A 1,153,433-nucleotide genomic window follows, 5' to 3' on the forward strand; every position below is an offset into this window, starting at 1 on the left:
TCTGTATTTCTCTTCCTTCCCTCGCTTTTCTCTTCCCTCCCTCGCTTTTCTCTTCCTTTTCCTTTTATCTTTTTCTTTCCTTGCTTTTCTTTACTTTTTCTTTTCCTTTCCTTTTTTTCTTTACTTTACACTGCACCTTCCTTGCTTTTCTTTTCCTTACGTTTTCTTTCCTTCCTTTTATTTTCCTTGCTTTTCTTCTCCTTTGCTTTCTTTTCCTCGCCTTTTACTTTCCTTGCTTTCCTTTTTCTTTTCTTTCTTTCCTTTTTCCCTCCCCTTTCATTTCTCTTCCTTACTTTTTCTTTTCTTCCCTTTGCTTTCTTTCTCTTTCTTCTCCTTACTTTTCTCTTCCTCGCTTTTCTTTCTCTTTCCTTTAATTTAATTTCAGTTCCTTTCTTTTCCTCTAATTTCTTTCCCTTTCCTTTCTTTCCTTTTATTTAATTATCTTTCCATTTTCCTTTTCTTTATTTTGCTTTCCTTTTTTCTTTCTTTTCCATTCCATGGCCCTCCTTTCCTGTTGTTTCATTTATTTTCCTTAACTTCCCCTGCTTTTATTTTGTTTTTCTTTCCTTACTTTTTTTGTACCTTTAATTTTATTTTCTTTTTCTTTTTCTTTTCCTTATTTTCTTTTTGCTTTCCTGTTATTTCCTTTTTCATTCCATATTTTTCCTCTCATTTTCTTGCTTTCCCTTTCCTTTTTTCCTATCCTCTTCTTTCTTTTCAATTCTCTACTTCTTCTCTTCTTTTGTTGCCTTTTATTTTAATTCCCTTCGTTTCGTTTAGTTTCCTTTGCTCTCTTTACTTTACTTTTCTTTCCCCCTTTCTTAATAAAACAACATACAGTAGCTATTGATGATGAGTAACATATATTCCGGATTTCCTTTTCTAATTTTCTTCCCATTTATCTCGCACTTCTCATCATTCCGTTATTTATTTGTGTCTCAATGTTCTTTCCCGTCAATTATCTCGTTTTCGATAATAAATATTCGAATTAGTAAACGTCTATCTGTTGCAGCAATCTTGAAAACCGACACTGCAGCTTTGTTCGGCTTCTGTGCAACGAGGATCGTTCACATTCGATATTGTTCGTTCAGGAGAAGAAAAAAGTAATAGGATACGGCGGCAGTTATCAAGAGCGCACTCTCTATCTGAAACTTGACATAGCCATAAATTCTACTTTCATATCGGGATATGAGCTTCGAAAATGGCTTCCAGGAGTTGAAATGCCGTCTGTAAAAATCTGACTCCGCGCAGCAGATGGCTCTTCATCTTACATAACGCTCTCCGTGTATTACTGGTCGCTGCGTAGTAAAATTCCTTATGTGCTTCTTCTTCTTTAGCTCGTTGCTTTATAATGCAGAGAACTCATAGCTTTGACACCTTTATACTGCTATTTCATTTTTATGTCTTGATGACTTTCTTACTCATTTACATTTTGTTCTCATTAGTCCTTCAACTTTGTTTCTGAAAGGGCTTTTTTACCTAGTCATAGATCAGAAACGTCAACTATTTCGACGCTATTACAATCATGTGGGAAAAGCCAACTTAACTTATCTTTTTAATGCAAGAGTGAGAACTGTTCTATACCTAAATATCTCGCACCAGGAGACTTAAGGTTTTGTAAATTTCGTTTGTAAACTTTTGCTTCACAATCTGAGCGTGTAAAGTTCGACTTTACAAATTCATTTTTTTTCATTTCATTCATTTATTTTATTCCATAAATCTTACATGAGCAATGAAGCTTTAAAGTGTGGAACAAGTCAAAATTTTACAATATTACAATTACAATTTTTACAAATGTTTATAGTTTTACAATTTAGTAATTTTCTACAATTTTTACAATTTTGTGCAATTTTTTTACAATATTTTGGCGAGATGTAGTGAGATGAGGTGAGGTCCGAGGATTCGCCAAAATATTACCCGGCATTTGCCTTTTGGTTGGGGAAAACCTCGGAAAACCCAAACCAGGTAATCAAATCAAAGGAGTTGATGCCAAGGTCTCGCCATAGAACCGCCATAGACCATCCGGCTTCAGTCCCACGGCTGTGGAAAACCTCGGAAGAAACCAAAGACCAAAGGGGGATTCAACCCAAGCCCAAACGCAGCTCCGGATCAGCAGCCCAGCGAGTCTGCCGACTGAACTACATCGATGGCTCTACTGAAAGTATACAATACATAGCCAATCAGATTATTAAATTTACAAACGCAAACGATCATTCATCAGTTGAGCTATATGTATAATACAAAACAAGTAAGTTAATTAAATTTAAGGCATAAACATTCAACCAGTTGTGATATACAGAAATTGATGATACATATCATGCAAACTACTCAAATTACAAACACAAACAATTTATCAATAGAGCTATATAGATTACTATTCAATTTAAAGCATATACAATTCATCGGCCAAAACTATAGAAATATATATACATTACAAAGTAGCATACTTTCATTAAGCTATACAAATTTGTGCAATTAATATCAAGTAGATTAATTCAATTTATAATCATAAACAGTTCATCAGTTGAGCTATACAGACTACTATACAATTTACAGCATATACAATCAATAATTGAGCTATACAGACTACCATTCAATTTACAGTAGGCCTATATACAATTCATCAGTAGAGCTACACAGACTAGTAATCATTTTAAAAGCATATACAATTCATCAGCCAAACTATACCCAAACTATACAAAACATATACAATCAAATTAGTTCAATTTACAAACTTATTTTCGTTAAGCTATACAAAATTGTACTATTCATATGAAGTAGATTAATTCAATTTATAAGCTTAAACAATTCATCAGCTGACCTATACAGTATACTATTCAATTTACAGTACATACAATTCATCAGTTATGCTAAACAAAAATATGCAATGCATAGTAAACAGATTAAGTCAATATAAAAACATATTTTAGTTGAGCTATATAAAATTGTACATGTCATTTAAGTAGAATAATTCAATTCACAAGCATAAACAATTCATCAATTGTGTAGAAGGTATGAGTATGTAGAAATTTGGTTAATTCTTTTCTGAAGCTTTTCTCGTGGTTCTTCAAATCTTTAAGATAATTAGGCAGTGCATTGAAGACTGTTATACATGAATAGCGAATTCCTTTTTTAAAACAGCTTAGACTAACAGAGGGTAGATGAACTACATAAAGTTTAACTTTTGGTCCTACAGAATATATCTGTTATGGTAACAATGATTATATTAAAGGAGAAAAATTCGCTCCGACGACGGGGATCGAACCCGGGTAACAATAATTATTAGAGAAGAAAAATTCGCTCCGGCGCCGGGGACCGAACTGGGATCAATGATTATTAGAGGAGAAAAATTCGCTCCGGCGCCGGGGATCGAAATCGGGTGATGATTATTAGAAGAGAAAAATTCGCTCCGGCGCCGGGAATCGAACCCAAGTTCATTATAAGAGGAGAAAAATTCGCTCCGGTGCCGGGGATCGAACCCAGGTTAGAGCACTTGGTACGTAGAATCAAGAACTCGGGTTCGATCCCCGGCGCCGGAGCGAATTTTTCTCCTCTAATAATCATTTTTACAAAGAAAGTTAAATCTTTACAAAAGAAATGTAGCATTATCTACAAGTGTTTCTGTTTCATAATTTGGGAATAAATGTGCAAATTTTACTTGTAATGCTAGCACTTTTTGTACAATATTGTCATTAGATGTGTAAAGTTTGAAAGTGTAACGAATTAGACATTAGTTAAAGGGAATAAATACAAGGTCTGTTTATTAAATTGATTTCATCAGCAACTGGACACAATTAAGAGTTAAACTAAAGCAATTGTAATATTATTTTCTTAATATAGTTCAGACAATACAGTAACGGAAGTTCACAAGTGCCAGCAAAGTTGTGTCGCGGATTTAGGTCGAACAAATAAAACGGATAATTTATTTACGCAATGCAGCTTCAATGCTGGCTTTCACTATCATCCTCATCCTCATCTCTTCCAGTTCATCTCTGTTCTAAAACAATGTCAACTCTAAGCGTACATAAAAGTGAGAAGCGCAAGAATATCATCAACCATGACCAGAAAAAAATCCCAAAGCTGACAGGAGAATAAAATGTATGTGTACGAAATGGCACCAGTACAAAACTAACACGTTACCTTCTTTAATTAGTAAAGATGTTTTCATATAAAAATATTCCAAAAAATGAAGAATTGACGAAACACCACGACACTATTTATGAAGAAGACACACGAGGGGCCGGACAGAAAGTAATGCCTCCTTTTTTTTCTCTTTTTCTTTTAATTTACAAGAAAATTAAATGAATTTTACATAACATAACAGCTACAAATTCACGATTAATTTGTCACTTTTCAATAAAATCTCCGTCTTTTTTCACAGTTTTTGTCCACCTTGAAACAAGAGCATGTATTCCAGTGCGGTAAAAATCACGTCCCTCTCCTTCAGCCATTGCTGTACGGAATTTTTCAGGATCTACTCATCTTCAAAGTGATGCCAACGATGAGCTTCCTTTAATGGACCGGACAGATGGAAGTCTGATGGTGCTAGGTCAGGGCTGTATGGTGGATGAGGCAAGACTTCCCAACCAATTTTCGCAATCTCGCTAGTGGTGTATTGACTGGTGTGTGTTCTTGCATTGTCGTGCAAAAGAAAAATACCCGCCGTAGTTTTTGATGGGCAAACCCGTCGAAGACGTGCTTTAAGCTTCTTGAGGGTTTCGACGTATTGGACAAAACTTATTGTGCGCCCATGCTCCGAAAAATCAACCAGAATCACACACTCCGCATCCCAAAAGACCGTCGCCATAGCTTTCCCTGCATATCGTACAGTTTCTGATTTTTTCTTCTTCGGTGACGTTGTGTGATGCCATTCCATCGACTGCCTCTTGGACTCATCTTCAGTCACAATTTCTGCCAAAACTCCCTCCCCCCCCCCCTCCACACTGAAGCGCTGCCTCCGATAAGTGGATTAAATTTTTAAAACTTGTAAGAATTCTGAGTAACGGTAATATTAAAAAATTCAGAACTTTTGCAAGAAATTAGAAATTTAGACGGACAACTTTCTGCAAGCTAAAATTCAGGACAATCTCTCTTCTTAAGGAAGTATGGCAACCCTACGTATTTGTAACATACTGTAAGGAAAAAACACAGGTTCCATGTAGGACGACAAGTTATGTTTTATTTAACGACGGTCGCAACTGCCGAGGTTATATCAGCGTCGCCGGTGTGCCGGAATTTTGTCCCATAGAAGTTCTTTTACATACCAGTAAATCTACTGACATGAGCCTGTCGCATTTAAGCACACTTAAATGCCATTGACCTGGCCCGCAACATCGGGAATAGGCCAGAGCTATACCAACTGCGCCAATCAGGCGGACTAAGATGACAAAGATTTCTCAATAAGAAAGGACAAACGTTCATGCCCAAAAACGGTACTCGAACCCATGATCGTAGCCTTCATGTAATTTAAGTTTCTGTCTTAGACGTTGTGTGCACAGTATTTCATAGTCTATCATATCGAGAGAATTGCTTACTTACAAATGCCTTTTAAGGAATTCGGAGTTTCATTGCCGCCCTCTCATAAGCTCGCCATCAGTCCCTATCCTGTGCAAGATTAATCCAGTCTCTATCATCATATCCAACTCCCTCAAGTCCATTTTAATATTATCCTCCCATCTCTTATTGTATGGTTTCGTAACAAGAGAGAATTATCAACAGTAATCAAAACTCGAGAGGGATTTAATTGACTATTACACGATTAGAAGAAAGTATATAAAGATTAGAAGTAACGATGTACTCCAATACAATAAAATATTAATTGACTTACAAAAATACAACTGTCTTCAAATGCATTATTGTACCATCTCAACATTACAAATATTAAGCTAGATGGCAGTAGTGTGTTATGATTAGCTGTTTTCTTGTTATCAGTTGTGCCAACTGTGGAATCTTCATTGAACTCTGTGGACGGTTACTAGTCAAGAAGGCTTTGTTGATTCAGTTTCATTTTTATTAAAATATCTGCATTCCACTTCAATTATCCGGATCCCAGTAATCAACGTCACTTGACAGATGATTTTCAATAAATCTTAGTCTATTAAACAATCTGATACGTGACTATCCATAATATCATGTAGCAGAAGCTATAACATAACCTAAATAATATAAATAAGTGTTAGAAAAGTTTTAATTGGAGATGATGAAATAAACAAGAAAAGTTTTAATTAACGATGATGAAATAAAAAATAAACATGAATAATTTTAAAAGGAACAATTATTGAATGTACAATTTTCAAATTTGAATGTTTTAGTGGTTGGTGGGCCAGTTGACGTTATATTGGACGTGTGCGTAAAAGAAGTGATCTCGTTGATGTACATGGTGTATCCCTCAAATTATTCAGGATTTCCGAATGATGCTCTTCATTTATTTGTAAATAGGATTTCAGGGAAGATGCATAGCTATGACCAGTGATCTTTATTAATTCTTGTTCTTGAATGCCAATGCGAGTCACATTTCAAAGTGCTGTGCATCGACTGGAGTGGTTTGTAATTTTCTGTTTTTTGACGTCCAGACCAGTGCAGTTTGAAATGTTGGCAATCAAAGAAACAAATGCTAGGGTAGTGATAAAAATAAACAAATGCTAGGAACGCGATAAAATTAAACAAATGCTAGGGACGCGATAAAATTGTGAGATAAGCAGCCATGAATGGTTGAAAGACGTCCTTTCGTATCGTTTTATTGGTCAAAAGTAGTGTGACGTAGTAAAAGTGTAATAGTCAACAGTAATCTCACTAGAGGTTTTGATTTATCTAGAGAAAATCAAAACTCGAGTGGGATTTAATTGACTATTACACGATTAGAAGAATGTATATAAAGATTAGAAGTAACAAAGTACTCCAATACAATAAAATATTAATTGGCTTATGAAAATACAACTGTCTTCAAATGCTTCAACTATCGAACCTGACGATGTTATATCCAGGCCTTGTACACTGGTTTCTGACAAATAAGTATTATTATTATTATTATTATTATTATTATTATTATTATTATTATTATTATTATTATTATTATTATTATTATTATTGTACCATCTCAACATTACGCTAGATGGCAGTAGTGTTTTATGATTATGTTTTCTTGTTACCGGTATCAGTTGTGCCAACTATGGAATCATCATTGAACTCTGTGGACTGTTACTAGTCAAGAAGGCATTGTTGATTCAGTTTCATTTTTATTAAAATGCAACATACCACTTCAATTATCCGAATCCCAGTAATCAACGTCACTTGACAGATGATTTTCAATAAATCTTAATATTAAACAATCTCTGATACGTGACTATCCATAATATCATATAGCAGAAGCTATAACATAACCTAACTAATATACTGTACACAAGTGTTAGAAAAGTTTTAATTAACGACGATGACATAAAAAATAAACATGAATAATTTTAAAAGGAATAATTATTGAATGTACAATTTTCAAATTTGAATGTGGTTGGTGGTTCAACTGATGTTATATTGGACGTGTGCGTAATAGAAGTGAACTCGTTGATTTAGGCCTACATGGTGTATTCAACTTATTCAGGATTTCCGAATGGTGCTCTTCATTTATTTGTAAATCGGATTTCAGAAGATGCATAGGTATGATCAGTGATTTTTATTAATTCTTGTTCTTGAATGCCAATGCGAGTCATATTTGAAACTGCTGTGCATCGACTGGAGTGGTTTGTAATGTTTTTTTTTTTTGACGTCCAGACCAGCGCAGTTTCAAATGTTGGCAAACAAAGAAACAAATGCTAGGGACGCGATAAAATTAAACAAATGCTAGGGACGCGATAAAATTGTGCGATAAGCAGCCATGATTGGTTGAAATACGTCCTTTCGTACCATTTTATTGGTCAAAAGTAGTATGACGTAGTAAGAGTGTAATAGTCAAATTAAAACACAGCCAATTAGAGCTAGCTTGTATCAGAGGAATGGTAGGGACTGAATCTCTGGCTTACGTCGCGACACGACAGGCAGGAATTTCGCTAGGGGAAAGTAAAGTGAAACAGTTAAATCATCTGCTAGAAATCGCACCGAACATGAGATACGGATCACCAGTGCCATCTACTTACCGTTTCATAAGCTTCTCCACTTACATTTACATATTCAGATTTTATGGACGACTAAACTTGTTTAAACTTTCATGATGAGCACTCAGATTTCGCTATTCTCTTGTACCGTATTGCCGCAAGCAGTCCTGCACTCTCGATATCGAAACAAGAGCAACGGAAGACTGTGATAGAAACGCACAAAAAACAGTCTTTTATCATTTGGAAATTGTTAAAGTGATGTTAGAGGCTAGATTCTTCTTTAATATTAAACTCTGCCGCTGATGTAGGATTCTCAGAATCGTTATCAAGCTCATTATCTGCAAATAGCCTCGATTTAGAAGTGGAACGTTGATGGCCAAATCAATAAATCAACGAATTTCATCTCTCAACACGTCCCTAAATATTATTCCTCCTGAAAGTTCATTGACTTTAGTTTAAAGTCCGTCAGTTCTATATCAGAGATGATAATGAGTCGAAACAAATTACTGCAGTCATCCATTATAAATGGACCACAGATGTCTCACTTAGTACTGAAAAAATTGTTCTCTCTAAGGAATGACTGTATCTTATACAAAATGAGCTTTGAAACACTATGTAGCGTACACTAATCTTGAATTTTACGCAGATACTGTGAAGGTTCATATAATGAAGCCAAAAACTTATTTTAGGTAACTTTCTAATTAGACACACAAGCTGAAAATACTCAGATAAAAAATAAGGAATCTAATTTCAACATTTTATTTTTTTATTATTTTTTTTTATTGCTAGTAAGTTTGAAATGAATACAAGTTAATAAATATAATGAAAGATAAACTAGCCCACTCCTGAATGAGTAAGACTCGTGCTTAGGAGCGGATTCCAATACAGACAAAAATAAAATTAAAATTAGAGTGAATATAGATTAAATAGTGTTTAATATGTTTAAATCCAAACTATAAATCCAATACATTTTTTTATTAATTTGGAGAGGATTCGTGGTTAAAATAATATTGGAATAAAATTTGTTTAATAGTCTGGGACCTTGACTCATGCTATGATAAAAAGCTGCATTGGTTTTACATTTTGGTTCAGACAAACGCAGAGAATTCATATTTTTAGTTCTATATTTATGTATATACATTTCAAAGGTATTAAAATTTCTATGAAAATATTTTAATAAAATGAAATAATACATTTGTTTAATGTGGAAAATTTTGAAATGTTTAAACAACAATTCAGTTGGGTAATCTTTCTGCTTTTTTAAAGAAATTGTTAATACTTTTTTCTGTAGTAAAATTAACGAATAAAGGTTGGATTTATAAGTTCCACCCCAACCTATAATACCATACATAAATATAGATTGAAATAATGCTAAATGAATTATACGTAAAGAGTAAATTGACAAAATATTTTTAGAACAACAAAGTAACATAATGTTTTACGTAATTTATTACAAATATAATGAATATGATTATTTCATTTTAAATGATTATCAATAATTATATCTAAGTATTTAACCTCATTAACTTCGTTAATAACTGAACAATTGCAATTTATATCGCAACAATCAGAATTATGCATTCTAATTTGTAGTATAAATGAAATTGGTTTATTACCTTTATTGTTTAAAGAAAATGGGATCGCTATTGTTTTATCGTTATTAATTACAAGTGAATTTAAATCGAACCATTTTATTAATTAATTTCCAGTCCGGCAATTAATTGTGTGCAAATTCCTAGTAATATATTTTATGCTGGCATTATACAGAAAAGGGGAATAGAAGCCGCTGAAATGAAATTTCTAAGATCGTGGTAGGATACAGTCTGCTATATCACGAATTAAACGTAGGCTAGACATTAAGGAAGATGTTGATATGAAAGAGGGAGCAAGCAATTATGCATTGTGATGAAGGGGCATAGATGGACTTTCTCCATTGCTGTTAAGGAATGAAGAATTCACAACCTTTCGGGCTCCACCTTCGTTTTCAGATAAAAAAGAGGATATTTGTAATGAGAGTGTGTTAACTTCGTGCCACTAATTCTTTCTGTGCTTCTTCTCTGTATACTTCTTGTTTAGTCAACTGCCGAAGACAGGTCTGAACCTCACAAGTGATACCAAGAAGACACCATTTATGAGGCAACTAGGTCAGGAGATAATGGAGTAGGATGGTCAATTCTTTTCCCCTCCATTGCATACATCGCCGACTAGATATAATGTACATTGCACTAATCAGACTTCAGATGCATATAAATTGTTCTTCCTCTGACATGTGAGTCGTTCAGAGCAAAAGTGGTTTAAGTGAAAATGGATAATGAGGGTTAAAGTAAACATTCTGTAAAATACAGCGCAAAATAGCAATTAATATTCAATTTATTTAACTATTAGTAGTCAGTGGATATTAAGAAGGACATACTAATTGCTACTTTGCGCTATATTTTACTTTAAACCTCATTCTGACTTACACCACTTGTGCTCTGAACGGCTCATATATTGTCAAGTGAAATGTACTGCAGTAGTGGCAGAAAAAAAAAACCGGACCGACCCTTGTAGCTAATTTCAGATACTTGTTCACTCCAGAGCACAATAGACTGGTAACTAAGACTTTCGTGGTTCGAATCATGCCTGGGAAGGAAACTTTTTTTGTTCCTTATTCAAATTTATTCCCAATACTTTTCGATTGATGGTAAAATTCATGTTCTGGGAATAATAAGTTAATTAAGTAGTAAAATATCGCTGCAATCGAAAAGTATTAGGAATAAATTTGAATAAGGAACAAAAAAAGTTTCCTTCCCAGGCAGGATTCGAACAACGAAAGTTATAGTTACCAGTATCTCGTGCTCTGGAGTGAACAAGGCTCTGAAATCAGCTAGAAGGATCGGTCCGGTTTTTTGCCACTACTGTACATATCAGTCTGTGTTCTTATGAAGTTAAAATTTAAAATTCTTCACGCTAAGACAAAATATGTTTTATTTTAATAACATTTTCTATTGTATTTCTTCAGGACATAGACTTCTACACATTAAGTTGAAACGGTTTTCATGTTTTATTTTATTTATAAATTATCTGTGTTACGAAATATACAATATTAATTTACATAGCATATCGATTATTCAACTATTATAACAGAATTTCTCTTTTCTTTCAGTTCTTGAGCTTGTTTTGAACATGAATCATAGTCTCCTCGAAAAGTGAAATAATGTACGCATATGAGAGGATAGATAGAGCCAAACTGTACCTATGTCAGCAAAGAAAAAATATTCCTTGTCGTTCAGTTCATTTAAAAAAAAAAATGTTTTCACACAAAAAATTCACTTTATATGTGAATCGCTCGTCAAACATCACTCAAGATTATTTCGGTATCAAGGCAATAGTGACTTCACGAATTCTGTGTGGTCGACCTTGGATATCATATCTTGTATGCATAAGTTTCCAGAAATACGGAGGAATTTGTAAAGTTACATATTTGCTTTCTCTTCGTTCAAACCAATCGAAATGCTAATGCATTTTCTTGTGTATATTTTTGTGGGCGGCGACTACGTCTTGCTGGTTACATCTCACTAGTAACTTAGATCATAATCTTCACATGTGCGTGGGGTCTCAACGAAACCAATAGCCAAATTCTCTATTATAGCAGTGGCGTATGATTAGAGAATAATAATGGCAGACGATACCAATTACCAGGAAGGGGAAACTATCGCTCTCCGTAGCGGGAAATCCGCGAAGCGCACTTTCGTTTAAAACGGAACCTTCAGTTGCATTAAAGCAGGACCTTGAAGCGCACAAACATACAAGACATGTGGGACCTGATGCGCACATGCATATACAGGGACATCATTTTATTTTTATTAACATTTTTAATATTAATCAGGCTATACCTTTCTATAAACGATTGAAACCGGAAACACCGTTTGCTACCCCTTCCACGACTGGAGTTCGATGATACTGGCGTAATATACAAACAAATCACTTTACTAGGTATAGGAGGGAAGAAAAGTATTTCATCCATTAACGTAAACTAGGAAATATTGCGCTTTTGAGTTTGATCATTTGCATTAGGTTTTTGTTTAATCAAAATACAGTACAGTATTAACAATGAGTGTTTTTACTCACGAACTGAGCTGTCCATGTGTACGTATTCATTATGCAGTGTATATTATACTGTCTACAGCACATTAGCATACAATATAGAGAATGAAGTTAAATTAAAAAAACACATTTTTGAAAATGGTGGCCGTTCATTTCGATACAGGCTTCTGTTCTAATGTGCATATTATCGCACTATAGACTATTGTACCTAATCCCAATTACCATGTTCGTACTTCGTATCAGTAACTCATGTTGAAATAATTCTGTACCTACTCTATAAAAGAGTACATTACGTACTGTAAATTCAATCTTCACTTCTGCCTGATCCGAAAAGATAAAATTACTCAGACATACTATCTACTGTCCGTCCAAGTGGTTATGTCGTAGGGTCGTAGAAATGGAGGTAATTACGTGACAGTTAATTACTTAACGAGGCCCTTTTATTTAAGTTATTTTAAACAGTTGTATGATATTACGTAGACGTCCAATTCCTAACAGAAATTAATCTTTTCAGAAGAGAGCTAAGACAGCCCAGCCAATAGCCGGCGAATAGAAGCTGGTGGGGGAAACCGGGATACGACGTAGGCAAATGGACGACAGTACCTGTGCGAAAATGATTCAATATTGAAAGCTCTTCTTTCGTCACTGGAAAATGCGAACATATTTTTGGAACGTACTGTTAATATGACAGTAAGGCTACTATATGCGGTCTTGGATCTGTGTGGAGAACTTCATTAGTAGAAGGAGTGGGAGTGAAGTACATTCAAAAACTCAGGTACAATAAAAATTTAAGTAAAAATAAAATGATGTCCCTGTAGAAGTACTCGATATAGGCGTGTATTTATTTTATACAAGTCTTACACATGCTACACATATTGGTTCACATTATACACCTACTTCTCAAGCGTCACATTTGAAGGTAATGAATCCAGTCCATTTTACCACTCAACGTTTTAAAATCTTGCATTACCAGATATACTAGTGACAAACATTTTGTGAATGTAGCTCTAAAAATATGGAAGTTAATAATTTCAATATAATAATAGGGTTTCTAGGGTATTTTCCAATCGAGCCAAAGAATATAATCTTGTCTCAAGAATGAATTCAGAACTTTCACAAATATATTACGGCATTCTGGCAAATAGCAATTACGATTAAATTCAGAAATCCTTGGTTTGAAAGGGAGAAGATGGTAAAAATTTGACATTGATCCTAATTGGTACGTAATTTTCATTTGTTTTATGTAGAAATATCATTGCTGCAACAACTTAAATTCAAGATTAGTTTTAGAAAATCATTTTAGGGTCCAAATTTTAAGAAATAAATATCAAAATACTGTACAGCCTTTCATTAATCTCACAATGTATGCTCGCTTAGGTTGTGGATCGTTCCTTTTTATATTTATAGTCACTTCTTTCTTTTTTCCTTATTTCTTTCACCTTGTGACAGGGAAAACAAATGTGCGCCTTTTTCAGTTCTCTGTGAACGGTTCTGAACACAGCACCATTGCATTTTTTTCGCACTTACATTACATTATTTCCCTATACAACTGTATACTGCATAGCGCGCGCTGGAATAACAATGGCGGATTTGTCGGCATTTGCCGGCGCAAAGGATTGCGGTACTCTGGATATCCACGGACTCTGTTTAGAATGTACCGCTACTGCCATCTAACAATTTCTGAACAAACCATGAGGAACACCAACCATGACGGACGATCGATTCGGCACCGTATAAACACAAGTAATGTCCTATTTTTCGAGACGGAGACGATAATGAAAAGGAAATTGTGGTGTGTTGATGGAATTATTAGGGAAAACAGGAGAATCCTGGGAAATACTCTCACAACCTTGACTTTATCCACCAAAAATACATTTATTTGAACTCCAATCCTAGGTCGTTTTAAGTCAGCGCTCTATCAACTGAGCTACGAAGACAGTGAAAAGATGTATAGAATAAAGATGAAGAGTAGAGAACATTAGAGGAAGAAAGACGGCAAAACAGAAAAAAAACAGGAGATAAGAGGCCTAGAGAGCAGGTGAGATAGGAGCTGGAAGAGGAGAATGAGGGGGTGGACAGGATAAGAGAGGAGATTGATGGCTCTTATTGACATATGCTGTGTGCTCAGGTATCTCTAATGAAAAGCCTTTTATGGTATTCTAAGGGGTGTCGCTAATTTTTATTGCCACTGCATACAAATCATTTTCACCTCTTTACGTGACAACACACTTGCGATTAATGAAGCTGGAGTACGCCCAGTACATAATTTACAAGCATTGCCACGGGCATAACTGAAGGATGGCTTTGGAGGTCATAACTCTGCCTCCCCCATTGTTGAACATCGTAAAAATGCACTTTGTCATACTCGCAACCCATGTGCGAAAGAATTAATAACTATAACATTTTCTGAAACGTGCTGGTAATTAATGTCTCGTCTAAATCATCTGCAATTAGGGTCTGTGGATGGCTTCAAATGCAGCATCCAGCAGCCGGCCCCTGCGTCTATTTCTAGTTACGACTTTGGAGTTAATAATTTTGCAGTAGTATGAAGTTCGAATTTATCTCTAAGTAATTTATTTTTACCTAAAGCGTTAAAAGACTTTAAAACTAGCAATTTTATAGAGTATAAAAATATCACTAAAATATACAGGAGAGTAAGTTACAATCCGAAGAAACGACCTACATTTTCGAATGAGGCGTCTAAAGCCGTCAGTACTACATGACAATATTATCCAGGTTCAAGAAGATCGATGTGCGCACAAGGGAAACAAAGAATCAGCAATTGCAAAATGGCTGCCCCTGAGCCAAAGCCAGGCAGCGATGGAATTTGTAATGGACAAAGCGGACATTGCGCAGGGTTTTTCTCGGAATATTCCTGTTTCCCTTTATTATTCAACCAACACTCTGCACCTTCCCCTTATTTCACCTATAATTTTGCAGTAGTTAAAAATAGGCTGGGATTGTCTTGGAAGTAGTACGGGTTTGACATCTCTGGAGAGTTGTCCCTTACATTTTCATTACCGGTACCCTATCTTCTGACATTCTACCAACATGTTCCTTCCATTCTGCTCTTCTCCCATTCATACATTCTCTTATAGTTTGAATCCTGCACTGCTTTCTGATGTCATTCCTAACACGATCCAATCTAATCTTTTTCACTATTTTTCTTAGTATGTTCATTTCAGTGATTTCAGTAATTTGTTTTGCTCGTATAGTGTCCGCTCTTGCTTCAGCTGCATAACTGAATATCGATCTTATAACATGTTTATAAGTTTTTACTTTTGTTTCCATTCTTAAATATTTATTTTGCCATATTGTGTCTTTTAGACATCCTGAAATTCTTGCAGCTTTATCAACTTGTTGTTTTACCTCATATTGAAGAACACCATCACTAATTATTTCTGTCCGTAGATAATTGAATCTCATTACTTTTTCCTTGCAATTCCAGTTCACAGCGAATAGGTTCTTTGCTGACATTCATAGTCTCTGTTTTACCAACTGATATTTTCATGTTATGTTTATGACAACTCAAAATGAATTGATACAGTAATTTTTGCAGGTTATCTTCGCTGTCAGCAATAAGTACTGCATCATCTGCATAACAAATAATATTTATTTCTTTCCTGCCTATTTATATTCTTTTTTGTCTTTATTGCTTTTTATTATTTCATTCATGACTACATTAAAAAAAAAACAGCGGGCTCAGCGAATCACCATGTCTTACTCCTCTTTTACTGGAATTTCTTGACTTAAATGACCTTCTAATATTAATTTGGTAAAATTAAATAAATAAATAAATCAAACGATTAATTAAAGTGAAATAACAGTTTTAAGGGGTCCGTGTCGCTTAGAAGTATGGGAAATCGCAGTTTACTCATTATTCTTGCTATTAATTTCAAACAATTTTTTTAAAACATATAAATCATCGGATTCAATAATGCCACCCTTGCTACCTATTAGACATACACAATCATCGCATATTTGGGGCGCACAATAATTCTTAATTTGGTTTAAGAGACCATTACTTGCTTTCAGTCATCTGATGATTCATTTATTTTTAGGGTTCAGTTAATAAAGCTATTTGTTGAAATACTTTCAATTACGATAGGTATAAAAATGTGATTTTCTCCACAAATTTCAGAGCATTGGTCATATAGAACACCAGGACGATTCAGCAAGCCTATATGTAAGGATCCGTCTCGGGTCCTCTCCTCGAAATACCAAGTCCAGCCGTTGACCGGTAATATCTGCGCATTTGTCTTGATTTATAAATTATGACCAACTGTATCCAAGAGCATAATTTGATTGATGTTAATATATATTTTCTGTAGTATAAAATTAATATTTTGTTTGCTTTTGGTCTGTACGGTGTTCTTGTGTACATTTCCTACAGGTGTATGCAAGAAAAGTTTCGTATTCTTTTCGTCAATACATTGGTCTTAATATAGATTTCCTAGAATTTTATATTGTACACCATTCTTGGGCTTTAATGGTCCTTGAAACTATTCTTGCTGTTTCTGGATGTTTTCTCATAATATTTATCTGATTTTGAAAGTATGCAGAATGAGTGATGGTCTGGAATGAGAGAGAGAGAAAACGTACGAGTAACTTTTCGTGAAATTGATTGAGCACCGCACAATTGAACCCGGTATCACGGCGCGCCATGAGCTGTGATAGCATCTTTGGAACTCGGTGTTTCCCTGGTTCCTGTCAACTCATTAGTCGCAGCGTGAGATCTCAAATATTGATACCCTGAAAAGTACTTTGTTCAGGTATGTTTACATGCCAATAACGTGCTGAAACCAGTTTACTCTCGTCTTGTATGTTTAGGCTATTAAAAGCTGTAGACTACTCCAGAGTATGACTTGTGTTCTGCACTGTGTAGGCGACGTGTCTTTTTTTTGAAAAGCTACCATCACAACAGAGCTTGCTTTGATTCCAGGAACTATCAAAAAAGACAAAGAAAACAATTATCTATGGTTGTATTGGCAATAATATTTATAGGATATGTATATGTCTGATTTCAGTTACTGTTCCCATAATTCACTTCCATTTGACGTGTATTTCAATAGCCTTTGTTATTAATGTATTATATATTTATTTAATCTGATGGAATTAAGATCATCAGGCCTTCTCTACCACACAACCAGAATAAAAATGGGCCTTACTTACTTACTTACTTACTTACTGGCTTTTAAGGAACCCGGAGGTTCATTGCCGCCCTCACATAAGCCCGCCATTGGTCCCTATCCTGAGCAAGATTAATCCAGTCTCTATCATCATATCCCACCTCCCTCAAATCCATTTTAATATTATCCTCCCATCTACGTCTCGGCCTTCCCAAAGGTCTTTTTCCCTCCGGCCTCCCAACTAACACTCTATATGCATTTCTGGATTCGCCCATACGTGCTACATTCCCTGTCCATCTCAAACGTCTGGATTTAATGTTCCTAATTATGTCAGGTGACGAATACAATGCGTGCAGTTCTGTGTTGTGTAACTTTCTCCATTCTCCTGTAACTTCATCCCTCTTAGCCCCAAATATTTTCCTAAGCACCTTATTCTCAAACACCGTTAACCTATGTTCCTCTCTCAAAGTGAGAGTCCAAGTGTCACAACCATACAGAACAACCGGTAATATAACTGTTTTATAAACCTATACGAACTCTGCTTTACGTTTCACTGAGACACATTTTAATTAATCGAACTAGTTTCTTGGGAATACCAAATTCAATAAGAATATCATATAAAACTTCTCTCTTAACCGAGTCATATGCCTTTTTGAAATCTATGAATAACTGATGCACTGTACCCTTATACTCCCATTTTTTCTCCATTATCTGTCGAATACAAAATATCTGGTCAATAGTTGATCTATTACGCCTAAAACCACACTGATGATCCCCTTCTCAAAAGAATATTGGACAAAATTGTGTACGACGTCAACAAAAGTGATATTCCTCGAAAGTTACTACAGTTAGTCATAAAAATGGGCCTATACACAAAAATTCAGAGAGAAGAAGTAACTCACAAATAGAAATAAAATTTAAAATACAAATACAAAAAACACTAATAAATGTACAAAGACGGGAAGAAAAATGCGAGTACAAATATAAAGTCACAAAAAAGTTCAAAATGATACCTGACAGTAGCCCGAGACTGGCCAACTCTACTTACATCACGAATTCCATATTACTTTTTTTTTACAAGCTCATATTCCACGAAAAAAAGAAATTAGATTTTATTTTTTATATTTTTTCATTAATTTATTTTGACATTACTTAATAAAACTTGTCACATATATTACATCACTTAATAACACATCACTTACATCACAAATCACTTGCATCACTTTTATCACATATCACTTACGTAACATACCATCTACACCATACATCATTTTTCAGACTTATCACTTCATCTCTCAGCACTTACATCACTCACCACTTAGATCAATTATACAACATAATACTTATCACTTATATCACTGACACAACATACTAATTATCACTTATATCACTTATATAATGTATTACTTACCACTCATATCACTTATACAACATATTACTTATCACTTATAATATCAACATATTACTTAGGCTGTCACTTATATCACTTACACAACATATGACTTATTACTTATATTATTTATCACACAACATATTACTTATCACTTATACAATACATTACTTATCATTTATATAATTTTAAAAACTTATTATTAGTTAGGGATCACTTATATCACTTACACAACATATTAATATTATCACTTATATCACATATTACTTATCACTTACATCACTTAGAGTCTTACACCATTTATCACACCACGGATTAATCACTTATATCACTTACAATTTGCATCGATTGCATCATTTACATCACCCACATCTCATATCACTTTCATTCAAATTGTAAAAAGTTGGTTAACTAAAGTATTTTCATTTTTTTGTAAGAAACTCAAATTACTTTGTATTATGTAGGATGATAATTAGATCACTTACTTTCCGTTGTCAACAATAACCAATACTGTTTAGGTAATATCAATAATTTACTTCCCCAAAGGCAACATAATAATAGCGTACTTTTTTTTTCTCTTTTGTACGGAGGCGAGACCCGAAGACTTGTACTGCAGCCTGAGGCTTATTGTGCTTACCATCCCTATTCTGTGAATGATTGGGTAGCCGAACGGCAGCGCTCATATACAAGTACAGCACTCCACACTGTGAACTTAATCCGGGCTATGGTATGGATGATGATATGTGAATTAATGATGACGAAATGAGTCCGAGGTTCAACGCCGAAAGTTATCCAACAATTCTGCTTCATTTGTTTGAGGGAAAACCCTGAAAGAAAAAACCCAACCAGGTAACTTGTCTCAACCAGGATTTGAACTCGGACCCGCTCGTTTCACGGTCAGACACGCTAACCGTTATTCCACAGCAGAGGACAATAGCGTACTAACTACAGTACGAGTGGAAAAAAAAAAATAAATAGGGTATGTTTTACCACAGCAAAAAAAGATTATGTACATTCTCGTTCGAGTACCTCTTCATTAAGAATCTTTTGTATTCATTGCATTCTATGGTTTAATGTAATTGCGGCATCATAATTAATACATTTTCTTCCTCGGCTATTGTGAACATACTTCTGCTGTTTTATTGCTGTAGTTAACTTCATTATTTGTAAAAGAAGAATAGCTGTTTAAGAGGTATTTAATTTATGCACTACCTAATAGACTTCATAAAAACGTTCGACAGATGAAAAATCTTTTTTGCCGTAATAGATGGTTATTATTTATTTACTTTAGTGCTGAAAGTTGTTAACAATTTCTTTATAAATATAACAACGTTTTCTCAAATAGAATAACGGTAGGTTCCCTCGAGAAGAAAAAAAAGTAGCATAGTCTTATAGTTCACAGGCATTATCATCGTCATATTAATTATCACTGTCACAATCGTGGTCATGATCGCGATTCCAATCCCCATCGTCACTGTCAATTCATTAGTGTTCTCTCATTACCGTCGCCATTAGCATTATCATCATCAATCATCATATTTGTCTTTAGAGTCATTGTCATTGTATGGTTTTCATATCCATCATTTTCGTCATTTTTACTTCACCATTACTATTTTTGTCACCATCATCTCATGGCCTCCATTATGATTATACTAATTACTATCGTCACTTTCGAAGTCATAGTCATTGTAAAAAGTGCATTCATCTTTATCTTTATCATATAGTCATCATCACTATCATCATTGCAACTATTTCTCTTCATCGTTGTCATCCTCAACTTCCCATATATATCTCATTATGATCATCTTCTAACTTCGCTGTCATACCTCATTATGATCATGCTTTAATTTGACTATCATACTTCATTATTGTCACTTTCAACTCCACTATCATATCTCATCATTATTGTAATCATTCTCAGCTTCATTAACATAATGAACTTCTATATGTAGGCCTACTTTATATCAAGTTCCTATAATTATCAATCTTAATTATTTAACAATCTAAAAATATACAAAAAAAAGTCACATAGTATATATGTTAATCGACTTATCTAAAAAATCAATATGAATTGTAAATAATCAATTTCAACATCATACAGTATTACCAGAGACTTAGTACTACACTACCGTCATAATTCTCAACTTGACTATTATACTTCATTACTTTGCAAGGTTGAAAAAACACATTATTATTATTATTATTATTATTATTATTATTATTATTATTATTATTATTATTATTATTATTATTATTATTATTATTATTATTATTATTATTATTATTATTATTATTAACTTCACTATCAAAACTCAATATCATCATCCTCAAATTCACTATCATACCCATTTTCAGCATCATTCTCAACTTCTCAACTTGACTATCATAGATCATTATCGTTATCATCCTCTACGTTAATAGAACATTATCTCATTATCGTTATCCTGAGCTTCAGTAACGTATTATCTCATTATCGTTATCATCCTCAGCTTTAATAACGTATTATCTCATCATTATCATTCTCAGCTTCAATACCATAGGGCTCTCTTTTATCGTGATCATTCTCAACATCGCTATCATATCTCATTATCATCCCCAGCTTCATTGAGATATCTCTCATACTCAAATTTATTTGACATGTCTCACTGTCATTATTCTCAACGTCACAATCGGACCTCATTAGCATCATCACTATCATATCTCATTACTAACTCAACAGTTCTCAACATACTATCATACCTCATTGTAATTGCCTTCAACATGACTACTATAGGTACCACATTATCGTTATGATTCTCAGCTTCATCATACCGTATTATTATTATTATTATCATCCTAAACACAAATATCATATCTCATTATCATCATCTTCAACATGACAATTTATATCTCATCTCATCATTCCCAAATGTATCATATCTCATTATCATAATCATTCTTAACTTCACTATCATACCTCATTATCATTATCTTCAACATGACTACTATACATCATTATCGTCATGATTCGCAACTTACGTCATTAGTATCATAATCATCATCAACTTCACTATCATTGTTCTCCTCACCATCATATCATCGTAATCTCTTCATAATCGTCCTTGTTGTAGTCATCATTCTTAACGTCACTATCATCATCCTTATTGTCACTATTATCGCCTTTTCATTATTACAATTCCACTAACATAATCTTCACCATTCACATCATCGTTATGGTCGGATTGTTCATAATCGTCACCATTATCTACAGTAGTAGTCGTCATCATCGTTGTCATAGTCACCATGATTGGTGTTATCATATTCATATGCACAAATATCTTGGCATTTTCATTATCCTCATCAACAACGTTATTGTTATCGTAGCCATCGTAATCATTAAAGCTCATCATCATCATCATCATCATCCTCGTCATCAACAGCTTCATAAATTTTCTTCTTCCAGCACTTCGTACCAAAATGTTCCGTTGCTATGTTGGTACTTAAGGCATACAGTTATCGTTTATAATATTCATGTTACTGTTGCTAGGTGTAAAGGAATGAGTATTTATAGTTTTGTTGTCTTAGTTACTCGATGTAGTAGCGACGAGTGGCTTTTGCAAACTTTCTTTCACTCGTTCTATGAACGATGACATGAATATATTGTAAGGGATAACTTTACATATTAAATATTTAATATTAAATTATTATTATAATATTTATTTATTATAATGATTTATTAAGCATCGTATTGGATAAAATATTGTATGCCACACAAGAGTAAAACGATTTAATGAATTCGTGGAACTATAGCTGTTCCACTTGTATAAAATTCTACTTTACTCTCTTGTAACATAAATTGCTATTGTTAAGCAGTGTTTCTATTTCGATATGTCGGCATAGGTGGCGCAGTCGGTAGAGTGCTGGCCTTCTGTGCCCGAGGTTGTGGGTTCGATCTCGGCTCAGATCGATGGCATTTAAGTGTGCTTAATTCGTACACACCGGCGACGCTGATATAACCTCGGCAGTTGCGAAAGTCTTCGTGGGTGGTTTTTCAGATAAGTTAAAAGAATTATTTATACCGGTACTTAATATTTCGATAATGACTGTTTCTATGTGAACAAGGGTAATGACACGAATGTGAAGATGGTAGCTGTAATTTCGAAGCGCCAGAGGAAATGCTGTGAATCCGAAATCTTGTCCAAAATCCAATTATCACGATAGCCTGAAGTGTCATATTACTCTTCATTATAATTCACTGTATATCATTTGATTTTATTTCTGTATTTGCGGTTTCTGTAGGTCCTCCAGGTTAGGAATAATGCGTTTGACCTTGTATCTCATACAAATAAAACAAATTATTCGCAAGCATCGCAATTGCAAGCCGGATATGCTACATCATAAACAAAATTTAATAGCTGTATAGCCAGAAGAACATTGATATAACATACTCGTACATTAGTAATTTTATGTGGTGATTGTATGTCAGTCGTTAATACTGTATAATAAAAATTTCTGCACTGTACTGTAGAAACCGCAAGCGTTTTAAACTGTGAAGTAATTACAAATGAAGTGGACCATCTCTAAATGCCAGACAAACAGTGTAGCCACTTTTCTTCTTGACTGTACTGTTTCTCCTACGGTGAGTACCGGAGGGTTGCCGTGTTCCAAGATGCAAGGTATACACAGAACCACTACGGGATGCTGCGAGGTGGTGGGGAGGAGGAGAAGTTGTGGCGTCCCTGTCCGCCAAGATGATAGAACAAGTAGGAGGTAGTATAAGGAGGGGAGGAGAACAGGGAGTGAGGGCAAGTCGGCACTACGAGTTGGCTGGCGACTCAGTCTACGCTCAAGGACGTACGGAATCGAAGGCTGTTCAGAGTTACCTCTCAGTGTTTTCCTCTGCTAGCTTTTAAAATCAGATTTTGTTCTTGGATTCGTCGCAGAGGAGGTGGTTTGTCTGTTGTTGTTTAAATGTATCACATGTGTGTATGTTTACTTCTGAAGTGAAAAGTTTTTGTAAACATTTCAAAGTTTTTATCCACGTGTGAAATTTTAATAGTGACATAATAAGTGACAGTTTTGTAATGGTTTGTGGGGAGTGCACATGTTACCAGACAGCTACACAATCAGGATAACTCTTTGGTGGTAAGTGAGAAACGGAATTACTAGTAATTATTGAAAGTAACATCATTTCTAATCTCAACGCATACTGAAATAACTGATCCTAACCGTTTTCTTCAGTATAAAATAACATTGAATAACTTACGTATCAATAACCTATGTAAAATACATTCAGATCATTTTTCTGATGATGATTATGAAGTTTATAAAGACTGTGAATTGTGGCATTTATAGGGGAACGAGTTTGTTTACTTTTCTATGCAGTTGTCAAAGAAAAATTTCCCATCTTTACGTTAATAAGGTAGATTTTATTCATTGCAGTTTGTTTACTTCTTGTTACACGCATGCCTTTGCGTTAGTTACAAGATTGGTAAACTACACTAAAGCAGTAAATAATTATGACACCTGGACTTGTTTTTCCTGGACCAATAATATAGCGCCAAAACGGTCATAATTCGAGGGCTTAGTGTAAAACTAACGTAACTACAAAAATTGACAGGCTTTACATCAATCGATAATAATTCGTTCTTCTACTTGATCACAAAAAATCGTAACTCGGTTTCGAACAGTTTGTATATAGGATAATACAAATCGTGACTACAAAACATGATTTTTTTTAGTTTATTTAGCGACACTGTATCAACTACTCGGTTATTTAACGTTGATGGGATTGGTAATAGCGACATGGTATTTGGTGAAATGAGGCCGAGGAATCTCCATAGATTACCTGACATTCGCCTTATGGTTGGGAAAAACCTCGGGAAAACCCAACCAGATAATCAACCCGCACCCCAGCGCAACTCCAGATCACAAAACATGACTGTGTAATTTATAGTAAATAAGCGTATCCTCTTAAGAATTTGTTGTGAATAAAACATCGATTGTAGTTACGTTAGTTTCACATTAAGCCCTCGAATTATTTACCGCTTTGGCGAAGGTTACAGCGCATTAATAAAAACAAATGAGCAGTGGATAGCTGTGACAAGCTGTTACGATGAATTTTTACACATAAATACGAAGTACCTTAGCATTTATAATTAAATGTATCCAGGTTATACTTCTTTGTATTCTTCTGGAATCGCAAGAGAAAAATACATGCATTCTGCACATGCTGTTGATTATGTGAATACCGGTTTTTTAACCATATTATCACGATACACCTTAATCCAGTTATACATGCGTTACTATTTGAATAAACCACGTGTATATTAGCACATTTCTCTCGTAGTGACAGAACTTATTAAATCAGTGAACCATAACAGTTACTGTATAGCAAACATTGTAATGTTGTTCGCGTAGCAAACTCTGGTTTGCGAAGTGTGCGCATGTAGGCCTACAGCATTTTTGTTCCCGCGCTTTAGCACAAACATAAACAAGTACGCATCATTCATTCGGTCCACTTGTAATTTATGAATAACTTCGCTCTAATTGGCAGTTCAGTTGGAGAATATTCAAATATGGAATAAGCAATTAGCAATGATGTGAATGTTGTCGGGTTCTTGCGATTTCACTCTCTTGTCGATAACTTTAGAACACTTTCTAATATTTTATGTTATTTGCTGTCAACAGCTTGATTTACATGATATTCGAAACGTCGCCTCTCAGCTTTTTCTGATCGAAGATCGGATGACCGGCCATGTGCTAAATAGATTTGTCCATGAAACCGATATCGCCCTTTGCTCTTGGACGATATTAAACCGTACGTGATTGCACTCACGTTCAGCACATTAATTATATACATAATTAGAGTATATTATCCACTTTATATATATATAACTACTATTAATAATATGCAGAAGTTAACAAATCAAAGGGAGATAGTGACAAATTACTTCTTAATTTCGGACTCATAGTAATTAAAATATTTTAGAGTAGAGTGAACCAATTCCTACATCAAATTTAGTACTTAGTGTCTCGATATAAAAAGAGAAGATGATTTTAAAGCGATACATATAATTAAATTAATGATATGAGTATTTCTAGACAATGGCCGGCATTTAATGAACTGCTTGTGCTTACCTGCTTTCCGAAATTATTCGAGTATTGGAGATCGCTGATAAATTAATCTCGAAACTAAAAATTTTAGCCTCCGGCTTAGCTCAGGCGGTAGCGCGTTTTGCATGCTGATTGCGGGCTCCTCTCGGGCGCAGGTTCGATTACCGCTTGGCCTGATTGTCGGATTGGATTTTTCCGAGGTTTTCCCCAACTGTAAGGCGAATGTCATGTAATGCCTGGCGAATCTTCGGCCTCATCTCGTCAAATATCATCTCGGTATCACCAATTCCATCGACGCTAAATAATCTAGTAGTTGATACAGCTACCGATCACCGATCTAGATCACGATGGCGATGATACAGTGTCGTTAAATAGCCGAGCAAAAATAACACTGAAAATAGCATTTCTTGGCTATAGCATCTCGTTTATTCAATCTATAATTAGAACTTGATAAAGTTTAAGAAAGAGATAACTCATGAATTGAAGGATATAGATTGGGTTTTAAATCAGAATTGAGGCAATAATTTAAGTCAATATAATGGAGTTTGTACACCATTAATTTATGAACTTCTGCGCAAAATACATCAATAACTATTGGAACATTAGATAGGCCTACAGTATGTTTTTCTTTTTATCGTCTTCTTGCTCTACATTGTGTTTATAGGACACATTTTCGAGTGCGTTGAACAACACAAACAATAGCGGACTTGAAGGCTACCGTAAAGACTTTTGACACATGACGGCATGGAAGAAGTCGTTTCCGTATAAATTTGCAAACGTTTAAACTGTAGGCACATGAAACGTTGCTGCTATAATTTGATGTAATTGTTCAGCGTCTTAATGGATCACTTTGAAATATTTTAAGGGATGAGACATGACTTGTTCTAATTTGCATTTACTTCACATAGCCTATCTTAAAAGAAATTATGTTAAGAAGCTGAAATTTGTGTAAGGGTTCAGAACCCAAGTTTGTTAAAAGTATAGGCCTACTATTATCGTGGTATTGATACTCGTATAAGAACTTACAAGCATTTTTACAGAAATTATTAATTTTAATTACAGTAATTCGTTATAATTAAAATTAAAAACTAATAACTAATCACCAGAAAATCTATTTTAATAGTCTATTTTTTAGATTATCTTAAAATAACAATCAGTTGAAAAAAATAAGTTCTTATATATAATTTGTTTCTGAGCTACATAAGCTCATAAGCAAATTTAAAAACATTTTTTTCATATAATACACAGTAGTAGGCCTATTTAAAAAAGAGCTATGCACCTAAAAGCTTTTAAAATGTTCCTAACTGATTGATTACAATGCTGTAAAAATTACATTAAATTTTGGCTGCAATATTTATGCTTCTGCAGTTTGAATATTAGGCCTAGTAGATTTATAATGATTTTTCGACGCATTCACGTCCCCTGAAATCAGGGAGCGAATTAAGATTTCTGATGAGGGGGGGATAGAATCCTAGACAGAGAATACCATACATAAAATTATTATTTTCAGTCGATATTAACGCTTGGTCGCACTGAGTTGCTTGTCTTGCATCTTGATGATAATAATAATAATAATAATAATAATAATAATAATAATAATAATAATATCCATGAGCAGGCTTAAGATAAGATGTGTAATTCCTAAGTTATTGATTGTTGTCAGCTTGCCAGTGATGATATTACATCAATATTATTTTCTTTGCTTACTTTATACTGTACTTTATAAAGTATACTTGTATTATAACAATTATAGTATTTTGTGAGGGGTGTAAAGTTATCCCTGGGAGGGATGTTAATATGAGTTTATGAGAGGGGGATAACGTTTCAACAGGCGGGAAATCCTCCCTCTCCCCGTTAATTCGCACCCTGTCTGAAATCAACATAGAACAAATGGAATTCAACTTGGTTACGTAGGATTTTTTTATTTCATTTCATTTCCATTGATTTTTAATAATAAATTGGGAGCGATATTTGACTAGTACTCAGGAATTTGCTCAATCGAAGAGTGTTGCACTTTCTTCTCCGTGTTTCATCTCATTTTTGTTCTATATGGAGAAGGAACTAAGGAAGACACTAGTGAAATGCTGTGTGTGGAGTGTAGCATTGTATGGGGCAGAAACATGGTCACTACGACGAAGTGAAGAGAAGCGACTAGAAGCATTTGAAATGTGGATATGGAGAAGAATAGCGCGTTTGAAATGGACAGACAGGATAAGAATCGAAGCTGTGTTGGAAATAGTGGGTGAAGAAAGAAAGATACTGAAACTGATCAGGAAGAGGAAAAGGAATTGGCTGGGTCACTGGTTGAGAAGAAAGTGTCTTCTGAAGGATGCACTGGAAGGAATGGTGAACGGGAGAAGAGTTCGGGGCAGAAGAAGATATCAGATGATAAGGCGACATTAAGATATACGGATCATATGCGGAGACTAAGAGAAAGGGAGAAAATAGGAAAGACTGAGAATGCTGGGTTTGCAGTGAAAGACCTGCCCTTGGGCAGAACACTATGAATGAATGAATCATTTCTTTCAGAGAAATAACTATCGATTGTTTCAGTATCCCGGAAGTGATTTGTCGCAGCTTCTCAATTTTGTAAAGCAGACTTCAAGATGACTGCCCTTCTTAAAGTGCTCTATAATTTTAAGAATTTCACAAGTACGTTCTGAAAATAAATCCTAGAATTTGCTTGTCCGTCTTGAAAGTACCGTAGACTACTCTTGTTTGAAGTCTTCAGCATCAGAAATTAATAATACTAATTTTATTTATTGTGCTGTACAACAGTCAGGGGCCAGTAACAGTTCAGCACAAGATAAGAGTTAGCACAAGATTTACAGTGTACAAGGAATAACAAAACAGTGCATACAAATAATTATTAAAATTACAGACAAATACAAGTAAACAATAATGACAAAATGAATAGATAGCAAAAACAGTACATACAAATAATTATTAAAATTAGAGACAAATACAAGTAAACAATAATGACAAAATGAATAGATAGCAAAAACAGTGCATACAAATAATTATTAAAATTAGAGACAAATACAAATAAACAATAATGACAAAATGAATAGATAGCAAAAACAGTGCATACAAATAATTATTAAAATTAGAGACAAATACAAGTAAACAATAATGACAAAATGAATAGATAGCAAAAACAGTGCATACAAATAATTATTAAAATTAGAGACAAATACAAGTAAACAATAATGACAAAATGAATAGATAGCAAAAACAGTGCATACAAATAATTATTAAAATTAGAGACAAATACAAGTAAACAATAATGACAAAATGAATAGATAGCAAAAACAGTACATACAAATAATTATTAAAATTACAGACAAATACAAGTAAACAATAATGACAAAATGAATAGATAGCAAAAACAGTGCATACAAATAATTATTAAAATTAGAGACAAATACAAATAAACAATAATGACAAAATGAATAGATAATTACAAAAATACATGGTACAGAAAAGCTAAAAACAACACAAACAAATGAAGTTGAAATGAATATGCTTAATATAAGAATAGCCAAACAACAAACTATAATAATAATAATAATAATAATAATAATAATAATAATAATAATAATAATGTGTTTTAATGTTGATACAATAAAAGTATTTTCTGAGGAAGAAGCCTTCAGCATTAGAAGCTAACATCAATGAATTTGTGTAACATAATAATGAGTTTTAATAAAATGTTAATAAAACAAGTATGTTTTCGGAGGGAAAAGCCTTCAGTATCAGAAGCTAACATTGTGTGAAATAATAATAATAATAATAATAATAATAATAATAATAATAAATGTGTGTTAATTTTAATACAGTAGAAATGTTTACTGAAGAATAAATTTTGCCCTCCTAATGACCCGTATAAAGCTCAGACAGTTTGGTCATCCTAATTAAATCCATACCAAATTGCGGGGCTTTAAACTTGTAGCCTAGTTTGTGATAGTAAGGGATGTTGGTCAGTCAGGCGCAGTCCCTATTTTTACACGATCGGACGCAATGTATCTCAGGGATACCTCTCATATTAATGTCTGTGTTGTGCCTGAAAATTATTACCATGAATAAAATCTGTATTTATTTTGAAACATTACATTTAATTTTGTATTTTAGAATAATAAAATTATTCTGTTTTCAATACACATTGTAATGCTGAAATAATAATAGGCATTCTAGAGACGCTTGAAAACTATACATTTCAATACTACAGGTAGGCCTATTACTAGGCCTACCTATATGAAAAATGTTTTCACGCAGATATAAAGAAACAAAGTGACTGTCATCAATGTCTTCATCAGTACCATTTTGAGAGATATCAGAATCATCATCTCGAGTCTTCACTACAGCTTCACAATCTGTACCACTTTCATCTTCGGGTACTTCGTTGTCATCGTTGTCATTTTTGTCCCGTATATTCATTACTAAGGAGCGGATTCCTATGTAATTAAATATTCTTTTTGCGTGTGATAAAACACAATTAACAAAGTTAAAAATTCCGAATATGAAGTTTCAAGTTTAAAACCCGAATTTTATTTCACATAAAAACACATATTTTCACAAAAAATTATGTAAATACACATTTTCAGGAAATCTATCATAAACACATAAATCTTGGCGTTTTTTTACTTAAATAATTTTTACGGGAACTTTTAAATATTTTAAAACTATATCAATTATATCACTTTGAAGTACGTTATCTTTTTAAGAATTCTTGGTTGCTTCGTATTTCTAAGCGCTGTGTGGTATATCTGTGATCCATTTTTGTAATAGTATCGCCTCAAGTTCTGAGAACTGCTAAGTAGCATATCAATGTTGTTATTAGAGAATAAATTAACATGGACAAGGAGGAGAGACTTTGCAACACATAATTAGGGATGTTTATTGTTGCTTGATTTCATTCCACACTTTGTTTGTCAAACACAACAGATAAGAGCACGGGTATGAACATTATTTAATTTAAACAAATCTCTCGCCTTTCGCTCATGTCTTCAAGTAAGGCAATGTATCTTGTTGTGATTCCCTGTTATTGGGCTTCGTCAATCGATATCCTTCAAGATATACTGAAAGATGGTTATTTAAAAAACGATTTGGCTTTTGCTATTAGCAAATTTAAGCTTTTTGTGTGACACCATAAAAACCTCGAAACGCCCAAAAACCTGTTGTTTGGAACAGGGAGGTGCATGCCGTGAAAATTAAACTAGACTCGCTACCAGGTTCAGAAGCACAAACTACTAAGGGACACATTTCAGAATTTGTTTGGGAAAAACAGTGGATATAAAAACATGTGTAAAGTTGCTGTAATATTGGAGGATGTGCCTGTAGGTGAAATTTACGGTGTATGTGGTTGTGACATTCCTCTCTTTAAATATGCACGTCTGACGTCCTGTGATGTGGAAAGATCGTTTTCACAGTATAAGTCGTTGTTCAGAGATAATCGGCATTCATTTGTGATGGAGAATTTGGAGATGACCTTTGTCGTTCACTGCAATTCTCGGCCAACTGCTATTACTCAAGTGTGGTTGATGAGTACCTAGTAACATTTTTTTTTCAAGCTAAGTAAGATATTTTGTCATATTTAAAAAAAAATATTTGTTTATTTTTAGCAAATATTTTCGTACTTTTTAGCACATAAAATAAATATATTTAAATTTTTAGCACATAAAAATCCGCTCCCTATTCATTACATCTTGTATATCCCTGCGATCGTTAAGATCATACACTTAATCTTCTACTTCTTTTATCTGCGACATCTTGTTCACAAGGACAGTCAGCACTGCAAGCTGCTAACACAGTGAGTTATTTTACACCAGCTCGCGCAATGTGTCTCTCAGATACTTCTGATTAAAATTATTTAACATGGCCGCATATCTGTCTCTCTCGAACAGTACAGAAGCCCGTGTGGAAGATATAAAATTGCAACTTCCTTAACCGAGAACTGAACCCATGTCCGTTAGATTTGTAACAGGATATGCTACCATTTAGGCCACAACAGACAATCAATACAAGAAAAAGAGTTGAATAAAATCAGCTTCTCCCCCCTCCACCCGCCTCTTTTAATGAGAATAAAGCTTCAAGGTCATTGTAAGTTACCTGTTTCCCTTCTAAGAAAATCCCGAATAATTGCTTACTTGCCGCGCTCGCGTCGTACAAACAAGCATCAACATTCTTGCAGTACAGACATCATAAACAATATTCTGCAAGCTGCCTCTTCCTCGCGCGGCGGACATGAACCCAGAAACACAATTCGCCTGGCAATTTAATTTCCATGCAACTGCATTTGACAGATTCGTGAAGACTCCACTCAGATGCGTTCAACAACCGTGGACGATGTCCTACGCTAGCGTACGTCATTTAAATACAGCGAAGATTAAATTCGATAGTATCAGCAGGTTATTTAAACTCGTTTGAAGTTCTCGCTAACGTTGTGTAATGACGCTTATCGATTGCAGAAGTCATTTAGTACGAGCGAAGCGGTGTAATCATGATATTTAACTGGAATAGATATTTTGTAAGAGGAGGTCGATGGCTGATTGAAAGTGCTAGGTCATTAATTCTGTGGAGAGATTAATAAAATAATATTGGTCCTGTTGTAACTCTGCTACTCGCCGACTTCTTATCAAAAGGTTTGAAGTTCGATTTCTGCAAGATTGTGCGAGAAGGTTTCCTCCAAGCATTCGTCTTGATTTTTTGTTCCATTAATTTAACCATGGTGAAGTTAACGCCGAAAGAAAAACATCCATACCTCTGCAAAGGTAATAGTCTAGTCTAAAAAGTACATGTTCCGTATCGAAACGAACGTATCCCAGTGATTCTCAAACTTTTTAAGTCCGGGACCCGCTTTGAAGGATATTAAACTTCATGCGACCTATACTGTTCTCCAACCAGGAGATCAACCGTGAAAGGAATGTGCTTACTACTGGGTGTTCAGTTCAAAATGTGTCATGGCTCGCTGTATGCCGTCATGTGGCTAGCTGATGAGCCTAGAGAATTCAATCTTCCTACACTTCCGCAGAGGTGTATAACCTAAGAGACAGAGAAGTTGACTAGCAAGTACGGCGTTCATTCTGAAGAGTACGTACCGATACGTACGGTAACGCCGGTAGTGGCAGGAATGTGAACTGTTTGGAAATACGTACTGTCGGGATATGGGGAGAGGGTTAAGACGATTACTTACGTATTTGTTGACATTAACTTCGACGGTCAACATGGACACGGAGCATTTGATTTGTGTTGTGGAATGTTACCGTACGCAACCGATAACAAATACCCTGCGTACGACTTGCCGGCGCAAAACACAGTTCGAAAGAGGTTATGGTAGCACACAGACCGTACAGACCGCCATCTGTTGCTACGACGTTCAAGTTATATCGCACACGTTCTCAAGTTCAGATTGAAGAACGCCTTAAATAATAGGCAACTTGTCTAACATATAAGCTGAAACTCGCTTCAAATCGGTGACCCAACAACAGTGACGTCATGACACACTTTGAAATGAACACCCAGTATTGCGTCATCTATTGGAGCGAAGTAGATAGATGATATTGACGATATTCTATTTATGTCAGGTTTAAAGATTTATTAATGTAAGTATATTAGCATACATAATATAGTGACGTGAGACGGAAAAATTTGCCATTAGGCCTATATATTTTTCAAGAAAATTTTTCCGCCTTGCAAATAGTTGCTTACACCCTCAAGAGCCTTAATGTATTCCTCACAATATCCTCATCACTTACCAGCTTATGAAATGAAAGTCGTAAGTCGTCTAATCTTTGATGACTGTGTTAGTACAGATTCTAAAACAACGCCAATGTCAAGTTCGTCTTGCTGTGAGAGTATTGATTAACTTTACTAATCTGATCTAAATTGTCACAACACTATTACCTCGACATGGGCTGATCAAAACCTTTCATTTTAAAATAATTATTGTTGGCTGAGGAAAACATTATAACAGTTATGTTATATAATTCATAATTTCCCTTCTTCGTTATCTGTGAACTCCTCACTTTATTTATCATAACTCATTCACAGACAGCCAAATCAGTACCCGTACTGAAACTGAGTTACTGAAAGAAAAGCTGATATGCTGTTGCAGGTCTGTATAGCCCTGTCGCGTTCCTCTCCAAGGCGATTCACTCCCTCCAGGTAGGGGAATAGAAAGTGCACATCGCACAGAGACTGCTGCACAATGTGCGCGACTGCAAAATGTGCAGGTTTTTGACATGCCTGCTCTAATCACTGATAAAAAGGTAAATACTGTATGTTTGTATGTGAATAAAAGAATACTACAGTATATTACTCTAATTGAGCACATGTTGAAATTTAGTTAAAATATTTGGTAGCTACTCACCAAACTAATGTGATGGATGGGCCTGTCGTGTCTGTATAAGCTGGTGTATGTTGGGTTCAAGTGCAGTTAACTTGAGTCGTAAATCAGAGCGTGCATAAAGTCTATTTCTGTATGAAACAACAATAGACGTTAAGAAGTAGCAGGACTCGCTAGCTATGTGTTGAGCACGGTGCAAGGTCACAGCTTAGAGTAGATATACCCACTTCGTGTGAAATGAAAATAAATGTTCCATTTTCATATTAGGAATTTAACTTAAGTCCTCTTCACCGCTGTGGAATAACGGTTAGCATGCTTGACCATGAAACGAGAGAGTCCAGGCTCAAATCATGGTTGCGAAAGTTACCTGGTTGAAGTATTTTCCGGAGTTTTCCCTTTTTCCCTCGGCCCATTAAGAGCAAGTACTGGACCCTGGACTTTTCTCCTCATCACCTTTATCTCACTCAGACGCTAGATAACCAGAGCAGTTGATAAAGTGTCATAAAATAACCAACTAAAAAGACTTAGGTCCTCTGGATTTGTAGCTACATATATCGATTGAACGTTGGACATGCTTGTTACAGACATGTTAAAACCTAGTCAAACTTTAAACATTCTAGAATCCATAGAGATTTATAAAGACAAAATTACGAATAAAAAATAATTTAAATGATAAAGCTCCAATTGACGTTAACATTCTCATTGATCTGTGCATTGCTTTTCAATTTGACCAGCGTAGTCATAACACTCGCCGCATTCAGTCACCTACCCACACCGGCGTCGCATTTCAGCGAACACCAGCTGACTAGTCGTACTGTACTCCAACCACGAAAAAGTTTCCAGGGAATGAGAGGGAGCGGGGTGATGCTGTGAATGAATGTTGATGTCATAAGGTCACACACGTGGGTACTCGTATCTCTATTGGCTAAGTCTCACAGCACAAACAATAACACTGATATACACATTTTTATACTACCCTAGTTACAAAATTAGATCACGGTTAATCTCCTGGTCTTTTAATCCCTCCATACTGGAAATAACATATGCAGGAGAGCGCATGATTTTTAAACAACGTTATAACTCAATATTATCTATCTACTTCGCTGCAATAGATAACGCAATAGTAAGCACATTCCTTTCGCAGTTTATCTCCTGGTTGGAGAACAGTAAGTATTAATTCTGTACTATGACCGTTTTCAATTTTAAACACATTATTAAACTTCAATTTCAACATTGTAATTTTTGAGTAACATTATATCAAGAGATTCATCTCCTTACAGATGACCACTGAAGATAGGACCACAAGTTCTGAAACATGTATGGTTTAAACATGATTTTCAATGTGTGTTTTAATACTGTAATAATTGTCTTTGTATGTTAAATTTTTTAACCAAAATCGATTGAATCCTGGAGTACAACAGAGTGTATCTGTTTTTGTTTTTCATGCGCATGAATCCACAGCAAAGGTATGAAACTTTATGATGAGACAATGTTTTGTAAGTATCCACTCATTATGATTGAAAGAAATGTTTTCCAACAAATTTACCTTCGAGCCTCACATTAATTAGTAATTACATATACATTTTTTTTTCATGGACTTCATGATTTTCTTAATTTAGTCTGCCTCACACCAGTCACACCCTACTCTTATAAAGTAATTAGCCTGTGTTCTCATTTATCATGTGCCACCCACTATATTACTGCTTAATCCTACATCAGAAAGATATTAACGTATTGTATAAGAAGACCCTTGCAGGGAACACACATCACATAATAGCTTAAATTAAAGTGCTCATTTTTCTTATACCTTTACATTAATTATTTCGTCGTTGTATTTAATATGATATTGTCTGGGACTATAAATCCAATGGGCCCGGGTTCAAGTTCATGGCAATTAATTACACATCTATCAAATCAACAGAGTTTCGAATTAAAATCTCCCTTGACCTCTCAGATTTTGACGAAACTTGCCATATCAAGTGACCTTACATAGTTATGGTTGGAAATCATAAGACACTCTTTTTTTCTTCCGTTCAGAAGTTATTCAAGTATTGTCAAAGACTAGATCGGATATGCTGGCTATTTCTGCTTACATGTGAAACCTACACACACCTGATCTCATCATCATCGTCATCACCATCATCATCATCAGCCATTCATGTAGTAGGCCTAGTGACTTGTACTGTAATTGGTTCCCATATCTATGAATTGGTTCCCAGGTCGTCCCAGATCTATACTCGAGTTGGTTCCAGGTTTATTTCATCTGCAATTGGTTCCCGCACCAGACCAAGCCAGAAAACATTTCCCTCTTTTTATTTTACAGAATTAGGGTTGTCAGCTACTGTCTACGGTAGCAGGTACGGTAAAAATATTTTGTGCTTGGCGGACACGCTGAGTCGAACAACTTCATAAATTTATTTAAAGTTGCAATATCACAAGTGTCGTGGTTATGTTCGACGTTGCATTTCATTATAATATCTGAATGAGAAAGATTCACGAAACACTTACATCCTCTTTTAACATAAGTGTATCTTTCCATAGCACCAGATAATGTTTTCTGAAAACCGAACTTGTGATCGTTGACCACTAAGGCCCGATTGTATAAACCATTTAATCTTAGATCAGAGGTTAAATTGATCCTTGTTTCAGCTGAACTTGGAATTTTGTGTTGTATAAAGTCTAATCTGAGATTAATTTGTCTCAAACTAAAGTCAACTTTGACTGAAGAAATTTCTCCGATTAAGTTAGATGATCCAAGTTCAGTTATTTCTTTTCTGTTTGAACTATACGAGTGACAGATTGTGCAAATAAAATATCCATTATTATTAATATTAATAGATATGTCACGTACATTTATATGTATTTCTTTCAATTTCTTGCCTTAATACACAAACATTCTTATATTTTATAAGGCTCTATCGTGTTCAGCAGTATCAAATAACATAACCTATAATTATATTATGTTTATAACAACCATTAATTATTAATGGATATGATAGGTACATTCATAAATGTTCAATTAACTGTATTAATAAACGAAAATTGTCGTTTTATAAAGCTTTATTATGTTTAACAGTATCAAACACCATAACATGATAACAACTTGGAGAACAGTCAACCTCCTTCTTATTGTCCGCCATTATTTACATTGAAAAAAAAAAAACAGTGTCTCCAACAGAGTGTAATACGGAAAGTCGCCAAAAAGTAGTTGTAAAGTCGCTAGATTTCTCGTTATCAACAAAGAAAGATTAAATTTGGTCACTATGGAGTGCTAAAAAGGTCACTAAAGCCCTATTTAAGCAATATAAAAGTTAAAAGAAATTGTTGTTGAAAAAGAGTTAAAATCGCTAGATTGGCAACACTGAACAAACCTGTATAACATGGTCCGCGCATCACGTATTTCACCTGTTTATGCGATGTTGCCAAATCCTTTTCACGTGAACTTAAATTGCATTTGAACCAAGGTAATTTGATCGCAGAAAAGTTTTATACAATAGAAGAAGTGTCTGAACTCGGTTTACTTTTCGATCTTCGATCAAAATTGATCTTTAGTCAGGGAGTTTTATATAATTGGTTCTAAGAGTTTCTTCCTCTTTTCATTGAACATAGTAGTGAAATCCTGTACGTCCACTACTCTACTAATTACTGAAACTTACGATCGTATTTATATTTTAACGTATATGGAGCTTAAGGTGATATTAAGTTTATTAATTATAGCTGTTATAGTAGGTAGATTTCTTAGTTCAATTATTTTTCCACACTGGTCTGATCGATTATTACAGGTGGCGTTATAGACAATAACAACTACTTCATTCCCGTTGTTGATATTTGAACACTGTGACTACTCTGCTACATGATCAATAAACATTCCCTTTCCACACAGCCTTGGAACCTATTCGCGTTGTTGATACTTGAAAATTGGGAACCTACTCACGTTGTTGATCTTTTGTTTGGGAACCAACTGAAGAACAGCGTGACTTGTTACGGTCTTCTTCCATCTTTTTAAGAGCCGACCCAAAGATCTTTTCCCTCGACGTATTCACAGCTTAATTCAGGGATTTTGGCCCCTGCAAAACGTAAGTAGATAGGCTAAGAGCGAGTTACTCATCACTAGTGGTGGGCTGGGTCACACAGGTCAGGCCGCGCAGTCATAACACCTAACACTTCCTTCTTACCATGTCGCGGTACACTCCGTCTTAAAACACAATATTCTTCCACACGTCCCGTTACTAACCTCTACGTCTGTTGGCTAAACAATGTCATGATGACTTATAGCCTAGATCATATATGATCTAGGCTTATAGGCCCTACTTTCTTTATATGGGTGTCCCTCAGGTACGAGCATAGATATTTTCATTCTTTCTCTTTCCTCTTATGCACATTTGTGATTAAATTTCTTTCTTATGACGCAACACACAGCTCGCTCACTAGCCAAACAACAAAGGACAGGGGCCATTAACGCTGACTCGAGCTTGTATCTGAGGATCTGTCTAAGCAATCTGGAAAAGTCCATCCTGTTGACATGCTGGAGCCAATTCTGTCTGTAATAATTGTTGAGGTGTTCGTGAATGGGGGTTATGTTTAATTCCTTCCCGATCTCATTATAATCGCAAAATGAAACTTTGCGAGGTATAAGATGATATTCTGAAAGTAGTTTTGCGATTTTATTTAATTACAAAAATACCATGTTCTGAGAAACTTGAATTTTAAAATGTTGTTTCAATTCTAAGAAAAAAAATTATATTGTAACCCCTGTCATGTTAGGCCTACACATCAAATTAATTAAGATAAATACGCACAAGTTGTGCATGAGGTTACATAAAATATGATAGCATACGCTTCACATTTCGATCATTTCACATTTTTCACACAAAGTTTCTCCAGTGAACTGTCTCTTTTTTACTCATCAAATTAAAGTCCATGAAAAGAGCTTTAAAATGAGACATTGGCCAAGTCTGTAACTCATCTAGTTCCGGAGGATATTTTACGTTCAGTCGCAGCGGCCATTTTTTGCGGTTTTCTCAAGTGCTTAACTATCTTCGGAACACAAGTTACTCTTTTCTACGAAACAAAAGTTATCGTGTTCGGTCCCAGCTTAATGCTTCAAAATTCTCGTAGAGTTCCTTCAGTGGAACGGCGAAACTCGGAGTGAGAAAAGTGGCCAACAGGCTTAGGGCTCACATATTCAGTTTTTCTCAGTCCCAAACTCCCATGCAAGGATGCATTTTCACCTACATTTTAATGGTTCTCCTCCCATTTCTCCATGTACAGTAAGACTGTGAAGTATTCAATCATATAGTTGATTCTCAGATTCATCTATTACCGGTACCACCAATGCTAGATTACGGTAACAGTCCAATATTTTTATAATGTATTTGCTCAGGCAAGAGAGCAGCTCTTCTCTCGAGTAAGGTAAATGTTTGAAGACCGCCACAGGTGCTCGGTGAACGTCTTGTAAGTGAAATGTCAACCCCGGCAATGCCCGTGGTAATCCATTTCGATTCGGCCCACGCTTTCTAAACGAGATCGCATCCTCGGTCCACCTCGAACAAACCCTCGCTTTGTCATTGTCGATGGGCATCGAGCTCAAGCCAACCAGATAAGGGAGCACTCGCTATGTCATTCAGAACACTGCGGCCCTCGCCACCACGTGGGCGGTCGTACAAGACAATGGCCTCATCAACCTGCAGCCCTTCCTACTACTGTGTACAATTAACCACATGCAGCGTGTATTCGCATGTGCTCCGTGCGTAACGCGTGCCTACCCCCCTCCCACTTCTTGAATTTGTTGTTCACTTTGTCATAAATCATTAAACGTTCCACGTATTTGTAGACGCTGTCTTAATAGAGAAGTTGAGGATACTCATGGTCATTGTTAAGTTGTCTTGCTGTCGTCATGGGAGACTGCCCGAAGTCATTGTAACTATACTGTTATACCATAGCATTGAGTTACATGTGAAAAATGAATGAGATGTAATAAATATATTATGTTTATGATACAGTTACAAATCTAGCGGACTAGAATTCTTTCCTCTCCAGGAAGTGTAGATTTAGTATACCTTATCATGGATGTTAATTCCATCGGTTTGCTCGCAGTCCCGTAAGGGAATATTTGCAGCTTTTTGAAGGGTGAGTCAGTCCTCTCCTAACAGTCCTAACACATATCTAATGTACATCTTTGTACATTTTATCTTGTGATGAAGTAAATACCAATGTTAAAATTAGAACTGTTTTGTTTTATTTATTTCACACAGTTAATCAATTAAAAATTCTGGTAAAAATTAATCGGGTATTTAATTTGACACTTCCGTACACCAATTCACCATTATACTACGGTAGGTCGTACTGAAAGTCATGAGCAACCATTGTTATAAATCTTAATTTTTATTTTTTAGACAAACCAGGTACAGTCAGATTATTTAGTCCTGATAGTCGCCGACAATGTGCGCCTGGGTCAGGCGAGTCCATTAAGTCACGCCAAGGGGTGTTCGTGTTAGTCAGTCGCTTGCATTCAGAGCGATCGGGGTCACACGTGCGGTAGAGCGTTGTGTTTCCAATACAGTTAAGCTGTATTGCATTTCTTCACTGACCGCTCGCTCTTATCTCTACTCCGGAGCTCTCCCCACTACTCCCATTACTTACCCCCTTTCGCTTCGCAGAGCTGTCAGGACTAAATAATCGGTGTGTACATCATCTTAATCTACAGACTTTTCTGTCACTTTTCAATATAGTCTCCATTTCTTTGCACATTTTTCCCGCCGTTCTGTAAGTTTGAAAATTCCCTTGCTTTAGAAGTTCGTTTCATCTTCCCGAAGACACTGACGCACTGCTTTCCGGATGTCCTCCAGCGTCTCGTAGCGTTGGCCTCGCAGCTGCTCCTTTACAGAACTGAAAAGATGGTATTCGGAGGGTGCCAAGTCGGAACTGTAGGGAGATTGCGGAAGAGTTTCCCATCCAAATGTTCTGATTTTCTCCACGGTGACACGATCAGTGTGAGGCCACGCGTTATCGTGTTGGAGGATCTTCTTTCGAGGGTGTTTCTCACGCAATGCACGACGGAGTTTCAAAACTGTCCGAATATAGCGGATAGCAGCTAGGCCCTATGGTCTGTCCAGGTTCAAGAAATTCAACCAAAATGCATCCCAGAACTCATCAACTCTTTCCTTGTTGCGTTCCGTGGAAACAATTCGAGGGCGAACGCTATGAGGCTCATCTTGGATGTGCGTGTTCCCATTGTCGAAATATTTCACCCATCTCCTAACACTGCTGGCGCCCATGCACACATCTCCGTATGTACGCTGGAGTCTGAGGTGAATTTCAGCAGCACATTTCTCTTCTTTAACAAGGAATTTAATGACAGCACGCTGTCGAAACGAACCATCATTGTCGACCATTTTGCAAACATTGCCTGTGGTCACATGATAGAAGTTAATGACGTCACAATATGTCAATTCATAGTGTAAAGTCTATAGATTATGATCATATACTCGTTTTTGTTACATTGTTGAAATTGAAATTATAACAATGTGTTGCTCATGACTTTCAGTGCGACCCTCTGTATTATCATGTATATTAAATAATTGTCTGTAAACAGCGTTAAATAAAGAAAGTGGTGACTGAGATAAAAATTATAGAGGCGTCATGCATATTCTAAGTATGTGTGTATATATATATATATATTTGTTTACGTGCGTGTGTGTGCGTGCGCGCGCGCGGTGAAAGTAATACAGCTGTGCAGATTTTAACAGCTTATTCATTAGATAGGGTATCTACAACAAAAAATTATAATAACATATTAGTTCCAAATGAATACTTTTCTCAGAAAAAAAATTCCCTTAAATGTAAACACTGTTTTACTCCATAAGTACTATCCATAGGATTCTGATTTTTATTCTTATCATTAGGGAAACTGATAAGGGATGATGTATCCCTTATAATAATAATAATAATAATAATAATAATAATAATAATAATAATAATAATAATAATAATAAAATGTACAGATTTCTTGCAAATTAAATATGAGATTAACACTATCATTATTTCCTGCCATTAGGAGGTCTGACAACTCTACTGGAGTGACTAAGGGACGGAATTTTGCATTCAGACCGAGTGCATGTGTCCTTAAGATTTCTGAAGCGTGGATATTTATAAAATTATACTTGTGATGGTAAAATTCTACTTCGTCCTGAGCAGTAGTCACCTTCTAAGCTCCTCACGTTTGTATTAATACAATAGAATTGAAGATTCGAAGATTTGTGACAGGGAAACCAATCACATTGACAGTGTAGTTAATGCAAAGAACCTTTCCTAGATGATAACATCGAGAAAAAACCTGAATTGTTTTGTGTAAGATAGTGAGATAAATACGTTTCTGCCTAGTAGGTATTAATCTCTGCTTTAAGAATTGATCTGTTCTGTCATCTGTGGCAACTTCAACATTTTAGTCGATTCGTCTTATGCTTTGTAGCTCTTTCCACTAAAAATCGGTGTGGTGAAGATTACACAGGCCTACTCATTGTATGTAGGTTTCACGATTTTTGTAACAATACAGTCACTGTGAAACAAATGCTGTTTTTTTTTTTGTAATGAACACAGGGCTTGGAGTACTTGGAGTAAAAATCTGACTTCATTTTAAATTATAGTCTATATTTCAAGTATATGTAATTTATTCTAAACAGTTTTACTCGAAATAGCTGTACATATTGCAATGTAGAATTATTGTGATGCACAGGTGACTCAGTAACTTACAAATTTAAATAGCGACCTAATTTCTTTATTGAGACGCCTGAAGCCGACAGTATTTAGCACAAGCTAAACAAAGAAACAGTAGTTGCAAGATGGCGCTATCTCTGGATGAGTACCATTGTCGAGCAGCGCTTGCCTTGTGCGATTTTTCTGAGTTGGAGGTCTGGCAGAAAAGGGCAAAGGGTCTTCATGAAGAAATGCTGCCCGTGTGTCGTGAGCATTACCTGTCACGTCAAGCTGTTTACTTATTGAATGGTGGACAAGTATCGGACACTGAGTCGGCCGGGCAGTGGAGATTGTTGTCACGGAGGCAAATGTGCAACAGATAGGCGACTTGATCCGAGTAGACAGGATGAAGGGAACGATATGCTAGCCCGGATAGTCACAGGTGCATGATTACCAGCCTGAGGCAAAGAGCGTATCAATTGTCGGATCAAGTCGTCAGTGATACACTCGTGCAGAGTGCTGCCATCTTTCAACTGCTGCTTATTTCTTTCGCTTGTATGCACATCGATAGTGCTACCATCTAGCGGTGAAAACTTTAGGCGCCTCATTACTTCAATTTGTAACTTAATGAATCTTCCTCATTTGTGTGAAAATTTTAAAATTTGCAGAAATATTAGAAGGTTATTATATCAAAATCTATTGCATTTGCAATGAAATTCGGAAGCCGAAGTAGGCCTACAAATACGACCTTCGAATTAGAAGCCACTTGCTTATCACTACAGAACACAAATACAAATAGCTCGAGATGTGTAAGAACGCAGTCTATTCCAGCAGAGATGCATGTATTTCCTTATCGGCGGAACTTATTCCTGTACACATGGTTAGTGCTGAGTCATACGGTTATCCAGCGTCTGTTGGATGTTTATTATGTGATTCGTCTTGCGAGACAAGTCGCTCGCGGGGTACACGAGAATTCTCGACTTGGCTCCAGCATCAGTACAGTAGAAGAAAAAAACATTCTAAAACATTTTCGGAAATTTGTTCATGACACAATTTTCAAATTTTCACATAATATGAACACTTTCAAGGTCAATCCTTCCCTTCCCCATGTAGATCAAGTGTGGTGTTTTCTACAAGTTCAGTGGATCAGGGTTCGATTCCAGTCATGGAGAAGATTACGCCAACAAGGAATGCGTTATGCCCTTTGCCTTGTGTGTTCATAAACGGTGTCTTGCGCCACAAACTGCATAACTCAAATTGGTCTTTTTCAGGATTGCCCTAATTTTTCTGTCTCTCGGGTTGTATGTTACTCTATTGTAATGTTCTTTTCTACCTGTTATTATGTTGATGTCAAACTTTGTATTGGGTCAGAAAAAGAATTTTGGGTTTTTGTTTTTTAATTGCGTTGAGACCGATTATCTACGACGTTTCGAAACCACGAAAGTACGTACTTTCAGGCTCTTTCATCAGGATCATATATTCACATTAGAGATGAACAACGATCGAGAAAGCAAGACTAACAGCGCCCGCAAAGCCGAAAACCCGCACGACAATGTTGTATACGTCGCGTCGTTGACGTAAAGACTGCTTGTGAGTGTTTCGAGACGTCGAGATTGATCACTCCCGAAATCCCGAACGTCAAGCAGCCTTGATATGCTGACCTGACTGAACTTTTATCTACTTTGGCAACTGTTTTATATGTATAAACAATCAAATAGCCTATTTGAAACATCATCTCTATCTTTCAGTGTATAATAATCCGTTCCCCAGTCTTTATTTAATTACTAGGCCCTTATTAAAAGGTTAGGAATTTTCTTTTCATATGTTTGAGGTCAAGTGTGCAATCCCAAGTAAAAAGATATTAACGTTTTCTTTTATGTTTCTTATAAAAATGCAAATTTATTTGAGGATTTTTTTTTTCTATTTATATAACCGTAGGTAATATCATATAATAGCACCAGAACATTTTGATAACTAGGATACTGTTCTGTTTTGTCTTTTTGTCTCATTTAAACATTTACAATGTTATTTATTTCAATGATTTGTTATTCAAAGTTACGAAATCTTTCCACGCCGACCAAACGCTATTTCGAGAATGATGAGCGAGACTCGAAGCGCACGAGAATGACGAGACGAGACTCAAAAGACAAATGCAACGAACACAGCGAGCGAGAGCGGCAGTTAGTTTTGTTCATCTCTAATTCACATTCATTCGTGAACGTAGTACACAGAATATTTTAAAATATTAACACTTCAGGGAATATTATTAACTACCATATACTGCCAATGCTTAATGTTAAATCTGTTTATTCAGTGACCCATTATTTCAGGAACTATTGAAGACATCACACTCAGATTTTTACAGGATATAGATACAAGTTCACTAGACATTCTGACGTTGACTTATCAAGAAGTACAAGTTGTAAAAATATTTGAATTTTTTAAATAATGTTGATTTTATTTTGTCTTTTTTATGCAAATGACCCAATTTCTCACGAAGTATAAGCGATAGAAGAATCGAATTTTTTAAACACATTTTATGCTCGACCATGGCGAAATGTAGTAATTATACACCTGGCAGTAGCCCTTTAATGCACCTCATTAAAGTACACCTATTCATTATAATTCAGTTGTTCAGCTAATGAGAAATCACCATTGTACCATTATAAAAACGCAAGTATCGATTATTCTCGGATATGCAATCGAAAGACAATTAGCGAAAAGTCACGGAGCCTGGAAATCCAATACTGTCGCAGAAGGTTATGTTGTTACTATAATAATTAGCGTTAATTGTAAATAATATTCAAATAAATTCAATTTGTCATCTCGTTTTTCAATTCTAAATCAATTTTCAGGTTATATCAAGACTAATTTTCATGTTATTCTCCAGATTATATCAAGGTCAATGACATTCGTGCCTCAGAAAAAATCAATACTTTCTTGTCTGCGCACATCTCACAATTCAGGTCAGTTCCGCTCCTCACTTACATAACCATAACATGAATACTTATGAATAATTTCAAGTTAGAAATATGGTCGAGCATAAAAAGTCGTATGAAACTTGCCTATAACGTTAATTAAGACGCTCTTATGAAAATTATGAAACGAGCGCAAGCGAGTTTCATAAACAAACAAACTCGCGTCTTAATTACTACCATTATAGGCTCGTTGTATAATGTACTATTAACAACATACAATAATGAATTTGACGCACATTAAGTGATGTAGGCTATGTCTATTAGTTTGATCGGTAGAAAAATTACATAAAATGTAACAAAATATAATCAACATTATTTAAAAAAGTGAAATATTTTTTTACATGTTATATTTCTTGATAAATCTGTGTCAATTTGTTTAGAAACCTGTAAAAGTTTCAGTACAACAGCTTCAGTAGTTCCTGAGATGTTAAATAATCAAATTTAACAGTGTTGATATAGACCAGTTAATTCTCCCTTAATACTGCATATAAAGTGTTTGTACATATATGATGTACCTTACGCATATAAAAGCGTCAACATTATTTTCGTACTCCGCAATAAACCTGGAATAGGCTAATAGCATTTTAGGTCAACAACCTGTACAGAGTAACATTGCAATTAAAAATAAAATTCCCGAACAAATTAATACGTTGAGTTATCTGGGCTTTAATTTACATACAATGAGTTTGTGGGCTTTAATTTACATATGAGTTTGTGTTGTCGATTTTTTTTACAAATATTAAATTTATTGGCATTTAACCAGCCCTATTGTGAACGATGTTACGCGCCAGCATGACAAATATTTTGTGTCTAGCAGCGCATGCTCGTAGGTAAATATTATCAAATGTTGAAAGTGCTCGAATTTTTCCTGTTGTACTTACTACATGTACAGTTTCACTCAGTAGAGATTCATCATAGGCCTTCCACTTCGACGCCATAGCATTAACAGAGCTTGTAAACGTATATTGGACGAAATGCATTGTATATATCACATACCAGATAAGTTGAATATTGCTAGCTTTAAGAGGTTAGGTACAACTTACAGCAGTAAAATTTTGGAAATATTCAACATTTTTTCCTCCATTACTGTATCTTGTACAATAATGAAAATTAGTATGTGTAAAACACTGTCGTTCTGCTACATGAAAAAAATATATTTACATTTTTTTTTCTCCAAAATTCAGTTCACTGTGCAGTGATGAAGCGTTTCCCACATAACTCAAAACCTATCCAACATTCTGTGATGAAATTTTTTGTGTGTATTTATGCATGTCATATCTACAATATGATGCAAGATCACTTCTCTACCTTTGATAGATTGTCGGATAAAAAATAAATTCATTAAAAGAAATGGTCAAATATCATTATTTTCTTCTAACACAAAATAAAAAAATATATATATTATTTATTAAGGAATTCAGTTGAAAGAGCATGATATTGTAAACATGAGTTTCAGAAATAAAATAAAAGAGAGAGAACATGAAAAAGTTAAGAAGTTTATGTGTTATGAGGGAAACGCTTCATCACTGCACAGTGAACTGCCACCATTTTGAATTGAAAAAAAAATATATAAATAATTTTTTAAAGTCGTAAAAATATTTTTTTCATATAGCAGAAGGACAGTGTTTTACACATACCAATTTTCATTATTGTACAAGATACAGTAGTGGAGGAAAAAAATGTTGAATATTTTCAAAAATTTTACTGCTGTAAGCTGTACCTAACCCCTTAAATTATGGAAATTGGTCTTGAATACTAGGAATGGAAAAGAAACTAGATAAAATATACCTGGACTGTAGTGTAAAGAGATGTGATCAAAATACACAATTTTACAATTGAATTTTAAAGTTGAGAATCCACTGCGTAACCCGAATTCGAATCGAGGCCGGAAAGAGGCGCTTTCTAATAACAGCCTTGTTAGTTCAATCAGAAATATCGGCTCCCCTTCCACGAATGTAGAGGCGATTAAGATAGCAGACCTATGCTGAGGTTGCCAGCCGCTTTTCGAAGCAGCAAGAACTGCTAACGGTAGCCTACAGATCTCCGGCACGTAGTAATAACAGGTACACAAGAAGAGTAAAGGCCAAGTCCATTGCTGAATCCGACTAATTAACGTGAATGGGAGTAATTAAACTTCAATTAGGGAGTGGTGTTTACCTTAACCAACGTACACGAAATACAAGACAATCGTATTAAAGGAGCTCTTGACAGCGTGTTCCTCATCTGCAGGGCAACAAAATGTTTCGAACTGTACAGAATTCGCAGTCAAAAGCAGACAGCTCAGTTACTTTCTGCAGATACTCTTGAAGTTTCGCGTATTCTAGCGAAACAAAGCGCGCATAATTAGTAAATCCATCTAGAATGTACGTTGCGTTGTATGGAATTGTATACCTATACATAAAGGTGACTAGCGTAGAATTTCAGATTTCAACATGTTAGAGAAGCGTTCTATTATTTGTCCAGCCGGGTGAATGTACAGTAGTGGCAAAAATAACCGGACCAACCCTTGAAGCTGATTTCAGAGCCTTGTTCATTCCAGAGTACGATAGACTGGTAACTAGACCTTCGTGGTTCGAATCCTGCCTGGGAAGAAAACTTTTTCTTGTTCCTTATTCAAATTTATTCCCAATACTTTTCGATTGCAGCGATATTTTACTACTTAATTAATTTATTATTCCCAGAACATGAATTTTACCAGCAATCGAAAAGTTTTAGGGATAAATTTGAATAAGGAACAAAAAAAGTTTTCTTCCCAGGCGGGATTCGAACCACGAAAGTCTTAGTTACCAGTCTATCGTGGTCTGGAGTGAACAAGGCTCTGAAATCAGCTACAAGAGTCGGTCCGGTTTTTTTTGCCACTACTGTACACTTCACACTACGACTACACTAAAGAGAACAGCCCCTGCTACTCTGGTCACTGGAATAGCATCCAATACATAGGGAAAGTATGGTGGCGAGTATTAATTCATTCTTTAATACAGGATGGTTCAAAAGCGATGGTAAAAAATTTAGGGATGAGAAGTATAAACGAAAAGAAGCAAAAAAAAGTTCAAGTAAACATGGGTCCGCAAATCAACCGTTTACGAGATAGTACCTTTTGTTTTATTCATTATTATTGTTATTATTATTATTATTATTATTATTATTATATTATATTAGGGCCTGTATTTTATTATATATATATATATATATATATATATATTTTTTTTTTTTGCTGGTTGGGGTCGTCGGTGAGACGAGCGCCTAGATACACTAAGTGTGAGACGATATGATGAACGGTGAATACTAGAGGACGACCTGCACCTAGATCACCGGATTTAAATCATTTGGGGTTTTGTGTATGGGATTGTGCAAAAAGCCTAGTTTGCTCAACAGACATCACCACACCTGAAGAATTGCAGCATCGGATTGTAGATGCATTCCAGCAAATGAAGAATGACCCAGGATTGTTCGAGTGGGTTTTTGCGGGGAAGATTACACAGATGCATGGTCAGCATTTTGAACACCTGCTGTAAAATTCTTCAGGTAACATGTTCATTCTGTGCTGTGCCTTGTTTATCCACAAACTTTATTGTTGTTCAAACAAAAAAGTTTCTTTCGCGTATGTTGAAACACATTATTGTGGTGTTGAAGCCAAAATTATGAATTTTACTGTCTCGTGATTAATAAATTAAACAAAACTGTCACTGCTTTTATTGGAATTAGTACTTAGAATTTAGCGGGCCCCAACGAACTTAAAATGGCATTATCTCGTAAACTGTTAATTTGCGGACCCATGTTTACTGGAACCTTTTTTTTCCTCTTCGTTCTTTTTTTTAATTTATTGAATATGCCCCAACGAGTATAACTCATATGTAGGGACTATACAAGAACACATACCTATGTTATACAATATAATTGAAAAGTCATGAAACTACAGTCTATGAAAAACAAACAATAACACAATAATTTATGAAAGAAAGAAAGCAAAATAAGAACAAATAGTAAGATAACATAAAGTTTTGGGCACAAAGAAGAAAAAGTTTGAAACCATGAAATAAATAAATCAACTGAGAAGTAAAATAAATAATCTTCCCAAAAACGTGTTTTTAAACAATTCTTAAAACACCGGCAATTTGGTAAAAGTATATATTCTAAAGGAAGTTGATAAAAAGTTGTTGTTAAAAAATGATTAAGTCCTTTCGTTCCGTAAGTTACTGAGCTATGCTGAGAAAAATATATATTGTCTTTTTGTATCATTAAATAAGTATGTATATCTTTATTAAATTGAAATGTAATATTAACTATGTATTAAATTGTTAATAACTTTGTACATGAAAATAGCAGCACCTAATTTGATAATTGATTCAACTGGTAGAACGAAAGAAAATGTATATAGATATTTAACCGGAGTCAAATAATGAAAACTCAATAAATTTCTTTTCATCCCTAAATTTTTTTATCACTTCTGAAATATCCTGTATATTCTTAATGATTTAGATCACATTAATTTTACAAAATATTTCTTGTAGATGGAAACTTTAACCTCTTAACATTTTTGTAAAAAAAATGTTGCGATTCAGCATATAATTAAGTTCTTCTGTTTCGTCTTTTTAACTTGCTCGCTCGATGGTCGGAGTTATCAGCTAAACGCTAAATCAGTTTATGTAGCTTGCATACTTGGGCTACAATGACCTCGTAAAATTGGTACCTATTAATTGCGTAATATTTTAAATTAATGGGTGCAGATATTATTTATTTGTCTCTGAGGAGGGTGCTGACAGCAGCCTTTTCTTATTGATAGCTGTTATTGTTCACCCATCATTTGGTAAATTTTGTGCATGTGATGTCGAGTAACGTTATGTTAATTGTTGTCAGGAATTTAAGGATTGTAGATTGCCCACAGAAAATTTGTTGAGTCCATTTTTGCAGTCTTATCTGCCTCAGCATTTCCTTGTTACCGTCACTAACGTTCAACCCATATGAAAGGACGATGACGATGGTGATAATATTTGTGATAAAGGGATGGAAAGTTCTGTTCGTGTATGGAAACTGTCAATGCATAAATGAAGCGTTTGACTTGGCATTGGACTCATTGTCACCAGGCAGGAAGTAGTACACCTGGTCTCTTGTACCTTTCCTTCGGCGGCATTGAACTCCTGTACCTACAACATTGTTATCTTCAGAGAACTGACAGTTGCGAGAGGAGGGAATTGTAATTATTTGTTACACAATTCACTTTTGTTTCGTTGAAAGTTCGTCTGTTCTGTAGGATAGGACCTATCGTGTCATTCACTCCTTTCCCACTCAGTTCAGTAATATTTACCAACATGGATCAACATTGGAATGTGTGATCAGTTCGGTGCCAAACGTCAGGACGAAGAAGTTTGACAGAACACAGACTCACAAGGGCCACATTCAGTATCAGTCAATAGTATGAAAGGATACATTAAATTACGTTTGACTCATTGGTTTCCTGGATTTGTAGTCCGTTGGAAAGATGTTACATGTTTTTCTTTTTAGTTTCTGAGCGCTGACATACGAACGTGAGCTCTGTCCTTTATACCACGTTATGACTCATCTTGTCAAATGTGAATAATATATTTGGACCTAAAACTATCTCCAAGTCAATATAACGGTTCATTCATGCATAGTTTTGACTGCAAATCCAGTATTCTCCTATCTTCCCTATTCACTGCCTTCCTCTTAGTCTCCTCATACGAACCATAGGCCTTTATCTTAATGTTGTCCATCATCTGATATCTTCTGCTGCACTGAACTTTTCTCCCTTAACCATAATTAAATGTCTTAAGTTTTAAGTTTTTACAAATATCTTACCCGAGTGTCTTTTCAGCGTGTTCCCGAGTAGTGCAATAGATGGCAGGCGCGGAGCACTTTTGCTTGTTCGCCGTATTTATTGATTTTTTGCAGGGTTTGTTTGACGATTTTAACCTCAAAGCAACACACATTAAAACACAGGATATAAACTCAGTTTATATATAAGGATTTATTTTATTTTAAATACATGTTGTTGATTGTGCAGTTTGTGCCTGCCATTTTGGATAGCTCCTTTCAAGGCTTGCGGGTTGTTGCGCGTACGGTATTAATATCTCATATGCTTAGTTGGAAATCGATAGTTGGAATAGCATAATGAATAGCAGTACTTTAATGTAGGTTATTAAGATACAGTTATGTCACATGTAATTAGCGTATTATAGTATGATCGAGCAAAAATTTCATTGCAGTAGTCAGTAGATAGACAGAAGGAAGATCTTGATTATTTCCGAGTATAGTACTTGGAGATTGTTTCAGTTATTTTCCTTTTTACTACCAAACGAAAAATGCATCTCGTATTAAGGAAAATTCAAGAGGGATGGCAAAACTATCGCGAACACACCCTGCTTTCTTGGAGTGAAGTTAAAAGTGAATAGTCATTAAAGGACTCGCATAATTTTTAACGAATTGTGTTCTATAGAGTTACAAGATTTGTTCGAGTGACAATGACCATATTCGTAAATTTAATTTAAATTCATTGGCTGGATCACCGACTAACAAGAAACTGCCTACTGAAGGATATACTGGAAGGAATGGTGAACGGAAGATATTAAGATACATGGATTATATGCGGAGACTAACATTAAGAGGAAGGCAGAAAGTAGGAAAGATTTGAGATTGCTGGCTTTGTAGTCAAAGACCTGCCCTTGGGCAGAAAACTAATATATATATAAACTTTTTCCAGAATGTGAAAAGTACCATTTAACTGTTAATTCACACAATTTTCAAGGTGGGCAGTCTAAGTGTATACTGTATTTGTATTTTACATTGCTTAAAGTTGAAGGACGTCGTAAGGAATGTGTGCAGTACACAACACTTTCGGGAATGAGCTTATATCATAAATAAAGGCTTGCCATTTCATCCATAGAGCGTAGTCTTGTTCTCTTTATCGTAATTCCAATATGCCTATGCTGCGTATATTGAGCAAATAATGTTTTGTGTATGTTAGTTCTAACTATTGTAGAATGCTGTCAATACATCTCGCTTATCGCGATTATCAGGACTTCGGAGTCCAGCTCGCTACTAAACGCGGCCCTGCACTCTCATGTTGCGTGAATTTACCTTTATTGTTACCCTCATCACATACTGGGTGTTCAGTTCAAAATGTGTCTTGGCTCGCTGTATGCCTTCATGTGGCTAGCTGATGAGTCTAGAGAATTCAATCTTCCTACACTTCCGCAGCTCAGGTGTATAATCTAAGAGGCAGAGAAGTTGGCTAGCAAGTACGGCGTTCATTCTGAAGAGTACGTGCCGATACGTACGGTAACGCCAGTAGTGGCACGAATGTGAACTGTTTGGAAATACGTACTGTCGGGATATGGGGAGAGGGTTAAGACGATTACTTACGTATTTGTTGACATTAACTTCGACGGTCAACATGGACACGGAGCATTTGATTTGTGTTGTGGAATGTTACCGTACGCAACCGATGATAACAAATACCCTGCGTACGACTTGCCGGCGCAAAACACAGTTCGAAAGAGGTTATGGTAGCACACAGACCGTACAGACCGCCATCTGTTGCTACGACGTTCAAGTTATACCGTACACGTTCTCAAGTTCAGATTGAAGAACGCCTTAAATAATAGGCAACTTCTCTAACATTTAAGCAGAAACTCGCTTCAAATCGGTGACCCAACAACAGTGACGTCATGACACACTTTGAAATGAACACCCAGTATACTTACGGCTTTTAAGGAACCCGAAGGTTCATTGCCACTCTCACATAAGCCCGCCATCGGTCACTAGTTCGCTAGATAATACGCTTCCACCCTCTTGTATTAATTCTGCTGGAATTTGATCGATATATGGACACTTGTAATTTTTCAGCTTTTCTATCGTATTTATCACATACTACTACTACTACTACTACTACTACTACTACTACTACTACTACTACTACTACTACTACTAATAATAATAATAATAATAATAATAATAGTAATAATAATGACAGTACCTGTTGTTAAATATTTTGAATTGCACTACTGCCTTTGTTAATTTTTCACTGGTCAGCAATACGCAGTCCACACTACTTGCACGTTACATGGAGGGTACTGCAAGCTTTGGTCTTCTAAGAACTGACCTACCTCTGTGTTATTTCTAATAAGTTGGAAACAAATGGCCGTGCCTAATTGTAAAGGCAAGATACAATAATTGCATAATATACTGAAACGATTCATAGAAGCAATGAAACGGGTTGTTTGTAGAAGATGAAGAGAGGTCAGGAGGTGAGGGCAGTGCAGGAGTGTATAATAGCCCCGTATCTGATGCTTTTGTGTTCCTGTAGAAGGTATGCTTCTACTTGTTTCATTTGGATAGTGTAAAATTCTTTACCAGTTTTCCAATATTTCTTTGAGTAATTAGACAGTAACGTACCTTGAAACGTTAAAAGATACTTAGAAGTAGAAATATTGAAATATCCTAACGTGAAAAGTGTATAGTCCACTTTATTTCATGGAGTGCAGTTTCATAGAAAGAACTTTACCGACAGACCTTCTACAGCCTCCTACTAATTGGTTGTCTTAAATGAATGTCTTCCTTACTGTGACTGAAATCTTGTCTTCGCCTATTAGTAACCAATCAGAACCCTCTTTCAGAAGAATTGACAGGTTTCCGTCAAATCCACTTGGAGGCATAGTTGCCACATCTTTTCCGAATTCCAAGAATCCCGTCAGTTAGCACAAGAGTATCACTGAGAGTGTATTATGTAGCATTCGTTAAACATGTGGATAATGACGTTAAATTATCTACGAATAAACCGCAGTAAAATACAGCTGTTATTGAGCGGTAAGCTCTTGATATTACGTTCTCTTCTTCAAAACACGTGGCATCCAGATGGGGATGGCGGCCACGAATCATCTCATTTCAAGGGTCGCCAGGATTGTGGCAACTGTGCAATGTTGGGACGAGGGGACAGAATGGAATGGCCAGGAGTGTTTGTATAGGAAGCCGTAAATCTATAAGTGGGCGTTCAAAGGAGCCACCGAACTGCACCCCATGATATAAAATGAACTATACAAAGATGTTGGTATTTTAGGTATAGTGTGTCGCTCTCAGTGGTCTAAAGGATGTTGGATCTGAGGCTCATGAGTTCAAACCTGGGGAATGCTATGGATTTTAAAGGGCCAAAAATATCTTAGCGTGGCTTCCTCCGATAGAGAGGCAGGTCTGTATCGACATTTAACTCCTGCCCTAACAGACGGCTCCATACAAAGTATGTCCGTAATTTCTTGCCCACTTGAACATCGACGCTGAGTAACCTCGTATATTTTCTTGAAAACATCGGACATATATGCGGTACGTTAATAATAATAGACTATAATATTGTATAGTCTATACCGGGTCAACCGTTAGTCATGTGACTCATTAATGTTGGTAGATGATTCCTTCAGTAAAGGGTAACAAAAAAATCACGTATCATTATACAGTCTTTTGCATAGTTTTCCGGGAAAACGTGTAATTTTAAACACATGAATTGTACCATCGTGCAACGTTGTATTCATTGACCGAATGCAGAGGTCTGTTTTGTCTCAGTGAATAAGCCCTTCGCAGTACTTGTTTTGAATAGGAGAGTGGGGGGGGGGTTATTGTCATATAGATTGTTTTTAATGTCGTAAGAAAAAAATACATATGATATACTATTTATTTTTTGTTTTTTTTTTATTTTATTTTATTGGGTTATTTTACGACGCTGTATCAACATCTAGGTTATTTAGCGTCTGAATGAAATGAAGGTGATAATGCCGGTGAAATGAGCCCGGGGTCCAGCACCGAAAGTTACCCAGCATTTGCTCGTATTGGGTTGAGGGAAAACCCCGGAAAAAACCTCAACCAGGTAACTTGCCCCGACCGGGATTCGAACCCGGGCCACCTGGTTACGCGGCCAGACGCGCTGACCGTTACTCCACAGGTGTGGACTATTTTTTTGTTTTAAACGTGTAGACTGTAGAGAGAAGGTGTATAGTATTTTAATTCAACTAATTAGAAATAGTTGCCTCATGCATTTTGTCAAGACACTCGCGATGTGCAGTACGGGAACGTTTTTTGGTAGGGGGTAGGAGTAGAAGGGAAGGTCGGGCGTGTATCTACCGAGTTCAAGGTAAAGACTAACCCATTCCCCTATAATTCGTAAGTAAACTCATTCGATCTCGTGCGCAGCTCTGTAGGAAGAGTGGGGGAGTGTCTGGACATAATGCATGAGTTGTAGTTAATCGGTGAACTTACATTAGAGAAAGTAAATTTCTAGAGCTGTCTTTAAACGCAATTGTTTATGCTTACAATTAGTGTTTACATTCCTTTTCTCTCCTCCAATGTATACGCCAGCTGTGGTATGCATCTGTTGACTCCAGACAACCTTTCACAGCGTTGTCACGGTTCCGTGCAATTTAAAACTAATATTTACACTTGTTCAGACCCGTGTCTGCAAATTACGAGACAAAACTAAAATTCGTTGTCATTTAATATCAGAGTTCAGCCCTAATTCATCCCTCTCTTACATTGGCTGAGAATATTTGTAATTTAGTCAGTAGTTTGCATAAAATACGCTAGTAAACCTCTCATTATTTTTTGTCTCGAAACACAAGCAAAAGAAAGAAAAATTGTATTTAAATTTTTTGTTTGAAATATCTCAAAGATTAACCCCCCTAAAATTAATGACCTGACTTACGGTTCATCTTGTGTGTGCGCGTGCACAATATCGCAATGCTTTCTCCTTAATCGTACTATAATTTGAAATAAAATCAGCTATTCAGTCATTTGTTGTACGGCAGAAATATAGGCTATGTCGCTTCTGCTTGTGAAGTTTCTAAAAGGCTAATGTTTCTGTTTTTTTTTTTTTTTTGTGTGTAAACTACTCGGTCATTTAGCATCGATGGGATTGGTGATATGGAGATGGTATTTGGCGATATGAGATCGAGGATCCGTCATAGATTACTGTCATTCGCCTTACTTACTTACTTATTTACTTACTTACTTATTTACTTACTTACTTACTGGCTTTTAAGGAACCCGGAGGTTCATTGCCGCCCTCACATAAGCCCGCCATTGGTCCCTATCCTGAGCAAGATTAATCCAGTCTCTACCATCATATCCCACCTCCCTCAAATCCATTTTAATATTATCCTCCCATCTGCGTCTCGGCCTCCCCAAAGGTCTTTTTCCCTCCGGCCTCCCAACTAACACTCTATATACATTTTTGGATTCGCCCATACGTGCTACATGCCCTGCCCATCTCAAACGTCTGGATTTAATGTTCCTAATTATGTCAGGTGAAGAATACAATGCGTGCAGTTCTATGTTGTGTAACTTTCTCCATTCTCCTGTAACTTCGTCCCTCTTAGCCCCAAATATTTTCCTAAGAACCTTATTCTCAAGCACCCTTAATCTCTGTTCCTCTCTCAAAGTGGGAGTCCAAGTTTCACAACCATACAGAACAACCGGTAATATAACTGTTTCATAAATTCTAATTTTCAGATTTTTTGACAGCAGACTAGATGACAAAAGCTTCTCAACCGAATAATAACAGGCATTTCCCATATTTATTCTGCGTTTAATTTCCTCGCGAGTGTAAATATTTGTTACTGTTGCTCCAAGATATTTGAATTTTTCAACCTCTTCGAAGGATAAATCTCCAATTTTTATAGTTCCATTTCGTACAATATTCTGGTCACGAGACATAATCATATGCTTAGTCTTTTCGGGATTTACTTCCAACCCTTCTTTATTGTTAGGTTTCGTAACAAGCTGTTTTTTACGGTGATGGGTTGTTAGCCCTTCGCCCAACCCCCAAGCTGGAGGACCACACCTTATCGGCTGTCCACGACTGCCTACGGTGGGGAAAACCTCGAAAAGAACCCAATCAGGTAATTAGCCCAAGCGGGAATCGAACCCGCCCTCGAGCGCAACTTTGGATCAGCAGACAAGTGTCTTAGCCAACTGAGCTACGCCGGTGGCTTTTTCTGATTTGTTGGCTACTGTCAAAGATTAGTTCCTCTTATTTCTGTTCCTAGAAGCCATAATTTTATTGTATGCGGTTGTACTGTACACATGTCCTGCAAGTCTTAAAGTAGCGCACCGGTACGATAATGAATTTCCCCACTTCCAAAGCTGTTACTAATCCTTCGAGAGAAAACTCGTCGAGGTGGCTCAAATCTATAATTATATTAATAAACGGACAGTACTTCTGCTATATAGTGTCTAGAATCTTCAGAAATGTCTTTTTAACACCATTTCTTGTAATTAGTCAAGCAGCAGACAGACATGTTGTTAGTTGTATTCTTTTCGTTTTGTTACTCATCTTAATTAGGTAATAAATAATTTTAAGTGTACTTAACGTCAAAACGACAAAGGAATTTGTAAAAAGCAGGCAGGTACAAGTTAATTTAAGAAAGAAAATAACGTTTAGAGGTTGTGAATGTGTAAAGCCTCAGATATAGTTGGTATAAGCGCTTGGCCATTAGATGAGGCATACTGTCGTTATTTATAATGATGGAACTTCTAAAAATATTTAACTGTCATTACACCACTGTTTTCTGCGCGTGAAAATAGCAATGAAGCAACATGGTAGTAATATCTATGCACAAAAGCTGAAATTTATTATTCAGAATTGTAAATTTAAGGGAAGTAAACATGGTAATGATTGTGGAATAAATAATAGGTAGCAGACAAGTTAACTTTCTCTGGTTTTTCTGTCTGTGAGTTTCGATTGTATAGCACTATTAGTATAATTGATAAGGCTATTAATTTTCGTGTATTTTTTTAACATTGTCGTCTACTGTGTCAAGATACTATGTTATAATTTGCACTTACTATTGTCTTAAAATTAACAGACGACCCTTATACAGTATTCTCATTACTGTGAACACCAACTTATCGAACGTAAGCCGTAATTAGTCAGCATCAGCTCGCTAGGAGTACGTAGCACGCCGTGTAAACACTCATGCTCGCGTGTACCTGTACTCTTCCCCTCTTTCGCCGCAAGAGAGATAGCAGGAGTGAATAAGTACACCGGTAATCTTAGAGTTGGGAAACCCCCTAAAAAAGAAGAAGAAAAAGAAATTCAACCCACGCCTAGGTTTGCTGAGATTCATTTGTGAAAAAAAATAAATAAATAAATAAACTATACGCCTTTATAAGTACTCCCAAATACTGACATTACTTCTGTTGCAAACTTACGGGAGGAATGGAATTTAAACAAATAAATAATAACCATAGTAAAGATTTTAAATTTCTTAAAAATACAGCGATATAACTTCCTGTTAGATTTAGTAAAATTTTGGACTAATAGTTTCAAATGCTTATATAGCCTATAATCAATCATTTTCATTCTATCATCTTCCGCGACGAAGTTATATTTGAATTCGCAATACATAGCCTATGTAACATCTGGTCGATGTGTATAGGCTTTTCTGACATCAGATCTTCAGTGAAGGATCCTCAATTCTTCTGACGACAGAAAAGTTATTTCTGATAAACACTTAAAGTAGTATCTCTGAATCACTATTTTTATATTTCTGTAATAAACCTAATGCGTGAATGGTACTCTACCATGTCTGTCCAAGATGAAACATACAACAAATGTCTCTTATTACCAAATGGTTTGTTAAATAAGGCATATCCTTTTCAACGTTCCTTTCAATATTTAAATTATTTAAAGAACCGTCAATTAACTGAAGTTCCTTGCCCTTTTGAGTATACATCACCTCAAATTCAGTGTTAAAACAAATTACACAACACTCAACACACCGCAACAAAGACAACTAGAAGTGAGCTTAGAATTGAATCTTTTAAACAAGTAAGAAATATAGTACTAACAGAAAATGTTCGATATATCGAAAGAAGAAAAATCATGCTATCTATTTAACACACAGGGCCATATTCATAGACATTCTTAGCGCGGGCTTCCGGTGGATGATCAGCGAACTAACGTTTTTCGTATTCATAAACCAGTGTTAGCGATATGATATATGATATGATATGATATGATATATGATATGATATGATATGATATGATGTGATATGATATGATATGATATGATATGATATGATATGATATGATATGATATGATATGATATGAATCCTGTACAAGTAACCAGTCGATAGCCGGGGCTAGTTTAGCACGCTCGTAGCGCGGACTAGCGAAATGTCTATGTATAGCACCTTTAGAGACCGTTTCGGACATTTCAGAGGTGTTTACCGTACACTACCCGTAGTTGGGAAAAAAAACTTTGCACTATTATAATGGAACTGGGAACCACTTCGGGCATTATTCTGATTGTTTTGTATGAATTAATGCTAAATTAATTACATACCATTACTTAAACCGTTGAACTTACAAATTGTGATTGTCTTAATCTTGGGATTAAAAGTGTGTTCTCTTTGTGTGGGTTTAACCTCGTATTTGAGTGTACATTAAATTATATACAGTAGGTTTATCTTTTGATTGATAGTTCAAGGAAATAAAATACAGACAGAAGTAGACCCTAAGTTATCACTTATATGTACTAAATGATAAACTCTACTTTTGTGAAACGTGATGTTCGGTGAATACCTACAGCGCACATTATCAAGAAAGTAATTTTAATTTTTGTGTTTTGCAAATTTTTTACATCTTTTTGTTTGTCAGTGAAACAAACTTATGTAAGTACAAAAGTATTTGTACGATGAAAATAACATGTGATAGAAAATGTTGGACTTTAAAAATGAATTCAATCCACCTTATTTAGTTGAAATCATATCGTTTCATCCGAGGGACAGAAAGAAAGTTTAAAATTGTTGCACAGTGAATAGGCCTACTCCTGAAATAGGAACAGGAACGTAAACATTTGACGTCATTAGCAAAATGTATCCCTTTTCCACCATATATTTTACGAATATCGTTATCAGTTTGTGATATGTTTTCTTAGTGCAATAAATACGGAATCTGTCTTACTATGCACAGCTGCTGTAATGTTGAAATTCTTGGTCATATTTGGAGCATCAGATTCTTGTTCGGATCATCTCCTGTAGTATAAACATTCTCATGTTTATATGTTGTTACGTAAATTATCTGTTTACTGTTGCCTTTGTATCTTGTTTTATTCAATGATATTTGAACTACATGGCTGTTCGATTCCGGTGAAATAATGAGTTCTATATTCTGACTTGTCGAATACTAAGTCAGCACGCTACTCCGCGGACAGTCAGTTTGATTTGAGGAGAGAATAAATTTTATCTCAGAGTCTTGTATTAGAAAGTAACAGTAAGGTAAATCAAAGTTTCACATTTTTAAACATAATGAAGACAAATTATCTAGTGCGTCAATTGGAACTGAATTTTATTGGAAGAAATTAGATGATGTCAGTGCATAAGTGATAATGACCATTTTTAGAGTTAATGGGTAGCCAGCAAAGTAGCATATCGTTGTTCCTGCAATAACTCCTATGTGCAAAATATAAAATTTTTCAGTAGGAAGAAAAAACACAGTTATTCATTTTATGGCAGCCGTACATTGGAGACTGTGAATTCTTACATTTTCGAAACAAAGAAATATAATCACATATAGGAGATTTTATTATTTGCTGTATCACTATTTAAGTTATTTAATAGAGCAAAAATCTGAAAATTGATAAATATGTCACATAGGAGTTATTGCAGGAACAACGACCATCTAGTCAAGTGCTAGTGCGCTGGACTTTTATCCGCGCGATCCTGTTTGGATCCCCGGGCAGGTCGCGATGGAATTTGTTGTTAATAGAGAAGACGTTGAAGATAATTTTCTCGGGATACTCCAGTTTCCCTCTCAATATACCAACACTCCACCTTCCTTTCATTTTATCTGTCATCTGCGATAGTTAAAAACACATAGGCTGGGATGAAGATTTGGGGGAGGGTGGGTTACGGCTTTCCAATGTGGACATAGATAGGGCTTGGGGTTTCGGGTTCTGAGGCTTATCAGGTACTCATTTGGGAATGACCTGACTCTATCAGGGCTGAAGCAGTTGGCACACCTGTCAAAATCGTATTCACGAATGTCACCCTCGCCACCTTTCAGAGTAGGACAGTCATCGCATATGTAAGGCGCACAATAAGCCAACTTAAGCCCAAGTGCAAGGATTCGTCCCTCATATAGCCAAGTCAAGCTAAATCAGGTATAGTAGACAGAAAATTTCAGGATGTCAAGTTAGGAAATGTAGACTGTTCCAATAATTTTTGCTCGTTATATCTCTATTTGTATTTTTTTTTGTATTTAATCACTCCTCGTAAGTATTATCTCTTTTACTCGGTTAACAGGTAATGCAATGCAAAAATAGGGCTATTATTCTATTGTTAAAAGTCACTTTTTTGTCCCTGTAATTCATCTTTTCTCTCGAATTTATTAGATGTCCAAATACTGTTCGCACTGCATGTAGGGAATTTAGCTCTGCACATTATGAAGTTAAATGGCGTACGAAATATTATTTTTTGCACGATGTGTTTTTGTTGTATTTACAGCTATTGTTGTTAGGCCTTGAAAGTTAAAATTTTCGCACAGAAACTTGTTGCTATGAAAACTATTCTTCATAACATTTAAGTATACTGAAATAGACCCATTACAGTGCACTTATTGTTAATTAGCAGGGAAAGGGATTTGGAGTATTATAAAGAATGGTGAAGCGTAGTATAGATATTCGTAGCTCAGTGACTGTCAAGCGAGCTGCGTCACACAGCATGGACGAGTACAGTCCACTTCATACAAACGTATTTCAGAATAAAAAAGTGTTATAGTGTAATGACATATAGTGGCCTACATACATAATCTGCATTTCTTTTTTAACTACATGTGCTTTTCTTGGCAACGCATAAGACACCAATAAACAACATTACAAATATACATAATTAAATAACAATCTCTGCAGCTTCGCGTGTTAGTGGATATATTGATGGCTGATATTGATGTCTTCTGTATGGAACTCGCCTCTGAATATATGTGTTTTTCTGTCAGGAGCGTGTTAAATTAAAACCTTTATTTACAATATCATGAAATATGATAATATGTATACAACGTATACCACAGTATTTACAATATATGCAATTTACTACAATATTTACAATATAGCCTAATACAGTAGCATTAAATGTTGAACAAAATGTAGAACCAAACGAAATGGCATTTCCAATTAATGTTATGTTTTGTGGATGAAACAATTATTCCTGCTGTGCCTTGTTATAATAAATTGTAAATATTATTTTCAAATATTCAAAATACAACTTTGCTCTGTTGCAAAGAAGGAAATTTTTTAACATGGAAAAACTCCGTTTTACAGCTGCAGAGACAATTGGAGAGTACTTGAAACACGATACGTTAATTAAATTCACACGTTGAATGACGTCATTGGGACACGTCTTTGTTAGTACATCTGAAATCCGACTAAGAATACCGTACCCATCATTTTTAATCAAAACTCTGTTCATTTTTTCACCAACACGTTTTCCTACTTCACCTTCTACTGCACTCAGTTTATTTACAGTAGTCCTCGTAATATTTATTTGCTCAACTAGTTCTACTCCTGACTTTTCTAATTGAATAATGGCATCCGGTAAATATCCAAAATTTGGCTTAATATCCATGACTTCTTTCTCGATTGTTGTATCATTTAGCAGTTCCTGGCGTATTTGAATCGCAGCGGCATCATCAGGATCGAAAGACTGGACCACTTTCTTCACAGATTGGAGGTGATGTGCGTAATAATTGCAAGCTTCTAACCATGAACCCCAGTTCTTAAGAACTGGACATGGGGGAAGTGACAATTTTATTTAGAGAATTGTTTCCTGAATTTTGATACTCGATCTGGAGGTTTTACAAATATAGTCTTTCAATTTTGTATTGTTAGTTGGTTTCACTTTCGGCATTGTACCCGCACTTCACTACTCTGAACTGCAAACCTGCATGTTGAAGTTCTGATGCGACAACTGTCCCGTTCACCTGTTGTTGACGTGCAGAGACCTGCGAGTATGTCATGGAGGGGAGGACTTGGTATAAAGGGTTGTAAACAAATGGCTATGTAGATGCCAATACTAGCTTTTACTGCTCCAAATTCCGTTCCCTATTAATTAGTTACCATTACAGTCTAGTTTTGCGAAGGCTTTGTAATAATATTGCTTTAAATTTTCAATGCAAAATATATTATATTTGCAACTTTAAAAATATGATCGTGCAAAAAATGTTGTATATTTTGTGAAGTGCATTACAATATCTCGAAAACTGAAAAACTCGCCCTGCTCGTTTTTCAAACTTTTCCTCGATGTTGTAAAAAGCACTTCCCAACCTTGTATCGTAATATACTATTCTTAAAATTGTTATCCCGGAATTAAAAGCACTTTCCACAAGCATTGAGGCTAGAATTCATGCGGTGAGAGATGGGTCAACCAGCATCACGATGAACATGATGAAGTTCTTGCTTACCACTCCGTTCTTAGTTATTTGGCAATACATCATTAGTCCTCACATAGAATACACGTTTAGCGCTCTTTCGATATATTACAGCACACATCCTGTTCTGGATTCGTGATATTTATTTTGCAAGCGAAAATGGACACTTTCTCTAGCATGATATGAGAATGAAGAATGTTCTAACTTCCCGAATCTTAAAAGGTCACATTATTGTGTGTTGTTTCTTTAAAATTAAATTGAGCGTGAAAACAATTTTATCAGGTGTTTTATTTCCTGCGAGTTTGAAGTGGACACGCCAGTGGTAATGAAGTTTTAGTAAATTGTTCCATATCACGAAATTGTTTCAGTGAATATTTACATTATTCTCTGCGACGATACCTGCTTGATTTCTAATAAGCGTGTACCCTTTGCTTATTTTGCTAGGCCTAATATATTTTCTGCATGATTTGAATATGTTCGTACCAGTCTTTGAGTAAATTGAAATTTATTTTAGTGAAGACTATTTACAAACGGCAAAGAATGTGATATATAACGCCATGAGTATAATTTAAATACTAGTACAGATGAAAAAGTAGGACATGACATTCGAAGGAAAAATATGTAATTGTAAAAAATATATATAACAAGAAAAGCTTCACTTACATAGGCTGTATACGATACCTCCTGTGTTCTGGAAGACGATGTATACATGTATATATATTTTAATTATTATCAAATGTGCTACATATTTTAAGAAAATTAAGGCAAAGGAAGGAAAGGACAATAAATAAAATGTAGGCCTATACAAAGTTTTTTAAAACTTCCGTTCTTCTGCAATGAAGCGAAAACTGGCTGATCAACAGAAGAAATAAAAGAGAATTGAGTCTTCTGAGATGAGATTGTAAAGGTGATTGGTAGACTGAAACTGTACAAACAAGATTAAAATTATTAAGATATGGCAAGACATTAAGCATATTTGGAAAAAAATTTTTACAGGATGTCCTATTTAAGTCACCGCAAATAACTTTGTACGCAAGCACCAAATGAAAAATTGTTTCATACAAAAGGTGTACAACTCAAAGGGGGAAATAATACTAATGAGAAGGCAACCTTGTAGCATTATTTATTAATGAGATATAGGGATACAGGGAGTTTCAGAAATACTTTGACAAACCTTGGGAGCTTGTTCCTCACACCAAAACAAGAAAAAATGTTCATATAAACGTATGTCCGAAAATCTCTAGTGTTTTAGTTATTAAAACATAAACATCTGTTAGGCCTAGATATTGTCAGCTAGGCAACATGTGTTGCAACTTAATCAATTCAGAAACTCATAACAAATGTTCAAAATGTCCTCCTCTTACTTCCACTTTCATTGTTATGAGTTTCTCAATTGATTAAAGTTGCAACAATTGTTACCAAGCTCACAATACCTAATAGATGTTTCATTTTGTTCTTTCATCAATAACTAAAAAAACTAAGGGTTTTCGGACATATGTTTATATGAACTTTTTTTCTTGTTTTGGTGTGAGGAACATGCCTCCAAGGTTTGTCAAAGTATTTCTGAAACACCCTGTGTGTGTATGTATATGTGTGTATATATATATATTCTTACAAACATAATTAATGATAAACTCTTTTTTGGGCGTTTCCACGTATTTCGCAACTATTTCTCTCCTCTTTTTTGGGCGTTTCCACGTATTTCGCAACTATTTCTCTCCTCTTTTTTGGGCGTTTCCACGTATTTCGCAACTATTTCTCTCCTCTTTTTTGGGCGTTTCCACGTATTTCGCAACTATTTCTCTCGTCTTTCGTCAGATGACACAATCTTTGGCCATTTAGTCCGCTACTTATCGGATAGATGGCAGGTCTGTTTCGAAAGATGGCTAATATGAATTAATGACGTATGAAATGTATTGCAGGAATCGAGGTGTGGCCCTTCGTAATTGGTATGGCTTACTATCCCGGCAGTTGCCTGAAGAACTTGGGAAAAACGAAAACACACTGAGGATAGCTGCCCTGTAGGATCGAACCCTGGACCTCCTGAATTCGGGAGGGAGGGAAACTTTTACAATACAAGTCAATAGGACGAGTAGAGGCGTAACCTAACACTCAGAAGATGAGTATATTATAACGTGAACAAGTACGTTGCATTTACTTTCTGAAGGAAAAAAAAATATCTGAAAGGTCTGAATTTTGTAAGAGGTGGAGGTGACAATGTTCGATTAAATTTTCTTCGACGTTACGGCAGACTTCTAATTGTCCTTTTATTATTGCTCTGTTTGTTTTCCATATGTTCTTTCAGAGTATATTCTTCTATGGAAGCAATGATATTCAGTAACACACGCATGTATGTTTAACGGTACAATAAATACAAGTGCAGTTCGGAAGGAAAACAAAAATACTATTATTTTATGCTGTACCGTATTTATAACTCCTTATTTTGGCTACTCTCAATGTTGCATAAATATGTAACAGTGTTAGCATATGAATAAGGCAAAAGGAAACCTTGAATGCAGATGAGAGAATATTTCACGCTTCACAGGGACTAGTCTTATATAGATGTGGTAAGTATTCGCTGGAAGACAATTACCACATGGCAAGTGTCCAGAGGTATGCTTAACTCTTTAAACAATGCATACATTCACTGGCTGGGTAACTGAATAAGAAGAAACATGCCTGAAGGATGCACTGGAAGAAATAGTGAACGAATGGGCAGAAGGAGATATCAGATGATAGAAAACATTAAGATACTGTACTTCAGGGATGTCAATCAGAGCGTATATGCGCTACAGAGAACGCTTGCGCCATTAGAGCACATAGAGCGCGCAGCTACGAATACGTACTTCGGTGAGGGTTGTACAACGTACAGTTGACATTAATCATGCACCTAGTGAACTAAACTAGAACTTTTCTATCGACCTCTTGCTGTAAACATAGAAACTGTACTACTAGAATTGCAGCTAGAAATAATTCATATTGGTAATACAACGTTATTAAAACATGCATAATGATCAGGACCTCCTGAGCCCTGAACTGTAGCCTATGGTCCGTACGTTTGCAGCTCAAATTATGGAAATTTTCGGTAGCACATATGTATATGAACAATTTCTTTCATTGATGAACCTGACAAAGCCAAGACTAAGGGCCAAATTATCTGATAACAGTATGCGTGCTACACTTCGACTTGCTACTTCAAATAACATAGTACCAAACATTACAAGACTGGTATCGAACAGAAATCGTAGGAACGATTCTGGTAAAACTTCATTTTGAAGTGTTAATTTTCTCTATTTTCGGCATTACAAAAGATTGTAATTCTAATAACCAAAAATATTCAGAAATCATTATATATGTTAAGTTATTAGTAAAGCAGTATTCGGCTATAATAGTCTACAAAACTAGCTTGGCTGACTATTCTGGTTAAACTTCATTTTCCAATGTTCATTTTCCCTATGTTTGCTATTACTGAAGATAGGAATTGTAATAACCAACAATATTGAGAAATCATTCTATCTGTTATGTTATTTTTAAGTTACTAAAACAGTACTAGGCCATAATAGTCTACAAAACTAACCTTGGCTGACTATTGTAAAGCATATATAAATTATTGAGCTATCAGATAATTGCATTTAATAATATAATAATCCGTGGCGCTACAGCCCGTAAAGGGCCTAGACCGACCAGCCGGCTGCTGGCCTCACGCCCACATGCCGAAGCAGAGGTGGACGATCATCCAACCAGAATGGAGGTATCGTGTGGTTAGCACGATGATCGCCCCAGCCGTTATAGCTGGTATTCGCAACCGGATTTCGCTACATATCGTAGCTCCCCAAGTGCATCACGATGCTGGGTGGGCACCGGTCCCATACACTGGCCGAAATGTCATGAGAAAATTTCTTCCCTCATGAGGACTCGAACCAGCGCGCATTCCGTAACGCGAGTCCTAGGCAGGATGACTTAGACCGCGACGCCACGGCATTGCATTTAATAAAAATGTATAAACAAATGTGTAACGAATTATTACATGTGTACACGAGATCATTTTCACTTTGTCCGCCCCTGTGTCTTGCTCGTTTCTGTGTTTACGGAATTCCACTCCAGCACGTAAGCACGCGAAGGAATCAAACGTCGTTCATGCGCTCTTTCTTTGACATCACTGCTGTATTTGAATCGTATGCGAAGTCTAAGAAGAAGACGGAAAATAGGAAATATTGGAGAATGCTGGTTTTGCAGTATTCGCTATACAGTTCGGAAAGTCCTTACAAAAATCCAACCAAGAAATCAGTTATTCTCACTAATTAAGAACAGACGTTTCAGGTAGTTGGGTATGTCTTGAATACAAAATGATAGACATCCAAAGAAAGTATTTAAGGTAAACAGGAGAAAGAAGGACCAGAGATAGACCAAGTGAAAGATTGTTGGATGGGATTGAGTGTTACTTCAGAGAAATCGATGTCGGAAGATGGAGGAAAGAAGCTGAGGATAGGAAGATCTGGAGTGACATCTGTACGACAGCCAATGTTCTGCAAGAACTGTAGTGCCATAGAGTGAAATTAAGGAAATCAACCCAAGCGGGATTCGAACCCAGAATTGAGCATAGCTTCGACTAATCAAAGGCGCCTGTCATCTGTGTGCGTCGGTAGCTAAAATGATGCTACTTTCGTCATGTTTCACGTGTATTTTTCATATCTGCGGGCATTGACCTAATCGTATGGTTAGCATAGCACAGGGCCACCGCTTAAACAGCACGAGAGACCACATGGTAAAGGACAAACAACCATTCTCGTGCACGGAAGACAATCTCATCTATTGCCCACGAAGGGATTCGAATCACGGACCGCTTGGTTGGCAAGTGCATACACTATTTAAAGAAAATCCACTTTATTTATTTACTTATTTATTTATTTATTTATTCATTTATTTATTTATTTATTTATATTAATGTGCTAGCCAAATAGATACATTAGCAACACAACAATAATTGTCGCCCACTTTTCAGACAATCACAGATTTTAACAATCATAAATTTGTATATATATGGTCTAGTACTTTACACTCGACAAAATATAGACAATTACTCATTAGTGGCCAATATACATGATCATGAAATTAGAAATAGTGAACAAATTAATATTCCATATTGTAGATTACACAAGAGCAACACAAACTTTTTAATTATGGGGATGAAATTATATAATAAGCTCCCAAGTCAATATTATAAATTACCAATCAATAGCCTCAAAACTAGATTTTACAATTGGTTATTAAATAATCCCTTTTATTCTGTTGCTGAGTTTTTCAACACAATTTTGTATGAAACTGTATTTTAATAAATAAGTTTAATTGCAATTTAGTTAGTTTTCTTTAATTTAAAAGTTTCAAATTATTTCATGTTTTCATTGTATTATTTAAATTTTACTCTTTCTTTTATTAGTGTTTTTTTATAATGTATTTATATGTTTTTCAATTTATTCTGACGAAGCCTAAAACTGTATGTCTAATGGTCAAATAAATTGAATTGAATTGAATAACAAGTAACAATAATAACTGTATATTTTTTTTTACAGAATTGCACGTATCGTATTCTTTACCTAACATAATTAGGAATATTAAATCCAGGCGTTTGAGATGGGTAGGGCATGTAGCACGTATGGATGAATTCAGAAACGCGTATAGAGAGTTGGGAGGCCGGAGGGAAAAATATCTTTGGGAAGAGCGAGACGTAGATGGAAGGATAATAAGATCATGGATTTGAGGGAGGTGGGATTTGATGCTAGGGATTGGATTAATCTTGTTCTGGATAGGGACCGATGGCGGACCTATATGAGGGCGGCAATAAACCTCCGAGTTCTCTAAAAGCCATTTGTAAGTAAGTAAGTATAAATTTTACTATTAGTCTTTGCAGAAACTCAAAGTATATCGATTAAATGGATCAATTTCACTGCTGTACAAGTTAGCAGTTTTAGTGCATCTTAAAACGAGGGAAAGAAATTCACGAATAGAATTTCTGGTAAAAAAAAGTGTGTGAATTTTCATGCCTTTCATAAAGCTGACGTTGCTTATGAAAAAGTCACAAATTATTTCGCCGTTGAATGAAAATAGGGAATCAAAATCGTCTGAAATATAAACAGTAACATTTATTCGTAAAATAATCACAATTTTTGTTTGCGTGGTCACTGTGCAGAAATCTATATGAACATAGCGATAAGAAATAATAATAATAATAATAATAATAATAATAATAATAATAATAATAATAAAGTAAAGCGACATATTTGGAAGTAAATCCCGAAAGGACAAAGTATATGATTATGTCTCGTGACCAGAATATTGTGCGAAATGGAAACATAAAAATTGGAGATTTATCCTTCGAAGAGGTTGAAAAATTCAAATATCTTGGAGCAACAGTAACAAATATAAATTACACTCGGGAGGAAATAAAACGCAGAATATATATATGGGAAATGCGTGTTATTATTCGGTTGAGAAGCTTTTGTCATCTAGTCTGCTGTCAAAAAATCTGAAAGTTAGAATTTATAAAACAGTTATATTACCGGTTGTTCTATATGGTTGTGAAACTTGGACTCTTACTTTGAGAGAGGAACAGAGATTAGTCTAAGGGTGTTTGAGAATAAGGTTCTTAGAAAAATATTTGGGGCTATGAGGGATGAAGTTACAGGAGAATGAAGAAAGCTACACAACACAGAACTGCACGCATTGTATTCTTCACCTGACATAATTAGAACATTAAATCCAGATGTTTGAGGGGGGCAGGGCATGTAACACGTACGGGCGAATGCAGAAATGCATATAGAATGTTAGTTGGGAGACCGGAGGGAAAAAGACCTTTGGAGAGGCTGAGACGTAGATGGGAGGAAAATATTAAAATGGATTTGAAGGAGGTGGGTTATGATGATAGAGAATGGATTAATCTTGTACGGCAGGGGTCGTCAGCACAGAGCACGCTGAGGCTTGAGTCCCTTACCCGCGGAAAACGCAGTGCACTAGGGTGCACTCCGTAGCTGCTAGCGTGTATGCTCTCTATCTCTCCCTATTGCACGACGGTGCACACCGGGCAGCACCGCGTACCCTTTGCACATTTCAGCGAGTGCTGACGACCACAGTTGTACAGGATAGGGACCGATGGCGGGCTTATGTGAGGGCGTCAATGAACCTGCAGGTTTCTTACAAGCCATTTGTAAGTTAAGTAAGTACTGGGACATCATTTTATTTTTACTAACATTTCTAATATTAACCTGGCTATACCTTTGGATCAACGATTGAAAACAGGAAACGCCGTTTGCTATTCCCTTCCACGACTGGAGTTCGATGATACTGGCGTAATATACAAACAAATAACTTTACTAGGTATAGGAGGGAAGAAAAGTAGTTCATCCATTTACGTAAATTAAGAAATATCACGCTTTTGAGTTTGATCACTTTCATTGGGTTTTTGTTTAATCAAAATACAGTACAGTATTAACAATGAGTGTTTTTACTCACGAACTGAGCTGTCCATGTGGACGTATTCATTATGCAGTGTATATTATACTGTCTACAGCACATTAGCGTACACTATAGAGAAAGAAGTTAAATTGAAAAATAATCATAATATGGATATTTAAACACATTTTTTTTTAATGGTGGCCGTTCATTTAGATACAGGCTTCAGTTCTAAAGTGCATATTATCGCACTATTGACTATTGTACGTAATTCCAATTACCAGGTTCGTACTTCGTATCAGTAACTCATGTTGAAATAATTCTGTACCTACTCTATAAAAGAGTACCTTACGTACTGTAAATTCAAGCTTCACTTCTGCCCGATTCGAAAAGATAAAATTACTCAGACATGCTATCTACTGTCCGTCGAAGTGGTTATGTCGCAGGATCGTAGAAAGAGAGGAAATCACGTTACAGTTAATTACTTAACGAGGCCCTTTTATTTAAGTTATGTTAAACAGTTGTATGGGTATAATATTACATAGACGTCCAATTCCTAACAGAAATTAATGTTCTCAGAAAAGAGCTAAGACAGCCCAGCCACTAGCGAATAGAATAGAGGCGAATAGAAGCAGGTGGGGGAAACGGGATGCTACGTAGGCAAATGGACGACAGTACCTGTGCGAACATATTTTTGGAACGTACTGTTTACTGTGACCGTAAGGCTACTGTGACTCTATATGCGGCCTTGGATCTGTGTGGAGGACGGTTGAACTTCATTAGTAGAAGGGGTGGGAGTGAATTACATCCGAAAACTCAGGTACAATAAAAATTGAAGTAAAAATAAAATGATGTCCCTGTATAATACGATACATGATTTTATGTTGAAGGATCATAAACATGCATCGCAAGGTCTTTCTCTGTCCACGGTAACATCAGAGCCCTGACTCCTTATCGCCCTTGCGGATGATGTGCAAGTCGAGAGATGATGGATGCAGTGGGATGTGGTCGTGACCTCGAGATCCCATTCCATGAACGCCTGGGGCGGCTGAGTAAAACCGCGCAAAAAGTTGTGTGCGAGGGTAGCCGACCTCGTACCTGCACGCTGCTGACTCGAGCGTGCGGGCGCGCATCTCGCTGGACAGAGGTCAGCGTTCTGCCGGACACTTTGCATTCAGCCACCCTGGGAGGAAGTCCGGTCCATAGCGCTGTGCGCTTTCTAATCAGACGACTTCATTCAGTCGACACCCCAATTACAAATACGGTTTACGTCTTACAACAGAGGTCTCCACATGCAAAACACGCGATATGTTAATGAAGCTCGTATCATTTTCTTTTTACTTGTATCAACTACTAGGTTATTTAGCGTCGACGGAATTGATGACAACGAGATGAGGCCGAGAATTCGCCATAGATTACCTGACATTCGTCTTATGGAAAAACCCAACCAGATTATCAGCTCAAGCGGGAATCGAACCCACGCCCGAGCGCAGCTCAGGAACAGCAGATGGCTAGCTAGTATCATATTGTAGGGTTTGAATAATATCCTCTTAGCAGCTAAAGACCATCAGCCATTTTTTTTAAAATCAGCATTGCAAAGATGACGCAAACATCTTATAAATTTTATGCATTTGGCATGAATTTTACTCACTTTTTTTACCATGCTGTAGTTAGAATAAGTTCCTGCTTATAGTTTATTACCTTAAACTGGTATTCAGAAGTTATATAGGCCTATAAATGAAATTTAATGTACAGTCAAATAAGAAGGTAAATTTTCATCAGTTGGATAGCACACAAAAATATTATTCATAAATCCAAAAAGCAAGATATCTGACTTAATTTATGCATTGTATGTTTTGTCTGGCTATATATAATTAATTTCGTATAAATTCACAGTAATAGCTATTCGTGTATTTGTAATATTTTTTATCTCTAAGAAAATATGCTGTGAAAACGTTACAAATATTGAAATATGTTGGTGAGTTGCTTCCCTCCTCACTGTCGCTGATGCCAGAGGAACATTCTGAACTCTCCTGGTCACTAATTTATTATTAATATTTCTCATTTGTCAGTTTGTTCTGTGTAATGTAAAGAACAAGTAAGGAAATACATTTTGCAGTAAATAATTTGTTGCTAATTTCAATTAAAATCTTATTTTGCTTTATTTAATCTATTTATATAATGTTGTTAATAATCCTATATTCTATTGATAGGCCTATATCTTCATTAAATTTCAGAGATACTTAAGTATATTTTATTTCTCGTGTATATTAACAACAGTAGAACATAGTTCGCACATGAGGAAATGTTTATTGTTATTGTGATACGGGAAATGTTTATTGTTGTTAGTGTGATACGGGAAATATCTATTGTTATTAATGCGATAAGGAAAATATTTATTTTTCTTAATGTGATACGGGAAAAGTTTATTGTTATTATTGTGATAAGGGAAATGCTTATTGTTATTACTGTGATGCGGGAAATATCTACAGTTATTAATGCGATAAGGGAAATATTTATTGTTCTTAATGTGATACGGAAAAAGTTTATTGTTATTATTGTGATAAGGGAAATGTTTATTGTTATTACTGTGATGCGGGAAATATCTACAGTTATTAATGCGGTAAGGGAAATATTTATTTTTCTTAATGTGATACGGGAAAAGTTTATTGTTATTAATGTGATACGTGAAATGTTTTTGTTATTACTGTGATGCGGGAAATATCTATTGTTATTAATGCGATAAGGAAAATATTTATTTTTCTTAATGTGATACGGGAAAAGTTTATTGTTACTGTATTAATGTGATAAGGAAAATGTTTATTGTTATTACTGTGATACAGTAAATATCTATTGTTATTAATGCGATAAGGGAAATATTTATTGTTCTTAATGTGATAGGGAAAAGTTTATTGTTATTAATGTGATACGTGAAATGTTTATTGTTATTACTGTGATGCGGGAAATATCTATTGTTATTAATGCGATAAGGGAAATATTTATTTTTCTTAATGTGATACGGGAAAAGTTTATTGTTATTAATGTGATAAGGGAAATGTTTATTCTTATTACTGTGATGCGCGAAATATCTATTGTTATTAATACGATAAGGAAAATATTTATTGTTCTTAATGTGATACGGGAAAAGTTTATTGTTATTAATGTGATACGTGAAATGTTTATTGTTATTACTGTGATGCGGGAAATATCTATTGTTATTAATGCGGTAAGGGAAATATTTATTTTTCTTAATGTGATACGGGAAAAGTTTATTGTTACTGTATTAATGTGATAAGGAAAATGTTTATTGTTATTACTGTGATACAGTAAATATCTATTGTTATTAATGCGATAAGGGAAATATTTATTGTTCTTAATGTGATAGGGAAAAGTTTATTGTTATTAATGTGATACGTGAAATGTTTATTGTTATTACTGTGATGCGGGAAATATCTATTGTTATTAATGCGATAAGGGAAATATTTATTTTTCTTAATGTGATACGGGAAAAGTTTATTGTTATTAATGTGATAAGGGAAATGTTTATTGTTATTACTGTGATGCGCGAAATATCTATTGTTATTAATACGATAAGGAAAATATTTATTGTTCTTAATGTGATACGGGAAAAGTTTATTGTTATTAATGTGATACGTGAAATGTTTATTGTTATTACTGTGATGCGGGAAATATCTATTGTTATTAATGCGATAAGGGAAATATTTATTTTTCTTAATGTGATACGGGAAAAATTTATTGTTATTAATGTGATAAGGGAAATGTTTATTGTTATTACTGTGATGCGGGACATATCTATTGTTATTAATGCGATAAGGGAAATATTTATTGTTCTTAATGTGATAGGGAAAAGTTTACTGTTATTAATGTGATACGAGTAATGTTTATTGTTAGTAATGTGTTAATAAATATTCAAGCTCACTTATTCTATTTATCGAGAATAATTATACCGTCTGCTTCGCGGGCGGAGCAATGGTTGTTACCGTCCTGTGCTCGGCATGTCTGCAAGCTGTTGCGTTGTTTAAACAGTTGTTTACTAAAAACAAATGTGTACAACTTCTCCAGTTTTCTAGTAATTTTTATTTATTCTGTGGAGGTCTAGCCCGGAATGTTGGTGGAGAGGGACAAAGTCCCTCAATGCCCCCTTTGTCCACCAATATTACACCTTTACACTTTTAATCATGTTATATATATTCGAGCTTCTTTGAATAATTCTGCTAATTCCATTTTGTATTTTTCCGTATGAGTTTTCAGTACTTCTGATTACAAATAAGGAAAAGTATAAACTTTTACAAGATATCTTGCATCTAACTTTATATTCCACTTCTTTTCTCCAATAGTCTATTTTTTTCATTGTAACTGTTCCCCCCTCCTTATTGATTTTTAAACCTCGGTTTGTTTTATTTCTCCTGCCTAGTAGGGATGCAGATCTGAGTCGAAAATAAGTACAGGTACTCGTAATCCTGAAGAGAAATAATTATTCTGCCAGGAGACAAAGCGATGGGGGTAAGCGTCTTGCCAGTCACTAGTCTGGGAAGGTCAACCACTCTTTAACCTCTGATTCAAGTTTTATTTATGTAAAAAAAAAATAATTCTAAATCGGATGTTCGTGAAGTGTATAGCGTGCCTACCCAGGTACTTTTTGGCGCGTTGTACAAGAAAATTCTTGCTATAGATTAATGTAATCGGATTGTCGATTGTGGGGATATTGAAGAGTATATTACTAACCATGAGGTAACCGTAAAAAGAACTTAAACCTGTGCTTTAAATGAAATTATCAAGGCTTGTTAAAAGAAGCATGGCTAGTAATAGAATTCCTGCTAAGCAGAAATATTAAATACGTTCTACCAGTAACGACTGGTCAGATACGAGAATCACGCGGATAAACCTCTGCACTTTGAACATTTTAACTAGGTGTTTATTATTGTGAAATAAGTTTGTAATTTAGACGTATTCGCGAATACTTAGTGGATTTGAACAATTTTATTACACACCTAAGCTTTTTGGAAAATTACATTAATCTCTTTAACTCGAATTTAATATGGTTGCTAAGGTTAAGTATGTAGTAATTTTATAACGTAAACTAGTTTTTTGTGACCGATTCTGCAGCCGACCAAGCAGGAAATTCGTGTGCAGGAACACGCGATGTTACCGGCCTCGCCTCACTCACACCTGTACTCCGGTGCACAGTATGGGCATCGGACAGAACTCAGCTGTTGAGAGTGCGTCCACTCCGTTTAGATTCAAGTGCTCACTCATGCGTGGCGAAGTTGCTATCTTGCCGGTCGCAGATCGATTTCCATGTTCCAGTTGCTGGAATCCTTTCGGTCAGTCAGTAGCTGTACAATAGCACATGTTGAAGGAGGTGCTCATACTTACACTGTTAGCAAAATTAAAAAGCTTCCGCCTATCTCGTCTTAGGATTTTCTTCTCATTAATCTTTTCTCGGTCTTTTTCTTCGTTTCTTACTCATTTCTTTCGCTTAGTGTTTCTCAGTTAACCCTTATTCTATTTTCTTACAGTTTTCCTTTTCCGTACTCTTTCTTCCTCGGTGGTCTTGAGGTTATCCTGCCTAAGTTCGCAGGTTCAAACTCCGCTGAAGACATTGGATATTGAAGAGCAATAAAATCTTCGTATGGCTTTCTCTGGCATAGAAGTCCCTCGTACGTCTACTGCTCGTAAACTGATTTTGTCCCTGACAGGGATTGAGGCAAAATTCGCCATTCATTTCTCTCCCACTTTGAATTTGTACGCCGAATAACCTCTGCAGTTGTGTCCTTTCTTAATCTCTCTCATTTTCTCCGTTTTCTACATTCTTTTTTTCCTTTTCCCTACTCTCTTTCTCCCTTTTTCATTTATTCATAGTGTTCTGCCCAAGGGCAGGTCTTTCACTGCAAACCCGCCATTCTCCAGTCTTTCCTATTTTCTACCTTCCTATTTGTCTCCGTATATAATCCATATATCTTAATGCCATCTACCATCTGATGTCTTATTCTAATCCGAACTCTTCTCCCGTTCACCATTCCTTCCAGTGCATCCTTCAGAAGGCAGTTTCTTCTCAACCAGTGACCAAACCAATTCCTTTTCCTCTTTCTGATCAGTTTCAGCTCATTCTTTCTTCATCCACTCTTTCCAACATAGCTTCGTTTCTTACTCTGTCCATTTCACACGCTCCATCCTTCTCCATATCCACATTTCAAATGCTTGTAGTCTCTTCTCTTCACTTCGAAGTAATGTCCATGTTTTTGCCCCATGCAATGCCACACTCCACTCAAAGCACTTCACTGGTCTCTTCTTTAGTTCTGTCTTCAGAGGTCCGCAGAAGATGCTCCTTTTTCTATTAAAAGCTTCCTTTGCCATTGCTATTCTCCTTTTGACTTCCTGGCAGCAGCTCATTTTACTACTTATAGTACACCCCAAGTATTTCAAGTTGTCCATTTTTCTTATTCTATTTTTTTCCCTCTTTTTACTCCTTTTTCTACTTTCTTCTCTTTTTCCTACTTTTTTCCTTTTTCTCACACTCTTTTTCCTTTTCTTCTTGCTCCCCCTTTCCCTTATCATTCTCTTGTTACCTTTTTTTTCCTTAGGCTCTTTTTTCTAACCTTTCTTTCTCTCTTTTCCTACTCTTTTCATTTTTCTTACTCTCTTTTGTTGGTTTTTCTTGCTCTCTTTCGCTTTTTCTTACTCTTTTTTCCTTTTCTTCTTGCTCTCCTTTTCCATTCTCTTTCTCTTATTCCCCTTTTTCTTACTCTTTTACCCAATTTCTTACTATTTTCGTCTTTTTATTACACTCTTTCTTCCTTTTCTTACTCTGTTCTCCCTTCTTACTCTTTTTTTCCTTTTCCCTACGCTGCTTTACCTCTTTCTTACTCATTTTTTCCTTTTTCTTACTCCCTTTCTCTCTTCTTCTTACTCCCTTTCTCCCTTTTTTGTTCTTTCTTTTTCCCTTTTCCTTAGTCTCTTTCTCTCTTTTCCTTACTCTCTCTTTCTCCCTTTTTCATACTCTTTTCCGTTTTTCCTACCCTATCTGTCCCTTTTCCTTATGCTTTTCTTTTCCTTTTCCTACTCTCTTTTTTCCTTCCCTTAGTCTCTTTCTCCCTCTTTCCTAATTTCTTTTTTCTCTTTTTCTTATTCTCTCGTTTTTCGACTCTCTTTTCCCTTTTCCTTATTCTTTTTCCCTTTTTTACTACTCCTCTCTTTCCCTTTTCCTTACTCTCCTTTTTCCCCCGCTCTCTTTTTCTCCCTTCTCTTACTCTCTAATTCCGCTTTTCTTACTCTTTCCCCCCTTTTCTCTCCCGTTTTCTTTCTTTTTCGATATATTCATTTTTCAAGGGGAAAGTGATGTCTTTTACAATATCTCGACTTCCTGTTGTATACCTTTTCCAGTAGTCATGAGCATGACGCATTAGTTGAATGGTCAGCCACTCTCAATATATATATATTTTTTTCACACAGCATGAACAACAGTCACACGTTGACATACATTAATTCCCGAGCAAGATTTGAAGTCGTGACTACAACTCCGCACGTCTACTCTTACGCTGTGCGGTCACTGGCATTAACAAGTCACAGAAATAAAAGTGTAATTAAATAATTAATTTGGTACATGTCTGCTTGTTGAGAAACAACTTTCCCAACTCATGGATACGATCGAAGTGTCGATAGGTCGTGAGTAAAAATGGCAAGAGTTTTGTTCTCTTGAAATGTTACAGATTTTTTCCTCAATATCAGTCGAATACAAAAAAAAAAGGTCGATAGTCGATCTATTGGGGTACGCCTAAAACCACATTGATGATCCCCAATAATTTCACCTACTTATGGAGTTAATCTTCTTAAAATAATATTGGACAAAATGTTGTACGACGTCAACAAAAGTGATATTCCTCGGAAGTTACTACAGTTATTCTTGTCCCCCTTCTTAAAGATAAGTACAATTATGGACGCCTTCCATTATTCTGGCACAGTTTGTTTTTCCCAATTATCAAGTACTATAACATTCCTAATAATTACAACGCCCTTAACGATTACATTAACGATAACTATAACTACAACGTCTTAATTACGATGATGACTGTAACTATAACGTCCTTAACGATTACGTTAACGATGACTATAACTACCACGTCCTTAATAATTGCGATGGCGACTGTAACTATAAGTTAACGTCCTTAACGATTACGTTGGCGATGACTATAACTACCACGTCCTTAATAATTACGATGATGACTAACTATAACGTCCTTAATAATTGCGATGGCGACTGTAACTATAAGTTAACGTCCTTAACGATTACGTTAACGATGACTATACCTACCACGTCCTTAGGCCTAGTAATTACGATGACGACTATAACTATTACGTCATTAACGATTGCGTTAACGATGACTACAACTACCACGTCCTTAATAATTGTGATGACTACTGTAACTATAAACGTCCTTAACGATGAGTGTAACTACCACGTCCTTAATAATTGCGATGGCGACTGTAACTATAACGTCCTTAACGATTACGTTAATGATGACTATAACTACCACGTCCTTAATAATTGCGATGGCGATTGTAACTATAACGTCCTTAACGATAACGTTAACGATGAGTATAACTACCATGTCCTCAGTAATTGCAGTGGCGACTGTAACGACAATGTCCTTAACAATTGCGATGATGTCATTACAACGCTCTAATGATTACGTTAACGACGACTATAATAACTACAGTGTCCTTAATAAGTTAATTGCATGACGAATGTCACTATAACGTCTTTAGCGATTATATTAGAAAGACTATCACTACAATGTCTTTAATCACTGTAATAAATGTAACTACAACATCCTCTTCTTAACCGTTACAGTAACGATGATTATAACTGTACGTCCTTAACGATTACGATAATGATAACGCTGTTAATAATTAGGATAACACCGTTAAGGATTACTAAAGAAAAGGTTGGTACCTTAATTCCTGTAACGAGAACTTCCTTAATGAGTGTGAAAATGGCTACAAGCACAACGCTCTTGAAGTTTGCGATAACGACGACTATCAGATAACGTCTAACGATTACGTCAATGGCCTTAGTGATTACGACAAGGACAAATATAACAGTAACATCCTTATCGATCATGACAAAGTTGACCACATTGAAAAAGACGACGATAATGAAAATCATGATATAACGACGTGAACGAAGGCATAATGGAAGTAATTCTTTGAGTCATCCATACTGTACAGTCCACAATCGGGCGCAGATTGCATGTTGTGTTGATGTTCGTGACAACCAGAGCCATGTCAGCCTGTTACGTATAGTATGTCCTGCCGTTCTTCTATCGACACATCAGAGAACTGAGAAAATGGACTTGTGGTAAAATCCGGAGAGATGTGTAGAATCAGTGGGTAAAATTTTTAAGGCACGACTTCATTTGAATGTCTTTTGTCTTCTCACATGCCTGTGCATACTTCTAGTAAAATGAATATTGGAGGATTTGGAAGGCGCTTACTACACTTGGGGCACATAAAGATGGTAGTGTCAGTGTGCCGTCCCACATGGCGATACTCACTGAGATACCAGAAGGCTCTAATACTGTATAATTAACCGGTTGCAATTAACACGTACTTATGAAATCCGTGAAGAAATGTGAGTCGTTTCTGTGGGCAGAACTATTTTATTAACCGAACTTTAAAAGTTAAGTAAGATTGGGTATGAAAAAAAAAGATGTTTTCATTTTTAATCGCCAATTTGTAGCTGCACAGGTAACAAGACAATCTGCAAACAAACTGATCACGTTTCGATTCCCATAAAAGTGAATATTTATCACTAATCCGCGTAAGTGCTATGGAGAAATTAATTTTGCTTCTCGTAAGAATTGCTATACCCTTTCATTATTACTTTGGTGATTCAGTTGGCAGAACATTGGTTACAACGACCGCGGACTCACTTGCAAATCTCGAGGACGGCAGAGTTGTATTTATGTCCCCCGGACAAAGCCAAGGTTCTGAGAGTTTTCTTGGATATATCTATTTTTCCCCTCGTCATCTACTAACACTCTTCAAATCCCCTTTCATTATCATTTCCATCCCGAAAAACAGGGTAACACTTCTGTTTGTACGGCGTAAAATCTATCGTCCGGCAAATTAGATTTTTCTCGCGGTTGCACAGATGTTGGTTGGTGGTAGTGGTGGTGGATTATAGATAAGTTAACTCATCGATCTGCTCAGAGAAATCGAAGTCCCCAAGGTTCTTGTCTTCATGACAGAGATGTGACGACTCATATACAGAGTGAACCGTAAGTAATGCCATTAATTTCAGGGTGTTATTCTTTGAGATATTTCAAACAAAAAATTGTAATACAGTTTAACTCGTTGTTGCTTCCTTTTCGAGATACAAATTATTTTATATGAAAGTTTTCATAGCCTATTTTTGGAAAGCAATTGATAGAATTCCCAATATGTTCAGCCAATTTAAGAGAGCAGTGTATTATTATAATAATTGATTTAAAAATTTTTAGTTTTGTCCTTTAAATGTGTAGAAATTGATCCGAACAAAAGTAACTCTGAAAAATTCCTTTGCAGAACGAAAAGTTGTTCGGATAAAATTTTTGCACAATTAGTCTAAGGGACAAAACTAAAATTCTTTCAATCAATGACTTTTCCAAAATACGCTATGAAATTTTTCATATAAAACAATTTTTATCTAAAAAAAAAAAGAGCAAAATTGTGTTAAACACTTTTGTTTGAAATATCTCATAGAGTAACCCTCTGAACGTCAATGGCATTACTTACGGTTCACTCTGTAGATCTTTGAAGTAAGGCAGACCATCACTAGAGGTATAGTATATGGATTTGTTGGCTGAAAAAGAGTGCGTGATGTGGGAGATGGTGGAATTGGCTTATTCTTGCAATACAATCGGCAACCAACTCATTCCATCACGGGTGCAAATAAAGCCTATTTGGACTGGAATGCATAAGGATGCTTCTTGTTTCACGCGGTGATCAACATGCGTCATTCCCGTTCTATACGTTCACTCGGAGGTAGGTACTAAAAATGAACAAAATCCATCCAGTACTTGAGGAGAGATCACTGTGGAGGACTCCATATAGGTAAAGATTTATCAGAGATTCCTGTAGGTTGTAGACTTTCTTCTGGTAGTATCTAATTTCTGAATGGATGACTGTCCTTAAACGCTCAAACTAAACTCCAAGGGTGCTATTCATAGATATTTCGCTAGCCCGCGCTACGAGCGTGCTAAACTAGCCCCGGCTATCGAGTGATTACTTGTACAGGATTCATATCATATCATATCGCTAACATTGGTTTATGAATACGGAAAACGTTAGTTCGCTGATCATCCACCGGAAGCCCGCGCTAAAAATGTCTATGAATATGGCCCCCGGGACTTTATAATTCACCACCAATTTTTTCCTGTGAAGAAATGCGATCACTCGAGAAATACTATCCCTTCATGGTTCTGCGTTCAATTGTTCGCCATTACTTAGTTCCATTCTTAAATATCATCTCTGTAGTTTTGCTGTTATAACTTATAAACGCTGCAGGACTGCTTAAAATGATATAATGAAATCTCGACCACACGCAGTATTGTTTGTTTCTATTTTTACTTTTTCTCCCACTTAATTAAGAGCGCTACAGTCGGAAAAATTCAAGCTGCCACTGAAGTATGGAAACTTGTCTCCAGACCAAAAGTCTTCATACTTTTAGCCCATGTATGAGGGGGGTTTGCCTGTCGATTTATGTTTGTACTTGCGTGTATGGATTCTTAACACATCCCGCATTGACGCGATAATCTTCTAGATTTAGAGGTGATCGCGTAACTTTCTTATTTAATGTTTTGTTTTCGTCGCATTGCTATTATTATTATTATTATTATTATTATTATTATTATTATTATTATTATTATTATTATTATTATTAGTCGCCCTCACTACCGTAGTTGGTATAGCGCTGGCCTTCTATGCTCGAAGTTGTGGGTTCGATCACTGCAGAGGTCGATGGCATTTAAGTTGTCTTAAATTCGTCAGGCTCATGTCAGTAGATTTACTGGCATGTAAAAGAACACCTGCGGGACAACATTCCGGCACATCGGCGACGCTGATATAACCTCTGCACTTGCGAGCGTCGTTAAATAAACCATAATGTAATTTATTAATATTATTATTATTATTATTATTATTATTATTATAAAAATTGGAAATTTATCTTTTGAAGAGGTGGAAAAATTCAAATACCTCGGAGCAACAGTAACAACTATAAATGATACTCGGGAGGAAGTTAAACACAGAATAAATATGGGAAATGCCTGTTATTATTCGGTTGAGAAGCTTTTATCGTCCAGTCTGCTGTCAAAAAATTCTGAAAGTTAGAATTTATAAAACAGTTATATTACCGGTTGTTCTTTATGGTTGTGAAACTTGGACTCTCACTTTGAGTGAGAAACATAGGTTGAGGGTGTTTTAGAATAAGGTGCTTAGGAAAATATTTGGGGCTAAGAGGGATGGAGTTACAGGAAAATGGAGAAAGTTACACATCACAAAACTGCATGCATTGTATTCTTCATCTGACATAATGAGGAACATTAAATCCAGACGTTTGAGATGGGCAGGGCATGTAGCACGTATGGCGAATCCAGAACTGCATATAGAGCGGTAGTTGGGAGGCCGGAGGGAAAAAGACCTTTGGGGAGACCAAGACGAAGATGGGAAGATAATATTAAAATGGATTTGAGGGAGATGGGATATGATGATAGAGACTGGATTAATCTTGCTCAGGATAGGGACCAAATGGCGGGCTTATGTGAGGGCGGCAATGAACCTCCGGGTTTCTTAAAAGCCAGTAAGTCAGTCAGTATTATTATTATTATTATTATTATTATTATTATTATTATTATTATAAAAAGGATAACCTGTACCAAATTCACATCTCTCGTCAGGTCCGATATTACATACGCTGTGCGGTTGCCAAGTATGACGTAAGGCGTTTAGTTCTATATATTTCGCCGTTGTGGCTGAACGGTTGATTGCATAGTGCGTCGAAAATGACTTCGTTTGGTATCAGATTTACTGAAAATGCGTATATCCGTGAAAATCTTGAAAGATATATTTTTGTCGTCATAATACTTAGCTAATCTTCAGCTTCATAGAATGACAAAGTAAATTCTCAAAGCTAAGCTTACAAGTTTACGCAACTCTGATGTAATAAAATGAATACTCACATTTTTGTTTAACGGAAACCAGTCCTTCATTCTTATACCTAGTTTTTGTGATGACTGAACAAACACCATCTGATTGAAGCCTGACTTCAGTTGCGCAATTACATGTGATCCGTCTCTCTTTGCGTGGCTCTGAATCGCACCGCTATGCTATAATTCCTTCCACATTCCAGTTTGTATAAAATTTCCGAAGTAACGGTTGGTTTTCCCAACTGTCGTGGCGGATGGATGGTTTCTTTCATCCCGTGCAGATACAGATAGCTTCAGTCAGTCTCGGCGCCGCGGACGTCTCGAGGACCTGTCAGAAAACAAAGCAGTGGCCAGTCAGGTTGACTTCATCATGCTTGTGTTTGTGTTTCAACTTACTGAAAGGATCTTGCTTTAAAATATTTCCAGCTTCCATTCTGTACTTATAAAGGTACGCCTGTCTACGCACTCTGCCACGAAGACAAATACTACGCGAAGAGACAGGGGTGAAAAAATTTTGCTCGTTATCGGGATCGTTCCGGGCTTAGTTGGCTGTCAATCTGTCAGGCAATGGAAACTGAGATCAAAAGTCTTCTACTTCTATATACGAAGAGAGAAGTTTTGCTCTTTTGGGAACCGTATTTAGATTCAGTCTGTGTCCGCTTGAGTGTGAAGTCTTTTTCGCCCTGAAGTAATATTGTTCGTTGGTAATACAGTCGATTGGAATTGAAACGACACTTACTGTTAGAGACAGATCTCGTGGAATGTGTACTGACGTCTTGTCAGACTCTACTACCGTAGAGAATTTGCAGTTGAGAGAGAACTGTGACCTCTTATAAGTCGTTAGTTTATTTATTCTTCGCGTAAGTTCTAGTCTAGATGATATATACCCAGATTGCTCGGAGTAATAGGCTTTGACGGTAACAACTTTTGTCAGGTTTACTATGCTGCCATCTAGTTGTTACATAAGGAGGCACGTCATAACTCCCATTTGAATTGCATTAGGGACTGTAATGCCATCTCGTGTTCGTTTACGGCGGACGGGTGGCGATCCTGGCGGTTCTCTTCAGAGTGTTGCCGATTTTAACATAGGGATGATCAATCTGTTGCATATATGATCTAGGGTTCTAGGCACTATGGAAACAAATTTCATAGCATTAGGGTCATTTGCAAAATTTGTATAACAAATTGACGATTGAGAACGTCAAAATTAAAGAACTATTTAGCGCATATTCTGCATGTATTAATATAGTGCAATGTCTCTGCCATAGTAATCAGCCACTGTAAATTCATTTTGCTTTACATCATTCTCTACAAGTATCAATGAATCTTTGATGACACGACTAAATGTCAGGTGTGTTACAGGACAAGACAATGGATCTTTTATAGAAATAGAATTCCTTTACTTTTTATATCATACATTCTTTAAACCGTGCATAGGTCACAGCTTTGTAGGTTACAGTGGCATATAGGAACTAATGGCGTTGTTTCTAGCTTTCATGTAAACAATAGGTTAGCTCATAAGTTTGTTTGATTATGAATGTTACCTTACATATGTCTCAAAAGATTTTCCGGACTGATGGTGGAAATCACAGATGTTTTTGTATACAACCTCAAAGATAAAGTTAGATATATAGACAGAATAGGAAAATTGTCCGTAATCGTATTCAATCTAAAGGAAAAAAAAAAAACAAATGAAAACACATTGGTGTCAACATACGGATACAAAAAGAATAACCAATTGAATAATATGTGAAGTCAATACGCTTTCAAGAGTGTGGACGTCAATGAAGAGGAAGGTCAGCAGGTTTTCCATATGCATGGTGGTGGTGGTGGTGGTATTGGTGAAAAGGATAAGGCTGTGCATCTATTTTCCTATCGTTCTTGAAATTAGCTGTTTCAACCCACATTCATGATTAGAATGCGTGTATTAAGTACTCATAAGATATAGTGTAAAGTAAAATGTTTTAGGCAGCTCTCCATTTTGCATGCGTATTATGCATGGTAGAAGTATCTTCTGCCCACGTTACGCGGAAATAACTTACTGTCATTTCGAACTTAAACATTACTTGGTTCCTGTAACAATTTTCTTACGATCTTCGGTAGCCTTCACTGCCGTATAAGTCTCTGTATGTGCATTTTACAACTTAGGAAATAGATATGTAGAATATTAACTGCCGAAGTGCAAACATATCTTCAACGTATGGATCATATTTTTCGTTTTAGTTATGTCGGTTTAATATCTCGATTAGATATTACATTTTATGAGTCTGATTTTGTAATCCTATAACTGAGAAGGGGTGTTGATATTTTTTTTTTTGTATTTAACGACGTTTTACTTCGGTAACTACTAGGCTATTTAGCATCCATGGAGTTGGTGATAGCGAGATGTGTCTGAGGATCTGCCATGTAATTGTCAGATATTCGCCTTACAGTTAGGGAAAAACCTCGGAGAAAACCAAAGTAGGTAGTCAGGTCAAGTAGGAATCGAACTGACGCAGAAGTTCAGCTCCGGATCGGTAGGCAAACGCATCTGTCGCCTGAGCTACGCCGTTGGCGTTCAGAAGTTATCCCCGGAATCTGTGGAGTAGAAACACGAAACAAGACCTCTGTGCAAGTAGTATGTGGGGGGAGGGCTAGGGCCAATGACTGCTCTGGGGGAAGGTATTGCTAGAACGAAGCGAGCAATCGTTTGCAGGAAGGGATAATTTCTATCTGAACTCTACTATACCTTCTACTAAGAACATCTTACCCCTTAGCGGACTCGAGCTGATACTACCCGCAATACACTCCGGCACAGATAGACTCCGCCCCCATATGCGCGAAGTTACTCCACAGAATCATGAAACGGACCATAGAAAGATTTTGTTTCGACACGTGTGTTATTTGTATTTGTGTAAGGAACTTATAACTAGATCTGGGATTTTAGGACAAATGTGTATTTAGTTTCTTAAACGTTAATAAAAATTTTTAAGTGTGTTCACATTTCATGAAAAATAATTGAAGTTTGATAGAGATTTTTAGTACCCTAAAATGCCTCTTTGGGTCGTTAACGCCTTTTTACAGTTTTAATGTCTGCGACACCTATTTGTGTATATTTAAAAGTTGTCAACTTTTGTAATTACTACTACAAGAAAAAGACCAATCTTAAAGCACATTCTTTTACGTCTGTGCTATTTATATAGGTAGATAGGTAGGTGTTGTTACTGACAATCAACATTTCCAATACTGTAAACACTGTTCACAACTTATCAAATTGTGACGTACCGCTACTGTTGTTACGCTCATTACACAAGCAATCGGCTAGCGTGGTGAAGAAAAATTACGGTTTTTCAGTGCTGGAGCGTGTGAATCAAGTTGTGGATGTGGAGATCTCGCCGATGAAAATTAAATGAAAAATGTAAGCGTAAAGAAGATATTGACGGACAAAAAAGACGAAGCAAGAAACAATTTCGGGGTGATTACTATTATGTATCGTAAAGCAAATTTATTATAAATGAAAGTGTTATCATTTTTTGATACTGTAAGTTGTGTTCATTAGCTTTCCACTTAATATCTTAATGCTGATCAATTCATGACAGGCCCATTTGTGTCCTTATCAATTGGTAACTTAATAATTTAATCCAGTGGTTAATTTGTTATTACTTAAATTCGAGTAGGCTACCATGTTGCTGAATTGAAGGAAAAAAGAAATGTTATATTAATGTATCTTCTTACTAATCCAGTCCATTTAAGGCCTAAACATGCATCTTTTAGCACCTTAAAATTCCAGGATAACTTATAAGTAATACCTAGGCTAAGAGTTTTATAAATTTTAACAAGGTTATGTATGTATTATGTTTGAGTTTATATCTTAATTGCCATCAACATAATATTTGCTATTATAACTCTGATTTTTCTCTTTTACAGAGTATATGAAATGGATTTACATCAATGAAGTAGGAGAAAATTTAACCGATTCTTGGTATGTAAAAAGAGTTATTATTAACACTGAATTGTAATGATTATTATTATCATTGCTATCGCTCACATTGTCGGTATCTCTGCTGTTATGATTATTTCATTATTAATAATATTTAGAGACTTTCAGGGTTAAATATCTTAAATTAAGTTCCTCAAAGCAGGGTTTAGACTTCATAGGTTCTAATTAAGAGGTTTGCTTTCTCTGATGTTAACCAGGGCCGTAGTGAGGACCTGGCAAACTGGGCGGCTGCCAGAGGCGCAGAGTTTAGAGGGGCACAAAACGTTGATGTTTATTAACAGGAAGAAAATTAATCGCACATAATATTATGTAACAAAAGTACATAAATTCCCCATCTTATAGGCTATTTAGACTTTGATAATCTAATAAAGTACCAGCACTCGGAATCTAGTTGTTAATTATCTCTCTTCAGAATGCTCACATATTATTTGCACAATTTAATAAGTTATGTAATACGATTTAATATTTCGGTATGTTCAAAGTCGTGCGAAATTTTCAGTTTTACTCCGTCCTATGAATTTTGAAACATCCAGCGTTTGGAAGCTATGTTTCGTTGACATTTTGGTTGTGTATAGGCAGTTTCTGGAATCTGTACAGTATAGGAGACGAAACAAGTCATTGGCGCAAGTAGTGAGTGGAGGGGGCCAGTCCAATGACCGCTCTACTGGAAAGCATTGGTTGAAGACGAGCGCATGGATGAATATATAATAGGATGCGAAACTTACTGAGTTTCCCGTAACACATTACTAGAGGCGCTGTTGTAGAAATTGATCTTGCTGCCACCTGTTGGGAGGAGGGGCGTTATTACATCTAGCAGCGCACCAAGTAGCGAAAAAAGTAACTAATTATTCCATGCATTTAGCAGCGCACCTGGTGACGAAAATGTTAGACTGTGCAGAAAGTATTCCCTCCCACCCTCATCGATATTCAAAACTAACACAATTTAAAATAAAACATTTACATTTTTATTCCTCACAGCATCTTCTACTGAAAATTCTTACCGGAGCCAACAGGAAGATAAAAGAGACGATCTATTTTACACTACCCAATTAAAATACAGCATAACCAGGCAGAGACAAAAATTAAAGCAAAAGATTAGATAATTGGGATTGTATTCTTTGGGTATTTATTGTACAGCGCAATGGAAAAGTCTGCAAGAACTAATTAGATAGTTCAATTCATTATATTACTATTACTTTACAATACATTCAACAACACTATTTTTACAACGTCCATAAACATCACTGTTTATACACACACTTAGTATCACTTTATGTTCACTTACTAACAAGTTTCTTTCTGCCATCTTGTCTCCTCGAGCAAGATCTCGAATGGATAAATAGAGAACTCTGGGTAATGTACTCAACACTTAGTTCTAATGTTCACCACCTACGACGTTGGTCGCTGATCATCTTATTTCAGCCCCCTCCCGCCAGATGGTGCTGACCGCAGTTTCGCATTCTATTATACATTTATCCATGACGTGCGTCTAAAATGCTCCCTCTTTTGCCACGCACATCTTACCCCATAGCGGCTGTCAGCCAATCCAGCTCGGAAAACACTCCCGCACTGATAGACTTCGTTCATTTGCTTGTCATCGGCTCCATCCAAATGCGTCGACTTATTTTACAGATTTCAGAAACGGAGTGTAGACGTTTGTATTAGCGTATTTTTATACGAGTGCACTGCAATTTTAAACGACTCCTATTACTATCATAAGAATAAAAAAAGAAACAAATGATTGTGCGGAACATTTTTACGGTTGAATTAATAATGCTTTGATCCTACGTAACTATTTTTCTTTAATAATCAGGACAGGTTTCACTGTCTTCTTTAATTTCTTGGCGGATAACATTTCAGAAATCGGTTCACACCCTTACTATCCATTGTTATTTGTCTGCTGCCAGCAACAAGAGACAGTGACTATTAGCACCATAATGTGCGGCCACACAATCCTGGTAATAGCCGTGGGGAAAGCGGCCCCATTCCCACTGAATAGGAGTTCATAATCATCCTGGACATGAGCGGAGGATGGAAGCCACGACCTCCTAACCCGTGGCTAATTTATCGCTGAACTTGGTTACGTCGACTTCCAAATTCGAAAGCACAGAAATCAATTATCTTTTTTCCACGTATCAGGCGTTACGGCTTGTAGTGATCTCTTGATAGCATAATTTGTTCTTTACTTTGTAATTTCTCGTCGTCATCATCATCATCATTATTATTTAGGGACCGGATTTTTATGTAATTACATATTATATTCCTTTCAACCTAACCGTATATAAATAACAAATCTTTGCGAATCTTGTAATTACCATTAATATATTAAAATTTGACACTACACATTTTTACATATTTACCCCACATTACATATTATGGCTTGGTATTACATAAATCTACATATTTAGGGGTTTTATTCATTTTTACTTCTTTAAAAGGAAAAAGAAAACTGCTGCTGGGGAAGATTACAATTTGAAATAAGCCTTTTTACCTATCCGAAAAAGGATATATTTCGGAACGAAACATAACATCCAAGTTCCAGGAAGTAAAAGAGGCACTCACCCCTTACCGCCCACTGTAAATATGAGTGAGCAAAAGTCAACCTTTCTCATACAACTACTCTGTATTGTAAAAATCAAGAAGGGAATAATCTCATACGCATACGCGGACGACATGGTAGTAGTCTAAAGACTTTACAAAGTTACAAGAAACAATAAACATCATTGTAAAATGGTGCAATAAAAACAAATTTGGTATAAATGTGAACAAGACAGAAATGATGATACTCAGAAACGGCGGAAGAGCACCAGAAACAGTAGAAATCGTCATGAAGAACAGAAAATTAAAAATTGTACCAGGCTACAAATATCTAGGCTTAACAATACAGACCAGCGCAGATATTGACATTAAATATTTTCATGATTTTGCATATTTTGGTGCATATTCAGCTTATTTTTCTTACGTAAATATGTACATATTTCACACCTTGATATTACATAAAAATCCGGTCCCTATTTATTATCTTGTTTGTTTCCTTATGTCTCTGTCTACATATAAATAATACGAACTGGTACCAGAAATTGTGAAGAAAGAAAAACGTAAAATTATCCGCTATGTGCAGGGGCAGATATTTATGAACATTAATTTTATCATTACTGTTCTTTAATATTGGTGTCGGCGGAGATTGTTGGAGATTGATTTGTACTCTTGGCAGAGGTTAATGAAATTTTTGGAAAATATAATTACTGTATTTTAACGTTAAAGGTTCGTTGGATTCTGGTAAAGGTACGGTATGACCAATAGACAATATTTATTGGATTGAGATTGTATTTAACACACATTCATTAAAAACGAAAAAAATTTGCAGCCCTCAAATTAACACTTTCAATTTATTAGTGAAATACTGAATTCTCCGTCTTTTGAGTTCAGTAATGTAATCAGAACACCTGGAACACCATGTAATGTAGCCTATTTGGCTATATAACATATTCAAGTGAAAAAAAAAGGGGGAAAAAAATCAGAATATGAAATTCGCTATAAAACGACGCAGTAGCAATAATTTGCGAATGTGTTCATATTTCGCTGTTAGAACTCTATTTCGCGATTTGTCGAAATTGTTTTATCCACGTATTATTAATCAGAATCTCTTAATTCGTAAAGATTAGTAAAACTCTATTGCATATCTATTATGTCGTGATTTTCGCGATCTCCATAAATACCAATGACAAGGCCTTATTCTAAGGATTCCGGGAAAAGTACTAAAATGTTAAACATTTTTATTTGGACTTTATAATTACGGCTCCTTAGTCGGAACATTGAAGAAGAATTATTATAATCGCAATGGGAATGTATGTCTGTTAGCCTGGAATCCTATTGAAATTCTCAGTGTAGGTTTATTAAATACAATATGTGTACACGGTAGTGCAGCGGTCGTCAACTCGTTGCACTCTCGGGCTAGCGTCTCTTACCCGCAGGTCTCTTACAGCACCAGCGTGCATTCGTTGCTGCTGGCAGTATGCTCTCTACCTCTTCCTGCTGCACGACGGGGCAAATCATGTTGCTCCGCTTACCTTTTACTCATTTCAGCGTGTGCTGATGACCACTGCTGTAGAGCAAGACTATTTGCAAATGAAATGGTGAATGTACATTTTAACTCCTGCTGGCACAGCAATTTAATTTATTTTCCACAACCACATACCAATGACAATCTTAAAGATGTGATACATGGTAATGATTTTATGAATCAATATGACCACAGTTTAGTAATTAATTAATTAATTTTTATTCTTCCTCAAATTGTTGAGGATGCCAAAGATAAAGAATATTAAATAGTAACATTTAAGATGTGACATTAAAAATGTCTTACAAGAAGTTTGTTTACAATAAACTAAAATTTATAGTAGACAATGTTTTACAATAATGAAAACTTGCAGTAAAATAAAAAACAGATAAAGTAGAATGAGAAATTTCAACTGTAATTTTAATTGAAGTACAAGTGTCGCCGTAAAATCTGCAGAGAACCCTTCAAAGCTATCATAGAAATTTCCTTAATTGTTGTTGTTGGGACTCCAAATTTATTACAGAATGACACCCACCATTAATCCGATGACTTCTATATGCCTGATTTTATATGATGTTTTGTAATAAGAGATAGTTGGTTCATAAATTGCCTTTTTCTCTAAATTAACTTCCTCGGGTTGATTATGATGCGTCCCGAATCTGATTATCGGATCCAGAATATAACCTTTTGTCTCTCCAGGTTTAAATGTTAAATATCAATACGCCGAAGACTTCCGGTATCCGCTAGTCCATGGACTTCTTCATAGGTAGTGTAGTCAGTTGGGAATATGCAACCATAGATAGTTGCTAACCACTAGAATCGCTACTTTCACCTCATCACAGACAATGCGAAATAGTACCGGCACAGTCTACTGTTCCTAGTACTCTCAGTTGGAACATTGTATCGCGATAAATACAAACAAATTACCTCAAGCTTCATGAATGTATATACTAGACTGTCACATGACGGTATGATAGCGCTATGCCATTTACATCTAATCGTAATCATATTCCGGGATTGGGTCCTTACTGTTTCAAGATTCAGGCGCTGATTCATAGGTAAATTACTGTTAGATTTACTACCGTTTCGTTCCACCATACGGTCAGCTTTATGTGATAGATTCAAGTCTTGGGAATGGAATTCGGTGTGAAAATGATATGAATTCTTCTTGTATCCTATCAGTGCAAAGACTTTCTAATAATTTGATGTCTAACCCATACGCTAAATCATATCATAATGCTGGTGATGAAATGAGACAATAAACATTAATCAACCACATACTGTCGATTTAATATTTGTGGATAATATATCTACAGTATGATCAGTAGACTACGGCACAGGATACCGAAACGCATTAAGTTACGAACACTGACCACTGTGTTGTGTAGATCGAGGGGAATGGGAGATTGAAGTGCAGTTACTCCTTGTCTCAACATGTAAACATTCAGTCTCAGTAGGACACAAAATAAATGTTCACGTTTACAAATATAATATACAGTGCACTTTCAGTACAAAAATAAAAAAAAATTACATGTTTCAATTTAAGTTACATTATACTGTAGGCCTGCAAGTTTTAGCAATATAAAATAATCATTTGTGTGTGAGCTGAAAAAGAAAAAAATATACAGTGTTTACATAAAATACATTTCTCCACAACTCAATGCACCGAATTACAAAGTGCATTCGCAGAGTATCAAGAAACGCTATGAAATATTGTTGAAAGGGATGTTGGCATGTTCCAAGACAAATCTCGATGAAATTATGTTTAATGTTTTATGTCTGATTTTGATCTTGATTTGTCCATTCTCCACAACGGAGTCTATTTGTGATTATCATAGTGACATAGGAACAACACTAAAAACATTTTCTGGTCACTATCATGATGCGTTTCCGGTCGTATATGTAAGCAAAATGTTATCACTTTGAACCAATGAATCCGCTCCCGATCTGTGTAACGTCAATTCTGATACACAATGTATTTATTATGTGAAATGATTTTTTGCGTATGTGTTGACATCTCCCTTGAGTAGTATATCCCGTTGCATTACCGCTGATCTTCCGTTGAAATTTAAATTTGACCTCTGGTGCGAAAATCTAGCGCTTTAGGTGTACGTCGTCCGGTGCGACCTGGTCTTCAACTAAAATTATCAGCTACAAGATTTCATGGTATAATTCTAGTTGCCCAGAGACTGAAAGAGAGCTGTTTGTGGATGGGTATAGACCTACCTGGTTGGGACTAAACTTTCTTCGTCGGATGTAGAATATTTCCTAAATTACTCTTAGGATGTACTAGTAATTATCAAAACTGACAGGATTTAATAATAGGCATAATTTTGAAAATATTTTCGTTACATGCTATCATTTGAGAGAGTAAATCAGTGAGAAAGGTTTTAGTAGGTATTAATTATAAAGCAGATTTACATTTTCTGTTCCTGTGATTTGATTCGTACGAATTCAGAGTTAGTCTGTGTGTCTAGTTTAGGTAATATATTTCGTAGAATTGTTTTAATATCGCTGGTAGTAATTCTCTCGGTATACCTGGCCTTCTTTCTTGGTAATAAAATTTTTACTGTCTTACATATATACTTGTTTCCTCTGTGCTGGAGGCTTGTCTCAAACGTGTTTCCTACGAGGAATTCATGAGCTCTGATCATCGATACAGCCTTGTCATTTAGGTTAGTAGGTGTGCTATTGTGTCTGGATCCGAGATATGTGTGAAGGGGTGTGTTATACCCCGCTGTGCGCGTGTCTTGTACGTGTTTGTAACGCTGTAGTAAGTTTGCTTGCAGCATGTGTTAACCTGGATTTCTCTTACGGAAGAACGTTTATTAAACATTAATTTTAATTTACTGTGAAAAAAGATTCTTGGTAGTCAGTTTGATAGCTCTGTAATTTCATTATCTGGGGATACAGTATAGATAGTAGATGACTTTAGAAGACAACAGATTTTATGACAGATCCACAACGTCAGAGATAAAAACAGTGGAGTTTTATAGCTCCAGAATTTGGTGAAAAATATTTTAATAAATTCATTCCTTTTGTGAATAGTGGAGGCGATGGGAGAAAATGAAAACATGAATGCAAAATAAAGAAAGGAGGCGAAAAATAAAAATAGAAAAACAAGAAAAAAGGTAATATAATTATGTTAAGACAGTGGTGGGCAAAATGAACGCAATCCACAAGACAGGATTTAAATGACAACTACATACTGTGGGAGGGGTTGCGCCACTACACTCCTACCTACCATAAGTAATTAGAATAGTCCATTCACGTGATATTTAATTAATCATTTTTCAAAGCAAATTCTTGGAAACTAGGATTTATATCTGTGCATGTTATTTTCAGTTGCGCAAGATGAGCATCGCGTAAGCGGGAACTGTGGCTGGACTTTATAAATATTTTAGAAAAGAACTGTTCGCACTGGTAGGTTGATGAATACATACCGTCATTTCCCATAACTATGGTCCTGGAACACAACTATGGTCCACGATATAACCATTCAAAGATCATTGTGGAAGTAACATAGACCGTTCGTTGATAGCTGCAGTGACTTGATTTCAAACTACAGTACAGCAAAAATATAGATAACGACGTACTACGTTATGGAGTACAAAATTTGAATAGTTGTATCGTGGACAATAGTTATGTTCTAGGACCATAATTATGGGAAATGACTGTATTCATTATTTTTGAAGCAAACTGTCTAAGCAGTGGATATGTAGTACTGAACATCTTTTAAAAAATGTTAACCTCCAGCAGACCTTCACATTCTGCTTTCAAGAAGCCATCATTCTGCAAGTCCAGTACCTGTAACTGCAATTCTGGGATAACATTTTCAATTTAAACATGAAAAGGAGTGGCAAAAACTTTGAAATCTTTCTCCATCCTTTGAAAATCACTGAATCTGTGTTCTTTGAACTCGTATAACAGGTGGTCTATTTTAAGAATGTACATATTTAAGTTCGCGTCCTGAATATTTGTAACTGATCCTAAACGTGAGAAATGAAAGAACCGCCTTTCTTGTAAGCGTGATATCCTCTCGAGTCATATGATTCTGCGAAAGACATTGTATCACTAATGAAGCTCCGAAGTACAGCAATCCAGTATAATCCGCCACGTACACGCGCAGTATTTTCATGGAGTGGGGGAAAGGGAAGGTAGGGGGTAAGATTGATGCTTCGCTGAGGTCTGACATCACTGCGGCAATGCCGCAGGAATGCCCGCCATAGTGTTAAGAGATATAAAAAGCTAAGAAAGGTAGTTGGAAAGAGAAAGAAAAGAAAGAAAGAAAGAAAGAAAATGAAGTCGGTAAGGATAAAATAGGAAATTATTGATGGGAAGTGAAAAGAGAGCCAAAGAAATGAAGTGAGGAAGAAAAAGTGACAAAATGAAAGAAAGCAACAGAAAGATAGGCAAACAGAGGGATAGGAAAGAAGGAACGGAAGCAAAGTGAAAATGAAAGAAAACTAAAGCGAAGGAAAGAAACTGAAAGGAGAAAGGAAAGTAAATAGAGAAAATGTAAAGAGAAACGAAGTAAAATAAATAGTTATTTACAATAATTTTATGACAATAAAATCATTTTTAACATGTATGTCGTGCACTATTGTTTAGACAGACGCTCGTACGTGCTGGTGTAATGACAATTACTTCGAATGTCCATTGTTATATTTCCCTTCATTGTAATTAGTGAAACTTTTATCACATAAAATCAAGCGGTGGTATAACTCGGTGGAAAACATTGGAATGCAGATCGAGAGGTCACCGGTTTAAACCTGGATGTCCTCTAATTTTGTATAATTACATTTAATTCCTAATTGTTCCATATAATTATCAAAAATAATTCAAGCAGTTTATTTAATTTGTGTACACCTTAAAGTCGTCATTTTTTTAAATTAGATATGGCATGTTTGAACCGATTTATTGATCGGTTGCAATTGCCGTCGTATGACTGACTCCTGGTCTGGTAGGAAAGAATTGATATTCGGAGCAAATAGTTGAAAGCCACTGTTAAAATACTTTTCGTACTTTTGTTAAAGTACTTTCGCATGCTACCGTATAATAGTCAATTTTTAACATGGTTGCATAGCGTTAAAAGATATGACTTTAGCAATGGCGGTCTAAAAATGAATAAGACAAAAGTAGAGATAAAAATGAAAGAAAGTGAGAGAAAGGAAAACAGATGAGTAGAAAAAAGGAAGAATCTGAAAGAAGCAAAATGACAGAAAGTAAGATCGAAAGAAAGAAGGAAAGAAAGAAAGAAAGGGAAAGAAAAATCTAAAGGAAAATAGAAAATAAGAAAGGAAAAGAAAGTAAGGTAAAAAATAAGCAGTACAAGTAGTTAAATAAAAAAATAAAGCCTTAAGTGGAATTAAAGAAAGGAACATTTATAAGAAAATAGGAAGGTGTAAAATGTATCGTCGTTGTTCCTGCAATAACTCCTATGTGACATATTTATCGATTTTCAGATTTTTACTCTATTAAATAACTTAAATAGTGATACAGCAAATAATAAACTCTCCTATATATAATATTATATTTCTTTCTTTCGAAAATGTAAGAATTCACAATATCCTATATACCACTACCATATAATGAATAAATTTGTTTTTTCTTCCTACTGGAAAATTTTATATTTTGCACTTAGGAGTTATTGCAGGGACAACGACATGTTAAAATATAGTCACCAATAGTATTAGTGGGTGGCATTCAGATCACTAGTTTTAAAATATAACTTAGAATTTTTGTATTTGTAGTAGGCCTACTATAAAACCCTGTTAATCCGGATAGACGTAGGCTTTGTTTCACACAAAATATAGACCTACTAATCACTGTTTCTTCCTTCATTATGTGGTAGCCTGCGCGTCGTGGGAGTGCGGTAGTAATTTGTTTTAGAATTTGCTCTACCAAATTTTGTTTCTTCAGAACGTCTGTCCGTTTTGAAGGAGTCTGGCTTAATGAAGTGATACTATCAATTAGCGACAGTACACTCAAGTCGCCAATTTAATAAAATAGATAAAAGAGTATGACGACTAGTAACCGGAGTTACTGGCGGTGTACAGCAAAGAAAGAAAGAAAAAAAAGATAGTAAGACGACAGACAAAAGTAGAGGAGGATAAAAAAGACAGAATGATTAATGAAAAGTGGAAGTAAAAAGTGACAGGGAATTTATGAAATCTCTTGGATACGTGAAACATCTTCATTTTTGGAATGTAATTAAGTTCACAGGTCCTAAGTCTTGTTCATACAACAGTCTGTCAGACATAATACAAATGTAACCAAACTTATTGTTAATAAAATATTTATGAAAATAACTGACAGGTTCTTTTGTAACATTGTCTTTTTTTTAACAGCTATCACATTTAGAGTTTGCACAATTATAGTTAGTGTAGATACATTTTTTATAGCTATTGCATCTTGTAAAATTGTTTGTCGTTTCTTTCTGCTTTTACATTCCATCAGACTTCCTTTCCACTCATTTTGAACTCGACGTTTTCGCTTCCAAAACAAAGCATTACAGAATTGTTCTAAAACTTTGCCAATTTTAGCCTTCACACATAGGTAATTTATATACTGTAATAATTTTTTCTTTTTATTTTATTTTTTTTGAGTACCGTACCTTACCTCCCATGTATAATGTGCACTCGTCTAGCTTATACTTGCACGGCCGACAGCTGTCTTGCCAGCATATGATATTTATACATATTTCATTTGAAAACTGCCCTCTATCGTCAGTTGCAATAGGGAAAGCGATTATGCTGTCCCTACAATCAAGTTTGAGAACTTCATCTTACACAAAAATGTTACACATTTTTCAAGTTTGTAGATGGAATATAGTCGTTTCACATTGAAATAATTGAAGTGGATAAAACAGAGAAAATGACGTAAGAAGAGAAACGAAATTAATAAAAACAAATTAAGGAGAAATGGAACAAAGAAGCAGAAGACATATGGAAGAAGGAATATTTAAATAACGAAAACTCGAATAGTCTATAAGCGATAGAGAGAAACAGTGGGTAAACTGTTTGTTTTGCTTATTTGTGCAACTGACAGTGAGAGAAGACTGAGGAGAAAGGGCTTGGCAGTCTTACGTTCCCTCCAGCGATGCATACCAACGACGGCCTTGTCTGTTCCACAAATTATACGATTGGTTATCGATGAGTGTGAAAATCTTAAGTGTAGAAATTGCTTCATTTCCATCCCTCAAGTCTCCACAAATAATAATTAACTCACACAGACCCTCAGTTAAGACTAGGAACAATAAACATTCAAACCTCATTTCTGATCCCTAGTGTTTTTTTAACGATTATGTAAACTTTCTTACTGGATAGATCCATAAAAGTGCATGCTAATTCTAAGAATGAGAATGTTACGGAAGATTCCAAAGCCTTGTTGAGCAACTAATTAGTTTCGTGCAATAACGATCTAATTGTGAACGTATAAAAAATCCACTGCTTTGAAAGCCTGTGGTTATAAATATGATTGACGCTGGAGTCGGCCTGATATTCTGTAAGCAGTTTTCTTGGTTTTTGTGTTCGAAGTAGGCCGTCGGTTGAGTCACTTTTGGACGCCAACTTTTTCCCCCAGTTAAGTGAAGTTCATTTAATTTTCTGCGTATAGTTAGCATAATGAAACCTGCCATCTGCCTTCAGCCATTCTCTAGGCTTTTAAAATTTACATCTAGGTAAATATATCAGGTCGTGGGATGCAAAATTACCTTGACGGCTGGAGCTTTTCACACCGGAGAATAGGATTCGAGTACTGACGAGTTAAAGTGGATTTTGCTGTGGACAGACACAATACTGTGTTGGTGCATATTTTCTCTGAGCGTTCCGTTTCTCCTTCTATAAATTACACAATAATACATATCATTGAAATAGAAAACAGCGAATTAACTAGATTACTAAAACATCGTAGGCCTATCATCCCACCAGGAGAACGAGCCGTGGAATTCCAACGACAAACGTTTCATAGGGCAAGTACGAGTACTTAGGAATCTCTGCGCCGACACTTGAGTCGTCGACACTTATGATAAGTCACAGTCATCTTCGTCATCGACTTAATTCGTTATATTCATCGCCGTCATCGACTTAGATCGCTATCGCTGTAGCCATCGCCGTCATCGACGTTTAACGCTTATGTCAACGTCGTCATTGATTTTGAACGCTATAATCATAATCGTCATAGACTTTTAACTCTGTAGCCATCGTCTTCAGTGATTTTGAACATTTTAGTCATCGTCATTGACTTGAACGCTATAGTCATCAACGAATTTGTACGCTATAGCCATTTCATCGCCTTAAAACTCTGTAGGCAACGTCATCAACTATGACCGTTGTTGTCATTGACTTGAAACGCTATAGTCATTGTCGTTATTAACTTTTGAAGGCTTTAGTTATCTTTGTAACTGACTTTGAAGGCTATAGTCGTTGTTATCATTGATTTTGAACGCTGTAGTCATCGCGTCATAACTTTAAAGGCTGTAGTCATCGTCATTGACTCTGAACGCTATAGTCATCGTCATCATTGATTTTGAATGCTTTAGTTATCGTCATTGCCGTTGAATGCTGAAGTCATCGTTGTCATTGACAACAGTTTAATCATCGCCGTCATTGACTTTCAGTGCTATAGACATCATCATTAACTTTGAACGTTATAGTCATCGTCGTAATTGACTTTTGTTGCTATAGTTAATGTCGTTGACTTTGAAATCTGTAGTCATCGTCATCATTGACTTTGAATGCTTTAGTAATCGTCATTGACGTTAAACGCTAAAGTCATCGTTGTCATTGACAACAGTTTAATCATCGCCGTCATTGACTTTCAATGCTATAGTCATCATCGTCATTGACTTTGAACGTTATAGTCATCGTCGTCATTGACTTTTGTCGCTGTAGTCAATGTCGTCGTTCAATTTGAAATCTGTAGTCATCGTCATCATTGACTTTGAATGCGCCATTGACATTAAAGGCTAAAGTCATCGTTGCCATTGACAACAGTTTAATTATCCCCGTCATTGACTTTCAATGCTATAGTCATCATCGTCATTGACTTTGAATGTTATAGTCATCGTTGTCATTGACTTTTGACGCTATAGTCAACGTCGTCGTTGACTTTGACATCTGTAGTCATCGTCATCATTGGCTTTGAACACTATAGTCATCGAATAATTTCGAGGGAAATATTATTCTGGGGCCTGGTATCGAACGTATCAACGCTCTACCGACTGAGCTACCAGGAACTTCACCCGACACCATCTCAATTTTTCCATTTTTGTCCACATGACTCGAGTGAGCTGACCCGGTTCCGGAACAATTTTTCCCTTGAATTTATTCAATTCTGCTTCACAGGGAGCTTTACCTGAAAGCTAGATTTGCATATTATAGTCATAATCGTAATTGACTTTGAACACTATAGACATAGTCGTACTTGGCTTTGAATGCTATAGTCATCGTAGTCATTGGCTTGAAAGATATAGTCATTGCCATCATTGATTTTGAATGCTGTAGTCATCGTCATTGACTTTGAACGCTATAGTCATCGTCATAGACTTTGAACGCTATACCCACGAACCCTGTAGTCAACATCGTCGTCGACTTAATATCATCATAGTCATTGGCTTTCATTGCTTTAATTTTCGGTATCGTTGGCAAGAGATTTTGACAGGCCAACATCAAAACTTGCAAGGAGGATGATTATGATTATGTTGTCTGTTATAATCCTAAAATTTTGCCGATACTCAATTTTTTTTCCATAATCATCATGGTGAATTTAAAAATATTTGAATGTACAGTAGTGGCAAAAAAAACCGGACCGACGGAATAATCAAAGTCCCCGAAATGAGCCACTGCGCATGCCACGCCCGCATTCACAAGATAGCGAGAAATCTATTGAAATTGTTCTAGTTTTGACTGCTGACGTAGCCCATTTCGAAAGCCATTAGAAAATAAGCTGGTAAAATATCGCTGCAATCGAAAAGTATTGGGAATAAATTTGAATAAGGAGCAAAAAAAAGTTTCTTTCCCTTGCAGGATTCGAACCATGAAAATCTTAGTTACCAGTCTATCACGCTTTACAGTGAACAAGGCTCTGAAATCAGCTACAAGGGTCGGTCCAGTTTTTTTGCCACTACTGTACATACATGTTTATTGATTTTGTCGTATGCATATTTTATTACGAACGTGTTCCTTTCTTTCAAATATAAACAATTGTCATTTGATTGTTTAAATGCGCATATATTTCCCCAATCCGTCCCTTTTGTTTTAAAACATGGCTGTTTGGTTGCTTGCACTCTTAAGGTATCTGTGCGTATGATACAGATGTAAGAAAACCCCTGGAGCTCTGACGTTTGGAATTGAGTTTCACGGTGTTACAAAAGCTATTATTACTAAGAGATGAAGCCTAAACTAGTAGTAGATCGGTATACTTACATACATACGAAACCACAATCACATTTAGTTGTACGTTCAAGTTCTACTTTGTTACAGGTGCTCGAATTTTTTCGCCCTTGTGAAGGTCGTTGCATGGCCCACCTCTCCATAATTGGTACCTGTCTTCATCTCTCTAGAGGAGCGCGGTGCTGACCGCAGCTTACCCTCCTTCTCGGAATTGTTTGGGTGAAGTACGCGATTGATCATTCGTAGCATGTCATCCACTCAAACCAACTACATTCATTATAATCCGAGATGTGCTTGCACTCTGAATGAGGTTGCATTATAAATTACAAGCAAAAGTGCGATGAGGGCTAGTTAACACGCATCTTGTGGCCTAGATCAGTCTGCATCTTGAGGTGTAGAAACTCTGATTGAACATTTCAGTGGCAAACAGGAACAGATCCACTTATTTCCTGAACGGTTAAATATTTAGCGTCGACTTTCCTTTAAATCTCTAATTCATAGTGCTATGAAACTGATGGTCAGTGTTAAGTAAATGTATTCAGGGCACGGGGACTTGAATTATGCATTCCCAACATGGCTGAAGGAGATCTGTAGTTATATTCAGGTTATTTTCCGTAACTCTGTGCGTTATAAATATGGCATTAAGTATTTCTGATTTTTCTTATATTGAGGTTAGTTTCTCGTAATTTCCATATACTTTGAAGATGGTACAAGGGAGAAATTACGATTTCCCTTACGTAAAAGGTCAGTATCTCAGAACATGGCACAAGAAAAATAAAGTAGCTCTCCTTATGTTCGGTTCAGTTTCATATAACCTCCATACATTTAAAATTTTGAAGAGGGATAGTAGTGTGGTTTCCCTTATGTTCAGGCCAGTTTCTTATAATCAGAACATGGTACAAAGAGGATATTGTGGTTTCCCTTATTTTCAGGTCAGTTTTTTTTATAAACCTTGCTGCATTGAAAACATGACACAAAGAGGATGTGGTTTCCCTTATGTTCAGGTCAGTTTGTTATAATCAGAACGTGGCACAAAGAGAATATTGTGATTTCCATTATTTTCAGGTCAGTTTTTTTTTATAAACCTGATGCATTGAGAACATGGCACAAAGAGAGATTGTGGTTTCCCATATTTTCAGGTCAGTTTTTTTTATATAAATTGAGAACATGGCACAAAGAGGATATTGTGGTTTTCCATATTTTCAGATCAGTTTTTTTATAAACCTTGATGCATTGAGAACATGGTACAAAGAGGATATTGTGGTTTCTCTTATTTTCAGGTCAGTTTCTTTTTTTATATTGTGGTTTCTCTTATTTTCATATCAGTTTCTATTTTTTTTTATAAACCTTGATGCATTGAGAACATGGCACAAAGAGGATATTGTGGTTTCCCTCATGTTCAGGTCAGTTTCTTTTTTTTTTATATATATATAAAACTTGATGCATTGAAAACATGGCACAAAGAGGATATTGTGGTTTCCCTCGTGTTCAGGTCAGTTTCTTTTTTTTTTTTTTAATAAACCTTGATGCATTGAAAACATGGCACAAAGAGGATATTGTGGTTTCCCTCATGTTCAGGTCAGTTTCTTTTTTTTTTATAAACCTTGATGCATTGAAAACATGGCACAAAGAGGATATTGTGGTTTCCCTCATGTTCAGGTCAGTTTCTTTTTTTTTTTTATAAACCTTGATGCATTGAAAACATGGCACAAAGAGGATATTGTGATTTCTTTTATATTCAGGTCAGTTTCTTTATATATATATATATATATATATATATATATATATATATATATATATATATATAAACCTTTATGCATTGAGGACATGACACAAAGAGAATATTGTAGTTTCCCTTATTTTCAGATCAGTTTCTTTCTTTTTTAAAAACTTTGATGCATTGAGAACATGGCACAAAGAGGATATTGTGATTTCCCTTATTTTCAGGTCAGTTTCTTTTCTTTTTCTTTTTTTTTTTTTATAAACCTTGATGCATTGAGAACATAGCACAAAGAGGATGTTGTGGTTTCCCTTATGTTCAGGTCAGGTCAGTTCTTTTTTTATAAATCTTGATGCATTCAGAACATGTCACGAAGGAATATTGTGATTTCCCTCATGTTCAGGTCAGTTTCTTATAATCTCCATATACATTCAGAACGGGGTTTTACCTCAACCCATTAAGAGCAAATGATGGACAGCTTTCGGCACTGGACCCTGGACTCATTTCGCTGGCATTATCACTTTCATCGCATTCAAACGCTATATAACCATAACAGTTGAAAAAAGCGTGTAAAATAACCAATTAAAAAACATAGCACAAAGAAGATATTGTGGTTTCCTTCATAAACCTCCATGCATTCAGAGCATGACACAAAGGGGGTAGTTTCCCTTATATTCAGGTTAATTTCTATGACACAAGGAGGATATTGTGATTTCCCTAAAGTTCAGACCAGTTTGTTATATTCTACATGCATTCTGAAGATGTTAATTTTGTGTGCATTGTGTCCTTTGCCGGACTTAGAGGAAACAACTACCGGGAAAACATAACGCGCTACCCGTCAAAAAGCAACCTTGTGGCTCGGTAAGAGTGCTGGTGACTTGGGTTTGATTCGCTCTGTGATAAAATATAATTGGCGATGTTTTTCATATCCATGGCTGTATTTGTCAACATTTCAAATAATATTTGCTTGCATATTTCTGTACGTTTAGGCCATATAAATCCGAGCCCACGTCAACTTTTTCGTGGAAATCATTCATCATGCTACGAACTTCACAATTCACAAAGGTAACTGAAAAATATATGTTAAATGTTTGTTGCTGAGACTTCCAGAATGGCCATAAGGTTCACTCATCCTCCTATAAAATTGAGTACTAGATCTTTCCCCGGGGAAAAGGCGGTAGGAACGTGGTGCCTACCATACCACCTTATTCTTGTTCCGAGAACAAGAAAATATGGGGGTCTTTGTCAGTGACTCCCAAACGCCTTTGTGGCGTATGTAAGGGATACATTTATCTTTTTATTTACTGTAGGTTGGAATGAATTATTTAATCCCTATAACATTGTAACATTTAGGGTGCTATTCATAGACATTTCGCTAGCCCGCGTTAAGAGCGTACTAAACTAGCCCCGGCTATCGACTGGTTACTTGTACAGGATTCATATCATATATCATATTATATTATATCATATCATATATCATATCATATCATATATCATATCATGTCATGTCATATCATGTCATATCATATCATATCATATCATATATCATATCGCTAACACTTTTTTATGAAAACGAAAAACGTTAGTTCGCTGATCAACCACCGGAAACCCGCGCTAAGAATGTCTATGAATATGGCCCTATGATTTTAGAGCTTTGTTGTTTTAATTTTGTAGCTCAATGAACTTGATACGATGAGTTTTATTTGCCTAATTACTTCATTACTGCCATTTGTTTAATTTCATGTTATTCTGGTCCATTTATTTCCTTCCGTGGCATTCATTCAATTGTATTCCATTTCATTAATTTCGTAGATCTGCATTTGTAAATTGGCGTGTAATATACATACCTTAACTATTAATCATTGTCTGAACTTCCAACGAAAATTCTAAATTCACACGACAACGGCAGAAACAAGGATTGTCGGTTACTAAAAGAGATAGGCCTGTCCGGATAAAAGTAAAACCGTTTGATTACGGAGTTGCAGTCAAGTTGTTGCAATTGTTTCGAGGCGTGAAAGGACCGCATGCAGTGCCGTGAAATTGGCCAGTCTTATAAATGCGTGTGTGAAATTTAGCGGACAGCGTGTCTCGAGTTAAACAATGCTAATTGTTCTCTAACCTGCGATCTGTTGGAAAAAGAGAGCGCAGATGGTCGGCGTCGTCTTATCTCTCTCGCTCACACCATCGGTACCATCACAAACCAATTGAAGATGTCATGACTAATTACATAAATTATAGCCTGAGTTAATTATTGTGAGCTGTGTTTGCTAAACCTCTGTTAACTATAGCACTTAAAACTATTTAGACGGACGAATGAGATTATTGAGCAGAGTAAATAAACAAAAAATGAACACTCACTAATGCATATATGAAAGAATGCGGCTGTGGAGTGGAATGACCGAATTGTACTACTAATTATAGTTCTGCATTAAATCCAAGACTGGGATACAATAGAAATGTTAAATAGGTAGTAGTAATAACTATACATCATAAGTAACTACTCGTACAAGGCGAGTTGAGGTACATTGTATCTTCTCTTTTATAACATTTATTATTTGCACAATAAATTCAGCCTACACTTTACCTTTAAGGTGAACAACCGCAGATCTGTTAGCAGATGGTTTGTCATCAGTAGAGACCGGACTTTCATACAGATATTACACAGCAGACTTTAAGTTTTTAAAAAGCTGTAGTTCAGGAGTGTATCAAACTATACTGTGAGATGCAAATCTGGCTTTCAGGTATAGCTCCCTGTGAAGGAGACTTAAATAATTTCAAGAGGAAAATTGATCCGGGGCCGGGTATCGATCCCGTGACCTTTGGCTGAACGCACCAACACTCTACCGACTGAGCTACCCAGGAACTACACCCGACACCGTCACGATTTTTCCTTTTATATACACACACCTCATGTGGGCTGACAAGACGCCAGAAACCCAACTTTGAGTGCACATTAACTTCTGTGTGACTTGAATTGTTGTTTTCTGTTAACATACCTACAGTGACGCATACAGCGTGTTAAAAAAGTATCCAATAGTTTAGGAAGTAATAGTATGCTTCAAAACAACAAAATAATGTCTAATAAACATGGGTCCTACAAGACATACTTTCTGAGATCTGAACACTTGTTCATAGGAGGTGCTCAATGTGACGTCCATTCATGGCAATGCATCCCTCTGCCCCTCAACGTAAGAAATCACGCACTCTTTGAAATTTGTTTTAATACCGGTACTTAATAAGAATGTACTGATAACGATCCCCAGTTAATCTCTGTGGTAGCACGTATGGTCCTATTAATCTATCACCAAGAACGCCTGGCGTTAAGTTGATTGAGAATCGGTGCTGATGCCTTGTTTCTTCAACTGCATGGGGATTTTCATCAGCTACACATGCTGATTACGCAAATTCACAACACCATCTCTGCTGAAGCCCGCTCATATCCGCAACCAGACTTTATTTTCAGTATTCCTTGTGATGTATCATTATTCCATACCAAGGGTGTCAACTACGGTATGATTATCTGGTAGTCTGCTGTATAGTAGGGCAGAGAAATGCATTGCCTGAAATGGACGTCACATTGAGCACCTCCTATGAACAAGTGTTCAGATCTCAGAAAGTATGTGTTGTAGGACCCATGTTTATTAGGTATTATTTTCTTGTTTTGATGCATAATATCACCTCTTGAAATATTGGATACTTTTCTCTTAACACCCTGTATATTATGCAAATGTGCCTTTCAGGTATAGCTCTCTGTGAAGCAGACTTGAATAATTTCAGTAGAAAAATTGGTCCGGGGGCCGGGTAGTTCTTCTACTGTGAGAGATATAAGTTGTGATTGACACTGCACGGTCGGACTCACATGCGTGGAGGCTCAGCGTTATCTGACACAGTAACACTTCATGGCCCCCTTACTTCACCACAGGTCTTGAATGTTTGTGGTTAATCAATGGTTCGTGGTACAATTTGTTGCAGAGTTAATTCTGGCATTTGTCTGCCTCGGATCGAATGAATGACACTACAAATGTGAGCTGAGCTACTGTGGTTCATGATTTCATACTTGCGAAGAATATGATACGCTGCAGCGGAGTAAATGTAGGCTTATGGCATACAGATCATCTAGTTTTAATTTTCAAACGTGTCTCTAAATATTATTGGAAGAAAGTCAAGTATAGTGATGGTGTGTCTCTAAAAAACAGTTTTTTGTTGATTTACAATGCCAAGGCATCAGAAAAAGACCCACATTAAACGAGTCACAGGCTTGTAATTCTCTTAATTAGTGTGAAAGTAATTGCCCCAAGGGATCACGTCCGTTACATTTATCGTCAAATTTCAGACAGGAAAATGGTTATATATATACACTTGAACAATAAAACATTGTTTCCAGTGTCATTCTCTGATTTACTTTTCACATTAAAGTGTGTCGACAATTGAAAGCAGCTCAATTTCCGTTCTTAAGACAGATTTTATGATTCACACGATTAAATCATCAAAAGAACACCGGCGTACGAAACAAAAAGTGTGGACACATAGTAGAACGTAACACAAAAATGACAGTGCAGTTATTATTGACTCCGACATAATTATCGACTACCCAAAATTGTTCTTTTTTTATGGACTTCATAGACCGCGTGACTGTGGAAGACTTAAGAGATGGTGAAAAGATGAACATTCGATTGATATGTAACGGAACTAAATAATCTCAAAATCTTTTCTATCAATGATGGCGATTTTTGACGTGATGCATTTTCCAACCGAAAGAAATATTCGAGTGATAGACATTTGGGATGCGCAAGTGAATTTTATTCCGTTCTGCTTTTCTATATGCTTTTCAATTAAATGGACAGAGTAAGAAATGAAGCTGTGCTATAAATAGTGGGTGAAGAAAGAATAATGCTGAAACTGATAGGAAAAGGAAAAGAAATTGGCTAAGAAGAAACTGAAGGATGCACTGAAAGGAATAAAGCATTGAAGGAGGTTTGGAATACTTTGGTAAACTTGTTAAGAACACTGAAGGAGCTTTACTATAAATTATTAGCAAGGGGCTAAGGTATTGAAGGAGGCTAAATAAAAGTTGACGAACAGAATATTGAAAGAGTTTTGCAATAAATTGACAAACATGTTAAAGCATTGTTGAAGTTTTAACTTACTATAAATTGGCGAACTGGGAAAAGTACTGAAGGAAATTAATCATAAGTTGCCGAACAGAGTTTTGAAAGAGGTTTACAATACATTGATGTGTACTGAAGGAGCATTACTATAAGTTTCGCAAATATGATGAAATATTGAAAGAGTTTTGCAATAAATTGACAAACATGTTAAAGCATTGTTGAAGTTTTAACTTACTATAAATTGGCGAACTGGGAAAAGTACTGAAGGAAATTAATCATAAGTTGCCGAACAGAGTTTTGAAAGAGGTTTACAATACATTGATGTGTACTGAAGGAGTATTACTATAAGTTTCGCAAATATGATGAAATATTGAAAGAGTTTTGCTATAAATTAGCGAACAAGATAGATTTTTGAAGGTTTGCTATAAAGTGTCAAAGAGGATGGAACATCGATGAAGGTAAAACAGCGATGAGTATTGAAAGGCACTAGTCATATATTGTATTAACTAATAATGCAGTTTTGAATGAGAAATGAATTGGATAAGAGGAAGAAATACAGGTGGATTCGTAGCATGGTTCGTTTCAAGGTACGATCCAAACATAATTTTGGATAGGCCGGAAAAATTTGTTTCCAGACAGCCTGCATTGAAATTCGGAATACAGAACTTCAGAATTAAGAAGTCAACACTGTGCTGCAAACCTGTTCGATGACGTGACATAATTTCAGTTATAGCTGTCTAAACTTTATGTATTAACAGATAAAATCATTATCTGTTATAAGGCGATGTCTTGCGTCATGTTTCATCATCACTATCTTCGTTATCCGATAACCGTGAGATAATTTAGATTAAAGACAGTGGCGGTTCGTGACTTTTACAATAGACATATGAAATTCACAGTTAATGTATCTGAAAGTGTAATGTTTTCGACCAAATCAGATTATTTGTGTAATAAATTAAAGTGGGCCCCACTTTCACGCTAATAACTGGCAACATCAGCCACAGGAAGATGAACACAAGACGTGCTTAATTTCCGTAAAGCAAACATCCAGTGCCAGATCCAGAGAATAAATCAGACTAGCTTATGCTCAGCATGGGTCGTCAAGCAGGAATTCCAGACACGCAGTCACAAAGGAAGCTCTGGTATTCATAATCAGTCCGTAAGTTCACACGTTGAAACTTGGTGAACGAAGATGTTTCATAACTTGCGACAAAGTGCAGAGAAGCGTGAACTTTCTTTCCTAAATAATCAACAGCAAGATTATGTAGGCCTACATGATTTGTACCTTGCTGTGACTTATCCGTAATAGTCCTTCATGGATGGCTGGTTGTTGCGTGTGCCGTTGATCATTAGCTGCGATGATGCATGGTAGTGGTTTACTATATATATATATATATATATATATATATATAAATTGCGAAACGTTTTGTTTTTTAAATATATAATTTGTCTGACCAAAAATATGGATTAACCAACAAATTTAATTTATACAGATTTTAAAGTATTAACTATTGAATAAATTTATAAATATAGTTTACTAACTTACTACCACAGAAATCAAATAAACAGGGACGAATGCTGGTCACGAAAGTTAGGCTTGCTCTTTCATTCATAGGGGAAGATGGGGGATATAATAATTCATAATTAATTAAAAATAATCAGACCCACATAAATAATTTATTTTATAATTATGAAATCATTATGAGTCATGGATCATATTCGTTTATCAGATGTAGATATATAACAAACATGGCCAACAAAACAGTTTATTTAGTTTTTTCGACCCTGCCAATCAATGCATATTTTTGTATTGAGCTGCACTGAACGAGCGCATATATTCTCTATGTCTTCTCTTGAATAGTCCTTCGGGAAAATGGATTTAATAATAAGATTTCAATAACACACAATTCCGAACTCATAGCAGTATTTCAAATTAATGTTTAAGAATTATTAATACATATGCAGCAGCTAACATAATGCATTCCCCTCATACAATTATATTGCACTCGCAAATCACAGCACATTCCCGCTGTCAATACTGGTCTGTGTAACGTTAAGTAGTCGTTGGTGTAGCTCTCGGACCAGACTTCACACAACACATAACAGAAGCATGTGCGCCTAGGACGGACCAAGGAGGAAGGCACTTGTGCGCGCATCATATTCTCGCTATTTCTACTTCTTTCCTGTAGCTCCGAGAAACGAGCAAGCGTTGCGATACTTGCGGTGTGCAACCTGCGGATGGTAGTACGCCTACACAGTATTCCAAAAATCAAAAGAAATTTTAATGTACATAATCCCATTTTGAGAAATACACATTCTACGAAAATATTGGGCTTGCGCAGCAAGCATAGCATGCCCGGAGAAATCACCACTGCAAATAAAACATTTATCTAATCGACATGAATATCGTATTCGAAGACAAAAGTCTGCTTTCCCATTAACTGAGCCTAAATGTCACAAGTGCAGCTCTTAAACATTGTTTAGTTTCGGCCCAAGACTTTATAATAAAACTACAAACCATTTTCCAAATTTGAAATATTATAAAATTCATTATATATAATATTAACAAACGTGTGTATTTTTTACCTTTTATTTCTGTCGACTATATTCATGTTTTTTATTGAATATCACTGGCTTTTGTCTGATTGTCAATTTTTATTAGATGTGATTTTTTCTCTCTTTTTCTTCTTTTTTTGCTCTTGTGTGTTATTTATTGGTTTGAATTAAGTTAATTACTGTATTTAGTAAACTGTCTCTGTAAATTTTCTTTTAGGCTGTATTATTGGCTAAGACCACACCTTACACGAGCCTGGCTCTTACGGTAATGACTAGAAACATTTTTGTTTTATAAATTTAATTTGTACTCGCTAGCTAGTTAAATATTAAATAAATAAATAAATGATTTACTCGTAAGTTGTTGCAGCAATGATATTTCTACATGTACAAATATTAAATTTATGCATCATTTAGAAAAAAAAAAATCAAATTTCACTTGGACTTCTCTCCATACCCTCAGGTACTCAGTGAACTTGCAGTGAATTCATGTTAGTGGTTGCTTTCATTATGCCAAATTTTCCTGATAGCTGGTCAGTACAACTTAAAGGAAATATAATTGTTATTGTGAGCGAAGTATCTTCAGAATAATAAAATACCGCATAGGCCTATTGACTTGATGATTCATAATAGTGGCTTGACTCAAGTTATAATCATAAGTAATAGCGCAATATACTCGTAGTATAGTATATAGATTATTTGGTTTTATTGACCATTACATCACTGTATAACTTTGTTACAATCTCTGTAAAGTTTACATGTATCTAATTTGTGCAGTTGCAAGAACAGTTTCATTATTCTATTAAGGGTGAAAGCTTTTTAATGTCCCTACAATTAACTCCCCGTCACGTCTCTTTCCTATGAAGGTAATGGACATGAACCACTTTCGCTAGAAACGTTTTGAACCCCGTCCAGAAAAGTGTGAACTTTGGGCTTACCTCCATTAAATTAAATTTACATCAACTTCAGTCCAGTAATGTTAAATTGAAGAAGGATTCTCGATGCGAAACGCTATTAGATATAGTAATGCAAATTGTTGGGTAATTTCACTTTATCTTCTCTCACGACACGATATTAGTAAACCGTGAGGGACGTTACAGAGATCTTCTGCTTTCATTTGTACTATAAGCAGGATGCGAATTAACGGGGGGATGGGGGATTTTCCCCCTGTTGGAAAGTTATCCCCCTCTCATAAATTCTTACAAACATCCCTGCCAGGGATAACTTTTATCCCCCCTCACAAAATATAATTGTTTTAATTCGAGTATACTTCACAAAGTAAGCAAAGAAAATAATATTGATGTATTATCATCACCGGAAAGCTGTCAACAACCAGTAACTTAGGAATTACACATCTTGTCGTAAGCCTGCTCATGGATATAGTAATTATTATGATCAAGATGCAAGACAAGCAACTCAGTGCGACCAAGCGTTGAGCCGTATAGAATGAGGATAATAATAATTTTATGTATGGTATTCTCTATCTTGGATTCTATTCCCCCCTCATCAGAAATCTTAATTCGCACCCTGATTATAAGAGGCAGTTGCTGTTTTTCTTTAGGCCTATATATTTAATTTTCCTTTCAATTAATCGAAACGTTTCTTTAGCCGGACGACTTGAACATAGTTTTGTACGAGGACGATATGGTTCAAATCTCAATGAATCCGAATCGAATATGTAGTGAATAAATACGGTATTATGCTATATCTTCTCAGTGATTCTCCCTTTTTCTGTGTCATTTCTCCAATTTTCTGTCATTACTTGACTACGAGAAAGTATTTGAACTTGTCAGTCAACATACTATTAATAATAACACTACTAAATTAAACAAACAATAGCACTTTACAATCTTTCTCAGTACATGCTGAAATTATAGGGAAGAAATCACTTTTCATTCTGGACTCTCCAGTTATTACTACTCGCAGAAAGTCATGCTTGACCTGATAAACGAAGTATTTTTTTTAATTCATAAGGCCAGAGTGTTGACAACCTGTCTGTAGATGTAGGTCTTATTTATGCATTTTGGAGAGACTGCTTTTTGGGAAACGGAATGGGAGGAGTTCAGAAAACTTCTAAGCTAATCGCCTCCGTTGAAGGTTTCGCGCAGTTTATCCATAGAAACACTACTTTTTGAACCCCACAAAAGAGAACTGTATTTTTTTTCAGAGTTATATACAGAGTCCTTTTGAAATTCATCAGGGAAGCGAGTTAATCAAAATTGTCTCATCTTATTGCGATCTTTTGTAAACGAATTCTGAGAAAAGTAGTACTCTTAGGCGAATTTTGGAATGCGTATTCCAGGAAAACGGGAGATGTTGGTGTATTGTTTTTGAAGCAAATTCTAACAAATGTGTCCTTTAGTGGTTTTTTGCGTAACATTTACGGTTTGGCCATAATTTCATTCAAGATCGGTAGCGAAAAATGTGTGATAGGAAACTTGGCAACCGTGTATTCAGTGACGAGACGTAAAAACCGTGTATTCAGGCCCGTAACACACTACACCGAGAACTATAAACTATGTAATATGTTTGGAGACAGCAATACTTTGATCTTCACGCTATTGCGGGAAATATGTTGCTACACAGTGGTGCTGTCTCTGGATAGATCATTAAAGCAGGGATTTTATTATGCCATACGGAAGACAGTTTGGTATGAGCTGATAGAAATGAAGTTACATCAGTTTGAATAGCTGACTTTCTATTAATTGTTCAATTTTATTAATCTAATACAAATATTGTAGGCTAAAATTCATTTATCCCATAAATTTGGGATTCACAATAAGCCTCAGTATGGCCGACATGCAAAGGGTTGTTCTAACCCGTAGCCACCGTGACCTAACCTAACCTTACCTTAAGTCCTTATATCGCGTCTATAAAATTCTTCTTGAGCATGCCTTACGCATATCGAAGTCACATTATGTAGTTTTTCATTATTATTATTATTATTATTATTATTATTATTATTATTATTATTATTATTATTATTATATTATTTATTATTTTTTTTAAGACATTGGGTCGTCTTATGGAGATTTTCATTTATATTAATAAGTGCTGGCTCTAAAGTAGTTTGTGTGGTCTTCATGTTTCAAGACCACTTAGCAAAAAAATGTGGTATGTATGTACGTACTTATTCTCGTGTGAAATAAAATTAAAACGTTTAATAGAAGGTCACACGTGTTTATATCTCCGTTCTTCATAATACACGAAATTGTAGCATAACAACAAAATTCGCAATTTAAACGTCTGGTTTTCCTGTTATCCACCGAACATGTGAAAACAGCTTTTATGGAAACTTGAATTTCAATATAAACCATTTTGTATTTATACAGAACTATAAATTTTATAGTTCTGCATTTGAATTAATGGTCGTAATGTAAATATAATTCTAAACTTGTCCGACAGCCACCATATTCAGAGTGGCCCATGCCAGTAAGTAGTTCAAAGACTGGGCGTGACCAACAATGTCTTTGATTCATGGAGTTGGGGTTTCGACTTTGATGAGGCATTACCAGCAGGCCATGAACTTAACGATAGTGACCCTTGAATGGTGGCAAATTGTCTTCTAGAGATCCAGACTGATAGTAGAACCGATGGTAAAATATAGCTAGCCGGAAGTGAGGACTATCACCGTGCAATCACTATAATTTTGTCGTGATTTATAGTTCGTAAGAGCATATTTGAGTATGCTGGAGCATCATTTGTCTCGTTGCTTGCTTCATTGCTCCGGGGTTATCGGAAAGCCTTTCTATCTGTTGACACTGTACTCGGCTACCATTAATGCCTGTTGTAACCCTTCAATCTGAACTGATCTAAAGACTGTATGAACTGTGTATGTATGTGTGTGTGTGTTTACTACGCTTTAAATATCCGGATATTTCTCAAATCATGAAATAAACGTGTATAACATATACACAATGTATCACAGATGTGTCTGTTCTTATTTGGAGAAATTTCTAATTGGAGGCATAGCCTGTAGATTTCTCTCCCCTTCCCCAGAAATTATAGTCTGGTTTTTTGCTCTGTTTTCTCAACGGTTAAGTGTTAAGGATACGTTGATTTTTAGAAATTATTCGTGTTTGTATAACCTATAAATCTCTGAGCGAGAATAAGAGAGAAGTAGCGAAAGGGTACACTAGTCCACGTCCTTGCGAACGTTCTTGGGACTTACCATTTATGTGTACTCCTAGTCTAAAAGCAACTTGTCTCACTTCGATCTACCGTTCCACTTAAGTAAGATTTGCGAAGGGGGGCCTACATTTCACACAAATTGAAGATTTTATCCTTTTAAATAGTCACATAGCGCACATGTTCATTTTTAACATTACGGTCATATAGCGCACAAGGTTATTTTAGACATTACGGTTGCATAGGCACAATGTTATTTTAGACATTACGATCGCATTGACACATAGCGTAGAAAGCATTTTGAACATTTCTGTCTTATAGTCACTGCGCAACACTAGCTGGTACCCTAGATCATATATGTAACAGATATGTCGGGCTTATAGGTTTTGAGGTTAACAACTTTTGTCAGGTTTACTACGCTGCCATCTAGTTGTTACATAAGGAGTCACGTCATAATTCCCATTTGAATTGCATTAGCGACTGTGCTGCCATCTCGTGTTCGTGTACGGCGGACGGGTGGCGATCCTGGCGGTTGTTCTCTTCGAAGTGCTGCCGATTTTAACGTAGCGAGGAGTTATCTGTTACATATATGATCTAGGCTGGTACAATGATCGCATTATTCGTACTCTTAGGTCCGCCGATTCAGTCGCGGTTGTCACCAAAGCAGTTGTCTAATGGTCTCATCTAGCTTGCCCTTGCACGACCAACTGTTATTTGATGGGCGTATGACTTCATAATTTCCTTTTATATACATTTATTTGGAAACTGCCATCTATCGGCTAGTGCAGTAACAAAATCGATGGAGCTGCTCCTATAACCAAGTTAGGAACTTCATCGAGCTCTTCATACACAGAAAAGCCGGAGATAGTAGTTGTAGATCCCGGAAGAAGATTAGATCGGGCATTCCCTATGTAAATTACGGAGCAAACTGATGACGGATGCACGTAAATTGCGGAGTAGTGGAAAGAAGCTGTCAAACTTATGGGGGACACAGAACTTAAGTTAAGAAGTTCTTTGCCACTTTCCCTAGACTTAGGACTGGCAGATTTAATCGAAAACGTCATGTGTGTACACTTGCTTTAATAATATTTTAGTAGTAGTAATAATTTATTTTCTATTACACAGGTAAGATTACAATGTGTGGACATTAAAATTGAAATATTTAAGTAACATACAGTAATCATTAATTCAATAAAGCTGCCTCACTAGACGGATGTGTACGGAATGAACCAAAGTAAGTCCAACTGGGGATGTACTGTTTAAGTATTATAAACAGCTGATGAGTGAACGTCACTACGCTCTTCATTTGTTTACCCCCACTCCTCTACCCTCGTAACTTCGCTGGGTATATTCATTCCGGAATATACGTGTACCTTTCGAGACCAAAAATAAGCAATGTGTTTTTGTCCTGAATTTGCATACTCTCAAAAATGATGCATATTTTCCTTGTTTGTAGATCGAATAGAAATGTTTTAAACCGAAATCGTTTTTGCCGAAAAGAAACATCTTAAATGCCGGATAAAGAAAAAAATAATGAACATGTGAACTAAATCTGCTCAACTACTTCAGAAGAAACCGCTGTGCAGTTATAGGCGACATGTCTAAAACCACTCCTTTATTGATATGAATGCTAAAAACGTATTTTCAGGGTGGTCGCATTTTTCTTATACTTCGTAATACAGTGAAACCTGTTCAAGACGGAAGTGACATGGTCCTATTTTTTTTTTTCCGTTGTGGACAGATTTCCGTATTATTCGGATGTGTCATTAAAATGGAATATTTTGTCATTCTATACATGAAAAACAAAATGGCATGCCGCAAACTGCAAGAAGTACAAAATATTCCATTTAACACTACTCACATTAAATCAGCTTTCTGTCGCTTATTCCGTTGGTGAATCATCTTGATTAAACTCTCATCTTCTCTATAAATGTTATCGTAACTCAGTCATTAGTCATTAAACATTACTAAAGGTTACAAATCTCATTGAATTGAATATCTAACGGTATGCTAAGTTACTGTATTGTATATCACTGCACATTATTAATTAATTGGATTAGGAGCCATTTAGAAGAAGCCTTGAATGCTGGTTTATTTAATTTCTTTCCCAGTTCAATAGCTTGCTTTGCAGAATAGATCCAGAAGTTGGCTTGTTCTTTGAAAGGTCATGAAGAACCCACTTCCACAACAGTTCATTTTTTTCGACACAAAAACAGTTGCTTTCGGGTTCCTTTTATGTCACCAATATTGGCCGCAAGCCACTCACTCATTATGATCTTTATCTTTAAAGTGTCACACCTGATATTTCCACAACTGAACTTCAACATTATGTCACATGCACTTCGTTTCTAATTTTCCTTTAACTCCATAACTTTTACTTCATCACTTAATGCTAATGCCACATTTTACGCAGTTTTTTTTACCTGAAATCACTACACTTGCTAGCTACGACAGTATGCCGGTGTGAAGCTTTGAAAATCTTTGAAGGGACTCGTCTGCCTAGTCAACAGGGTAATAAAATTTATGATCGACAGGCCGACACACTCTCGTACCCTCTAAAATTTTGCAAAGAAAACTTGTTTTTATCTTAGTGACCTACATATTTCGTATATTCCTTGAAATTACAAGCTGTTTCAAAATATAGTTACAAAATATAGTGTGTCCAAAATATTATTTCCGTTTTGAACAGTAGGAGACAGTTTCCGTTTCCGCGTTGGACAGTTTCCGTTTTATTCAGGAAAAGTCACACATAATACATACAAATTTCGCCGGGACCAATAAATTGTTCCGAAATAGACAGGATTCCGGATTATTCAGGTTCCGATTTGAACAGGTTTCACTGTAATGAGGAAGCGTAAATTGCAAGAATACGCGTAATAATTTAACGTTAATCACAGTTTCCTTGTTTATTATGGTGCTGAATGGAATATGGCGTCATAATTGCAGAAACTATGCTTAGTCCCGCACCGTTACACGGTTTTAATATATTCTTGCTCCTTTTGTTGGCAGACTATTAGTCATTTTCAGTCGAAACATCTTTATATATTTTCTGTGCTATACTTAGATTCGTGGAATAGATAATAGAAGTCAAGAACCGGTTACGCTATTCTGAGCCCCACTTGCAATAGCTAATTAGAAAATAGTAAATCACGATCACCTATCACGCACATTCTTCTTTCTCACGAACATAAATATGATTCAGTTTCTTCAAAGTTACGGACGAGATCCTTACGGTATAGCCTTTCATCGTTATTATCTGTTAATTGATGCCGAGTCGCGGATGTATAAATCAATTCGGCATCGCTATTAGAGGAGCCTCGAACCTGCGCATTTAGGATCGGTCACTTAATGAATCACGTATTATTGCATTATAACATTTGATCTACAGTGAAATTACACTTTCATGTTTAGTTACTCAAATACTCGCAGGCTATGTGAGCCTTATTTGGTAAGTCGTTTCTACACACTTGTAACATAAAACGCGCTGCCAGGGGAATTACCTGAAGGACGGGATTCGTGAAATTGTATACAATTAGAGTTGTCAAAATTACGAGTAACGCAATTACTCATTTTCGTACCTATAATAATTAGTCTTCACTTGAGCAATGTTTACAGTTATCTGCGATGGTTTCCAGTTGTAGCGTTTCAGGCTACAAGATCAATGAACCAAGATTGTATTAACAACATACATCTACATTTGTCTCCATACGTAGGCAGTAATATGTCTGTTATTTTCTGTGTTTTGGTCAAAATGGTCTTACCACACATCCGCAAGTCGTATTTAGCCTACTCATAACTAGAGATCGGCACAATATGAAGAAAATGTTACCAAATTATGAAATCTATTTCGGCACAGATTATGAAAATATGAAATAAATATATCATTTCTAAAATATCTTTGTTCCTAAAGCATTTGGAGCAGGACTGCATCACTAATTACAAAATAAGCCTTCAGAGATTAATAGTATTGTCAATATTTAATATGCTACCAAATGAAGTACAGTAAATCTGTGTAATTAAACAGTTTTTCAGCACATCAAACTTACCTGAACGAAAGAACTAGGTAACATTTTGTTTACATCAAACTTACCTGATCGCAAGAACTAGGTAACATTTTTTACACTAAAAAAAAACAAAAAAGATAAGAAAATAGTTCTGACATTGACTGGATTCAGCATTGGTTACAATTAGTGCTGTTGAGCGATCAAAGTATTTAATCGATTAACTATTTGAATTTAATAGATTAATCGAGTTTTGATCGAGTTGAAAAAAATGTTTTAATATACTATAATACACAATTATTGTTAAATTTAACTTGTGTTTGGTGGTAAGCATAAGTATTAAATGTTGTATATCTGTATATATTATATCATTATATTACAAAAGAACTATTTTATTACTTACAAACATATTTATTATGAGACTTATTATTTATTGTGTCAATTTCTCCGGGAATTTTTAAGACAAACATAAATAACAAAAAGTTTGAAGACTCATCTAGTTAATACTGCTTCATCCATGATTTTAAACATGTGAGTACATTCACATGCTCCAAATTAAGTGCCGCTCTACATTTAGTAACAATGTTTCCTGCATCACTAAACACGAAAATACTTTTTTCTGTCAAGCACTTCTCCACGATCGTTCAATTTAAATCCAAACGTTTCACCGAGTTTACGTCTCAAATTCTCATATGACATAATGGAGTTTACACTTTTCAGAAACCACAGAAAACTATTTTTTTCTTTATCAAACTAAACACATAACCTTCATATACAAACTCAGTACAGAAACTGCAACTGCAGTCGAAACAGAAGACTGACCCCTATTGTAATCGAATTACCAGATTTAAGAAAGAGAAGAAGGTAGTTACGCCCTCACTTGCACACAGTGTAGACATGGCTATTTTATAAGGGATGAGGGGGACGAATCCCAGAAAAGTATGTATTTCATATGTTAGGAAGATGAGCTGACAACAAGGTGGAAGTTTTCTTGAAAATCCATGAAACTTAAGAAGGGTTTCGTATTGTATTTCAACGTTAAATAGAGGTAGCTAGGTTACTGTCCTCATATCTCCATCTCTTTCCGAAGTGTTTGTGCAAAGATTTTTCCTGCGCTGTTTGGTTTACAGTTAGAAAATAGCAGTATATTATGCTTTTAAGTAAGCAATTTCCGAGAGAGAAATATTGTTCGAATTTTTAATATGAGTTTGTATTAACAAAATAGTCTAATAATTAATATCAACTACAACCGATTAATTTTAATCGACTCGATTAAATATTTTCGATCGATTAATCTTACAATACAACACAAGTATATTTTCTGACAAAGGATTACACCTGTCAGTTAAGATTGTTTTGTACGATGAAAAATTAATGAATTTGTAAAAAGAGTAAAAATTCAGTAGACAGCAAGATATATGATTGAAACCCAGTTAAAACTTAAATTTACACGTAGAAAAATAGATGTGACAACACTGATAAGGTTTTCATTGGATTCGAAAAATGAGCAAAGTTGGAATGGGAACCATTCGTTTTGTTTTGGCTTCTCGAATTCGTTGATGCAACGAGTCAAATGATTCTAAATGGGAATTTGAAGATTACAGTTGCCCTTGGGAATCCCGAAACGTTTGTAGAAAAGATGATTTGGGTTTTTAAAACATCTGTCTCCTTATAATGTCTCGAGAGCTCGTGCAATAGTAGTTCTATAAATAGCAACGGAGGGGAAGAATCATGCAAAATGCGAAAAAATTTGAAAATGTTTATGAAATATGAACATTTTAAGAAAACATGAAATAATAATAATAATAATAATAATAATAATAATAATAATAATAATAATGATAATAAATTTGAATACTTTCATAAATACGTCTTCGTCCTCATATTGCAGACTATTACGTACATTACGATTATTTAGTCCTGAAAGTCGCCGGCAATGTGCGCCTTGGTCAGGCGAGTCCATTTAGTTACGCCAAGGGGTATTTGGGTTAGTCACTCACTTGCCTTCGGAGCGATCGGTTGTCATGCGTGCTGTAGAGCGGTATGTTTCTAGTACATTTAAGCTGTACTGCATTCCTTTACCGACCGCTCGCCCTTTACTCCGGAGCTCTCCCCACTACTCCTATTACTTCCCCCCTTTCGCGTCGCCGAGCTGTCAGGACTAAATAATCGGTCTGTATAATAGTTAAAACATTTGTAAGTAATTTCCTCCGTCATGATACAATATAATACTGTGGGTCTTCACCAATGTGGTTTAGCTTAGTAGATTAATACAGGCCTACATGTCTGTTTTAGTTTATTGTTTATTATTATTATTATTTATTATTATTATTATTATTATTAATATTATTATTATTATTATTATTATTATTATTATTATTATTATTATTATTATTATTATTATTATTATTATTATTAGTAGTAGTATTATTATTATTTCTCCATTTATGCTATCCTATGAATTGTGTTACAGTATATTTTATGAGATGTAAATAGAGGTTCAGTTTTGTCTGCCGTACGAATAGATCAGGATTACATTTCGACACTACAACGAGGAAGTAGAAAATTTTCACGATCCTGGACACATATATCTACAGTAGGTTAATCTACTCTGAGCTTTTAAAATGGATTCTGTCATATTTGTTCCCAATTTACTTATATACTTCACTGTATTTGAGATGAATTTCGTACCCTGGTAAGAGTTGCCAAAGGACGAAATGGAATCAATGCTTCCATTTTGTCGCAAGTATAGGCAGGAGACGAAATCTGCAGTCGAGATAGCAAATTTAGCCACACCCACACGAGATTAATTGAATTACATCAAGTGATCGGCAAATTTAAATACTGGAATGCTGGAGCTGAATAGTTCCCACCCGGGCAGTTCACAGGCCTTAATTTGTAGTTGAATAATGAAGAAAGATAATTAGTGAAACTTGTATGTTTAAATTCCTCGTTGGACTTTGTAATGTAGATCAGTTGATCCAGTCGCCGTGTCAGCCATTCCAGTCACTCATTATACTTCGATAAACCCTAATAATACGTAATCTGTCGCAATTACTACTTTAATTGCCTGTCACAAATCGCTACAGACATGGTAAAAACGCAGTTTAAGATCATGGCAGTTATGCAGATTTATCGTAACATTAAATGCAAAACATCAGAAGAATTTGTTCAGGAGGTAAAATAAATAGGCTATACTGCATTGCATTATTTAACATCATTTCATCTTACCTCATGCACCGTTGTTATCCTCCTCTCTTGTCTTCCTTTTCCTGAGCGTTTCCCTCGTCTACTCGTGATTGTCCACTTACTTTATTTCTTCTCTTTCTGACCTTCTTATAATTCTATTTATCTTCCTCTTGCGTTTATTAATAAACTATTGTGTTCATCTGCTTTTGTTGCTCTTCTGTATTTCTTGCTCTCCTGCATTTCTAGTCCTTTTTCTTTTCTATTCCCATTACTACTGCTTTTCTTATTCATACTCTTCTCTTCCTCTTCTGCCCTTCATACAATTTTTCTACCCTTAATACTTCACTTCCTTTTCTACCTCTCATACAGATTTCTCTATTCCTAACATTTCACTACCTTTTCTACCTCTCATACACATTTATTTATATATTCTTAACAGTTAACTTCCTTTTCTACCTGTCATACACATTAATGTGTATATTCCTAACACTTCACTTCCTTTTCTACCTCTCATACACGTTAATTTGTCTATTCTTAACAGTTCACTTCCTTTTCTACCTCTCATACAGATTTGTCTATTCCTAACACTTCACTTCCTTTTCTACCTCTCATACACGTTAATTTGTCTATTATTAACAGTTCACTTCCTTTTCTATATCTCATACAGATTTGTCTATTCCTAACTCTTCACTTCCTTTTCTATCTCTCATACATATTTGCTTATTCCTACTATATATCTTCCTCTTCTGTCATATTGTTTTTTCTATTCCTGATATTTCTCTTACTCTTCTAACTTTCATACTGTTTTTTTCTGTTCCTCCTATTTCTCTTCCTCTTCTAACTCTCATATTGCCTTTTCTATTCCTACTATTTCTCTTTCTCTTCTCTCATAATGGTTTTCCTATACCTACTATCCTTTTACCCTTCTAAATCTCACACTGCTTTTTTCTGTCCCTACTACTTCTCTTCCTCTTCTACCTTTCAACTGATTTTTCTATTTCTACTATTCTTTCTTTTCTGCTTCTCATATTTATATACTTTTGTATTTCCGTTAATCCTCTTCTTATTTTAACTCTCATACTGATTTTTCCATTCCTGTTACTTTTATTTTTCTGCTACTTATAATGATTTTCTATTCCTATTACTTTTCTTCTTCGTTAGCTCTCATACTCCTTTTTACATTCTACTCCTCTTGCTCTTGCCCCTCTGATACTGTTTTCCCTATTCTTACTACTACACTTCGCTTCTATCTGACATTCTTCTTGTCTCTTGCTACTACTTCTCTTCCTCTTCTACTTCTAATACTTCCTCTACTACTTATCACACTTCCTTATCCCTTCCTGTTGCTTCTCCTTTTCTGTCTTTCATATTACTTTTTTATTCCTACCACTAACCTCTTTCTACCTTTCACACTTTTCCCATTCCTACTACTTCTTCTCACCTACCCCTCATACTGCTTTTTTATCTCTGCTACTTCTTTTCCTCTTCTATCTCTTATAGGCCTACTTCTTCTACTCCTGCTACTTCTCTTCTACCTTTGATATTGCCTGTTCTATTTTAAATACTTCTCTTCCCTTAATACTTATTGCTATATTTCTACTACTTCTTCATTTCTACCTCTCATACTGCTTTTTATCTCTACTACATCTCTTCCTCTTTTACCTCTTATACTTCTTTTCCTATTACTTCTCATCTACCTCATATTGTTTATTCTATTTTACTACTTCTCTTTCACTCTACTCCCAAGACATCTTTCTATATTCCTACTCTTTTTCTCTTCTAACTCTCATATTGCTTTTTTGTTCCTACTACTTCTCTTCCTCTTTGCCTCTCATAATTTTTTCCATTCCTATTACTTCTCTTCTTTCATCACTCATACTTTTTCTATACCTACTACTTCTCTTCATTTTCTACCTTCCATATTTCTTCTGTTCCTACTAATTCTCTTCTACCTTTCATACTGCTTTTTGTATTCCTACTACTTTCCCTATTTTAACTCTCATAGCCTACTGCTTTTTGTATTCCTACTACATCTCTTCCTCTTCTAACTCTCATACTGCTCTTTTCAATTCCTACTAGTTCTCTTCCTCTTCTATCTCTCATACTTCATTTTCTATTTCTACTATTTCTCCCTTTTCACCTCTCATACTTTATTTCTTTTCACCTGTTTCTGCCCTCTTCCTTCTTCTATTTCATGTTACTTCACTTTCTGTTTTTATCTTCCGTCACAATTTCTATCTCTAATTCCTCTTCCCCCCCCCCCTTGGTCTTCTTTTTTCTGCGTTTTCCAACTCCTCCTTCGACATCGTTTCCATTGTCTTTTTCTCGTTTCATCTTTTTTCATCTTATCTGGCCCTCGTTTTGTGTCTTCTCTTGTCATAGTCTTCTGCTTCATTTTCTTATGGATACCGTCACTCTTTTCCTGGTCTTTCTCTTCACCATGGGCATTACTATTGTCGTAATCGTAATTATTTTCTTATTTTTTTATTGTTTCACCTCGTTCTCCTTCATCTTAACTTCTACTTTCCTTTTTCCTTACTACTATCACCACAGTCTAGTATATACAGTCATGAAGCTTGAGTTGTGAGGGTACTAGGAACAATAGACTGTGCAGGTACTATTTCGCATTGTCTGTGATGAGGCGATAGTAGCGATCCTAGTGGTTAGCAACTATCTATGGATGCATATTTACTTCGTATTGAGCTTCGTGACTGTATATATTAGACTATGCTACTTTCACTTATTTTGAACTAGGGCTGTCAAGTTTGAAGCCCTTCTGTTCAGTTTACGAGAAATGTTTACGCAAATGCTGGACGTCACCGAATTACACTCGGTATAGATCTACGTTTAACTTCAGAAAATGTAACAAAATTTAAATCCGTATTTAGTGAGGAAAGTTGAGGTATGTACCGTATTACGCAATAATATTCATTCATTTATTCGTTCATGGCCGTGAAAATGAAGTTCTCCGATTAAGACGACGTGCTACGCGTAAACAAAAGGCAGTGTTTACGACAACGAGAATAATGTGTCTAATTAGTGACTCGAGATGAGTCAACGCTCTGGCTTTTTGTCGGAGTGGGAGTGTGAGTAACCTTCAGTTACGTCGCGTGTTAAAATTTATTCTAGACGCTCTTCTATAGAATATAAATGAAGGTTGTCAACAGCTTCCATCATATTGTCATTATTAGTGTCTACTGAACGTGCTGAGGGATGTCCAAATGGAAAAGCCTTGTCGCCGCTTATGTTTCACCAATCTCAATAATAATAATTGTATAAAGATGTATTTGGCACGTGCTTGCCTCTTCGTAAGCACATCTCGGCCAACACAAGGGTAAAAAAATTTAACCTAGTAGTTGATACAGAGTCGTTAAATAACCAAGTAAAAAATGCTAATCTTATCCTAGACCGAAACTCCACATTTTGTAAACCGAAACAAAAATGAAACATTCAACTCAACACAACTGTAAGTTTCATTCCCTTTCTTTCTTTCTTTCTTTCTTTCTTTCTTTCTTTCTTTCTTTCTTTCTTTCTTTCTTTCTTTCTTTCTTTCTTTCTTTCTTTCTTTCTTTCTTTCTTTCTTTCTTTCTTTCTTTCTTTCTTTCTTTCTTTCTTTCTTTCTTTCTTTCTTTCTTTCTTTCTTTGGCACCATAGACACCAAAAATATACGCTTAAGTTTATACCAACGTGTAAGTGTGGCACTACAGATGTTTCAGAAATCTCACACCATCTCCAAGTATCCCAATTTCTTTTCAGTTATTTTATATAGACCTATTGTTGAAAGTACTTCTAGTATAGTTTGAAGATAATCATGTACAGAACTGTGCATAGGGGTGCAGTAGAGTTATAAATAAATAGATATTTAAAGTAATACATTTATCTCCCTCATGCCAATAATTCTGCTACAGAAAAGAATAATAAAAATATGCCTTAATAAACCTCTTGATTATCCTTCAGAGCTGCTGTATTCAGAATTTAAAGTATTTGACTTCCATCTAGTTTATAACAATGTATTACTGAATTTCGTACATAAGAACCGAAATATATTTAATTTATATTCACATAAATATAAAACCAAAAGATCAGGCAACATATGCTTGACAGTTCCTAAATGTACTACAACTGTAGCATATAATCACAGTAGCAACTTCGGTCCAAGGCTTTATAACATGATAATAGATAAATTCCCAAACATACAATTTGCTAATGCTCCTTATTTCAAAAAATCTGTTAAAAATTGCTGTTAACAGAGAAAATTTAAAGTTCAATTATTGTGATATGTGTTTCTTCTTTTTTTTTTGTCGTTTATTACTTTTTACTCTGTTATTCAATAAAATGTCTTAACATTAACTTATGTGGAATGCTCCCTGAGCACGAGTATGTAACTTTTTCTGGAGGTGCTAGAGAGTTCTTATATTAAAAAAATCAATATGTATTTTTTCTGGCAATAAAGTATTATTATTATTATTATTATTATTATTATTATTATTATTATTATTATTATCTAAATCTGACACATTTATAGTTAGACAAATGGTGATTCTTATATTAAGTTGGGTTAGCACGATGTATATTCCCAGTTTAAGAAAACATCCCATTCACAGCGGATTGACATCTATGCCCTAGATGGTATTTGAACACATGACTGAGGCTCCAAAGCAGCGTGACAGCTACATATCTTACAACTCGTGAAAGATAAAGTTGGCCAATGGCGGAAATAGTAGTTGAGAACTTTTAGTACGATTTGATTAGGCCTGAAGTAGCTCTCAGAATCACATTCTCCTTCCCTTATTAGGTATCACTTTATTTCTAGGGTGTCGTCGACCGCTTCGAGAGCTGGTTTATAGGTAGTAATCGCAATAGAGTTGAGCAAACTAACTGCGGTTGTGAAACAGGCATGTAAACTTAACGGATGTTCCAATAAATTATGAAGAGTTTGACGAGATTTAATTCCACGACCATAAGGTGACCCCTTTCAACGACTTGTTGTTTTTGCTAATCTGTCATGTGCTTAATTTAGTTTGAATAGGTATTATAAAATATGACTACAATCTGCCTACCAAAGGTAGGTTGATATCAAGGCCGCTTCAGTGGAATTTTGTCGACAGTTTTTTTTTTCCAACGCTCTTCTTTGAGTATCGAATTAGGTACGTTATTGTTTCATGAGCTAGTTTTGACCAAATGTTACTTGTTTGCAGTGCGACATAAGAGATACAAGAAGACCACCATTGCTAGTTCGAATCTCTTCCATGACATGGATATTTGTTCGTGTAATAAACTAATCATTCTTCCCTCACGTAATGGTTGTGGTTTCTTAGACTAAATTCCATTAAGAATATGAAAAAAGTAGCAGTGGACCCAACGATTCCGGTATAGGCCTATATTGGCGTAAATACGATTTTGTTCTTAAGTTAATTTAAGGAAATAATTTGTTACCAAGGATGATGTAACACTCAAGCTGCTACTATTAACAATCTGCAGTCGCATTTATTGGTACAACTATCAATCAATCATTCCTGTGTCATAGCAGCTGTCGCCGTCTTCCGGAAACCAAACGCCACTCCTCTCTGTTCATCCATTGTTCATCCTCCAGCATCCATAGCTAGGGTTACCACGAGAAGAAATTCTATAGGAGGACATGGAATGTAAAATAAGAGGACATTGCTGAAAAAGGAGGAGTTTTTAAAAATTGATACGAACAAAATTAACGATAAAAACAATGGCTCACCTTAGTCAGTTCCTTCGCTAGTTGCTGGATCAGTATTACATCTGTACCCTACTTATCGGTGAAGCCCACTTTGTGCACAAGAGCCTGAAGAGACAAACTTTCTGTATATCTTGTAACAAATAACTATGGAACTGTTCACAGGACATGTCCTTGAAATTATATTTCACTATTTCTCTGACTGTCTTCGTTAGCATGCGATTTCGTTCTTTTGTCCATTGAGCAAATATTAGGGAAAATACTCTCTTATCACTTCATTGTGACTTGGGATAAATAAATAGAATTGATATATTTATAAGAGTTCTGAGAAAGTTTTAGTGCTCGCAGAACTATTGGAATTGAAGAATTTGCACCATTGTATATCTAAACTTAAATCTTTGTCCAAATTAACTTGATTAGCATATATTTGTACATTACAGAATAAACTTGATAAAATAGTTTTGAATCATGAATAGTGACGTTTTTGGAGTGTAAGAATTCAATGCATGTCAATCGGTCATCATATTTTAAGTTTATGTGCTCTAGCTTCAACTATTGAAAGCAGTTAAATTCTTTCATAGGTTTTCACCACTTGTTTAGATATTCTATTCATAATAGCGCACATTATTCAATATTCATATTAATTCTAGTTGAAATGCGAAATGTCGGACATTTCAATTTTTTTTAAATGCCTGCCGGACAGGATAAAATGATTAAAAAAGAGGACATGTCCTCCTTTTGCCGGGCGGATGGTAACCCTATCCACAGCTGCTAGTACATCCCCCATCCTAGTCTTCTTTGACCGTGTTTTTTCCTTCTTTCTGGTGGGATCCATTCCATAAATGTATTTAAAAATAGGCTTAAGGACTTTACTAATAGATGATAATTATACACAGTATTTAAAGGGTGTAATTGATATTTTGTTATTGAAGTGTTCTAGCAGTGAATAATTATGTTGTGTCAGTGAAGTGTGTTGAGTAAGTGAAACGTGTTCCTGTCAGTGAAGCTTTATAGTTTATAGTGGCAGTGCAAGTATTTGAACAGTGAAATGTTTTTGAAGTGTTAGTGAAATCAGGATAGAATCAGTGAAATGTGTCGTAGTTCCAGTGCAGTGAGTGAGTTGACAGCGAAATGAGTGTAGTGTTGAAAGGTACTTGTGCAGATATGAACATATTATACTCGTAGGTTTTAGTTCGAACATAGGTTTAAGGTACAAATTAGATTTACTTTAAATGTTATTTTAACCGATCGTGCTTAATTTAATTTAGGATGTTCCCTGTTGTTGTTATTATTATTATTATTATTATTATTATTATTATTATTATTATTATCATTATTATTAGTAATAGTAGTAGTAGTAGTAGTAGTATTAATTATATTTTTAGTAATTGTGTTTATTATTGTCTTTATTGAGTGTAATTAGTTACCACTGCCACCAGGTATATACCCATTGCATTGTGAATAAATACATACACATACATAATTAATTTGGTAATCGTTGTTCTGGTATTCTTTTGATATAGCCATACCTCTGTAACCTTTTCCTTTCTATTATAACTATATTGTCTGGCTTATCTTGCACTTCCATAACTTCTTTTATTCGTCTATTTCTTTCTTTTTTTTCCATTTTAGATTTCCCGGCTGATCTTCGTAGGACATCCACATCTGTACTTAAAATCTTTTTTTTTTCCCCCTAGTTGGAATTTTCGAAACTCCAGCTCCATATGTTAGGATACTTTGGACTATGGTTTTATATATAATGTAATTTTCTATTTTTTGTAATATTTTTGCTCCACCAAAAAGAATTTAGAGCATTTATTGCTTGTTTTGGTTTTGTAATTCTGTTTTTAATTTCCACTGTATTATCTCCTTGTGCCTAAATAAGTACATTCAGTTGGTACAATTATATGCATGTAATTTTCAAACTATTTATTTAACGTAGAATCTAATTATGTATTTTAAAAATACAGTAATTTCTCAGGTATTTTATACACCTCATATCTGGAATTTTTCTGTGTTTATGTTGCCTCTTGCGATAGGAATTAAAAATCTTCCATTGTTACCCAGTCTTAATTACAGTACACTGAAGTGAGCAACTTTTAAGTTTTATCTCATGGATGGTTATCATTTCCAAAACTTTTGTGGTAGATATACTACGTGAATTTATAGAATACTAGTAGGCCTATATATTACGTGCACTTTCCTGTGTTGAAGAATAGACCTACCAAGTGTGTTCAAATTATGTGAAAGACATATGAATTATTTAAAATAATAAAAATAGAATAACATATTTTACTGCTGTAAACGTCACTCGTTTCAAACCGTCACTGTAAACTTATAAAGGTGGCACGTTCTTTTGATATGAAGTACTGTTACCGGTTGTTTGCGAATTTGAAATAAATTATCGTGTTAGGAAAATATTATCAGAGTTACCGTTATCGCAGAAGTGGGTCAAGTCTGATAAGCTACCATGACGCTATTTCTCTGTTCATAGAAGAAAAGATGCTAACTGTATATTCAGTGTTTGAAATAAGTATGTAAGGTCTCTATCGGATCGAAATTCACATTAAAGTTTTGTTTTGTGGGGCTATTATGCTTTTATATCCGGTATTTTACTCGTGAAACCTATGCGAAGAGTTTCTATTACAAAATAGTACTATTACAGCGAGATCAGTTTTCTTTTCACTTGATTATTTAACGACGTTGTATCAACTACGAGGTTATTTAGCGTTGATGGAATTGGCGATAGCGAGATAATATTTGGCGAGATGAGGCCGAGGATTCGCCATAGATTACCTGACATTTGCCTTACGGTTGGGGAAAACCTCGGAAAAAACCCAATCAGGTAATCAGCCCAAGCAGGAATAGAATCCGCGCCCGAGCGCGAGATCAGTTTTAATTAACTTAACTCCGTGAAGTTGTAACAGACCAATAGACCTCAACCGCGCATTCGATGATGATGATGATGATGATGATGATGATGATGATGATGATGATGATGATGATGATGATGATCGACGACGACGACGACGATGATGATGTAACTCGAGCGCAATGCTATTACAGATTCTCGTAATGGTCCTTCTAGGAAAGTTTTTCTTGAAAATTGCCCTGTTGTTTTCGTACTAAAGGTATTCTACAGATGTTACAACCGATAAAACATGGGATAACAATAAACATCGTTGTTATACTTCGGAGCATATGAAATTGAGAAGACTTCTGATTGTAGTACTAAGAAAATACAGTTTATTACATTAAATATTCAAATTGTAGCACCATCTATAGAAATTCATAGCTAAGGCGTTCTCTGGAATAACAACTTAATGTACGTTACGTCGTTTTTCGTTTCCAGCATATATTGATTCCTTATTATAGTCCCGTCGCTCTTATTTCCGGCAGCCAATCACGTTGCAGGTCGGCTACATTTAAACGTGTGCGTCTTGTGATTCGCTTATCATGACGTTATGCACTTCCTAAGGTTCGATAAATATTTAATATAATCGCCCGCCATTTTGGCTCTTCCGTTGGCATTCGCAGAAAGCACACTAGGACGTTATTTGCCGTTCAATTATTTGCTGAATTACAGTGCGTTTGATTTATTATCATAGGAGCTACGACATGATAAATTTAACGGTGTGACGAATAGATTCCTCGTCTGGTAGCTCGGCAACGAAAGAACGAAAATGACGAACGATACTACCTACCTAGACTTTATAGAACTTTCACTTCCTAAGGCGTAAGCAAAGAAGAGGAGTCACGCCGGGAATAACAGCGTCGCGACTATAACACCTCCGATCTGACAAAATATTATTTCCCTTCAACGAACACAGAAACATTTCATTGTCGTTGTGCGCAATGCGTTATACGAGATCTAAAATGTTTAATGCTGTGTATCTGAAAGTCATGATTATGCGTTGTTCAGGTCTTGTTCCAGAAAGCGCCTCATTATTCAGTCACAGACAATTTATGGATATTCGACAAGACAAACAACTGGAAGCGTTTGAAATGTGGATATGGAGAAGAATGGAGCGTGTGAAATGGACAGACAAAATAAGAATTGAAGCTGTGCTAGAAAGAGTTGATGAAGAAAGAAAAACACTGAAAGGGACCAGGAAGAGAAAATAAATTAGCTGGGTCACTGGCTAAGAAGAAACTGTCTACTGAAAGATGCACTGAAAGGAATGGTGAACGGGAAAAATATTTGAGGCAGAAGAAAATATTAGATGACCAACAACATTAAGGCTGGTATTCATAGTCGACACTTTCGATTAAAGTGTCCTTTGGAAGACGCAAAGTATCACTTTTCCGTTGCACAGTCGACACTTTGGTGCAAAGGAACACTTTGGATGAAAGTGTAGTTCCGACCACACTTTGAGCCGAAAGTGGCACTTTGTATAAAAATGGCGGACGTCTTGGAAGTTGTCGAATTATTAGAACGTGCGGAAGAGATGGCACAATTAGTGGACAATGTACACATTAGAGATAGGCCTAAAGACAATCCCGTGGAATTTTATAATGATATAGAATTAAAAAAAAACGGTTCCGATTTGATAAAGAAACTTATTGAGATTGCTTATATTTTCGATGACTGGTTGACAAAAACGAATAATAGACGTTTGCCAGTGCCTCCAATAATACAGTTATTGACTGCATTAAAATTCTATGCTACAGATATGTACCATACATTTATATATATATATATATATATATATATATATATATATATATATATATATATAATATTATAGTTCAGGTATTTCTGTAGTAACATTCGTATATTTATAACCTCAATTCGATGAAGTGATATGTAGGTAGATATGCCTATATAACCTACTTTTTATTACTGAAACGAATTTTTTAACTTAAATAATATTAAACTAACTTCAATCTAATGTAGGCATAATTATTTTAAATTAGCATTGAGAGACCTCACGTGCCTGCCTTCTAAGCAGATTCCATAATTATATTGGGTTTAAAATGATTTTGATTTTTGTTGACTACCTGTATTTTGAGATAAGATTTATCTTGATGTTGATATAATCATTACTGTTTTGATACCGGTAATATATATTTTCACGCCGGTAAGCAATACATCTACTGTCTCTAGTTCATGTGCAGTCATAACCTCACCATGAAAAGAGATCTCATACTATTAGGCCTATTTTGTTTTGCATTATAGAAACATTTGGTATTCAAAATATTCCTGAAGAGTAGGCAATAATGGAAACGAGAGAGAGAAAATAGTAGTAGTAGTAGTAATAATAATAATAATAATAATAATAATAATAATAGCAGTAGTAATGTGTTTATCTCATTCTTTTTTTACTTCTATTCACTATTCACGAAAAAGACAAAAATGAAAATAACGGAAATAACACGATATATCAATGAAGCAGATACGTATAAAACCTAACCTAACGATATAAATTTAATGATTATATATATATATATATATATATATATATATATATATAAACTTAACCTACTCAGTCCAACTTAACCTAACTATATAAACTAATAGAAGATATGTAGGCTACAAAATCTAACCGAACTGTATAAATCAGTGGAACGGATACATACATAATCTAACTTAGCGACATAAATCAATGAAAAAGATATGTACAGAACCTAATCTAACTATATAAATTAATGGATCAGTTATGTACTGTACAAAACCTAACCTAATTTCACTAGCAGTATCACTGACTATTTAATAAAATGTTATATATCTGAACTGACTGAAATAATCTAAACTATCGGCAACAAAAACTAGAAACTGAAATAAAACAACTTTAAATATATATTTTCTTCCTCGCGCAATCAATAGGCTCCCAATTCAAATCACAAGCATTGTAATTTGTAGGTTATACGTCATTAATTTGTTATTGTTTGTTCACTTGTTTTGAAAGGAATTGTGGGACTTCTATTACCAACCAAATTTTAACTCTACACTTTGCTGGCGTAAAGTGACACTTTGTGAAGTGCACTTCTTCAATCGTCTATGAATACCACTAATATGAAAGAGCCACTTTCGTCAAAAGTGTCACTTTGCAAAGTGGTGATATAAAGTGTCGACTATGAATACCAGCCTAAGAGGTTAAGTACAGCTTAAAGGAGTAAAATTTTGGAAATATTCAACTTTTTTATTTCCTCCATTATTGTATCTTGTACAATAATGAAAATTAGTATGTGTGAAACACTGTCCTTCTACTATATGATAAACATGTTTTTACGATCTAAAAAAAATATTATTTTATTTTTTATTATTATTATTTTTTAATTCAACGTTTACTGTGCAGTGATGAAGCGTTTCCCTTATAACTCAAAAAGTATCCAACATTCTGTGATGCAATTTTTTGTGTGTATTTATGCATGTCATATCTACAATATGATGCAAAATCACTTCTCTACCTTTTGATAGATTGTCTGATAAAAAAATAAATTCATTTAAAAAAGTGGTCAAATATCTAACACAAAATAAAAAAAATATATTGTTTATTAAGGAATGTAGTTGAAAGAGCACGATATTATAAACATGAGCTTCAGCAATAAAATAAAAGAGAGAACATGAAAAGGTTAACAAGTTAACGAGTTATGAGGGAAACGCTTCATCACTGCACAGTGAACTTTGAATTTTGAAAAAAATATATAAACTTTTTTATGCTCGACCATGCCAAAATGTAGTAATTATACACCTGGTAGCAGTCCTTTAATGCATGTCATTAAAGTACACCTATTCATTAAAGTTCAGGTTTTCGATTATTCTCGGATATGCAATCGAAAGACAACGAGGGAAACGTTACGGAGGCTGGAAATCCAATACTGTCGCAGAAGGTTATGTTCTGTTACTATAATAAATAGCGTTAATTGTAAATAATTTCAAATAAATTCAATTTGTCATCTCGTTTTTCAATTCTAAATCAATTTCCAAGTTATGTCAAAAGTAGTTCATGTTATTCTTTACATTACATCAAGGTCAATGACATTATTGTTCCTCGGAAAAAATCAATACTTTCGCGTCTGCGCACATCTCACAATTCACGAGCTGTGCACAAAGTCACTTCCGATCTTCAGTCAGATACAAATAAAATGAATACTTCTGAATAATTTCAAGTTAGAAATATGGTCGAGCATAAAAAGTCGTATGAAACTTGCCTATAATGGTAATTAAGACGCTTGCGCTCGTTTCATAAACAAACATACTCGCGTCTTAATTACTATCATTATAGGCTCGTTGCATAATGTACTATTTTTAAATCGTAAAAACATTTTTTGCATATAGCAGAAGGATATTGTTTTACACATACCAATTTTCATTATTGTACAAAAGACATGTAATGGAGGAAAACAATGTTGAATATTTCCAAAAATTTTACTGCTGTAATCTATACATAATCCCTTAAGATATATGGATAGTATGCGAAGACTCAAAGGAAAGTGGAAAATAGGGAAGATTGTAGAATGCTGGTTTGCCCTTGGGCAGGGAACTGTGAATGAATGAAATTCAGTGATAGAATAATTTATGAGAAACCACTGTACTCTGACAGACGAGGACATGGCGTAAAAAACGTGAATTTCTATGGAAATATGAAAACCGATTTTTGCATCATATCTTTATATTTCGTGTAATGAAAAAGTAAAACAATTAATATATTTTTAAATTTAAATTTTATTTTCGTTTAATGGCACGCTTTTGATTGTTTTCGAAATCTCGAAATATATTACACGTCTGGACCGTTGTAACACGACGCATGCCTCTTCCAGCAGCCAATATTGTCACGTATGTGCGTAACTTGGATGAGAGAGCGCGCTGTGCATTTTATTGGGTCAGTAGGTGAAGTGAACACACTGTAACTAAAGGCAAGAGAGAGACGACTGGTCGCCCTGGAAACCGGGTCGCCTCGCCTCGTTCTCACAGGGTCATCCAGGAACCCTTCTCTCATCCTTTCAATCACTTTTGGGTCACAGTTTAGCCCCTTATATAGAAACGAGAATTTCTGAGTAGCGGTTTCAGAACGATACCACATGGCGGAAGCGAGCCCACACTTACGGTTGTCACTTTTTGGCATTAGTCATTGTCGAAATCGTACCACTAACCTAGCAGCTAGAAATCGGCTTTTCACCCTGGAAACCCGGGTTCATATCTTGGCGAGACCATGAGGAATTTGTAATTGATATAGAGTTGTTGTTTAGCCAACTGTCCGAAGACAGGTTTTAACCTCATAAGTGACATCAATAAAGCATCGCTCGTGAGGCAACTAAACAAGGAGATAGTTGGTTCCTTTCTCCCTCCATTGCATACATTGCTGACTAGTAACATTTACACTAATCACACTTCAGATGTATACAAACAATAATTGTTCTTCCCCTGACACATACCATCAAGTGAGATGTACTAAAAGTATGTACTGCCTCACAATAGATGTACAGTAGTGGCCAAAAAACCGGACCGACCCTTGTAGCTGATTTCAGAGCCTTGTTCACTCCAGAGCACTATAGACTGGTAACTAAGACTTTCGTGGTTCGAATCCTGCCTTGGAAGGAAATTTTTTTTTGTTTCGTATTCAAATTTATTCCCAATACTTCTCGATTGCTGCGATATTTTACTGCTTAATTAACTTATTATTCTCAGAACATGAATTTTACCAGCAATCGAAAAGTATTGGGAATAAATCTGAATAAGGGACAAAAAAAAGTTTCCTTCCCAGGCAGGATTCGAACCACGAAAGTCTTAGTTACAGTCTATCGTGCTCTGGAGTGAACAAGGCTCTGAAATCAGCTACAAGGGTCTGTCCGGTTTTTTTGCCACTACTGTACATTTCAGCCAGAATCTCCATCAGAGGTAATGACATAGTGTGTGTTTAGAAAACGTATTTCTAATTTTCCTTGTCAGTATGCTACAATTTCTCCATTTTAATTTATCATTCTGGTGCAGCTACATATATTTCTCAGAGTACACCACGGTCAGTATCTACAGCAACCAACTCGTCTGCTTCTATATAGGTATTCTTGGATCAGTGATGAAAATCAGTGTACCTTCCATTAGAGGAAAGGAATATTAGAAGATATACAGTTTAACATCAGAAATTGCTTATTAGGTCTATACTAGGGTACTACTTAGCTTCAGAAAATTAAGTGTTACTGAAAAACTTCACTTCATCACTCGGAACGTTATAATTTCCTTTCAGACTTTAGAACGATTACAGTACAATTTTGCCTCACAAATAGAGAAAATTATTCTGTATCTTCACTTCAGAAATTATTAGGAACGTTAATACACATCTCCACTTCTGAAAAACATTAATATTCCTATATACATCTTCACCTCAGCAGTTGGGTATAACACACTTCAAGTTCAGAAATTGGGAACATTATTCTCTACAATATTACTTCAGAAATTCTGAAGATTACTAGCAACTTCACTTCAGCAATGAAGAACATTACTCCAAACTTCACTTCAGAGATTGGGAACATTAATTGCTCTGCAGCTTCACTTCAAAATTCAGAACATTACTCTGTAACTTCACTTAAGAAATTGGAAACATCTGCATTTCACTTCAAAAATTGGCAATCTTACTCTGTAACTTAATTAAAAAAATTGTGAACATTGCTCTGCAACTTCACTTCATAGTTTGGGTATATAACTCTTTAATCCTTAAATTGGCAATGTATCCTATAGAATACAACAGGTTAATAGGCTATATGCTATAATTTTAATGGAACAATAGAAAAAAATTGGTAGGAAAATTAAAATTTCACATTTATAATATTGCACAACATATAAAATATGGACATTGCGATAGTTATTTACTTTACAGTCCGACACGGTTTAATAAACTAGTGTGAGAAATGAAGTTATGCCAGTTTAAGGGTTAACTTTAGAAGTTGGGAATATCTCTCTAACCACATTTAAGAAATTGGAAACATTACTCTGCAACTTGACTAAAGAAATTGGGAATATTACTGCAGTTTAACTTCAGCAATTGGGAACATTACTCTGCAACTTCACTTCAGAAATTGGGAACGTTACTCTGCAACTTCGCTTCAGAAATTGGGAATATACTTTGCAACTTCATTCAGAAATTTGGAACATTGCTCAGCAACATTACTTAAGACATTGGAAACTTTACTCCGCAACTTAAGTTTAATAAGATAACATTGCTTTGCAACTTCATTTAGAAATTGAGAGCATTATTCTGCAACTTCACGTGCGAAATTTGCAACATTATTCTGAAATTTAGGAACATTTCCCTTTATCTTCACTAAATTTGGAATATTATCCTCCAACGCCAGAAATTAGGAACATTACACTCCAACTTCATTTCAGAAATTGGGATAATTAAGATATAATTTGGATAAAAACTTTGTTGCAAGAAATTGATTAGTTTGTAGTTTCCAATCAGGAAGAGCATTAGACCTATACAAAATGTAGAATTTAAGACACTTTCCTCAAGGGGAAGCAGAATTTTACGTAAGAAATTATTTGTAATTTTCATAAGAACACCACTGTGAACTAGATCTTTTATTTCGTCTGCTCTACGCAGCTTTATGAAAACATATCTTGATCAGGCGTGTAATGCAAAGTGAGGGTGTCACCTGGTTTGTGAGCGTGTCTTTGAAGACCATCTAGGCACATGATTCATGCGACGATTTTTAAATATGCTGTTAACGTAATTTTGTGCAGAGAAAACACATTTTATCCCTATCTCTTATTTCTGTGCTTGCGTGCGTGCGTGCGGAAAATCAAGCCCCGCCATTTCTGTCCTCTGCTTGTCGTCTTCAACTACGGATTCGCTCTGTATCTCATAAGTATTTCTTTGACCTTGGATTTTCATTTATACACCATTCTAATTAAGGGTGTTTCTTCACTTCCCAAAACACGTGCAAGCTGGACCTTCTAATTCAATTTTTTCCTACAGTAATTATGTAGTTCTCGATTTGGTGTATTAAGTTCTTTGCTATTTCTGGCTTCTAATCACCCGTTTTCAACATTTGCTCCACACGTTCTTTGCAGTATTCCCCTTTCTCGTGCACCACTCTCATTTCGTCGTTACTAGATACCTACAAATATATAATTTATGAGCACATTATGTATGACCTGTGGAAAGAATTATTTTTTTTAAATTCAAATTGTTATGATACTGTAATTATTTATATTAGATTCAACTTAATACGAATATTTTGCTCCAGATGACTCAGAAACTTCCACAGTAACGTTATAAATTGGTGAATCACTTTCTATGTAAATATCTTCAAGATATCATAAAAGTAAAGACTTGCGAGAATTTTGAGCGGTAATATTTAAGTTTGTAAACATTTGTTTAAATCCTCTACTAACATTAACACTGTGTACATGTTCACACGATCTTTCTTGATGTGGTCCCAACTCATGTGTTGTCTGTTCGCCTATGTGACTAAGCTTGCTCTAAAAACAAGAGACTGCTTTCATAATAGTGTTTATCTCAACCTTTTTTCTAGTTTCTCGTGTTGTAGTTTCTGCTCCTAATTGTTTTCTAATGTTCTGGTTTCTTATTGCGTGAAGTCTTTTAATGTTCTGCAGATTAAAAAAAAAACACACACATGGTTGTACAAAAGTTAGAACGCTTTTGAAATCGCTGAGTATTTTTTAAAAATACTGTTCATGTAAGCATGAAAAAAATAAATTTATTCACAAAATAATGGGGTTTATTGATGTAAAAATTTTAATTTGATTGGAATTTTATTAAATCATATATAATACTAATGGGCCCATGGTGTTCCGAAGCGAAGTTGTTAACTTCTGATATCGGCAAGTATTTATCAGCACTTAACGGTGACTCTCGCTCTACGGCTTTCCTCCGCCAAAGAATTAGTATTGCCATTCAACGAGGGAACGCTATAAGTGTTATGGGGACTTTTCCACAATCTAAATCGTTGGAAGAAATATTTTATTTTGTGTAGAGCTGTAGAGAGTATTTCGCATCCTTTAGTTTTGTTGCTAATTTCTCGTAATATAGTATATTAAAAACATATTCAGGTATCACACCCTTGAGAAATCTATGAGCAATGCATAAACGACCATACTAACAGTAGATGGAGATTTGATTTATACCTTGTATTAAAATTATGTTCCGATCACTTAATACTAAATGTGTCTTGGTTTGTGACAAAATATTACTGTATTAGGAAAAGAATGTACTCGCAAGTAAGGTCAGTATTTCTAAATTTTGTAAAATTCTTTTGCATGGTATCCTTCCACGCACAACTGTTCATTAAATTAGACCAACTTGCTTCTGTTAAGACAATATCTTTATTTCGAGAAATCAATTTTCGAAAAAAGAAAACTCAACATTCCACACCTGACTTTTTAACTATTGTTATATAGGAGTATCTTTCTAGTTTCAACCTGTATTTGTCTTTGTTGAACTTCTGTATTTGAATGCGTGTTACACGGAGCAAAACATGAAAATAATGCTTCAAGACTAATGTCTGCGTTTCTGCTTTTGTTCACATCCTTGAAAAACATTTCTGATTATATTTCACTTCCTTTCATTTTTTTATTCTGAATGCCAGATGCAGTCTTGTTTTCTTGTCTTTGTGAAGTCGTACACGAATACTTAGGTGTCAGATCCAATTCTGGGAATGTTCCTAGATGCTTGCTTCGTAGCTCTTGATAATAAATACAATTAGTATGTCCCCCATTTCCCTGCCTTTCTTGAGGATAGGTTTTCTTCGGATTTATTAAGTCCTAATTTTATATGTAATGTTTAGTACCAAAGCCCAGTCCCCTTTAACAATATGTATAATCCCTTATAAAGTGATTTTACTATTGTATTGCAACATACTTTTATTTTTATTGATACTGTTATTCAGTTTTTACTTCACATATTAAGAAACACCCTTATGTACTTGTATATATTTCCTTATTTCATGTAATTGTTATTGTAAACCCATTGTTACTTAAGGATTCTATTAATCATTATATTACTTAAATATTTCTATTTGAAGTCTACACACACTGTACCCCCGTTTGGTCTGATTACCTGGTTGGGCTTTTTTCGAGATTTTCTCCAACCATAAGGCAAATGTCAGGTAATCTTTTGACGAATCCTCGGTCTCACCTCATCTCACTACATCTCGCCAAAAAATTGTAGAAAATTGTAAAAATAAATTGTAGATAATTGTAAAAAAAAATATGTAGAAATTGTAGAAAATTTGTAAAATTGTAATCTTGTAAAATTTTGACTTGTTCCACATCTTAAAGCTTCATTGCTAATGTAAGAACTATGGAATATAATAAATGAAGTGAAGTGAGGCCGAGGACTCGCCATAGACCATCCGGCATCAGTCCCACGGTTGGGGAAAACCTCGGAAGAAACCAATCAATCAGACCAAGCCCGAGCCCAGCTCCCTACAGGATTTATATAATAGATTTGCTCGGAACTTTATTCCGATATTTATACATCTAAAAACAAGTCAGTGTTGTGATCACACAGTGCATGTACTGTACATGTTAATGCTGATCATTATAAACAGATATTCTATTCCGTTAAGATCTTTTAGCGTAAAGTCTTCCATTGTACTAATCTTGCAAGACGAAGAATACGACTGTGTACATTTGACACCCCAGTAACGATAGTTACGAGTAGTACTGAGTAATTTCTCTTACTTTCTTTGTTGTTAACACAAGAATTTCATTTTTTTTTAATTATAAAAAAAAAGAACAAACAAAAAGAGGAAATTTTGTTAGCTTCGGAGGGAAATTTGCAGTGCCGAGTCTGGCAACACTGCTGTGGAAATCTAAAAAACATATTACTGTACATAAGTACTTCCTTTCAACAAGAAGCCGTGGCAACGATTTTTTATCGATCTTGGCGGGGTTTGAATTCGCGAACTTAGTATCTAATGATAAACGTGCTAGAGCAGTGCTAGACAACTGAATACGATCAGTCTCGAAGCAGACTAGGAAAATGGAATTCTGGTCAGATAGGTAGCTGGAAACCATGCCACTTGACTTACAGCTAGTCCAGCCTAATCAAACCACCCACGTTCCGATACTTCGAGTTTGCCAGCATAAAATTAAATATAATTAATCCTTTATAAATGGCTAATTTCGTAGATGACTGCTTGTTGCTTATTTGTAACTTGGATGCTGGTTAATGGAGACTTTGCTTTGATTCCATTCCACCAGCCTAATTATTAATAACCTCCTAAACTCACGCCTTCGAGCTTCCATTATGGGCTTTAGCTTTTTGTTATTATGCTGGTCCTGACTCCCACGTTACCTACCTGACGCAGAGATTATGCAAATTCTCCAATTATCTCGTGATACCCACCTACGGGATTGATACAGCTGTGTCTATTCTTCGCAGTAATTGATACTTGGCGAAACGAGAACCAAGGGTGGCGCTAGTTTTTTCAAACTTGGGCACGTCCTCCACAATGGCTTTTGTAACATTGTTAAACTAATTGGTGCCGAAGAGCGGTCGATCGTGGGTTCGAGAACCGTGTTACTTTCTTACGGCGTGCTTTTCAGCGAAAGGAGGGGAAAGATTTAATTCCCACCTGTGCTTGACAGAGACAGAGAGAAGTACCGAGTGCTCGTGACACTGTGTAGTCAGTAGTGTCAAGTTCAAAGAAATTCTCTGTGTTCTGATATGGGAAGAAGTTATTAACGAGGTGAACCAGTTTTAAACCTCTTAGAGAATTTTACTGTTTATAACACTTAAATATGGTTCGAGAAAATTAATAAGGTAATATATAGGACAGTGATCTTTGTTTTTTATACAAGTATGTTGAGAAATGGTGCAATTTTATCTCGAACCGTCTTATTACTCAATCACAATCACACGTTACCACATACAACCATGGTTGCCAGATTGGTATAACTAAAAGTAGCGAAAGCTCCCTGGAAAAGTAGCCAAAATTCAGAAAAAGTAGCCCAATATAAATGGCAAATTTATATTTCGCGGATTATATATGTTTAACTGAATCGGAATGTTTTTTTTTTCAAGCCTCCTTTATGAGCACTAATTTGAACTTTATAAACTTTACAATCTGCTTTATTGCTGTCGTCTTTCACATCCTGAAGCCAGTTTGAGAATGAAGTAGCGTTTAACCACTGCTTATTAAACGTTTTGGTATACTTCTCCCACTTTCCCATTTTCAGCAATTACAGAACGAAATAATAAATATTTCCATTTTCAGTATAATCACAAAACAAAATAAATGTATAAAAAAGTTATTCACTATCACAATTTAAAAATGTTACTGTATATCACTTCTATAACAAACACAGTTCTCTTAAAATTATTTCACTATAGGACTCAGAACTCAATAATTAGCCTACATTACAATTAGGATACAAAAAAAAATTAATTCTCTAATATAACTTAAAAACTGTATTTCACTTTTATAAAAGATCCTAATTCCTAATTTAAGATTATTGTAATAAACTGTAACGGCATTCACAAAAATACTAACGCTTGAATTGGAGGAAAAACAGCAACTGATTATTATGTGCCTGCAGGCTGCACTTCGCCACTGCATTTCTGCTGGCACTGGTCATGGTAAAACGAGAAAATCCCCTTACACTGGCTTGGTCATGTGACATGTACAATAAATATATATTTCGCATAGGTACGTCGTTTCTCGTGGTTAAGGTGGTGGTGGAATAAAGCGAGACGTACACTGTAACAGGTTTTTTCACGGAGAGGAAGACTGTTACTACACCTATTATTATTAATTTTCCACAAATTCAAATCTGAAAAAAATAGCCCAAAAATAGCCCCGAAAATTTTTGAGTAGCCCAAAAAGTCGAAAGTAGCCCAATGGTAAAAATCAATAGCCAATTAAAATTTTAAGTAGCCCAATCTGGCAACCCTGCATGATACAACTTGTTTGAGTGAACACTGGATCTAAAGAGATCGCATAGGCGGCCAGTATTCTGCCACCGGCTCCAGACAGATTAGCTGATAACTGGAGATATCGACACTATTGTACAGATAACAACAAAGAGGGTGTCTGGCAGTCACATTCTTATGCTATTCATAGTGTAGTGCAGTCATGTCAATTGATGCCCATAGGAGCAAGCGCGCGCTTTAGAGCTCAGGACAGCCTAAGCGCTTTACAGCGGAAAGGAAAGAGACAGACGAAAGAGGTAGTATATATGCCGCTTGGTCGAGCTATATTCAGGGATGGCCACCACTGATTCAATGGATAAAGGGAAGAGAACTTATTAAAACTGTATCCATGTTAATTTTTAGATTTGTCTGAGAAGTATAAGTTCATTATAAGAATGTAAGTTTTAATTATAATGCTCATTTTTCGCAAGTTTGATTTTTATAATCAAAAGAAATATTTTCTCAACTTTTCTTTTATAGAAAAATGAAATTTTCAGATATAGGTCTATTTATTTAGTAGCCTTACAGAGTGTTTTCGTAAATCTGATATACCGTAAATACGTATACTGAAGATAGTGTTTTGAAAATTTTGAAAATATTCGCATGGAAATTGTCTGTAAGGAAATGAATTAACAAAGCGACTACTGTTACATCATAAGCAAAAGATACGTGCCCATGTGTTGTAAAAATGTCAGCTCTATAGCTTCAGCAGATTTCGAGAAACTAATTTAATATTCTGATGATAGGAAGTTGCTCACAAATATCACCTTAAAAGCATAATGCGATAAGAGTTTTGTTATCTAATATTAGTTACACTTAAAACAGATACAGTACCTAGGTAACTTTGCTTTGTACTGTAATATTGTTTTGATTAGTTTATTGATTACTTTTGTAAGGTTAAAGGTACCATCAATATCAATTCCAACTTATCATGTCATACTCAAACTCTTTTTTTGGGATATCACTTTCTTTATGAATGATATGTTTAATCCACTTAGTACAGTATAGTTGTACTACTATGGAATTTAAGTGAATATTCCTTCTTAACTCTTTATTATGTTATTAACATTTAAAACACAGCTGCAATATTAAGAAATTGGTGTTAGTACTTTTGTTTTACAGACAATATAGATAATATCAAACAGAAAGAAGCCATATAAAAATAACGACACAACATTTCAATTTCCGTTTGTTTGCACCACTGTTTTCTTAATCCAGCAGGTTGCTTATTCATATACACAACCCTTCCTCTTTCCTTACTTAGCGCTTGATGCCCGTTCACGACGTCAAGGTCAGAAAAATGCGCTTGCTTTGACATCACTGCTGTAGTGTAAAGGCCAACATGGAGATGTGAATAACTATTTAATAAAAAAGTTAGAATCATTATGTGACGGGGCCTTTAACATAATGTATACAAAAACACAAACATGTCTCATAAAATATAATTTCTTTCATATTTCGCAGAAATAATACATTTCGCATATTGTACACCGTGTCCGCTTAGAGGGATCGAGAAATAAATGCTCACCACTTAAAATCAGATAAAGATATCGTTGTGATTTACATCTGAGAGGAGAGAGAAACTGTCCAAGTTTATGCAACAAAGTTTGAAAATAGCTGCATACGTAACTTTCGTTTGTTTATGCATAACTTTAATTTGTTTTTGCTAGGGCACTAAAACAAGCCTGGCGTCATTTTGTCGGAGAACACGCTATGGTAAACATGTGGACACCACAACAGAAAGTTCAGTGCGTGTCATGACTAGTAGAAGAAGCCGTCATTTTACCATTTTTCTTCTTCGTAGAGGCTACAGTCACAGGAAATGTGTATCTGGACATGTTGCAGAACTTCGTTGTTGACAAATTTCTCCCAGGATCGGTTTTTCAGCAGTATGGAGCTCCACCCCTTGAACATCAACAGGTGCGTGAGTTCTTGGATGAAAAATTCCCCGATAGGTGGATTGGAAGACAAGGACCCCTTGCCTGGCCACCCAGGTCACCAGATCTGATCTCCTTGGCCTTTTGGGGGGGGGGGGTTGTGAATGATGGTATGTACCAAAGAGACAGAGCTAACACTTTCGAGGAACTAAGGCAACGCATCACAAATGCAGCTGCGCTAGTGACTCTACAAATGCTACAGAACACTTGGTGGGAGGTTGAATACTGTTAGATGTCTGCAGAGCACCTCATTGCGCACACAGCGAGTTGCATTGAATATTCTCCGAAACTCGGGGAATTTTTACATCGAGTTATGTAAAAGGGTATTTTAATAAACCATTATTTACACTTGAAATTATCACTTATTTCTCGATCCATCTAAGCAGGACAAGGTGTATTAAATTTCGTATTTTATCGTGGATTAGTACACTACGCTAATATACTTAATATGCTTTTAAAATAATATAAAATTATTCATTTTAACAGCATTTGGGTACATTTAGCATTCATCGTGATTGCGAAAGACTACCATCTCTTATTATTATTATTATTATTATTATTATTATTATTATTATTATTATTATTATTATTATTACATTGTGATCTCAACGTGAATGACGGAACATGTATTCCGTTATATCCTTTTTTTTTTTTTGCGGATGGATCACACTGTCTTTCAGAACTCCACTTCATAATGACGCACATAAATTTATGATCTAGTGTTCTTTCAATACTGTCTTGAATATGGCTATTTCAAAGCAATTGCAAATTGCAAGCATTTTATATGCCTATAAAGTTGAATTTCACTGTTTAAATTAGTCCCGCCAATATTAAACAGTAGTTTGAAACCACTTACCGTTATAAATCAGAACTATCCAGTAGAATATAACGGGATAATAGTTTGTATGTAGTGACTCTGAGTTGTCATGCAAGTCAGTACTTCATGTTTCAGAGGTAGATTCTCTGAAAGCTTGCACATAAAACATAAAAGTTTTAAAGCTTACATAACTTACTGGGTTATATTATGAGCTTGTGAATCTTCACCTGTGATACTGATGTTCGATTCTTGGCAGAACCAGTTAGATTTGCAGCTAACAGTTTAATGATAAGGAAGGGTTTCTGAAAGCACTTGGCTTTCTATAACGTTCGTATTGAACCGTTATATCATGTCCGTCATGTCACCGTATTTGAGGAACATCTGCAGTCAATGTGTAAAGTTCCATTAAAGTTTCCAGATGTCTGTTCTGCAAGAGTAGAGGTACGGAGTAATATATAATAATTTATATTGCAAATAAACGGTCTTGTATAGCATGAGCTACAATTTTCCGTTCCACAAAATAATTGACAAGTATTGCATATTATGAACAAATACTTTATTTTGTATTAGTTAATAGTTGTAAATGGTGTCATTCATATAGCTATTTTACGTTTCAAACAATTGAATGTAACCGTTTTGTACATATTGTGGTCTGACGATGGTTAGCGTAGATAACAATAATTGATGTCTACCTGACAGTGCTTTGCTTCTGTATGTTTCAGCCTAATTGCCACGTTATGCAAAGATTTTATGTCGTGTCCTCCTTTTCAAACCGAAGAGTTGTTTGTTGTTTGTATTTGCGGCGGTATACCTCGTTAAGTTGACGTAGATTACCAAGACCAATGCATATTTTAACGTAGTTTAATATGTAGATAAGCTATCAGTTATACTTAAAAGTATCAGACCCTTTTCACTTGTAGAAAATCCGTACAAGTCTGTGGAACAAAACAACAAAAGTCTGAACGGCAACTAGCCAATATCTCTGGATAAAATAAAATAGTTGTATTTAAAGTCTTTCTGGAACAATTTTTTTCCTGATTTACTGTATAGTAATAATAATAATAATAATAATAATAATAATAATAATAATAATAATTACTTACTTACTGGCTTTTAAGGAACCCGAAGGTTCATTGCCGCCCTCACATAAGCCCGCCATTGGTCCCTATCCTGAGCAAGATTAATCCAGTCTCTATCATCATATCCCACCTCCCTCAAATCCATTTTAATATTATCTTTCCACCTACGTCTTGGTCTCCCCAAAAGTATTTTTCCCTCCGGTCTCCCAACTAACACTCTATATGCATTTTTGGATTCGCCCATACGTGCTACGTGCCCTCCATCTCAAACGTCTGGATTTAATGTTCCTAATTATGTCAGGTGAGGAATACAATGCGTGCAGTTCTTTTTGTGTAACTTTCTCCATTCTTCTGTAACTTCATCCCTCTTAGCCCCAAATATTTTCCTAAGAACCTTATTCTCAAACACCCTTAACCTATGTTCCTCTTTCAAGTGAGAGTCCAAGTTTCACAGCCATAAAGAACAACCGGTAATATAACTCTTTTATAAATTCTAATTTTCAGATTTTTTGACAGCAGACTGTATGATATAAGCTTCTCAACCGAATAATAAAAGGCATTTCCCATATTTATTCTGTGTTTAATTTCCTCCCGAGTATCATTTTAGGCCTATATTTGTTACTGTTGCTCCCAGGTATTTGAATTTTTCCACCTCTTCAAAGGATAAATCTTCAATTTTTATATTTCCATTTCGTACAATATTCTTGTCACGAGATATAATCATATACTTTGTCTTTTCGGGATTTACTTCCAAACCTATCTCTTCACTTGCTTCAAGTAAAATTCCCGTATTTTCCCTAATCGTTTGTGGATTTTCTCCTAACATATTCACGTCATCCGCATAGACAAGAAGCTGATGTAACCCGTTCAATTAATAATAATAATAATAATAATAATAATAATAATAATAATAATAATAATAATAATCCTTAGCCACCGGCGTAGCTCAGGAGACAGCGCGTTTGTCTGCTGATCCGGAGTTACGCTCGGGAGTGGGTTCGATTCCCACTTAGGTTGATTACCTGGTTGGACTTTTTCCGAGGTTTTTAGCCAACCGTAATGAGAATGTCAGGTAAACTATGCCGAATTATCAGCCTCAGCTCGCAGAATACAATCTCGCTATCACCAATTCGATCGACGCTAAATAGCCCAGTAGTTGATACAGCGTCGTTAAATTTAAATTAAACAATGTTTTATTTAACGACGCTCGCAACTGCCGAGGTTATGTCGGCGTCGCCGGTGTGCCGCAGGATTCATTTCCTTGCCAGTCAATCTACTGACATGAGAGCCATCGACCTGGGCCAGGATCGAACATGCAACCTCGGGCACAGAAGGTCAGTACTCTACCGACAGCGTCTTTAAATAACTAAGTAAATAAAATAATGATAATCAATTTAGAGACCGGATTTTAAAGGGAATCCTCCCTTTTTTTATTTGAACACGAAACATGAAGTAATTAATTACGATGTTGAAAACTATCTTCCACCGACCAAATTACGTGGTTTTGACTTCCCTTTTTTAGTCCATATTCCCTTTTTTAAAAAATCTCTTATTTTGGTCCTTTTTGACTGAATATCGCAAACATTTAGATAATTTTCCTATAGTTTTTTCCGATAGGTTTATAACTTACTGAACAAGCGAAAATAAATATCGTTCTTCTTCTGATTTCAGACATTGAAAAGCTAATAAAGTGTGCTGATTTAGAGTTCAGGATAAAAAGAAAATTTTCACTTCTTGTTTCAGTCGATGTTTAGCGGTCATTTTCTGTTTATAAAGACATTCTGCATTCAAAGAGGCGGAATCATAATATTGAAACATATTGAAATGTTTAATGTGATAAAATACAACACTTCTCTTATGTTGTGAAGTGATAAATGTAAACTTGCGTGTGCTATGTGTATCCATGAATGTGCTGAAGTGTATTTTCAATTAAAATAGCACTCTTTTGAGGGAGTAATATAGTCCTTTTTGAAGTCCTTTTTTTTTTTTTACTATATCAAATACAACACGTTCCTTAATGTCGCGAAGAGATAAATATAAGATAGTGTGTGCCTTGTATATCCATGAATGTGCTTAAGTGTGTTTTGGGAATTAATATGCTGTAGTCCTTTTTCAAGTCCTTTTTTTTTTGGCTGTAACTTTCCCCCCCCCCTTTTTTGTCCCTTTTTGGTGAAAAATTTTCCCTTTAAAAACCGGTCTCTAAAATCATTAATGTAAGTGCAAAGCATTATTACCACAAAGGAAAATCTTAGAATCTAATTCCAGTCAGTCCTAGTTTCAAAACATCACTGATTCGTCTTTTGTTTACTGTATTATTTATTTATTTATTTATTTATTTATTTATTTATTTATTTATTTATTTATTTATGTGTTGTGGAATTTAATCGATTAATCGATCAATTTCTGTTGTAAGATTAATGGATCAAAAATATTTAATCGAATAATCGAGTGGATTAAAATTAATCAGTTGTAGTTGATATTAATTATTATTTTGTTAACACAAACTCATACTAAAAATTCCGACAATATTTCTCTCTCGGAAATTGCTTACTTAAAATCACAATAGTACTGTTATTTTCTAACTGTAAACTAGGTAGCGTAGGGAAAATCTTTGCACAAACACTTCAGAAAGAGATGGACATATGAGGACAGTGACCTAGTCTACCTCTATTGAAAGTTGAAACACAATGCGAAACCCTTGTTAAGTTTTATGGTTGTCCAAGAAAACTTCCAACTTGTCAGCTCATCTTCCTAGCATATGAAATACATACTTTTCTGGGATTCGTTCCCCCCCCCCCTTATCCCTTATGAAATAGCCATGTCTACACTGTGTGCAAGTGAGAGCGTAACTACCTTCTTCTCTTTATAAAATCTGGTAATTCGATTACAATAGGGGCCAGTCTTCTGTTTCGATCGCTGTACTTTTGCAGTTGCAGTTTCTGTACTGAGTTTGTATATGAAGGTTGTGTGTTTAGTTCGATAAAGAAAAAAAAAGTCAGGTTTCTGTTGTTTGTGAAAAGTATAAACTCCATTATGTCATATGAGAATTTGAGACGTAAACTCAGTGAAACGTTTGGATTTAAATTAAACGATCGTGGAGAAGTGCTTGACAGACAAAACGTTTTTTCGTGTTTAGTGATGCAGGAAACATTGTTACTAAACGTAGAGCGGCACTTAATTTGGAGCATGTGAATGCACTCACATGTTTAAAATCATGATGAAGCAGTATTAACTAGATGAGTCTTCATATGTTATGTTTGTCTCAAAAATTCCCGGAGAAATTGACACAATAAATTATAAGCCTCATAATAAATATGTTAGTAATTAAGTAATTAAAATAGTTGTTTTTGTAATATTACGATACAATATATATATATATACACACACACACACACACACACACACACACAACATTTAATACCCTCCTGCGGGATAAAATTCCGGCACATCCGGCGACGCTGATATAACCTCTGCAGTTGCGAGCGTCGTTAAATAAAAAAAAAAACATTTAATGCTTATGCTTATCACCGAACAAAAGTTAAATTTAACAATAATTGTGTATTACAGTATATTAAAACATTTTTCAACTCGATTAATATATCGATTAATAGATTAAATTCAAATAGTTAATCGATTAAATATTTTGATCGATCAACAGCAGTAATTTATTTATTTATTTATTTACAGTATTTATTTATTTATTTATTTATTTATTTATTTATTTATTTATTTATTTATTTATTTATTTATTTATTTATTATGTTAAAGAGTTTTCCTTCAATTCCAAATTCATTGTGCTCAGTCACGAGTATACAGTTTAATGTTTAATAGTAAAAAAAAATAGTGCCAAGTATAGTATCCGCTCGACCACCGTCGACGACAATTCTAATTTATTGCTTCTTTTTTTAAACAGGTTTTTGTTATCGTAGTAGTTCACATGCAAGAAATATCGGGCTGCGTGACATTCTAGTTACTCTGCATTTAAAAATGCTGTTACGCTGAATTAATTGAACTTTTCCTCCCCTGAAAGTGACTGCACAGCCTGGTAGTTGGTAATCATGGCCGTAATTGAGCAATTACCACGACACTACAAAGCACTTCACATTACAATTTTTTGCAGAAATCTGCGGCTGCAGAAACTCCGGGAGTGCGATATTGCACCCGACAATGTATTAAATAAAGCCGTTAAACGGTGTGTCAGTTGCTCTTAATACACAACGTAACAACTTACGTAAGGTTGTGTTTGACAAGCCAGCTCGCTGCCAACCATGCGCGTAATAATTGTTGGATTTGAGCCTGGTGGGCGGGAGCGTTAGTAGATTGGGGTGTGGGTGGCATGAGCCGGGGAGTGTGGATTACATAAGAACGTGTGTATGTGGCGGATGCATTGCGCTCTTCCTAGACTGCCTAATTAGGCTAGATGCGATGTGATTGACCCGCGAGGCACGAGAAAAAAAATGACGACCGTAAAAGCTGTTTAGCTGAGGCGACGGGGCGTGGCGATATTCCTGGTAATGATTTCCGTGTAGAAAAAGAAAAAACAGAGCACAAATATTCAACTAGTTGGGAGAGCGCTCTCTAGCACCGATGCCTTCAGACGAGGGAATCTGCAACGGGAGTGCAGGGTGTTATTTTAAGTGACATAAATGTCTTATATATCGCGCCACCGAGTTTAAAATTCATACGGGCTATTCCATATGAAATCGATCAGTAAAAAACCTCGCATTTTTTAATACTCTAATTTTTTCCCTATTTATACAAGGTGCTGAGGACTGTGCATTTTCAAAAATATACTATCGAAAGTAAAACGGTTTTCATACTATTGAGCGACATATTTAGCGTATTTTATAAAAACAAGTTTCTTTCAGCGCTCAGAACTCTGGAACCATTTACTGCAGAACATTGAACGGGAGCTCATTTTGAAGCTGACATTTGGTAGGTTATGTTAAGAAGTAATCCTTGTTTTTATTTTGTACAGAGAGACAGATAATCTGATTTTACTTACTTTTAGGCTTTTTGCCCATTTGTAAAAATGTAAAAAATATTGAGAAAAAACCTTGCATTATCAAGAGGGACTTCGGCATTGTTTGCTTAGTGGCTCGGCAATAAGTTTCGAGGGTATTAAATAAATTATTTTCACTCGCCTGGAATTGAATGGCACAGTACCGCACGCACTGGCCGAGAGCTGAAGATAAGCTAGCGTTGAGCGTCATTTTACTCCTGTGTTTATGAAAACTTGTGATAAAGCTAGCCCTGCTATGCGCTACTAGCACCGAGACTTTCAGACGAGGGAATCTGCAACTGGAGTGTAGGAGGTGTTATTTTAAGTGACAATAGATGGACATAAATGTCTTATATATCGCGCCACCGAGTTTGAAATGCATACTTAATTAGAGTGAAATGAGATTTTTAAGAAATTCCACAAGATACAAAGGGCGTACGATATTAGTCGTTTGATAAGAACATTTAAGAAACATGGGACAAATATTACTAGGGACGGTATTCTGGCCCAGGGCCTATGGAGATAAAGTTAGTTGTTCATAAATTGACGTGACGTCATGTTTGGCGCGTACCGATCAGGGAACACGCTTCTTTTTTTGCTGCAGTTGACGTTCTATTCATGATTCAAACTTGATTTCATAGACTGTTTACAATGCATTCATTCTACGACGATATTTCGTACAATTTAAATTATTTGTTCATTAATTTAATTGATTTATTTTTGCTGCCAAAGTTAAGACCACAAAGCCTTCTTTTCTACTCAACCAATATATCTAGGAATACGTAGCAAATATAAATAACGACAATACAGAAAACAATGTAATAATAATAATAATAATAATAATAATAATAATAATAATAATAATAATAATAAAATATAAACAGTAAAATGTAGATGTGTCTAGTTACATATAATTCTAAGAGTTAAATAATTACTTGCGGCTTTCAAGGAACCCGGAGGTTCATTGCAGCCCTCACATAAGCCCGCTATCTGTCCCTATCCTGAGCAAGATTAATCCAGTCCCTACCATCAAATCCCATCTCCCTCAAATCCATATCAATATTATCCTCCCATCTACATCTCGGCCTCCGTAAAGGTCTTATTCCCTCCGGCCTCCCAACCAACACTCTATATGCATTTCTGGATTAGTTCATACGTGCTACATGCCCTGTCCATCTCAAACGTCTGGATTTAATGTTCCTAATTATGTCAGGTGAAGAATACAATGCGTGCAGTTCTGCGTTGCGTAACTTTCTCCATCCACCTGTAACTTCATCCCTCTTAGCTCCAAATATTTTCCTAAGAACCTTATTCTCAAACACTCTTAATCTCGTCCCTCTCAACAATTAAATAAGACAGTTTGGATCAAAGGAAATGATTAACTAATGAAGGAAAATTGGTATATTAAAAATAAAAATCATATTCTTCAGAAGTTATATATCTGAATAAAGATCATATTCTAGAAACGAAAAGCAATCTTTTTGGCGGATTTTGGAAGCAGTCAATGTCTGACAGCCTCTTTATACTATGTACACTGGAATATTTTATTTTTACTATTTGTACTATCATAAGGAAAGTAGGCTTACATGAGCAAATATTACTTACACTATTTACAAAATAAGTTGGCTATAGTATTATGAAATACGTATTGCTATTCACAGCATTGTACGTACATAATAATGCAAATAATGTTTGATCTGTGTAGGGCTACATTCTTTATAATAGTTTAAATAGTAAAAATAGGATATTGTAGTGTACAGAGTATAAATAATCTAATTTGTAAATATTAATGTAATTGTTAAAATGATTCATGTTTTATTCCACTTAATTTACCAGAGTCGCGTGAGCAGTCAGTAAACTGCTTCACTTGCTAGATGAATGCGCGTCGTCCGCTACAGTAAAAACTTTGGTAATACTAATCATTTAGCCTCCTGGGACAAAGTGCGGTCCCTAATGATTACACCAAGCACACGGAAGATTGAGTAATTTATAACAAAATAATATTTAAAACATATTGTGGTGCTGTTATACAGAGATCTTGAAGGGCTAAAAGTAAGATTTGAATTGAAAACAATATGTATAGCATGCATATCCGAAGCTCGATGAAAAAGATGAGAAAGGAGAGAGGATACGAAAGAGAAAAGATGATAATGGTATGAAGACTGAAGAGAAGAAATAGAGAGTAAGATGAAGAGAGAGAGAGAGAATAATAATAATAATAATAATAATAATAATAATAATCCGTACATGCAGGGCCAAGGCCAACCAGCCGGCTGCTGGCCTCACGTTCACATGCCTCAGCAGAGAAGAACGATTAATCCAACCAGGTCGGAGGAATATTGTTTTCGCACGATGATTTCCCCAGTTGTTATTGCTGATTTTCGAAACCGGATTTCGCTACGTGTCCTAGCTTCCCAAATTCATCACGTTGCTGAGTGCCCATCGGCCCCATACACTGGCCGAAATTTCATGAGAAAATTCTTTTCCTATGAGGACTCGAACCTGCGCTCATTCCGTAACGAGAGTCCTAGGTATCATGCCTTAGATCACGACGGTACTGCGCGGAACGGAGATAAGGTTGCTAGATGAAAAAATTGAAATGCAGGACACGACACTGGGACACGTGACGTGACGCGACGCGGCGCTTATTTTCAATATTTTTATAGGCCGGTATAATAAGATAAATTGTTAGTCTTAGTATAGCCCACAATAAAATTGATACAGAACTGTTAATAACTTTTAATTAAATTAACCATTTAACTTGTTTAATTTACTGATTGTTGGTACTTTTCGGATGATTGAACTTTTTGAGCAAGGAATAGTTTTACTCAATGAATACTTATGGAAATATACCACGAGTTGTCGTAATTTACATTTTTGCAATTTCTGATTTTCTACAATATCTGACCAGAGGCAGGTTATAGGACATATAACCAAAAAGCAGGACATATCTTTCGAAATCCGGACGTCTGGTAATCCTAGATGAAAAAGAGGAAAGGGATGGAACAAAACAAAGAGAAAGGCGACTGAGAAAGAAGTTGAAGGGAATGAAAGATCATGCAGAAAGTAGAGATTGAAATGATGGATTAAAGGAAGAAGAGGAAGCGAACGGGTAGATAGGGGAAGGTAATGAGTAGTTGGAGGGAAAAGGAGAAGTGAATGAGGAGTTAAGGAAGGAGGAGGAGGACGTTGAAGAGTACAGACCGATTATTTAGTCCTGACAGCTCAGCAACGCGAAAGAGGGGAAGTAATAGGAGTAGTGGGGAGAGTCCCGGAGTAAAGATAAGGGCGAGCGGTCGGTAAAGGAATGCAGTACAGCTTAATTTTACTGGAAACATACCGCTCTACCGCACGCATGACATCCGATCGCTCCGAAGACAAGCGAGTGAATAACCAAAACATCCCTTGGCGTAACTAAATGGACTCGTCTGACCCAGGAGCACATCTCCGGCGACTGTCAGGACTAAATAATGGTACTGTAGATTAGGGAAGAAAGTGAGTAGGAAGAGTAGAGGAGACCAGAACAGTCTCTTTTCGTCACATTCCGAACTGAGAAAATAAATAGAGCTTCTTACCGATTATTTGACATAAAAGTGCAGTCTTTATTGAAATCACGGCTAGACATGTGTTTTGATGTAGATATTATAAACTGGTAACTGTAGCCTCTTGCGTAATATTTCGCAGAGATTGCCCAGTGCAATCATTTACGAACCAAAATAAAAGTATTCCGTGCATGCAGTAATGGATTAACAACCCTATCATCATTTGGCTATCAACTCGCTTGTAAGCTGTCATTAAGAAAACTCACAAGTCAGAAAAGAAATCTGTAGTTGAATATAGTTGGCTAACCATTTCGATAATCTCTTCAGTTTAGTAATATGTCGAATTTCATATTATGATGATGTATGAGATTTAATCTCGATTTTCCTACTCGTCTTCTTCCCCAATCTACTCCTCATCATCCTTTGCCGCTGCAGAAGATAACCAATCAGTGTCAGTTATTCTTACCGTGACGCAACATTAACTAAGAGATTGATACATCGCCTTTGAGTTCTGGAGTTCAAGGCCTATCGAAGAACATATGGTAGACAAAAATATTCAGTAATGAGAGTGTTATCGGGCTTTCAAAATTCATTTTGATAGTCCTTCAATAGGCTGTGTTAAATTCAGGTTAGTATATGTAACAACGTGTAAAAAATCAAGTGCCTACTACTAGCTGTTTCTGAGAAAAGCTTAATGAAATGTAATGATTTTAACATAGCCGAGATAGGACGTACCGGATCCCCTTAAGGGGTTAGGTTAGGTACAGTTTACAGCAGTAAAATTTTGAAAATATTCAATATTTTTTTCCTCCATTACTGTATCTTATACAATAATGAAAAATGTGTAAAACATTGTCTTTCTGTTATATGAAAAAAAGATACTATTAAAAAGTTATTTACATATACATTTTTTTAATTAAAAATTGTGGCAGTTCACTGTGCAGTGATGAAGCGTTTCCTTCATAACTAAAATACTATCCAACATTCTGTGATGACATTTTTTGTGTGTATTTATGCATGTCGTATCTACAATATGCTGCAAAATCACTTCTCTACCTTTGATAGATTGTCTGATAAAAAATAAATTCATTTAAAAATGGTCAAATATCAGTATTTTCTTCTAACACAAAATAAAAAAATATATATTATTTATTAAGGAATGTAGCTGAAAGAGCATAATATTGTAAACATGAGTTTCAGACATAAAATAAAAGAGAGAGAAGATGAAAAAGTTGAAAAGTTTGAGTCATGGGGAAAAACGCTTCATTACTGCACAGTGAACTGCCACCATTTTGAATTTTGAAAAAAATATATTATAATTTTTTTTAAATCGTAAAAATATTTTTTTCATATAGCAGAAGGGCAGTGTTTTACACTTACCAATTGTCATTATTGTACAAGATACAATAATGAAGGAAAAAAATGTTGAATATTTCCAAAAATTGTATTGCTGTAAGCTGTACCTAACCCCTTAAGAGAACAGTGTATTATGATAGTAAATTATTGAAAGAATTTTAGTATTGTCCTTTAAATGTTCAGAAATTTGATCCAAGCAAATGTGATATTGAAAAATTCCTTTGCAGAGTGAGATACATTTTTTTCGGATCAGATTTCTGCACATTTAAAGGACAAACCTAAAATTCTTTCAATTATATATTATCATAATACACTGCTGTCTTAAATAGACTGAGCATTTTGGGAATCCAATCAATGGGTTTCCCAAACACGCTATGAAATTTTTGAAAACATGTTTGATCCGATAAGTTGTGTATATTTTGTTTTGAAGTTCGATCAAGAGTTATATGTGGTAAAATATTATCTGTCGAATAAATTACAACTTTTACCACAGATAACGTGATTGAACTTCAAAACAAAAGTACGCTATGAAATGTTTAATATAAAACAATTATCTCCAAAAAGGAAGCAAGAACGAGAAAAATTGTATTAAACTTTTTTTTTTTCAAATATCCAAGACCGAAAGGTGGCCTGAATTCTGAATTCGATTCTGATAGGTGGGCCTACGTGCCTCAGCCTTGACAGACCCAGATTCCACTCCAGATTAGCACCTGATAAGCCCCAGGACTCGGAGTCATAAACCTATATCAGGACCCATACTACCCCCAAGACCTCAACTGAAACTATTTTTAACTGCTGTAGATAGTAGGTGAGCTGGAGAGTGTTGTTGAAATGAAAGAGGAATTTCATTTTACTTTTAAATCTACCACCAACAGAAGCAAATATCCAAGTATAGGTGGCTTACATTGATTCATATACAAAATACATAATAAGAAAAATCAAAACAAACAACACAAACGAAAGAAAGAAAGAAAGAAAGAAAGAAAGAAAGAAAGAAAGAAAGAAAGAAAGAGAGAAAGAGAGAGAGAAAGAAAGATACATACATAATAGATGCTCAAATATAATATAGCAGTTAATGTAGTGCCAAATGTCAATATAAAATGCAGAATTATTTCAAAACTAGAGTAAAAAACATTATAATACACTTATTCTTAATTTAAATATCTAAGGAAATACAATTCTTTTTAATATTGTATGACATTTTTTAACTGTTAAACTGAAATCTAATTGAGAATCACAGTTTAAAGGCGGAGATATGTAAGTATTACACATAACAAACAATGGAGAGTTCTTGAAGAAAACGGTTCTAGGAATTGGAATAACAAAAGGTTGCCAATGACGTAATTCTGTTCTTTTTACATTGAACTGAAGAAATTTAAGAAAATCACAGTTATTCAATATACCGTTAACAGTCTTATACAGTAAAATTTGGCTATTTATTAATCGTCTAGATTTTAAGGTTCTATAATTAAATTAAAAAAGTAACTGATTATATGAAATTTGCTTTTACACCGAGAAAAATCTTTTACAACATCTTTGTTCAACATAAATTCAATCACGATCTGGTCGGGGATCAAATTCGGATTGCCTGGATGGAAAATTAATACTCTGATATGGCGCCGAGTGACACTGATCTAGCAGATACTCTAGGTTCCCTTTTCTTTGTCATTCCTGGAAGATGGAGCCGATACATACGTTGTTCCGAAATATTGAATCTCTCTGCAGACATGGTGCAAGAACCCAGAAATCCTCTACCATGACGGATACCGCGAAAGTCCTAAATCATACCTAAGAAATAAATAATCTTACTCTATAATTCTAGTAACTACATAACGGTACATATTTTAAATATGTGGAGATTAGGCAGTGCGGTAGCGTAGTCCCATCTGGCAAGATTGTGAAGGTAAAGTCTGGCGGAGGAGACACTGTAATACAGCACGAGGAAAGCCGCAGGTCCAGCTATACAGAGAAAGAGAGGCTGTCCGAGATGAGGTCAGTAAACTCTCGGAAACTGTGACGTCACAACTACTGTGTATTATGTCTTGCCAACTTCTCTCGCAAGAGTTTTTACCTTGTGATCTGTTAGAAGACTACTTCGTGTGCCAAAAAATTAAGGCTTTTTTATGTCCAACTCTCACTGCTATTGGAGAGTGAGAAAGGTGGTAACCGTGGCCTCATGTTACGTTACCGCGATGTTAAAATATTGCAGGAAGTGCAGGGAGTGGATTACGCAAGCCTGACGGTACAATATAACCTACGAAGCAGGAATCGTTGTTCCTACTCGAGATGCAAAGATGCAAGTTTCGCATGTAATTTTTATTAACAACTTAAAATAACAAATAAAACATATACTAATCACTAGGGGATGGATTTATAGGTGGTAAAAAAGAGAGATTTAGGACTTTACAAAATCTAATAAGGACTTTCAGGACTTCATATAAAGTTGACAATAATTTTATTAATTTTCATTCAGTGTTCTGCCCAAGGGCAGATGTTTCCTATTTTCTGCCTTCCTCTTTGTCTCCTCATATTATCCATATGTCGTCTATCATCTGATATCTTCTTCTCTGCCGAACTTAAATAATTTTATTAATAACTAATTTTAGTAATTATTCCATTTTAGGTGGAATTTAAATACAAAGAACTGGTGCTGACAATGAGTGTTACTAACTGAAGGCTCAAATTCTGTCAGTGAAAGAGACTGATGGCTGATTTATCAATTTCATTTCGCATAACTGGGGTGCATTGACACGAAAACTTAATTTGTAATCTCTCGCCTAACGGGGCTTAAATGAAGTTGAAAGTAATTTGTAAGCTCTCGCCTACCTGAACAACCTACCACCCCTTTTATGTAGGATGGACTTTTCCAAACGAACTTCGGTTCCAGAACTGTAATCCAATCAAGTCTTGACTAATGCCCGGTTTCTGGCACATCTCAGTTAACTCTCAGTTACTTAACTGCTCTTATAAACTTAACTGCACTGATAACTTTCATTAGTTTCCGGAAAGTTAAATGTAGATTTATCAGCGCTTGTAACTAACAGTTGAGGTAACTTCAAGTTCAGTATCTATTGTCGTCCGTAGATGTCTCCACTAGTATTTTGTTAGTGATTTTTTAGTTATTTATAGTTACTTTTGTTTGCAGAAGTTTTCAGTAGTAATACGGCTCATAGATACACAGTGAGCTCTGTACTAGTAGGTGCAAGGCTTTTTAATTAAAGAACCGTGTGATAAACGATAGTGTACATGTACACTTCCAGCTCAATCGTAATATGATTAAAAAAACAATAATTGTTGGTATTTGGCGTGATTATCGAGGTAAATAATACTAATGGAGAGAGAACTAGATGTAACTTCTCCTTCAAAACTGCAACCGTATTCAGCTGTGGTGGCTATGATAGCCATATTGATAAACATGTTAAAATATATTACATTCGCCCATATGAATGTTTTCATGTATTCAAATGAACTTTTCAGAGCCCGAAATACCATTGGCATTGGTAGAACACCCAAAATAAAATATTGCTTGACTGACGACATACAATCTGAAGTTGATGACGAAAATTAAGCTTGAGATGTTCGAAATTGTCTTTATAAACGCACATTATTATCCTAATATATCATAGAAAGTAAAACATTTACCGTAAGTTGTGTAAATAAAATGCCAAATTTTAAAAACTATACAGATAATATAGTAAGTTAATTTATTGTCGTCTATATTATTATTTAATATTAGTTGTCATAGTTTACGAAACAATAATACAGTAGCGCCGCATATCAGTATTGGTTCGAATCAGTACTAACAGCCAGGTAACTACAGGCCGAGGTATAGTTACCAGTTTACGCCCAGATAACTGTAAAGATATCGATAACTGTTGCTTCGGAAACTCATTTTAAACATATAAGCATGTTAAATCATAGATAACTCTATGTATAGGTAACTGGCTTTCCAGAAACCGAGCATAAGGTAATTTATCGTATCGGTAAACACGTACAACGTATTAAGCCCGTGAGATTCGTTCATTTGTCATGAAGGCTAACTCTGTTGAATCCAGTACTCTCTATATCTTACGTAGGCCTACGCAACCACGATAATGTATATATGGGCTATTCCATCTCAAATCGACCGAAATATAGAGAAAACTGACCTTGCAATTTTTAAATACAATGAAACTTTTTCTGTCTGTAGACAACTGTGATACAATGCTTTGTACAAAGTTTGAGGCATAAGAACTTCATAGTGTTTGAATTAAACATATTTTAATTTATCGTATTTTCATAAAATTAGCATTTTTAAACTGTTGTGGCTCCGAAAACCTTTCACCCAATGATCAAAATCATAGTTTATTTTGATGCTGAAAAGTTAAAGTTTATATTGACATGTAAGCAGTGTTTCTTATATTTTATGGAAATAGAGAAATTTAGATTTTTCTTAATTAAGACGCCTTTGCCCACGAAAAAATATATTTTAAAATCTATGGTTAGATTCCGAATTTAAAGTACAAATAAACACATATTTTTTACTGGTGCAACGTTAATAAGAAAGTATTGAAAAGTCAAATAAAGAAAATAAATAGTACGCGTGTGAACTAACCAGCTGACTGTGAGGCGGGAGCTAGCCGAGACAAGCAAGGCCAGGAGACATAAACACATGACGTGTCGTCTAGTAGCGCATAGCTGGGCTAGCTTTATCACAGGTTTTCATAAACACAGGAGTAAAATGACGCCCAACGCTCGCTTATCTTCATCTCTCGGCCAGTGGGTGCGGTACTGCGCCATTCAAGTCCAGGCGTGTGAAAATAATTTATTTAATACCCTCGAAACTTATTGCCGTGACACTAAGCAAACAATGCCGAATCCCTCTTAATAATGCAAGGTTTTTTCTCAATATTTTTTTGCATTTTTACAAATGGGCAAAAAGCCTAAAAGTAAGTAAAATCAGATTATCTGTCTCTCTGTATACAATAAAAATAAGGATTACTTCTTATCATAACCTACCAAATGTCAGCTTCAAAATGAGCTTTCGTTCAATGTTCTCCAGTAAGTGGTTCCAGAGTTGTGAGCGCTGAAAGAGGCTTGTTTTTCTAAAATTCGCTAAATACGCTATTGTCGCTCGACAATACGAAAACCGTTTGACTTTCGATAGTATGTTTTTGCAAATGCAGCACCTTGTATAAATAGGGAAAAAATTAGAGTATAAAAAATGCGAGGTTTTTTACTGATCAATTTCATATGGAATTGCCCATCTGCTGAGTATTGAATGAGACGGTGCAAGATGCAAGACTGCATTGCACACTTATCGAAAATTTTCGCCGCAGTTAAATGGTCGTGAATTAAAGTGACAGTCAGCTTGCGTCCTTTTAAACTTTTAAAGGATGATTTATATGGATATGCAGACAATGGGATGATGATGCGCACCGTGTAGACAGTTGTGCGTGCTATATCCACACAGACCAACTCTGTGTTACTAATATTAGGAGCTTGTGCCAAACATTAGTATGAGGTGTATGTACCTGGGAGGTCGAAGGGCTCCGGAGTTCGGTTATTCCTGGAACATAATCATCAAGCCATCAGATGTGTTCATTAGGTTTTCCAAGACTTGGTTCCTGGAATGAAGACGTTATCTCTCAAGTTTCCGGTAGCCAAATAATGACAGTACTGTTAATTCAGCTTTGCGTATTACAGCCACACTTATCTGTGCAACAAATTACGAGTGTGTAAATACATGTTGCATCGCAGTAGTTTCATAACTGTTTATGATGCCTGACTGTCGGTTGTGGTGTACATGACGGTTTGGCGCAATTTAACTCTGTGTGCAAGCCACGGCCGTGGTTTAGAATCCTGTATAGAGTATGCTTCTGTCTTACTTACGAGTATTACGAAGCATAAAAGAAGTATGTTGTGATGCTGCAGAGATAGGTTTCGATTAGAGATGAACAACGATCGAGAAAGCAAGACTAACAACTCCCGCAAAGCCGAAAACCCGCACGACAATGTTGTATACGTCGCGTCCTTGACGTAAAGATTACTTGTGAGTGTTTCGAGACGCCGAGATTGATCACTCCTGAAGTCCCGAACGTCAAGCAGCCTTGAATCGCCACAGTTGTTTATACCTGACTGAACTTTTATCCACTTTGGCAACTGTTATATGTATAAACAATCAAGTAGCCTATTTGAAACATCATCTCTATTTTTCATTGTATAATAATCCATTCCCCAATCTTTATTTAATTATTAGGCCCTTATTAAAAGACTAAGAATCTTCTTTTCATATGTTTGAGATCAAGTATATAATCTCAAGTAAAAAGATATTAGCGTTATGTTTTATGTTTCTTAGAAATGCAAATCTATTTGAGAATTGTTTTTTTTTCTATTTATCAGAACATTTTGATAACTAAGATACTGTTCTGTTTTGTCTTTTTGTCTCATTTAAACATTTATAATGTTATTTATTTCAATGATGTATGATATTCAAAGTTACGAAATCTTTCCACTCCTACCAAATGCTATTTCGAGAATGATGAGCGAGACTCGAAGCGCACGAGAATGACGAGACGAGGTTCGAAAGACAAATGCAACGAACACAGCGAGCGAGAGCGGCAGTTAGTTTTGTTCTTCTCTAGTTTCGATGTTTTCGTATGGTTGTGAAAGTTGGACTCTCACTTTGAGAGAGGAACAGAGGTTAAAAGTGATCGAGAATAAGGTGCTTAGGAAAATATTTGGGGCTAAGAGAGATGAAGTTACAGGAGAATGGAAGAAGTTACATAGCGCAGAACTGCAGGCATTGTATTCTTCACCTAACATAATTAGGAACATTTGAGATGGCCAAGCATGTAGCATGTATGGGTGAATCTAGGAATACATATAGTGTGTTAGTTGGAAGACCTGAGGAGAAAAGACCTTCGGGGAGGCCAAGGCGTAGATGGGAGGATAATATTAAAATAGATTTGAGGGAGGTGGGATGTGATGGTAGGAACTAGATTAATCAGACAAGCAACCGATATAACCCGTTCTCTGAATAAAAAAAATCAAGTAGATTACAGCAGCAGAAGTTATTTTTTTACGTTCTGTTAAAGAGATGTATAAGGGACGACAGAATTAAAACTATAGGAATTAGACAATACCTTGAAATATTTTCAGTAACAGACAAAATAAAAACATACAGACAAAACTGGGAATATCACATAGACAGAATGAATGAAGAAATATATCCTAAGAAAATAATGTAGCCTAATAGAAACCAAGAAGAAGACGAGATATAGGCAGACCTGGGAGGCAATAGGCTGAAGTCGGAACAGAACTAATGACCTAACACGTGAGTGTAGATGCTATGCTCCTATCCACGGTCTTCCATAACTTTTCCTTCAGCACATTTTCGAATGTTTGACATAGTTTATAAACACCTTGATGTTCATAGCTTGTACTTTTGTCAACCTGATTTGACGAACACTCACAAGGGAAGGGTTTCGGCTCGAACAGGAATTTCGTATCCAAAATTTGTATACAGGCCCATCTTTAAATCTCTGTAAATCTCCCAAAAGCCTTCGTTTGTGTAATATGTGGTTTGTCTGTTAGAGCACTGTACAATTGAGGGGTGGTGAGAGCACTGCACAAGTTAAGGGGACGGGACACCTTACCCTACCTTAGCCTAGAAACTAGTGCGAGTGGTAAAATGTCTAAAGCCCATTTAAGAAAATTTTTCTCCAACGTTCTGTCTGAAAATATTGCAGCTAATCAAAAGTATATATTGTTGTGCGAGTCAATGAATGCGCACAAAGACGCAACCTTAATAAATGAATCATTCCAAGGCTAGGACTTGGAATGTATGATAATTCCACCTTAAATAACTAAATATATCCAGCCTCTGAATATCTATTTCCTTAGACATTACAAAATATATGCTCGGAGGATAACAGATTACATAAGGACTCTTGCTGAGAATCCAAAACCAGAAAATGCACTCTGTTATTCATAACTAGTTGTCTGCTTCATTATACCGCCCTTTGCTTCAGTATTCCTGGCAGTCAACTGGTTACGTGAATAGTGAACAAGTCTCGGACTTCAAAAATGTAATTCAGATGACATTTTTTATTTTTCAGCACTGGAGTGTGGTTCAGAAGATTGTTCAGGTGTTGCTTCTGTGTGTTGTGCTTATTGCTCTGCTCCATGCTGTTTCATGCATTTTATAGAGAATCCTCATGTACATTTTTAAAGAAGTGTATTGACCAATACCAACCAAACGGAGAGTTACACAAATGAATGCTTTTACGGTCTTCATCACCAGTGTGAAGTAAGCGTCTGTACAAATTTTTAACCAAAAATTCCTGTTCGAGCCGAGACTCTTCCCTTGTCAGAGGCACATCGACAACGGTGGAATATCTGTGTTGTAGGATTCGCTCTCACGACCTTCGCTTACACACAGTTTTAAAATCTTCTTCTTAACCGTTACTAACACACTATGGCATTGTCCAACATTTATTTCAAAATGCGAGTGTTTATTAGTTCAGATAACTTTGTTTTCTTATCTTCAGAGTGATTATTTTGGTACAGTTTTCTGCTATGTATTGTAAGAAGAATGCCGGAAACAAAACTTACATAATCTTTCCATTCATCAGTCTTCATAATTTAGCATCGTATTCAGTGACGTCATCGAAGCTATGTCTGTGCTAAAAATTCGCTACAAAGTACGTTTTAAGATAACACTCTTAGTGTGCTTGGATTTCTCTCCATAAATGGAAATGGGTTTATGGTATGACTGCGTTTGTTTTTACTGAGGCTATGTGCGCTCACTTATAAATTAATTGACCTTTTTTTTTTCATGACGTTGGGAACTAAAACATTGATTTATGAATTTGAAATGCAGAATTTCCAATTACGATTCTGTGCTCTATATAGGATTCGAACCAAGCTTCCGCGCAACATAGAAATAAGCCCTTGCTTATTACATATTGCGTGGATGGCAGCAATATATGTGAAAATATTTCGCTTTCAATTGCAATCATAAATTCGTGGTAAAATGTAAACATGATAAACCAGTTGAACAAGTTTGCTCTTTCAAATATTATTAGGCTATAACTCATCAGTCATCATACACAGATGAAGAGCCCTCAAGTGGTAGAATTTTATCCACAAATTCAGTGGGCCCGTGTTCGGTTACTGGCAGTTATATGTAAGTCTAATCTCTTAGGGCCATATTCATAGACATTCTTAGCGCGGGCTTCCGGTGGATGATCAGCGAACTAACGTTTTTCGTATTCATAAACCAATGTTAGCGATATGATGTTTTATGAATCCTGTACAAGTAACCAGTCGATAGCCGGGGCTAGTTTAGCACACTCGTAGCGCGGGCTAGAGAAATGCCTATGCATAACACCCACAGTCTCTATCTTAAGAACTGAGTGCGTAGTATTTTTTGACTTGTATTTGTTCTCGGTTAAGCGGTTACAGAGGCTTCGCATCATTCTGATCAAGTACAGTAGGCCTAACTAAAGATTTGCGTTATTTTTAACCGTTTGGTATTCATAATTATATAATTCTTACACGAGAGACAACAAACAAAGCCAAAAATATATGGTTTTTGAATGTGCATGACGGTGGAAACGACCGACAAGGATAACGAGGATGATGACGATGACTGACGAAGAGAACGACGATGACTATGACGATGATGGTGGCTATAAGAAAATGGAGATGACTATTACTATGACGAAGGAAATTACGATGATGAACAAACTGGCTATAACGGTAATTATGATGATGACTACTACGACGAAGAGATCGACGTTGATGATAACTGACGAAGAGAGCGACGATGACGATGATGCAGAGAGCGGCGATGACGATAACCTTGACGAAAATGGCAATAACAATGATTATGACGAGAATGACAATGACTACTATGATGAAGAGATCGACTATGACTATGACTGTGACGAAGATAACTTGACGATGGCTATGTTGAAGATAACGACTATGAGACTATGATGAAGAGAACGACGATGACGTCACTGTTACGAAGAGAATGACGATGGCTATGACGAAGAGAATGACGACGATTATACGATTATAACGAAGATAACAACGACCACTGTAACAAAGAGAATGACGACGACTGTAACGAAGAGAATGACGATGATTGTGACGAAGAGAATGACGATGACTATAAGGAAGAGATCGAGATGATAATGAGATGACGAAGAGAACGACGATGATTATGAGAAAGAGATCGATAACGATGATTGACGAATAAGATGACGATGATTGACCAAGAGGATAACGAGAATGATTCACGAATAGATTGACGATGACTGTGACGAAAATGACGATCAGAATTACGAAGAATGAAGATGATGACTGTGACGAAGAGAGTGGCTATGATAACAAAGAGAATGATGACTATGAGAAATAGAGAGAGATGATGATGACTGATGAAGATAATGACGTTGACTGTAACGAAGAGGATGACTGTAGCTATTACGAAGAGAACGACAATGACGATATGTTGAAGAGAATGATGACTATGACAAATAGAACGATGATGACAATGAGAGCGACGTATTCTGTTTGGGAGTTAGACATCCACTAAAATATAAAATATGTATACAGTACCATAAAAAGTCCATACGTTAGCACGTCTAGCCGCGAAACCAGGTGGCCCGGGTTCGAATCCTGGTCGGGACAAGTTACCTAGTTTAGATTTTTTCCGAAGTTTTCCCTCAACCCAATCTGAGCAAATGCTGGGTAACTTTCGATGCTGGACCCCGGACTCATTTCACCTTCATTTCATTTAGACGGTAAATAACCTGAAATGTTGATAAAGCGTCATAAAATAACTTACTTAAAAAACCATGAAAAATCGTAATGACGAAATTACAGTGATTTGAAATATCGAGAAACAATGAAATTAATATATTTCAACATTTCAAAGATATTTTCCTTTTATGAAGAATCTTCCGTATTAAGTTCAGGACGTCTTAGATACAAGGCTGGGCAGCAAGAGCGGATTCTACTCTCTCACGGGGAGCCGTATGATTTCTCTTCATCCCCTTCCTTCCCCGCCGAACACCGCGCAGCATTGATGCAGAGACGGATGAATAATAAGCGTCCCCGTTTAGAGTCTGGTTCCGCTCCCGATGCCTAGCCGACTTAGAATATATTTCGTATTCAGGAAAACAGCGTAATGTAAAGTTCCTAGAATCGTTGTTTGTTTTGCTCTTTTATCAGCACTTTAATAACAGCTCAAGCGATGTCATTTTTGCTGCAGACATGACTCACACGGTTCACGGCCCGAACCCGTTCTTGACTACCTGTTTGAAGATGCAGGTATTTCCCGGTCCACGCCTTGTCGGTTAACGACATCTCGTGTTGAGTGAAATTTACCATCCGACCTTACTGTTGATTTTCGACCTAGATGTGACAGCGGATAGCATTCTTCTCGAAAGGTGGTAACATGCACGCGTATTTGCGGAACTAGTAGATGTTGTTGATAAACAAGACTAGTAAAGGAACAAAAATATTGCAAATCAACGACAATCCCCGCATTAACACATAGTACATATACATTTGTATAATAACGGAAACCAATAAGGGAAGGGAGATATTACTTACTAAAATGGCATATGTTTTCTCACACTTTTCACGCATTTTGCAACAGTTCACTTGCTTTATCGCGTTGCGAATGATAATGCCGTGATTAGTTTGTATACTTGAACTATTATTCAAAATACACACATAAACAAATTTATTAAATATGCGCCCAAATAAGATGAACATTCGTGTTCTGCATTATATACAAGACACATTAGGTATATTCACAAAATTAAGACATTTGACTTCATACATAATCAATTTAAGTAGATATATGTAATTATTGCCATGTTTGCAGTTTTTCTTGGGAAAGGTAAATGCGATAGCTTCCCTTTGCTTTGATATGGCGTTATTAGCATAAGAGGGGGTAATACTAAGGGATACGCTACTGGAGCTGTGAGCAGTATGGGATGAAGATAAATATAAATAAGACGAAGACTATGGTTATAGGAAGAAAAGTAAAGAATGAAGAATGATGGAGCGAAGAAAAATTCTCTCCGGTACCGGTATTCGAACCCGGGTTTTCAACTCTACGTGCTGACACTCTATCCACTAAGCCATACCGGATTCCAATTCCGATGCCGGATTGAATCCTCACAGTTTAAGCTCCACCTCTTAGTTTCCCTTTAGTGGCCAACCCTCATGCACTGTGTCACAGATGTGTGACAGTGGCACAATGTCAAACACACTAATGTGCAGAGGTGCACTCATTACGAGTGACTAAGTGGTCTTCATCATAATGATAATGCAGAATTTCTGCATGGAAATATCATATGTACTTCGGTATATTGCTATAATATGATATGCATATATAATCACTTAATGACGGCGCTCATTTCGTCGGATCCCGGCCACTTATGATAATGCAGAATTTCTGCATGAAAATATCATATTTACTTCGGTACATTGCTATAAAAGTAAATAAGATAAACTTGCGAATTCTAAATGAGACAGTAGAGCAAGTGGACAGCTTCAAATACTTGGTAAACAGTAAAATAAGCCTGCTGCCAGGAAGTCAAAAGGAGGATAGCAATGGCCAAGGAAGCTTTTAATAGAAACAGAAGTATCATCTGCGGGTCTCTGGAAAAAAGAACTAAGGAAGAGACTAGTGAAGTGCTTTGTGTGGAGTGTGGCATTATATGGGACAGAAACATGGACACTACGACGAAGTGAAGAGAAGCGACTAGAAGCATTTGAAATGTGGATATGGAGAAGAATGGAACGTGTGAAATGGATAGACAGAATAAGAAAGGAAGCTTTGTTGAAAAGATTTGGTGAAGAAAGAATGATGCTGAAACTGATCAGGAAGAAAAAAAGGAACCTACTGAGTCACTGGTTGAGAAGAAACTGCCTTCTGAAGGATGCGTTGGAAGAAATGGTGAACGGGAGAAGAGTTCGGGGCAGAAGAAGATGATAGATGAAATTAAGGTATGTGGATGATATAGGAGACTAAAAGGAATGCAGAAAATAGGAAAGACTGGAGAATACTAGGTTTTTAGTGAAAGACCTACCCTTGGGCAGAACACTATGAATGAATGAATGTAATTAATATTTCACAACTTTAATTAAAATAGCTATATATATCCAGCTATAACGGCTGGGGGATCATCGTGCTAACCACACGATACCTCCATTCTGGTTGGATGATCGTCCACCTCTGCTTCGACATGTGGGCGTGAGGCCAGCAGCCGGCTGGTCGGTCTAGGCCCTTCACGGGCTGTAGCGCCATGGATTATATATATATATATATATATATATATATATATATACACACACACACACACACACACACACACACACACACACACACACACACTGTAGGATTTCATGTACACGGTCCTCCTTACGAGTATATGATGATGCCACGGGACATACAGGAACGTTGTCTCTCACTGTACGCCAGTCGTAAGCACCGAACTTCAAGTGCATTTTTCGGGTGTTCCATGGGTACCATTCACCTCACAGTCTATTTCGAATTACTGAAGAGACTACTCATTCGTGCATAATGCAGTAGACGTTAATTTGTTTCTTTACTTATTGTTTGAAAGCAGCGAAAAAATTACTCATTTGTGCATAATGTAGTGCAAGCATTTTTTTAAGAATAATGTATTAGGCTATGTATTGCAGTGAATTTTTGCAAAAAGTGGGAAATATCGTACAAGTCATTTCAAACATTTCGTAAGAAGAGATTGGGTTAGTCGAGTATTTCAGAACAATCTTCGATAGTGCCAAAAATGTATTGAAACAGGAGGAGGACACTTTGAACATCTCGTGACACAGATAAGATGCATTTGTATTCATTTGTAAGTTGTTTGTAAATATTTTCCCCACTAAACAGGTTTCAGAAAGTAAAGTAGAAAAGGCGGCCGTTTTCGCGGTGACTGTGGGAAGCATATACAGTAACAGAAAATGCCACTGAGTTTGTGTCATGACATGACGGAAGCGCCATGTAAGTTACGGAGAATACTGCATTTTTCTGTTTACCAAATCTGGATTTAAATTGACGTAAATAATAACATGCGTTCATCACTGATGCTAGTGACTACCTGGCTTGGCCTAGAATCTGTCGAGAGTTTGTCAAAATTCATAACGAAAAGTATAAATAATTCTTCATTTAGTAGGCCTAATTAACTTCTCTGAAACATAATTATCAGTGATCAGAGTACATACTGTGCTGCTTATTCAGTTTATATCCATATTACGCAAGAAAAAAATATGAAAATCGTTAGATTCTGTTCCGAACTTACAGCTATTTTTCCATCTATTTTATCTGACATTTTGTTACAAGAATTATATAGCCTATACGTATTTAATGTAGGAAGGTCAGCAGTGAATTAGATTGAGTAGGAGGATCACACTTCGAAAAAGGAAATTACACCAATTTGTCTTCGTTTGTAACTTGTGAATGTGTTTATTTTTATTTATTTACTTATTTAGTGGCTTACCTTCGTATCCACAGAGAACACTTTTGCCGAGTGGGATACGACGGATAGATGGCAAGCCTGTCACGGGAAAGATGATAGATGAGAAGTGATGTTGAAGGATTAATTAGGATTGAGAAGTCAGGTTGTGGTCTTTCAAATTGGTACTATCTCAGCATTCACCTCAGAAAATCAGAAAAAAATACAAATTTTTATACTAATGGAGCCGGTACTTGACTCTTCGCCATTCATCCTTGTGAAGTCAGTTATGTAGACCTTGTTGCGCCATAGGAGGCTGGTCTACGCTACATCCACTATGAGATGAGATGATGATAGAGATTTTTTGGGATACCACAGGGGATTCGGAGCTTCTGGAGAACACTCTTGTGTTATCAGGACCACGGGCGTGCCCAACACAAGTTATAAATCGGGGTGTACGCCGGCACTCTTGCCACTAGACCACCATGACGGCACGGAAAAACGATAATTTATTTATTTATTTTTGTATGCAACTTTCTTCGTATTATTTTGAATTGTTGCAAATAATTATGCTTCGTTAAAGTAAAGAGATAAAGCGCAAATAGCTTTGAAATAGGAATATTAAAACCCTGTAATCTTGCAAAAACACAATTCGTGTCTGATTATTAGTGTACTACCTCTGATTGCTTACTTAATACCGTAAGGGTGAAACCTAACCATTTTCCCCCTATTACTGCGTGCTAGTGAATTATAGTGATTTTTTTTTTTAGCTCTCAGGTTGAATTTTCTTTTACCAACTTCGTTTCGAATTTCGGGTATTGACAAATACTACAAGTGGTAGTTATTTTCTAACTGTTATATTGGCAGCAATAATTTCGGTTTGCAGTATAGGAAACTGGTGAAAACACAAGTAAGGAAATACATTTTTAGGTTAGGTCTCATGAATCGTAAACTCTTTCGTCAAAACAATACATTTCATGTCAGACAAAATACATTTTAATATTAGATCGTATTAGTCCTAATGACTAACATAATATGCGAAAAGTCCAGGAAGGAAATGTATTATTTCAAAATTATTGAATCATATAGGAAACGTCTCGCAACATAAAGATAAGATGTGGTAAATATAAGCAAGACATTGTTATTGTTAATAATAATATACCTACAGAGTACCACAAGAAGTTTATAGATAGACTTTCATTTCATTCCGTATACAACATTATAGCACTTTTTAGTTGGATAAGCCTAATTCTAGGAAGAAAACTGGATAGGGGAAGGAGAAACAAACCTGTAGCATCTGCCTCATCGTCAGCTCTAAAAACTGATTTTGTGCCCCGCTTTTTGAAAGCCATCCGACGCATCAAGACGAAAGCTCAAGGGCCAGACAACATTAGCATATTACTCATACAGAAAATACAAGACATAGTAATACCTACAATTGCACACATATTCAATAGTTCCTTAATCACTTCAACTTTCCCTAAAATATGGAAGCAAGCTTTCGTTCTTCCTCTTCCAAAAGTCAAAGTTTCCACCGACCCGAACGACTATAGACCAATCAGTATCCTGCCAGCCATATCAAAAGCACTGGAAAGAATCGTACACAGACAAATTACTAACTACATGAACGAACACAAACTATTCGACAAGTATCAGTCAGGTTTCAGAGCTGGACACAACACAAGCACTGCTCTACTTAAAGTGACAGAAGACATTCGTGAAGCAATCGACTCTAATAAAGTAACAATACTAACACTTCTTGACCTTAGCAAAGCTTTCAACTCTGTAAATTTCGACCTGCTCACCCATAAATTGAGAAATCTGCATTTGTCAGAGACTGCTGTGAGTTGGTTCGAATCCTACTTACAGGAAAGACAACAATGTGTTGTATCCGGGAATCGAAGCTCTTCCTGGTTTAACATAACATCAGGTATACCACAGGGTTCGGTACTCGGACCATTGTTGTTCACGATATATGTCAGTGATATTACATCTCATGTAAGGCATTGTAACTATCACTTGTATGCTGACGACCTTCAATGCTACATCTCTTCCCGCTTAGATCGAATAAATGACGCTATAGATAAATTGAACAAAGACATTGACTCGATTGTGACATGGACAAAGAAATTCCATCTTAATATCAATCCTGGAAAGACACAAGCAATCATATTAGGACACAAACGGCAAACCGACGCTGTAAAGCACCTCGACATTTCCCCCGTTAAAGTAAGTACAGTGCATATCCCTTTCAGTTCTTCGGTAAAAAATCTTGGCATTCACATGGATAATAATCTCAACTGGGACATGCAAATCACAGAAACCTGCAGAAAAGTATATTCTATTATTCATGTGCTAAAAAGGATAAATGTTCATCTTCCCTCTTGCTTAAAAAAGTCCCTTGTGCAGACCCTTGTATTTCCCCATTTTGACTATGCTGACATTTTACTGACTGACCTTTCCAGCGACAACAAAATGAAACTTCAACGTGCTCATAATTTGTGTGTACGTTTTGTAAGCAATGTTCGTAAATATGATCATATTACCCCATCCCTGGAAGCAATAGGTTGGCTTAAACTAGATAAGAAAAGAAATTTACATTCACTTCTCTTTCTCTTCGAAATCTTGAACTCTTCTATTCCTTCGTACCTGTCGTCTCGCTTCACTTACCTTTCTTCCCACCACAATCTGAACACACGCTCTCGCCATGAAACAATACTAACAATACCATCCCATCGCACCTCCTCATATTCATCCTCTTTCACAATAGCCCTGCCAAGACTCTGGAATTCGTTACCTGCTAGCATCAGGGACTGTCGAAATAAAATTCAATTCAAACGCAAACTTACTAGGCACTTGGTCAGTAATTGAGACTCGTTCAGACATGGTTTCTTGTAAATAGTTCTTTTAATCTACCACAAAATATCTCAATATCCGGTAATTTCATCACTATAGAATTTTGTTATTGTAGGTTTAATTTGTAATTTAGTAAATACAAAAATATTCTTTGTTCTTAACTTCTATGATAAAATGTCTAGCTTTCATTAATCAGGTATTCTTGTCGTACTTTAATTTGTATTGTAATTGTAATTGTAAATTTAATATTAATTGTAATCTTATTGTTCATGTTATAGTTGTAATCCCCTGGTAGAGGGGCAGAGAAGGCCTGACGGCCTTATCTCTACCAGGTTAAATAAATAAATCTAATCTAAATCTAATCTAATCTAATCTAATCTTTTTGCTCAAAACGTTACTGCAATCTACTCTTCTGCGAATTTAAAATGAAGATTGGGATTACTAGTAACATGGTCAATTTGACACAAGAATATAAAATAAACAAAACACAATACAATTACAAGTGATAATTTCTCTATCGCTCCTCCTCTTCAGTATGTGATTACATTCTAAGGACATGTTCGTAGATTGTAGAGAAATTCTAATATCCACTTTTTCTTGGGGTGTTTCACAAAACGAAAAGTATCCGGATAACTAGTGTTTACGAACTTGTAATTTTACTAACCATTGTTGTTTAATCTAGTGTGAAACATCGGCGTACCGTTTTAATGCCATTACTAATGTCCCATTGTCACTCCTTTTGTAACCTGAAGAATAAAATAATATTGTGCATAAGAACATGTAATTTTACTAGCTATTGTTATGAAATCTAATGTGAACTCTATTGAGAGTTGATTTTCAGTGTTATTTGTACTCGTAAACGACCTATTGTCACTTGTTTACAGTGCGAAGTATATCAAATTACTTCTGCATTCAAATAACATTATGGAAATATAATATAATTCAGACTTGATTATGAAACACCCGAGCGTGAGTAATAACTTACTTTTCGTCGTAAAATATAAAGTAAACAAGTTCCCATCTTTTCTTAATTATCCGTCTGCTTACTTGAATCGGATGTGTGTATTTATTAATGAACACCTCTCAAACTGCATGGATGCGTGTATATGAGTGTATGTATTTATGTCATTAATTCAATGTATTGTAACTCAATTACATTTAAGAGAACACATAATTCCTCTTTACTGTAATGCAAACTACAAGTTACCACCATAGTAATACTAAATTATTGACTGTTTCATGTTGTGTGAAATTTTAATGTAAAATTAATACACCAGATGTCCCAAAATCGACGCACACAGACGACAAATGGAAATGGTAGCAGAATTGAGTGTGTCTTGATTTTGCAAAAGAAAGCCATTAGAATTCTATGTCAATCAAACTATCTTGAACATTGTCGACCTCTTTTCAAACAATCACCTGTCCTTTACACTCGACAAAATATAGACAATTACTCATTAATAGCCAATATACATGATCATGAAATTAGAAATAGTGAACAAATTAATATTCCATACTGTAGATTACATAAAACTAGTACAAATTTTTCTGTCATGGGGATGAAATTATATAATAAGCTTCCCAGTCAATATTATGAGTTACCAACCAATAGTTTCAAAGCTAGATTTTATAATTGTCTTTTAATTAATCCTTTCTACTCTGTAGATGAGTTTAACATAAAAATTCATACGAAATTGTATTTTAATAAATAAAATTAGTTACATTTAGTTACAAATATTACATTAAGAGTGAAGTGTTTTCATTAATTTTAGAGTTTCAAAATGTCTTGTGTAGTCTTTAGCTGATGATGCCTGAGAAAATAGATTTACGTCGGTCACAAACGCTTCCAATCAATGCAACACGTTCATAAACCTTTATTAACTTAAGCGATGTTGGATAATGACTGTGGTTAAAGGCGGTGTAAAATAAAACATACTGTCATTCGAAGCAAATCGCTGAGACGAACCGACCGTGATAGGGTCCATATCCTGCGATAGTAGCTATGGAAGGCGGGCTTCATTGGAAGCGAACTCACTGTAAATGATTATTTTTAATTTAAGGTTCACAGAAACCTGTTTTACGTTGTATATTCGAATCAACCGAAACACGTCTTCACTGAAGATAGATTTCGAAGACTATATACCCCTTGCATAAATTAGATACTTAATTTAAACTTCTTTAAGCTTGTGATAGCTGGATTGAAAATATTTTCGATGTAGCAATGAAAGCAATTTAAGTTGGTTTGATAAATTTAAAAACCGGACGAGATTCTGGTTGAGCGTGTACATTGTTTAGTGAATTACGAACCGCCGTATTATGTTATGAATCATGTAAGGCTGCAGATTGCTACCTTAACAGACATTCGGTATTTCAGGTTGTACATGTTAAAACGTCACTTAAGATATATGGGTTTACCCTGTGAGACTGGAGTGTGTTATCCTTCTGCAAGTGTTAATAGTTCCAATACAGCAGGTGTTATGAATTAATGTTCGTGCTCCTTTTTCACAGAGCGGAGTTGCGAAATGAAAATAAATCGTACGTATATCGTGCAGAGCGGGCCTATTTCTTATTACAACCACTTTGATTTTATCAGTCCGATCTGAGAGCCGTTGATAATTTTCTCTAACATGGCCCATCATTTCTCCGTCCCCCATCATCACCATTAGATACTGCAGTGACAGCTTTTCTATACGGAAGTGTGTTAGTCCGCTATAACCTGACCCACAAGAGGTCTTTACCCCTGCTGAGTATTTTAAAAGTGGTTTTAATCAGTCATCGTCTGTGGTCCAGTTGGAAAGTTGAGGAATAATTACTTTTTTGGGGGGGAAATCTTGTTTTCTTCACCGTGGAAAAAGGAGTAATACTCAACGATTTGCTTAAAATATATTACACCCTCGTTCAAATCTCTATCCTGGCTGCAACTTAATAACCGTAGAACACTTCATTCGCTGTCTATTCTGTTTCGAGTTCTCCACACTTCTACTCTAAATTATCTTCGTTCCCGGTTTAACTACTTATCCTCCAATCACAATCTAAACACCAGGTCACAGGAGAGCCAAATCCTAGCAATTCCTGCCCATAGAACATCTCACTATTCATCCTCTTTTACTGTCTCAGTCCCCCGTGAATGGAATTCTCTACGTCAGAAGATCAGGGGCTGCCAGACAATAACCACTTTCAAGAAAAGGCTAAACGATTTCTTACGGGCGAGTCTAATTGAAGTTATAATTGTGTTCGAGTTTAATAATTTAATTTAATTTAGGTATGACTATTTTTATTTTTATTATTATTATTATTATTATTATTATTATTATTATTATTATTATTATTATTACATAATTATTTTATTGTGGTTATGAAGATAAAAAAATTGTCATTGTATTATATTAATTATGTATGATATTGTATTGTATTGTATTGTATTGTATTGTATTGTATTAATTTTGTTATATTCATAGCAATGTAGTAATTTTCTATCATACTGATTGAGTGGAAGACAAGGCCGAATGGCCTTAACTCTGCCAGTTAAAATCATTATTATTATTATTAAAATTACTAAACAATTCATAGCGTGGGCCAATGTAACACAATTTATAACACTGTCAAAATATAGTATTTCAGAAAATAGCAATGAAATTATATTTCATAATGTCTCACCATCATTAGTGTATAGATACAATTCATAAAATGATCTTTACACAAATATAGAATGTTTCAGTGAAAGCTTGCAGAAATTAAATAGGAAATAGGGGATACTGTAATAAACAGTCTGAGATGGGGACCTTATGGTCTATGAAGCTAGCTGAAGGGGTTAGGTACAGCTTACAGCAGTAAAAGTTTTGAAAATATTCAACATTTTTTTCCTCCATTACTGTATATTGTACAATAATGAAAATTGGTATGTGTAAAACACTGTCCTTCTGCTATATGAAAAAAATATTTTACGAGTTAAAAAAATATATATTTTTTTTAAATTCATAATGGTGGTAGTTCACTGTGCAGTGATGAAGAGTTTCCCTCATAATTCACAAACTTGTTAACTTCCTCATGTTCTCTCTCGTTTATTTTATTGCTGAAACATATGTTTACAATTTCAACTACATTCCTTAATAAATATTTTTTGTATTTTGTATTAAAAGAAAATACTGATATTTGACCATTTTTGTTAACGAATTTATTTTTTATCAGACAATCTATCAAAGATGGAGAAGTGATTTTCCATCATATTGTAGATATGACATGCATAAATACACACAACTTTTCATCACAGAATGTTGAATAGTTTTTGAGTTATGTGTGAAACGCTTCATCCCTGCACAGTGAATTGAATTTTGAAAAAAAAAAAAAAAGAGTAATTTTTTTTAATCGTAAAAATATTTTTTCATATAGCAGAAGGACACATACTAATTTTCATTATTGTACAATATACAATAATGGAGGAAAAAAAAAAAGTTGAATATTTCCAAAATTGCACTGCTGTAAGCTATGCCTAACCTCGTAAGGAGATATGGACTTAAACACGTGGGAGAGAGCCTGAAGACAAGAGAAAAATGACAAAAAACTGATAAAATAAATTTGACGCCGTTCGTGTCCGCATGTTTTTTTTTTTTCAAACGGATCTAAGTCAAGACTTAGGAGAGCCTGTTAAATGAACTTTCACAGTTATATATGGGCTTGAAAAGAATAAATTAAAACGTGAATAAAGTAAGTTAAAATCTAAAAAAAAAAAAAAAAAAAAAAAAATGGTCATTGTGCTCTAGTAGTATAATACATTCGCGTTCATTAGAAATCTCAGTAAAACAGACAGGAGGACAGACAGGCCATGGGACTGAAGCCGGATGGTCTATGGCGAGTCCTTGGCATCAACACCTTTGATTTGATGACCTGGTTGGGTTTTTCCGAGGTTTCCCCCACCGAAAAGGCAAATGCCGGGTAATATTTTGGCGAATCCTCGGACCTCGTTTCATCTCATTACATCTCGCCAAAATGTAAAAAAAATTGTACAACATTGTAAAAATTGTAGAAAATTACTAAATTGTAAAACTATAAAAATTTGTAAAAATTGTAATTGTAATATTGTAAAATGTTGACATGTTCCACATCTTAAAGCTTCATTGCTCATGTAAGATCTATGGAATAAAATAAATGAATGAATGAATGACAAGTAATATTATGGATGGATGAATGGATGGATGATAGGTGGAGAGAGGATGGAAAGCCATTCTCCCTCTGTGTTCTGAGAAACTAAATCTCACACTAAATAGTGTGTTGTAAGGGGATCATGTACTTAGGACTATAGCTGTCTTTGTACAACGAAGCATAAAACATGAACTCCGCAGTATTAGTCTTCACTCACTGTCTTTGATTTCAGCTTATAATGCAGGTTCTCAGAGCTGTTAACATACGTAGGCAGGTATATACGTATCTTTCTACTTGCGAATTGCATAATCAGTCTTCGACTACGTTTTCGCAGGTAACAGTTGATTAAAAGGTTGCGGATTTCTGTAACTTTCAACCAAAAATCATATGCTCTTATGTTTCATTTTCAAAATATTGCATTTTGTCTCGTATATTTGAATATTGTAGTAGCTGAGAAATAGATGTTTAGACCACAAACATAAACATCTGTTATTAACTACAGGTGGGAAAAGTTCCAGCGAGGAGAGAGAGTGTATCAGGGAAGGGGGACGCGGTCATTGCCGTTCCGAAGCCACTATGAGTTCGGTTTCATAATTAACCTGTAAGAGCTCAGTTATTCTGTAATATTTACCGGTTATAGTTGCCAATATAATATGCACGTCGCGTAATAGTTATTAAACGTTATCAAAGAGAGGATAATTACAAATTAATAAAAGTCAAAACCTGTTTGCATAGTTGCGCGATGGATTTTAAAACCTAACCATGTTCTTTGGCTTCTGGTTTCTATGTTGGCTACCTTAGCTTCCTCTTATTTTTTAAAGATCTGCCACAATGATGGAAAGAGTCGTTCTTGGTAGTTGAGAGGTTAAGGTGCTTGCTCTTAGTTCACAAGATTCAGGGTTCAAAGTCGGTCATGAATATCTTAATACCTAGCCGTACCAAGATGTTTAGTATGACTTCCTTAGGAAGAGAATTCGAGATGTGATACCCGTGTCGTAATATCTATAATACGTAGAAACTCTGTCCATGAGTAAGAGAGTTCCTAGAAAACTTTATCACTAGGGCTCGGAAGTTGATGAACTACAACCTTTTTTCTTAGACATCACAGACAATGCAGGATGCAATACAAACTCGTTTCACTTGAACACAAACTAATATAGCCTACTTTTATATTGCATTGTCTTGCATTTTTCGATCTTTTATTTTATATTGGTCATTTTTTATGGTGTAGTCACAGTATATATTCTAGAACTTGTTTCAGATTGCTTCCGCAATTTGATTGCGTCTTAGAACAATTTTCCGTATGGTTGCATCAGCCGTCACTCCTGATCACGTGTTAGTGCTTCCCCCCATTAAACGCAAGAGAACAAATACTGCAGCCGCAGTGCTCGCAGTCAACATATTGTATCATACAAGTGAAGACATAAAAATGTCAAACAAAGCAGACAACCTTTTTTTTGCGGCAGTCGAGTTTGGTAACGATGTATTTTCCACAGATGGAAGTGTACTATTTTGTTTGTATTTTACTATTAAAATCATGGTCATTTTTTAAAATGTTAATGTCATATTTTCAGAAATTTAAGGTCATTTTATAGGTCATTTTCTGTGATTTTTAAGTCATTAACTTCCGAGCGCTAGTCGAGTTAGGTGACAATGTATTTTTCACAGATGGAAGTGTACTGTTTTGTTTGTACTTTACTATTAAAATCATGGTCATTTTTTAAAATGTTAATGTCATATTTTCAGAAATTTAAGGTCATTTTATAGGTCCTTTTCTGTGATTTTTAGGTCATTAACTTCCGAGCCCTAGTCGAGTTGGTGACAATGTATTTTTCACAGATGGAAGTGTACTGTTTTGTTTGTATTTTACTATCAAAATCATGGTAATTTTTTCAAATGTTAATGTCATATTTTCAGAAATTTAACGTTATTTTATAGGTCATTTTCTGTGATTTTTAAGTCATTAACTTCCGAGCGCTAGTCGAGTTTGGTGACAGTGTATTTTTCACAGATGGAAGTGTACTGTTTGTTTGCATTTTACTATTAAAATCATGGTCATTTTTTGAAATGTTAATGTCATATTTTCAGAAATTTAAGGTCATTTTATAGGTCATTTTCTGTGATTTTTAGGTCATTAACTTCGGAGCACTAGTCGAGTTTGGTGACAATGTATTTTTCACAAATGGAAGTTATATTGATGAAACCATTTAATAATACCTGTTATTGTAACTATTGCTCCAATAGCTCAATCTATCTTAAATAAGAAGCAATTAATTGCAATCAGTTTCGACTTGATATTTAGATAGATATTATCCTTATTTTTAACTATCTTACTATTAAAATCATGGTCATTTTTTAAAATGTTAATATATTTTCAGAAATTTAAGGTCATTTTATAGGCCATTTTCTGTAATTTTTAGGTCGTTAACTTTCGAGCCCTATTTATCACCTGTTTCTGGCTCACTTTAAAATTTAACTTTGCTATAGAGCAGCGTTCTCAATTTTTCGAAGATTGTGAGCACCGCCCACACGTAGTACTAGGTGAGCGAGCACCATAAAATAGAATAGGTTTAGATTAGGTCTAATCTAAATGAATACATAAACTAAATAAATAAACAAATACAATTTTTAAAATACCCATACAAGGTAATGATATCCTCGAACTTGAATGTTACTCAGAATTTTAGTGATATCCAAGGAGAGGTCGCTTGTAGCTACAGTAACAGCCCTGCAGATGTGAATTAGTTAATCGTGAACGTGATTGAAGTATTCCATAAGCTAGAAAGATTTATTTCATAAGCCAGACATCTGAGAGAAACATTCCGCAGTATTTGGAGCGTGTTTTTGTATCTTCTGCTCCACAAAGGCTATGCATTTTTCCTTTTAAAACACATATTTCAGCGGGATATCTATCAAATAAAGATCCGCAAGAGCAACCATATTATTCTCTTGAATAATCTTGATTTTTATGATTAAGTCCACACTAAATTGAGAGGGGTTACACAGCATGAAATACGAGAAGGCCTGTTACGTTTCTAAGATATTATAATGAATTGATAGGAATGCTATTTGTTCCACCTTGTACAACAAAGTTTGAGTTGAAAAAAATGACCCCAGGAACGTTCGTGCTCGCGAGCCCTTCTTTAGTGTATGACGAGAGCACCAAAAGTCATTTAAAAAGCACCAGGTTGAGTACACCCGCTATAAAGAATTCACAATAATTGAGCAAAGAGATAGGTCTGAAATCTCTTCAGCTTCACTGCTGGAAAGCAGTACAACTTCTGGAATGGATTATGCATTAACGTGCATAGCGACACTTTTTTTACTCTGATAATGTTGACAATAGGCAAACAAAGTATTGGAAACACAACCTTCTTTGTTTTATTTCGGTTATGGTTGAGAGGAAAGCATCTTGAGAGGCAAAAAGTAACTTGGTTATAGAATCACCGAAGGGACTAAAGAAAAATGATGTCCCAATAAAGAAGTGACGTTGTAAGAAGAAATAAATTCAGTAAATAAAATTCAAAGAATTTCATTTGCAGTTTTATATAGGCCTACAATACTACAACTTATTAAATGCTTCACATAAGGTACTGAAGTGTAGAAAATAATGAACTACGGAGTAAAATCCTATAATGTGTAATTAATATACAGTTATGAACTCGGGATTGTTGCCAATGCAAAAGGAAGAGTTTGGTTTAACCCACACTGCAACTTCTTTTCTTAGAATTTCAGTTCTTTACCCTTAAAATGCGTTTGTCAGAGTAACTGAAAACAGCATTGGTCACTAACAACATTACTATACTTCATTCCATAATGTCTGACAGGAGATTTAGACATTGCCGGCAGAGGAGAAGATTAGTACTGCTACTCAACCAATGACAAGAGATCTCATTCCACGCTTGACTCGAAATTGGGCGGGTATAGAAAGCTTCAGGCCGTCCAACTTCAAGTGAAGCGTGGAATCAGACCTCTGCCATTGATTGTTATAGCAATTATACTTCTCTCCTCTTCTGCTGGCAGTGTTTACATCTCCTGTCAGACATTATGGAACGAAGTATAGTTGCCTGCGAATTGCTCTTTACGACAGCTTCTGTTTTAACGTAAATGGGACATTAATTGTTAAAAAATTTACACTGTTATTAAATGTTGTTGTAAACGAGTTGATTATTAAAAATTGTCGTTATAAAAATGAAGTTAATCCCGAAAAGACAAAGTATATGATTATGTCTCGTGACGAGAATATTGTACGAAATGGAAATATAAAAATTGGAAATTTATCTTTTGAAGAGGTGGAGAAGTTCAAATATCTTGGAGCAACAGTAACAAATATAAATGATACTCGGGAGGAAATTAAACACAGAATAAATATGGTAAATGCCTGTTATTATTCGGTTGAAAAGCTTTTATCATCCAGTCTGCTGTCAAAAACTCTGAAAGTTAGAATTTATAAAACAGTTATATTACCGGTTGTTCTTTGTGGTTGTGAAACTTGGTCTCTCACTTTGAGAGAGGAACATAGGTTAAGGGTGTTTGATAATAAGGTGCTTAGGAAAATATTTGGGGCTAAAAGGGATGAAGTTACAGGAGAATGGAGAAAGTTACACAACACAGAACTGCACACATTGTATTCTTCACCTAACATAATTAGGAACATTAAATCCAGACGTATGAGATGGGCAGGACATGTAGCACGTATGGGCGAATCCAGAAATACATATAGAGTGTTAGTTGGGAGGCCGGAGGGAAAAAGACCTTCAGGGAGACCGAGACGTAGATGGGAAGGTAATATTAAAATGGATTTAAGGGAGGTGGGATATGATGATAGAGAATGGATTAATCTTGCTCAGGATAGGGACCAATGGCGGGCTTATGTGAGGGCGGAAATGAACCTCCAAGTTCCTTAAAAGCCAGTAAGTAAGTAAGTAAGTAAGTTGTTTAGTCAACTGTCCGAAGACAGATCTCATCCTCACAAGTGATACAACAATGCACCATTTATGAAGCACCTAGGCAAGAAGATAATGGGGTAGTTTGGCCAGTTCTTCCTTTCCCCCTCCAATTATATACATCGTCGATTAGCTACATGTTACATTAATCAGACTTGAAACAAATATTGTTCTTCCTCTGACACATATCGCCAAATGAGATATACTGCCAGATAATAGATGTAGGCCTTACATATCAGGCAGAACTTCAATCAGAGGCACACATTATTTTATTGTATTTAAAGCAAATAAAAACCGCATTTCTCAATTACTGTTCCTGTAGCTGAGGTGTCGCACTAGCCGTAATCGCTGTAACCAAGGTAACCAAGTTCAAGTATATATCTGCTATGTAGAATATCTATACTAATTATAAATCTGTAGCCGAAATTTTTCTGGTAATTTTCGATTTTCCAAAAATAATTGGTCCTAACATATATAATTAACCACCCTGAAACCGAAAATCGCTTTTTTGAAATTTTTGTTCGTATGTCTGTCTGTCTGTCTGTCTGTATGTTACCTTTTCACGCGATAATGGCTGAACGGATTTCGATGAAAATTGGAATATAAATTAAGTTCGTTGTAACTTAGATTATAGGCTATATGGCATTCAAAATACGTTATTTTAAAGGGGGGTTATAAGGGGGCCTGAATTAAATAAATCGAAATATCTCGCTTATTATTGATTTTTGTGGAAAATGTTACATAACAAAAGTTTCTTTAAAAATCATTTCCGATAAGTTTTATTCTTTGAAAAATTTTGATAGGACTGATATTTAATGAGATAAATGAGTTTTAAAATTAAAATCACTGCCATCTAAGGCCGTGTAATGAATTAAAAAACAAATGACTTCGTCTATAAGGGGCCTTGGACACAACAATCGAAAGCTATGAAGCATAGCCTACAGACAATGTTTCTGTCTTTGTATGAAGTATAGGAAGCTAAATTAACCGATTTGTATAATTAATTATTATTTCACCATTGGAAAGTGTAGTTTCTCTAGATGGACATAATGCTATAATGTTATTACAGTAACTTCTGATATAATATAATGTAATATAATAAAATATAATATAATATATGTAATGTAATATTATATAATATAATTTAAGTTATTTGAAGGGTTCAGAACCATACTGGGCCAAACGGGATTTACTGAATACGTAGAAAACAAGGATTAAAATTAAGTTATTACCATAATTCAATGGAAACCTATAACAAGTAAAATAAAGTATACACATTAAATATAAATGATGTCAATGTTCATTAAACTATGGTTGCACGTAATAACAATTAAGAAACATGTTAAAGGAATTGTCATTGCACTAAATGATTGCTCTCTGGACCAAAATGACCGCATTTTAATTATTTAAATACAATTTAAATTAAGTGACATATTAAACGATTTATCCTTCTATCAAACACGAATGTTCCCTGGATCAAACGTCCTATTTTAATTATGTAACTACTTTATATTTATTTCTAACAGGTGCAGCGGAGCGCACGGGTACGGCTAGTATTTAATAAAGTACGCAGTTTCAGAAGGAGTTTTAATATCATCTCATTACACTGAACAACACTTTTTTTTATACTTAAAACAATGTGTCCCTTATGGTTTGGTGTGCGCTGAATTCGAAAATGCACATCTTTTCTTCGTATCACGTAAGGTTTTTCAGAGATACTTTTATTTCACTTTTCAATAAGCGCTCTCTCAGGGAACATCTGGCATGGGTTGGGGGTTGTAAACCAAAACAAAAGCTAATGCATTTTATGAGTTTATGACTGATTTCCGGTTTCTTATTGTTGTTGGCATATTATTTTGTACTTCTAATAAATAAAGAGGTATTGGTCCCTTCTATTCAGTAAATTTCGTAACAGTTCAAAATGAGTCTATGCAATGAACAAACAAGGGTGTGGTTTCCAGTATTTAAAAGAAAAGTTTACCAGTTTGAGTGAAGAAAAATTAAAAGAAGGCATTTCCATCGGTCCACAAATTCGCAAAATATGGCTGAAACTTTGAGGAAAAACTTTCCATTACAGAAAAAATGGCATGGAGCACTTTCAAAGATGTTTGCTCAAATTTCCTTGGAACTTCTAGGGCAGACAACTACATAGAAGTTGTGACAACTATGTTAAGTGCATATGAGAAAATGGGGTGTAATATGTCTCTGAAAATACACTTTTTACATTCTCATTTGGATTTCTTACCTCCTAACCTTGGAGCAGTAAGCGATGAGCATGGGGAAAGATTTCATCAAGAAATGGAAAGGGATATGAAGGAAGATCATCATCCTGCATGCTTGAAGACTATTGTCGGTTCCTTCTAAAAGACAGTCCTGGGTCTAGTTATAAACGGAAGTCATCCAGAAAAACCTTTTAAATAGTAACTTCAAATTCTAAGATTTTTCTCATTATACGCATGAAATATTTGTACTGTTATTATGTTTTTTTGTGTTTTAAACTATGTAACATAATTTTTGTATTCAGTATACATTTCAATCCCTAGTCTGTTGTAATTTTATCAGTAGCAGCGAAAAAAAAAAAGTTTTTTCATTAAAAAATTCAATTCACTTTCCCCGGAAAATAGTATGTGATGGAGAAATTTGGATTTTAAATTCAGATTTAGGGCACACATATTAGTAATATTCACCTATTTTTATTTCGGAGCAAGACAAAAAGTAAAAATTTGTTGTTCAGTGTTATCAGTTCCCTTGTGAGCTACTTCTGGTCCCATATCCTCCATTGTGTTCTGGCGTATTGCACCGTGATATTGAGAGAATTCTCGTAATGTTTCCAGCCGTTCGATAGTCCTATATACAGCGCAAAAACATTGCGGAAAGAGGTTGGTCAGAGCTGACCCGCAGTGTTAAGGAACGCCCTTAACCACATAGTAGTAGCTCCGAGTAACGGATACAGAGTCTGTGGTTCAGGGTCGACCGTCAGTCAACTGGTGCAGCTATTAACCAAGCATCTAGAGAGGTCAGAAGATTTCTGTTCTAAATACTGGTACCAACAAGGCACCACTTATGAGTCAACTAAAGCCCTGTTCAGACGTTGCTTTTTTTTCTTGCGTGTTTCCTTGCTGGCTAGCAAGCTGGGTGCCGTGGTGGATATGGTCCTGGCTACAGTGATGGTTGTTCTCACGAAGCTCGCTCTTTTCACAGTTCAAATTGGAAAAATCATCTACCGTTTCATCTGTTGTCAACACTCATGGTCAAAAAGAAACTAAACCAGAGCGCATTACTTCCAGCAAGTGAACACGCAGGCTAGCCAACAGCAAGGCCACCTTGGAATCCATCACGGAAACAAGCACCGTCTGAACCAGGCTTAAGTCAGGCGATAATAGGGTAAAGCCGTGGTTTTTCTGAACCGACGAATGCGACGTGCGAGGTGCGAGATCCGCCTCGCACAAATCAGGACTACACGAGAGATAGTCAGTGAGATGTAAGATGCGAGGTCTGCGCACCTCACTATCTCTCGTGTAGTCCGAATTTGTGCGAGGCCCGCCTCGCACGTCTCATGCGTCGGTTCAGAAAAACCAAGGCTTTAGGTGACCAGTTCCTTTCTCCCTCCATTGCTTACAACGCCGAATAGCTACAAATTACACTGATCATACTTTAAATGTATATAAACAATTGTTCTTCTGAAATATATCGTTAAGTGAGATGTACTGCCTGAATGATAAATAATAGATGTACATATCAGCCAGAATCTCAATTAGAGAATATGTTATTGATGTTAAATTCACATACCGTCACTCGCAAGCGTAAAAAAAATCTGGGTATATTGGGGAAAGTGCCCACCGCTGTGGTGTGCCTGATTGCGAAACTAGCAGGCCCAGGATGGAATCCTTGATTGGGACAAGCTGCCTGATTGAATTTTTTGTAGGTCGCAATTGGAGGTTTTCTAGGGGTTCTTCCGTTTCCCCAGATAGGCTTCAACATCATTCCATCAGATCTCCATTCATATCATTCCTTAGCACTCCTCGATCGTCAGCTGGCGACGCACGAAGGAGGAATGGTCTTAGTAAGAGTGGGGTTGCCTGCTCGAAACCTGGATACTTAACGACTACTTTATTCAGTGTGGGATGGGAATGCGCCTAGCTTGAGGGTAAACGCTATAGATCTAGATCTACAAGGTCTCAAAGTTGGATCGTAGTGACCCTCTCTCAGTAGTAAAGTGATAGAATTTACAGTTTTGGTGCTGAGTGATTTAAAATGCATGTTAGTAAATAAGTGCATAGTGTTCAATCTGCAGTTTAAGACGGAAGTTAATATAATTAAACAATTTTAACTTTAGATCTTTTTAATGGACGTTATTGAAGTAATTGAAACTTTTAACCTGAGGAAGAAAGTTATTGTTTTTCTTTCCTTACGCTACTTACTCTCCCCCTTTAGCCGACTTACATACCATTGCGAGTAGAGGATGGAGATTTATTTGATCGTACACTTCATTAGACATCTCACAAATGAGGGCTTCTCTGGTCATGGGATCGGCATGGCGCAGGGCCACGACTGAGACATCACAGGAAGTTCACAAGACAACGGATAAATATTCAGTTATGTGAACTTGGGCGTTGTGTTTCTTACCGGGCTTAAAGCAAACAAGATTCCGGGTAAACACAGCGCACTGCCTGTCACAGGGCGACGCTCACGGCTCGGTAACAATGTAGGTAACTTAGGTTTGACTCTGTCTGTGCAAGCTACCGGCATTGGACCAATGTAGGCAACTTAGGTGCAAGCTACCGACATGGTCTGAGGTTAGTGAGAGGGACTATAGTCCCGTCGCTCTTATTTCCGGCAGCCAATCACGTTGCAGGTCGGCTACATTTAAACGTGTGCGTCTTGTCATTTGCTGCTGATGACGTTATGCACTTTCTAAGGCTCGATAAATACTTCGCCCGCCATTTTGGCTCTTTCGTTGCCGTTCGCAGAAAGCACACGAGGGCATTATTTGCTAAATTACATTGCGTTTGATTTATTATCATAGGAGCTATGGCATGATAATGTTTAACGGTGCGGCAAATAGATTCCTCGTCTGGTAGCTAGGCAACCAAAGAACAAAAATTGCGAACGATATTACCTCCCTAGACTTTATAGAGCCTTCATTTCCTAAGGCATAAGCAAAGAGGAGGAGTCACGCCGGAAATAATAGCGACGCGACTATAGTACCTACTCCGGGGCTGTGATTAGTCGCGGGTTCGAATCTGAATATCTGGTTGATTTTTTCTACGTTTTACTTAACTGTATGAGAAATGTTAAGTAATCCCATGGCGAATACTCGGATTTATCTTGGTTTTTACCTAAGCTAGATAACTATGGAGTGCATCAGCACGTAGAGCTGAAAACCCGGGTTCAAATCCCGGCGCCGGAGAGAATTTTTCTCCGTTCCATTTCTCTTTCATCGTGTGATGACGCAGAATATCTGCATGGAAATATCATATGTACTTCGATACATTAAAATAATATATATAAACTATGGAGTTGCTACAGCGTGCTTTTAAGTGCCATAATTAGAAAACTTCAAATTTAAATTATTATCTTTATTTTAAGAACAAAGTAATCGAAGGCACATCTATTTTTCATAAGAAATCTGTGGTCAAAACACACTCTTTTCCTCTTTACCTACAGTTTTAAATGTTAAGTACACACTAGCTAGACTAAATCAATATAAGGTTACGAGGTAAATGTCAAGATATTAAACCTCTAGACACATTTGTAACGTTCTTAAAGAAACTCCGTATCTCGTCCATCTGAAAGCAGGTTCAATATAGAGCGCTGGAGCATGTATTCACGATTACACGCGTTACACCCAGGATGGGCAGAGATTAGAAAGCCGTGCTTCACATTTCACAGTATCTTCACGGTTCAAATCAGCCCCATCTTATGATTGATCTGTTAAGCTTAATATTTTGAAATCACGCAAGGACTCGCTCTTAAACAGCAGCCGGAACGCTTCACAAGGAAGTCCAAATTACAATTCCCCGTAGCGATATCGTTTATTAGCTCATAAAAGTTATCAGAGCGGGAGGTTATAGTCGTCAAGACGTGCAACAGCTATATTTTTGTTTTGTTCATCAAGTTAGACTTTGTAGACACTCTGTTCTGCTTCTGAATTAGTACAAGGAATAACTGGCCATTAAGTTCGCCTTGTTAAACTCATAAGTTTCAAACTATCCGTTACAAAATGGAGTTACTATTTTTTCTAGCCACGAATTGTGTAATGTCACGTACTTCTGCTTTCTTCAACTGCACACAGCTTCGTAAAGAATAAATAGTTGTAGCACTTCTCTGTTGACATGTTTTGAAATATCTTAAATGCAGCAGGGTTTTCCTTGACTATTAGGTGTTTTTTTAACCTTATACGGAGAAGGGACTCGAAGGCTTGCACTGCAGCCTGAGGCCTATTGTGCTTACCGCTCCTATTCTGTGAATGATTGAGTAGCCGAACGACCGCGCTCTTGTACAGTTGTGGCAAAAAGAAAAACCGGACCGACCCTTGTAGCTGATTGCAGAGCCTTGTTCATAGTGACAGCACGATAGACTGGTAACGAAGACTTTCGTGGTTCGAATCCTGCCTGGAAAGGAAACTTTTTTTTGTTCCTTATTCAAATTTATTCCAATACTTTTCGATTACAGTGATGTTTTACTACTTAATTAACTTATTATTCCCAGAACATGAAGTTTACCAGCTTTTTTTCTAATGGCTTTCGAAATGAGCTGCGTCAGCAGTCGAAACTACAAAAATTTCAATAGATTACTCGCTATCTTGTGAATGCGGGCGTGGCATGCGCAGTGGCTCATTTCGGAGACTTTGATTATTCCGTCGGTCCGGTTTTTTTGCCATACTGTACAAGTACAGCACGCCGCACCGTGAACTTGACCCGAGCTATGCTATGTCCGAGGTCCAACACCGAAAGTTACCCATCAATTCTACTTCAATTGGTTGAGGAAAACCCCGAAAAAAATCCCAACCAGGATTTGAACCCGGGCCCACTCGTTTCACGGCCAGACGACTAGGTGTCTTTGTAATGCAACTGTTCTGGGCTGCGTTTCATAAAAAATTAACAACTGCACCATAAAACAAAAAAGTACAATAAAATTTAAGAAATAACATGGAATACTTTTAATGCACGTAATGATTAGGGATCTTATTTTACGGTGAACAAAAACCTTAAATATCAGTATAAAATATGGTTAATTTCGATGTTATTTCGAATTAAAAATATAACTCGCTGACTCTCGTCTTGCAAAGTACATTACCAAATGTTCCTACATCTGTCTGTATCCTCAAGAAATCTTAAGGATCTTTGTACATTTTAACGATACTTACAGTTTTCCGTCGACATTTACCTATTTTGTAGAGAAATTTTTGTTAACAGTCTTCCATACCGTGTGTGAAAATCTAATAGACGCAACAAAGCATTTAGGCTACTTCTACTTTAAGAATAAAGTCGCTCGAAATAGGAATTGAATATTAGATACAAAATTCTGTAGGGGAGACTCGGCTAATTCCGCGATATTAAGAAGTAAATCTATCATACTTTTATCAAAATGTTTGTTGAAAAATATTATCAAAGTATGTAGACATGGACGAAAATCCGCAATAGGACTTGGCTAATTCCGCAGTCGTAAATAATTATGAAATACATTATGAAAGTAACATAAAAGGAACAATTTATATGTAACAATGCTCACTTTGTTCACAGCTGTGTAGCAAAACACAAGAAACAGCCAACTTTCGATGTTTCACTGTATTGCCGACAGAGGTGTCGACCAATATCCTTTATTTTTTTAATAGCACTGCAGAGGACATGCCCCCTGTTGACAGCCTCTCAAAACTTACATTCACGCTATTGTAGAGCCGCAGTAAAATCATATATACACTACTGCGGAATTACCCATAGTGCGGAATTAGCCGAGTTTCTCCTACTGAAATACAATCCCGTCATCATTAGTAAGCTATTAAGCATATTATTACTGTGTGAACCGAGATATGTATCTGTCGTAATGTATTACGTACTTCTGTCTTGTCTTGCAGAAAGCATTGGCGGTTTACAGCAGTAGATGTAAAAGGAAACTCATCTTGAACCTTGTTGGTGGTAACCTTTTTCGCTGTTCACTGACTGGCTGTTGGATTTAGAATCACTTGAAATCTGTAGGTGTTGAGCTTGCTGGAAATCTACGGTTGTAAACACGATTTCTAGGAGAGCTGTTCATATGATATAAATCGTAATCAACGCACACGCATATGTGCTCATGTACAGAGTAGTACGGATTATAAATCAACCGGAGTGCAAGGACATGACCTACGAGAAAAAGCAATCTGACATTAGGTTTAATCTCTTCTTGGAAATACGTCTTATTATGTGTGACATTAAGTCATGAATCTGTTATCGTGTTCGGAGTAATTATCGCCAATAAAACATTTATGATAGTTTTATATGTTAACAATCAACCATCGCACCGTAATAAGCAAATACTAGTTGGTTTCTTTACAAATGTGGAATAACGTACTAACGTTTATATATTTGATCCAGAATCTGTTTACAGATGATGGGAATTTTTTGTATTCCGAGGAAATTTTGTGTAAGTGGGGAAGAAAGTGAAATTTAAAGTGAGAAAGTGAAAATGACATGGGTATGTAATGGATAGAATTCTCCCCATGATTTTAATTGATATTGAAATTAGATTTTTTAGAATTAGAACTAACTAAATGCGACAGTCTCATGTCCAGTAGATTTTCTGGCATGTAAAAGAACTCCTGCGGGACAAAATTCCGGCACACCGGCGACGCTGATATAACCTCTGCAGTTGCGAGCGTCGTTAAATAAACCATAATTTACCAATTTTACATACATACATACATACATACATACATACATACATACATACATGCTTCATTCAGCGTTAATGGCCCCTGTCCTTGGTTTGACTAGTGAGCGAGCGTTGTGTTGCGTCATAAGAATGAAATTTAATCACAAACGTGCATAGGAAGGAAGAGCAAACAGGAAGAATGAAAATGATATCTATGCTCGAAGCTGAGGGACACTCATATCAAGAAAATATAAGCCATTGTTTAGTCAACAGACGTAGTGGTCAGTAACGGGACGTGTGGAAGAATATTGTGTTTAAGACGGAGTGTACCGCGACATGGTAAGAAGGAAGTGTTAGGTGTTACGACTAGGGACTAGGCGGTCTGACCTATGTGACCCAGCCCGCCAGTAGTGATGAGTAAAGGCTCATTCACAATGAAAATTAAACATAACGTAAGCGTTAACTTAACGTTACAGTAAAATCAAGAAGTCATACCATCATTCACGATGGGAACATAAACATAACAGCAAACATACTTGGTAACCATGGAAACATAACAACGACGCCATTTCCTCATATTCTGTCATATACTTCAACGCTCCACGATAGTGTTCTGTTTGCAAATCACGTAAGCATAAGCATGAAAGTTTGGAGTTTGCAAACTTTCATGTTAACGTCTTACGGCAATGTTTATGTCAATGCTTATGTGAATCATTGTGAATGATCCCATTGGTAGCCTGGGCGCAAACCTCTGTGTTTATGTTACGATTATGTTTAATTTTTATTGTGAATGGGCCTTAACTCGCTCTTAGAGTATCTACTTACATTTTGCAGGGGCCAAAATCCCTGAATCAAGCACATATATACACATATTATAGCTCGATTCAGCGTTAATGGCCCCTGTCCTTGGTTGTTTGGCTAGTGAGCGAGCTGTGTGTTGCGTCATAAGAAAGAAATTTAATCACAAACGTGCGTAGGAGGGGAAGAGGAAACAAGAAGAATGAAAATAATATCTGTGCTCGTAGCTGAGGGACACTCATATCAAGAAAATATAAGTCATCATGATATTGTTTAGTCAATAGACGTAATGGTCAGTAACGGAACGTGTGGAAGAATATTGTGTTTTAAGACGGAGTGTACCGCGACATGATAAGTAGGAAGTGTTAGGTTTTATGACTATGCGGCCTGACCTGTACACCCAGCCCGCCACTAGTGATGAGAACTCGCTCTTAGTCTACTTACTTTTTTGCAGGGGCCAAAATCCCTGAATCAAGCTGTGCGTATACACATTACAATGTATTACATTGCAACTGGTATAGGTCTCGCAAGCAGGGAATACCGACGGAAAGAATGCAAATGAGCCAATGCGATAAGGAAGAGCGGGCGACAGGAAAGGTCAAGAGATAACTTGAATGATATTCAAGAGTACAGTCGGAAAAGAAATGACAACGATGGACTCAGTCTTGCCTTGTGATAGTTACATTACGACTTCAGTTTGTTCCATTGCATGTGAATACGTGTCACGTATCGCACGGTATTATTATTTCATTCGTAAACATATGTTGCGCGTTTAATTAGCTTCGAATTTTTCTCTTGCTACGTTCTTTATTTCCACAGCGATGTCCTCATTTGTTCATCTTCTTGGAAGAGACAGTACTTCCATCGGCTTGTAATCTCGCCCCCTCGGCGTGCCTACATACACACGTCAAAACAGACAGCAACGCCACCATTGGTTTTCGGTAATGGTTTTTTTGCGCGAGCTATACATACATATACACATACATACATACATACATACATACATACATACATACATACATACATGTCTCGCAATCACGGATTACCGACGGAAGGAATGCGAATCAAACACTGCGATAAGGAAGAGCGGGCGACAGGAAAGGTCAAGAGATAACTTGAATGATATTCAAGAGTACAGTCGGAAAAGAAATGACATCGATGGAATCAGTCTTGCCTTGCGATAGTTACATTACGACTTCAGTTTGTTCCATTGCATGTGAATACGTGTCTTGTATCGCACGGTATTATTATTTCATTCGTAAACTTATGTTGCGCGTTTAATTAGATTCGAATTTTTCTCTTGCTACGTTCTTTATTTACACAGCGATGTCCTCAATTGTTCATCTTCTTGGAAGAGACAGTACTTCCATCGGCTCGCACTTCTCCCCCCTCGGCGTGCCTACATACACACGTCAAAACAGACAGCAACGCCACCATTGGTTTTCGGTAATCGTTTCTTGCGCGAGCTATACCATAAACGCCAGAGATGAGTATGTAAACATTGTACTACAAATGTTAGTATTATTTCATGATGTGTCATAGAGCACTATAAATGAGAATTTGTAAACAAACGTCGTAGATGAAAGCGCCTTCTAGCATAGCAGACGGGGGAAGCAGTGCACGCAGTAGGTCCATTAGGCGGAGTTGCTGTCGGAGTAATTTCCTCGCAACATGTGAAATCCCGACGGTTGATGTCCGTTTTATCTGATGAGTAGAGGAGATCCGCTTCATTTCTGTGACGAGAAGCACAGAGCTGCAAGATGCATGGACGGAGAGAGGCTTGAGGCTTGAAGGTAAGCAAGACTCTGGCTGTGCAACAAGTCGTGCTAATTCTGGGCTGTATGAAACTCCAGGGCTGGACCCCAAGGTCGAGGTATCTTTCTCCCGCAGAGGGGGCCCACACACGCCGCGGTAGCCACGGTCACATCGGTAATGTTGCACTTGGCGCCGCCCGAACGCCCCCGCATTCAAATTCCAACGTCTGTAGCTGCTAGTGTTCCCCGTAATTATTAATTGACCGGAAGGTTCGTTTCCAAGTTATAAATATATGTGGCAGACCTGTTCACTGGCGCCTCGCGTTTCTGATATACGTGTTTACTTCCACTTCTCAAGGGAAATATATTTATATTACATACTACTTTAATACGAACATCAGGCGATTGCATAAGCGAACAAAGAAAAATGTTTACAAGTGTTCGAGTTCCAGCACCGGTAGCTCCGATCTTGCTCCTTGCTACATCTTATTCATGTTTACAATTTGTGAAGCATACAACGCTGTAATAAGTGCAACGATAAACACGAACGCGTGGGTAATTATTTATTAAATGATCGAGAACCTATTTCACAAAATTATGATGTAATGATTTACAAGTGAATTTGCTTGTGATTACGGATCGGAAGTTTAGGAATTTACACTTTTTTTACTTCAGTACCGGTTATGTCTTCATAATTTATGAAAACTGTCAATGCTTCAAGTTCATGTAACACTGCCTACGTTGGAAATAATTGCTTATTTTCGAATTTTTCTTATTATAAATGTGATATAGGCTGTTTCAATACGATATCGTCTATAGGTTAAAGTTGCCTATTTCCGTGATACCCCTAATTCCGTGATATATATTTTTTTAAATTTGAATATCAGTCAGACCATAGCGCCAGACATCTTTATCGAAAGAGTGCATCTTTCGCTTGCTTTTGAAACATCGGTGAACTTCCTAGCAAGATACCCAATCCCGTGACATTCAGTGGAAAAAAACGTATTACGGAATTAGGAGTATCACGTAATTAGGCAACTTTGCCCTACTGTTTATTAAGAGGAGGGAAGAAAATATTTCTTTTCTTTTGCATTATAGATTTAAATCCAGTTTACCATCACGTGAACATAAGGAAGAAGGTGAAGCGGAAACAGAATACGTATATATCGGTGTTGATTACGAAACCAACACTCGAACATTATTACGTTCAGTTGAAGACTCGTGATTGTTTTTCCCTAGTCATGGGCACGCCATTGTTTTTAACTAATCGGTAACACGTCATTGTTTTTCACGAATCGGTAGCACACCATTGTTTACTTACGACTCGAACACGAATCGGGGACATGTCATTCTTTTTATCGAGTCGTGAGACACGTCATTGTTTTTCACTAATAGGGAACACATAATTGTTTTCCACTAATCGGGAACACACCATTGTTTTTCACGAAAGGTAACTTGCCATTGTTTATCACGAATCGGGGACATGTCATTGTTTTTCACGAGTCAGGGACACGCTATTGTTTTTCACATTGTCGATGCATGCCATTGTTTTTCACCGAGTCGGAGACTCGTCCTTGTTCTTCACCGAATTGGAAAGTCGTCTCTGTTTTTCACCGAGTCGGGAAGTCTTCATTGTCATCCACCGAGTCGGGGCTCGTCATTGCTTTTCACGGGTAATTATTCGACGTTGTTTTGCAATGAGTCGGGAACTCGTCATTTTCTTATTTTGTTCACAGAAACTTTAAATGTACAATAAAGTTGAATTTTCGAACTTCACATAAAATAAGCTCGAATCAAAGTATCCTGAGACTGTTTTGTTTAAAAATATTGAATAACTCGTAATTTTTCTCAAGGTGTCTTTTTTGTGTCTCTGTATAATAAAATCTCTCACGTGGAAACTAGCGCCCATGTCAAGAAACGGAATAACTTACGCATACTGCACATTAAGAATCTCAATTTCTTTTTCCTTCTTTTTTTTTTTTCTTCAGATCTACCACCTGAACACAGATTTTAAATTATGAATTAGAAAATTCATAATGTGAAGGTGCAGCATTACCCTGCTTTTATTAAAAACTAAATTTAAGTGCAGTAAAAATGCTATATTTTTTATTTCTTCTACTGTTTCATCGTTGAACCGGAATAAGAATCATCGTATATTTACGGCAACTTCTGATTTGGAGAAATGAGTACTTGTCTCATATTTTCCTTGAGAGAATGAGGGGAAAGGGATACATTTTTCGCTGTATTGTTGAATAAAGTTTTCGAACGCTTTTCAAAGAATAAATGGAAATTTTTCGTAACCTCGTAATTCTTACATTGATACTGATTCCTTGCTATACGGTATTCTAAATAAGAGAATTGGTAAATGTGCGGCCACCTTATTGTGGCCTCCACTAGTTCCAGGTAGCCACGAGCAGCATTGAATTTTATTAAGCACAGTTGTAGAATCGAAATAGAGTTCCACGAGAATCGAAGGGAAAAGTGTCATCTGCATAGAGATGCGGTTAACCCATTGTGTGTGTTGCAATGGTCGGGTTACTCATCGTCAGTTCTGGAGAAGAGAGATACGTCACATGTTGCTTCTGCAAGGTCTTCTCAAGAAGTACTTCCTCTCACAAATGTTGTTGTAGGCCCTTTAGCATAGGTGCGCGCGGTATATTGCGGTCTCTCATATTATTCTAATTAGCGATCAGAGCTGTTTTTTTGTATTACATTCTTAATTTGTGCAGTTTTCCGAGATGTTGCATTGCTGTAGATTTGGATAGAAATAACCATTTGGCGTCGCCTAACAGAGAAATGATCAGTTACGTAGGCCTACATCTTTTCGTCGGAGTACATCTTTTTCCAGACATAGCACAAGCCACTGGAGACAGAATTCACACTGTGTGCGTGCGTGCGTGCGTGCGTGTGTGTGTAAATTGATCAATAAGGCGAATTTAGATCAGGAACATTAACATACTGGTGGTTACCATAATAAACGAAGCTAGCGGATTGAAATCCGGTTGACAACGATGGAGTTTTAAGTAGCAATAAAATGTTTACAAAAATATCCATAAAAATCATAGGTTTAAAACTCTCATCGAAATGTCAGACGCGGATAGGTCTTACAGAAGAAAGATTATATAGTATACAGGTATTAGCTGTCATTTCGAAAGGCGAACGGTAAACAAGTTCCAAAAATAACCTACAATTTTAATTTGAAAAGCCTTTTTTTTAAATGTTACATCAAGTTAGTGGAATACACGTTATTGATACTACTCTGTGATCTTCACTTTTCTTCATCTAGTATGCCTGTAGAGCAAGTTTAAATGTTATATTTGGCCTTGTAAATCACACTGAATATTTGTTGGCAGATATTAAGGTCTAAGTAAGGCTCGGATTCTTTGGTGCTAAAAATCTGGAAAATATTTATTTTTATGTGCTAAAAATCGGGAAAATATGTGACAAAAAGTAAAAATATTTAATTGTGTTTCCATTATTTTATGTGAATATAAACAATATGCAGTACTCATCAGTATAAATTATGCTGTCTCGCCAGCAGCTGAAAAATTACAATGCACAACGAGATTCATTCTCAAGTACACCTGACGAAAATAATACATCCTGGAAGAACTGAAAAATGTCTCCTCTAAATGAGAACTGTAGATACTTCTTAGTCACATCTTAAAACAGGTACGACAAATGTTTGAACAAGAGGGTATGCAGTGTCAGCATGTCATTTCTTAATTTGGCCGAGTAAATTAATTTTTTTAAACTCCGTACATTTAGTTAGTAATATTTTACTTTATTAACTGATGATGTATCAGAACAAACTATTAATGTAAAATATTACTTTCTGCAGAACAGAAGGCTGCGAATGGTTCGGCAGAGAGCCGGGTTGCCGCGTTGCGGTTTATCTACAATTTATTCATCTTGTGTACTAATGCATCAGAACATTTTACGTCATTTTAAACCAATATTTTGATTCTCATATGCTATATTGGCACCTAGATTTTTTTATGTTATTCTTTATTTATAGAATTTACTTACCTTATGAATCTGCAGAATTCCAAAGGGCATTTAGATCTGATATTAGGGAGGTTTCGCTCATTAGTTGAGTCTATCGTTACTGCATGTTTGAGGATTATTTAACTGTATTCAAAATAGGGAAAATTGTAGGAACTAATGTAATCGTTTGCCTACGCGTTCGACAAAGATAGGAAAGGAAGGAACGCGAAGGAAGTAAAGTATGAAGTACACAATTGCCCCCCGTATCTGTGAACGAGACCTGCGTATGTTTTTAATAGATTACGTGAGAACTAAACCCTTAGGTCGCTTGTCTCAATTATTTCTTTTTGAGGTAAAGTCGACGTAAAATGGACAGAACTACGGAAACTGCGTTACTTTGACAAGTTGGAATTGTTCTAAGTCCATCGCTGTCGAGTAATGGCTAGCATATCTGACTGTAAAACGAGCAGGCCCGGGTTCGAATCCTGGTTAGAACAAGTTATCTTATTGAGGTTTTTTCCGGTGTTTTCTCTCAACCCATTAACAGGAAATGCTGGGTTACTTTCGACGCTTGACTCTGGACTCATTTCGCTGGCATTATCACCTTCACATTCAAACGCTAGATAATCATAGTAGTTGATAAAACGTCGTAAAATAAACTAAATAAAAATTGTTCTAAACTGTATAAACCGCTAAAACTTATTGCGCTTTTGTTAAAATTCGAGACACACCAATGCTATGAGTGTCTAAAATTGAAATGTATTTTGTGTGATATCATTTGTGGCTACGGCAACATTTAAAAATGTGGTTTTACTTGATCTGAAAAAATAATACACATGTCATTTCCCGTTGACATGTATTAATAATGGGTAAAAACAAAAGAGACAGTTGCGGTGAACACGATAATTATCCGACACGTCTGCGTCTGATCTTGTCTGCTGATGCTGGTGTATTTATGTCCAGCAGGCTGTAAGCCATTGCGAAGGTTGCGTCTAGCAAGGCCGAGCAAACTTGCTCTCACTTCTCTATTCCAGTGTGCGAATTTTTACTCTCTGCTTCTGTAAAGCGGAGGAGAAAGGGAAGGATGAACATTGTTTTTCTTCTTGGTTTTGTTCCATTACGAGGCACTGACGACCTCAGCAGGGTATCCAGGCGTGAAGAAAACAGAAAGACTCTATCCGTGTCTCTCCTTTTACAGAGCTTGCGTTAATGTTATATAACGTGGGGTTAGCAGCATAAAATAATATTTTATCTACAGGTTACTCAATGTCAAAACTCAATGTAGGCTGAAATGAGCGAAAAATTCTACCTAGAGCCATCTGTCAGGATTTCCTTACGTGCCGTAAATGTACGACAAGGATGTATCGGCTTTACTTACCTCCCGGAGGAAGTCATGCTAGGAATTTGATCATCCTTTAACCCGGCACTGGTCGTTATGAGTATTTTGCTAAGCATTACATTCAAATGACATATTGTCTCCCCAACTGACCTCGCTGTAGTACGTGAAAAAATTGCAGTTTGAAATACAGTAGGGCGTCCCCTTTAGGCACAGTGAAAACGTAAACAAAGTGCAGGTAACGTGTAGGGGAGGACGAGCCGTACGATAAACACGAGGGATGCACAAGGTTTTAGTTACAACATTTATGGCGGAGCATTAATTAAAATTATATTTTCCAAAAACACACAAAACAAAGAACACAAATTGCATAACGTTATTATATACACATTTTAACAAACAAGTAATTGTGACGTTGAAATAATTCAATATAACAAATAAAATTTGCTACTTATATGACGTTGCTTTCAAGCAGCATTTTTCACGGTCATGAATTTTATTCTCTGTATGACTAACATAATATCACCGTCTTTTGTGTCCGAATTAACAAAACTACAGTATATTGGTCTGAAGTGACAATACTATTTCCTAAACATAATAATTACCCCTTCTCAAAGTTCAATTTATTCAGGCACTGTACCTGACCACTTCAGACAAATATACTGTAGTTTTGTTAATTCGGCCACAGAAGACAGTGATATTAAGTTAATCACACAGAGAATGATATTCATGATCGTAAAAAATGCTGCTTGAAGGCAACATCATATAAGTAGCAAAATTTGATTTGTTATAATGAATTATTTAAACGTTACAATTGCTTGTTTGTTAAAATGTGTATATGAGAAAATTATGCAATTTGTGTTCTTCTGTTTTGTGTGTTTTTGGAAAATATAATTTCAATTAATGCTCCGCCATAAATGTTGTAACTAAAACCTTGTGCAACCCTCGTGTTTATCGTAGGCTCGTCGTCCTCCCACACGTTACCTGTACTTTGTTTACGTTTTCACAGTGCCTAAACGAGACGCTCTACTGTATTGACAAACAAAGAAACAAATGCTAGGGTAGTGATAAAAAAACAAAAAAAATGCTAGGGAAGCGATAAAATTAAACAAATGCTAGGGAAGTGATAAAATTGTGCGATAAGCAGTCATGATTGGTTGAAAAACGTCCTTTCGTACCGTTTTATTGGTCAAAAGTAAATTGACGTAGTAAAAGTGTAATAGTCTACATAACTATTTCGCCAATTGTGGCTACATAATTATGCACATATTTCTTACTTTCACATTAATAATAATTTTGTATCAACAAAAGCCGCCCAATAGATCGACCAACTATTCAATTCACAAAGAACAATGATTAAGAACAATTATGTATGTGACAATTTGAAAGAAAAAAAAAAACATTAAGATAAATGATAACAAAACATAGGAAATCATTTACAGTAAAAGTTTCTTGGGTATAAAATGATTACTAATTAAAGCTAAGGATGATTTTAACACATGAGATCCTATGGCATCAATCATTGCATCAGAAATTTTAAATTGTTTAAGTTGATTTAAAGTTTCTCGTGGGATCGTGCCACTGGCACCGAACATGAGTCCAAAAATTGTCCAATGTGTGATGTGGTATTGTGCTCCGAGATGCTGACAACAAGGCTCATATATGACTTGTTTTTAACGACACACCTCTTGTGGCTGTTGCTCATGCATCTCAAAACGGATTGTGGGATCAAGAATGGCACCCTTATCCTTCTGCCGATCAGTTATGATGATATCAGCACGTCTAGCTAGAGCTATCAGAAGAGACGCAACCAACCTCCTCATAGACCTCATAGGAAGCATTCTGACGGATTGAAGCTGCGGCGAGAGAACGAACCGTATTATGTCTGTTGATTCGGAGCAATTCTCCATGATGGCAGAAACCGAAGACGTGAGGAAGCGTTTCCTGCTCGTCGCATCTTCTGCAACGGGTTACATAAAATTCGGGTTGTACTCATGAAGATAGATCAACAAAGATGGCCTAAAAATTTTTCAATGGCCGTCAGCTAGAAGAATAGTAAGCAACAGATCGAGGAGATTGTTATACGGATGATTGTTAAAATGTCGGTTTCCGTAAAAATCCGACAAGAAATATTTTACGATGAAAGAGTAATGGAACGGAGAAAAATTCTCTCCGGCGCCGGGATTTGAACCCGGGTTTTCAGCTCTACGTGCTGATGCTTTATTCACTAAGCCACACCGGATACAACCCCGGCGTCGGACAGAATTGTCTCTGATTGAGTTCCAACTCTTGGGTTCCCTCTAGTGGCCGCCCTCTGCACTACGTCGTAGATGTCTATGAACATAGAACCGAAGTCCACACATGTGCTGAGGTGCACGCGTTATGAGTGACTAGTTGGCCGGGATCCGACGGAATAGGCGCCGTCTTAAATCACTTCGTGATTTACGCATATCATATATTATTTCAATGTACCGAAGTACATATGATATTTCCATGCAGATATTCTGCGTCATCTTACGATGAAAGAGTAATGGAACGGGGAACGAGTCACTCATAACGAGTGCACCTCAGCACAGGTGTGGACTTCGGTCCTACGTTCATAGGCATCTATGACGTAGTGCAGAGGGCGGCCGAGTTGGAACTCAATCAGAGACAATTCTGTCCGACGCCGGGGTTGTATCCGGTGTGGCTTAGTGGATAAAGGATCAGCACGTAGAGCTGAAAACCCGGGTTCAAATCCCGGCGCCGGAGAGAATTTTTCTACGTTCCATTACTCTTTCATCGTATGATGACGCAGATTATCTGCATGGAAATATCATATGTACTTCGGTACATTAAAATAATATACAAGAAATATCTTGCTAAAGTCGTAATAATTTTCTTTATGTTTCTTGTAACTGAAAGGAAGAATTGCCATGTGGATGTATAGCAAAAGGTTCTTGACCCTGTATTTCTCATTTTTCGAACTTGGTGTAAACATGGGTTATTTCCTTATCTAAAACTGTCATTTAAACCAGTGTGGAGTGTGTTTCCATTTTACGCAAATAACTTGGACCGTTCGAAATCCTTGATGTAGTTTGCTTGTACTGGGAATGCTGAGTAACGTGTCGCATCACCGTTGTAGGAAGTGAAACGAGAGGATGATCCTGTAGTTTGTGTTTACGTTCTTAAACAAATTATAACGACCTTTCAAACGTGCTGCGCTCTTTTTCCTTGTTACTGTGGGGGTCTGGACTTGATTTCTCGTTCGCAATGAAATTAGACGTGGACTTAGCCACACAAGGACGACGATGGAAAGAAGGACTGCTTTGTATTTAAAATACTCTTATTGAAGACTCTGTCAAGGCAACATCTTCCTTTCATCGCTTTGCCTCAAGTACTAGTGTTTCCGATTACATCAGGGGATACAGTTTCGAATCCCGACAAGGAAGTAGATACTTATTTCTAGGCTATGGTGACTTGGTCTTACTCTTTTCCACTTTTTTCATTGTCTTTGATGTGGCCTTGCGAAGTGATGCCACATTTCTTACAGGAAATCTCGCAAGAATATGAAAGTCGAAATGGCATAATAATAATAATAATAATAATAATAATAATAATAATAATAATAATAATAATAATAATAATAATGTGACCAGGGGGTAATAAGGCCCACCTAAGGAATAAAACGTTCTTTCTTTGAAATGGAGACGTTTAGCAATTTTTAAATAATGGAATAGCATACTTTCATAGTTATCCTATAACATTTTACTTCAAATAAATATTCAAACAGACACACAAATGCTGTGAGCAATGAAAATTAACAACATGTTACTGGGTCTTATATCCTGCTGTGTCAGATAATAAGGCCCACAATAAAGAATGTAAGTATTGAACACAATTTGGGCATACAAAGTCTTCAGTTTTTTCCTCAATGAGACTTACATCATCATCGTGCACCCAACATTCACAAGACACACATGTATATCTACAACAATTCTCTTCGCAGACAGAACACATCCGCGTCCCCTGAATGTTTACAAATCCTGAAGTTGATGGTTCATCCAATGCTCTTTCTGCATTAGAAATTGTCAGTCTTTCGTTTGTTTCACTTCTTGCAAAAAAGATTGTGCTTTACAATTCAGTGACTTCCATCAACTTGTGGGCATTTCCACGTATTTATTTCATGGGCCTTATTTCCTGCTCTGTTACTTCGCGCCAATTTTAATTTATGGAGTGCTCATGTGCTCATTAGCGAAGGTTTCACTGTAGCCCCAAACTTCTTAAAGTTTAAACAATAACGTGCATTTAATATTATATTAATAACACACAGTAAACGGTTAAATATCAACTTAAATTTTGCAAAATTTTATAATGAAAGCAGAAATAATCACACATAACTTGTTGCCACCAGTCAGCTACAAACAAGAACGAGAATCTAATTTCTTTATACCTCACTGGAATGCAAGAAGAAATAGGACTTAAGAGCTGTTGCTCTCTTTTGCAAAAGTGTACAACTAATGGAAAAACTAGGTAGTGGGACTTATAACATGCTGAGCCTTAATAATAATAATAATAATAATAATAATAATAATAATAATAATGATGATGATGATGACAAATGTATGCCTTAGTATTTGTTCATAATTCGAGGCGTGAGTTTATATGTATAGTAAATGAACAAGGTGGAAACGTTTGCATTAACGTCGCTTGTTGAATGAAGATTTCGCTCAGGTGACTTACTTTCTGCCGCCAGATCCGAACACTGTCATCAAGTACAATGAGGTGACATATTTGCTCTGTCATTCTACTTTATAATTAGGGGGTAACGCCTACCTCGCGCTCAGCAAGGACACCTGACCTTCGTGTGCTACAACCAGTATCATGACTTCAAATAACGTGCACATATTTCTCAAAATATGTGGGCTGCGGTTAACATTCCTCTAGATATGAATTATTGAAATACACAGAGCCTTGTCACTAAGGATCAAGAGAAAAGACTTGTTCGCCGTTCGCATTGATTTACGTAAATGTTTTCCGCAAGGTCAAATGGTATATAAATCACAACGAACTTTTAAGAGGAATACAAGTATAAATATGCTCTGTAAATCATAGTAATGGAATAAAAATAGACTTGGTGCTTATTTTTATGTAAAATGTTAATGAGACCGTGCACGTAGGTTTCAGGATAGGCAAATACAGCGTTTCAATTCTCCAATTATAATTTTCTCTCAACAACTTGTTCTAGGAAGCTAAATCATTATTTGTGTTACATATGTTTCCATACTTCCTTTCTGGTATGAAATACCATGGCAATCGAAAATTGTGAAGACAACAGTTTTCACAAGATTAATTTATTTTGGAAAATTTGAACTTTAAATTAGGGCCTATAATGCTTTCCACGCGACTTAGTTCATACGTCTCATCGTCTTCGTGGTTACAATATTTTGACTGCAGTGATGTCAAAGGAAGCGCATTTTTCTGACCTTGACGCCGTTCGCGGGCATCAAGCGCTAGGTATGGAAGGAGGAAGGATTATGTATATGAATAAACAACCCTGTTGGTTTAAAAAAACAGTGGTGCACAAACTTCAATCGGAACGTGAAATTTTATGTCTTTATTTTTATATGGCTTCTTTCTGTTTGATATTAGTTATATTGTCTATAAAACAAAAGTACTACACCAATTTCTTAATATTGCAGTTGTGTTTTAAACGTTAACATAATAAAGAGTTAAGAAGGAATATTCACATTAATTCCATAGTAATACAACTATACTATACCGACTAATTGAATGAAACACATCATTCATAAAGAAAGTGATATCCCAAACAAAGAGACTGAATATGACATGATAAGCTTGAATTGATATTGATGGTATATTTAGCCTTATGAAAGTAATCAATAAACTAATCAAAACAATATTATAGTACAAATCAAAGTTACTTAGGTATACAGTATGTTTTAACTGTAACTAATATTACATAACAAAACTCTTATCGCATTATGCTTTTAAGGTGATATTGGTGCGCAACTTCCTATCATCAGAGTAGGCCTATTAAATTATTTTCTCGAAATCTCCTGAAGCTATAGAGCTGACGTTTTTACAACACATGGACACATATATTTTGTTTATGATGTAACAGCAATTGATTTGTTAATTATTCATTTCCTTACAAACATTTTCCATGCGAATATTTTCAAAATGTTCAATACCCTATCTTCAGTAATACGTATTTAAGATATATTAGATTTACGAAAACATTGTTTCAGTACCTAAAGTTTACCAAATAAACATATCTGGAAATTTCATTTTTATGTAGAAAAGTTGAAAACATTTAGTATTACAAATTGTCCCTTGAAGGCGTTACTTCCAAATCTATCGCTTTACTTGTTTCAAGTAAAATTTCCGTGTTTTCCCTAATCGTTTGTGGATTTTATCCTAACATATTCGTGTCATCTTCATAGACAAGAGGCTTAGTTATTTTTGCTAATTCTCAGAAAATGCTTCTTATATTAAAACTTTCCTTCGTCATTACTATTCTCATTGTGACTTCCTCGTAGCAACTCATGTTACTGCTTATAGTAGGCCTACACCCCAATTCGTATTGAAACAGTCCACTCATTTCAGATTTTCACTTTTACCTTCTTTGTTTTTTTTTTGGTAACAATGGTCTTTGTCTTGTTTGTATTTATCTTCATTCCGGTCACAACTGTCATTCAACTCCAGTAGCATATCTCTTATTATCTCCTCTTCTGCTAATAACACCATATCATCAACAAATGTTATCCACTGTGTTCTTCTGCCTCCTACTATCACCCCTCCCATGTTCTGAAAACAGTCCTTCACTAAATCCTCTAATCTAAGTAGATGTTGAACAGGGTAGGTGATAAAGGGTATCTTTGTCGTACTGCTCTCCTTATTCAACGTCCCTATTGCATTTCTTCTCCTATACTGACTTTTGCTCGTTGTTTTATCTAAGTTTACTTAAGGGTATATGTACGTGAACGACCACAAATATTATAAGAAATTCCAGGCTCTAAAGTTCTAAAATTTTATAAGAAACTGAACTCACAATTGGACAAAAATTACAAGGTACCACAACATGACTTATTAGGACTTAAATATCTGATAAAAGTATAAAAAAGGTTACTAATAATATTTTTCAAACGAGTTTTATCAAGGTATTAAAAAAAATTCTGCAGTTACATCATTTGGTAACCATAACATTGTTATGGTCTTTAATATTTTTCTTGCATGTAATAAACACTTATTTCTGAAAAGTAGACTACTCTCAGACATGTAGAGTTGTTTATTTTAATACAGTTATTTTTTATTTGTCCTATATAAAATATATTAAAATTTACATAATATATTGTGACCTAATTTTTCTATTTTCAAAGAAATGGGCATTATTGTAGTCTACCTTTTGCATAAATGCATCAGTGTACTCAAGAGTAGAAGGTAAAAGGAGGAGGGGTAGACCAAGAATAGAATGGGAACAATACGTTAATGATGTGGTGAGGAGAAGAGGGAAGGAAATCCGGGAAATAAGAAGATTGGCATTGGACCGGGAGAGATATAAGAAATGGGTGGAGGACCCGACGCTGCAAGGCATAAGGGATAGAAGAAGAAGAAGAAGAAGAAGAAGAAGAAGAAGAAGAAGCATCAGTGTACAAAATTTCAGAATTCTATCTCTAATGGTTGTGGAGTTATGAAATAATGTGTGAAAATTTTCAACTTTTGGAAAATTTAATTTAAAGTAAAAAGTGAATTCTAAAAAATATTATTAGTAACCTTTTTTATATACTTTTATCAGATATTTAAGTCCTAATAAGTCTTGTTGTGGTACCTTGTAATTTTTGTCCAATTGTGAGTTCATTTCCCTATAAAATTTTAGAAATTTAGAGCCTGCACTTTCAGATAATATTTGTGGTCGTTCACATACATATACCCTTAATAGCTTCCTTTCCTGTCAATCCACATAAATTTTCGTAAGGATCTCCATAAGTTCATGCCAATCCACTCTGCTAATGCCTTTTTCAGGTTCACAAATGCTACATGAACTTCTTTATTTTTATCTTAGGAATCTTTCTCCGATTGTTCGCAGCGTCCAGTTGCATATCTCGTTCCCTTTCCCTTCCTGAAGCCTTCTTGAACTTTCCTTTCATCGTAGAATAAAATGTCGATTCAGCTAAATAAACGATAAATAAAACTGTTGCGTACACTGCGGCTGGCTAGAGTATTGAAATATCATCTTCAGTACGAGGAACTACGAGTACTTCTCGGCGATTCAGTGAATGTATGGAGTTTGAAGAATAAAACTGGAGGTGTTCATGCTTTCATTCTGCTATATATAAAATACCTGCAACATCATGAAGAAATAAATGTTAGTGACCAACACTCCAACCCGTATAGAAATAATACACGGTGTAGTTAGGTTGTAGAATGTAGTGCTTCCATATAACAAGTGTTAAAAGAGATTCCCGCACTGATATCACAAGAGCTACATATATACAGAGCTGCACTTTAAATCAGTTGGGTTTACCTTTCTGAACTGTACATGCAAGTACCCCGAGTTTGTGGGGATAAAATTCCAGAGAGTTTAATAATTAAAGCGAGTCTGAGAAGAAAACGAAGTCATTGTCAGACGTGATTAATGGTAGACTGCAAGACGCTCTCTAGTTACTGGTAACCTCATCAGTCGTTGTAGAAAACGGCTCTGTTAACTTAGTGTCTGAAATCAATATAGTATGAAACTATCTGCGAACTCGTCTTGAAATTATAACGTTAAGTAAGTTAGAGAAGGTTTTTGTGTTGTGCAGAAAGGCGCTGAGAAGATAAACGACAAAGATAAAGTGCCAAGATATGTAATGCATAAATCTTCACCGAACTTAGTATTTGTTAAAGTGATAAGAGCTTTTATATGGCGTTACACACTACACACCTGTTACTGGATCTGACTCCACAACTTAATTAAAATGCCTTCACTGCTCCGTAGAAAAATAATCTTACGTGTTTATTCCCTCGTGTGAAGAAACACAATTAGGACTTATAAATTCAGATTCGGAAAGGAGCAGATGTTTAGCCTGAATAAACATTTCTAATATGAGGCTACTATTACCTGAAATCTTAAGAAAGATTTGAATTGTAGGCCTATTTCCAGATAATTTCAGAGTTAATATCGTCTCATCTTATGCCGGCAGCATACTGCATCGGATATTCTGTCTCGGACAGTCTGATGTGAAGATGATCAGTGAGTACATGCATTCGTCCGATGCAGTATGCTGCAGTCTCATAATAATGCGTGTAAATTACCTTCACTTAGCACGTCTGAGACAAATCCGTCATGTTCGAGACAGAATGTCCGATGCACTTGCTTCCGGCCTTAAGAATGGAATCTCGTGCAGTTTTAAACATATGCATGCTGTATAGGTAAGGTTTCGTGAGGAGCAGGGTTGCTCCCCAAAGAAACATTCATTCATTCGTAGTGTTCTTCCCAAGGGCAGGTCTTTCACTACAAACCCAGCATTCTCCAGTCTTTCCTGTTTTCTGCCTTCCTCTTAGTCTCTGCATATGATCCGTCCTATATCTTAATGTCGTATATTATTTGATATCTTCTTCTGCCCCGAACTCTTCTTCCGTTCACTATTCCTTCCAACGCATCCTTCAGTAGGCACTTTCTTCTCAGCCATTGACCAAACCAATTCCTTTTTCTCTTCCTGATAAGTTTCAGCATTATTTTTTCTTCAGCCACTCTTTCCAACACAGCTTCATTTCTTCTGTCTGTCCATTTCACACGCTCCATTCTTCTCCATATGAACATTGTTTCTAGTCGCTTCTCTTCACTTCATCATAACGTCCATGTTTCTGCCCCATACAGTGCTACACTCCACACAAAGCATTTCACTAGTCTCTTCCTTAGCTCTTCTTCCAGAGGTCCACAGAAGATGCTCCTTTTTCTATTAAAAACTTCCTTTGCCATTGCTATCGTCCTCTTGACTTCCTGGCAGCAGCTCATGTTACTGTTTATAGTACATCCAAAGTATTTGAAGCTCTGAAGCTGTCCACTTGCTCTATTGCCTTATTTAGAATACGCAATTCGCCTTTAGTTTTCTTCATACGACCAGTGTCTTCGTCTTATTTGCATTTATCTTCATCCCAAAGTGCTCACAATTGCCATTCATCTCCAGTACCACATCCCTTAGTATCACCTCCTCTTCTGCTAACAACGCCATTCATCAGCAAATCTTATGCACTTCATTTTTCTCCCTCCTACTATCACCCCTCCCATGTTCTGAAAGCAGTTCTTTACTAAATGCTCCAAGTAGATGTTGAACAGTGAAAGTGATAAAGGACGTACTCCTCTCGATTTCGTTTCCTTCTGACATTTCTTCTCCTATCCTGACTTTGACTCGTTAACAACAGTCATAGAAACATTCTTGTTATAAAATTTTTTTAAACTGAAATCTCTAGTAGACGTATTTATTTACGGACAGTTTAAAATACGTCGGCAGATTTAGTTTGAGCTCGTTAAAAGTTCCTGTGTCAGTAAGAGACATGCTGAAACATGCAGTCCTGTTTCAATTCACAATATTTACTACACCTACCGCTGTTAATCTGCAAAATTGAAGAGCTGTGATGGCAAATTACAATACTTGAGAAGTTAAACGCTCAAAGAAATATGAGACCGAGTAATCAGTGCCAAAAACAAACAACAATTTCTTATTTTTTAATCATTATTTTGGAGATATTCAACATAAATCTACTTATGGAACCTGTGCCGGTGAAATCCATTCTTAGTATTTTATTGCCCTTAAACCCATTGTTCACGGCCGGATTTGAGCACGAGAACCTCATATCAAAGAGTCAGCACTGTAACTACTAGACTACCGATGACCTCCTCCTCCAACTCCATTTTCTTCTCCCACAAGGATTAGGCCCAATAGCCTGTTACGTCTCCTTATGAAAGTGTCTTGTTATCTTGCGTCTTCGGTCTGCCTACACTTTTGTATCCTATGGGTCTATAGGTAATCATTTTTAGGTAAACGTTCTTCGTTCATTCTTAGTATATGTTAATACCAGTTGACTTTTTGTTCTACAATTTAATGTTTTTTTCCCCCCTCGGAGGAGAGCCCGCAGGCAAGCACCTCAGCCTTAGGCTTATTGTTCAGCCTCCTCCTTATGTTAGAATGATTGATGAAGTTCATGAAGGATCGCTCTTCAAGCACATGATTCACTGCATGGTGTCATTATATCAATTCAGCCACAGCATCCAGTCCTGACTTGAGACCTAATACTCCGCCTTCCTGTGATGATCTGCGGCCTCCTCAATCGATGGAATCTGTTCTGGCTTGAATCTGCTGCATCCACAACCAGAAGAACATGTCGCAGTCGATTCCACGACTCACCAAGGCGCCATCTATCCGAGGGAGCTACACTATTTCGATCGACCGCAGTCCTATTACAATCCCCTGTAGCTCCACTGGATGTGCGCAGCTCCCACAGATAGATGCCGCTATAGGCAGATTCTGGAACCACGTCCGCCATCTCCTCCTGGTCGACCTGTAAATTATTGAGATGATTAATGAAATGTTACTAATAACGCCGAAATGAGTCCGAGCTTCAACGCTGAAAGTTACCAAACAACTCTGCTTTGAGTGGTTAAGGTAAAACCCCAGAAAAACTCCAACCAGATAACTTGTCTCAACCAGGATTTGAACCCGGGCCCGCTCGTTTTACGGCGAATAAGGCTAACCGTTACTTCACAGCGGTGGACAATTTTAGTGCTTAAATTGTATGTTGTATATTTATTCCTTGCGGATGTCTATGCTTCTCGTGTTCCGAGGGGGTAAATGCAGCGAAACTTATTTCAGCGGATTCCATTTTCCGTTTATTAATGCTATTCGAAGCCCAATTGTCGCATCCAGAAGTTGCCATTGGTACTGCCATGACTTTGTAAAATTTAATTTGCGTTGTTTTTAGTGTCTTCTTTTTTAATGTTGTTATTAGGCCTACCTCATTCATTTGTTTAAATTTATTCAATTTTTCTGTATTTTTCTGCACAGTATGACATATTAAAACCTAGATAATTAAAAGATAATTATTAAAACTAGTTACTTGTTCAGTTATTTCATTGTTTATAATTATTTACATCTTTGTAATTTTTCTTTTATATGCCAGAGAGTTTCTTTAGCAGTTGAAATCTTCATATTAAACGTCTCGATTACTTCTTTGATGTTACTGGCTGCTCTTTGAAGTCCATCTTCTGTTTCGTCAAAATTCACCTGGTCATCTGCAAATAAGATAGTTTCCATTCGATGTTTATTTAATCAAAATTCCTCCTTTAAAACATTTCTTACACTTTTTAGTATATCAATCAATGTATATGACTTTCTTTATTCGAATATTTAACGACGCTGTATCAACTGCTGCGTTATTCCGTTATTCCACTGTATTTATTTTTATTATTATTATTATTATTTTGTTATTTTTATTATCTAAATCGTGTTTAATTATTGCTTAACGCCAATATGTATCCCACTGTGTTGTTTTTTTATTATTAATCTATTTTTTGTGTACATTTTATTCAATTGTCGGTTTCTGGTTTAATTGTGTAAATCCTACTTAATTGTAATCTAATACTAATATATATATATATACTAATGTGTTTATTTTTATTTTTACTGTGTACATCTTTTTTTTATTAAATTATCGGCTTCTGTTTTTATGTGATTCGTATTTGATTCTAACAACATTAATATGTATTCCACTATGTTTATTTTTATTTTATGAGGTAAATTTTATGTAACTACTTCTTTTGATCTCATTATGTACCTAAATTGTATCAGTATGTAATTACTTAATTCCGATCCAGTTTTATGTTCAACTGTGTAAGCAAGTTTTAATCCTGGTTGAGTGTAAGAGAAGGCCTTACGGCCTTAACTCTGCCAGGTTAAATAAAGCCATTATTATTATTATTATTATTATTACTATTATTATTATTATTACTATTATTATTATTATTATTATTATTATTATTATTATTATTATTATTATTATTTAGCGTCGATGAAATTGGCGTTAGCGAGATGAGTTAGTATTTGACGAGATGAGGTCGAGGATTCTCCATGTGATTACCTGAAATTCGCCTTGCAGTTGTAGAAAACCTCGGAAAACACCAACAATGTAATCAGCTCAAACGGGAATCGAACCCATACCCGAGCACAACTTCGGACCAGCAGGCAAACGCGTTACGGCCGGTCGCTCAGCTTTTTCTTGAACTACAGTTTTGTTTTCAAAAATAGCAGGTATTGGGGGCATATTTGAGCCTTTTTAACCCAATTGCACATTGTACTCCATGTTTCAGTATGGTTCTATAGAAGAAAATTTATATGTTTTTCACACGCTGCATTCCTCAATTTGATTCACATATTATAGGCACTAAATAATTCATTACAAAGATTGCTTAAAGAAACTTTTTACTGCTTATTTTCTTGTTCCGGGTTCATTATTTTGAATACTGACGATATAAAATTGTAACTTCCGCCCACAAAACCGGCAGCGCAGCGGGAGAACGTGTAGATAATCTTTATTTTCCAAATGGCCTTCGGATACACGGAAGTAAATTGTTCTGTTTTCACCCGGCGTCAGAACTACAAAGTCTTAACTATTTTATAACAAGGTTTATTCCAGACGAAGTGTAGAAACTTTGTGGGCGTCCTGTACTTATCAAGATGATGCTAGACGCAGACCACGTGTGAGGCGGGGCCCCACTCTGAGAAAGAAAGAGGGGCGTTGGAGGGGCACGTGTCTCCCGATCAGCTGACATTGACAGAGACAAAGCTAGTAATCCTAAAGAAACAAACAAAAGAAGAACTACATAGCTTAAAAAAAAGAGACAAAAAACCATAACGCCTTCTTTTCACTGTATGATTCTTTAAATCGAGAGATGAATTATGTTGAGTATAGAGGTTGGTTAAAACTAAAGTTTGAACTCTCCTTTTTCTCTCTACCTTAGGAAATACGTTGTTCTTCTCATAAGGTATAAGGAAAAACAATGAAACGCCACTAACAGGGGTTATTCTTTTGAACAAAGCAGTCCCATGACAAAATAAAATAGTTGGTGGTCACCGTGGAAAACACTCTGCGTTGGAAAGAACATTTCAGAATAATAGCTGACAGAATTCTTCTCCGCAGCATCCAATTATATCCTTCAGCTTCACTAGGTCTAAAAACCTGTCACCACCGATAAAAAACATACGTAACTGTGACCTACACCTGGGAATTGTAGATGTGTCTGAAAGCTCGGCTCCCTACGGGAACACGCGCATCAGATATGCTTGCATGGTCAGCCTTCCGGTTATTTTTGCTCCTATAACTTTGGTTAATAATAGTATGCATATAATTTGTATTTTTATTTTATAATGAATCCTATCCTGTGCTGCAGGATTTATTCATAGTGCTGTCCGTCTGTATTAACATATCCCTGACATTTTGATGAAATTGTTATTAAAACGTAAAGTTCATGTCTTGCAATTTGCAATTTTGCTTGCAATTTATCTTATATTGTTTCTGAATTCATACATGAAAAGTCTGTGTTGTAGTGTGAACTTGTGGGGTAGCATATCAGTGAACTACCGTACCTGATTATGTAATAAACTCATACTTGCACTTGTGCTTTAGAAGAGAGTTATTAACTTATCTGACTGCAACAGGGAAATCAATTGATCTATAAGTTATTAAACACGTGTCTTGTCTGCACTTAGCTGTCTTAAATCCATTGTTATTTAAAAGAGTATTTTTGTTGCTGTAAACGGGATTCCATCCCGCGCCATAGCGGCGTGGTCTAAGAATCCTTAAGGCATTATGCCCGGACTCGCGTTACGGAATGAGCGTTGGTTCGAATCCTCATGGGGAAGGAATTTTCGGGATCGGTGCCCACACAGCATCATGATGAATTTTACCGTGCCGGCCAAGCAACTGGACCTGCTCTACCTATTCAACGATTCGGAAAATATACATTTAAATAATTTCGACAACATAAGCAGAAATGTACGGGTGCACCGTCGTGTTGAAAGATCATGTTTCTCCGAATATTAATGGGGGCATCTTCAAGTAGCTCCGGACACATTTCCGTAAGAAAAATACCATAAAAACATGTTTATTGAATCGCGCAGTATAAGATATGGTATGTTTTCTAGTTCTGTATTTGTACGCCGATGCATTTTAATACCATGAAATTAAATATATCTCACAGAAGATATTTTGTGACATGCAATAATAAACTAACTACAATTATTATTCTCGTGGTAATATGAACAGCTGAAACATAAATGCAGCCATAATGTGAGTGATGAGCTCTGTCTTTTATACGAAGCATTTCCGGACACTATTTTATTGAGAAAAAATGTATAATTTCATGTCCTCTATACATAACAAAATTAGGAATAGTTATTCTGTTACACTCCGTATATATTGTGTAATGAGAAATATTAGACAACTGTGAAATGTTCGATATAACTCACAAATCTAAATAATTCCCTCACAGATACTCGGAAGTATACTGTCATTGCTGTCCTTCTAGAACAGCTTTTCTCAAACTTTTTTGAAGTGGGAACCACTTTTTTAAGTCAGAACAGTTCCGCGGACCACCTACTCTTGTTCCTTTCCAAAGCAAATTTATCATTTTTGTAGCATATTTTAATACCAGTATACTTACATTTTAAAATAGAATTAATTAATTATAATACTTTCGTAATTATATTTTTGTAGCCAATCACAAGTAACTTATAACAAATTCTGTGCATTGTTGATTCATCGCTTGCCTGTTAACAGTTATTTGTTTGAAATCCTTCTTATGTGGTACACGCTTGTAGTTGTCCATGTCTTTGTTAAATAGTGCCCATTATAAATAATGGAAAACTGGCTTTGATCCGGATCTTTGGGGGGGGGGGAAGGAACATGATGATACGCTTCATTTAGGCAGTGCTAATAGTTCAGAAGCTGTGTGTAAATAAATATATTAATTATAGTGCCATTAAAGAAATATCTAGTCCTACTAGACGCTATTCAAAGAAAAAAATACTTCCGTAAATATGGCAAGAGTTATTTGGAACTTGGATTTACTTGGTATGGCAATGAGAATGAATCAAAACCTCTGTGCGTTGTTTGTTACGAAGTGCTTTCAAACGAGTGTATGAAACCCGCGAAATGGAAACGGCATTTACTGTACTCCAACCACGAGAAAGTCTTTGGGGACTGAGACGAAGCGGGGTAATGCTGTGAATGAATGTTGATGTCATAAGATGTCATAAGGTCACACACGTGGGTACTCGTATCTGTATTGGCCAGCGCTCACAGCACAAACAATAACATTGATACACACATATTGATACTACCCTAGTTACAAAATTAGATCACTGTTAATCTCCTGGTCTTTTAATCTCTCCATACAGGAAATAACATGCAGGAGAACGCATGGTTTTTAAACTGACGTTATAACGGTAATATTATCTATCTACTTCGCTCCAATAGATGACGCAATAGTAAGCACATTCCTTTCACGGTTGATCTCCTAGTTGGAGAACAGTAGAGACGAAACACGTAAATGTAAAAAGTAAACCTGTCGGATTTTAAAATAGGCGGAGTCTAAATTTTTTTATATCGTCATCTGGAAAAACAAATAAAAAATTAATGCAGAAACATGCCCGATTTTCAACAAGTAAAGATGCAATTTGGCACGTTCTATTATTGGTGTACGACGTAAAACTATTAAGAAAGTCATCAATACATGAAAAGGTTCCTCTGTTACTTTGGTCCTGTGTTATGAATTCGGGTGATCCCTGACTGGGTTACAGGCTCGGCGCCAGATATACAGGAGAAGATGGTGAGAAACGCCACGTTCATAGTGCTTTAAATCCCTCTTTTGTTGCTGAGAGTAGAGTGGGAAGTGGGTAGACGGGTAAGGAGAAAAAGTGAAAGGCGATTGCCATGTGTAATTTTCAAACTCTGAGATTTTCAGCTATCGTGTGATACGCAAATCGTTTGAATTTTATTTTTTCTTCTGTCTTTTTTGAAGGACCACAAGGGCAGAACTCGAGGACCACAGGTGGTCCGCGGACCATAGTTTGAGAAACATTGCCCTAGAACATACAAACTAAAGCGGGAAATAGTAGGGCCTAATCAATATTACAGATGTAAGGCTGTAGACAAAGTGAACCATCTTCATCTGCCTGTCTAGCTCTGCCTGTCTGCTTTAGAAAAGGTTATAACTGTTGTTTTTGGACGCGTGAAGTTATTTTATTGCGTCTGTTACGGAAGAAGAAAATACTATGATGTCTTTGAACGCAACAAATGTAAGATGCTGGAAAGATTACAACTAAAGGTGTTACTCATTCTACTTCATAAATCTCGAGTCTTTATTTCTCAGAGCTCGGCTGTGTGTATTAAAGCTCCGAGTCCCATAAAAACTACGGACTGGAACAGTTGTGTTCTTTTTATCTTCGCAGGACAATGTTTCGAATTGTGTATCGAGCGGTAAAACACAAGAAAAATTTAATATAGACGGGAAATCGCTCGTTTACACAATAGATACGTTGACGGTTAGATCAAGGCCATATTTTATGTTTAACAAGCGGCATACAATGGTCTAACGGTTCCAAACATTCATTATCTTTCTATAGCGTACATCAGTTGTGAAACTGTGGTTCGTGAAACTCGGTGATAGAATAACTTCTTTTTCTTTTAACTGTTTATTTTACGATGCTTTTTCAACTGCTATGGTTATATAGCACCTGAATGAGATAAAGTGATAATGCCAGCGAAATGAGTCCAGGGTTCAGCGCCGAAAGATAGCAAGCATTTGCTTTTAATTGGTCTAGGAAAAACCCCGGAAAAATCTCAAGCAGATAACTTGTTCCAACTAGGAGAAAAGATTTGAAGCACCTATTAAACAGTTCTTGATTGTCACTGTATTAATTGGGACAAGCTTTATTTTAATCTGGACGTGTATAGCAATTTAAGCACACAATGTTTAATTACCTTAAAGAGGTAGCATTTCACCATGCTGATCAAATGATTAGTAGTAAATACTGTCAACCACTTCTGAGTGTTCAAGTGTTGGTTAACAATTTGTCGAACTCTTTAGATGTAACAGTTCAAACAGTTTTATACTTTTAAAGATATTATTATTATTATTATTATTATTATTATTTGTATTGTTATTATTATTATTATTATTATTATTATTATTATTATTATTATTATTATTATTAGGTATAAATAATATACATCAAGTATAAATGAGCAAACTATAAATAATGTGATCATTGTTAAAGAAAGAGGATGTTATAAAGGACCTCTTAGTTATTTTAATGAAGATTTGGTTATGATCGTAATTACTCTAGGAAATATTAAGTTATAGAAAATATTAACTGAAAATCTTACGAATAAGAGCAGTGCTTAATTTGGTTGGTTTGTAATACATTGAAATGTGGTATTACGGAAATGGTATAAGGATTTTCAGTTAATATTTTCCATAACTTAATACTACCTAGAGTACCAATAATAATAATAATAATAATAATAATAATAATAATAATAATAATAATAATAATAATAATAATAATTAGAGCCCGGATGTTTAGGCATTTATTTTGGTTAAAATAGGCAGGCATATAGGCACTAAAATAGAAAAAAAATAGGCTGTGAAATAGGCATTTATTATTCATGGAAACAGACAAAAAATATACAAATACTCAATAAACTATCCCATACGGTACTCAATTTCCTTGGTTACATGTCACAACAAGATGCTTTTTTAAGTTGTCAACTGTCATAGCGAGCCGCCTGTCAGAGAGAACGTTTTTCATGATACAAAAAGATTTTTTCTACTTCTACTGAAGTGATTGGAGCAAACTTAAAACAACTTATCTCAGAAGGACTGTCTCTACTTTCTTTCAGAGATCGGGAAAAACCGACTATACATTGTCTCAAAATGAGGGGTGTGAGAAGAGATTAGAGATTTCAAAGTATGTGTGACTTGTGCATGCAAACGACAACAGTAACGGGACCTGGAGACTTGCTTTTAATACTTCCCTCATTCCCTTTTCTTAGCTGGTAAACCCCGAAATGACCTGAGCACTGAAGGTTATACTGTTCAAACATCTTTGTTAAAATAGAATTGGTAGAGGAGAAAAGTTTACGACTTTTTGGAAACATATGTATTGCTGGAGAATAAGATTCTCAGCAAATATTTTTATGAGGTGAATATGTATTTTTAATTTGTACAACCGTTCTTTTTCGTTTTTTGATATAATTTATTTGCAGTTTATTTTAAATGCATTAAAAATATAGAAAGTATACAAAAAATGACGTAAAAAGCTAAAAAAAAAGGCATTTAACCTTAAAATAGGCAACGGGAGCTAAAATAAGCAAAATAAAAATTGGGCCTATCGTTCTCAAATGTGTGGAAACGTGTTTATCTCTAATAGGTCTTACATACATACAACCAGTTTAAAAAAGGCATTTTGCCTAACATCCGGGCTCTAATAATAATAATAATAATAATAATAATAATAATAATAATTAGTGTGATAGTATACATCTCGCGGAAAAGGCTATCTTGAGAATGGGCGCTTTGTACGTTAAACTGAAAACACTGATCACTTACGTAATTTGATATAACTGATGTGTTGTAGCTGGAGTGTAGAAATCTGTGTAACGAATGCGCAGTAGGTACCAATCACTTCCAATCTAGCGGTCGCTGTCGCTCAAGATATAACGTGAGATGTGCACTTTCTTTTTCATCGGCTGTTTAACGACGCTGTATCAATAACTACGATGTTATCTATTGTCGATGGAATTGGTGATGGCGAGATGAGATCGAAGATTTTCCATACTATCTGCCAGTCGCTATACAAAGGAAGTAAACCTCAGAAAAATCCAACCATATAATCAGTGGGATTCAAACCCACACTGGAGCTACGCCAATGACCTCTACATAGTTATGTTTTTAGTTTGGAATCTACGTATTTTTTTAGTAGTTTTTCAGTTTATTTCTCGAATTTCTGTCAGATGGGTTAGTTATGTAAGCAGTTTTACAAATTTTGGCGTTATTTGCACGTAGTGTGTCAGTCTATTTGTTTCCATTTTTCTTTCAGTTTAAATTGGAGCGGTCCGTACAATATTACATTACTTTTATAATGATAGCTATTGCATTATGCAGGGGAAGGGTTTTGCTATTATTCCTTATTATTGTTAGGCGTGTGGAGAAATACGTACATTGACGAATGTGAGAAAAACGATATGTATTTTTGTACCGTATGTATCAACCTGTTTTATAGGATCGTGTTGGAAATGAAGCAGGCTATGAAATACATTGTTTTCGAAACTTCTGATTTACTGTGGTTAAGTATCTGAATCCGAGCTTGTTATAACAAAGCAAATGGATGTGGGAGTTGACTTTTAGTGTTGCGAGAGTGGCAGTAAAATCGAGATTCGATCTGTACAAGTGCTAACTTGGAGTTCACTTGTTACATTAAAGAGGATGAGATTTGGTTTATGTCCGTGTATTTCTTTCAACATTAAATGAAACTGCATCCATCTTTGGTTCTGTTTATGTAAGGAGAAATTGTCTAGGAAGTCATTACTGAACATATTGCGACAGCGATGGTGATGGTTTTCTTCGTAACTGTGATAATATATAATAATTATAAATATATCTTTATGTAAAACATGCCATGTATTTCGTATTTCAACTTCATGTCAAAATATCGTCAGAATTCTATCATTTTATAATCTATAACCATATTATTGCATCCTAATCATATATCACCAGGCCTATTTTACGCTTAATCATAACTTCTTAGTGTCGTCGAATCGTAGTAAAAGATGATTTCTATCTTTCTTTCCTTCTTTATTTCTTCCTTTCTAAAAAAAAAAGCAGTTAAAACACGACATAGCACTGTAAGTTTTAAGAAAAGGGATAATATAGTTTATCATTTAAATTATGACATTCATGCAACACACCCTGCTGTTTATTGCAGATTACAGCTCATGCATTTTGTCAAGATACTCGCGATGTGTAGTACGGAAACAACGTTTCTGTGGAGGGGGTAGGAATAGAAGGGAAGGTCGGGCGTGTGTCTTCCGAGTTCAAGGCAAAGACTAACCCATTCCCCTATAATTCGTAAGCAGACTCATCCGGTCTCGTGCGAAGCTCTGTAGGAAGAGTGGGGGAGTGTCTGGACATAATGCATGCGCTATACTACAAGGATATCTATGGTATTCGGGGAAAGATGGTTAAGTCATTTTTTGTGCAAATGTAGTTTTGTTCCCCAGGTGAATACTCAAGTCAAATTCTACAAGTGGGTATGAAAAAACCAAATTAATACCAGCATTTGATGTGTTTTATTTATGTAGAAAATTATTTGCAATAAGGTTCTGAAGTTAAATTTCACATAGGCCTATCTCAAAACTCATTGTTATGACTTACTTCCCTTACCCAAACGCCATCGATATTTAGATTGTGTGGTGTTAAATTCTGCCTGCTATCAGATAGAACAGTTTTCATCTCAGAAAAAAATCGTTCTACTTAAAGTGACGTACTGCAGCATATCTAAAGGAAGTTAGTGTGCAGATCTTTATATATTTCTGCCTCTGTGCAACGTTATAGTTTGCGGTGAGAGTAGAGAGAGATAACAGAAAGTTGCAATGTTTTTAATACTCTGACGCCCACCACAAAGATAAGTCACTTGAAATTTACCGGTCACTCACCGGCAGAGATATATTGAAAGATAATATATATAGATGGACTTCTGTCTACAAGAACTGTAGCATTACCTTATATTATTTGGCAGATTTGTTTCATTTCCTGTAGGCCTAAGTTAGTATTTCGAGGCAATAGAGTTTGCACTTTTCTCCAGTAGCAATTGTCTGAGTGAGAGGAGATTTTAAATATGTTGGTAATTCCGTTTAGTGTAATGAAATAAGGTTATAAAATATTACATTTGTAGAATAGTAAACATTAAGTAGAAGACAAAAAACACAGAAATAGGCACTTATTCTTAAAATAGACGGGACAAGTTTAAATAGGAAAAATACAAATTACCCTTTCACTACTTAATGGCTCGAAATGCATTTACATCTATACAATTTTGACATATTATGTCAACACAGTAGTAAAAGGCATTTTGTCAAACATCCGGGCTCTAGTTACAGGATATGTGCGTAGAAGTAAGTAGCACATTCACATCAACATCCATTTCTTGCTGGCCATTCAACACACTTGACATTTTACACGTTACGTTTCTTGGCATATTTAACAGAAAAATTTCTTCGAAATCGTTTGAACATTTTTAAATCCCCCAATAATGACAATCCTAACATCCCATCGAGTAGAGTCCGAAGTTTCGTCTAAGCTAACCCATATATATTTTTTTTTTTTTTTAATTTCCACAAATTGAAGGAATCTGTGTCAGTTTCTTCGTAACAATTTTTTTTTCTAAGTTATTCTTCAGGAGTATTTATACTTTATAAAGTGGTATAACCTATCGGCTGCTACAAACGCTCTACATAATTCTTCTTCTTCTTCATGTGTAAACTGCAGCGATGTGTTCCCAGCAAGGTATTGTGTAACCTGAGGTCGCCGTTAATGCTTTCCCATATGGCTGGCAGTACAGGACTCGTCCATCTGAACTAAAAATATCCTTAAATTCTGCAAAATATTGCTGCAAATGATAACTTGATGATTACCTGGAAGGGGGCTTTTGTCGAAAATTATCTAATGAAAATTGAACTTTTATGTGTTGTATGTGAAATAAAATTAAAAATATGTTAAACTACGTAGTCCGAAAGTTGAAACTCGGTGCAAATAAAATATTTATTTACCTAAGAGTCGTAGCCCTAATCATCATAATCATTATCATCGAAGAGATTCCAGTACCTATTTATTTTAATACCACGTGTACTTCATGTAGCTGTTCCGGTAGAAATTTCCCTCCTTGTCGGTTCTAGTGCTTGAGTCTTTTTATAGCACAAGCGGATGATACACTGACTTAACTAGCAATCTCTTGCAAAACAAACATATAATTTCTTAGGCGAGGACAGATATTTTTGTTTTCCGAGTGTAACACTGTTATTTAGTACAGGTTGCCGCCCTGTACCAGTGTGAACTGGGCTCTGGAGGACGTGACGCCCGCGGCTTGTCGTTTGTTTATATCATCTCGTAAATGGCTTGGCTAGATGGACATACTACAGGTCTGACCTGCCGTGTTCCGTACTCGTTATTTTATATTAAAGCTATTGTGGTGTGGCTTGATGCTGGACGGTAAAGGTCAATCATGGGAAGGCGAGAAGAAGTTTCTGACGTGACCTCCCGGGGCTCCCGTGGCCGCGGTAGGGTGCAAACCTTGGAACTGTCACGAACAACTTGACCCTCCCCGGACTCCATAGCTGCCTATCTCGTTGGGTGGGTATCCCATTTTGATTTGCTAGGTCAAGGTAAAGACTCGATGCTGTGGGTGGAATGTAATTATGCCTTTTATCTTCGTCCATTGCATTTCGTCTTATGTACACAAGAAACTAGTTTTGACAACCGTGTTTGGTACCTGCGAATTTGAGTTGTCAGATCACAAACGATTATAATAAATTTAATTTCGATCCATTATAAATTTATGCAGTGTCATGTTAAGGCTTCTCCATGTTAGTTAATAAATTGTCGTCGTCATCATCATCATCATCATCATCATCATCGAACGATCAAGGTTTCAGGCCTAGTGGCCGGTTCCGGTCGCATTGTTCATCCAGAATTTCTTCTAAGAGGTCAAGTTTGGCACCATTTCGTTACTGGCCGGTACTTTAAATTAAATTTTATAATCAGTTCCTCGCCATTTTTCCATCATGTCTGTATTTCTGTGCTAGTGGATTATTTTCAACGAAAGGTTTGACTTCAAACTCTAATAATTAGATTTCTGATTTTTATGTCATATATCGACCCTAAAAATATGTACATAAATCTGTAACTGAAAACCTCAAAATAGGTACTAATATGTAATATAAAAATTGCATAGAGAGTTAAAAATAAATTGGTGTTATTTACTTAAAAAAGTTTTATTTCAACTAAATAAGGTTAATTTTATACAAATTATACATTTATATATGTCACAATATAATTTTTGATGCGATTTTGAAGTTAATCAAGGCATGAAACAAAATGTGCTACAAGATAATTTTCAGGAGTTGAAGTTCCATCCGTGATTTGATAGTATGTTGTTATACACCAAACATGATCTGTCGACATTGCGTGAGGTTATTGGTGCATATTTATGGCTGACAGCAATGTCTTCTGAATGGCTCCGAGTTTTTCAGATGAATATCTGGATAACCGTAAATCAACTAACGTAACCCCAATTTTTTCCACGACTACTTAAGTGGTTGTCCTATACTGAATGCTGAAAGAGTGATTTTAAAATTGTACAAATATTTTTATAACTTCGTTTTAGTTTATGCTGCAATATTTATTAATTTTCTTTACAAGGGATTTAATTAAACGACATTTGGCATGGATGTTAATTTTATGTAAAAATATGTAATTATATTGAAATATGTAATATGCGAAATATGTAAAAATATGTAGGGCTAGTGTTAAAATTAAATACCAGCCTAATTCGCCAACATTTTAAATTTTCAAACAGATACATACTAAGGAAAAATATAGGCCTATAATTACATAAAAATCCGAACTGTACTTATAATACTTCTTCATCCTTTTACGTTCTTGTTATGTGTATTTTTCTGTTCCCATGAATTTCGTCTCAGCTGCAGTGATACGGTATTATTTTTCTTTTTCTGAGGGCCCAGATCTCACATCCATATAGTGATGTTTGTATTGCCGAAGTGTTATGTACTTACTTTTAATCTTGCGTGTTTCTGAACTTCGGAAGGTTTCAGGATTTTGTTTTGATATGACATTGAGCATAGGCCTAACGATGAATTTGAGCTCCGTTAGATAGCAAAATCTGGGTTCCAAATCCAGCTATAACGGCTGGTGGTGATCATTGTGCTGACCATACTTTATTCCGTACTGGTTAGATGATCGTTCACCTTTCCTAAAACATGTGTACCTAGGGCCAGCAGTCGGCTATTGATTTTTGCCCTTCATGCGCTGTCGCCCGCGACACGGAAAAAACTAGAAGTAAATTTAATTGTTTCAATTTTAAACTATATTCGCCCGAAATAATTAGAAAAATTCTACTATAACTTGCTATTATTCGTACGAGAATGCATAATATGACATTTGACGCATGAGATATCAAACGTGAAATATGAGATTTGACACATGACATAATACGTTATGAGATTTTACATATGACATGATCGGGACTCATGATATATATATATAATAATAATAATAATAATAATAATAATAATAATAATGTTTTATTTTCGCTGGCAGAGTTAAGGCCATAAGGCCTTCTCTTCCACTCAACCAGCCTTAATCAATACAATACATAAATTTAAATTTCAAATATTTTCACTACACTTAAAAGGTTCTCCAGCAATAATCTTCACTACACATTTATTTAAATTTAGATAAATCTCTAAGGTAAAGTAGTAACTTAATTTATGAGCTAATTTAATTCAATGAATTATAATTAATTTAATATTTGAGATAGCTAGTAAAATGATGAAAATTAATTTAATATAAGCTTACTAGGACTATGTTACAGGGAGAATATATATATTTCTATTTCTATAATGACAATATTAATGTAATTGCCATTAGAGGTTTTGTAAATCTATTTAGAAAAATTAATGATAATAATAATAAGAATGGACAGATGTTAGTTTCATTATAAGTAACAAATATTAATCAGCAATTCATCTGTTAAGTAAGAATTTATGTAATTTTGACCTAAATGAAGCTATTGTCCAACAACCCCTTATATCACTCGGAAGCGAGTTCCATATATATATATATATATAATGTATGACATGTTTTTATGAGATTTGACACGACATAACATTTGACGCATATGATATCAGATGTGACATATAACAATATATGAGATTTGACGAATATGACCTTTGAAACTTTGACGCATGTTATGATGTAAGATATAACACATGACGATGAGATTTGATGCATGACATGATATGGCATTTGACGCATATTATATACTAGCCGTACCCGTGCGCTCCGCTGCACCCGTTAGAAATAAATATAAAGTAATTACATAATTAAAATAGGACATTTATTTTGATCCAGGGAACATTCGTGTTTGATAGAAGGATAAATCGTTTAATATGTTACTTAATTTAAATTGTATTTAAAATATTAAAATGCGATCATTTTGATCCAGAGACCACTCATTTGGTGCAATGACAATTCCTTTAACATGTTTCTTAATTGTTATTACCAATTATTTTTGGAAAAGCGAAAATTAACAGAAAGATTTTGGCTACAGATTTTATTATGTTTTATATATATTATATTATATTATATTATATTATATTATATTATGTTATATTATATTATATTATATTATATTATATTATATTATATTATATTATATTATGTAAAAAGTGTGTTGATAACGGATGTACTCGAATTAGAAAGTTTTTAATTGTTGTGGGAGCTCTTGAATCTCAGGAGGAACAGCTTTTACAACAGCGCAACATAATCTGCTTGGCTCATTACCCAATTTTTTTTGCATTGCATTTATTGCATATATATTTTATATATTTTAACACGATTCAATTGAGCATAGTTAAAATTTGAATTATAAAATAATGGATTGCTAAGCTAACGTACTATTACTGCATACTAAATCAATACACTCTCGTTGTTCGTTAATTCTCTGAGATAAAAATGAATATGTTCATAAACATTATTTTAAGAAATACAGGAAATGAATATACAGAATAACCTATCAAGTTTTCTATGCATAAGAAGCTATTTTAATCTTACCTGTCTTGAATTCACTCACAAGTTACTGTAATAACATTATAGCATTATGTCCATCCAGAGAAACTACACTTTCCAATGATGAAATAATAATTAATTATACAAATCGGTTAATTTAGCTTCCGATATTACTTCATACAAACACAGAAACATTGTCTGTAGGCTATGTTTCATAGCTTTCGATTGTTGTGTCCAAGGCCCCTTGTAGACGAAGTCATTTGTTTTTTTATTTCAATACACCGCCTTAGATGGCAGTTGTTTTAATTTTAAAACTCATTTATCTCATTAAAATCAGTCCTATCAAAATTTTTCAAAGAATAAAACTTATTAGAAATCATTTTTAAAGAAACTTTTGTTATGTACCATGTTTCACAAAAATCAACAATAAGCAAGATATTTCGATTTATTTAATTCAGGCTCCCTTATAACCCCCCTTTTAAATAACGTATTTTGAATGCCATATAGCCTAAAATCTAAGTTACAACGAACTTAATTTATATTCCAATTTTCATCGAAATCCGTTCATCCATTATCGCGTGAAAAGGTAACAAACTTCCAGACAGACAGACAGACAGACAGACATACAAACAAAAATTTCAAAAAAGCGATTTTCGGTTTCAGGATGGTTAATTATACACGTTAACACCAATTATTTTTGAAAAATCGAAAATTACCAGAAAAATTTTGGCTACAGATTTATTATTAGTATAGATGATGCGTGACACAAGACATGATAAGATATATTTGACTCATGATATATGAGATACGATATATGACACGATGTAATGTCTACCGGTAAGAGAAATGAGATATGCCATATTACATAAGATAATATGATCTATGGCATGAGATATAACACATGTTATGAGATATTAAATATGACATTTTACGAGATATGACACAGGATATAATATTATGACATAAAATGATGTTATGTAAATTATAGTTTTCTTTATCAGATAAAAGCCAATAAACGTTTTAGTCAACTTTATTGTTTTATGTACATCTTTTCTTATTGAATTAGCTTGTAGATACTGAATGTTAACATATTCGCTCAATTTTATTCTTCGTCAGATTGCCGAAAATCGCTCTTCGGATATCCGGATGTTGGAAAGACACACACACACACACACACACACACACACACACTTATGGAAATTTCGAAATTTCAAAATTACTCATTTTCTTCATTGCAGTATTTGTTATTCTTATAAAGAAATTAAAAGAGTCAACATTAAGAAACGGTTCAAAATTAAGGCTTTGTAACACTACAGTAATACTTCACCAACTTCGTGTTCTCTTTGTAACATTTTGAGGTGCAAGTGATGTATTACAAATATTTTTTTTTCGTCATTGCGAAATTATTATCCTATTGTTGGCGAGCGAGATCGTTGACACATGGTCGGAACAGGTATGTGGTGTTTTATGATTTTGGCGGAGAGCCTAAAACGGCTTTCCAGCCAGATGTCCGGTAATAGGGTTACTCAATATGTGTGCTATTTCTTTTACTGGAGAAATAATTACTTAGCATTGTTGCCAACACGTACCACACACACACGAAACGTGTAATGCTTATGTCTTCTTTATACTTTAAGAATCATGGGTGAACATGAGCACAGCAAGATAGCATAACAATTCAAGCTGAGACGATTGTGATACTTGGATCGAGTGCCAGACATATATTTCATTGTAACTACTGTTCTGAAAGCACTGAATAACTGTGGGATTGAACTCGTAGTAAATCTGTTTGTTTCTCTTTAAATGCTTGTGTGTTTACCATTACAGACTGTTTTCCTTCCTTCTTTCTTGTTTCCCTTCCATTTCTCTGTCCTTCCTTTATGTCTATATGCATATTTTATTGAATTCCGTCTTCGTTTACTTCCTTTCGTGTAGACTTCACCTGTTTCATCCATTTCTTGTTTACTCTCATCCCACAATTTCTTCTCATCCTAGTTTTGTTTTTTTTTTTTTTCGTCCTTCGATATTTATTACAATTTTTTTCTTCTTCATTGTTATTCTCTTTGTATTATTACTGACATTTATTTGATTATTTCTTCCATAGTTCCTTCTTACATCCTTCCTCTCAATCCTTTCATGTGCTTTCAGTCTCCTCTCTGATATTTTCTTCCTTTCAATTTCTACTTTTTACATTATTTTTCATTTAATCTTTTCGCTTTCTTTCCTAATTAATTTTCATCCCTATTTCCATCTTAAATACTTCACTTAATTTCGTTTGAAATCATGATTTTAGTTTTAACTTCTTAAATAATTGTGTTTAGTTTTTAAAATCCCTTTTCTACATTGTTTCAGTTTTACATTCTTCTCCCTTCTGTCTCTTTCACTTCCTCCTCCTTCTTGCATTTCCTTCTAGTCATGTTTCTTTACGTGTTCTTTCTTTCCATCGATGTGTTCTGTATTTCCTCATTTGTTGTTCCTTCCACCTATTCTATCTTTCCTTCTATATATTCTATCTTTCATTTCATTTCTGTCTTTCCTAGCACGTGTTCTGTCTTTTCTGCCACAGGTTCTCATTTCCGCAACGTGTTCTATTTTTTCTTCCACGTTTTCTAGCTTTCCTTTCACGTGTTCTATATTTCCTTTCACGTGTCACTTGTTGTGTCTTTCGTTTCACGTGATATATCTTTGGTTCCAAGTGTTATATCTTTGGTTCCAAGTATTATATACAGTATTTGGTTCTACGTGTTTCATATTTCGTTCCACGTGTTTTATATTTGGTTCCACTTGTTTATCTTTGTTCCACGTGTTATATCTTTCGTTGTACGTGTTTTATATATGGTTCCACTTGTTTTATCTTTGTTACACGTGTTTCATATTTGGTTCCACGTGTTTTATATTTGGTTCCACTTGTTTATCTTGTTCCACGTGTTATATCTTTCGTTGTACGTGTTTTATATATGGTTCCACTTGTTTTATCTTTGTTACACGTGTTTCATATTTGGTTCCACGTGTTTTATATTTGGTTCCACATGGTTTTATCTTTGTTACATGTGTTCCATATTTGGTTCCACGTGTTTTATATTTGGTTCCACATATTTTATCTTTGTTACACGTGTTTCATATTTGGTTCCACGTGTTTTATATTTGGTTCCACTTGTTTATCTTTGTTCCACGTGTTATATCTTTCGTTGTACGTGTTTTATATGTGGTTCCACTTGTTTTATCTTTGTTACACGTGTTTCATATTTGGTTCCACGTGTTTTATATTTGGTTCCACATGTTTTATCTTTGTTACACGTGTTCCATATTTAGTTCCACTTGTTTTATCTTTGTTCCACGTGTTATATCTTTCGTTCCACGTGTTTTATCTCTCCTTAATTTTTCTTCAGTGTGTTCAATTGTTCCTTCCGTCCAATTTTTCCTTTCTGTCCGTCCATTCTTTCTTTCTTCTTCCCATTTTTTCTTTGTACCTTTCTATTCATCTTTTGTGTTTTTCTATCTGTTTTTTATTTTTTCTACCCATTTCCCTGTTTTCCGCTCATGTTTTACTTCCTTTTCTCCATGTTTTTTTTTTCGTTTCTTTGTTTATTTATATGTTTCCTCATTAGTGTTTTCGTTTTTGCTTTCTATCTTCCGCCTATCTTCTTTCTTTATGTCAATAATAATTGAAGGATTTACTGAATGGCGACAATGGAACAATGGTTGCGTAGAAAATACTTACCTATTTATGAAAAACCTCCTACAATGGCTTTATCTACAACTTCACGCGATCTGCTAAAAAGTAGAACAAAAGTTTCTCATTATGAGAAATATTCAGGTGACGAACTATCGTTGAGCATCTCCACAATGACCTACATATGATGATGTTGCTGTCTTCAAATATGACTAAAGAAACTATAGACCTATAATTAGGAAACATCCTATATAGCGAAATTATCAAGAGGAAACCGAAATCCAAGAAGATTCAACAAAAAGATGAAAATGGACTTCTCCTCTTTTAGAAAACAGGCGCGGTGCGTATATGCAAGAACAAGCTAAAAAGTTTTCTATTTCAACGAGTGTCCAGTAAATTCGATAATTGATAGCAATCCACAAGCTCAGGAATAATTGTTCTCTAATATTTGTCTGAATTTATCCCTCTAATAATATGTAACATTTTAAATAGAGCCTATGTGATTGATATCTGAATAAATGGAAAGTAAATCCACTTGGTGGTGGGGGTGGGGGAAGCGGAGGTCTGCAATATTGCTGACTTGAGGTTGTATAATGCTCACAAGCGGCAGGGCTCGCATAATGAAGTCCATTATGCGTGGCTGAAGGAGAGCCATATGCTCCAGTCGTGATGTTTTTGTAGTTCAAACAGCTTGCAGTTCGCTTGGAACTCTTCCAAGAGCAATATGAATTCGCCTTTACCACTACCAAGTTTAAATCACATCTGAAGCCTTGTAAAGGTTAAGGAACCAGACACAGTCACAGGTTTGCTACCTCGTGGCCATCATGTCGTGCCAATTACATTGCAGTTTTGCAAATCCTACAATTCATTTGACAAAAGCGACCGGATACGCGCTGGAGAGGCACAGTTGTAGTTTTGACCGAAAGTTTATGTTATTTACTACTGGGTATAAAGCTATAAAATAGTAGTTTCATCTTCATTTCTTCTTTGGTTTGTTGGATTCTTGAGTTTTTCCTTTCCTAGTTGATTGGGTTAATATAAATGATACTCGGGAGGAAATTAAACGCAGAATAAATGTGGGATATACGTGTTATTATTCGGTTGAGAAGCTCTTATCATCCAGTCTGCTGTCCAAAAATCTGAAAGTTAGAATTTATAAAACAGTTATATTACCGGTTCTTCTTTATGGTTGTGAAACTTGGACTCTCACTCTGAGAGAGGAACATAGGTTAAGGGTGTTTGAGAATAAGGTGCTTAGGAAAATATTTGGGGCTAAGCGGGATGAAGTTACAGGAGAATGGAGAAAGTTACACAACGCAGAACTGCACGCATTGTACTCTTCACCTGACATAATTAGGAACATTAAATCCAGACGTTTGAGATGGGCAGGGCATGTAGCACGTATGGGCGAATCCAGAAATGCATATAGAGTGTTAGTTGGGAGACCGGAGGGAAAAAGGCCTTTAGGGAGACCGAGACGTAGATGGGAAGATAATATTAAAATGGATTTGAGAGAGGTGGAATATGATGATAGAGACTGGATTAATCTTGCTCAGGATAGGGACCGATGGCGGGCTTATGTGAGGGCGGCAATGAACCTTCGGGTTCCTTAAAAGCCATTTGTAAGCAAGTAAGTTGATTGGGTTTGTTTGGATGACTAATTTGTTAGGTGCTTTTTTACTCCTGCGGTGTCTGAGTGGTCAGCCTCCAGCCTGTCACGCAGGCTGCCCGAGTTCGAGTCCCGTTCAGGGCTGGGATTTTTCATTGAAAAATCTATAGTGACACTTGTGGCGGACAAGATCGCAGTTGGGATTTTTCTCGGAGTTCTCTCGTTTTTCTCATTGTTAGGCATCTATATCATTCCGTCGCCATTTCTTCATTTCGTCACCATTCCATAGTATTCACAGAGCTATTATAGGCCGAGTAAATTATTATTATTGTGTGTGGTTCGTGATTCACCTGGTCCGTCATATACGTACAGCATATATGTGGACTCCCTCTTTTACGAGTATTTTACAACGCATTCATAGCTCACAGTCACCTGCACTAACCGATGACTTGCGATGTTGTGTGTGAACTGTGGTTGGAAAAAATTGTTTGTTACTTTATAGGTCCAAATTATTTTTAAATCCTGATCCATTGCGAATTGCGCGCGTACAGTTTTCATGTAATAAAACATACGTATTGTATAAATGGGTAGTTATTGTGGGAAAGAGAAATGACCTTTATCTGCTTGCGTTATTTTCGGAAGTAGTTCCTGAAACTATGCGTACCTATATCGTTGACATATAGCACACATATGTAATGCTGAAATATGTACAAATGTTCATGTAGGCTATATTTTATAAGGAAGAAAATTTTCGGTTTTTAAGTCATTTTTCGTGCGAATTCTCCATGAAATTTGTGTTTTTTGATATCATCATTATGAAGTAATTTCGTGAATTTATATCGATTTCGCGGTTATATTCCCCTTAATTTTGGATTTTCATTAAGGATATATGTACGTGAACGATCAGAAATATTATCAGAAAATGCAGGCTCTAAATTTCTAAAATTTTATAAGGAAATGAACTCACAATTGAGAGGTTTGGGGGGAAAACCAGGCAGTTCCAATTCAGTACTTTTCAAGATAATGAAGAAAAACTTACCGCCAAACAATAAGCATGTACAGAATAGGCAGGTCCAAAATACATTATAACTGTGAATGTAATTCTTGGAACTATTTGGTTCTTCTACCAAACGATAGAGCGTTTTTTTTTTGTCCTCTGTGCATAAATAAGTCAAAAATTAAAAAAAAAAAATAAATAAATAAATAAAAAAATTGGAGCTGCCTGGTTTTTCCCCCAAACCCCTCAATTGGACCCTCAAAACTTACGAGGTACCACAGCAAGACTTATTAGAACTTAAATATCTGATAAAAGTATAACTCCACAACCATTATAGACAGAATTATGAAATTTTGTACGCTGATTTAACATGCATTTATGCAAAAGGTAGACTACAATAATGCTAATTTCTTTGAAAATAGAAAAATTAGGTCACAAAGCATTATGTAAATTTTAATTAAATTAATTCTATTAAAATAAACAACTCTACATGTCTGAGAGTAGTCTACTTTTCAGAAATAAGTGTTCATTACATGCAGGAAAAATATAAAAATGTCAGAGGGACCATAATGTTATGGTCACCAAATGATGTAACTGCAGAATTTTGTTTTTCATACTTTGATAAAACTGGTTTGAAAAATAATATTAGTAACCTTTTTTATACTTTTATCTGATATTTAAGTTCTAATAAGTCTTGTTGTAGTACCTTGTAATTTTTGTCTAATTGTGAGTTCGTTTTCTTATAAAATTTTAGAAATTTAGAGCCTGCATTTTCTAATAATATTTGTGGTCGTTCACGTACATATACCCTTAAGGGATTTGCATTTTCCATGCACAAAATTAAGTTTTTATCACATTTCGTGTATCGTTAATACCAAAAACTCACACAACCCACTAACTGTTGAAGATATGACATGATATATATTTTTTCACAGCACTTCTTTACATGTAATGGTGTACCTCACATTTCTGTATCCGGTGCCACCATTAACATATTATTACAATAACACATTATTTGCAATACACGTCTACACAAATACTTCCAATTACACTATGTACCTTTTTTGTTCCTTGGTCAATCTCCCCTACATTTCAATTGATATTCTCTATTTGTTCATTAATCCTAATATATCTAATATTGTATACTCCTTTCACACCCCCCCTTTTCCTCTAACTACTATTCACTAAAATCTCAATTTCAATTTTTCTCTATAAATTATCATATTGAATTATTTGTCCTATTTGTTCTTTGACCTTTTATTCATTTACTGTTCCAATGTTGAAATGTTAGTACTAATTTTATGCTGTCACTTGTTCACTTCTCTTAACCCTTTCTCACTATTTTCACTCATTCCTATTTGCGCTCACTTCCACTTTCTCACTATTCTGCTTACACCTAATCCATTGTCACTATTCTCACTTCCTTTAAATAGGATACTTATATTTTATTCTGCACATCTCCTTATACACTTTCTCTCTCCCCTATACTTCTCGATCTTTTCCACTTTCACTTTACTTGCACTTTTTGATCACATCCCCAATTTTTTTTTACACATATCAAACATCTCTGCTAAATCAACTGTCGCAAATTCTGACCTTTCATTAATGTTCTTCTCTGCCTTATTTCTGTCTTTGTCTTTCTTTCTATTTATTTCTTCTTCTGTTCCTCTTTTAATCCCCCCCCCCCACGCTTTCACTTTCACGTACTAGATTTCCACTTACACTTGCACCCTTATTCTTTACACTATTTCCTTCCCTATCACTTCTGTTGAAGATAAGTAATATATACAGTAAGTTTTTCGAGTATATGTGAGCCAGCTTTGCAAACATCCGTAAGTTCAGTACGAAGAAACGCTAAAGTGGGTATTTCCCTCGCAAATCCAATGCGAAGCCGTAAAACTCTTGGTGAGTCTATTAAAGCACTTGTATGTCATTTGTTTCGTGTTTATGGCTGCTCTGAGAGGCGGGCGGTGTGTCAGTGCGTCGACCCTAGCTGTAATAAGTGCATGCTCGTAAATTGTAATATTAAGTGATAAGAGCAGAACCTGTTTTATTTGCGCAGGGCATACACACACACATACACACTTTGAAATGAAATGGAGATGGGGAGATTTGAGCCCAGGGAGCCCTCCCACATTCTACGAGTTCAAGTGCCGTCAGTAACCTAGGTTCTGACTGTCAGCTTGCAAGGACGTCAAAACTAAATCTTGCTGAGTGACTTTACGTGATGCATAATCTTAAATCAATTGCGACACGCGCAATAAACTGACGTTCTTGAGAGAACGTTGGTCTGAGCAGATGTTACGGTTCATGTTGCATAAGTTCACTGAAGTTTTCACCGTCGCATGTCATGACTAAATTGTTCAAGCGTCATAATGTTTAAATCGTTAATTTAACAACCCTGCATTAACTTCGCAATTGGCAAGATGAGTTCGAGGATTCACATTCGTATTAATTGATATTTCTCATACAGTTAGAGAAAACCTCGTGGGAGGGAACTCAATTAGGTAATCAGCCCCAGAGAAATTCTTGACAGGCATTTGAACGAAATCCATGCCATCAAAATAACATTCATTGAGTGATATTTTGAGTTGTGGAAACAAAAAGAAGTCACATGGTGCCAAGTCCGATGAGTACGGTGGACGCAACAGAACACTAACATGTATTTTTTTAGCCAAACACAGTCTAACAGTGAGAGAGAGCCCTTTGCATTAGAACAACGGTCTTCAGCACAGTGCACCCTCGGGCTAGCGTCTCTTACCCGCGGATAAGACATTGCACTAGCGTGCAACCACAGTCTGATATATATACAGTCACGAAGCTTGAGTTTATGAGGGAACAATAGACTGTGCAGGTACTATTTCGCGTTATCTGTAATGAGGCGATAGTAGCGATCCTAGTGTTTAGCAACTATCTATGGATGCATATTTACTATGTATTGAGCTTCGTGACTGTATAATATACTAGACTGTGGTGCAACCGTGGCTGCTGGCGGGTATGCTTTCTCGCTCTCTCCCTTCTGCACGACGGTACATATTGCGATACACTCCTTACCCTTTTCCCATTTTAGCGAGAGTGCTGACGACCACTGCTTTAGAGCTTTGTCGTACAACACGAATAATCTACTCTGTGCACGATACTGAACCCATACTCCACAAAATCCAGTTAGTAGGTTACTGTGCAAAGTATTAAGTACAAATTCTTTGTGCACAATATCACAGCGATAGTGTAAAATGATTCCCACTGTATTGATATTCTTATCTTTCTTTGGGAATTTTGTTGCCTTGGAAGTGTTTGTTGACTTCTAGTCCAAACCTTGTCGCTTTCTTTGGTTTAAAATCATACCGAAGACACAATGTTCGTCACTGGTTTGTTCCAGTATTTTTGATCGTCTGTTAATGAATGTGAAACAAACAGCGCATAGGCGTAACTTTTCTTCATATCCGGAATAATAGCGTATTTTAATAGTTTTGAATCCTTTCTGACGACGTTCGAATCGTTTTTACTTGGAAGGATATTCATCTGGGGGAAACTCCTTACAGTTCCTTCATAATTTCGGAAGTTTCCGTGGCATTTTTGCCAAGCCCAGCATATCATTTTGTGTTTCATTCTTACTTCATGACGTACACTAAAGAGAAGTAGAATTCAGATCAAAGTGCGTCAGAAATGTCGGCTATGTATGATGAATTTATGACTTTCATTGTAGAAGTGTAGGAATAATTATTTTTCGGATCCATTTTCACTTCTGGTAGATGACAGCTTTCGTTCAAAGTCTCGTAAGTCATAACATAGTCTCATTTTCCAGTTGCCACACTGTATAATTATGTTAATTTCGAACTTGTATAGCATATTTTACCGTATTTTTTTGCACATCTACATCTACAATATTTTGTTATTGTATAGCCCTATACAGGGGCGTGCGCAAGGGGGGTTACAGGGTTAAAACCCCCTCCTTGAACTTAAAAAAAAATGGAATATTTTAATTCGATTTTTTTAAAACCCATAATCGTTTTCCCTTCTCTAATTTCTCGCTGTCAGAGTAACAAAATCTACATCGACATAAGGCATAGTTCTCCTACCCCTCAAAATATTCATCATGCCAGTTTCATTCTTCATCCCTGGTGAGTTCCATGTTCGAATATTCTGTTTAATAATTACATTTATTTCAGTATGTTTGAAATTTGATTGTTTCCATGTATTTTCCTGTTATGTAAAGTGTCTTACCTATCATATAGGCCTACAAATAACTGTTGAATATATATATATATATATATATATATATATATATATATATATATATATATATATATATATATAAATGATTATTGTGTAAGTATAATGACACAAGCATTTTTTTATTATACAAAATTAAGCAGAAGTTAAAATTTATTAAAAATTGGATGGCTATGAAAATATTACCTTTCAAAGATTTTATAAGGATATTCATGAATATAATATTAATAAACATACCGTAATATAATAATAATAATAATAATAATAATAATAATACCAGTACATAAGATTTAAAATAGAGATAATGCTAATTGTAAACAATTTTAATAATAACCCTCCTTCCATTGACAAAATCTTGCGTACGCTACTGGACGTACGTATCTCGATTATGATGGCAATGTCGATGACGATTAACGGTTAGAGATTTTTATCACTTTCTAAACACGAAGTTCTCTCTCAGACTCCGTATTATAAATAACATTACATTCGACCTTAGAAGTATAAGTTTACTCTTGGAATCCGCTCGATTACGTGGTTGAAATACGTGACGCAGGCATTGCATGCATTCACCTTTATAATGTCGCCTCTGCATTCTCCTTTGTCAGCCGGATCACATTGAGAAATGGAAACTATGAATGATTCTTGCAGTGTCTTCAGTGACTGCAGAGTTAAATAACTTAAATGCACATGAGTGTCATTGAATCATTCAGTTGCTACATATGTTCAAGTATTTCATTCACTTTTGACCGTGCAAGTACTGAATTGAATAATTGAAAACTCTGTATATTTCTTCTCTAAAGGACATGAGAAATTTATGTATTGAGTTCAACAATCATTTCAATGTTGCATTAACTTTGCATTTCTTCTTTTCCCATAAACAATGCCGATGTGTCATTTTTTTTTTTCGTAAAAGATGTATGGCCACTTACTAAAAATAAAATGTGGCCACAATAAATTATTGGTCTTAGTCGCAGAAAATGTGTAGAAGGCTGTTTTCTTGCTGTTGTACATTCAGTAGATGCGTAGGCTTGAATATAATGTGACCTCAACTGACAGCCTGGACTTATGTTTATTTGCTACCAGTACTTCCACTACTTACAATTCCCATTTCTCCTCACTTTTCCCCATGTTTTCTTCTCCTCTATCTCTATCCATTCTACTTTCAATGTCATACTTTGTATTTTATTTCTAATACTGCTATTATATTAAAATAAAACACAGGCATTCGTAACTTCACATCCCATAAGAGTAGAAACAATAATAAATAACCAAACAGTTAAACAAGTGAAATCTTTTAAATATCTGGGCTATTCCATATCATATGAGAAGTGTAATGAAATTGAAATATTAAATAAAATTTTAATTGCTTCTGTGGAACAATATGCCGAACATAGAGGGGGGGGGGGGACCCGAAAAGAAATTCGAATGTAATTATATAAAGTACTGGCATTGTTATATGACAGTGAAAGTTGGGTTCAAGTAAATACAATTGAAACAGGAGAAATGAAGTTATTTATATATGTAGCTGAATATACTTTGTTAGATTAAAAAAAAAAGTAATGAATTTGTAAGAGCTGAATTGAACATTGGAAATACGCACAGATCCAGAAACAAAATTCGGGCCACCTAAAGTTTCCAATTTCCAGTGCGCAGTATGTTATAACTGGAATTTGGAAACTTCTGTTGGCCCAAATTTTGTTTCTGGATCTGTACAAATCGTAAAATAAAATCAAATTAATTGGAAGATCATATTGATATCGTGTTGCAAGAGCAGCTATGAATTTAATCCAAAAGGGATAAGGTCAGCAAGAAGGAAAATGAAAAGAAGACGAGATCAATTTTAGAGGAGGCGGAATAGGTCAAAAGATCTGAGCCGTGGTGGTGGTGGTGATGGTGGTGGTGGTGGTGGTGGTTACTGCCGTTACTACGTTTACAACTAAGCTATTGCTTTTACTTAACTTCTGCTGTCGCTGTTATTACTATTACAAACATCAACATCACTGTTTATTGTTATTACTACTGCAACCCACTACTACTAGTATTATTGACATTTCTACTGCTATTATGACTGCACTATAATACTACTACTATTGGTACTTTCACTACAACTGTCGCTACTATTATTGATACTATCTGCATTACAATATTACTACCTTTGCAACAGAACTAACAACTATAATTACTATTATTACTGTCATTACTACTTCCACTGCCACTTCCAGCAACACCACTTCCACTATCACAACCAATACTACTAGCACTGTAACTACCCTATCACAATCACTACTGTTACTATTACCGTCAACACTACTACCACTACCGCCACCAACACTATTACCATCACCGCTAATACTGCCACTGCTACCACTACAACCACTTCCATCATTATTACAATCGGTGCTGTCATGGGGGCCATACGGGACTATACGGTGTATGGGAACCTACAATATTTCAATGAATCGTTTGGAGAGAGAAAATTCTGTCTATATGGAGCCATACGCCGTATGGGCGCCTGAGTTTTGTACTTGGAGATCTATATTTTTACACGGAGATCTGTAGCCTACTGATCTTAGATTCTCACATGTTGTTCCTATGATTATCTTACTTGATGTTTATGATCATAAATGTCCATCGCTACAGCGCTGGAATCCAGAACCATAATTATATTATTGAAAAACACCGAAGTGCTGCAGATACACGCTCCAAGATTCATCAAGGCAAGTGTGTATCTACTGTGACGGCTTCATGGGATATTCCTTAAATCAAGCTTGTTTTGTAATTATGAAAAGGTAAATCAAAACAATAATTCTTTACTTCATTTTATATTGAAAGATTCTAAGTAACTGTTAGCAAGTCTGACTGTGAAACAAGCGGTACCGGGTTCAACTCCTAGATGGGTTAAGTTGCCTGGTTGAGGTTTCTTCCGGGGTTATTCCACAAACCCATTAACAGCAAATGCAACCATCGCAGTTGATGGAGCGTCATAAAATATATATTAAAAGAGCCATTACATGACGGTCGGAGAGGTAGAGAGAGAAGAGTAAAATATATTTCAAGGGAGACAAATAAAGAGTATGGCGTATGGTCAAGAAAAAAAAATTACCATGACAGCACTGAATGCAACTGCTAATAGTTCGTCCTCATTCACTATCTGCAACACCACCATTGCAGTCACTGCCATCACAAACAGTACTTCTGAAATCGAAGATACAGAACTCAAGACATAAAGAGACGGTATTTGATAAGCTGTGTTCAACGAATTGAAGTAATTCCTATTTCGGCGACTAATTTAATTGGCAAACTATAACTTAGAAAACATTTTAAATTAAGTGTTATTTAATGCGAAATATATAGAGACTTTGCCATGTGCAGTTATTCTGATTCCATTTAAAGTTCTTTTGAAGATGGTTGGAAAGTTTTAATAAGAATTCGTGGTCTTGTTGGACTTCGTCTTGGTATAGTAAGAATAGCTTTGTCACAGCTGCTGTCCACTGGTTTTAAATCCTTGCTCGGGACACACAAAAGAAAATTTCACAGTTCAAAACACGATTTAGTTGGGATATTTGTTGCCGAGATTCTATAGAGGCAACTACTTAAGATCGTGAGAAGTTTCACTGGTAGGCCTACCACACACCTACTTGACACCTCCGTGCTGCATATTGTATTTCGTGTATATACTATATATATTTTTTTCCTGACCCTCTGCGTGTAACAAATGTCAGCCAACAGGTGCGAGTTAAGTCGACTTAAGAAAGCTATTTTTCATACCAGCCAAGGTGGCCATTGTGTTTGACTGGTCCAGATATCGCTCACCGAATAGGCCGAATGCTTTAAAATATGTTTATTGCATTTGTCTCATTGTTATTTATTTCTTTTATGGACAATTCTGGAGTTACAGTAGGGATCTCAGACTTTAAAAATAGGGAAGAACCATCGTGATTTATGCACTTATTTATTTTGTTGGAAACGTTATGTCCATATTTTTATCCGTATTGATCTGAACATTGGATGAGGAATCTCTAAGAAACTATATAAATTATTTAAAAAAAATGTCAGTTCATCTTCAGACTTCATTTAAAATCTGCAAGCAACGTGGGTATTATCATTATCATCGAATCATTGATATCACCATAATCATGAGCTTCGACGTCACCGCTGGGCTATCGTAATTGACATTATCTTCATTATTATCTCCTCTATCACCTTCATCACCTCGATCTTCCAACATCTACATCAGTGGTCGTCAGCACTCGCTGAAATGTGCAAAGGGTAAGCGGAGCCGTTCCATGTGCCCCGTCGTGCAGCAGGAAGAGGTAGAAAGCATACCCGCTAGCAACTACGAGTGCGCCATGGTGCACTGTGTTCTCCGCGGGTAAGCGACGCTACCCTCAGGGTACTCTGTGCTGACGACCGCTTATATACATCATTAACTTGCTTTTCGTCTATAACCTCTACTTCATCTAGATCAGCGTTTTTAAACCTTTACCAGTATGTGTCACACTAAAGGCGTAATTTAAAATCCCGCGGTACACTATATAATCTAAATCACTGATAGGTTTTTTCCCTGTCCGCGGGAATTCACTCTCCCGTCTAGCGGACGAGAACGCTGTGGCTCACGCCACACAGAATCAGCAACAGGGGTACAAATGCAGGGGAGAATTTGAGGGTTTTAGGAGGGAATGTGTTTACTGAATGTTGATTTATGGCGCTTAGGCTGAAAGTTGAGTCTTGTGCACTCACTTTTTTCTACTCTTTTCACTTTTACTTTCCCAATTTTTGCTACAGCCACCTTTACTACGGTATTTTCATTTTATCGCGGCACACCAGTGTATCATTCCCGGCGTATGGGTTGAAAATGGCTGATCTTGATTCTAGAACATGTACAGTAGACTTACTTCATCGAGTTACAGTAGTACTTCATCGGGAACATCAATTACTCAATTTCATCTTCAATATCAACTTCATCTTCAACTTCTACTTCATTTTCAGCATTTACTTCATCTTCAGAATCTATTTCGTCTTCAGTATCTACTTCGTCTTGATGTACTGTACTTTTAAACTTTTACTTCATCTTTCAACATTACTTCATGTTTCAGTATCTGCTTCATCTTTCATTATCTGCTTCACCTTTTTGTATCTACTTCACCTTTCAGTATCTACTTCATTTCCAAAATCTATTTCATCTTCCAACATCTGTTTCATCTTGCAACATCTGTTTCATCTTCCAACATCTGTTTCATCTTCCAACATCTATTTCATCTTCCATCATCTGCTTCATCTTCCAACATCTGTTTCATCTCCCAACATCTGTTTCATCTTCCAACATCTGTTTCATCTTCCAACATCTGTTTCATCTTCCAACATCTGTTTCATTTTCCAACATCTATTTCATCTTCCAATATCTGTTTCATCTTCCAACATTTATTTCATCTTCCAACAGCTACTTCATATAATCGTCACATTTCTTTCAAAACTTGGGCCAAAGATTCTTTCAGAAGCTAAACATTCCTTCAGACTATCTCATTTTCGACCTTCCAGGTTCTTTTGTCTGTCTGCTCTATGTTGTTTGTAATGCAGTGACATGCATGTTGAAACAAAAATAAATTGTACCCTTTGAAACACTTTTCTTTTTGTTGATTTTCATTCTATAAACTGATTCGTGTATCTTCTCACTCGTTCAGTATAGTTGATGTGTCATAATCAGATTTGTATAATCTGGTACTTCTCATGTAACAAAACGCACTATATTAAAGTTCACTTCCATAATATGTTTAACAAGGAATTGTAATTCTTTCATAATATCACGAGTTGTTTTATGCCTTGACCATAAAGGGAAATGACAATACTGTATACAGAATTCACCGAAGATCATTCCACTATGTTATAGACTAGAAGGGAAACTCTGTACTTCAGTGGTTATGTATGTAACTTAACTCGTATTCCATGCACATATATTTTTTATTTTGTTTGTGTTACGCATATTGTTCTTTGTCATCTAAGTTATCTTAAGTGCCTCCGTAATCACCCGGACTTGGAGTAAAACGCCATATTTTATTCTAAATGGTCAATAACATTGGAATAGTAGTTACCTCGAGATGTAATGCCATCTTATACGCATTGCTAAAACAACTCACTCGAGTTATTTTTGTTTACATGAATATCTCTACCATTTACTGCCTCAGAGTCTTTTAAGCTCTATGCCTGACCTGAATGTCACCTATAATTTATAACAACGGTAATATTATGCTAATCAGATTTTCTGTCTCGAAGGTGAATCGGCAGTATTTCACGTACGTAGCGTATAATTAAAAAATAAATCATGTGAACATGGGTTAGAATTTTTTATGTTATTTTCATTTTAAGCTTCTTATTATTATAGGGGCTGAATAATATAACAATTCCGATAGAACGTAAGGTTACCATATTTCAGGAACGATAATCTAGGACATATTTTCAGTGTCAAGAAAGCCTACAATGTATAAGTTATATAACGCTGTATGAAAGACAAACAAAACTGGAGGGGGTCATCGCGCTAACCACACGATACCTCAATTCTGGTTGGATGTTCGTCCACCTCTGCTTCGGCATGCGAACGTTAGGCCAGCGTCCGGTTGGGCGGCTGGGCCCATCGAGGGCTGTGGCGTCACGGATTATTATTATTATGACAAATGAGTAAGAAGAAAGAAAAGAAAATCGTAGAGCAAGGAAACTGTCAATCAAACATTGCAGTTACTGAAACCTTCTGCAACAGGTCTGCTGTAAAGATGATGTGAATGGCTGGGGTTCTTGTTTCTGTTCCATTATTCCAGTATACATATTTTATATTATACAGTGCTTTCCTCAGAAATTGTTTGCTGGATTTTATATGGTCATAAAATCACTACATGGATATTTGAAATAGACTTTCACGTTTAAAAATTGCTTTACCATTGACACCTGTAATCGAATCTCCATTATACAATGTGCATCTTACACGACCACTGTTATAAGAATGTTTTAAAAATTTATACTCAGCTTGTATCTTTTTTCGCTGAAAATGCATTTTCTCTTTCTCATAGTAAGAAAAGTGAAAAATACACAAAAAAAAAACTGTAGGTTGTCTTCATAAGTGACCGGTAATCTCATAAACACAAAATCCGTACAAGCAACTTGTACAATTGAAAAGTAGCCCTGAATGCATGGTTACCATTCATTCATAGTATTTTGTCCAAGGGCAGGTCTTTCACTGCAAACCAAGCATTCTTCAGTCTTTATATATATATATATATATATATATATATATATATATATATATATATCTTAATGTCGTCTATCATCTGATATCTTCTTCTGCCACGATCTCTTCTCCCGTGCATCCTTCAGGAGGCAGTTTCTTCTCAACCAGTGACCCAGCCAGTTCCTTTTTCTCTTTCTGATCAGTTTCAGCATCATTCTTTCTTCATTCACTCTTTCCAACGCAGCTTCGTTTCTTATTCTGTCTATCCATTTCACACGCACCATCCTTCATCATATCCACATTTCAAATGCTTCTATTCGCTTCTCGTATTGTCCAGCATGGATACTGTAGTGTATGAATGAACTTATCTTCTAATATTCCAAAAATTGCCCGATTTTAATTTAAATACGAGTTATAACATTACAAATGTTCAGTTAGTTTATGTATTCAAATAAATCGGTAATGTATTCTTAAGCATTAATAAAATGGGGATTTTTTTCAATCTGGACACAGCCCCGGACGTAACTACAAACCTAGGACTGTCCGGGCAAATCCCGGACGCCTGGTAACCCTAACAAAACAGATTCATTAATTCTGTATAAATAGATTTCAGGATGCATACTTCACATGAAGTGTTGATGGTGTTGATTTTCAGAGGTCTCACGTTCCTACCTACCTCGATTAGAAGATAGCAGTAGCAGTAACAGAAATCCTGATGAATTGAGGATTCCTTTTCCCCATTGCTATCTTTTTAAAACCAAAATTCCCTTTTGACTTGAACTTAAATAGCCTATCCAAGGTTTATTCATGATTGAATGAGACTTACAGGTCATAGGCACTAACGAAAATTAATCGCAGGAGAGGCCATTCCTTTACCGGCCATCCACTGCTGTTTTCTGAAGCCAAGGACTCTGTTCACAGTGTGTTTCTGAGCACGTGATTGGTCTCGATCTTATCGTGCGTTCTTTGTCTTCCAGGTGGTGCCCCAGGCGGTGAGGTGAAGATGTCGTTCCAGCATCACCGGCACCTCCTGTTGGTCCTGGCTGTGACGTCACTATGGCCTTGCATCCACGCTGATTTCCGTTTCATTTCGTTTGAAGGTGAGTCATACACTCGTGCATCATTAATTTTATTTATATGCCTATATACATGCTAAGTGGGATTTCCGCATGTTTTTTACAGAATCCCCTCCACCTGGACATAATTTTTGTTTACAAAGGTTACATCACGTTTCTCGCCGTAGGAGGCACAAAATTATAAGGGAATTGCACATTGTGTGCGCAGATCATGTTCTTGAATAGACCCAGGCAGTTAGTTATTTCCGTTCAAGAGCTTCGGCTATCCTCCAAACAGGTCATAACTCATAAGGATTGTGGTACACTTGTATGGCATATATTCGCTGTTCTGCCTTCTTTCTGCTTGGAGTTTAGAAGTTGGGAAATTAAGTTTGCCGTAGGTAATGCGTGTACATGAAGGGTTTCTGTCTTTCAGTGTAGTAAAGACGTGGCTTACGACAGCATACATAATACTGTATATGTGAAGCCTTACGTAGAACAACACTTACTGTAGAAAATGGCAGGAGCAAATTCTCGCACGTGATTGCTTCACGTTAAATGAAGCGAGGGGAAAAAAGGAAGAAATCTGTGCTACAAGGATTTTGGGCACTTGCACCGTGTCTTAAGCCTGGTTCAGACGGTGCTAGTTTCTGTGATGGATTTCAAGGTGGCTGCGCTGATGGCTGCCCTGCGTGCTCAATTGCTGGCTCCCGTGTTGCCTACGGTGATGGTAGTTGTCCACACGGAGTTGGCTCTTTTCACAGTTCAAATTGGAAAATCATCTGTGTTTCATCTGTTGCCAACACTCATGGTCAAAAAGAAACTAAACCGTGAGTGGAAAACAACTAAAGCCCAACATTAACAGTAGTAAATGTCGTAATAAAGTAATTAAGCCATAAGTGCAAAACAGCTAAATTCCGATATTTAATTGTTGTTTCTTAGAAACTAGAGAATATAGAAAAACAGGTTTAGTTGCAAAACAACGAACATGGCGACATGGTTTCAGTGGTGATATTATATGATCATCTTTGGTTCCAGCCTGCAAACCATCACGAAAAATAGCAAGGAACTTACCCTCGAAATCCAGCAAGCTAGCCATCCAAGGAGCCACCAGTGGCGTAGCGTCAATGTAAGCTAAAAAGCTTAGCTTCCCCAGTTAATAATAATTTCATAATAAACCTGCAGTTTATGGAGAAAATTATTTATTAATTTTAATAGAATTTATATTTACGCGTTAAATATTGTGATGCGGCAGCTCAGGATGATTTGTGATGCAGCAGACAACAAGAAGCCTGCACACACCAGCTTCCAAGCAGACCGGTTTCTTCTGTGTAATCCACCCCGCAGATTTTCCATCCCTTTCTAACTAAGCCACCCTAGTCGAAAGGCTCGCAAAGAAGCTAGCTTTAACATTTGAAATAAGTAGTTTCCGCTTTATCCCTTTTCGTCAGTTGTGTTCAGTTGAAGTGTTAGTGTGCACTGTGGCTGATATAATAAATAATGAGCGAAATAACAGTTCCTGACACTAATTTACTTGAATTTTTTTAGGACAATTGTATTATCAAAACTGACTTACGAACAAAAGTGTGATTTAAAAAACAAATGACCGACTCCCTTGCTGTCAATGTAGGACACAACCAAAAGACAGACGCATACTTACGTAATGATACTAATATTGTGATTCTCTAAGTATGACAGGGAGTGAGCTAATGTTATACGTATACATGTCTATTTGTTAAGAGATATGTGTAAACCGTGAAATCATATTTTATTACGTATCATTTGAGGTCATGCCTTTTTGGTGTTACTTACGATGTTCCAACCAATCTTCGACTGCTGACTTGAAATTGACTACTATTTATTTTAAGACTGTATTTTTGTAATACGTTTTCTCATATTGCATGAAAGACAACTTGAGTTAGCTTCCCCTGCTCAAAATTTCATGCTACGCCACTGGGAGCCACCAGAGCGCATTACTTCCGGCAAGTGAGCACGCAGGCTATCCATCAGCGCAGTCACCTTGGAATCCATCACAGAAACACGCACCGTCTGAACCAGGCTTTAGATGTACAGATACCCAACATTTTGGAGCTACATGTCGGCTTCGTCTTTAGGGAAAGTAGGGAATGGGACTGGATCGGTGACATTCTTGCGATGGGACTTAGTGCACAATAACCCCACTAGAATTTGTGGTGCTAGCCTTCGGGCTCTTCCTCCGTTATAAAGGGAAAAAAAATGTGTAAATGTCCTTGCCGTAGTAAGCAAATAGATGTATAAATAAAGCAACATGTAAGTAAGGCTACAAATAAATAAGTACATAAAAAGTAAATATACGCAATTATACTGAGAGTTTTTTTCCCTATCCGCGGGAATTCACTCTCCCGTCTAGCGGACGAGAACGCTGTGGCTCACGTTACACAGTAGCAGCAACAGGGGGATAAATGCACGGGCGAAAGAACAGCACTTGCTACTGTACTCCAACCACGAGAAAGTCTCAGGGGAATGAGAAGCAGCGGGGTGATGCTATGAATGAATGTTGATGTCATGAGATGTCATAATGTTACACACGTTGGTACACGCATCTCCATTGGCTATCTCTCAAAGCACAAACGATAACACTGATACACACATAGTTATACTACCCTAGTTACAAAATTAGATCACGGTTACTCTCCTGGTCTTTTAATCCTTCCATACAAGAAATAACATATGCAGGAGAGCGCATGTTTTTTAAACTGACGTTATAACAGTAATGTTATCTATCTACTTCGCTCCAATAGATGACGCAATAGTAAGCACATTCCTTTCACGGATAATCTCCTGGTTGGAGAACAGTATTTATACAGAATGAAAGGAGTATAACTGCGAGCTATCGGCTCAGTCGGTTAAGGCGCTTGCCTGCCGGTCTGAAGTTGCGTTCGGGCGCGGGTTCGATCCCCGCTTGGGCTGATAATCTAGTTGGGTTTTTTCCGAGGTTTTCCCCAACCATAAGGTGAATGCCAGGTAATCTATGGCGAATCCTCGGCCTCACTCGCCAAATACCATCTCGCTATCACTAATCTCATCGACGCTAAATAACCTAGTAGTTGATACAGCGTCGTTAAATAACCAACTGAAAAAAGTATAACTGCGTTAATTAAAAAAAACGGAGTCTCTAGTTTATAAGTAACTTAAAAATCAAATGTCGTTTTGGTATTTGAATCACTGTTTAGCCGAAAATAATAACTTGTGTCTGAAGTTTGAATCCCATTTATGATAAAACTATTGGGCATTGAGGCTTATGAGTGGTAAGGTATTAACGCGAAGAACAAGCCGAAAAAAATATTCCTTAGTAATTTCTTCGAAAAACGCTTCATTTGTGTAAAACGCAAAAAAATTAAACTGATTACAGTGTAACGTAAATTTGAAAATTAGGAAGTATCATGTCCATTGTTGATACCTACGTGGGCTAGGAAGACATTCAGAACAGGTAATTGGGCCCTTACTCGTAAATGGAATACTTGTCGATTACGGTGCATGATTCTTGGGCAGTGGATTGTGGTGCATTCCGTTAACAGAAGAGCTCGACGAACCATGATGAAGTGGCGTGACTTGGGACACTGAAATGTTTCGGATCTCAGTTATGCCTCGTTGACCGAAATAAGAGGCACCCGTAATGTAAACACGTCGTTTACTTGAAAACACCAAGTTCACGAATGTAGATGTTGGTGAAATAGAGCGATAATATCAACATCTAAACCATAGTGTACATGCGGCACTTCAAGTCCCGTACTTGAAATTGATTTCCAACATGTGAATAGCAAGCCACAGTATTAGACTTTATCATCAATAATCCCCATTTCAACCAGAAATTTATGTATAAAAGAATGTTGAGTGGACTACTTTAGTGTTTTCAGGAAAAATAATTTATGTAGGCTACTATTATTATTTGCATTTTATTTTTCTGTGGCAATGAAATTTGGGTTATGACTAAAGAATCAGAAAATAAAATCAACTGTTTTGAAAGGACAATTTTAAGAAGAATACTTGGGCCCACTAATAGGGACCGTACGTTTTGGTAATAGCGATACGCACGAAATTTTCCACAATTACTTGCTTTATTACATTTACTCTTCTAGATAGCCTACATAAAATACCATATTTAAGCGAAACAAAGTAACAAAATAATGCCAAATTTGTATCATTGTGCGAAATATGTTGGTAACCACGAAATATACCCTCTCTGTTGCAAAAAATTCGGAATATGCATCAAAATTTTATTCATTATTGTTGAAAACGTGTTTGTGACTTATTTCAGCCAATTTGTCAATAGCTTGATAACGTTAGTATTTCTATATATTCTCTATGGATATTGTGTACACTCATTTTTACTGCCTAGCCATGGCCACCGAAAAAAAAGATAAATTTCTGTAGTCGACTGCAGCGAAGATTGAAGAATGCTGTAGGCCTTGCAGTATAAGTTATGCACCAGAGACTATATTTTGATGTGAAGAGGATTTTAGGGGAATAAGTATAGGATCACAATAAATTTTGTGTAAATTATTTTTATGGAGTAGCCTATGATTCCTTACATCTAATGCGGACAGTGAGAGTGACTTCTATGCTTACACGAAAATACTCGCTGGCTGTCGCGCAAATCGGAAACCACGCTTTGTTATATTTTGGCAATGCTAAAATGTGTTGTCGCTATTATTATTATTATTATTATTATTATTATTATTATTATTATTATTATTATTATTAACCAAAGCATAATACATTTAATTACTTATTTCAAGAAATATCTGACGAAATAGTGGCAAGTGTAACACCGAAATCATTCATTTTAATTCACCACTAAAAATGATGAATGGAACTTGAGAACTTGAGATACAACAAAGAAAAATTTAGCATAAACAACCTGAGCTATCCATTGTAGTTACATTAAGGAGATTACAATTGGCTGTAAATGTGCACAAATGGATCATGAAATACCAAGAAAATAATGACAGATCAGATATTTGACAAAAGACCGGGAAAGAGATGTCTGAATGCTGTGAAGGAATATGACTATCGCGTATTTCGGTGCAGGAAGTGAAAAACAAGGACAGAAGAATGAGAAGACTGGAAATCAAGAATCAAAGATGCCCTGGACCGTTTTGGACTGTTGTGCCATTCGTGATTATTATTTTGTATTTTAATTTGCTTTTATGTCTTTCATAATGGCTGATCCTGTATGTAGTACAGTATGATTATTTAGTCCTGAGAGTCGTCGACAATGTGCGCCTGGGCCAGGCGAGTCTATTAAGTTACGCCAAGGGGTGTTCGGGTTAGTCAGTCGCTTGCATTCAGAGCGATCGGATGTCACGCGTGCAGTAGAGCGGCGTATTTCCAGTACAGTTAAGCCGTACGGCATTTCTTCACTGACCGCTCGCCCATATCTATACACCGGAGCTCTTCCCATTACTCCTATTCCCCTCTTTCGCGTCGCCGAACTATCAGGATTAAATATTCGGTCTGTAATGTTTTATTAATAATTCCATTTTAAAAAGGAAACCCCTTCCTCATATTTCGCGACGGTACTAACGTATTTCTTTCTGCCACGATTAAATCTATGTTGAATTATTTGAGTGCCGTTTTTTAAATTAAAAATATATAGATATAAGTTCACAGCAATCACTTGTGAATTATACTACGCTTTGCTTTTGACATACTCTGAGAAACAATGTAGACGCATTGCTGATAGGTTTTTTTTTCTCATAACAGGCTTTTAGAACCTCTTAGGTACAATGTAGGTACACCTTGAATAGGTTTAAAGTTCATGTTTTAAACACCCATTTGAATTGTTGAGGCACACCTTCAGTAGGTTTAAATTTTTATTAAACACCCTTTCCCCCTGCTGGAGAACTGTTTATAGTTGTTTCCTATAGTCGTGGAGAGTAACAAGGTAATCAATTATGTCGTGATTCTACAGTTTTTATCCCTTTCACTCAAAAGTTTGGATGATCACCTTGCTATTACAGCATCGACAGCTTTATTAACAATGGCGAGGTGGTAGCATCCTTGACTAAGTACAGTATTACAAGAAAGTAGTGACTATAGATATTCCCGTTATGTGTCGGAAATGTTTCGGCTTCATAAGATTCTCATGCTCTCAGTAGGTCTGTTCTTGTGTTTCTTTAGGTTAATTTGGTCTTGTTTTTACTTTGAAATTATATGTAGATAAAGAGCGAAAAATTGGCAGTGGAACTTTGGCTCAGAAGAATTTGACGTATATACGTCTTCCGTAAAAATTATTATAGTCAGTTCATTTAAATAATAGCCTAGGTCATATACACCCAGATTGCTCGGCGTTATAGGCTTTGACGGTAACAACTTTTTGTCAGGTTTACTATGCTGTCATCTAGTTGTTACATAAGGAGTCACGTCATAACTCCCATTTGAATTGCATTAACAACTGTGCTGCCATCTCGTGTTCGTTTACGGTGGACGGGTGGCGATCCTAGCGGTTGTTCTCTTCAAAGTGCAACCGATTTTAACGTAGGAATGATCAATCTGTATGTGATCTGGGATGGTAGTCATCTTGCAGTTGAAAGTGAGACAACCGGAGAATTTCATAATAAGATCCATACAGTACTTCCCGCTCCGAAAGAGATCAGATGCATAATCGATCAGAGTTGAAAATGAGTCGTTGCATGACTTGACTGACATCTGGGTGGCAATGTAAATACACCATTGTAATAATCAGAATGATTATCTCCACACATGCGAGTATACACGACAATTTTTCTCTGTGATAGCCTTGTATTTGGAATGTTCAGAATCATTCGCATTTTCTATTGTAATTTTACCATAATCATATCAGGTGTACGTGGTACGTACATTACTTTTTTTGTAACTTTAGATTTCAACACTACATATCCTATAAGCCCGCAAGTGTTTGCCTGTTTTTTCCTGTGTTTCAGCAAATAATGAAAAATATCCGCATATCCCTCTAATTATTCTCGAATATCGCGTGTTGACTTCGGAGTCGTGGCACACTCGTCACCTTCACACTGATGTAATATGTTATTAGTTTCACACTTTCCCCAATTTACCTTCGAGCATAAAGTCTTAACAGTCTTGTTTGGACAGTAACAAAGTTTAATTTAATGCAAGACGTGGTGAGCAATATAAAACTTACTTCGGACTTCGTTCAGTAAGAAAAAAATTTCAACACTATCAAAAAAGAATTAGGTCTTCGAAGAACTCGTTTTAAGCCATTTTGTAAGTAGTGATACCTTAAACTTTGGTTCAGTAGGCCTTACTAGCTGTTTGATTTCCAATATATCATGTTTAATTGGAAACGTATTTTTGCATGGAGATGTTTCCATGAAGGCTGTACGACATTGTAATAGCTTTATTCAAGAACTCCATTATAAATTCTGTCCTGAAAAATTTGTGTCCGGTTTATTCTTGTAATTCACACACAATTTTTGCTTAGGATTTAAAGTTGGTCTAGAATTTAAGATTTTCACTACTTTTCACTATATTTAAAGTATCAATGTTTTGAAACGTAGCCTGCAATTTTACAATAATTGCGGTAAAAATTTAACAACACACTAACTGATTGCTGACTCGAAAAGAACATTCGACTGACCTGTTTTGAGATAAAAAGTTTTGCCACACTGTCCGAGAACATGTTGCCAATTTATTGCTAGCAGATGGCATTTTGCACATAAAATTTCAGTGAAATTTTGTCATTAACTCGATATGCAACAATCTAGGTTGCCTGGCGACGATAGAAAACGAAAGATGCGAAAACGAATGAGGTGTATAAACAGTTGAATACTCTTTCATATTTAAATATAAAAATATAGGGGTGTGATTTGAAATTTCAAAGTGGGGAGACTGGGGGTGAGGGATGAAATCTAAATTTCAATTAAGCCTGGTTTCATATTTACCCTCAATATCTAAATTGGTGTGTTTTTTGTTTAAATTGAATTAAATTTAAATAATTTGTTATTTAGACTGGCAAGTTTTGAAATGAAAGCTCTCTATATTCATTAGATCAGTTCGCCGCACTTTCCTCTTCCTTTTTCATCGGTTCAAAAATTGAGAACCCCAGATGGCATGTGGAGGCTGGATGCAATAATTTCTCTCTCGGCCAGATTAATATTTTGATCATTTTGTTGGCCATTCCACAAGAGAATACAGTTAAGGAGGAAAGAATTGCAAGCGTGGCTGTCATTGTGAAGCATAGTAAATAGTTTAGTTACTGGAGTATATTTGTTCAGAAAATATTCGTTGCACCATTCACCAATATACTAGGTACTCTGGTTTAAATAAGATTTATTATTATTTATAAACAAATGTGTGGAAAACATTTATGTATTATGTGATATGATATATTTTACTCAACGTTTTTAGTCCTGCTGGCCCTTAATATTCCTGTATTCGAGCTAGCAATCCTTTTCTTACATTATTTAAAACATTAAACATTATACAGGTGCATTTGCCCAAAGAAATTCTTCCTCGGTGTCAATTCTAGCCAGCATGTCGACAGCAAATGCTGTGCGGCGTGATGAACATCTGGTTGAACTTTGTACTCACACAGCCTCAGATTCTTGTGAAGGACTTTGTGGACAGTCGAGTTCACTGGCGGCACTGGAATGGACTTACTAGTGCTTCGGACAAATACACTTTGCACACGTTCAGTATCCTCCACACTTATGTTTCACTGCCCTTTTGCCACAGCACACTCCCAGTCTCCATAAATTTTCGGTGCCATTCCCGGATTGTTGGCCGTGATGGCGGTTCTCTTCCATATTGGGTCCGAACGTGACGTTGCACCTGTGTATCTGATCGTGTCTCGAAAAACGAAGATACACATTGTGCCATCTTCTGAGGGAGGTGTCTGCATTTCCTCCAGTGTCAGATTTCACCAAAATTCACACCTGCAACCAAAAACGCATTTCAACAATCCAACAAAATTCTCATAAAACTTTGACAGTTTCTGATTAACATGCAGAAAATCCCATCCTGTTGTCATCTCTCAATTATTTGTTATTTACATCTGAAGCTGAAAAGGTTTCATGTGGACACTCTGTACATTGACCTATAATGACCGAACACATGCTCTTGATTATGTCTTTACTTGTCCATTCATTTTACTTGTTACTTTCTGAAATTAATATCACTTAAGCTAATATCGTATTACTCCTATCTTATTCTAATTCTCACTTACTGCTAACAAATAAGATTGCTGCTTGATTCAGTTCTTACTTCACTCCATTTCTCATCAGTTAACGTTCTAATTCTTGTATTACTCATTGATATCAATTAATTGATTTATGTCATTTTGATCTTTTTTAATTGGTTATTAATTTACGATACGTTTTCAACTGCTACATTTATATAGCGTCTGAATGAGATAAAGGTGATAATGTCAACGAAATGAGTTCAGGGAGAAACCGTCAACCAACCAGGATTTGAACCCGGGCCTACTCGTTTCACGGTCAGGCGTTCTAACCGTTAGTCCACAGCGGTGGGCCATTTTGATCTTGTTTATATGTAAACAACGCATACATACGGAGACTTCTTGCAGGAAATACTAAATATCATTGTCATTTATATGTTAAATAGGGAGCGGGTGTTGATGAAAAGTCGTCTTATTTTTCATTTTAGAACGCTCCCTGTTAATATAGAAATCCTTTCTATGTTAATATCAACGTAAAAAAGTAATTTCTTATATTACTTTTTGCATTTTTTTACTTTTTTGAACTAATAGATCATTTTTATATTTTTTCGGCATTTTTCTGGTCATTTTTAATATTTTGAAGAACTTTTAGATTATTTAGAATGCATTTTATTTTCTTCTTTACCGATAGGTCTGTTAAATCATTTTCTAACCAAATAGGTCAGTAGTAATTACCTATTAAATAAGTGAATAACAGTGAAGTTTGAGTTTTATAGTTTGGAATAGACTATAAAGTCCATCCCTCATTCCACAATGAATGCACGCTGCGTCCACAATTTGTTTTGTCATTCACCTCCCTCATCTGGAAGATCTGGTAACAAAAGTGAAGCGCGGAAGGAGGAGGAGACGGAGAATAAAGGCACTGACATGGATCACCCCTGATTGAAACACATTGTAAACCCTCATTAAAATCTATAGTTTTCCCTTAAAACCTTCAGTTTGTTGCATACTCTTTTCCTTTATCTTAGCTAAAGTCCAGGACGTTGCCTCCTCTCTCCGAGATTTGCAGGGCAGTCATTGAAACAAGGTGATTGATTTTTAAGAAGTTGTGGTGCGAGTACGGTGAATAATATTTAAATGTCATTTTTTTTCAATTTCATGTCATTTTTCCATTAGTTTAAGGGCATTTTAATGATCATTTTAAGTAGATTTTTAGGCCATCAACTTCCGCCCCCTAGTTATTAATATTAACTGAAGGTAACACTTTAAGAACACACAAGTATAATAACACTTAAAATTTACTCCATAGGAACATTGACTTCACTTTATTTAAGATTGCGCCCACTGCATTTGTAAAAACAATTCAATATACTTGAGAAAATGTATCTCTAGTAATGTATGTATTATATGTAGGGTACATCACTATATACACGTTAACGTTTCTGATTAAGTGATTATGAATAAAGCTCCTGTTCAATGAAACAGTTGCTTCTTCTCAGTAAGTCCTTTTCACACGTATTCACGCAAGGGGTTCCGGGCAGAATTCTGCGATTAAAAAGTGATCAACCAATTCACATCTGATTTATTTCTTCTTCTGTTTTTACATGATATTGGTAATATGACATTTTAATCCATATTTAATTTGGCAGCATAATACTTTTACAATCAAGACGGGATATCAGTCACAATTCTATACTCGTTCAGAGTTATTTAAAACCGCACTTAGTCCATAAATTTATATGGTTGTGCATCTTAGCTCTGCAATATGTAATGTTTCAGAGATTTGAAAGGTTAGATACAAGGCGCCCTTAACGACCTTTTAAAAACATGTCCCGCTGCTTTATTAATACACCGAAATGTAATTACAAGCGACAGGGTTATCTCTCTAATTTATAGTTGCGTCCTTCCTTCTTTGTGCGCGTTGGTACGACCTTCTTTGGTAATTCGAAGCTATTAAAGAGTCTGTACATGCCTCCCATGTGTAATGTTGCGGAAAATTATTTCAGAAATGTATAGATAATAAAGATCGCGAACCTTGGGACTGGCAAGCCAGTTGTCATTCCTGCGATGAGATAGAGATTCCGGTTCAGATCCCAACCGGTCAAGTGGAATTTGTTTTGTAACTTATAAGACAATGTTAAGTGGACAGGTTCTATTGAATACTCCCGGTTCCTTTTTCGTAATCATAATTCATAGGGTAATTCATAAAGGGTGTTGAAATGTTTGTAATATTAGCTATTAGCATGAGTTTAAGCTGTTTTTGCATTTGTAATTAAGTGGTTATTTGTTTTCCGGGATGGAATCTATTTGTTTATTATTGAAGGGAGCATATTTATTATGTGAGACGGAATAAATAGGCTTATACGATGTTGGCCATCTTAAGAGGACATCTTACATTAACGAAATTGTTATCGTTTTGTTCTGATGTGAGACGTTCTTGCTCGAGTCTGTGTTCTTTTCACTAAACTCGAAGCTCGCCACCTGTCGCCGATGATAGCGATGCGATAATATGACGAATGTGTAAATGTTGGCTATTCGGCAAGAGTAGTCTGCGTTTTGCACCAGAAAGAAGTTACATTTGAGAAGTTAGCCTATTCTTTCTTGCTACAGTTACTACTGTAGTTGCCATTCTAACAAAATACAAGTTGGGCCAAAATTCGGAGCAGGATTTTGCACGTAAATAACTTTCTGATTCACGAAGCAATTTCAATTATATTACTTATAGTGAATGCTTAACGTGTGGAGATTTGACTGGATTAGGTAGACTATAGAAGATGACATCTTTTGAGCTCCATTTACTTCCTCACAAAGTCGGGATCTTTTGATTGTACTCTTTAAAATATTAGTTAATGTTTGAGGTTCTGTGGAATTTGTGCACTGATTCTCCTTCTGCTGCTCAAGTTTATAAGCAGTTTGTTTACGTACACCCGCTCGTTCAGATAGCTTCACAGGAATAATCTGTAGCTGAATGGTCGGGCGAACGTGGAGGACAATCTGGGAATTTTCTTGGAATGATTCGTTCGCCGAACAGTTGTATTGGTAGGTCCATTGTGGCCTTGGCTGTTTGGGCAGTAGCCCAATCTTATTGAAATCATATTTCAGGATGATTTTCCGATACAGAACGTAAAAAAAAATCAGTCATTAAACATTTATTTTGTTCCTTAATTGTCTTAAAGTAGAACATTGAAACATCACAGAGCCAAAGTCATAAAGTACTCGTATGTTATGAATTATATCGCTAGCTTAGAAGAGTTCAGCTCAAGTGAATATTAAGATATTAAGCTACTGATCAGTATCAGAGCCATAGATATGTAGGCACATATAATAAATAAAACTCCAATAAAAACAATTTTCTTAGCGTAAGCGTTTGTCTTGCGACGTAATACCACAAGCTCAGGGTCTCCCGCTACTTGTGAATGTCTAGTGATGGTTCAAATAATATCATAGGGAAGGGGATAGAACTGCGTAAGTGCTAGGATCTTAAAAGTTGTGGCGGTGATAATGATATTTGATGATAATGATGATAATAAAGAGAACTGGTTGTTACAGTTGTCGTTGTAGTCGTCGTCGTCGTCGTCATCACCATCATATATTTAATTTTTGTCAGGTTTCGTCTGTAACGGCAAGGAATTATTTTAACTGGGATCATCTATCCACATATAGTGGGGTATCCTAGCATTGTTGTCATCATGACTCAAAGCCACCATTTAAAGACATGAGAATTATGAGAAAAGACACACTTATGCGGTCCCTATGGGGAAGAGATATCTAAGGCGTTATGCTTGAACTCTCGTTATAGAATGATCTCTGGTTCAAGTTTTCGTGGGGGAAGAAATTTTTGTCGTGATTCCGCCAGTATAAGAAACCGGTGTCCACCCATCATCGTGATGAATTAGGGGAGCTACAGTATGCAGCGAAATCCAGCTCTACGAACGGGCTATAATGGCTGGAGGGATCATTGTGCTAGTGACACTAGTTGGTTGGACATCTCTGCTCAGACATGTGGACGTGAGACCAACAGTCGACTGGTCAGCCGTGGCCCTCTATGGGCTATCGCGCTCAGCATTATGGGGGAGGGGGAAGATAAATGTAAACTTTCTGTTGGTGATCGAGCCCGAGCCCGAGCCCGATGGATTTGTATCGGAGAACATTACACAGAGTCACAGAGAAAGACACTTATAATTATGTTCGTGAAATAATCCTGCAGATTGAAAGGGACGATAGGTTAGGCTACACTTAAATGAATAGAAAATCTATATTACGTTTTGTGATTAAATGCACGGTTAATTTGAAAATTGTGTTGGAAGTTTCAACAATCTGGCAACATCGCCGCCTCTTGCTTCTTGTAATACAGATGTAAGAGTCAACGGACACAGGTCTGTCTGCCTTAGTGAACTACCTTCTATCTCCCTTTCTGGCTACAATGTTGCAAGCTGGTCGCATCGATTAGTGGCTTCATATTAGCGGTTTTTAAATTAAATTTACACGAAAACCGTCCGTGCTACTGAAATACGCTAGAGGGATAAATGATTCTTTATTAGATTTTTACCCATATGACAAAAATCACGATCCTACTCGCAATAGTTACGTAATAAGAGGCTGTTAAACATTTGGGGAAAAACATTTTTTCTCAGAAAACTATGAACTTTCCACCAATATGGTATTACACTTTTTTGTTTCATACAACACGAGCTATTCGCTCTGAAAATCTGCAGGGTTATTTACTTCCATTCTGTATATAATTAAATGTAAGGTAGGCTATACCATTTTTTTTCGAGCGCAGAATCGACGTGTCGGAATGCATTGTAACGTGACAATGAAGCCGTATGTTAACTCCTTTACATGCATAAGCGTTTGTTTCCCGAACTATTCGCTTTATCGCGGTGTCTCCTCCCATCAAGGATAAATGTAATCGTGTAAGAATAATACTTTTCTGCCCATAGTGTCGGCGGTGCGTGCAGACAAAGCGGGAATGCTGGCATCTCCTTCTCAATGTTCGTATTATTAATTCGTCAAGGTCCGAGGCGAATGTATACTGTAGGCTGGCTGGAGTGTGTTGGAATAGCTCAACCGTCGAACTGTTGACGTGCCGTCGCCATGGTAACATAATTTGCACAGTTCCTCGTTAGTGTAGTCTGAGAATCGTTAAACTGAGTTAATAAATTTTTAAGTACCCATTTCGAAGTAGGTTTAAGATGTTTGCCCCTCCCTCCAAACCGCGGTTTATATTAAGTCGGTACTTTTTATATGCAGCTCTTTCAGCAAAACAGACCTCAATAAGGAAGCAATGCTTTGAAGTTGGTCTTGGTGTTCGAGCTCTACCTAGACCAGCCTCAAGACCGATATCGATTCACTGATTTCCCGCCGACACACAAGGTTGCCACCCTTACCTTTTTTTCCTTGAGATACAAAACATGATCGTTAATTCTTTATGACTTTCTGATTTTTCTGTTCCGTTTGTTATTTAATTTCCTGTTATATTCTCTTCATTTTTATTTCTATTTTTTTTTCACGTTTCTTTCCTGTATTTCTGTTCTTCTTTCCTCTGCTTTGCTTGCCTTTGAATCTCTGTGATATTTTTATTATTTTCTTCCTTTGTCTTTGCCTCCCACTGCTTTTCTTGGTGGCTTTTGTCAGCCTTATATGCCACTCTGTCCATGTCTTTCCTTTCATCTTCCATTTCTGAGATAAAATTAAAGGAAATATTTACTCTTTCCCTGATGACATTGTTTTAATCTTTAGCGGTACAAACTGGAAAATAGCATATATCTAAACGCAAATACGGAATAAGTACTGTATTAGGACTATTTGTTATTTCAATAAGATTTTAATTAAGGAAGGACAGCATGTAAAAATATTATCCAAAATGTTAAACTTATTATACCTGTTGATGGATCAAATACTGAAATAAATAATAAATTACTTATCATTTTCAATTAAAAATAGAAGATAAAACAACCCTTCTGAACCCTTCAATTATAGTATAAAAATGAATTAATAGGATTAATATTTATTCTACGTGTGTTTCCAAGTTCAAGTGATTACCGAATTCCAAATCAAGAAATTTTGTGCTTTACGAATAGGTTCTTAGAGATCAATTCTATTTAATCTAATATTGTAGGAAAACTGAGTAATGTTATGTGTACTAAATTTAACTACACTAGTTTTATCACCACTAAGTGCTAGTTTATTGGATTTGACATAATATGTGTGGTTATTAAGTGCCATATTTTTTGTTAATTGAGATAATCACACTCGTATCATCTGCAAATAAGATTAAATGGGATAAATTGTTTGTGATTGAGGCTAAATTATTAATATTAGCTAGAAACAATAATGGATCTAAAATTGATCCGTGAAGAACTCTATGTTTAATATTCCTACATTGTGAATGAGTAACTTTATAACTATTTGGTACCGGTATATTTATTTCCACTTTTTGTTTTATATTTGAGAAGTAAGATGTAAACCAACCTAAGGTCTCACCCTAATACCATAAAACTTTAATTTGTTTATGCATATCGTTGTTCCTGCAATAACTTCTTTGTGACATATTTATCGATTTTCAGATTTTTGCTCTATAGTTTAAATAGTGATACAGCAAATAGTAAAATCTCTTACATAATTATATTTCTTTGTAAGAATTCACAGTCTCCTATGTACGGCTGCCATAGGATGAGTAAATGTGTTTTTTCTTCCTACTGAAAGATTTTATATTTTGCACATAGGAGTTATTGCAGGAACAACGACGATATATTGTGGTTTGTACAGTCAAATGCTTTAGCTAAATCACAAAATATCCTTCCAACATGTAACTTCGAATTTAAGGAAGTCAATATATCAACTATCAGCTTAAAAACAATATTGTGTGTCGATTTTTATTTTTTAAATCCAAACTGCTTTTAAACGAATAATTTTGGGGGGGGGGGATTCTAAATCAGTTGACAGACCCTCATCAAATTGCCCAATTTGATTGACGGGATATCTTGTGTGCTTTGTGACTAACAGTGTTGTCATGTTAATAGAGTACTTCAGATTCCCTGGTCACTTCGAAATTCCTATTCTAGTTGCTTATCCACAGTTTGTGTAGTTCGCAATTGTCGTTAAAGGAAACTATTCAGCCTCTGCGTGTGGTAGGAACAGGAATCATTTCGAGACTCGAAGTATCGGTGTGGTCCCGCGCGGGCCAGAGGTCGCCTTGCTTAAGAGTATTACGAGGTTGCGGTTGTGTAACAGGTAAGACAGCTATCTGGGAGATGTCCGCGGCGGAGCTTGCAGAGTGAGACGAGACTGTCTACGACCAAGCATTGTCAGTTGGGGATGAAGACAGTTTCTGAATATTCGTGACGTTTCAATTCTCGTGTTGCAATTCGCAGTCTGCTGGCTACAGTGTGTTTTAATTTTACTGTCTTCCAGCGTATATTAATTCGCTGTGGAATAATTAGAGACCGGATTTTAAAGAGAAATTTTTCATCAAAAAAGGGAAAGTTATAGCCAAAAAAAAAAAAGGACTTCAAAAACGACAATATTACTTCGCAAAACACACTTCAGCACATTCATGAATATACAGTACATGACATACACAATCTTACATTTATCTCTTCACAACATAAGGAAAGTGTTGTATTTGATATTGTCAGAAAGGGACTTCAAAACGGACTATATCACTCCCTCAAAAGGGTGCTAATTTATTTGAAAACACACTTGAGCACATTCATGGATACACATAGCACACACAAGCTTCTATTTATGGCTTCACAACATAAGGAAAGCGTTCTATTTGATCACATTCAACATTTCAATATGTTTCAATATGATTCTGCCTCTTTGAATGCAGAATGTCTTTATAAAACATCAACTGAACCAGAGGTGAAAATTTTCTTTTTATCCCGAACTCTAAATCAGCGCACTTTATTAGTTTTTCAATGTCTGGAATCAGAAGGAGAACGATATTTTTATTTTCGCTTGCTCAGAAAGTTATAGGCCTCTCGGAAAAAATATAGGAAAATTATCTAAATATTTGCGATATTCTGTCAAAAAAGGACTAAAATAAGAGATTAAAAAGGGGGAATGAAAGGAATAGGAACTAAAAATAGGGAAGTCAAAATCACATAATTTGGTCGGTGGAAGATAGTTTTGAACATCATAATTAATTAGACTATTTTATGTTTCGTGTTGAAATAAAAAAGGGTAATAATTAAGTCTACAACAAACTCAACAAACTCATCATGAGACTACGTACATAGTTTCGAATTTCTGCTGGAGTTTGAATGTTTGTCATTTGTCAATATGTCTTTGGTGAAGATATGACAGTATGCTGCTGATTTCATGAGAAAAAAAAGTTACGTTTATAGGCTATTACATTGTAAAAGGTGAAAAAGGAACTTGTGCATTTTATACAGTGAAATTAATAGACATATCGATGGTGTTGAACAGGAACCTCTTATGTAAAAAAATTCAGTTATACAGAAGAATGAAAAAACATTTTAATATCTTGAAAACGATTCACGTCGGGAAGGTTAATCGTCATAATTGTCGCATACGGGGTTCTCAGAATCCCTACAGAGTGATTGAACTTGAAAAAGACTCGCCAAAAGTCAATGTCTGGTTGGGAACGCACAAAAATGGAGTAATTAGCCCATTATTTTTTATGGAGCCTACTGTGACGGGAGTCACGTACCTTGATATTCCGGAGAACTTTGCTATTCTGCAATTTCCGCCAGGTTTAACATTTTAGCAGGATTGTGTTCCACCTCACTTTCATTGAAATGATAAAACGTTTTTGGATATAACCTTCCCAAGAAATTTGATTGGTAGGGGTGGGCCAACTTTCCGACCGCCTAGATCCCCGGATTTAACTCCTTTGGATTTTTTTGGGTGGGGATTCATTAAAAATTTAGCGTACAGCAGAAAAGTTCGTAATTTCATTAATTTGAGACAGCGTATCATTGAAGCAGTTGAGCTTATGACATCTGATATGTTGGTGAACACCTGGCGAGAAGTTGAGTATCGTTTTGGTACCTGTCGAGCTATAAATGGTGCTCATGTTGAAGTTACTAGTGTAAATAAAAACTTTTTCAGTTGCTTTATACAATGTACAAGAAATTTATTTAATGAACCTTATCCAAGTTACGATATAAGCTGTTATTCCTGTATATTTTTAGTGTGGACACAGTGTATTATTGGAACTGACCAAAGGCTCCAGCTCTAGAATTATATGACAATGGTTATGATAATTAACTACTGGTATTTAAATAGTGAGTATTTTAATTTGCCGAGAAACATAGTTTCCAAAATTCTTAAAAATACGTTTTACGAAACAGTAATGCAGTTTATATTCCTAAAGATAAATTTCTGCTTTTATTTTTACAAAACAAGGCAGAAATAAAATGCCATGTCTGCTAAATTTAATTATTTTGAGATATTGTACATCTGAGGACTGATGGAAGGGAAAAGAGTCAGTTAGCTAAAATGTTTATTATAAAAAGTGAGGATAAGGAGTGCGCTTTTTATACGTCTAGATAATTATGCCGGGCGGCGACGCCCAGTCCCAACATCTTGCTGCAGGTTTCATCTGCCTACATGTGGCGCGCGAGACACATCCCGTGGCGAACTCGCATATCATGAATCCGCTCAGAAATTATTACCACCGCGAAAGTTAATTGGAGTCTTACAAACACACGTGGACAACTCTGCATACTGTCAAGTCTTATGAACGCCGAAAACTGCTGGTTGAACGAGGAAGTCAGAATCAATTTGGTTGCCTGTTCTTGTTTTTAACTTACCACTGGCGAATAACCTAGCTCTTTACAAACTGAAGAAATTCGTTTATTCATTAAATGAGAAGTAAGAAAGAGGACAAACTTGTCTGATTTTGAAACCTTCATAATAGTTGTATTTTAGTGCTTCAACCGTATGGTGCAATGAGAAATCCCCGAAAATTCTGGATTTTAAATCAGATGTCACAAGCTTCTGCCAAGAAATCAAAAGAAGAACGGCAATAGCAAAAGAAGCTTTTAATAGGAAAAGAAACATTTTCTTCTGGCCTTTCGAAAATAAGTGAGGAAGAGACTAGTGAAGTGCTTTGTATGGGATGTCGCATTTTATAGGGCAGAAACATGAGCATTGCAACGAAGTGAAGAGATACGACTGAAAGCATTTGGTATGTGGATGTAGAGAATAATGAAAATTAAAATGAAAATGTTACTAAAGACTTAATAAAGATTATGTTGACATATTTTGAAATCTTACTGCAGACTAAAATAAGATTGTGTTTAAAAGTTTGGAACTTAACATCTTGTTTACCAGTTTGAAACTTTTACTAGAGACAGTAAAAATTGCGTTACACTGTTCAGAAGTTTTACTATAGCATTAATACCAGTCACCTAGAGAAATTTCGAGCTTTTACTAATGCCTTAATGTATGAATTAGCATACTCTAATAACTGTTGTATAAAAAGGTACTAATTAACATTTTATGTGATTACATTTTGTGATTATGAAAGGCTAATTTTTAATGACCGTGAAATGCTTTCACAATTATATCGTTTAAGTGCATAATCTACATTCTTTGCAAAATGAAACATTGCAAAACGTGGGATGAGACCTCCCATGCGTTTAATTACAACGTTAACCATACAGTCGAGACCTGAATTGTGATGTTATCTGCACCTCACGCCCGTTCCGGAGGTAAAGAGCGGCATATGTTCATAGGAAGTAAGAAGAGATGCTTTTCTAACCATGAAAACAATTTGTAATCTACGTAGAAAGAGAAGACTTACAGTACCATACATATCATCGACTGAATACTTAGCTGTTAGCATTAATGACAGAATAATAATTATATCCATATATGCATACATTTTTGGTAACGACCCTGTGCAGTATCTCAAATGGAGGTTTGATATAGCCAGCAACAGTCCTGTACGCAGTATATACCCTTGTGCAGTATCTCAAATGAGGGTTTGATATAGTCAGCTGCAGTCCTGTACGCAGTATAAACCCTTGTTCAGTATCTTATATGAGGATTTGATATATCCAGCAACAATCCTGTACGTCTGTAGTATTTACCTCTGTGCAGTCTCTCAAATGGAGGTTTGATATAGCTAGCTGCAGTCCTGTACGCAGTATATGCCCTTGTGCAGTCTCTCAAATGGGGGTTTTATATAGCCAGCAACAGTCCTATACGCAGTATATACCCTTGTGCAGTATCTCAAATGAGGGTTTGATACAGTCAGCTGCAGTCCTATACGCAGTATAAACCCTTGTGCAAAATCTCATATGAGGATTTGATATATCCAGCAACAGTCCTGTACGCCTGTAGTATTTATCTCTGTGCAGTCTCTCAAATGGAGGTTTGATATAGCTAGCTGCAGTCCTGTACGCAGTATATGCCCTTGTGCAGTCTCTCAAATGGGGGTTTTATATAGCCAGCAACAGTCCTGTACGCAGTATATACCCTTGTGCATTATCTCAAATGAGTGTTTGATACAGTCAGCTGCAGTCCTGTACGCAGTATATACCCTTGTTCAGTATCTCATATGAGGATTTGATATCTCCAGCAACAGTCCTGTACGCCTGTAATATTTACCTCTGTGCAGTATCTCAAATGGGGGTTTGATATAGCCAGCTGCAGTCCTGTACGCCTGTAGTATTTATCTCTGTGCAGTCTCAAGTGGGGATTTGATACAGCCAGCTGCAGTCCTGTACGCAGTATATACCCTTGTGCAGAATCTCATATGAGGATTTGATATATCCAGCAACAGTCCTGTACGCCTGTAGTATTTATCTCTGTGCAGTCTCTCAAATGGGGGTTTGATACAGCCAGCTGCAGTCCTGTACGCCTATAGTATTTACTCCTCTATAATGGGGTTTGTTATAGCCAGCAAAGTCGTGTACGCCTGTAGTATTTACCCTGTGCAGTCTCTTAAATGGGGGTTTGATACAGCCAGCTGTACGCAGTATATACTCTTGTGCAGTCTCAGTCTCTCAAATGGGGTTTGACATAGCCACTTACAGTCCTGTACGCCTATAGTATTTACTCCTGTGTAGTCTCTATAATGGGGTTGTTATAGCCAGCAACAGTCGTGTACGCCTGTAGTATTTGCCCTGTGCAGTCTCTTAAATGGGGGTTTGATATTGCCACCTACAATCCTGTACGCCTGTGCAGTCTCTCAAATGGGGATTTGATTTGAAGCTACTCTCGTTACTTCCAGGCTTTGTCCCTACAAAATTACAAATTGAAACTATACGATGTATAAAGTAGCACCTGTTTGTGTACAAATAGTAGCAATAAGCGTGCAACAGTGTTACATAACCCGCTGTGACTGAGGAGGGAGGTGAAGATGTATTCTGCAGTAGTGGGATGTATTCAAGGAGACAAGGCTGCAGCAATCATAACGTTAGTCATTGTTATAGCGTCTCCTCCCTTTCAACGTGTTTACAACTTTAGAATAGGACATACATTTTATGTAGGCCGTTATGGAAAGTTCAGGCTGCAGAGCACACATTGTCTTGAGTTTGAATCTGGGCGCGGACTTGAATATTTCATGTGGGTGTTATTTTAGCGTTATAATGTCACATGCATCATGCAGGCGATGTTGCACGTTTCTTCATACGTACATAATATGTAACTAGTATGAATGAGGTACATGAAACAAGAGTGTTATAGATACTTTTGATTCATAATCTTAACATGTTCTCGTACAGATATCCCTTGCCTCTAAATCATTTTATTTGTATCAGGCCTTTATTTAAAGACACTTTCTAAACGACTTTGGAAAAGGTTTTCAAAATATTCGATTTATTATCTTCTTCCAATTAAAGAATTATGCATTATTGTCTGTCTTCGTCTCATTAAGTATCGGTCTTCTATTCCAGAACTGATTCTTACTTCGTAATTCAGTCGGAGCTTGTTAAGAATGCCAATTTAATAATAATAATAATAATAATAATAATAATAATAATAATATATTTTTTTTATTTATTTTATTTACTTATATTTAATGTGCTGTACAACAGCCAGAGGCCAATTACAGTTCAGCACAAACAATATAACAAAAACATTAGCAATAATTTACAATAAAAGTACAAAGAAATAATTAAATTAATGGCAATTAATTAAAATGATAATTACAAATGAAATAATGGAATCATATAAAATAATATTACAAAGATATACAAGATTATAATACGATAATAATAATAATAATAATAATAATAATAATAATAATAATAATAATAATAATGGTTTATTTTAACTGGCAGAGTTAAGACCATTCGGCCTTCTCTTCCACTCAACCAGTATGATTGAAAATTACTACAATGCTGTGAATATAACATAATTAATACAATACAATACAAAGCAATACAATACTACAATGCAAGACAATATAATACATAATTAATATAATACAATGACAGTTCTTTTCATCTTCACAACACCAATAAAATAATAATAATAATAATAATAATAATAATAATAATAATAATAATAATAATAGTTATACCTAAATTAAATTAAATTATTAAACTCGATCACAATTATAACTTCAATTTGACCGCGCCCGTAAGAAATCGTTAGCCTTTTCTTGAAAGTGGTTATTGTCTGGCAGCCCCTAATCTCCTGAGGTAGAGAATTCCATTCACGGGGGACTGAGACAGTAAAAGAAGATGAATAGTGGGATGTTCTATGGGCAGGAATTGCTAGGATTTGGCTCTCCTGTGACCTGGTGTTTAGATTGTGATTGGAGGATAAGTAGTTAAACCGGGAACGAAGATAATTTGGAGTAGAAGTGTGGAGAACTCGAAACAGAAGAGACAGCGAATGAAGTGTTCTACGGTTACTAAGTTGCAGCCAGGATAAAGATTTGAACGAGGGTGTAATGTGGTCAAATTTGTGAGCATTGCTGATGAATTTGACACTCTGAATTTAATGTGTCCTTTGGATATATCTTTTTCAGATCTCTTGATTGACTTTTATCTTTCTACTCAAGCTGGTGATGCTTAAAGCATAAGTTAACTTTTTGTTCTATCTTCATCAGTGTAGTATTTCTCTGTTCTTGGGAAATCTATTTAAAATTGTCTCAGTATAGTAGTTGCTCTGACAAGAGAAGGGTTTCGGCTCGAACAGGAATTTTTGGTTAAAAATTTGTACAGAGACTTACCTCACAATGGTGACGAAGACCCTAAAAGCATTCATTTGTGTAACTCTCCGTTTGGTTGGTATTGGTCAATACATTTCTTTAAAAATGTACATGAGGATTCTCTATAAAATGCCTGAAACAGCATGGAGCAGAGCAATAAGCACAACACGCAGAAGCAACACCTGAACAATCTTCTGAACCACACTCCAGTGCTGAAAAATCAAATGCTATCTGAATTACATTTTTGAAATCCGAGACTTGTTCAGGATTCACGTAACCAGTTGACTGCCAGGAATATTGAAGCATAGGCCGGTACACTGGAGCAGACAACTGATTATGAATAACAGAGTGCATTTTCATTATAAACACTCGATTTCCAAAGTTAAGTTCTGGATTCTCAGCAAGAGTCCTTATGCAATCTGTTATCCTCCGAGCATATATTTTGTATTGTCTAAGGAAATAGATACCCAAAGGCTGGATATATTTATTTTTTTTAGGTGGAATGATCATACATTCCATGTCCTAGGCTTGGAATGATTCATTTATTAAGGTTGTGTCCTTGTGCGTATTCAATGACTCACACAACAATCTACATTTTTGATTAGCTGCAATATTTTGAGACAGAACGTTGGAGAAAAATGTTCTTAAATGGGCTTTAGACATTTTACCACTCGCACTAGTTTCTAGGCTAAGGTAGGGTAAAGGTGTCCCGTCCCCTTAACTTGTGCAGTGCTCTCCCCACCCCTCAACTTGTACAGTGCTCTAACAGACAAACCACACATTACACAAACGAATGCTTTTGGGAGCTTTACAGAAATGTAAAGATGGGCCTATATACAAATTTTGGATATGAAATTCCTGTTCGAACCGAAACTCTTCCCTTGTGAGGAATTGTCATATTATAGTAGTGGTCTAAGAATGTCTCATATTATCTTTATGGTGTAAGGAATTATCAAATTATTTTTGTTGGTCTAAGAAATTTAATCATTATCATAGAATAGAATAGAATGTTTTATTTTCGCTGACAGAGTTAAGGCCATAAGGGCTTCTCTTCCGCTCAACCAGCCTTAATCAATACAGCAGTTACATGCATATTTAAATTATGAATATTTACAATACACTTAAAAGATTCTCCAGCAATATTCTTCAATTAAGTTTCAATGACTAGTACATGTTTATTTAAATTGAGATAAACCTATATGATAAAGTAATAACTTAATTTATGAACTAATTTAATACAATCCAGTCTATATGCAATATGTAAATAATATTATAATTAAGTTGAGATAGCTGGTTGATTAAAATGATGAGAATTCATTTAATATAAGTTTACTAGAACTATGTTATAGGGAGACAGAAAATCTAAATCTAAAATATATTTATATAATGAGAATATTAATGTAATGAAATTTTGCCATTAGAGGTTTTGTATTCTATTTAGAGAAATTAATGGTAATAATAAGAATGGACAGATGTTAGTTTCATTATAAGTAACAAAATATTAATCAGTAATTAATCTGTTATATAAGAATTTGTGTAATTTTGACCTAAATGAAGTTATTATCCAACAACCCCCTTACATCACTCGGAAGCGAGTTCCAATTCCTAGCAACTGAAACTGTATAGGATGAAGAATATAAAGATGTCTTGTGGTAGGGTATAATGAGTAAATTGTTATGATGAGACCGGTACTTAGCTGATGATAGCTGATCATGATGGTGTATGGAATTAAAAATTACCGTCGTTGGTCCGAGGAACAAAATTTTCAACTAACTGTAATTCGGCTTAAAGAATTTTCAAATTACCGTGGTTGGACTTAGGAATTTTCAAATTTTCGTGGTTGGTCTACGAAATTGCCATTTTTTTAGTAGGTCTTAGGAATTATTAAATTATCGTTATGGTCTAAGAAACTTGTTCATTAATAATAATAATAATAATAATAATAGTAATAATACTATTATTATTAATGGTAATAATAATAATAATAATAATAATAATAATAATAATAATAATAATAATAATTTTATTTAACTTGGCAGAGTTAAAACCGTAAGGTCTTCTCCTACACTCGGCCAGAAATGAAATTTGCTTACATACTTAAATGTGTATCCGATTTAAGTAATTACATATTAGTCTTAACCTAGAAACGGATACAATTTACATAATAAAATCAGGAAGAGGGAATTAAATAAAAATGTACACAATAAAAATAAAAATAAATATAGTGAAATGCACACTCATGTTGTTGGAAGCAAGTACGATTCGCATAATAAAATCAGAAACCGACAAGTCAATAAAGTTTTCACAATAACAATAAAAGCAAATACATTGAAACACATATTGGTGTTTAGTTACAAGCAAATACGATTCCCATAATAAAACCAGATAACGACAATTTAATAAAATCTACATAATAAAACATAAACAACAAATACAGTGGAATATATATTGGTGTTAATTGATAAATAAACATGATTTAGATAATAAAATCTTAGACGCATATTTAAATAAAGTGTACACAATGAAAATGAACAGTGGAATACATATTAACGTTAAATTAGAAGCAAATACAATTTACATGATAAACTTATAAAGACAATTGAAGGAAGTGAAATGTTATGGTAGTGTAAGGAATTACAAAATTACCGAGGTTGTCTAAGGAATAAAATTGCTTACTCATCGTAGTTGGTCTAAGGAATTTTCAGATTATCGTAGTTGGCCTGGGGATTTGTCAACTTGTTGATTAAGCTTAATTGGTTCAAGGAATTGTCAGATAAGCATAGGTGGTCTAAGGAATTTCTACATTATCTCAGTGGTCTAAGGAATTGTACTATCATAGTGGTCTAAGAAACTGTATTATTGCAATGGTATAAACGACTTTATCACTGTAGTGGTCTAAGGAATTCTATCATTGCAGTGTTCAAAGGAAATGTCAAATTATTGCAGTGATCTAAGGAATTGCCAAATTATCGTAGTGGGCCAACGAATTCTTTAATTCTTGTAACGAGCTAACGAAAAACCTATTTATCGTAGTAGGATCAAGAATTATCGAATTGGTTTAGTCACACATATTTTCAAATTATCGTGATAGGCTAACAGATTATTAAATAATTGTATTTGCTAACGAATTTGTTAGGTTATCGTGTGTATTTATTCGTGTGTTCTGAGGGTGGTGGACGAATGTTCATTGTGTATAGACCACGTAATTGTGTTCGTTCGGGGACACCACGGAACAGGCACAGGCAAGTCCCAAATGGTCACGGCAAACGTATAACATTTATAGATCGTTTCCCGAGGACCAGTAAATTGTCTCACAATAATAATATTTGGAATTCCACTGATGTAAACGGGGGATACAATAAACGTCGCTCAGCTTCCCTCGCCAGTATTAGGAACACCCTTAATCCCGTCAGCAGGAACCATCATTGTTCGTTCACGTCTAGTTAGAAACTCAGTTTTGAACATTTTCAGAAGAGTAACTGGCTGGTCGCCTATATTCGGCATCAACGAAGCTAGTACACTTACTCTGAAAACATATTTCTGCTTAAATGATGTGATATGAAGGAAGGTGCACTATAGAGTGTTGAGTGAAATTTGTGTTGAGGGAAATGGGAGAACACAAAGAAAGATTTCATTCTCCAACCTTGTCTACTGCAAGTATCAATTCAGCCAATGCGGATGTTAATATGTGATCCACAGAATGTTGTTTGCAGATCCCTACTGGGGCTTACTTTGGTATGTGTTGGATGTAAATCCTATTCCTTTGTGTAGGAGAGAGTTTTCATGAGTTTGTCAGTATCTTAATGAGCATTTCCTAAGAATCCTTGACTGCAGTACGTTTGACATATTCATACTGTCATAACTGTAGACTATTATGCGAATGGTGTTTACGATGGGTTTATTGCAAATTACCCACATCTCTGCATGTGAGAAGTAAAATCATATCTGTTGATTTATATCGCGTCGTATGTGGACCTCACCAGGATGTCATAAGACCTAGTGATCGGTACTGCAAGAAAGAATACTGCTCACAAATCATGAAGTGTGGAGATTGAATCTCTTAACTCCTAGCAGGAGTATTAGAACTTGTTTGCAGATAGAAATAGAGGTCATTCAGAACTGAGGAGAGGTGTCTGAGAAGAGAAACGAGAATTCTGTAGGTAATCTTATAAAATAACTGTTACCACGCATTTCTGAAATGTTGTTTGCTACTTTGTTGAGAAATTGAATTGGAGTGCAGTGAAGATGAATATTTTATTTCTCATGAAAATATTACAGATTGATCCACATAGAGTCCCTCTGGAAGCTAGCATAAACTTGAAATTGAGTTTAATGAGCTCAGTGGTTCTGGGAAAATCTAAATTGGTACACTACCATCCATTGTTGACTATTATGACTATTGCTGGGTATTAGTAATTATAGTCGCGACGCTGTTTTTCCCGGCGTGACTCCTCCTCTTTGCTTACGTCTTAGGAAGTCAAGGCTCTATAAAGTCTAGGTAGGTAGAATCGTTCGCCATTTTTGTTCTTTCGTTACCGAGCTACCAGACGAGGGATCTATTTGCCACACCGTTAAACATTATCATGTCGTAGCTCCTATGATAATAAATGAAACGCACTGTAATTCAGCAAATAATTGAGCGGCAAATAACGTCCTCGTGTGCTTTCTGCGAACGCCAACGAAAGAGCCAAAATAGCAGGCGATTATATATTAAGCATTTATCCAGCCTTAGGAAATGCTTAACATCTTCATAAGCGAATCACAAGACGCACACGTTTAAAAGTAGCCGACCTGCAACGTGATTGGCTGCCGGAAAGTGACGGGACTATAGTTCGCAGTCTCTAGTTTTTGCAGTCATAACACGAACATGCAGTTTTCAATTTGGCGGTGTGTTTTTATTGTGAAAACTTATTGAAAGAAAAATTCCTTGATTCATTCACAACAAACATTTCGAAAAGAATTCGGTGTGCGCAGTGTTCCAACCAGGCCAACAATTTTATCGTGGCACGAAAACTGGAGACAACTGGCTCGGTCCCCAGCGAGAGTGGAAAACACAGATCTGCAATGAATCGAGACTGTGTTGATGATGTTCGAGGACGTTTAGTGAACTCACCAAAGAAATAATTGCGTCGATTGAGCCAAGAGACAGGCTACTCATGTCATATGTCTTAACGATTCCATGAAACTTACAGCCATCTTCTTCGGTGATCGCCTAATCTAAAAAAAAATCTGTGGCCCCTCTGATCACCTGACCTAACCTCTCCGGACTTCTTATGGCGCTACCTTAAAGTCAGAGTATACAAGAATAGTCCGCGGTCACTTTCTGAAATGCGTAAAGCCATCAGGAAATCAACAACATTGACGAGGATACATTTGGGAGAACATCACGGAATATGGTGCGACGAGTGCCTATGTATGCATGCAGGTGGAAGATATATTCAGCATTTACTCTCCTACTCTGTAATTCAAAACAGATAGCACACGTTTGCTATTATTGGTTCAGTATTTATAAGTCATTAAAATTGTAAAGGTTTATATGGTATAAGAGATTTTAAGGTTATTGATGTATTTACGAGCGACCTCGAGTGGTATTTATTACTACTGTTTTACGAATGAAATGAAAAAAAAATTAAAACCATACAATACTGTCATATAATATAAATATTAATTGATTAGGTTGTATTGTGCACTTGAGAGATTTGTCATTATAACTACACACTGCCATTTTTTGTGTAACGTGACTACCGTATGCGTTTTATTTATTGAAATAAAATATATTAACAACAGAATAAACAGGCCCTATAACCAAAACATAAACTATAAATTGAACTTCATTTAATTATACTTACTTACAAATGGTTTTTAGACAACGCGGAGGTTCATTGCCGCCCTCACATAAGCCCGCCATCGGTCCTTAAGATTAATCCAGTCCCTACAATCATATCCCACCTCCTTTTGAATCCATTTTAATATTATCCTCCCTCCCCAAAGGTCTTTTCCCCTCAGGTCTTCCAACTAACATTCTATATGCATTTCTGGATTCACCATACGTGCTACATGCCTTACCCATCTCAAAAGTCTGAATTTAATGCTCCTAATTATGTTAGGCGAAGATTACAATACGTGTAATTCTGCGTTGTGCAACTTTCTCCATTTTCCTGTAACTTCATCCCTTTTAGCCCCAAATATTTTCCTAAGCACTTTATTCTCGAACACCTCAACTTCTGCTCCTCTCTCAAAGTGAGTGTCCAAGATTCACAGCCATACAGAACAACCTGTAATATAACTGTTTTATAAATTTTAACTTTATACTTTTTCGAGAACAGACTGGATGATAAAAGCTTTTCAGCCGAATAATAGGAGACATTTTCCTTATTTATTCTGCGTTTAATTTCCTCCTAAGTGTCATGTTATGTTTATTGCTGTCGCTCCAAAGTATTTAAATTTTTCGAAGGATATTTCCATTATGTTCTGGTCACGAGACATAATCACATACTTTGTGTTTTCGGGATTTACTTCCAAACCTATCTCTTTACTTGCTTCAAGTAAAATTCTCGTGTTTTTCGTTTGTAGATTATCTCCTAACACATTCACGTCATCCGCATAAACAAGCAACTTAAGTAACCCGTTATCCTGGACTTCTAATGGCATATTCAGAGCAGAATTAAAAATAAAGGTAGGTTATAGTACATCTCCTTACTTTAGCCCGCAGTGAACTGGAAAAGCGTCAGACAGAAACTGGCCTATGCGGAATCTGCTGTACGTTTCACTGAGAACTAGTTTCTTGGGAATATCAAATTCAATAAGAATATTATATGGAAATTCTCCCTTAACCGAGTCATAATCATTTAATGATACAGTTTTCAAAATTAAGTTATGTTAGAAACGAGCGCGAACATTTCCATTACACACGTACCCTAATGCGCCTCTTTAGTATCGAGAAGGCAGTAATAACGGTGATAATTACATAGCAATAATTACTTTTCTTTACGACTGTGATTAGCTTTTACTAAATACACTTATATAAAATTTATTAATCGGCATTGAAAAAGTGAAATAATCTAATTACATTGTATCGTGAGCAGAATTATGAAGTCAGATTCTCAATACAGTAAAAACTCCATTTAGCACTGACCTGTAAACCGGGAATTCGAATATAACGCGGTGGAAAGTATGCCCTAAAATCACCATTATCACTGAATATATTAATTCCGTGAAGTTATTGCGCTTCCGCGACGAGAATATTTCTTACGTATCTTTTTGGTTTCAGTTAAAAATAAGGATAATATCTATCTAAATATCAGGTCGAAACTGATTGCAATTAATTGCTTCTTATTTAAGATAGATTGAATAATCAATACTTTTTGAATGCAACCCAAATGTTATACTTAACTACTAGCCTATGATGCTCATTCTAGTGATCCTTGATTTAATTCGTGATATAAACCGATTATTATTATTTTTACGTAGAATACGTTTTTTTTTCCAGAATGAAATAAAAGAATAACAATTTCAAATGCTTACTGTAACAAGACTCTATGAGCTACAGCCGAATACTAATGTTATAGTAATTAGACCATGCACTTGTATGGCCACGCCTAATGACGCCATCTCCCCTCGCTAAGGTATGATGGCCCCGACATTACGTGAAATTTCTTTACAATATTTCAGTCTATATTTATCACATTAGGTGAATACATTAATGTTATACCTTATTATACATATCTAAAATTGGACTAACATTTTTGCTTTTACATAAAATATCTTGAGGTCCTATAGTTGTTATTTATATTGAACACTGTATGTGCTACTTAATCTGGTTATGGATTCTGTAGTGTTGAGTTAAAAGACATGTTGTCTTATTACATTATGCTAATATTTAAGAACATGTTAGGTTAAAATTAAAACTCCGTAGTTAAAATTGCGCTGCTGTAACTCGGAGTCAACATTGTGCGAAGCAACTGTCAAACCCGAGTTTCAATGACTTGTAGAGTGGCGAACAATGGAACAGACAAGATGACTGTGAAAAAGGGACAGCAGAATGCACAATTGGTATACTACAATATACACAATTTTATGACATCAGCTCATCAAACACAGAAAGCAAAACAAAATCTCCACTGTATCAGGGACACATCGGCATGCATAGTATTTTCTCTTCATATCAAGAGACATTCCGAAATTAGTCCCAGCTCACAGCAAATTTTTTACTATGGTTCACTCAAATTGTATGTGGAGATTTTACTCTGTACTAATTTACAGTGGTAAACCTATTGCAATGGTAGAAGGTACTTATTATTAGGCATTTCATTATCACGGCATAGAAATGAAAGCTATTTTGTATTTGTGAACTATATTTACGCAACAAAATATCAATATCGTGGTATCAAATTGAAACGGCACCCATCTTTATTTCTTCTGAGGTAAGTAGGGAAGATCTTAGTGGTCCTGTCTGCTTCGGAGATTGGAATATCTTCTTTCTCTCCCCTCCCTTCCAAAATAATTGAACGCTGAAGACAAAAATCCTTTCAAAGCTAAATCTCTGTTCTTGTCGGATGCCACGACACCGCCCATTTTACCTTGAAAGCCTGAAGACGTTGGGATTAGGCGACAAAGGAAAGAAGATTTTGGAGGCAGTATATTCACACTCATCTGCTAGCGTCGTCTAGTATCAGGTGGGACCATCTTAGCCTGGATCCTACAGAACTAGGAAAACCCCTCATTCAGCATTGATTTTAAAAAGTCCTTAAAATAGAAGTTGGTGGACCAAGACACGAGGCTGTTTTGTCTTGACATGGGATCAGTCATAGATTCCTTTAATAAGGGGAATTATGGGTCAGCGCGATGCAAACCCTTAAAACAACACTCACTCACTCATTCATGCATTCATAGTTTTCAGCCCGAGGGCAGGCATTTCACTGCAAACCCAGCATTTTCCAATCTTATGTGCCTTCCTGTTAAGTCTCCGCATACAATCCATATACCGATAGCTTAGAGCGCAACTTTCTCTAACTTTCGGGAAACCTTTGAAAGAAGTGCTTCTGTTGCATACATCTTATAGAAATAATACAGAAAAATATAATTATTATTTCCTAATGCCCGATACAATACAATACTTGTGCAGAATAAAGATTTACCTTCATACTATCAGTATACCACTATTCAATTTTGGCCAGAAATGGACATACAATGTCTGTGCTCTAAGCCATTGATATCTTAATGTTGTCATATCATTTAATATCTTTTTCTACCTCGAACCTTTCTTCCGTTCACCATCCCTTCCAGTGCATCTTTCAAAAGGAAGTTTCTACTTAGCCAGTGACCCAGCCAGTTTCTTTCTATCTTCCTGTTCAATTTCAGCATTATTCTTTCTTCACCCACTCTTTCTAGCGCTCCATTTATTTTGTCTGCTTCACACGCTCCATTCTTCTCCATATTCACATTTCTAATGCTTCTAGTCGTTTCCCTTCACTTCGTCGTAATGTCCAAGGTTCTGTCCCAAACATGCCATATTCCATATAAAGCACTTCACGTCTCTTTTTTAGCTCTTTTTCAGGGGTCTGCAGGAATTGCTCCTTTTCATATTAAAAGTTTCCTTTGTCATTGCTGTTCGTTTGACTTCCTGACAACAGCTCATAGTACTACTTGTCGTGTAGGCCTACCTCAAGTACTTGAAAAGCCCACTTATTCTTCTGCCTCATTTCGAATTCACATGTTTGTTGTATGGTTGTTTCTTTTTTAATGTTCACGAATCTGTTTTCTTGTGGACAAGTATAGCTCGCGTAAGGAACGATTACCGAAAAACAGTGGTGGCGTTACTGTCTGTTTTGACGTGTGTAGTATGTAGACACGCCGAGGGAGCGAGAGGTACGGGACTATAGAAGTACTGCCTCTTCCAAGAAGATGAACGGACGGGGACATCGCCTGTGGAAATGAAGAGCGTAGCAAGAGAACAATTCGAAGCGAATTAAACGCGCAACATTATGTTTACGAATGAAATAATGGTACTCTGCGAGGGGAACGCTCCATCACTACAGTACATAATAAAATAAACTCACTTGGAATAAGACACCTATTCACATGCAGTGGAGCTGACACTAAAACCGTAATGTTAACTATCACAATGCACGACTGATTCTATCGATGTCGTTTCTTTTCCGATTGTACTCTTGAATATCATTCAAGTTATCTCGTAACCTTTCCTGTCGCTCGCTCTTCCTTATCGAATTGTTTCTTTCGCATTCCTATCGTCGGTAATTTCTGCTTGCGAGACCTAGCAGATTATTATTATTATTATTATTATTATTATTATTATTATTATTATTATTATTATTATTATTATTATTATTATTTGCATTTCCTCTTAACACGTGGGAGTTAAAAGCTGCAACCAAATTTCCAAACCGCCTTTGGAGAAATTAGATATTCAACTCGCTCTTTGAAAGTACCATTGCGTCATCTTCCTGTAGAATTTAGCAACACTGACTTCTTCATCTGGTATCAAGTTTGCCTGGCCCTACTGTAATAAAAAAGAGAAGTTAGTAGGTTCTTAATTCTTGGGCCATCTTTTCGATGACCCTTGTATTATGTCTTAGGTACATTATAGTAATGTTATTCACAGTTCGAAAGTGTTTGCTGTACGGTCAACAAACCAAACATTGCATAGAATTTATGCGCCGTAAATAAACAGAAGAGCTATAAAATATATATCTATAGTTTCTTGTGTCCTGTAGTGACCTCTGTGGTTGGACTGTGAAGCATCACTTGGAGATGACACTTCGTATTCTGGGTGCGGTAGAACCTCATTATGTGTTGTTGTGCTGTATACATTTATATTGGACAATGTGAGAATAACGGTGTCGGGTGTACATGAGGATGACGTCCCCAGCGACATCTCTCGTCAGGTGGTTTACAATATTCACTTGCGTACAGCTTAACTGAAAAGCTTCACACTTTCATCTTGATGCGTGTGGTCGATTCTCATTAGTGGCTCGCCAGAGGTTTAGTTTGGCCCGCAGAATAAACATTAGTGAGCAGAAAAGTCTTACGGGTAGTTTTAAGTTACTCTTCATACTTGGTCACAATTTCAGCGACGAGTGCTTGATTTCGAATATAATTTTTGGAAGTGGGAGGAAGAAATCGGATGTGACCCCCTTTTATTTCGCAGAAAAACATTACATTTCGCAGTTTGTATTCAAATTCGTATTTTATCGAGGATTAAAAAACTACACTAATATACTTAACAAGCTTTTAAACGTAAAATTACTTATTTTGGCAGCATTTAGGCACATTTCGCATTTATCATGCGGTTGCGAAAATCTACAATCTTTAGGAATTACCAGTTTTTGCACTAAGGTCTTCAGTACTGTGAACTGTGGAACTGATTGCCAAAGTGATTCCAGATCAACTGCTTGCTTATAATTGAAGGGTTCAGAACCATAGTGGCGAAGCGCCATTTACTAAAACCGTAGAAAACAAGGGTTAAAATGAAGTTATCACTAGACTAACACCTAAAAATGCCTATTTCGACGACAAAGCCTATTTTGGCGTATTAACAATGTTTTATCTCTAATAGGTCAAAACACCCACCCTTATTTCGAAAATTTGTATTTTAAATTCCAAATGTGTTCCTGATTCTGTTGGAAATAAATTAGGCTTAGGCTATGGGATAAACTGGAGCAAGTTCTGCAGAGAAATATAGGACTGAAGGACCTGGGTACTGCTTCAGATATCCTAGCAGGGAAGAACACGGAATTACAATGCAACATTCCTGTCCAACTAGTGTCAAAATTGAAATACGCTCCTGTTACTTCAGTGTATGTGGAGCGTACATTTTCAGCATTCACATTTGTGTTGAGTGACAGACGGCATTGCTTTTCAGTTGAAAATTTAGAAAAGGTGTTAGTAATTTATTGTGAAGCTAATTATGGACATTAACTGACAAGGCTTGGTAAAAATTGATTATATTTGACTTGTTTGTGTACTGAATTTGTCTAAACTTTATTTTCACACTTAATTGTTTAGTTTATGTATAACTAGTTAGATATTTGTTGTTCTTGTAATTTTAGTAGTAGTGGTGGTAACGGTATAGAAGCATTTAAAATTACTCAATTTTAGAAGTGAATTCCTGATGATATGGAACATGCTTTTAAATAAAATAATATTTTTGTTAGAGCCTATTTTCGATTCTTTAGAGACTATTTGCTACACTTTTAAGCCTGTTTTAGGCATCTAAAATTATATTTTAACGACCTAAAAATCCGTATCCTAGTTATCACCATAATTCAATGGAAACATATAGCAAGTAATATAAAATATACACATTAAAACTAAATTATATACCTATCAATCTTCATTAAACTATGGTATTCACTTAACTTTAGCCTTTGCTTTCTCCGTTTTTAATAAATGGCGCTTGGCCCACTATGGCTCTGAACCCTTCAATTCTTCCCCTGACGTGATACTTTAGATACAAGAGATCTCACTTTGTGTGCATCATAAAGGTAATTTAGATCATAATTGAATAGCTAAAAGGTGGTATATTTTATTTCGCGAGATCATTTTATTCACACGTGGAATATATTACTGAAAATTAGTGTCTGGGGGCTACCACTCTTCTTGTGTTTAGCATATATGCGTTTACCCGACTTGATCGATAAGGAAAACGCCCTGTTCTGCTACCATACGAAGTAATCTGGCCCTAAGAATAGTATAAAAATTAAAATAAGCTTAAATCATTTGACCTCTTCCAGAAAATTATAGACGGTGTTTGCGGACTCGGTCACAGAGCTATCTGTGTGCAATTACGCCTACACGAGCGTCGCTACCGGCGGGGGAAGCTGGGAATTAATTTCACTCGATGCCAAATTAAAACCCAATCAGCTTCATCGTATAGCCTACTAACATCGAAAATTCTCTTTCTGATTCGCCATGCTTGAGCTATATTGCGTTCAGTATAAAACTGTTTCGTATTCTATTATTAATTGCGATTGTGACTGGATATGAGATTGACTCATTATTGATTTAGTCACGGTGCACAGATAATAAGGGACTGCAGTGCCGTAAACTGAAGAGGTGGATGTTAAATTTTAATTGGTGTAATTAATTCATTTGTATATCGGCGCCTCTATCGGGCGCCATAGTTCTTAGAAAAAAAAAGTTACAGGGGATTTATTAAATCCTTGGATTGCGTGAAATGTATTTATTCTTAGTAGTTGATTAAGTTCACAGGTTTTTAGGTCTTGTTCGTACCACAGTCTGTCACACACATTACAAATGTAACCAAACTTATCGTTAATGAAATATTTTTAAGATAACTGAAAGATTATTTAAGGAACATCGTTTCAAAATGTGTTTTCTCTATTTTTAAAAAGTTGAACGTAATATTATAGCATTGTTTCTACATTTTGTGAACGCAAAATTCAAATCTGCAAAGATAACGTAATTCCTAATAGAACGAGTTTTCTCTCATTTTAATATGATGTTAAAAAGAAGTGTTAGACGGAATTTTTTCACTTCACGAAAAAAATACTAAGATGGGAAAAAATATTTTTGAAACGATGAACCCCTCATTTATAACATCGTCTTTATTTACAGTGATCACATTTCGACGGCTGTTCAAAAGGAAAACAACTCAAAATTTAAAATTTTGAGATAACTGCAGTTTAAATCTTCATGTAGCTGTGAAAAATCCAATGAACGTTACTGTAATTGAAACTTATAGTTTATAAGAAACATTGTTAACAGAATGTCGAGTAATTTCAAGCACCATTGGATTTTTCATAGCGACAAGAAGTTTTAAAATGCAATTTTATCGAAACTTTAAATTTTGAGTTGTTTCCCTTTTGAACTGGCCCGTGGATTTATAGTGTGCATATTTACATTTTACAGTTGATGTAGATGTAATACTATTTAAAGCTACCACATCTAAAATTGTCGTTCTTTTGCGTCGTCTGCACTCCCACACACGTTCTTTTCCACTCTTGTTCACAGGTTTTCGTTTTACCGGTTCACCATTTTTAATTTCATCATTATATTGTCTTGTCGCTTGTGATACCCACGGATGTACAGTACACTGAGATTTTTTCGCTTCCATAACAGAAGTTATTAACTCTTGTAAAGTTTTCAATCTTAACTTATCCATATACAGTCTTACTAATAAATCGTTTATAGTTCTTATACGAGACTTATGCAGAGTTGAGACAGAAAACGTTACTAATAAACCATGCAGAAGCGATGGACGTATAAACAGCCTGTAACTATACAATGGGAATTGCTTTGCAGTAGTTATATACACGTAACCTCTTGTTTAAGCGTTGTATATAGAGAAAAAATGGCCGCCTCTCTAACAGCTGTTCGTATCCACTGTCATTTTATGATGATGGTTGCCTAGTAACCAAAGAAGAACAAACCAAAGAGCACAGAATAATTGGAATAATATTACTGTAGCTTGTACTCTTTGATCAAAATATAGTATAGTAATCGATTAGAGCCAGTTGTACTATCGATACTTTACACGCCACACTAGAGCGCTCTACCGGATGCAACAGAGAACCTCACATATTCTATTATCTTTCGTAACGAAGTAATGACGAAACTATGACGTAGCTGTGTAACAGTTATACTGTTATACATGACGTATGTAGTGATTATTAGTAAGGAATTTACACACGCCGTATAAACGAGCTACTCATTATATAAGTATAAGACAGTTAAACGTATGTATATAGAGTTTTTATTAGTAAGACCGATAGTGTATGATAGATTTTTTTAAGCACAGAACCTCCTTTGCCATCTATCTGATGCATTAACGAAAGTGACTGGGAGACCCCCATAATCGACTTTAGGAATTTCTTAGAAAATGATGTCAGAGTTTACATAATAATAGTAATAACAATAATCATCATCATTATCTAATTGACAAACATTGCAATAAGTACTCATTTAAGGAGTTATGGGAACAGGAAACAAGTACTAAAGGTATACAGAGTTCAGACAAATTTTACACATAATATATAAACACAAACTAAAAATAAAGGTGACTATAATGTTTTGATATAAATGGTGAGTAATTTTGGACAATGTCATGGATTCCAAAGTTTTTTGAAAATAATTGTAACAATTAATTGTGGGATGGTACCCCTCGCCGTGATCATTAATATATGCACTTCTCAGACACTTTGCAACTGCTATTTTCCTTGAAAATATGAAATAACAGAGCTAAATGACAGCTGTGAGCAATATGGGATGAAGATTAATGCAAATAAGACGAATAGCATAGTAATAGGAAGAAAAAGACACAAGATAAACTTGCGAATTCTTAATGAGGCAGTAGAGCAGGTGGACAACTTCAAATACTCGTACTTGAGGTGTACTATAAGCAGTAACATGACCTGCTGCCAGGAAGTCAAAAGGAGGATAGCAATGGCCAAGGAAACTTTTAATAGAAAAAAATGGATTTTCTGCGGACCTCTAGAAAAAGAACTAAGTACGGAACTAGTGAAGTGCATTGTATGGGACAGAAACATGGACATTACGACGAAGTGAAGAGAAGCGAATAGAAGCATTTGAAATGTGGATATGGAGAAGAATGGAACGTGGACAGGGAGAGTAAGAAATGAAGCTGTGTTGGAAAGAGTGGGTGAAGAAAGAATGATGCTGAAACTGATCAAGAAGAGAAAAAGGAATTGGTTGGGTCACTGGCTGAGAAGAAACTACATACTGAAGGATGCACTGGAAAGAATGGTGAACGGGGAAGAGTTCGGGGCAAAAGAAGATATCAGATCATAGACGACGTAAGCTACATAGATCATATGAGAAAACGAAAAGGAAGGCAGACAATAGGAAAGATTGGAGAAAGCTGGGTTTGCAGTGAAAGACCTGCTCTTGGGCAGAACATTAAATGAATGAAATGAATGAATGAATATATATATATATATATATATATATATATATATATATATATATATATATATATATATATATATTGGTTTTCTTTGTTCACCTTTAATGGTAGGGTTTATACTTCAAACCTAACAATTGGATCCAGTACAAAACTTTACTTATTTTTGTCTTGTCTAGAGCCACGATATCCCTTCTTCTAATTCCCTCTGCTTCAGACGAAACGCAGTGCACCTTTTCAATCTTTTCAAAATATTTCTGTTTGTAAGGGTTTGTACTGATGTTTTCCTGATGTTATGATGGCGTGAAGTTCTCAGAAGTTCCCCATGTTGGCAGAATCTAGCACATGTCCTAAGGTTTCAGCCTTATTCCTTATTATCTGTAACGGAAACAGTCCAAGGATCTTCCATGAAGACTTCTCATTGGTGCTACGTTCGCATTTATCTGAATTGCATCTTAATTCTCAACATAGGCCCTGGACCATCCTAAAAATCCATATATTACCGGGAGTATACTCTTGAAATAAAATAACACCACCCTTGAAGAAAGCCCGACTCCTGAGACAGTGAAGCCAAACAATGATATACAGTAATGTTGTATATCTCTCACACTCCGTTCTACCACAGCAAACATAATAATTAAAGAGACAACAAAACTGAAGCGTAGGTGTTCATCGAGGCGCGTTCTGTTTACATTCTTGGTTTGTGCATTAATTAATACTAAATAGCTAGGGAGTGTTTTGATGTGATATGATAACAGTTGTCTGCGGTAAAACCAGTCTTCGAGATGTCCGATAAGAGGGAAAGGCTTTGGCATACGGGATTTCTAACAAATGGCAGTGAAAAATTACTTCATTTGGATGTTAAATATGTATCGCCACTTTAATTAAATACGCAGAACTGAATTATTTAATAGGGGTGTACTGAATTGTGAATGTTTTGTAATACTGTAATAAGATTTATTGAAAATAATTAATTACTATGACTGATTTTGTAATGAAATGAGGATGGACTAACAGACAAACGCTTTAACTTTGTTTTAACAGAACAATGACATTTTTATAGGAGATTACAAAAAGATGTTAAACATAGATTCTACACTGAAAGCGAGATGACGTTCTCACATGTACAATGCGATTATTTAGTCCTGACAGTCGCCGACAATATGCGCCTGGGTCAGGCTAGTCCATTACGTTATGCCAAGGGGTGTTCGGGTTAGTCAATCGCTTGCATTCAGAGCGATCGGATGGCACGCGTGCGGTAGACCGGTATGTTTTCAGTACAGTTAAGCTGTTCTGCATTTCTTTACTGACCGCTCGCTCTTATCTACTCCGGAGCTCTCCCCACTACTTCTATTACTTCCCTTCTTTCGCGTCACTGAGCTGTCAGGACTAAATAATTCGTCTCTACAAATGACAGGATTGTTCCATAATATAGTTATGAGTATGCGTACTAACGAAGGACCCGAGCGTTCAATAATTTAATCTTAACTGCCGGAGGTATGATTGTGAGGTTGTAAAATACAGACCGATTATTTAGTCCTGACAGCTCAGCGACACAAAAGAGGGGAGTAATGGGGGAGTTCCGAAGTAGAGATAGGAGCGAGCCGTCTGTAAAGAAATGCAGTACAGCTTAACTCTTCTGGAAACTCACCGTTCTACCGCATGCGAGACATCCGATCGCTCTGAATGCAAGCGACTGACTAACCTGAACACCCCTTGACGTAACTTAATGGACTCGCCTGACCCAGGCGCACATTGTCGGCGACTGTCAGGACTAAATAATCGTACACAATAACGAAGGGTCGGAGTGGTAAGGATGTAAGGAAATATCACTAATGAATAGCATGAGTACTTTATAAATGAGTTTGTGCCGAACAGTCGAAGAGTACGATAAAGTGGTTGGATGAAAACTTTTTGTTAGGATTATAAGAGAACTAGCGAACTGTAGGAACTTTTGATAATGGGGTTCTAAGAAAACTAACGAGCAGTAGGGACGTGAGACAGTAAGGTTGTAAGGGAACTAGCGAACGGTGGGAACGTGAGATAAGGATGTAGGAGAACTAAGGAACGTTTGGAGCGTTCGATAATAAGGCTGTAAGAGAACTATCTAATCGTAGGAAGTGAGATAACATGGTATAAGAAAATTAAGGAAGAAAATTAACGAAAATTAGAAATGTTCGATAATAAGGTTGTAAGGAACTAACGAAGAGTAGGGACGTAGAGATGTAATATGGTTGTAAGGAAACTAACATACATTAGGAACGTTCGGTAATAAACTTGTAAAGAAATTGGCGAAAAACAGAAACGTGACATAATACATTGTGTAATCAATATATTTCCGAACTGCACTTGTATTTATTGCACCGATAAACATACGTATTCGCATGTCACAGAAGATTTTTTGCTTCTATGCCTGTTGAATCAGTCTATCATACAGCGTCTGATTGTCTTTAAGAACTGTGCTTCTGCACGTGATTTTGTGCAAACATGTCAAAGACATAATTATTGCGATTTTTGCTGGAATCTTACGTCTCATGGCTAGTCTTCTCTGCCTTTCAAGTGATGCATTTAGTATATATTCTAGACATTTCCCTGGTTCTAGGTAAGCCTACGGTAACTTTTCAGTGTCCTATGTCCTATATGTTACCTACATTCAGAGCAGTCCAGAAACTTGTTGATTGCCCCTTGTAATGTTATAAAGAATCTAACGAAAAGTGGGAACGTCAGGTAATAATTTTGTAAAGAAACTAAAAAAAAAGGTTAACGTGAAATGATGTAAAGAAACTAAGGAAAAGTGAAAACGTGAGATAATGTAAAGTAACCACTTTTCATTAGTTTCATGAGAGATAATAAGATTTTGAATAAAGTAACGAAAAATATGAACGTGAGATATCGGTAGGAAAATTATAAAGAAACAACAAAATATGGGAACGTAAGATATTGAGGTCGTAAATAAATTAACGAAAGTTGGGAGCGTGAAATAATAATGTTGCAAGGAAAGAGTAACGAAAAGTACTAAGTGAGATAATAATGTTGGAATGTAAAGAAAAGTAGTAATGTGATATAATGTTATAATGTAAATAAACTAACGAAAACTAGTTTTAAAAAACTAACGAAAATTAGATAGATTCTGTAACAAGGTTGTAAGAAAACTAACGAAAATTGTGAACACTCGATGATAATGTTGTAAGAAAACTAGTGAGAACTGTGAAAATTCGATTACAAGGTTGTAAGAAACTAACGTAAAGTGAGAACATTCGATAATAAGGTTGTAAGAAAAGTAATGAAAAGTAGGAACGTTCGATAATAAGATGGTAAGAAAATTAATAAAAAGTAGGAACGTTCGATAATAAGGTTGCAAGAATACTAACAAACGGTTGGAGCATGCAGTGAAGCTGTAGAAAAAGATTTCATTCTGCTTTGTTAGAAACACCAAGCCCCCTTTTCATGCTGTAAGAACGCGTATTTCTGAGAACCATTACTTACCCCTCGCGGGCAAGTCGACAAAACATATGTGAGAAGGCTGCTGAATTCGGCGTCCTTAATTCAATTTCGTATCCCTTGTATCCTGTAGTAAGGCAATTACCGCGCTCTATTACAAGAAAATTCCCCCGTACGTTTAATAAAATAACTAGCACACAAGAAATAAGCTCTCGCAGTAAAAAGTAAAAAGTAAGATACATAATAAACCAAAAAACGACCGCATAGCTAGTCGGCTAAGGCGCTTGCCTACCGATCCGGAGTTGTACTCCAACGCGGGTTCGATTCCCACTTGGGCTGATTACCTAGTTGGGGTTTTTCCGAGGTTTTCCCCAACCGTAAGCCAAATGTCGGGTAATTTATTGCGAATCCTCCGCCTCATCTCGCTATCGCCAATTCCATCGACGTTAAATAACCTCGTAGTTGGTACAGCGTCGTTAAATAACCAAGTAAAAATAGAAAATCTATTTACAATTAGAATAATTGAATATTTATTATTAATTTCCCTTGTTAACGTGATCCTCATACGGAAATTTTGTGTAATATTTTTCCTGTCATGTGGATAATAAAACACATCTGATTATCATTTGAAGACACTGCCAAAATTGGACAATAAGACACTTCTGATTATCATTTGAAGACACTGCCAAAATTTTAAGGGATAATTGACCGTTTTTGCAAAACTTGCTAACTGAAAAAACTAAATTTTACAGGAAAGACAAAACACTATAGTAAGTAAGTTTTGCTGTATGTCTCACTTATAGCAGAAAGCAAGTTTTGAAAAAACGATCACACTTTGACACACTACAATGAAATAAATAACCCAATTTTACAAAGACGCTTTGAACATCATGTAGGGGCCTGCCTTATGTTAACGAATCCATCAAAATCTCAATTTTGCAAATTTTGCAGTTAGCAAGTTTTGCAAAAACGGTCCTCAATTGTACCATGGCGGTCACTGACTCCTCATTCAGTGACTCATATACATCTCATTCTGTCCTTATTTAGTTATTGAGTCATTATTCACTTAATCAATATAACTGATTCCTCATTCGTGTATTGACTCACTTAATGATACTTCATTCACTAATTTAGCTACTCCACTCACTGACTACTTAGTTACTCACTCATCACTCATAGACTTCTCATTCATTCACTTATTCACTCATTCGTTCACTCATTTACACACGGACTCATTCGTTCACTCATTCTCTCACATATTCGTTCTTTCACTCACACATTCATTCTTTCACTCATTCACTTTCAGATCCATTTTTTTACTCATTCACTTACAGATTCATTCCTTCACACTTTCACTCAAAGAATCCTCATTTATTCACTCACAAACTAACATTCGTTCACTTATTCACTTACAGGCTCCTCATTCGTTTCTCTAATTCACTCACAGATTCTCATCCATTCACTCACAGACTCATTCGTTCACTCATTCACTCCCAGACACCTCATTCGTTCATGCATTCATTCACAGATTCTTCATTCGTTCACTCTTTCACTCACAAACTCCTCATTCGTTCATTCACTCATTCACAGACTCATTCGTTCACTCATTCACTCACAGACTCCTCATTCGCTCATTCACTCATTCACAGACTAGTCTACTATTCGTTCACTCATTCACTTAAGATTTCTCATTTTCGTTCACTAATTCATTCACAGGCTTATCATTTGTTCACTCATTTTTCTGCAGGTATCTCATTCGTTCACTCATTCACACATACATTTCTCATTCATTCACTAACAGACTCCTCATTCGTTCATTCATTCACTCACTCACATACTCATCATTCGTTCATTCACTCATTCACAGACTCATTCGTTCACTCATTCACTCACAGATTCCTCATTCGTTTATTCACTCATTCACAGACTCCTATTCGTTCACTCATTCACTCAAGATTTCTCATTCTCGTTCACCCATTCATTCACAGGCTTGTCATTTATTCAATCATTCTTCCGCAGATATCTCGTTCGTTCACTCATTCACTCACAGACTCCTCATTCGTTCATTCACTCACTGACAGACTCCTATTCGTTCACTCATTCACTCAAGATTTCTCATTCTCGTTCATTCATTCATTCAAATGCTTGTCATTTGTTCACTCATTCTTCCGCAGATATCTCATTCGTTCACTCATTCATACATACATTCCTCATTCTTTCACTCACAGACTTCTCATTCGTTCATTCACTCACTCACAGACTCCTCATTCGTTCACTCATTCACACACAGACTTTTTACTCATTGATTATTCACTTCACCAACGGATATGACTTTATTGCAACAGTTTTACTTAGAAAACCAGATCTGAAATGCAGAAGCCTATCTAAAGTGTTGCATGTAAAGCATGTAGAACAGTAAACGAACAAGACATGATGCTGTCAGATTTCATACGACGAGTGCTGTAAGACGATACCTCCATGGTGCAGGAACTCCCCGTGCCAACAACCCATTTCCTTTACTCATATGTCCAGATTAAGTTTCAAGTTTCGTGCAGCACGAAACAACCTTTACAACGAATGTCCGTTTCCACTTGGTAGTCACCTAGCGTCACACATAATCAACTACGAACAAATCTCTAATGAGCTTAATTCGTAACCAACACCCACGCCTGGGTGGACAAATTGTGCAGGATGTTAACCCTCTTGTGTCAGACCGTAATCTCACGCTTGTTCTCACACGTGGAGAACTGCGAAGTCTGTCACACAATCCACTGAAAGAAGCTGAAGAAGTGTAGCCGCTGATTAAATTTCTGTGAAAAGGTTGCGGTATGCCGATGGTATAGTGAGGATCTTGTAAGTGTAGTTCCTAAATGTCTAATTTGGTGCTCTCTTCAGTGTTGCCAACTAATACCAGATGTCGCCAAAGAGGGTAAAATCACAATGCTACGTACTATAATAATAATAATAATAATAATAATAATAATAATAATAATAATAATAATAATAATAATAATAATTATTATTATAATAATAATAATATGGTATTAATATTAACAATGCATTGCTTATTTACCAGATCTCATCTTTATGTTGCGAGGAGTTTTCTGAATGGTTCAATAATATTTATTTATGAAATAGTATCTTTTTCTCCTGGATTTCTCGCATATTATGTTGGTAACTAGGATTAGTACGATTTAATATTACAATTTATTTTCTCTGGCGACGTGAAATTCATTGTTTCGACTGAACAGTTTACGATTCGTGAGATCTAACCTAAAAATGTATTTAGTTTGATCACGTGAAATTATTAGTACGAATTCCGAAGTCGTTCTCAATACCTTTATCATCATTCTCATCATTGTCGTCCTCACTGTCGTCGTCATCGTCTTCACCTTCATACCGAGTCGTCTTCTTCCTTTGTCATCCTCATCGTCTTCTGTTTTCGTCATCGTTATCATTGTTCTGACTTCTTCATTCTCATCACCGTCCTTACTCTCTTCGTCATCATTCCAATCATCGTTATCATCATCCTTTTCTTATCGTCGTCTTCTCCTTTCGTCATCGTTATCATCGTTGTCCTGACTTCATCATTCTCATCATCGGCCTTGTCACTCTTATCATTTCAATCATCGTTGTCCTCACACTTTTCGTCATAATCATCGTCGTCCTCACTCTCTTTGTGATCATTCTAATCATTGTCCTCACTCTCTTCGTCATCATTTTCGTCCTCACTATCTTCATCGTCATGCTCATTGTAGTCCTCATCTTCTTCATATGATTGTACTCTTCTCCTTTCGTCTTTCTCGTCGTCACTTCTTTCTTCGTCATAGTTCGTCGTGCTGATTCTTCATCATTCTCATCATCGTCCTTCTTACTCTCTTCGTCATCATTCCAATCATCGTTGTACTCACTCTCTTCATCAGAATCATCGTCGTCATCAACAACATCATTCTCATCATCTTCCTCACTTTCTTCGTCAACATTCTTATCATCGTCGTGACTTCTAGTCATCGTTTTCGCATTCATCGTTATATTCACTTTGTCAACATTATCATCGTCATCTTTGTTCTCATTCTCATCGTCGTCCTCACTTTCTTCGTCAACATTCTTATCATTGTTTTCACACTTAGTCATCATTATCGTCCTCAGTTTCTTCATCCTGGTCGTTCTCTCTCTCTCTCTCTCTCTCTCTCTCTCTCTTCGTCATCATCATCATCATCGTTCTCACTCTCCCCATCATCATCGTCCTCACTCTCTTCGCCAAGTTATCATCGTTGTCTTCAATCTCTTTGTCGTCATAGTTTTCACGCCCTTTGTTATCATTTTCATCATCATCTTGTCTCTTTTCGTTATCATCGTCCTCACTCTTCATCATAAATGTTATCCTCACTCTATTAATCACTGTCATAATTCTGTTCAATATTCTCATTTTCGTCCTCATTCTCATCATCGTTGTCTTTATTATTCCTATTGTTCATCGTTCTCCTTGCCATTGTTATTATTCATTCATTCATAATTTTCTGCCCAAGGGCAGGTCCTTCGCTGCAAACCCAAAATTCTAGAATCTTTCCTGTTTTCTGTCTTCCTCTTAATATCCTCATATGATCCATATATCTTAATGTCGTGTATTATCTGATATCTTCTTGTACCTCAAACTTTGCTCCCTGCACCATTCCTTCCAGTGCATCCTTCAGTAGGCAGTTTCTTCTCAGTTTCTCTTTCTGATCAGTTTCAGCATCATTCTTTCTTCACCCAATCTTTCCAACACAGATTCATTTCTTATTCTGTCTATCCATTTCACACGCTCCATTCTTCTCCATATCCACGTTTCAAATGCGTCTAGTCGCTTCTCTTCAGTCTGTTGTAATGACCATGTTTCTGTCCGTATAATGCCACGCTCCGTACAAAGTACTTCACTAGTCTCTTAATTAGTTCTTTTTCCAGAGGTTCGCAGAAGATGCTTCTTTTTGTATTAACAGCTTCCTTTGCCACCGGAAGCTAATGTTATCATCGTCTGTTATTCTTTTCGCCATCGTTCTCATTGTCGACAACTTTTTTAATTGTTATTATCGTCTATATTTTCATCATTATTCTCTTCGTCGTTTTCATATTATCGCCACTCTAATATTGTCGGTAATATTACGTAGGTGCTCGCCGTATTCAACTTTCTTTTGTAAATGATGGAGAAGTTTCCGAGCGAAAGAATATCTCAAGAATAATTTAGAAATTACATTAAATATCGCTTGGTTTGTTGCAGTGATATCTGCTGCGAAAGGTTGCTCTCTCATTGTTTCAAAGCTAGTTGCCAAAGTTGGAAAACCCTGACATACAAGAAAGAACTGGAAGCAGCTGTTGAAAAGTTTGCGCCTTTTTATTGTCGCGTCTACATACCTGTTAAAGAAAATGGAGGGAACCGCAGTCATTGAAAGAATCCGCAATCAACTGCTGCATAACGGGAAATTTAGTTTTTCTTCGAGTGTTTTAAACTATATAACTCTCCATTGTTTCGAGAACTACAGCTTCTCTTTTGTTTTACTTATGTAAGAGACCTGGCCACTGGAATCAGTCAACAAAGTATTGTACATACCGAGTAACGGTTCATGAAAATAAGCACGAGAGATTAAAAATTGTAACAACAAAGACATTACGAAGTTATTAGCTCAATAGAGAATACTTCGCATGTAACAAGAGCAAAAACTACACATTAAAATCAGTCACGGGTCTGAGACCGACCGTGACGCAGTTTACGAGAGTCCCGAGGCCGACGACAGCACAAATTAGGTGCTTATTTCGTGCGATTTAAAGCTATGAAAATTAATATTGGCACCGCTTTAAACTGCATAATCCAAACGAAATAAATTATCATGTAGAGCAGGCACGTATCCGTCCGGCTGGCGGGCAGATTAAATGAAATGCTTGCTCGAGGAACATTGCACTGCGCATGCGCTGTCCCTGCTAATAAAATTTACAGGACACCTCCGCCCTCTTTATGCCGGGACCTCGCCAGAGGGGCTTCAGTAGCCAGGGTGAGTGATGTAACGCTCAGAAGTCACACAAACCACGTGATGCATTGTGAGAAAAATTTGGCTATATATCGTAATACAGATTGCAGAATCGAACCAGAGTAATTGAGAAGAGATGTGCAGTTAGTGTTTGCTATATGTATAGTGTTCTAAGAGAAATGCAAAATCTTGGTGTAGGCCTATACAGTCATTTAGGTACATAACGAACAAGACATCTTAATTCAGGTTAAACTGTGTGAATCGAACCTAATATGGAGTAAAGGCTGGTTCACAATAAACCGGGAACGAAAACGAGAACGGAAATATTGTTAAAATAAATGTATTTAAATGTGAGCATTCACAATAGTTAATAGTTAATTGTGAATGCTCACATTTAAATACATTTATTTTAACAATATTTCCGTTCTCGTTTTCGTTCCCGGTTTATTGTGAACCAGCCTTAAGACACACCGTAAAGCACTTACTATTTTCTTTTGTTGGAGGAATCTGTCGAAATAGAGACAAATGCGCCATCTTTTAAGTGATTACTATCTTACAATTCATTTTGATTTTTCAGATAAATCAGTTCAAGATTATAAATTTATTTTAAAGTTTCTAAATCATATGATTTGCCATTTGTTGCTAATACATCTTACTAAAGAAAATATGTGAATCTATACGGCATCATCAGATATTCAAATGTTATAACGATATCTAAAACGTAAGTCCAATATAGTATTCACTGTGATACATAACAACAAATTAAAATCATGAATTACATGCAGTAAGAGTCTAACAACGATATTAGACTCTTACTACATATAACTCATGACACATTTACCACACTTAAAATTAAGACAACTCAACTGAGAATTAATATTAACGCTCGCAGTCTTATGAGGAATAAAATTCATTTTTATGAAGTCTGACTTAACAGGCAACAGTAATCTAAAGTTATAAGTCAATTGTTAAAGAAATAAAATGAAATATTTAAAGTTTTTTTTCCATTAGCATGTTAAGGAGTGTATATAGCAATAGAAATAAATTAATTTTTCTAAAGATCAGAAAAAAAAATTGTGGGTGGTAGAATCATTCTGACTTCATTTTTGGAATCAGCAGATGAGATAACCTAAGAAACAGCAGAAATTGTACATTTAACAAAATCATTGTTGACTAGAGATGGGAAAAGTTACTTTCTCGTAAAAGTTCCAACTGTTCCAGTTTCTTGAAAATACTAGGTTCCAAATAACAGTTCCGAAATAACAGTACCATATAACTCCACAGGTGCACAGTGGTATCTTGGAACATGTAGTACGACTAGTATCTGATGGAACAGTAGTATTTTGGAACAGATACGTACTACTAGTATGTAACGAAACAGTTGTGTTTTGGAACATGCACGTACGACTAGTATGTAATGTAACAGTGGTACTTTGGACTCTAAATGACCACATATTTCACTATATGCCATGTGATATGTCATAATGAACTGAGACACCCTGAGAAGTGAATTCGTGGAAAAGAAATGTATTCTAATACTAGACTGAATTTGTAGATCAGGTTTGTTCGAAACAGGAATTTTAATGTAATTTAAATTATTTGCAAATTAATCACGAAATGGAAGTGGATCCCAATGATTAATAAAACCTAACCTATTCTTCCTCTTCTCTCCAGTTAAAGTTCACAATGGTGTTCAGTTTCTCCAAAATGTAAATTAAAAGCTGTAATCATTTCTGCCGTGCTAAAAGTCATAATAGAGTCATGAAGAGTAATAATCTCGTTGTAATGAAACAGAAAAATTTTCAACCTTCGTATTTTTTTAATAGAAAATCTTCAACATTTTCTGCTTTTTCACTGAGGTTACAATGAAAATATGTTTGAACAGAATTTAGTTTAATTTCAAGAATTGGCAATGAAACTATAAATAGAAAACGTCTGTGAATAAAACTTAACTTATAAATTTTCATCTCCATAAAATTCACAATGCAGTTACTAGACTGTATTGGAGGCATGTTAATAATTGTTTGATAGAATACTATACTCATTAACATCAGTTTCAAGGTAATTTGTACATTGCTTTAAAGAAGAACATGATATCATTACTATTTTTTTTTTACTTTAGTTCCTAACATTTCTTCCTGTGTGACGAAAGGATTCCCATTCAGTTTCCAATAGTGCCAAAGATGTTCCGTTCTGTGGAACAGGCGTTGTCATAATGCAGTTCCAAAGTGAAACGAGTATTTTGTAACAGCAAATATTTTGTACTAGCCCAGAACAACACTGTTATTTTGGAACGTAGTATTCCAAACTTCTGTTACTTTTTGGAACAGTTCCAAGCAAGGAACTGTTCCAAAATAACTGTTATGTAATTTTTTCCCCACGCCTATTGTTGACCAGTGTATTTATTGTCCCTACGATGTAATGTAGCTCCCATTCCGCAGACGATTCATATCCCGGATGTGAATAAGTTGGTAGTTTTTTATTTACACCTCGAACACATTCGTCTGGTTAGACCTGAAGACAATAGATACGAGGCAAAGCTACTCTATCATGGCGCGGGAATATTTACACGCCGCATTCCTGCTAACAACTCGCGGGATAGCCCGTACACGTCTGGAATTCCTAGTATGTGTGGGGACGAATATGGAGCCTGTGTACTAACTTAAAATTCAAACATGTTATCCCAATCGTAAGGGTGTTAAATTCTTGCCCATGTCTAGCTGGACCCTTAACAATGCTCCGCGTAAAAAGAGAAGCACGAATATCTTTATCCTCATAGTTGTCTCTCATTTTCCACTGCGTGTGAAGTAGGAGAATTGAATGTAAGCTTTTAAATGCTTTGTAAAAATTCGTGCACTTAAATTAAAAACAATCTATTCCCGATTCAGAGTTGTTCTAGTAATGCCGCCACACACACACACACACACACACACACATTCTCTCTCTCTCTCATACACACACACACACACACAAAGAGGACTACAGGACTGGCAGAATAGATGGAATAACACCACAAAAGGAGTAATAACAAAATCTTTTTTCCCTTCCATTAAAGAACGACTCAAGATGAAACTAAAAATCACACCGTGCTTCACAGCATTAGTCACAGGTCATGGCAAAACGAAATCACACCAACATAGATTCCACATTGCAAATGACCCTACATGTTCATGCAACACAGGACAACAAACGGTTCATCATATAATATATGAACGTCCGGAAGTGCGAGAACAAAGAACCCAGTTAAGGGGATGCGCTACTGAAAAATGACAGTTTTTTTAAGAAATTTCATGTTTTTTTTTATTTTACTCTTCATATGCTAAATTCCAATCCTCCATTACCACAACCTGTGTTTCAGCTATAATATGCACTATAAAAAACATAGAAAACTCTTGTTTTAGATTCCAAAAAACGGTTTTCAAAAATAAAGCTGTTATTTTCAAATTTCATTTTTAAAAGAGTTATTTCTTGACTTAGATCATTGAAATTTTCCTGATTAATTCATAATCATGATCATAATATGCTGTTAAAATTTCAATACATTATCTCTTAAAATGTAGAAATTAGAAAATTCAGTAGCGCATCCCCTTAAGAGAAGAAATCAGGAAGAAAGGAGGAAACTGGCCGCCACCACGTATCAACTAGTCTCCACACATCTGAGGGCTTTCCAAAAATTCAGTAATTCAGTAGGGTTGTGAAGTGTAGTGATAAAGTGAAAGTGATAAATAAACTGAAAAAATGAAGTCTTGATAATTTTTAATTATAATTTAGTGTGATTCTGTTCTTATGTAGGGTTTGGTAATTTGTAATTATATTTTAAGATGATTATATTCTAATTGTATGTGTAATTTGTAAAATTGATACTGTGGAACTATGTCCATGTCCTTAACGTCTTTTGATCTATCTGTGTAACTTACTGGTATATTATCTTTATCCTTTTGTGTGTTTATTGCTTATTGAATTGAAATCTGTAACTAGGAAAATGTAGGAGTGATATATACTTTAATTATTGCTGCTAATGTAATTTAAAATTGTAACTAGGAAAACATAGGGTCTTATAATCTTGAATTAATAATGCTAATGTAATTTGTGAGTTTGTAAGTAGGAAGGTGTAAGGATTCATAATTTGGAATGGTATTTAACTATAATTTTATTCTCATCGTATATCTTATCACACAGATATTTATTGATTACGCAACTGGTAAATTTGCAATCTTAAAAATGTAATTATCTAGAAATGTCAAAACATGTAATATTACAACGTATGTAATTGGGCATGTTGAAATATATACTGTAAAAAAATCACACACACACACGGACACAGTGACCGAAGACCAGTCTACAACCTCTTTTCCAGCGTCTGATGGATGGCCTTGAGAATACCAAATTTCGAACGCCTGGTGCCGCGATTGATGTGATATTGCCGGAGGAATAAATTTGCATGTCAAGATGCTAATATTTTTGTTTTGTAATATTGACAGCCTTAACTAAGTCGCATATTTACCGAAGATCTATTACCATTAATAAGCACATCCTGCTGGACAACAGTCGAACCTGTGCCGTGATCAAACATATCGATTTAAGTTAGAACTCGTACTCCAGAGTTCATCCATCACTTGCTGAGATGTGTAAATTTGAGAAATCTGTTATTTTAAAATGTTAGTGATCCTATAATAACGATGAATATGCCGGAGTATCACGTAGACCAGATCTTAAAGGACAGAGGAGCCCACATGCAAGTTCAGTGGTAAATGCGCCACGCCCATTTCCCTCTCCCCTTTACATTTTATAAAATTAATTAATACGACATGGCGATGTTATAGTATTGGCGCCGCCTTTATATACAGGCAGTATTTATCTCAGATTCGATATCAAATTTGAATAATTATCTTGACGATACCTCCCTGAGATTCTTCGCAGTTCAATTTATTATTGACGAAGTTGCTCAATAAGTCAGTTACCTATTCAATAACTCACACAAGTCATTCAGTGGATCATTTTGTTAGTCAATCATTCAGTCATTCAATCTATCACTCACTTGTTCACTTGATGATTGAGCCGATCACTCAGTTATCCACTTCAAATCACTCAGTATACACACATTACTCAAATACTTGTTTCTTTAGTTAATCAGTCAGAAACTCAGTTACTTACTGATTCAGAGAGTTGGTCATCTAGTCAATCATTCACTTAGCCATTGCACTTAGTGAATCAACTCAAATAGTCACATTTACTAATTTTAGTCATGCAGCTATTAGGTCAAATGTCATTGAGTCACTGATTCACTGAGCAAGTCACTCATTTGCGTAGTTAATCACACACTCATTCACCAATCATTGAATCAGTCATCATCCATTGTTCGAACAGGTCACTTGTCCACTATTTGAATTAGTAAATTAGTCAATGACTCAGTTACATATTGACTCGGTTGGTCTATCAGTCACTCTTTCACTTAGTTTATCACACAGCCACTTCAGTCAGTAAGTCAATAAAAATCATTCAATCGGTGATTCAGTTACTTAGTCAAATACTACTTTATTCAATCAGCAAATTCGCGCAGCAAATCATTCACTCAGTTGTTTAATCATTTATTCATCCAGGAACTTACATTGTCATTAATTCAAACATTCGTACACTGATTGAGAACTCATTCATTCATTTAGCCATTCATTCACTCTGTTATTCGTCCACTGTTTGATTCGCCCTATGATCCACTGATTTGAGTCGATTACTCGTCCACTATTTTAAGACGGTCGCTCGTGCATCGTTTTGAGTCGGTCACTTGTCCACTGTTTTGAGTTAGTAACTCGTCGACTATTTTGAGACGGTCACTTATCCACTGTTTTGAGTCGGTCACTCGTTGACTATTTTGAGGCGGTCACTTATCCACTGTTTTGAGTCGGTCACTCGTTGACTATTTTGAGACGGTCACTTGTCCACTGTTTTGAGTCGGTCACTCGTTGACTATTTTGAGATGGTCACTTATCCACTGTTTTGAGTCGGTCACTCGTTGACTATTTCGAGACGGTCACTTATCCACTGTTTTGAGTCAGTAACTTGTCGACTATTTTGAGACGGTCACTTATCCACTGTTTTGAGTCGGTCACTCGTTGACTATTTTGAGACGGTCTCTTATCCACTGTTTTGAGTCAGTCGTCGACTATTTTGAGACGATCACTCGTCCACTGTTTTGAGTCGGTCACTTGTCCACTGTTTTGAGTCGGCCACTCATCGACTAATTATTTTGAGACGGTCACTTGTCCACTGTTTTGAGACGGTCATTCATCCACTGTTTTGAGACTGTCACTCGTCCACTGTTTTGAGTCGGTCACTGGTCCACTGTTTTGAGTCGGTCACTCAGCGAATAATTATTTTGAGGCGGACACTCGTCCACTGTTTTGAGTCGGTCACTTGTCCACTGTTTTGAGTCGGTCACTCATCGACTAATTATTTTGAGATGGTCACTCGTCCACTGGAGTCGGCCACTCATCGACTAATTATTTTGAGTCGGTCACTCGTCCACTGTTTTGAGTCGGTCACTTGTCCACCGTTTTGAGTCGGTCACTCGACTGTTTTGAGACGGTCACTTGTCCACTGTTTTGAGTCGGTCACTTGTCCACCGTTTTGAGTCGGTCACTCGACTATTTTGAGACGGTCACTTGTCCACTGTTTTGAGTCGGTCACTCGACTATTTTGAGACGGTCACTTGCCCACTGTTTTGAGTCGGTCACTCGACTATTTTGAGACGGTCACTCGACTATTTTGAAACGGTCACGCGTCCACTGTTTTGAGTCGGTCACTTGTCCACTGTATTGAAACGGTCACTTGTCCACTGTTTTTGAGTCGGTCACTCGACTATTTTGAGACGGTCACTTGTCCACTGTTATGAGTTGGTCACTCGACTATTTTGAGACGGTCACGCATCCACTGTTCTTAAGTCGTCATTGTGCATTGTTTTGAGTAAGTCACTCGTCCACTATTTTGAGACGGTCACTTGTCCACGTTTTGAATCCATCATTCGTCTACTGCTTTGAGTCATCCTCTCCGTGAGTTAGCAATTTGGCGAAGGAATGGGCAATAAGAAACGAAGACTTTAGTGTATCCTTTCTTGTAGAAGCTCTGGTAAGAGAACACTGATCTGTACGAAAATTTTAACTGAAGGACATGCCTCCTAATAATAGTAGCTCAGTCTGTTACGTTCAATCGTGACGTACTTCCCGCATAGTTGTGGCCATCTTCTACTGTACACTTGTCACTACTGCTTTGCTTATGACGCAGTTTACAACCATTGAGCATTGCTTTAACAGATGACGTCATAGCCAGGGCTGATTTTTTTTGTAAACAAATTTTCGTATTTGTTAACAAGTAGGCCTACCAGTAATTTCGCTTTAGGCCTATATATTGCAAAACAACACAACGTAATGTCATGCAAAATCTACACTTGGAAATATATTATACTAAATTTGCGATATACATTGCACAATAGATTTATTTATTTATTTATTTATTTATTTATTTATTTATTTATCTTTTTATATAAAAACAAATAACAAAATTCCAGGCAACCTTCCTAAATGATATTTCTAACATACTTAAATATAATTAATTCAATCCTAACAGTGTAAAAAGGTTGCTGTGACGATCAGAATCGTGTATAATGTGCTCTTTATGGCACACATGCTATGAAGGTTATTTAGCAATGCAGAAACTATAGAAGTTATATAGAATAACTTTATCGCCGCTTATAGGATTAAACAAATGAACGTTATCACATGAGACAATTGTACTCGAAAATTTCAAGTCATTTTGTACTTTATTCTCAATTTAATTTATTGCATAAAACGTTCTAAGTTATCTAACTCGTGTATAATCTTGATTATGGCACTTCTGAAAATTGGCACACTAGCTAGACATTCACTCGTCCCATAATTCTCAAGGTCACACATGTTGCATCACTATTTTTCGCGCCTAGGCCTATCCCAGACATGAATATTTTTCGCAGAAAGAACCAAATTTCGCAAAAATTCATAAAAAAGTTTACATTTCACTTACATTTCGGATTAAAGTTACACATACTTGGTGCATCTTAAGTCACTTTTCGCATTAATCGCTAATGCCAAATGAAACACCGGCCGTATTCGTAGTTTATAATAGGTCGCCAGCGGCAGTTGCAAAATGGACGACCAATAAAATCTTACAACAAATAATAACACGGTACAAAACGAGTGTATAAATAAAGGCACGATATCCACTATTATCTACTCATTTTCGGACACGATATACTTTAATTTCGGATGGGTGAATACGTTTGTCTCGCAGCAACCGGTTTCCAGAGCAGTGCTCAAGTTCCAGGGCCCCCGAAGTGTCACGTTTAAAATAACAAATAATTCCGAGCGAAGCAGTTTTTAATAACCGCCCCTTCTTAATTCACTCACATGCTTCGGTGATAAAACAGGGATATGAGATGCTGAACACAGATTGTGAGGGAACGTAACCCCAGACAGGAATGTAGGCATTGGGCGTAAGGTAGCAACTTGTAATTAACACTCGAGAAGGGATTCGCTCCCTACAAGTATGTCATAAATTACTGCATCGTAACCTTGGAAATATTAAACTCCTGTTATAACTTTCTCGGAAGTAGGTTTTTATAACGCAATGCGGCCGGTTTGTCTTGGAGAAAAAAGCATTCCTGAATTGTTTAATGGCGATGTAATATAAGACAAGAATTTGTCGTGAAATGTGTAATAATCCACGACAGGACTGTTAACTCGAACTAGACTACGGACATAAATGAAACTTGACCTGCTAAATAAATTTTAGCTGTGCTGTGACAGTATTGCCAACACCTACTGCAAAAAAGTGGCTAGAAGTGGCTAAAGTTTAAATCGCTAAAAACGATAGACCTAAGTATGTCAGGTACAAACACATTAAAAAAGTGTACAGTATTATATCGTAAGGTGAATGTTACCTATGTCCCGGCCACTACAGGGACTTGATAAAATACCTTCAAAATGCCTTGGATTTAAAGTATTGAGTAGTAGATAATTGATGTGATCACTGGGAGAGTTGTAAGCCCACCCAGCCCGCTCTAAATACATACCTTATATACGAAAATCGTCATGAGTGAACGAAGAATACCGCCACATTTCTTTAATGTAACAGTGGATTTCAGTGTTGCCAACATAGTAATAATATACACACCTAAGCTAACCTAACATTTCTCATAATACTACACACCTAATCAAACCTGTCGCATAAAACTACACATCTGTAGTAACATTCCTCACACTTAGTATCATTTCGTTTTCATGCATTGCCGGCTCTGCCAATCGTGTCGGTTTCCATCTACTGGAGGTGGATCGTACTAATACTACTAATTTGAAGAAGAAGCAATGGCGACTTAATAATTACATTTTACATGTTTCGTGATATACTAAATGTGTTAATGTAGTAATAATTCTTTATGTATGGTACAGTAAGATTTTAAATGTGTTGTGGTTGTGATAAAAGTATTGAAAATTGGTTTATAGGGCCACAGTGGCAGTGACAAAAGTGTTCAATATTCGTTCATGGCCGGTGGATGCTCTACATTGACCTGTCGTAATAAAAAGCTCAGAGAAAAGGAATTAGAGAAATAGGCAATTATTTATAACGCACCTAATAGAAATGCACATCATCGTCAATGCTGCCTTCTTCTTCGTCCCTCGTTTCCAATAACCTAACAGAAGTACTAGGATCATTCTCTGATGACGCTTAGGTTGCAGTTGGTCCCACAAGCCGGCGAAGAACTTCTGAAGGAAGTTCATACGAATAACACTTTTGCATACGGCGTAATCCAAACTTGACGTTCAAAATAGCCGACAATGTTTTTATTTTCATCTTCTACCTCAGTTTGTTTTTAACAATTTTGGCTTAGCTGAAACTCTCTCTACTTCAGCATTCGAATTTGGCAAAGTTAACGCAGAAGTATGATTTACAGAATTTACAAAAAGCTTTTGCATTGCCTGTAGGAACAGGTTGTATCCAGTCTTTTAATTCCCCCAAATTTTCCCGTTCTTTTCGATACTATTATATTTAGGTTTCGGCATGATATATGATATACCGGTATTTATTACTTACGTGATATTTAATTAAAACACAATCACTAATTTCAAACACATCACATCACAGCACTACACGTGAGCTAAACTACCACATAGCAACTATTATTTTAAGATTGAATGTAATGCAATCTGCAGACAAAAATCACAACACAAATGCAGCCTTGAATGATGTGAAATATATCAAGAGTTCATGACATCATCACGTGCTCAGTTGAAAGAGAGAGGAGAAAATGCATTTAATCGGAGGAAGTACCGAATAACGATGATGGAATGTGTGATTGCATGCTATTATGCAATTTTGTGTTACGGTAGTGACCATTGAAAAGTCCGGAGTCGAGAAGCAATTCCACGTATGCACGTATAAGAAATAAAAATTGGAATGTATCTAAAAAAAATCAAAATGGCCAGAAACGGCTAAATGGAGCACAGGAGCTAAAATGCCACAGGTAGCTTTTTGAAACATTTGTTGCTATATCAGTATTCGAAATGGTTAGATTTAGCCACAAAATGGATATATTGGCAACACTGGCTGGGAACTGTAACGGTTAGAATGAATGCGAGCAATCGTTCACTATTTATGCCTAATGAATGGTCTTTCTTTACGTAGTAAAATGTCAATGTCATGGAGATGAAACATACTATCCGATTACACGTTTCGCTCTTTATCATGTTACTAGTAACATTCCTGTTTTTATTTATCTTCTTGAACTAACCTTCGAGGGACGTACATAAATTTAATTTGCTGTGTACCCAAATGCGAAACAAGCTATTGTTTTCTTCACTGCAGTGTCAGATATCTGATTTCAGCTATGAATTGTGTGACTGAAGTGGATATATTATGTAAGTCATGAACATGTCACAATTCACATGCCTAGGTCAGTGACAACCAGTAGGCGACTTGCGGGCCCATATATTTCCTTCTGGTTCATAAAGCAAACATTAGTGAATAAAAAAGTGTCTAATCATATGATGCAGTCATGCGAAAGTAGTTCCCGAAAATCTAAATTATGTAGAAATCTTCCAACCTTTTTCCAAATACGTTTTCGGCATAAGTGACTTGGCGGACACCATGTTCTGAAAAGGGACACAGAAACCAGGCTTAAATCCAGTCCTGCCAGACTAACAACATTAAAATCCACATAAGGAACAATTGAATTTCTCAGAGTTGCATACGTGACTTCCAAAATGTATCTTACATGTCTTTACCTTTTATTAACACTTCCATCGCAAAATATGTTTAAATGTAGGGCTATTACATAAAGCAGTAACACTTACCGGGAATCTTTATGCTAATAATTCGGTCACTTCATATTACTTACTAACTTAGGGTTTTTAAGGAACCTGGAGGTTCACTGCTGCCTTCACGTAAGCCTTCCATCGGTCCCATTCCTGTGCAAGATTAATCCAGTCTCTTATCGTCATATCCCACTTCCCTCAAACCCTCTTCCCATCTACGTCTCGGCCTCTCCCCAAAGATTTTTTTCCCTCCGGCCACCCAACTAACACTCTATATGTATTTCTGAATTCGTCCATACGTGCTACATGCCCTGTTTGGATTTTATGTTCCTAATTATGTCAGGTGAAGAATACAATGCGTGCAGTTCTGCGTTGTATAACTTTCTCTATTCTCCTGTAACTTCATCCCTCCTAGCTCCAAATATTTTTCTAAGAACCTTATTCTCAAACACTCTTAATCTCTATTCCTCTCTCAAAGTGAGAGTCCAAGTTTCACAACCATACAGAACAACCGGTAATATAGGCCTAACTGTTTTATAAATTCTACTTTCAGATTTTTTTGACAGCAGACTAGATGACAAAAGCTTCTCAGCCGAATAATAACACGCATTTCCCATATTTATTCTGAGTTTAATTTCCTCCCGAGTGCAATTTATATTTGTTACTGTTGCTCCAAGATATTTGAATTTTTCCACCTCTTCGAAGGATACATTTCCAATTTTTGTATTTTCATTTTGTAGAATATTCTGGTCACGAAACATAATCATATACCGGTACTTCGTCTTTTCGGGGTTTACTTCCAAACCTATCGTTTTAATTGCTTCAAGTAAAATGTCCGTGTTTTCCCTAATCGTTTGTGGATTTTCTCCAAACATATTCACGTCATCCTCATAGACAAGCAGCTGATGTAACCCGTTCAATTCCAAACTCTCTCTGTTATCCTGAACTTCCTGATGGCATGTTCTAGAGCAAAGTTAAAAAGTACTGGTGATAGTGCATCTCCTTGCTTTAGCCCGCAGTGAATTGGAAAAACATCAGAGAGAAGCTGGCCTATATAGACTCTGCTATAAGTTTCACTGAGACACATTTGAATTAATCGAACTAGTTTCTTGGGAATACCTAAACTAGGCCTACATAATTATTCCGGGTTGCAAGAAAACAGACCATTAATTTATTTTATCTTTAGGTAACGAATCTTTAAAGTTAATAATTCACTAAATTATAAATCTTTGCATATTTAACGGAGTGCTAATTATCGTTATATTAGCTATTTAAATCTGCATTTCAAGAGAGTCAATTGCGCCAACTATAGCCAATTACACAACTTCCACGAGAGAGAGAGAGAGAGAGAGAGAGAGAGAGAGAGAGAGAGAGAGTTGTCGCCTCGTCTTGTGTATTTATGCTCCAATCATAAGCTAAGTACTCGATCTTAGATCACTGGCACATTGAATATACTTCATCATAACACTTCCCGATGCTCTTCATCATTCACCGTTTAAATTTCTCGTCATTGGAACTCCCTACCTCATTCCTTAAGGGGCTGTCAGACATTTACTAATTTCAAAACCCGGTTGTCAAATAGACTGCTTAGACTGTGAGCTTTCCTAAAATATAGTTTTTCTAATATACTATATTCTTTTTATTTTGAATATATAAATTTTCTCTATTATTTTAACAATAAATTACTTCGATTCACATTACTGTAATTGTTTGATTCTTAGAATTATATGTAACGAAAATTGTCTTGATTTTGCTCATTATTATTATTATTATTATTATTATTATTATTATTACTATTACTATTGTTATTAATTGTATATTCTGCCTGTATTTCTGTCATTTTTATATTTGCTATTGTTCATATACTGGTTGAGTGGAAACGAAGGCTTTATCGCCTTAACTCTGCCAGTAGAAATAAATCTATTAAATAAATAAATAATATAAATAAGTGTCCAATTGAATACGCACTTTGCATCAACGTATCTATCGATAGCCGAAACCTACGTAGGAAGTCACTATTGTCATACACTTGTATTGGGTCACATCTGGGTAATTCCGCAGTTTAGTTCTGTAAAAAAAAAAAGAAGGCTACTGTCTTGAAACGTGTAGTTAACAATTTCGTCACTAGATGTTTGTATCGTTTTCCCATAGTTAATCGTTTATAGTCTATACTAATGAGACAGTAAATAACAATTTTTTTTTTTATAATTTCCGTATACGTGTGTAACGACGATATACTATAACTTGTTTTATCACTTATCCTCAGATGCCAATTTACCTGGGTATTTTCTTGTTAACCTTGAAATACGAGCATTCTGAAGTTCACTTTTTATTTTATAAAGTGGTAGCTTATTTACAGCTTACTAATGGAGCATTAACTTCTTCGAGGACAGTAATCTGACCTGTAAGTTGGGACTCTAGTGAACCATTAACTTTAGTAGATGTTCGTACAACTCTACATTAGTACTTATATGACCGTTAGAGAACCAATAATGTAGTGTACGTTCTTGCAACCTAGCATTAAATTGCATGTTCAGTAAGGACTGCCATACCACCTGTGTACGCTTGACAACTTTGTAGGCCTTATCATCTATTTATTTTATGACATTGAATGTGTTAATAGTGTGTGTTGTTAAAATGAATGTGGTTGCCAAAGTGGGGGTCGAAAACCCCTGGGGGATCATGTAAATAGCTGAGGTGGGTAGCGAAATAATTTACAAAATGAAACAAAAAACTCCTTAAGACATACATTTACTTTGTATTTAGAAACATAAGCAACGCTTAATATAAAAAAAAATGTTTCAGTAGTTGTTGTTTAGTCAACTGTCCAAAGACAGGTCTGGACTCCACAAGTGACACCAACAAGGCATCACTCAATAGTAAAAATAATTAATGTGATAAGTTTGCCTGTTTTTCAGAAAGTAGCTTCTCAAATGTAGACTAAGTATTCGATACACACAGTCATATCACTTTCAAGTCCAAGGAGATTTCTCACTTTTCTTTTGATAGCAGTCGTAGACGATAAATCTTGAGGACGTTTGTACTGAAAGAAAAACAGTAATTACAATACTCATTAAAGTGACAGTACTTCATCTTATCTGTTCCTGTCTGGAAATCAAAATGACCTCCAGATTTCGAAAATTTCAGTTATGCTGTAGAAGTTCGACTACACTTCTTAACCGTTGAATTATAAGGTACACTCATTAAAGTAACAGTACTTCATCTCATCTATTTTATTATTATTCAACATTTGCATCCCAACTTCGAGTTAAAAGTGAATGCTTATTAAAGCATGAACTATCCTTCCAGATATCGAAAAATTCTAGTAACAACTTCGAGTTATAAACTTTAGTATACAAATTACATACGTTTCCATCTGGAAATGAAGATGACCTCAGATTTCGAAAATTTGAGATATACTATAGAAGTTCGACTGTGCTTTCTAAACCTTTGAATTACATGGTACACTCATTAAAGTAGCAGTACTTCCTTTTATCTGTTTTATTGTGCATTATTCAACATTTGCATCCGAACTTCGAGTTAAAAATAAAATAAATGCTTTACTTCTGGGCATGAAATATCCTCCGAGAAGTCGAAAAATTGTTTTAACAACTTCCAGTTACAAACTTTACATGCAAATTACATACGTTTCCGTCTGGAAATCAAAATGACCTCCAGATTTCTAAAATTTGAGTTATACTGTAGAAGTTCGACTGTATTTCGTAACCGTTGAATTATAAGGCACATTCATTAAAGTAACAGTGCTTCATCTCATCTGTTTTATTGTGCATTACTCAACATTTGCATCCGGACTTTGAGTTAAAAATAAATGCTTTTTTTCTGGGGCATGAAATATCCTTCCAGAAATCGAAAAGTTCTAGTAACAACTTCGAGTTACAAACTTTACATATAAATTATACACAGTACGTTCCCGTCTGGAAATCAAAATGACCTCGAGATTTCGAAAATTTGAAATATACTGTAGAAGTTCGACTGTGCTTTCTTAACCGTTGAATTACATGGTACACTCATTAAAGTAACAGTGCTTCATCTCATCTGTTTTATTGTGCATTACTCAACATTTGCATCCGAACTTTGAGTTAAAAATAAATTCTTTACTTCTAGGACATGAAATATTCTTCGAGAAATCCAAAAATTCTAGTAACAACTTCAAGTTACAAATTTTACATATAAATTATATACGTTCCCGTCTGGAAATCAAAATGACCTCCAGATTTGGAACATTTGAGTTATACTGTAGAAGTTCGACTGTGCCTTCTTAACCGTTGAATTACATGGTACACTCATTAAAGTAACAGTGCTTCATCTTATCTGTTTTATTGTGCATTATTCAACATTTGCATATGAACTTCGAGTTAAAAATAAATGCTTTACTTCTGGGGCATGAAATATCCTTCCAGATATCGAAAAATTCTAGTAACAACTTCGAGTTACAAACTTTACATATAAATTATATACGTTCCCTTCCGGAAATCAAAATGATCTCCAGATTTCGAAAAATTGAGTTATACTGTAGAAGTTAGACTGTACTTCGTAACCGTTGAATTCTGAGGAGCCAGCAGTTGTCTCAAAAGTTACAACAGGAAAAGTATACTAATTGACGTTCATTTCCTGTTGAGACTTTTGTTGGGCTTGAAGACGTCTAATAATACTGTCACGTAACAGACTTCCTCTTCTGATTTGGGTCACAGTTTTAGCTACTTGACCGCCGTAACATGTGGTGGCGTTACCTTGAATTAGCTAAGTTCAATAAGCAAATGGCCATAACTGTATTCTGTACGTGTGCTTTGAAGAGACCATGTGTTTATCGTATTGAGAGGAAGCACATTTTGCACAACATTCTGGGAACAAGCTGAAAACATCATTCCTGATGATTGTGCAAGAAATATGGATATTACATCTCTGCCTAAGAATACGGATAGCACATCTTTAAGCAAATCTGAAAAGTAACGTGAAGCCTTTGTAAAGCATAATGAAGACACGTAGAATAAAACGAGATGAAACATTTCCGGCAATGCGAATTGTGGTACAAGACAAGTTTGTTACGGGGGAACAGGTTTTGTGTAACAAACGAAATCTTGTATAGTCATTTAAAATAATATATTCAGTGCTTTATATATGTTGGGTTATTTTGGTAAGATTTCAGTTATTTAAAATAATGTTGTGAGCCATTGAGTTTCAGACATTTCCGGGTAATTTGCATGAAATGGCTCTGTTGTGAAAATCTGTATTCATCTAACAAATCTCGATAAAAAAAAGAAGAAACATACTGCATGCTGCACACCTGGTATGAGCATGGGACAGTACAACTGCAACGAAAAAATCTCTGTTTTAAGGTGATACGTGCCGCCTTAGTACGTCAAGTGGCAGAGTGTTGGCTAACGATGTCTGCGGGCCGGGTTGGAATCCCGGTGATGAATTCGTATTTGTAGTTGACGAATCCAAGTTTCCTGCTCTCGGGTTGTCCCGGTTCCCTCCACTTCACCGTCACTCTCCATTTCAATATTAATTGCCGTTATTCTCAAAGCATTACCCAAAGCGATGCCGGCGTGATGTAGTATTGTGACAGGTGGACAGATGGCACAGCCTGAGCAGGTCGTAGTATGCTTTCGAGGGGATGGATAGCACTGCAATGACAATTCATATGAAAATTACAGAAAAGTTAGAACTGTATGGAGTCAAGAATTATACAGGCTATAACGATATGTGATAGAAATGCTAGAATTGGTTTTGCATGGATTAGGTTGGGGATAATATATAAAATGACATGTGGCGAAAAAGAAACTATAAAGCATATATTGTAACATGTGTTAAGACCGATTGGAGTGAATGCAGTTTTATGAAAAGGGAATGGCTACAATTTAGTAATGAATAGCCTTCGTATTCCAGCTACCTAAAGACTGAAGTTAAAGACACATTGGGTATATAGTACGCCAAACATAGGTAATGCAACGGATAAGGATATAAACAAACAGGTCGTCGCTGCGTGTTCGTGGAGTACAGTCAACTCCCGACATTCTGAAGCTGTATTAGTAAACACATGCTTGAGCCATGATGTTCATTTTCGTCATGACCTTTGCAGTGAATAATAACGTGCATTCGTAAGTTACGGAACTTGAAATTATTTCATATTACAAGAAATTCTTTCAATAGCATATGAATGTAGATTATTTAATTTATTAATTGGGGTATTGGCACTGAACGTCATGGTAGGCTACACAACTCCATGCTAAACGTTGCTCGAGTTAATATTTTCATAATTGTCAGAATTTGGTGGTACCGTACTGTTTCTTTTGGATTATGTTCAACACACTTTGTGTGCCTTTTGTTATTGCAGTGTCTTTCAGTGCACTGTTTTTGTCACTTTTACGTTTATTTTACACAATTTATATGTAATATTGTCTATATTGATAGTGAAAATATTAGTTAAAATATCCTCAACTATGCCCTGGAATATTACACGCTTGAGACATTTTACCTCTGCAATGAACCTTCAGTCAACCACAAAGATGTAGTTATTTAAATAATACGACTAGTAAGAGTAGTGATCGATAAGACTACTCACTATGACTGCGTCCCGGTTTTGATTTTCTAGAGGAAGAGCGTAGAGGATGCGTAACTATTTTGTATATGAACGCACCTATACTTGCACTGTGACGCCACATATACTTCGAATCAGGCAGCTTCATTCCAGTTTATTAGTAGCTGGAATACGGAACCTAGTAATGAAATTCTGTTAGTCAAAATATCAAGAATTACAAATGAATAGATGATAAAATCCTTAGGAACATACTTGTGGAAAGTAAGAGAAAAGCGAATGAGGGAAATAAATAAGTTAAAAGATATCTAAAATAAATTTCAAAATGTCTACCTATGTAGAATAGAACCCGGTTTAACCAAACTAAATGGGGCGGAGCCATTTCGGATAATCGACGAGAAATACTTTTGGTAAAACTGGGAAGGAAAAGAGAGGGTTAAGCATGTAAATTAAAAACAAAAATTCAATTAATTTAATATTGTAATTGCACATCGATTTTACATCCAATAATCAGTTATCATCTTCTGTCTCTTTTTCTCGCATTGTTTGCGAGCTGCGATATTACGCCAGCGCTTGATGAGTGAAATATAAGAGTTTTCTTTTACTCGATATCGCACTCGCGTAACTACAAAAATAAGACGTACCGATAACGCGATAACTGCAACACATCTAAAGTGAATAAGAAATTGTTACCTCGAATGCATATACCATACTCCTGTAATTCCATGGTAGGCGGGAGGAGAGGGGGACGAAAAGAACGTAACGGGATTGGCCGCGCCCGGTTACTATATAAAACAAGTGTTTGGGGAATGGAGGCGGAAAACAAATGTAGCATTGCTGTGAGGACAATGAAAATTAAAATTGTAGCCATGCTATAGGGGATGAACAAAATATTGCAGGGATAAACAAAACATTGGCCTTTTTTTTTTCTTCTTTTTTTTCTTTTTGCGGATAAACCGGATTTCGGTTAACCGAAGTTCAGTTAAGAGAGTGTTTTATATAAAAATTGTATGTGAGTGGTAGTTGATGACCGGAGGTCAATGCTGTCATTCAACATTGTAACGCACTGCAGCCAAATAAATAAATAGAAAATAAAATAAAATAAATAAAATTCATCTGAACGTTAAGACGTACAAGCTGAATCAACAGATGACACCGCACAGGTGAGTCCGATATTTAAAGGATCGTGACTGTTTGGACTTCAAACATCGTTCATAGAATGAACAGTAAGTCCACTTATATTAAAGTCTGTAGCTATATGATTCTGCTCTAGCATTCAATGCTGATTAGAAGACGGACTTGGTAATATCTTGACATTGCACAGTATTTTCAGGGATCCGGATCATTCGTCATGAATGATTCGTCTCACGGACGATTCGTCACACATTACTTTTCGTCACCAGAAGGTTTGTCACAGATTACACTTTTGTTACCGGACGATTTGTCACATGCTGATTTTTTGTTAGTTTCTACTTCAATTGGCTTTGTTATTTAAGTAGGATAAAAATAACTAAGGTTTCCGTGGTTACTTGCTAAAATGTTTTGTAATATTTGGAAATGAAGAGTCAAATTATATACACTGCACAAAATTTTAGTATTGCGAGTATTTAGCAATGGAGAGTAAAATTAAATCCACTTCAACCAAACGTGTGGGTATGAAGTTCGTATACAGAGGTTTCATGTACACGAAATATAGGATGCAAAAAAAAGGGTATCGTATGGCCACAGTCTAGTATATACATTCACGAAGCTTAATACGTAGTAAATATGCATCCATAAATAGTTGCTAACCACTGGGATCGCTACTATCGCCTCATTACAGACAATGCGAAATAGTACCTGCAAAGTCTATTGTTCCTAGCACCCTCACAACTCAAAGCTTCGTGACTATATATACTAGACTGTGGTATGGCGTTGTGACCAACGTGAGGAATGTAAATCAACACCGGTATATCCTCTCGAAAGAAAGTCCATTGTTAAACAGCCTATTGAAAATTCCCATGCCTCTGACTGGGGAAGAGTTGAAGTAGCAGTGAGTATGAATTTGATGAAAGCAGTTGCAAGTACTGTACATCGGCAGAGACTCCAGCTCAAATCATACAGCGACATCTTGGGAAGGTATCCAGTGAGGTGGCTATGAAACTTCCCAAAAAAGGATCAATCGAAAAAAAATACGACAAAGTAGGAGAAAAATCTACACACAAGAAAAAGAAGAAATATCTTGATATGGATAAAAGAATACTAAGAATCACGGAAAAAATATATAACAATTACAAAAATGAAGAGAACATATTGGGATATTTGAGGGCCATTGAGCACAATGTTGCAGGCAATTTCTAAATTCGTGTATATTCAAATTACAAGAGCCATCCACTGATACTGTCTCATTTTTTGATGAAATATTCCAAAACTTTACTGTGACGAACAGTTAATGTGATCAAAAACGGTGACGTAATTTATGCTGGAACGAACAGTCCACATGACGAATTATCGGGAACGAAACTTCACTGTTACGAAACATTTGTGACGAAATCTCCTAGATCCTATTTTCAGGGTTGTGAATCAAGGATTTGGGTGTAGTGTGAATACGGATAATTATATTACTATAATTTGTGATCGCAGAAATCAGTTGTAGGTTCAGTCTTTTGCGATGAAGGAGAAATTAATATGATTAGTTCTAGGGACATGATGTGGCTATCAATGATGAAGAGAAACTCATAATTTCAAGTCTGTGAGCTTCAACTGTTGTGTTGTTATCCACCAAATTCAAAGCTCAAACAGCATGGAAATTTGAGATAAATAACAATTTGAAGAAGAGTGACTATTAGTAAAAAATCTCTGAATTTTAGTTGTGGGGGATAAAGAAGCTGCTGCATCGACCAAGTACCTTTGAGTTAGAACTAAATAGATATCAAACAAGTTTTTTTTTCTCTCTGTTGGACTATAAATTTGTCAATCCCCCCTCATATTCAGTCGACTGTTGTAATCTCCGTGATATTTAAATTATTTGATCTCTCTAGACTCTGGAGCATCAGGAAGTAATGGAAACGTTAGTAAATGGAAAATATTTTCTCCGACACACGATGTTACAAGCTTTAAACTGGACTCAGTTTATTGTACCATTTACATAATTCATTTCCGGAACGTGAGGTGGAATAAAAAAAAAAGATGGCTTCTTCACGTATAAAACAAACTGGTATTAGTCTCAGGCTTACAGGATTTGATTTCTATCGGGAATACTGGACCCAGCGCTTTTTAAGAACCAGTTTTGTGTTCATTTTTTTCGTTACGAAATTCTATTCTTCGTTTGCGTGCAGCCACTTCATTATGCATCATAGGTTATACGTATAGCCGTAACTGTAAATTATTTTACAACAATCTACTGTAGCAGAATTACCTATATTACTCCTTGAAGCTAGATTAGAATACAATTAAAATATCGTATTTTCCCCTCGGTAATCTACGTCGTGATTGTTCAATCTTCTCGCAGAAGTCGTTAGCATGCTCTTTCTTCCATCTCTCTTTCACCTTAAAAATGCCTATACCGTAATTTTTAATTCAGGGGCACCCACACTGACTTCACGGTGTCTGATGTTAGAGTGGCTGTTCAGAAAGGATGAGGTGATACGGGAATATTGGTGCAAGGGAGGGAATGAACATGGCATTTGTAATGGACATACTTCAAGTAAGCAAGTTCGACAGTCATTTTTTCATTATAAATTGCATTCCATGTCCGGTCAATTTTATGGTGTAAAATTCTTATTTGACTGACTGACTGACTGAACTACAGTCGGCACTTATGTAATAAACTGTTATAACGCGTTTAAATGTTGATTTCGTTGATAAGAAAATGTTATTACAATATATGAATCATTTCCAGATACAATACAATATATGAATCATTCCCAGAGACAAGGTCTAAATACTATATATAAGTCCAGATACGTATTCGTCCATGATATTTAATCCATAAATAAGAAGTCCAAAAGTAGAAATGCCCAAATTTAAAATGTTCAATAGACAAAAAGTCCAAAGTGCAAAAAAAGTCCAAAAAGCAAAATGGGCCATTATGCAAAAATGTTTATTTAAAAAGAAACAAACGTATGAAAGCAATACCTCAAGAAAAAAAACTCTAGACGGGAACGTGTCCAAGGTGACACACAAGTGATTAACTCAGGAAAACAATGTTTTTGTTGTTATGGAAATGGAAGACTTCGAAAATTGTTAGTACTTTGTAGTAAATCTCAATTACACATTTTTAAGAAGAAATATGGAGTTCGTCCAATATGTGGATACTAAATACATCAGAAGTAGGCCAGTAAGAGGAAGGAGAAGGGTTGTTCTCCCTTAGTTCCCACCTGAAATGTGGAATGTTTATGAATTAGTGTTAAATGATCGCCAACGAACGAAAACGCTATGGAGGGATTCACTCTCAGTTTCAAAGATTAGTTATATCTCACCATGTAAATATATGGCGATTTATAGAACATTTAAAACAATAGCACAATGAAACGGAAGTATTGGTGACACAATTGTTAGGTGGATATGAAAATATTGAACACCCACTGAGCATAAAATACCTTCACAATCAACAAGTGGAAAATCTTGTAACCAGATACCAGTAATTCAAAGACGAGAATGATATACCTCGCTACTTAAGAGCAATTTCTTTCCGCCTAAAATTGCTTTCTGATCTACAACCTGAAGATGACACTCATCAAGGTGAACTTTAATTTATAACAATTCTGAATAAATTAACTGAACTAATTTAAATGCAGTTACCGTAACACTTTTTAATCGCTATTCGTTAGTAATATATTTTTAGTAAGCGTGAACATTTTACATATCTTCGTTCCAAGTGGACATTTTAGGCATTGGACCGTATTCAATTAAGAATAATTGGACTTTTTCAGGTCTGGCCCATGACCAGTTTTGACATTTTAATTTTGGATTTTATGTAATTGGACATTTTCTGAGCTTGGACATTTTACATAAATGGACGTTACCACGTTATGAACATTTTCGTAATATGGACATTTCAGTATTGGACCATGTATCTGCTGACCATAAGAATATCTATTTTATGCGACAATGAAAGAATGGGTAAGTTGGAGGAAGAAAAAGCGAAGGGTACTCGAACTTGCGTCCTCGCAAAGGAATGTGGGGATGAGACGAAGTGTCTATGCGAGGTCCAAGCCTGTTGGTCACTTGTCTCCCTCAGATTTTCGGCGTTCGGTAGAATTTTAGCAGAATTCTGAAGGGGTAAAGACGAAAATGTACGTAACCTAATAGCTACCATAGCCTATTAGGGTAAATTTTGACAAAAATTATAACTATTATGTCAGTTCTGTGCTGCTTTTTATGTCATACGAGTATAAGAATGTGATCACCTGATCACGAACATTTTGTTTAACACAAGTTTTAATAATTAATGTTTCATCAGAAAAAGTGACTAGGCCTATTTATATAGCTCAGTTATTGTCCTATGATGAAGTTGCCATTATATAATTCTGCCTGGAAGAAGATTATACAATTTAAAGGTTATTTTATATCTTCTAAAATTTTGCCAGCCTTAATGTGCACAATAGCTGTTTCACCACTGATTGAGACTCATTTCATGTGTGTTCCTCCCGGACAGAAGCCATTTTGCAGAGGTATGTTAAAGAGAATGAGTGATATAATTAAGACTTCAGTCAATTACGATTCCATTACTGTTTTGATTAGTTAGTAGGCCGTTAGTCAATGGGATTGATGGCAGGGAGTTGTCAGAAGGGTTGTGTAGGTTTATAGTCATTTAACAGTTAATACCTACCCATCCTTATTAGAAATTGTTACTCAACGTCACTGCTTTAATTTCACGTAAGAAATACGATTCTCTCCTTCCCCATTGACAAAACATCCTGGACTGCTGAAGCTACAGCCATTTATTCATTCATTCATAGTTTTCTGCTCAAGGGCAGGTCCTCACTGCAAACGTAGCATTCTCCAATCTTTCTTATTTTCTGCCTTCCTCTTAGTCTCTGCATATAACTTAATGTCGCCTATCACCTGACATCTTCTGCCCCGAACTTTTCTCCCGTTCACCATTCCTTCCAGTACATCCTTCAGTAGGCAGTTCTTTCTCAGCCAGTGACCCATTGAAGGTGTTAAATACACTACTTTGTGTGCATAACTTTGTGACCTATTATCTATTTCCTGACCAATATGTAGATAAAAATAGAGAGTTTAGAAGCATTATTGTCCTGTGTTTTTTTCCTTCAAACTAATTTTACCATATTTTATTATACTTGAACTTGTGTGAGATGATGGTTATTTTGTGCTGCAGTGACAATTTTATTAAAATCTTGTCGAATTCTATCTTCATTCACGACAAGGTTTATTTGCTCCAACATGCTCAGTCCTTGAAAGTTATTGTGAAAAATCATGGCTTTAATTTCGAGAATATGTCCACTCACACAAGCAAGTATGATATTTACCGTCGTCTGTTTATCGTTTTTTTCTTTATTGCCTTTTTTTGTCGACGGTTTTTTTTGTCCTCTTTGTCTTCGTTTTGCTCTTCGTCTTATTTTCCTCTTCGTCTTCATGTTCCTCTTCGTCTCCATATTCCTCTTCGGCTTCATTTTCCTCTTCGTTTTAATTTTTCTCTTCATCTTTATGTTCCTCTTCGTTTTCATACTTCTCTTTATCTTCATGCTTCTCTTCGTCTTCATGTTCTCTTTGTCTTCGTTTTCTTCTTCGTCTTCATTTTATTTTTCATCGTCCAGCTGATTACACTAAGTTCGCTGATTATTCAGCTTTTGAGCAGATAACCTAGCTCATTCCTATATCAGCCCCCCCCCTCACCCCAGACGGAATGATGTTGATGTCTAGAGTAGGGAAATGGGTTAACCCCAACCTGACCCGTCACATGTGTCACTAGATTTTTCAATGACTATTACATTTTTACTACGTCATACTACTTTTGACCAATAAAACGGTACGAAAGCACGTCTTTCAACCAATCATGGCTGCTTATCAGACAATTTTATCGCTTCCCTAGCAGTTGTTTAATTTTATCGCTTCTCTAGCATTGTTTTTATCACTACTCTAGCATTTTTTTCTTTGTTTGCCAACATTTCAAACTGCAAATTCTTTACGGTACTATAAAACATGCTTTGCGATCGTAATTTGTTTCCCTCATAGATAGTTCACTAAAAATAGTGGCTCCGTTCAAACAATTTGGTGAAGGTAACATTAGTGAAATAGAATTTTAGTAAGTCAATTAATATCTATTTTATTGTATTAGAGTACTTTATTTCTTCTAATCTTTATATACTTTCTTCTGTTTTATCACCTCCCTACCATTTGTTTCTTTGTTTGTCAACACTTCAAACTGCAAATTCATTACGGTACTATCTGAGAAGATAAAAAAGAAGCTACTGTATAAAACATGCTTTGCGATCGTCATTTGTTTACAGCATAGACAGTCAACTGAAAATGGCAGCTCCGTTCAAACGTTTTGGTGAAGCTAACATTAGTGAAATAGAATTTCAGTAAGTCAATTAATATTTTATTGTATTAGAGTACTTTAAATTAATATTTTATTGCATTAGAGTACTTTATTTCCTCTAATCTTTATATACTTTCTTCTAATCGTGTAATAGTCATTTAAATCCCACTCGAGTTTTGATTTTCTCTAGATAAATCAAACCTCTAGTGAGATTACTGTTGATGATAAATTTCAGGCTTAGCCGGAACACGAACGTGGAACGCCTGCGTGACAGGACGAAAGTCTAGACACTCAGCCATCGCAGGGACATTTTAATCTGTGTACGATATCAGACAGAATGTCGAAGATAAAATTTTTAATATACAGTATATTTGATCTAGTAGAAGGATCTCGGAGTCCTTTGTCTAGCGTTTACTTTTCTAGAGCTGATAAAAGAACTACAACTACACAAATGCAGGTTTTACACTTACTTGGGAAAACATTTATTATACCTCATAGATCATTAAGACAGCTAATTGCTTATACTTAAGCATTTGTTTTACAGTATGACTTTTCGGGAAAATTTTCGGCAGTTTTTTGCAGTACGAATTTTTTTAGTGAGGTTTCGAGCCGATAATTGTGGAAGATTCTCTTAGTTAGTTAGTTAGTTAGTTAGTTAGTTAGTTAGTTAGTTAGTTAGTTAGTTAGTTAGTTGGTTGGTTGGTTGGTTGGTTGTTTGGTTGGTTGGTTGGTTGGTTGGTTGGTTGGTTGGTTGGTTGGTTGGTTGGTTGGTTGGTTAGTTAGTTAGTTGGATTTCCAACGCCATGCTTTTGTATAACATGAGAGTTACTTCTAATATAAAGTCAATAAGTCTCAAAAGTTAGCTAACATAACGACAGGGATACGAAATTCCTCGACGAAAGAGTGTGAGAAAAAAGAGTAACGCTAAGTTGCTCCCAGACAGTTGCTATTCTCCGTCCCTGATCCGTGTCTCGTGGACGCGTTACGCACCCCTGAATTGATTACTCACTAGTCTTTCTGATTCTGCTCGTGACTGCTAACAAATAGAGAAAGAAATAGAATTTAGGAATGGACGAAAATCAACGGCTGGCGGGATGCTAGAGACCCGGCGCGGCAGTTCGTGAGTCGTGACTTGTGACCGCGGTCAATCTCCGGCATCAGATTGCTGCTTCGTGCTGCCCAGTGTGTAAAAACACTTTCCATTATTGCATGAAAATGAAAGAGAAACTCGTAGTTGAGGGCGTGATGCCTGAAAATGTCAAAACCAGAGTACTGTCCCCTTCGATTGAGTGCAGTAAATACTGTTCAGTCAGCTTCGATCGGCCACTTGTATTCATGAAACAGTGCAAAGCAAGCCTAAACTCTTACTTAACACGTTAATTTTGTAAAGAAAATGAATTCTGGTTAAAGTAAGATAACAATGATGTTAGAATTAGACATTGATTTTGAAAAATTCATTCGAATGCATAACAATTACAGTATGTTTCTTTTACACAGAAGGAATCTTCCCGCCAAGAGTTTTAAACTGGTCGGATTAGCAGGTCAATGACATTTAAGGGTAGAGTTCTGCGTTTGGTTAGTTAATGCCTAGATCATATATACGTGTATTAAAAAGTGCAGTATTTAAATATTCAAAACTCTGTAAATAGGCGAAAAATAATGAGCATTGGCTTTTACTTTTTGGGTGAAAAATATATTGTGAAACAAAAAAAAAAGTAGGCCTATCTAGAATCTAGATGCGTTTTACTTATTGTGAGAATAATCTTCTATTGTCCATAAGATGACTAGATGGATGAAGTTACAGGAGATTGGAGAAAGCTACACAACATAGAACTGCACGCACTGTATTCTTCACCTGACATAATTAGGAACATTAAATCCAGACGTTTGAGATGGGCAGGGCATGTAGCACGTATGGGCGAATCCAGAAATGCATATAGAGTGCTAGTTGGGAGGCCGGAGGGAAAAAGACCTTTGGGGAGGCCGAGACGTAGATGGAAAGATAATATAAAAATGGATTTGAGGGAGGTGGGATATGATGATAGAAATTGGATTAATCTTGCTCAGGATAGCGACCGATGGCGGGCTTATTTGAGGGCGGCAATGAACCGCCGGGTTCCTTAAAAGCCAGTAAGTATATTTTTTACGTGAGTAGCATTCTTATTGTTCAGTGTCAATACTGCTCTATACGAATAAGCAGATATAAACGCACGAAACGGAACGAGGAGTTAGAGCCCTCCTTTGCAAACGAAGCTAGTATGATCCGTGTATATTCAAAGTAACCAGGCGCAGGATTCTAGTCATTGGCCTGCTAATCCGACCGGTTTAAAACTTTTGGTGGGACGATTCCTTATTAATAAAAACATACTATAAATAATAGAGGAGTTTGCCGGAAGAAAGGCGGATAGACCTCTACGCCCTTTTTCGGGAAAACGGTTTAAAATGAAGTGAATAATTCGCTAATTATAGTAGCGAAATTTTGTTTTGATTGTACTGTACATACCTGCAGGACAGGGCTGCGTGCGTGCGTGCGCGCGCGATTTAGTCAGTCAGTCTACAAGCAGAGCTAGTGCTGCGCGTTACCGCATACTGTACTGTGTGTGTTTTCTCTTCGTAGAGACTAAGCAAATATATATAGTTCAATATAGTCAGTCCAGTTGTTTCCTTTGACTGCTTTTTATGTTCATTATTGTCCTTGCTTTAAGAGTAAACAAACTTATGAAACTCGTAGATTCAGACGGAAATATTTTATGTTTTATAAAGAGATTTGTTACAATATTGAGATTTTTGGGCTTATTGTTATCAGGATTATACAAAGAATAAATTTTATTTATTTATGTTCACACGAAATGGAGATTTTCTTTTTCTGTTATATTCAGAGATTTTGCTTTGCGTACTTAATGTCTACTCAGTATATCTGAAATAATGTAAATTACTTTAGAAGTAGATAATAAATGTCATAAAATGTATCTTTGTTTCAATTCCGTGTGAAATTTAAACCTGAAATCTACATTAAATCCCCTAAGCAAATCATTATATGAATAAAGGGCGTATAGACCGAAGTTTTATATGGTAAAAATATAAGGAAATTTAATAATATAAATTGCCTAAATGCTACAAAACATTTATACTCGCTAAGATTTTTAATTTAATGTATAATTTTGTTCACTATCTGTATAACATTTTATTCAGGTGCGTTTTAAAATCTTAGATTGCCTGTATCTCAATTCACCATATTGACGTATACGCCCTTTTTCCGGCAAACCCTTCAATTATATGGCTTTGAAAATTAGGATAAGGATGGACGTCTAAATGTAATAAAAATTGCACAAAACGTGGCTTTTTAATAGGACTTTTTGACACGAATCATAGTTCCTTACGTCAAGATATCAGTAGTATGAATTCAGGCTTTCGAAATGCACCTCCTGAGATTGGCTTCAGGAACTATTAGAAAGAGAAAACAAGGCAATGAAGGGCTTACATCGCACCTACCGGTGAAATTCTTCGATGTATTTATTTAATTTATTATTTTATTTTTTATTTTTTATTTTATTTAATTAATTAATTAATTTATTTATTTATTTTATTTAATTAACTTATTTATTTTATTTAATTAATTAATTAATTTTATATATATTAAAAAAGAACATTCTGAAGCTCCAAATTGGCAAGTGCTGTTTAAAGAATAACTATATTAATAAGAAAGTAGAAAAGACGCTAGAAAACCAAGTAGAAGGGCAGTCAAAAAGGTTCATAACAGGCAGAAATTTTACAATACAGAGCGCTTGTTTTTATAAAATTGCTATTGTACGATACCTAAAAAATAAACGGCACAAAGTCAGGAATGAGTTCGTCATATGTAGGTAATAAAAATAATTTATATGAAAAGAGGGTCGGAAATACTTGGTTTCCGAGTACTTCCAAACAAACTCATAGGGCGGATGTACGATCTGAAAGCGCTTTCATATGATATTACAAGAACTGGTGATTAGTTGACACTGTGTAACTTTGAAACCAAGGTTCATATTGTTAACAACACGTCTGGCCAGTAAGTGGCCAGGGATTTATTGTAGTGCTGTCTGAAAGTAAGTACTCTTGCGCACGGAATATATTTCTCCACAAGAGTTAATTTGTGCCAATTGCATGTGCAAACCAGTTTGTGCAAATTGTTCGTGTCTGTAAACCATATTTTATGGATGTAAGCGTCATGTGATTACTGCAGTTTTTGAAAGAAAATGTCCGATTTTTACCTTTATCTTTGCCAAATTACACAATGTCCTGAAGCAAAATTCTGGGCATTCAATCCTGTGTTAAATTTTCTACGTTCTTCGTGGAAAAATAGCAGAATTAGGAAATAGGGCTACAATCAAGCAATTACTCTTCTCTAGAATTAAATCGAGTAATTGTGATTGGGAATAAAACACTTGAGCTAATAATAATCGATTTTCTTTATTTCATGGGCGAAAACTAATGGATCTATTACTTAACTGCGTATAAGTTTCAGTGGTACTTGGGATTGAAAGAAAATGAAGGAAGCTACCGTTACTTGAAAGGAGGGAAAGATGAAAAGATGAGAGGGAACTTTCAGTTCACATTAGATCATTCTATTTGTTAGGTGAACAATATAAGCTGTCTAATTTCGAACCTGATGTAAACAAACAGTATTGCATTCATCCGCGAACAGAGGTGATTGTTGCTAACCTACTGATGAAGCCATATGATGGACAGGCATTCTCACATCTAAAATGAAGAAGACTTGTCAGTGATGTGCTTAGAACTTCTAAGAATGAGTAACCTATCCTTTCAATAATACCTCAAACCTGTTATACCTACCAATCTGTCTAGGTTCTCAATAAATAAATATATACGTATATTATAATATAATATAATGCAATATAATATAATATAATATAATATAATATAATATAATATAATATAATATAATATAATATAATATAAATATTTCCTGTTAGAAATTACAGTATTTATACATAGGCAAATATTAAAGATTCGTTTAGGGAATCCTTTATATGCGAAACCATACTTCAAGGCGCTACCCTGGAGAGTTGTACCAAGAAATACCTGCCAGTCACAAGCAAGTGCACGTCCTTTTGTTAACAATAGGCAGTGGCGGTGCGTCAATAAGAGCGCAAGAGCACGTGAACACCTTGTTTCGGTTAATGCACGACTAGTTTTATTATTTAATACCGTATTGACGTAGTGAGGATGTATAATATCAGAATTGAGTATTTTAAACTTACCACATCTTGCATAAACGTCTTATGTAAACTTTGCGCGGTTGAAAATTGTCTTTCGCTGGCCGCTTATGAGTCGTCAAGAGCACAGAGCCTTACGTGAACAGTGAATCTAACCTACAGATGTCAGATGCATCGATGCCTATTGTTGACGTGCTATTTCTCGAGGAGAAAATTTAATAGTCTGTATTTTAGCCTGTAGGTGTCAGCATTTCTCACTGTCGGAACGTTTACCTACTTTATGTGGATGTGTGTATAGTGCTGCTACGAGAGTGTAGTTTGTGAATTACTATACTTTAGTGTTAGCATAATAGCATAGTTTGGCTTTCAAACACGTGCTGGCTGACTGTGATAGTGATATGAATTTAAGTATCTGTATGGTGGTGTATAATATTTAAGAATAATATTTACTGGCATGTATTTATAGTAATCAATCTTTGCGAATGGGATTACAGTACTGGTATAAGCTATAGTATCAGTGTGTTGTGAACCAAAATATATTACTGAACACACGCTTTTGTAAATACCGGCACTGTAGTATGTATTAATTTTTAACAAATGTAAACAATGTGAACTCTGTTCAAACAATTTTGAACAGTACAGAGCCGGGTAAACTGACTTACCAAGAAAAATTGGAAATAAGAAGACTGGGTTTCATTATTATTATTATTATTATTATTATTATTATTATTATTATTATTTATTATTATTTTTTAAATTTATATACGGTTTTTTCGATAGTGAAACATTGGAATCACGGCATTTCATATTGGGCTAAACGTACGATTTCAAATTTTCTTCGGTTTTGGAACACAAAATTGTGAACACACGTAACATTTTATCACGAGCCGCCACTGACAATAGGTTCAAATTTAGATGGTCGTCACTTCAGCAATAACTAAGAATAGCTGCATTATAATAGTGGCAGTGATAATAAAACTGACTTTTTTTCAGTTCTGAATTTCGTAAGAAATTGTATTACAAAGGAATGAAGCAGCTAGTAACTGTTACTGTATAAAATGTAATTTTTATCAGGCTAATTTGGTCGAAAATCCGTGCATACATTATAAGCATATAATTTGTAAGGCACTGACATTCTACACATACTGATTTCAGAGACATTTTTCTTAACCCTCTCCAGACAGGCCATATGGATTCCACCTCGCAGTGTAACATCATTAGTAGCATCATTACTGACAACTTGGTGCTTAAGAGATTGTAAACATCAGACCCACTGTATAATTACTGTTGTATGCATTGTGGTTAATTACCCTCCGGCTTGAGTTACAATGTGTTCCCATCTCTTTTCTCCTATTTCCCTTCCATTATCGTCACTTCGGAACATGTGCGTCATTAAAAATCAAAGAGAAGATACATAAAACATAGTCACGCTCATTTTAACACTTCTGCTTTAACTAACATCTAGATGTTTTAATAAGATTTTCTTGTTTGCTTTTCGCTATAGACCAATTTTATAGCAATTTACACATTAAATTGTTCGATCATGGAAGGCAGTAGTAATAAACATGGATCATTCTCCAGCAGCTCAAGTAATGAAGTATAGACTCATTGAACATAGATGTAGGGTTGCCTAGTAAGGAAATCGGGAATTATTTTCAATTCTTTTATCACCAAACAAGACTTGGTTTCTTGTTGTTGTTGTTGTTGATGATGATGATGATGATGATGATGATGATGATGGGTATGAGGACAACACTTACTATTCTCTCAACAATTTGAAATTAATTGCATCAACACAATTATTACTAGCGTTCCTGTGTTGAGATACTTCACTACTTTGTTTGTCTGAAGAATTCCATTAAGAATACTTAACGACAGAGCAAAAAAAACTTCTATCCACACACTACTGCTTATATAATGCTGTATACGACCGGAAATGAGCTATCATTAAGGAAGTTCGTATTTTAAAATCTGCTGGTCGGGACAGTTGTAGATATTTGGCCGTCCCAAACCTAGAAGTTCTCAGTCAAGATTTTCTTCGGTGTCCTAATTTCTTGTGCCGTCAATTTTTCCCCTTAGGAATCAATTGTAGTATGAAGGGTCTATCTGTGTTCAAAATTCTGTAGCTTCCTTTTTCACGGAAAAAAAAAATTCTATAAGTTACGTTTGGGGATATGGAGGAGAATGGAACATGTGAAGTGGACAGACAGAATAAGAAATGAAGCTGTGTTGGAGAGAGTGGGAGAAGAAAGAATGATGCTGAAGCTGATCAGGGAGAGGAAAAGGAATTGGTTGGGACACTGGCTGAGAATAAACTGCCTACTGAAGGATGCACTGGAAGGAATGGTGGACGGGAGGAGAGTTCGGGGTAGAAGAAATCAATTTACAATTCATTTTTATGTATCAATATGCCTGGTAAATTATTAATAAGTATTTAATGAATTTCAATCTTAAGGCATATAAACTTGCAAATGTTTATTTGCTATTTAATAACAATATATGAACGTTTTCGCCGTTTAGGGCATCTTCAGATATAACAAAACATATTATCTGGACCTATAATAACATATTATGCAAATAACAAGGAACATAGAGAACAGTATATATGATACATGGAATTCATGAGCTTTATGTAGATATAACATGATACAGGATGAATATTGAGATCATCTTTGAATTTGAACTTAGACTGGACGAATATTTTATTTTATACATATAGCTCATGTTACAATTAATATACAATGTTTAAAATTTGTCAATGATGTTAATTTTAAAATTTACAATGATGATAATAAAATATTTAAGGTAATCATGGCTGAAAGTTGTCGTAAGTTACAAGATAGTATGCGTAGTTAATGTTCTTGTGTTTTGTAATTATTTCGCTTAGAGAGGCCGTTGGCATTTGAATGAATGTTGTTTGACGTTGATGACTATTTTACAATTGATATACAGTGATTAAATTAGTCAATGTTAAAATTTAAATTTTATAATGAAGATAATAACTTACGACTGTAACTTCGTGATTAACAACGCAATTGAAATAAATGTGATTCCGTTCGATCGGATATACGACTAAGATGCGAGCATAACCTTGAGTTGGCGCCGCGAGGCGCAGGTGGTGTCCGTGGCGGTTGTTGGTAATTTTCGGCATGGATGAAAAATTTCGAGCAGTATATCTTGCGCTTCCAATGTGCTAGCGCGCTAATTTAGGTGTCAAACGAAAGATGTCGTCCGGATCTGTCGATTCAAATGTTCTGAAGTAAATTGTACAGATACTTTTTCGTACTCATAGGGTTATCAAAAAGTGAACACACAAAGACACAGTGATAAATAAGATAATTTTTGTAAGGAAATCAGTTGCTTTCAGGCAATTGTTATTATATGTTCTTCTTCAGTTTTCGTGGATTATCCTACCAATTAATAACCAATCTCCTAATGACATAAACATAGCAAGAGAGAAAGTTGAATTCCATAGAACTAGCGTGAAATTGATTTTTTGCAACATCAGTTCTGTTTCTCATAAGTCAGTAAAGGGGATTTGTTCGACGGCAGATTACATTCATAGCATTCAGTTTAATATTATGATGAACTACAAGAATCGTGGGATTGTATTGGTGTCACATCTAGTAAGGATGGAATGTTAACGAGGACAGAAATTTCCCTCTTTTGCATATATTCAAATTAGCAAGAACTACGATGTGCTTTCTTCTCATATAATCTTATGATTTACGTTTTTAGAATTAATTGTGATTCTGTTTAGGAAATTAATTTCGAATTTTTAAGAGTACCTATGTTGAGTTTTATCACAACACATGGTTGTAAACTTAAAATTATTGTTCTGTAGGGTACCTTCCCTCTTCCCATCTCCATTATCTCCAATTAATTTAAATTCTAGTATAATCATAGCGGTGACATATGGTATAAATCTAAGGGTCATAAACATTGTGACGAGCTCGCCTCTATAGACACAGTGATGGTAAATTATTTTGACTATTACACTCTTACTACGTCATACTACTTTTGACCAATAAAACGGTACGAAAGGACGCATTTCAACCAATCATGGCTGCTTATCGCACAATTTTATCGCGTCCCTAGCATTTGTTTAATTTTATCGCGTCCCTAGCATTTGTTTAATTTTATCGCGTCCCTAGCATTTGTTTCTTTGTTTGCCAACATTTGAAACTGCGCTGGTCTGGACGTCAAAAAAATATATATATAATTACGAACCACTCCAGTTGATGCACAGCAGTTTCAAATATGACTCGCATTGGCATTCAAGAACAAGAATTAATAAAAATCACTGATCATACCTATGCATCTTCTGAAATCCGATTTACAAATAAATGAAGAGCACCATTCGAAAATCCTGAATAAGTTGAATACACCATGTAGGCCTAAATCAACGAGTTCCATTTGTATTACGCACACGTCCAATATAACATCAATTGAACCACCAACCACATTCAAATTTGAAAATTGTACATTCAATAATTATTCCTTTTAAAATTATTCATTCGGAAATTCTGAATAAGTTGAATACACCATGTAGGCCTAAATCAACGAGTTCCACTTGTATTACGCACACGTCCAATATAACATCAATTGAACCACCAACCACATTCAAATTTGAAAATTGTACATTCAATAATTATTCCTTTCTGTCGTTAATTAAAACTTTTCTAACACTTGTGTATATTAGTTAGGTTATGTTATAGCTTCTGCTATATGATATGGATAGTCACGTATCAGAGATTGTTTAATATTAAGATTTATTGAAAATCATCTGTCAAGTGACGTTGATTACTGGGATTCGGATAATTGAAGTGGAATGTTGCATTTTAATTAAAAATGAAACTGAATCAACAAAGCCTTCTTGACTAGTAACTTTGCCATCGTGTATAATAGATCGAGAATTTCTCGACGAGTCATGAGAAGGCATTGCTCACTACTGCCATCTAGCATGCATCTAGCGTAATATTTGTAATGTTGAGATGGTGCAATAATACATTTGAAGACAGTTGTATTTTCGTAAGTCAATTAATATTTTATTGTATTGGAGTACTTCGTTACTTCTAATCTTTATATACTTTCTTCTAATCGTGTAATAGTCAATTAAATCCCACTCGAGTTTTGATTTTCTCTAGATAAATCAAAACGTCTAGTGAGATTACTGTTGATAAAATATCCCCTCATATTTTATTGATAGAACAATAACCAAGAGAGCCAAAGTTGGTAACAACGAATCCAACAGATAGACATTCCTTTCCCTGCCGATTTAGTGATGAAGCATATAGTCCCTAAACGTAGGATGTCTGTTTATGTGTAACAGGATGCAATAATCAAAATGTCACATTTCACATTTTGACAGAAATTTCGTGGGTAATATCTTTCTCACTATTATTCAATTTGGTTAACAGAGATTGACACAGAAAATTCCAAGAAATTCTAGTTTAAAACAATTTTTGTGGCATTCAGAAGTCACAATTTCTTACACAGTTGGTTAAATAACACCTTTACACAATTAAGATAGGTGTTGAACTTAGTTACTCGTTTTATTTTATCATAATGCGTAGTTAATGTTGTATATATTTTCTGTTTTCTTATAAACTTTTAAATTTCCCCGAAATACATATTAATTTCAGATCAAGGTGTAGTATATAATTTTGTGGATATGGATTACATTTGTATTTATTATTGGATTAGGGGAGAGTTGGGTAGTATCGGACATCGGATAATATCGGACAGTGAGTTTCTTTCCTCTACCACACGATGATAGTACCTGATTGACATGGTTACGTTTCTGTGATGTCGCATAGAGAAACGTAATCATGTCATTCAGGTACTACCATATGGTGGTAGATGAAAAAAACGCACTGTCCGATACTACCCGATGTCCGATACTACCCGACTCTCCCCTACTTATTGAAATTGTATTACGAAATTCAGTTTAATTGTAATTTTTTTTAAGACTGTAAAGATTATTTTAGCTCTAGAATATGTGCACATCGTCTGTCGCTTATTATTATTATTATTATTATTATTATTATTATTATTATTATTATTATTATTATTTGGTTCAGATAAGTTATAACTAGACATCGGATTTTTAGGCACTAAAAATTGCAGTTTTAGGCGCCTAAAATAAGCTCAAAATTTGTAAAATTAGGCTCTATTTTAATGAAAATAGGCATTTTAGGCACATCAAGGTATCATACTTATTTCTTTCACTGAAATTTTTAGTTATACACTAAAATACGCACAAAAAAGTATGTTTAAACATTAAAAAAGAACACTATATTATATTTATAAACAGAGCTGCACAAATTTAATATATTGAAACTAATGAAATAATGATTATTGATATCAATATTACTCATTTTAAGTTATTGAAATTCAGTTCCATGCTCAGACTTTATTATAATTATCTGCACAGTACACCACCAGAATTTTTTCTAAATTCTCCACAGTTAACCTTTGCCTTTTGTCACTGAGAATCATTTTGAAAGCAGAAAAACTTCTTTCAACCGAAACTGATGTGAGAGGCGCAAATTTTAAATTAGGTACAATAGAAACATCAATACTTACTGGAACATTTACACTTTCCCCCGATATCACTCTTGATACATTTTCCAACAATGAAAATCCTACATTCTTATTTAATACGTTGTCCCACTTATTTTTAACTTTTTTCCACAGTTTCGCCCAAAGCAGAATGTATGTTCACTTGAACTTCCTTTACTATTGCTATTTGGCTACAAAGAGATTGTTTTTCACGTTCTAATTGTTCAATGCTTGCAGGTATGAAAGAAAAGTTTGATGTTATGTAGGCAATATCGTTTTTCACTCGTGAGTCATTCAGACAATCTTTCACTGCTTTCACACACGCTGCACTATCGGTTTCAGGTAATTTATCAATAACTGTGACCACTTCTTTAAAATACTTAGAATAATACACCACTGACTGAATCCAGGTTCCCCATCGTGTAACAACCGGCTGAGGTGGGAGTGAGATATCTGGAAAGTTCTCTCTGAATATTGAAATCCTGGATGGGGCTTTACAAAAACATTTTTTTGTGTTAGAAATAAACGAATTGACAAGAGGAAATCCATTCCGGATTGTTTCAGAAACCCTGTGAAGGCCATGTGCTAGACAGGTTACATGCGTGAGGTTAGGATAAAATGTTTTAAGAAGTGGAGCTGCAGCAACCATGTATGAGGCAGCATCAGTACAAAACAACAGAACTTTAGAATCGTCTATATTACCTGAGTATAAAGACTGTAGGCCTTTATTTACAAAATAAGCAATGGCTTGGCTATTCACTTTCGAAAGTTCCTTAACACATACGAGGTGTGGAATCAGGACTAAGTTTTCCTACTACCATATTTGCTATATACCTATTCATAGGATCTGAAGTTTCATCCACAGAGACCCATATGTAAGAATCACCTATATCCTCCCGAATGGAAGCTAAAGTTTCATTGTATATTCTGTCTAAGTAATTTTTTCTTAGGGTCGACTCAGATGGGATATTTTGTTTGCAGTATTTTTGTAAAAACTGTCTTAAAACCGGATTTTCAATTGCATTCCAAGGAATGTTAGCAGCAACAAACGCTCTGGTTAAATCAGTATAGAAATTGCTGCTGAGATTGGATGAAGTAGGCTGTGTTAGTAAAGTTTGTTGCAGTTGATTTTTCTGCTGAGCTTTAGCCTTATGAGCCGCTCCTTGCACATGCTGCTTTAGGTGGTACTTCTTTTCTTGCGAAATCTAAAAATGTAAAGTAAACTGAATTAAAATAAAATCCTAATTGTTGTATTGCCGTATTTCTATCACAAAGTTAGTGGGTTCGAACAATCAAAATTTTAATGACCTGCAAATACTTTAACTATCGGAATTTAAAAAGGTTAAAGTGTAGTGGTCTTAAAAAGAATTATACCTCAGGATAGCTCAGTCAATGTATAAATATTATAGGCCTACTCATTAAAATTAATAGAATTTATATATTTCAACTATTGTTACATACCTGTTCGCTACAAATCTTGCAGAATATTATTTTTCCAATAAGTGAATTCTGAATATTCTGTTAGCCATTGCCGGATCAATGTAGATTTTGCACTTATATTTTTCGGCATTATCGCGTTAAACTTCACAGGAAAACGTCCTACCGCTCAAAACTTCTCAACACAAACAAGGTGAGGGAAAGATCAACTGTTAACGAGCATTCAAATGAACCGTTGTTATTGAGATTCAATTGGAAAAAAATACAAAGTTCCACTTATTGTTGCATTTCCTGGTAGTGTTAACACTAGGAGGGCCATTCTTTTAAATATTTTGTAACGGTTTACCCTACTAATTCGCAGTTTTACGACTTTTCATAAATATTTCAAAAACACTCTTTCTCCAAAAATTGTGATTTTATGACACTCTGAAGGGCAATACAGCTAATCGGTTTCAGACCGAAAACAGTTATTTTTATAGTATAGTATATCTCTGAATCGGTAGCAGCACATGTGATTGTTGCCTGCTTCAAAACTAAGGTTGGTTCTTTGTCGGCATTTATGCCTCCAAACATGTTAAATTCGGTGAAATCTATTGCGAGTGTCGTGATATTCAAAACATTTTGTTTCCTTTGTCAATGGTTTCATGGCCGGTGTGAAGCAAACTTTCCACTTTTTAAATGCCTTAAATTTCGCAGTGAATGCATGTATAAATTATAAAAAGTAAGAGTAAAATGCGAAACTTTACAGTGAGTTAGGCATTTTTAGGCGGATATTAACAAATTAGGCTCTAATAACCGTTTTAGGGCACTATAAAACTCTTTGAATACCTTTCAATTTCCATGAAACACAAATATTAATAATTATTTTTACTTTTCTCCTAAAGAAACAAAATAGGCATTTGCCCTAGAATCCGATGTCTGGTTATAACCTATAACATAGTGGTTGTACCGAAAGATGTAGCTGGAATGCATATATGTATATTAATACAGATTAAGTCTTCATAATTAAGAGTTTCGTTTGCATTGAAAAGTTTTCCCTTTCCCCCCTCCCCTTTTTTTTAAGGGGACACAGAATTGACAATGTTAATTCATGTCTTACACAAGGAAATTTTTGTGGAAAACTGTGGAAGCTAGACAGATGATTCTTTTACAGCTCATGAACACATATAAAGTAACTTGACTTCTTGCTAAAAATAGTTTTTCTTTCATTTATTTTCTTACTGAGAAATAATTTTTCCGCAGTTGTATATATTATCAACAATTTTCAGTACATTTTTCCTTTAACATCTCCAAAACTTTAACAAATTTCAAAAACATTGTTTCAGTGCTTGTAAAACTTCCAAATGAACAATTCTTGAAAATTTCATCTTTCTGGATTAAATATAAGCTGAGAAAAGGTTGCTATTGTTTTGAAAACTAAGCTTACGAAAAGTACAGTAAGACTTGTATATGCATATTCTGTACTGTGTCACCCTCAGAAAAATTAACATGGGTTTTAGTATAATTATATGTGACATGCTATTTTAAAGATGAAAAATCAAGAACAAATTGTAAAAATAAAAAAATGTACAATTTCCCGCCCATAATCCATAAATGTATTAGGAATGGGCGTTAAAATTAAAAATTGTGTACCTACACTTTCTCAGAAAATCGAAACATTAAGATGGATATAATTTCAGTACCGGTATAATCATAAGTAAGTGATATACCATTTTAAAGAGGAAAACCAAATAATTTATTGGAAACATAACAAATTAATAACAATTTTCATCCAAAATCCAATTTCGTTCCCTCAGAAAATCGATAACACTATTTCCTCGAAAAAGGGAAATTTCCTTCTACTCAACATCACTGCCCAGACTGTATGTAGATCAGATTTTTCACATACTACGTCAATACATTCCGTAATCTTCATTTAAATTACTCTACCGCCAAATTACTATATTATTTATTACTATACAAGTGAAGAAGCAGAACTACGATAATAGAAAAATGCGTAACTTAATCGAGGATCCCTTAGTTTATTTATAAATCAAGATTAGGTTTTAATCAGTTTGTCGCTAGCCCCACATTGTCTGCGCGTGCACGATGGGGAAATGTTTGCAATCTTGCGTTAGCAATAAAGTACCGTATTGGCGGGAGCCGGAAGGAGGAAGATTCTGTTACTCTTTGTCAGCAGGAACCACGAGTTCGCTCAGCGCTCAGATTAAATTCTCAGAAATCCGAGCTGTGACGCGATTGATATAGGAGGCACCCACAAGGAAGTCCCAGGATTTAGATTTAGGGCAATCGTAAACAAGGAGGGACAAGCTTTTGGTATCATCAGCTGATAATTCTGTTTCGTGTGCAATAGGGATATCTTATGCGAAGTTTTACAGTTAGATGGCAGGAGCGTTCCATGCGGCACAGGTCTATATTACAGTGTCTATCATTTTTATTCGTACATATCTAATTTAAACTAATAAGACAACATTATGTACAAAATAATTATACTCATATACTAATAGTAGTGTACCATGCTTTAAAACCATTTCTTAGAACGTTAATGTACAACCAGTTTTTATTTTAAGCTCTAATTAACAAAAATATTAATAAATAAATTACTTTGAAAGTAAAACTGTATGTCATTTATATTCGTACACTTGAGTAATTTTGACTTATTCGGGGGTGCCGTGCCTTAATGGTAACAGCGAGTGTGCATTACCGCGTGCTCTAGGGTTTGTTTTGCTTCAGCAGCCAGTTCTGTTCAAAATGGGCAAGTCGAAGGAACTCCGTGCCGAGCTAAAGAAGACGACAGTTAGACTGGCTCTTAAAGGTTATTATTTACGGAAAATAGGCAATATAGTAAACAAAAGTCATTCCACGATACACTACGTGGTTAATAAATTCAAATACCGTAGATTTACTGCAAATCAGAAGAGAAAACCAAAAGAAAAAATACTAAATGAGAGGGAAAAAAGGTTTAAAATAAGACAGATAAAATCAAATCCACGGTTAAGTGTGCCGAAACCACGTTCTCTCATGACAAAAACCACAAGGAAGACTGTTAGTGTAATAACGGTACGACGTGTCCTATATAAATATGGATTTCATGGTAGAAGGATAAGAAAAAGGCCCTTTGTAAATAGAAAAAATTGAGCTTTAAGAATTAAATTTCCTAAAGTTCATGTAGATTAGGAGCAAGAATTTTGGGACAGTGATGAGACCAAGATTAATCTTTTCGGATCCGATGGTGCCCATAGACTGTGGAAAAAGAAGAATGAGGCCGATAAAGTGGATAACAATCTTCCCACTGTGAAACATGGAGGTGGCGTCATAATGATTTGGTGCTATAAGTCCTCGAAAGGCGTGAGTAACATCGACTTAATTGATGCAATTATGGACAATGTAGTCTATAACAACATCTTGAAAAATAATGTCAAGGAAAGTGCAATAAAATGGATTTGCCGTCTGTCTACATTTTCCAACAAGACAACGACAGCAAACATACGGCCGAAATGAACAAACAGGCTGATATGGAACGTCCCGAAACAACTCCATACTCCTCCTCAATCACCCGATCTGAATCCTATCGAGCATTTGTGGTCCAAACTTAAGGAAAATATACATAAAAATACAATTTCGTCCAAAGAACACCTCAAAACTGTTGTGCTGGAAGAATGGCGAAATTTCACTCCTCAGCAATGTAAAACATTGGTAAAATCCATGCAGAGAAGGTGTCAGGCAGTGATCAAAGCCAGAGGATATGCAACTAGGTATTAGAACGTAATTGTTTATCTTATTTATGTATAGTTATTTAATTTTGTTACTAACTGTACGAATACAAATGACAAGAAGAGAAATTACATGTTTTGTTAAATTTCGTTTATTTACGTGTTTATGGTATATATGGAATTTACGTTTCGTTTTATTTGTTTTCATAATGCTACTGAACAGAATTTTCAAAGAGAAATGTAATACTTTCATTTTATGTGTCTTTTATCACCAAAGTTGTTACATATTTTCACCTGTACGAATAAGACTGATAGACACTGTATGTCATATGCTACAGTTCATTACGTTTTCCTTTTGTTGGTTTTCTGTGGGTGTTAAAACTATATTTATATTATTTTGTATAATCTAGTATAATTTAATTTCTTTCAGTATTTTCTTACCTATTAATTTAATTTAATTTACAATAAATAATAGCGTAAATTTGTGCAATACTAAGCGATTCTCCTTAAGAGATGGATGGGGAAATCTGCAGTATGCAAAATATACTGCAGATATGAGTAAATTGAATGTTTATGAATCTAAACGAGAACTTTGAGAACGAGGTGCACGAATAAAAAAAAAATAGGAACTTTGTCGAAGGTGAATATTGCCTCTTTAATCATTACATTAGTATTGTAAGTACCGTACGCGAAAAATAGGATATGCAGCCACCAGTGTGTTTATATATGGAATGGGCTATCGGGCTTCAATTCCTCGTATTTTTTCTCTAGTTGCAGAGAGCTCAAATGCAATTTTTAATAGGATGATAAAATATGATCGAAGTATATTACGATTATTCGTGGGTTTTGTAGGTTAAGGATATGCAGTTTTGAATATGTAGGATAATTTTGAAAATTTGAAATTAAAACATTTTTAATAGTTAGTCTACATTAAAGACGTTATTCACGAAATGAATTTTTATTTATTTATTTATTTATTTATTTATTTATTTATTTATTTATTTATTTATTATTGTTAGTAAGTTTGAAATGAATACAAGTTAATACAATGTACGATAAACTAGCCCACTCCTGAATGAGTAAGACTCGTGCTCAGGAGGGATTCCAATACAGACAGTTTTATTCTGCAATGTACAAAGATATGTCAATCAAGTTAATTTTGACAAAGATTTAAGTTTAGATAAACAGTGGTGCAAATTCTTCAATTCCAATAGTTCTGCGAGCACTGAAACTTTCTCAGAACTATGTCAATTCTATTCATTTATTCCAAGTCACAATGGAAGTGCTGGGAGTCGAGAATATTTTCCCTAATATCTGCTCAATGGACAAAAGAACGAAATCGCATGCTAATGGAGACAGTCAGAGGTATCATCATAGTGAAATATAATTTCAAGGACATGTCCTGTGAACAATTCCATAGTTATTTGTTACAAGATATAAGTTGGTCCCTTCAGGCTCTTGTGCACAAAGTGGGCTCCATCGATAAGTAGGGTACAGATGTACCTAGGTAATACTGGTCCAGCAATTAGTGAGAAAACTGACTACTGTACTCCAACCACGAGAAAGTCTTTGGGGAGACGAAGCGGGGTAATGCTGTGAATGAATGTTCATGTCATAAGATGTCATAAGGTCACACACGTGGGTACTCGTATCTCTGTTGCCTAGCTCTCACAGCACAAACGACAACACTGATACAAACATATTTATACTACCCTAGTTACAAAATTAGATCACGGTTAATCTCCTGGTCTTTTAATCCCTCCATTCAGGAAATAACATATTCAAGAGAGCGCATGGTTTTTAAACTGACATTATAGCGGTAATATTATCTATCTAATTCGTTCCAATAGATGACTCAATAGTAAGCACATTCCTTTCACGGTTAATCTCCTGGTTGGAGAACAGTAAGGTGAGCCATTGTTTTTATCTTTAATTTTATTCATACCAATTTTTGAAAAGTCCTCCTTTTTTCAGCAATGGCCTCTTATTTTATATTCCTTGTCCTCCTATAGAATTTCTTCTCATGGTAACCCTATCTTTGTTCATAATGGAACCACTTTCATGACACAGAAGACACTCTCAAGATGAGAGGTTGGAGATTCGGTGTAGGTGGGCAGTCGTGCCCAGTAGTCTTCTGGAAGATTGCAACAGCCTCTCTTCTTGGTCCATCTGGTACTGATGAGTTGTCTTTTAGATTTTTTCAAAGTTTTCCCTCACAAGAAACTTCATTGAGGTGTTTCAGTTCGTCTTTGAATTCGCAAAAATAATAAGATTAATTCCAAAATAAGAAATTGTTTGTTTACTTGTTTAATTTTGGTTCCTTTTTTGGCGAGTATATCTGCCCTTTCATTACCACCAAAGCCACAGTGACATGGTATCCATTGTATAATGATTGCCTTGCCATTTTGCTGCAAGAGTTTAATTTCATTTTTAATGTTCTTCACCTGGTTTGCTTTCGGACCATGGCTATGTATCTCTGGAATAACAAAATATGACGGCCTTTTGGAAAGCGTTGATAAAGTGATTCAATTTATTTGAAATAAATACGTATTCTGTTTTTAAGTAAGCTAATGTTTTGCTTGTTCATGATTCCCGGATAAAATGATTTTTACTTACTGATTATGCAGAATCGCCAAAAGCGGCAATAATAATAATAATAATAATAATAATAATAATAATAATAATAATAATAATAATAATAATAATAAGTGAAACTTTGATTAATTTTTATTTTATATTCACCATTTATTTTATTTTCAATATATCATATTCTTCTTCTTCTTCTTCTTCTTCTTCTTCTTCTACATGGTAGGCTCGAAGGCCTCTTCCGGCTCAGAGAGGTTTTTACTTATTCTATTAGGATGCTTTCGCACCATATGATCATTTATTTTTTTTTTCATTTAGATTAAATATATTTAGCCTATTTCTAATTTCATTATTGTTCACTTGATCAAGCAACAAGGAACATTAAATCCAGACGTTTGAGATGGGCAGGGCTTGTAGCACGTATGGGCGAATTCATAAATGCATATAGAGTGTTAGTTGGGAGACTGGAGGGAAAAAGACCTCTGGGGAGGCTGAGACTTGGATGGGAGGATAATATTAAAATTGATTTGAGGAAGGCGGGATATGATGATAGAGACTGGATTAATCTTGCACAGGATAGGGACCGATGGCGGGCTTATGTGAGGGCGGCAATGACCCTGCGGGTTCCTTAAAAAGCCATTTATAAGTAAGTTCACTTGATCAAGCAAAGTAAGACCAGCAACTCTTAAAAACTACATTTCACTTGTTTCAATTTTTCTTCTGTCAGATCTATTTACCGCCCAATTCTCTGAACCATGTATTACCATTGGGAGAGCGATCACTTTATAAAACCTGAGCTGTGTGTTGATTCGGGTTTTGTTTCTCAGAGTTCTGTGTATTGTACCACACATACGGTGAAGTTTATAGGCCTATTGTTTATTTGTAAGATCATTCTTCCTGTCATATATATATATATATTTTAATTTAATTTATTTATTTAATACTTTACACTTGAGCTACATTAAGCATTGCAGCCCGAAAGAGCAGAAGCTCGTGCTCGGGCGCAGTTCAGATCAGTTATACAAAATATATAACAAAATTAAGAGAGTTCATTGAGCACAATAACATTAATAAATGGTAAAATACATACAGCATGTAATAATAGGGTCTATATACAAATAGAAAATACAAAAGTATATAAATATTAGAGTATCAATTTTTAACTCAATTAGCTTAAACAATTAAATAATTAATCTGATTTGTTTCTTAAATCTATATGTGTTTAGTGTACTTAGCTCAGGGTAAGCTCTAATTAATGCATTATATATTTTGAATCCAAAATTTCTGCTGTGTTGATACATCACATCCAAGATAATTAAAATGAGAAACTTGTTCTATTAGCTCACTTTAAATATGTTACATTGAACATATTTTATACATGTTTCAGTAAGACGTATCCTTTAATTTAAATGATTTTATAAAACGTGTTGAAATTCTGTGTTGTTTCATATATTGTTGAATAGGTTGAATAGCCGTGAAACAGTATATTTATTAGATAGCAAGTAATCGGCTAAGAGAAACTATTCAATCATAATTCATCATTGAACATGCATGTGAAACGACACAGAAGTAAACCCAGGTGATTGAATGCTACTCATTATGGCACTAAATATCTGCAACTGTGAAAAGCTCTCCTTGTGTTCACGAAGGCAGGAAATGGAAGACTACATCGTATCCGAATAATTTAAGCGCACATCCATCATAATAACGAAACGTGGGAATATTTTAAATTCTATATTCACGTTACACCGCGACAGAGAGTTTTATGCTTGGAGGAAATGCTTGAACATGCCAAATAACACTGTATGCACCAAAATAAACAGCACTGAAATTATTATCGCTCTACTACCGCGCTTATTTGCCCAGTAAACAAATGTGTATTTGCCAGAATATTGAGATACTAGATTCTGTGCTTGACTTATTTCTATAATATGGTTCTCACAACAGAGGAAGAAGTCTTTACTTTTCATCCATAGTTTTCTGCGCAAGGGCAGGTCTTTCACTGCAAATCTAGTATTCTCTAATCCTACCTATTTTCTGCCTTCCTCTTATTCTCAGCATATGAACAATGTATCTTAATGTTTTCTACAGTGCTGTCATGGTAAATTTTTTTCTTGGCCATACGCTCTATCCCTTGTTTTCTCCCTTGAAATATATTTTACTCCTCTTTCTCTACCTCTCCGACTGTCATTTAATGATTTGTTTAATAGTAAAGAAGAAATAAAGAAATTATTTTCCATTTTGAATCTTGCGTACACTACTTTTGACACTTGAATATAAGTAATTGATTAACTAGTGGACTTACTCGTGTTAATTATGTAAGTCTGTGCGGCTTATAGCTGTTTCGGTGCATCATCACACCATCTTCAGAGCCTACTAGATCTCGGCGTCATCTCGAACGTCTCTGCCTGTTATGTGGGTGCGTTTGATTGTTGAAAGGTGTTGGATAGTGGAGTCAAATAGTGTGTGTGTACTGAAATTGATCTGTGTGTTGAGAATTTGATCAGGGCGTGTTTTAGTGTGTTTGTATATTTCGTATTGTGTGTTGAGTGTTGAACACATTAAAGCAATAACCAAAGGACACAATACATCTACATACGCCGATCACATAACCAATATTAACCATATATACAATAACATAAATGCGGACATGGAAATCCTACACATACAACCCAAGAACCAAAAACTCAACACACTAGAACAATATGAAATATACAAACACACTAAAACACACCCTGATCAAATTCTCAACACACAGATCAATTTCTGTACACACACACTGTTTGACTCCACTATTCAACACCTTTCAACAATCAAACGCACCCACATAACAGGCAGAGAAGTTAGAGATGACGCTGAGATCTAGTAGGCTCTGAAGATGGTGTGATGATGCACCGAAACAGCTGTAAGCCGCACAGACTTACATAATTAACACGAGTAACTCCACTAGTTAATCAATTATTGAAATTATTTTGCTTTATATTTTAATTGTACAACAAGTTTGATTTAAAGAATAAACCATGTAGCACCACCGTAGATGCACATTTGTCTGGATGAATCTTGGGAGTGTGTATTTGCAGCACTTCTTGCTTTTCAACCATTATTTTATATAATTCTGGATTCCAGTGCTGCAGAGGTGGACAATTTTTGTTTGTGAACATCAAACAAAATACATTAGGAACAGCATGTGATTATCTAAGATCTGTACAGATCTCCACGTACAAACCTTAGGCACCCATATGCCGTATGGCTCCATACAGACAAAATTTTCTTTTACCCATATGATTAATTAAAAAATTGTAGGTACCCATACGATGTATGACCCCGTATGGTCTCTAAGGCAGCACTGGTTGCCTATCATTTGATGTCTTCTCTGCCCCGAACGTTTCTCTCGTTCAACATTCCTACCAGTGCATCCTTCAGTAGGTAGTTTCTTCTCAGCCAGTGACCCAGCCAATTTCTTTTTTTATTCCTGATCAGTTTCAGCATTATGGTACAGTTTCATTTCTTATACTGTCTGTCCATTTCACACGCTCTATTCTTCTCCACATCCACATTTCAAAAGCTTCTGGTCGTTTTTCTTCATTTCGTCGTGAAAAAATATGCAACCCTCTGTAAAATCAGCTCAGTAATTCCCAAAATATTGAAGTTACAGCAGCGTAACAAATTAAATTATAAATGATAAACCTGATAAATGAACCTGTATTACGTCATTAATAGCCTAGGACAGATCATGGATCTCAAAGTTTCTACTACTATGACTCAAGCAACGACACGAGTAGGTTACTACTCCTCCCTGTTTGTCGGTTTACCTCTCTGTTGAATCTCCCTCCTCGGACAAACTCCCTCCAACAAGTATTCAACAGAAATTACTCAGTATTCAATATTCATATGAATTCCAGAATCTTGTCAGGAGTCCACACCTGTGGAGTAACGGTTAGCGCGTCTGGCCGCAAAACCAGGTGGCCCGGGTTCGATTTCCGGTCGGGGCAAGTTACCTGGTTGAGGTTTTTCCAGGGTTTTCCCTCAACCCAATATGAGCAAATACTGGGTAACTTTCGGTGCTGGATCCCGGACTAATTTCACCGGCATTATCACCTTCATCTCATTCAGATGCTATATAACCTAAGATGTTGATAAAGCGTCATAAAATAACCTACTAAAAAATCTTCTGAGGAAATGCTAAAAAATAAGAGAAATAAAATATTGGTAAATACAACAGAAAAAGTTTCCAAAAACGCTCAGAATTCCCTCTTTGACATAATTTTTCCCTGTTACCCTCGAGGTATCAATTTTTCCCTGGAATGTGGGACGTTTTCCTCCATCTGACTTCACTGCGCTGCCCCACTCGATGGTTGTGTTCCCCACAGCCACTCCTCCCCATCTTTCCGCTAGTATTCACACTGCAGGTATTGTAGAACAACCATCCCCACTAAATGAACGATTTCAGTTCCGACATGTTCAGACTTGTTTCTTTGTTACTCGTCTTCATGTTGGAATTTCGAGCTTCAGATAGTTCAGTGCGTACTCTTCATTCTTCGCGAGCAGTGGTGTTTTTGTGCTTATGTTTTTCCAGAACAGAGTGCAACAAATTCATTGAAGTCAATCAGAGGAGGTAATGTTTATTACATTTTTATTTTCATGATCATTGAATATTTTCATTACATGAAGCGTTCAGTAATTAAGTTATAATAATAATAATAATAATAATAATAATAATAATAATAATAATAATAATAATTATTATTATTATTATTATTATTATTATTTTATTATTACTATTTTATTATTATTATATTATTATTATTATTATTATTATTATTATTATTATTATTATTATTATTATTATTATTATTATTAGGGCTTGGATTTTGACGACCTATAAATCATGAAAAATGTCCTAAAAACAATGCATTTATGATCTAAAAATCTTTCAAAAATGCCCTTAAAAATGCTCTAAAAATTGATCTTACCTAATTGGCTTAGTAGGAAAAGAGGTTTTTTGTACTATTTAATATTTAGACTAGTAATTAAATTAAATTCTAGTATCAACATTTAAGTTTATTTAATTTTACATAATTTTTTCTAAGTAGTACACTTTAATTAATTATTTTACCTGATGTAGTTTCCATGTAGTCCACCACAAGGCCACTCTTATCCGGAAGTAGATGGTATAGAGGAGTCTATATTGAAGGGGTGGTTGGACTGATCCATTACATGGGGTGTACTACGTTAAAATGGCAATATTTGTGTAGAAAAACGATGAAATATTTTACAAAATAAATGAGTATTAATGGACAAAATATGAAGAGGAAATATCAAAGGAAATAAACATTATTTTACATTAATAAAGGGGATTTATGACCAAAATTAAATGAAAATGTCTAAAAAATTACCGAATAAAACAAAAAATGCTCTTATGAGTTGAAACAGGCAAAGAAATGCCCTAACAAATATGTCGTAAAATACTCAGTTTATCACATAACATATAAATGCTAAAGCAGCAATGTTTCTGGCTTACTAGAAAAAAGATGCAATTTCATCAAAATACTAGCCCTAATTATTACGACGTCTTTATTATGTGAACAGTGAAATTTTTCTGCAAACAAAAATAACGTACTAGAACTTACTTTTCTGTGCAGTCACCATTTCTGATCAGATTATGAAATTAGTATTGTAAGAGGACTGTAAATATCGTCCCGAAAAAATGTTTCTCCGTCACCGTCCGAACTCTTTTCATTATGCTTGAGGCCTCTTCATTTTTCTTGTAGGAGCTGAAGTTGACAACTGCAGAATTTAAGAGGCATTTACTGTATGTATTCTTAACACAGTAAAAGTTTATTTATACGTTTTTATGGCGGTGTGAAGGAAAACAAACTTACAAGTAAGCGAGAACACCGTATAACTGAAATGTCATTTAATAATATCTTAAATAGCATTTAATGACTATGTGGGAAGAACGAGATAAGTCAGTTTAGTAAATTTTCATAGAAAAAAATTTATAACTTCTCAGTTAAGCAATCCAGAATACAGTACTCAAATTGATAACACATTCTTGACGAATGTAAGATTATCGTTAGAAAATCTTAGCTGCTTAGAGTCAAAGTTGGCTGATATATTACGGTACATTTCAAACTCTAATCCAGAAAATTTTACGACATTGACTTACTTCATACCTCAAAATAATTTAAAAGTAAATAAATAAGCAAGAATAAAACCCATTAAATAAATGACAAAATAAAAATTGGATCTAAATAAAATACCGAAGATGATATACAATAACGAAAAAAATAATAATAATAATAAATGTCGAATTTCTCATACATTTTAAGCAACTCAATTCCGTTCTTCCCATGTCATCTTTATTTAATAACACATTATTGTTTTATTAAAAAGTCAGCTGTTTTGGACTACTTGTTCCTAAGGAATAAACCATACCCTCAAACTGTGATAAATCTTCCGTAATTTGGTCAGTTACATCTTGGTGTGTTACAAAATATTTCACTGTTTCTAAAGCAGTAACAGGGTCATTAAAGGGCGAAAGATCGTTGGAGTCAAGTATGACAGCTTCGAATTTCTACGAATTTCAAATTAGGTCGCATCTTGACAATGAACACATGCTGTATTTTCGTGTTCTTACATTTTTACGACAAGCCTAATTTCGATAAAAATTGAGTTAGAACGTATAAATGAGGGTTCGTATCTCTTTGGATATAAATATGATCGTGTAAGTGTAAATTCAATGAAAAACTTATAACTGAAATAAATTAACATGGAAAGTATTGGAAACGTATAAGTGAGATGTGTAAAATTAGTTTTATTATATTTACAAATTTGTTACGGTACACTGGAACAGTTCTTCTTCGTCATATAGTCTACATCCAGGTGTATCTGTAATGGTTTAATTTGCCACTTATTTCGTAGACTATATTTTAAAATATTATTTGATTTTAGTATTTTCTCTTTTATAAATAACTAGGGTGCGGATGTTAATGAAAAGTCATCTTTTTATTTTTCACATTAGGACGATATCTATTAATATAGAAATCATTTCTATGTTAATATCAACGTAAAAAATAATTTCTTATATTGCATTTTTTTTTTGCATTTTTTGACGTTTTTGAACTAATAGGTCATTTTTATATTTTTTCGGCATTTTTTTGTCATTTTTAATACTTTGAAGAACTTTTATATCATTTGGAATGGATTTTACTTTCTTCTTTACCGATAGATCTGTTAAATTATTTTCTAAACAAATAGGTGAGTAGTAATTCCCTACTGAATAAGTGAATAACAGTGAAGTTTGAGTTTTATAGTTTGGAACAGACTCTAAAGTCCATCCCTCATTCCACTGAAGGCTTGACTTCACACAACGGAAGTAATAGGCTATAAAATGCTTGACCACAGCTTAGTTTAAGTGAGGTCTTTGACCGACCACCCCTGATTGAAACACATTGTAAACCCTCATTAAAATATATAGTTTACCCTTAAAATCTTCATTTTGTTGCATGTTCTTCTCCTTTATCTTAGCCAAATTCCAGGAAGTTGCCTCCTCTCTCCGAGATTTGCAGGGCAGTCATTGAAACAAGGTGACTAATTTTTAAGGAGTTGTGGTGCGAGTACGGGGAATAATATTTAAATGTCAATTTCTTTTAATTTTATGTCATTTTTCCATTAGTTTAAGGGCATTTTAACGATCATTTTAAGTAGATTTTTAGGTCATCAACATCCGCCCTCTATAAATAACTATCTAAGTCAGGATTTATTATCAAAATGGAGTTGTATAATCTTGATACATTACTCTGACTATGATTTATTCCAGTGGTTGTGTAACATTTAGGTTCAGCTAATGGACATGTCAAATTTCTTCTGCCAGGATAAACATGTTGTTCTTCATATTTCAGACGACTTTTATCGTATTTTAATGGTGTATATTTATATATTTGTTCAATTTGGAAATAATTAAAATCGAAATAAATCAGATTTGTTGGACAATCGATTGACTTGTTTAAGCAAATTTAAATTATCCGCTTTTGAAGCAATATCAATGGAGAAAGTGCTCCTCCCCATCCGATTATACCATACTGGATGACAAATTGAACCATACCTAAATAAACTAATCGCAGAATATCTGTAGGGATGTAAGACCGAAGAATTACAAATTTATACATTGCTTTACGAAGGCTGTTACATAAAGAAGAAAGATGTTTATCGCACCTTTATATATATATATATATATATATATATATATATATATATATATAATTTGAACTGGTAATGGAAATTACGGGAAAACGGCTGAACGAATTTTAATAAATGAACCCTCATTTTGAAGCTTGGAACCCAAAGTTTTTCAGAAAAATAGTAGTTTTCAGTGAAATGTCAATTTTTCAACATAATTTTCCTATTTTCTAAAATCCATATGTCGTCACTAATTGCATTTCAGAATAAAACAAAACACACACTACAGTAAACAATATTACACGAAGGCCATGATCTGCAAGAATGCTGACATATTTAGAGCTCAAATTAAATTGGTTATTAAAAACTTCGAGACTTCCTAAAAATAATTTATAGATCTGATTCTGTAGTGTGTAATTTTCTGAGTACAGCTGTGTATTGAATATTAAAACTACGAAACTTGAGGTGGTTTGATGGCATTATTACCATTATAAATTAAATATTATTATAGTTAATCCTATGATGTGACTATTTTTCATTAATTATACATATTAATGCTATATTAATGATATGAAAGTCAAACGTTTTGGGGTTATTATATAAGTAGATGTAGAGAATATCTTAAATTAGATCTTGAATACTATAATTTACTAAGTGGCGGCTATATAGTAGTCTATATGTTACTGAAAACTATAAAACTTACGTAAGATAATATTGTTATTAAAAATCAAATCTTTTTATAGTTATTAATCAAGTGGAGTTGGGTCTTTTTCATATATTTAATGGCGGTGTGGTGTAGATATTTATATGCGTGATATTTATATGCGTGATTCTCTTCAGCATTGGCTCGAGAGAGCGCAAAAATTAGAGCTCCTAAGGAAAGACCTAAAGGTATTATTTAGGCCTACAGATAAAATAAGAGGCCTACAAGATTTTGTAGTCTCCCGATCATTTCAGCAAGATCACTTAGCAGGATAAAATGATTTTACCCTCTACATTTGAAGATAGTTTACGAAACATGCAGCAGCTATACCAAGATGCTATGTCTATTGTTCGAAAGCATAGCAAACCTGACATTTTTTTAACTTTCACCTGTCCTGACATTGTTACTTGCGTTTTCGCGTTCAAACTAAAATATTGAAGGTGTATAGGTTCAAAAGAAACTATTTAGCATAAAAAAAACATTCAGAGGGAGTATGTTTCATTATTATGGAAACAAATAACTTTCAGAATGTCTGGTATTCTTCATTGAAAATAAATCTGAAAAATGTTTATTTGAACGTCTAATGAACTTAGTTTGCAGCATTTGTTGCACAAGCCATATATAATTATAATTTTATATTCAGCAACAATTGTAATCGTTTTATCGATACTGAGTCCAGTTTTCAGAAGTTGATAGTTCTTGGTCATTTCCAGTCATCCGAAATTAAATTCTCCTACGTCATGACGGCATCTTCACTTGGCAAAACGGTTAAAATTGAAACCCGTATAATCCAGTTGGCACTGAGCATTGTTGCAGAGGCAGGATATTGCAATCAGCATGGATCTGATTACGACACCGTGTTGGCGTTGGCATAAATTGGAATCGTTGTTCTGGTACACGCATGGAGAGACGTTGGTCTGGTCGCAGTCTTACAACACATGAACACGAGAAAGCCATCATCCAATTCTAGGAATTATCATAGTCAACCGATCAAAATGTCATTGACCGTGGAAAGATACTTTACTTAACTCTTTTCAACTGCACAAAAGTTTATAGATTATTCCTCAGCCTCCGAAGAAAAGAAACAAGCGATAAATAAAAATGAGTCAATAGAGAAAAGAATCTAAATCAGAAAATCTTTCACAAAATGCTTTACGGAATTATTTTTAGATGAAGAAATTAGTAGATTCGCTCTCGAATTTGGCTTTAGTATGAACATTAATTACAGTGAATAATATTCATATCAGTGACGTAGAAATTCGAAAGAATTTTTCGGAAAATTTTACCATATTTTTCACACACAAAAAAAGGGGAAAATAATAACATATATTGAACATATACCTAAAAGTCGTGGAACTTTTTTGCTTTAGGAATACGGAACAACATTAATTTATGATGCAAATCAAGCTTTCAGGTATAACTCCCTGTAAAGTTAATTTGAATAATTTCGAGGGAAAAATTGTTCCGGGGCCGGGTATCGAACCCGGGACCTTTGGTTAAACGTACCAACACTCTCCAACTGAGCTACCCGGGAACTGTACCCGCCACCGATCCAATTTTTCCCTCTATAGAGCATTGATTTACAGTATTGTTGCCATCAGTTGTCGAATGCCCTAGTAATTGATGCTAAAACAATGAATAAAACATAATTTTTTCAGCATTTGATGTCTCAACTACCGTAATAAATTTATCAGAGTAAATGTTGAGTTTGGATCATCTATTATTCCAGTAAGATTGTTATCAGTTCTATCACATTATGTCCTACTAAACAAATTATTAATAAACATGCAAACCGGGGGAAAAATTGAGTTTCAGAACATTTTTAACTACAGAAACTTATATTATATTATATTATATTATATTATATTATATTATATTATATTATATTATATTATATTATATTATAAGAGGTGCTCAGCAAAAAATGACACACCCCACAAAACTATATTTCCACTTTACGTCTTTGTAACAGGCGCGAAATGCGATACATAAACGAAAATTGTGAGTTATTTTATTAGGTCGATTTACACTTTGAAGAGAATAATATAAGGAGCTCTTTAAAGCAATAAACTCAGTATTCAAATTCTATGGTTTGGTTCATTTGTGCGCTGAACATCTATATTTATTATTCCCTAGAATTTCCATTCATTCTGAGAGGAAAAATTACTTTATCACATTCAACGACTCAACACTACAGTTCAAAGATTATGAGATTCTGTACTGCAACAATAAACTAATCTTGTTTATTTCGTTATCTAGTACTACAATGTGCGAAATTTTCAGAAAATTATTGTTGTGATCCTACTCATGATCGTCATATTTATGATCATCGTTATCCTTATCATACTGCTCATGGCCATCGTCATCCTTATCATGATCGTCGTTGCCGTAATCGTCACTGTCGTGATCCTCGTCACTTTACTCATATTCGTCATTCTAAACATGATTATCGTTGTGATCTTCGTCATCGTAGTCATGATCGTTGTCATACTACACATGGCCGTCGTGATCCTCTTCATCGTAGTCATGATTGTTGCCATTCTACACATGATCATCGTCGTGATCCTCGTTATACTAATTATGATCGCCATAATCCTACTTTAAAGAATGAAGAATGCACTGGAAGGAATGGTGAACGGGAGAGAGTTCGAGGCAGAAGAAGATATCAGATGATAGACGACATTAAAATATATGGATCGTATGCGGAGACTAAGAGGAAGGCAGAAAATAGGAAAGACGGGAGAATGTTGGGTTTGCAAAACACTATGAATGAATGAATCTTACTTAAGGCCATCGATATGATATTTTTATCGTACATAAATAATCCCTGTCGGAATACTAAATGATCGTGATCGATGTAATCCCCGTCATCGATCTCGTAACTGTCATTCTAGTCATGATAATCGCCGTGACCCTCGTTTTTGTACTTATTCTAATCATACTCCTCATCATCGTACTCATAGCGTCGTCGCCCTGCTGATAATCATCGCACTCACGATCTTCGTCATTCTAATTATGATCGGCTTCGCGATCCTAATGATCGTCATACTGGTGATCTTTATTGTGATCTTCATCGTGCTCATGCCGCTGTCATCCTCTCACGATCACTGTCATAGCCCTCGTCACAGTACTCATAATCGTCGTCGTGATCGTCCTTGTCATCGTTATAGTGGTCACAATCGTGGTGTTTGAGTCACGTTTGTAGTTCAAATCGTGAAATGGATTAGGCTTTTGTTCCATACATACGGCAGGTATAGAAGTTGCGAAGAACCGCTCAAGTGTTCTTTCGCTGACGTACAGTGCTCAAAGATATTATTTCATATTATCTTATTGCAGATTTTATGAAGAAATACTGCAATATTTCTTTTTGCTAAAAAAATTGTGACATCTTTGTTTATTGCAAACTTGTGGTGAAGAAATATCAAATATTTTTGAGCACAAAAATGTTGCATAGGCAACACTTTCTTTGAGCACTGTACGTAGTCACTAGCCTGCAATTCATTGTTGAATTAAATAGCCATATGTCATATATACGGAAGTTCTTACATCAAGCCTTGTTACGTACTTGACATGTTATCATGTATTAAACTTGTTGAGCGTAACCTTCGGAGATACAACTTTTTATCAAAAGATGTAATTGATACCATTACGAACAATTAATAAAGTGATTTTTAAAAATCGCAGATGGTGTACTGGCGCCGATTGGCGGGATCGATTGTCCCTCTCCAGTCATGATGTCGAGACAGAAGATGGATTTCATCCCAGACTTTGAACGGTTCCTACATTCATTTCACAAAAAAAATTATTTACCCAGTATTCTATCTTTGTGTTGTGGTCTTGCTGTGTAGTGGCAGCGTCCTGTACTCTTCTTCTCCGGTGTTTACCCACTCGAAATGCTCACTCGGCTGTTGATAGCTTCTGTTTGCAGTAGCCCCGTCCGTTGTTGACACAATAGGTCCAGTAGATTAAAATTCGGGAGGTTGTTATGTAATTCTCTTATGTATGCGTATCTGTCAAGTGATGGATGGGTAGTCTCGAGATAAGTGATATGGCTTTGCTAAGGTTTGCTTTCGCTATGTGAAAGATATGGCGTATTCTAAGAGAAACATACTTTATAAAAATATTTATTCTCATTTACCTTTCGTCTAATATTTAAATAACCCGTGCTTCATACTAATAGTCTATAGGCAGAAGTCTCTCTCTGGCTAGTAAATCTTTCTCTGTAACTTTAGAGCTGTATAGTGCATCCTTGTTTGAAAATGTGTGGCTATGTAAAAAGTCGAAAAATGTTTCAATTGAGCAAGGAAGCTATTTGACAAAGACACCATTTGAAAGCTCAATCATGCCTTTATTCGTGAAGAGAAATTGGTATTTTGTCACCTTGGTAACTCAATCGACAGTACATTGTTTTACAATGACTGCGGGCCCGGGTTATTGGACTTATATTTGTGGCAAACAAAGTCAAGATTTGGTCTGTGTGCGCGCGTGCGTGCGTGTCTTACGGAATTCTCCCGTTTTCCTTCATTATTCCACTGTCACTCGTTCCTTTCAGTATTCATTATCGTCATTGCAATAGCATTAACCAAAACGGTGTCGGGATGATGTAGTGTTGTGATTGGCGTAAAGATGGTATCAATGTGAGGAGACGTACGCTTCAGAGTTCCCAACTTGTCAAATCAAATGTCGCCAAATAACAGTAAAAAATCACCAGAAAATCACCAAAATATGAATTTTATTAATTTTACTAATGTGGGGCATTTCTGTTGAAATACAAATAAACGATATTATAGATTTACTAATTTGTCATACAGAATAATATCTGTAATATTGACAATTAATATTTGAGGAGAAAAATTCTCTCCGGCGCCGGGGATCGGACCCGGGTCCTTGGTTCTACGTACCAAGCGCTCTGACCACTGAGCTACGCCGAATTCAATCCACAGCACAGGATGGAATTCTCCTCCTTCGATGTTTCCCTTTGTGGCCTGACTCCAAGTTAGGCATATATGTTGACGTATATGTCCAATGTCAACTGCCATTATACTACGAGCACACTCAGCTGAGTGACTTGTTTGGCCGGGATTCCGCAGTTAAGTGCACAGTAATTTGTACAGACATATGCACTGTAGCTATGAGAATATTATAGATTCACTAATTTGTCATACAGAATAATATCTGCAATATTGACAATTAATATTTGAGGAGAAAAATTCGCTCCGGCGCCGGGGATCGATCCCGGGTCCTTGGTTCTACGTACCAAGCGCTCGGACCACTGAGCTACGCCGAATTCAATCCACAGCACCGGAGCGAATTTTTCTCCTGATGCGTGCGAAAAGATATATCCAACACAAAGTCTTCCGCCTGGGTATTAATTGGACGCTGGAACTATAAAATGATCGCATTCGTGGCTGCGGTGCTAGACTTCGGAAAAATTCCGGACGTGACTGTGTCGGGGAACGAACGTGGGTTTTACGTAATACGTCTGCCTTACAGCGGCATATCCTTTGTTTGGCACCAAAATCACCTTAATACGAGTACTTACTGAATTTGCTACATTTATTATGGTTGATAGATTAAAATATTGATAAAAGTAAACTTATTTTCGATTTATTGCTTAGCACTATTTCTTTTTTATTTTACATTGGAATAGCCCTCTTTGTGACATGGTAGTGAAAGTTGGACTGTTAAAGCCAAAGAAGTTATAAATGCAGACTAAAATTTGCCGAGATGAAATTTATACCGGACCAAAGGACAAATTTTTCAAGAACTGAAGGTAACCCATAATTTTGAAGAAAAAAATAGCCATGTACAAAATTAACTAGATTGAACGTGTAAACCAAATGCTCAGATCAAGATTGGGCCTGTCAAATTTGATAATTCAATATACTCCAAATAGCTGAAGAGAGCAAAGCCGACCGATCAATAGTGGCCTATATCCTTGAAAGCTTAATTATGATGATTTGGAATACATAACATTTTTGTGATTTTAACTCTAATCACAGGTAACCTAATAAAGAGTATGCTGTGTAGAAGCATATTCAACGTTGAAAGTTAAATAAATTAGTTTTATTTTGTTAAAGGAAAGTTAAGATCTTGTTAATGTTATAAATTTTGCTACGTATTCCCAAACCATAAATATTCCCGTATTTTAGGCTAAAGTATTTCACTTTTATATAGAAACGATGACAAAATTCTCCCCACAGAAAAGGGAGCATTCTGTGGACTTAATCATCGCTGCTTAATAAGATATGCTAAAACGCAAAAGTGTCACAAGGATAAAGTAGGCCTAACTCCCAACAGGGCTACCGATGCTAATACTCGATCTGTAAATGAAGCACGTGTAGACATCCGGTGAAATGTCCGAACTGCTAGTGTTACTTCGTTGTGGAACCTAATCACGTACTGCAAGAACGCAAGTATATTGCCGCAAAATAGGTTTTTACCTTTTGTTGAGTTCAGACAAATGGCGTTCCGCATAAGCCAATTGCGGTAATCAGCACATTTGCAGTTTCATATACACTTATCAACACAGGATAATCAATTCTACAATATATACCTTTATGTTGTTGGAAGCAAATAGATTTGTATAATATTTTTATTGCCTTTCTTTTCATTCTGTTTCCAATCCTTTCGGAACGTTTTATACGCTTGGTATGTGCCAGACCGGAGGCGGTAAACCGACTTGTCAAATACACCTGAACGACCTTAAAGAGGACGAGGCTCCTTGAGGGGTTGAATAACTCACTATTTAAGAAATAATATCAGTCACCCGACAAAAGTGCATGCACGCTGTATGTTTGTTTATGGATATGTGTCTATGTGTCTATTATGCGTTTACGCGTGAATAGGCCTATACCTAAGCGTGTGTGTATATAGGCCTATATGTACGAGTGCTGGGATATGTCATGGTATACTCCATTTTATTTCATGAAGTGCAGTTCGGTGGCTCCTTTGAACACCCACTTACTGTTCTCCAACCAGGAGATAAACCGTGAAAGGAATGTGCTTACTATTGCGTCATCTATTGGAGCGAAGTAGATAGATAATATTAGAGTTATAACGTCAGTTTAAAAATCATGCGCTGTCCTGCATATGTTATTTCCTATATGGAGGGATACTACTAGGGTAGTATAAAAATGTGTCTATCAGTGTTATTGTTTGTGCTTTGAGAGATAGCCAATAGAGATACGAGTACCCACGTGTGTGACCTTATGACATCTTATGACATCAACATTCATTCACAGCATCACCCCGCTCTGTTTCATTCTCTGGAGACTTTCTCGTGGTTGGAGTACAGTACAGTTTACGACTTCCTAACAAACACCTCTAACAATTCCATCCTGTCCTCTCGTCGTAACATTGCACAGTTGCCACAATCCTGGTGACCCTCGAAATGAGACAGTGAGACTGACGGGATTCTTGGAATTCGGAAAAGATGTGGCAACTCTGCCTCCACGTGAATTTGACGGGAACCTGTCAATTCTTTTGAATGAGGGTTGTGATTGTTTACTAACAGGAGAAGACAAGATTTTCGTTACAGTAAGGAAGACATTTATTTATGACAACCAATTAGTAGGGGGCAGTAGAAGGTCTGTCGGCAAAGTTCTTTCTGTGAAACTGCACTCCATGAAATAAAATGTAGCATAGCTATATTTTTTATTAATGTGGACGCGGCTTGAAATTTTGAAATATGCAAATCAAAGGTAAGGGTATGTGTACCAGTGGGGTAGGGTCGGATACGGTAGGATAGGGATCAAACATCCATAAACGACACAGCATCTGAAAAGACAAGGAATGTGTATGTGGTATTTGAAAGGGAAATATGATCAAACATCCATAAAAGACACAGCATATTCGTGTTTATTACGGTAGTTGGAATAGCATTACAGTACACATACAAAACCTAAAACTCCATCGGGTCACATCCATTTTGCACGACGGTCGACTCACAACTGCGTTACGAATTACACGTAAAATTTCTCTCTGTGCGATAACCATATCACACTGTCATCTCCTTAGTGATACAACTACTTAATTATTCGTACTACGGATGCACGGTGCGGCGGTCGACTCACAGCTGAATTCACATTGCTCTCTGTACTATAACCATAGGCCTACATCACACTGCCATCTAGTGATGCGACCACATACTCGTACTAAGGATGCACGGCCCCCACCTCTTAACTTTGAAAAAAAAATAGTTGTCATTATTTATGCCCCCAATCTCTTTATGTATGTAAAAAAGTAAATTATGGTACATTTAACGACGCTCGCAACTGCCGAGGTTATATCAGCGTCGTCGGTGTGCCGGAATTTTGTCCCGCAGGAGTTCTTTTACATGCTAGTAAATCTACTGACATGAGCCTGTCGCATTTAAGCACACTTAAATGCCATCAGCCTGGGCCGAGATCGAACCCGCAACTTCGAGCACAGAAGGCCAGCCCTATACCGACTGCGCTACCCAGGCCTACTGCGTGTATGTATGTAATGTATGTATGTACGTACGTACGGCGCTAAAATTCTACATAGATTCTCTGGAAAGCGAGGTGAGAACTTGAACCTATCTTCATCGGTATCATCCTAGAGTACGCTACACGCTTGCATTCCAGCAGTTTTATCAGAGTATAACTGCCTGCCAGAATCGAAGATCGACCTTGAAATTGATAGAATTGCTCTACATTTAAAAATCGGTACGTCATGCCCATTAGAATTCTGTGGTTGCTGAACCCATAAAATTGCATCACCACTAATAACACTAGAACTCAGTAATGCAACATGCAACCGTGTGTTTGAACCGTTTGGAATCCTGCTGTCTTGTATTCTTCAGAGCATAAGATCAGAAATTTTGAAGTCCATAATTCAAACAGACAGCTGCTGGATTTTATTGCTCTTTTAATAAGATACGGTATTATCGTTTATGATTATTACTGACAAGCTGTTTAAGTGCTGAACGACTTGATAGAAACGTGCGTTGACCTTGCAGTCAATGTTTCCCTTAGAAGAGTAATATTCATTGCTAGGGATCATATGTTTTTGGTAATGGCGACACGCGCGAAATTTTTCAAAATTACTTTCTTTGTTATATTTACACCTATAGATACCTAAAATACCATATTTAAGAAAACCAAACTCGAGAAATAACGCGGAATTTGGATCATTTTGCGAAATAAGTCAATAATCACGAAATACACCCCATCTGTATAAATAAAAAACGAAATATGCGTCATGTTTTTTACTTTTGTTTTAGTTAATTTGTCAATCACTTGATAACGCTAATATTTCTGTATTTATTGATATTGTGTACACTCACTTTTACTACCTCTGTGGCTATCGAAAGAAGATATGTAATTAAGCCTACTGATAACTAGAGCCCGGATGTTTAGGCATTTATTTTGGTTAAAATAGGCAGGCATATAGGCACTAAAATAGTAAAAAATAGGCATTTATTATTCATGGAAACAGACAAAAAATAGACAAATACTTAATAAACTATCCCATACGGCACTCACTTTCCTTGGTTACATGTCACAACATGATGCTTTTTTAAGTTTTCAACTGTCATAGTGAGCCGCCTGTCAGAGAGAACGTTTTTCATGGTGGAAAAAGATCTTTCTACTTCTACTGAAGTGATTGGAACAAACTTAAAACAACTTATTTCAGAAGAACTGTCTCTACTTTCTTTCAGATATCGGGAAAACCGACTGTGTATTGTCTCAAAAGGAGAGGTGTGAGAAGGGATTAGAGATTTCAAAGTACGCGTGACTTGTGCGTGCAAGCGACAACAGTAACGGGACCTGGAGACTTGCTTTTAATACTTCCCTCATACCCTTTCTTTCGCTGGTAAACCCCGAAGTGACCTGAGCACTGAGGGTTATACTGTTCAAACATCTTTGTTAAGTGACAGAAAAGATGGAATCGGTAGGGGAGAAAAGTTATTAAGCGACTTATTGGAAACATATGTATTGCTGGAGAATAAGATTCTCAGCAAATATTTAAGTGAGGTGAATATATATTTTTAATTTTTACAACCCTTCTTTTGTTTTTTGATATAATTTATGTGCAGTTTATTTTAAATGCATTAAAAATATAGAAAATGTACAACAATAACGTAAAAAGGCTTAAAAAAAGCATTTAGCCTTAAAATAGGCAACGGGAGCTAAAATAGCCAAAAAAGGCAAAATAAAAATTGGGCCTATCGTCTCCAAATATGTGGAAACGTGTTTATCTCTAATAGGTCTTTCATACATACACTCAGTTTAAAAAAGGCATTTTGCCTAACATCCGGGCTCTTAACCTACTTGAAAGTTTGGCACCCGTGTATTAATAATCACCATAAGCATACCGGTGTGATTGTTGATGAGCTGTTCCTGAATGGGAGAGTTGAAGGCAAAATTCAGTTCTGGATGTAGCACATTGGCCTTTTATGGTGATCTAAGAAGTCTGTGGTTTGCAGCACGCTCAATAGACTGTGGACTTGTAACATGGCCCCCTGTAATCATTCCATCCATCCAAAATTAAATTATTCGTTACACTTCAGTTACACGTGTTATCTTCCTTGACTGTGAACACTTGCCGCAGTATTAAAATAGCAACATTTCAGCTAATCTATTGAGCTTTAGAATGATCATTATGAATGGAATTCTTCCTTGCGAGAACACATAAGTGAACATCTTCCTGCCTCGAATTCTGAATCGGAGAAGAAATGATTGCCCGTTGTCTATATTTATGTCAGGAGTCAACATCTCATGATGAACCCTGCGTATGTCTTCAGTAGAGTGCATGCCAGACAGAACAAGGAATCCTTCAATCCAGATGCATTAACTCTAATGGTGTCGAATGGAATCTTGTTTCGTGTCACGCATGGCACCGATGGCATCCCTGATGTAATCTACTCGAGAAATGTCGCTGTGATGTATGGGAAGCTGTAAGGTCTCTGAAATCTTAATACACGGCGGGGAATCACTGTTGCCCAATGACTAAACAAAAGTTGTGATTATCTAAACTGGTACTTCCCTTGTTGACGTCCCACACGCTTCACAAGTGAGTATCCCTCGACTTATCGAGCATCTGCCTACCAGAAACGCAATGTGTCGAGGCGTTCTATTCCGCTTTATCGGGACTCCGTCCCTGGAATTACAATCATCTCTGCTGACACGCTAACCGTTAACACGGAGCTGGGACTGGAATGCGAACAAAGTAGCTGGGCTGCTGGACCCCTAGTTTGGGATGCCCGTCACGTGTGCATCCCAACTCAGGCCCATACTACACGAGTCAATAACATCGAAATCTGTGCAAGAAGGCGTTCGATGTGGTTAATTGGCCAGCATCGATATACAGTATCGGAAATGCAGCATCATCTATTCCTAATTTTCCATTTTGTGTGTACGCATGTGCACAAAGGCAGTACAAAACGTCCTGGAGATATTGGTGATATGAGTAGGAAAGATACCGGTACGGGTGGCCTTTAATCCCTGTGGATACCACGGAAATGGCTCAGGCAGCTCTTAACGGTCACCATATATTACAGATCTCATCGCATGACATGACATTCTTCGTCTAGCAACGAGAGCCACTTGGATACCAGATGAATTTAACAGACAATAACTACCTCTAATCTAATCCTGAGCCCAGCTGCAAATGACAGAAAGGTGCTTATTAACATGAAAGAAATGTCACATACCTATAAAAAGTTGTCACATGCCTATAAAAAGTTATTACATGCACAACATTTTACAATAGATATAGGTTTGACTTTTTCATTGCTGGTAATGAGTACAGAAGTTCACAACGTTTCGAAGGCTGGTTTCACCTTCGTCTTCCGGTGAACATAAGGGGGCGGAAGGGTATTATACTCGTTAGAGTCGTGATAAATTATAAAATTCACTTTGGTGACTGAAACTTCGTGAATTACTACGGTATAATCGCCAGCAATGAGAAAAGTGCAGTCTATATGCCTACCGTTTCCGAACTATTTGCTATTTATTTCTCCCTCGTTGAGAATGATAAAACATTTCACACTTTAGACGGCCTCTATAGCGTAGTCGGTATAGCGCTGGCCTTCTGTGCTCGAGGTTGCGGATTCGATCCCGGCCCATATGGCATTTAAGTGTGTTTAAATGCGACAGGCTCATGTCAGTAGATTTACTGTCATGTAAAAGAACTCTAGCGGGACAAAATTCCGGCACACCGGCGACGCTGATATAACCTATCGTCGTTGTTCCTGCAATAACTCCTATGTGACATATTTATCGCTTTTCAGATTTTTGCTCCATTAAATAACTGAAATAGGGATACAGCAAATAATAAAATCTCCTATGTGTAATTATATATCTTTGTTTCGAAAATGTAAGAATTCACAGTCTCCTATATACTGTATGGCTGCCATAGGATGAATAAATGTGTTTTTCCTTTCTCCTGAAATATTTTATATTTTTGCATATAGGAGTTATTGCAGGAACAACGACGCTATGCAGTTGCGAACGTCGTTAAATAAACCATACTTTAATTAATTTTAATTTCACACTTTATCCCATAACTAAATACAGTGCTCAAGAAATTGTTGCATATCGTTTTATTGCAAACTTTTGAAGAAATATGTATATCTACGTTTGTGCTGAAGAAAAAGTATTACATATTTCTTCATAAGTCTGCAATAAACTAATATACAACAATTTTTAGCGCAAAAATTATATATCGTATATTTAATAAGTTTGCATTAAAATAATATGGAACAATTTCTTTCAGCACTGTGTTTTTTAATTGCTCCGAAATAATTATTTTTTTAAACTTGCCGTCTATATTGTCTCATTTGTCAATTTATTTATGTAAGAAAGACTAAATGAAAGTCGTTAGAATCGATTTTAAATAATTCTCAATTTTGTTTGTGTGTGCTTTTTAAATTCGAAGTCCATGTCCTGCTATGAAGCCGCTAAATTCTGATCCAGTGACAACTACAGAATGTGGGAGATTTGAATTTAGTAATAATGATGTTGAAATATTTAAACTTGTTCCGTATAATTATCACATGTTCGGCTAATTTGCGCAGAATACGTACTTCGTGCGTATATCGAGTCATGATGGTCCATTACGCAACATCGTAAATTCATGCATTAGCTCCTACCAGGTATTTTACGAGGCGGACGTGACCGATGTGTCTGTCGTCCAAATACCTCTCCAGTGTGGAGACAGAATCGAGCATGAACATCGATTCGATACGTGAAACTATCCTAAAAGATGCTTTAACGTAACCAGTATGTAAAACAGCACAAATAAAATAAAAGCATTTAATTTTAACAAGACGGAGAAATACTAGAGATAGCCTCTCGCCCGTTTAACGAGGGGCTAATTTAACCTTCTACCTTTGGATTTTACCCATAAATTTCGTTACATTTTCCTTTACAGTCTTATACATTTGCTTGATAATGGTTTTAGACTCTAGAATTTACGTTTTCGAAATCTTGACAGAAGATTACTTTTTTTATTACAAGACAAAACTTAAGAAATAGAGAGACAAAATGTCCCCAGAACCTGTCAGGAGTACCAGCTATACTTTATGCATTTTAAGACACGTAAATGTAAACTGGCTTCGGTATCTGTTGTGTTTTCCATCCACGTAGATATTATTATTATTCTCTCGGAGGAGAGGCCTTAATATCGACATCGTAGTCTGACTTGATGGTGTTATTGTCCTTGTTCCAGACCTCCTGCCAACTGCAGACCGCTTTACCGACTCGAGTGTTACGTCATTCTCACAACTCCTATTCGACGTATCCAGAGATCAGGTCATCGTCGGAGCGAGGTAAGTTTTTGAGTTGCTCTTCAAATGCAAAACAAAAGTAAACTGATATGCTAAGTCAGGCATCGCAAAACGTCACAAATTCATGACGCAATATAAATACTACCCGCTACACACAAATTGAAGACGGGGAATGGGGAGCATCGCTCGCAGTAAGCTGAACAGTTTCTGATCGTCACTACCTTCCGTGTTCATAACAAAGAAATAACAAGAGAAAGAAAGAATGCATATCTTTTTAGGATTATATTATTTTCGTCTACAACCTTTTATTTTTTGATTACGATATTTCCATTCGGTAAGATCTCAAAATTAGGGGTTGTCTCATAAGTAGTTACTGTCGATTGTGTACGAAGGCTGACACCTGTTAAGCGTTCCTTCTTTTTGAGTTTAATATGTTTAATTAACAAAAATTGTTCACAAAAAGTTGTTCACAAACATACGAATATTTGGCTTCTCGTTTTCAAAATTTATCCTCATATCATCAGCTAAGTATCAGTCCTCATCATAACAATTTACTCATTATACCTTACCACAACACATCTTTATATTCTTCATCCTATACAGTTTCAGTTGCTATAAATTGGAACTCGCTTCCAAGTGATGTAAGGGGTTGTTGGACAATAACTTCATTTAGATCAAAATTACATAAATTCTTAACAGAATAATTACTTATTAATATTTGTTACTTATAATGAAACTGACAACTGTCCATTCTTATTATTACCATTAATTTCTCTAAATAGAATACAAAACCTCTAATGACAAAATTTAATTACATTAATATTCTCATTATATAAATATATTTTAGTTTTATATTTTTTCTCCCTATAATACAGTTTCAGTAAACTTATATTAAATTAATTCTCATCATTTTACTAGCTATCTCAACTTAATTATAATTGATTGAATTAAATTAGCTCATAAATTAAGTTATTACTTTATCTTATAAGTTTATCTAAATTTAAATAAAGATGTATTAGTCGTTAAAACCTAAACTGAAAAATATTGCTGGAGAATCTTTTAAGTGTAGTGTAAATATTCGTAATTTAAATATCTATTGTATTGATTAAGGCTGGTTGAGTGGAAGAGAAGGCCTTTTACCTTAACTCTGCCAGCGAAAATAAAACATTCTATTCTGTTCTACGTAGAACCAAACATAGCTGCGATTGTGGCAGCAAATGATGTAACACGTGTATATTTAGAGTCAATATTTTTAAATACATCTAAACCAACACAATCCTTAGGCTGTGCTTGCTTTTCACAAAGTTGTCATTTTGGAGATCAGCAACCTCAAATTGTAAGTCTGGTCGTACCTTCAGAAAGGGCGTGTTAAAAGGATTTGCAAATAGAGAGAAATCATTTTACACTTGTTTAAAATCACAAAACCTTCTATCTCTAAATTCTGAAAGTAGTTTTTCCAAGATGTCGCAGTATTTATCTATTCTTGAATCAGAAACATTTGAAAGTGACTTCAGGCGAGAAAAATGATGAAACTCATATTCTTTCATTTGCACTTTCCAAACATTTATCACCATGGAAAAAGATTTCACCGCCTTATACAAGTCAACTATGTTCTGATCACGTCCTTGAAGTCGGTAGTTTAATTTGTTCAGCTGTTCAGAAATATCTTATGAATGCTAAATCATTATTCAGATAGTACTGATAACAGAACGAGCAACTGCTGACGTTAGAGGAAAGGGTTCAGCGCGGAGAGAAGTGTTGTCACGTGGAACTTACGTCAGAGTTCAGGCGCTGTTTCACAAAACACAATTTTTCGATGCCTGTGCTAAGTACTGTATGAATGACTATTTTGCGCGCCACCTGAATTTTAAAACAGCCTAGAAATATAGCAGTGTGGTCTACCTTGGTGATGATGATAATGATGATCATAAATATCGGACAGAAGTTTGAAGGAAATGATGAGGTTACATTCACGACACTCTTGACTTTTTGAGAATTGAAATATTGGGCAGTTAATTTATGTATGCATAAATAGGTGCAGCACGAACTGAGCATTATGTTGATTAACGAACTTGTTTACATTGAGGATTCTGTTCACGATGTGGAAATTTTGCAATGTGTAGATATTTCAGAGACGTAAAACCACATGTGATTGTGCAAATATACTAATCAAAAATACATTACTTTGCGAAAAATCTTCAACTACCATATTTCATCAGTAGAGACAGGATTTTCATACACTATCAAATCGTAAAATTTGCATGCATCCATGCACTATCAAATGACCAGATGTGCACAATGAGGAAAAAAAAACATACTAAAAATATGCACTATCAAAATTGAAACTTACATTTTATTTTCGAATGGCACAATGTACTACTAACAGTCCTTCCAAATTTCTAAGATATTCTTTTCCCTTGATCCACTGTGCCACAAGATCTCTTCTCGAACATTTAATCGTGAGCATTACAGCACTTCACAGATCACCACAGAACACAAACACAGTAGCGTAATTCACAAAATATCTGTACATGTAGCCTATTACAGACCTTCTACCTATCTACTTTTCCAAATTAAAGGCATGTTAGGGGATGTTAGTGCTATTGTCGCCAAACTACAAAGTACGGGAGGGAGCAGAAGAGGCATCCTTCTAATAATAATTTTAGCCTCTGGGTAAGACTTGTATAGAACAGGAGTGTGGAATTCCAGTGTGACAATATAATGAGAGGATTAGCTGGTAAGGTTCAAAGTCCTCAGGTAGAAACCTGCAAACCGTTAGCATTTCACTTATATTTTTCAGTACATATACTCATATATTGTAAGCTCAGAAATACCAAACTCTACGAGGCAACATTTATAAAATGCAGTATCATGTAATATAAAATTTGCAATGAAACTATAAAAATGGACGTAATATGTAACATAAACTTCAAAATATACGTTATTAAACTTAAAATCTAAAAAAAACATGCATTATGCATGAATTTACCACTAAAAAGACCAAAACATGCAAATATGTACCGAAAAAGTATACATATTTCGAATCACTAAGCCATGAAACCATGAAACGGATATTTACAAAGTTTGAGAACTGTAGCAAGCTTATATAAAAACATGCATTTGCTTGGAAATCCTGTCTCTATTCATCAGGTAAGCTCCTCTCTCGTGTTACTTCCCACTTAGGATTTTAGATTTAAAAATTAAATTAAATACCGCGTATTCCCCACTACCGTAGCAACATGCCGTTCCTGTGCAACATTGCTCTTGATGAAACCCTACACCGCGTTGTCACAGGTTGTGAGGTCAGGGCTACGAGGTGGCCAGTCCAGAGGAGCTGGTAAGATGGGTGACCCACGGCCCATCCAGTGTTGTGGAAACCTGTGACGATGCGCTGTAGGGTTTCGTCAAGAACTTGTTGCACAGGAACGGTGTGATATCATTGATGAATTGAAGGACGCAGTGCGACGCGGTTTTCAACACATTACACTAGCAATGCCGAGGCGAATGTCCCACCGAACCCGGCGTCGCATTATTCTATGTGAGGAGAATGATGGGAGACATACTGACCTCTTGGACACTTAGGACATAGATGCAGTTGATGTAAAGTCGATGTACTCTGTATTATGACCGGAATTACATAAATAGTGTGTATATTTGAGATATTTATAGGTAGTAACGGGACTTTGTGCCCACTCTGTATACAGGCCTAAAAAAGATTATCCAATATTTTAGGAGGTGCTAGTATGCATCAAAACAAGAAAAAAATGTCGAATAAACATGGGTCCTACAACACATACTTTCTGAGATCTGAACACTTGTTCGTAGGAGGTGCTCAATGTGACGTCCAGTTCCTCTGCCCTTCGACGTAAGGAATCACGCACTCTTTGAAATTGACCTGGTTGTTCTTGATAACTAAAAGTCTAGAGGGATTTAGGTTTGGGGAACGAGCAGGCCAAGGCGTGGGACCTCCCCAATTGATCCAGCGGTCCTGAAGTGTCATCGTCAGGTGTTCACGCTCATTGCGGAAAAAATGTGCTGGTGTGCCATCATACATGAACCACATCTGTAGTCTTTGCTAACATGGCACATACTCCAGAAAGTTAGGCATTACGTTAATAAGAAAGTCCTGATAACGAGCCCCAGTTAATCTCTGTGTCAGCACGTATGGCGCTTAATCTATCGCCAAGAACGCCTCCCCATACATTGATTGAGAATCGGTGCTGATGCCTTATTTCTTCAACTGCATGGGAATTTTCATCAGCCCAAATATGGTGATTACGAAAATTCACAACGCCAACTCTGCTGAACCCCGCTCATATCCGCAACTAAACTTTTGTTTTCAGTATTCCTTGGGACGTATCATTATTCCATGCCAGGGGTATCAACTACGGTAGGATTATCTGGTAGTGTGCTATATTGTACGACAGAAAAATGCTTGTCATGAATGGACGTCACATTGAGCACCTCCTATGAACAAGTGTTCAGATCTCAGAAAGTATTTGTTGTAGGACCCATGTTCATTAAACATTTTTTCCTTGTTTTAATGCATACTATCACCTCACAAAATATTGAATACTTTTTTTAACACCCTGTATAAAACTGCACTGTCCGGAAAATAAACCTTTTGCGAAATGGGCGAAAAAAATTCTCGGGAAAAATTTCATTTAACACAAATTTAAGTAAAATATTTAAAATAAAATGAATGACCATATTTTGTAACATATTCATAACACTATTGGTTATTGCTATGTTTTAGTAAGTTAAGTATCCGTAGAATTATTATTCTGTCAAACTGATTCGTATTTCACGAGCTTCATATTGTTCGTCGAATCGTCCCAGTCAATGGAGGGCTAAGCGATAGACTTTGCAAGCATAAATATTTCAAGTGTCTGGAAAAGTGTTATCAGATAATAGATTACCTATGCTGCATATCGTTTTATTTTTAAATTACTGATAAATTTACAGTGAATGAATACTTCTGTATCTCCGCATTACACTTGAGCGTCAGCAATAATTCTACGTCGATTTCTATTTATGTCTGGTTGTGTCTATTGGAAGATGGGATACAGAAGCCATGTTGATACTTAGCACGTAGCACTTTTATACTACCGATTTTCAGTCGATAAAGAAACGAAGTACTGTCATTTAGTAGTTGAAATACCAACATGCAGCGTTTTAATTTCTGAATGGCTAAACCTTATAACCCGCAGTATTGGTTAGTTCTACCCTGTTATTACTCCAAACGCTTTTAAGATTTGCTCATAACATGAGTGCATTAGGTAATTTAGCTTAAATTGGAATGCATTTTTTTTATATGAACCGAGGAACTTAATGTGTATTCCTTATGTCATAAATTGCAATAAAATGGGCTATTACATTTTGCTACCATGTGGCTTCATGACCCTTGCAAACAGCTTCTACACTTAGAAAGAAGATATTTCATTGTAACGTCATTGGGTTGTATATAGGGTGACCAGATCCATTGGGTTGTATATAGAGTCACCAGATTCACATCGATAAAAACGAGGATACAGAGTTTCAAAAAGGAGGACATTGATCGAAAAAAAAGGACAGAAAATATGTACTTAAATTTAGGCTTAGGCTTACATTATGCTTTAAATTACGTCAATATTTATTTTATTTCAAATATTTACAGTACACATTTAGGCTCATAATCACACTTAAAAATACAGTATCTTAGTAGCTATTGTATTACAAAATATTTATGATAAAACTTAATAATAATGATTTTACAGTTAGCTACATAATATGAAGGTCAAGAGAACTATAATTATTAAAGAGGACAGAAAATATCTATTTATATTTACACTTAGGCCTATATTATACTTAAAATTATTACAACATACTTATGATAAAACTTAATAATAATGCTTTTACAGTTAGCTACATATGAAAATGAATGGAACTATAATTATTAAAGAGGGCAGAAAATATCTATTTATATTTACGCTTAGGCCTATATTATACTTAAAATTATGTCAATATATATTTTATTAGAGCATGCTTATGATAAACTTAATAATATAAAATGATTTTACAGTCAACTACATATGAAAATCAAAGGAACTACAATTATTATTGTCCACGCCTGTGGAGTAACGGTTAGCACGTCTAGCTGCGAAACCAGGTGGCCCGGGTTCGATTCCCGGTCGGGGCAAGTTACCTGGTTGAGGTTTTTTCCGGGGTTTTCCCTCAACCCAATATGAGCAAATGCTGGGTAACTTTCGGTGTTGGACCCCGGACTCATTTCACCGGCATTATCACCTTCATATCATTCAGACGCTAAATAACCAAAGCTGTTGATATAGCGTCGTAAAATAACCTACTAAAAAAAACAATTATTATTATCAAAATACATAAAGAGGCAGCACAAAATGTGAATTTAATATTACTTTCTAATACAAGGAGAAGCAAAGAGAAGTATAATCGTTGGCAAAGAGTATATTCCGTCGATGCTGCTGCCACCTACAGGCAAATTACTTGAAAAAGACGTCAAATCAGATAATTTCAAAATATCAGGCATACAAGTTACGAAAAGGAGGACATTTCTTGAGTTTTAAAAAATCCGCTCGGACCCCGAACAAAGGTCTAATAATGAGAACATGTCTGGACAAAAGAGGACGTCTGGTCACCTTGGTTGTATATAAAATAATTGGGTTTAGAGTGTTTGGGGTGAACAAGATGGAAGCGTTTTGGTTATCTGTATCGTTTTGTGAAGGAATAAAATGCAGGATTTTGAAGTTATGTTTGAAGTAACAGTGATTTCAATCTGCAACATTAATATGAGAGTAGCTACAACTTTTAATTATGTGTTGATGTCAAACACGAGATTCTGCATCAAATTACTGTTGCTCTCAATTTACATACTTTGCTTTCAAATTATAAAATTATTCCCTTTTTGCATGCTGCACCCCAAATATGAAGGATGTTAAAAATGTTATGTTTTATTTAACGACGCTCGCAACTGCAGAGGTTATATCAGCGTCGCCGGATGTGCCGGAATTTTGTCCCGCAGGAGTTCTTTTACATGCCAGTAAATCTACTGACATGAGCCTGTCGCATTTAAGCACACTTAAATGCCATCGACCTGGCCCGGGATTGAGCCCGCAACCTTGGGTATAGAAGGCCAGCGCTATACCAACTTGCCAACCAGGTCGACTAAAATCTGAAGGATAAAGGAGTGTGGTGAAGGAATGGACTCACCAATATTTCATCGGCATGAACTGCTTACTAACTTTGCCAGTCTTTTACTGAGTTGGTTGATCGTCATTGAAAGAGACGTAATTTTAAACACAGTAAAACAACTCATCCACTAAAGACGGCGTTTTTTCCTATGGAGAAAGAAACCTGTTTCTCACCACTTATTTAATAATTCAACATACTATTGTAAAAATGGAGAAAGCTACACAACGCAGAACTGCACGCATTGTATTCTTCACCTGACATAATTAGGAACATTAAATCCGGACGTTTGAGATGGGCAGGGCATGTAGCACGTATGAGCGAATCCAGAAATGCATATAGAATGTTAGTTGGGAGACCGGAAGGAAAAATACCTTTGGGAATGCCGAGACGTAGATGGGAGGATAATATTAAAATGGATTTGAGGGAGGTGGGATATGATGATAGAGACTGGATTAATGTTGCGCAGGATAGGGACCGATGTCGGGCTTATGTGGGGCGACAATGAACCTGCGGGTTCCTTAAAAGTCATTTGTAAGTAAGTAAGTAACATACTATTGCAAATGGTCGTGTATCCTTTGAAAAACGCGACCGAAACTTGGGTAAACATAATTATACTGTACTATTACTAATTGACAATGTAAAGTGCAAGCAGAATTGAGTCCCCGGCTTAGTGCAAACTATTCACTGCTACTTCATACATAACTTCGAAATCCTGCATTTTATTCACAAGGAAAACTCACGCATTGTGTCCTGCGCCGGCCTTATACCGGGAAAACCCAACGCGCTGCCCGTCAAAAGCAAGCTCTCGGCTCGGTAAGAATGCCGGTAACTTAGATTTGAATCTCTCTGAAATATCGCTTCATGTGAAAATACATTGCATGCTCTTAATTAAATATTTGTCTTATCATAGATCCATACTTTCCATTTGTAAACTAAATAAAAAAATAATATATTCAAACTAATACAACTGTAGTTTCATTTTCGAAACTGTTTGACGTATTTTACGTGCCGATGTACCTATGATACGACGCAGAATTTTTCTACTACAAATTACATTTTTCTTCTTCTGCTTCTGCCTTCTTCCACTTTTCACTAGACCCATTTCTCTTACTCTTCCTGATTCTTACACCCTTAACATCGACATTAGATCCATTCTTCACAGCATATGAAGGGTTCAGAGCCATAGTGGGCCAAGTGCCATTTACTAAAAACGGAGAAAACAAGGGTTAAAGTTAAGTGAATACCATAGTTTAATGAAGATTGACACATCATTTAGTTTTAATGTGCATATTTTATACTAGGCTATAGTACTTGCTATATGTTATATTGAATTATGGTAGTAACTTAACTTTGACCCTTGATTTCTCCGTTTTTAATATATGGCGCTTGGCCCACTATGGCTCTGAACCCTTCATATTTAGTAAGTGATAAATGTCCAACGAAATCCTCTCATTAGTGATAAGTTGGCCATTGGTGAGAAAGCATGACTCTGCAAAGGGCGCCAGGGACCACTGATAAAAGTTTCGAGTGTTGCGTTCTTAATATCAGTTCTAAGAATGGTCGACAATAAGAGAGCACATCCATAGGTATTATTACTAGAGCCAAGCACTTTATATCGTGTCTTCGAACTTCAGCGTCCTTATCCTGAGTGACATTGATCGTTCGTGGTGTAGCTTGTAAAAATGATGGTCGAGGAAAATATTCAGTTTAACATTCCTTTTTTTTTTTTCTGTGCCATGTCATTGCTCTGAAGACCTTGTCTACACTGGCTACTTGCCAATCAAGCGTTGGTGGCAGAGAATAATTGTGAGAAGCTGTAGGCATGATTAAGGAATTAAATTCAATTTTGCAAACTGAATAAGCAAACAGCACGTCAGTTATCTATGGACTTCGCAACACGAGAAGTAAATAAACATTTGTAGGTGGTATAGATGAGAATGAAACTAAGCTAATGACGCAAGCGAACTGCACTATAGTGGACTTGTGTCACAAATAACTGCATAATGTGATTTTTAAGTTGTTATTTAAGGTGAGATTAACTACTAGAGTCGTGAAATGTTCGAACATGAGAGAGGATATCAAGATACTTCAAACTTCGCCCTACTCCTTAGGCATCCAACAATACGTAAAAGTGAAGGATGTGGACTAAAATAACCGAATCCGGTGAATTCGGTTCATATTTGCCAACTCTCTGTAGAAACGAAACTCCCATTGTGTTTGTTCGATCTTTCCCCCTTCGTTTGTACGTTCAGTGACTTTCTCCTTAGCTCCTCCCCTCGCGACGTTATGCTTCAGTTGCATAATGATGTCAAGCACATATCTTGCGAAGTTACGCACAGTAATGAGTACAGTAATTTTTTTGTTATTAATGTGATCACTGATTAACTTTATAACTTCTTTACTATGTTAACATTAGAAAATTATTAATGTGAGTAAACATTTACAAAATATACGCAGCTTTCTTTGTCAGAAAGATTAAGAAACGAGACGGCATGATTAGAATCCACTACACCAAATACACCACGTAACTTCAGGGTGTAATTTTCAGAGGGCAACGTTTCCTGACTGTGGCTCGAGCGAAAAGACTTTAATGATATTTCTCAATACCTCCACAACTACTGTAATACTAGTTTACCTTCAGTTACGCCATTACCTCTTCCATAAGAACTCTTCTGCCCAAATTTCAGACTAAAGTCTACCTCTCTTATCTAGTGATAGCTCATCAAAAGGGTCCACGTTCAATCTCTGGTAAATATTTGAGATTTTCGATGAACGATAAGATTTGGGTCACGTTTTCTTCATATTCTTGTCGCCGAACAATCTATTTCGATGTAAAGGGACATTAAACAAACAGTTCAACATTATAGCGTAAGGAAACCAAGAAGAAGTCTAATGTCGTCTATCATCTGATATCTTCTCACACCACACATTGTAAACTCTTCTTCTAACTAATTATATATACTCTGTTACTACCTCAACATCCTTTTACTGGTTTCTATACGTAACCATGTATTACATTTTATAATATAGACTCTGTAATTACCTCCAAATTCTGCTGCTGTTTTATGTAACCTACATTTTTAATAACCATACATGTTTTATGTAACCTACATTTTTTAATAACCATATATGTTACGTTTTATTAACAATTTATTATTTTTTAAATCTTCGTCTAAATGTATATTTGACGGGGTCAGAGCCATAGTGTGCCAAGCGCCATAGATTAAAAACTGAGAAAACAAGGGTTAAAATTAAGTGCTTACCACAATTCAGTGAAACATATAGCAAGTAATATAAAATGTGCACATTAAAACTAAATTATATGTCAATCTGCATTAAACTATGGTATTCACTTAACTTTAACCCTTGCTTTCTCCGTTTTTATTAAATGGCGCTTGGCCCACTATGGCTCTGAACCCTTCATTTAAGGGTAGAATGTTAAATTAACCAGATTTGTAAAGTGTTCTTTGTGTGTTACCCGCTATTACGAGACCTGATGATGCCATTTCTTTGCGAAAACTTTCGTCTCTTGTAAGTTCTGCAATATATTCCATTTTTATGTCATACTTTAATGGCTTGATGGTTCATAACAGAAGATAAGTAATTTGACGGAAATAAACAAATAAGATATATTCATTTTGTAATATCATACTCATGGGACCAATTATGTCTTTAAAATCTGTTAGTCTGGTTGTGTAAAAATGTCCATTTCTGAATGGAAGTAGTTGTAATTTTGAATTCATTACATCCCATAGTAAAGTGAAAAATATGAGCCGTTCGGAGCAGAAGTGGTGTAAGTCAAAAATGGGTAATGAGGGTTAAAGTAAACATTCTGTAAAATACAGCGCAAAATAGCAATTAATATTCAATTTATTTAAACTATTAGTAGTCAGTGGATAGCACGAAGGACATATTAATTGTTACTTTGCGCTGTATTTTACAGAATTTTTACTTTAAACCTCATTATCCAATTTTTACTTACATCACTTTTGCTCTGAAAGGCTCATATAACGATTGACAGATTTGAACTTTGATTTGGAAAAGAAATTGTCAGACAATTTTGTATGCAGCCTTCTGAGTGTGAGAGTCATTATTTTAATATTCTGTACAGCGGCTTCCAAATTTCTTGCTGTGACAATTAAAGTGTCCTGTTATAAAAAATAATTCGGCCAGTGTTTAAGTACAGTGCAGAAACATGGACTCTAAAACAACCGGCAGCAAACCAACAGCTTTGAAAATATAGTAGTGCATAAGTTTTTGGTCAGTTAACGAGGTTGACATTTGGAGAGCAAAGAAAAATGGAGATATTATAATTTTATTTTCAGAACCAGGTATAACTTCAAATATCAAAAGTAAAATAATAATCAATTAATTGGAACTTGTATTGAGGAACGAAGGTGCTTCTCTATTAAAATCGGTATGGCAGGAAAAACCTATTGGACGTAGACTATTGGGTAGACCTAAATTGAGATGGTGAGATCAAGTTTGTTTGTGCCTTGGTCGTATGGGAGGAATAGATGATAAAACACACGTCAGAACAGACTGAAGAAAACTTGTGAATAAGGCCAGAAACCTCCAGAGGTTGAAGCGTCACTGATGTCAGTCAGTCTAAGACAAGGTCCTCCCAACTTCACGCTTCTTCCGAAGGAATTCTGCTAAGAATATTTATCATGATGTTTTAGCGTATTGAAATTGTAGTTCTGCATATTGTTTCCTCTACCTATTTTAGTCATCTTCCACTGTTGAATTTTCATACCTCTAAAAAATCCATTAGCCTTATTACGACCTCGCAAACTTAATATTTAACAGCAAGGACGACTTAAAGAACACGCCTCAATCTTGATGCTAGTAGTTAGTTCTGGTTCTCCATATGCACATAATTATTTACTATTTTTTAAGTTATTGTTGGTAGAAAAAATATTGACAGACTATCTTGTAAGGTTTTCCGAGTTAGAAGAAAGATCTTTCATGAGCGCAAATCAAATATTGTTTCGGCTACTTCTTCTGTTTCCTGCAGTAGAATTTCTCATATATTGGCTTCTGTATGATCAGAGTTGTTTGTTCTGTGCTTCCATCTGTCTCCATTTGTGTTTGCTTCCCCTCGTCCATTCTCCTCCTCTCTGTCTCCCTTTCCACCATACTTAACATTCCCCAGTTACCTGTCCTCTGTACCCAGCATCCATATAGAATGACGATTATGGCGACGTGGTTGTAAGTCAACTTCTCTTGGTCTTAACTCACGAAGAAGCAAACTTGATCATTGCAATTATAATTATTGCACAGGGACGGCTTTCTTTTATAACTACATGACTTTTATTTTACCCTTTCAGTTCTTTATTTGGTTTATTTTGTTTGCTGCCCTGTCTCTTTTTGTGTATCTTTACTTGCAATTTTCACAGTGTAACTTTTGTCTTTCAGAGGCGGCTCTCCTATAAAGCATTCGATTTCCTCGCTGGTTAAAGTGCAGCGCAAATTTTATATAGGCCTATATATTTTTTTCAGAAATAAAATAACAGGTTGTAAGGAGAAATTTCTTTAAAAGAACCTGCGGGTTGTACGGAAAAATTAACAAGAAGAAAGCGGTTTGTATAAATAAATTAAAGATATCTATCAGCGGGTTGTACGAACAAATTAAAAAAACAGCGGTTTGTAAGAAGAAATTAAAAAATAACAGCGGTTTATAACAGTACGAAGAAATTTAAAACAACAGCGATTTGTACGAAAAAAAAAATACAACGGTTTGTGCAAATACATTTAAAAGAAAAAGTTTTGGAGGAAATAAAAATACAGTGGTTGGCAAGATTACATTTAAAAGGAAGCAGTTTGTACGAGGAAATTAAGAACGGAATTTTGTAGGAAGACATATAAATGTATTTTGTAGAAAACATTTTTTTGAATTAACTTGGTTGTGTGAATAAATTTAAAAGAACAGCGGGTTTTACGAAGAAATGAAAAATGGAAAGAGGTTTGTGCGAAGAAATTATAGCCTAAGTAACAGCTGTTTGTACAAGCAAATTAAAAAAACAGCTATTTCTACGAAGAAATAAAAGAACAGCGGATTGAGCAGAGAAATTAGAAAAGGAACAGCAGATTGTACGAAAACACTAACATAACAGTGGTTTGTACCTAGGAGTTTAAAAGGATAAACTCCTTGGTTTGTACAAAGAAATTAATACAAAAAACGGGAGTTTGTAAGAAGAAATATGAAAAAAAAACAGCAATTTATAAGAAGAAATTAAAAATAATAACATTTTGTAAAATTAAATAAAAACTGCGAATTTTAAGAAGAAATTAAAGAAACAGCATTTTGTGCGAAGAAATTAAAAATAATTATAGCTTTAGTAGCGGTCACTGATTGACTTTATAACTCTTTACTGTGTTAATAAAGGGAAATTACCTGGCTGACTAGTTTCGAAGTGACGTTCTTCATCGTCCAAAGCCTAGTCAATTAGCATTAATAACGATTTTTAAGCAGAAATTGTTTTTCTAAAATAAGGGCTATACTATACGAAGAAATCTTTCTGCAGACAGTATTTTGTACGTGGCAATTGTAAAAAAAAAAAAAAAAAAAAAAAAAAAAAAAAAAAAAAAAAAAAAAAAAACATGTTATTCGCAGAAATTCTTGCAATATATTTCGGGATGTAAGCAGAAATTCTTGCAAAACGAGAGGTTATTACAGAAATTCTTAAAGAAAAGTGGTTTCACGCAGAAATTCTTAAAAAAAATAGCACGTACCACAAAATAATTTTGGAATAAAAGACTGCATTGGATACTTTTCACTAATGAATAAGAAATACTCCTTCCCGAAAGTTCACAATATGAACCTAAATAGAAGAGAAAAAGTATCAACTCTTTCTCACTAATCTGGAGACCAAAGTGGGCCACATAGTTTAATATTTTAAAGATTGGATAATAATTATGAATTTTCGATATCCTTTATGTGACGTAAATGTACGAAATGAGTCCGCCCCTGGCTTTACTTCCCTTGTAAAGGAAACCAATCTAATGAATTTATCACCTCAACCAGATTTAACCCTGCGAACATCATATCTAATGACATTCAAAGTTATACCTTTGAAGAGTTTCACTGTAGAAACAAGTCACAGAGCCGCCTCTGTTGTCTTTGTTATCGAATAGACAAAAGTATTCTGTACACAGCAGTCATCGTGGTCGAGCCTGGTTGCAGCTGTCTCCTGTTGCAGTCGTTGCATGTCCTGTGAACTTCTTTTCCAGTGCAATACGTTGCATTCGAAATCTAGTTTAGCTTTTGCAGATATTTCTAATTAGTTTGAATATGTTTACAGATAGTGGAGATTGCCGTGTTGGCATGTGGAGGTAATAAAACGTTCAAACTGAAATAAAATGTTTAAATGCATATATTTTGCATAGATTCCAGAGGGACAAGTGTTGGTATTAATGTATTTTATTATGCAGAATAACATATATGTAAAAAAAAAAAAAAAACTGATTGGGAAAGTAGTTGTGAACGTGATGTCGCGTGCTAGCCACTGGTTTAGACTCTGGTCATCACTCAAGTTGCCAGATGTCGTATATTTTAAGGTACAGTCGGCATCATCGAATAAAATATAATTCTCTTTGCAGAGCTGGAGAAAATAAAAACAAAATAAATGTTGTTGTGGTCACAAAAGAGAAAACTTTAGGTAAAATCAATCTTCACCTATTTAATTAAATATGCTAGCTTCGGTTCTGTGATAGGTGACTACGTGTTCCGAATTCCCAATCTCCAAGTATCTCGATTCTCCCATAAACCACAAGGTAGATCCCTCCTCCATTTCTTCTCTTATACCATTCTATCACCTTATTCGTGGCCTTGAGCGTTTCTTCTCTCCTGGAGGTTTCCCATCAAACAGTTTCTTTGGAAATCTTACACTGGGAATTCTTTTAATATGAGGGCTAGGATTTTGATGATCTATAAATCATGAAAAAATGTCCTAAAACAATGCATTTATGACCTAAAAGTCTTTAAAAAAATGCCCTTAAAAATGCCCTAAAATTGTTCGTACATAATTGATGAAAGAGTAATGGAACGGAGAAAAATTCTCTCCGGCACCGGGACTTGAACCCGGGTTTTCAGCTCTACGTGCTGATGCTTTATTCACTAAGCCACACCGGATACCCATCCCAGTGTAGGACAGAATCGTCTCAGTTTAAGTTCCAACTCTTGGGTTCCCTCTAGTGGCCGCCCTCTGCACTACGTCATAGACTATTCTGTCCGACACCGGGATGGGTATCCGGTGTGGCTTAGTAGATAAAGCATCAGCACGTAGAGCTGAAAACCCGGGTTCAAATCCCGGTGCCGGAGAGAATTTTTCTCCGTTCCATTACTCTTTCATCGTATGATGACGCAGAATATCTGCATGGAAATATCATATGTACTTCAGTACATTAAAATAATACGTACATAATTGGCTTAGTAGGAAAAGAGGTTTTGTACTACCGGTACTTAATATTTAGACTAGTAATTAAATTAAATTCTAGTACCAATATTTAAATTTATTTGAGTTTACATATTTTTTTCTAATTGTAAGTGGTACATTTTAATTAATTATTTTACCTGATGTAGTTTCCATGTAGTCCACTACAACGCCACTCTTAGTTTCCATGTAGCCCACTACAACGCCACTCTTATCTGGGATTAGCAGGTATAAAGGAGTCTATATTGAAGGGGTGGTTGGAGTGTACTACATTAAAAGGGCAATATTTGTGTAGAAAAACGATTAAAATATTATACAAAATAATGGGTATTAGCCACCGGCATAGCTTGGTCGGTTAAGGTGCTTGCCTGCCAATCCCAAGTTGCGCTGGTCGCGGGTTCGATTCCCGCTTAGGCTGATTATCTGGTTGGGTTTTTTTCGAAGTTTTTCCCAACTGTAAGACAGATATCAGGTAATCTATGGCGAATCCTCGGCTTCATCTCGCCAAATATCATATCACTATCATCAATTCCATCGACCGACGCTTAATGACCTCGTACTTGATACAGCGTCGTTAAATAACCAAGTAAAAAATTAATGGGTATTAATGGACAAAATATGTAGACAAAATATCAAAGGCAATAAACATTATTTTATATTAATAATGGGGATTTATGGTCGAAATTAAATGAAAATGCCTAAAAAATGTTCGAATAAAACAAAAGATGCTCTTATGAGTTGTAAGAGGCAAAAAATGCAAAAAAAAGTCCTAACAAATAGGTCTTAAAACACTCAGTTTATCACATAACATATATAAATATTAAAGCAGCAATGCTTCTGGTTTACTAGAAAAAAGATGCAATTTCATCAAAATTCTAGCCTTAGATTCATATAAAATTAGCTATTTTGTCATTATTTCTTCCATTATTGTTTGGTTTACTCCCATTTCCTCCCAATTGTTTCATTTCTAACTCTCTGCATTGTTGATGTTCTCTTTGCCCGTCTCCAAAAATCCATTTAAATTACCATAAGCTTTATTTACTTGTGTTTTTTTTTTGCCAAACTTTTTATCAGTATTCTAGAATTTTTTTTAACAATACCATGATAGAGCAAGATATAGCGAACTTATTTTCAAGGATGTACTATCCCTTTGGAATACATTTCTTACATATTGATGAAGCAATGATATAAGATTTTAAAGATTCTGAATTTAAAGGAAGAACTCTTAATATAGACCTATCAGTAATTATTATTTTACCACATTATATTCAATCTTTCAAGCGTTGTGAGTTTTTTACATACAAATACTTCCCTAGCACTGCAAAAAGTCCCAACTATACTTCGAAATGTACTTTACATAACTCTACTTTCGTAAATTTTAAAAATATTTTATTAGATACTGTACGAAGTAAGTTCTTAATGCTCTTTTAAACAGCTGAATATGTTGAGAGTCGATGAGATGAAGATATGTCAATAAGTGGCCAGAAAACTAAAGTATTTGTAGAAATCTGTCTCCCACTCGCTTTGTAAACCTAATCTTCTTGGTGAGAAAAACCATCGGTTTGTATAGTGCAGCTACATAGGTTCCAAGAATGAGCGATTTCTTATTTGTCAGCGATTAAAAGAAAATTATTGTGGTGAAACTCGTCATTTTATTGAAGACACCGACGACGAAAAAAGCTAAAATGCGAGCAGGAAGACATCGTTCTAACGTGTGAACAAATGTCGTATTTTGAACTAACAAGGCGGAAGTGAGAAGATTGTAGCTTGATTAGGTCGTCTTAGCCTCGAGGAAAAATATTCTAGCTGAGAAAATTGCCTTTCTAGAAATAACAAACATTTTTCGACCATTATCTTCCTTCAAGAATAGAGCTTTTTTGTGCATTCTTTATATTGATAGTTATACACTGATACTGATACGAAGTACTCATATTTAGCGATTTCCTTAGCCATTTGCACAGCATTGTTCTTGCGCAGGAATCGAACTGCAGTCTGCTACGTATGTCACACATGTTAGTAAGCCTACGAAAAGTAGAGAGCAACATTTTTTTGACACAAACCACAGTTTCAGTGTTTCCCCCGTACTTCTTTTCCTATTTAAATATATAAGCTGCCAATTCGTTCGAATAAAATTTTAAGTAATAATCATTAAGTTACATGAAATCATTTTGCTTGCGACTTCCTAAGATTTGCGTATTATACCGAAAAATTCATATTTTCCCACTCAAGAGACAGCTTAAAATAATCAAGATAATTTCTTTTTCCTACTTCTTTCATGTTACAGTCCATCTTCAATTTCTGGAACGCGATTCAGATACATAATCGTAACCTTCAATAGCATCATCTTTAAACTTCTAGAAGTCATCGTCGATCTCTTCTAAACTGTACAAGTCATTGTTGCCCTCTTCTATCTCGAACAAGTCAACGTGGTCCTCTTGCATATCGTACAAGTAATCTTCGCTCTCTTGTACGTCATATAAGTCTTCGTCGCGCTCTTGTAAATCATCAAGTCATCGTTGCCCTCTTGTAAATCGTACGAGTCATCGTAGCTCTCTTGTAAATCGAACAAGTCATCGTCGCTCTCTTGTAAATTGTAAAAGTCATCGCCGTCTTCTTCTAACCGTAGAAGTCATCATCACCCTCTTGTAAATCGTACAAGTCGCCGTCGCCCCCTTGTAAATTGTACAAGTCATTGTCAACCTCTTATAAATCGTACAAGTCATCGTCGTCCTCTCATAAATCATACAAGTCATCGTCGACCCCTTGTAAATCGTACAAGTCATTGTCGCCTTCCTGTAAATCGTACAAGCCATCGTCGCCCCTTTGTAAGTCATCGCCCTCCTTTAAATCGTACAATTCATCGTCGCTCTTCTATAATCGTACAAGTCATCATCGCCTCCTTGTAAATCGTACAAGTCATCATCGCCTACTTGTAAATCGTATAAGTCATCATCGCCTCCTTGTAAATCGTACAAATCATTGTCGCCTTCCTGTAAATCGTACAAGTCGTCGCCCCCTTGTAAATTGTACAAGTCGTCGTCGCCCTCTTATAAATCGTACAAGTCATCGTCGTCCTCTTGTAAATTGCACAAGTCATCGTAGTCTCTTACAAATTGTACAGGTCATCGTCGCCCCTCTTGTAAATCGTACAAGTCATTGTCGCCTTACTGTAAATCGTACAAGTCATCGTCGCTCTTTTATAAATCGTACAAGTCATCGTCGCTCTTTTATAAATCGTACAAGTCATCGTCGCCCCCTTGTAAATTGTACAAGTCATCGTCGCCTCTTATAAATTGTACAGGCCATCGTCACTCCCCCCTGTATATCGTACAACTCATTGTCGCCTTCCTTTAAATCGTACAAGTCATCGTCGCCCGTTTGCAAATTGTACAAGTCATAGTCGCCCTCCTTTAAATCTTACAAGTGATCGTCGCTCTTCTATAATCGTACAAGTCATCGTCGCTCTTCTATAATCGTACAAGTCATCGTCGCTCTTCTATAATCGTACAAGTCATCGTCGCTCTTCTATGAAATCTTAATCCATTGTCTTGGGAACTATCTTTATTACAGCCATAATCACCGTAATATTATAATCGTTTTCGTAATAATCGTAATTATGCTTTTCATCCTAATGGTAATCATAGTATTCGTAATTGTAATCGAAAATTGGGCTCGTTATCATAGTCATGATTGTCATTAAAAATTAACTGTTTTGTACCAATATTTATTCCTCCTGTACTATAACACTAATAATAATAATAATAATAATAATAATAATAATAATAATAATAATAGGGTAATTTTTTGTTATGTAAATTTGTCTACTAGAGATTAAATAAAGTTTTCCCAGGTTTATTATTACTATTATTATTATTATTATTATTATTATTATTATTATTATTATTATTATTATTATTATTATTATCATCTGGTATATTGTCACGCCGTATTCGGCAGAAAGCCCTGCAGTCGGCTACTGAAGTGACTCATAAATCTCTTCACCGCATGCGTTCACAACCACCACGAGCAGGAGCACTCGAACAATGTTCGCTCATTATGTGCGGCGGCCTGTCAGTTGCCCCTTGTGTAGGAGCGCCGAATGACAACAGTGTGGTGTAGTGTACACTCAGAGAGATCATGTAGCAGATAGCATTTATTCACATTGCATGCGTATAACCTCGGGTTTGTTCGCGGGATCCTTGCTTCCCGTGCGAGCAGATTCAACTGGTCTATTGTCTGCGAAGTACAGCACTATAATACAAATATCATCGCTACTAATATTTCTTACTCATCGGACGTTATCAGTAATTTGAAACTGAATTTTGGTGTTTACCGTTGTATTGAGGTTCGCGAGTTGAAATTCGGTCAACGACGATGACTTTTCTGCTTCTACTTCAATCTTCTCCCTTTACAGGTTAAGGCTGGTTCACAATAAACCGGGAACATTTAAATACATTTATTTTAACATTTCCGTTCTCGTTCTCGTTGTCGTTTCTGTTCCCAGTTTATTGTGAACCAGCCTTAAGTCTTCTTGCGTCAATGCATCCGTGGCTGCTGGCGGGTATGCTCTCTCCCTCTTCCTGCTGCACGACGGGGCATATTACGATACAGTGCTTACCCGTTACCCATTTCAGCTAGTGCTGACGGCCATTAATGTAGACGTTTCATCATTCATTTATCTCTACCTTCCTACCTACCGATCTATCTATCTCCTACGTCATACCCCAGATCACATATAAACAGATGGCTCAGCCTTATAAGCTTTGACGGTAACAACTTTTGTCAAGTTTACTATGCTGCCGTCTAGTTGTTACATAAGGAGTCACGTCATAACTCCCATTTGAATTGCATTAGCGACTGTACTGCCATCTCGTGTTCGTTTACGGCGGACAGGTGGCGATCCTGGCGGTTGTTCTCTTCAAAGTGCTACCGATTTTAACGTAGGTAATGAGCAATCTGTTATATATGTGATCAGGGGTCATACCTCAAAATATTTTCTAATTTATATTTTGTAACTAAGAAATGGAGTTGCATATTTTTGATGATCCGCTTGTATAAGATTCTTCTATTCGGCAGTTCCTGAATGCTCCAAAGAGTATCCTCCACACAGGCTATCGGGGACGAAGTAAAATAATTGGAGCATGAAGTTAACCTCCTGTCCAAAGAGTAATAATATTTACAATCAGTTGTCGTAAAGGGTTTCGAGTGTAAACATCTTTAGTATGCCGTCTAGAGTGTTATTTTATAACGATAAGTGCAGTACATTCTAATGTTCCAAGCGTTAAAAGGAAACAATTGGAATTATGTATAAATATCCAAAGTGTTACGTACTTCAAGACAATTGAAAACAATCACCTCGCCTTGTAATTAACAAAGAATAAGCAAGTTAACAGATCAGGATTGCCTCCAACAACAATCTCATCTTGTTCTACGCTCTATTTTTTATATATTGGCAGAGATAAATGTTGTTAGCCAAAAAAATCCAATACACAAAAAGGGCTTCTTACATAGAAGAAAGGTAGCATAAGTATTTTAATTCAATTGGTGTGTCTGTTTTTGAGATTCTTACATATTCTTCACATTCTTTCGCTGTTCTACACATTGTGTTCGTTTGGTCCTTCGTATTTTTTATTTTTCCATGTTATGTAAAGCATAAATAGAAAGTGTTGCGGTGCTGCGAAAAATGTGTTTCAATATTTTCACGAAATTAAATGTTTTCAGCACCCCAGATACCAAAATAGCAGTTTTCGTCAAATTATCTGAATGTATAAAACGATTTTCCTAAACTATCGGATGAAATTTTCTGCTTGTTCAGGATTTATTTGACAATTCAATCGGGAATTATGTAGGCTACATGAAATGAAGTAATTTTTATAAGAAATTTAAGGAGTATATATTGGGGGGGGGGGGGGGAAACAGAAAAATGTTAACATACAATCGAATAAAATCTGTCAAGACTTTTATTCATGCAAGTTTAAGATGTGGTGAAAAATGTAAGAACATAGGCTTTCCAATTAGAAATAATTTTTGCGTTCATTATTTTATTGTTTCCTAACGAACAAATAATAATGGCCTAAGATGGTGAATATAGGGACCTACCTATTTTAAAAATTCTGTGGTTCCAAGGCAAAATGTGATGTTATTTCTTGCAGTATTTCAGGAGCGAGTATTTAAAGTTTGAATAATTATATAAAATCATACAAAACATGTTTAATAACAACGGGTTAGAGAGAAAAATAATTGAGATATGCATGTCATCTTTTGCCACAATAAAGGTACCGCTAAAATGTACAATATATCGGAAAATCTCATTTTTGTCAAAATTGACATCATCTTTTTCCTTGGATTCTTATTAGGTGACATTGTTGATCGCTTCAGCACAACCAATTTTCACGTTTTTTCTCTCCATTTTGTCGCACGTTGAAGTGATGCAAGTGAAAACTCTTCTACAATATTGGCAGCATTTCTTTTCTCAGAAGTTCTGAAGCTTATATGGGCAGAAGAAAGTTTTTCTTCTGGCGACACTATTTAAAAAGTGGACTATTTTTTTTTCTCCGCTTTGATATTTTGCTCAGTTCTCCGAAAAGTTTACGTGGACATCCTCGAATGCTTGTACTGGCATACTCAAATTGGAATTGTTTTGTAGTAGATAGCAAAGCATTATCATTCTCAGACTTTGCTTCTTGGTTCAAACATAGCGCATTCCATTTTAAGACATTTTTCTCATTTATGCTGTATTTTACCCACCATAATCGAATTTACGAGCATAGAAATTTAATTCATTCCTTTATTAACTGTAAATTGTCTTCATAGTAATCTTTGAGACCAAAATGTTCAATTATATATTTGAAAATTTCACTGTTCTTTCGCTCTTGCTCGACACCTCGAAAACAGCTCTCCGGGTTACGGAGCGCATGGTGTCTGAAAATAATTAATAGTTATTCTGTATGCCTCTGATTGCAGAAAAAAATCGCGACGTCTTGCTCAGAAAAGCATAATGAATATCCCTACAAAATTTCATCGAGGTGATAGAGGGCTACTACACCTTTTAAAATTCAACTCAAAATAATGTAATAAGGTAGAACTTCGACTCTCTGCACATGTTTATTCAGACACTTGTTCTAGACCATACATAGGCATCGTGCCTCACTTGAGAATTAGTGCCTCACTGACCTTCACAGAGCTTATCGCTCTGAGTGACACCATCTTCACAGTCCCCGTTCCTCCCTCACGTAACTCCTAGGCGTGGGCAGGTTCTATATCGGTTTCATAAGCAATATCAGTGGCGGCATAATGGCATTATCAAAGCAGTATGTACGCGTTAGAAAACGATTATTTCATGAGAAATGGGAGGAAGAGTTTTTTGCTGTTCAGAAGGGGGGAACATACGATGATTGTTATGCTCGAAAATCCTATTAGGCATTAATAAATGTAATATACAACGACATTACTCCTTATATCATAAAGAACATGCTGAATTAGACGGTAAGAAAAATTAAATGCTATTTTTCGTACTATTCCGAAGAAAATTTATGATCTTAACATTTGCATAGTATACTAAATAGGACATTATACCTTAAACACGCTGCATCAAAAGGTACGAGGAATTACATGCTGTTTGTACGTATTATTTCCAAAAGAAATTTATAAAAAAATATATCAAATGTGCGTAGAAAACGAAATATGATATTCTGAAATTATTTTAGGTCGAAAACGTGCAAATCTGTTAAGTGATCTTGATAAACGCCAGAATATTCAAGAAAATAAAACGTAGACAATGTGATGGAATATTATTGGCTAGTTACGCAATTTCTCGCCTGTGATTTAAATAAATTCAATGATGGAGAACCAGTAAAGAGGTTTATGATTAAAGCTTCCGAATTAATTTGCCCAGTTTTCGAGAGAATCACATAAACAGGCGCTTTCCTAATAATTCGCCACTAACCGCCTTAGCGATTACGATAAGGTGACGCAGGTCACAGCAGTTTATATTAGAGTTGGGCAACACGATTCTTTTTCAGAAGTCGATTCCAACGATTCAATCATACATTACGAATCGATTCTAACGATTCGTTCACGATTCTTTTGAATCGTCAACTAGTTAACGATTCTTCCTACTCTACGATTCCAACGATTCGTCAACGAACGACTTACAGGACACTTTCCTTTGCAAACCACGCGTAGAACAAAAACGTTCTACATCTCTCGCATAGATGGCATAAGAGGCGAGACATTGGATTGTCTCTTTCTCATTGGCTGGAACCATTCAGCATGACCTCCATTAATCTACAAAATTACCCAAGATAATGTTTCTAAATTATAATTTATCAATTGAACCTTATTGCGAAGTACATTTTTGCATTACATCTCTATTTAACTATGCACATTTCAGGTTTGTGTTCATTATTTTCTATACTTAACAAATGCAGTATTTTGATTTCACTCTCGCTCGGGAGTATTCGGCACGGTTCGGAAATGTCCGCTGACAGGTTACATCAAACAAGTAAATAGAATCGTGGGTTACGATACCATGTCAATTCGTTACTATTCTTTTGAACGACGATTCGTTGATACCACGAATCGATTCTTACGATTCTTTATTATTAGTCGTTCGAATGAACGATTCGTTCACGAATCGACCCAACTCTAGTTTATATTTCCCATCCTACGCTGCAGTCTGCTCTCCTAGTAAACAAACTATTTCCAATCGAGTGCCTCACGTAACCGAAAATTGTGCCCTTGCATGTTCTAGACAATAAGATAATAATTTTTAGCAAAAGAATTAGTTTATTTGTAAGTATATACCTTCTTATAACATATTCACACTGTGCATTAATGTTACATTAAGTTCCTCATTTTGCATCATCCAAACACAAACTGCGCGCCTGCCTCTGCAGCGTAAATGATCTTATCGGTTCCATGCAACTTTCGCTCTGTTGTAGGGGTCGCCTACCAAATGTAAGCATCTGTCTACACTTGGATATTATACTTTGGAGTGCAATAAACACGTCTATATAAGGATTTAGCATTAAAGATAGGGATGTGAAAATTGATTTTTGGCCGCTAGCTGCTTGAAATTACACACTGTGCGGCGTGGACGATTCCTTTGTGGCACTAACAGAGGTGACAACACAGCACCTTGAAACAAGCTCTAGACACAGGAGCTTCATTGTTAAAAAGTCTCGCAGCCTCTGTAGGATGAGACGGGAGCCGGCCGGTTGTGTGACCGTCCGCGGCGGAGAAGCGTCACAGAGCAAAACAAAGACGTCCGTTGTCTTTTTGTGCGGCTGGGCGAGTAGCGGGGAACGATACGTGAGCCGCATGTGGATCTCCAGGGAGGACGGAGGACGGAGGACGGAGGGCCTTGAGCCGCGGGGGCCTCAGGACCAGTAGACTCGGTGTTTTCTATATTTAGAGTTCGCGAAACGCACACAAATCTTGACCCTTGCACAATTGAGGATTTGGTAGCATTAATGCAATTTCAGACGTAAGAATTTTGTTATGAATTCTGTAAGTGGGCAGTAATCATCAGGCAGCGCAAGTGGGCTCTCTCTGAACACAAATTTGTCCCATTCTGATGTCACTAGAGCTTAATTTAATTAAATTTAATTTGTACGGTATACACTTTAGTTAAGTGTATCATGTTTACTATTATATTCTATAATATATTGTTATATTGTATATAGGTAGTAATTCAGTATTATTAGCTATCTATTATATATTCTGTCATATGTAGCACTAATTTTTTGTAGAGCGCTAGTGTCGCAGTATTAGTACATTTATGTAGTCAAAAAGTAGCTGGACAGACCATTTTAATTTAGTAGCAATCCCACTTCCAGTAAGTTGTCATGCTCTTATTATTATTATTATTATTATTATTATTATTATTATTATTATTATTATTATTTACCAAATTAGGTTATAGGCCTACCATTCCTAGAGTCCTGACATAAGCATTTAGGGTCAGAGTTTGATCCGAAAACTCCAGGATATACTTACCGATAACTTGCCTAACTTGTGTGGGAACGAAAATGGGCTGCCTGGTAATCATATACAGAAGTTAACAAAAGAAAGATTGGAACGGCGGAAGTGATTTTCATATAAGTTACTGGATATTTATGTATTATGAGTTTGACTTAGAGAAAAGTACATAGGCTAGATGCACATCAAAGCACTTTCTTCACATAAACATACTCTAAGTAAGAGATTATCATTTTCATTGAAACACATTTTTAACTTTTCAAGTAATGGCATGATTTTTTAAAGTAAAAGTCCTTTATTTCATTTGTATATGTTCGTAATTTTGAATCTGAAGAAAATTCCTCGAGTATTTACGATTAAAGAAACTACACTAAGACAGACAGACAGACAGACAGACAGACAGAGGTACATAGCCTGAGTCAGAAATGCTGATCTGGGTTTCGATACGAAAATGTTAGATGATTAGAAATATTCAGGCATTTTATTTTTACTTTATGATCGAAACGAATCTTTTATGTATTTTGACGGTAATGAATGTTAAATGTTATGTTTTATTTAATGACGCTCGCAACTGCAGAGGTTATATCAGCGTCGCCAGGTGTGCCGGAATTTTGTCCCGCAGGAGTTCTTTTACATGCCAGTAAATCTACTGACATGAGCCTGTCGCATTTATGCACACTTAAATGCCATCGACCTGGCCCGGACGGTAATGATGATCGTGATTGTGATAGTGGTGCCAAATGTGGTGGTGATGACACCAGGATCATGATAATGACGACAATGATGACGTTCATGTCAGTAGTAATTACGGTGACAATCAGTACAATGATGTCATGACAACAGTGACAAAGACAATTATGACGTTGTTGTTTAGTCAACTGTCCGATGACAGGTCTGAACCTCACAAGTGATACCAACATGGCTCCACTTATGAGGCAACTAGACCAGAAGATAATGAGGTAGGGTGGCCAGTTCCTTTCCCCCCTTCTATTACATACATCGCCTATTAGCTACATAATCAAACTTCAGATGTATACAAACAATATTGTTCTTCCCCTGACACACGTCGTCAAGTGAGATGTACTGCCTGATAATAGATGTACATTTTAGCCAGAACCTGAATCAGAGGTAATAATGACGATGACCATACATTGATGATATGAGATTACAGCGAACACGACGATATGGTTAAAGGCGAATGTGACATGAATGAAGACTATTAAGGTATGGATGAAAAATACTATGCTATGGACGAAGACTCCTCTGATATGGATGAAGACTACTATGTTATGGATGAAAATTATGACATGATTGAAAACAATTATGGGAATGAAACTACTGTGGCGTGATTGAAGACTGCTGTTATCTCATTGAAAACTACTGTTATTTGATTGAAGGCTACAGTTATCTGATTGAAGGCTACTGTAATGTCATTGAAGACTACTGTGATCTGACTGAAGACTACTGTGATGTGATTGAAGACTTTTGAGGCTACTGTGATGTGATTGAAGACTTCTGAGACTACTGTGATGAGATTGAAGATTTCTGAGACTACTGTGATGTGATTGAAGACTTCTGAGACTACTGTGATGTGATTGAAGACTTCTGAGACTACTGTGATGTGATTGAAGATTTCTGAACCTACTGTGATGTGATTGAAGACTTTTGAGACTACTGTGATGTGATTGAAGACTTCTGAGACTACTGTGATGTGATTGAAGACTTCTGAGACTACTGTGATGTGATTGAAGACTTCTGAGACTACTGTGATGTGATTGAAGACTTTTGAGACTACTGTGGTGTGATTGAAGACTTCTGAGACTACTGTGATGTGATTGAAGACTTCTGAGACTACTGTGATGTGATTGAAGACTTCTGAGACTACTGTGATGTGATTGAACACTTCTGAGACTATTGTGATGTGATTGAAGATTTCTGAGACTACTGTGATGTGATTGAAGACTTTTGAGACTACTGTGGTGTGATTGAAGACTTCTGAGACTACGGTGATGTGATTGAAGACTTCTGAGACTACTGTGATGTGATTGAAGATTTCTGAGACTACTGTGATGTGATTGAAGACTTTTGAGACCACTGTGATGTGATTGAAGACTTCTGAGACTACTGTGATGTGATTGAAGACTTCTGTGATGTGAGTGAAGACTGTTATCTGATTGAAGAGTACTGTTATCTGGTTGAAGACTACTGTGATGTGATTGAAGGCTACTGTGGTGTGATTGAAGATTTCTGTGATGTTATTGAAGACTATTGTGACGTGAATGAAGACTACTGTGACGAGTGAAGACTACTGTGAAATGAGTGAAGACTATTATGATATGATGGAAGACTACTGTAATATAATTGAAGACTATTAAAATATGGTTGGAGATAATGATTTTGCGATTGTGATAATGAAGACGACGATAATATGGGGGCAGCAACAGTGAAGGCAGTGAAGATCATGAAACGATGACGATGAATCGAAGACAGCAATAGTGAAGACGGCGATGGTGGTAATTATGACGGTGAAATGACGACGATAAAATGACGACAGAGATAGTGATGGCAATGAAAGGACTTCGGCGATAGTGAAGACAAAGATGAAATTACGACGATGAAATGCCGATGATGATAGTGAAGGTAACGGCTTCGACGAAGACGTTCTTCACTATGACAATGACGACAATGGAAGGCAACAACAATGGCAATATCAATTACAACGATGATGGTGACGACGTTCTAGGAAGTCATGTATGCTAAGGTCAATTGATGGGTGGTATTATATGGTCTCATTAACCGAGAATTGTCGCGTTGAATTCCGTGTGTTTCTTATACTTTAAACATTAGACAATAAATTGCGTTTTTTGCATCATGTTTATCTGGCGAGTTTTACATTAAGGTGGCCACATGCGCTCGAGGGGATTTCAGTTCTTCGCTTCCTGTTTGAAGATAACGACCAACAATTCAGTAATTGGCTCTTTTAGCAATAAGAAATTTACTGGCAGCTGTAATCTGAATATATCTGAAGGAATTTATCACCGCATGCAAAGGGAGGTATACAGCGACGTCTAGCATGGCGGTAGCAGGGATGTGCTTGGGAGATGGTCCAGTACCCCCATCCTCGATTTGCTTGTTGCTCTGATATAAATAAAATAAATTGTGGCCCAATGTTTCACATGTAAGAAGATTTAATACGTAATCGATTTATTGTACAAATTTCCGTCAGTTCTTAGAACGAATTAATGGCTCATATAGTAATTTGATCATTAAATAACCCTGCATTTCCATGTGAAATTGCTGTCTTGTCGATTGACGGGAAGTCATTTAATTTGCTGGAGGGATTCATTTAGAGGCTTTTTGTTAGTAGCAACGTAATATTTTACCAGCACATGGATGTCGGTTCAGCAGGTTATGTGGAATAAAAGATCACAAATCAGTTCCCGTATCTCATTAGAGTAATTTTAAGAAACATTTAATTGCTGTTGTAATGTTCATGAAATTTTATTCTCGGTATGTGAAATAGTTTAATTTGTTTTCCGTGCGAATATAAACGACATTATACTGAACCAGTCGGGTAGGTGGCAATATTTCTTTCCACCTTTCTTACTCTGCTTAACCTCCCCTTCAGTCCGACTTGCACCACTGCGTATAGGCAGGGAGATTCATCTGATAGTACGGTACATTAGACATCCTACAAATACGAGCCTCCCTGGTCATGAGATCGGCATGATACAGGATCATGCAGAGACTTCACAGGACAGTCACAAGGCAACGGTCGAACACCCATTTCCGTGGACGGAAGATCAATATATGCTGTTGCCCACGCCGGGTGTCAAACCTCGGGCCGCCGATACATAGCAATATTGACACTTGTTTCTCATTTCCATATTTTCCCTTAAATATTACATATTTCAGTAGGGAGGTACACCATTGGCCTGCAAAAATTGAGTGAAATTCATTTTTTTTTATAGCTCAGCTACTGTAAAAGCTAAATGAACAAAATTTTCATGCTTAATATACATACATTACATTTTATAAAACATTATTCAGATTATTAAAATGATTAATAATTATACTATCTGTAAAAATAATATCAAATTTCTATATTTTTACAACAGTAAAGCATTGATATAATAAAGCTACGATTAAAGAAATATTTGATTGATTCTAAAGACCTACATCAACAACATAGTCTAGTATCTTTCACCTATTCCTTCAGGAAATATACTTTTCTTAATAAAATTTGTCAGAAAATTTAATATTGAAGGTAACGATTAAGGAAAAAAAAATATTGAAGAAATATGTAAAAGATCTTAGACTATGTTACTGATATAGGTCTTTAAAAGATTCAGTAAAATAATCATACAGATATTTCATTAATTGTATATTTTATTATGCAAATGCTTTGCGGTTGTAAAAAATATGCAAATTTGATATTATTTTTACAGGTAATTAATTAGCTATTTTAATATTCAGAATAGCGTTTTATAGTTTTGTTCATTTAGCTTTTATAGTACTATATTTACTGGCTTTTAAGGAACCCGGAGGTTCATTGCCGCCCTCACATAAGCCCGCCATTGGTCCCTATCCTGACCAAGATTAATCCAGTCTTTACCATCATATCCTACCTCCCTCAAATCCATTTTAATATTATCTTCCCATCTACGTCTCGGCCTCCCCAAAGGTCTTTTTCCCTCCGGCCTCCCAACTAACACTCTGTATACATTTCTGGATTCGCCCATACTTGCTACATGCCCTGCCCATCTCAAACGTGTGGATTTAATGTTCCTAATTATGTCAGATGAATATAATGCGTGTAGTTCTGCGTTGTGTAACTTTTTCCATTCTCTGTAACTTCATCCCTCTTAGTCCCAAATATGTTCCTAAGAACCTTATTCTCAAACACCCTTAATCTCTGTTCCTCTCTCAAAGTGAGAGTCCAAGTTTCACAACCATAAAGAACAACCGGTAATATAACTGTTTTATAAATTCTAACTTTCAGATTTTTGACAGCAGAATAGATGACAAAAGCTTCTGAACCGAATAACAGGCATTTCCCATAGTTATTCTGCGTTTAATTTCCTCCCGAGTGTCATTTTTATTTGTTACTGTTGCTCCAAAATATTTGAATTTTTCCATCTCTTCGAAGAATAAATCTCCAATTTTTATATTTCCATTTCGTACAATATTCGGATCACGAGACATAATTATATTCTTTGTTTTTTCGGTGTAAATGCTTTACGGTTGTAAAAAAAATGCAAATTTTATATTATTTTTACACGTAGTCTATTATAAGCTATTTTAATATTATGAATGGTGTTTTATAGTTTTGTTTATTTAGCTTTTATAGTAATTAGTAATTGAGATATAGAGAAAATGAATTTCACTAAATTTTTGCAGGCCAATGGTGTACCTCCCTCCTTAAATAATGAGTTTGTACCCCGTTTATGTGCATTTAACATGCGCTGATTATCTTCGTTATTACTATTAGTCTTTTAGCTGTGTCTGTTACTCGTACACTACGATATTAATACGATATAATATAATTCTCAACATATCATACCAAACATTGAAAACATTAATAAAACTTTTGAGAAGGTAGTCGGGTGATTAAGCTATCTCCTCGAAAAATGAATTTTTACCTAAAATATACAAAAATTCTATGCTAGGTACCATTATTAATATTATAAGAAGTTTGCATGGAATTGAAATAAATTAAAATATTAATGTCGTAATGCAAGTACATATATCGCTTGAAATAAGCACATGGAGAGTGTTGATGTAGATAATTCCTGTCAAGCCGCTGATACAAATTCTCTCGGTAGGAGGATGCAATTAATGACAGGGCGTTTTGAAGTCACGGAGTCTGTGTAATAACGCTATGTGGAACAGTATTAAAGTGGGGAGACAGTTGTTTCCACGGATATCACGAACTTGGAGTGAACAATGACCATTGATCTTTCACCCGGCATGTATCCAACATCAACTAAGAACATTGTGCAACATTCCAGCTCATATCTACATGATAGTGACTAAGTGTTATGCAAATTGTATCTTGTATGTACGCTCTGAACGTGTGAGATTAAGTCAACAGTAAAGAGCGTACGTATCGCCTGAGATATATGATATACATCATTAGCAGATGGTATCTTAATAGCGGGCAGATGGACGGAAAAGTCTGGCATCAAGGTGAAATTTTGAAGTCTTTTGAAATATTTTGTCATCCACGACTGAATACAACTTAATTTAACTTCATAACTGCTTGTCGTAATTGTTGAAGATAACACTTGGCTAGGTTCAACCCAAGTTATCTACAGTGGCTCCCATAAATATTCGGTTTGTGGTTTATTTTACAGTATTTTGCTATTGTTGTTTTGTTCTGTGTTCAAGCGAACCTGCATTTCGTTGCAGAAGATCATTTAAACACCTTGTACATAACGTTAAAGAATTTACATCGAAAGTTTAATATTTACGATGTAATAATAAATAATCGGTAAGTAACGTCAAAGTTCACTCTCTTTAGTATTCGGTTTTGATTTATTTGCTTTCAATCTAATGTACGTTTTCTGTTGACATCATTGTAGTGTTCAGTAGCGAACGCGCAATCATTCTGTCTACACGTTGTGCACAACCCAGGCGAGGTTGGATTAGTCTACAGGTCGTCAAATGGGTCGCAAAGGAAACAACACAACTTTTGTGATCTATCATGAAGAAGAGGGGGCTAAAATACGCAAAAATAGCCAAAATATTAGTGTGAGTAAGAGTACAGTTGGGGATATAGTGAGAAGATACAGAAACGAAGGCGGAATCGAGTCCATACCAAAAAAAACGGCAGCGAAAAAAATTAACTGAACGTGAAGAACGCGCCATCCTGAAGAAAATAAAAGAAAATCCTCGACTAGTGCAACGAAACTTGCAGCATGTGTTCGTGAAGAGTTTAGCAAGCAGATAGGTGCCGAAACAATTCGAAGAGTTTTGGGGAAAGAGGAGTTCAATGGGAGAGTATGTAGGAGAAAACCTTACATAAACGAAATAAATAAAAGGAGGCGCTTCAGTTCGCAAGGAAACATGTCCATAAAGAGGAAAACTGGTGGGACGATATGATATTTGCTGATGAAAATAAATTTAACGTCTTCGGGTCGAATGGACAACAGTATGTGTGGCGTAAGGAAAATGAAGATCTCGAAAAAAAAGAATCTGTTGCCAACAGTGAAACGCGGTGGGGCAACATCATGGTATGGAATTGTATGGCCGCAGATGGATTTGGTGATCTTGTTTTCATAGAAAAAGGATGGATCAGCATGTGTATTTGGACATTATGAGAAATAATTTAAAACGAAGTGCAGAGAGTCTATGGATTAAGGACACTTTCAAGTACTATCAGGACAATGATCCTAAACACACAGCTAAGAAAGTGCGTTTATGGCTTCTATACAACTGTCCGAACCCCAACACAAATCACCGAATTTAAATCCGATTGAGAATTTGTGAGAGGAACTTAATCGCATGATCAGACAAACTCCTATCACCTCCAAGACAGAACTGAAACGGAGATTAACGGAAGAATGGAGGAAAATTAGTCCTCAGTTTACTACGAAGTCATCCAGGAGCATGTCAATGTGTTGGAGGACTGTTTTGAGGCAAAAAGGGGTATTCAACAAAATACTGAATTGAACAAACCGAATATTAATGAGGCACTATGTTCTATCACAAATAATGTATTAATGTTTATAATTTTGTATTTATGTAACAGAGAAGATTTTTTCATTTTGTTGTCATTCTATGTAATTTAACGGAGAGTATACTTTTAAGTTTATTATAGTGCACATTTTTATTTTCATTAATTTTTTTGAAAATAATTAGTGTATTTATTTTAATCTTACATGCCAGTCAAACCGAATATTAATGGGAGCCACTGTATATACATTTGTGAATATGTATTACCTCATATTTCATTTTACACAATAAAATTAACCTTTTGTAACATCTTAAAAGTCTTTCCGTGCATGTGTATGGCGTTCTAACTAATGATAAGACTGTGACAATTATTAAAATTGTCTTTGATAGACCGTAGTAAGAATCAGAAAGATTATAGCTGAACCACTGCTAAACTATAGTAGGAAAGACAGGATAATTTATTAGTAGTAAATGTTACAAGAACAGATTTTCAGTGAATGAAATGAGTCTGGGAAATACAGCGAGATGTTTGAAATTACGTATACAAAAAAGGAATGTTGGGTTTCTTCGCGAATCGAAAATTAATTCTGTTTGTGTCGTAATGATAAATGCAAACATAATTGACTGCTACGTCCGCAATGAATGGACTTCGCTTGTGTTCCTGGACAGCTTCTGATTTATCACCTTAACGGCAGAACAGTAGGGAGAAAACGTTGGCAAAACAAAATTACTAAGCCATCAGTTCAAGTACTTGATAGACAGGCAGGGAATAAGAAGAGAAAGGAGATTATGAATGAAGTGAGAGAAGATGGAAAGTGGAAGAGGAGGAAGTAAAAGAGAAGATGAAATAGAGAAGAGCGAGAGGAAAATGTGAAGAAATGGAGGAGAAGAATTGAAAGGAGGAACATTAGAAAAAAAAGATTAAGAGAAGGATGGTGGTGGTAATGGTGATATATGGAGGGTTTTTTATACTCTAGTCTTATTTTATTTTCAGGCTCTTTGCATCCCACATTAGGCGGAATAGCAGTGGCGAAGCTCTTAAGACGCTTTTGAGGCGTCGCCTACCCAAAAAATTTGAGTTATTATACCTAGTAACAGTATGCCTATAAGTTCGTAACACTTGGTTTCACTCCAGTCCTTCCATATATCAAGTTCACTGTTGGTAGTCAGTCCAGGATGCAGAGTTCAGTGAAAGGCTTGTGGTAGAAGCTTCTAAATTAAAGGCGTGGCTACGACCTTGACTCGCAAACTTGAGGTGGAACCCAGGAGTGGGTATTGATTCGCTACATCCCCGTAGGAAACGAGGCTAGCCTTCCGTCACAATAAGTCGCGCTATATTGGTGTTCTCTGAATGCGCTGCGTCGTTGAGTTTTAGTTTAACCAAACGTGCATGCCTGTGTGTGTTACATATTATTTTTGTGTAAACTGGTTCATACTGAGAGAACATTGAGGTCATTATTTGTAGAATTAAGAGAGAAAGAGTTTTCAAGTTACACGTATGAAACAAAATATGCTTACAGAAATAGGAGATCGATAGCACATTTACATATTAAAATAGCGGATTGAGGAAGAGAAAATATAATTTTTCAATTGTCATCACATAAGTAATATTTTTTACTAACAGGATGCTCTGAGACAAATAATTTGTATTGTTATACGTATATTCTGTTTGAGGGTGAAAATGAGTGATAATTTCCTTGTGAGGTTTGTGTCAAAAACAATTTTGATAGAAAAGCGAAGAAATATCTGCTCTATAAAAGGATATAAGGTAGGCCTAAGCAGATTTTTTCAGCCTATCCAATATATATATATATATATATATATATATATATATATATATATATATATATATATAGGTATATATATATATATATATATATACACACACACACATACACCTTAGATTAGCCACTGCAGAGTAGTGGTGAACTTCCCAAGACGTAAGATAAGTAGTCATTAGCAAAATTACAATTAATTTGACACGGTGAAACGTGGAACGATTTAAAGGAGGATTTACATTTAATGCAGAATTAGGTAAGTGTGACTTAACTCAGTTTTGGTGAAATCGGCCCTAAGTCCATCGATACAAGCTTGCAAAGCTTGTTACTTATGTCATAGATTAGAGGACTGCACCGTTATTCTGTGCTCTTGAGTACGGAGGCGTATCTTCGAATCGTGGTGAAAATTATAGTTCTAAGTATTTACGTAAATGTAAATCTAAATCTAAGAAATCGTAAAGAAGTTGGGCGATAAACTCCGGTTTATCCGCAGACTTTCCAGTCAGAGTTATTATACCAGTTTCATTAAACCTGCCTGAGGCCGCCTACATTAATGTAAGAGATACGAACGAAACGTCTCAAATAAATTACAATCGTTTCTATAACATTTCAAAACACTCCAGGTTTGTTAAGCAATCTGCATGGCCATGAAAATTATTTCTGTATCTATAGACAGAGCCTCGAATGTCGCTTGATATCTCACGTTTTCCTTCGGCAATTATGGTGCATTTTTTTTTTTGTAATGAGCTGCTCATTTGCTTCGCAAGAGAAATGATCTGTACGTCGTTAAGATGTCCTCGTTCGCAAACAAATCAAGTACTATATCGAAATGCAAGAACTTGTGAACGACAAAAAATGTAATGAGTACTACGAGAACAGTAGTAGTCAACCGTTATTCGAATGCAAATGACAAGTAAGCGAGTTACTCTTGTGTTGCAGCAGGCATAGGTAATAACTAGGGCTAGGATTTTGATGACCCATAAATCATGAAAAATTATCCTAAAAACAATGCATTTATGACCTAAAAATCTTTCAAAAATGCCTTTAAAATACCCTAAAATTGATCTTACATAATTACCTTAGTAGGAAAAAGAGGTTTTGTACTAAATATTTAGACTAGTAATTAAATTAAATTTTACATAATTTTTTCTAAGTAGTACACTTTAATTATTTTATCTGATGTAGTTTTCATGTATAATCGTTCACCTCTGCATCGGCATGTGGACGTGAGGTCAGCAGTCGTCTGGTCGGTCTTGGCCCTTCATGGGCTGTAGCACCATGGATTTACTTTATTTTTAGTTTCCGTGTAGTCTACCACAAGGCCACGCTTACCTAGAATTAGCAGTATAGAGGAGTCTATATTGAATGGGTGGTTGGACTGATCCATTAAGTGGGGTGTACTACGTTAAAATGGCAATATTTGTGTAGAAAAACGATTAAAATACATATTATACAAAATAATGGGTATTAATGGAAAAAATATGTAAAGGAAATATAAAAGGAAATAGACATTATTTCACATTAATAATGGGGATTTATGGCCAAAATTAAGTGAAAATGCCTGAAAAATGACCGACTAAAACAAAAGATACTCTTATGAGTTGAAACAGGCAAAAAATACAAAAAAAAAAGCCCTAACAAGTATGTTTTAAAACACTCAGTTTATCACATAACATATAAATACTAAAGCAGCTATGTATCTGGCTTACTAGAAAAAAGATGCAATTTCATCAAAATCCTAGCCCTAGTAATAACAAAGACCGTACAGATATTGGGACAGCTAAGCTATGTCTGACAATCACATATCGAGATGTTAGTCCTTCCCCACATCTCTGTTCCCCTCGAAAGAAGTATAGTGGACTTAACCACTTCCCTGATTATCCCGAGTTAACTCGGGTTGCTAACATGTGTCAAAATTTATTAACCCGAGTTAACTCGTTTGAGTCCCATTGTCTATTTCATAGTGATTTTTTAAGTATGTAAGAAAATTAGTGATGTACAGTGATTCTGCAATATTAAATGACCTCTTTACGAAAATAAAAAAATATGACACTTTTTTTCACAAAACTGGTAAAATATATAGTAAGTGAAGAGGTTAAGGAAAAACTAGCGCCACTGCAATCAGAGACAAATGTTGGACTATATGTCCCGCAGCCAAAGAAGAAATGACAGTTCCCTACATTCTAATTTCGAACACCCTTCCACCCGGTCCTCGGATCCCTCAGCCAAATACATAGATCCTGCCTTCCGTCACACAGGAAATGAAGACGGCGAAGCTACATAGATCCTGTCGTCCGCCACACAGGAAGTGAATACGAGGTTGCCACATAGATCCTTCATTCCGTCATGAATGAAGTGAATACGGCGATACCACTTAGAGCCTTCCTTCCGCCACACAGAAAGTCAAAACGGTGATGCCACATAGGTCTTCCGCCACATAGGAAGTGAAGATGGCGATGCCACATAGATCCTTTCTTCCGCCACATAGGAAGTGAAGATGGCGATGCCACATAGATCCTTTCATATAGGAAGTGAAGACTGCGTTGCCACATTGGTCTTTCTTCCGCTCTTATCATTAATGAACACAAACTCTGTGTGCCCATTATGGGCGGGAGAATTCAGTTGAAATGTCGCACTCTGGTCCTGTATCTTCCACGTGCGATATTATAGAAGTCTATTCTTTCCCCATGATTGTTGTAGTAGTAGAATGGTAAGTAGTAGTTTTGATAATAAGGCAGTGACACTTGGTATAGCGGACACCGTCCAGGAATTAAAAACTGTCTGCTATTGAGAGCCTTCGACGTTTGAAAAGTCGAGATAAATTAAAATATATTAGGATGTGCTGTGCTGTGCAGTATCGGCGTAAGAATGATTTTAAACATTGCCAACTACCATGCACTTATAGTTGATGGTAATGATCGTAATGGATCTCGCTTAAAATTGGGTGTTTTTATCTATTAAGTTTTATTTATATTCAATATTTATAGGTTCTATATGATTTATGCCTTATATTTCCACTTGTGGTATATCTAATATACCTTTATTTTTGGGTTATAAATCATATAAGGTATTTGATTCTGGTTGGAGAGAATACTTACCCATGGCACGCAGCAAAAATCAACTACTCTCGTACATGTCTAACACAACGACAGACTTAAATATGCTCAACTTAAATAAATGCTTTAAAAAATTGATTTTTGATACGAATAAAATTACAGTATCTTCAAAGTCCATACAAGAAAAAGTTATACTGAAAAATTATAAAATAACAATAACAATACTCATGATCACCATCTGTGCATACAAAAGCATTTCCTATGCAAATGTTATGTACAGTAGACCTATACAGAAAGTTGCAAAGGCAATGGACGGTAAACACCTAGTTACTCTGTGCAGATGGTTGACAGTTTCTAGAAGGTATGTAGACATCAAGCTGGATAGTGGAGACTAACAACGTCTCCTTTAACTGTTTAAGGGAGAAGGAAATATCTGCGACAAATAATGCCGCCCAACCACCAAGCAGAACAATGCAACTACACGCTTTATCGGACTTCATTTGTTATGTCTGGACCATCATACACGTCCACCTGCCTTCCTTCTGCCGTTGACCTCCAGAGGACAGAAATCGTACATTTCTTCCTTGAATCCCTTTTATCTATGCGCAAGTGAATCCCTTTCACATTGGTTGGAAACATTTTTCTTTCGAGAGTAGCTTGAAAGATTTATTTAATTCCGAGGAACTTTAATCTATCTAATAGTAACCTGAGGCGGGGGGGGGGGGAAATATGGAGAGTATTTAATGCAGTAAGCGTTGCCAATTAGTGCACTTGTATTGGTTGCATACTTGTAATGTATTTTTTATATATTTATTTCCTCTGGCTTAAGATGCTGAAAAATAATTAATGTAGAATTTTTGTACCCGTTCAACTATAGGGATTACAATTATCAACACTAAAGGCTCATAAATGAACCTTTACGCCAACTTAAAGGGCAAACAAAGGAGGACTAAATTTCAGGTGTGCTGGTAAACAGACAGACAACATTAGAAGTATTTAAATTCTTAATTATAAGCGAAAAGGAAGACCGACGCTGGAAGATCTGTGGTTGTGCGAACAGCTGCAGTGACGATGAAGATGATTTTAATTATGGTTTTGATGACGAGAAGGATGGTTTTGAATGTCGAAGGAGTTGATAACGAAAATAAAGGCGAGGATGGTTTTGATGAAGACGCGATGACAATGACGATAATGATTGTGGGACATTCACGATGTTGGTGTTTATGATTATGATGAGGACAGGATGATTGGTATGACCGGGACAAATTCATCTTATTATGACGATGACAAAGATGGTTCAGATGATTATGAAGATGGTTTTAATGATAATGATGATAATGAGCAGGACAACGATGATGGTAAGAATGATGACGATGGTGGTTTGGATGAAGATAGTGGATGTATGACTACAATGAGAAAGATTTGGATGACGAGGATGATGATTGTTTGGATAACAGGACGATTGCATGACGACAGTGATGGTTTGAATGATGAATTCCATGACTCTGAGGTTTAAGTAGAGGAGAAAATGGAAGGAGAGGAAAGTAGAGCTGGCGGAGTATAAGTTGTTGATTGATATTTAACAAAATATTATGCATGAATATAATAATTCGTTCACTTCAAAAGGTCGTCTAGCTGTCGGATCATGTCGATGAAGGTATCTGAATGACCTCTACTCACTGGACTTTGAATAAAATTTTGCGTGCATATGCTTCCGGAACTTGTTTACAAAACACCGTACTGCAAAAGACAAAGATTTTAGTAACAAAGAATTTGATCTGCTGGACATGCTACATTCCTTGTGAATATTAATAATTTTAGTTTCAAGGACTACGAACTGTGTACATATCTATTTACGAGGTTGCTTTTTAGGTGGAAACATTCGGGTGAAAAATAATTAATCTAAAGTAAAACTTGAACTTCAGAAAAGCTTTATTGACAAGTTTTAAAAATAATTTAAGGCAGCTTTGTTCATGGTTTGTAAATATAAATAGAGCCCACTTAATAACAGAACGTCTTACGGACAGTGAGCAAAACAAAGTTTAGTATTGTTTCCAGATCACGTCTTTTTTATGCCATTGTAAATATTAAATTCTTGATTTTACCGTAGGCATTCGTTTGTTCAATGTGCTAGAGGTTAAATGTACTGTATTTTATTAATATTGCTATGAGTAACGAACAGAAATAAAGAATTCCAGTACGATGTTCATTTTAGATTTGTTAATTTAAATTTATCCGCATTGATAACATAAAGTGAAACATAACAACATTGAAACGAGTATTGTAATAACCAACTTTACCGCACTGAGCGTCGTAAAGTGAAAAATTACCAACTTTCCTGCACTATGTCGTAAAGTAAAAATTGTATTTGTTATACACATTAATGGTAACATTTTCATTGAAAAATATGTCAACATAACCTTTTCAAAAACATTCTCTACTTTTTTTCTTACACCATTTTTCAAACTTCTCTTATTCCTCTTCATACCTCTGTCGCGATTTTGTTGGAATTAATAAGTCAATAGCAGCATTTACTGCTAATTCAATATTATTAACACTCATATTTGTAATATTTATATTCATTCGCCACAGTAACAATACCGACAATAATAACATTCTTCAAATGTTTCTCGTACAAGGCCCCTTACATGAATCGATTAGTTACAAAAGCAAATGTATATAACCGGCCATTAAAGTTTTACAATTAGACAATATTCTAAATATTACAATACTCGACTGGGCCTCGTTTGACAAATTTCCAATCTCGGATTGTAAAATGAAACGTTACGATAGTAGTGTCGTAAATAACTATTACATAAATAGAGTAAATGCAGTCAGAAGGGTCAGAGACGAGCTATAGAAAATCTGCAGGCATTTAATGAAGGGCGTGGCGCTTTAAATATGACCAAGAAACAGTTGAATCCAAGCGTCCTTGGGGGTCTTTAAAATTTGTTAAACTGCACAGTGACTTTAAAGCAAAACGAATACGTTTTTTGTTCTACAAAATGAATACCGTTCATTCTTTACTAGTCTGTAATTAAATCCATAAATGAAATAGTTTCATAGTTAAAATACATTAAATTACTGTATTACTTCAAACTTACTTTATCTTTATAGTTGCTCTTTACCAGTGTCATGGAAACAATAAATGTTTTTTTTAGAGGTCTGTTACTAGCGAGTGTTATTTGAAATTTGAATGTAATATTTAATAATATTAATAAATTGTACAGTAATAATTATTAAATAAACAGCATACATTTTAAAGTAGTATTTGATTTTCGAAATTGGTACAAGTAATTTGATTGGTCAAATAATATAAAATTTTAGGTTAGATCTCATGAATCATAAACTTTTAGTAAAAAGTGAATTTCATGTTGCTAGTTATAATTAGATAAATCGTAAATAAATAAATGAATATAATAATAATAATAATAATAATAATAATAATAATAATTACGGTACTTACTCGTCATGTGATCGTAACTTATGAAGATCACCGTTTAGCACTACACAGGACAAACACAGGAATGGAACATACATCCATGTCTATGAAAGGGAAATAAATGTTCACTTTCTTTCTGGTAATCGAACATAGGTATCCTGGACTCATAATCAAATAAAGCCATCACTTAAACACAACGGAGATCATCATCATTATTTTTTTAGTGGGTTATTTTACGACACTTTATCAACATCTTCGGTTATTTAGCGTCTGAATGAGATGACGATGATAATGCCGGTGAAATGAGTCCGGGGTCCAGCACCGAAAGTTACCCAGCATTTGCTCATATTGGGTTGAGGAAAAACCCCGGAAAAAACCTCAACCAGGTAACTTGCCCCGACCGGGAATAGAACCCGGACCACCCGGTTTCGCGGCCAGACGCGCTGACCGTTACTCCACAGGTGTGGACGTCGTCGTCATCATCATCATCATCATCATCATCATCATCATCATCATCATCAGTATCACAGAAAATATGACTGTGTTCAACAGAAGGACAATTCAGCGAGTCTCAGGGTAGAATGTCTAGTGATGTTACCGTGATTTTTAACATTTTAAAATTAATTTTTCGAACGAAAAGTTACATTTGTTAGGATCAAATTTCTGAACATTTTAAACGATAAAACTAAAATTGTTTCAATAATTTGTTATAATACACTGCTGTATTAAATTTACTGATCATATCGGGAATTAAATCAATCGCTTTCCCAGAACACGCTATGAAATGTTTTATAGAAACAGTTTTTATATCGAACAGGAAGCAAAAACGAGCAAAATTGTATGAAGCTTTTTTTTTTTAAATATCTCAAAGAATAACCCTCTGAAATTAATGACAATACTTAGGGTTCACTCTGTACAAATAATTGTGGTACCGTACCGGTAATATAATGAGTGTTTTAAACATTTTCTGTAATTTTTTATTATGTCCATATCGAATAAATCGAACTGTAATAAATTGTGCGAACTGTAATAAATAGCGTAAAGTCGGCGCAGAAACGAGGCTTCGCTGAAAATCACAAGCTCGTTGCAACCGGATTCTACGGTAAAACTTTAGGATCAGTTTGGCGGCCGTTATCATCCCACAAGATCGCACGCAATCGAATGTATAAACAGAATCTGCGGAGTATTTTATTGTTTGGTTATAATTTTAGGGATGATGTGCTGGTATAATGGGAGGCTTGAACTTTGATCTGCTGTTAACTGTTATTGTCGTTATAATCACTTGAGGATTGATGCCGGCCGACACTAGGTGGGAGAGCTGGGCCAACCACTACATTGTAAATTTCAACCTTGACTTGCTTCCAGCGCAGTGTGTCTGCCTACACAGGGATGGCCAAGCATACTGTGTACGAAGATGTTTCCATTTTTATGTTCTCATGTCGCAGAAATTTAATTTCTTTTGTAAGATCGTAGTTTAAGCACAACATTTATGCGCCAAAATCGTACTAAATATAATCCAATTAGAACCCATAGGTGTAAGAGAGAGAGAGAGAGCATGGACACAGCTGAGGCATGATAGCGACAGAGATGTTAATAGGCTAAAATATTGCTGAAGCAGGGAGGACAGAGTGGCAGCAACAAAATACTGTACCATTATTGTACAATAAATAAAGCTTTCTTAAAAAATTAATTGGCCTACTTGATTTTACCCTATACAGGATGATTCAGGACCTATGCGACAAACTCTGAGGATCAACAAATCTCGCAATAAGGATACTTTTTTATGAAATAACCCATGTTCTCCGATGCCTCGTTTAGGAGCTACGCGACATCGAAAAAAAACAGGTTTTAGTGACATTTACAATTAATTATTAAATAAATTATTCATTTATTCCTTGAAGTACCCTTGCGGACAGACGAGCACATCTGAACAACATCTACGGTGAGCAATGGATATGGAGAGTGTCACCTGTTGCGTGGCCAGCGTGGTCACCCGACTTCACGCTCCTAATCTTTTTTCTAACACGTGAAGTGTATAGGCTACCACTCAAATTGACACCAGAAAGGAAATGACTTGCGAATATTTGCTGCTTATGATCAAATTCTACACAGACCAGTAAGTTAATGTTAGACAAAGTCCGATAACCACTGCTATGAAAGTGCAATGAATATAATCAGGTTCAGAGTAGTCAATTTGAACACCTGTAACTTGTCAACAAACATACTTGAAAAATAATTCATTTCATAATAACTGTTAATGTCACTAAAACCTGTCTTTATTTTTATTAGACGTCGCGTAGCTCCTGAACGAGGCATCGGAGGACAATGATCCTCATTGCGATATCTATCGATCTCCAGAGTGTGTCACAGAAGTTCTGAATCACCCTGTATTTGTTATTATTATTATTATTATTATTATTATTATTATTATTATTATTGGCGGCCGGGTAGCTCAGTTGGTAGAGCAGCTGGCTACGGACTGGAAGGTCCGGGGTTCGATCCCAGGTGGTGACAGGATTTTTTCTCGTTGCCAAACTTTCAGAACGGCCCTGAGGTTCACTCAGCCTCCTATAAAATTGAGTACCGGGTCTTTCCCGGGGGTAAAAGGCGGTCAGAGCGTGGTGCCGACCACACCACCTCATTCTAGTGCCGAGGTCATGGAAAGCATGGGGCTCTACCTCCATGCCCCCAAGTGCCTTCATGGCATGTTACGGGGATACCTTTACCTTTTATCATTATTATTATTATTATTTACCGCTGTGGAGTAACGGTTAGCCTGCCTAACCGTAAAACAAGCGGGCCCGGGTTCAAATCCTGGTTGGGACAAGTTACCTGGTTGAAGTTCTTTCCAGGGTTTCCCTCAACCCATTAAGAGCAAATGCTGGGTAACTTTCGGCTCTGGACCCTGTACTCTCTCGGGAGCATTATCGCGTTCATCTCACTCAGACGCTAGATAACCAGAGCAGTTGATACAGCGTCTTAAAATAACCGACTATTATCGTTATTGTTATCATTTTGAGGCCCTTATAACCCAAGGCCCCCGGCGCGGCTACCGCCAGGTTTGCCCATGCGTTAAAACGGCACTGATGTATCGGAGTGGTATGTTGTAAATTGAAACCTGTATTGAAAAGTATGGACCATAACAATTTGTTTTGGATGTAAAGCGACGTGAAGTATCGCACAGGTTGTATACATGTCGATTAAGAGATACATATCTGAAGTCAAGGTGAAGACTTTTTCATTGTGCACGTTTCATTGCCGCGTTCCTATTAGTCGTATTGAAATGTCAATGCACGACCTTCCTTAGCAAGCCAGTGTTGTGATTTTGTTACGTTGGTGTTTTTATTCTTAATCTCATAACGGTTTATCAGTATTACTCGCTCTTACCTCAAACCACCAGCAAACGTGAACCAAAAGAAAGTACTTTAGCAGTCACTACAGAAATGAGATTGACTTCATAGCGTTAGCCAACTGCTTTTTATACGCATATACTGAATTACCGTTCATGATTTTAGCCTCTCCGAATGAACCTCCGTTTCTATTCGTTCTTAATAAGTGGGGTCAATGTAATAATATTGAGTTGTACTTACACTCAAGCTTATAATTTAAGTCATGACCATGAAATTGCTTTTGTTAATGTGATAACGTCTTGTGACACTCTTTTTGAAGTTGTACTTTTGATCATTTGATACAGGTATGTGTTGTGGTCTTCTTGGATATTGCTCTTCAAACACGTTGTGTATTTTTTTTTTCCGCCATTAGTGTCTTCAGGAGTTTTGAGATTTCCTGATTTGAATCTTGACATAGATGTTTGTTTTTATTCTTATTTAATGTTATACTGATTGAATCTCCTAGATTCTTTGCTTTACACCGCTGCGCTGTGGTGGAATTCCCGGTTCAGGCTAATTCGAGGTTGAATTTTGAGCACATTTGTATGTATGTTTACGTATGCTTTTGTGGCTCTTTATTCTTGGTTTATTATTTTTCCTCAAGCATGGTGTTAGTAATAATAAAATATGTAGCGTAATTATCACATCTTAAAATTAAGCACATAATCTCAAAACAGAGCTGTTAGAATGTGCTTAGTTGGTTCCACATATTATCTTCATAGTCGTAACAATGTATATGCAAATTAATACATTACGAAATGTGCAAGGACACGGGAGAAATATTAACTGAACATGTACCGGTACATGTAAAGTGACAAAATACAGGCAGAAATAAATCAGGCACCACAACAACCACTTGCAGAATTGTTACCCAGTTATCCCAGCTAAGAGACATATAATAAAGAATGAAGCTGAAAAACTGCTGAAATATATTAATCTGAAAAAAGACGAATATGGAACGTAGGTTTACTACAACAAACATAGAAAAGATTAAAAAAATATGTCAGTATTCTTAGAGAACAAATAATATTGAATGGCGCTGCTTACATCGTGGGCAAGATGCATGGCTTTCACCATGCTGTAGACTTCCCAGCTCTAAGGCCTGGTTTCTTCAACCTTTGTTAAATTATAACAGTATGTTATTCCATTTTAACTGTAAACTTAACAGTTGAAGCATTTCTTCAATTACCGTTAGTACTAACAGTAATTTAACTGCCCAATTTCATGCAGTTAAATCATTTAACTCTCTGTTAGCATAGAAGTATTCAATATGGCTGGTGCGTTAGACGGTGAACTTTTATATCTTGATTATTTAGAAAATGATATCCATGAATACATAAACAGAGCGGATGATTTCAGTGATTTGACAGAACAGAAGTTCATACAAAGGTATAGGCTATTTTGTGCCAAGCCTCACGTTTCGCTTTCAACGTAGATTCGTTTGTTTATTCTCAGTAATTGGTTTATAGTGCGAAATTATTTCCAGCAGAAGGCTTCTCTCGAACGAAGAGAAATTAGTCCGACGATAGACTTCTGTCCTCTCTGAATCAAACAATGGAAACAAGCGAGAATCACAATTGTCGGAGTTCAGAATTTGAGCCTATACTTGGTTATATGTTATGGTTAAACTCTAGAATCTCTGGTCCTAACAGAGAGTTAACAAACGGAATGTTAAAATGTGAAATATAAAGTTGAAGAAACGCAATATATTTAACAGCAATTTATAGTTTTAACTTACAGTTAATGAACGCTATGTTAGGTGCTTTTAACAAAGGTTGAAGAAACCGGGCCTAAGAATGTAAGACACTTACTGTTAATATTATTTCTCCAGAATGTATATCTGTGTGAAAGTTCCTAATAGTGATGATTAGAGCTCGGATTTGTATGCAAAATTCATATTGCTTGCAACCTTATTTAAAGGTAATTAAAACATAGATTTATTCGATTATCATGATAATACAAATCACTTATTACGTACTTCTTAGTGCATATGATAGCATATTTTAAGATTTATTTACTTTGCATGTATATTTTCCTATTTCAGTAAAAAAAAAAAAAAGTTGCATTTTCTGGACATATTCTGATGTATATTTTCTCTTGTAATACAAAAAATTCGTGTATTAGCAATTCTCCAAAGCTTATTGAGTAAGGAATGGTTCACGTCCTGTGGAAACTCAGCATTATGCTTAGCCCATATAGTAGGCTTACAGGAAAAAGTTGGTAAGTCTCATTGCTTTCCTGTGTAGTTACGGACTTTTTCCAGTAAGCCTAATTTGTTTTAGTCGGTATATCTGAAACAATTACAAAAATGGAAACACAGTGTTCTCCACTGCATGAGTCCTTGTCCTTAGTTCAACATGTTATGTATGCTTTGACCCCTGAAACACACGGAGTTGCAAAAAATGTTTCTGAAAAACTTAAATTAGTGCTTGCAAAAAATTCTGGAGATCATTCTGTTTGTGAGACAGCAAAATTGTTACGTGGTGGAGCAGCAAAATTAGAAGGAGTTGACACAAGAAGGAATATCTACTTTATGCCCTGCACCTTTGACTTCTTGTGCTTTGGAGAGGTTATTCCCAATGTACAAAAATATGTTTTCTGATAGGCGTAGGAAAACAAGATGATATCGTTTACTGCAAATCTCGCTTTAATACAGATGAAATATAGACATTTTTATATTCAATAATATTGGTGAAACTCAAGTTATTGTTTAACTGTTTTTTGCAGTGTGCAAAGTTTTTCATCACTTTCAATAAATTGTACATGCATTGAGATTTAAAAAAAACTCATCTTTTTTCTCTATTTAAAAGTAAAGTTATTTTTAGAAATGTGTATTTCATATTATTGTGCATATTTTAAGTTTTGGTCAAAAAATCTGAAAGTTACAATTTATAAAACAATTATATTACCGGTTGTTGTATGGTTGTGAAAGTTGGATTCTCACTTTGAAAGAGGAACAGAGATTAAGAGTGTTTGAGGATAAGGTTCTTAGGAAAATATTTGGGTCTAAGAGGGATGAAGTTACAAGAGAATTGAGAAAGTTTCACAGCTCTGAACTGCACGCATTGTATTCATCTGACATAATTAGGAACATTAAATCCAGAAGTTTGAGATGGGTAGGGCATGTAGCATGTATGGGCGAATCCAGAAATGAACATTGAAAGACACTCTTTCAGCTTTCCCAATGACGGGACTGCTTCACTGGACAAAGCTTAATAAACATATTGAGTGAAAACAAAAACAGACCACAAAAGAGAAATGAGGGGAACGAATAAAAGGGAAAATTAAGTACAGGAAAGATAATATCATGCATATAACAGGCCTAAACATAGTAAACAAACAGATTAGACATTCGAGGAAAAGTATCCCTTTTTAGGAAACAAAGTACAGATGGTATTTTAAAATGGCAAGTGATCCTCTGATAGCGGCAAGGGAAACATCACGAATGAAGTCGTTGTTCAGCTGGAACTTCTTGCAGAAACTGGCAAAGAGGCGAGGTATTGTGCCCCTAGCGCCAACCATTAGCTCAACTACTTCAATGGAGGTGAGGTGATATTTCTCCAAATAGAATGGAACTGTGGGCTCATGAATTCTGCATTTTTCTGCGTGGACGTCAGCGGGCTGTTGTTCCTGTGCCTCGAACCTGACTGTCGGGTCGATAATGTAGGCGGATGTAGAGCCTGGTGGGTTGAGTGTTCGTTGGGAGACCGGAGGGAAAAGACCTTTAGGGAGGCTGAGACGTAGTTGGGTGGATAATATTAAAATGGATTTGAGGGAGGTGGGATATGATGATAGAGACTGGATTAATCTTGCACAGGATAGAGACCGATGGCGGGCTTAGGTGAGGGCGGCAATGAACCTGCGGGTCCCGTAAAAGCCATTTGTATGTAAGTAAGTATTGTATTTCCTCTTTTCAGTGACGAAGTATACAAGTGAGGTTGGTAATGATTTCATTCTGACGGCTGTCAGTCATCTGCCTCACAGTTTCAGCAAGCAAAACATGTCTCATTCCCACATACCATTCTCAACTGGATTCAACGACTCCTATCTGTCCTTAAGCGAGTAGATTCGTCATTACGTATGGGTCGCAAGTTTAGGGAACACCTTGTGTGTGCAGTGACTTTAATGCACGAAAGCAGTCGTAATAATGGTACAGAGGACGAGGGTGGAGTAGACTGCCGTAAGTCACGTGACCAGCCATACGTGAGTGACACTTCGCCATATGGTCACGTACTACGTCGGGTTGCCGCATTTGGGAAGTTCAAGGTATATCAACAGAGCAGTGCATTGCCATCAGCTACGAAAACACTTTGAAACCACCTTGCGCAGGGGGTAATTTTGACGAAACAGAACAGCAACCTGGAGTCTGGAGAGTGTTAACGTCAAATTCCGGTCATGACAGAACTGGTATCGTGGGATGAACACTACAGAGCGCAGGAATATACTCGTAGGGCAGCTGAATTACGAGATGTGGTATCAGTTAGAGTACGTGTCTGGCTCACTCTACGGTCGATAAAATTTCTGAAGAACTCACTTCACTCAACAGCGTTGTAATGTTGAAAGACGCAAGTTCGATTCATAACAAGGAAATTCAGCTATTGTTTTTTTTAGATGTTTCAGGTTAGTCTTGCTCCTGTAATTTTGCATTATAATAGGGGTCCAGTTAAAATAAATTTATTTTTATGCATTACAGGTATAGGTAGGCCTTACGTTTAAACATAATTCAGTGTATAATATTTAGGCCTTCTCGCGTAATTTCCCGCCTTTTTTCTCTTCTACAAAATTCGGAGGCACAAAATCGGAGATGACAATATCTGAAATCATTCATTCCTAGTTTCCTGCTCAAGGACACATCATTGACTGCAAACCCAGCATCTTCCAGTCTTCTCTCTTATCCGCCTTCCTCTTGGTCTCCGAATACGATCCACATATCTTATGTTGTCATCATCTTCAACACATTAATTACCTTTGTAATAAATTACGTAAAATAATATATTATTTTGCTTTATTGAGGAATTACTTGTCAATAAGTTTATTACGTACAATGTACTTAACTTTATTTCAATCGGTAATTATGTATGGAATTATAGGATGGGGTAGCTCATTTAAATCCAATTTTAATGCACTTTATTTATTACAGAAGAAAATAATTAAAATATGTCTTCATAAACCTATTGATTTTCCATCTCAAAAATTGTTTTTAGACTTTAATGTACGTAACATAAGACAAATTTATATTAGTGTATTAATAAAATTCATACATAAAAATCGAAATAATTTTAAATTGTATTCTTATAGTTATGAAACAAAAGGTATGAATTCTTTAAGATTGTTTGAACCAAAATACAACACTGTTACAATTTAATCATAATAATTTAGGCCCAAGAATATATAACAAATTTATATTTAAATATCCTAATCTTGTCAATTCTAATAGTTCTAGTATTAAATTTAAAAAGTTATGTATGGATTTTATAAAAATTGAAAAATTGTAAATTTAAATTTATATATTCTAATTGCACAGTAGAAATAAGACAAATTGTATTGTATACTTATTAATTTCAATTCAGGAATCCGCCCTGAGCACGAATTCTACTCTATCAGGAGCGAGCTAAAGTTTTTCTGTACCGATATATATATATATATATATATATATATATATATATATATATATATATATATAATATTATATTTTGTTACAATTATTAGCAAAATAAATAAATAAATCTGGTATCTTCTTCTGTTCCGAACTTTCATCCGGAATAAAATGATCATAAACTATATCAAGCAATTGGACGGAGTTAAGTATAATAAGAGACCAACCGACAAAAACATGTTTTCCAGATATTCATCATTGAGTCGATCTGGTTGGCAAGTTGGTATAGCGCTGGCCTTCTATGCCCAAGGTTGCGGGTTCGATCCCGGGCCAGGTCGATGGCATTTAAGTGTGCTTAAATGCGACAGGCTCATGTCAGTAGATTTACTGGCATGTAAAAGAACTCCTGCGGGACAAAATTCCGGCACATCCGGCGACGCTGATATAACCTCTGCAGTTGCGAGCGTCGTTAAATAAAAACATAACATTTAACATTCATCATTGAAGTAAATTGGTTGTTTATTAAATATTTTATGCAAGAAGTAATGTAACATTGATACTGTTACAAAAAATAGCACAGATAACAATAAAAAAAGACTAACCGATTTTTAATAACAGACCAGCAGGTGAGTTAATATTGCAAAGCAAAATAAATAAATAAATAAATAAGTAAATAATTAAATAGATAAATAAATAAATACATTTTATTCAGTCAACGAATTTTCTTATAAATGGCGGCAGAGTGCAAATATTGTATTCTTGATATTTTTTCTGAATTAAATAATCCAGCCAACAACAGATTTGTGCAAATATCTCAATTTATTTCAAAATGTCGGTTGCTCTATTTTGCATACCATGTACGAGTACAATCAAAGTTTAATAATGAATAACTAGAACAAATATAAATATACACTTTTAGCAATTATGGTCAGTTCTGCAGCTTTTCTGTGTACCGCTGTGTCACTGGTAATGCCGGTAGCCTAACCTTGACATCTCGGGTCATGCTATTAATCTTCGGTCGTAAAATATTCGTATCAAAATTAGCTGATTAATTACTTAAAAATGTGCATGTATTTTACTCTCCACTGCTTTTATTAGACATTTCTCTAGTCGTCAGCTGAATCATCAGAGTTTTTCACTGCAGGACAAATGGACCATGCCAGTGGGTTTTTCATGCGTATTTTTACGATATTTGGAATTTACACGAAAGACTCTTTTTGAGGGGAAAAAGTGTGTCCAGTTTTTTTTTAATGTAAGAGATGGAAATTACGTCAGAAAATAGAAATCTAAAAAATATGTCTTATCTTGAGAGGAGGGAGAGATTATACGTGGATCGCGAAATTACGCGAGTAAATGCAGTAAATTTTATTTCGTGTGGTCACACTATGACGGAACTTTTTGTCTCGCTTTGGGTATAGCGTTATTCAAATATGCTGGGTGTTCATTTCAAAGTGTGTCATGACGTCACTTTGTTGGGTCAACGATTTGAAGCGAGTTTCAGCTTATATGTTAGAGAAGTTGCCTATTATTTAAGGAGTTCTTCAATCTGAACTTGAGAACGTGTACGGTATAACTTGAACGTCGTAGCAACAGATGGCGGTCTGTACGGTCTGTGTGCTACCATAACCTCTTTCGAACTGTGTTTTGCGCCGGCAAGTCGTACGCAGGGTATTTGTTATCATCGGTTGCGTACGGTAACATTCCACAACACAAATCAAATGCTCCGTGTCCATGTTGACCGTCGAAGTTAATGTCAACAAATACGTAAGTAATCGTCTTAACCCTCTCCCCATATCCCGACAGTACGTATTTCCAAACAGTTCACATTCCTGCCACTACCGGCGTTACCGTACGTATCGGTACGTACTCTGCAGAATGAACGCCGTACTTGCTAGGCAACTTCTCTGCCTCTTAGGTTATACACCTCTGCGGAAGTGTAGGAAGATTGAATTCTCTAGGCTCATCAGCTAGCCACATGACGACATACAGCGAGCCATGACACATTTTGAACTGAACACCCAGTAGTAGCGTCACTGCTGCATCTGGTAGTGCTGCAAAAACCTTGTAGAATAAAAATATGTAGGTATTGTAATACTGGCCTTGGTACTCAGTGTTAAAAGTCTAGACTAGCATTTGGGATGTACCGGCTTCAAAATCCAGGGTTGGTCAATTTCATCGGAGTTTCTAGTGATTTTTTCACCCATAAAATAGCTAGAAACTAGTTATTTAAGAGAGAATGCCGGATTGGTTCTTACTGCCACTACGAAGTTAACGGATATACATACTGTTTCGCGAGATGTCTGCAGACTATTCAGATATGACCACTAAATGGCAACACACATCTGCGGACTGGTCGGTAAATAACAGCAAAATGGAAACCAGTGTTCCAGTCCAATCATAAAGTCGCAATATAACCTTGGTATGTGAGTCCAGTTGTACCCTGAAGCAAAAAGACAAGAGCAAATTAATATTGGTGAAATTTTTGGCTCAACTATGTTACTGTTAGTGCACTAGCTTTATCTATGGTATGGTAGCTCCTTTATTTATATGTGTCTTGCGCATGCGCGGTATCACATCATTGGACTTTGAAAAATTTCTTGCGGGACACTAGGTGCAGTTTCTCCATTATTTTTAATAGAAAACAGAAGGTGGGAATTTTTTTAATTAAACAACAAATAATTTAGAATAACATGATTTGAGGATTAGCGAAAGACAGTTGCCTGAATTTCAAGCCAAAACGTAGTAATCAAGTATAACAACCTTTGGAGTAATAAATGAAGGGTTCAGAGCCATAGTGGGCCAAGCGCCATTTATTAAAAACGGAGAAAGCAAGGGTTAAAGTTAAGTAAATGCCATAGTTTAATGAAGATTGAGATATCATTTAGTTTTAATGTGTATAGCCCATTGAATTATGGTAATAACTTCATTTTAACCCTTGTTTTCTACGGTTTTAGTAAATGGCGCTTGGCCCACTATGGTTGTGAACCCTTCAAATGAGGTGTAAAAGCATGTTTATTGTAGCCTTTTTAGTGATTGATGACAGCGAAATGTCGGTATTTCATTTTATCTAATTGCCTTGTTAGATATTATATCTCGTTTTGATTGTTTTACGACAATTTCATCGGCAATACATGACTGCATATTTCTAAAATCTTACATGATATAACTACGTGCTTGTAAGATGCATGTTTGTTGGTAAGAGTAACATTCGTCACAGTTCATTGCTGTCGTAAAGATAATTGCCGGTAACAATAAATACGAACGTATATAACTTTCCTTTTTATATTTCCCTGCTCTCACGTCAATGTTTTGTTTCTCCAACCAATGACATCAGTATTAAGAAATAAGCAAACATACTCGGGTCTCGCATGCATTGTTCTATACATACATGTTCTTTCCTTGAACTGAGTGGCGTCAAAATAAAAGAGCAAAGCATCGCTTTCTCTACTAGATGCATAATCTTACATCACAATACAATTTTTCTTCATACCACATGCTCAGTGATTGCATCGTCAAAATCGCTACAATGATTATATAAATCGAGATATTGGTGTGCGTGAAGTATTTGTGAAATGATACCCAATCCATTGTGTTGAAGTTGGCTAATTTAATCGGACCCAAAGCTCCATAACACGGGCAGAAACGCCCATATGTGTGCTTTGAGATGAGGAGGGGAGAAGTGGGACGTTTGAATGCAGCACTGTTACGTGATTTATCAACATCCAGCAGGTCACTAGACAAATGTTGTGACAAGCTTCGGGTTATATGAATGTTCGTTCTTTAAAGGAGATGCTGTAATATCCTGCGAAATTTCGTAGTAGAAAAAAATGTCACTGATAAAATATTCATTGCTATACTCGTATTAATAATACTCATAATATTCATTGCTCTACTCGTATTAATAATACTCATAATATTCATTGGTCTACTAGTATTAATAATACTCATAATATTCATTGCTCCACTCGTATTAATAATACTCATAATATTCATTGCTATACTCGTATTAATAATACTCATAATATTCATTGCTATACTCGTATTAATAATACTCATAATATTCATTGCTCTACTCCTATTAATAATACTCATAATATTCATTGCTATACTCGTATTAATAATACTCATAATATTCATTGTTATACTCGTATTAATAATACTCATAATATTCATTGCTATACTCGTATTAATAATACTCATAATATTCATTGCTATACTCGTATTAATAATACTCATAATATTCATTGCTATACTCGTATTAATAATACTCATAATATTCATTGCTATACTCGTATTAATAATACTCATAATATTCATTGCTATACTCGTATTAATAATACTCATAATATTCATTGCTCTACTCGTATTAATAATGCTCATAATATTCATTGCTCTACTCTTATTAATAATACTCATAATATTCATTGCTCTACTCGTATTAATAATACTCATAATATTCATTGCTCTACTCGTATTAATAATACTCATAATATTCATTGCTCTACTCGTATTAATAATACTCATAATATTCATTGCTGTACTCGACCCCAGAGCGGTTCTGTCGTCAATCTGGCTTAAGGGGATATGCTGGTCAATTTTGTAATTTCCATATTTTTATATTTATAATTGTGAAATTTTCACAGCATGTACTTCATATTCACACAATACCCACAATATACTAATAAATTGTTATTAACATTTAATAATTGTTGCAAACAAAGAAAAATAAACATTATGAGGATATATTAATTTTTTTATAACTCTGGAAGTATTCGAGATAAATTAATGAATCTTTTTTTAAAGTGAAGCTTGTATCATAACCTACATTTGTGGTTATTTTTATTTTCCTAGGACGCATTTTACTACATCAAAATGTTGTCTAAATGAATTCTAATAAAAAATGTTGCACAATTATAAACAAATAATTGATTATCATCCTGATATCATTCAGATTACATTCATCATCCCCCGAAATGTAGATAATATAATGGTGAACATATGCTAAAAATTTCAGCTCTTTATCTCTAATAGTTTCAGAGTTATTCAATATTGAAGTTCATAAATATAGAAAAATATGATTATTGAGAAAACTGAAGTCAAAGTTACAAGTGTTTTTTTATACAGTAACTGATTCTTTTTTAAACTTACCGATCTTCTGCTGGGCTATGGTCTTCTAAAATCCTCCACTGTATGTGGTACCTTCCTTTTCTATTTTCTTTTGTTCAACTCTCAGTTTAGCTGATCTGACAATCTGTCTGTACTTCTTATATTTTTCAGTGGTGCGAGTCATGTACAGGTTAGTTCTTCTTTCGTCTCTTCTCCTAGCTATATCTGTGGTGTTTCTACCTGGTGACAGACCACTTTCTTTCTGTAGTTGTACAACAGTACAGTATAATCCAGAATTATATTCTGCCACTGCCTTTCGAACAGCTAATTCAATTCGGTGTCTACGAATGCAGTAGTCTTAGGACACTTTGACCAAATTATGTTGTATATCGACTCGTTTGAATTTTGAGTTTTTCCTTCCACACATCTTTCAAGAAGAGATTCATCTGCTAGTCTAATATAAAGAGGAATAACTGCTTTTAGTACATTTTTATTGATTGGTGTATGTATACAGTCACCATGTTTTCCAGGATTCTCACCCTTTGCAATCGCCCTGTTGTAAAAACACCAACTTTCTTCACCTGTTGGACACTTTAGATGCTGGGGTTCATCATCTGTAGAGGAGCAGTGGTATAATGTAGCATATATATTACACTTCATAGCCTGCACATTGCCTACATTTTGGACTATACTATTTCTATAGTAACGCTGTAAGGTTTCTATAGTTTTGGATTTCAGACTACCTTTTGTCACCCCACCAAGTGTTATACCCATCTTACTACTTTCTCCGACTAATTTCTTCAATCCAGTACCTAATTCTTTTGGCAACATGGTTCACAGTGCAGACATTTATATAGCAGCTGATTTGACGGGTAAAAAGTCATTACACACAATTGAGTGTTACATCAAAATTTACAGAAAGAATTAGGGTATCCAGATAAAATATTAAAAATAATTGTATTTTTCATGAAAATTCATAAAAAATTGACCAGCCTATCCCCTTAATTATTTGAATTGTGAATTGCAGAAAACACACATGTGTATATGAATAAAGTTTTCAGGAGGCAGAAACAAAGTAATTCTCTTCAAAAGCGTTTGATATTTTGAAGTTATTAGTTTTTTATTAAAGCATAATAGTAAGTTTTTTGTTTAACATACATGAACTTTATTTTTCTAAGTATTTTCTGGAAGAAAATATCTTATTTCTCTGCAATTTATGACTAGTACCAATCATTTTATTTCTTTAAAATAATTTTTAGATGAAGAAGACGGAGAGAGAGAATTTTTTAATGTTACAAACAACTTTAAATGTATAATTAAGCCAATAAATTGGAAAAAGTACACCATCATACAAAAATGCAAAATTGAAGGGTTCAGAGCCATAGTGGGCCAAGCGCCATGTATTAAGAACGGAGAAAGCAATGGTTAAATTTAAGTGAATACCATAGTTTAATGAAGATTGATATATCATTTATTTTTAATGTAGGTATATACTTTATATTACTTGCTATATTTTTCCATTGAGTTATGGAAAAACTTCATTTTAATCCTTGTTTTCCACGGTTTCAGTAAATGGCGCTTGGCCCACTGTGGTTCTGAACCCTTCAATTATGTGAATAGCATATTTATTCTTTCAAACTTGCCCAAAAGAAAAGCAAAGGAAAGCAAACATTTTTTAGTTTCTAAAAAGTTCCACATGCCCTGGATTTGCGGTGTTTCTGCAAATTCCTGCAATTCACTGTAAATTTTTTGCCGCTGTGAAATGTACACTGAGCACTAGACTATGGAGTTTCTGTACCAATTGAAAGACCTGTGAATTAATATTAAAACCATATGAAAAACTGAATTTCAAAAAAGAAAAAAATTGACTTGTGAGGTTCCTGCAATTCACGATTTTGCGACAAGGAATTGTTTCCGGAAGTATGTTTGAGTCATTCGATAGTGGAAGTTTCCCTCTTATACATTCTTCTTCTTCTTCTTCTTCTTCATAATCATCATCCCCCTTCCCTTTTATTCATATTATAATTATTATTTGTTTGTACATTGTTCTTAAGATTATCTAGGTAATGTAACTGGCGTATGATATAAAGTATATGAAAAATAACGTTGATTTTTACCTTGGAACTCAGAATTATTTAGAAACAATTAATTGAAGACAGTTCGTTATGATTCTTCTGTAAGTTAGCAAGTAGGTCATGTAACGCAATAATCAAGTTTTAATACCTCTTATTCTGCCATGCCCAGCTTCTCTGTTTAATAATATCATGGAGTTAATGCATAATTAAAGATGGGAAACACCGACATGTCGAGTTGGAAGAGTGAATTGAGTTACTTTTGTTCTTGACGTTCGGTTACTGCAGGGGTTACTGCGAAGAGGCAATAAATTGTTAACAAGATTGCATAACGGAGTTTGTAAATTGAGGAAGTGTGATGTGTTGCTTCTTGATAATTTAATTGGTATATAACCTTCCCTCAATTGTGTCTCTAAATTAAGCTTTTTTTCACTCGTTAGCATGTATATTTATTATTACCACGACATCATTTTGCCATACGTGATGGCAATAGTCATCAGATGCTGGCGTACGTCATTTGTAGGGCCATAAAAGCGAAAGGTTTTAAAGCGAAATATAATTATATTAGTTTTTTCAGAAGCCAACCAGGAAGAGTTATCAAAATAAATTTCTTATTTTCAATGTCAAACTCATGCGTGTGGATAATATTCCAGGTAAAATATAAATATACAAATGTTTATTGCAAAAATAAAATAATACATTTCTAAATTTTATGTCTTGGTGAAACTTAAAAAATCTGTATATCTTACGTCAGTACTTGAAGTAATTGACTTCTGAACAGTCAATTTGTGAAGCCAGAAAGGTTAAATGGAAATTTTCCAACGTTTGGAGATTATTTGCTTGTTTTATCATCGAAGAAAAGACTTCAGGATCAGTTATTTAACTGAGGAAAGAGGATTTATCCTGTAACACTTTTTCAAGTACTTTGTTGTGAATTACATTAAAAAAGTGTTACATAATGATTTTTAACGTTGCAATAAATTGCTTTATAGCTAATTTTTTTTGGTTCCACCCAGAAAGTAAGTTATAATGACCGTCAGATATGAATGCTACCTAATATAGGCCTATAGCTCTTGTACTCATACACGATCACCTAGTCTCTTGAACCGATCATCTTTATTTAGTTTCTGGGTGCTGAACTATTAATATCAAACGTATTCTGTTTGTTTATTAATTTGTAATTTTATTTTAATCAGTAGTAGTTGTGGTTTATATAGGCCTAATATTTATAAGCCTATTAGTATGAATTAATCACTTTACAGGAAGTTAACGTAGAAAGTATGATATTATTAACAAATAAGTCAAGAAAGTTGCGTAGGTACAAAGATTTAATACGCAGATTATGAGCGATGTGATTAATTCAGCTTCGTGCAACTATTAAAAGACATCGGCGTTCATGCGGTTGTGGACGCGCAGATGGGTTCTGAATTTTGCCGCCTTCGTAATTGACGGCCAGTATAGGCCTGAATGTAATGTTAGATTTTGAATGCCGTAACGAAGATCAAAGTGTTTCCATTGCTTGATGAAAGATATGAAATAATTTTTTGAAGATAAACTAGAGAGCATAATGCTACGCTACAAGCTTTCCTTTTTTTTTTTTTTTTTAACACTTAAGGGAGAACATACAGGTGTAGGCCTAAGTACTTTTCAGTACTAAAAAATTGGTGAAATTCAATAATTTTCTCAGCAATGAATAAATCTGTAACTTTGAAATTTCATATAGGCCTACTCAATATACATCATTTCTGCAATTTGTATAATATTTTCAGATTTAACATAACTATTACCGTTACCGGTAATTAGCAATTTAAAATGGTAGCTGCATTTTGTGCATTGAAATACAGTTTTCCGGATAATTTCTACATTTCTGAGTGATTCTTTTTTCTATTTATTCCTGAATGTCATATGAACAATGTGACCTAGAATCTTTGAAATATCTTCACTAGAAATATTTTTTATTTTAATTTATATTTTAAAGACAAGTTTTTCACAATTTTATTAGGTCAAAAATATTTATTTAAATAAACTATAAGTGTTAAACTAATAGTTCTAGGTAGATTTGTATACAAGTATAAAATACAATTCCACGCAAATTGTCATTAAAAACTGTTTGAGTTATCAGGGAAATCGATTGAATAAACAAAAGTTACGGGCTCCATTTTGCATTTCTAATCCGTAACCTAATAGTTTCACTACTGTAAGTCTTAAAATACTATGCAACTGCAAAAGTAGTATATATTCAGCATATACAATTTCAAGGTTCAGATTTATTCATTGCTGAGGAAAAAAAATACTGAATTTGATCAATTTTTCAGTACTTAAAGATATTTCTAGAAAACATTATCGAATTGGTGTTTTATTTCCTAAAAATACGGGTCTTTTGACCAATGGTACAAAGTCACGTGTATCAGTTTCCAGGACTATTTGAATCTGAACATGCTCCAGTAGTATGAATGTATTATTTTGTTTACCTTGTAACTTAAGAGTTCATTGTTCTCGGTAAAAGTTAATGCACTTGTATTGATCTTTTATCTAACCGATAATATAAATGCATCACATATGACTATGACACAAGTCCGGGCATAAAAATATATTAAATGCTTGCATTGTCGTAGGTCAGTAATCTCGATACAGTGCGTGCCTTATCGTTGTGTTGTAAAGAAATGCATTTTATTTTTAAACAAATTCCTCTGTGTGCATGTGTCCAATTTCTGGACGTTTAGTACTTATGTACTGAGATTACTTCTAGATCTATATTACAGCGTAACATTCCTCATATGTGCATTTTTATAACAGATTTATAGGGTCATAAATTCGATTAGAAAAGGAGTATATTGTTATATCCAGCGTCTACCTACACGCATCTCTTTGAATCTCGTGTTTATATATAAGCCTACAATGATTATTTTTATCTTGTTCCTCAGCCAACTTTCTCCTTGCTTTGATCTTCGGTTGTAGAAATAATATAATGGCACAAAAGTTCTATGAAATTGCTGCCTTGTTCATTTGTATTTATGGTCTACATGAACATTAAGTTTTGTTATGTGATGTTTTATTATCGTTTGCATGTACAGTATACTTCCTCATAATGAAGAGTAGGCCTATAAGGAAGATGCTGCAGTAATATTATTGTTGGGATTTTCAGGAAATAAACTTTGTCAACATTTCTTAAAGAAAAATCAATTAATAAAGAATTACTCTGGATCTTACATTTTCTAATCATTAATAATTATGTTCCGCCAAGAGATATTTTTTATCAGATTATTCACTTTTTAAAACCGTTCTATATAATGTATACAATGCATTAGTTATTCTGTCATTTCGGGCTCTTCCATTTCAATATAATAATTTAATAATAATAATTTATTTATTTAATCTGGCAGAGCTAAGGCCAGACTCTAATTCTAATTGAATACAATTGCTTACATAATTATTACATTAATATCTAGACCACAAGACAACATGAAAGTAAATAATGAAAGTTGGTTAAGTAATGTTAGTGTGACAATAATAAACATTGGTAAGAAATAGTTATAATAATAATAATAATAATAATAATAATAATAATAATAATAATGAGATAATTTAGATATTTATCTGTGATATATATATAACCATTAAACATTGAGAAACCTGAAACAGCTATTATTGTTAACAAGAATTGTTAGAAGAATATTTCGTTAGCCAATTCTTAAATTGGTTTGATGTCTGACATTCCCTGACATTACTCGGTAGGGAATTCCAAAGCCGAGGAACAGCCACAGTGAAAGAAGATGAATATGAGGATGTTCGATGGGAGGGAATGGATAATATTGAGGAGTGTTGTGTCTAGGTTATGATGGGTGGATAAATTTTGAAAACGAGACGCAAGATAGACAGGAGTGGAGAAATGCAATATGTGAAAGAGAAGGGAAAGACAGTGGATTTTCCTACGATCTTCTAGACGGAGCCAGGACAACATTTCGAGGGATGGTGTTACGTGATCAGCCCGGCGAATATTGCAGACGAAACGGACGCACGTATTATGAACACGTTGTAGTCTCTGCGCCGAAGTAACGCTTAGGTCAGTAAGCAGAATATCACAATAATCGAAGTGGGGCATCACGAGTGTTTGCACTATTTTTTTTTTCATGGAAATGAGTAGAAAATTCTTCAATGGCCTAAACGAGTGGATTAATGACCTAAACGAGTGGATTAATATCTCTCTGATGCCTAAAAATAAGTAAATATCTTATATAGAAATTAATAATTAAGATAGAGATTTCCAGTAAGCTGTCTGTCCGTTCGTATGTCTGTGAACGGCTCGGCGTTCCTCCAAAACTGTTTGAGAAATATTTCCGTTACTTAAGGATGAACATCGGAAAGGTATGCATAAAAGTTCTCCTTATATTTGTATAAAGTGGTGGTAATCATGAAATAGGAATTTAAGCCATTAGGCCAGAAGTAGATAGATCTACGTAAAATTATATTTTACTTGAAATTAACCTAAATTTCTGCTTCATTCTATATGACTTAAAGAGGGTGATGGGTGAAATTTTGGTCAGTTTCAGTCAAAAATTGCACTTTCGTTTTCTTGTGAAAAATGAATCAGCAATCTCTTATTTATATGTTGAGCAAGTTCAATGCTCTGCGGCGCTCGAAAGCATAAAAATTACGCAATATATAAATGGCTGCACCCATGAACGTCAATTTCATGCAAATTTTAGAAACTGTTTCTCACACTTTTCTTCAGCACATTTCGTCGGGTTCGAAGTGTAAATGTTCTTACAATTTTGATGCTAGAAACATGAAATTTTTACTGCGTTCTATACATTGTGTTTTTATGATTAAATGAATACTTTTAGAAATAAAAAATGAAATATTTGCAGTGCAATGGAAAATTTCTATTTATAGGTATGCAGTGGTTATAAAATTTTACTCCCCTTTTGTAGTAAAGTTACAGCAAAACTGATACGTGATGTTTTTTAAAATATATGCCACCGGTAAATAAATAAAAAATAATAAAACATTTTACTCAAAAATTGAGCGACGCATTTTGAAATACGCAAATTTTTTAGAATATTTTTTTAATAACTCAGAAACTAATTGACTAACAGAAATAAAACTTCACCACATCATTATCTATCACACCGTAATTATATGTATAGGACTCTCAAGCAGGGAATACCGACGGAAGGAATGCGAATGAAACAATGCAATAAGGAAGAGCGGGCGACAGGAAAGGTCACGAGATAGCTTGAATGATATTCAAGAGTACAGTCGGAAGAGAAATGACATCAATAGAATCAATCTTGCGTTGTGATAGTTACATTACGACTTTAGTTTGTTCCATTGCATGTGAATACGTGTCTTGTATCGCACGGTATTATTATTTCATTCGTAAACATATGTTGTGCGTTTAATTAGCTTCGAATTTTTCTCTTGCTACGTTCTTTATTTCCACAGCAATGTCCTCATCTGTTCATCTTCTTAGAAGAGACAGCACTTCCATTGACCCGTACCTCTCGCCCCCTCGGCGTGCCTACATACACATGTCAAAACAGACAGCAACGCCACCATTGCTTTTCGGTAATCGTTCCTTGCGCGAGCTATACAAAAGATCAAGGACATAGCTTGAAAAATGTAGGAAACAGAAATTTCACTCATAACCCCCCTTAATCACTTCTATTTGTGATAATAGTACATTATGCAACGAGCCTATAACGGTAGTAATTAAGACGCGAGTATGTTTATGAAACGAGCGCAAACGAGTTTCATAAATTTCATACGAGCGTCTTAATTACCATTATAGTCAAGTTTAATACGACTTTTTATGCTCGACCATATTTCTAACTTGAAATTATTCATAAGTATTCATGTTATTCTTATCTGACTGAGGAGCGGAACTGACCTTGTGCAATACCTCGTAAATTGTGAGCTGTGCGCGGACGCGAAAGTATTGATTTTTTCTGAGAAACGGATGTCAACATTGACCTTGACACTGAAAAACGAGATGACAAATTGAATTTATTTGAATATTATTTACAATTAGCCCTAATTATTATAGTAACAGAACTGACTTTATTTCAAATATAGGTGATTTATTGATTTATTGTTGTCTTTCGATTGCATATCCGAGAATAATCGATACTTGCGCTTTCATATTGCTACAGTGGTATTTTGTGATTGGTGGAACACCTGAACTTTAATGAATAGGAGTACTTTAATGAGGTCCATTAAAGGGCTGCTACCAGGTGTATAATTACTACATTTCGGTATGGTAGAGCATAAAATATTTTCTTTTTTTTTATTGATTAAACCTCGTAATTTATAATCGCAAAAATTCGTGATTTATGCCCTCAAGAATTGCTTTTCAGCTGCGTCGACCTTTCTTGTTCCTTGCTGCGTACGTCATAATTATATCAGACAACCCCTTTCGCGGCACTGTACACGATTTTACATACAATTTTTCATATTAACGGCTTTCACACGACATATGTATATGTATATATTATATGCATATAAACATGAAATGTATAATATTTATTTTTAAAGCATGTTCTTGTTTAGGCAACTTTTCTAGACTTATCAAAAATTAATCCACGTCAGTTTCCCCATCTGTTAATTCAATTCACATCTTTAATATACATTGGGCTGCCGAAAAAAAAACACCATTTGAATATGTTTTATTACTTGTGCCGCTAAAGAATACTAAAGATGTCTTAATAGAAATAAAACACTCCGTACATAAGTCGAACAAAAAATCTCCATCAATAAATGTCTCCCGTCACTTTCTGTAAGACTCTGTGGCGCGTTACATCGCGGGGAGAAATCTCTTAATATTCTGTCGTGATGATTCTTATCTGACCATCCCAGCAATTCGAATATTTCTTCTACTTCCATTCTCTTAAGCCTCGTCTTGACTTCTCAAAACAAAGCCGCTTGTATAACCGAACTGTCGCATCTTTTGTACTCTTTAGTGAACCGATTATGTTGAAATAAATTACTTCTCTGCATAATATCAAGACCTGTTCGTGTCACGGGGCGATTTAAAAGTAATTCCACAAAAAACACGAGAGCGGTAGATGTAAATGATCATGAGAAAAAAATGAGCCATGAGATCAATCAAGGTCATGTATTCGCTTTGATTATGGGAACGAAATAATTTTTATAGTTGAAATCTGTAGAACTTTCTATTCTTATTGAAAGCGTTGCAAATGTGTGAAGCTGGTAGAGCAACAAGCGTGCATTTGTTGCTCAATTATCGTTCACGAATTGTGCATTTTTTATGTGGAAATGTTCATAAGTCTCATGAACTGAGAGCTCACACTAACGTGTCTTGCATGTGATCTGATATCTATGTAAATATTCGGTCCAACATCGAGAAACTGGAATTATAATTACTCTCTGTTTAATGAAACGTTCAACTGAAGAGATTATCATAGCTTTAGTGAGTTTTTTTACTTGGTTATTTAATGACGCTGTATCAAACTACGAGGTTATTTAGCGTCGATTTTTTTTTATTTTAGTAGGTTATTTTACGACGCATTATCAATAGTTTAGGTTACTTAGCGTCTGAATGAGCTGAAGGTGATAATGCCGGTGAAATGAGTCCGGGGTCCAGCACCGAAAGTTACCCAGCATTTGCTCATCTTGGGTTGAGGGAAAACCCCGGAAAAAACCTCAACCAGGTAACTTGCCCCGACCGGGAATCGAACTCGGGCCACCTGGTTTCGCGGCCAGACGCGCTGACCGTTACTCCACAGGTGTGGACTTTAGCGTCGATGGAATTGGTGATAGCGAGATGATATTTAGCGAGATGAGACTGAGGATTCGCAATCGATTACCTGACATTTGTCTTATGGTTGGGGAAAACCTCGGAAAAAACCCAACCAGATAATCAACCCAAGCGGGAATCGAACCCGCGCCCGAACACAACTCCGGATCGGCAGGCAAGCGCCTTAGCCGACTGAGCTACGCCGTGGCTCGTTAGTGAGTACCACCACCAATACCATCATAACTACTGCACCATTGACATCAGTTTAAATGATGGATTTTTAGACTCTAAAAAATAGATTTTATGTGTGTAAAATAGTCTCAATAAAACTATGAATTATGCTCTGAAATTAAAAATACATACTCTGAAATCATATTTAAAATTACGTTTCACCACGTCTTAGTCATAATTAATAAACTTCTTTTACACCAACTATTAGCCCTAGTAGTTGATTATTAAGTATCGTATAAAAATCTTATCCTTTAGAAATTGCCGTAAACAGTAGTATATTTCCCTATCTTAGTGGTATACTAAAATGGAATGGAACTACGCAATGACGATGCTCAGGGCGCGGATTTTGATGACCAAAAAAGATACTAAAAATTACCTATAAAATTATCGAAAAATGTTAGAAAATGATCTAAAATGCTGAAAAAATAACCTAAAAATAAAGAATCCTATATATATAAGTATGATGAAAGATGAGTGGAAAGGAGGAAAATTCTCTCCGGCACCGGGATTTGAACCCGAGTTTTCAGCTCTACGTGTGATGCTCTATCCCAGCGTTTCTCAAACTATGGTCCGCGGACCACCTGTGGTCCTCGAGGTCTGTCCTTGTAGTCCTTCAAAAAAGATAGAAGAAAAAATAAAATTCAAACGAATTGATTATCACACCATAGCTTAAAATCTCAGAGCTTGGAAATGACACATGGCAATCGAATTTCAGTTTTTCTCTCAGTACTGCATTTTATGAAATTTATTACCCTACCCGTCTATCGACTTCCCACTCTACTCTCAGCAACAAAAGTGGGATTTAAAGCACTATACACGCGGTGTTTCTCGACATCTTTTCCCTGCACATCTGGCGCCGCGCCTGTAACCCAGCCAGGGACCACCCGAATTCATAACAGAGGACCAAAGTACCGAACCTTAATTCAATTTTAAAATATAAATATAGGCCTATTGGTATTAAAATATGCTATGAAAATGATAAATTTGCTTTCGAAGGGAACAAGAGTAAGGTGGTCCGCGGAACTGTTCTGACTTTAAAAAGTGATCCCCACTTCAAAAAAGTTTGAGAAACGCTGCACTAAGCCACACCGGATTCCCATCCCAATGTCGGATCGAATCCTGTCAGTTTAAGTTCCACCTCTTGGGTTCCCTATAATTTTCCAGGAAACATGAAATATCTTGAAAGTACCGGTATTGGAAAGGAGACTTTGGTAGTTAAAACATTATGGAAAGTGAGCTTTATTGATAGAATTTAATTTTTGGAAATTGATATTATGCTAGGTAACAATGCTGTTAAACATTTTAATACGTTTCAAAATGTGCTAAGTCACTTGACTTAACACGTCTTGGAAAAAATGTGAACCTATTTAATAATTATGTCTGTTTATTTGAACATTTTGCATTACATGTGAAACTGAAAGTAGGCAATGTCTTATTAATAATCATTTTAATATCACGTCTAACTTAGCACAGTTTGGAACATTCATACTACTGACATAGCACACTTCGGAAAAAAACTGTGACATTATCACGGAACACCTGTGGAGTAATGGTTAGCTCGTCTAGCCGTGATACCAGGTGGCCCGGGTTCGATTCCCGGTCGGGGCAAGTTACCTGATTGAGGTTTTTTCCGGGGTTTTCCCTCAACCCAATATGAGCAAATGCTGGGCAACTTTCGGTGTTGGACCCCGAACTCATTTCACTGGCATTATCACCTTCACTTCATTCAGACGCTAAATAACCTAAGCTGTTGATAAAGCGTCGTAAAATAACCAACTAAAAAAAATATCACGGAACATAACATCGTTTGGAAAGTTTCAAGTGTATTCCTGTAGCCTACAGATGTATGGGAAATAATAACGTTACCTATAAAATAAAAAATCGTTTTTAAATGACTTCTCACTCATTGTTTGGAAAATATTCTTCAATTGTGTTTAGTGATCCCATACATTTCTGCAGGTGTCTTAGCATTTTTTCTGTGGATGTTTCTTCTTCTTCTCGTTTTTGTGCCTCAGGTCCTCAAATTGTTTGTTATCGCCTCATTGTCGTCTCCCTGTCAGCATATCCAGACTCTGTCTCATCGTACTCTCTTGAGATTCCACTAGACTCTAACAGACAAAAAAAAAAAAAAAAAATTACATGCGCAAAAAGTATTACACGAGAAAGTAAAAGCTAGTTTATGATGTTTGGTATGAATGGAGTATATCAACGTGCAAATCACGTATGCAAAAGACTGCACAAGAACCACATCGCGTTCATTCCTTCAGAATCCCGTGTTAAAGATGTTAACTTCTCTTAAATAATAGCTGGTGACGATATAATTTTAACCATATGAAGAAGATATACAATGAGATAAGCAGTTTTTCTGGTAATCTTTAAGGCGGTGATGCATTATATCTATAATTTATTTTGCAATTTGTATACCGTACTTGACTTTTATTTTATTTAAACAACTTTTTCTAAGCATAAGTGATTTGTCTTTGTGTGTAGTTGGAATACCAAATGATCGAAAAGATATGTTGCATTACCGGGTAGTTGTAAGCCTTTAGGGGATTGTTCAGCGAAACTGTTTTATGTATATCAATACGAGTACAAATCTTTCCGGACCTCTTTGAAAACATTAATTCGCTTGCATGTATATTCTCAATTAGATTTTGCTTTCTCGTACGATGAGATTACAAATATTTAGGGATGTCCAATGAGATTATGTGCTTTAAAAACTTTTACTGCAGTATATAAGGGTTATATTTATGCTTGTGTACAAGATATCCTACATAAATTATTTTTAAGAATTTATTGTTGTTGAACATAAATTTTCCAGTGTTTGAAGGCGACGGTTCTCAAGATTCACTTCTCTAATAAAATGAAATTTGCATTGTCAGGACTGTCTAATATTTAAAAACTTAATCAAAACTCCAATTTTTCCAGATGTGCAAGCTGATATTGAGCTCAACTTACAATTTTGAACTACGAATTTATTCATTCATACTGTAATGACTTCTCGAGTACTAAAGTTGTAAACAATAATGGTTTAATTGTTGTAGCCTACAATGCAATGTAGTTCCTAACTATGACTATTTATTATTATTCGTGATAGCGTTTAAAATCATTATCTAAACAGTGATGGTTTAAATGTTGTAGCCTACAATACAATGTAGTTCCTAACTATGACTATTTATTATTATTCGTGATAGCGTTTAAAATCATTATCTAAAAAGTGATGGTTTAAATGTTGTAGCCTACAATACAATGTAGTTCCTAACTATGACTATTTATTATTATTCGTGATAGCGTTCAAAATCATTATCTAAACAGTGATGGTTTAATTGTTGTAGCCTACAATACAATGTAGTTCCTAACTATGACTATTTATTGTTATTCGTGATAGCGTTTAAAATCATTATCTAAACAGTGATGGTTTAATTGTTGTAGCCTACAATACAATGTAGTTCCTAACTATGACTATTTATTATTATTCGTGATAGCGTTCAGAATCATTATCTAAACAGTGATGGTTTAATTGTTGTAGCCTATAATACAATGTGGTTCCTAACTATGACTTTATTATTATTCGTGATAGCGTTTAAAATCATTATCTAAACAGTGATGGTTTAAATGTTGTAGACTATAATGCAATGCAGTTCCTAACTATGACAATTTATTATTATTCGTGATAGCGTTTTACAATGTAGTTCCTAACTATGACTATTTATTATTATTCGTGATAGCGTTCAAAATCATTATCTAAACAGTGATGGTTTAATTGTTGTAGCCTACAATACAATGTAGTTCCTAACTATGACTATTTATTATTATTCGTGATACCGTTTAAAATCATTATCTAAACAGTGATGGTTTAATTATTGTAGCCTGCAATACAATGTAGTTCCTAACTATGACTATTTATTATTATTCGTGATAGCGTTGAGAATCATTATCTAAACAGTGATGGTTTAATTGTTGTAGCCTACAATGCAATGTAGTTCCTAACTATGACTATTTATTATTATTCGTGATAGCGTTTAAAATCATTATCTAAACAGTGATGGTTTAAATGTTGTAGCCTATAATGCAATGCAGTTCCTAACTATGACTATTTTATTATTATTCGTGATAGCGTTTAAAATCATTATCTAAACAGTGATGGTTTAATTGTTGTAGCCTACAATACAATGTAATTCCTAACTATGACTATTTATTATTATTCGTGATAGCGTTCAAAATCATTATCTAAACAGTGATGGTTTAATTGTTGTAGCCTACAATACAATGTAGTTCCTAACTATGACTATTTATTATTATTCGTGATAGCGTTCAAAATCATTATCTAAACAGTGATGGTTTAATTGTTGTAGCCTACAATACAATGTAGTTCCTAACTATGACTATTTATTATTATTCGTGATACCGTTTAAAATCATTATCTAAACAGTGATGGTTTAATTGTTGTAGCCTACAATACAATGTAGTTCCTAACTATGACTATTTATTATTATTCGTGATAGCGTTGAGAATCATTATCTAAACAGTGATGGTTTAATTGTTGTAGCCTACAATGCAGTGTAGTTCCTAACTATGACTATTTATTATTATTCGTGATAGCGTTTAAAATCATTATCTAAACAGTGATGGTTTAAATGTTGTAGCCTATAATGCAATGCAGTTCCTAACTATGACTATTTATTATTATTCGTGATAGCGTTCAAAATCATTATCTAAACAGTGATGGTTTAATTGTTGTAGCCTACAATACAATGTAGTTCCTAACTATGACTATTTATTATTATTCGTGATAGCGTTTAAAATCATTATCTAAACAGTGATGGTTTAATTGTTGTAGCCTACAATACAATGTAGTTCCTAACTATGACTATTTATTATTATTCGTGATAGCGTTTAAAATCATTATCTAAACAGTGATGGTTTAATTATTGTAGCCTGCAATACAATGCAGTTCCTAACTATGACTATTTATTATTATTCGTGATAGCGTTTAAAATCATTATCTAAACAGTGATGGTTTAATTGTTGTAGCCTACAATACAATGTAGTTCCTAACTATGACTATTTATTATTATTCGTGATAGCGTTCAGAATCATTATCTAAACAGTGATGGTTTAATTGTTGTAGCCTACAATACAATGTAGTTCCTAACTATGACTATTTATTATTATTCGTGATAGCGTTCACAATCATTATCTAAACAGTGATGGTTTAATTGTTGTAGCCTACAATACAATGTAGTTCCTAACTATGACTATTTATTATTATTCGTGGTAGCGTTCAGAATCATTATCTAAACAGTGATGGTTTAATTGTTGTAGCCTACAATACAATGTAGTTCCTAACTATGACTATTTATTATTATTCGTGATAGCGTTCACAATCATTATCTAAACAGTGATGGTTTAATTGTTGTAGCCTACAATACAATGTAGTTCCTAACTATGACTATTTATTATTATTCGTGGTAGCGTTCAGAATCATTATCTAAACAGTGATGGTTTAATTGTTGTAGCCTACAATACAATGTAATTCCTAACTATGACTATTTATTATTATTCGTGGTAGCGTTTAAAATAATTTTAAGACCTTCAGCAAGAAAAGTCTTTTGAATTCAACATTTTCTAATGTTAATAGTAAAAACAAAGTTCAGACAAATTTGGGGAGTGGCAGTGCCCCCCACACCCGCCCATAACTCTGCCTAACGTTATGCCCTATTATAATTTGCAGTAGACCTACGGTTCAAGCCCTGTACATCTTGATCCGAAACATTGTGGATATGATGGAACACTGTAAGAAACATGCCCCCCGAAAATACTTTTATTAAATAATCATATTCCGATATACTGTACCACGGTTAAGCTATAACGGGGAAGGAGGTAAATGATGTCCCCCATAACCTCATTATATCGGGATTCTATGGTTTTGCTTTGCCCCCCCCCCCAAGGAAACGGTTCTCTCTCCGCCTATGGTGATACAATTTTTAATTATTAGATTTCTTCTTAGCATTTGCAAATATTAAAAGCTCTCTTAGTTCTTGAAATAATAAAATGAAGTTTTCCTGTTACAAACATTTTATAAGCCTATGATCATTATTATTTCGTTGTCAGAGAGCCGAATGCTGTACATCTCACCTGAACATAAGTTTTGCTTAATCCTATTAAGATTGAAGGTCATTCAATGTTAGCTCCAAGAAATTATTGGCACTAATGGTACAAGGAGAGTCAAAAAGTAACCTTAATAATTGTTTCATTAATTGAATATGTACAGTAAGACTACGAACACTTCATCACTTTTCAACATAGTCCCCACTACGTTCAATGCAAATGCTGAAAAGTGATGAATTGTTTGTGGTCTTATTGTACATATTCAATTAATGAAACAATTATTAAGGTTACTTTTTGACTCTCCCTCGTATTTACAAGCCCAAAATTATCTTCCTAGAGGCGGAGTATTCGATTCGTACTTTGTTCATCCTGGCATAAATTTGACACAGGTCAAACGTTCAGCTGCAGCATGGTTCGTAGTTTAATGGAAATGGAAGATTAATTAGTTTAGCTTAAAGGAGAAATTGCAGTTTATACTTAATTATAGCTTATGTCAGCCACTAAAAGGACCATGAATTTCCTGACTCTCACCCCTCTTCTCAAAAAACTCAAACCGTCGTGTCTTGGAGAGGGACCTGTTCTCATTGTTGGAGATCATTTGAATTGAACAACCTCCTTGCATGCATACAAATTTAGGCACGGACAGGTACATTTACTAGCGGTTGTAATATTTTAAATGTGACGAGGTAGTCCAAGCACTTGACTGATTTGTAACATACTTGCCAGAGATCCTTGTAAATAGTCTCTTTTAAGTTAATGCATATTGCATGTGACGAAATGTATTCTTTTGTCCATTATGCCCGCTTTGGAATAAAATTTTGGCAATATAAATAGAAGGTTGTTAGCAAAACCTCTCCTGTCCATAGTTTCTTTAATCTTCCATTGCAAAGAAATCTGCAGTTTTGTGGAGTTTTCTCATGAAGTTGAAATTATCTGCGAACGTTATTGTTATCCTACCAATACTTTCTTCGCTGCGAGTACTGACCCTGCAAATAACACTACTGCTGCAACTACAGTCATTACTACCATTTTTATGACTATTTTTATAACTTGCAACTATTTGCAATTATACCATTACAACAATCTACAAATATCACATGTCACTTTATTATTATTATTATTATTATTATTATTATTATTATTATTATTATTATTATTATTATTATTATTATTATTATTATTATTATTATTATTTAAAATCATCCACACCCGCTTAACTAGCATCTCGTTTTGTTGTTTATCTTTCACTACTGGTACCTCGAATCCGGAACATGTGCCTTCTGTCCGTTCCTCTGCACAGAACATTCTTCTGCTCATCATCTTTCAGAATATCGATTCCACGCCTCTAGAATTCTTTCCATGACCATATCAGAGACTGTCGAACGATATCAAAATTCAAATGTAAATTAAAGAATCACACTTTAGTTCACGAAATTGCTTGTTAAACATCTGTCAGATTGCGAAACTTGGGCTTAACCCATAACTTATAATAAATACTGTATCTGTGCTGTTGTCAGCTAAACCCTTAATATGTAATATATTTTTATTATTATTGTTATTATATTATTATTATTATTATCATTATCATCATCATCATCATTGCTATTACTATTATTTTAACCTTTTTTTGTATTAACTTAATAAGTGCTCTATAGCATTGTTTGACTCTGTAGACCATCTATAGGGCTTTAATTTAATTTATATTATTTTTGTCCATATTTGTATTTTTTGTATTTCTATGTGATATCTGGTAGGATGGAAGAGCAGGCCTTATGGTCTTAATCCTGCCAGATTAAATAAATAAATTACTGCAACCACTACTGTAGCAACTAAATATCGGCACTACTGGTGCTTATTAGTAGAGACTGGATTTTAAAGGGAAAATTTGTCATCAAAAAAGGACAAAAAAAGGAAAGTTATAGCCAAAAAAGGGACTTGAAAAAGGACTATGTTACTCCCCAAAACACACTTCAGCACATTCATGGATATACATGGCACACACAATCTTACATCTTCACAACATAAGGAAAGTGTTGTATTTGATGTAGTCAAAAAAGGACTTCAAAAAGGACTATTACTACCTCAAAAGAGTGCTATTTTAATTGAAAACACACTTCAGCACATTAATGGATACACATAGCACACGCAAGCTTATGTATATCGCTTCACAACATAAGGAAAGAGTTGTATTAGATCACATTCAACATTTTAATGTTTCAATATGATTCTGCCTCTTTGAATGCAGAATGTCTTTATAAACAGAAAATGACTGCTCAACATCAACTGAAACCAGAGGTGAAAATTTTCTTTTTATCCTGAACTCCAAATCAGCGCACTTTATTAGTTTTTCAATGTCTGAAATCAGAAGAAGAACGATATTTTCGCTTGCTCAGGAAGCTATAGGCCTATCGGAAAAAAATAGGAAGATTATCTAAATGTTTGCGATATTCTGTCAAAAAAGGACCAAAATAAGAGATGTTTTTAAAAAAGCGGGGAAAAAAGAGAAATATTAATTAAAAAAGGAAAAAAGTGGCAGTCAAAGCCACATAATTTGGTCGGTGGAAGATAGTTTTGAACATCGTAATTAATTATTTCATGTTTCGTGTTGAAATAAAAAAAAAAGGGATTTCCTTTAAAATCCGGTCTCTAATTATTATAACTATCAGCACATCTCTACTGTTGCTACTCACAATGCCACAGCCAATATCACTACTGTCACTATCGCCATAGCTTATACGTTTAATGTTACCATCACCAGAACTACTTTTGCTACTACTTCCAATGTTAACAATACTATTACTATCACCATCACAATAATTACTATTGCTACTCCCAATATCGCAAACATTACCACTATTATCACTACCACCACAGCTACTATTGCTACTTCCAAAGTCGCAACTAATAGTACAGTGAGAATATTTTAAAATGCTTGTATTTATCGCGTTACAAACTCGTCGCCTGTGCTCTGTTTGTGAGCCGAGATCGGGCGACTATCTACATCCCTGCTGTAGGCCGATGCAGAGCAGTAAATGCGCAATCTGTCACATCTAGAAGTGGAACAAGCCTTTGCTTGCGTGGTAACGAGAGAGTTCAGCTGTTTTGCTGCCGAAGTAGCGACTGCTGGGAACATTGATCATTTTCTCGCCTTCTTCCCTAGCGGAACAAAGTGCAGTGCGGACCCGTTTCGCAAGTAGACGATTTAAAAGATGACGACGCTGTGAATGGGATTTCCTGTGCTGCTGGATGCGGGCCAAGTGTGAAAGCGAAAATTGTTGTACAAGAAAAGATTAGTTTGCACAGTATCCGCGACCTGTTCCTAGACAACTAAAAAAAGAAAGCGATTTTCTTTCTTATTCTTTCATTTCTTTTTCTTTTTTTTTTTCTTTTTTTTTTGAGTAATTTTAAATGCATATTTATATACAGCATGATTAAACACAAACATGTAATAATAACAAGAAGAACAAGCCTTCCAGAAGGTTGAAATTATAGTAAAATTAATAGTTTTAAACTGAATTAAAATAAAGAAAGGAAGTCTTTTAAGCGGATTGTAAAATCTAAATTTTGTACAGTATTATGTATAAAATAAACTATCGAGTAAAAGTACGATAATACTTCACGTGTAACTTACCATGTCGAATTGACTTGTTGAACTGATATAAAATAGTTTTGTACAATTTTTAGTCAATTAACTTATCTAAGCGTGAAAGCAGAATAAATTCTGTTACATCACATTAAAATATTATACTATGTATCACGAATATTTTTGACTTTTCATATGTCATCTTCAGATGATATGAAAAAAATTGTTGAACTGAACTGAAGAACTACATCCAACCGCTAGTTCAGAAGAAATGGCTGAATTTATACTGTCTTACTAATAAAAACCCTAATATATAGACGTTTAACTGTCTTATACAATGAGTACCTCGTTTATACGTCGTGTGTAAATTCCTTACTAATAATCACTACATACGTCGTGTATAACAGTATAACTGTTACACAGCTACGTCATAGTTTCGTCATTACTTCGTTGCGAAAGGTAATAGAATATCTGAGGTTCTCTATTGCATCCGATAGAGCGCTCTACTGTGGCGTGTCAAATATCGATAGTACAACTGGCTCTAATCGATTACCACACTACATTTTGGTCAAAGAGTACAAGCTACAGCAATATTATTCTAATAATTCTATGATCTTTGTTTTGTTCTTCTGTGGTTACATGGCAATCATCATCATAAAATGACAGTCGATACGAACAGCTGTTAGAAGGGCGGCCATTTTTTCGCTATATACAACGCTTAAACAAGGGGTTTCGTGTATATAACTACTGCAAAGCAATTCCCATTGTATAGTTACAGCCTGTTTATACATCCATAGCTTATTCACGGTTTATTAGTAACGTTTTCTGTCTCAACTCTGCATAAGTCTCGTATAAAAACTATACACTGTTTATTAGTAAGACTGATACTTTATACCGGGACTGTTAATGAATCAAGATTTTTTTTTATTCCCTAAGATATTGAACAAGAGGATCCCCAGACAATTGGGTAATAAACATTGGGGTAGCCAATTTTTTTAACCACCCAGCATGTAGTACAAAATCTCTTTTCCTACTAAGCCAATTATGTAAGATACATTTTTAGGGCATTTTAAAGGCATTTTTGAAAGATTTTTTAGGTAATAAATGCATTGTTTTTAGGACATTTTTTAATGATTTATAGGTCATAAAAATCCTAGCTCTAGTGATCACTGTTAAATTTGGATCTTGAAAATTGAATTTAGAGAATTTAAAAAACTAAAAATATCACATATGTATGTTGGCAAAACTTGGAAGCTAAGAGAAAAATCCCTCGGGCGATCTTATTTCTGTTAAAGTTTGCGTCTCAAAAGTCGGACACACATATACACACACACACACACACATATTCCAACAAGCTGTGGAAAATCAGAGAACATGATTAGGTAAGTTTAATTAAAATAACGTTTGTAAACATTCCTTTTTTCCGCGGATCTCTACCGAATCAGTCGTGGACTATGGAAGTTCGCGGCCCATTGGTTGAGAACCACTGGTGTAAAGGAATGCTGAAAGTTTGTGTCCATTAAAACCTCGAAATCGACTTTTTTTTAGTACTACAATATCTACGCTTGTACTTCCTATAGGCAATAAATTGATTTCGTCGTTCTCCTAATATCGTAGTTCTCGGTGATTACTGTTGAATCCATAGTTTGCAAGTTCATTTCCGACCGAGGGCGATAAAATGCCTAGAATAGTTTCCTCCAGGAGGGACTAGATTTACAGTGCCTGAAAGAAATTTATCCTGATAGAGGGCTGCAAGGAAATTGTTCTGCCATTCTTTGTTCAAGTTGAATTAGACCCTGAATAACCTCTGCAATTGAAAGTGTTGTTAAATAAAATACTACACACATCTACCGAAAAAAAAAATTGCTCCTGCAAGGCTAGGAATTTCCGACCCAGCAACCCATAACCGTTCACAAAGACTTCAGACGCTACATGGCTTTAGTACTAATTTATTATCATTATGCAATTAATCTTCTAACACTACACCTGCATACCATATCAATTCCTCGTATGTTATTGAAGCTATCATAATTTGCAGTTGTTTGAAGTCAGCAAGCGTATCTAATTACGCAGAACCATGTATGAACTTCATTAAGCTCCACAGACATTCATGCATTGTATGATTGATTAAAGATCTGTTGCATTGCCCTCACATATTTCAATCTTTCTTTCTGCAGGTATGTACTGAAGTGTCGAGAGCTGTGTTCTGCAAGTTAATTAACAGTGACTTCATTTTGTGAGTATGGACTGTTAAATAATTTATTTTGTATTTGGAATGTGTTTTCTTATGTTAAGGGATTCATATAGGCTGCGTAACATATAGGTTTTTTGTATTGTAAAGGTTCTTAAATTATTTTTACCCGCGATTTCCTTCAAAATAAAACTACGATTTATCAGAAGTCCCGGAATTTCTTACAGGTTCCGTTACAGGGGATGTATGACCCAAGATATTTGCGAAACTACAGTACCATAATAATGGAACTAGACCTCATCTAGACTTCTGTCAAAAATCTGAAAGTTAGAATTATAAAACAGTTATATTACCGGAAGTTCTGTATGGTTGTGAAACTTGGACTCTCACTTTGAGAGAAGAACAGAGATTAAGGGTGTTTGAGAATAAGGCTCTTAGGAAAATATTTGGGGCTAAAAGGGATGAAGTTACAGGAGAATGGAGAAAGTTACACAACGCAGAACTGCACCCATTGTATTCTTCACCTGACATAATTAGGAACATTAAATCCAGACATTTGAGATGGGCAGGGCATGTAGCACGTATGGGCGAATCCAGAAATGTATATAGAGTGTTAGTTGGGAGACCGGAGGGAAAAATACCTTTGGGGAGGCCGAGACGTAGATGGGAGGATAATTTTAAAATGGATTTGAGGGAGGTGGGATATGATGATAGAGACTGAATTAATCTTGCACAGGATAGGGACCGATGACGGGCTTATGTGAAGGCGGCAATGAACCTCCGGGTTTCTTAAAACCCATTTGTAAGTAAGTAAGTCGGTAGAACACTTATCATTATCACACTATAAAACCTAACCACTGTAATCTTGAAATTTCATTAAGTAGACAGAATGAATGTCTTATCATCCCGAAAAACTGATGTCACGATCATAAAGATTGGGCCTATATAAATTGTTCTGGCCGGAATTTCGAAAATGTGCGGGAAGCCTGGTTTATTTTGAAATAGTTTTTCAGGTATTTATTTTTTTACAGCCCTCGTAATTGCTTTCGAGTGGCCAAAATTGTATAAGCACTTGTTTTGACATTGTTAACATGGTGGAAGAAAGAAAAAAAAAAGCTTTTTTTTTATCTGCCCCCCCCCCCCCCCCGAGGACATTTGCTTGTGAGTTTTTACTCGAGCAACAACATTGCATTGGAAGGATACTTCATTAAAGGATCTTTGATTTCATTGAAGTAACTACATCCCATGAGGTTTATATGTTTGGCGAAAGTGCATTCATCCATTGCTGGCTTACCCTAACGTGCTTTTTTTATTTATCGAAGCTGCATCAACTACTAGGTTATTTAGCATCGATGAGATTGGTGATAGCGAGATGGTATTTGACGAGATGAGTCCGAGGATTCGCCTTAGATTATCTGACATTCGCCTTACGGTTCGGGAAAACCTCGGAAAAACCCAACCAAGTAATCAACCCAAGCGGGAATCGAACCCACGTCCGAGCTTAACTTCTAATCGGCAGGCAAACGCCTTAGCCTACTGAGCTACGCCGGTGGACCTAATGTGTTCAAATGTTGCATTACTCAGAAGTTTTAATCAAGTATAATTTATTTTAAGGTGTAGCGTTTTTCTGTGTACTATTTGAGAAAAATTGTGACAAAGATTAGCTATAGCATTGTACCTTATGAGAGTTGCGTCGATGAAGTCCGCAATCCATTCGTTAGTTAATGTACTTCATTTGTTCATTCATGGTCCAGGTTATGCTTCTATTACAACATTGATTAAATGGAATGCGCAACCTGTTCTTATTATGTTACCGAAAACATTCTCATTTTTTAAATATATATTTTAGGAAGTTATGTTCATCGCAACATATCCTGAAAGAAACCATCCAGACATCCGGAATGTCATGTTTTTCTTCATTTCATTTATTGTATGCATAGATCTTACACTAGCAGTGAAGCTTTAAGATGTGGAACAAGTCTGAATTTTACAAGATTACAATTACAATTTTTACTATTTTTACAATTTTAATTTCAATTTTTTACAAGATGTAGTGATAAGAGGTGAGGCCGAGGATTCGCCAACGGATTACCTGGCATTTGCCTTATGTTTGGGGAAAACCTCGGAAAAAATCCAACCAGGTAATCAGACCAAACGGGGATGAAGTGAAGTGAGGCCGAGAACTCTCCATAGACCACCCGGCATCAGTCCCATGGGTGGGGAAAACCTCGGAAGAAACCAACAAATCAGACCAAACGGGAATAAAAGTGATTTATGTATATCTCAGATTATATACAATTGATTTAAAACTAATGCAGTAATTGTACAATGAATGCACTAATGCAATGAAAACACACATAAAAAAGAGAACTGAAACAATAAACAGGGAAAAAGAAAAAAAGAGTGTATTAATTCTGCAATGCTCGGGAAAAGTGACATAAGTCGGTTTCCACAAACTTTTTTTGATAACTTATTGACAACTTACACTGGTTTATGTCGATTTTATTTTTTTTCTGTATGAATTATTGTAATGGGAGAAATACTTATATATTTTTTTCCAAGCGAGCAGATGTTCCATAAGTTGTCAATAAATTATCAAAAAAGGTTTGTGGAAACTGACTTGTGTCACTTTTCCCAAGCACTGCAGAATTATATCAATGATTTTCTGTAATTACAAAATTAAAGTTGACATTTAATTAAAAATCGATTACTGATCTAATTCCATTTCTTCACCCCATAATCTCCTGCATCACATGATGTTAATGCACAGACATTACGACCACTTTCACTTATATGATGTTGAACAGCGGAAGTAACAGTGCTTCGAAGAAGGCCGTTGAATGGAAGGCTATGGAGCATTGTTTTGAGCGAGATCGTTAACTCCCGTTGGCGTTAACATGTTTTGACAGCAAATTGCTGCCTATGTTGAGGTTCGAATCTCAGCAAGGTTATTTAGCATTGCTCTACTCGATGCGTAGAGACTCTGTTATCCGGCCTTCATTTTACTCTTTAATTATTTAGGAACGTATCGTGATGTTGCAAAAATTAGTTTCGAGATTTTCACGGAAATTCACGTTTTCTGCATCGCTGGCACCAGAATAGTGTTCCTCGATAAACCTTATATTCGTTTGTCCTGTGTAAAGTGATTTTTTAGTTTTGTTCGCATACACTGCTCAAAAAATAAATTACTATTAGACATTCATAACGACATAACTTTATTGGATAATGTAGGTGTATATATTTGAATTTAAATCGAAATATTATGAAAAAATCTTTCCGTTTTGTCTTCTTCATAGAGTAGAAAAACGTATATTTTCATATTATTTCAGTTTGAATTTCAATATAACATCGTTGATTTTATGAAACCTCCTATGTGACAGTACAGAGCATAATTTTTTAGGAGGAAGAAAAAAGTAATTAAATATCAATAGGCCTACGTAAGAATATTAGATAATTCGGTAGGAAACGTTGGTAAATATGATGGACATCAATGACATCAGTGTAGGCCTATTGATATTTAATTACTTTTTTCTTCCTACTGAAAAATTATGCTCTGTAGGTCTACTGTCACAGAGGAGGTTTCATAAAATCAACGACGATATGTACTAACCAATAACGTTATGAATGCCGAAAATAGTGAATAAGTTCATATTTTGAGCAGTGTACTGTATTTAGTATGAAAGAGTAAATTTATCCGGAAAGTACAGTATGTACAAGCAGATATTGTTTTACATTACTCATAACCAGTCTATTCCCGATAATTTATCGTCACCGCATAATTCTTCACCCTTCCCGATTTTTCATCACCGAATTTTGAGGAAAAAGGGAGAAAATTACACGAGTAATTACGGTAGTTAGTAGGGATGAACAACGGCCGAGAAAGCAGGACTAACAGCGCCCGCAAAGCCGAAAACCCGCACGACAATGCTGTATACGTCGCGTTGTTGACGTTAAAACTGCTTGTGAGTGTTTCCAGACGCCGAGATTGATCACTCCCGAAGTCCCGAACGTCAAGCAGCCTTGAATCGCCACAGTTGTTTATACATGATTGACTGAGCTTTTATCTACTTTGGCAACTGTTATATATGTATAAACAATCAAGTAGCCTATTTGAAACATCATCTCTACCTTTCTACCTTTCCGTTCCCCAATCTTTATTTAATTACTAGCCCCTTTTTAAAAGGCTACGAATTTTCTTTTCATATGTTTGAGATCAAGTGTGCAATATCAAGTAAAAAGATATTAACGTTATGTTTTATGTTTCTTAGAAATGCAAATTTATTGTATGTATTTATTTACACTGCAAGTGGGCAAGCACCCGGTGGCAGTGGTATATACAATATTAACAATACACAGTTAAAATGATAAGCAATACACAATAAAATGCAATACACAATAAAGAATCAAGAATTGTTTTTTTTTCTATTTATATAACCATAGGTGATTTCATGTAATAGAACCAGAACATTTTGATAATTAAGATACTGTTCTATTTTGTCTTTTTGTCTCATTTAAACATTTATAATGTTATTTATTTCAATTATGTATGTTATTCAAAGTTACGAAATCTTTCCACGCCGACCAAATGCTATTTCGAGAATGATGAGCGAGACTCGAAGCGCAAAGAATGACGAGACGAGACTCGAAAGACAAATGCAACGTAACAGAGCGAACGAGAGCGGCAGTTACTTTTGTTCATCTCTAGTAGTTATCCTCGGAACGGGACAGTAGCGACCCATACTTTACTCGGAAGAAGAATAGTATTGAAAACGTTACCGCTTTCAGACTAAATATGCCTGCGATATTTTATGATCAAACACAATCACCTATACATACACTTGAGACCCAGGAAAATTTGCATATGTCTTACGTAAGTACTTAGTATATATTGGTGTTTGAGAATGACTCTATATTTATATACTCTTTGCCCAGGAATGAAATTGCCTGAGGTCGTCTCAATATGTTATTATACTTTCACTTCGAGAAAACAAGTGACGATTATGGCACCTATGTTATTCAAATAATCCACCCTTTCTGTTGACATCTAATGATCAGATTGCAGTCAAAATAACATGGCTCTAAATCAGAGAGAAAGCAATGACATTATTCAGAAGTAGTATAGCGTGGACAATTTTCTTTTCGTACTCATGTTATTTCAATAGTAAATCGAGTTCAAATCTTCCCAAAATCTGGTTATTACTTATGAAAGACAGAGATACTAAACTTCAAGTGAATCTTGTCGTTGAATAACCCAGTCTTCAATTAATTACTTTTTGAACCTCTGACGTTGTAGGTCGCATACTTTGTTATGTCTGTTATGCCGTACCAGTTCAAACTGGCATAATGTCCTTAAACGATAGATGACTTTCAGATTTTGGGAAACACGATCCTGATAATGAAACCTCCAAGTGCTTCCGAAACATTGCAAATTTTTAAGTCAGAGCACATAATGCAAAATTCTTCTGAACACGATCACAGCATATCTAAAATCTCATATATTTATGCTGCTTCAAATGTTTGTAACAATTGTTTTAAAATCAAAATTTCACTTTAATAATGTTAGATCATATAACCACAACATTGCATCATATTAATAAAGCTTGCAATTAAGAATACAGTGTTGGTTTTCAGCCGTTTTTCTCTTCAGTGTTATTTCGGAGCCATTGTTCTCTCTTCAATTATCTATTTGACGGTATTAACATTTCATCATTTATAAAGCAGCAGATTTTTAAGTGCAGTCAATTATGTTGGTGTCGTCTAAATCAACACTCCTATCAATGTAACACTTAAAGGATATCGCAAGAAATTTAATGAACATTGAGTGAGTGGTGTGTGGGTTGGCCCTTGTAGCATACTGGCCAAACTAACCTTGACAGCTAGCTTGTAGCATTTCACACATGTTCCTTGACAGTATCCCCCATATCTAACCGTGTAAAACATACATCCCGTGTTCTTGTGGTTGACACCGAGAGTTATATGTTCTTAATAGAAGAAACACTGTTTTTTAGTTACAAACCCGACTGATTCACCAGCTGAACTATGAAAGTTGAAAAAAAAAAACTTATGTCGTACTGAAAAGCAGTTGTAGTTCAGATGTACAGGGAGTATTAGAAATAGTAATTAAAAAAAAAAACAAAATTACAGAAAAATAAAATATAGTAGTCACGTGAACAACTAATATAGATCTGCTTATGACATACAATGTATAGATGAGGAGCGAGACCTGTCATGTGAGCTGTGAGAGAGGAGAAAGAATGAGCTATCAGAAAGAGAGTTTGTTTCATGATGGTTAATATTATTAGAATCTATCGACTTGAAAGATCAACTCGGAGTAAAACCTATCTTCCCTCTCCATATCCATTGGTGATATAGCCATGCACGTGTAAATACAGTTGATAAAGAGGTGTTTACTGTTCGTGCCGGCACAGCGAGTTATAGGCAATGAGATAGTGATGAATACTTATGTAGACTATAGGAAGTGCTGGAAGAGTTGTAGGCTACCCGTATAAATACTGTGAAAGTATTAATATTATGCCCCGTATTTCTTACACACATTACATTATATTACCTCACTCATTGCATTATCCCTTGTAATATGACCTCACTCACAGACAAAACAGTAGGTTGTATACTAACAACTAGAGCAATTAGAGCTACTAGCGCTCGTCTCTTACATTCACGAGACGCAAATTTAACTTGGTGACATAATATCTCATACAATTCGCTGGCACGAACAGTAAACACGTTTTTATCAGCTTATATTTACTCATAGGTCACAAAGTCCATAGGGAGAGGGGGACGGTGATTCACATTCTTTCCGAACGCAAATTTACCTTGGTCGCGAAGTAACTACAGTAGAGCTCGATCGCAAATTCGTGACACCTGCACATCCACTTACATGGACTCGTTGGACTCGTCCAAGAGTCTTGCTGGGGGGGGGGATGTTTGAACAGTACGCTCTATGAGTACGCAGTCGCCCGCACACACAGAACCCCCCCCCCCCCATCCGAAGCCTCAGAAAGAAGCTCGCGCATGTTGGTGCCACGAGTTTGCGATCGGACGCTACTCAATTCACCTTGCTTGTCCTATCAGAGTATATCTTGTCGCCAGCTCCCTCACTGATATTAAAATTAATATGATTAATAATTATGCACTACGAATAATTTCCAAGTTATGCATTTTAGATAAGTTAAGGGATGAATTTTCAGAATATTTTGTAGGGACGGAATTTCCTACAAATAAAATATAGTTAATTTGACCATCAGAGTTCGTTCAAGGCCTTTTCTTTTGTGAAAATAACAAAATAATTTTAAAAACGTTGATTTTACTTCATCCATTCAGCAGTGTGAATACACACTTAAGCTCTAGTTACACTTTGTTTATTCAACAATATAATTACTCGTAATTCTGAAAGAAGTATGAATCAATTACTTGATACATAGCAAAATCTCAGTGTGCTCAGAAAACGTTGAACAGATCAAATGTTGGATATGTAACTGGGTCTTTAGTGAAACCCGTTTTTAGAAGATAAACTCTTTCATCCTGGTATTTTTTCTTTTTGTGGAGTAAAAGGTCCTGCAACAAAGAGAGATACGGCATTTTAAAACCCTAATCTATTTAACGTGAACCGTAACGAAATGCTAATAGAGCATATCGAACCGTTCTCAAATCAAACTTGAAAATTTTTACATTGAATAAAATGAAATTGGATGGTAAAAACCATTCCACGCTTTAAACTGCGCATCGGTTCACGCAACAGTGGTTTTCCTGTAAAACTAATAACGAACGACTGACTGTAGCATGCAGCTATAAAACAGAATTCTATCGAGGATTCTTCCTGGAGCCTATTCCACGAAAGCATGTAGTAAACATTATCTTAAAGTTGTGCTCTCCAGTAGTTTCTTGGTCACATACAGGCATTTGATTGTTTCATACTTGCAGGTTGGGTTGTTTTGTTTTACAAAAGCTTTAGTAGGTGTAACTTAACTATGTACATCTGAGCATATATTTTCCTACCAGCGAAAGGAAAGTGGTACTGTTAAGTGGTATTGGTATTTTGTAGAGTACATTAATTAAAACAGATATTAATTTAGTATGTGATCCAATAGCGGTAGTAAAGTGATGGTAAGGTTAATGAGATTTTCCACCTGTTTAGAAAAAGAGTTAAAACGGACATAAAAACCTATGCAAGATATGAGTTAGGTACAGATTAGGACAGTGGTATTCAATCTCTTGTGCTAGAGTACCCCCAAAATACAGTTTTTTTTCTTACCTTTGTACCCCCAAACTGCATTGTAGCTAGAAATAAAAAATGACTATAATTGATGTTATATGGAAAATTTATTATTATTATTATTATTATTATTATTATTATTATTATTATTATTATTAGTATTAGATACAAGGAGGTTAAGAGTGTTCGAGAATAAGATGCTTAGGAAAAATATTTGAGGGTAAGAGGGATGAAGTTACAAGAGAATAAAGTTACATAACCCAGAACTGCACGCATTGTATTCGTCATCTAGCATAATTAGGAATATTAAGTCCATATGTTTGAGATGGACAGAGCAAGTAGCACTATGGATGAATCCAGATATACGTATAGAGTGTTAGTTGGGAGACCTGAGGGAAAGAAGAATTTGCAGTTTGAAATGTTGGCAAACAAAGCAACAAATGTTAGGGAGATGATAAAAACAGAAGAAAGTATATAAAGATTAGAAGAAATAAAGTACTCTAGTACAATAAAATAAGTATTAATTATTGACTTACTAAAATTCTATTTCACTAATGTTAGCTTCACCAAAACCTTTGAATGGAGCCGTCATTTTCAGTTGACTACCTATACGGGAAACAAATGACGATCGCCAAGCATGTTTTATAGTACCGTAAAGAATTTGTAGTTTGAAATGTTGGGAAACAAAGAAACAAATGCTAGGGAAGTGATAAAAGCAAACAAGTACAAGGGAAGTGATAAAAACAAACAAATGCTAGGGAAGTGATAAAAATAAACAAATTCTAGGGAAGGGATAAAATTGTAGCGATAAACAGGCATGATTGGTTGAAATACATCCATTCTTGCTGTCTTATTTGTCAAAAGTAGTATGACGTAGTAAAAGTGTAATAGTCCAGGAAAAAAATTGTAAGACAGATTTGTTCTTTTAAAATAAGTTGATTTCATTTTCTTAATTTTTTATTTGGAGTATTTTTTTCTGATCAAACTAATAGACATACACCACCTAATGTGCGTCCATTTTATTAATGTCTTGTTGTCAACATGTGTTTAAATTTCATCCTTCTATAATTTATAGTTTCTGAGAAAATGGGACATTTGCATAAAAATAACAATATCAACATTATTTAAAAAGTTCAAACATCTTTTTAGGACTTATATTTTATTGATAAAGCAGGCGTTAGTTTGCTTAGATACCTTGTATCTACATCCTGTAAAAATTTCAGTATATCTTCAGAAGTTCTTGAGATAAAACATTAAATAAATTAAAAATTGGGGAATAGGACATTAAGGGACAGGGCAGCTATTTTCCCCTTATTAGAACGTTGCGTCGTAATTTTGGGACCAGCCTTTTATAGCAGTGCCACATATGCGTCTAAAATTGTTGATTTTGTGAATGTGATATTCTCTATGCGAGGAATAATGAACCCTCGTTTACTTTAATAAAATTTACCTCTATTATATTGTAGCATAATCGGTGGGATGCCAGGGATGCACGGGCAGACATCTTATATTCATGGTGTTGCCATTCTTCCTTTCTTGGCAAAGTTATCAGAGAGCAATACAGATGAAAGGAATAACAAACATTACGTGCAGCAATAAATAATAGAAGTGGCAAAATAACCAGTTAAAAGGATTCGTGATGGTGGTGGTGGTGGTGGTGGTATTTGTAATGGTACTAAAGCGACTACTTCGTATAAATCTTTTTTGAAGGATTTATTCTGATACATAGGTCTTTACAATTTTTCTTAAAATTATTCCAGAAATATCTGCAGAGAATTTCACGGTTAACTAAAATTAATTATGATATCAAGAAACGTCCACAAATTCAACGACTCAACATGAAATCTTTTGATACTGCTGTCGTCTTATCTTAGAACTTGCAAAAGAGTTTAATTTGCTTCTGTGTTATGTTCACGCCGCAATTTGCGGTTGCATAGAAGAGGTAATATAAAAGAAGACGTAATGAAATGCACTTGCATTACTGCGTCTCTCTAAATGGGCACGAGAGTACTTTACAGTCACAGTCATCAAAGATTTTTTTTTCTCAAACCATTTATAACATGTGTTGCGAATATATCTAGAGGTAATTACTTACGTCAGGTTGAACCTCAGTCGTGTGGACTGAACAAAAAAATAGGCACACTTGAATAAGGATGTAAGCGTATTAATAAGTGATGCAGCAAAATTGTTCTCATGTGCAAAGCTTTTACCTCCAGTATCTGTACTATAGGGATACCACTTTGTAAATGCAGTTGTAATGCGCATGCGCTAATCTCCCCCCCCCCCCACAGTTCTTGTTCATGGCGAACGCTGAGTTCGTAGAGAGTACAGTTGCGCCAAAGTGAAGTGAAGTGTAGTATAAAATTAAAAAAAGAGAAAATGAATACTAGTAATAGTGCTGTGTGTTTAAGTTATAACCAGAGTATTGGCATGTCTTTACGTGAGAAATATTGTTTGATCATAAACTCATGGATGTGAATGCAAGGTAATCTATGGCGAATCCTCGGCCTCATCTCGCCAAATGTCATCTCGCTATTACCAATCTCATCGACGCTAAATAACCTAGTAGTTGATACAGCGTCGTTAAATAACCAACTAAAATAAAAAATAAATAAATAAAAAAATAAACTCATGGATGAATATTCCCCCGAAAAATAGAGGAAATTATGTGAGCATGTGCGGAAAATAGAGGATAAATATTTTGACCAGAAGTGTGCGGTTGAAGCGGAAGTAAACAACGTAATCCAATGAGAGTCACGATAATAGCAGCCTAGTACCGCCAACTTGGATTAAGACACAGATTCTGATTGGTGATCGACGTCGGGGAATGCACAGAGGGGAACGCGCAGCAAATGTGGGAGAAGGAAATGATTCAAATTTCCTCCATAGCTGCATTTTCTAAGTGGTCTAGCTATAAGCAAACGAAAACATGTCTGTGATAAAACTTGTAAGACTCTTCAGAAAGCTATAAGGGACGATAGTAAATGCGTCTTATCATCTTTTTTTTTCTAGCTGTTGTACGTCCCTTTCATTAATGTTATGAACACAACTTGGAAAGATTAATTTTGCACTTAACAAGAAAACTTTCCAAATTTTAAGGTGAAAACCCCCTTTTGGAAGGTCTTCACGTCGGTAGGTAGTGTGACAGCTAGCTTAAAAAAGAAAGAAAAAAAAAGCTGCCAATACGAGCTGTAAGGTACAAAAGCTTCCAGAATCAAGAATTTTTCTCCTTTCTACTCATTCTTCACCATATGATAATGCAGAATTCCTGCATGAAAATATTATACGTACAGTAGTGGCAAAAAAAAAAAAAAAAAAAAAAACGGACCGACCCTTGTAGCTGATATAAAAGAATCCTGTGCTGTGTATTGTGTCAAACTGTGGTAATTTCAATATGGATAGTGAAGCCAGAGGTATGTACTGCTATTTAATGTAAAAATACGCAGTTAACTTTGCTGAATAGAGGTAGAAATGTAATATTGATACCAGATGAAAATAAAATTCTCAAAGTTTTTTCATCTGTAAGCTTGAGGCACTGAAGGAAACAAAAGACGGTAAGAATCGAACAAATGCAATAAATTTCATTCTTACAATTAATTATACAAGATGGATGTGTTTTGTGACTAGCAAAATTTGAATCTGTGACTCCGAAATCAGCTACAAGGGTCGGTCCGGTTTTTTTTGCCACTACTGTACTTCGGTACATTATAGTAATTACAGAAATAAAGTTGTATTTTGGTATCATTTGTGTTAGGCTTTTGGATCACATGTAACATTGTAACAAATATTAACATTCTGCCTTCGATCTCCTGTATAATACTGGAATTTCTTGTATGTGTAAATTTTTTCACGTCACACCATTCATAGTTGATACTGATATAATATAATTAATTACATTGTGATATAAAAATTACAATTAAATATCTCCAGCGTTAAGCATGACTTCGCTAACGACAAAATTATTGCAGTAGTAACAACGGCAGGGTCGTAGCAAGGAAGGTTCTAGAAGTTGCTGAACAACCCCTATTTATACTGCCAGTAAGTCCTAAAATTGTTCCTAACCCCACACTGATATATGTGTAACTTCACGCGCAAAACACCCCATCGTACTGGATGATTACAGTAACTAAAAAAATCGTACTGTAAATGCAGGGAGACGAAAAGAAAACTAAGCTATTTTAGGTTCATAAAGTATAGCGGTCGTTTCAATGGGTTCTGTAATTATAGTCGCGACGCTGTTATTCCAGGCGTGACTCCTCCTCTTAGCTTAAGTCTTACGAAGTGAAGGGTCTATAAAGTCTAGGTAGGTAGTATCGTTCGCCATTTTTGTTCTTTTGTTGCCGAACTACCAGACGAGGTATCTATTTGCCGCACCTTTAAACGTTATCATGTCGTAGCTCCTATGATAATAAATCAAACGCACTGTAATTCAGCAAATAATTGAGCGGCAAATAACGTCCTCGTGTGATTTCTGCGAACGCCAACGAAATAGCCAAAATGGCGGGCGATTATATTAAGTATTTTTTCCATCCTTAGGAAATGCATAACGTCATCAGCAGCGAATCACAAGACGCACACGTTTAAATGTAGCCGACCTGCAACATGATTGGCTGCCGGAAATTAGAGCGGCGAGACTATAGTTTAAAATTAAAACTGGGCGAAATTAGAATTAATTAAAGAAAAAACCGACGATACGGCCTCATAAGCATAGCACAGAATGTAATACCGGGTTTTTCTCCTGAATTGTGGGATGAATATTTCCATAGTCATTGTCTGCTTGTCTCTGTTCAGCCCTGAACAACATATTTTGTTCGATGGGCGTACGTAAAACATAGACGAACCTTGATGGAATTTCAGCTCATTCCTGTTGTTGAAATGGCAAATTCCTATTCTTATTTGCCTGAAATTTTTCGATTAAATTGACATGCTTATATTTCAAGCTGAAGATGAAATATTCATAGACAACATAGAAGTGTCTAGGACGAAGTTAACCATTTTTATGCCTTTGCCAGCATTAATATTTAACATAATATTAAATTCTGAACGAAATAATAATACATTTTTGGGTATCCACTTGTCGCAAACCCACGTATGGGATATTCTTGACAGCTTATTCGTTGTATATGGAAATACCCGCATGTCCGTGAACAGTTTCTCAAAGAACACCTACACTTCAAGTCAAGCAGCTCAGCCTGGGCGATTCTGCCCGTTCTTTCCTCAAAGACCTAAATTAGGACCTGCTCTCGGAATGAATGTGAATCTTGTGTTGATTGGCTTGAGTTCTGTCACGAATATAAATAAAATAACAATGCAGAATGATGAAGTTATCATTTGCATTAAATTTCAGTGACCGGTTTTCTTTAGGGAACTGAGACTTGAGATGATTCGAGTGTGTTTCATGGCTGGGCCCACGTATGGCTGGTAGGGTGTTATTTGTGTATCACACTCGACATCGCATTATCCTCGACTGTCATCTTGTATACACTTGTTTTAATTCCGTAAGAAATTATTGTTTGAGTTGAAAATTAGTAAGGTGTTCTCATTTTATATGGTATGAAATTGAAAGAAACTATATAAAATATTGCATTGTATCCGAATGAAAATATTAAATTTTGCTTACTTACAACTTACAAATGGCTTTTAAGGAACCCGTAGGTTCATTGCCGCCCTCATATAAGCCCGCCATCTGTCCCTATCCTGTGCAAGATTAATCCAGTCTATCATCATATCCCACCTCCATCAACTTAAATTTTACTTGAAGACTAAAAATAAATGAACCCAATATATTTTTTTCCTAGGAAAACATTTATAGTAACCTACTCAGAGTAAAATTACACTAACTGTTACATTGTATACAAAGAATAGTGGAATGTTACGTCGTGTCATAGTGTCCATAAGAAACTGAAACTAAGTACTGTATTATGTTTTGTCCTGAAGAAGCTGAAACTGAATACTGCATCATATTATGACCAGAAGAAACAAACTGAAAAAGGTAGTGCCCTGAAGAATCTGAAAGTGAATATATTTCATCCAGAAAAACTGAAACTGAGTATCATATTGTGTCCAGAAGAAGCTGAAACTAAATATGATATTGTGACCAGAAGAAGCTGAACCTGAATATTATATTGTGTAAACAAAAACTGAAACTATACTTCGTTCCATAATATCCGACAGATGTAAACATTCTCGGCAGAGAGGAGATAAGTATAATTGCCATTTCAACTAATGACATTGTCTCATTCCACGCTTGACTTGAATTTGGGCGATCTGAAGCGTTCTACCCCCGCCCAATTTCAAGATAAGCGTGGAATGAGACTTCTGCCATTGGTTGAATAGCAATTATACTTCTCCCCTCCTCTGCCGGCAATGTTTACTTCTGTCAGACATTATCAAACGAAGTATAAATATTATATTGAGCTCACAAGAAGCTGAAACTAAATATTATATCGTGTCCATAAGAACGGTGTTCAGAAGAGGATAAAGCTAATTATATTTTGAGCAAAAGAATACGAAATTAAAAGCTATATTGCATCCAGAAGATGATGACACTAAATATACTGTGTCGAGAAGAAGTTGAAACAAAATATTATAGGCCTATTGTATCCAGAGGAAACAAACTAAATGCTATATTGCGTCTAGAAGAAGCACAAACCAAATATCATTTTGTGTCCAGAAGAGGATGAAACTAAATATATTTTGACCAGAAAAATATGAAGCGAAATCATATATTGTGTCCAGAAGAGGATGAAACTAAATATTATATTTTGGCCAGAAGAAGATGAAGCGAAATCGTATATTGTGTCCAGAATAGGATGAAACTAATGATATATTGACCAGAATAAGATGGAACGGAATATTGCATTATGTCCAGAAGAAATCTGAAACCAAATGTTACATCCTATCCAAAAGAAATGAACTTTTATTTTGTGTCAAGAATATACAAAAACATAAAAAATATACTGTGCTGGAAAAGAACAGTGCTATTGATCCAAAATGCGAGATTTTGTTCCGTATAGAAGGCCTGTTATCTTAATTTTGGTTTCTTGTGACCTTTTTCAAGCTACGAGCACTTCCACTTCTATTTGCCAGAAACTCATTAGCGTAACTATTTTGTGTACCAAAAGTAACAACCTCAAAGCATAGCCCAATAAACTAATAAAGAACAATAGAAAGAAATGTTACGCGTGTTTTGAATCTTGTTTCACCATTGCGAATGACTAATTAAACAGTTGAATATGCGACTGCAAGTCCTGCTGTAACTAACACCTCCGACAAAATGTCGTGTGTGAAGTTTTTATTGCTTGAAATCTTTTGAAGTTTCCTGTTGGGAGGGAGTGTTTATGGTTTACATATGGGTTCAGTTATTATTATAAGAAGGAAATAACGTTGCAACTGCCCTGAACGGTTGTAATATGCAAAATGAAGCTTGTCTGAAACGAATGCTATGTCTTTCAAGTACATAGTCGTGCGTACACAATTCTTGTGGTTGTTACCGCGTTAGGGAGTTGGCTTGCAAAACATAAAACATATACGGTAGTACGGTACCTTGACAAGTACGCAACTTAGGTATGCAATATACGTTTTGAGTTATGACACTGAGCTGATTATGAACTTCATAATATTTGCTTTTAGAAAGTAATTTTAATTAAATTTCAGAAATCTCTGATTGAGATTCTGGCTGATACATCTATTATAAGACAGTAAACTTACATCTCACTTGACGATTTTATGTGTCAGAGGAGTCTGACAAATGAAAAATGTTACTAGTTAGCGATGAATGCAATGGAAGGGAAAAGGAAATGACCACTTTTCCTCATTATCTTCTGGCTTAATTTCCTCTGAGTGATGCCTCACTGGTGTCACTCATGAGATTCCAAGAAGTGTTCGGTATATTGACCATACATACATACATACATACATACATACATACATACATACATACATACATACATACATACATACATACATACATAATATTATGGCGTCTCTCATCATTAGAAATAATTGGGAATTCCTTAGGCCTAATATTCAATAATATTTTTGTTTATTTTACGACTCTTTACCAACTGCTAAAGAACTACTGAAGTACATTGTGTAGAGTGTGGCATTGTATGGGGCAGAAACAAGGACATACGACGAAATGAAGAGAAGCGAATAGAAGCATTTGAAATGTGGATATGGACGAGAATGGAGCGTGTGAAATGGAGAAACACAATAAGAACTGAAGCTGTGTTGGAAAGCGTGAATGAAGAAAGAATGATACTGAAACTGATCAGGAAGAGGAAAATGAATTAGTTGTGTCGCTGGCTGAGAAGAAACTGTCTACTAAGGATGCACTGGAAGGAATGGTGAACGGGAGAAGAGTTGAGGCAGAAGAAGATGTCAGATGATAGACGACATTAAGATAAATGGATCATATGCAAAGACAAAGAGAAAGGCAGAAAATAGAAAATATTTTGAGAATGCTGGATTTGCAGTGAAAGACTTGCCTTTGGACCTAAAACTGTGAATGAATGAATGAATGAATGAATGAATGAATGAATGAATGAATGGTTATCTAGCGTCTGAGTGAGATGAAGGTGATAATGTCAACGAAATGAGTGCAGGATTCAGCGCCGAAAGTTACCCAGCAATTTTTTTAATGAGTTGAGGAAAACCTCAGAAAAAAAACCTTAACCAGATAACTTGTCCCAATCAGGATTTCAACCCGGGCCCGCTCATTTCACGATTGGGCATGCTAACTGTTACTCCACAGTGGCGGACTTCAATAATAATTATACATTCGCTTTTGAAATTCAAAACAAAATTGTAGGAAATAATAATAATACTAATAATAATAATAATAATAATAATAATAATAATAATAAATATTATTTTTGTTTTCCGCGCTGCGTACAACAATCATTATTAAAACAGGGTGAGTATAAATTGGATCGATATATTTTCTTCTATTTATTCCGTTTTATTGGTTTAATAATACATTTTATACTGTATTTATTATATGAAGAGTCCACTGCAAGAATGATGGATGTCACTTTCTTGTCTAAAATGAACCAAGACTGTCAATGCATAGCTTAAGACATATAGAATGTATACATAGAGAGTTATATGACATTAACAATGATAGTCATTGTCCAGTAATGATCGGAAAATCACAGTTAAGCTTTGAGCGCTAAGCATTTCAAACTTTCAATTGCTTCTCCTGCAATATGTATTCCAAATGACATCCATCATTCTTGCAGTGGACTCTTCATATATGTATTTCATTGAACAGGATCCTGATGCTGTTGACAAAATATATCATATCATACACTTTCACACCTTATTTCAATTTCTCTTTTTTTCTTTCTCTTTTTTCTATTTTGTTTCAGTTTTTAATAAGAGTATGTTTCCTTGTCCTTGTTTATGTTTTATAAATTACTTTGTCGGTCTTGAACATTGTAGTTGGGGTTTGCCTGTTACGTTCAATAACAAATAAAATAAATAAAAAAATATCATATATCATATATCATATCATATCATATATCATATCATATCATATCATATCATATCATATCATATATCATATATCATATATCATATATCATATATCATATATCATATATCATATATCATATCATATCATATCATATCATATCATATCATATTTAATTGCTCTGTACCGTACTTTCAAGTAGTGCTTTCAACGAAAACAGTAGTTGCTCTTTTTGAAAACCACGATTTCCGACCTAATACTATTATTGAGTCATTTATGAAGTGAGAAATTAGGACCTACAATAACAAAACTATTATTTTATCACTATGCCTCAACATCATAATTTTTAGCGAGTTTTTATCCGCTTCTTTATCACAAGGATATCTTCCTAAATCAATACATCGAGATTCCCAACGGTATTGTATTGTATAGGAAAGATTAAATACTGCATTTAGTTATCGGAGCGAATTGTGAAAGAACCCTGTCCCTATTAGGCGGATCAATGCAATATTTTACTACTTCTCATCAACGTTGAATTTCTACGCTGAACAATCTCTGAAGCTGAAATCTTCGTTAAATAAAATATTACGCATTACTACGACACGCGCTGTTACCACCAAACCACTACACTGCTATTACTCTATAGAGATTATTGTAGAGTACAGTGTACATTAAAACAGTTGATCATTTGATTGATGGTATATCGAAACGAACTGTCCTATTAAAGTACAGCCTTCAATCACGAAGATTGGTTGGTTTTCACCTTCGGCAACGAAAGTGCACGTACTTGGTGTTTGTCCTCTTAACCGAAGCAAGCTGTAATCATCGGACACGTTACCTTCATGATACGTTATGTAACATGAAAGTCAATAATGATCGGGACGAAAGCTAGATCACTCTTATGATGTCATATTATGATGGTATGACATCTAACCTAGTGACCGATTGCAGACATAATCTGAACCACACGGACGACTTTCACTCTTTTGACATAGGAAAAGAAGAGATCTCCTTCTCTTACTGTCATTAGTTTTGGACGAAGATGTAACATTGTTTTTTGACTAAGACATGCACAAATGAAGTCACAATAATGCTGATGTAAGTTAAATAAACGGTGCTACAAAAATGACACTTCACTGAAAGGTTTTGTTTAGGAGCACTGAAAATGGTGCAATGAAGTCACAAACCTGCGATAGGCATGCATATATATATATAGCTGAATCTGGTGTTTTCAGGACTATGATCAGCTACAAAATTTTACCGTCAGCGGCTAGCTATTTATTTGGCGTCTTTTGAGGATTCCGACAGAAGGAGACGATATTTTTTAATTTTTTTTTTTTTTTTGCTGTAAAGATGTTATAATTGTTTTATATGTACTTGCGGACTACAGTATTAGTTAATCATAAACCAGAGTTGAATATGGTATGATCACAATTTTTCATTGCGCAAGTATAAAATATCAAGTTTTATGTCAACTCGATTTGGTACAACCACGTCCATTTCCTGCATCATACATTGTTGTTATACAAATAAGGTATACCACATTCGTTAACCTCTTAATCTAATGTATCCATTGTTTTTGTAAATGAATTTATATATTTAAATCATAAAGAGTAGGTAATTATCATTTATGATAACTTATATTATTTGATTTATCATTCCACATTGTAGTTTATGTAACACAGACATACTTAAAACTTAAAACCAGACTCAATTGGCAGGCACGTCTCCAGCTCAGTGTGAAATCAGATTAAGAACCGACTGGTGTGATTGTGATTGTTTCCGAAGTGTCCAGTATATTCTTGATCTACGTCATTCAGTTTTGAAGAAATATGCCACGTAAAACTCCATACGCACAAAAGTTTAGAGATGTGTGAAAAATACATAATGTGTTGAAAGATTGGGCGGAAGAAGTTGCCGATGATAGTTGGAAAGCTCACTCTAAATGGCGTAAGGTGATATTGAAAGCAAAATATCATATTTAATTGTCCATACGATTTTGTATAGATCGTAGAACCTATAAAGTGTTGGGCCTACACACTTTCCATAATTTAGTCTACATTTTTATAAAATTCTCCTGTTCCTAAAACTGTATAGTTTGTATTTGAAATTTGGAAGTGACGTGTTTAGAAAAATCAGAAGTTTTTCAACTACAGTTTAGCGGGTTTTTTTAGCTTGTGCAGCGGTAAATGGAATTCTGAGTTGGCAACACTGTACAGTACATATAATACAGTTTCTACTTCATTTCTGAATGAGGAATATCGTTGGAGGTTTCTGTGCCTATAGCAGGAAGCAAAAGCCAAAAAAAAAAAAAAAAAAATTGTCACAATGTGGAACACTGTTGAAATGTTATAAATCATGCTAAACGAAAGTAACTTTTGGATTCCGAGAGGGGTTTTGGTGTATCGTGATTACTGATTACAAGAGATTTACAATAATATGTAATTCCATGCTGTGAGAACTACTATTAAATATGATATTCGAAATGAAAATGGAGAAGACGTACCAAAGCATAGAGTGTGACATTTAGTGCTACAGAATTCAAATGTAACGTAGGCATCCAGGCATGTGAGCTGTGACGAATGTCAGGTTCCAGAAGTAGATAAAGACCTGATGTTCAACGTGGTATTATTTTAAAAGTTGGTGGCTCTGTAGCTGATACATGACTCAATGCTAATGAGTTAGGATTCCAGCGCGTGGCTGCAAGAAAGTCAAACAAGATAGCAGCAGTCCAGAGCACGCAATGAGACAGCTAATAGCATTTATACGTAGAATCTCGATAGGAAGGGGCTTCTGCGAAATAAAGCCAGTAATTCAGCTTCTTACCGCATTCATATCGACTAAGGGCTTTACAAACTTCGTATACAAGCCCTCTTAGTTTAATGCAGGGCGTCAAAGAACAGATAGTACAGTTTATTTCATGAGGAATATTGTAAGAACTGCGTGGATGGATTTGGTAATAAGGAGGTAATATTCTGACAAGTTGAGTGCAGGGACTCGCCTATAGCTTGTTCCACATTATGATATTTCCAAAATTTCTTCAGTATTTTAGCATTATCCAGAGATGTATGCATGGCCGTCTTTTCAGAGTTTGCTAGGAGGAAGGGGAGAGTTAAGAATTTTGTAGGGAAGGCCGTGGCGGAACCCCTATTTTCTCTGAAATGAACTGTTTTCCATATCATAAACTGGGGTAAACTTGGCCCTAAGAAAAGGATTTAAAGCATGACAGCAGATGCACTGAATATATTTTTGAAGTTAACAAACTTTTCTCAATTTATTAAGTTTTTTTTCTTTATGTTAGGAATAGGGCTGATATGGTTTTTTATCTTAAGTTTAATCCACTTTACAGTACAGTTTCTGTTTCCACGCATAGGCCTAGCTTTAATTTCTTATCCTACTTGTACGATAAATAATTCACATGCGCTTACTGATAATATAACGTAGTGTGCGAACAAATGAACACATGCAATTTTATAGATAAAGAAATTTTAATTGCAATTAACAAAAAACATCTTTTATTTATAATAGATAGCAACCACTGATGTAGCAAAGGGTAACGACTCGGTTTCATTTGAAGAACGTCTTTTATTTCCTCAGCGTTTGTAAAAGTGGAATATTTTAACATTAAAAGTACAGTTATCACATAACTTTTTAGTAGTACTATTCAATAATAATTATTTTCTTAAATCATAAACTCAATGGGTGGTGTCGCCCTAAATGACGCTTCTGAAGCAGTATTTTACGAGTATTAATCAGAAATTCTTGAAGTATTTTGAATATTTTTTTGTTTTAGATGCATTTCCTTAATTCACCACTAATTCCACGGGACTTTTCATCGATGAATGCTCGTGATTTTTACAGATTTCTTAGATGATTTAATGATTGTTGAATTTAGAAGGCTTAGAGTAAATGAAAGGTAGATTTTGTTTTACTGAGTTTCGCTAAAACTTGACAAAATTAAATGACGAAATTTAAACAAACAGATGAGCAGTGTCACCTTAGAGGTCTAATCAGCATTTCACTTAGTGAAATAAATCTTATGCAATTTTATACGGCTAAATTTCACATTGTTATCGTTTCATATTTTAAATTCTATGATATGCATTATTATTAAAATTTAACTATTGGTAGCCTAATATGCTATCTTGTCGAATTCATCCTGTTATCATATGAACTGATGCAGTAGCGATATGATTATAGGAAAATTATCCACAGTTCAAAATGCTATTAAAATTGAGCAATGCACATATCAGAATACAGCATTTATTAGAGATTCCACTCAGTAATTTTGTTGTAGTTTATTAACAACGCTTCCAACTGCAGAGATTATTTTGCATCAGAATTCAATATGGATGAGAAATAATTACAGACCAATACTTCCTGTAGGCCTCTATCTGAGGCAGTTTTTAATTGCCGCAAATCTACGACATGGAACGCACACAGCTTTACTTCCTTCCTGGATGTGGCCGGATTTGAACACGCGAACCTGGGATCAAGCGGCGAGGATTGTACTCTCATTATGGACGAAACAGAGTTTTCGCTATCATTTTCTCCGATGCCGTTTTTAGATTACGTCTGTTAAGTTTCCCGATTTTCGTCACATACTGGCTAAATGAGAGTTTGTCAATTTTCTAGGCCTTTATAGACAAATGAAGTGGAAACATTTTGTAGTCATTAAAATCGAGGTGGACAACAGCCCTATGTTGGAGCAACGGAAAATGAGATAAATAGAGGAAATTCAACTAGTCAAAAAAATCTTTCCCACAGCCGATTTGTATATCACAATTGTCAGATGATTATCAGAGAAAGAAACTCAACCAATGCTAGGCAATGCATGATAGTTTGTGTATTGTGTTGTACGGAAAACATTTTAATGCGAGGGCTTTCCAATTGATGTGAAACCACTAAGAAAATTTCGAGACACTTGAGCAACGTCAGTAATTTTGAACTGGTATCTGAATACGAGCATGATGCTATTCACTGCAGTCAACCTGTTTTGTAGGAATGATTTTGAAGGAGCCATTTGGTTACAACATGTTTTGCAAATACCGTTATCTCAAATCAAGCTAATTAATTACTTTGAATTCGGAGAGATACATAATTACGACGAGGAACGCAGCAATCTTGCGCTCCACAACGTTGTTATTGATGGTATTCAGGCGAAAAAAAATTGAAGAGAAGATCGAAATAGTTGTTAACTTTTCCCACAGACATGTACCATCTGTTGACCGGGTTACTTCTTCTTGACAAAACATTCTGATGAACAAAACAATTCGGGACGATAAAGAGTAATGAAGAGGATGGCTTTACTTTTAAAAGCTCGTGTTAGAACACAAAGTATTTCGAGGTTTTATGCAAAGATGAAGGCATGATTACAATTTACTCTAAGAATTTCTTGTTTGAAACTGCTTCCGGAACGTTTTCGGTTGTAGGCTAATTCAAACTCTGTCATATTTAATAGAATTTGAAGACACCTCTGTACACCGATTATTGTATTTTCTCTGTGAATGTAACCGAAGTTATAGTCTTCCTTAATTGCTCAGCAGTTTATAAATATATGGGTTAAGTACTGTAGTGTGTCAGCGAGATATTACATTGCCAAACAAATTCAAAAAGATTGTTGTGTTCTCAACGAAAATTTAGTTCACATCCGAAACCCCTTATATAGCCTCTAGACGTAAACCCAATCACAACCCAATATTCTTCCGCGATAAATGCTCAACGTAAGCATCACAGGTCGCTCGCGTCACATCAGTCGGCAAGATCATCGTAACTAAGTCAACCGCATTCATCGTAAGTACGTTCATACAATTATTATATTCATTTACACCAAATTTCATATATTCTGATATGAAATTTCATTACAGATAAAATCCAGTCTCAAAAATCGTCTCAATGTAAATGTCAACACAGATACCTATGCAGTACACACGGTCTTAAATGTGAGTATTTTTGACAACGATTTAATAAATTTCAACATCGCGTCATATAGGATTCTCTACATAATAACCAATATATTTCAGATTGATTTCACCATAACAAGTAATGAACCATTGAGACAAGACTAGCAGCAAAACACCCAATTAATGAAATTATGAAGTTTAAAGAGGAATGAAATGTTTTTATCATGTTCATAGTTTTATGATGTTATAATTTAACACAACACAGCAGTGCAGCCACAATTTTATATCATTATTCTGTATTAAATTTTCATATCTGTACATTAATTTTAGATTCTTAATTACCATAAGTCAATTTTAAATAGTTATTATTTTCATTATTAAAAAGATTGTGATTAATCATTCGTTCCACAATAAGAGACAAAATCTACAAGATATTGTATGTAAAAAAGCCTGCTGACGCCCGAAGGGCGAAAACGTTTGCTTCATTTTTAATTTTTATATTTGTATAGTACACAATGATCACTTACATGGGTAAGTGTCATTGACTTTTTATATTTGTGATATGTTAATTAGACTGAATTAATTAAATAATATTATATTATATCATATTATAATGACTATCTGAACATTTCAATATGCTTTCTAAGAGATATTCACCGACAGGGCAGAATATACAGTGCGTCCGCAAACTCACTCCGCAGCGAGGAGACGGCGATATATACGCTAGGGGCTGCAGTTATGTTTGTAGGTGAGATTCACCGCTAGCGGCTGCAGTTATGTTGGGGGGTGGGATTCACTCCACTCGAAGGTCAACACTGAACACATGTGAATGATTCTGCTGCCAACTTAAAACTTCCCGCTAGGAGATCGATTGTCTCTCCTCGCTGCGGAGTGAGTTTGGGGACACATTGAATATCATACAACATTCGGAAACATAAAAATAGTATTAAACATACACGTGCTTGTGACAGAAGTGAAAGAACATTTTCTAAAGATCTGTGTGAAGCATCATTGCAGCAAATATTCCTGTAAAAATTGCAGAATGAGAAACTCCGGAGCTTTTTGGGAAAATACACATGGAGGAAAATTTCTACCTGTATGTAGGCAACATGTTACGCACTACTGTCCACATTGTAACATATACGAGTATAAAGGTGCTCTTGTTTAATGCACATGCGCAATGCATTGTATCTGAACAGTAAAATTAGGCGATGCATTTCTCTTTTCTGGAACTGTACATAGTGGTTTTTCAGAAAATGGAGCATATAATATGTTGAAGAAATTTACTTTTGAATTAATCACGTCTAAATGAACATTTACTTAACTATAGATAGAGTAAAGGTTGGTAATATTGTTATAATTCTTTTTGAGAATTTATTACAATTTTACTGAGCGAGAGAAGGACCGGTTTTGTGCAGAAACTTGTCCACGAACATTCCCTTAATACAGTGACGCAAAAAATCGATCTTCCTCTCGCTCAGTAAAATTGTAATAAATTCTCAAAAATAACTATCATAATATTAATCATATCACAGTCTTATCAACCTTTGCCCTATGAATAAATATTTTTAAAAATTATTTATGATAGTAAATATTGGAATATTTTAGTAAATCAAACATCAGACTAAGCAGGATGATTCGTATTTTCAGATACTGCATAAAAATTAAAATTTCCGAATTTTGTCAGGACCTTTAAACTTCTCCTATAAAACCTATGTTTTAAATGTCATAGTCATGCATTTCATAAAATTTTGACGTTTTCAGGTCCCTACCTTTCATTGTTAGAGGCGAATCGTGCCTCTTTGCGTAACACATCCAATAAAGTTGCTAATTTTATTATTTAAACACTTCTCGTGCAGAATTCCATTTAATCTAAAACCGTCCAAATGAACGTGGAATGCCACACGCTTCAGAGGAATTTGATGTTTGTTTTACTGGAAGGACAGTTAAGCACTTTAAGGATAAGGACAAGATTAGTACTTTGTGAGTCTACATGAGGAGCATGGTATCAAAGTTAGACAACTCCATTTTTTGCTATTTCGAGATATCGATTGTTTCTCATAGAATTTTGTATGCTGAATGCGATTCTGGAACTGTTTAGGTTCAAAAACGGACAGAACACAGGGAAAATAGCACTTAATTGTGCGATTTAGAATCAAAATGTAGACGACTCCACTGTGGCTTGGTTTCAAATTAGGACAATTCCTTCAGTAGCCAAAGAGAAGCCCACATTCGTACCACCTTTTCCCATCACGCATTGCGAATCCAACATGGCTGATTGTTCATATAATCGGTTTGTGGATGAATAAGTATTGTTTTACGTAAATTTGCTTTGAAACCGAGTTAGAAAGGACTTAGATTTAAAAGTAGACAATTTCACTTTAAATATGGCTTCGTTTGGTTTCAAAAACAGACAACCCCATGACTTAGGTTCAGAGATGGACAACTCCACTTTTTAAACTTAAATTGCGACCTGAATATTAATTTTAATATCATTTTGATACTGGAAAAATGTTTCTATAACCCATGAGAATGATTAAAAAAAAAGTGTACGTCCTTCTGTAGAACGCATAAAGAAATTTGTCTCGGATATCAGCTGAATGGTACATCGGTGCCACAAGTGAACACTTGTAAATACCTAGGTATATATATAAGTAACAAACTGGGTTGGGAGGAACAAGTCACTAATACCACAAGGAAAGCCTGGAAAGCACTACATTTCTCTATGCGTATTCTGAAGAAATCTAACCGAAAGTCAAAAGAATTAGCGTACAAAACCCTTGTTCGTCCAATTATGGAATATGGAGCAGTAGGTTGGGGTCTGTACAGACAAAACCAAATCGATTCAATAGAAAAGGTCCAACGCAAGTCAGCAAAATATGTCAAAATGGGGAAGGGACATGGTGAGGAGATAGTAAAGAAGTACTTATAAGTTAGTTTTACTTTTGCTTATCGTAGGCGTTATTATAGAATAGTTTTTATTTATAGTCCTAGGTTTATTGCATTTAATATTTATAGATTTACGTTTATTTTATTTTATTTCATGTAATGTAATTATTGTATATTATATATCACTGTCACCGGGTGTATACCCAATTGTAGTGTTAATACATACACACATACATACATACACACATACATGCATGCATGCATGCATGCATGCATGCATACATACATACATACATACATACATACATACATACATACATACATACATACATACATACATACATAACGATGATATTCGTTTCCAAGGATCTAGTTTTTCGCATCTCCTGTAAAAAAAGCAAAAGTGGAGTTGTCCAACTTTGATACCGAAGTCCTCACATAACTCACAGCGCTACGTTCACTATTTCGACTGTTGCGTGTAGTTGTGCTGTGGGAACTTAAGGTGTTTCCCATTCTTTAACTACGTTATACTCTTTTTTGCGCTGAAACGTTTTTTTATCGCAGTTTGGACTTGAAGGACATTCACAATGTAAGTGTTTAAAGAACGAGGTGAAATTTCTGTACACGGAGCTTACATGTAAGATTCGAGATCATGTTCTGCTTGAAGGTAAACTGACACTGTAATCGACTTCATACGCACCGCACGAAATTGAAGAGAGTTGTTTTGTTTCTTTTGTGTCGGCTAAAGGTAGGGTGCTTTATGGCTCATTGTAGAGAGTACAGTTTCAATAATTCACCGTTTTATTGTTTCACTGTCGTTGAACATACACAAAAGTTATTGTAAAAATAAAGAAAGGAAAAATAGGGAGACAGAGAGAGGTCATTGCTACCCGCGAGGTTATGACGTGAACTTAGTTTCATGTCGTGGATATTTTTATTGCATTGGATTATGTTAAAATTTCATATAGTCAAGAACGCAATAAAACTTTGATTTTGATGGCATATGAATGTGTTACATATGATTTTTTGAACTACGTTTCTTGTCAAGGACTCAAAGTGACTTCGAATGAAAATATTCACACTCTTTGAAGGAATGATACTCAAAAGATCTTAAATTCTAAATCATTTCAGGGTGTTGGCAAAATTCTGTTTCTCGATCATAATAGATTGCACAAGATCTATTCACGTATACAGAGAAAAAAAAATATTATTTTTCTGTCTAATAGCGAATACTTAGCATCATTCACTGAATTGTCCTTATATGTGAGTGTCGCGCCAAAACTGTGGTTCCTTATGCTGCCACTTTGGCATTGTCCTCGGTGTACCACGGGATACGAATTACATAGCACCTCATGATGATTAAATGAAACAACGGGAAACGGGAGTACACCGCGAAAACCTACCATCAAGCACCACCTTTGTCCACCACAAATATCTGAAAATTGAATATGGCTTATCAGCGCGAAAAACCGACGCTCTAGCACAGCGGTCATCAGCACAGAGCACTGGGGCTAGCGTCACAGACTAATATATACAGTCACGAAGCTTGAGTTGTGAGATTGCTAGGAACAATAGACTGTGCCGGCATTATTTCGCATTGTCTGTAATGAGGCGATCCTAGTGGCTAGCAACTATCTATGGATGCATATTTACTACATATTGAGCTTCGTGACTGTATATACTAGACTGTGCTAGTGTCTCTTACCCGCGGAGAACACACTGCACTATGGTGAATTCGTAGCTGCTAGCGGGTATGCTATCTCTCCCTGGTGCACAATGGGGCACACGGCACGGCTCCGCTTATCTTTTACCCATTTCAGTGAGTGCTGACCTGACGACCACTGCTCTAGCATTAACTCATACAGGAATGGCTTGACTATATTTGATATGTAGCCTAAACATTTTCAAAACAGCTGGAATGAATCAAGTGAAATAAAATATTAAATATTTTACCCCTTCTTTTATGGATGAAATGTTTTTATTTTATGCATTGGTTTACTTTATAAAGTAAATATTTTCCCTCTGAACCCATGAAAATGCATGGGGGCATGGAGGAAGAGCTTCATACTTTCATGATGTCGACACTAGGTATGACGCTCCGACCAGCATTTTACCGCAGAGAAAGACCCGGTACTCAATTTGCCAACAGGCTGAGTGAACCCCGAGACCGTTCTGGAAGTTTGGCAACGAGAAAAGTTCCTCCACCATCCGGTATTGAACCCAGGACCTTCCGTTCTGTAGCCATTTGCTCCACCAACTGAACCGCCCGGCCGATCTATTTTTACTTTCTCCTTATGCGCAAACAAGCCTCTGATTTGTTACACCTCGATGTAAAAATTTCCCAAATAATCGAAATGAAGTAATTGGAATTTAGTATTTTGTTGTCATTCTCCATTTTTAATATAATGTTTTTATTTAACGCAAATCTTAATTTACTTTCTCAGTATATGACTAATTAAGACAGAATTGTGGTGCTGGAGGGATGAATTTAGAGATTTAAATTAATAAGCTTAATCGAAAACTTTCTTCGACAAACATTTTTATCTGTACGAATTACTCATAATAATTTATAAAGTCATCTTATTTATAACCATTACGTAACTACAACTAAAAGTTTTTATTTTTAATGGGATTGTTGCGTACAGGATTTTTTCTTTGAACTTAAATGTTAGGCCTTTATTTTGGTGTAAAACCTGTGCTTAAGTTCGTCCTTTTTTTTTTAATAATACTTTTAAAATTTAAATACTCTTCATAAGTTATTTTTGGAAACCAAAAATCATACGTATCGTATTTTTAATGAATACATTATTTCTTTTGATAAAAAGTGCAGTTCCTTGTTGTGTACGTGACAGCTCTTTAGCCATTTCAGCTCAGGATTGTTTATTGCAACAAGATTTTTATCTTAGATTACGATAGAATTAACAGAACGATGATGTGGAAAAAGTATAAGACCAGTACGCAAAAAAAATTATGTGTGAAGGTGGTCTTCAATCTTTTTTCCGACACAGTATATCTTTGAATTCCTATCAGTTTTAAATTGCGATCGCTATAAATAGGAAAAAAGAAGAAACTTACTTACTTACAAATGGCTTTTAAGGAACCCGAAGGTTCATTGCCGCCTTCACATAAGCCCGCCATCGGTCCCTATCCTGTGCAAGATTAATCCAGTCTCTCTCATCACACCCCACCTCCCTCAAATCCATTTTAATATTATCCTCCCATCTACGTCTCGGCCTCCCTAAAGGTCTTTTTCCCTCCGGTCTCCCAACTAACACTCTATATGCATTTCTGGATTCGTCCATACGTGCTACATGCCCTGCCCATCTCAAACGTCTGGATTTTAAGTTCCTAATTATGTTAGGTGAAGAATACAATGCGTGCAGTTCTGTGTTGTGTAACTTTCTCCATTCTCCTGTAACTTCATCCCTCTTAGCCCCAAATATTTTCCTGAGCACCTTATTCTCAAACACCCTTAACCTATGTTCCTCTCTCAGAGTGAGAGTCCAAGTTTCACAACCATACAGAAGAACCGGTAATAGAACTGTTTTATAAATTCTAACTTTCAGATTTTTGGACAGCAGACTGGATGATAAGAGCTTCTCAACCGAATAATAACACGCATTTCCCATATTTATTCTGCGTTTAATTTCCTCCCGAGTGTCATTTATATTTGTTACTGTTGCTCCAAGATATTTGAATTTTTCCACCTCTTCGAAGGATAAATCTCCAATTTTTATATTTCCATTTCGTAGAATATTCTGTTCACGAGACATAATCATATACTTTGTCTTTTCAGGATTTACTTCCAAACCGATCGCTTTACTTGCTTCAAGTAAAATTTCCGTGTTTTCCCTAATCGTTTGTGTATTTTCTCCTAATATATTCACGTCATCTGCATAGACAAGAAGCTGATGTAACCCGTTCAATTCCAAACCCTGCCTGTTATCCTGAACTTTCCTAATGGCATATTCTAGAGCAAAGTTAAAAAGTAAAGGTGACAGTGCATCTCCCTGCTTTAGCCCGCAGTGAATTGGAAAAGCATCAGATAGAAACTGACCTATACGGACTCTGCTGTATGTTTCACTGAGACACATTTTAATTAATGGAACTAGTTTCTTGGGAATACCAAATTCAATAAGAATATCATAATATCAGAAATTATTATAGTGTACTGTATATATGTAGTTGTTCAATACTTCAGCAGCAGTAATTACGTATTACTTAAGTTAAATATGTTAAGTATATACTCGTATTAACAATTTAATTGAGCGTGTCAAATGGGAAAACAGAATAAGAAATGAAGATGTGTTGAAATAGTGGATGAAGAAAGAATGATGCTGAAACTGATCAGGAATAGAAAAAGGAATTGATTGGGTCATTGGCTGAGAAGAAACATCCTATTGAAGGACGCACTGGAAGGAATGGTGAACTGGAAAAAAGTTAGTTGGAAAGAAATAGAGATGAACAAGGATCGAGAAAACTAGACTAACAGCGTCCGCAAAGCCGAAAAGCCGCACGACAATGTTGTATTACGTCGCTTCCTTGACGTAAAGCCTGGTTGTGAGTCTTCCGAGACTCGATATTGTGATCAAGTCCCGAAGTCAGCAGTTGTTTATACCTGACTGAACTTTTATCTACTTTGGCAACTGTTATATATGTATAAACAATCAAGTAGCCTATTTGAAACATCTCTCTCTTTCAGTGTATAATAATCCGTTCCCCAGTCTTATTTAATTGCTAGGCCCTTATTAAAAGGCTAGGAATTTTTTTTCATATTGTGACAGCGACGTGAGATTCGAACTCACGACCAGCGTCCCGCAAGAAAGCAGATCGCGCGGGGACGGCGCGCGGCGGAGAAAAGTAAGGGGAAAGGGCCTACGCGGCGAGAGAGTGGAGAGGGAGTTTGCGCGCGCATCTTCTGCTTGCCTAGAGAGGCCGAGAAATCCGTCGAAGTGGAAGACTCGCGAATTCGAACTTTCGAGGCTACGTCGCTGTGGTTATAAATTACGGTCGCGAAAGAACGACAGCAGTTTTTCATTTGATTAGTCAGCCAGTCAGTGAGTAAGCCAGAGCAAGCAAGCCAACTTGTGTACCGGAGTTCGACTTGAGTGTGCGTCCGCAACTGTATCAGCATCCGAAGGCCTGAGTTCGAGTGCAGTGGACCGCAGTTGGAGGGACCTGAGTTCGAGTGCAGTGGACCGCAGTTGGAGGGACCTGAGTTCGAGTACAGTGAACTGTCTCTGAAGGTCTGTGGTTCGAGATTCTGTGAACTCGAGTGACTGAGCTAGAAGAGAACTGTGAACTGAGAACTGACAGTTCTGATTTGTAAATAGTGCTTTGTAAATATTAGTTAAGATTAACAGTTCATTGTTGTTCGTAATAGTCCAGGTAAATTGTCATCGCCGTCAGTGAAGTGCTATAACGAATACTGTGTTAAGTGAAAATCCATTTGTTGACGAGAGCGTTTAAGGCGAATTGTAGAAAGGAAGTATTGTTGTGACTAATAAATTACATTGTTGTTACTAATAAAATTCACAATATGTTTAAGATCATGTGTACAATCTCAAGTAAAAAGATATTAATGTTATGCTTTATGTTTCTTAGAAATGCAAATTTATTTCAGAATTGTTTTTTTTTATATATATAACCATAGGTAATATCATATAATACAACCAGAACATTTTGATAACTAAGATACTGTTCTGTTTTGTCTTTTTGTGTCATTTAAACTTTTATGTTATTTATTTAAATGATGTATGTTATTCAAAGTTACGAAATCTTTCCACACCGACCAAATGCTATTTCGAGAATGACGAGCGAGACTCGAAGCGCAGCGAGAATGACGAGCCGAGACTCGAAAGACAAATGCAACGAACACAGCGAGCGAGAGCGGCAGTTAGTTTTGTTCATCTCTAGAAAGAATATATCAGATGACAGACGATGTTAAGTTATTGTATATGGACCATATGCGGAGACTAAGAGGAAGACAGAAAATAGGCAAGATTGGGGAATGCTGGGTTTGCAGTGATAGACCTGCCCTTGGACAGAAAACAATGAATGAATGAATATTAACAATAACAATATCATCCGAAACGTCATAAAATAATTAGTTTTTACGAAATCCGTAAATGGTATAATGGGAAAGCATGTGTCACATTCGTGACATTAATTATTTTTATAGTGTTTTGACGATTTCAAAAGTATCCTAACTTCTCAATAATGTTGCATAGATAGAAAATAAATCAGTACGTACATCGGGTGTAATTCGATTATATCGGCATTCTTAGTACATAACTTATATAGACGTCTAGAGAGAGTGAGATAAGGGAAGATATAATATTATGTGACTTTATTTCTGATTCAAGAATATTGTTGAAGTACAAAGACGGTATCCTAGCCGGTGCACAATCATTACATCTGTGTTGTGTCATATGAGCAGACTTTTATGGCAGGTAAAGGGTTACCTCTATGCCGTTAAACCTGCAGGCCTGTAAATAATGACCGCAGACGTGCACAATAGTCGTTTTCGTACAGGGCAGTTTCTTTATGACCCAACTCGCCCTAAGAATTCGACGGGCAATTGTGGCAGGGAGTGGTGTCGGTACCGCTGTTCACTGAGACTGTAAAATAAATTCCCTGTAGAGAATCGAATTGCTTCATTTTCATTATGAAACAAACCCTACTTATATTTATATTACTGTCATTTTCACCGCAGGTTACTGTAGGCTTATATTTCTATAAGTTTTGTCTGGTGGTTGCTTAGTTTTCAATGCTGAGCACGTGACAACTAACAAAGGGAAATCACGAATGGGAAATGCGACTTTTAATGAAAATAATACCATATTGCGGTTTTGGTTGCTCAATTGGTAGAATACTGGCTTACGATAACTGTGGACCCAAGAATTACGGAGGCGAAGAGTCTTATTTGAGGTGGGCAAAGTCAAGGATTCTTAGGGTTTTTCTCGCGGGTCTCGCGTTTCTCTCCACAATTAAATCGCCATTCTCCATTTTAGTATTTATTATCATCATTACAATAGTATTGCCCGAAACTATATCGGCGTGATGTATTGTGATTGACGTACAGATGGCATCAGTCTCAGACGGCTTAGTACTGTAGACCAACGATTTTGGAGGGTGGAGGTAGTGGGACTGCATTAGAACCGTGAAGACGTACAAGCTGAATTGACAGATGGACCACATAGCTGGATTATACAGGATGAATGAAGAAGAATGTACCATACTCTAGGTTATGATTCCTGACATCATTATAAAAAAAAGTTCATATAAGCTATATACATGTGTCCGATTTTGAATAGTTTTGGATAAAATCACGGTTTTTCGTTCAGTAACACGCATCCTTGTGAAATCTATCTATCTATCTATCTATCTATCTATCTATCTAATCTATCTATCTATCTATCTATCTATCTATCTATCTATCTATCTATCTATCTATCTATCTATCTATCTATCTATCTGTCTGTCTGTCTGTCTGTCTGTCTGTCTGTCTGTCTGTCTGTCTGTCTGTCTGTCTATAGTCGTGACGCTGTTATTCCCGGCGTGACTCCTCCTCTTTGCTTACATCTTGGGAAGTCAAGGCTCTATAAAGTCTAGGTACGTAGTATTGTTCGCAATTTTTGTTCTTTCGTTGCCGAGCTACCAGACTAGGGATCTGTTTGCCACACAGTTAAACATTATCATGTCGTAGCTCCTATGATAATAAATCAAACACACTAAAATTCAGCAAATAATTGAGAGGCAAATAACATCCTCGTGTGCTTTCTGCGAACGCCAACGAAAGAGCCAAAATGGCGAGCGATTATATATTAAGTATTTGTTCAACCTTAGGAAATGCTTAACATCTTCATCAGCGAATCACAAGACGCACACGTTTAAATGTAGCCGACCTGCAACGTGATTGGCTGCCGAAAATTAGAGCGACGGGACTATCTATCTATCTATCTATCTATCTATCTATCTATCTATCTATCTATCTATCTATCTATCTATCTATCTATCTGTCTGTCTGTCTGTCTGTCTGTCTGTCTGTCTGTCTGTCTGTCTGTCTGTCTATCTATCTATCTATCTATCTATCTATCTATCTATCTATCTATCTATCTATCTATCTATCTATCTATCTATCTATCTATCTATCTATCTATCTATCTATCTATCTATCTATCTATCTATCAGGTGACCCGGGTTCGAATCCCGGTCGGGGCAAGTTACCTGGTTGAGGTTTTTTCCGGGGTTTTCCCTCAACCCAATACGAGCAAATGCTGGACCCCGGACTCATTTCACCGGCATTATCACCTTCATTTCATTCAGACGCTAAATAACCTAGATGTTGATACAGCGTCGTAAAATAACCCAATAAAAATCTATCTATCTATCTATCTATCTATCTATCTATCTATCTATCTATCTATCTATCTATCTATCTATCTATCTATCTATCTATCTATCTATCTATCTATCTATCTAATTTTAATCTGTCTAATCTGTCTGTCTGTCTGTTCGTCCGTCCGTCCGTCCGGTCCGTCCATCCGTCTATCTGTCTGTCTGCCCGTCTATGTATAGCCCTATATATATATATATATATATATATATATATATATATATATCTGGAGCTGTGTGTGTTACAGTACAGCTGGTAGCAACGGCACAAAGTCCCGTGACATCAGGGGCAGGGTTAGAGATAACGCAACACCGGTACAACCAATCCTGGGCCATAAGCTTAAAACTGTGGAACCAAAAAGGTGCCCATAGTTCATCTCTTTTTCCAATGTGTTTATCAGCTGTTTTGTTCATATTATTACGATTGCAAATTGTTTCATGTGTTGTGAATATTTCAAAATTGTAGTCAAGTTCAGCAGGTGTTACTTTTTTATAAATAAGCGAATATTCTTCTCGGCTGAACTATAAAATATGTCTGTTCATATGTCCCCCTATGCTGTAACATGTGAAGGGAGTGCCAACATCCTTCTTGATAAAAGAAGTGCCTTTGACACTCCCTTCTCACGAGCCGCCACTGTATTATTACTTGTTATAATTAGTGTTCTTGCTAGGAAATGATAGTGCTGTAATTTAGCACTTGGATACTAATAACGTAACAGCTAGCACGCGTGACTTGAAAACAGGCTCCTGTCTGAATATTTCTCACGTCTTCTCTCACCTCTCCAGGTGACCTAATGATCCGCACGCGACTACGGTTTCGCTAGTTACTTCGCAGGCTTTCACCGATTATAAGCTCAAATATTTACTGTACTCGAAGCAAAGTCGGCGTGTTTACCTATTGCAAATCGCTATGTCCTGTTCAAATAAGCCCATGATATTGCGTTCCTACAAGTTCCTTTGCTGAGGCTGATGACGTTAACTGTGAAATTGATTGATGTATGGCTTATTCGTTCAAGAGGCTGAATAATGTTAGTCTTGGTATAGGCCTAAGCAGCGAATAATTTACAGATTTAACATTGCTTACAAGTCACGGTCGTAGATTATAGTATAACCCTTCTTTGTACAAGGATGTTTGTCCGTTGTCAATGAGCTAAACGTCTTGTGTTGTTTTAGGGAGATACTCGACGTTATACTCACCCCATTCCTCTTCAATTGGTGACACTTGTCTCCTCAAGGTCTGTACTTCCGTCCTGCTTTCATACTTTCCTTCTTAGAGGTCGCTGTTCGCTCAGTCCTGCCTGCGTCTTTCTTCCCTTCCGTTATACAGAGTGTTTCAAAAGCGATGGTAAAAATTTAGGAATGAGAAGTAAAAACAAAGCGAAACAAAAAAAAGTTGCAGTAAACATGAGTCGGTACATCATAGTAATATGAGTCTGGAAATTAATCGTTTACGAGATAATATCATGTTTTATTGGTTGGGGCCGCCAGTGAACCGAGCCTCTGTAAAGCGGCAACCTTCATTTTTCGTATATGCCGCATTCTCTCCATCCCATTTCCTTCTAATTGTGAGACGATATTTAAACAGACGATATGGTGAACGGTGGATAGGTAGAGGAGGACCTGTACCTAGATCACTGGATTTAAATCTTTTGGATTTTTGTATACATTGTTATGTAGGGAAAAACACTTCGATTCGGTGCTGTGGATTTAACTTCGGTGTAGCTCAGTGGTTAGAGCGCTTGGTACGTAGAACCAAGGACTCGGGTTCGAGTCCCGGCGCCGGAGCGAATTGTTCTCCTCTAATATCAATTGTCACCATAACAGATAGATTCTGTAGGACCAAAAATTAATCTTTGCTAACGCCAATCCTTGTCTAAAAATTTGTGTTACTGTGCATGTTACTTGAAAATTCACTCAGTCCGTAGACCAGTGGATAAAAAATTAGCCCAGTCCTTTCATGAAAATGAATTTAACGCGTTTTGGAATCACACTCTTCAAATCCATTCGTAACTTAAACCGCGGAGTGTTTGGGAGCGGGTTGTCACCCGTGCTTTAACCGAAGTTCTGCATAGATTCTCCAATCTTAATCGAGACTTTCGCCCACAGACAAATCTGTCCTCAGACAGGAAATATATTGGATCGAAATGTTTCCTGCTTTAGGGTTCCTTCACGTGCCACAAATTTGCGATATTGTGTGTGTGTGTGTTAGAATCATCGCCATCTTGTCCGTGTGTGTGTGTGTGTGTGTGTGTGTGTGTGTGTGTGTGCGTGTGTGCGTGCGTGCGTGCGTGCGTGCGTGCGTGCGTGCGTGCGTGCGTGCGTGCGTGCGTGCGTGCGTGCGTGCGTGCGTGCGTGCGTGCGTGCGTGCGTGCGTGCGTGCGTGCGTGCGTGCGTGCGTGCGTGCGTGCGTGCGTGCGTGCGTGCGTGCGTGTGTGTGTGTGTGTGTGTGTTTTTTTTTTTAATCGCCATCTTGTCCGTGTGTGTGTGTGTGTGTGTGTTTTTTCTACTTCCCTTCCGAAGACAGTCGTGCACATGATTTTTATCGCATCTTAAATATCCAATGTTCTCGGCCAGGTTGGAATCCGTGAACTTCGGGTTCAGTACCACTGCAAGAGCCGACAGAAGAATAGTTACGCATCTGTGTTCTGTGCTGCTTTTAATAATATTTTTTTATCCTAATATGATTTTGCAGCACTATATTTAAGGTCTGTTTTACAATTATTTTATGTAATCGTCATAGGATTTCTTCATCGTACTCATTTGTTTGGATATATTTACATTTATACACGGTAAAGCTGTTAGAATTAAATAATGACAGTTTATGTCTGTGTACGAGCTAGATTTTTTATTGCTGTAGCAGCGTGAAAGACTCGGCTACTGTCATACGCTGATAGATTTTTATAGCAGTTGACGTGTGTCTGGTACAACATCGTGTTTCTCAAAGGAACTACTTTCATTTGCTGCTAATGAGCTGGAAGCCTGTTTTTCATTAGTAATCAAAATGTAGGAAATAACATTTTTATAACAAATGTAAGAGGCAGCGACAGTTATTTTGACTGGTTTGTTACATTAAAATTGGGACGTTGACTTCTGTTCTGTATAAATGTGAACAAAAAATGCCCGGAGCTTTCTGTCAGGTATTGTCAACATGCTTTACTGTCGGAACATGCTGCAGACTAATTCTATAATTGAAGGATTAATTTCAAACGTCATTCCATGGCGTATTCACTTACAACTTGTCAGATAATAAGTTTTGCTTCTGTAAATGAGCTCGGCATACAGACTTATATTCATATCAGAAAACATGTTCGTAAGAAAAGAACATTTAGTTGATTGAAGTAATGATAGCCTTGCTAAATTGTAAGAATTAATAAAAACTTGCTCTTATGCGAAGGTACTTGGCATACATATCCAAATATTTTCAAACATTGTTAACTCTCATGAAATTTGAATTCTTGTGCAAATGCAGGATTTAACTTTTGTAATTGGCACAGGAATTTTCTGCGTGTATTCCGGTCCCTCTGTAAAGTTCCAAAATTCATCATTATCTTATCATCTTTGTGGTGCACTTCGGATAATCTTTGACGAACCATACCCAGACCGTTGTAACCTTGCACCTGACAGCTTAGGGTACTGTAATGTTGGTAGTGAGAGATACGACGTTGCCACAATGACTACTTACTACATAAAAGCTGAATTAGCTTACGCATAGTTTGCTATTTTGCTCCATTAAATCAAATTGTAAATATTATGTAACTCTGTTCTTTATTGCTATATCTTAGAGAGGCCTAAAGCTTTTGCTGTCCGCTTAATAAATTACCTTCAGGAATGGATGCACGGGCAAATTCCTTCTCCTGCTCGTAAAATTGAATAGTCATTTGCACCAATTCTGACCCCTGTCATTTACGCAAGGATTCTTACTACACGAGTTACCATTTTTGAACGTTTATTTTTCTGTGACATTTCACAAACTTTTTATGACTTGATAATACTTAATACACAAATTATGCACGTGATAGTTACACTGTCACAAAACATATAGCAAACCGACAACGTGACAGCATGAGCAGGTGACAGAAAATGCTACGTTCTGACTGGTTCAAAAGCGTTCTTAAATTTTTTCATACGTAGAGTAGCCAACCCAAACAACGACTGTCAAGTGCAAAGTTACAACGGCTTGGTTATAAATGGTCTCCGCTTCTCGGCACAAGCGACATCTGTGAGGATGCTCATAGAGTCGGCCTGAACAACGAAAAGTTAAGGGTCCTGCCGTTCTGCAGAAAAAAAAATACGGTAATTATATTTAGTTACAGTACGTTAGTTAAACTGAAAATATAGGTAAAGACTTTTATGGAGTTTAACGTGATGCTAGGTGTTTTTCGTTGTAGATTTTTTCACCACTCCATAGATGTCAATATTTTAACAATATTTATCCATTTTTCATGATTATTGAATGTTGTAACATCTATAACAGTTATATTATGTATTATTTAAACTGATTCTGATATATTTTCTAGGTACAATTTTAAAGAATAGATTGGAAAATGCATCATAAAATATATTGAGAAGTACGGAAATTAACTGAAATATACATTCTTACTGCATTTTACAGAGGCGCTATTTTTTAATATTTAAATTGCTGGTAACTATAAGTTATTTTTAATGAATGAATATTGTTTCTTAAAGTAGAGGTAGTGAATATTCATCACACCAATTCTGAGTTCAATACACTTTCTAGTCTCTGAGGAAAACTATATTTCATTTTGTCTTTATTTACAAATGCCACACCTTTTGGAATAAAAAGTGTTATATTTTTTGTAATTATATGTGTAGGTTTAATTTTACGAGCAGTTGGTCATCCCTGAGTGACGTTAAGACATAACGACGTAGGGGTAGTTATTAATATTGGCAATAATTTTAATTATGCTTATGAGGCATGTTCTTACTTGAGTTCATGGAAGGGAATAAATACCATGAAGAAATAGCATAAGTGAACCTGACTGCCTGTACATTTATAGCGCTGATGTGGTTCTCTGTGAGATTCGCTTCTCTTTCTCTTTGCGGACATGGTGTATAAATATTATATCTCGTGTAACTTAATTTGCATCATCATATTAGAAGTATTTTCTTCATAAATTGCTTATTTATAACGTCTTCTTGCGCACGTATAGAGTAGTTAGTTTTAATCATCGCATAACTTGGGGTTATTTAGTGAAATTATTAACAGGTTGCGCGTGTGAGCCGGACCGGACCCCACAAGACTGGCCTGCTGCCGCCGCCGTGGAGTGTACCGGCGCGGCGATCGGCAAAACGAGTCGCTTTATTCATTTCATTGCGGACAGTCGATGTCAAGTGCCTAATGTTTGTTCAGCTATTCCAGTGAATGGAGTATCTGCTTCCAGCTTCACGTCTGTCACAGAGTAGGAATTTTCTCTGTAATTTTAAAGCAATGTGCTCTTATAACGGCGAATAGCGAGTTACATGCACCCTCCAGAATAAAATGAAACCTCTCATTTACGGACATCGAAGGGACGTAACAATCTGTCCGCATTTGGGACGTGTCCTTTATTGGGAGGGAGGCTCCCCAATCTAACAGTAAATTTATAATATGCATTATGTATCCCTTCACGCTTTAAAAGAAATGTATTACTGTAGTTTAATTCTAAATACAGTATAGGCTACTACAAAAAATTCTTTGCAACAATTAACTACAGTAGATAAGACCGAAAAAGGAAAATACAGTACAGTGCCATGCAATTTTATTCTAGGTCTACAGTTATGCAGTACTGTAATTTACAGTTTTGAACTTAATCTTTACGTTCAGGTGCCATGTCTCTCGAAACAGAACGACTGATTGAAGTGAAGAAAATAATCCTACTAACCCTATCATGTGTCGAATACAATTTCACGGTCGCAGAAATCTTGGACCCATCAGACAGGTTAAATTTTATATTTTTTATCCACCCGCTTCCAGCTAACAAGTAGTAGCCAGCTGGGCTTGTGGTAGCCTACGAGACCCTTATTGTCTTCTTTCATATTAAGGTATTTCTGTACAGTTCTCAAAAATAAATCTTAAATTTTTGTAACACATTAGGTCTTGAAAACCAAGTTCTGTCCGTAGTCAGGAAGTAAAGCAAGTTTTAGGACTGTGAAACAGCTGTCCGTGTCCATGTCTGAGAGTGTCCGTAAACGAGAGTTAAATTTATCATTATTTCTATAATATTTCAGTTGGAATATAAAAATCTGTCCGTATTTGAGGAGTGTCCGCATCTTGGGGTGTCCGTAAGGAGAGGTTTCACTGTACTTCTGTTTTCCTTTAAGATATTTTACGCCAGTGGTAATCACTAGAAATTAGAGGAGAGGCAAAAGTGAGAAATAGTAATTTTCTCAGAGCCACGATGCATATCTGGTATTTAAACTTGTGCGAAGTTTTAGTTATTAAATTATTTGGACTATTATTATTATTATTATTGCTGTTATTATTATTGTTATTATTATTATATAAAGTAACAGAACTCACACATATTACTGCTATTTTGAAATTGAAGGATGGACTCTGCTACTCTGCAAAATCATACCGATATGAACAGATTGATTTGTTGTTTTATTTCACTTGTAATCTGTTTTAAATTTAGAAAATTAGCAAATAAAATAACACCGCTCGAAGAAACTCGTTAACAATATACGCATCTGTAAATGGTTTAATTTCTGATACGTGGTACGATGCTTTTGTTAAATCGTTTCTATATACTAGCCTAGTATAGAGTAGAATACATTGCTTTCTGTTCGGACATTACGGACAACTTTAACATTTTCAGTTTTTCATCCTTGATTGAGTATGTTTTGGATAATTGTAAATAAATGAAATGTTTTATCATTCACACAAATTAATACCATCATAACCCCAACCAGAAAAACAGCTTCAAAAATTAATTTCCTATTTGGACCGCTTGCATTGAAAGTATTAGTGCTTGAATTGACTAAAATAAAGTTTTTTTTTTTCAACAGTGTACTTGTACGTGTAATTATGTAAATGTCTCTGATAGTGAGCCACTATAATCCAGCACTGCGACCTTGTAGATCTTTTGTGCTTACCCTACAACTCTGGAAATCTCTTTCATATGACGAACAACAGGAGCTTTTGGAATTATGATCCAACAGGAAGGTGAAAATTATACAGTCGATATTATCCAAATTTTTTATTAAAAAAAAACAATATTCAAGACAATGCAAGCGAGCAGTGAAATTTTTATTATTTGCGTTTCTCCTTATAAAACACAACGTTTCATCTTCCGAAAATAGCAAAAACTTATATTTTTTTAAATTTTATTTTTGTTCGATTACATCATGTTTAAAGATTGAGTTGACAATTTATTTCGAAATTTCATCAGAAAGTGGCCAAAATAATTATTAAATGCGATGGTGCTAAGCCATTGTTTTGTATAACCCTACACTTTACACTTCACTTTCCGAAAACAACATTTTTAAAAAAAGAATGTACCCATAACTCAGAACTAATTGATGGACTTTGCTGAAATTTGCATGCTTGCTTAATCTTTGTATGTTCTTTATTTAAATGTCAGGTAAATTTTCATAGAGCAATACATTTTGGAAAAGTATTTTGAAAATCGTGTAACCGAACCCAAGTGTCATAGATAAAAACATGAAAAGCAATTACTTGGCTATAATATGAAATAATAAATATGGGAAATGCGTGTTATTATTCCGTTGAAAAGCTTTTGTCATCTAGTCTGCTGTCAAAAAATCTGAAAGTTAGAATTTATAAAACAGTTATATTATCGGTTGTTCTGTATGGTTTTGAAACTTGGACTCTCACTTTGAGAGAGGAGCAGAGATTAAGGGTGTTTGAGAATAAGGTTCTTAGGAAAATATTTGGGGCTAAGAGGGATGAAGCTACAGGAGAATGGAGAAAGTTACACAACGCAGAGCTGCACGCATTGTATACTTCACCTGACATAATTAGGAACATTAGATCCAGACGTTTGAGATGGGCAGGACATGTAGCACGTGTGGGCGATTCCAGAAATGCATATAGAGTGTTAGTTGGGAGGCCGGAGGGAAAAGGACCTTTGGGGAGGCCGAGACATAGGTGGGAAGATAATATTAAAATGGATTTGAGGGAGGTGGGATATGATGGTAGAGACTGGATTAATCTTGCTCAGGATAGGGACCGATGGCGGGCTTATGTGAGGGCGGCAATGAACCTCCGGGTTCCTTAAAAGCCAGTAAGTAAGTATAATATGAAATAAGAATATACAACATTTCATTTAGTTAGGGTGCCTATCTCCATTGGTTTTTGTACAAATGGTACATGAGTGAAATGAAAATTACTAATATTATTTAAGCCACTCTTGTCGATAATATTTTGTCAGTTTTCATGAAAATTATCATAAATTCTTCACACGTTAAATGCATCATATCCAAATTACATAATGTTTTGTCACAAACTAAGGGAGTAATGAAATGTTTAACAATGAATTGCTCTTAGTTTGAGATCTCTACTTACTTGAACACGCAAGTCTATTTTTAACACGTACTGCAGTGCATGTCTCGTTGACGAGCGAAAAACATTAAACTTACATGAAATGTGCTAACCCTTATGTTACTGTTTTTTATTATCTTGATTCTAGTGAAACCAGATTTTGTGCTTCATGTAAATATTTATTTTAAATGCAAGTATCATCTTCACATATTCTATACTGGACGTTAAATGCGCTTTTATTTTTCTGTTTTGGTCATTTGAATATTGCATTCTTTGCTCAGTTAATCTGATTACCAAGATATATTTGCCTATCTCGGGTTTCAAACACTGCTCCTTTAGCTAACATGGGAATATGTAAAAGTCAACACTATCGTCCGTCCACTGGGCGAGTCATGCATAAACAAGCGCTTCTCTCCGCTACGACTACGCAAAGAGAGCTTGCCTGTGAGGTGAAGTGCATTCTTTTGCACTTCGCGAGTGGGCTAAGCTGAGTTGTAAATCTTAACACCTGTTGGAAACAAAAATCTTTTTAGCATACCGATCTATAATTAAAATAAAGCTGAGGTTGATATCTAGTTTACGCTTCTTTTCTTCCGTTTTTTAAAATAACTATCGTTGGCTTGATCTTTAAATATTGGCGTTTAACGGACATTGGATTTGTATCCAAATGGATTTTATAATACGATGTAACTCTTTGTTGTGGTGAGTGGGTGAGCCAGACGGCGGGCAGGGCGTTGAGTCCAAAGTGTCGGGCGGGGTCCTTAAAACTTCTTATAATAGATTTTGAGAACTCGGCGTGTAGTAAAGTGGTTAACCTTGTTGTTTCTGTTGCTGGGTTTACGTTGCAGGTTAGATTATTATGTACCGAGGATGAGGACACCTTCCAAATTACTATTCAAAGTGCTTTTTAAAAATTGCTTCGTGTCTGTTAAAGGACAGTTTCTAGTGACGTTATTTGAAACACATTATGATGATGATTATTATTATTATCAATATTATTATTATAAAGCGATTAGTGTTGTTGGTCCCAAGGTCTGTTCCGATAGTGTAATAATGGATCAGTCTATAGTCCGGTTCAGCTTACTTAATACCCTAAGGATGAAACCTAACCTTTTTCCCCCCTATTACTACATACAGTATGCTAGTGGATTATAGTGATTTTCTAGCTCTCATGTTGAATTTTCTTTTACCAACTTCGTTTCGAATTTCGGGTACTGACAAATATTACAACTGGCAGTTATTTTCTAACTGTTAAGTATGCCAAAGGGGAATGGAGAGGAAACTACTCGGCATATCTTTGAAGGACAGGATTAACAACAAGAGGTTGCAAGAAATCACATCCTCCAAGAACACAGTTCATGAAGCGGCAAGGATAAAATGGAGATGAGGAGGACATGTGGTAAGGCTGCAGGGGAATAGATGGGCGCAAATAACAACTACTTGGGACCCTTACCAAGGAAAGAGAAGACCGGGAAGGCCGAGAGTCAGATGGGCTGACTCCTTCAGGCAGCAGATCGGAACACACTGGAGCAGAGTAGCACAATGTAGGAGAGGATGGAAGGAGCTAGGACGTCAGCTAGTTGAGTAGAGACAACGCATCCCAAGGACAAAGTGATACATATCCTAATATGTTAATTTAGTGCGAATTAAACGTAGACCAATGAGTAGGAACTGAAATCACCTGAATGACAAAGCCTAAATATTCTAATGTGATAACTAACGTGCAGAACAGACTAACAGCAATGAGTACAATCCTGAATGACAAAAGTGTTGAATATCTTAGTTATAATTAAGTGACAAAGTGTTAATATTTAGTCATAATTGTCGATGAGTAGTACACAACTCCGCCCACGTGGACTAGCTCGACACGTGAGCAAAACGGAGCCAGAGCTTTCCGTCTTGCAGGAGGCCTTAGCCCTTCTGAGGGACACTAATAGGCTATTTAATTTCATTTCATTCATGTTGGCAGGAATAACTTCGGTTTGCAGTATAGTAAACTGATGAAAATACAAGTATCCAGGCTTGTTTATTAATAATTAATTAGTAATACTGGTATTAATATTAACACCAAAACACAATTCAGTTCTGTTGCGTTGTGACTCCAATTCAACTGTATATTCAGGTAAGTGTAATTAAATAAGGAATAAATTATAGACCTACTTCGTATGAAACATGCACGTTACTATATTGACATTTTAATGAAATTCTTTCGTGTTTAGATTTTTATTAAAATATCCAAGAGAGGAAATAGCATGGTAGCGACTTCTCCAAGAAAGAAAGTGCTTGTAAGGTTTTACTTAAGCGGTACATTTTAAAGTGGTGTTCTGTTTTCGGAATTCGTAGGCCTACTAATCATTTCACGTAAACTACAGTACATTTTTAGGTTAGGTCCCGTGAATCGTAAACTGTTTAGTGAAAACAATGAATTTCATGTTGCCAGAAAAATAAATTTTAATATTAGATCATACTAATCCTAATTACCAACAAAATATGCGAGAGTCCAGGAGGAAAATATATTATTTCATAATTTATTGAACCATTTAGAAAACACCTCACAACATAGAGATGAGAGTGGTAAATAAATAAGATATTGTTATTGTTAATTACTATATTATTATTTTCCTCTTTAGTGATAAATGGTTTTAGTTGGCAACACTGAAGAGACGACCAAATTAGACTTTTAGAAACTACACTTATGTGACCCTTACTATAGAAGTCTCTGAGAGGTCGATCTTAACTCCTTCCCGGGAGTGGTATTTCAGAATTAAATATAATATGCTCCTTTCCATACGATGAATGTATAATGTACAGTAGTGGCAAAAAAACCGGACCGACTCTTGTAGCTGATTTCAGAGCCGTGTTCACAGTGACAGCACGATAGACTGGTAACTAAGACTTTAGTGGTTCGAGTCCTGCACTGGGAAGGAAACTTTTTTTTTTGTTTCTTATTCAAATTTATTCCCAATACTTTTCGATTGCAGCTATATTTTACTACTTAATTAACTTATTATTCCTAAAACATGAATTTTACCAGCTTATTTTCTAATGGCTTTCGAAATGGGCTACGTCAGCAGTCGAAACTACAACAATTTCAATAGATTACTCGCTATCTTGTGAATGCGGGCGTGGTATGCGCAGTGGCTGATTTCGAGGACTTTGATTTTTCCGTCGTCGGTCCGGTTCTTTTTTGCCACTACTGTACTCCAACCACGAGAAAATCTCCAGGGAATGAAGGGAAGCGGTGTGATGCTGTGAATGAATGTTGATGTCATAAGATGTCATAAGGCATACACGTGGGTACTCATATCTCTATTGGCTATCTCTCAAAGCACAAACCATAACACATTTTTACACTACCCTAGTTACAAAATTAGATCACTGTTAATCTCTTGGTCTTTTAATCCCTCCATACAGGAAATAACATATGGAGGAGAGCGCATGATTTTTAAACTGACGTTATAACGATAATATTATTTATCTACTTCGTTCCAATAGATGACGCAATAGTAAACACATTCCTTTCATGGTTTATCTTCTGGTTGGAGAAGAGTACTGTACAGATAAAATGGCAATTTTGAGTTGTATCCAAAACTGGATTGACTTTCAGTTGTGATAAAATTTATTGATTTGTGCAGTTTTTCATAAGAATTCAATCTGTGCTGCCCTTCTCCTAGATTTATCTTTGTTCTCTTATTGCCCAAAATCTCACATCCATATAAAAATGTAGGTTCAGTGAACCCGAAGTGTTGTATATTTTCAATCTTGTATGTTTATATACAGTATTTGGGATGGTGAAAGAATTTTGTTGATGATATTTATTATTTGGAGAGACTATACAATTTTTCATCTAAAAATTCCTGGACTTAGTATAGGAAGGTTGCAGATGAAAAATATACATTGAGATAAAGATCTGGAATCAATGAAAATTTATTTCGGTAGTCTTGACTCCAGCTGTGCATCATGTCTGGACTAAGATGTCTTATATAAATCATTCTTGTGTGATGAAATACAGCAGATGCTTCTTTGGAATAACTCGGGAAGCCCTTTACCGTTACGAAAATGACCGGGCGATCCGTATATAAATTTATGATTAGCATCATCATCAACTCTGCCGTCGTTACCGTAGTGGTCGTCGTCAAGTGGTTATCGTATTTTGTATAAGATCTGAAATTAGCGGATTTGAACCTGGTGATAGTTAAGGATTTTTTCAAGGGCAATAAATGATTCTTGGTGTGATTTTCTGTCGGAAGAAAAGTGCAATAGGAGGTCCAACAATATATTTTTACAATATACACTGCTCCACCGATTTAGTATAATGCTTTTGGGTCTTAAGAAAGCAGAAAACAATAGAACGTGGTCTGTTGCTGTGACGAGAATCCAAGTCCCCGCATACCGATAAGGCATCGTGTCACAGAACGTTCACGGCTAAATATTTTAACAAAGTAAATGTTATAATATAATGTGAATATTTATTTTCTTATTCAGTCAAATGACATCAGTATTTGAAAAAAAAACATCAATTAAATTTATACATACAAATATTCTTTGAAGTTAAGTTTAAATAATGCTAACGTTTTCGCATATTTGGCATCTTCAGGCATTTTTCAAGCAGTATCATGTGATACATTAATTTACAGTAAATGATATAACTGTTGGATATATATACATTAATCAATCTTAAAACTAACATATTAATAGTACATTATGCAACGAGCCTATAATGATAGTAATTAAGAAGCGAGTATGGATGTTTATGAAACGAGCGCAAGCGAGTTTCATAATTTTTCATATGAGCTTCTTAATTACCATTATAGGCGAGTTTCATACGACTTTTTATGCTCGACCATATTTCTAACTTGAAATTATTCAGATGTATACATTTTATTTGTATCTGACAAGATCGGAAGTGACCTTGTTCTAGGTCGTGAATTGTGAGATGTGCGCAGACGCGAAAGTATTGGTTTTTTCCGTGGAACAATAATGTCATTGACCTTGTGTAATCCCGTTAAACTTGGTATAACCTTGATTATTGAATTCGACATTGAAAAAGGAGATGACAAATTGAATTTATTTGAATATTATTTACAGTTAACGCTAATTATTATAGTAACAGAACATAACCTTCTGCGACAGTATTCGATTTCCAGCCTCCGTGACTTTTCGGTAATTCTCTTTCGATTGCATATCCGAGAATAATCGATACTTGCGGTTTTATAACGGTACAAAGCTGACTTTTCATTGGCTGAACACCTGTAAGCTGAGTTGTCATTGGCTGAAAACACCTGTACTTTAATGAGTAGGTGTACTTTAATGACATGCATTAAAGGACTGCTACCAGGTGTATAATTACTATATTTCGGCATGATCGAGCATAAAATCATATATGCAAATTAAATAATAAACTATAGTTGAGTTAATTATTGTTTCAACCATCTGAAATTATTTCCACGTCTGCTCAATATGAAGTTTAATATTGGAATCAATAAGAACCATAAGATTTTATCATTGTAATACATTCATAATTGTATCTGTAATAACTATACAAACCAGTAATTGGTAAACATATATGATTAAAGGTATACTGTACATTAATAACACATTTGTAGAAGTAATCAATTTTTATTACAAGGTAATATTTTTTATATAACTGAATCCATTTTAACGCCTACAATTTAACCTATGTTCTATGGTTGTTTTAATTATTGTCGTAAATTGAAGTAGAGATGAGGAATAATTGGTCCAACTATCTCACATATTAAAACAATAACTCAACTATAGTTTATTAGGCCTATTTAATTTCCATACATGATTTTAATATGTTAGTTTTAAGATTGATTTATGTATATATCCAACAGTTATTCCATTTACTGTAAATTAATGTATCACATGATATTGTTTAAAAAGTTCCTGAAGATGCCAAATAGGCGAAAACGTTAGCATTAATTTAACCATAACTTCAATGAATATTTGTATGTATAAATTTTAGTGATGTATTTTTTTTTAAATGCTGATAAGTCATTTGACTGAATAACAAAAAAACTATTCATATCATATTATATTGTATATTGTACATTTACTTGTCTGAAAATTATTATTACAATGCTTACTAAAGTAAACATTACTCAACGCCTAGAAAACGGCGTAAATATTAAAGATTATTGCTGGAGAGTTTAAGGTAATACTTATTAATTTATTTACTTATGTATGTATTTATTTACTTGCCTTGTTTATTTATTTTTTATTTATTTATTTAGTTATTTACTCGTTCGTAACTTCATTTATTTATTATTGTATTTTAAAGTTATATTGCAGGAAATATAATTATTTTGTATTAACGTTGTATCAGATTCACTTTTTATAATGAATTAACAACTCTTAAATATTCATTCCCGTATGATCGATGTTTTCCTGTTCATAATATTCCTCGACTTTCATGCTCTACCAAGACGAGACTATATATTCTAGTCTTGGCTCTACCTAAACATGATGCTTACCGATTGCAGGGGACTTGATCCGCGTATTATATCTAAGTAGGTGAACGTTGACTTTCTCCTATATCGACGGAACAGTGTATATGTAAAGTGAAATGATGTGAAATTTGGAGAAAGATGGAGTGAAATTGACAGTTTTGCCGAAATGAAACATAAAGTTGAAAGAAACGAGAGAAACCCCCCCCCCCCCAAAAAAAAGAAAAGAAAAACATAAATTCTCCGACCTTGTCAAGCATAAATATAATTCAGTCAATGCAATTCATCAAACTCGAGTTCATGGAATGGCAAGTCTGTGGTTTGGCATTGAGATAGGCCTACTCGACCGGCTGTTGACGCATAGATGTCAGATGGCAAAGGCGTCAGCTTCCAATACCGGAGACCCAAGCTGAAAAGCATCAGCAGTTTACGAAATATAGGCATACGTCACTCCCTCCTTTATACGGCAAATTTTCGATTAAAGAGATTTCTATCCGTATAGATATGCCTTCCTGAACCTGCTTGACAGAAGCCGTTCCTGCTGGCACCGCCCTGGTCTGAATCCAGAGTGGAATCCTCACTTCTCCAGCCGCTCTACCTACCCAGCTAAGGTGGTTCGAGTTCAGGAAGTGTACGTACGAAATTTAACACGCTGATTGCGATCGGATTTGATTTACGGAGCAGATAGTGAGAATGGCTTCTTTTTAACAGTCTGTTACTTTATAAACCGGTTGTCCTCTGCGTTTGGTTTGCGGTTTTCTGAACTATGCAAAGAAGTTCGGCAAGTGCGCGCGAGGTGTATATGAGCAAGGTTGGAGTCCCCTTACATTATAATGGCCGTGATTGCACAGTGTGGAACATCTTGTTGTTGTTCCACGATGCCAAATAAGGCGCTCCAGCTATTCAGTAGGCGCCCCAACTTGACTGCAAGCTGGATCGCACCACGTGGCAATAAATACATGTTAGCAGACTAACGATATAGCTGGCCCTCGCTATGTAATAACACGGATTTGGGCCACACAGCTCTTATAAATATGCCGAGATGCTAATCATTGGGGTCTGATTGTTTCCATCCAGTTGAATTTCGTAAATGCTTTTCTAATGGGGATCAAATTGAGGTTATTTAGGCTCTGCCAGAACAGCAGTGGCGTGGCGTTCGGATGTCCGCTTTAAAATGTAAGAAAGCGTACATATTCAAAGTTTGTAGTAAAATTATTACATACGTATACGTGGTAGAACGCATGAAAATGTACAGAATATTAACTGGCATTCATTCAATCATTCATTCATAGTTTCCTGCTTAAAGAAAGTTTCTTCACTACAAACCCAGCATTCTCCAATCTACCCTCTTTTCCGCCATCCTCTTAGTCATCGCATACAAGCCATATATCATAAGTAGGGCTAGGATTTTGATGACCTATAAATCATGAAAAAAGTCCTAAAATAATGCGTTTATGAACTAAAAATCTTTCAAAAATGCCCTAAAAATTGGCCTTACATAATTGGCTTAGTAGGAATATTAATATTTAGACTAGTAATTAAATTAAATTCTAGTACCAACATTCAAGTTTATTTAATTTTACATAATTTTTCTAAGTAGTACATTTTAATTAATTATTTTATCTGATGTATATAGTCCACCACAAAGCCACTCTTATCCGGAACTAGCAAGTACAGAAGGATTCTATATTGAAGGGGTGGCTGGACTGATCCATTACGAGGGGGTGTACTACGTTAAAATGACAATATTTGTGTAGAAAAACGATTAAAATAATATTCAAGATAATGGGTATTAATTGAAAAATTGTGTATAGAAAATATAAAAGGAAATAAATAATATTTTACATTAATAATGGGATTTATGGCCAAAATTAAATGAAAATGCCCCCAAAATGACCGAATAAAACAATATTTGTGTAGAAAAACGATTAAAATAATATTCAAGATAATGGGTATTAATTGAAAAATTGTGTATAGAAAATATCAAAGGAAATAAATAATATTTTACATTAATAATGGGATTTATGGCCAAAATTAAATGAAAATGCCCCCAAAATGACCGAATAAAACAAAAAATGCTCTTATGAGTTGTAAGAAGTAGAAATGCAAAAAAGTGCCCTAACAAATATGTTTTAAAAGACTCAGTTTATCACATAACATATAAATACTAAAGCAGCAATGTTTCTGGCTTACTAGTAAAAAGATGCAATTTCATCAAAATCCTAGCCCTAATCATAAGGTTATCTATCATCTGATATCTTCTGCCCCGAACTTTTTCCCCTTTCACCATTCCTTCCAGTGCAGTTTCTTCTCAGCCAGTGACCCAGCCAATTTCTTTTTCTCTTCCTGAACAGTTTCAGCATTATTTTTTCTTCACCTGCTCCTTCTTAACCCAACTTAATTTCTTAGTTTGTGTATCTATTTCACACGTTCCATTCTTCTCCATATCTACATTCCAAATGCTTCTAGTAATTTCTCTTCATTTCATTTTAATGTGCATGTTTCTGCGTTTTACAATGCCACACTCCACACAAGTACTTCACTAGGTTCTTCCTTAGTTATTTTCCCAAAGGTTTGCAGATGATGCCCTTTTTCCTATTAAAAACTTCCTTTGCCATTGCTAGCCTTCTTTTGACTTGAAAAACACTGCTTATTTTGAGTACGTGCTGTCAGTTGTCCTAACCGGAAAACCGCTGTGTCGAGGTGTAAGAAATTGAAACACTTTTTAAAAAAGAGGCCAGCTATTGTACATATGTCAGAAGCTTCATTTTGAAGAACAAAATTCAAGTTTTTAGAGTTCCGTCCAATATTCTTCCGGGAGACAGTGTTTTACATATTAATTTTCAATATTGTACAAGATACAGTAATGGAGGAAAAAATGTTGAATATTTCCAAAATTTTACTCCTGTAAGCTGTACCTAACCCCTTAATGGTAAAATTGCAAATTAAGAGAGAGATAGTCTATAGGTTCACCTATGATTTTATATGTCGTGAGATTTTCTTAGTGACTGTTTCAGACGAACATTTCTGGACACTCTTTATCTATATAAATAATAGAGTAAATGTATAATGACATTAAATTGTACACTGTATTTTAAAATCAGTGAAAGACGCCCATGGTACACGGCGCAAATGATTGTGGGAACTCAAACCGGCAACATAGCTTGCATCACGCTGACTACTTTGTCTTGTCAATTAGTGGCTGGAAGTATTCACAGAGCTGCCAGAGCGCTCTTAGTTTTGGTCAGTGTTTTTACGCCTTGTGTAAAGCAGATTCGTTACGGGCCCTAAAACACTCTTTTTATTTAAATGTCTTTACAGACCATGTGTTCATTTGTTTTATTTCTCGCGTTTTGTTACAAAGTTTTGTATGCACGTTTCACGAATGGTATTCTTCAGCCATAGTTAATCACTTAAAAATGTTACAAATTAATCAGTTTCTTATCCCATAGTTTTAAATCAGTGGTCGACATTTTTTGACTCGCAGTCAACCCCATAATACACAAGCAGATTGGAGGGGTAATGCATGATATCCCTCTCCTTAGCCATCACTTGTTCATTCAACAGGCATATTCCAGAGTAATAATTAAGTTTTACATACTGTAGGTTATGACTTGAAAAATGTCTTAGGGCCGATTTGACCAAAATTATTAATTTTAATTGTTAAAGTCTTTTTAATTGACACTTAAACGGACAATACATTTCACAAACACAAATTGGACTTTAAGCTCTCATTAAACTATATTTAAGTTAATTGGTCAATATTTGGTTATTTAAAGAATTAATCCTGCATTAACAACAATAATTTTCGTCATGACAAGAAGAATGATGGACGTGATATTTGAAAATCATGAGAATAATTTCCGAAAAGAAGATTATTTTAGTACAATGGACGAAAAAGATTGTAAATACGGTTTAGGCTAATCAAAACATAACCATTGTATATTTTGAATAGTGCAGAAGGTAATTTAGAATTTCCAACTGATAGTTAATTACTTCATAATAGTATTTAAATTATACAATTATTGAAGAAACGTTCAATCAATCTTCGAAAGACCTGTCCTTTTGCAGAACACTATAAATGAATGAATGTAATTTTATTTCTAGTCACCTTGTAAACAAATGTGTATTGTACGTATGCAGTGAATAAATAATAATAATGATAATAATAATAATAATAATAATAATAATAATAACAATAATAATAATAATGGTAAGTAGTAGTAGTTTAGGTGTGATTTTTGTTTATTTTACGTACATAATTTTATTTCGCATTACATAATTTAATTTACTCCATAAACGTTTATTTTTTGCGAACGTTGGATAGCAAACGCTGTAGAACGCTTCTCGTTCAATTAATGGCCAGAGAAGCTGAGAGGACTTGCGGCATCCACTTTCTGACCGCTCTTGTTTGTACAGAAGAAGGCGGATCGGCGATTGACTTGTGATTGCAAATGCGTAAGTCGCCTCTTGCACTTTTTCACTGCACTTCGGAGCAGTTAACTACGTAGCGCTTATATCAAGTTCGAGCGATTCACAATAAGGTGCAACGTAATGTAAGGCACGCGCAATGGAGTTTGTGGAGGCATTGACCTTGAACGTTGAAGACCGAAATTCAGGCTCCCAAAAATTAACATTTTAATGGAACAACGTTAGTGCAGATGTTAGGATTATTGTTTTCCAAGATATTTCGGTTCCACTGTTTTCACTTCATCAGTTCATTCATTGTGATCCAAATCCTTTCATGTGTTCATGAATTCAGTGGCCGATTGTAGTCGTGTCGAAATCATCTAATTGTTTCGGACTTAATATAATTTACAATTTTTCCGAATTATCCAGATATGCTCCTTATGCAGGTTTTTTGTACGAATCCTTGACTACGCCTACAGATATTTAACGCGGAAAGGCAAGTAGAATTTTACTAATGAGTAATTATTTAATTGGTGTTGTATTTTAATTCTTGAATTTTATTATTATTATTATTATTATTATTATTATTATTATTATTATTATTATTATTATTAGAGTAAGAAGTCGGCCGGCGGCTAAATGATGCGGCGTTTCCTTGTAAAATGAGAGCACTGTATAAAACATTTTATACATACATACGTAAGTGTTCTGCCCATGGGCGGGTCTTTCACTGCAAACCCAGCATACTGGTTTCAGTCACACTGTAAGAATTGCCGAATTTAAATCTTGGAAGAGACAATGTTAAAATTATAAATGTAAAGGAATGTCTAGATATATCATACAGAATAATGTTAAAATTCTGCAATGAATTCTACCAGAGCAAACGTACATATACACATATTCACATTAATATATAATACAATCTATATAAATGTAATGAATATTGTTATTATAAACTTATTAATAATCATACAAACTGCTAATCGACACGAAATTGGAAACTATGCATTTCCTAATAAAGATTTACATTATGTATGCATTAAAATGTAAACAATGTTTGGCAATAAAATATATTTATTTCAGAATTTTAAAGTGTTGGAAAGCATACGAGTTTAAAGAGCGCAATGCATTTTCAGCTACTGGAAATGTTAATTTATTAAAATTATATAGATAGCGGCTGATATAAATATTTAAATTTTGTATTGAAGTAACATTGACTTGGTAAGTTTATCCTACAAGATAGGTAGGCCTACTTTATACAATTTGGCGTTCACTTGCTTTAAAATATAGCAGTAGGCTATAAATAGTTTTTGTACTTTCTATTGTTTTGTAGCTTACTAGTGAAACACTTATTTCTCAGGTATAGGTAGTGAAGTCTTCACTAAATTTTTGTCTTCTTCACTAAATTTTTCAGCCATAACTGTGACGAAACTGTTTCATCTTATTTTTTGTGGTAACGAAGTGAAACGATAATAGAGAAACATAATAGACAAGATTCCAATAAGTGTGAGATAAAGAAACAAAGGAGTATCCGGTATTTTTTCAAAACTCCATAATTTAAAGCATACATGGGCACAATTTTCGGTTACGTGAGGCACTCGATTTGAAATAGTTTGTTTACTAGGAGAGGAGACTGCAGAGTAGGGTGGGAAATATAAACTGCTGTGACCTGCGTCACCTTATCGTAATCGCTAAGGCGGTCAGTGGCGAATTATTAGGAAAGCGCTTGGTTAACGTGAGACTCTTGAAAACTTTTATTCAATTTGGCAAATTAATTCGGCAGCTTTAATCATAAACCTCTTTACTGTTTCTCCGTCGCTGAATTGATTTAAATCACAGGCGAGAAATTGCGTAACTAGCCAATAATATTCCATCACGTTGTCTATGTTTATTTTCTTGAATATTCTGGCGTTTATCAAGATTACTTAATACATTTGCACGTTCTCGACCTAAAATAACTTCAGAAAATCATATTTCGTTTTCTAGGCATATTTAATTTTTTTTTTATAAATTTCTTTTGGAAATAATACTTACAAACAACATTTAATTCCTCGTACCTTTCAATGCAGCGTGTTTAAGGTATAATGTCGTATTTAGTATACTATGCAAATGTTAAGATCGTAAATTTTCTTCGGAATAGTACGAAAAAATAGCATTTAATTTGTCTTACCTTCTAATTCAGCATGTTCTTTATGACATAAGGAGTAATGTCGTTTATTAAATTTAATGCCTAATAGAATTTTCGAGCATAACATACATCGTATGTTCTCCCCTTCTAAACAGCAAAAAAAACTCTTCCTCCCATTTCTCATGAAATAATCGTTTTCTAACGCGTACACACTGCTTTGATAATGCCATTATGCCACCACTGATATTGCTTATGAAACTGATATAGAACCTGCCCACGCCTTGGAGCTACGTGAGGGAGAAACGGGGACTGTGAAGATGATGTCACTCAGAGCGATAAGCTCTGTGAAGGTCAGTGAGGCACAAGTTCTCAAGTGAGCCACGATGCCCAAGTCTGATTTAAAGAAATAAATTATTTTGAGGTATTTTGTAAATCGATAAGTATGACTATAATTTCTACAAGATTAATCTATATCCTATGTATATCACTTGTTAACATTTTTTTTTGTTCACTGAGGAGCCCAATCTAGGCTGTCCTCAATTCTGTGTCACTTATTGTATTTCATTTAGAAGCGGTCTGTATAGCGCTAAATGCGCTGATCGATCAATAAATTAAAAAAAAAATCTATATAATGGGAAAGAAGAATAATCCGTCGCCTTCTATAATCTCAAATTTCTAGGTTGATTGGAAATCCCATTTCCCCTCTTTCTATTCAAATGTAAGTTAGCTATTAGCTATTACAATAAAATTACTCTATGCCTACTATAATTTTAACGCCTTTACCAAGGAAAGACTCATCATATTTACAGTTTGACCAGTTTCATGCAGCTCTCAATTATTTTAGAGAACATTTAGCTCTTTTACGTCGAATCAGCTACAGGTACTAAGAATAATAAACAATGTAATAAATTCTGAAAAATGGTTACGAATTATATCTGTGTATTTGTTGTAAAATAAGATAATTTTCTAGCTAAAATAATCCATCGCTGCGAATTATATTGCGTTACGTTGCGTGGAGTGTACCGCGAACAGCAGCTCTGGACATGATCGGCAAGCCAATGGCCGCTAGAGTGGTGACTTACTGCTTGTTTTTATTACATATCCTCCACAATACTGTAGGGATCACGAACTCGCGACGCCGCGATACTTGGAAGTGTCACTGCTCGGTGAAGCTTCGGTAGACGTTATGTTGTAAATAATAGCAGCTTTTCTGTAGCATCGCATTCGAGACATAATGGTTCGAGTTGCAGTGGGTTCTGATTAAATACTGTGATTATTGTTTACAAGCTAACCATGAAAACGCTAACAAGTCACAAGTCAAGAAAAGTTGCTCTTCTACTTATCTTTCATTCAACTTTACTTTTGTTTCATTTTACGTTTTATTCTAAATGCTAATAACGGTTACAGCCACCGGCGTAGCTCATTGTCAGTCGGCTAAGGCGCTTGCCTGCCGATCCGGAGTTGTGCTCGGGCGTGGGTTCGATTCCCGCTTTGGATGATAAACTGTTGGGTGTTTTACGAGGTTTTCCCCAACCGTAAGGCAAATGTCAGGTAATCTATGGCGAATCCTCGACCTCATCTCGTCAAATATAATTTCGCTATCACCAATAATAATATTAATAATAATAATAATAATAATAATAATAATAATAATAATATTCTTATTATGAATATTCCATTACACAATATTTCTCCTTCAACCCAAACCAATCTGCTGTCGCCAAATGTCCCTGTCCATAGCATCATATCATCACTTGATCCTTTTCTCTGCATGCTTCGTCGAACCCCAACCAACATGTTCTCGCGGTCTACCCTTCCTCTTGTCCCTTCCGCCGCCGCCCTATTCAATATCTTCCATGGTATTCTGTTCTCCGTCATCCGTTTTATATGCCCATACCAACTCAAACCTTTTCCTTCTATTGTTTCTAAAATACTCGTGATTAAAACAAATTAATAAGGAAATTAACCAAATTTGAGACCGAATGAGCAGCGCTCGTGCTCGGTCGCAGTTCAGATATAATATTAAAATAAAAAATAATAATAATAATATAAATAAATAAGTAAAATAAAATAGGAACTAAAATATAATTACAGCGGCAATGGAATTATATAATATAATATTAACACTAGAGAAGAATAATATCGCACGTGAAAAGTAGGACTAATATATATTTCAAAATTATAGAATACAAATATAATATAGGTTGATGAATTCATATACATAGGCTATAAATTTATTTAATCAAATTGAAGATATTAACACGTTTCTAATTTTCTTGTTATATGTTAGTGGGTTACATGTTAGAAGTTCTGGGTGTAATTTAGTTAAAGCATTGTACAACCGAGGGCCAAAATTTATGCTATGCTTTAGACCAGTAGATGTGAGACATTTAGGTTCTACTAATGTTGAATTAATATTTCGTCTTGTGTCATAATTGTGTGTCTGTAATACAAACTTATTACGATTTTTATGATAAAATTTTAACAGCGTATACTTATAAATTTGTTCAATATTAAATACATTAAATTCAGAATAAATTAATTTAGTTGGATAATCGAAACGTTTCTTCAAACAAATTTTAATTATTCGTTTTTGTAGTAAATTTAACGGACTAAGATTAATTTTTGTACTTCCACCCCAAACAATTATACCATATTGAATGATAGACTGAATAATGGCCAAATAAACATTTCGTAGAACTCTAATAGGTAAGTAGCATCGAAGATTAACGAATTTATAAATTGTTTTACGAAGCCTCTTACAAAGATAAGTAATGTGATGAGGCCATTTTAAATTCTGATCAAAAATGATACCCAGATTTTTGACATACGTGGCTTCTTTCACAGGTGGACATTTATAATTTTTGGGATCTAAACAATTTCCACTGTGTATTATTAGTCTATATTTATCGCTAAATTTTAAATTTTGAACACTGGCAGCTGTTAACGAAAAAGGAACCAAAGTTGATTTAGATATATTTAAAGAAAGGAAGTTGGAATTAAGCCATTTTTTTAACAATGTTAGCACCTATATTAGCATTTCTATATGCTTCCTGCCAAGAAAAACCACTGAAAATAATTACTGTATCATCCGTATATGAATATATAGATCCATTAAATGTTTCTAAATTTATATTTAGCAGATCATTAACATATATTAGAAATAAAATGGGTCCCAAAATTGTTCCTTGCGGTACACCTATATCAATATATTTGTATTCACTAAATTGATCTTCAATTTTGGTCATTTGCCTTCTGTTACTAAAATATGATTGGAATAATTTTAAAAGTATACCTCTAACTCCAATAGTATGTAGTTTGTCCAAAAGTAAATTATGATTGATAGTGTCAAAAGCTTTCCGTAGATCCAAGAAAATACCCAAACATTTGTTTCCGATATCTAGTTCATTGATAATTTTTCCAGTAACATTAATAAGAGCATCATCTGTAGAAATATAAATTATTCACCTATTTTTCATTGTTGCTTTCATTCTGCACTTATTTAATTTTCTCAGTATCTGGTTCATTTTTTGCAATGTTTCTTACTCTTCATTTATGTTTTTAATAACAATTTCAGTCTTCATTTATTAAATTTTTCAATATCTTTTTCGTTCTTTATTTATTTAATTTTATCAATACGCATTTAACTGTTTATATGCATGTCATGTTTCATTATGTCTTTCATACATAATTCATTTCATTTCTCAGTATTTAATTTCAATTTCTCTTTATTACATTTTCCATTATTTCTTTCGTTCTTTATTTATTTAATTTATGGAATGTAGGAATGTATTTAATTCTATTCGTATGTATTTCATTATACATTTCACATTTCTGTATGTCTTTCATCCTTTATTACATTTATCCATAATCTGTTTCTCTATTTCTTTTTTTTTAATTCAGATTTATTTATTTATTTATTTATTTATTTATTTATTTATTTTTGTTCCTTTATTCCCTTTTACTTTCTCCGTGTTCAAACTGAATGTAATAATTCTTAAACAGCAGCTTTCATTATCCGCAAGTAACAGTATACTTTCAGATCAAAGTAAAATATCCTTTATACTAAGAATGCTGAAATTCTCGAAGTATCTCGTACCGTAGAAGAGGGTAAAGTCGATCAAAATTTCGCAATTTTTTATGATATTGAGGTTATGCAATGGAGCGAAGTTCCTCAGAAAATAACATTTTGTCGTCATATCCTTCACTTATGAAGACACGTTACAAGAATTTAATTACAATCTATAATAAAAACTGTTTATTTTTATTTTACTTGTGATCGAAGTTACTTGCTTAAATAGGGTAAAGTCGATCACCATTGAATTTTTAGTTTAAGATCGATTTTAAAATATTGCGGAGTAAAGTCGATCACTGTTTATGTTTTTAAAAAACAAATTAAGTGTATTACATATATTTTATTTGTTATAAGGGGTGTAAAAACAATAATAATCTTTAATATATGCCTATAGCAATATATAGTGTATCTTTTGTTACTGTGATCATTTTATTCAATTCATTTAGGCCTATAGGTCTCCACTGTACAATCGTGACTATGATTGCCAACTTATAAAACATAAAAACACATTTTAATACTTCACATACCAACAAACAAAGATTTAAGAATTCAAAATTTACATTGAAATACCACCCTTCAATAATAAAATGCAATTCAACATTGCTTAGGTTTATATCAGATGTTATTTGAAATCTTCCCCTCCTCATGTCACTTTAGAAACTACGTTGTTCCCATAGTCAGGTACAGAGGGGTGTACAAAATATGTTCCTTTGGCAGTGCTTCTCTTACGCGTGGGGCAGCTATATTACAAGATCTTAATAAAAATCACCATATAGTTATTCTTGGTATAAATCCTATTAAACCCTTATTAATTAATAATCTTCGTCTACTTAAACGCTCATAAGAAATATTAGCTAAGCAAAATAAACCAGAAGAACATAAACCATGAGCAATTATTAAAATACATGATCCACAAAATCCCCAATAATTTAAAGTCATTAAACCCCCAATAAAGAAATTCACCATAATTTCGTCTTCCTCTTTCCCCACTATCCCATCAATATAAGCTATACTATGACACTTTTCTGTTTATAAGTGTTAGTTGGAGGTATTTCGGTGAACAATTTGTTCTTCCTGCTGGTCCTATCGTCTTAACCCTACAAAGGTACGAGTTTTCTTAAAATAATAAGTTTCAATACTAACATTTACGAACTGTAAAACTATTATTTCAGGATACAATCTCAACGAAAAGTACTTACTTATACTTCCTGTCTCCTTTCACCGCTGACTATAATTTAGAGTTTGTGAGACTTTGTTTTCATTTAAGAGAAAAAGTTGAAAATAACAATTTTCACTTCAACAGCAATTACACAGTGTTTCCATTGTTGTCCCTCTCGCTTACATTTACAATGTAAGGCAATGAAGTCAGCATAACAAAATTTTAACAAGTAACTGAAAAAATATATAATTTTCAATAAAAATCGCAAATGATCGATTTTACACCCACTGATTGACTGCGGTATGCAAGAACAGAGACTTGCTTGTAGATGCTGATGGTTGTACACCGCTCCTTAGATGTACTCGTATCTGGACATATGAATGGAAATTTGACGGTATATCATCCAATCAAACCTTAGAGTTATGCGCTCTGTATGTAGCATTTTCCAAGTTAATGCTCGAATGAAAAGTCAGAGATAGCAAGTGCAGTATGTTCGCCTTAAGTCTGACGGACAAGAACTGTTGAAGAATGAAGATTGAATGGACACCTTGCAGTTACCACGGTCGCTCTCTAAGTTAATGGGAACAATCGCGGAATAAGATTCCGCTTCGTAATTGTGTGGAGGGAGCGATAAGATCAAATATTTGCAGCTCTGACAGGGCCAGGTTATCGGTACGTGATTCAGCACTTCCCATAGCCTAGTTTCTGTCTTTGAATGGCCTGCAAAAATAATACACTTTCGCAATGTTTCTTATTGTTTGTATTTGTATTTGCAGTGAATTTTAATGTCGTAATTTAAATTAATTTCAATTTTACTATAACATTTTAGATAAGACAAAAAATAAATAAACAGGGGAATCTCGATTCTTAAGTTATCCTTGAATAACGCTATGTACTGTAAAAGTGTATGTATGTTTTGAATTGTATTAAATATTACAGTATATCGCACATGTACTCGGTAAGCTTGCTTCATATCTGTAATATTATCACACTTGAATACGTAGTTTTAAAACTGTAGAGCGCGAATATTTACCTGTGATTGATTTGATATGGAGATGCAGAAAGCCTCTTAATAATAATAATAATAATAATAATAATAATAATAATAATAATACTTACTTACTGGCTTTTAAGGAACCCGGAGATTCATTGACGCCCTCACATAAGCCCGCCGTTGATCCGTATCCTGAGCAAGATTAATCCATTCTCTATCATCATATCCCACCTCCCTCAAATCCATTTTAATATTATTTTCCCATCCACGTCTCGGCCTCCCTAAAGGCCTTTTTCCCTCCGGCCTCCCAACTAACACTCTATATGCATTTCTGGATTCGCCCATACGTGCTACATGCCCTGCCCATCTCAAACGTCTGGATTTAATGTTCCTAATTATGTCAGGTGAAGAATACAATGCGTGCAGTTCTATGTTGTGTAACTTTCTCCATTCTCCTGTAACTTCATCCCTCTTAGCCCCAAATATTTTCCTAAGCATCTTATTCTCAAACACCCTTAATCTCTGTTCCTCTCTCAAAGTGAGAGTCCAAGTTTCACAACCATAAAGAACAACCGGTAATATAACTGTTATATAAATTCTAACTTTCAGATTTTTTGACAGCAGACTGGACGATAAAACTTCTCAACCGAATAATAACAGGCATTTCCCATATTTATTCTGTGTTTAATTTCCTCCCGAGTATCATTTATATTTGTTACTGTTGCTCCAAGATATTTGAACTTCTCCACCTAATAATAATAGTAATAACTTTATAATAAATATTATCATCAGGTTACATCGAATGAAATTAAAAGTAAAAAATATAGAAACATTAGTTGAGTCAGACGTAAATAATCATACTCGCTGAGTTTATATCAATTTCTGTAACAGTTTTACTTTTATTAGGGTAAATAAAGTTGTCGAATAACATTAGATAAATTGAACGATAGGCTTAATTTGAAATAGCCCCATCATATTATATTGAAAGAGGTGGAGAATCTCTCCATTCCGCCGTTTCTCTTTCCCTCTTAAGGTTTTTTCTCTTCTTTCCCCGGCAGCTTTTTAACAAATACACGGAAGAGGTTTCTTCTGGCAGAAGCGAAGTGCGAATCATGTATTTCAATAAAGAAAACTGCTAATAGATATTGTATACAAGTCAAAATTAGTATACCCGGTTAATACGCAGTTTACATGCGGTCCCTTGAACAGCGTCTTAGCGGGGTTTTACTGTATTAACCCATGAAATGTGATTTTTGTTTCTGTGTGTTCAGAAAACATTAAACATTCATCATATATACATACCAATTTTCCGAGCGGCACACAGTGGTACCGATCACCTCAAAACTCGGCCAAAAATCGAATTTTCAAAATTCGAATAACAGGATATGCCCCACCTACCATTATTCCATTATGTCTCTGGGTCATAAAAGCGCACTTCCACCCTCCTCAATTAGTGGTAAGCGCTGAAAGTGAGAGTTTGTGTGTGTGCGCTTGGTCCCTTGCCGCTAAGCTTATTTCTGATGCGCGTTTCGAGACAAGTTTCTGGCAACTTAATCTTTTGTTATATGACGAGTAATGTATTTTCTGACTTTGTTTATGTCTATATTATTTGACACAGTAATGTTTTAATCACATCATGTCGTTGTATTTTTAAGTATTTAATATCGCAGTAAATATGTTCCGCCGTTAATTAAAAAAAATGTTCACGCAGACCTACAAAAGTTTCCCGAAGCTCCCCGATTCTGATTTATGTTGTAAGATATTGTCTGACATTTCTATTTTTAGATTCTAAAAGAAAAAATTGCGCCTTCTAGCGCCTTTTGATAATATACCAAGAAATGCTTGCTACTGAGGGAATAGGTTAGAACGTAAAAATACTGCTAAATGAAAAATCGAACTGTGGTTTTATATTACAAATAATGATTATTATTTCAATCTACGGTTATGAAATATCGCTACAAATTAGTACTGTCTTGTTTAAAAAGCATTTTATTTAGGATTTCTTTGTTCAATGATAGGATGCAAGATGGCATTTAGACGGAGACAAGAAACGTTATATTTAAACAAAAATCTGCTATCAGAAAGGAACAACAGACATTTTGTTGAATCGTATAATAGCAGAAGCGGGAGTAGAAAGCTCTGAAAGAAATCTTTGTTTCATTTCTCTCTTTCTTCCATCCATTTCTTCATTCCTCTCTTTGTCTTCCTCCTCTCTTTCTCTGTTACAATATGGAATCTACCTCTGACACTATAAAAGGCATAAAAAATATAAACAGTAAAATAAGACAATATAATACATTCTTTTACAAATCAAATAGCCTACCACCTACATGATTCGCAACATATATTTATTCAACATAAAGTGTTGTTTACCAGATTCACTAAGATGAACGAGTCGAGTCGTTCATCTTCTCGAAATAATGCTAAATAATTCCCTTTCACATATTGCAGGACTTGAGCAGAATGGAGAGGTCTCATTTGTATAAAATGCCATGAATACGCAAACAAGTACATACGAGGATGTACTGATGCCCTTTATCCAGTGCTGCCTGAATTAAGCAATTTGTTTCAACATGGTATCCGAATGACTAGTTTTTATAGCAGTGGCACGACTGAATGGGAGTCCCGGTATATATCACACACCGCAGTAGCAATGTATCATTAGATCTGTTATTATATCATCTCTGCAACTAACAATCTTACAGAGAGAGAAAGATGCCGCGCACGATACGTATCGACAGAGCAGTTTATCTTGGTCCTTCCAAGAGGCAAGCTTCAACATTGAATTGACGAAGTCAAATTTAGCTCCTATTCATATAAGACTACCCTTCTTCTTAACGCTGTTCGTTTAGATACGGTAGAAAGATATAAGAAATTACTTACATAGGTAACTAAAGTGAATGCATCTTTCTCTGGTTTCAACCTCACCTGCATGCTTTAAAAAAATGTCGTGGCATTTGGTTTATATTTATCGCTGTTTACTTTTCACATTTACACGTAAATTAAAGTTCATCACAAGTCATACTCAATGGTATATTGCACAACATTACTTACTTTAGGTTCCTCATTCAGGAATCTTCAAGGCATGTATCGAGCTAGTTGTACAGAAATTTATCCCTTATTATTATTATTATTATTATTATTATTATTATTATTATTATTATTATTATTTGTATCGAGCTAGATTGTACAGAAATTTATCCCTTATTATTGTTATTATTATTATTATTATTATTATTATTATTATTATTATTATTAGTATCGAGCTAGTTGTACAGAAATTTATCCCTTATTATTATTATTATTATTGTTGTTGTTGTTGTTGTTGTTTGTATCGAGCTAGATTGTACAGAAATTTATCCCTTATTGTTATTATTATTATTATTATTATTATTATTATTATTATTATTATTATTATTATTATTGTTTGTGTCGAGCTAGATTGTACAGAAATTTATCCCTTATTATTATTATTATTATTATTATTATTATTATTATTATTATTATTATTATTATTTGTATCGAGCTAGTTGTACAGAAATTTATCCCTTATTATTATTATTATTATTATTATTATTATTATTATTATTCTATAATTTATGCTCGACCATGCCGAAATGTAGTAATTATACACCTGGTAGCAGTCCTTTAATGCATGTCATTTAAGTACACCTATTCATTAAAGTTCAGGTTTTCGATTATTCTCGGTTATGCAATCGAAGGACAACTATCGAAAGGTCACGGAGGCTGGAAATCCAATACTGTCGCAGAAGGTTATGTTCTGTTACTATAACAATTAGCGTTAATTGTAAATAATATTCAAATAAATTCAATTTGTCATATCGTTTTTCAATGTCGAATTCAATTTCAAGGTTATATCAAGACTAATGTTTATCTTACTCTCTGCTCTTATATATCAAGGTCGTCGACATTCGTTTTCCGGAAAAAATCAATACTTTCGCGTCTGCGCACATCTCAAAATTCATGAGGTAGACTATTGCACCCACTCACATAACAATAACATGAATACTTACGAATAATGTCAAGTTAGAAATATGGTCGAGCATAAAAAGTCGTATGAAACTTGCCTATAATGGTAATTAAGACGCTCGTATGAAAATTGTGAAACTCGCTTGCGCTCGTTTCATAAACATCCTCGCGTCTTAATTACTACCATTATAGGCTCGTTGCATAATGTACTATTAATTTTTCACTCTTCAATATTAGGGCTACAACGTGTTAAAATTTGTTAAGCACAATTTTATAGTAGAGTCTTCCAAAGATGTAGCCCACTCAAGTCTGAGCTTGGAGATCTTTCGAAAGGGACTTGCCATTTATGGGGTTGTTTAGTCCACTGTCCGAAGACAGGTTTATGTGGTATAGCCTACAAATTCTATATATTGTAGAAAATTACCCATACATACATAACATTCTCAAAAGATTCTGGTATCATTTACTACCGGAGATATTTTTTTAAGATATAGTAATTGATTCAATCCCTCGAACATTCTATGTTATTTTATGAATTTCCGTATGTCTAGAGAACGAATTTGTTATGTAAACTGTAATTCATTTATTGTTGTAAAATTTCTTAGTTTATGACCATTATTGTTAATAGTGCTCTCTGAATCTGAAAAGCTTTTGCACCACTGCCAACTCTGGCATTATAATCATGAGCTACAATTAAATATTTTTATTTATTTTGTCTACATGATCTTAATACTTACTTACAAATGGCTTTTAAGGAACTTGGAGGTTCATTGCCGCCCTCACATAAGCCCGCCATCGGTCCCTATCCTGTGCAAGATTAAACCATTCCTATTATTAAATCCCACCTACCTCAAATCCATTTTAATATTATCCTCCCATCTACGTCTCGGCTTCCCCAAAGGTCTTTTTCTGTCGGCTTCCCAACTAACACTCTATATGCATTTCTGGATTCGCCCATACGTGCTATATGCCCTGCCCATCTCAGACGTCTGGATTTGTTCCTAATTATGTCAGGTGAAGAATACAACATGACCTTGAATAATTTAATAAAATTCGTCGGTTGACAGGAGAAGCTTTCAAATATGGAAAGAAAACGTTTCCTCCTGCAAAGGAATTTTACAAAGTTACATTTCTTCAGCAAATTTCTGCACATTTAAAGGCCAAAACTAAAATTCTTTCAATCGTTTATTATCATAATACTCTGCTCTCTTAATTTGACTGAGCATATTGGGAATTAAATCACACTATGAAATTTTTTTCCTAGAAAATAAAGCAAAATCGAGCAAACTTGTATCTAACTTTTTTGTTCGAATTATCTCAAAGAATAACCCCCTAAATTAATAGCATTACTTACGATTCAATCCGTAGTTAGCTACACTGTCCCTTAGGACAACAGAGGGTATAATATGACAACGAATATAGGAAGAGGAAACAGGTCTTCTAATGAATTGGCAAACTCGAATAAAAGGCACTAAGTAGAAGCCGTCTGAAAATCTTCGACACCCCTGCAAGAACCGGCTTGCCGGAACATGAAGTAGAATTGTAATCCATTACGCTGCAAAGTTCTGCAACGTAATTATATAGACACCGTGAAGATATTGAAGTAACCTTCAGAATAAAATATGGCATATAACGGTTACTGTTACTCGTAAAATACGTTTAACATAAATCAAATGTGAATTCAGACACAAAAAAAAAAGTTAAGTAAAGTAAGTTGGCGTCGGAAGTTAACAGACGAATTAATTATAAGGAAAGGATTATTTTCATCTACACGAGCCTGTAGAAACACTTAAGTATGCTTCCAGGCTGCAGTACAGCTGGCTCAAGAGATCTAAATCCGAGAATATTTTACACTACAGTGACTCTCTCTTTTAATGAGTATTTTCTGCAATATAATAAAACATCTTACTTGTTTCTTGAAGAAGAAATAAAAAGAAACAGGTACAGATCTCTGTGTAGCTTGAAGATACCGGAGAATTACTATGTTGGTTTTAAGCAACGAGTATCAATGACATTCTCATTTTTAATTGGTCATATGAATTCCAGAATTGCATGCTTCACTGGTGGCTGAATGAAGACCTTTTTGGACTTATTTATTTTAGAATGTGGCACCGAAAGGTGGAAGTCATCACCAATTCCTGATAAGGTGAGAGATTAGGGCCCAATTGTATAAAACTCCCTAACTAAAGATCAACTTTGATCGAAGATCAGAAAGTGAACCGAGTTCAGACACTTCTTCTATTGTATAAAACTTTTCTGCGATCAAATTACCTTGGTTCAAATGCAATTTAAGTTCACGTGAAAAGGACTTGGCAACATCGCATAAACAGGTGAAGTATATGATGCGCGGGTCATGTTGTACAGGCTTGTTCAGTGTAGCCATTTTAGCGACTTTAACTCTTTTTCGACGACAATTTCTTTTAACTTTTATATTGCTTAAATAGGGATTTAGCGACCTTTTTAGCAACTCATAGTGACAAAATTTAATCTTTCTTTGTTGATAATAAGAAATCTAGCGACTTTCCAACTACTTTTTGGCGACTTTCCGCACACTCTGTTGGAGACACTGGTTTGTTTTGTGCATTGTAAATAATGGCGAACAATAAGAAGAAGATTGACTGTTCTTCAAATTGTTATGTTATGGCGTTTGATACTGCTAAACATAATAAAGCATTATAAAACGACAATTTTCGTTTAGTAATACAGTGAATTGAAAATATATGAATGTACCTATCATATCCATAAATAATTAATGATTGTTATAAACATAATATAATTATAGGTTATATTATTTGATACTGCTGATCACGATAAAGCCTTATAAAATATAAGAATGTTTGTATATTAAGGCGAGAAATTGAAAAAATATATAACTTAAATGTATCTACCATATATATTAATAACAATGGTTATTCTTTTTGCACAATCTGCCACTCGTATACTTCAAACAGAAAAGAAATAACTGAACTTGGATCATTTAACTTAATCGGAGAAATTTCTTCAGTCAAATTTGACTTTAGTTTAAGACAAATTAATCTCAGATTAGACTTTATACAACACAAAATTCCAAGTTCAGCTAGAACGAGGATCAATTTAACCTCTGATCTAAGATTAAATGGTTTATACAATCGGCCCTAGGTGAACTACAGTCGCGCTCAAACCTCCTGACGTTTGCAGGTGTGTGCGCTTATCGGCGATAGCCAATAGCGGCAGTGCTGCGTTGCAACATATGGGCATATGTCTTATTGTCCAAATAACTCGCTAGAAAATTGAGAAACAGCCCGTTTTAATATTATCGATTTTTCTTCAGAGCTTTCTACTCCCGCTTCTGCTATTATATGATTCAACAAAATGTCTTTGTTCCTTTCTGATAGCAGATTTTTGTTGCAATATAATGTTTCTTGTCTCCGTCTAAATGCCATCTTGCACCCTATCATTGAACAAAGAAATCCTAAATAACATGCTTTTTAAACAAGACAGTACTAATTTGTAGCGTTATTTCATAACCGTAGATTGAAATAATAATCATTATTTGTAATATAAAACCACAGTTCAATTTTTCATTTAGCAGTATTTTTACGTTCTAACCTATTTCCTCAGTAGCAAGCATTTCTTGGTATATTATCAAAAGGCGCTAGAAGGCGCAATTTTTTCTTTTAGAATCTAGACCACGACGCCACGGCGCGGGACAGTTATAGATATAGATGGGAAAATTAAGAAGAAATTAAGGAAAAAAGATAGAGATGTGTGGATGGATGAAAAAATTGAGAAGTTAAGGAAGGAGAAATGTAAAGGAAAGAAGGTTAGAAAATATATATGAAAAGAAGGTTAGGCAAAAGTATAGAAAAGAAGGAATATAAAATAGCAAAATAGGAATAAACGGAAAGATTAGTGTGGATAAGTGCAAGAAAAGTTCTACGCAATCCATGTCTTTTCGTCGGCCATGAAAGACTAGTTCACAATGACCCGGACGTGAGGATTTGTTGAAGTGACGTAGGGGAGGCCAAATAACAGGTGTGTCACGAAGATTCGCCCAGAGGAGAGCTAACTGGCTTTTCTTTCATTCTCGAACCGAAAGAGACGTTGCGACTCCGAGAGACCGGTTCCATTCTTCTGACAATGAGGAGACTTCAATCAATCACTGTGAGCAGCCACAGTAACCTGTATTTAAGCCGAAATTCTTGTCTTGTCCCAGATATTTTTAAGCTGTGTAGCGAATATATTATGTTGAAGGGTCCTGGTTTACAGCACGCAACGCCAACGTCTTCATTGGGCAAGTGGGAAAGTGATTAAAAAGAGATCAGTATACAGTATACGTAGGCCTATATAGAGATATCCATTTATAATTCACGAGTGACAGATTCCGGATATTTGCGACGAAACTTGGAAAAGCACTTTTGTAACAGGTCTTACAGAATTCTTTGCAGATATAGTAAGTTTCCACTAAATTATAGAGACCTCTCTGCTAACTACTGTACCGAACCATTGCGATAGAACAGGGCTGGGCACATTATGTGATTCTGAGAAATGAGCGCTGTGTGCTTTAAAGAGCGGATCTCGCGAGCGGTGTGACGTATGCATACTGTACGTCATTCAGTGTCGGTGCAGTGGTGACTCTGCAGTATGATGGCGAACTTTGAAGACGGAGCTTCCGCTCATACACTAAAGCGTCCCGCTATCCCAATGCTTTTAATGTATCATGGAAGGAGGAGTTCCTTTTCGTAGAGAGTAGTGGATTAGCAAAGTGTTTAATTTGTCATAAAACACTCCAACTGATTAAGAAGTTCAATATCCAACGACATTATTCTTTACAACATGCTACTGAATATGACAAATATGTTGGTAATGAACGCCATAAATTAATACTATTTAAAGAAAATGTTTCTCATGTACATTTTATTAGAGTATCTATTTGATATTTACATTGCATTATAAGTTATTATATATTTAGTAATATATAATTTTAAATTATACAAGTATTATGACATATAATATATCATATTATATATCATGAACTGTAATATACTATACTATGATATATCATAATATTTGTATAATTTAAAATTACATATTACTAAATGTACTATAATAACTTATAATGCAATATAAATATCGAATAGATACTCTAATATAATGTACCTGAGAAACATTTTCTTTAAGTTGTATAAATTTATGGTCGTATCATATATCATATATCATATATCATATCATATCATATCATATCATATCATATCATATATCATATCATATCATATCATGCCATATCATATCATATATATCGCAGCGCATCACATTATTTTATAATATAATATATTATGTTATATTATTATATTATATTATATTATATTATATTATATTATATTATATTATATTATATTATATTATATTATATATTAACAGGATGACAGTAATGCACTTAGTGAATCGGCTATGAGAATTAGCTACAAAATTTGCCACGAAAGTGCAAAGGAATTGAAAACATTCAACGAAGGTGAATTCATCAAGCGATGTTTAATTATACTGGCAGATGAACTCTGTTCACAGCAAGTAGGGGAAGTGGAAGCCATACGCCTGTCTCGTAGAACCGTGGTGAGGAGGTTGCAGTATGTGCGTATGGGTTATGTAAATAAGCCTAATGATTTGTGTGTGCATAGACCGAAGTTTATTTCATTAAATTAATAAGAGTGTTATAAATTCTATAATGTACAATGGATTGATTTAATATCCTTATAAACTATTATGTACTGACAGACTGAATGAATAAAACAACCGTGGCTCTTGTTACATTAATGCAGGGAAGGTAGCTGTAATGCGAGTCCGCCACTGCGTGAGCGTTCTGCTCTGGCTTGGAATTGAAGTGCCTTTCGGAGCGAGAGCAGCTCTGGGCGGCTAGACTGAGCCGCTCTCATGCCCGGCCCTGCGATAGAATGACAGACACTACAGCAGGCCTGCACAAACAGCGCTCTGTTTTCGTTTCCAATCATAAACATGTGTCTACGGAATGCATGTTTCTCAATGGCCAGAGTGCTCCTTTTCCCAGTACAAGGCAGTGTTCCGCTATAATCGTTAGTCATTTATGATCGACAACTTGAGAATGAATCTTATTGTGTACTATAATTCTTAAGCAATTGGCGAGATACCACAACTTATACTGGTGAATACTGCATATTGGTTATATTCACTTAAAATAATGGAAACATAATTAAATATTTCTCCTTTTTTGTTACATATTTTCCCGATGTTTAGCACATAAAAAAAAATAAATATTTTCCCGACTTATAGCTCCTAAAAATCCAAGCCCTAGTAATAACGTGTGAAATCGTCGGCCAGAAGCCGAGTAAAGAAACAGGAAGCCCAATCCCTTGAAGAGTTACGAGCATCGCGTCGGTTGCAGCCAGAGAAAGTATGTAGAACGCAAAAATATTTCTAAGTAGAGATGTTACATAAATATTACGTTCAGAGAAACGACAACGTAGCAACCCGATGTCGTTATTTTCGCAGAGCCAATACATTTCCAAGTGTCTCATTTCCAATAGAAAATGGCTCAGTATTTCAATTTGTAACTTAATTAGCGAATCTATAAATTACAGCATTTGTACTCCTACAATAAGACTTGAAAAGAGTTGAAAGTTTTTTTTTTTTTTAAGTTTTTTCGTGATTTAAAGAGAAGGTTAATTCCATTGCTAACATCTTCCATAAATTCTATACAGTTTCGGTTGGGAATACCGAAAGACCTTTATCGTTAAATTATTGCCCGCATGGTTTGCATTCCCTGCTGGACAATGACCAGTGCTTGTATGTGGATTTTTGCTATTCGTTTTCAGCTTACTAGGTACCGGTAGCTTCTTATCTGGATTATGTCCTTTTCATTGTTTGGAATCCATGTTTACATAAAGTAATCAATTTAGTATTTATTCTCTCGTTAAGATTTGTGTTCTTAAGCAGTTTCCTTTCAGCAACAAAAGACAATTATTTACTTTTTGGAAGGGTGGTTGTTCTTCTGCCTGTAACCTAGCTTCAACATCTTCAATTCGTGACGCAACGATAGGCGAATGGCTTTCCATGCTGAATAGCATGCGAGTCCAAAAAAAAATAATTGAAACTGGATAAAGAGGGCTGTGGAACATTTTTTTTTTCAGAGTACTTCTATTCGTTGTGAGCTATTCGCCAATCCACGATCACCAACCACCATTCGTCTATACTCTTCCATAATAATTAGTGCTGTTAATCGATCAAAATATTTAATCGCTTAACTATTTGAATTTAATCGATTAATCGAGTTCTGATCGAGTTAAAAGTTTTAATATACCGGTACACAATTATTGTTAAATTTAACTTGTGTTCGGTGATAAGCATTAGTATTCAATGTTGTATATCTGTATATATGGTATCGTTATATTACAAAACAACTATTTTAATTATTTACTAACATATTTATTATGAAGCTTATAATTTATTGTGTCAATAGGCCTTAATAACAAAAAGTATGAAGACTCACCTAGTTAATACCTGCTTCATCCATAATTTTAAACATGTGAGTGCATTCACATGCTCCGAATTAAGTGTCGCTCTGCGTTTAGTAACAATGTTTCCTGCATCACTAAACACACAAAAAAAAAACACTTTTTTCTGTCAAGTACTTCTCCAGGATCGTTCAATTTAAATCCAAACGTTTCACTGAGTTTACCTCTCAAATTCTCATATGACATAATGGAATTTACACTTTTCACAAACCACAGAAAACTGTTGGTTTTTTTCTTTATCAAACTAAACACACAACCTTCATATACAAACTCAGTACAGATACTGCAACTCCAAAAGTACAGCGGTCGAAACAGAAGACTGGCCCCTATTGTAATCGAATTATCAGATTTTAGAAAGAGAAGAAGGTAGTTACGCTCTCACTTGCACACAGTGTAGACATGGCTATTTTATAAGGGATGAGGGGGACGAATCCCAGAAAAGTATGTATTTCATATGCTAGGAAGATGAGCTGACAACAACAAGGTGGAAGTTTTCTTGGAAAAGCATAAAACTTAATAAGGGTTTCGCATTGTGTTTCAGCTTTTAATAGAATACATAAATAAATATTATCCACTACCATGATCTCTTATATCCGACATTTCACCACACTAACTTACCATCATCCACTACACCATCACTCACTATCATCGCCACTGCCTGTCCTATTAATATTCATAATTTGCCTACTCATCCTGACGAATTGGGTAATGATGAAGAGCAAGAGAAAGAGTAAATAAACATCGGTCAGTCTCAAAAAATTCGTAATCATATATGATATGGCTGGCATTACTAGCTTTGAAAAACAATGTCCCATTGAAACCATTACAGTTCAGTGTTCCCATTTCATCTCGATACAAACGTATTGCGCATTAGAGCGCTATGTTCTTCAACAAGTATAAGTTGAATGAAGCCATAACTTGCCTTCTTTCTTTGTTCATTGGAATGGTATCAGTGAAGTGTTACTTAATGCATAAACCTGTGGAAGCCAAGTTGTAAGAAGCTGCCTTATCTGCATTTCTGAAGACCTGAAGGGTAGTTGTTGAAATCGCCTTGTAACAGGCAATTCCTGAGTGCATACTCCTGTACTCTGGTTGGTATGGCATTGGAGTCTTTGAAGAAGGTATTTTGCATGGCTGTGGAGTAGAGAGAAAAAAGTGAGGAGGAAATAAATCTACTGGTAGTCGGACAAGCAGTTACCTCGTGACTGGAGAGCAGGGTGTGTTGGCTTGTTCAACACACACAACGCGCGGCGCCACGGTTCATCAGTATTCCCGCTGAAGCGCCCTTTCTCCAAGTTTTCTCTACTACTGCGTTGTACAACACTCGTCCAGTAACTTCCTCCTCGGGCAATAAACAGCATTACTACAGCAAAACAAACATTACAGTTTGTTCATTCTATTTGATCTGAGCACACGGAGACTTTGCTTCTCAAAGAGTTTTATGTGTAGAGAAGATAAAACGGAATCTCTTTTCATTGTTGGGTGGAGATAAAAATACCAAGTTCTTGGAAGACGTATTCCTTACATTAATTATTAATGTCATAAGAGCTTTAGGAAGTACCAGTACGTGTTCAAGTGGATATGTTTAGTTGATTATTTCAGTTGGTTTAAATTCCTTGAAAATAAACTACTCTTCTGCTTCATGTCATTCAGATAGAGTGCATCGATTCAGTTTAAACCCCTTATATTTGTGTTTTCTGTTTCATACTTTATAATGTCACAAGGATGCCCACTTTAACGTCAAGAACCAGCCATACTTCAGTTGCTAATGAACTCTTGTAAAATGCACAATATTTCGGCTGGCTGTAATTGGGAGATAAAATGGTCATCATGTAAAAGATATTGGCGATAGTATTAGTTGTAGTAGTATTTTATTTAGTGATGCTTTTATTTGCAGAGTTTAGTCAGCTTCGAAATTCAACGTTGGCAAGAAATGACCAACAATTTTTTCTGTATTCTTCTATCACAAAGAGCAGTGGTAGTCAGCACTCGCTGAAATGTGCAACGGGTAAGCGGTCCCGTCCCGTGTGCACCGTCGTGCAGCAGGAAGAGATAGAGAGCATACCCGCTAACATCTACGAGTGTACCATGGTGCACTGCGTTTTCCGCGGGTAAGAGACGCTAGCCCCAGGGTGCTCTGTGCTGACGACCCCTGTCATAAAGAATTCCCTTGCGTTCTGTAAACGCATAAAGCTGTTTATTGGGCGGAACATGAAGCATCTCTAAGTATTTCAGACCGAAATATATTATATAAAGAGTCTTTTACTAACGTTGTCATGATTTAGATTACTTCTTAAAATATATGTAGGCCGAATATAACGATCAATATTTTCATAATCTATGTTTGAAAAGAAATACGGTACGTCTATAGGCCTATGTTTATTTTGGCTATTTTCAGAAATTTTAGATTTATTTTATTTTATTGGGTTATTTTATGACGCTGTATCAACATCTAGGTTATTTAGCGTCTGGATGATATGAAGGTGACAATGCCGGTGAAATGAGTCCGGGGTCCAGCACCGAAAGTTACCCAGCATTTGCTCGTATTGGGTTGAGGGAAAATCCCGGAAAAAACCTCAACCGGATAACTTGCCGCGACCGGGATTCGAACCCGGGCCACTTGGTTTCGCAGCCAGACGCGCTGACCGTTACTCCACAGGTGTGGACGTAATTTTAGATGTTGTAGTAGACACGAAATATTATCTGATTTATATGTAACTGAAAACGGTGTTTTCATCGTTCCTGTTAGCTTATCGACTATTATTTCAATTTTGTTGCCAATCGTTTGTGCAGTTACAATCCAGAGTTTCTGTTCAGTGATGAACATTTCCAATCTTCTTGCCTCTCTTTCGTACAGCCTTGAGCTGGAAATTCTACCGGTGATCAGTTTTACTGCCAATCGTTTGTGCAGCCCTGAGCAGGAGTCCATATCAGGTGATCAGTCTTCGTCTACCAGGAAGACCGAGGAGAACAAACTTTGGGTCCACAGATATTGTTGGCAAGTGTTATCTTCGGGTGAACCCATTCCGGCCTACAGTACATAGTAATCTGTATTTATTTGCATAATGGCAAGTCTCCAGCAGTGATACACATCATTATTACACTTGTGCCCTGCAGTACGACAAGTGAATCCAGATCGACACGAGTACAACACAGGGCACCCACCCGGTCCACGTGGAGAAGCAGCTTTTTTGTTCTCCTGCTTCAAGGCTGATAGACACTGTGCCGATATCTATCTGATTTATTAAAAACCCTAGCTTAGGCAACATCAAGAAGAAAGACATCGGCATCAAATAAGTGACTGTGAAGTGCTTTCAAGATCAATTCTAGGAAACGTTTGGAAATTTCATGTGATTTGTTTATTATTAACTCATACATAACGAAGATATCAATATAAGGACATTCACCTTTTTGAACTCGTACAATGGTTTCATAATCCTTCATGCTAAAGTAGTGAAAAGAATAAGGGTGCGAATGTAAGTGGAAATCTAGTATGTGAAAGTGAAAGCGTGGGGGGGGGAATAAAAGAGGAATAGAATAAGAAAGAAATAGAAAGACAGACAAAGACAGAAATAAGGCAGAGACGATCAGTAAAGAAAGGTCAAAACCTGCGACAGCTGAGAATATAGCAGAGATATTTTATACGTTTAAAAAAATGTGGATGTGATCAAAAAGTGCAAATAAAGTGAAACTGGAAAAGATCGAGAAGTATAGGGGAGAGAGAAAGTGTATAAGCAGATGTGTAGAATAAAATATAAGTAGGCTATTTATAGGAAGTGAGAATAGTGACAATGGATTAGGTATAAGCAGAATAGTGAGAAAGTGGAAGTGAGCGCAAATAGGTATGAGAGAAAATAGTGAGAAAGGGTTAAGAGAAGTGAACAAGTGACAGCATAAAATTAGTACTAACATTTGAACATAAATGAATATAAGAGAAATATAGGAGAAAAGGTCAAAGAACAAATAGGACAAATAATTCAATATGATAATTCATAGAGATAAATTGAATTTGAGATTTTAGTGAATAGTAGTTAGAGGATAAAGGGGGTGTGAAAGTAGTATAGAATATTAGATATATTAGGATTAAGGTACAAATAGAGAATAGCAAATGAAATGTAGGAGAAATACTGAAGGGGAGTTTGACCAAGTAACAAAAAAGGTACATAGTGTAATTGGGAGTATTTGTGTAGACGTGTACTGCAAATAATGTGTTATTGTAATAATATGTTAATGGTGGCACCGGATACAGAAATGTGAGGTACACCATTACATGTAAAGTGCTGTGACCAAATATATCATATCATATCATATCATATCATATCGTATCGTATCGTATCGTATCGCATCGCATCGCATATCACATCACATCACACATCACATATATCATATCACATATCACATCACATCACATATATCATATCACATATATCATATCACATATATCACATCACATATATCACATCGCATATATCACATCACATCACATCACATCACATATATCATATCATATATCATATCATATCATATCATATCATATCATATATCATAATCCTTCATGCCGCGTGAAGCTTCTTGAAAGTCTTTTTTGAAGTTCGTATCTGGACTTTTTTTTACCTCATCTTAGGCGACTTTTCGGTAGAACTTGCCTTACCTTGGGTCGGTACAATGCCGGGAATCGAAATAACACAAGGACATCGCATTGATTTCTACGAACTTTCATGCCCTAGGCGAGATTTATACCCTCGACAGTGGCCTTCACGCATCGTAGAAGCTTTTTCTTAGTTAAAGAGTACACCGGAGACGGCACACTGATTAATAAAATTAATATTGGCAAGTAGAATATTCAATGGTTGAGCTGTTTGGACTTTTTCCATTGCTAATTTCAGACAGGCTAGCTGTTTGTAACGATCCCCACAGTAGGTTTTCACCTGACGACGAAGAGAGATCCACTCTTCGAAACGTTGTGCTACAATTGAAGGGTTCAGAGCCATAGTGGGCCAAGCACCATACATTAAAAACGGAGAAAACAAGGGTTAAAATTAAGTGCTTACCATAATTCAATGAAACATATAGCAAATAATATAAAGTGTCCACATTAAAATTAAATTATATGTCAATCTTCATTAAATTATGGTCTTCACTTAACTTTAACCTTTGCTTTCTCAGTTTTCAATAAATGGCGCTTGGCCCACTATGGCTCTGGACCCTTCTGTTACGTTATAATATCAAATAGTTTGTTTTATTTTCAGTCTATCACTTATCAAGTTATGGCAGCAGAAGCAGATTCTGTTACATCAATTACAATATATTAATATGCATCACGAATATTTTCGACTTTTTTATGTAAGTTATCTTCAGGTGATGTAATTTACTAACAAACAAGTACAATTGAACGTAGGTTCAATTGAACATTGTTTACCATTTAAATATACTGTTTCTAATTACAACCATATTTACTGGAATGTTTTTATCTGAATGTTAATTTAATACTATTTTTGACGCCATTTAACCTGTTTAAAATGAGCAAGCAAAGTTAAATTTTTACTTGTGTTTTATATGTGTTTTTATCTTTATATCTTTTCACCTACGTTCAATTGTACTTGTTTGTTAGTAAATTACATCACCTGAAGATGACATACATAAAAAAGTCGAACATATTCGTGATGCATATTAATATGTTGTAATTGATGTAACAGAATCTACTTCTGCTGCCATAACTTGATAAGTGGTAGACTGGAAATAAAACAAACTATTTGATATTATAATTCACGAACTTAATCTGAACTCTCAATGTGATATTAAAAAAAAAAGAAAAAAAGAAACCTTCTGTTACAGTTTCTGTTAATGTCAAGAAAATGCAGATTATTTTCTGACTACTGAGTGAACTGACTATATAGTTTTTCTAAATACATTGTTTATCATTGAAAATAATGACAATTCGTTTTAAGATTATATAAAATAACTCGAATATATTGCGCCCATCTATTGGTATACATTGTCTCGCATCGTAGCATCGTGATCTAAAGCATCATTTCTGAACTCGGTTTAGGAATGTGTGCTGGCTCGATTCTTCATGGGAGGTGAAATGTTCTCATAAAACTTCGACCAGTGTATGGGACCGGTGCCGACCTAGCATCGTGATGATTTTGGGGAACTGCGGTAGGTAACGTACAGTACACTCTGAAAACCAGTTATAACGGTTATGGGGTTCATCATGCTAAGCACACGATACCTCGTACTGGTTGGATAATCGTCCACCTCTACTGAGGCATGTGGATGTGAGGTCAGCAGCTGGCTAGTCGACCCTGTCTCTCTTTGGCTGTGGCGTCCAGGTGTTTATAATTTAGTTTGTACTTTCAGTAGGCTATAGTATACTGTCTTAATCTAATTCTTACGTCAATTTTGTTTTCTCCCTTGTTTAGAAAAATGAATCCAGAAGTTTTATTGATAATTGTTAAAACATAAATTCGATAATAGGAAATAATATAATAAAATGATTTGAAATAATAAATTGTACATTAATCCAGCTTTGAAATCAAAGACATTCGTATTTCTCCTGTGAAAGTGACGCAACGTCAAAGTTTTTTTATTATTATTATTGTTAAAAGAACACGAATACGACAATTTTAATTAAAAAAAAATATTTTGAAGAAATGAGTTCAGATAATACGGATGAACCACTGGCATAGCTCAGGCGGTAGAACGTTTATCTGCAGATCCGGAACTGCGCTTGATCTGGGTTTGATTCTCGCTTAAGCTACTTATACCTGGTTCGGTTTTTTCCTGAGGGTTTCCCCAACTGTAAGGCAAATTTCAGGTAATTCATGGCGAATCCACGGCCTTATCTCTCCATATACCATCACCAATTCCATCGACACTAAATAAGTTAGTAGTTGATACAGCGCCGTTAAATAACCGACTAAAGTTACGTATGCTTGCTATATTATCTATTGGTCATGCGCGGCCGAAGACGATGGATTTTGAAGGACGATAAAATTCTTAGTATGGTTTCGTCCAGGAAGGAAGTAAAGCTGTGAGTTACATGTCGTAGATTTACGGAAAGTAATAGAACATGTGAGAGGAAGGATTGGAGGATGGGGATTGAAATGATAGTGAAAGCTGGAGAAAAGCGCCAGAACTTTAATTTGACGCAGGACGATGTTAACATTGTAAAACCTCCAAAATAATAATAACAAAAAGAGCCCTGTCCGTTGTAAAGAGCTACCGGACGAATTTATCGGCCAATTTATCGCAGAAATGTAGACGCATAATACCCTCTGCAGTTGAAAACGACATTAGACGAAATATTTCTGATATTACAGTATGAAAAAGCTACTCTTGAAATGAGATAGGGGAGAGTTGGGTATTATCGGACATCGGGTAATATCGGACAGTGATGTTTCTTTCATCTACCACCAGATGGTAGTACCTAAGTGACATGGTTACGTTTCTGTATGCGACATCTGAACACTGTTACTACCATCTGGTAGTAGATAAAAGAAACCACTGTACTATCATCTTTGTAGTAGAGGAAAGAAACATCACTGTCCGCCATTACCCGATGTCCGATACTTGCACAACTGTAACATATCGAATATCTGATGTAAACATTTTAGGGGAGAGTTGGGTAGTATCGGACATCGGGTAATATCGGACAGTGCGTTTCTTTCTTCTACCACAGATGGTAGTACTTGAATGACGTGGTTACGTAACTGTATGCGACATCACAGAAACGTAACCATGTCATTCAGGTACTATCATCTGGTTGTAGATGAAAGAAACTCACTGTCCGATACTACCCAACTCTCCCCTACTACTTTACTCAAAACTTGACTATCCGTGACCATGCGGTCTGCCGTCTTTATAAAATTTTACCATTTCTATAGAGCCAACATTATCTAATTTTTGCTGGATCTCAAGAATTACGGCTTAGAAATGTCCTTGATTGTTATTTGTACCAAGGATGGTCTGAAACGCTTCCAGATTTTCAAGTTATTGTGGACAGACACGCACATACACAAATTTGGATGATCATCACATACTTGTTTCCTTATATGGAAACCAACCTAAAAATGCACATCAGAAGTATTCTTAGACCTGATTGTAAGTAATTTAGTTTGGAAATTTATTGTACTACATATATCCAGTACCTTGATTTCCAAGCTGAATTGTGTTGCGTGTGATCTTTGTTGAACATGTATGGGGGAGAAAAAACGATACAGCTTGAAAAGACGGGAAAGGGACGCAGAAGTTGGAATACCTGTCAAGCCAATTAAGTCCACGTCGGGGGGGGGGGGGAGAAGGGGAGTGCCCGGTCCTTCATTCATGAAGACCACGCCCATAACAATTCAACGCAACAATTATTGTTTATTTATTTTAGCTACCTCATTACTCTCATTATGATACTTGGGTTTGAAAGGCGTGGTTACAGGTCCCAATCCCTGGACCATCTGTAGCGGCTTTATCTGTTCCTTCACGGTAACCTCCCCCTTTTTTTACCCCGAGGCTGATGGAGTGATAAAGATGTGTGTTGAAAACTCCGTGGTCTATAATAAATATCCTTGTGGAATTTGAATCCAATATCTGACGTTTGAGATCGAAAGTGTTGTCGCTCTTCTAAACTTGTGCTTGCTTCAGATGTGACAAAATACTTTATCAGATTGGTGTCCACATTTCTGTTCGCAAGCCTCATTGGTTGTAACTAGGACCCGGAAGCTCGAGTCTTAAAACATACTAAATACGCACGCAGTCACTGTTTTTGAACTATTATTATTTAACTGCCAGGCGGAATTGATGCTAGTGAGATAGTAATTTGGATTGATAACATCGATGATCTGCCTTAAATTACCTTACGGGTGTGAAAAATCTCACAAAAATCCAAGTAGATTGGTTGATAAAGTAGTGGAGGTATAACCACAGTCTAGTACAGGGCTGGGCACATTACGTGATTCTGATAAATGAGCGCTGTGTGCTTTAAAGAGCCGTTCTTCCGAGCGCTGTGACGTATGCATACTGTACGTCATTCAGTGTCGGTGCAGTGGTTGACTCTGCAGTATGATGGCGAACTTTGAAGACGGAGCTTCCGCTCATACACTAAAGCGGCCCGCTACTCCCCACTGCTTTTAATATATCATGGAAGGAGGAGTTATTTTTAATAGAGAGTAGTGAATTAGCAAAGTGTTTAATTTGTCATAAAACACTCCAACTGATTAATAAGAGTATCTATTTGATATTTATATTGCATTATAAGTTATTATACATTTAGTAAAACCTATGATTTTAAATTATACGAGTATTAAGTTATGTCATAGTATAGTATATTACAGTTTATGATATATCATCATATCATATCATATATCATATATTATATTATATTATATTATATTATATTATATTATATTATATTATATTATATTATATTATATTATATTATATATTTTTTTTCCTTTATTGTGCTAAAACAGCATGTTCCATTGCATACAAGATTTGCAATACTACATGCTATGTTTATGTTACATATTTTATAGTTCATAGTTGATATTCATATAGCAGTACATTATTGCAATATACAGCGTCGGTTAAAATAGATATTACAATCCAAAAATTAAAATAAATAAAAATTATCTACTCTACACAATATATGATCAACTAGCCAATTATAAATCTTATGCTTAAGTACATTACAAATCCACAATTAATTAATACATTACAAATACACATTATAAATCCACAATTAAATTATCTATGTACTATATAGAATCAATCCGCTCGCCAGTTACAAAGCTTATGCCTAAATGCATTATCAGAAAAATTTTGTACAAGTGTTGCAATATTACATACTACGTTTATATTATTAATCGAATTTGATATATGTAGAATAGTTCATAGTTATCTAGCAATACACTATTGTAATAGATAGAGTCAAATTTAAATTATATCTTACAAATCCAAAATTTAACATATGTATTACAAATCCACAATTTAAATTGTACCTTACAATTTAAAATATTATACATTACAAATCCACAAATTTAAAATATGTATTACAAATCCACGATTTAAATTGTACCTTACAATTTCACAATTTAAAATATTATACATTACAAATCCACAATTAAATTGTACCCTACAAATTCATAATTTAAAATATTATACATTACAATTCCAAAATTTAAAAATATGCATTACAAATCCACAATTTAAATTGTACCTTACAAATTCACAATTTAAAATATTATACATTACAAATCCACAATTTAAATTGCACCTTACAAATTCACAATTAAAATATTATACAGTACAAATCCACAAATTTAAATATATTATATTATATTATATTATATTATATTATATTATATTATATTATATTATATTATATTATATTATATTATATTATATTATATTATATTATATTATATTGTTGTAATCCTTTATTACATATGTTTATATTATTAACACCCTACCATTATGTCTGATTGTAATCCTTTATGTTTATATTATTAAAAGCCTACCATTATGTAATTGTTAAGAGCACTGTACGTATGGGCTATGTAAATAAACCTAAAGATTTGTGTGTGTGCATAGAGCGAAGTTTATTTCATTAAATTAATAATGATGTTATAAAATCTGTACTGTACAATGGATTGATGTAATATCCTTACAAACTATTATGTACTGACAGACTGAGTGAATAGAACAACCGTGGCTCTTGTTACATTAATGCAGGGAAGGTAGCTGTAATGCGAGTCCGCCACTGCGTGAGCGTTCTGCTGCGCCTTGCCTTGCGGAGCGAGAGTAGCTTTCGTGCCCGGCCCTGGTCTAGTATAATATAGTCACGAAGGTCAATACGTAAGGAATATGCATCCATAGATAGTTGCTAACCACTAGGATCGCTACTATCGCCTCATCACAGACAATGCGAAATAGTATTGGCACAGTCTATTGTTCCTAGTACCCTCACAAACTCAAGCTTCGTGACTGTATATACTAGACTGTGGTATAACTTTCGAGTTATACAGTATTTTTTAAGTAACATAATTGCAATTAAAATTGTATGAGGTGACTTTGGAAAAAAAAAAAAAAAGGTCAGAAATGTCAAATCTTGTGCTTAGAAAGGAATATTTTTATGGGAACAAAATATTTTTGCGAATCTTGTGCGAGTTATGACGTCATCGAGAACATTTTTAAATGGCAGCCTATACTTTCTTCTAATATAATCTGAAATCTGAAAGAACATATTTTTAGTGAATATCTTTACGATATGTTTACTGTGCTAACTTTTACAATTTACCTGGCTGACTAGTTTCGAAGTGATATTCTTCATTGTCGAAGCCTACTGAAGGTCCCGCGCTGTCTTCTGGTTTCCTGTTGTGGTGGGGTGTGTTCGTGATTGTGACGAAAAGGGTGTGTGTTTTGAAATTCAGTTGAGTGTTCAGGATGTTATGTGGTTGTGTTTTTGTATGTTTATAAATTTCATATTGTTCTAGGGCAGTGGTTCCCAAAATATTTTTTTTATCGCGCATCCCTTTCGACTCGAGAAAAAATTCACGGATCCTCGAATCAAATTAAATGAAATTAATTTATTCATTAGATTAATATAGATATACATTTATTATGTCTCCATATTTATATTCTTTACGTATTTAACATTGACGGTAAGTCTATAACTACATTTATCATGCATTGCCATGAGTTCATAAACATGCAGTAGTATTTATATACTGCGTGTATTTTTTCCAGTAATTACATGCATAATTTCGAATTCTTAATGTGAAGAATGATGTTGTTTCCTCGACTCACAAATTTCTTTCAAGTAGGGGGAGATGGAAAAAAGTTGAATTCTCATATCTCATGGGGCATCCAGGTGATGATGACGGAATTTTGATTTTGTTGCTGCATATCGTGAAAATCCTACTTCACACAGATATATTGTTGGAAATGGGTGGAGTTTCGCCACTTCACATACGTAAATCCAAGAGCCAAATATGATTCATCATATTTTCGTTTTTGGGTTGACTCACCCATTTTTAAATTAACAGCACTGGGGTATGATACGTGGCAAGGTGATCGGCTGGTCTCTGAATTTGTAGAACTGTCATTTTTATTGTCTTTTATTAGCCACCGATCCATTGAGACTACACTGTATAATATGAAAATTAAAATTATTCGTAATATTAGATTAATATTATGTTCGAAATCAAAGACACGTCTGGACCCCGGACTCATTTCACCGGCATTATCACCTTCATATCATTCAGACGCTAAATAACCTAGATGTTGATACAGCGTCGTAAAATAACCCAATAAAATAAAAAAATCAAAGACACGTGGTTATTAACACACAGTTTAACACGAACACCTCACATAAGCCTGCTCGTACAGAATGAATAAAAACTGACTTCACAATAAAGTAGCAGAGACAGAACTTGTGCACAATGAACGAAATTCGTTTCTTTTTAAAAATTGCGTGTCAAAATTTATTGCTGACTAAATAACATTGTCAATCAAATTTATTTTACAATAATTCTGCAGTGCCTGGGAAAATTGACATAAGTCAGTTTCCACAAACCTTTTTTGATAATTTATTGGCAACTTACGGAAGATCTGCTCACTTGGAAAAAGAGACATAAATATTTCTCCCATTACAATAATTCATACAGAAAAAAATCAAATCGACATAAACCAGTGTAAATTGTCAATAAATTATCAAAAAAGGTTTGTGGAAACTGACTTATGTCACTTTTCCCAGGCACTGCAGAATTAAGATATTAGGTCGAAGTCTCCGAGCACATTTACAAAAACTTATTTTTACACTGTTGAGAAAAAACTGCATTCACACACACCGAATAGGTAACAACTAACTAATAACTCGCCACCCTCTCCAGACGGAAAAAATTTTCAATAGAATTGACTACCTTAACTGAAAAAAGAAGGTTTGGTTTACTTCATCGGCTTGAAGGCCAGCTCACGCAAGGGTGAGATCTGGTCATCTACCCTTGCCGATAAGTTATACTAACTTTCACAATTACAGTACTGTACAATCGCATCGAGAAAAACAGTAGTATTGTATTATGTTTTATGCTCGACCATGCCGAAATGTAGTAATTATACACCTGGTAGCAGCCCTTTAATGGACCTCATTAAAGTACACCTATTCATTAAAGTTCAGGTTTTCAACCAATTAGAAAGCAATATGAAAGCGCAAGTATCGATTATTCTCGGATATGCAATCGAAAGACAACTAGCGAAACGTCACGGAGGCTGGAAATCCAATACTGCCGCAGAAGGTTATGTTCTTTTACTATAATAATTAGCGTTAATTGTAAAAAATATTCAAATAAATTCAATTTGTCATCTCGTTTTTCAATATCTAAACCAATTTCAAGGTTATATCCAGGTTAATGTTTATTTTACTCTCTAGATTATATCAAGGTCAATGACATTCGTTTCTCGGAAAAAATCAATACTTTCGCGTCTGCGCGCATCTCACAATTTACGAGATATTGCACAAGGTCACTTCCGCTCTGCAATCAGATAAGAATAATATGAATACTTATGAATAATTTAAAGTTAGAAATATGGTCGAGCATAAGTATGAAACTTGCCTACAATGGTAATTAAGACGCTCGTATGAAAATTATGAAACTCACTTGCGCTCATTTCATAAACATACTCGCGTCTTAATTACTACCATTATAGGCTCGTTGCACAATGTACTAATTTATTTCAAAATATATATTACCAACCGCGGGTCCCCTGATAAGTGTTAGCGGATCCCCAGGGATCCGCGGAGCACACTTTTGGAACCACTGACTTAAAAGAGTCTTTGTTGAATATTATAAACATTTTCAAATTGCAAGATACGTATAGAATAACTTATTAGAACCACTGTCTTCTCAGTAAGGTAATTGTAGACAACATTACATCTTCTGGTAATAAAGCCAGTCATAGCAGTGGGTTACACTATCTGCTGTACTTTCATTTGAGTGGGTGGAAGGTCAAAGAAGTATGTTCCCCCCTGAAATACTTATGTTTACACATATTTCCATATTAGGACTAAGCGACAACAGTAGACAGTAAAATCTTTGTCGTAATATACAACAGTCTATGAAGAAATATGCCAAGACAAAAATCTACGTGTTTATCTTCTTGCTGCCTCTTCATTTTGTCTGAAGATGAGGTCACGTCTTTCCTCAAATGGTATGGTCAATAGCATCGTCGTTAATTTCATTGAATAATACAACACAATTACGGTGTTGTAAATCTTACCAGAACAATGTAAGTGACTAAATGTACACAGATTAACTTAATAACTTAGCTGCTTGTGGCTCAATCATGTAAATAGTAATACATCGTATGTACATAGTTACAACATCTTGTTTTAACATTCCTTGTAGGAGTAATTGGAGATCTAAACAAGTATTTAACGAGAGAATCTAGTAGCCTAATCTTGGGGTGTTCTATTATAAGAATATCAGAGTTTAAAGGCAATATTTTAGTTAATGTTCGTATACAGAAGTTAGTTTAGATTAATATTTCCTCTTCTAGAACCAATTTTTTTACTTTCTCGTTACAGAAAGTATTGTAATGCTGCATAAAAGTCATTTCCGCGAAAATGCACTTTTTCAGCACCCTTGATATCGAAAGAATGATTTTGGGCATCCATCATTGTGTCTGCAGCTGTCTGTCTACGTATAGAGATTTCTCCTAAATTATTAGTCAGATCTTGTTAATATTCTGTATCTACTAGTCAATTTATTCGAAAATTATGCCTATGAAGTACAATACCGTTTAGTAAAGAAATTAGATTTTTATTTGAAATCAAGAACACAAATTGACAATGTACGAGGGTCATACTGAAAGTCATAAGCAACCCATTATTATAAACCTTAATTTTTATTTTTTAGACAAACCAGGTAGCCTACATCATCTTAATCTACAGACTTTTCTGTCACTTTTCAACATAGTCTCCATTTCTTTGCACGCATTTTTCCTGCCGTTCTATAAGTTTGAAAATTCCCTTGCTGTAGAAGTCCGTTTCATGTTCCCGAAGACACTGACGCCATTTCTTTGCACGCATTTTTCCCGCCGTTCTATTAGTTTGAAAATTCTCTTGCTGTAGAAGTCAGTTTCATCTTCCCGAAGACACTGACGCACTGCTTTCCGGATGTCCTCCAGCGTCTCCTAGCGTTGGCTTCGCAGCTGTTCCTTTACAGAACCCAAAAGATGGTACTCGAGGTTGCCAAGTCAGGACTGTAGTGAGATTGTGGAAGAGTTTCCCATCCAAATGCTCTGATTTTCTCCACGGTGACACGATCAGTGTGAGGTCACGCGTTATCGCGTTGCAGGATGATCTTCTTTCGAGGGCGTTTCTCGTGCAATGCACGACGGAGTTTAAAAACTGTCTAAATATAGCGGACATTATTTATGGTCTGTCCAGGCTTAAGAAATTCAACCAAAATGCATCCCAGAACTCATCAACTCTTTCCTTGTTGCGTTCCGTGGAGGCAGTTCGAGGGCGACCGCTACGAGGCTCATCTTGGATGCTCGTGTTCCCATCTTCGAAATGTTTCACCCATCACCTAACACTGCTGCACTGTTGAAATTGAAATTATAGCAATGTGTTGCTCATGACTTTCAGTACGACCCTCTGTAATCGAAATCGATTCTAACGATGTTTTAATTATGTTTGTTGTATCGGCTGTGAAATTATAGGCCTATAAAACGTACATTTTTTACAATTGAATAACAATTTATTTATATACATTAAAAAGAATCAAAAATAAAAAGAACTAAAGATGAAGAGGTAGATAAAATGAGCTGTACATTGTGTCCCTAGACCCAAATATTTCGAAGAATTAATTATAATATGCAGAATTATTTTTACTTTTCGTTTCATTCTCAGTAGTTCGCAAGCTAGGCCACGTACTATCCGTCCGAGTGGTTATGTCACATCCTCGTTTCCTCCACCCGTTTCTGCTGGCCCCTCTGTAAAGGCTTGTGGCTGGCAAGTCTTAGCTATTGCCTAAAAAAATTTGCTATTCGGAATTATTACACTTCTACGTAATATTATACAACTGTTTAAAAATAATTTAAAGAAATGGGCCCCCTTTGAAGTGTCACGTGATTTTCCACGTTTCGACGATTCTGCGACATAACTACTCGGACAGACAAATAACTGTTCTTAGTGAAGAACTCATTGTTTCAGTATTAGCGTGATTTTTCATAAGCACATTTGTTATGCATGAATGAACTGAAGCAAAGTCTAATACATTTTGTGCGAGATCGTGCGTATTTGCTTGTTTTCCGCACAGAACCAATACGCGGTAAGTGTGAAATACCACATTCAGTATTCCCAACCAGTATTCCCTCTTCTTACCGCTTAAGCGCGACATTCATTTTACTGCTTTAGGCTTTTAATATATTATTTTTAGAGACGTTTAACATAGTAATAATTAAAAATTGGAGACTTACCACTGCAATTTCACCTAAATTGCAATGTTAATTATTGTTTTTAAATATTTGCAAAAATTAAGTAAAGTCTACTACTCCACGAAACTTATTGCATTCCTGATACAAGTAACATTAAGGAAGCCGTGAAAAAATCAACAAGATTCCAGATGCCGATATTATTACTGCAATATGTTATATAAATAATATTGTTAAAATATTAAAATGAAAAATAAATCATTACATAACCTTACCGTTTGTTTTAAGTTCGCATTTATAGACAGGGGGGGGGGAAGACAGACGTATATCACGGCCTGCTGGAGTATAGTAAACACAGAAAACACTTTATAGCAACAATGTTGAAGAAATATATTTTGGTTTTCCGAAGTTGCCGTCATTAAACAGAAACCAAGGTGGAGATTTCATTGCAACTAATTAGAAATTCGTCTTTCATGTATGTAATAAACGATCTTCGCACAAAATAATGTACGATACACGAGTGGTGTGTTTGTTTTCATGTTCTCGGAAATTAAAAAAGATGAACTACGTTTCGCTTTTTCAATCTTTTCCTCGAACATGAAAACGTCAACATACCGCTCTTGTAACGTATATTACTATTACCATACATGTCATTATTAAATAGCGATTTTCGTGACTTAAGAATAATTATAAATTAGTATTGAAATATACATGTAGCTAGTTTAATATAATTTTATGATGAATTATAAAATATCCGAATTTTAGGGAATGTTTATGTGTATAATTTTATGCAGAGAACGATAAGTAATATTTCATTTCGGTACACACTAAGTGATGTCATTAGAATATCATGTCAAGAAATGACGAATGTCGCAAAAGTCACTTCCTAATGATATGATTTTGTATTTTACGTTGGTATTACCAAGAAATTATAATTTTATCTTGTTAGGTTGGCTGTGTTGTCTCAAGAATAGTCAGCTGATTATTAATTTGCTTCATAGTTTCGTAACTCATTTAAAGTATAAAAATAAGAATGTAAATTCAGTTTTGCAGCGTCAAGTGACTTCTATGTCACCCTATATGCTATAAACAAGTATAACTCGTTACACGGCAAATGAACTGAATATTTTTTTGTAGGAAGTTAAAACAAAAGTTATGTTTCATTTAACGACTCTCCCAACTGCCAAGGTTATATCAGCATGAAGCGCACTTAAATGCCATTGACCTGGGCTGGGATCGAACCCGCAACCTCGGGCTTAGAAGACCATCGCTATACCAACTGCGCCAACCAGGCCGACTTTGTAGGAACTGTAAAATGCAAAATGAAATAGTATGAGTTAGCTCGGAGACACTTTTTAATATCGAGTGAAAGAGAAGAGTCTGATATAATTTGTCTCCTGTAACAGTAATCAGTGTTTAATTCTCTGTTAAGAAATAACCTGTAGGAACTATGAATTGTATAATAAATAGGATTGTTTTACCATACTGTAATTACAGTCAACACTCTGTCACGTTTCCTAGAATAAAAGCAGGAGGTACACTGGCAACGTTTTATTTCCTGGGAATCAAGCTTCTCCAGGAAATCCCCACCAAACAAATAATAGAGGCGCTCTTTTAAGTCGCCTGCTGAAGAAGGGGATAAATGCGTAGGCGTAATCATATGATTACAGGGAATTACTACTGTTCTGTATTATTTGAATAGGCAATAAAATCTTGTGGAAAATTAAATGTCTGGCGTCACTGCCTAATATAGAAAGAAAATATGGTGTTCACCCTTAGTCAATTGCTACTTGAATTTCTCATTTCTCTGCGATAAAAAAGGTAACCTCCTTTACTTTTTTAAATTGCACTGCTTTTGATAGCGAATTAATGTCATGTAATAAAGCCAGTGGATAGCAATTTTTTGAAGTTAAAAAATAATACCCCTAGGATAATATCGCGAATAGAAAAATAAATAATTATATGTATATAATTATAGTTAAATAAAACGTATTATTATTAAATACTAAATTTAATTTATTATATTTCATTGGGTAAAATCATGGCTTATTACATTCTTAAAGAGACAGTGAAAATTTTATATACGAATGTTAAGTTGCTCGACTTTTGTTTGTGTTATTTAGTCTTGGAATTTAAATTACTTTCTATTTTCTCAAGTTTAAATTCGAAAGCTACACCGAATCTTTTTTAACCTTCACCGTTGTGATAATATTTTACATGGAACTAGCCATGCCCTTCTAAATTTTCTGTGTAGAAGTAAATAATTTCCAAACATTAGAGATAAAACAAAATTGACTATTTGAAATACGCATGTCAGAGAACGCATATCTACCTCTATGGGACGAGCTAAATCTTCATCAACAAGACACAAATAACAGAAGATACATTCCTATCTCCTATGTGGCACACCTGCTTCGTATGGTAACGAAATATATCTTGACTACCGCAAGACACACGTAAAATGGACAAATCTACCTCCTACAAGGACGCACATCTACTTTTTATGGGGAAAAGATTAAAAGATTAATTAGTACCTTAAGATAGGCATAATAGGAGATATACACCTACCTATCAATCTCCACTATCGCGAGACACAATAGGAGACAAATTCCTGTTTTTCACTACCGCAGGACACACACGTGGCAGGGAACGCACGTCTCCCTCCTATGGGGACAAGATAAATTTCCACTAGCAAGACATCCCTATTCATACATAACAGGGGACACATTTCTACCTCATATGAGGACGAACATCTACGTCGTAAGGGAACGAAATATACAGGAACATCATTTTATTTTTACTTCAATTTTTATTGTACCTGATTTCCTGAATGTACTTCACTCGCACCCCTTCTACTACAAACCTCACCCGTCCTCCACACAGAACAAAGACCGCATATATATGCAGTCAAAGTCGTCTTACTATCATAGTAAACAGTACTGAGAGAGTATTAGTACTTTCCAGAAATATGTTCGCATTTTACAGTGAAGAAAGAAAGTTCATTATTGAATCATATTTTCGCACAGGTATGTGTGTACGTTTGATTACATAGCATTCCGATTTCTCTCACCCATTTCTGATGTAAAGGCTAGTAGCTGGACTATCTTAGCTCTTTCTGTAAAGATTGGCTGTTAGGAATTGGACGTCTACGTAATATTATACATCTGTTTAAAATAATTTAAATAAAAGAGCCTCGTTAAGTAATTTTCTCGTGATTTCCCACTTTCTATGATTTTGCGACATAGTCACTTGGACGGACGTAGATAGCATGTCTGAGTAAATTTATCTGTGCAGATCGGGCAGAACTGAAAATTGAATTAACAGTACGTAAGGTACTGTGTTATAGAATAGGCATAGAATTATTTCAGCGTGCGTAGGTTTATGGCTCCCCAATTCGCATTTGAGTGGTTTGCATAATTTCTTTTGGAGTTACTGTAAAACAGTTATTTGCTAAATAGCCTACAACAATAGCAGAATGTAAGAATTAGGCCTACATTCAAGAAACAATACATTCAATTTCAGAAGATTTGCTTATAAACGTTTTCGATAATATGTACAAAAGAATTGAAGCCTGTATCGAAATGAACGGGCAGCATTTTAAACAATTCGTTAAAATATCCATATTTTGATTATTTTTCAATTTAAATGCACTGTTTATGTTGTATGCTAATGTGGTGTACACAGTATACTATACTCTACATAATGAATACGTCCTCCTGGGTAGTTCAGTTAGTAAAAACACTAAGGGTGCTATTCATAAACATTTCGCTAGCCCGCGCTACGAGCGTGCTAAACTAGCTCCGGCTATCGACTGGTTATTTGTACAGGTTTCATATCATATCATATCGCTAACACTTGTTTATGAATTCGAAAAACGTTAGTTCGCTGATCATCCACCGGAAGCCCTCGGTAAGAATGTCTATGAATACGGCCCTTATTGTTAATACTGTACTTATTTTGATTAAATAAAAAATAATGAAAATAATCGAACTCAAAATTTGTAAAAGTTCCTAGCTTACGTAAATGGATGCACTACTTTTCTTCCCTCCTGTACCTAGTAAAGTGATTTGTTTGTATCATCAAACTCCGGTCGCGGAAGGAGGTAACAAACTGTGCTTCCGGTTCTCGACTGTTAATCCAAAGGTATAGCCAGGTTAATATCAGAAATTTTAGTAAAAATAAAATGATATCCCGGTATTTCCACTAACGCAAGACACACCTGTGTTCTATAAGGACACACACCTACTTTTTATGGGGACGAGATTAATATTCACTACCGAAAGACACGCATAACAGAAGATAAACACCTACATCTTATGGGAAGGAGGTGAACCTTCACATTTCCTTGCCGGAAGTCGAAGGTGGAACATCTGAATTTGGCGCTATAAACGTTGAGATTTGAGTCACAGCCAGAACGTTATTAAAAAAGAAGTAGAATTAGGTTTGTAAATCTGTTACAGTAAAATCAATAGCTATGTTTGTTTTTATTTGAAAAGAATTCCTTGGTCGTCTTATTTTGTGTTACTCTTTGCGAGAGGTAATATGAACACTCCAGCAATGCTTGTATGCGAAGCATGGTCAGATTCCTGCAGATAGGCTACTTCTGGTATATAAATAAGGGATATATTTGCTTAATACTTTATAAACATTAACATTGGCGTTCCTTTTTAAGAGATTCCGGATCTGTGACGAACTCGTTAGCGCATGGGCCTCTTCAGTTGTTTTCAGATGAACGCGTACACGAGTTTCTGTTTGACATTGAAATGTACTTATTGCTCAGAATGCCGCGTCGAATGCTTATTAACTTACCACTTTGACAGATTTTCTTCATTTCGACCACTGCCCTCGTCGTCATTGCAGCGAAGTGTGCACATGTAGTGTATTTTCAATTCCCTACACACAATTATTGGGAAGTAAGTCGCTATTAATTTATGTGAGATGTAATTCCAGACATTTTACTCATCTTAAAGCAGTCATATATGTCAGTGCAAAGTGACAGAATTATTGGAAGAAGCTCTACCGATTTCCTTCTTTTTCCTTCTTTCCTTATTTATTTTCTTTCTTTTTCGTTTTCTTTTTCTTTCGTTCTTAACATTTTATTTATTTCACATTTCTTTACTTATATTTCCAAATTAATCTTGTTCTTGCTTTTGTCTTCAATTTTTCTTCTTTTCTCCTTGCTATCGTCTTGCTTCATGTCTTCAGTCTTCTTTAACTTCCTTACTTTGTGCCGTTTTCGGTTCTTCTTTATTTGTTTCCTTTTTCTTCCTTCCTTTGGTGCTTTGCTTTTCTTTCCTTTCTTTTTTTATTACAGAGTCCCCTGTTGAGTTGCCTCGATATCCCCTTCTGCTGTTAATTTCTTTTTGCGGAAAGAGAGGTATCGTTTGTCGGTTTACGGATGATCTAATAAGCGGTGAATCATGCATCAAGAGTGAAATATCATGAACTTCACTCCAGTGAGACGAGTGGAAAATCTCTGTAGTTATTAGAGATGGGAAAAGTTATTTTCTCGTAACGGTTCCAACTGTTCCAGTTCCTTGAAAATACTAGGTTCAAAGTAACAGTTCCGAAATAATACAGGGACATCATTTTATTTTTACTAACATTTCTGATATTAACCTGCCTATACCTTTGAATCAACGGTTGCTAACCCCTTCCATGACTGGAGTTCGATGGCGTAATATACAAACAAATCACTTTACTAGGTATAGGAGGGAAGAAAAGTAATTCATCCATTTACGTAAACTATGAAATATTAAGCTTTTGAGTTTGATAATTTTCATTAGGTTTTTGTTTAATCAGAATACAGCACAGTATTAACAAAGAGTGTTTTTACTCACGAACTGAGCTGTCCATACGGACGTATTCATTATGCAGTGTATATTATACTGTCTACAGCACATTAGCGTACACTATTAGAAAATGAAGTTAAATTGAAAAATAATCATAATATGGATATTTAAACACATTTTTTCAAAATGGTGGCGGTTCATTTCGATTAATGTATGTAATTCCAATTACCAGTTTCGTCCTTCGTACTAGTAACTCATGTTGAAATAATTCTGTACCTACTCTGTAAAAGAGTACCTTACGTACTGTAAATTCAATCTTCACTTCTGCTCGATCCGAAAAGATAAAATTACTCAGACATTCTATCTACTGTCCGTCCAAGTGATTATGTCGCAGGATCGTAGAAAGGAGGGAAATCACGTGACAGTTAATTACTTAACGAAGCCCTTTTATTTAAGTTATTTTAAACAGTTGTATGGGTATAATATTACGTATATGTCCAATTCCTAACAGAAATTAATGTTCTCAGAAAAGAGCTAAGACAGCCCAGCCACTAGCCTTTACAGAGAGGCGAATAGAAGCTGGTGGGGAAAACCGGAATGCGACGTAGGCAAATGGGCGACAGTACCTTTGCGAAAATGATACAATATTGAAAGCTCTTTCGTCATTGGAAAACGCGAACATATTTTTGGAACGTACTGTGACGGTAAGGCTACTATGTATATGCGGTCTTGGATCTGTGTGGAAGACGGTTGAACTTCATTAGTAGAAGGGGTGGGAGTGAAGTACATTCAAAAACTCAGGTACAATAAAAATTGAAGTAAAAATAAAATGATGTCCCTGTAGTACCATATGTAACTTGCGTGTAACTACAAGGTGCACAGTGGTATCTTGGAACCGCACTGTTGACTAGTATCTGATGGAACAGTAGTATTTTGGAACAGGTACATACTACTAGTATGTAACAGTGGTATTTAGGACTCTAAATGATCACATACTTCCGTGTATGGCATGTGATGCAGTATGATGTCATATTGAGCCGAGATGTGAATTCGTGGAAAAGAAATGTTTTCTAATGCCATGTTTGTTCGAAGCAGGAAATGTAATGCAATTTTAAATTATTTGTAAATTTTATTGGTCACGAAATCGAAGTGGATCCCAATTGTAAATAAAACCTAACCCATTCTTTCTCTTCTGCTCAGCTCAAGTTTACAAATGTATTCCGTTTCTCCAAAAATTAGTAAATAAAAGCTATAATCATTTCGGCAGTGCTAAAATTCATATTAATACCGTCATGAAGAGTAATAATCTCATTGTAATGAAATATGAAAATTTACCGTCGTATTTTTGTAAATAAACTTTGACAATAGTCATGTTTCAACAGAATTTAGTTTAATTTCAAGAATTGGTAATTAAACTAAGATTGTAAAATATTTGTAAATAACACATAACCTATATATTTTCGTCTTCCTTGATAAAATTCACAATGTAGTTACTATACTCTAATATAGGCATTATGCTAATTGTTGTTTGGAATCTTATACTCAGTAACATTAGTTTCCACATAATGTATACATTTATTAAAGAGGCTCTTCATAACTTTACTATTTATCTTTCACTTTAGATTCCAACATTTCTTTCAGTGCGACGAAAGGATTCCCAATTCTGCTTTCAACAGTGGTGCCAACTTATATGGGCTTGTGGGATCCGAGCCCACCCAATAATTTACCGTGTTATCATTATACTTATGACATTTATTTAACGTATACCTCAAATGTTTGAGCCCACCCAGTGTTTTCTAAAAGTTGGCGCCACTGATTTCAATGGTGCCAAACATGTTCCGTTCTGTGGAACAGGCGTTATCATAATGTAGTTCCAAAGTGAAACGAGTATTTTGTAACAGCAATTATTTCGTACTAGCGTTATTTTGGAACGTAGTATTCCAAGGTGTTACGTTTTGGAACAGTTCCAAGCAAGGAACTGTTCCAAAATAATCGTTACGTTATTTTTCCCCACCTCTAGTAGTTATGCAATAACGTACGGTAGAATATGGTTCGTTACATTTTAGAGCAGCGTATAATATTATCTACGAATGATAACCACAAAAGATATAAAAATTGTGAATTCAATAATACCTAACATAAACATGCCCTTCTTGTACCACAAGGAGTCTGCCAATTCGAGGTAAATATTAAGTTGAGAAAAATTCGACATGAAAAAGGAAATAAGGCCTAGTGAAGGAAGAGGAATTTTTTCCCCCTAAAGGAGTTTCCCTCAATATAATACAGGACCATTCGTCTTGCAAGGCTTCCAGTGGAAAAACTACGGTTGCCGTTTGTGAGACAGAAGATAAAATTTTGGGTGCGGTACATCTGCTGTCCATATACTGAAGTTACTGAATTGGATGATGGGTTTATTTTGGAACACTTAATTTTGAATGACGTTACAGTTCACATCTGAAGATAAAACAATATCCTCTCACTGAACTGTAATATATTTGTGGATGGTAAATGGCGGCATTCCACAACGTCTTATCGCTGCAACATGCAACCTGTCTTTAATTATCTCACTCGTGGTATAGGCCTACATATCGGGCGTCGCTTTGAACGTGCGCAGACGTGGCTTGACAAGTGGCGAACGCGAGTGACATGTTCTAATGATGCAGAAATGAAAGCTTCATTATTAGACCAGCAACCAGTGGCACTTGACGTCAAGATAAAAATTAATTACTATGCTTTCAATAAAACATCAATACTCGAAGGCGGCGAGTGGCTAGTATAGCAACTTAAAACGCTAGACATGCGGTTTGAAATACTAGTCCGAGATAAATTTGTTGTGTATGAACATTGAATTGAGCAATGTCACAGAATCCTGTCATTTCCGTCGCAGTAATTGAACCACTACTTCATAATTCACGATCCAATGAAAATGCAGCAAGCTAAAGCATTACAGTAATCTAAAACAGACTCTAAGAAATGTAATGGCGAAAAGTGTTTGCCACCGTATTCCCAGTATTTGTTTATTAACTTGTGATTTCTTTATTAACTCCGTATCATCTCAGCCGGTTATGCAATTTAAGAATTTCTACATAAAGAGTTACTTTCTAAAGTTAACTGTTAGGCCTAACAGTTGTCACAGCTATAAGTAACAACGCCTTTATTATGTTGCAATAATTCACTATAATGGAATTCGTAATTGGAGTATCTATCATATGTTTTAGCCTTACCGATTCTCTTATTTACAAATAAAACATGGGCTCTCAAACAGCAATATTTACCTAAAAAGAATTCAAGCTGCAGAAATGAGCTTCATGAGGGAAACTGCAGGATATAGGCTACTTTATACGTTTTATAATAGAAATGACAAATAAAGATACGAGTATATTAAATAATTTCAAAGTTACTCCCATGTTAGAACACTTTCAACATTGCAGAACAAAATGAATTGAACATATTAATAGAATGGAAAATTCAATATTATCGAAAAAAAAAGTCTTATCAGGCACATGGAAAAAGAAGATGGGAAAGATCTGAAAAAGATGGCATGAGGGCGAAACATGCCAATCGGTCTAATTTCCCTGACAGAAAGACGACTGCGATTATTAAATTTATCACGAGGAAAGAACTTATATCATTGTCTCAAGTCTAGTATAGTAATTGAAAATAAGGTGGCGTTCAAGGGAATGAGAATAAGGCGTTGATGTTGGAGTAGAATGAGAACGTGTTGAAGGGGAGTGAGAATCGGAAGAATGAGAAGAAATTTAGAATTAAAAGGATGAGGAGGTAGTGTTGGAGAAGAATGAGCAGGTAGTGTTGAAAGGAATGAATGAAAATGGGGAGGTAGAGTTGGAGAAGAATGTATGGTAATGTTGAAGGGAATGAATGAGGATGAGGCGGTAATGTTGAAGGGAAAGAATGAGCAGGTAATGTTGAAGGGAAAGAATGATGAGGAGGTAGTATTGGAGAAGAATGAGCAGGTAATGTTGAAGGGAAAGAATGATGAGGAGATAGTATTGGAGAAGAATGAGCAGGTAATGTTGAAGGGAAAGAATGATGAGGAGGTAGTATTGGAGAAGAATGAGCAGGTAATGTTGAAGGGAAAGATTGAGGATGAGGAGGTAGTGTTGGAGAAGAATAAACAGGTAGAGTTGAAGGAAATGAATGAGGATGAGGTAGTGTTGGAGAAGAATAAACAGGTAGTGTTGAAGGAAATGAATGAGGATGAGGTAGTGTTGGAGAAGAATGAACAGGTAGTGTTGAAGGGAATGAATGAGGATGAGGTAGTGTTGGAGAAGAATGAACAGGTAGTGTTGAAGGGAATTACTGAGGATGAGGTAGTGTTGGAGAAGAATAAACAGGTAGAGTTGAAGGAAATGAATGAGGATGAGGTAGTGTTGGAGAAGAATAAACAGGTAGTGTTGAAGGAAATGAATGAGGATGAGGTAGTGCTGGAGAAGAATGAACAGGTAGTGTTGAAGGGAATGAATGAGGATGAGGTAGTGTTGGAGAAGAATGAACAGGTAGTGTTGAAGGGAATTACTGAGGATGAGGTAGTGTTGGAGAAGAATAAACAGGTAGTGTTGAAGGAAATGAATGAGGATGAGGTAGTGTTGGAGAAGAATGAACAGGCAGTGTTGAAGGAAATGAATGAGGATGAGGTAGTGTTGGAGAAGAATGAACAGGTAGAGTTGAAGGAAATGAATGAGGATGAGGTAGTGTTGGAGAAGAATAAACAGGTAGTGTTGAAGGAAATGAATGAGGATGAGGAGGTAGTGTTGGAGAAGAATGAACAGGTAGTGTTGAAGGGAATTAATGAGGATGAGGTAGAGTTGGAGAAGAATGAACAGATAGTGTTGAAGGGAATGAATGAGGATGAGGAGGTAGTGTTGGAGAAGAATGAACAGGTAGTGTTGAAGGGAATTAATGAGGATGAGGTAGAGTTGGAGAAGAATGAACAGGTAGTGTTGCAGGGAATGAATGAGTATGAGGAGGTAGTGTTGGAGATGAATAGCAGATAGTGTTGAAAGGAATGAATGAGGATGAGGTAGTGTTGGAGAAGAATGAACGGGTAGTGTTGAAGAAAATGAGGATAAGAAGGTAGAGTTAGAGAAGAATGAACAGGTAGTGTCGGAGGGAATGAATGAGTATGAGGAGGTAGTGTTTGAGATGAATAGCAGATAGTGTTGAAGGGAATGAATGAGGATGAGGAGGTAGTGTTGGAGATGAATAGCAGATAGTGTTGAAGGGGATGAATGAGGATGAGGTAGTGTTGGAGAAGAATGAACAGGTAGTGTTGAAGAAAATGAATGAGGATGAGAAGATAGAGTTGGAGAAGAATGAACAGGTAGTGTTGAAGGGATGAATGAGGATGAGGAGGTAGTGTTGGAGAAGAATGACGAGGTGGTGGTGTTGAAGGGAATGAGAATCAGAAGGATGAGGAAGTAGAGTTGGATGTGAGATTGAAGAAGTGGTAGTGTTAAAGAGAGATGAGAATGAGAAGGATGTGGAAGTGAAGAATGTGGAAACAGTAGAGTTGAAGGAGAATGAAAATCACATGGATGAAGAGATGGGGTTGGAAAATGATGAGAATAAAGCAGTAATAGTGTTGAAGGGAAACCAGAAAAAGAGGGATGAGAATGTATAGGCTATTTGGAGAAGAATGCAGAAGTGGTGTTGAAAGTAATAAAAATCAGAAGAAGGCAGAAGTGAGGATGAAGAAGTGGAGAAGAAAGGGTTCGTAGTGAAGGAGAAATAAAGCTAAGGGAATGTAAGATTACAAAGAGGAGAAGAAATGAAATTGAGTCGAGGAGGTGTATTGTTAGTAATATAGTAATGCACATTGTGTAATGTAGGCTAACAACCATAAAGATGTGTGAAGTGAAAATGGCCACTGAAATTAGTATTTTTCGTTTATAACAGCGCGAAAGATTCATTTTAAAGTGCGTGAGTTGAATTTGTAGTTTGTTTTGACATTGTTGATGTCTTGGTACCGTATACAAGCCTGTGTTTAAGTGTGATGAATCATGCACTGCGTCTCTGTGAATTTCTCCACTTACGTTGAACTCAGCATGAGAAGTCATTGTCCTAGATACACGCACTCAAATTTACGATGAGCTCTAAGTAATACTTCTAAGGCGAAGACGCCACGCCTCTTTTAAGCTACGCACAATTTTTACGTAACGCCATAAACTGTTTCAAGATATCCAATACAGTAATTCCTTTTTTTAAGTTGAGTGTTATTACTTAACCTGAATGCTTATTAAGTTGAAATTCCAATAGCCTATAGGAGATCTGTAACAAGTTTGGTATTGCAAAAGGAAGGCTTAAAATTGAGACTAATATGCTAAAGATGTTAATTTCATATAGCCGATAACGGAAATGATTTATAGTCCATGTGGACCCAGTTGCATTCATTATAATGGGGGAGAGAGTATTAGGTTAAAATGTAATCATTTTCTGAGATTATAGGGCTAATGGTTCATATTTAAACCTTGGAATTTTATTATTCTGATTAAAATGTAATGGTCCGTTACAGATGTGAGTAGGGATGAGACAAAGGTGCTCCTGCACACGTCATTGAGACTATAGAACAGGCTTGCAGAAGTGGGCGCCAATTGTGGCGTACGGCGGAATACATCACTCCTTCCACCCCGCGTCACTGACTTAGTAGGGGAGGGGATTTGTATTCAGTGTCTGTGTTATTATGTGATTGCGTACGGGTAACACTCAACTCCAGTGGACTGTGGACGGGAATCCAACGCTTTCCTCATGCTTTCACCCCTCTCTCGCCAGTTATGCATCCCTGCTATAGAAGGTGAGGTCGCTTTATACCATGCGACTTGCAGTACGATAACAGAACAACACATGTTAGAACAGACGACTGTTTAAACTAAATCGAAACGTTTAAAGTCTCCCTCGACATTTGTTTTACGGTGAAATGAGATTAGCTAAAATTTGTTAACCCTTTCTAACCCAAATTAAATTTACAAGCAATCCATGTTGAAACAAATAGCTGTATTAGGACCAATTCAGTGACCAAGTTACGGGAGTGGCAACATTTGAAACAAAACTATATTGATGAAAATGTATTGAAATAGAAGTTATCCAGCAAAATTTACCTTCATATGTAACACACAAGTATATAAATGCTATAAAGTTAATTATTGCCATATGGTATCTATAGGTAAGAAAGGGTTAAACAATCATCGTCCAACAGGAATACTATGTTGTAAGTGTGAAGGGGATACAAGTTGGAATGAGACTTAAGAAGATAAACAAAATAATGATACATAATGATTACAATTTTGGCCGCAAAAAATTACTTTCTTACACTATGTTCTCTGTACTAATGTCTCATGAAATATATTCTACGGGGATAAAGGAATAATACGTCTGTGAAATTTACAGATATTTCAAAGAAGAAATATAGTGAGTTTTGTTAAAATATTTCGGAAAATTCATACTATGACCTCTTGAAAGACAGGACAGATGATAAGAATAAATATCTCGGATTTGTTATCCATTACAATGATTTGAATAATAATAAAAAAGTAATTATGTAAAAGAACATTTTGTAAGTAGTTAATATTAATTTTTTTACTTTATTATTTTACGACCTGTATCTACTTATTTAACTCGATGGAATTGGTGATAGTGAAATGGTATTTTGTGAGATGAGACCGAGAATTCGCCATAGATTATCTGACATTCGCCTTATGGTTGTGGAAACCCTAGGAAAAAGTCCAACCATGTGATGAGCCCAAGCGGGAATCGAATTCACGCCCGAGCGTAACTCCGGTTCACCAGACAAACGCGCTACCGCCTGAGCTACGCCGATGGCTGTTAACATTAATATTATTACAGTTTTATTCTACTTTGTACCATATTGGAAAAATTTTATCTTTTTTCATGGTTTTTGAGTAAATATTGGTAGAGGTGTTGATTCGTGTTTCTTCTCTAGATTTAAAATTGTTTGTATTTGTATTCGTTAATGTACTAGCCTTGTTAATACAATAGGATATAATTACAATACTTAATCCAAGTTCAGCTCCACTCATTTAAAGTTTGAGTGGCTAGTCTACATTCAGGGTGTTTCAGAATACAACCGAAGAAACTTAACTGGTTATAGAGGGGTTGTAGGCTTGTAGGCAAGCAATTTGAGGTAGGGAACCAAGGCTCTTCGACGAAAAATACTGAGTTATCACTTCTTAAAGTTGTTTACATTTCATACTCATAATTCAGTATTAAAATGAAATAGGGGTGTGGAATGGTATGGGTTGGTTTCGGATCTTATTAGGAATTGGATGAAGCTCAACTGTCAAGAACTAATCAACAGCGTTTTCAAAATTTAGCTTTTACGAAATCTGTAATATTGCCTGCAAATAATGAGACAGTACGCCACTGCACTGCTTTCTGTTTCATCCTCATTCATTTTAATAATAATAATAATAATAATAATAATAATAATAATAATAATAAATTTATTGCTAGAAAAATATACAAAATATCTACAATGTTTACCGATTGTGTAAAGAGATATAGCAATACTGTATCCGACACATTTCCAAATGTACCGCTATGCCACGTTCAGGTTCAATCAGTGGCGTACTGGCCCAAAAAATATTTCACGCCATTACGTGCAAGTTTGAACCCGCAGACCCCTGGTTAACTACCTCAAAATACTTACCTAGGGCCCCTCCACAACCCTTTAAATTTTTATGCTCGATCATGCCGAAATGTAGTAATTATACACGTGGTAGTAGCCCTTTAATGTACCTCATTAAAGTACACCTATTCATTATAATTCAGTTGTTCAGCCAATGAGAAATCACCATTGTATTGATTGTACCATTATAAAACCGCAAGTATCGATTATTCTCGGATATGCAATCGAAAGACAATTAGCGAAAAGTCACGGAGGCTGGAAATCCAATACTGTCGCAGAAGGTTATGTTCTCTTACTATAATAATTAGCGTTAATTGTAAATAATATTCAAATAAATTCAATTTGTCATCTCGTTTTTCAATTCTAAATCAATTTCCAGGTTATATCAAGCCTAATGTTCATGTTATTCTCTAGATTATATCAAGGTCAATGACATTCTTGTTTCGGAAAAAATCAATACTTTCGCGTCTGCGCACATCTCACAATTCAAGTCAGTTCCGCTCTTCACTTACATAACCATAACATGAATACTTATGAATAATTTCAAGTTAGAAATATGGCCGAGCATAAAAAGTCGTATGAAACTTGCCTATAATGGTAATTAAGACGCTCGTATGAAAATTATGAAACGAACGCAAGCGAGTTTCATAAACAAACATACATTACTGTCATTATAGGCTCGTTGCATAATGTACTATTTTCGGTTGAATTCTGAAACGCCATATATATTCGTGTCGTTTTACTCGATGTTTATAATTTTATTTTTTCTGTGATTGTGTATGTATTTCTGGTGGTGTGGAAGAAAATGCCTGATGACCTTAACTACACCAGAATAAATAAATACATAAATTAATTAATTAATTAACTAATAAATACTGTAGATAAATAAATATTATTTGCATATTACTGTTTATATTTTGTAGTTACATTTTAATATTGTGTACGTCTGTGTATCGTAATATCGGTTGTTCCATTCTCAAAATGTACTTTCGTAATTATCTTTTAAAGAGCGTAGAGCTGTAAACCAGACAGACATGAAATACGTTGGCATTAATCATAATGAAACAGCAATCGCGATATTCTCAGTTCTGTTCGCGATGTATTATTTCTTTGTAACCGGTATCCCATTACACCTACAGTTTGAAAAATGCTATTAATTTAATGCATAGATGTGCTGCCTCCTATTTTTAAAGAGATATCAAAGGGAAGCGATTGTATAGTCGTCATATTTTCCTAAACGATGACCATGTATGCTAAATTTTAAAACGGAATACTTGTGGTAAATCATTTTGACACAATAAATGGCTGGTAAAATAAATAATTTTTCTTGACGATTTCAGCCAATGAGAAATTTTGTGCCAAGAAACACAATGTAAGTATACTGGGGATAGCATGTCTTTAGAATTTACCTCGGGCATATTTTATAAAACGAATCTTAAGGGGACCCACCCAGACTTGAGTTTTCTAGATTTATATATAAAATACTTTTTATTTTTTCTCTGTAAATGTAAAAGATATCAGCGTGAATGTAAATTTACCGTAGTAGAGCAATAAATAATCTTAATTCTAGATAAAATTAAAAAAATAATTAAACAGCGTTGCATTAAAGTACCAATATCTCTGGACATATTAATTGCATGACAAAATTTCTCACTTCCTTGTGTCAAGAATGAGGAGGGAATTATATTATGCGTAAAAATTACTACTATTGATATCATTTTACATGAAAAATTAACTAATGAAGTATTATAATTATACATTAAATAATTTAAATGATTAAAAATTATTTCTGGAATACACGTTTTCGCACCTACATTATATGAAACTGAAAAAAAAAAAAAAAAATGAAAATACTATAATTCTCAAATGTCATGCAAAATTTTGTAGCTGTAACTCCGTGGTGTTCTTGAAATTGGTACTTTTTATTTTTATCCAGAACTAAGATTTTTATTGTGATCAAATTATTTAACCAATTTCAATGTACTTTTCAATATGTTTCACTCTATTGTGGTACATTTACACGAAAACTTTCATGCAGATATCTTTGATATTTCCAGAGAAAAAAAATTATAATACGTTAAGGGGAGAGGACGATATTTTTTAAATTTTTTTCCTATTTGGTGTAAAATATTAATTTTTTGTATGTAGAGAGCTCATGCCTATAGTAACTCAACCAAATATAAATATTCTGAAAAAAAAAAAAATTATTTGGGGGCCAGATTTGAAAAAAAAAATGTACCCAATGCAGGATTTCACTAAAACCGATATATCTAAGCCATTTTTAAAGATAAATTCAAACAGTTTGTTACAATTTGCTTGTAAAAGCATGCTCTACAAACTGTCTGCAACCGAATTTTGTTACTAGTTCCTACACTTGTAAAATAAACAATTAAAATTTAATAACACTTTTTTATTTTCTTTCTATCAAACAGACAGACTTATTTTTAAAATGAAATCAATTAGGAAAATTCTGTTACAGAGAAGAGTTTCCTAATAGTCTAGAGAATACGTGTTCTAAATTTCATGCACATAGCTTTAATAGTTCAGTAATTATATTGATTTTAGTCTGGCAATGTAGCAAAAAATGAAGTTCCAGAAACAGCAGGAAGTTTAAAAATGGTGTCTCAAAATCCGATAAGGGCACAAATACTCACAAAATGTTATACAGCATACTCCACACATATCACAGACTATTTTAAAGATTTTTTTAATGAAGTTCCGGAAACAAGAATCAAAGGGGGGTGTGATTTAAAAATCCAGAGCGCAGGAAGTTTAAAAATGGCGTTTCAACATCCGATAAGGACACAAATACCCACAAAATGTTATACAATGTATTCCACACATATCACAGAGTATTTAAAAAAAATATTTTTTGAAAATTTACTCATTTTTCACCAAAAAATACCGTCCTCTCTCCTTAAAAATATAGAAAATTTAAGACTGGTTCCCCTTAAACGAGTGAGAAAAATAAAATCTTTTACATTTACTAATTAGTGAACTTAAATGCTTTGAAGGAAACTAAAATATGTTCCTTCACACATTCATAGTTTTCTGCCCAAGAGCAGGTCTTTCAGTGTAAACCCAGCTATGTTTGCAGTTTTTCTTGGGGAAGGTAAATGCGGTAGCTTCTCGTTGCTTTCTCCACACCACTCTTTCTTTCGCATCTTAAAAGATACCAGGGGGCCCCAGCGTGGAGGAGAGGAGAGTGAATTTGACTAATTAGGCCCTCCAGACTTCTCCGAAATTCACCGCAAGGGTTAAGAATCAGTTCTGTTAAGGTTTTTGCCCCGATCAGAGACCGGGAAATCCCAAATGAAAATATGTATAGACAAATATTGTGGTAGTACTAGTTTAAAAAAAAAGGACAACAGGATTATGTGAGGAAATTTTTATGATTGTCTGCAACGTCTATGCAGTAATTAGTGTAATTGTATTAGGTTAAATACATACAATTTGCTGTAATATTTAAGGTGAGAGGTGCACCATTGGTCTGCAAAAATTTAGTGAAATTAATTTTTTTATGCTCGACCATACCGAAATCTAGTAATTATACACCTGGTAGCAGCTCTTTAATGGACCTCATTAAAGTACACCTATTCATTAAAGTTCAGGTTTTCCACCAATCAGAAAGCAATATGAAAGCGCAAGTATCGATTATTCTCGGATATGCAATCGAAAGACAACTAGCGAAACGTCACGGAGGCTGGAAATCCAGTACTGTCGCAGAAGGTTATGTTCTTTTACTATAATAATTAGCGTTAATTGTAAATAATATTCAAATAAATTCAATTTGCCATTCGTTTTTCAATATCTAAACCAATTTCAAGTTTATATCAAGGTTAATGTTTATTTTACTCTCTAGATTATATCAAGGTCAATGACATTCGTTTCTCGGAAAAAATCAATACTTTCGCGTCTGCGCGCATCTCACAATTTACGAGGTAGGCTATTGCACAAGGTCAGTTCCGCTCCTCACTTAGATAACAATAACATGAATAGGCCTACTTATGAACAATTTTAAGTTAGAAATATGGTCGAGTATAAAAAGTCGTATGAAACTTGCCTATAATGGTAATTAAGAAGCGAGTGTTTCATAAACATACTCGCGTCTTAATTAGTACCATTATAGGCTCGTTGCATAATGTGCTATTATATTATCTCATCTACTATAAAAGCTAAATGAACAAAATTGTTCATGCTTAATATCCATACGTTACACTTTATAAAACACTATTCAGAATATTAAAATAGCTAATAATTACTTGTGAAAATAATACCAAATTTGCATATTTTTTACAACCGTAAAGCATTTACATAATAAAATATACAATTAATTAAATATCTGCATGGTTCTTTTACTGGAATGATTTAAAAACCTATGTTAACAACATAGTCTAGGATGTTTTACCTGTTCCTTCAAGAAATATTTTTTTTTCTTAATCGTTACCTTCAATATTAAATTTTCTAAAATTTTTGATTGAGAAAAAAAAAACGGTTAGCATGTCTGACCGAGAAACGATCGGGCTCAGGTTCATATATCCTGGTTGGGACAAATTATCTGGTTGCGATTTTTTCCGGGGCTTTCTCTCAACCCATTAATAGCAAATGCAAGGTAACTTTCGGCGCTGGATCCTAGACGCCTTTCGCTGGCATTATCACCTTCATTTCACTCAGGATCTAGATAATCATCGCGGTTGTTAGAGCGTCGGAAAATCAGTTAAAGAAACAGCATGGTAAACGAATAAAATTGATGCGTAACGCGTGAAAATTATGAGAAATTGTGTGTCATCTGCCTGATACCGATATTTTTTCTGTCACGCCAAGAAATTGTCAGGTACGAAATCCTCATTACGTCCCAAAGTCTGCAATACGGTGCTGGCTGACAAGGTCGAAATAACCTCTGCACTTAAAATATAAATGTGCAGTAATATCTGTATAGTGGCAGACTTTGCGCATTTGTGGAATGTTGTAATTGGTCTGGCGGCTTACTTTTTAAATTGAATTCTTTAGTTTGGGCAATATTGAAACCAGACATGATAAAAATCCTGTCAAAACTTGTATGAAAATTCTATTAAATCATTATTAGCTAACACTCATGTGTCATATCACATATGATTATGCGATATAATTAGGACAGCGAGCTTGCTTCTATATTCCATTCGGTTTTAATGATGATTGGTATTGATACTTTTAATGAAGGCAGCGAATGGGAGAAAAAAAATCACGAATACCATAGTTAATGTCACGCTGCTTCCATCTGTCGGCGCTGCAGGGCAACTATTACACAATGTACGACCTCGTCGAGTCTGCTATGGGCAATGAACTTGCGAGCTGGTTCCACACCACCTGTTCGATCAAACGGAAATTAAGACGGTAATTCGCGCGATTCGGGTTCTGCAGTGTTTCCGAGACGATTCCTCTGTCAGTTGCCAAGATACCTGCGTGTTTAGAAATTGAAAACGACTCCGGAGAAAGTGGTTATGTATATATAAACATTTGTGTGTGCGCGACTCTAATTTGAATAATGGAATGCTTTTAAACTGCCACGAAGTATTCATGTCCCGGGTTGAATATTCTCACGTCTTCACACCTGTCAGGAAAATGTTAAAGAATATAAGGAAATATGGAGTCAGTTCGTTAAAAAGAATAAGTGTATTCACGCCGGTGATGTAAATCAGAGTTTGTCAAGGTCGCCTGTGAATTAACTCACGCCCTTTTCGAGATCTTTTCTGACTTGTACACCTACACCTTCTTCGTTACGCTTTGACACGCCACTTTATTATATCCTCTTTCCTTTTCTCTCCTCTTTCTGTACACGCTCTTTAGCATTTTGTAGTTCTTCATGTTATTATTTTTTTTATACATCGTATCTTGCGCGTGGCGTGATTCAATTATTGGAACTCTACCACTGGCACGTACTCCCTTTTCTTGCCGAAATTAAACGTTGTCTGTAATTTTCATAACACAGCGGTAGGAATTCAAAATAGTAGCAGGTTCCACTTCATTTCTAGGGCCATATTATTAATAAGTTCTGGATATGTAGGCCTATACAAAAACTATAGTTGAAATGTACAGGTAGATGTGCACAAAAATTAATGAAACGTATATGGCAGTTCGTAGTTACAGTAAATATAAAGTAGTTAGACGATTAATTGAACAATTACATCGATCCTACGAAAAATATACACAGATTTTTATTAATATATGTACAGGGCAAGTCAAAATGATGGTTTCTACTTCAATGATTTATTTCGTGAAGTCTAATGAGGGTATCGTATAGTGAAATGTGGACTTCGGAAAGTAAGCTCTTTAAGGTTAAATTCCATGCGTCGACCACCGGGAACAGCTAAGGAACATGGCAGCGAGTAGAAAAGTTAAAGCATTCTGTGTGCTTGATTACCGAACAAACTAGTCTGTCATATGTGTTCAATGATATTTCTTCTTTAGGGGTTTCATAAAGGACCGCGTTTATGTAAACACTAGAGATGAACAAAACTAATTGCCGCTCTCACTCGCTGTGTTCGTTGCGTTTATCTTTCGAGTCTCGTTTCATCATTCTCGTGCGCTTCGATTCTCGCTCATCATAGCATTTGGTGGGCGTGGAGAGATTTCGTAACTTTGAACAACATAATCATTCAAATAAAATAACATAAATGTTTAAATGAGACAAAAAAGACAAAACAGAACAGTATCTTAGTTATCAAAATGTTCTGGTTCTATTAGGCTATATGACATTATCTAGATGGTTATATAAATAAAAAAAAAACAATTCTCAAATAAATTTGCATTTCTAAGAAACATAAAACATAACTTTAATATCTTTTTACTTGAGATTGTACACTTGATCTCAAACATATGAAAAGAAAATTCCTAGCCTTTCAATAAGGGCCCAGTAATTAAATAAAGATTGGGGAACGGATTATTATACACTGGAAGATAGAGATGATGTTTCAAATAGGCTACTTGATTGTTTATACATATATAACAGTTGCCAAAGTAGATAAAAGTCCAGTCAGGTATAAACAACTGTGGCGATTCAAGGCTGCTTGACGTTCGTGAGTGATCAATCTCGACGTCTCGAAACACTCACAAACAGTCTTTACGTCAACGACGCGACGTATAGAACATTGTAGTGCGGGATTTCTGCTTTTCGGGCGCTGTTAGTCTTGCTTTTTCGATCGTTGTTCATCTCTAGTATACACCACTACTTGCAACGACGTTGGCTGACCTGCTCGCATCAGGGCAGCCGTCACAGAGATTGATCCCAACATGCTTCAAAGAGCTTGGATGGAGACTGATTACAGGTTTTGTGTGTCACTTTACGCGTGGCGCGCATATTGAACATTTGTGATGACGTTTGAAAAAAAAAAAACTTCTTGAGTTTACCTTCCCATATAGGCCTATACTAATTGTATTTACGTGCCTTACATTAACCTTGGGTAAAGAATTATTGCAATCGTAACCATCATTTTGACTTGCCGTGTATTTTTTCTTCCAGTTAAAATTATGCCAATAAATATCATCGACTTGAAGGATTGGACTTTTGACCTCTTTCGGCTCTTTCAAGATTGTTTCCCCATCTTTTACAAATGCGTTCTTTTCTTCGTCTTCTAGGATTGTACTGCAGTGCTATTTTGGATGTTCTAGTTTCTGGGATATGTTGTAAGTGCCCATACGAATTTTATTCCTGTGAATATGTCTGCCATACTCCCGACATTCAATTATTTCATAGTTGCATTGCTTAGTCTATTATCCAATATTGTATACCTATTAATTCACTTGTTCGTTCATAGTTTTCTGCCCAAGGACAGGTCCTTCATTGCAAACCCGGTATTATCCAATCTTTCCTCTTAGTCTCCGCATATGACTCACATATATCTTAATGTTGTCTATTATCTGATATCTTCTTTTGCCCCGAACTTTTCTCCCTTTCACTATGCCATCCAGTGCATCCTTCAGTAGAGGCAGTTTCTTCTCTGTCAGTGACCCAACCAATTCCTTTTCCTCTTCCTGATCAGTTTCAACATCATTCTTTCTTCATCCACTCTTTTCAACACAGCTTCATTTCTTACTCTGTCTGTCTATTTCACACGCTCCATTCTCCTTATCCACATTTCGATTGCTTCTAGTAACTTTTCTTCTCTCGGTCATAATATCAATGTTTCTGCCGCATACAATGCCTACATTGAGTCACATAGAGGAAGCATTTCATACCAATAAATATACGCTAATATATCTATATAATTACATTTACTGTAACATTACGGCTTACAGTGAAGTCCAAACTGATATTATTTCGTATATTTTGAAACAAAAGTACTTTCAGTGTCAAAAAGAAATTGCAGTAAATTAGAGTTTGTGACCAACACTTGATTGTAGTCCTCCAAAATGGTTTTGTAGTATTCTTTCTGTGCTATATTACTGGAGGAGGCTATATTTGAATTATGTAAACCATTTCAGAGCAAGAGAGGTGGGGGTTCTTCTTTTGATATGAGGACTCGTCGAACCAGTGCTTTTCCATATTACTAGTCCAAGGTATGGTCCCTTATACCACGCAGCTACGGCGAGGGACATAAAGGCACATGAATTGGAACGTTTAGCTTTAAATGTCACTGTATATGCAAACTGTGTCATCAGTATAGCTCGTATTTTATGTAATATATGTATATAAATACGTAACACTATTATCAGGTAGTACACATCTCACTTGACAACATGTATCAGAGAAAGAACACTCATTTGTATATATCTTAAGTCTGATTAGTGAAATATGTTACTAGTCAGCGATATATGCAATGTAGGAAAAAAAAAAAAGGAACTGGCCACCCTAACCCATTATCTCTTAGCTTAGTTGCGTCATGAGTGACGCTTTATTGGTGTCGTGATGTTTCAATCTGTTTTCGGACAGTTGACTAAACAACAATAAATATGTAACAAAAATTACAATAGATAAACATCTAATACATTTAAAAATAGCCTAAATGCAACTTAAAAACTTAGCCTTTATTAAATATATGTATATATGTATGTATGTATGTATTCACACTGCAATGGGTATATACCCGGTGGCAGTGGTAACTAATTACACTCAATAAAGGCAATAATAAACGCAATTAATAATAATACTAATAATTAATACTAACAATAATTAATAATAATAATAATAATAATAATAATAATAATAATAATAACAGGGAACATCCTAAATTAAATAAAGCACGATCAGTTAAAATAACATTTAAAGTAAATCTAATTTGTACCTTAAACCTATGTTCGAACTAAAACCCACGAGTATGATATGTTCATATCTGCACAAGTACCTTTCAACACTACACTCATTTCGCTGTCAACTCACTCACTGCACTGGAACTACGACACATTTCACTGATTCTATCCTGATTTCAATAACACTTCAAAAACATTTCATTGTTCAAATACTTTGCACTGCCACTATAAACTATAAAGCTTTACTGACAGGAACACGTTTCACTTACACAACACACTTCACTGACACAACATAATTCTTCACTGATAGAACACTTCAATAACAAAATATCAATTACACCCTTTAAATACTGTGAATAATTATCGTCTATTAGTAAAGTCCTTAAGCCTATTTTTAAATACATTTTTGGTTGTTGGTAAAGCCTTTAGTAAGTCTGCAGGTAAAGCACGGATTTATTTTACACTGATTCTATTGTTATAAAAGAGAGATTATAGATGTATGCAAGAAAAACGAAACAAAACTGTATGCCCACAAGAATGGAACAAAAACAAAATAAAATGAACAGAACAAGGATGAACAAGTCACTTCCATGTACATTTTATTACATCAGTCGCCGGTTGATTCTTGGAATCACAATTTGAAATACATTTATTGGTAAGTAGCATTACAGTAATGTACAATGCACCCAGCATTTAAATCGTGTAGCTGAAATATGTCCATTCTTTAATTGCCAGAATGTTTCTACTCTGACGTAAAAGTAATATATGTTTGATTGCAACATGCGCGGGAGATAGAGGGATAGGCGGTAGAAATAATTCCTTCCAAACACATATTTTACTTCCAAATATAGCTTATGTTAAATATTAATATTATGTATCAAAATATGTACCGGTAACTTAAAATTTCAGAACAAGGACCTTCTTAGTAAGATTCTCCTACATTTTTTCTCTCAACTACATACAGACCTATAGAAATAAAATGATGTAATGCAGCGGTGGCGAAAATGTAATCGTGCGCCTAGCCACTGTGTAACCTGCAACGTGCATAGCACCTATGGAGGGAGACGGACACCCGAAGGGGAAGTGAAGCAACTGTCTGACTTATTAACGGTCATTTTCCTTACGTCAAGCACTTAAATATTTATTATTGTTTAGTACGTGTAACGAAGAAAGAAATGAACAATAAATGAACAATATCACAACCTAAAATTAACTGTCTTCAGAATGTCTCTGCGACAAAGTTTCAAAATCAGGAATTCTGTCACTTACTGCCAGTCGTAGTTGATCACGAAGGTATTTGTCTGTCAGTCGTGATCTAAATTTGGTTTTTACTATTTTAATTGTTGAAAATAATTTTTCACAAACGTAAGTTGTAGCGAACATGGCTTCAACAGAGCAAGCGAAAGAACGAAGCTTCGGATATTTATTTTTTGGCAAAGATTTGAAAGTTCAACATTTGTCAAGTCCTTACATCTAGCTTTCATTTGACATCACATAATAAATCAGTGAGTTCAAATTGAAGAGCTAATCGCATTATTCGTACATCTGCTGAATAAGGGTCGACGTACAGAGATGATGATGATGATGATGATGATGATGATGATGATGATGATGATGATGATGATGATGATAACAGCAACAACACAACCTTTTGTTTCATCAGTAACATGTAGTATAATGCCGTTTTATGTTATACAACCGTTTTCCTCATAATACTTGTGAACAAATCATACACTTAATATTCTCATCATATTGACAGCAAAAAAATGCGTCCTCCCATCCTACTTGGAACTTTCGTACATGGTTTCGAGAGAGACATATGCCACTCGCAGGTCAGAGACAAATATAAATGGAACTGAGTTTGACTCCAGTGAGTGAGAGGGTGGGGGTTGGCGAAGTTTAGAAGCAAGCGAAATGCACAGCTATCACTGCGGGCCACAATGTGCTCGCGAGTCACGTTCTCGCCACGGCTGATGTAATGTAATTACATAAAATTCGGACTTTCTTCACTAGTACATAGTACCCGCCAGTCTATAACTTACTGTAGAAATGCTCATGTCTCGTAGAGCAAGCTGTTCAGTAAGATGTACTGCAATTTATTGATCATGAAGCTATGGATATTCGTAAATTTATTTTAAAAAGTACAGTGCGTGAGGGATATTTTTTTTTTTTTTGCAGAAGTTTGTTCTTGTTCTTTTCCTTGTAAAATTACGTAGATATGCATTTTCGTATGCATAATAATAGTAATATGCGTTACAAGAGCGGTATGTTGAAGTTTTCATGTTCGAGGAAAAGTTTGAAAAAGCGAAACGTAGTTGAGCTTTTTTAATTTCCGAGAATTGAAAGAAAACATACCGCTCGTGTATCGTACATTATTTTGTGCGAAGATCGTTTATTACATACCTGAAAGAGGAATTTCTAAATAGTTGCAATGAAATCTCCATCTTGGTTTCTGTTCAATGACGGCAAATTTGGAAAACAAAAATATCTATCTCCAACATTGTTGCTTTAAAATGTTTTCTGTGTTTACTGTACTCCAGCAGGCTGTGATATACGTCTGTCTTTCCCCCCCCCCCCCAGTCTATAAATGCGAACTTAAAACAAACGGTAAGGTTATGTAATGATTTATTTTTCATTTTAATATTTTAACAATATTATTTATATAGCATATTGCAGTAATAACATCGGCATCTGGAATCTTGTTGATTTTTTCACGGCTTCCTTAATGTTACTGTCACGAATGCAGTAACTTTAGTGGAGTTGTAGAGTTTACTTAATTTTTGCAAATATTTAAAAGCATAATTAACAGTGCAATTTAGGTGAAATTGCAGTGGTAAGTTTCCAATTTATAATTATTACTATATTGAACGTCTCTAAAAATAATATGTTAAAAGCCTAAAGCAGTCAAATCAATATGTCACTTAAAGCGGTAAGAAGAGGGAAATTGTTATGTGTGTTAAGTTGGGAATACTGAATGTGGAATTTTACACTTTCCGCGGATTGGTTTTGTGCGGAAACCAAGCAAATACGCACGATCTCGCACAAAAATTATCACGCACAATATTTATTCGCCTTCATAATGCGCAGTCGAAAACGTAATAGAAAATTGTAAATCGAAGTGTAATAATGCGCATGTAATTTGCATATATGGGTATTTCCGGACTCTTAGTTACTATTAGTAGTAACGGTTACTATTCTAGTCGCTGTAGCGGAGTGTTGCGTATACATTTGAGCACGGTTGAGACGTCCTCGAAAGGGAATGGAGGAGGGAAGTCCCTGAACCTGAATGTACCATACGCGTCTTTATGGCATCGGTCGCACATTCCTGTTTCGAATACCGGTGTCATTATGCAAGGTTGGCGTGGGAGAGTCTACTTTTACATCTCCACTGTAAATAAATACGTAAATATACAAATGCGATAAATTGGTGTGCAAATAATTTAATACTGTAGTAAATTAAATGAATACATAAATAAATAAGCAGGCGTATAAATTTTTAATACGCAAATGAACTAAAGTAACTAAATAAATAAATAATGTACCCATAAATGATTAAATACTCAAACGAAATAAATAGGATAATAAATATGTTAGCAAGTAAATCTATACTAATAATAAATCTGTAAGCGAAATTTTTCTGGTAATTTTCGATTTTCCAAAAATAATTGGTGTTAACACGTATAATTAATCATCCTGAAACCGAAAATCGCTTTTTTGAAAATTTTGCTTGTATGTATGTATGTATGTATGTATGTATGTATGTATGTATGTATGTATGTATGTATGTCTGTCTGTCTGTCTGTCTGTCTGTCTGGATGTTTGTTACCTTTTCACGCGATAATGGCTGAATTTCGATGAAAATTGGAACATGAATTAAGTTGTAACTTAGATGTTAGGCTATATGGCATTCAAAATACTTTATTTAAAAGGGGGGTTATAAGGGGGCCTAAATTAAATAAATCGAAATATCTCGCTTATTATTGATTTTTGTGAAAAATATTACATAACAAAAGTTTCTTTAAAAATGATTTCCGATAAGTTTTATCCCAGGCAAAATTTTGATAGGACTGATATTTAAGCCTGTCTGTTTGTATGTTTGTTACCTTTTTACGCGATAATGGCTGAACGGATTTCGATGAAAATTGGAATATAAATTAAGTTCGTTGTAACTTAGATTGTAGGCTATATGGCATTCAAAATACTTTATTTGAAAAGGAGGTTATAAGGGGGCCTGAATTAAATAAATCGAAATATCTCGCTTATTATTGATTTTTTTGATAAATGTTACATAACAAAAGTTTCTTTAAACATTATTTCCGATAAGTTTTATTCCAAGCAAAATTTTGATAGGACTGATATTTAAGGATATACAAGAGTTTTAAAATAACAATACAATACATTTTCAACGCCGCCTCAGATTATAGCGTCGTTGTTCCGTAATTCCTATGTGCAAAATATAAAATTTTTCAGTAGGAAGAAAAAACAGATTTATTTATTCTATGGCAGTCGTACATAGGAGATCGTGAATTCTTACATTTTCGAAAGAAAGAAATATAATTACATATAGGAGATTGTATTATTTGCTGTATAACTATTTAAGTTATTTAATAGAGTAAAAATCTGAAAATCGATATGTCACAAAGGAGTTATTGCAGGAACGACATCGATGGCTATAATGAAATTAAAACAAATGACTCCGTCTATTTAAGGCGGCCTTGACGTTTGTCAATATTAATATACAGAGAATGTTAAATTTGTCTGTTTGTATGAAGTAATCTCAGAAGCTAATTTGGATAATTCCTTCACTATTTGGAATTTGTAGTTTCTCTAGATGGATGTAATACTACATATAAGGAATGAGGTAAGATGAAAATAGATGTTTACGCACAGAAAAATTATCTTCATACACAATCCACTCTATTAATTTGGAGTGATTTATTAAAGATGCATTCAAGACTAATTTAGAAAAATGTTAAACGGATTATCGTTGCATCAAAAACGGATGTTCTCTGAACCAAATGATCATATTTTAATTATTTTTATGTAATAACAAATAAGAAATATGTTAAAGGAATTATCATTGCACCAAATGAGTGGTCTCTGGACCAAAATGATCGCATTTTAATTACTTAAATACAATTTAAATTAAGTAACATATTAAACTATTTATCCTTCTATCAAACACGAATGTTCCCTGGGGCAGATGTCCTATTTTAATTATGTAATTACTTTATATTTATTTCTAACAAGTGCAGCGGAGCGCACGGGTACGGCTAGTGTGAAATAAAATTATTTAATGCGCAAACGAACCAATTAGCCTACGCAACGATTTAATACGCAAGCGAACTAAAAAATATAAGTACATAAGTAAATATAATGTTTTTTTTTTCATACCATGAAAGCACAGTCTAGTATATACAGTCACGAAGTTCAGTACGTAGGGAATATGCATCCATAAATAGTTGCTAACCACTAGGATCGCTACTATCGCCTCATCACAGACAATGCGAAATAATATCGTCACAGCCTATTGTTCCTAGTACTCTCAACAACTCAGGCTTCGTGACTGTATATACTAGACTGTGATGAAAGCTTGGGACCATAACGTACACCATGTTTTCGGTATAATTTAATGGAATAATGTCTCCAATTTCAGCAACTCGTTTTATTGTTTTGTCTTTCACGAATAATTCTTCCATACTGTTGTGGCCCGAATGTCTTCATGTTACCTTATTAACATTTATTTAGCTTATTACACAACTGTTCATTAAATGTTGCTCTATATGAACACCTATTCCATACAGTTGGCATTGAGTATAATTTATATTTATTATTTCTTACGATTACTTGTCGCTAGTTTGAATAGGCATTCAGCTACTGAACAACAAAACAAGTACAAATGAGGATGAATGTACTATAGCTTTGTTTTTGTATAACCCTCTTGAAGGTCTCTAGCCTGGGCAAAGACGTTTTATAATTTAGCCTGGGTGGTTTGACTTGACTTTATAGGACCGGGCCGGCGACGAGTCCGTGCTTTTTTGGCTTGGTTTAACGAGGGCTGGACCCGGGACAGATCCGTACACTTAGGCACTCTTTGGTCTATTTTGCGCCCTGTAGACATATATGGGATGCTTGTCCAAGTCTGACAGATGGCCTGTGTGGCACACGCCACACGCGCTCAAAAATATCTACTGGGTTTAACTCAGTCACACCGGATATACCATGTCACAGCTCTTGGAGATTCTGAAGTGGTGGAGGTACATATGTGATATATTTTATATAACCCCAGAAGAAGGAATTGGAAACATTCAAGTCGGGGGACTTCGGTGGTCACTTGAAAAATATGTCGTCTTAGTCTCCAGCGCCCCAAATCTACCTTCCTGCCAGTTGCTTGTTAAGATGGTTACGGACATTTGCTTCAATGGAATAACGCAAAAATAGCAAAAGCTCGAACGAACTAAACCCATATTACCAGCTTCAATTCGCTCCTGCTGTTAACTATAGTTTTTGCCGGCAATTACACGTATCGTAATATTCAAAACATGAATTCTTTGGGCCCCCCTTTCTCATGACGCTGATATAAAGTTCGTAATATACAGAGAAATCCGTTTGGGTATGGATAAAATAAAAAAATACTGTAAAACATTTACTACTGAACTTTATTTGTTGAAACTTTGTGCACACAACACTGAAAGATGGGAGATTCCTCAGAGCTCAACATGACCCCCATTGCGCACCCTGCACAACTCATAACATTAATGCAATTCAGTTCATGTCCGTTGTAACATAAGATGGGTGATTTGTTGAAAAGCTTGAGTAATTTTTACTCTCAGCTCATCAATGTTCCTGGGTTTCTGTGAATAGAAAATGTCTTTAATAAAACCCCACACGAAGAAGTCGGGATGGGTTAGATCTGGGGAGTTTGGGGGCCAAGCCAAGACATAACTGCTTCTCGTACTGGGTTTCGCCTGCGACCTCCTGCATGTTTCTTTTTTAAACACAGAACCTGTTTCTATAAATGTTCGATACCACAACATTGTGGAATCGTATTTAGGTACATTATGCACACCATACTCACGTCGAAATTCCCTTTGAACTCTTTTAACACTCTCAAATTTAGCATACCACTCTCAAATTTAGCATTGTGCCCACTGTTGATTTGTAGTAGCCATTTTAATCATCTACGATTTTCATTTGTCTATTCAGATTATGCATTTTTATTGTCATATATGGAAACTCCTATCTTTTAATCATAATATAACCAGCAAGAAATTTTTCCTACTATCATAATAGCTTTACAATACTTAATACTCGTAAATTAATATCATCCATACTCAAACGGATCAGACTGTACAACGTTATGAAATTATACCTGTTTGTAATCACGGAGGGTTTCTGTGGACATAGGCTACTGTATATTCAGATAAGTTATTTATTGCACGAATGGATAAAGGAGCTTACGTATTAGAAACGTAACTTATAGCTGTAGAAGACCAATTTTTCGATAACAGGAATACCAAAAACGTGTATTTTCATGAAAATCTGTAAGGCTTTATTTTACTTAATCACAGTGTGTGTGTGTGTGTGTGTGTGTGTGTGTGTGTGTGTGTGTGTGTGTGTGTGTGTGTGTGTGTAGCCTATATACAGGGACATCATTTTATTTTTACTTCAATTTTTATTGTACCTGAGTTTTTTAATGTACTTCACTCCCACCCCTTCTACTAATGAAGTACAACCGTCCTCCACACAGATCCAAGACCGCATATACAGTCATAGTAGCCTTACGGTCATAGTAAACAGTACGTTCCAAAAATATGTTCACGTTTCTCAGTGACGAAAGAGCTTTCAATATTGCATCATTTTCCATTTGCCTACGTCGCATCCCGGTTTCCCCCACCTGCTTCTATTCGCCTCTCTGTAAATGCTAGTGGCTGGGCTGTCTTAGCTCTTTTCTGGGAACATTAATTTCTGTTAGGAATTGGACGTCTACGTAATATTATACCCATACAATTTTTTAAAATAACTTAAATAAAAGGGCCTCGTTAATTAATTGTCACGTGATTTCCTCCCTTTCTACGACGCTGCGACGTAACCACCTGGACGGACAGTAGATAGCATGTCTGAGTAATTTTATCTTTTCTGATCGGGCAGAAGTGAAGATTGAATGTACAGTACGTAAGGTCTCTTTTATAGAGTAGGTGCAGAATTATTTCAACATGAGTTACTGATACGAAGTACGAACCTGGTAATTGGAATTACGTACAATAGTCTATAGTGCGATAATATGCACTTTAGAACTGAAGCCTGTATCGAAATGAACGGCCACTATTTTCAAAAATGTGTTTAAATATCCATATTATGATTATTTTTCAATTTAACTTCATTTTCTATATTCTACGCTAATATGTTGTAGACAGTATAATATACACTGCATAATGAATACGTCCGCGTGGAAAGATCAGTTCGTGAGTAAAAACACTCATTGTTAATACTGTACTGTATTTTGATTAAACAAAAACCTAATGAAAATTATCAAACTCAAAATCGCGATATTTCCTAGTTTACTTAAATGGATGAACTACTTTTCTTCCCTGCTGTACCTAGTAAAGTGATTTGTTTGTATATTACGTCATTATCATCGAACTCCAGTCGTGGAAGGAGGTAGCAAACGGTTTTTCGGTTCTTAATCGTTGATCCAAAGATATAGCCAGGTTAATATTAGAAATGTTAGTAAAAATAAAATGATGTCCCTGTATATATATTCATTTTAGTCTATCCTTCGCGCATAGAAAACTGCCGTGAAATTAATTGAGATGTTGCCAGGCCATATGTATCTGTTAATCCACAAGAACGCTGAGGGCTGTGTCATATGTCTCAATGCTGAATTATTTCCGAACAGTAATCCTGCTGCGTCACATTTATATATCCTGATCTAAATTTGTGTTAGGACTTTACTGTCTCTGATATTTATGTATAGTAATTTTATTGATGTTATAACTCATAAGTTTATAATCTCCTAATAATTTTAAAGTGTCCAACTGTGTCTATTATGTCTTCTTCTTGTGATATAAGAATATATTTCTTTGACTTCCAACTTTTTATCGTGTCTTTGCAAGTGAAATAGTCGAGCACCAGCATTGAAAATAGGTGTAATTTATGAAACTTGTTCAGAGTTTTTAAGTGTTTTATTCTGTGTATCCATATTTAGCATAAGGCCGCTGATTATACAGAGCCTACACTCTCAGACGCTTGTATGTCCGCTATAAATCACCCGTGTCAATAACACGTTTTTTTCTCAAACAACCAACTTCCAAGGTGGAGTATAAACTCCTCGGTGTGAATAATATTAGACTTATGCTATGGCAGTCATCTTGGATGTATGAGCGATGATTGCGATCGAGGACTTTTATTACTGGTGTAAACATGTTTCGAGAACGCAGCTACAAGATTTGTTGGCATGATATGGAGAGCGTTTTCTTGTTGTTGCATCTCTTTACACCATTACGGCCTTGAATATTCCGTTTTGAATTTCCCTTTGAATAGATGTGATATTAATAGCATATAACGTTCACCCGATGACAATTCCACCATTGAAAGTGACATCTATTTCTCACCCCTCGTTCGTCCTGGATAAAAATAAATTTAGAGGTAAGAAAAATTGCAACCAGAGGCGTTACCTCTTTGTGGATAGTATGTGCCGTGTCTCCACCCAACATAAACAATTCCTCAAAGTGCTTATAATGTTCAAGTTTACTCACCATATTCCCGAAGTCAGTACCTGCTAATGCAAGGTCACTGCATTATCTTCTACATTATCATGCTGCTCATTTACAATTCCGGCGCCTCCCCTTCCTTAAGGGGAGACCTGAGATGGGGTCGTAATGTGGTCCTTGACAGCTTCGTAATTGTAGCGGTCCGGCCATAGCTCAGTCAGATGACATCTCACCTCAGGGGCCAGAGTTCTATTCCCAGCAGATCCTGTGAGGTGAGACAGATAAAGAGATTCAGACACAGTTAGCTGCCCTCTTGCATTGTCGTTCATTCTAGTGTCGCCGAATTGCCGTCCGTAATCTTAGTTCTTCTCATGAATAGTTTATGTTTAAAGAAACCTTCTGCTTCTGCTCCTACTTCTTCTCTTTCGCCTAACTCTCCCTTTTCTCTACTGTTTCCTCTAATCTTTTTCTATTCTTTCTCTTGTAGTCAAATTTCTACTTTTGTCTCTTTCTCTTTTATTCAACTACTTTATTCCTTTTATTCATTTCTTCCTCTTCTACTTCTATCCTACTCCTACTGTTATCCATTTTACTTTTTTCCTTCTCTTGTACTCCTTTCTTTTACTCTTCCTTTTATATTCGTGTTTCTTCTACTTTAACTTTTACTATTCTCCTTTATTATTACTTCTATTGCTCCTCTCCTACTCTTGTTTAAAAACATAAAATTTACTTTGTCATACGTTAAAAGTGTTAAAATTGTTAAAAAAAAAAGGTATATACCTTCGACAGACGGCCCTTTTCGACGCTATGTGTCGTCGTCTTCAGTGTCTCTTGAACCACTGGTGATCTTGACTCTGCGATGTGCAGTTGTCGATGGTAGGGGTGGGGGTGTGTTGCTCCTATGGTGGGGGTTGGCTGTTTGTATGTTATGATGTATTATGACGTCAAATAATGTGTGCGTATCGAACTGTAGTTGTGTGTTAAGTATATATTGTGGGTATGCTATTGTATTCTTATATATTTCGTACTGTTCTAGGATGTTTGACTGTGAACTTTTTGGTGTGATGTGTAAAATTTCCATATCTGTTTCTATATTATTGTAGTCATGATTATTGTTGATAATGTGATCTGCATAATTTGATGTGATGTAAGGTTTGGTTATAGCTTTAATATGTTCATTATATCTTGTATGAAAGGATCTTCCTGTCTGTCCTATGTAAAAATGTGGGCAACTATTGCATTTTAATTTGTAAACTCCAGTTGAATTATATTTATTTGAATGTTTGGTGTTGTTATGTAAGTATTTCTGTGTTGTATTATTTGTTTTGTATGCAATTTTGTACTTTAGTTTTCTGAATGAAGTAGCAATTTTGTGGGTATTGGTATTGTGATATGTTAATGTTATGTATTTATTCTCGCGTGCTGTTTGTGTTGGTTTGTTCTGTTTTTATTTTGCCTTTTTTATTAGTGTGTCTATTATGTTAGGGTTGTATCCATTGTTTCTTCTATTGTACTACTCTTCTACTTCTATTGTTACTACTCCTATTCCAATCCTACCGTTCTTCTACTCTTCTACTCCCGTTTCTTCTATTCCTCTTCTACTATTGTTTCTTCTACTACTCTTCTCTTGTTTCTTCTACTTCTCTACTTTGTTTCTTTAACTCTTCTATTCCTCTTCTACTCCTATTTCTTCTACTCTTATTGTTACTACTCTTCCACTCTTATTCCTCCTGCTCCTACTTTGATTCTTCTACCCTTGTTTATTCTATTCCTTTTCTACTTCTGTTTCGTTGTACTCCTTCTACTCTCCTACTTCTAGTCCTCTTCCACTCTAGTTTATTTTACTCTTCACCTTTCCTACTCCTATTTCTTCTGCTTCTATTCTACTCCTGTTTCTTCTACTCTTATTCTACTCCCGTTTTTCTACACTTATACTCCTGTTTTTCTACTCATTTTCTAATATTATTTCTTCTACTCCTTTTTTCTACTTCTCTCGTACTCCTGTTCTTCTATTTCAATTTACTCCTGTTCTTTCTACTCATATTATATTCGTTTCTTCTACTCTTCTACTCCTATTTCATCTGCTCCTATTCTACTCTTGTTTCTTCTACCCTTATTCTACTCCTGTTTTTCTCCTTTTATACTTCTGTTTTTCTACTCTTATACTCCTGTTTTTCTACTTCTTTTCTAGTCTTATTTCTTCTACTCCTGTACTACTTCTCTCCTACTCATGTTTCTTCTATTCCAATTTATTCCTGTTCTTTCTACTCATATTCGTTTCTTCTACTCTCCTACTCCTGTTTTTTTCTGCTCCTATTCTACTCCTGTTTCTTCTACTCTTATTCTAGTCCGTTCTTATACTCTTATACACCTGTTTTTCTACTCCTTTTCTAATCTTATTTCTTCTACTTTTTTTCTACTCTTCTCCTACTCCTGTTTCTTCTATTCCAATTTACTCCTGTTCTTTCTACTTATATTCTGTTCGTTTCTTCTACTCTTCTACTCCTGTTTCTTCTGCTCCTATTCTACTCTTGTTTCTTCTACTCTTATTCTACTCCTGTTTTCCTACTCATACTCCTGTTTTTCTACTCCTTTTCTAATCCTGTTTCTTCTACCCTCTACTACGTATATCTTCTGCTCTTCTTATACTGCTCTACTGTTTCTTCCACCCTGTTTCTTCTACTCTCCTACTCTTCTTTCTCCTAATCGCCTTCTACACCTGTTTCGTCTACTCTTTCTTCTGCTTTTCTACTCCTGTTTCTTTTACTCACCTACCGTTTCTTTTACCGTTCTTATTCAACTCTTCTACTACTACTGTTACTTATATTCCTTTCCTACTTCTGTTTCTTCTATTCCACTTCTTCTGTTCCTTCTATTCCTCTTCTACTTCAGTTTCTTATGCTCCTTTTCTTTTCATTAACCTAACCTAATTTTACAATTCTCTTCTAATTTTTCCTGTGTTTGTACACCCCTTGTGCTTTTTCTGTTTCTTTTACTTCTCTTCTAATCTTCTTTATTCTGTTTCTTCTCGTCTTTATTCTGTTTCTTCTCGTCTTTTACCCTTACTTTTACTAATTCCTTCCCCTTTTCTCCTCTTCTCCCGTTTCTTGGACTCTTTTCTGATGTTTTTCCGTTTCTTCTACGTACTTTCTTTGTAACCCTCTTCTACTCTACCTTTTTACTTCGATTCTACAATTTGTCTTTAATTCCCGTTTCTGATCCTGATATTTTATCAATATTTCTGTTTAATCCAATTGGATTATGTAGAAATAATAAGTTAGTATTACGGCAGCTGTAACAATAAATGATAGTAAGAAATGGAATGTAAAGAATCGATTAGGTGTTGCATTATCTACAACAAAGCCACCGCATACTCATTGTACAAGGTCGATTCCTAAATATGGAATTGTTGATAATAAATTTGGCTATTTCTGTTTTTACTTCTCTTCTGCTTTTCCTGTTTTATCTACTTTCCTTTTAATTCTCCTTATCCTTTTTTGTCGACTTCTCTTCCCGTTTATTCCACTGCTCTACTCTTATTTTTTCACTTCCGTTTCTTCTACTGTTTATATTTCATTTTTATACTCTACTGGGTTTTACTCTTTCTTTTCCACATCTTCCATTCCTTCTACTTCACGTCTTAGTCCTCTTATCTCTTTCCTTCTGTTTATTTTCATATTTTAGTCCTCTAACTCTACTCCTGTTTCTTCAATTTTATTTTTTTTCGGCTCATCGTCTACACCTGGGTTTGAGTCTATTATTCAAACAACAACTTTCCCGTTGGCAACCCTCACCCGTTAATATCATCCTTGCAGTATTAAAAATCTTGCTGAATTTATTTCGTATGTTTCAAACTTCATATTCGTACAGGAACTCAGAAAATACACTTCAGATGCCTTAAACTTATATCTCTCCAACGAACAAAATCCTTTTCTATGGTGAAATATTAAACATCATTCTTTTGCTATGGATTCATATAAAATTTCACCATAGAGAAATCTTCGTTTAATACAGAGACACATATTGTAACATTTTCTGAAAATGGACATGTCAGGTATTGAAAGTTTGCTCTTCAGTTACTCTGTAACATTTGAACATTGGCATTTACAGTTTCAAGCTTAAGGTACCAAACATATTCATGAAACTTTTCTTTTCTTTTCTTTTCTTTTCTTTTCTTTTGGGTTATGCGAGATTCATAATTGTTTCCAAAACGAATTGGTGGACAATGACAGGTTTAACTTAATGAACAACAATAAAGAATCTTCTGCAATTTTAAGTGTTTTTAACTTATTGAGAACTTCCTTTTGAGATGCAAATTGCTTTCGCCTCAATTCGAGACTTGGTCACATATTTCACAGTTCAGTGTACTCGTACTTCATTATGGCCAAGATAGTACGGAGTCACATATGCAACCAATTGAAGTAACGCTTATATCTGTTAGAAGAAATTTATTTATAGCTGGAGGAAAAACCAGAAATTGATGAGGATTTCGCCTTACAAAACTATGATTATATGAACTTGCTGCAAAGTCGTTTGTAATCCGCTCTTCTCCGTTGTTAGCAGTGCTTTTATAATGTTTCTGATTTAAAGGTTTTGAACTTTCAATTTATCCCGCAATTTGTTACTGTGACCCCTCCCATTTTGGTCGTTCTTGGCATGCAGAGATGATCTTATTCCTGAGCCTCGCCCCCACACATACCAGAGCTCTTCTTTCTAACTTCAGGATCCACTACATGTAATATAATAATAATGTAGACTCAAATCAATTCAATAAAAAGGCGTAGCGGTATTCTTTCATTAAGGAATGGGACCCGGCAAAATCTTAATGATTCGATGTGTTTTATATAAAATCATTTGTTAAAACAGAATAAGTATTTGTGTGCATAATCTTTAGATTTTCTTATTTTTCATTGTGTGCATTTGTGATTCTATTTCATCATTTAACACAACCTCATAAATATGTATATGCTTGTAAGATATATCCGTTCGGTGAACCAAAATTACCTGAATAAAGTTGTCATAAAAGATAAGATAATCCCATAACAGTGCTATAAAACCCTTTAGTTAATATGAATGTAAGCATGACCTTAATTATGTAAAATATATATAAAACATACACTAATAGTACATTATGCAACGAGCCTATAATGATAGTAATTAAGAAGCGAGTATGGATGTTTATGAAACGAGCGAGTTTCATAATTTTCATACGAGCTTCTTAATTACCATTATAGTATGCTCGACCATATTTCAGATGTAGGCTATACATTTTATTTGTATCTGACAAGATCGGAAGTGACCTTGTTCTAGGTCGTGAATTGTGAGATGTGCGCAGACGCGAAAGTATTGATTTTTTCCGAGGAACAATAATGTCATTGACCTTGATGTAATCCCGTTAAACTTGGTATAACCTTGATTATTGAATTCGACATTGAAAAACGAGATGAAAAATTGAATTTATTTGAATATTATTTACAATTAACGCTAATTATTATAGTAACGGAACATAACCTTCTGCGACAGTATTGAATTTCCAGCCTCCGTGACTTTTCGATTGCATATCCGAGAATAATCGATACTTGCGGTTTTATAACGGTACAAAGCTGACTTGCCATTGGCTGAACACCTGTAAGCTGAGTTGTCATTGGCTGAAAACACCTGTACTTTAATGAGTAGGTGTACTTTAATGACATGCATTAAAGGACTGCTACCAGGTGTATAATTACTACATTTCGGCACGGTCGAGCATAAAAACCTATAAAATGTAGCGTTATATACTCTCGGCTCCACAAGTAAAGAACCCTGGCCTCACACCACTTCTACACAGATGACAGTGATTGACAGGCCAGTTAGGGGAAGCTGTTGCCACGTTTGCTCTTGACTGGACTCTTTAAATGTATTTTCTTTTGCAACTGGTTGGATTCTTTCAAAAATGGAAAATTCACAACACAGCATTCTCGGCGGTCTCCTGGCGGTATCTTTGTCCACAGTTTCACTAATTGGGGGAGCGTGTCAGTCAGATTTATGGCTTCCTGAACCCAACCCTGCAACGAAGGTTCTTTACTTGTGAAACCAAGAGTATGTGCACTTATGACTTAATCTTTAAGAATGATGTGCTTATCGCCACATCTCAAATAAGGATTGCATTGCAATCGTGTGCCGTGTATTTTTCATGGAAGTTTATGGTTACAAATAAATTCTGTAGGACCAAAAATTAATCTTTACGTATATGGAAGTTTATGCTTATTGTGTCTGAAGTTAATTTTATGACTGGATAAACTTCTTTCATCATCACAGGATGTTATTTATACGTATTGTAACTTCTAAGGATGGATTCAAGAATGCGTAAAACATCTCAATATAGCCGCATTCACAAGTCAAAAGCCAGACTTCCCGAAGACGGAACCAACACTCCGCACGTGGCCGTCATGTTTGCCCAAGGATGATGAGTCCCCTAATCCTTTGTTTCGTAATAACGGATTACTTCCCCTTCCTCTGTCTGCAGCCTCTAGCAGTATTCTTCTCCCCTACTGTTAAAGACAAAAGGCAACACGCTATGGCACTATCAAATTGGCGACAGCAGGATCAGAGACGCTGTCGACATCGCCCAAACAATATTCCCTTCTCCACAGGTATCTTGTTGACCATATATCACGAGTAATGTGCCGAAATTACTTTTTGACAGGACCCGACGCTCATTATGTTTCTGTTGTCTGCAGGGACACGCTGTACCGATTGTCGTTGAGGGAACTGACGGAGCTGCAGAAGGCGTCCTGGCTGGCGCCACCCGAGAAGGCGGAGTTGTGTCAAAACAAGGGCCAGACCGAGGAGCACTGTCACAACTTTATCAAGGTGCTGCTTACGACAGGCAAGAGAATCTTCACGTGCGGTACCAATGCTTTCTCGCCTCAGTGTTCGTGGAGAGAGGTAAGTGCTTTGGCGCCTGCTGGGGCTGTCATAAAACCAACACGCTTTACTGCTCGCTGTCACTGCGTTTATCATTTTGTCCAAATTTGGCTTATTCGTTGTTATTCATCGAATAAGTGATGGGTTTTGTTCCGTATATGGCCTCAAATGCAGTAATGGCCTTGGGAACATGATTCTGTAATGTACGGAAGAAGAATTTTTTTGAGACGAGATGTTTGTCTCAAGCATATATCACTCACAATCCCTTCCGAATACAAACATTTATTTCATTTTATGCAATTCTCTAAGACACCTGTGGTAATGGGGAACAGTTTTAACCATGCGTTTCCAGTAGTTTAATACATATTTTGAATACCCTTAAAGATGCATACAGCGTATTCCGAATCTCACCGGACCGGTGGACATCAATGACTTCACACTGCAGCGAAATAGGAAAAAAATATAAAAAACTGCTGGAAGGTTTAATGGCTATCATGGCGGCTGTGCAAGTTGTCTGTGCTACGTTAGCAAGATTTTGCGAAATTTCCGTACTGTAATTTATTTAAAAGATAAAATGTTAAATGTTATGTTTTATTTAACGACGCTCGCAACTGCAAAGGTTATATCAGCGTCGCCGGATGTGCCGGAATTTTGTCCCGCAGGAGTTCTTTTACATGCCAGTAAATCTACTGACATGAGCCTGTCGAATTTAAGCACACTTAAATGCCATCGACCTGGCCCGGGATCGAACCCGCAACCTTGGGCATAGAAGGCCAGCGCTATAGCAACTCGCCAACCAGGTCGACTCTTTAAAAGAAAAGAGAGCATAAACAATTTATTTCTTGAACCAGTAGTAATAACTGGTCCGTTGACATGTTCGCTCATATGCCATTAACATATTTTTTTAACAGAACCAAAGCAGAACACACCGCCATGACACAACAGTGCACGATGTCATTCGTCTGATAATTCCCGCCCTATACAAGAACCAATCAGATTCACTGATGGAGACTGATGGATACTGCCATCACCTCTGCAAGCTGATGGGACCGGTGCGACGCCAGTGGAGCATCAGTGACGTCATCGTTGAAATTCGGAACACCGTGATGCCATCAGATTATTCAGCTCTGAGATTCGGAATACGCTCATGGCGATGTGCATTAACGTCGGTTAAGAACGTAACCATGGATTATGACTCCATGGATAAAAACCGTGATTAAAATGTAATTTCGGAGTACCTTTTAATCACCGGTTATTTAAACATGGTTAGCAGACCAGGGTAAAGTCTGTGATGGTACAGTAGAACCTCGATTATCTGACTCGGTTAATCGATCATCGGATTATCCGACGGTACTTGAATCACGTGTTCCACTACAAACTGCACTTGAAACAGTCGAAACCCTCAAGGGTTTTGGAGATAAAGATGACACTTCATCCCGGACATTTTTTTGCTTCTGAGAATTAGAATGGAGATCAGAAAAAATAATTGCTTGTAGTAATGTTCAGAGAAAAGTGACATTACTTTAAAAGAACATAAAAGTAAGGTAAGAACAACTATGACATTACCCGTCTTTTTCGATTAACGATGTCTCTTTTCCAGTTCACCACGAAGGATAAATAATACTGTACACTGTCTCTACAAAGCGACAAAGGGAAAGCATCTGTGCCTCTGCAAAGATTATAGTTAACGATCGCGATTACTCTGTTTTATATCGAAAAGAACGTATACCATATGTTTGCGTTGCCTTGTTTGCCTTTCAATGACATTATTTTTCCGGGTTGCATTTCCTTGTTTTTTGGTGCTATGATTGGCGCAGGAGAACTCAAAAGGCCTGTCTGTCTTTGCGCTAAATGACTTAATGATTAAATTTATTCCTTATTTACATGACATCAATACGTTTCAACAGTTCAATGCACTTTCCGCTCTATTGACCAGTTAACTGTTGCTTTTCTGAGGTCGAAGCTCATCGATTTACAAAAAAATAAATGTTCTAACGTTTGCATGCGTAACACAATAGTCTTGATAGAGCGAAGGCCTACAAGCTGGTAGCAGAGGTGGACGATCATCCCAATAGTATTTTCGTAACGTGTGATCAGAACATTGATCCTCTGGCCACCGGCGTAGCTCAGTCGGTTGAAGCGCTTGTCTGTCAAATACTATCTCGCTATTACCAATCCCATCGACGCTAAATAACCTCGTAGTTGATACAGCGTCCTTAAATAACCAAGTAAAAAAACATTGATCCCGCTTGTCGTTGAAACTACGTGTAGTTTGCTAAACTATTATTGTCCTCGATGTAGCTCTCCATTTTCCGATTACGATGCTGAGTGGACACTCGTTCCATACAGTAGCCGGACTCCATGTGAAAATGTCTTCCATATGAAGACTTGAACCAGCACGTGTTCCGTATTTTGCCAGTCTGAAGCATGCATCTTCTTCAGGCGAATATGGCTTAGAATTACTTTTGAGTACGCCTTTATAAATGTAGCCTACACTAATTATTCTTTTTTTTCATATAACTGAGAGTAGTGAAATAGTAAATTTAAATTCGATGTCATTCATTCATAGTGTTCTGCCCAAGGGCAGATCTTTCACTGCAAACCCAGCATTTTCCAGTCTTTCCAGTTTTCTGCTTTCCTCATAGTCTCTGCATATGATCCACATACCTTAATGTCGTCTATTGTCTGATATCTTCCACCCCGAACTCTTATCCCGTTCATCATCCCTTCCAGTGCATCCTTCAGAGGACAGTTTCTTTTCAACCAGTGACCCATCTAATTCCTTTTCCTCTTTCTGATCAGTTTCAACATCATTCTTTCTTCACCCACACAGTTTCGTTTGTTATTTTGTGTGTCAATTTCACGCTTTCCATCCTTCTCCATATCCGTATTTCAAATGCTTCTAGTCGCTTCTCTTCACTTCATCGTAATGCCCATGTTTCTGCTCCATACAATGCTACACTCAAAACAAAGCACTTTGCTAGTCTCTTCCTTAGTATTATTATTTTAATGTACCGAAGTACATATGATATTTCCATGCAGATATTCTGCGTCATCATACGATGATAGAGTAATGGAACGGAGAAAAATTCTTTCCGGCGCCGGGATTTGAACTCGGGTTTTCAGCCCTACGTGCTGATGCTTTATCCACTAAGCCACACCGGATACCACCCCGGCGTCGGACAGAATCGTCTCAGATTAAGTTCCAACTCTTGGGTTCCCTCTAGTGGCCGCCCTCTGCACTACGTCATAGATGTCTATGAACGTAGGACCTTAGTAGTTTCTCCAGAGGTCCGCAGAAGATGTTCCTTTTCTATTAAAAGTGTCCTTTGCCATTGCTATCCTCCTTTTGACTTCCTGGCAGCAGCTCATGTTACTGCTTATAGTAGCCTACATCCCAAGTATTTGAAGCTGTCCACTTACTCTACTGCCTCATTTAGAATTCGCAAGTTTACCTTCTTTACTTTTCTTCCTATGACCATGGCCTTCGTCTTGTTGACATTTATCTTCATTCCTTACTGCTCACAGCTGTCATTTAGCTCCAGTAGCATATCCCTTAGTATCATCTCTTCTGCTAACAACGCCATATCAACAACAAATCTTATGCACTCTATTCTTCTTTCTCCTCCTATCATTCCTCTCATGTTCTGAAAACTAAATCCCCCAAGTAGATGTTGAACAGGGTAGGTGATAAAGGGAATCCTTGACGTACTCCTCTTCCTATTTCGATGTAATAGAGGTAAATAAATTCCAAACTTCAGTTTTATATAGCCTATTCTTCCTTGATGGAATGAGGTGGGTGTTCAAGGTAGTTACACCACATTCAGCTGCTAATGAAAGTCCGTAGAAGATATAATTAGCTTCATAAAGCATCGCAAGGTGGAGGTGTCTGCAGAGCGTGGAAGTAAGGCTTCATGTAATCTTGATCTTTGCTCTTGATGGAGGCGGTAGTGTCCTAGAGGTGTTCGGAATAACATGACGAAGTGAATTCTTCCCTTCTGGGAACAGGACCTTGATCCAATCACATGATAATTAGCAATCGGAGAAGTTTACAGTGAGAGCATTAACGTTGCCTCCCTAGTGAACGGATGGCTATCACGACAGCTATTAAGGGCAAGGGAAGTTCTTTAGAAAACTTCCTTCGGTAAGGAAGTAAAGTAGAAGGTTTCATATCATAGATTAGATACGTGAAAGGTCCATATGCCTATTCTATGAATGAGAAGGCTTGAGGCAAAATTTATCGGTCTTTTCTCGTCCTTATAAAAATAAATTCATAATTCTTATCATTCTCCTGTAAAACTTATTTATTAGTATGTACTCCACATATGGAAGTAAGGTTGTAAACATGTATTTCTGATATTAGGTTAATATAAATTATAAACATTGAATGTGCATTTTTTTCGGGATAAAGAAACCCTACCTTGAAGAAGAAACGTTTCATTTTACTTTGAAGGAAGAAATACATTTAGAACATGCAATTTGTATCTACAAGCTATATACAGGGTGGAAGTGAAATAACCTTGTAGATTTCCAGAGCGAATAGCTCATGTTATATTTAACAAAAAATTATGATACAGTATATTGGTGGAAATTTCATAGTTTTTCGGAAAATGTAGTTTTATAGCGTTATATTAACTGTAACGGTCGATACCTTTTCGTTTATATTATTCGACATCGTACATGGACATGACATGTTTTCCCTCTTGCAGATCGAGAATGTGAGCAGCGTGCTGGAGTGGGTAAAGGGTGTGGCGAGATGTCCGTACAGCCCTCAGGCAAACGTCACCGCCCTGCTGACTCGCTCCGGCCAATATTTTGCTGGCAGCCCTTTGGACTTCTCTGGAACCGACCTGGCCATCTCCCGCACCTCCACTGAAATTTCAGGATCGACCATTCGCACCAAGCAATTCGACAGCAAATGGCTCAATGAGCCGCAATTCGTTGGCTCTTTTGAGACCTCAAACTTCGTGTATTTCCTTTTCCGAGAGAGTGCCGTGGAGTATATCAATTGTGGAAAGGTATGTGTTAATTGTCTTACATCACAATTTTTTTCATAATATCTCCTCTTTCCTTCAGCTTTCATTTCTCATTTTTTCTTTTTATCGTTCTCAACTTGGTCTGATTCTCCAATTCTATTCATACTGTTCTTTTCAACTCTTATTTCTCATCTTTTTTTAGTTCTTTTCCTTCTCTTACTCTATTCCCATCCTTCACATCCCCATTTATTCTCCCATACTTATCCTTCTCTAGTAATTCTCATGCATCCCTTCATATCATACTTCTCTACTTCTCACCCGCTCGTTCTTATTGTCCTTTTCCACTCCTCGTTCTTTTATTCATATCTCATCCCACACTCTTTCTCGTTTTCTTCCCAATCTCATATTACAATATTTTAATTTTCTTCACTTCTCATTCATCTCTGATTATATCCACCTCTTCTGTTATTCTCTTCTTCTGCATCTTCTACTCGTTTCACCCTCTTCTTCTCCACCTCCTACTCTTTTCCTCGTTTTCTTCACTCTCCTCTCTTCTTTTCGTAGTTTTATTCTCCACCTTTTACTCTTCTCTCATATTCTCCTTCTTCACCTCATGCTCCTCTCATGGTTTTCTTCTTCACTTCTACTCTTATTGTTTTCCTTTCTTCCCGACCCTATCTTCTCATCGTTTTCTTCTCCACATCCTACTCTTTCCATCGTTTTTCTCCACATCCTACTCTTTTTATGTTTTTTTCCACTTTCTATTCTCCTCATCGTTTTCTTTTTTAACTCCTACTCTTCTCACCGTTTTATTCTCCATCTCCTACTCTTTTAATCTTTTTTCTCTTCATCTTCTACTCTTCTCATCGATTTTTCTCCACTTTCTAATCTAATCACTCATCGTTTTCTTATCCGCCTTCTACTCTTCTCATCGTTTTCTTCTCCACATCCTACTCTTTCCATCGTTTTTCTCCACATCCTACTCTTTTTATTGTTTTTTTCCACTTCCTATTCTCCTTATCGTTTTCTTCTCTGCCTCCTACTCTTCTCATCGTTTTCTTCTCCATCTTCTACTCTTCTCATTTGTTTTTCTCCACTTTCTACTCTTCTCATCGTTTTTCCCCATCTCCTGCTCTTTTTACCGTTTTCTTCTTCACATTCTACTCTTCTCATCGATTTTAGTCTCCACTTTCTTCTCTTCTCATCATTTTCTTCTCTACCTCCTACTCTTCTCATCGTTTTCTTCTTCATCTTCCACTCTTCTCATCGATTTTAGTCTCCAGTTTCTTCTCTTCTCATGGTTTTCTTCTACAACTCCTGTTCTTTTCTTTCTCTTTTCTCAATTACTATTCTCAATATCTTCTCCATCTCGTATTCTTTTCATCTTATCCACCTCCTACTTTCCTCATCCTCTTCTACTCCACTTCCTTTTCATCTCATAGAAACAGAATTTCACGTACCTGTAATGTTTGCAATGAGAAATCGTGTACTTTTGTATGTAATCGTGATTGTGGTTTCTTATATCAAATTGATTGTATATGTACAATGTATACTTTGACTGCTCGCCTTTAGTGTTATGTTGCACGCCTTACATTTCTGACAGAGAAGTTGCCGCATCAGTTCGGCGATTTAGTTTAAGCGTTATGTCCGAGAAGAAACTTCCCGTAATATTTATTGGATTCACGATACACTGTAGGTTTACTGCTCGACGAGATAAAACATTTCGAGTCAAATCTGAGGTATAATTATGTCTCTAACGTGACATCTTATCCGTACATTTTGTTGGTTAGCATTCCTCTTTGCATGAATATTTTACCTTGGAAATCTAAGAGAGTGGCGTGTGTTTTGACTTCAATGACATCTAAGAGTCCATTAAATAAGCAGTGCAATGTGAATAACTCATATTGTCTCGATAAAAATGCTTATCTTTTGCTTAACTTATCGTTCTGTTAATGTTTTAGATCATATATTCTCGCATTGCACGAGTATGCAAAAATGACAGTGGCGGCCAATTTATGCTGAAAGACAATTGGACAACATTCGTAAAAGCACGGCTCAATTGCTCTATACCAGGAGAGTACCCGTTCTATTTTGATGAAATTCAAGGAATGGCCTACGTGGAGTCAGAGGATATGGTTTACGCTACTTTTACGACGCCGAGGTAAGTAATATAAACTGAAGGAATAACTCACAAATTCATACAGTAGCTCTATAATTCACTGTAACAGTGAATTTGTGTATGCGCATGGGCGAGTGTGCGCGTGCGTGTACTTTAAATTGCCTCGTTATTTTTAAAGTCCACAGTACGGTATGTATGTATTTTATAGCAGGCAGTTATGACAATAAGGAACGGATTTCTAGGTGCTAAAAAACAAAGATTTAGAAATTTACAAAATCCAATTTAGAATTTTTAGGAGTTTATATAAAATATTAACAATTAATAATTTTAATAAATTTAGTGAATATTCCATTTTAGGTGGAATTTATGAATAAATAACCGGTTCTGACAATGATTAATTTAATTTAATATTTAATCTTTCTCAACTTGGTGAAGTTGTCGAAGACAAAGAATGTTAAACAGTAACATTTAAGATTACATTAAAAATGTCTTACAAAAAATTTTTTACAATAAAATAACATTTACAGTAGATAATACTTCACATAATGAAAATTTGTAGTAAAATAAAAAATACAGATAAAAATAGACTGAGAAAATTCAATTTGAATTGAAATACAAGTGTCGCCGTAAAACCTGCAGAGAACCCTTCAAAGCTATCATAGAAATTTCCTTAATTGTTATTGTTGGGACTCCAAATTTGTGACAGAATGACACGAATTGTTTTGTTATGGTCTCTCTACTGAACTGAAGACTCAAATGCTATCAGTGAAAGAGACTGATTGCTAATTGGTCAATTTCATTTCGCAAAAAAGGGGTGCATTGACGCGAAAACTAATTTGTAAGCTCTCGCCTAACCTGGACAACCTACCACCCCTTTTATGCTAGAATGGACTTTTCCCAACGAACTTCAAGTCCAGGTAATTAGGTAAAACTTTCCCTCCCCTTCTAAGATCAATATGTAACGAACTTGCCAGACTAGTGTGTAAGATAGTTTTTTTTAATACCATTTTTGTAACTTTTTCGGGGGGAATTTTTGCATTTTTAGTACCGATATTAAATATACGCGAAAATATTAAAATGCGCTTTTCAGGCACAAACATAGTTTTTAGGCATATTCATATATGAGGTCTCGCCATCCTCATTGATAATACAATGAGAGGAGTTCAGCCGGCATCATGGATCGTGTCCCAGTATAGCTCAGATGGAAAAAGCGCTTAGCGCGCACAACTCAGAGATTCCGGGTTCGATTCTCGGTGCAGTAACGAATTTTTCTCAAATTAATAGATAGTTTTTAGGCATTTATAGGAATTTATGGCTCAAAGTAAGTAAGTTTAGGCATTTTAGGTCCTATAGAATTTTAATAGGGGGAACCTGTGCACATGAAACGTAGAGATATCTGAATAATACACGTCTAGAACGTAGCAAACAAAATAGATAAGGAACTAGAAATCCGTTCCCTAATGATAACACTGTAACATGCAATGTGACTGTTTTCAGTCATATTTCTCACACATTAGTTCTTTCAAATGTCGAACTGTAGTACAATCTAGAACCTGTATATCCTGTGCAAGCAATCTGATGAAATTAATACTTAAATTTAATAAATTATCAGTCTCCACTGATGCAAATTCTTTGCTTTTCCAGTAATAGCATTCCCGGATCAGCGATTTGTGCCTTCAACATGTCGTCCATAACTGCTGCATTTTCGGGACCATTTAAGCACCAGGAACATCCTGGCTCTGCGTGGGAGCGCCATGTATCGCCTCACAAGCGCCACTTCGAATGTCAATCCACCCCGTCCCAGAGCCACTCTCACCAGCTGCTGGACTCGAACCGGTACCAGCTGATGGACAGTGCAGTGCAGCCGGCCACGCTCCATCCTCTGTACACCGGGCGATTGGAGACGCTGACACACATCGCCATCCATGTGCTGCCCACGAAGCTGCATCGAGCCGTGCACATGATGTACGTGGCTACTGCTGACGGACTTGTCAAGAAGATATCGGTGCTGCCTAGAACTCAGGAGACATGTGTCGTGGAGATTTGGAAGCCTTACGTCGGAGACACACCCGTGCCAATTAAAGCACTCCACTACCTCAAAGATACGGTGAGTTAGTCTAGATCATATATGTAACAGATAGCTCATCCCTATATTAAAATTGGCAGCACTTTGAAGAGAACAATCACCAGGATCGCCACCCGTCCACTGTAAACTAACACGAGATGGCAGTACAGTCGCTAATACAATTCAAATGGGAGTTATGACGTGACTCCTTATGTAACAACTAGATGGCAGCATAGTAAACTTGACAAAAGTTGTTACCATCAAAGCCTATAAGGCCGAGCAATCTGGGTATATATGATCTAGGATGTCAGTCAGTCTCACTCAACATGTCTGTAGTTCTTGTTTAATTTTCAGTGTATGTAAGTCGAATGTACTGTCTGTGACAGAGCTCTGCGGTGCTGGTGTTTGGAGAAAGTTAGGAGTTGAAAAAGTCACTCTTATAGGCGAGGGTATTGAAAGTCTTATTTCTGTGGTCCATAACCCTGAGTTTTGCAACACCTTAGTATCACAGTCATTCTTCGCTAATACATTTAGTAAAGTTGGGAGCATTACTAACGAGTTTTCATTAGTGTAGTTGCAGCTTCCTTTCATCCGTAACTTTAATGGGATGGGTGTGTGGGCGAGTGAGTGAGTGAGCATTCTCATCATCTCAAATTCTTTTAAAAGCTTCAGATACCAGTCATAGGCAGTAGATAATTTACATGATAGATGTTACCTCACATTTGGATGGATGGATGATTGGATGGGTGGGTGAAATATTAATTAATGAGCGAATGAAGAAATAAACGAAAAAATGTATGAATGAATTGGCAAAGCTAAATCAAAGCTATCCCATTAGGGGCATCGAAAAGGACTGTAGATAGCGAAATTTTAAGTATCGCACACTCGACACTGAGTAGCAGTAGGGTTGTCAGTTCATAACAGGTAAAAAAAAAAAGAAAAAGAAAAAGAGAATAGTAACATATCAGTAAGTACTGTCTTACTTCAGAGTGATTGAAGAATGAGATAGGTAGTAAATGTGTAATATATAAGTAGATCCATTTTGAATCTTGCGTACACTACTTTTAACACTTGAATATAATTAATTGATTAACTAGTGGACTTACTCGTGTTAATTATGTAAGATTTGTGCGGCTTACAGCTGTTTCAGTGCTTCATGCACCATCCTCAGAGCCTACTAGGTCACGGCGTCATCTCGAACTTCTCTGCTTGTTAATTTCAGTACACACACACTATTTGACTTCACTCTGCAACACCTTTCAACAATCAAACACACCCACATAACAGGCAGAGAAGTTCGAGATGACGCCGTGATCTAGTAGGCTCTGAGGATGGTGCGTGAAGCACTGAAACAGCTGTAAGCCGCACAAATCTTACATAATTAACACGAGTAAGTCCGCTAGTTAATCAATTAAATATAAGTAGATTATATTTCATTTCTCAATGACTGAAGTAAAGTATAAGTGATTAACGTGGAACATAACACGAAAATACTGAGTAGGCTGAAAAAAAAACTGCTTACCTTGTATTTTTTTATAGAGCAGATGTTTCTCGACTTTTCTGTCATATTTTTTATGACACAGATCCCACAAGAAGATGATTACCATTCATTTTCACCGCCAAACAGTATACAGGTAAAATAATATAATTTATTTGTCTCAGAGCACCCTGTTACCTAAGGATATTTCTTATACCATGGCAATTGAAAATTTGTCTTCTTCCATCCGCTATTTAATATGTAAATGTGGTGTCGATCTCCTATCTTTGTAAGCACATTGTAAGAAAACAATTTCTTTTTTTAATTCTACAATTAATGACCTCAATGTTCTCTCAGTATGAACCATTTTACACAAAATTAATATGTAACACACACACCTGCCTGCACTTTTGATTAAACTAAACTCAACAACGCAGCACTTTCAGAGAACACCAATATAGCGCGACGTAATACTGTGAAGGAAGACCAGCTTCATCCCATACAGAGATATAGCAAATTGATACCCCTCCTCGGTCCCCCATCTAGCTTGCAAATCAAGGTCGTAATCATGCCTTTAGAGGCTTTTGTCTTTAGCCTCGCTGCTCGCACTGCTCTCTCCATACTGGAATGACTGCCGACAGTGAACTTAATATATGGGAGGATCGGAGTGCAATCAAGTGTTACGACATATCGTTATTACGAACTTATAGGCCTACTGTTACAATAATAACTCAAATTTTTTAGGTAGACTAAGCCTCAAAACTCTCTTAAGAACTTCGCCATGTACGGTAGTGACCTGTCTCTGATATGGCTAGTCTCTCGGGCACCTATACCAGTACTAATCTAAACGTGACATTGTATTACTTCTAAGTGAATATACCCATAATAAAAACATTAAGTTGTGATTTGTTACTCATTTATTTTTGAGTGAACGCAAAATATGATAAAAATGCGAATAACCTGTCAATAGATGTTGTTTTATTTTTTTTAGCGAAATTACGTACCTTTTCACTTAGCAAAGAATATTGTACGCATATTAATGTGGGCTATTTTTTTGTGTTTTATTTTTAGGACTCTGTTTACATCGGAACAGAGGAGAGTGTGATGCGAGTGCCAGCACAGCACTGCAGCAGACTGCACAGCCGAGTGGCGTGTCAGAACGCTATGGATCCTTACTGTGGATGGAATGAGCTGAAAGAACAGTGCACACCTGCACCCAACCATGATCCCCTCTCTGGTTATTGGAAGCAGAGTGTAACACAGTGTCCTGTGCTCACAAATCCTGGTAAATACTTTAGCATAATTTTGTCTTTCAAATTTTTTGTTCCTTACTTTATAATTATAAAAAACTGAGACTTTTCCCTAGGAAAGCTGTAAATATCATGAAGTACACACTTCAAAAATACCTTATAATTTATCTGCCAACATAGTCCACACCTGTGGAGTAATGGTTAGCGCGTCTGGCCGCGAAACCAGGTAGCCCGGGTTCGATTCCCGGTCAGGGCAAGTTAGCTGGTTGAGGTTTTTTCTGGGATTTTCCCTCAACCCAATATGAGCAAATGCTGGGTAATTATCGGTGCTGGACCCCAGACTCATTTCACCAGCATTATCACCTTCATCTCATTCAGACGCTGAATAACCGAAGATGTTGTTAAAGCGTTGTAAAAGAACCTACTAAAATAAATCTGCCAACATCGAGTCTTCTCACTTCCCTTTCGATCCAGATAGACTCTCCCAGATTTTTCACTGACATCGAATACATTAACTAAGTGAACATGCATGCCATTGTTCATTAAATGGCGTATTTTATACGCATTTAGTCTTAGGGTGTATAGTTAACTCATATGTGGTAAGTCTTAGGGTGTATAGTTAACTCATATGTGGTAAAAAGTTGGCTCCATCTATGTTTTTCTGGTAGTCTTTATTTATTTTTACCAAACAACATGATAGAAGCTTCTAAAAAAATCTATGCTTTTTAGGGGCATATAGTCCATTGCACACCCAGTATAAATGGGATACTTTAATCCTTCTAGTTTAAATATTTCAGTACTCTCTTGTGTAGGCTATTTTGCATTACTATCCTGAGATTCATAAAATAAAACGTGTTGTGTAACACTCACAGGAGTGGATTAACAAACGAGACAACATAGGCCTAATGTATTTATTACTAACCGGGAATCGGCATGTAAATAAATTGTAATGTGAATAAATCTCATCATAAACAGGGCAGGGTATTTATGGAGATCGCGAAAATCACGACATAATAGATATACAATAATGTTCACTAATCTTTACGAATTAAGTGATCCTGATTAATAATATGCTGATAAAACAGTCGCGAGAAATCGCGAAATAGAGTTTTAATAGCGAAATATGAACACATTCGCGAATTATTACTATTGCGTCGGTTTATAGCTAATTTCATATTCTGAGCTTTTTTTTCGGATTTTTTTTTTTCACTTGAATTTGTTACATGTCCAAGTAGGCTACATTACATGGTATTTCAGGTGTTCCGATTACATTAGTGAACTCAAAAGACGCAGAATTCAACATTTCACTAATAATTTGAAAATGTTAATTTGAGGGCTGCAAGTTTTTTTTTCGTTTTTAATGAATGTGTGTTAAATACAGTCTCAATCCAACAAATATTGTTTATTGGCCATACCGTACCTTTACCAGAATCCAACGAACCTTTAATGTTAAATCATTTGAAAGTAGTATTCATACCGAGTTAATATTCCAATTTTAAAATAATTGTATTTTCCAAAATTTCCATTAATCTCCACCAAGAGTACAAACCATTCTCCAACAGTATCCGCCGACACAAATATTAAAAAACACAAATGAAAAAATTAATCTCCACAAATACCTGCCCCTGCATGTAAAATATAAGGGTCGAAATACTAAGCATTATTTCCAGCAAAGAATAACACAATCTGTCTCTGTTACACATACCCACTTTCCACGTCAGCAAATCATAGATACTATGATATCATAAGGATGGCATATGCTCTAGAAGTGTTGCGCACTGGTATGTACGTGGTACAGCTATACTGTCACTAATTGAGGGGCTGGGTGCAAGAAGGGCATTTTAGAGGATGTGCCCTTTTTGAGTAAAACGTTTTATTGTGTTCTCTGATCTGTTACGCATATGATCACCAAGTTGTAGTTCAGTACTGTGATCATAGAGGTCAGGAGTACCCAAAATGTAAAGGCGTGCATAGATAACATAATAATAATAATAATAATAATAATAATAATAATAATAATAATAATAATAATAATAATCCGTGGCGCTACAGCTCGTGAAGGGCCTAGACTGACCAGCCGGCTGCTGGCCTCACGCCCACATGCCGAAGGAGAGGTGGACGATCATCCAACCAGAATGGAGGTATCGTGTGGTTAGCACGATGATCTTCCCAGCCGTTATAGCTGGTATTCGCAACCGGATTTCGCTACCTATCGTAGCTCCCCAAGTGCATCACAATGCTGGGTGGGCACCGGTCCCATACACTGGCCGAAATTTCATGAGAAAATTTCTTCCCCCATGAGGACTCGAACCAGCACGCATTCCGTAACGCGAGTCGTAGGCAGGATGCCTTAGACTGCGACGCCACAGCGCGGGACAATAATAATAATAATAATAATAATAATAATAATAAAGGTACGCCTGATAAGGCATTTGAGATCTTGTTTAGGTCAGTTCTTAGCGTATTCATTTAACATCTTATTGTTATTCTTGCATTTTGTTAGATGGCATCTTTCACATATTAAATTGCACAATTCACATACACAACTTCTATTCTATTCTGTCAATAGTCTCTAAACACACACCTTCATCTCAAACAGCAGAAATAACTAAAATGCTCTCTCAATTAATATCACTCAATAAAAGAATTGTATTACAATGGATACCATCCCATTGTGGAATCCTGGGAAATGAGAATGCGGATGCTTTAGCAAAGAAGGGCAGCACTGCTACTTACAGACCTATTACTAAATCTACGTATTACTCTGTGAAAAGATTTATTAAATCTACATACTTAGACTTCAACAAACAAAATTTAATAACACAATCCCAAGGGAAAAAATGGAACTCTCTGCATCACAATCCACAGTTAATTTCCGATTTACCACGAAAATCGTTCTTAGCTGCATTTAGATTGGCAACAGGCCATGATTGTTTGGCCAAACACCTGCATAGAATTGGAATATATCAGTCCCCTAACTGTCCATTGTGCAACTCAAACCAAGAAATGGATTCGGAACATCTCAAAATCTGTGCTTCAGTGGCTGGTCATGATAATATCTTTGAAAAATATTGGAGTGCAAGAGGTCAAATGACTTCATTGTCAAATGCCTGGCATTAGAAAACAACAACAACAACATACACAACTTTCACACGATTCGTGGTATTTTTTTGTCTTGCACAACTTATGGTGAAAACCATATCCTTTCAGTGCTCTTTGGAGATCTTCTTTTTTGGCGCTTTCCAGTACCATGTCGTCTGCGTATAGGACGAGAGCTGTTTCTGGCGAGTTTTCAGTTATTTGATTAACATAAATAACATTATTACGGTTTGAATTTTCAACATCAATTTTCTCAGAACTTGCATTTGAGAGAAGTGCCTTTCTTGCACCCAACCCCTCAATCGTTACTGGAAATTGAAGCTTATCAGTGTACATTTCCTATACAATAGGCTATGCTTATTGTTGCTTGTTTCAAATCACAGTGGATGGAGGTTGGAGTAGCTGGTCCAGCTGGTTCCCTTGCGCCCACCAGACTGACACGGGCTCCAGCAGCTCCATATCAAGCCCATCACCTGGCGAGGATCAGTGCCGTTGCAGAACCAGGCAGTGCAACAACCCACCACCACAAAATGGTGGCTCGCCTTGCTCAGGCATAGCGGTGGCTGTCACCAACTGCACGGTACATGGAGGATGGACTGCTTGGTCCAGCTGGTCTGCCTGCTCGCAGAGTTGTGGTCTGGCTGTGAAGACGCAGCGACGTGTTTGTGGAAATCCTGCACCTGCGCATGGTGGAAGAGTGTGTGTAGGACAGGACCGCAATGAAATTTACTGCACATCCAATCCTCCTTGTCCAGGTATGTTCTCACATTTTTTTTCTAGGTGAATGTAGTTCCCAGTAGGCCTAATAATAATTAATTTTAGAACAGCTAAGTCACAGGTCTAGTAGATTAGTATTCTTGGAACGTTTGTAGCAGCTTATGAGACTAAAATGAGTAACTATTTCTTTGTTTAACATTTGTTACTCTGGCCAGCCTCATTGCTAATGGTCAGAGCTTCTGGCTACATTTTATGAGGTTCCGGGTTCGATTCCCGATAAGAACACAGGAATTTCTCCTTAAAGGGGAATGTTTGTGTTCGTCCATGGTCTGGAAATTAGGTTAGGCTTAGATTTAAGACCTCTCCTGGGACTTCATAATCATCCTATCATAATATCATCGGGGCAGCGTAACTCCCATCTTCCAGCACCCCAACCTCAGAAGTGGTTACAAATAAGCCATTGCCAGGAGAGACGAGAAATGTCAAATGACAACCTGGTGACATTAGATAAATAAAAAAAAATGTTACTGTGACTGTTGAAGGATTATCTCTGATCAGGATTTTACTCTAAAGTTTATCTACCACTTTTAATACAGTGTCGATAAATAACCAATTATATAAAGAAACCATTTAACAGCAGATAATAGATTTCACGGGAACAGTGTTGCATGTTCTCCAGCTTTGCAGTACAGCATTTACAATAACAGCCTATATACGTTCACACACAAGAGAAGTATTTTGTTATCTCTGTCATTGTAGTATGTGTTGTAAGTAGTTACAAACAACAAAGAATCAGGGAGCACATCTTGTGTTTACTGTTGAAAATGATTGAGAGAAAGAAGCATTTTGACACTCACTCATTTATAAATTCGTTTATATAAACAAACAATTTTATTACTAATGAACAAATATTTGCGTTGTAGGCTTTTAATTGCTATTCCACTAGGACCATTCCATTTAATGTATGTACACGCACTCTGCACAAAAATAAAACTTTCCTCTGGTTAACAGTAGATTTCTGACATTCTACACTCGACAGTCAATTGTTATACACAGCAAAAAAAAGTGTATTTCTTAAAAAAACTTTGTTCTGATAGAGTACCCTACCTAAAACTATGGTTAGGCCTATGTCACTAAATAAACTAAGATGATCAGACGTCCCGATTTGCCAGGGACAGTTCCGGTTTTCAGAGTTATGTCCCTTTGTCCCTGTCAGGTTCGACCAGTATGCTTGGATGTTCTGGTTTTCCCCAAGTCAAATGAAATGATCAAAGATTTGAGTTTGTAAATGTAATTGTTTAACTTTCAACACTAGTGAATAGTTATCTAAGAGTATAGGCAAGTTAGAACATTAGCGCAGGTTGAGTTGTGGGTTAAAAAAAAAATTCGTGTCATGAGTCACAATGAACCATTTCGTGACGTAACAATGTTTCTTGCATTTCATCAAATAAACCCAATTACAAAAACTAACTTAGTAACTACACTTACTTACTTACAAATGGCTTTTAAGGAACCCGGATGTTCATTGCCACCCTCACATAAGCTTGCTATCGGTTCCTATCCTGAGCAAGATTAATCCAGTCTTTACCATCATATCCCAGCTCCCTCAAATCCATTTTTATATTATCTTCCCATCTACGTCTCGGCCTCCCAAATAGTAACTACACTAACCAGTTAAATTCCTACCATGCCACTCTTGCATTTAATATAATATGACAGTTTGACAATCATAAGATTATTCAAGGCTCATTAATTGATGCCCCTGTAAGTGCAGAAGCATAGAGGAAGCAAGAAGCAGTTATGGTCGCATGTAGTATAATATTTATACCAGATCGGCAAAATTACTACCAAACAGCTTCGACTCTGAGGAATATGGTCACCTTAAATAAACGAAAGCACAGAAGAGGCCACAGTCTACTTTTAGCTCGAATTCTTCACACTATTGGACACATAAATAAATACTTACAACACATGACTTCTTGTTTTCTGAAATAAAAGTCATTCCTACATTATATTGTGTATTTGTTTAATGTTTCAGCTATGACTCCACCACCACGTGATGGTCAATGGGGATCATGGGGTCCATGGGATGAATGTTCGGCACCATGTGGGGGTGGTTACAGAATTCGTAGACGAAGATGCGACAACCCAGCTCCACAAGATGGAGGTCAGGAGTGCCAGGGCTGTAATTTAGACTACGAACTGTGCAATGTCCATGCTTGTTCTGAGTCCAAGCGTCTGTCGTCGTGGACGCCTTGGTTAGCAGCCAATGCTTCATTATCTCCAGCTGGCTATACAGAGAGAAGGTTCCGATTCTCTTGTCGGGCTCCTGTAGCCGACCCTGCTCTTATCAAAGTGGCTCAAGCAAAGGAGGAGGAAAGATTCTGCCACAATGATGGCAACTGTCTCCGAACAGGTAATTAGTTAATTTTTAGGTTATCAGTAGTCAATGTTTATCTTAAAATTGTTGTTGTAATGGTGTAAAGTTGTAAATTCATCAGCCATCACTAATCTGGTAACAAGAAAATTTAGCCACCAACATAGCTCAGTCACCTCAGGCAGTAGCGTCTTTGCTTGACGATTTAAAGTTGGCCTCTTGAGTGGATTCGTTTCCCATTTGGGCTTATTACCTGGTTTGGTTTTTTCCGAGATTTCCCCAGCCGTAAGGTGAATGTCAGGTAATCTATGGCGAATTCTCGACCTTATCTCGCCAAATACCATCTCACTATCACCAATTTCATCGATGCTAAATAACCCAGTAGATAATATAGCGTCGTTAAATAACCAAGTAAAAAAAAAAATCTGAGAAAATTTACCTTGTCACTGATGTTTATCAATCTTTATCAAAATGTGATAATTTGTCCTGCTCTGATATGCTGTTGTTATAATCTCAATTGCGGACTTAAAAGATCAATTACAAAGTTCGTTGCTTAAATTTACCAAACTTGTAACAGATTTGAACTGAGTAGACATCAGATATTATCAGTGGCAGCTACTGAGGAGGGCTGCAGTGCGTCGCCCCCCTGCATAAATTTCTTTCTTTCTCATTTATTTAGATTTTATTTACATATTTTAATTATTTATTCGTGATTACATCGCTAAAATTGTGGTTTATTTTTTACTATTATTAGCTTCAAGATATGGTATTTTTGTGCAGCATTACCAATGCAGTTTCTCACTTGTATTGGGCGTATGATTTTCAGCAGGTTCGATTCCCTATGGAGTCCTCCATTTTCCGCATTGATCTCATCCTTCTGGTCGCACAATGACCTTGGAGTTTACCCAACCTATAATAGAAATTAGTATCAGGTGTATTTCCTTGGGAACAAAGATGGCTAGAATCTAGGACTTACATCCCTCTGTTACTCATTGTCATTTGTCGTGAAGTGAGAACCTTACATCTGCCAATCTAAGGACCTTCTTGACCTGTAATGGTGTAGCTTTTGTTATTACTCCTGTTGCGACTGCTCTCATCATCATCATCATCATCATCATCATCATCACTTATCTGCCATTTGAGTTGAAAAAAAGTTTTAAAAAAATTCTTTGTATTTATTTCATCAATTAGCCCAATTAGCCATAACCTTCCGCCATTCACTAGCAGAATTGGTTAGAGAAATTGTACCTACAATATGTACACAATCTCTATTTTTATGGATACACTTACAGATACTGGTAATTGAATATATCACTGCAAAGTAAGTTTCTTCCTGCCGTGAATCTTCACAACTTCTATTTTAATATAAATCATTCTGTCTTCACTATCAGTACGAAAACTTTCAGAGGAGCAATGTTACGGTATGTTGTATTATTCTTTATTAGAAATCTTAATTCTCAATTTATTTATTTTAAGCTTTCTTTTATGTTATGTTTAGGTCGAGGTGAGATGGACGACGTTTGGTCTGAATGGTCTAATTGGTCTCCCTGCTCCGTGGAATGTGGTGGAGGTAACCAGCATAGAACACGAACATGTGAAGGGAGGGCAGAGGAATGTGAGGGCCCATCTCGTATGTCTCGCATTTGTAACTCGCATGCATGCAAAGGTGCGTATCAAACAGAATAAAAGTTTTTACATATTTATATGTAAACATGAAGGTTGAGTTTTAATTTTCAGCCAAAATTATATAGCTAAATATTTATGTTAACTACTACAATACAAGCATAAGAAAGAGGTATAACATGAAATTTTTCCATTTCTGGTGATGAATGTAGGAATTCGGATGGTCCATCAAGTGAATTCAGTTGTTCGTAATGACTCAAACAAGTACCAATAATATACACTTGTCACTCATCTTTTTTGTTCACGTGAAGACTAAGTTATGTGGTTAGAGCCAATCTTTGAAATGACGGAAATTCCTATATTCTGTCACCAGCAGTAGAAAAAGTCCAGGTACTTATCCTCTTATGAAAAATTCATTATGTTTTCTCTCACTCAGAATCATACATATTACGGTAGCCTATATACAATATAATTGAGGGGTGGGTTTGGGAGTAAAACATGGTAAGTGACGTTTTAGTGTTTTGAAGTTATCAGGTAGGTAAGCATTTGTACTTGCAACAGTTTGTATAGTTAACTTACCAGGAAAATAAAATCTGTTTACTTCTGCCATCTGTTGAGATGTTAGAAAACTAACAACTGCATTAGATGCAGAGTGATATACTTTACCCCAGATCACATTTAGATTGCTCATTCCTATGTTAAAATTGGTTGCACTTTGAAGAAAACAACTGCTGTAAATGAACATGGGATGGCAATACTGTCGCAATTCAAATGGGAGTTATGATGTGACTCCTTATGTAACAACTAGATGGCAGCATAGTAAACCTGACAAAAGTTGTTACCGTCAAAGCCTATAATGCCGAGCAATATTTTTTTTTACCAACATGTTAGTTACCATGTTTTACGCCTGAGCCCCTCAATTAATTTATGAAATGTCACATAGCTATACTATGTTATATTGTTATTGATAAAAATCCTAGCTGAAACTTCTGGTTAATGATACGTGAATTATATTCTATTAGTCTTATATTTTGTCATGTTAACATGCACACACTCGTATTGATTTGGTTTAAGTGGACATAATAAAAACATCATGTTTCCTTGTGTTTTCTGTGTTGCAACAAGATTAAAACTGTACTATACTTCATTCTTGAATACACACTTTTAACATTTACATAATCATTGGTGAAATTATAGATTAAATAAATAACAACTTCACTATGTTAACATTTTAAATTATGGTGTTATTATACTTGATGACTAATTTCGATGTTATGTCCATCATCTTATGAATCCTAGGGTGGAAATAACATCGAAACTAGTCAATCAGGTATAATAACTTATTATTATTATTATTATTATTTGTGTAGGAGAATGGGGTTGCTGGACAGACTGGTCGGGATGTTCGGTTACCTGTGGCCAGGGAGTGAGGCGACGCACTCGCCATTGCCTTAGTCTCAACAACAATGGGATCATGGACTCTGGATGTGAAGGAACAGCAGTAGGCGAGGAACCATGTGAAGTCATCAGCTGCGAATGTAAGTAACTTCCATGGATGGTAGTGTAAGTTTTTAAATTCAAAGAACAAAACTCAATATAGGACTAGGATTCCTGCTGATTGATATTCTAAAATTTTAAGACTACCAACCATTCTTAAAGGTTACTAAATTACATTATATGATAATTCTATGTTTGCAGGGAATAATGCATTATGTTCAAAAGTGGGCACAATGAAATAATTCTACTGGCTTATACAAAATTTCTCGTGCTGCTCATGTGTATAGTGAGCTAAGTCCTATTCGCTTTGTAGGCCAGATCATTCAACTGTGACACTTGAGCTATCTTCTGCAGGGTTCAGTGAGTTATATACTATGGATAGTAACATAGCACACTTTATACTATGGATACGTTTTTGAAAGAAAAAGCATTATCATGGTTTGATTGAACTCCTCACGATTGGGCCAAATTAATTAGACTCTGTGGTAAAAAGAAACCATTCATCATTAGGGAATTGGTACACGAACAATTCCTGGACTTTGCATCTTTGTTGAAAAGTCAGCTGCAATAGCGCAAAGTAGATACGGATGGCAACTCCTTCAATTGGAAGAATATAAAATGGCTTCATTTCATAAAAGATGAACTCGGGACGTTGTTTTATAAAACAACACTTCATGATGACGAACCATTCAAAGCAGCGAACTTCAGAAGCAGGAGGAAGACTGGACATTTCACTCCAATGATGAGATACGATGGATCACTTATGATCTCTCGAAAAAAGAAGTCTGACTTAATTAATCTCTTGGACTTCATCTCTCCAGTATTCCATCAGTTCTACCCAAGCAGTACATCTCACTTGACGATATGTGTCAGAGAAAGAACAATATTTGTATGCATCTGAAGTCTGATTAGTGTAATATGTAGCTAATCGGCGATGTATGCAATGGAGGGGAAAAGGAACTGGTCATCCTACCCCATTATCTCCTGGCCTAGTTGCCTCATAAGTGATTCCTGTTGGTATCACTTGTGAGGTTGAGACCTATCTTAGGATAGTTTACTAAACAAAACAACTACCACGATCTGAGGACATCACCTGACATGAGGGACGTCTACCCCCATGATGATACTGATGAAAATGATCACAATTAAATCAGTAAAATATAGTTTTTCAATAGGACAAAGACGAAGTGAATAAAGTTTAATTTTGTAGTTAATTAAATTCATATGATTTTCAAGTTGCGAGGTACCATAACAGTGAACATTGTCTAACAAAGACAAATTGAAGAAAATTGAAGTTCACAATAATTTATTATAATGATTTATGTGATATTTTATTATAATATTATTTTCCTAATAATGTGAGACAAGAAAAAAGTATAGTCATACAAAAAATTAATAGTACATGCAGAAAGAATTCAATATTCAGTTTTATGTGTGTAAAATGCGTTAAGTCCACAATTTGTTGTGCACCTTTCGATGTTTGTTACTCTTGCAAGCAAAAATATTATTGCAGCGGATAAACAAACTCAGAAGGGACATCAAGAATAATAGTAGCTATGTAGTCATTGTTTCAAAAATAGGATTTCTTAATACTGGTAACTCGATTTTGCATTATAATTCAAAGTTTAAAATTAATTTTTCAACATAACGCATTATTCCCTGCAAACACAGAATTATAAGTGATTCTACTGTGTAGCTGATGTAAAAATATGTGAAATCAAATAGAGTATGTGGGTGATGTTCCCTTAAATAATTTATTATTTTACTTTTCTGCGACAGACCGCCACAGTGGCTCAGTACTAGCGAGCTGAGCGTATAAGTCAGGACTCTGGGTTCAAATCCCACTCCATCCTCGAATTTATAACTTGTATTGGGTAAAGGTAAGCGTTCACTACATCGTATCGCACTCATCGGACGAATCACACGGATCAGAAAAAGACTATCTTTGCTGTAATTGTTATGTAACCGCGTTCACTACATCGTATCGCACTCATCGGATGAATCGCATGGATTGGAAAAAGACTACCTTTGCTGTAATTGTTGTGTAACCGCGTTCACTACATCATATCGCACGCATCGCCTCTCAGCAAATCCGTCCACGTTTCCCGGATGAGCAACTTTTCTGATGTGTGTGATCATGGCCTTCTTTAATAAATCAATTTTAATTGCTCAACTGTTACTATTATGTTGTGCCATGTTCAGTGTCGCGCCAAAATGGCAGACGGAAAACTAATTTCGCTTGTAGAAAATTGCGAAGAATTATATAATTTGAGGCGTTCCTATTACAGTAATCAAGTCATTTCTTACATACATATTATGTAACCATTATTTCTTTCATTTCTTCCTCTTCAATTAAGACGCATGAAGCAATTACAAATTCATATTCGCTAACAGTCATAATTAATAGACCTAACCTCAACTCCTCTGTTTTCAGCAATGTCTATTTCGTTCGACGTCATGTTTTAAACAGCTGATAGGGGAATCCGATGAGGCGATGAGGTGGAGCCATTAAAATATCCATTGTGTGGGATTTGTACGAGGAATGCGGTATGATGTAGTGAATGCTTACCTTAAGCCCTTTGTCAGGCAGCACAGAGGTTTTCTCTCTGTACTCTGGTTTCCCTGTGACCACCCAACAGTAATTCTCCATCATCATCATCATCATCATCATCATCATTATACATTACAAGTGCAATGTAGATCCATTGCCTATGGTGCACTTTGGATAGTGTCTGACTAACTAAGTGGTCTATGCTTTCCATCACTAGTAAATATATGAGCCTGCTCGTAAAATTGGGGCAAATAATGAAAAAGTGAAGGATCATGCCATTGTGGGGAGGAGGGCGGGGAATCTGCAATGTGTTTGTAGTAATAAAATCAATGGAATGGAAAGTATTATTGCTTTCTGTGGACACAGTCATAAAGTCACCTTTAATAATATTAATGTATAGACAAGTGTTCTCGAAAATTATGTAATAATAATTAAAAACTGAGAAACTTACTGAAGAATAAAATATATTTTCATATCTATATCTATACTAATAATAAATCTGTAGCCAAAATTTTTCTGGTAATTTTCGATTTTCCAAAAATAATTGGTGTTAACATGCATAATTAACCATCCTGAAACCGAAAATCGCTTTTTTGAAATTTTTGTTTGTATGTCTGTCTGTCTATCTGTGTGTCTGTCTGTCTGGATGTTTGTTACCTTTTCACGCGATAATGGCTGAACCGATTTATATGAAAATTGGAATATAAATTAAGTTCGTTGTAACTTAGATTTTAGGCTATATGGCATTTAAAATATTTTATTTAAAAGGGGGGGTTATAAGGGGGCGTGAATTAAATAAATCGAAATATCTCGCTTATTATTGATTTTTGTGAAAAATATTACATAACAAAAGTTTCTTTAAAAATAATTTCCGGTAAGTTTTATTCTATACAAAATTTTGATAGGACTGATATTTAATGAGATAAATTAGTTTTAAAATTACAATAACAACGCCATCTAAGGTGCTGTACTGAAATAAAAACAAATGACTTCGTCTATGAGGAGCCTTGGACAACAACAATCGAAAGCTATTGAACATAGCCTAAGAGAATGTTTCTGTGTTTGTAAGAAGTAATATCGGAAGCTAATTAATTGTTTAATTATTATTTCACCATTGGAAAGTGTAGTTTCTCTAGATGGACATAATTCTACAATGTTATTACAGTAACTTCTGAAACATATAGCAAGTAATATAAAGTATACACATTAAAACTAAATGATATGTCAATCTTCATTAAATTATGGTTACATGTAATAACAATTAAGAAACATGTCAAAGGAATTGTCATTGCACCAAATGATTGCTCTCTGGACCAAAATGACCGCATTTTTAATTATTTAAATACAATTTAAATTAAGTAACATATTAAACGATTTATCCTTCTATCAAACATGAATGTTCACTGGATAAAACGTCCCATTTTAATTATGTAATTACTTTATATTTATTTCTAACAGGTGCAGCGGAGCGCACTGGTACGGCTAGTCATATATTAAATTGTATTTCTTCTTTATTATAGCTCTTCTTGGTTGGGAACCGTGGACTGTTTGGTCTTTATGCGATAACAACGCTGAACAACACAGGCGTAGGAAATGTTTGGCAACAAATCCAGGACCTCAGTTGTGCCAAGGTCATGATCGAGAGACAAGAATGTGTGTGTTCCCAGATGCAAATGGTAGGTAATGTGTTGCTATTCCACTAGGTACTTCTTAAACCACAATCCAGTTTATTGTTGATGCTCTCAATTATATCACACTCAAAACTGACTAATTCGAAGGAATTCTTGTGGATAACATTTCCTGGAAAACTTCTTATAAAATTCCTGCGATTGGTGCTCATGGGGGAGTCGACTCAGTTGAATGATTCGCATTCTCAAGCAGCTCTCTGCTCTCACCACATAGCACTCTACCATCTTGAGGTGGAGAAGAGGCATATTCACTCGCTCATGACTTGTTTCTCTCTACACAGCTCTCAAAGTGCTCAGCTGCATACTGGTTTGTAGCACATCTATGTTAGTTTTGTCATACACATAACTCTAGACGGGAAGCGAAATTTAAATTCTATTCATCTTGATTAAGTTACACACTTTTATCACTAAAGATTTGGTAAATTTGTTATATAAATGCTTTCTGTGTTAATTGAAACTACAGTAGAACTTTTGTTATCCATGGTAATGAAGGGGGTGGACTGAACGATTAATCGAAAAAAATCGTATAATCTATACCATAAAATATTTTCATAAATTAAATGCATAATACAGTTTTATAATTTTCCCCATGATGTTGTGATTAACATGCTACAATAATGGACCAGAAATTCATTAATTTAAATCTGGTTGTCAATGATGGATTTATAAGGGCCAACGAAATTTCTTGTGATTGTTATTTGTGGAAAGATGGGAATAGCAGAGATCTCCTGTTGTATATTTACATAAGTTATACACTTCATACTTGTTTTTCATTAAATTGCGCACAGTTGTAATGCCAATCTCGTATTCTGATGCGAGATGAGCCATGGCTTCGCTTTCCCCAAATCTCTCAATTATAGTCCCGACGCTGTTATTTTCGGTGTGACTCTGCCTCTTTGCTTACGTCTTAGAAAGTGAAGGCTCTATAAAGTCTAGGTAGGTAGTATCCTTCGCCATTTTTGTTCTAACGTTGCCGAGCTACCATACGAGAAATCTATTTGCCACACCATTAAACATTATCATGTCGTAGCTCCTATGATAATAAATCAAACGCAATGTAATTCAGCAAATAATTGAGCGGGAAATAACGTCTTCGTGTGCTTTCTGCGAACGCCAACGAAAGAGCTAAAATGGCGGGCGATTATATTAAGTATTTATCGAGCCTTAAGAAATGAATCAGCAAATCACAAGACGTCGCTGATTCCGGTGATTGGCTGCCGGAAATTAGAGCGACGGGACTATAATTGCATTTTTATTTCGATACTTACCGAAACATTTTTGGCACCCATAGAAGATATTTTGCATGGAAGTTATAAAGTGGGCACTCGAACAGTAGGACAAGGACTGAATGCTGCACAAGTTTGCTATAAATTGTGCTGAAGTTTTGGGACCATTTCTTTGAAAGCAGGTAGTGACTATTTTACAAGTTGAGGAAAGCATCTTCAAGGAACGTTCTATTGCCAGCAATAGTACTGTGTAAGGATAAAATCTTGTAATAACATATTCTATAAGAAGTAGGTACTATTATAAGGTATAATACTACATATTATTTTCCACAGCAAAGAAAGGAAGAAAAGAGTGATAGAAAGACAGTTGGATAATCTTTCGATTGGTTAATAGGGTGATGGAAAATCGGAGTTCTACTGTATAATAATAATAATAATAATAATAATAATAATAATGATTTATTTAACCTGGCAGAGTTAAGGCCATATGGCCTTCTCTAACACTCAACCAGGAATAAAGACTGCGTTACAAAAACACTACAAATTAACAAATTACACTACAATTTTACACACAAAACTGAATAAGATAATAATAATAATAATAATAATAAAAAATAAACAACAAATAAGAAGAAATCAGACATAATATATAACATACAGAAAGAAAGAAAAAAGCATAATAATATGTGAACAGCAGGTCAAAATAAATGAGGCATACAAAAAAAAGACAATTATTCATAATAATAATAATAATAATAATAATAATAATAATAATAATAATAAAGAAGAATAGTAATAATGATAATAATAATAATAATAATAATAATAATAATAATAATAATAATAATAATAATAGTAGTAATAAAATAGTGCAGTACAAAGTATACAGTGAATACAATATTTCTAAGTACACACAATAAGGAAAATTAAGATTATATATAGCTCAACTTATCACATTAGAAATATAACATTATCGGAAAATATGAAAACAAAAATATAAAATAAGTTGAATATCATTAGAACATAAAAAAAATGTGAATACGTGGAAACATGCAATACAACACTTGTCATAATAGTAAGTTAGTTTGGCAACTCGTCATAAGATAATTTTCTAACTTGGATTTGAAAGAATTCAATGTTCGGCAGCCCTTGACTTCAGACGGCAGAGAGTTCCAGTGACGAGAGGTAGCAACAGTGAAGGATGAGGAATACAGAGACGATGCGTGAAGTGGAATTTCTAGCGTGTTATCGCGTTGTGCTCGAGTATTAATATTATGATAGCGAGAGAGAGTATGAAATCGAGCGAATAAATAATAGGGGGATGAAGAGTGCATAATTCGATATAAGAGAGAAAGTGAGTGCAGATTTCTCCTCTCATGTAACCTAAGCCATGATAACTTCTTGAAAGAAGGTGAGATATGATCATAGTATCGAACATTACAAATGAAGCGGACGCACGCGTTATGAACACGCTGTAGTTTCTGAGCGGAATCAATCCTGAGATCACTGAACAAAACGTCGCAATAATCGAAGTGAGGTAGAATGAGTGTCTGTACCAGCGTCTGTTTTAATTTAGATGGATAATGATACAATCTTTTTAGTGAATGGAGAATAGAGAATGCCTTCTTACATGTATATTTAATATGCGTATCCCAATTTAGATTAGATTCGAAATGTACTCCGAGATTTTTTACGGTAGAGCTAAACGGGATGATTGTTTTATTCAGTTTCACAGGTGGAATATTCAGGTCGTTGACTTCAGGAATTAATCTACGGTTCGCGAACAGAATAGCCTGTGATTTACATGCGTTTAGGTTAAGCCCAAATTGTTGAGACCAGGAAGAGATGGAATCAAGATCTTCATTCAGACTATTAATGGTATCGTTTAGTGCGTCGGGACGGGCTGAAATATACAATTGAACGTCGTCTGCATATATTTGATATCTGCAGTGCTTAAATGAGTTGGAAATTCCATTTATATAAATAGAGAAGAGCAAGGGGCCTAATACTGATCCCTGAGGAACTCCTGTGTCTACAGTACGCCAGGATGAGAAACGATTATTAGATATGACACGCTGCTGGCGGCCAGTAAGGTAGGAGTACATCCAGGTGATAGCACTATCAGAAAGGTGTAGCGTTTGTAGTTTAGTCAATAGTAGATCGAAGTCAACAGAATCAAAGGCTTTGCTATAGTCCAATAAAACTAGTACAGTAGCCTGTCGTTTATCCATGGCTGCGCGTATGTCCTCAGTAACATTCAACAAAGCAGTAGAAGTGCTATGGCCATTTCTGAATCCTGATTGTAAAGGGTCTAAAAGATTAAATTCTATTAGGTAGTCTGACAACTGCTTATGAATGATGCGTTCCAGAGCTTTAGATAAAACGGGAAGAATGGAGATTGGCCTATAGTCTTTTGCAGAAGTAGGTGAATTTACTTTAGGAAGTGGGCGTACCAAGGCTGTTTTCCAGAGTTGCGGATAAACAGACGTGATAATTGATGAATTGAAAATATGAGTTATTACGGGAAGCACGACATCGACTAACTTATTGATAAAGACTATGCTTATGTTATCAGTGCCTTGTGCTTTAGATTTAATGCTTTTAAGAGCCCTTCTTACTTCAGAATCAGTAATGTGCGAGAAGAAAAATTTTTCGCGAGAAGGTGGAGGATTAGCTAGGAGAGTATTAATTGTATTTCGTTTTGACTGTTTTTCAGGTCGTATAGTGGGAGGTGAGGTAAAGTATTCATTGAGTTTATCAAGCGGTATGTTTATAACTTCAGCTTCTGATGCTTTCTTCCCTACTCCCATATCACGTAAGTTATTCCAAAGACACCGAGGGGGAATGGACGGGTCGACGAGACTCAGGGCGTGACGGCGTTTAGCATTCCTAATGCTTTGTGTGGTTTTGTTTCTAAGTTTTTTGTAGTTGTTAAAGTTTTCGGCAGATTTGTTGTGTCTGTACTTCCGGAAAGCAGCGTCACGTGACGTCATAAGATTACGAATACTGTCATTCAGCCATGGGGCAGGTCGGTGTGTGACACGTCTCTTCTTTAAAGGTGCATGTTTGTCGAATAATTGTATTACCATGTCATTAAAGGTGGCAACTTTTTCGTCAACTGTGATTAAATTAAAAATAGTATGCCATGGCATTTGTAGGGCGTCAGAAATTAGTTGGTCGTTGTCAATGCCTTTTAGATCTCTGTAAGTAATTACCTTAGCTGCATTTTTTGGGCACTGAAGAGAGTACTCGGCAAAAATAAGATCATGACCAGATATTCCCGGAACTGGTAACTGTCCTGAGGTTAGAATTCTATCAGGATTATTCGTAATGATTAGGTCAATTAAAGTATCAGAAGTAGGTGTGTGGTGGGTAGGATTGAGTGGAAGAATTGTTAGATTGAAAGTTTCGAACAAATTACGCAGTTGATTAGTCCCATTTGATCTGACAGCCAGAAGATTAATATTGAAATCCCCCATAAGTAAGATATGTTCATATTGCGGTAAAAGATCGGCTAACGGGCTTTCTAAATCGGATAAATGTCCAGCTTTGGGAGGCTTATAAATAACTGCTAAGAGACATTTATGAAGACTTGCTTGTATTTCTACGAACAAATATTCGGGTCGTAATGCATCGCCTTGTGATTTTAGAATAATTTTAGGGTGCAGATCATTCCTAATATATGCGCAAACTCCACCCCCTCGTTTGTATAATCTGTCATTTCTACATAACGTATAGCCGTTTAAGTGAACGAGTGAGGAAGACAACGAGGGTTTTAGCCACGTCTCGCTAACAAGAATACATTGGACATCTATATTAGTGAAAATAGAGAGAATTCCTGGAAGTGAGGAGTAATGCTTTGACAGTTTAAATGTGCTATTTTCAAAGATTTGGGGTCAGGTGAGAAAGACTGCTTTAACAGCTGAGAGGTAGACAATAGAGGGGTTGGGGAGGATGACAGACAAGTGGATAGAGTTGTGGGAACAGGTTGTCGACAGTGAGGAGGGTCGGGGAGGCTAGAAGTGCCATCAGCCTGAGGGCATGCCACAGAAAGCGGGACGATATAGGCAATAGTGCCAACCTAACTAAAAATAGACTAAATTTACTGAGGTAATGTAATGCAACTAAATATAGTATTACTACAATAATTAAATAATTAGTATTAAATTATTAAACTATTACTTTCTTAATATAACAAACAACTTATGAGGAGTTGCCTTGACTTACTAATTATGTATCTCAGCCATACGGGTGATCCTTCTTTTCGTGTCGCCGCTTTTTACAATGATGACGCCGTCTTGAGTCCACACGTTGGTTTGTCCAAATTTGGTAATCGCTTCGCGTAAGATGTTGTGGCGAGTTTTCGTCAAGTCTTCCCGAATTGTCCAACCAGAATTTTTTAATTTTCTTTTGTTTCGGAAGACCTCGCTTCTCTTCCTATAACTAGCGAATTTCACAATTATTGGTCTGGGTCGATTCTCATCTCTCCTACCAACTCTATGACTTCTATCAATGTCGGCCAGACTCAAGTCCACCCCTACCTTCTCCGCCACACTAATCGCTAACACATCGGTGTCCTCACCATTGTTCTCACCTACACCAAAAATACGCAGACACTGGCGTCGCTGATATTGTTCTAAATCGTCCAGTTTGTACTCTAGCTCCTCGATCCGACGATCTTTTTGCTCCAGAGCACTTTTGAAGTCACTAATTAAGTCTTTGTTGAAGTCAAGATTTTTTTGGAGTTCCACCACCACTGCACTCGTCACCGCGTCCTTGATCGTGTCGGCGAGAACTCGTACCATGCCCGCGTCTTGTAGCATGTCCCGTAGCGCGTCCTTCACCACTCGTTGCACGGTAGATTCAATTTCCTCGATTTTTGGGCCACGGGGAGACATGTTGATGAAATGTAAAGACAAATGAAAAGCTTAGTACAAAGAAATAAAACTGTGCTAAAAATATTTGGCCTGTGTACAGACTCACCTGCTAAAAATCACCGTTTAGTCAAGAGCCTCACTCGCGTGGTTATTCACTGTCCACCATTACATTATAATGGTAATTTACCTTAGTTAATGACTAGTTTTCGGCTTCAGTTCGGTCATCTTCAGATTTTTAGTGAGGTCTTTGCTTCTTTCTGACTTCTTCTCATGGTGCCTTGGTGGTGGGTGCATTCATGATCAGTAGTTTTATCAAATAGAGTGTGTGTTCTGAAATTTAATTGTGTGTTGAGGATATATTGTATTGTATTTATTAACATTCCATGGTATTCATATATTGCTTCACAGCTAGAATATGGAACAAGTCAAAAAACTTAATACTATTATAATATCTTAATTTACAGTCACAGTCTAGATGAAATATATACAGACGAGGTTTACAATATAGTCTACTACAATACAAAATTTCATGAAGCGTCATTGAATGTCATGAATTCACCTACAGAATAGAAGGCGTGAGAAATTAGGCACTTTTTTAATTTGGCCCTAAATAATCTTATGTTTTGAGTTTCATTTTTTATATCGACAGGGAGGCTATTAAAAATTTTTACTGCCATATAATGCACTCCTTTTTGATAGCACGATAGACTTGCTGATGGAGTATGAAAGTTATTTTTTTGACGTGTATTTATATTATGAACTGTTGAATTAGTTACAAAGTTTTCACAACACATACGAGGAAGATTATTAATGAAAAAATATACTGACAAGCCATGGGCATTATTTGTAGTTTTTTAAAAATAGTCCTACACGATTCTCTAGATTTGGCACCTACTATTATTCTAATTACTCTTTTTTGTAATAGGAATATACTGTTACTATCTGTGGAATTTCCCCAGATTATTATTCCAAAACTCATTACTGAGTGGAAGTATGAAAAGTATATTGTTTTTAAGGTATTGATATTTACTATCTTTTGCATAGATCTAATAGCAAAACATGCTGAATTTAGTCTGGGGGTAATTTCTTAAATATGATTTTTCCAATTTAACACATTATCGATTTTTAAGCCAAGAAATTTGGTTGCTGTTGTTTCTAATAGGGATCTATTGTTAATTATTGCGCTTGAAATTTGCGAGGTTGAATAATTTGGACAGGATTTAAATTAAATTATGTTAGTTTTGTTACAATTTAATATTAATTTATTGACTGAGAACCAGTCACATATTTTGAAGAGAATTTCCTGTGTTGAAGATTTGAATGTGTTGGAGTTATTGGCTGTAATTACTATACTTGTGTCATCTGCAAATAATATGGGATGACCTACATCTTTTATTAGAGGGGCAAGATCATTTATGAACACTAGAAAAAGTAGGGGAATGTGTTTTTGTATGTCTATATGGGCTATTCCATCTCAAATGACCGAAATATAGAGAAAATTGACCTTGCAATTTTTAAATGCAATGAAACTTTTTCTGTCCGTTGACAACTGTGATACAATGCTTTGTGCAAAGTTTGAGGCATCAGAACTTCATAGTGTTTAAATTAAAAATATTTAAATTTATCGTATTTCCATAAAATTTGCAACTGTAAACTGTTGTGGCTCCGAAACCCTTTCACCCAGTGATCAAAATCATGGTTTATTTTGATGCTGAGAAGTTAAAGTTTATATTGACATGTAAACAGTTTTTCTTACTTTTTATGGAAATGGAGATTTTTCTTCATTAAGACGCCTTTGCCCACGAAAAAATATTTTTAAAATATATGGTTAGATTCCGCATTGAAAGTACAAATAAACCCATATTTTTTACTGGTGCACCGTTGATAAAGTATTGAAAATATCAAATAAAGAAAATAAATAGTATGCGCGTGAACTAACCAGCTGACTGTGAGGTGGGAGCTAGCCTAAGCAAGCAAGGCCAGAAGACATAAACACGTGATGTTTCGTCTAGTAGCGCATAGCTGGACTAGCTTTATCACGAGTTTTCATAAACACTGGAGTAAAATGACGCCCAATCCTCGCTTATCTTCATCTCTCGGCCAGTTCGTGCGGTACTGCGCCGTTCAAGTCTAGGTGTGTGAATATAATTTATTTAATACCCTCGAAACTTATTGCCGAGCCACTAAGCAAACAATGCCGAATCTCTCTTAATAATGCAAGGTTTTTTCTCAATATTTTTTACATTTTTACAAATGGGCAAAAAGCCTAAAAGTAAATAAAATCAGATTATCTGTCTCTCTGTATACAATAAAAATAAGGATTACTTCTTAACATAATCTACCAATGTCAGCTTCAAAATGAGCTCCCGTTCAATGTTCTGCAGTAAATGGTTGCAGAGTTCTGAGCTCTGAAAGAGGCTTGTTTTTCTTAAATACGATAAATTTGTCACTCAATAGTACGAAAACCGTTTGACTTTCGATAGTATATTTTTGAATATGCACTCTCCTCAGCACCTTGTATAAATATGGAAAAAATTAAGAGTATTGTAACTTTTATTACAAAACAACAATAATTGCTTTCTACAATTTAATTCTGTACACTCCCGTCAACAATGGGATTTCCACTCCACACAATAACACAGCATTCGTTATTGCACTCCACAGACGACAATGACAATTTACTTGGATTATTGAGAACAACAATGAACTGTTAATCTTAACTAATGTTCACAAAGCACTATTTACAAATCAGAACTGTCAGTTCTCAGTTCACAGTTCGTTTGCCTTGGCTACTTCTTCTAGCTCAGTCACTCAAGTTCACAGTATCTCGAACCCCAGACCTTCAGAGACAATCCACTGAACTTCGAACTCAGGTCCCCCAACTGCGGTCCACTGCACTCAAACTCAGGACTTCAGGCTCCCACAGTTACGGACACAACTCAAGTCGAACTCCGGGCTCGAAGTTGGCTTCACTGCTACACAAGACTGGCTGGCTTGCTTTCCAACGATTACAACAACACTGCTCAAGTTCACTCGCGTGTCGTAATTTATAACCAAACCATAGCTACGAGAATGTACGATTTCGCGAACAATCTTCAGATACTGAGAGGATGACGCCTATCCAGACTTCTCTGGATTTCTCCCCTCAGTCGCCAGCTGCTTACTTCCCCCTCACCCTTCGTCACGTCCGCGCCTCCACCACGTGCCCCCTCTTACGTCTGACCCCTCCAGACCTGAGAGGCCGCAACCTTCTTCACCGTGTTTTCTCGTGCGCCCCCGACCTCTGTGAGACGTGATCGACTCCCGACTGTCACAGTATTAAAAAAATGCGAGGTTTTTTACTGATCGATTTCATATGGAATAGCCCATATACTGTAATTGGTATTGCTCTAGCATATTTAGTATCTGGTTTTTCTGTTCAACATGTTTTGTTTGTACAGTACATTAATAAACAACAATGTGTTGTTTTTCCAGACCTCAATCCACTTGGAGTCCATAGTGGACCTGACTCTGGTGGATCTGGCGCAGTATCTCTCGGAATAGCACTCGGGTCATGTGTAGCAGCCTTTATTGTTGGTCTGTTCCTGATGTTTGTACTGTGCTATCTGTATTTCCGTCGTCGTCGGCCAAGGATTCCGGGCAGCCCACATTACATCACATCAAAACAGAACCCTTATGTTACCGTACCACTGAAAGAAGTTGGAAGCCATCACACAAAACGTGCTCCATCTTTCTCATCATCTGCAAGTAGCAGTAATGGATCCACACCAGGCTCTCATAAGGCATCAAATGGGGGATCAGGTATCTCTATAGGGACACCAAAACTATTTGCAAAACCTCTCGTGGAATACGAAACAGCAACTATTAAAAGAAATAGTCACAGTTTAGCAAACGGGCATATGCGAACAGATTTGGATCAGGATAAGTTCTTTTAAAGACCTTTCTTGTGCTTTGAAAGACCTTTCTTGGAACGGTATTTAAATCGCCTTCTTAAAAGTCGAAATGTGTCCGAAAATGCTAACATACTGGTAACCTATGTTACTAGTTTACACGTAGAAACATTGAGTTTCGGAAAACAAATTCCAAGGAAAATTGTGTTGTGATTCGTTTATGCAACAGTGAACAACAAACTTGTGTGATGTTGCCTGCAACCCTATAGTATCCTGGTAATTCCAGTATAGTGCAAGTGAAGGATTAAGTGTGATTGAGTTGTTAACTACTGTTATAAATGAAGAAAATTACATAAATATGAAGAAATGCTGGATATAAATGAGAGATTGGAGTTCGCAAGATTGAAACAGGGTAGCAGTGACGAGTTCTAAGAGACTGCATTTAAACTCCATTTCATGGGAGATACGATAAATTCATGTAAATAAAGCGAAGTGTTTTTTTTAAGAGATAGATTTTATGAAAGAAGTCGTTGATAGATTTTATGAAAGAAGTCGTTTCATTTTCTTTTGTGACAAGAAAACGAAATACCATAACTAGAAGACTGTGTACTTGTGCCTCGTGTATAAATTTTAATCTTGTACAGAATCTTACATTTAAGTCGTACTATTTTCATAAAGCCTGTACAAAGAAATAATTTTGAAATTGGTTTGTGCTTTTCAGATAAAATTGCTCATCGGTGCTAAATCAGTAAAAGTTGGTGCAAGAATAGAACTTCAGTTAGTATAAAATAATGGCATGTATTTTAGATTTTTGGCCATGTAAAAGTGACAGCTTGAGAAATGTCTTATTTTCTCCCACGCATGTACATAATTTTTTATAAGTTCCTTCATGCAGTGCCTTATCATTATGTTTGTTATAAGATGTACGAGAGAAGTTTTAAAGTCCCATACAATTCATATTATTTTCATGTTTCATTCATCGTCATTTTTGTAATGTTACTATCGTTATCCATTGCATTTGTTGTAACGGAGGGTCCAAATGACTGACTATATAGTTTTTAATTTTTACAGTTTTTAATAAGCTATACAAGATATTTGGTGCTTTATTAATATTCAAATTGAATCAAGATCAGAACTATTTTTCTGAAAATCATTACCACAGTGAAAAGACATAATATGAAAAGCGTTGTAGAATTATATTTAAGTGGCAAGGTTGTGCTAATAAAAAAGCAGTACACATACAATATTTTCAGTTTCAAATTAAAACTATGTTAAAAATTATTTGCTATATTTAATTTCCTAGTATAACAGGTTTAGATGAAAAGCATTCATATCATAGAATGTGTGTATTATTGTAACACAGTTTGTTTGGTTTAATCTTTGTTATAGCAATTAAACACAATGATTGTGCTTGAAAATCGTGATAAGCTGATATATAAAAGTTATCTTCAGATTACCGTCAGCATTCATCTTTTCGGTCACTGCCTTTTCATACAAAAAAATTACCATTGCTTTCTATAGGCAGTAGATGTATAAATCTAACGAGATCAAGTGTTCTATTTTCCTCTTTATTTTACTCAGTTACCCCACAAATTTTATTGTTGTAAATTTGAAAACTATGGGAAATGATTAGTTATGAATACCTCTCTTTTTTAATTTATCAGTTTTGAAATATCGACCAAAATATAATGTGGCCTACATAAAATTAAATATATAATTTTTACTGGGAGCTAATTTCCTTTTCTGAGTTGTTGTATTGTTAATAACTTCAGGCTAGATGCCTGTATGCTAAATTGCTTTTATATATTTTAATTTTATTCTTTATTTATCTATTTACAATGTTGTTTGTACGTGAATATTATGAAATACTTAACATGCCATTTAGAAAATATTTAAAAAATTACAATACATTCTGAGATAAATGTTAAATGTATATGACCTTTTGTTTGGAACTATAATTTGGACGTGCATTATTTCCTCAAAATGTAGCAGGTACATAAAATACTGGATTCATGTTCATTGTGTAAGACAAAATTGTATTTTGTCACGCTTATATTTACTAGTTGCTGTTTTATTTCTGTGTTAATGATAATACTCCATAGATAATTAGCCATTTGTATTGAAATTTTTCGTGTTTAATAATCATTCTCATCAAACTGTAAGGGAATTGTTTTTCGTTCTTTTCTTGAAGGCCTGGCATTTTTTCATTAATAAACTAAAGTGATAGATGCTGACATGTTTATTTTTTTTCAGACAGTAAATTGGGTTTTTTACATTTATGTAGACACTATACCTTGCAAAGGCAAAGAATTACTACTACATGAATATTGTACAAATTTTTGATAAGTAATTTAGAAGTTTAAGTGATACATTTTATTCTTAATTTTACTACTTTTGAAGGTACTGCAAGATCTTCGTTAACAGATTTCATGTACCAGTGCCAGTTTGTACTAAATCTTTAATGAAGTCTTATTTTTGAAAAATAGTTCTGATTAAGATTAAATATGTCTTTGTACAAAAAATAAATATTTGTATCATTCAAATGAGGCTCATTGTCAAATACTTTGTTTAATTTGTAAGCAAGCCTGTTGAAATGTAAAAAAATAAGTGCTAACTTGTTTAACATCTTTTAAAATTTGAGTGACACTCTAATATTTATTTGATTTGTTGTTTGCAGTAGATTATATATTTTTGTTCATCTAAATATCGTAAATTTTAATTCAATTTGCTCAACATAATAATAATTATATATTTTTCTACAGTTGGATTACAGTCATTGAATAATTTAAAATGGAGTTTATATTGAAAAATAAGATTCAGAGTTTATGTAGAGTTCATAAAAAAAGTTAAATAATATTAGTGGAATCTGCTGAGATAATTACGAATTAAAAATTGATTGTGGTTTAGTTCATATTGATTATGGAAGTAAAAATTTATTCTACTATTTGGAATTTCTCGTTAGAAATCTTTTCTTCTCCACTCTGTTCTCTAACGAGAAATTCCAAATTGTAGAACTTGATACATCTCCACAAATGCTATTGTTTTGTCTTTTGACTTTACTTTGCAAATGTAAAAATTTATGTTATAGAAGTAGAATCCATTGATAGCATTATCTTGGTACAAGGTACAACTCAAAATTTAATTGAAATCAGTTAGCAATATTTATGTAATACACCATTTTCATTAATGTATAACCTAAAGTATAAATGTGCCTATGTTAATTCACAAAGAAAAGTAAAAGTAGTTACAAAGATGAGTTCAATTTTGCGCTTTAGCGCTAATGACATTACACAAACTATTTTCATAGGAAATTGGGGTAGATCACAGCCAGAAAGTAGAAATGGTTTTTTATAATGTATGAAGTTTTTATGTTATACTTGAGCTGGTTATGTTATTTCATAATACGAAAATTTTGAATTTTAAGTTTAAGCTTTCTTAAATTTAAACAAACATATTTTGAAATTGCAGTGAATATAATGTTCCAAGTCAGTTTGTTTATACAGTAATTAAAATTAATTCTCATTGAATGTTTACAACACAGAAAACTGTAAAGATTCCTTGTTAACGGTGTACAGATGTTTCTTTATATCTGCCGGCCAATGACCATTAAATTTCAATTGGCTTATCTTAGCTGTAGGCATCAGCGTATTAAAAAACATTGCAACCTTTTCCTATCTCCTCTCTTCCCCACCGCAAATATGACGTTGCACAGAGGCAGAGATAAAATATAAGATCTGTATTTATTACTAGTAATGTACTTTGTGATCTACTTTTATTTTTCTTGTAAGGTTTAGCTTGTGAGCATTCAGTGAAAACTGTTCACACATGTTAATAGTGATTAAAATGTTAGTAAATATTTGTGACCAAATAATCATCAATTGGTGTCGAATTTCTTAAGTTTAAGGGAGTTCAGGAAAATACTGTACTCGTGTATACTGTAAGTGTCCATGGAAGTGTACTGAAAGATGAGTGCTCTGTGCTATGGCAATTTGTACCCAGATGAGAAAATCTGTTGGTTATTCTTGTCGAGTAGCCAATCATGATACCATCTGAGCTTATTCAACTGTTTATTCGTTGAAATGTTTCAAGAATTGTTTTTAAACTTTTGTGTTTTTTTAATTATTCCAAGAATTGTATTTTGAAACTCTCGAAGTTTAATGAACACAAATAACATTTATTATATTGAACATACTGAAAATATGCAATATTGCCATTAAATTGATATTAGCAAGAATGAATACGACAATTCCTTCAATAGCAAGTGAATTATTTTATATGCTTGAAAGTTTGAGAACCTTGAAATAATGGATAGTAGTACTTTGAGTACAAATTGATTCAATAACGAATTCAGAAGTTAATTTCTGTCTGTTTAATTAATTTGTCATCATTACAGCTGAAGGTGATTGTGTATTATATTCTGTTTATTGTTCTAATGACACGAATATTGCACCTTCCCTCATTTCCTCTGACACTCAGAATTGCTCACACCCGAGATAAAATGTAGTGTTAAACAAAGATTGTTAGATGTAAATCAATTATAAAATCAAGTGCACTTGATTCTAAGAGCAGTAATATTTACTTACATACAAGGAGTATGCATTTCTTGGCAACATTTCTTAATCTAATACCAAATTGTTAATGTGGATATTTTAATATATCTTGAAAATGTTTTTAAACATATATAAAAATGTTGATGAATAATTTGTGTCTAATGTTGTGACAGACAAAGGCAATTTAGTATAGTCATTTGTTTTCAGACATAGGCGCCGACTTTGGGGGGGGGGGGGGAATGCACTCTCTGCCCCCTCAGCTTATAGAGCCAGCTGTGTCGCTCTCCCAATAAAATTAATAGTGGGGGGAGGACCCTCATCCCTCCAAATAATTCGAAAAAAAGATTCATGTTAAAAAATACAGTAATTGATTTGTTTGAAAGATGAACTAGGGCATAAGCCAAAAAGGTTATTTCACATCTATAGAGGGTGCCAGCTGCAACAATGAACATGTCAATGACGCAACTCACAATGTCCCCTCCCTTTCCTCCTGCATTTGAGATCGGTGAAAGACTTGATGCAACGGTGATTCATTTCTTTGTCTGTGATCCACATTTTTCAGTTCAGTTCAAATCTAGCAATTATTACGATCAAACATTAATGGTTATAAGTATTACCAATGGAAAAAATAAGACGTAATTAACAGTGTACTCCACTGTATTTTTACCTAATATCAGTTAACAAATTATTTTAATGTTCAGCATTTTTTCATAAACAATTAAATTTGTCTCGAAATTTAAAGGTCACCGTTATCAACATTCAGTTTCAGGGATTGTTTTTTATGATAACCTTTGTTGCGGGTTTGTGCTTGTTAAGTGAACAGCAATTGCGATGTTTTTTGTGATAATCTTCATTGCGGGTTTGTACTTGTTAAGTGAACAGCAATTGCGATGTAACTATTCATGATGGGTAAAGTTTTAATAAAAAGAACTGTCCAAAATAAAATTGCAATGGACGGAAACAATGATAAATTATGTTGTAGTAGTGACAGTAAAACTAATAGCTCAGGTTCATCATCGCTACAAGGATTAATGAAGAGTGAGCAAAGCAATGAAAGGAAAAAAATAGTGCATAATTTTCAACCATCTTGAGTTAAGCAATTTCCATGGGACTATATGAAAAATCAGACGATGTTTTTTCTCAAAAACATTTACGGAAATTTTTGAGAAAGAGCAATTAAAGTTATCTCAGGTTTTGTGCAGAGTCCTGCCCTTCCCCCCATATTTAAAACAATTCGGCGCCTATGTTTCTCCAGATATCAAAAGATAGTAAAACAATTATTGTTGCACGTAGGTACTGTATATTTATGAGTGTCTAAATATGTAATATATGTGCAATAATTTTGCGTTTAATACCAAAGGCAATCCGCATCTTTTATGTCATTTCTACACATTCAGTTTAAATCAGCATTAATGTATCACTTGAGCAATGATTATGTAAGGTATGCACTGAGAAACAGTTTTCACTGTGTGTATAATATGCATGATTGTTAACAGCTTTGTGATAAGCAGTGTAAAAATGATAACATTAATGGTGCTTGTATAATATGACTGCAGAATGTATGGGCATTTTGGCAATGCCTGAAATTGATATCCCAAAGCCCTAAATAGTTACTTAATAACTATTCCAAAGCAATAATTATTTTCAAGACTAAAGCTTTATATGTAAGATAAAAAACTATCCAACAGGCTATTAACCAAATCATAAAATACATCGTCCCAAAGTTTTCTTTAAGAGTTACGGACATTGCTGAAGAACTTACTTCATGCCACAGGGGACGAGGTTCGAAAATTACAGATACAGTGAAACCTATCTATGCTGACTGTTTGGAATGTCATAATATGTAAGCATGACCCACATAAAAAATAGTATATTATGCAACGAGCCTATAATGGTACTAATTAAGACGCAAGTATGTTTGTTTATGAAACGAGCGCGAGTTTCATAATTTTCATACGAGCATCTTAATTACCATTATAGGCAAGTTTCATACGACTTTTTATGCTCGACCATATTTATAACTTGAAATTATTCAAAAGTAGGTCATGTTATGGTTATGTAAGTGAGTAGCGAACTGACCTGAATTGTGAGATGTGCACAGACGCGAAAGTATTGATTTTTTCCGAGGCCGAATGTCATTGACCTTGATATAACGTAGAGAAAAAGATGAACATTAGTTTTGATATAACCTGGAAATTGATTTAGAATTGAAAAACGAGATGACAAATTGAATTTATTTGAATATTATTTAGAATTAACGCTAATTATTATAGTAACAGAACATAACCTCCTGCGACAGTATTGGATTTCCAGCCTCTGTGACTTTTTGCTAATTGTCTTTCGATTGCATATCCGAGAATAATCGATACTTGCGGTTTTATAATGGTACAAAGGTGATTTGTCATTGGCTGAACATCTGAACTTTAATGAATAGGTGTACTTTAATGGGATGCATTAAAGGGCTACTACCAGGTGTATAACTACTACATTTCGGCATGGTCGAGCATAAACATAGTTATGTTCTACCATTTTGGTGACAAGAATCATATGTTCATAATGTGGCATATTCTTGAGATGTAGGATTATATAAGTCAGGATATTTTTGAAATCATTGTGTTGCCTTAACAAGATTTATTTCGAAATGTAACAAATCAAAACTATTCAAGTCATTTCCCATTCCATTCTTAGAAATGATCAATTTTGTCTGTGCAAACTGAAATTGGTTAGTCTTATTGAATGTTTATGAATGCAATAGAGAATTTTGCAAATACTCTAAAAGGATTTAGGACTCTGATCCATATATCTTGTCGTCCATCATCTGATATCTTCTTCTGCCCCAAACTTTTCTCCTGTTCACTATTCTCTCCAGTGCATCCTTCAATAAGCAGTTTCTCCTCAGCCAGTGACCCAACCAATAATTTCTTTTTCTCTTCCTGATCAGATTTAGCTTTATTCTTTCTTCAACCACGCTTTCCAGCACAGCTTCATTCTTATTCTGTCTGTTCATTTTACACACTCCATTCTTCTTCATATCCAAATTTCAAATGCTTCTAGCAGCTTCTCTTCACTTCATCATAATGTCCATGTTCCGGCCCCCATACAATGTCAATATATATGCGAATGCAGTGGTGTTTTATTTTTTTTTATAACTTTGTCTTTAACATTGCTGCAATGAATAATATCCTAATAATGTCCTGAATGTTTAATAACTCCATGTATGAGATAGGATATTGAGAATACTCAAGACAGATAACTTAGTTACAGACATGTAGTACTCGGTACCAGTATGTTAGGTTACTCTTCAGCAGAAATATTAGCTAAATTAATAAATTATATATAAATTTACAAAGGTACCGGTACCAGTATTTTCAAAAGAAATGATCAGATGTACCAGTAACTGTATTATGGAAGACAATTGTTACAGAATAATACAAACTTGGCTTTATATTTTGTAACAGAAGCGGTACTGAAATAGTTTGTTGTTTGTACCAACGTGAGTATTGTAAATATATACAATACCGGTACTATGGCTGAGTTGACGAGAAAGTTGTGAGGTTAAGAAGATTAACTTTTGGTACTGTGGCAGAGTTGACCAGAAAGTTGTGAGGTTAAGAAGATTAAATTTGTAAACGAAAGGACATCGACCATTGTTTCATGCATATCTAGTCAGCTGTGTTATAGGTTTCACTGTACACTGTGCAAGAGATATTAGATAGAATCAGTTGAATATGCAGCTGTATGTTCCAATATTTGGTGTTCCTATCCCTTATGTAATTTAACCTTTTTCATGGCGTTTTCAAATCCTGCAAGGAAGTGTAATTACTTGACCTTAAGCTACACTCATTGGTTAGAATTCGGAGTCTCTGTTGAATGATAATGACAATTGTAAAGCATTTCCTAGTTGTATTGCAGTTTATTGTTTACAAAAATTGTCTATAGTCATGCAAGTTAAGTGTAATTTTTTAAACAAAAGGAACATTTTCTTGTTACCTACTGGTAGCTACTTAATGTTATGTTGTTGAACAATCATGTCACCAAAGAAGTTAATACATTTTAAGTAAAAGTTTCCTTCAGGATTGAAAGATTTGCAAACAAAAGGTTAAAGAACATGGAAAGAAATATAGGTAATTTTAGACTGAAGCTTCGATGCATGCAGGGTTAACTTTAAACAAAATATTAGAGAGTTGTAGGAAATTGTTGAGACTTATGTGTTTGTTGTTACGTTCATTTCCTTTAACTCTCATGAATATAACTGACCCACCCCTTTAATATGCCAATGTTGCACACTGCATCTTCAAGACAGCTTAAACCCTGAATGCATTAGTATAAGTTTCATGATATTTTACAAGTGGTGTGGTGGTGATAGAAGCTTTTATTTTGAGGATTCTATTAAGTGGGATTATTCTAGCTACCATGAATCGTAACATTCGTCATTTGGGCTAGGTGTACTGATCATAAATATTTTCATGTCAAGAAATGTATGACATAAATGAAGTGAAGTGAACTGTGGTTTGGAACCTTGAGAAGTGCCTTCTTACCGAGAGAGGGAAGGAATGACTTTGATAAGAAAATGTGAGTGGTTTTGGTGTTGACGTTTCCTGCCATGAATTTGCATAATTATGTTCGAATGTAGAGTATCATTTTCTTTCAAAATGACATTCCTTCCTAAAAAGAGTGGAAAAGAACAAGATCACCTACCAGCTTGCAGACTGCATAGGCCGGAAATAATTTTTAATGGTTGTTTTTAATTTCTTAATCATCTGAATGTAACATAAGTTCCTGTAACTATTCAACAAGATATTGCATGCTTGTAGGTGTACATGTTGACTGTATCCAACTTCATCATTATTATTTTTTTTTACTTTCCAGATGTAATTAACAGTTTTGAATTGAATTTTGTGATATGCGTATTTTTCTATATATTTCATGTTGAAACTTTCGTACACTACTTTTAACACTTGAATATAAATAACTGATTAAATGGCGATCTTACTCGTGTTAATTACGTAAGCATGTGCGGCTTACAGCTGTTTCGGTGCTACTTCACACCATCCTCAGAGCCTACTAGATCTCAGCGCTATCTCAACTTCGCTGCCTGTTGTGTGGGTGCGTTTGTGTGATGAAGAGTTGTGTCAAATAGTGTGTGTGTTCTGAAATTGATCTGTGTGTTGAGAATTTGATTAGGGTATGTTTTAGCTTGTCTGTATATTTCATATTATTCTAAAACCTAAAACTCAACACACTAGAACAATATAAAATATACAGACACACTAAAACACACCCTAATCAAATTCTCAACACACAGATCAATTTCAGAACACACACACTATTTGACACAACTCTTCATCACATGAACGCACCCACACAACAGGCAGCGAAGTTGAGATAGCGCCGAGATCTAGTAGGCTCTGAGGATGGTGTTAAGTAGCACCGAAACAGCTGTAAGCAGCACATGCTTACGTAATTAACACGAGTAAGATCGCCATTTAATCAATTATTTATATATTTCAGTTCTAAGTACCAGTAGGTATGTAGGTAATATAAGTTCTGTGAAGTAGGTAGGCCTAAGTACATCATGTGTGTGAATTGTCATTGTGTTTTAAGCTATATTTTTAATATGTGGCTTATTTTTACAGTTGCCATTGATATTTAAGATACATTGGTTTCTAGTTTGTACAAAACACTTGTTAATAAAACATGTTTTCTATTACAAATTTGACACCAAACATATTCTACAACTTTGTGTCATAAAGAAAGATTTCGTTATTTCTGTAGTTCTATTATCATATTCATTTGAAACTGTTTCATTCTAAATGTATGTTTGGAGAATTTCTTCGATTCTTTACATCTTCGAGCAAAAAATTGTATTTGTCAGAAATGTGGCATTATATTTCATCTACTTCAATATAATCGCTTAAATTCAGTTAAATTAAAAAATAATGTATTAGCATTATTGGCTTATAATTCACTGAGGTACTATAGAATGTAGACATATCACATAAATTCTAAGCAATGTGTATATATTAAGCAAGGGGGATTTGCGTCTTCCTAGTTGAAGATAATTAGAACAATGTGTAAGTGTTACGGAATAATTTCATTTAGATGACTAAAAAAAAATTAACATGTTTACTAAAGCACATGTAATTATAATCAATTTTTACATCCTAACCCTACCATCAGAATTTATTGGCGTATCTAGTTAATTTTGTTTATTCTAAAAGCTAAAACGTAATTTATTATTTTCAATGTCAGTTTTAGCACTTCGTCTTATGCTCCATACAACTTCACTTTATTTCGTTTCAGAACTTTTCTTGAATTGAAAATATCTTTGTATGGATATTTAATATTCAGATAGCCTCCTTGCTTTACAGAAGTTATTTAAAATTTTTTAATACTAATACTATCATCTAATTAATATCCACACCAAACCTGGGGAATAATTACTATCATTCAACCACTAATCCATTTGGTTGAGGCATTTTATTTTTATTTTATGAATAACTACAGTATATAAAACAAATTTTATTCTAAAAATTCATATTCCATTGGAAATTATCTATAATGGTGTTACAATTTAAAATTTTATTTGTTTGCAGGATCAATTGCAGTTCCTGTGAGTGGTTTATATATATTATATTTGTGTTTATATAATTTTTATAAATGTTTTCTCACTTCAGTCTTTCTGAAGATGTGCCATTGTCGAGGGTATAAAGCATGCCTTCAATTGCAAGCTGAAAAACAGATATCAAATGAATGGTTTCTGAATATCCATATTGTCTGTTGAAAATATTTATAAAAGACATTTTGAAGGTTGTTTGGGAAATTGCATGGAAACAGGAGTTCTTTAAAGTTTCAACATTACAGATTAGTATATTCAGTTTATAATTTAAAATTTAATTACTTCTAAAATACTCACTGAACAGATTTTTGTATAGAGCGACGTTTTTATTACATGTATTATTTTGATATTTTAAACATTTGACTAAATAATAAGTAACCTATGTATGTGTGTAAATTGTTATGATTGAATATATAAATTTCCCAGATTCTTCATAAGTCTTCTACACATAATGGAACAGTCTGTTTCTGACAATAGTAGATTTTAGTGACTTTTATACCAAATCTTGCTTAAGTATAGCTCCATAATATGTACTAATTTAACAATATGCATTTCATTGCTTACCGGTATCATGAATAAGGACAATTTTATTGTTTAATTACTGGTTAATACTTTATGCATGACTCTTCCAGTTGGATGTGTTGTTTGTTTTTAACAGACAGTATATTTATATTGATCATTAATTGTATAGTTAAAATTTGACTTCTTTGCTATTTGAATCCTATGATGATAAGTTGGGAATGTGAAATAATCAATAAAAATGCCTGTGAAACAATTGAACACCTCCCTCAAAGAAGATTGTATATCATATGTAAAATATGTGATATACAACCTTCTTTGAGGGAGGTCTTCAATTATAATACGATGTTTTATTTTCTGATTGTATTGGTACTAGTATCTCCAACATACAGTGTACAATTGAAGGTCATTCTTTATTGTAAGTCATCGCCACCTCATCAAACGAGCATCATCAAGTGTGACTGCACTACATTTTGTAAATAACAATGTTGACCGCAATTTTGTGCAGGATATTAATGTGACTCATATTGAGTTGTTTCATAATGTATATTTTCAAACCATGCCATTTCAAGTGTACAGTATTTTGTTATTAAATTCATTTTATAAGTATATGTCGTTCTTTTCATTTTTTTTATAAGTAAAATTTTACCAATTTCCTATTTATTTCTGGCCATTCTACATTTGCTAACTGGTATATCCACATAAGCTTACTGCGATATATTTTAAAGATAAAGTATTATGTAGTTACAAAAATTAATTTAAAATTTTGATAGTAAAATATGTTTTCAGAATTCCTGGTATTAATTTTTTATAATGGCAGGTACTTGACAGAGTCATTGCCCAGGATGTGCCATAGAAGGCTGGTCTATGCTATAGCTGTGAAGGGATGAGATGATGATGGAGATTTACTGGGATGCCACACCAAACCGAACTAAAACTCCTGGAGAAAAACCCTTTGTTATCTGGATCATGGGTTTTCCCAATACAAGTTATAAATTGGGATATGCCTGGGATTGAATACGGATCCATAGGATTAGAAGTCCAGCGCTCTAGTCACTAGACCACCATGACAGCTGGTATGGTATTGAAATATAGTTTATGGAATTGTGTCTGCCTATTTATATTTGTTTGTAGAATCCTATGCAATCATCTGTGTACAGCCATATTTCTAAACCATCGGACAAATTTCTTTATTGAATACCTACGTATCAGTTCATCTGGAAATATGCACATGAAGTGGAATGTTTACTCGAGAAAAAAATAATGTATTGTGAGCCAGTAATGAAATGATAACAAAATGATTATTAATTTCATTTTGGTTCTAATGATTCAATGGTCATTATAGAAGATTCTCAAACATTTTTGTGCTACTTAAAACAGTGTTTAAAATTTTCTGTTTGGAATTTCTATCAGTGGTTTCTCAAAGGGATAAATGTTCTGTGTTAATATAAAATATCAATTCTACAAGCGTAATAATTTCTAGTAATGTTAACATGTCTCTGTACCAGACCATATTACGAAAAGAAGTATAAAAATTGGAAATTTATCCTTTGAAAAGGTGGGACAATTCAAATGCCTTGGAGGAACAGTAACAAAGATAAATGACACTCGAGAGGAAATTAAACGCAGAATAAATATGGGAAATGCCTGCTATTATTCGATTGAGAAGCTTTTGTCATCCAGTTTGCTTTAAAAAAAACTGAAAAATTGAACTTTATAAAACAGTTATATTACTGGTTGTTCTGTATGGTTGTAAAACTTGGACTCTCACTTTGAAAGAGGAACATAAGTTAAGGGTATTCGAGAATAAAGTGCTTAGGAAAATATTTGGGTTTAAGATGAAGTTACAGGAGAATGGAGAAAGTTACACAAATCAGAACTGCACACAATGTATGGTTTTCTTCTTCTAACATAATTAGAAACATTAAATCCAGACGTCTGAGATGAGCAGGGCATATAACACTTATGAGTGGATCCAGAAATGCATATAGAGTGTTAGTTGGGAGACCTAAAGGAAGAAAGGTCTTGGGGAGGCCGAGATGTAGATGGGAGGATAATATTAAAATGGATTTGAGGAAGGTGGGATATGATACTAGGGACTGGATTAATCTTGCTCGAGGTAGAGACTGATGGCAGGCTTATGTGGGGCGGCAATGAACCCTTCTGGTTCTTTAAAAGCCATTTGTAAGTAAGTAATGTTGGAAGCATTGAATAAATTATGATTCTGAGAAGAAAATAACATTTAACTATCAGTACTATAATTGTCATTGGCGTGGCTACAAATATTTCGAACAGTGTTACTGTTTCTCTGACATTTTCGTAGAAATTTTGCATTGTGAAAAAATTTATAAGTGGTGTCATATTTAAGACATTTTTAAAATCACTTTGTAAATTACTGATAGTTCGTCAAGGATACATTTGCTTGTGTTGTTAATGTCTTTTAAAACTAATACTAACCAAGATTTATACCATCTTAATACCTCTGGATTCTTCATTTTTATTTATTTTTTTATTTTTGAGATTACTTTAAAGGAGTAGTGAACTAAAAATCTCATTTTGAGATGTTATATTCTGAATAACATGCATTTAATTATGCACATAATGGCGCAAACTAGATCTTTCTGCAACTAATAGTTATCATTCCTCTAAACATAGATACTGGCAATGCACGTAACATCACACTGCTGCGTCACACCACAGCAAGTTCATTCTTGCTATAGTTAATCACGTTACATTCACTATAATTCATGTCCAAATCGCGAAAAATACCGTTCTTATTTTCATAACAAAGCATTAAGCAACTGTGAGCTTACACAACGCAAGCCACAGGTGCAGCAGTGTATCATCAGCAGCAATGGTGGACAAAACTTTTTCGCTCGTATATCGACAACTATTTGATATTTTGAGTTGCTATGTTCAGTGCTGTCATCATCTCCCTGTTGTCTACAATATAAAATATATATATATTTTTTTTGTTCAGTGCCCTTTTAAGGGAAAAGTTTACTCTAACTAGCTAGCAATTCTTGAACTTTTGTCTAGTTAAAAGAAGACATGCAGTCTTTCTTATCTATACAGATAAGCGACTGCAATACAGTAATATCTTAATCAGATAGGATACTGAAAATGCTTCAAGGGGTCATTATAACATATTGTGTTATTTCAGGAAGTAGGCTTATGCTGCATAATTTTTTTTATTTTTGGATATGAAATGTGCCTATTTTCAGCGCAATTGCTGTTCATGTGTATATATTATTAATCACAAACTGTTTCTCCATTTAACACAACAAAGGACATCATATATTAAACATTCTGCCCAAAGCAGGGTTTATCAGAGTCATCGTGTCGCAATATCAAAGAAGTTACTAAACAGTTGCATAGTCTAATTTATAACACTTCATAAATTTTATAGGTGGCCAGATAGCTCAGTTGATAGAGGAACTGCCTACGGACTGGGAGGTCCTGTTTTCAATTTCAGGTGGTGACGGAATTTTTCTCGTCAAAACTTCTAAATTTTTCCAGTTGGTTATTTAATGGTGCTGTATCAACTAATCCAGAGATGGACAGGGCATGTAGCACATATGGGCGAATCCAGAAATGCATATAGATTGTTAGTTGGGGAGTTGGAGGGGAAAAAACCTTTAGGGATGCCAAGACGTAGATGGGAGGATATTAAAATAGTTTTAAGGTAGGTGGGATATGATGGTAGAGACTGGATTAATCTTGCTCAGGCTCAGGATAAGGACCGATGGCAGACTTATGTGAGGTTGGCAATGAACCTCCGGGTTCTCTAAAAGCCATTTGTAAGTATCAACTACTCGGTTATTTAGCATTGATGGGATTGATGAAAGCAAGATAGTATTTGGCGAGATGAGCCAAGAGAGCTATTATATCCCTCTTAGATGAGGCCGAGTATTCGCCATAGATTATCAGACTTTCGCTTTACGATTGAAGAAAACCTCTGAAAAAACCTAAGCGGGAATCAAACCCACACCCAAGCACAACTTAGAAATGACAGGCAAGCATCTCGGCCGACTGTGCTATGCTGGTGGCTATCCCTGATCACATATATCAGATTGGCCATTCCCATGATGTGAAATGGTAACATAGAAAGAGAACAACCACCAGGGCCTCCACTGTCGAAAATGGATTTTTTTCGGGTAATTACCACTAGATGGAAGTAGTGTTGCAACTCTTACGTCATGCAATTCCATCAGGGTTATTTTGCAGTCGCTAGATGGCAGCATAGTGAAATTGATAGAAGTTGTCTTGAAAGTCCATAAGGCTGATCAATCTGTTATGGAGTAGGCCTATATGTGATCAGGGGTATCAACTTGGCCTCGTATCAAATTGAGTCTGTCGGAGGTTATGCCAATCACATCACTTCATTCTAGTCCGAATTCAAGGAAGCATGAAGCCTCTACTGCCGTGCCCCTAAGCGCATTCACCTATGCAATACATTTAAATTTACAAGTTTTACAAAATGAGTAGCCTATAATGTTTTAAGGTGAATGAGAAAACGAGAGCGACATACGTTTAGAATTAGTTTCTGAAGTAACCGTAGATGGCAGACAAATTCGGTATCTCGAACTCGTAAGTGAATTGTGTCGATTGTCTCACGCCTCCTACTTAGCAGAAGCATTCGTACATTGTCTCTTGTAACATATTTATTACATGTATTTATGGTCAGGTTATTTTAGATTTGGTTGGCAACGGACTTCTGTCTGTGTTATCGGTGTAGAGATAATTAAGGCGCAAATGGACTAAGTTTTAAGGTAAGCATGTGTTTCGTATTTTTACTGAAAATAGATAGATTTGAAATGTGTGAAATAGTTTGATAGAAATCAGCTGTTTTTGAGAATGTGTGTGTTTTTTCTTTTATTATTATTTAGTTTGCAACATCATACATTTTAGTAACATGGGCATTATGTTCTAAGGTAGGTAGGCATGCATAGTACTGAGTAGCAGCAAGCACTGGTAGGAGGTTGTAAATTTGTTATCGCTCGACAAGTATGCTTAATGTCACACTGGAATTTATAGTATGAGGTCAGTGTACACGGAAGATGAAGTGATTCCGTAAACCGGTTCTTTTCTGTTACAGGCTGTTCTATAGTGTTAGCCAAGTTTATCACAATGTCTCATGCAAATGGCATCAGCAGCAGGCTTCAGAAGCTGAGAGCTCTTATGAAAAATACAAAATATGTGAGCGAGGCTCTGCAAGCGTATATTATTCCTTCAGACGATGCTCACCAGGTAAGTTTGCCCAAAAATGCCCAAGTTTAGTTTGCGAGTATCATGGAGCGTATGTACTCACACAAAATAATTACAGATGGTTGTTATTCAATGCATAGATTTTTCTCTATTTCTCTTCTCATACTATTGAAACCAGGTTCATTATAAGGAGGATGTTCGAACACTTCCCCCCTCGCCCCCCTCCCAAGGTCATCGAAAACAGTTGCTATGACTGGGGAAAATATGAAATTTGAAAATATTCTCACATTTAACATAATATTCGTAGCGTAGCCTAATCACTATTTTTGATTTCGAACCTATATTTAAGTAAGGCAATTAAATATTATGACTATTTGAAAGCTCCCTGCATTTTATTTTGAATCTCCCCCCCCCCCTCCCCTTCACAAATAAAATTCTTGGATACATTGCTGAGTGATAGAGTTTCAGAATAGTGATTGTTACTGTTACCTCGATACCTACTAGAAATTCATTCACATCAATTTACGTAGGTATAGAGATTAAAACAGTAGGCCTATTAGGCTACGTACCGTAATTTAAAAATGCAACAGTATTATTTACGAAAATAAAACATTAACTGGCAGATAGTAGGGGTCTCGAAAATAGTCATGAAATAAATTTGTAAAGTATTATTGGCATTTAGGTGTGTAGGCCAACATTTCTTTTTGTCACTTTTACAGTTCTTTGTTAAATACTACGTTGAAGTTCCATAAAATTGTTGAACTGAAGTAAAGATTTGAGGTATCACTGAAATGTCAATTATTGCGCTATCTTGCAAGATCAAATGCTTCTCATGTACATACATAAATTAACGGATTGTGGTTATGCATTCTGCTGAATGTGATATGTGTCACGTAATTCAAAACAATTATGTGATGTTGCTTGTGAATGATGAAGAGGTGTGGTGTAGACCTATACGTTCGAGTCTTTGGACATATTCGGGTATCTGTGTGCATAATTAAGGAATATATTTCACAAAATTTCAATGCAAGTTATGCTACACATCCCTTTCATTTCAAGAACATCTTCAATCACAATACCTACATATTGTGATTAGTTTCTGATATAATTATTTATGAAACATGTATGCATTTTATATCGGATATTAAACTCATTTCACCCCCCAAATAACAGCGCTTTGATATCTACAGAGCGAGTACTTAGCATCATGTGACAGAAGAAGAGCTTACATTTCTGGTTTCACTGGTTCAGCTGGAACTGCAATCGTAACAGAAAATGAAGCCTGCATGTGGACAGATGGACGCTATTTTCTACAAGCGTCTGAGGAAATGGACAAGAATTGGACCCTTATGAAAGAAGGTAAAGCAGTAGTATTAATCATAATTAATTAAATAGATGCAGGCATTGGTATCGGTTCAGTAACCATCAAGTTTTGAGCCAAAAAGATAATTTGATCATTATACGAAGTGTAAAGAGAAAATATTGTGATGCTGTAAAAATCGATTCGTACATATTTTCAGCATCCCAGATAGTTACCTACCGAGAAAGTACAGGATGACAATTAATGACCACACTGAAATTTAACCGAAGAGAGGACACTATACTGTATATAGTGTTCGGTGATCACATACCCGGTATTTTGCTGAGGCACAGTCGACTATGGCTGAGGCTAGTGCCGCATTGGACTTTTCCTGTTATAACTTTTGAGAGGAGTGAAAGATCAACAGCACATGTTTTCTTAAGACTTGAGACTTTCTTTTGATGTATCACAATAAAAATAGCTAGTTTCTTTGAGAAAATTGTCCATATATTAGGCCTTTCGTTATGTCGTGAAACCTACCTGCACATAAGGGGAAGAAGAAATTGGATTGGGAAGCTTTCTTCCCTCGCTATGTTTCGATTCAGCTAGCTAACTTACTCCCCACCATAAGCTACAGCATATGCATGCATTTGGTTTCAGGAAATAACGAATGACCTATACCTGCTTTAATACTTCCCGGCCATATTATGTTCAACTGGATTTTGTACTGCAAAATCATTTTATTTTATTTTAGAAAACGATCATTTGTCTGGCGAAATAGGCCTACTTGCATTCAAGGAAAAGTGAATTAGACACAATACTAGATGGAATGAGTCCGAAACAGGCCACACGACCTAACACATGTTTTGAAGATTGTTCTTGTTATTATTTTTGTCGTTATTGTTATTGTTGTCGTCATTGTCGTCCTTCTCAATATTTTAATTTGCTTCAGCCATCTATAGGCTACCATTACACAACTTCCCTTCTTTACTTTCTCAGGTTATTTCCCTACAGGGTATGTAACAGAAGATTTTTTTGGTAGCCCATCCTGTTGACGTGGTTCTTCCAATTTTATCCTTGTGTTTGTATGTATTCTAGCTACTAGAGGCTCTGTGTGCCTCATAAATCATCTCCATATTGGTCATTCGAGCCTCATCTGCTTTCATGAATTTTAATTATAGCTACATACATAAGTGTTCTGCCCAAGGGCAGGTCTTTCACTGCAAATCCAGCAGTCTTTCCTATTTTCTGCCTTCCTCTTTTTAATTATAATATTTATTGATAGTACAAGAAAATAAATGGGGATATTAAATTAAAAACATGTTACAGGAACTGAAATGTTACGAAATGCATGAGAAAATTGTAAAATTTCACTTTCTTCTAAACTTGCATTTATTAATAATTGATTAAATGGCGATCTTACTCGTGTTAATTGTGTAAGCATGTGCGGCTTACAGCTGTTTCGGTGCTTCTTCACACCATCCTCAGAGCCTACTAGATCTCGGCGTCATCTCGAACTTCGCTGCCTGCTGTGTGGGTGCGTTCGATTGTTGAAAAGTGTTGAAATGTGGTGTCTAATAGTGTGTGTGTTCTGAAATTGATCTGTGTGTTGAGAATTTGATCAGGGTGTGTTTTAGTGTTTCTGTATATTTAATATTGTTCTAGTGTGTTGAGTTTTTGGTTTTTGGGTTGTATGTGTAAGATTTACATGTCTGTATTTATGTTATTATATATGTGGTTAGCATTAGTTATGTGTTCGGCATATGTAGATGTATTGTGTCCTCTGGTTATTGCTTTAATGTGTTCTTTGTATCGAGTTTGGAATGATCTGCCTATCTGTCCAATGTAGAAACTGTCGCAACTATTGCATGTGAGTTTGTATACGCCTGTGTGGTTGTATTTATTTGTTTGCGTTGTTTGTGTGTTGAGATGTCTTTGTAGTGTGTTTTCTGTTCTGTATGGTATGTTGTATTTCTGTTTTCTGAATGAGGATGCAATCTTGTGTGTGTTTTTGTTTTCGTATGTTAGTGTGATGTATTTCTTGTGTTCTTGTGTTGTGTTGTGTGTTTTTGTGTTTGAGTTTTTGTTTTGTCTTCCTTATGATGTTGTCTATTATGTTTGGGTTGTAACAATTTTCTTGTGCTATGTATTTGATCGTGTTCACTTCTTCATTGTAGTGTTGTTGGCTCATGGGTATGTTGAGTAATCTGTGTACCATTATCCTGAATGCAGCATGTTTGTGGGGTGATTATATGTGTTGTGTATGTGTGTGGTGGTGGTTGTTGGTTTTCTGTATATTTTGAAGGTGTGTACGAAGTAGTGTGCGAAAGATTCAACATGGATTGCATTTATTATTATTGCGAGTGTTACTTGAAATGAGGCGAGAAACTTCCTGTAGTTTTCAAGTTGTTTAGTCTATTTTGTTTGCTAAGATTGTGCCTTTGTTCTCCATTTTAAGATTTTAATGGGAAATTTGAGCAAATGTATACAGATAGACTTGTGCATGCATGCGAATACGCGAACACTTTTTCTGTGCTTCTTAAGACCTACTTTTTAAATAATTACCCGTCTTGAACGATATGAAGATTGCAGATAACACTTCACAATATTAGTCATTGACCTGAACTTCGGCCTCAACTTATCTTAAAGAGGCCTTAGTTATCACTAAGCATTGTCTCTTCTTGTAATACCCTCCTTATCTTATTTTTATTTGATGTATACCAGAGAGTGTCTTAATAGGGTTATTTATTAAGAATATCATCTTTCTTATAAATAAGAGATTAATCTTCTGTAAAAAAATTGCTAAATAATATTTCAGTCACGTAATATGCATAGAATCGTATGGTTTTATATTATTTCACATTATTTTTATGCTTAATTACTTACGGCTTTTAGAGAACCCGGAGGTTCATTGCCGCCACCCTCACATAAGCCTGCCATCAGTCCCTATCCTGAGCAAGATTAATCAATATGCCAAATCAATAAAAACATGCAATTGCATGAAGTTGTGACAAAATGCGAAATGTATTCATAATACGAAATTTATACATTACTGCGATTCAATACAAAATATACAATTTTACCAGGTGGCCCGGGTTCGAATCCTGGTGGGGGCAAGTTACCTGGTTGAGGTTTTTTCTGGGGTTTTCCCTCAACCTAATATGAGCAAATGCTGGGTAACTTTCGGTGCTGGACCCCGGACTCATTTCACCGGCATTATCACCTTCATTTTATTCAGACGCTAAATAACCTAGATGTAGATACAGCGTCGTAAAATAACCCAATAAATAAATATATATATATACAATTTTAATGTGAAAAGGAATATTCATGTTTTTGACAGCCTATTAATTATTGTGCTTACCAGTGGATCTAAGGTACGCAAATTTTGTCACAGTTAAAGATGGTTGACTTTCAGCAAGAAAAAGTCCTGAGTTCAACTTCAATTGTAGGTATTAAAAAGTAAAGCTCGTGGTCTCGTGTATTATATTAAATTTTCTTCATGTAACAAATCCTGTTATTCATGATTAGAGATGAATAAAGGCAATACTTTGTATCGAGATCACTTTTACTCCGTTCTTATCTCTTGGTAACAGGTGTTATTCTGATAACGGTTGGCTAGAGAGACAGTTTGTCAAGACTTCATGTTCAGTCGAATGTTTCCTCATTTATCATCATCATAATCGTTATATATTACTATACATGGACCATTGATTGATCAGTTCTGGTCTCAATTGTCTAATAACCGTTTTAGAGGTCTTTCTTGTCATCTTATTCCTCTAGACAGATAATATATCATTGTTCTTGAGAGATGTTCTCGTGGCATCTATTGGATATGTGCAAACCAATTTATTATATTATTTTTGTATTCTTAAATTTTATCTAAGACTGGGTTGACTTTAATTCACTTAGAATTTCTTCATTTCTATTGCCATCAGACCAAGTATATTGTGCTGTTTTCTCGTATGTCTCATTTTAGGTGCTGTAATTCATTATTTGTCTTCAGCTTTTAGTGTCCAGAATTCACTGCTATATGTTAATATTAGAAGGCCGAAGTTATAAATGTTTATTATTTAGAATACTTTTTGTTGTTTTTTTGAGTTCAGATATAGGCTATTATTAATACAATAGAATACCTCTTAACCGACACCAAAGGGACTAGGCTAGTTTCAGATACGAGATTTTGCCAGATAATTTAATAAATACCGGTATATACAAAAAAAAGTTCGTATTTCATGGTGCCAAATGTTGAAACTGCAGCCATGTGAAGCTTATTTCTTTATCACTTGCTCATAACTGAATAAACATAAAAGCTGTGAGGATTGTCTTTATTAAAACACATCATACAACACAAATAATAACTAATTTTAGGTTCCACTGATGGCCCGAACATAACTAAATAAACAATTAAAAAATAGTGTGGATTTTCTTTATTAAAACACATCACACAACACAAATAATAACTAATTTTAGGTTCGATTATTCAATGAAGATGAAAGTTAGTGCGAACTTCCTAATGTTGTAATACTGATGGCCCGAACATAACTAAATAAACAATTAAAACATAGTGTGGATTTTCTTTATTAAAACACATCACACAACACAAATAATAACTTATTTTAGGTTCGATTATTCAATGAAGATGAAAGTTAGTGCGAACTTCCTAATGTTGTAATACTGATGGCCCGAACATAACTAAACAAACAATTAAAAAATAGTGTGGATTGTCTTTATTAAAACACATCACACAACACAAATATTAACTAATTTTAGGTTCGATTATTCAATGAAGATGAAAGTTAGTGCGAACTTCCTAATGTTGTAATACTGATGGCCTGAACATAACTAAATAAACAATTAAAAAATAGTGTGGATTTTCTTTATTAAAACACATCACACAACAAAAATAATAAATCTTAGGCTCGAACAGTCACTGAAAATGAAAGTTCGTGCAAACTTTATAATGTGGCAAAACTGATAGCCCAGACTGTGACAATGTGTCAGATTTAAACTTTTTTTTTGGCCCAGCCAATAGTGCCGTTGTTTTGATATTGCTGGTTATTTGGGTGCCGGTTACGAGGGATTTTACTGTAATTCAATTCATTCTTAAATAGGTATATTGAAATTTTGTTAGTCTTTTTCATTGTTGTAGGATAGTAAGCATCCTACATAGTAATTAAATGAGCTGGTTTGTTCAATTGTTTATTACATTTCGCTCCTTACTGGATCTTTTCCCTTAAAAGCCATTGTTTGAAGTTTTAATTTAATGTTCTTCTGTTAGTTTATTCTGTTTATATATTGCTACTTGTAAATTGTATTTGTGAGTCCAGAAGCTGTAAGGTAGCAACCCTACCCCTGGACTTAACCTACCTTCCTATAACTCATTTAAGGAACATCTCAAATACTGGCAAGTCTGAAAGAAATAAGGCAGTTGTTTCCTCATTTCAAATTTTTTTAAATTTTAGTAGGTTATTTTACGACGCTTTTTCAACAGCATAAGTTATTTAGCGTCAATGAGATGAAGGTGATAATGACGGTGAAATGAGTCCAGGGTCCAACACCGAAAGTTATCCAACATTTGTTCATATTAGGTTGAGGGAAAACCCCGGAAAAAACCTCAACCAGGAATCGAACCCGGGCCACATTCATTTCAATTAAAATTTAGCACATCTACTTAGCCAAAGGAAAATCTAAAATTATTTTATTTATGCCTATAATTAACAAAATTCATGAAATTAATATATCTTACACGAAGTTTATCTAAGATATCTCATGTAATCCAGTCATAATTAGTTTATTATAATCTTGAGGAGCCCATCAACAACTTTGGGTAGATCTATTATCAGGCATTAGGCCTACATCTCACTTGACGATGTATGTCAGACAAAGAACAATTGTTTGTATGCATCTGAAGTCTGACTAGTGTAATATGTAGATAATCGGAGATGTATGTAATTGAGGAGGAAAGGAGCCAGCTACCCTATTCCATTATCTCCTGGCCTAGTTGCCTCATAAATGGTGCCTTCTTGGTAGGGTTTAAGCTAGAAAATAAGTAATTGTCGCAAAAATGCAGAAAAGAAAAAAATTATATTTGTGCAAATTGCGAGAAGCTTGTGCAATATTATAAATAATAATTGTACAGAAAGATGAAATTAATAAAGTATGCAGAAACAAAAAGTTATGGAATTTGTTTCTTGGAGTTTTATTACTTTCAAACCATCTCACCTCGCTTTACGTAGATGTACTTATGTAAGTAAATCATTAGACAAAGGTATGTTTAGAATCAATTATTGCTAAATTTACATAACATCAAAATACATTATTTTATGGGCACACTAAACATTAAAATTCTATTAGAGTAGGCCCTTCAAAATTTATTGTTAGCAGAGTGCTAACTCTTTTTACTGAAAGACGGTTTCTAATTTCAGTTTTTACAAGATTCATACAACTAAATCCTCACAATTCACAGTATGCGGTGGAATTATATGAGTATAAATCAATTAAAAGAAATTGTTCATTTAACTTACATGAATTGCACCAATTCTTTGAAATCAATTCCTGAACATTTATTGCTCAATACCTTTTTGAACATTGCCCATGCCATTAGCATTTCATTTAAATTCAGATTAGTTCAAACACATCTCTGATTTCATTTTCTTCATTACCATCTTCGTTTCTGAAGTCCAATGTGATGTCGCATTTTTGCACATTTATTTTGAGAGTTTGTTGCATTTTTTAGAAGTCGAGCAGCAAAACGCGACAAATGCGACTGTGGCTTAAACCCTGCTTCTTGGTATCACTTGTGAGATTCAAATCTGTCTTCGGACAGTTGACTAAACAACAACAAAGACATCTCTTTGTGGTTCCTATTTTAAAATTGCGTCTTATGGCTCTGTACTAGCCTAGTTCTTAAGTTTGTAACATGGTCATTGAAACACTGTGTTAATATGAATTTCCTTTTATTGACCAAATTTTTCTCCTAATTTGGAGTATGTTTCTTTGTTAAAATATTTCAGTTAAAAGAAAAACATTTATCAGTCTGCATATATGTATGTGTAATGCAGGGTGCGAATTAAGATTTCTGATGGGGGGGGGGGTTATAGAATCCTAGATAGAGAATACCATATGTAACATTATTACTGTCCTCGTTCAATACGGCTCAACGCTTGGTCGCACTGAGTTGCTTGTCTTGCATCTTGATCATAATAATAATTATATCCATGAGCAGCTTAAAATAAGATGTGTAATTCCTAAGTTATTGTTGTAAGCTTGCTGGTGATGATAATACATTAATATTGTTTTCTTTGCTTGCTTTATACTTCATAAAGTATACTCATATTAAAACAATTATATTTTGTAAGTGGGGGATAGAAGTTATCCCTGGCAGGGATGTTAATATGAATGTATGAGAGGGGGATAACTTTCCAACAGGGGGAAATCCCTGATGTAATGACTTGTGGAGACAAAGCATTGTTTGTGAAATACATTTTTATTAAAATGACAGGGCACTGTATCGCATTTTCACTTAGATTTACTTATTTTCTACCAAGAGAAGTACCGTAGTGTTTGATATACATTAATCTTCACAGGACTTCCCAGCACTCCTACGCAAGCAGTTTGGTTGACAAAAAATTTGCCACCTGGTTCTCGTGTTGGGACAGATCCGAACCTTGTATCGTACAGCATATGGAAGCCTCTTGTTACTCAACTGGAGGCAGCAGGACTCAGTCTGGTTCCTATTACTACGAACCTCATTGATGTTATTTGGGAAGACCGGCCAACTCCTCCATGTAACACTATACAGCCTCTTTCTGTGAAATACACAGGTAAGTAGCACATACATAATGATATCAATAATTATTTATACAGGGTTAATAGTTGAGCGTTAGTTGCAGTTTCATTGCCTTTATTTTGTGTTTTTAAACAGTCTTTATACATACCAGTGCTCTCCCAACTGAGCTACCCGGGAACTCCACCTGACACCGTCTCAACTTTTCCCTTTATATCCACACAACTCGTATGGGCTGACGAAACGCCAGAGACCCACATCGAGTGCACACAAACTCTGTGTGACTTGGAATTGTGGTTTTCTGAAAGACTAGATTTGCATAATATATACGTCACTGTGTACGTTAACAGAAAACCACAGTTCCAAGTCACACAGAGTTTGTGTGCACTCGATGTGGGTCTCTGGTGTTTCGTCAGCCCACGTGAGTTGTGTGGATATAAAGGGAAAAGTTGAGACGGTGTCGGGTGGAGTTCCCGGGTAGCTCAGTTGGGAGAGCACTGGTACGTTCAACCAGAGGTCCCGGGATTGATACCCGGCCCCAGAACAATTTTTCCCTTGAAATTATTCAAATATGCTTTACAGGAAGCTTCACCTGAAAGACTAGATTTGCATAATATATACGTCACTGTGTACATTAACAGAAAACCACAATTCCAAGTCACACAGAGTTTGTGTGCACTCGATGTGGGTCTCTGGCATTTCATCAGCCCACGCGAGTTGTGTGGATATAAAGGGAAAAGTTGAGATGGTGTCGGGTGGAGTTCCCGGGTAGCTCAGTTGTGAGAGTGCTGGTACGTTCAACCAGAGGTCCCGGGATCGATACCCGGCCCTGGAACAATTTTTCCCCTGAAATTATTCAAATCTGCTTTACAGGAAGCTTCACCTGAAAGACTAGATTTGCAGTCTTTATACAATTAGATAGTATTCTTTTGTGGTACAAATATGGAAAATTTAGCTACAATTTCCTCACTATCAGAACTTCACAAATTTGGAAAAGCGTGAGAGAAAGTGGAGTGCCAGAAAAATTAGATTACGAAATTATGCATACATTGATGGCTCAAAATGCACAGTTAAAATAGCTGGTGAATTAACAGAAAAAATTAACACAATTATTGGAGTGAGACAGGGAGACTGCTTTTTAACCTGGTACCGGTAATGAAAAACACACTACAAGCTGTCAGTTCTCACAACACAGAATTGAAGTGGATAACAAAAAATACAGCGTTCTAGCATACACAAGGCTGACCAGACATCCCCGGTTTTGGGTTGCTGTCCCCAGGTAGCAAATGTCCCCTTTTTGTCCCCAAAAATTTTGATTTTGTTTCAATTACATTTTACACATGAATATTTAAGTATTGTGATGAAACTGCTTTGATTCATGCACATTTCTGAACGGTTCTCAGTATGAGACAGAAGAACCAGCAAGCACAGTATGAGATATTCTGTACTCTTTGAGAAGAACATACGAGATACCATCTTTGTCTTCATTTGCGTTGCACAGAAGCATTATAACTGCCACAGCGTCCATTTTTAAATAGTTAAAAAAATGAAAAGTCTCGTGACTAACCAACAGGTGAAAATTGGTGTGATGTTTTTCAACATTTCAAAAAAAATTCTATTCCATTTGAAAATCTTCTCAAAATATGTCATTAATCATGTGTCTTTCAGTCAGTAATTCATCAGTTGAAAACTTCTCTCCACAATGAACTCAATCTGGACAGATGAAAAGTCAAGAATAAGAATTGAAACAGTTTTGTTACAAGTGAAAGTAAACTTTCATTTCTTGTATGAAGAACTTAGTCTAAAGCTGTATGGGAATGAACAGATCCTTAAAAAGATATATTCTTCAGACCAGTACTTGTAAAATGTGTGTATTAGAATTCAGTGTGTATAATATCATGTAAAAGACTTCAATACATGCGTCAGTACTGAAATTGAATTCTTAGTGGCCATAATTATGTATAGAAGTTATGTGTGTTTATTCATTTAATTCAGAAAGTTAAGATACTCTACAAATTTAGTGTGCGAAGTTCTATAATTGTATCTACTGTTACAAGTAATTTCTGTAACATTTCAAAGGATAGTGACTAGATAAGTGTTTGTGGTTTTTCTTGTAATTGCCGATGCCCTTTGTTGGACCATAAAAAATCTGGTCAGCCTAGCATACACTGATGACTAGGAATGTTTGAAAATTGTTTTATTTTACCCCAAAAGTGTTGATTTAATATGAAAAACGTTTTGTTTGAGTTTTTATTTGTACCAACCAATATATGCTGTATGTACAGTTTCAGATAATTAAATAGGTGAAATTACAAAATATCGAACCCTACGCTGTATGGAATCTGTTAAAATTGTTCATTAAACATATTAAGTTACAAATCATTGTGTCCTACACTAAATGGAAAGTGATTCTTCAACATTGCAACTTGGGGTCCATTTGCCTGGACAGAACTAATGTTTTTTATCCTTTGCACATGCTTCTCGAACCAACAGTATTTATTAATTGCTTTTTTCTTTTATACTCCAGACGACATTCACAATGTTTGCACACCAGAATTGAACCTGACATAATAAAGCTGTTTGTTTAAATTTATTCGCTCTATCTACTAACGAAACCCCATGTTTCGGCATTTTTCTTTGTTATCACACTTGAACACACCAGACACATCTACTACCATCAACGGTGAAAACACAAAGAAGAAAGAAATTTTTCTCTGTATCTTAACGGAAAGCCAGGAGCAGCGATTTGTACATGTTACTAAAACACAGCATCAGAGCAGTTGGTAGCACATGTTACAGAATGATTTGGTATAGTTTCAATTTCGTGATGATTGAAATTCCCTTCGCGTATTATATGTATTCATTTGTCCTGTTATTTAATTTATAAATGAATTTATTAAATAAATAAATACTTACAGGGTGATTCACGATGATTTACCGCCACTTATGGAGCTTATTTCCGAAGACATTCTGAACAAAAATTGTCATATAAACATATGTTCTAATCTCAATATTTTCATAGTTACACTGATTTGAAATTGTCAGTAAAATACCTTTTTCCTTCAGTTTTAAGAGTAAAAGAATATTACAAATGGAGAATGAACTATTCAGAAGTGTCATTTCTTTAACTGGCTAGTGTTCTGAAGCTAAAAAGATCCGAGAAGTTAAATACTATATTTAAGTTGTACAATATCAGATCAGAATCTGATGGATGTGGAAATAATACAACAGCTAATAAGTGTTTCTTTGCACTCAAGTCAATCCTCTCATAAAAAATTCTATCAGCAGCTACCAGGTTCGATGCTACAAGACGATCATACAGCCAGTCCTACTTTATGGTGTGGAAACATTAACCCTCACAAAACAGGCTGAACATAAATTAATGTATTCGAAAACAAAGTGCTGCGAAAAATGTTTGGCCCAATGAATGAAGACGGAATTTGGCGATTAAAAAAACAAAGAAATCATTAACTGTCATAAGAATATTTTTGGTTTAAAAATTATTTTGATTATATTGATCTTAATGTTGTTGTTGTTTTCTAATGCCAGGCGTTTGACAATAAAGTCATTTGACCTCTTGCACTCCAATATTTTTCAAAGATATTATCATGATCCGCCAATGAAGCACAGATTTTGAGGTGCTTGGTTTGAGTTGCACAATGGGCAGTTAGGGGACTGATATATTCCAATTCTATGCAGGTGTTGGCCAAACAGTCATGGCCTGTTGCCAATCAATGTAAAGAGTTAATCATTAAAGTTAAAGAGTTGATCTTAATGTAAAGAGTTATATCATCAGCAAATTGTAAGCTACGAGCGTGTGGAATCGTAGTTTTTCCCATGTCACTGATGTAGATTATGTGATAAAGTAGGGCTTAATGATGACCTTGTGAGAGTTTAGTGATGTGCATCTTACAGTCTTCCTAGAAAATTGGTGGTGAAATCGAAGCTATCGACACATGATAATATTATATTAGTATTGTTATATTATTTTTATTGTTTTTCAGTATTTGTATTTTTGATTTATTACTGTATTATTATTATTATTATTATTATTATTATTATTATTATTATTATTATTATTATTTGATTACAGGCAAGACATGCAAAGCAAAAGTAGAAGATGTGAGAACACAAATGGCCGAGAAAGGTGCAAGATTATTAGTAGTCTCTGCTCTTGACGAAGCTGCTTGTAAGTGGATATGAAATTTTTTATGTAATTAATTTAAAATTGTATATGTAGTGGTGAATCAGGAGACGCATCATAAGGATTTCAGTATTAAAATTTGTTTATGTATTGAAATATTAGCTCTCCTAATTATTTTATTTTATTTTGTGAAAAGAAAAACAATTCTTTATCTATCCATTCTATTAAAAGTAATTTTTGTTGTATATCATCATCATCATCATCATCATCATCATCCACTTAAATCATTCTGTTAAATGTTAGGTCTATTAAGACCTGTTATGGAATTTACATTATATAATACTTCCATCTTTTGAGGAATCTTCCTAAATTTCTCTTGAGGTATTCTTCCAGTATCCATTCTTGCAACATGGTTGTTTCAATTTTGCCAGTAAACGAGGTATAATGATGCGCATCTAATAGCCTTTTCTATCCAAATACCTTCTTCATCTTGGTGGCAACCCCACAACTGGATTTACCTTCTTTTGGGACATATTACATTTGCTTTCATTTGTTGTACATAATTTAAGAAGTCTAGCAAGCTATGGATAATTGAAAACAATTGAGTACATTTAATATAAGCCGAATAAGTGCATTTAAAAATAGCCTTTCCTATCCAGATATCTTCTTCACATTGGTGACAACCCCACAACTGGATTTACCTTCTTTTGGCTAGCAACCAATCGAAGGAACATATTACATTTGCTTTCATTTGTTGTACATAATTTAAGAAGTCTATCAAGCTATGGCTAATTGAAAACAATTGAGTACATTTAATATAAGCCGAATAAGCGCATTTAAAAATAGCCTTTCCTATCCAAATACCTTCTTCACCTTGGTGGCAACTCCACAGCTGGATTTACCTTCTTTTGGCTAGCAACCAATCGGAGGGACATATTACATTTGCTTTCATATGTTGTACATAATATTAAGACGTCTAGGAAGCTATGGCTAATTGAAAACAATTGAGTACATTTAATATAAATGCATTTCAAGAAGTCGTTCACCCTAATCACTCTAATGCAAAGCAAAATAGGTGTATTGGAAGCTATAAAAATTGATTAGTCATTATATCATTTTTCTACTAAACAATAATCCTATCTGTTATAAAATTCTTGCCTGATATTTGCTGACTGTTTGTTTGATAGTCTGTCACATTCAGCTCGTACACTGTATTCGAGTTAGTTAAATTAATTGAGTGAAATGACAAATGAATACTATTGTTAAGCTTTATTAAATGTACTTAATTGTTTATTGCTATGTTACAGGGCTGCTGAACCTGAGAGGGTCTGATATTCAGTACAATCCCGTTTTCTTCTCTTATGTGATTGTCACTAAGACTGAAGTGCATTTATTTGTCGACGAAGCCAAAGTCTCCTTGGCTGTGTACAATCACTTCAATGAGGAAGATCTACAAGTTACTGTCCATCCATATGAAAAATTTCAGACATTCCTTATGGATCAGGTATGTCAAAAGTAAATTCTTACATAGTGCTATTCTTGCGATATATGTATATTTATTCATGTTGAAACTTTCGTATACTACTTTTAACACTTGAATATAAATAATTGATTAAATGGCGATCTTACTCGTGTTAATTACGTAAGCATGTGCGGCTTACAGCCGTTTCGGTGCTACTTAACACCATCCTCAGAGCCTACTAGATCCAGCGCTATCTCAACTTCGCTGCCTGTTGTGTGGGTACGTTCGTGTGATGAAAAGTTGTGACAAATAGTGTATGTGTTCTGAAAATGATCTGTGTGCTGAGTTTTTGGGTTGTATGTGTAGGATTTTCATGTCTGTATTTATGTTATTATATGTATGGTTAGCATTAGTTATGTGTTCGGCATATGTAGATGTATTGTATCCTCTGGTTATTGCTTTAATGTGTTCTTTGTATCAAGTTTGGAATGATCTGCCTGTCTGTCCAATGTAGAAACTGTCTACATGTAGAAACACATAACTAATGCTAACCACACATACAATAACATGAATATAGACATGGAAATCCTACACATACAACCCAAAAACCAAAAAACTCAACACACTAGAACAATATGAAATATAGAGACACACTAAAACACACCCTAATCAAATTCTCAACACACAGATCAATTTCAGAACACTTACACTATTTGACATAACTCTTCATCACACGAACGCACCCACACAACAGGCAGCGAAGTTGAGATAGTGCCGAGATCTAGTAGGCTCTGAGGATGGTGTTAAGTAGCACTGAAACAGCTGTAAACCGCACATGCTTACGTAATTAACACGAGTAAGATCGCCATTTAATCAATTATGTATATTTATTACTCATAGATAATATTCACGAAACAAACCTTTTGTCCTGATCCTTATTTTGAAGATTTTGAGGGCCAGAATGTTAATACCAGTACCATCTAGGCCACCGGCATAGCTCAGGTGGCAGCACATTTGCCTGCTGATTCAGAGTTGTGCTCAGACGTGGGTTCGATTTCAGCTTAGGCTGATAACCTGGTTGGGTTTTTTCGAGGTTTTCCCCAGTCGTAATGCGAATGTCAGGTAATTTACGGCGAATCCTTGGCCTCATCTCGCCAGATACCATCTCACTATCACCAATTCCATCGACGCTACATAACCTAGTAGTTGATACAGCGTCGTGAATAACCAAGTAAAGAAAGTAGTCTAACATCTCATTTCTCAAATCCTTTGAGAAAAAGCAGGAGTAGTTACTAATGTCATATTTTAGATGTATGCGTTTGTTGCTTGTAAATTAGTTTCTAACTTTACTGCAAACATTCTTCTGAAAATTTCGAACAAAATATTTTTTTTATCCATAATCTCTCTTACTTTTGATTTCGTTTGCTCTTAATAAAGTAGCACACACTCCCGTGCACTGACATAACTTGCAACTTTCAGACAATGTGTAAACATCCTTTACATGTTATTCAGTTTTATTTCAAATTTCATATGCTTTGCACAGTGAAAGAAGGTATCATCTGCACAATGCTTTAATGTCATGTAATTACTTCTTCGTTTTGTGTTCATTGTTAATTTATGGAAAATAAATATTCTACATTTACTTTAACTGATTCATTGCCTATATTTTATAATCTTTTTTTGAATTATTGTTGAATTGTTATAATCTTTAGGCTTTCATAAATTCTAATTTGGAGACTGCTGGGCGTAACCATTCCCTCTTTTTCCGTCCTGTTATCCGTCAGATAAATGTGTCCTTGCGCCATAATTTGTTGAAGTTACCTGTTTATCACAATGTAGATAATGGATGCATTCTTAAGCTGTCTGTTCGTTAGATAAAGTACTGGTAAACATTAATTTCGAACTTATCAAATATGTGAGATAAAATCAATTGACGTGATTCGTTGCGAGTTAGGTTCTTATAAACTCCATAAAAAATTATTACTTTATTATTTATTAAATTTAATATACAATAGCAATTGTAATTTTTCATGCCCTTTTCTGTTTTTTCTTTTTTTTTTTCAATTTAATATCTATGTTTACATATGTATATTAATTTTTTTGAGGATATACTGAGTCCGTAAGAGCTACCCTCAGTGGGAGGCAGTTTTGTAATAAAACACGAATATGGAATTATTTATTTTATAGGAAGAAAATGGTTATACTCCTTCGAGATTCTGTTCACCATACTCCTTGCTATCTGTCATCATAAACTCTTCATTTCGTGTTCTCTTGTGAAAACAGCTTACTTATTATAAATAAAAATAATTTGTAGTGTGACAGCCCCTGTATTTAAAGAACACATTTAATTGCTGTGAATTTTTTTAAGACCGTCTATTTTATCTTGGAGACACTCCAAATAAAATTCTTGAATACGTGCCTGTATAAATGATATTTAAAATTCCAAAGTAAATGAAATTGTTTTAAGTATAATTTGATACATTCATGGTGCTTCATGTAGTGCGAACTTTTTGTATATTCACGCCATGTCATAAATGTAAAGATATCTATTGTTTTGTAGCTCCATATTAGCTGAGTCATTAAGAAAGGCAGGTAAGAGAGGAATCTAGATGTTGGATCCGTTTAATCCTAGAGAATAGATCTTGGTTAAAAGATCATACCTCAGAATTGTATTAACATTGAAAATCTATGAAAATAACACCATTTTTTTTATTTTGTCTGTTGCACGTGACCGTGAATTGCCAAGAAATGTTAGTGAATGGGAAAAAGTGAGTTATGCTTATTTTGCACGAATGAGCAACCTCGCAATCATGAAACGTGCTGATAATATGGAATGACTATATTTCGAACTGAAGATTGAAATATTCAGTTAAATGAATTTGATTGGGATATATATGTGGAACAAGCAGTAAAAAACAGAATTCAGTACTAAATTTGTATAACTGAACATCATTTACATTCTCAGAGTTGTAGCCATTTGTGAATTTGATAACGTAATGTGTTTTTTTAGTTGGTTATTTAACGACGCTATATCAACTACTAGGTTATTTAGCGTCGATGAGATTGGTGATAGGGAGATGGTATTTGGCGAGATGAGGCCGAGGATTCGCTATAGATTACCTGGCATTCACCTTATGGTTGGGGAAAACCTCGGAAAAACCCAATCAGATAATCAGCCCAAGCGGGAATCGAACCCGTGCCCGAGTGCAACTTCAAATCGGCAGGCAAGTGCCTTAACCGACTGAGCCACACCCGTGACTACATAATGTGTTACTTAAGAATGAAATCTTTGGATATTTGGAACATTCCCTTCTTTCTCAAAATTCTTTGGGAATGTTGGTAATGATTTTATTGTTCAGAATATCTAAAGAATGCCTGTGTCACATAAATAAAAGAAATTACTGTGGATCATAATGGAAATATGTCTCTGTTCTCTTTAGTTTGTATTTTGTGATTTACTAATATTTATTTCAGATTTCAGAGAAAGATGGCAAAATTTGGATAAGTCCAGAGTCTAGCTATGCTGTTTCAGCAGCTGTACCAGAGAAAATGTGGCTGTCAGAAATATCACCAATCCAAGTTATGAAAGCTATCAAGAATCCTGTTGAAATAAAAGGTAAGCATGCATTATTACACATTGAAGAGAGAAATTTTATTCCTGAGGTTCTGAACCATTTCAGAACATTCAGAACAAGAATGACAGAAGTATGAAACAGCAAAGTCGCTTGACATAAATATTTATCATAGATTTAATGATATCTTTCACTAAATAGTAATTGTGTCATCTGGACATAGGTATAATATACAGGGTGATTCACGAGGATTTACCATCCCTTACGGAGCTTATTTCCGATGAGCAAAAAATGTCATATAAACATTTATTTTGTCCTAACCTCAATATTTTCAGAATTACACTAATTTGAAGTTGTTTGTAAAATACCATTATTCTTGAGTTTTAAGGGTAAAAGAATATTACAGATAAAGAATGAACTATTCAGAAGTATCATTTCTCTAATTAACTAGTGTGTTGTGAATTCCATAGTTGCTTCATACAGAATTTGTTTTCGATTTTTAACTACAAAATTACTTTTTCTTACGCATTTATCACAAAAATTGTTACAAATCACGACACTCTTGTAAATTCTTTAAGACTGTACATTAGGATGCATAATTAAACTGTAAAGAATCAAGTTCCTAAAGTCGTATGATTTGTAACAATTTTTGTGATAAGTGCATTAGAATGATGTCATGTTTAGTTAAAAATTGAAAAATAAAATCTGTACAAAGCAATTAACAAGACATGTTTAGCTTCAGAACACTAGGCAATTAAAGAAATGACTCTTCTCAATAGTTAATTCTCTATTTGAAATATTTTTTTACCCGTAAAACTAAAGAAAAAAAGTATTTTACTAACAATTTCAAATTAATGTAATTTTGAAAATATTGCGATTAGGACAAATGTTTATATGCCATTTTTTGCTCAGAATGTCTTCGGAAATAAGCTCAGTAAGTGACTGTAAATCCTCGTGAATCACCCTGTATAAAACTCACTCAGAACATAAACTGAATTAATTTATTTTTGTGTATCTCTGTGCAGAAGTTACTTCAGTCTCTAAATCTGTACTGAAATCAAAGCAACTATTGTGATTGCAAAACATTATCGTAGTAACCTCGAGCTGTCATTAGGAAATCCACATTACAGGCGACAGTGAATAAACTTTTATTATATACATGTATGAGTAACTGTACATACAAGTAAATCTAGTGTATTCATAATAAATGTACCTAATTTGAAGATGTACTAAACTAGTTTGCACTTTTATAAACATATGATCTTTCATCCCCTCGTCAAGACAGATACTTCCAGTTTGTTCTACTCTAGGGTGTCCATTTTGATTTTATGAAAAAAGGGGACATTTACAAAAAGTTTAAGGAAACGCCTGGGACATTTCCAAAAAGAAATGGGACAGAAATTTTATTGGAGGTACGTTAGCAGGAAGCCACAATTTAAGTCGCACAGAATTTGTGTACATTCAAAGTTGGGTTCTGGCATCTTGTCAGCCCATTTGAGTTGTGTGGATATAAAGGAAAAATTGTGATGGTGTCGTATATATTTCCTGGGGTAGCTCAGTCAGATGAGCATTTGTGTGCTAAGTGAAGGGTCCCAGGATTGATGCCCGGTCCTGGAACAATTTTTCCTTGAAATTATTCAAACCTGCTTTACAGGAAGCTACTACCTGAAAGCTAGATTTGCAGAAATTTTATCGACAACATTTTTATTGACTATTCACATTTACCTTTGTATGCTGCATTGAAATGACCCCAAATGACTTCTGCTTCTTCTTCATTTATTCAGCAGAAGTAGATGTCTCTTTGTCGCCGTACTTTTCTGTTTTGTGTACTTTATCAAGAAGTGCTGTTTGTTTTGAGATTTTATCATAAAAGCCAACACATGATACTTCCTTAAAATGTGTTTTGACAATGTGCAGGCCTTGACTGTTTCAACTTTCATCCTGTTTTTATCCTTTGATCGTAGACTGTTCACTAGGGAAAAAACACGTTCCACATCACCATTTGACCCAGGAATTGCCAGGCAAAATCATATCAATTGAACCATGTTCTGAATGTTAATGTTTTTACTATTGAAGTAGACAAACATTTTACACCACTTTTCACAAACACTTTTATTTTTTATTTCATCACTGTCTTCAATTTTACTGTTTAGATAGCTCTGTACATATGAAAATTCATCAAACAGCTCGCCTTCATCAACAGAAAAACTTAGTACAAAACTTCTAACAAAAGAACAATAATCCAGAATATTCTTCCACTTCAGCTGCTCCTTTTCCAATAACATCCAATCGAAGGCTTTAAATGGCGTGAGAAATGATAAATGCCATTCATTAATGTACTCAATGCAGGAGTCATAGAAGACATCAGCATAACCGTGAAATTCTTCCAAAGTAATTTCCCCCTCTTCTTCCAGCTATCTTAGTTGATTAAATACTACAGAAGTGAGAAACCTTTCAGATTTTCTGCACTGCAATTTATCCAATAATTTGTTTATTTCTTGATAGACTTCCACTGTATTTGGACAACAGACTACCTGAAAACTACAAACCAAATCATTTTGCAGCATAAAATATATTGGCAAAGCATCATTACAAAAAAGCGGGACATTTCAGCATCCCAAGAAAATCTTTCGGGACAGTGGGACATTTTGCCAAAAAATGGAACTGTCCAGGGAAAAACGGGACAAATGGACACCCTATTCTACTCGTCCTTGCACTTCAATGTAGTTATACAATGCAGTTACCTTAGAAAAGGCACTGATTTATGTGCAAGCAAGTTCAGTAAGCTATTTATTGATTTGTAGACTAGAGAATATGGTAATAAAATGAAGATCTTCATTTTGTATGTGAGCCATAGTTTAGTTGTCAGATGATAGCTTATCATAAGGATATAAGATTGAACCTGTTTTGTTATTATTTATATTAAAATAACTTTAAATATCTCAAGACTTCTAGTTAAAAATTAAATTCCATATCATAATTATAACACTCATCAAACACGAACTAATTTTCAAAACTAATGTAAGCCTAGCTAGTACGAAAATAGAGCGACAGAAAAGGGACTGAATGGTACAAACTTTGGATTTTAAGAGATCACGGAGACACATATGAATTCTCAAAATGTGTAGTCAGAATTAGTTTCTTGCCACAGATAATTATTTAATTGCAGGAAAAATCTGTCATTGTAATAAAAGCTTACTTATTTTCACAGTCAATTGTAACTGTCTGTTTTATGTTGAAGAGAATTAGTTCCTAAATTATTTTCACTTGAGTGCTCGTCTGTAAGAGTTGCTTCTCCGCTTAAGTAAAGGCTGGTTCACAATAAACTGGGAACAAAAACTACAACGAGAACGAGAACGGAAATAATGTTAAAATGAATGTATTTAAATGTGAGCATTCACAATAGTTAATTGTGAATACTCACATTTAAATACATTTATTTTAACAATATTTCCGTTCTCGTTTTTGTTGTCGTTTCCGTTTCCGGTTTATTGTGAACCAGCCTTAACACAGAATCTTATTACGAAGTACTAACACCTTTTCATATTCTATAAATTTTAAATAGTGTTTTTAGCGAGAAAACAAAAGCAAAGTAATATTAAAACCAAATATGTTATGGAAATTTGTACAGAATTGCTTGCACGATTTATAAATGAAATAAAAATAATATCCTACATACTTTTTTGTGATTATGGATTACGTTTTTATGTGCAATCTAGAAAACGAATGCTTAACCTATTTCAGTGTGTAGCAAATGATTTGATTTATGCATGTCTTATAGTAAATGATGGTTGAAGAAAGTGAACATTAATTTAATTTACAAATGAATTGTTGCAAAATGTGTAGAATGTATAATGAGAAAGTATGTGTATCTTCGTAATACTCATTTTTCGCTTCTATATGCAGTTAACTTGTAGCAATATTAATATTTCCTTACAGGCATGATCAGTGCTCATATTCGAGACGCTGCTGCTGTGTGCTGTTACTTTGCATGGCTTGAGAAAGAAGTTCCAAAGGGCTGTGTGACAGAGATCTCAGGTGCTGAGAAACTGGAGCAGTTTAGGAGGTATGTCAGTGTTTAACATCTTGACAAAAATAAGGGAGAGGTACGACTATATAAAAATTACAGATTTGCTATATTTGTTGTGCATTTTTAAGGGAATTAAAAAAATTATTAATATTCTTGCATATCTCAGTAACGGGGAAGAAGGGAAACTGAGATGACCATATAGGAAGTATGAATCCTAAAATGATTTTGAAATAGCAGCCAATAAATAGTAACACATTTAGGAAGATACCTCAAAATATGGAAGTACAGTAGAACCTCTATTATCCGTGGTAATGAAGGGGATGGACTGAACGGTTAATCGAAAAAATCTGATAATCTGTACCATGAAAGATTTTGTAATTTCCTCCATGGTGTTCTATTTAACTCGCTATGTAGTATATCAGAAGTTCACTAATTTAAATCTGGTTATAAACGACGGGCTTTTAAAGGACAAGGAAGCCCTTTGTAATGATTGTCTCAGGAAAGATAGGAATAAAGGAGCTCTCATGTTGTAGATTTACATACTTGTTTACTCTTTATCCTTGTTTTTATTAAATCGCGCAGTTGTAACTCCAATCTCGTATACTGATGCGAGATGAGCCACAGTTTTTCTTTCTCAAACCATTCAATTATTTCCATTTTTTTTTCGATACTTAACACAACACGTTTTCTTTTAATATCTGTGGAAGACATTTTATATACAAGTTATATTATAGAACGGCAATTCGAACAGTAGACAATGCTGTGTAATGATAAAGGCTTGTAATAAAACACTATAGCAAAAAAATATGTAGAACCTACTAACGCAGTCTAGTATATACAGTCACGAAGCTTGAGTTGTGGGGGTACTAGGAACAATAGACTGTGTCGGTACTATTTCATATTGTCTATAATGAGGTGATAGTAGCGATCCTAGAGGTTAGCAACTATCTATGGATGCATATTCCCTACGTATTGAGCTTCGTGACTGTATATACTAGACTGTGCTACTAATATGATACACAAAACAGTACTTTATATAAGTTATTTATTTCTGAAGAAAAAAAAAGAGCGAGAAATAGACAGTCGGATAATCAGCCAATTGGTTAATAAGGTGGCGGATAATCGGGGTTCTACTGTACTCTGTTGTGCACTTGTTTTATTTCCTTACATCTAAGCTGCATTATGCACTGTCTGTAGCTGCACTACTGATTTCCGTCATGCAACCCACAAGTCAATTGCAAATGAATCATTTGGTCAGTCACTTAACATAGTCACCAACTGTTGTTACATTAAATATATATATACAAGGTGTCTCCAATCTCTAGGATTAAAATTATACATATGATAGAGGACTCTAAACTGAACATTTTGACGTCAGTAACCAGTGGCCGGAAATGAATATTTCGGAATCCACGAGATCTTGAAAGTATATATGAGGGACGCATAGGCGGAGAGAGAACAGTTTCATTGGGGGTGGGGCGGGGGGGGCAAAGCAAAACCATAGAATCCCGATATAACGAAATTACGGAGAATATTATTTAGTTACTCCCCTGTTACAGCTTGACCGTGGTACAGTATATCGGAATATGATCATTTAATAAAAGTATTTTTGGGGTGCATGTTTCTTACAGTGTTACATCCATAACCACGATGTTAGGACCGAGTTGTATAGGGCTTCAACTGTAGGTCTACTACAAATTATAATAGGGCATAACCATAGGCAGAGTTATGGGAGGGTATGTGGGAGCACTACCCCCCCCCCCCTCCAAATTTGTCTGAACCTTTTTTTTCTATGAACATAACAAAATATTGAATTCAAAAGACTTTTCTTGCTTTTGTTTATGAATGTGATATTATTTGTAAATGCTACCATCGTACAATCTTCCTGGAAAATGGCTTTTTTCACAAAAAAATCTTTGGAATATGGTTGTTTTATGAAAACTACTGAAAGTTTTCACTCCTTTAACATGGGACTATGATTTTTTTTTTTTTTTCCACTAACACCTAATTCAGTAGATGGCCGCTGCAGACCTCTAACACAGGAGTACAGGCTGTTCCAAAAGAAACATTACAGTGCTTCCATTCCTCAAACGAGGTATAGAAATTCTTATACATTCAGAAATTTAAAATAAATATTATAGTCTAGACACATGATCTGAAGACATTAATTCGTCAATTTAAGCACAGAAACTTAATCATAAAGAAAAGCAAGAAAAGTCTTTTTCTAATGTCAATAGAAAAAAAAAAGAGTTCAGACAAGTTAGGGGGGGGGGCAGTGCCCCCCCCCCCCACGCGCCCCCATAACTCCGCCTATGAAGGGACGTTTCTGTAAGCTGCTTTAATTTTCATAATGAACAACTGCTTGGCACTTTCATGGTGATATTTGTTACTTTTTATTGCTTACAAAATTTCATGCGTCATTGTAATGTATGTATTGAGACAGGTGGTCGCCACTTTCAACAACTGCTCTGAGCTCTAAGTTGTTGCTATGAGGTGTATGTTGTTTTGAAAATGAAACATTAAATATCTTGTTGTTTACAAGAGAATGTGGTTATAACGCTTCATATCCATGATCACTTGGGCAACAGATTCTTACCTTCCTGTCTCATTGTACAACAGACACCCCTGTCCACCTCTCTCCCTCTCAACATTGCCCTTCCAGCACTTTTGAAACGTGATATTTTTGTTATCTGGAATCGATAAAAAGAAAATTCCGACTGTGACTTGTTCAAAACATATTCACGATTGAAGGTTGAGAATTCTACATGCATAATATGTTGTTGTTGTTTTCGAATACCAGGCATTTGACAATAAAGTTATTTGACCTCTTGCACTTCAATATTTTTCAAAGATATTATCATAGCCACTGAAGCACAAATTGTGAGGTGTTCCGAATCCATTTCTTGGTTTGAGTTACACAATGGGCAGTTAGGGGACTGATAATTTAAACTCTTACTATTACAATGAATAAGTAGAAAAGTCCATTAAAATTTTTGGCCATTTCTATAAATTTGAGGTTATTATTAGAATTTTTACTGTCTTGGAAAATCAAATTTCCTCATGGGTATAAATGAAATGGCGAGAGAGAGGAGAGAGGCATTTCTAATTTAATGTAAGTTATCTTCTGTTATCACATATTGCCACTGTTTGTTGCCTGACTAGTCTCATGGTCAGAGCTTCTGGCTACAAATCATGAGGTTTTGGGTTCAATTCCCGATGAGAACACACTCTGCCTTCCAGGCGCTTCAACCTCAGAAGTGGGTTACACATAAGCTACTGCCAGGAGAGAAAACCAGAAATGTCGAAAGACAATCCGGTGGCATTGAGAGGGGAGGAAATTGTCTGAAACAGAGCTTCATACTTTTCACCATTGATATTCCATTTCTGAAGGCATGATGTTTTTCTTGAAGTGATTTTTACTGAAGAAATGTAAATGATTTAGTATATTTATTATCTTACCTTTCTCAACAAAGCAACTTGGTTTGTTTCAGAGAACAAGAGGACTTTGTAGGTCCTAGTTTTTCAACAATATCATCAGTTGGGCCCCATGCTGCTATCATTCATTATGCGCCTTCTGCAAAGACGGACAGACAGATCACTACAGAGGAAGTGTACCTTTGTGATTCTGGTGGCCAATATAAGTAAGTGTGCTATGTGATATAGTTTCACATAACTTTATTTCAAAGTGATATCTTTTTTTTTTTTTTTTTAGTTGGTTATTTAACGACGCTGTATCAACTACGAGGTTATTTAGCGTCGATGAGATTGGTGATAGCGAGATGGTATTTGGCGAGATGAGGCCGAGGATTCGCCATAGATTACCTGGTATTCACCTTACGGTTGGGGAAAACCTCGGAAAAAACCCAACCAGGTAATCAGCCTAAGCGGGAATCGAACCCGCGCCCGAGCGCAACTACAGACCGGAAGGCAAGCGCCTTAACCGACTGAGCCACGCCAGTGGCTGATATCTGTTTGAGTGGTAATAGGTTAGGAAATGTATGATTTGTGGTGGGACATCTGCCAGATTGTCATTATAATAGTAAAAATATAAAAACAAATGAATATGCTAAACCAACAGAGATAAACTTTATTACTCCCTCTGTCTCATAATAATTGTTCGGTACGCTGAAATGGTATTACGGTAATTACAGACGACGGGGCAAATGAGAAGTGCACACATGAGGAGAAGCGCAGTAGATCGGTGCACAAGGTTATGCAGAGCAATAACGTGATTTTATTGAGACAAGCAACACACACCACCTAGAATATTACCGAAAGTGGGTATTGGTTTTCAACTCACTGGTATGGCACTATATGCAAACCAGAGTAGAAAAGCACGCTGGAAATCGTTAGTAGAGCATACTCCTGCAGTGAGTACGTACGTTTGAACAGACTTGGAGATCCTGGGAACACAACTGGCGGTAGTGAGTGACAGGGGTAGCAAGAACCTTACAAACAGTGAACGGCAGGCGGTTTAGGAGTTTTTTTTTAAAAACACTACGGCTGACGTAGTGAAGAAAGGTGCCATAACAGGTGCGGCCGAGAAATTTCATATCAGTAAAAGAATAGCCCGCTGCATTTGGCAACGGGGGCGGCAATCTTTGGAAAGTGGATCCATACTCATCATCAAATTAACCACAGCAATAAATGCAAAATGGTCTCCTGGACCGCGCACAGGGAGAATTCAGGTGTCAGTTCAGCAGGACAATGTGCGTCCGCATATCGCTCCCAATGACCGCACCTGGATGGATGCTGCAGCAGCCAGTGGAATCACTTTAGAAATCGTGTGCCAACCGCCAAACAGTCTGGATATGAATGTTTTAGATCTGGGTTACTTCCGGACAATTCAGTCACTCCAGCATCAGTCAGCTCCACAAACTATTGATGAGTTGATCGCCGCCATTGAAACAGCTTTCTCTCAGCTGACACGCAACAAGCTTAACAACGTCTTCCTCACTTTGCAGTTCAATCTTAATTAAATAATGAAAGTCAATGGCGGGAACAACTACAAGATTCCCCATATGCAACAGGCACAACTGGACCACCTCAACATCCTGTCATCTCGCTTGGAGTGTCCTCGGAACATTTACGACGAGGCTACAGTAGCACTGCAGTGGTAGATCTGTGGTTATAGGCAAGCTGTTAGAATGACAACCTTCCTGGTCTAACAGGCAGTTTTTTCGTCTTTACTCGTAGGAGAAAGTTTTTCTTTGTTTCACTTCTTGGTCAATTTATACTATTCCTGGAGTTAATAAAGTTGCATTCCTAAGAGTATTTATTTTGGCTCAATGACTAGCCAATTTGTACTGATCCTGGAGTCATAAAGTTGTACGAGTAGTATTCATGTTCTTTTTTTTGGCTCAATGATTGGCCAATTTATACAGATCCCGGACTAATAATTTTTTTCTTTTGCTAATTGAGTGACAATTTTGTACTGATTCTGGAGTAATACAGTTGTATTACTCATTCATGTGTTTCATTTTGCTCCTATGTAAACGCCAGTGTAAAATTATAGATATCGGACAATTATTATGGGACAAGAAATAAAAGCGTACTGGACAATTATTATGGGATAGAGGGAGTAATAGAAAGATCAATACCTAGGATACATTTCGACTTTTAGATATTCCTGTAAAACGAATACTGTATCTTGAGAATTCCTTATAATGTGAATAACCATACCAGCAATATAAACAATAGAGCTTTGGTAGAATCTTTTTGGTATGATGGATGATAGTCAAAATAAGCATAATTGTTTTGTTATTATGAGTCGAAATAACTTCCTTACGACACTACAGACTTTGAAACTGTGTATTTTACGATATAATTTATAATAACCAACAATCACTTAGACAATGCTAATATTTATTATTCGTTCTGTGGTATGCCAGAGGAGATTTCCAAAATCATAACCATTAACTCCAATGTAAAATTGTCAATGACATGGCAATGATTTATATTAAAAACAACTAGCATATCACGTGATGACTGTAGGCACTGTGTAGCTACTTCTACAATGCGAACAGTAAAATACATTTCGTTCTCCACAGGTGTAGAGCAAATTATAGTAATCCCCCTATATCAGCAGAGGAAACATTCTGATACCTACTGTGGATATGCGAAACTGCGGATAATAGCGAACCGTGTAAATATCTTGTTGATAGATTGCTACTGCAGCACGTGTCAGGAACAGTAAAAAGTAAATATTGGGGGTAATGCCACTATGGACATTGTTGGTGATTGATATGCTGTTACTTCAGTCTATGAATACAGATTTTCTATAGAACTCTTCTTATTACACTAGGCACTAAAATATGTAAAAAAAAAAAAAAAAAAAAAAAGTCGCCAAGGCTAGCCTTGAATAACTGAAACAGCGGATACACATTCTGCTGATGAGGGGTTTGTATTGTAGTTTTTATTTATTCTAATAAGCTGAAATTCAAGTGTTAGATGGTCTTAGAGGCCATAACAACGTAACATATTAACTTCTTATGAAAGCATGTCGAAATATGCTTCGTTTCCACCTATCAGTCAAAAACGTTTGTCCAGATTATTTTTTGAACCTTTTATGAAAAATGTAATAAACAGTAAGTGGAGTGTAGCTACAAATACTAGAGTAAATTCATTATACATATTGTAATACAGTGTTCTGCAAGAATTCTGAAAGTGTGCAAGACGTTATCAAAATGAGAAAATTTTGTTCTGGCTAAATATATGTAGGCCTAATATAATCGGCTTTTTAATGTATAAGACATCATCAGATAGCCCTTCTTAATTCTTTTCTATTGTAACACTAGTCCTGTTATAGATTTAATATCATAATAAATGATAAATAATAATACATTGACAATCATTCTTTATTATATTATTATCTTTAATATGCTTCCTTACTTATGCAACTTATTGTCAAGCTTATTCATACTAGTAATAATTCATTTTGGTATGCATTTTCCGTACTTCGATCTCTCCTTTGATATATTTTATCTTCAAAACAGTCTTAACAGACTCCTTTGGAAAGTGCATATTCATCAAGAAACAAAGTATGTTTAATATATTTTCTTTTTCCATTTTAGAGATGGTACTACAGATATCACAAGAACTATCCACCTAGGAACTCCTTCTAAATACGAGAAGGAGTGTTTTACGCGTGTTTTCAAGGGTCAGTGCTTCCTTGGTACTACAGTCTTCCCAGCAAAGATTAAGGTACCTACTCTTAAAATAGCATTAAGATATTCAGCATTTAGGCTGACGTTTTTAAACGAGTAGAATACTGATACCAAACTTTCATACGATATGTATAGAAACCTAGTAGTAAGGTTAATCTTGATTGTAGTATAGTGTACATTTTTCAGTAGGGTTTCGAATCATTCGTCACTCGTCACACATTACATTTTCATTACAGAATTTTACGTTACATAATACACTTTTGTCATACGATTGTATGTTGCTTGACACATTCTTGTAACATTTCCATGGTTTTTATTTTTTTATTATTGCAAAACATTTCCATGGTTTTTATTTTAATGGTATTCTAGTTCTTTTCGCTGAATTATCTGAATTGCGGAGGACGAACTGACAGTAACAAAATCCACATAATTAATTCAGGTTTGTGCTAATTACTTCATATAAAAAAATGTAGTAGGGTATTTAAATCATGCTTCTAATTGGGGAAGAATATAGGCAGCAGAGTGTTTATAATGAATGAGCACATCAGCACAATATTTTTTTCATTTTATAATTCTGATAAGTGTTGATGAAATTAAATGAAAAAATTAGTATTTTCATAGCTACTGAAATTAATATAGCTGAGTAGAAAATTCAGTTTATGAATTATATTACTGTATGGTTATTTATTTATGGTAAAGACATAAACAGTAATACCATAATAATTTTCGTAGTTTTATTACCGTATTTTTCGGGACATGAGGCACAATTTTTGTTCTTGAAAAATACTGCTTAAAATGTGACAATCTTACAGTCTGAAAGCTCATTCATTATACATTATTGAACTTGCTACCATGGAGGCTACTAAATGAGGGTAATTATTCATAGGTTAGTGGGAGAGATAAAAAACTAAGACTTCTTCGTCCCCATTTGGATTTGTGTTACTGTTCATTAGTGGGTTATTTTGCTGTGAAAAGTGATAAATAGGGCTAAAATACAGTACACTCTCGCCTGGATATAGAAGGTTTTCGTGCATTGCAGTACTTAAATTAAAATTTGTGGAATATACCAAACATTATGGCAAGAGAAAGATCATTCTGACCATCACTAAGTGAAAAAAAATTATATTTAGATTCTGAAAGCAAAAAAATTAGGTGATAAAACTGTAAAAAAAGTAATATTTATTCATAATCAAATTGCTAATTAAAGTCAAGATGCGTCTTACGATTTAGATCATCTTATGATTAAAAAAGTATGCTATACAATAGAACCTCAAATATCCATGCCTCGATTAACTGTTCTGTGGATAATCTGTCACCAAAAAAAGAGCGCGTTTTTATTTAGGTGGTATTTGGCGAATCCTCGGACCTCATCTCATCTCACTACATCTCGCCAAAAAAAAAAAAATTGTAAAAATTCTAGGAAAATTACTAAATTGTAAAACTATAAAAATTTGTAAAAATTGTAATTATAATATTGTAAAATGTTGACTTGTTCCACATCTTAAAGCTTCATTGCTCATGTAAGATCTATGGAATAAAATAAATGAATGAATGAATGAACAGTAATGGTTTACATTGCTCTGTGCTTTCTGAATCATGCCTACCATGAGCAGTGTAACTTTGCTGACTTTGTAGCTTTCGTTTGTTTCTAGTTTAAATAAATAGGCCTACTTTCAATCCCTTTGGATTATCATAAAATATTCATTTTGCACTCCCTTGCTCGAATATTTATTATCAGTAATTAACTAATTAGCAAACTTAGAATAGATATAAAATGGAAATTAGTCATGGGAGAGTGCAGAAAGAATAAACCGACTTTTAAAGTATCTTAATTTGTACCAGATAGATTTAAGTTCATTTTAATTGACACTATTCGGATTATTCGTTTTTCGATTAACCGTTCACTGTGTCCTGTCCATTAAAACTGATAATCGAGGTTGTACTGTATTATTATATTTAACAATATTTTCTTAAAGTCTGTCATAAACTTATCTTATATAATAATGTGATATATTTTTTTTTTATTTCATTCTACTTGATGAACGTTTTTGGTTTTGTAAACCATCTTCAGATCACTGTTACCTCTATTGAACTGTTATACTAATGTGCAATGGGTTACATGAACCATACTGTATTAAAATATAAAATATGAGATAAAACTTAATGAATATACACATTTAAAAATAGTAACATATTAAATTAAATTAGTCTAAAATAAAGGTTGTTTTGCAGCATATACAGTCCTTTCAGATATGAAACAATTATTTTCTTATGGCAGTTTACATAATAACTATCATGAAACTGCATGTAATTATTGCGTAATTGTGTATCGTTGAAATCCGGTGGAATGAATTTGCAGCATCATGCTTTGATTTACGCAGCACCCAGGAGTGGTCTTGTGGTCTGAAACTACACGAAAATTGTATTGTATTGACGTTATAAAAACAATTTTGATTGCATTATTTAATTTTGTCAAAAAAGGGGGAGGAATCTGTTTGACTGAAAATCTTTACTTACAGTATGGTAGAGGTGTGTCCTGTATTGAAGTCGGATGAGCCACAAGTGCGGTAGGGCGTTACGTTTACAGAATGATTAAGTAATACTAGCTTGAAAGTTGGAGGGGGGAGGGATATTAGTATATCGGAAGTTATGTTCATCAAGTAGAATGAAATAAAAGAAAATATATTAAAAAAAAAATTAAATAAAAAAAAAATCACATTATTATATAAGATAAGTTTATGACGGACTTTGAGAAAATATTGTTAAATTAACAAAACTTATTGGAACAAAAAATGGGTATAAAATGTATTATTATAATTATTGTTGAATTTTATGCCAGTATAAGTGTAAACAGTTCTCTCTTAATATGAGCTTAAGACATCCTGTAGATATTACATTGTTTACTTTTGCTCATGTATTTATAATAGTGTACGGTATAAGTTGTTAAAAGTCTTATAATAGCGTATCAGTCTTTCTGTTTAAAAAGTACAGTATACAGTAGAATATCTTTATCACCCTGCAATCTACTCTGGAATGCATAAACATATACTTAGTTTGAGTTGCCTGCTTCTTAGTAGTACTTCCATGCTTTGATGTAATGATGTAATTTTCCAGGGCAACTGTCTAGATACTTTGGCTAGGAAGTTCCTCTGGGATGTGGGTCTAGACTACATGCATGGTACTGGTCATGGCATAGGCATGTACCTCAATGTGCATGAGGGCCCGATGGGAGTCTCGTGGAGGGTCTATCCAAATGACCCTGGCTTACAGGAAGGCATGTTCATTTCCAATGGTAAGATGGCTCTATTAGTATGATTTCTATAGTAGGTTAATTTTGAAAAAAAGAAATATATATTTGCAATTTAAAAGAACGAGATGAGTGAAAATAGGAAATTGGAATATGAGGCTGGTGTACCTTTAAGCCTTAATTTATGCAGATGGTACTCTGTTAATGCTAATAGTGAGGAAGAATTAATTACAACACTCGTTGATAGAATGGACCATTATGTGCAGAGACATAGGTATGATGGTAAGTACAAGTAAAATAAAGTAAGTCACATAATAACAGAAACATAGAAAAAAAATGTAGAATGAGATGGGGAAATCTTGGAACTAGTTGAGAATTTCAAATACTTAGGTAGGCCTACAATTAAATCCTCCAATGTTAAAAGGAACTAAGTAAAAAATACAACTTTTCAGGAGAGAGAAAAAACATTGCCATTTTGAGTTTATTTGGTAAAACAAAGTATTGTTGTGTTATATTATTAGGGGCCTATTAAACTCATTTTTTGACTACCCTAACTGTTAAAAACCCCAATGTTTCCGAACTTACATAACTTTTAAAACCAGGAGAAGAGTGAAAAATGTATTATTTTGACTTAATTCCTTTTAACATTGGAGGATTCAATTATAAGCGAACTTTTAATTGTCTTTACAGATGTGGACAAATTATTAGACTAAATTAATTATATGTGCAACAAAGCTGTATTTATCGGCAGAAGTAATGAACAAAAATGTATTTTGCACAGAAATAATGAACAGAAAATTGAGTCTGGAGGTTACTAATATTTTATGAACATTCTCTTATTCTTTATTAACACGTTGATTTTGTCAGGGGTGCAGGGAACCAAAGTTTGATACTTTCTTTGAATATCAGCATCATTTAGCCAGATATCAGACAGTGCTTAAATGAGTCCATGTTTTGTTGTAAGCCTCTTTTTGTTCACTTTCTTCTTCAGTATAGATCACAGTTTTCAATTTTGTTCATATCCGATCTTCTTGCAGGCCATAGGAGAACAGACTGTTGAATATCTTCTGCAGTATATAATTAAAACACCAGTAGCACCAACACAGCCAGATAAAATATACTTAACCATTGGAAAATTATACCAGAAGATGTAAACAATCATATTTACAACAATAGAGACTCTGTGAATTATACTGATAGTTGATATGACGATTTATATTGTGTTTCCAAGAAAAACGTTTTAGTCTAATAATTTGTCCACGTCTGTACGTAGTGAAAACATTTTACACATGTTTTTCATGCATGGGTATTTGAAGTTGTAGAGCGTGCACGTGTTAAAGGAGTAAGAATAATTGCTTTTTAGGAATGTACAGTATTTTATCTATAAGATCTCTGAAATGAGATATTGTTAAATAAATTTAGACTAGTCTTGAATTTTAATATTCTGATAAGAGTACCCTTTCACTTTTTTTTCTTTAATACAGAACCTGGTTACTATGAAGATGGAAAATTTGGTTTTAGAATAGAAGACATTATACGAATAGTGCCAGCTAAAACACCTCACAATTTCAAAGATCGTGGTTACCTCACATTTGAGACTGTATCTCTAGTTCCAATCCAGACCAAGATGTTAGTGCCTGAAATGCTTACAGAGAAAGAGGTAAGTTAAAGCAGACATAAGCTATATTATGACTAGTTTGCATAGAGTGAACAAGGAACATTTGCAATTGCACATTTTTTTTTTGTGATGGTGTGCCTAATGATACAGAAATTGCTGCATAGTGATAGTAAAGTTTTATTCACTCTGTGATTCGGAAATAAAAGAATGTTGTTGTTTTCTAATGCCAGGCATTTGACAATAAAGTCATTTGACCTCTTGCACACCAATATTTTTCAAAGATATTATCATGGTCAGCCACTGAAGCACAGATTTTGAGATATTCCGAATCCATTTCTTGGTTTGTGTTGCACAATGGGCAGTTAGGGGACTGATATATTCCAATTCTATGCAGGTGTTTGGCCAAACATTCATGACCTGTTGCCAGTCTATATGCAGCTACAGACGATTTTCGAGGTAAATCGGAAATTAACTGTGGATTATGACGCAGAGAGTTCCTTTTTTTCCCTTGAGATTGTATTATCAAATTTTGTTTGTTGAAGTCTAAGTATGTAGATTTAATAAATCTTTTCACAGAGTAATACGTAGATTTAGTAACAGGTCTGTAAGTAGCAGCGCTGCCCTTCTTTGCTAAAGCATCCGCATTCTCGTTTCCCAGGATTCCACAATGGGTTGGTATCCTTTGGAATACAATTCTTTTATTGAGTGTTATTAATTGAGAGAGCATTTTAGTTATTTCGGCTGTTTGAGATAAAGGTGTGTATCTGGAGACTATTATAGAATAGCTGCTTTGGTGTCTGACAATATAACTTCAGTCTTAAATTTATTGATGTGGCATAGAAGATTCCTGAGACTTTCACTTATTGCAATGATTTCTCCACCAAAACTTGTGTTAAATTTACACTGAATGATTACTGAATAATGATACTGTCTGAAAGTGGAAACACGTGACAATGACGCTGTTATTGCTATTAAGGAGTACAGAAGAGCTATATGTATTAAAGTCGCGACGCTGTTATTCCCGGCGTGAGTCCTCCTCTTTGCTTACATCTTAGGATGTGAAGGCTCTATAAAGTCTAGGTAGGTAGTGTCGTTCGCCATTTTTGTTCTTTCGTTGCTGAACTACCATATGAGGAATCTATTTGCCACACCGTTAAACATTATCATGTCATAGCTCCTATGATAATAAATCAAACGTACTGTAATTCAGCAAATAATTGAGCGGCAAATAATGTCTCTGTGTGCTTTCTGAGAATACCAACGAAAGAGCCAAAATGGCGGGCGATTATATTAAGTATTTATCGAGCCTTAAGTAATGAATAACGTCTTCCTCAGCGAATCACAAGACGCACACGTTTAAATGTAGCTGACCTGCAACACGATTGGCTGCTGGAAATTAGAGCGACGGGACTATAGTTGGAGTGATGAGTAGGGCAAATTGTCGGTCCAAGACGCTTAATTGAATTCATTTCTGAAACTGAATATGTAGTGATGATGCTTTGCACTAACCTCCCCAGATTTCAATCCATTGAATATCTGTGGCATGTTAGGTTGGACAGTTCGGTACACTACCATCATCATCTATACCTGCATTTCTTTCCAGTGGCGGCTCGTGATAAAAAATTGCTTGTGTTCACAATTTTGTGTTCCAAAACCGAAGGTAACTTCAAATCATTAGTTAAAATTAATAGGTTTAATATAAATATCTTGATTCTAATGCTCGTTATCGAAAAAAGACCATAAGTACAAAATAATAATAATAATAATAATAAACCCCAATTATTTTATTTCAGTTTTCTCACCACGTTTGTCTTGTAGGATGTCATTATATCATGTTCATGATACTCTGAAGCAGGACCTCCTATATTACCGGACCTGACATTGTAAGCGGAAGTAAACAAACATGGTGGACAATAGAGTGGTTAACGCAACTGTGAAAATATACGTACTTCATGTGAATGTTTATTGTGTTTCTTGTATCATTTGCCTCTCGTGTAATCGTTGAAGGGTTTATAAGTTAGTATATATTAATAGGATTGTAACATTATAATTAATATAAATTGTTTTCGTAGAGAACAAAGCTTGAAAGTGTTGTTATGTTGTTAATCTTAAAAAGCCTCGCACGTGTAGTGTCCCAGGTTGCAAATCGAATTACGATAAAAAAAAAGTCCGTTTGTACATGTATTTTTGTTTCCAAAAGATAAAGATTTAAGGGATAAGTGGACAAGAAGCATTCATCGTGAACATTTTACCCCAACAAACAACTCAGTGGTAAGAAAACTAGCAGTGAAGTGCAGCAGCAAGGTATTGGCCAACATATTTATTAATAATTACTGCAATACCCAAAATCAAAAGCAGGTATTGAAAGACAAAAATAAAACCCACCTAAAGTGTTCCAAGTTAAAAAAAATAGGCTGCTGTGCTCTCCAAGCTGTGAATTCTTCATCGTTTTTAGTTGTACAGCCTATCTAATCGCTTGTGTAGGTCTATGTATAAGTGGATATTACAGTGATAAGCTATAATGAATAGTGTCATTTCATTCTGAATCAACATCAGTGGAGTGAGAAACTACAGTGAATAATGTCATTTCATTCTGAATCAACATCAGTGCATATAGTGAGAAACTACAGTGAATAGTGTCATTTCATTCTGAATCAACATCAGTGGGCACAGTGAGAAACTACAGTGAATAGTGTCATTTCATTCTGAATCAACATCAGTGGATATAGTGAGAAACTACAGTGAATAGTGTCATTTCATTCTGAATCAACATCAGCGGATACAGTGAGAAACTACAGTGAATAGTGCCATTTCATTCTAAATCAACATCGGTGGGCACAGTGTTAAGCTGTACGTAGTGAATAGCTAGTTTTATTTTCAACCAATCTCAGTGAATAGAGACAAAGTTTAGTGACTAAGAAGACAGGGCTCCATATTATAAAATTTCCAGTTGCTGATGAAATTTATTTGTATAACCCAGGTAAGATTTCCTAAATCCTGAAGTAGCAGCTATTCAGTTTTGTATTACTGCCTTCGATTTCCTCACAAATCTGAATTTTACAATAGTTAATTGGGCAATTGCCAATATTCATATATAAAATCATATAGGCCTAGGCCTAATATAACAACATATTGCAGCTTTTAATCACTTGTTTTATTTTATTATTGGTGTATATGTAGGCATATTTTTATGTTGCTGAATGTACTATGTTCATTTATGTAGGTAAGGAACTTTATTATTTATTGTTTCATTGAGAATTTTGTTAAAATAATCTTATCGATGCCGTATTTATTTTAACTCATTGGAATCTACGAAAGCCCTCTTCCGGCCGCCATCTTGGATGCCAGTGTCAGGTCCGGTAATATAGGAGGTCCTGTCTGAAGTATAGTAGTTCACAAATTACATTCCAGTAGCAGCACTGTACACACATCAATACAAAATAAAAGCTGCGACAGTGAGAAATGGTGACATCCATAGACTAAAATATAGACTATTTATCACCTCGAGAATGCATCGACGCACCTGACATCTGTAGGATAGATTCAATGTTCACTTAATGCCTTGTGCTCTGGACGAGCCATAAGCGGCCAGCTACAGATACTTTTGTCCCTCACATGCGTGTCAAGTCATGTAACCTCATTGAAAAGAGCAAGACTTTCATGGGAACGAACGTTGCCAAATTTATATAGGAAGTCTGTGAAAGTTGCGGAAGTCTAAATTAGGCCTACTCGATTCGGATGTTATACAGTACATTCCTAGTACGTCAACACGACATTAAATAATAAATATAGTCGTGCATTAACGGAAACAAGGTGTTCACGTGCTCTTGTGCTCTTATTGACGCACTGCCACTGCTTCTTTCATTCATAGTTCATTCTACTCAAGAAAGGTTTACTGCAAACCCAGCATTCTCCAATCTTTTCTCTTTTTCGCCTTTCTCTTAGTTTCTTCATGTACGATCCTTATATCTTGTTGTTGTCTATCTTCTGATACGAGGCGCGTCCAGAAAGTAAGTTTCCTTGGAGCCGTGTAGAGAAAGAAAATACAATCATCTAAAGATCTGCATCATAATACACACTTAATTCCCGATTTACCACGCAAATTGTCTGTAGCTACATTTAGATTGGCAACAGACCATGACTGTTTGGCCAAGCACCTGCATAGAATTGGAATATATCAGTCCCCTAACTGCCCATTGTGTAATTCAAATCAAGAAATGGATTCGGAACACCTGAAAACCTGTGCTTCAGTGGCTGACCATGACAATATCTTTGAAAAATACTGCAAGAGTGCAAGAGGTCAAATGACTTTATTTTCAAATGCCTAGCATTAGAAAACAACAAAAAAATCGATACTTAATTTTTGGACACTCTGTTCTTGCTATGCAGTTAACAGTAGCTAGTAGGGCAATGAAACCTGAGCTCTAGTAACGATGCATTTTCAAATTTATATTAGTTATTTAGTCATTGTTGATTTTCTCTTTTTTTTATTTTTTACAGATTAGACATTTGAATGAATATCACAATCGGTGTCGAGAGATTGTGGGCCCTCATCTGAAGAAAATGGGTCACAATGAAGCTCGAGAGTGGCTGTATCGAGAGACCGAACCAATTGGCTAAAGGTTATGCTGTTTTATCGCAATGTGAGCACGAATAAACGGAGGAATATATAGAATTTTATATTCATTGTTAAAGATAAAATTTTACGATTACAGTTGTTGATTTTTCGTATGATTTTGCAACTAACATAATGTGCGCATTTGATCGATAAAGAAACATGATTTTCATATTATGTGGTCACAAGAAGAGGGTTACCATGTTTTACAGTGTGTAAATCTGTAGCCTCAATAGCTTTGTATTCTTGGTGGTGTATCTGTGGAATATTGTTTGCTAAGAGTTGTGCAAGATTCCTGCTGACATGCATCTGGGTCCCTTCCTTCTCGTATATTTTATTTTTACTGCTATTAACATGTTACTTGCTTGAATGGAATCCAAAGGTTTGTGACCTCTTTCTGTTACTTTACACACATACATACATACATTACACATGTACATATACATACATACAATTCCAGAGTAATGTGCATAAAATAGGCTGTAGAAGAATGACGACGTTTTATATTTATTTTGTGAAATTGTACAGGCCTACTTCCATGGCGTCACAGCAATATTTTTTGTTTCATTAGTTGTAAACATTATTGCAGGGGGAAATCTGTGTTCCCTTGCAACTTTTTTTTGCGGGTATATATAGCAGACAAGACCATATTAAAACTATGATCTTTGTTAGGTTACTTTTAATATCTATTTTCTGTAATTTAAAGACCGTTCCAACAGAAGTGATATCTTTGAAATAGGTTTCTGTTGTTGTCAGTTTGAAAGAGAGACACTGCCAATGTTTAGGCATACTGTAGGAATCTTCTTAAAATCTCGTTAAGTGCAGACATATGAAATTTTTATAAACTTAGTTGGCCCTAATTTATTTTTGTGAATTTTCTATCAAATAACGTAAATCAACATACGTTAGTCGTAATATTCATATTTCGATTATATGACGAGATGACAGCATATTTCACTGTTTTTAATTTACCTCCAACATTTATAGTTGATTTTAATTCCTTTTCATCATTTAAATATTTAAATCAATTCCATTTGAAGAGGTGAGTTTGTTTTTTTTTTTTTTAATTAATGATGATAAGTATAGGAATTCACTTTTCGAAGATTGGCTGTATCATTGTCATCAGGTGAACGAAAGGAAAGGGATGAGAAAAATACCTCACTAGTCTTCACTCATTTTTGTTCATTTGATGAGGAAGGTGGAACGAACCTTCGAAACATTATGAATTCCAATATTCGTCATCATTAGTAATAAAAAGAGTGCCTCATCATTTCTTCTGAAATATTTTTTTACAACACTGCTTTCATCCTTATTCAGAATAGTTCGATCTAGAACTTAGCTTTCTGTTTTTAGTAGTAGTTTGAGGCATAATATCAGGAGTATTATATTTACTACATACTTAATGAGGTCTTTTAAGATACTTAAGTCGAAAAGTTTTACTAAGTTAATTTTTTTTTTCGATACGGATTTGAAAATAATTAATTGGACGTTCCCTTCAGAAGTATCCATGGCATATACTTTTCTATCTGCTTGTATCATTCTTCTGGTTTTGTCTTCAGTTTTCATTTTGAATGAGACTAATTATTTTTTTAGGTAGGGGTAATTTGATGGTTTTGATATTTTATATTCTTGATATTGAAATCCTTAGGAGTGAACCTTTGATTTCCATAAAAACAGAAACGTGGTGAACAGCAGAGAAGGATATTGTTTGATTTACTACTTGAGATTGATCTATTTGGTATGGCACATTATACTCCAACATGTTACCGTTTTTTTTTTCTAGGATTTACTGAATCCTCTGTGTTAGGATTATTATTTTATAACTTATTTAATGTATGTATTACATTTTGAACTTCTTTGTCCCCTGGAGTTGATACGTAATATAATATGTACTTTTATTTAACAAAACATTTTATAAACAGGAACATGCAGTGTCCTAGCAACACGTATTGACAATGAGAACTTACAAAGCAGAGGTACAAGTGTCATAAACTTGCAGAAGGGTAAATTATTGTATGTACAACTTACAACTTACAAATGGCTTTTAGAGAACCCGGAGGTTTATTGCTGCCCTTACATAAGTCCACCATCGGCTCTATCCTGAGCAAGATTAATCCAGTCCCTAGCATCATATCATATCCCACTGCCCTCAATCCATTTTAATATTATCCTCCCATCTACGTCTTGGCCTCTCCAAAGGTTTTCCCTCTGGTCTCCCAACTAACACTCTATATGCATTTCTGGATTTGTCCATATGTGCTACATTCCCTGGCCATCTCAAACATCTGGAATAATAATTGTATATAAGAACTCTTATTTCGTGACATTATTCTCATTTGAATCTGTTCAGAGGGTTAAGGTTTATTTTTAATTTTAAAATAACTGAATGAGTTAGAGATGAAATCGGGAAGAAAGTTTTCTTGGATTCCATGTTGTCTCTTTGATATGATTCCGTAATCTCCATAGTGATCTTTTTATTAAGTGGGGTAATAGTACCTACTCGAGGTAAAACATAAATTAATAACTGGAAATTTTTGTTCACTTGTCTTAAGAAACGAACTGGAAAAGTTATATTGAGAATTGGAGATACGAAATTCGGTAATGTGGTTTGTGAGATCCATTTGGTGCTTTGAATTCTTTGGCAGCTACATTCTTTCAATGAGGTGAGTTTAAGAATTATATATTAAACCCTTTTCCTATATTCAAAGTAATGGTGACGTCAGTTTTCTTTTTATTTCTGATTTAGACAATATTATGTTTTCAGAATCTGATCTAGAAAATTTGTTTATGGAAAAGACAGTTTTTCTATCAGTAACACGGAACTCAAGTAAAAGCAAACGTAAAAAATACCTGAATTAAGACTAGTTACAGAACATTTCCCTCGATTAGACTAAATTGTACTTAATATGAAAAAATTGCCTGCCATCCATGACACATGTATTTCATACTATCAACATCATAAGACTGTTCAAAATTTGGTTTATACAATCTGATAAGTTTAAACAGATCAGTCCTGGGAAATAGCTCTTGGTAAAGATCCAATAATTAGGTTCTTTTTCGTTTTCCCTGATGTTGCTGCTGCCTGTACATGCAATGTGGACTCAAAATGGGCGATTTTAAATCCTTGATATTTATAACCTATACATGTGTTTTTTGTGTTACATAGTGTTCTGCCAAATGGCAGGTCTTTCATTGCAAGCCTAACATTCTCCAATCTTTTCTATTTTCTGCCTTCCTCATAGTCTCTGCATATGATCCATTTATCTTAATGTCGTCTATCATCTGATATCTTCTTCTGCCACAAACTTTTCTCCCGTTCATCATTCCTTCCAGTGCATCCTTTATTTATAGTGTTATTTACAGATAATTGGGTGAATGACGAAAAGTCAAGTACCCCCATTAGTACTTACTGGCTTTTAAGGAACCCAGAGGTTCATTGCCGCCCTCACATAAGCCCGCCATTGGTCCTTATCCTGAGCAAGATTAATCCAGTCTCTACTATCATATCCTACCTCCCTCAAATCCATTTTTATATTATCTTCCCATCTACGTCTCAGCCTCCCCAAAGGTCTTTTTCCCTCTGGCCTCCTAACTAACACTATATGCATTTCTGGATTCTCCCATACGTGCTTATTGTTAGGTTTCGTAACAAGCTGTTTTTTACGGTGATGGGTTGTTAGCCCTTCGCCCAACCCCCAAGCTGGAGGACCACCCCTTATCGGCTGTCCACGACTGCTTATTCAATATATTCGCAGCTACCCTCCAGATCTGGAGGCCGTCTCCTCTATCCGCAACCTGAGGACACGCCATGCCGTGGTGATAGGGACCCACAATACATGGTAAAAACAAATATTGAATATTTTACATACTATTTGCTTTTTATGTGAAGATTTTTAAAGTTTTGAAAACCACATTTTTAAGATGACCTCCATTTGGCTGGACACATCCTTTGACTCTTGATCGTAGAGTGTCCATCACATGGTGCAGCATTTCCATAGGGATTTGAATCTCTTCCTGAGGAATTATTTGTTTGAGTTCTTCGATATCTTGTGGCGAAGGATGACTGAAGGCTTTGCTTTTCAAGTACTTTCACAAGAAGAAATCGCAAGTTGTTGGATGTAGCAACCTTGCTGGTCATGGAATATTCCTGTACCTGGAAACAAATGTCTGAGGTGTTACATTGATACTACAGTGGTATGGTTGGTTGCTCGATCCTGCTGGAACCTTGTGTTTATGTTGATCTCTGGCTGCTCAGTAATGTGAGGTATCAAAAAGTTATCAATCGTTGACGCATACTTCTCACTCTCTCTGCAGATTCTTCTTTAGAGCAGAGTTTGTCTCTTCTAAATGGGTCACCCACATTTTGATAGCATGTGTAGATAGCACTGGATCTTTACGACTGATATTGTAGTGCTGCCAAAATGTGCACCACTCCAGTTCTCCATCCTGACTAAATGGTACACTTACAAACACAGACGAGAATGTTCGCAGTTGAAACCCAACTGAGTCTAGCCAGAAAAAGCCAAGGTTTGAAATCGCCGTTTTTTGGTCCCTGTGAGACAGAGCAAAAATCCAAAATTCTCACATCTGGTTTGTTGGACTTCCAAAATTAAGCTTTTGTTGATAATCTTTTAACATCCAAGCTTACCTTCTTGGGTTCTATATAATTCTGTCTTCAGTCATTTTGTGTTCTTGCACCATTGACTTCTATTTTGAAGTGAATTATATTCGACCCTTTCATTGCAATATATTTTTATAATACCACTGAAAAATGTTTAACACAAATATTACAACTGTATTACATTAGTTGAGGTTATATGTAATAATAATACCAAGATTATTTAAAATATTAAATGTAAAAATCTCTGGAATTAACAACAAAAGACTTGCTATAAATGACAGCATGCCACTGTTTGTAAAAATTGTATTTAGATAAAAGAAATAAAATAAAAGCCGAGTAGTGCCCTTTTTGATTCTTCATAATTTTGTTGGAGTAATGTGCAATGAGATACCGTTAATATTAGGTGAAAGGCATTATGAGGAATCACATGTGATGAATAACAATTTGTATTGTAATGGGATTTATTTGAAATTACTTGGGACCAAGTACAAAAACTTAGAGCATGAAAATTAAATTGACATCCTGGATTAGACAGTTAAACATTTTGTCGATCTTTTATGTTTCTTTAAATGTGTTTCAAGAAGAAAAGTGAAAGAATAATAAAGCTCAATTAATTAGAAATTTCCTTCTAGTTACTTTAACAATATGCATTAACTTTCGATTCCACATCCAACCCTTATTGGCCACCCTACCCCATTATCTCCTGGCGTAGTTGCCTCATAAGTGGTGCCATGTTGGTGTCACTTGTGGGGTTCAGATCTGTCTTCGGACATGTGACTAAACAACAAAAATCCAAACCTTAGCCCAGTTATTCCCTGCCAATGCATCGATTACAAAATGTCCAACTCTGATAGTGAAGAGTATGTGTATATAGTATACATACTGTATAATTATATTTTCTTTCTGTTGTCTTGACTTTGTCCTTTCCTTAAAAAAATTTGATCTTGGAATTAGTGACGAATCTCTTCATAGCAGTACTTTAATATTAATAATACTTCGATCAATAACTAAAAGCCAAAATCTTACACATAAAACAAATAAATTGATGAACATACAGGGTAATTCACGAGGATTTACCGTGCCTTACAGAGCTTATTTCTGAAGACATTCGGAGCAAAAAATTCATATAAACATTTGTCCTAATCTCAATATTTTCAGAGTTACACTAATTTGAAATTTTTTGTAAAATATCATTATTCTTGAGTTTTAAGGGTAAAAGAATATTACAGATAAAGAATGAACTATTCAGGAGTATCATTTCTTCAATTTGCTAATATTTTGAATCATACCTTTTAAATTTTTAATATTTTGAAGCTAAAGATGTGTTGTGAATTCCATAGTAGCTTCGTACAGAATTTTTTTTTTTCGATTTTTAACTACAAAATTACATTTTCTTACACATTTATCACAACAATTGTTACAATTCACGCCACTCTTCTAATTCATCAAGACTGTACATTAGGATTCATAATTAAACTGTAAAGAATCAAGTTCCTAAAGTCATATGATTTGTAACAATTTTTGTGATAAGTGCATAAGAATGATGTCATGTTTAGTTAAAAATTGAAAAACAAAATCTGTACAAAGCAACTGACAACATATTTTTAGCTTCAGAACACTAGCCAGTTAAAGAAATTATACTTCTGAATAGTTCATTCTCTATTTGTAATATTCTTTTACTCTTAAAACTAAAGAAAAAAGGTATTTTACAAGCAAATTCAAATTAGTGTAACTTTGAAAATATTGAGATTAGGACAAATGCTTATATGACATTTTGTGTTTAGAATGTCTTCGGAAATAAGCTCGGTAAGTGATGGTAAATCCTTGTGAATCACCCTGTATAAAACACGAAACGCAGGTTGAGCGCCCTACTTCGACAATGCTTAAACTGCTTCTAAATTCTTATCGTGTAGTTGTCACAATGTTTCGAATTTTGTTATTTTTGTTACTAAAGTAAGGTGACTTTCAAGTTTTTTATCTCATTAAAATAAACGTAAATTATAAACTTGAAGTGCTGGTCACAAAGAAAGGTAAAAACTACACTATATACCTCTCTAATATATTAAATGTGAAGCACATGAATGCCATTTCATCATTTCAATTAAGAAACATGCCAAACGAATTATTTTGCACCAAAAAGCGGATGCTCCCTGGACCAAAAATACACAAATTCAATCTTCTAACGCGATTTTTTTGTTTGAATACTTTCGTTTTATAGTTTATTTCAGCTATTTTAAAAAGGTAATAAATGGCGTTCCTGTAATTCACAATTACCCTAATATTTTAGGAGGGTAAAAACTATAGGCCTACTATTAGCCCCACTGAATTTTTTACGGATGTAAATCTTACCCCTGTTGTGCCACGCATCCTGGACTTCAATTAGTGTAGCACGCATTTGCAATGGAGGAGCAAAGGGTTCTCTTGTGCACGTCATTTTAAATTATTCTTCACTTACCGAATTTGTTGGCTTCCTACATTCGCATCATACTGGTGACTCGGGAGTTCCGTGCACATGCACTGAAGATATTTTTGATCTAATCTGTGACGCATCTTGCAGAGGTCACTGATTGCTTCACACACCTTCCGTACTGTCGTGACTTGGCCTTGTTGAAAGAATGGAAGTTGTAGGACAATATTTCAACATCAACATCGGTTTTCTTATTTAGACGATTGTATAACTGAGCCTTGATGTTCTTGACTGTTGCTACGTAACAGTAAAGCCATTGTAGACACGTACTGTTTCTGTTGCTACGCAGCAATGGTATACAATAATATTGTGTATGGACAAAATGCCTGTACAAAGAGAGCATGTACGAATTGACATCAATAAAATGGATTAGCAGGTGAAATAATAGCGTGAACGAAATTTGCAGTGGACGAAATGTCCTTAAATAATTTTGATCTAACACAACAACAGGATCCTATTACACTGGGACGTCATATTCTTATTTGACCCTAAAACTTATTCTTTTATTTTAGTAGATTATTTTACGACGCTTTATCAACATCTTAGGTTATTTAGCGTCTGAATGAGATGAAGGTGATAATGCCGGTGAAATGAGTCCGGGGCCCAGCACCTAAAGTTACCCAGCATTTGCTCGTATTGGGTTGAGGGAAAATCCCGGGAAAAACCTCAACCAGATAACTTGCCCCGACCGGGAATCGAACCCGGGCCACCTGGTTTCGCGCCAGATGCGCTAGCCGTTACTCCACTTATTCTGAACTGGATTTCAACTACCTTAAAAATCGAGGTAGGCTATATCGGAGACGCAACCGTAAGTTTTATACGTGAAAACGTCTCTCGGAATGGGATGTCGCTTATACGCCCCCACTCCCATTTGCGCTGCATATGCCCCGACATTGTGAATTTTCTCTCTTTACTCAATTTCACTCGCGTATTTTTTCAATTTCCCGTGTTGACTGCTTGTTGCTCAATTGAGATTGTAACCGGATTCGTTACGAATCGTTTGACATCATTATGAACGTTCTATCTCTTTGAATTCTCTAGTTAAACTACCTCGGATGCCGCGCGACCTACTGTTCTCCAACCAGGAGATAAACCGTGAAAGGAATGTACTTACTATTGCGTCATCTATTGGAGCGAAGTAGATAGATAATATTAGAGTTATAACGTCAGTTTAAAAATCATGCGCTCTCCTGCATATGTCATTTCCTGTATGGAGGGATTAAAAGACCAGGAAATTAACCGTGATCTAATTTTGTAACTAGGGTAGTATAGAAATGTGTATATCAGTGTTATCGTTTGTGCTTTGAGAGATAGCCAATAGAGATACGAGTACCCACGTGTGTGACCTTATGACATCTTATGACATCAACATTCATTCACAGCATCACCCCGCTGCGTCTCATTCCCCTGAGACTTTCTCGTGGTTGGAGTACAGTACCAATGCGTGCGTCAAGTTCCCCCCCCCCCCCCGCGCGTATCGCTAGATAACATTACCCGCACCATCTCAAGGTCGCGTTGGATACATTGATCCTTCGTCTGTAGATCACCGTTTACTTCATTGGAATATGTGATGTAGTTCAGAAATTATAGACGCGACAGAACTCGCCTGTAAATGTGTCGGTCGAATTTCTGGGATGGCATTTTTGTACTGGACCAAACTTAGCCTACTAACGTATTCACGTCAAAAATCAGAAGGCTAGTGTTTCTGCATTACAGTATTGTTACAGACTGCTACTATAAGGTACACATTAACACATAAATGTTTATTAAAATTCAGCTTAAACACGTCATTATTTAATTAAAACTTCTCAAGAAGGTGACATTACACGAGGAAATGAATTAATGTAATTATTTTGAAGTTGTAATTAATTTATGAATTTATTAGAAATTATATAGTTTTGTCTTTCTATAATTGAAAATTGTATGATAATAACGTAACAGTGTTAAAACTACCACACAATTTTAATTACCGGGAGAGTGAGAAGAACTAGTTTGCATGTCCTTTTGAATGTAAACGCAATCTGGAGTTCTCTGTAATCATACATGGAGGTGTAAACACTGTTATATTCTTTTGCATTTTCCCTTTGAAAATAGTGAAATATAAACGGAAAAGCAGATTGTTATATTTTGAAGACTATTTTCGTGTGTTCCTGCGAGATTATAAATAATCTCGTAAGCACCGGTTCGATGTGATGGTGATTGGTCCGAGCAGTTTTTACTAGGTTGGCATATGTTGCCGATATGTCTCCATTGTACTTAGTTTGTTGAGATTTTCAGCGAGTAGCCTGTTGTATTCAATTTGGTCCAATGAGTTTGGTTTCGGGGAAGGGTGTTGATGCAGTCTTCGATGAAACGAGCGTTGAGTGACTTCCGCCGAATTTGGAATAGACACCGACTGACTTGAACTGCCAACATAGAAAACAAAAAATCACTACCTGTTCAAGAGCGTCACACTCAATCGCGTTCGCCTTCATCTTGACGATAATAAAAGCCTAAACTAAACTAACCTAACCTAACATGTCACAGATTCGCCTATATAAGGCATAACAAAACCCTAAACTATCCTAACCTAACCTAACCTGTCACAGATTCGCCTATATAAGGCATAACAAAACCCTAAACTATCTTAACCTAACCTAACCTAACCTAACCTAACCTGTCACAATTTCGTATATGCAAAGCATAATATAAGCCTAAACTAACCTAACCTAACCTAACCTAACCTAACCTAACCTGTCACTAAAATCCTAAACAAACTTAACCTCACCTAACCTGTTACAGATTTGCCTATACCTACAAGGTATAACAAAACCCTAAACTACCGTAACCTAACCAGTCATAGATAAGTACGTAAGACATAATAAAAGTCTAAACTAACCTAACCTGTCATAGGACTCCATTTTCTTACCCCTACACACTTCCCTGAGGTATGAAATTGGCCGTGGTACAACATATAAGACGGCTGAAGATGCATATTATATCCGGAATAGGAAACTAAGTCACTCAATGCTCGTTTAATGTTGCAATCAAAGTTTACTGTAATTTAAAAACTCTGTGCACCAGAGCTTTAAAAATGGCGTCACAGGAGCCGACAAGACTATAGATTCTAGTTAAATTTTATGTTATGTATTTTTCACATATCAAAGAGTACTTTAAAGATTCTTTTGAAAATTTTACTGGTTCTTCACCATATTTAATCATCCTCTCCCCTTAATATCCATCACCTTCGGACGGTTTTGAATCTGCGAACCTCTGATCTAACTTTAGTATTGACCATAGAGATAACCCGAAATATGGTGCTGATCACACCACCGACACCTTCTGGTGCTAAGGTCAATGACAGCTAGCCTATATGTCTTTGTCTCTTATATGCTTAATGGCGTGTACGTGGACCCTTGTTATTGTCGCTTCCTTTCTTTACAGTTAAATCTTAATGTATCTTCGTTACAAGTTGCTCATTGCCATCACCGTTTCACTATAGGCTGAATTAATGTTTGATATCCCGTTAGGAAGACAAATTGTACCACATTATATGGTTTCACTGTGTATAAATTGGCCAATTACCTAGGATGTATTTCAGTTCCGCCATGAAGACAGAACTTGTTAACATTTTCAACTAACAGAATTACTTGACCTTCGTTCAGGGCCGGCGTCAAGAGGTAGGCTTTGGTGGGCTAGTGCCTATCCACGGTTAACTTTTATCCAGCCTTCTGCCTATCGCACCACGTGCGGGATTTTGAAATGCTGCGGTCGTTGGCCAGCCGTGCTTAGAAGTCCCCCTGTGTCTCCTAAACAAATCGTCTATTATTATCATTGTTAGATTTTATACACGCTTCATTGAAATTATGAATAGAACAGGTGTCCACCAGTCAGGTTGATCCGGTAGTGTTTTACTGTTGGCAAAACCCTTGCGCCGCTGTTCGGATATTTTTTAATAACTTACTTTAATTACTTATTAGTAGGGGGCGGATGTTGATAAAAAGTCATCTTACATTCACATTAGAATTAATATTGTGAATTTATTTCCACTCAACAATAGGATTTTATTCTTCCAACAATAATTCCTTTCTACAATTCACCTTAAACGCTCTCGTCAACAATAGGATTTTCACTCAACACAGTATTCGTTATAGCACTCCACTGACGGCAATGACAATTTGCTTGGACTATTACGAACAACAATGAACTGTTAATCTTAACTAATATTTACAAAGCACTATTTACAAATCAGAACTATCAGTTCTTAGTTCACAGTTCTTCTAGCTCAGTCACTCGAGTTCACAGTATCTCGAGTTCACAGTATCTCGAACCACAGACCTTCAGAGACAGTTCACTGTACTCGAACTCAGGTCCCTCCAATTGCGGTCCACTGCACTCGAACTCAGGTCTTCGGATGCTGACGCAGTTGCGGACGCACACTCGAGTCGAACTCTGGTACACAAGACTGGCTTGCTCTGTTCACTGGCTTACTGACTGAACTAATCATGAATGACACACACACTCCTTCGCGTCCGTAATTTATAACCACAGCAACGTAACCGAGAGACTTCGAATTCGCGATTTTTCCACTTCGACGGGCTTCTGGAAGATTCGGGAAGGTCCGTTCCCCATTCACTCCGTAAGCAGCTGCGCGCGCGATCTCCCCTCGTCGCGTGGGCCCTTTCCCCTTTCTCTCCGCGCGCCGTCCCTCAGTGCTCCGTGAAGCCCGCGCGATATGCTCTCTCGCGGGACGCTGGTCGTGAGTTCGAATCTCACGTCGCTGTCACAATATAGAAATCATCTCTATGTTAATATCAACGTAAAAAAAATAATTTCTTATATTGCATTTTTTTGACGTTTTTGAACTAATAGGTAATTTATATATTTTTTCGGCATTTTTTGGTCATTCTTAATACTTTAAAGAACTTTTAGATTATTTAGAATGCATTTTACTTCTTTACCGATAGATCTGTTAAATCATTTTCTAAGCAAATACGTCAGTAGTAATTACCTACTGAATAAGTGAATAACGGTTAAATTTGAGTTTTATAGTTTGGAACAGACTCTAAAGTCCATCCCTCATTCCACTGAAGGCTTCACTTCACACAACGGCAGTAATATAAAATGCTTGACAGCTGCTCAGTTTAAGTGAGGACTTTGACAGCTACAGTTCTTTTGTCGGTATGAGGATGTCTTTAGAATTTATGTTTGGAAGGGGAGAAACTTTCACCATGTCCTGGACAGGACATTATTAGTAGGGGGCGGATGTTGATGAAAAGTCATCTTACTTTCACATTAGGACGATGCCTATTAATATAGAAATCCTCTCTATGTTAATATCAACGTAAAAATTAATTTATTATATTGCATTTTTTAACTAATAGGTCATTTTTATATTTTTCGGCATTTTTTGGTCATTCTTAATACTTTAAAGAACTTTTAGATCATTTGGAATGCATTTTACTTTCTTCTTTACCGATAGATCTGTTAAATCATTTTCTAAGCAAATACGTCAGTAGTAATTACCTACTGAATAAGTGAATAACAGTTAAATTTGAGTTTTACAGTTTGGAACAGACTCTAAAGTCCATCCCTCATTCCACTGAAGGCTTCACTTAACACAACGGCAGTAATATAAAATGCTTGACAGCAGCTTAGTTTAAGTGAGGACTTTGACAGCTACAGTTCTTTTGTCGGTACGAGGGTGTCTTTAAAATTTATGTTTGGAAGGGGGGAAACTTTCACCATGTCCTGGACAGGACGTTTGTCCTCAACTTGGTTCGAAAGACAGTATTTTTAACACAGATTGCAAGAATGCATGCTGCGCCCACAATTTGTTTTGTCATTCACACTCCCTCATCTGGAAGATATGGTAGCAAAAGTGAAGCGCGGAAGGAGGAGGAGACGGAGAATGAAGGCACTGACATGGACCACCCCTGATTGAAACACATTGTAAACCATTGTAAACCTCATTAAAATCTATAGTTTTCCCTTAAAACCTTCATTTTGTTGCATGTTCTTTTTCTTTATCTTAGCCGAATTTCAGGAAGTTGCCTCCTCTCTCCGAGATTTGCAGGGCAGTCATTGAATCAAGGTGACTAATTTTTAAGAAGTTGTGGTGCGAGTACTGTGAATAATATTTAAATGTCATTGTCTTTTAATTTCATGTCATTTTTCTATTAGTTTAAGGGCATTTTAATGATCATTTTAAGTATATTTTTAGGTCACCAACATCCTCCTCCTACTTTTAGATATAATCAGATATATTACATCAGACGATCGAAATGTTCACCCTCTGCTCTTTACATGCGTCAGTCCTGTTGAAAAGATTACGGAAAACCGTGAAATTCATTGTATAGCCTTACATTATAAAGCTCTGTTAAAACTGTGATTGTTGATATGGGGCGTATCAAGGAGCAATAGATTGAATAGATTCATTTAAATATCTTGGATCAGTGCTTGATAGAGCAGGGCAGTGTACTTATGACGTAAACAGCAGATTGGGACAGACTCAAGCAGCAAGTCATAGCCTCAGTGATATCTTTTTTTAGTTGGTTTTTTAACGACGCTTTATCAACTACTAGGTTTTTAGCGACATCTAATGGAGTCGTAATATTCTTAAAAATGCTTTTCAGAGCCATTGTTGAAAGAATCCTAACATATGGATGGTAGAGTTGGACACTAGCAAACTGTCAAAAGCAGGAGATAGATATTGTTGAAATGGATTTCTTTAGACGGGGTATGAGAGCAACACGTCTGAGCTGTCTGGTAAATGAATGTATTCGGACCGAAATGAACGTGGTGGAACCTGTATGTAATCGGGTAGAGCCAAGAACTCTTAAGATAGTATGGACACGTACAGAGAATGAATAAGGCCCGTAACACACTTGAAGAGTTTCCGCTAGCGAGAAATGTGTTCCGAGAAAGAGGCGAAGAGCCTTCCTCCACACACTTAGCGAGTTCTCGCTATCACAGATCACGCCTCGCTATGATCATCTATGCACTGCCTTCATGCAGAAAGCATTTTTCTGATTATAGTAATCACTCGTTGGGGGAAATATTATAGGTTATGTATTTACGTATATTGCCGTACTTAAATATATAAACTGTAAATATATTGTACTTTACAAATTACGTACGAACGCTATGGTGAATCTGAGTATTCAGATGATGAGGAAATGGAGTTACATGAACATATTTTGTTAATGAAAAGAAAAAGTGGGCCTAAAATTAAAGCCAGAAATATCTGAAAATCACATTGTATCTTACGAAAATAGGGGCGAGTTTTGGACACTGGTTTCGATTTGAATGATATATGTTTAGGCGTTATTTCAGGTTGAATGAACCACAGTTTTTTTTGCCATTCATGATATGATAGAGGATTCTTTGCTATGTTCTGATTAATATTATGTAAACTGTTAAGACATGAAGAGTCCACTGCAAGAATGATGGATGTCACTTTCTTGTCGAAAATGAACCAAGACTGTCAATGCATAGCTTAAGACATATAGAATGTACATACAGAGTTATATGGCATTAACGCTGATAGTCATTGTCCAGTAATGATCGGAAAATCACAGTTAAGCTTTGAGCGCTAAGCATTTCAAACTTTTAATTGCTTCTCCTGCAAAATGTATTCCAAATGACATCCATCATTCTTGCAGTGGACTCTTCATATAGATACATTATTTCAAATGTTTAATTAATACTATTAAATCTCATCAAAATAAAATATAGCCCTATTTATTTTCAGATAATCTGATATTTGTCTCCAGATTTCTTCTTTAACTTTCGTGTTTTTATAGTTTTCATCCCGTGTATCGTATAAATAGGCCTACGGGTGACATCGTACAAGTTCGATAAGTTTCTGACTGCAATTATCCACCAGCTTTCCTCATTGTCAAATAAAAACAATACAATTCAATGCCACCTGTGATATCCTTTTCTACATTCAGTCGTCATAAAGAGTATAAATGTCAAACATCTTTGATAAATGTGTCAAGAAAATTCGCTGAGCTACCGATTTCAGCGAGAAACTCGCGCGAGGTTTTTGCCTCGAACGAGAATCTCTTCCAGTGTGTGGACGTCCTTTTGAATCCATGTTATCAATCTTTGAATTTTCTCGCAACACATTTCTCACTAGCGAAAACTCTTCAAGTGTGTTACGGGCCTAAGATGTGATCCCCAGGAACTGATCTTCCGCTCTCCTGCGGTAAGACGTAAAATGGGTAGATCCGCAGCACTACCTGGAGAGAGAAAAAGGCAAGACAATGGAGAGGAGAGAGCTTCAGGAGGAAGACTGGAGGGACAGCAAACTTTGGCACCTCAGAACAGGAAAATTCTGACCGAGAAGAAAAACCTGGAAGAGTAAAAGTAAGTAAAACAGGATTGGACCTGTAATAATACTGTATGTTCGCACATTTTTACCAACTTAAAAATTGTTTGTGTTGATGGACAGTGTATTCCGACAAAACTTCCTCTTGCATGATTTGTAATAATATTTTTTCCACGTACTGTCGTAAATAGATATTCTTTGTTCTAAATTACGGAGTGTATGAATTCAAAGCGAAACGAAAGATTGATAAAATAAATAATTTGGAGGTCATTAGAATATAAATTCGTGAATAATAAAGGTGGTGATTATAATTATTAGTAATATTATTAATAATATTTATTTAAGTAGCCTATATTAAATAATTAACATGCATTTATTGTAATCGTTTTTCTCACATTGGGAATGATGGTCAGAGGTTAGAGTATTACGGTACAATTTTAATGATGTTTCTACAGACACAAAACGATTACAAGCCAGCTTCTTTCTCATGTAGATTTACTGTGTTGTTGGTTCTTGATTTATATGATTCATTTTATTACTTCGGCCAAGGGCTTATCTCCGAGTATATAAAAATTGAATCCGGATGCATTGTGTGCATATATATCACTGTGCTTCCCGCATGTTTATTGATGAACATGGCTGTCAGCCGAGGGAAACTTTCATTTATTCACAAACTGCGCACAGAAATGAAGGATCGTAATGGGATAAAGCAAGCCGAGATATATATGTCACTATGTTATTGGATTACTTTTTCATTTCTAAGCTTTTCTTTTCGTTGGTAGTACAAAGCATTGGCACAGAAACGGAAATGTACTTTGTTATAACTTATAACTATTCAAAACAATGTCACTAATTCATCCAATCTGCTTCCACATCTCGTCTTCCGTATGCTCTATATTCTAGGACAGTGTTTCATATATATATATATATATATATAATATAGGGGAGTTTCAAGACTAAAAAGTGAAACGTTTATGCTCGAGGGTCAAATGGATAAAACGTTACGGAAGTTTCAACATCTATATCGTAAAACTTCTGTGTTCGGGGATGAAACTGATAAAACGTTACGGAAATTTCAACATTTTTATCGTGAAATGTTTATGTGTATGTGTGTCTGTGTCTGCGGGCCTGGGTCGCACAGTTGGTAGAGTGCTGGTCTTCTGTGCCCGACATTGCAGATTCGATTCCGGCCCAGATCGATGACATTTAAGTGTGCTTAAATGCGACAGGCTCATGACACTAGATTTTCTGGCATGTAAAAGAACCCCTGCGAGACAAAATTTCGGCACACTGACGACGCTGATATAACCTCGGCAGTTGCGAGCGTCGTTAAATAAAACAATGTATGTATGTATGTATGTATGTATGTATGTATGTATGTATGTATGTATGTATGTATGTATGTATGTATATATATATGTATGTACAGTATGTACGTACTCAGTGTGCATGTACAGTAGAGCGTCGATAAATAATCTGAAGTAATTGATTTTCAGCCCTGTTTCGAGTATCGATTCGTTCGGATTTTCGAACATAGAACGACACAACAAATAATTTTAACTACATACTGTATTAACTTTAAAGATTTCAATAGGCCTACATATTGTACTATTACAAGCAACACTAGACTTTTTTTTATACTGAGCTTCGTTTCTTTGCAGCCAAGTCTTTAACTTGTCGTAGATAGGCAAACTGTGTTACCGTACAGTACGCTCAGGCATTTTATCCAGACAATTTATAGTCGTCTGAATCATGTCCGCGCTTTTTAAAACACACGTAAAAATTGAGGGTTCGGGTTCGGATTTTCAACGGTTCAGATTATTGACGTTCGGATTATCGACACTCTACTGCATTTATGTTATGTATAATAAAATATACTTCGATACGCCTGCAGAAAATGATAGGAGATGTAAGGAAATTCCTATGTAACTTCTATACATGAATTAGGATAAATAAATACAATTTGTTGCAAGATTTAATTGTATGTAATTAACGGAATTAAAGAAGTTATGATTTAACAGTCAAATCTCCAATAATAATAATAATAATAATAATAATAATAATAATAATAGTAGTAATAGTAGTAGTAGTAGTAGTAGTAGTAGTAGTAATAGTAGTAGTAGTAGTAGTAATGTTATTTATTTATTTATTTATATTTATTTAATGTGCTGTTCAACAGCCAGTGGCCAATTACAGTTCGGCACAAATATAACAAAAACATAAAACAAAAATAATTATTACACATAAATATAATTACAATTAATTACAATAATGAAGATGAATGGATAACTAAGAATACTATGAGACAATGATAATTGAGTATAATGCCTAAAAGAATACATAAATGATAAATCGTTGCCAAAAGCAAACTAAGTCTATACATTGAAGGGATCGAATTCGCAGCCATGCATGTTGGCATTTTTAATGCATCTGGAGACTGGTGAAAGAAATTTCGAATTTCTAATATAGAAAAGTTTGTGGGCTCTCATATCTTTTGTTGGAATACGTAAGGTAATATTGTTTAAGAAAGAGTCACAGGATATATCACCTTTGAGGACTTTACAAAAGAACAGATAATCTAGCTCATGGTGTCTAGCATATAGATTTTGACAATTAAAATATTCACATTTTCTCTCATAACTATACCCGGAATTAATGGGCAGAAATCTGAATGAACATAAGGATATAAATTTTCTTTGTATATTTTCTAATTTAGCCGAGTCCGTAGTTGTAATCGAGTTCCAAACTACAGATGCATATTCGAGTTTCGATCGCACCAATGTATAGTATAGCATTAAAAGAGAATCGGGCGTGGAAAAAGAATAAGTTATTGACCGTATTATTTCTAGCATTCTGATTGCGTGATTGTAAATGTAATCAACGTGACTATGAAAATACAATTTACTGTCAAAGAATATTCCCAAATCTTTTACGCAATCCGTTCTGTTAATTAGTACATTATTTAGATAATAATTAAATTTCAGTGAAGAAGTTTTTCTAGAAAAGGTTATCCAGGGAAAGGATTTATATGTAAATACATATTTACTTATAAAGCTAATATAATTTATATTTTGCATTATCTTTATGTTTCACAATGTGTAGGGTTGAAAAATCCTACTTTTATTTTCCATATTTTTCCATATTTTAGAGTTTAGTACATATTTTCGTTAATTTCCATATATTTTCCATATTTCATATAAAACAGTCCATATTATATTAGGTTTAACAATAAAACAAAACAAAATTCCATTAACTTTCAAAAATACATTTCAACAATAGAGATTTAAACACATGTTCAGTAATCCCTTTAACATCAGAGTTATTTGAAAATTAGCAGTCCTATCAACAATGGGAAAGTAAGTTACAAAACTGTATTAATTTAATTTAAAATTTTTAACAGACTTCAGTTGTGCAGCTCAACAGTTAAATGCCAGTCAGAGTACACATAGGTTCAGTTTTGTAAATCATACTATAAAGACGGTAAATATGCCAAAAGTACGTCATTCAGTCAATTTAAAATCAAAACTAACAAGTTACATTTCAGAATTTAAAGAAGATGGTTTATCAACTGACAATAAAATATTATTTTGTAATTTGTGTCAGTGTGCAGTATCATCTACACAAAAGTTCCTGGTGCAACAACACATTACAACTAGTAAACATCAGGCCAACAAACAACTAAATTCCAAGCAGAGACAATTGTTTTTAACACAACCAACAACATCGAATGTAAGATCTGAGTTTAACATCGACCTGTGCCGTTCTCTCATCTCTGCTGATATTCCTCTCTACAAACTAAAGAATAAGGTCTTCAGGGAATTCCTTGAAAAATATACTCAACATACAATCCCGGATGAGTCAACACTTAGGAAGACGTATGCTCCATCCATCTACGATGAGACAATACAGAAGATAAGAGATGAAATTAAAGATAGTTCAATTTGGGTTTCCATTGATGAGACTCCCGACAAAGAAGGTAGACTTGTTGGTAATGTAGTTATCGGTTTGTTAAGTGAACAATATTCTGAACGAATTCTTTTACATTGTGATGTTCTAGAAAAGTGCAATAACAAAACTATAGTTAAACTGTTCAACGAAGCTATGGGTATCCTGTGGCCAAAGGGTATTATGTACGATAATGTGTTATTCTTTATTAGCGATGCTGCCCCTTATATGGTCAAAGCTGGACAAGCATTATCTGTTGTATATCCTAAATTGACTCATTTTACTTGTGTGGCGCATGCATTTCATCGTGTGGCAGAAGTGGTCAGAGACAATTTCCCTAAAGTAGATTTGTTGATTTCATCAGTGAAAAAAGTATTTCTCAAAGCTCCCAGTAGAGTTAACGTGTTGAAAGAAATGTACCCTGAAATTCCATTGCCACCAAAGCCAATTTTAACTAGATGGGGTACATGGCTAGAAGCAGTTGAATATTATGCCGAACATATAGACTCTATTAACAATGTTCTCCTTGCATTGGACTCTGAAGATGCAGTCTCAATTGATACTGCGAAAACAGTTACCTGTGACATAAGTGTGAAGAATGACTTAGCTCACATTCAGCATACATTTTCATGCATCATAAAAACGCTCAAAAGTCTCCAAAATAGGCACCTTTCACTATCTGAAAGTTTTGAAATTATAAATAGTACTGTGGAACAACTGAATCGTGGTAGAGGTAAAGTTGCAGATGCAGTAAGAGCTAAGGTGGACACTGTACTTTCAAAAAACCCTGGATATGAAGAACTACAAAAGGTTGTTGCTGTGATGAGTGGTGAATCAACAGTGAAGATTAACTTGGACTTATCCCCAGCAGACATTGTGAAATTGAATTATGTACCAGTTACTTCTTGTGACGTCGAACGCTCTTTTAGTCAGTATAAATCTATCCTCAGAGACAATAGAAGAAGATTCACTTTTCAGCACTTGAAAGAAATGTTTGTAACCTATTGTTATGGTAACAGACAATAAAAATTGTGTTTTGTTGAAACTACATTGGAAGATAAGGTACGTCCATTATATTTTTTGTTTAGTTTGATTAAAATGTACCAATATTTAACGTACATAGTCATTTTTTTATAATTTTAAGTCCATATTTAATTCCATATTTTGGTAAAAATCCATATTTAATTCCATATTTTGGTAAAAATAACTACATATATATTTACATATTTCATATATTTTTAGTCCATATAAATCCGTTCCCTGGTTATTACATTAGTTTTGGATACGTTAATTTTCATACCATTTTCTTCCGACCATTTAGCGACTGAATTAATGTCACATTGAAGTGATTGACAGTCAGTACTACTTTTGATTGTACGAAAAATTTTTAAATCGTCTGCAAATAATAAACAGACAGAACTTATTCTTTTACATATATCATCTATGAATATAATAAATAGGAGAGGTCCTAAGTAGATCCCTGCGGGACTCCGCAATTTATATTATAAGAATAAGAGTGTATATTAAACAGTCTTACACATGAAACTCTATTACTTAAATAATTTTCGAACCACTTTACGTAGCTTACAGAAAGGCCAATATTTTCTAACTTATGAAGAAGGATATAGTGCGGAACTACATCAAAAGCTTTGCTGAAATCAAAATATATTGAATCAGTTTGTCCCTGCGTTTCAATTATTGGTACAATTTGATGTAGATATGTGACCAGATTAGTGACAGTGGATTTAGTTTTAGTAAATCCATGTTGTGAAGAATTGAGCTTGTTTTTCACATAAAACGATATATGTCTGTGAATAATGGTTTCAAAAATTTTTGAAAAGTTATTTAGGATCGAGATATGACTGTAGTTTCTGACATCATTTCTTTTTCCGTTTTTAAATATAGGAATAATTGCAGCTTGTTTCCATAGTGAGGGAAATTCACCATTTTTCAAACTAATATTAAATATGTGGGCTAAAAGAGGAATAAATATATTAGAGCATCCTTTAATTATAAAATTTGGAATACCGTCAGTGCCAGTTGTTTTTGTTGGTTTCAGTTTTTTAATTGCTTTACGCACGTCATCATGTGTTACTTTAGGTATAGGTAATGAGTCTGTTATATTCGTAATAATGTTTTCATATGTATTGCTGTGTTTAGTCTGAACAGATTTGAAGTGATCAGGAAAAGCATTGACAATGTCTAATTGATCTGTGATGTGTTTATCGTTAAGAATTAATTCAGAGGGATAATTATCTGTCTTCCGAAATGATTCAACATATTTCCAAAACTTTTTTGGTTCCGTTTTAAGATTTTCATTAATATTTTCAAGCCATGATAATTTATCCGATTTAATTTTAGATTTCACAAGTTTTCTATAGTAGGAAAATGCTTGATAATAAAATTCAGTTTTGAATTTTTTATATTTTTTATGTGCATGGTCTTTCTTTCTAATAAGTTTACGTAAGGTGTTAGAAAACCATTGTGGATAACTAGACCTTTTGACTCGAGTGACAGGAACTGCCTGGGATATGACACTATTAACTACTGAACATAGTGAGCTAGCTGCATCGTTAACATCGACAGCTTGGTAAACACAGGACCAATCGTAATTATATAGACTCCAATATAAATTCAAGTAATCACCTTGAGAATAATTTGGGAAAGAATTTTGTTGATTCTGGGGAGAAAAATTTAGTGTGACTTCAAGAGTTATTGTTAAGGGAGGATGATAGTCATCCTGCAAGACTAGCGAGTGAGTGGCCAGATTGACCTCAGTCTCGGTTAAATTTGTAAATACAAGATCAAGTAAGTTTTTGTTATTAACTGTTGAATTTACTTGTTTCAATCTAAGAAAGCAAGAAGATGAAAATAACTCTTGAGCCTTAATTTTGGAGTAGTAATGGATGTTATTAGCACAACAACCAGATGACCAATTCATACCAGGAGTATTAAAATCGCCGAGAAAAACTACTCTATTATTGTGTGTATCGAGATGATTTTCAAGAAAATTTAGATAAGATTTTAGAAACTTTGGATCAGTAGGCTATCAGGTGGACCCTATCAGGTGGAAAGTAATGATTACCAATTAACAAATTGAATCCGTCTTCCATAGGAATCTGAATCCATACACACTCGCTAATGAATTCTAAGTCATGTCTCCGGTATACTACAGGTATTTGATTGTTGACAGCTATTAAGACACCACCACCACGGGTTTTATTGGTATCCTCAAATTTTCTATCACCACGAAAAATGGTATAATAATTAGGGAATAAATTATTATACTCAACAAGCTCTTGAAGCCATGTTTCTGTCAAACAGATAATAGTGTCAGCATTACTAACAGCATTTCCGAAAAATTCATCAATTTAATAATAATAATAATAATAATAATAATAATAATAATAATAATAATAATAATAATCTGTTTCTAAGTGCTTCAGAATACCCCGTAAAAGTTGTTTTTTCTATCCACCTCTATGTGAGTAATGCCAAAACTTAAGACTGGTTCACAGTAAACCGGGAACGGAAACGAGAACGAGAATGGAAATATTGTTAAATTAAATGTATTTAAATGTGAGCATTCACCATTAACTATTGTGAATGTTCACATTAAAATAATTTATTTTAACATTATTTTCGTTCTCGTTGTTTCCGTTCCAGGTTTATTGTGAACCAGCCTTTACACGCTACGAAATGTTTCATATAAAACAATTTTTATCTCGAAAAGAAAGCAAAAACGAGGAAAATTGTATTAAACTTTTTCGTTTGAAATATACCGAGGAATAACCCTCTGAAATTAATGACATTACTTGCAGTTCATCCCGTATACGTACATAGATTTAGAAAGATGAGAGACCTATTTATTCCTACAAACTCATAAGTTAGTTTTTCTTAATCCATGTTTTTGTAAATGTTCAATCAGTCTGGAATGTGCATAGTCATGGTAACTTACTGACATAGTATCTTAGTGTAGAAACGAACTTACCGTAACGGGAACTTGTGTTAAATGACTCTCGTGAAACAATGATGTTGAAGATTGGACTTTTGAGAACTAAAAAGAACACCTAATATAAGAAAAATAATGTTTCAATATTGGGAGGGGGGGTATGTAGTGTTTTTTGGTAGTTGTGTGAGAAAATTAAGTAGCCTAACTCATTCAACGCTGTAGAATAACTGTAACAATATAAGTAGGCCTATACATCTTACCTATTTATATTGTATTAATAATATCCATTTCAGTTATTCCCAATAGGCACTAGAAAATGGAAAATCAAGCAGTATAAATCCTGCAACAAGTTTTAACAATTTAATTCCAGAGACTAATTTGAATCTTTTCCATCTGCTTGAGTGTAACATCCATATTTAAGTTGCGTATAAAATGGTACAGTCGTAGTTTTAAAGAATTTTACAACACTATAGACAATAGTAAACGCCAAAGTCGTCTTTTTACGACGTTTTGCGTTAACGCCATGCCAACGTTCCCAGAGAGCTTGCACATACCTTCTTGTCCCCGAGGATAAAACACTTATTGATTTCATACCGTTATTTAAGATTCTGCGTTGTTGAAGATGTTATCTATCCATGGCAGGATCGTCATTGCAATGTGTGCACTATAATTGTTTAAAAAATCGTGATTTATATAGTCAGGCTGCCAGGCAATAATGCACTGCTGTTAATCCGGAAAGGATTATGACATCTCTTACAGTTAGTTCTCGGCCTGCAGCCTGATACATAAATCTATTGTATTTACTTCACTAGTTTACTGTGGTAGATCAAAAGAAATATCGATACAAGAATAAATTTTATTGTTATATGAATGTATGTCAATGAATTTATTCTACTCAAATACCTTAGCAACTGTCTGTGGTATGCTTTTATGTTTCTCTGGTACCCAAAAATAAAAGTATTGCAGTGAAAATGACATCTTTTTGCTTGAAAATCATATTTTAATTATACTCATAATGCCAGGCATCGTTGTATTCCAAAACTCTAGTAAATTGTTTTTTATCCATGACCATAACGAAAAACATGCCTTTACTAAGTACTTTTGCGTGTGTAAAGTAGGCTTTTATTCAACACTAGCTAAAAACACCCGGCGTTGCACGGGTTTTCCTTTCTGCTTTTGTTTTTAATTAAACTGCTTATTACATTTTCGGAAATCTCGGAAAACTAACTATAGACAACTAAAACGAATTGCCTTTACTAAGCTAAGATTTATTTTTTACTTAACGTCACTTACATGAATTGATGAACTCCTTAGCGAAATGCCTGCCAGCGTTAACTCAATTTAAAACAGTTGTAAATCAGGCATCGAAAAGAAAACATGTCTTCATGTGTTTTTTTTTATTTACATATTTGCTTTTATTTATTTATTCTGGTGTAGTTAAGGCCATTGGGCCTTCTCTTCCACACCGCCAGAAATACAAATAAAATAATAGAAAAATCAAACTATGAACAAAGTAAAACCCAACGATAATATGATTCCTTTTCCTCTTTCTGATCAGTTTCAGCATCGAATCAATATGTACATATATAATTAATTTATATTGGAAGATTTTTTTTTACCCCTTGACCGCTGTACACCCTCTCATATCATACCGTACCCAGTTTTTTTAATATGACTTGGAAAACTATATCTCACAAATTCAGAACATATTATATTAATTCTTATTTTATACACAGAATACAGATACAATATAAACTTGCAATAAGTCATTTTTTTAACATAAAGACTAATATTCTGAGAGACGTATAGGCTTGACGATATTTTAGAAATTAAGAGATTGTTATTTCCACAACGCATAACATACTACATTTGCAACGTGATTATACAGATAGAATTTCGCAGTAACATATTTTCGGACGTGAACAACAATATTTTGAGAGACGTGTATTTTAGAATTAATGCAATGATATTTTCAGTCGGCTTACGTACATTCACATACTACATTAGCAACATGACAGAAATATCGTTGAATTGCTTTTTGATATGTGTAAAATCTTTTTTTTTTTTTTTTTTTTTTTCCCCCATTCCTTTGTACAAAATATAGTCGAGGATGTGAAAAACACGCAGTTTTAAGTAAATGTCTGCAACTTTGAGGTACTGTCCTTGAGCTTCATTTTAATATGGTCATTACAAATGCTAGTCGCACTGAATTGCAATTGCATTAAATAGAATGGGTATCATAGCAATACGTGAGATAAAAACATCTTCTCCTTTCGCTTTTCCAGTTAATATTTCGACTTATATTACGTTTGGCATGGGTTCTTCACACCAATTCATGTTGGTGCATAATTTTGGTGGGTTAATATTTCGCAGTAGTACGTCTGATTATTCGATATTAAGTAAATTATGTGGTAGCAATCGTTGTAGTTTGAAAGAATTCTGGAATTCAGTTGGATAAAACACAGCCTGCTCACTATCTACAACTGCATCGAGAAATTATAATACGGTCCTGGACTGCGTAAAGATATTTATTGTACGAATGATTTAGTTTTAGCCTTCATGATGTGTATCAACAATGTTATTCGTGTTATAATTTCCATGGCCTCGTGAAAGTCGATGTTGAATACAAAAGACAATAATAAAAAACAATTGACTGTAGAAGATAGCATTTTAATATCACACATGAATCTTTGATCGTATTTATTTCTATTTTTCTATTTTTTTATTAATGTAACGTCCATTTGTACAATTTTAATATAGCCTATGTTTTTCTCCTGGTTATGAAGGTTAAATGTGCAAACTTTGGCACATATCGGTCAAAGCGTGTAGATTTGTATAGAGAACATACATACCCACATTCACTTTTATATATTGTAAACTTTTATTACTAACAACAATGTAATTTTATTATCTCAACAATAGGATTTGCTCTCCACACAGTAACACAGTATCCGTTAGTGCACTCCACAGACGACAATGACAATTTTACTTAGACTATTACGAACAACAATGAACTGTTAATCTTAACTAATATTCACAAAGCACTATTTACAACACAGAACTGTCAGTTCTCAGTTCACAGCTCGTCTGTCTTGGCTAGTTCTTCTAGCTCAGTCACTCGCGTTCACAGAATCTCGAACCCCAGACCTTCAGAGACAGTCCACTGTACTCGAACTCAGGTCCCTTCAACTGCGGTCCACTGCACTCGAACTCAGGCCTTCGGATGCTGACACAGTTGCGGACGCACACTCCAGTCGAACTCCGGTACACAAGACTGGCTGGCTTGCTCTGTTCACTGACTGTAACAACGCTGGCTTACTGACTGGCTGAATAAAACTGCTCAAGTTCACTCGCGTTTCTTCTTTTATAACTAAACCATAGTTAAGAGAAATTTCTACGGGTGTCCAGAGATAGCTCTCTCGAATTATCTGGATATCTCCACCTTGACGGACTTCTGGACGATTCGGGAGGGTCCGTCCCCCCTTCACTCCGCACGTAGCAGTTTGCTTCCATCCTCACTCGGCAGGTAGCAGATGCGCGCGCAACCTCCCCTCGCCGCGTTGCCGTAATACACCCCCTCTGCCCTCTCAGCATGCAGATGCTCCCCGTACCAGCGTTTCGTCTGCCGCGCGCCTTGTCGGACACGCGTTCGAACCTCGGCGCAGCTGTCACAATATTAAGATTTCAGTATAATTGTATGGTAACTTTGTTCGAGACAGCATAAATAAAATACTACGGATATATTATTTATGTAGTAAAACTTCCTTTATGGCGGGTTAAAATAAAAGAATGTATTTAAAATAATGTAAATAAATGATCAAAATAATAATAAGAAAAAGCTTACCTCAGGTTCGAACTTGGGTCCCCATACATTAAAGTCATTCATTTTACCACAACGCTACAGAAAGCTACATATTTAACTGCTTGAATTTAAGTATTATAAATGTTTCACATTTGCTGTCTATTATGTTTGATTTTGAATTAATAAAAATAAACAAATATGTGTTTTATGTCATTTTGTATTATATATTATTGCCCATGACACATTCAATCAAGAAATCGTTCCTCATTTACGTAATGTTAATTTAATATTATTTTATTTAATATTTCAGTACCAATATGGCCGCTTTTACAACGGAAGAAGACGTGACTGGATGACGTCAATAAAAAACAGTTGACTGTTGAATAGGAGGCCATTGTACTATAGTACATGACATTTCGTTCTAATTTTTATTGTTTTCAATACTTTAACGTCCATCTGTCCAATTTTAATGTAGCCTATGTTCTTCTCCGGGTTATGAAGGTTAAATGTGCCAACTTTGGCAAATATCGGTCAAAGCGTGTAGATTTGTACTGAGTACATTCATACATACATACATACATACATACATAGCCACATTAACTTTTATATATAAGACAAGAAGCTGATGTAACCCATTCAACTCCAAACCCTGTCTATTATCCTGAACTTTCCTAATGACATATTCTAGAGCGAAGTTAAAAAGTAAAGGTGATAGTGCATCTCCCTGCTTTAGCCCGCAGTGAATTGGAAAAGCATCAGATATAAACTGGCCTATACGGACTCTGCTGTAAGTTTCACTAAGACACATTTTAATTAATCGAACTAGTTTCTTGGGAATACCAAATTCAATAAGAATATTATATAAAACTTCTCTCTTAACCGAGTCATACGCCTTTTTGTAATCTATGAATAACTGATGTACTGTACCCTTATACTCCCATTTTTTCTCCAATATCTGTCGAATACAAAAAATCTGATCAATAGTCGATCTATTACGCCTAAAACCACACTGATGATCCCCAATAATTTTATCTACATATGGAGTTAATCTTCTCAAAAGGATATTCGACAAAATTATGTACGACGTCAACAAAAGTGATATTCCTCGAAAGTTACTACAGTTAGTCTTGTCCCCCTTCTTAAAAACAGGTACGATTATGGACTCCTTCCATTGTTCTGGTACAATTTCCTTTCCCCAAATTGCAAGTACAAGTTTATAAATTTCGCTAGATAATGCCCTTCCACCCTCTTGTATTAATTCTGCTGGAATTTGATCAATACCTGGAGACTTGTACTTTTTCAGATTTTCTATCGCAATTTCGACTTCAGAAAGTGTGGGTTCCGGTATGAATGGCTCAGCAGTTTGTATTTGAATTTCGTCCTGATCATTTCTATTTGGCCTATGTATATTTAGTAGTTGCCCAAAATAGTTTTTCCATCTGTTCAGGATTAAGTCACCATTCTCATCCTTGATCACGTTTACCCTTGCCTGATATCCGTTTTTAAATTCCTTTATACCCTTATATAAATCTCGAATGTTTTTATTCTTACTATTTGTTTCTACCTCATTCAGATTTTCATTCAAGTAATCTCTCTTTTTATTCCTAAGTGTACGACTTGCTTCCCTCTTTCATTGAAATAATTATCTCTATTCTCCACAATTGGATCTTGTAAGAATTTCAGTTTTGCCTGTTTCCTTCTATCTACTACAATGGAACAATCTTCATCAAACCATGGTTTCTTTTTCTTAGTTTCATGATAACCTATGCTCTGCTCAGCTGCAATTTTGATATTATCTCGGATATTGTCCCACACGCTATTAATATCTAACTCTTCCTCAGCTTCGTCAGCAGTTGCTAAAGCAGCAAACTTATTTGAAATTTCTACCTGATAACGTTGCTAGCTTCCTCGTCCTTTAATTTCAAAATATTGAATCTACTAATATTAGCTTGTTGCTCTACTCGCTTGGCTACTGATAGTCTTTCTCTTAATTCTCCAATTACCAAATAATGGTCAGAATTACAGTCTGCCCCCCTGAAAGTTCGAATGTCTACTATACTAGTGTGCCTTCTTTTATCTACCAAGATGTGATCTATCTGGTTATGTGTCATTCCGTCTGGAGAAGTCCACGTATATTTATGTATATCCTTATGGGGGAATGTTGTACTCTTGACAATTAAATTTTTTGTTGTGGCAAAGTTGACTAACCTAACTCCATTGTCATTACTGCTTACGTGTAGGCTCTCTTTTCATACATTTATACAAAAGAGGGAAAAACGAATTGTATGCATATCAATGATACTTTTGTCATGTTCCTAATGTAGTATTAATTCTAAAATACGTATCTTTCAAAATATTATTGTCCGTGTCCAATAATGTGTTATTGCGAAATTCTATCTGTGTAATCATGTTGCCAGTGTAGAATGTTAAGAGTTGTGGAAAGAACAGTCACTTCATTTCTATAACATATGTCTTTCAGAATATTGTTATTTATGTTGACTTCTTGCAAAATTATACTCTATCTGCAGTCTGTATATAAAATAAAAAGTAATATATTTAATATGTTCTGAATTTGTTAGATGTAATATCTCGAGTCATATTTAAAAAGCCCGGGTATGATATAAGCGGACGTACAGCTGTCAAGGGGTAAAAAATCTTCCAATATAAACTGAATTATATATGTATATATTGATTCTTTGGTACGACAGATAGACAGATAAATTTCGGCTCACGATGGCACCCCAACGGATTCACACTGGGAACAAGGGAATTCCTTAATTACCGTCAGCTCTCTGAAGTTCAAGTGAAAGCACATGTAGACATAAAATTACGTGAAATGTATGTCAGCACAGCTTCAGATCAATGTACAGATCTTATAATTATTTTATCTCTGCCTCAGTACAACGTCACATTTGTGATGGGGAGGAAAAATTATTTAATACGCTGACAGCCACGACTAAGATAAGGCACTTGAAATTTAGCGGTAACTGACCGGCAGAGATAAAATGTAAGATCCGTAGAACATTGAGTCAACACTAAGGGGGCGTATAGGGATCGAAGGGTGTGTTTTTGTTTTGCTGAACTTCAAGACAATATTAACTCATTTAAAGGTTGTGTGACTGTAGCCTGTATATATTTTCGTTGGGTTTTACTTTGTTTATACTGTAGTTTTATTTTTCTATTATTTTATTTGTATTTCTGGCGGTGTGGAATAGAAGGCCTAATGGCGTTATCTACACCAGAATACACAAATAAACAAAACAAATAAATATATAAATTAAAAAAAATAAATAAATGTGAAGCACATGATGAAATGTTTTCTTCTCGGTGTCTGATCTAAAACTGTTTTAAATTTAGTTAACCCTGGCAATCATTTGGCTAAGGAGTTCATTAATTCATGTAAGTGAAGTTAAGTAAAGATTCATCTTTATGGATGAGGAAAGCTTAGTAAAGACAATTTGTTATGGTTGTCTATAGTTGGGTTTTCGAGATTTCCGAAAATTTAATAACCAGTTCAATTAAAAATAGAAGCAGAAAGGAAAACCCGCGCAATGCCGGTACTTTCAGCTATATATATATATATATATATATATATATATATATATATATGTATACTACTGTATATATATTTTCATAATTATTTTTTTTATTCATAATCAGATTTCAGACCAGTGTCAAAATATCCATCCACAAGATACAATGGACTGTTAGATATGATAATTAATTTATGCAAATATGGGTTAACACAGTAAAGGTTTAAATTTTGGTTTGTTATAAGTAGACTTTGAAGTTGAGGCACATATGCTCTGGGATAAAGCAGTTTTCACAAAACAGCAGGCAAGACAGTAGTCTTACCTGATATACTCAACGTATCAGACAGACAGACAGACAGATAGACAGATAGACAGATAGATAGATAGATAGATAGACAGACAGACAGACAGACAGACAGACAGACAGACAGATTTATTCGTTCCATAATATTCTTACATTTGCTTTATAGCATAGAATAAAGAACATGTCCAATTCTTACGTTTAACAATAAAATGCAATACATATAAAATGCAAATATGAAATATGTACAGAATTAATACCTTAATAACAATAATATTTTATACAATGTAATATGTTTACCATTTAATAGTATTATAATATTTGCACAGTACTGTGAAATGTCAAGAATTCATCTACAGAATAGAAAGTGTGAGATATTAAGTAAATTTTTAGTTTTACCTTAAATAATGCAGGGTTTTGGCTATGATTCTTAATGTCTTCAGCAAGACTACTGAACAGTTTTATCGCCATGTAACGTACTCCCCTTTGAAAGCATGATAAATTTGATGATGGCGTATGAAAATCATTCCTTCTGTGGGTATTTATACTATGTATGGCTGAGTTAGTTGGAAAATTTTCGTTATTACATAAAAGGAAATTTATTGTAGAGTATATGTATTGATTTGTTAAGGTTAGAATCTCTAATTTAAAAAAATCTACATGATTCTCTAGCCTTTGCTCCAACTATTATTCTAATGGCTCTTTTTTGTAATAAGAATATATTTTTACTATCTACAGAATTTCCCCAAAATATTATTCCGTAGGACATCATGGAATGAAAATAGGCAAAATATATTGTCTTTAAGATACTGCTGTTTAGAAATTGTTATAACGACCTAATTGCGAAGCATGCTGAGCTAAGTTTGCGGGTTGTTTCTTTGATATGATTTTTCCAATTTATTGTATTATTAATATGCAAACCAAGAAATTTGGTTGTTGATGTTTCTAGTAGAGGTATATTGTTGATAATAATAATAATAACAATAATAATAATAATAATAATAATCATTGTATATATATGTTTTAAGATTTCTCCAGCAATGTTTCATACCTATAAAAAAGAATTGCACATTTTATCGGCTCGAATTCAGGAAATATTGTCCTCACTGTATTTGAACCACAGACTGGTATTTAACGGAAAAGGAGCAGTCTTTATACAACTTTTTAGATTTTTTCAGAAATTTTTTTACCTATAATAAAGAATTATACATTTACGGGACTCGAACTCAGGATATAATACCTTCACTGAATTCAGATTACAAAACTGATATTTAAAGGAATAGGTGCATTGTGCATACTAGTTTTTAGATTTTCCCACCAATTCCTTTATACATATAATAATTTATACATTTACAGGGCTTGAACTCAGGAAAGAATGCCCTCACTGGGATCAAACTACAGACTGTTATTTATCGAAAGGGGTGCATTGTGTATAATTTTTTTTAGATTTTTCCAGTAATTTTTTATTCCTATAATAAAATAGATTTACAGGGCTCGAACTCAGGAAAGAATGCCCTCACTGGGATCAAACTACAGACTGTTATTTATCGAAAGGGGTGCAATGTGTATAAAAGTTTTTAGATTTTTCCAGTAATTTTTTATTCCTATAATAAAATAGATTTACAGGGCTCGAACTCAGGAAAGAATGCCCTCACTGGGATCAAACTACAGACTGTTATTTATCGAAAGTGGTGCAATGTGTATAAAAGTTTTTAGATTTTTCCAGTAATTTTTATTCCTATAATAAAATAGATTTACAGGGCTCGAACTCATGAAAGAATTCCCTCACTGGGATCAAACTACAGACTGTTATTTATCGAAAGGGGTGCATTGTGTATAAAAGTTTTTAGATTTTTCCAGTAATTTTTTATTCCTATAATAAAATAGATTTACAGGGCTCGAACTCAGTAATAATACCCTCACTAGCTTCGAGATACTGCTAATTACCTGTAATAATCCCACCCCGGAACTCAGGAAATTATTTCGTCGGCGATCCCATAGATGAACCCTAAACACTAAAACAGAATTGTCGCCATTTGTTATGTTCGCCTATTGTGAAAGTGTGTGTGTGTGTGTGTGTGTGTGTGTGTGTGTGTGTGTGCAATGCCTACCCACTTCATTTACGTGATTCGGGCACGTGGTGTTACCAAGCAGTCACCCATCCGAGTACTGACCACGCCGAATGTGCTTGACTTCGGTGATAGGACGAGAACTGGTATTGTCAACATGGTATGACCGTTACCGAAGGACACTAAGTGCAATTTTTCTCTACATTTGATTATATGGTTAGGTCATTGAAATCAGTGTCATTTGGTAGAGAAATATATAAGCTACGTAACTGTGTGAAAGAAATATACTTTATAGACAACCAAAATTTTCAGCACTTGTATAATTTTTATCTCTTGCGTATGCTGTGCGTTGCCTAACATTACTATAAATATACGAATTATAATACAGAATGATTGGACGGTCGGAATGGCTCACACCGAACTTTACTGCAATAGTTACAGGACACGGCAAAATAAGATCATATCTCCACCGTTTCAAGATAGTAAATTCTTCAATGTGCCCCTGAAACACAGGGAGCCACGTTCTAAAACGGAAAAACTGGCCAGTGTCAAAAATAGATTAATAAAGAACTATAGAAACAGGTTTCATACAATTTGTAAATTCAATAGACTTTGAGAAACTGAATCATAGGCATGTAGTGTTACCCACGAGTAACGGAGCATGCCGATTATGTGTCCTAAAAAAAAAACAAAAAAAAAAAAAAAACAAACAAAAAAAATGGAAGTAGTGTTCCATATACCTCGGTAGTGCTGGTGTTCCTGATTGGGCATTCGGCGCTAGCGGTGTCATAGCCCGATGTTTGTGTATAGGCGAGGCGCCTGTGCCACCTTGCACACTCAAGAGAATGACAGGGGGAAAGGTCTGCATTCTCGAGAGGCAGAATGTAGGGGACCCGGGGCCTTTCTCCTCCGGGGCCCCGAAACTCTGTAATGCAAGGTGGTGTATCTTGACGTCTATCACAGGAGACGGTTGTGTCGCCGCCAGGTGAGAGCCAGGCCAGCCTTATTGGCCAGACCTGTCCTGAATTTTGTTTTGTTTTTTTGTTTATGAAGAAAAACTCCGAACAATGCACAATGACCCGAAAATAGGAAAAGACGGCAAAAATCATATAGGCAAAATTATTTAAGAAATCACTTTGGAACTGCTCTTTAGAAAGAAATGAATTTTTTTAGTAGCTTATTTTACGACGCTTTATCAACATCTTAGGTTATTTAGCGTCTGAATGAGATGAAGGTGATAATGCCGGTGAAATGAGTCCGAAAGTTACCCAGCATTTGCTCATATTGGGTTGAGGGAAAACCCCGGAAAAAATCTCAACTAGGTAACTTGCCCCAATCGGGAATCGAACCCGGGCCACCTGGCTTCGCGGCTAGACGCGCTAACCGTTACTCCACAGGTGTGGATGAAAGAAATGAAAGTACTATATGTTTTATAAGCAATATAAACCATGGCAACCCTACCCCATTATCTCCTGGCCTAGTTGCCTCATAACTGATGCCATGTTGGTACCACTTGTGAGTTTCAAACCTGTCTTCGGACAGTTGACTAAACAATAAACAAACCATGTTATACTATGTATTACACAACTCACGTAAAATATATTTAAATTATAGCTACTACTAGCTGAAAGCACCCGGCTTTGCCCGGGTTGTCCTTTTTGCTTCTTCTTCTTCTTCTTCTTCTTTTTTTTTTTTTTTAATTAAACTGGTTGTTAGACATTTCGGAAATCTCAGAATCTCAACTATAGACAACCAAAACGAATTGTCTTTAATAAGCTTTCCTCGTCCATAAAGATGAATCTTTACATAGCGTCGCTTACATGAATTAATGAACTTCTTAGCCAAATGCTTGAACGGATTAAGTCAATTTAAAACAACTGCACATCAGGCAACGAAAGGAAACATTCATCACGTGTCTTACTTTCAAATTTGTTTTAATTTATATGTATATATACTGTATGTATATATATATATATATACATATATGTGTGTGTTTATTTATTTATTCTGACGTAATTAAGGCCATCAGGCCTTCTCTTCCACATCACCAGAGATACAAATAAAATAATAAAGAAACCAAATTATAAATAAAATACCATTACAAATGCTAGTCGCACTGAAATTGCAATTACTTAAAATCGAAAGGGATGTTAGTGGGTATCATAGAAATACGTGAGATAAAAACATCTTCTCCTTTCGTTTTCCCAGTTAATGTTGTCACTTATATTGCTACGTTTTGAATGAGTTTTTTCACACTAATTCTTGTTCCATTGCATGATTTTGGTGGGTCAATATTTCGCAATAGTACTATTGGTGATTCAATATCAAGTATTAAAACAATATATGGTAGCAATCCTTGTAGTCTCAAAGAATTCAAGAATTCAGTTGAATAAAACACAGCTTGCTCACTATCTACAACTACATCAAGAAATTCATAATATGGTCCTGGACTGCGTAAAGATATTTTATTGCATGAATTGCCTAGATTTTAGCCTTCATGCTGTATCAATAATGTTATTTAATTTCATGTTATAATTTCCATGGCCTCGTGAAAGTCGATGTTGAATACAACAGACAATAATAAAAAACAATTGACTATAGAAGATTGCAATTTAGTACTAGACATGAATGTTTGATCGTACTTATTTTAATGTTTTTATTGTTTAATCAATTTACCGTCCATTTGCACAATTTTAATGTAGCCTATGTTTTTCTCCTGGTTATGAAGGTTAAATGTGCAAACTTTGGCACATGTCGGTCAAAGCGTGTAGATTTGTATAGAGAACATACATACATACCCACGTTCACTTTTATATATTAGATTACTTTATTTCACTAGTGAGATAAAGACTTTACCTCACAGTTTGAACTTTATCTCACAGTTCATTAGTATTTTCCTAGTACCGGGGTACGCACGTATACTTTTCCATTCAACTATTACTCAAGAAGTTACACTTGGACACGTGCTTGGACAATGCCCCAAAGGCGAGCTGCTGATCAATGCTAGACATCATCGTGTACGACATGCTTTCGCGATATCGTTAAAAACTTTAAATTGGAAAATTCGTGAGGAAGTACATTGTGTATCATCAGATGGTTCTTTTAGACGGGCAGACATTATTGCTATCAACGGACGCTTAAAACGGGCTCTTGTTCTTGACCCTACTATCCGTTTCGAAAGAAACCTAAATCAGGCCACCGAGGTTGATATTGAGAAGAAGTCCATATATGAACCTTGTCTGCCGTATCTTTCTCAAAAGTACAACGTCCCTCTTAAACAATGGTCCGTCATTGGTTTGCTGTTTGGCAGTAGAGGTTCAATCACAAAATTCACGTGGAATTATCTTAAGGAACTTCACATTCCTTTTGATTCTGGTCTATTCTTATAAATATTATCAAGGATTCTCTTCAAATATTACATCATCATCATCTCTATTTCAATTAATCAACTTATATTTGCCTTCAACAATTAACTTTCTTTTTTCTTTAATGTATCACATCACATTATTATACATGTTTATTGTATTCAGGACCCTTGTGGTCACTCAAAATTCTTTGAGCTGATGTCTATAATTTAGAAATTTATTTATTAGTTACTAGATGTCACTACCTCTACTTCTTTATTACCATTTCTTAAGTATACATACACTCAATCTCCTTCTCTTTTCTCTATCTGCTACGTCGTAATTTGTACATTACATCCATATCTAATATGGATCTTTTTAAAATAATTTACCTTTTGGGATGCGAGGAGACTTGAACCTGCGAAGTTGGGTTTATAGGATTTTAAAACAACACGCGTTAGCCAACTGAGCTAAACAGACACTATGATTAATTAAGTTTTAATATTCCCCTTAAGTTTACAGAAGTAAAATGTGAAATTATTTTAATCACATTAGTCCCGTGAACACTTCTAAATAATCCCTGAAACTTCAAAAAGACGAAAATACACGTTTAAAGTGAAAAAAAATATTAAAATTATATAATTAATTATAATTTGTTATTTATCCTACGCCTTAGATACCATTCCTTACTAATCATGGCCTCCTACATCATGACCTACCTAGTACACATATTGATTCTAAAATCCATGCCATGATATGTGATTACATGAGGACTTATTTTCAACATATTTTCTTTCATAAAACATAATTTTTCGTTATGGTCATGGATAAAATTACGTATGGTACTTGTGAGCGTAATCTTTATTGCACTCGTGTAATTTAAGCACTCTGCTGACGCCTCGTGCTTAAATCTTTCCACTCGCGCAATAAAGATGCACTTACCTCACAAGTACTTACTTACTTACAAATGGCTTTTAAGGAACCCGAAGGTTCATTGCCACCCTCACATAAGCCTGCCATCGGTCCTTATCCTGTGCAAGATTAATCCAGTCTCTATCATCATATCCCACCTCCCTTAAATCCATTTTAATATTATCCTCCCATCCACGTCTCGGCCTCCCTAAAGGTCTTTTCCCCTCCGGTTTCCCAACTAACACTATATGCATTTCTGGATTCGCCCATACGTGCTACATGCCCTGCCCATCTCAAACGTCTGAATTTAATGTTCCTAATTATGTCAGGTGAAGAATACAATGTGTGCAGTTCTGCATTGTGTAACTTTCTCCATTCTCCTGTAACTTCATCCCTCTTAGCCCCAAATATTTTCCTAAGTACCTTATTCTCAAACACCCTTAATCTATGTTCCTCTCTCAGAGTGAGAGTCCAAGTTTCACAACCATACAGAACAACCGGTAATATAACTGTTTTATAAATTCTAACTTTCAGATTTTTGGAGAGCAGACTGGATGATAAGAGCTTCTCAACCGAATTGTTATTACACGCATTTCCCATATTTATATAAATAACTATTTTTCCATTCTAAATAATGAAATTGTTGCGTGCTTTCATCATTTTCGTCTCCGAGCAACGATAACGATACCAGTAATACAGTTTTACTTTTTATTCCTATAATTTTAGGATTTTAACTCCCTTTATCGTTTCTGTCACAGAGGAACCTATAAATTAGTTGAGCTCCTTCTTGTTATGTACTTATTTATTATTATGATTGTCTTTTCTCGCAGATCTGTAGCGCTACAGCGATCAAATATTAAAACATATCGCTCTCATCCGAATTCGAACCCGCGAACACGTCTCGGCCTCCCCAAAGGTCTTTTTCCCTCCGGCCTCCCAACTATCACTCTATATGCATTCCTGGATTCGCCCATATGTGCTACATGTCCTGCCCATCTCAAACACCTGGATTTAATGTTCCTAATTATGTCAGGTGAAGAATACAATGCGTGCAGTTCTGTGTTGTGTAACTTTCTCCATTCTCCTGCAACTTCATCCCTCTTAGCCCCAAATATTTTCCTAAGCGCCTTATTCTCAAACACCCTTAACCTATGTTCCTCTCTCAAAGTGAGAGTACAAGTTTCACAATCATAGCCTACAGAACAACCGGTAATATAACTGTTTTATAAATTCTAACTTTCAGATTTTTTGACAGCAGACTGGATGATAAGAGCTTCTCAACCAAATAATAACAGGCATTTCCCATATTTATTCTGTGTTTAATTTCCTCCCGAGTGTCATTTATATTTGTTACTGTTGCTCCCAGGTATTTGAATTTTTCCACCACTTCAAAGGATAAATTTCCAATTTTTATATTTCCATTTCATACAATATTCTGGTCACGAGACATAATCATATACTTTGTCTTTTCCGGATTTACTTCCAAATCTAACTCTTTACTTGCTTCAAGTAAAATTCCCGTATTTTCCCTAATCGTTTGTTGATTTTCACCAAACATATTCACGTCATCCGCATAGACAAGCAGCTGATGTAACCTGTTCAATTCCGAACCCTCTCTGTTATCCTGGACTTTCCTAATGACATATTCTAGAGGAAAGTTAAAAAGTGAAAGTGATAGTGCATCTCCTTGCTTTAGCCCACAGTGAATTGGAAACGCATCTGACAGAAACCCTGACCTATACGGACATTTCACTGAGACACATTTTAATTAATCGAACTAGTTTCTTGGGAATACCAAATTCAATAAGAATATCATATAAAACTTCTCTCTTAACCGAGTCATATGCCTTTTTGAAATCTACGAATAACTGATGCACTGTACCCTTATACTCCCATTTTTTCTCAATTATCTGTCGAATAAAAAATATCTGATCAATAGTTGATCTATTACGCTTAAAACTACACAGATGATCCCCACTGATTGTGTGTTAATAATATTAAAAGTGTTTCACTTTTTTGTTGATAAAGTCTGGAATAGTAGTAAGTAAATTCAGAGAAGTCAATGCAGACTCCTGAATCTTCAAGTATGGCATAGTGGCACAAAGAAAGATGAAGACAATAATCTGGCATTACAACAAATGTTATTCAGAATTAAGGGCGTGTAGAGCTCATTACTGTGGCAATCAAAGGTCCATCGTGACAGAATTAACTTAATTTCTTACCGAAATTCTTCTGAACATATGGACAGCGAGGCATTGCATTCTTTGCCTACTTTTTATTAGGCTAATTCACGAACCGGGCCACAGCTCTGAGCAAGCAGTTTTGACTCGTAAATCGCTATATGCAGTACATTTGAAACCATGACAGAAACAGCATGTTCCAAGGTCGTTAACGAGACAATGCATATATTTCCCGGGAGATAGATCTACAAGATAAACTGCACCTATAAAACAAGATTTTATATACTAGGCTGTGTATTTTTTTGGACAACAGATGGAAGTCTCCAGTATACATTTGTTAATGACCACAGTGCCGGAGGGCGTAGTTTGAGCAATTGCAACAGAACTATCATTTACGGAACGAAATGACAGCAGGATTATGGGACGAGCAGTGAGTTAAACTGAATGCGTGGTGCGTGATTGCTCATTATTTCAAATGGATTTGAATTATCCAGTGATTGTCAAATGTGTAGCCGTGAGACATGAGGCTACTCGTTTGGCAGTATTACTTTTGTAGAGAAATTAATTTTAATTTATTGTTACACTAGAGGCAAAAACATTTACGGTCCATTTGGAAGAAATTGCTTTGTCCTCGATAACTTATTTGCAAGAATTCTCATGAAATAATGACTCTCACAAATTACGAATAATGATGGTTTGGCCTACATTTTAAGTTACATTACGGAATTCGACAAACAGGAAACTTGATTTTTTTGTTAAAATTAACAGTGAGAGTTATCAGATTCTTAAGTATAATTGAACGTTCATGCTGTTCATGATTATTATTGTAAGTATGGTTGGGATTGTAAGGATGATTGGTGTTTAAAATAGAAATTTAATAGGTATTTATTTTCATTTCTGTCTTTGTACTCCCCGCATTTAAATTTAACAAGGTGAAGCCTTCTAGTTAATTAGGCCTACTTCCTCGAGACGACAGTGCAATTGATAGTAGAAACGATTTACACATCAATATGACGCCAGTGAGTGAAATTATTGTAATAAATACCTAGTCTATTAATATGCCATTAGTGTCATTACAGAGAATTGAATTCGTTTGGATATTAGTAATACATTTAAGTACTTTAGAATTATATAATTTTTTATGCTCGACCATGCCGAAATGTAGTAATTATACACCTGGTAGCAGACCTTTAATGCATGTCATTAAAGTACACCTACCGTACTCATTAAAGGTCAGGTCTTTCAGCCAATGACGACTCAGGTTACAAATGTTCAGCCAATGACAGGTCAGCTTTCTACCGTTATAAAACCGCAAGTATCGATTATTCTCGGATATGCAATCGAAAGAGAATTAGCGAAAAGTCACGGAGGCTGGAAATCCAATACTATCGCAGAAGGTTATGTTCTGTTACTATAATAATTAGCGTTAATTGTAAATAATATTCAAATAAATTCAATTTGTCATCTCGTTTTTCAATGTCTAATTTAATTTCAATGTTATCTCTGTAGGTTCTTATGGCCTAGCAAGGTCAATGTGCACATCTGTTCCTCGGAAAAAAATCAATACTTTCGCGTCTGCGCACATCTCACAACATACGGGACATTGCTCCAGGTCAGATACAATAAAATTAATAATATCAAGTTAGAAATATGGTCGAGCATAAAAAGTCGTATGAAACTCGCCTATTAATTAAGAAGCTCGTATGAAAATTATGAAACTCGCTTGTGCTCGTTTCATAAATATCCATACTCACTTCTTAATTACCTTCATTATAGGCTCGTTGCATAATGTACTATAACAATTCCTCTCTTTTTTACTTGGTTATTTAACGACGCTCTACCAACTATTGGGTTATTTAGCGTCGATGGAATTAGTGATAGCGAGATAGTATTTGGCGAGATAAGGCCGAGAATTGGCCATAGATTACCTGACATTAGCTTACGGTTGGGAAAAACCTTGGAAAAAATCACAATCAGGTAATCAACGCAACATTTAAGCTTAACATTTCAACTTAATTTAATTTAATCAACAGTTACTATTTGTACACATATGGGGGTCGAATAACAAATTCGGGAAGTGAAAAGCCACCAGTGTAGCTCAAGCGGTAGCACATTTGTCTGCTGATTTATAATTGCGTTCGGGCGTGGGTTCAATTCCCTCTTGGGTTAATTACCTGGTCACGAGGCATATTTTGTAAAGGAGTACCATGTTATATATAGGGTATATATAAATGCAATATGTATAATAAGATAATTTTGACTGTATAAGATTAAAACAAGGTCAGTGACTTTAAAATTCCTTTCAATATAACGCGAAAACTCATATTATGAATCAGGTTAGAAGTTTCCAAGCGTTTAAACAAGGTTAATAACTTTAAAATTAAATTTTATTCATATCTAACGCCATCAGCGTAGCAGGAACTATGTGAAAGACAAAGATAGCAATACTTTTCTACTGCGGGTTGCATACTTTACTGCCGGCCTCACCCAATTTTTAGCGCTTGGAAGCCGTACCAGTTGTGAAGCGTATAATTCAATGCTTGCTTACAGTACTTACAAATGGCTATTAAGGAACCCTCAGGTTCATTGCCGTTCTCACATACGCCTGCCATCGGTCCCTATCCTGTGCAAGATTAATCCACTCTCTATCATTATATCCCACCTCCCTCAAATCCATTTTAATATTATCCTTTTATCTACGTCTCGGCTTCCCCAAAGGTCTATTTCCCTTCGGTCTCCCAACTAACACTTTATATACATTTCTGGATTCGCCCGTAAGTGCTACATGCCCTGCACATCTCAAACGTCTGGATTTAATTATGTCAGGTGAAGAATACAATGCGCGCAGTTCTGCGTTGTGTAACTTTCTCCATTATCCTGTAACTTCATCCCTCTTAGCCCCAAATATTTTCCTAAGAACCTTATTCTCAAACAGCCTTAATCTCTGTTCTTCTCTCAAAGTGAGAGTCCAAGTTTCACAACCATACAGAACAACCGGTAATATAACTGTTTTATAAATTCTAACTTTCAGATTTTTTGACAGCAGACTAGATGACAAATGCTTCTCAACCGAATAATAACAGGCATTTCCCATATTTATTCTGCGTTTAATTTCCTCCCGAGTGTCATTTATATTTGTTACTGTTGCTCCAAGATATATATATATATATATATATATATATATATATATTTTAATTTTATTGGTCAACCAGCAAACTTGCTATACAGACCACTGTTAAATTATCACATATCACATACAGAATATCATGCTGAGGTTGGCTCTAGAGGCTCCTCTAAGTAATTTAAATTAGTTAATTAATCATTGTTGTGAATTGTGAGAATAAAAATATGATAATGATTTTCTGTGTTATATTTATGAAGAGTCGTCAGTATCGCTAAGAAAGATGTCTTGAGGAAGTTTCCTTTTAAGTCTAGATGGCTGACAAGATCTTGCTTCAATGTTATAAGTCACAGCTCCAGGAACGTCAGGAAGTTTGTTGAAGAAGGATTTTGATATTGAGTGGATGTATTGTTCTAGTGGAAGAATTCCCAATTCTTGATGCAGTTGTTGATTTCTTACAAACCAGGGGGCATTAGTTGCTGTTCTCAGGAACTTGTTCTGGAGAACTTGTAGGCGATGCTGCGTAAGTTAAAAGAGGTCGTACAAGCGAGGTGTAGAGTAGCATTGAACAATCCAATCTAATTTGTGAACGTCTATTAAGCAAGAGGTATAATTTTCGAATTCTGGAAGAGGCTAGTGTAACAATGCGAGTTATATGGGCATTCCATGTAAGTTTCGTGTCTAATAATAGTCCCAAATATTTTACAGCTTCTTGACTAGAGAGCCATGTAACTTGTTCATTTAGAAGAATCAAATGAGGTGGATTATGAATAGGCGTTAAAGAGAAGATTTTAGCTTCTGTCTTGGTAATGTAGTAATCTCCAGTCGGAGAACCATTTTCAAGATATTTGAATATTTCCATCTCTTCGAAAGATAAATCTCTAGAATTCAATGCTGCAGAGTTATAATTATAAGGATAGTAATATATTTCGTACATATACAGGGGCATCATTTTATTTTTACTTCAATTTTTATTGTACCTGAGTTTTTGAATGTACTTCACTCCCATCCCTTCTACTAAGGAAGTTCCAACTCCACACAGAACCAAGACCGCAGATAGTAAGCAGTACTGAGTTACTGAGTATAGTACGTTCTAGAAATATGTTCGCGTTTTCCAATGACGAAAGAGCTTTCAATACTGAATTATATTTTCGCACAGGTACTGTCCGTTTGCCTACGTCGCATCCCGATTTCCCCCACCTGCTTCTGCTCGCCTCTCTGTAAAAGCTGGGCTGTCTTAGCTCTTTTCTGAAAACATTAATTTCTCTTAGGAATTGGACGTTTACGTAATATTATACAGCTGTTTAATTTAACTTAAATAAAAGGGCCTCGTTAAGTAATTAACTGTCACGTGATTTCCTCCCTTTCTACAATCCTGCGGCGTAACCACTTGGACGGACAGTAGATAGCATGTCTGAGTAATTTTATATTTTCGGGTCGGGCAGAAGTGAAGATTGAATTCACTGTACGTAGAGTAGGTACAGAATCATTTCAACATAAGTTACTAGTACGAAGGACGAAACTGGCAATTGGAATTAGATGCAATAGTCTATAGTGCAATAATATGCACAAAAGAACTGAAGCCTGTATCGAAATGAACGGCCACCATTTTCAAAATTGTGTTTAAATATTCATATTATGATTATTTTTCAATTGAACTTCTTTCTCTATATTGTTCGCTAATGTGCTGTAGACAGTATACACTGCATAATGAATACGTTCGCATGGATAACTCACTTCGTGAGTAAAAACACTTATTCTTAATACAGTACTGTACTTTGATTGAAGAAAAACCTAATGAAAATTATCAAACTCAAAATCGCGATATTTCCTAGTTTACGTAAATGGATGAACTACTTTTCTTCCATCCTATACCTAGTAGGGTGATTTGTGTTTTACGCCAGTATCATCGAACTCCAGTCTTGGAGGGGGGAGCAAGCAAAAATTGATTTTCTTTTGTAATTCATATTGGTAATGTTCCAAAACCAATGCATATAAAGGCACTATCTTTTGACGATAATCTCCGAAATAAGAAAAGCATTCAAGGCCGTAGATCGCCGATGATCGTCAGCGATTCAGCGATCAGCGTTATAAAACGAACTAAAGCGTAATGTTAGCAGAAGAGAAAGAAAAACATTATGACTCTTTGTGGCTAAGATATTTTTCCTTGGTTTCTGCTCTTTTAATCTTTGCCTTCCCACGGCCCGCTTCTGTACTGCATGTGCAACAGTGCGTCTCGAGCGATATTTGTGTGTTACGAAAACAGACTACGGTCATCAGTGTGATCAGATTGTCAACAGATGTACCGAGAGGTTTCCTCAGAACACGCTCTTAAGAGGCTAGTATACTGGGTGTTCAGTTCAAAACGTGTCATCGCTCGCTGTATGCCGTCATGTGGCTAGCTGATGAGCCTAGAGAATTCAATCTTCCTACACTTCCGCAGCTCAGGTGTATAATCTAAGAGGCAGAGAAGTTGGCTAGCAAGTACGGCGTTCATTCTGAAGAGTACGTGCCGATACGTACGGTAACGCCGGTAGTGGCAGGAATGTGAACTGTTTGGAAATACGTACTGTCGGGATATGGGGAGAGGGTTAAGACGATTACTTACGTATTTGTTGACATTAACTTCGACGGTCAACATGGACACGGAGCATTTGATTTGTGTTGTGGAATGTTACCGTACGCAACCGATGATAACAAATACCCTGCGTACGACTTGCCGGCGCAAAACAGTTCGAAAGAGGTTATGGTAGCACACAGACCGTACAGACCGCCATCTGTTGCTACGACGTTCAAGTTATACCGTACACGTTCTCAAGTTCAGATTGAAGAACGCCTTAAATAACAGGCAACTTCTCTAACATATAAACTGAAACTCGCTTCAAATCGGTGACCCAACAACAGTGACGTCATGACACACTTTGAAATGAACACCCAGTAGAATGAGGCATGCGCAAGGGGTATATTTCATATCCTCCCCTTGCCCCCCCCTTCTCAAAATGCCCAAGAAAGTTACTGATATCACTGAATGAATTTGTGACGATGTACATATTTCAGATATAGTATTTTAATGTACATAGATTATAAAAATAATTTTTCTCGTTATAGAAGTTTTCTCTCATCGTATCATTATCGCCTGTACCATTTATTTCTATCAAGCCATTTTATGTTTATAAACTCTCTACTATCACGTTGATAGTTTAAGCAGCTTCCTTCCTGAAACGATCAACGCTTTTGTGGTGACATCTATCAAGTATTGAGCAGTGGAAAATATACCTTTCAGAATTTTATAATGTACTGCTATTCTTCTACTACGCGAATATACTTTATAGACGTTGGAAGGCCGTCGATGTCAAAAGCATCTTAAAATAAAACAAAGAAGAAGAAGATCGACGCTTTTTCTTCGTTAATTTGGCAATAGCTGTAGCAGCCATTTTACATGTCTGTTTCTTTGGACAGCTGTAATAGGTGAGATTTGTTATTGCTATTTATAAGATAGAAATGTTTAAAATTTTCTGTGGTGTCTGAAATTTATGAGCTTATGAAACTTACTTTTCCTGCCTGTTAGAATAAGTAAGAGTATTTGATATTATTGCTTATAACGTGGAAATTTTGTTTACGATTTTTTCAAACTTACTTTTCTGACAGCAGTAATGTCTTTCCTCCCTAGTTAAATGCAGCATAGTTTTTGCTGTTATATTCAGACACATTACTATGGTCGCAAGAGGTTTCATGTATACGTTATCAGTAAATTATCTTCTCCTACAGCCGGCTTTGCGACATACAACACGGTCAGGGAATTCTGCTAGCAGTGAACACCTGATGTCGGATCCGAAGTTCATCATCATGTGGTTGAAACGAACGGAAATTAAATGAGGTAATTTATTTAACGAATTACATAGAATGTTGAAATTTAGTGAAATAACATATCAGTGATGTAGCAGTTGAATAAAATGTTGGTGGAGGGGGGGATTCTGTATGAGACGGGTACTTGATATTTTTTTAATGAAAAATTACCTGAAAAACGTTATTTTTAATTAATTAATTAATTTTTTTTTGGTAGAATGATGTTTAAAATATGAGAATTTATACCAAATAAAGACATTATTGTTTTACTTACTTCGAAAAATAGGAAAAGTGACGATGCAAAATACTACATTACTTAGATATCTCCTCGCCTACCCCACTCAAAATTTGTCACAGATCTCGGCCTCATATGTATTTCCCTTGTTCTTCTTGTATTCCCTTTGCACTCCCCTTGTTCCTCTTATCGTAATTTGCCTTCCTTGTAATGACCTTGTTCTTCTTCTATTCTCCTTCTTCTCCTTGTATTCCCCTTAATCTCCTTGTATTTTCCTTGTTCTTATCCTTTGGAAAACAATTGGAAGAACAGGAGAACAAAGGGAATACACGGAGACCAAGGAGAATGCAAGGGGAATGAGGGAAATGCAAAGATGAGAACAGAAAAAGGAAGGGAATGCAAGGAGAACAAAGGGAAAGCAAGGACTACAAGGAGAACATTGTGAAGACAAGGAGAATAATGGGATATAAGTAGAATAAGGGAAATAAAGGGAGAAGAAAGGGAAGAAAAGGGCAATGTAAATACAAGAAGAACAAGGAGAAGGGAAGGAGAACAAAGGTAAAACAAGCAAATTTTCTTAAAGTCTAGTCCTAGCTAAGTCACTTTCTCGCATCCAAAAATGGTAGCTTCATTCAATTTAATCAAAATACTTGGTCCCATTTTCAAGATAAAATTTACTAATAAACAGAAATTGCTCGTTTATTTTGTTGGTAGTAGATCATTAATTCGTATAAATCGATCTGGTTATTTAACTTCATAAATGAATTTTCCAGAAGTCGAGACCTAGAGTAGCTAAGTCGCTTTCTCGCACGCAGAAACTACAGATCCACCCCATTTAATCAACATCCTTAGTTCCATTTTTATGAAACTTTGCGCAGTAGCTACAGGTAGTATATTTGTTTGTATACAAATTCTGATTACCGGTAGCCTACGTTTGTATAAGGGAAACTACCTCTTATAGGAGGATGCATTTAGACAAAATTAAATAAATTTAGTCAAAATTAATAACTTTTCTCCTATCTAAAACGGACCAATTCAGCAGTACATCTAATATGAACAAGACTGTGAGATAAAGGGAAGTGACTTGGAATTGTTATCCAGGTGCTTACAGGGCTGAAAATAAATTCATCTAACACTCCAAATTCGCTAGGTTCTGCAGAAGTTCCTCATCGAACTGAGCGTGTTTCCAGAAATATTTCTGCATAAAAAATGTGACCCTATCTCATCCTCAAAAAATTTTTGTGTCTATATACTCGTACATTTAAAACATTACACATAAAATTATAGAGCTATTTCGTAAATGAGAAAGTAGCCGAATAAAGGACACTTTCATTCATTCATTGTGTTCTACCCAAGGGCAGGTCTTTCACTGCAAACCCAGCATTCTCCAGTCTTTTTTATTTTCTGCCTTCCTCTTTGTCTCCTCATATGATCCATATATCTTGATGTCGTCTATCATCTGATATCTTCTTCTGCCCCAAACTCTTCTCCCGTTACCATTCCTTCCAGTGCATCCTTCAGAAGGCAGTTTCTTCTCAACCAGTGACCCAGCCAACTCCTTTTCCCCTTTCTGATCAGTTTCAGCATCATTCTTTCTTCACTCACTCTTTCCAACACATTCATCTTCGTTTCTTATTCTGTCTGTCCATTTCACACGTTCCATCCTTCTCCAATTTCACATTTAAAATGCTTCTAGTCGTTTCTCTTCACTTCGTCGTAATGTCCATGTTTCTGCACCATACGATGTTGCACTCCACACAAAGCACTTCACTAGTCTCTTGCTTAGTTCTTTCTCCAAAAGTCCACAGAAGATGCAATTTATATTATAATTCAAAATTGACATTTATTGGCGAATTCAGAAAATTCATTTTTCTACCGTAAACATCGTACAAATTACAAGATCCTTGTCTCAAATACTAAAAATAACAGCAAGAACGACGTTAAAGATATAGGGCCGTATTCATAGACATTTTTAGCGCGGGTTTCCGGTGGATGATCAGCGTTTTTCGTATTCATAAACCAGTGTTAGCGATAGGATATGATTTGAATTCTGTACAAATAACCAGTCGATAGCCGGGGCTAGCTTAGTACGCTCGTAGCGCGTGCTGCGAAATGTCTATGAATAGCACCGATAGAAATTTAAGGATAAATTACCCGATTTATTTATTAAAGGAAATGCATAAAATAAACAATTATGTTTAAATTTATGGTAGAAAATTTGAATTTTAGAAATAATTTTTCACTTCCGGATCACTGTGCATACGGGGTATGATGTCGCGAGTCACCTTTACCCATGAGATGAGCCAGCAGAAAATTTCGAAAAACTGGAAACTTTCATTTTCACGAGACTGTTGTAACCCTCGAACACCACATCTCAGTACTATATTACAGATTTTTTATGTGACTGAAGAGCTTGAATTCCAACGGAGACTACAGTTTTGTCCAAGGCTTGTTAAATGAAACGCAAACCGTCCAACGGTTTATCTTTTGTCAAGTTCGAAACTAGGTAACAGAATAACCCGACTTGTTTATAAGGTCCACGAATGAACTTCAGCAGGTGCTGGATGCTTGTGCTAATATGCAAACACGAGCCAGTCGGAATAGCCCGCAGTCCGCACGAAGATGACACGCTGAAACGAATTTGTTGCTTTATTTAGAGAAGAGGACTTAACACGAGCGTCATGATGTTGGCCTCACTGTAATGGGGCAGCAATCTAACAACTTTGGTAGTAGAAGTGCTCATAAACCATGCCTCATATCTTGTCTTGAAGTATTTTAAGATCAATAGCAAAATGTTTGAAGTCAAAGTAAAGTGGATGGTAATTGCTAACCGAATGGTTAGGATATTATTCATCTTTTGTATTAGAGATCTACAGAGTGAATCAAAAGTCTTGAACCATGTATCTTCCATATTCTTGATTTTCGATTACTATATGTGTTACTAGTATTTGTAAGACCAAATGCTCTACCAGTGACATATTCGATTCTAGCCCTCAGCTATCTCAAAAGCCGCCATTTTGGTTGCAACTTTGAAATTATAAATGAAGAGTCCACTGCAAGAATGATGGCTGTCACTTTCTTGTCGAAAATGAACCAAGACTGTCAATGCATAGCTTAAGACATATAGAATGTACATAGAGAGTTATATGGCATTAACACTGATAGTCATTGTCCAGTAATGATCGGAAAATCACAGTTAAGCTTTGAGCGCTAAGCATTTCAAACTTTCAATTGCTTCTCCTGCAAAATGTATTCCAAATGATATCCATCATTCTTGCAGTGGACTCTTCAAATGGAAAGGGGGGTCATGTAGGTAGGCCTACTCAAAAGCATGTGAAATTTTCTGAAACAATCAATGACGCAATCCGTTTTGAGATATCTCTAATCATTTTGAAGTTATTTAAATATAACTGTCATAATTATTATTATTATTACTATTATCATTATTATTATTATTATTATTATTATTATTATTATTACTATTATCATTATTATTATTATTATCAATAATTGTCTTATTTGTTTGTACTTTGTCTCATTTATTTTGACCTGGTGTTCACATTTTATTATGCTTTTTCCTTTCTTTCTGTATGTTATATATTATGTCTGATTTCTACTTAACTTGTTGTTTATATTACATTAGGCCTATTATTATCTTATTCATTTGTGTGTAAAATTGTAGTGTAGTTTATAAATTTGTAGTGTTTTTTGGAACGCAGTTTTACTCCTGGTTGAGTGTTAGAGAAGGCCGTATGGCCTCAACTCTGCCAGGTTAAATAAACCATTATTATTATTATTATTATTATTATACAAACATTAGTTACTTAACAATAAAGCAATAATAGCATCATGCATGGCCTCCCTTAACGAACAATTTTTATTCTACTTGTTCTTTTTTTTTCCTAATATACACAGCACCTAGATACCAAAAAAAAAAAAAACACACACGCTAAACAAGACATGCAAACTCAAAGCAAATTTCTAACTTAAAACTCTTATAAAAAGTTTTAATTTATTCAATTACGGACTAGTGCACCACAAAATAATGTAATAACGTTTGGCGAAATTTCATGTTTAAACCTCGGGCCAGAGATCCTCGGCAGCAACCCCGTAGCTCTTGCTATAAACATCTTCATTTCGTCCTTGATACATAAATTAATATTTTGTACTCCAGCATTGTAAACCATCTTTATCATTAGCCTGATCAAATATATATCAAATTGGCCATTCCAGAGCCTTCTTCAGTTTCAAGGCCGAGCCATACGTCGGCAACACTGCAATTAACTGTCAAACGGAGGCCTACTATCCAGAACACGTGTTTGTACTAATGCCGATTTTTAATGTAAATTAATGTTACAATATAAGACGTGTGTGTCGATGGAATTATGTTCGCGGTCGTACCAAACTTTAATTGTTGATGTATTATAAACTAAGTGCGATTTGGCGATAAAAACAAGACAATGAATGAAAATATGACTGCAGTCTTCGGCAATTTTTACGGTTATTATTAATGAGAAAATGATTGAACAATTCTTCTAAATATTAAATATTGTAAAAACTACATTTTTATAGTCTTACTTGTGGTTTGTGGTGTATCAGAATTCTGGCCAAATTGTTGGGTCCCGCCTGCTATATCAATAAAGTTACTCCGTTGATTTTCAAGTTAATTGTAAACAGCTATTTTATGAGCCCATAAATGTTGCAGTTTTGTTGAAGATTCGGAATGTCTGCTATACGTCAGAACACTCACTTTGTTGATTTTCAAGGTTCGTTTATTAATATTATTTCTTTCGTGATAAATTAATTATAAACATGTTTCTTTTCACTTCGTATTTACAAGATTTAAAGTTCACCGAGTTTACGCTAATTGGCACATACTTAATAGATAATGATGTGTTTTGTTACGTATTATGTTGAAGGTATATCTCTTCATTTTTTCAAAGTTCTTGGCCTATTTAAAATTATAGTTTAAAAAATTTGTAACAAATAATTTAGGATAACAGTGGTTGGCGAGGTTCAAACTAAAACTGGCTTCCTGGGCATCTGAAATATTTATAGAAAAGCATGACAGATAATCACATGAAATTAAAATGTATATGATATCCTAGACCTTTCATGTCAGAGGTGAAACAACATAAGGCGGCAAAACATTGTCAATTTACTACCTACATAATGGTTAATTGATTGGAATAGGGTACTGCGAAAGTACGTCGTTATTTTATTTATTTTTGGTACAAGTAACATTTCTTTAAGTATTTATTTATTTTCTCTTGTACCGTAAAAACATGTATGTTTTTAATTTTTTAAGTTATAAGTGGCTGTGTGCAAGTACTTACGCGGTATTCTGAAACTCAAATAAAATACCATTTCGGATTCCGTAATAAATTACGTACATCAATACACTGGATCTTGATCATATGCACTTAGTTTTGTATCAAATAATATCGAAAATGTACATGTGACAACGAAATCAAAGCACTAAAACGTCAAACGTCATGCCTTTATTTCGCCTCCGCCCGCCTCCACTCAGCGTTGCCAAACCTACCCATGCTCCGGCTTGTAACTGAAGATGGCTCTGGCCATTCCCATGTTATGAAATAGCAACATAATGAGAACAACCACCAGAAACTCCACCGTCGAAAAGGTATTTTTTGGTAACGACCGATAGATGGAAGTACAGTTGCTCCATGCAATTCAATAAAGGTTATAACGTGACTTATATTGTAATCGCTAGATGGCAGCATAGTGAAATTGATAAAAGTGGTTGCTTTGAAAGTCCATTAGGCTGAGCAATCTGTTATTCTACAAATGTGATCAGGATTATTAGTTAAAATCGTGCACAATATGTCACATTAATGTACTAATACCGTACAATATTACCATGCCAACTAGAACTTAACTTGTACCATAATTAGGTCTGTTAATCGATTTTCGGTGAAATAATATTTGCTGTCAAAGCAACTCACTTTTCATACACTATAATTTAAAACTATCCATCATTACAAATATGATATGTCATCCTTTATTGATTTTTTTTGTAATGCTGTCATATAAAAGTAGCGTATGAAATATGTTTATATTGTTATACGGTTATTGCATTTGTTAAAATTGGGTTTTCTAAATAAAGACTCATGCTATTAAGCATAACATTATAAACTAATTTCATTATTACTATTATAACACGTTGCTGTGTAAAAATACGTGGCAACTTGTTTTATCTTACACGAAACGCATAGTTACTGTACAAAAGTAGTTTTATTGAACTGGTGGGTCTTAGAATACTGCCTACGGTCGTGTTCTAATCTGACCCACTTTTGCATAAAGGTGTAATTTTGCAACTAAAGTATAATATGCTATTAAATTTGCATACATGAGTATGAGTACACACATCTCAAAATCAAATGGTCAGAAACCTAATTAAAATTAGTTTTAATTAGAATGATTATATATATATATATATATATATATATATATATATATATATATATATATTTTTTTTTTTTCCGCGTAACTTACCACATGAACACCGGAATAATAGTCTGGTTTAAAGAGCATTTCATTAAAACTTCCAGCGCAAATACATCTCTTAAGAGATTGGTAATTTATTTTTTAGATGTGTGCATTCATATTCATACATGCAAACTTAATTTTTTTAAGATTTGAATTACGTTTATTCGCGGGTTTGCGCTCCACACTTTTGTAAGTCAAACTAACGCTTAACGTCGTTAAATGAAAAAACTCATTACCGAAATCAATACCTATAGTAAATTCGTTGAATTAATACCCTATCGTCAGGCTCTGTGTTGAATATATCTTATTGCACGCATCAATACTTCTAATGTGAGGCGGTGTTGTCACATTTTTGTTGTAAAGATAATTATGCCTATTTACAATTATTTTCATACCGACGTCAATACATTGATTTCTATCATACCATTCACAATGAATGAATTTTAAGCTATAAGACGACTTTTAATAAAAATTGAAATTAAAGTTACTAATCTTTTTTTTTATCTAGAGAAAATCAAAACTCGAGTGAGATTTAATTGACTATTACACGATTAGAAGGAAGTATATAAAGATTAGAAGAAATAAAGTACTGTAATACAATAAAATATTAAATTGACTTACTAAAATTATATTTTACTAATGTCAGCTTCACCAAAACGTTTGAACGGAGTCGCCATTTTCAGTTGACTATCTATGCGATAAACAGATGACGATCGTAAAGAATGTTTTATAGTAGGCCTATCGAAAAGAATTTGCTTTTTGAACCGTTGGAAAACAAAGAAACAAATGCTAGGGAAGTGATAAAAACAAACGCTAGGGAAGTGATAAAATTGCAACGATAAACAGCCATGATCCTTTCGTACCGTTTTATTGGTCAAAAGTAGTATGGCGTAGTAAAATTGTAGACCTAATAGTTACCATTAATCAACTCGAGATATGACCATGTTATTATACAGGATTTAAGCGAAATAACCCTGCAGATTTTCAGAGCGAATAGCTCATGTTGTATGTAACAACAACTGTGGGCTTAATATCATATTGGTGGAAGTTCATAGTTTTTTCAGAAAAATAGTTTTTTTCCCCAAATGTTTAACACACTTTTTTTCGGTAACTATTACAAGTAGGATAGTAATTTTTGTCCATATTGATAGAAAATATAATAAAGAATAATTTATCCCTCTGGCGTATTTCGATATCGTGGACGGTTATCGTGTAAATTTAATTTAAAAACAATAATTTAAAGCCACTGTACGATGCGAACAGATTGCAACGTCGTAGCCAGAGTAGCTCATCTAGCGAGAGAGAGCGAGTTCGTTGAACTCTTACATCTATATTACGAGGAGTGTGTTAGCGACGATATTGTCGAACTTCTGAAATTTCAAATTTAATTTTCTAATTAACCGTGCATTTAATCACAAAAAGGTAATATAGGTTTTCTATTAATTGAAGTGTACTCTATCGTCTCTTTTAATCCTGAAGGTTATTTCACTTCCATCCTGTAGAGGTTGAAGGTACTTAATCTTTCATGAATTTCGTGATTTTTTTTATTTAAAGTTCAGTGTGTGATGTGGCTAAAAGTTATATCCCTTTGCCAATAACATTTTAGATGATTTAGCTTGCCCTGGATGCCCCTAACTCATGTCCTTAGAAATGTCACTTGTACCCTTTTGCTTCTGACCCCCTCATGTTAGAACATAATTAAAAATGCTAACGCATCATTGGTAGACATATGTTATCTCTCATTCTGATTGGAGCTGCATCAGAGAGGGCGTAATCAATAAACGAAGTCTGATTTTGTCTCTTCAAATGAAAGCGTCGACTTTGTCACTGCCTGAGTATTAATTGATCGCTGGGACTATACGAGTAAAAGATAGTCGACACATGCCTATGTAAATTAAAGAGTAACTGAAGAAGCTTGTATTTATGTAAATTAATTTATTATATTCTGTAATTAATATTTTATAAGTTGATACGTAATTATTAGAAATAGGACACCGGCTTAGCTTGCTCGGCTAAGGCGCTTGTCTGCCGACTCAGAGTTGCGCTTTGGCGCGGGTTCGATTCCCGCTTGGGCTGATAACATGGTTGGGTTTTTTCCCCGAGGTTTTCTCCAACAGTAAGGCGAATGTCAGGTAATCGATGTTGAATCCTCGGCCTCATATCCCCGAATACCATCTCGCTATCATCAATTCCATCGACGTTAAATGACCTCGTAGTTGATACAGCGTCGTTAAATAACAAAGTAAAAAAATTATTGAAAATATGCAATAGTTTTCGCTCTTTTCCCATCCCATCTTCATTCGATTGAAGCGCTCTGAGTTAAAGAGTTCGATCTTTATATATTATATTGCGAGTGAAATACGTAAGTAATCAAGAGCTTTCCAGATTTTAGCTAGCTTTTATTGTTTAAGAGTCGGAGTTGAAAAATCAACAATATTTTGTAATGTTTTTTTTTTTTCCCACATGCGTTCATATAAAAGATCTGTCAAATAACATTTTGTACATTATAATCTGTAATTTTTTTCAGTTTTATTATTTACAAATGTGTTATCTTGTGGTGTTAGTTCACTGTATATAAAAGTATATCATAAGCTACTTGAATATATTTTATAATTTCACTCACACTTTCAGAGTACACTTCGGAATAAAGCTTTTATTTATCTCTGTTGCTTCACATCTAAATTATCTTCGTATTTACACAAAAATGTTATAATATTATTCATGCATTCATGAAACGGAAAGAAAAAAAGTGATTAGCTTTAACGAACTACAGTATAGTTGCTCCATTGTAACTATAATGTATTACTACAATATTTTCCCCTTAAGATGTATCTTAGTAATAATGTGTCCCTCTTCGTTAAATAACTTGTATTGTTCCATTTTCCTCTTTTGTTTTTATATCTTGTTTCCAGACCGAAGTATAGTTCGCTGAAAATATTTTAACCTTTCATACCTTCCCTGTGGAGTCATAAATTTTTCTTCGGTGCAGAGAGAGGCGCATAAAGGCATTATTTATTTCATAATCGATGAAACGTATGCAAATATTTTATAATAAAATGTCGAAATACGATCCGAGTGATGTAACCGAGTTATATACCTGTTCTTAGAAGCGCAGTTTAACATTTTCTTGTCTGTGAGTGTAGATTAAATTTCAAGTCCGCGGTGGCCCAAGTAATAAATTATGCCGATAATTATTACTCCACAACATGTTTCATATTAAAGCCGCAACCATTTAAATTTCAGCAGTCGGGAAAGCGGGGGGTAATAATTTTATTTATGGACCGAGGCACATTACATTATGGCCGCCATAAACGTTACGATCTCCGTATAAACAAATGGAGGCTATCTGCTGCAGGTCGACAGCAATTAATAAATTCAGTCGCGGGTGTTGGGGGAAAAACAGACACTTTGCTACCGTTTATTAAGCGAGTGAGCCGCACTTTTATGTACTGTCATCACTTATTACTTCATGATCCCACCGCAAAACTCGACCCTCTGTTATATCGCGTGCTTTGGTAATTGAAAATACAATTTAAACTATACAGACAATTAGTATTTCATCAATACCTTCTCTACAACTACCACCATCAACTTCATCGATATAGGGCCATCTTATCACTTTTGGCATTGTTGCCTACATTGACACTATATCTGGTATCGTCACAATAATCGTCAGAAGAGATTTATTTCTGAGCTTCAATGTCTTTACATAAATGTATATGAACAGCACTTTACAAAATTTTGTCCTCTTCCTTTAACTCACACTTGTCAATGTATAGTATAGTATAGTATAGTAGTATAGTATTTATTAGCTGTCGTTATAGCAAAAGCTAATGACATTGTCAAATTACACGTGTGAAATTATAGTGCAAAAATGAAAATTATTCTATTACAACACTAAACATAAAACAAAATGATCACAAATACTCCTTAGAGTTTACAATTGAGAGTCAAGATTATCAAAATTAGGCTAATATCTAGATGAAAATTGTAACACACTGATCACAGATATTGATTTGATTAACAATTTATGAGAATTTCCTAATATATTACAGAATAATAATACAATTCAGAGAAAGAAACCTAAAAAATATCAACAGCTTGCTTTTCTGATTCAAAATATTCTTGTACAGAATAGAATGGGTTTCTAAGAAGCCACGTTTTCACTTTGACTTTGAATATGTCAAGTGACACTTCCTGTGCTTCCTGTGGAAACATGTTGAATATTCTACAGCCCAACATGTTAGGACTACTTTTAACTTTGGATAGTCTGCAAAATGGTATGTCCAGTTTTTCTTTATTCCGAGTATTATACTCATGTTTATCCATCCTACTGGTGAAGCCATAAAGATTTTTCTTGATGTAAAGAAGGAGTTCCAGAATATATTCATTAACAACTGTTAAGATGGACTCCTGTATGAACAGTGGTTTACAATGTGCTTTGCTTGGTTCTTGTGTGATAATTCTTATTGCTTTCTTCTGAATGAGCAGGATTTCAATAAGTTTATTGCTGTTCGTCACTGCTTGGGTTACCAAACATCCAGATTTCGCTGGACATGTCCTGCCTTTAAAATGTATCTGGTGTCCGGCCAGGCATTGTAAAAAATCAGAAACTTTCCTGTTTTTCTCTCTCGTCAGTTCTCAGTGGATCAAAGAGGGAAATTGTTTGGAGACCATTAGAAGAAATATGTTTGTAAACTTTAATGTAAGACATCTATCTTGTGTGAACTTACGCAAGTGTTTACTGGATGACAAACAATACTTCTTGCTCAAACAAACTAGGTCATCAGAGAAGTATTAACAGTCAGTAAATTAAACAAGATATGCTTAAATTTGTACAATTAAATAGTTAATTTAATTAAGGGTTAAAAGTTTTGTATAAATGTTATTGTTTACTAATACCCTAGTTCATATATACATATATGATCTAGGCTAATACTAACAATTTATCATATGAAATATTAAAAATAAACGTCACATTACCATGTCCTGATTCTTTTTATAGAAAATCCTGCTTTTCATTTTTTTCGTCTGGTAACTCTAGACATTTCTACCCTTCGAATCTTAAGCACTAAACTGACAAACAAATCACATTCTTCGTAAAAATATTTATCATCTGTAACACGCTTACTCGTATCATAATCAATGAAGGCATGTTGTACAATAATGTTGCAAATGTGAGATTATTTCTTCTGTTTTTCATCATATGGGATGGACATCATCAGCTATCATCATCAATATCTGCTACAGGAGTACAGCAATATTCTATAAAACACGTTGTGATTGTCAGCAGGAATCATGTACTGGAAGCACAGCAGCCCTCCTGTGGGAGACCCTAGGCCTTCATGGGACACAGTGGCTTCATTCATTCATTCATTCATTCATTCATTCATTCATTCATTCATTCATTCATTCATTCATTCATTCATTCATTCATTCATTCATTCATTCACGAGCATTAGCTCCAACAAGGACATCACCAAAATCTAGCAACTATCATCACAACAATCATCAACGTCATTAACATTATATCAACCAACTCATATCATCATCAGTATTGTGAAAATTACCACACCTAACCATAAAATCATAGGTTTGGAAGTATATCCCGAAAACACGAAGTATATGATTATGTCTCGTGACCAGAATATTGTACGAAATGCAAATTTAAAAATTTGAGATTTATTCTTCGAAAAGGTGGAAAAATTCAAATATCTTGAAGCAACAGCAACAAACATAAATGACACTCGGGAGGAAATTAAACGCAGAATAAATATGGGAAATGCCTGTTATTATTCGGTTGAAAAGCTTTTTGTCATCTAGTCTGCTGTCAAAAAATCTGAAAGTTAAAATTTATAAAACAGTTATATTACCGGTTGTTCTGTATGGTTGTGAAACTTGGACTCTCACTTTGAGAGAAGAACAGAGATTAAGGGTGTTTGAGAATAAGGTTCTTAGGAAAATATTTGGGACTAAGAGGGATGAAGTTACAGGAGAATGGAGAAAGTTACACAACGCAGAACTGCACGCATTGTATTTCAGCTGTTGACCTTGTACTGGCGGAGCGTACATTTGCAGCGTTCACGTACGCACAAAACATGAAACGCACTGTATGTTAAAACTGCTTAATGCTGTTGATGTAGAATTATTAAATAATCTTCTGGTATAATCATAATTGCGTTATCATATACAATACAAAGGATATTTAATGTATAAAATTATAGCTAAATAAATAAATAAATAAATAAATAAATAAATAAAGTTTTATTTTGTTGAAACATATAGGCCTAAAAATTTAGAACACCTCCTAAAATTTTCTAAAGAACTTAAATTAGTGTAGGGTCATTCCATATCAAATCAACAAGGCGCTCAACCCGACCGACTCAGATTTCTTTCAAAATTTGAGGGTTTGTTTTATCTGCCGCGCTAACTAAAACTGGCGAGTTTCATATGTCCTGTGCTTTTCGTTTTCTGTCAGTGGCGTTTCAAACATGAAGAAAAAGCTTATTTTTGTAAGCATGCCGCTTTAATTAAAATTATATATCTCAACAACGTCTTCAGATAAATATACAAAAATTGGGTGATACATTCTTAATATGTGATAGTTTTTATTGCTTATATTGTTTTCTGCATGTATTCAATTACACTAAGAAAACATGATGAGACAATTTTCATATATTCATATTTAAAAATGCTGGGGTTCTATTTTAAGGAAAAAAATATATAGTACGCCTCAATTAGTGATATAATGAACTGATAAGGTTCAACTTGGAATCGTCATAGGTTACAAAGATAAAAATTATTATGTCACTCCAAGCGTAAGCGATAATTATGTCCCACACATTCGTTGTATTTAATTATATTCGATCATATTCTTGAATGTCGCTATGTAATTTAACTTGTAGTACATAATTCGAATTGTTTTAATTATTACCTCAAATAAATTATTGTCGCACGGATTTTGTTAAACCTGAAGTTCTGTAAGAAATGCTTACCTTTCATTGCTGAGATGAAATAGCCTTCTCATCTTTCCAGACAGGATGCTGCGTTGTTTCAGCTGCATTTTAAAACTGCTTAGCAAGTAAAATACCCATCCTAAACAGTAAGACTGTATGAAGCTTGTGTTCCAGACACTGCGGTGGATTTTGCAAATCGAAGAGCAATGATCATTTTTTCCTCTTCAGTATAGCTTTTTTCAGTCACATAAACGATATTAATGTTTGGGAGATGATCCCTTGTCCAGTCGTACATTTCCCTAAGTGTAGTTATTTGTTTATCGGATGGTCTCTGCAAACTAGCACAAGCCGCAAATCTTTTAAGTGTCCCACCTACAACGTCGCATGCTCTTTTGCCATGCGATAAGCAAAAATAATGCAATTCTGCTGGAAATCCAAAATCTTCTTCATGTAATGTGAGGTTCAGGAAATTTTTTCCTATTTTTATACTGAGCAGATAATCCGTCGGAGATAATTCATTTCTGCTCATGTGATTTACTCCCTGATTCTTTAATCATAATAATCATAACAAATATTTCTTACCAGGCGTCATTCTGCTAATCTCGTCAGAACAACAGAATTCTTTAACTTTACCGGCAACAGCCGCGAGCAAGGGTTTTCCAGGTTTCGGATTTGGTGAACACAAAATTCCTTTTTCCTTTGCCAGGACTTCGGCTTTTCGAATTATGTATTCGGAAGCTGAAAGAAACTCTTTTTTATATTATTTAAGCTCCAGCTTTTAGGTAGTAGTGTTAAAATGGTGATTTTCTCACTTTTACCTGAATTTTGAAAAATTTCCTGCAACTGAGACAAAATTTCAGAATCAGGACTTGATGAAGGTCCTGGTTCCTCGGCGTCTTTAATATCGAAGACTTTATCTTTTAAGACTTTTTCAATATTTTCAAATTTCTGTCTCTTATATTTCTCTTGTTGTAGCCTTTTTTGTTTAATAAGGAACACACCTTGGTCAAAAAGATTTGTACTTAATGAACTTACATTTACTGTAGAATCGACCTATTCTTCATTACTAGAGTCATTCTGAGGATTCTGCGTAATAGCATCATATTATATTTTTATTTCTTTGCGACACATAGCGCACACCTTTTGTTCCTGTTTTAAATCAGGAAACACATTAAACATCCACGATATAACACTTCTTAAATGTTTCCTCTAATTACAATGCCCTGATTTCTCGAAGGGATTGCAGCAAACATATAACTTAAAACGGAGCTCCATTACATCGCACAAAACTACCACATACTACAAAAACTAACGACACTGCACTTGAAACAGATCGCACGTTATGTATAAGTTGAAGACTATAAACTGCCACTCATGACGGCCTGACAGATCGACGAAGCAGATAATCAGACAAGTACGAACTCGCACGCAGTGTTGGTGTAAGATAGGTTTAAGTGCTGCAAACCAAGACATTGATATATTTTTTTCACTGATATTCCTGAAACGTTCCCAAAATGAAACTTACACCAAGGGGAGAATGCTCTTACCTCTATAACATATATTTTTCGCGAAATAATTTGTGTCCTGCATTTTTAGATATTCAATGTTAAAATGTGATTCACGTGACCATTCAATAAAGAATTCGATACTTGGATGCAAACCTATTTGTATTGAAAAGTATGATTCGTTAGCTTTAAAATAAGCCCAAGTTTAAGATTCTACCTCAATTAGAAGAGAAGTTATGAATTATTTTTGTTGACATAATATGCAACATTTTTACAATTTTTCTCATATTGACAGAATTGCTGTATGGATATTGTGCATCATTGAGGGCTAAAATTTTACATAATTAATTAACTTAAGGTTCTTTACCATCCCACCAAATTTAATGAAAATCTGAGGTGGTCGGGTTGAAAAGTCCACTTTTTGTGCTGATTTGACATGGAATGGCCCTGTAGTAACAAGGCATTTTTATCATATAATATGAAGTGATTAATATTCTTCGATTTTAAGCTCGACATTATTTAATAAATGTGTTGACTATTTTAAGTTTTTCATAGTCCCAAGAGAAGAAAATTCATATTTACTCCATTAATTACACAAGGGTCTTAGGATTCCTCGTTATGCATTACTGTATATTCCAACTGTCATGCATCCTAGGGTTAAATTTGTTTTTCCACAAAGAAGGACTGAAGAGATGTCACAAAAACGAAGATATCACATAATACGCAAGGATAATTTTCTACTTCGAATATGAACACGCATGAATTGCTAAATTAACCTATATATTATAAAATCGGAAGTTTTCTGTAAGCGAGGTCCGATTGAAGTACCATTACAGATGTCGGGCGACTGCCGGTTTCTCGAGTACACACACAGTCGAGGCGGACAAACTGGTGTTTACATGGCGTTTTGTGTTGCATGCTGCAGTGGCTCGGGCTACGTAATTTCCAGTGACACGACTGCTTGGTTCTGTTAGGAACTTCGTTCCTTGTTTGTCTAGTTTGTCCCTCAAAGGGGCTAAGTTTGTTTTGCGAGCGATGGTAGGTTAGACGCACCATAAGTCATGTTTACAATGTAAGATGTTAGACTTCTACTGAAGAGGACACTGCACTGAAATTTGTATGCGCATTTACATATCCCAACAATTTCATTTGTCAATTAATTCTAAGTAAAGATAAAGTACGAAAAATCTGATTTGTGATTAACTCGCAACGTGTTTTTTTTCTACAATTTGGAATTTCTGGTTAGAAATCTTTCCTTCTTCACTCTGTCCTAGAGTAGTGATCAACAGAATTTTTGTCATCACACTTGTCTAGCTGAAGAGGCGAATTGAAATTGGGTAAAAGAATATCGTCCCATTTTGTGTATTATGGGCTAAACGTCTTTTGAAAATCCAAAAATGCAAAGGATAATACCAAATGCAGTCAAATTAAACCTTTGGCAATGATCCGCGAAAACACGAACTTGTTTTAAAGAGTGTAAACGCTATTGTAATTTTGCATTTTCTCTGTTTCGGCTTCAGTTTGCCTCTTCAGCTAGAGAAGTGTGATGACAAAAATTCTGTCGATCATTACTCTAGGACAGAGTGGAGAAGGAAAGATCTCTAACGAGAAATTCAAAATTGTAGAATTTGATATACTTCCACAAATGCTATTGACTTGTATTTTGACTTTGCTTTGCAAAATGTTTTTTTTATTTGAATTAAAGACTCGTAATATTTTTTTACCGTTATTTTATTTCATATACATCGCTAGGGGATAAATTTTTTTGTAAAGACTGAATAAAAGCAAAAAAACACCGCAGTCGTTCGGACGTGGGGAGTGACCTCATGTGTGCCTTAACCAAAGTGACACCAAACATTAAGAAAACCCTTAAAAATAATGTCAATTATTCCACTTACGTTCTGTGTTCTTGCGAGTTTCATCACTTGATTAAAAAATGGCTGTTAAGAGTGAAAAGTTATTCCTGTGTTATTTAAGTCGGTGGTTCCCAACTTTTTTGACTGACGACACACTTTATTGAACGCCCACGATATCGCGACACACATTTAATAATAATAATAATAGGCGGTAGAACTCTGTGTAGAATATTTTATAGTGGACGGGGAGATGATTACTGTTCAATGCATGGGAATTTTGTCGTTTTTATCCTCCTTTTCGTCGAACTAAAACTTTCAAAATCTAAGCAGAATTCAAAGAAAAATTATATTAAAAACATAGTTATTCACTGTATTTCGGTTCCATGATGAAAAATGCAACAAACAGTTGCCGGAACGCCGTTTCAGCGCGTTCCGCCAGAAAAAACAGCACTGATAACTTTTATGTAGTGTCGGACATCCATGCATGCAATCGAAACTTCTAAAAGAACAAGCTTGAGTGACATTAGAAAAAAAGTGTGTCAAAAATTCCAACCTATCTGTGCTGGATGTCTGATAAAAGATTTTTATTATCGTTTTTAAAAGTCGCCTATTTAAATTAGTGTGAAGTCTGCGCTTCGTGGGTTGCATAGAGTTACTCTATACGTGACCTTATGGTTGAAAAAATGAAAAACTGAATTGAGCATTTTTGCAGTTTCATTGGTAAAGTCTATATAAAAATAAAATTACCATATCAAAGACTTCGTTGGAAATAAAAACTGTGTTGTAAGGAGACTTTCCGGATGACATAAAATTTATTTTTCAATTCCAAAATTTCGCGACACACTCCATGGAGCTGTGTGACACACCAGTGCGTCGCGACACACCGGTTGGGAACCCCTGGATTAAGTTATTATTTAAATTAATGTCAGTTTACCGCTCTTCCCTTGAAATCAATCAAAATCAATTATTACTGTATTACTGTTAATTTTGAAACCCTTTTATTTATTCTACATTATTCTTAAATAGAAAAGATTTGTAATAAATGTAGTGGGGGCATGGAATTTGAAAGGCTTACAAAAGTTAGCTTCGACTGGAAAAGCGTTTCTCAATATAATTCACCGTTACTTTCTTCTTGATTTAGAACTATAGCTGCATTAGTTTAGTTTTGTGTTTGTAAAAATAATTCTCAGTTCAGACTGATGAATAATACATTTATTTCCATTAAGGGGTTAACAATTGGCCGTTCTAGGAAATAGTAGACATTAGTATGAAACAGGAGTTAGTATATCTTATTCCGCGAAGGAAAAAGAACAGGAGGAAGATGTCAATGATAAATATGATAGTTACAACATAATCTTTGTGTTTATTTCGTATTCATTCATTTATTCATTCACAGTGTTCTGCCCTAGGCCAGGTTTTTCACTGCAAACCCAGTGTTCTTCAATCTTTCCTATTTTCTGCCTTCCTCTTAGTCTCCGCATATGATCCATATATCTTAATGTCGTCTATCATCCGATATCTTCTTCTGCTCCGAACTCTTCTCCCATTCACCATTCCTTCCAGTGCATCCTTCAATAGCCAGTGACCCAACCAATTCCTTTTCCTCTTCCTGATCAGTTTCAACATCATTCTTTCTTCACCCACTCTTTCCAACACAGCTTCATTTCTTCTCTGTTTGTCTACTTCACACGCTTCACTCTTCTTCATGTCCACATTTCAAATGCTTCTATTCGCCTCTCTTCACTTCGTCGTAATGCCCATGTTTCTACCCCGTAAAATTCCACACTCCACACAAAGCACTTCACTAGTCTCTTCCTTAGTTCTTTTTCCAGAGATCCGCAGAAGATGCTCCTGTTTCTGTTAAAAGCTGCCTTTGCCATTGATATCTTCCTTTTGAATTCCTGGTAGCAGCTCATGTTACTGCTTATAGTACACCTCAATTATCTATTTGAAGCTGTCCGTATAAAATTGAATATTTCAATTAAAATACTTGTGGAATGAAGAGGACAAACTATGAACTTATATGATGTTTTAAATCAAATGTCGAACTATAAAATAGTGTCATTGGAGAAAGTGAAATGTAATAAAAATATAACTTAATATTGGAGTACAGTTTTATGACAGTGGAATATACAATTAAGAAATTGATCTTAGAGAGCATAAACTGAAATCAGATTTATGGAAGAACTGTATTAAGTCTTTTAACTACATGCTTGTCATGGAGAATATTCTCTCCCATGGACTTTATTCACACAACACTTTAAGACTTTGAATACACGTTGATTCGTAAGAATAACAGAGATTTAGTGTTCTTGAGTTCATCAAGTAAATTGAAGACTTTTGTTTTTACGATCTCTTATTCTTGGAACTCTTCTAAAAGTTGTTTCCCTTATTGCGTTGCTAGAGAAAGGAAATCAATGTTCATCTGATTACTGCGACATGCATATATTGTGGGAAAAGAAAACTGGGTTGCAGGACAATTTCACGTGTACTTATTTGTCGAGTGATCTACAAGGCCTTATTTTGCTTGAAATCTGATTTTTATGACATTTCTTTCCAGGAATTTCCATTTCCTGGTCAACATCCGTCTACAATTTCTCCCATTTGCTAGTTAATTCTTTTGCTGACCTAGTTCCATTTTTGCTTCTGGTAGAAATAATCTTTGAGTTATGTAGTCGAATAAGCTACCATCATCAAATAATTTTACTGCTTTATAGTTCGCAATGAAATTGTCAAAAATTGATGAGTGTCTTCCTGTTGATCATATTTAAGTGGATTTATGAATCTCTTGAAACTTTCACCCTACGATCCGATTACTAGGTCATAGCGACGTAACCTGTGAAGTTTATTGAAGAGTTTATAGAAAGTCAGCTTTGGAATATGATTTGCACAATTCTGTTGCATTGTTATTGAAATTTCCTTGATCTCCATCCAATAAAGCGCCAGGTAAATTATCGCAATAGCAAAGCAATAAGAACGGATAAAATTTTAATATTGAAAAAAGTAGCAATTTAATAACTAAAGTCTCGTTACTAAAGGAACGCTGTAACAATAAGAACGGATAAAATTTTACATTAATCAATAGTTAATAAGGTAGCAATTTAATAACTGAAATCTCGTTACTAAAGCAACGCTGTAACAATAAGAACGGATAAAATTTTACATTAATCAATAGTGAATAAGGTAGCAATTTAATAACTGAAATCTCGTTACTAAAGCAACGCTGTAACACTAAGAACGGATAAAATTTTACATTAATCAATAATGAATAAGGTAGCAATTTAATAACTGAAATCTCGTTACTAAAGCAACGCTGTAACACTAAGAACGGATAAAATTTTACATTAATCAATAATGAATAAGGTAGCAATTTAATAACTGAAATCTCGTTACTAAAGCAACGCTGTAACAATAAGAACGGGTAAAAATTTACATCAATCACTAGTGAATAAAGTATTACTTTAATAACTAAAATCTCGTTACTAAAGCAACGCTGTAACAATAAGAACGGATAAAATTTTACATTAATCAATAGTGAATAAGGCACCAATTTAATAACTGAAATCTCGTTTCCAAAGCAACGCTGTAACATTGAGAATGGATAAAATTTTACATTAATGAATAGTGAATAAGGTAACAATTTAATAACTGAAATCTGGTTACTAAAGCAACGCAGTAACAACAAGAACGGATGAAATTTGAATTAGGTAGGAATTTAATAACTAAAATCTCGTTATTAAAGCAACGCTGTAAGAATAAGAACGGATAAAATTTTTACTAAAATCACTAGTGAATAAGGTAGAAATTTAATTGAAATGTCATTAATAAAGCAATAAGAACTGATAAAATTTTACTAAAATCACTATTGAAAAAAGTAGCAATTTAATAATTGAAATCTCGTTGGTAAAGCAACGCAGTAACAATAAGAATGGATGAAATTTTACTTTAATCACTAGTGAATTTAACAACTGAAATCTCGTTACTAAAGCAACGCTGTAACAATAAGAATGGATAATAATTTCACTTTAATTAATAGTGAATAAATAAATAAATTATTAATTGTTGATAAATCACGTCTCGTTACTAAAGCAACACCGTAATGATAAGGATGGATAAAATTTTACCTTAATCAATAGAACAACTGAAATCTCGTTACTAAGCAACACTATAATAATAAGAATGGATAAAATTTCACTTTATTAGCCAATAAATAAATAATTAATTATTGATAACTCAAGTCTCGTTACTAAAGCAACACTATAATAATAAGAATGGATAAAATTTCACTTTAATAGCGAATCTATACTAATAATAAATCTGTAGCCGAAAATGTTCTGGTAATTTTCGATTTTCCAAAAATAATTGGTCCTAACATATATAATTAACCACCCTGGAACCGAAAATCGCTTTTTTGAAATTTTTGTTTGTATGTCTGTCTGTCTGTCTGTCTGTATGTTTGTTACCTTTTCACGCGATAATGGCTGAACGGATTTCGATGAAAATTGGAACATAAATTAAGTTCGTTGTAACTTAGATTTTAGGCTATATGGATTCAAAATACTTTATTTAAAAGGGGGGTTATAAGGGGGCCTGAATTAATTAAACCGAAATATCTCGCTTATTATTGATTTTTGTGAAAAATGTTACATAACAAAAGTTTCTTTAAAAATGATTTCCGATAAGTTTTGTCCCAGGCAAAATTTTGATAGGACTGATATTTAAGTCGTCTGTCTGTCTGGATGTTTACCTTTTCACGCGATAATAGCTGAACGGATTCCGATAAAAATTGGAATATAAATTAAGTTCTTTGTAACTTACATTTTAGGCTATATAGCATTCAAAATTCTTTATTTAGAAGGGGGGTTATAAGGCGCCTTAATTAAATAAACCGAAATATCTCGCTTATTATTGATTTTTGTGAAAAATGTTACATAGGAAAAGTTTCTTTAAAAATGATTGCCGATAAGTTTTATTCCAGGCAAAAGTTTGATAGGACTGATATTTAAGGATATACAAGAGTTTTAAAATAACAATACAATACATTTCCACTGCCGCCTCAGATTATAGTGCCGTTGTTCCGTAACTTCTATGTACAAAATATTAAATTTCTTAGTAGGAAGAAAAACAAATTTATTCATTCTATGGCAGTAGTGCATAGGAGATCGTGAATTCTTACATTTTCGAAATAAATATAATTAAGTTATATATATAGTAGAGTGTATTATTTGCTGCATCACTATTTAAGTAATTTAATAGAGCAAAAATCTAAAAATCGATATGTGACATAGGAGTTATTACAGGAACGACGACGATGGCTACAATGAAATCAAAACAAATGACTTCGTCTATTTAAGGCGGCCTTGTTTATCAATATTAATATACAGAGAATATTTTGTGTATTTGTATGAAGTAATCTCAGAAGCTAATTAACCTTCACTATTCGAAATGTGTAGTTTCTCTAGATGGGTGTAATATGAGGACTGAGGTAAGATGAAAAGAAATCTGTACGCACTGAAAACTTGATACTGTATTCTGCGAAATATTGTATAACTTGATTATTGCAACTTTATTTGGTCCACATAAAATACTCTAATTTTATACACTCATTTTACCATAGAAATCACTGGAGCTGAGGTATTTTAAAAAGTGTCATAAAATTGCGTTCTTGCGCTCATAATTTACCCATATTCATTTCCTGTATTTCTTAAAATAATATTTATGTAGGGTACCTCATTTTTTTATTTGCATAAACAATGATATACAACCGAGCGAGTTGGCTCAGGCGGTAGCATTTGAGACACGCATTCGGGGGCCCCGGGCTCAAACCCCTTAGCCGATCTATCTGACTGAGGTTTTTCATGATTTCCCTTAGTCATAAAGGCAAATGCCGGATTGGAAAAATACATGCCATTATTCATCACCGCCTCAATTACCAATACCAAAAACATTAATCAAAGCCTATAATCAGTTACATGAACACAAGCCATCTACAACACACAATAGAAATAGGAACTCAACAAGAGTAAAAACGGCCTACTGATATAACCACACAATCTAAACATGCAACATGACCACAGATGTTAAGGCGTGAATAAAATAAACTTAACAAAAAAAAAAAAAAGATGCACAGTAAGGTTAACATAAAAATGATCTTCGTACACAATCAACTCTATTAATTTGGAGTGATTTATTAAAGGATGCATTCAAGACTAATTTAGAAAAAAATGTTAAAGGAATTATCTTTGCACCAAATGAGTGGTCTCTGGAACAAAATGATAGCATTTTAATTATCTAAATACAATTTAAATTAAGTAGCATATTAAACGATTTATTCTTCTATCAAACACGAATGTTCCCTGGACCCAATGATCATTTTAATTATGTAATTACTTTCTATTTATTTCTAATAAGTGCAGCGGAGCGCACGGGTACAGCTAGTAAATAATTAATTATTGATAACTCAAGTCTCGTTACTAAAGCAACGCTGTAATAATAAGGATGGATAAAACTTAGTCAGTAGTGGAAGTCTAAAAAAGTAACAGTTTAATAATATTGAAATGTTGTCACCAAAACTACGCTTTAACAATAAGGATGGGTAAATTTTACTTTAAACAATAGTAAATAAAGTAGAAATTTAATAACTGAAATCTCGTCTTTAAAGCGGCGAAAACGGTCTTTTCAAGAGAAATTAGGGCTGGGAGGAAATGCCTGTATGAACTCCAACCATGTTTGCCACTTATCCCACTTCGATTTCCGCCGTTCCATGTAAAGGAACATTAGGGAATTTTGAAGGGAAAGCCGAAAATTAACGTAACGTTATAGCTATCACAAAGGCAGCTCTTAACAGTGATTGTTTTCGTTACTAGCTCACCAGTGAAATGCAAATTTTGTATGTAGCTCTCAGTTCCAAATATTTAGTTTGGTGACCGAGGTATTAAATTCAGAAATAACTTAACTTATGATTAGATGAAAATAATATCTGTAGTTTTTTCCGTTCTACCTGTCTCTTCATTACATAGCCTACTTTCATGACACAGCATGGACGAAATGTTGTGTTGAAAAGCTCTCAGTTTTAGTGACACGTTTAAGAATGCATGGTGTTCCGACTGACCTTCACGTGTTCCCCAAAGACGAATGGATCTCCGAAGAGTTATGGGGAAGTGCACGTGAGGCGAGGTGCAGGGTGCAGGGTGCAGGGAATAACTTACGAGCTGCATGCCGGGAGGTGCGGCACCGCATCACTGCCCAACTCAATGGCACAAAGCTTGCAGTTCTTCAGATGTATCGCTTCCCGTTAGGGGGCATCAGGAGAAGAAGAAAGGAATAGAATGCACGTAATCCGTTCCACGTTAAACTACTGCACCACAAAGTTCGTGTCGAGTCTTGAATTACTTGCATTCTGGTGTTTTACCAAGAAATTCCTTCATGTAATCGCGGATGATGAATAGTGCCACATACATTTTCATTCCCGTTCACTCTCCGCAATTAATACTGGCAGCATCACTCAATTTCATATCGTTGCGGCTTACAAAAAATTTTTTAATTTCATATTGCTTGTTTCTATTTTATGTCCTATCTCTGCCTCTCTTTCTTTGCTTTCATTTTTTTTTCTCTTTCTCCATTCAACTATCTACTCATCCATTCATCCATCCCTGGCTCCATTCATTTCTCCGGCCTTTTACCAACTGGTTCCTTTTATCCTTTCTACATTTTTATCATTATTTTTTAATATCCTCTTCATCCTCTGAGCGTGTTCCGAATCTCAGCGTTGAGCAATCTGATGGCATCACGGTGTTCCGAATTTTAACGATGACTCCACCGGTGTCGCACCGGTTCCATCAGCTTGCAGAGGTAGTGGCAGTATCCATCAGCCGCCATCAGTGAATCTGACTGGTTCTTGTATAGGGCGGGAATTAGCAGACAATGGCATCGTGCACTGTTGTATCATGGCGGTGTGTTGTGCTGTTTTGTTTGTAATGTGCACAACATAAAGAATATGTTAATGGCTTATGAACGAACATGTCAACGGACCAGTTATTAGCACTGATTCAAGAAATAAATTGTTTATGCTCTCTTTCCTTTGAGCGAGATGACAGTATAGAAATTTGGCAAATTCTTGTTAGCATAGCACATACAACAACTTTTACAGCCGCCATGATAGCCATCCAATCTTTCAGCAGTTTTGTTCGGTAAGGCATAGTTGCGCCCCGCGGTCAATTGGGAGACCTAGGCATGGCATAATTGCTCCCCGAAGAAATCAGGTAGCAGAAGGGACATGACATAGTTGCGCCCCGAAGAAATGAGGTAGCAGAATGGACAAGGCATAGTTGCGCCCCGAAGAAATGAGGTAGCAGAATGGACATGGCATAGTTGCGCCCCGAAGAAATGAGGTAGCAGAATGAACATGGCATAGTTGCGCCCCGAAGAAATCAGGTAGCAGAATGAACATGGCATAGTTGCGCCCCGATGAAATGAGGTAGCAGAATGGACATGGCATAGTTGCGCCCCGAAGAAATGAGGTAGCAGAATGAACATGGCATAGTTGCGCCCCGAAGAAATGAGGTAGCAGAATGAACATGGCATAGTTGCGCCCCGAAGAAATGAGGTAGCAGAATGAACATGGCATAGTTGCGCCCCGATGAAATGAGGTAGCAGAATGGACATGGCATAGTTGCGTCCCGAAGAAATGAGGTAGCAGAATGAACATGGCATAGTTGCGCCCCGATGAAATGAGGTAGCAGAATGAACATGGCATAGTTGCGCCCCGAAGAAATCAGGTAGCAGAAGGGACATGGCATAGTTGCGCCCCGAAGAAATCAGGTAGCAGAATGGACATGACATAGTTGCGCCCCGAAGAAATGAGGTAGCGGAATGAACATGACATAGTTGCGCCCCGATGGGCATGGTACACACGAAAGTTATTGTCATAATATAAACAAATTACTTAAAAATATTCCAGTGATAGCTGCATTGAAATCAGGTAGGCCTAGCATGTGATCAATTTTGCTATTTAAAATAACACTTTTTTTTATCGATCACACACAATAAATGAACTGCATTTTTTGTTTGTACATCGATATCTTAACCCTACGATACAGAGTTTCGAAAATTCAAACTTAGAACCATTGTGAATTATTAACTCTTTACTCATTTCACTAAACTAAACATTCATTTTAAATTAACCTCACTATACGCCACAGACGGTGTGAAAATCACTAATAAAATGTCAAGATTGCGAAGGCCCCATATTCCAACGACTCACTCATTTGAATATGTCAGTTAATAAAATACTGCCAACTTCATGGTGTTCATTTTAACGGTAGGCTAACGATAATCACGGCATAAACAGTAGAAAAACAGTTAATAAAGTACAGTACTGCCAACTTCATGGTGTTCATTTTAACGGTAGGCTATCGATAATCACTGCATAAACAGTAGAAAAACAGTTAATAAAATACTGCCAACTTCATGGTGTTCATTTTAACGGTATCGATAATGAATATTAAATCGAATAAGAAATCAATAAGGTTGGTTAATTACGAGGCTTGAGTTTCTGTAGTGTCTTTTTCTCTACCTATTTCATCGGGGCGCAACTATGCCATGCCCCTTTTCTCTACCTGATGGGAACGGGGCGCAACTATGCCCACAAAACAGGGACCCTTTTTATCTGCTGCATCTTATCTGACCGTGGGGCGCAACTATGCCCTGCCCGTTTTGTTCCTATTTCGCTGCAGCGTGACGTCATTGATGTCCACCGGTCCAGTGAGATTCGGAATACGCTGTCTGATTGAGATTCTGGCAGATATGTACCTCTATTATCAGGCAGTACATCTCACTTGACGATATGTGTCAGAGGAAGAATAATATTGTTTGTATGCATCTGAAGTCTGATTAGTGTAACATGTAGCTAATTGGCGATGTATGCAATGGAGGAGGAAAGAAACTGGCCACCCTACTCCATTATCTCCTGGCCTAGTTGCCTTATAAGTGATGCTTTTTGTTATCACTTGTGAGGGTCAGACATGTCTTCGGACAGTTGACTAAACTACAACAATAATCTTCTCTTCTCCTTCTAATCTTTTAATTTTTTCCATTATTCTCTACTTTCACTTTGTTCTCTTTCTTTCCATTTTATTTCCAATTTTCCTTTCCCTCAGTTTGTATCTTTTATTCATTCTTTCTCTTCTTTATAACATAATTTTGTTTTCGTTTTTAATTCTTATCTTTCCTTTATTTTTTCTTTTATTCAGTTCCTTCAATTTTAAATCTGCATTATTTTGACTATACTTTCTCATTTGTTCTTTATCTTCGCGATTGTGCAGAGTCAAACCTAAGTTACTGGTATTCTTACCAACTCACGAGTTTTCGTTTTGACGGGCAGCGTGTTGAGTTTTCACGGTTAATTGTAAGGAGATAGGTTTTGAAGTAAACCATGAAAAGACAAAGTAGGCTATATGATTATGTCTAGTGACCCGAACATAGTACGAAATGGAAATATAAAAATTGGAAATTTATCCTTTGAAGAGGTGGAAAAATTCAAATATCTTGGAGCAACGGTAACAAGTATAAAAGGCACTCGAGAGGAAATTAAACGCAGAATAAATATGAGAAATGTCTACTATTATTCAGTTAAGAAGCTTTTATCATCTAGTCTGCTTTAAAAAAACTGAAATTTAGAATTTGTAAAACAGTTGTATTATCGGTTATTCTGAATGGTTGTGAAACTTGGACTCTCACTTTGAGAGCGGAGCAAAGGTTAAGGGTATTCGAGAATAAAATGCTTAGGAAAATATTTGGGGCTAAGAGGCATGAAGTTACAGGAGAATGGAGAAAGTTACACAACGCAGAACTGCACGCATTGTATTCTTCTCCTAACATAATTCTGCAATGCTTGGGAAAAGTGGCACAAGTCAGTTTCCACAAACATTTTTATTAATTTATTGACAACTTACGGAACATCTGCTCGTTTGGGAAAAGAGACATAAGTATTTCTCCCATTACAATAATTCATACAGAATAAAATCAAATCGACATAAACGAGTGTGAAGACAGTTTTTCTCCTCCTGTAAAATTAACATTTTTGACTTGTGCCACTTTTCCCGAGCACTACAGAATTAGGAACATTAAGTCCAGACGTTTGAGATGGGCAGGGCTTGTAGTACGTATGGATGAATCCAGAAATGTGTATGGAATGTTAGTTGGAAGACCTGAGGGAAAAAGATCTTCGGGGAGGCCGAGACGTAGAGGTAGGATAATATTAAAATGGATTTGAGGGAGGTGATATATGATTCTAGGGCTGGATTAATCTGGACAGGCTTATGTGAGGGCGGCAATGAACCTGCGGGTTCTATAAAAGCCAATTATAAGTGACCAATAATAGTAATAGCACAGTCTAGTATATACAGTCACGAAGCTCAATACGTAGTAAATATGCATCCATAGGTAGTTGCTAACAACTAGGATCGCTGATATCGCCTCATTACAGACAATGCGAAAGAGTACCGGCACAGTCTATTGTTCCTAGCACCCTCACAACTCAAGTTTCGTGACTGTATATACTATACTGTGGTAATAGTCTTTATTGTCATCAAGAAAGCTTCCGTTCATTCTCAGAGTCCTGTCTTATTCTAAACCTTCTCGCATCTCCTACAGGTTTGTAATTTAAAACAAGGTGTATTATTACTACATAGGAAAATGTTTTGTGTTGGAAATGTACCGTGATTCATGAATAGCTGCAGGTTAAAAAGAAATCAGCGTACAACTACGGATATTGTTTTCTTTTGTACTAGTGCATTGGACTATTTCCCACACGTAATTTAATGAATCTTTGCTGAGATGGCATTGTACTCTATGACATTAGAATGATATCAATGTAATGATCTCCCTCGTGGATTTCTAAAGCTTTGTTTAAAAATGGTAACTTCATGACTGACATATTTGACCTCGAGCTAAAATATTGTTACTCTGAATTTTTTTCTCTCGCACGTTGAAAAAAGACAGCTACTCATGTAATAATATTCGGTATACTAGGTGTTTTTATGATATGAAACATAAAGTAGAATTATATTTTCAAATTAACATAAATACAGTCTCTTCTTCATCGGCAACATGATGTGAATCGTAAAAATGTATTAAAACATACACATATTAATATATTATTACGATGTACCGAAGTACATATGATATTTCCGTGTAGAAATTCTGCGTCATCATATGATGAAGGATGAGTGGAACAGAGAAAAATTCTCTTCGGCACCGGGATTTGAACCCGGGTTTTCAGCTCTACGCTCTATGCAGTAAGCTACACCGGATTCCCATCCTGATGTCGGATTGAATCCTTTCAGTTTAAGCTTACTGGATAGAGCGTCTGCATGTAGAGCTGAAAACCCGGGTTCAAATCCCGGTGCCGAAGAGAATTTTTCTCTGTTCCACTCATCCTTCATCATACGATGACGAAGAATTTCTGCACGGAAATATCATATGTACTTCGATACATCATAATATATATGATATGCGAAAAATAATCACTTAGTGATTTAAGCCGGCGCTTACTCCGTCGGATCCCGGCCACTTAGTCACTCATAACGAGTGCACCTCAGCACATGTGTGGACATTGTGCCACTGTCATGACGCAGTGCATGAGGGTAGGCCACTAGAGGGAACCCAAGAGGTTGAACTTAAACTGAGAGGATTCAATCCGACATCGGGATGGGAATCCGGTGTGGCTTAGTGGATAGAGCGTCAGCACGTAGAGCTGAAACCCGGGTTCAAATCCCGGTGCCGGAGAGAATTTTTCTCTGTTCCACTCATTCTTCATATTAAGTTTAGAATGAAGGGTACAGTGAAAGAACAAGCTTTGTTCACTTTAGCAAATTGTTCAGCAGAACAATTTAAAGTCTGTCTTTAGGATATTCTTTTCTTCCATGCCAGATCTAAAATCTGTCATAGCACTAACACTGTTCACATTATCACAGTGTTTCATTCATAGAATTGAACTACATGGATGATAATATGCATAACTCATTTTTGAAAAAAAGAGAAAAAAAGTGGATAAAGCTCGTTCTTTCACTGTACCCTTTAATACAGGCTGGAAGTGAAATGTTGTATGTAACAAAAAAGTGTAACAACATGTTGATGAAAAGTTCATTCTTTTATCAACAGTAATCTCACTAGAGATTTTGATTTATCTAGAGAAAATCAAAACTCGAGTGAGACTGAATTGATTGTTACACGATTAAAAGAAAGTATATAAAGATTAGAAGAAATAAAAGACTCTAAGGTGCACTGGAAGGAATGGTGAACGGGAGGAGAGTTCGGGGCAGAAGAAGATATCAGATGATAGACGACATTAAGATATATGGATCATATGAGGAGACAAAGAGGAAGGCAGAAGATAGGAAAGAGTGGAGAAAGCTGGGTTTGCAGTGAAAGACCTGCCCTTGGGAAGAACACTGAATGAATGAATATAATATACTATACTATACTACATGTTCAAATAAATTCAAATGCTTTGCCTTTGTAATTACAATACATAATTATTAAATTAATTATTAGCTGTAATTGATTTTCGAGCTGATACATCTTTTATCAGGCTGTACATCTCACTTAACCTATGTGTTATCCCTTTTCAACCGGTGTGCCGCTACACACTAATGAACCCCGAATGATCCTCTGGTGTACCGCGAGAAATTGAAAGTAGTAAAGGTTGTCGTAGAAAAAATTGAAAAAAATAAAAGCTAATAGAGTAGTTTATGAGGTTTCAAACTGAGTCCACAAGAGTCAATTTTCAGTGAATGGAGCACAAGTCAACATTCGTTAAACACAGTGTATGTGTGTGAGCTGCAGAGAAGAGAATGGCTGACACTCAGCCAGGGTTACCAGATCATTAAAGTTAAAATATCGTGTAAATCTTAAAAAAAATATCGTATTTCATTTGTTTTTATGAAAAGAATTCCCCCCTTCCCCCCTGAACCACTGGTTCAGATTATATGAGTGTGCCGCGGGATTTTAAATTACAACATGTTGAAAAAAGTTGAAAAGCACCGTGTTAGAGGAAGAACAATTTATTGCATATATCTAAGTCTAATTAGTGAATTATGTTACTAATCAGCTATATATGCAATGGAGGGGATAGGAACTGGCCACCTTATCCTACCCCAACCCATCCCTGTCCCATGAGTGACACTTTATTGGTGTCAGTTTATGAGGTTTCAATCAGTCTTCGAACTGTTGACTAAATATACACAAATTGGATGGAGTTACGCAATACGAGATCAAGCGCCAAAAACCTGTTTCGAGATAGGTATTGACCATTGAAATAAATGTTTTTTATAAAACATTTTATGCAAGAAGTATTCTAACATTCATACTATTACAAAAAATAGCAAAAATAATACCAAGAAAACACTAACTGATTTTTGATAAGAGCCCAGCAGTTGAATTAATATTTCAAAGCAAAATAAATAAATGAATTATATGCAATAAACCAATTCTTGCTTATAAATAGCAACAAAATTCAGATATCGCATTCTTAATTTTTTCCGAGTTAAATTAGCCTGCCATCAAGACATTTGTGCAAAATCTAATCTTTTTTTAAATGTCGGTTGGTCTATTATTGCGTAGCTTCGTCCTATTGATAACATGCTTAAACTTTACAATTTATGAGAAAATTCTGAATACTTTTGAGATTATATCTTATGTGAGCAGTGCAGAAAATGAAAGCTTAGTTAAGTATGTGTCTTTTTAATTAAATTTCACCAAGATGAATTATAAATTATGATTATGATAGAACTAAATTGTTGCGAAACGCGTAAAACGTTCCTATATGAGAAAGTTGGTGTCATTTCCGTGACACTCGGTGTTTTCACTTGCAATTGTAACTATTCTTTCATTTCAATAAAAAAATCTCTGCATGTGGTGCAGGAATTGTGAATGTGCCAGTGAGCTAAGACGAGGGAGTTACTGAAATCTGGCCCTGTGCCATCAAATTGTCTTGTCTGAAATTAATTCCCGGTTAAATTGATTTGGAAGCAACTCACCATACGAAAATCTTAGTGACTTAAAAAAACGTTGCTGGGAATTATACTCAGACGAATATATTATTGTTGTTTAGTCAGCTATCCGAAGACACCAATAAGGCATCACTCATGAGGCAACTAAGCCAAGAGATAATGGGGTACGGTGGTTAGTTCCGTGCCTCCTCTATTACATACATCACCGACTAGTTACATATTACTAGAGACGAGAATTCCATGCAAATGCATGTTTTTATAGCAACATAGGACATAGCTCAACTTGGTACTTATCCATTTCATTACTTTCCGGTTCCAAATATGTGTACTTTTTCCGTGCATATTTGTATGTTTTGGCCTTTTTGGGGATAAAAACATGCATAATACATATTCAAGCAATTTTCAGCTTAATCATGCATATAAGATACATTATATTCAATTTAAATGCATGTTTTAATGGTTTTGAGTGGACACCTCAGTTTCTCGATTTTTATATCCTTATTTTAGCTTCAGGAATTAGGATTGAAGAAGGAAAAGAAAAGAAAACTAAATAAAAGGAGAAGGTTCGTTCAAGTTTGCACCCATAACTTCTTGCGGTGCAGAGAGTCATTCTCTGCCTACAAAAATATATTGACTGACAAGCTCAGAAACTTCACAAAAACCAATTTAGAAATGTTGTTAGGTTGTTAATTGAGCAAAAAAAAAAAAAGTGAAGTGAAGTGAAATAAGACATTAAAAAAAATGAAAGTGCATATTTTAATGTATTTTTTCGCTTGATCGTGCATGTTTCGTAGTTTGATTGTGCATGAATGCATGCATATTTTGGGATTTTATAGTGCATGAAATACTCGTCTCTACTTATTACACTAATCAGACTTAAGAACGAATACATTCTGACAATGCAATTTAGTCTTTATAATAAATATTTCTTATTACTACTTTTGGAAGCACTGACTAAATCACACAAGTGACAGAAATTTCTGCGTACAATATTTTATGTAGTTACAATAACAATTGAACGACATTATTATTATTATTATTATTATTATTATTATTATTATTATTACTATTATTATTATTATTATTATTATTATTATTATTATTAGGTTATCTTGGTTGGTGGAGTTGAATAAACAATATAGGCCTATATATATATATATATATATATATATATATATATATATATATATATATATATATATGTAAGGAAAAACAAAGACGTCAAACACTGATATGTCAGGTAACCTAGCTGCCCACAAAGTAGGTCCATTGGTTTCTATCCAGCTATCACTACATAATTGCGTTACCTTCTAAATAACTAGGATTGACAGGATGACGCAAACCACGTCGAAACTAGTCAACCAAGTATTTACCACCCCGACTCTAAGAGCGTGGCTAATAGATGTGGCTAGAGCCGACAAGAGTTGACCACTTAGTTCGTCAGAGAATATGCAGAGTGCCGCCAACGTCACATTCATAATGAAAAATGAAGATGGTGAATTGTTGTGGAATTGGAATAACTGGAGACAACCTCTGTGACATCGTGCGATATTCAGATTTTAAAGTTTCGTGATGAAGCAAACACGTCCCTAAATTTGAAACAGATACTACAAAATGAGGAACTGCAGGACCATGCTACTTGCTGGATGGGGAGTGGGAGAAAAATTAAGATCGAACATGGTCAGTGGTAGTGGGTTCCATTAGTGCCACCATAGAAGGAAAAAAATCAATCTATTGCCTGTAAGTCCTCGTATATTCCTTTAAAATCTAAAATCTAATTACTGTGTATCTGCTGGACTCTGTATTAATGCAGATACAACCATACCTGCTTTTTTTTTTTTTTTGCCAATTTCGCAGGCGGAGCAAGGGTCGTTACAGATACCAAGTTTTTACGTGTTGGCTTAAAACTGACACTATTTTTTAAATGTGATGGGTTTGATTAGCGGATTAACAAGATTGCAAGTAGAGTATACTAAAAAAAAAATCAGATTTTGCATTACAGTCTCACCCTGAAGTAAATATATAAGGTGAACGATTTTTATCACCCCTTGTAATATTCTGTAAAGTAGAACTTGGTCACTATGATCTCCACTCTCCTTTAACGAAGTAAGAAGATCAAGGTTTATCCTAAATCCCGGAACCGGATGCGAAATAGCAGGCAATGACATTTCCATTGCCTGCACTGCGTTCTCACAAGGAGAACAGTACAAAGGAAATCACATTAACAGAGACTCGTCGTGAATCGCATTGAGTATAGTAATTTTTCAGACTGTAACTACCTGATTGTGTGGATTCATTTCTTAACAACAGGGATTTGTAGAGCCAATTCTCTACATTATTACATGACGTGTGTTTTAGGTTTTTGTGTTCCTACTCTAGAAATGTATTGTCTTGTTTTGTTTTATACAACAATGATTTATGCGTTGCAATGTCCATTGTCTTCCATCGGGCAAGTCATCCTTCTTCATGACGCGTGCTATTTGGACGGACAACATTTCCAGGTCTCAGCCATAGCTTTATCCGCTGAATATTTCGCATTTGATACCCGGTACGTACATACTCGTATTTTGAATCTTGTTCTTTTACTGCTAAACAAAATGGTCAATCATATTATCTCTGTGATCATCATAATACGTAATTATCGTTGTTGTTTGAATAACAATGTTCACCCCGATCAACATTGTCATCCTCATCTCTTTCACACCGTCACTATCTCCAGCCCAAACCATGCTATCACAATTTCCATCACTATAACTATAACCCCATCAACATCTATGTAACTCCATTCCCAAAGTTATCACTTACCATCAACATAATCGCTATCACCATCCGAACCACAAATACCACATCCCTCATTACTAGAGAAGAGAATTTCATGCACTCTATAATCCTAAAATATGCATACATTCATACTCTATCAAACTATGAAACATGCACGATCAAGCGAAAAATACATTAAAATATGCACTTTCATTTTTGTTTCAAATGTCTTATTTCACTTCATTTTTTTTTTTGCACAGTTAACAACTAACAACATTTCTAAATTGGTTTCTGTGAGGTTCCTGCGCTTGTAAGTCAATATGTTTTTGTAGACAGAGAATGACGTCTGTACATTGCAAGAAGTTATGGGTGCAAACTTGAATGAACATATTTGTGACAGTGTCAAGTCAAATTCTTCATTCAAGTTTTCGCCATAAATAACATTCACTGAACAAAAGAAGGGCAGGGCATAGTTGCGCCCCACGGTCACATAAAATGCAGCAGATAAAAAAGTGTCCCTGTTTTGTGGGCATAGTTGCGCCCCGTTCCCATCAGGTAGAGAAAAGGGGTTGGCATAGTTGCGCCCCGATGAAATGGGTAGAGAAAAAGACACTACGGAAACTCGAGCCTCGTAATCAACCAACCTTATTGATTTCTTATGCGATTTAATATTCATTATCGATAACGTTAAAATGAACACCATGAAGTTGGCAGTATTTTATTAACTGTTTTTCTACTGTTTATGCAGTGATTATCGATAGCCTACCGTTAAAATGAACACCATGAAGTTGGCAGTACTTTATTAACTGACATATTCAAATGAGTGAGCCGTTGGAATATGGGGGCTTAGCAGTTTTTGACATTTTATTAATGATTTTCACACCGTCTATGGCGTATAGTGAGGTTAATTTAAAATGAATGTTAAGTTTAGTGAAAAGGGTAAAGAGTTAATAATTCACAATGGTTCTAAGTTTCATTTTTCGAAACCCTGTACCGTAGGGTTAAGATATCGATGTACAAACAAAAAATGCAGTTCATTTATTGTGTGTGAGCGATAAAAAAGTGTAACTTTAAATAGTAAAATTGATCATATGCTAGCCTACCTGATTTAAATGAGCTATCACTGTAATATTTGTAAGTAATTTGTTTATAGGCTATTATGACAATCATTTTCGTGTGTACTATGCCCATCGGGGCGCAACTATGCCATGTCCCATCTGCTACCTGATTTCTTCGGGGCGCAACTATGCCATGTCCCTTCTGCTACCTGATTTCTTCGGGGCGCAATTATGCCATGCCTAGGCCTCCCAATTGATTGCGGGGCGCAACTATGCCATACCTCAAAAGAATTCGTAGTCCGGGTTCGCATTTAAGACCCTGTCCAGTTTGTTTTTCGCCGCTACACCCACTTTCCCACGGGCATAACTGAGGGATCTATGGATTTCTTTACAGATTTTTTTTCCTTTTTTGCATTCCTGCAATATGTGAAGCAGATGCGATATGCTGGTTGACTTAAAAAGTCTTTCAGTACATTTTATCTGAAATTATAATACACCGTACTATTAACTAGATATGATTTAAAAACTAACATCATAATTTAATTAATTATTTTAAATAAGTTTTGTAATTTTTTTTACAGAGAACAACCGTCATAGAAAATATTCGGAAACAGAATAACAGTGCTTACCTCTTTACTACAACAATCACAGAATCCGACATCCCCATGAAATCTAATAAAATCCTTTCTTTTAATCCGCTGTGCAAAGAGTACAAATGTGAACCTTTAATAGGAAGCATATTAGAACCACATTAACACACGCAAACAGAATCCTTTTAAAATGACCAATGAACTTCATTTAAGAAGGCTACAAGGGTACATGAAAATTCTTATTGTAGTCTCTGAGAGGGTCTCCATCACCCAGAAAGAAGGGTCTTAGTATTAGGATACGCGGTCATATCTTCAAATTGCTGTTAAACTCAAGATATACCCCTCCCTCCGCACTCTCCCCTGTACCCTAACTTCACACCTAGAAAAAACCGTTTGCTGTAAGATATTTGGATGGTTCCTCGGAAATTATTTCTGCGCTGTGCAGTGGCGACAATTCACGACAGAAAGTGGAAGCTTAAAGGAAACTATTACGTCGTGACGCATTGAAAATCAAAATCTGTAATTAAAATGTTTTCTATCCTCAGAGGCACTAAATTAAACTGTAGGATCATCCTCATATCCTTCATGGAGGAATCGTCACTGCATAAACACACACACACTGCACATACATAGCCCATACTGTACTTAGGTGAAAATACTAAAGAAGTTAAAAATATTTGGATTTCAAATTGATAATTCTGAATAAGGTAAGCCATTAAATTTCGCTCGGCCTAAATGAAAGTGATATGTGATAACACAAGAAATTAAGTACCTAAATGCATATTAATACGGTATATGCAGAGATAACGAAAAATGAAATCCGTCGCTGAAGATCTGTATTGCACCAAAGCGGTCTTAGATGACATGCATCAATGGAAATCCAGATTGTACTTCCATTGAATTAATACGATGCGAATGAAAGAAGCATAGATTGTTCAGGAGTTACACGGCTTGTAACCTACACTGCAGCACTTTCCGGTGTAGTGTGCAAGGTTCAGAGGAATGCTACGGTACTCGATGCCATAACCGGAAATCAGACCGGCTACGTCCCGAGTCGAGTCAGTACCGTACACTTCTATACCCCCATCTTGGCGTACTAAATACGTATTAAATATAACTGCAGACGATTGCAAATCGATTACCGGTTTGAAGACCTTGCGTTGGCGTCATACTCACGAACATTTCTGTCAGTTTATCAACGGTAACACTGCTATGGTAACGCTGAAGGATGTATGCATTTACTGTGTGTCTAGTTTTTTGTACATAAGTATTATATTACATTTATGTCTCCCACGCCGTAGCTTTGTGGCCTTAGGCGTAATGTCTTGGGAGTGACGTTATTGAATGAGCACTGATTCGGGTCTTCATGGAGGAAGACATTTTGGCCATGAAATTTCGGCCATTGTATGGGACCGGTGCCCATCCAGCAGTGTGATCAATTTGGAGAGCTTCAGTAGATATCGAAATTCGGTTTCTCGAACCAAATATAACGACTAGGGAGATAATCGTGCTAACACGTTACCCTCGGAATAGTTGCATGATCGTTCACCTCTTCTGATGAATGTGGACGTGAGGCCAGCAATCGGCTGGTTGGTGTTCGTCCTTTATGGTCTGTGGCGCACAGGATTATTATTATTATTATTATTATTATTATTATTATTATTATTATTATTATTATTATTATTATTATTAGTGCCCAATTCCTCTGACTTCAAGTGTATTACCTTAAATATTTTAACTGTTGCAGCCTTTATTCTAAACGTCAAAATCTTGATTTTAAATTTTTTTGCAAAGTTATTAAGTGTGATATTGATTGTGAGTCTATCATAAACAATATCAGCCTTCGTATTCCTACAAAGAGTTTAAGATTTCAAAAAAATTTGTACAACAGAAATTCAAAATCACTTTATCCAGTCTGTAGATCTATAAATTATGTCAATTTTCATGGGCACAATTAAATAAATAAATAAATAAATAAATAAATAAATAAATAAATAAATAAATAAATAAATAAATAAATAAATAAGTAAATAAATAAATAAATAAATAAATAAGTAAAAGGTAAAAGGTAAAGGTATCCCCGTAATATGCCATGAAGGCACTTGGGGGGCATGGAGATGCTTTCCATGACCTCGGCACTAGAATGAGGTGGTGTGGTCGGCACCACGCTCTGACCGCCTTTTAACCCCGGGAAAGACCCGGTACTCAATTTTATAGGAGGCTGAGTGAACTTCGGGGCCGTTCTGAAAGTTTGGCAACGAGAAAAAATCCTGTCACCAGCCGGGATCGAACCCCGGACCTTTCAGTAATAATTATTACTATTTGTCTGAAGACAGGTTTGAACCTCATATGTAAGACCAATAAGGCATCACTTATGAGACAACTAGGCCAGGAGATAATGGGGTAGGGTGGGCAATTCCTTTCCTCCTTCAATGCATATATCGCCGATTAGCTACATATTCTACTAATCAGACTTCACATGCAGACAAACAATTGTTCTTTCTCTGACACATATTGTCAAGTGAAATGTACTGCCTGATAATAGATATACATATCAGCCAGAACCTCACTCAGAGGTATACTGTATTATTATTATTATTATTATTATTATTATTATTATTATTATTATTCCATCGCTGTAGAATAATGGTTAGCATATCTGACCATGAAGTGAAACGAACGGACCCGGGCTCGAATTCTGGTTTGGGCAAGTTACCTGGTTGAGGTTTTTCCCGAGATTTTCCCTCCGCTCATTAAGAGCAAATGCTGAGTATCTTTCGCCGTTGGATCCGGATTCATCTCGCTAGCATTATCGCCATTATCTCATTCAGACGCTAGATAGCTATAGCAGTTGATAAAGAGTCGTAAAATAACCAACTGAAATAATAATAATAATAATAATAATAATAATAATAATAATAATAATAATAATAATAATTGTGGCATTGATATGGGTATCACCTGAGAGAATAAAAGAGGGAAGACTGATAAGAAGTTGGCTTGAGGGAATCCTGGACCTATGGAAAGTACACCTCCAAAAATGGAGATAAAGGCACATTTATTGCTAGCAAAAACACGTACACAAATATAAAAAAAGAATTCATGTTCTAGCACATCTGTGACAGAGTAAAACTCGTGTCTAGGGTGGCTTTTCTTACATATTTAATGAAGTAAACAATAAGCAAGGAGGGTTTAATGGACAGTAGGGTCTACACCTGTAGAGTAATGGTTAGCGCGTCTGGCCGCGAAACTAGGTGGCCCGGGTTCGATTCCCTGTCGGGGCAAGTTACCTGGTTGCGGTTTTTCCGGGGTTTTCCCTCAACCCAAAATGAGCAAATGCTGGGTAACTATCGGTGCTGGATCCCGGACTCATTTCACCGGCATTATTACCTTCATCTCATTTAGACGCTAAATAACCTAAGATGTTGATAAAGCGTCGTAAAATAATCTACTAAAAAATGGACAGTGGGACAGCAGAGAAGAATGGGGTTTGGACTTCAGAAGACGTTATTCGTCATAAATCGATTTATATTATTATTATTATTATTATTATTATTATTATTATTATTATTATTATTATTATTATTGTGTACATATGTTGTACGTGCGTCTCAGTTTTAGAATATTATTTTGTATGTGTGTAGACCGATATATGCCCGTGTTACATATATTTATTCATTCTTACTTGAGTTTATTTGTTCACTACTGTATATTATCCGTGGTGGTCCTCTAATCAGTGATGGATGTTTTGTCACATTTACTATAGGCTAGTACTTAGCTGGTTAGGTTTACAATTATTATTGTTGGCTTCAGCATCTGGGCTTTAGTTTTGTTAAATCATCTAAGTGGCGATCTTACGTTCTTCTTCATATCGACAATAAATGATACATGTAGGCAATGCAGTTTCGTTTTAAAAATTTAAGCAGGCAGGATATGTAATAATTGAAGTCTACTTGTGTTTCTTTGCTCTTTAGGCCTACAGGAAACGGCTAGAATTATGTCAATTTGTAACGTAATTCTTATAATCCGTTTAAGACTGAAGATGTTTTAGATTGGAATCATAATTCTAAAGATAATTTTTCTGACAGAAATATTTATGAAGATGTACAGTATGTAAAGTTTCATTTTGGTACTACTTTATTTTATTTAAAAAAATATCTTGGACCCATTTTCGAGGAAATTGCTATTTATTTTTCTCAAATACATATTTCTTTTGAAGAAATGATCGACATACTACAGTCATTTTGTGGTATAATGTTAAGATGATATTGTACTTGTTATGCGTTTATTTAATAGTATAAATGGGGATTTAAATTCAAACGCCAGGATAATCCTTTTTTTAACTGGGAGCAGAATACACAATGCGTTCGGACGTGTTTCTGCATGCACTCTGGACAGTGACTGTCTCACACGTAGAAAGAATTCTCACATCGTTGAACTGCAAGTAGAGAAGCAGCTCAAGTACACCGGGGGAGTGCGATGACCTTTCCTGGTTTATTGATGTAGTGGAACCAAAGTATTGTGCTGCACCGGTCCGCCTGCCTACTACAGCTGGGGCGGGTGTAGGTGAGTAGTGTGGAAGTGGAAGACTTGTGAAGGAGCAGCGGCGGAGGAGGAGGAAGACGAAGAGTGATTACAAGTAGTGAGCATCACAAATACGTGTAACAGCTTTCAGTTGTGAAGTACAGAGTATCGTGTGCGGACGGCAACATGCAGCGGCATGAAAAGGTGAGCAAGGGCAAGGCCGAGAAGAGCAACCTCAAGTGGTGGATAGCTGCGGGGTCGCTGACCTTCGTCGCGGTTTGTGCGTTCATAGGGATCACGTTATGGTTCGGACTGAATATGGAAAGTGACGACAGTACTGTGATTAAAAATACTGAATTTATCGCGGAAGAAATTCCTTCTCCTAGGACTGAAAAGAAACAGCAGGTGGTTTTTGGTGCAACGAACACGAAGACAAACGAAGAAAATCAACGACGAAGCCAACGAGACGGTGTTGACGGGAAAAATGTAAAAACAAAACATCAAAAAGAAAAAGACATCACAACTACTACTACAACTTCTACTACTACTACTACTACTACTACTACCATCACTACAGTTCCTCAAGAATTGTTTAATAAAGACTTTACAGAAGAGGCTCATGTCCAAGAAGTGTCGAAATCTGCCACAGGTAAAGAAAATATCCCTACTGTAACTACAATGGACCATCAAAAAGAATCTTTAACATCTGGATCACCTCTTTACCCTCAACCGATCCCAGAAACTCCAACTTTTATACCAGAGAATCCAGAAATAATTGGTGAAATTGTTACTCCGAAATCAGTGCCGACTCCTGTTATTGACAATCAACACAATAAATCGACAATATACGATTCTGTGCCTTTCAGCAGTACTGGAACGTCTGCAGAAAATGATTCGGAATTCATTAAACAACTTTTTGGAAACAATGACCATAACCCAAGCGACTTCCTTGATAGTTTATTCCATGCGCCAACTGAAGAAAAAGAAAAAGTTTCTCTTGAAGATGAGATTGCTAATGTTTTCTTAGGCCAGGGTAACAAGGACGTAAGAAGATTTGATATACACGACGCAACCAATGGAAAAGGTGAACATTTTATGCCACAGAATTTTGAGTATCCTCATGACAGAGATCATACGTCACCTCAGCATTTTGAAAGTGTGCCTCTCAGAGATCCGGAAACAGCGTCCTTATTGAGAGATCACAGGCATGAGATCTTGGAAGATGGTATCGACAGAGACGGTATTCCAAGTCTGGACCACGATGATGGTTTATTTTATACTCCTGGTGATCCTGAGAGATATGACGGCGAAGATCCTGATTCTGCTGATAACCCCTTCATGAATTTCCTTCAGGGACGCTTACAAGAACTATACAACTGGTTGGCCACCGATGACGATATGAAAGGAAAGTACAACAGCGACAGCAACGACAACAGCAGCTTGAGCAGTGACTTCATGAGTGTATTGGTGGCTCTGAACCGATCTATCAGCGAGGGCAACTCCAGCATATTGCTGGGGAAGTTGAAGGAGATGTACTACAGCGACTCCAAACTGAATGTTACTGATCCCGCTATTCTTCACAATAGCAGCAGCCTCGTATCCTTCGGGCTCTTGGCTTTCGACCTTTTATTGTTGCGTAATGTTCAACAAATTGCATGGGAAGAGGAGAAGATGTCTCGTGAGGAGATGATGAAGGACCCGGAAGTACTAGCCTTGAATGCGCTGTTTATGCCCCCGGAGAAGGTCAGACAATTACAGGTGAGGATATCTTGACACTTTTGTATCATCATAAGTTCATTTTATGAGATGAAAGAATATGTGTTTATTATGGCTCCAAAGACTATTATATATTTCATTTTTGAAACAGATTTTTAAGGATTCTTGTATTGTGATTAACCGCGTTTTAAACGAGTGGATCTGGAATATATTCGTAACAACCTTGGATCTAAGTAAATATCCGTTTCTTAGGCTCTTGTATTAGAATAATTTTAAAAGTATTATGTTATAATTCAGAAATTGGATTTTAAACTTCTCGATTATGATTCTAATTCAGATTCTTTTGCGACTTGCGTTATGATTGTTGTTTAGTCAATTGTTCGAAGACAGGTTGGAACGTCATAAGTGATACCAATAAGGCAACTAAGCCAGCAGATAATGGGGTAGGGTGGCCAGTTCATTTTCCCCTCATTGCATACATCGCTGTCTAGTAACACATTTCGTTAATCAGACTTGAGATGAAACTTATACAAACAATTGAAGACCTCCCCGGAAGAGGGATGTAATATCAAATTCTTCAAAATGTGATGTACTTGGAAAAAATAATTTTAAAGCATTTATTTATAACAATAAATTATTGCGTTCAAAGGCTGAGTAAACTTGTATTCTTGTTTAGTCAGATGGCTATGATAATAAATATAGGTCTAGTGAAATATTCCTCTGAAATTATTTTTCTTTCTCCTGAAACAGGAATTAAAGTTTTGTTGGTTACATCCTTATTCCGAGGGTGTCTTCAGTTCTTTCTCCACCACATACAGTAATATCGTCAAGTGAGATGTATTGTCTGATAATAGATGTACTGCACATATCAGCTAGAACCTCAATCAGAGATAAGCGAAATTATGAAATTGAATTTTAAATACTATCGCAATCCTACCAAGATTACAAATTTTTTTCAGTTTAAAACTAGATGTTTAATAGCACATTTTGATTTGAAAACATTTACTTACTTAAAAAAAATTAAGTATTAAAATAGATTTTGATTCTTTTGTTATAATTACGTCTTAATTTTTATCATCACAATGTGAAGTGTTCATTTAAAAAGAAGTACATAATATGTTTGAAAACAAAAATGTTTTAAGATCGTAATGTGAAGAGTAAAATATGTTTTAAAACAATATATAACACGAATAATTGTTAAAATGAGCGTAATAATAATAATAATAATAATAATACGAAACGGTAAAATTATTTTCCAAACTGATTATTATATAATGGTTTTTAAACAGATTTTAACGTTCAATATTATAATTCAGAAAGACACTTGTAATGACTATTACATTCTTATTTAAAAAGAGATACGTGTTACAATGATTTTTAAAAATAATTTTATCGTTTCGTATTATTATTATTCTAACGCTCATTTTAACAATTATTATAATCTAATATATTGTTTTAAAATATATTTTACTCTTCATATTACGATCTTAAAACATTTTCGTTTTGAAACATATAATTAATTATTATGTGCCTATTTTTAAATCAACACTTCTCATTGTGATGATAAAACAGTGATCAATTCTTATATTATAATTCTATCAACAACTATAAAACTGGATTTTGACATAGGAGACACTGGTCTGAATTTCCATAAGATGAAGTAGAAGAAGTAGAATTACTGTTGGAAAAGGACGGTCTTAGAACAAACTTTATTGATACTGCCGGTTCCTCTACCAATTTTTTTCTAATAATAGTCTCATGAAGTTTCTGGCCTTATCAGCTAGCAGTATAACACGCTTTTTTTTAAACTTAGCAAATGGCTTCAGATCTCATGTCATTTAAGAGATGGCATGTTTCTAATACAGATTTTTAATTTTTATGTGTATTTTTATTTAGCAGCAGATTGTCGTCCACGATAGACTGTTATTGAAGCTAATGTTCTCAGGTTTAAGTATAGCGAGAGCGCTGAAATATCTAATGGCCTGTAGGCAGACTAGCATAAATAAGTAATAATTAATCTGAGATCAGATAATGAAGTTGACTTCCAATCAAACTGAACTTTGAACTTTGGTTGTATAGACACTAATCTAAGATAATTTCGTCTTGATCTAAGCTCAAATATAACTAGTGATTTTTCTCAATTTTATCTCGTTGAACATAGTTAATTATGCGTATAATGTTATATTGTGTTATGGCATTTGTGGGTTGTCGGTTATTCTATTTCCATATTCCACGTTTCTCTGAGTTTTCGTAAGACAACTTCAGATTTTGCCAATGTCTTGAATTTGAGTTAAATATACGTAGGCCCTAATTTTATTACTGGCATCAAACTTCTTTGTCACTCATTTTCTATTGGGCCATGGTAAATTTGGTTTCAATTTTCAAAGATTTCGTATTAATTATGAAGATCGTTATCTCTGCAAATGTAACGAATCATTACAGACTGTTTATCACATTCTATTTCACAGCGCCAAATTTTCTGAAAAGTAAGATTGCTTGTCATCTTCTGTTTCATTGCTCAATTTTCGGGAGAGAAAGATATAAGTGAACATCACATTTATATGAATGTACATTTTATAGTACTCTCCTATCTTCAAAATACTTGTTAGACTTCGCTATTTTCTCATTTTCACTTGTCATAATATTTTAAACGATTGCAAACGTATTTGTATTGTCATAATTATATTATGTATAGTTTATTATTATTATTATTATTATTATTATTATTATTATTATTATTATTTTAATTACAATCCTAAAATGTCTTAGGTGCAATATGGTTAGGCCTATCTGTAAAAAAAAAATGTTTCATTTAACGACACTCGCAACTACCGAGATTATATCAGCGTCGCCAGTGTGCTGGAATTTCGTCCCGCAGGAGTTCTTTTACATACCAGTAAATATACTGACATGAGCCTGTCACATTTAAGCATATTTAAATGCCATCGACCTGGGATGGGATCGAACCCGCAACCACGGACAAAAAAGGCCGGAACTCTAACGACTATGCCACCCAGGCCGACGGTTATTTGTAAATTTTGCATATTCAATAATAATAATAATAATAATAATAATAATAATAATAATAATAATCTCTTGGAAATACATTTGAGGAAATCACTAATTTCATTCATAGTGTTCTGTCCAGGGGCAGGTCTTTCACTGCAAACCCAGCTTTCTCCCATCTTTCCTATTCTCTGCCTTCCTCTTTGTCTCCGCATCTGATCCATATAGGCTTATCTTAATGTTGTCTATCATCTGATATTTTCTTCTGTCCCGAAATCTTCTCCCGTTTACCGTTACTTCCAGTAGGCAGTTTCTTCTCAGCCAGTGACCCAACCAATTACTTTTTCTCTTCCTGATCAGTTTCAGCATCATTCTTTCTTCACCCACTCTTTCCAAAACAGCTTCGTTTCTTATTCTGTCTGTGCACTTCACACGCTCCATTCTTCTCCATATCCACATTTCAAATGCTTCTATTCGTTTCTCTCCACTTCGTCGTAATGTCCACGTTTCTGCCCCATACAATGCCACACTCCACACAAAGCATTTGACTAGTCTTTTCCGTAATTCTTTTTCCAGAGGTCTGCAGAAGATTCTTTTTTTTTAATAAACGCTTGCTTTGCCATTGCTATTCTCCTTTTGACTTCTTGGCAGCAGCTCGTGTTACTGCTTATACAGTAGTACACCCCAAGTATTTGAAGCTGTCTACTTGCTCTACTACTTCATTTAGAATTCGTCCACTTGGACTACTACCTCATTTAGAATTCGTCCACTTGCTCTACTACCTCATTTAGAATTCGTCCACTTGCTCTACTACCTCATTTAGAATTCGTCCACTTGCTCTACTACCTCATTTCCTCATTTATAATTCTTCCACTTGCTCTACTACGTCATCTATAATTCGCAAGTCTGGCTCCGCCCCTGAGCACGAGTTCTACTCTTTCTAAAGTTTTTCTCTTTATATTATATTTTATGTTACAATTATTAGCATAAATAAGTAAATAAATAAATAAATAAATAAATAAATAAATATGTAAGTAAATAAATAATAAATAAATAAATAAATAAATAAATAAATAAATAAATACATTTTGTGGAATTATGGTCTTCAGAAATTTGATTCGAAACCTCCTGCTTTTATTTGTTGGCAGCAGAATGTATTTTTTGTTCTCTATTACATTTATATTTGGCAACAAAATTTTAATCAAGATCTCTCTCTTCGTTTCCTCTGCTTGTGTTTCTTCGTGATCATTATTTTGATTACGCGTGTTACGATCGAATAGGCTATCGAAAAATGCATTTCGAATAAACTAGCTATAAACGTGATTTTGCCTTATATTTTGCGCTGTTGTCACATGTATGCCTGTGATCGAACTCAATGTGTAATTTTTCTATCATAAGTACTGCATTGTTCTCGCTGACATTTGAACATGATACCTGATGTGGAATGCCGGTGCTTATTATACTCTTGGTATAACGGTTCTCAACGTAATGTGTACTGCGAATTTATTTTCGGAGGCTGGAATGATTGTTAAGATTACACTGAATGCAACTAGAACGCCTACCATAACCATATTATCTAGATTCTTGACTTAATGCAGTTTCATAACGGGAAAGCTGTATTTCACACAATGATTCCAGTAAAGACAAGTTTCTTTAGAAGAAAGGGGATTACCCACTACACTTTTCGTTTATTTATTTAAAAAAATGAAACGATCAAAGACTCTATAGGCTATTGTAACAATTAAAATAAACGTTTTAATATAAAAGATAATTTATTAAAAACTTTAGATATACTGTTGCTGTCTATTAACAAATTTTAATGACGGTTAAAATAAAAAAAAAATAAGTGTTAACTCCTCCGAAGCAAATTATTCAGCAATGAAAGCCTTTCAATTCCATTAACTTAACACACTACGTGCACTTAAAACAAACGTAGGTCTTTTTTGAACAATGGTAGGACCATTTCTTTCCTTTATTTGCCTCGACCCTATGAACATAATATATAATTAATAATTTACATTTGGTCATCCTCAGAGCAGGATGGGATGCTCTGAAGATAACCACAACACAGCGGTCGAAACGTCAGCCACTAGCACCAAGACAACGCGGTATAAGCCCGGAAGTTTCTCCACAGACCAAATAAATACATTTACTCACAGATATCAGTACTGCCAAGAAGCATAGACTATTGGTTCGTCAAACACTATCCAGAGTGCGTCACAGGTGGTGGATCTACTTTACACTCACAATGAATGATGATGATGATGATTATGATGATGATGATGATGATGGAGAATTGTTGCGATGTGGGAAGGGAACCTGAGTACCCAGGTAATACCCGTGTTGTCTTGATCACGAACTTGCCCAACGAGTTAAAAATTCATTGTGGTTCGATAGGAATTTGAACCCGGGCCCTCTGGCTTTTAATTCCAGCGCGCTAACACTGAGCCACGATGATTGTTGTTGACAAAACTGTATTTTGATTTCGAACGCGAAATTGGTACTTATAAATATTGTTCAAATGTCTTCAATTCTGTCTACCGAATTGACGGCTTCTGACGAACAATTGTAGTTCGATACCGGGCAGATAGATGTATGGGGGACAAAGCGGCTGTGGAGTAGTTTTTCTTCACATGTCGTTATTTAATTCTTGCTTCATCACCGATTTTTCATCTTTTCATCGTTTCTAAATACCCCCTATATAAGTGTTAAATATAGAATTCCTAATGCAAAGCCGGGGGCGGCCGGGTAGCTCAGTTGGTAGAGCAGCTGGCTACGGACTGAAAGGTCCGGGGTTCGGTTCCAGGTGGTGACAGGACTTTTTCTCGTTGCCATGCTCTACCTCCATGCCCCCCTAGTGCCTTCATGGCGTGTTACGGGGATACCTTTACCTTTTTTTAATGCAAAGCCGATTCAAGTGACACGACACATTTAACTGAGTCGGAAATATTTGTAGGACTAATAATTTATATACGTGTATATATATATATATATATATATATATATATATATATAATTTAATGTACCGAAGTACATATGATATTTCCATGCAGATATTCTGCGTCATCATACGATGAAAGAGTGATGGAACGGAGAAAAATTCTCTCCGGCGCCGGGATTTGAACCCGGGTTTTCAGCTCTACGTGCTGATGCTTTATCCACTAAGCCACACCGGATACCCACTCCGGCGTCATAACGAGTGCACCTCAGCACATGTGTGGACTTCAGTCCTACGTTCATAGACATCTATGACGTAGTGCAGAGGGCGGCCACTAGAGGGAACCCAAAAGTTGGAACTTAAACTGAGACGATTCTGTCCGATGCCGGGGTGGGTATCCGGTGTGGCTTAGTGGATAAAGCATCACCACGTAGAGCTGAAAAACCGGGTTCAAATCCCGGCGCCTGAGAGAATTTTTCTCCGTTCCATTACTCTTTCATCGCCTAATAACTTACGTTCAGAAGAAAATATTTTTTTGTAAGTCCTAGGTTTTTGTGAAACGACATAAATGTAGGATTGAAAAACTCTTCTGATCAAAGTCACGGAGTACGAATGAATGACCAATAGGGCCAACAGCATTAAACAGATGACGACGTGTGTGAAGGCCGAGTTTGATTACCCATGATGTTACTATACGCATGTTGTATAACGTTTCATCCGCTTTCAGATTTCACGATTTCACTATTACTGTATTTCATTTTCCACTACTTAATCTAAAATTTTGACGTTTTATTAGATTTGACAATATCACTGAGGAGAGAGGAGACAGGGTTTTATTTTGTTAATAATAAGATTTTTCATTTTCAACATTTTGTAACTTTCAAAATGCTCTAATGAATGCAGTTTTCCTCCAGTCTCAGTAAAATTTGCACAGAAGTCCACAAAAGCATGTGAAGTAAACTGACACATGTGTTTTCTTCTGCTATTGAAAGTATTCAAATCACCATGCTTCTTTTGAAAATAACTTTGTAGAAACACATTCATCTAGTGTAGAAAGTATTATTTAAGAGATCAATAATTTTCAGACGTAGAATAAATCATGGCTTTGTAGAAGAGATTTTATGAATGCAATGAAAGGTTCCGTCTAACCTCTAATAATTCAATCAATTGTTGATTGCCATTGAAAAATTTTAGAGAGAGGAGTAGGTCTCCGATACCAAAACAACAATTACAAATTGCTTTGAATTGGTTAGGCACTAGAGAACAACACCACATCATTGCTGTCGTGCATGCGGTTTTAAAACAACTATATGTAGAATAATTAAGAGTGTGGTGAATAGTATAAACGTAGAATCCTTGTAAGGAACTTATAAGAGACCAGAAGATGTAAATGAAACTGTTAGTAAGTTTATTGAATATGATGGATTGCAATAATTAGTTAATTCTTTATTCTCTAAAAACTTTCCTTAAAAAGTGTTGTTTCAGAACTTTCTGTTCTTTCTTTAGTGATTTTGGCATATTGCAAGACAGCAATGCAACTGATTTACTGTAATGTATAATATTAATTATAAATTCAGTGCATAGGAAATTTGAAATTATGGTTTATTTAACGACGCTCGCAACTGCAGAGGTTATATCAGCGTCGCCGGTGTGCAGGAATTTTGCCCGAAGGAGTTCTTTTACATGCCAGTAAATCTACTAACATGAGCCTGTCGCATTTAAACACACTTAAATGCCATCGACCTTGCACAGAAGGTCAGCGCTATACCGACTATGCTACCGAGGTCGACTTCAGTGCATAGAGGAAGCCATAAAATATTATAGATGGAATAATTTATATCTATGCCATATACCTTTCCAATGAAGCCACACTGCGAACTGCTAAAAGTGAAGTGAGGAAATTTAGGAGAGTATAGTTTTGTTTATGAAACAGATTTTTCTGCATTGCTAATTACTAATTTTTACATTCCCAATAAGTATCTAATAAAAGCAGTAATTTTATGAAACAGGCTCCTGGTCTAAAAATAACAGGTAAAGTTATAGCACAGTCTACTATATACAGTCACGAAGCTTGAGTTTTGAGGGTGCTAGAAACAATAGACTGTGACGGTACTATTTTGCATTGCCTGTAATGAGGCGATATTGGCGATCCTAGTGGTGAGCAACTATCTAATGTTTGCATATTTACTGCGTATTGAGCTTCGCGACTGTATATACTAGACTGTGGTTATAGTGTATAAAAAGATTTGAATAAATTGTACTTAACTTCCAATGTAGTCGCTTACATTAAGAAGAACTAATGAGGAAATGATCTCCAATTTCTTCACTCATTTGCAGCTGTATGTCCAATTTTGAAAACAGTAGTTCATACGTAATATCGAAACTTCACTACAGAGTATTTCACATTTCCTTCACTCGTTATGCTTCTATGAATTCTCTGACTAACTTCCAAATGCATTATGGCTTTATATGATTACATTAACAAGAATATGAAGTTCGCACTTTCAAGTGAAACTGTCCAATTAAGTGAAAAGCTTAATTACATTGGCATGTACTTCTTCGTTTCCATGGAAACCTATTTAGTATTCTTGGAAGTTATTCTTTATTATTAAATATTAATTGTTTAACTTAATACAATAAGTTGTTAAAGTGAGATGTATTTATTAATCAAATACATTAGTATTTGATTTCCATCAAATTTATAACAATGTATTATTGAATTTCGTACGTAAAAACCGAAATATATTTAATTTATATTCACATAAATATAAAACCAAAAGATCAGACAACATATGCTTGACAGTACCTAAATGTACTACAACTGTAGCATATAATCACAGTAGCAACTTCGGTCCAAGGCTTTATAACATGGTAATAGTTAAATTCCCGAACATACAATTTGCTAACGCTCCTTATTTAAAAAAAACAATTAAAAATTGCTGCTAACAGAGAAAATTTAAAGTTCAATTATTGTGATATCTGTGTTTTTTCTTTTATTTTTTATTTTTTTTTTACTTTTTACTCTGTTATTTAATAAAATGTCTTAACATTATGTGGATTGCTCCCTGAGCACGAGTGTATAACTTATTCTGGGGGTGCTAGAGTGTTTTTATATAAAAAATCAATATGTATTTTTGTTCTAGCAATAAAGTATTATTATTATTATTATTATTATTATTATTATTATTATTATATATCTTCTTCATACTGTCACTCCTCCCATGTTTTGAAAATAGTTCTTCACTAAATCTTCCGAGTAGATGCTGAGTAGGGTAGATGATAAAAGTTCGTGGGAATTTATGTGGTGTTAAGTTTAAATACTTTTTGACTTATGGGGTACAGTAGCCTATATATCAACTGAGTAAAGTTGTAAGTAATAATAATAATAATAATAATAATAATAATAATAATAATAATAATAATAATAATAATAATAATAATACTTTATTGCCAGAAAAAAGATACATATAAGAACTCTCTAGCAGCCCCAGAAAGAGTAAGTTAATACTCGTGCTCAGGGGACATTCCACATAATGTTAATTTTAAGACATTTGATTGAATAACAGAGTAAAAAGTAATGAAAGAAAAAAAGAAGAAGAAAAAACACATATCACAATAATTGAACTTTAAATTTTCTCTGTTAACAGCAATGTTTAATAGATTTCTTTAAATAAGGAGCATTAGCAAATTGTATGTTTGGGAATTTATCTATTACCATGTTATAAAGCCTTGGACCGAAGTTGCTACTGTGATTATATGCTACAGTTGTAGTACATTTAGGAACTGTCAAGCATATGTTGTCTGATCTTTTGGTTTTATATTTATGTGAATATAAATTAAATATGTTTCTGTTTTTATGTATGAAATTCAGTAATACATTGCTTTAAATTTGATGGAAGTCAAATACTTTAAATTCTGAATACAGAAGCTCTGAAGGATAATCAAGAGATTTATTAAGGCATGTTTTTATTATTCTTTTCTGTAAGCCAGAGATATGTTTCTGTAGCAGAGTTATAAAATGATGATAATATAGACCTAAAATGTTGTGTAATAATGAAAATCTTGACATTTTTAAAATAACATGAAAGATAAGATTTCTGTCGCTATGTTGTCGCTTAAGAAAGTGGAATGTAGTTGAAGGATCTCGACCAGTAACTAATGCACCACTGCAAAGTTACAGCTTTCCTCCTCTTTAAATCCATACGTGGTGCACAGTTCCCTTCAACTTCTCCGTATTCTCGCAAATTGGAAACACTCGACGAGGATCAATAATCAATTTACCTACTACCTTCTGAGAATCGGTACTTCCGAACCTCTAAACTTGGCTATCGGAAAAAAGTACTTAACAGCTTTTATTTTGTAACTTCTTAAATTACGTGATGTATAGATTTTCTTTCGCATTCCTTAGTGTTGGCTACTGACAATTACTATTGGCATTAAATATAACGCTATTACTATTCACTCTCCATTACCGCCAGTTCCATCATCATTATTGTTTACTACCATCAGTATAATCCACCGCTGTGGAGTAACGGTTAGCATGTCTGACCATGAAACGAGCGGGCTCGGATTCAAATCATGGTTGGGACACGTTACCTACTTGAGGTTTTTCCGAGGTTTTCTCTCAACCAATTAAAGCAGAGTTGCTGTGTAACTTTCGGAGTTGGACCTCGGATTCATTTCGCCATCACAATTACACCTCCCTTCTTTTATAATAATTTCTGTTTCTTTCCTATTTTTTGGGCTGCTTGCCGCCACTGAACTTGGACCCCGTTGTCTGTGATCATTATTTACTTGTAGTAGTGCTATCTACCGTAGTCTTTTCCCTGGGCTCATGGTAGCTTGTAGGACCTTGATTCAGTGGTATCGCTAATGCCTACTTGGAAAGGTAAAATAATTATGTAGTGTAGTGCAGTGCAGGGTATTCAATCTTTTTTGCTAGCGTACCAACAAAATATCACCTTTACTTTTTAACTTCGCTCTAGAATATGCCATTAGGAAAGTTCAGGATAACGGACAGGGTTTGGAATTGAACGGGCTACATCAGCTTCTTGTCTATGTGGATGACGTGAATATGCTAGGAGAAAATCCACGAACGATTAGGAAAAACACGGAAATTTTACTTGAAGCAAGTAAAGCGATAAGTTTGGAAGTAAATCCCGAAAACACAAAGTATATGATTATGTCTCGTGACCAGAATATTCTACGAAATGGAAATATAAAAATTGGAGATTTATTTTTCGAAGAGGTGAAAAAGTTCAAATATCTTGGAGCAACTTAATATAAATGACACTGGGGAGGAAATTAAACGCAGAATAAATATGGGAGCATTCACAATTAACTATTCACTAAATTTCGACCATCACTTTTGAAGCACTCTGTATAAACTTAGTGGGAAAGAAAATAATGGAGGAAGGCTGAAATAAGTAAGGAAGAAGGAAGTAAGGACGAAAGGGAGAATATAAGGAAAGTGGAAAGTGGAAAGTTGAAAGGGGAAAAAGGAAAAAGAGAGAGCAAGGAAAGAAAGAACTCTAGGGTGGGAGAGAGTGAAGAAGGAAGAGAGGAAGAAAAAAAGAATAATGGAAATAAATGAAAAAGTAATAAAGTAGAAAAAAGGAAGATGGAATTAAATCCATGGCGCTACAGTCCTTGAAGGGCCTAGACCGACCAGCCGGCTGCTGGCCTCACGCCCACATGCCGAAGCAGAGGTGGACGATCATCCAACCAGAATGGAGGTATCGTGTGGTTAGCACGATGATCCCCCCAGCAGTTATTGCTGGCATTCGCAACCGGGTTTCGCTACCTACTGTAGCTCCCCAAGTGTATCACGATGCTGGGTGGGCATCGGTCCCATTACTGGCCTAAATTTTATGAAAAAATTTCTTCTCCCATGAGGACTCGAACCAGCACGCATTCCGTAACGCGAGTCCTAGGCAGGATGCCTTAGACCACGACGCCGGACGGAAGATGGAATTAGAGAAAGAAAAACAGACAAGAAAGGATGGTGATAGGATGGTAGAACGATACGAAAAGGAAATGATAAACAATCATGCTGACCGCTGGGATTTTACGGGGCTTGAACTGGTGTCTTGGACTTAGATAGTAGCCATTCGCATGGTCATGCGTCGTGTCACTTGTTTTTAAGTGAAGGAGAAATAATGGATTCAATTGTGAGCAGTACGGAAAGACTTCGTTTCCTGATACAGAAACGCTACGCAATCAAGATGAAGGCACATGGCTGTCCCGCTACCTCTAATTTCCTCAAAGCATCAGTTTATTAAAAATGCATATCCATGCACGTCGCGTGCGTCAGCTTGAGTGAGCGACTTGTACTAATCCAATACAGCGAGCGCTTCGGCCCATCGTTCCCGTCCCGCCGCGCCGGAGAGAGAGAGAGAGGCAGCTGTGCACTCAGCCATGAGACTGCAGTAAAAGCATATTTCTGTTTATTTAATATTTTCCAACCGGACTGTTTTCCATGGCTTCATAAAATACACTACTGACGGATAGTCTTAAAAGCCATATTCGTTTCGTTCGAATTATTTTATTTGACATTATTATTATTAGATTATTATTATTATTATTATTATTATTATTATTAGATTATTATTATTATTATTATTATTATTATTTAATACTGCTCTCACATTGTCACAGATGATACATATGTAATCTTCCTTAACTAGGTAAGGTTGCAAAGATAACGAATGTTGAACAGTAACATTTAAAGGTGTGATATTTAAGTGCCTCACAAGAAAATTATTTACACGAATTATTGAAATTTACATTATAGCTATTAAATGACTTACTATTAAGATCATGAAAATTTAGAGTAAAGTAAGAAGATAAAAGATTGTTTAAATACATAATGTATAAAAAAATTAAAAATAAATAAATTTAGTTTAAATTGAAGTACAAGTGCCATAAAATCTGCATTTAAATTATACTCGTTATCTACTGTTGCTGTAACCACTGCTATCGCCACTACTAATACAATAACCAATACTACTACTACTACTACTACTACTACTACTACTACTACTACTACTACTACTACTACTACTACTACTACTACTACTACTACTACTACTACTGTCACCATGACTACAACTGCTGCTCCAATACTATTACCACTGTCACCACGACTACAACTGCTGCTACACTACTGTCACTACGACAACTGCTGCTGCTGCTACTACTACTGTTACCACGACAACTGCTGCTGCTATTACAACTACTACTACTACTACTACTACTACTACCACCACCACCGTCAGCACGACTACAACTACTGCTACTACTGTCACCACAACTGCTCTATTGCTACTACTATTACTTCACTACTACTACTACTATTACTACTACCATTACTGTCACCACGACTACAACTGCTGCTACACTACTGTCACTACGACAACTGCTGCTGCTGCTGCTACTACTACTACTGTTACCACGACAACTGCTGCTGCTATTACTACAACTACTACTACTACTACTACTACTACTACTGTCACAATGACTACAACTGCTGCTCCAATACTACTACTACCACTGTCACCACGACTACAACTGCTGCTACACTACTGTCACTACGACAACTGTTGCTGCTATTACAACTACTATTACTACTACTACTACTACCACCACCGTCACCACGACTACAACTACTGCTACTACTGTCACCACGACAACTGCTCTATTGCTACTACTATTACTTCACTACTACTGCTACTACTACTACTACCGTCACCACGACTACAACTGCTGCTACACTACTGTCACTACGACAACTGCTGCTACTACTACTACTACTGTTACCACGACAACTGCTGCTGCTATTACTACAACTACTACTACTACTACTACTACTACTACTACTGTCACAATGACTACAACTGCTGCTCCAATACTACTACTACCACTGTCACCACGACTACAACTGCTGCTACACTACTGTCACTACGACAACTGTTGCTGCTATTACAACTACTATTACTACTACTACTACTACCACCACCGTCACCACGACTACAACTACTGCTACTACTGTCACCACGACAACTGCTCTATTGCTACTACTATTACTTCACTACTACTGCTACTACTACTACTACCGTCACCACGACTACAACTGCTGCTACACTACTGTCACTACGACAACTGCTGCTACTACTACTACTACTGTTACCACGACAACTGCTGCTGCTATTACTACAACTACTACTACTACTACTACTACTACTACTACTTCTACTACTACCACCATCACCACCGTCACCACGACTAAAACTACTGCTACTACTGTCACCACGACAACTGCTCTATTGCTACTACTATTACTTCACTACTACTACTACCACCACCAACACCGTCACCACGACTATAACTACTGCTACTACTGTCACCACGACCACAACTGCTCTATAGCTACTAGTATTACTTCACTACTACTACTTCTACTACTACTACTACCGTCACCACGACTACAACTGCTGCTACACTACTGTCACTACAACTGCTGCTGTTGCTACTACTACTGTTACCACGACAACTGCTGCTGCTGCTATTACTACAACTACTACTACTACTACTACTGCTACTACTACTACCATAGTCACCACGACTACAACTACTGCTACTACTGTCACCACGACCACAACTGCTCTATTGCTACTACTATTACTTCACTACTACTACTACCACCACCACCACCGTCACCACGACTATAACTACTGCTACTACTGTCACCACGACCACAACTGCTCTATAGCTACTAGTATTACTTCACTACTACTACTTCTACTACTACTACCGTCACCACGACTACAACTGCTGCTACACTACTGTCACCACAACTGCTGCTGTTGCTACTACTACTGTTACCACGACAACTGCTGCTGCTATTACTACAACTACTACTACTGCTACTACTACTACCACAGTCACCAAGACTACAAATACTGCTACTACTGTCACCATGACCACAACTGCTCTATTGCTACTACTATTACTTCACTACTACTACTACCGTCACCACGACTACAACTGCTGCTATTGCTACTACTACTACTACTACCGTTACCATGACTACAACTGCTGCTATTGATGCTGCTACTACTACTACTACTACTACTACTACCACCGTCACCGCGACTACAACTACTGCTACTATTGTCACCACGACCACAACTGCTCTATTGCTACTACTATTACTTCACTACTACTACTACCGTCACGATGACTACAACTGCTGCTATTGCTGCTGCTGCTGCTGCTACTACTACTACTACTACTACCACCACCACCACCGTCACCACGACTATAACTACTGCTACTACTGTCACCACGACCACAACTGCTCTATTGCTACTACTATTACTTCACTACTATTACTACTACTACTATTACTAAGGTCACCACGACTACAACTGCTGCTATTGCTACTACTATTACCGTCACCATGACTACAACTGCTGCTATTGCTGCTGCTGCTACTACTACTACCCCCACGACTACAACTACTGCTATTACTGTCACTAGTACTACTTCATATTCATCCGTTACGGAATCAACGCTGCACGGTATTCGGCGGGGAAGAAAGAGGTTGAAGAGGTCATATGGTTGCCCCGTGAGAGAGTAGAATTTGCTCGTGGTGCCCCGCCCTGCCTTAGACGGAAGAGCATCCTGAGATTAACTCCATCATGTGTTCATTCAATCCAGTTCTGAAAATTCTAAATAATTTAGCGTTACGGTAGAACCTCAGTAGGAACATGAAGTATCTCTTAGTAATATAAGTACAATGCAGATTTTCTTTGCAGGAGCCAACCTCGAGAGTGGGCAAAGACAGCAAAGATGAGGACAGCAACAAAGGCATATTCCAAGAACTCATGGAGTTCGTCAACGGGTCTCTACGAGCCGTGCTGAACCTTGGTCGTGCGTACCGGCGCAGCATTGGGTCCGATAACACGTCGTCGCAGCCCAACAGCAATGCACTGGACTGCATCTGGACGCTGTACTGCAGGAACCTGGACAAGACCGCCAGCATGCAGGGCCCCTATGGCTTCCTCGCCAAGATGAACAGGTCAGCAACGCTTTGTTTTTCCTTCTTTCTAGCTTCTTCTTCTTCTTCTTCTTCTTCTTCTTCTTCTTCTTCTTCTTCTTCATCTCCGTGGTCTCACGGTTATCTAACCTGGTCAAGGATGATGAATTTTTACCTGACTGCTGTGTTCGTTATGAATAGAGACCGGCACAATATCAAGAAAATTTTGCTAAAATGTGATTTTTTTTTTTTGGAAAAATACGAAATAAATACAGTATTTCAATGTTAATATCTTCTTCCCTAAACCATTTGAAGCAGGTTTATGTAATTATTGACAAAATAAGCTTTTAGAACTTGATCATAGTAGTTTCCTCTATTTAATATCATATCAAATAAAATATGATATATTTGCATATTGATTAGTTTTTCAACGTTATCAAAACTCTTACCTGAATGCAAGAACTAGTAATTTGACTTTTACACCGAAGAGAGAGAAAGAGAGAGAGAGACAAAATATACATTGGCTGGACTAAACACTGATTAAATTACAACGCAAGTAACGTTTCTATATTATTTTCTGATTAAAGATTAGCTACACCTTCTGTCAGTTTACATTGTTTTGTACGAATAAAAACCTACGAAGTTGCAACAAGAGAGGATTAGGCCTAAGTACCCACCAAAATTGATGATTAAAATTCCTTTATAATATTCATTTAGACGTATAGGTCTAAATGTAGACCTGACAACATTAAAACCACTTTTACTTGATTCGAAACAATGAGCAAAGATGGACGATACCATTTATTTTCTTTTGGTTTCTCCAATTCATCGACGCTACGAGTTCAATGGGTCTAAATGGAAATTTGAAGATTTCACTTTCCCTTGGGAATGCCCTCAAGCACTAGCAGACCAATTTCGCACAGTACTGATGTTATAATATTTGTTTTTGTAATATTTAGATGTCATTAGACTGAAATACATGTTTAATTAAAGTGTTACCATAGTCTGTATATACAGTTACGAAGCTCAATACATAGTAAATATGCATCTATAGATAGTTGCTAACCACTAGGATCACTAATATCGCCTCATTACAGACAATGCGAAATACTACCGGCACAGTCTATTGTTTCTAGCACCCTCACAACTCAAGCTTCGTGACTGTATATACTAGACTGTGGTGTTACATTAGACTTATCGGGAAATACCATTATAATGAATTTTAACTTAATTTCATAGCTGCTTAGTTTTTCTCGATTGCTAATTCGTTTGGCAATTATATTAATTTCAAATAGGCTATTTTGGTTACTTTATAATACCCCTATATATTGAGTAGTGTTTCTAAGGCCCGGTTTCATCAACAGGAATTAAAATATAATCTCGTGTTATACAGTTTTAACTCTAGATTTGACATTTGACTAAAATTCTGTTTCATCAACAGAAGTTAATTTAACACGGGGTTAAACTTGGGGTTAAGTTAACAGCTACTTTCACGAGAGATTAGCATGGGCGGATTTTCAGGGAAGGCAAGGGAGGCGGAGTCTTCCCTAATATGTTACCAGAACACAATACGGCAGTAATAATTTCAGCTGAATTAAGATCACAGACAAGTTACAGCAAATGACGAACTTTTTTCTTTTATATTAATTTTATTATTCACTACGACTAAGATGTAAGTTACGTAAAGTCGACCACATTCAGTTGGTGATGCCCGCTCACTATACTGTAGCTAGTACAAATAATTCGTACTGAAAAATAACAGATAGCGCTGTAATCTGTATAGTCGACATCTAGCAGCCTGCAGTGTCTATGCGAGAACGAGAGAGAGGAGTCGGCTACATGACGCTACTCCCCGGTAACCATGACAACAGCAGTTCAACCAATAAGGTAGCTGGTTAGAAGAGTGTTTAAACTTGACTAGAACGCGCGAGGGGAGCCGATTTGGAGACGTCCTACCCACCGCTGACAACTGTACTGCTGGTTTCGGCTGTATTGGGAAGCTCTCTCTCTTTCTCTCTTGGTTTTAGAAAATTGAGTCACGTTTTCTCTCCCTGCGTAAAAATTTTCATTTACGTTGTTAGATTTTCTCTTGTTTGCGGATGTTCTTGTTGTTTTATTCTTTTGTGTTACGAGATGTATTTACTTATACATTATTTTAAATATATCGAGAGTTTAGGAACAAATGCAGATTTGTCTCTAGCTTCTTCTAGTAGCAGTTATTCAGTATGTTGTGACCTATTTGATCGGTTTGCTAAGAAAGAGGAACATCGAGTTAATTTTCTGTAAAATTAGAGTATGTAATAGTAATGAGCGAGCCCCGGATTTTTAGGTTCGAATCAATTTTTTTGCAATCTCGTTAGTCTCGAAATATTACTTTTCTTATTCGTTTTATGTAGCAAAGAGTAACATTCTTAAATTCAGTATGATCTAAAAGACCTAATTCATAGGTTAGGACTTAGAGTGTCCTAAAGAGAGGCAATCTTTACCAAGCCGTTGTAATATATTAACAGTACCGGTATGTTGTTTATTTTTATTCTTTTCCCGTAAAATCATACAAATTCCTAAACATAAGATTTAAAATCCTAAAACATAAATTGGAAAACCTAATTTTAATTTCTTAAAATCCATAAATTCTGCGCTTGGTAATGGGTACGTCACAGGCCGTCTATTTTTATATTCTCATCATTCGCGTCTTGGCCTCCTCAACTTTCAAACCCACCATCCGCTACTGGAGATTAGAATACACAACGAAGAGAAGCAAACCTCTCTCTTGTATGCTGCAGATACTATTAACATTAAGATATTAGCCTTTGCTAAGGATCTTTTCATATAATGATTGGAAACAATGTTAAGAGTTTCAAAAGCTACTGTTAGTAGAATTGTCTCTACAACATCGATGAAACAAAGGCACGTAAAGTTTCCTTCCGTTGAATAATGCCCACGTGTTTTTCATGACTTCTATCAAAAGAACCATTTTTCTAGCGTTTTAGTTGTTTGCTGGTTCTGGCGATAACGTGGGCAATCCTATTGAACTCTTCTGCAGTTCTTTCCTACGCCTCATCCTTTACTTTTATTTTTACAGAAGTTTGATAAATGGGCAACATACTAGTGTTATATATTAAACACGAGGGCCAGCTGTTTCGGTAGGCCTATGTACACCATCGTAGTAGGCTCTGACGATGGTGTACATACCGAAAAAGCTCTAAGCCCACGTGCTTAAATATATAACACTAGTAAGTTGACCTTTTATCAAACTTCTGTAATAAAGTGTTAAAAGTAGTGTATGCTAGACTCAAGATGGATTTTGTTTTGGGCAAATCGCAATATAGCGAACGTAGAAGCTCTGCCCACGACCCCTTCCACTTTTCCCCTACTAGCTCACGAGACACTCTACGTGATAGGCGAGTGTTGTGTCGAATGCACATTTTATGTGGGTGGGGATAACTTCCCCTACTGGCATTCGCTATATTGCGATTTATCCTTTATTTTTAATCCATCTTATTGTACTCTGAAAGTCTTTATAATTAATTGCTAATTCAATTAGCAGTGATTTTTCTATTGCGGAAAAATTTGAGCTTCTGTTTCTCTTCCTAACCTCTTCCATTTTCTTGGTCATTGTTATGAATGGAGTTGTGGAAGAAGACAAAAGAAACGCGCAACAAGGTGCGTTCATAAAAACAAATTCTCTGTCACGGCCTTCTAGATTATGCTTTTCTTCTTTCCCTCGAGGGTTAAAGTGGTGTTAGCATTTGGTGAAACGCATTAGTCGCAAGAACGAGTCCAAGTTTTATCCTGAAGTTCATGAACCCAGAGTTAATAGGCCTATATTTAATCCCAGTTGATGAAACTAGGTACAAGAACTTCACTTCTTTTGCTTCAAGCTATCTTTTAACAACTTTTTTTTTAGAACTAAAGCCATTAGAAGCAGAAGGAAGCAAATTACAGGGTAGGACTAGCAAGTAACACTCTGATGCCTCATACGTATGTAAGCTACTGGAGCTCTGTAAGATTTTAGATAAGTAGCACTACAGTTACGTTACGAACGAGGATTTTCCCTAGTCATGAAACGTTACCTATTCTCCACATTCGGACAATGTACTCGGTCAGTAATTGCAGCAGCACTGACCTAAATGCAAAGGAAGAAAAAAATTAGCAGCAGTTATGCAATAACGGACAGTTCAGCTTTTCAGCTGTAAGACTGTATATTAGTGAATAAAGTAATATTCCCAGCAACGTACGTGTTACAGGTTTTGTGGAAGAAGAAGCTGAGTTTGCTGTTTATGTTAAGGATTGTGTTAAGGCTATGTATCTGTGAAATTTCTAACTTCTACATTTTTACACCCTTTAATCTGAAACGTTTACTACATATTTCCTACAATGTTGATATGCAATACATACATTTTTACTTTGATATTCCAATTAATTTACTTATAATTAATTTTTGTTTTTCATTTTTAAATACTGAATTATAAAATTGTCCCAATTTTTAAAGTTACATGATGTTTCTATAAATGTAGTATAGTTAAGGGGTTAGGTACAGCTTAAAGCAGTAAAATTTTGGAGATATTCAACATTTTTTTTCCTCCATTACTGTATCTTGTACAATAATGAAAATTAGTATGTGTAAAACACTGTCCTTCTGCTATATGAAACAAATATTTTAACGATTTAAAAAATTATTTACATTTTTTTAAATTCAATTCACTGTGCAGTGATGAAGCGTTTCCCAATAACTGAAAAACTATCCAAGATTCTGTGATGAAATTTTTGGTGTCTATTTATGAATGTCATATCTACAATATGATGCAAGATCACTTCTCTACCTTTGATAGATCGTCTGATAAAAAATAAATTCTAAAAAAAAAAAATGGACGAATATCAGTATTTTCTCCAAACACAAAATAAAAAAATGTTATTTATTAAGGAATATAGTTGAAAGAGCATGATATTGTAAATATGAGTTTCAGAAATAAAATACAAGAGAGAGAATGTGAAAAAGTTAACAAGTTTTTTAGTTATGAGGGAAAAGCTTCATCACTGCACAGTGAACTGCCGCCATTTTGAATTTTGAAAAAAAAATTTAATCGTAAAAATATTTTTTTCATGTAGCAGAAGGACAGTGTTTTATGCATACCAATTTCCATTATTGTACAAGACGCAGTAATGGAGGAAAAAAATGTTGAATATTTCCAAAAAGTTTACTGCTCTAAGCTGTACCTAACTCCTTAATTTATTTCTGATAGATGTATGTAAAATATGACCTATGTTTTTCATATTTTTCAAATTACTTTTTGAGAAAAAAATATTTACTCTTTTAGTTCTTAATTTTTCAATTTTTTTAAAACTTATCACATCCTCAATACATGGTGATTTGAACACTTTCAATAGCAGAAGATAACACTTGTGCCAGTTTACTTCACATGCTTTTGTGAACTTCTGTGCAAAATTTCACTGAGATTGGAGAAAAACTGCATTCATTAGAGCTTTTTGAATGTTACAAAATGTTGAAAATTGAAAAATCGAGGAAACGAGTATCAAAGTAGAGCATGTATATGATATAGCCTATACTATCGATATAATTCCTTTCTATACAGGTCTACCACACACTTTTTTCTCCTCCATAACAGTGCGAAATATGAACAGAATGAAAAGTAAAATTAGTTAGAATGAAGAACAAAGTCTGTCAGAATGACAGCTGTCAGTTTAAAGGGCTGCAGCGTCACGCATGCGCTGGTCCCTCTAAATTCGTCCTAGGGCCAAGCACCGATTTATAAAACTTAAACGTTATTTTATTTTTTAGAGTTAAAAACAAAATATCTATTTTTCAAAAATTATTTTTCACCACCTTTTTTCGTTATTTTCATAGCTTTAATGACTCCTACGTCACAGAATCAACAAACGAAGAGAAACACAGTAATAGCATCTATTATTGTTTAATGTGCGAATTATACGCTTGGAAATTGAAATGTTGAATTAAATAAACAGCCGACAGCTTTAGTTTATTAACTGGTGTTTAAAGCTAAATTAAATTGAGCTGAAGATAAATTATTATTAAATTAGTGTAATAATCAAAAGTTTAGTGTCTGGCCACTTTCAACACAAGTTAGGTAAACAGTGATCTTATGATCTTATAATCAAAGCTCGGAATTTGGGGATTTGTGTGTCGTGTGCATGAGTAAGGTTACAGGTACAACGTATACAAAGCTCACGCTGTAAGCGCTCAAGGACAGTCGTATGTACTAAGAAAGTGGTCACATCTACGCACGAGGAAACTGTGCCATGTTGAAGCAATGACAATTAGAGAATTACAAATAAACGGTCTGTTAGAGAAATTAGAAAATACGTGTTATTCGAATGGGTATTATAGAAGTTTGAAAATACATTTTTAAATTTTAGGTACAGAATTTCGTGGAGAAATTCGGAGGAGATACATTATTTTCTACGAATGGAGAGTTTATATTTTGTAAGTTGTGCCACACACAAACTAAAGGCTGGAAACGGCATTCATTGAAAGACATTGCAGTCCCTTAAATTGGTGGAAAATTTGTCCATAGCCATGGATGAAGTCGTAGAGGGATCTGCCCTAGTAGTGACACACAAATTGAAAACTATTTTCGAGAAAAATTTAGGATATACTTATCTTTCTCAGATAAGAGATCAGCTAGCAACTGCTAAAAATCGAACAAAACAGTGACAGTTAAAACATTTATTTTAAGTTTGCTCCCGTCATTTCATGTGACGTGGAAATAAGTTTTTCTCGTTTCATATCATGTTTAACTCACTGACGAAGAAGTTATGGGATCGAAAATCTTCGAATGTAAGTATTCATACACTGTAATATAATGTACAGAGCAGAACAGTAAATTTGATATATTGCTTATGTTTATTTTTATTATATATATGCTATAAAATTACGTGTTTCAATCTACCACAATACTATCAATATGTTGCTTCAGCCAGAAACCACTTTTATAACTGACTGACAGTACCTCTGTGCTGGAAGAGGGAGTTTGTTGACATTGAAGTCCGTCGCTTAGCCACGTGCAAAGACACAAGTCCCCAAGTTCCGAGCTTTGCTTATAATATTTTGTATAACTGATCTGAACTGCGCCCGAGCACGAGCTTCTGCTCTTTCGGCCTGCAATGCATAATGTAGTGTAAACCTAGCGTATTAAATAAATAAATTTGAAAAAAGAAATGATGATGGCTGTAGAAAGAAACAGACTGTACTTACAGGCATTATTGCGTCGCTGTCGTCGACGACAGGCAGCGAGCTTTGAGTTTAGCGTAAAGAAGACCGACACACCTTTAAGTTCTCCAGCGCCAAACGTATTGTTTTCTATGAATGAAAGTTTAAATACTATGCATTAGCGCTAAGAAGGCCGACTGGTCGGAGTAGGTTCAAGTAGTCCACCATTTCTCCACCAGTAAATGTCAGAACACAAAAACATGTTATATTTTTACCCGAATTTAAAGGCATGACAAAGCTTCATAGGGATTCTGAAGAGCTGCTTCAGATATGGAATGTATTCTTCGATGAAATGGCTGCTGAAGTGTCTTTAGACACACACAAAAAACTTTCAGAAAGTAGGATCTTTTGAACCATCGAGAAAATTCTGGACGAATTTGCTATTTATTTATTTATTTTGATTGCGTTTTACTTGAGTGTCTATTTCAGTTTTGATAATTTTATCTTAAACAGTCCTCTTCACGTAAAGTGATCAAGTCTTCAAATTGTAATAAAGAAAAGAGAAGAAAAGAAAAGAAAAAGAAAAAGAAAAAGAAAAAGAAAAGAAAAGAAAAGAGGCTCTTACAATCCTCAAGTTTCACCTCCTTATTTATTAGTCCTAAACAAAATGAAGATCGTGGTTGTCGCAAGAAAAATAAAGAAGGTAAACTTGCGAATTCTAAATGAGACAGTAGAGCAAGTGGACAGCTTCAAATACTTGGGATGTACAATAAGCAGTAACATGACCTGCAGCCAGGAAGTCAAAAGGAGAATAAGAATGGCAAAGAACGCTTTTAATTGAAAAAGGAGCATCTTCTGCAAACCTCTGGGAAAAAGAACTAAGGAAGAGACTAGTGAAGTGCTTTGTGTGGAGTGTGGCATTATATGAGACGGAAACATGGACATTACGACGAAATGGAGAGAAACAAATAGAAGCATTTGAAGTGTGGCTATGGAGAAGAATGGAGCGTGTGAAGTGGACAGACAGAATAAGAAATGAAGTTTTGTTGGAAAGGGTGGGTGAAGTAAGAATGATGCTGAAACTGATCAGAAAAGAAAAAGTAATTGGTTGGGTCACTGGCTGAGAAGAAACTGCTTACTGAAGAATGCACTGGAAGGAATGGTGAACGGGAAGAAGATATCAAAATGATAGACGACATTAAGATATGTGAATCATATGCGGAGACTAAGAGGAAAGATTGGAGAATGCTGGGTTTGCAGTGAAAGACCTGCCCATGGGCAGAACACTTATGTATGTATATTTGTTAAGGCCTACATCGAATGTTAAGAGAAAAGATATCCAAATTTATATGTATAAAAATATAAAATAAAAAAGGAAACGTAAACAGATTTCCTGTAGCCCTCATTTTGTTGTACCAAAAGAAGATGCTTCTCTGTCAATTATTCATATGTATGAGATCTCGCCCACCTCATTGAATATTACATGACTAATATGAATTAGTCTATTGTATTATTACTATTAAATACGAGAAAAATTCGTACCGGCACCGGGAATCGAACCCAGGACCTCTCAGCTCTGCGCGCTGAGCGCTCTTACCAACTGAGCCATGCCGGGACACGATCCACAATAGACTAATTCATATTAGTCATACATATGAATATTTGATGTATTAAACCGTTAGCAGTTGTCATGAAACATGTTGAATGTGGCCACAAAGTCATTTAAAATATGCGTTCCTGCATATATGACGTGTATCGTCTCAAGTGCAGGCAGTAAGGCCATAAAATAACATTACGAGAGGGGTTCGGCCGGCGCCGTGGATCGTGTCTCGGCATGGCTCAGTTGGTAAGAGCGCTCAGCGCGCAGAGCTGAGAGGTTCTGGGTTCGATTCCCGGTGCCGGTACGAATTTTTCTCGTATTTAATAGTAATAATGCTTCTCTGTGTTGGTACGTCAAGAAGGCGAAAAGAGTTCTTTTTATTGCACTAATTTTGCTGTGGTTACAACAGTTTCTTTTTCCTCGAATATAGCCTACTTACGTGATAGTCTTTATTGTGTAATTGAGAGTCGCTTATAATTCTAACGGTAGATATTGGTCATACGTAGACTAAAACGAAAGAAGACTGACAATCATTCAGACTTTGTTTGCTAAATCATACTTGGACTCTGTGAGGAACTGCTCTGTAATGTTGACTTACTACATTCTTGTGTAAGTACACAGACTTTTTATGAGTGCACTTAATTACTTAACTGGAGAATTTAATTAACAGTCCAGTTGGTAATGATTTTCTTGCGACCTAAAATGTTTACTTTTTACTCTAAGAACGGAAGTGTTTTAGCAGTCCGTAACAGGAAGTTTGGTTCCGCAGCTTGGGTCTGCGACTCGTGATGGGGGAGTTCCCGGTGGAGAGCGCGCTGGAGCATCTCGTCAGGGAGGTCACCCTGGGCTGGAACCACATGGACTGCGAGAAGCTCTTCCCAAGGTGAGTACTCTTTAAACACCAATTTTCCATAAGGTTTACAGCTAAGATGTCTAAGAAGTATGTAGCACGCGAATGACCTTCAAACCATCTCCGTGTTCTTGAACCTGACAGTGAGTCAGAAGCAATCGAAACATATTTGTTTGTGCGAGATCGTGCGTATTTGCTTGTTTTCCGCACAGAACCAATACGCGGTAAGTGTGAAATACCACATTCAGTATTCCCAACCTAACACACATAACAATTTCCCTCTTCTTACCGCTTAAGCGCGACATTCATTTTACTGCTTTAGGCTTTTAACATATTATTTTTAGACACGTTTAACATAGTAATAATTATAAATTGGAAACTTACCACTGCAATTTCACCTAAATTGCAATGTTAATTATTGTTTTTAAATATTTGCAAAAATTAAGTAAAGTCTACTACACCACGAAACTTATTGCATTCCTGATACACGTAACATTAAGGAAGCCGTGAAAAAATCAACAAGATTCCAGATGCCGATGTTATTACTGCAATATGTTATGTAAATAATATTGTTAAAATATTAAAATGAAAAATAAATCATTACATAACCTTACCGTTTGTTTTAAGTTCGCATTTATAGACTGGGGGAAAAAAAGACAGACGTATATCACGGCCTGCTGGAGTATATTAAACACAGAAAACATTTTATAGCAACAATGTGAAGAAAGATATTTTGGTTTTCCGAAGTTGCCGTCATTAAACAGAAACCAACATGAAGATTTCATTGCAACTAATTAGAAATTCGTCTTTCAGGTATGTAATAAACGATCTTCGCACAAAATAATGTACGATACACGAGCGGTATGTTTGTTTTCATGTTCTCGGAAATTAAAAAAGCTCAACTACGTTTCGCTTTTTCAATCTTTTCCTCAAATATGAAAACGTCAACATACCACTCTTGTAACGTATATTACTATTACAGGTGTACAACATTTTGGTTCGGCAGTATTGTAGTGGAATAGGAGTAGCTCCGACATATTCTTATCTATAACAAATATTTCTCTTCTTAACTGAAATAATGATGTACAATTTAGCAGTACCGGTACATATATAAAAATGTAAATTCCAAACTCAATAAACGGTGCGTAATTTAAAATGCGTTGTGGTATTTTATAAAATATAAGAACAAATACGAAGACTTATAAAATGTAATATGAAAATCTGATCTAAAAACCGTAATTGAAACATATAGATGAAAATGTCGTCGTATTCCTAACAAGTATTAGGCCGAGTGGCCTGTTACGGTCTCAAACTAGAATTTTCAGTCCATCTCTTCTTCGGACGACCTAGAGATCTTTTTGCCATGCGGATGGTAATGAAACAGTGCTTTTGGTATTCTGCATCGATCCATTCGTTCGAGATGACCCTTCCACTGAAGTTGATACTTGCTGATGAACTGCATAACGGGTTCTATTTGAAGTTCTTGCATTATGTCCTCATTTTTTTATGATCCCAGTGATAGATGAAAATGTAATAGTGGTAATACAGTAACAAGTTCTTAAACCATACATCGATATTAATATTTATTTGAACGTCCATGTATCCTGTATAGAAATTAAAATTGAATGGTTATTTACGATACAAGTGTAGAGACTGGAATTTTATTTTGCGAGTAGGGATGTTTGAGAAACGAAGCCGCTGGCTAAGTGTAGCAAACCTACGAGCGAAGTAACATTTTTAACATCATGTCTTACATTAATTTTTTTAGCAGTCGTTCGTACACGTCAGTATAAGGACAATGCTCGCGACTTCTACACTGCTGTATTCCCCCTCATTCTAATAGCGAAACTTTGCATTAAAAACAAGCGGTGATGTAACTCAATTGTACAGCATTCGACTGTAGATCGAGAGGTCCTCGGTTCAAGCACCTAATTTTGTAAAATTATATTGTTTCTTAATTTGTTTCATATAATTATAATAAGATAATCGTTGAAGCAATTTATTTAATTTGTACATGTTTCTTAATCAAAAATAGTCATTTTTGAAAGTACGTTTGACATTGTTTGAATCGCCTTATAGATCTATTGCGATTGCTGTCGTGTGAAAAGTGATGGGAAACAATGTTGTAAATCGACTCAATAATTGAAAGTCAGTGTTGAAAGAGTACTTTTCGCATACTGCCATATAATAGTCAATTTTCTAACGTTAGAAGATCGCTTTTAGTAATGACTGCCTAAAAATATTTTGCTGTTTCGTTAATTTATTATTTCGTGTTTTAATTCCTCGATTTTTTAATATACCATTACTTTTTTACTTACTAAAAGTGTGTTTCTTGTAATCATGTACTTAATATCTCCTCCATGATCTCTCTATAAAACAAAGTTCCATTCAGAATTGAAACTGTTACACTTTGTTTTTATCTCCTGAAGTCATTGCTACTTTGCTATTTAACTACAGTTAATGATATCTATTTTTATGTTGATACTTAACCTTGAAACTAATACGCGAGTTCAGCTATTTCTGTTACCGCATTCACAACTTCACCTATCCCCATCGTACTTATGAGAAAACAAAGCTGTTGTCTGGTTTTAGTTTATGTTTACCAATCTGCCTGATCAAACTGTATGTACAGGGAGTTGACTTAAGCCGCTCATTTTTTGTTTAGGCTGTCCAAATAACAGTTGAAACATGTGAGAAGTATTAATGGTTTCACAAGCGGAATCAGGTGTCGGCACATGAATGTGAAGAATTTTAGTCGTCGTTTGGTAATTTTATGTTGAACATGTACAGTTAATCTATTATGTTAATTACTTATTTCCTTTTGCCGTTGAAACGTTTCTTCTAGTATATTTATTATTTGATAATTTTCCATCGAGTCATTTACTCTTCTTATAGTTCCAATATCATATCTTAATACGTAAGTTATCTCCAGCTGTTTAAATTAATTTTTGTTTCATTCGGAATAAGCAACGGACATAAGTTATTTTTAAATAACAGAATTTTAACACAATTTATTAAGCTATTTAAAGAAATTTCGAATTTGCCACTCCTAGTGACACTACCATGCGAACGTCACAACCTGGATAGTTGAAGGAAAACGTTGGATTCAGACTGTGACAGGCATATGCTCTAAGACATACGAGATCGACGACAACTCGCATGGAGTTAAACCATGTTAACGTTCGAATCTCTGAAATCTGTGTCAGCAAAAGTGAAATATAGTACAGAAAAGTTAAATGTAAGACGTTCGAGCAATTAGATTACGTTGACATGGTGCTACTCCACACAAAGATCGCTTATGAAGGGATATAATTTCTTTTCCGTTGTTCTTGAAGTCTTCCTGGCCCTCCAACTTCAGCCTTCAAGGAATTTTATAACATAGAAGTTCATCACTCATGCTCTTTATTTATAAAGAATAATTAAATAAGAAAGGTTGTCACTTTACGATATGGTCCTTGAAACTGTTTAGAGTAAAAGTTAGTATACTTATGATTCCGATTTCGAACGATTAAGGAGCAATGGTTATTTATTTGGTTACATTGAACGTATCATTATGAGCCTCGAACTACTATATGATTTTCTATGTCACGACCTTATTAAAACACTACTTATAAGTGATAACTTGTGGGAGAATGTATTATTGAAATCAAGTTAACATAATGTAGGCTCATATATTGGATAGCAAGGTTAAGGACAAATTAATGTCAATATCGTTGACAGTACGCAATTTACACGCGAGCGCAAAAGTGTACTGATATTTAGGGCGATAGTCTACATTTCTAAATCTACCGTAAGCATAAACTTCTACGAAAATGGCTCTGGATAAGTACTATGTAGCTGTGAACACAAAGCATAAGTATTTTCTGGCTATCAGCCTCCAAACGCGATTTAGACTTGTGAAAGTGTAGCTATTTTTTAGATTAAGATAGCCATAGTTCTGAACCATATTCATACGGACTTTTTTACTTGAAACGGCTTTAAAAGTCACATCCTAAAGTTAATGACTTTTCTTCGTAAATCATTCTATATACCGGTGCGTGTTTCAAGCAATCCTTTCTCCAATATTGTATTGTTTTCAGTTCTAACAAAAGCATGTCTTCATTTGTCTGTTTTTTTTCTTATCTATAAAGTACGAGAACATAGCCTCTATTAGTTTTTTCTTTGAAACGCGTGTTGTACGATATAATTTGATACGGAGCCTCTCTTTGGAGTTTTTACCCTCAATAAGTTTCCGCAATCCTTATTGATTCTGACTCATCCCAGTTCTCAGTGGACCGTGAAGATGAACGAAATTCCTCGGCCAGCTTATCCTTTCAGATCACCAACAGATAGATGCCCGTTTGATTCCTTTTTGGAAGGTACGTTTAGACATAGAGTTCATGCGCATTTATTTATCATGTTTAAAGCAAGACCAATATCAATCCACTTCATAAAAACAAGAAATTGGTAATTACGTGTTCATTATGTTATAATTTCGTCATGAATGAGGAGAAGTCAGTTGTGGATTATTTAGAGCCCTTCAGTGAATCAAGTGGATTTAGCCATTTGTAACGATCAGAAGAGAAGATCCAGGCTGCATATCTTTTGTCTTTAAAATTTGAAAGTCCGATCGACTGTATTACTGTTACCGTGCTGGCCGTTTGCGGGTTTAAAACGGCCGATGATTTTTAAAGAGCGATAAAATCCATATCATTACCTTCTTCTCGATCATCTGATACATCTCTTACCAGTTGTTTGACATTTATATGACAGTAGCGAAGTAAGAACCTTTTTCATATAGATTAGGTACTCCAACTGCTGTCGCCCTAAGTGGCGCAGTTGGTATAGCGGTGGCCTTCTGTTCCCAAGGTTGCGGATTCGATCCCGGCTCAGGCCGATGGCATTTAAGTGTGCTCATGTTACTAGATTTAGTGGCATGTAAAAGAACTCCTGCGGGACAGAATTCCTGCACACCGGCGTCGCTGATATAACCTCGGCAGTTGCAAGCGTCGTTAAATAAACCATAATTTTTCCCCAACTGTTGGCTTTGCCACGTCACATGTGTCTGCTCTCGAGCTCCTTGAGAGGGGAAGCATAGTTAAAGAACAAAGTACGGGAAAGAGGCAGTTGAAAGGATGGAAATACGTTAAATAGCGGAGACACAACGTTACCCTCCGTCACGTACTTTTCCAGCTCTGCTCCGGGAGAGGAAACGCACTCCGACGTCACAGGTTACCCAGTTGGAAATGACTAAGATAGATGTCATCTAATTGTAAATTTCATGAGACAAGTGCTGCGGAAACCAGATTTTATGCGAAATTTTTCAGTTTTAGTAACTTGTCATGGATGTTAACTTAAGACATCCATCGTTTTGGAGGTACGTATTGTCTCCACCATCAGAAATGCAACGAAGAGAAAATATTCTCACAATAACTATGAACGCCGTGAAGGTTACACATTATACACAGTCTTTTACAGTAGTCGGCAAAGATTACATCATATAAGATACAGCTCACAATACACAGAAAAGGGGAAGGTAGGAGGGAGAATATGCCCACGCTGCTTAACTTTGAATGAACAAGGGATGGCTTGTGTATTAAGGGGTTGACTCTCGAGTCAAGAAATGCCCACTACTGGTCTTTCAGAATGACAACAAATTGTGAATGATAACTGAACAGCTACTGTTACTGTAACGTTTGTGCCCTCACGTTAATGTTAACGTATTGTTATATGTTAAGGTTTTAATTGTGAATGTAGGTCTACGTTTAGTATATATAAAAATAATAGTTCTGTTCATAAAAGAGTTTATTTTCTTAGGAATTTCTGTTCCAATTGTTTCACTATTACTGCTATGGAAAATGAAGTAAACAACTAGTCCACACCTGTGGAGTAACGGTTAGCACGTCTGGCCGCGAAACAAGGTGGCCCGGGTTCGATTCCCGGTTGGGGCAGGTTACCTGGTTGAGGTTTATCTGGGATTTTCCCTCAACCCAATATGAGCAAATGCTGGGTAACTTTCGGTGTTGGACCCCTGACTCATTTCACCGCCATTATCACCTTCATCTCATTCAGACGCTAAATAACCTAATATATTGATAATGCGTCGTAAAATAACATACTACAAAGTAAACAAACAGCAATTCAAGCTATTCTTGATTGAGTTATTACTGCGTATTTTGAGAATGACACTCGTCAATTATCATTAATACAAAGCATATAAAATGAAGATGACAAAGTTTGAGTCCTTATAAAGCACTACTGGGAACAAGATTATAAAGCTGCTACCACAGCTCGAAAAATACATGAAATCGAGGGTGAAGGTGTCGTTAGTGAACGTGTACCATAACGATGGATCGAACTAGTGGCTGATGAGTTAGAGACTTAAATTTTTCGAGGTAATTTGAATCTTCGAGAGGCTTAAATCTTTTGAGAGACTTTAAATCTTTCGTGACTTTTAAGAAAATATATATTTCTGGATAACATGAGAAAGTTATTTCTCCATATTATAGTAGCTAAAGATAAGAACACAGTCTAGTATGTACAGTCACGAAGCTCAATACGTAGTAAATATGCGTCCATAGATAGTTGCTATCCACTAGGATCGCTACTATCGCCTCATTACAAACAATGCGAAATAGTACCTCCACAGTCTATTGCTCCTAGTACTGTCATAAACTCAAGCTTCATGACTGTATATACTAGACTGTGATAAGAAGTTAATTCAATCGAAAGACAGTATTGTTACTAGATCCCAATCGTTGTGCCAGATCCCGTTCACTATTAATGTAATTCACGCAGTTGGTAAAAGGGAGACTGCAAATCTTGACCGCCAACGGACTTGGAACGATTATATATCGGCTCACGTTTCTGGTATTGCGCGAGTGTGTGTTAAATCTGGAGAGCAGCTGCAAGAACCGCGCACGTTGTACTACGTGTTTCGTAGATCCGTGTAGTTCGAAATTCAAGCTATGAATTGTGGAGGTGGAAGCAGGAAGCAAAGCTGTCCTGGAGGATTCCAGCCGCGACAACTCCTGTTTCTTAATGGACTGGAATCGTAGCTCTGTTAGCAGTCTGTGTTTCCAAAGATAGAATGTACATGAAATATTAATTTTATTGACTTGACACCAGGCTGCTGCACAAGAAAGACTCACCTCAGCGCTTTTGTTACGTTCTTATGTTAAGTATAAAGATAAGAAATTGTAGTCCACTGCTGTGGAGTAACGGTTAGCACGTCTGATCGTGAAACTAGCAGGCTCGAATTCAAATTCTGGTTGGGATAAGTTACTTGGTTGAGGTTTTTTCCGGGAATTTCCCTCAACCCATTAAGAACAAACACTGGGTAACTTTCGGCGCTGGACCCTGGACTCATCTTGCTAGCATCACCACCTTCATCCCATTCAGATATCCATAGCAGTTGATAAAGCATCGTAAAATAACCAGTTAAAAAAAAAAGAAATTTTAATACTGCAAAAATATATAGTTTAAAATTTAATTTTCACTGAAATGCATCTGTTTTAGTCTGAAAAAGTGGTCCACACCTGTGGAGTAACGTTTAGTCTGGCCGCAAAACCAAGTGGCCCGGGTTCGATTCCCGATTGGGACACGTTATCTGCTTGAGGTTTTTGTCGGGGTTTTCCCTCAGCCCAATAAGAGCAAATGCTAGGTAACTATCGGTGCTGGACCCCGGACTCATTTCACCAGCATTATTACCTTCATCTCATTCAGACGCTAAATAATCTAAGATGTTGATACAGCGTCGTAAAATAACCTATTGAAAAACCTACTGAAAAAGTATGATGTTAAATATATATTTCTATATATTAAAAAAATTACAATAATTGTTCCTTTATCAGGTTATGAATGATATTATCGTCTGTAGTTAATTTCCTAAAATTATTAATCAAAATATTTTTATTCAAATTAAATCTCCGCCCAGATGAAGAGATCAATTTTCGTTTTCTGTATTACACACAAAACGCATTCCCGATAACTCTTAAGTTATTTGACTTCATTTATAAATTAAGGTTTAAATAGATGTACCCAATGTAATTAGTTTTTTTGAAAACAAAATGAAATGGATGTAGTCTACAGTGATTTCTTTTTAACTTTCCAGGTGCTAATTTTGAGAACAATGCCTTTGCGAAATTATTGAGTTAATGCAAAAGTTCGTAGCTTTTTTTCGCTGTGACAAAATTTTTATTTGAAATGAATAAAAGGCAAAAATTAATCAGTAATATATTCTTCTACATTATCTATGACTCTCTGCCAACATTGGGATAGTTTTTCGAGTGTGTACGTTAGTATGTTATCGTGTAAATAAAGCTGTAGATGCTTACGGTTTTCCACCAATTTTTTTAAAATTAGTGTATAAATTAGTGAGAGTGGGGCTGCTACTAGAGTACTAGACAGTGTGTTTTCTGTGTAGTGTTGTGACGTTATACAGTAAAAACTAGTGAATGAAATTGCGTTGTTGAAAAGTTTTTTTTGCTAAAAAATATGCCGAATAAATGAAATATTATAGAGCGTAATGTGAAAGCAGGCATCCGAATGAACCGCATAAAATTGAGCCAAAAATGGAAAGGGCGAGACTGAAAAAAGTGCGAGAATGTAAGACAAGGAAAAATATATTTTATAACCTCTCTTCCACAGTTCAGTGAAGAAAATTATAATAAAGGCATGTGCAGTAACAATTACATTTCAAATTTGACCATTTTCAAAATTAATGTTAGCAAAGTGTCGATGATTTAATTGTTTCTATGCCGCCAACAATGGACGAGTACAATTTCTGATCAGATTAGTGTTAGTGATTTGGAATTAAATCTTATTCCACCATATAAGAGGCTTTCAATTAAATGATGACAGACAACATTAAGATATATGGACCTTGTCGACCTGGGTGGCGTAGTTGGTATAGCGCTGGCCTTCTGTGTCCGAGATTGCGGGTTCGATCTCGGCCCAGTTCGATGGTATTTAATTGTGCTTAAATGCAACAGGCTCAAGTGAGTAGATTTACTGGCATGTAAAAGAACTCCTACGGCACAAAATTCCGGCACACCCGGCGACCCTGATATAACCGCGGCAGTTGCGAGCGTCGTTAAATAAAACATAACATTTATGTGGACCGTATTCGGAGGCTAAGAGGAAGGCGGAAAATGAGTTTGCAGTGAAGGACCTACCTTTGCGAAGTTGAAGTTGAAGTGTTCATAAAATATTATTTTGAAAAGCTATTTATAAACAACTTGGTTTTATGTAGGCCTACTTTATTTTTCATTTCCTATTTTAACTGTCCACAAACGATTAGGGAAAATACGGGAATTTTGCTTGAAGAGATAGGTTTAGAAGTAAATCTCGAAAATAAATACTTGGGAGCAACGGTAACAAATATAAATTATACTCGGGAGGAAATTAAACACAGAATATATATGGGAAATGCCTGTTATTATTCGGTTGAGAAGCTTTTATCATCCAGTCTGCTGTCAAAAAACTGAAAGTTAGAATTTATAAAACAGTTATATTACCGGTTGTTCTGTATGGTTGTGAAACTTGGACTGTCAATTTGAGAGAGGAACATAGGGTAAGTCTGTTTGAGAATAAGGTGCTTAGAAAAATATTTGGGGCTAAGAGGGATGAAGTTACAGGAGAATGGAGAAAGTTACACAACACAGAACTGCACGCATTGTATTCCTCACCTGACATATAGGAACATTAAATCCAGACGTTTGAGATGGCAGGGCATGTAGCACGTATGGGCGAATCCAGAAATGTATATAGAGTGTTAGTTGGGAAGCCAGAGGGAAAGAGACCTTTGGGGGACTGAGACGTAGATGGGAAGATAATATTAAAATGGATTTGACGGAGGTGGGATATGATGATAGAGACTGGATTGATCTTGCTCAGGATAGGGACCAATGGCGGGCTTATGTGAGGGAGGCAATGAACCTCCGGGTTCCTTAAAAGCCAGTAAGTAAGTAAGTAAGTATGTAAGTAAGTAAGTAAGTGAGTGAGTGAATGAGTAAGTAAGTAAGTAACTGTCATATTTTTAATTTCTGAAGAGTATTGAGTATAAAAGTGGTAAATTTAACCATAATTTAGTATCTCTATTTGCACCAATATTTAAAAAGATTGCTACATATTTACACACTCATGTTTTGTATCAGGGATATTAAAAATCTGTATTTGAGCGAAGATCTTGAAAATGGGTTTTTGTAATATGGTATTACAGTATGACAATTTAAAAACTGATACATTGGTTAATTTTTTCCTGTGCAAGACATTTAATATTATGCTATTTTTCGGAAGAATCAAGCATAACCGACCAAACACTGTAGAGGATCCTTTCAAATCTTTGACGGTCCCACCCTGAGGATGGAATCTGTATGCAGCTTCCGGAGAAATCTAATCTCGTGACTAAATAATCTAAAAATTTTCCTCACAACAAGTTTCAGTTTATTTGCGTTTTTGTTCAAGTGAAAAATGAAGTAAAAATATCTCGACCCTAAATGTCACGTGTAATAAAAGCAAGCATTAAATGTAAAGGCAAGGGAAGCGTGGTCGTACTTGTTCGATATACCTGGCAGAGTTGACAGCAAGTTTGTTAATACCGCCACGTAAGCAACCACCAAGTTTTTAGAACAGTTCAGAAAACAGAAACGGAGACGTGTCATTTTCCCGAGCTCAGGTGTATAGCGGTGTTGAGTTTTATGTAGGAACGGAAAAACTTTGGTGACAGCAGCCGTGAAAGTTTGCGCATAATAAAACGACTGAAAAACAGCGGATGCTACGAGATGACAAGAGGAGAAAATAATTGCAACATAAATATCCGGTGCAGAATCGAACAAGCCCGGAACCATTTGCTGTAAGAAAGAAGTTTTGAATTATGAACACACCTGTCTGCAGAGTTTCTCCTTCATATTGAGACTTATGATAGTTACGTGGGCTAATGGAGGAGATGCGTAGTCTAAGTAACAACCTGAGGGAAGACTTTAAATTTCTACCTCGCCACATTATCATTCAGGCCAGATTATGAAACAAAAATGATGAGTATTTTCAATCTCTTCATGCTGCTCGTTCGTATCTGTCAATAAGTGATAAATAAATTTGAGTCATTCATATGTATATCAGCCACAAAAATCAATGTATTTATGTTTGTATGTAATGCTCCTTATTTGACAATGAAGTCATTCTCCTTCGTGCTTCCCAATATTTCGACGTGAAGTCTTGAGCTATTTGAAGGGCTGTGCAACTTGTCAGATGATCCATATCCATTTCCTGCTGCTGACAGCATAACAGACAATTTGGCGAAGTCAGTATACCGATTCTGTGAAGATGTTTACTTAAACAATCATGGCCAGTGAGTAGCCTGAACATAGCAACAGCAGATTTAAGAGGAAGTTCAAGGATTAGACGAGTGTTTTCCAACAGATTTTTCCATTTGGTATTTTCACTTCCTCCTAATATTTTAATATTGTACTTTTGGTTGATCTTGCTTTTGATGATTCGCTTGACAGATTCATAGGACAGATTTAGACTTGTATTCTGTTCAATTTTGGAGCCTTTTTTCGCCAACATATCAGCCCTCTCATTCCCTATTATGCCACAATGTGCAGATATCCACTGAAGAATTATGTGTTTATTTAAATTTGAATTTGTTTAATCGTAGAATGTATGTCTTTAATTTTTTATATTTTTGGGTGATTTGTTGACACTATTGCCTGGATTGCTGTTCTGGAGTCTGATAATATGATTATTTCTTGCAATGGTGTATCCAATTGAATAAATTTAGGAGCGATGTATAAATAGCATCTATCTTCTCATCTAAATTTGTAGTTTGCTTACCAACTCTTTTGTAAAAAGAAAAGAACTAGCAAGTTCCTTCTGCTTCCTCATAGTCCATCTGTCTATACATGAATCCAATCATTTGATGGATATATTATGTGCAGGGTTACTAATGTGAGAGCTTTTGCTTCAATGTATTTATAAAATGCTACAAATAGCATTTGTCATAAGGAGATGATTACGAGTAACTTAATGGCTAGAGCTGATATGTTTATCTTGCTTTAAATCTCTTCCAGAGAGGTATTTGATTTTATTGTATGTATGTTTCATTGACTGAAATACTGGCAGACAGGAAGACAAGATCTTTATGAGCGGCTGATAAACACTTTGTCCGACTGATTGATTGGCTAGATGCCTTGTCTGACTTATTGGTGACATCCTGATTATCTGACTGACAGACAGGATAGCTGATTTATTAGCTGCACATTTGTCTTTCAGGATCGCCGGCAGACTGGTTGGCTGATTGATTGGTTAACTGGTTGATTGCCTGACTCACTGGCTGATCGACTGATTGCTTGAGTAATTACTTAACTGAATGACTAGCTACCTGGTTGACTGACTGACTAGCTGGTTAGTTGACTGATTGATTGATGGTTGTTTGATTAACTGACTGATTGCCAGATTGGCTGACTGATTGCTTGGCTGACTGATTTTCTATATTGTTAATTATTATGTCTGTATTGATAATTAATATTAATATAAATGATATTGTTATTATGGTTATTATTTTTATGGATATCAAGAATTTTTCATTTGATGCTAGTCTTATAATATAAATGAATAATACCAATATTCACCCTAGAAGTGATGGCTTGGCTAACTGGCTAGCTCATCAGCTGACTGATTTGATTATTGCTTGACTGGCTGACTACCTAGTTAGCTGACTGGTTAATGGTTGCTTGGCTGACTGATATAGTGATTGCTTCGCTGACTGGCGGGTCAGCTGACTGATTTGGTTATTGCTTGACTGGCTAACTAGCTGGTTAGCTGACTGGTTAATGGTTGCTTGGCTGACTGATATGGTGATTGCTTGGCTGTTTGACTTGCGGGTTAGCTGACTGATTTGGTTATTGCTTGACTGGTTGACTAGCTGGTTAGCTGAGTGGTTGATGGTTGCTTGACTGACTGATATAGTGAACGCTTGGTTGATTGACTTGCGGGTTAGCTGACTGATTTGGTTATTGCTTGACTGGCTGAGTAGTTGGTTAGCTGAGTGGTTAATGGTTGCTTGACTGACTGATATAGTGAACGTTTGGTTGATTGACTTGCGGGTTAGCTGACTGATTTGGTTATTGCTTGACTGGCTGACTAGCTGGTTAGTTGACTGGTTAATGGTTGCTTGGCTGATGATATAGTGATTGCTTGGCTGACTGATTGGTGGATTAGCTGACTGATTTAGTGATTGCTTGGCTGTCTGACTGCCAACTGACTGATTAAGTAGTTATTTGGTTGGCTGAGACTGGCTGGTTTGCTGACTCATTGATTAACTGGATTCTTCACTACTGACTGGTCGACTGGTTAGTTGACTGTCTATGTGACTGACTCACTGGCTGTATGATTAGCTGACTGACTGGTTGAATGGCTGTTTGACTGACTGACTGGTTAGCTGACCGATTGACTGATTGACTGGTTGCTTGTTGACTGACGGTCCGTTTAGCTGACTGATTGACTCGTTGATTGGCCGACTGATTGATTAGCTGGTTGGTTGCCTGACTGGCTATTGAATAATAATAATAATAATAATAATAATAATAATAATAATAATAATAATGAAGAAGCTGACAAAATATTAAGAAAATAAAACAAAAAAAGAACGTACAAAAAATGATAACAAAAGTGTAGGCCTACTCTTTATGAGTTATGGTGCATGTGATCGATGTCCTGGCTATCTTGAATGACTCACTGACTCAATCATTGTCTGGCTACATGACGTACTGATTGACAGGCTGATTGAGTCAGTGATTCAAGGCCAACTGGGTGATTTACTAATGAGTAAGTTGACTGTCTGTGTGCTGACTTGGATGTATAGACTTGATTGGGTTGTTGGCTAACTGACTCTGTCTGGTTGGCTTGTTTTTTTGTTTAATTGGCTGTCTAGCTAGTTGATTGACTGTCGACCTACCTGTCTCGACCATTCTATAGGTCTATAATGACTTTGGCGGTCTTAAAGATGCAGGATGGAAGTGGCTGAGTCTCTCTGTGCCAACTTTACTAACGTGTAAACAAAGAGTAAAGTTTGGCTGTATTTCTTCAAAATCTTAATCTCTTTGAGTGTTTATTTAATGACAAACAGCCAAACTGCATAAATATAAAACTTTTAATGTAGATTTTTTAAGTAAATGTAAAATGAACCGAGCAATACACAGTTCAATTTTTAAACATGAAACACGAAACATTTTGTATTTACTGGAAATATTGTACGACACTGAAGAGAAGCCAAAACTAATATTTTATGCATCTTGCCGTTTTTATGTGGGATCTTTCATAAAATTAAATAAATACAGAATTGCATAAAATAATCCTTTATTATATTATGTTCGTCTGTAGAAATGTGGATTATATTAGCCTAATGGGAGATTTTGTTTGTGAATGGATATGGTGTTTACTTACTTACAAATGGCTTTTAAGGAACCCGAAGGTTCATTGCCGCCCTCACATAAGCCCGCCAGCGGTCCCTATCCTGTGCAAGATTAATCCAGTCTCTATCATCATATCCCACCTCCCTCAAATCCATTTTAATATTATCCTCCCATCTACGTCTCGGCCTCCCTAAAGGTCTTTTTCCCTCCGGTCTCCCAACTAACACTCTATATGCATTTCTGGATTCGCCCATACGTGCTACATGCCCTGCCCATCTCAAACGTCTGGATTTAATGTTCCTAATTATGTCAGGTGAAGAATACAATGCGTGCAGTTCTGTGTTGTGTAACTTTCTCCATTCTCCTGTAACTTCATCCCGCTTAGCCCCAAATATTTTCCTAAGCACCTTATTCTCAAACACCCTGAACCTATGTTCCTCTCTCAGAGTGAGAGTCCAAGTTTCACAGCCATACAGAACAACCGGTAATATAACTGTTTTATAAATTCTAACTTTCAGATTTTTGGACAGCAGACTGGATGATAAGAGCTTCTCAACCGAATAATAACACGCATTTCCCATATTTATTCTGCGTTTGATTTCCTCCCGAGTGTCATTTATATTTGTTACTGTTGCTCCAAGATATTTGAATTTTTCCACCTCTTCGAAGGATAAATCTCCAATTTTTATATTTCCATTTCGTACAATATTCTGGTCACGAGACATAGTCATATACTTTGTCTTTTCGGGATTTACTTCCAAACCGATCGCTCTACTTGCTTCAAGTAAAATTTCCGTGTTTTCCCTAATCGTTTGTGTATTTTCTCCTAACATATTCACGTCATCCGCATAGACAAGAAGCTGATGTAACCCGTTCAATTCCAAACCCTGCCTGTTATCCTGAACTTTCCTAATAGCATATTCAAGCGCGAAGTTAAAGAGTAAAAGGATATGGTGTTAGGTTCTCTAATAAAGACAGTATTATACCCACTACTCTAATTTGAAGTTCAGAACTTTTGTCGTGGTTAGAGTCCCTCATGACTAGTTATTTGAATAATTTAATGCCAAAGTTGTAACGACCAGGCGTTACTTCTCCGAGCTCAATTTGAATAATTACAATATCTCTTACAGAAGCTACAACCGTCACATGTTTAATAAAATCTAGTTCATGATTTTTTTTGGATTAGGTGAATTTTATTGCTATTTAGAATGGAAACGTAAGCATAAAATAATTATTTAAAAATGTTTTTGCGAGCTCCTATTTATAAACGGAATATTCCGAATTCCCATATATAATTTAAAATTCATAATGGAAATAAGAAATGCCAATTCCAATGTTTGCCTACTTAGGTATAACACGCAGAGCAAGTCGTTTGTAATCGGTTTAGGTAGAGCGAAAGCTAAGGAATATTTCATGATGGTTAATATTATACGAATCTACTGACACGGAAATTCATCTCAGACTAGGTTTGTAAATTGGGTAGATTAGGTGAGTAGACTGGATATGGTATTGGGTATATTGGCTAGAGTAAATGGATAGAATGGATAGTTTTTATACATTAAAGATTTAAATAAAATTGGTTAGGTAAATAGAAAGAATAGATAGTTAGAAAGGTTGGGTAGCTTGGCTGGTGATTGGATGTACTAGATCAGCCGCGGCGAAAATGAGATCATGCTCCGAGCCACTGTGTAACCTGCAACGTACATAGCACCTATGGAGGGAGGCGGACACCCGAAGGGGAAGTGAAGCAACTGTCTGACTTATTAACGGATTTTCATTTTCCTTACGTCAAGCACTTAAATATAATTTTATACAGTACAAGGCTACAAACTAATGTTTAGTACGTGTAACGAAGAAAGAAATGAATAAGAAAACATACGACACATTATCACAACCTATTAACTTCCTTCAGAATGTGTCTGCGACAGAGTTTCAAAATCAGGAATTATGTCACTTATTGCCAGTTGTAGGTGATCACGAAGGTATTTGTCTGTCAGTCGTGATCTAAATTTGGTTTTTACTATTTTCATTGTTGAAAATAATTTTTCACAAACGTAAGTTATAGCGAACATGGCTTCAACAGAGCAGCGAAAGAACGAAGCTTCGGATATTTATTTTTTGGCAAAGATTTGAAAAATTCAACATTTGTCAAGTCCTTACATCTAGCTTTCATTTAAAATCTGTGCGTTTAAATCGAAGATCTAACCACATTATTCGTACATCTGCTAAACAAAAGGATCTACGTACAGAGATGATAATGATGATGATGATCATAATAATAATAATAATAATAATAATAATAATAATAATAATAACACTTAACCTTTTAATGTTTCATGAGTAACATGTAGTATAATACCGTTTTATGTTATACAACCGTTTTTCTCGTAATACTTGTGAATAAATCATACATTTAATATTCTCATCATATTGGCAGCAAACAAATGCTTCCTCCCATCCTACTTGAAACTTTCGATTTTGTAGAGGTACATGGTTTCGAGAGAGACATTGCGAATATATGCCATTCGGAGGTCAGAGACAAATACAAATGGAACGGAGTTTGACTCCAGTGAGTGAGAGGGTGGGGGTTGGGGGAGGTAGGAAGCAAGAGAAGTGCACAGCTATCATTGCGAGCCACAATGTGCTCTCGAGTCACATTTTCGCCACGGCTGTACTAGATGAATAGATGATATAGAATAAGTGAATATATAAACAGATTAAGTTAGAGATTGAATGAAGTTGGTAGGTTAGATAGATTGATTGGATGGTTGAAAGTGTTTAAGATATCTGCCCTAGCTTCTCTTTATGTGTTTTGAGAATAGCGAACCATTGGAATAAGCGTCGGGTCTACAGATTACAATGCTCCTTCTGAGGGAGACCTCTCACGTACGAATATCACGGAATGTAACGTTTTTTGTAGCCATTCATGTGTATGTGTGTGTTTGAGGTGGGTGAGAGTAGGAGCTTCTGAAATCGAACCAGACGGTCTTCGCACGTGTACCGATTTCGTTTAGTGGAGCTGAGGCTGGAGGAAGGCGATAGAGATGTCTCATCTCAGGGAGCAAGACACCTCCCTTGCTGCTAGGCTGGTTTTGTTGTACTATAGACTTATACAGCAGAAGAACTGAAAAGTGAAATAAGGAGAAGTTCAATACGATTCTTTACACTAGGATGACCGTTATGGAGTGACTATAGGTTTAAAATGATTTTGTTTGCATTAATTAAAATAAATAGGTATTTACATTCGAAGTGTTTGTGCAACTGCTAATTAAGTAAAAGCTTGATTATGCATAATGAAGGGGTGATTTTGGAGAGAAATAAACATGATAAATTAGAAGAAAACTTTAACTCTCAAGATTGCTATCGTCATTGAATAGCAGGCCGACTATATTACTACTGATACGTAAAAATGAAGTAATAGGCGAAAAAATAATTTTTGAGCTCTACATTCTTTTCAGAATATAATATTTATTTCTTTATTTGTAGTTTTATTTGTTTAGGTCTCTTTTCTGTTTCTAATTTTTATTTTCATGAGAATAAACTTACATGAAATATAAAATCATACAGACCTAACTACAAGGAAATATTTGTGAATATAATTTTTATTTCTTTTCTTTAGTTTCATTTGTTTTTTTTTTTTAATTTCAATTTATATCAAGATAAATTTACAGGAAACAAAAACCACATAAATATAACTACAAAAAATATTTCAGAATGCAGTTTCATTGCTTTCTTTAGTTTTATTTATTTGGTCGAGTAATCAACTGATTTTGATAAATCTTGGTATTAGTGACAGCCCTAGAATGCAACTACCTTTCTACAAACACGTTTGATGTTGTGGTAAGCGTTATCGTGCTAATATGTATAACTAATTTCCATTAATTTTTTCTCCTTGAGCTGCAACTTCTTCCCGGTATGTATTCTGAATCCTTGTCACGGTGAATGAATGAATGAATGAACGAAGAAAGAAAGGAAGGAAAAAAGAAAGAAAGAAAGAAAGGAAGAATGAATGAATGAATGAATGAATGAATGAATGAATGAATGAAGGAAGGAAGGAAGAAAGATAGAAAGAAAGATAGGAAGGAAGGAAGAATGAATGAATGAATGAATGAAGAAAGGAATGAAGGAAGAAAGATAGAAAGGTAGGAAGGAAGGAAGAAAGAAAGATAGGAAGGAAAGAAGAATGAATGAATGAATGAAGAAAGAAAGGAAAGAAAAAAGAAAGAAAGGTAGGAAGAAAGAAAGAAAGGTAGGAAGAAAGAAAGAAAGACAAAATGAAAGGATGAAGAAAGGAAGGAAGAAAGATAGAAACGTAGGAAGAAAGAAAGAAAAAAATGAATGAATGAACAAAGGAAAGAAGAGAGAAAGATAGACAGATAGGAAGGAAGGAAGAAAGAAAGGTAAAAAGAAAGAAAGAAAGAATGAATGAAGAAAAGAAGGGAGGAAGAAAGAAAGAAAGATAGAAAGGTAGGAAGAAGGAAAGGAAGGAAAAAAGAAAGTAAGATAGGAAGAAATAAAAGAAGATAAAAAGAAAGGAAGGTGCGCACAAGTAATTTAATTTTAGAGTCAGACAAGTAACAATTTTCAATTCAATACCTTGAATGTTTAAATACTAGAGACATCTACGTTCTTGTTTTGCATTCTCTCTGCCATCATCGTGGCTCAAAGAGTTCAGTATTCAGTATTTTGCAAAAGAATAAAAAAATGGGCTTCTTTATAAGAAAAGAAATAAATTAAATTTATGTATTACCTATATGATAGAAATTGCGGAAATCTTTGCCCAGTCTGCCCTGATTAGCTACTGCCTGAAACAGAGAAAACGTAGTCATTGATTGAAATTCTTAAAGAAGCTGACTCCTTCCCGAAGGGGGAAGAGCAAAGAATGAGATGAAGAACCGTTAATTGATTGAGGCTGAGAGAAAGTCTTCGTGCCCTATTTAAAGGTCAGTCCCGTCGTTTGTCTGGACCAGGCAGCCGGTCTCGTGGAGCTAAGCTGACTGCTTATTCTTGGGATGAGGGGTGGTAACATTTCGAAATGTTTCGAGCATTCTTTGTGGAGTGTAATGTTACATTTACTAGAGAAGTTAATTTGTACAAGTTGAAGAATCGACTCAAGTCTTTTTAACTGTTACTCGTGTAAAGATTTGGACATGGCAACAAGCTTTCCAGATATTTATTTCTTATCTGAGACTAAGGATGTTTAAAGAAAGGAAGAGAATAAGAAAAGAAAATTCAACAGAGGGATAGAAGGAAGAAAATAAAGTTTTCAGAAAGAAAAAGTGAGTTAAGAGTTTGGGGAAGTGTAGACATTAAAATATGAGAGGAAAGGAAAATGCAAAAAAGGAAGAGACTGAATTGAATTGAAGACAAAAATACACAAAAATACATAAAGAAAATTAATTAAACGAAAATATACAAACTGTTACACATTTCACTAACGCTCTTGAATAGCTAATATGGATGATATGATATTGAAGAAGAATCCAGGGATCAGCCTAATACGCGTACAAAGGGCAATCAATAAGTTTTCGGACTATTCTGAATGTAGGCAATACATAGGACATATGAAACGGAGAAGTTATCTAGAACCAGGGACACTCCTGGAATCTATACAGAATATTTCACTTGAAAGATAGAGAAGAAGACTAGCCATAAGCCATATAAGGAGAGATTCCAGAAAAAATTTCAATAGGTCCTTGACATGTTTGCACAAAATCACGTGTAGAAGCTCAATTCTTAAAGACAATCTGACGCCTTTGATAGACTGACTCAACAGGCATAGAAGCAATGATCTTCAGTGATACGCTCATATACTGTATATTTAACAGTGCAATAAATACAAGTGTAGTTCAAAAATATAATGATTACACCTTGCATTAATGTACACAGGTTAAGTTATTTTACAGGTGAATGGAAATGATCTCTAGACATCTCTTTTTAAACTTTAATAGTTACGTTAAAAGTATAATTTCCAAATTTTTGTAGGAACTGATAATGTTACAGCTTTTAAGGAATACCAATTTTATTATCTGTTACTACGAGTATGACATACGTCGGATGGATTTTGTGGCAGTATGCTGCTGCAATGGTCATAGCTACTCATATAATCAGAATTTTATTTTAGCATCATTATTTTATATCATAATGAAATAGATTGACTTACTACACTTTGTTTCCACTTATCTTACGATTTTACTTTTAACAATTTAAGTTCGATACAAACAAAACTATAGCCCTGTTTCGTTTGTTGAATTTAGAGATATGTTATATTACTTACATAAACTATTTATTTTCGTTTTTATATCTTCCGCCAACTGTTATCATATTTTCATCTTGATCACGTTAAAATTTTTTATTCCGGAATTCACCGTCTGGTCTGCGATGAATGGTGAGAAAACTCCAAAGATAAAGATAACTTTAAATAATGATGGCCGGTTTCACCAAGCTTCTTTAAATCAGCACAAACAACTTGTCAACAAATGGATCGTTTAATTTTAACGGAATCTTTAAAAGTTGACTGTTTCGCCAAGCCTCGCATCTTTAAAATTAACAGGCGTTTACTAACGAGGGGATTTTGTACTTGTATCTTGCATGTTTTGTTTTTCATACGACCATGGCTTCGAAATCGCGAATTTCATTGGTTACATATGATCATGGCTGATTTGTTTGGCATGAGGAAACAATCATAGGCAAACGGGTAAGCGGCAGTAATTTTAAGAACATCTTCCTAAATACAGTATGTTGTCACACCGCAATTAAAAAAAAAGACAGCTGCTTCTAAATGTAAATAATAGGAATGTAGAGCAGTTACATTGTAACTTCTAAAGGAAATCTAAGAAAATTTAGGGGACTATAAGGTCGACAGCTTCAAAATTGATGCCACACAAAGCATTCTAAGCAGTTATATTAGGCCTAAATTTAGGACGGGAAATCGCCTCTTCCATAAATTGCATACTACTTTTCCACTGTATTTCATGCAGATTTATTAGTACCCTGTAACAATTTTGCCATGCTTGTGTGGCAGGATTCAGGAGAGGTGTCATTAATTTGGATTTTAAGGGGTATCCATTGTCTCCTAAAAGAAAATCTCTTTGCACTCTTTCTATTTAAAAGGCACCCTCCTTTGGAATGTTGTGCTATCCGTAGATTCTTAAACCGAGAAGAATCTGTTGGAGAGGCGTTAAGTGGGTGATTCCTATCTGTCGTATTCTAACCTATTAAAATTTCAATAAACTAGCGCTGAAGTAGTTCTGCTGGTTTCAGAAGTGAAAATCGTTGAATTTATAAGGGACTTTTTTTGTGTTAATGCAGTTGATCGTATATGGAAGGCATAACAAAAACCTAAACTAATCAAACGTAACCTGTCACAGATTCGTATGTGCAAGGTGTATAAGCAGAGTACGAAGGAAACTACCTCAGCGCTAGTTTAGCCACAATTTTTCTATACGGAGCGTTACATAGGCCTATGAAATTGTTTGAATATTGAAGGAAAAATAGGATCTTCTATTGCAGAATCTTTTGGCTATATTTCTGCCAGGATATAGGATTGGAACATGTAGGTACACAATCTATGATGTCTATGACAACATAAAATTTAGCTATAAGCTTATTAGGCCTATAGAAATAATGACTATTGTAATGTTGATAGTACGTCTGATACTTTATTCACATATCTAGACAATACAGCTTTTGATACCCCGTTCATATAATCAATTACCATTTCAAAACTTCCCGCAACGTTATCTTAAAGCGAGAAGAATCTGTTGAAGAGGCGTTAAGTGGGTGATTTCTATCTGTCGTATTCTAACCTATGCAGTATACCGGCATTCAGTTTCTTCTGGAATCATTCTTACTACTTATTTCCTTAATGTGTAGCTTTCGTGGAATTCTTTATCACTTAATCTTCAAAATGATTATTCAGAGTGTTATTACAACATATAAGTTCGTCGTTATGTTGAAGTTCTAAATAAAGAACTTCATCAAAGAATAATTACGTCCGCCATGTTGTTGACTTCTTAACGCATCGTTACTGTTTTAACGCGACGAATAGGTCCTAATAAATTAACGATGAATTTAAAGATGCGTTAGCAATAATGATACTTGGAGAAACACTAAAACTAACATGTCATTAAATTATTTAACGAGACGTTATAATGATAACGAAGTTTGGTGAAACCGGCCATGAGTCTTGTATACCTTCCATCGTGGCGACCCGGGTTCTATTTCCGTCTGAGTTATGAGGAAGTTGTGGATAAAGCGGGTGTGAGGGGTTTTTATCTGGGTTCTCCCGTTTCCTCTCATCATTGCCACCAAAATCTCTCACTCTGCGAGGTTCCGAACCAGGCCTCCAAAACAAATAAGTGGCTGCAAATTGAAGGGTTCAGAGCCACATTGGGCCAAGCGCCATTTGTTAAAATCGGAGACAGCAAGGGTTAAATTTAAGTGAATACCATAGTTTAATGAAGATCGACATATCATTTAGTTTTAATGTGTATACTTTATATTACCTGCTATATGTTTCCATTGAATTATCGTAATAACTTCATTTTAACCCTTGTTTTCTACGGTTTTAGTAAATGGCGCTTGGCCCACTATGGTTCTGAACTCTTCAATTATACATATTGTGTTTGATAAAGACTATGACTTCATCAACCGTAACTCACCATTAGACGGCAAAACGGCCTTAAGACATTTAGGGCCATATTCATAGACATTCTTAGCGCGTGGATAATCAACGAACTAACGTTTTTCGTATTCATAAACCAGTGTTAGCGATATTATATGATATGAATCCTTTACAAGTAATCAGTCGATAGCCGGGACTAGTTTAGCACGCTCGTAGCGCGGGCTAGCGAAATGTCTGTGCATAGCACCCTTACATTTTAATTAGTGCAACGTTAAATTGGTACATCTGGATGTCTTCAGCACTTATAAAGGAAAAAGCGAACTCAACGGAATTCCGCACAGAAAATTAGTACGAGTGACATTCCGCCATCAATAACCAGTATTGCATAGTTTATTGCACTTGAACCGTAATGACTAATCTGACTGTTTTTTGCTGCAGGGTGTGAGACAATATCCTCTCATTGAGTTGCCTATCAAGCAGTACATCTCACTTGACGATATGTGTCAGAGGAAGAACAATTATTGTTTGTATGCATCTGAAGTGTCCCGCGCCGTGGCGTCGTGGTCTAAGGCATCCTGCCTAGGACTCGCGTTACGGAATGCGCGCTGGTTCGAGTCCTCATGGGGGAAGAAATTTTCTCATGAAATTTCGGTCAGTGTATGGGACCGGTGCCCACCCAGCATCGTGATGAACTTGGGGAGCTACGATAGCTATAACGGATGGGGGGCTCATTGTGCTAACCACACGATATCTCCATTCTGCTCGGTTGATCGTTCACCTCTGCTTCGGTATGTGGCCGTGAGGCCAGCAGCCGGCTGGTCGTTCTTGGCCCTTCGTGGGCTGTAGCGCCACGGATTATTATTATTATTATTATTATTATTATTATTATTATTATTATTATTATTATTATTATTATGCATCTGAAGTCTGTCTAGTGTAATATATAGCTAGTCAGCGATGTATATAATGGAGGGGGAAAGGAGCTGCCCACCCTACCCCATTATCTCCTGGCTAGTTGCCTCATAAATGGTGCCTTCATGGTATCACTTGCGAGGTTCAGACCTGTCTTCGGACAGTTGACTGAACAACAACAACAACAACAATAATAATAATAATGTTAAACGTTTATAGCCATGTTAGTTCTTTGTTACAGAGACAACGTTCTTAAGACTAGTAATGCATACTTAAACAGATAGGGCCGTATTCATAGATATTTTTAGCGCGGGCTTTCGGTGGATTATCAGCGTTTTTCGTATTCATAAACCAGTGTCAGCGATAGGATATGATTTGAATTCTGTACTAGTAACCAGTGGATAGCCGGGGCTAGCTTAGTACACTCGTAGCGCGTGCTGCGAAATGTCTATGAATACGGCCCTAAGTCTTCTAGTTACGAGTTTTTATAATTTTGAAATATTATCTAAGTCAGGGGTCGTCAGCACAGAGCACGCTGGGGCTAGCCTCTCTTACCCGCTGAAAACGCAGTGCACTATAGTGCTCTCGTAGCTGGTAGCGGACATGCTCTCTATCTCTCCCTGTTGAACGACGGTGCGCACGGAACGGCACCACGTACTCATTGCACATTTCAGCGAGTGCTGACGACCACTGATTTAAGTGATCATATATCGTAAATATGATGATCTCAAGTTCTCATTTCAGACATTATTCCATAGCATTTTTAATCGTTTTTCCATCTATACATTTCGTTGAATGTAGACTCCATTTAAACGAAATGATACTTCATATTGCCTTGAACACGTTCTGAAGCCATCCTATTTAACAGAAAGTGCCCACAGAGCTGTCTCTCAAGTCAAGGAAGAGGGGAAACTGTGTCAGTTGCGAACTGCGCTCACTGTGGAATCCCATTTCGAAGTCGTGCTTAAGTTTGTTGCTAGTCCTCCGTAATGAGTTTCGTTGCAGGAATATATAATACTCCCCCCTTTTCTGAAATTCCAGACCAAATGGTGACCAACTTCTCTGGATGTTAAATTTGGTAGAAGGGGATTGTCTCCCTCCTTCAATCCTTAAAGCCGCTTCTTGAAATGAAACTCTGAAGCCGAGAGAAACTAGCACCAAGTATTTAACAGCTTCACTTAAACCGCTTAAGCACACAGAAACAATCCCAGCCCGCATCTACATTGTTTGACAAGCATACGTCATCATCGTATTTAAAGCAAATAATAAACCAGCGCTGTCGTCTTCATGTCTTATACCCCCATGGCATCACGTCCTGATGCGACACACCATTTATCCCTGTTTTATCCCTGTCTTAGTTTTATCCCTGTCTTACTTCTCCTATAGTTACATTATTTTTCCATTTCATTTTGATTAATCCTCTCTGCTTTCCTTCTTGCCTTACATAGGCCTACCTTTTATTTGATATTTTTCTCTCTGTTTTTCCTGTCTCTGGGGTTTAAATTTGTTTTGTTCCCATTCCTTTATCTGTTTCCATTTAATTCCGTTCCTTACCTTTGTCACTTTTTAATTCTAATTCTTATTTCTCCCTTAATTCTTATTCTGTTACTATCTTCCATGTCACTCACTCGTCCACCAATATATCCACTAACTTACCCATTCATTTAATTATTCATTCGCTCATCTTACTTATTATCTTGCCCACCAACCCGCTCGATCGCATATTCACTGATTTACTCGTCCACCCATTCGACAACCCACACACTCGTCCATCCATTCGTCAACCCACACACTCGCCCACTCATTCGTCAACCCACACACTCGTCCACCCATTCGAAAACCCACACACTCGTCCATCCATTCATCAACCCACACACTCGCCCACTCATTCGCCAACCCACACACTCGTCCACCCATTCGACAACCCACACACTCGTCCATCCATTCATCAACCCACACACTCGCCCACCCATTCGTCAACCCACACACTCGCCCACCCATTCGTCAATCCACACTTTCGCCCACCCATTCGTCAAACTACACACTCGCCCACTCATTCGTCAACCCACACACTCGCCCACTCATTCGTCAACCCACACACTCGCCCACCTATTCGTCAACCCACACCCTCGCCCACCCGTTCGACAACCCACACACTCGTCCACCCATTCATCAACCCACACACTCGCCCACCCATTCGTCAACCCACACACTCGCCCACTCATTCGTCAACCCACACACTCGCCCACCCATTCGACAACCCACACACTCGCCCACTCATTCGTCAACCCACACACTCGCCCACCCATTCGTCAACCCACACACTCGCCCACCGTTCGACAACCCACACACTCGTCCACCCATTCATCAACCCATACACTCGCCCACCCATTCGTCAACCCACACACTCGCCCACTCATTCGTCAACCCACACACTCGCCCACCCATTCGTCAATCCACACTTTCCCCCACTCATTCGTCAACCCACACACTCGCCCACCCATTCGACAACCCACACACTCGCCCACTCATTCGTCAACCCACACACACGCCCACTCATTCGTCAACCCACACACTCGCCCACCCATTCGTCAATCCTCACTTTCGCCCACCCATTCCTCAACCTACACACTCGCCCACTTATTCGTCAACCCACACACTCGCCCGCCCATTCGACAACCCACACACTCGCCCGCCCATTCGACAACCCACACACTCGCCCACTCATTCCTCAACCCACACTCGCCCACTCATTCGCCAACCCACACACTCGTCCACCCATTCGACAACCCACACACTCGTCCATCCATTCATCAACCCACACACTCGCCCACCCATTCGTCAACCCACACACTCGCCCACCCATTCGTCAATCCACACTTTCGCCCACCCATTCGTCAACCTACACACTCGCCCACTCATTCGTCAACCCACACACTCGCCCACCCATTCGTCAACCCACACACTCGCCCACCCATTCGACAACCCACACACTCGTCCACCCATTCATCAACCCACACACTCGCCCACCCATTCGTCAACCCACACACTCGCCCACACATTCGTCAACCCACACACTCGCCCACCCATTCGTCAATCCACACTTTCGCCCACTCATTCGTCAACCCACACACTCGCCCACCCATTCGACAACCCACACACTCGCCCACTCATTCGTCAACCCACACACTCGCCCACTCATTCGTCAACCCACACACTCGCCCACCCATTCGTCAATCCTCACTTTCGCCCACCCATTCGTCAACCTACACACTCGCCCACTCATTCGTCAACCCACACACTCGCCCGCCCATTCGACAACCCACACACTCGCCCACCCATTCGTCAACCCACACACTCGCCCACTCATTCCTCAACTCACACTCGCCCACCCCTTCGTCAACCCACACACTCGCTCACCCATCCGTCAATCCACACACTCGCCCACCCATTCGTCAACCCACACACTCGCCCACCCATTCGTCAACCCACACATTCGCCCACCCATTCGTCAATCCACACACTCGCCCACCCATTCGTCAATCCACACACTCGCCCACCCATTCGTCAACCCAAACACTCGCCCACCCATTCGTCAATCCACACACTCGCCCATCCATTCGTCAATCCACACACTCGCCCACCCATTCGTCAATCCACACACTCGCCCACCCATTCGTCAACCCAAACACTCGCCCACCCATTCGTCAATCCACACACTCGCCCATCCATTCGTCAATCCACACACTCGCCCACCCATTCGTTAATCCACACACTCGCCCACCCATTCATCAATCCACACTTTTGCCCACCCATTCATCAACCCACACACTCGCCCACCCATTCATCAATCTACACTTTCGCCCACCCATTCGTCAAACCACACACTCGCCCACCCATTCGTCAACCCACACACTCGCCCACCCATTCGTCAACCCACACACTCGCCCACTCATTCGTCAACCCACACACTCGCCCACTCATTCGTCACCCACACACTCGTCCACCCATTCGTCAACCCACACACTCGTCCACCCATTCTTCTACCCACACATTCGCACACCCATTCGTCTATCCACACTTTCGCCCACTCACTCGTCAACCCACACACTCGCCCACCCATTCGTCCATCCATACTTTCGCCCACTCATTCGTCAACCCACACACTCGCCCACTCATTTGTCAATCCACACACTCGTCCACCCATTCGTCAACCCACACACTCGCCTACTCATTCGTCAACCCACACACTCGCCCACTCATTCGTCAACCCACACACTCGCCCACTCATTCGTCACCCACACATTCGTCCACCCATTCGTCAACTCACACACTCGCCCACCCATTCGTCAACCCACACACTCGTCCACCCATTCTCAAACCCACACATTCGCACACCCATTCGTCTATCCACACTTTCGCCCACTCACTCGCCCACCCATTCGTCAATTCACACTTTCGCCCACCCATTCGTCAACCCTCACACTCGCCCACCCATTCATCAATCCACACTTTCGCCCACCCATTCGTCAACCCACACACTCGCCCACCCATTTGTCAATCCACACTTTCGCCCACCCATTCGTCAACCCACACACTCGCCCACCCATTCGTCAATCCACAATTTCGCCCACCCATTCGTCAACCCACACACTCGCCCATCCATTCGTCAATCCACACTTTCGCCCACCCATTCGTCAACCCACACACTCGCCCACCCATTCGTCAATCCACAATTTCGCCCACCCGTTCGTCAACCCACACACTCGTCCACCCATTCGTCAACCCACACACTCGCCCACCCATTCGTCAACCCACACACTCGTCCACCCATTCTTCAACCCACACATTCGCACACCCATTCGTCTATCCACACTTTCGCCCACTCACTCGTCAACCCACACACTCGCCCACCCATTCGTCAATCCACACTTTCGCCCACTCATTCGTCAACCCACACACTCGCCCACCCATTCGTCAACCCACACACTCGCCCACCCATTCGTCAACCCACACACTCGTCCACCCATTCTCAAACCCACACAATCGCACACCCATTCGTCTATCCACACTTTCGCCCACTCACTCGCCCACCCATTCGTCAATCCACACTTTCGCCCACCCATTCGTCAACCCACACACTCGCCCACCCATTCGTCCATCCACACTTTCGCCCACTCATTCGTCAACCCACACACTCGCCCACTCATTTGTCAATCCACACACTCGTCCACCCATTCGTCAACCCACACACTCGCCCACTCATTCGTCAACCCACACGCTCGCCCACTCATTCGTCACCCACACACTCGTCCACCCATTCGTCAACCCACACACTCGTCCACCCATTCTCAAACCCACACATTCGCACACCCATTCGTCTATCCACACTTTCGCCCACTCACTCGCCCACCCATTCGTCAATCCACACTTTCGCCCACCCATTCGTCAACCCACACACTCGCCCACCCATTCATCAATCCACACTTTCGCCCACCCATTCGTCAACTCATACTCTCGCCCATCCATTCGTCAATCCACACTTTCGCCCACCCATTCGTCAACCCACACACTCGCCACCCATTCGTCAATCCACACTTTCGCCCACCCATTCGTCAACCCACACACTCGCCCACCCATTCGTCAATCCACAATTTCGCCCACCCATTCGTCAACCCACACACTCGCCCATCCATTCGTCAATCCACACTTTCGCCCACCCATTCGTCAACCCACACACTCGCCCACCCATTCGTCAATCCACAATTTCGCCCACCCATTCGTCAACCCACACACTCGTCCACCCATTCGTCAATCCACACTTTCGCCCACTCATTCGTCACCCACACACTCGTCCACCCATTCGTCAACCCACACACTCGCCCACCCATTCGTCAACCCACACACTCGTCCACCCATTCTTCAACCCACACATTCGCACACCCATTCGTCTATCCACACTTTCGCCCACTCACTCGTCAACCCACACACTCGCCCACCCATTCGTCAATCCACACTTTCGCCCACTCATTCGTCAACCCACACACTCGCCCACTCATTTGTCAATCCACACACTCGGCCACCCATTCGTCAACCCACACACTCGCCCACTCATTCGTCAACCCACACACTCGCCCACTCATTCGTCAACCCACACACTCGCCCACTCATTCGTCACCCACACACTCGTCCACCCATTCGTCAACCCACACACTCGCCCACCCATTCGTCAACCCACACACTCGTCCACCCTTTTCTCAAACCCACACATTCGCACACCCATTCGTCTATCCACACTTTCGCCCACTCACTCGCCCACCCATTCGTCAATCCACACTTTCGCCCACCCATTTGTCAACCCACGCACTCGCCCACCCATTCATCAATCCACACTTTCGCCCACCCATTCGTCAACGCATACACTCGCCCATCCATTCGTCAATCCATACTTTCGCCCACCCATTCGTCAACCCAGAGTCTCGCCCACCCATTCGTCAATCCACACTTTCGCCCACCCATTCGTCAACCCACACACTCGCCCACCCATTCGTCAATCCACAATTTCGCCCACCCATTCTTCAACCCACACACTCGCCCATCCATTCGTCAATCCACACTTTCGCCCACCCATTCGTCAACCCACACACTCGCCCACTCATTCGTCAATCCACAATTTCGCCCACCCATTCGTCAACCCACACACTCGCCCACTCATTCGTCAATCCACACTTTCGCCCACCCATTCGTCAACCCAGACACTCGCTCGCCCATTCATCAACACACTCGTCCACCCACACGATCACCCACTCAAACACTCGTCCACCTATTAACTCAGTTATTAACTAGTACATTCAGTTACTTGTCCAACCACTCACTCAGTTATTCACTCGCCTACTCATCCATTCGTCCGCTTACCTATTCATTCATTCGCCCACTTTCCCACTCGCCCACTATTTCGTCAACCTAATCCCTGATTCACTCACTCTCTTTTCCTTTTTTTTTTCGCCGACTAAAGCGTGCGAGATAAATTTTAAGCAATCTAACTTTCCCACTTAATCCCATTGCAACCAATATATCACTTCCGATCTTGAATTGTCTCTGCAAGAGAAATAAAAAAGAAATCATACACACATATAAATGAATAAACATTGAGTGAAGAACTATACTGTATAGATTTAATTAATTGTGCATAGTCTGCTACCCCCAATGTTATTACATTTTACACGTATTATAGACTTGGTTATTTTTAAACTCTGATCTTACACATAATTTAATAACCATATAAGTAATAATTTACAACATTTTATTGTTTATCATGTTAATATACATATATTAAGGATAGTATGTTAAATTTATCAGATTTGAAAAGTGTTTATTACGTCGTTTCGTCGTTAAGAGACCTGATGATGCCATTTTTATGACGAAACCTTTCGTATCTTGCTATGTACAGTCCATCTTATGTCATAATTTAATGGCTTGAATGGTTTATGAAAAATGATAAGTAATTTCACGGTAATAAATAAATTTACATATATTGAGTGAAGAGATAAATAAATAAATAAATAAATAAATAAATAAATAAATAAATAAATAAATAAATAAGTAAATAATCGTGCCTGTAAAAGTAAGATAATGAGTGAATATAAGTAAATTAAAAAATAAACATATTTTATGTCGGCCGGATAGTTCAGTTGGTAGAGCAAATGGACACTACTGGAAGGTTCCAGGTTCAACCCTCGGTGGTTACAGGATTTTCTCGTTGCTAAAACGATCGGACGAACAAATTAACAATTAAATAAACAAATGAGCAAACAAGCATTTAAAAAACAAACAAACAAACATTTAAACGAACAAACACTTAAATATTTAAATGAATACATGAATGAATAAATGAATGGATAACTAAATAGATCAATGAATGGATATCTACATGGATAAGTAAATTGATAAACAATTGAATGAACGAAGGAAAGAATTAATTGAATAAATGAATAAATAAATACTTTGAGACGGTTCCTCGTATAGGATGAGGAGATTTTCATTAGATTAGTATTTCGTGTTAATATTCTTATATGGATAGGATGCGCGGACGTGTAAGTTAGTTTCAAAATCTGAGACGGAAGTAACAGGTGGACAGGAAGACCGAAAGGAAGCCAGGCTGACAGGAAACATGTGTCCAGGCGTGGAGTTGACTGATGAGGGAATGTATGGACTTTGCCTGCGGGTGGTCAGTAAGATGACGCCAAGCCAGGTTCCAAAAGAGATGATCTGGTATATGTCAGAGAATTGTCAGGACGCCGGAAGTAGGGGGATGTTCTAGTTAACGAACAATTTTTGAAGAACGCATCTTAAGTGACGTAAGTGTAATCATGGCCAATCAGGATTCTTAATAGAGACACGTGATATATAGATAGGAGGGCGAAATTCTATGTTTGGTGGTTGAAAGTAGGGGATAGATTTGGCAGATAGACAGAAGGCATATAGAACGCGTACGGAGAAGTTGCACTCCACATATTCTCGGCAAACCTAACTCGGAAGTATAACAATTTACGGACTTAGAAATTTTTAGTGGGTGTAGTAAGAAGTCGTGTGTTGCATTATTATTATAAGTCTGAATTCTTTCCTCTCATCACGTTATCAACTGTCCGTTATATTACTGGTGTTTTATAGTACAAAATATATAATTACGTGAACTCAGAAATTAGTATACCAACTTGCGGGAAGTGAGAGCGAGATATTATACACTTGGACGCGCATTTCTGCTGATCTGAAACGAACACTTAATAGTAATAATAAACGCTTTCATAGTTCTTACCAACAACTTCTGGTGTGCGCCTACATCATTTCAACCTACGAGCACGTCTCCCAAACCCCATGTCCCGACCGTTTTTGCAGCTGACCTGGGAATCTCATACCTCTACCGGAGTAATCTCAAGGAGGCTGGCGCCCAAATTAATCAGTATATATAATTAATTATTGACATCGACGTGCCATCCTCGAGATACTTTCCATATTTCGGAGCTGGCAGCCGAGGGCGACGACGACGACGACCGCTACAACTTATGAATAAATAAGTAAATAGGTAAATAAGTAAATAAATAACGTGAATGTTTCTTTTTTCTCGAGTTAACACAATTTCTATTGATTCTGAAAATCCGAATTGCTTCATCATAATAATATGTGTTAATTGGTATCATGATCATATATATATATATATATATATATATATATATATATATATATATAATTAGAGTCCATAAGCGCCAGCGTAAGTCCATAAGTCACTTGTAGGTATATATATTTCCATATGCCTTACTACAAATAGAAACCATACAGAGAAAATTAATCAATTATGGACTACAAAAATAAGATAAAAATAAAATTAACACAAAATAGCTAAAATAGGACCTACTGTAAAGTAAATTTACATTGTATTTTAAATGAAGCATTCTAAGGATACATAGTGCATGAATATCCAAGTTTTAGGAAATAAGAAAAACACGGTATTGACTTTAATTCGTTCTTTCTCCCACAGGCTCGTCTCGCTTAGTTTTTATGTACTCTTGTGAACTTGGGCTTCCTTTGTTATGCGTTCATGTTAGTAAACAGTTCAAGGGTCCTCTATAGGAATTCTTCCTCCTCTCAGATGCTTGTGCAGTTTTATTTTGTGTTGTTCGTTTTATTTCCACGTGGCCTCCTCCTCCTCCCTCACCCCATCCCTCTGCCTCTCTCAGGGGCCTATATCTGTCTTTTTAAGGAGTAAAAGCTCTCTGCATTCCAGCGTGACTTCGGGGCTGTTGGCTTCTCAACGCCTGCTGTTGCCCGTGAATAATATGAGCATTCTCGACAGTACAGCAGTGGCTCTGTCGTTAGTTCCTGCCTCCACGTTTAATTGTTAGCAGAGCTACTGATTAGATGTAACTGTTGACTCAGTTCACTTAAACGTGTTACAGCATGGACCTAGTTTGCATACAGCCTGTGTCATAAAGAACATGCAGAATTTATGACAATAGAACCATCTTTCCACTTCTCTAATCGAAACTACGAAACGCGCTACTGAATGTTAGGCCTGTGTATTTGGTGAATAAATTATTTTCATCCCAGAAAGAGAGAAATATGAATATCGGTGAGCACACTATCACAGCCTGGTTACGCAGACAGCGAAGTATTTGTGACTCTGTAAGTCACAAAACACAGAGAGGTTTTTACCCTACCCGCGGGGAATTCACTCTCCCGTCTATCGGACGAGAACACTGTGATTCCCGCCATACGGATACAATAATAGGCAGACAGATGCGCGGGTAGGAGAACGGTATGTGTTATCCATAGACAAATTCCCACCAAGTGAAGGAATATTAACATAATGCAACATTTATTCAGTTTGATAAATATATTATGCTGGTTGAAGGGTTATGTAAGCTGTACTAAAAATAAATATCTCACAAAATTACAGGACTCACCCAGTCCATTTAGCCATCTCTGAAAAGTTACATTTGTTCGGAGCAAGTTTCTGCACATTTAAAGGATAAAATAAAATTCTTTCAATCATTTATTATAATATACTGCTATCTTAAATTGACTGAGCATATTGGGAATTAATTCAATGGCTTTCCCAAAATACGCTATGGAATGTTTAATATAAAACAATTTTTGTCTCGAAAAGGAAGCAATGTCTCGAAGAATAACCCCCTGAAATTAATGACATTTCCTGTTCATCATGTGTGTATGTATGTATGTATTTATGTATGTATGTATGTATGTATGTATGTATGTATGTATGTATGTATGTATGTATGTATGTATGTATGTATGTATGTATGTATATATGTATGTATGTATGTATTTTTTTTAATCCTTGTTTACAAGCATGTTCCATTACAAAAATGCAATACTACATGCTAATAGACTACACATTACAATATTGCTAACTCTTCCGAATGCAATGTAGGCTATACACATTATTGTTAGCCTATTCTACTTTTCCTAAATATACTATTTACAACATGTTAACATCTGTGCTACTGTTGAAGCTTTTAAATACTTAATACAACACTATTTTAGTACCTATGTATGTATGTATGTATGTATGTATGTATGTATGTATGTATGTATAGGCCTATAGGGTAAAGGTTGGTAATATTATGATATGAGTAATATTGTGATAGTTCTTTTTGAGAATTTATTACAAGTTTACTGAGCGAGAGGAGTTCCTTTCCCCCTCCATTGCCTACATCGCCGACTAGCTACGTATTACCACAGTCTAGTATATACAGTCACGAAGCTCAATACGTAGTAAATATGCATCCGTAGATAGTTGCTAACCACTAGGATCGCTACTATCGCCTCATTACAGACAATGCGAAATAGTACCGCCACAGTCTATTGTTCCTAGCACCTTCACAACTCAAGCTTCGTGACTATAATATATACTAGACTGTGATATTACACTAGTCAGATTTCAAATGCATACAAACAATATTGTTCTTCCTCTGACACATATCGTCAAGTGAATATACTGCCTGATAATAGATTTACATATCAGCCAGAACCTCAATCAGAGGATAATACTGAACTAAAATATAAATGACGCTGCTGTCTTCTCCATATATTATTATGTCATTTTTTAACTTAGTTATTTAACGACCCTATATCAACTACGAGGTTATTTAGCGTCCATGGAATGGTGATAGCGAGATATGGCGAGGATTCGCCATAGATTACTTGAAATTTACCTTACGGTTGGAGAAAAGCTCGCAAAAAACCCAAATAGGTAATCAGCCCAAGCGGAAATCGAACCCGCGCCCGAGCGCAACTCCTGATCAGCAGGCAAGCGCTTTAGTTGGCAGAGCAACGCCGGTGGTTACATCCTTTGTTTACTTCGCATCACATTGTATAGGAATTGAAAAGAAACTGCAAATCACACAAGTTGAAATATCTTGTGTCTCTGTGACAAGAAGATACAAATTGCTGGGCGGCGTGCTCTCACGTAATATTAGTGCGTCCATGACTCCCACGACACGGCACGGCTGTGCTGCTGACTGCCGTTACTTCGGTGCTCACTGCTCGGCACGTGCAGCTGGGATTCGTCGAGTCATGTCCCGAGATGGGCCAGTTCATCCACCCGACGGCTAAGACCGGTTAACCCAGTCAGTACGTTGCAGTAAAAACAGACGTTCAGTCTCTAAAAACCTGAATTTGGTTTAGAGGTCTTTGTTCCTCGAGGTCGTGTTGTTTAAGTGACATATTTAGCAAAAAAATCGGGACACTTTTTAAATCGTTGGAAGTTCGTTAGAAATAGCTGTTGAATGAAAAGAGAAAGACAATTTCATTGCCATAAAGATGGGACCTGTTTATCTAAAAGCGATTGATGTAAAATTCAGATATCACTGCCATTTTGTTTTTCAATTATTAATAGCTTCAGGATTGAAAACGGGTGTAGCCCAAGTCGCAAAACGTTCAATAATTAGAGGCTAAATCATCAAAGGGCTCGGGAGGAAATCGCAATACAAGCTAACTTGAAAAACGGACAAAAATCACAAAAATCTCACAATACAAAAAATCTCCTACAACACAAAACTAAATAGGCCTACACTATTATTTGCCGAAGATCAAGTAGTAATCGCCAATTCCGAGAACAGTTTACAAAAAAGTTGCATAAAATCACACAAGATTATGGTATGAAAGTCCCACCTAACAAAAATGACATTCAGAGGCACAGATCCAATACTTACTTACTGGCTTTTAAGGAACCCGGAGGTTCATTGCCGCCCTCACATAGGCCCGCCATTGGTCCCTATCCTGAGCAAGATTAATCCAGTCTCTACCATCACATCCCACCTCCCTCAAATCCATTTAAGGCTTTTAAGGAACCCGGAGGTTCATTGCCGCCCTCACATAAGCCCGCCATTGGTCCCTATCCAGAGCAAGATTAATCCAGTCTCTACCATCATATCCCACCTCCCTCAAATCCATTTTAATATTATCTTCCCATCTACGTCTCGGCCTCCCCAAAGGTCTTTTTCCCTCCGGTCTCCCAACTAACACTCTGTATACATTTCTGGATTCGCCCATACGTGCTACATGTCTCAAACGTCTGGATTTTATGTTCCTAATTATGTCAGGTGAAGTATACAATGCGTGCAGCACAGATCCAATACGAAGCATAATAGTAATCGAGAATAAGATTATAGAACAAGTAGGCTAAACAGTTTCCCATACTTAGGATGTAATATTTCTTATGAAGGAGAAACTGACATAAATAAAACTTGCAACATTGTCTGCAAGTAATAATGTCTTCTAGTAATATTTGTAGACGGTGGGATATATTGTACCTGGGCGTTGAGATAACTGCTTGGGGCATTGCAGAATGAAGTTATGAACCAAGCAATTAAAGCAGCAAGTATTGCAGGATGCATGAATGATATTATATGGAACAACAAATACTTAAATAAAGCAACCAAGGTAAGAACCTATAAAGCTGTAATTCGCCCAATATCAACCTATGCCTGTCAAGTACGAGCGGATACTTAAAAAACTAAAAGGACTCTGGAAACAAACGAAATGAGTGTATTAAGGAAAATTATGCAGAAAACAAGAAGAGATAAAGTGAGAAGTGAAGAAATTAGAATGCAGCTAAACATCCAAGCAGTAGGTGATTGGGTAAATAGAAGAAGAAAGGAATGGAATCATCACGTATCTCGCATGACACCAGACAGAACTGTACGCATAGCAAAGGGATAATCTACCAGCAGATGGAAAGAGGTCGCCTGGAAGACCAAAGAAAAGATGGAAAGACTCCTGATCTCTGGAAAGAATAGGCTGTAGGCCTATACAATGAGGAGGAGGAGGAGAAGAAGAAGAAGAAGAAGAAGAAGGATGTATTTCAGGCCGGCGCGGGACCTGGCAGCTCCAAGGTCCTATTTTGCGGAGCCGGGAGGCGTCAGGGCACTTTTATGATTTCCATATTATCGTCAAATTTTGAATTTATGAAAATCCATATTTTATTCATATTTAAACAATTTTATAATGAGATATGCTCCACAGCCTTAATAACCTATATATCTAGATTCGAACCCATGTATTTTTGTTTTACATTCCGTAAGTATTTCTGGTGATGATGACATAAGATTTACAATGAACTCAAACTTAGCCTGCAGCTTCAACTTTTACAGCTCAGCACAACCTGTGGAAGTTGATAATGTAGTTGGTGACGTGCTAACATTTAATTTTTAGACGAATTAACATAATATAACGTATTTAATTATTATGTAATGCATGCAGTAATATATTATATTTTTATTTGGATGATAATGCAAAAAAAATGAATTCTAGTTGTTCAGCACAATATAATTTAGTTAGTTTTGACTGCGTTTGCAGTTGGAAAATGTCTGTACTGTTGGCAACACTAGTAGTGGGGATGAAGTGGGATAGTCTGTAACTTCCTGATGTGAATGCAGGCAGTCTGCAGTAGTCTGTTTCACATTTAAGGAAGTATCTCATTATCCTCTCCGAATTTACAGAAGACCACAAAATGCCTGCGTCAGGAAAGACTTACAAATCTTGAGGTCGAGGACAATGCACCGACTCGCTGCTTTTTTCTCAAAAGAATGATCCCATCACAATGCCTCTACCGTTACAGAGAAGGACATTCTTCAGACTTTGTTTTTCTCTCATGCCCAAGTGGGATTATAACCTGCGTTCAGAGAATGATCACAGATAAAAGAAAGCTTGATGTTGACATAATTTATGATTAAGAGTTATACACATCTGTCAACAATATTTATTATCATTAGTAACAAAATTACATTTCTGGTAATTATGAAGTTTGACTACTGAGCGGTTTTTTAAATAAGGGCTCTTGATTATAGGGTGGTTTGATAAGGTGAAAACAGTGTTTTGTTTTTTTATTTTTCGAAAATGATGGGAACATATATATATATTTTTTTGCCTTTTGACTAGTAATTTATTACTATTTAAACGATTGAATTCGCCGGGTGTTGTTACGATTGGTGGTTGGGTTTGTGTGGAAGTTGTTGTGATTGGTTGCTGGATGAGGGAGTTCGTTTGGTCGATCGATTGAAGTATTCAAGGATCTGTTTTTTGTCTTTATGACTTCGATGAGAGTGGATGATGCGTTCTGCACGGGGTGTAGAACGAGTGAGGTAGAATTTATTAGATTGAGGGAAGAAGAATTGCGTGAGTTTTTAATTAATTATGGTGTGTTATCTGATAGTTGAGCGTGTGGAAATTTTTGGGTATATTTTGAAAGCATATTGGGAGAGGAAGTACTTTAGGTGTCAGAGAATAATATTTTTGTTGAAGTGACAGTAGGAGGAAGAAGAAAAAAGTGTATAAGATTTGCTGATGATATGGCGTTGTTAGCAGAAGAGGAGATGATACTAAGGGATATGCTACTAGAGCTATATGCCAGCTGTGAGCAGTATGGGATGAAGATAAATGTCGACAAGATGAAGATCATGGCTATAGGAAGAAAAGTAAAGAAGGTAAACTTGCGAATTCTAAATGAGGCAGTAGAGCAAGTGGACTGCTTCAAATACTTGGGATGTATTATAAGCAGTAATATGAGCTGCTGCCAAGAAGTTAAAAGAAGAATAACAATGGCAAAGGAAGCTTTTAATTGAAAAAGGAGCATCTTCTGCGGACCTCTGGAGAAAGAACTATGGAAGAGACTAGTGAAGTGCTTTGTGTAGACATTACCACGAAGTGAAGAGAAACGACTAGAAACATTTGAAATGTGGATATGGAGAAGGATGGAACGTATGAAATGGACAGACAGAATAAGAAATGAAGCTGTGTTGGAAATAGTGGGTGAAGAAAGAATGTTGCTGAAACTGATCAGGAAGAGGAAAAGGAATTGGTTGGGTCACTGGTTGAGAAGAAACTGCCTTCTGAAGGATGCACTGGGAGGAATGGTGAAGGGAGAAGAATACGAGGCAGAAGAAGAAGAAGACATTAAGATAGATGTATGGATTATATGAGGAGACAAAGAGGAAGGCAGAAAATAAGAAAGACTGGAGAATGCTGTGTTTGTAGTGAAGGACTTGCCCTTGGGCAGAACAATATGAATTATTATTGTTATTATTACTATTATTATTATTATTATTATTATTATTATTATTATTATTAAAATGCGAAACTTTCTGTAGACAAGTAACCAAAGGGATATCCCGGACTTGGCGTCAACTGTTAGACCCGTTTAAAAGACACCGAAAATCCAAGAGGCTTCACGCTGTCATGGAATAAAGCCAGAGTCATAATTTCATTTCTTCCGATTCTGAAATTATCATAATGATATCACTGTGTGTTCGATTACACTCATATCGATTGTATTCTGATATATTATGACGATCTGTAGCCATTGAGACGTGGCACAGTGCGTATAATGTTGTCAGTCTTGAACAGTGAACTTCTCAACGCAGTTTGACAGACGGTTTGAAAGCGTTGCAAGAAAATGATTTATGTCTGCATGAAAATATTAAGTATTACGTAATAAAAACCTACTTCGTTTGTTTCTTTGAGAGAGATTTGCATTGAAAATTCATTCTTTGGTGTATTTATACGAGTCATAGAATTCGTATACTATCTCTGAAAATAAGAGAAAAATCTATCAGCAGAAGCCCCAACATAAAAAAGCTTCGAGCTATGTTTGCTCTCAATAAAATCCCGGGAAGATCAAAGGACAAGATAATGAGTAGAAATTTCTCAAATAGGGCCTACATCTGTTTTCTCATTATACATAAATTAAGCATCATTCAATCGTCACAAAACAGAGAATTACTCTACTGTATTATATCTCGAAGGTTTCATTCCAGCTGCAGATCTACCATTGGTTTAACCGATATTACACATACTCATACATAGGTATGCAATACATTTACGTACGTATGCACTTTCATTTGCACATACTCGTACATAGACACGTATGTACATAATATATTATATGAAGATGTACGTACATATGTTATGCGTGCACAATAGCTCGTAGATATATAATTTTGCATAAATATACACATAGATCTACATGTACGCATATGAAACACACATGTTCATACAAATACATAAGTACAAAACTTAATATATTTAATACAGAACTATTCAAATTCATATATCGACAAAACCATACATTTATGAAATATATAGTTACAGGTATAATGTAAATATAACTTAACTCATATTATGTAATATACATAAACACATACATAGTAAATACATTGTTCGTATACTGCATATGTACGCGTGTATATAATATGTGAATACATATATACTTCAATAATTATGCATACGTACACACATAATACAAACCTGTAATTCATATTATCCTATGTATTATGTATGCATACAAATATATCTTAGTACAAACACGCTCACATTCATATATTTATAAATATAGTGAACTTGTCTACATATTCGTACAAATATTCATATATACGTAGGTACGTGCATAAAATCACGTATGAGTGAATATAGACATTCATCTTCATTTGGACACATTCGTACATTCACGCATGCACATATTCGTACATTCACGCATGTATAATTCCTACATTCACGCATGCACACATTCGTACATTTCATGGATGCACACATTCCTAAATTCACGCATGTACACGTACCAAAATTCACGCATGCGTACATTTGTGTATTCATGCATTACACACAGTCTATTGATACGTTCACACATTTGCAAACACACGTGTACACATATACACATTAGTACATACATACATGGAAGATTCGTTCATTCACACGTACACACACTCGTACATTCTCATGTGGATTCATTCGTATGTTCACATGTGCACATATTTGTACATTCTCATGTGGACACATTCGTACATTCACATGTCCATATTTCTTAAATTCGCATGTGCAGAAATTCGTACATTCGAATGTGCAGAAATCCTTACATTTACATGTGCACACATTCCCATGTGTACAGATACGGAATTAAAGTTTGGAGCGAGTCTTGATGGGAGTCCATCTGTATTTAGGCAACAATTTCGCACGAATGTCCAGAAGTAGCATATATACAGGGGCTCTTGTTTACTGCATTGGACAGTGTGTTGTAAGAGAAACTTATACAATAAGGGAGCTCCAAATTTTATTTCCGTATCTGTACACTTTCATACATTCACACGTGCTTACTTTCTTACATGCACTCTATACATACATACATACATACATACATACATACATACATACATACATACATACCGAGAGATACCATATTAACAGAAGAGAGAGAAAAGACCTTAAGAAAATGGCAAGAGCAGTGGGCTATCTCAACTAAAGGCGCAATAACGAAATCATTCTTCCCATCAATTAAAAACAGATTGAAGATAAATTTACCTGTCGGTGCAGAATTTACTTCTATTGTGACAGGTCATGGCTTCACAAGATCGTACCTTCACAGATTCAAGATTATTCCAACACCAACGTGCCCTTGCAGACTAAAAGAAGAACAGATAGTCAACCATATAATATTAAGATGTGCCACACTGATAAAAGAAAGACGAATTCTACGAGCTAATATAATACGCACAGGTCAAACCTGGCCTCCACCTTTTGATCAGTTCACAACAACATACCTCAGAAGCTTCAGAAAATTTATAAAATCCATAGAATTTGGCAAAATGTAACAGTAATTGAAATTAGAAATAATATAAACAATGATGGTAACCTAAAATAGAAGAAGTACAATTAGGCAACGCTTGTATCTATAAGAATTTCAAGATCTCAATCAAAATTGTAAATATCTTGTTCTCATGTCATAAATTATGTAACTAATTATTGTAATATTTTATGTAAAGCATGTAGTATTACTCCAATGTAATGGAGCATGCTGATATAAAAAAAAATACATACATACATACACACATGCTCATACATACGTAAATAAATAAATAAATAAATGAATAAATAAATAAATAAATAAATAAATAAATAAATACATAAATAAGTAAACCTACATAGGCTACATACATACGTAAACTTACATACTTAGATCCTACTAAGCAGTCTTTAATAATGTCTGACTTTGTTCTGAGATTGACCATAATTAAAATTTTTAGTTCCCAAGTTTTGTGTTATTTTAATGCAGTCTTGTCACACTACCTTTGAAGCATTTTTACCGTGTCCGTATTTAAACCTAAATGCTTTGAGTTTACTAACTTGAAATTATGAATATGCGATTTAAAATGGAAAATGTCATGAGAGGAACTAGTTCAACGCATTTCCTCTCATTAAGATCCAAAGCATGTCTACAGCTCTTCGGGTCGTGTGTGGCCTGTGTAGTGCGAGGTCGGTGCCGTTCTGCTGGACCGATTCACTCATTAAGCGGCTAAGTGGATGCAGAGAGTTTTCAATTTGCGTGGCGTACATGCATTTAAGACAGACGCCAAATGCATGATGACGATATAAATTAAATATTCGCCTCAACGAATTTGTTGGACTTGCTCGTTGTAAAGCTTGATATAAAAAGAGTTCAGCCACAGCTCAGTCCGGTAATGAATCCTCATTAATAACGTGACGGGTGTCCCATCCCAATTATTTCAACTAGATTTTCAGTCAAGAAAGTGGAATAGGATAGATTTTCTTTGAGTGCTGCTATTTCTTCTGATGTTCTTATTAAATATCCTTTTTTTTCATTTAATCTGTACGAAGTAGCTTGTAGGCCTACTTTAAAACAGTATGTCAATTAATTTTGCTCCCATAAGGATTTAATTCAAATTCAGGTTTAAATTCACGTAATTGTAATTTCATATTATGTTATAGTACAAATTTATTCTAAAATTCCCAGTTGTGTTTGGTTCCATTAGATACCATTATGCTTTAGAGGGATTGTTTTTTTTTTTTTTTTTGATCGACATGAGTTTCGTTGCTATTGTAATCGTGGCACGCTTGCATAAATAATTATTGTTAAGAATACTACCACAGCATAGATATTCATACCGTAAGGAAAATTCGCCACTTATTCTGCCAGACAGACATGCGTGAGCATACAGCTAGCGATCCAAGCGGCAAATAACTAACACTGCTGGGAAAGCCAGCGAAGGGACCGTTTTGTTCAGGCTTTAAATTACAGCAACCACAAAGGACGAAACCCAGAATTGCATTTTTTCGCTTTCTTCAAAGTTAAAAAAATTCCATATATTTTAGTGTAGGCCTACTGGCTTAAGCTTGACATGTGTGTTCTTAATGTGGTTAAGTTTCGGGTTTTTATCTTTTCATTTCGTTTAATTGTTAATTGAACAGGGACTGCTCTTGTGGAACTCTAGACATCATCTTGTAAGATCCAAAATTGCTGCCGCACTAAGAAATAAGGGCTGGATAGTAGAAGAAGAAATCTCCTGTCTAGCTGAAAATGGGTCAACGAGACGAGTAGATATTTTAGCGTACAATGCTGACACTAAACAGGGCGTCATTGTGGACCCCACGATACGTTTTGAAGTAGAATGTCATCAGTCAGCCGAGGTCCACCTTGAGAAGAAGTCGATCTATGAGCCTGCAGTCAACTATTTCAAGCTGAAATATGCCTTAATTCACATTGAGGTATTCGGCTTGCTCATAGGTGTTCGAGGGACTATACCAGCTTTTTTCGAAGAATTTCGACGGCAGTTTTCTCCGTCAATATCTCTGAGGGATGACATTGTGATAATTGTGTTAAAAAATCCTGCCAAATCCTAATTAATCACATGGTGCCACATTAATAGCAATTGTAATTTTTCACGCCCTTTTCTTTGTTTCCACTTTTTAAAATTTAATATCTATGTTTACATATGCATAATAATTTTTTTGAGGATATACTGAGTCCGTAAGGTCTATTCTCAATGGGGGCCAGTTTAATATTATTATTATCTGCTGTAATGATTTCAGGCGTAAAAAATGGGTTATAAATATTCGGCGAGAGAACTTGCTAAAATAAAATACAAAATATTTGAGTGAAAATTGCCTTCAATGCACGGAACACTTCCAAAACGGCCAATTTATGAATATCAAAAAGAACTCATTAATCAAAACTGTATAACCGAGCAAGATGGCTCAGACGGTAAAGTTTGAGACTCTCTTTCGGGAGGTTCCGAGTTTCAAACCCGTAGCCGACTAATCTGACCAGGTTTCTTTTCATGGCTTCCGTCACTCACTAAGCCAAATTTACATACCGTGATTTATCACTTCCTTAAGCACCAATGTCGTACATATTAAAACAAAATCCAAATCAGTTAACTACTCGTACACGAATACAAGCGATCTATAACATAGCTACTACAATAGAAAAAGAATCTCACAATACTCAACGGGCCACTGATAGGCCAATATCCAAAGATCCCACACACACGATATAACATTGATGTTGAAGCTTGCATAAGTCAATGCTTATTGAAATAACTAAACTGCTGTACCGACGGTATTCTTGGACATCTGTATATTCTATTTTTTTTCTGCTTAACTTCGGAAACAAAGTTTTTCTTATCACTGCAATTGTACTATATTTACATTTTCCAATTGGGACGTTGAATACGAGACTTTTAATAACAAAAAAAATTACCTGTCCTGATTTCTATGAGTAACTTCGCAATAAATGTGCCTGACATCCTTATGGAGCTTAAATATAAAGACGCAGGAGAGGACGAACTAAGAACAAAGACACCGAACATGAAGAGGAAACATGCTGACCATCAATGCGTCTAGACGAATAAATTTAAGGAATTGTACCAACTCGCAACAAGTCCAGAAAAATAAATGCCAAAATCAGAAAGAAGCGTACAAGGTGACTCGTAAAAGTCTACTGTACTTTTGAAGCTAACAAGCCATTAATAAGCATGAAATAGGAATGCAGACATGTACTGCATTTAGAAAGATTGCCGAAATACGCTACATAGCTGTAACAATTATCTAAACTCCGGTTTCTGAAATCTGTTAAGTCGGCGCATTTGGGTGGAGCGAATGGGCGGAGACTATCAGTGCGGGAATGCGTTGCGGGCTGCATCAGCTCGCGGCCGCTAAAGGGTAAGATTCGAGTCGCAGAAAGTGATGGGTAGTGTGGCATCTTAACTGCAGTTAAGTTCAGATAGAAAAGATCCTCTCTCTGCTGTCGCTCGCTCCCTCCAAGCAATGCCTTCCCCAGACCGGCCATTAGACTGGCCACCTCTTGCGCATAGAACTTGTTTCGTCTCCTATACTCTACAGATTCCAAAAATTTAATGTGGGCGAGAAATGGCTGACAAATATTACCTGGAACCCCCTAGTAGGGAAAGGGTTTATTTATGTTTCCCATTGATTGAGCCTAAATGTCTTACAAGTGCAGCTCTTAAACATGGTGCTAGTTTCGGCCCAAGACTTTATAATAAAATTACAAACTATTTTCCAAATTTGAAATATTTTAAAATGAAAGCTTTTAAAAAAGATATTTATGAAATTATTTATGATGTATAATATTAGCAAATGTGTGTATCTTTTTAACCTTTATTTCTGTCGACTATATTCATGTTTTTATTGAATATCACTGGCTTCTGTCTGATTGTCAATTTATATTAAATGTGTTTTTTCTCTCTTTTTCTCTTTCTTCTTTTTTTTTCTTTTTTTGCTCTTGCGTGTTATGTATTGGTCTGAATTAAGTTACTTACTGTATTTAGTAAACTGTCCTTGTAAATTTTATGTTACATTATTGGCAAAGACCACACAGTACACGAGCCTGGTTCTTACGGTAGAGGCTAGAAACATTTTTGTTTTATAATTTTAATTTGTACTCTCTAGCTAGCTTACTTACTTACTTACTTGCTTTTAAGGAACCCGGAGGTTCATTGCCGCCCTCATATAAGCCCGCCATTGGTCCCTATCCTGAGCAAGATTAGTCCAGTCTCTATCATCATATCCTACCTCCCTCAAATCCATTTTAATATTATCTTCCCATCTACGTCTCGGCTTCCCCAAAGGTCTTTTCCCCCCCGGCCTCCCAACTAATACTCTATATGCATTTCTGGATTCACCCATACGTGCTACATGCCCTGCCCATCTCAAACGTCTGGATTTAATGTTCCTAATTATGTCAGGTGAAGAATACAATGCGTGCAGTTCTGTGTTGTATAACTTTCTCCATTCTCCAGTAACTTCATCCCTCTTAGCCCCAAATATTTTCTTTCGTAACAAACTGTTTTTTTACGGTGATGGGCTGTTTGCCCTTCGCCCAACCCCCCAAGCTGGCGGACCACCCCTCATCGGCTGTCCGCGACTGCTAGCTAGATAAAATTAAATAAATAAATAAATAAATAGATAAATAAATAAATGAGTGAATAAATAAATAAATAAATAAATAAATAAATAAATAAATAAATAAATAAATAAATAAATAAATAAATGTATTGTAAATTCACAACATGGGACCTTACAGCTTTATTCCTATGGTAACTTTCATATCACCTAGTGCGAAAATGATCAATAATGGCACAAAGTGTTGAAATCATATTTTAATAGCCAGTATTTGCACAGTATGATTACTCGTGCTGGCTTGCAAATAATAATCCATAGAGTACGTACGGAGTAGGAAGAATGTGAGATGCGGTAACGGGACCGCACGAGTCACGGTTCCTTGCGCACGGCCGTGTGATTATCACTCGCACTGGGACGAGATGCGCTGCCAGGTGTTGCCAAGGCGGACTAATTGGCCGTGAATCCAATTTCTTGCACCGATTCCCTAATTGCCTATTTAATTTCACTAAACAAAAGCAGCGGTAAATATAACCTTGGTAGTGCAGTGTCCGTGAAAGACCATTCAGCAATTAAACTCTGTCTCAAGAAAACTTTCGAAAGTAATTAAGTGAAGCCCAATTATAATTTACCTATTCCTATACAAACCACAGTCCCGCGCCGTGGCGTCGTGATGTAAGGTGCGCGATGTTTGAGTCATCGTGCGAAAGAATTTTTCTCATGAAATTTCTTCCAGTGTATGGAACCGGTACCCACCCAGCATCGCGGTGAATTTGAGGAGCTATGAGCACGATACTTCGTTCTGATTGAATGATCGTTCACCTCTGCTGTGGCATGTGGACGTGAGGTCAGTATCCGACTGGCTTTGAAGTTTTTAAGGGCATACTTGCATGCATGTTTAGTAAATTTTTAGGGCACGAACATTCTGTTTCTACACATAGTTCAGATTGTGCGCCACATACTTAATTATCCATTTTTATACAATCTATCATATATCTCATACTCAAAGGGTCATACACAACTGCGTTTTCTAGGAGTTAGCAAACAGGACTCATGTTCCAAGGCTGAGATCGGATGTGGGTTCGAATCCTACTTGGGCTAATAATCTGATAAAATTTTTTTTTCGTTTTTCCCAACTGTAAGGCTAATATAAGACAGTTCTTTGGTGAATCCTTCGACTCATCTCCCCAGAATATAATCTATCAGCAATTACACCAACGCAAATTAATTATATAATTGTTAAATTGTCGTTAAATAGCCAATTAATAACAGTTTATTCTCTACACTTCGTGCTCTACGTCTCATATTTCACTCCTCTTTCTTTATACCTCATATTTTGCAGCACCCATATTATCACGCTCAAAGCTTATTACAGAATTAATATAGGCCTACCACATCTCATTTTTCATACCTTATATTCGACTTCATTCTTCACACATAATATCCCATATTATTTATGTACCTACGAGACTTATATGCCTATTTTTTATTACGTAATGGAGAACATTTCGAGCAATTTCTCTGATTTTCAGGTAAGAAATTCTCACTTTCCTTAAATTACTAATTCACTTGTTACACGAAAGATCACTTGCCAGATTGTAATGCCATGAAGCGACAAGAATGTTATCCGTGAGAGCCGACTGTGATACTGTAGTGTTGACAGACGACCAATTTCTTAGGTTTGACTCAACCTATACAAAATTATTGGATTGCAACTTTTATACGGATACGAAAATTGGACTCTTACTACATAATGGTTACGAAGAGTTGAATCCTCTGAAACGAAATTCCTTAGAGTTGTCGATGAATATAATTTACTAGAACATAAAAATGTCCGAGATATAAGAAAAGACCAGAATGTGCAGAGCATTTCTGAAACTATACAGAAGTATAGACGTAATTGGTATGAACACATAGTACGAATGCTTGATACCTATCAAAAATAATATTACAATCTATTATAAAAGGCAAAAGACAGACCAAATAAGAGATGGCGTGAACAACTCTTGTAGTTGAAACAGGTCATATCTATCTACACCATGAAGATGACGTTGTTAATGTTGATGTATTAGGCTGTCTAGCGAGCAGTCCGAAGATTAATTGGAACCTCTTAAGTGTCACCAATAAGGCATACGTCATGAGGCAACTAATCCAGGAGGCAATGGGGTAGGGTAGCCAGTAGCGTCAGGTATTACAGGTGCTATGTTCGGTTTATGGCGAAGTTCGATATTCGCCGATATTCGCTCTGCAGAAGACGACCTGCCATATTTGTTCGGGCTTGTTATGCAAATATTCGCTGTCCTCCAATCCCACCCCTTCATGTCTTAGCTACTTAAGGGTTTTAGCACATATCTTGCTGTTAGTTTTTCTTTTGGAACAAGACGAATTTTGTAATATCTTTGTTGCCTCTTTCATGTTCGAACATTGCAGAACAGTACGGTAGTAGCCAGTTCTTTTCCCCCCTCCATTGCATACATGGCTGAATATACTTCGTTTCACAATGTCTGACGGGAGAAGTAAACATTGCCGGCAGAGGAGGAGAGAAGTATAATTGTTATTAAACCAATGACAGAGGTCTATTTCCACGCTTGACTTGAAGTTGGGCAATCTGAAGCGCTCTACTCCCGCCCAACTTCAAGTCAAGCATGGAATGAGACCTCTGCCATTGGTTGAATAGCAGTTACACTTCTCTCCTCCTCTGCCGGCTATATTTACTTCTCCTGTCAGACATTATGGAACGAATTATAGTAATATAGTTCACTAATCAGGCTTGAGGTTTATGCAACAGTTGCTCTTTCTCCGACAGATATCAAGTGAGATGTACTGCCTGGTAATAGATGTATTAGCCAGAACCTCAATCATAGAATGAATTTTTTAAATTGGTTATTTAACGACGCTGTATCAACTACTAGGTTATTTAGCGTCGATGAGATTGGTGATAGCGAGGTGGTATTTGACGAGATGAGGCCGAGGATTCTCCATAGATTACCTGGCATTCACCTTACGGTTGGGGAAAACCTAGGAAAAAACCCAACCAGGTAATCAGCCCAAGCGGGGATCGAACCCGCACCCGAGCGCAACTTCAGACCGACAGGCAAGTGCCTTAACCGACTGAGTCACGCCGGTGATGATGATAATAGTAAGAATAATTATGATCTTATTCATTACACCCCTTATTTCACACTATGTAATTAAAGAGATTTAAAGCATGCTTCATATGTCATTTCATATCTCCTATCACATTTCTCATACTTCATACATTTTAAAATTACTTTTTACAGGACGAAAAGATACATGTGGTCACATCAAATTTCTGAACATTTAAAGAACAAAACTAAAATTATTTCAATCATATTTATCATAATGCACTGCTCTCTTAAATTGACCGAGCATATTGGGAATTAATTTTGTAGATTTCCCAAAATACGCTATGAAATAGGCCTATTTCATATAAAATATTTTTTTTTCTCGAAAAGGAAGCAAACACGAATAAAATTGTATTAACCCTTTGCAGCATAGTGGTTGTTCAGAAGAACCACCATTTTCTTTCTTTCCAGGTAGAATTATGTTTCTGATTGTTTCAATACATACTATAAATGGTATCAGAATTGGGGGAGTACCTTGTGGTACAAGGTGTGCAAATATGTGTTGAGTATTATTAATTCAACCAAATAATATACAACTAACTCAAAGTGGTAATGCTAAAGATAATGTTAACACTATATGGCTTGTTCTAGTGAAAATGTATGGAAATAGACCTAAGAAATTATTAAATATAATTATTGAAAATAAAGAAATAAAGATAAATGAAGCTCCTTTATAAGTATTTCTTGTTCCAAGCAATGTTTTGAATTCTTTATGTAAATTTATTAATAATTTGTTTCATAAAATATAATGTCGTGATGGAATTAATCAGTAACTCATTGGAATAATAAATAATCCTATTTTCTGGTACAGATATTCTACCAAGGAACCACCTCTTGAGTATACATAGAGGTGCCATCTATGTTTTGAAATTGTGTGCAGAGTTAAAATGTTGAAAAAAAATGATCGAAGCTTTGTTATGATCTATGAGATGAAATACATAAAAAATTAATTTGTGCTGCAAAGGGTTAAACTTTTTTGTCTGAAATATCTCAAAGAACAACCTCTTTAAATTAATGATATTACTTACGGCTCACCCTGTATTTACTTTTCCAGCATCTGGCTAAACTCCAATCTGAGCATATTAAAAATGAATCGAACTTGATCTAAATTTTCAGTGTGTTACAAAACTCTTTCAGACGATTTCCAGTAGTCTATTAATTAACCAACTATGGATATATCTAATTGATCGCACTTGTTCATCGTGTTCGCACAGGTTTTTGTAAGAGCAGCAAATGAAATGTGTCTTGGTCGGGTAATTCGTGTTGGAATGTGCGAATCGACGGGGTCGGCGGTGGAAATGGGACTGAAATTTATTGTGCTTCTATGGATCATTAGTTACACGAATTCAAGCCCCGAATTAATACCATTTAATTCTCGCCCGTAATTACTTTTCTAAAATAAAACAGTTTTCCTATTACGGAAGCAACACCACTCGTAAATTTATTTGTTCATTGAATGGGCTTATATTCCAGGTCATAGCAAAACTATACTGCAAGCTTTTAAACGTAGAATTACGTCTGGGCTGCATAGTAAACGAAAGTAATGATCAGGCTACGGCCCTGGGTGCCGAGACGCATTAAGATACGAATGAACTGACCACTGTGTTGTGTAGATCGAGGGGAATGGGAGACTGAGAGTGCAGTTACTCCTTGCCTCAACATGTAAATATTCAGTCACAGTAGGGCACAAAACAAATGTTTACGTTTACAAATATAATATAACTTATACATTGCATCTCAAGACAAAAATAATTGCCTGAAATGACATGTTTCAATTTACATTATACTGCACAAGTTTTAACAATATAAAATAATCATTTGAGTGTAAGCGGGCTAAAGCAAGAAGATGCACTATCACCTTTACTTTTTAACTTCGCTCTAGAATATGCCATTAGGAAGGTTCAGGATAATAGACAGGGTTTGGAATTGAACGGGTTACATCAGCTTCTTATCTATGCCGATGACGTGAATATGTTAGGAGAATAATCCACGAACGATTAGGGAAAACACGGAAATTTTATTTGAATCAAGTAAAGAGATCGGTTTGAAAGTGAATCCCGAAAATACAAAGTATATGATTATGTCTGGTGAACAGAATATTGTACGAAATGGAAATATAAAAATTGGAGATTTATTCTTAGAAGCAAATTAAACACAGAAGAAATAGGGAAATGCCTGTTATTATTCGGTTGAGAAGCTTTTGTCATCTAGTCTGCTGTCAAAAAATCTGAAAGTTAGAATTTATAAAACAGTTATACCGGTTATTCTGTATGGTTGTGAAACTTGGACTCTCACTTTGAGAGAGGAACAGAGATTAAGGGTGTTAGGGAATAAGGTTCTTAGGAAAATATTTGGGGCTAAGAGGGCTGAAGTTACAGGATAATGAAGAAAGTTGCACAACACAGAACTGCACGCATTGTATTTTTCACCCGACATAATTAGGAACATTAAATCCAGACGTTCGAGATGGGAAGGGCATGTAGCACGTATGGGCGAATCCAGAAATGCATATAGAGTTTTAGTTGGGAGACCTGAGGGGAAAAAAACCTTTGGAGGCCGAGACGTAGATGGGAGGATAATATTAAAGTGGATTAGAAGGAGGTGGGATATGATAATAGAGACTGGATTAATCTTGCTCAGTATAGGGACCGATGCCGCGCTTATATGAGGGCGGCAATGAACCTCTTGCTTCCTTAAAAGCCATTTGTAAGTAAGTATGTGAGCAGAAAAGAAAAAAATATACAAACATAAAATACATTTCTTGACAATTCAATGCATCGAATTACAAGGATATTCGCAACGTATCAAAATAAAACTTTTTTCAAGAAACGCTTTGAAATATTGTTGAAAGGAATGTTGGCATGTACTAATATTATACACAAATCTCGATTAATTTTTTTTCCATCTTTTACGTCAGATTTTGATGGTGAAGCCAGTTTCGACGGTATAATTAAATATTTTTCATGTACCTTTTGCTATTACACTGCTTTTGAAAGAATCTAGTTCTATCTGTCCTTATGCATTTTTTAACAATTTGCAAAATTCAGTGTCTTTTTCCTTTAATAAGAAAATATTCTTTTCCGAACTTCTCTATAAGTTCGTTCTGAAGGGAACCCTTGGTGGTCTTAATTTTTGACATGTTCCTCAGTAGTGTGAATTATGAACCAGCGGAATTAACACTAACACAAATATGCATGTGATCTTCCGCACTGCACAATCTACTTGAGTCGTCATATTCTCATCAGGCAAACAAGGACTTGGAGGAGAGGTTCCGGTGCCTCTTATGCAGATCTATAAGTCATCCATAATTATTCCCCATAACTGCCATCTACCAATCTTTGAACAAGCTACAAGGAATATCCTCCATTGCGGACGATCTTTTCGGTGTCACACAAACACAAGTTGTACCTATTTTTTGAAACGGAAATGATAATAAAAATAAATAATAATTAATAATAATTTATTCATTTAATCTGACATAGCTAAGGCCAGTAGGCCTTCTCTTCCGCCCAGCCAGACTCTAATTCTAATTTTCTAATTGAATACAATTGGTAACATAGTTATTACATTAATATCTAGACCATAAAACAACATGAAAGTAAATAATGAAAGTTGGGTAAGTAATGTTAGTGTGACAATAATAAACATTGGTAAGAAATAGTGATAATAATAATAATAATAATAATAATAATAATAATAATAATAATGAGTTAATTTAAATATTTATTCTGTGATACACATATACATATATATCCATTAAACATTGAGAAACCTAAAAGAGCTATTATTGTTAACAAGAATTGTTAGAAAAATATTTCGTTAGTCTATTCTTAAATTGGTTTGATGTCTGACAGTCCCTGACATTTACTCGGTAGGGAATTTCAAAGCCGAGGAACAGCCACAGTGAAAGAAGATGAATATGAGGATGTTCGTGGGAGGGAATGGATAATATTGAGAAGTATTGTGATCGTGTGTCTAGGTTATGATGGGTAGATAAATTTTGAAAACGAGACGCAAGATAGACAGGAGTGGAGAAATGCAATATGTGAAAGAGAAGGGATAAACAGTGAATTTTCCTACTACATTTCGAGGGATGGTGTTACGTGATCATCCCGGCGAATATTGCAGACGAAACGGACGCACATATTATGAACACGTTGTAGTCTCTGCGCCGAAGTAACGCTTAGGTCAGTAAACAGAATATCATAGCAATCGAAGTGGGGCATCACGAGTGTTTGCACTAACATTTTTTTCATGGAAACGGGTAGAAAATTCTTCAATCGCCTAAACGAGTGGATTAATGAGAATACTTTTTTGCAGGTTTCTGCAAATTGAATGTTCCAATTTAGACTTTTATCCATATAAATACCTAAATTCTTTATTGATTCACTGAGCGGAATTTCGGTGCCGTATATTTTAATCGGGGACAAATTTGGTATGGTAATAGTGCTTAACAAACGTGAATGGCCCACAATGATTGACTGTGATTTTTCTGGATTTAGTTTAAGTCAGAATTTCCGTGTCCATGTCCAAATTGAGTCGAGATCGTCATTAATTTTAGTTATTGCATAATTTATTTCGTCGGTGTGGAATTTTATGATCGTCTGCATAGAGATGGTATTGGCAGTATTTTAGAGATTCTGATATGTCGTTGATATAAATTTTAAATAGTAAAGGGCCAAGAACTGACCCCTGTGGGATCCCTGATCTCACGGCCTGCCAAGAGGAAGAACTATTTCCAGCTATCACACTTGTTGGTGGCCATTAAGGTATGGAGTGTGTTAGTGAAATGAGGAGGGAAAAACGAGGGAACCCAGAGAATGATCCTCACAACTTTGAATTTGCCTACCATAAATACAAATCTACCATCGCCGAGATTTGAAATGAGGTTCATGGTCATTTTAAGTCATCGTACTGTCAGCTGAGATAAAAGACGGTTAATATGTATTTTTGTAAGTCGTTCTGAATCTTGAAAGTGTAGGTGTGTGAACAAACAGAGACTTTACACTAGTTTACATTTTTTCCAACTACGCCGTGTTCACATTTTGCACAATCTTGTTACAAACATGTCATTATAACAAAGTCTATTTTTGAGAACGAGGAAGTTCCTGACTCATCCTTACGTTAAGATCAAACACGATCTGCTTGTTGCAGTTCACCTCCACTCCGAGATTGAATCTCTAGTCTTGAAGGAATGTTTCGCTCCTTGCCCATGTTGTGGGTTAATCTACTTTGAGATGCTGCATGGTTTCCACTTAGCTGAAACTATTGTGCCTGACGGCGATGATTCGTTGATAAATTACCTTCCTCATTATATACCACTTTGAACTAATTTACAGTATAAAGTAAATTGTATTCTCAACAGTGTTCACCTGTGTTTTATTTACATTTTAAGCAGACATTGTTTACTAAATCCCTTTGTCTGTGTGTTTGCACGATCATGTACTTTAATTGTGTACTATAATCATTGTCTTTAGGACAGGAAGCTACTCTAACTATGGCGATATTCAAGTGCATTCACTTGTTTCTTTATAAGACCAACGTGTGTTTCTGGAGCTTATTTCTTAAAAAAAAAAAAAAAAAAACTATTTGGACTAATGACAAACTGACAAGGAAATCAGACAAGTGAAAAGTTGAGTCGACAAGCTTGTCATGTGACCGTCAATTGTTGATAAGGAAGATGACAGGTCAAAATGTAGCATTGCTTGATAAAAGCCTAGATCATATATGTAACATAACTCATCGCTATGTTAAAATCGGCAGCACTTTGAAGAGAACAACCGCCGGGATCGCCACCCGTCCGCCGAAAACGAACACGAAATGGCAGTACAGTCACTAATGCAATTCAAACGGGAATTATGACGTGACTCCTTATGTAACAACTAGATGGCAGCGTAGTAAACCTGACAGAAGTTGTTAACGTGAAAGCCTATAAGGCCGACCTATCTGGGTATATATGATCTAGGATAAAAGTAACAAGAACAACTAAAACATGGAAGGAAATTTCTTTGTTTGACAAAGCATTAATTTGATCATTTATTTTCCTTGTCGACTTCCACATGCAAGAAAATACTGAAAGTTTCGCCCCTCCTGCAACTTTAACATTTCTTATCACGATCTGAATGTATTCAGTCAGCAGTCCGAAGACAGGTTGGAACATCATAATTTACACCAATAAGGCATTACTGATGAGGAAACTAAGCCAGGAGATACTGTGTTGGGATGGGTGGTCAGTTCCTCCCCCTTTCCCACTTGCATACATCGTTGACTAGTAACATAGGTTAATAATTATCAGACTTGAGATATATGAAACAATTTATTGTTCTTCCTCTGATACGTATCGTCAAGTAAGATGCACCGTATAATAGATTTATGATTTGAATGTATTACTACAGCTTTTTTGGGGTGTAGGGGAAACTCGGCTAATTCCGCAGTAGTACATATATGATTTTACTGCGGCTTTACAATAGCGTGAACGTAAGTTTTGAGAGGCTGTCAACAGGAGACATGTCCTTTGGAGTACTGTAGAAAAAAAATTAAGGATATTGGTCGACACCTCTGTCGTCAATACAGTGAAACATCGAAAGTTGGCTGATTTTCGTGTTTTGCTACACAGCTGTGAAGAAAGTGAGCATTGTTATATATAAATTGTTCCTTTTATGTTACTTTCATAATGTATTTCATAATTAATTACGACTGCGAAATTAGCCAAGTCCTATTGCGGATTTATCCGCACTGTTGCGGAAATACCCGCGTTGTGTTTTTCAACTGTAATGTATGTACAACTAAATATATTTGCATTTTAATAGGTCTCTTTATCTCATTTGGTAATGAAAGATTTCGTCTATGTCTACATACCTTGATAATATTTTTCAATAAACATTTTGATAAAAATATAATAGATTTACTTCTTAATATTGCGGAATTAGCCGAGTCTCCCCTACGTAATTTCCAAAACTGCTCACGTGATAAAATCTTAAATTTTTAGATTTTTAATTCATCTTGGGTCACTTTGAATGCTGTGATTCAATCCTGTCCCCCACCCAGAAATCCGCGTGTATGTTTTTATTTATATACTGTATTACCTTTATAATTATTATTTGGATTATTTGGTGCAGCTTCAACAAGAAATTGAATTGTTTATACTGTATATATATATATATATATATATATATATGTGTGTGTGTGTGTGTGTGTGTGTGACACTGTGCGTGTCTGTTTTTCATATCTCCCTTTTATTTTATTTGTATTATTTTTGTGAAGTTTGGTATAAAGTTAGATTAGTTATAATAGTGGTAATCAATGATAACGGTAGTAATAATAATAACTGTTGTTTCACTATTTTATTATTAGTAGGCATTATTTTCGTTTTGAAGATTCAAACTGTGCATAGTTACAGCACGAATGGCCGTATGAGCTCGTGCGAAGGATCTTGTGTACATGAGTTTGTATAATTTATTATGCATCAATAAAAAATGCACTTTGAATGCTGTTGCTTCAGTTTTTATGTCGAGATACTTGAGTTGCTTTCATCCTTCATTTTTACATTTCGTGTTTGTGAACTCTCCAAGTCTTAATATAATTACCTCGTCATCCGAAAATAAGAAATAATTTTTATACAAAGCCGAGTACCGTGAAAATCTAAAATTATTAATTTCAAATCTATCATGTTTTCATATAATTGAATCGTGACCAAGATGCTTGCGAAGAGTAAAACACGTCCCGCTAAACTGTAGTGTAAGTTAAGTTGCCTAATGGATATGGCGTTACCGTAACGCTCTGCAAGTAAGTACCGGTATGTAGACAATTGATTTCTTTTGAAGTGCTTGATTAAAATAGTAGGTTACAAATCATGATGGATGAGGAGCTAGATGGAATTGCATAAAGCGTAGAGAATGTGATGATTTGAATTGTTAAAATGGCGGATAGCGGGGAGACTTCCTGCTCAGGAACCGCTGAGAAGGTCGGAGTTTCAACCTTTGTATTAGCATTCTTTTGCAGTGATCTGCCAGTCTAGATTATAAAAGAATTCACTTACATTCAAAATTAGACATTTCTTCTTTGTGTGTATGATATCTTAAGGTTATGAATTTGTTCCCATTCCTGACAAAGCCGTGTCTCAAGACAACGACCGCTGTGGGAACTCTCAGCAAGAGATAGGGAAGACCACGAAATGTTGGGTACAATTACGCGACAATTTGTTGTGACTAATGTGTAAGTATAAAGATTACAATTTCAAATGCAAAGCTGGTTTGTATTTTTATCTTATAAAGCACAACCTTTCATGTCATATAACAATAGAATTTGTGGTTTAATATGATTGCTGTGATTTACATATGTGTGGGTAAAGATTGCATACGCACAGGTAGTTAAATTAAGCCAGTTCCCGCAGAGGCTTACAAGATGGCTTTCCTAGTATGCGTTTGCGAGTATTCTACATGCAGGAACCGATTTCAACCCTGCGTTTGGTTACTTTGAGTACAAGTTAGGTGTACATCGATCATACCAGCTTCGTACGGACAACGCGTCCTACAGTGAATCAAGCAGTCTTCCAGCATGTGGCGGTACTGTGTGTAGGGTTGCCAACCCTCCCGTATTTCCCGGAATCTCCCGTATTTGCCCCTAATTTTTAACAGTCTCTCGGCTCCCGTATTATTCTTCTCTTCAAACATCTTTCTCTCTTATTTTTGTATAATGTAAAAATTTTTATTCTAAACCAGACGTCTCAATAGGGCCTCCTCGGAGCACTTCCTCCTCTCTCTATTATTTTATGTAAAAGTGGAACAAGATGCGTCAGCAGTTCGTATATCTCCGGATGGCATCATTGACCGCGACGTTTGAATAAACATCTACAACCGCTACGATGTTGTATCCATCTCCGAGGAAAGGATGTCCTTATTACCGCCAATGTATGAAGGAATAAAAGCTTTTATAGGAAAAGTGAAATTGTGGGAGTCGCAAGTTTCAGTGGGTAATAGTTACCACTTCATTAATCTAAAATTGTTACCTAATTTGAATCAAGACCAGTGTAACAAATATAATGAAGTACTGAAGGACTTGAGAAAAGAATTTGAGACCAGATTTAAGATTGTTTGTGAATTTCTAAAATGTTTTGGTTATTTTTAATTATTGAAAACATCACGAACTATATTATTTAACTATTATTGTAATTAATGTATTAATATTGGCGCGTATCATAAAAATACGTAGTTTAAGAACCAACAAGTTTAATTGTAATTTTGTTATCATTTAATTGAATTTTTTTCATTACATATAGTGTAAACTTAAAAAAAAGAGAGATACCAAAAACCATTTACTACAAATGAAGTATTGTTGTTGTTTAGTCAACTGTCCGAAGACAGGTCTGAACCTCACAAGTGATACCAACAAGGCACCACTTAAAGACAACTAAGCCAGGAGATAATGGGGTAAGGTGGCCAGTTCCTTGTGCTTAAATAATTACGTAATATGTATGGTTCTTCATGCTTCGGATGGCTTATTTTTACTCATTGATATATCATTAGAAAATAAATTTATTATTATTATTATTATTATTATAAACTACTTAAAAATTTTATTCCTTCCGAAAATAACAGACTATTGTGACAGTACAACTCAAAAGTGCAACTTTGTGGCATTTCTTCCGCGACAGTTACAACTTAGCTCGCTTATGCTTGTAATATGAATCAGCGATCGGCTATCTTCGGGTATTGCGCTTATCTCTTCAGCTAACTACGCTATCTACATTTGCTCTCTGTAACAACTTTCATGCGTTGGCCTTGAGACGCCTGTTGTAAACATTTGATTTTGCCGAGATTTGTTTAGACTATATGATGAGTTTTGTTGTTCAAGAGATGCATTAAAATATGCAGGATTTATAGAACGTGATGCTTGCCTTCAAGAGGAACAATCCAGTCTTTTGTTCGCATTCTCTATTCGCCATGAGGTCAAGATATGCAAGCGAACTCCTATTTTGACTTAGCATCGCGGGTGGTAGATATTTTCTTCGGATATGTTCCGATTCGACACACTGCAATAAAATATGTCTCCAGGAGTCTTTTTCCCCGCACAATGGACAAAGGCGCTCTCCTTCGTTGAAAATTTTATTACCCTTCCATGCCCCCAGTCTTAGCCACGTTAAACCTGCTCTACTGTCTTTGTTACAAGAATTTATGTAGTCACACCTTCCTCAGTTAAGCATGAGATCTGATTGTAAATGTAGTGAGGATTTTTCCGAACATTGGAGCTCAATCTCTTCCCTCTCGTTATCAATTAAACGCATTTTCACATTACGCCATACATTTCTTCTATTATTATTTCCTTTTTCCTCAACCCAATCCCATTCCTATATGATACAGCCCTCTCTGCAGTCGGTAGAGCATTCGTGCGCTAATACGTAAATATAAGATAGACCGAAAATTAAAGTGGCTAGACCAAACAACATTAGTATTACATAAAATTTGTTATTAGAATTGTACATTTGAAATTGATAACAGTATATAACTTGGAAATATTGTTTAGCGTATATATTAACTTTGTGAATTAATAATAATAATAATAATAATAATAATAATAGTAATAATAATAATAGTAATAATAATAATAATAATAATAATAATTATTATTATTATTATTTACTCGGAAATTCTACTTGAAGCAAGTAAACAGATAGGGTTGAAAGTAAATCCCGAAAATACTAAGTATATGATTATGTCTCGTGATCAGAATATTGTACCAAATGGAACTATAAAAGTTTGAGATTTATACTTCGAAGAGGTGGAAAAATTCAAATATCTTGGAGCAACAGTAACAAATATAAATGACACTCAGGAGGAAATTAAAGCAGAATAAATATGGGAAATGCCTGTTATTATTCGGTTGAGAAGCTTTTGTCATCTAGTCTGCTATCAAAAATCTGAAAGTTAGAATTTATAAAACAGTTATATTACCGGTTGTTCTGTAGGGCTGTGAAACTTGGACTCTCACTTTGAGAGAGGAACAGCGGTTGAGGGTTTTTGAGAATATGGTTCTTAGGAAAATATTTGGGGCTAAAAGGGATGAAGTTACAGGAGAATGGAGATAGTTACACAACGCAGAGCTGCACGCATTGTATTCTTCACCAGACTTTTGAGATGGGCAGGGCATGTAGTACGTATGGACGAATCCAGAAATGCATATAGAGTGTTAGTTGGGAGGCCAGAGGGGAAAAGACCTTTGGGGAGGCCGAGACGTAGATGGGAAGATAATATTAAAATGGATTTGAGGGAGGTGGGATATGATGATAGAGACTGGATTAATCTTGCTCAGGATAGGGACCAATGGCGGGCTTATGTGAGGGTGGCAATGAACCTCCGGGTTCCTTAAAAGCCAGTAAGTAAGTATTATTATTATTATTATTATTATTATTATTACATAAACACTTTTATAGATATTTTCGTCATCGTTTCCTGACAGCTACTTCTGTTTCCAACCTCGGAGTTGGGGATTTGAAAGTTGGATGATTAAACTAGAATTTGTGATGTAAAAATGTCTGAAAACAGATTTTTTGGGACACTTTTGTTTCTCGAATGTTTATTCCACGAATCCTCGATAATATCGTTATTAGTCCTTCTGAGAAAGTGCTTATCACCGAAGCTAGCATGTAATAAACATGTCTAAACGTAGAAGCTTTTATACCTGACGAACCCATGAATTGAAAACGGGTTGAGAAACAAAGAGAGGTAAAAATTGTATTGCTAAAAATCAGTTTCCTTAACTATTATCTCTAGTTGCAGCTTGCCGAATACTGGATCCCCGCTATCAGAATTATGAAGTTATGAATGCAGAAAAGATAGAATATTAGAAATGATAATGGGAGCATCGTGCCCCCAACACCATCAAAGTTGTTGTTGTTGTTTAGTCAACTATCCGAAAACAGGTCTGAACCCCACAAATTGACACCAACAAGACACCACTTACGAAGCAACTAGGCCGGGAGATAATGAGGTAGGGTACACCGTCATTGCCCACCATAAATTCTACTTATGCTTTCCGGGATTTGAATCCGGGTGTGCGGCGTGCAATTCTGGTTCTATCAGTCTGGCTGACGATGCGCCTACTCTGATATCGAGCAAGCTGAAAAAGCTGACGCACCCTTTCTGGATAATGGAGTAATAATGAACAGAGTTACATACCACTAATGTGATTAAAATTAGCAACACTTGACAGCGTGTTGAATTACAGTAGTCAGTTAAATATCAATTAAGCTGTGTGTTGATTGTACGCGCAGGGAAGTTTACCCACAATAACATATCATGCACAGGACTCGCTTCGCATCAAATTAGCTTGGCAGAGAGATGTGCACGCCTCTTCCCTCAACACAATCGTATCATTGCAATTACCTGGAGAGTGTGGACTCGTGTGTTAGGGTGGCGGCGTATTTAACATTCTGGATATAATCTGTAGCACCTAGAGGGGATGCTATGTACGATGTAGAGTTTAACGTATAGGTAACTGTGAACTCAGTTTGTCTTAATTATAAAATCGTCATTTCCGCTATTTATAATAATAAAACTAATGGCGTCGTCATTGTTTAGTCATTTTCATACCGCGATCGCAGTAGTCATTATAGTAGTTATCACGATCATTGTCACAATCATCGTCATCAAACAATTAATAAATCAATCAATCAATCAATCAACCAATAAATAAATAAATAATAAATAAATAAATCGATGAATGAATGAATGAATGAAACAATCAATCAATCAATTTAGGGCATTTCAAAACCTAAGAGGTTTTTAGCCTCATTCACGATATATTGCCATTCGTCTCTGTTCTCTGAATCTTCTTGTCGTCCTCCCACTGTAGAAAGATTATCGGTCCTGCCAACGGAGAAGAGGTCTACCAAGAGGTCTCGTACATCTTGGAGAATCTTCATCACGCCATAGAACGTGTCCAAGCCAACGTAGTCTTCGACTTTTTATTAAGGCTATTATGTCCGGATCTTTATAAATATCCCTTAGTTGCCTGTTGTTCAAAATTCTCCATGTGTTATTTTCTTGAATGGGACCAAAAATCTTCCTCAAGATTTTGTTCTCAAAAGTAAAAAGGGATTTTGTTGTTTTTTTTTTTTTTTGTTAATATCCAAGTTTCACAGCAATATAGGAGAGTTGGCAGGATTATTGTTCTATAGCATCTTAATTTTGATAATCTAGAAAGAAGTTTGGAACTAAGTAATTTATGAAGGGAGTAGTAACACTTATTTTCCGTAACAAGTCTTTGTTCAATTTCTTTCCCAAATAAGCCTGTTTCATAAATTATACTTCCTAAGTATTTAAATTCAGTAACTTTTTTAAACTCCCAGTCATCTATTATAAGTGACCCTCTATTATTTGAGGTACGTGATATATTCTTGTATTTAGTTTTATCTGAATTAATTTTTAACCCTGTTATTCTTGTTTCTTCTACTAAGAGTCTAAAAAGTTTCTTGATATCATCTTCTGTTTGCAATCATCAACGTATTTATAATAAGCATAATAGTTACAGGCCATTCGTTATCTCGTAAAGCTTGTCTACGCATCTACTTGTAGCCAGCGAGCTCTCTTACCCCCACCATAAGGTTCTTACTGTATGCTATGGCGCACACAAGCATTTGCTTTCACGAGGTAACGGATGATCTATACAATCCTCGTCATTATTGATGTCGTCTTGAGTGTCATCATTATCATAATCGTCGTCATAGAAGCAGGCGTCGTCATAGTCTTTATTTTCGTCATTATAGTTGTTATTTTCGTAGCCATTATAATCATCGTCAACTTCATAGTAATGGTGTCAACATAGATTTTTGCCGTCCGCAGCATAATATCATCATCGTCGTCGTCGTCGTTAGCATATTCGTTGTAAACTTTGTTTTCATATTTGTTTCATCATCATAGCCTTCGTCATTATCATTATAGCTATTGTAATCGATATCGTAGTCATCCGTCATCATCATCGTTGTTATCTCCTTCATTATTGTAATTATTATCATTGTCGGTAAGCAGCTGTTGTCATTAACATAGCCGTTGTCATCTTCATCGTCATTGTAGTCTTTATCTTCTTTATTTTTGTAATTATTATCATATTATCTATCAGCGTCATCATAATCTTCATCATTGTAGTCGTCATTATCATCATAACCGTTATCATCATCGTCATTATAGTCTTTATCTTCTTTATTGCTGTAACTGTCATCATATTCTTTATCAGCGTCGTCATAATCTTCATCATTGTAGTCGTCATTATCGTAATAACAGTTATCATCATCGTCATTGTAGTCTTCATTTTCTTTATTGTTGTAATTGTCATCATCATATTATGTATAAGTGTCAGTATAATTGCAGTCGTCATTATCATCATAGCCCTTATCATCATCATCATAATCGTAGACGTTGTCACCATAATCTTCGTAGCCGTTATCTTCATTCTAATCATTATCATGATATTTGCTATCATCGTCGTCATAATCGTTATTATCATCATAGACGTCATTATCGTCATAATCGTCATCATCATTGCCACCGCAGTCATTCCCATCACCGTGATCGAAGACGTTTTCATCGTCATAATAGTAGTTATCTTCTTCATTATTGTAAATATCCTCACATTCGTTACCATCGGCATAAAAGCCGTAGTAATCACAATTATCATCATCAACATAACCATTGTCATCATCATCATCATCATCATCGCCGTGACGCCTATCATCTTTATAGTAGTCATCATCGTTATCGTAGTTTTACATTCTTCATTGTAATTATCATTAGAGTTGTTATCATCGTAATTATAGTCTTCGTCGTCATCATAACCGTTGTGATCGTCATGGTAATCTTTATATTCTTCATTGTAATTATCATTATAGTCGCTATCATCATTGCCATCATCATAATCATCGTCATCATAATCATAGTCTTTGTTATCATCGTCATCGTCGTTATCTTCTTCCTTCTAATTATCATATTCGTTATCGTCATTATAGTCGTTATCATCATCATCATCTTAGCCGCTGTCTTAATCGTATCACTGTCGTTATTGTCATCAGTCGTCATTAGTGTCGTCATCGTAGCTGTTATCTTTTTATTCTTGTATCTATCGTCATATTCTTTATTACCTTCATCATACCAGTTGTGATTATCATAGCCGTTGTCTTCATCATCATTGTAGTCATCATCATCGAAGACGTTATTTTATTTAGTATTGTAATTATCATCTTCATCATATTCGCTATCTTATCATAGCCGTTGTCATTATAATCGTAGTTGTCATCGTCATCGTAGTCGTTGTCTTTTTCATTGGTCATAACTAGACTTCGTTGAATTGCCACACGCAACATGCTACCAGGTTGCCGATGTACGGTAGTATAGAGGAGGTGAGCGACCGCCCGGTCTCGTAGTATAAGCAGTTCATGTTAAGAGTTGTGACCGGTCCAAATAGATAGAGCATCTACACCTAATGTATACCTATGTGCACTTGTTTCTGCATTAATGTGGTTGGAATAGTCAAAGCTTAACATTTGTTCAGTGCAAACAAGAATTATGCAGAACATTACAGTAAAATAATGGAGGTAATTGATGCATTGGATAGCACAGACAGTTCCGCTGTTGCAGCTGTAAAATCATTGCCTTCTGAATATTGGATGATATTGTGTTCACTGACTCTAATTTTAAAATCATGTCCAAAAGCATCAACCTGTTAGAATCGTCTAAACTACAACTCTCAGAAGCCCTTAATATAGTGGATAAAGTATCACAAACCGTTATCCAAAATAACAATTCACTAATTTCAGAAAAAGTGAAATGTAAGTTGAGAAACATTATTGCTAAAAATTCTGCCTATTCACAACTTCGTATTATAAATTATGTGGTATCAGGTCAAGACAAGACGTCTGAAGTTGGTGTACTAAAAAGTTGTGACTTTCCGTTCTTCAAATATGCACGTATTACATCATGTGATGTTGAACGTACATTTCCCAATATAAAAACTGTTTAAGTGACCATCGGAGGAGATTACTTTGCAGTCGCTCAAAATGTACGTAACTCTTCACTGCAATGCACATATTCAAGAATGATGTGAGTATCTTACATTAAATTTTAAGAGTTAATATATCTCACTATAAAATAATTGTGTATTGACATGTTTAGACATTTCCTATTTCAATGATCATTCATTATTTTTCTTGAATGGAGAATACAGGTTTTATTGTAACCGCAGTATACTGCTCAGTGTTTACATCAGAGGCATACTCCATCATATTGCACGCCCCTTTCTCATACAGTCTATACCGCGTGCGCAGTAAACCTTGCGATTCTCGTGGCAATTCCACGAAGTCTAGTCATAACATTGAAATTAAATATAACGAATAAAGTATTATGCATGTGTATACAATGCGTTTTGTACAGATTCAGAAACAAAATTTGGGCCACCTAATGTTATTAAGTTCCAGATGCAACGAATTGCGCATGTGCAGTAAACAAGAGCGCCTAAATGTATGCTACTTGTGGACAGTCTTGCGAAGCTTGTTGTCTACATAGAGGAGGACTGCTACCAAGACTCGGCCCATTTTTTACTTCCGTACCTTTACAAGCTGCGGCGGTCGGGTAGCTTAGTTGGTACGGCAACTGGCTAGGGCATTTTAAGTTTCCACCACATTCTAGTATATACAGTCACGAAGCTCAATACGTAGTAAATATGCATCCATAGATAGTTGCTAACCACTAGGATCGCTAATATCGCCTCATTACAGACAATGCAAAATAGTACCGGCACAGTCTATTGTTCCTAGTACCCTCACAACTCAAGCTTTATGACTGTATATACTAGACTGTCGTTCCACGTTCAATCCTAGTGGAGGCGGGATTTTTCTCGTTGCCAAACTTTCAGAACGACCCCGGAGTCCATTTAGCTTCTGTTTTTCCAGGGACAAAAAGTCAGTTGGAGCTTACCGCCGACCACACTACTTCATTCTAGTATCGAATATATAAAAGTATGGAACTCTGCCTGAATTCTCCTCGTGCATCTCATGGCATATAAAGGGGACACCTTTCCTTTTGTACAGCCTTTCTTATTTCCACGTCAGACACAGCTTGTTCTGGCCTCAGACCAAATAATGGAATAAGTGACTGCGGGATTTTATAAACCGACATGACTTCATATTTTTCACTAACCTCCTGCTCTGAGACTAGAGGATATTTTTCAACGTGAGTGACAGGTTGGATCTTGCTCTAGCTTGTACTTGAAGTGGACAGATTGTTTTCTAGCTGTCGCAGTGTAATGGTAGAAGCGTGCGTCATAAATCACAAAGGATCCCCAGGAAGTAAGAAAGAGACATGACTAACTTCTATATAATCAACTTGTACTTTGCCTGCCTGAATGTGTTCTGGAGCCCACTTTAAAATTTAGGAACAAAGTAGGGTTGTCCACAGGGTATTTCTCGTGCGTGAAGATTCATACGTCGATTCCAACTCTAGGGAAATCTACTGCTACTTGCTCCGTGGCATGAGTTCCGCCGTAGGAATTTCATACAGTTATTCTCATAACATGATTCATTGTTTACAAGGGGGAAGTGTGAAAATAAGGTTTCTAAAGGCATAAAATTTGTATATACAAAATATTATGTAAAATAAACAGAGGAGGTACGAAGAGGATCCATCTTTTAAAAGAGTGGCTGGCAACGTTTTATACATTTCAATATACATTGAGATGCGAAAAGAAAAGCTGACTTAAAATAAAAAAAAATCATATGTAAATACTCTATCCATTAGAGTTATATACAATTATGAGTGATGAAGTGGTTTTTTAATCTTCTAACTAGTAGTTTTCACCTTAACATTATTCTGAGTAACATGACAGTCTAGTACAGGAGTCGTCATCTCAGTGCACTATGGTGCAGGCACAGTTTGCTCGCTAGCTCAGTTCTATCCCTTAGACTTCAACTGTGCAGCAGAAGTTTGGGGGGGGAGGAAGGAATCAGGTGATGGCAGTGGCGTCCGTTCACTTGTTCAACCCTTTTAATCAATCTCTAATAATTATAATGAAAATAAAGACGGAAGAAGCATGTACTTAATTTAATTTAAGAGGAACTGTGTAATAAGTAAATCACTTTTCAGTTTAAGACAAGAAACGAGTTGTATTTTTCCGTTATGTATTGTAACGGTTTTCAAAGTAAATAGTTTTCTTTCACATTGAAGTAATTGAGAATGCTTGAACGTCTGATTGAGAATGCATTTTCACTGTTACAAAATATTAAGCAAATCGAATCCATTAGTAATATTTAAATCTTGTCATCCTATTCCTTTGTTCAAGTGTTATCAATAAAGTAAAATAAATTATCAATTTTTTATCTGACACTATATATCACAAAAACTAATTATTTGTTATTATGTATAACATATGAAACATATTATCGTTTCTGTTATAAGACTGAGGTAGGCCTAAATTATTTTATTACAATGTAAATAACAAATGATAAAAATTATTTTCGCTGATCATTAGCATTGGTTTTCCTGGATTTTTTATTTCGTTTTTCCCTCACTAACTAGTCAATGTTAGGTGTCAATACTCGTGTAGAACACAATCGAAGAAGACGTAAATTATGGTCAGAAAGTTGGCTTCTGTGATGGGATGCGTTGGCTTGGCTCGACATACTGTACACTACTACCTCCTCAGCCAGCGTCTCTGCGCTCCGAACTAGTATGCAGGCCAGTTGACGATGGCTGGTCTAGTATATACAATCACGAAGCTCAATACGTAGGGAATATGCATCCACAGGTAGTTGCTAACCACTAGGATCGCTATTTTCGCCTCATCACAGACAATGCGAAATAGTACCGGCACAGTCTATTGTTCCTAGACTAGACGGCATTTCGGAAGGCGATCAGCTGCTATATGCGCCGTTGCATTTCTGGTATGTGACGTCACAAGCTTGTACAGTAGAACCAATCAGAATCAGTCTATAACAAGTACTTCCCGAGTTCGTTTGTTCACGTGTGAGTGTTTCATTACATTGAATAAGTAAAACTAACATTTACTGTGTGTGTGTGTGTAAGATAAATAAATGAAAGACAAGTATTGCACAGGCAGGAGCGGAAAATAGTGTTTAAGGAGTATAATTATTTTAAAAACGTTGACGAGCAGAACGCTGCTGATACTGACTGCAACGTTGCCAACGCGCAAGAAACGACTGCAGAAGCATGTGATGTGGAATTGAGAAGTGCAAAGAATATTGTTAGTGAAGGAAAGAGGGTTTGTTTGGTGTCATGCTTACAATAATCAACGGCTAAGGTCGTTATTGTCTTTTGATAATTAAAATTATCCCCTGCGCTATTTGTATTGCACGTGCTCGTGAAGTACGATGTGGCAATGTTGTACGGTGCCTTGCTCTCTCTATCTGTCTCTCTCGACGCAGACTACCGGCTTCCGAATTGCCGTCGATTCCAGTACCCTCAACAACTCAAGCTTCGTGACTGTATATACTAGACTGTGGTAATATGATGTACAGAGTGGAAGTGCAATAATCCTGAAGATTGAAAGAGACTATAGGGTAAACTTAAATGAATAGGAAACCTACAGGGTGTCCACATGAAACCTTTACAACTTCAGATGTAGGTAAATAACAAATTATTGAGACACGATATCAGGACGCGGTTTTCAACATGTTAATCAGAAATTATCTAAGCTTTTATGAGAATTTTTTGGACTGTTGAAACGCGTTTTTGATGAATTTTGATGAAATTTGACAATGAAGGAAATGTGGATACCTCAGGAGATGGCACAATGTGTATCCTGGTTTATCGAGATACGATCAGATATGTAGGTGCAACGTTAAGTCCGAATCCAATATGGAAGAGAACCGTCACCACGGCCAACATCCGGGAATGGCACCGAAAATTTATGGAGACTGGGAGAGTATTGCGACAAAAGGGCAGTGAAACATAAGTGTGGAGGACATTGAACGTGTGCAAAGTGCATTTGTCCGAAGCCTTAGTAAATCCATTGACAGTGCCGACATGAAACTGAACTTGCCATATTCGACTGCCCACAAAGTCCTTTACAAGAATCTGAGGCTGTTTGCGTACAAAGTTCAGCTAGCGCAAGCTTCTCAGCCAGATGATCGTCCATGCCGCACAACATTTACTGTCGACATGCTGGCTAAAATTAACGCCGAGGAAGGATTCCTTTGAACAAATGCAACCTTACAGACATTAAATGTCCTCCATACTTGTGCTTCGCTGCCCATTGCCCTTTTACCGCAGCACACTCCCAGTCTCCATAAATTTTCGATGCCACTCTCGGATTGTTGACCGCGATGGCGGCTCTCTTCCATATTGGGTCATGTCACGTTGCGCTTGTGTATCTGAACGTGTCTCGATGAACCAGAATATACACTGTGTCATCTCCTGAGATGTCCATATCTCCTTCACTGATATATTTGAGATTTCACCAAAATTCACAACTGCAACCAAAAAACGCATTTCAACAATCCAAAAAAAAATATTCCATAAAAAACTTTGACAGTTTCTGATTAACATGCAGAAAACCGCATCCAGATATAGTGTCTCAATAATTCATTTTCATTTGAAGTTGTAAAGTATTCATGTGGACACTCTGTATATTAAGTTTCATCATTAAATGCACGGTTAATCAGGAAATTGAGTTGGGAATTTCAGCAGTCTGGAAACATCGCCGTTAACACACCCTTCTTTCTTCTCGTGGCACAGTAGTGGCAAAAAACCGGACCGACCCTTGTAGCTAATTTCAGAATTACAGATTCACATTTTGCTAGTCACAAAACACATCCATCTTGTATAATTAATTGTAACAATGAAATTTATTGCATTTGTTCGATTCTTACCGTCTTTTGTTTCCTTCAGTGCCTCAAACTTACAGAAGAAAAAACTTTGAGAGTTTTATTTTAATCTGGCATCAATATTACATTTCAGCCTCTATTCGACAAAGATAACTGCGTATTTTTACATTAAATATCAGTACATATCTCTGACTTCACTATCCATATTGAAATTACCATAGTTTGACACAATACACAGCACAGGATTCTTTTGTATCAGCTACAAGGATCGGTCCGGTTTTTTTTTTGCCACTATTGTACATATGTAAGAGGTCTTACGTCTGTTTGCCTTAGCGAACTACCTCCCATCTCCCTTTCTGGCTACAATATTGCAGACTAGTCGCATTGGTCAGTGGCTTCAAATTATATGTATTTAAATGTAATTTACACGAAAACCTTCCACGTTATTGAAATATCCCAGAGGATAAATTATTCTTTATTAGATTTTTATTGATATGGACAAATCACGATCCTACTCGCAATAGTTACCGAATAAGAGGGTGTTAAACATTAGGAAAAAGAAAATATTTTCTCAGAAAACTATGGAATTTCTACCAATATGGTATTACACTTTGTTACATACAACGTGAACTATTCGCTCTGAAAACTTGTAGGTTTATTTCACTTCCATCCTGTATAGTAGAACAGGTATCTAACTTCAACTGTCTTGTAAATTTGATATCAGAAAGTAAAAAGGTTCTAGACATAAAATTAGACGGATATAATAAATTAAATGGCGTAATGAAATTAAATTACCAGCGGTTTTCGTTTACATTAATAAAACAGAATTAAAACAAGATACTATATCTGAATACAAATGTTCATTTCTTCAGTTTTAATACTGATGAAGTTAAATTACATTTTTTTTATTTTACAAAGTTGAAAAAGATTGCAGGATATAAAAACTTAGTTTTAATTATACATTATATTTATCTCATGTACCAGGATGTGGCTTACGCGATTTTGATAGACTGAAAGAGATAAATTTATGCATTAAACCGTTTAAGCGTTGCGATATGTTCGCAATGTTGGCTTAGTATTTTACATTCTTTGCATTCCACCCCACATGCTTCGCTCATTGTGCTGCCCCATGTCCGAGTTAAAAATCATTTTTAAAGCACGACTGGCCTGACATCAGGCAGAACAATGGCATTGTTGGATCACAAAACTATTGCTGTGCATGGCATCGTGTGTTCATTTCAACTTTTCCTTTCAAAAGCCAGGAAAATATAAATAAATATTGCTGTGTATCGGAATGTTTTCCACTTTACTTCCTCCTGGCATGGTAGTCTGTCAAAAGATCGACATTACAGTTAGAAAAGGAAATTTACGTTGTGAACAGAAATAGGAGGTATTAAATTCATTTGTATCATATTTTCTACGTTTCCACTTGCAGTAGATTTCCGTCGCCACCATCACGTTGGGATGGCTATTAATATAGTAGATTTCAGCCATCTTACTTCAAAGAAGCAACAGTAAGAATAAATACATGATGAGAATTGACTGTAATTTCTGAAGTACGTCCATTTGAAAACCAAAGTAATATACTCAAAAATATTTTTTGTGCAGACCTTTTTAAACAAAATTTCAGCTTTATCAAAATTATTCAAATTTTTTAATGAATTCGCATAAATAATACTGAACCGTAGCAGACTACTTAAGCGAATAATTAAAAAAATTGTTTACAATATGCAATATCATGGATAAACATCATGTTTGGATTGTAGCTCAAACTAGTACTTCTAGCCGAAAATCCAACGGGCTAGTTTGATTCCAATTTTAGGAAAGTAGAATTTTTCTACTTTCTCACAGCAGGTGGTTGTGTACTAAATGATAGTAATTGTTTACGAGTATGTTGGTAGTAGGACTAATTGAAAGAACATTATTACTCTAATAAATATTGCGTTATTTAATATTTAATAGGGGTGAAAACATCTTGTGAATTTAAAAAGATCATTACTCACTATAAAACAAAATTGAAATAATCATACTTTGTATTATAAGCTTGATTTTATTAATTTCTTGCAGCAAACATATGTTCATTATTTATTTATGGCCTTTAAGAAACCCGGAGGTTCATTGCCGCCCTCACATAAGCCCGCCAATGGTCCTTATCTTGTGCAACATTAATCCAGTCTCTATCATCATATCCCACCTCCTTCAAATCCATTTTAATATTATCCTCCCATCTACGTCTCGGCCTCCCCATCCGGGCTCCCAACTAACACTCTATATGCATTTCTGGAGTAGCCCATACGTGCTACAGGTCCTACCTATCTCAAACCTCTGGATTTAATGTCCCTAATCATGTCAGGCGAAGAAAACAATGCGTGCAGTTCTGCGTTGTGTAAATTTCTCCATTCTCCTCTAACTTCATCCCTCTTAGCCCCAAATATTTTCCTAAGAACCTTATTCTCAAACACTCTTAATCTCTATTCCTTTCTAAAAGTGAGAGTCCAAGTTTCACAATCATACAGAACAACCGCTAATATACGTAACTGTTTTATAAATTCTAACTTTCAGATTTTTTGACAGCAGACTAAATGACAAAAGCTTCTCAACTGAATAACAGGCATTTCCCATATTTATTTTGTGTTTAATTTTCTCCCGAGTGTTATTTATATTTGTTATTGTTGCTCCAAGATATTTGAATTTTTCCACCGCTTGGAAGGATAAATTTCCAATTTTTGTTACGAGATATAATCGTATACTTTGTCTTTTGGAGATTTATTTCCAAACCTTTTGCTTTACTTGCTTCAAATAAAGTTTTCACGTTTTCCCTAATCGTTTGAGGATTTTCGCCTAACATTCACGTCATCCGTGTAGACAAGAAGCTGATGTAACCCGTTCAATTCCAAACCCTGTCTGTTATCCGGAACTTTCTTAATAGAACACACGGTCATAATTACGTAAATTATTTTAGCATAACAATAGCAATAGCATAGGGAATAATTACGGATTGACGGAGGAAAGTTACTGCACATAGCAGCAATGCGTTATAAAGAAATAAAACTAGACGTAATGGAATTGATACGTATGAGTTACAGTAGTTTCGTAATGTCATCTTGTTAAGAAAACTGATAATTCCTTCAAGGCTTTGGGTGTGTCAAGTTGTAAGAAGAATCAAGGAAGGAAAGTTTTGGAATAGAGAAAATGAAGTTATCAGAAAAAAGTTAAAGAAGTTTATAGAAATTGAATTACCGAATGGAATCAATGACAGGAGGTCTACCTAAAAAAAAAAAAAAAAAAAACTATACCCTCCGGGAGGGGGAACGAACGAGAAAAGTCGGTAATATGAAGCTTCGTAGTAAGTAATGCTTCAGGCGATGTTTCATTAGGTGAAATATTGCAACATCTTTAAGGCGGAGGTTACTCTATTCCTGTCAAGATATGGGTTGTATACCAGTGAACAGAGAGTAAATGAGATTTCATCTGTTGATATTCGTATTCAAATACCGAAAAATTTAATTGACCAACAAAGAGAGAATTGGTTAGTTTATCGGCATTTATATGTTCAATAAAGAGAAAATTGATTAGATTACCGCGAGGTTATATAGGTCCAGCTTTCTAATATTTTTTTCTATGTAATTTCTTAAAGGGAATTTATTGTACAGAAGAAAATGTTTTGCAAACTGCGGAAAAAGTTTCCACCTCACAACCAATCGGATGAGACACAGAAGAAGAGAAAGAAAAGAAAAAGAAGAAGAAGAAAGCACAGCAAGTTCTGGTAAAGTAGGTTGAACTATAGAAAAAAATGAAAAGAATTGTTGTTTATTGTTGTTTAGTGAATTGTTCGAAGACACGTTTGAACCTCATAAGTGATACCAATGAGAAAATAAATTAAGAAGGTAAGTACAAGGCGAAGTAGAAGGCCAAGAGGAAGTAAGAAAGGAATGACAAATTTGGAGTATGAGAGAAGAATGCAAAACTGAAGTAGGACATAAGAATGGCAAGGCTGAAATAGGAGAGAAGAATGGCAATTCTGAAATAGGAGAGAACAATGACAAGGCTGAATCAGAAGAGAATAATGAAACGTTTGAAATACGAGAGAAGAATAACGAGGCTAAAGTAAGAGAGAAAAATGACGAAGCTGAAGTAGGGAGTAAGAAAGGAATGACGAATTTGGAGTATGAGAGAAGAATGCCAAAACTGAAGTAGGATATAAGAATGGCAAGGCTGAAGTAGGAGAGAAGAATGGCAATTCTGAAATAGGAAAGAAGACTGACAAGGCTGAATCAGAAGAGAATAATTAAAAGTTTGAATACGAGAGAAGAATAACGAGGCTAAAGTAAGAGAGAAAAATGACGAAGCTGAAGTAGGAGAGAAAAATGACGAAGCTGAAGTAGGAGAGAAAAATGACGAAGCTGAAGTAGGAGAGAAAAATGACAAGGCTGAATTAGGAGTGAAGAATGACAAGGCTGAAGTAGGAGAGAAGAATGGTGAAGCTAAAGTAGGAGAGAAAATTACAAAGCTGAAGTAGAAGAGAAGAATGACAAGGCTGAAGTAGGAGAGACGAATGGCAAGGCTGAAGTAGGAGAGACGAATAACAAGGCTGAAGTAGGAGAGACGAATGACAAGGCTGAAGTAGGAGAGAAGAAAGACAAGGCTGAAGTAGGAGAGACGAATGACAAAAGGCTGAAGTAGAAGAGAAAAATTACGAAGCTGAAGTAGGAGAGACGAATGACGAAGCTGAAATAGGAGAAAGAAGGACGAAGCTGAAGTAGGAGAAAAGAATGACAAGGCTGAAGTAGGAGAGACGAATGACAAGGCTGAAGTAGAAGAGAAAAATGACGGAGATGAAGTAGTAGAGAGGAATGACAAGGCTGAAGTAGGAGAAACGAGTGACGAAGCTGAAGTAGGAGAGAAAAATGGCGAAGCTGAAGTAAGAGAGAAGAATGACAAGACTGAAGTAGGAGAGACGAATGACAAGGTTGGAGTAGAAGAGGATGACAAAACTGTAGTAGGAGAGAGGGATGACAAAGCTGAAACAGGAGAGAAGAATGAGGAAGCTGAAGTAGAAGAGGAACGACTTAGGCCATTGACATGGGCCCTCAGTGCTTTCTCCAAATTTTGACATAGGCGAGAAATGGTCGGATAATTTTTGCCTAAAACTCTCTCGCAGAGATAAGAATTTAATTTGATTACATGCATTAAATCTGCGACACAGGGCCCTAAGTTTTACTTCCATTCTTAAGGAAACTATTAAAATAACTTTTAGCGCTCTTTGAACTCTCATACCTCGGATCCAACGAGAAACCCTAGGCCACAGTAGACGGCAATATCAAAGTTAAAATTACTACTTTATCTACATGCTACATTAATGCTCACCCACAACTTAGTTTGGCTGTTACGCCAGATTCAGCTGAAAAGTCTGTTTATTGAAGCAATATCGGTTCCAAAATCACTTATCAGGGTACTCATACTGTCGCAACTGTAAATCAGAACTAGGACTCTGATCTTGTATTCAGACGGAGTGGTTTCGATCTCTGGCCTGGTGATGGAGGAATTTATATGCAGGGCTTTTATCGGGATATTCCCGTTTATTATTTTCTCCAGCTTCCCATAATTTCATCTATCATCTATCATCTGACATGGGTAGGAGAAGTTTTAGGAGTAGTACGGGCTTCCAATGATATGGAATTTGAGCTTGTGACTGCGGGCTTTGGGATTTGTGAGGTACTCGCTTGCTCTGTCAGGACTGAGACAGTATCTCCCGCCTGTAAACATCTAATTCAAGAATGCAAGCTAGGAAATCTATTGGGATGGAATAATAATCGCATATGGGGAGCACAATGGACCAATCCCGGGTTCGTCCCCCGAAAAAACAGCCAGTCACTTACCAATACTTCGCCTCTATATTATTTCGGAATATGTATTGTGACAGCGACGTGAGATTCGAACTCACGATCAGCGTCCCGCATGAAAGCAGATCGCACAGGCTGCACGGAACATTGAGTGACGTCGCGCGGTGGAGAGAAGAGAGAGGGTGTATTACGTCACGCGACGAGTTTGCGCGCGCATCTGGTGCTGGTAGAGAGGAGAGGGCTCTGGATTTCTCTGGAATGCCATCTCTAGAGACGGGTGGAACCTTCGAGGTTACGTCACTGTGGTTATAAATTACGGTCGCGAAGGAACGACAGCAGTTTTTCTGAGTTTTTCAGTTATTCAGTCAGTGAGAAAGCCAGAGCAAGGAAGCCAGTCTTGTGTACCGGAGTTCGACTCGAGTGTGCGTCCGCATCTGCGTCAGCATCCGAAGGCCTGAGTTCGAGTGCAGTGGACCGCAGTTGGAGGGACCTGAGTTCGAGTGCAGTGGACCGCAGTTGGAGGGACCCGAGTTCGAGTACAGTGAACTGTCTCTGAAGGTCTGTGGTTCGAGATACTGTGAACTCGAGTGACTGAGATAGAAGAACTGTGAACTGAGAACTGGTAGTTCTGATTTGTAAATAGTGCTTTGTAAATATTAGTTAAGATTAACAGTTCATTGTTGTGCGTAATAATCCAAGTAAACTGTCATTGTCGTCGGTGGAGTGCTATAACGAATACTTTGTTGAGTGAAGATCCAATTGTTGACGAGAGCGTTTAAGGTGAATTGTAGAAAGGAATTATTGTTGTGACGAATAAATTACATTGTTGTTACTAATAAAATTTACAGTATTATATGACTTTCTTGTGTTAAATTCTATCGTACCTGGTTTACTTGTTTCGACCTGTTATTTGTCTTGGAGTTCTGAAGAAGATCAATAACAGGTCGAAACACGTAAAGCAGATACGATAGAATTTAACACAAGAAAGTCATATAATACATATTCCGAATTGATACAGTGTTAAAAGTTGTGTAATCAAGCTATATGTCTATATTATTATGTAGTTTTATATAGAAATACAGGAAAATTTACAGGTAATCTACAACAAATATTTAACAATAATATGAAGTTAGTTTAAGTACAGAGAGGGATTAATATCTTAATTGTTACACATTCATGGTCATTAGATCAGAAGGAATAAGCATCTGCTGCTGAATTAGCCGTGAAGAAGAAAGTCAATAAATATGCTCATAATTTAGACAATTATATCTTTGTCCCATTTGCTGTGGAGACCTTCGGTCCTTGGAGTCATGACGCTAAAGTTTTGGTACCTCAAATCGGCCAAATTTTGATCCCCATTACTGGTGATCGCCGTTGCACTACTTATTTGCGTCAACGCTTAAGTATAGCTATTCAACACGGAAATGCAATGAGCGTTTTGAGTACTCTTCCAGAGTCCAGCCCTTTGGATGAACTTTTTCTCCTGTAAAATTTATTATCTCTATGTAGCCTAAATGTTTATATTTAGTTTTTATATATGTGTAATTGTAACGGTGAAAATATTGTTAATCAGATCATTTTTTTTTCATAAGTGCATATTATTTTTGGGAGTGTTTTTGTATACGCAAACGCATTATTAATTTGGTTATAACTTTTATATCACCTTTATAAAGGTAAACACGCTTTGAAATATTTAAATGGGAAAATCGTCGTATCTCGGTTATTTTGACAAATTTTATGTACATGTTCAGCAGATATGTACCAATTAAATAAATTATATAGAATTGATAACTTTAGTACAGGTGTAGATTTTATAAATATTTTGCAAGGACACTCGTATCAAGTGTGTATCATATTGTACAACATTCACTATTTTATTTTTGGCTGAAAGATTCCAACACACAAATTTGTCGTTATTAAAGTTTTTAAAAATATTTACAATGTATTTATATTACTGTCGGTTTAAGTGCAGAGTATTGTTAGTACCTGTCATTCCTTTGTAATTTACGAGTGCGCCGTGACAAAGATCGATGGTCAATTATTTGTAATAGTATCTCATGACAAATTGAAATTGTTGCAGCGCAGTGTGCACATAGTTTTACAGCTTTGGTTTAGTTTTTAAATTTGCAGCCCCAGGGTATGTACTCTCCACATTTCCACTAGTGCCTTTTTGTTTTTGGATGTGATAAATGTCACAGTATTACATTTGCGGTATATATGTGTGAAACTGCATAAAACGATGAGCGAACAGTTTCGAGTAGATGATCGCTGCATCGGTGGAATAGTTTTTATTTTTCCTCTGAACGAGAGAAGGATCTAAGTACCGATTTGTGTGAAAAGGGAAATAAAAGAAAAGTTGCAGATAACGGAAAATAGGTATAAAAGACGATCCACGTTTATTTTTAGACAAATCCACAAAACTGAAATTCAGTGGATGTTGTTGCGTAGTCATCTGTAAGAATACAGAATTTATGAAAGACTTTAAATTACTACACAGTATGAAATGCATAAGTAATATTTCACCGAGTTAGAGGAAGATATTGGAAAATACATTAGAAAGACATTATAACGTTACTTTAAAACTAGATTAAATGTTTCGTTACAATTCTGTCACAGGCTCTGAGACCCACGGATTCAAAGCGGGGACGATGAAGTCAAAGGCAATAAAATTATTAGCATGGCCTCCTCCGGGAAGGAAGTAAATCTGTGGGTCTTATGTCGTGGATTTTTGGCACGTAAGATATTCCTGTCCTTGATAGAAACTTCAAGCAATATTTGTCTGCCAAATCTCGTCCCATGCTGAATTTCGACACTGAATAACACTGTATTTTATCTGGAATAGGCTATTTACTTGATTTTTTGTTATTATTCGGCTATTTTAAGGGCCAGAGAGATATTCTGGAGTTCAGAAAGAAAATAGATATTTTCAATACCGTCATTTCCGATAACTATGGTCCTGGAGCACAACTATGGTCCATGATACAACCATTCAAATGTTGTACTCTATAAAGTAGTACCTCGTTTATCTATATTTTTGCTGTACTGTAGTTTGAAGTCAAGTCACTGCAGCTATCTATGAACGGTCTATGTTACTTCTACAATATTCTTTGAATGGTTGTATCTTGGACCATAGTTGTGTTCCAGGACCGTAGTTATAGGAAATGACGGTAATCATATTGTGGTCATTTTTGTTTTTTATTTAATAATGTGAACTACAGGTTTCTTCATGTATATCGCTTCCTTCACACGGCTAACCTAGAGGCATTTTCTGTTATATGATTCGTAAAACACTTAAAAATAATTAACAGGGAACGGATTTATATGGACTAAAAATATATGAAATATGTAAATATATATGTAGTTATTTTTACCAAAATATGGAATTAAATATGGATTTTTACCAAAATATGGAATTAAATATGGACTTAAAATTATAAAAAAATGACTATGTACGTTAAATATTGGTACATTTTAATCAAACTAAACAAAAAATATAATGGACGTACCTTATCTTCCAATGTAGTTTCAACAAAACACAATTTGTATTGTCTGTTACCATAACAATAGGTTACAAACATTTCTTTCAAGTGCTGAAAAGTGAATCTTCTTCTATTGTCTCTGAGGATAGATTTATACTGACTAAAAGAGCGTTCGACGTCACAAGAAGTAACTGGTACATAATTCAATTTCACAATGTCTGCTGGGGATAAGTCCAAGTTAATCTTCACTGTTGATTCACCACTCATCACAGCAACAACCTTTTGTAGTTCTTCATATCCAGGGTTTTTTGAAAGTACAGTGTCCACCTTAGCTCTTACTGCATCTGCAACTTTACCTCTACCACGATTCAGTTGTTCCACAGTACTATTTATAATTTCAAAACTTTCAGATAGTGAAAGGTGCCTATTTTGGAGACTTTTGAGCGTTTTTATGATGCATGAAAATGTATGCTGAATGTGAGCTAAGTCATTCTTCACACTTATGTCACAGGTAACTGTTTTCGCAGTATCAATTGAGACTGCATCTTCAGAGTCCAATGCAAGGAGAACATTGTTAATAGAGTCTATATGTTCGGCATAATATTCAACTGCTTCTAGCCATGTACCCCATCTAGTTAAAATTGGCTTTGGTGGCAATGGAATTTCAGGGTACATTTCTTTCAACACGTTAACTCTACTGGGAGCTTTGAGAAATACTTTTTTCACTGATGAAATCAACAAATCTACTTTAGGGAAATTGTCTCTGACCACTTCTGCCACACGATGAAATGCATGCGCCACACAAGTAAAATGAGTCAATTTAGGATATACAACAGATAATGCTTGTCCAGCTTTGACCATATAAGGGGCAGCATCGCTAATAAAGAATAACACATTATCGTACATAATACCCTTTGGCCACAGGATACCCATAGCTTCGTTGAACAGTTTAACTATAGTTTTGTTATTGCACTTTTCTAGAACATCACAATGTAAAAGAATTCGTTCAGAATATTGTTCACTTAACAAACCGATAACTACATTACCAACAAGTCTACCTTCTTTGTCGGGAGTCTCATCAATGGAAACCCAAATTGAACTATCTTTAATTTCATCTCTTATCTTCTGTATTGTCTCATCGTAGATGGATGGAGCATACGTCTTCCTAAGTGTTGACTCATCCGGGATTGTATGTTGAGTATATTTTTCAAGGAATTCCCTGAAGACCTTATTCTTTAGTTTGTAGAGAGGAATATCAGCAGAGATGAGAGAACGGCACAGGTCGATGTTAAACTCAGATCTTACATTCGATGTTGTTGGTTGTGTTAAAAACAATTGTCTCTGCTTGGAATTTAGTTGTTTGTTGGCCTGATGTTTACTAGTTGTAATGTGTTGTTGCACCAGGAACTTTTGTGTAGATGATACTGCACACTGACACAAATTACAAAATAATATTTTATTGTCAGTTGATAAACCATCTTCTTTAAATTCTGAAATGTAACTTGTTAGTTTTGATTTTAAATTGACTGAATGACGTACTTTTGGCATATTTACCGTCTTTATAGTATGATTTACAAAACTGAACCTATGTGTACTCTGACTGGCATTTAACTGTTGAGCTGCACAACTGAAGTCTGTTAAAAATTTTAAATTAAATTAATACAGTTTTGTAACTTACTTTCCCATTGTTGATAGGACTGCTAATTTTCAAATAACTCTGATGTTAAAGGGATTACTGAACATGTGTTTAAATCTCTATTGTTGAAATGTATTTTTAAAAGTTAATGGAATTTTGTTTTGTTTTATTGTTAAACCTAATATAATATGGACTGTTTTATATGAAATATGGAAAATATATGGAAATTAACGAAAATATGTACTAAACTCTAAAATATGGAAAAATATGGAAAATAAAAGTAGGATTTTTCAACCCTACACATTGTGAAACATAAAGATAATGCAAAATATAAATTATATTAGCTTTATAAGTAAATATGTATTTACATATAAATCCTTTCCCTGATAATTAATGTTCTCTTATAATTTATTGCTGTTGTTCACTGTACAAGGTATGTGCAAATTGGTGTCGAACATTTTGGGGGTATGTTCCTAATAATAAAACATTAAAAAACTTTCATATAAACACGGTCCTGAAAATCTTTAGTTTCACAGTTACGAGTAATAAGGAGTTTATCCTTACATTGATTCCTGAAGAACAGTCATGTTAAATTGATTTTTTGTTATCACTTTTTCTTTACAACATACCATGATATTTGCGTTTCTTTGTTTGACTGTCACATTATTGTTTCAAAATTTCGTCTGACAGGAGTCAAATATAGGCGGTTTCTCGGAAACGAATTGCACTATTTAATTGATGATGTGCCTCTAGATATTATCGACCGAATATGGCACCTGCATGATGGCGCTCCAGCTCTCTTTAGTCTGAGAATTCGTCGTCGTTTGAAACGCAGTTTCCCGCAAAGATGGATTGGTCGAGGGGGATCCATTGAATGACCTGCCCGATCGCCAGATTTAAATCCAATGATTTTTGTTTCTAGGCACATTTTAAGTGTATAGTTTATGTAACTCCTGTAACTAATTTTTAAGTTATGAGAGAGTGTATCTTAAATGGATTTGAAAAAAAATGTGAAACACTGCAAGCGTTTTCAACAGAGAACGCCAAAGCATGGAACACAGGTTCAGAGGATGCATAGATGAAGGAAGACGCTACTTTGAGCAATTTTTGTAATAATTTTTTTTGTAATAAGTTCCTTATTATCACTTGTACTATGAGCTTGTTTGTTAGAATTAAAATAGCGTAACTTTAAAATTAAACATTTTCAGGATCATGTTTATACGAAGATTTTTCAATGTTTTGTTGTTATGAATATATTCCCAAAATATTTGCCGCCTATTTGTATGCATCCTGTATTCTTTTCTGAATTTGCTCAGTCAATGTAGTAACTTTTTTTTAGTATTTCACTCTTTTATACTGCTTTTCTTGTTCTATAGATATACTATGTAACCACTAGTATTCTAGAAGACTTTGTTTAGGCAACCTCGGAATGAAGGAAGAAAAAACTAAAATTTATTTCATGAGTGTACAGGACCTTCGATACTACCCATTTTATTACTTGAAGTAGAAGAAAAAGTAATTAGATTTAGCAAAGCGAGTTCTTCAGGAAGTTCTGTCAACTGTCCAAAAATTACTTTTTTCATAATACATTGCAGACCTACTTTCATTTGTTCATATTTAAATGCGCTATAACAATGCTACTTCTGACGGCCTTCGAAATTGTACATAATTTTATTATGTCCAGCTTAGGAATGTCTGGAAAAACAAATATATTTAATCTAAAAAATAAAGTACATAGTTATCATTTTCGCAAGTTTTACAGTTTTTAGTTTTTTCCTGTGAATTTCATTACCAAAATTGCACTAAGTATTCAATATTAAAGTCTGCCTGGGTAGTGTAGTCAGTGTAGCGCTGGCCTTCTATGCTCGAGGTTACGGATTCGATTCCGGTCCATTAGATGGCATTTAAGTGTGCTTAAATGCGACAAGCTCATGTCAGTAGATTTACTGACATGTAAAAGAACTCCTGCTGGACATAATTCCGGTACACCGGGGACGCTGATATAACCTCGGAAGTTGCGAGCGTCGTTAAATAAACCATCATTTAGTTCTTTTTTCAATATTAAACATTTTAATTCATACATTAATTATATGTATAGATTTTTAAAATTAGACAACTACCACTATTTATTATTATTATTATTATTATTATTATTATTTGCAGATTTCTTAAATATCTTCCCGAAAATTGAGCGTTGTATTTATAAGCTAAACGTGTAAGCAAATAAGTACTTTTTAATCTAATAATTTAATATTACCGTGCTTCAAAGCTTGGAAAAACCTAGAAGCCTTAGCAGCTCTTTGGGAGAAGTTTCTACTTCCTACTAAGGAAATTGGATTGACCTTGTTCCGGAAATAAGTTTTTCAGCTCTGTAAACACATTTATCTTCAGTTTAAGTACAATGTAAGTTACCATATTTCTTATAGTTTTCTTTTAGCTCCGTTGTACTCAGGTAAACCGAGCAAAGTAAAGTTACTTTTACAGTACCAAAGAATGATAAAAAAATTAATCGAAGTTGGTGTACGAAGAAACAAACAGGACAGGTTTATCACGAAGAATGGGCAATGGAAGTATTGGAGTGAAGTTCCTCTAGTTATGACCTACTGGGCGCCTTGAGAGCGACCATATTTGGATCCATTGTATAAGTATGGAAATTTCATGGGAAGTAAATGTTTCCTTATTTTCCTCTAGAGGAATATTCGAAACTGCAACAATAACAACAGTAAGCAGGTTGCATAATATGAATATAGAAGTAGATGTTGGAATGGTGGAAATAAATTATTTGAATTAATTATTCGTTTAAAAATGTATTAATGGAGATGACATTTATCAAGAGTGGGAGGTGGGTCATATATCAGTAATTCACATCAAACAAAAAAAAAAAACTGAAATATCAAAATTAGAGAGGAATTACAATAACTAACGTTTTCTGTAAATTATGTGGGAAGATCTTAGAGTGCTTTTAGGCGAACAGAAAGAATCTAAGGGAGATAAAGAACAACCTGGATTCAGGACTAGCCTATTAGGTCAACAGCAGAACTTATTTTTTTATCTGAAAAAATTGTTTAAGTGAAAATGGCTTTTAATTTACCACTACAGTAGCATATTATTGATTTAGAACAAGCTTATGACAGTGTCGAATTAATAAATTGTCGTAAGTTTTAGATAAGATTAATAATAATAACAGTATACAATGAATCATAAAAGAATAATTTTATAAAATTTAATATTCAAAGTTAAAATAGCTGTCAAATGATTTCTAGTAACAAATTGTTTAAGACAAGGATGCTGTGTATCCTTCTTAGGCGATTTAAAATTTATGTTCAGCAAGCGTTGAAAACTAGGAAAAAGGAATGTAATATGGGGGTAATGATGAATGACAACATAACATACGCATTACAATTCACAGATCATGAGATATTAATGGCTGTGCTATTAAGACATAGAATATATGTGACAGTAAATTGGAAATGGAAATATCCTATGAAAATAGGAAAATAAGAAATTGATGTTTTGCGATAATATAAAAATAATGCATGGAAATGCTTTGACAAACTATAAAAATAGAAATAACAGAAATGTTTTGCTATAATATAAAAGTAAAAACATTGAAATATTTTTCATACCTTAAAGATAGAAATCATAGAAATGGTTTGCGATAATATAAAAAATAAAAACATGGAAATGTTTTACTATACTGTACTATAAAAATAGAAACCATAGAAATATTTTGCGATAATATAAAAGTTAAACCATAGAAATGTTTTGAAGTAATATGAAAATGGAAACCATAGGAATGTTTTTCGGTAATATAAAAATATAAACCATGGTAATATTTTGCGATAGTAGGAAAATAAAAACCATGGAAAAGTTTTTTCGATACTAGAAAAATAAGGAACATGGAAATGTTTTCCGATAGTAGAAAATTTAAAGCCATGGCAATGTTTTTCGATGATAAAAGATTAAAAACAATGAAAATGTTTCATGATGATGAAAAAGAAAAGTCATTGAAATGATTTTCACTACTACTAAAATAAAAACCATGGAAATGTTTTGAAACACTACAAAAATAATAATTTTTTTTCATTTTTCTATGTAAATTTTCAATACTTGTATATCACTGTTTAAATTTCCAACTTCTTTACTGTGTTATTATTTAGAATTCACGAACACTCAACTCAGTTTCAAAACACACACCCTTTTCGGCGCAATCATGAACACACCCCACCATAACAAGAAACCAGAAGATAGCGCGGGATCTTCACTAGGCTTTGTACAATGAAGAACAAGACTTCGAAACTAGTCAGCCAAGGTAAATCCTAAATATTAACACAGTAAACAAGTTGAAAATTTAATCACTGAAAAATAAAAACTATGGAAATATTTTGTGCTACTATAGAATTAAAAACAATGGTAATGTTTTGCGATACTGCAAAAATAAAAACAATGGAAATGTTTTGCAATACTATAGAAGTAAAACAGTGGAATTAGTTTGCGGTACTGCAAAAATAGAAACCACGGAAATGTTTTGAGATATTACAAAAATTAAAACCGTGAAAATATTTTGTGATATTATAGAAGTAAAAACAATGGAAATGTTTTGTGTTATCATCATTTCCCATAACTATGGTCCTGGAACACAACTATGGCCCACGATAAAACTATTAAAAAAACATTGTAGAAGTAACATAGACCGCTCGTAGATTGCTGCAGTGACTTGACTTCAAACTACAGTACAGCAAAAATATTGACAAACAAGATACTACGTTATGGAGTACAAAATTTGAATGGACCATAGTTGTGTTCCAGACCCATAGTTATGGGAAATGACGGTACTGTAAAAGTTAAAACAATGGAAATGTTTTGCGATACCAATACTAGAAAAATGAAAATAACTGAGATGCTTTTACGATGAGAAAAGAAAAACATGAAAATACTCGTATTTTGCGGTAACGGAAAAATAGAAACCATGTAAATGTTTTGCGATAGTCTACAATAAAATTAAAAATCTTGGAAATGTTTTGTGGAATTATAAAATTACTATTGCAAGCTTCTGTATTGAACACGGAGATGAAGACGAGCTGTTCGAAAAGGAAAATCTTGTTAGAGGAATAAACTGACTTTAGAAGATGGAACAAATTGAGCTGCATAATACGTAAAGATTTTGATGATATTAAACGTTTCAGTTCGGAAAATAATACGAAATGTAACAAACTGTAAATAAATATTATTACAACAAAAATGCTTTTTGACCCTGGTAATATATACGTGCAGTTTTCATGCACGTTTTGTGTAATCTCTTGTAGCTTCAAATCGTAAAACTCTTACAACTAAAGAACTATTCCTTCTAGCTGATTTTACAAGAAGAATGAGTTTATTGGCATACTGAACTTACAGTCCTACCATTAGTGCTACATTTCGAAGTAAAAACTGATGTCCTTGACTTGCTATTTTGCTTTATGTAGCCCAAGCATGGGATACAAGTGACTTTGTGTCATACTGGTCTACATTTAGCCCATTAGCGGTAGCCAACCAGGTGTGTGATGATTTTGACTGTCAGGTAGCTAGCTGTTTGTCAACTATTGCAATCGTTAGCGTAACATACGTCTCTCCTAACATTGCCTGCCCATGACTGAGTCATTCCTCAGAGTTAAACGGGTGTTGGCGCCGTCTGTCCATCTGACCATTAAGTGGATCAGAACAGCCAGAGTCTGTTACTTCACTGAAAAATTATGTTATCTGCCAAAATTAGGTTTTATATTAAAATGAGTGTCTTGCGGATCACACATACTTTCTCGTTATTTATTAAGCGTTTTGCAAAATTTCTGTTTCTTATCATACTGTCTATGGCAGCGTTTCTAAAACTTTTTTGAAGTGGGGACCATTTTTTAAAGTCAGAACAGTTCCGCGGACCACGTTACTCTTGTTCCCTTCGAAAGCAAATTTATTATTTTCGTAGCATATTTTAATACCAATAGGCCTATATTTATATTTTAAAATTGAATTAAGGTTTGGTACTTTGGTACTCTGTTATGAATTCGGGTGGTCCCTGGCTGGGCTACAGGCGCGGCGCCAGATGTGCAGGGAAAAGATGTCGAGAAACACCGCGTGTATAGTGCTTTAAATCCCTCTTTTGTTGCTGAGACTAGAGTGGGAAGTCGATAGACGGGTAGGGTAATACATTTCATCAAATGCAGTACTGGGAGAAAAAGTGAAATTCGATTGCCATGTGTCATTTCCGAACTCTGAGATTTTAAGCTATAATGTGATACGCAATTCGTTGAATTTTATTTTTTCTTCTGTCTTTTTTGAAGGACCACAAGGGCAAACCTCGAGGACCACAGGTGGTCCGCGGACCATAGTTTGAGAAACGCTGGTCTATGGTATTGCTAATATAAATTTATTCTTTAAATATTATTCTATACTTAGTCTACCTATGTAGACCTGAGAAAGTTTCTGACCTAACACACAATTAATTGTAATCTTATTGTTCATGTTATAGTTGTAATCCCCTGGTAGAGGGGCAGAGAAGGCCTGACGGCCTTATCTCTACCAGGTTAAATAAATAAATACTAATACTAATACTAATAATACGCCTCCAGACAGCCCAATGTCTAGTTGGATCAGTGGATGCTACAGTAGTTTTAATCTTAATAAACTCGATCTTCCTACCTCTCTGCCGAGATGTTGTTTGCCATTCAGTTCCAAATCAAAGAAACTTTTTAATAGTGAATTTTATTCTTTACGGCATATATGGTCTAGCCAACTTAACGTGCTATGTCTAACTGTAGGTCCTACACTGCAAACCTACCATTCTGCAATCTTCCCTTTTTCCGCCTTTCTCTTAGTCTCCTCATACGATCCATATATCTTAATGTTGTCTTTCATCTGATAACTTCTTCTGTCCCAAACTTTCTTCCCATTCGCCATTCCTTCCAGTGCATCCTTCAGAAGGCAGTTTCTTTTAAGGCAGTGACTCAACAAATTTCTTTTTCTCTTCGTCAGGTTCACTGAAAATGCATACTTTTCCATTTTTCTCTTTTTAATTTTCCGTTATCCATTTTCTACTATAAAACCGAGATTTTTCAAAGTACTGTATTTCATTTTCAAACGTATAGACTATAGATCAGTGGTCGTCAGCACTCATTGAAGTGAGTAAATGGTAAGCGGAGCCGTCCCGTGTGCCCCGTCTTGCAGCAGGAAGAGGTAGAGAGCATACCCGCTAGCAGCTACGAGTGCACAATAGTGCAGTGTGTTCTCCGCGGGTAAGAGACGCTATCCCCAGGGTGCTCTGTGTTGACTGCTGCTATAGATCGTTTTATTAATGTCCAAGTATTGATGTCATGACATAAAACATGTTGGGCAGTGTTCTTTTAGAATCTTAATTTAGTAGTTCTAGATAGTATTGTATTTTGGATGTAAAAAACTTATTTAGGGTAAGGAAACATTATTTTATTTTAATATATATTCTTTGGAGAATTTCCTTCTCCATTATATTTTGATTTATGATATTGTGGCCAAGATAAGTAAATTTTACACTTATTAAAATTCAAAATTATCAATTCTAGACGGAATAAATGTAATTAAATGGAAATACAAAAATATGATATTATTATTTACATGTATATTAATATATAATATTTTTAGTAATTCGTGGCCATTCATGGGCTGACGCGCCAAGGTCGGCCTGTGCGCACTGCTGGGCTTTGGACCATATGCCTCAGCAGAGGTGAATGATCATCCGACCAGTACGGAGGTAACGTGTGGTCAGCACGATTATTTCCCCAGCCACTATAACTGATTTCTGTCATCGGATTTTGCTACCTAGTGTAGTGCTGGGTGGACACCGGTCCCATAAAGTGGCCGAAATTTCATAAGAAAATTCAGCTCTCATTCCGTAATACGAGTGCAAGTGTGATGCCTTTGACCACGACACAAAGGCGCCGGACATAGTATTCGTTATGAAAAATATAAAAATTATATATTTTTATGATTGAAATAGAGTGTGGGTTTGTTTTTCTTTGAATAAATCATCTCTGTCATAATTTACCACCTTTAATTCTGTCGAAAATGATATCACCTAGAAAATTTGCAAGAATGGAAACTGTATTTTAAATTGTTATTGTAATACAGGGTGATCCGTTTCGGAAGATATAAAATAAAAACGTGATAAAATGAGAACTGTTGCTATTTATTGTTAAATAATTTGTACATGCATTCTAGAAGAATGGGAGTTTTTTTTTCCAAATTAGATCTCAACGGATCCACACCTGTGGAGTAACGGCTATAGCGTCTGGCCGCGAAACAAGGTGGCTCGGGTTCGATTCCCGGTCGGGGCAAGTTACTTGGTTGAGGTTTTTTCCGGAGTTTTCCCTCAACCCAATATGAGCAAATGCTGGGTAACTTTAGGTGCTGGACTCTGGACTCATCTCACCGGCATTATCACCTTCATCTCATTCAGACGCTAAATAACCTAAGATGTTCATAAAGCGTCGTAAAATAACCTACAAAAAAAAAAAAAGATCTCAACGTGCCACCATTGCGAACACGACACAGTTCATATATTGAGGCTAATTCCTAATATTTTGTGATTCTAACATCTCAGAGGTAACTTTCTTATTGTTACCGTATAAGGAACAAAGAAGTTACTCAGCAACGATTGAATAAACAAAATGCTTCTTGAACAGATTGGTATTTTCTGACGAAACAACCTTCCATGTCAGGGAACGAGTGAATACCAATAATGCAGGTGGAGGTGTGAAAATCCGCATGTCTCACATGAACTGGAACGGGATAGTCCTAAAGTTAATGTCTGGTGCACGGTAAATCGCTATAATCTGTATGGGCCGTTAATCTTCGCAGAGGAAACAGTTCGATCAGGACCACACCTGGGCATTTTGAAAAACTTTTTCGAACCTCAACTGCAACAGGAAAAGGATATAGGTGTCGCATTCCGACAGGATAGTGCACCACCTCATTGTGTAACAGACGTCCGTGATTATCTGGATGACATATTTAGTAACAACAGGTATGGTCGAGGAGGGCCACTTATGTAGCCTCCAAATTCCCCAGACCTGATACCAACCGATTACTTTCTCTGGGGTTTCGTGAAGGACGATGTGCAAGACATGCACGGCGACCCAAGGATATTCGTGATATCAGAACAAAGATTTTATCAGTTTTTAATTATAAAAAACTCTCGTGTTTCAGTATCACATTGGAACTCAAATGAATTCTCCTGCACCCCAATTATAAATTTTATTTTATTTAATGTCTTCCCAAACGGATGAGACTGTACTTTAATCCACAAAATAGGAAATGGTAGATCAAAATGCAAGAAACTTACAGGTCGATAAATCGCAAGAATATTTCGGTGTATTCTTAAGCGTTATATACTGTGTTTAATAACTCCATTACATTGTCTGTACCGCCTTCCTTCTAGTTCCTACCTTGCTGCAGTAGATTGCAACAAGTTCCCAGAACAACACAGTCACGTATTTCCCAAGCCTTAGGGAAGCTTACGTACAATTTCTAAGGGAAATCTCCCAATACTTCCATATTCCCTTGGCAGAGACCTGTCAAGGTAGAAAAAAGTTTTTTTTTACCTCATGAAGTTTTTTTTTATACTATAATCTTCAAAATCGTGGTTTCCATAGTAAAAAGGGAGTTGGAGCCGTAGTATTACAATTTGCTTGGCTTCCCTACAAACTCGGGATTTGATTCTCCAGGCGACCAGTTAACTTGATTAACCTCCTTGCATCCGTGATCTTTCTTGCATCGTCTTACAGAATTTCTAAATTGCTTTCAGACATATCAGTCTGATCTCTATTACAACCTACGCAACATGTCAGATATTCTTCATCTCTTTCTTTGCTTCTGTCAAACTTTTTCTCTTCTCTGCTTTACCTTTCTTCATTAATTCGTAATAGGTTTTCTTTCTCCCTTCATTCCTGTCTTTTTATTATTTCTTCTACCCCACTTTTCTATTTCCATTCTCTCTTTTCTTCTCTTTTTTATTTCAACATACACATCTTATTTCACTGTTCATTTCTTTCCTCCTCATATAAAATGTATTTCCTCTATCTCTCTCATTTTCATTACTCATTTTTTTCTCCCCTGCTTTTTCTATCCTCTGATCTTTCTCGGCGGTCTGATTGTTACTATCTTGACCGTTGAATCTGACGTTCTCGGGTAAGATAACAGGAAGAGTTTATCTTTCAATCATTTTGAGAATCGTTTTGTTTGTCTATCTTAGGTCTAGCTCGTTATTATATAAATAAATAATAGGAAAATTGACAATTCATTCATTCGTAGTGTTCTGCCCAAGGACAGGTCTTTCACTGCAAACCCAGCATTCTCCAGTCTTTCCTATTTTCTGCCTTCCTCTTTGTCTCCGCATATGATCCGTATATCTTAAATTAACTATTACACTTTTACTACGTCACACTACTTTTGACCAATAAAACGGTACGAAAGGACTCTTTCAACCGATCATGGCTGCTTATCGCACAATTTTATCGCGTCCCTAGCATTTGTTTAATTTTATCGCTTCCCTAGCATTTGTTTATTTTTATCACTACCCTAGCATTTGTTTCTTTGTTCGCCAACATTTCAAACTGCACTGGTCTGGACGTCAAAAAACAGAAAATTACAAACTACTCCAGTCGATGCACAGCACTTTCAAATATGACTCGCATTGGCATTCAAGAACAAGAATTAATAAAAATCACTGGTCATATATGAAGAGCACCATTCGAAAATCCTGAATAAGTTGAGGGATACACCATGTACATCAACACACTTCCAATACAACATCAACTGAACCACCAACCACTAAAACATTCAAATTTGAAAATTGTACTTTCAATAATTGTTATTTTAAAATTATTCATGTTTATTTTTTATTTCATCATCTTTAATTAAAACGTTTCTTGTTTATTTCATCATCCCTAATTAAAACTTTTCTAACACTTGTTTATATTATTTAGGTTATGTTTGTTATGACTTCTGCTATATATTATTATGGATAGTCACGTAACAGAGATTGTTTAATACTAAGATTTATTGAAAATCATCTGTCAAGTGACGTTGATTACTGGGATCCGGATGATTGAAGTGGAATGCAAATGTTTTAATAAAAATGAAACTGAATCAACAAAGCCTTCTTGGCTAGTAACCAACGAGTTAGATACTAGTAATTAACTCGTTGCTAGTAACCGTCCACAGAGTTCAATGAAGATTCCATAGTTGGCACAACTGATAACAAGAAAACATAATCATAAAACACTACTGCCATCTAGCGTAATGTTGAGATGGTACAATAATACATTTGAAGACAGTTGTATTTTCGTAAGCCAATTAATATTTTATGGTATTGGAGTACTTTGTTACTTCTAATCTTTATATACTTTCTTCTAATCGTGTAATAGTCAATTAAATCCCACTCGAGTTTTGATTTTCTCTAGATAAATCAAAACCTCTAGTGAGATTACTGTTGATAATAATTATTATTAATTTATCACCAGTTCAGAAACGCAACTTCAATTTGTAGAGCTAATCAACATAAAATAAAAACTACTTAATGTAACTTCACATACAGTAATGAGTATGGTTCGGATAAAGTAGCTGTATCAGGATAGGAATCCTTGGTTCTTGCGTTTTGTTTACAAACATTAACTAGTTGTTCGTGTTCCCCAGCCAATTCATTGATGTTTTAGCTAGGAGTTGGGGAGCATTCTTCCCAGCAGGTAGAGTTTTAGGTAGTGGAAGGGGGTAGTGTTCTGAAGCAAATCAAGATCCTATCCTATACAGCTATACAGCGTATTCTGATACAGCTGCTTTATCCGAACCTTAGCAATGAGTTATTTATCTTGAACCAACTATAGGCCTACTGCTACCAGCATCAGACCGTCTATCGTTTTTTATGTCTATGTGCAAGGCTCTAGCTCTCAAAAAAGTTACGCCAAATTATAGTTTTTATCTTATCCCTCACCACGAAGATATACTCCGAGTATGCTACATATTGAGCAGATAATGATGTTTTATCTGTATTGTAGTCATAAAATTCGATATTCGTTTCATAAAACACTATTACTTCAAATATCAGTTTTGCAATATCATAACCTCACATTTTATCAGAATGCGAATTGTTTTGTTTTTAGATCGGACAAAGAGGAATAATGCGACAAGAAGTAGGCGTATATAATGTGACGACGACTTAACAATAAAGACTGGTCCGCAATAAACCGGGAACGGTAACTAGAACGAGAGCGGAAATATTGTTAAAATACATTTATTTAAATGTGAGCATTTACAATTAATGAGAAGTTTTCCGGAGCTCGGACACGGGAACGTGAAGATTGGCCAAGTTTTAACTTTCCCGTTCTCGTTTCCGATCACTGCCTAGTAGATACATTCTGTTGACATCAAAAAACTGTTTTGTCGTCGTATATTATTTTTGTATCAAGGAGGCAATGACATAGTAATTTCTTCCTCATCCATCGCTTGTAATTAACCCAGAAATTCAGTAGAACACTTTCAGTATATGCTATGTATATATGTAACCAGATTATATCTGAAATAAATTCTTAAATATTCCATGTCATAAATTTCGAATTTGATTAACCTGTGTTCATGTTGTCTGGTTTGTACACTGGGCTGCAAAAGAAATGCCGATACGAAATTATATCACTATCCGATGACTTTAGCAAATATGACGAGGTGGAAAGCTATTTTCTTGAGATTAGTTTTTTAAAAACATGTAAACACGAATTTTATAGCATGTCCACGTTATTATTTAATATGGATTGATTTTAAATTATTCATATACTTTTATTTCACAACAATAATAAATAATAATAAAATCCGCCTGTCATAACAGGTGGCCATTTAGGTCCGGTAAACAATTTAAAAAATACATATATGAAGTAGAAAAATGAATACAGTAGGTAGTAATCATAGTACATTATGAAATTTAGAAAGTTTAAAAGATTAAATATTATATAAATGATTATGTAAAATGCCTATGGATTTCTTTAAGATATTCAAACAAATATTTTAATATCTTGGGATGTGTGTCGACCTGGTTGGCGAGTTGGTATAGCGCTGCCCTTCTATGCCCAAGGTTGCGGGTTCGATCCCGGGCCAGGTCGATGGTATTTAAGTGTGCTTAAATGCGACAGGCTCATGTCAGTAGATTTACTGGCATGTAAAAGAATTCCTGCGGGACAAAATTCCGGCACATCCGGCGACGCTGATATAACCTCTGCAGTTGCGAGCGTCGTTAAACAAACCATAACATTTAACATCTTGGAATGTCATATCATATTGTTTTAAAATGTCAGTAGTATATTTATACGCCGATTCGCGGGCACCAAAAGCAGGCCTACACGAAAATATTAAAACTGTAGTTTATATGGTATTATACCACAGCCTTCCTTATTATTATAGATGCTGTCATTATTACAATCGATATATACAACCAGTTACTTTTCATATTGTATTAACAGAAAAATATCAATTTTATTATAAATATAAATATAAAATTGTATTGTGAATACAGATACAGAACTGAAAATTCAATCTAATTGAAACATTTAACTACACATTTCTGCTTTGCATGGAATAAGAACTTTTTAGAAAATTTAGGCCAGTTCAGATATGTCTGTATAATATTCATACATACAGCGAATTCTTCGTAACACGATAATATTAAAAATCGATAGCGACTTCGACTAGGCATTTCTTTTGCAGCTCAGTGTACTCGTGAGAGAACGCCATTGGTCAATTTCACACATCAGAATGCGTAATATCGACTTTACGTATCGATATGAATAGTAATTTCCGATCTCGATTTATTGTGAATAAAAAATCTTCACGTTCACGACCCCAATTCTGGTTCTCGTTTCCAGTTCATTGTGGACCAGCCTTAAGTAAATAAATGAGCGAGAGAAAGAAATGAATAAGTACTGGGTGAACAGTATAGAGCAGAACAGGTTTCACGGCCTCGCGCGGCCTTGAGTCCCCCACCTCCGCGCGCATAGCCAGCCGGCAATGAAACCTGTTCTGCTATATAGCCTACTGTTCACGTAGTCCAAACGTTATTGGAAAAACTCTTTATTTTGGTATCATAATATACATACGTTATCAGTACGCCACTACTAACGTGAATGTAGCGTTGACGAATTACAGACGGCGGGTGCGAATACTCTCTTTTATTTTATTACACAACCGACGCTTTTATCGTATCCAAGCCAGATGGAATGTACAGATGTCATGATAAATATGGCGGTAATATAGAAATGGTAAATGAGAATGGAAAGAAAAAACGAAATTATTCTAATAAACCTTGCACAGCGATTTTGTCCTTCCCAGATACAATAGTTTGTATGCCACGAGGTACCAACAGCTGACTGAACTGAGGCTGGGCTGGATAGAAAAGAGAGAGTCATTATGCCACCAAGGAGTTGGGAGATGTGCAGGAAGTGGAAGGCAATTTCCGCTCTCCACACTGTGGGGAAGTGATTGATCAGCCTCCGAACGCTGCTCCGTCCCTAGGGATGTGTCCGTGGTGTCCAATCAGCTGCACAATGACCCCATCCCATGTTACAAATTAATTTAAGATATTTCGCAAACGTCGTTAAATTGTTTTTATGATAGAATAGCTACACAAAGACAGATCGAATTCTGAAAGAAAACTAATTTAAATTAATGTTTATTTTCCTAAATTGTTTTAAACATGAGATATAAACGCTGTACAAAACATTTCAATCAGTTAGTTCATGTATACTAACGTTCAAAGATATGTGATCCTACTAATCGATAATTCGTTGGTGTAAGTGTGGCTTCTTTAGTTATTGCTTCTATGAATAGATGGCGAAGATAATAGTGTTTCCAATTGTACATAAATATAGCTGAATTATAGAATTAAAAACTCAACTGCAGTATTTGTTCCGCTATGCTCTAACATCTGAAGGAGTGCCAACATACTTCTTGCGCTTTTTGCGCTACCAACCTTAACTCATCTGCCTCCATTGTTACGAACGCTGTTACTTATGCTAATCTTCCTCTCGATAAAAACCCAGTTCCGGTCGAGCAAAGAGTACAAGACGCGCGAAGAGTATAAAAGACTGCTGTCCTATTACAAAGATTGTGTTTGTAGTAGGGACGGTTCATCTATGGAGTCGCCAACATAGGAACCAATTAACGTCGAGTTCGAGACCCGAAAATATATAATTCATCATTATAGATATAAAAAAGTAATACCGTCACTGGTTGCAAACTGCAGTCTGTAATTTGACGGAAGGGCTACATTGTGTACACAAAGTTTTTACATTTTACCAGGAAATCCTTCATCATTATTGAGAAGAATAATACACTTACTGCGCTCGAACTCAGGATATACTGTCCTCACTGACTTCGAACTATCATTCATTAATTATAATTTTTCCACCCTCGAACACGGGAAGCTATGTCGTCAACGATTCCATAGATGAAACCCTAAACGATGCAATGTAACTGCCGTCATTTGTTATGTTGAGCTATTGTGAAATGTACCTGCTAAAACGGTTAGTAGTGACAAAAAAACCGGACCGACCCTTGTAGCTGATTTCACAGCCTTGTTCACTCCAGAGCACGATAGACTGGTAACTAAGACTTTCGTGGTTTGAATCCTGCCTGGAAAGGAAATTTGTTTTTGTTCCTTATTCAAATTTATTCCCAATACTTTTCGATTGCTGGTAAAATTCATGTTCTGGGAATAATAAGTTAATTAAGCAGTAAAATATCGCTGCAATCGAAAAAAATTGGGAATAAATTTGAATAAGAAGCAAAAAAAAAAAAAGTTTTCTTCCCAGGCAGGATTCGAACCACGAAAGTCTTAGTTACCAGTCTATCGTGGTCTGAGTGAACAAGGCTCTGAAATCAGCTATAAGGGTCGGTCAGGTTTTTTTTTGCCACCACTGTACATGTTACTATGTTACTGTTAGTGCATTAGCTTTATCTATGGTATGGTAGCTCCTTTACTTAACTGTGTCTTGCGCATGCGCAATGTCACAACATTGGACTTCAAAAAAATTTCTTGTAAGACAATAGGTGCAGTTTCTTCGAATTGCATTTTTCATCCCACTCTACTGATTGTAAAACAACACTGCGTTTAGCTGGAAAACGCTGATATTGTCAATTATGAGAATAATTTTTGCTTAATCTAAGCTTGCATAATCATTTTCCCTGACACTTTTTAACCGCTCCAATAATGGTGTCACCTATTGAGAACTAGCGGAACTCTTTCAAAGTTTATCAATTTTTTTTATATTTTTGGCTCAGACCAACCCCGGGCCATAAGCTTGAAACGGTGGAACCAAAAAGGTGTACTAGTATGACCGTCAAATTACCCATAGTTCATTTCTCTTGCAGGTGTGTTTATCAACTGTTTTGTTCCTATTATTATGATTTCGAATTGTTTCGTGTTGTTGTGAATATTTCAAAAGTGTAGTCAAGTTCAGTAGGTGTTTTTTTAATAAATAAGCTAATATTCTGTTCGGCTTAACTGTAGAATATGTCCGTTGATATGTCCCCTTATGTTTTAACATATGAAGGAATGCCAACATCCTTCTTGATAAAAGAAATAATGTGGAAATGAAGTGTTCAGTCCATGTCACAACCATAACACTTTTAATAAATATACAGTAAAATATACATTGATATAATAATCTGCTAGTAGTCCTGTTACCTCCACATCCATTCTAAACCGTCCACGTATGACCGAAACCGATAGTAGCAATTGAATATTTGGCAATTGGCGGTATTTCGCGGTGGATTATGGGGTGTAAAAGGTGTAGTTTGACGTCATACCCGTCGCATCGATTTCAAGTATATTGACCTTGGAGTACTCCCTCCTTTCTTTTTATCCTCTCAGGCTCAGACTTTTCCTGTGGTTGGAAAGTTCGCTTACACGATCATAAAATCATAGGTCAGATACAATACAACATAATAGGTATTCGTATATGATGTGTCGTTTAGAACTATAGCCCATAAGCTGAGGTGTGGATTAGTATTATCATAACATAACAGAAGATAATTCCGAACGACATCAGTCAATAGTACAACAGGAGGTAAATTGAGATTATTTCGATCCGTAACCTTCACGGTTGTGGTTCTACAAATTCGACAAGCATGTAAAGAGGAGTCCGCGAGATCTGTCATTATTCTCTGCAGCGTCGTCTTGTATTATAATGAACCAAGTTACAAGGAAGTCGCAGGTAATGACAGATCTGACTCTCACAAGATGGGCGGAGCGCCGTCGTCCGTTACCAGTCCCGTTCATCCGCCAGCATCCGAATCAGGAATCTCACGCCTACGCAATTCCAATAGCAGTTACCATCCGGAAAAGAATGTCAGTATGCCACAACGAAGTGAACACACATTGTGTTACATACGAACTTGTTACAATATTTGGGAAAATTGTGGCTGAAGTAAACAAACTGTAATTGAGGAATTATATGGACAAGGGGCGTATACCTCTATAAGCCCTTTTAGATATATTGTAATTACTTGTTCCCCATCTTGAAAAATTTGTTTCAATATCTCTAATGCAGCGGTCATGGCGATTGATTGTTTATCTGCATGTCATGATATTTCAGTAATTGCGTTTCACTCTTATTCAGACTATGGCGATAATGTGTTTTTCTTTGTGATCGTAGATACGGAGTTCATAGCCAGATAGCCTACGCCCTACATTCTCTCTCCTAATATCCGAGATGTTTGAATCGTATCTGCAAGTAAATACACAGTTTGAACCAATATCTAACTCTGGTTAACATTCACAGTCAAGATGCTGAAGTTACAAAAGCATGGGTGTTGGAATTTTAGTGCCACCAAATCTCAATAAATTGGACAAAATTTTTTAATCCTAACGAGGACACGCCAGCGTCATAAATAGTGGCTCTCCAGATGTGCGTCACACAGTTTGTAGCGCTATCACATTGCATGTCAGGATTGGCACTAATACTCTTCATTGATCGGCCTGTTTTACGATGCACCAAACGCCGCTCAGTATCGAGTGATGGACGTGGGGAAGAATGATGTCTGTGTTTGCGGTGAAAGGCAGAAAGATCCCTCACTGCAAGTGAGGTGATGATATTTATAACTACAAATACAACATAAACAGTTTCAATCCTGTAATAAAAATACAGAGTTATATATCAATTTCAGAATGCTTGGATGTATATTTTTCGTCTTTGGTTTGTTTTATGTTATGTTTAGGTGTAACTTGATATGAAGCTCAATATATGTTCAAGGAGTCCCGTGTTAAGAATCTCAATAAAATAATATGTTGAAAACAAAACGAAGAGTAGTCTATTAAAGGTATCCTACAAGCAAAACTCAGCTCGAACTCCTCGCGGCGCGCATGCTATACTCCTCTTACCCCCCTGCAGTAGGCTTGAGAGCATGCTGGAAACAGGAGTATAAGTCATCTGCGCGAAAGTCACGCCCGCTGGTTTCTGCGCACTGAGTTTTCCTTGTTGCATGCCTATAACAAAGATAACGCAGCTTATTATACGTTTGAAGCGTTTCACAGCAACTCAATTTCTTTGTCATGTTGTGAATAATATTTAATTTTACAATATTTCTAGAATTTTTATCCAAAGATCATAAATAATTCACTACTCTACAAAATAAAACTTTGTAAGAGCTGATTTCCGGATGATATGTGATATAACTTATTTCGAGTATGCTGATCACGAATCTGTTTTTTTTTCTTTCCATGACGTCAGAATTTTTCACAAAAGCGCAATTTGTATATTAAAGCAAGTTACAGAAGTTCAGGACAGTAGTAGAGTGTAGACGCCGCAGAAAGTCGTAAGAAGTTACAAAAAGTATATATTGGAATAAGATATTTACCTCATTTTTGTTTTTTCCTTTCCTTGGAGCTTCGAAGAGCGAATTTCCTTTTATGAGCGGGTTGTGGTTCCTCACGTGTCAACGTCCAGCAGTAATCTGCCATCAGTTTTGTACTCCATCGCCCCTGATACCGGCGCTCCATGTCACTGATGTCTTGGTGAAGTCGTTTACCATATTCCTCACTTACAGCACCTAAGTGAGGAGATGCGAAAACAGGAAATGAATCTTGAGGCTTATTTTGCACGCTAATTCTTTGAACTTTTGCAACATTTTACACACGATGCTCTTGTAATTCTGATGTTTCTTGATACAGAGAAAATTTTCACATACATTTCTGAATGTGGTTCAAACTTCCCTTTCAATGTTTGTCATACGTTGTTCAAATTCCGACTCTGAACAATTTCCTACCTGAGGTCCGATGAAAATGCTGTCTTTCAAATTACCTCACTGTCAACAATTACCTTAAAATACTAAAAATAGCAGATCTGTCTGTGTTTTGTCTAATGCGCATCATCACACTTACGAAAAGGAACTTTTTAGTATCAGTAATTTATTTTGTGTGCACAAGGTTAGAAAGTTGCGGGAAAAGGGGAAGGAAGGTAACCGTGTTCTGAAATTTATCCTAACTTATAACACGGATATTTCGTGTACTCTTGTTGATATTAGAGTAACATATCAATCACTTTTAGGTTGTCACAACAATCACTATTGCTCTCTATATTTTATTTCCTGCAGAAGTATTGACATATTTTGGTAACTCTCCTTTAAATTACACAGAGGGATATTGGTTTCCGTTATGCAGTAGTACAGCCTTCAAACTTCTATTGTTTGAATCTATGAATAACCAACATGGGATTTTTACATAATTACAATTCACTAAGTTTTCTTCACAAGAAAAGAATTGGATAAATTCTTGCGTACGATACCTACTGTAAACAATGTTGAAGATGTCCCTGCAGTGCAAAAGTTTTTCTCTTTTAGTCGAGATCCTAATACTTCCGTAGCTTACTTGGATTGATTCAAGTCTCTCACTAAATCATATAATTCCGGTTGTGTAAAGAGCTGGGGAGATTCATTTCCTTTCTGTAGGTAGAAATTCACATTTTTCCTTCTTCTTCTTCTTCTTCTTCTTCTTCTTCTTCTAATTCTAATTTAGCTAGACATAACGAACCCAACAGAGCAACAGTGTAGTCGATCCCTCTGATCATACATATTATCTGCTCTTAAGATGGAATATGCATGTAGTTCCGAAACTTAGGAAACCTTAGTGTAGTGGAGTGATTTGAATGAGATTGTGCTTAGGTGAAAACTAACATAATAGTTAAATTATGATGGACGTATCTCTATGAGTTCACGTTTCCCTTTCATAATAATAATAATAATAATAATAATAATAATAATAATAATAATAATAACAACAACAATTCAAATTCTATTATAGTTTACAGCAAACTAATTCGAAATTAATGTATTAGTGTGTGTTTATTTCAAATCCCTTTGCAACGCTTTTTATTTTAGCCTATACGAAGTTGAAATGAAAAGCGAACTCAATGCTTCCTGTGGTACATACTGTTCAAAGCTATTATAAACGAAATTAAAATCATAAATTTAGTTACAGAAAAAGAAAAGTTTTAAAGTATGAAGCTTATATGTTTAACTTCAATAGAAGCATAGGCTACGGAAAAAAAAAAAAACACATACCGCAGCACTTGTTGCCAGTATGTTCTCTACGACATTCGTATTTCCTCTTGACTCTAGGATTGTGAGGTTTTCTTTCTCTTTCTAGTTGCATTGTTGTTCCCTTTTTCCTTGACATCAATAGTAGAAGAAAGAGAGAGGTTGGAGAAAAGTGGAAGACAGAAAGTACTGCAGAAGAACGATGGGAACTTCGACTCTAAAGCAGAGTGTGTTAACTATTTACAGCTAGAATCGTAGGAATTCTAAAACTGCAGAATTTTTCTGTGAAGTTGTTCAGACATTTTTTTAAGTCGAAGAATAATCTTCTCCAAGCTGAACAAGCACCACACAATTAGAATGTGGAATGCATTTCGAGCTTCTAACATACATGTTCTGCTGTTCGCTTTGTAAAGAAAGTTAAGCTTTTTACTTTATTAGCTCTTCTAGCTCGTTACTTCCTTAATCTCATGCGGATTATTCAGTCAGTACTAGATGCGAGGCGCATCCAGAAAGTAAGTTTCCCTATTTAAAAAAAATAACACGCACTTTCAGGAAAACATTTATTGTCAACAGGTACAGCAATGTTTCAGCTATTTTTCAACATAGCCACCATCAGAATTGAGACACTCGTGGGATCAACTTTTGTATCCCTCTGTCGTAGAACTCTGCCACCTATGAATGCAACCAGGGTGTGACAGACGTCTTCAGCTCTTCGTCGTTGCCAAAACGCTCACCGGAGGACAGGAATTTCTTGAGGTGCAAGAAAGAGAGAGAGAGAGAGAGAGAGAGAGAGAGAGAGAGAGAGAGAGAGAGAGAGAAGTTTGGCCCATAGACCTGACAGAGCAGCCGATGAATTTCAATTGGCGCAATGCTTTGTGCATTAAAGAACTTTATCACCGACCGAACCTCGCAGGCGGCGGGAGAAGGAATAAGAGCTTCCATTTCGGACCACTGTTGCGACGCTACTGGCACCAGGCGGGACCTGTCCGGGTGGCATATGATTGATACGTCATAGATCTGTTACGCATGCGCAATTAACACGGCTAATTACGTTTACTTTCAAGGGGAAAAAATCGGGAAACTTACTTTCTGGATGCGCCTCGTATTATGGCCTAATTGTACAGATATACAGCATGTCTACCGTGAATCTTCAACATTTGAAATATATATCCTAGTATTAAATTAAAATAGTAACAAGATAGAATAGAGAATGGAATATATTAAGAAAGCAACAGAATTACTGGGTTGAAGTTATTTTGATGCAAGAACCAAGTGAAATATGTAAAGAAGTGTAGTCAATTCGATTGCAGACGAGATCAGTAAAGGAAGTTTTTCTTGTGTCCACCTAGGCCTAACCTGCATCTACATATATGCACATCACGATATACTTCTGTACTATGTAAGAAGAAAAGGAAAAGCTGAAACTCATGTAACTTGAACCCAGATGTTCCATGTTGTTTGTCCTCTTCCTGCAAGTTTTATACTTCAGCTTCTATTCGTAACTCTGTACTGTAGTAATTCTTTCATGAGTTTTCGTGCACTGCAGAACGGAATAAAGCTCTTTTTTTTTTTTCAACGTAGACGTGGCTAAACAAATTAGCAGCGAAACATTGGGCGTAACGGATTCTGCCACACGGCGTCAGCCGATTCCCTCCACCTCCTCACAGATCCGCCTCTTCGACAGAGTTGGGAATTAACGGTTTGCGTCGCACAGTGCGTTCGAACGTCCCGCTACACCAGGAAGCGTGAAGCCTTGATTAAATTATCAGTTATTTTATTCAGCGTGTCCAAGGGATGCTTGTTATTTTATGACTTTTTATCAATTGAAGTGTTGTTTTATGTCTATACCTAGCCTATACTGTACAGTAGTGGCAAAGAAAACCGGACCGACCCTTGTAGCTGATTTCAGGGCCTTGTTCACTCCACAGCACGATAGACTGGTAACTAAGACTTTCGTGGCTCGAATCCTGCCTGGGAAGGAAACTTTTTTTTTGTTCCTTATTCAAATTTATTCCCAATACTTTTCGATTGCAGCGATATTTTACTAGGCTACTTAATTAACTTATTATTCCCAGAACATGAATTTTACCAGCAATCGTAAAATATTGGGAATAAATCTGAATAAGGAACAAAAAACAGTTTCCTTCCCAGGCAGGATTCGAACCACGAAAGTCTTATTTACCAGTCTATCGTGCTGTGGAGTGAACAAGGCTCTGAAATCAACTACAAGGGTCGGTCCGGTTTTCTTTTGCCACTACTGTACAGTTGAGAGTTATGAAAAAAGGAATAGGAAACTTACCGCGAGAATTTGATTATGCTATGATTTATGGACCAAAAACTTACTGAGCCATGAGACTGTCCATTTTCTTTCTTCTCTTGAAATTAAGTAGAATTATTACGTCTCAAGATCTCATTAAGCACGTCTAAAATATTTGGACAATTCATAAAAATTCACTCCAGAACTAATATCTTTGGTCGGTCGATCAGTCAGTCGGTTGGACAGTTGGTCGGTCAGTTAGTAAACTGGGCAATCAGTCGGCCTGTCAGTAGACCAGAGAGTCGGTCGGTTGTCAGTTGGCTGGGAAGTCAATCGGCCAGCTGTCAGTAGACCGGGCAGTCTGTCGGCCGGGAGGTCAGTGGACCTGTCAATAGGCCAAACAGTAGTAGTAGTAGTAGTAGTAGTAGTAGTAGTAGTAGTAGTATTTATTTAACCTGGTAGAAATAAGCCCGTCAGGCCTTCTCTACCTCTCTACCAGGGGATTACAACTATAATATGAACAATAAAATGACAATTAATATTAAATTTACAATTACAATTACAATAAAAATTAAAGTACGACAAGATTACCTGATTAATGAAAGCTAAACATTTTATCATAGAAGTTAAGAACAAAGAATATTTTTGTATTTACTGAATTACAAATTAAACCTAGAATAACAAAATTTTATAGTGATGAAGTTACCGGATATTGAAATATTTTGTGATAGATTAAGAGAACTATTTACAAGAGACCATGTCTGAACGAGTCTCAGTTACTGACCAAGTGCCTAGTAAGTTTGCGTTTGAATTTAATTTTATTTCGACAATCCCTGATGCTGGCAGGTAGCGAATTCCAGAGCCTTGGCAGGGCTATTGTGAAAGAGGATGAGTATGAGGAGGTGCGATGGGATGGAATTGTTAATATTGTTTCATGGCGAGAGCGTATGTTCAGATTGTGGTGGGAAGAAAGGTAAGTGAAGCGAGACGACAGGTACGAAGGAATAGTCGACCTGGTTGGCGAGTTGGTATAGCGCTGGCCTTCTATGCCCAAGGTTGCGGGTTCGATCCCGGGCCAAGTCGATGGCATTTAAGTGTCCTTAAATGCGACAGGCTCATGTCAGTAGATTTACTGGAATGTAAAAGAACTCCTGCGGGACAAAATTCCGGCACATCCGGCGACGCTGATATAGCCTCTGCAGTTGCTAGCGTCGTTAAATAAAACATAATAACATAACAATGAAGGAATAGAAGAGTTCAAGATTTCGAAGAGAAGGAGAAGTGAATGTAAATTTCTTTTCTTATCTAGTTTAAGCCAACCTATTGTTTCCAGGGATGGAGTAATATGATCATATTTACGAACATTGCTTACAAAACGTACACACAAATTATGAGTACGTTGAAGTTTCGTTTTGTTATCGCTGGACAGATCAGTCAGTAAAATGTCAGCATAGTCAAAATAGGAAAGTACAAGCGTCTGCACAAGGGACTTTTTTTAAGTAAGAGGGACAGTCGGTCGGCTGTCAGTAGACCGGGCAGTCTGTCGGTTGGGAAATCAGTCTGCCTGTCAGTAGGCCGGGCAGACTGTCGGTCAGTCAGTAGGCCGGACAGTGGTCGGCTGTCAGTAGGCCGAGAAGTCAGTCGGCCAGTCAGTAGACCAGACAGTCGGTCGGCTGTCAGTAGACCGGGCAGTCTGTCGGTCAGTCGGTTGGTCAGATGTCGGCCAGTCAGTCGTCTGGTGACATCACTAAATGAGACCAGTGTTCGATACCAACCAGAATCAAAAGGAAGACAAATAGTAATGAATAACAATGCGAGTACAACTATTGGGATGCTGCTCTGACGCTGTGTGGCGACCACGGTGGAATGTTCCAGTCCTTCTGGTACATGCATGTGTTTGTTGTTAATATGATCTCCTATATAGCCACCGGCGTGGCTAAGTCGGTTAAGGCGCTTGCGTGCCAGTCTGAAGTTGCGCTCGGGCGCGGGTTCAATCCCCGCTTGGGCTGATTGCCTGGTTGGGTTTTTTCCGAGGTTTTCCCCAACCGTAATGTGAATACCAGGTAATTTATGGCGAATTCTCGGCCTCATCTTGCCAAACACCATCTCGCTATCACCAATCTCATCGACGCTAAATAACCTCGTAGTTGATACAGCGTCGTTAAATAACCAACTTAAAAAAATGATGTCCTATATTGTCCTGAGTGAAAACTCAGCTTTGTGCTAGCCTTCTGTAGAAATTCCAACATGCGTCTGTTGAGTATCATGTTAAAATACATAAACTAGAATCTACGTAAAGATTACATTCCATTACATTACATGCATTGAATAAGAATTACGTTACGATTTCAAAAACATGCAAGCATAAGTCATTCCTTTATAAACCTTTGGATGTATTGTCACTACCAGAAGTTCCTCTGTTTTATAAGATCTAAATTGGATTACTTTTGACGAGGCATTTTCGTTGTACATCTTATTTCGTTTCTCAAGAGTTCCGATGAATAAACTTTCTGCAATGAAGCACCTCAAAAGACGAGCTCATAAATTACAAAGTTATCAAAGTAAATCTCGCAAAACAAAGTTTCTCATCTATCCAAGAATCTCCTCCGGCGATATTCGTGGACATGTAGAAACGAACCTACTGGAGTGTTTCACTCAATTCCTGTGAACACCAGTAGCCGTTGAAATGGCCTAGGAAGTTGCAGAACTTAATTTCATGCTTACGGGAATCGATAATTTTAAACAAGCGCTGCTCCACTGTAAAATGTTTAGATCTAATTATTGCAATAATTAGTAGTTGTTGATTTTATCATGTGGAAAATAAGTTGAACTTTTTCATGGCAGAAAAATAAAACAGAATCACATTTTCAATTGCAATTTATATATACACCCTGTAATCATTTCTAAACGGTGTTTTAATTTGAATTTTCTACCGTGACTCAAGTAATAGCGTTTCTAGCTTCACATGCAGTGTTCGTGGGTTCGATTCTCAGCAATAAAGCGGAAATGTATTTTTCTCTTTCGTTCGAAACTGGGCTTATCTTGCCTAGTCTTGCGCCATCCTGAGAACTTGACTAAGAAATCATGTTCATTAAAAATTATCACAGAAGTTAGAAGGAAGTGAAGGACAAAATGTTACCAGTTCTTAAAGGTACATCGTTTTGATAACGATAATGTTGATGGTGATTAAATAGCCACAAATCGTGTGTATGGTTTTGTAATACAAATACGTAGATGAAGCATCTTACTTTAGTTTACTCATGCTTAACAAACACGTTCAGGAAAATGGGTCCAAAACATGATATAAACCGGAGCTACAATGAAGACTTCTTCAGTAGAGGTGTTTTGGGCTTAGAATATTCACAACTAAAAGTAAAAATAATTCTGCATATAATAATTAATTTCTGCGAAACATAATGAAGACATAATCGATGTAAGTAATGTATATAATTTAAAATATTTATTATAATACATTTCGAGTTCGTAGCCATTTTGTAGTTCGGTTGAAAATAGAGAGTTGTTCATTTAAAAAAATGCTATATTTAATAATTATATATTATTTCAGGATAAAGAAACACTTTTCAGAATAAATTATAGGTTATTAATTACGATATTGAATTTCTCACTCATTTCTTGCACAAAGGGTCTATCAAGTGTCTGTTTGTATGCGTGTCCATGTGTGTGTGTATGTATGTATGTATGTATGTATGTATGTATGTATGTATGTGTAATTATGTGTATGTACAGGGACATCATTTTATTTTTACTTCAATTTTTATTGTACCTGAGTTTTTTAATGTACTTCACTCCCACCCCCTCTACTAGTAAATTTCCAATCGTCCTCCACACAGAACCAAGGCCGCGTATGCAGTCAAAGTCGCCTTAAGGTCACAGTAAACAGTACTGAGTTAGTGAGTACAGTACGTTCCAGAAATATGTTCGCGTTTTCCAGTGACGAAAGAGCTTTCAATATTGAATCATATTCTCGCACAGGCACTGTCGTCCTTTTACCTACGTCGCATTCCGGTTTCCCCCATCTACTTCTGCTCGCCCCTCTGTAAAGGCTACTGGCTGGGCTGTCTTAGCTCTTTTCTGAAAACATTAATTTCTGTAAGGAATTGGACGTCTACGTAATATTATACAACTGTTTAAAATAACTTAAATAAAAGGGCCTCGTTAAGTAATTAACTGTCACGTGATTTCCCTCCTTTCTACTACAAAACCACTTGGACGGGCAGTAGATAGCATGCCTGAATAATTTTATCTTTTCGAATCGGGCAGAAGTGAAGATTGAATTTATAGTACGTAAGTTACTCTTTTATAGAGTAGGTACAGAATTATTTCAACATGAGTTACTAGTACGAAGAACGAAACTGGTAATTGAAATTAGGTACAATAGTCTATAGTGCGATAATATGCAAAAAAAAAAAAAAAAAAAAAACTGAAGCCTGTATCGAAATGAACGGTCACCATTTTCAAAATTGTGTTTAAATATTCATGTTATGATTATTTCTCAATTTAACTTCATTTTCTGCTATAGACAGTATAATGTACACTGCATAGTGAATATGTCCGAATGGATAGCTCAGTTGGTGAATAAACACACTTATAGTTAATACAGTACTGTACTTTGATTAAAGAAAATCGTAATGAAAATTATCAAACTCAAAATCGCAATATTTCCTAATTTACATAAATGAACTACTTTTCTTCCCTCTTATACCTAGTAAAGTGATTTGATTGTATTTTACGCCAATATCATCGAACTTCAGTTCGTGGAACGGGGTAACAAACGGTGTTTCCGGTTCTCAACCGTTAATCCAAAGGTATAGTGAGGTTAATATTAGAAATGTTAGTAAAAATAAAATTATGTCCCTGTATATACACTGTACCGTAGGTCTGTGTATGAATGTACATGTGTGTGTTTGGGTGTATGTGGAGTGGTATCTCTATCTGTGGCACTAGTGTTTGTCCATTCTACAGTATGTTTAGTAAATCAGTTGTCAGTGCATTCCTTTGAAGTTAGAACAGTTAGTACCCACCGATCAGTAATTTTCCTGTTAAGATAATCCAATATATTTTGCAATTCATTTTGATTAATTTTCAGAAAAGTCTATGATATATAATAGGAATATTTATTTTCAGTCAATGACTTTACTATTAATATATGTAAGGTGCAAGTCCTTATATTACATGATTTAATATTGTACGAACGTTTTCATCGGTTTCATACCAACATCATCAGATACAACATTCTATATAGCAATATCATCATTAACAAGTACATATGTCTCTACAAACCAAAATACAATGTATATTAATAACCATACAATATGATAAAAACATTATAAAAACCAACATCATTAGGATATAAATGTGTCTTTCTTTCTTGTGTGACTACACCCTACTGTCAAATGATTAAAACACACGTGTGATTACGATACTTATATCAATATGTTTGCAGGTCTTCACTGATAAAATGATAAAAAATAAAATGAAATCTGTATACTATATTGTGTGAAGAGATGCATTATAGTAATTGAACTATGGTAACTGATTTTTTCGTGCCCGTATTCTTGTTTTTTTTTTCATTACTGCACGTCTTTCGCCTTGTAATGTATATGACGTCATAATATGTAGACTGAGGTTATGCCTTGAGTCTAATTATTCAAAGTTGTTATGGATATCATTTGTTTTTTATTTTATGACGCTGTATCAACATCTAGGTTATTTAGCGTCTGAATGATATGAAGGTGATAATGCCGGTGAAATGAGTCCGGGGTCCAGCACCGAAAGTTACCCAGCATTTGCTCGTATTGGGTTGAGGGAAAACCCCGGAAAAAACCTCAACCAGGTAACTTTCCCCGACCGGGATTCGAACCCGGACCACCTGGTTTCGCAGCCAGACGCGCTGACCGTTACTCCACAGATGTGGACGATATCGTTTGTATCCGAGATATATTTCAAGAATACGGACACGAAAAAATCAGTTAACATAGTTCAATTACTGTAATGCATCTCTTCACACAATATAGTATACAGATTTCATTTTATTTTTGTATTATTTTATCAGTGAAGACCTGCAAACATATTGATATAAGTATTGTAATCACACGTGTGTTGTGTGTTTTAATCATTTGACAGTAGGGTGTAGTCACACAAGAAAGACACATTTATATCCTAATGATGTTGGTTTTTATCATGTTTTTATCATATTGTATGCTTATTAATATACATTGTATTTTGGTTTGTAGAGACATATGTACTTGTTAATGATGATATTGCTATATAGAATGTTGCATCTGATGATGTTGGTATGAAACCGATGAAAACGTTCATACAATATTAAATCATATGATGTAAGGACTTGTACCTTACATATATTAATAGTAAAGTCATTGACTGAAAATAAATATTCGTATTATAATCCAATATAGACAAACGCATGAACGATTTACCTAGCTTTCTGGGAATTTAGTGACATATTTCCGGTTATAGCTCGAAACCGAGGTGTTTCTATGCTTCAGTTCTTTCTGTAATGTTTTTCTATTTCAATTATCGACGTCCTATTAACTGGTAGATAAATTTAACGTCGATGGAATAAACAATAGCGAGTTGGGGTTTGGCGAGACGTCAGAAGATTTGTTGTGAGATTACCTGACATTCGTCTTGCAGTTTTGGGAAACCTGGGAAAGGACCCAATCAGATATTCAGCCCAAGTGGAAATCGAACCCATACCGGAGGCAGCCCCGGACCAGTACACAAACGCGCTACCGCCTCAGCTATGCTGGTGATCTCGCTTGGGTTTTTGTTTACAAATTCTTTCTTATACATACGTCTACAAGTCGAAGAAGTATATAACGTGGATACTGAATCACGCTGTATGTCGGAGTTCGTATAATAAAACGAAAGCCATCGAGGAAACGAAAACAATAGAAGAATTTTTTTAGGAGTACAGCATCCCGGGGTTCCTCTTCAGTAACAGTTGCTGGTTAAAACAACACATTGTGACAAAATAAATTAAATTTCATGTATGAGGGTATTGGGAGGAATGTGTAGACGAATAACAAAACATTCTATTCCCGTATCGGTATTCTTTTTTATCCCCTTCGTCCTATACATCATTTTGGAGCGATCGGGGATACTTCGGCTTTCAGCTTTCAGAAACCTAAGTGCATCTGAGCTTCTGGACGAATTGAGGTATTATATAACGCCATGATAAATGACGCGACCAAAAGCAATATAAAATAGGTGCATTGCGTCTGACAATCGGAACGTCCTATTGTAACTATGATTTGTGGCCTTTGCATAAGCTTGTACGGCCAAGGGTACGCACGGACAGTACGTGCATTTTATTGTACACGAAATTGTTTGGCCGCGATCCATCAAAGTTAGAAAAGTGAAAAATTAATATGTACGGTAGGCGAGCTTTGTTGTAATTCTTCATGTCTGGTTGCACTGTAAACACAGGCACAGATTTCTGTGCTCGTGGCTTATTGTTTTAAATGTTTGATACTGAACTACACACAACCTGTTATCATCACCATCATCATATCACTATACATGGATTTGGACAATTGGCTGATTCGTTCCAATCTCAATTGTCTAGTAGCAGCGTTACATGTCTTCTTTGTATTATTCCTCTAATTGATAATATTTCATTATTCTTATTATATGATTTTGTCGTGCCATCCGTTGGACATATACAAACATGTAATTGAGACGCTGGGTGCAATAACAGCTTAAGTTGAAAACCCATGTTTTTTAGAAAAAGTGTCAAAGTTTCATAACAATGTAGAAATGTTAATAGTACATATATTCGCATCATTTGTTCTGTATATTATTTTAGACTGTATAAATTATTTAAATCCAATATCAGTTATAATTTAAACACTACACATTTTTAAATCTTTGTAAATAAAGTATGAGAAATTGAATTCGTTATTGCATAGACGGTCTGAGACTTCTTAAATTAGAGTAGGGGAGAGTCGGGTAGTATCGGACATCGGGTAATATCGGACAGTGAGTTTCTTTCATCTCTCACACGATGATAGTACCTGATTGACATGGTTACGTTTCTGTGATGTCGCATAGAGAAACGTAACCATGTCATTCAGGTACTACCATATGGTGGTAGATGAAAGATACGCACTGTCCGATACTACCCGATGTCCGATATTACCCGACTCTCCCCTATATTTATCAATACTCAACCTTTTCAGACATTGTGAAGTCGAAATAGATGAATAACTATTGTTGCAATAAAGAAATTGAATGTTATTCAGTAATGTCAATTGATAAAAGCGAAATACAGGTTTAAAAATGTTAATTATATGTACAGCGCTTTTCTCCTGTTATTATAACAAAAATACGTTTTCATTATCTGCTGAAATCATAATTTAATTTAAACATTTTATAGTATAATTACAAATAACCTGATTAATACATTAATTAAATGAACAATATTGTTATGAAAGAGTGTAATTTTCTTTAGATACAATGAACATGGAATTAGAAGATGAAGATGTAGATGTGGAAGTAGGATTTCGCACTTTATTTAGTACAATGGATTCATGCTCATCGATTTACGTGGAAACAGTTGGCGACACTGACTAAACAAAATGACGACCATGCGATAAATTGATAGTGATAAATCGAGCTGCAGAAATTATCGCGATGTATGACTGTGATTGGTTGGAATTCAAAATTCATCGGCCGAAAATGGAATAACGTCATATAGGCTAAACGAAATAGTCGAAGTAATTTGTTTTTGTATTCATTAATTGTCTTCAAATTTGTAAAAGGTTATCATCATTGTTCTGGATTCTTGAGGCCACTTTCATTCAGGGCAGATGATTTTCTTTTAAAATTTAATCACTTATTTTTTATATAGTAGCAGTAACTCTACTTCATTAACCGAAACTCTTGCAGTTTTACAAATTATTATCGATTAATTGTGGCGTAACGTTTTTCTGACTGCTTTAACTATAGTACTGTTATCGAATTCGGCTACACTGCACCTCAGAGGTTACGTACCCCACAGTCGAGAACTCTTAAAACAAAAGGATTGCATGAGGAAGTAGTATGGTAGAAATAAACGGCTAGTATCCTGAGCAATAAACTTGAAAAATGCGTGACCTTCTTCACCGGTATGAGGCAGGTTCAAAGGAAGCAAGGCAATGAAACAACTGAAACATTAAAAGTTTGTTTTTGGAGTAACTGTGCTTGTGTTTGTAGACACAAATGCTATACTTTAATTGCTGTCGGAATTCGCACCTGCGGAATCACGATTTTGTTCTTGAAAGCATTTACAGGTAGGTGCCATCGAGCCAGGAGAGGACAGCTTAACGGTTGTGTCATAAGCTAGCTTAATTAGGAAGCTCTTGTGAAAAAAAAACAGGACAATGAACTTACGAACTTCTTACAAGTTGCAGATTGCAGTTAGTTTATTCTGTAGAATATATCGTAAGATTTCGTATCCTAAAGTTGCAGAACGTGTTTTCATAACTGGCATTAATTATTTTATTAATTTTGCCGATTTAAGATTTAATATTCAAACTACGACGATTTTCGTCATTATCAACATCAGCAACATTGGCATAAATATTCGATCATTATTACCACCACCAGCATAAGTATGTTTTGTCTTCATCACCACCAAGAGAAATTTTATAATCATCAGCAACATCAATATAATTATTTTATCATTATCATCATAGTCACCCGCAGCATCAGTAAAATATTATTTTATCATCATTATCAGCAGCATCATTGCAATTATTTATCATTATTTCCATTATCATCAGCAGTATCGGTATAATTATTTTATTATTACCATTATCATCAACAGCATTAGCATAATTATTTTATCGTTATTGCTATCACCAGAAGTAATAGTATAATTATATTGATCATCATTATCGTTCTCATCAGTAGTATCAGTATAATTATCGTATCATTATTACCAACAGTATCAGTATAATTCTTGTATCATTACTACTATTACCAGCAATATTAGTATAATTTTTTTATCATTACCATTCTTATCAGTAGCATTGGCAAAATTATTTTATCGTTATTACTATTATCACCAGCAGTAATAGTAAAATTATATTGATCATTATTACCATTATCATCAGTAGTATCAGTATAATTATTGTAACATTATTAGCATTATTACCAATAGTATCAGTATAATTATTGTATCATTATCATTATCACAAACAATATTAGTAAAATTATTTTATCATTAGCATTTTCATCAGTAGCATTGGCAAAATTATTTTACCATTATTACTAGCAGCATTAGCATAATTATTTTATCATTATTGCTATTATCACCAGCAGTAACAGTATAATTATATTGACTATTACACTTTTACTACGTCATACTACTTTTGACCAATAAAACGGTACGAAAGGACGTATTTCAACCAATCATGGCTGCTTATCGCACAATTTTATCGCGTCCCTAGCATTTGTTTAATTTTATTGCGTCCCTAGCATTTGTTTAATTTTATCGCGTCCCTAGCATTTGTTTCTTTGTTTGCCAACATTTGAAACTGCGCTGGTCCTGACGTAAAAAAAAAAAAATAGGAAATTACAAACCACTCCAGTCGATGCACAGCAGTTTCAAATATGACTCGCATTGGCATTCAAGAACAAGAATTAATAAAAATCGCTGATCATACCTATGCATCTTCTGAAATTCTATTTACAAATAAATGAAGAGCACCATTCGGAAATCCTGAATAAGTTGAATACACCATGTAGGCCTACATCAACGAGTTCCACTCCTATTACGCACACGTGCAATATAACATCAATTGAACCACGAACCACATTCAAATTTGAAAATTGTACATTCAATAATTATTCCTTTTAAAATTATTCATGTTTATTTTTTATGTCATCGTCGTTAATTAAAACTTTTCTAACACTTGTGCATATTATTTAGGTTATGCTATAGCTTCTGCTATATGATATTATGGATAGTCACGTATCAGAGATTGTTTAATATTAAGATTTATTGAAAATCATCTGTCAAGTGACGTTGATTACTGGGATTAGGATAATTGAAGTGGAATGCAACTGTTTTAATAAAAATGAAACTGAATCAACAAAGCCTTCTTGACTAGTAACACCAGCCATCGTGATATGATCGAGAACTTCTCGACGAGAAGGCATTGCTAGTAATCATAACTCACTACTGCCATCTAGCATGCATCTAGCGTAATATTTGTAATGTTGAGATGGTACAATAATACATTTGAAGACAGTTGTATTTTCGTAAGTCAATTAATATTTTATTGTATTGGAGTACTTCATTACTTCTAATCTTTATATACTTTCTTCTAATCGTGTAATAATCAATTAAATCCCACTCGAGTTTTGATTTTCTCTAGATAAATCAAAACCTCTAGTGAGATTACTGTTGATCATTATTACCATTATCATCAATAGTATCAGTATAATTTTTGGATCATCATTATTAGCTTTTTACCAACGGTATCAGTATAATTATTGTATCATTATCATTATTACCAGCAATATTAGTATAATTATTTTATTACCAATATCGCCAGTAGTATTAATATAATTATTTTATCATTATTACCATTATCACTAGCAACACTAGTATAATAAATTATGTTATTACCATTATCATCGGTCGCATTGGCAAAATTATTTCATTATTATTACCATTATCACCAACAATATTGGTAAATTGTTTTATCATTATACTATTATCACCAGCAATATAAATATAATTATTTTATTATTATTACCTTTATCAACAGCAGTACTGACGAAATTATTTTGTTATTATCATCAGTAGCATTGGTATAATAATTTTTTTCATTATCAAACTTTCTCTCTTATTTACAATTGTCTCCTTTTATTCCTATACTTTATGAAATAATATGTAGCTATGATTTTTACTTCAAAATATTGAACTCCACAGTAATTTACGAACGAATTTAACCTTCTGCCTCTAGGCTGTATAATGGCTAATGGATGTGTTCCCTTCCTTGTTTCAGGTGTGCTGTTACAGAAGCGACAGAAGTTGTCCTCAAGACGGCCCTGGGGATTACCGGAGACACGTGAAGGAAACGAGCAAGAAACATAAGCTTCTTCTTTAAGAACTCGAGTGTGTGTGTGAATAGCTGTCAAGAAACAGAAAAGAAAAGAACTCTGTAGTGATTTCTTCACGTTGCGAATGTTTTCTGTTCGTTTGGGTGGCCTGTGAGAAGTCTTCAGTGTGCGTTTATTTACATCATAAAGACTTGTTTACACTATAGGAACTCTCATCTACTACATAAGGTAAATCATCCTTATTTCGTAGTAGAAATTCAGAGTACACAATAGGGTTGGTCAATCTATGGTCCGCATGTCGGCAAAAATATATTACGATTTTCTGCAATACATTTTATTTATGGCGTATTTGAGCTAAAAACTCGCTAGTAGCTTAGGTTTGTATACGAGTATTTATCTTTTACTACTTCGAACTCTTAGAACAATTAAGTGTCCTTTTACGTTACGCTGATTGCAGAGATTATAGATTGTCCAAGATTTCATTACCGACGTAGGAATGGTAATTTTTGTTATCGTCGAATTTCCCCTCGCTGCATTTCCCCTTACTCTGAAAACAAGACTGTATTAATACACTTTCTCTTACTGAAATTCCCGTAGTCAGTATAGAGTAAAGGTTGGTAATACTGTGATACGAGTAATATTGTGATAGTTATTTTTGAGATTTTATTACAATTTTACTGAGCGAGGAGAAGATCGGTCTTTTTTTTTTTTTTTTTTGCGTCAACGTATTAAGGGAATGTTTGTGGACAAGTTGCTGTACAAAACCGGTCCTTCTCTCGCTCAGTAAAATTGTAATAAATTCTCAAAAAGAACTATCACAATATTACTCGTATCACAGTACTACTTTACCCTACCCTACTACGAATAATATCAATATCATCATAAATCGGTAATACAAATTTTGTTTGGCTATATTCCTGACTTGTGTGATATTTCACAGAATTTAAATTAAGTCAGCTGCTTATCGCTCGATTTTCTGTCGTTAGTGAAATTTCAACAGGACGATTTACAGAAAAAGCACTATTTTCTTCTTTCACATTTTCTTCTGTTCTTCTCTAATATGATTTTCACTCCTGAAGCTTTCTCCTCTGTATTTTTGACAGTCGGTTTTTTCAGAAATGTTTATATTGCTATTTTCCTTCCATGTAATTATTAATATATCGTCGTTGTTCCTGCAATAACTCTTTTGTGACATATTTATCGAATTTCAGATTTTTGCTCTATTAAATAACTTAAATAGTGATACAGCAAATAATAAAATCTCATATATCTAATTATATTTCTTTCTTTCGAAAATTTAAGAATTCACAGTCTCCTATGTACTACTGCCATAGAATGAAAAAATATGTTTTTCTTCCTACTCAACAATTTTATATTTTGCACATAGGACTTATTGCAGGAACAATGACCATGTGCTATCCTTGTGATAACCTGATTTCATAATGTATCTGTTTTTCTTGGTTATCACTATAGAATTATTGTGTTGTCTCTCTAACAATATTAGTTCTACATGTAGTGCCTTTATACTAATTTACTTTGTAGTTTTTCGTTAATAGCATGCTCTGTTATCATGCGTAGCATTAATATTGTGTCAGATATTCAAATTACTTATTAACAACGTCTTTGAAGACTCTTCTGTTCTTTACACTTGAGTACTGACGGTATATAACGACGTGCAGTGGTGCTAGAGAAGGATTTTGAAGGAAGTTGTATCGTATTCCAAGTAAATTATAAAAAATTACTGGAAAGAAATTTTGAGAGAGAATAGCAACATACAGCATAAATATATTACACAGTGGATTTTAACCTCTAAATTGATAATTTATGCAATGCGAGTTACTCAGATCTCTTCAATCTTGCTTTATTCGAATGTACAGTATATAAACAAGTATTTTATAAGCTTGAAACTATTCAAAATAAGCAACGGTAAGCCTCAGTTCCACACTAGACTCAATATTTGACGTGATATGTCTTCAAATTATGGAGTGTAAACTTTTCCTCTACAACTTCGTATATGCATGCATATATGCATACAAATACATGTATATATACAATACATACAAACTAGACAATACAATAAATATAATACAATGCAATACATAATACAATACAATACGTACAGTCTTAGACAAAAAATGACCTGCTACCATAAGCTAAGTCCCCTTCGGAAAGCTTCGATTGGTTCCGTGAGAGCGTAGGTTCACAAGTGAAGGAATTTCTTATGCACGACTTCGCTCTGTTTTTCCTTTGTTTTGTTTATTTGTTACTTTTTCTATGTGTTTATAGGTCAAGTCTTATGAATAATCTATAACGAAGATACATTCAGGGAGTAAATTAGGTGCAAAATAAACATCCTTTCCCTAGTCGTGTGAACCAGGTGCTGCCCGAAGTGGACTTAGACAAATTCATGCTGCAGGACAGCGGTCATTTTTTGTGTCTAAGGTTGTACATGCAATGCAGTGCAATACATTACATACATACACACAATTACAATACATGTATACATACGAGTATGCATTTTGTGTCTAAGGCTGCACATGCAGTGCAATACAATACATTACATACATACACACACAATTACAATACATGCATGCATACATACATATACAGCGTGAACCGTAATTTCCTTAATTCTTTGAGATATTTCAAACAAGAAAGTTAAATATAATTTTGCTCGTTTTTGCTTCCTTTTCGAGATAAAAATTGTTTTACATGAAACATTTCATAGCGTGTTTTGGGAAAGCTATTGATTGAATGGGATTTCATGAAGTCAGTCCTAAGTACCCCTTTTATACATGAACCCATCCCCAATGATGACATGGGCTCGCTCCCGTCCAGGTATAAATATTTTCTTTCCCATTTTATTTACACTTAAAAATGTTTGATAGAGAAGTTTACTTGGCGCAGAGTTACTTCGTCAAAAAAAAAAGGGGGTATGGTAAAATCTAAAAAGGCAAAAGTTTGAAAGTAACGCTTCTAACAGAGTCGTATCTTGTTATTGAATGTGTTTTATATTCCACCATTTTATGCAAGATAAATGTCTCTTTTTCGCGGGCTTTATTACTCTGCTTTTTCGTTTTTTTATCTGATTAGAAGGTGCGTGTCACTTTGAAAGTTCTTCAATTAACTGAAAAGTATGTGGGTGCGGCTTATAGAGTCTATTCAACTTAACATGGAACTCTTCGCAGTTATTTGTGGTACGGACGGAGCTTTCTGAGAACTGTGTCCACATTTCTGGAGGGAAAGTATTGTTTTCATCTACGTAATTTTGTAATACGTAACCCACGACCTTCGAGGGGAAGGGGGTTGGAGCGAGTTCATAAACAGTGTAGGACGCCTTAAGAAGGTAAATAATTTCCGCGCGGGAGCGACTTCAGTTATCGTTTCTTTCTTACCACCCCTGATTTGGAGCGACTTCGTTAGCAGCCGATTGAATTCTCAAAATGCTCAGTCAATTTAAGAGAGCGCTCTATTATGGTAATACAATATTGAAATAATTTTAGTATTGCCGTTTAAATGTGCAGAAATTTGATGGCAACAAATGAAACATTGTAAAATTCTTTTACAGAACATTTCTTCGTATCAAATTTGTGCACATATAAAGAACAAATTAAAATTATTTTAATCATTTATTATCATAATACGCTGTTCTCTTAAATTATTGACTGAACATATTGGGAATGAAATCAAAGGTTTTCTCATAACATGCTATGAAATGTTTCATATAAAACAATGTTCATCTCGAAAAGGTAGCAAAAACGAGCAAAATTGTATTAAACTTTTTTGTTTGAAATATCTTAAAGAATAATCCCCTGAATGAATCACATTACTTACGGTTCACTCTGTATACAGAGTGTTTCCGAGGTGGTGTTACAAACTTTCAGGGATGATGGGGAAGGGCACATGTATCAATTTGAGATCAGGAACCATGGTCCGGAAATGGCTGAGTCGAAAGTTTAGGCAAAAATAGTTGTGTGGAAATGGAATTGTAATTTGGCACCACGTGCCCTCCGTCCCTTAACCTTTGGAACAGTCGTGGAAAGATGGTATGGGCCGGATGTCTCCTACGTGGGTACTAGGCCCGAAACAATCTGTGAGCTTGTCTACTGTTCCCATTGGCTCATTCGTATTCGAAAATCAGGTTTGCATATTCCACTCTCGTGTACTCCTCCATTTCACTAGGACTGATGGACTGGACACTGCAACTTGTACACATACACTGCTGTCTATAGACGTATATATCAGGACCGACCATGTCCGTTGCACATTACGCTATCTGCATTGCTTTAGTGTAGGTTCCTGTCCCCAACCCTCAGACAGCGCACTGAATGGAATACTGTAAGTAGACAACGTAAACAACGTCAGATGAATGCAGTACAGCTCGACCAAGTTAAGTCTGCGAGCTGAGAGGGGAAGTTGGAGGCAGTTCTGTAGTGAAAGGAGGCGGTAACGAGAGGAGACCAGTACAGTCTCATATGACAGCAAAGTTTTCCTACTGCGCTTCAGTTCATAGAGCGGTAACAATTTAAGACGCTTTGAAATAGACTGTACTTCTAATTCTGCTTGACATTGAGGTTTGGCGTTCTGATTGGCAAGCGTGGAGAAAGTTGCACGAGGGGGGAGGCTGGGAGACAAGGACAACAAATGCGTGCGCTCCGTAGTGTATTTTAAACGATGTGCACAAGTTGAAATCTGAGCGTCAAGTGTCCTATGTGGCAACTGTGTTTTGCCTCTACATTTCTCTACATTCCATCCTGTTATCCTCACTCGCAGACTTGACTTGGTCGAGCTGTATGTGTAAGATGTACAGATAAATAGCCTACACATAAATAAGGTGTACAGAGGAATAAAATTAATTCATTTCCACACAACTATTTTTGCTTGTAACTTTCGACTCGGTCATTCCCGGACCAGGGTTCCATATCTCAAATTGATACATGTGCCCTTCGCCATCATCCCTGAAAGTTTGTAAAACCACCTCGGAAACACCCTGTATACATACACATGATATGTATACATGCTTATACTACTTTTTTATGTAATTTATATAAGTTAGTTACTGAAATTGAAGTGTGTATTGCTGGAAGTTCACTGAACTGTGGGTTACTAGCTTTAGGAGCGTACTGTAATCCAGAAAAGTCCTTTCGTAGAGCATGATGAATTGCTTGGCTTGTTATTCTCTATGCCTCAGACTTTGTAATGAAACAACGCGTTGTAATTTATAATGTTGGAAGTACTTTCATACGTACATAAACCAAGGCACGCCGTGGTACCTTTTGTACTGATTTTATGTTTTACAATAATAAAGGACTCTCGAATGCTCTAGAGCTCGAAGAATACATGTTTATGAATTTCTTTAGGGGAGGGTTAAAGGGAGAGGTACAAATGCAGCTTTATGGGAAGCATTGTGGGTACAGGTTCGCTTATCAACTGGTTTGTAGTATTTATACGTGTGGTATATTTCTCGCAGCCACTTCTTAGTCCCGTGAAATACAGCGTGGCTGTCCATATCTACGGCCGCTGTATTCCGGTGGCAGGAGAAGAAAAGCGCGAGCTTTTATGTTCTATACAGGAAATTATCACGTTTCGGATTCCCTATCTCACAGACTGTGCCAGACCGTTTTGGCTTTCCTCCTAACACGCTACTCTGGTGTGAAGTGATAAACGACCGGTGCACAAGAAATTCAAGTCGAATGCATTGGGACTGTCACATATCGATTTAAGCTATCTATATCGTCGTCTTTAAGTACTTGTGGTCTTTGGTTGTGCTAAATTTTATTGTGCCTTTAAATTTAACGCTTTGTTGTGGCGTTCAGTTAACCGTAAGACGAAGCTTGTAAGTAAAATATTTCACGGTGCTGTTTAACATACTGACGTTTTTAAGCTAAGCTAGGGTTGCCAAATTTTTTTGAAGAAAATACGGGAGGCTAAGGAATAGACAAAATTTCACATAGAAAATTGATAAATTATTCAGTTCAATTACTAAACATCTTAATTCTGCACTGCGGCAGCTGTGCTTGAATTAAGAGTATTTTGAGACAGATTTTGTTTCGCGTGATAGCTGAAGTCGACTGCTCGATTGCTCTCTGGTTGGATTAGGTGTGTCGTGCTCCTGTTGAGAACATCTATCCAATTATTGTTATGAGATGGAACATCCTCCTTGTATGCTTAAAATAAAACTCGCCGTTATTATTTCTTTGGTCGGGGGGAAGAGGCACATAAGTAAAAAAATTAGATTTTTCTGTTGTACCTAATCACAGAAGACAGGTATTTTTTCTCATTTTTTAAATAATAAAATTTCTTGTATGTTAAATTGAAAGGTGTCTTACTTTAACCAACATAAATGAATTTCATTATTATACTTATATTTAGTTAAGAGTAAATTAAAAAAAGTCTCTCCTGAAAAATTCATTTTTTTTTTACTTATGTGCCTTTTTCCGCCCACCAAAGCTTTTTTCTTCAAATTTATAATGTTAATATGGTTTGATTTTAAACAGGTGAGCACTAAAACCAATTTTTGGCAAGCATTAGGCTACTTTCTAAAAAGACTGCATATTTTAAGGCATCTCTTGAACAACAAAATTTACCTTATAAATCATCATTCACGTTAAAATTAAGTGTTTAGAATAAAGATTTGTGCAGTATGCAAAAATAAGGGAGAAAAATGCTCAAAGAGAAGAAAAATACGGGAGACTATTAAAACTTAGTAACAAATATGAGAGATCCCGGGAAATACGGGAAGGTTGGCAACCCTAAGCTAAGCAATAACTTGCAAGCAGACCGCATAGCGTTGGAAAGTTGGAAACCTACTACTTGCCCGGGAAAATTGCAGAATAGGCTATATTCCGATAATAAAAGTATATGGATTATACTTGTAAAGAAAATCTGTATAGACCCTTTATTATGACACTTCACTCTTCAAGTTTATGTGAACAATATTTGTTGTCATTAAGAAAAACAAGTTGATCAAATGACGACAATCACACGGGTGTCACAATTACAAGAAGAAGATGACTTTCAAAAAACAAGTAGGTTATTTATTTACAGCAACTTGAAGAGTCTGATCCCTAAAACTCACTCAGTCCATTCGGCCTTTTTTATGATTTAGAGATATGTATGATTTTTTGAGATCTCTATATACGGTACTTTAAGCTTCTTTTCTTCTAAAACAACGCCAATCTTTGTCTAAAAGTTTATGTTATTGTGCATGTCACTTGAAAACTTGCTCAGTCCGTAGACCGGTGGGTAAAAAACTTGCTCAATCCTTTCATAAGAATGGACTGAACGCATTTTGTGATCACAGTCTTTAATTGATTTATTGAATATTTCAAAGGAAGTTCTCCGATATCGTCATTGCCAACTGGACTATTGTAAATAAATTGAAACAATGGCTTGTCTAAAACAGACTTAAAACAACAAAGACACGAAAGAAAATGATCTTGGATACTAATAGAAGAGAAACAAGAATTATAAATCTTCTCCCGATATCAAGTCATGTGGTTTTTATTTTTGAGGAATTTGAAGTGTGAAGTATGTTAGTTGAATTCCTACATATTAGAAAAATTTGAAAGACAGAATTATTAGATACACTTACCTATAATTTGGAACTTTTTATTGAGATACGTATTATATTTAGATGCAAGTAGAGAATATTTCTAGTAATCGTCATGAATAGAACTTTTGTAATTATTATTGTATTAACTTCGTTCCATATTCCGCGAGGGGAGCGATGGTCGTTATTGGTACGCTGTTGCGTAGGTAAAAATTTGGACTGTATAAAACATAAATTACCATTATGGTCTACCTTTTTGGTGTTTCAGCATAGTAGTGAAGTTAACGCTTAACCCTGTACTTATTTAAATATTCAAATTCCGTAACCTTGTGTTCCAGAACTTTGAAGATATTAAATGTCGACATAGGGCTGTCAAACCCAACAATTTCATAGCAATTCAATTACAGCGAAAAGTGATAGATAATTTATATATTTTTCTAAACTGCAAAAAGGACTTTGTGTCAAATTACCCTTTTCAGTTGTTAGGCTGTCTTGGCATAATTAATCCGAGAAATTAGACTACTCATTGCAAAAGATGTTGGCATTTTACAAGATATATTATTAATTACAGTAAAACCTCGTTAATCCGGAATAATTAGGGGATAAGTTGACCGGTTTAACGAAAGTCCGGATTAACTGAAATAACATAAAAGAATACTACAGAGTGCATTAAAAGTCCATTTATAGCAACAAAACACCTTTATTATTACGTTGTATTTAATTTTTCCAAACTCATCGGTTTTTTGTTGTTTTTTTGTCTGTCCGGATTAAGGGAAGTACGGCTTATCGGGGTCCGGATTAACGAGGTTTTACTGTATTACCTATTTCTTTGGAGGTAAATCCATTCCTTAATTCTGGAAGGTTGGCAAATTTCATTGTTGTGATAAGCTGAAGTTTTATTTGAAACTTTCAATAGAGATTTTAATTTTTTTACTCACTACTATTATTATTATTATTATTATTATTATTATTATTATTCATCGTTATCATCATAGTCATCAACATCAACGACTTTAATAATAAGTATCAACAGTGTTACTGATTATAGTTTACTAAAAAGGTCTTCCGCCTCTAAACTTAATTATTGATTCTTCCGACGTCTTTTATGATATTCGAGTCTTCATTTTTCATATGAACCTATCCAGTGGTGGTCAAGTGTCTTGCATTCATGACTTATTCCTCCCAATTAATATTTTTTATATTTATTTCAGGATTATACTGGTTTCGGTGCCAATATTTAATCCTGTTATACATACGAATGCATAGAGCCTTTTCAATATCTTGGGAATGTTTTTGTTTTCAAACTATACTTTTCTTTTTTCTCTCCATTTTTTTCTACTTCATAACTCTCTTCTTCTAATTCCTTCTCTTAATAATTCCTACTATTCCTTGCATTCAAGTGAGTTTGGATAAAATCGATTGAAGTACCTTCTTAGAGCTTGCTGTTTGCCCTTCATAACATGAAACCACACTTATTATATTTTTTAAATTTTATAAAATACACATTCGAATTTTTAACATTCAACTTTTTGTCTAATCGCTTTGTTCCTAATTTTGCCCTTTCTAAATATCCTGCTAATTGTCATCAAAAAATCACTTTCGTAAAAGAGTTCGTTTTAATTCAGGCTTTCTCTTTAGTCTCATGTGTCTAATTTATGTGTGACAGTATTTGTTACTAATTGCATTGTTAATGTCTTTACACGTGTTTAATTATTCTTTTATAGTAATTTTAAGTGTGCTACCAATTTAGAAACCGTCTTCATTTCACTTAATTTAAGTTGAATTTTTAAATTAAATTTTCACGCCCATAATGGAAGTTTGGAAAGATCTTCACCTTACGACATGTGTAACCGTTTCTCTGTGTACATTACTTACAGTGCACGTTTTTCTGTCCCACAAATGTATCTACATATTTTCATTTTAACCAAAATCAATACAATTTATGTAAAGAATGTCATACCATGAACGTTATTTATGGGATTCGACCTTCACGTATGTGTCATTGAGATAAAATATTGTTAAAACTTTTATAATTAAATTAATTCCAATTTCATATGAAACACCTGAAAGTTACATCATAACCAAGTTACTCTGAAAGTCTCACATCATAGAGAATTCAGTTACGTACACAAATGACGATGGTAAAAAATGGATTTTGAATGAAGAAGAGAAAGTAAATATATTTTCGTAGCTCATAAAGAGACTGCAATTTTTCTTTTAAGGAAGAATTACTTTACAGTACCTATTTAATGTATTTGTGGTTTTACTGTTTTGTCCATGGGTACAATGGGAAATTCCAGCGTTTCAGAACTATAGTATACAACGGGTAAAAAAAGTGAGCGACGAAAAGGAGGCAGTTTACCGTCCATCATCCCTCACTTCAGTGAGAGTTAAAATATACCTATACATGCATGGGAGGTAAAGGGTCTTCTTTTCGAAGCCCGGGAAGTTGTTTTAAATATACTAATAATTATTTTAAATCTCTAGGTGTACTGCAGCATGATATACAAATTATTCGTCTACAAATTCTTAAGAACTCTATACTTATACTAAATATTCATTTGTATTCTATATATTAATGTGATTGTATCAAAGTTTCATAGTAATATTTATAGTTGGTAATATTAGTTTCCAAATTAGTACAGTTTTCATGTTAATTTAATTAAATTCTTGTATGCTTTTAATCTGAATCTGAATGGTCACCTGGTCTGTCAGGCAGATATCTCCCTTTCTCTGTGAAAAATAATTATTATTATTAATTGCATATTCAGGAATAAATAGATCCATTATGCTCAAATATTTCTGACTTCTGAAGTATCTATTGGATCCGTTTTTTCGTTATTTAGTTGTCAGAGTTATTTGATATCTTGAACTTGACAAACTGGGCTATTTTCCCTTTACATTTTTATTTTGAGGTTTTAAGGGACTCTGCCAAAACAGTTACTATTTCCTAAATTTTAGTTTTTCGCCATTCATTGCGCATTATTATTATTATTAAAATTTTAAACTGTAATCTGATTTATTAACTTAATAATAATTATATTGTACATCAGCTCTAATGTACAGGCCTGTAAGGAATTCAATGAATACATATCATGTGTAGTGGCAATGAGTGTGGCTGATTTAAATTAGTTTTATGTAGTAGGTTTCTGTTTAGGAGAATACGATACTTGGTTATTTTATCGGATGTTTACAGATTCAAATCTTGTTAAGAGCGGTAGGAATGACATATCTGACGTAAATTTTTCCCAGGAGCTTTGTGTAAATGTTCACCCGTTGTACGCGCCGGATTAGCGATTAAAATATAAATTTTCTTAATTCAAATTTTTTCTGATAACGGGAACGTTTTTTTCAGGTTCTAGATAAAACTTCCAATTTTTCAGGAAATTTCTGAAATTTTCTTTAATATTTGTTACACGTGCCATTTATATAAAACACATTTTTGAGACATTTTTAAAGCTCTAAATGAAAAATATATGTAAATTAAATGTTATTGTGCAGCGTATAATAATAATAATAATAATAATAATAATAATAATAATTATTATTAGTATTATTATTTTTGCTGGCAGAATTAAGGCTGTAAGGCTGTAAGAATACAACAATTTGATTTAGATAAAAGTTACGTGTATACAAGAGTTACTTATGAATTAAACAGTAAACTACTATAAACTATTAATTAAACGATGAAATACAAACTGTGTAGCAGAATTAAACTAAAATGCATAGAATGTTAATATATTTCAAATAATGTTAGATAATAGGAAGAGATTATTGAGAGACAATTTTGAAAATACAGCGCTATCAGGATGAATGTCTAAAGAAAGAAGTTACCATATAGTCAGTGACTGTTATGCCAATATAATTAAAGTGAATTGCTAAGAAGGTTATCCTTTAAGCTATTTTAAAAAATGTTTATTGTCTTGCAGCCCCTAGTATTGTGAGTGGTGTACAGATGGCATTAGTGTGATGAGGCGTAGTATGTTTTGAGAAGATGGAAGGAGGCTCTAATGGAACTACAAACATTTATTTATTTAATAAATCTTCACAATAAATACTTTACTAAGAGTAGGCCTACAATTTAAATTGTCTTACATACATTGGTGTAAATACCAGTAATTTTATTATATTCAAGGCGAGAAAGAATAGATTTTATTTTCTCGTGGAAATTATCACTCTCGCCTACGTTTCGGGCCCTGTACTTTCCACGCATGAGTAAAATGCTACTTTACTCTCTTGTACCACAAATTACTATTATTTTAATATTTTGTGGAACTTATATTGTACTTTGGTAATTCTTATAATCATAGCGGTATATTTGGCACTTTCAGAAACTAGTCTACAGTAGTGGCAAAAAAACCGGATCGACCCTTGTAGCTGATTTTAGAGCCTTGTTTACCCCAGAGCACTATAGACTTTCGTGGTTGGAATCCTGCCTGGGGAGGAAACTCTTTTTTTGTTCCATATTCAAATTTATTCCCAATACTTTTCGATTGCAGCGATATTTTACTACTCAATTAACTTATTATTCCCAGAACATGAAATTTACTAGCTTATTTTCTAATGGCTTTCGAAATGGGCTACGTCAGCAGTCGAAACTACAACAATTTCAATAGTTTACTCGCTTTCTTGTGAATGCGGGCGTGGCATGCGCAGTGGCTCATTTCGGGGACTTTGATTATTACGTCGATCCGGTTTTTTTGCCACTACTGTACATGTAAATACTGTACTCCAATCACGAGAAAGTCTTTGGGGACTGAGACAAAGCGGGGTAATGCTGTGAATGAATGTTGATGTCATAAGGTCACACACATGGGTACTCGTATCTGTATTGGCTAGATCTCACAGCACAAACAATAAAATTGATACACACTTGTTGATACTACCCTAGTTACAAAATTAGATCACTGTTAATCTCCTGGTCTTTTAATCTCTAAATACAGGAAATAACATATGCAGGAGAGCGCATGGTTTTTAAACTGACGTTATAACGGTAATATTATCTATCTACTTCGCTCCAATAGATGGCGCAATAGTAAGCACATTCCTTTCACGGTTGATCTCCTGGTTGGAGAACAGTAGAGCCAATAAGGAGTTCTGGAAACGTTGGAAACTTCCCATTTTGTTATATGGTTAAAGCGGTCCAGAAATAAAACAAAACATCGTCGAAATATAATATTTCACAGAACTAATTTATGTGCACAAAATACAACGTGAAACGAAATTATCCAGACGCATGCTGTATATTTTGCGATAATTAATATCCAAGTATTTAACTGTCTGTTTAGATTATAGAGTATAGATAACTAGCGAGTGTTGGGGGAAGGATAAAAGATAACCTTTAATAAAGGGTAATAATGATTTTCTGTTTGTTCAGAGTAGCGAACGAGATAGTTCTCTTCCTCCTCCACGCTCTCATTTATCAACTTCCTCTTTGTGACTTCGTGTAAGGTAATGCTGATAATGGCTTCCATAAATCGCAACCTGAAGTAATAAAGAGTTTCGAGATACTGTCAGAGAATCATACAGACGTGGAGGGGGGACCGCTCGTCTCAAATTACCAAAGAGAACCCTGAGGCTTTTTATGTTTTATATTCTCTTCAATAAGTAGTTTCTTCATAGTCTAAGTTGGTGTTTGAATAATGCCCAATATTGTTGTTACATGTTTTGTTGGAATTGTATTAGAATAATGTTATAAAAGACAGACTCATTTTGTAATTGATGTAGTGTTATTTAGCTATGTTATTTATTTATTTATTTATAAATACAAATGTTTCTATGAAGTTTCTTGTGTTTGTTTTGTTTTTGTGTTGTCTTTTTTCCTCCCTTGAATTTGAAACTTGCTAGAGTTTCAATTACGAAGCTCTCACCAAGCAAGCAGTAAGGGGACAGTGTTTTATTTTATTTGTGTGTAGCAAAGTGCGTGGAGGGTGAAACAGTCGCAAGATAAAATTGGCATGGTCGTTTTGGGTGGTGGGGTAGTAAGAGCAGCTTATTGGAAAGTCAACGAGGCCTAAGCTCGAACATGGTGGATATTGCTGAATAAATTGGACTATCGATTGTTATTCGGCAGTAGAATGTAACTGCCAAATAGTCTATTCCAGCCGTGGCGAAAATGCGATCGTGCGCCGAGCCACTGTGTAACCTGCAACGCACATAGCACCTATGGAGAGAGGCGGACACCCGAAGGGGAAGTGAAGCAACTGTCTAACTTATTAACGTATTTTAATTTTCCTTACGTCAAGCACTTAAATATAATTTTATACAGTACAAGACTACAAACTAATGTTTAGTACGCGTAACGAAGAAAGAAATGAATAAGAAAACATAGGACAAATTATCACAACCTAAAATGAACTGTCTTCAGAATGTCTCTGCAACAGAGTTTCAAAATCAGGAATTATGTCACTTACTGCCAGTCGTAGTTGCGTAGTTGATCACGAAGGTATTTGTCTGTCAGTCGTGATCTAAATTTGGTTTTTACTATTTTCATTGTTTAAAATAAATTTTTCACAAACGTAAGGTGTAGCGAACATGGCTTCAACAGAGCAAACGAAAGAATAAAGCTTCGGATATTTATTTTTTTGCAAAGATTTGAAAGGTTGAATATTTGTCAAGTCCTTACATCTAGCTTTCATTTGACATCATGTTGGAAATCTGTGAGTTTGAATTGAAGATCTAACCGCATTATTCGTACATATGCTAAAAAAAAGATCGACGTAGAGAGATGATGATGATGATGATGATGATGATAATAATAATAATAATAATAATAATAATAATAATAACAACAACAACACTTAACCTTTTAATGTTTCATCAGTAACATGTAGTAACTTATAATGCTGTTTTATGTTACACAACCGTTTCCTTTGTAATACTTGTGAACAAATTACACATTTAATATTCTCATCATATTGGCAGCAAAAAAATGCGTCCTCCCATCCTACATACATTTCGTTTTTGCAGAGGTACATGGTTTTGAGAGAGACATTGCGACGATACGCCACTCGCAGGTCAGAGACAAATACAAATGGAACGGAGTGAGAGGGTGAGGTTGTGGGAGGTAGGAAGCAAGGGAAATGCACAGCTATCATTGGGAGCCACAACGTGCTCGTGAGTCACATTTTCGCCACGGCTCGTCTATTCGATCATTTTCATTCGATATTCTTTTCTAACGAGATTCGTAAACACTGAATCCATTCGATTGTGTTCAATATCGAACACTTCGATAATTTTGAACAGTCCAATTATTCGATAGTTTCATTTCTGTAGTATTTTTAAACAGACCCTAAGCAGGCCACCTACCAAAAGACCATTTTTTTTAAATAACTTCGCTAGAAAAATGTAATTATTTTTTAATATGTAGACAGGTGAAACGTTTATTATACATTTGCTTACAGATGGGTGAGTTTTGTGACTACTACATCTTCTTCTTCTCTTCTCCTTCTTCTTCCTCTTCTGCATGGTACTACCTTCATAAACTTCGTATTTAGATCTGATCTGGATCTGAAACACTTTCAAACGAACACATGATGGGACTCTTTGTTATGAGGATCAACACGTTATAGAATGTTCATATAATACAATATTCAGCATCATGCAAGCAACGGGAAAACATCCATAACCAAAGGTAAGGACATCAAAGTTGTTATTGTTTTTAAGAATTTAAAATTAAACTGAAACGACAGTATAGCATTAAGATACTACTGAGAAAATTTATAACCAAAACCAACGTTTTTGGCGTGTGAAATAAGTAAGGGGAACATCAAGTGCAAGTGTCTTACAACTGTGATTGACAGATTGGTCACACGTGACGTGTGTTTAGTAGGTGGTACCAATCTCAGCACCACAGGCAACAGATGCTCACTGACTAGGCATTTTACTCAAGGACACAATCCAGAAATTTTGTTGTGTAAAATAAGTATCCTACTATTCGCATTTCAGGAGAAGATCCGAGCAAGAAATGCGAGTTTTCCCCCGCTCTAATAACCAACTTCCGACACGGAACCGACTGGCTAATGACTGAGCATTGTTTGTATCAGCCGACCATTGACTGAACCTTGTTTGTCCTAGTCAGCCAACGAATGAAATTTCACCGTACTTCTGTTTAGATTATTTGCTTACAAATAGCTTTTAGAGAACCCTGACGTTCATTGCCGCACTCACATAAGCCTGCCATTGGTCCCTATCCTGAACAAGATTCATTCAGTCCCTAGCATCATATCGCTCACTCAAATCCATTTTCATATTATCCTCCCATCTGCGTCTCGGCCTCCACAAAGGTCTTTTCCCCCTCAGTTATCCCAACTAACACTCTACATGCGTTTCTGAATTCACCCATACGTGCTACATGCCATGTCCATCTCAAACAACTGGATGTCACTTTCCTAATTATGTTAGGTGAAGAATACAATGCCTGTAGTTCTACGTTGTGTAACATTCTCCATTCTCCTGTAACGTCGTTTTTATTAGCCCCAAATATTTTCCTAAGCAACTTATTCTCGAACATTCTTAACTTATGTTCCTCTCTCAAAGTGAGAGTCCAAGTTTGACAACCATACTGAACAACCGGTAATATAACTGTTTTATAAATTCTAACTTTAAGCTTCTTTGCGAGCAGACTGGTTGATAAAAGCTTCTCAACCGAATAATAACATGCATTTCCCGTATTTATTCTGCGTTTAATTTCATCCTGAGTATCACTTAAATTTGTTACTGTTGCTCCGAGATACTTGAATTTTCCACCTCTTCAAAGGATAAAGTTCCAATTTTTATATTTCCATTTCGTATTATGTTCTGGTCACGAGACATAATCATATGCTTTGTCTTTTCAGCGTTTACTTCCAAACCTATCTCTTTACTTGCTTTAAGTAAAATTTCCATGTTTTCCCTAATAGTTTGTGGATTTTCCCCTAACATATTCACGTCATCCGCATAAACAAGCAGCTGATGTAAACCCTCTGTTTTCCTGGTCCTTCCTAATGGCATATTCTAAAGCAAAGTTAAAATGTAAAGGTGATAGTGCATCTCCTTGTTTTAGCCCACAGTGAATAATTGGAAAAGCGTCAGACAGAAACTAGCTTATACGGACTCAGCTGTTTTACTGTGACACGATTTTAATTAATCGCACTAGCTTCTTGGGAATATCAAATTTAATAAAATATATTATACAGGGTGTTTCAAAAATACGGGGCATAATTTCAGGTATGTATTTCCCACATGTAGACAATCAAAATAGTTCATTACAATATGTGTCCGGAAATGCTTCATTTCATAACATTGAAATTCACCGGAACGTTTTTCTTTCCGCAGGTCGTTGTCATTACAGAAGATGATCAAATTGTCCACCTCCTACTTGAATACAGACCTCACATCGATGTCTCATTGACCTGTGAACACGATCCCAAACTCCAGGGGTATTGCGTATGTCCTCAGAACATGCCACAATTCGATTCCGAAGGGATTCCAAATCAGGCACCGGAGACGAATAAACCAATGATTTTAAATAGCCCCACAAGTAGAAATCGAGAGGGTTCAGATCAGGTGAGCGTGGAGGCCAAGCAATTGGGCCACCTCTACCTATCCATCGATCAGGAAACCTTCGATCCAAGTACCGGCGAGCCGTACGACTGAAGTGTGCAGGAGCGCCATCATACAAGAAGTGAATGTGTTGACGATTGATCAGTGGCGTGTCTTTTAAAACGTGAGGTATGGTGTTTTCCAGGAAGTTTGTGTACGCCTGCTCCGTAAGTCTCTTTACAAGTACATGGGGTCCAACTAATCGATCACCAATGATACCGGCCCACATGTTGAGGGAGAACCGCACCTGGTGATGAGATGGAACAGTTGCACGTGGGTTTTCATACGCCCATACATGCTGATTGTGGAAATTTGTTATGCCATCTCGTGTGAACTGTGCTTCATCTGTAAATAATACTAAGGCAGGAAAGTTCGGATTTACACCACACTGCTGCAAGAACCACTGACGGAACCTAACTCGTGGAGGGTAATCTGCTGGTGACAGGGCCTGTACACGTTGCAAATGATAAGGATACAGTCTCCAGACAGTCGTATGAGGACCATTGACTTGACATTTTTCATCATTTTACTAGCTATCTCAAATATTAAATTAATTATAATTCATTGAATTAAATTAGCTCATAAATTAAGTTACTAGTTTACCTTATAGATTTATCTAAATTTAAATAAATGTGTAGTGAAGAATATTGCTGGAGAACCTTTTAAGTGTAGTGTAAATATTTGTAATTTAAATTTATGTATTGTATTGATTAAGACTGGTTGAGTGGAAGAGAAGGCCTTATGGCCTTAATTTTGCCAGCAAAAATAAAACATTATTATTATTATTATTATTTTTATTATTATTATTATTGACTTGCAACACTACCCTTCGTGTGCTGATACAAGGAGTCATGTTCACAGCCTCCAGAATCTCCTCCTGTACTTCTGGAGTTGTAGATCTTGGTCGTCCCCTTCCCAAACCACGAGAGTAAAATTTTCCATACTCGCACAGACGGTAATGGAGACGTACAAATGTCTTCCGGTCTGGACATTGTTGCTGTGGGTACCTCTCCTGGTACAAACGACGAGCCAGCGCAGCATTGCCGTCCGCCTTACCGTACATGAAGTGTATCTCTGCCAGCTCTTGATTTGAATATATGTCGCACAGTCTAACGCCTACACAACACTGAATGTAACCTTCGCCTCGGAATGAACTGTCAGAGTGCCCTCTTAATGTCTCCTTTGACGGCAACGACCTGCGGAAAGAAAAACATTCCGGTGAATTTCAATGTTGTGAAGGCCATAACTCGGAAATAAAGCATTTCCGGACACATGTTATAATGAACTATTTTGATTGTCTACATGTGGGAAATACATACCTGAAATTATGCCCCGTGTTTTTTAAATACCCTGTATAAAACTTCTCTCTTAACCGAGTCATATGCCTCTTTGAAATCTATATGCAAGTGAGTATCAAATTATTTAATTTATGAGGTATTATGTCTTTCGAAAAGTAATTGAAAATAAACTGTAATTAATAATACTATTCGCAGCCAGACAATGAAAGGGAACTTAATTGTTATGAAACACGTAAATCGAATATTGGGAAAGTATGTACCAACTTCTTGACACTAATTTCTTTACTAATTTTATTGCAAAGTGGGCTTCATAATTTTGGCTTCATTCCGACATGCACACATGACTGCTTTCCTACACCGAGCATTGTTCTGCAGCTCACTCTCTGGCTTGCAGTGAATAGAATGCCTTCCGAACAGGTGTATTCTGTTAATGATGAGTAATGTTTCTGTCCCGGCCACATGTAGTACTGCATATATTGCTTATGACCTGTTTTCCGACGTGAATAAATTACTTCGCATAAATTAAGCTGAACCTATTAAAGATCTGGTCTTGCTATGTAATTACATATTCGTTGGGTAGAGTACAATTTCCAGGTGGATATTACGCAGTAAAATAATTCTGTCATTCATTTGTAATTTGCACATTGCAATATTTCTACTAATGGGTTAGAGAAACTGGAAAATCATGAAATTTGTGGTTTCTTCAACACATATTCCATAATTATTGTGAGAATTCTGAAACTACTATAGTAAATATATAAATAAATTAATGAAGAAATACACAAATACATAAATAAATACATATTTACAGGATTCTCTGGTCATGTGGCGAGTATTCAAATATAGAATGTGGACTAATTGGGTTTTGTAATATTATTTTGTTATCTGACTAATTTTAATGACATTTTGAGAATTTAGTCTTCAGAAATAAAGTTAATGTTATTCATTTCTGCGATCAAAAATGTCATAGAAAATCTGTGTGTTACATTCTGGAATTCAAGTTAGATAAGCCTATATACTTTTTATAGATAATATTAACTAAAATTTACAGTATATGCTCTGTTCACGTCAGTCAGGGAAACAGTTTTAATTATTATTTTGGTATCATCATTCTTTATTGCACTCTTTTAGAATTTATATTTTATTGAAGAATTACTAAGTTATTCAAAATCAATAAATAACAACTTCACTGTGTTGATATTGAATTCAGAAGATGATGGAAACGACATCGAATTTAGTCAATCAGGTAAATTAACTCCACAATTTAAATAAAAACACACTGAAGTTATTTATTTATTCATTTATTTATTCTAAATAACTTAGTAGTATTTCAGTGATATTGTTCTATTTTTGAAGTAGCATTGGATATGTGCACTTTTAAATATTAAATAAATAAATAAATAAATAAATAAATAAATAAATAAATAAATGACTGAATAAATAAACAAATAAATAAATAAGTAAACAAATAAATAAATAAATAAATAGACAGACAGACAGACAGACAAAACCACTACATCCCATGATATACCTAAATACATTAAAATTTTTCATTTAATAAGTCATAATTTAATTGATACTTTTTAGAGAGGATTTAAAATGGATTTTATTGTATGTTAATAATTGTATTAATAAGGGTAGGTAATGAAATCTTTTATTGATTCTCTGTATACATCCTTCCGGAATGACATTAAGAGAGCTGGTGTTTAATGAAAATCATTATTTCATGTCTTGCATTGACGTTATGAATTTCTTCATTTCTTGAGAATTTACGTTGTGTATTTACGTATAAGGTCAATAGGTGAAGTATATATTCTTAAGGAAAGTCAGTACTTGGTACTCTTAAAATATAAATTTATGAAGAAACTTTTTATATGAACCGGTGAAATAAAAATTGATGACGTATTTTTAATACGAATCGACTGTTAAATGAATACTTTTATTTCGTAAAATAAAAATATTTTGCTGTCCGAGAAATTACCCTCCAAAAATTAAACCATACTTCCTAACAGAATGAAAATTAAGAAAATATATTAACGTTACTGTATTAATGCCAGCAACAATTACAACAAATTGTGAAACAACCAAAATTGTGTAGTTTGTTTAGGGGAGAATTAAGCAATTTATAAGATTTAGTAGTTAATTGAAAAGGAATAACTGTAGTTTTAGCAGTGTTAAGAGAAAGAATATCCGAATCAAACCATACTTTTATTAATTTTAAACCTTTATTTGCGTTAAAATAAATGAAAATACTCCCTTCTTAAAATATTTATTCAAATTTTTAATGAGTTTAGCCGATTGTGTATGTGTGACTTTACCGCGTCCATTCGGTGTTACACGACATTCATTTTCATATCACCAAGGACGTTACATGTTAACAGCTTGTTTACATTTGAATTAACACGAGCACAAAACTTAGTTTCAAACCATATGCGAAGAATAGAATATTGAATATTCTGTTTTTCAAATAAAGTGTTGCAACAGCGCTTGATTTCTAGTAACTGTCGCGTACCGATACGCTTCACTGGCTGCCACCTGTACAGATACCACCCCCTTCTCAATGGCTAAAACATGAATGAACAGCTGCTCTTCCATTATACAGTATATCTCATTGTAACTGCCGGAGATTGAAAGCTGATCTCTCTACAACCGAGAGATTGTCGTTTGCTGATAGCATCACGGTTGAAACATGCAAGAGTTGATAAAGCGTTCTTAGAAACGAAGCAACAGACTAAAACACGTTGATACGAGACTGTGCTGAACCAGACATGGAATTGAACTTACAGTATATATCTGAAGGTTTAAGATTTCTCTTTCTTTTGTGATTGTGGAGTTCTGTAATGTTAGCAAGCGGTCTGGCATTACGACCCATTCTGCTGACTGCAGGCTGTTGCAGCTGCAAACTATGGAGGAGAATTACTAGCTTCATCTATTTTTTATATAAACAACCATGTAGTAAGCGACGAATAGTGGTTTCTTTTTCTTCCGCTACCTGTCTCCATTCTCTCTCTGTCTCTCTCACTCTTTCTAGATTTCGTCCCACGCAGCTAAATCAATAATATTTTCAAGGTTTTTTGCTCCTTCCATTTTTAACGTTATTATTGTATGGCAGGGCTGGCCACCGGGAGCGAATCCAAACTCTAAGGGTCCTTATACACGAGCGACTTTTTGCCGCCACGGTCGACTGCAAAAAAGCAGTTGACCTTAGCGGCTTGTCGCGGGGATGCAGTCGGTAATGTATTTAAATGGAAAACGCCGGTTGCTTTACACATGAGCGCTGACCCCGACGGCAGACCGACCGCAGCCGCTGTCTTGCAGTCGGTCCCCGCGACGGGCGGCAGCGTTTTCTGCTTACACACCTTCTGCCAAGGTCGGCGACACGCAATGGTTCAAAACATTACATTTAGCTGGATGTAATTAATTTCTTTTCTCCTATTTAACAGATTATCATGTAACTTTGTACAGTAGTTACAGGTAGTATATTTGTTTTGTGTACAAACTCTGATTACGTTTGTATAAACGAAACTACCCGCTATAAAGGGTGCGTTTAGAGAAAATCAATAACTTTTCTCCTATTTAATAGATATTCATGGAACTTTGTACAGTAGTTACATGTAGTATATTTGTCTTTTATACAAACTTTGATAACGTTTTTATGAGGGAAACTAACCCTTATGTGTTGCATCTAGAGAAAATCATTAACTTTCTCCAATGTAACGGATTTTCATACAACTTTATGCAATAGTTTCGGGTAGCGTATTTGTTTTGTATACAAACTGATTACATTGGTACAAGGGGAACTACACTTACGGGGGATGCATTTAGAGAACAATAAGTTTTCTTCTATCTATTAGATTTTCATGAAATGTTGTACAGTAGTTATAGGTTGTATATTTGTTTTGTATACAAACTCCGACTACGTTTGCATAAAGGAAACAACCCCTTATAGGTGCTGAATTTATAGAAAAATTAACAACTACTCGTATTATTAACTTTTCTCCTATTTAACAGATTTTCATGAAATTTTGTACAGTAGTTATAGGTTGTATATTTGTTTTGTATACAAACTCCGACTACGTTTGCATAAAGGAAACAACCCCTTATAGGTGCTGAATTTATAGAAAAATTAACAACTACTCGTATTATTAACTTTTCTCCTATTTAACAGATTTTCATGAAATTTTGTACAGTAGTTACAGGTAGTATATTTGTTTTGTATAGCAACTCTTGTTACGTTTGAGAGAAAGTAGTGCCTTTAGAGGAAATTAATAACTTTTCTCCTATCTAACAGATTTTCATTAAAATTTGCACAGTAATTATAGGCAGTATATTTGTTTTGTATACAAACTCTCATTATACTTGTGTAAAAGAAACTGCCCATTGTAGGGGTGAATTTAGATAAAATGAATACCTTTTCTCATACGAAACAGATTTTCATCAAAATTGTACGGTAGTTAAGGGTAACATATTTGTTTTGTGTACAAGCTTCAATTATATTTGTGCAAAGGAAACTATCCCATTATAGGGGTGAATTTAGACAAATTTAATAAGTTTCCTTCTATTTATCAGATTATGATCAAACTTTGTACAGCAGTGAGAGGTAAAATATTTATTTTGCAACAAGAGGCAAAGCTTTCTCAGGAGTTAGTGGAATAGGCTTTATAACAGCTAACATGTACGCTCTTTTTATTTTGTGACACGTTTCGGTGTAGTAATTGTAATTTCCTTCACAAAATTAGCAGCATCTTTCTCTCCCTGATCTGTCAAGCTTATCTGTGTCAGAAAGAGAAATTACTCCTTTTTTGAGACTGCAGTGTGTGTGGTAATTTAACGACGCTGTATCAACCACTAGATATTTTAGAGTCGATAGGATTTGTGATAGATGTTATTTGACGACATGAGACCGAGGATTCGCCATAGATTACCTGACATTCGCCTTACAGTTGAGAAAAACCTCGGAAAAACCCAACCAGGTAAGCAGCCCAAGCGGGAATCGAACCCACACCCGAGTGCAACTCCGGATCGATAGGGGAGCACCTTAGCCGAATGACGCCGGTGGCCTGCAGTATGTTTCTAGCTTTCCTTCTCTCAGACCTCTCAGGAGATTCAGATAAAATTTTCCTAGGTCTGCATCGTCTGTCATTTTTTCCAACAGATGATCGAATGATAGCCCTAATATTCTGAAGTAGTGAAGAAAATTATCTTCATAGGCACGAAGCTCGTGAAAAAGACAGTGAAATTGGCCATACTGCGCTTATTGAAAGACAATCCGATTTTTCCAATATTTTCTACATTTAACACGTCTTTTTCTAGGACGTAGAAGAAATAATACAATTAGTTCTTCCTCGACGTGCATTGTTATATTACGAGTGAAAAATGACACACCTTTTGCAGTTCGACTGCCGCCGGAACCGACGACACACACCGTCCGTGTCGACTGCAGAGTCGCCCATGTTGACGGCTTCTGACGTCGAAAAACCGCTCATATCGGCAGCAGACCGACTGCTTTTTGCAGTCGACCTTGACGGCAAAAAGTCGCTCGTGTGAAAGGGCCCTAAACGGGGACGCTTAATAACCATCCATAACGAAATCAACGCTGCGCGGTGTTCGGCGGAGAAGAAAGCAGTTGAAGAGAAGTCATATGGCTCCCCGTGAGAGAGTAGAATTCGCTCTTGGTGCCCAGCCCTGTTCTACGGTCACTGGATGAAACGTAAAAATTTTCGCGTAATACACGCAACTCCGTCTTTGGATGTTAATGACTTAATAATCAGTTCCATTAATGCCGTCACATTTTGAAATTGAAGAGTACAGTGGAAAAACCTGATAATCACGGTTTACTGTTTCTACAGGAGAGCGAATTAAAAGTTTCAAGACCCATTATATTCTATTGTCTTTGGTTTATAATTCTTCAAATTCGTTTTTGACTAAGAAGGTTGTTATTCTTTTCAATTAAACTACAGAAATCTACACTACCTGAGCTATTACTGTATATGGCATCTGAAAGAGAAAATCTATAATTTTGGACTTACCACGTTTTTCCCCTGTGCTCTTCAATTGTGTTTACAGTCAGTACTTCATTTCTTTTCCAACGTTATGCTAGTAAATACACTGCTCCGTCGATATAGGAGGAAGTCAATGTGTACCTACTGAGATATAACACTCGGAGCAAGTCCCCTTCAATCGGCAAACATCATGTTTAGGTAGAGCATGAAAATCCAGGAATATTATGGACAGGAAGAAATGGATCATACGGGAATGGATATTTAAGAGTTGTTAATTCATTATAAAAAGTGAATCCGATACAACGTTAATGTAAATTAATTTTATTTCCTAGAATACATCTATAAAATATAATAAATAAATATATATTAAAATATATTTATGGTAAATTTAACCAGATTCTTTATTTTAAAGTCGTAGGGTACACGGTTAAAAATCAAGCGAATATGAGTTCGATTACCGACAAGAATTTGAAAATTTATCTGTCTGACATAGCAGTTAAACGGTTTCTTTCCTAGGACCATCATTAGAGGATGGAAAAAAATGTCTTAATAGTCTGTTTACAAGCTTATAAAAAAAGCATACTTTCACCATATACACTGCAAAAACAGTTATGCTTCAGGTGCAGTAAGGCTACGTATTGTATAGCAACACACCCTTCTTGTGCGATCCCTGTTATACCAGTTGAGGTGGAACAGCGAGAGAGTGAACAGTGAACATTTGTCAGTGTATTTATGCCTTCGCAATGCTTAAGAAAAAACAATTATACAAAAACATAGATTGTATTATTTAATACAGGAAGAATTAGGTGCTGACAACTACAGTTGTGATGGAGTTAATATTACATGTAAGTACTGTATGACTGAATTGAAAGCACGAAAGTAAACAGCACGTAGGATAACGTTTTCTGTGAAAAAGAAAAGAAAAAAAAAATTCAGAGTGGAACCACTGTTCCGTAGGTCTGACGTAACTACGCCTTTGTATTGGAATTATTAGTTTTAGGCATTATAATTGAAATAACATATTTTACTTTATGTTAATGCTCTAGTTACATAACTGAAATATGTGTAGATTTTTTGTTTAGTGATTACATTACTTGGAGAAGCTTTATTCATATTGGTACTTACGTTTGCATTGCATCAATAAATATAAATTGCGATTTCGATATTCCCTAAAGCGTTGTATTAGGAATCTTTTTAGAAAAGACGTCTTCAATTTCTGCTGCTTGTAATCATTTTCTCTTTTATAATTTATTATGTACCTCACATTTTTTTAGCTGTTTTAGCTACAAGATCGTCATTATTAAAGAAAGAGTAAGAAAACAAAACGAAGACCTTTGAAAATCTGTTTTTTTAAACTAAGTAAAGTCTGGTTCAAAATAAACCGGGAGCGGAAACGACAACGAGAACGAGAACGGAAATATTGTTAAAATAAATGTATTTAAATGTAAGCATTCACAATTGACGATAAGCTTTCCGGAGCCCGGAAACGGGAACGTGAAAATTAATTGTGAATGCTCACATTTAAATATATTTATTTTAACAATATTTCCGTTCTCGTTGTCGTTTCTGTTCCCTGTTTATTGTGAACCAGCCTTAAAACTATTTTGCAATTTAATTCGACTTATTTGACAGCTTTATTAAAATGAATTCAAAATTCAAACTTTGTATTCTGTTTCTTTTTAATTTTGGCATGTATGAAATCATGTTCTTTCCTGTTACGTTAATTATTTTCACTATACAGTATTTGATTTTTGTTTGCTAGGTAGTCCTACGCTTAGGTTATGTTGTTTTTAAAATTAAAGATACACAAATTGTGATAATAATGTTTTCCTTTTACAAAAAATTTAACGTAAATGCTCTGATTTACTACTATAGTTTATTATTATTATTATTATTATTATTATTATTATTATTATTATTATTATCCTTAGTTTTTTGCCCAAGAGCAGGTCCTTTACTGGAAAACCCAATATTATCAAATCTTTCCTATTTTCTGTCTTTGTCTCCTCATCTGATCCATATATCTTAATGCCGTCTATCAACTGGCATCTTCTTCTGTGCCGAACTGTTCTCCCGTTCACCATTCCGTCCAATGCATCCTTCAGCAGGCAGTTTCTTCTTAGCCAGTGACCCAGCCAATTCCTTTTTCTCTTTCTGATCAGTTTCAGCATCATTCTTTCTTCACCCATTCTATCCAACACAGCTTCATTTATTATCCTATCTGTCAATTTTACACGCTCCATTCTGTTAAGATATAAGTAATACATAAATATTCTCTGTATATAAAAAAAAACTATTCCCCAAAGTTAAAAATATGAGTATTCTTCTCCATATCTACATTTGAAATGTATTATTATTATTATTATTATTATTATTATTATTATTATTATTATTATTATTATTATTCAAGCATAGTAAACAGTATTATAATTTAATAAAACAAAAGTGTTTAGTTACAGTTCATTTAGTTTGTTTCTCTAATTATTGGTTGTTTTATAGCTACAATTTGTTTACAATGGTAAGAAATAAGCATAGGCTGAGGCACATAATCTTGTTAAATAAACATTTTAAATAATGCCATTTTTTTAACCATGGATTCCGTAACGGGTGCCGATATTCGGCGTGGAGAAAAAAGTATTCTAGGTGCGCCAGAATGAAGTAGATATGAGAAAAATAAGAACCAATAATGAATGTAACACAACATAAAGAAAGAAAGGGAAAGGTAAACATAAATGAGAAATAAACACTGATAACAAGAAATATATGAAAGTTAGAATTAAATTAAAACAGAAAATAATACGAATTGCGCACTTAAAACGAACATTAATTGAAGAATATAAACATGTATAAATAAGAAGGAATAAAACTGCCTGTCGTAAACTAAAAAGTTTCATTTCGTTCGGGGTCAGTTACATCGCTACTACGGCATTAAACCAGATTATGGCCCCGCTAACGTCAATAGCAATTCATCTGTCAGTCTACGGGACGAGGCAAGGGGTGGTTGGCTTCTTTTCTGCTGTTTATATCTGTTTCGAGTGAAGAGTTCAAGCTAAGTTAGGTCAGTCTGTGTTCGAACTTGGTTGGAAATAGGTAAGACAGAGATGTTTCGTTTGTGAGATATTATAGGAAGATATTGGTGGAAAAAATTGTCTTCTTCACTGTGCAGGTAATTGTAATTAGCGATCTACTATTCATCCAAGAGGCTCGGAAATGTATCTTTCTGTTCATTCATGGTATATTGAAGTCACATTATGTTTGTGTAATGTATCGTAGATGTAAAAAGATACTCAGAGTTACTGTTCTTCAGAACTGGGCTCATAAAAATGATTCTATCAAATGCAGTGCCTACGTCAGAGATCTGCATCGGACGTTTTCGCTCGAACGCCAAGTAGTTCATAGTACAATTCGATAGGTAGCGCACATGCATGATGGGTAAAATTGTAAAGAGCGATAAATCCTCGAACGGTATAAGCCGGGCGTTAGACATTCGTTCTTGTTACAGTGATGAACTGTGTAGTAACATCATAGATGTTTATCATTTCAAAACTTTGCAGTGTGTAACTAACCTCTCCATAGCACAACTACAAAACTTGCTTTAAAATGTAATATAAATGTTGTAGGTAAATGTGTTTTTTTTATCCCACACAGGAGTGATTTTGTTTTTGCCACATCTGATAAATGTTATTGGATGTAAATGTAATTATTATAAACGGAGAACACAATCACGATAATGCAAGAACCGTATCAGTTTTCTAGTAATAATAATAATAATAATAATAATAATAGTAATAATAATAATAATAATAATAATAATAATCTCTAATAATTAGTGTATCAATCTTTGCATCTGTAACAGTTGTGCAGCATGCTTATTCGTTTTATTATATTTTCTGTGACGTTATCTCTGTACTAATATTGTTATTAATCTACTGCTATATCAATAATAGTTTGTAAAACGTTTCTACATTGTCGCAGTATATAGGCGGAACACTATGTATGGACCTATCATATTTACCTATTGGTAAATCAAATATTGAATAATTATTAATTAGCAATAATAACTGTATATCGAAGTTTTTCATACTATTGTTGCTGTTTTGGTATGTTCCATTGACTGTTCCATTAAAAGTTTGTCATAAACGCAGAAAATAAAGCCTTATTTTTACCGTGTGAGCAAAACATAAGTGTAACTTATCTGTCGCCTTCCATACAAGATAAGACATGTCGGTGAGATGACCTTGTACTGTTGTACTGTGCTTCTATTTATTACGAGCGTATCACGACCGATCGTATCTCACTCGAGGGTGCAACACTCGACCGAGTTCAAGCGAGCGATTTAACTCCAATGCAACAATCTTCCCCCACTCGCATATGCTGTACAGCTGCTCTCTGCACTCCCGCGTGTACATCCGAGAGCGGAGAAAGATAACATGTATGCACAACAGATTCCTATTTTCGGCAGTTATGCAATAAGTATTGGTCAAGCCGCCATCTTCCCGCAATAGGAGACCAGGGAACATACTTTCCTGTTGAAGTGTAAAGAGGCTGAAAATTTTGTCAATCAGAATAAAATGTTGAAAATTTAATTAATGATTATGTTATAACTAGAGTTCTGCGTTTGGTTACTTTGAGTGCCTGTGTTTTGATAACTTCGCTTGGAAAGAAAGCTCTGACTCGTCTCCCCGCTCCGTTTCGTGTGTTTACATCTGCTTATTCGTGTATCTGACTGCATAAGCAATGAATCATTGGCCTACAAAATATACTGTAACGTGGATTTGTCCGTCTCCTTGGTCTCGAGGTAGCGTGCTAGACTCAAGGTGGTCCGGGTTCGATTCCCGGTCGTGAAGTCAGGGGGATTTAATTCGGACCTCTTGACGGAGACTGGTTGTCTCTCCATTGTCCTAATGTGTGTGGTGTCTCGTAGTGGCCTCCGGGTACTCTGACCCAGTAAATGGGGGAGTCGTGCAGTCTGTGCGTGTGTTCAGTAGAGTTGTGGGTCTAGGTACAGTTTGCTTTAGGCTGCTGTTTTTTTATTTATTTATTTATTTATTTATTTTTAAGTAGGTTATTTTACGACGCTTTATCAACATCTTCGGCTATTTAGCGTCTGAATGAGATGAAGGTGATAATGCCTGTGAAATGAGTCAGGGGTCCAGCAACGAAAGTTACCCAGCATCAGGCTGCGGTGCCGAAATTAATAAAAAGACAGTGAATTTAATAACTAACTAAATATAGATTTAAAGCCATATTATGAGTAACAGAAGATCGTTCTCACAATAAAATAAAACGCATCTAATTCTATATAAGCCTACTTTTATGTTTCACAATATGTTTTTTCATCCAAAAAGCAAAAACTAATGCTCATTATATTTCTCCTATTTACAGAGTTTTGAATATTTAAATTGCACTGTTTAACATAAATAAATAAATAAATAAAAGTAAGTAAGTAAATGGATGGATGGATGGATGGATGGATGGATGGATGGATGGATAGATGGATGGATGAATGGGTGGGTGGGTGGATGGATGGATGAATTAATAAATGAATAAATAAATAAATAAATTTTATCAAAGTGAAAATGAATTTAGAAATAAATGCGAAAACTTACTGAGATAAAACTTTCGAGATAAAAATTGTTTTATATGAAATATTTCATAGCATGTTTTGGAAAAGCTAGTGATTTAATTCAAAATATGCTTTGTTAGTTTAAGCGAGCAATGTACTATGATAATAAATGATTGAAAGAATTTTAGAATATTGTCCTTTAAATGAGCAGAAATTTGATATGAAAAAAACGTAACTTTTCGTCCTGAAAAGGAAATTTAAAATATTACAGTAATGATAACAGTCACAATCATAATTGCTATTATTATTATTATTATTATTATTATTATTATTATTATTATTATTATTATTATTATTATAGAGTAATCGTTATGCTAATTACAGATGTTTTCCCAAAACCACCTATTAATTTTACGTGTATTATTTTCATAGAAAGGCGCTTTCCAAAAGCATATGTTGTTATATGGCTTCATCGAGACGGCGTCCAGGAAGCAATAATGGTATTTGAACTTGAGACCTGCCTCAAAGTCGTTTTCTACAGTCAAACTGCCAAGTACCAACGAGGAAGGGACCAATCCAAACCACGTTCGCTCCAAACATAGAAGAGAAAAGGTAGGCTCATTATAATAATAGTTGATGTAGATAGAAATTGGACTAAGTGTTATGTACTTGCTGTTATGTATTCTACAGATGGACGCATGTCTTTAATTCTTTAATGCCGCGAGAGACAAATATGTTTACGTTTCAGTATAGATCCGTTGTCCTATTAGTCTTAGTCTTGAGTAATCGTATATCCGTTAAGTTTAAGTCGAAAAAGTGTTTAATTTGGATTTAAGTAAAATCCTATCAGGGTATGAATAATTCTCCTGAGATATATAGTTGATATTGAAGTAAAATCTGTGGGAGTGTAGTATGTGGCATTCTCTCTATATGTTGTAACTAGTTGGTTTTTATTTGACTTATTCTCTCGTTTACATTATATATTTTTAATTGTGATTAATGATAGGTATGGATGGATTAATAGTAGGAATGGATGGATTAGTAGGAATGGATGGATTAATGGTAGGAATGGATGGATTAATAGTAGGAATGGATGGATTAATGGTAGGAATGGATGGATTATTAGTAGGCATGGATGGATTAATAGTAGGAATGGATGGATTAATGGTAGGAATGGATGGATTAATGGTAGGAATGGATGGATTAATGGTAGGAATGGATGGATTAATGGTAGGAATGGATGGATTAATGGTAGGAATGGATGGAGTAATAGTGGGAATGGATGGATTAATGGTAGGAATGGATGGATTAATGGTAGGAATGGATGGATTAATAGTAGGAATGGATGGATTAATGGTAGGAATGGATGGATTAATAGTAGGAATGGATGGATTAATGGTAGGAATGGATGGATTAATAGTAGGAATGGATGGATTAATAGTAGGAATGGATGGATTAATGGTAGGAATGGATGGATTAATAGTAGGAATGGATGGATTAATGGTAGGAATGGATGAATTGGTGAAAGGGATGAATGGATTGGTGGGTGGATAGGGATGGATGGATGTGGGAATAGAAATGAATGGATAAGATAGAAAAGATGGATAAGGACGAATGGATTAGAAGGATAGGAATGGATGAATTGATAAAATATAGGGACGAGTGGTTTAGACAGATAGGAATGGATGGTTTTTAAAATTTTATTGGGTTATTTTACGACGCTGTAACAACATCTAGGTTATTTAGCGTCTGAATGAAATGAAGGTGATAATGCCGGTTAAATGATTCCGGGGTCCAGCACCGAAAGTTACCCAGCATTTGCTCGTATTGGGTTGAGGGAAAACCCCGGGAAAAACCTCAACCAGGTAACTTTCCCAGACCGGGATTCGAACCCGGGCCACCTGGTTTCGCGGCCAGACGCGCTGGCCGTTATTCCACAGGACTGGACTGGATGGTTAGGATGGATAAGGTTGAATAGAAATGGATTTATTGATATGAAGGAATGGAATGATCGATATGGACCGGTGGAATGGTGGACAAGAATGAATAAGTGGATAGGATCGGATGAATAGATAGGAATGGATGTATGAATAGGAACAGATAGATTCATTAGTAGGAATGGATGGATGGATGAATATGATTGGATAGGGAAATTGATGATTAGGAATGGATTGATGGTTAGATGGATGGATGGATGAGTAGATAGGAACAGTTGAACAGATGAATAAAAATGTTTGATTAGATGAATTTAATTGGAATGAGTTGTTCGGATTGGATATGGATGATAATGGATAGATGGAGGTAGTATATGTAAGTGACTATATAGATTGATTGATGATTATGTTTTTTATTTAAGGAAGAAATGGGGCCGAGACGTAGATGTCAAAATCTCGAAACTTATTGGAAGGTTTGAAATGAAACTTAACAAGAGAATTAAAAGAATAATCATTGTAATCATCGATGTCCCTGTAAGTGATCTTTGGTACGTATTTTGGAATCCATATCTCTGTGCAAAAGGCGAAGTGAATTTTATGCGCGACGTAATTGCACGAAGACTGTTAGTGGAGCAATTTATTTGATAGAACAAATATAAGACTGTAGAGTGGTGTCTTCTCACGCCATCTGGTATCGTCTTCCTGCGTCAGAGCCACGTTCAACAGACTGCATCAATACCTAGGTTAGGAAACGTGACCACAGGTGCTGTCTGTGACGTAAAATGCATCTGTTTATGTACGTGATCATGACGACGCAGCGTAATAGCCCGCAGTGGCTGTATTTCAGATCGGACAAATATATTATTCATTGCTCTGCTATTACCTGCCTTGCACGGGGCTTTTCACATCTGGAGTCCGGTTACGACTGTTACCTCTAGAGGTTTACTCTCGTACATATTCGGCGGTCATTGCCTTACGAGTACACTTCCAGACATAGGAATCCCAGCGCATTTGTACATATTATCAGGTGGGAAAATCCAAGGTTATGGGCTATGGGTAAAACCTCGAAAGAATTTTAAAACATAAAATTGCATTCTTAGCATTCCTTGTTATTTACCTCTTCATTACATTTCTAGCCCCCATTTTCTCTTTCTGATTTCTTTCGTATATTCTTTTATCATAATACCACGAGTGGCGGTATTGTATGTAAATAATTTCCGAATGAATTCACTAATTCATTAATTCATTCATTCATAGTTTTCTGCCCAAGGACAGATCTTTCACTGCAAGCCCAGCATTCTCTAATCATTCCCATTTTTCGCCTTTCTCTTAGTCTCCGCATACGACCCATGTATCTTTATATCTTCTTCTTCTTCTTCTTCTTCTTCTTCTTCTTCTTCTATTCAAGGGATAGGCATATGCCTGTTCCGGCTTCATAGTGTATCCGTCCAACGCTTCCTAGGTCTTTCGGGACGTCTTCTCCCTCTAGGTCTATAATTCATCATTCTTTTTGGGATTCTTTCTGGTGTCATTCTATTGACATGTTCTGCCCACTGATCTCTATAATTCTTAATTTTTTCTTCTAAGGCAAAGATAATCAATTCTTCTCTTATTTTATCATTACTAATTTTATCCGATGTAGTACACCCCTTGACTGACCTTAGAAACTTCATTTCAGCGGCCTGTAATTTTTTTCTGTCAGCTGCAGTCATCGTCCAGATTTATGATCCAAATAGCAAAGATGGTACTGTCATTACTTTAAAAAATTTAATTTGTGTTTCTTTTCTTGCTTTGTTTTTCAAGTTTCTGTTTATTGTATCACACAGCTGCTGAAATATGGGGAGTTTATTTTTGCAGTCACTTTCATGTTTATACGTGAGCTGAGTACCTAGGTATTTAAAACTTGTTACTTGCTCTAGAGGAGTGTCATTTAAAACAATTGTTGTCCTTACGCTGTATTTCCCAAACAAGGAGTCCAATGTCTGGGGGCTTTATAATAGCTGGACCACCCTCTCTCCAGGGGTTATAAATATGGAGGGGCCATGCCCGAGGTTACAAGAGTGAAAACCTCAACGATGCATAGACAACGGAGGGGGCACCCCTTTATATGGAGTTAATACACATAACGGCAAGTCTAGAAGCCGGAAAGTGGCAGCCCCACTACTAGACTTTACTTGCATAGGGCTTGTAACCCTATCAAGCGAGATACTTCTTATTAAAAAGCTTCAAGTGAATCTTTATATTGTCTATCATATTATGATACCTTCTTCTTTTCCGAACTTTTCTTCTGTTCACCAATTCTTCCAGTGAATTCTTCAATAGGCAGTGACTCAACCAATTCCTTTTTCTCTTCCAGGTCAGTTTCATCTTCATTCTTTCTTCACTGTCCCTTTCTAGCACAGCTTCGTTTCTTATTCTGTCTGTTCATTTCACAAGTCCATTTTTCTCCATATTCACTTTTCAAATGTTTCTATAAAAGATAAGTGAAATAACCCTGCAGATTTTCAGAGGGAATAATTCATGTTGTATGTAACAAAAAAGTGTAATAACATATTAGTGGAAAGTTCATATTATAGTTTTCTGAGAGAAAAACAATTTTTTTCTCTAATGTTTTACACTCTCTTATTCGGTAAATATTACGAGTAGAATAATTATTTTTGTATACATCGATAAAAACTCTAATAAAGAATCATTTATCCCTCTGGCATATTTCAATAGCGTGGGCGGTTTTCGTGTAAATTTAATTAAAAAATCACTAATTTCAAGCCAATGAATGATAAGAACAGATTGAAACGTTGTAGTCAAAAAGGTAGGTGGGAGGTAGTTTATCTAGGAAGACAGACCTGAGTTCGTTGACCTCTCTCATCTGTATTACGAGAAGAAAGAGCAGTGTGTTAGTGGGGATGTTGCCAGTCTGCTGAAACTTCCATCTTAATTTTGTAATTAACAGTGAATTTAATTACAAAACGTAATATACTTTTCTATTCATTTAAGTGTACCATATGGTCCCTTTCAATATGTATGATTATTTCACTTCCACTCTATACAGGGTGAAAAGTAATCAAACAGACAAACTCCTGGAGGTTGTATGGGACGCCAAAACAGTTTTCTCTAATGTCATATTGTGCTGTGAGACACTATTTCGGGAGGACACCAGATCTTAATGTAACACAAACCATTGCCAAGCTTTATTGCTTTAGTTTTTTTTTTTTTTCTAGTTTCTTATAAAAATTTTACACACCAAAATCACTGCAAAAGAAATTCAAAAATACCTCCATTGACCTGTACACTAAGGTTACATCGGCGGGACATGGATTGTCTAACGCTGCGAAAGACATCGTTTATTTCCCGTGCTGCAGCAAATATCAGGGCCAACAAATCATCTTCTGATTCAATTGGGGTTGCGTAAACAAGATTACGCATCTGTCCCCATACAAAAAAAAAAAAAAAAAAAAAAAAAACAGAGGGATCAAATCAGGAGATCGAGGAAACCAAGATACAGGACCGCCTCTACCAATTCACTTCCCTGGAAATCGTTCAAGTAGTAACACACACAATGTGAATTTGTAGAGTAGTCATAAACTGAAGAACACATACGCCCTCTGCTGGTTTAATAAGCACTGCTATGAGTCAAGAAGTACAACAAAATTTGAATTTGTAGAGTCGTCATGAACTGAAAAATGGATACGTCCTCTGCCGGTTTAATAAAGCCTCGAAGAAAATATTTATTTATTTATTTATTTATTTATTTATTTATTTATTTATTTATTCTGATGTAGTTAAGGCCATCAAGCATTCTCTTCCACAACACCAGGAATACAAATACAATAATAGAAATAAACAGAAAAAAAATACACTATGTACAAAATGAAGCTACACAAGAAATAAAGAGAGAGAGAAAAAAACACTATAAACAAAGTAAAGCCACACAAAAATATACACAGGTTGCAGTCACACAAACTTTAAATGAGTGATTAAGTATCATAATTAATTTATCCTAACTAATGAATTAACATAAACAGGAAACTTGGAATTTTAATCTAGATTAAAAAAGAAAAAGAAAAAAAAAACACAAATCAATATTTCTAGCAATACCTAAAAACATTAACTAAGACAAAATTTTCCAATTTAGTTTTGAATTGTGATAAAGTCCGGCAGTCCCTACGTCATTAGGTAACTAATTCCAGAGGCGAGGTATTTCTAAAGTATAGGAAGATGAGTATAAAGACGTTCTATGATGAGGGATAGAAAGAAGTGCTTGATGTCGGTTTCGAAGAGTTGTAAGAAATTGAAAGCGCGATAACAGATAATTCGGAGTAGAAGTATGCATGATTCTAAACAGAAGAGACAGTGAATGTATTGTTCTTCGTTCCTTCAGACGCACCCATGAAAGTAACTGGAGGAAAGGTCAAATTTACGAGTATTGCAGATGAATCGTATGCACACATTATGAACACGTTGTAGTCTCTCAGTTAAGAGTGAACTTACATTAGTTAGCAAGGAATCGCAATAATCAAAATGGGACATTACATGCGTCTGAATAAGATTCTTTTTTAGACTAAGTGGTAGAAATTCTTTCATATGGAACAAGCAGTGAAGTTGAGAAAATATTTCTTTGCAAATGTGTGTTACTTGAGTGTTCCTATTATAGCCTATTAGAGAATATCGTTTGTTTTGGTGCTCCATACAACCTTCCAGAGTTTGTCGGTTTAATTACTTTTCACAATGTATAGTCGTTTCTCTTCACTTCGTCGTAATGTCCATGTAATTGACTAGTAATATTAATTACTAAATATGGGCAAAACCAAGAATTGGTAGATAGATAGATTTATTCGCTCCATAATATTCTTACATTTGCTTTATAGCATAGAATAAAGAACATGTCCAATTCTTACGTTTAACAATAAAATGCAATACATATAAAATGCAAATATGAAATATGTACAGAATTAATATCTTAATAACAATAATATTTTATACAATGTAATATGTTTACCATTTAATAGTATTATAATATTTACACAGTACTGTGAAATGTCAAGAATTCATCTACAGAATAGAAAGTGTGAGATATTAAGTAATTTTTTAGTTTTACCTTAAATAATGCAGGGATTTGGCTATGATTCTTGATGTCTTCAGGAAGACTATTGAACATTTTTATCGCCATGTAACGTACTCCCCTTTGAAAGCATGATAAATTTGATGATGGCGTATGAAAATAATTCCTTCTGCCGGTATTTATACTATGTATGGCTGAGTTAGTTGGAAAATTTCCTTTATTACATAAGAGGAAATTTATTGTAGAGTATATGTATTGATTTGTTAAGGTTAGAATCTCTAATTTTTTAAAAAATAATCTACATGATTCTCTAGCCTTTGCTCCAACTATTATTCTAATGGCTCTTTTTTTTAATAAGAATATATTTTTACTATCTACAGAATTTCCCCAAAATATTATTCCGTAGGACATAATGGAATGAAAATAGGCAAAATATATTGTCTTTAAGATACTGCTGTTTAGAGATTGGTATACACAGATGAATAGGTAAGCAAGTAAGCAGGCAGACGAGTTGCCAAAGACCAAATTTTCGGGAAGCTGAAGTGTGTAGTTTCGAGAAAAGTCTGGAAATACATTTTTTATAATCATCACATTACTTGTTGTTTATAGCGCATATAGTGCGAAAGTACAAATGAAAATAAAAACAGAGCTACAATAATAACAGCACACGTGTTGACCTAGACGCTATACATTTTCCTACGGGCGTAATTGAAGTGCTAACACGAATTCTCTGCTGGTACAGTAAAGGTAACATCTGCGCATCATATTACGTCTAACCGCCATGCATACACTGCAGATGCACTGAACTATTCGGGGCGACGCTGTAAATTCTAATTCTAATGACCCCAAATATAATGTGCAGGAGAATCTTGTGCACTCATGGTCACTATGTCATGCCCCGTGTGCAGCAATTAGATTTAATAATACTCGGTAAGGACTGCGTGTATGTACCTTTGCTGTGTTACATGTGTCCACAAATGTACTGAAGTAGAACGGGAACAGAGATTCATACAGTCATATATGTACTTGTACGTAGAGTCAAGAGTTACAATTTTGTCAGAACTGCCCCAGTTATTCTTCTGCATTTATGCTTTCAACAATTCTAAGAGAGAATAGTATTATGAGATTTCAAGCTTTCATGTTGGTAAAACTTTGCATTAATGTGTACAAGATAACGTACAGGTATTTGCTCAAAAATTTTTAATGGAATAGCCTACTCTTCACCGTGTTTATTAGAGGTGACGCAAGAAGAGCTTGCCACGGAAAGCTGCGCGAACTTTCGGAAACGTTCGGGTGCACTCGACCTCGCTTCGATTCGATTGGCAGTTCTCAGTCGTCTGCTGGCTTGATGTTTCGAGTGAGATTTATCACAGCGCATGTAACGTAACGTAAACCTTGTTGCAGAGTAACTAGTAACATAACATTGTTGAAAATACAGAAGCACGAATTTTTTTACACATAAAATCACTGAATGTAATGACAAAGATGTTATAAGAAATATGTAATTTGTAATAATTGATATTTGGCGTAATAAAACACTAATACTATGTGATTTTATTAAAATGTTCCGATAACTAGGGTGCTATGGTCGGTTTATTTTAATCTGTATATACTCCTTATGTTACGAGCGGAGCCTGTTTCGTTTTTCATACATTTATAAACGTTATAAATAATTCCCTAGTTCGACTGTGTAACGATTTATTAGCACTTCCTAATTTAGAGCGAAACAGGGACATTGTTAAGTAAATAGAATGTTATACAGAACTCTGTTATTTAACAAACACACTTTGAACTACATAAGACTACTGATATCAGGGATAAAACGCAGAAAATGTAACGCACACGCTGCCTTCTACCCGCTCTGCACAGTACACTCCATGATACGAACAGCTCAAGACCGCGCTTTCGAATGCGCCCTTTAATCAGCATTAGGTGATTCATAGCAGCCCTGTAACGAGCATGGCGGCACGAGGACTGAATATCGTTTTCTGCGCATCAGTCAAATGAGCAAGCTTTCTTTGCGCTTCCTTCTATAGAGTTTTTCAGATATCGAGTAGCGTTCGAATAGTTAAATCAGGTGATTAAAATCCAGTAGTTTCAGCTCTGAAGTATTTGAACTTCGAAATAATGCGTGTTGATTAGTGATTAGTGGGGAGCGACTCTTTTATTTCAAATAAGTTACACAGTTCACATATTAATCATGCAGCATAGTTACAATATTTATTACATTACGAGTATGTTATGGGTTTTACTGAAGTTGCGCAAAGTATCAGGTGTTTAAGAAACAATTTCATGAGCTAAAATGTGATTCCTTAATTTAAATTTGAATTTTGATATTGCTCGGCAATCTCTGACATATTCAGGAAGAGAAATCCAGAGGAGTGGAATCAAAATGCTGAAAGATAATGAGTAGAAGGATGTTCTATGCAGAGGAATAGAGAGAAGATACACTTCAGAAATTGAAAGCGTTGATAAATAAAATACCACCGCCGCCACCACCACCACCACCACCACCACCACCACCACCACCACCACCACCACCACCACCACCACCACCACCACCCAATAGTACTTTACACTTCATGGACATTTGACATTTGTTTGTAAATCTTCATAAACACCGATTCACCTGTCGTAAAAAATATTGGCTTCTTTTTCGATAATAATCTAAATTGGAATTTTCAAGTTAAAGAAACGATAAAAAAATCTGTTCCTCCATTCACTGTTTGAGTCGCGTAAGAAACTTCTTGCCCCAGCAACTAAAAATTATCCTAGTACAAACCCTAGTAATGCGCACTTCGATTATTGTGACGTTTTTTTAAGTGACCGAAGTTCTGAACTGTCAGTCAAGTTACAGCGAGTTTAGAATATGTGCGTCAGATATGTATGCAACATCCGACGATATGATCACATATCACCGTCCTTCGCAAGTCTTTCGTGGCTCCGATTTAAAGAACGTAGAACTTTACAATCTTTGTCTTTACTCTTTCGAATTCTGCACACTTCAACACCAAATTACCTTTCGTCTCGTTTCTCTTATCTATACGCAAACCACGACGTAAATACCAGATCACTTATCTGTGGCGCGTTTTTCATCATCTTTTACAGTATCCACCTCGCGACAATGGAATTCCCTGTCACAAAGTATTAAGAGCTGCAAGACAATAAACACTTTTAAAAACAGCTTAAAAGATAACCTTCTTAGCATTTCTCTCCAATCATACTGACTTAAACTATCGCTGACTACATTGCTACTCCTTCCTTTAGATATGCATCCTGATAGTGCTGTCTTTTCAAAATTGTCTCATAATAATCTCTTTCTATTATCTAACATTATTTGAAATACATTTACATTCTATGTATTTTAGCTTAATTCTGCTACATAGTTTGTATTTCAGTGTTTAATTAATAGTTCATAGTATTTTGTTGTTTAATTCCTTTAGATATGCATCCTGATAGTGCTGTATTTTCAAAATTTCCTCATAATAATCTCTTTCTATTATCTAACATTATTTGAAATATATTAACATTCTAGGTATTTTAGCCTAATTCTGCTACATAGTTTGTATTTCAGTGTTTAATTAATAGCTCATAGTATTTTGTTGTTTAATTCGTAAATTACTTTTGCATACATGTAACTCTTATCTAAATCAAATTGTTGAATTCTTTGTAAGTTCATACATATGTATGTATACTTTTTGTTGGTTGAGTGGAAGAGAAGGCCTTACGGCCTTAACTCTGCCAGCTAAAATAAATCATCATCATTATTATTATTATTATTATTATTATTATTATTATTATTATTATTAAATATATGATCGTAATGTAGGCCTAGTAATTTTATGGAACGATATAAGAGAATCTCAACATGGTTAATTTGAAAGGTTTTCTATTATAGCTACAACTCACTACACACAAGAATTACTAGTTGGTAGCCGCTGATTTTATTCCAGTCTGCAGTTCTGTTTTAGCGACATGATCGTTACAGCATTCGCGTTTCACACTGCATATGATATATCATCCGGGTGTCGTTCACAGAGCCGCTGTGGAGTGGCTGACGTGTACAGTGCAGTATAAACTTCACTTTCACATGATATAGCCAATTTTCAATGATGGTGATTTACAACCCTCCACTCAATTGACCGAAAATTTTTGTAACACCCATATTGCACTTAACCTACGGCTTTTTGATAAATCTATAATGATGTTATGATAAGAGTATTAAGTATTTTAAAAAGTGAATGTCACAGTGGTAGTGATAGTGATGTTTAATACGGCGCGTCCGCTACCATGGCTATTTGCATCCTTATATAAAATTCTATAAAAAAAAAGTACCACAAATAATGGCGTACGTAAAATGCGAACACGGACTAAGAAACGTTGTCATACTAAAATGAGGTAAACAAATTCTTTAATAACAAGATAATTCGTAATAAATAAAAAGAAAAAAAACAATTATTAGACCCTAAGTAATGTTTAAAAGGAAACAATAAAATATTAAAATAAAGACCACGAGACGCAAACTATTCAGAAATCATCATCAACAATACGCTTTACGCCCATTGGCCTATTTTGTCTCCATAGCAGTATTAAAATTGGTCTTTCCAGCGTTTTGTAGGGCGTCCGATTTGTCTTCTCCCTTGCGGTTTATAGATAGATAGACAGACAGACAGACAGACAGACAGACAGACAGACAGACAGACAGACAGACAGACAGACAGACAGACAGACAGACAGTCAGACAGACAGACAGACAGACAGACAGTAATGTTTAAAAGGAAACAATAAAATATTAAAATAAAGACCACGAGATGCAAACTATTCAGAAATCATCATCAACAATACGCTTTACGCCCATTGGCCTATTTTGTCTCCATAGCAGTATTAAAATTGGTCTTTCCAGCGTTTTGTAGGGCGTCCGATTTGTCTTCTCCCTTGCGGTTTATAGATAGATAGACAGACAGACAGACAGACAGACAGACAGACAGACAGACAGACAGACAGACAGACAGACAGACAGACAGTCAGACAGACAGACAGACAGACAGACAGACAGTAATGTTTAAAAGGAAACAATAAAATATTAAAATAAAGACCACGAGATGCAAACTATTCAGAAATCATCATCAACAATACGCTTTACGCCCATTGGCCTATTTTGTCTCCATAGCAGTATTAAAATTGGTCTTTCCAGCGTTTTGTAGGGCGTCCGATTTGTCTTCTCCCTTGCGGTTTATAGATAGATAGACAGACAGACAGACAGACAGACAGACAGACAGACAGACAGACAGACAGACAGACAGACAGACAGACAGACAGTCAGACAGACAGACAGACAGACAGACAGACAGTAATGTTTAAAAGGAAACAATAAAATATTAAAATAAAGACCACGAGATGCAAACTATTCAGAAATCATCATCAACAATACGCTTTACGCCCATTGGCCTATTTCGTCTCCATAGCAGTATTAAAATTGGTCTTTCCAGCGTTTTGTAGGGCGTCCGATTTGTCTTCTCCCTTGCGGTTTATAGATAGATAGAAAGACAGACAGACAGACAGACAGATAGGTAGATAGGTAGATGAATTTAATGTCATCCAGCGATTTACAACCATAGACAACGTCAGATATATAATACATGGCTACTACAATATGAATAAATGTAAGAATTAAAAAAAAAAGAAATAATAAATATACAATCACCAGATAATCACAAAGACAGGTTAAAAGTTTTAAAAGAAATAGTATAAAATCAGGTTAAAATGCACAGATTTGTCAATTACATGAGGTTAAAACAAGTAGTATCTAAAACGTAATATTGCTAAAATCATTGACACTGTGGATTGGATTTGCCATCAAAGTCCTTCTCACCATCCTTCTGAAAGTAAAATATGACGTGTTTCTTATATGCAATGGTAAAGAATTATAAAGTTTATAAGATATGTAAATAAAACTATTGCTTGTAGTACTATATTTGTACTTGGTGAAATATATGTCAAGTCTGGAACGGGTAGAATAATTATGAATGGGTGAATAAGTAGGAAGATTATGCACATTACGCTTAACACACAGAAGGAAATCGAGAATGAACATTGACGGCAACGTAAGTATTCCTAGTTGTACAAAAAGTGGTTTACAATGAGTTATAGAAGAGACACAACAAATAATTCTCACTACTTTCTTGGTGTAGTCGGTATGGTATGCGGGTTGGTTCCATCCTACATATATGTTCATGCCATTTATTCCTATATTCTGTGATCGTTTCTATAATATTTGGCATATTTAGTTCCTGTCGTATGTCTTCATTTCGCTCGTGGTCCAATAAGCTATATCCTGCTATTGGCCTTAGCAGTCTCATTTCAGCTGCTTCTACTCTCTTCATTTGTTGAGTTGTCATGCACCAGGTTTCCGATCCATAGGTTAATGTTGGAATTGACATTGTTTTGTAAAATTTTAAAATTGTGTCGGTCCTAACTTTCTTCTTTAGTGTTTATTTATCGTGCCAGTTAACTGCTGGTATTTAGTGAGGTTCTTATCTATGTCGTTAATTTGTTCATATGATATCATGCAACTTAGGTAATTAAAACAGTTCACTTGCTCTGTGATTTCATTATTAATAATTATTTTTGTTCTTAATGGCGTTGTTCCCTTAAAACCCATCACTTTAGTCTTTTTAGCAGATATTTGAAGATCATATTCTTTTGCGATGCAGTTCAGTTTAAACAAAGCTCGTTGGAGGTCATCTTTAGTGGTTGTAAATATAACCTGATCATCGGCAAACAATATTGTATTTAGAGGTGTATTGGTTCGGTAAAAATTGTTTCCATATGTAATAGCCACTATCTGGTAACATCGTCAATGTATAAATTAAATAAAACAGGTGATAAAGGACACCTTGTCGAACACCTCGTGTTATTTTTTGCTTTCTTTGCTTATTCCATTCTTTAGTTTAATTCTAATTTTAGTGTTACTATATAAGCCTCGTATTACCCTTATTAGATGATCTGGTATTCCTTTAGATCTCAATACTTCCCATAATTTTTGACGATTAACAGTGTCAAAAGCTTTATTATAATCAATAAAGGCAATATAAGTTGGGATATTGTATTATCTATTTTTCTCAATCATCTGGCTTATGGAGATTACACAATCGATACAGGATGCATTTTTCCTAAAACCATGTTGTTCTTCCAGTAGTATATTTTCTGTTATAACAACTATTCAGAAATCTGGAATAAACTATCGTTCTATAAAATTTTAATATGTAAAAAGTCCGATATATAAAGTTTAAATAAAACAAAAAGCAATAAAATATCCTCAAAATATGAAAGGTGAGGAGGGTAAGCTACGACGGACCAATAAAATTTAAATTACCTTGTCAAATCTTGTATTTGATAAAAAAAAAAACTCAGATCAGCATTTACACAATTAAAATTCATTTCCAAGAGCGTTACGTAGAGTCAGTAAATGTTACAAATAACATACATTTTATTATAATTTTACGTTTTTCGCAATAATTATGTATTTTCATATTACGCAGCGAATGATGATTATACACGTATAAATATTATTTTATAGGATCTTGTGTAGGATCTTTGGGTATTAGGGTAAAGGTTGGTAATATTGTGATACTAATAATATTATGATAGTGCTTTTTGAGAATTTCTTACAATTTTACTGAGCGAGAGAAGGACCGATTTTGTGCAGAAACTTGTCCACGAACATTCCCTTAATACGTTGACGCAAAAACCGATCTTCCTCTCACTCAGTGAATTTGTAAAAAAAAAAATCTCAAAAAGAACTATCATAATATTATTAGTATCACAATATTACCAACCTGTTTCTATTGTCAAGTCTTGTGTTAGTGTAGATATAGGCTAGTTAGCTTAGGTTCATTTAACTTATTTAGATTTTTTTGAATGTTTATGATATTGACTGGTGGTTAAAGCGGTGATGAATCACGGTGTGTAAATTTGCAATCAGCCACCATCGTAGCTCAGGCGATAGCGCGTTTGCCTGCTGATCCAGAGCTGCGCTAGGACGTGGGTTCAATTCACGGTTGGGCTGATTTACCTGGTTGGTTTTTCCCGAGTTGTCCCTAACCGTAAGGCAAATTTCAGGCAATCTATGGGGAATTATCGGCTTCATACTACAGTTAGTCTTTTCTCCTTCTAAAATATAGGTACAATTTATTATGGACTCATTCCACTGTTCTCGTAGGGCTACAATTTACTTTTACATAATATCAAATACAAGCTTATAAATTTCACCAAATAATGTGTTTCCATCTACTTGTATTAATTCTGCTGGAAAAAACAAGTACTGAAAATAAAACTCATAAAATTTAAAAGATATAGAATATTTTTTTAAATTTTAGTAGGTTATTTTACGACGCTTTATCATCATCTTAAGTTATTTAGCGCCTGAATGAGATGAAGGTGATAATGCCAGTGAAATGAGTCCGGGGTCCAGCACCGAAAGTTACTCAGCATTTGCTTATATTGGGTTGAAGGAAAATTCCGAAAAAAACCTCAACCAGGTAACTTGCCCCAACCGGGAATCGAACCCGGGCCACCTGGTTTCACGGGCAACGCGCTAACCGTTACTACACAGGTGTGAACGCTATAGAATAATTTGTATTGATTTATATTAATATGATTGACTAAAGTAACACTAAAACGCTACTAATTCAGTTATCCTCACTACCAGGGTGTGAATTAACGGGGGAATGGGGCGGATTTCCCCCTGTTGGAAAGTTATCCCCCTCTAATAAATTCATATTAATATCCCTGCCAGGGATAACTTCTATCCCCCTCACAAAATATAATTTGATTTAATACGAATATAGCTACTTTATAAAGTATAAAGCAGTCATGTCAATTGATGCCCATAGGAGCAAGCGCGCGCTTTAGAGCTCAGGAGAGCCTGAGCGCTTTACAGCGGAAAGGAAAGAGACAGACGAAAGAGGTAGCATATGCCGCTTTGTCGAGCTATACAGGGATGGCTAGCACTGATTCAATAGATAAAGGGAAGAGAACTTATTAAAACTGTATCCATGTTAATTTTTAGATTTGTCTGAGAAGTATGAGTGCATTATAAGAATATAAGTTTTAATTGTAATGTTCATTTTTTACAAGTTTGATTTTTTTGTTAAAAATAAATATTTCCTCAACTTCCTTTATAGAAAAGTAAAATTTTCAGATATATGCCTATTTATTTAGTAACATTACAGAATGTTTTCGTAAATGTAATATACCTTAAATACGTATTACTGAAGATAGTGTATTGAACATTTTGAGAGTATTCGCATGGAAATTGTTTTTAAGGAAATTAATTAACAAAGCATCTACTGTTACATCATAAGCAAAAGGTACATGCTTATGTGTTGTATAGTTTCAGCAGATATCGAGAAAATAATTTAATATTCTGATGATACGAAGTTGCACACCAATATCACCTTAAAAGTATAATGCGATGAGAGTTTTGTAATGGAATATTAGTTACACTTAAAACATATACAGCACTTAGGTAACTTTGTTTTGTACTGTAATATTGTTTTGATTAGTTTATTGATTACTTTTATAAGGCTAAAGGTACCATCAATACCAATTGCAATTTATCATGTAATACTCAATCCCTTTTTTTGGGATATCTCTTTCTTTATGAATGATGTGTTTCATCCATTTAGTACAGTATAGTTGTACATCAATGGAATTTATGTGAATATTCCTTCTACCTCTTTATTATGTTATTAACATTTGAAACACAACTGGAATATTAAGAAATTGGTATTAGTACTTTTGTTTTACAAACAATATAGATAAAATCAAACAGAAAGAAGCCATATAAAAATAACGACATAAAATGTCATGTTCCGTTTGAAGTTTGTGCACCACTGTTTTCTTAAACCAACAGGCTGCTTATTCATATACATAACCCTTCCTCTTTCCATACTTAGAGCTTGATGCCTGCGCTCGACGTCAAGGTCAGAAAAATGCGCTTGCTTTGACATCACTGGTATAAAGTAAGCAAACAAAATAATATTGATATAACTTATTATCATCACTGGTAAGCTGACAACAATCAATAACTTGGGAATTACACATCTTATCTTAAGCCTGCCCTGGATATAATAAATATTATAATCAAGATGCAAGACAAGCAACTCAGTGCGACCAAGCGTTGAGCTGTATCGAATAAGGATTCTACGCCCTCTCATCAGAAATCTTAATTCAAACTCTGCTCAATACTAAACATTCTATAAAAAAAATATAACTCAGATTCTGCACATGAGAGTTTCTGAGTCTTGGCTGAAAATCTGTATGATTTGACATACGTAGGTATTTTTAGTAGGTTATTTTACGACGCTTTATCAACATCTTAGGTTATTTAGCGTCTGAATGAGGTGAAGGTGATAATTCCGATGAAATGAGTCCGAGGTCCAGCACCAATAGTTACCCAGCATTTGCTCATATTCGGTTGAGGGAAAACCCTGAAAAAACCTCAACCAGGTAACTTACCCCGACCGGGAATCGAACCCTGGCCACACGTAGGTATTACACAAGGAAAACCTGCATAACAAATTGAAGATTAGGATAAGAAAGGTACTTAACATTAAGTGCCTACTTTTACATATTTATAAAACGATACTTTGAAGTGCAACAATATGATGTTTGTATTAACCCTGCATTACTCAGGTGGGGTGTGGTAAACCCCGGTGCGTATATTTCAACGAAAATCTAAGAGATGGAGCTAGTGTGTACTCTGTGCATCTGTATACCTTTCAATCACATCCAGAAGAGTTCACTTAAGAAATTGTTTAAGTGAACTAGCGTTTATCTGATTTCTGAAACTTGCGGAAAAATATATTAGTTATTTAAAATGGGGTTTGTGAAACCCCACCTGAGCAATGGTGAGAATATTTATAACATGAGTAACGCAGGGTTTAAATTACGTGTTGAAGAAATACAGGCCTCTAGGCGTTTGACTATGAGACATAAAAAGCAAAGAAACTTTAAACGAAAATCTCCTATGGCTGAAGCTTTTGTGTTTTGTCTACAATACTTGTGTATCTAGATTTTTCAATAGCCTGCGGAGAGAAATATTGGGGTCACGACCCGACAATACATCCACTGCGGAATACGACTTGAGGTTAAAGCAAGCCGAAATAACTTCTCAATTCCCGACAGCAGTTTCCGAAGATGTCAGGAGCATTGGTTAAGATTACGTAACAAGGATCGTGCAGACAACGGCTGATGCATTAGCAAGTACTTGGAGAAAGAGGAGTTTGGAGAGAGTGCTCAAGAGGTAACTCATGGTCGATAAGAATGATCTCAGAGACCTATGTTGTTTAACAGAAGAGAGTAATAACTGAACTGCAAAAAACGAGATCGCTCCAGTTTTACAAAGTTGTGGAAAACAACTAAAAACATTCTAAAAAATTCAAATTTTAACTGAGCTTCTTTTTAAGGGGATGAAATATAAACAAATAATAAAGTTACTTCCTTTTATGCAATAAAATTGGACGTAATTAGCCACAATTCTTAGCTAAATAAATAAATAAATAAATAAATAAATAAATAAATAAATGAATGAATGAATGAATGAATGAATGAATGAATGAATGAATAAATAAATAAGTAGATAGATAGATAGATAGATAAGTGCATTTATTGATGCATAATAAATTATACAAACTCATGTACACAAGATCCTTCGCACGAGCTCATACGGCCATTCGTGCTGTAACTATGCACAGTTTGAATCTTCAAAACGAAAATAATGAATACTAATAATAAAATAGTGAAACAACAGTTATTATTATTACTACCGTTATCATTGATTACCACTATTATAACTAATCTAACTTTATACCAAATTTCACAAAAATAATACAAATAAAATAGAAGGGAGATATGAAAAACAGACACGCACATTGTCACACACACACACACACACAGATATATATATATATATATATATACAGTATAAACAATTCAATTTCTTGTTGAAGCTGCACCAAATAATCCAAATAATAAATATAAAGGTAATACAGTATATAAATAAAAACATACACACGCAATAAAATACAAAAGACACAGTAAAAAAACATTATAATAAATAAATAAATAAATAAATAAATAAATAAATAAATAAATTTTACACTGAACACACATTTACTGTGTGAATGTCATAAACTACAATACAAGACATAGAATATATATAGGGTTGAGATATTTCAAATAAAATAAAGTTTTATATATAATTTTGCTCGTTTTTTATTCTTTTTCGAGAAAAAATTGTCTTATGTGGAACATTTCATAGCGTGTTTTGAGAGAGCCATTGATTTAATTCACAATATACAGTAGTCGGTTTAAAAGAGCAGTATATTATGATGGTAAAAGATTAAATGGATTTTAGTTTTGTAAGTGACGTTTTAGTGTTTTGAAGTTAATAGGTAGGTAAATATTTATACATGCATCAGTTTATATTATATGGACACTAGTTACCAGGAAAGTGAAATTGTATACTTCTGTCATCTGTTGAGATGTTGGAAAACTAACTACTGCATTAGACGTAGAATGTAGGATACCACATTATACGCTACATATGTCAGTTTTGACCAAAATGTTACTTTCCATTTACGTCCGAATCCCTCATTTAACGTTGTCTCCATTATTATTATTATTATTATTATTATTATTATTATTATTATCGTTAGTGGTGGTGGTGGTGGTTTATAAGAAATTCAGAAAATAAAAGAAGATGGTTTACAGAAAACAGCCCGATAATAATATTTTCAAAAGAAGACAAATCGTTAGTTAATTAAATTCATATAGCGTAATTATCGAATCTAAAGTTTATTCGTAACATATACACACTTCCACGTCACAATTGAATAACATAGAACTCTTCGTCGCTTTCAGAATCACTAGAATACATTGAGAAAACCTGAAGCAAACTTGTAACATTAGCTAATGCAACTTGTTATTTGTAACATAAAGCAATGGTTATAATGAAATTAAAATCTTTTAAAACAAGATAACAAGTTAAACAAGAGTATTATAAGAATATTAACTGTCATGAAACATGTCCCTGGTTTCAGCCACCGCAGGGTTATATTGGAAATTATAGCCAAATTAATTAGAATTAAGTTTTATAATATTTGCTTTCCATATAGACATTTCCTAAATATACCAATTTTTGCTTTGTAAGCACACACAGACATACACATGAAAACACAAACTCTCTCTCTTGTCTAGACAATCTGCTCTGACTGAACAGCCAAATGAAATGATAAGTATATTATTGACGACGTTAAAATTCGTATTACGAAAGTTAACTTCAGTTTAACACAGGATAAGATGGCACTTTAGATGTTTCTATAAAGAGCAAAATATTCAGTATGCTCTGCACATATATACAGATGAGGGATATAAAGCTAGAGAACAACGTAAGGTGCACTGAGTTAACATTCAAGGCACACTTTGACCAAATGGCACAAAAACAATCCGACTTACGAATACAACTGACACCACTGCCGATCTCACAAGAGGTCTAACCTCCAGATCCTACGTGCCAATATCGAGGAGTAGTTTTGTATCAAAGGTCACGTACTTAACAAAACGAAGTTATCTCAAAATTATAACATATGACCTATGATATAACCTTTCTCTGCATAACAGCACTGCTCGTGGTGTTCTAAAGGCACAAGAATAGTCTTACAGACGCCTTTTGTGACGAATTACAATTAAAGGCTAGTTCACAATAAACCGGAAACGAGAACCAGGATGAAAACGAGAAGCAGAGGACGTGAATATAAAAATTTTTTATTCACAATAAACCAAGAACGTAGACGACTAGGCATATCGATATGTTTGTCAATAACGATATGTAAAGTCGATATTACACATTCTGATGTTATTTGTGTATAACTGACCAATGTCGTTCTCTTATGAGTACAAGGCAGCCAACATAAACACAGGTTAACCAACTTCGAAATTTCAACTGAAACATTTCATTAGGTACGGTACTATAAATATGCCCATGCATCTTTATTATCACAACCTATTTTAAGTCTACCATAACGTAAAATAATTAGAGAAGAAACATTTGTAATAGAACAAAAATGAATACAACAGTAGTTATTGAATTGAAGCGTGAATATGTAGTGTGTAATACAACAAGTACAGTAATAAAATATGATTCGCTTCCGATCGGTGTTCAAAGATGCAGCTATTAAAAGCCACGTATTCTCCTTCATTTTCTCATCTTTATACGAGGCGCGCCGCTCATCGTAAATGTGAGGATTTCAATATTAGAATCTCATCAAATAAAACTTGTTCCATGATGCACAGCACAGAAGAAAATAATGCATAGGTTATGTCACGGTGTTCTTACTACAAAATATACGACGACAAAATAGCTTTTAGATGGCAATAGAATGAATCTAGTGGGCTATGATCGGAAACGTGAACGCCAAAGTTGAAACTTGGCCAACTCTCCGTTCCCGATCTCGGGCTCCAGCAAGCTTTTCGTTAATTGTGAATGCTCACATTTAAATGTATACATTTTAACAATTTTACCGTTTTCGTTTTCGTTCCGATTCTCGTTTCCGGTTTATTGTGAACCAGCCTTAAGTCGATACACATGTGGTAAAATAGTCATTTTCTAATATCTTGTAACAGTAGTAATTAGGGCTGGAATTCTGATGTTTAAAGAAAAATGATGACATATAAGTCATCATAAACCAATAACATTCGGATGTTATTTAAGAATATGGGTACGTTTTATGAGAAGGAGATTTTTGGGATTTTCCATCGTGTAATAGACGAAAAATCTACAAATCTTCAGAAATTCGGATAGATCTGCGATGCAGAACTGAGATTCAAAACAATTAACGAGCTGATATTGTAGCGATCGACAGGAAGAGAGAAAGAGGCCTTATTCTGGATCCCACTGTGAGAATGGAGCAGCACATACAACAGGCAACACAAGTGAGCGACGAAACTGAGGAAATTTATCGTCCTTGTAGCCCTCACTTCAGTGAGAGTTATAATTAGAGGGCGGAAAAATGTGCGTTACCACGCGATACAGGTTAGTTTGGTCTGAAGTATGGATGACGTCACAGGTACAAGCGCAATAACATAAATGCACTACGAGAGGGCGGCAGTACAAGTAGAAACCAACAAATGATCGTGAGTGTCAACTTCTAGTCGTATGGGAAAGAAAGCCAGGTGTTTACAGTATTGTTTACTGCCTTTGTGTAGGTGGTAGTGTTGTGTAAATATGATTTAAAATACCTAAGTCGAAGGATTTGGAATCAAACAGTTTAAGAAATAAATACAGAAGAGAGGTTTTGATTCCGCAAGGGGAAAATATTTTCTGTGCCGTGCGCAAATGAGAAATTAAAATACGTAGGAAATATTACACAGAGCGGCATTGTAACAGCAAGAACGTACCGAAAACGTGAAAAGGTCTTCAATATGAAATAATGAAAAAAATATACGGTCTCAATTTAATGTGGATTTATGTAATATGATGATTTCTACAAATATTCCGTTCAAGAAACTTGATAATCCACATTTTATAGGACAAAAAGGTGAAAGAAAAATTCCTCAAATTCTGCAAAAAAAATACCGGTTATACAGTTATGTCCAACATTTTGAATGGAGGGAAAAACGGCGATACTGCGGGCGCTATTTTCATTTGTATCTCTAACATCTTGTGATACGGAAAGGAGCTTTTCAATGTTTGAAAACTGTTGAAGTGAGAGACGTCGAACTTTCTCTTTCGATAATTTACGAATGTATATTGTGGTTCGGTGTAATGCATCCTTTAATCATCAGGCGGTGACAGGTAACATTTGAGGTAAATTTTTTAATCATCATAACTATATTACAACTTCATTCCAGTATTTATAAATCGATTGGAGTGATGAGGTTCTCATTACCAGACTACTCTCTTGCCGTTGTTTACGTGAGTGAATGATAACAGTATAATAATAATAATAATAATAATAATAATAATAATAATAATAATGATTTATTTAACCTGGCAGAGTTAAGGCCATATAGCCTTCTCTAACACTCAACCAGGAATAAAACTGCGTTACAAAAAGCACTACAAATTTACAAAGTACATTACAATTTTACACACAAAACTGAATGAGATAATAATAATAAAATCTAAACAACAAGTAAGTAGAAATCAGACATAATATATAACATACAGAAAGAAAGAAAAAAGCATAATAAAATGTGAACAGCAGGTCAAAATAAATTAGACATATAAAGTATAAAAAATAAGACAATTGTTGATAATAATAATAATAATAATAATAATAATAATAATAATGATAAAAAATAAGAATAGTAATAATAATGATAGTAATAATAATAATAATAATAATAATAATAATAATAGTAATAGTAGTAATAAAATAGTGCAGTACAAACCATACAATGAATACAATATTCTTAAGTACACACAGTAAGGAAAATTATGATTATATATAGCTCAACGTATCACATTATAGATATACCATTATTGGAAAATATGAAAAAAAAAAAAAAAAAGTTAAATATCACTAGAACATAAAAAAATGTGAATACGTGGAAACATGCAATACAACACCTGTCATAATAGTAAGTTAGTTTGGCAACTCGTCATAAGATAATTTTCTAACTTGGATTTGAAAGATTTCAATGTTCGGCAGCCCTTGACGTCAGGCGGCAGAGAGTTCCAGTGACGAGAGGTAGCAACAGAGAAGGATGAGGAATGCAGAGATGATGTATGAAGTGGAATTTCTAGCGTGTTATCGCGTTGTGATCGAGTATTACTATTATGATAGCAAGAGAGAGTATGAAAACGAGCGAATAAATAATAGGGAGATATATAGTCCGTTGATACTGAACTTAAGGCATAACGCACATCTTTCCACTCTTTAGTTATAATATACGTATACATGCATTGGAGGTAAAAGGATAGAGCGTCAGCACGTAGAGCTGATAACCCGGGTTCGAGTCCGGTGCCGGAGAGAATTTTTCTCCTCTCCACCAATCCTTCATCATACGGTAATGCAGAATTCCTGCACGGAAATGTCATATGTACTTCAGTACATCAAAATAATACTTAAATTGGAAGTTCCTTGTCGTTGTGAAGTTCGTATGTTATAGTCTACATGTAGGTGAAGCTGTGTAACTCAGTGAAATATATGTTGGACAAACTGGGATTACTACGAATCTTGTTAGAGAAATTTAATTTAGAGCCGCATTAGTCTGTTAGTGTTGTCACCAAACTAAAATGGGAACACTGCTAGTTTAGAACGTAAAGTTCTAGTTTGCTAATTTTGCTTGTCGTATTTTAACATAATCTCATTTCAGTAATTCTGTCACTAGTTTCACGAATATAATTATGCCAATTTATCGATGCTGTAATCACGTTAGTTCTTTCAGAAGCGAGTTATATTAACAAATTACACCACAGCAACACGCTTTTTGGGATATATGCGTTGCATGCAAATCCTTATACCACTACGAAAGCTTCATTATTTAATTAGACTCATTGCCACATCTATAGAAAGAATAAAATAAAACTAAATGAAGATTGTACTGACAAGGTGAATGAAAGAGAGAATAATTATTTCGTAATACTAATTTAATTTTAAAATCATTTATACTAATGAATGTAACTGTGAGAAAATATTCACATGATATTATGAAGTTATGCCTCGTAATTATAAGATTGCATGATAAACTATGAAAATGACGTAATTAATATTTCTAATATGCATTGATTTATTTCATTACGTTTGCAGAGGAATTCAGTTTATTTTACTTCATATGAGGAAAGCATATTATTTTGATGTAAAAACTGATTTCTATATTTTACGAAAATACAGTTTACAATATCCGTGATACCCAAATAAAAATTTCTTTTCGTCTGGATCATTTTTGTATACTGTACAGTTACTATTTCCTGAAGTGTTCGATGAATTTTGTTCATATTTAGTACAGGCCTATAATACTAGTCAATTCATACGTAATAAATGCTCATGATCCATTCTGTGATAATTTTTACTTAAATGTTAATAGGTGTTCACTTGAAGAGGAAAATAACTCAAAATGGTTATTTACTCAAAGTAGACTCACAATAAGATGATTTTTTATTCTCATAGTTTTGCTTCTTACGGACGATTGGTCAGACGTTCTGTTGAAGGTATCTCCTTTATCCATTTCAAATTATTCTCGGCTTGCAGTCCTTTCCCTTTTCTGATGGCTGACAGCTTCAGACTTTTTTTGGGCCATCCATATTTTGCGTTACAGTTGGTGATACAAAACATTATCTTTCTTTCATCAATGTACGGTAGATGATGCATTCTCAACGTACATATATCTATCGAATGGTGTAATGTTTTTTATGTTGCATAGAAGAAGGGACGGAAATAGTACATAAATGAATTAACAAAATTATAAATATATTAATAATAAAATAAATAAGGAAATAAATACACAAATATGTAAGTTATGACTAAAAGTGTAAAAAATATTTAAATGACTAAGTAAACAAATTAAATAAGTAAATATATATATATATATATATATATATATATATATATATATATATATATATATATATATATATATATATAACACACAGACAGACAAATTAAATAATAGATAAATAAATAAAAATAAATAAATAAAAATAATTAAATAAATAAATAAGTACAAAAATGAATGAATAAATGAATAAAGAAATAAGTAGATAAGTAAAATAAAATTTAAATAAAAAAATAAATACTTAAACAAATGGTTAGGTAAATAGATAAAAATATTGTGATAGAGCTGGGATACGATCTCACGACCGGCAGAAGGATTACAAGGTCGGCCGTGGTTCGGCGCAAGTGCGCGAGCATGTGCTGTGGCGTAGAAAGGAGGGAGGAGAGGAGAGAGAGCGACCGCGGCAGAGAGGGGAGATATCCAGATTATTCGAGAATGCCATCCTGACATCCGTGGAAATCTCTAGCATCGTAGAAATTTCTCGTAACTATGGTTTAGTTATAAATACAACACGCGAGTGAACTTGAGTAGTAGTATTGTTATAGTCAGTGGACAGCAAGCGAGCCAGTCTTGTGTAGCAGTGAAGCCAGCTTTGAGACCGAAGTTCGACTTGAGTTGTGTCCGTAACTCTGGAGCCGGAAGTCTTGAGTTTGAGTGCAGTGGACCACAGTTGGGGGACCTGAGTTCGAAGTTCAGCGGATTGTCTCTGAAGGTCTGGGGTTCGAGATACTGTGAACTTGAGTGACTGAGCTAGAAGAGCTAGCCAAGGCAAACGAACTGTGAACTGAGAACTGACAGTTCTGTTTTGTAAATAGTGCTTTGTGAACATTAGTTAAGATTAACAGTTCATTGTTGTTCTCAATAATCCAAGTAAATTATCATTGTCGTCTGTGGAGTGCAACGAATACTGTGTTACTGTGTGGAGTGGAAATCCCATTGTTGACGGGAGTAGAATTAAATTGTAGAAAGTGATTATTGTTATTTTAAATAAAGTTACATTCTTGTTTTGTGTAATAAAAGTTACATTGTTGAGTTGGAATAAATTTAAAATATAAGGAAATAAATTAGTACGAGTTCATAAAAATAATTATACAAAATAAATAATTAAATAATATATAACTATTGAGTAAATAAAGAAATACATAAATAAAAAATAAATAAATAAAAGGTTGATGCGTGTATAAAAACAAAAACACGATGGTAATAAACAACAGGCAGGACACACGGGAAGAAAAAGAAGTAATGTTAAATGAAATAAGAAGAAAAGAAAGGGAAAGGAATAAAATAAGAAAATACGAAATGGAAAGGTATGAAAAATTAAAGGAAAGAATAATGGAAAAGAAAATAAAAAAGAATAAAGGAAACAACAGAAAACTGAAAGTGAAAGAAGGGGAGAAAAAGGCAAACAAATAGGAAACGGAAATGAGATGGAAATAAACGTTAATGAAATGAATAGAGAAGGAAAGGGAGAAGATATAAGAAATGAGTTAACAAAGAAGAAAAAAAATAGGCAAAGAAAACAAGTAAAGGATAACAAAACAAACTAAATAAAAAATAAAAGGAAGTAGAAAAATATAAAATAAACAAGAAAATGAACAAAGAAAGAATGTGTGGCAGGGAAGAGAAATAAAGGGAAAGAGGTAAAGAAAAAGCGAGGAGGATATAAAAAGACTGGAAGAAAATAAGAAAAACTTAAAAGAGAAGAAGATACAGAGACGAGCGTAAAGAAATGAAGAAAGGGAAGCGGAAATGGGTTTTATGAATTAGAGACTTGCATAGGCTATGTAAGTTTGATGATAGTATTGAAATGACTAGACTACAGAACTTTATGTACTAAAATACCTGAAAAAATGCATACAACTATGCAGTAAAATTTGTTGAAATGTGCGTTCAAAATAGAAATATATTATACAGTAAAAAATACACTTTAGAGATTTATTTGGTTAAAATATATGATATAAATGATATATGATATTATTAATTGACAAAAATTTAAAGTAACCATCATTTGATTACAACATTTTTTCTATAAATGTGTTAATTATTCATTTTACATATATATTTTAAATGGTATATTTTTAACTTTCTAATTTTACAACTCTTTTAAGCTGCCTTTGCTTTTCACGTCATTATGGCAGTAAACAACCAACGATTTCTTCAGGCTCTCTACTATAAAACTTCTTCTCTTATCTTTACATTGTTATTATGCGTTTGTACACAGAGCTTGCACTATGTTAAAGTGGAAAACAACCCAATTTATACATTAGGGAGACGTATCCATTGTCGTCGCAGCAATTTCATGTTCCCAACAGTAATTGCCTAATTATTGGTTTCATTTCTCACATTGTTGTATTTCTTGGAAATTATTCTTATTTTTATCACAGACAAATTTGAAATTAGATAATAAATCGGGAAAAACAAGAAAACATTTTAATATATGCATTTAAATATGCTAAATAAATATATATTTACATTATTTTAAATGGAATGCTCAATAAAAGCATGAAATAGTATGAAGTTCCGCAGTCTAGTAATGACTAACATGATAAAGACGACATATTTGCGTATAGGGTAAAGGTTGGTAATATTGTGATACGAGTAATGTTGTGATAGTTATTTTTTGGGAATTTATTACAATTTTACTGAGTGAGAGGAGGCCAGAATTTGTGCAGAAACTTGCCCACGAACATTCACTTAATACGTTGACGCAATAAACCGATCTTCCTCTCTCTCAGTAAAATTGTAATAAATTCTCAAAAACAGCTATTACAATATTATTCATATCACAGTATTACCAACCTTCACCCTATCTAGTAAAAAAGTAAAAATGCAGGTCCATCTTGAATTTTACGTACACTACTTTTAACACTTAAATACAAATGATTGATAAAATGGAAAAATCATTCATTCATTCATTCATTTATTCATTCATTTATTTTATTCCATAGATCTTACATGAGCAATGAAGCTTTAAGATGTGGAACAAGTCAACATTTTACAATATTACAATTACAATTTTTACAATTTTGTGCAATTTTTTACATTAAAAAAAAATTTTTTTTTTATTTTTTTTTTTTATTTATTATTATTTTTTTTTACATTTTGGCGAGATGTAGTGAGATGAGATAAGGTCCGAGGATTCGCCAAAATATTACCCGGCATTTGCCTTTTGGTGGGGGAAACCTCGGAAAAACCCAACCAGGTAATCAAATCAAAGGGGTTGATGCCAAGGACTCGCCATAGACTCGCCATAGACCATCCGGCTTCAGTCCCACGGCTGGGGAAAACCTCGGAAGAAACCAAAGACCAAAGGGGGATCCAACCCAAGCCCGAACGCAGCTCCGGATCAGCAGCCCAGCGAGTCTGCCGACTGAGCTACATCGATGGCTCTACTAAAAGTATACAATACATAGCCAATCAGATTATTAAATTTACAAACGCAAACGATCATTCATAAGTTGAGCTATATGTATAATACAAAACAAGTTAATTAAATGTAAGGCATAAACAATTCAACCAGTTGTGATATACAAAAATTGATAATACATATCATGCAAACTACTTCAAATTACAAACACAAACAATTTATCAGTAGAGCTATATAGATTACTATTCAATTTAAAGCATATACATTTCATCGGCCAAAACTATACAAATATATACAATACAAAGTAGCATACTTTCATTAAGCTATACAAATTTGTGCAATTAATATCAAGTAGATTAATTCAATTTATAATCACAAACAATTCATCAGTTGAGCTATACATATTACCATTCAATTTACAGTAGGTCTATATACAATTCATCAGTAGAGATACACGGACTAGTAATCATTACTAGTGTTAATTATATAAGCATGTGTGGCTTACAGCTGTTTCGGTGTATAGTGTACACCATCATCAGAGCCTCAGTATACACCGAAACAGCTGTAAGCCACACGTGCTTATATAATTAACACTAGTAAGTTTGCCATTTTATCAATCATTCAAAAATGCAAGCTTTAACGTTTGTGAATATATTGCATAAGTTTTTAAAAGTAGAAATTTTCTAAATTATTGTTTTTATAGGGTATACAGAAGGATGGAGGTAAACTCTGAAAAGACAGAAAAACGGAATTGAGGTGGGAAAGGAGAGTGGTATTATAAAATGGTTGAAGGAGAGAGAAAAGTGAAGTCGAGAACGACAAAAGGAAAAAAAATGCGTAAGGAAGCTGAATTAAAAAAGGAATGGGATATCGATTGAGCACCGCGAAGTTGGAGGCCCACCGCATAAAAAGCGTTGTACTTACGATAAAATTCTTGAGTGGGGATTTACTGTGAAGTGACATAAATCATGTTGGAAAGTTAGTGGATTAAACTTGAAGCGTTGCCGGCTGCTTTTCAGTAAATGTCAGTTCAGTTTGGCGGCACTGAAGCAAATAGGCGCGACATGGTAAGTGGTCTCAAGTAGCAGAGAGGTGGTAACTACAGTTCTCCGGAGTCACGAGCTCAACAATACGTTGCTCTGCTACTTGGCAAGTTCGTTCGTATAGAACAAAGTTTGGTTCCAGAGAGGCAGCAAAGGCTAAAGGGTGACACGAAACTTGAAGCAACGTCATTTACTTGCTAGAGGTTACAACGAGATCGCGTCGAATATACTTTTGTATCTTACTATTTTTCGGTTTGAATTTCTAGATTTAACTTGCTTTTATATCTTCATTAAACGAAGTTCTTTGCGTTCGCATGAATGACATTCACCCAAAAATATACGAGTACGTAATCAGTAAAGTTAGTACCTCTAATTGAAGAGTTCAGGGCCATAGTGGGCCAAGCACCATTTATTAAAAACGGAGAAAGCAAGGGTTAAAGTTAAATGAATACCATAGTTTAATGAAGATTGATATACCATTTAGTTTTAATGTGTATACTTTATATTACTTGCTATATGTTTCCATTGACTTATGGCAATAACTTCATTTTAACCCTTGTTTTCTACGGTTTTAGTAAATGGCGCTTAGCCCACTATGGTTATGAACCATTCAATTGAGGTTCTGACTGATATGTCTATTAACTCAGGCATTACATCTCACTTGACGATATGTGTCAGAGGAAGAATAAATTGTTGCATATGTTTCAAGTCTGATTATTAAATTATGTTACCAGTTAGCGATATATTCAATGGAGGAGGAAAAGGAATTGGCCACCACACCACATTATCTCCTGGCTTAGTTGCCTAACAGCGAGAAATAATATGTAATATGTTTGTCGAGCTATGGAAACTGCTTTCCTTTAGCACGGAGTAACGCTCGAAATAAGGCATAGCTGACATTGGTCGGCTAGCGATTTTTTGAAAAAAAAAATAGCTACGTATTTCCCGCTCCCACAGGTAACTAACCTAATTATAGCCTATAAAATTTATATTATTTGAATTAAATTGAACAATTAATAGAAAGTCAGGTGTTCAAATTGATGTAATTTTATTAATATCAGCGCAAAGACCTTGTATCGTATTATATACAAGGTCTTTGTTCAAACTGCCTTCCGTACGACGTATTAAAATTCGTGTTTTAATTATCTATACAAAGTTGGCTCCACTGCGTAGCAACATATTTCTCTTTGTAGTGTCAAGACGTTAGGCTAAGCTAAGCGGTGTCAACACATTACATAACTTAGCTCATAGCTGTCGCTGTAGTGTGTAACCGGCCTTAAAGTAAATGAATCTTTTGTTTAGTTTTAGTAAAATAGGTAATATAGCTTTAATTTAGTGATGTCAAAGCAAGCGCATTTTTCTGACCTTGACGTCGTGCGCGGGCAGAAAGCGCTAAGTATGGAAAGAGGAAGGGTTGTGTATATGAATAAGCAACCTGTTGGATTAAGAAAACAGTGGTGCACAAACTTCAAACGGAACGTGAAATTTTATGTCGTTATTTTTATATGGCTTCTTTCTGTTTAATATTATCTATATTGTCTGTAAAACAAAAGTACTAACACTGATTTCTTAATATTGCACTTGTGTTTTAAATCTTAATAACATAATAGAGAGTTAAGAAAGAATATTCACTTAAATTCCATAGTAGTATAATATTATACTGTATTAAGTGGATGAAACACATCATTCATAAAGAAAGTGATATTCCAAAGAAAGAGACAGAGTATGGCATGATAAGTTGGAATTGATATTGATGGTATCTTTAGCCTTACAAAACTAATCAATAAACTAATCAAAACAATATTACAGTACAAAGCAAAGTTACCTAGGTACTGTATCTGTTTTAAGTGTAACTAATATTACATAAAAAAACTCTTATCGCATTATGCTTTTAAGGTGATATTTGTGAGCAACTTCCTAACATCAGAATATTAAATTATTTTCTCGAAATCTGCTGAAGCTATAGAGCTGACATTTTTACAACACATGGGCACGTATCTTTTGCTTATGATGTAACAGTAGTTGCTTTGTTAATTCATTTCCTTACAAATAGTTTCCATGCGAATATTTTCAGTAATACGTATATACGGTATATTAGATTTACGAAAACATTCTGTAAGGCTACTAAATAAACAGGCCTATACCTGATAATTTCACTTTTCTATACGAAAAGTTGAGAAAATATTTATTTTGAATAAAAAAAAATCAAACTTGTGAAAAATGAGCATTAAAATTAAAACGTACATTCTTATAATGCACTTATACTTCTGAGGCAAATCTAAAAATTAACATGGATACAGTTTTAATAAGTTCTCTTCCCTTTATCTATTGAATCAGTGCTGGTCATCCCTGAATATAGCTCGACCAAGCGGCATATACCACCTCTTTCGTCTGTCTCTTTCCTTTCCGCTGTAAAGCGCTCAGGCTCTCCTGGGCTCTAAAGCGCGCGCTTGCTCCTGTGGGCATCAATTGACATGCCTGCTTTAATTCATAAGCCTTCAAGAGAGATATTCTACGTTGCTAGTTAATACTACCATTTTTATATGGCAAATACAAAATCATTCACCGCTGTGAAGCAACAGTTAGCATGTCCAATCGTGAATGAGCGGACCTAGATTCAAATTCTAGTTGCGACAAGTTACCTGGTTGACGTATTTTCTGGTATGTTTCCTCAATCCATTAAGAGAAAATGCTGGGTAAGTTTCGGCGCTAGACCCTGGACTTATTTCGCTGGTATTATCACCTTCATTTCACTCAGACGCTAAATAAAAGTAGCAATTGTAAAATAAAGCAATTAAAAATACAATATTTACTCTGTGCAATATTGAGATCTTGTACTGTTCTAAATTCTGTGATTCAAACACTGAATAATTCCGAGAGAAACCTAAAATCCAGTTCTGTAATTGATCCCTACAGTCTGTACCTGACGGATTGTGAATCCAGAGCTGATATTTATTTTTCGTTAACGAAGCGTGGCTACATAATCGGGATATGTAAATTCCCATAACAATTTGTTTGTTATTGGAGTTAGAAAGCACTTCATCACGTTAATGAACGTCCATTGATTGATAATGGCAATGTTCTTCGCACTATTACAAAGGAGGAGCTGGGTCTACTATTCAACAATTTATTGAAACATAATTCTCTACTAGAAGATGGACATAATTTCTAACATTTGTTGTAGTTTAAGGCAATATGAAGGACTGTGATAGCATTTAATTTATATTCTCAATCCTGTAATTTAATCATAAGACTGAATATCACTCTCACAAGGGAAGGGTTTCGGCTCGAACAGGAATTTCATATCCAAAATTTGTATACAGGCCCATCTTTACATCTCTGTAAAGCTCCCAAAAGCATTCGTTTGTGTAATGTGTGGTTTGTCTGTTAGAGCACTGTATAAGTTGAGGGGTGGGGAGAGCACTGCACAAATTAAGGGGATGGGACACCTTACCCGTAATCCTAGCCTAGCCTAGAAGCTAGTGCGAGTGGTAAAATGGGCTCATTTAAGAACATTTTTCTCCAACGTTCTGTCTGAAAATATTGCAGTTAATCAAAAGTATGTACTGTTATTTGAGTCATTGAATGCGCACAAGGACGCAACCTTAATAAATGAATCATTCCAAGGGTAGGACGTGGAATGTATGATCATTCCACCTAAAAAAAAACTAAATATATCCAGTCTCTGGATATCTATTTCCTTAGACAATACAAAAATATTCTCGGAGGATAACAGATTACATAAGGACTCTTGCTGAGAATCCAGAACTTAACTTGGGAAATCGAGTGTTTATAATGAAAATCCACTCTGTTATTCATAACCAGTTGTCTGCTCCAGTATGGCGCCCTATGCTTCAGTATTCCTGGCAGTCAGCTGGTTACGTGAATTGTGAACAAGTCTCGGACTTCAAAAATGTAATTCAGTAGCATTTGATTTTTCAGCACTGGAGTGTGGTTCAGAAGATTGTTCACGTGTTGCTTCTGTGTGTTGTGTTTATTCTTTGCTCCATGCTGTTTCATGCATTTTGTAGAGAATCCTCATGTAGGCTACATTTTTAAAGAAGTGTATTGACCAATACCAACCAAACGGAGAGTTACACAAATGAATGCTTTTACGGTCTTCATCACCATTGTGAGGTAAGCGTCTGTACAAATTTTAACCAAAAATTTCTGTTCGAGCCGAAACCCTTCACTTGTCAGTATGCGTGCTTCGCGGCTCGAGTCGTGTTACGGTGGACGAATAATAATAATGTTTTATTTTCGCTGGCAGAGTTAAGGCCATAAGGCCTTCTCTTCCACTCAACCAGCCTTAATCAATACAATACATAAATTTAAATTACAAATATTTTCACTACACTTAAAAGGTTCTCCAGCAATAATCTTCACTACACATTTATTTAAATTTAGATAAATCTATAAGGTAAAGTAGTAACTTAATTTATGAGCTAATTTAATTCAATGAATTATAATTAATTTAATATTTGAGATAGCTAGTAAAATGATGAAAATTAATTTAATATAAGCTTACTAGGACTATGTTACAGGGAGAATATATATATTTCTATTTCTATAATGAGAATATTAATGTAATTGCCATTAGAGGTTTTGTAAATCTATTTAGAGAAATTAAAGATAATAATAATAAGAATGGACAGATGTTAGTTTCATTATAAGTAACAAATATTAATCAGCAATTCATCTGTTAAGTAAGAATTTATGTAATTTTGACCTAAATGAAGCTATTGTCCAACAACCCCTTATATCACTCGGAAGCGAGTTTCAATTTCTAGCAACTGAAACTGTATAGGATGAAGAATATAAAGATGTCTTGTGGTAGGGTATAATGAGTAAATTGTTATAATGAGATAATGACGAAGGGGTAGCAATAGGCCGGGAAACGGACTGTATGTGTTCGGAGCGATAGAGATTGAAGATTTTGTAGGTAGCTCAAAATTCTAGCGTTTCCGGTCAACATTTCCCGACGTGGAAATCAGAATATTTCATTTTATTATGGTCACGTCAGAGAAACTCCGACAGTGTGTAGAGTGCGTTGAATTTTAGAACAACTTAGCTGCAAGAAAATTATAAATTTTGAATTAATTTTATCAACGATGCCTAAGGAAAAATATATCAGAAGTGTACTGCTTAAGTACTGCGCCGAAGGACACGCAACTTTACTAACGGATGGTGTCTCAATATTCTTATGTAGGCCTATGACAGGAAAACCATCAATAATAGTAAATTGTTTCAAATACACATTAATTTTTTCAGTTAAACAGAGCATATTTTGTTATTTTTAGTGCATATATTCTGGTTTTTAAGTGCATACATGCATATATTAATGCGAATGAATTTGCTCCCATAGCTGTTGGTGGTGATTTAGATATTGATAGCAATGTTGGTCATAATGATAAAGACGATATAATTTGATTACATTGGTGACGTTATGTGTTGATCAAGATAGCGGAGATGCTTATGATGGTGGTTTTTAATCAGTTATTCACTGGCGCTGTATCAATAAACCGTTGAATGAAATTGGTGACAGCGAGATGAGTCCAAGGATTCACCATGGGCTAACTTGATATTCGCCTTAATGTTGGGGAAAATCTCGGCAAGCATCCAGTTAGGTAATAAGCTCAAAAGGAATTCAGATTAATACCCGATCACAATCTCAGATCAATGTGATACCGTTTGAGCTACGCCAGTGGCTGTGTTGGTGATGATCTGATGATAATGTATCAATATTGTTGATTATGGTAATAACGAGTTTGATGTTAGTGAAGATAATGTTGAAACGGTAGTGATGATTGTATTGGTTATGATAGTGATGATTGTGATTATGCTATTGTGAATGTGATGATTGTGATTGTGACAATGTTGGCGATGGTTGTGATTGTGATATTGTGATGGTGATGATTATGGTATTGTGATAGTGATGATTGTGATTGTGGTATTGTGATTGTGGTATTGTGATAGTGATGATTGTGATTGTGATGGTGATGGTTGTATTGTGATATTGTGATGGTGATGATTGTGATATTGTGATGGTGATGATTGTGATATTGTGATGGTGATGATTGTGATTGTGATATTATGATGGTGATGGTTGTGATTGTGATAGTGATAGTGATGGTTGTGATTGTAATGATTGTGATTGTGGTATTCTGATAGTGATGGTTGTGATCGTGTTGGTGATCGTGATTGTGGTATTGTGATGATGATGGTTGTGATTGTGGTATTCTGATGGTGATGGTTGTGATAGTATATCGTGATAGTGATAGTGATGGTTGTGATTGTGATGGTGATGGTTGTGATTATGGTATTGTAATGGTTATGTTTGTGATTTTGACATTGTGATGGCGACGGTTGTGATTGTGGTATTGTAATGGTGATGATTGTGATTGTGACATTGTGATGATGACGGCTACGTTTGTGATATTCTGATGGTGATGATTACGAACACTCCGACTAAATGGTGCTTTTATATTTTTCATTTGTATCTATTTAAATACTGTATGCCTACAAGGAATAGTCTATATAATATTATGACTCCTATAAAGTTTTACATATCTGATCAGTAGGGATAATTATCAAAGTTTTAATAATAAGCAATAGCTTTTATAGGTTACGTACTTCCATGAGTGATTGTGGTGTTGTGATGATGATGATTGTGATTGTGTGGTGACGTTTGTGATTATATTAATTTATGATTTCTTCTTGCTGATGACGGCATAATATGTATATGAATTTGATCATCGTGCTAATGTAACTCTTATCTAAATCAACTTGTTGAATTCTTTGCAAGTTCATACATATGTATGTATACTTTTTGCTGGTTGAGTGGAAGAGAAGGCCTTACGGCCTTAACTCTGCCAGCTAAAATAAATTATTATTATTATTATTATTATTATTATTATTATTATTATTATGTTAATGTTAATGATGTTGATAACATTAAATTTGTTAATTGCGTCGCTCATATTGATAATGGTTATGTTGGTGGTGGTGGTGGTGGTGCTTATTGTAATGGTTATGTCAATGGTGGCTTTAAGAATGGAGTTAATTTATTGTGGTTGTGTTTATGAAATAATCATACTTGTGGTGATGGTATTGTCCCTAATGTTTTTAAAAATATTAAATCATGTTTTATTTAATGACGCTCGCAACTGCCAGGTTGTTATATTGTGGTGCTCGCCCATATTAATATGTATATATTAATTATCTCATTTTTATTCTTAATTAATTAGTATACTAATAACTTAGGGAAGCTTATTATTCTTACTTTCCATTATATTTGTAAAGTCTTATGATAGAATTATATGCCTTGCTTAAAACCTATATTTGTCTAATTTAAAGTTTGTTCAAATCATCTTATTTAAGTCTGAACACGTACTCTTGTGTTGCCGCAGCATCCCGGGTCTTGAGCTGACCATACCTCCTGATCTTCTTGTTTATTTCACGTGTCTATCCCATGATAGTTAACCTTTAGGACTTGTATATGTATCAAATGGAAGCTATTTTCTGTCTCATGGTACAAGTTTCAAGAATGACGTATTTAGGTAGGAAGTTAATATTTTATATAAAAAAGTACTTTTTTCACATAATTTATTCTTTGGAAGTCTAGCTTTTAACGAACTCGTAGCTTATCGGAATCCGTAGCTATGATATTAGGATTGATAGGAACCTCACTTAGACTACATTTGGATCATACTTATCATCCCCTATTACCTGATCCCCGGGCACGACAATATCAGCGTCGTCGGTGTGCCGGAGTTTTGTCCTGCAGGAGTTCTTTAACATGCCAGTAAATCTACTGATATGAGTCTGTCGCATTTAAACATACTTAAATGCCATCGACCTGGGCCAGGATCGAACCTGCAACTTCGGACACAGAAGGCCAGCACTCTACCGAATGCGCCACCTCGCCCGACCTTAGCGTTTTTGTGAGGGTATGAAAAAGATAAAGATTGCGATTATTATAACCATTGGATTTAAATTTATTGATATCAACGCAGTTACTGTTGAATGCTAGTGTTATTTTCAACGAAATAAGTGTAAATTTAATATTTCAAGCTCTGTAGCCTGGAGAAACCACGTCGTAAAGACGACTCGATAAAGAACCGTTCTCTGTACTTTCGGTTTATTCAGAAATAAGACGCAAGATTTATAATATCATTGTGCATTTGCGTCATTGAAGTTGAATCTTCGTTACCCGAATGACGCGTGTTTGCAATGCGGAACCTCTATCGGCTATCCAGATGAGGAAGTTGCGTTATGGGTACTGTTAGTTTAACCAACATTCTGATATCATCTATGTAATGATGGAATCCATTGCACCGTTTATTCGAAGCTTTTACGTTGTGTTTTATTCATGCCAATTGTAATCCCTTGTTAGTATGCGGAAAATTATGAGACCGCTGGAAATGTAATTGTACCGTTTGAGAGTTTGAGAGGACAGTGAACTGATAGAAAGGCAGGAAGAGATTGTAGACTTCATTGAAATGATACTGAGCTACTGAGATGCGAGATATGTTTATTATTGTACACTTTTAGTTTCTCTGTAGTAATAGACACAATGGTAACAGAAAGAGCATATCAGGAATCAGTAATATATCAGGAACTTTCGTAAAATGCAGCTCAAAAACCGCTGGATGAAAAGAAGGAACCACTGGAATAGCCTAATCATGTAACAAGAATGGTAAATATTAAGAATTTTAGTGTAGACATTTCATTTCCTATTAAAAATGTTTGATTGATAAATGAAATTTGGTGTGATCTAACAATTATAATGATCGTTAAAGTTAATATTGAGTAGATCAGAAAATAGATAATTCATATACCTTATATGATTTATACCCCAAAAATAAAGGCGTATTAGATAATATACCACCATTCATTGTAATAGCAGCCGTAATAATGCATTTACTCCTCTTATTATACATACAATAATTGTTTGAATTAGTAATATAAGTCCTATTGCTAATGGATGTCTTATTTGTGTGAAGAGTATTCTTGTATTAATATTAGTATTTATTTAGTATTTATTTATTTAACCTGGTAGAGACAAGGCCGTCAGGCCTTCTCTGCCCCTCTACCAGGAGATTCGAACTATAATATGAAGAATAAAATTACAATTATTATTAAATTTACAATTATAATTACAAATAAAATTACAATTAGTATTAAATTTACAATTACAATTACAATAAAAATCAGAGCACGAAAAGATTACCTAATTAAAGCTAGATAATTTATCAACAGTAATCTCACTAGAGGTTTTGATTTATCTAGAAAAAATCAAAACTCGAGTGGGATTTAATTGACTATTACACGATTAGAAGAAAGTAGGCTATATAAAGATTAGATGTAACAAAGTGTACAATAAAATATTAATTGGCTTACGAAAATACAACTGTCTTCAAATGTATTATTGTACCATCTCAACATTACGCTAGATGGCAGTAGTGTTTTCTTGTTACCGGTATCAGTTGTGCCAACTATGGAATCATCATTGAACTCTGTAGACTGTTACTAGTCAAGAAGGCTTTGTTGATTCAGTTTCATTTTTATTAAAACATTTGCATTCCATTTCAATCATCCAGATCCCAGTAATCAACGTCACTTGACAGATGATTTTCAATAAATCTTAGTATTAAACAATCTCTGTTACGTGACTATCCATAATATATAGCAGAAGCTATAACGAACATAACCTAAATAATATAAACAAGTGTTAGAAAAGTTTTAATTAAGGATGATGAAATAAACAAGAAACTTTTTAATTAACGATGATGAAATAAAAAATAAACATGGATAATTTTAAAAGAAACAATTATTGAAAGTACAATTTTCAAATTTGAATGTTTTGGTGGTTCAGTTGATGTTATATTGGACGTGTGCGTAAAAGAAGTGAACTCGTTGGTGTACATGGTGTATCCCTCAACTCATTCAGGATTTCCGAATGGTGCTCTTCATATATGACCAGTGATCTTTATTAATTCTTGTTCTTGAATGCCAAAATGCGAGTCATATTTGAAAGTCATGTGCATCGACTGGAGTGGTTTGTAATTTTCTGTTTTTTGACGGCCAGACCAGTGCAGTTTGAAATGTTGGCAAACAAAGAAACAAATGCTAGGGTAGTGATAAAAATAAACAAATGCTAGGGACGCGATAAAATTAAACAAATGCTAGGGACGCGATAAAATTAAACAAATGCTAGGGACGCGATAAAATTGTGCGATAAGCGGCCATGATTGGTTGAAAAACGTCCTTTCGTGCCGTTTTATTGGTCGAAAGTAGTGTGACGTAGTAAAAGTGTAATAGTCATAGAAAAATAAAGAATATATTATATTTACTGAATTACAAACTAAACCTAGAATAACAAAATTGTATAGTGATTAAATTACTGGTAATTGAAATATTTTGTGATAGACTAAGGAAACTATTTACAAGAAATCAATTACTGACCAAGTGTCTAGTAAGTTTGCGTTTGAATTCAAGTTTATTTCGACAGTCCCTGATGCTAGCAGGTAGCGAATTCCAGAGTCTTGACAGGGCTTGTAGTTTATGATATGAAATCAAGAGCGATAAATTTCATTGGATAGACTGCTAACAGAACACAAGTATATTGACGAATACATAGAAGTGATAATTTTTTTTTGATCAGAAATTACGGTTTTTTATTTTTACCATTAAAAATTGCTTGCGGTAATGATATAGCCCTCCACCAAGTTTCATGCTCATAGACCTGTCAAATCACCCGTTAAAGTTAGAAAAAAGTGCATGTGCTTACTTTCATCTAGATCTATATACAAGGTGGGTCAAAAGTCGTGGACCATGAATTAATTTCCCTGGCATTATCACCTTCATCTCATTCGGATGCTATATAACCATAGCAGCTGGAAAAGCGTGGTAAAATAACCAATAAAAATAAAGTGCTTCATAACCCCTTTGTTGTGGCTGTTGTCATTGTCCTATCTCTCTCCTGCTCGTTTCGGTAAAGTGCGGACTGTAAGCCGAAAACAATCTAAAGTGCGTTCGCCATATTCGTTGCGTAGTGTGCGGATATTATTCCTTTTTGCACCGATTACAGTGTGGACGGAGTTACATCTATTGGATTTCAAAAGTGAGAGATAGTTTTAATTGCTCACATTTTATTAATTTCCAAAAAAAAAAAAATATATTAAAAATTCTGGCATTGACATATTACACAAGAAATGGAATTTTTTTGTATCGCCATCATTGCCATAGCTAACTGCAACTATCTATAAAGTACGTATATCCGAGTCATCACAGTGGTATTGGTCTTTCCCGTCTTCTGAATCTTCTTGGCTTGTGACAGAATGTTTTTCAAAACTCATTCTGTGCACGAACTGCACTTAAACTACTTCTCTTTGTATTGCTTAATTGTAACAATTCATATAATAGTAATCTGTATAACAGTTAGCTGAATACAGTAAATGCTTTTCTACGAGTTGCTTAAATTAGACAACTCGATACGCTCGTGCTCTAAATCCACGAGTGAAGAAAAACACTTTTTAGTGATGAGTCACATATATTATTTTTTCCATCACAATTCGAACATTTACAAAAAGTAACATTCTTTAAATGTCGATATAGATTAACTACATTATTATTATTATTATTATTATTATTATTATTATTATTATTATTCCTATCACATATTAAGCCTGGTGGCCTGTTACGTTCTCATGTCATCGTTTCAGCGGACGGCCCAAAGATCTTGTAATATAATAATAATAATAATAATAATAATAATAATAATAATAATAATAATAATAATAATAATTTTCCAGCAAGATGAAATAAAAATAGACAGTTTGTAATTTTGTTGTTAATTTTGATTAAATTTTTTATATAAATTAGTAGTGATATTGAAAAAGGTATTATTGCTAGTACCTCTCTGCGGTTTCTGAGGGATAAGTAGAAGACAGCATGGAGAACGAAATAGAAATATGCAAGAAACATTTTGCAAACAAAAAATACAGAATGTCGTTGTAGCCTTTCGTGAAAATAACAGCAATGAAAAAATCTATAACCATATTAACGTGGGTGGATCAAATTATATTCAGTAAAAGTCAGATCCGTATTCCAGGAATTAATAGGCCTATACTAGGGCATTCGATAAGTCATGGCAACAATGCTGTAAATCAATACTCCTAGAGGTGACAATTGAAATCTTGTACTACGTAATATAGCAGTGATTATTTCATAAATTTGCAATATTGAAAGTCTCGAAGTAGCCATATTTTGTAAATACAATGACTTTTTCTGATTTGTAGAAAACAGTACAGTCCTAAAGGTACGAACAAAGGTGCTTCATAAAAATCCAAGTTGCAAGAGAAAAACATGCAACTCAGTGCTTTAGGACTTTACAAGCCTGTGGGAGAGAAGTCCTACCATACTGAACTATTGCAAGTTGGGTGGAAGCGAGATATTCGTTTCAATCAAGAGTTGTCATCCCAAGACCTTTAGATTGATCAGTGACAAAGATATCCAGAACTACTGCTGCAGATGGAGTCCGCCGTCTCTCAAGAATTTGGCAACGTATTGTTGACATAGAGGGGACTATATTTCAAGTATGTAATGCCAAAATTAATCTAAATAAATTTAGTGTGAAACAGTAACTATGTTGCCATTATTTTTCGAATGTCCTGGTAAATAATATTACTATTAATAACAGTACAGTTGATATTAATTTTCATTAACAGTTAAAAAAAATCATTGAAACAATCTAGTTGGATATTTTACTGGTTTCTAAAGTAAAAATTTGTTGTCGAAATTAATTGTTATACTGAAAAGAAATTACAGTTGTTATTTTGTTGCTTAGAGACTGTGAGAAAAATTAAATTTTGGGTAGGCTGCTGTTGCTGATTATATCTCGTGACCAGAATATTTTACGAAATGGAAACATAAAAATTGGAGATTTATCCTTCGAAGAAGTGGAAAAATTCAAATATCTTAAAGCAACAGTAACAAATATAAATGACACTCGGGAGGAAATTAAACACAGAATAAATATGGGAAATGCCTGTTATCATTCGGTTGAGAAGCTTTTGTCATCTAGTCTATCAAAAAACTGAAAGTTAGAATTTATAAAGCAGTTATATTACCGGTTGTTCTGTATGGTTGTGAAACTTGGACTCTCACTTTGAGAGAGGAACATAAGTTAAGGGTGTTTGAGAATAAGGTTCTTAGGAAAATATTTGGGGCTAAGAGGGATGAAGTTACAGGAGAATGGAGAAAGTTACACAACACAGAACTGCACGCATTGTTTTCTTCACCTGACATAATTAGGAACATTAAATTCAGACGTTTGAGATGGGCAGGGCATGTAGCAGGTATGGGCGAATCCATAAATGCATATAGAGTGTTAGTTGGGAGACCGAAGGGAAACAGACCTTTGGGGAGGATAACATTAAAATGGATTTGAGGCAGTTGGAATATGTTGATAGAGAGTGGATTAATCTTGCAGAGGATAGGGGCCGATGGCGGGCTTATGTGAGGACGGCAATGAACCTCCGGGTTCCTTAGAAGCCATTTGTAAGCAAGTAAGTAAGGCTGATGTTGCTGAAAGAAAAAAAAAATTAAAGGGGAATATACATTTTCAAATACTTTAATGTATTAGAAAATTTGTGAAATTCAATATTTTTGAAATTTTATATGATGAATATACATTACTTTTGCAATTATATACTATTTTCAGATTTTGTGAAACTGTTACCGTTACGGGTTTTTAGAAATACAAAATGGTACCCGTAACTCTTGTTTATTCAAACATTTTCACAGATAACTCAAACTGTTTTTAAGACGTGACAATGAAAATTTGGGTGGAATTGTATTTTATACTTATGAATGCACATATCTAGAACTATCGCTGTAACACTTTCAGTTTATTTTTAAAAATATATGTTTGACCTAATCACATTTTAAGAAAATTGATTTTAAAGTGTAAATTAAAATAAATATCTCTAATGAAGATACTTAAAAAATTCTAGGTAATTCTGTTCATATGACATTCTGGAATAAATAGAAAAAAGAATGACTCAGAATTAATATTAATATTTATGGAAATTATGTGGGAAACGGCATTTTAATTTACAATATGTAGCTGTCATTTTCAAATGTTAATTACCCGTAACGGTAATAATTATACTAAATCAGAGTATAGTATACAATTAAAGGAATTACGTATATTACGCATATTAAATTTCAAGATTATAGATTTATTCATTGCTGAGAAAGGAAATGAATTTCACCAACTTTTTAGTATTCAAAGTGTATATCCCCCCCCCCCCCCCCTTAAACTCGCACATAAAAGTCGTGTGGTAGAAGTCTCGTAGAATTTTCCGGGGATACGTCAATGACAGTACGTTTATGTACGAGTGATAGAGAATCAGAATAAATCAGTCATTGTATGACATAATCGATAAATGCAGTCTTTGTTGGCGGGCTGCAATTCTAAGTCGTGAGAGAGAATTGCCTGCGGAGCTGGCATGAGTTTCGAGGGGTCTGTATGCAACCGGGGAGATCCGCAGCAGAGCTGACGTGGCGAGGCAGGAAGGAAGGAAGCCTCCTTCACTCGTCAGCGCAACTAAGAGGCCGAGCGCTCTCAAGACACCGTTCGTTGAGCAGAGAGAAATGTTTTCCGTGCCCAACACACCAAGGTCACCTGGAACGAATTCGCGTTTATGCGGCGTAACTTATTCAGAACTGTGAGGCTCACCTGCAAGGCAAATTAGTACGGCCCGTACAGCACATCTGACTTGCAGACTTGCGGTCATCGCTATAAAAGCCTTCATAGCGTGGCCCCGCTGCGGTTTTCACGAATTCCTTCAGCACGTGAAAGGATTTTTTTGAATGACGCACGGAATACTAAGTCCTTCCGCCTCAATACATTTAAGCAGATTTATTCATTTTTAGGCATCTGTTACCATAGTCGAACAGGCAAAGTTTCCGCTTACGACTAGAGAGACTTTCATTCTTTCACAGTGTTCTGACCAACGGCAGGTCTTTCACTGCATTATCCAATCTTTATTTTCCGCCTTCCTCTTACAAGCAAACATTCTGATGGCGGCAGATAAAAAAGTTAAATTTTTTTCTTCCACTGTGGTAATAATGTAAAAAGAAGTGCTTACAAAAATTTTGGCCATTTGACCGCAATTACCAGGGCCGTAAAAATTAAGTTCGCCAGGGGACGTTAAGAGAAAGAATACACAATTTCATTGGAAAAATTTATTGGAACAGATACAACAATTTGCTATTTTGAGCTATTTTTCAACATAGGCCTATTCCCCACAAGAATTGAGACATTTGTCACATCATAGGATCGACAGAGAGATGCAGACAGCTGTCAAACGCTGATTCCGATCCCAGGCGGTTGACTTCTACGACAAAAGGATACAAATATTGATCCCATGGTATGACAAATGTCTCAATTGCAGTGGAAGATATGTTGACAAATAGCGCAACATTTGCTGTATCCGTTGCAATAAATCTTTCCATGCAATTGTGTTTTTTTCTGTAAACGACTCCAGGGAAAATCACTTTCTGGACGGCCTCGTAATTGCAGTCGAGTGGCCAAAATTTGTATGATCACTTCTTTTGGCATTATTAACATGGTGTAAGAAAAAAACTTAACTTTTTATCTACCCCCATCAGAATGTTTGCTTGTTAGTCTTCGCATATGATCAATGTATCATAATGTTGTATATCACCTGATTTCTTCTTCAGCTTTGAACGTTTCTTCCGTTCATCATTTCTTCCAGTGCATCCTTCAGTAGGCAGATTCTTCTCAGCCAGTGATCCAGTCAATTTCTTTTTCTATTACTGATCGTGATCAGTGTCAGCATTATTCTTTCTTCACCCACTCTTTCTACACTTCATCATCATCATCATCATCATCATCATCATCATCATCATCATCATCATCAATCAACTTAACATTGATTCATATTACATGTAACACTTGCTTTCCATTTTTCTTCCGTTCAAAATCCGTAAACTGTAGCTTATAAAGTTTTAAATATCTATAGGCCTACACACTCTTTATGTTCAGTTACGTTACCCTTTCATTCCTTATTCTGCCAGAGCGATTTTTATGGATGCGTACGGATAAGTTTTGATAGAATGTCATAACGAGCTCTTTCGTTCCTTTTCTCCTCCAAATGGTGATCGAGATGTTAGATCATCTTTAATAAAAATTATTAAACATTAATAATTGTATCCTTTACTTTATTTTTTTTTTCATTTGGAAAGTGAGCGACGAAAGATGCGCTTAATTTTTGAGGAAAAATTCTCTCCTATAAAACTCTTAGAAAATAGTAAATAGTGACAATAATTTCAAAGAAACTTGTTTTTATTAACGTTCTCATTCATCCAAAATAACATCACACGCATTAAATTTGTTGCAGATCATATTTAGAAAAAGTGGTAATCAGGTTTTTTGAAATTATCCTGAAGACTGAATTGTTGGTAAATCCTTCTCAGCAATGTTAGAAGCATTCCCCGCCCTGGAATTTTGTACTAAAAATGGGTATGTTCATTATTAAAAAATAAAGCTAAATACAGGGTGGGGCATGGGAACCAAGTGTTTTTGGAATGGCTTGTACTCGGTCAATATGAAAGGGAGAGACGTGCTGCATGTGAGATTCCATTCCGTGGCTCATATTATTTGACCTGCAGTTGACATCATGGAGCAGTGGACGCATGTTTTCGTATAATTGTTTTGTTAGGAGTGGCGAGTCGATGACCATGGTAAGGCGTGAGTTTTGCTACAGATTCAATATTAATCGCAATGATTCTGTTCCCGCGCGTGACACAATCTTGTGTTGGGTTAACAATCTTTGAACAAAAGGCGCAATACTGAAGAATAAACCGCCCAGCCCACAACGCAGAGTGCGACTTCAGAAAATGTTGAAAGAGGCAGACAAGCGATACTGCTCAACCCAGGATGCTCTGCTCAAAGACATTCAGCTGCACTTGGAATCAGCAATTGTACGGTAAGACGGATTTTGCATGACGATTTACATTTACATCCATACAAGATGGGTGGCTGTTTAGAAATTCAATGTAAGGTATTACCCCAACGATGAATTTCGCACAGGAAATGCTTGCACTCCACGAGCAGTTCGAAAACATGATGGTTGCAATGAGTGATGAAGCCCATTTCCACCTTAATGGAGCCATTAAGAGACAAAATTTTCGGTATTGGGCTGCTGAAAATCCGTGACACTTAACGAAAAACCTCTGCATAGTCCTAAAGTAACAGTTTGGTGGGCGGTGGGACAGTTTCGCGTCATCGGTCCCTACTTTTTTCAAGAAAATGGGGTTACAGTTACTGTAAACTGTGTGCGTTACGTTGAGATTATTAACACCTTTTTCTTCATCCCTGAGTTACAAAGAAGGGGTATTGATCGTCAACGTTTGTGGTTTCAGCAAGATGGGGCCACGGCGCATACCGTCAGAGCGTCAATGACAGTTCTTTGCCCCCCTGTTTCCCAATCGTATCATTTCGAGGTTTGGTGATGTTTCACGGCCCCCAAGGTACTCTGATGTGTCCACATGTGATTTTTATATGGGGGTACCTAAAGGCACGTGCTTACGATGATAAACCCCGAATATTAAATGAATTAAAGGACGAGATACGTCAACACATCACTCAAATCAACAGAGATCTCCTTGAAAGAAAAGAGGTAAATTTTCGTCAGCGCCTTCAACAGTGCGTCAACGCAGAAGGACATCACATGCCAGATGTAATTTTCCGCTCATAATTGAAATGGTATGTTCTCACAAATGTTGTTCTACCAATAAATTGTGTTGAAAACAAAAAATAACTATTTTATGATTATTTTAAAAACACTTGATTCCTATGCCCCACCCTGTATATGACATCTGACAGAAACTACCACACAGAATCTGAGATACTGTGCAAATAGGGAAATTATAAATTTGAAACAGTATATTAATTTATATATTTAGGAGCTATAGTTAAGATGGATAACAATACAACGCAATAAATTAAACATCGAATTAATATGATAACAAATGCTATTTCGACCTACTCCAGCATATGAAGAGTCGTATATTGTCAAGATCTGTGACAGTCTTGTTTTGTAAGATCCTCATAAGACCAGTTTTAACATTTGAATGTGGAACTTGGACAGTTAGTAAAACTAACGAGAATATTCTCCAATGTTTTGAGAGGAAAATATTGAGAAGAATATAGATACATTATGTGATAATGGCATATGGAGAAAACTATACAACTAAGAGTTGTGCGCTCTATTTAAGGATATAGGTATTAGTAAATATATTAAGTTGACCAGACTAATATGTGTAGGAATCTAATTAGGCAATACGATGTTGAAATTTCCAAAAAGATATCAATAATACAACCTGATGGAAGAAAGAAGAAAGGAAAACCAACCAAGACTACGCTGGATGGATGAGGTAGATGGTGATGCTAGAACAGGGCTGGGCACCGAGAGCGAATCCAAACTCTAAACGGGGAGACTTAATATTCATCCATAACGGAATCAACGCTGCGCGGTGTTCGGCGGAGAAGAAAGGAGTTGAAGAGAAGTAATATGGCTCTCCGTGAGAGAGTAGAAATCGCTCTTGGTGCCCATCTCTGTGCTAGAACTTTTGGACAAAGAAATTGGAGGAGAGTGGCAGTGGATAGCGTCAGGTGGAGAAAATTCCTTGAGGAGGCCAGGACTCAGAAATGAGTTGTTCTGCCACTGATGATAGTGGTGATGATGATACTGAAGACTGAGCTACAGTGGGAACACGTCATACGGTACGGATAGGTAAGGGAAGGGAGATGCTACAGTGAGAACACAGCGCCATTTAATGGAAATAACACGGAACTCACTGGGAAGCGAAAAGAGGGAGAGATAGTATCAGTCAGATGAATTGTTCAGTTTTATGGAAACACTTTCGGGAAGGCTCGAATTGTTTCTTCCATTTGGGATCTATTCCATTGTTTCTCTTGGTAGCTTTGTTGGTTACATTCGATATCCGATAGTCTGAGTAATGGCCTCGGCGATAAGGCAGTTGCAGCTGCTGCTTCTTGCTGTTCTGTTAGGTAGAATATTCATCGCTTCAAATTGTGATGGAATGACGCTGCGCACTATGTTTGTAAATGTGGAGACATGTTCAAAACTGACAATAATATTACCTATAAAATATTATATCTACAATTATTAACAGATTTTCGTAGAAGTTTAATCAGAACATAAAGAAGAATCTAGACTGTTAACAATACTGTTAAGAAGTGGGGCGATATATTTTTTATTATAAACTGTTATAAAAACAGAAACATTCAATGTTTTGGAACTGCTTATCGGTGTATGAACTGTTTTTACTACCTGTAAGTTAAAATTTGTTTGTGACGATGGAACACGTTTGCCTGGATAACTACGAAAAATTCCTCTTGCAGGATTTGTAAGAATGTTCTTTTTTCATATAATTGTCGAAGATGAATATTCTTTCTTCTAAATTATATCCATTTCTCACCATGTTACATAATACTACATAACAAATCACGCACAGAGCATAAACGTGTCAAATTAGCACGTCACTTACAACTCAACTACATGTGAAACTTGTTATTATTCGTGGCGGCCGACCTCGAGTACGCCCAAAAAAAAAACAGTTCGACGACTTTAGGCTATTTCCCGCCAACCTAATCGGCGGATACCTGATAGTATATTGTAGCAGGTCTGCATGTAGCAATATTGTGCTATAAAATGTTACTATATCTTTTTAGGAAATTAAAGTTAGTAAAATGGTATTACACATAGCGATAGTATTAGGGAGTCGCGTCTATGACTAGGCGCTGCTCTTCCATCCAGCCGGCCCGGGTTGGATTTCCGGTCATGTCGTATTATAATTCGTGGTGAATAAAGCAGACGTAGCAAAGGGTACTCCCGTTTCTCTTATCATTCCACCAATTCTCTCCACCTCTGCCTTATTTAGTTTATCATGTATAATTTAAAAATATACGCTGGGATTAAATCTTGGGGATAGTACTGATATAAGAAGGGGTTGAAACTCCGGGAACTGGGAATTATCAAACGGAACAAAAATAAGGCTGAATTATTTTTTGTTTGAAATTCTCTTAAACGTTTAATGAAACATTTAATTTTAAGCAATTTAACATATGCAATGTGGTTTTAGACTTTTCAGTCATCTGCATTTTTTTTAAAGAGCTCCTTCTGGAAGGACGTCAAATGTATTCGTAATCAAAGTAACTACACGATAAGTGAAAATTTATGCGCTTCTATACAAATCCTTTTAGAAGGATATCAGCCCTATCTTGGTTAAATGTTTTCCTTTTATTTATTTTTTTTAAGGTAGATTAATTCCTACCTTATTTTTATTTGGGTTGGGGATATGAACATGAACGCTTTTATTCATTTTTTATCCCTTATTGGCAGTGAAAAGGAACTGGCTATCCTACCCCATTATCTCCTGGCTTAGTTGTCTTATAAGCGGTGCCTTGTTGGCAGGGTGCGAATTAAGATTTCTGATGAAGGGGGGATTGAATCCTAGATAGAGAATATCATACATAAAATTATTATTATCCTCATTCGATACGGCTCAACGCTTGGTCGCACTGAGTTGCTTGTCTTGCATCTTGATCATAATAATAATTACATCTTTGTGCAGGCTTAAGATAAGATGTGTAATTCCTAAGTTAGTGATTGTTGTTAGCTTGCCGGTGATGATAATACTTCAATATTGTTTTCTTTGCTTACTTTATACTTTATAAAGTAGCTATACTCGTATTAAAATAATTCTATTTTGTGAGGGAGTAAAGAAGTTATTCCTGGCAGGGATATTAATATGAATTTATGAGAGGGGGGATAACTTTCCAACAGGGGGGGAAATCTCCCCCATCCCCCGTTAATTCGCACTCTGCTTGTTGGTATTACTTGTGAGGTTCAGACTTGTCTTCAGACAGTTGACTAAACAACCACCAACTTATTGGCTTCTACTGACTGTAGCTCAGTTGGTAGAGCAGCTGGCTACGAACTGGAAGGTCCGGGGTTCGATCCCAGGTGGTGACAGGATTTTTTCTCGTTGCCAAACTTTCAGAACGGCCCCGAGGTTCACTCAGCCTCCTATAAAATTGAGTACCGGGTCTTTCCCGGGGGTAAAAGGAGGTCAGAGCATGGTGCCGACCACACCACCTCATTCTAGTGCCGAGGTCATGGAAAGCATGGGGCTCTACTTCCATGCCCTCCAAATGCCTTCATGGCATGTTATGGGGATACCTTTACCTTTTTTACCTTTTACTGACTGATTGTTAGGGCTGAGGTAGGATGATCACCTGTCAAAATCGGATTCACGAATGACACCCAGGCACATGTTAGACTTGAACAATCATCGTATTTAGGACAAAGAATGGCCTAATGTAGCCCTGGGTCCAGCTCACTAAAGGTCAAGCCAGTCCAGGCCTAGATGGTATTTTGGGTATATGCAATCTAACATTCACACTTAAGGAAGCTCATTCATTACACCGCCTATCGGCTTAAGAACGGCGCTTATTCCGTAGGATCCAGGCCAACTAGTCACTCATAACGAGTGCACCTCAGCACATGTATGGACTTAAGTCCTACGTTCATAGACCTCTAGAGGGAACCCAAGAGTTGTAACTTAAATTGAGACGCCGGGGTGGGTATCCGGTGTGGCTTAGTGGATAAAGCATCAGCACGTAAAGCTGAAAACCTGGGTTCAAATCCCGGCGCCGGAGAGAGTTTTTCTCCGTTCCATTACTCTTTCATCGTATTAAGAACGTGTGTTCATTTATACAATTGTTTAAAAACAAATTCAAAGTAATTTACTGTGTCTAAAATATCAACTCACACAACATTGGTCGTCTGGTCTTCCGTCTCTTCTCCTAATATTAACTTTGTCTTTGTTCCGATTACGAGTTTAACTGAAGAATAATAATCAGTCATTTTCCACAATAAAAATTCCTAGGTCGTCCAGGAGAAGTAAATCATAGCAAAAAATACTGCAATGGCAAGCATTATGAAACAACAAGAGAATTGATTTGCGCTGCTTATAGAACTTATAGTAATAAAAGTTGCGACTTTTTTTTAAAAAAAGAAGGCAGTCATACTACGTGACCACTATTTCTTCTGTATGTGATAGGACCGCATCTAATAGTTTCCATGTGTATAATTATATATAATCCGGTTTTAATCAAACTTTTCAATTTTATATAACAGTGAAGAAAAATTAGTCCTTCAAATGTAATTTCTTAAATTTAAATAATTCCGTCTAGTAGAAGTGATAGAATTCGGCTCAAGATTCTGGATCTTGTGGAAGAAAAATATTTTATAGCGTAAGTTTCTTAGAATTATATTAATCAAAAGTTGAGAAATTTTATATAAACATGTTCATATTAGAGGAACAAAATTAAATGTAGGGCCGGCTTTGTGATAGAACAGAACTGCCTCACAAAGCCGCTAAAAAATGGAGTAATTCATAAGCTGCATGAATCAATGAGTACATGAATGGAATGAATATATTTATTTTTGTGTATAATAAATAAAAGGAGCATGAAATAATTTATAAATAAATAAATAAATAAATGAATAAATAAATAAATAAATAAATAAATAAATAAATAAATAAATAAATAAATAAATAAATAAGTAAATAAATAAATAAATAAATAAATAAATAAATAAATAATTAAATAATAATTGTATCTTTATGCTGAGGAAAACTATAAATTCCTAGGAAATGTAATAATAATAATAATAATAATAATAATAATAATAATAATGGTGATAATAGTAATGTCTTTGTCAATTTGTTACTTGTTTTGCACAATCAATTTTCCGTCATCTTTCAGGAGTTCGTGCTAAATCAGAGAGCTTCCACAGGTGACTTTCATCACTCAAACTGCTGGTGATGGTAGCCTCGGGTTAAGACAGTGCAGGAGTGTCCTCTCTACTTTCTGATGTGTCAGTTTTACGGTTTAAAATTCTACTCATATTTTTCCCCACTTTACAAATAGCAGAGCATAATAATAGTAATAATAATAATAATAATAATAATAATAATAATAATAATAGTAATAATAGTAATAATAATAGTACTAATAGTAATAATAATAATAATACTTACTGGCTTTTAAGGAACAAAGAAGTTCATTGCCGCCCTCACATAAGCCCGCCATTGGTCCCTATCCTGAGCAATATTAATTCATTCTCTATCATCATATCCCACCTCCCTCATATCCATTTTAATATTATCTTCCCATCTACGTCTCGGCCTCCCTAAAGGTCTTTTTCCCTCCGGCCTCCTAACTAACACTCTATATGCATTTCTGAATTCGCCCATACGTGCTACATGCCCTGCCCATCTCAAACTTCTGGATTTTATGTTCCTAATTATGTCAGGTGAAGAATACAATGCGTGCAGTTCTGTGTTGTGTAACTTTTTACATTCTCCTGTAACTTCATCCCTCTTAGCACCAAATATTTTCCTAAGCACCTTATTCTAAAACACTCTTAGCCTATGTTCCTCTCTCAAAGTGAGAGTCCAAGTTTCACAACCATAGAGAACAACCGGTAATATAAGTGTTTTATAAATTCTAACTTTCAGACTTTTTGACAACAGACTGGATGATAAAATCTTCTCAACCGAATAATAACAGGCATTTCGCATATTTATTCTGTGTTTAATTTCCTCCCGAGTACCATTTATATTAAATTACTGTTACTCCAAGATATTTGAACTTCTCCACCTCTTCAAAAGATAAATGTCCAATTTTTATATTTCCATTTCGTACAATATTCTGGTCACGAGACATAATCATATACTTTGTCTTTTCGGGATTTACTTCCAAACCTATCTCTTTACTTGCTTCAAGTAAAATTTCCGTGTATAATAATAATAATAATAATAATAATAATAATAATAATAATAGTAATGGTCATAATAATAGTAATGTCTTTGTCAATTTGTTACTTGCCCTGCACAATCACTTTTCCGTCATCTTTCAGGAGTTCGTTCTAAATCGGAGAGCTTCCACAGGTTACTTTCTTCACTGAAACTGCTGGTGATGGCAGCCTTGAGTGAAGCTAGTGCAAGAGTATCCCCTCTACTTTCTGATGGGTAAGTTTTACGGTTTAAAATTTTACTATTATTTTTCCCCACTTTACAAATATTCTGATTGTGATTAGCTAGACAGAAGCCACATCTTGTGAAAACATGAAGTAAACTCAGAACATAGAAAATTTAGAGAAAGTCTTTAGAATAAGAATTTCCTTCCGTGTTCTTCCCCTCTACGAAGAAAAATAAGACAAATATATATATATATATATATATATATATATATATATATATATATATATATAATTATCTCCACTTATTTACATAATTGATTTGTAAATAAATATGCGAATTAATCGTCGCTTGTATGAACATAAGCCCCATGAAAGTGACCTAAAGTGTGCATAGCCGCCATGGTAGTCTAGTGGCTAGAATGCTAGACTTATAATCCTGTGGACACGGGTTCGATCCCTGCGTACCCCCGATTTATAACTAGTGCTGGGCAAGCCCGTGGTCCACTTAACACAGGAGTTACGGTTCACCTGTGGCATCCCAACAAACGCTACGGGTCAAGTACCTACCATTAATAAAATAAAGGAAATTTGTTAGGCAGGAGTGAACAAAAAGTATTGAATTATTTTACCACTCATCCCACTTGAGGAAATAGAGAAATATTTATAAATGTTTCTCCTATGTAAATACATACATATATGCATGTCTACATGTAGATACACTCAGACATACGTGCATATAGATACATTACATACATCCATTTGTAATAAGTAAATTTGTTAGGCACGAATGAGGCAGGTGGCCCGGGTTCGATTCCCGGTCGGGGCATATTACCTGGTTGAGGTTTTTTCCTGGGTTTTCCCTCAACCCATTACGAGCAAATGCTTGGTAAATATCGGTGCTGGACCCCGGACTCACTTCACCGGCATTATAACATTCAGCTCATTCAGACGCTAAATAACCTAAGATTTTGATAAAGCGTTGTAAAATAATCTACTAAAATAAAAAATAAAACGAATGAGGCAAGGAAAAATATTAAATATTTTGTCATTCATGTCACTTGCGGAAACAGAGAAACGCTGTTATAAATATTCTCTTAATTAAATACATTTAAGCTTTTTAACTTAAAAATTAAATAAAAAAATAAGAAACAGTTTATTTCTCGTCCAACCATTCATTCCAGTCCTAATTCAAGAACTCATTAAATAATTAACATATAAAAAATGGACCAACAACAAAAATTAAATTGAAATTAAAACTAAAAATATAGTAAAATCCGAATTTACCCACACAATTTAACAGAACAAAATATAAAAATGGTAAAAATAAATTAAAAATAAATCTAATAAAACAAATTGATGTCTATGTATAATATATAAAAGCTTGCCTACATGTAGTTACATGCAGACGTATGTATATACAGATTCATTGCATAAAAACATTGTGCTTATAAGAAACTAAAATTCCGCTCAAGAAAAAAAAATCCAAGTGGTTTTGAAATGTTGTAATATTTAATGAGAAAGTAGCTAAAATGAGAATTTAAAGATGTTTTACAAAGAATTTATTATTATTATTATTATTATTATTATTATTATTATTATTATTATTATTGGCGGCCGGGTAGCTCAGTTGGTAGAGCAGCTGGCTACGGACTGGAAGGTCCGGGGTTCGATCCCAGGTGATGACAGGATTTTTTCTCGTTGCCAAACTTTCAGAAAGGCCCCGAGGTTCACTCAGCCTCCTATAAAATTCAGTAAAAGGCGGCCAGAGCGTGGTGCCGACCACACCACCTCATTCTAGTGCCGAGGTCATGGAAAGCATAGGACTCTACCTCCATGCCCCCCAAGTGCCTTCATGGCATGTTACGGGGATACCTTTACCTTTACCTTTTATTTTTATTATTATTATTATTATTATTATTATTATTGATATTAATTGCTATTATTAGAAACATATAGTTATTTTTTTAAATAAAAGTGTCCTTTGTTGAGACATTGTTTGTTCTTCAGATAAAATCTTGCACAATTTCTCTCCATTTAGATCACAGTACGCTTTCTCACGATCAATGAATGCAATGCTCATATACAAAGTTTCCAAAGTATCGCGTGACGAAACCAACATAAAACTATATTTTATTAACAGAAAATGAGAAAATTTATATCCTGATGGTGACAGAAGACGTACACTACGCAACAAGAGGAATGCACACTTTGTAACGAATCTCGTCCAAATCGACTACATATTACCACAGTCTAGTATATAAGTCACCAAGCTCAGTACGTAGTAAATATGCATCCATAGATAGTTGCTAACCACTAGGATCGCTAATATCGCCTCATTACAGACAATGCGAAATAGTAGCAGCACAGTCTATTGTTCCTAGCACCCTCACAATTCAAGCTTCGTGACTGTATGTACTAGACTGCGATATTACTCTGTCAACTGTGAGTAGAATAGAAACAAAATTCAGGGAATATCTAGTTTCATTTTGAATATCATTAATAAAACTACTTTCATAACCCAAGGATTAACAAAATGTATCAACAATTATATTCTTATCATAATAACAATAACTATAGTTCTTCTGTATAAAGCGCATAAAATATTGCATAGTCATACAGAAAGTATATTCTTTCAGATAATAAAAATAATATAGCTTGCAATTTAAAAGCTTTTTTTTTGGATTATGACGTAACTCACGCAGAAATAGTCCCAAAAACATTTTGTTTCCATAAAAATATTTATTTCTAAATACAAGGTTTAAAATGTCTGACCTTTTTGTTTAAAATTTTATCATTTAAATTTAATTGCAATTATGCATTACTTTTGAAAATCTCCGTATGTCTGAAGGTTACATTTTCTACTATCAGAATAATTTGTAGAAGTCTTAAAAATACAATCATACTTACTTACTTGCAAATGGCTTTTAAGGAACCTGCAGGTTTATTGCCGCCCTCACATAAGCCCGCCATCGGTCCCAATCCTGTGCATGATTAATCCAGTCTCCATCATCCTATCCTACCTCCCTCAAATCCATTTTAATATTATCCTCCCATCTACGTTTCGGCCTCCCAAAAGTCTTTTTCCCTCCGGCCACCCAACTAACTTTCTATATGCATTTCTGGATTCGCCCATACGTGCTACATGCCCTGCCCATCTCAAACATCTGGATTTAATGTTCTTAATTATGTCAGGTGAAGAATACAATGCGCAGTGTAACTTTCTGCATTCTCCAGTAACTTCAACCCTCTTAGCCTCAAATATTTTCCTAAGAACCTTATTCTCAAACACCCTTAATCTCTGTTCCTCTCTCAAAGTGAGAGTCCAAGTTTCACAACCACACAGAACAACTGGTAATATAACTGTTTTATAAATTCTAACTTTCAGATTTTTTGACAGCAGACTAGATGACAAAATCTTCTCAATCGAATAATAACAGGCATTCCCGTATTTATTCTGCATTTAATTTCCTCCCGAGTGTCATTTATATTTTTTACTGTTGCTCCAAGATATTTGAATTTTTCCAGCTCTTCGAAGGATAAATCTCCAACTGTTACATTTACAATTCCTAGAATATTCTGGTCACGAGACATAGTCATATACTTCGAAAAATACAATCATACTATTGAATTTGCTGCCTTTTAATTTTTTAAGGGTTTAGTACATATTTTGTTCATTCCGCATATCTGCCTTTGTCTTCTTAACAAAAGTTTTTTTTTTTAATCCTTGTCTATAAAAGAGACCTATTATTATTTTCTACTATTCGCAAGTTACCAGACGGAGTCTGTGTAGACACTTTCTTGTGGGAATGAGTTCCTCTGATCCATTTAACTGTCACAGTTCTTTATCGACCACTCAAAAATACTTGAAACTTGAACTGCGCGAAGTATATATGACGTCATTTTGCAGACGGACTGAAGTCATGAGGTTGAAAAGGGTCGATAAAGATTGTCAGTGTTGTGTTGACGGTATGCAGACATTGGTAGAAGTGTGCGTGCTTCCATTTAGAACGTTAGTTGTTCGAAATGTGCACAGGATGCGTCCATTAAATCCCAGCGGGGTGTTGATAAGGTAATGAGCATGTAATGATGCAGAAGTGGAGGTAATTCCGTGAGAGCTTATTTCGTTTATGTAAATGTTAGGCCTTCTAAACACAACTTGGAATGCAGTTCTAGAATTTCTTTTGAAAAAAATAGAAGAAAACTAATTTTGTATGAGAGAAAAGCGGCATCTAACCTTACAATTGAAGTATAATTCTTAAGAGAGAGTCAATGAAGAAAAAAGAAAGAACTGTAAAGTTGTTTCGGAGAAAATTTATGAGAAAAACTTTAAACAAATATCGAAATTGCTTAACTTCTTCCTGTTTATATGTAAATGATTGTGTTGTAGTTAAATTTCATAAAAGTGGCGTGGCAAAATGTTACGAGTAATCGTTTACGTAAAAGTTACTAATCACAATCTAATAGGACATTCCTTTAACTAGTTCTAATAGTAACATAAGGGGAAACGAAAACTTTCAAAGTCATATTTAATTGAATTATTTTGTTATTTATACCGGGTGTTTGTGTGAGTTTGTGGCACACTTTGTGGTGTGATAGGTAGTGAGGTAGTGCCAAATGGAATAATTTTTGCTCATCAACCTATACCTGACTATGCTCCATTACGAAGCTATGTACCCTTGAAAGTGTCGAGTTTTTCTTTTGGGCATTAGCCGATTCTTTTGGCTCCTTTGCGGAATGAGATGTGAGAAACTAGGTAATAACTACTGGATCGTCAAAGCCACTCTTTTTTTTTATCTCTGTTACAGCTCGCCAGTCTATCCACTCGTTCTCTCTCTAGCCATTCGTCAGCCAAATCACATACTCGCCCGCCCGCCCGTTCAGCTACTCGTCCATGCACCAAACCACTCGTCTGCCCACCCAGCTACTCGCTCGTCCATTCAATCACTCACTAGCACGCCATCCATCCACTCGCATACCCGCCCACCTAGTTGCTCTTTTGTTCATCACCTTGCCAACCTCTTCATCTAATCATCTACCAACAACTCTACCACTTATTCGCTTTTTAAAATGATTTACAGCAAGTTAAAGGTTAGTCTACTGCTGCGGAGTAACAGCATATCTGACCGTGAAACTAGTGGGTCTGGCTTCAAATCCTGATTGGGACAAGTTACCTGTTTGGCTTTTACCGAGGTTTTCTCCTCAACCACTTGAAGCAGAATTACTGGGTAACTTTCGGCGTTGCACCTCGAAATCATTTCTCTTTCATTAATTTGAACTTCATCTATTATCTACAGTAGTTCCAGGTCGACCAGGAGATCCAACAGACGTATTGTCGTGATTCGTCTACAGATGTCATTTGTCTGCAGGAGCCGCATATATCCTAGGGAGGCGTAGGGGCTTTCATAGCGGACTACAGCAGACCAAGGAGCCGCCAGTCTGTGTAGCACCCTCGGACAGATGGCACCATGGTGAATCACGATGCTGTGATCTTCAGGCCAGTAGAGTGCAGGAGGACGTAGTACGTGATTTACGAACAGATGCCATCGATCTGAGGAGGCTGCGGAATATCAACAGAGAGATTCCGTCAGACTTGGATGCTGTAGCTCAGGGCTGGGGTTAAGCTTCTCTCTGAGCGCACTCGCTCTCACAAAAAGAAACCAGCTGCGGACTGGTGGATAGGAAAAATAAACGCAGAGGTTCAGTGATGTGCCATTCACAATGAGTGCAAGGCGTGCTTCGCCTACATATGTACACTGACGTTCAAAGATATCTGATCCTACTAATCGACTGTGATCGATAATTTGTTGGTGTAAGTGTGGCTTCTGAAGATATTACTTTTATGAATAAATGGCGAAGATAATAGTCAGCGTTGCCAATCGTACATAAATATACCCGCATTATGGGATTCAATTTTTTATCCCACTCTACTGATTATAAAACAACACTGGATTTAGCTGAAAACCAATGATATTGTCAATTATGAGAATAATTTATGCTTAATCTACATAACCATTTTTCCTGACACTTTTTTAACCGCTCCAATAATTATGCCACCTATTGAGAACTAGCGGAACTCTTTCAAAGTTTGTCAATTTTTCAGGTCTTTGGTTCTGACATATCCCGTGGTTGGAAAGTTCGTTTACACGATCATAAAATCGTAGGTCGGATAACTTTTAACGTCAGTGTACATAAATACTACATTTAATTTTTCTGTTCACAACAAATGTAAATGTACCTTATACAATGCCCGTCACTGATCGATTCTTATGTCCACGATGAACACAATTGCGGTAGTAGGAGTAGGCCACTATCTGAAGATCGCTCAAGCTAACGGAAATAAATCCCCCAGGCTTGCTGTAGCTGAATCGATATGATGGCACCAAGCAGTGAATCACTTACTGACAGAAATGCGGTCCTAAAGACTTCATTTGTCATCCTACAAAAGGAGGTCGGTCCAATAAGCTTCAGGCTGCAGTGCAAGCCTTCGGGTCCTCCTGAAAAATGAAAAAAATAAAGGGGAGATAAATACTTCACAAAACGTTTTTGAAGACTCTAGAGTAATTACAGAGCGCCACAGAGGAAAGGACATGCAAAGATTCAATCAACTTAAGGCTGGTTCACAATAAACCGGGAACGGAAACGACAACGAGAACGAGAGCTGAAATAATGTTAAAATAAATGTATTTAAATGTGGGCATTCACAATAGTTAATTGTGAATGCTCACATTTAAATACATTTATTTCAACATTATTTCCGTTTTCGTTCTCGTTGTCGTTTCTGTTCCCGGTTTATTGTGAACCAGCCTTTACTCTCTATATTTTTAATTCATTTTATCCAAATAGACATATTTATCGTAACTTTCCCCCCCTTCACGAGATTTGAACTTTGCCCTTCCAGCTGCAGTTTGCACTCAACACTTCAGTCTCGTGATTTATTTCTCGTCTATCGAACGCTTGACCAGCGGAATTACCATTGCAAATCACGTCCAATAGTTCGAGTGTCACTGAACAGCGGATCACGTGACAAAGAAATTGGATTTACCGTGCAGACTGTTCTTAATTACTGCAGTGCAGCGCGAGCGATGCTGCGGTCTGCCTGTGGTCGCCGTTTAACGACATGCGTTTACAAGCGAGCGACGCTACAAAGTTGCGCCATCGAGCAGGTCCAATTTGCTGCGAGGCTGTCAACTCTTGTTCAGCATCTGAACACAACGACCGCATTTTAAATCAGAAGAGAAGCCGTAAGGCTCGGCCTTGTTTGCAGGTCTGTTTTGTTTGAGAGAGGTTAAACCGCAATGGATTTTCAGAGGTCTTTGATAGCTAAGTTGTAATGCTCTGTTATAGATACTTTCAGAATATTAATGAGTATAAGCAGAGGGGATATAGGATGTAACGTCCCTTAATCAGAAGTTTAAAATTGATGCGAGATATCTGAGATTCTGTTCTATCAACTACTCATTTCTGAAAATTTTATAATTTTTTTTTTTTCCATCTTCGTAAAGATTTTGAACTAGTTATTGTGTATTATCTTTATTTTTTTATTTAGATGCAATTTTTATTTTGTAATTTATTTTATGCTCGACCATGCCGAAATGTAGTAATTATATACCTGGTAGCAGCCCTTTAATGGACCTCATTAATGTACACCTATTCATTAAAGTTCAGGTGTTCCACCAATCAGAAAATACCATTGTAGCAATATGAAAGAGCAAGTATCGATTATTCTCGGATATGTAATCGAAAGACAACTAGTTCTGTTACTATAATAATTAGCGTTAATTGTAAATAATATTCAAATAAATTCAATTTGTCATCTCGTTTTTCAATGTCTAATTCAAATTCAAGGTTATATCAAGATTAATGTTTATTTTACTCTCTAGATTATATCAAGGTCAATGTCGACATTTGTTTCTCGGAAAAAATCAATACTTTCGCGTCTGCGCACATCTCACAATTTACGAGTTATTGCACAAGGTCAGTTCCGCTCCTCAGTCAGATAAGAATAACATAGATACTTATGAATAATTTCAAGTTAGAAATATGGTCGGGCATAAAAAGTCGTATGAAACTTGCCTATAATGGTAATTAAGACGCTCGTATGAAAAGTATGAAAGTCGCTTGCGCTCGTTTCATAAACAAACATACTCGCGTCTTTATTACTACCACTATAGGCTTGTTGCATAATGTACTATTTCCATCTTCGTAAAGATTTTGAACTAGTTATTGTGTATTATCTTTATCTTTTTATTTAGATTCAATTTTTATTTTGTCATTTATTTAATGAGTTTTATTCTCGCTTATTTATTTGCTTTTAAATAATTTTATATCAAAGTTTTTAAGTGATTTATAATTATATTTATCTTAACGATCATTTAATTTATATTAATTATTCGCAGTAATAAGTTTTGTAAATTTATGGGAATTTGATTTGGTAATTTTGATTTATATACAGATTGATAGTCATATAACTGTGCAGAATGAAGAGGCAATAGAATACATTAATGTAAATAAGAAACTATTATGCGTTTTATAATTAAGTGCATGGTTAATTAGAAAATTAGCCTGAAAATCTGCTTAGTTTTCGCAACAGCGCATCGCCGGCTTACTCACGAAAACACACACGTACTCGGTCTGAACAGCTGAGTTCCCGTCCGATAGTCACTTCTGTAAGTTTGTCATACTTAATAATAACTTGGGAAATAACGATAGGTTTTAATATTTGTATTTAAATTGTGCGTAATTCAGTTCAATATGTTGCAGTTCAATAAGAATCCGAGCAATGCACTTCAGTACGATGCAGAGCAATGTAGTTCAATGCGATGCAGAGCAATACGATGCAGTTTGAATCAGTTTAATACGATGCAGCGTAACTCAGTTTAATACGATGTAGGGCAATGCAGTTAAATGTGATGCAGAGCAATACGATGCAGCTTAAATCAGTTTAATACGATGCAGAGCAATGCAGTTAAATATGATGCAGAGCAATACGATGAAATTTAAATCAGTTTAATACAATGCAGCGTAACTCAGTTTAATACGATGCAGAGCAATACATTTCAATATGATGCAGATTAATGCAGTTCATTATAATGCAGCGTTATTCTGTCAAGTACGATGAAGCATAATTCAGTTTAATACGATGCAGAGGAATACGATGCAGCCTAAATCAGTGTAATAGGATGCATGGCAATACGATGCAGCTTAAATCAGTTTAATACGATGCAGGACAATGTCGTTCAATATGATGTAGAGCAATACGATGTAGCTTAAATCAGTTTAATACGATACAGGGCAATGTCGTTCAATATGATGCAGAGCAATACGATGCAGCTTAAATCAGTTTAATACGATACAGGGCAATGTCGTTCAATATGATGCAGAGCAATACGATGCAGCTTGAATCAGTTTAATACAATGCAGCATAACTCATTTTATTACGATGCAGAGCAATGCATTTCAGTAAGATGCAGATTAATGCTGTTCAGTACGATGCAGCGTAATTCTGTCAAGTATGATGAAGCGTAATTCAGTTTAATACGATGCAGAGCAATACGATGCAGCGTAATTCTGTCAAGTACAATGTAGTGCAATTCAGTTTAATATGATGAAAAACAATGCAGTTCAATAAGACACAGAGCAATGCAGTTAAATATGATGCAGATCAATACGTTGCAGCTTAAATCAGTTTAATACGACACAGCGTAACTCAGTTTAATACGATACAGCAATGCATTTCAATATGATGTAGATTAATGCAGTTCAATATAATGCAGCGTTATTCTGTCAAGTACAATGAAGCTTAATCCAGTTTAATACGATGCAGAGCAATGCAGTCCAATATGATGCAGACGATGCAGCGCAATTCGCTCCATTACGATTCAGCGTAATTTAGTCCAGTACAATGCAGCGTCATTCAATGTAGCACAATTCAGTCCAGTAAGATGCAGCGCAATGTAGTTGAATAGGATGCTGCGTAATACAGTTGAATACGGTGCTAGTAATGCTGAGAACAGCAAAATGTAGTTCAACCTGATGCAGTGCAATGCAGAACAATACAGAACAACGAAATCCAGTTCAATATGATCCAGCATGATCCAATTCAATGAGATGCAGCATAATATAATTCAATATAAAACATTGTAATGCTGTTAAATATGATGCAGCGTAATGCAGTTTAATGAGAAACAACACAATGAAATTCAACCAGATGCAGCACAATGCAGTTCAATAGAGAACAACGCAATGCAGTTGAATGAGATGCAGCGCAATGCAGTTCAATAGGTAGTTAAATACAATGCAGCGTAATGCAATTCAACACGCTGTAGAGTAATTCAGTTCAATAAGGTGCAGAGTAATGCAGTGAAATATGATGCAACACGATGCAATTCAATATGATGCAGAGTAATGCAGTTGAATACGATGCAGCGCAATGCAGTTTAATACAATGCAGAACAGTGCAGTTCAATATGATGCACCACAATTCAGTTGAATATGATGTAGAGCAATGCAGTTCAATACGCTGCACTGCAACGAAATTCAGTATGATGCAACGCAATGGAGTTGAATGCAATGCAAGGCAATGCAGTTGAATAAAATGCACAGCAATGCAGTTGAATATGCTGTATAGCAATGCAGTTCAATACGATGCAGAGCAATGTATTAATTGAATACGATGCAGTGTAATGCAGTGCAACACAATGCATCGCAATACGGTGCAGTGTAAAGCGTTCCAGTTTTATGAAATACAGTACAATATATAGGTATTTATAATAGTGGAATACGAAATATCATAATCCATAGCAATACAAATGGATGCAGCGCGAGATAATGCCACGCATTCTAATTGACAAAGGTTTAACGTGAAATTGAAAAGAAACCGTGCACATATTCATTCTATCTGCTTTCCTCTGTAATTTACAGAATTAATAGGAAATTATAAGATTTTTGATAGCGGTCTGACGGCGAAAGATGGGGGAAAAAATTCTGGCAATCAGCTTGAAAGACCAATTCGTAATAAGGAAATAAGGAATAGGACGAAGATTCAAAACGCAGCGATCGTCATTAGAAGATTGAAATTGCAGTTGGACAGAACTCGTGGTACCTCCAGATTTCCACATAGTGACAGTTTGAGATCCAAAGATTGATCGTAGACAACCAGGTGAACAGATGAATTAAAGATCATCTTCGGAAGCAGATAGACGACGAAGGTGAAACAGAGGAAAGCGTAGGACAAACTAGTCAAGAAAGGGTAAATAAATTAGGCTGACCTTTTTCGTAGTATCTGACCGGGATTCCTTAATTCAGCTTCCTTTTCTAAGAAAGTGGCCTTTGACTACTAGAAATGTAATAGGCTAAGCATAATTCTAACACAGAAGCAGAAATATAATTTAATAATAATAATAATAATAATAATAATAATAATAATAATGTTATGAAGAACCTTTCAATCATCATCATCATCATCATCATCATCATCATCATCATCACCTACTATTCAAGGATTTGGCTCTTGACACGTTCGAGGCTAAAGTCGATCAGACCATTTTGTTTTAGGACGTTCAATGTCTTCTTCGCTCTCATGGTCTGTAGTTCAAAGCTTGACTTGGATACATATTCCTGGTCATTCTTAAAATATGATTCCGCCACTTCTTTTGATAACTTTTAATTTTCATTTGATATTATTATTATTATTATTATTATTATTATTATTATTATTATTATTATTATTATTATTATTATAGATGAAATTTCTGTACTTCGCATTCTGTCTAAATAGAAGAAACCCAGGTTTCAGTACCATATTAATTAAGGGTTGGTTTTGACTTTATTTTATGTTTAAGTTGAATTTCTTGCCTCATGCTTTTACTGAAATACTTTCTGATGTAGCCATTTAACGTGTTATATTTTCATAAATTTTCTTCCAAATATCCATTTATATTTTAATATGAAATAATATATCCTAGACATTTAAATTTCGAGACCTGTTCATTAGTCTTATCGTCCAATATATTTTTTTTCTGTAATTGAATTATGTCTTTATACGGGTATTGATTTTGACTTTTCTCTTGGGATTTTCACATCATACTCTCTTAAAATTTTGTTCAAATTGAAAAATATTCATCAGTAAATTATTGTCTCCTGATACTGCTAGTAACACCTGGTTATCTGCAAATTATGTTATTGAAGTACTTCAATTTTTATTAACTTTTACACTTTTGGGTGTCATTTTCTATATTTAAATTATTTTATTCATATAGAGACCAAATAGAATTGGGGATAAACCACAATCTAGACTTGTCCCCTTACAGGCTATTCTCACATATTCGATTTTCTCCAATCTTTTAGTTGTTTTTATAAACACTTTATTGGTAATAAGTTCGGCTATATTTGTAATGTGTGTGACAGGTCACGGTACGAACAAGAACGAGTGAACTTAATTACTATACATATCAATTACAGTATAAAGATGTTTCTTCAAATACAAGAAATTTCATAAACTCTGTCACTTTTTTCTTCTTTCTCTTTCAGTCACATGATAATATTAATTCAAGATTAATATAAATTAGATTTATGTGATACTGAAGCATTAAAATTATCCCAGTGAAAGCTACAATATCGGGATAAATTTCAAGAAGTTTGTTTTGGATATCGAGAAAAAAAGTGATGCGGGAGCTATCCGCATTGCATGACGTTTTAGTTTTTTACGTGGGCGGTTTATAGAGCCCTTCAGTGAGATCCATGCCATAAGACACAACTACAAGCAAGCATTGGCTGCGGAGTTGACGGCTTGTGGGTGTTGAGGGGTTTCGGACATGGACCCCATGGGCAACACACACAGTGGAATCAGTGCTTTGTGTTGATTGGTGCAATGTGGATGTCTTTGACGTGAGTTTTTATGTTATTCTAGGCTGTGTTGCTCCGTGTCCAGAGGGTTTCGTGAAGTTGAAGTGGGTTATTGTGAACCGAGGTCACCACGCAGAAGCCTGTTATAGTGTCCGGTTGTTGTGTAAATCCATCAGTTTGGAAATATCGGTTATTTATATCATGGAACAGCCGATCCTAACGAAGTCTGTGACGTCATCCACGTGTTGTGAACTGTGCAGATCTTCCAGAGGAAGGAGACAGAGAGCACCGAAGAGATTATGTGAGTAACATTCAATTGCCTTCAACTGTATTACGTAGACTTGAAAAAACTATTATGTTGTTACATATATGTCAAAATATTTATAATAATGCGGTTTTCATCGAAACGTATTTGTGGATGCTCAGTACCTAGCACGAATTAAAAGTACAAGAATTTTCCTGAACTAGAATTTTATGAGTATTGTCACTATGATTAAAATAGAATTTACTATAATGCATTTCAGTATGTACGTACATACAGTATTTGTCTTACCAGTAGATAAGATCCCAGAAATTAGTTCGCAGATTTACTCTGATGACGTAAATTAAATTTAAGCTCAATTGAAAGCATGTCGTTAAACCAGTCATTCTGTCTTATATTGATAAATGACACATAACCTCCCAAGACTTAATTAGAAAACAAATATAATAGTAAAGATAAGACAATGTACTTATAATAGCGGGTCTATTTACATGTATTTTGTTCCTTATACCTGAAATATAACGTGTCAGAAATGAGCAGTATAAGGAACCGAAAACTTTGCAATATTAATTTTGCTCCGTAAGACATTTTATTATTTTTATCTGAACCCGTAACATAACAGCGTCTTATCTCATTAATTTTAAGTGGGATAAGAAGTTCATTATCACACTCTTATTTCTTACCCTACTCGTTTTCAGGAAGGAATGATAGCATCAAGTAGGGCTATAATTCAAAATGTATTGAAATTAAGTATAACAAATATTACAACGTAAAAGTATTATATACTTAGTGTAGATATTAATAAAACAGTCTTTACAGTTATTGAAGTTAATACCTGCTGAACAATAAAATTGAGACTTTTTCGTGACCAAGTTGAATGTTCGATCATTGGAAGTAGTTGCAAGCTCTCCGTCCGTATTGTTGGTATAACATTGTGGTTGTCATGGATTTACAGCGTCACAATACAATATTTCAACTGCTACCTAGACTACCTAAATAGTTACCTTCAATTTTCTGCTTCTTACAAAAAAAAAAAAGTATTTAAACGTAAAATTATATTTTCTTATTTTTTTAAATTTTGAACGGGTAAAGATAAAATATTGTACAATATATGTGTGATAATACCCTATTAATATAGGTTGTGCGAACTTTCACACGCATATCTCACTTGTATCGTAAATATCCGTTATATTGTTATAAATTAAATAATATTCCCTTGTATTTTATTACTCTCTCGTAGTTAACTTAATGAAAACTATTATAGCAATTCTATCATACTGTCGTAACTATTAAAACGAAATTAAGACCATTATAATAATAGGTCTTTAGTTATGTTTTAATTCATAAATACTTTTCAATAACCAAAAACACATTTCTTTTAATAAGTCCAAATATATGATTTATAATGTATCAACATGAAATGAAAATAGAAGTATAAATAGTAATATTTAACCATAACTTACTGACTTACATTGCATGTAGAAAATGTGCAGAAAAATTCTAAAATATAAATTATAAATGATTGTTGAAGTATAAGAAATTTGATAAGGAGAGATTTCAAGCCTTCGCTATCTTCTTTTTTAATTTTAGTGCCAGCAGCGTTGTCTTAGTTCAACTCTGAAAGTACAACGTTTGATTTCATCAAAGGGCATACAATTTTATTATTCTGAATTCCTAATGTGGCCAGTTATAAACTTAAAACTGTACTTTTATGAGGACTTCATTGTGAATGACTAAGTAATCGCCTCTGTTGCGGAATTGCTTATTTCTTCATTACTTTTCTCTTCTATTTCACTTTTTATGCTGGGAGAACTTCTACATAAAACGAAATAGTTAAATGACCCATGAGAGGTCTTGTACATAAAACTGTGGAGATATTGGCGTGTATTCACGAATGCTCTTCGCTAGAAATTCCGTGTAGCGCTGTCGAACTTTCAGGCAGTCGTTTCTACTGTTTTATTGCGCATCGTATTCTCTAACATGGAGCTTCATATTTACTGTTTATAGTGCGAGAAAATTTAATTTAATTTATGACTAATTTCACTGAACTAACGTCACTACAGTGATGTCAATTATAAGGAAACGTCAGAAGGAATTTTTAAATTAAGTTGATGTTATTTTAGTAAAACCAGACAATCCTACGCTTGAGTTATATATATATATATATATATATAATACATAAATAAATTAGAAGATTCACAATTGAATATATAATATCGTGAGTCTATTGAAATTATAAGTGAATGTCATTGGCAGTAGTGGCAAAAATCGAATTTACATCTTATGTTACACAGCCCGATCGATATTGCAGACAGGCTATCCTTATACCAACATTATTGTTCGTATTTTTCATATTACTTCTCAAAGGTCGAAAGTGCAGTTATTTATCAGTTTAAAGGAAACATTTAATTTCAGTATGCATACCCAAACCCATATACGGTTTTTGGTTGACATTAGCATAAAATATGATGGTTTGGCTTTAAACCAGCCGCGGCGAAAATGCGACTCACGAGCACATTGTGGCTCGCAGTGCTTTTCTCTCGCTTCCTACCTACAACCCCCACCCTCTCACTCACTGGAGTCAAACTCCGTTCTATTTGTATTTGTCTCGGACCTGCGAGTGGCGTATCGTCGCAATATCTCTCTCGAAACCATGTACCTCTATAAAAAACGAAAGTTTCAAGTAGGATCGGAGGATGCATTCTTTTGCTTACAATATGATGAAAATATTAAATGTATGATTTGTTCACAAATATTACTAGGAAAACGGTTGTATAACATAAAACGGCATTATAAGTTACTACATGTTACTGATGAAACATTAAAAGGTTAAGTATTATTATTATTATTATTATTATTACTATTATTATTATTATAATTATTATTATTATTATTATTATTATTATTATTATTATCATCATCATTATCATCTCTGTACGTCGATTCTTTTACAGCAGATGTACGAATAATGATGTTAGATTTTCAATTTAAACTCGCATATTTACAATGTGACGTTAAATGGAAGCTAGATGTAAATACTTGACAGATATTGAACTTTTCAAATCTTTGGAAAAAAATAAATATTTGAAGCTTCGTTCTTTCGCTTGCTCTGTTGAAGCCATGTTTGCTGTAACTTACGTTTGTGAAAAATTATTTTCAACAATGAAAATAGTAAAAATCAAATTCAGATCACGACTGACAGACAGATACCTTCGTGATCAACTACGATTGGCAGTAAGTGACATAATTCCTGATTTTGAAACTTTGTCGAAGAGACATTCTGAAGACAGTTAATTTTAGGTTGTGATAATGTGTCCTATGTTTTCTTGTTCATTTCTTTCTTCGTTACACGTCCTAAACATTAACTTCCCCTTCGGTTGTCTGCCTCCCTCCATAGGTGCTATGCACGTTGCAGCTTACACAGTGGCTCGGCGCACCATGGCCTTTTCGCCACGGCTGCTTTAAACTGAAAGCAATTGACAACACATTCTCTCTAATACACACAACAGGATTGCCAACATCTAATCACTGACAGCTGAACTAAAGTAGCTAATACGGCTACTTTGTCTGCAACTAAAATTCTAAATCGGCTTTACAAAATACGATTTTATACTTAAACAATTATATTATTGTTATAAAATTGTCAAATTCTGTAAATAATGGGTATTAATGTTTAAAATTGTTAGCTTGGTAACACTTATAACACATTTTTTCTCTATCATTCTCATCGGAACACAGTCAACAGCACTCCGACCCAATACGGCAAGCTGATCAACTTTACATTAATGTATCTTGTAGCATAAGTGTTAACCTTCCTTGATGTACTATAATACAGAATATCGTAGACTACTTCATTTGTATATTAAATTAACGATAATCAATAGGAGCTATAACATATTGGAACAATATTTATGTATATCGCAAACTGTTATTTTTAAATTAAACTGGCTTTATCAAATCGAGCTACGGCATTTCAGAGGAGTCATGTTACATGCGTTTAGATAATATTTATTGTAAATTTATATTTAGATGAAACTACCTAATCAAACTACAACTACTGAAAGAAGTCTGTCCAACGCATTTTTATACAATATTTTTTATCGCTCACTATTTTATTTGTAACTTGATTTAGCATTATCTAACAAACTATGACAATTCAAGAAATCAGACACAATACGGAAATAATTTAGGTTTGGACATAATACCGATTTTACATACAATCTTTAACATTACAGGTACATAACCATAATTATTAAAAAAAATTACCAGTAATATAGTCGCAAATCGGTATCATTTACAGGTAGTTAGGTTATGTTACATAACTGTAAAAATTACTTTAAGATTGTACTAAGAAAACTTTATAAAGCGACGGAAAGGAAACAAACTTTATTGAGAACTATACTTCTGATTAACAATGTATCATCTTATGTCACTGTGCAGTTTGCACCGAAGAGGCGAAATTATGTTCTTTATTATGCATACGAATCTGTTTGGATGTTGTGTGGTAATGAAAATCGGTATGAGGAATGTCTCTCTTCTCATTTGAACCAGTACATCATACAACGGTACTTAAAGATACAGCCTGACTGAAGGTTGATGCATCCTCGTATCACGCAAGAGGACAACAGAATGCAAGATGTTAGAGAGTTTTCACACCCTCCTTGTCAGCGAAACGTCTAACGCTATGTTGACGTCAGTATTGACGTATTTGGTAACGTATGTTCATGTTAATAAAACTTCGGAAAGAATCGTAAGGGATCGGTGCACGTAGGCCTATTCCTTTAACGTAAGGATCTTTTATAAGATATTTGGAATTCCGTTAAATTATTCGCCATGTAGTAGCTCCTATGATGTAGTCAATCAGTCGCGTTGTAATTTTTTAATTGATTCCTCAATGTCTAGGGAAAGTTGGAAATATAAGAAACATACAGTATGTTGCTGGTAGAAATATAGCCATAAATTTAATAATGTCTGGAAGATTGGATGTAATTTTGATAATGTAAAATAAAGAGTGAAAGAAAAAATAAATCGTAGGCCTAATAGTTTCGATTTTACTGATGTCTAAATGTACAATCCCAACTAATAGAATATATGTTTAATCCAATTATTGTTTTATTATTATTACTATTAACTATTAAGTTCCAACTCTCGAATTATTAAACGGAACTTATAACCCAGATCTATTTTGAGTAGATCATTAATAATAATAATAATAATAATAATAATAATAATAATAATAATAATAATTTATTTATTTATTCTAGCGAAGTTAACGCCTCAGGCCTTCTCTTCCACTTAGCCAGAAGCTGATACAATTTTATTAACATTTAAAGAACACTAATAAAAAATTTATACAGTCACAAGTAGAGTAAATTAATGCAAACGTACTAAATAATAATCACAAAATAATATAAGGCTAGAAGTTGCATTCAGTGAATATGCAAGTGGTAAGTGAACCAATATTACAAATTACAAGAATAACAAATTCAAATAAATTATAATTATACAACACTGAGGAAAATTACACACGTATATATACACACCAAGGAAAATTAATCATAAATACTGGTCACGTGTTTAAACAATTTACTTTTAAATTGCAATATCGTTCGACAGTTCCTGAGGGAACTGGGCAGGGAGTTCCAGAAACGAACTGCTGATACTGTGAAAGAGGAAGAATAGTGAGCTGTTTTATGGCGAGGCATAGATAATAAAGGATCATTTTTAGGACGAGTACCCAGGTTGTGATAAGAGGACAAGAAATTAAAACACACCGAGAGATAGTTAGGCGAAGAAGTATTGATGATGCGATATAGGAAAATTAATGCATGGATATGTCTTCGGTCCTGTAATCTTACCCATTGGAGCGTTTCAAGGGAAGGTGTAATGTGGTCGTATTTGCGGATGTTGCAAATGAAACGTATGCAGGCATTATGAGCGCGCTGCAATCTTTGGGCTAAGTTAGAATTTAAATATCTTAGTAGAATGTCGCAATAGTCAAAATGTGGCAGCACCAATGTTTGTATGAGAATTGTTTTTTAATTGAAAGGGTAGAAAATTTTTGAGGCGATTTAATGAATTAAAGATGTAGACGATTTTGGACGATGCTTGATGTTTACCTATATTTCTCAGTGACATGTAATTAAATGAGACTTGTAAACTTAACTTTCTTTTTTCATAAATTCTACACAATTAACTAGAAAGGATCGTTATTTCATACCAGTTTATTTTTGTGTTATTTATATGTATCTCAAGAATCTATATATTAGTACTCACATGATTTTAAAATTGCAAAATTTGCTTTTCATGTCACAAAGTCAAATCATTAACATTGCTACTTACATGAAAGCATATGACATAATTTAATTAGAAGCTTATTGAATATAGGCATAGTTGTCGCTGTAGTTAGTTTCATACAATTTCTGTTTTTTGATCAAGATTTTCTAAATTACTTCACATATGATTTTGAAATTTGCAAAGTCTGCCTTTCATATCACAACTTCACATCATTAATATTGTTGCTTACTTTAAAGTATATATAGTTGAATTAGAAGCTTATTGTTTACAGTCATAGTAGTCTCTGTAGTTAGTTTCATATACTTTACCTCAATTATTTCATATATAACTTTGAATTTGCAAAGTTTGCCTATCACAACATTGAATGCCTTCTTCTCTTTGACTAAATTACTTTCTACTTCTATCTATTTACTTCTACGTAAATTAAAATAAATTAATCTTGAGAAATTGTAGCTAAACGAACTTGTAATAGGCCCTTTGTCTTTCTTTCTTTCATTTGCTTATTTACTTTCTTCCTTCCTATTTCCTCCATCCACATATTTATAGTCAGATATCACAGCATTCGACTTCATGGCATAAACAGCAGGCAAATGGAAAACTATAAAAACAACGAGACAAATCTTTTAATAAACACTTGCTTCCCCTGGATGTCATTCAATCAATATGTATATTAAACTTCTTTCAATTCATATCTCCATGTCTTGCATTAAAATGTTATTACACTCTTTGCGATTGTCTATAAAAATACACGTTTGTTTTCTCAGAAATAATTTCCTTAATTTTCTATTTTTCTTAAGCAAAGACCATCTTATTGTAAACGTCTTCTTTGGAACGAGACATAGGAAAGATTATAGACACAGGGTGTACATTAAAGTGTTTTTAACAGACTATGGTAGACTTATGCAAGTAAAACAATCGCTTCATTTTTACTGTGTCCATTTTCGTAATGTTTGTTGGTAATACAGAGCGGTCTGTAATATTTTCTTCGACTTAGAATTTGATTTGTGTTCAAACTATAATAATAATAATAATAATAATAATAATAATAATAACAATAATAATAATAATTTAAAAGGAATTTTATTTCTAAAATATTAGTATTGTAGAAGACCCCAATTCTGTTATTTTCAAATTATTATAATTAAACTCTTTTCAAGTAATCACAGAAAGAATGAAATTATATATCTTCTTGGAAGTGCTTTAAATATAAGATGTTAAAGAATTGACTTTGTGTCGATATTTGAGACTGCGATATTCAGTTTTTTGATCCTCTTGTGAAATTTTAAAAAGACGAGTTGGGCCCTTTTTTGAATAGCCACTTCGAATGACTTAAAATCGATAAAGAACTACACAAAAAATTATATATCATTGGTACAATGTAGTAAATAGTGTCCTTCAATGCAAATAATATATTTTATTTTTGGGAAAACAAAAATAAGCCTGTATTTTTGCATTTATTTATTATGGCAACCCTAGAGCTTATGGTACTTACCGTACAATTTATAAATTATTTGAAGTATTTTACGTTTCGAGATTAATGAATGACTTGTGTGTACAACGCAGAAAATTAAAATTTTTATTAGACAGCACAGAGGAAGATTGCATTTCTGTATGCCTTGTAAATTATAGTAAGAAAATAAACCACCCATAGGAGAACTGATTTCTGTTTTATAATCCACTCTTTAACAGCACTGTATTAACTGCTCGGTTATTTAGTGTCAAAATCAAAAGAAGAAAGTACAGGGGAAGAACAGTAGTGGATTTTTAAATTTGTAATTGCCATTGTTAGAAAGAGATATTAAAATAATACAATTTCACGGCACTGATTGCCTATTAGCCTCATTAAAGTGTGGCACACATTTCAGAGAGGCATTGTAATTAAAATTCGTGATAAAGATCTCATTTGTATGAGAGACCAGACTCATCTTAAATTCCAATCTAAGTTGCAGTTTTCCTTTTACATTCTCCTCAGTTCTCCCTCAAGAGCAGTGTTCACAGCTTCAACGCCTGACTTACTGTTACCCCAGTCACTGTTTTACCAATTAGCACACGGACGCCACTTTTAAATGGGCTCCTTTAACAAGATCAACCTCAAAACATCCTGCTACGAAATACTACCAGCTCCAAGAAACAACTGAACGTGCTCTAAAGAAGAAGGAAAAGTTACGAAAAGTAGAGAGTGGAAACATTGTATTGTAGTATTAGAGATAGGAGATAAAAAGTAGCTGAACGTTCAAGAACTGAGGTTTGTCTGTTTGTCACCATTCTAAAACAGTAGTTCCTAAAGAGAGGGTCGTGTAAAGAGCTAAGGGGAATCACGATATGATTAATACAAAAACAAAAAAAATCTCTGGTTAAAATGTAGGCCTATTTATTTTGTATGGAGAAATATAAACAACGTTTAACACAAAATAGTGTTTCAGTAGTTATAAAATAAAAAATAATTAATGTGATAAATGTGGCTGTTTTTCAGAAGTAACTTTCTCAAATATGGACTCGGTAACAACACGGCGAAGTTCTTGTTCTGTGAAGTTGATAAATATTTTCTGTATAGACTACACATATTATCTTTCAATTCATTTAACATAGGCTATGTAGATTGTTGACATACACCCCTCTCTTTCTGTGTCCCCCATAAAATAGAAATCGCAAAATTTAAATCGGGTGAACGGGCCGGCCACAAGACGTCCTAATTTCTTTCATTGAGATATCTGCAGTTTACGGGTCACATTATCCTGCAAAAATATAAGCATATTTTTTCTCTTATTCTTTCAATTCATGAAGAAATGGAGTCAACATTTTATTGACATACCGTTCAGAATCTACAGTATTCTCGAAAACACTGGCTCGATAATTATTCTACGCGCACTTATTGTAAACCCTACCCCGATTTTCATATCATGTAAGGTAAGGGAATATCATAGTAAATAAGGATTTTCCGAACTCCAAAATCTATTGTTTTGGTTTTTAACATACCCACTAAGGCGAAACCAAGCTTCATTACCGTAAAACACCAGTTCTTTCTTGATCAACAATTTCGTCGTGTACCGAAGTAACGTAATCTTGCTCATACTTGTACTGGCAGAAGACGCTGAACCACGATTGTTTTGTACGGCTTCAATATTAAACAGTTTTATTTCCAAATGTGTACATGCTTTTGATATCCATTTTTGTTGTGTTAAATTACGAATATATTTTCTCGGACTGGCTTTTAAACAGGCAATTATCTCGTCAGATTTGTCTGCAGTAAGAACATGTGACAAGTACTACAAATTAATTTTCTGCCCAAATTCTTCAGATATTACTTTTATCTATCCTTAACTCTTGTGTTTTCAATGGGGAAATTGTAATTACAATTCTATGGCGCGCGGAAAATACAGGATGTTCCGTTTCTTTATGGATAAAATAAAAACACCGTAAAACATTTACCACTGAACTTTATTTGTTGAAACTTTGTGTATACAATACTGAAAGATGGGAGATTCCTTAGAGCTCAACATGACCCCCATTACACACCCTGCACAACTCATAACGGTGATGCAATTCAGCCCATGTCCGTTGTAACATAAGAGAGTGATTTGTTGTTCCTGGGTTTCTGTGAATAGAAAATGTCTTTAACAAAACTCCACACGAAGAAGTCAGGAAGGGTTAGATCTGGGGAGTTTGGGGGCCAAGCCAAGATATAACTACTTCTCGTACTCGGTTTCGCCTGCGACCTCCTGCATGTTTTCTTTTAAACACAGAACCTGTTTCTATAAATGTTCGATACCACAACATTATGGAATCGTATTTAGGTACATTACGCACACCATACTCGTGTCGAAATTCCCTTTGAACTCTTTTAACACACTCAAATTTAGCATACCAAAGAACACATTGTGTCAGCTGTTGATTTGTAGCAGCCATTTCAATTATCTACGATTTTCAATTTTCCTTTCAGATTATGCATTGTTGATGTCATGTATGAAAAATCTCATCTTTTAATCATAATATAACAAGCAAGAAATTTTTCCTACTATCATAAATTAATATTATCCATACCCAGACGGATCAGACTGTAGGACGTAAATCAGAAATTAGTGGTTTTAGTTATCGCCTGCATCTGGTAACAAAAAAGATGCTTCTTCAGGTGATATAAAGGGCATTTGTCTATTATCGCCCATAATGATGTAAAATGTCAGATTTCCAGCCAATCATAATGCTATTGGACCTGTTTTCAAACTTTGTTTTTGCTCTATTGAAAACGTGCAACAAATTACTTATGCCCCTTTTCCGTGCACCATATCATTAATTTTAAGTCATATTTTACAATAAATAAAAGCTAGTAAGACGACTTACTTACTTACAAATGGCTTTTAAGGAGGAATCCGAAGGTTCATTGCCGCCTTCACATAAGCCCTCCATCGGTCCCTATCCTGTGCAAGATTAATCCACTCTCTATCATCATATCCCACCTCCCTCAAATCCATTTTAATATTATCCTCCCACCTACCTTCCAAAGGTCTATTTCCCTCCGGTCTCCCAACTAACACTCTATATGCAGTTAAGGATTTGCCCATACGTGCTACATGCCCTGCCATCTCAAACGTCTGGATTTAATGTTCTTATTATGTCAGGAGAAGAATACAATGCGTGCAGTTCTGCGTTGTGTAACTTTATCCATTCTCCTGTAACTTCATCCCTCTTAGCCCCAAATATTTTCCTAAGAACCTTATTCTCAAACATCCTTAATCTCTGTTCCTCTCCCAAAGTGAGAGTCCAAGTTTCACAAACATGCAGAACTACCGGTAATATAACTGTTTTATAAATTCTAACTTTCAGACTTTTTGACAGCAGACTAAATGACAAAAGCTTCTCAACCGAATAATAACAGGCTTTTCTCATATTTATTCTGCGTTTAATTTCCTCCCGAGTGTCATTTATATTTGTTACTGTTGCTCCTAGATATTTGAGTTTTTAAAGACGACAATCACAAAAAGCAAAATATCTGTCGAATCTGAATTTAAAAACTATTTTTGAGAATAAAATATGTTGAAGATAAATATGAAATCCATGCTCATACAATATTTGATATTATTCTGAATGGTTCGTTCTATTTCTTTTGAAATATGAACGCTTACTATTTATATATTAAAAATTCCTACTAGAATATCCATACCACAGAGCTCAGAGAGAGGTTCATAAGTTTCGTAGCAAGAATTAAAGGCCTAAAGCAAACACTTTGACATTCAACGGACTCTGAATGGCAGATTTAACACAGTGCGACACAATGCCACCAAGCATAAAAGCAGCTGATTCTTCTATTTTTAAAAAGCCGAGTGACGGACGCGTTTTGTGTTCTCATGGACAGAGCTTAATTTTAGCGGATTACAGCCTCCCATTTTCACTTTAATGAAATGATCCTCTATTCTTTGGGCTTTACTGTTCATAATTTTTTATTATCGCCGTACAATGCAGTGCATTTCCCTTCGTAGTGACCAATATATGAACTCGCTTTCCTAAAGATCATAAAAGTTTACTCACTGAATTCAATTATCCAGACACAGATGAAACTGACTATGTAATTTGCTGGCGAACATAAAATTCTAAATTATAGCTCCATTTGCATCAATGGTAAATCTACAGAGAGATCGTTTTATTGGTATTTTGGAATGTTAGAAAGCGACTACAATGAGACCTATTGAAAAGAAGATACACTCGAGGTCTGTGGACATTTTAAAATCTGTAATATCTGTTACACAAGGTGTAAATGATAAACACATTTTTTCAATAGTAATAGTAATAATAGTTCTATAGAGGTATTGGAATGCCTTTGAATGTTTAAAGATTAGATTTCCAAAATTTATTTCGAAATTCCATCACGAAGTATCTCAAAATAATATTATTAAACGCCATGGTGCCAAGCCAGTTGTCATTTTATTCCTGAACTTTACGATTCATTTTCCGAAAATGGTAAAAATTTGGATTATTTTATTTTATTTTATTCTCTGATGTTTATATGTTAAGTTGCCATAACTTAATTTCGAAATTCATCAGGAAGTGTCCCAAAATAATTATTAAATGTTATATTGCCACGTCGTAAAGAATTAAATTTTAAAACATAAAAAATATATTGGTTATTGGGACCTAAATCAAAACTGTCATTAGAAAATAAACTTCTTGTTTATAAAGCCATGCTAAAAGCAATCTGGATATACGGCATCCAACTGTGGGGAACTGCTAGCATCTCAAACATCGAAATACTGCAGAGGTATCAGTCCAAAACTTTACGTTCCATTGTCACTGCACCATGGTATGTACGTAATGATGTCATTCATCATGATCTCAACATTTCAACTGTAAAAGAAGAAATCTCTAAGTTCAGCAAAAAATACTTGCACCGATTAAATCAACATCCGAATCATCATGCATTAAATTTGCTGGATAATAGTCAAACAATAAGAAGACTTAAAAGGATCAATGCTCTTGACCTTCCATTCATTTTTAATACAGCTATTTGAAACATTGTTATTTTTATTTTGGAGTGTTGTCATGGAATAACATCTCCACTTATGTCATATTCTTTTATAATATTTACTTATTGTCTATTGCAGACAGATTGTAAATGAGGCATAACTGTTAAATAATAATAATAAAAAAAATATTGCCACGCTACTCTTCATTACAATCCTAAACTTTACGCTTCATTTTCCGAAATTTACATTAAAAATGTATCCACAATTCAGAAAGTAACTGGTGGATTTTGCTGAAATTCTTTATTCTTGCTTATCTTTGTAGGCTATATGACTTTAATGTCAGGCAAGTTTCATATCTTGAACAAGGTTGTCAGGATTTTTCAGTTTCTCATGTACCATTTTACAAAAGATATTGAAGATAACTGAATTAAATTTTGTACACCTTTACTCCATATATAGACAAGTAATTGCTTGTCAGGATTTTTTTCTATTACACTGTCTTGTTTAGCATTTTTCTAAAATTCATTTTTCTCTGTAAGAATAAATGTTGTGATAATGATTACTCTGCTCTCTAATTTAGTCTACATGTACGTTGTTCTGTATGGTTGTGAAACTTGACTCTCACTTTGAGAGAGCAACAGAGATTAAGGGTGTTTGAGAATAAAGTTTATAATATTACGTTTTGTTAGGGATGAAGTTACAGGAGAATGGAGAAAGTTACACAATGCAGAACTGCACGCATTGTATTCTTCACCTGACATATTTAGGACATTAAATCCAGACGTCTGAGATGAGCATGGCATGTAGCACGTATGGGCGAATCCAGAAATGCGTATAGAGTGTTAGTTGGGAGGTCGGAGGGAAAAAAAGATCTTTGGGTAGGCCGAGAAGTAGATGGGAGCGGTATGGCATAGTTGCGCCCCGCGGTCAATTGGGAGACCTAGGCATTGCATAGTTGCGCCCCGAAGAAATCAGGTAGCAGGATGGACATGGCATAGTTGCGCCCCGAAGAAATCAGGTAGCAGAATGGACATGGCATAGTTGCGCCCCAACGGGCATAGTACACACGAAAGTGATTGTCATAAAATAAATAAATTACTTAAAAATATTATAGTGGTAGCCGTATTGTTTAAGAACATGTATCTGTCAATTTTACCGCTTCTGAATTCCTCGATCACGTGGTTTAAAAAATGAAGTCTTTCGCGGTTTGTCTTATTACTGCAGTTCTTTTTAAAATTTAAGCTGTTGAAAGTTATACAGGGACATCATTTTATTTTTACTTGCATTTTTATTGTACCTGCATTTTTGAATGTACTTCACTCTCACCCCTTCACTAATATCCTTGCTCCCGTCAGACACACAAACTTACGGCCGCTGTTGCATTCGAAGTCTTCAAGCAGTGAAGTAAACACTGCAGTGTGTAGTGTGTTTCATAAATATGATTGCGTTTTCTATAGAAGAAAGAACCTATATTAATAATATCGTATAAAAAATTATATTCAAGAAACGATAAATTCAATTTCAGAGAATATGCTTCAAGATGTTTTTAATAATATGCGTACTGAATTGAAGCCTGCATTGTAATGAACGGCAACCATTTGCAGCAACTTGTTTAAAAATTCGGATTAGCTTTTTTTGAATTGAGGTGGCTAGAAGCAAAGGAATGCTAGTGACATTTGTAATAACATGAGTTAAGTGCATCCAGTGTAAGCAAAAGTATCTAAAATTTTAGTGGCAAAGGGATATTTTAATCGCATCAAACATTAAAATTTAAATAAAAATTTCACCGATTTTACGAAAGCTTAAATATTTAAACCCCATTTTCTCAAAAGTAACTTAAGTGCACTTACAGCCCTTTACTTACGACCCCCTCATTTTAAATGCACTCTCTATATTGTATGCTAACATCAATAATTAATATGCTAAATAAAGTAGACATTACATAACGAACATAGCCGCCTGAAAAGTTGAGTTTTTGAAAAAAAAAATGTCACTACTCTACTGTATTTTGATAAATTCCGTAAAAGTGATGATCAAACTGAAAATCGTAATATCGTATTTCCCTACAACATAAATGGATACACTACTTTTCTCTCCTCCTATACCTAGTAAAATGATTTGTTTACATATTGCACTAGTAACATCAAACTCCTGTAATGGAAGGGGGGCAACAGTGTTTCCGAGTATAGCCAGGTTAATGTTAAAAATGTTGGTAAAAATAAAGTGATGTCCCTGTATATATTTTTGTTTGTATATCTTTTAAAACAGTTAAAATACTGAAAGGTTGGGATGTTCTTGGTAGAATGATTTGTTATAACTAGCGTGGAATAGTTCACATGCATTTCTCGTTAGTTCATTTGATGCTGAGCGACACGCCCACATTTCAAGAGGAAATGGGGCTTGTGGTGTAATGTATAGCTATTTTCAACAAATAATAAAGTAATAAAGTACTGCCAACTTCATGGTGTTCATTTTAACGGTAGGCTATCAATAATCACTGCATAAACAGTAGAAACACAGTTAATAAAGTACTGCCAACTTCATGGTGTTCATTTTAACGGTAGGCTATCAATAATCACTGCATAAACAGTAGAAAAACCTGTCAATAAAGTACTGCCATCTTCATTGTGTTCATTTTAACGGTATCGATAATGAATATTAAATCGAATAAGATCAATAAGGTTGGTTAATTACGAGATTCAAGTTCCCATAATGTCTTTTTCACTACCTATTCCATCGGGGCGCAACTATGCCATGCCCATTTTCTCTACCTGATGGGAACCGGGAGCAACTATGCCCACAAAACAGGGACTCTTTTTTTATCTGCTGCATCTTACCTAACCTTGAGATGCAACCATACCCTGCCCGATAATATTAAAATGGATTTTAGGGAAGTGGGATATGATGACAGAGATTGGATTAACCTTGCACAGGTAAGGGATCGATGGCGGGCTTATGTGAGGGCGGAAATGAACCTCCGTAAGCCGTAACGTATTTAGTTAAAGTGAAATACAGATTTTGAACCTCAGCTTGTTACAGAAAATGATCCCATTAAATACTCATACAGGCACGGTAAGTAATATACAGTGGTTTTCGTGTCCGCCCAGCCATTATAATATTACGTTTTGTAAATGGCAGATATGCGATTGAATCCGGCAGACAGCTCGCCTGCTAATGTTAACATTGCATGTCTTGTGGAACTGCGTTTAAATGAAGCAGCGATTTTTCAGCTGAGAAACATTTTCGTGTTTATTTCAAGATAACAGATACATTACGGAATATATCCATAAAAATAATGAAAAAAAAATTGTACGTCATCCACACTGTTTGGGATTTGTTTAGAACCTTAGATTCTCATCGAGGTCATTCTCCTCAGTGCTCTGATTAACATGTTCGCTAATTAAATGCGAGTTCTGTGACTCCAAACGTTTCGGAAAGGGATGTATTTTAAAGTCATAATGTATAATTTTTTGGAATTAACGATATACGCGAAATTTATTTAAAACTTATTGTTATGCATGGAAAATGTAAATCCCTTAATAAAAGCCCAAAATTAACTGAAATATATCAGCGTAATTTCTCGAAATTGATAGATATCCACGAAATTACATTATAATCACCACAGAGACTGCAACGTGTTCATAATATGTGCGTCCGTTTCGTCTGCAATATTCGCCGGCCTGATCACGTAACGCCATCCCTCCAAAAGTTGTCCTGGCTCCGTCTAGAAGATCGTAGGAAAATCCACTGTCTTTCCCTTCTCTTTCACATATTGCAATTCTCCATTCCTGTCTATCTTGCGTCTAGTTTTCAAAATTTATCCACTCATCATAACCTATATACACGATCACAATACTGCTCAATATTATCCATTCCCTCCCACCGAACATCCTCATATTCATCTTCTTTCACTGTGTCTGTTCCTCGGCTTTGGAATTCCCTACCGAGTAATGTCAGGGACTGTCAGACATCAAACCAATTCAAGAATAGACTAACGAAATATTTTTCTAACAATTCTTGTAAACAATAATAGCTGTTTCAGGTTTCTCAATGTTTAATGGTTATATATATATACATATATATATATATATATTTAAATTATCTCATTATTATTATTATTATTATTATTATTATCACTATTTCTTACCAATGTTTATTATTGTCACACTAACGTTACTTATCCAACTTTCATTATTTGTTTCATGTTGTTTTATGGTCTAGATATTAATGTAATAACTTGTAACCAATTGTATTCAATTAGAATTAGAGTCAGGCTGGGCGGAAGAGAAGGCCTACTGGTCTTAGCTCTGCCAGATTAAATAAATAAATAAATAAATTATTATTATTATTATTATTATTATATTTTCAACAAAAAATAGGTTTTGTGGAGAATACGTACAAAAAATAACTTTTTCTTTCATAATAAAACGTGACAATTTTCTTTGTTATAAAATATACATAAACATTTCTACATATTTGATTGTTTAGCATTACATTCATGTGACATCTAACAACGCATAGTTTCAGGGTCTACTTCTAAGGAGAAGCGCAAACACACAATGGTCATTTCTCTTTCCTGAAGCAACTGCCATTGTGAAACCAAGAAGGCAGTGCCGTCATCTCCTCACAGTCGAATGACGTCATAATCACTATATTTTCAACAAAAAAATATGTTTTGTGAAGAATTAGCACGAAAAATGACCCTTTCTTCCATAATAAAACTTGAAAATTTTCTTCGTTATAAAATATACATGAAATGAAATGATGAAATTATTAGCCTAAAAGTGTCCCGTTAAGGGCAAAACATTTCTATAATATTTTATCGTAAAGCATTACATGCGTATAACATCTGGCAACGATGTACAGACCGATTATTTAGTCCTGATTGCTCAGCAACGCGAAAGAGGGGAAGTAATAGGAGTAGTGGGGAGAGCTCCGTAGTAGTGATAAGGGCGAGCAGTCGGTAAAGGAATGCAGTACAGCTTAATTGTACTAGAAACATACCGCTCTACCGCACTCATGACATCCGATCGCTCTGAAGGCAAGCGAGTGACTAACCCAAACACCCCTTAGCGTAACTAAATTGACTCGCCTGACCCAGGCGCAAATCTCTGACGACTATCAGGGCTAAATAATCGTACTGTACGCATAGTTTCAGGGACTACTTCCAGGGAGCAGCGCAAACAGACAATTATCATTTCTCTTTCCCGCAGAAACTGAAACTGCCATTGTGAGATCAAGAAGGCAGTGTGGTCACCTCCCCCTATAGTCGAATGAAATTTAATTATGAGTTTGATTAACTATGCAGACAATTTTCTATTAGTTTCAGAGGGATCGTGTCAATAATAATTAAAAATTATTACTTTACTAGTTATTTCTTTAATGTGCGTTATATGAGCGAAATTGCTTGTTTTATTTTTAATATTTACCGAAATTAACCCATTTTAATCACTAAATCAGGGTGAAATAATCACAATAAAATCACATCCCTAATCATCCTTCTTCTATCCCGAACTTTTCTCCCGTTACTATTCCTTCCAGTGCATTTTGAAGTAGGCAGGTTCTTCTTAGCCAATGACCCAGCCAATTCCTTTCTCTCTTCCTGTTCAGTTTCAGCATTAATCTAGTTCCTTAAATCCCTTGCAATGCTGGGTTGGCACGAGTTCCATACATTGATAGCAATTTTATGATAACATTACTTCCCCCTATGAGGACTCGAACCTAAGTTTGTTTTGTTTTTGTAGAAACGTTTTCAATTGGAAGTGTAATGTCTAAATAATACTGTAATTGATTTCTTTAACAGTAACGGGCTTCTGAATTTAACTGACTATAATATGTATATACTATAAATTATCACTTCTTAAAAAAGAATAAACAAATTACCGATGAATAAAGTTATGTAGTATACGGTATTTATATATGTGTGTTTTGAATTGCATTAACTATTCCAATATATTCACACATGCACTCGGTAAGCTTGCTTCGCGCCGACGTGATAATTATATTATCCTCAGGTGACGTCATAGAGCACTACGTGGCAGTCTTCTTCAAGATAATAAAACTTTATTAATATATTGTGACAAAACTCTTAGACCCTAAGAGCTAGCTAATGTCTGAATACCGATTTGAAGAGCACTTGTTTGCTAACTTTTAATGGTGTTTAAGGAACCCGGAGGTTCATTGTCGCTCTCACATAAGCCAGCCATCGGTCCCTATCCTGAGCAAGACGAGTCCAGTCCCTACCATCATATCTCACCTCTCTGAAATCTATTTTAATATTATCCTCCCATCTACGCCTTGGCCTCCCCAAAGGACTTTCCCCCTCAGTTCTTCCAACTAATACTCTATATGCATTTCTGGATTCACCCATACGTGCTATATGCCCTGCCCATCTTAAGGGTATATGTACGTGAACGACCACAAAATATTACCAGAAAATGCAAGTTTTAAATTTCTAAAATTCTATAAGGAAATGAACTCACAATTTGACAAAAATTGCAAGGTACCACAACACGACTTATTAGAAAATATCTGATAGAAGTATAAGAAAGTATAAAAAGTATAAGTATAAATTCTGACTTTCAGATTTTTCGAAAGCAGACTGGATGTTAAAAGCTTCTAAACCGAATAATAATAGGCATTTGCCATATTTATTGTGCGTTTAATTTCCTCTCGAGTGTTATTTTTATTTTTTAATCTTGCTTGAAGGTACTTGAATTTTTCTACTTTTTCAAAGAATAAATTTCCAATTTTTATATTTTAATTTCGTACTATGTTCTGCTCACGAGACATAATCATATACTTTGTCTTTTCGGGATTACTTCAAAAGCTATCTCCTTACTTGCTTCAAGTAAAATTTCCTTGTTTTTCCTAATAGTTTGTAGATTTTCTCCTAACATATTCACGTCATCCGTATAGACAAGAAGCTGATGTAACCCGTTCAATTCCAAACCCTCTCTGTTATCCTGAACATTTCTAATGACATATTATATAGCAAAGTTAAAAAGTAAAAGTGAGCTCGTGTTTACTCATATAATTATTTCACTCTCTACCTTATAAATCCAACTTTTGTACTTCGAATGTGACAAGCGGTTGAAGCTAGTGTGTGAGCTAAATATTGTTACACGTTTTCAATAAACGTACTGCAATGTGTAGAATATTCATTATGAGATAACATGAATTAATAGATAGCTATTTATTTATCCACACACACACACACACACACACACACACACACACACACACACACACGCACGCACGCACACAGAGGTTTGTGTTGTCTAGCTTTTACGTTACTGATTGAATTATAGGCATTTAAAAATGTTACGGATCACAGTGACATATTTTGTTTAGCGATGACTCGTAGATGAACGTTAGTTAACGTTAAAAATATGATAACAGCCGATTTTTAATAAACCTCTAATATGTGTTGTTTACAAACAAAATGCGCTTAATATTTTAGTACATTGATAATATATTTCGTGTGTATAGTGTTTGGTTGAATTGACAGATAATAAATACGAATAACGTTCTTCAGCAGTTAAAGGAAATCCTTGTTCATAGACATAAATACAAATGGAATGTTGGAAAACCATTTCTTCGGCATCAGAATTGCTTAAAATGTGAAAATCTAAAAGTAAATTTTCTGGAAGTATGACGGCACTTCTTTATATTTAGTATAGTGGCAAGTAAAAACAATTGCATTAAGATCGAGGTGTAGGCCATTAAAAATTATTATCAACTTCTCGCAGTCTTTGTTCACAAAATTCCAGAGTTCCTGCGGTCAAAATGAATGGATTCCCACACTAACGGAGGTTTGGGACGTAGCTACGAGAGAGGAAGGGGGTTCACGGCCATGTTTGTTTACCGTCACTTCCGCAATTAACGAGCCTGAAGATAACATTTGAATTATACTGATGACACTGTTGCAGGCGAGGTTGTGATATTATGTATATTGTATACATTACTCTGCCTACTACTGCCCATATGATGTCACTAAAATTCACGGGTTAACAACGTGTGTAATATCCATTTTCAAACGCCCAATCGTCCCATATTACATCGTTATGTAAGGTACTTTCATTAGATGAGGTGTCACGTACATTACCTGAAAGTATCTAGGACATATTCTCTTATTGTCGTAATTTGGGAAACATAACAGGACTATCTCTGAAATTGAAACTTTTATGAAGCAATCATGATTTATTTTAGAATTATTGCTTTCTCAACAGTAATCTCACTAGACGTTTTGATTTATCTAGAGAAAATCAAAACTCGAGTGGGATTTAATTGACTATTACACGATTAGAAGAAAGTATATAAAGATTAGAAGTAACGAAGTACTCCAATATAATAAAATATTAATTGACTTACGAAAATACAACTGTCTTCAAATGTATTATTGTACCATCTCAACATTATAAATATTACGCTAGATGCATGCCAGATGGCAGTAGTGACCAATGCCTTCTCGTCGAGAAGTTCTCGATCTATTATACACGATGGCAATGTTACTAGTCAAGAAGGCTTTGTTGATTCAGTTTCGTTTTCATTAAAATGCAACATTCCACTTCAATTATCCGAATCCCAGTAATGAAAGTCACTTGACAGATGATTTTCAATAAATCTTAATATTAAACAATCTCTGATACGTGACTAACCATAATATCATAAAGCAGAAGCTATAACATAACCTAACTAATATACACAAGTGTTAGAAAAGTTTTAATTAACGACGATGACATAAAAAATAAACATGAATAATTTTAAAAGGAATAATTATTGAATGTACAATTTTCAAATTTGAATGTGGTTGGTGATTCAATTGATGTTATATTGGACGTGTGCGTAATAGAAGTGGAACTCGTTGATTTAGGCCTACATGGTGTATTCAACTTATTCAGAATTTCCGAATGAATAATTTTGAAAGGAATAATTATTGAATGTACAATTTTCAAATTTGAATGTGGTTGGTGGTTCAATTGATGTTATATTGGACGTGTGCGTAATAGAAGTGGAACTCGTTGATTTAGGCCTACATGGTGTATTCAACTTATTCAGGATTTCCGAATGGTGCTCTTCATTTATTTGTAAATCGGATTTCAGAAGATGCATAGGTATGATCAGTGATTTTTATTAATTCTTGTTCTTGAATGCCAATGCGAGTCATATTTGAAACTTCTGTGCATCGACTGGAGTGGTTTGTAATTATATATATATATATATATATATATATATATATTTGACGTCCAGACCAGGACAGTTTCAAATGTTGGCAAACAAAGAAACAAATGCCAGGGACGCGATAAAATTAAACAAATGCTAGGGACGCGATAAAATTGTGCGATAAGCAGCCATGATTGGTTGAAATACGTCCTTTCGTACCGTTTTATTGGTCAAAAGTAGTATGACGTAGTAAGAGTGTAATAGTCATCATAAAATGCTTGGAATATATCGCATGTATACTCGATGAATTGTCAGTCCATGAGTTCTTCCACAGCTTAAGTAGTACTCACATTTTACACTGAGAACACTCGCTGTGTTTGTATATTCACTCGCTGTGCTTCTAAACTCTCAATGAAGCTAGTAATTCGCGAATGAGAATAGACTTTTTGAAACTTCTCATCTTTATAGCACTAAGGCTTGACTAGTTTGTCAACCGACGAGCCCTTCTTTAGCGTAAGCAACACTCATATTATCCATAGATACTGTCCGTCCGTTTGGTTATGTCGCATCCCGTTTCCCTCACACGCTACTGCCTGTCCCTCTGCAAAGGCTAGTGGCTGGACCGTTAGGATCATTCCTGAAAACATTTGTAGTATGGAATTGGAAATTTACATAGCTAACAACTGTTAAATAAATTAAAGAAAAAGGGCCCCGTTAGGTAAGTAACCGTCACGTGATTTCCTCCGTTTCGACGACCCTGGGAGACAACCTAAAAGACGGACTATAGCGCTCGCCGTGTAGTAGTCTAGTATTCTCGAAATTTCATATGATGAATTTTCTAATCGGAAAGTCCTTTTATGGCATAAAATATAAATGTTACAGTAAAACACCATCACAGCGCGGAGGTAAGGAGATACGCTTTACACCTGTGATTCTCAACCTTTGAGACACCTGTCCGGTAAATCCTTTTCCTGGAAGACGAGGGCTCGGTCCCAATAAATTTACTCGTAAATACCTTCCCAGTTTTTTTAAAGTTCTTACATTTAACCAGCATATTAAATATTAATAATTAAGTATGGCGTAATATAAAACTTAAAAAATATTAATACATTATGAAAACAGAGTGACATGTTGAAAAATAATTTAATTAATTATCAATCACTGGATTAATGAAACTTCGTAGCATGTTATAGTTCCTCACGCCAACATCATTAATTAACTAATCCTAATTTTCATTGATATATTATCCTTTCTGACCACCAAAGACTTACAAAATTTTTTATAACATCGATCTTTGTATTATTAAATTGATTTTTATTATGTTGGTTTGAAAAAGAAAAGGTAGTGGGAAGAATGTTATGCACTGTAAATCATCACTAGGGTCGAGACATCTGTATATTTGTATTAGTCTGAGGTGAACATACGACGCCGGACAGAATGTAATCGACGTGTTTCAAGTACAGGCAGCGGAAGCGAATTTGACACACGTCTAAGCAAGCACGTTCCGTTTTGTAATAGTAATATGCGTTACAAGAGCGGTATGTTGAAGTTTTCATGTTCGAGGAAAAGTTTGAAAAAGCAAAACGTAGTTGAGCTTTTTTAATTTCCGAGAATTGAAAGAAAACATACCGCTCGTGTATCGTACATTATTTTGTGCGAAGATCGTTTATTACATACCTGAAAGAGGAATTTCTAATTAGTTGTAATGAAGTCTCCATCTTGGTTTCTGTTCAATGACGGCAAATTTGCAAAACAAAAATATCTATCTTCAACATTGTTGCTTTAAAATGTTTTCTGTGTTTACTATACTCCAGCAGGCCGTGATATACGTCTGCCTTTTTTTTCCCCCAGTCTATAAATGCGAACTTAAAACAAACGGTAAGGTTATGTAATGATTTATTTTTCATTTTAATATTTTAACAATATTATTTATATAACATATTGCAGTAATAACATCGGCATCTGGAATCTTGTTGATTTTTTCACAGCTTCCTTAATGTTACTTGCGTCACGAATGCAGTAACTTTAGTGGAGTTGTAGAGTTTACTTAATTTTTGCAAATATTTAAAAACAATAATTAACAGTGTAATTTAGGTGAAATTGCAGTGGTAAGTTTCCAATTTATAATTATTACTAAATTAACGTTCCTAAAAATAATATGTTAAAAGCCTAAAGCAGTAAAATCAATATGTCACTTAAGCGGTAAGAAGAGGGAAATTGTTATGTGTGTTAGGTAGGGAATACTGAATGTGTAATTTTAGACTTTCCGCGGATTGGTTTTGTGCGGAAACCAAGCAAATACGCACGAATTCGCACAAACGATTACTGCGTATTATAAAATCAAGACAATGCAATCATTGTATAATAAGGTTTAATATCGAAAAGGTCTGAAATACTGGTGAGGTTGAGAATAATTGTTGGAAATCATACTTAAATTGTCATAAATGTGGTGAAACATAAGTCTGAAAAAATGTTTTTTTTTTTTTATTTAGAGTTTTGCATTACATTTTTAGAATGTAGAAAACGTATATGGGGTACAATTCTGCTTATTTAACTGTTAAATTTATTTATTTATCACATCTATATCATGCCTTACTTTTCTTGCATGTTGTTCGCCTGGTTTCGGTTCCTGCTGCAATAAACAACATTCATTTTCAAAGTTTTAAATGAAAATTACCGCCGAGTGTCGGATAGATAACCTTTTATGCGGAAGAACTGCATTCAACATCGGCTGAAACCAAGGGCGCATATGTAAAATATTCCACATCATCAGTATTTCATTTCTACAACAAGTTTATAACAAACGCACTTGTCATCTGACAATTTTGCAATTTTGCATAATGAATTGAAACCACCGTTTTTTTGTATTACTGTGTTCACATTTTCGCACACATCTTTTTCCTTATGTCATCTTGCAGACTGACTCACCTTCATTCTTTATTTCAGTCTTCCTCGTTAAAATTTACATTCAAATAATACAATATAGTCATTAGATGAGAAGACACGCCGCTTTAGGTGACTGATTCATGGGCCTCATCTGGATGTGTGAACGGAAGCGTTATCTCTTTGTAAATGAGATATTCGAGCTGCTTGTGAAGGAGACAGTTCTTGATTTTGACGTGAGGAAGGTAAAAATTATCATGGAAACATAATGTTTATAATATAGGCTACGTTTAAAATTATTGGCCATTATTATTCGATAAAATATTGCCGTTGAATTAATCGGCGAATGTGATTCAGAGTATTATAAAATGAACGATAAATGCTGAGGATGCAAAGTAATTTTGTGCATGGAAATGGAAAAGCTGCGCAATTTGTCAGTAATCGGATAAGAACAAGAGACGTTCTCTCAATCAAGCAGACGCAAACAGATGAACGGCTGTGGAATTGACAGGAAGAGCGTAAGAGTTTAACTAAATTATGCCTCTTCTCTGCACAAGAATAATCCTTAATACGTATATCCGAAAAAGTTTGAAACTTTTTAAGAAAGTAATGACCCATCATTATCTCCACAAACCTTTTTCTTCATTTTCTGTATTTTGGTCGCACAAAGGTTTACTTACTTGTCCAATCTTTCAGATTCTCGGAATAATTCATTTTATTTTCTCACTCTCTCACAAAATTATATGCTTACTCATTCGAAATAAGTTGCTGACTGAGACTGATTTCGTCAGTTATCAAGACTGATGAGTCTTGCTTAAAAATTTTATTACACACGGTCGGATAGGATATCACTTGTTCTGTAAATCTGTCCTTTAATGAGTATTCGTTTCATGATTTGGCATATCTGTGCGCGACTTTGATTGGTTAGTACTTTAATTGGGTTGGTCGGTGCGCGACTTGGGTTTGTCGGTGCACGACTTGGGTTGGTCGGTGCACGACTTGGGTTGGTCGGTGCACGACTTTGGTAGGTCAGTGCGCGACTTGGGTCTGTCGGTGCGCGACTTGGGTCTATGCGCGACTTTGGTTGGTCGGTGCTTGACTTGGGTTTGCCGGTGCGCGACTTTGGTTGGTCGGTGCTTGACTTGGGTCTGTCGGTGCACGACTTGGGTTGGTCGGTGCACGACTTGGGTTGGTCGGTGCACGACTTGGGTTGGTCGGTGCACGGCTTGGGTTGGTCGGTGCGTGACTTGGGTTGGTCGGTGCACGACTTGGGTTGGTCGATGCGTGACTTGGGTTGGTCGGTGCACGACTTGGGTTGATCGGTGCACGACTTTGGTAGGTCAGTGCGCGACTTGGGTCTGTCGGTGCGCGACTTGGGTCTATGCGCGACTTTGGTTGGTCGGTGCTTGACTTGGGTTTGCCGGTGCTTGACTTGGGTCTGTCGGTGCACGACTTGGGTTGGTCGGTGCACGACTTGGGTTGATCGATGCACGACTTGGGTTGGTCGGTGCACGACTTGGGTTGGTCGGTGCACGACTTGGGTTGGTCGGTGCGTGACTTGGGTTGGTCGGTGCACGACTTGGGTTGGTCGATGCGTGACTTGGGTCTGTCGGTGCACGACTTGGGTTGGTCGGTGCACGACTTGGGTTGGTCGGTGCACGACTTGGGTTGGTCGGTGCACGGCTTGGGTTGGTCGGTGCGTGACTTGGGTTGGTCGGTGCACGACTTGGGTTGGTCGGTGCGTGACTTGGGTTGGTCGGTGCACGACTTGGGTTGATCGGTGCACGACTTTGGTAGGTCAGTGTGCGACTTGGGTCTGTCGGTGCGCGACTTGGGTCTATGCGCGACTTTGGTTGGTCGGTGCTTGACTTGGGTTTGCCGGTGCGCGACTTTGGTTGATCGGTGCTTGACTTGGGTCTGTCGGTGCACGACTTGGGTTGGTCGGTGCACGACTTGGGTTGGTCGGTGCACGACTTGGGTTGGTCGGTGCGTGACTTGGGTTGGTCGGTGCACGACTTGGGTTGGTCGGTGCGTGACTTGGGTTGGTCGGTGCACGACTTGGGTTGATCGGTGCACGACTTTGGTAGGTCAGTGTGCGACTTGGGTCTGTCGGTGCGCGACTTGGGTCTATGCGCGACTTTGGTTGGTCGGTGCTTGACTTGGGTTTGCCGGTGCGCGACTTTGGTTGATCGGTGCTTGACTTGGGTCTGTCGGTGCACGACTTGGGTTGGTCGGTGCACGACTTGGGTTGGTCGGTGCACGACTTGGGTTGGTCGGTGCACGACTTGGGTTGGTCGGTGCACGACTTGGGTTGGTCGGTGCACGGCTTGGGTTGGTCGGTGCGTGACTTGGGTTGGTCGGTGCACGACTTGGGTTGGTCGATGAGTGACTTGGGTTGGTCGGTGCACGACTTGGGTTGATCGGTGCACGACTTTGGTAGGTCAGTGCGCGACTTGGGTCTGTCGGTGCGCGACTTGGGTCTATGCGCGACTTTGGTTGGTCGGTGCTTGACTTGGGTTTGCCGGTGCGCGACTTTGGTTGGTCGGTGCTTGACTTGGGTCTGTCGGTGCACGACTTGGGTTGGTCGGTGCACGACTTGGGTTGGTCGGTGCACGACTTGGGTTGATCGATGCACGACTTGGGTTGGTCGGTGCACGACTTGGGTTGGTCGGTGCACGACTTGGGTTGGTCGGTGCGTGACTTGGGTTGGTCGGTGCACGACTTGGGTTGGTCGATGCGTGACTTGGGTTGGTCGGTGCACGACTTGGGTTGGTCGGTGCACGACTTTTCGGTGCACGACTTTGGTAGGTCAGTGCGCGACTTGGGTCTATGCGCGACTTTGGTTGGTCGGTGCTTGACTTGGGTTTGCCGGTGTTCGACTTTGGTTGGTCGGTGCTTGACTTGGGTCTGTCGGTGCGCTACTTTGGTAGGTCGATGCGCGATTGGATCTGCCTGTTCACGACTTGGGTCTGTCGGTGCGCGACTTGGATCGATTGGTGCGCGACTTGAGCCGGTCGATGCGTGAGTCTATCGGTGCGCGACCGAAGCAATATTTGTCACTTAGACAATGTCACTCGCTCAATCGCTCAGTTTCTCAGTCTATCACTATATGTCACTATGTATGGCATCAGCCTGTCAGTCTGTTAACCTTTATATTTCTGCACTTATGGCAGGTAGAAAGGAGGAGGTCGATAATTTATTTATTTATTTATTTATTTATTTCATCAATCTTTGTTCACGTCATGGCGGATTAGATGTATTCCAGTTCTTAATCCGCCATCACTCTCAATACAAATATAACACAAACTAATACATAATGAACCTATAAGTATCCTCTGTTTACAATAATAATAATAATAATAATAATAATAATAATAATAATAATAATAATAATAATACACAACTAATAATAATTATAGCTCTTGTATTTAAAACTCCTACCTTAGCTTTTTCATTTTATGCTCAATCTCTTAAGAATTATTCTGTTAACTTCATTGATTACTCCTCATTGTTTCTTATCGTGTGACTGCTCAAAACTTATAATTCCATCTCCTTTAGAGCTTTGACTTCTCTTCCCATCTAATAAGGTCGATAATTAATTTAACCATACACAAGGAAACAGACTTCAGCTTTTAGCAATATTTCTCCAAGTATAATTTTTCAGTCAGATGCCAGCATAAAACAAAGTATTTCTGTTAATGGTAATTGTTTCAAGTAGCTACTCGTGGTGCAAAGCTTTCTTCATACATTTCCACGCCTTTTGAAAGGAAGTAATAATGAATGGAACTGTTGACGTTGGCAGAGCTGTGACACCAGATTGTTTTCGGTTGGAAATAAATAATGTGGAAAGGTGGGTTATCTGCACGCGATAGGACCGCTCTGATTGTTTTTGTTTGCCGTTGGGATCAAATCGTATGTGTCAAAGTTGTGCTGCTTTAATTTTTCAGGTTTCAATTTTCACACTGGCGAAACTAATTCGAATCCTGAATTGCGATGTTAATCAGTAACAGCGTTGCAATTTCTACCAGCACTATTAATCTCAGCAAGATTGTGGACACTGATTTTTCTCTTTTTGTAATGCCATTTTTTTTTGTGCACATAGACGAGAGATATGATGTTCGATGTAGTAGAATTTAAAAGTTATTTCGTGTTCCGATTCAATCCTCACCTTCAATTTGTCCAATTTTTAATAATTGTCTTAATTTAGAGTAGAACAGGTACAGATCCATATATATTTCGAATGATTCGGTGAAATATGCTTAATATTATTTAATTCATTAAACATAATTTGTATTTTTCACTTATATTCAGCCAATTTTACTCTTTTACAAAAATAACTTATTGTGTGGTATTGCTTGCATAAATTACTTTCTAAATTTCAATAATAATAATAATAATAATAATAATAATAATAATAATAATAATAATAATAATAATAATAATAATAATAATATTAATAATAATCATCATCATCATCATTAGGCCTTTCTCCTCTAAATGTGCAGAAATTTGATCCGAACAAATGTAACTTTTCGTTCTGCAAATAAATTTTATGAAGTTACATTTGTTCTGATCAAATTACTGCACATTTAAAGTATAAAAAATAAATTTATTTCAATCATTTATCATAATACACTGCTCTCTTAAATTGAATCAAATCCATGGCTTTTCCACAGTACTCTATGAAATGTTTCACATAAAACAATTTTGAGCGGTGGTAAATTGCACTGAAATTCAAACTACCTGTATGTAAACTACACTGATTTTTACATATGGTAAATTGTACTGGATGTTGTAAATTGCACTTTTTCTCATTTTCTTAAGTTTTGCCCGCTCTGTACACTCTCGACAATCGATACATCGCCTTGCTTGAATTTGATAGGGTTTGTTTTCATGAACTAACTCCTTCATTACGTAGCCTTTTGCTGCGTATTGAAACTGATGTTTGTTTTTGAACAGACTCCAGTCACTGTAGTTATATGTACTCTAACGGTCGGAATGCATGTTGCTATAGTAGCCTCGTTTAATTATTAGGCAGCGGCATTCATTTTAAGATTTGTAGGTCTTTATTGCATGCACCGATAATAAAATGAAAATGCGACGTTGTCACGTCTTGTTTGTTGCTGCTATATATTAATATAACATCGAACAAGACACACTGCTAAAATTTGCAACTCTGGTTTATAATATACACTCCGCGTTGAGTATTAGAGCGGCCTTCAAACGACTTGACGACAATGGACAGCGCGACATAATTAAAATTATTGAAACTACAAAGCTTCCGTCCTCTTTGACACCGCTAGCCTACTAATTGAACTAGTGAGCGAGAAAGATAGTTACTCATTATTGACGATTTTAAATTTATAAAGATAGTGAACTTAAATCTGGTAAAGTGACTTGGAGATGTACACTCCGAAAGTGTAATGTGAAAATATATACGGTTCTGATTAGTAGGAAGGAAAAATTGATCGATTCAGATTCATAAAAAGTACATGTTATAGCTTTGTCAAAGTACAGTACAGTAGGCATATTAGTGTTGAACAAGTGTTTGATAATCGACACGCATAAAGTGTTAGTGTTGAATAAGTGTTTCATAATCGGCACGCACAATAAACTGAAGTGTTAGTACAGTCTAAGCAACAAATATCAGCTCATAGTTTCAGTGTAGTTTGTATCTTTTACTCCACGGTTATCCAGTGCACTTTACATGGTACAGACCGATTATTTAGTCCTGACAGCTCAACGACGCGAAAGAGGGAAAGTCATCGGAGGAGTGGGGAGAGTTCCGGAGTAGAGATAAGGGCCAGCAGTCGGTAAAGGCAAGCGAGTGAATAAACCAAACACCCCTTGGCGTTACTAAATGGACTCGCCTGTCCCACGCGCACATCTCCGGCGACTGTCAGGACTAAATAATCGTACTGTAAGTGATTAACCATCCGGTTTCTTTGCAGTGCAGTTTATTATTTTCCAATACAATTTACAATCGCCCAACAATTTTTATCTAGAAAAGGAAGCAAAAAACGAGTAAAATTGTATTAAGCTTTTTTGTTTAAAATATCTCAAAGAACACTTCCTGAAATTAATGTTATTCCATACGGTTCTGCCTGTATAATCAGACTACAGTATAACAGTGCTGAGAATGCTGGATTTCGACCTTTCTTTTATCCATCTGTAGAAAGAACGTAACTCATGTATTAAAATAATGCTGTTATGAGTTTGGAACTAATTTATTTAATTGAAGGATTGTGTTTGGTGAATGCCGTGTATGATCACTTAGGGTGCTATTCATAGACATTTCGCTAGCCCGCGGTACGAGCTTGCTAAACTAGCTCCGGCTGTCGAGTGATTACTTATACGGGATTCATATCATATGATATCATATCATATATCATATCATATCATATCATATATCATATCATATCACATATATCATATCATATCATATCATATCATATCATATCATATCATATCATATCATATCATATCATATCATATCATATCATATCATATCATATCATATCACATATCATATCATATCATATCATATATCATATCATATATCATATCATATCATATCATATATCATATCACATATCATATATCATATATCATATCATATCATATATCATATATATCATATCATATATCATATCATATGATATCATATCATGTCATATCATATATCATATCATATCATGTCATATCATATCATATCATATATCATATCATCATATCATATCATATATCATATCATATATCATATCATATATCATATCATATCATATATCATATCATATCATATATCATATCATATCATATATCATATCATATATCATATCATATGATATCATATCATGTCATATCATATCATATCATATCATATCATATCATATCATATATCATATCATCATATCATATCATATATCATATCATATATCATATCATATATCATATATCATATATCATGTCATATCATATTATCATATCATATCATATACCACATCATATCATATCATATCATATCATATCATATCATATATCACATCATATCATATATCATATCATATATCATATGATATGATATGATATCATATCATATATCATATCATATCATATCATATATCATATCATATCATACATCATATCATATCATATCATATCATATATCATATCATATCATATCATATTATCATATCATATCATATATCATATCATATCATATATCACATCATGTATCATATATCATATCATATCATATCATATCATATATCATATCATATATCATATCATATCATATCATATCATATCATATCATATCATATCATATCATATCATATCATATCATATCATATATCACATCACATCATATATCATATCATATCATATCATATCATATCATATCATATCATATCATATCATATCATATCATATCATATCATATATATCATATCATATCATACATCATACATCATATCATATATCATATCATATCATATCATATCATATCATATATCATATCATATATCATATCGTATCATATCATCCACCGGAAGCCCGCGCTAAGAATATCTATGAATATGGCCCTTAGATTTTAATATTCTTGTCGTAACTCGTTTCGTAGAATGTTCCATTACAAGAATGTTATGTAATTTTTTTGCCTAAAATATGTTGTGGAGCATTAATATTTCAGTAGGCCTACTATGTGGTACGGTGGTAAAAAATATAATTTATTTTGTAGAAATAGTGGATTGCACTCAACTGCCATGTAACCTGTTTAGATCTACTGGGATTTAAACCTAGATCTGCAATGTGTAAAACTGAAATATTCAGTTAACGACATCAAATACTAATTTTATAATGTTCTGTTGAATTTTTTTTGCTTAGGCCTACGTGTAAGAATGTAACTATATGAAAAACATGGCAGAGATTTATTTTACAGTTTTTTTCACGACATGGGTTTATAATGCTCTTACAGCAATATGTTTAGCCTATGTTTTGCATACAATTTTATTTGAAGCTACACTGAACGAGCTTATGAGTGACTTATAAAAGGATATAATTTCATAGGGTTACAGTGATATATATAACGTATAATATTAATAAAAGTAAAACATGTATCTCCATAGATTTAAACGTATACAGGTTTAAATATAGTTAGCTGTACGCTTTTTCCTTTCATTTCTAATGGATGTACGAGCAAATTTGTAGCTTATAGTAGTTTTATGTGAGCTTGTCTCTGAGTACGCTAATAGTGTATATGATAAATGAGACAATGCAAACTAGTTGAAGCACAAGTTTAGAGAAATAGGCTTGCTGTATCATCTTTAATATTAACGATAACTAAAATACCAAGCTCCCTGTTCGTTATTTAACAATCCATTGCCTTACTCGTAACATAACGACTTGATATACGATATGGTGTTAACGTTTTGCGCCGGGTGACGTGGGGGTGTGAAGAAAACACCTCTGGTACACATTAATCAGTATTCGCCTGGGATTAATGATAGAAAACCTGGCTTCACTCTTGTTCAGCCCGTATCTTTTACAACCTGGAGTGAAAGCTGTTCATAAATTTAGTGCTCTGGATATGGTTATTTATTTGTTTATTTCTGTGATTTCATGCAATGTTGAAATAGAGTAAGTTCTGAGTAAATAAATTGTTCAGTTTCACGTCTAACTAATTTTAGATTACGATGAAGGATGGATAGAATAGAGAAAAATTTTCTCCGGGACCGGGACCAGGACCAGAACCCGAGTTTTCAACTCTACGTGCTTACGTTTTATCCACGAAGCCACACTGGATTCCAGTTCCGATGCCGCTTTGAATCCCTCTCAGTTTAAATTATACCTCTCAGTTTCCCTTTCGTCTTAACTTGGGCTAAACAAATCACCCCCTAACAATATCCCCACTTGTTGATCGATGGAACTATCATAGAGCCAATTGGCTAGTATACCCATCGATTCATAGAGTCAACTGGCTAGTCTCTGAAATTGAGACAACTCATCCTGCCTAAGGTTTTTCCGTGGAGTTTCTAAGGCGCTTCTTCGTAGTTGAGTCAACATAAAGCCAAATGACTGGTCTCTACTTTGAGACGATTCAACAAGGCTCAAGACATAATCAATCACCCCCTACTTAAGGGGAGAGGATAGTATTTTAAAAAACTTTTTTCCTATTTGGTGTAAAATATTAATCTTTTGTATGCAGAGAGCTCATAGCTGTGGCAACTCAACCAAATAAAAACATTTTGAAAATAAATTATTTGAGAGCCCAAATTTGAAAAAAAATATACCCAATGCAGGATTGTACTGACACCGATATATCTAAACCGTTTTTAAAGATAGATTCAAACAGTTTTTTCCAATGTATTTGCAAAAGCATGTGCTACAAACTGTCTGTAACAGAACTTTGATATTAGTCTCTACGTTTATAAAATAAACAATTAAAATTTAATAACAATTTTCTGATTTCCTTTCTCGCAAACAAACGGACGTATTTTTAAAATGAAATCAATTAACAAACTTATGTTACAGATAAAAGTTTCCTAATAGTCTAAAGAATGTGTGTTCTAAATTTCATGCATGTATCTTTAATAGTTCAGAAATTATATCCATTTTTGTCTGGCAATGTAGCAAAGAAATGAAGTTACCGGAAACTGATAAAAGCGGGCGTGTGATTTAAAAATCCATAACGCAAGAAGTTTAAAAATGACGTCTCAACATCCGATAAGGGCACATATACCCACAATATGTAATGCAATGCATTCCACATATATCAAAGGGTATTTTAAAGAATTTTTAAAATTTAATTTACCGGAAACAACAATAAAAGTGGGCGAGTGATTTAAAAATCCATAACGCAGGAAGTTTGAAAATGGCGACTCAACATCCGATAAGGGCACAAATACCCACAAAATGGTATGCTATGCATTCCACTCATATCACAGAGTATTTTAAAGATTTTTTTTTGAAAATTTACTCATTTTTCACCAAAAAATACCATCCTCTCCCCTTAAAAGCCAAATTGGCTAGTCTCTTATATGAGAAAACTCATCCTGCCTAAGGTATTCCATGGTTTTCCTAAGACGTTAAGACAAATGTCGGGATGAGCCCAAAAAGAAATGGGCCATGGACCTATTATGCCCTTCCCCATATTCCCCATTTTCTAAAAAACGACGTAATGCCCTAGTTCAGAACCTATAAATTGCCTATTTAATTTGCGAGGTCACTCATTTAGTCGCACTGCGAAAGGACAGGGAACCTTTCAATTTGCAGATTCAGAATTCACGGCTTCTCTTCTGACGGTCTTCACCTGCCTTGTCATCGAACAACAGACGACAGAGTCTTCTCGACTCCTCCTGCACTGCGAAATGACACAGTTCATTTCAATGTGCAGATTTACACCACCCATTTCTTCCTAGTCCCGTCCCGTGATCACTTTGATCACATTTCCGTCCCCTCGGTTATGTGGTACCTAAGAGATTACGTCCATTTTCGGTTTTTCCCTTCAAAATTTTCTAGAACTCCTTCAGTTTAGTAGCGTAACGCAGAGTGAGACTAGTGGCCAACAGGCTTGGAGCTCACATATTTAGTTTCTTACAGTCCCGAAACCCTTGCAAGGACGCGTTTTGCGTAGCTTTTAAATTTGTCCTCCCAATTCTCCTCTTTCAATTCAATTCAATTCAATTCAATTCAATTCAATTCAATTCAATTCAATTCAATTCAATTCCCTTTGGTGGCCTATCCTCATGTAGTGTGTCACAGAATATGTGACAGTGGCACAATGTCCAACGCACTATACACAGAGGTGCACTCTTTACGAGTGACTAAGTGACCGGGATCCGACGGGATGAGCGCCGTCTTGAATCACAAAGTGATTATTTACGAATATCATATTATTATGATGTACCAAAGTACAGAGAATTTTTCTCTGTTCTATCCATCCTTCATGATATGATAACGCAGAATTCCTGCACGGAAATATCATATGTACTTTGGTACATAATAATAATGTACTTTTAGATTGTCTGTTAAGGGATCTTATTTCATTATTCTGCCATTTTAATCTATCAATGTGATAGAAGTTGGGAGTTGGAAAAAAAATTCACGATTTGTTTAATATTCTAGGAACTTAAAATATTTCGTCCTCTGTCGGGATTTGAACCGAGCAACCTCGAAAATGTTTATAGATTCCTGAAATGTATGATTAATCTGTATGAAGATATTAATATTTTATCTTACAGAATTCTCTGTTATTAATAAAATATTTATAGTTAATGCTTAAAATAAAGTAAATCATTTTTTTCACAAAAGATACAGGGCGAAATCATATTCCAAACTCAATGCATGTTACTTGGTCTGCTTACTGTTTCTAGTTCTTGGTACATTAATGAAATCTGAAAATACGTCACCACAATTGTTAAAAAAAACTTACATTTTATGAACTGAGTTTTACACTTTCAATAAGTACTGTATATATATTTTCTTTTCATTTGATCAGAAATTAATTTTAATTGACACTTAACTATCATCATAATACTAAATACAGTATGTAGTATGTTCCTGAGAGGCATGATGGAACTTTCAGGTGATTCTTTTGGTGAAATAATTTCATATAGGTCTTAACATAGGTCTAGCCATGTTCCTCGTCAGAATCATATAAGGATGTTCCTCCAGTAGGAATAAATGATTCACAGTTTCGCTTCATATTCACCGAATACATTCTTAAAGTTCATTGGTATTTCGAATGCGATGTTGCCCATAAATTATATGACTTCGAATGTATGCCCGGTTCACATATAGAGAGCGAACCGTAAGTAATGACATTAATTTCAGGGGCTTATTCCTTGAGATATTTCAAACAAAACGTTCAATACAGTTTCCCTTGTTTTTGCTTCATTTGCAAGAAAAGAAATTGTTTTATATGAAACATTTCATAGCGTGTTTTGGGAAAGCCATTGATTGAATTCTCAATATGCTCAGTCAATTTAAGAGAGCAGTGTATTGTGGTAGTGGATGATTGAAAGAATTTTAGTTTTGTCCTTTACAAGTGCAGAAATGGGATCCAAACAAAAGTAACTTTTCGTTCTTAAAAGGAATTTTAAAATATTAAATTTGCTCGGATCAAATTTTCTGAATATGTGAAGAACGAAACTAAAATTATTTCGAACATTCATTTTGATAATACACTGCTCTCTTAAATTTACTGAGCATATTGGGAATTAAATCATTGACTTTCCTCCCAAAACATGCTATAAAATGTTTCATAAGAAACAATTTTTATCTCGAAAAGGAAGCAAAATTGTATTAAAGATTTTTGTTTGAAATATCTCGACGAATAACTCCCTCAAATTAATCACATTACTTATGGTTCAATCTGTACATCAGATTGGCCATTCCCATGTTATAAAATGGCAACCACCGGGGCCTCCACCGTCGAAAAGTAATTTTAATAACGACCATTAGATGGAAGTACAGTTACTCCCTGCATTTTCATAAACATTATAACGTGACTTCTTTTGCAGTTGCCAGATGGCATCATAGTGAAATTGATAAACGTGGTTGCCTTGAAAGTCCATTAAGTCGATCAATCTGTTATAGCCTATGTGATGACGGATGCATGTTGGAATCCTTTGTGTGATATGAACGACTTGTCTGCGGTACCCTGAAGAGAAATTGAAGTTAGGAGATTATGGTGGCCAAGTATTACAACCTTAGTGCGACGAATTACAGTATTATAATCCTGAAATTGTAGGTTGTTTATGAAAATTTATTGCAGAAATCTAAATGTAACAAAACTAAGCTTAACAGAAAAACTGTTTTTAGTTACAATGTGTAATATTAAATGTACAATTTAAACTATTAACTTTAATGTTATGTTAGGTGCTGAATGGAATTGTCGTATCTTTGTGATTAAATGGAGTTTTTAATTAAATTTTAAGAAAGAATTAAAAAGATACAAGTTATCATCCAATTTGTTTGAAGAAAAACTGAATCACGAACACTAACACGACATTGTGAATATACATTCACAAATCCCAATATTGAAGATATAAAAAATAAAAGATAATTAACTGAAACTCAGTTTTTGAGTTACTGTATATTGTTACATTGAACGTTTTGAAAGTTTAATGAGAATAGTCAAATTGGGGGACTATTTTAGAAATTTGCAATAAATTTATTGTCAACAGCATAGTTCGTACATAAAAGAAATTTGTTCAGTCTTGGACAAAATTTTTTCTTTATTTTCATTATTAATAGTGACAAAGTGATATAATTCTTCTTATTATTTTTTTCGTTCCCTCAAATTTTGAGGTTATTCGTAGACAAAGCATACCAGATGATGATAATAATAATAATAATAATAATAATAATAATAATAATAACAATACATTTTGCATAATGCGTTAAATACAATGTTCAGTTAAAGACAATTAAAGTTTACAACAGTGAAAAATCCTGAAAAGTTCAACAATTAAGGTAAATAATAGCAATGGTTTTTTTTTAAATTTGTAAGGAACCCCGGTAGTGGAAATAGTTACTCGTATTTCTTTTAAAATAGATGTTGAGAGGGAAAGAGATTTCCAAAATTTTGCTAGGAAGCCTGGAATTGTTTCTCTAGCGCCAATGAGTAGGCCTACGCCCACTACCTCTATATCGTCGAGTTCGTAGTTTTCTTTATAATATGAAATGTTAGGTATATAAATCCTCTGCTTTTCTTGATGGACTTCTAAAGGCTGAGACTGATGGCTTTTAAACCTTATGGTTGGATCAATAATATAACCTATTCTTTTGTTTTTAAAGGCAATTATATCGATTCTTCTGTGGCTTCCATTTTCTGCTAGGCCATGGACTTCTTCGAAAACCTTGAAGCTATTATCTCTTAGTGCTGCAGCTATAATGGAGAGAATGTTATGATGACGCGTATCCCTTAATAAACACCGTAAGAGCAGGATCCCAAAACGTGCGGGAAGTCTCCTGTAATGAAATAATATTGAAAACGCGATATTTATAAGCATAATATTGTATTATTCCGCAGCACACTGGTTAAACAAGATGTCCATACGGTTGGATTCAACTCACGTTTTTAATGTGTGGAATAGACTACTGAAAATTGTATTGTTTACACATTTGTGGTTGTAAGATAACATCAGATTGTCCATTGTTAGGCCATGAATAGGTTCAATCTTTTGTTTTACCTAACGACCAAAGCTAATGAGGTCTGGTCGTAACATTGACTGTGTTTGCTATGAGGTGATTTTATGCCAGAAGCTCTGTTCACCACATCCAGTTCAAGGTAAAATAAATAATAATTAATAATTTTCCAAAATATACATTTATATTGTTACCAAAATAAAACTGAGAAGTAATTTTAGTGCGCTTGTGTCTATGTGCACAAAGAACTGCACCATCACAGCTGCCAGTCGTCGCGAAACAAACTGTCATCCATTCGACGATTAGTTTATGAAGGGTGATATAATCTGCAGATTTTCAGTTTTTGTACGCTATCTGTAACCACCTGAAAATATATTTAGATAAGAAAGTCATATTACTGATATTATTGTTATTATTTTATTATCAGTTTTATTATTACATTTTGCTTTTACGTTTCCAGCACTATCTTTGGATTTTCGGAAGTGAGCGAATTATAAATTGTATAATTTTGAATTTTGTATGAAAGAGGTCCATAAATTTATTATTATTATTATTATTATTATTATTATTATTATTATTATTATTATTATTATTATTAGAAGTAAACACTGCGGGCTAAAGCAGGGAGATGCACTATCACCTTTACTTTTTAACTTCGCTCTAGAATATGCCATTAGGAAAGTTCAGGATAACACAGAGGGTTTGGAATTGAACGGGTTCCATCAGCTTCTTGTTTATGTGGATGACGTGAATATATTAGGCGAAAATCCACAAACGATTAGGGAAAGCACAGAAATTCTAGTTGAAGCAAGTAAAGCGATAGGGTTGGAAATAAATCCCGAAAAGACTAAGTATATGATTATGTGTCGTGACCAGAATATTGTACAAAATGGAACTATAAAAATTGGAAATTTATCCTTCGAAGAGGTGGAAAAATTCAAATATCTTGGAGCAACAGTAACAAATATAAATGACACTCGGGAGGAAATTAAACGCAGAATAAATATGGGAAATGCCTGTTATTATTCGGTTGAGAAGCTTTTGTCATCTAGTCTGCTGTAAAAAAATCAGAAACTTAGAATTTATAAAACATTTATATTACCGGTTGTTCTGTATGGTTGTGAAACTTGGACTCTCACTTTGAGAGAGGAACAGAGATTAAGGGTGTTTGAGAATAATGTTTTTGGAAAATATTTGAGGCTAAGAAGGATGAAGTTACAGGAGAATGGAGAAAGTTACACAACACAGAACTGCACAAATTGTATTCTTCACCTGACATAATTAGGAACATTAAATCCAGACGTTTGAGATGGGCAGGGCATGTAGCACGTATGGGCGAATCTAGAAATGCATATAGAGTGTTAGTTGGGAGGCCGGAGGGAAAAATACCTTTGGGGAGGCCGAGACGTAGATGGGAAGATAATATTAAAATGGATTTGAGGGAGGCGGGATATGATGATAGAGAATGGATTAATCTTGCACAGGATAGGGACCAATGGGGGTTTTGTGAGGGCGGCAATGAACCTGCGGGTTCCTTAAAAGCCAGTAAGTAAGTAAGTAAGTAAGTAAGTAAGTAAGCAAGTAAATAAGTAAGTAAGTAAGTACGTAAGTATTATTATTATTATTATTATTATTATTATTATTATTATTATTATTATTATTATTATTATTATTAGAAGTAAATGTCGGTTTCAATGTGTCTTCAATTTTAAAGTTAAATACATGTCCTGGATATAATTTGAATATGTGTCATTTTCGTTGTTTTACTCAGAAATAACTGTGGTACAGTGATTAATTCTAATACACTATAATCCTCTTAAAATACTTCTTACTGAACAGGCAGGGTAGAAGACATAGTCGTGCACAACCGGTTACGAAAAATATAATACCGTGAGAGTTTGTAATAGAAATTTCAAAACATCCGGTATATTTTACGGTTCCCGTTCGTTCAAGAGATTCCATCCTTCTTTGTTGTAATTTTATCACTTTTTCACCAGATTATATAGTTCAATTTTTGTCTGATATCTTCATTTCTCATTCCATCAGCTTTGGTATATCCCAAAATTGATCCCAAGAATCTCATCGCTGCTGTCTGTATCCTACACTTTTGTTGTTGTGTCAGATTTCAGCACTTCGTTCCATAAGGAATTGTGAGGATAGCCATTATTTTATAAAACTTTGGAATTGTGACTACGCTGACTTTACCATACAAAGCTCTTTTAATGGGAGTAGGTAGTGATGCCTGTGCTATTGAAAAATTTCAATACAGAAGTTTAGTTCAATATTTCTAGACTTTTAGTGTTCAGAGTAGAATAAAAATTTCCATGGTTATACAATCAATGATTCTGAATTCATTGGTATAAAAGACAATTAATTAATTTCGTATCCTAGTGCTAAAGAAAGGCCCTGACTGATAACCTGTTTTCCCACTTTGCTAAGTTTACTTCATTCTTCGGGTGCACATTACTTGCTACAATCTTCACTCATATACCTTGTATTTTTTAAAGTTATCTAGTAATGTATATAATAAATTCTAAAGCAAAATTTAGTTAAATATTTCACCAATAGTGAAACAGAAAAAAAAATATTGAACTTTATTTAATATTTTATGCAATTTTTCAATGCATATATACTTTTTTTCTCGTGTTATGAGTGTGATATTCTTAAACCCGTAGGCCTACTATGTAGACCGCAGGCTTCACAGAACACTGTAAAAATTTTATGTAAATTGATTCAGTAGTTTCAGAGAAAAATGCACTTAAGTTTGAAAAATATAAACGTGTGGCAAACTGCATTAAAAAAAAGAAGGATGTATGAATTACATGCACCGCCAAATTTAGAGAGGCTAATTAAAGGTCCTATCTGCAGAAATACCTCCCACAATATTTATAATGTTTTTAAACAGTAAGTTTTGTACTTTTTTAAAACACAAAATAAAAAATTGGATTTTTTTTACCCATAATCATTACCTGGTTCCCTTAATAGTAGCGCACAAATTTTGAAATTTTTATATTTTTGAATCAATATCCTTAAAACTTTTTCCACTTAACTAAGGTATTTAAAATCGCTGACCTATTGTTCAGTGGCATCTTCTATCAAGAAGTTTGCTCGTTTTGAGTATTTTCCTATAAATACTTGTAACTTAGTCATTTTTGTTGATGATTCAAGGTTTTAATTATTTTTTTTTGTTCGGCTATTTTCTTGAAGACCTTGATTAATTGAAATGTTCTCTGAAAACATAAACTTAGTAATGTAGAGCAGAGTGTGACTGATAATAGTGTCGCCATCTACTGGACTATCAGTTATTCCGATCATTCGTAGCACCCAAAATGGAGGTTTGTCTCGTTAATTTAAATAAATGAATAAAGCTCTGACGGCAAGGCGCGTCCTCAGGTTACGAATCGTGGAGAAGGCCTCCAGATATGGAGGATAGCTGTGAATATATTGAATAAGCAGGCGCGGACAGCCGATGAGGGGTGGTCCTCCAGCTCGGGAGTTGGACGAAGGGCTGACAACCCATCACAGTAAAAACAGCTTGTTACGAAACCTCAAAATAAGCCTCGGAATGGGACTGATTCTCTGGATACAAAATGGAAATATAAAAATTGGAAATTTATCCTTTGAAAAGGTGGAAAATTTCAAATACCTGGAAGCAACAGTAACAAATATAAATGATACTCGGGGGGAAATTAAACACAGAATAAATATGGAAAATGCCTGTTGTTATTCGGTTGAGAAGCTTTTATCATCCAGAATGCTGTCAAAAAATCAGAAAGTTAGAATTTATAAAACAGTTATAGCCTATTACCGGTTGTTCTGTATGGTTGTGAAACTTGGACTCTCACTTTGAGATAGGAACATACATTAAGGATATGTGAGAATAAGGTGCTTAGGAAAATATTTGGGGCTAAGAGGTATGAAGTTACAGGAGAATGCAGAAAGTTACACAACACAGAACTACAAGCATTGTATTCTTCACCTGACATAATTAGGAACATTAAATCTAGATGTTTGAGATGGGCAGGGCATGTAGCACGTATGGGCGAATCTAGAAATGCATATAGAGTGTTAGTTGGGAGGCCGGAGGGAAAAAGACCGTTGGGGAGGCCGAGACGTAGATGGGAAAATAATATTAAAATGGATCTGAGGGAGGTGGGATATGATGATAGAGATTGGATTAATCTTGCTCACGATAGGGATCAATGGCGTTCTTGTGTTAGGGTGGTAATGAACCTCCGGATTCCTTAAAAGCCCAGTAAGTAAGTAAGTAAGTAAGTAAGTAAGTATAAAAATATTGACGAGATTTCTATTCTGCTTGTAATACTGAGATGATAAGTACCTGAATTATCTTGTGGATGAATTCATTTTCCATTTTGTTGCTTTTTTTGTTATAGTATTTAGGCTAAAATTTTCTGTAATGGATAAAAATAAATGAGAAGTGCGAGAGATTGTAAGTGGCATGGTAATCATTAGCTTCATATCTTGCGTCTTGAAATGGGAGTGAAAATACAGCACAATCCGGATTATATTCCAAGACTACTTATAGGCTGAGATCTTATAGAGGAGGAAGGGGATAATGTGGACTACCAACACTACGGTTTGTAACTGCACGGTAGGGATCCGAGTAAGGAAACTTAATTGAGAGAGCGAATAAAAAAGGAAGAAAAGCGAAAAACGAAATTGCCTTAGATATAAGCTGTCATTGTATTTTTAGGGTTTTACGCTGCTCCTACTTATTAGAGCGGACGAATAAGAAGGCAGCGTGAGAGCCTCTTCACTGAAGTACTGAAATGTGAGAGCTTTACTGCATCGAATCACTTCTCCTTAGAATTGTTAAACATTTCTATCCGTATCTTTTAAGTAAGGATTTTCAGCAGAATGCAATGTTCGTACATATCTCAACATTGGTGGAATAAATTGAAGAGTTTAAGAATTTTTGTTTTAAATAGTTATGACTAATTATAGGTGAATTAATATTGGCTGCAGTGTTATCATCATCATCATCATCATCATCATCATCATCATCATCATCATCATGTCCCTCGCCATGGCGTCGTGGACTAAGGCATTCTGCCGAAGACTCGCGTTACGGAATGCGCGCTGGTTCGAGTCCTCATGGGGAAAGAATTTTCTCATGAAATTTTGGCCAGTGTATGGGACCGGTGCCCACCTAGCATCGTGATGCACTTGCGACGCTACGATAGGTAGCGAAATCCAGTTGCGAAAGCCACCTATAACGGCTGGGGGGGATCATTGTGCTAACCACACGATACCTTCATTCTGGTTGGATGATCGTCTACCTCTGCTTCGGTATGTGGACGTGAAGCCAGCAGCCGGTTGGTCGGTCTGGGCCTTTCATGGACTGTAGCACCACGGATTATCTTTATTATTATTATTATTATTATTATTATTATTATTATTATTATTATTATTATCATCAATATTTATTATCATCAGCATAAATATCAGGATTGAAGACCCCAAGCTTATTCCGATACTATAATGCATGAGTCTAGAAGTCTTGAGAGGTCCAGCTTGACTTCTTCTTTCAAGGGGTGGTATTTCAGGATTAAATATTATAATCTGATGTCGTCCATTCCATTAATTTTTTGAGTCCAAATCTAATGGTAAATTTGAATTCTGTCCAAAACTGGGTTGACTTTCAGTTCTAATAAAATTTATTTATTTATTTATTTATTTATTTATGAATGTATTTATTTATTTATTTTTGTATGTATTTATTTATTTACTTATTTATTTATGTATGTATTTATGTATTTATTTATTTAATTATTTATTTATTTTGTAATCTTGACATGAATATTTTGCAGTTTTCTTCAAAAATTTTATTTCTGCACTCCTTCGGAATTTATCTTTTCTTTTACTACCTAACCCTGACAACCATATAAAATTGTAGGTAGGCTATAGCCAAAGTGTTGTATATTTTCAATGTTGTGCGTTTCTGAATTTGGTACGGTTTTAGAATTTTTTTGTTGTTTGATGACATGGAAGAAAGAATGAATGAATGAATATTAAAAGAAAAAAATATGGAGCAAATCTTTTTCTGTGAAATCACGCTATTTCTGGCTCATATTTAATTTGGAAGTAATGTGTTTAAGATGTATTAATATTTTTGGATTTTATATTTTGCTACTTACTAGTTTGCATGTTTTACATTAATAACCATCACTATCATAATCATCATCATAATCAGCATATTCACGAATTAGCCTTGTTCACAGTCTGTTCCATCTCCAAGAATTCCTAAAATTTTTGACTCCATCGTTTCTGTTTTATAATTACGATTTATTATATTGCTTACTGCTTTGTACTCGTATAATTTTGGGGAGTCTGTCTTTGAACATAATTCAATTTATATAAGATGCGGATAGTTATTCTAATGAACTAAATATTAATACCTTTTCCTATATTATATATATATATATATATATAATATGGCCCGTCTTTTTCTACGATAGCTCTCAAGAATTTCATTTTTGCAACTTAAATCGTTTCCTTTGCTTTGTAGTTCTGGGTCCTGCACTCTGTACCGTAGAGCACATTGGGATAGCCATTGTCTTATAGAACTTAATTGTAATTTTTTCTGGTTTTTCAGTTTAATATTCTTTTAATTGTGTCAGATAATTATTATTGAAAGTTATTTAGTTTGGTTTCAGCATCTCTGAATATATCCAAGCCCAACCTACAACTAAAGGATTTAAAGTTGGTGATTTATTAGGTTGGTGTATTTTCAGTTAAAGTCTTGCTGTAAATGTGCAATTTGTTTCAAATTCCATTATTTTAGTTCTATTCGTTGACATATTTATATTATTTGTCCCTACTATTTTCTTGAATTCGTGTTGATGTTTTTTGTAGTATATCCTAGATATTATCCCCAGAGTTTGTAACAATTAACTTTGGTCATTTGCAAAGAATAAATTTATTACTAATATATTACTAAACTTCATTTCAATTCATTATAGCATCGTCAGTAAAACACTTAAAAATGTGGACGTTGGAAATTTCACGCTCTAAAAATCTAAATTCTGGAAATGTTTAATGCATTTAAATCACGTCAATATATGAGAAATTACTGAAAAAATAAAATTAGGCACAAAAAAAATGAATTACTTTTGAGTCTAATACTTCTTTGAGATAAGTTATATCTTCTAGGAGAAATTTAATGCATTTTAAATCCCCTTGATACTTGGGAAATCATGCAGAAAAATAAAACGAGGCAGTTAAGTAAGAAATGCTTTTGGTTTAATTATAATATTTATGTTTTATAGGCGTAAATTCTGGGAAACATTTAACCTTTTCCCTTACTATTTATTTTACCAGTTTTGTGAAAAAAGTGTCATATTTTTTTATTTTCGTAAAGAGGTCATTTAATATTGCAGAATCACTTTGCATCACTAATTTTCTTACATACTTAAAAAATCACTATGAAGTAGACAATGGGAGTCAAACGAGTAAACTCGGGTTAATAAATTTTGACACATGTTAGCAATCCGAATTAACTCTGGATAATAAGGGAAGTGGTTAATAAATACAAAACCATCTTAATGTATCAGATGTAACTAAGAGAAATATTAATGCTTTAAAATAATAAATAAATAAGTAATGTTAAATGAATAATTGAATTGAAAACTATGAAAAAGTCATTTAATATAATGCAGTCTTTCATAAAATATGAAAAATTGCCCATGCATTCAGATGAATTTGTACGTATTAAATCATCTATCAGAATTTTTACCTAAGAAACATAACCGTTAGGCCTACAGTATACTAAGAGCATTTCTGCATTTTTGTCTTATTTTATTTTTCTGAATGACTGCTCATCTATTAAAGTGATTTTGCATATATTAAAATGTCTCACAGAATCTGTGTCCTTGAAACATAAGATTTTCTGGGCTGTAATATTTTATATTCATTTAAATTATTTTATTATGTGTTGTAAAATAGTGTTTTTTCCGCTTCATGGAGTAGGAAAGATCATCACTGAATAAGATATTAATATTAATGGTGTAGTTTAATTTTTTATTAAAAGTAAGAATTGCTACGTTTTAAATGTTCTGTAATCCTCCATTCTATAGGCATATTTTTCAATTCTAAAATTATGCTGAATGTTTGAAATAATTAACTGTAATAAAACAATTTTTTTTTTAAACGAACCGAAGATTCTTGAAACGATGAAAACTAATTCGCCGTTGAAGGATGATGAGAAAACGAAATTTCCAATATCTTCACATAAAAATCTTTAAGTATTTTGAATGGAAACCACTAAGAAAATTAATGCCACCATTTCGTATAAAAGACATAGGCTATATAACAGTTCCATTTTGCCGCTTTGCATGAACGTATTTGAACACTACACCAGTAATAACTTTGAATTAAAAAATTCGTGTTTATTCTGCAGAAGCAGGAAAGAAGGAAAGGAAGGATATAAAATGCGGAGATTGGATGAATTAATTAAGACGAGTTTGAACTTTAGGAATAGGGCAACGTTTACGGCTCTCGTAAAGGCGGAATCCTGGCAGACGGCCTGGCTACAACTTTTACCGCAGGTGCAATGTTTTATGCCCGATTCTCTGGTGCCAATTTAAGAGAACTCTCGCCACAGCCTCTCCAGAGGCTGAGAGTACAGGAATGATAATCAGGAGTGTTAGAAACTCGTACGACTAAAACGGAAGCTTCCTCCCGTAATCCGACCCCGGCTGCTCACCGAAAGTGGGTAACTCTAACCGATGATTATATATCTCATCCCACCTATTGCACAATGTGGCTTCTATTCAAAGCCATATCGTTTTAATACGTTATACCTTCCAATTACGAGAAAGTAGTGTTTAGAAGCAAAGCGAAAATTAAGTAACTTTGAATCAAGTTCTGATTCAAATTCAAAGTCCTTATAGAAAGTTATATGAAGTTTTAGTTGTTAAAATTATTTTCAATACATAAGGAAAATTTAATGGATATTAAATAGCCAAAAGGAACTACAAAATACGTGGAAATAAAAGAAGATAAATAGTTGAAATATACATTCAAGTCTGATGTTATAGAAGTATATAGGCTATAATCGAAGTTCAATTCACTTATGTAAGTGGTTAGGTACAGCTTACAGCAGTAAAATTTTTGGAAATATTCAACATTTTTTTCCTCCATTACTGCATCTTGTAAAATAATGAAAATTGTTATGTGTAAAACATTAACTATCCTTCTTCTATGTGAAAAAAATATTTTTGCGATTAAAAAAATTATTTATATATATTTTTTAAATTCATAATGGTGGTAGTGCACTGTGCAGTGATGAAGCTTTTCCCTCATAACTCATAAACTTGTTAACTTTTTCATGTTCTCTCTCTTTTATTTTATCGCTGAAACTCATGTTTACAATATCATGCTCTTTCAACTACATTTCTTAATAAATAATATTTTTTTTTTATTTTGTGCTAGAAGAAAATACTGATATTTGACCAGTTTTAAAAGAATTTATTTTTTTATCAAACAATCTATCAAAGAAAGAGAAGTGATTTTCTTGCATCATATTGTAGATATGACATGCATAAATACACACAAAAATTTTCATCACATAATGTTGGATAGTTTTTGAGTTATGTGGGAAACGCTTCATTATTGCACAGTGAACTGAATTTTGAAAAAAAAAAATTAAGTTTTTTTTAAATCGTAAAAATTTTATTTATATAGCAGGAGGACAGTGTTTTACACATACTAATTTTCATTATTGTACAAGATACAGTAATGGAGTTAAAAATGTTGAATATTTCCAAAATTTTATTGCTGTAAGCTGTACCTAACCCCTTAACGGAGGAGGTACACATTTTGGACGAAAAATTACATTTTTAAATTGTTACTTTTCTTCATTATATAGAAGCAGAAGAAGATACCGTATGATAGACGAGATTAAGATATATGGCTCATATGAGTACACAAAAGAGGAAGGCAAAAAATAGGAAAGATTGGAGAAAGTTGAGTTTGCAGTGAAAGATCTGTCTTTGGGCAGAACACTATGAATGAATGAATACTACTGGAGCTAAATTACAGCTGTGGGTAGTATGGGATGAAGATAAATGCAAACAAGACAAAGACCATAGTCATAGGAAGAAAAGTTAAATTTTCGAATTCTAAATGAGGCAGTAGAACAGGTGCTGCCAGGAAGTCAAAAGGAGGATAGCACTATAACAAAAATAACTATCAAAATAAAGAGAATAATTAAACCAAAAGCTTCCTTAAACATAAATACTACCTATAGAAGACAATTTATATTTAAAGATTCTAAATCCATTGCACTTATCTGCTAAAATAGTAAATTAATAATAAAACGAAAATTACTCCAAATATCTGATGGCAAAGGAAGTTTTTAATATAAAGAGGAGCGAAAAGAATTAAGGAATAGACTAGTGAAGTGCTTTGTGTGGAGTGTAGCATTGTGTGGGGGAAAAACATGGACATTACGACGAAGTGAAGAGACGCGAATAGAAGCATTAGAAATGTGGATATGGAGAAGAATGGAGTGTGTGAAATGGACAGACAGAATAAGAAAAGAAGCTGTGTTGGAAAGAGTGAGTGAAGAAAGAATAATGCTGAAACTGTTCAGGAAGAGAAAAAGGAATTGACTGGGGCACTGGTTGAAAAGAAACTGCCTACTGAAGGATGTAGTGGGAAAAATGGTGAACGGGAGAAGAGTTCGGGTCAGAAGAGGATATCAAATAATAAAGGACATTAAAATATGTGGATCATATGCGGAGACCAAGAGGAAGACAGAAAATAGGAAAGACCTGCACTTGGGCAGAACACTATGTTTGAATGAATATGAATACGACTTGAATGAAATTTTACGAATTAAACAAACTTTAAATTTGTAACATATTTTCATCATTACATTAATGAAATGACATATACTCATTGTAAACATATTTATTAACTGAAAGTTCAATATTTGCGCTGTGGATGGTGTCGACAAGCTCTCAGCTAATGAAGAGACAGTTTAATTTCTCACGGAAATATAATTGGACGAAACGTAAGTTTATATAAATATTGTTCCCTGATATGGCATGGCATCATGACATGATAGGCCTATGTGTACAAATGTACTTTATTTGTTAATGGAATTCAAAATATATCAAACTGAAACTAAACCTCGGCTATGCCAGTAAAAAATCAGCTCCAATAAATTTTACATTAACTACATAGTATATTAAATACAAACTGAATGTATATTTTCTGACATCACAAACAAGACATTTGACGTCACATATAAACTGTACGGTTTAAATAAACATACATCATTAATTAATTTTAAACTAAAACACAAACAATAGCACTACATACTGGATGGAAGTGTTCTAAGTAGATCCTTTTCGTGAGATAAATCAGGAAAATATGTAAATTAAATATCTAATACCATTGTAGTCTTTTGTGAATGAGTTCTGAGAAAAGTAGGCTATCTTTTTTAGTTTTATTATGGAATGCGTATTCCAGGTGAACGAGAGTCGTTGGAGAGGTAATGTTGGAGGATTTTGTAGAGCTGATACCAATAATTATGCTCTTATTGATTTTCTGCGAAACATGGACTGTTTGGCCGTAATTTTATTGAAGATCGGTAACGAAGTGTGTGACAAGAATATGTGGCAGCCGTGCATTCAGTGATGGTAGAAGCAAGATTACAGCGGAAAGGAGGAAATGCACAGCCACCAATGTTCCTCTGTGACGCATTAGGCTACTGACCCTTTTGTGTCGTTACATACCGTTCTTAATTTGCAAATCAAGCGCTACTGTTACGTAAAAACGTATTGTAATGATGCCATCTGTTCGCGTTCATTTGTATGAATATCTTAAGTTTACGAACGACCACAATGATATACTTTTATGTTTAACTCCACTCCCTGATTAATCTCTCAGAAAGACCCTATTTAGTCCCCATTCAACCAGGTATACATTACAATAATTTCTAATATTTTTATATTTAAGATTATTTCCATGTAAACCTGAAAATTAATTTTCAAACATATCAATTTTTTTTATCAGAAATAGACTTGGATATTCCACCATGTCCTGAATGTAATATTTCCAACGTTTCGAAACTGTATACAGGTTGTATCACCGGGGCAAATAAGTATGACTTACTTTGTTGGGTTCGTTAGGTTTGAGTATTCCAACTGTTCAACATAAATGAGTGTGCCATTTTACTGTAATATAATTACTGTAGTTTTTTACTTGGTTATTTAACGACGCTGTATAAACTACTAGGTTATTTAGCGTCGATGGGATTGATGATAGCGGGATGGTATTTGGCGAGATGAAGCCGAGGATTCGCTATAGGTTACGGTTGGGAGAAACCTTGGAAAAATCCCAACCAGGTAATCAGTCCAAGCGGAAATCGAACCCACGACCGAACGCAAATCTGGATCGGCAGGCAAGTGCCTAAGCTACGTCGGTAATCTTAGTTGTAATATATTTATATAAAATACAGGTGATTCACGATGAGTTACCGCCACTTACGGAACTTATTTCCGGAGATATTCTGAGCAAAAAATGTCAAATAAGCATGGGTCCAATGCTAAATGTTTTCAGAGTTACATTAATTTGAAGTTGCTTATGAAATACAGTGTCTATTAAGTTTTAAGGGTAAAATATTGTTGAAAATAGAGAAATATTTCTTCAATTGACAAGTATTTCGAAGCTAAAAATGTGTCAGCAATTACTTAGCTCCTTTGTACAGAATTTGTTTTCAAGTTTTCACTAAAATTACATTATCCTTACGTACTTACCACACAAATTGTTACAAATAACCCACCGGCGGGGCTCAGTCGTTAAGGCGCTTGCCTGCCGGTCTGAAGTTGCGTTCGGGCGCGGGTTCGATTCCTTCTTGGGCTGATTAGCTGGTTGGGTTTTTTCCGAGGTTTTCCCCAACCGTAATATGAATACAAGGTAATCTTTGGCGAATCCTCGGCTTCATCTCGCCAAATATCATCTCGCTATCACCAATCTCATCGACGCTAAATAACCTAGTAGTTGATACAGCGTCGTTAAATAACCAACTAAAATAAATTGTTACAAATCACACCACTTCTAGCGATTTGTTTCTTTACAATTCAGTTTTGCATCCTAATACACATTCTTAAAGAGTTTACAAGAGTGGCGAGATTTGTAAAGTTGTTGTGCTAAGTGCATAAGAATAATATAATTTTATAGTTCAAAATTGAAAAAAAAATCTGTACGAGCAACTATGTAATTCACAACAAAGTTTTAGTTTCAGAATACTGATCAGTTAAAGAAATGATATTTCTGAATAGTTCCTTCTCTATTTGTAATATTCTTTTACCCTTAAATCTGAAGAAACATTGTATTTTTTAACGATTTCATGTTAGTGTAACTCAGAAAATATTGAGAATAAGACCCATGTTTGTATGACATTTTTTGCTCAAAATATCTTCGGAAATATGCTCCTCGTGAATCACTCTATATATCCTATATACATATAATATAATATATTAAGTTTTTTAGTTGTTTGGAGTAGTCAGACATTACGAACTCAACAAAATAGGCGAAATTTCTGGTCATACCAGTCTACCCTGATGACGGAACCTGTATGTATTTCGAAAACGTTTGAAATATTAAATCCCGGGACACGATGGAATACTCAAAAGTCTATTTCAGATCACATTTTGTATTTATTTATTTTATTTGTTTAACCTGGTAGAGATGAGGCCTCTCTTACCCTCTACCTTACCGTTAAAGCCTAAACAACCGCATATATTAGTTGTTAGTAATGAAACTAAACATATTATTTACTTTTATTTCTAAATATTCAACCCTTGTCTTCAGTTTTGTCTCGTGCGAGATTAATTTAAAAGAATGCTTTAAAATATAATCATTTTTAAAATAGGAATTCCTCCCTCAGTTTCACAGAATCCTTAACTAACTTTATTTGAGAACTCAAACGTGTTATGTTCTCGAGTATTGTTGTATGCATACAATTTTTAGATGAAATTGAGTTCAAGAATGTGAAATTCACTGATAAAAGTCCACAAACATACCGTATATTTTATTATTTTATAAATCATTTTTATTTTTACGAGTACTAGAAAGATACAGAGGCTGCCTGCTACGATTCATATAACTAAATGCTTATAATGTTTGCAGAAACACATTCTGTAGTAGAAAATGAGACTTTTATTCTAGTACCATGCGTACTGTATCAGGTTTCGTCTGGAGTTACGGAGGAATTTATGTTTTAAGATATGGCTTATGTAAAAGCTGGTACACATTATGCTCTACAAAGGGAGTTAATCTTTATTACTTCCTCATGTTAGAAATTTAAAAATGAACTGACCACATTTTACAGTCTGGTTTGCCGTTATTTTAAACTACTTCGCTGAGTTCTTGGTGAGAGTTGGTTAGTGCTGTTTCAAGTGATTTGTATTGTTTATCATGATTTAATCTTCTGAAATACAACTAAAATTGTATGACCTAGAGTAGATATATATGAAGGGTTCAGAGCCATAGTGGGCCAAGCGCCATTTATTAAAAACGTAGATAGCAACTGTTAATGTTAAGTGAATATCATAGTTTAATGCAAATTGACATATCATTTAGTTTGGATGTGTATACTTTATATTACTTGCTATATGTTTCCATTGAATTATGGTAACGACTTCATTTTAACCCTTGTTTTCTACGGTTTTAGTAAATGGCGCTTGGCCCACTATGGTTCTGAATCCTTCATATATTCTTTCACTTATGTATATATAATACGAGGAGGTCCACATAAAGTGTTAGAAATTAGTTTCTCTTAAATAGATCAATAAAATTAAATGTTGATTTTTCCGAATCTTATTAGAGGAGAGGGCCTTCCAAATAATTGTGTCATGGACAGTGTTCTGTTGGGTCCCATTCATTCAGCTTAGGGAGCAGCTCTGTTATTTTGAATGAAATTATGCCATTCTGGTTCTCAAGAAATCGGACAACTTTTTCTTTAAACATTTTTTCTTAATTGAAGTCTTATAAAGTACTTTTTATTTTATTTTACGACGCCTTATCAACATCTATAGATACCTAGCGTCTGAATGAAATGAAGATGATAATGCCAGTCCAGGGTCCAACGCCGAAAGTTACCCAGTATTTTCTCTTATTGGGTTGAAGGAAAATCCCGGAAAAAATCCCAACCAGATAACTTGTCCCAACCAGGATTTGAACCCGGGCCCGCTTGTTCACGGTCAGGCATGCCAACTGTTACCTCACAGCGTTATGAAGTTAGAGCTTATTTGAAAATAATACAGCCCGAGAGAAACCTCAACTGCGACCTTGTTCGCCTCCGTGAAAAGTTTTGTGCTCAATATTTTTATAAGAACTCTGTCTTAACATTGTTCCATGAAACTAATATACAAAAAGTTAGAAGTGATATTTCATACTTAATTAATGCACTGTGCAACACAAATAAGAAATAAATTGACTATAGAAGAAAAATAATGCAAAATGCTTACACAAATAAATGAAGTTCCATTTCAGAATTTCGTCTAGTGAGTTTCTTTGAAACTGTCAAGAAAATGTAGTAGTTTTTAGTGCATTTTGATGTATTTTTAGTCCCTTAACAATTTTTCTTACAACATTTCTTTGTGAAATATAGAGGTAAATCAGCATTTACAAATAATTGATTTCCCATGTTATATCCCTGTAAATAGTAAGCTGTGTTACAGATTATTTAAAATTCATTCTTAATTATTTGTGATACTAGTAGATAATATATTTTTAGTATATACGGATGTGAAAGTTGAACGAATGAATAACACTAGTTCTTTAACCACACAAGTATATTAATAATGAATTACGTGTATTGTATAGTCCATCTACGCCCGCCAAAATTATGAAATAGGGTAGTAAAAGTATTTAGATTTAGGAGTGGTTGTGTTGATATTAGATAGCGTGTTATTCTTCTGATTGTGTTAGTGAAGTGTTTGCATTTAGGAGTGGTTGTGTTGACGTTATATAGCATGTTATCTTCTAATTGTATTAGTGAAGTGTTTATATTTAGGAGTGGTTGTGTTGACGTTAGATTGCGTGTTATTCTTCTGATTGTGTTAGTGAAGTGTTTAGATTAGCTTGCTAACATGGCATTACATAAATTTACATTAGAGCAATTGAGAAATTTATCATTGTAAGATATGGATTGTTAGGGTTGTTTCCGATCTCTGATAACGAATTTGAATGACGTCATACGTGTCAGGAATCACACCGACAGCTGAATTGCGGCGAGAGGTCACAGACGAGTAGTGAGTGATTTCATAATCAGAGTGCACGGTGTATCACAATAGCAATGCCCAAGAAAATCGAGCCTTTTTGGGACGGGTACATAACTCTTTCCGATGCCAAGTACAGTTACGTGAAAATCATAGGAGCCTGCAAAGCACGTGGGTTCGTTATTTCCAGGAAATACTTCTTGTGTGTACCTAATAAGACTGGCAAAGCTCGGATGGGATTAATTCCAGAGTGGAAAAGAAAGCAAATCCTTCCCCCATCACAAATCGCCGCAACCCACTAGATGATACAAATTAATTCCATTCGAGATTTACCAATCTTATTAAGTACACAGAAAATGCCTTTCTTGGAAATGACGAAACCTCGTTTGTTGCAGCCTTCTTTTAATTTCACTTAACTGTACTTGACATTGGAAAGGGTGGTAATGTATCCCTCCCAAAAAGACTCGATTTTCTTGGGAGTTTCTTCTGTGAGTCACCGTGCACTCTATGAGATCACTCACTACTGGTCTGTCACCTCGCGCCACAGTTCAGCTGCCGTGTGATTCCTGACGCACATGATGTCATTCAAATTCGTTATCATAGATCGGAAACAACCATTTACAGTAAGTACATACAGGCATTATAGATTTAATGGATTTTTATCATGATTGTATTTATTATATTTAATTACACTTATTTTAGCTACATTGACTACACCCATTTGCAGTATATTATGTAGGCCTATAGGAAAAATACGTAAATAAAACTAAACTAAACTAAAAAAAGGGGCTTTGAGCTACTGTTACAGTAAATTGTTTAATGGTGCAAATGACTGCAGGAATTTCTGTACGCGAGTAGTCGTGATATATGACTTTCATCAGTCCTCTACTTATAAAAATGTAGGATGGACACGTAAATACATCGAATAAACCGTTGCAAACAAGCGCGCCCAGTTTTCAACATATTTGCTTAGTAAAAATACTGTAAGTATAACACGTGGCAAACAACATATATTATAAGTTATTTAAAGTTTTTATTACAGTTATATGTTTTGAAGTCCGCATTAAGTAAATTAAATAAACAACGTAATGTTTTTGTGTTTGGATTAATTAATTGCATCATATTGTTGACTCGTTAGTGGACGAAATAAAGCCGAGCGAATCAGATTCGTGATTCTGAAAATGTTAATAGTCTGGCTTTATGAGATCCGAAGGATTATCACCTCTTCTACGGAAGAAGAGGTCAGATGGCGGAAGTATGGGGAGCTGCATCTGTTGTTGAGATAGAGGCCAAGGGAAAACGGGTATTAGACTCTTGTAGAGGAGAGAGATTTCCCAAAACAGTGTAATGGCCTGGAATCCGTATAATATAGCTTGCGGAAAGTTCATAATGTTAATGGTACATTTATTCAGCATAAACCTTACCTCGTTGTCCTTTCTTTTGTCGTAATAATAGTAATTATTATATAGAGTGTCTCATGAGTCTGTATCTATTTCTATTGAAATAGATAAAAAATAGGGATGATTACTATAATAGACAACTCGAATTAATTCTTTAATTAATTATTATCACATAACTCAAAATCTCAATAAGAAATTCGTTAAGAGGACCATTCGTATATCTCCATATTTTACAACATTTACTTGATAACAAAGAGGGTTTGGAATTGAACGGGTTACATCAGCTGCTTGTCTATGCGGATAACTTGAATATGTTAGGAGAAAATCCACAAACGATTAGGGAAAATACGGGAATTTTACTTGAAGCAAGTAAAGAGACATGTTTGGAAGTAAATCCCGAAAAGACATAGTATGTGATTATATCTCGTGACGAGAATATTGCACGAAATGGAAATATAAAAATTGAAAATTTATCTTTTGAAGAGATGGAAAAATTCAAATACCTGGGAGTAACAGTAATAAATATAAATGATACTCGGGAGGAAATTAAACACAGTATAAATATGGGAAATGCCTGTTATTATTCGGTTGAGAAGCTTTTATCATCCAGTCTGCTGTCAAAAAATCTGAAAGTTAGAATTTATAAAAAGTTATATTACAGGTTGTTCTTTATGGTTGTGAAACTTTGAGAGAGGAATATAGGTTAAGGGTGTTTGAGAATAAGGTGCTTAGGAAAATATTTGGGGCTAAGAGGGACGAAGTTACAGGAGAATGAAGAACACAGAACTGCACGCATTGCATTCTTCACCTGACATAATTATGAACATTAAATCCAGGCGTTTGAGATAGGCAGGGCATTTAGCAGGTATGGGCGAATCCAGAAATTCATATAGAGTGTTAGTTGGGAGGCCGGAGGAAAAAATACCTTTGGGGAGGCCAGACGTAGATGGGAAGATAATATTAAAATGGATTTGAGGGAGGTGGTGTATGATGATAGAGACTGGATTGATCTTGCTCAGGATAGGGACCAATGGCGGGCTTATGTGAGGGCGGCAATGAACCTCCGGGTTCTTTAAAAGCCAGTAGGTAAGTAAGATTTGCAATTATTTTTCGATAAACATGTGCCTTGATTACGCTCTAAGCAAAAATTGAAAATAAGATAGTAAATACAACAATAAAATAAAAATAATAAAGAAAATCCGACACTGTTAAATTCGAGTTCCAGGCGATTGTAAAACGAATATTGAGGTAGTTTTCCGCATAATGGCATAGAGCTCCATTTTACCGAAACATAAACTTATGAAGAAAGCCATCTTGAATTAAAAATGTTCGAGCATGTTATAAAAACAGACACTTATTGCTGAGGCTTCAAATGAAGAAGAATGGACATACACTGCAGACCTTACTTCAACACCATATTAATTTTAGGTGGATTCTTCTTCCATATTATAAAGTCGTGTGGATTTTCAGTGGCCGATCTGCGAAAATGTATCGATTAACTTATCACTTGGATCGATGTCTGGTAGAGTTCCTGGGTAGCTCAGTGGGAGAGCGTTGGTACGTTTAACCAAAGGTCCCGGGTTCGATACCCGGCCCCGGAACAATTTTTCCCTCGAAATTATTCAAATTAACTTTACAGGGAGTTATTCCTGAAAGCTTAATTTGCATAATACACGTCACTGTACGTAACAGAAAACCACAATTCAAAGTCACACAGAGTTAGTGTGCACTCAAATGTTGGTTGCTTGACGGTTGTCAGCCCACTTTGAGGTCTGTGGATATAGAGGGAAAAATTGGATCGGTGTCGGGTAGAGTTCCCGGGTAGCTCAGTGAGAGAGCGATGGTACGTTTAACCAAAAGTCCCGGGTTCGATACCCGGCCCCGGAACAATTTTTCCCTCGAAATTATTCAACTTATCACAAGTTTTTATCACTAAAGAACATGTTCTACATAATTCATTTGAATTTCTTCATCTAATTATCGGTAGTTAATGTTAGTTGTCATAAAAAAATCTGTTCCTTCACATCCATGTGTAATAATAATAATAATAATAATAATAATAATAATAATAATAATAATAATAATAATAATCATAATAATAAAAGGATAGTAGTGGTGTATAAGTACATAATAAGAGTTTGTCGTAGGGATAATGAAAGAGGACGAAGCAATTGGAAGCAGTCCATCAAAATTAAATATTAGAAATGGAGAAATTCGTGCCCGTCCACAAGGATGATCCATTATAGAAACAATATTGTTTGTTAGAAATAACTAAAATAGCGAACTGTAAGCAGCGCGAGAAATTCCATATTGAATTGCAAAAGATTCTCACAGAACAATATGAAAACAAACTGAACAATCAAATAACTCTAAATTTTAGTTACAGAACAAAACAAAAGTACCATGACAAAATAAACTTCTACACAGCCAATAAGTTATCTCAAAAGGCTCGAGAGAGTAGAAGTAGGTCAGACAGAAGCCCACACGCGGCTCAAGAAAGGAAAAATGAAGCCAGAAACAGAGGGTGTCACAAGACTATCGCTCAAAAAGAAGTGTTCAAGACATGAAACATTTGTGCTCCATCAAGAATTACACAAGATGATATATGTTTTTTTTTTGCCGAAACAATTAATGGGCGTATTTTTGTCATGTCCTTTTATTCTGAAGGAAGAATGGGCTAGATAAATCTACACAATGAAACATACAAACATCTTCATTGATAGGTATGTGAGACTTTACTCATACTTACTTGGCTTTCAGAGAACCCGTCCTCACACAAGCCCGCCATCGGTCCCTATCCTGAGCAAGATTAATCCAGTCCCTAGCATCTTATCCCAACTCCCCCAAATCCATTTCAATGTTCTCCCAGCTACGTCTCGACCTCCCCAAAGGTCTTTTTCCGTCAGGTCTTCTAACTAACATTCAATATGCATTTCTGAATTCACCCATAAGTGCTACATGCCTTGTCCACCTCAAACGTCTCGATTTAATGTTGCTTATTATGTTAAGTGAAGAATACAATGCGTGCAGTTCTGCGTTATGTAACTTTCTCCATTTTCTTTCTTAGCCCCAAATATTTTCCTAAGCACCTACACTCTTAATCTCGGTTCCTCTCTCGAAGAGAGAGTCCAAGTTTCAGAACTATACAGAAATAACAGGTAATATAACTGTTTTATAAATTCTAAATTTAAGAATTTTTTGAGAGCAGAATGAACGGTAAAAGCTTCTCAAGCGAATAATAACATTTCCCATATTTTTTTCTGCTTTGACTTTTCTCCCGAGTGTCTTTTATATTTGTTACTGTTGCTCAAAGATACTTGAATATTTCCACCTTCTCAAAGAATAATTTTCCATTTTTTATATCTCCATTTCGTACTATGTTCTGGTCACGAGACGTAAATACGATGGGGAGTCAAAAAGTAATCTTAAAAATTTGCTTTATTAATTGAAGATGTACAATAAGACTACAAACACTTCATCACTTTTTCAACATAGTCCCTACTACGTTCAATGCAAGTGTTCCTGTTATACTATGTTGTAATTTGATTAAGTATTTGTAGTCTTATTGTACATATTCAATTAATAAAACAATTATTAAGGTTACTTTTTGACTCCCCTCGTGCTTTGTCTTTTCGAGATTTACTTCCAAACCTATCTCTTTACTTACTTTAAGTAAAATTCCCGTGTTTTTCCTAATCGTTTCTGGACTTTCTCCTAACAAAGTCTAAGCAAAATTTTTATAGGACCGATATTTAACGAGATAAGAGTTTTTAAAATAACAATGTGTTTTATATTCGTGCCGTCTCAGTCAGGGTGATGTAATAAAATGAAAACAAATTACTCTGCGGTTATTTAAGGCAGTCTTGTATAACAGGCGGGACATATAGGGTAAAGATTGGTAATATTGTGATACTAATAATATTATTATAATTCTTTCTGAGAATTTTTTACAATTTTATTGAGCGAGAGGAAGATCGTTTTTTTGCGTCGATGTATTAAGGGAGTGTTCGTGAACAAGTTTCTGAACAAAACCGGTCCTTCTCTCGCTCAGAAAAATTGTAAAAAATTCTCAGAAAGAACTATCATAATATTATTAGTATCACAATATTACCAACATTTACCCAATTCATTTAACACTGTTTTTTTTTTAATTTGTGTACGCCCAATCGAGTAAAACTCATATTCAGGGGCTGTACAAGAACAGATACGTAATATGTTGTACAACGTAACATAAAAAATCATAAACCTACTTACTTACTGGATTTTAAGGAACCCGAAGGTTCATTGCCGCCCTCACATAAGCCCGCCATTGGTCCCTATCCTGAGCAAGATTAATCCATTCTCTATCATCAAATCCCACCTCCCTCAAATCCATTTTAATATTATCTTCCCATCTACGTCTCGGCCTCCCTAAAAGTCTTTTTCCCTCCGGCTGTGGTCGTGCCAGCGAATCAGTCCCATTCCGAGGCTTATTTGAAGGATTCGTAACAAGCTGTTTTTTTACTTTGATGGGTTGTTAGCCCTTCGCCCAACCTCCAAGCTGGAGGACCACCCCTCATCGGCTGTCCGCGAATGCTTATTCAATATATTCACAGCTACCCTCCATATCTGGAGGCCGTCTCCTCGATCCGCAACCTGAGGACGCGCCATGCCGTGGTGATAGGGACCCACAATACATGTAATCATAAACCTACAGATGTGAAAAACATAAAACATGATGTGAATTAAAGAAAGAAAATAAATAAGAACAATAAGTTATCTCTGAAGTTTTAGGGAGAAAGAAGAAAACATTGGAAACTTTGAATTAAATAAACCAACCGAGATTTAAAATAATCTTTCCAAGAATGTTTTTTCTTAAACATTTCTTTAAAATCTGATAAAACTTTTAATTTAATGGAAATTGATTATAAGTTGTTATTAAAAATACTTAATCCATTTCTTACCATAAGTTACTGAACCATTCTGAGAAAAGAGATCTGTTTGCAGCAAGTGCGGCGAATCGCATGGGTATGGTTAGTATTAGACTAAATCTAGGCCTACATGTGGGAAGCATATAGATATACATTTAGAAATAATCGTTGGAAATACGACTGTAACATACTCTGAGCCCGAGAATTCTTCATAAATTGAGACCCAGTGGACAGAGAAATCTTTAACATTGTGTAAGATGTTGCGTGAACAATTTTAATATTGTAAGGGGGGGTTACACATACATAATGTTACATCCTCGATGCTACTGATGGTGGCTACATTCATGAATACGCCTTATAGTACTACGTTATACGACAGTAAGTTGTGTACAAGCACCTGCTAGACTATAGTTGAGTCTATTATACTGAGGGCGTTAAGGGCAATATATATTCATAAATAAACTGCTATATTTTCCCACGAAATTGACCAGAATTTTTCAACAGGATCTTGGCTGCTATATCGCGCAGCTTGATGGCTGTAATAAAATGCCAGATGTGCAGGAAGGACATTAAATTCAAGAGCCATAAAGAGATCTTGATGGGAGGAAAAGTCTACCAGCGTCCCACAATGGATTAGAAGTTGATGACGTGACAGACTATTAAAGTAAACCTATAGCCAAATCGTTAAACCAGGTCTCGTACGTGGATGTTTGTTCAACCTGAATGCATTTTTCTTTTTATGTACTTATAAAAAGATGAAAGAAATCAATGCACCTTCCAACTTAATAGCGGTTTTGTGAACCTGAGGTACAGTGTGTAACAAATGAAAATAACAAATTCTGGTACTCTTGACAGAGAACTAAATAACACCAAAAACAGATATCATTCTTCGAAATAAGGTATAGTCTTAGAAAAACGTTTTGTCGCACAGATACTTTACACGTCTCAGAAAGGAGGCAGTGCGCACCATCAGACATACAACAAGAAAAAACTAATTTTATTACCTCAGCTATTCCTTCCAGAGGTCTGCATCGGACGTTTTCGCTCGAGCGCCAAGTAGTTCATAGCATAATCTGATAGGTAGCGCACATGCATGATGGGTAAAATTGTAACGAGCGATAAATCCTCGAACGGTATAAGCCGAGCTTTGGACATTCGTTCTTGTTACAGTGATGAACCAGGTGGCCCGGGTTCGAATCCCGGTCGGGGCAAGTTACCTGGTTGAGGTTTTTTCCGGGGTTTTCCCTCAACCCAATACGAGCAAATGCTGGGTAACTTTCGGTGCTGGACCCCGGACTCATTTCACCGGCATTATCACCTTCATATCATTCAGACTCTAAATAACCTAGATGTTGATACAGCTTCGTAAAATAACCCAATAAAATAAAATAAAAAAATACAGTGATGAACTGTGTAGTAACATCATAGATGTTTATCATTTCAAAACTTTGCAGTGTTTAACTAACCTCTCCATAGTACAACTAAAAAAACTTCCTTTAAAATGTAATATAAATGTTGTAGGTAAATGTTTTTTTTTTTACACACACGAGTGATTTTGTTTTTGCCACATCTGATAGATGTTATTGGATGTAAATGTAATTATTATAAACGGAAACACAATCACGATAATGCAAGAAATGTATCAAGTTTTATATTAATAATAATAATAATAATAATAATCATAATAATTTATTTATTATTTATTATTAATATTTGTGTGCTGAACAACAGCCAGAGGCCAATTATATTTCAGCACAAAACACAAACAGATGATACAAAGGTGCAAAAACAAAATAAATAATATCTTAAATAAACAAAGCATACATAAATAAAATTGAGAACAAGAACAGTAGATACTAATAATCAAAACGAAACTATACCTTAAAAGGATCTAAATTGAGCCCATGCAAATTGGCATATTTTATGCATCTACAGACTGGAGAAAGTGATTTTGAATTTCTGTTATAAAATTTTTTTTGAAATCTTAAACCTTTTGTAGGAATACGAAGGCTGTTATTATTTATGATAGACTCACAATCAATATCACTCTTGATAACTTTGCAAAAAAATTGATAATCAAGATTTTGACGTCTAGAATAAAGGCTACAACAGTTAAAATATTTTCAGGTAATCTCATAGTTAAAGTCAGAGGAACTGGGTATAAATCGGAAAGCACATAAGAAAATAAATTTTCTTTGAATATTTTCCAATTTAACCGAATCAGTTGAAGTAATGGAATTCCAGGCTACAGATGCATATTCAAGTTTAGATCGAACCAAAGTAAAATATAGAATTAATAGTGACTCTGGAGTAGAAAAAGAATAAGTTATAGACCTTATTAAACCAAGCATTCTTATTGAATGATTATAAATACATTGAACATGATCGTGAAAGTATAATTTAGAATAATAATAATAATAATAATAATAATAATAATAATAATAATAATAATAATCTCTAATAATTAGTGTATCAAACTTTGCGTCTGTAACAGTTGTGCAGCATGATTATTCATTTTTTTATATTTTCTGTGACGTTATCTCTGTACTAATATTGTTATTAATCTACTGCTATATCAATAATAGTTTGTAAAACGTTTCTACATTGTCGCGGTATATAGGCGGAACACTATGTATGGACCTATCATTTTATATATGTGGTAAATAAAATATTGAATAATTATTAATTAGCAATAATAACTGTATATCGAAGTTTTTCATACTGTTTTATTTATAACTTCATGTTCCTGTTTTGGTACGTTCCACTAACTGTTCCATTAAACGTTTGTCATGAACGCAGAAAATAAAGCCTTATTTTTACCGTGTGAGCAAAACATATGTGTATCTTATCTGTCGCCTTCCGTATAAGATAAGATATGTCAGTGAGATGACCTTGTACCGTGCTTCTATTTATTACGAGCGTATCACGACCGATCGTATCTCACTCGAGAGTGTGATACTCGACCGAGTTCAAGCGAGCGATTTAACTCCAATGGAGCACTCTGATTCTTTCTCTTGTGAACCAGGGAGCTCGTCCTCTGATCATGCGTACTGCTTCCTTTTTGGGACTTGTAAAGTATCTGTGCGACAAAACTTTTTTTTCTAAGGCTGTACACTATTTTCGATGAAAGTGTACCGTCGGTCTGCTAGCAATTCAATTCGGCAGCTATATGATAATATATATATATATATATATATATATATATATATATATATATATATATATATTCGAATGACAGGTACATAGATAAGTTATCTTTTACCTAAACACAACCTTAAGATTAAAAATACAGGTACTCACGTTAATATTCGGTCAGGCTTTAAATTTCATTAGTTTCGAACTTGAGTCAGTAAGTGCAAAAAACATAAAAAAGTATTATTAATTAATTGAAGCACACGATTGAAGAATATTGAGCAAACATTTATTGATTCAGAATTAATGTATACTATAGAATTTGTCCATTTGAATATAAAAAGCAAAAAATTGTATACACTTTAATATGCGGTCAGCGTGATACGGTCCCCTTTTCACTGTGTTTACTATGTCGTCTGCAAGCACTGCACGGTGAAGGGTGGGAGTGGTAAGCTTCAGTTGTCTTCTTGCTGTTAACACTGGCAGACCTGAAGTCCGATTTTGCAAGATCATTGTAATAATGGGGCAAAGATAAGAGTACTAGTTTTGAAAAACGACAGCTTGTTATTTTCCACCATGCGAAGGGACGTACATATAGAGAGATCGCCGAAATATTGAATATGAGAAGGAGTACAGTCAGGGACATAATCAGAAGATACGAGAATAAAGACAGGATTGAATATGTGCCGCAGAGAGGGCAACCAAGGAAGTTAACAGAAAGAGATGTACGTTTGATCATCAGGAAAGTTAATAAGAACCCTCGAATAAGTGCTCTCCAACTAGCAAAAGACCTAGCAAAAGAATCTTCAAAGACTGTGCACCATGAAACAATTAGAAACATTTTAAGGAAGAGTGGTTACCATGGAAGAGTGGCTAGGAAAAAACCTCTGGTATCTGAAGTTAACAGAAAGAAAAGACTTGAGTTTGCAAACAACAATATTGACAAGGATGAAGCATGGTGGAATGACGTCATTTTCGTGGACGAAAGTCCATTTAGCGTTTTTGGTCAGGCTGGTCGTGTGATGGTGTGGCGTAAGATGAAAGAAGACATGAAAATTGATAACTTGCAACCAACTGTGAAGCATGGTGGTGGAAAGGTTATGGTTTGGGGCTGCATGTCAGCTGCTGGAGTAGGGGAGCTCGTCTTCATTGACGGTAATATGAACAAGGAACAGTATCTTCAAATCCTGAAACAAAATTTACACAAGAGTGTTGAAAAGTTGGGAATACGTAATACTTTTAAATTTTACCAAGGCAATGACCCCAAACATAAGTCGTATATTGTGCACAATTGGTTACTTTATAACTGTCCAAAAGTTATCGATACGCCTCCCCAATCTCCCGACTGCAACCCTACAGAAAATCTATGGAATGAGCTGAACAGAAGACTGAGAAAAGTGCCAGTTTCTTCAAAAGAAGAGTTAAAGAGACGACTGAAAGAGGAATGGGGGCCGTATTGATGGAACATATACAAGCAGGATCATAGCCAGTATGCCCAGACGGTTGCAGCATGTTATCCAGCAGAACGGGTACCCAACAAGGTATTAATTTCCTATTGTAGTTGTTATGAAGAAGTATATATTTTATTTTCTAACTTTTGACCGAATATTAAGTTGACTGTGATATTTTTGTTTATGTTGATAAAATAATAAATAGTTTGATTTTTGTAATGTTAAATTCAATTTGGAAAAATGGATTATATTGTTTACTTTGTATGTTGTACAAATATTTTTGTTTTATACGCAATAATGTATTTCAAATTGTTTATTAAAGTTTTGAAATATTCAATTTAAAGCTTGACCGAATAATAAGTTGAGCACCTGTATATATTCGGTTCTGGTGATCCTTCACATTTGTGTATTTGGACCTTGTTACACTATTTACAGCTTAAAATACAGACGTATCATGACCTTAATACTTGCTCATAACTATGCCTTTCATGTCTCTTCACTTTCACTTTTTTCCTCTTCCTAATTTGTCACCCTAATTATCCTCATTCAATTCTCTTATTCTCAGCTACACTTAATAACTATTCATACTAATTTTCTCATTCATCTTCACTCACCTTTCTCACAACTAAATACTTTTTTCTTGTAACATAAATAATTTAAACTTATTTAATATAGAAGACCTAACCCTTGTTGTCTATTTCCAGAAAAACGTAACCTGTTATTAAATTTCACTGTCCAAACACTACTAATACCTCACATTAACGCTCGTATCATAGAAAATTGGTTTCAAATTATTTAGGCCTATAACTTGATCTTAGAATCCACTATTTAAACAAAACAATTTCATAACCTTGAAAAAGTACATCAGTTCAGTTCCATTTTTATATTATATAACTAATCCTACTACTATTTCATTCCACTGATACACCATTTCCTGAGATTATAAACTGTTTTCTCTTCCCTACTGCCTCCCCGTTTCGCACTCTTAACTTGATTTACACTCTCTACATTTTCCCTTCTATTCCCCGCACTTATTTCACTTCATCTTTCCCCACTTTCTTCTTTCGTCGAGTCAACATTCTTCTCTCCCCTCCTTCTGCCTTCCAACTCCAAGGCCTCCACCTCTGTTATCATTTGATATGTTGCTTGTTTCTCTACGTTTCTGCATCTTCGCACTTCTGACTTGGATTCGGCAGCTATAATATTCTGAAAATGAATCATGTCGCTTTCATTTTCTAATGACGAAAGAATATTTTAATAGTCTGAATTAAGCACAGCCATTCATTAGAGACCATAAAAGTTAATTTCCATCTCGCAAGGCAATTGGTATTGAGTAAAAGTTGAAACGCCAAATAGTTCGGCTCGGATCTGGGCCGATGAAGCTCATGCAAGCGTGGCGGCTGGCGAGCGGCTTAGTCAGCGATAGTTTAGATCTGTAACCACCCGCGTAGTTCAACACATATAACTTTATTAATAGTAGGATGCAATAATTTACATTTCATTTCATAATATAGGCTATACCAATCCACCTAACGTTGTCGTGCAGCCATAACTATTGAACTATAGCCACTCTGTAAGGTTTCAGTCTTGGTATTCCTAAGAATTGAGGTTTTTGAAAAGCCCACTTCTTGTGAAACACGACGTACAGATTTCTTTGAAGAACGTTCCAATAATACACCAATTTCATAGGTTTTTGTTCCGTTAGAACTTTTCGTTTTGACCTAGAAATTCTTTTAGCTATCCCGTTTCCGTTATTATGAGTATAAGAACAAATTGCCTGTTTCCTACTTGGAACTGGAATATCAGAGAATCTCTTCCAAAATTATCTATACAATATCAACATGAATTGTTGTTTTGTTACAAATCTATCATAATACAAATTTTTTGTTCTACCTTAAACTTTTCGGTTGGTAATACAATTGTCTAACAATATAACTTAATGCGTAGGCCTATATACTGAAATTACATTTCAAAGAACTAACACTAAACGTAACGACACGTCTTGATTTTTTTTTCACATTACACAACATGTCTTCATCTTAAGATAATTATCATACTGCACGCATCAGCCAACTACAATTCGACTCGCTCCTTGGATCCAGATCCGAAGTGGGCTCTCTGTATATTGTCTAAAGCCATACAGTGTAGCTTTGTATCGAGATAGGAGAATTTCAGGAATGACACAATAAAATTACACGTATTACGTAGAATTTTGACACAAAGACTTACATACATGAATATCGTAAAATGATATTTCAAAACAATATTAATGTCGAATAACTCTTCTCGGGTTCTCAGCCAGATGGAAATCTGCTTCCAAGCTTTCGATGAATAGCTCTGCCATTTTCTTCAGGGAATGAAGTGTCGTGGGACCATGTCTAGTCGGTATATATACAATAGTAGGGCTTCCCTCTGCGAGCCAATCAGGAGCTAGCTCCTAGTCCAGACCGTCAGGCTCATTCTGGTTGGTGGAAGCGGTGGCCAATCAGGAGCTAGTTGCTGTTCCCGACTGTCTACCGTGTGCTGGTGGTCGAAGCATATTGATGGCAGGTTTCCATGCTGTACTCAGCTGTAGACCCCCGTCTCTGTTGAAATTATTGCCATCTAGCTGGATTTCGATGGCTTCCTTGATAACCAAGTCCCAGTAACCTGATGTCTTGTCCAAGATGATGGTGGCGCCGAAATCTATCTTGTGACCAGTTTCTAGGCTGTGTTGGGCTACTGCAGACTTATCGGGGTAATATAGTCTTATGCTGCGTTGATGTTCCTTGCAGCGTTCCATAATGGTGCGTCCCGTCTGCCCGATGTAGCATTTCCCACACTCACAAGGTATTCTGTAGACACCAGATGTCCTAAGACCAAGGTCGTTCTTAACTGGTCTCAGCAAGTTGGAAGTAAGCTTGGAAGTAAATCTCCAATTCACCTGGCTGAGAACCCGAGAAGAGTTATTCTAGATCAACGCCGGGAAAGCCTCAAGCCATACGCATTGTTAATGTCACATAAAAATGTAAAATGTAATAACACGAATAATGTAAAATGAATTAAATTAATACAATATATATAAATAATATGAATAACGTGAAACAAACTGACACGATTAACGTTGAATTAAATTTGACTGATAATACAAAAAGTATATGAATAACGTGAAGTTAAATCATAAAAGTGACGAAAATTGCAATAAATATTATGTTAAAGTTACATGACATGTGTAAAATGAATAAATTCAAGAGTAAGATGAAATATAAAGAATAATAATTACGAAAATATTGCGAAATGAAATCATATGAATAATCTGAAATTAAATCCCTCTCTCCCGTACAACGCAGCTGTCTGTAAGCCGATATTAAAGGGAAGATAAAAAAAGATAGTTAAATAGAGAAAGTAAGAAAGAAAGAAAGAAAAGGAAGGAGGGAAAACAGAAAAGGTGAAAAGAAATAAAAGAAAGGAAGAAAGAATTGAAATAACGGAATAAAAGAATTGAAGATATTAAATAAAAAAGATAGAGAAAAAAATGTGAATAAGAAAGAAACAAAGAACCGAAAGAAAAAAGAAATAAATAATAGACAAAATGGATGGATGGATGGGTGGATGGGTGGATGGATGGATAGATAGATAGATAGATAGATAGATAGATAGATAGATAGGTAGGTAGGTAGGTAGGTAGGTAGGTAGGTAGGTAGGTAGGTAGGTAGGTAGGTAGGTAGGTAGGTAGGTAGATAGATAGATAGATAGATAGATAGATAGATAGATAGATAGATAGATCAATAAATAAATAAACAAAAGAAACAGGAGGAAGGAAGTGAAAGAAAGAAAGACAGAATTAAAAAGAGAATATATAAAGAAATAGTGGAAAAAATAAAATAAAGAAGGAAAAGAAACAAACAAATAAGAGAAAGAAAGAAGAAGGAAAAGAAAGAAGTAAGTAATAAAGAGAGAGAGAAAGAAAAAAATAATTAATTAAAGAAAAGGAGAAATAGAGAGAGAGGGAGACGTTTGGAATATTACCACAGTGTAGTATATACAGTCACGAAGCTCAATACGTAGTAAATATGCATCCATAAATAGTTGCTAACCACTAGGATCGCTAATATCGCCTCATTACAGACAATGGGAAATAGTATCGGCACAGTCTATTGTTCCTAGCACTCTCACAACTCAAGCTTCGTGACTGTATATACTAGACTGTGATATTACGTTCTGTTCATTTGAAGCATATTCATATTCATGATTTCAATAGTCTCACTAAAGACGGTCGTTGTCTTGTAGTTAAGTAGGATATTTCTTGTGTAGATCTCCACGTATGTTTTCCTTACTTTTTATGAAGTATCCTTTTTTGTAAAGAAAGGGAAACGTGTGAAGAACACTAAAATAAAAGAACCGGAACATTTGTGCAGAGCAACAACACTGCTGCAGTATCGACCTAGCACTGAGCTCCGCTTGGTTGTAAACTCTCAAAGGAAATAATACGTGGGTATCATACAGAGATAAATCATAAGACGCGTCACGTAGCGCGAGTATATCTCACGGCGATTACTCCGGGTTTAATGAATGCCGCGTCCTGCAGAGTAGGCCGCCAGCTTTGCATAATTTGAATGTCAAGATAAACTACAGTGTATCTCTGACTTCACTTACACTATACATACATACATACATACATACATACATACATACACACACATACATACAGTCCACACCTGTGGAGTAACGGTTAGCACGTCTGGCCGCAAAACCAGGTGGCCTGGGTTCGATTCCCGGGTGGGGAAAAGTTACCTGGTTGAGGGTTTTTCGGGGTTTTCCCTCAACCCAATATCAGTAAATGCTGGGTAACTTTCGGTGCTGGACACGGGACTCATTTCACTGGCATTATCACCATCTCATTCAGACGCTAAATAACCTAAGTTGTTGATAAAGCGTCGTAGAATAGCCTACTACTACTACTACTACATACATACTTTTTTTTCAACATTTAGGCCCGTCATTGCTCCGGTCGCACCGCAGCCTTAGGCTTATTGTGCTACGTATGTTTTATAATTTAATACCGATTCATCAGCCCTGTTACCTTGATTAAGTTATGTAGTCCAGATATAGAACTCGGTTCAAAATCTGCACGCGTACACACACACACACGCACGCACGCACACACACACACAAGCTGAGTAAAAGCATAGAGCACTGCTTATAGCTTTTCTATTTTTAAATTAATGAAGAAATCTATATATGAAAGTCGTAGGGGTTGAAAAAAAATTGGATTATATTTCCGAACATTTTATTTTTCATTTGTAAAGAGTGTGTGAAGGAGTTTGTTTTCTAATGGTACCATACGTATACGTAATTTCTCATTTTTGAATTATTCAGTTCTCAAAACATACATAGGTGTACGTTAAAATACACAGTGTTTACTTTGAAAATAGATAACACCAATATTAATACACATAGACACACACACACGCACGCACACACACAAGCTGAGTAAAAGCATAGAGCACTGCATGTAGATTTCAAATTTTTAAATTTATGACGAAATCTGTATATGAATGTTGTAGGGGTTGAAAAAAATTTGGATTATGTTTTCGAAAATTTTATTTTTCATTTGTAAAGAGTGTGTGAAGGAGTTTGTTTTGTAATGTCACTATACATATACGTAATTTTTCATTTTTTAAATATTCAGGTCTCAAAAGGTACATAGTTGTACGTTAAAATTCACAGTGTTTACTTTGAAAATAGATAACACCAATACACACACACACAAACACACGCACGCACGCACGCACGCGCTCGCGGAATGTAATGTCATTATGAAGCCCCTATCGTTGAACTTCTCTGGAATGTTTTCACAGATAATTTATGCCTGAAATACTTTTATAGTTTTAGAATTACAATTTTATATTGCCAAAAAATACACATCCAAGGGTTGCACAAATCTTGTAGTTTTGGAAGGATTATTTCTGTTTTAAATTGTCTTGCGAAGTAAAACATTATTTACTTTTTCATCAGCAAATATAGTGTAACCTGACTACTCCAGGAATCCAGAAGTAGTAGTGAATCCATCGAGGATCGAGCCCTTGTGAAATGAATCGGTCAATTAGGTTATTTCCTGTAATATCTTGATCCTGAGTACACTTATAACTTAGACGCTCACAGAATAAGCAATGAGTTATTAAACTCTGTACAGTTATGGGTATTACTTCCGGCCTGTATAATCAATTATGTCTTACGAATGGATGTTAAAGATAATAAATTGTAATTTATAACGACATTCGGAACGTGAGAAAAGAACTGAATTGTTACGAAATTTGTAAAAGTATATGAGAAAGTTTTCTAACGTGTTTGTGACACGCTGCATTATACATTTATTTTTTCTAGAAGGGTGAGGCGCATGGTACGAGATGTCTAGAACAAAATTTTTAAGGAACTTGTGAACTAATTTTGAGGATGCTGAACGAGTGATTACTCATTTGTCATCTCAGGTTGGCAAAAAAAGAGAGTAACAAAGAACTGCTGCTGAGGACGGGGAGACTGGAGAAATGGTCGTATTGCCGAAATGAGAAAGAAGTGTGGATGGGCGGGGAAGAGGAGCTGTTGGAAGAATTTAAGTAATATAAGTCTGAGAAATACGCGGACGAAGCGCGAATTCTCGGTGTTTTTTAAATTAAAAAATGGTCCATCTTGTCAGGAAAAGAGAAGCTAGGAACTCATGATGATGAAAACAGCTCTCCTGTTAGCAGGCCGCTGTTATTCTGTTTCAGTTCTTCTTCATATAAAAATAATAATCTCGATTAACAAGAACGTCTTGATGATGGATCCTTCTCCACTTCTTCCGTGATGGACAGTAAATTTATTAAGTACTACATTATTATATGGACTCAGTTTTCATCTCATTTAAGCTGTGAGCTATATATATAAGGCCTTTCTAAAGTAAAGCATAATTGCAATTAAAATTGAATGATGGGATTTTGGACATAAAGTTCAGACACTGCAAATTTGTGTTTAGAAATGAATATTAAAACAAAACATATTTTTCTGACTATTATGCGTGCTATGACGTCACTGAGAACATATAGGATAAAGTTGCCTAATGCCGTGATACCCCTAATTCCGTGATGTTTTTTTCATTGATTATCATGGAATTGGATATCTTGCTTGAAAGTTCACCGATGTCTAAAAAATAGTTGAAAGATGCACTCTTTCGAGAAAGAAGTCTGGTGCTATGATCGAACGGCAAAGCTTTGACTGACATTCAGTTTAAAAAAGTATCATGGGATTAGGGTTATCACGACATTAGGCAACTTTACCCTATTTAAATGACACCCTTTAGTTTCTTCACATCATCTGAAACAGGAAATTTTTATGCTGAACTTCGTTTGTTCTACAGGATGATTCTCGAAGTCTGAGCCATACTCTAATGATCTGATATCTGGCATCTTTGTGATGAAAAAATTCATACAACCATATATAATATTTCTAAAATTGAGTGAGTTATACCCTCCTGAAAGTTAAACATAAACGTAAAAATCATGAAGGTTTAAGCATTTAAATTATTTACGAGAATGATACTGATTGTAGGCTATTATAAATTCATTAAATAAAATTCACATTATTACTCACCCGAGAGATCTGCATTAAACCCAGTTTTCAAACATTCTGCAGCAATACATGAAGTCGCCCGAGTGTGTACTGCGCGCGCCGCATTCTCTAACTTCCGTTGTTCGGATGCTAGGTAGATACGTTGTACCGGTGTTGAATTATCTCTAACCCTGACCCTGATGTCACGAGACTTTGTGTTGCTGTTATCAGCTGTACTGTAACACACACAGCTACAGACGTCCAGATAGAGAGAAGTTCACAAGGATGCGTGTTACAGACGAAAGAACCGTGATTTTAACAAAAACTATTCAAATGTGATACAAATATACAAATGAACTTTTTTCTTCACAATGATGTCAGGAATCAGATCCTAGAATATGGCAAAATCGTCTAGAATCACCTTGTGTACAGCGGCACTGTATTTATGGCTACTATTGTAACAATTTTATTATTGTTACCTTTCGTCAGTTATTGTGTTTGAAAGCAGCTTTATTGATGAAATCAACGTGAAACACGTTATTAACAGAAAATGAGAGAATAGAGATCCATACACAGTAATAAAAACGCAAATTTTTAAATAAAACTCGTCCAAATTAGTCACCTCTTTCTCAGTCAAGTGTGAATATATGCAAAATTCAGAGAACATGAACATTTCAGAGATATAGAAGGTTCTGTTATACTATAAGGATTTGAAACTTAACCATTTGCTAATGATCAAAGAGAAACGACATTCTTCACTCCGTGAAATAGCATCTGCATTAGATATCTCGAAAATAACTCCTGGAGAATATTGCATTGTACTAAATATCACCTATCAACTCTTGCAGGAGTTAATGGAAGACGACTTTGATATAATGTTACAGTTTATGACAATCTTAGTAATATTGAGTTGTCTGAACTTTATATTGAGAAATACGCATTTCAATCATGATTAGGTACACAGTAAGCAATGTATTTTTCCCGTTGAAACTTATCTGCAGAAGAAAAATAAATTGCAAGCGTTGTATTTACCTAATTTTCGGCGACTATTGGATTTATGAATCATTGACACTTCATAGGGATGAAACTTAAGGAATTCCAAACCCCTTACCATAGACTTTTAAGATATAATCGATTTTTGTGTTAGGCTGTAGGTTACCAGCACTTCTTTTTGGGATAAACTCTATCTTCACGGCATTTCGCTCTGATAAATCCAAAGAGATTGCATATAAATCACTAGTTCGTCCAATAATGGAATATGGTGCTGTATGATGGGGATCCTTACAGATTAGAACATTTTAAGACACTGGAAAACGGACTCTCAAGCGTTGTTGTAATAATTCACCATTAAAATGGGATACACTCACGGACAGGAGAACGCGAATTCTATTATGGGCACTGTTCAAAACATGCAGAGGTGAGCCTGCCTGGAGAGAAATAAAAAAATAGGTTGCAGTCACCAAATTACTCTTCACGAAACGACCACTCATATAAATTGAGGGAAAGAAGATAGAGGACGGACACTGGAAAGTCTTGTTTTCTCAATCGTACTATCAGGGACTAGAATGCTTTACCTGCAGACTTACTAAAGGCTTCACCAATAACCAAAAATTTATTTAAAAAGAGGCTTAAGGACTTTACTAATAGACGGTAGTATATTATACACACTATTTAAAGGGTGTAATTGATATTTTGTTATTTGAATTGTTGTATCAGTGAAGAAGTGTGTTGTGTCAGTGAAATGTGTTGTGTAAGTGAAGTGTGTTTGTGTCAGTGAAGCTTTATAGTTTATAGTGGCAGTGCAAAATATTTGAGCAGTGAAATCTTTTTGAAGTGTTAGTGAAATCAGGATAGAATCAGTGAAATGTGTCGCAGTTCCAGTGCAGTGAGTGAGTTGTCAGCGAAATGAGTGTAGTGCTGAAAGGTACTTGTGCAGGTATGAACATATACTCTTGGGTTTTAGTTCGAACTTGGAGTTAAGATACCAATTAGATTTACTTTACATGTTATCTTAAGATGCTCCCTATTATTATTATTATTATTATTATTATTATTATTATTATTATTATTATTATTATTGTGTTTATGATTAATTGTCATTATTGCGTGTAATTAGTTACCACTGCCACCGGGTATATACCCATTTGCAGTGTGAATAAATACATACATACATTTTTTGAAATGTTTGTTCTGTTAAGAGCACGCTTCGAAAGTTATTTGTCATTTGTTCTTATCGAGAACGCTTATTTGGTTCTTGCCACTTATTAAATAAAACGGTACACTGTCTTATGTCTCTGAATTTAAAACAGACGGTAGTATAGTTAGGCCCTACTTCGACGTCTTGCGTCAAGAAATAAGAATCTGCTGGAGCTCTTTCATAGCCTTGCTTCCCCGGCAACTTCTCTAGCAATTATGTAAATGTGGTAGTATAAGAGGAAAGGCGTCATCCTTCTGTTACTCTCAGGGAAATCAGTCCGAGTAGCTTGTTCCGCTCCGATATTGTTTTCTTACGTCTTCCGAAGAGGTAAAGCGTAATATTTTCATTAGAGAAATAAATAAAGAATCTAATATTTGTCATGTTTAGATGGTTTCTGTTCTCCTGCCAAACAAAGTGGACATTTGAAAATAACATTCTTTATTTTGGGTTATAAAAACGGTGCTCCCACGACCTGACGGTTTTTATTTGCTGGGAACCTGTAAGTATTGCGTTTACAAGAGTAACTCCACAAGTTTGAAGATTGTTTAAAAAAGGAATCCTAATTTTCAATGACGATCTTGATCGCGTGAAAAATTTATTTTCGAGATTTAAAAATATTTGTTAAGAGCTTATTTCTTTTTTCATTTCATTTATTGTATTTCATAGATCTGACGTCAACATTGTAGCTTTGAGATGTGGAACATGATAAGAGTTTCATAAAACTGTACAATTTGTAGTAAGAAGATTAATTCAATATACAATTATAAACAAGCCAATAATTGAGTAGAAAGTATTAATTCTCTTATGGATTTTTTTCTATTTGCACTTTCAAAGCCTTATGATAAATTAGGCAGTTCACTAAGGACCCTAATACATGAATAGTGAACTCCTCTTTAATATCGTGATTGGGATAGCCACAAACTTAACAATGAAAATGTGGAAGTGCTCCATATTGCTGGTATAGGTAATTATTAGAATGTTTTTTTTTTTTTTTTTTACATATTTAACGAAAGAAAATTAAAAATCATTTCAGGAATAACCACTGCGTATGAATATATGGAGTCATTACTATTTTTCAAATCTAGACTTAATAAATCATTAGCGTATATTAAAAATTAATACCAGTGTTTAATTGTTGTTGTTTTCAACTAGGAAGATATAATGAAAATGAAACAAAATGAAACCGAGAGGGCTGTTTTTGTGTCATTAGAATTTATTCGCCAGGGATGTGCTATAAATGACTGAATGTGGGATTTACGTTAGAGGCAGGGGTAATAATAATAATAATAATAATAATAATAATAACTTGATAATAACGGTGAATACGGTAATATGGGCTATTAATGAATAGGATGATGTAATAGAAACAGGTTTATTCCAATAACACTATTGTAAAGGCATTGGTTATTTTAATACCATTATGTAGATAAGAGTACAGATGGTATGACATGTTGCTTACTGCAGCAGGCATTACATGTTGTGCACCCGGATGAGATTCATTCTCAAGTAATAATTTCTGTAGGGACCAGCTGTTCAACTGTCGGAAAACGTGTCTGATGATATAGTGTGATAGAAGTCTGACCCAGTACTACAAAGTGGGGCAGAATGGACTCATGATTTTGACTTACGTAATACCCATTCGATAGTTGGGGTGGATTGATGCTAGACATGGCATAACATAGGTAAAGATCTGCAATTTAAAGTTAGATTATTAATTGTTTAGGTTTACATGACAACGATTTCTGTTTTGCTACTGAAATTAACAAATCTGAATTATCTTCGGACGATGTAATGATTACTGCAAGAACGAAGCAAGCCTTAGTAGAAACTTTCACAAAACTGGAAAAACAATCTGAAGCATTTGATCTCTTAATAAATGAAAATGAAACTAAGTAACCAAAATTCTATTACAAATAACCTGAAAATCAATGATATGCAGATTGCTCAGGTTAATAAATTTAAATATCTGGGAACAATGTTAAATGGCAATAACTCGATAGAAGATGAAATTAAAGAACGAATTACCAATGGTAACAGAGCCTATTTCGCCAACCAAAACTTATTTAAAAGCAAATTAATAACAAAAGAAGCCAAACTAAGATTATATTGGACCATAAGAAGGCCAGTTGTCACCTATGCCTGTGAAACGTGGGTATTGAAAGAATCAATCAAACAAAAATTGTTAATTTTTGAAAGGAGGATTTTAAGAAGAATCTTTGGACCTTCCAAGGATAGAGATGGCAACTGGAGAATAAAAACTAACAAAGAACTAAAGGATTTAATACACAATCAAAATATAATAAATTTCATCAGGGCAATGAGGTTAAGTTGGTTTGGCCATGTTAAAAGAATGGAAGACCAGAGACTAGTGAAAGGTATATGAAGAGTCCACTGCAAGAATGATGTATGTACTTTCTTGTCGCAAATGAACCAAGACTGTCAATGCATAGCTTTAGACATATAGAATGTACATACAGAGTTATATGGCATTAACACTGATAGTCATTGTCCAGTAATGATCGGAAAATCACAGTTAAGCTTTGAGCGCTAAGCATTTCAAACTTTCAATTGCTTCTCCTGCAAAATGTATTCCAAATGACATCCATCATTCTTGCAGTGGACTCTTCACATATAAATGGAAACCTCTGGGAACTAGAAGAGCGGATAGACCGAAAAACCGCTGGGAAGATGATATTGTGATTGATTTGAGGAAGCTAAGAATCACGGATTGGATGATGGTCGTACAGGAAAGAAATTCCTTGAAAAAAATTGTTGAGAATGCCAAGACATTCAATTTTGAAGTTGCAGTGCCTTGAGAAGAAGAAGAAAAAGAAGAAGAAGAATTATCTTCGACGGATATTGCACATAGACTTAAATTACGATCTGTACAAAATTCAAATAATGCAAGCGTTGTTGGACCGTGAATTTATCTCAAGAATGATTTTTTGCAATGAATTTATTCATTTAATGAAAAAAGATACAGGGATTATTCGTCACTTAATAATGTCAGTCGAAGCCCACGTTGAATTGTCTGGTAATGTACATAAACACAACATGCGATACTGCAGCTCTCAGAATCCTCGTGAACTGCATATGAAACCACTTCATAGCCAGAAGGTGTCAGTTTGGTGCGGGATATTCTCCGGTGTACGCACAGTTCGAGCTCTGCCTGCAGGTTTGTCATCTCTTGCAGAAGCTGCTGTTCGTAATTTCTCAGTTCAGTTATTGATTGTGTTGCGATCCGGATCTCTTCCATGTCTTGCAACGTTGAAATTCCGCTTGAATAATCACTATGTTGTTATCACTAAAGCTGAGGCAGCTAGGACTACAGGACGATATCAAGTTAACTGTATTGCGATGTTTGTCGAAGGTAAATAGTATGAAGGGGTGGGGGAGTGGTTGCGTACAGGCATGCGACTCAGGCAACAGAACACTTTACGCTGTGTAGTGAACAGACCTCCAGGGTTGTATTATCTATCTTACGTAATCTAATATATAAAAATGAATGTGGGTATGTATGTATGTTCTCTATACAAATCTACACGCTTTAACCGATATGTGCCAAAGTTTGCACATTTGACCGTCATAACCAGGAGAAAAACATAGGCTATATTAAAATTGTGCAAATGGAAGCTAAATTAATTAAAAAATAAAAACTAAAAATAAATACGATCAAATATTCAAGTGTAATACTAAAATGCAATCTTCTATAGTCAATTTTTTTTATTATTGTCTGTTGTCACTAGGCCATGGAAATTATAACACGAAATTAAATAACATTGTTCATACACATCATGAAGGCTAAAACTAGATAATTCGTACAATAAATATCTTTGTGCAAGATCGTGCGTATTTGCTTGTTTTCCGCACAGAACCAATACGCGGTAAGTGTGAAATACCACATTCAGTATTCCCAACCCAACACACATAACAATTTCCCTCTTCTTACCGCTTAAGGGCGACATTCATTTTACTGCTTTAGGCTTTTAACATATTATTTTTAGAGACGTTTAACATAGTAATAATTATAAATTGGAAACTTAACACTGCAATTTCACCTAAATTGCAATGTTAATTATTGTTTTTAAATATTTGCAAAAATTAAGTAAAGTCTACTACTCCACGAAACTTATTGCATTCCTGATACAAGTAACATTAAGGAAGCCGTGAAAAAATCAACAAGATTCCATATGCGGATGTTATTACTGCAATATGTCATATAAATAATATTGTTAAAATATTAAAATGAAAAATAAATCATTACATAACCTTGCCGTTTGTTTTAAGTTCGCATTTATAGACTGGGGAAAAAAAAGGACAGGCGTATATCACGGCCTGCTGGAGTATAGTAAACACAGAAAACATTTTATAGCAACAAAGTTGAAGAAAGATATTTTGGTGTTCCGAAGTTGCCGTCATTAAACAGAAACCAACATGGAGATTTCATTGCAACTAATTAGGCCTAGAAATTCGTCTTTCAGGTATGTAATAAACGATCTTCACACAAAATAATGTACGATACACGAGCGGTATGTTTGTTTTCATGTTCTCGGAAATTAAAAAAGCTCAACTACGTTTCGCTTTTTCAATCTTTTCCTCGACCATGAAAACGTTAACATACCGCTCTTGTAACGTATATTGCTATTACGCAGTCTAGGACCGTATTATTAATTTCTTGATGCAGTTGTAGATAGTGAGCAGACTGTGTTTTATCCAACTGAATCCTAAGGAGTTCATCAATTCATGTAAGAGACGTTAAGTAAAGATTCATCTTAGCTTAGTAAAGACAATTCGTTTTGGTTGTCTGTAGTTAGGTTTCCGAGTTTTCCGAAAATGTAATAACCAGCTTAATTAAAAATAGAAGCAGAAAGGAAAACCCGTGCAACGCCGGGTGCTTTCAACTAGTGTATAATATTTATAATGGCAGAATCATCAAATATATAAACAGTAAACAAGTTGATGGAGGATTTAAGCACACAGCTTTTCGCAGTAAGTGGGGTAAATATCCTATGACATTTATGTAGCACAGAAATTAAAGGTACGAAACGTAAATTCGTAACACAACATTGTAATACGAAAAAAACATAAAGCATAAATGACAGTTTCAACTGAGGAAGAATGACAAGAATCGCATGTAAGTTAGAATTCAATGTATACCACACAAAGAGATTTATTTCACGATTTATGTAAAATGGTGGTATGTGTCAATATACCTACATAGGCCAAATAGAAATGATCGGGACGAAATTGAAATACAAACTGCTGAACCATTTATACCCGAACCCACACTTTCTGAAGTCGAAATTGCGATAGAAAATCTGAAAAATTATAAGTCTCCAGGTATCGATCAAATTCCAGCAGAATTAATACAAGAGCGTGGAAGCGCATTATCTAACGAAATTTATAAGTTTGTACTTGCTATTTGGGAAAAGGAAATTGTACCAAAACAATGGAAGGAGTCCATTATCGTACCTATTTTTAAAAAGGGGGACAAAACCAACTGTCGTAACTTTCGAGGAATATCACTTTTGTTGACGTCGTACAAAATGTTGTCCAATATTCTTTTGAGAAGATTAACTCCATATGTAGATGAAATTATTGGGAATCATCAGTGTGGTTTTAGGTGTAATAGATCAACTATTGACCAGATATTTTGTATTCGACAGATAATGGAGAAAAAATGGGAGTATAAGGGTACAGTGCATCAGTTATTCATAGATTTCAAAAAGGCATATGACTCGGTCAAGAGAGAAGTTTTATATGATATTCTTGTTGAATTTGGTATTCCCAAGAAACTAGTTCGATTAATTAAAATGTGTCTCAGTGAAAAGTACAGCAGAGTTCGTATAGGTCAATTTCTGTCAGATGCGTTTCCAATTCACTGTGGGCTAAAGCAAGGAAACGCACTATCACCTTTACTTTTTAACTTTGCTCTAGAGTATGCCATTAGGAAAGTCCAGGATAAGAGAGAGGGTTTGGAATTAAACGGGTTACATCAGCTGCTTGTCTATGCGGATGACGTGAATATGTTAGGAGAAAATCCACAAACGATTAGGGAAAATACGGGAATTTTACTGGAAGCAAGTAAAGAGATAGGTTTGGAAGTAAATCCCGAAAAGACAAAGTATATGATTATGTCTCGTGACCAGAATATTGTACGAAATGGAAATATAAAAATTGGAAATTTAACTTTTGAAGAGGTGGAGAAGGTCAAATATTTTGGAGCAACAGTAACAAATATAAATGATACTCGGGAGGAAATTAAACACAGAATAAATATGGGAAATGCCTGTTATTATTCGGTTGAGAAGCTCTTATCATCCAGTCTGCTGTCGAAAAACCTGAAAGTTAGAATTTATAAATCAGTTATATTACCGGTTGTTCTGTATGGTTGTGAAACTTGAACTCTCACTTTGAGAGAGGAACAGAGACTACGGGTGTTTGAGAAAAAAAATATTCTTAGGAAAATATTTGGGGCTAAGAGGGATGAAGTTACAGTAGAATGGAGAAAGTTACAGAACACAGAACTGCACGCATTGTATTCTTCACCTGACATAATTAGGAAAATTAAATCCAGACGTTTGAGATGGGCAGGGCATGTAGCATGTATGGGCGAATCCAGAAATGCATATAGAGTGTTAGTTGGGAGGCCGGAGGGAAAAAGACCTTTGGGGAGGCCGAGACGTAGATGGGAAGATAATATTAAAATGGATTTGAGGGAGGTGGGATATGATGATAGAGAATGGATTAATTTTGCTCAGGATAGGGACCAATCGCGGGCTTATGTGAGGGCGGCACTGAACCTCCGGATTCCTTAAAAGCCAGTAAGTAAGTAACTAAATATGTGTCAATATACCAATAAATAACGTTGAAAATACACAGTTTAAAAGCTTTATACGAAAATATGTGGAAAGGGAACTCCCTAGTCAATCAACTTCGCGGAAATACTATATATCGAAAATCTATTATGATGTTATATCTCGCATACGACTAAATATAGGAGATAGTAAAATAATGTATTTCCATCGAAGAAAACACAGACGCCGCTGGATGATTTGTTGTAAACGTCGTTATGGGCATTCTTCCACCAGACAAATCTAATAAAACTTTTTTATTAACCTCTGAAATTTTTGAGAAAGTGGATCATTTAAATATAATCAAAGTTTTTCAAACACCTATGACCCTCTTATGGCCAGACGAAATAAAAAATGATAATGTAGTTATTTTCATCACGTTAAGAGCAGATAAGGGACTTCAGCTACTTTAGCCGAAAGTTATCCTAGCCCATGGGCTACATCGAATAGCCGAAGAAGTTCGCTCCTGCTACAGTGATGTGAACAGTTTCATATCGATGACAAAGAAATATTTTAAGGCACCAGATTGGGTTACTAAATTCAGTGAAATGGCTCATGGAGCCCTTCTACCGCCGCAACCTGTTGTAATGAGATGATGGACGTGGCAGGATACTGCAGTCTATTTTGCTACACATCATGAAAGGGTTTGAAGACGTAATCAAAACGTATGTTAGTATTACTGCAACAGACTCGACAATCAAGTAATGATGACGTGACGTGAGCTCCAGTTTGTCATGTGAGTATACTCCTTATTCTCTGTTGTTTACTCTGTATGACAGCGTACATAGTCTATACACAGACCTTCCTGCTCTCTCTACTTGCTATGCTATAGTTTTGGTGCACGTAACTTAACGACAGACGTCCTAAATGTCCCAGCTTTAGTTATCACTGAGTCTTCGCTTAAAAAATGTTTCAGTAGTAAATGCCCGATATACTGCTGACTAACGTTTATCCAGTACATTTACTGAAGTAATTCAGATTTGTTGATTTCAGTAACAAAACGGAAATCGTTACCATGTAAACCTAAACAATTGATACTCTAACCTTAAATAGCAGACCTTGGCAAATGTTATGCCATGCCCAGCTTCAATCCACCCCAATATCGGATGGATATTACATAAGTCAAAATCATGAGTTCATTCTGCCCCATCCTTTATATCTCACACAAATTAGATCTAAATTATTTTCTTGAAAAAGAGACTTAGAACAGAAAATGAATTTTGCAATTTTAATGAAATGAGATAGAACAAAAAAATCGCATTAAGTTTCAGTGTTTTTAAGAATAAGCTAATTTACCTACAATGTGTTTCAATTCTTTTCTTTCTGCTATTCTGCAGCTCTGTTTCTAGACTAAGGAAATAAGATCCTCTGCTTCTTGAGTGTGTACAAGCGAAGGGGATTTGCCTTTCATCGCTTCGAAGAGCGTACTTTCTACTCGGCTATAATGAAGTGTTGTTTATTTGGGTCTGAGCGAGTTGAATTCTGTCCGCAATGTAATTTATCTCGCTTGCAGAACAAACTCTCTGGGGATTATGAGTTTCTACTCATGTGCTTTTATTTTATATCATCTATACCTAGAACCTTGGGTATTGTTGTAGTACCGGTACTAATTCTGACTTGATTATCTTGAAAAGAGAATAAAAAAGATAATTGTACATTCTTAACATAGCCAAAGTGAAACGACGGCCCTTGTCGAAGTGATTATTTTAAATCAGATATCCAGGAGGTTGTTAGCGGGTTCACTTCTGTTGATTAGTTATATCGGGTGTTTCTTTTTTATATCTAGAGAATACAGAGTTAAAATGTGGAGATAAAATTAGTGCTATTTAAATACATTTTTACCTGGTCAATAAACCCTTTCCAATTAACTTATTCGAAATTCACTTTAAATGTTAACGCAAATGTTTCGTTTATTTGGCGCTTTATAATGCAAGGAAATAATTTGACTGTTACAATAATGATAACCACTTCAACGAAACTGAAATTCTTTCATTTAGAGAAATCTCAAACAATCTCATGAATGTTGCAAAAAGTCTGTGTGTGGATAGAAAAACAAAAATGAACGTTAGGAAAGAGTAAATGAGGATATGAGACAAATAACTTTATGGGTTAACAAGATTGTTTTCTCATAATCTCGCTTTGCAAATTTTTTATTGACGAAGTCGGCAGGAAATGGTCGAATACTGTAAAATATAATTGTTACTTAAATTGAAGACTCCTTAACATGTTACAGTTCGCATCAGATTAGAGTTCATTTCGTTACCTTTCAGCTGTTGAAGTTACTTTCTTGCTTACAAAACACCAAACAATATTACTGGTAATATATTTTTTATTACGTCTCTGATAGGCACGTATTTTACTTTAATAGAAACACTGCTTGTGCCATTATTTTGTACAATTACCGTAGGCTACATTTAAAGAAAATGTGACTGTAATTACGCTTCAGGCTCTGATCAGAATCCACACAACTTCAATATCAGAAATGGATATTGAATATAAATAAGTCTCAAATACCTAATTAATGAATATAATCATCTGTTAACCTTTTTAAATAAGTGTAAAAGCTTTATTTTTCGTTAATATTTCATCACACAACTTGAAAATACACACTATATACCAAAAGTACATACAGAGTGTTTCAGAAACAACGAAATTTTAGGGATAATTGGTTGAGTCTAAGCAGTCACTTTAAGTAAGGGCATGTAGGGTTCCCGACATGTAATTTCAGCACTATATAAAGCAAAATTGCTGTTTATCAGCCTGAAGTTACGCAGCTTTCGTAGGACTTAGAGGTCTACTTATATTTGTTTACACTGATACGCCAACTTTCGAAGACGTAGGTACTTTCCAGTTTATCAGTTGACTGTTCCTTTCATGCTATTTTCTCCTCATTAGACCTGCTGTGCTTAGGACCATAAACCATCAAAATGTTTTTAAAATTACTCTGTATTGTTCCTTCTTTCAACGCAAACGACACCACCAGATTACTCTATGACGACTTTGGCGCCACTTTAAATCAAAGTGACTAGTCGTAGACACAATTTTCTATCCTTAAAAAGATAGCATATACTCATTCTATTATCCCTAAAAAATCGGTACTTATTTCTGAAACACTCTGTATAAATAAGGAAATGCTGAATGCGATGACAAAGGAATGGCTAAATGAGCTAGAGTGCAGGGCTGTTTGAAATATATTGAATGTAGGACTGCTTACTTGGCTGAAGATAAGCAACGCTATGTCGATGACTACTCGAATGATCATTTCAGGAATTTTGGTTTGACAGTTCTATGAAGTACTTTACTCGATGCTTTTTTACTCATTTAAAATGTTTAAGTTTAAAGATGGCGAAGGAAATGCTAAATGCGATGACGAAGGAAATGCTGAATTCGATGACGAAGGAAATGTTGAATGCCATGACGAAGAAAAAGTGAATGCGATGACAAAGGAAATGCTGAATTCGACGACGAAGGAAATGCTAAAAATGATGAACAAGGAAATGTTGAATGCCATGACGATGAAATAGTGAATGCAATGACAAAGGAAATGCTGAATTCAATGACGAAGGAAATACTGAATATGATGACGAAGCAAATGTTGAATACCATGTCGAAGAAATAGTGAATGCGATGACAAAGGAAATGCTGAATTCGATGACGAAGGAAATACTGAATATGATGACGAAGAAAATGTTGAATGCGATGACGGAGCAAATGCTGAATGCTACAACGAAGGAAATGTTGACTGCGATGACGAAGGAAATACTGAATGCGATTACGAAGGAAATGCTGAATATGATGACGAAGGAAATGTTGAATGCGATGACGGAGCAAATGCTGAATGCTACGACGGAGGAAATGTTGACTGCGATGACGAAGGAAATGCTGAATGCGTTGACGAAGGAAATGCTGAATATGATGACGAAGGAAATGTTGAATGCGATGACGGAGCAAATGCTGAATGCTATGACGAAGGAAATGTTGAATGCGATGACGAAAGAAATGATGAATGCCATGATGAAAGAATAGTGAATGCGATGACGAAGGAAATGGTGAATTCGATGACAAAGGATGGTGTTTCGGAAGCATGGAAGTAGAGCTCCATACTCCCTTGACCTCGGCACTAGTATGAGGTGGTGTGACCTGCACCACGTTCCGACCATCTTTAACCTGGTGGAAAACCTGGTACTCGATATGATATACTCAATATGATAGGAGACAAAGTGAACCCCGGGGCGTTCTGGAAGTTTGGCAACGAGAAAAATTCCGACACCTTTTGGGATTGAACCCAGGTTCTTCCAATTCGTGGCTAATTGCTCTACCAACCCGACTACCTAGCCATCATCAAAGAATATTATTTTAAATTTAAAATTGTATTACAGAATGGTATTTAGACGCACTGTACAAAATGAAGTTTCCATATATGAAAGACTTCACTGTAATGTTAGAATATCTAGGTGTTTCGTTTCAATTTTCCGGAACTATCATTCCGTGGAAAATGTAGTTCATAAAATCTCTTCATATATCTCCAGAAGGTGGAATGGTGAAGCAATCCCACATTTTCCATCCGGTTTGGATGATACTGTAGTCTCCGAGGGATATAGCGTCACAGTTCCTGGTTTGTGAGACCGCAGTTACGGTACCGTGTCTCTAATCCACCGTGTCGTGGTCTTCTGCAACACACAATACACTCGTCGAGGCCAGGCTACGTGTCAGCGCGGTGAACGTATGCAGGGTAATTCCCTATATATACAGGCTAATAAATGCAATTCTGTAAATACATTTACAAAACTACTGCGTTTTTGTCTTGAATTAAGCTCTGCGGGACACAGAAAGAAGCGCTTGCCAGGAAATTATTTGCATTAGTCACATTTTATGTGTCTCTCTTACTATCTTTTCCTTCGTTTTCGTCTTTACATTGATGTTTCCTTTCCGTTCTCTTCAGTCTCGTAATAACAATCATATTTTCTTTTGACATGATATTTCCCTTTCCCTTCGTTATGAAAATGACATTTTTTATTACATTTACACCCTTGGATTTTCTTAACTTTCTTCATTTTGTTTCTTTATGATCGTCTTTTTCCTTTTCTTTCACATTAGTTCTTTTTTCCAATTATCGTTCATTATTTTTGTTATTGTTTATCTTTTTATTCATCGTTTTTTGTTCAACTTATTCATATTTTTGTTCAATTTGTCATTAACCTTTTTTGTAAAACTCGTTCACCTTTTTTGTGCATCTTGTCTTTCACCTTTTTTGTTCATCTTGTCGTTCACCTTTTTCATCTTGTCGTTCACCTTTTTTGTTCAACTTGTCGTTCACTTTTTTCATCTTGTCGTTCACCTTTTTTATTCATCTTGTCGTTCACCTTTTTCATCTTGTCGTTCACCTTTTTTGTTCAACTTGTCGTTCACCTTTTTCATCTTGTCGTTTCACCTTTTTTGTTCAACTTGTCGTTCACCTTTTTCATCTTGTCGTTTCACCTTTTTTGTTCAACTTGTCGTTCACCTTTTTCATCTTGTCGTTCACCTTTTTTGTTCAACTTGTCGTTCACCTTTTTTGTTCAACTTGTCGTTCACCTTTTTCAGCTTGTCGTTCACCTTTTTTGTTCAACTTGTTCACCTTTTTCATCTTGTCGTTCATCTTTTTTGTTCAACTTGTCGTTCACCTTTTTAAATCTTGTCGTTCACCTTTATTGTTCATCTTGTCGTTCACTTTTCCTGTTCAACTTCTCGTTCACTTTTTTTCTTCGACTTGACAATCAATCTACACTTGTTTTCCTCATCGTGTACTTACTCCTTTCCTTTAGTTTTCTCCTTCACTTTCAGGCTTTCCTTGTTGCTTGCGTATTCATCTCTCACATGAACTCGCCTTCACGATCAACATTACCTTTTCCTTCTGTGTAATTGCATAATCACCTTTCCTTTTCGATACTTGCAATTCATTTTCTTCTATTTCCTCCTCATTCATCTTCCTCTTTGACGTCTATTATCGTTACTTTTACTTTCGTCTTCTGATTGCAACTTGAGAGTTCCCAAATTTAGTATTATTCCATAATCGCTTGTTATTTTTAAGATAATACTGTGTAATATTTAACAGGCGATCCTCGAAACTCGAATTAGACGAATGTTTAATTCACCCTCCAACATTGAGCTACTAGAAATACCAATCCAGATACAATCAACTTCATCATCATAGTCACCACTATTACCATCGCTATAAATTTTATCGTCATGAATTTCATCACTCTTGTCAAATCATATATGTCTACTACTTCGTAGTTTCGTACTATAAAGAGAGCAGTAGTTTAAACCAGAGTTTTAAAAATGTGCTAATCGTATTTTCGTTGTCATAAATGTAGATTAAGTTATTCATTTCTGTACGTATTTTTTATTTTATTTTATTGGGTTATTTTACGACGCTGTATCAACATCTAGGTTATTTAGCGTCTGAATGAAATGAAGGTGATAATGCCGGTGAATTGAGTCCGGGGTCCAGCACCGAAAGTTACCCAACATTTGCTCGTATTGGGTTGAGGGAAAACCCCGGAAAAACCCTCAACCAGGTAACTTGCCCCGACCGGGATTCGAACCCGGGCCACCTGGTTTCGCAGCCAGACGCGCTGACCGTTTTCTGTATGTACGTATAGTATATAATAGTCTACAAACTCTCAAAACTTTTAGAAGAAAACAAATATTTCTTTTGAATTCTAGTTCTTTACCGAGAAAAACCACACTACGTAACCACACCCCGTTTGTTCCTCGAAAGTGGAGGTGAATTTAATTAGCTAACGGAGTTTCCTGCTAAACATATTTACAGCAGGAGAGTCGGTGCCCAGACTCGTCGCTGTAATTGTTCAATGTATCCGTCATATTTCCAAGACCAACTTCCCAACTCCAGACTCACAGTATGTCAACTTTTTACAAGCTATGAGACATGGCACATTTCGGAGAAGAGAATTGTCTAGTAATTAAATTGGTTTCGATCACGGTCTACACATTTCATCTTCGGGGGAAAAAATAAGACGATTCCACGTGGCTCCATAGAGTTTCTGAAGTACATCATCATATAAGTCAGCATATTATTCCTAATGTTCTTGTAGGTGTGTTGATTTGTATTTCTTCTCTAGATATAAAATTGCAAGTTTTTGTCTTTATTCGCTAATATCTTAGCCTTGTTAATAATTATGATACTTAATTTTAAGTTTAGGTTCACTCATTTACTATAGCTGTATATATTTCCATATGGTTTTACTATATGTTTATATGATTTATTTTCTTTTATTGTAGGCCTATATGTATTTCTGGTGATGTGGGAAAGAAGGTCAGCGTACCTTAACTACTTACGGCTTTTAGAGAAAGTTCATTGCCGCCTTCATATAACCCGCCATCGGTCGCTATCCTGATCCAGATTAATCCAGTCCCTACCTTGATATCTCACCTCCTTCAAATCCATTTTAATGTCATCCTGTTATCTATGTCTCGGGCTCCCCAAAGATCTTTTTCCCTCCGACCTCCCAACTAACATTCTATAAATAAATAAATAAATAAATAAATAAATAAATAAATAAATAAATAAATAAATAAATAAATAAACAAACAAACAAACAAACAAACAAACAAACAAACAAACAAACAAACAAACAAACAAACAAACAAACAAACAAACAAACAAACAAACAAACAAACAAACAAACACACAAACAAATAAATAAATAAATAAGTGAATAAATAAATAAATAAATAAGTGAATAAGTGAATAAATAAATAAATAAGCGAGCAAGCGAGTAAACAAATAAACAAACAAATAAATAAATAAATAAGTAAACAAACAAACAAATAAATAAGTTAGTAAATAAGTAAACAAATAAATAAATAAATCAGTCAACACATAAATAAATAAGTACAAAAGTAAATAAACAAATAAATAAATAACTATCGAAATAAATGTAAATATACTAAGATTTCTTTAAAACCATTCGTCCTCAAGTGAAGTTGAGCACCGATATCCGTAATTACAAACATAAAAAATAAAGAGAAATGAAATGATTAAAATAATTATTTGATTTGTACATTGAAAAAAAATGTATATGTTAACATATAAATGATAGGGTAGAATTTGAAGCGAAATCTTCAGAATTTCCATCGCATTCTTCTGAAGCTCATAAAAAAGAATTTTAAAAGATTTATGGATTTTACACGTAACTTTTGTTAAACAATCCTTCGCTCCAAATAGTAAGCTTGTAACATGACAGTTTTAAACCGAAATGCCGTATTTTTCACTGAGGTATGGAAGACAATGAATGAATGCCTAAATAAATGAATGAACGAATGAATGAATCAATGAATTAATACATAAACGAATGGATGAATAAATATATAATTGAATAAACAAATGAATAAACCAATTAATGAATGAATAAACAAACAATGAGTGAATGAATAAATAAATGAATTAATCAATCAGTAAATGAATGAAAAATAAATGCCGGTAACTAAATATCTAAATAAGAAAATAAGAAAAATAAATAAATATATAAATTAGAAAATGAAGAATTAAATAAGTAGGAGAGAAATAAATACATAAATAAGAAAACAAACGAGTAATAAGAAATAAAACCACGTAATTGGAAATTACCGTATCAAAGTGGTAAAATACTGTAGGCCTACTAGGATTATTTATGTTGAAATCATTAAATAGGTTTTCTTAATCTTCTCAAGTTCTTATAATTTTTTCAGTCAAACATAAAATGAAAAAGTTAATTATATCGCATAATTTAGTGATATATGTTAGTTGAACAATTTAAACTCAAGAGTCAGGGCCGTAAAATTGACGGTGTCTACAATGACGTTTAACAAAATTTGTTCTAAAAGTTAGCTACTGGTACACAGAACCACATTGATTTTTAATACAATACTTGGATGAGAAATGGCGTATTACCACACTCTGCAGTTTCCATAATTAAAGTCTGGAGATTTAATCTCTTTGGAAGTAATTATTGTGTATAGTTTTGTAGTTATGAATTCGCCCAATAATACATGAAGCAATCTCAGTGAATTGGTAACTAAGTGAATTGTGACGGGGCGGGAGCGCATTTTCATGTAGCACAATGTAATGTTTAATCAATACAGATGTCTAAGTTATTTCCACTTGAACAGCGACTTGGCTGCTCCCCTTTGCTGCGTCCTTGCACTCCATACATATGGGTCACATAAACGAAACTTGAGTCTTGCGATTTACTAGATTCTGTCTCGTGGTGTTTGGTTTTGTTCAGCAAGTCCACCGGGTTGAAAACTAAGAGAATATTAGCATTTTGTGGAGTTTTCGTAACTTCTTACAGGTTTTTTGAATTGTTTGAGATACGCGATTATGTTTATGTCAGTACAGTTTACAGTTTATCTTTTATTAGATTTGAATTGTGCAGAGAATTGTTTTGTACAACTCCCTGCAAGAGAAAAAGACGCTATTTACTTCTATCTCAGTGTTCTGTAGAGTGTACTTTTACACGGTGTGCCGCTTCTGTCAGACTGTGCTTGGCTGACGTTGCAGCATCACTTCCCGACAAGTATAATACGTAAAATAGTGGAGAAACATATTTTTATTTAGAAATAAACTTAATATTACTTTAGTTACAACATCAAACATAGAAATAAAAATGTAATTTTCTTTAATAATAGCAACAGCTCAAAATGATGTCCGTTTGTCTTAGAAGTTCCTGGTTCGGTTCTGAAAAGTTACCATTGACAGGTTTTAAGTTTTTAGCCAGGAAAGAATAAATCTAACTCGTTATTTTTAGCTCTTCTAAAATTTGAAGTTATACTGTCAATATATTAAGTTTGCACAAAATTATTTGACTAGACGCAAGATTAATTTACAGGATTTATCGTAATATGTGGGACCCACGTACTAGCGGATAGTAAACACCAAAACAAAAAGAAAACTCTATATGAACATGGATCCCATTGTACCTCATTTCCGAGTTACAGTCAGACGGTTGTACTGGTGGATGTTGATAAGTAGTGGGAAGCTGAAGTTTGTTATGAGGCGGAGGTACGCAAGTGGGTCTGTATGGAGTTCGACTGCCAGCTATGTACATCCAGCTACACCAATCACGTGACCTGTTATCTCGGTAGAATGCGTGGATCATTGTACGCTTAACGAGAGCAGTTAGTGCGGTGTTACACACCAGACGTAACAAGGTGGATTATTCCTACCAGAAAATGGCAGATGTGCATATGATGTATGACGTCACCAAATGTAACATTTCCTGACAAATGGCCTGCGCGTTCCCCAGATTTAAATCCAATGGATTTTTATTTGTTGGGCCATTTGAAAGGACTTGTTTATTCAGAACGCATTCCCACAATTAATATACTTCGTCAGCAGATACAAAATGATTTCCAACGAATCCGACAGATACCTGGTACTTTAGAAAGAGCGAGGGATTCTACAAGACGACGACTGCATACTTACCTTCAAGCCGCGGGTGTAAGGATGAGAGTCTCTACCATTACTGCAATATAGCTGGAATGATAACTTCAAAACGCGGTACAATGGGACACGTGTTCATATAGAGTTTTCTCTTTGTTTTGGTGTCTCCTATACGCTGGTAACATCTGTCCTACATATTACGATACACCTTGTATATTTGTATTATTTTTGTTAGTACTAGGCATATGTTATATTCGTAATGGAATATTTCAGTCTAGTCTACGAGAAGATTGCAAGGTGAAATATATTTTGTTCCGTAATGTGACGGACTGTTTACATGTTGAGACACGAAGTAAAAGCGCGCTCCATCTCCCGCTTTACTCGACCAACACAACATTATTGCCCGTGCGTTCTGAACTTCATGCGTTTCTGTGCCCAGGACCGAAGGCTGGTAATAACACTCTCTAAAAAAATACTTATACTAATACTATAACGTACAATATTATCTACTTCATATGTTTCTGTAGAAAAAAAAGAGCGAGAGAAAGCCAGTCGGATAATCCGCCAATCGGTTAATAAAGTGATGGATAATCGGGGTTCTACTGTACTATTAACGTTTTTTACATGTACCATATTGTAGCTGTGAAGCGTTGTACGAATACAATGGAATGTAAAGAAATACAGTACAATACAATGCAATACAGTGAATGAATATTTTCTTGAACGAGTTTAAATAATTCTATTTCTTTGAATAATAGATCTATAAAATAAACAAATAAACGATGATGTAATTTGAAACATGATGAAAGAAATTAATTATTGTAAGAGGCATAAATAGCATAAAGGGAAAATAGTGCCAGATTCGTAAAACTGATATATGTTCATGATTTACTTTTTAAAAATTAATAATCACATGAATGCCTTTGGGTCTCCGTGAAGATTCGAACGATGAGATTGCTCGTAGCTTGTTCGATTTATGGAGTGCATTTATCAGACTGAATATTTTCTGCCCAGTGACACATTTACTTGACATGACTGGGCACGGAATGAATAGTTGATTGGATTAGAGAGAATCGTAATAACGAACTGGAGAGACTCTTGGTGTGAGGGACATTCGACGAATGTCGCTGCAGGAACTGTGAGGAAATAACGTTGCGTATATAAATTTGGTACTTGAATAATATAAAGACTTCAGACCTTAACTTTGTTATCCTTACATTTGAGAATATAAAAATTTCATATTACGATGCACTGATAGGATCTATTGTTTGAGATTTTGATGACTCGACTCTGTTTAAAGAAATATAGCAATTAAATGTGTATAACGTACAATAGTACACCTAAATTAATATAAAGTATATATATTATATTGGATTTTTTATTATAATCTTCACCGCCACTTTTAATTTACTCGTACATTTGGTTAATATGCTGAGAGCTATAAGATTCTAGCTCTAGTGACCATGTTGTAGGATTAAGATGTCAATTACTACAGCAGCGCCACTTTCAATTTATATTTAGTAAGTATGTTGCTTCATAATAACAAGATCAGCATCAGCAATAAATGAAGTATATGAGTAAATAAAGGAGATAACAAAAGAGACTGGACTCGAAATTAATATTGACTATTTCGTTCATATGATGTCATTCCATTTTCGACCAATGAAGTGTAATGAAATTTTGAATTCCAGCCAATCACAGTCACACTTTGCGATAATTTTTGCGGCTACATTTATCGCTATCAATTTAACGCATGGTCGTTCTTTTGTTTAGTCGTTTTTTATTGGGTTATTTTACGACGCTGTATCAACATCTAGGTTATTTAGCGTCTGAATGAAATGAAGGTGATAATGCCGGTGAAATGAGTCCGGGGTCCAGCACCGAAAGTTACCCAGCATTTGCTCGTATTGGGTTGAGGGAAAACCCCGGAAAAAACCTCAACCAGATAACTTGCCCCGACCGGGATTCGAACCCGGGCCACCTGGTTTCGCTGCCAGACGCGCTGACCGTTACTCCACAGGTGTGGACTGTTGTTTAGTCCTTGTCGCCAACTGTTTCCCCATAAATTGATTATCATGAATAAATTAAGATCCAACTACACGGTTAAACTTTTCTTTCAACTTTAAAGCAATGAATGCAAGATTGATATTTAATATTCATTAATATATTTACGCAGTGAAGACGACGTTCAAAAGGGCGCACCATATAGACACAAAATCTTCATGGATCTTAATTGAACGTACCTTTTAAACTTCATTTTTTCAATATTCGTCCCAGATTGCACGCATACGCGATTGGAATATTGACCTGTGTAGATGCAGCTTTAGTTCCGTTACACACTACAGCGAGAATGCGTTTGTCGAGCTATAAAAAATGCTTTCGTGTAGCACTGATTGTAACGGTCGAAATAAGGCACAGCTGACATTGGTCCTGCTTCAACAGGTAACTTAACCTACTTGTAGCCTATAAAAATTTGTATTTTGTGAATGAAATTAAACAAATAATGGAAAGTCAGATGTTCAAATTTATGTAACATCATCGCATATCAAACCCAAAGACCTTGCATAGTAATAATAAGGTCTTTGATCAAACTGCCTTCCGAATGGCGTAATAAAATTCGTGTTTTAATTAGACCTATCTATACAGAGATGGTTTCACTGTGTAGCAACATGTCTCGCTGTGAATACATAAGCATTGGTATATAGCTGTCCCCACTGTTACTGTTAAATTAAATTATGATTTCAGCAGATAATGAAAATGTATTTATGTTATGATAATAAGAGGAAAGTACAATACATGTAATTAACATTGTTAAACCTGTATTTCGCTTTTCGCAATTGGCATTACTGAATAATAACATCGAATATCTTTATTGCAGTAATCGATATTCATCTACGAGTATTTCAACTTCACAATGTCTGAATAGGTTAAGTATTCGTTAATATACAATTATTAACATTTTGTGATCGAATTTTAGGGATATATTATTTACATTTTTATTTTATTCACGAAATAGTCCTAATAAATGTCACTCGAGGTCTGAGATTTCCCAGATAAATCTCAGACCTCTCGTGACATTACTACAGATAAAACAATTTTTATGAACACATCAAAAAATAGGATAAGAACGGAAGAAAATGTGATGGTTTCTATTGGCTTAGGCAATTCAAGGAATGTAATGAGTTTAAATACTTGGGTTCAGTGGTCACATGGGACAATGATTGCAATAAAGATATAAAAGCTAGAATTTCAGAAGGGAATAGATGTTATTATGTCTTATAATAATAATAATAATAATAATAATAATAATAATAATAATAATAATAATGATAATAATAATAATAATAATGATTCATTTTAGCTGGCAGAGTTAAGGCCGTAAGGCCTTCTCTTCCACTCAACCAGCAAAAAGTATACATACTTAGGCAAAGTCATGAAAACTAGGTATATTTATAAGCAGAGAAAATTACTAATATAGACTACAAAACAATAATTAAACCTGTAGTGGTTTATGGATGTGAATCATGGACCATGACTGAACAGCAGCAGAATCAGCAGCAGCACCAACAACAACAGCAGCAGCACCAACAGCAACAACAACTACAACTACAACTACTACTACTACTACTACTACTACTGCTGCTACTGCTACTGCTACTGCTAGTGCTACTGCTACTTAGAAGATGGGAAAGGAAAATTCTGAGAAAGATTTATGATCCTGTTAAAGAAGAAAATAATTAGAGAATCCGTAGTAACTTGGAATTAGAACAAGTATACAGAGTGTTAAAAATAACGTTTACAACGCTTCAGGGATGATAGAGGAGGTAAAAAGAAACATCTTTTTTAAGTGACAAAACTTTAGCAGATGCGCCGTTTTTCCGCAAGATGGCCTGAAGGGTAGATGGCTTGACTTCCGTCACAACACGCACTGGTTAGTTCTGTTTGTACTGCAACAAGTTAAAAGGATCCCTAACAGTCTCCGTGGTGGTAATTATTTTGTTTTTCTACGCGACTTCCTACTAGAAATTTTAGAAAATATCTCATTGAATATCAGAGATCGAATATGGTTTCAGCATAACGGTGCCCCTCCACACTTTGATCGTCGTGTCAGGAACCACTTAAATGCTACATTTCCGGATCGTTGGATTGGAAGGGGTGGGCCGGTACCGTGGCCACCTCGATCACCGGACCTAAACCACCGATTTCTTTTTGTGGGAAGACATGAAACGTCTTGTGTATGAGACACCGATCGATTCGGCAGAAGACTTAGTTGCTCGCTTTGTTGAAGCTGCACATGCTATTCGAGACAATGTTAGCCTTTTTGAGCGTTGCAGACACTCCATAGTACGAAGGTACCAGTTGTGCAATGCCTTCAATGGGCAGCAGTTTGAACACTACCCCTAAAACGACAATTGGTCTCGTTCCTTAAGAATTACACTAACACTTACGTACACAATAAACGACGCATCTCTCAAAGTTTTGTCACTTACAAATGATGTTTGTTTTTACCTCCTTCATCATCCTTGAAACGTTGTAAACGTTATTTTTAACATCCTGCATAAGAAACCTGATATAGTAACTTCTATAAATATTAGAAGACTTGAATGATATAGTAACTATGATAAAAATTAGAAGACTTGAATGACATAGTAACTATGATAAAAATTAGAAGACTTGAATGGGTAGGTCACTTAATTAGAATGGAGGACGAAAGAATGACAAAGATGATCTTCACTGGAACACTGGAGGCAAGGAGAGATAGGGGTCGTCCCAGATTGAGACGGTATGGCATAGTTGCGCCCCGCGGTCAATTGGGAGGCCTAGGCATGGCATAGTTGCGCCCCGAAGAAACCAGGTAGCAGAATGGACATGGCATAGTTGCGCCGCGAGGAAATCAGGTAGCAGAATGGACATGGCATAGTTGCGCCCCGATGGACTTAGTACACACGAAAGTGATTGTCATAATATAAACAAATTACTTACAAATATTACAGTGATAGCTGCATTGAAATCAGGTAGATCTAGCATAAGACCAATTTTACTATTTAAAATAACACTTTTTTATATCGATCACACACAATAAATGACCTGGATTTTTTGTTTGTACATCGATATCTTAACCCTAAGGTACAGGGTTTCGAAAATTGAAATTTAGAACCATTGTGAATTATTAACTCTTTACTCTTTTCACTAAACTTAACATTCATTTTAAATTAACCTCACTATACGCCATAGACGGTGTGAAAATCATTAATAAAATGTCAAAGACTGCTAAGCCCCCATATTCCAACGGCTCACTCATTTGAATATGTCAGTTAATAAAGTTCTGCCAACTTCATGGTGTTCTTTTTAACGGCAGGCTATTGATAATCACTGCATAAACAGTAGAAAAACAGTTAATAAAGTACTGTCAACTATATGGTGTTCATTTTAACGGTAGGCTATTGATAATCACTGAATAAATAGTAGAAAAACAGTTAATAAAATATTGCCACCTTCATGGTGTTCATTTTAACGGTATCGATAATGAATATTAAATCGCATAAGAAATCAATAAAGTTGGTTGATTACGAGGCTCGAGTTTCCGTAGTGTCTTTAACTATTTCATCGGGGCGCAACTATGCCATCCCCTTTTCTCTACCTGATGGGAACGGGGCGCAACTATGCCCACAAAATAGGGACCCTTTTTTATCTGATGCATTTTATCTGACCGTGGGGCGCAACTATGCCCCGCCCGATTGAGATGGTTAGACTGCATTGAGGAAGATTTGAGGAAAGTGGGAATAAGGAGATGGAGGAAGAGGGCAGAGGACAGAAGTGATTGGGCTATTCTTTTAATTAAAGGAGGTTTTAGCTAAACTATAAGACCTGTATGCCAAAAGAAGAAGAAGAAGTATGTTGCTCTGTGTCAATTTAGACTTGGAATCTCACATTTTAAGTACAGTAATGTTTGCAATTAGTTGAGCAAATTCAGGAAATTAACTTCAGTTAATCACACAGCAAATGTATTATTTAATATCCACGTACAATCTATAAATCTCAGTTAAAAAGTTAAAAGCAATGATATTTATAGGCAAATATCCCAGAAAGTCTAAAATAATAATCACTAACAAGAATATAGAACAAGTAATTCGTTTTAATTATCTGCGAAGCGAGAATGATTAATGCGAGTATTTACAATAGGCCTATACAGTGTGTTAATTAAATATGGAATACTGCTAATAACTCCTTATATATTCATTTTATGAAAAAATACCAAACACAAAATTTGTTGGAGATATCTAACTAAAACTTATAGCTGTGGTCTCACAAAAGTATGGATTCATGTACAGGGTGTTGCAAAAAAACACTTTTTTCAAATGACACCTTATATTAAATGTTACATATTTGAAACTCTATTTAATTTTACTTACAAATATAAGTTTGACTCAGCATAAATGATGAATACTCTCTTTGTAAATGTTACGGTTCTTTCAAATGCTTTGATAGTGTAACACAAAATAAATATGTGTATTTATATGGAGTAGGTAATGACCTTTTTGAGAATGAGAATGGGTTTTACTTTCAACAAGACGGGGCTCCAGCTCACTTTCATGTCAATGTGAGGAATTTTCTCGATCGCACACTCCATCAGAGATGGATAGGACGAAGAGAAAGTGCTGCGGAGTTCCCGACTCGATCTTCGGATTTAACCCCTCCAGACTTCTACCTATTGGGAGCTCTAAAGAACACAAAACCACAAACACTGGATGGAGGAACTGAGAGTTCAGATTGAACATGCCTGTAATTTTATTTATTTATTTATTTAAATGTTTATTTAAATATTTGTTTATTTAAATATTTATTTAAATATTTGTTTATTTAAAATTTACTTATTTATTTATTTACTTACTTATTATATATATATTTTTTTATTTATAGGGCAGGTCATGTAGCACGTATGGGCGAATCCTTGGGAGACCGGAGGGAAAAAGACCTTTGGGGAAGCCGAGACGTAGATGGGAGGATAATATTAAAATGGATTTGAGGGAGGTGGGATATTATGATAGAGAGTGGATTAATCTTGCTCAGGATAGGGACCAATGGCGGGCTTATGTGAGGGAGGCAATGAACCTTCGGGTTCCTTAAAAGCCATTTGTAAGTACGGTAAGTAATAACAGGACAAAGCCCCAATTACAATAGACAGTACAGATATTTGTTTAAAAAACATAAAATTGTATATAACATGAAAAAAGAGATAAAACATATACAAATGCAAGATACAAGTGTAATTACAAATTAAAAATGAAAGAAAAATAAACAAATAGAAACTACCTAAATAAAAAACACAGATATAGATATAAATGAAAAATACCAAATAAAAAATAAATTAAAAAGAGTTAATTATAGATATCATAGCCAAAAATGTAAAATGTAGCTATAATTGGCAAATTATAGAGTAAATATAACACTATGTTAATAAATTCAATATACAGTATTATATAGTAGGCCTAATAGGCTTAATTTATTTATTTAAGAAATTCACTACTACAGAACATGTGTTCCATTAGTAACAATCCAGTTGGTGTGTCACTCTGTTGTACGTCGTTGTTGTGAGTGTACTGTGGCGGAAGAGAGCCATTTTGAACATTTACGGGCTTAAGGAATACAAAACCGCAAAAATCGTATTTCTCTCTAATCTCGTTGCTGAAAAATAGTGTTTAAAAATGTGTATACATCAATTTGGGACACTCTGTATTTAATAGGCGTATATTTTGTTATTTATATCTTGAAGAGAAGGCCTGGTTTTCAGATAATGATAATGAAGATATTAAGATCGTACAGCTTCAAGCGCATTTTAATTGAATTACCTTGGCGCGGAATTCAGTATAAGACTGTTATCTTTGAAGTAATAGCAGGGTGGCGTATGAGAAAAACAGCTGACAAATGCAGTCACTCGCCGACTATATGAAGAAAGTTACTTGAATTGAAAAGTAAATATAGGCTAACACAAAATCCCAATTTCACAGTTGGACAGTTTTATAAATGTCATACAGTAATAGTAAAATTTGTTGTAAGTTATGAAATGGGCAAACATACACAAATAAACGAAACCGTATAGAATGTTATTAAAACAGCTTCATCAGAGTTTCATATGCTGGTTTTCTGATATATTCGGTTCACCCGCAGGATCCGTTATAATAACGTCTATGTTAACGTTTGTGATAGTCACCATAAAAGTTTACAGTGCCCCAGGTTAATATTTTTTAAAACAAAGTTTCATGTAACATTTGTAATCATGTTTCATAACATATCCCTAGGGTAAAGTTGACGTACATGGTGGTTTATAAATTCTGATGATGTTTATTGACTGCAATTAATTTACAAAATAACATGTATAGTGGAAATACTTAGATACAAAATTTTAATTTGTATAAAATTTATTGTTTAACCAGATAGATAGAATGTCCTACTTTATAATATGTGAATGAAATAAGTATTGTAAGTTTATTTTATTTCTCAGTCAATTTATTGAGAAAAATATAATTCAGTGTTTCAATTATGCATTTAATAGATTATAATTTGTGTCCTATTAGCAGCACAAAGTAATATTAATGGAACGGCACACATAATAGCGTTATACAATTTCTAGTGAATCGACGCTGTATCTCTTAATTTTGCTTCAAATAAAAAAAAAATTAAATTTGTGTGTATAGACTTTTAGATGCCCCAATAAACTTAATTTTTCTGAAAATGTGTGTGTCAATTCTAGAGCAATATATAAACAAACATTGCTGATTTACTTCTATAAAAATCAAAGTAAATTTAAAATTGATCCACATGATTACTCTGCCAAATAAAATTACAGTTTCTTTTTAAATACAATAAAATGCTATACAACTGCTGAATTAAAATGCAGTAGGAATTTTGGACCCAGAATACGTACCTAACTCATTAATTACAGCTAACCCAGAGCTAAGTACACTTGAAGTCTTGTGGATTTAAGAAACAATTTAGATTAATTATGTAATCTTTATATTTCCATGCTCGAGGTTGCGTGTTCGATCCCGGCCGAGGTCGATGGCATTTAAGTGTGTTTAAATGCGACAGGTTCATGTTAGTAGATTTACTGGTATGTAAAAGAACTCCTGCAGGATAAAATTCCAGCACACTGGCAACGCTGATATAACCTCTGCAGTTGCGAGCGTCGTTAAATAAACCATAATTGTATTTTTTTTTCGCTCCTTAAACTAATTGACTTTAAATTTGAAGTTTATTACAGTATACTTTTGAAGTTTCTATAATTTTGTGTAGATTTTCACATGCCATCTGTATACATATTACTCTATATTAACGCTTTTGCGCCGAGTGAACACTCTTCAATTTTGTGAAATAAGCTATCTCGTATTGCTAAACTGAACTGCATTCGAGCACGAGCTTTTGCTCTTTAGGGCTGCTAATCGTTTTTCACTGTCTATATTTTCCTCCTTCATGTCAACACCGCTCCTTTATTTTGCTACCATATAAATTTTGTTGGCTGAACTGAAATGCAACTTCAAAATTTAAACTAATTTTAACCTCAACAAATACATACGAGTGTAAAATAAGTTTTGTTATAAAGTGTCTCTCGGGACTCCTTACTCATTTACATTACTCTGTATTATATAAAAAGTACTTAAGCGTTATAACTAAGCTACCAGACTTATACAGTTAGTACAGTAGACTCAACTAAACATGAATTAATATCACCATAATTTGTTGTAATTTTGTAGAAAATTGTTTGATAAGAAAAAATAGCATTGATATATGATTATAGTGACCGTTGACATGTCCTTATTCTCTATTCTATGTAATATTTGAAACTGCCCTACGTTTTATTTCATTGGTATACAATTTCTCAGAAATCGGTATTCACTATTCTCCGATAAGCAGAGAATTTCTGGGACTGTAATATGGTTTGCTGTTATCTTACAAAAAGTTTTATAATGCGTTTACTTGATAAATATGTAGGGTACAACTTGGTGATCAAGATAAACAGCGGCTACCCATTATGCATGCATTTTTCTTTTTTTAATATGAAGGATATGGTTCACAGAAAACTAAAGTTAGACTTTGTTATCCTAATGAGACCACAATTCACATTTATATTTGTTTGTTTGGCTTTGTACGAATAACAAAAACAAATTTGGTTTAAAATATCCTGTAAATTTGGTCTCTGCATTTCATCTAACTCCTCATAATGAGGAAGTATCGTTCCCTTCTATACCTCACAACTTTGGTGTTGAAATCAATTTAAGCTCCGGCAAGGGTGATGATGTAACACAATAATCGAGCATAGACTTCCAACTTACTGATGAACATGAAGCCTCAAAGCAACCTCTAAAGTTTACATAAGCCGAGTTAAATGATCTTGTAAGAGATTGGACCTTCCGGAGAACAACTTTGGAAGTTCTAGCTTCGAGATGCTAGAAAAAACACTTATTTGCACCTGGACGTTCCATCGCATTATGGAGAGAAACAAGAAAAGAGCTTTCTGATCCCCCTTTTCGAGAGTTAATAAACTTCTGTTCTATAACAACATAAATACTTTATTTAATCTTTCTATAAATGTTTCTATGAAATTTAAGGTAGCATGTGTTTCATAGATGGTTGAAAAACAAATTTCTAATGACGTTCTTTTGTGGTAGGTTACTTTCTTCCGTCTCTGTTGCACATTTGATTCATTGGAAGAATCATAATAGGGTAAACTAGGGTCTGTTGGACAGTCGGGCATGTTGGACACTCTGTACTTTAACGTGTTACCTCGCCACTTGTGGGCACCACATTCTGCTAGAAGTCAATGACGGAAGTAGCCCCATTCGTGGCTACTTCCGTCATTGACTTCTAGCAGAATGTGACAGAATGTGGTGCCCACAAGTGGCGAGGTAACACGTTAAAGTACAGAGTGTCCAACATGCCCGACTGTCCAACAGACCCTAGTTTACCCTATGTGTTTATACCTTGAGACTTCAGCTAGAAAAATTAAACATGAACTGAGTGTTGTGGCGACCTAAAATTTTTCGCTGTTATTCTACGGCAGCAATCATAATTTACTAAGTGCTTTATTTACTTTTTGAATTGGAGACAGTAGGGCTAGGTCGGAATACTTGACCAGATACTTTCTTGACAGCAACAAATCGGAGAATTGGAAGGAAATTGTGAAGAAAATTATAAATAAAAAAAAACTGAGGCTGTTGTGAAGCTAAATATGCATTTTCTCAACAGCAATATTGGTTACTTCTCCAAATATTGGTGCTGTGAGTGAGGAACAGGGTGAAATATTTCATCAGTGCTATTGGGATATGAAAACAATGGCCGATTATTGTTGATGTTTTAAAAGAGAGAACTCAGACAGCATAGCTTTCAAGAAACCAAGTTTTCTTTCCGGTAATGAGTTTTATAATCTTTTGAAAGTCATACTGGTGTGAACATTGTTGTTTTATTTATATTTATTTGTATCACTTTTCAACCAAAATAACGGGCACACAGGAACGGTTTGGCTACAAATTAACTTCGGAAATGGTTGTGTATTTAATAGTTATAACATTTAATAAAATCTTAATCTAAGTACTGTCTTCCTTTTGATATTGTAGAAGACATTTAGCTCGATAGAGTGAAATGGAAAGCAGTTTTGAATTTGAGACATTCGTAGGCCTATTATAATTTATGATAGTTTAATTAAAATAGCGATAAAATTTGACAATTTGTGGAGCAGTGTAATTTAAACTCTACGTTTTTAAAAAAGAATAAATGAAGAGTTCAGAAAGTCATTTGATTAATGCAAGTGGCACTGAACGAGCCAACAGGACCAGAAATCTTGGAGAGTTGATATCAATGAGAGAGGGTAAAACATTTTCAAATTGTTGACAGATATAGAGGGTTTTAAAAAGGTTCTGTACTTAAGTTTTTGTGATTCACTTAACTTATGGATAGATGAGGTATGTCGCGTGCAGTGCAGCATATTTACCAAGAACTCTCTCTCTCTCTCTCTCTGTAACTTCGATTTCCTACATGTTTAACGTTTGTTGCTGTGGCCCAAACATTACAAATAAGGTGGAATCAGGGATCTGATCATTGGTATTTTACAGTGGCGTAGCGTCAATGTAAGCTAAAAAGCTTAGCTTCCCCAGTTAATAATAATTTCATAATAAACCTGCAGTTTATGGAGAAAATGATTTATTAATTTTAATAGAATTTATATTTACGCGTTAAATATTGTGATGCGGCAGCTCAGGATGATTTGTGATGCAGCAGTAAACAAAAAGCCTGCACACACCAGCTTCCAAGCATACTGGTTTCTTCTGTGTAATCCACCCCGCAGATTTTCCATCCCTTTCTAACTAAACTACCCTAGTCGCAAGGCTCGCAAGAAGCTAGCTTTAACATTTAAAATAAGTAGTTTCCGAGTTATCTCTTTTCGTCAGGTATGTTCAGTTGAAGTGTTAGTGTGCATTGTGGCTGATATATTAAATAATGAGCGAAATAACAGTTCCTGACACTAATTTACTTGATTTTTTTTTAGGACAATTGTATTATCAAGACTGACTTACGAACAAAAGTGTGATTTAAAAAACAAATGACCGACTCCCTTGCTGTACATGAAGGACACAACCAAAAGACAGACTCATACTTACGTAACGATACTAATATTGTGATTTCTCTAAGTATGACAGGGAGTGATCTAATGTTATATATGCGTGTCTATTTGTTAAGAGATATGTGTAAACCGTGAAATCATATTTTACTGCTTATCATTTGAGGTCATGCCTTATTGGTGTTACTTACGATGTTCCAACCAATCTTCGACTGCTGACTTGAAATTGACTACTATTTATTTTAAGACTGTATTTTTGTAATACGTTTTCTCATATTGCATGAAAGACAGCTTGAGTTAGCTTCCCCTGCTCAAAATTTCATGCTACGCCACTGGTATTTTATTATATTAAAACGAGAGTTTAATCTGCGCTGTAGGCCTATTATGTGTAAAAATTTCGCAGCTTATCTTTCATGCTCTGTATTTTCGTAATCATATAATCTACTAGGCCTACTTCATCTCCAAATTCATGCCTGTGAAAGGGTTGTGTTCCACAATTTAAGAACCGTACCTCACAATTTAAGCTTGGATTAATCTAGCTTAAATGGAATACCTGCTACATCTTTTATGCGGATGCTTATCGCAGAAGCGAAACTCTAACAGAGTCTGCATAAAAGCGGGCAACCTCAGAAATCTCATATCGCACTTCAAACTTTTAGCGAGTTTCCGCGCAAATATAAAGCATGGTCCTATTCCCTACGTTTATTAAGCTCTACAATCAGGTTGACAACTTATCTCCGAAGCTTCTTTTTATACCGTGTCTTCTTTTTGTTCAAACTCATTACATGTCCAGCAGAACCACAGAGAGTTTTTGTTACCTGCAGACGGAACATTTGAACCGCGCGAGACATAAGGTCAAAGATAACGGAGAGAGTAATGGACTACAAGAGAAGCAAGACGGTAATTGTCAAAAAAGGAAGGCCGGTGCACTGTGTGTGCTTAAAGGAAAAGAGGGGCAATAGCGGTTATGAAAAGAATAGTTAGCGAATAAAGTTGAGATTTGTGTTTAAATTTTCAGATGTTTGGTAGCCGTGTGCACCATTCTCCATCATCTAGCCCGTTTATCATTAATCACGGAAACATGGTTAATTCTTGACAATGATCAAGTTACAGATGCGGTGCACCGACATTTTCCCTCGATCAACTCATTACCGTCTCTTGAGAAGAATCATCTGAGCGCTAGGTTACCGCGTATAAAACAGCGAACGAACTCACTCTGTCAATTATCGCTTCGTCTTTGTTTGTCGGACTGTTTCAAACTTCCTCGCAGTTTTCAAATAACAAGTTTCAATAATCATGCAAGAAAAAAAGAAAAGAGCACCGAATTCTTTTAGAACTCTTCAGCAATTCTGTATCCATATTAGAGAATAAAAGTACTGACGGAAGTTCTCTAAGAGAAAAGCAGGCTACCTGGTTGGATTTAACCTCACAATTCAACATTAGTTACACGTGTTTACATAAATCCACATAATTTGTAACGTAATTTATACAGTGGTTATTTCATATTATTGATAATAATTGGGAAAATTTCAGTATACGGATACCTCACTGACAATTATCTTGAAATAGGCTTCTAAAAAGAGCAGATTTGTAGGCCTATGTTTTTGTCGAATGCTCATCATCTTGCTTACGAAAAGACACATTTCAGTGCCAGTAATTTATTTGGGAAAATATCAGTATACGGATACCTCGCTAACAATTATTAAACAAAAACACAATTCGTCTGTGTATGTCGAATACGCATCATCATGCATACGAAAAGGAAGTTTTTAGTGCCAATTTATTTTGTGTGCACAAGGTTGGAATTTTGGAGTAAGAAGGAAAGGAAGGTATCCGTGTAATTTCTCTTAATTCAAGCGTAACTAGCCTAATTGTCCAAAACGTCATGTAGGTCCTAATAGATTCAAACGGCAAATCTATAGCTAATAAGGGATAATCTCGTATTCTACAAAATGGTCACTTAGTTTTACTATATTATTACCGGCATAGAATACTACTTTATTATTACGTTAACAACATTGGACAGTTAGGCCTAAATAATATTTTGTCCTCAAGTAAAAGTCCCGATCTGTTATTTTATTTTTTATTTTATTGGGTTATTTTACGACGCTGTATCAACATCTGAGGTTATTTAGCGTCTGAATGATATGGAGGTGATAATGCCGGTGAAATGAGTCCGGGGTCCAACACCGAAAGTTACCCAGCATTTGCTCGTATTGGGTTGAGGGAAAACCCCGGAAAAAACCTCAACCAGGTAACTTGAGTCCGGGGTCCAACACCGAAAGTTACCCAGCATTTGCTCGTATTGGGTTGAGGGAAAACCCCGGAAAAAACCTCAACCAGGTAACTTGCCCCGATCGGGAATCGAACCCGGGCCACCGGGTTTCACGGCCAGAAGCGCTGACCGTTACTCCACAGGTGTGGACGTCCCGATCTTCCAAAGCAGAAACATATATAAAACATTAGTCTATTTTGAGAAAAAAAAAACATTTTTATTATTCATCTATAAACTTACTCTTTCTACAATAACACCAGTTCTGTTATTTTCGCAGTGATTTGCGTGTTCCAGATACATCATTTTATCTTCAATTCCATCAAGTACGTCAAATCGTGCCGCCATTTTGGTTTTCTCGACTTGACCATGTTCAATTCAAGATAATCGGTCCCACACCCGTGATCAAATTTGATCATCATCAACTCGCTTGTTTAACTTTGATCGAGATTGATACTCCGCAAATTGGCGTTGAAGATGGTCAAGTGCCGACTTAACTATGGTCAAATTTTAACCGACATGGTGCACACGGGCATTAATTTCATAGAGAATTGAAGGGTTCCCTGCGAAAAGGGGGTGGCCCCACTTTTTGGTGAAATTAATGTTTTTCTTGTTTCAGCAGTTTAGGACTAAATTGGTTATGGCAAGAAATTAGGGAAATTAATATAAATTTGATAGGTAAAATCATGAGGAGGAGTAACGAGGTAGTGAGACAGGGTATGTTTAGCAATTTAAATAGTTTAAAATCATGAATAAATTACAGAGATATGAAAATCATATGGGGACAGGAATAATATACAAAAGTTAAGAACAGGGAAGAAAGGTGGGACTAGCGTGGGGGAGATTGGGAATTTGGAAGATAAAAAATAGAAAATGGGAAATAGGAAAATGCATGTGCCCTTTATGTAATAAAAAGGAATACGCATTACACATTTTTCTGTCTTGTCCAGAAAATGAAGGGACAAGAAATATTTTTATTCAGGAAGGATTACGAAAACTAAATGTAGAAATAGCATATAGGAAATTGTATAGAACAGTAAACGGAAGAAAACTGAGGGAAGTCGGAAAATTTTTGAAAAGTAATGGGAAGGAAAAACTAAAATATGTATATAAGAAATATTAACCAAATGGAAATAGTTTTTGTTAATAAATAACTATAATAGTTACATGTAGTATAGAATATATAGTAATAGTTATGAATAAGGAGCGGATTCCTATGTAATTAAATATTCTTTTTGCGTGTGATAAAACACAATTAGCAAAGTTAAAAATTCCGAACATGAAGTTTCAAATTTAAAACCCGAATATTATTTCACATAAAAACACATATTTTCACAAAACATTATGTTAATACATATTTTCAGGAAATCTATTATAAACACATACATCTTGGAGTTTTTTACTTAAATAATTTTTTTACAAGAACTTTTAAATATTTTAAAACGTTATTTTTTTTAAGAATTCTTGGTTGCTTTGTGTTTCTAAGCGCTGTGTGGTGTATCCGTGATCCATTTTTGTATTAGAATCGCCTCAAGTTCTGAGAACTGCTAGGCAGCATATTAGTGTTATTATTAGAGAATAAATTAACATGGACAAGGAGGAGAGATCTTGCAACACCTACAATTAGGAATGTTTATTGTTGCTGAAGATGATTTCATTCCACTCTTTGTTTGTGAAACACAACAGATAAGAGCTCGGGCATGAATATTATTTAATTTAAACAAATCTCTCGCCTCTCGCTCATGTCTATCAAGTAGGACAATATATCTTGTTGTGATTCCCTGTTATCGGCTTCGTCAATCGATATCCTTCAAGATATACTGAAATATGGTTGTTTAAAAAACGATTTGGCTTTCCCATTAGCAAATCTATGCTTTTTGTGAGACACCTTAAAAAACTCGAAACATCCAAAAACCTGTTGTCTGAAACAGGGAGGTGCATGCCGTGGAAATTAAACTAGACTCGCGGTCAGGTTCAGATGTACAAGTACTAAGGACCAAATTCCAGAATGTGTTTGGGAAAAACAGTGTATATAAAAAAATGTGTAAATGTGCTAAGTATTGGAGGGTATGCCTGTAAGTGAAATTGACGGTGTGTGTGTTTGGGACATTCTTCTCTTTAAATATGCACGTCTGTCGTCCTGTGATGTGGAAAGATCGTTTTCACAGTATAAGTCGTTGTTCAGAGATATTCGGAATGCATTTGTGATGCAGAATTTGGTGATGACCTTCGTTGTTCACTGCAATTCTCGGCCAACTACTAGCTCTCAAGTATGGTTGGTGAGTACTAAGTAAGGTATTTTTGTCATATTTAAATGTTAGCACATAAAAACCCGCTCCTTAGTTATGAATAGTAAAATGTAGTTAAGGATGGTTTCCTGGAAAACAGAAGTATAACAGGATCACCATTAACAAATGGTATACAAATTGTATATGATTTTGATGAAAATATGTCCGATCTTTTAGTGCAAGAACGGTGTGATTCCGAGCATTTCGTAGCAAGTTACAGTGCAATTGGCGCTCAGCTCCCAATCGTTTCGTTGCAGAAAGTGGGCAGCTCCTGGAGCTATAGCAGAGTGAACCGTAAGTAGTGATATTAATTTCAGTGGTTATTCTTTTAGATATTTCAAACTGAAATGTTTTATATAATTTTGTTGGTTTTTGCTTCCTTTTCGAGAAAAAAATTGTTTATACGAAATACAGGCTGTATCACGAGGTTTTCCCTCGGTTTATGGTGGTGAGTCTTGGTGTTATTTGAAACAAAAAACGTATATACAGTAATGTCACAGTCTACTATATACAGTCACGAAGCTTGAGTTTTGAGGGTGCTAGAAACAATAGACTGTGTCAGTACTATTTTTCATTGCCTGTAATGAGGCGATATTAGCGATCCTAGTGGTGAGCAACTATCTAATGTATGCATATTTACTACGTATTGAGCTTCGTGACTGTATGTACTAGACTGTGGTAATGTGGTGACAGTCATAATTAAGGAGTTAGAACAGATTTTCGAAACACGCCATGGTGTATGTAGCGCTAGACATGTTTGCGCAGGTCTAACGATGTGTGGGGGGAAGATTTAACGTTTCACATTCCAAGGTATGGAGAATTCTTCATAAGAACGGACTGTATCCTTTTCATGTGCAAAAAGTGCAGCATTATAGAACCACATGATCATGCCAGCTGTTTGTCTGCCAGCTCGCCAGGTTTAAAATCCTAGATTACTGCATCTGGGGGTGGATGAAAGACATCGTGCACCATATTAGGGTGCAAACACAAGAAGAGTTGATTCAACGCATTCTCGATGCCGCAGCGAAAATAAGAAACGAACATGTGAAGTTACGAAATGCTACACGCGCGGTTCATACCCGTGCGAATTTTTGCCTTCAGATGCAGGGAGGAAATTTTGAACATTTGCTTTAAATCCACTCTACATGCAAGAGTCTGGTACAAAATGAAGCACTTGTTTGTATTGTAACTATGATTTCCATTTTTGTCGGTGACATCCTTAAAAAAAAAGTTTTTTTTTTTTGCTTTTTTCAAATTTCCGCAACTCCTTAATTATGAATGTCACCCCATTACTGTATTTACATTTTTTGTTCCAAATAACACCAGGAATCACCTCCATAAACCGGGGGAAAACCTCGTGATACACTCTGTATTTCGTAGCATGTTTTGGGAAAGCATTCATATAATAATATGCTCAGTCAATTTGAGAAAGTGTATTATGATAATATATGATTGAAAAATTTTAGTTTTGTGCTTTAAATGCGCAGAAATTTGATCCGAAGAAATGTAACTTTTCGTTTTGAAAAATTTTCTAAAATGTTACATTTGTTCGGATCAAATTTCTGCACATTTAAAGGACAAAACTAAAATTCTTTCAATCATTAATTATCATAATGCACTGCTCTGTTAAATTGACTAAGCATATTGGGAATTAAATCAATGGATTTCCCATAACTCGTTATTAAATATTTCATATGAAACAATTTTTATCTTGAATAGAAAGAAAAAAACGAACAAAATGGTATTAAACTTTTTTGTTTTAATTATCTCGAAGAATAACCCCTGAAATTAATGTTACTATTTACGGCTCATCTTGTATAATATGTCCAAAAATTGTATTGGCTCATTATAATAGTACATTAAATGAATGATACAAAGTTACTCTGTGAGGAATAAAAATTTGGAGATAAGATATGATAGCATGAATTAAATTATTTTGTCTATAACAGGATAAGGAAAAACACGCGATAACGGAATTTATGCATAGTAAATTGTAGCCAATAACGAAAAATAATGCCAATAGAGTGAATAGTCTTCTGTGACGCATTTTTTGGAAAACGGAGAATTAACGTAAGCCCAATTAAAATATAAAGTTAAATTATGACAGGGATGGGCACATTATGTGATTCTGAGAAGTAAGCGCTGTTTACTTTAAAGAGCAATTCTCCCGAGCGGTGTGACGCTTGCATACTGTCCGTCACTCGCTGTCATTGCAGTGGTTGACTCTGCGTAGTATGGTGAACTTTGAAGGTACATCCGACTGAGAAGCTATATGTCATATGAAAACCTAAATTATATCTTGAGATTGAACATGGCTAATTCATATGTTTCAAACATTAAACGACTTCTGCAAATGAAATGACCTCATAAGTCTCGGAAAACAAACACAGAATTATTTTGGTTATTGAGTTTGAAAAAGTTTTGTTTCAATAGCAAATATTTATTGATTTCAGATTGACATAAGTACGATTTTGTTACAATAGTTTATTCATATAAAAAAGTGTAAGAGAATGTTTATTATTAATTTTGTTCGTGTGGTTTTTATTTAAATCCTTTATTACATAAGTTTATACACTGACATCATTTTATTTTTACTAACATTTTTAATATTAACTTGGCTATACCTCTGGATCAATGCCGTTTGCTACCTCCTTCCAAGACTGGAGTTCGATGATACTGGCGTAGTATACAAACAAATCACTTTACTAGGTACAGAAGGGAAGAAAAGTAGTTCATCCATTTACGTAAACTAGGAAATATTGCGCTTTTGAGTTTGATCATCTTCATTAGGATTTTGTTTAATTAAAATACAGTATAGTATTAACAATGAGTGTTTTTACTCACGAACTGAGCTGTCCATGCGGACGTATTCATTATGCAGTGTATATTATACTGTCTACAGCACATTAGCGTACAATGAAGTTAAATGGAAAAATAATCATAATATGTATATTCAAACACATTTTTTTAAGAAGGTGGCCGTTCATTTCGATACAGGCTTCAGTTCTAATGTGCATATTATCGCACTACAGACTATTGTACCTAATCCCAATTACCAGTTTCGTCCTTCGTACTAGTAACTCATGTTGAAATAATTCTGTACCTACTCTATAAAAGAGTACCTTACGTACTGTAAATTCAATTCACTTCTGCCCGATCCGAAAAGATATAATTACTCAGACATACTATCTACTGTCCGTCCAAGTGGTTATGTCGTAGGGTCTTAGAAAGGGAGAAAATCACGTGACAGTTACCTAATTACTTAACGAGGCCCTTTTATTTAAGTTATTTTAAACGGTTGTGTAATATTACGTAGACGTCCAATTCCTAACAGAAATAAAATTAATGTTCTCAGAAAAGAGCTAAGACAGCCCAGCCACTAGCTGGCGAATAAAAGCTGGTGGAGAAACCGGGATACGACGTAGGAAAATGGACGACAGTAGACTACCTGTGCGAAAATGATTCAATATTGAAAGCTCTTTCGTCACTGGAAAACGTGAACATATTTTTGGAACGTACTGTTTACTATGACCGTAAGGCTACTATGACTGTATATGCGGTCTTGAATCTGTGTGGAGGACGGTTGAAATTCATTAGTAGAAGGGGTGGGAGTGAAGTACATTAAAAAACTCAGGTACAATAAAAATTTAAGTAAAAATAAAATGATGTCCCTGTATTATTAATACCATTATGTAATTGTTAAAGCATTGTGCATAATATAGATTGTGTAAATACGCCTAATGGTTTGTGTGTGTGTGTGTGTGTGTGTGTGTGTGTGTGCGCGCGCGCGCGTGTGTGTATATATGTGTGTAAAGTGAAGTTTATTTCATTAAATTAATAAGAGTGTTATAAAGTCTGTACTGTACAATGGATTGATGTAATATCCTTATAAACTATGATGTACTGACAGACTGAATGAATAGAACAACCGTGGCTCTTGTTATATGAATGCAGGGAAGGTAGCTGTAATACGAGTCCGCCACTGCGTGAGCGTTCTGCTCCGGCTTGGAATTGAAGTGCCTTTCGGAGCGAGAGCAGCTCTGGCCGGCTACACGGAGCCGCTCTCATGCCCGGCGCTGAATTATAAGGTACATTATTAACATGAAAGATTAAATGTATTGTATTATCTGCGATAAAAGAGGATTACCCCCAACTCCCAAGCCTGAGAAAGAAGTTCGCACATGTTGGTGCCACGAGTTTGCGATCGGACTCTATACTAATAATTTTTAAATTAAAAAGCACAAGAAATTAAGAAGTACCAAAACATACAAATCTATAATTTTGTTCTATGTAAGTGTCATTTTAAGAAAGTGGGTACTTTAATATATGAAGATTTCAGAATCCGATAAAAATAATGTAGCCTCTTCTTCTTCTTCTTTTTCTTCGTCGTAGTCTTCTTCTTCTTCTTCTTCTTCTTCTGCCAATACACAGATTTGGGTTGTTTCCCGTCTGTGAACTACAAATGGAATTGGTCCGTCCAACGTCGGTGAGGTCTGCCAAAATCTCTTCGTCCTCGTGGATGCTAATACAATAGTCTCTTTGGTAAACGATGTTCAGGCATCCTAAGAAGGTGGTTTCTCCATTTACGTTGATAATGTTGGACGTCTGCAGTCATCTCCTCAACTTCCCACTGATTTCTTATGTCTTCGCTCCTAATGCGGTCCCGCAAGGTAACATCTGTCAGTGATCGTAGAAATATCATTTGTGATGCGTTGGTTATATTTATTTTCTTTTGCCGCAGTGTCAACATTCACTGCCATATAACAGAGTTGGTTTTTATATTATTGTGAAACCGGATTTGGACCTCTTTTCATTGTTTTCCAAAGTTCCTTCTCAAGATACCATTTAATTTATTATATTTCAATATATTTTTATTTATGTCTTTTTGATAATTATACAAATAAATACTGTATGACTTCCAAAATATACAAAATCTGTCACTTGTTCTATTATTTTGTTATCAACCACTTTTTTGCCCGTAGAAGATTTTAGCCATAAACTGCCATTACTTTTGTCTTTTCGGTTGATATTTTCATATTGCATTCTTTTAAAATCGTCTGTAGTTTAAAAACAGAGCGTTGTAATTCGTCTTCAGTTTCTGCAAACAAAACTTGGTCATCTGCATATATTATTGTATTTAGTCTTGTGTATTAGTCAATTTGTATGCCTTGTGGTGCTATTTCATTCCATTCTTGAATTGCTTTGTTATAATATATTATTTTATCGGAAATACGTGAGTACATTTTGGAGTAATTCAGTTCCTCTTACACAGGGACATCATTTTATTTTTACTTGAATTTTTATTGAACCTGAGTTTTTTTATGTACTTCGCTCCCACCCCTTCTAATAACGAAGTTCCAATTGTCCTCCACACAGAACCAAGGCCGCATATACGAGTAAGCAGGACTGAGTTAGTGAGTAAAGTACGTTTCAGAAATATGTTCGTGTTTTCCAGTGACAAAAACTTCCAATATTGAACCATATTTTCCCACAGGTACCGTCGTCAGTTTGTCTACGTCGCATCCCGATTTCCCCCACCTGATTCTGCTCGCTCCACTGTAAAGACTAATGGGTGGGCTTTCTTAGCTCTTTTCTGAAAACATTAATTTCTGTTAGAAGTTAATTGGATGTCTACGTAATATTATTCAACTCTTTAAAATAACTTAAATAAAAGGGCCTCGTTAAGTAATTAACTATCACGTGATTTCCCTCCTTTCTACAATCCTGCGACAAAACCACTTGGACGGACAGTAGATAGTATGTCTGAGTAATTTTATCTGTGCGAATCGGACAGAAGTGAAGATTGTATTACAGAACGTAAGGTACTCTTTTATAGAGTAGGTACAGAATTATTTCAACATGAGTTACTAAGTATGAAGGACGAAACTGGTAATTGGAATTAGATGCAATATTCTATAATGCGATAATATGTACAAAAGAACTGAAGCCTGTATCGAAATGAACAGTCACCATTTTCAAAAATGTGTTTAAATATCCATATTATGATTATTTTTCATTTTAACTTCATCTTCTACATTGTACGCTAATGTGCTGTAGACAGTATAATATACACTGCATAATGAATACGTTCGCATGGATAACTCAGTTCTTGAGTAAAAACACTTATTGTTAACATTATACTATAACTATTTTGATTAAACAAAACCCAATGAAAATTATCAAACTGAAAATTGCGATATTTCCTGCTTTACGTAAAGGTTGAACTACTTTTCTTCCCTCCTATACCTAGTAAAGTGATTTGTTTGTATTTTACGCCAGTATCACCAAACTCCAGTCGCGGAAGGGGGTAGCAAACGGTATTTCCGCGTCTCAACTATTAAACCAAAGGTATAGCTAGGTTAATATTAAAAATGTTAGTAAAAATAAAATGATGTCCCTGTACTTTATCAGGCTATAAAAGAACGATATTTTTAACCTACTGCTGTTTCGTCTCATTTTATTTGCAACTCGCTAATAAAGACGTATCTTGATTTCGTATTGCGCACTATAACATTCTCCAAGGCTTACTATTGTCACAGGGTAAACTGAAGCATGCGAGAGAATTGATGCTGTGCAGGAGAGGCAGTTATAAAATGCCTCTGCGGCAATACCAAATCCCACATTGTGTTTATGCGTATTCCAAGTTCTCGTCTTTAAGGAGTATTGAATTTGAGAACAATTAAATTTACATTATTTTTGTCATCGGTAGAGCGAAATATACAACTCATCAGGGAAACAATTAATCGTGCTTTAAAATTATTAAAATTGCTTTCAATTTTGCATTAAATTTTCTGTAGAAATTTTATGAGACAACTGTAAGTGCTGCAGTATTTACTGAGGGAACTGGATGATTTCTTTTAGCATTGCCTCTGTTACTTTAAAATTATGTGGCAATCAATTAAACACTTATATATGAATATAGTAATCCTAAAAAAGGAACTTAACAAATCAGATCATCAATTTAATGCGTCTCTGGATGAATGTTTTATAAATATCCAATTAAATGCTAAAACCCTCAGCAGAAATCTTATGTTTACTAGCACAAAAAGCGTAACATGTATTCTAACTGTAGGAAATATTATTTCATTTCTTTAATTGAATGATTGCTGCAAAAAGGTCATGAGTCAGCTTATTTACGAAAATAAGTAATGCATTGAACATTGTGATATAGGGGTAGCCCGACCAGTCTGTGTAAAAAGCACTGTTGCCAACATATTGCCCTACAATCTCGCTAACTTTTCAACAAAAAAAAAAGTAGCCAAGTGTCTCCAAAATTTGTTACAAAATCCCCAGAAATATCACTAAATAAAAAAAGAAAAAGATACATATGTGGAAAAAAAATATAATTTCGTCGTCGTCACACTCTTCTTCAGAATCTGGTTGTATTGTTGACGGCTATGATGCTGACGTGGAAGTTGTGGGAACAGCTGATTGTGAATACACTGCACTTGATCCAATCATTGACACTACACTTTCCGGCAAATTGTAAGTGTGGAAATTTTCACCCAAGCGTTTGACCGCAATTTTTTTTGTGAAACCTAACACTTTTTAAATCTTACAGTATATATTAAAATATATTAAAACCAGCAAAAACTACAGTCTCATTTGCTTCACACGAACTGTTGGCACAAAATTCCAAAACTCAATTGCCGCACGTCTGTTCGATGTGGAAAATCTCCGCACTGCGAAGAAGAACCAAGAATTAGTTGCTCACGACTCGTCACGTGACAATCAAAGTTGCCGCCGTTTATGGGTGTTGGAGCAGTAGTATTGAGACAGAGACCTAACCCGTGAGAATAATTGAATCAGGATCTTTCACCCTGATCACTGATCACAAATACTGTATATGAGATCAGGGCTTTCACGTATAAATCATTAGACGACTCAGTCGTCTCTTTTATAACTAAGAAGTGCATGACTTCAGTTGAATATTTTAACTTAAAAGAAAGGAAGAAGTGGAAGAATATAAAAATCAGCAGAAAAGTCACTAATCGTATTTAAAAAATCGACTTATCGCTAAATATGGAAACACTGGTAAGAAGGAAATGAATACACTTTCGAACAGTGTTGTAATCGAAGCCAGAAATTTCCACTTCTTGCAGATAAGTCATGAGTCATTGACTCGTGACCTTTTTGCACTGAATGACTTTAAATCTGTAGTCTGTATTATAAATGTTCATTGGCGGAATTATTAGTGTTTCCTGTGTCCTTTTTATTTGAAATTTAATGCTCATTGTTGTCGCATTTTATGTAAGATTTTGTTGTGGAAAGATATCAGAATCCAGTTTTACAAGTTTAGTGAGTGCTTCTAAAGGAAAGAAAGGAACAAAATATGCTGATCAATATAGAAGAAACATTATTCGTGATTCGAAAGTGAAATATATGAATTGGAGAGGAATGATATCAACAAAGAAATTCCAAAGTATAAAACATTACTTTCCATAAGAGTTCACACCTTCCTGCTAAACGACAGGGATTTTGGGACTATAAAGAAACGTTATGATAGGGTCCATGTACCTCAGAAGTATGCTGTTATGATTAAAGGGTGTAATGTAAGTTGTCAGTAGAAACCATTGATGCTGTGCTTGTTAGTGGCCTTTAGCGATAGTGGCCTATTTATTACAAGAATACTTTTATCTCTGAGTCTAGTATGGAAAAAATTCCCAAGGAACATAAAATTTTCATTTTCCACTTCTAATTGGATGGTATTTGAATATAACTCAAGATATCCTGGTAAAATGAAAACTGAGCAGTTGATCGATTGTGTCGACACAAAGAAATTCAATCTCCTTCACACTTACAAGAATCCTATACTTCCTACAGAGTTAGCATACCCTTCAAAACAGGTGCCTATTAATGTAAAATAAATTGGAGACATTATTAAGGTGAAGAAGTATATTCCAGCTGTACAGAGTTTTATTACCAACTTCAGGAATGGCAACAGAAGAAGGAAAAGAAGTTGAAAATGATCAAGAGGACTAAAAACAAACAAAAACTACTTTCTCAATCTATCTTCTAGGTTAGGTTAGGGTGGCTACGGGCGGGTTAGGACGGCCCTTTGTACATCGGCCATACTGAGGCATATTGTGCACCCCGAATTTATGGGATGAATGAGGATGAGGGTATACCAACCCAACGGCCACATGTGACTTCTCACCCAATGGGGGCCTCCTACTCTCCCCCGCTCTAAGTGCACATCGCCAAGGTGACCAAGCAGCACATGTTCCATTCCAACGGCCCTTCTAAGGTGCCGAAGCGCCCTTAGAAGAGCTCTTAAGGAATGAATCCTGGCAGAGGCATTGCGGGCGGCTGGGAACCCAGGAAAGGTTGTGGAGAGGACGCCCCCTCCCATAAGCGTATGGAGACATGCGTATTGACCTGAATATGTCTATTTAATGAGATGAAGAAGATTAATGATGTGAAATGATACCTTAATTCTTTTTCTACACGGGAGGAGAAGGGAAATGGACTGTGGCAATGAAAATTCCAACCGGCATTTGCCTAAGTAACTTTGGAAAACCACGAAAAAAAAACACTGTCAGGTTGGTCGGTCCGGGAATTGCATCACGGACCTCCCGATTGCGAGTCCCAAGGCGGAATGCGTGAGCCACCTCGCTCGGTAATCTATCTACTTTCCAAAGTGTATAGATTTTCATTAGAGTTCACTCTTGTTCTAAATAAAATACAGCTATATAATATGAAAATAGTACACAAAAGTCTTCATATTTGTTGTATACTGGTATATTACACATTTTATGTAATTAAACCTTTATTTGCTAAAAATATATTTTATTAATTTGTAAAAATTTAAACTTCATTGCAAAAAGGTCATGAGTAATTGATTTTAAAAATGTATTTTATGCCAAACAAAATTTTTTTATGCTCGACCATGTCGAAATGTAGTAATTATACACCTGGTAGCAGCCCTTTAATGCATCTCATTAAAGTACACCTATTCATTAAAGTTCAGGTGTTCCACCAATCAGAAAACACCATTGTAGCAATATGAAAGCGCAAGTATCGATTATTCTTGGATATGCAATCGAAAGACAACTAGCGAAACGTCACAGAGGCTGGAAATCCAATACTGTTGCAGAAGATTATGTTATGTTACTATAATAATTAGCGTTAATTGTAAATAATATTCAAATAAATTCAATTTGTCATCTCGTTTTTCAATGTCTAAATAAATTTCAAGGTTATATCAAGATTAATGTTTATTTTACTTTCTAGATTATATAAAGGTCAATGACTTGTCTTTATCGGAAAAAAATCAATACGCACATCTCACAATTTACGAGATATTGCACAAGGTCAGTTTCGCTCCCCAGTCAGATAAGAATAACATTAATACTTATGAATAATTTCAAGTTAGAAATATGGTCGAGCATAAAAAGTCGTATGAAACTTGCCTATAATCGTAATTAAGAATTAAAATTTAGGTGGTTTATGATGTAGGTAGTTTTTTTCTCTCGCCTGTAAAATTTCAATTTTCTGACTCATGACCTTTTTGAAATGACCGACATGTTACTAATCCAGAATTAACTAATTGTAATTTAACTTAAATAGGGAAGTTAAATCATATTTAATTCGTTTGAATTTCATCGAACTAATACGAATTTAAAATTAAGTCAATCAATTGAATTTCCAATTAACTCATCACGGCCTTCGGAATCATAGTAAAATCACAGTCTAGTATATACAGTCGCGAAGCTTGGGTTGTGAAGGTGCTTGGAACAATAGATTGTGCCGGTACTATTTCGCATTATCTGTAATGAGGCGATATTAGCGATCCTAGTGGTTAGCAACTATCTATGGATACTACGTATTAAGCTTCGTGACTGTATATACTAGACTGTGGTAAAATAGTAATTTCGAAGGCCATTTGCCTTGTTAATGTAAGCAGTGATCTATATATGAGTTCATTTTTTATATTATGACAATAATGTCATCATAAACAGAGGTAACTTCAAAACAATTATAATCACCGAAAACATAAGACGGATGGATTGAATTTAGATGAAAATAAGAAAGATAGGAAATAAGTCGAAAGAGATTTCAATACAAGAAAATCTCATCCTAATGTCTTCAACAATATTGAAAATAAAACGGGATAATATGAAAGTAGATGCAAGGAAATGTCTTTCAACAATAAAAATGAAAAGACTTCTTGGATTTTTCTCTATTCCAGTGCCTTTAAATATATTATTAGGCCTACATGTTAAATATGTTATTCATATTACTTTAGTTGCCTTATTTTGGGCAACCGAAACTAAAGTAGTCTTGTTTTTAGGAAATTATCCTGGCCCTTCTTGCTAAAATATAATCATTTTCAAATATCAAGTCCACCTTTGTTCTCGCTATGAGGAAAATTATTGTCGTTAATGCAGGATTAATTATTTAAATGACGATATATTGACCAATTAATTTAAATGTAGTTTAATGAGAGCTTAAAGCCGAATTTGTGTTGGTGAAATGTATTGTCTCTTTAAGTGTCGATTAAGAATACTTTAAGTAACAATTAAAGTTAAATAAATTTGGTGAATTCGGCCCAAAGTATGGGATTCAACAGAAGCTATTGTCCACGGAACTGAAGTATTGGAGACGAGCAGCAAGGAAATGAATGCCGGAAAACTGAAAACAAGAGGGCAAACTATGTAGGATGGAAGGGAACTGCGAGTAAGTAGAACGAGATTCCTTTTAACAGAATAACGAGGAGTGTTAAACATAAATATGTTTAATATCGTTGTGATTGTTTGTGAACGTATTTTCAGAAAACTAGCAGTTTAGATGAATTTTGGAAGTAGTATTTCAGGAAAGCGGAAGAAGTTAGACTCATGATATTCGGAGATCTTCTAGAGCAATAACAACAAGTTTGTCCTTTATTGGTTTGTTAGGTAACACTGACGGTTTGGCCATAATTTCATTGAAGATCGGTATCAAAGTGAGTAACAGAAAGAGGCGGCAACTGTGCATTCAGCGACGGTAGAAGCAAGTCGGAAACAAGACTAGAGCGGGAAAGAAGAAATGCGCAGCCACTAATGTCCCTCTATGATGTTTTAGTTTACTGAATATTTCGTGCAGATACATTCGTGATTTTGCACCTCAACCGCTACTGTTACGTGAGTACGTGTTAGAGTGTTGCCATTTGTTTTCGTTGATTTGTATGAGTATTTGAACAACCGTTCACAAACGATGACAGTGAAATTCGAATTTTAGGTTTAACTCCCCTACCTAATTCTTCTCTGAAAAGGACCTTATGTAATGCTCTTTCACCCGGTATAAAACCGGTAAAAATGCGTTATGAAATGTATCGGAAAGGTCTCGATATATAGAAATATCGTAGTAGAGAGGAATTTGTAAAGTGCGAAGTCGAAGGAATTTTACGGAATTTGGAAACATTGTGCTGTTTTGTTATCATTTTCCCAACTTTTGATAATATTCCATGTTAGCAAGTTGTTCAGACGCTGAAATTATGGATTTAAATCTGAGAATATGGCACACAAGAAACTAGCGTTGTTCATACAATTACATTCGTAGGCTAATAGCTAATAACTATTCAACTCTTCACATAAAATAGACAAACAGAGAGAGAGAGAGAGAGAGAGAGAATTGCAAGCTGTGCAAATTCGAAGAAAGTACGAAGGCTTCGGGAAACACTGTGGTGTTTTGTTATTTTTCAACTTAGGTAATATTTTGCTGAGATTATGCTCAAATTATATGACATACTTTATAAAGTAAGTTTAATGGTCGACCCTGGTGGTTTTGTGATTACCATCTTGGCAGTTGAATTCCTCGCGACTTGAAAACCGGCCTAGTACGATGAATTTTAAAGGGCTGCGACTTTAGGAAATCTTTAGGCATGCTTCCCAAAAATTTTCTAAAACTTCATTGTGTAAGCGATTCTGATAGTAGTTGGAGAGCTCTTAAACTACTACTATTACTATTGCTACCACCAAAACTACTACTACTACTACTACTGCTACTACTACTACTACTACTACTACTGGTACTACTTCCACTACTAATATTGCTATTGCTACTGCTACTACTACCACTACTGTTGCTACTGTTATTACTACTGCTATTACTACTGCCAATACTAGGCCTACTACTATTACTACTACTACTACTGCTGCTGTTGATACTACTACTACTGCTACTATTGCTGCTGCTAATACTACTGCTACTACTGTTACTACTACTACTGACACTGCTACTGCTGCTACCGATACTGTACTGCTACTACTACTATTACTACTGCTACTATTGCTACTGCTGCTACTACTACTACTACTACTACTACTGCTACTACTGCTGCTGCTAATACTACTGCTACTAGTGTTACTACTACTACTGATACTGCTACTGCTGCTACCGATACTGTACTGCTACTACTACTATTACTACTGCTACTATTGCTACTGCTGCTACTACTACTGATACTACTGATACTAATACTACTATTGCTACTGCTACTACTACTACTACTGCTGCTGCTGCTGCTACTACTACTATTACTACCAGTACTACTACTGCTGCTGCTGCTATTACTACTGATACTACTACTACTAATACTATTATTGCTACTGCTGCTACTACTACTGTTACTGCTGCTGGTACTACCTTTACCATTGCTGCTACTACTGTTACTGCTACTACTATTGCTCTACTGTTGCTGCCACTGCTACTGCAACTACTACTACTACTACTACTATTACTACTACTACTACTACTATTGCTACTGTTACTTCTGCTGCTATTGCTAATAGTAATATTGCTACTGTTACTACCACCAACACTTACTCGAAAAGATCTAAAATGTGAATACCCATTTACTTACGTAACATTGTAACAAGAAATTCTTTGCATATGTGCCATCTGTTGCAACATGAGCATACTTAAAGTTGTTCAGCCAGAAGGGATGTCATGACTGTAGCTTCGTACCTGTACAAGGAATTTATTCTTTCATGTCCTGTTATTTTTATGGACATGCTCACAATGTCCTGATAAATTTTAAGACATGCTCGAGTGACAGTGTATGCCCTATGGTCGACTACTAGAGCGATAAAATCTTTGGGAAGTAGGTAAAGCTGTGGGTACCGTGTCGTAGATTTACGGCACACAAAGAAATCCTGTCCCTGATAGAGGGCTCTAGGAAAACTCCTCAACTGTTTATTTACCGACGCTGAATTTTGACGCTAAACAACCTATCGCGGCACCCTCGCTTGTTGTTTGCCTCGCGGTTCTTTTGGTAGCAAGGTAAGAACGCAAAACAGCGTGAATCACCAGTTATACTGCGCGGCAATTGAGGCATTAACACTGGGTTGAGTGATGGCATCTTTACAATTAGTTCCTACGGAGCGAGTTAATCAATGCGAGACACGTTTGATCGCATTCAAATACCGATTGGAATTGGCTTATGGGTGAAGCAGCTTCGCAATATTGCGAAGCCGCCGCGTACTGTTACGCGACACGATATCCTCTGAGCGAAGCAAGGATCATGAGGGGGCATCGCGTCGTGGATACTCGCCTTTTAATGTTCATGCATTTAGTTGATTTTGCAGAGTGATTGCCTTGTGATCCCATGAAGTTAGTCTTCTTGGAAGGTGGTAAGGCACTTTCTGTAAAGGTGTTCAAGAATAATTTTATAATACGAAAACGTAGTAAAATAACAAGGAAATACAAAGAGCCCCGGGAAAATCCTACCAAAATACTTTTCACACACAAATTCAACATAGACTCACTGTTTGATTTGAACACAAATCTCCAACAGAATAATTCATCGCTCTAGCTGTTCGTTGAGGGCCTACTTGAGGAATCTAGGGAGAAAGTTTGAGGACTATTTTAAAGAATTTATTAAAATTTGCATTGTTTACTATATTAGAAGGTACACGTACCAAATAACGCCACCTTAACACTTAAGTCACTGTTGCTCTGGAAATACGTTAGGTACAAACACAAAAAATATGACAGAGAAACTTTAATTTTATCTTTAGAAAATATCGCAATGAAAATGGTGATATTCTATACTGGAAAGGAATTACAACTCAAATGGGAAAACTTTGTATACTCGCGTTATTAGGAATAGTTTATCCAATTAACGCCACCTATTTTCTAATAACCAATTTATTAATTGTTTTTCCTGATTAACACAAATTGAACTAAGCAACTAATAAAATTCATTTCTGTTAATAAAGGTACAAAAGCACTCAATACTAATGAAATATTTTTGATCTGAAGCTGAAACACCAGATGGATTAGGAAAATATGTTTTCCGGTAACTTCTTACTTTCAAAAAAAGAGACGAGATACAGTAGAAAGTTATAAACACAAAAGCATTAACCTTAGTTAAATATAAATATTTTCCCAAAAGTAAAACAAAAAATTAAGAGTTTGATAAGATATTCAACCAATATCATCACTGTGCACATTCTGGACATTTGTAAGTTGAAAGGTTAGTGTTTTCCTGATGTTTCCACATTAATCATGTAAATACCTCACAAATATGAATATAACAGCAATGAAAATACTATTAAAAACTGAGGACTATCGTTAAACAAACGAGTACCATACTAACATAACCTAAAATTGTATCTATAGACCTTTAACGCCAAGTGGCGTTAATGTGCTACTGAGTACTTGATAAAATTACACGCCTGTTTCTCTAATATTTTCAAATGTTATAGTTAGTAAATACTTTCTCTGCATAAAATAATGTTTGAAGATCACGAAAATATATAGTTTAATATAGTTATTATTTGCTCAACACACAAAATAAAATATTGCCTCTTACCTTGATATAAGAACAGCCTTTCACTATCAACACAACAGCAAAATGTGGAATATCATGTCACTCGTAAATGTCAGCGGACAGCTAGTAACTCATTTCAACAGTAGATTGCAAGCGAATGCAGGCTACAGTAGTGCACTACCGAAATCTGGTGTCGTTAATAAGAATAGGGTGGCGTTAAAGATATACATGGCGTTATTTGTCTCAGGGACCTTACAATATTTTTTTTCTTCTTCATTAACCTTAGTCCGTTGCGCTTCGAAATTAATCATATCATTCGAGTATATTTACTTGGGCACCTCACATTTCTACGTCCTCTTGGTTTGTAAAACATTTTCTTTTATAATGTCATCTGCCATAAAATAGGCTATATGTTCAACCATATTTGCTTACATTCTTATATCCTATCAACTATATTCGTAACTTATAAGTTTGGTCATATTTCATTTCTTAATGTATTTTCCCTCGTAACTCCTTCTATAGATATCAAGAATCTCATCTCTGTGGTCTGCAGCATACTTTCATCTGTATTTTTCATTATCCAAGTTTCGCTACCATATAAAAATCCAGAAATAGCCGTTGTTTTACACAATTTTATGATTGTATCTTGTTATATGTTTAACGCTCTTTTTACAGTACTGCAGAAATCATAAAAATTATTATATTTGTGGTCTCATATGCGGAGATAAAGAGAGAGGCTGAAAATAGGGAAGATTCGAGCTTCGGCAGAAAACTATGAATTAATTAATCTTTTTGTTCTGAATAAGAGGTTTTCAACCTAGGAAATTGAATGTATTCACTTGTAAAATTATTGTTTTGTTTTCGAACATAATCTTTATCCTGGTTGATTGAAGTCTCTTTAAAATCCTCAACCAATGGACTTGTTTCTAAAATGTTATAATTGCTTAATTTTCTGCAACTTTAGAAAATTGTATCCCTATTGTCCTTCAACGTAATTTAACATAACCATCATTATCATTATAATTATCACATTTTAGAACTCTTTAGTCTTGTCTCATACTTGCTCCTTTTCCTTCTATCTGCTCCTGTGTCTTCCATTTCACGTCTTTCATTAAGTCTGTTAGCAGTGAAGAGCAATTTTGGGTGCTTATAGTGTAAGTGTAATCAAAAAGCATGAAATTACTAACAGACGTTCCTAGACTAACAATGTCAGGAAACTTTGTGCGGAAGTAATCCTAACCGTACTATTTAAAATAGGAAATTAACTCCACACAGATACAAAATGGAGATAAATGAAATTGCGAAAATAAACTGTTGAATATAGTCACGCGCGATGATTAGAAATACAAATGAACGAACTGGAACGTCTATGCTTATAGCTGTGTTTTAGTAAATAGTTGTTTTTGTGACGTGTAACTCCTATTCTTACGATCGTTACGGAATTTCAAAATACAGTGTGTCCCAAATTGCTGTATACACTCTTTGAAATACCATTTCATAGCAAATAAATGAGAGAGAAATACGATTTTTGCGGTTTATGATCCGGAAGGCAGTGGAATGCATGGAAAATGTTCATCTGTTTACAAACAAATATGGCGGTGCAATTATCGTTCGACGAACGTAAGTGGATACTGAAATGTTATTGGAAAGTGGAGAATGTTGTTGAGGTTCAACGACGTTGTAGGGTTGAATTTAGAACACAACCACCACAAGGTTAACTATCACAAGTATCCGAGACAAGTTTGAAGTCAACAGAACGGTGCAAGATGTGTTGAAAGGGTGGTGAGGTAGAAAGAGAAGTTCCACCGATAACGAGAATGTTGATGCAGTCATGCAGGCTTTTGCACAATCCCCAAAGTAGTTAATGAGGCAATGTTCTCGTGTGATTGGTATCAGCAAATCTAGTGTTCATCGAATTTTGCGAGCTCAAAAATGGAAGACTTACATTCCGAGACTTGTCCATGCATTAAATGAGACGACTCAGAGATGGACAGGACGAAGGGAAAGTGCTGCGGAGTTTCCATCTCGATCTTCGGATTTAATCCCTCTAGACTTCTACCTGTGGGGAGCTCTAAGGGACATAGTATACTCCACAAAACCACAAACGCTGGAGGAACTGAGAGTTCATGCCTGTAATGATATTCCATTAGCAACAATTCAGTGGGTATGCCGCTATGTTATACGTTGTTGTTGGGAGTGTATTGTGGCGAAAGGGGGCCATTTTGAACATGTATGGACTTAAGGAATACAAAATCGCAAAAATCGTATTTCTGTCTCATATCTTTGCTAAGAAATAGTGTTTCAAAATGTGTATACATCAATTTGGGACACTCTGTATTAACATAATTATTATCTAACCTAAAAAATAAATGAGACATTCTGCCTATCCGTTCTCACTCTTTTGACAATAAACTATCATTCTATCCTTATTAGTAAAAGAATTTTTGGATATTTGGTCAGCAAGGCACAATACAGAGTGAAAGAAAACTTGTTACATTAATTTATGCGAGTTTCAGATCAAGTCATACAGAAACAATTTTTTTCAATAAATATTTTTATACGACCAAGAATGTACTGAGAATACCGAGTTTTTCTGAAGCATTAAATACATGTACAAAAGCTACAAGGTATCAATAGCAGTACTTTACAGACTTCGAAGAAGGGCAGGTATAGCTCAATCTGAGGTTCCATGGCTGCAGAGTTGCTGTCTTTCCAAAGCCATGTTACTTTAAACAAGGGTGAAATTTGTAATTCCTCTTAAACTCCTGGTTCCTAAGAGTATAGTATACAATACTTCTTACACGATTATGTTATAAGATGTATGTGCAGAGACCCGAAGTATAGTATAATATACTTGCATTTGTGCCCTAGCTGTAACCTGCAGAACTTTTTAGCATTTTTCGTCATGTCAGCGACTTTCTTGAAGTGTGGAATTATATTTAACTTTAAAAATAAAACAACAAATGTGCAGGAGTCAAGAGGTTAAGCCACTTAATTGAAATCTACATCTTTTACATTACTACAGAAACATGGCAATAAATAGTCCACTATACACTACAAAATCAACTTGTATTTTTAAACAACTTAATAGAATCCGCATTGTAAATTGTAAAAATAATGTTACATTTTTTCGAAAATCATCCGCAAAGGAACATAATTAATCAATTCATTCATCGTTTTCTGCCCAGGACAGTCTTTCACTGCAAAGCCAGCATTATTCAGTCTTTCCTATTTTCCCCTTCCTCTTAGTCTCTGCATACGATCCATATATCTTAATGTTGTCCATCATCTAATTATCTTCTGTCCGCAAACATTTCTCCATTCCACGACTCCTTTCGGTAAATTCTTCAGCAGGCAGTTTCTTTTTAGCCCGTAACATTTCTCCCTTCAAAGTTTAGGCCAATTTTAGTCTAATGTATCCTATTCCGATCTCAAAAGTTAGTCATCTTTCCATCTTCTAACAGGTCTTCCAGGAAATCTACTTCCTATCGGTTTGTAATTTAGGATCAATTTAGATAGTCTAGATTGTGGTATTCTTGATATATTTTCGTGGCAGTTTGTTTTATAGTTGTTTATTGTTTTCTGTTACTGAAAATACTTTTAATTTCTTTTCTAATATTCATTATATATATATATATATATATATATATATATATATATATATATGTGTGTGTGTGTGTGTGTGTGTGTGTATTATATTTTATGATTTATAAGAGAATTTCCTGGTAAAGGCCTCAAACATTTAATTTGAGCCGTTTCTATTCTTTATTGCCCAATTCTTACATAATCTATTATAGTACATACTGCCAATACTTTTAGAACTTTAACTGTATTTTCTGTACTGTTTTATTTCTCACAGTTCTCTTAATAGTACGTATCATATATGTTTTGTAATCTATTCAGTTTAACATTGGGGTCTTGTTTTTGATAATATGATATATGAAATACGTATTGCTATTTGATTTTATTAAATAATAATAATAATAATAATAATAATAATAATAATAATAACCTACTTTATTTATTCTGGTGGAGTTAAGGCCATCAGGCCTTCTCTTTCACATCACTGACTGTTGCTTCTTCGGCAGAGCGTTTTCCTAAAAATTCGGAGTTGCCCCGAGCTTGAGTTTCGATTTCTGCCTTGGTTGATTACTGGTTGAGTTTTTTAAATATTTTACCCAACTGCAAGGCGAATATTATGCAACACTGGTGGATTCTCTATCTCATCTCGCCAAATGCCTTCTAGCTTTCACAATTTCATCGACGTTAATAGCCTAGTAGTTGATACAGTGTTATTAACGGACTAAAAGTTTACTAAATGTTGGAAAACAATAAGAAAAATGACCACTATAAAATCCTCAATATTAGATATAAGTTATAAATAAAATTAATAAGAAATTACATAAAAATTTCATTGTAATGTGCAACTTAAAATGTAAAATCTCTATAATGAACAAAGAATTCTGATCTCTCTGCTTCGCAGAAACGTACGAAAATTATTCAGTGAACAATTTTCTTAAAAAGTCTATACTGCTTAATGGGATATATAGTAAAATTTAAAGCATATTGGAAATTAAATCAATACGTTTCCCAAAACATGCTATGAAATGTTTCATATAAAAATGTTTATTTAGAGAAAGAGCAAAAACGAGCAAAATTGTATCAAACTTTTCGTTTTAAATATTTCAAAGAATAACTCCACGAAATAATGAAATCACTTACGATTCAGCCTGTATGTATGCTAGTTTCATCACCCTCGCTGAAAGTAATTTATTATTAAACACGATAAGACTTGTAGCCTATATGCAACATTCTCATCCTAAGTGTTCAGTTTTTACAATATAGCTATAGGTTTCATTACACGGTTTCATTCATTTGTTGACAAAATGGCGGGCTGTAATGTGCCATCGGAAAATAATGGCGGAAATATTGAAAATATTACTTAAAATTAAGCTATTGTTAAGATTTTGCTAATTAAAATGTATTGATGGAATTGGTTTGAAACTTAAATTAGCCCAATTCAGAAGTGCGTTTACTGGGTTATGGGAAGAAGTATTAAGAAATGGTACAATAATTGGCAAATGAGAACAAATTCGCGTTTGCGTGTCTTGCGAATGTATAATATGTTTATTATAATGCATTATAATGGAATTATTTAATTTAGTTGTGTGTAATTAATATACTTTATATACGTTTTGAGTTAATTGATACTGTAACATAAAAAATGCGCTTTTGATAGGTAAACTTACAATAACTGAAGTATCTTTAACATGAGGTAAATGTGACACAGTTTCTGAAGAAATAAACGAATCGGAAAAACTGAATAAAGAAATGGGAGGGGAGAATGCAAAAGGAGAAGAATGTCTGAAAGCAGAGAGGGGAGTGGCAAGTAGCCTCCTGCAAGCAACCTGTCTCTTCATCAGCACTAGACTCAAGTGCTACTGGGCGGTGTGATAGTAGCCGTGCGCCGCGTGGTTGCGTTGCGCGGTCGTCAGGGGCTGGGACGTCACTACGAACAGAGCAGCGTGTAGTGTGTTGCGTGTGAAGTTGGCGACCAGTGTGTATTGTACTCTGTTACAGCTTAGCTCCGGGCCCTGCGCTCAGGCGTGTGTTTTGTGTCAGGGATTTATTTGTGAGAATACATCTCGTATTTTATTTTGAAAGTGATAATACGAAAATAATAAAAATAATTTTTATCGATTCTCTCTTCAGTGTCGCGTCATTAATTTTGAGTGTAGAACCGGATACAAAAATAAAGAAGAGAGCGTTCAGAATAAGAAATAAAAAAGCTGTAGGTATTTCCTCCCCTTGAGCTGAGCTTCCTCTCCTCCTCTCCCACAAATAAATCCCTGAGTGGTGCTCTCTGTGGTGGTGCAGTAGGGTGGCGGTTTTTGCTGTTCGTGACGTAGTGTGCTTTACTACTATACCGTGGCTCCTCACGTCATCAAAGAAAGTGAATATCAAAACAAAGTGTCGATAGTGTAGTTTACTACTCTAACTGCAGCGTAAGTTTGTGTGAGTGAACAATGAGGCGAAGACGTCGAGATCTTCTGGCACCCCACAAAGAGGAGTGACTGTCATAAGGTGAGAAGTGCTCTCTTTGACGACGTCTTAAAGATTCTCGCGATAGGAAGCAGAATCATAGCTTCCTTTAACAACGCTTTACGCGTATTCTATTGTTAGTAAAGTGCGAAGGAAACGTAAACTATTTTTTTTTTCAATTTTGTATTGTAATACACTCATATTTATTTATTTATTTATTTATTTATTTAGATTTCATAGTTTACCCAACATCAACAGGGGTAAACTACTTACAAATAACAAAAAGATAGCAATTAAAACTTTAAACTTATACTAATTAAATTAAATTGCATATAGATTGAGCTTTTTGTACTATGGCAGATATAAATGTACTTCTAGAACTAAAAATAACACAATTGCTAAAATACTTATTTTAATAGTAACAACTTCTATATATGTATGTATTTATTCACACTGCAATGGGTGTATACCCGGTGGCAGTGGTAACTAATTACACTCAATAATGACAATAATAAACTTATTAATTAAAAGAACAATTAATAATAATACTAATAATTAATACTAATACTAATAATAATAATAATAATAATAATAATAATAATAATAATAATAATAATAACAACAACAACAACAACAACAACAACAGGGAATATACTAAATTAAATGAAACGATCACTTAAAATAACATTTGAAATATTCTAATTTGTATCTTAAAACTAAGATCGAACTAAAACCCACGAGTATATGTTCATATCTGCACAAGTACTTTTCAACATTACACTCATTTCGCTGTCAACTCACTCACTGCACTGGAACTACGACACATTTCACTGATTCTATCCTGATTTCACTAACACATCAAAAACATTTCACTGTTCAAATTCTTTGCACTGCCACTATAAATTATAAAGCTTCACTGACAGGAACACGTTTCACTTACACAGCACATTTCACTGACACGGAATACTTCTTCACTGATACAACACACTTCACTGACACAACATAATTCTTCACTGATACAACACTTCAATAACAACATATCATTTACACCCTTTAACTACTGTGTATAATTACCGTCTATTAGTAAGGTCCTTAAGCCTATTTTTAAATGCATTTTTGGTTGTTGGTAAAGCCTTTAGTAAGTCTGCAGGTAAAGCATTCGAGTCCCTGATAGTACGATTGAAAAAAGAAAACTTTCCAGTGTCCGTCCTCTGTCTTCTTTCCCTCAATTTATATGAGTGGTCGTTCCTTCAAGTAATTTGGCGGCTGCAACCTATTTTTTATGGTATTATCTATACTATAATCTATCCGGGGACACCCTAACAAACATTTTATTAATCCTATTACTATAATTAGGAACTTCAAATTCGACTAGATAAATTAATTAAATGATTAAAATTACATTAATTTACAATTGAATGAAGGAACATAATGTCTTGAATAACCCTACGTAATTTTAAAGTATTATAATTTTAAACTTTCATAAGCGTAGTATATGGAACATCGTTTATATAAACCGATATAACCTTACCTCAATTTGAATCGGTGCTCAAAGTTTGTAAATAAACCGTACGTTTTCGCTTGATATTTTAAGGGAATTTGTACGCACGAAATAAATAATTCGATGATGTTCGGGTAAAGGGGCTTAAGTAATTTTTTTTTATACAAATGGAGTTTTGCTCCGCAGGAGAATACACATGTTAAATATCTACAAGTACATAATTTGCAAAAAAAAAAAAAAAAAAAAAAAATTGACATTTGAATGGGTTATTTATGAAAGGGCCTAAGTCATGAATACTAAATTCTTAGCAATTTAATAAAAACTGCTTACAGGCCGAAATTTTGAAATTAAGGCTCAAATAAAAATTGTATCATAAATTCTACTAAGCATTAGAGTGTTAAACTTAGTCCTATTCATATCTAAATCGATGTATCTACACCCAAAGAGCAGTATTACATTACAAACTCATTTTCACAAAATTAGCTATTTAGGCCCTTCATAAATAACCCATTCATTTAATGTGTTTTATTATTGTAGAACATTATTTGCTACAAGAGTCCGATGTTTAATTTTCATCTAACTAAAAAACTCTTTTCATGACTTATCTCACACCAACGAATTATAGATTTGCTAATTTTTAAACTGTAAATGCACATAAAGTTGCAGCTATAATGATATATAATTTTAGATATTTATCATTTAGGAATGTTTTGAAGTATGAGACTACATACAATGTGAAAACATATTATTAAATTTCCATATAGTGTGCACATCTCAAAACCAAATTGTGTTAAAAAGTCGAAAATTTGCGCAGAATTTCAGAATAAGGCACATTAAAACTATATTGTTACAATATTGGTAATTAAGGTAACTTTTTATAGTCAGATAAGAAGAGTCTGCAAACATAACTAATGACAAACACTACTATAATAGTGTACTTTCTTAAAGGCTACCTTATTAAGAACTAGAAGCAAAAATTATGCTCTTTATTGCAATGTGTACATCTCATTTGACAATATGTGCCAGAGAAGGAACAATTGTTTGTATACATATATGAAGTCTGATTAATGTAAAATATTACTAGCTAGCGATGTACAGAATGGGGGGGAAAGAAACCGGCCATCCTACTCCATTAACTCCTGTCTTAGTTGCTTCATGAGTGATGTTTTATTGGTCTCACTTATGAGGTTCAAACCTGTCTTGGGACTGTTAACTAAACAACAATAGTACGTAATCGTAAGGAAAACTATGGACCTAAAAGTTATGTTTCAGATTTTAAATTATTCTTAAATGTTATGTTGTAACGATGTAAAAATCACATCAAATTGTGACTGAAAAATTTTCAGCATCTGGAATATAATTATTAGCAGATTTTCATCAGTTCACATACAAGTGGCCTTAATTAGATTTGTTGCAGTTATTAGATACTTAATTATACAGTCTTGTTGTTGTTCTTCTTATTCTTCTTAGACTTTACATCTTCATTTGCCGTTTTGGCCGTCTCTGCAATTTTCCGCCATTCTTTCCTATCTTGTACTTAATTATACACTAGGTAATTTTCATGAGAAGTGTTATTTTAAATAGTTTCTTACATTTGTTCCTTATGTGGAAGAATCGTACCTTTCAGTGACACCGAGTTGGATATTTTTATTATTGTTGTTAAAAAAAATTTAAATGTGGGTTACATCAGATTCTTGTCTATGCAGATGACGTGAATATGTTAGGAGAAAATACACAAACGATTAGGGAAAACACGGAAATTTTACCTGAAGCAAGTAAAGCGATCGGTTTGGAAGTAAATCCCGAAAAGACAAAGTATATGATTATGTCTCGTGACCAGAATATTGTACAAGATGGAAATATAAAAATTGGAGATTTATCTTTCGAAGAGGTGGAAATATTGAAATATCTTGGAGCAACAGTAACAAATATAAATGACACTCGGGAGGAAATTAAACGCAGAATAAATATGGGAAATGCCTGTTATTATTCGGTTGAGAAGCTCTTATCGTCCAGTCTGCTGTCAAAAAATCTGAAAGTTAGAATTTATAAAACAGTTATATTACCGGTTGTTCTGTATGGTTGTGAAACTTGGACTCTCACTCTGAGAGAGGAACATAGGTTAAGGGTGTTTGAGAATAAGGTGCTTAGGAAAATATTTGGGGCTAAGCGGGATGAAGTTACAGGAGAATGGAGAAAGTTACACAACACAGAACTGCACGCATTGTATTCTTCACCTGACATAATTAGGAACATAAAATCCAGACGTTTGAGATGGACAGGGCATGTAGCACGTATGGGCGAATCCAGAAATGCATATGGAGTGTTAGTTGAGAGACCGGAGGGAAAAAGACCTTTAGGGAGGCCGAGACGTAGATGGGAGGATAATATTAAATGGATTTGAGGGAGGTGGGGTATGATGATAGAGACTGGATTAATCTTGCACAGGATAGGGACCAATGGCGGGCTTATGTGAGGGCGGCAACGAACCTTCGGGTTCCTTAAAAGCCATTTGTAAGTAAGTAAGTAAATTATATAGACCTATATGTCATACAATATATTTATTTTATAATAAATCCGATTATGTAATTAAAGTACGGTAATAGTAAACTATTTAAATTTCATTTGAATCTCATTCATTTTAAATATAACTTAAACCTACTCCACATTTTTAAATTGATTTGCAACGATTACTAAGCAAGTATACTCGATTATAATAGGTTTGTACTTTTGTATTTGTGTCAGAAATGTTCTTTAAATTAGCGTTGAACAGATAATAGTGATGGGAAATAATGCGTTAGAGAATTTTTATTAGGATTACATAAACAGGAAGTAAATTTAAAATGCAATTTAAATTTTATTTCAGTTATTTAATGTGATAAATTCAATTTAATCAATGACCTAATTTTAACTTAACGAAAATAATCTGATATACTCGTTTATTGTTAATAAACCGCACTATACTGGAGAATTACCACGGTAGCTTTGAACCGTGCCGTTACGTTTACCACCAAATTTAACTACATACACAATGTTGCCAACACAAGAACATGATTTTGGTCTGTGGTGTCGTTAGAAGGAGAAAATTGTTTCTTTCTCTCTCTACCTCCTTCGTTCTGAACATTACTGAGAGATAGCACCACTGTTACTCTCATCTATTGCAATGATTTTTCCCTGGACCACCAATTTCCTTGGACGACATTTCTACATAGAAGATTAAGACAAGCGATCTCCAGTTACTAACAGTATGGTCATCAAAATTTTGTGTCCATTTTATCTCGAACTAAAATATCTCTCGCATTTTCTTTTGTTTCATTACGGCCAAATGTATTTATCTCTTCGGTATCGATGTTTCTAGTCTGTCATGGCCTTTATGACTGTTTTTGTTTCGTAATATTGATAGACGGTAATATAATTAAAGCGGTGAATAATTTCATGGCCCCTAAAAGTTTTTTTTTTTTTCGTAAAAGGCTAGGTATTTTCTCTACGCCACAAATAAAACTGCAACGCGGTCATAATTATGTACTTAATGCTTTGGTGAACATTAACCGGAAATTTACTTTCCGTTATTAAAATGATATTCCGTGAACCACACTTTTTTCCTCTTTATTTCGTTGTCATAACCTACTTTAAGATCTTACTACATAAACATTTTCTCTTAGTGCATTCAAAACATCGTCGTTGTACTGCATAAATCTTGCACTTGACTAATAGAGTGATTTATTTAAGAATATAGTCGCGAATTTTACTACCGCCATTTCGATTGTCTTCTGTTTGACACGGCTCGGTACGGCCCGGTGACTAGTGGCCAGCGAGTAACGTCGACTATCGACATTGCTCTGCCGTGGGTATTATCCAGTTGTTCCATAAACCGTAAACTTACATTGAATATTTTCAACAGATTTCAAGCCGTTTCCGAGTAAATATAGGGCCTAACTAACTGCCATAGATTAGGTTTTTGTCTTTGTGGGCGAAGTGCGATTTAATGTCGCGTGTTAAAGATTTTGACGATAAGAAGCAGAATAAACTTTACCCTAATAATGCTTTGGGTTGTTTTTAATGAATATAAAAGTGTAAATCGATTTTAAACAGTTCTTCGTATGTTCCTTGAAAATGTGTGATTGCCATCTATGCCACTACATACAAGCCATATATTAATTTTATTTGATTTAATGTTTCTTTATTGTAAATAAATCTAAAACAAATGCTAAATAGTTGAATTAGAGCTATTACAATTTAATACATTATTACAAAAAACAGTCCTTACCAAAATTTCTATTTTTCAGGAGAACAATAAAAAACAACACATGTCAGATGTTTCAGTACAACTGGTGTTTATCCTTGCGGCTATTGCACCTGAAATGGGTTGTCTTTGGAGTGTATAGCTAAACATTCCAAATAGTGGCACATTTGTCCTTAACTCATTAAAAATGACTGTGGGTGTTTTTGTAATGTCTTCAATTAATAAATAACAGCACTACATTGTAGTAGTATCATATTCCGTTTCATTCATCTACATATAATTAATTTCTTTGCTTATTTATGAATGCATTGTTAAATTTTCGTCTATGAAATATAAATACAAAAATACTGCAGTATAATTATTATTAGATAGTTGTTATGGAATATTGGAAAATATATTTGAAGAGTCCACTGCAAGAATGATGGATGTCATTCGGAATACATTTTGCAGGAGAAGCAATAGAAACTTTGAAATGTTTAGCGCTCAAAGGTTAACTGAGATTTTCCGATCATTACTGGACAATGATTATCAGTGTTAATGCCATATAACTCTCTATGTACATTCTATATGTCTTTGTTCATTTTCGACAAGAAAGTAACATCCATCATTCTTGCAGTAGAATCTTCATTTACAATTTATCAATTATTTTTAATGAAGGAGGCAAGATGTAAAATAATAATAATAATAATAATAATAATAATAATAATAATAATAATGATTCGTTATATTATAAAATATAGAAATTAAAGTTTTAGATCTTCTTATATTTTACGATCATAGATATCACCATTGGAGAATATTTAAGCATGGAATTGAAATTTTAAGATAATATCAGAAGTTAATAAACAACAAATTTTAGCTAAAGAAATGTGTTTTCAGTACGTAATTGGATTTTTTTTACTTTAAGTTGTATTCAATATCAAGTACGATAGATATTTTTCATTCATATGCATGATAAATTTCTATAATTTTGTTTTTTAAATCATAGATATGTAATTAAGCTTTATTAATGTTATAAAGAACATGTTAATAATTCTGATGTAAGTTTTAAATTGTAAAAATTACATTTTGAATTTCTTCTTAAATTTGTGCTATTGTTGTAATTAATTTCGAATGACATGTATTGTTTACATGTCCATTATTCAACATGAATATAACCGTGAACACTCTTAAAGATATCATTAATTTAGTTTTATTCTTATAGAGTAATACGTGTTTAGAATAAGTATTTATATGTAGGAATTATCTAAAAGAACATAAACTACTCTTATTAAAATATAATATTTACTTCGTTAATTGATTTGTTTCAGGGTTCAACTGCATTAGCGCGTATCGAATAACAGATTCAGTAGCTTTATTTATGAAGTTGTTGTTAAATTATGCAGTATGTCATGCTGTAATCACAACATGATAGTAGTAGTATTTCCCTTTCGAGAGGAAAGATTCAATTGCATAATATAGTTGGTAGCATTAGCATAAGTATGCCTTTAATAATAATTTAGTAACGTACGCTAGAATCCCATACTGCAGCTATTCCATTTTAAAGGCGAATTTGTATAGCTTGTATTATTTTAATTATTTGTTTATACTCGTAAAAAAGAAGAAAATTCTCTATGAATTTGTGTGCTTGTTATAGACGCAGTTGTTAGGTATTTACAAAATATGTTGTTGATTATTTCGGCATAATGCGTATTCAGTGACTATGACGTAATTATATACACTCAGGGATATGATTCAGAAAGTCTTAATTAATATTAAGATCCGTTAATGTGACTTCAGGATTTTAGATATAACATTGTCACCACATCGTAGAGTGAAGTTAATTTATTGTCAATAAAGAGAAATTAATGTGTTGAATCCGTTACTATGATGAATTTCAGAGAGTACATTCTGGTGAAACGTTCTTAGTATCGCATCTCAAGAGAGACTCTATCCTTGACTTCTCTGACGATGTAGCTGATAACACCGAAACGTTGAATGATTCTGAACTGTTCAATAGTGCACAAATCTCTCATTAAAACAGAAAATGTTTCACAAAACAGATTTTATTATTAATGAATTACACAGTGACAGTACTATTATTTCATATATTATTTACACAGTTCACTCGAATATTCTGTAGGCCTATGTATATCGGTGCTACAAAGCACTAATATCGCCCTTTTATCTCGAATACAGCATGAACTGGATGTTCGAGAAAAACATTTCTTAACCAAAACCTACGTAAGGAATCGATTGGTGGCACTTCTATTTTTCGCGAGAAAACGGAAGCAGGGTTAACCGAGATCAACTTAACATTTCGAAATTAGAACCTAGGTTGTATAAAGTATATTAAGACAGAACTTTTATGAAGAAACAGATTTTACTAAAACTTTTTTTCTAAATTTCAATCTTTCTTCACTATGAAAGTAAAAATAAATTGTAAATATGGTATGTCCTCTTTTGTTATGAGATACGCTGTAATAAAAAAAGTGAACTATTGTGTTATCAAGCCTATTTCTTGAGTGCTCCGAGGATTCCGCACTGCTCAGGGACTGTCGGTCTAATCTGATTATTTATTTCCTCTGTTGTTGGACGCACCTGGTAGAGAACTTCATTAATTCGCCCCCCCCTCCAATATATCATTTCGATTTAAGTCAGGACAGCGGGGCGGCCAGTCTATTCTAACATTGCATGTCTCTTAACTAGAACCGACATACCGTATTTTTAATTTATTTTGTATTTTTATTTTCTTGTAAATAAACAATGAGAGTTAGAAAAAATGTTTTAGTAAAATTTGTTTTAAAAGTGACATCCAAACATACTTACATGACTTAAATTCGAATTTTCAAATTCGAACTTACTGTAACTCCGATCACTCCTACTTTCGGTTTTTCCCGGAAAATGTGCGTACGATAAATCGATTCTTTACATAGCTTAGCTTTCGGCAATTCTTTTCTAAAACGCTCACTATAATAATAATAATAATAATAATAATAATAATAATAATAATAATAATAATAATAATAATAATTCATTTTATTTTATTTTATTTTACCTGGCAGAGTTAAGGCCTTAAGGCCTTTTCTTACACTCAACCAGATCTACAATTAATACAAGTGCATAAATAGTAATAATAATAATAATAATAATAATAATAATAATAATGTGAAATATTGTTATTGAAACATATCTAAGATACTACTTAATGTGAATACATTAGAAATGTAAAGATAAATATCATGTTTCTTTCGATAGAAAATGATGGTTCGGGTACTTTGAAGCACCCAGTATTGGCGCTTTCATATGCATAGTACGTAAATATCCTCTCGTGTAAATATTTATACAGAATTCATCAGCTGGTCGTACAATAGTGCACAAGCAAGAGGTTTTACGAATGAGTACTAAGACTTTCAGTTGAAGTGGACGGACTTTATATGAGGATTACTAATTTTTTGTAGGATATTCCATCAAGAGGAAAGTGTTTAAATCATTCGTTCCAGCTCTTAATTTGACTTTTCTTATCCTCCGGTTTATATTTGAGAAATATTAAAAATCTATTTCAGATTATTTTCTCTTCGTGTGTTCATGTCATTTTAATTTGTAGTTTTATATTTAAGTGAAGAGTTTAATTTGAATTATGTCTTCTATAATAATACAGGGAGAATTGGATAATATCGGACATCGGGTAATATCGGACAGCGCGTTTCTTTCATCTACCACCAGATCGTAATACCTGAATGACATGGTTACTTTTCTGTATGCGACATCACAGAAACGTAATCATGTCATACAGGTACTATCATCTGGTGGTAGATGAAAGAAACTCACTGTCCGATATTACCCGATGTCCGATACTACCCAAGTCTCCCCTAATATTGTTTGTTCTTCACTAATCAATTATTCATGGAGAAAAATAATATTTCTCCTAGTGCTTCGTTGTTACGATGTTGTTTCGACCAATATTTCTGTCTTACTGTAACAACTGTTTGGTAGAGTTTCAGAAATGCATCAATTCTTGCTTTACGGAATACTGTCCTTTTTGTGCCTCACAGTATCTGTAGTATCTGAAAATGATTAAATTATAGTTGTATTGAAATTTTTAAAACTTAGGCATATTTATATTAATATTTTAAAGGTAGAAAGATATTTTTTTTTTATTTTCACATTTACAAAAATATAAAATCAAGGAAATTAGATATATTTCAGCAAAGAAATATAATTAGCATTGGCATAATTGATTTGAAATCGAATGCAAAAAGAATTTCATGTACATCTATAAAATCCCGAAGAGTCTGTGTATCACGGTTCATGCAGAATGCAGTTAAAATTGTGTTGCCCTCTAAATGTAAATACATGATACCACTTTGTCATTATTATAACGTTTTAAAGCAGTGCCTACATCACTGTAACTACCAATTAACATGACACAACTGTTACGTGTTTGGCTGATTGCTAGGATCCCAGTGCAGCCGTCGGTCGTATTGTTGTCTGTTTTGATAGCATTTTTAAAGAATGCTCTAGTTTACCTTTAAAATAACGATAAAATAGTTCAAGGCCTTTTAATTATAATTATAAACATAATTAACATTTCAACACACAAGTTGAAATCACTTTAGAATTATAATAAAGAAAGAAGGTAGTAGTCTATAACTGTGGAATAACAGTTAGTGTATCTGACCGCGAAATCAGGTGGCCCGGGTTCGAATCCGGGGGCAAGATAACTCGTTGAGGTGTTTTCCGGAGTTTTTCCTCAACCCAAAACAAGGAAATGCTGGGTAACATTCGGTGCTGAATCCCTGGCATTATCGCCTTTATTTCATTCAGACGCTGAATAACTTGAGATGTTGATACAGGCTCGTAAAATAACTCAGTTTTAAAAAAGAAAGTAGTAATTGACGGTAAAGCTAATATACCAATTAAAAAAAGTTTATTTTAAAACAAACTCACCACAAAGTTATATCCCTTGAATGAAAAATGCAATACTAGTCAGTGAAGGTGGCATGCTACATTGTTGTTGTTACCCTGTATCAAGACTGTACATAGTTGCAAATTTCATGTAATTCGAGAGGAGAAAAAAAATATAACTTCATTACCAATTGCACAGCATTAGAAACCAATCAATACTTTCTGAAGTTTTGACTAACAGTATCTTATGAACTGTTTTAAATTGATCTTATTATTGCAGTCTTCATTACTTCGTATTATTTTTCTTTCAATAGAATTCAAATGAACAGAGTATATTATGAGTATGTAGTTAATTTTATGTTTTAGTTTTGAAATAATAATTTTATTCATTTCAACAATCATAAATTATGCCTGTAAGGATCAAATCTATTGCGTATTTGTAACAAATATTTGAGAAATAATAATATAATTAACTAAGTTGTTAATTATGATATAATAATCTTCCTTAATGATGTGAGACTGGAGAATTAATTTACATTGAATTCTATTGAAACCTTAAGTATTCTCTCAAAATTTATTACACATCCAGTATAAGTAGGAAATCTTGCTAAAGTGTTGTACGTACATATTTATGTAAGAATTCAATTAGCTTAAGTTAAAATGAAGTAATCTTGATTAAAGTTATAAAAAATAAATTAGGTCACCGCACTTACCTACCGAAATGTTAAAAATTATCTGAGAATCTGTTAGTGGTAAAGTATGAGTACGGTTTTTAATCTATTCAATCACGTGTTGTACATTTTATTGAAATTTACAAAAGATATAAATTAGACTAATTTCGGTTGGTTTGCATTAAATTGATAAAACTTCTCATATAATTTGTTAATGATACAGTATAAGCATTTTTTCTATTCTATTACGTGTTGTAGACATATTTCGATTTGAAAGTTCAACATCTTCTCAGGTTATTAAAATTGCGGTATGCTCATTAGTATGTAAAGACTGATTATGTTTTAACTTGGAATGAATGTCATCTTGTTAATCTAATAACAAAGATGAAAATATTTTGAATTTGATCGATTGTCTTAAGTGTTCCGAATATTTGTTATATATACTGTAGATGTAATCCTGTTTGATGTAAAATGTTGATTGATTTCGTTCCTTCATAGTATTTCAAATAATATGTTGAACTTAATATAAAATCTATAAGATATCTTATTCTGCTCAAAAAGTACTTAGTTAAACAAACCGAATGTTTATAAAATGCAAAAAATTTTCCCTTTATTTTGATTTATAAAATAGAGATATTAACTCTATTTTATCACATGTAGGCTATTTTACTATGAGATTTGTAATCAATTTCGAATTTTGAAGAATAGGGTAAACTAGGGTCTGTTGGACAGTCGGGCATATTGGACACTCCGTACTTTAACGTGTTACCTCTCCACTTGTGGGCACCACATTCAGCTAGAAGTCAATAACGGAAGTAGGCACGAGTGGGGCTACTTCCGTCATTGACTTCTAGCAGAATGTGGTGCCCACAAGTGGCGTGGTAACACGTTAAAGTACAGAGTGTCCAACATGCCCGACTGTCCAACAGACCCGTTTACCCTATTCATATACGAGTATTACAACAGTACCTATTGTAAAATATTTGTTATTGTATGTAATTCTTGCTTGCAATAAAATCTTTGTAATCTTCTTCTGATGTCATAAGTGTTTAACGAATTATTAAGTAAATTGTTAGTTGTCAAATACCTTTTCATATTCGCAGTTATAAAATACATGAGTGAGGCATTTAATATTAGCCAAAACATCTAACTCCAAAATTTGTACACCTAAGTTGAATGACATATCACAATTTAATACGCTAGTGAATATTTTTAGAAATATGTATGTAGGCCTTATTCGTATTTTATATTATTCAAAATCTGTTCATTAAATCAAACGTTGAACAAAATATCTTACTGTATTATATTTTAACACTCAAAATATCTAGAAGTTATTCACACAAATATTTTAAACACATCCATTCTTCTTCATATTCCCATTTCAAATGCTTCTAGTCGCTTCTCTTCACTTCACTTCCTGTTAATGTCCATGTTTCTGCCCCATATAATGCCACACTCCACACAAAGAAATGCAGAATATAAATAAAAGTGCACTCTACAAAAATATAAATAATAGAAAGATACTTCAACTATAGCAGTTTTGCCTAACACGAATCCCGTAGAGTCTGTCGGAGATCGAAGATTGTTTATTTCGACGAAATTATATTAGTTTCCTGACCCATTACTGTACATAGAAATAGAAAATAACATTTTGTAATACGTAATAATACCCAATAATTATATTTTTATTGCTGTTATAACAGGTTACGTTTTCTAGTGGAGTTACATCAGCATTAGAATTTGTCCCTCGTGAGCAATGATACAGACAATATTTGATCAATAAACTGAAAGAAGTTTATTGCAATTTATAATGCAATTATTATTATTGCTAATTTTGGTTCTGGTATCAGAATCCGATAAAAGCAATAAAGTTTGAATGTTGATTAAAGATGAGTTCGTTCATAGGAAACCACGATCAGATAACATATGATGATTTAGATATTCAAAAACAACGATTTTGTACCGGCAGATATACCAGAAAGGGAACATTTTGTACACCCTGCAAGCCAAACATCAAACTTAAATGAGCTGATCTAGTATACAATGAAAATTAATCACATATACTGCAGCTTCGTCGACGCTAGCCGCAAAATAACAAATATCCAGTGTTGCCAGACATCACATTCCAGGATTTCTAGGTCAGACAGGAATTAGATTTTGCTTTCAAACATCAACAAAAGAAGCCCATGGGAATAATAATATTTTATATTCTATGAATTGTAGAGTGTGCATGTAATCCTACTTACTCATTCTTTCCATTCAAATGGCGAATTTTCTTTCGTTACGTAGCAAGAAAAACAAAATACAGTTCTCGGAGAGATTTTTTTTCTTATACAGTATGGTAAATTGAATATTATATTTTACCGACTTCCAATAGTATTTTTTGTTGTATTTTATAGAAAAATATTCTAACAAGATGTCTATACATTTTAGCGTTTTAACTCCTATTTATAAATTGCCGAACGCTATATAGAGTGAACCGTAAGTCAGGTTATTAATTTCAGGATTGCTCTTCGAAATAAAAATTATTCATGTGAAATATTTCATAGCATGTTTTGGGAAATCCATTGATTAATTCCCAATATACTCAATCAGTTTAAGGGGTTAGGTACAGCTTACACAGTAGAAGTTTGGAAATATTAAACTTTTTTTTCCATTACTGTATCTTGTAGAATAATGAAAATTAGTACGTGTAAAACACTGTCCTGCTGTATGAAAAATATATTTTTACGATAAAAAAAAATTATTTACATTTTTTTTTAAATTCAGTTCACTGTGCAGTAATGAAGCGTTTCCCACATAACTAAAAAATTATCGGACATTCTGTGATGAAATTTTTTGTGTGTATTTATGCATATCATATCTACAATATGATGTAAGATCACTTCTCTGCCTTTGATAGATTATCTGATAAAAATAAATTAATTTTAAGAAATGGTCAAATACCAATATTTTCTTCTAAAACAAAATAAAAAAAAGTATTTATTAAGGAATGTAGTTGAAAGAGCGTGATATTGTAAACATGAGTTTCAGCAATAAAATAAAAGAGAGAAAACATCAAAAAGTTAACAAGTTTATGAGTTATGAGGGAAACGCTTCATCACTGAACCATTTTGAATTTTGAAAAAAATATATAAATAATTTGTTTTAATTCGTAAAAATATGTTTTTCATATAACAGAAAGACATCTCTATACGTAAATAGATTGATCTCTTTCCTATGGCGATCTGCTCACTTAAGTTGGGTCTTGCAACTAGTGCTAAATAGACGATTGTGATCATCTTATAGCAAATAGATACCGTACTAGGAAATTTTATGTTTCTTCTGGAATTGATGATGTTTTGTTTAGTCGTCTTCAATTATTCATAATTGTGATATTTCTTTTTCTTTTCCTTCTCCATTGTTTTTTTTTCATTATAATTGTGTACCTACCATTTACCCAAAAAACAACAATTTTTTGATAAGCTTTGTCTTCTAGGCAGCCTTCACTTCGAGGAAGCTAAATGAAATTAAAAAAAATACATGCTAATTTTCATTATTGTACAAGATATAGTAATGGAGGAAAAAAATGTTGAATATTTCCAAAAATTTTACTGCTGTATGCTGTACCTAACCCCTTCAGAGGGAAGTGTATTATGATGACTATTACACTTTTACTACGTCACACTACTTTCGACCAATAAAACGGTACGAAAGGACGTCTTTCAACCAATCATGGCCGCTTATCGCACAATTTTATCGCGTCCCTAGCATTTGTTTAATTTTATCGCGTCCCTAGCATTTCTTTATTTTTATCACTACCCTAGCATTTGTTTCTTTGTTTGCCAACATTTCAAACTGTACTGGTCTGGCCGTCAAAAAACAGAAAGTTACAAACCACTCCAGTCGATGCACATCACTTTCAAATATGACTCGCATTTTGGCATTCAAGAACAAGAGTTAATAAAGATCACTGGTCATATATGAAGAGCACCATTCGGAAATCCTGAATGAGTTGAGGGATACACCATGTACACCAACGAGTTCACTTCTTTTACGCACACGTCCAATATAACATCAACTGAACCACCAAAACATTCAAATTTGAAAATTGTACTTTCAATAATTGTTTTTTTTTAAATTATCCATGTTTATTTTTTATTTCGTCATAGTTAATTAAAACGTTTCTTGTTTATTTCATAATCCCTAATTAAAACTTTTCTAACACTTGTTTATATTATTTAGGTTATGTTTGTTATAGCTTCTGCTATATATTATGGATAGTCACGTATCAGAGATTGTTTAATACTAAGATTTATTGAAAATCATCTATCAAGTGACGTTGATTACTGGGATCCGGATGATTGAAATGGAACGCAAATGTTTTAATAAAAATGAAACTGAATCAACAAAGCCTTCTTGACTAGTAACCGTCCACAGAGTTCAATGATGATTCCATAGTTGGCACAACTGATACAGGTAACAAGAAAACATCATCATAAAATACTACTGCCATCTAGCGTAATGTTGAGATGGTACAATAATACATTTGAAGACAGTTGTATTTTCGTAAGCCAATTAATATTTTATTGTATTGGAGTACTTTGTTACTTCTAATCTTTATATAGCCTACTTTCTTCTAATCGTGTAATAGTCAATTAAATCCCACTCGAGTTTTGATTTTCTCTAGATAAATCAAAACCTCTAGTGAGATTACTGTTGATAAATGAGGGGGTCAGAAGTAAAGGGATACAAGTGACATTTCTAAAAACATGAGTTAAGTGCATCCAGAGGAAGCTAAAACATTTAAAATTTTAGTGGAAATGGATATATCTTTTAATCACATCACACACTAAAATTGAAATAAAAAAATTCACGGAATTTACGAAATCTTAAGTACTTTCAACCACATTTTCTCACAAATAACTTAAGTGCACTTATACTCCTTTGCTTCTGAGCCCCTCAAGTGATTGACAAAGCCTTAGTTTCTTGCTTTAATTGTGCTGAAATTTTACAATGTTACATTTGTTCGGATCAAATTTCTGAACATTTAAAGGACCAAACTAAAATTATTTCAATTATTGATTCATGGTAAAATACTTTCCTAAATTGACTGAAGATATTGGGAATTCAATCAATGGCTTTTCCAAAACACGTTATGAAATGTTTCATATAAAACAATTTTTATCTCGAAAAGGAAGCAAAAACGAGCAAAACTGTCTTAAACTTTTTTGTTTGAAATATCCCAAAGAATAACCCCTTGATATTAATGATATTACTTACGGTTCATCCTGTATTTTCCTATCTTAAGTGTTTATTTATATTACAGCAATTAAAATATCCGTATGTGGTACAGAAAAAAAAATTCGCATCACACGTTCACAAATCAGAGGATCATTTTCGCTGACCACACGTTACCCTGTACACTGATTAGATGATTTTTCACGTTTGCTGAGTGAGATTTGTGCATGTGGGACTAGAATCCGCTGTCACGCCAGGAATTTTGTTTGTTATTATTATTATTATTATTATTATTATTATTATTATTATTGATATCATTAACAGGAGAAACAATTTGGACTTCAGTATATAAAGCGTAAATAGGTCTTTTTTGTCTTCCATTTCCTTTCGGCTCTTCATGGGTTCGTAGTCCATTATATAATGAAAACAATTAAGCTAATTGATTATGTCCATCCTGTCAGTGTACTCTATGGCAATCAGTGGTACTGATATTCCTGTACATCTCCTATTACATTAGTATTTAGCTTTTAATAATTAAAATTAGGGGAGAGTTGGGTAGTATCGGACATCGGGTAATATCGGACAGTGAGTTTCTTTCATCTACCACCGGATGATAGTACCTGAATGACATGGTTTCGTTTCTTTGATGTCGCATACAGAAACGTAACCATGCCATTCAGGTACTACCATCTGGTGGTAGATGAAAGAAACGCACTGTCCGATATTACCCGATGTCCGATATTACCCAACTCTCCCCTAATCAACATTATTTTGTTCGTATACCATAATTTTCTATAACTTAAACGTGCGAATCCTGAAAAGACCTTAAGAAGCACACTTGAATAATTTCTAATTAATTATCGTGTTGATTTTGTTTAGTAGGCCTATGTCCATGAAAGATTTAGAAATTTTATAGATTGTGTTGTAGTTTTATGTCATTTTGATTGCCCAACGTGGCCCTATACCACCACAAAAGAGTATAAACAAAGATTTCTTTATGGAATATAGGATAATAATAATAATAATAATAATAATAATAATAATAATAATGGCTTTATTTAACCTGGCCGCAAGGCCTTTTCTCACACTCAACCAGGACATAAGGAACATACTATTTTAATTATTTATTTAAATGTCTGAACGTTATGAAAACATTTATAATAATTTTCTTTTGCATATTTGAAGGGTTCAGAGCCATATTGGGCCAAGCGCCATTTATTAAAAACTGAGAAAGCAAGGGTTAAAGTTAAGTGAATACCATAGTTTAATGAAGATTGACATATCATTTAGTTTTAATGTGTATACTTTATAATACTTGCTATATGTTTCCATTGAATTATGGTAATAACTTCATTTTAACCCTTGTTTTCTACGGTTTTGGTGAATGGCGCTTGGCCCACTATGGTTCTGAACCCTTCATTTATAGTTCGTTAAACTCCAGAACATGAGGGTTTGATATATTTATGAAATTATGTTTTATTATCCTACATTCTTCCCAAAATAACTTAGATGCCTAGAAATTGAAGCGAAAGAACATACATGCTTAGCCTTCACGTTACTGTAGCATTATCACCATTACAAGGAAAAAACTACCTGTTAGGCCTATTTTATTTACTTACACAGCAATACCAGAAGAAACAAAAGAATATAGAGTGAAAGAATAAGGCGCCTGATGTGCAACTTTAACCATTGGTTTGACGTCTGGGGTGCCTGAGTGGTCAGACCTTCGGCTTGTCACGCAGGCGGTCAGATTCCAGTTGGGGATTTTCTTTGTGTTCTCCCGTTTACCCACGTTGGGAATCAACATGATTCCCTCCGATTTCAATTCATTATCATTTCGTAGTCGGATGGTAACGCATGAAAGGGCCTGGTTAGGGACGAGTGGGATTGCCGGCTTAAAATCTGGATACACAGAGAACTTTAGTATAGTCAGCCGGTATGAGATAGACTTGAGCCTAGCTGGAAGGTATTAGGTTATAACGCTGGGTCGTAATTCCCTGATTCCAAATACAACAAAATACAATATAATAAAAAAATAACAAGGATTCGGTACTCTACACTACAATAGGACCAATAAAAATTAAAGACGGTTCGGTACTTTTTACGTCGTATTTTTGTGAATGATATTCTGTTCATGCCGGTTACAAAAGCCAGTTGTAACGGCTGAGGGATCATCGTCTAGCCACACGATGCCGCCATTCGGGTTAGATGATCGTCCACCTCTGTTTCGGTATGGGGACGTGAGGCCAGCAGCCGGCAGGTTTGGTCTGGGCCCTTGTAGGGATGTAGAACCACGGATTATTATTATTATTATTATTATTATTATTATTATTATTATTATTATTATTATTATTACTTAAATGGTTATTTTACGACGCTTTATCAACTGCGATGGTTATCAAGCGTCTGAGTTAAAGGTGATAATGCTAACGAGATGAATACAGAGTTCAGCATTTGCTTTTAATGTGTTGAAGTAAAACTCTAGAAAAAACTTCAATCAGGTAATTTGTCCCAATTAGGATTTGAACCCGAGCCTGCTCATTACACGGTCAAGCTTGCTGACCGTTACTTCAGCGTTGGAATATTATTACGTGGCGGGTGTTGATCTAAAAGTTTACTTAAAATGATCAAAAAAATGCCCTTAAAGTAAAGGAAAAATGACATGAAATTAAAAGAAAATGACATTGAAATATTAATCAAAGAACTCGCACCACAACTTCTTAAAAATTGTCATTTTGTTTCAATGACTGCCCTGCAAATCTCGGAGAGAGGAGGCAATTTCCTGGAATTTGACTGAGATAAAGGACAAGGGCATGCAACAGAATGAAGGTTTTAAGGGAAAACTATTGATTTTAATGAAGGTTTACAATGTATTTCAATCAAGGGTAGCCAACGTCAGTGTCTTCTTCGTCTCTTCCTTCTTACACTCTTCACTTTTGTTACCAGAGCATTCAGATGAGGAAGTGTGAATAACAAAACAAATTGTAGACGCAGTGTGCATTCTTGCAATCTTTATGTATTGTTAAAAATATTGTCTACTACAGTACATCCCTTCCGAACCATATTGGGGACACAACGTCCTATTGTCCAGGAAATTGTGAAAGTTTTCCCCCTTCCAAACATAAATCCTAAAGACACATTCGTACCGACAAAAGAACAGTAGTGGCCAAAGCTCTCACTTAAACTAAGCTGTTGTCAAGAATTTATATTACTTCCGTTGTGTGAAGTGAAGCCTTCAGTGGAATGAGGGATGGACTTTAGAGTTTGTTCCAAACTATAAAACTCAAACTTCTGTTATTCACTTAGTCAGTAGGTAATTACTATTGATCTATTTGCTTATAAAAAGATGTAACAAGCCTATGTCTAAAGAAGAAAGTAAAATGCATTCCAAATGATCTAAAAGTCCTTCAGACCATTAAAAATGACAAAAAGTGTCGAACAAATATAAAACTGACCTATTAGTTCAAAAACTTAAAAAAATTCAATATAAGAAATTAATTTTTTACTTTGAAATTAACATAGAACATATATGGATTCGGAATACCTCAAAATCTGTGCTTCAGTGGCTGCTGACCATCCCAATATCTTGGAGAAATATTGAAGTGCAAGAGGTCAAATGAATTTGTCAAACGTCTGGTATTAGAAAACAACAACAACATAGAATATATTAATAGGCATCGTCCTAATGTGAAAATTAAGATGACTTTTCATCAATATCCGCCCCCTAGTTATTACTATTATTATTATTATTATTATTATTATTATTATTATTATTCTTTTTATAAATTTTTACACTAATGCTTTCCTTTCGATATACCGTCAACGAAAAAAGAAACGTTGTGGATTTGTGGATTTCTCAGTTACATTGACATCGAAGTAACATTTCATATGCAAGGTGGGTTAAAAGTCGCTTTCCCCAATATTCGTTTTTGGGTTTCATACTTATATACATATACAGATGTTACAACTTGAATGAACGAATACCTATGAATTGTGTATCGAGATACAGGACCTCCATTTTGAACAATATCTGTGAAGGAATGCGTAATCAATTGTAAACTGAATGTAATTAAATGTAAGGAAGTATTTTGGAAGGGCGACTTTTCGCCCATTCTGTGTAATATAATTAACACACATTGTTGACTATGGGATAGACTAACGAAGAAATATAACTGAAATTCAGTTTTAAACAAAATAAAAATCATTGTTTTGTTATATTGTTTTGTCTTTTACTCACAAATAAATACGAATAGTTTATCAGTATTTCATAATTATACCCTATAATAATTACAAGAACCCGTTTGTTTGATAAGTTTAATATGTAATGAATTAATGATAATGTAAATAATATCTGTGTACTACGTGATGAATCTACATTATGCTTTTTGTTATTATAAATTTCATACACATGTAAAGTGAGGCTGAGTAGGAAGGCTGTTGTAATGCTGATATTTTAACATACCATCACCCGCGGTAATAACATAAATGCGATACATACCATGAATGTTTCTGTGATATTGTCATCAAGTTAAATGGAGTTGACTTTTGGGAAACATAACTGTCATAAAAATGTAAAATGAAACTGGATAGGAAATCTGTTATGATGAACATTTAACATTGCAGTATTTGTATAGGCTCTATATGATAATAATTAAGCGCATATCCTATTATATGATACACAGGACGAATATTTCTTTCACATAAATTTCGTGCAAAAGTGACACGAAACTCAATAAAAAGTCTTTTATAATGTTGAACATTTAACATTGTGCATTATGTATAGCAATTTAAAATATAAATAAGACTTGAATGACGGATAATTTTGTGATATATGATTATATTATGTAAGCTACATACATAAGTTTTATATCTTTTAATTTTGAATGGGTACTATAGTTGAAATAACAATGATTTTCGAAGGGAAAAGTTAATTATTATGAATTTTGATTTCTATATTTATTTGCCATTTTAAGCTGTTTTATCCTGTCCGGTTAGGTAACCAGACAGTGGAGATTTTCTTTTTCTTAAATTATTACCGATCAATAGTTGTATGCCTTCTTTTAAACGTGGCCATGATGAGAGATCTCGCAGAAGCGCGAATAAAACAAAGAACCGTTGTTTAGAAGTTTATTATAAATCTCTCATATTTTCCAATATTTAAAGGACCAAAGAAAAGAAGCCCAGAACAGACTTTTTATCTATATACATACCTGAATTACTTGTAATTGGAAATTAAATTAATCTACTTGCTGTATTGATAGCTATGTATTACATACAAATATTTGCATAGTACTTTTCTACATTTTAAAGATAAAATATTGATGTGATAACGGAATAAAGCAATTCAAATTAAATATAGAATGAAGATCAATTTGAAGTTTCAAATACCTGGGTGGTGAAAAGAACTGAAGATATAAACAATTTACATTTGGTATAATATTTACAAAGATTGTGATATTAAATCGAAATCATCAAAATCAATTTAGACGAACCAGAGACAAAAATTTAAGAATCAACATCGAAACAAAGACGAATGATCAGTTTTTTGGTTTGTATTATAATAATTATTGACACAAAATGTTATTCTTTTCTGAACATCAAACACAAAAAAATGTAATAGTCTAATGATAAATTATACAGTACATACCTACAAAACCGAGTTGTGGAAGTTTACACAAAATTTCAGCTTTCTAATGTCACTTGTTTTTAAAATGATTGTACGGTACGCAAGTTCGCGATTTTTTGACAAAATATGTAATATGAGTAACGAAAAACTATTAACATAAAAGTAATGTCTCTCGTTTTAAAAATATATCCTAAATGCTTTATTATACTACTGTAAAAGTTACATGAAATTATGGCCATTACTTATTGTGCATTTGCAGCTTTAAATATAAGCAAATTTAAAATTATTTCTCTGTGCGTTCACGTATAGGTCCCGTCAATAGTGGTCTGTTATGGCAATAATGTAAGAATTTCAAATACTTTCACTCAAGTTATAAATTTTAATTAATGTGATTTTTAATAGCCTAATAAATATACAACGTAATTATTAAAATGTCCCATTTAAATATTATCTTATTAAGAATTAAAAATTTGGTTAAGAGCTAACAGCAAAAAAAAAAAAATCAAAGTGTTATATAAATTTGTTTCTGAAATGTGCGTTCTCATAATATAATATACAAATTTAAAGGTACTTTTCCATATAGTATGCAAGAGTGAGTTAAAAAATATGTACGAACCTATAAATTATATGGTGTCCCTTAAATTTTTTCTAAATAATCCATTATAACGCTGTAAAATTTGTATCAAATTAGGGCTGCGACATTTTGTACAGCCGTAAGTTAAATATTAGCAGATTCATAATAATTTTTCTGTGAGTTCACATACAGATCCCCTTAAAGGTGTTACAGTGCTTGGCATGGCTTTTTCCGAGAAGGAAGTAAAGCTGTGGTTTTCTTGTGTTAGACTTACAACATATAAAAGAAGTCTATCCTTAACAGCAAAATTTTTAGGTCTTCTGCGTTCATGTTGAAATTCGTAAATGACACAATAGACCCATACTACCAATCTGAGTGTGGGGATGATTGTCCCACCCTTCATCACAAAGCCATACCATGTCATAGCTATTGTGTATAAATGACCAACATTATTCTCATCTTTACAAAGGCATATAACTACAGGGTGTACAAAAAGAAGTGAACCCTTTTATTTATTATAAATAATCTTAAGAGGTACAACAAAAATAGAGATGTGCATTGAAAGTCAATAGATTGGAGATTATTTATGAAAATAATATTGGACATATGATCATCATTCATGTTCTAACATTGACGATTATCGTAGTCACCACACCTAGCATAACTTTCTCCAAAATTTCTTGCGAGAGATTGCGACACAGCAGCCAGAACAATTCCATGAACGACCTCTTCATGACGAACGAGTTACTGTGTGGTTTGGGGTTATACCTCATTGTGTGTTTGGCCCTTTCTTTTTTGAGAACGAAGAAGAGAAGGCTGTCACAGTGGACGGTGAACATTATCGCCACATGTTGGACACGTTCCTGAGACCATTATTGGATGTGGAAAATGTGGATGGGATATGGTTCCAACAAGTTGGAGCAACCAGCCACATTGCAAGACAAACCATGGCTTTTCTTCAAACGATGTTTTCAGCTCGTCGGATATCTCGGAATGGAAACATTAACTGACCTCCAAGATCGCCAGATCTCACAGTCCCTGATCATTTTCTCTGGAGGTTCCTCAAGGATAAAGTGTACCAGAGTAAACCAAGAACAGTTGCTGTTCTAAAAAAAAAAACATTCGTATAGAAATTCGCAATCTCTCGCAAGAAACTTTGGAGAAGGTTGTACTAGGTGTGGTGGCTAGAATTCGTCAATGTCAGGACACGAATGGTGGTCATATGCCCAATATTACGAGGGTGGATCGAAAAGTAACGTTCAACAATTTTTTGTGGCAACGCATTTCATAGGTAAGTAAAATTAAGCCATGCACAAGAAAGCTACAGATTTTACTTATTCTTCGTCATTGGAACCAAGTCTCTCGACACATTTTCCCCATCGTGACACCATATTCAGTATACCTCGTTCATAAAGCTCCGTTTTTTTTTGGCGTATAGCCACCTGCGCACGACATATTTCACTTCTTCATCGGAACCGAAGGATTGTCCTTCTAGGAATTTCTTCATTGGTCCGAAGAGGTGAAAGTCAGACACCGCGAGGCCTGGACTGTAGGGTGGGTGATTGTCGCCTTAATGATGCCTCTGATATTAGCTGGTGTTGCAGCGGTCACTGGTCGGCCGGAATGTGCTTCGTCGGCGGACTTATTCGAAGAACCTGCAAACCTGGAGATGTTGCTATGGTCCAGACAATCAAGCGCCATACACCTCCAATATTTCTCTGTGAATTTCAGTCTAATTTTTCGTTTTTCGCAAAAAGCGGAATACACCTCGCTGCCCTTCACAAGTGAACGATGGTAGAAAACGCGCCATTTTTACTCAGTAGTTACAACTCGTTCCGCCACGGTGTCATCCGATCGAATCATTGCTGTCTGTAGCGCAAGATTCAAACTATCTGTCAACTTTGAACGTCCTAACCAAAATAATTGTGCGTTACTTTCCGATCTACCCTGATATTTTTTATAAATAATCTCCAATTTTTTGGCTTTCAATGCACTTCTCTATTTTGTTGTACTTAATGTTATTTAGTAACATATAAAAGAAAAGGGTTCATTTCTTTTGGTCCACCCTGTACTTCGAGACAATTGTGAAGGATAAATTTCCCACGCTGAGGATGTAATTATCCATCAGCTTTAAGCTTCAATCGAGGCCGCACTCCAACAAGATTCTAAAGAATATAATAACTGTATGAATGTGATAGTTCATGATATTTGTACCTCATCTACCATGGTTATAAAATGAAAGCTAGGTTAAAGAGACATTAAGATTACTTTTAGCGATATGATCCGGAGGTGAAATATGGAGCCGTCAAAGTAATCCTACAGGAAGTAATGGGAGTCTTATGACAGAGAGTATTCTGTTCGAACTGCGTAATTTGAACTCGTTACAGTATTAGCTCATTAATTATTCAAATCGTAAAAACTACAGTTGATGTAGTTAACATAAAAAATTCTGTGCTGTAATTCTACTGTTAGATGTCATATTTCTCATTACATTAATTCTTAGTTATTGGTAATGAACAGCTAATGTTACTGCTTTCATAGGTGTAATAAACACTAAATTAGATACAGCAGAACTTTGAAGTGGGATAGAAAACTATAATGAAATTGATTACTTTTTATTTTCTGACAATTCATTCATTTAATGTTCTGCCCAAGGACAGGTATTTCACTGCAAACCGAGCTTTCTCCATTCTTTTCTATTTTCTGCCTTCCCCTTTGTTTCCTCATATGATCCATATATCTTAATGCAGGCATGTCAAAACCCTGCACGTTGTGCACTGGTCTGCGTGCAACGTGCAGTTCCTATTCCCCTACCTGGAGGGAGTGAATCTGCTTGGAGGGGAACGCGACAGGGCTGTACAGTACCTATAGTAGCAGATCAACTTTTGTTTCAGTAACACAGATCAGTACGGGTGCTCATTGAGCTGTGATTGTGAATGCGTTATGGGAAATAAAGTGAGGGGTCCACAGATATAACGAAGAAGAGAAATCACGAATCATATAACATAACTGTTATGATGTTTTCCTCAGCCAATAGTAATTATTTTAAAATGAAATGCTTTCATCATATCATGTGGACCTAATAGTGATATGAGAATTTAAATCATATTAGTAAAGTTCTCAAAATATGATATTCGCCTGCTCTTATTTCTTAATTAGTACTCTCACGGCAAGGCAAACATGAAAATGATGTGGTTTTGGAGTCTGTACTAATACAGCCATCAATGGTTAGACGACTTGCAACTTTTATTTGATAAGCTGATAAGTGATGAGAATATAGTGAGTAACACATGTTAGGGTCTTAAGGTTGTAAGGGAAGGAAGAAAGCAACTATTCGTAAGGCGGAAACATTTTCTGGAAAAATAATACATAATGGTGAATTTTCCACCTCACGTTACTATATTATCTAATATACTTACGTTAATAAATCTTTAAATCTGACATAAAGAAAATGTCCTCGCTTCACAGCTTCTGAAGTACTCTTTTAACTCAATTCAGTAACGCTCCCAACTTGCTAATACTTGCTCTCAACGTTTTCCAAATAAACTATATATAAATTTAAATTCAAGCTTAATTCATGCAATTTATTAATAATAATAATGTGAATTTACGTATATTAATATACAGCAAGGAAATGATTCCAGTGTAAAAGCCTGACAATGTCCTATTGCATGTAATTGGGAGTAAAATAATATTTTCTTTCTTAGTATTTGTGCACCAATGGTCCCAATAATGTTTGAGGAACAATGAAAGAATATTACTTTGAAATAATCAGTACCTACTATGTAAAATGAAATATTGTGTTCGTTTTTTGTTGTTTCGAAATTACTGCAATATTTATATTTTCTTCAAATACTGTATACAAATCATGTAAATAAATGATTCTTTACAAACGACTGCATTGTGAATTGTAACTGAGCAAGTCTATTGTTTCTTGTGTTACAATCATTGTCAAATATAGACACTGACAATAATTGTGTTTTTTCCTTCTACTAAGTATGTTTATAATGTCCAAATGTCAATTTAATTGAACACTAGAAGCGCAGAATAGATTCTTGTACATCCCTCCCGCTAAGAACTGGTAAGAGCAACACGTGAATGACGCAATCTGCACAGACCGGCGTTCCGCGCACATACACTGCACTTTCAGTGTCTGATTTTTGACATGCCTGTCTTAATGTCTTCTATCATCTGATATCTTCTTCTACCCCGAACTCTTTTCCCGTTCACAATTTCTTCCAGTACATCCTTCAGTAGGCAGTTTCTTCTCAGCCAGTGACCCAACCAATTCCTTTTCTTCTTCCTGTTCAGTTTCAGCATCATTCTTTCTTCACCCACTCTTTCTAACACAGCTTCATTTCTCATTCTGTCTGTTCACTTCACAAGTTCCATCATTCTCCATATCCACATTTCAAATGCTTCTATTCGCTTCTCTTCACTTCGTCGTAATTTCCATGTTTCTACCCCATACAATGCCACACTCCATACAAAGCAATTCACTACTCTCTTCCTTAGTTCTTTTTCCATAGGTCCGTAGAAG

At 35.4% G+C, this 1,153,433-nt stretch overlaps 3 protein-coding genes and 1 non-coding gene across 5 annotated transcripts; 3 read left to right on the forward strand and 1 right to left on the reverse strand.

The window, feature by feature from the left end:
- Positions 1 to 23,484: 23,484 nt before the first annotated feature.
- Positions 23,485 to 621,572, forward strand: Sema5c (Semaphorin 5c). Its single transcript, XM_069823406.1, has 14 exons — positions 23,485 to 23,810; positions 249,095 to 249,217; positions 365,302 to 365,401; positions 573,655 to 573,862; positions 578,551 to 578,859; positions 580,779 to 580,978; positions 582,581 to 583,043; positions 585,550 to 585,763; positions 589,211 to 589,582; positions 591,583 to 591,960; positions 593,420 to 593,587; positions 594,915 to 595,082; positions 599,113 to 599,268; positions 608,858 to 621,572. Exons 2-14 carry the CDS (start codon positions 249,121 to 249,123, stop codon positions 609,316 to 609,318), a joined length of 3,294 nt encoding a protein of 1,097 aa, XP_069679507.1. The 5' UTR covers positions 23,485 to 23,810; positions 249,095 to 249,120; the 3' UTR covers positions 609,319 to 621,572.
- A 4,022-nt stretch (positions 621,573 to 625,594) lies between these two features.
- Positions 625,595 to 665,239, forward strand: ApepP (Aminopeptidase P). 2 transcript variants are annotated; one of them, XM_069823407.1, is made up of 13 exons: positions 625,595 to 625,733; positions 626,060 to 626,211; positions 627,360 to 627,528; positions 635,059 to 635,295; positions 639,352 to 639,447; positions 640,710 to 640,906; positions 644,339 to 644,480; positions 648,376 to 648,502; positions 651,958 to 652,107; positions 655,540 to 655,669; positions 658,747 to 658,924; positions 660,364 to 660,539; positions 664,998 to 665,239. In XM_069823407.1, exons 2-13 carry the CDS (start codon positions 626,092 to 626,094, stop codon positions 665,115 to 665,117), a joined length of 1,842 nt encoding a protein of 613 aa, XP_069679508.1. In that variant the 5' UTR covers positions 625,595 to 625,733; positions 626,060 to 626,091; the 3' UTR covers positions 665,118 to 665,239. The 2 variants fall into 2 exon arrangements, with proteins under 2 accessions (XP_069679508.1, XP_069679509.1); XM_069823408.1 differs by lacking the exon at positions 625,595 to 625,733 and adding an exon at positions 625,930 to 625,968.
- An 87,370-nt stretch (positions 665,240 to 752,609) lies between these two features.
- On the forward strand, positions 752,610 to 897,574 carry LOC138697846 (uncharacterized). The gene is made up of 4 exons (XM_069823409.1): positions 752,610 to 754,282; positions 770,003 to 770,265; positions 779,782 to 779,895; positions 896,820 to 897,574. The coding sequence occupies exons 1-4, from the start codon at positions 752,711 to 752,713 to the stop codon at positions 896,884 to 896,886; spliced, it is 2,016 nt and encodes a 671-aa protein (XP_069679510.1). The 5' UTR covers positions 752,610 to 752,710; the 3' UTR covers positions 896,887 to 897,574.
- On the reverse strand, positions 778,952 to 779,027 carry TRNAC-GCA (transfer RNA cysteine (anticodon GCA)). The gene has a single exon. It is a non-coding gene; the product is annotated as a tRNA-Cys (tRNA).
- Positions 897,575 to 1,153,433: the final 255,859 nt, after the last annotated feature.

This window comes from Periplaneta americana, chromosome 4 (assembly GCF_040183065.1).
Source record: "Periplaneta americana isolate PAMFEO1 chromosome 4, P.americana_PAMFEO1_priV1, whole genome shotgun sequence".
Lineage (NCBI taxonomy): Eukaryota > Metazoa > Arthropoda > Insecta > Blattodea > Blattidae > Periplaneta > Periplaneta americana.

Bases quoted from the DNA above. Each gene is read 5' to 3' on its own strand.
- ApepP (XM_069823407.1), top strand. From the start codon at position 626,092: ATGTCTCATGCAAATGGCATCAGCAGCAGGCTTCAGAAGCTGAGAGCT. The intron at 640,907-644,338 runs GTATGTCAAAAG...TATTTATTTCAG, and splicing joins AGACATTCCTTATGGATCAG to ATTTCAGAGAAAGATGGCAA. The intron at 660,540-664,997 runs GTAAGTTAAAGC...TATTTTTTACAG, and splicing joins AAATGCTTACAGAGAAAGAG to ATTAGACATTTGAATGAATA.
- LOC138697846 (XM_069823409.1), top strand. From the start codon at position 752,711: ATGCAGCGGCATGAAAAGGTGAGCAAGGGCAAGGCCGAGAAGAGCAAC. The intron at 754,283-770,002 runs GTGAGGATATCT...TTTTCTTTGCAG, and splicing joins AGAAGGTCAGACAATTACAG to GAGCCAACCTCGAGAGTGGG. The intron at 770,266-779,781 runs GTCAGCAACGCT...TTGGTTCCGCAG, and splicing joins TTCCTCGCCAAGATGAACAG to CTTGGGTCTGCGACTCGTGA.
- Sema5c (XM_069823406.1), top strand. From the start codon at position 249,121: ATGTCGTTCCAGCATCACCGGCACCTCCTGTTGGTCCTGGCTGTGACG. The intron at 578,860-580,778 runs GTATGTGTTAAT...TTAATGTTTTAG, and splicing joins AGTATATCAATTGTGGAAAG to ATCATATATTCTCGCATTGC. The intron at 583,044-585,549 runs GTGAGTTAGTCT...TTTTATTTTTAG, and splicing joins TCCACTACCTCAAAGATACG to GACTCTGTTTACATCGGAAC.